This window comes from Nomia melanderi, chromosome 6, assembly GCF_051020985.1.
Source record: "Nomia melanderi isolate GNS246 chromosome 6, iyNomMela1, whole genome shotgun sequence".
NCBI lineage: Eukaryota > Metazoa > Arthropoda > Insecta > Hymenoptera > Halictidae > Nomia > Nomia melanderi.
Window position 1 is genome coordinate 10,223,559 of NC_135004.1, and position 1,153,433 is coordinate 11,376,991.

The window sequence follows — 1,153,433 nt, forward strand, 5'->3', positions numbered from 1 at the left end:
TAAGAAAATACAATCACCTATACTTACTAAAATTGATAGAGTGTGACATTATTATCGAATACGTGAGAAAATCATGATATTACGTAAACATAGAAAATTTAGCAACTGAGAATTGCGTTTCTAAAGTAAAGAGATTAACTATACCTAAAGTCTTTTACTAAGGAATTTTAAATATAATTAAATAAGCCATATATTATGCTATAATTTTTATTGTTTAACTCATAAACATGCAGAAATATTTTAATTGACTAGTAATTGAAGAAAAGCATAATAATAATTGATTTTAGTGACAGAAATATTCAATTGTTGAAGAAGCAACCTACGTCAAGACTTTTATTATAACTATTATTATATAATTATTATTTTATTATATTGTCAGAAACGTGTAATTAACTCAAATACACACCAATTACACAATCAAAATTCAGTAACTCAATTCATCATAAAAAAAGGTAATAATAACAAATTTCTCATAAAAGTGTTTCATGTTAAAAATATTTAAATCATCGCATAAATCAGAAAAACAATCTTAAAATTATATTCAAATTATATATGATATTTTGAATATTATTCTAAAATGTGTGACAGTCGATTTTCTGAATTGCACAACGATGAAAATTCTGAAAATTTTTATTTACTATATACCAAAGCACGTACCTGGCCGAGAAAGAGCGAAGTTACACGAATTCGCCACGAGAGTATGCAAATAATGTCGAGGCTCACATAACGCGGAGCGGTTGTATGAAAAAGACGGTTTCACGATTAAAGTAAATATCAGACGTGTGCACGATTGTTTGTCGATTTGTCATGATTCGAAACGATATCTTGTGACGCAGTGGAACACATCGAACCCCGTGTATTAAGGCTGAAATAGAATTGTGTACACGAACCGGCGAAAACCTAACCTTCAAACTTTCACACTCCTGGTTTACCGGCCCGTTTGACAATTGCTACAATACACACAAGGTAAGAAAGCGAATTGTTCATGTCAACGTATTCAACGCCTGATTGAAATTTTCGACTCTTGAAGTCGTTATTTTTTAATTCGTTATTGATAATCCGAGGATACGAGTCGAGTGTCAAGCCTGAAATATCGATATTGCAGTCTGTAAAACTGTATTCAAATCTGTTCGAAGTGAAGTTTTATAGGGTGGGATATTGTTTCGGAAATCGCATCCCTAACCGCAGCTTCGATGATCGAATAATTGAAAAATGGAAGTGCTCCGGCGGTTAAGGCGCGATTTGGCGATTGTTTTCGGCCCGGAAATACGTCAATTGCAATTCCACGAGGAAACCGCAGTTTATCGTTTCGTGCTTTGTGTCTGTGAAATGTGCGTAATGTGTCCACAGGGTTTAATACTGGTATAAAGTGAACTACGATTGTGTTTTTTATGGATTATTGAAGATTAGCTAGTCCTATTGAATTCTTGTTGATTTAATGCACTCGAAAGAACAGTGAGATTTCCAAGGTAATCAATGGAACATATTTAACGCTTTAACCTTACATGTTTCGACTTGGTGTAATTTTAAGAACAAGTAGATGATCATTTGGTGTAGATCATAAATAAAGACGAAAAGTTTATATTGCAAACGTTTTAGACAGTATAGAAAAAATGTGTTAGTTCATATTATTTCACTTTAAATATAATAATAAAATAAAGTGTTAGATAATAATTTAACGGCGACATAAAAATAATTCAGAGATACAGGAAGTATATTGGTTGATATTATTTCACAATAAATAGCAGCTACTGACATCATCAAAGATCACGTTTTGATTAACATTTAAAATATTAACTTTTCGTTAGTATGAACTTTTAAATCTTCCATGAATTTTTGTCCAATATTTTCCAACATTTTTGTCTAATATTTTTTAAAATACAGTAACATGAAATTCTCAGATTTAAATAAATAGAAGAGAAATAAATAAAATTTACTAAAGTTTTCTTATTCCTCACTTATATAATCCACAAATGCTTGAATATGTAACCAAAAACACAAGCTACTTACGATTTGTATGAAGGTAAAAATCATTGCCATATGGAGCACTTAATTTTGAGGAATATACAATTACACGCATTCTCAAAACATACAATTTCTTCAGAAATTTTTACATGTTAACACTAACACTACCAAGCGTTTAATATAATTAATGCGTGTGAATAAATGAGTGCATGAATGAAATCCGTTATTTTGACGGGCGCGTTAGTTCGTGTTAAAACTACATATGAAGATTCTTTGAAATGTAAAAAACATTCAATAGATGAAGCTAAATTATATATCAATTGCTTAATTAGTAGAAAAACAAGAAACTAAGTGTTGATCTCTTGCTATTCGAGGAATTTAATCATTTGTTTGCGATTTAGTCTTGCAAATATGAAAGTTTCGTCTCGCCGGAATGTCGACATTCGTCCGCAAAGGGTTAACACGTTGACTGCCACGAGAATTTCAAGCGTTTTATTATAATAATATTTATTCCTTCGTAATAAAGACAAATGATATTAAAAATAATTATTAATGATTCGATATTACAGTATTCCTATTACTCTATTATCTAGTTGCTTATGTTACTAAATATTTTTATTCGATATCAATTTTCTCATTGTAATTGTTTTCAAACAATTTGGAAGCTCCGGTCATTAGTGACCACCGTGGCATTCAACGTGTTAAACAGAAAATGTATCTTTCTCATCGATATCGTATGGCCACAGTAAAAAAATCTGTGAGCAAACGAAAATGAACGTGCGTTTCATTCTGTTTTTAGGTAGGTAACGTGTTTTCCCGAAGAGTTCCCAAGTTTCCGGTAGACGTAAAGTGGCGTAGGCACGTTCATCACCGACGAAGATTCTAGTGAGTAGAATTTCTATTAATGAATTCCGAAAGCATCGCCCGGCAATGGCGTCAGACGCGCCTCTGTGTTCGTTCCTTCGTTTTTTTCCCTCGGGTTTTCGTTTTTATTTTCTTTTCGTCGGGATCCCACGGCGGTCCGCCGCGGTTACTGGTCGTTCGTTCGAGGAAACGGGCAAAAAATTTTAATTTCTTCAGCATGTGCGCCGGAGGTGACGGATCGGGGCGATAAACGTTCCTCTCGTTATTCTCGTCAGCTTTTGGCCTCGTGTACATGTCCAAAGGCAAAAACCATTCGATTCTCTGAAACTCGATCTCCCAGTTTGTCCTTGCACGGTTGACATGCTTTTATGTATAGTCTACTGCACTCGTTAAATTTGTTTCATTGAAAGGCCTACGCGACGGCTTTCTCCGGAAGGCGTTAAGGCGAACCTTCGTGTTCCTTAAACTATGCCGCCGCTTAGCTCCTTATCTTGCAATTTTTTCGCGACTGAGCTGCTCGGAAATATTAGGTGATCGAAGAATTTTGAGCGATTTTTATTTCCTGCGAAGTCGTGTAGCGGTGTCGGGTAAAATTTTGTTCGGATAACGAATAAGGCATGAGAATAATAAATCACATTAATTCTATTCGAGCCATATTTCATTTGGTACTAGTGAGTAAATAGTTGAATATGTGAATATGTAGTGTCGTCTTTTATATGTGTATTTTGGTGGTTGCTGGATGTAATATATTATAGATTATAGTTTACTATATATTATAGATTATAGTTTACTATAAACGAAAAGAAAGCTTTATGAATTATTGTTCTGAAGTAAATAATTTTGTGACAGAATTTGCTTGTTTTAGTTGGGTTTTAAATGTTTGCGTAATATTTTATTGTTAGCCGGATCAAAGAAATGTTTTCCGTTCGTTATAATCGACATTTAATTAAAAGATGGAATATTTATAGTAGTACAATATTGTTCCATTTTAATATCATACGGCAAGGGGATGAATAAGCAATTTTCTACTTCAACCTTCTGACGTATAAGATCAAGTCGAACCCGTGCCGGCGATTTTAGATTGGATTTAATAGATACGGATAAATGGAGGGAAATTAGTATTTAAAGATTATGAATGTTTATTCATCACGACGAATGGCTATCTATAATGAAGATAATTTTTCTGCTTGCCAAGGAATAATTAACGATGAACTAACACTTGCAAGTACAAATTTTCAAACGTATCATAACAGCTAGTAAATAAGTCAATTTTTATTGTATACATATAAGGTGTTCACGCAATTACCAACTGGTGTTGTTTCATAAATGGTAAGCATAAGAAATAGTCACAAAGGAATAAGTTTCACTGTTTGATACGAAAATTATAGTAACGCATCGATGTAAATATTTTGTGCTCGCAATATCTTTAAAAATAATGAGGTAACTCAATTTTTTAACGAGAGTCGTTATATATTTTTTTTATATCCAGAATTTTACATCTATTTAATATGTATTTACATATGGTATTAAGAAATATGTATTACTTATAGTATAAAGTTACATATAGTTTGTATTTCACATATTAAATTCATAAAAAAATACGCGCTTGAGGTTGTTTAACTACGATTTTAGTTTATAGGATAAATTCGATTACTTTCGTTTTTAATTCACACATAATTCAAACTCCACGTTACCAATAACTTTATGGATATTGGTCTGTCTAGCTGAGCTGATCACGGAATATTGGTATAAACTTCTGCCATCGTGTATTATTAGAGGAGGTGATAACATGGTTTCCAATTCGAATTTGTTTAAAATTGAACAGATGGTGGTTTCGATAGGACGATGATGTTGACCGTATATTCCTTCGAGCACACGGAACATTGCTCCAATTTAATCCTTTACATATTCTTGGTTAGATTCTTACTCCTTGTTTAATTGATTATGTTTCCTTATAATTGTCCAGTCGAAAGGTCACAGACAAAATCATTGCTCTTGGAAAAAGGATGTTAGGTGCCATTTTCAATCTTAGAAAATCAATATTTTCTCAATAGATTCTATAAATAATATATTTATACAAATCTAATGGATATTATTGATATTGTATATCATAAAATTTATTAATTGTAAAATTTAGATTCAAATCCAGAATATACTGATATGTATAGTTTTGTAACCTGTTAAATACCTTCATCCTTTGGTTAATAAAGTGTCACTCAATGGAAACGAGGTCAAAGAAAAAAAGGAATGGCAGCACAATTACGAAAAGCAGGAATTGCTTGAGATTCCTCAGAATTGCGCAAATTCTAGTAGAACGGTGGTTCGGGGAGAGTGCGGGTTGCACAAGAAATTGGAGCTCACGGACAACGAAACAAAGCGTTCCAACCTTGGCTTGTTTTCACCGCAAGAAAAATCGTCAAAGTATCGCGGCTACTCTCACTCTCGCCGCCGATAACCGAACTTCCTTTTTACCTCTTTTTCTTCTGCCTCTTCTTCGCGATCGCGACGACCTTGGCACCGGGGGAAACAAACCCGGGAGTACATACCTACATAATCATTCGTACGGAACGATCGTCCGACGAATGAAACTACTTTCGCATAGGTCACAAGCCTGTACCAACCCCTACCTTAAGGCATGGTCTCCTGCTGATCGAGTTATCAGCTTTCTCATAAAAACAAAAGACAATCAATGTTATATAATCGAAGACTGCCGAAACCGTTGTAAATGTCGAGACGAATAAAGTACATTTTTTCGTTCAAAGAATTCTATTAAATTAATAATTTTAATCCATATTAGAACATTGAAATTGAAGTTTAGATTACGATAATCAAAATATATATATCAGTGAAAACATTTGAAATTTTGTTGTAACAGATGTCAAATTATTGTTTGTTCAATCAATATATGAATGGTGGCATAATTACTTAAATTAATTGTAATTTGTAACATCAACAACCTGTCGACGTCGTTATAAAATACAAATTACGCATTCGGAAACGTAACAAGCAACTCGAGTTTACACGTGGCTTACCAGTTACGTACAATAATGTAAACATGGAATAATTAATATCTTTTTTTTAAATTATGGTCACCGTTCACGTCGTTTGGCATGGAATTGTTAATACATATAGCCGAACATTTTTTTGTAATTGTAGCAAAAAACCAAAGGTCAATATTTTTGTACGAAATTTATAAGAACGATATGTTTTATACAAGAGCAGTATAAGTTTTAAGTGATCACGTATATTTCATATGTTTTTTCACAAAAATAATCGACACAAATTTCAATTTATTTAGATTTGAACAAAATTATCGTTTATTTGCTCCTAGACTCAAATGACGAATGTTTCTCATTTCATCGTTGATTATCCATGAAGCAACAAATTTTCATCGTCTGGCTAGATATACTGGATATAAAAATGTTATACTATTAGCTGGTAAACTGCTAAATTTTATTCTTTTTTTCGTGTGGTAACATTCTTTTGTGACACTCTGTATATTAAAACTGATCTGAAAATCCTTTGTAAATGAAATATACATGTCCACACTCTTCACTCTCACAAAATAACTTCGAAACATAAAAATCTATCAGCATCCGCAATCTTTTTCTTTCTCGCTCGACGAAACATAGATAATCATCTGCATAATTTAACACGTTGTATACCATGGGGGTCAGCAGTGATCCCCGTTCAAATTCAATTACTGTAAGTCCCTCAATGAAACGATGATGATTTGAAAACATTTCTACATTGCAAATAACGCTACCTAATGCGGTGATATTTAGTAAGACAGACCTCGCGATGATGACAACACAATTCAATTAAATAATATAACATTGTATTTTTTTCATTTCGTATATTAACCCACACGATTTGTTTTCAATGTTGTTGGGTGTAAACTTGCATTTGTTTTCAGGGAAACGAATTAAAGTAATTTACAGCGATAGAATTCAACGTTTTATATTTATTTCATTTATTTATTATTATAAGATTCAGTTTTTACAATCTCTTACAGTGTGCTACCTTTTTGAACAATTCCCAATGTTTTATAACAAATTTGTATTGTCATCTTCAGCGTAACGTACGAGTGCAAAAGCTCAACTAAATTGCCGCTGACTCAATGGGGTTGACGCAACTTAAAGTATGCAAGTAAAAAAAGAAAAAGAAACGGCGCGAACAATTTCGCCGCGTACACAAGCTGCCCGCGCCATTCGGCATCGTAATGATTTGCAATTACTTTGATACGGTGTCAGGTTGCGTTTGATCGGTACTATTGCATTACAACTAATTGCGTTAATCGTCTTCTCCCGCATATTTCTTGCGACGCCCACGCGCGATAACGGCGTTCCTCGCGCCGTATATAGCCATTTAATATATCATTATCCTCCCGTGGTGCATTCGGACAAGGGTTGGGGACGAATCGTTGGTAAGACAAGACGGTAATTTCTTTTCGTTCGCCGCGTATATTCCGCCTACGTTTCGCTGCCTCTTCCTCCCTTCGGCCGACCGGTCGGTTGGTCGGTAAACACCGAGCGTCCCTTCGGTCGTAAACGAAATAGGAGGTACGCAAAGGGAGGAGAAAGGGATAGAAAAAATGGCGGACAGAGAGTGAGAGAGAGAGAGAAAGAGAAAGAAAGAGGAAAAAGAAAAAGAGGCTTTTTAGTGTTTTTGTACGGAGTCCCGGATATGCAAAGTTTGCCCGTTTTTCAGATTTCTTTTTACAGCTGCTCCTTTCAAAACGCAGGACCTTTTCAGTTTTTCGAGTTTCGCTTTTCGCCCGACCCGACGCTCCCTGAATACTCATTAACTTCATTTTCTTCGCGCCGCGTTCCGGCCGCTCGCAATTTACATTTACCTGCACAATGGCCTTCAGCGCCGGCAATACCAAAATACAAATAACGAGGCACCGTTTCAACGAGCTGCGAGATAAATGTTAAACGTGTTCAATCCGCTGATGGAAATTAATTAATTCGACCGGCCGATTGTGTACGTCTTGACGCGCGCGTCTCGTGAAGACTGTTTGATATTTCCTTTGATGACTTCATTGGACGTCTGTTTTAACCGTGCCGCTTGATAATGTATAAAGTCAATTATCTGTCAACTCTTTACTTTTATTTAGGTTGGGATACCGTGATCAGCGAGATATGAACGTCAATGCAAATTGAATTTTATAGTAAGAAGTTTTATTTTGTATATTGATAGTAGTTGGCATGGATTCAGTTTATTTTCTATTTATAAAACATTATGTGCACGTTTTGCTTAATATTAGCGAGTATAAATTATTTTGTAATAGCTATAAATTATTCTTAGAATTTTTCAGTAAAGATGCTATTAAATTTTACTTCCATCTAATAAACTATTGTTCTTTTTGAAAAGGGTATATTTAATAATCGCGGACATTCAATTTTAATAATTTTTTATTTACAAGTTTTATATTCATTCCATTTCCATTTATGAAATTCAAATTTCAATTTTACAAAAAAAATGGTTACACGCGTATTTTTTGTTTTTAATCGCATTTCAATGGTGAAAACCAGTCACCTGTAGCTACCAATTTTTGAAAATGATTGAAGAGTTAATTTTTGTCGAATCCTTTCTCTGTACCGTAAATGCTTAAAATTCGCAGTCCAATAAGCAATTACTGTGCTTGCGCGGTATAGGTGTACACTGTTTTTCTGGGTTGTGCAATTGAACTCGTTTGATCGTGCGAATCAGCGGTCAGATCCAGTTTAGTTACGCTTATTGTTAAATATTTTCGGTTCTTGCTCTGGTTCTTATTCAATTGGAACAAAGTGTATCGTGAAATTTCTCAATGGCGAATGGCGCGATGGAGTTAAAATCAGTTAATAGTTCATGGTCATAGAATGGTGTTTCTATGCTGACCACGCAGTCCTGCGCATTGCACGGAATTGTTCTTGTTTGTCGCTGTTTTGCATAAATTAGTAGACTTTCACGTATTTCAATGTACATATGATGATAACAGAAATGTTTATTCGGTCAAGAGTTTTAACCACTTGTGCTGGCAACGAATTGAGAAACTCGACAGGATCTCACGCGAAGAATTTTTGTCTTCGCATATTATATACAGATATGTACACAAATGTCGTTTACCAATAATTTTGAACGAAGTGGTAGAGTTCAGAACAATCTGGAATATGTAATTCAATAAGACTATCGACGTGTACAATATGTCGTTGGTAATTTTCGGACAAACACATCACGACGTGCGTAACACGTCTTTCTAGCGCAAGTGGTTAAGCGAATAATAGGTAACAGAACAATACTTTACTTTGTCATCGATCAAATATTAACACAGTAAATTTTGCCATGATGTTTTTCGTTTTAAATCTCTCTGAGAGAACGGAAGATTAAAAACCACCTTAAAAATTTCGAATTCTTGAGAGTTTCAAATATTAACGCAATTGTTAAAAGCGAATTTTGGAATTCTTGAAATGAACCTAGTTTCTATGGATCTTTAGTGGTATACAATATTTTCATGTTCGTTCACTTTAGACGACCAATTTGTTACGTTCCATGAATGAAAAACTACAACAAGAATAATTTGCATAATGGTAGATACGGCGATTAACGTTACACGGAAAGTATTGTATTGGTAAGTAATATTACGTAATTGTATTTAAATTAGGGGCACGCTGCCTTGAAATGAGGAGTAAAATGATTGCATTTCCTTCCTTTTCTTTTTAGTGCAGTGTGCGATATATAGAAATTAGCAAATGTAAATGTTATTCCATTATCTCGAATTAAAGAGATAAATATTATTTTCGTGTTATTGATTGTTAATCATTGAAGCGAACGTAAACAAAGAACAATTATCGAGCAATTAGTTAAGTAATTACGAAATAATTCGTAGCTTGTTACCGAAGGAATCTAAGTGTACAATAAAAATACATATTTAAATAGAAACAGAGCTAGTATAAATCTGATCGAACTACAGCTAAGTGAAAATTATTGTACCTTTTAGAAACATTAACAAAACTGCGATGGATCTTCATTTTTTAAACATTTTTACTTAATTTTTTACTTGGAAAATTAAGAATTTAAGCAAAAATATTATAATACTAAAATATAGATAAATGCAGACATTTTGATTGCTAATAGAAAGATTAACAAAAATTGATACAGAGGAAGCGCTTCTTAGAATAGTTAGAGCTGACTTCCGAGTGGATATATTGTTCCATTTTCTAATAGCTGACCGTTGGAACGGTCTAGCACTCGATAGACATAATGTCTGGAAACTCTCTTCGGAAGTCACAAGTACGCTCTCACATTACGCTTGAACATTCTGCTCCCTTTGAACAGCTTCGTTTGAAAGAGTATGGCATTTCATCGCGTACGACGACACTGTGTGTACAGTGACAGACGAACATATTAATACATCAGTGTCTCTGTCTCTGTAAATTCGAGATTACTGTACTTAGTCCAACATCAAATCAGAAAAGCTTTTTCGCTGAGATTATGTTTCAATCACTAGAAACTTTTTCTACATGTACACATCGTACATAAATTCTTCCTACATATGCATTCATTATTTTCTAATAAATTATTGATTGAATTATTGATCCTATTCAAATACAAATAATACATGAATCAGTATTTTATTTCAATATTTTGTGTATAATTACATTATACAAAACATGATGTAAAATATTGAATTTTATAATTGTGCTATATCACACCAAACGACTCAGCTGCCTCTGAAGTCCAAAGAGCTAATAGATGTCAAAGTATTTATAAATATAGATATGTACATAGTTTTTCATTTAGCAATTTTATTTAATGGGGAAGATTATTTTATATGCAAAATGAAGTCGGACACATGCAATAAAATGTTTTCGTTTGCGGCTTCTTTCTCAAAAAAATTGTTTTCGAACATCTGTTCTGCCTGCATATTTTCGACTTCGTATAGAATCACCCCCTTCGCACCGACAATTACAGGACACCCTATATACAACACACTGGGAATAATGCTAACGATTGAAAGCATGACTCAGCGGCATATGAATACTTTTTTTCTTTTGTTTTATATAAAGGTGGATAACCGTGCAAATTTTAGATTGAACGATAAATACTTTGTTACATAAATAATAATGCGAATAATCTTTCAAATATTGTTTGTTTATTTCTTAATTATGAACATTATTCAATAAAGGTACATGTTAGTTTTGATTTATGAAATTATAGAAATACATATCATAATCATCTGCTGTAGAAGCTCTGGTTTCTAAGATCTACATAAATGAACAGCTATTGTTCTAATAAAAATACAATAAAGTCTATAAGAATCGTCAATAAAACTAAAATTAATATTATCACTTGAAAAATTAGTTTCGGGACGAATGTGAGTTTTTAAAACCATTCGTTGCATCAGTTACTTTGTCTAAAGGTCTTCTTGTCTTTTTATAGGGAAATTCAAGAACAGAAATGAAATTACATTTCATTTTCTTCGCATTAATTTTTTGAAGATTCTCGGCCGTTATGAATACCCACAGTTTCGCAGTCTTATTATAATAAATTACGTTGCTTAACACTAAATCTACCACGCTCGTTAAACTGACGGATATCGGTTTTTTTATTTCGCAATTACAGATATCTTAACCTGTTGATTTTAAAAATAAATAGTTTCATGCCAATACTACGATCAATATATGAAGAAATCGACAAAAATCTATTCTTATAATTTTTATAAGGATTATATGTTAATCATATGGAACGTTCGGTCGTTCTAGCGTTAACACCTAAAATTCTACCAAAAAAAATTCTTGATAAAATATTTTTTGCAATGCTGTGTGCTATTTACTTTTCGTTGGTGAAATCGAAACTCAAATTACGGCGTTCAGTATTTGTATTCTGATCATTAATCACAGTTAGATTTCCAGAGACAAAGTATATAGGATTGTTAGGGTTAAACGAGTTTAATAAACGTGATGGTGTCTCGTGCCAGTATGAACGGTTCCCTTACAAGCTAGCGTGTATGATGAAAAATGTATTTGTACCGATAACGCTGGTTGACTTTCTGACAGACTCAGCGTATCGATCCCGGGGTTATTATAAGTAGATATGTCTAACGGGTCGCACGAAATGGTGCGTTTAATCGCCGTAAGAATTTAACGAGTTAATCTCTTGCACGGTTAATTCAACCAATAAAATTGCTGTGTATCCTTATACCAATAAGGATGAGAAACTTTTTCAACAGGTTAAATACGCGTCGTGCTTTTTGTGCTTAACGTTTCGATATCTGTGTAGATTAAAAAATGATTCGCTATATTATTTAAATACGGCACTTTGACTACTAAACGATAGTGACTATAGCAAATAAATTATTTTCTGTTATTATTGATAATTATGGGAATGATCGTATGTAGGTAAATGTACATGTTGTTTCGTTGGATTTGTTGCTTGAAGAAAATATTTTTCAATTTGTTTTGCTATTATTTAATTGCCAATTGTTATTAAATTATTGTTTACATTACAAAATTATTTTTGAACATGAATTGGGGGTCAAATAGTGGTTATTGATTAGATCACTTTTAATTCTGTTTCATTCACATTCGTAGATATAATTTAATTTAATAGCTATTGGACATTATAGGTTTATAGAAATTTAAGAAGCGATTTAAACAAATAGTAACTAGATCTGTAAAATCACTAAGCTTCATGTTTTGAAGTTTTGTATATTACTTAGTAAATATGCAATGATAACGGAAATAATGAATATTAACATTAAAATTTATATAAGCTTAATTATAAAATGTTCTTTCCATATTTTATTTCAAACTTAACTCATAATAAGACTGACGAACTATAAAAACGTAGACACTGAATAAGGAAAAAGCATCAGCAATGAGACAAAAGATTCGATAATTTCTCGAAATTCCAGAAATTTAGTACTGATAGAACTATGAGGTCAAGGATTCATGCAATCAAACCTGTCAATTAATGAACCATCACGATGAGAGTTTTAAAAGTTCAAGCTGGGCCTAGAACATAGTTTTTAGGTGCTGTAATAGCAAAAGGACAGCTAGGATCTCGATAATCTGTTACTGACGAGACCTTAAAGTCATTGTCTTATCAGGTTAAAGCCTTCAGCTAACCAATTATAACGAAGGATAGAATATTACTGATACAGGGACAGCGTAAATTTAATACTCTCTAGAGAAGCTAAGCTGATGTCTAGCAATAGAGAAGTATTTGAGTCCTGCAGCATTACATTTCCATTTACGAACCTTACTCGCACAATTCTCCATTTCAAAAGAAGAGTTCTCCTCTTTAGTTAGCGAAAGTTCTAACTTGTAAAAGTCTGTGATAGTACAATGGCGAATTCCCCATTGACGCCTTCATTCTCCGACTGAAATAGATATCGCCGAGATTAAGTAAAGGAGCCTTGTGCGGAGAAATAACGATTAAAAGTACTAAACTTCTGTAATTACCGGGCAACCTAGTGGTACTTTGATTGGTTCTCGTTTACATTTCTATGCACGTAACGTTCCGAACTTCCCGCTTTAGGATTAATACATAGCATACTAACTGTCTTCGGCTGAGTAAAATCTGTGGCGGTTGTCGAATAATAAGTCTATAATATAATAAGTCTACTCATTAGATTAATCTTATTATTGTTTTAATCGAAATGTGTGATAAACTTAAAAGTGAACTACCTTTCGTGGTATTTTCTTTTCTTAAACATGAGGATACTGTCTTTAAAAACGCGTTACTTGCACTCTAGCGATTGCTGTGGCGATTTCCTTTACCTTTGTTCTTTCCGGTGGGAACTTTTTCTTTTTATGAGGAAAGCAATCTTCGTATAAACACATTTGTTAGATTAGAAATTAGTCTTAAGAAATTTTCCTACAGCACGGAAGTTCCTCTGCATTGTTTCTTTTTCTAAATTACACCACCTTTCAACTGTAATATGTTCTTCGTAGAAATTGAAACAGGTATAACAGATTATTTAGTATCTCCTTCAATATATTAATGCCTTAGATATTTTGTTGTTTGTGACTTTTTTTTATATCAAAAGTATTCATTTGTTACTTATGAGGACATTCAAGAATATTTTCAAATCATAATCAGTCTCACTCTGATTGATGACTTTATTTTTATTATATGTATCCATTGAATCAAAACACATTTTTCTATTAAAATATTTCGTTCTAATTATTATTACACTTTAAATGATCTTGTAAAAACTCATTTGATACGTAATGCTATTATATAACAGAGGCCATAAAAAAACACATTTCACCTTCAATTTCCTATTATCCAAATTTTTCTGTTTCTCTGTTTGTCTTTCAGAATATTCTACGGTTACAAACAATTCAAACTTCCTCAGTTAAATTCCCACTCTGACAAACACAAACGTGAAAACAAACTATTTTGTTGAAAAATGAGACCGATAATCTATAGTTCACAGATCACCGTGTATAAAATTACTTTCGAATTCAGAAACCCTCGCAATCAATAGATCCAAGATGGCTGGTAGACAATACCGTTTCCGAAAAGTGCCGCGCGGGTCCATAAAAATTCCACAGGCTTCGATACTTCGTGTCGCCGGGCCCGTTCCTTGAGAATACGTATTTCGTGAAAGGTGCGAGTTGTTTGCCGAGATGGATGGATCGGTCGACAGGAACACCCGGTATAAGAAACGCAGACGGCTCTTGGCCCACGGACTGAGCCGGCCAGCTGCCGCTCCAACGAAAAAGTACAAGTCAGCTGTTTTCCGGCATGGCACACGCCAACACGATCGGTCGCCTCCAAATGTCCCGATCGGCGGAGAAAGCCCTCCTTTGCTTGCGGAGGGAGGAGAAGCTGAACCAGTCGGGTCCGACTCTGAAGGTAAAGCCCCGTACACACGGTGAAACTTGTTTCGAGGCATGCATCGATTTCTAAATTTCAACACACGCGTTGCGATGTTCAGTAGAACCTCGATTTTCCAATTAAATTGGCCGTTTAATCTCTTGCGCTGGGAAGATGTGCCACGGGCGTTGAGATCTGTTTTTTCCAAAATTGCTAATGACCTTTTATACACATTAATAGTCTTCTTATATACACTAGATTATTTCGAAATGTATCACTCTATACAAAATGATTAAGCCGTTGCCCTGTGATTTATTTGTTAGTTATGATCGATGCAATTACTTTATCGTTAATAATTTATTAATAAAAATCCTATGAGCACAATAACCACTAGGTTCATTTGTTTCCAGCTCTTTCAATAACGCAGGCTTGATAAGTCAGTTTCTCTGGATTAACCATTCTTTTGCCCACCCCTTTCTAACCTTCAGTTTCATATCTTTTATGATAAACATACCTCCTATTATTGGTAGTAATAAAATACTAAAATTGGAAAAGAACCCGGTATTTTGAAGCACGTTTGTCAACGTTGGTGTCGCATGTCGAACCGAGAAGAATCGATAAAGTGAAGACAAACTGACGCTGATGCGTTTCGCGAAACCCTAGGAGTCGATGCATGCATCGCAACATGCTTGAATGTGTGTAGGGGGCTTAACGGAAAGAGGATCGAGCGGTGATCAATGAGTCCAGACGCAGAACGATCGATTTCATGATTTATTTCGTCAGGATGGCACCGTGAATGTTGAATTGTAATGGAACACCATGGTATTGGAACGAAAACATCGAGGGAATCTAGGCGTGCGTGGCACAGCTGCCGCTTTCTCGAAAAATCAGCTGTTTCCCGGCGCACATGTCAGAAGCGGGTGCGCGCGCGGCGAGCCGCGATAATTACGCGAAACGGCGGAATTGAAAGCGGGACGGACGTGGTTCCTGAAAACTATAATTTATGTGTAACGGCGGAACCGTTATAAATTTCGACCGGGTCCGTATTTTTATTCAGCGAACCACCGACTGACCGCAACGCCTCCGAGGTAACGTTATCTGCTGTATAATTGGAGGTACGGTACAATTTCCCGTATTCGAATTAAGGGGTCCTTCCGGTCGATAAGTTGATTTTTCTTCGGCGTATAGTTTCTGAAAATACCTGCGGAGACTGCTGATTAACCTGTTAATTCGGGAATTCAGTTTGAAAAATCTCTCGTTTCACGCGGAATGAAATGAAAAAATGAAGTGTGTACTTGTGAAACGCAGGACGAATACACCTAGGGCATATTTTAATGAAAAATCAAAGCAAAACAAAGAAGAATTACATGTTTATCTGAAAAAATAAAGAATTCATCGTTAAAAGAATTAGTATCATTTCAAGTTTTGACATGATGTATGGCTTTGAATAATTTTTGACATTCGATTCGTACGTTGTGGAAGTATTAATAATAAAAGTATGAAATAAATTGCATACGTTTTGAAATGCGACGTCAGAAAATTGTAATTTTCCGATGACAAGTGTCTGCGTCATTCAATTTCTTATCAAAAAATGTTAATGAGTGCGTGGAGACAGACTTGTGACCGTGCTAAAACGACCGTGTTGTCATTACGAAATTCCGTTGTGCGTCGTTGCAATTATTAATGTATGTAGAAATAAGTATGTTTCAAATTATTGATTTCAATGGAATTTTGGTTATCTGATGGATCCAAGGAAACGTAAGAAAGAAATTTATCGCATGAAATGTATTCACCAGACAAAATTATAATACAACAGAGATGACAAAATAAAGGAGGGGAAAAGATACGTTTTAACACTAAAACTACGATAGTGACAATTGTTGAAATAAGTATATATTGGAATAAAATTGAATGTCCAGACTAGCTGGCCATACGACTACAATGGGTTAAAAATAAAACAGGAGGAATGCAGGCAATTGCATTTTTTTTATTTGACTGTCGCACATTTGAGAACCCCTGGGCTTTGTATCCGCTTGCCCGGAACAAGACGGAACCGTAACTGGTCAGAGAAAATACACAGGGTGTGCTCGTTATATGTATATAGCGTCTCCTGGTCTCGAAGCAGGTGCTCCTTATTACCTGATCGTGGATCAGAGGCATTATATTTTCGTCAACAGTCTTAATCCAATCCGCTGACACCTTTTCCGCGCCCAAAGTGAACCGTTTAACACGTTTAGGTCGTCCTGGATCACCATTCTGTATATCAAGTCGTAATTTGCTAAATGCTCGCGTATTTATAATCTCAAAATTATTTCATTCTTAATAAGAATACTGTAAGCAGACGAAAACACTGAACCTTAACCAGTTAACTGCGTTCGACTACACACGTTATCTGAAAATCAAAATGATACTAATTCCTTCAACAATCAATTATTTATTTTTTCGGATAAATATTTAATTTTTCTTCGGTTTGCTTTAGTGTTTCGTTAAAATATATTATAGGTGCATTTCGCCTGCGTTTGACGAGTATACACGTCATTATTCGATTTTATTGCGTTATCAGAGATTTTTGAAATTAAATGCAACAGTTAACAGGTTAATAATAGTTTTAAGAAATGGCATAACTTTAATATTAATTTAATAATTCGTGCAACAACGTATTAATAGTTTACATGAAACAAGATGTCATGATATTAAATCGTGAATTTTTTATGTAAACGATGTTTCGTAATATAAGGAACCCATTTCAATGTGGACAGAGTGCACAAAATTAATTATTGTATTTTTTTAGTATAATAGCATGCAGATCTCATTATTATTATATCTTCCGTAAGCGTAAGACTATATCCAGGTAATGCTGTACATACACGACACAAAAGTCTTTTATTCAAGTTAAAAATAACCATTTTCAAAAATTCCCGTAAACGCGATGGTTGCGCAATATTAAATAATTTCCCGTGTTTTAAATTCATCTTTCAATAAACGCAACCGCATATTTTTCGAAATCATATATATATTACGGTAAATCATAAATCAGTTATCAGGATATTTAATTTTGCGCCGGTAGTTCAACATAAAGAATATTCGGGACGGAAATTCATTGGTACAAAATATAAGAAAAATAATGAGAGTAACTTCATGTTTTGAAAATATCATTACACATTTTTGCAAATGTTTCCAAATTCATAGCAACATGTTGATCAGCAAAATGCCGTAGAATGAATATTTAAAACAAAATTAACATTGTATGTATATTGGTATTAGCACCGTAAATTACATCCAACCGTCTTTCTACGCATTAGTATGTAGAATTGTGAATTCGCATAAACACCCGCAGTCTAGTTATAATACAACGCAACGGCTCGATGGGTTGCGGTAGCCGGGCACTTCGCCATTTGTCTGTATAAAAATTCAAAGAGAAACATGCGAGTAATCCCAGCTTAGGTTATAGAAGTGCAGGGAAAGGCATATAATATTGCAGAGTTCTGGCATGTTGCAACACGCACAGTAGCAGATTGTCATAAAATGTGGTTAAAGTAGCAGCGATTTACGTAAAAAAAAAAAATTGAAAGTGATAGGCGGGATAACTGCAGGTCATCCAGTTCTATTACCGTTGAACAAGTAGGGTAGAATCTTGAAAACACGAACTGAAGTTTGAAGTGTATATCGCGGCTCGATGATGTTTTATTTAAATTTTTAACGCAATATCCTTTCGCAACCGCAACAACCTCTATTGTAAGGATTTCCAACGCTCCTATGTCAACCCAATAATATAGAAGATAGTGTCTAATTCGAGAGGAAATTGTTTTTTCTTTTTTCATGGGTTGATAGTTTACTCGTCGGACACGCGAGGCGATTCCGTCTTGATCGATAGTTGCGTCTAGTTCCAACAACCCGATAATGTCCGTTCTAACCATAGGTTCGGTGACCATATGTTCTTTATTACAAAGGGTAGTACTTTATTTGAAGCAGCGGTCTCTTAGGTTCACTTGTTCAAAACTCGGGGTAGTCTGTTATTTTTGTAATATTAACAATACTTTCCTGTTTAATATTTTAATATCGAGTGTAGCAGCAACATGAGAAATTTTTTACAGAAACGTACAGACTATAGAACTTTGTTTGCGTTCCGCCGAGTCAACTGAAACTCTGAACTGTGTGCTTCAACTGAGAAAATATTTTCAGTCGTTAATCATTTTTGGAGCAGCGAGAGAGTATAGCTTGAAGTTGGAACTGTGAGGATTTGAATTCACAGAAAACGTAATTTCGAGAACAGTTTTATCATTTTCCAAAAAGTAATTAAGAATATTTGAAAAAAAATTCATTCGTATGAAAAATTGCACTATAGGTATCCGTTTTTAATATTTGACAGTACATGCAATAATTTAAATATTAATTAAATGGAATACAATTTGTTTACTTTCGTTAATGATATTTTTTACTTTCCAATTACAATTATTCGTGTTAAATCCATTACAATTTTTTTTTTAGAGTAATTAAATATTTCAGGCTACAAATTTCAAAACTTAATCAGATATTTCAAGAAAAGTAAGAAATGTTATAAGTTTACATATTAGTTTTACTTTTTTTGTTACTTTAGTCACTTTTAAGCAAAATTAATGCACAATTTATTTTTTCAATGCGTATAGATTTATGGTATTATTTTTATGTAACACCGTTAACCCTCAATGGATTAAAAATGTCAGTCTTCTTTTGTATCGTACATTATATTTACTCGTTGTATTCTCGAAGGAAGAGATATAATATGAACGAATTAATAATGAACATAATAAAAATTGCATTTTATAATACGAAACTTACGCTGAGATGATTGTACAGAAAAATTGATTCAAGTTATCGAATTATTCATAGTGTGAGCGTTGAGTCATGAAATCTGTCGGATATGGAGGAAAATTAAAAGTCACCGTGGGAGACTATGGCGTTGCTAGGGGAGAATGATGAATGGAAAGGGAGCGATTTCCCATCGAAAACCAGAATACATACAGTTTTCAGTGTCCAGCTATTTCTCACGAACATCGGGCATCAAATATTTATTGGAACTTCGAGCTGTTCCGTCGCTGCTCTTTAACTCGTGATCACGATTATCATTTCATTTCAATTGTTCTTTGATATCCTCTCACGCAAATGTTCTCATGGCTCTCCGATTTTTTCACGATTGGAAATTGCTTTAATGAATCCAATATTCAAGTTCAGAAAGAAGGAAAACAGTTTCACTTCGTTCCTATGTTTTCATTGCTTCTGAAAAATTGGTTATTGTGCTACAGATAAAAGAGAGCGAGGAGGATATACGACAGGTGAAATATCAACGACGATATGTGTGCTGTGTGTACCGCGAGAATTGAATTTTTATTGAAAAAAATTTCTCTTCGAAGCGATCGTATTGAGATAATTATTTAGCGATTGATGAATTGAATGTTTCTAGTCTTTTCGTTAGCAGAGAAAATCTTTTGTAGATTGGTTTCTACGAAACAGGAAGTAGATAAAAACTTATTTAATCTCTGTCTTATCATATGCAGAAATCTTTAAAAGGTTATGTTATGACTTCCAAATATAATAAAATTATTCATTTCCGAAATTGTTTATCATTCCTTGAGTTAACCCTTATTTCAAGTGTTTAAATACTCGTTGAATTCTTTGAAAAACCAGTTTTCCCGAATCCAGAATCGATTTTCACCGTTTATCTCCTGTTTTTAAAAACATGAATGCAAATGTACAAATTACATTAAACTACAACTGTTTTATACTTCATTGCATTAGCAAATATATTTTCAAATTCCACGTTGAATTATCTTTTATATTTTATTTGCTCATATTTTATCTACATTGAAATTGTATTAACCTTTTACTATACGCCACTATAGTCACTTTTGGGTATACCATCTTTTTAAATGATACGCCACTATAACGGCACAAATTTTTCTCTGTTATCGATAGTTGTGCACCTTATAATCTAATCCAACGTGATCGCACAGTGGAGAATTCTATCAGTCTCACATCGCAGTGATATTGCATTTATGACATGTAGGCCGTGTCAAACCTTACCGTACAGAGGTATAGCTTCGCGGTTAATCCCGTCGTAGCTAAAAGGTTAACGCGACATTTTCTTTTTTTCATCTATTAATTCCACACTACAGCTGGACAATGAAAAACATGAACTAAACTCCTCAACATCCTCGCAAAAATGATCATTCTCCTTTCTCTCCGTCAATTTCTATTCACGCAAACTACATCAAACATCGCGGAAGCGAAAATCATCCCTCTCCATTCCAAAAAAGAAATCCATCTGCGAATAGTGTATCTCCTTTTCCACTGCAACAGTGTACGCAAGCAACAGACGCGCGTAAAACGCGGAGGAAACGGTCCGCGAACGGGATCGTTGGAATTCATCGGGTTGCATAAAAGCGATCGATCGTACTTATGCCGGGCGATGATTAACTTTCAAGCGATTTCTTTGCGTTCGCACATCCGTTGTCACGGGGTGGCCGTAAGAGGGAGGGATGGATGGATGGGTAGTTGGTCGCGTTGCTTGTTGGTGTGCTGAATATATCGGCGGGGTGTGGGGGATGTCGTACGGCATCCCGAAACGAAGGGAGACACGAGGGGAACAGTAACCGGTGGTAGTTGCGTTCGTACGCCCCCCACTAAGTCCGTCGCGACTAGGAGGGACACAGCCTGCTGCCGCCACTACCACCTCCACCACCACCACCACCACCACCACCACCACCACCGCCACTGCCGCCGCCGCCGCCACCTCCACCTCCACCATCACCACCGCCATCGCCACCACCGACGCCGTCGCTGCCGTCGCCGCCGCCGCCGCCGCCGACGTCGGGACGCCGTGTGTGAATTCGCCTTCCATCGTCGCCGCCGTCTCAGTTACCAACAGTCCGCGCGATCGTTCACGTCGGAGTATTCGTGAAGTGAGTGAAGCTACAAAGAGAGTGAGAGCGAGTGAAAGAGGGGGAGAGAAGAAGAGGCAGGAAGAAAAGAAGAAGAAGAAGAAGAAGAAGTGGAAGAGAGGAATCGCGCGAGTGAATGAGCAAGAGAAAGAGAGTGAGTCCGGCGGCGTGTTCGTGTGCGAGAGGGAAAACCGAGGGATAGAAATAAAAGTGGAAAGGAAGAAGGAAAGGAACGCGGCGCGTCAGAGGGAGCAGCAGCAGCAGCAGCAGCGGCAGCAGCAGCCAGCAGCAGCAGCCAGCCAGCCAGCCAGCCAGCTAGCAGCGGCTCGAAAGGCGGCGAGAAAGAGAGAGGGAAAGCACGCTACGAGCCATGCCGCACAGTCTCGCCTGAACAAAGGAAGGCTCCCTCAACCGAGGGTCGATTCCGATCGACGAACCGTTGGTCCCCCTTCGTTAGTCTTCGCCGCGCCTCGTGCGGCACGAGTGTGTACGAAGCGGTCAGTCACGTAGCAGCGGCCGAGCCGTGCGGAACAAAGAGCGGAAGAATTGGAAGGAGAACGGCAGAGAACGAGTAGCGAGCGTGCGTGCGTCTGCGAACCGGCTCGCCGGTGAACGATACACACGAAGGAAAAAGGCGGACCAGAGAATAATACGACAGTAGTTTTGACGATATACTCGTGCGCTCTCCGAGGGTTCTCAATTGATCGATATACATGTATATATATATGTGTGTATATAAAATATACACATACGTATCATACATATATATATAAATTTATATTGTATATATATATGTACATACACTACCGCATCATTTGAACACGAAGGAAATTCTCTGTTCCCTCGTCAATTTTTCCATCCGAATCGGCTCGGCTCGTGTACGGTACGTTTTGACATCGACTTCATCGCTCATCCCATCTCATCAATTCAAATTGTGTCGAAGAAGCTTGTTTCCCGTGGAACCGGCCGAGGAAACGTTTGGTTCAACGCGTGTGTGCTTTCTAAGGTGCTTTCGTATATTCAAGTTCAAGCCTGTCCGGTGGGTCGGTGACGAGCCGCAGGGACATCGAAGGACACGGAGTTGAATTTTTGACTGACAGTTTTGTGCGTGCGTGCGTGCGTGCGTGTGTTCGACGTACCGGCAACCTAACCTAACGACCGCACACTCCACGAGAGAGCAGCCGCACCAGTGATCGACGATCGTCGTTGTGCCCCATGTACGCGTCGATAGTAAAATAAAAAAGAAGAAAGGAGAAGAGAGGAAACCGATCTTCGCGTGTGTGTCGCCACAAAGTGCTAACGAAGCTCGACAGTGTAACGGAGAAGAATCCGGATAAAGACCAAAAAGAGAAAGAGTAATACAGGGAAAAAAGTGACTAGAAGCGCGACGTCTTTATCTCCCTCTTTGTGTGACATGTGCCACAGATACACGGTGCGAGTTTGAAAAGTAGAGGGCCCCTCTCGTCGAAATATAAAAGCGGTGTGTACCTCCGTTCGACTACCTACGGATTATCCTCGTTTTTACGGTGAGATTTGAATTTTCTTTTTCGCCGGAGTGATATACCTAGCCGCCACGATCAACTCCATATTGAAGCGTCGATGCCGACAGTTGCTAACAGTCCTGGGCAAAATTAAAGAAAAAACGGGAAAATAGTTTGAAGGGTATTCGATATACCGAATACCGTACAATTCCGATGAAATGATACTATGAGTAAGAGACTGAATATTGACGAGTAAAATATTTTCTTTTCCAATGAATTGGAGTATAAAGTGAACTTTGCTCGAATGTTGCATCTTAAGTATATATTCCAAATATTTTTAAACAGTGAAAGTGAATGGAGAAAAGATTGAGCATTGCGAAAGAAGGGACTGGACTATTTGGCAGAGTAAATTTATTTTTGGTTTAAGTATCGATTCACACGCAACATAGTTGCCGTTGTCAACTTTTTACATGGTTTAGTCTTCCGTAGACACGGAATTTCAGTTACTCGAAAATGTTTAAAGTGGTTTCAAAAATATTTTCAATATCCTTGAAATGAAATACTATTTTTAAATACTGTATTCAGAGAGAATTTCACATTGCAAATAAAACATTTTATTACCGATATTCAACTACTTTGAAAGTAAAATAAAATAATATAAAATAAAATGGAATGAAACATATTTTTTGCTGTTTAGTATTTATGTTAATATTTTGCCCAGAACTGGTCGCAGGTCGTTCGTGTAAAAATAAAATAGAACGTCTGTTGACAGTGCGTCGAGACATCACATTTTACAACATATTTCTCGCATTTTCGTCAGATTGGCACTGAAAGCGTTATAAGATGGCGAGTGTTTCCATGATTCCAGAATAATCCGCCTATGATACACGCTTATTCAGGAAAATCGTGACTTATTTCAGTCGGTACGCGGCACGAGCGGTTCTGTTTATTGTCCTTCTGACATTTCACGTGTCAATGACGAAAGTCATGTTTTCTGTGGGAATAGTATATTTGGATGGCAATAACCGGAAAGAGATCGTGCCTCGACGCCACGATTTCGCGTCACGTTAACCGACGAATCTCGGTTTCTCAATTTTCTTCCATAATTCCCACCCCGTTCGACGTCGAAAAATTCGACGTTACTAATTTTAGAATTTTCGAAGTTTCTTTGCCCATGAGGACGCGACGTTTTCACGACAGAAAATATATCTTTCTATGACCGCGGAGTGAAATTTTTTTTTGCGATATCTTAGGGAATCGGGACACTCGGTTGAAAACCAGCGGAAATCGATATAGACGTAAGATTAGACAGCAAACTCGCGTCAAGGCCGGGCTCCGCTAATATTGTAAGCGTCAGGATTTTCTGAAATCGAAAATTTATTGAACGTTCTGCGCGAAAAATTTATAGGCATAACGGTGTGGCGTAATAAGCACCGAAGGGTACTTATTATTTCAAAATGATTCATAGATTGAAATGTTTAATTGATGATTGCGTCGTATATCGGGTTATAAATATAAATCATAAAAATTCGCGGGATCGACGGAGGCCTTAAAAGTTTTTCAAACGTTAATGCCTTGACGTTTATGCGTTTCACAGAAGACCGTCTTACTTCCGGTGACGTTCGCGATAGCGTTTGCCGTGCTAAGATATTTAAAATAATTCCATCATCCGAAGCATACGAATTTAATTTATTAGAAACATTGCAGTGCTGTGGAAGATCCATCTTGTTGACGTTTACAGTATATTTCATTGGTTTAAAAGACTGCCGCGTTCAATTTTTTAGCACTCTTCCTTGCTTATGATTGTTTCATAAATATTTGACTTAACGAAATGTTCTTAAAAATGATGTTCTTTTAAGGGTCGGAGATGCTCCAAATTTGTATACATTTATTACTTATAATATTTTTAAATTGCATGGGATCTTAACAAAAAGTCATCAGTATAATTGAGGAAGTAAATCGTGTTGCATTTATTTAGAATACGCAAGTTCTTATATTATACTGAAAAGTGAATTACTATACCTTTCACATTTCATTCAAAGATCACTTGTCATTTATTACATGTAACAATTTCGTCAGAAAATTATGAATATAAATATTAAGTGGTTTAAAAATCTTGAGTATTCAGGTACCACCCGATTCATCCCCTGTTGCTTTTAGAACCTGAGACAGTAGAATGTTTTACATTACAACTCTTACACAAAAAATAAGACAAAGTAATAATTTTTTCTTAAAGATAATTTATATAATTCATGGTTAAATCAATAATTCGTTTAGAAGACGTTAAGGGTTCCGACAATCAAAATTTTTTGAAATTCAAAATGCAAAATTAGTCAGTCGTAACGCAAACGGATGTTATCAGCATGTTATTAATCGTTTTATTTTCAAAATTCTGCTTAGAGGAAATAAATTAAATAATATAAATCCCCGTTTGTAAAATAACGTCCGAATATATGAATGTAAATAAATATACAGTTCCAAGCTGATCGAAGTCATTATTAAAAATGATTTCACCGCATCTTATGTATCATCTATTATATTCAATACGTTCAATATTTCAATGTAAAATGCTTGTGATAATGAAACGTTAACATCGAACAACATGGCAACAACGTGAAAGATGAAAAGACGAGGGTTCTTTAGTTGTCTCTGAAAATGTCAGGCGCGTACTTTCCTCGACGCAAATGCATGTTAAATCATACTAAAAGCCGTATGTTGTTTTAAGCACTTGAAATTTTTATTGTTCCTGTAAAGTTCAGAAAATCTGGATAAGCGATTCCGCGAACACGTTCGTTCGGATCGGCGAGTTTTATTCGTTTCGCTTCGTACGAGCAAAATTCATATCAGCAAGAACGGACGACCGATATAAACGTGCTCGAAAGAAACAGCTATCAAAATTCATCGAGATCAAGTGGGTTTCGCGAAACAAGCTGGTTTTGTACGCGCGGCATCGAGTATCGTCCTCTCGCATCGATGATTCATTTTCGAATGGAATAATGCGCGTTCATCGATGGAGGTCGCGCATCGATTTCTCTCGCAAACGAGAAGGTTTACCGGGATAGATTAAACATAGGTCAAAATGTGATAAAGGGGAACGAGAATTGGAGTGAATTTCGAGAAACGTGCTAAATCCGTTTCTGAAATGAATTGCTATTCATAAAAACGTTTCAACGAATACTTTCGGTTTTTGCATCATCTTCAATATTGTTCTGCAGAGAAAGATGTTGAGATTATATATGAAAATGCTATGGATATATTACTTCAAATTATCACTATGAATTATCATTGATAAAATAACTACAATAACTGATAACTTTTGCGTTACTTGTTCAGTTTATACAGTCTTAATCCAGAAATGTCCATAAGAAACTCGGTTATTCGAGTTGAATAAATTTTCATAAATTTTTCACCTGATTCACGACCAAATGAAATCCTCAGTGAGACATGTAAATTACCAATTATTCCTAATTAATGAGGAAAAACGTAGAAATATTTTCATTTGCATGAGATCGTGTGATATGTTAGTTGTTCGTTTAAATAATCTATTTTCGTACGTCGTAAATAGCAAAAGTGAATTCTTCGATTCTAATTTCTTATCGACGAAATGAATTCGATGTAAAACACTGTTGTGGCCGTTTGCACATAGTAGGGACACTGGCGTGTAATCTGTTAATGTAAACGACAGAGATTCGTGTAAAACGAATCAGAATTCCTGATAAGTAGCAGTCGCGCCTATAGAATCGTTTCATTCATAACTCGGGGATATACGCTACGTGACAGCATGAGTCACTTTTACGCGATTCCAAGTAAATACCGTTTCACTCGTAAGCGTCCACGTGTTTCGTGTCCAACGTTACGATAAAAATTGCGGAATCCTTCTTATCCGGCGCGGAGAACGATCGTTCGGTCGCGAACACGAATGCATGCTCACTTCTTGAATACGAACTGGAAACATTAGGTTGGCCAAAATGTCTTGTTGCATTTTTAAGCGAAGTTTAAAGAAAAACTTCACTAGGTTTATGAAACTTCGTTGAACTATGCCTTGAGTATTTTATTCGAAAACTTGTATTGTCTCTTAGCACTAAAACTACCAAACGGATCAAAATGATTCGTTCCTGATTTCTCCTTTTTGCAGTTATCGAAACGGTAGCAAATGTTTCTTGAAGAAATGATTAAAAAATTGATTTAGCAACACGCAAACTGAATTATAAGTTAATTAAAGTCTCAACCAGCGCATTCTTGGAGTTTTTATAGAGGAATTTCAAAAAGTCACTTTAATTACTCGGTAGATTTAGTGTTAGTTTATCCATTTTGAATATTTATTAGTTCATTATAATATATACGACGCATTGAAACGTAAAACAACACTTTTTGGCTAACTTTTCTACTTTAGTGGAGTCTTGATGGAGCTTTGCATAGACAATAAGAATTGTCATTGGTTTCAGTTTCTGTGAAACGAATGTGTAAGAAACTATATTTACAAATTAGGAAGGAACGTTAGGTTCGATTTCCGAGTAAACTACTTGAATTGTAATTGTTAATAATTATTGTTTTAACGATGCATAGAGATGACTTTTTGTAGATCGATAGGAAAGTCTTCTCGCGATTTTTATAGTTGTTCGTAATATGTATTCGTATATGATAATGGGAACGTTATATTGGAAGAAACAAGAGGACCTTTTAGTCGGTACAATAATTTCTGGTTAATTGCATTTTATATAATTCAAGTAGGTAGAAATGAAAGAACATAAAAAAAGGATGAAAATCATTATGAATATATTAACCTTATTCCGTCCCATTTAAAGAAGCGGAGTATCTGCATCGCTTTTTATTTATGATCGACGCGGTCAGTCTTATGCCTGGATATGCGGAAGTTAATTCTTTTATTTGCCTAAGAGATGCATTCGTTATATTAATTTTTTATCATTACGAAGGTTTGAGCGAGGGATAAATTAACTTGAACAAATGAGAGACAGAAGAGGGTTAAAAGAATTGACCTGCACAGTGCGTGCCGGTATCTTTGAAGATGTTACGAGAAATTATAATTTCAGATAATTGTAATTCATTTGTTGGATTCTCGGTGATGATGATAATTAATGCTGACGTTAAGACTTAAATAATTATTACATTTGAGAAGACATGTTGAAGCATATGGAAACAGACAAAGAACTAAGATTTAGTTAAAGAAATATCTAAGTTTAAATGAATATTTAAAGAAACATGTCAATTTAAAGAAATGTTTGTTATATTTAACTAAGAAGTTTCCAAGGCAGTTGTTTTCGTTTTGCGTGCCGTTGTCCTTGGACATCGTTGTCTTCGAGTTCAGCGCTCTTTCAGCGACCATTAAAATGGGATACATAAACCGTCATCATTAAAAATCAGATTACCGAAGGTTCAGTGATCGTTACGGAAAAGTTGTGATTCCACGTCGATGGAAAATTTGTTTGATGCGCGCGTCGCTAAGTTCTGTCAGCGTTGCGCAGATTTTGCATTTGCATTTATAGACCGGTTTCAAATTACCAGTCGAAGGATTATGTGCAACAGTATTCGAAGGAACAGATTTGTGCGATAACCCGCGGCTTTTCATTGCTCTGTGAGGATTACAGTATTTACATATACTGACAAGCGCGAAAAAATGATAGAACGCAGTTCATTTAGAAACTACTTATCATAAAGGGTCATCGAATCGAATATGAACGATCTGCGTAAAAGGAGAAATAAAACTTTTTTTTAGAATTGGATAAAATTTCGTAATAGGATTGGGTTCGGCTTTTAATATTGAAAGTTTTGTATTTTAATAAATAAATAATTTATAAATTAATTTCCTATTTTACAATATTGAGTCAGAGTATATTTCTTATAAATATGAACATATTTCAGTTTTAATTAACTATATTCTCATTTCTAGAAAGTTAAAAATGAATAACGTTTTCCAATTTCAATTGATTTTCGCCTATAAAATTTGACCGTTAACATAACATTATTGTTTGTATTAGTTACATTTCTGTATTTCTTGTTTTACATTCATATTTATTTTTCTTTCCTCATTATTTGCTCATCATACATTCTTGTATTTATTATTACTACATTGTGGATTTTCATGTATTTATAGGAAATTTGAAACTGCAAAATTGTACATAATGCATATAATACGAAAAAATGTATGAGATATTCAAAGTGTAGAGTTTTGGTGTAGTATTTTCTGGGAAAAACAGTTCTTCAATGTAATTATATTTTTCTGATTATGTTCTTAACAATTTGAAATTGTATAGTGATCTGCAATTTAATTACTACATTTACTGTACATTTCGTGGAATGAAAATAGTTTCTGTACGTTGCGTCTATATTTAGTGTTGCACGTTAATATACACGATTGAGATCAATATGTTCGGCGTGGTACGTTCAATATACAATTAATATCAATATTCGGCTTGTTGTCGAGATTAATATATCGTCGTTAGCACATTGCGCACCGGCGTTTAATCAGTTTCCGTTACATTAGGGATTCGCTGAACCATCAGCTGAGGTTTAATCGATCAATGAGCGAGTGTCATAACGAGAACACGGGGATTTCATTTTTACTGAATTTCAACGGTGATCAACGGTAATACCCGTTGTGTTTCACGGCCGCCGTGGAAAAACCATTAAAGCCTGTAATGTTATCTGTGAAGGCTTGTCGACACCCGATGAAAAATGTGTGTCACTATTTTAATGACACGAAAAGGATTCGTGAAATGACTATTTAATTTTTATGCAAGAATTTTAAATATTGTTTTTATTAGGATTATACGTGGAATAAAAAATTGATCACATAATATCATGTTATATGTAAAGACTAGTTGACGCTCGATGAAAAATGGGTGTCGCAATTTTAATGGCACGAGACAGATTCGCGAAATTTTCATGCAAGAATTTTAACTATTTTTTAATTAGAATTGCGCGCGGGAAAGAAGAATTGATCATATAATACCTTACAAGAAATTCTTTGTTTCTTCATTCAATTACTTGCTTTTTTATTAAGAAGTGTTAATTTTCATATATTACAATGTATCATCTTTTTAGAGATAGTCTATCGAATAGTAGACGTTAATTTCTAATTTTTAACTATCTTATTATTTATATCTTTAGTAGAATCTATTCTAAATTTGTGTAAAGTGATTCACCAAACACATGAACCATTGCTGAAAAACAGATCTATTTAAAATCGTAATGAAGATAATCGATTATAAGATTGTTCATGTTCTAGCATGAATTTTATCAAACGCCGATTCTCATTTCGGATTCAATTTGTTTAGCGTGCTTGAAAGATATTCTTCGAAATGTATTCTGTCATGTTCGACTGATTCACATGTAACAACACAAGTTGATGAAGTTATCGTGATAATTAATTCATCGAGCGTGAACGGGAACCCCTAATTGCACATCGATCGACTCTATCTAGCATTGCCAGCTGATTAAGCTTGCAACCTATGTTAGACGCCCGTGTTCACTTAAACACGTATTTATTACATTCCTTTTTTGTTAGTAGCTAGAAATAACCACAGTTATTCTCAGAATTTCCCCGTTTTTATTGTGGGAACATTCGCAATAAAGAAAACAATAAGTATGATAATAAAGTCATAAACATCGCGAAGAGATAGTGAAGTAACATAGAATAAAAACTTCACTTGTATGTTTATCAACTATAATTAATCAGATTAGTTGATGGAAAAGATATTGTTATTTTGTAAAGCTTCGCGCATTTTATAACACAGTCATATCAATTGAATATTTATCGAACTTATAACAAAAAGGCGATAGTTATGTTTTCTGTTTCTATAATAATACTCATATGAAAATACATTTATATCCAAAACAGTGTGATAATTACTGTTATGCGTTTAAGAATTTTTAGTCATACAATTTCTTTTTATTTACTGATAGCTTTAATACATTAATTCACGATAACACGGAGATTATTTCTGTTCTGTTCCATAAATTATTGTATGAAATTATGAATTTGCCAATAAGATGTTTTTAAATGTGACATAGGAATATTCATTTAACACTATAACTACCGAGCATTTAATACCATTGATGTGTAATCTCTATAAAAATTGCAATAAAAGATTATTCTCAGTTTTTCCAGACATTCATTATAGTATTCAAGTGGAAATATAATCACAACAACCTTTTCTGAAAATCTGTTCACGTTTGAACGTGCTGCTTCGTGAAAGTTCTTCGAGATGAATCCACAGGTACCCTTTGGGATCGCTTTGTAACGGTTTTTCGTTTAGATTCCTTTAGAATCTCTGAGAAATCTTTTGTAAAAGCCCTGCGCGGCCATTTCGAGACCTTTTCCTGCGGGAAAGGGCTCGCATTCCTGGATGACGCGCAGAATATTCGGTTCTAAACGCTCAGGCTCCTTCTGTTACGAGAGAAACCTGTTTTTCTCCGAATTCGACGGTCAGTTTCCCAAACTCGCACTACGAGGTGCGTAGTTTCTAACGCTGCATTCTTTTCTATGCCCCGCACCATTTTCCTTCCTTCGAGAAGGTAGGCTCATATTTCCGCCCCCGGAATTCTTTGAAAATTTCGAATATATAAATAGTGCACCAGAACATTATTTGTCAAGAAACATCTCATTCAGCTAACAGATGGGAGATAAGAAAAACAAATTGAATTTCCTTCGTTATGAACGATTTCTCAGTAACGACAAATATTAAATGGCTTTGCTCCGAAGCCCTCGAGTTCAAAAGGTTGAAATGTAAATTATTAATACATTTTTAATCGTGAAATCTTCGTTGGGTTTACGTTACTTCCAAATAATCAGCTACTAACCAATTATTATTCCTAAATCAACGTATCATTCCCGATTATTTTTAACCTAACTAACCGCGAAAGAAACCGATCTTGCCGGTGCGTTCATCGACCGTATAACACACGTGGTTTACGATCTTGCCTAAGTCCCACCTATAATCGTGAAAAGTTAATCCCGGATTGGGCGTTAATTTCCTAGTCGCCGGGACGAACAAACAAACACGCAGGCGAACGAAGAAAAAAAAATGCAAAAACAAATTTCTAGAGCAAGAAAATCGAGCAGGAACGAATGACACGATTCCACGTCGCAGATACGAGGCATTGCGTATCTAATTAACGAGATTACCTTGCCGCGAAACCCGTTCCCGTGGCTATCGTACCCTTATTTAGGAGTGACGTCGTGTGTACGTGCCTTAAGCAGCGAAAGTAAGTGGCTGTCAGCGTTGCGGACAGCGCACCTTAGGAGCTGGGACGAAAGTGTCTCGCGATCGAGCCTCAAAACACGCGTGCACGCCGCTTACCGGCTCCGGTACGCTGTTACATAACCGCGCGGACAGTAAGAAAGGCAATTACGTATCGTACTACGTGTACAGGATCATTAAGTTACCTCCCGGTATTAGCTCGGGCTAAATTAATCGCGATTCGATCAAGACTGTGGGAAAGTTGCCGCGGCTGCGTGCTCTGGATACTTTCGACGATCACTCGATCGTAGATCGCGATCCTTTCCGAAAGGCCTCGTGCACGAGGGGTTACACGCGTCTAGACAAGCAGGAATGTGAATTTTAAAACGGAACGGTTTTCGCAATTATTTTCATGCGAATGTAGTATTTCACGTTATTCAACGAAGTGGCACTTGGGAGGAATGTGTATCAATACAATCATACTATCAGTTGGTAGGTAGTACTATAGCATTGATTATGTAATTAATAGGTATTATAATATTTCATCATATGGTAATAAAGTTATAGTATTAAAACGTTTTTCCTATCGTTTTTTATTTTATCGGATTCTCTAGAATTTTATAAGGTTTTGTTTAAGAATTTGTAAGGATGACAATTTTTTTTGGAAATGCGATAGGAAGTTATTAAACTTTCCCCCCTGTAACGTCGCTCACTGGCTCATTGTCAGTGGAACACTCGAGAGTAGTGTTCTAGAGATTAGTTAAGCTTCTTCGTTCTCGTTGACTAGCGATTTATTGTTCCTATTACTATGGTAGCGTCATAACATGGCGTGGGTCGTAATGAGACGCTAAGGGGGAAACACTGTAGCTCGATGATTAATGAATCGGTTTAGTTGAAACTTTGTAGAATTGTATTCCATTTAGTATCTTTTGTGATCTTTTTGGATAGAAAAACGGACAGTCTTGTTTAATGTTCTCTGAAATTCATGTTTTCTAAGTTTGCTGCAACAAGTATTAATTTATTTACTTATTTTGAAGAAATACTCTGCTCTTTGCTCATATTGTAACTTATGTCGTTCCTTTCTTTTTTTACCACCATATTTATGCTAGACTGTTGGAGACTATTCAAGTAACACACGTGTTGAGTTGAGTATCGTGGGATCGGAATCATTTAAGTGTTCGGGGATTAGAAAAAGCCGAAAGGTTCTATGGCCGACGAATCTCAAGTGCGTTCAAGTCTCTGCTTTTTCCCACGACTCTAGTCAAATACCATATTTCATAATCGTTATGATAGAAACAAATTTACTGATACTTCAAATTAATATTCTCAAAAATTCTTCTCTATAATACCATATAATAATACTATATAATACTATTTCTGAGCTCTTTTATGTCGATTTGTGCTTGGAACGTAAAAAAATTTATACAAACATACTGCAATATTGAAGATTTAAAGGATTAAACGAAACAAAATAAAATTAAAAAAGAAATTCAAACGTATTTGACGCGTAGCAGAGCTTTAAAGCAAATGATATTTTAATCTTTTCTTCGCTTATGGTTGACAGTTTAAGTACCAATCAGCTGTCAGTACGTGTGTTTTGATTGATTAGTGCGTAAGTATTTTTTAAACAAAATTCGTATTAAAAAAGATACATATTCAGGGACGGAGTTAAAACACATTAAGATTATAAAGGGTCAATATATAACCCTATTGAATTCCAACTTCCTGTTAGTTTGAATTCGCCGAGGTGTCTGTAAGAAGATGAATAGTCCCTACAGAAGTCGATCGTTAAGGAACATCCAACGCGAAAATCACGGGCTGAAACTTCGCGTGCCGTGGAAACGGTGAAAATTTATGCTCTCTTTGTGTACTGTTGTTTGTTACGTAAACTGCCGGTAGTTTACAAAGTATGCCTGTGTTTGGTAATAAAACGAACAGATGCGAATCGCCTGCCTCGAAAGTAGTTGATAATTGCTTCGCGATAATAATTTTGTTTTTGAAACACCTTGAAAGTCGTTCGAGTTTTACCGTTACGAAAATGCGCGTGACAGTTACTAGGTTTTTACTGTTTCTTTTATAAATATTTACTCGAGTTATGCTGTACGTTATCATGCATAATAACTTGTAATGGAATTACTGGAATAATTTTCCTAACGAAATATACTATATAATTTATAGACTTTATCGTAAGACTAATCAATAATAAAGTAATTACATTGTATAGTTGTATATTTATAACAAACAGAATGCTAAACGTGCTTGTTATGTCGCGTAATACGTTTAAGGTTCACGTTGCGAACAAGCAGCGCAATTTTCATTGATTCTTTAAGTTCTAAGAATAAACAACGGATATTATATATTTATATAATTAAACATGAACGCAACACGTAACATAACGATCACGTTTAACTTTCTGTTTATTACATTTGAATAACGTGTGTAATTATATGCTCAAAATTTCAATAGTATCTTGGAAAAAGTAGCAAAGATTAATACTAACACCAAATGGATTATTATTTCGACACTGGAAAGATGTTTCGGCCGTTCGGGACACTTAACGTTACGCAACCGCTTTTTACACATTCGCCGGTTGTCGGTTTGTGCCATCTCATAATCGGAGTAGTCTCTCTCTCTTTCTCTCTTTCTCTTTCTCTGTCGGTTTCATGAGAGTGAAATGCTGAAGTGAAAGGGTATGTCTTTCCGTGCGTGTTGTTACCTCATAAGTTTTGCTCTTCGTAACGCCACCTCGAGCCGAACCGAAACTGCTCGCGCAGAGGTTCATTCGTACTCATTCACAATGGAATTTTCAGTTTTCAATTTTTCTTAAGTTTATCTGCTCTCTTATCTCACACAAAAACTAGTGGAACTTTCTATATATTGAATTTAAAGAAAAAATAAAAATGAGAGACGCCATGCTTCATTTTGATCTTTGAGGAATTAAAGACACTGTCTATTGTATCGCAATTTTTAATTTATTCAAACGTCCAGTTGTGCCTCTCGTTAGAAAAGCAAAAAAAAAGATTGTTCATCGAACTATCAATTAAATTTCTTCGTTATTGTATACTGACTGTATTCGAATTTTTGTCCATAGAATTACTTAAACATTCGCAATTTGTACAATGGTTCAAAGTAAATTTCCGGCGTGTAGATTAATATTGCAGTATTTCACAAAATTTTCCATTGTTTAATTAATCCAGTATTAATTATAAATTAACCGTGACATTAATCCTTCGGGATCTCAGCTTCCCGATTCGGAATTCGCATCGACATTATTTAACTCAACCGTAGTTTAATATAAATCAAATATATATTATCTCGTTGTCACTTTATCCATGTTAAATTGGATTCAGCAATATTATAAAAAGACTTCTTACTAATTCACGTATTCTTATCTTTTTTAGTAATATTCCAATCGTATAGATAAATTGAATAGTACAGCAGTGTTATGTATCGACTCTATCTCGATATGAAACAGAAAAAATTCAACTAACTATAGGCTGGAGTAAGAATGAAAAATGCACGAAGGCATTGGTTATTAGAAAAATGTTGTTACAATGAGTAAAACATAAAACAGCATCACAAATGGGACCCATGAAAAGTTTGCGTCGAACGGAAAATCGCAGAAGAGTTGGCCGGGCCAGATTTCTTTGAAGTACAGTTTCCGCCTCAATCTACATAACAAGAGCGAAAACCTGCAAGCATCTCGTCCGAGTCTGACGATGTAGAACGCCACTCGAGTTTTCTTTTTCCCCGTCGCGGAAAGTATTACGTGCGAAAGCGTTACGGTGCGTCATATGCAACGATTCTTTCCGAGCTTCCGCGTGGCTGCGACGTCCGTGCATCGACTCCACAAATCGAGATTTCCGCATATCTCCATTATTGCCCTGAAAACTGCAATTTAAAGGCATGCAAGAACTCGAAAATATTAGGTTGGATCGAGTTGGGTTCTAGAAAACGTTGGGGATTCCTGACAGAATGGTTTTTTATATTTAAGTTTGCCGTAAAATGGTCACATTTAGAGTAAAGTCATTAGTGACCACCAACATTTAGATACATTACTTATTACTTAATGATACTTAATATATAATGACTTATTGTATAATAATATATTAGTTGTATATTATACTTGTATATTGAGAGTTCTAATGTTAAACATTATTCAACCCTTTGCAGTTGAAGCATTTATTCACTCATATCACCAGCAACTCAATGCAATTTTAATAGAAGAAACGTATTCACAGATAATTCAATGATTTGTGCATAAAAAGAAAAGTGATAGCTGTATTTTTTTATATTTTCATTGAATATAGACTCTAATGTTATAATGTACTTAAAGAGAAAATTTTACAAATTATAATGAAACATTTTACATAAATGGTTCCGCTCCGAAGCATTCGAATGCAAAAGGTTAAATATTACAACGAATATCAATTCTTCTAAGGACGATAGAACAAACTGTACAGTAAAGGTCCTTAAATTTAGTATTAATCGGATTTTCTCGGAAAAGCAGACTATTTCTGGGATTTCGAATATTTTTGAGTTCTCGAACGCCTCTGCTACGACTACACTTCGCTGAATCGATTCGAATATACGCACGGACTTAGATTCGCGAACAAACATTGTGTACCGGTAACATTTCCCGCCCACGTAAATCGATATTACGCGCAAGCCTCGTTCGTAGAACGCTATGAGATCCAGCTTAAGTATGGCGGGTCTATTTTGAACCGATTTATTAGTGAGAATTTAGACGTTTGAAATCATATAAAAAATCTATGTAAACGTATACAAAATTCCAACAGAAATGTCAGACTTCTTTTTATTTTTATCCCGTATAGATGCTTGAAAGAATGTGATGGTCTCGTTAGCAGTGTTGACACAGTATTATGAAGTACTTGCGTTTGCTAGTGAGTGCACAACCGTGCGGGCTTACTATATGATCACGGCAATAGCAGGCTGGATCAACGGAGGCCGTAAATCTCGGTCTCGATTAATTTCGACACCTTGGGAAAGACTCACGCGTTCCTGCGATGAGTCACCGTGGTAGCAATAATTCGCACTGGGATAATACAGTTTGATAAATAAAGCTTTATTTCGCTGTGTGAAATTTTTAAATTGTAATATGTGTGATATAATGTGCGACTGTGTTGAGCTTCAATTGAAAATGTTTGCGCAGGTGAACTGAACATGACGCATATGCTTGTGCGTCAAGCGAGAGTGTATCTAAATGAGACTGCGTTTTTGCGAAAATTAAAGGTAATTATGTACAATACTGACTTCTCACCGATTAGGATGATCTTGAAATATGTTGTGGGGGACTTGAGCCTGAACAACTTTTTCCTATACAACTCGATGAGGAAGCAGTGTTGTAAATAATTATCAAAGTAAACATGGAAAGCATTCATGGCGATTTTGAAAAATGTGTGAGACATGAATCTTACGATTGGGGGTCAAAAAATGGTGTATTGTATAAATGAATGAATATTCCGTCGAAAATACTTGCTTTCGACTGCTAATTACTGCGAGCCAAATTGACGTGGAGGGTGCGCAAATGACCATTTTCCTGTTGGAAAGGGGTCTGCAGGTAAAAAACGGTACTCAGGTGGTGGCCGATCTCCGAAGCAGGTAGTCGAACCACTCTTGCACGATAATGAGGTTTTTACAAGGAGCCATAGCCTATTCTCCTGAAAATCATAAAGTGAAACTAGCGCTTGGAGACAATGAGAAGGTCCCCGTGGGTATAGGGACCGCTTGAAATTTTGGGAAATTTCCAGTTTAAGCTGTGTCTCATTGTAATGAGTGAGCTAAGCTAAATGAACTAAGACATTAAGAAAATTGCTATGCTCTGAAATATCATATTGTAGAATTTTCTGAAAATCGCGTCGCGAAACGACTTGAATATTTTTACTTTCAACTAGAATTACATTAAAGTTATGTTTATTTACAATATATTTTTTATTTGATTACGTTTTATAAAATAAAAAACAAAATAAGAATGGAGACATTGTTTTTATAGCTTCGTTACTTGAATACAAGTTACAAGTTAACGGTTATTAACGGTTTAAAATCGGTCTGGAATATGGGGAACTATCAATAGTGGCAGGTGTGAGGCAGGTCAGTACAAGTATGGACAGTGATGAGGGACAGAAACTGAGACCCTCCAGCGCTGACGTTGGCAGATTATAATTGCTAATAACTTGAAAGCTAGGTGTCAGTAATTGTATCAAATATGTAGATCATTATAGCTCGATTTATCCTGTATTATTTTGTAATATTAATAAACAAACAGAAATTTCCATTTTTTAATATTTCAAGAAGTTAGTTGTCAGTGTTTCAAGATGTTAATTTCTAAAGTGTTTCAAGAAGTTCATTCTTTTCACATTTTAAGAAGTTACTTCTTAAAATATCTCAAGACGTTCATTTCGCTTTAACGTGTTACAAATGTATACAATCCATAATCTACCAATGGAACACACGAATAAATAACCTCGAAACGAATATGAATGGAAAAAGTACTCGTTGACGATATTTTCATATTTCACGAGATGCAGGATTCAGAAGTTTCAGGGCTACTAGCAGTTTCGAAAGCTTTCAACGTAATATATCCTTGCAGGAGTAGTTCGAGATAAGTAGGAACGTACGGTACTCGAAATGCTAAAATAGTTTGTCGATTAAAAAGGGAAAAAGGAATATAAATTAGAAACAGAAGGTTCAGATGCAATATACGCATAATTTTGATTTTTAAATTATAAGATTGCTCATACGCTCGTAAATTTCCAACATTTTGAACGTTTTGCGTTGATTGGATAATGGACGTGACTCTAATAATCATGTGCGTACAAGTGCAGCGAAGAGTAGGCAGCATTCACTCGATATACACATTAATCACTTCTAGCAATCTTACCGAGCGATTACCAACGCTTAAATAACCAATAAATCTTGCCAGAGTTTAATATGGCATAACTTCATCGATCGGCCAATTAGCTTTTCCGCGTTACAGGAAAAGCCATCGCGCAGCTGATAATTTGTTTTTTTTTCACTAATAGTAGGAAGCTTGTTGACGTTGGCAGTTTTTATTTAGTCCATGGCCACTCGTATGCAATTCCTAATTTGTGTTGCTAAGAACAACTCGAGACTAGTTTTCAAATGGTCTCATTTGAAACTTCTGTCCTAAGCATTTGAAATTCAGAATTTTAATTTTGAATAAAATTTCCGGTAACTGATTATTGAGACCTTTTGCGTTCCGAATGAACTTCGAGGGTATCGTTTTCATTAAAATGTTGCAGCGAACTCGGTGTGCTCAGATTTCCTTTTTCATAGAATTAATTTTGGTCTAAAGTATCATTGCAGTGGAAATTCAGTGTCACGTATTTTGGGATATGATGTGTTAATGTGATGATTAAATAATATGTTAAATGATAGCATGCTGTACGCATATACAAGATGATTAAAAAGAATGATTCAAATCTTCAAGAGTGAATCACATTTCCTAAATGGAAGACTTAATTATATTTTCCAAGTACTAAGTTCTTGGTAAAACTGAGCAGCCTGTTCACTTTTAATGCAATAGTTCAGCAAAAAAAAACAAAGTATTATCTGTCCTTGTACTCTACACACAGACAAACCGTACCGCAGGATTATCTTATCATTAGGCTTCACTAAAACAATGTCAGTTCCACATCCTCGCGATCAATGAATGGTTGCCGAGTGCCAACACAAGACTTCCACACTGCGATAGGAATCATATTGTATTAATCGAACGATCAAATGGCAAAAATACAATTTCCAAACGAAACCTCAATCTAATTATTAAATCTGATTTCCATTACATATATTAAAAATAATTACTAAATGTAATTCCTTTTACTGTCAATTAGTTTTTAAAAGCTATAACTATTTCATTGGGGATTTTCTTTACAAAATCTAAAATGAGATCGTCAGAAATGTGCAACACCAGTGGCAAACATTACTGATCAACGAAAAAACAATTATTAATTATTAATCAATCAACAATGTTCCTCGTATTACAAAACCGCCATGCGACACGTTTAATTTTCGAATGTGAAACCATCGGACCGCCAAGAAAGTTTTATGGTGGAACAAATTTCGAGACATTTCGAAATTCTGGCGAACACACTTCCACGGAAGGAAACGTAGAACGAGCTCTGTTATGGTGCAATCGTAGCCGACGTTTCGCGTGCGTACGTCTGTGGTTCCTAATGCTTTTTCCTTCTCTCTCTTTCTCACGGCGGATTTTTTTTTAACAAATTTCTACGACCATTCACGCAGTCCCCGGACGTTTATCTTGACTTTCATTTCGTACCGTCCACGTAATCGTGGAATTCGGCGTTAGCCCAAGAGCTCTGCGGCTCAGTTCAAAAGTGAAAGTATCTCTCCCCCCCGATATCGGATTGAGAAGTTTCTTCGGGCGATCGGCTGGGTCCCCTGCGTGTAATTTCACCGTTCGCGCGGAATCCCGCCGGATGCACGCCATAGGAGCGTAATTTTATGGGTAACGGGAACGGGGTTAAGGACAGCACACGAACCTGGGCCGGCAGAGCCGATCGATTAATTGCGAACCGGTCCTTTTTAATCGGGCGACCTGCGGCGGCGACGCGTGTACGCGCGAAGAAAGCAACGGCTTAAGCCGGGTTCACACGACAATACATGTACGGCAAGAGCCCGTTTAATCCCTTGCCATTCAATAATCTGAGACACGCGGTGAAGATTTCAAGCAATTTAACAAACATAAACGGTACTCAATTATTGTGAATTTGAATGAAATATTTTTTCGTTACCCATTATTATATTTTGGCGCGAAAGTGGAGATAAAATAAGCATAGAATTTTTCTCTTTTTTCAATAAATTATTAATAACAAAGTTGTAACAAGGGATTTACATTAAAACTGCTGAGCAGTGAACACGCTGACTGTCACGGTGGTCATCGATGATCGGAGCTTCTAAATTGAGAACAACTGGAATTTGTAGGATAACTAGTGTCGAATGAAAATGCGTAATAGCTAAATTGATCTAAAAATTGATCTAAAGTTCATAAAATTTCTACATAATACTAAGAACGTGTTAGTATCAAACATGCGTGGACATTATTATAGTTTACTCATATTTCAAAACATCGTTAATTGCCATACGTTAATTAAAGGTACATTTAATTGCTCTTCACAAAAATTACATAAACCTTACAAAATCTTGTCTTTCACAGAGTTGAGTACACAAACGTTCTATTGAATTTCACTTTCGACAAAATTATTTCCATATAAAGTGAACGTTTCTACGTAGTCGGAGCTCGACAAACATCAAGTTGCGTGACCATTAGTTCACTAGAAAGTCCGAAGTGTAAAGAAACATTTGAAAGGGAGGCACAAATTACGTAAGGATTCCACAACGTTGTTTTTTCAGTGGCTCTTCCATGTTTTTCGAAGACATTACTTTCGATGACAAATAAAAGGAATTGTAAATGGAAGATTCCGGTGCACGCTTGGTCCACATTGTAAGTGAACAGGAGAGAAAGGGGAAGAGAGAGATGCTTTTGTGTCAACGTCTTAATGGCGAGCTTCTGAAAAGAAGGGATGAGGCGGAAGTCGACAGGATTGAAGTGCTTCCTGTGCCGCTTGGTTTCATCAGCTTTATAAATATTTTGGAAGGATTAAAAGAATTCTTTTCTTTTTCGTGACAACGGTCCGCGGACATCCGGACCGCCATTTTGATCTGGCCGCGAACTGGTTATTACGTATGCTTTCGATATCCGAGAAAGTAGTGCCAAACTGATAATTTTTTCTAACGGAAGATCCAGTTGCTTAACACGTTCAATGTCATGTGTACCATGTAAGGTACACGCCAATTTTTGTACGAAATAGTATAATAAAATATTATAATAATATAATATATATAATTTAAATAATTTATATTATTAAGAATATAACATAATATTTTATTAAAACAATCAATACAGTTCATGAGCAAAATATAACCGAAATATAGGTTTCTATAATCTTGGTGCACACAATCGAAAATAGAATAAATTTTTGTTAAAAATGAGTTGAGATAATGTAGAGTATCTTGCTACAAAAGTATTTGATTCTGAGATAATGAATAAAAGTTCGTGCAACACGCACGTATTAATATATATTTATAAGTAGATACGAGTAGTCGCGGGTAGATGTTAATAGAATACTGTTTGTGTATCTGAAATATTCAAATACGATTATCTCGGAAACGAATGTTTTTTTTTTAAATTTCATCCTACATTTTCTATTAATTTTCTCCTGTCGGATCATTTTCGTTTTATTTGCGTTGCGATTTTGAAAATGTAGAACATAATACTTAGTAAATCGATGACTTTCCCCTTTTACATTTTCTGTTTAATATTTCGTAAAGAGAATAAATTAAATTCAATTGTATAGTAATAATATAACACTTCGAAATGAAAAATTGTCAATACGAAGACTGTTAGCGAATCGAAAGACGACAACGAGTATGTTAACAATGTGTATTATTTATTCTACAAATTGATAGTTTATATCTTATACTCTAAATGTTATCATTCATTCATTTTATCATTCTTATTATTCAACATATTAATACACTATCATTAATAATCGCAAAATTCATACGTTGATCAGAAACATTTCAGGCTTGAGTAATATCTGATGATTCGGTCATTCGTTTGGTGGTTTAACCATGGTCTTCGCGTCGCTTTGTCAATTTACGTGTTCGAATTCACGACCTTGACACGCTTTCCCTTCATTACCTTTCTTTGCTACGTTCTTGTCGTATTACGTGTGAACTTACTTAGTACGCAGCGTGCCACGTTTTTGTTCCCGCTGAAAAGCACCCAGACAGTGTTTCAAAATGGCCACTTCATTGGAACTAATTGATTCTATCGGATAATAGTTACGGTACAATCCTCGGAAGATTCAACTCATTCCGTTGATAATTACGTGAAATTGATTAAGATTCACAAGAAATCCTTTGTCTCATTACTTTTATAGTATTTTCAGTAATTGTAGTAGAACTCTATGTATCCGAACGCTTTAATATATTTAATTTCCAGATATTGTATCAAATTGGAGTATCTATAATTAAGGAATATTTTAATACAAAAGTTGTGCCACGTTGTGAAATGTCTGTAATTCAGTAGTAAAAAATTATGAGATTCATGAACACTTAAACAATGTCTCTGCGATCTTCATTTAGATAAATAACTTTCTTGTTCTCAAAAATAATTGTCCTATTATTTGAATAATTTTTATTAATCTGAGATTTTCACTAAATTTATAATAATTATGAAATCCAAGGTAATGCTCGGTCAATGTCAATCTTGGTCTCTTTCCATCCATATGAATTGCTTACGTGATACTCATAAATTTTTTAATAGGACTGAATATAAACAGATTTATAATTTATATCTGTACGTGAAGTGCATTAATGACATGTCACTTCGATATGTTTCCTTGTCACTTAATACAGTAATTGAATCGAGTGACGTCGATGAAACTTCTGATATTTACTAGCAAACTAGGTAATTCGAACGACACGAAATTTGTTTAAATGTCCTCGAGTAAATAAGCTCAACTGCTTAACGATCCTTACGATTCATCGAAAAGTTTCTTCCCGTGAATTTGGACTTGTGTCGATTCGCGTTGAATAGCACGGTGTCGTGAATGGGCTCACGGCTAAACCCACCGGATATCTTTAGAAAACGTGTCTGCTGACAAAAAACACAAGAGCACAATAAGATCCATTGGCAAGCAAAGCGAAAAAAAAGGATGAATTGCAAACGAAGTTCTGATCGTTCGAGCGACTTAGCTTTTGTTGCATAAATATTGATGGCTAATATATCTTTAGGTAGCAAGAAACGATTTTTTAATATCAATCTTGAAGACATAAATAGTAATGAACAATGGATAACATATTCTGCTTGATCTAAGAATACAAATTTAATAAAACCATAGTTATTTCAACTCAGCAGTTCATTATACATATAATTTTATTTTTAACAAATATATTTGGGGTGCAATCTGAGAAAAGAGCAAGGTTTCTTCTTTTTCAAAAATATTTAAATCTTATTTCGACTTAACTATATAAATCTTTACAAACACATTTCTAAATTCAACTTCAGTCTTTTTTGATCTACGAAGATTTCTGTTTCTGTCCTCACAACTGTGCTTGATAAAACTACGTTATCGTTAATAATTTAGTACAAAAAGAAATAAATTTTATACTTATTCTATATTTTATATTTATTGATACTAGACAAGTAATATTTAATTTAGGTTCAAAGTAAATAAATACCATTTGTCGAATTCAATTAAAATGGGGGGAGAAGGGGTTAACGTTTCGAGTATTGCGAGGATAATTACTGGGTATTATTGATGTTGTTCATTGGCTTGGGGACTGTATGGTTAATACAGCAAAGGTAACTCAAAACGAATAAATGATTGATTTAGCGCACCCGTGCATTCTGGGTATGTGCAGGTAGGTTTATTCCCATACTTGCGTCACTTGATAGCTTGCGTCACTCGCGTTCCGTATGTTCGCAATTGTATTATTGAATTCAGACCGAGGGATCGCGATACTTTCCCGGAAAAGTTGCACGTCACGGGTTCGAATCGGTATTCAAATAGCTATAGGAACGATCGTGAACAACTGTGAACCGTGCATTAATTCTAGGCCTATTGTAGAAATCATTTTTTATAGACACGAGTAGTTCCAATTAGCCTTTCGCGTTTGATCGATGAAATTCTTTCGTTTTCACAGTATTTGTTGCTTCAGTTTCGTTTCAACGAATATTATTCAATTGACTGATCCTTGATAACGATGGAAAATTGAAACTTTTGGTACTGTTAACCGTTTGCCTGATGATAGCTGGGAACCTAATAATGTTGTGCTCTAACCGTTTGATTCTGTTTGCATTTTAGATTAACGCTTTACCGAGAGATCGTTTCGCCGAAAACTTATTATCTAGTAGTAAGTACTTGTAACAGTCACTTGATTCTTTTCCATCAATAATCTCGGAAGTGATTTCTGAGTCATTAGACTCTTTCCTTCGAATTCTGATAAAATATTCGTTGCGTACAAGCCAATTTATCTTGTGATGCTACTGCTCATTAAATTTTATGTGCCAATTAAAAATTTTAGAAATAATGGTCTATTGTATATCGGTAATTACCATAATTCTATTGTGTAAACATGCCTAATATAAATCGCGTAGCAGATTATATTAATTACCATGCCAGACACCTATATTGATATCCTTGTTTACTTTTTTGATTCATTTTAACAAGCAACGTTTCTCATTGTTATCGCTCAGAATAATATTTAACATTCATTTAACCTTACATCGTGTCTGTCCTTTTTGAATTTGTTTCATTTGAATGCAACTTTCATCGTGTTCTTTTATTCTTCTCCATACATCTGTATATTTATACGTATATTATTTCTTTTCATATATTATACATTTTTGTTCATTTAAAACTACTCCTTAATTATTTATAAAATGGGTTACACTGCACTGATTTTAATGACTTTGAAATGTGTTGTAAGAATCAACGTCCTGAACACATTTAAATACTTTGTATACCAGTTATTATATTCGTTGAAAATTTAATGATACTTTGCCATTTATACTAACAGTAAGAGGAATTATGGTAACAGTGTGCACATTGACAACGTGAGGGGCTCGAGAAGAATAATAGTTAGTCATTGAATAACGAATTCCCAGCTACTATAGTATTCATAGCTTCCATCGAGTTTAAGATCGCATCCATGCCCAAGAAACCGGATTTTATTCAATATCGAGCGCTTTTGCCGAGGAATAATGCTGAAACGATCTAGTTTCACAAGAAAATTGTTTCCTCTCTGTAGCTTTAAACCAAAGAAATTAACTCATTTGCATAATACAGAATTATGAAAAATATGCCGTTGCCTTAATTCCTTTGTATTATGTCTCAATGAAAATATCTTGCAAAAGTTCATCTAATTATCCTACTATGATGTTAATACGAATGCTTCAATGAAATGTCGGATTTCTCAGGAAAAAGGAAACCTAATTTGATGTTCTACATCGCATTTATTTAATCAAAATATGCTTTATTCAATTCGATACACTGAAACTACCGAGCAGTTAAATTGACGTTTCAAAAATCCTCTATACAAACTCCAGAGTGCATCTATTAAAACTTTAATTGATTTACAATTCAATTTGCGTACTGCTAAATCAATATCTTTAATAATTCACAGAAACATCTGTTATCTTTCTAATAATTGGAAGGAAATTCTGAAGGAAATCGCAGGACAAGGGGTTAAATGAAATGATTGATACACAAAGGTAATTTGCACGTTTTAATGGAATGAGCGTTTCGAAAATTGTTGCCCGCGCAGCTGGGTCAAGACCGGCGGTTGAAGCGCGCGGGGCGGCTACATCGTGAGCGGAAGGTGTCATCAGAGAATTTCACAACCGGTGAAACTATCGGCTCGCGCGTGGTGTTGGCGTTTAGTTCACGATCCTGATAACGTAGATTTCATGGTGTTTCGCATTGCGGTCGTTTCCTCGGTCGCAAATAGGTACACGCGACGCGTAAATCGAAGCGACGATTATTACCCGGCTCGCACCGGAAATACCAGTTCAGTTTACTGAACTGTTAATAGAGCACTGTCGATCATAATGCACGGCCCGCGCGATATGTTGATAACTAGGATGTCTTAGGCGAATCGATTACGCCGATCATACGCCTAACAGGGCAGAGAGGGAGTCTCAAAGGTGAACGGTTTAACGACATTCGTAATTTAACCCCTTCTCTTATAATATCGAGTCGAACGCGAGGCGAACAGTTCAGATTTCACGGTTCGAATTTCAGAAATGCGAATGTGATTCGTTCGAAAGGACACGCTTTGCGTTTATGTATATTAAGGTTTTAGCCATAAACGCGAGGTCATCAGAATGTATAATCATATTTTTTTCTTTTTTCTTTATTATGAGCAATTGGAATTTGATATTGTTATAACACTCAGCAATTTTGATGGCGAAGCACAGAACGTTGGCGAGATTCAGAGCGAATCAGTGATGCCCGGTTCAGGTTCGTGGGTGTAGTTCTTACAAGGGTGTCTTTTCAACCAGCATACGCCGATTTTGATGAAACTTATATAAGACATAGTTCTTAAGAAAATATTTGACACGTATTTTCTTCTTATTGGTCATCATCTACTTTGAGGAGGTGAAAACATGCATCAAAATTCAAGGTTGAAAGCATATTTTTTACAATATCTCTGAAACTAGGGAGTGTAGAAAAACAATTCTTTTTAGATTGTTTACTTCGAGATGAGCAACTTAGATTTCTTTTGTGCACACCGTAGTTCCGAGATATTGTAAGAAACTATATTTTCAGTTCTAAACTTTGAGCGGTGTTTTCACTCGTTCAGGGTGGATGTTGGCCGATAAGAAAAAATACATGTCAAATATTTTCTTGAGAACTATGTTTTATATAAAGTGCATCAAAATCGGCGGGTGCTGGTTGAAAGGATTTGCTTGTTGGTTCTATACTGAGAATCTATGTCGGAGGTCTTCTGGCTTGAATTTCTTCAGTCTTCTGATTATGCTGTCTTTATTTAATGGGTTTGATGCTGGCAGGTTGGGGTGGTTAGCGATTCTTAGCTCGTATCCTTCACTGAAGCAAATCATTTCTCTTTTGATGGCGTTTATTTTAAGACCTCTGTGATGATGACTATTTATTATGAAAGTGAAAACACGCACGAAATGTAATTATGTTTTCGAATGAAAACTGGAATTTTTTGTTGACGTTATTATTGAATTGGAAATTTGGTTAGCAATTGTGGAAATAAATAGTAATGAAGTTTAGCATCGTTTCTTTTCGTGTAGATTATTTTTTGTGTACTTTTTGATTAAGAGATCGATCAATATTTCATTTATGTAACGCGTGATGAACTTGATCATCGTTTACACGGATAACAATGAAACTGAATAATAATTATAATTCTTTCGTATTGCATATCTGAGTCGTAGAAATATGCGTACATTAATTTCAGAAATAAATAAGTAGGTCATAACATATTAGCAAATTAAATCAATAGAAAACACGTTGACGACACAGCCATTGTCAGCACAATAGGTGTAGTTGTCCTTTTACGCCACTTAATTATTTACAAAGTAAATATTGTCAGCCATTGTGTTTATCATCAGAAAGAGAAATGTTTCCCTTCTTCGTGGAACAATTTAATTCAACGAACAATCGCTTTGATTACAAAGTATGTAACGTTATATTGTGACGACATTATCATTAACTTGATTAATAATACAACACCTGCATTATTATTGCGCTCGTTACTTTCACTGAACAATCAATTTTGATGACAGCAAATATGTTATTCACGTTGTGTTACATATTACAAATACGTGTATTAATTATTAATTAATATTTGCTTCAGTTTAGCAATTGTTACATTTAATAATGAGAAAAGTGTAATAATGTTAAAAGAAAATAATATTTTAATAGCGTCCTTATAGTATTACATAAAACAGTCAATTGAAAACGTACATTAAAATTTGTTTATTTGAGGTTTGAGAAAGTCAAGCGTAAATATTTAGGAAGCTAAACAAAAACTTGACTGACCACTGATTAAATACTGGTAGTACAATTAAGAGAGGTCCATTCCACGCTCAGAAACGAGTAAAAAATATAGAATAAGCTTTTTTCGCGCAAAGTTTTATTTTTGAGAAAGTCGAAGGTTTGAATATGTTTCGCTGTTATGTTGGTCAGTTTTCTTATTAGCTTTCCTTTCGAATGAATTTTTAAATGAAAAAGTTTTATTTCACATTTTCATTTCTCCACGTGGAATACTTTTTTTTTAATCACTCCTATTCAGTCGAAGTAGTCAAACATATATAGTACCTACGCTCGTTCTCACAAACTTTCATTCTCGATTTTTTTGGAAAGGTCTTAATTCTGATTAATACAAATTTAATTATTCTGCTATAATACATTCTATTATTTTCCACTTATTTGTTAAAATGCAATTACTCCATTTCGATTGTAGCAAGAGTTACAGGACACCCTGTACATTCGTTTGGCACTCGATAGTAAAGTCGCTGACATTGAGTGCAACAGCAGCGGCTGTACGTGATTTGACAAGAAATTAGGTTTTGCAGGTCCGGATCGTTTTCACTTTCGCAATGTTCACATTCCACAGTCAATTCGACACATGATCGATAAAAGACACATGTTTAATCTTCCGTCGATTTTGACGAAACGTCGATTTTTCCGTGCACACGCCGACACCTGGAGGGCCACCGCGTATTGGTGAAAATGTCAAGTCTCTATCTGCAAACATACGGTTAACCCAACGTGTTATGGCTGATAAGAGCAATCAATACTATATTGCTCTCGCTGCATTCATTTTGCCTGATTTTATGAGCGCCACTCCCATCGATTTCACTAATATCTTTTGGCTTTGGGTTTCACTTTATGCGCCAGAACATTTTTGTTACACGTTATTAATCACTTCATTATTTCCTTCTAAGAGATAAACAAAATTTGATTTTTACTGAGCGACCTTTTATTACATGAACAATACTTAACCCCAAACATAGATATTACTGAGTTCTTTTGAATTCTAATGCAATATTATTTTTGTGTTATTAATTATTATACTTTAGAGGACACACGAACATAGAACATTTTTCCCCAATAAATTGTCAATGGTAAAGTAGTTGTATCTATCATAGTTGAGGGAGAAATCATAAGACAAGGAGATAAACGATAAAAATTTTATTTCTATTAATATGAAAAAAAGTATACTTACTCGTTGTAAGTATACGAATAAAGTATTTTGCTCAAAGAACCATTTCTCGATTAAGATGCCTAAGTAGTGAATAAATACTATAAGTTTCTAATTTATAAATTCATGCTTAAATAACAAATCGATTTTAGTGTATATTCGTATCACAAATGGGATGAAATTAATTTATTAACATTTATGTAGTTTTTATTGCAAATGAAGTTCTTTATTCAGATACTTTTCCTTTATGAAACATTAAACATGATCTGGAGGAAAATGTCGAACAAAAGTTAACAGTCGTTAAAAAAACTCAATTGGAATGTCTTTATCGTCTCAAGTTAAAGAGAAATATTTTCAGAGTGAAGGAATTTTTCATCGCGGCTAACACGTTTCGTATCAGTGTTTCCTTAACGTGTCCTCGAGCGTTGTAGATAACTACGTCGATACTAATCTTCATAAAAATTGACGCATCGCGCGCGTTTATTCGATTTAACTGCGGGTCGATTTTGAAATGTGAAACGCTGAAGTATTCAACTTGTACCTTTTTATAATCATCTGCTTACCGGTAATTTGATTGTAATTTGAACGCAGTTTCATGGAAACTATTATACGAATAGAATTATAATATGGACATATTATAATATAAGCATGATTATTATTCGTTAGTTTCACGAAAATTCTCAGTCTGTGCTGTTCTTGCACGATAAATACATTTCATGTAAAATGACATACTGTATGTACAGAATACATAATATATAATAGAGATTGGTTCTATATATAAGAAATCGATAAAATAGTCTAATAAGCCATATGAAAATTCATGTTAGAATTTGGGCAATTGTGTTCAATTGAATCAACTCGTGAAAAGAAGAGAAATTTCTTTCTAATTCAAGTAGAAAAATAAAATTAATGCGTGTTAAATAAAAATTTCGTAAAAACTGAGTTATGATTTGAAAAAGTAAAGTTACGGTAGTCGCCTTCTGCGATGTACAGTAGCATGTGGAAGGCTGAATTTGGGTGACATTATCACCGGAAGTGATATCACACACGGAACTAGAATACGTGTCATTCGTCACAGTTTTTCGTTCTTCGATAGTCGTTCAAGATATTCCAGAATATTTATTTAACACGTTCAAAATCACGTGATTTCCCTTTTACGCCCCTTGAATCGCCAGTGATATACGTTCTGCGGTCCACGCATTGCGTGTTTGCGAGAAAAATAGTTATAAAATCGATTTTGATCGATATAACTATATACTTTGCTATTAATAATTCATTGAAAAGAGAGAACAATTCTAGGTCTATTCTAAGTTTATGTTTGCTCTGAAGTATAATTATTGATAACAGAAGAATAATATTTCGAATGAAATTTATGATTTTAATAATATAAGCACAGTTATAAATATACACAAATTCGAATACATCTAACATAATGCGACAAATGAATTGGTATGCATATAATGTTTGAAACTGGAGTACTCGACAGTTGAAAAATCTATTTATACTTGTACAAATACCTAACTGTACTTACGCGTACTGCACTGCTCGTATTTTAAAGAAACTAATACATATTTTTTTGCGAACGGGTTCCGAGATTGAAAACTGCATGAATGCACGATGAAAAAGGTTTCTTCGGCCATCCTTTAACTTGTTTTTCGCCGAGGAAAGCAATCTCGAGGTCTCAGATGGATCGGCGCGTATCGTTAAAGCGCAAAATGAGACGAGATATCGTCGCTAGTGCCGTGTACGGTCATTTGCGAATCAGCAGTACGATGGAATTCGACCATTCCGTTGCAGTGACGTCATTTACTTCTTTGAAATCATCGTTAGGTCTGTTCCAGATGGCGGAGATGCACACCGTGGACTCAGCGCCTTTCGAGTTATTTTCTAAACTCCCGTTTACAATTGTCTCCTCTCGATTCGCATCAGTTCGCAATTTTCATTACGGCGTTCATGACTTACGAAGCTCCGCGAGAAACCGGGAAACTCGACATTCAGTGGAGTTTGATAGAATTTTAAATCATTGTCTAGGAGAGACCTGAACTTTTCTTTGGGAACAGGAGTTTAGAGACTTCCGTTCGATTCTGCTTTCTTGAAATTTCTTCGTGAAAATGAGAATTCTTGTAAATATCCGCGTTCTGACGATCGCTTGTCAATTACGAATGTTCATGAGAAGTAGAACTTCGGTTTTGCAATTTTTGCTAATAAAATAAAAAAAATGTGTATTTATTAGTGTGAACTGTGTATTTGTCAAACGCAGGACGAATGTAAATGTAGTATTATGTAATTGTATTATGTAAATGTAGTTATAATGAGTATCTTTCGGGAGGGTTATCTAAGAAATTTGATTATCCAATCAGTCTGACCACTGTTGATTGAGAGATAACTGAGATTCCAATATATTAAAAATAAATGAACCGTATTTTTGTAATAAGTTCATTTGCATGATTTGTTTCAGTTTTTAACTTGTTCCCTTTATTTCCTCGCATTTCTTGTATCGTACATACTATGTCTATATCTTAGGTAATTTTTGTTTCTTATTAGTTACATTTCTATCTCTATTCTTTGCTTTTCGTTTCCCTTGTGTACTGTGTTTGCACCGTCGTGCGGAAGACGGATAATAATAATTCTTCATGGAAACAACGGGCGTTCCTATGTAAAGGTTAATTTTACCTACAGTTTCTCATTAAAGTTTCGTTATTGACCGATAAATGTTTCCAATAAATGTTTCCGATAATTGTAAGACACAGTCGTTCCCTTTATTTATCGTGTACAAGAAATGAAAGGAGAATGAACTGAAAAAATAAATTGGTATAAGTCGACGGACTACATGGAGTGATCGAACAGTTGCTTGTTGTAAATATAAAAGCATAAAACAATAGAATTCCGTAAGAAGAAAGAGCATATGCGTGTTTGGACGATTGAAATCGTTTTAGTTCAAAAATTATTTTATCTGTCTTAACTAAAAGAAATTCTTGTATTCTACTAGTCTATCAAAAATCAATTAAGTTCAAAGTTTAATCGCTCGGCTTGCACGCGTAACGTTTAGTTAACACCGGCTCACATTTCACCCATACTGAACATTTACAGTACGTATAATTTAAATATAGCTTTTCGATGGAAAAGAATATTTATATAATGATATTCATGATGTTGGAAGAGACCAAGTGCGTATCAAAGAATTTTGAATATTCTATAATTATAATTTCTTATACATATATAAAAGTATACAGTATATAAAAGTTACTGTTTTATTTCATTCTATCTTCAATATCTCGATCATTTTATGTGTCTTAATTACATTTATAGATTCTGGAAATTATTAAACGTTTAAGCAACTTAATTGATTAAGCATTTGAGGTTTAAGAAATATAAAGTTTTAGTAAACTCAATACAGTTGTATTTTGTTTTCCATTCTAATATAGAAATTTCAGAGTAACTGAAACATTCATTTCCGAAAACAAATGACATTTTTAATAATCATCCTACACGTAAATCTTTGAAAAAATAAGGAATAAAGAGCTACGTTTAATCTCATTTGTTCTACCATTTTACTTGTGGGTCAAAAGTGACCCGGCATAGGCTAGGCGAGGGTAGAACCGATGAATACTTCGAAAGCAGACATCAAGTGACGTTTATTGATCTGTTTCATTCGAAAGTCCAAGAATCACCGTGTTTATCGCATCGAAAATAAATTTACACGTCTGTTGAACCCAGTCGTTACCTGTGAAATTACACCTAATATATCATATGTTATCGTTGACGTTCACGTGTACGCGTCATCAGGGCGGTAATAATCAGCCGGGAGATAGACGGCGCAACCGTTTCGCAAAGTTACATGACTTCTATTCTCGGCAGATAAAAGCGAAGCACTCGCGGAATAACGGATGAACATTTGTTCCATTGCCCCGCGAACGGCCACGGTTTTTGTTCGGGCGGCAATTAAGCGGCACAATTAATCTTGCACTTATCTTAACGCAAAACTTGCTTTCTTGCGCATCCAGGGAGCTCAACGCAGCTGACGTTTCCTCGTTCCACCCGGAACGGAATGCAACTACGAAACTTTGCGGATAATTAATGTTCCAAAGAGTCATTTGTACCGTGCATCCGCAGCAACATTGGTTTATTCAAATAAACGAAGTGTTTACTTAATGTCTTAACGACGCGACTATTTCTGGATTCGTCTAATCTCTTTTTTACTGGTTAGTTTGGAGTTACTGTTGAACACCTGTTATCCAATTCAATTGATTGACATTAAGCGGTTCAGAAGAAATTTTTCAAACATATTTGTAATATTTGATTAGTTATTATATTATTAATCCGTGCATAACGGAGATGCTGAATGATCTTTTCTCTTTTGAATATCTCCAATGCACTTTACAATTTGTCCACAATGGACATTTGGTAAATTATTTTCTCAGTATTTAAGGATGTAGCACGTAGATGCTTTCTGAACAGAATGCATCTGTATTGTATGAATGATTTGGATCGCGAGATGGTGACTCGGTTAATCGAGGTTCTACTGTACTTGAACGGGAAATTGAGGTCATTTGAGGTTGTAAACAGGAAACTAGACACAGAACTGTAAACAAAAAGAGCTTAAATTACAATAACACGTTATGGATAATGAAGTAATGAGGTGTTCTGTAATTGGTGATTCAGCTAGGAAAGTTTATGTGTTCGTTTTGTATAGAAAAGTAAATTGAAAGTGTAACATAATATTTTTTTCCATTTCGGCAATTAGTCACTAAATATAATTAATGCAGCTAGTACAGACGATAAGAGGTTACTATGCATTTTCATAATTAATTGAAAATATAAAATAACATTTCTTTATTTGAAGGTGCGTTCTTGAAGAAACTAGGTTAAGTACATTCTGCTGCCATGAAACCAACCGTAGATGTACTCGCAACATTTTCAAAGCGAATTTCCTTGAGAACGAGATTTCAGACGAAAACATTCTATTGTACACTTTTGTCAAGATTGCTATATATTCGTGCAGAATGATTTTCTCCCGATTATGCTGCCTGTATTCGGTCGAGTCAGTCAAATGTACATGTACTCCATAAATTTTCAATTCTTACTTACTCGAAAAGGGGACCTCGGACGAAAAGATTTTATTATATATCTAATGTATATTTTCATCTGAGATCAAAATGAAAATGTTGCAGCATCTTCATAAATTATTGCAAATTCTAGTAATGTTGTGAAAATTGATCTAAATGTTATACTATGACGTCAATATAGATGGTCCAGTATTAAATATTTAATGTTATGTGTTATTAAATTATGTGATTGATACATAAAGATAAATTACATGTTTCGCGAAATTATACTCGACGTGATGTTCATAAAGAATTTATATATCTGCATGGACAGAATCCCTACGTTGCCAGTTAATTATTAATCCTTTCTGCCATGAAAGTTCTCGGAAATTTCATTCGATTTAACTTCATCATTATGACGCTCTAATAATTTAATTTTCAAAAATGATTGAAAAAGATTGAAGCATTGCAACGGATGTGACGTTACCGTATTGTCGGAAATCCGACGGGCATCTCGTGCAACCGCAATACGCAAATTGGTGTTCCGTTATACTAAGTATTTGCAAGTTCTTTGCGACTAAATATTTAGTTCTATTTTCTTTATAATAATATAAATTACTCAAACTACAATAACTTAGTTGTTCAATATCTCCAATAAAGAATTTCCTGTTTTACTTAATAGTTACTCGATAAAAGAATGTTTAATTTTTCAATATTTTGAAACTACAGGATGGTGTACACCTTGTTAATACTAAAACTATTAAGAAATTATATTATATTATATTACAAAACTAATGAGAAATTAATTTAAATACTTACAAAATAAAAATTCTGAAGTGAGATAATTTGACTTGGCCGATAATTCTAGTGTTAGCTTACTAATATTTTACTATTGAGTTCCTCGGATGAACTAAGTATTATTCGTTTTACATTATACTAATTTATCCTTATGCATACAAAATTATTTAACAATATAAACAGTTACATACATAAATAACGTGAAATCAACATTCCAAGTCTCCACCATCAATCGAAACAAATGTCCCTATCACTGAACTGTAAGGCTAAATGCACAGTTCACAGGAAAATGTCGCAGTGACGATTATTTAGAAATAACAGAGAGTCAAAGTTCTTCTGTCCGACAGAAAGAAAAATAAAAGAACTTTACGTGTCTATTCTTTCAAAACAATCGCTGCAAACCGCTCGTGTGCGTTCAGCTTAAGAGGAACATAACGCGTTGAGAGAAGGTTAATGTACTCGTGTAATAGCGACCACTTGCACGGTCAAAGAGACTTGGAACAGTGGCCAAAAATCATTGTTACTTTCCCACGGTGATCAATATATTTCTGTTGCGGGATAAACAACAGGTTGAACGTTGCCAGTTGGTTTACTAGGCAGTTAACGACCTAGCGAATTGCTCTTAAAATCAGTCAAGTTAGGGTATAAACAAGGCAATCTTCAGAAATTGGTGAACTGGAACGCTGCCAATTTCGCACTGTAACGTGGAAGCATCTGCGGAACCGTTGGCGGTTCGACATTCCGAGCGTTTCCCGTTCAAACTTTCTGTAGTTGCTTTGATTTACAATTACCAATTTGCGGATCTAATTCCTGCCTTTCGCGGCTTACCCTCGGGTCACATCGACCTCCGATCTTCCATTGAACCCCGACAGTGGAACCCGGCCCGCAATCTCCTCGAGGATTACGTCTACAACTTTGATGTACTCTGGAGTATCGATCCTTGAATCGTGTCCCTGGATACATTGCAATGCGCTGCCCTTGTGTATCTGTTACAGTGGTTAATTGAATAGTTGCTAGGATTAAGGCCTATGTAACACATTGGTAACTATTTACAACGTTGATTCCTCACCGACTTGGATAACCTTGAAATATGTGGAGAGGGTTATCATTATGAGCAGCTTTTCTTTATGCACGTTTCCGCCACTTGCCTTTAGTTTTCCAGATATTCGCAACAATATGTCTTGGGATAGAGAGTTTTGACAATTTTCTTGGGAAAGAGTAACCTTTGTACAACCTTCATCTTGACGTATGTTGTTAAGGTCGTTGTTGTGTTCACCAAGAACTTTAAACTTTTTGACAGTGAGTGTTGGTTCAAAAGCTATGAAGCATTGAAGTTTCGCATTACGCTAGAAATTTTTGTCTTCATTTTCATTTATTGAAATTGTTCCTTCTAATATGCGTACTCAGACTTCGTTTACATAATAAAGATTGGCATTAGTGGGCCTGTTTTGTTGTAAATAATTACCAACAAATTTTTCAAGAGATTTTTATTCGGAACGAAGATCCAAAAGCCGTCGAAAGCAATCATTTTTATAGTCTAACATATTCGTGATAAAATATCTACTACGTGAAAATGTTCGCAAGAGAAGTTGCGGTTATAGATCGTGGAATTACAGATCACAGTTGAAAAGAAAAGGGTTAACGATTCGACTCGTTACAAATGCGGGAGACAAAAAGAAAGAAAGAAAGAAAGAAAGAGTTTGCAAAAATTAGCTCGTCGAAGTGTCCGTGATCCTTTGTTCCCGATCTATTCTTCATAATACGGTTGAACTCGTGAGAAACAACTGAAAACCGGAAGGGCCTGGGACAACAACGCGCTGACGCCTATAACGGCTGGTATTCTTTGAATAGCTGGATGCTTGCGACCGGCTGCTCGATTGTGAAACACACGTGCGCGCGAGTTGCTCAGGAAACGCGCGTATTTAAAGTCGCGCGCGGGTTTCGCGTTCGGTCGCGGGCTGCGCGCGAAGAAAAGGAGGAAATCGAAGGGACTCCTCGGAAAACGTTTTCGAGCTGCACCTGCCTTTCTCCTTTCCTTGCGGTCGCCAGTTGCGAGAAATTTGTTTCATTAGTTTGGTAGGAAAGTCTTGTTTCTCAGTTTCGTCGAAAAGCCTTGTTTTTAAGAAAGTTCGACGACGAATTTCATTCCACTGATTCTCCTTTTCTTCTGATATGAATTATAAAGAAATTGTTTGTTTCATTTGGTAGAAATGTCTTGTTTCATCAGTTTGGTAAAAATATTCTTGTTTCTCAGTTTAGTCGAAAAGTCTTGTTTTTTTGAAGACAACTTGGCGACTTTCATTCCATTAGTTTTAAATCAGATGAATCAAATTGATCTATTTCGGGTTTCGTTCTTCTACAATTATTGAAACGATATGGGTGGTTTCTGAAGAAATTTGTGTACGAAACTATTTTCAAAATATTCTTTCACGTGCATCTGTTGTAGGTATACTCGAGGCAATAGAAACGACAAGCACTAACTGATAATAAAGTAATCAGTTTCTGTGTGTAACAAAGTCGTCTTCCATTGTGGACATTTTGAATTGCATCAGCAACTAAAGTCGTTGATTACAATCGTCTATTCTCAATATTAACATTTTTCATGTAAAAGTAAAAAGTTTAGAGCGTTTAGAACTATCAAAACTAGGTTGCGTCTCATTGCTATTATTATTCTCGACACGAAGTTTATATAAATTTAAACTATTAGATTTAATGTTTTTTTCTAATTTTTATAGAATTGTGTAATTCAGTTTGTAAGCTCTGCGAAACACATTTGCCTTTCACGACAAAATTTATGTGTCGAGTTTTATTATACCGTTAATTACTTTCTTTTTGAAGTTGAACGCCGGCGAGACTATAAATGTAGCGTTTAAAGATACTAATTGACTAACGACAGAACAGTATATCCGAAACTTTACGTTATGTCGGGGCAGGAAGCGGAAGGAGATGACGGTGTACGTTTACGTATAGTACACATGTCGCGCTGTATACGTTAGGTTTCCCTTAAGATCAATCCGCACTCCCAATTGAACGACAAAATGGACATTAGTTTTCAAGATGAACAAAGCGCCCATAACAGAGGTTATTTTTATCATCACTTTCACTTCTATCATAGTTGCTATGAAAACCATTATAATCCTCCACTTTTTCCAATCTTTTTTTAGAATTCTTATTTACAACATGTCGTTATAATATTTTATCCTTTTCTGACTCCTCTTTGAAATTTTAACTTATAATAGCTACAAATTGGGAAAAATATAAAATGAAACAAATGTTAATGTGTAAAATGAATATAATGTTAATAATGTATAAATATTATTTTTGAACAGATAAATGATATGTGATATAAGTATAAAGTGAAATGTTAGTCGTGATCACGTTCTGTAAAACAATCTATACAATAGTGGTTTTACTGGAACGATTGTATTCTAAGTGTGAACCGACCTTTATCGACTTATCGTAACAAGTCAGCGTTCGTTCGGCACGTTCTATCGAACGGTAAAGGACGGTGTAGGGGTGATACGGGTGTTCCGGCACCCTATTGCAGGCCAAGAGAAAAGGAGCCACGGAAAAACTGCTAGAATTCTCGATAGGACGGACCGGAAGGTCGCCATTTTTACTTGAATATCTCTGGGTCGTGTTAGACGTATAAGCGTTAAAAATTCTCAAAGTTTGCAGAATTAGTTCTTCAATATTGCATTATTTGTAACAATACAAATTTCATTTTTGTTTTATGCACATCAATTTTATATAAGATTCTATATAATATTATATAACAAATTTTTATTTCCATTTTACATAAATTGTATACATTTCTATTCTATGTTAACTTATCGGAGTGATCAGGAACAATATTAATCATGTTTTTGCTTCTTTCTGAATAATTCTTTCATTCTTGAAAAACTGATAATTTCCTACATCATTTCTGACCAAAGCAGTTTAACTACTTCCGTCTATATAGCTTTTGATAAAATCGTTTTTTAGTTGATAAAAGTTTTGCAAAAATTAGACTAGACTTCTTGATATCGCCCTGTTTGGTAAATATTTAAGTTAACCTTTTTCATTTCTCTCGCTTCGAAGTTTCATTTAGATCACAACTTAGATTGGAAATTGTAACATTGTTGGTGGTGTCAGAACTTTAGACACACCCTGTATTACCTTTTTGCCTGGTGTCCTGTAGAGGGCAGCTATTGATTTTGGAACCTTTCTTGCGGTACTAATTCGGGGCTGTAACTCAGCAGCTGTTGCGTGGAGCTTAAGTGATTGAACCGACCTTCAGTAAGAACTATTTTCTTGAGTGTAACAAGAAACGGTCGTGTTGAACATAATTAAATTTACATTGCTTCAGTTTCAACAGAATTGCATTTTAACAAATTAAATACGAGTGCATATGTATGAAGTGAACGTTTCAACAGTCACTAACTTTCACTTCTCTGAATTCGTTTTTTCATTTAAAGATTCTATAAATCCCATTTTCAAAGAAACATTAATGAGTTATCATTAATAATGACAATTATTGTTGAATATTTAACTTGGCATTGAATTACAAAAGTCGAATTATTAAATTTAGGTTATACAATAATATTTACAGAAATGTATTCCGCAAATAAAATGAATGTTTGTTCATTGATTTATAATGAATGGTCACGTATCACAAGTGCCACGTGAGCTACAAGTTTCATTCTTAAAGTTGTGTAGAGTATTATCGATGAATCTGCAATAAGTGTTTGCAGTGATTCACTTTTATAGCACTATTATAATATAGGAAAACTTTTTAACGTACTGTATGAAATATAGAAGAACGATATTGTACTCCGGATTTAATGCATTAATCAAATTAAAGTGGTAATATAATTTAGCGGAGAAATTACTTTATTCTTCACCTAATGAAGTTTTATTAGTTTTGTAAATCTTAACTTCCTATTACAATTACTTTCTACTGGATTTTATCTTTACAACATTGTATCAGTACTTGATCGAATATAATTTTTTTACACAAAAACTATATAATCTTCCTCGAATATTGCATCACCTTTTTAAGATTGTATCATATAAATTTGATGTAATACAATGTCGTATACAAAAATTATATAAACTTTTAAATGTTTTACCATAACAATCCAATTTCATAGGAACACTTGAAAATTGTACTATTGAAATCTGATGTAATAAAATGTTTTATGAAGACACTTCAAGATCGTGTCATAGAAGTATGAGTATTATGTAAACGTATTTCTAAAATTGTACCAAAAAGTCTGTAAGTTTACAGCTGCAATCTAATCACTATCGACCTGTATTGCTGAGATAGCAATGACTTGCAGTATAGTTCTTAGATACTTTCCGAACAGTTCGTTTCGATACGTCTTCTAAAGCATGTACTTGCCGTTCGTGGTTACAAAGTGTAATGTTGAACTGCGATAAGAAACAATATACCTACAAATTCCGGTCGAGTGTTCCTGGTCGATGGTTTAAGCGGCAGAAACTGGTAAATAGTTTCTTCACTGTCTTCAACGACGCTGTTTCACTATATAATTCATTACAATTACACTCTGTAGAAGAATACGTAATTATTCTTATATATTTTTTATCAAATATTTCTTATTCTAGCACATTCTATTTTGTTCTTTATCGTATATTCTGGAAACTAATCGTGTATATCCTAATTTTGAAGATTAGGAAAATAAATCATTTACGTAAGTTTTATTTAAAAATTTGTATAACACCATAAAATAATTAGAAATCGACAATTTATACAACATACATTAAACATAAATTTACGTTATTTTTATAAAGAGCAATAATTTATCTGGTAAAAAGGCAATATCGTTTCTTGCAGAGCATTGTCTGCTTATCTATTTTTTCAAGGATGTACATTCAGTTTATATGTATAGAAAATGAAAACTTGCAGCGGTATCTAACTTAGATTGTTTCCGATTATTTTCTATAATGTAGTTTCTCGAGTATCGACGCGAACAAAATACGGTAACTCTTTACTGGTTTACCGAGCAATTTGTAGTGTCAGCGCATAGAATATTCATGGGACACGCTCGCATCGATTAAACGGCATTAACACAAGAACTTAATTGACCCTAGATTACTCGTGAACTTTTCGTTGCAACATAATCACGGTTTTACCATGATTGCAAGTTATCATTGATTATTTCTTTCGTAAACACCTATGGATCGAAATGAATTGCTAATACTGAATTTACAACAAATTCAAATGTCTAAGGAACTAAGTTTATCAGCTTCCTGGTATTACGCAAAACGCTATATAGGAAAATGTTTACAGTTTCCGTCTCTATTTCTGCAATTAACTTAGCTTCTAACAACTTCTTTCTCTTCATCAGTCTATTTCATTCTTTGCTAGTAATTTCATTTACTTTTATTGAATACTATGTGTCAGGAATACCTATTTCGTGTTGCAAATTATGGATATAAATTGAATTTGAAATTGCTAAGTTATTTAAATTTCTTTTATAACTACCTGAAGTTTCATGGAAACTTAACATTCAGAGAAAGTCGTAATTTCATGTTTTCTAATGTGTGATTTATTAATCATATTGAACAGTGGTAAAATTCCATTGAACCTATTAGCTGCTTGATGTTATATATTACAATATAAAAATGCTTCACCTTATTTGAAAAACATATTTCGTAATAATTTTGTATAAATGAAACTGAAGATTTAAACTGGTTTCACTTTTTCATCACTTCGCGCAATGGGATAAAAAAAATTTAATTAAACCGAAACAAACCGGTCAAACGAATTCCTCTAGCGTTATTTCATCGACAGCTCTAGAAGAAAAAGGTTGACAACTAATTCGATAGAATCATCTTAAAGCTTTCCTTGAACCATGTTATTTTAGCTAGCAAAATTTCCGATCGAACCGCTGGCAGCAGAATAATCTAAGCTGATCACGCTTCGTGGTCCATCCTGTATATGGTTGCCTGTCCCAGTTTTAATATTTCGCCAGATATTGAAGTAGCAAAACAGTGTACAGCATAATGTGTACCGGATCTGAAGGGGTTAACACTAGAACTACCGAGGAATTAAATTGGATTTTCTAATATATATATAGAAACCCTAATAGTGCATCTATCGAGATTTCAACTGATTTATAATTTAGGCTGCGCATTTCTAAATTAATGTCATTACTTATTTCCCAGAGAAGCATGTGTTCCTTTCTCAATAAACATCAGTTTCGAATGAAAGTTCTCATTCAAAGAGTTAACACTTCAAACTACCTAATGCGTCAAACCAACTGATTCCTGATTCTTTTTGCAATTATTAAAAAGATAACAGACGTTTCTCAGAGAAATTATGAAAGAAATTGATTTAGCAGTAGGCAAATTGAATTGTAAATCAAAGTCTCAATAGATACACTCTCGCAGTTTCCACAGAGAAATTCCAAAAAGTCAATTTAACTTTCCGTTAATGATATTAGTGTTAAAATACACGCTCGAGACCGCGAGTACACGGCGGTTCAAGTAACCTGTAAAAATCGTTGCATCGGCGCACACGATCTTGACGGGTAATTGCAACACAGCAGGAAACAATGACAGAAGGCGTAACGCGAGCGAAAAGGAAGCAGATGGACGGATGCAAGACAATAAGCCGGTCGATAGGTCGGACCTTGGGAACCGAGTTCCGCCGCGCGGCGTCAACTTTCTATCGTCCTCCGCTCATAATTTCTATTTTCGGCGTTATTTTCTCTGCCCACACCTGTACCGCGTGTATTCCTGCCTCGTTTCCGTTCGCCGGCTTTTCCACCGTATCTGCGTCGTCATCGGCAGCTGCCGCGCACCGGACACGCTCGCGTGTAATAGATTTATACTACCTTTCCTTCCTTTTTTCTCTTTCTCTCCCACCTTCGCGCACCTTTATTCATTTCCGTCGGCGACGATTATTAAATACCCTCGCGCGTTTGCTGAACTCCGGAACAACGTGTCTGATAAAATGATACTTTTTTCCGTTTGATTGTTTTATCATGGTGCATTGCATTCGTAAAGTGTTCTTTCAGTTTTGTTTCGTTTCATCTTCGTCGCCAGGATAAAGTGTGACGCGTGACAGGCGGAAATGGCTATTGTCTCGAGATTCTTCTTCTTCTTTCGTTTACTTTTTGTTTCTTGCGGCATGTCTGCTTGTGGGAGAAGTGTTCGGAATTATTAAATTGAGGATTTCCGTGCATTCGTCGGAAATTTGAATTTTATTTTTTAAGAGAAGTTATTTTCCATCGGAATTGTATATTTTTAATTATGTTGAAAATCGGAATTTTTGTAAAGATCTACTATATTTAGATTTACTGTATTTCTATAGGAATATACCAGAGCAAGGCTTCGATAGATGTAATATTTTCCTTTTCATTTCTGAACGGCTGAAGTTTAATTAAAAATTTTTTAATCAGAACATGTTACGTCTAGTGATCGTTCGGTTGAAGTTACAGAAACATTTCATTGCATTCGTTCGACTTCATTTATTTTTAAAACAAGAGAAAATGTATCAAGATGAAATTTTATTTATGAATACATGAGCGTCGTTTTTTATGTTTCGTACTTTTAGAGGATATTAATCGGAGATTTCAACCTCCATGTTTTTCGACACAGAATATAGTTGATTAATTTTTTCGAGCCCCTAATTTGCTTTCCTATTTTACTTCTGTATTTAATGCAACTGCTTAATTAATAGATTATTGTAATTATAACTGTATAGCACGTTTTTATACGTTCGTAGCTAACAAAAGAAGGTTTCAATTGTATTAGCACAATTAAGAAACAGTCCAATTATCACAGAGAATTATCAATATTAAAATAAAACACGTTTATATTCAAATGATAATATAGCTTTTCTCAATTATCGTTAAAAATAACGACGTACCTACCCCGCCCACCTAATTGTACGCTCATATCAAATTTACGTGGCAAATATTGGCTAACAAAAGGCCACGGAACGGCCATAATATTAGAGAGGTCTTTCCAAAGGTTAATCCAGATTTAGCTTATACATTTCTACGCGTTTTCGTTTCTTCTGAAGCAGCCAGCCGTCTCTTAACAGCTAACCGATAACAGTTCTAAAGTATTTTATGTTTTTGTATCACTGTGCATCGAATAGTAGTTATAACAAATAAACATAAAATAACTGTTAGGGATTGACATAGCACTTAACATGTTAAATAAGTGGCTACCAATAATAACGATTTAACTATTATTTTTAATTTTTCGAGAAAAAAGCTTCTGTCAAATATTGTTAAAATAAATAAATAAAATTAATATTATAATATTATTAGTTATTGATATTAATAACTGTTATTATACAATATTATTACCATTACTACATAGCATTAATTATTATAAATAACTGATAGCACAATGTTACCAATAATATCAATCACTATTATTAATATTAACAATCGTAATATTAGTATTTAACCAGTCAACTGCGTTTCACAAGTATACACGTAATTGTTTGAGTTCATTGTGCGCACTATAAGAGATTTTTGAAACTAATTTCCACGCTGAATGAAATAATTAACCTAAGAACATTTCGCGAAAGCTTTTCTTAAGAACTCAAAGATAAAAGTTAGGTCACTATAATTCTGAATCAGATTCAACAATTCAAATGAGAATATAATAACAACGACGGAAATAATAAAATGATATTTCGCTGCAATATACGCAGCGCCCGACCTAACAAGTGAAGCTGCGATACCGCGCGTATAATGCGGCATTGGTCCGTTAAGAGTTAATTTATAGTGAATCACTTGAATCCGTTTCTCGACAGTGTTTCCCGCGATTCCTTCGAATTCTTGAAATGTAGCGAGGCGATTCGAATTTCCTTTCGCAGGTCTCTTTCTTCTCGTTAACGGGCGCGTTCTGCCCCGGAGCGGGCGACTGCTCGATTCGTTTTTAAAAAGGATTAAATTTCATATCCGCGCGAGCTTTCTCGAACCGTCATCCCGTTTTCCCCCCCATTATTCCTCAGAATTAAATGGATTTTTCAAGCTCGTGCTGAAAAAGATTCGACTCGACCTTCCTTTCTTTCTTTCCGCCGACGGTGTTCTCCTTTCTGCCCGTGAAACGCGGAGCGAATCCGTTCGAGAAAAACGTCACCTTTTTCAATCGTTAATTGCGTTTCTTCGAGGCAATCTGTGTTTTCCGGAGGAAACGAATCAGCCATGGCTTCAGTGGCTTTCAGGGATCGTAAACATGGCTGGCTTCATTTACTGTGCACCGGCTAACTTACTGTCTAACATGTTCGCGCTGCGTGGAATATGATTTATATCGGTTTGTAGTGTACCATGAATACTAATGATGGCAATCAAATGAATAATTTTAATGAAGTGAAATAGTATTTCGAGACTGCTTTTGGTAAATTCTTTTGCTGTTCGTATCAATGATTTCTTCGCTTTGGCATATGTGCCTATACATATATTTCGAATTTATTTCTGGTAAAATCTTTTGTTGTTTATATGGATAGTTTTGTTGTTTTCGAGTATATTTCGTATAACTTTCGTAAAGTTAATCCTTTATTTTAATCTTTAGAATTTTACTCTGATTCCCTTTTTACTCTGATTTACCATTATTATATTACTGAAATAGAGAATGAAATCGAATATCGAGTCTGCACGACGAAATCGACAATCGAGTCTTCGTGTATATGAAATGAACATTCACGAAAGGTATAAAGTAAATATTTTTTCTCAAAAAGGAAATGAATATGATTTAATCAATTAACATATGAAAGATAACGGATATTTTAAAACTCTATTGAAAGTATCTTCCGAAGAATTTTTTTGTCAGATGCATATATTGAAACCATATAAGTTTCTATTAATTAATTTTTTCTATCTCTCAATTACGATGAACATAATTCAAATATTCTGCTTAAATAAGACATGCAGCACGTGAATTTTAGTAATTGCTGTCTAATAGTAATTTTCACGTTATATATTTTCTGTTGTGTTAATAAGATTCATTAAATCTGTAATATTTCCACATTCCACACGATATGAACACTTTGTCATTAATACGACTGATTCGCGTGATACTTCAATAATCGATTTCATACAACGCTCAGGGGATACGAACGTACATTCCAAATCTTTTACGTAATAATGATTGGAAAGTTAATTGGAAAATCAATGGAATAATCGGCATTGACAATATGAACAGCGCAAATAGTCATTTAATGCAACCAACAGAGGAAGTGTGTTTGGAAATATCCATTTACCGACAGGAGAATATTCTCAACACACATTTAAAGAGTGATACTTTTACTTTCGACGATAATAACGGATTGAGGAAATTGTGTAACTGTCGGATTTCAAATCCATTAAGAACTTTTCGAGCGTTTTAGTTGAGTTATTTTCTGTCCCAGTATCATTAAAGAAATAAAACAGAAACAAAGAAACATTTCCTAAAGCTGTACAGGAAATATAGTACACTCCTCAAATTGATTATTAGAAAATTGATATATCCTAAATAGGATATAGGGACTATATCCTATAAAATATTAATGTCAATATCTGTAAATATAAATACACGAAATACAATTATAGAAATATCCAATCACTCTTATTTCTAGTCCGAATATTACAAGAAATACAATTATAGAATATCCATTTGATTTCTCTAAATATAAATACAGTAAACATAAAAATATTTCATTAATCTATCTATTTCTTCACTTGTTGCATCGTTCTAATACGAATTACATTATTATCGCACATTATTCTTTCGCATTATTTTATCTATCGTTACATATTTATCGAAAATTCATTCATTCATTGTTAAAATTATAATGCTTTGATACTACTCCTCTTTGAAAACTTTTTTCCGCTATTGTATCCATCGACGAGCTCTTTCAAAAGTGCCAGCGAACAATGCCCGCCTTTTTTAACAAGACAACGATATCGTCGTATAAATTCAATAGATTTCGCCGGCATGAAACTCGATGAAGGTGTCGGAGCACGCTGGAGAACGATTTTATAGGAGACGAAGGAATAATTCCCGGTTCGTTCGGAGACGATTAAACTTGAGATGGAACAGTTGATTACTTAGTGATACACGTACACCGACGGCCGCTTGATTACGATATCCCGGATTAATCGGCAGTTAAGGCACGCCTTGATACGGGGTTGAAGTGTTGGTTAAGACCGTGCAAAAAACTTATATGTCGCAATTCACGCGAACATTAGTCCGGCGTTTCCCGGATTCTTTTTTCCGCGGAGTTTTTCGCCGCGCTCTTTCACCGGCGCTCGTCGGTTCGACGATTTTATGGCTCGTTACAGTTTATTACGCTCGCCTTCTTTGCCGAATTTTTTTTTACCACCCTTTCGCGCTGCGTTGGCTCGAGCACCTGCATGTTTTACACTCCGCGTCCTTGGCTCAGTTTCAGAGACCGAGCTTTTTCATTATTTATATGTTTAATTCCGCGATATCTGGCCGAACCGGCGCGCACACGTCAATCGGTTGATTAATTTATGCACGAAACGTGATTGACGATCCAGCGGCGTTTTATATTCGCCCGAATAAATTTTGTGCTGCTGCCGTCTTGACCCGGCGGTTTTTTCTAGATAATTTTTGTAGGTCAGCAAGAAAGTTCAATGTGGAAATCGTTCTTCTGAAGGAATATTTACTTTAAGGAAATAATGATAAAATAATTTTTAAAGTGTTGTCTCGTGGTTCCAGATGTTCTGTCGTTTGATGGAAGTGACAGTTCAATTTGGTAAATTATTGATAAAAATATGAAACGAATAGAATAAAATAAACATACGTATTAATTGGCGTATTTAATTTCTAATTGATTTAGAATCTACTCAATCAAAGGGATAAAAGCTTTGAAAATATTACTTATTTCTAATATTATATTTTAACTTATTACTAATTTATTCCTAAATTTATTCCTAGTAACGTCATATATTTATGACGACTGTAATCCTATATTTTACATAAAGGAAATGAAATGAATTGTATAGACATCGGATCTTGAGATGCTTCTAAACTGTATACAATTTTCTCGTTGAATTAAGAACGAGCACTTCTGATACGAAGGTCAGTCGAGCGGGAATCTTGCGGGAAGTTTTCCGTTAGAAATTAGATGCTCAGCGTGAAAGTTTGTCCCTGCAACTCGTTTTATTTGCTCCCCGGTATTTTTACGCGTTTCGCGCTACAATGCTTTGTTGCTCGTGAGTACAATCTTCGCTGATAACTTCTGAACGTAATTTTACTTCATGAACTGGCTAGATGATGCTGTTTCATATTCTACAGCAATCAAATTTGTTACTTCAAGCTCAGCGAACATTAAGCAGAGTAATTGTTAATAATTTATTGCTTGCTTACTTATTATTTTCTTTGGAAACTATATTCTCTCAATTGCAAGTGGAAGTTATAAATAGCTCAGCCTGATATAATAAAGTTCCTCGTTCACGGTTTCAAAAGTTTGAGCACGTCTCATCTGTATAGAAAGTTTATTTTTCCAACATTTTACCTTATAACGATAACTTCCGTTGTAGTAAAAATAATCTGAGAAAGCGTTGTTACAAGCTCTGAACAAAATCAATTAAGGGGAGTACTTAAATTTGATTTCTTTATTTCCTATTGCCACTGACAATTTCGAAACAGCATTTATTACCTTCGGACAATTTTGAAATTAAAATTAATAAAATTGATGTGGCCGACAAAATGTAATTAAAGCATTCTCATTCATTTTCATCAGTTGCGGTTACAAAAGATTTGTTTTCTGTGAACGAGTAAAGTATAAATAATACATACTTGAATTTCGAATAATTTACTAATTATGTAATAATGTAAATAATTTCAAGTAATATGTCTGAACATGATATGTAAACAACAAAATGTTGTTTCGAAATTTCGAATTGCTACATTTCGTTCGTACCTTCGTGTTAACAATCCGGTGACAAATGATTGTGCTCTATTTCCCGTCGACTATGAAAAGAATGTTCTTTTTATATTACCGGTCATCTTTCCCGGAATGATTCATAAAAATAAAGGCTGATGTGTATGACCGATTTATGCTAGAATAAATCGCCCAAGACTGGATGTTATATAATTTCTATTTAATTGGCCATTGACCCTCGTTGGTTTTCTTTCGCAGTGATAGTAGACCAGCGAGGCGTATTACAACGTATCCTGTGACACGCAAGATTTAATCCTGTTGTACAAATGCTACCATAATATTGCTATTAAATTACTTCGTTTCTATTTCATTTTCCCGTTTTATTCGTTCCATTTAAAAATTGTGTTTGAAAATGATGAATTTATCATCTATATGATATCGTTTAAATCTCTTGAGTAGAACCATAAAAAAAACTCACTTTTTTAAATGTTGTCTTATTTCTAATTAACACTTTTGACAATAATTGGGATTATAGGAAAATAATGCTACATGATCCGAATTCTTTAATTTCTTACTTCCAATGAAAACATACAATTTGAGAATGTCGAATTTTTGGAACAAAGGAAACTGAATAATTCATAGATTATATGATTATTTTGATTACTACGATCACACGTAATGCTAATGTCGATTATTCTTCTTTTATTTCTAGGTGAGTCCTGTGCTATTCTCGAGAGGTGCCACTTCGAAACACGATAAGTCTACGACAGACCATTGCAAGGTTTTCACGGGTTGCGAATTGAGGGTAAAGTATAGGTTTCTTTTCGATATATATTCATATATTGAAAACACACCGAGCTGAACGTGAATTTCTTACTGCACGTTCACTTTACCGTCTCAACGTTTGTATAACTTTGTGGAGAATAATGAAAGACAGACAATAATGATATCTTACCGTTTCACGACAAAATATTATACTAATAGAAAAGGCAATACTGAGAAGAAGTAGAAAAAGCACATAAAAATACAAAAGCAACATTTAATTCATATTGAGGAAAATGTAAATGACATCTGGATTTGCCGAATTCAGTTTAACGCTAGATTTACATAACGCGTCAAACTGACGCATATTAAATTTTATAAACAATATTCAGTAAACGTGTATATCAATTTCGGTTGATACAATTACACAAATATGTACTATCTTAATTGTATATTCTCAAACCTCTAATCTCCAATATCCAACAAAAGGAACATCAACTTTTCTAAGAACGATAGAATAAATTGTACAATAAATATCCGTAAACCTACTGAAATTGAGTGAAAAAATCGAGTAATATCTCCGTTAAATTCGGATTAAAATCTTCGTCACGAGCCTGGCACGATGTATAATATACACGATAAGGGGTTAACAACTTGTTCGTTATTGTTATTGAAACAAAGCTTCATTCGAATAATGGCCAACATTGCAGTCCACCAATCATGATCAAAGGCAACGCCACAGGTTTCACCATCAGCCGAATGCTCCGACGGAAAAATATTTCATGGCAGTTTTCAGTGGCGTTGAGCGCGTCGCGGAAACACACCCTGCAGGCCGACGAACCGTTCGTTCTTATTTGCATCGTCGCACAATGACGCATTGTGTTCCGCTTCATCGGGTACGCGAAACAGACTTTTGCCTTAGCCGCATATTTCCCTGTGGAAAAAGTGATAGCCGCGCCGCATGGACGTTTTATTACGTCAGGGGTACGTGCGTGGCATATCGCGGTGGCGTTTCCGCGGCCGCGGTTTCCGCGCGACGCACCTCGCCCCTTGTTTAAGCGCCGCCATTAATTATTCGACGCACGGCGCGCACCTCGCCTGCATTTCTCGCCGCGGGCAGCGCGTCTTAACCAGTTAACTGTGGAATTCAGTTTGAAAAATCTCTCGTTTTGCGCGCAATAACGTGAAAAAATTAAGTGGATACTTGTCAAACGTGGGGCAGATGAATCTGTAATATATTCTGATGAAACACTAAAGCGAAACGAAAAAGAGTTGTTGTTTATCTGAAAAAATTAACTAATTCATCGTTGAAATCAGCGGTATCGTTTCGAGTTTTAAGGTGATGTATATACTCGTCATACGCAGCTAATTGGTTAACACTAGAACTACCTTACCAGTGAGAGTGACTGGTTTTAATGTTGTTATTTTGCAATCGCTGATATTATAAATATGTTAAATGCTTGAAACTGTTAACTAATAGTTAACCTAATGTAATGATTATCAGAAATTAATGCAAATGTGCTCTTATCATATTCATGAGAAGTACATATTAATTATATGACATGCTCGATAGTTGTAGTGTTAACCCGTTGTACTATGACTTCTTCCGCAATTGGGCTTTTACAATTTGATTAAAAATGATGCATTTTCTTTTGCCCACTCAACTTTATATCAAGTCTTATATTGTTCGATTTATCAGTTCCTCAGTTTCTGTCTTTCCTGTTGTTTCCGTTTTTACTATGAAAAGTGTATCGTTTCATTTGTTTACCTTTATTTTAGAACCAGTTATTTGACCGTTTGCGGTAGAAATATATGTATATAAAGTGCCGGTACGTTTAGTGTTAAAACCGATGCAGACTATCGCCGCGTTTTTCGGTTTCACGTGGAATCGCAGACACGGAAAACCGCAGACGAACGGGAATTTCAGCGACGACGCGACGCGGAAGGGCCGGCATTTCTGAAATTCTTCCGCCAAACGAGTTTTCATCGGTCGATAGTCATTTGCGGCGTATATTAACTCTTCGCTGTCGTATGTCACTGTGAGTAGGACTTCAAGCTGTGGCATCTAAAGTCGAGAGCTGCGAATTAATAATTTGATCATTCAAATAAAGGGAGATGCACAATTCGGTTTTAATGGAAAGTGTCTTCGCAAGATTAGAAAGTCCTCAACTATAAAACGTTAAATTGTATTAGATGAACTCAATAATTTTTTTATCGTTCCTTCTTTGCATACTTGATGACTTTCATATTGTTACAATTAAAAGGAAGCAATTTTTGGAATGGTTTATGTTTCATTAAGAAACTTATTAGACACGTTAGTTGTTGACTTCGTAGATTGATTAATGTACGCTTTAAATTTTCGGTTTGCTTTGCATGTGAAAATCCAGCTTCAGATCTAGAAATTGTAGCATTGCATATGAGCATTACCGATACGACAGTAGTAATTACAGTTATCTGAAATTTAAAAATCACAAAAATACATGTATGAACTCAACTGTATTTCGAAATAAAATAAAACCAGATAATAACGTTTGAAAACGTTAATTTCTCATTTGTCTTTTTCAAGTCACTCAGTCGTAGCTCATACTATACAAAAAGACACCTAGGGAATGCATGTTGAAAGTAAATGAAAATTTGTTATGGTATCACGTCGATTGTAATTTTTGTTGGTTTTGTCGAGCGTACAGCCCTTATTCCTCTTAATCACCGAAAGGCAGGTCAGTGCACCTGGTGAAGATTTTACGGCCTTGCGCGACACGCCATTTACTCCTCGCGGCCGCCTCTGTACGCACACAAGACCGGTCGACGCGAGGCGGCCGGATCGATTAATCTCGCAATTAACGCCGGCCGGCGTCGCCGATGAGGCGACGTCGCTGCTCCGCCGTTATCGCGGAAATTAATCGACCCGTTGGAACTTTCGTATTGTTTCGTATTGTTCCGGCCGGCGAGCCGGTTGCCCCGCGGTGTCGTGTCCTATAATTGTTCGGCAAGCGAATAGACTCGCCTCGGCCGCTTGAATTATGCAGAACCGTGTTTATTAACGCGGATAATATTTCATAGCCTTCGCCTCTGCTATAAATGGGACTCGTTTATTTGAGATATTAACCCCTTGTCTGGTGAATTCTTTCATGACTTCGCAATTATTGATATAGAAACTTGTTAACTGCGGGATTTAGTTCGAAGAATCTCTCGTTTTGCGCGCAGTGAAATCAAAAAATGAAGTGTGCACTCATCGAACGCAGAACGAATGCACCGGAGGTATATTTTAATGGAGAACCGAAGCAAGAAAAAAGAAGAATTACATGTTTAAAAAGAAGACTTACATTTCAGTTTGCGTGGTGCTGAATCTGTTTCTGTAATGATTTCTCAGAGAAACATTTGTTGTTGTTTTGATAATTGCAAAAAGAAGACGTCAGGCATTGGTCATATTGACCCATCTTGTAGCTTTAGTGTTAAGATGACGTGTATACTTGTCAAATGTAGTTAACTGGTTAATAGTTGAATATTGTAATGAATACACGGAGAAACCGAGAAAAATCTATTGTTCCAATTTTTATAAGGAATATATATTAATTATACTAAATCCTCGGTGTTCTAGCGTTAACCCCTTGTCTTATGACTTCTTTGACGGTTATTCTGCGTCTACGCTTACTCTAAAGGTCAAAGGTTGATAATAGACAAGCGATAGTTTATTTATATGAAAAATAAACGAATAACATTTAGATTTGTTGAATTCGCTTAAATATTTTCATAACGAGTCTTACTCGATATCATAGGAGAACTTTGTTGCTGCAGCAGAGAAATTTTCTCATTTGAACGAAGAAAACACGATTTTCATTATTGTCGTGGATTTTATAGATTTGTTCAGGCCACAGCTGTGCGATGGAAATTTTGTGAAATTTTTGTTCTTTGTTCCTTTTAACTGCTATGTTACGTTAACTTCCATGTCACAGTATTTTTCGAGTAAATCGTTTACTTTCAAAACGCAAATCGACGTGAAAACGAAATAGAAATTCGATGTGATTTAGTCGAATTTCCACGGAAATGTAATAAATTGTAGCGCAGAAAATTGAAAAATGAATACCAGTGGAATCGGTTGTTTACGTAAGAGTTAATATTGAGTTTGATGCATTGCGAAGATTTGAAATTACCTCAGGCTTGGGAATATTGAACTTTCATGGTGAATATATACTTTGGGTGTGTACTCTGTTTTCTTACCGGGAAGTTATTAATAAATCATAAGGCGAGAGGTTATGTTGTGGAACTAGTTTATAGGTAGTTAATTATGAACTATTACAAAACTGGTTTTGTGGGCAATTCTCATTTTAATGGAATAATACAAGAGGATTTATACCTGCATAAAATTCAGTAATTTATTTATCGAAAGTATTTAATTATCAAGTATTTACCAACCTTTTAGAATATGTAATAATATTGAGTTATAAAATATTCTCTGTCGCAAAGTACAAATTATCTGAACATTTTACCAGATGTTGAGAGGTTATGGTTGTTGAATTTTGGTACAGTTTTCTTTGTCATTTCATTAATTCTTGCATTATATTCATTCGGTTCGTTCAATTTTGCGCTGCTGTGAATGTGGTAATGCATGAAGGCATTAATAATCCGTATGAAATTATATGGAATCAGATTAAAATATTAGTTCCGCAATATCGGAGGATGTTAATATTAACCGTGACTTCTTTTAAAATTATATTTAGGGCTGCAAAAAGAGCATCAATCTTATTGCCTATAACCTATCTTAAAAGGCATTACTGCTGTAAATCTTAATTAGTTCGCAGATTTCTATGTTTCAGTTAGTTTCATAAACTAATGGAACCAGTTATCTAATAATAATTTCTTCCTCTGTCCTTTATCACGTATCAGTTAAATTGGAAGTAATAGAAAGAAGAAATTGTTGTCACTAATAATCTTAGCCGTTTACATTGCTCACATCAGAAGTTGTAAATTAAAAGATTAAAACCGAAATAGTCCTTTAAAAAGATAACGGAACAAAACTGCAAACCACTTTTTTTATTATCTAATTAACAGATCAACAGAAAGAGAACATATAAATAATCAAAATATTTTTTAAAAGATGAAAAAACCTTTAAAAAATTAAAAAATTATTCAGAATTTTAATTATTATAACGATTACCTTGATTTGTTTTAAAGACTGTACTCAAGCCGCTTATAATGGAAATTTTGTGCTCGCCGATTAGTAAATACTTGAAAATTTCCGTATTTATAATGTGTGAGGTACACGCGGAATGTTATTTCGTTGAAATCGCATAACACACGCCCGAGGTATCCATTTCTATAGCAAATACATCGAATTCGAGTATTTTTGTGCGCCGCTGTGTTCTCCCTAACGGAGAGCTAATAATACGAATTCATGTGTTCCATTGAAATGAAATTTTCGAACCGTGGGGTCGCGTCGACGAAAGCATGACCAAGGGAAGATATTTTCGGTAATGTTAAGTGTCCGTTCCGATGAGTATAGCTTGACACTTAATTGGAGGCTTCTCCGGAACTTATTTACGGTGGTGCGCCCGTGGCGCGTGGGACGCGAGCCATCGATGCTGAAACTTCTATGGAAGAATTGGGGTGGAAGAAATTCCTCCGTGAAAGTGACCGAACCTTTACACGTTCTACCGAACAATAATCCGACAAATGGCATTCCACTTCGCACATTTGAATATCGAATTTTGACATCGCCGCGACCGAATCGATACGTTTTCGGCCGCGAACATGATTCGTTGATTTATGGTTTAACCCTTTGCACCCGAGAGGCAACGATCGTCGCTCGATTCGATGTAGGAGAAATAAAATATTCGGTATTTAGCATCAAATTTTGTGTGATATAATTATATATTTAGTCATAAATAATATGACTTGCTATACTCGTTTTGCTTTTAGAAATTGAGACGAAACATTTTTTAATGGGACATATGTTCTCCTTTATTATCTATAGATTGTTCTTTGTTCTCTTTCAATTTTTCTTTTAATTCTTTAAAATAAAGTAAAGAAACGCTGTGTTATTTATTGGATGACCGTATGTGAATTGTTAAAATAAAATAGGTTCTTTAATTCGTGTTCCAGGTGTCTGTGTGCTGTAAAAAATAAGATTCATTTTTCATTTAAATCTCTGAATATTTGAAGCGAAGAAACGTTCCACTTGGAAGGGTTAAACGTATTACATAGAACATATTGTAATGAACATGGATAGGAGAAAGTTATTTGATTATCTAAATTATTATAAAATTATTATAAAATCTTTCTTCTGTACATATATCTCTTGAAAATGAAGCACAGAACAAACACACATTCCAAAAATTACACACGTTATTCAAACATTCAAAAATACATATTATTCCGCAGGTTTTTCCATTTTCCATCGAACAATCCACTTTTATTAGAGATATTAGAGATTTCAGATCGATATCGTTCATGTTCCAAATTGTGCTGCACGAACTGAAAAAAGTAAAAATTCATTTAAAACGTATTTTATTTTCTGCCGTATTTTACGTTGCCGAGAAATATTAATGGATTCAATACCGCCAATCTAAGCACTTTTCCTTCAAACAAACGTAAATCCCAATTGAATTCCATTCGCAAAAAATTTCACGAATTCCATTGAATCTATTTCGAAATTCATGTGACACCACACGTGTCTGCGAAAATTCTTATAAAAGAGATACACTGTACCTGCAGAAAAACAAAGATTAATATTAACCCTAAGAAATCAGCGAATCGCAACAAACCATACAGAAATTCACATTACAATCTATATGATTCCGTTAAATCAAACCAAATCCTATAGAAAGAAAAATCTCTTTCTAACTCATATTAACGCTTTGACTGCCAAGCAAATACTCGTCAAAACTCCTATGCAGTCGAAACAGTTCCCTCGATGAAGCAGAAACTAAAAAGCCAAGATTCTTTACAACTGCTCTGTTATCTTTCTTACATCTCATACATCCAATAAAACTCAGTTCGTTCGACACGTCACCAAAAAAATTAATTTTTAAATCCATGTTGTTACCTATTCAAGTGGTGTTACCCAAATTCGGGTGACGTGGCTCGATCCCAATGAAACTGCTGAATCAAACAAATCGCGTGAACAAAGAAAACTAGTGCCTGTTGAATTAAAATCGTGTAAAAACGGAATCGGCTGTACATTTATTACAAATTCATAAATCTTCAGTGGACAGTCGTTCACAGTCGATCCCCGTATATCGCTATAGAATGATTATAGTCTTTTTCTTCGTCTTCCTCGTACTCCTCTTTTTCTTCCCTTTCTTCTCGGTCTTGTTCTTGACTCCTCTTCTTCTTCTTCTTCTTCTTCTTCTTCTTCTTCTTCTTCGTCTTCTTCTTCTTCTCCGGCTCATAGCAGCTTGGCTGTTGCCCTGCGAACCCTCGGTCATCTTCTTTTTCAGCCTTTTGCATTCCCCGAGCCTTGAGAACGCGGAGTCGGCGCACCTACACTTTTAAACCCGATCTGCTAGATCTCTTGCCCGTAGGAGGTTAAACCGTCTTCCGTAAAGAAGGCCAAGTTTCTCTAATGGTTTGCTCTTTCTACTTGGCCGTCTAACGAGCTTCGCGTGTCGTTTGGATTCCCCGTTCCGCTTCTGTGCCCGCGACATTCGAAATTTTCTGACGAACCGGACCCGACGGGCGGGATGAAGGTTCTCGAAACGAGCGTTGCACTGTTGGTTCAACTTGTAAACCGTCTATAAAGATATTCGAGAAATAACGGGGCAACAATTTTTGTGGGATTTCATTTCTTCCTGCCCATTGGATTATTTTTAATCCACCGACGTGATCTCCGCTAGAAATGAGATCCTCTTTTGCCTCTGCTTTGCGGCTCTCAATGAAATGTAAATTTGCATCGGAGTTCGCAGTCTAATTATTGGGTTTTTGATAACGAACTTGCACAGAGAAAATGTTTATTGCTTTATCTGTCTACAGTATGGTTTACCTTATCTGCGGGGGTTGCTTGATAATTTAGTTCCTTCGTCTTCCTCTGGGAAAGAATATTCGAGTAATAATCTAGGGAAAACAGAACTTATTTTCTTTCTTCAATCGTTAGAATTACTTGTGGCAATAATTATTCTAGAATAATTTTCGATTGGTTGAATAATGGAATAATTTGAATTGTAACGCAGTAACTTGTTTTCATAGATCTTCAAGGGTCGTTCTTTTCATAACGGTAATCCGAAAATAGTCAGTTTTGAATTTTCAGAGAAATTTCAACAAAGTATTCGTTGAAAGTATTAAGATTCTACGAATATCAGTCCCGAGAGAGTCGGACACAAGCTTGACTTGCAGAATTTATTTGATTCTATTAATTCTAGAAATGTAATCATCGTGCATTACTCGCGCGAATTACAAGTTTAACGACATCCCGAGAACCGAGACCCGGTTTTACTATTTTACGATTCCATCCTCCTGTGTTTTATGGTGGCCATCGATTTATCCATATTCCGCGTTCGCATTCATTGCAAATTTAATTACAATAAAAGCTCGTTATAAACATTAACATAACCTCGGACGCATCGTGCGCTGATAAACATCCGTATAAACTGCCAGGAAATGTTTAATTACATAATGGAACTGTAATCATGATACACGCGTATAGAAGTACCGTATCTATATGCTAGTGTATAAGACGAAACGCAATTTTCAAGTCATATTTCATTTGTTTAACAAATATCGTAGCGCAATTTTAAGGCTATTACGTATTTCCGGTTATCATGCATTAACGTTTCAAAGGTGGAATTGGGAAAATTCTCTGTTTATGGTTATTCTTCTGTTCGCGATAATTAAACGCAGAATTTCCTGCAGGTAGCTAAATGAAATATTTCTTATGTAAAATGTGTATCTCTCTGCGTATTATGTTACAGAAAATTTCATTTTTCTTTAAATACAATGCATATCTTTCATAGATGTTTAATGTTATAGAAAAATGAAATTTATTTTGAACGAGATGTATGTTTGTTTACGAATTTTTAATGTTATAGACATTTTTCGCTGATTTTTATATGGGTTTAATTGGAGGAATCAGGCTCCATTTTTTATCCTCGTTATACGAGACTTTTAACCGAATAATCACGTGGAAGAAGATTACCTACTTGTTTTATAATCTCAAATTCATTCATTGTATTCAGTTAACTTGAATCTGAATATTATTCTTTTATTATCAATTGTTAATCACTGGAGTAAATGCAGATATAGGGGAAACAGAATTTTTTTCTTCTTAGTAAAACATCCATGAAAAAGTTCTATCGAGCGCAGTTGCGAAGTCATAAAACAAGGGGTTAATATTAAATTGAAAGTTCAGGAACAGTTTACATACCGAAAGAACTTGCATGTTAAGGATCAGAATTGTTTCGTTTTTCAAAAAGATCGTCTTGTACATTGGTATGTCCATTAACCTCGTGTTCTATGATTTCTTTCGTACCTGTGCTTAGTAAGACTGCATTATCGTTAATAATTTAGTAGCAAAAGGAAAGAATTCAATGGTTATGTCTACGTTTATTGTAAATGTTGAAGACTGACAATAGACAAGTAATGTTTCATTCATTTAAAAAATAAATAAATAGCATTTAGATTTGTCGAATTCAGTTGAAAATTTTCATCGTGAATCTAACTCAATATTATAGCAGGTGTTAAAACCGAATTTTCGCCATGATACGGATAACGCAATGCTACTGTCCCGCTGACTCCTGCGTTTGTATTTGTATAAATTACCGCGATCAAATCGTGGGTTATCGAGTTCATAAAGTTTCCGTGTTTATTCAATGATTATGAAACGCGAGTTCATGTTAATTGACTGCAACGCGTCGCCCGGAGTTACCGGCGCCGAGCCGATGGTTTATTGCCCGCCGAAGGAATTTTTCGGATGGTATGGATACATAAATCGCGGGCGGACGGCACGCCAGCGCGCGCAGCTCACTCCGGTATAAATTGTACCCATCCTGTGGTTAGCCGGAGAGGTCTAAGACAGCATCGCTGAGATCTATTCTGCAACCTGTTCCCATGGAGCTCGCTCCTCGATGTTCGCGACTGTTCTTGCCCTTGACTTTCTATGGTGTAATCCTTTAACACTGAAACCACCCGACAGGTTAAAATTACCTATTCCGGAGTTCTTTTTTTACAAACATTCAGAAGATACAAGTGTTTCTTAGAGAAATTACTAAGTTATCTGATTTGGCGTAGGAACTAAAACACAAGGCAACGAAAATCTCAATGAATAGTCTTATGTCCGAAGGATAAAAAGAAGTCGATTTGACTACTCGATAGTTCTAGTGTTGAAATTTTTCTTACTAACTTAGTGTATGTTCTAATAATAGAAATTTTTCTCAGTTGTATTCCCATCTGAATTATTAAATTTCAGCCAGAATAATAGTAATAATTTCTATTTCTAAATTCCCAAGAAGAAAAGCTTTCATGGAATGTTCTTGGATTAATTGAATACTAATATTACTACGTTACTGATAATATTAATTGTTATTAATTATTGTTAGCAATATTGGTAACATTAATAATTAATTATTACTTAATATCGTTAATAATATTGTAATACTGAAAATGAGGAAAGAATGGATATGTTTCATGCGACAGATGCGACGTTCATTATCATAAGTGAAGTTTGATGTTTATTTGATCGCAAGGGGTTAATAGGGGGACAAAATGTCCCTGTAATGGAATTATCGGATACTAGAACATTTTTCTGATACTAAACATCATTTATATAGGGATTACAAAATATCGACAGAATCCAACAATTTATTTTTGCTTTGCAAATTCTATACTATTCTACAATTAAATTTTCATTTAACAAATTATGTAGCAGAAACGTTTATTCTTCAAACAATTCTCAATAGATAGTATTCAACTCAAACGTTTCCTATCAATAAGAAAGGTAACTAATCTTACAAAGACTTGAATAAAACGCAGATCATTCATATAACCAATCATTTTACAAACTTCCAGTATGCCACATAAAAATAGTATCAAGGCTCTTCATTAACCTTTCGGTAAATTGACCTTCCTCAGCTCGCAGCAAAGTGAGACGCAACTACTGAATAGTCAATCATGAATCCTAATTCTATTATTTTTTGGTCGACCGTGTATGCGCGCTACCATTCAACCTGGGGAGAGGAGAGTGGTTACATGGCGCAATTTCTGTGCAGATAGGCAGGCAATTTCTTTCTTCCTCGTAGGGGAAATTTCCTGTAAGACACCCACGGACTTAACCAGTTAACTGCGTTTGACGAGTATACACGTCATCTTAAAACTTGACATGGTACTAATCTTTTCGACGATGAATTAGTTACTATTTCAGTTATACATGTAATACTTCTTGTTTTGCTTCAGTTTTTCGTTTTAATATATTATAGCTACACTTGCACTGGATTTGACAAGTATATATTTCATTGCTTGATTTCCTTGCGCGCATCATCCGAAATTTTTGAAATTAAATTCCACAGTTAACTGGTGAACACTAGGTTTACGGACATTCATCGTGCAGTTTATTCTATTCCTAAAAGAGTTGATGTTCGTATATTTAAATATTGAAAGTTATAGATTTAAATACAGACTGATGTAGTTGCACCAGTGAAAATCGAGTGAAATATACACCAAATAATGTTTGTAGAATTTAATGTACGTCAAATTGATTCCGTAAATCTAGTGGTAACTGAGGTAGACACTAAAACCCCCACGGTGGCCTATCTCTGGTGTCGGATAAGCGAGCGACTAGCACAGCTCTAAAAGAACTGTGACTCGAAAGCAAGGTCTTGGTTAGGTCATGTCGCAGTCCGCGCGAGATACGGAGCCGGTCGTCAAGGGGGTTGAAGAGCCATCGTTCACTAGCGACGCCATGCAGCTCAACAAGTAACGACCATTCGTTCACCGCACGTTGCTAAAAGGTTAATAACACGACACACTGAACTCGCGAACCTTTTCACACGCTGTTTAATCATAGAGCGACACATCTGTTTTCGATCACGCGCGACGCTGCAGGGTAGCAAACTGTTCGAAAATGAAATTTAATTCTTTAAACTATTAGGCCGGTTAAAAGATCTTGTAATTTTTATTTTCATTGTGGCGTTTACAATTATAAGACACTAGCAAATATTGCAAAGAAATAAGCTAAAAGATGATGGAATGTTCTGGAATAAAACACGCAACGCATGGTTCAACGAAGTTAAATTGGAAGTAGTGAATTTTTTTTTAATTTCATTTCAAAAAATACGACGAGATTACTTGGGAACATTTCTGTAAAATTATTTTGATTTCTCAAATTCTTGTTCAAATTCTCGTTGCTCCTGTGCACTTTTAATGTTGTTGGGCGTAAATTTGTATTTACTTCTATGGAAACGAATCAAAGTAATTTACAATGATAGAATTCAATTCATAGTCTTCCAAAGTGTGCTACTTCTTAACGCTAAACCTACCGAGCAGTTAAATTGACTTATTGAAATTCCTCTTTAGCAACTTCAAGGGTACATCTATCGAGACTTCAATTGATTTACAATTCCGTCTGCATATTGCTACATAAACTTCTTTAATCATTTCTCAGAGGAACGTCTGTTATGTTTTTAATAAGTGCAAAAACGAGAAATCGGGAACAGGTCATTTTGACACGTCTAGTAGTTCTAATGTTGAAGTACCAAAAATAAAGTGTAACAAATTTCTATTGTCATCTGCAGCATGGCATACGAGTGCAAGAGGTTAATTGTTCCGGCATGAGAAAAAGGCAAAAAGAAACTCTTTTCAGGTACACGCTCGTATGAAAGGATTCACATTTACGGGCACGGCACGCGACCTTAACAGTTGCCTTCGCCGCTTAAATTCGACCATTCGCCCGGCCGTCTCACGCGAGGTCCCCAGCTGTTCGTTTTCACGCTCGCGCGCTGTCCGCTGTCATTTAATATTTATAATTCCCCGAATATGTAAATCACCGTGGCTCAGCATCAAAGCGGGACGCTCGTATCCTGCGTGCGTGGCTTGTCTACGTATAAATTCTATATTTAGTGAGTCACAGTTACAGATACGTGGGCCTCTATCGTTACCGCCGCGGAAAACCAGTTTGTACCTTACGACGCTGCGTGCGCGCGGCCGCGCCGAGAGCTTCTTATCACCTCTGGCGAGGCGTTTAAAAGGCCTTTCAGATTAGAAGCAACTCCCGTCGATCTTTTTGTCCCGTGAACGCGCTTGCTTCTAACTGTACTCGGCCGCCTCTATATCGCGAGTGGAAGACGTTGCGAACATTATTCGAGGACCGCGTTCACTCGCGGAGGAGTGGACGCGGATCCGACCGCTCGAGAGCCATCGTTCTTCGTTTATTTCCCTTTGAATGTCGTTTAACCACTTCGCCGCCGCCTTTCACCGGGAAAGTTGCTGTATGCAGACCAAGCCTTGAATTTCCGAAATTTTACGTACCATCGTACGGATGAGAACAAGTACAATAAACTTTTATTAGGGATTCTGTGTGCGTAAGGTATAGTGTTTGTTGAATTTTCTAGTAAATATTTAAAGTTTGTGTGCTTAACACTTAGTATTCACTAAAAGTATTAAGTAAATTTTGGATTAATATTTCAGGATCACTGTGAAATCGTGGTTAACACTAAAACTGCCGAGCAGTTAAATCGACATTGTGAAACTCCTCTATGGAAACTCCAAGGGTGCTTCTACTTAGACTTTAATTGATTTACGATTCAGTTCACGATTGGTAAATCAATTTCTTTAACGCTAGGTTTACGGGCATTTATTAAGGACTATTTAATAATTGCCGAAGGAAGAAATCAGGAATGGATCATTTTCAGTCTCCTGATAGTTTTAGTGTTAATAGCAAATTATTTCTATTTATATCGCTAGTAAAACTTGAAATTAGTGTTCTAAACCAACGAACAGCTCGTTTATAATATCGAAAGTAAAGATAAAAGCAGACTGAACTTGAGTAGATAAAATTTCGATCCACGTCGGTGAAGCATTTTTCATGCTTCTTGGTAAGTGCTGTAAACGCCTGGAGTCTTAGATCCTTTCCTAACGCTCTGTATTCCGGAAGAAAGATACATAGTTCGGAATGCGTTGTACGTAATATCGCGAAGGTGCTCGTTAAGAGGTTAATATGAGCCCTCTCGATAAATTGCCGATCATTTCTTCGTCTCCGATGGTTGCTGCAATGTTCTCGCGCCGAGCTGGCCACTTTCTGCATTCCGATCGGCTTGCACAACACGTGTAAATACTCCCGCCGCGAACGAATCGCATGTTGACCTGCAGTTACAGATATCCGAGACCGACTCACGTGACGCAAATACACTGCACTCAAAATTGTTTCCGAATTCGAATTGCATCTACCGATCAGCTATGAGTTGCATAGAATTCTTGTAACCGTAGAAGGTTCTCTGTAATTTGATTATAATCTTGTGAAAATAAGACACGAATCAACGCTGCTGTAAAATGTAAATTGTAGGACACGGTTGACTAGAAGAAAATGGTCCTTGCTTAATAAGATACTAGTCCGTAAAGTTAACAAATTAAACTACAAACTCAAAATCGAAATTTTTTAATATTATAGTATAAATTCTCAGTTTACTGCACGGTAAAATACAAAACTGTGTAAAGTTGATACGAACAACAAATATCTTGCACGATCAAACAGAAATTCGTCGATTCAGATGAAAATCCATTCAATTTCAGCTGTTGATTTGTAAAATATATATTAACGGGTTTGTAAAATACAAATTAATGAATTTATAAATTTCACAAATTTTATAATATCCAATGAAGCGTCTGACCCACGTTTTCTTCGTTTTTCTCTTCCTCTTTCTGCTACCGTGGCGTATCACGAACCTCTTGTATTTCCGTAACCGTAAGACCGTCTCGCGACACGTTGTAGCAGCGAAATTACTCTTGTGAATCGTGTCAAGCATGAAACTCTGTTCAGGGTAAACTTCCGTTCGTCCAGATTGATTTAACCCTGCAGCTGTTCTCAATTTATCTATCCATTTGAAATATTATTTCAAAAAATAAGAACACATAGTCTAATAACAATATTCTTACATCATTTTGAAATCAAAGTATCCTCAATCAAATCAGAACACGATTAACACTAGAATTACCGTATCAGTCAAAATGACTGGTTTCGGTTTTCTTATTTCGCAATGATTAATATCTCGAAACCATTGAATATTCGAAATAATTTTGAAAATAAATAGTTTCTTTTAAATACTATAATAAATGTCCGAAGGAACTGAAAATGATCTATTGCTACAATTTTTATAGGGATTACATATCAATGATATTAAACACTCGGTAATTTTAGTGTTAAATCAAAAAGGATTAAACGAACAAAACGATGTTAAAAGAATGAAAACGTGACCCGGTGAAAAGAGACCCAAGCAAGATTAAAATTTCTCCTTTTCAACATCGATGCGTTTAAAAGGGTAAACATCTTTCTCTTGATGATTTGAGGCTCAAGGCAACTATCCATCGTTATCCCTCTTACTCTTGCATTTTATTTACCTGCTGTCGCCACTGTAATTGTTTTCAGACCGACATAATGCATAACTTGTAGATGACGCTTGTCGACACACGATCGTCCGTCATATGTTTGCCTCTTTATTTCTACGCTGAAGGCACTCGCCTTGAAAGTAAATTACAAATATTACTGTTAATCTCTTTAGCGTTCGCAGTTGTGGTTGCTGAATTCTTCTGTTACTGTAAAAACGAATTTTATATCGGGCTTTAACCTTCTAACAAGACCACTTCAGGATCGTGCCGTTACAAACCTTTGAACCAGTTTTAAAACATAACGTAAAACATTTTAAAGTAATCGAAGTATTTAAAAAATTCAAAATAAAATTGAAAGTTTATTGAACAATCATTAATTCCTTATTCGTTTATTATATTATATTTCAAATAGACTTGTAGTATTTGTTTAAAAAATTGTATTGTAACTCTCGTTTGTCTAATTATGTTCTTAAGAATTTGAATTTGCATAAAGAACCACAGTCTAATTATAATGTTCATATATACAAATCCACAAAGCACGTAGTTTCATTGTATATCATTAAAATTGTAGGGTTTACCTTGAATGAGTCAGTATTCAGTCGTGCTATTTGTAAAGTATAGACAGATAAAGTTGCAGTCCGAGCAATCTATAGATTCCATTGAACTGTAACACGAGACAGTGATACAAAGGTAAAGACACACAGATTTGCGGTCTGCACTTTGTGAAACGTAAGAAAGCAGCTCACATGTGGATAGACCGGGGAGAAACCAAAGGTCACGGGTAAGGTGAATATACCTTTAACCCTTTTCAAGGAATGATTTTAGAGACATGAAACAAATGTCTGTACTACCGAACGTTGTCGATCAACGAATAAAAAAATAGCATTAACAAAAATCTAATAATTTCTAACACTAAAAATACTTTCTTATTTTCGATATAGTTTAAATTATATCAATAGACTTGATACTTTTTTATCAAGAAGGAAAATTCTTAATTTCGCAATTAACGTGTTGAGAATTGAAATGTAAATAAACTAAAGAATTAAACGCGTATTAAGAAATAAAGTGGTACGTGGAAAATGCACGCAGTTCTAAAAACACTAACAAATCATGCTTTTCTGTAATTCAAGGTTGGTTCAGATTATTTTAATATTGTCAGATGAAACTGGAATGCTAAATTGGTACGATAAGATTGAACTAGAACAAAAGTATCGTAATACTTTCATTCATTCCTGAGCTAACAAGTAGATTGATACATTTGCATGTATTTATAGCTTCTAATGATTAAAAAGAACAATACCGAAACTATTGCGAAATTTCATTTCGCTTTTACGAGATTTCGAAAGCAGCAAAAGCGAAGTATGCAATTGTTAAAACAGATAAGCAATATAATGAAATTTGCATAAAATATAAAGGATCTGAAGGGTGAAAAGGATCGTGACAGATCATTAACGAGGACACTCATCGCACGCGGATATCTCTCAATTTTCATCACATCGATTTCACTCGTTTTTAATGATGCTTATATAAAACGTTAAGCTCGAAAAATACAATCGGCAGGTTAATTAAGGTGAAATAAATGAAAAATCGAAATAATAATTAGTGTGGGATACATACTTGTTCCCCATAGGCTAACGGTGTCTCAAAATTACTTTCTAATCGATAATGTTAGATACTTTCCTCTTTAATAATGCTTTTAACGTGTTTTAATAATGTTTTCATTGTACAGTAATTCACGGGATTTGCGTGTTACGTCGACCAATTAATTTCACCGGTATAAAATTAGCGAACGAATATGAAAAAGTGGCGGTGGCGGTTTAAAATTTCAGCTGAAGATAAACTTCTTAATCTTCTCGTATATTGTAGAATAAGGCTAATCGCTATTCAATGACGATTTCTTCTTCGTATTTCTCGCCGGATAATATTCCTGCCATTATAGCAAGCGACAATGGTTAACTGATATTTTACTGAACGTTGAGTCCATTAAGCACTCACGTAAAGGCTGTTTCGTGAATAATTTATCGAGCGTTAACACATGAAACGAACTTTTGCACACTCTGAATAATTGCAGCGAACTTTATGAATGGAGATCTCTATAAACTCTATACATGGAAATCGTAGTAATAAATTCGAAAAACATCGTACTGCGGGACATTTACGTCTGCAGAAATTACATTTAACTAAATCGTTCTTCAACATATACTAACGCAAGTATTTCGTTCGTCATTCACATGATTATTTGGTATAACATTTTCCATCTATCGCATATAACTAGTTTTACGTATAATTTATTATATATCAGTGGTATATATCGAAGTATCTCAAAATTTACATTATTTTTTAACGTAAACGTTCTGTAAGAAATATTAATATCAAATAATATTTAATTTGTACTCAAAAGAATTGAATGCCATTTGTATTTATCAAATTTTGTTAAAAATATTCTCGAATCCCACACGATATATACGCAAGGAGTTAACTAATTAACTGCGTTTAACGAGTATACGCGTCATCTTAAAACTCTAAATCGTGCCAACTTTTTCAACGATAGACTATACATTTTTTTGGACAGACATGTAATGTTTACAGTGCATTCGGCCTGCATTTTACGAGCACGCACTGCATTATTTGATTTTATTCCGCGCACAATAAGACATTTTTCAAACTAAATTTCGCGCTTAACGGGTTAAAGGTTCTGGTTAACGCGGTATTTTAGGGCCGATGTGAAATTACCGCGTCGTATAGCGTGCCATCAGTGACAGTGTTTAACATGGGAATGGTTCGAACGTGTCGGACCGGCCCGGAAACGCGTGACGCGCCATGCAGCCCGCTGCTTCACAATAGAATGGGACACTGGGTGCGGGTGGTGAAACGCTCGAGGGTGGACAGTCTAGCGTACAAAAGTATACAGCTCGATCGTGAGCAAGGATTCATCGATCATAGAGTGGCTCCTATTGTTTGCGTAAAGCTGCGTGCACACTGCTGCAGTTTCCCGCGCCGGAATACATATGCGCGCCTGAAACTTTTCGCGACTCGGCTACGCAACGTGGAATCAGTTTTGGATACGGCTCGGCGATGGAAATGGAATTGTACATTTTCGTGGTTCATTTAGACGTGTTCGGTCGAATAGAAACAATTTAGATGTATTTTTTTGCAAACAATTGGCAAAATTATAGTGTTATCGAATATTATGTTGTAAATATTAGTGTTTTATCTTTCTTGTTTAAGTTGGGTCTTTATGATTAATTAAATTTTTGAATTTCTGATTTTCAGAGTTTTTGAACTTTTTATGTATCGCTTTAATATTTTCTCTGTGATACAACATAACGTAGAAAATTAATTACTCAGCATTGGAAGAGTTAGGGGCCGCAAATCTTCTCGTGATTTGCGGTAGAATATATTTAGAAACCTTTTTTTGGCTGAGGTCACAAGGGAATTTCGGGAGAAGTACGTTGGAAAAGCGGAAATTACTAATACAAATTTATTTAATATTAAAATGAGGAGTATCAACGTATATCCGGCGACATAAACTTACAAGTCTAATTTGAATTGACATTTCTGTTGCATCATAATGAATCATTCAAACATGATTGCTCGTTAAATTTGTACGATTACAATATCTCTTTCGGAATACACTTGCTGGATTCATTAGTGTCAAGAGAAATGATGTATTTATAATCAGATGAAGAATGTTCACGCGTATTTCACGAATTAGAAGCTTTTAAAAATTATAAACGCTCTTCAAATCACTCGTTTCTCATCTTTTTCAGTTTATTAAGCATACATTGAAAAATGAGCGGCACAATCCGAAAGCGCCATTTATTCATCGTAAAACAAAACTGTCACTCGTGCATGAGTGACACAGTAAAGAACATATATTGAATGTTCGTTAAAGTTTGTATTCTATTGTATTTGGCACACTGATGTTTTCTATACATCTATTAAACACGATTCTCAATACAATATTAATAGTGAATTATAATATCTAAACTAAAAAGAGGGAACTAGAAATTTTCGAATTTCTGTATCTAATGTATAAACAAATTATTGTTACCAAACGAAAGTAATTTTTACAATATATCAAATCAGCGATTCTTATTTGAGACACGAGGAGAATATTAATATAGCAATTATAATGTAATTACTTCCTGTTCCACTAAACAAACCGGTAATACCTCTACATTTATACGGAACGAAAGAAATTCGATTTTAACTCTTCTTTCAGTCAATTATGTCGAGACCATAATTTTGCTCGGTAATTGTCGTATACTCTCGCTATTTACAAACGAAAGTGGACATTAACGAAACGGAATGTCGTTGCGCGAGTTTTTACTAAGCTGCGGATATCTGTAACAGATTAGTTGACAGGAGAACAAAACGTTGGCTAATTCCCCGTACAAGTGACGGTATTTTTAGACGTATCTATCAGTCACACATCCGAATGCCTACTGTTTTCCTGTGTTTTCACAACTGTTGATCTTTAACAGTTAATTACGATGACAAGGAATAGGCGGCCGCTAATATTTTTCCGTGGGAGAAACAGAAAATGGCTGCTCGGGCCGCTACAAATATATCACTCTTTCACGGGCGAGTATCGTGAGTCCTAAATGTCATTCCTGTCAGTCCGAAACATATGGTTTCCTCATAACACTTTTAGCCTTCTTTAACGCCGTTTCTACGCATATTTCTTCGTCCCTTATAGCACTTTCTGGCATTATTTGTAAATAAATCAGCATTTTGATGGAGAGCTCGCTACACACGCGCTAGTTAGAACGAAACTGTGAATTTTTTTGCATTTACGGCAACTATACACGAACGGCCGGCTAAAACACAATGAGTCAGACCGCTTGCCCGAGATCGATCGAGCTTTCTCTTTCTTTGTAGCCTAACGAAGCCATTAATGGATCAAATAAAATTTTGATTAGCGGTTACGGCCGGACTTTGAATTCGACGCACTTAAATTGTTCGCGGACGTTTCGTTTAGCGAACGGAAGCTTCGTGTTGCAACGCTCGCGATGTTAAAGCATCTAACATAACCGCCAACACAGCATTGTCATTGTTCTTGTGAGGAGTACTCTGAATTATTTCAAAGAACGCGAAGTTTATCGTGAAATTCTTGCGGAACGACATAAAAACGAAGTGAAATAAAATTTAATAACCTATTATTGAATGATAAATTCGAATAATTGTAAAACGGAGAAATCAACTTGTATGATGAAATAGTTTGCAGCAATTATGTAGTAGAGAGATAATTATTTAATAGTAGATGTGAGATGTAATTAAAAGGTAAAATTAATATTGGTTTGATGAGGTAATTTATAACACTTATATAATAAGTAGTCAATTATTCAATAGTAAATACAAGACATAAAAGAAAGATGGATTTTTGGTTTGATGAAATTTGCTTTATAATTATTTGAAATTGCTTACGAACTTTGCATTCAGGTTTCCTTCGATAAATGTGTAATGACTAATTGTTAATGAACAAATGTATTACAAAAACGCATCCCTGAATTTAGTCATTGTGGCCAGAATAAAATCTGTTAAGAGGAAATATAATTCTCGCGAGCTTTAAACGATCAACTGCACCTTCAAAAGCGTCATGTGCTTCATAAAGACCTGCTGACTAATCAAGGCCGCTAAGGGGTTATTCCCATCGCATCCTTCAACCCTCAGACGGCTATCTGTTTTACCGACCGAACTGTGGATTCCATTCAGTCATTTTCGTTATTTTGCATTCCAGCCGTGAGATCTTTTATTGAGATGTTATTGTACAAATTCTTCATTTATTATTATCGTTCAATTTCTCTGGTTCATACTCTATTAATATCCTCATCATTCCTTATTACCATCAGCACTTAAATTCTATTTTTTGAATGCATACTAATCACACAGCAGATATTCATACATTATAGTAGCTTCTAATTTGGAAAATACGGTAAAATAAAGATTTTAATGAAGTTTCATACTGCACATATGTTCATATGTAAATACAATGATATCCTTGTATAGGAAATGTAACTGTTCTGTTTAAAATTGTAATGTCGAATTGTAACGTTTAAAATCTATAATCTAAGCATTACAGACATTCTCGTATTTTTGTTTGTATTAATTATCATTACAAATAATCAAACTTAAATTAAGACAACCCAACCGAAAAAAATGCATCTGAAATTTCACTAGGTTAATAATATAATCATAGTGATGATAATAATATAAATAATAATAATAATAATTCATATTTACTCTGTACGCAATGATAAAAATTCTAAAGCAGAAAGGAAAATTGTACGGACATTATTTGTGCTTACAAATTAGAGTGTAAAATAACGTGAATAATGACGGTGTCGTGTTATTAAATCTAATCAGAATTTTTTCTGCCGCTCTATTATTTCGTCGCACGCGCTTGTCGGTGCACGCTCTGTATTTCTGAAAGGGAGAGCACGTTGACCGTCGTGTCTGGCGTGAGTCATAATCAAGGAAGTATCCATGAGTGGGCAATTGGTTTTGACCGTAGCACTCGTTACGCTGTCTCAAAATACGATCCGTTTGATCAGTAAATCAACGACAGAGTAAATCTTCCTATAATACAAATACGAACCTCCTTAATTGTATCAAGAAACACGGATTCCTAAAACAAAAGCATTCAAATTATCGATATCGCATTCGTTTTCAGTAATGCTGCTATTCTAACGATAACTGAACAGTTATTTACATCAAATTACGCTTCAATTCCTTACCGGATATGTTGATTCAACTAATATTTCAGTCTTTATTCAGGCAATAACAGCAGTTTACTGTTTTTCTGGAAACATTGGCTGGAATTACGTTACTCAAGTGCACAAATTTGAATTAACAAAATACTGACATTACGATTACTAATAATTGTCACTAATAATATAAATATTACTCTTGGTTAATATTAGTAGTTGTAATATTAGTACTTTACTAATTCAAATTTGTGCACTTGAGGAACGTAATTCCAGCTAATGTTCCCAGACAAACGGTAAACTGCTTTTATTGTATAATTAGTATTTGATTAATCCAAGAACGTTCCACGAAAACTTCTTTTCAGAAATAGTAACATAGTTATACCGCTAAGTCTATTGGTCACTGGAAAATGTATGTTTTCATTGAAATTTCGAGGGCAATGCACTTTGGTTACGCTGAAGGAGGGGTTGCTAGCGGCGATAAAAGAAAATGAAGTAATGAAGTAGTTCAACGCGCGAACACAACGAATCGAATCGTGGAACGGAGGGGGCACCCGTTCACGCGGGCACGGTTCAGGCTCCAAGATGACGCACGCATACAAATATGCTAACCATTCTCGTGTCATTCCCCTGCCAAGAAATTTCTAATATACGCCAGTTAAAAGAATGAGACTGTTCCTATTAAGAACAAAATCTTTATATAAGCTAGTCCAACTTACATTGTTTGCAACAATTGTCAAACTAGTTCCACTTGTAATGGAAATGATTTCGGACGTGTTATTTGATTTCAATGAAATGTATACACATTCTCTGATGTACCCTAATCATTATGTATAAGAAAATTGGAAAATATAAATTTTTAAATAAACATATAGATTTTAAATACTTTTTTGGCCGAGTATACTGATATATAGTGTACTTATGTTTTTGATAAAAATTTCGTCGTTTATCCCGTTGCATTATGATTCGTTTCGTGACTTGACTCACCAAAGTTTCCTTATTATTCGTCATTTTCAACCAGGAAAGAAATTAAGTATTCATTGCGTGAATAAATTTACTATGAATATTAAATAATTACAAGGTCGAAGTAATATTGCGATTAATCCCTCAGATTTAAAGTGTACCATGAATGTTCATGAAGAATTTACAGAAAATTACATTTGTTCTGTTGTCTCATTAAGAATATTTCAATAGATCATGATATTTTCAAAGGAGATAAACGAAAAATACTTCTTCCTTCCTGTTTACTCGAAAATTGAATTTTTGTCGATGATTATAGTCAATTTGAATTATAAAACAAATAATTTCAAAAATATTTTTGTCTTATCCTGACCTCATTATTGTCTGTCTGAAAATTTTATATTAATTTCACGTATTATTGTATCTAATAATTGACTAATAATGAGTACATTAGTGATTAAAATACTTCATGTTTATTCGTAACTTTTTATGGAAGCAACTTGTTGATGATAAAATCGCAGCCACGAATAGGAACATTTAGCTTACAGTACTCACAATTTTGAGGGCAGAAAGGGACAAAAGATTTTGTGGTCTTTTGTTTCATTATTGGTACGTTGCCATTGTTGGTTACTTTACTTATATAAAACCTTAAAGATTCATCAGCATCGTTCTCACTAAAAACGTTAAATACATTGTTCGTGAAGCCTACAATCAAGTATTTTTCAAGTGGCAGTATTTATGATTTTATTTGTCCTGTTGAAAATGACTCGTTAGAATGTACAAGCCTATAGAGCCTCACAAATTGGAAGATTCTGTTTCAATATTACAACAATAATAATGAAATAAGTAACAAACAAAACCAGGAATATTGGGTTATCCCATAAGTAACTTTTAATACGTCTCTTATTTAAACAAACTTCAGATACATAGAATTTTTTTAATCTAAAATAATTCCTTGTACATTGTCTATAAATAGAAAAGGAAGATGAAAAGTAGAGATTGAAGCAGATTAAAAATATTCCTCTTTGTCTTAACTTTTAAAAATATAAGAAATATTTAAAAACCCATTATTTACGAGGCAACTCAATATTATTAATTTTGTTCTTTTTGAAATTACAATTTTGCCTGAGATGATTATTCTTCATACTTAGGACATCACTATTTAATTACTCTCCTGGTAAAGTGCTCTGCAAAAGTTCACACTTGAAAGGTCCTCCGACCAAGAGTGGGTAAATACCACAGAACTTTTTCAAATGATAGAAGCAATTTTCTTCCGCGCTAACAGTGTATTTTCACGCCACGCTCTGTCTAAAATTACTTCTTTCAAGTTGCACGTGTGTATATTTAAACGAGCTATCGACATAATTATGAAATATAATTACAGTAGAACGTCCGCTGTCTGAACATCCGCGATCCATTTCCCTTAACGTACCGTTTTCTGAATATTTTCTTCGGCACATGCCATTTATTATTATAAAAAGATAATATCTACAGAATGGGAACGAATGCAAAATTTTTCAAAATTTACGACTTGTAAATGAATCGAATATTGTAATAAACTAATAATATGAAAAAGTGGAAAGTCATAAATTCTACTGTACTATTATTACAAATATATTAATCTGTATGTACACATGATTTATTTGTAGGATTATTGCAGTTATTACAGTAGTAAATTTTATTTACTTCAATATACTCGTGATAATTACCTATAGATGTAATAAGTACCTGAAATTGCACGTTCGGAATCTTTGAAGTAAATGTAGCCATAGAAAGGCTACGGGATTTGTTAGAAATATTGCAAACGTCCGCCAAACTTCGGAACATTTGTTATTTGTTTTATAAAATTAAAAAGAAATTTATCTCTTTCAAAATATTTATTTCTCTTGATATAACGTATTAAATAACCAGTTATAACAATTAAATAAAGTTTATTTAAGAAAATACTTCGTTCCATCGCGATTCTTTTTCACTTTTAGTGAATAATTATCAGTAAAATTGTTGAAACCTGCGCAGTTCTGAAATAAATTATAGGCCAAGCAATTGAATGTTAAATTATCAGTATCCCACTAATGCATTGACATCTGCGATTAACTGATGCGTGTTCCCGTTAATTACGGGATATTAACAGCAGATATTACAGGTTATAGTAGCTTTCAATTTGTAAAATACAGTAAAATAAAAATTTTAATCAATTTTAATACTACATATATATTAGCGCAAATACAATGGCATCGTTGTACAGGAAATACAATTGTTCCCAATCGTTTTCATCGATCATCGATTAAAATCCGCAGTCTATATAGTACAAATATAATATAACCCAAATTAATGTATATAAATTATCAGTGGGATGTGTATAGACTTCTGCGAATTGACTGACGCGTGTTCCCGTTGATTTAGACACTGGAGCTTCTAGCCATGTACGTGTTTTTTTTTGGCTTTTTCCCCTAAAAAAAGTTCGCCACCGTTGCACAGTAGTTCGGTCGTATGGTCGCCAGTTGTGCGACACAACACGTGGGCGTGTGTAGCCGCGGTTTCGCTTTTTTCCGCCCTTTTGTACGACATCCTTCGCATGCCTCACGTGGAACGTCGGCGCGTGCGGCGCCAAGCGTCGGGACGCCCCTTCGCCTAAAAGGAAAAAGAAGAAATAATAGAACGGATACCATTCAATTGCCTCTGACACAGAGAAATCGGGCCGCTTCAGCCTCCTGAATAATTACCGAACCACCGAATGCGAAACAAAGTTTTCTCTGCAATTTCGTGTTTCCTCCGTTTATTGTGTTCATTTGATTGAGCGTTGCGTGGAATATCTATTATGCATGCAACACTTCGAGCTCTCCCTTCGTACTTGAAAACGTTTACTGAGAAACTAAGCGCAGGGGTTAGTTTCTAAGAAACAAGGGGATTCAATGTGCAGTTTTAGATTCTACGGTTTTATCGTGAGCAGGACGCTTGATATTATAAGTGAATAGTTTTAATGCTTCAACTGAATTGACAGGTTAATCGCCACGAAAATCTTCACCGTTTTCCGTATTTATTCCTTTGCAGCGAAGAAAAGCAAAGTCAATTATTCATCATTTGGCGTTATTATCCTTGCATCACATTGTTATCAGCTTAGTTACGTTATTAATACTAGGTTTACGGACATTTAATGTACAGTTTATTTTATCGGCGTGAGAAAACTTGTTCGTTCATTTAGATATTCGAACTCACAAGTTTAAAGATTGGAGAATTAAAATATAAATTTGTGTTATTGCATCAATCAAAATTGACATAAACATTTACTAGATAATGTATGTAAAATTCAATGTGCGTCAGATCGACGCGTTTGGAAACCCAGTGTTACACATTTTCATTCAACAGCGGTTATCTTGCATGTTACGATTGTTTTTAAATAATTCAGAAGCGTCGGTCATCAGTGACTGACATGACACTTAACGTGTTAATAAAGATTTTTCGACATCTCATTTTCTTGAACGTCGAGCGTATTTTTCAAGCATACATGAAAATTATCTATACATCTGCATTCCTGTTAGCTTCAGAGTAAACAAACTAAATACCATGAAGAAAACTAAAAATAATAAGTGACAAATCAAAGGTACTTACTATATAGTTGGATGACAAGCGTGTTGCTTACGCACTGACTTACCATAATTAAATCTACACTCGCCGCCAGAAGTTACGAAACAATGTAATTAAACGTTGTATCATATTTCGTCCTATTATCCCCGTGGAAAAGCGTTCGAATATCATTAAAAAAGAGAAACGCGTGTGTACTTGTTCACACCGCGGCGAACGCGCTGAAAACACTTTACGTTAATTGTGTGTAAACCTGGACTACAGATACGGCACTTGCTCCGTTGGAACTGTGTTTCGTGCCTTCGCTTTTGTCGATGAACGTACGCCGCGCGTATTATCCATATATATTGTATGTATATGTTTCGTGCGCGTATGCAAATTTTATGTGCATAAATAACACGTGTTCTTTGCATATATTACGCGTGTAAACATCTGCGATTCAGTGATCATGTGCAGTTCAGCCGTGAGCGAGAATCGAGGATCAAACGTGATCTTGACCATTCCGCGGAACCGTTCGCTGAATTTTAATCAATTTTCGTGAAACCTGTAAAAACCAGAAGCCAATAACAGAAAACGTTATGAAGGCCATTACGAAATGAAGATCCTGTACGCGAAGCAGCAACCCTCGGTTTTATCTTTGCAGAATGAAACGTTCGAGTGAATATTTTATTATTACCGCAGACATTTATGAAAACTGGACTTTTTAAAAATATAATTAGGAAAATGGAATTACATTAGAAAACGGGGTTTTCTGAGAAATATTATGGAAAATACTGAAGTTCAGATGTTTCTTATATTTTTCCGTGTTGCGTGCGTTTTATTCATTTTTTGAGTTACAGTTGAAATTTTCACGGTAATAGTAATCTGGCGTATTTTTGAAAAGCTTTTAAATTTGTCGTTTATTTATCTTTAAGTCGAGGAATATTCGCTATTATTCTCAATGATTTTGTTTCATTTTTAGAGCAAAATAAAAGGATGAAATAACTGTACAAATTTGTAATTGATTAAATTAAAAGGCGTTCAATTTGTTTCGACGTTCAAAACAATAACGTCGAGCTAAAACTACTGTTAATTACTCTATCGTCCGTTTATATTCTTATTCAGTTCGCTTTTCTCTTTTAGAACGAAATTTTGTGCAATACATTTAAATTAAATTCTGCCTTAAACATCTTCAACTGCGTTCAGCAGATTATAAATTCAATTACTAGTATCGATTCCGAAAGATCTTCGCGAAGCGTTTAAACGAGCAAATGTGTGAGCAAATAAATCGAACGTTTGAACGTATTCTGCAAACGTGTTCATAAACGGATTTTCAAGCATCCGCTCATAATGAACGAAACTGCTAATTACACGTATAAACGTGCAGTGTAAACGTTTATAAACGAATTTTCAAGTATCCGTTTATGATAAACGGAATTGCTAATTACACGTGTAAACGGATAATCCACAGCTCCGGGGCTCGTGCCTTTTAATTCCATTATCGATTCGATTTTCGGAAGTTAACTATTCTGTTCGTCCGCATTAATTAAATAAACTGAATATTGCAGATCTTTTAAATGAAATCCATGAAAAATTACAGAGGACACCCTTTACGACTGCTTTGACGTATGTATTCATTCACGTGTTAACTATTATCTAAACTGTTAATAAGTAAAGCAAAATTTAATGATGATATTAAATAGAGCGTAATAACTTTTGAACGACAGCACTGTGTTCTCTTCAATTTTTTCTCACGCCAAGTGTATGTACAAAACTTATTCTAATAATTGCAAAAAATAATTATGCCTAATCTATGTGTTATTTTGAACATTCCTAAAGTAGGTATATGAAATAAAAATATGAATGGAAAAGAATTTCAGGACTTGAAGAATGAAATAGAAAAACAATAGCTTCAACTTTATCTTCATCTCCCTCAGTAACGAACAAATTTCTACAAAATTCTCAAAGACTCTCCATTTTGCATCACCGCTCACTTCCTCACAGACATCTTCAAATCTTCATTACTTCCAAACCGATTGTCTCAAAAGTGTCCAATTCTGGAAGGGAAACGTGAAATTATCTGTAGCCAAATATCGTTCGAAACCGTATCTAAGAAACTAACAGAACTCACAAGAGAATCAGTCCTCTCGCGACACTCTCGAAAACTTTCATCATCGGTACACGCGCACGTTATTCAACAACCAGACAGAAGAAGAAACCTCAACCGTTACTTTTACCTCCCATTCGTTCAAATATTTCCATCTTAACGGGTGTTAATAAACTGGCGGGCATCGGTTTCCATTCAGCCCTCGTAAACGGCTGCGAGCGAATATCCGCGAAATTTCATTTCGCCCGTCCCCTCGATTCGTCACGCTTCGCCCCGATAGGCATTAGAAACTGGTTCCATAATTTAAGCGCGCGCGAAATAAATGTCGCGTAATCTTACTGCGAAAAAAAAAGGAGAAAAGTTCTTTTGTCCGAAGTACGTTCCATTTAATTTCGGTACGGGGCACGCCCCGTCGAATCGCTACAATAAAACGCAGAAAAAGAGAGGAGGAGGGAGGAGAGAAAAAAATGCGAGGGCTTTGAGTCGTCCCTCTTCCACGGTACAAATTACTCTCGCATCGCGCTGCAAGCCCGGAACGACCATTTATGGGTATAAATTTTGCCGGAGCGTGTCTCTTCCGCGGAACGGAACGGGGCGTTGTTCTTCAATGCATAGAAGCGCGGCTTAAAAATACATTGACGTTGCCCGGGAAAGGAAGGAGAGGAGAGAGAGGGGGTGGGTGGGAGACAGTGAGGGGGAGGGATGGAGCGAGAGAGAGAGAGAGAGAGAGAGAGGAAAAAAAATTGCACGACGCGGAAAAGGGTGATACGAGGGTCATCCGTAGAAGAGGCCTCCCGGTAAGAGGAGAACGCTCAGGCCTCCTTCACGTCGCGAAGAGGGTGGTCTTTAACATCGAGGAGAGCGCACATACGGCCGAAAAGATCCATGAAAATTTATGAGCAGTCTCGAATATTCCCGCCCGAACGAACGAACGCCCTCTGTTTCGTTAAACATATACTGGCGAGGCTTTGCTACTCTTCGCGGCAGCGGTTCTCAACCTGCTTCGGTGGTAAAAGTCGGCTTGTTGGTTCGAACGCGCGGATGCGATAGCACGTAATTTACATTTTTTTTTCTTGTAGCAATATTATCAGCCAGTTAACCGCGTTCGGCGATTACACGCGTTATCTTAAAACGGAAAATGATACTAATCTTTTCAACGACGTATTATTTAGTTTTTCAGATAAGTGTGTAATTCTTCTTCGGTTTGCTGTAACCTTTCGTTAGAATATATTATAGGTGCTTTTACGCTGCGTTTGACGAGTATACATTGTATTATTTGATTTTATTGCGCGCGCAATGGGAGATTTTTCAAACTAAATTCCACAATTAACTGGTTAATTTTATCTGAAAATCTTAGTCTTCGATGGAATCCTGGAGTTCTGCAGGACGCAGGCTGAGAACCTCTACTTACACCCTTCGCTGGTGCCTACGAAAAGGAATTCAAAAATCTCTTTAGTCTTCCCAGACTTTTCTAGAAGCTTTTTCCTTGCGCTTTCCCCCGCTTCCGTTTCCTTTGAATGACACGGTGGGTTTCGAAAGAAATTGTTTTCTTCGTTTTATAATTACCATAAAATTTCCATTATATGGAGCCCTTTGGCGAAACGATGTTCGGATCATCCAACGATTGCATTTTGCTGCAGTATGGAAGTGCATTACACTACAATACTATATTCGATATTTTATTCGATTTTTTCACGTAACAATTTGAAGGTTATTTGGCTTTTGCAGTTTCTTTGGTTTCTAGATTCATTCATACTACATAACTTGAAATATTGCTAAATTATATTCCAGTGTATTATTCATTTTTCTAATTATGGCACTCTATGCTCTTCCGTTTCGAATTGTTATTCATTTAATTGATAATATAGTTTCTTTATTTTCATTGATTCTCAGAAATCAGGAAATCCAACATAATATTTTCTTCATGTATCAACATTAGAACAGTCATATGTTAATTTGCGCATTATTAAAATAATGTACTTCACAATTTCTCAGAAAGGCATCCATATCTTTTTATTAATTGAAAAAGTAGGAACTTAAAAGGGGTCATCTTTATTCGTTTGACAATTCTAGAATAAAATTTCTAATATGAACGAACGCTCAATGGAAAACTTAAAACAAAAGGGCGTTTCAAAAGGAGCGACTTCTTTTGTTGCTGTCGGCTTCCATAAATTTCTATAAAATTGTACTTCTTCTTTCAGTAATTGCATGGTTCAGTTACAAAATATAATACATTCAATATTCATGAACATCGAGATCTTTTCCATACATCCCTCTACCATATAATCTAGAAAAAAAAACGTGAGATGTAAATCGATACATTTTAAAAGATATTTCACGACTTTGCGCCGTTTTACAAGCATTTTTTATACTGTGTCGAAAAATTAAAGACAACCTCCTCTATCAATTTCAATGAGTTTTCTTGGTGATACATGAAATGAACCAAATTTATGTAGATCCATAAAATTTGGATTTCTGTGAAAATCTTAATTTCTCAATTCCTGTTTCCTTAGAAAAATTACTTTAATTCAATAAGTTTAGATAACATAAATTACCATTTATTATTATTTATCTTTCCTTTAACATTGTCGTTTATCGGAAATATCTAAGTCAATTTATAATAAACAAACAACTAATTTTGTTCTCCTCGATATCAGTTTTTAACGCCCAAGGAAAGGCGTTCTAAATTTCCCCAGCAGCGAATGAGTTGAAGGCTCGATCTCATTTTAGTGTCCTGTGTCGCATGTCCTTGAAAAAAAAAGAAAACGAAACGACAAACTAATTATTTCATTCGCTTGTCCTGACTCTTTTTTGGTTTCTGGTTCTTCGTTACTGGCTTTCGTTTTGGCTCCAGTCGATTGCTACCGAATCGACGGCTACGAATGTCTCGTTTCCGGTTCTTTCGGCTCTCCCCTCGTCAATCAGTGCGCTAGACTAAATTTAGCCTTTATCGATTTACCCGCAGGATTCAGTTCATAGGTTTTCCTTTCGAGCACGGCTGATCAGAAAGTGCGCGGGTACTCGATGGCAAATGATCTGATTTTATGCGCAGTTAATTTCGTTGTTTTTTTTCCACTTCCTCGCACGGGAGTCGAACGAGCGGCGGTGCACGTCGATGGAAATAATCGGAACACTAGATTAAATACGCTTGTTTCTTTTATTTCATTTGATGACAGCTGCTGTGAACGATATAAATTACCATCGAATGGAAATGAAAATCACGACAGCTGTATATACGAATGACATAAGTAGCACTTCCGACCCAAAGCCATATTTAATGTTTCCCACGCGATGATTTATAAACAATTTGTAACAGTCTTAATAATCTGGTAATTATAATTTATAATAAATTTCGTTATTCAGTTAATCCTAGGTCAACAGACTAAATTGTTTTGTGTAATATTTTTTATCGTCATATCAACAGCACGAAAAAAACATGATTTTTGCCACTGCTTGGGTATGTTTTTATTTTGACGAGAGATTACTGATTTAGAATTAACATTTTTAACCACGTGTTAAATGGGCGATCTGGAAATTGATTGTATAACGTTTGAATAAAACTGATCAATTCATTAGAATAAAATAATGAGTCATGGGTTGCTTGAAATTTATCAATGCAGAATGCAGTTTTTCTGTAGTTCCGTTTAAATGTTCTTACTATAGCGCTCTTTAATTCTTACGCAATTAAAATATTCATTTAAAATTTAATAGAAATATCTGATCATGTGATGTTCAGTCATTAAAAAAAGAATGTTTAATTTCATCTTCCAATTACGCAAATAACTAAATAGCCAAAGAAATTCGATAAAAATCTGCGTCAATTTTCAATTCACAGGCAATGGCGTGCGAAAATCGAATAAGCATCAAGTTCCATATTACCATCCGTGAAATATTATATTTGTAAATGCATTCAGAATTAATCTGAATTATAACGTTTCGCATTGAAAGCTCATATTAAAAATTTTACCAAATGAAATCTCACATTTCGTGGAAATGAATAATGTAATACAACGCGCCGCGTATCCGTTTGTCTAATATGTAGTACGCCATTTTAGAACAAAAGATTCAAGTGTCCTGTAATAATACATTACCTTTTTTTATATTTGATTTTATTGTAAGGTGGTCAGATTAACAGTAAAATCATTAGTGACTAACAACATTCGGATGCATCACTTATTACTTAATAATACTTATTATATAATAATATACTAGTCGTATGAATAACAATACAAGATTTACGAAATAGGCATATCTTAATTATATTGAATTTAGAAGTTTAATTTGTCTGAAAAACTTAAGCACTGGATACTGGTGGGATCATTTAGGTTCGTCTTCATATCAGATTGAATATTACAGTTGTGTTTCTTTTACAGGTATATCGCGAAGTATGCATTTAGGTGGAGGTTGCTTTGTTAATAAATACTCGTGTGTTAATCTTAATATATTAATTTTAATTCGCCAAGAATAAGTGAAGATTGTACGATGTAAAGATTCGCGAAAGATATTCGTAGAAAAATCGAAAGACCGTCAGCTGCTCCATAAAAGTAAGTGAAATGATAAAACGACTAAAGAAAACGTTGAACGGTACCATAAACCATCGCGAGTCGTTTTATTATCGTTTATTCGAAATCGGTAAAAAGGAAACCGCTGTGATTGCGATTGATCCTTGAACGGAGGCGAGCAGCTGCGCGCTGAGATCTCGCCGGTCCCGGGAATATCAACATCGGATCGTTTCCGAGTGAACTGAAAATATTCCAGAAGTATTTATTGTCCTTACAAAGTTTATTGCGCGGGGTTGAAACGAAATTGTAGTGTCATCCTGTTAAACTTTCGGACGACGTTTTATCGAACACCTGGAACGGAAAGTTTCCGAATCTCTTCGTCTTTCACGAAGCTTCGATCTCGAACAGCTTCTCCATTTCGCATGCAACAGGGAGCTTATTGTTAAACGGAGTCCTTTCTCGACTACGCGATACTGAGTCAATACACATTATATGCACACTTCATTCTGAAGCACGGTTCAAGGATTAAATGCTGACGTCAGATTTTTAAATATAAACAAGACAAACTGATGGTCTGAGAATTTCGAATTTTTCTAGAAAATTATCCGAGAAACGTGCTCGTGATTTTTTGTTTATTTCAGTGACTGTGTATCATGAAAATATTATTCGTGGGAATAATTATAGAGCACGGTTAATTTCTAAAGAAACTATTTTGTTGGTATAACTTTCTGGCGAACTTATACTTAATTTATCTATGTCAGCAGTAATTGAAGATTGTTCTTTATTACGAAGGATATTGAAAAAATAGAAATGTCACATTAATTTCTAAACGTTAAAGTGGCTTTGATAATTTAAAAATGATTTGTATCGCTAATAACCGAGAATATATAAAAAGGGGCTTAAATTTGGTACTAATAATATTTAATCGTCTGTCTTTTCTAAATACGTTTTGTAAATAAAATTGCTACGTTCCAAGCACGCGAACGTCCTCGCAACGCACGCAGTTATAAAAAAAACGAATAAACGTAAATAGCAAGTGCTGTAATAATAATATTTTTATAAGTAATGGGACATGTTTCACATACGCGGCCATCGTTTTCAATACGAACATTCCTCCGCCATCGTTCAAAGATCATTATATACAATTTTATGGAGCATTTGGAACCATTAAACTACCAGCCAACAATTTCTTCTTTATACTTCCCTATAGCATACAAGAAAATTGGATAACGCATTAACCTTTAGAGAAGGTGCTTTCATCCCGAAGCATCAAGCGGTAATAGCAAAATTGCCGATACCTGTATCAAAGACGCCCATAAATCTGCGAAATCGGAAAAAGAAATCGGAATTCCCAATTCGCTCGAGTTACACGGGGTAACGCAAATTCATTAGCAGATCCAGCACGCGAAGCATTCAACGCATGGCGAACCCTCACTTGTATAAACAGATTATGTAGATTTTACTAATCTATCTTCGGTCGTGTCCAATTGAAAAACCAGTTGCTCTCCTGTTGCTCCGCTCGTTTCCAGTACAACTTTTCAACAACGTGTTCGTGTTTTTATGTTTTTACCGCATTCCTTCCGTTCTTAACCTGCTCACTGTGGAATTTAGTTTGAAAAATCTCTTGTTCCGCGCAATCTAATGAAAAAATGAAGTGTATACTCTCCAGCTGAGAAACGTTGGCAGTTATCCTCGCTGCGAGAAGTCAGGGAGGCAAGGGGACACTTCCAGTCACGATGTTTCAGTCCTTATTGGCGCGAAGCAGTAGCAAAGGACGGAAGCGAGACCGAATGCGGCGGAATGAGATGGAACTCTAGAGAAATTTTCTTTTCTATCGTTACGTCTCACTGTGTTATTGTCGCGTAATGATGACTTCGCGCCGAAAACCGAGGCGGAAACATCGTGTCTCCTTGCCCCTGCACACTTTTAGCTTGTCGGCCGAGAGAGCTAACGCGAGAGGCGTACAGTAAGCGTAATTGCAAAAGAAATTATAGCTCAAGGTATTAAGCCGGTATTATGGAATAGTTCTTCGCCTAATGTAGCTCGATACTCGAATTCGCGATAAAATTGGAACGCGGCGGCGTTACGTTGAAATAGTAATAACACTCCGGTTGCCGGTTACGCCGCGGGCGCGGGGAACATTATCGATATTTTCAGACGGATTAAGAATTCATTGTGTGTTTATGCGGCCGCGATGGTCGTTTCGATTTTTAGCGGCGCGGCGCGGCGTGGCGCGGTGATCCCGGCTACGCTGCGGCCGCTACCGCGTATCGTTGCCTACTCGGCCAGCCGGAGAATAAATTTTAGAGCGGCCGCCCTGCTGAAAGATTTACCGCGCTCGTATTCTATAGATTCAACCTAGAATTTTCACCTACGGTCCATCGGGTGTTGTATTTCCTGCCGCCTGGCAAACGTATGGCGCTACTTCGGCTGGGTAAATAAAGTTACGGGAACCTTGCATTGTTACGTTTACGTTTCGACGCACAGTTTCTTTCGTATCCTGCGGCTTCACTAACAAATTCACGACCCGAGATATTCTACGACGTTTACCGCGCAAATTGAAATACTTCGAAATACAACGCGGGAAGAGTTTGCTTTCTGCTTCGCGGTTCGTGGGAAGTTTCCGTTTTTTTGATGACTTAGGACGAAAAGTGACGCGTTTTAGTGTGGAGGATTGGTTGGGAGGTGTTTGGAAAGGAAATGTAGGTTTCTGTTTGTTAAACCGCGCGATTTGGAAGGTTCGGCGAGCTATATTGGCGCTTTGAAACTTTTTTGCTGTGTTGGTCGATGTAATAAAATTATGTTTGTAATGCTACCATGGTTTATGTGTTTATTTAGATATAAATTACAGTAATAATAATATATCATAGTAATAGTATATAATGATAATAATAGATGTGACATTTTTGGGAACCTGATGAATTAGAGTTACTTTGTTTAATATAAATAAATGAAGTAATGTTTGATAATAACTTGCTAACGAACTAATTTTAATGTTCAATTTATTTTAACGTTATAAAAATCAGAATAATAAACTTGTATAAACCTTCTACAGGAATTTTCTGAAGATCTTTTTCAGGTTAATAATTTTCCCTGCTCCGGTGCAAGTATACAGATATAATAAAAATTTAATGCGGTCCATAAGTCGAGAAACGCTGAGTTACGTTAGCGAACCATCATTATTGCCGTCATTATTTTGTAGGAAAATGCCAGAAACGAATTTTATTCGGTAAAGTAATCAGATCTCCGCATCAAAATAATGAACTCGTTTTACAAAGGTATAAATTCTGTAAAAATTTCTATTTTCTATTAAAGTTCCCGAACGAATAAAAACGAAACGAACATTACATTAAATTCTCGTTGGAAATTCCGTTTTGCTTCACTTCGGATAATCACATTTGCATTTAATATCCTCGGTGTACATATAATTGAGTTCAAACGAGATTACTCCGCACAAGAGGAAGGGAAAAAAACGTTGGACAGAATAACTTCATGAGCCGTTGAATTAAAATGATGCACGTGTTCCTGTAGAACTCGTTTCCCGTGTTTGACATTTCAAAAAATTTTATCGATTTTCAAATGCACACGCGTAGAATTAATTAAGCGTGCTAGACGAGAGCAGCTAATGCATTCATTAAATTAAGTCAATTCAAAACCGACCACGGGGTATACAATTTTCGCGTGATCCCCGTTCGATCGTTTCGATGTGGCACCTCTATCATTTTTTATGTATATAATCTCAAAAATGAAAATATTTTGTATGTGAATCGGAATAATGAAAATATTAAGCTTGATGAGATACGCGTTCTGTTTGTAACGAGTATTCCATTAACGAGCCACCGTTCTGTTTATTGAGGACATTCAGAATGTAATACATATCCCATATTAAAATTGCAAACTCGGAAATTACTTGTACAGAATCTGTGATATGCGCTCAGAATCATTATTACGTAAACCGAAGAGATTTCTGGTAATTGTAAGTTTCGGACAACTGTACACCAATTCGTACGAGTTGAATGAAGAAATCGGTGCAATGCTTGATCCGCGTTATATTAAGGATGATGATGATAATAATATAATAACAATAACCATATCGACAATTTTCCTACTACTCAAATAACTGCAAAATACAGATAAACAAATTAGATGATAAATTTTTCTTGGTGGAAACGGAAACAATAAGAATGAAAATTGGAAAACCAATTAATCGGACAATATAGGAATCGATATGAAATTAAATGAACAAAAGAAAGCGCAGAATTTTAAATTCGGTCATTTGACACATGTTTTATATTTCTGTTGTACTAAAAATTTCATAAGAATATTTCCAACGAGGGTTGTATTGTTTCGTGATAGCTATAGTAACCATAGTATGAAGTCTGCGCTCTGAAGTGTATAAAGGTTACTAGAGGTCGTATAAAAACATCGATAATAAAGTGATAGTTCCGACTTAAAAGGATCAAAGATTAATCCTACTACATTCTTTTCAGTTCAAATTCGATATAATTTTTCTCTTATCAATTGTGTATTATAGATTAAATAATATAGACTAATTACGGAATTATTTTCCTTCCCTACTAAATTATTAATAACCAGTAATATTATCGAACATAGGTACAATGGAAATCATGAAACTAGGATGTAAAAAAAATATTGTTTCTCCAATGCAACAAAAAACCGAAAAACTCGAAGTCATGCAAGACTCGTAGAAAACTTGGAGAACTATTTTACATGATGATCAATTAAAGAACATAGGCATACTGGAAAATCTACATTTGTTTGCATTTATGGATGATTTGACAATCCAGTAAAAAGGTTATACGCGATAATAATAAAAACTTTAACGTTCCGGCGTGTAATAGATCAATTAAGATGCTGATACGCTAGCAAGTATTTATGTCATCTATGACAATGTTTTTTAACAGCAATTCTTATGACGTATATATGTAAATGCATCTGAAATTGTTGACAGCAAGTTCGATTCACTTGTAACAGTAATAATCAGACTGTGGATTTTAATGTATTTATGGGAAATTGTGAGTGCAAATATGCATGTAATACGAAGAAGTATATAAAATATCCAAAGTGGCCATTTCTCATGATAATTCTGTTTTTCTGATTATATTCTCATTATAATCTCATTATATTCTCATTGGCACTAAAACTACTGAGCACTTGAATTGATTTTTAAACAATTTTTTTATAGAAACCACAGCAGTTCGTCGATTAAGATACGAATTGAGTTATACTTCAATTTGTACATTAATAAATCAACTATTTTAATTATTTCTCGAACAAACATTCGAATACTTTCAATAACTGTGAAAGAAGAAATGAAGAATGGGTAATTTCGACCCATCTGATAGTTCTAGTGTTAATCAATTATATTCTCAAAAATTTGCATAAAAACCCATAGCCTATTAATAATATAAAATAAAATAAAATAAATATGTAGATACTTCTGCAAGTCGCTGCCAGAAAAAAAGTCGCAAATTTCTTGCCAGTGTGTCTGCGCCTTTAGATCTCCAGCGATTACGTTCGCGTGCAACGAGATGAACGTAAGTACAAGACGTTTCGCGATTTCATTAAGAAATCATTTCCCAAACAAACAGCCCACGGTGTTTGCGGAGCGCGCTATGAATGGCAAACGAACCGGATAAATAATTGGACATAGATTCGAATAGATGGAAATAAAGAAACTCGGCGGAGTCTTTTCACAGATTTCGATGGAACTGAATAATTTCTGCTAATCAACGCGTGAAATTATCGTTGCGCCCCGTTTTTTCGAGCAACACGGCGTACGTGGAAGAAACATTTATTGGGTCATTCGATAAATAATTCAAATTTTATTTATTTCTTTTGTTTTGAAAAATTGATACATTATCTATCGTCAGTTATTGAACAGATGAATAATCAGTGTCTAATCCTGAATCAGCAAATTATATTGTTAATATAATCTAAGTATTATTGACGAACTATTTTTCAAATTATTCAAATTATATTCCGCTTTTTAGTGTAAGATCATATATCGTTGAAGAACTTATTAATAGCTGCATGGTAAAGTGTTACGTTAAACGAAACTTCTTTTTTTAGTCTAATTATAATGTGTGGATAGGTAATTTATAAATAACGAAGGAGAATATATTTTAGATGAAAAAGGGTTTTGCTCGGAATAATTTTGAAAAATAAATGAAGTGTACAAAAATTGCATTATTTGTGGGGTGATCCAATATTTTTCGCCGAAACGTCGAACCCCGCGCGGACTGTCAACAAAAAACGTTGATTCGTTCTCATCGCGCGAAGCCCATTTCTCTTCCCTTAAAATTAAAGCAGTTGTCCGCGGCCTTCTTTTTCTCTGGCCAGGAATTGAATGAGAATTCTCGAACGCAAAAAATTACATTTCGTCTGTAGAAAAAAGAGCTCTCGGTACCGGTCCAATTTTCCGTTCGATCGTTTTTCATTTGTGTTTTAATTAGTTTTGCGCGTTTAGTTTGTTTTGCACAGAGATTATTTGCGGTAATGTTTAAAAAAACCGAAAGTAACATTGATTGAATATTAAAAATTCGTGATTAGTTCGTGTATTGGGTGGCCTGTATAAATATTGTCGAGCACAGAATAATTCTATGAGTAAAAGAAAATCGAAAATGTAGAATAAAATTTTGGCTTCGCTTTCGAAAGAATTTAAATTTGAAAATTTCAAATATAACTTAAATCTTATTTATTAAATTAAATTTTTTTGTCAAACTTCTGTTTTAATTTGTATGGTCTTTGAAATTAATAGTAAAACTGTATTATAAAAATATTTTTTATAATATGTAGATCACTTTACAACATTACCTATCGATTTGATCCTATTTTCAAAACAGAATTTCATGAATCTGTAATCAACTTTCATCATTCGCCTCGTGTTTCCTCAAGAATGAATATTAAAAAGCAAATTATGTAAAAATACTTCCATTTATATTGACAATGAACGTATTGCACACAATTACAGTTTAAATATGTTATGAATACCACAATACCGACTGTATTAATATATAATCACATAAATATAATTGTGGTATTAATGTATGTCATATATTACATTTGAATGTCACTTCCTTTCATTTTCAAATACAACTGCAAACAAGTAACAATTATCTGACATCCATATAATAACTTTCCTCGTTTTCCTCGCTATTTTTCACTGTTTATATTATCAATTAAATAAAAAAGAAACGTCAAAGCTTGTTCCTTTCGCAACTCTAACATACTATTAAAAAGTACAACTGGAAAGAATGTAGTTCAATGATCTAGGCTTAAATAAAAGAATCCCCGAGCATTGTTTTCATATTTTCCGCCCATTAAAACGTTGGGAGAAGAAAAGAAAGAAGGAAAACTAAATCACCACCGACAAAGAATCGCTGCACACGCACGCGTGTGTAAATAAAGGGAAACACGTAATACGTTCACGGTACAGCGCGGCCACCTTTATTATCGTGTTCGCGATGCACCGTGAGAAACGATTCTTATGACGAATCGCATCGCAATCAGCAATTAGCATCAGTGGCAGGTGTATGTTAATTAACGATCGTAACGAGTCCGGGGAAACAGCAGTCGTGTTAAACTCGGGTCGAACCGGCGGACGGACGGAGAAAAAACCGCGGCTCGTCAAAGCAGATCATTAACCACGCTAGAAAGAAGAAAATGACACAGCTGCGAGGTGTTCGCGGGCTCATTAATATTAAATACTCCGCGAGAAAAGTATTGTCGTTAATAGACAATGATCGTATCCGATTAACTGCGTGTGTTTTATGCAGCGAAAAACTGTTCCCGACTTCCCCAACGGAGCGCCGGGGTAACCTTAGAATTCAGATTAATTGTTCGCTTCTTCTTAAAGCTCCGCGAAGTAAATAAATGGTCTTTTACGGTTGAAGTCCTTCTTGAATATTCTGTGTGATACTTGTTGAGCGACGAATTGAAATTCGGTTGTAAATGGAATTTAACTATGGAAAGATTGATCGAAATAGAAACATTTCTTACAATTGTTAATTAAGATGTACAGTTGAATCAGTGATAGTTAGAATTATAGTAATTTAAGAAAGTCTTTGAAGGATACTTAACCTGTAAACTATGGAATTAATAGAATCGACAAATGAATATTTCAATAAAAAACCAAAGCAGTTTTATTATCTTTTATATTTGTAGACAATGGGGCATTTAATTTTGGAAGAAATACGGAAAACATATTGAATTCGATAATGTCGATTACTTGTAATTTATAAATATTGAAGGTTGATTCTTCTGTGTCGAAACAGAGCATCATTTTCTGTTATCAATGTTTCATGTTTAAATTAAAATCAATCCAGATTACCTTTAACATAAAATTTATCTTCCATCAAATTATTATCCCTTGGAGATTACGATGTGAACTTTATTTTAGCATCATAAAGAATAACCTAAATGGCAATACTAATTTTTGGGGTATTTTCCTCACACTATCAGTGTCGATAACGTTATCGAAAAACAGATTAGTTCCTTTATGTACTTTGCTATAAACATAACCATGATAGGATCGACGTGTTTCCCTTTGAAGATAGCTTTTAAGGGTTAATGGTGAACTGACGGGCGCAACTTGCAAAGGAAATTGTGAAGGAAGAACTGATTAGACGAAATTGCCAACACTGTGTAGTTAACGCGCCAACCACCATATATGGGTGACACAACTTTTTATATAGAATGAAAAATAATATTTTTTATGACAAATGAAGCGTACGAACTTTTGTTGGGTCTATGAGATGCGAGGAAGTTGAGAGAGCAATTTCTGAAAAATCCGAACTTCTTCATCATCATTGACTGCCATGGTTGGTCACCAACAAACGAAGTTTCCCAATTGCTTGATAAACAATTATAACAAACGGATTGATGTCGAGTGAAAATATTTAGTAACACAGGTAGAGAAAAATTATTTAACACTATGTTTACGAACATTTCTTGTACGGTTTATTTTACTGTACTTAGAAAAATGTTCGTTCGTTCGGATTTTAAGAGTTAGAAATTCAAAAATAGACAATTTAAGTGAATATGCATCGATCAAAGTCGACGTGAACGTTTATCAGTGTCCATAAAATTCAATATGCGTCAGATTGACGCGTTCAGTAAACCTAGCGTTAACACTAAAACTACCGAGCAATTCGTGCGATTTGTTCCCAGTTTTTTATAAAAATTAAAGCAATGGATTTCTTGAGATTCAAAGGGCCTCCTAGGTTTGTATCTCTACGGATCCATAAATTTAATTAAAAATCTTTCGCAGAAACACTTTCATCGTTGAAATACTTGCAGAATAAAAATTGTCAAGTGGGTCAATTTGAGCCGTCCTGTAGTTTTAGTGTTAAATGAAGTCGAATGGAACACGATGTCAGAAAAGCGGCGACAGCAGAAAATTTCGTCCGAAGGACAAAAGGGGATGTGCCGCCGTGGCGGATGACGGATCATTGATTCGGCGACGACAGTCGAGTCCGTTTCGAGGGTTCATTTCCTAGTACGCCCCTCTGGCTGGCTGCAATAACTTGTATTATTCACCCTCCGTTTCTCGTTTATCTTCCTTTATGCTCTCCCCCTCTGCCTTCTTTATCTTCCCGCGTGATTTCCTATCTTTCGATTACTGGCGTCGTGTTATTATCCACGGCACGTGAGACCGCATAGAATCGGGTAACACGGCTGGATGAAATATTCGTTGTCCGTGTAATAACGAAGCAGAGTTTTTCCTCCGCGTCGCGGAAATAATACCATTGCACAGTGTATTATTTCCGCTTCAACGGGCTGTTTGCTTTCCATACAGCGTGTCTGATACACATTTCGCGGATCTGTTCGTGTTGTTGCGTTAGCGTGTTTGCTGTGTTCGGTATTAATCGATTAGGATTTTCTTGATTCGGCGAATAGTGATTATTATTAATAGAAGTTTAATTGAATTTTTAACAATTGCAGCTGGTTTAGCATATTAACGAAGTTGATCTATGTTTGTTGATTATTAATTATCGATTGATGATCGAGAATGTCGGTTATTAAATGCTGGCTATTAATTTCTACATTGGAATGTATAGAGTATAATGAAGAAATTATACAAATATTTGAGAGTTTTGTAATTAATTGTTAATCCAGTTGATAATTTAGTTACTCATATTTAACATATTTGATTCATTTAATTGATAATAGGGGTTCGTCCAAAATTTGGAATTAATAACTTTATTATTAGCTGTAAATATTCTGTAATATTTATATAATCGTTAAGAATTGATTGCATTCAATATTGCCCAACACTGCATTAATTCCGTGTAAGCTTTCACCTTTCTATAAAACATCTTTCATTGCTGATCAACAAATTTACATAAAGTTTTTACACTTGAGACAAGATTACTAAACTACAATTATTTTTAATAATTTTGAATTATTTCATATCCCATTCGAGTTAACTTTTTCTTTTCCTTCTTAATAAAGAGCCGAGTACATAAATGTCCACGTCGAATGATTAATACCTTTTCGAGCACACATTTGCAAAAAGAACTTCATTACAAAGTACCAATCGATTGTAACAAAAATGGAAATTTCAATGTCAGGATAAATGAGCGCAACAAAAACTGAATGTATTTAAAATATTGTTGTTTTAAGAAACTGTTAGTGCTAAGAAGTCGATAATTCGGAGGAGCCTCTGTACATAAAGCGGCAAATCATATTGAACCGTCGCAAAAAGCATTTAATGACTTATTGATTATTCGGCGGTTGCGTTTTTGCCGTGCAAGCGGATGTAATTTGTTTTGATGCATAACCAACTGCTCGGACTGCGCCGAGTTTTTATGGAATATCTTTACTTGCTAATTTCACATCCGATCGATTTTCGATTCTATACGAACGAAAGAAATTGTTATCCGACGCATTCGAGGCTGGTAATTTTAATACGCTCCCGAATTCAACCGATGTCGACCAGCCTGCGACCATTAAGGAAGTTCTCGTTAAAATTTATGTCGGCGACCCACTGATTACAGGAACATCGATTCCATCGATACGGCCGTTGAAACCGCAGAAACGTAGTGTCAAATTGCGATAGTATTCTAGAGTCATAATTACCAATAAACTGCTCAACTTTATACGCTGATGGGAAATGTGAAAGTGCGAAATGTCGCAGAATGCACAAAACAGGAAAGAATATATAAAATATCGAAAGTATATTTCTTGGAGAATCCGATTTTCTATCTGAATTCTATTTGTCTAACTCTTTAACCAGTTAACTGCGTTCAACCAGTGTACACATTATCTTAAATGGTACTAATTTTTTCAAAGATAAATTATTTAGTTTTGCGGATAAATGTTTCTTCTTCGTTTTGCTTTAGTTTTTCTTTAGAATATATTATAGACGCATTTGCTCTGCGTTTGGCGAGTGAACACTTTATTAGTTGATTTTATTGCGCGAACAATGAGATATTTTTCAAAGTAAATTCCACGGTTAACTGGTTGAGACTTTGAATATAAATGAAGTTTGGTTCTCAGCTACAGTGTCGGCTTACGTGGATTCGAAAGTACAGCAGAGCCTACCGTATCTGAATACATTCCTGAATAAATTTCTTATCTGAAATTAGCAAATTAGAAATCTGGTTTTGAGTTAATTTTTGAACGTACAAATTTCTTCGATATATATGCTATTCACAAATTAGCTATCGTTTATTAGGTTGCCGCGGTTCGAAATATTTTTGACTTTCCTGAACATTGCATGAATGTCCCTTGATTCGCTGATTAAGATTCAGTAATTAAGATGGCCCAGTTTGAGATGGCACTTTACAGAGAATCGTACTAATGATGACATAATTATATCGCAAATAGACTAAAATATATTTATTAAAGTACGTAGCAATTGGAAAATCATATGTTCAGTTTGCTTACACATAGGATTAACCAAAGGGATAACCAAATAAAATTCATTTCATTATATGAATACAGCTGATATTATTCAATACATCGTGGGAAAAAAATATAATGATATTACTGATTAAGGAAAAACGGATAATATGTTAGCACTAATAATATGCATTATGACACTACACAGGGTAGTTCTCTTAATTAACACTACCCGACGTTCAAATTACGACGGCACAAAAAATACCTTCTACAACGGTGCATTAACCTCTTAACCTACAATACTGTGTCAGACTCGTGACGAAAATTTTAAACTGAATTTTAAAAATCTGAGTATTACTTATTATTTTTAAATCTAAACGAAATATTACTTTTCTATTATCAATCGTTAACCTTTGGAGTAAACGTAAACGTGGAATAATCATCAAAATTATCTCTTCTTCTAATGAATCATAAAACAATGGGTTAACCTCTTGCACTCGTCACGCTGGAGACGACAATAAAAATTTGTTATAGAACCTTGGAAATTATTTGTAAAAGTAGCACCCTCTAAAAAATTATAGAAATTAAATCGCGTAATAATAATAATAAATAAAATAAATATAAAACATTCAATTCTACCACTCTAAATTACTTTAACCATCTATGGACCGAATTTTGTTTCAATAGTTTTAATAGTATTATTAAAACGAATATATTTTGTAATTTGAAGTTACAATGACGTTGAACGTAAACCGCCTGCGTGTATAAAAGTTTAAGTTGATTAATCATTTAATGTCATTCGTCATTTTGCAATAAAAAATTGAATAAATCAATTTAATCCAGTCTATTGATGTGTGACTTCAAAGTCACACGAGCTTATAGAGGGTTAATTCATGTCCCGAGGAATAAATACAAGTTCACACCCAACAACGTTGAAAACAAATCGGATGCAAACGGTTAAATTCCAATTCGAATAATTCGAACTCATACTATTTAATTCATGAAAAATGGCTCGTTCGCAGCATAGCTGGGTACCCGCTCCGCGTGTCATTAATGCTAAATATAAGGGGAACAAACGGCGGAGCGCGACGCGAAAGGAGCCTCTCGTCTATTCTTCCTCCTGTTCGAGCCTCCTCGCAATCTCTTCCCCTTGAACGGCTCCTTTTTTCCGCGTCCCTTTGTCGCGTCACCTTCACGCTCTGCGTGTGTAAATATCGACGTTAAAGACCGCGGTACGCGTGAACAACCACCGCGGGCCGTGCATGCACACACGCATGCGGGCAAGCTAACAATGTTCCCCCATATTTTCATATTACGTTTCTCTATCGTCATTAAGGAGAGCCTAAGGACGTCGCACTGCGTCTCTCTTCCTCTTCCTCTTCCTCTTCCTCTTCTTTATCCATACTCCTTCTCTGTCTTTTTTACTCACTGCCTCTCATTCTATCCCACTTTTCACTCATTCACGCTCTTTCTCTCCCTTTCCAGTCTCCCACTTTTCTTTATTCTTCACTTATATATGCACTCTTCTTCTTATAGCTTATATACAATCTTTCTTCCTCTCTCTCTCTCTCTCTTTATATATACTTTCTTTCTTCCTTATTCCGTCTAATTTCCCCCTTTTCACTCGTTTCCTCCCTTTTCAATTACTTTTTCCCTTCATTCTTTAGTTACATACAAAATTCGATTTTTTAACTTACATACATCCAGTTTCTCTCCTTTCTTCTCCTTTCTCTTTCCTTTTCACCTTCATCTACACTCTCCGTTTCAACCACTCTCCCTAGTTCTTCCCTTTTCACTCAATCTTTCTCTCCTTCCAGTTACTTTTTCCCTCGATCCTTTACTCACACACATATTCTCTTCAACTGTTTTACCTTTGTTAGAGCAAGCACTAGATATATTTTATTGATATGAAAATTGCGTCCGTTGACGCCGTCCCCTCCCTCGAAATGGTCAGTATTACCCGAGGACACCCATTTGTTGCACTCTGAGTCGTTCTTTAGTTCGCAGTGATCCATCAAGCTAAGAACAGCGTTTCTGTTCGGTTTGTAAATCGCCTTCAATACATATTAATGAATGTATACTTAGTTCAAACTCTGTCGTATTTATTTAGCAAATAAATATTCAGCAACCTTACATACACTCGATCTCCCTCTTCTTCACTCTCCCCCCGTCTTTTCCTTTTTGTTTGTTTTCCCTTCTTTCGATCCACGAAGCACGACGATATAGGGGTAGACGCCGGCACCACCGAAGCCTTTGTAGGAGTTGCTTCTGGGCACGGCAGGACGACCCGTTGACTGGTGCTCATCCAGCCTTCCAGGAAGCTCGAAGACCGGTTAATTAATGGAATGTTGCCGCGAGCGGGCCGACCGATGATCTATGCCACGTTCTCCGATACCTTCCAGCTGGTTGTGCCGCGATTGCACCGAAGGGATCGGGTTTACCGTGCAATCGCGAAACACGGATCCATTCGATACCCCGAGTGACGTTCAGCCGCGATCAATTGAATTACGCAAGTACGCCGATAGTAAATCGACTGCGGCTGACCCGTCTGTTTATACAGCGTGCGGCGGCGTAATATGTGGGAATCGCTCCGGTCGTGGCCCCGGTTTATGAGAAGAGTGATAAAAATATTCGCGCGAGCCCGTGTATTCTGGTTAACTTCGCGCTCGTCCGAGTGACTTTTCGCGGAATTTCAGAGTTTCACAGTTTACGGTTCGAAGTCTTCGATTCTTTATTCGGAAAACGGATACTCTGTGATTGAATTAGACAATATTCGTATAAGTTTCTTGAAGGAAAAATCGAGAGAGTTTCGAACGGGATGTGAACTCTGAAATTGCGAGATGTAACTTGGAAAAAATCAAAAGTGACTAGAGTGTGTAACTGTAATTGGATCAACCCTTTGCATTCGAGGTCTCCGGAGCGGGGTTATTAGAAACTGAAGTTTTGTCATTAGATGTAACATCTGTGTATGCAACCTAGTGGTTAGGTTTGTTTAATGGTTTTCGTTAAAAAGACAGTGAAATACATGTGTAACTTTCCTTTTTATGCATTATCGTTTGTTTATATGGGAATATGTTTCTATTGAAACTGCTTCGAGTGCGACGAGCTAAATAATATTCGTGTGTCACTGTACTAGTTTGTTTTAGAACAATTGGGAAGGATTAAATTTGTGCTCGTATACAGAGTATTTATGACATCTCAGTACAATCAGAAGGAAAGTGAATTTATATGTAAAAACAAGTTAGAAACGCGGAATAAAATGTTCTCGTAGGAAACTCATTTCCTGAAATAATCGACTTCGAAAGTTTATTCCGCTCGCACGTAGTGGCATTTATAAGTGGAATTGGTTAGTCAGGAACAGACGGACTGGCTGATTCTCATTTCACGCGCGATTGTTTCGAAAACAAAGTATTATTTGAGGAAATGTTGTTTTATTCAATTTTTCGTGTAGAATAATGTCTTCCCCGCTGAAACACGATTTCGGAGATGTCCTATATAATATAATTCATGGGTTTACTATTAATTGCATGGGCTTACTAAATTTTTACTTGTTGTTCTTAATCCTGTACATTTTTGTTGACCCCTTAACCTACAGTATCGTGTCAAGCTCGTAATGGAAATGTTAAACTGAATTTAACAAATCTGAACGTTACTTTTTAAATATAAATTAAACATTACCTTTCTGTTATCAATAGTCAACCTTCTGAGTAAACGTAGACATAGAATAAGCATCAAAATTTTGTCTTTTCCTAATAAAGTATTAACGATAAAATAGTTGTAACAGTTGTACAAATGATTTATAAACGCCACCTTGTTTTTTATAAAAGAAAACTTAATTTTCGTATGATACAGCTTCTCCTTATACAACGTGTTTCTATTTCTGTATCAAACCGAAATCTGTTACTGATTTCGCAAACTCGATATCCAGAATTTACGAAATAGTTGCCGTTAAACGCGGCCAACGGTCCATAGAAACCCGCGAAACGATGTTGCTTGATTATGTAAAATATTTCACGTGCAACGTGTTGCGTAAATGCATGGATTAACCGGGCACGCGTGACGTTAATTACAGGCATCAGGTTATTAGAATTGATTCTCGCATTTCACCGCCCCGTCTAAATAGCATTCGTAGAATTCGGATCGTCCGTAATTAGCGGGGACAGCTGAATAAAATTCGCGGAACGAGGATGGATTCCGTAGACGCGGCAAGTATTTTCTAATTACTGTGTCCGCTGAAAAGGATTCAACGTTCTCTATTTTTACGACGAGGAAAAGGTCGTTCGTAAAAGTGCCTTCGCAAGAAAATTGTGTATAGATATTCGTAAAGGTCACGCCCACCTTTCGATTATTATAGTTTTAGATCAGCTGTAGATTATCACGCGCAGAGCTGTTTCTATTTTTGACTGTACGCACCGACTGTGCGACTCTCTCGATCGTTCGATGCGGCGGATTCCTCCGTTTATCCAATGATACTTCACAATTTTTGTTTATTAACCCTTTGCACTCGAAGCTTTTTCACACTGACATTGCCAGCAACTCGATGTAATTTTAACCCATTGGCCTGTTTCTTTCCCATGATTTCTTTGGCGAATATCGACAGGGATATTTTATTCTTCATAATTCATTAGAAAAAGAGGAAAATTCTACACTCCGTCTCTGCTTCACTCGAAAGCATTACGATTTATAATAGAAGAATAATGTTCAGTTCTAACTTGGAAGAATTACGTGATATTTATATTTGTTGAATTCCATTTGAAATCTCCACCGCGAGTCTGACACGAATTTGTAGGGCAAGGGGTTAATAGAAAAGGCATATTAACATATAAATAAGTGATACGCGCATGAAAAGAAAAGTCATAGATGCATTTTACTGGTTTTCAACGATTATAGATATAAATATTATAATATATTTAACGACAGCATTTTACCGTTTCTAACGACAAATTTTTAATGGGTCTGCTTCGGAGCTCCCGAGTGCAAAGGGTTAATCATGATCCACGCTACTTGGCCATTCCGGATTTGATCAAGTATCATCTCCGGATTATTATACAATAACAGTTCACATTTTCTTAAAGTTCCATGTTCTTCTATTTTGCACAGTGGAATTGAGATTTTTTGTTTCACTGCTATGTATCTTCGACTATCAATGTTCGAAATATTCAATCTCATTTTATACAAATATTTTAACGAAACTGACTTGAAGCAAGATCAATTCTGCACCACAATATTGCCTATAGTGTGAATACACTTTGCAATTGAATATTTGATCACATTAAAGTAAAATTAAACCATGCACAGTTTGGTGCTTTGGTTTCAGCCTCGAACGATAAATCAATTTCCATTGATTCTTAAAGACCGAGTATGTTTTCGCACTGAGAAAAACCTATAGAAAATTCATAACCCTTAGCACTCCAGGTTGTTTTGTAATCTATCAGCAACTAATTTTTATAGCATTCCTAGCGAAAATTAGAACTGCTATAACATTTCTTCGATCTTTCATTTTCCTTGTTAGTACAAAATTTGGATGTGTGGAAAATCGAATAATTTTAGGGTAGTTTCTTTAAGATTCATTAAAATATTTAATATTATAACTGGTGCAATATTGCAGCCTACAGAGTTCAAAGGGTTAAAATAAAACGAACAAATTTTACGATAGAGGGGCAGTAAGCCATAAGTGGATGTTTCACAATTAAATTTCACGTGTCTATCATAGAGGAAAGAAGGCGAGTAGATCACAATGAAACGTTGACCGTTGTTCGTTAAACCTGACACGTGCCATCTTTGCCCCCCTAATAAGATTCGGTCGGTTGCCATAGTTTCTATGGAAACGGCGCAGGTTGTGCCTGCTGGGGAAACAGGTTCGTGATATATGTGCAATAAAGGCGAAGGATACGCAACGATTCACGGGTGAGCTGTCCAAAGATATTGGCCAAGATGCAGGGATTGGGATGAAGTTCACGCGAGCGAAGCATCGTTGAAGGTCCGAGCAAGCGGCAACTCCGCAAATCATCGGCAGCTCGCGTCGAACCTCTTCTTCCGAAATGCAGACTATAACGATCGAGATCGACTGTTGTGTCGACAACAAGATTGTAATCGTAGAACATTCAGTAACGCGTGAGACTTGTGCTGAGGATTTAAAGAGAATTTAACAAACTTAATATTACTAAATTCTTGTGAATTCAAATACAATTTCCGTTATCAATTTTATTTTACAGCAAAGGTGGACATAGAATGTGTATAGAATTCTTCTCTATTTTCAGTAATTATTAATGACAAAGTTGTATCAATTACACTTGAGAAATAAATCATAAGAGAACAATTTGTGCTCAACAAGGATCTAAAACCATTTTACTTAACATATTAAATTTCTTTTGAAATTAATTTCAAAGAGAAATAAAATTTTTCAAGCTTAAGATTACTTCTTTAGATTTACTATCTTAACATCCTTACATATTAATCTTGAATTTCCTACATTAGTTTTGTTATTTATGAAATAACTAATACATAAGTAATAATTAATAACTTACGGAACAAATAATAAAACTTCCACTAGTTATTTACGAAATAACCTGACAAGTTATTATACATAATATTAAATTCTATAAAAATAAATTCCGAATTACTTATGGAATACCCTAATAAGTACAACTGTTTCAAAATTACTTGTCGAACTCTTAATCACGTTAGAACAATTTGCCCGGAAAAAAGATGGCGTCGCCGCACGGTATCTCGTTCGGATCACGTCACATACAGAGAGAGAGATAGAGATAGAGATAGATAGATAGAGAGAAAGAGAGAGAGGGAGAAAGAGAGCCTCCTTGCAAAAACCTTCTTTGTCGGTGTATAATCGTTAGGCGCTCCACAGGTGTGTGCTTTTCGCCGATGCCTCTTGTAAAGCTTTCCGGCTCTTCGTCTGCTCCGCTTCAGCTCCTCCTACTACCCCTTTGTACGCTGCAGCCAGAGACACGGGCGGACGGCGTGTCTTCTGACAATCCTTTTCACGCTGCTCGAACCTGAAAGCCTAATGCCGTAACATCTGTTTTTATGTGTTCTTTCGTGCTCGTCGAAGAATACGGGCGAACACACCGGCACCACCTAACGATGTTTCACTAGGACGATCTTTCTTTTTCACTTGTTACCGAATAGAAAACGAGCGGAACCTCTCGCGCGCGGGTTAAACAGTTTTAAAGTGAAACGGCTTTTATCATTTGCCATTTATCGCGGAGGAATAACTAATCGTGAGTTGGAAAGCGACTCGATCTGAAGTAATTCAACGTGGAATTCATTTCGAATGGAACGTTCATTTGAGATTGATTTCGTTATGAAATTTTGGTTGATAGATCACATGGAACATTCATTTGAAATTGCAAATAGAATTGTATTTCTAACTAAATCATAGGTAGTTTGAGTGGAATTTTAAGAGTTTTTTAAATTTAATTTATATAATTATAATTTGATTCTAGTCAAAATAATATAAATCAATTTCTGCTTCGTGTCTACTTGAAGAAATTAATTTACAAATATGATGTAACTACAGTTTATCTGATTACTACGGTTTGCTTCGAAACTCTTACGCGAATCAAGGTATTACATTGAATCGATGAAAGTAATGGTCGCAAAGAGATCCCACCGGTATGTTTAAATATTCCGAAAATCCATTTGCGAAATGTGTAACGCGCAATTAGAAATAAATGGAATGAACGATGAAGAGCTGTAAGCAAGTCGAAGACAGGTTTGGATTCGTTTCACAGAAACTCGTGCATTCGTCGGCGGTCTTAATTGAAATTCCGCCGGGGTAGGCAATTGAAGGCTCGTTTCTAAGATTAGTCATTTCCGTTCCTATCCCCGTCGCGTCTATAGACGCCCCATTGACACGCGTCTTTGTAGACCGCAATCGATACGACGGCAGTTACACAATGCTAGAATTCGTGTGCGTGCACCCGGCGTACGCACCGCGCTGCACGCGATTCGAGTACAGAAATGAAACTGTCAACGATAATTTGCTCCGCTTTTGTAGCTTGGAGAACGGTATCCATTACGCTACCGTTAAAATGCAATTGCATCGGATATAAATAATATTCCCGTGTCCTCTTTCTTCAAAATGCGAAGCTACGTTTGCTTTAACCACTTACGCTCGTCGCAATCTTTATCTATAACTTTATAAGTATTCGTTGTTCCTTTTTATGAGATGTCGATAATATTCTGTGTAACACAATGAAAAATGTTGCGTGAACGAAGACGAACGTTCTTAATTTCGGCGTTCCATGCGTTGATATATTATACGTAATTTAATACTGAATATAACATCAAAATTTAGAATTTTGCTGCGTGGAATTCAGTGACTGAGAGTCTTCTCTTGAGCACGAAGGGTTCAATTAACTATCCCCTTGGGGGAAAAATATAAAATTTAACGAATTCGAAGTTTGTTATAACTATTACGCTGCACGTATTTTTATACATTTATAGTTTATATAGTTGTATAAAAATGAATATAACAGAATCCTCAGAGAATTTTATTCTTATTAATATTTCTGTTTTGTGTTTAATCACTTGCGAGTATTAACGAGGAGGATAGGATTTTATTTTATTTCAATTCCGCGGATTTCAAACACGAAAACGTATATTTGCGATGAAATCCGCGGTCTGGTTGTAATGCGATATCACGGGAGAGAATAAAATAATGGTTAGAATGAACTTCCATATTTTTGAATTTGTTTCGATCACGTTGGAACTCTTTATTAAATATAATACATTTATTTTTACAAATTAAATACTCAATCAAAATATTTGCAATTTGCAGTAACAATAACAAATATGTAAAATTAATAACCATATTTATATCATTAAAGGATTCACGCAAAAATGAATGCGGTTATTTATCGCTACAGAGCATAATAAAAATAGATTAACTCTATCTTGATGAAGCAGAAAAAGTTGTGAAATAATCAGCTTACAAATCAATCGATACGCGATTGATAATTTCCTTATTAGCAGTTGAAAAATCCGTTCCTCGGAATTCATCACGACGGCGTACATAAAATACTGTCAATACTTAATACAATAAATCTAGTTATCGTTGTTTCAATACATAACAACGCTGTCGTAATTATAGAAATTATTAAAAAAAAAAAACACCAGTTCGCAGTATAAATAATTGAGGAAACAGTGATTCATCGAATCATAGGAAACTTTATTACCGATATAATTTCGATAGGAGGAGATTTACTATTGGCGAAACACGCATTTCTCCCGAGCAGTTCTATAAACGTTACTGTTTCGACCGTGCGAATCATCTGACCCACCCACATTACGATACGATTTAACGAGCCGTCGTGTAACGGCTGCTTAACGATGATTCAGAGATCGGTTAAATGGTGCTTGAACCTATCCCCTCTTCTTCTTTTCCTCTCCTCTCTTCTACTACACTTCGCTTTCATCCTTTCCTCGATCCTTACCCCTCCCCTTTCTTCTCTGTCTGCCACTGTCTCTCTCTTTCTTTTAAACTGTCGATCTCACAGAGACAAAGTGAAGTCCGACATTACAAGCGGAGACATATACCCACCGTACAGCTTCTGTTTTATGTAGTTGCTAATAAAAAAAAATTAACTGTTCGCTTCCCCCTTTTATTGCTTCGAACGTTAACCACTTCAAGGGTAGCAGGGCCACGATGGACGTGTCCGTTCGGGCCGTGGATACCGAACGGATCCCCTCGCGACAGTTTTACATCTAAAGGTGCACATACACTGGCAAGAAACTTTCGGCACTTTTTTTATAGCGACTTCTAAAAGAAGTTTTATACTTCTATTTTTTTTAATTTTATTTTATTTTATGTTATGTTATGTTATGTTATGTTATGTTATGTTATGTTATGTTATTTTATGTTATTTTATTTTATTTTATTTTATTTTATTTTAGACTATGGGTCTTTCTCCTGATGGCTTATTTAAATGAAGAATACGCAAGCTTGAACAAATTATATATTTTAATAACATATTTTAAAATAACAAACACCTAGAGATCAATAACTAATTATAATAAACAAAACTAAGTCCTCACTAAACACATTGATTAAATAACTTCATATTTCTAGCACATGCAAATTTAAAGTTCTAGAAGCATAGTTAGGAAAATAGAATTACGATAGAAAACAGTGTTTTTAAACAAATACTATAGAAAGCAGTGCACTTCGGACATTTGATCTAATTTATTTCTCTTTCTCTTTTTTTAAATTAATATTCTGTGTATTCTGTTTCAATCAGTTTTATCCTTCATTCGAAATTAACAATGCTTATTTGCAGTCTGTTGATCCGCGTGACGTCACTGAATTGCAACAACACGTAGGAATATCATAATTTATAACATATACGTTGTGTTTATTCGTATTCGATTTATTACATTGTCAAATACAGTTGCGAAGTTTAACAGAATTTAACAATTTGTTGAAACGTATTAAATCATACATTGTCACTCGAAAATACTTCATTTCGTAGACAGTACATTTGGTTCTCTTAATAAATAAAATTTGAACGAATATTCTAGTTTCCATGCACGTAAAATCTGTATTTTAAGAGATCTAATAAAATAATTGTTTTATCTCCAGCAAAAATTATATTCTTACTGTTTGGATACAGAGGGAAGTTTAATAATTATTTTAACAATCTTCCCTTGTTCCCGATCGATAGAAATTCTTCGAGGGATATGCTAATATTCTTTCTCATTTCCGTTACCACAAATGAATCATGGAGAAATCAACTTTACATAATCGTCAGCGATCTACAGATAATGAATGATAATTAATGGATAATTATATCACGACGATTTTGCATATTTCTTCGCGTTCTAGCCGATTAATTTATTCTTAACTCTCAACACAACCAAAAGCAAGAGTCAATTGTGCGCGAGCATTTTCTCCTCTCGCTGTATGTACTTTTAAGGAGCATTTCCGAATGCAGTTCTCGCGCATACATTGAACAACTGCTATTCGGAAATTGAAGCGGCGATGATATTGATTTTCAATTGGGCACCAATTAAATTGCTAATTTCCGGAATTTGATAAAGGCGCGTATCCGCTGTGATTCCGGTCGTATTATTCGGGAATAATAAATTAGCGCGACTTTCGAGTCGCGTACATAGATATGCAGCAATTATTTAAAATATATTCTGAACTGCATATCAGTTGGTATTAATTTATAATTTAAAAATCTAAAAGATATATGTATGAACGTTGATGCGTGTCGAAAATTATAAACAGTGATATTTCAAAACAGCATAGCGAAAATAAACTATAAACAGTGTTTATTATTCTTGATTGTTCTCTGATTACAATGAGAATTACGAATATTTCTTTACCATTTAAACGAGGCTATGTAACAGGATTTCACAAGTGAAGATTATTAGTTGTTTTTATAATAAGCAAATACTTTGTCCGTGTAACTATTTAATTTATTTTTCAAATTTTCAACGGTATTCCTTTTATAAGTTTTATTCATTTATAATTTAACGTAGAAATATATGTATATAGAGTTTTCAATGGTTATGTTAAAACACTCAAATAATACATCTGTTTTTAATTCTTTAGTATAATTTACTCGTTCGAAATAAGTTTCAATAAATGGTCGTAATATGTTCTGAAAATTTTGATATATGAAGTTTATAATAATATGGTACTATTATTGTGAATATCTAATGCAAATACAACAATTACTCGTTTGCATCGAGGAACTGTCTAATGTATTTTGATATTCATAATCCTTTCAAATGTGAATTTGAAATTTCACAAATTTCAATGAAACATTTCAGATATTGTTTGAGAAATTGTTACAATTATACAACATATACTTTCTCGGAAGAGAATGTTCAAAGTCCTTCATTTACCGGAAACTGCATTCGAATTCATGAACAGTAGCTACAGATTAATATTTATAACTTTAATAGAATTTGAATCAACTGTTATAATCTGTATTTAATGTTATACATGTCATTAAGCATAATGTTGAAGTTAAGCAGTAAAATGGCGAGGAATATAGCTAAATGAAATGAACGCAAGACTGAACGCCAAAATGTTAATACTTCCGCGACCGATAACATAGTACCACATTCTTTGGAAGTTACGGATACAGGAAATGTACTCCATATTCATGAGCCAGAGAACAGCGAATTCTTCTGTTTTCAAACTACAAGTGCCGATAACTTCTGTTTTTCAAACACGTTCTTTCTAATTTTAACGATAAGCTTAGAATGTATACTTGTAAAAATATGTTCCTAATCAAAGTGGACTAGACAATGAGGAATTTATTCAGTTGTATTGACGCAATACTGTGAAGAATTACTTTTTCTAGAATCATCAAGGCACTTTCTTCAAAAAGTTACCTATCTTTTTTTATTTATTACTCGCATTACTAAATCAAGGAATTAATAGAAACACAAGCATAATCAATTCTAACGGAATTACTTGTTCATTCGCAACCCAAAAAGAATACGTTCGTATAATTAATCCTAAAGTCATAAGCACAATGTATTCATATTTCAATTCATACAAAAGCAGTACCAGCTGAATAAACTTCAAATTACTTAACACTAAAACTACCGAGCAGTTACATTGACTTTGTGAAATTTCTCTATAGAAACTCCAATAATGCATCTACTGAAACTTCAATTGACTTACAATACAATTTGCGTACTGTTAAACCAATTTCTTTAATAAATTCTCAAAGAAACGTGTCATCTTGTTAATCATTGCCAAAAAAGCCGGGACTGGTTCATTTTAATCAGTCTGGTAGTTTTAGTGTTAACTAACTTAACCACAAACCATATTAACCCTGTGCACTCGTATATCATGCTAAAGATAACAATACAAATTTGTTATAAAAAGTTGGAAATTGTTTGAGAAAGTACCACACTCGAAAAGATGATAAAAATTGAATCATATAATAATAATAACAAACAAAATATAAAACATTGAATTCTACCGCTGTAAATTACTTTAATCCATTCCCCTAAAAATAAATACAAGTTTAACATCCAACATTGAAAATAAATCGAGTGCAAAGGGTTAATTCCGGTACGATTACAATAGTACCTCGACCATCGAAACCAATGACACACCGTATTTAATTTATTTCGCCATCCGATTATCGGAGGCATCTCGCAATTAGCCCCAATTAGCTAGAATAATCGAGGTTCTAGTAGTAAGAAACCAGTTACACCAGATGTTCGACGAAAAACTACGCAAGCCCGATGAACCAAAAAGAGAAAGAAGACAAAGAGAGAGAGAGTGAGAGAGAGAGGAGGGATAGAGGCAGAGAGCCATACGCAAAACGGAGCAAGAGCTTAGCCGGCTCGTGCTCGGAGAAGGTTGCGCGAGAGTTATCGGGAGAGGATCGGGATTGGAGCTGGAATCGATTTTCCGTATCGCGTGGCGTTACAGCGACCTTCCGGCATCGCAAAGTTCGCCGGGTACAGTGACCCCTGGCACATTCAGCGCACAGCCGGTGCTCAGCGTCGTAAACCATTCCACGGCGAAACGAGCGCCACTTCCGGAAAGCTAAGCTCTCGCTCTCGCGGACCGAGCGAGAGAGGAGGAGGCGTCTTGCTAGCGCCGAGCCCGACGACGCGGAAACCGTGCACCGAACCTCTCCGATCCTTATCTCGGACGGTTCTCACGGTCGAGAAATGTTTTCAGGTTACCGGCGATTAATTTTCAAATGCCTAAAGGCCCCCACGTTGAAGCCTGCGGCGACGCAGGCAATCGCTACGAGCTATGGGTTTCAGTCTTCCCAAGTTTCATGATACACGTTGCGCGCAGGCAAAAAGCGCGAAAGACTTAAACCCATCGCTTCGAGTGATGGGTTTGGGTCTTTTAAAGTTTCATGATACATGTTGCACTTAAACAAAAAGCGAAAAAAGCTCAAACCCATCGCTTCGAGTGATAGGTTTGGGTCTTTCAAAGTTTTATGTTACATGTTGCACTTAACCCCTTGTCCTACAACAACGAGTGAGACTCGTGGTGAAGATTTTCAACACGATCCAACAAATATATATATATTACTCAGTTCCTCTTCAAATATATATATTGCAGAATTTTCCTCTTCTTCCAATAAATTATTAATGAACGAAGTAGCCGTATCGACCAGAGTTGAGAAAGAAATCATAGAAATCATAATCAATTTCAAAATCGGTTTCCTCGTCGATTTTCTCTATAATGCATCAAGATGTGAAATAATGAAATAAAATATCTTCGTTTTCCTTAATTAAGTAGATTTTTCCATTAGTTAGTTTTAAAAAATATTGCCTATATCTCCTCACAAAACGTTGAATATTTCGAGTGGAATACTTGACTGACTGACTGACTGACTGTATTTGGAAAATAATCTCATTTAAATCGCACGTCAAGGGGTCAGACTTTATTGCATTTCTTTTTGCTACGAACTGGCATAACATTTTATTGTCGTGCCTCCCCTTCATAAGCAAAGAGTTCGTTTATGGTAATTTGTAGTTCCTCCTTCCTACACCGGAGTCCGTATTATTCAAATTGTTTTGAAATGGTAGGCAGCGATTATATCGTGAGAATATTATTGTTTCCCTTTGTTGCATTGTTTCATTAGTCAGCAAGAAGTTTATATTATTACTAATACTTGTGCGATGACTATTCGATTCTTACGGTTTAATAATCATTCTGTTATTGTCTTTATGCATATTATATCTTGCCAGATTTTACGTTATGTTATAATGTTATCATGTCGAGTATTCGCGATAACATTAGTATTTCTTTCTTATTTTTTGCTCATAACACTGCAGACTTCGAATATGAAAAGTTGATAAATTTAGAGCAACGAAAATAAGAAAAATTAGTGATTATCAATTCAATTCCTTAGAGTTTAATTCGAACGAAGTGCAGCCAATATTACACTCGATGTCGCATAAATCTATGATTGCAAGGCAGAATGCCTTAAGTCATATTTTCTACTTCAAAGTATCTCAGTTGGAAGTTTCATTCGTCAGTAACTGATCGTAGATTTCGATATTATTGCGTTCCCTATATGGGGTAAAGGAATTGCCGTGATATATATTTTTCTCATCTGAAAATATGGATTTCATTTCGTGGATCTCGACTGAGATATAAAATGAAACTTTCTGGGAACACACTAAATTGCAATAAATTTCTTGGGGAAATTTGATGGAAATATGTTTTGATTGTTCTATCGGAAAGAATTGTTTCCTAAGCTCCTGAAACATTTTGCTCTCCTATTGTCAATTTTAAGAGATTCACTTAATCGTAATATAATAAATAATACAGTTAATTACATCAACATTTATATAACATTCTCTATAGTAATTTCACAGGTACAAAGCACTTTTGTCATAATAAAGTATTCAAGAATTGTAAATTAGTCCTTAATTCTAATCTTGCTGCAAAAAAATTCGAATTTCTTTTAACTATAGAAAGTACCGATCAATCACTGTTCTAATAAAATCCGCTGAATAGATTTAATCATTTAACAATGTACATTACGGTAAAAGGTTTGAAAAGTGCGTCAACATCCTATCAATCACGCATTCGACTCGTTATCGCCGGTACCTCAATTGAGAATCAGTAAATACACTGAATATGCATAAAAGTACGTAAAGATGCAAATCTGCAGCAAATGGAAAGGAATCGCTGGAACTGTAATAGCGGATAAAAATTCTACGTGGAAACGAGTGGAGTCTAAAAACCAGTGGAACAACAATCCGCGCAATTAAAATGGACTTAACTCCCATACGGAATTTTTAATAATTTTATGACGCGTACACATCGTTCTGCCGCAGGAACTTAACATTTTTACAGTAGAACTCCAGTGGACAAATCCGCGTAACGCGTATTGATAATAATTGGACTGCGAATCTTTCTGCGAATTAAAATTCCTCGTGCCTTCTCCCCTGCGATCGAAATTAATTGGCGACTCGCACTTTTCACCGGGAATTTCATTTGGTCACAAGTAAGACGAAAAATTTATTAAACCTTCATTAACGTTTGCATTTTGTTCTGTCCGATATCCGCACGCACGCTACGAATCCATAAAACCCGCCGTCTAATAGTAATAATAATATCGTCTTTAGCGGACGCTGCATAACAGAAACGGCGGTAACATAAAATAAGAGAGAATGGGAATAATAAAGCGAAGATAAAGTGAGGTTGTGAAGTAGGAGTATCGACGGGGAGAATATAAAAACGTAAACGAGTGGTTAAATAACTGAAATAAACCAAAAAAAAGAGAGTGGGGGGAGGGGCGTAATGTAAGTAAAATAAAACGAACGGCGAGCGTGGCGTGACGAACGCGAGCCTCACTTCTGCAACGAAAGCTGTTGACCAACCTAGTGCTTATGTTATTAACATTTAATAACGGTTAAGTAACTTATCCGATAACATTTATGCAGACTTATCCATTACACCATGTGAAATTCTACACATTTTCATCATTTATTTTCTGTTTTTGAATAATTAACCCTTTGCACTGGAGATGACAATATAAATTTGTTATAAGATGTTGGAAATTATTGTAAAAAGTACCACAATTTAAAAGGTTATGAAAACTAAATCTTATAATAAATAAGATAAATATAAAACGTTGAATTCTACTGTTTTGAATTACTTTAACTGATTTCCCTAAAAATACAAACAATAACATTGCAAAGAAATAAAGGGTTAACATTAGAACTACCGGGCAGTTAAATTAACCTTTAATCATTTCTCAGAGAAACACCTGTTATCTTTTTAATAATTGTTTTAGTGTTACATTTGTGTCGTTTTAAAAATATCATCTAGCAAAAGAATTGTTTCTCTTGGAAATAAAAACGCACAAGCCTTCGAAATAAATATTTTAATATTAATCTACTACTTTATAAAGCATCCCTCTGCAAGAGGAAAATATCTTTCTACTTGTAACGAAAGCATTCGAAATTTATATGCATAGCCGACCGACTCAGCTTTGTACGTGGACTCACCTATGAATGAAATCTACATTTTAATTTCTACACTTCAGAGCAGTATCAGAAAAAAAAAAGAGTTCGACGCAAAGGGAAAAATAGCGAGCGCGGTCTCGGCAAGTTTCTTCGGAAAATTCATTTGAATGTTTGAAACGCACTTGGGAAAATAATATGTTTCAAGGGTAAATTCAAATATTCCGCGGAGTTCTCGGCGAGCAACGGTGCAGGGCATGTTGTTTTTGCGCGATGCGAAAGCGAGATCCTCTTAGCGGCTATATTTTTATCCAGAAAATTGCTGAACCGGGAATTTCAATATCATAGTGGAATTATTATAATACAATATTGCGGCCGCAATTTCTATGGCGTAACGAATTTTCTAAGCGAACTTTCTGCATCTACGGCGTATTCTACCGTCCAAAACGCGATAAAGTGGAAATATTTGCCGGTGCTCTTATCTTACATTTATCCAATTAAAATACTGTGGTAGGTCTCGCCAGTTGAAAAACGACATCGATAAAACTGTGAATTTGCATGAAGATACACATTGCGATTGTAATAACAGTGCGACAACGAGTCGGCAAAAAGAATAGCGCCAATTTTAAAAGTTTAATTAATCAGATATTCAACGGAATATCTCTTTTATAAATAAAAAGTAATATTAAAAGATAACAATTTTTAAAAGCTACTCTTGTGTTCACCCTTAATGCATAAATCGACTGTTTTTAAGTATTATTTTAAAAAATTGCGCATGTGACGATTAAATAATAATTTGAGTAATTTGAAACCTCTTTTCCGAATGAGAAGATAATATCAGAAAGCAATAAGAATTTCAAAAAATTATTTTCTTGTCTTCTGACGCAGTGAATAGCTCGCTTTGGCTGTTGAATTTCCTAAAAACATAAAATTTTTAGATTTAAAGGTTAACACGTTAATTTCCACGAAAATATTCAGCGTTTTACGTAACACTTAGTCTTCAGTAGCAAAGATAAGTAGGAAGACTCATTAACACGTCCCGTGTCACGGAAATGTCGGTTATATTTTACTTCCCTTAAAAATATGTTCCTACAAAAATTAACTTGTACTATATATGGAACGTGTTCATCATTTGACATCACAATCCTCGCATTACACTGTTATCAACCTGCTTATGGTATTAAATACTGTTATTCAACATCATTCATCTTGTATATTATAATTGCTTTCAGATAATTCAGAAGTGTCAGTCATCAGTGGCTGGTATCGCACTTAACGTGTTAAACGACGGTTCGAGTAACCATTTCTTTTGTCTGGCAGAAGAGTGACTTCGTTTGAGAGAGTGTTTCGCGTTTGAAACCTCGATATTTACGTAAAGTTAACGAGAACCGGCGTTAACGAAAGAAATAGCGGTAGCGAATGACCGCGAGATGAACGCCCAGCGCCGTGTAATTTGCCTACGTGAACTCTAAGCGAGAAAAACGTTCGGATCTTGTCGTGCGGGCGGGTAGCTAAGCGATTTCCGCGATTATTTCCGCTTCCGTCGAGACACGGGCTGCAGACGCGATCGATTTGGCTGCCGAACGCGTGCTGCACGTAGCCGCGTATAAATATTCCCGTAACTGCGGTGCAGCTGCAAGACAACTCGCAACTTTTTACTGCGCTCGCAACAATAACGACAGGATCATACAGTCCGCTTTCTCCTCGTATTATTTCATCCCGTTCCCCATTCCCCTCTTTCTACCCTGGAAATATTGCACAGCTGCAGAAACTCGTTGCAAACGACCCCTGCAGTAGATTGGCAACATTCTTTTTTTTTTGCATGCACGATCAAAACGCCGTGCAATTTCACTCTATTGTTAAGAATATTAAAATTGTATTCAAAGCAAATTGTTTTCCTGTTACCAGGAACGGTCGCGTTTCGTGTTGTGCCTGTGAAATGAATATTTTTGTTGGACGAGAGACTAATAATGAATTATTCTCGAGTCTTCGGTATTTCGTTTGAGGTTCACGAACGAGGAGGACTATTATTATTGTGGTTTGATTTTATTTGGAGAAAAATGTAGAGTTTGATTAAGGTGAAGAAGCGAATTGTAGAATAACGTAGTATATTTTCGGTAAGGGTTAATATATAGTCTAGAAAAATTGACGTTTGGTCAGATTGATGGCTTAATTAGGATACTATCGTGATAAAATCACGCTCCTGTCCGAATGATTAATATTCAAAAATTGTATTTGACATTTATTTATTTTTAACATTTTATATCGTACTATTTTTCTATTGTTAAACGTTTCTGCTGCTTATGTTGTTATTATAGACTCACATTTTACTCGTTCAATTTTATTATAACGATCGAATCAACGATCCATTTAACGTGGGTAGTAAATAACAGAACGAGGTTCTCCATGTTGAAAAAAGTCGTGCCCATCTCGGGCAAACTTCGAGACCATTTTTCCCAATTTTCCTTTTTACCTTCTGAACCGTCAGCCGAGCAGCTAAATAACCAAAGCGCATTGGCAACGGTCGTATACCGACTTACGAACGTTCGCTGATCAAGCGGAACGTTCATTAATGAAATGGATGAGTGTAGAGAAACGAAAGAATTATACGGGATATAGCCGCGGCTCTGTGTTGCTCTTAGAAGCAAGCAACCGATGTATTCCAATAATGACATTGAAATTGCTAATGAGCATCGAAGTAAATTTCCAATTGCCCCACGCTGTGCATAACGAAGCAATTGAAATTGCCGTTCGATTATTCGAGATTCATGCCGGACGGAAGGCATTTGGTCAAATTTTAAAATTTCCACAGTTCTTCGAACCTAATCCCTGATGTTGTAACATGAATTCGAGATTACGTGATCATGAATTTCTGTGCAATCGATTCTACCCGCGGTATTCCGTGTGATACCGATATTAAAGCAATCGCTTTTATGGACATTGATTACTATATAAATTTTACTTGCTATAAATTTGTAAATTACGTGAATATTCTTTAAAAACTATGTAGCATGAACACCACGTTAAATTTCTTAGTAGATTTATTTCATTGTAACGTATGAATGATGGAATAAAAATATTTACGTTTGCTTCTTCATTATTAATTTTCTTTCAATTGTTATTTTATTCGAGAAGAAATTCAGGGACTTTATAAAAATTAATTCAGATTTAGATGCTTCTAGTATTAAATCAAGAGACTTGTGAAAAGTATCTTATCAAAATATACAGAACAAACTTAAAAGTAAACTGTTTAAAAAATTTTCCCGATCGAATCGTTACTAAATAAACTAGCACCTTCAACTAGACAGATACAAATCACCTTAAAACTTCAAGCATCCGATCCAGACGCACGGAAAACCACAGTCAATCTTAATCAAATTTCCCTGACATAATTATTCCGACTAACAAAATTTCAACCAAACCCCTCCTAAAACTCTTGCGCCATTTTCACATTCCACATTTTGTTCCAAATATTAACAATAAATTCAACACGCTCAGTGCCACGTGTACCACACATGGTACACGCCAATTTTAGTAAGAAAATATTTTTAAAGGACACATGGCCACGAATAGTATTATACGTTTCAAAGCAACGAAACCGCAAAGAAACAACATGAAAATACATAAAAATGGTCAAACACTTAAATGTAACTTAAGATTTTATTTAAAAAATCAACACACTTCATAAGCAAAGTATAACCAAAATTTCCACGGCAAAGAAGTGTCAAAGAGAAAACTAAAACGTTACGGTATTAAAGAATTCGTTTTCGCAAAATTCACGTAACATCGACAAAACCTTCCTACCCGGCAAAATGAACTAAGAACTCGTATCATCGAATAGCTGAGCCGCCAATGCGTTTCGAACGGCTAGCCAGAGAGTATCGAAGCCCAAAAGGGAGCGGGTGTAAGAGGAAGAGGAAAAGAGAGAATAAAGCTGGATGAAATTGGTTCGTGGTTTTATTTATTCCGCAATACTTTTTGATCACCCTATAAACGAGAAATACGCATTGCCGCGTTGCGTCGAAGGGCGATGCACCGGCAGTTACCGTTCTCTAGGGGCGGTTACCCCTTCCTCGTCAGTCCCACCACCATCGGTGACGGACTCGACCCTCGTCGACTCGGAACCCCGGTCGAAGGGTTGGGATGGTCGATGCAGTGTTTCCATAGAAACCAGACGCGCCGTCCGCCGCCCCTTCCTACAATGCATTCAACCGAGGGTTGCAGTCTTCGCTTGAAAACGTACCGCTATTTCCCGGCAACAGTAGTCATCTTCTCGATGATCCGCTCCTACCCTTCGTCTCGCCGCAGACGGCCTACGGAATACACGGCCCCAACGTCCAATGCATTTTTCCCGTGCACCATGCTGCTCCCGTTCGATCACCGTTTTAACGTTTCACTGTCATGTTTGACGACTCCGAGTTTTCGAGGGCCAGTCGCCCGGGCCAACGTCCCGGGGTTCGATATTTTCTGCTGAACCCTTAAAGGAGAACCTTTCTTCCGAATGAATATATGGATTCTTTAGCATTTTTTGTGGAAGAAAGTATGAATGTTTTCTAGTTGACGCTTTTGCAGGTGTTTTTACTGTACTTTGCTTATCCTGTTGTGGAATTTAGTTCGGAAAATCTCTCTCGTTTTGCGTGCAAGAAAATCGAGAAATGAAGTATGTACACGTCGAACGCGAGATGAATGCACCTAGGGTATATTTTAACGAAAAATTAAAGGAAAACAAAGAAGAATTGCAGGGTTATTTGAAGAAAATAAAGAATTCATCGTTGAAAGAATTAGTATCATGTCAAACGCAATTAAGTTTCATGAGTTTTTTCGGTTTAGTCCGAAATATAGTTTCTTGCGCATAAATCGAAATTATTGCTTTCAGTCTTTTTCTGACTTTATCCTCTTTTCGTTGAGAATATTAATTTTTCTTTGTAACTGCGTTGAAGTATGTATATTAATTTCCTTAGTTTCATATATAAGTATACGAGGTGTCCTGCAATTAATATTTATCACTCCAAGAATATCATGGATTTTTAGCCACCTCCAAACGTAATAATAATAAAATTGCAAAATTTTAGCAGTGATGCTGCCGGTTGAAGTAGAACGGTAGCTCAAGCTTCGCAGTATTACTATCGATTCAAGTGATAAGGGTTAACATTTCCAACGGAGAGGATATAATTCTACAAGAAAAACCGACTGCCAAACACACAAGAAAATTTGTCTTCATTTGAAACTCGTCAAAACACTGAAACACTTTAACCCCTTGCACTATCATTTCCTTCGCAAGTGCTTACAATCGAACTATTTTCCATACTTCATTGTAAAAAGAAACAGTCCTACCTACGTTCACTTTGACCTAGCGCAATTAATAGAAAAGTACCATTTGGCCGTAAAGGAATTTTTTAAAGTTACAATATGCTCCTTGAGATTCGAAGGGTCCCCTAGTCTCGCATCTTCGATTTCATAATTGAAATACTTGCAAAATGAAAATCCTAGAGTGTGTCAATCTCACCCGACCGGTAGTGTTAATGTTAAAAGTCTATTTGGAATGTTCGCCGTGAGTCCGACACGATATTCTAGGCCAACGAGTTAACAATCAGATTGAAAGAAATCCAATGAGCAATGGCGTATCGACCAGCGATGCGGACGTAGCTTGTCCATGCCATGGAATTACTGTTCCTTATCTCGTTGAGAAATGATCGGACGCGGTTGACGATCTATTCACGGGCGTTCGATCGGATTCACGGATGGTGCGCGCGAAGAAGAAAGGGGGATAGCACCGAGCGCGCGAGAGGTGTCTTGTCGTTTCTCGTGATTCGTCCGATGCACTTAGGCGCGACTGCTAAGTACCAACTTTACAAAGGTGACCCGGCGAGGGGCAACAAGATTTATGGTCCGCCCTTGAGTGTTCCTCCGGAGAGAGGAGATCCGATCGCCTAGACAGCCGGCAGAATTAATGCCGTTCCCGTGTACATAGAACTCGCGCTGTTAGAAAAACCCGCGGACCCAGGATACACGGCTATCTTCGTCCTCGGGAGCGAAACAGAAACAAGAAGAAACCTAACGCGGGATTGCCGGGCCGAGCTACGGCCCTTACTTCCACCGTCCACGTTACCAACAACTGGTTATTCTATTAACGAGAGGGGATAAGTAATTTCAGCCGTTTCACCTTCTTCGCGGATCGCCTCCCAGAATCACGGATCTATCGGTCTGGAACTTCGTTTCGCCGTGAACTTCTTCGTTTGCATACCCTTCCGTTCGTTCCTCGGCGCGGTACTCCGTCCCCCTTGCTCTCGCGTGTGTGCACACACTTGCGAACGCGAACTCGCGCCTTCATCCCCTACGGGCTGGTGAACTAGTAGTTTCGATTGGTCGACGTTTTAGACTCTTCAGATTCTTATCCTCTTGTACGATGAGTGTGGCTGCTGGAAATTTCGAAGTCAGATTAATAGGAATTGATGTTGTTCGTTGCATTTGGAAGTGGAGATCTGTTTTGTTGTTATCGGTGTTTTATCTTCGGAGTAAATATGCAGTTTCAGTGAATTGGAGGTTTCCTTGTGGTTTTGCAAATTACTGATACTAAGATAGATGTGATGAGCATAGTTGAGAAGGAAATCGTAAGTGTTGGGTTGTTCTGACGATTCTGTTGTGTTTTGTTTTCTTCGGTGTGACGCTCGTATGGTGAAATGTGAATAGATTTTATAAATAAATATTGTGGAGGGTGGCAAGAAATTGTTGAACGAAATGAAGAACGCGCGGTTCAACGAAGTGAATAATTTTCGTTTTTACTGTCTTATTAGCGTCGTTTGTTTTATTGGTCGTAATATAAAATGTTGTCGTCAGTGTCGCGTAAAATTTTATTGGGATAATGGGTACGAGAGTAAAATATCACGCGCAATTTCATTGAAATCAATTTATATTCTGTGCTAATGAATATAGTAACCGAATTCTCGGAATTAATATTTTCTCAAATATTTCATATGAAATCTCGTTATGCGTCGATAAAGCAATCATCGATACATAATTAACGCATGAAAGTATTTTCCAAAAATAATCTTCCTGCGAGTACAAAAATTGTATTGGCGCATTGCATATATCAAAAAAATACGCAGGAAGTTCTCACTTTGACTTTGATGTGTATTACATATCCACATAAAATACAGATCATAATATCCACTACACCACAAAAAAAAAACAAACCAACAACTACATACGCAAAACTAATAATCCCTACATTCCTATTAACCATATTTTCTACGAATTTATATGATTTCTCTAGCCTCATTATTTGTATTTCCTGGAAATTCACAATTTCCATGCTCTCATCAAGTCCATTTTCTGCGAATTTACAATTCTCATACTCTTATTAATAATATTTCCCGGGAATTCATAATTTCCATGCTCTTATTAATAATATTTCCCGGGAATTCACAATTTCCATGTTCTTATTACTAATATTTTCCGGGAATTTATAATTACACTAGAAATTCATAATCCCCCGTCCATAATTAATGATTATTTAAAATCCATAATCCGTAAAACCCCGGTATTCAAAACTCTTCCCAAACATTTCGCAGCCTCCAACGAACAATCGTCAGTAACAATTCGAACGATGTCAAACTGGTCACCGTCGACTCGGCGGGGGAGAGTCTCACCCCCAGGTACGAGGTTGATTTCAGACCTTTCTTGCCCAAGGTCGTAGATCGTAACCGGCGACGAGCTACAGGCGATATTTTTTCGCGAGTGTGCGCGTGCGCGCGCGCCTCCTTCTGGAGTAGGCAGCCCGTGGATGAGAAACGTGACGGGGAACTAGAGAGTTGATACACTTCAGGGTCCTGGTCGTTGGCGGGTGGAGGACGGAATCGGACATGGAAAGGGGGCTGCGCGGACGGGGGTGGGAGACGTGACCCCTGAACGACGTTCATCGATCGGGGTGTACGCACCCTGCCTGCTTCCAGCACCGCACTCTTCTATCTTTGCTTCTCCTTCTTCGCACCCCTCTCTTTTACCCTTCCCTTCCCTTTCTCTCTCTCTCTACCTCTCATCCCCCGACGCCATTTCATCTCTCTCTCTCTCTCTGTCGCACCCGTGCTGCGGAGTTTTTTCATCGGCGCCTGTCTCGATGCTACCACGCTTTAAATACAAGAGGAATTCAAAAAATTCCTGAGGAATTGTTGTTATTCGCAAATAAAATGCTATGTTTATAATTAACCTTATACAACTATATTAGCTTACTGCCCGAAAATCGTTAGTTGGATAGTAGAGGATTGCTAATTAATGATTATTAATTGACGCGTTGAATGCCGCACGATTTCATGGAGCGAAGGATCATGAAATGGAAAAATGTGGCGTGAGATTGTTTAAACGAATTTCGTTATTATTGGACTTTATTCTGTGAATTTCGCGGAATTTGGTTACTATTTTTAATATAGAAATGCTTTTTAACAGCCATTGTTGAATTGGATGAGTTGTAGTAATTTGATTTGGTTGATCACCCGTGGCCGAAATATTGATATAACCAGTCACATGAATAATTTTCATCTTTAACGATCCAGTGTTCGACGAGCACATTTTCAAATTGATTTTCGTACAGAAACAGAACTATTTGGATATTTCATTGTTATGTCATTTTGTCTAATATATTTTCCTTGCTTTATTTTGCAAATTATCTTATCGAATTTTCTGAAAATAATTCTTTCGTTTTATTTTAACAATTTTCTACGGGTTAACAATAGAAAAACGTACCCTGTTAAGGGTTAATTGAAGTGAACGCGAATTTGCTGAGATATATTTTATAAAATATTCTTTTCAGCGTGTTTTATTAATTTCTTTTAGTGTTCTATACGAGATAAAAAATATATTTTGTATATTTTATGAGCGGCGTGCTCGAGATACAACCCCTCTACTCGTTTTATGCCAACCCTCCGACAATGTGAAGAGCGAATATAGAAGTCTATTGTAACCTTTACCGAAACTTCCGTTGTACCCCTTATGTAAAACTAGTTTCAAAGATGGTGAGCATTCTCGTACAATATTTTCTACACGTTGTCGTGTGGAACATATTTAATGCGCCTAAAGTTATATTATATTTTTATTCGTGTGTAAGTAACGAATGTGAAATATCATTTTATCGCATATTATTATCATCCTTGTCATAATTTGTGCATGGGATAAAACGTCGATCGAATGCATTAAATCCAGTTGTATTTCTCTAACTCGAATCGAATTCATTAAACGCCAATTTATTTTCGAACTTCCAAGCAATATCTCTATTATTCGAAGCAACAAGAGCACTCGTCCCAAAATCTAAACGTTGTTGCATTGATTAGATACGTGACCCGTCCTTCGTTCAATTAATTGATCCTTCCAATAATCGATCTTCGGATAATCGACGCTCTATGTACCAATACGCGCATCGAAAGCTCATCAACCAATTGTAGGGTCCAATGCAAAAGGGCATATGCTACAACAATAGCATTGTGGGATATTGAGGCTCGTAGAAAATAGTGTTCCATTGGAAATAACAAGATTTTGCAACCACGTTCAAAGTCAGTGTGCACTTACAACGATCAAGTCTATTTTTTGAAATAGCAATTTTACATGAAAGTTGTCATTTCTAGAATGGTTAAACAGCAAAAAGTGCCAGAATTAACAAACAGTTTGTGACATAACTCGCTATCGCACAGAAATCATAACGCATAGGAAGAACAGTCATTCATGTACACAATTGTAGTATAGTACAACAGTTTATTTATTCGAAGCAACAACATTGTATTTATTTGAATAGAAATTAAATATTATTTCTCTTTGATCAATACTTTGTAATTAAAGTAAATGTAGATATAAAACAAACACAGAATTCATCTCTCACCTAATAAATCATTCCCTCTAAAACACTACCAACAAACAGCTGTAAAATAAATCACAGAACAAAGGATTAACTCTTCCCTACGTTTCTCACTACAAATATTCAGTACATTCTAATAAGACACACAAAACTAATCAAAACCAACTGGAACATAAATCCCACCTAAATTAATCAATCTATTAATCATTAACACATCAATATTAATGAATACATATCGCACACAAAAGTAATCAACAAATCTATATCCCAATATTTCCCGCATCAAAAGGCCACGCGAAGTTCAGTATCAAACATTAAACCTTATAATCCCATTCTATCGAACTGACCGAGAGTCGCTATTCAAGTGCAAACGGTTATTCGGTCATCCCGAATAATCGTTTGCCAGAAAATCGGAACTTGCCGCAGTGTCAGTGTCGTGTCGTCCACGCTCGCCATAGAGGTACGCGAGTTCCTCCAACGCTCGCTATGCTAAATGTAGCTTTCCGGCGACCTCGAGTCCGCGGGTGCTTCCCTCAGGAGCATTCACCTTTTATCTCGGTACTCCGATCGAAATTCCTGCACGAAGGCATCGCGTACCGGAGGAGAAGAGTAGCTAACCCGACATCAGAAGTATTTCCTGGAGCGGCGAGACGGTCTTTGTTCTGCCCGTTCGATTATTCTCTTTTTCCTCTTCTTCCTTCCTCCTGGCTCGAAGCTTCTCCTCCACCCCCGCTTCCACCAACCCCTTCCACGACCGTCTTCAACGGCAACCCGCCTCTATACACTCTACTCCATCTCTGGCCTCCCTTCCATCCATCGTTCCCCTCTTCCTCTTTCCTTCATCGATCACCGAGCCCGTCTTCGTCGTTCCCTGGAAAAGCGAACGCGTCGCCGGCCGGCCGGCCTGCCGGCGCGCGCGGAACACCATGAATTCACTCGTGCCAAGTGGAAGAGGTACGATAACCTTCGCATTCGTGACCTTGGACTTAGAGGTGTACCCGGGGCCCCCCGTGTTCACGTTTGCGCGCGCGCTAGCGTGTCTCTTTTTTATTTCCCCTCGCCTGTCCTCCTCTTGCCACACTGTTTTTCTTCCGTTTCACTCGTCTACGCTATCCTCGTGTCCGTCTGTCTGACTTGCGAGCGCTCAGGTGAAACACGACCGTTCGGTCGGACCGATCTAATTAGAGGGACGACATCCTTTCATCGTCGGTCGTTCGCGGATCGCAACCGGCGAGGGTGGCGGGAGGGAGGGAAGAAGAGAGAAAGGCAGAGCGTCACGTGGGAGTAACCTCGTGAAGACGACCTAACGCCGAGACGAGAACAACTTCCGGCTTGTATTGTCGTGGGTGAGGTGTCGTCGAATGGCTAGCTCTGACCGTCGGTTTTGCTCTGTTCCCGATTGTTTCGGCAGATAATTCTCGAACGAGGTTGCGTGGGGATGATTAGATCATGGGTCTTTTGGGGATTGTGATTAGGCTTTCGAGAATGTTATTAGGGAAACAGAATCGATGGAATATGGTTCTTCATAGTGAGAATTGTAAGAAATAGGATGCTTCGGATGTTTCTCTTTTTTTAATTTCGTGCATTATGTGCAATTTTTGCACTTCGTTTGAAAATTTTCTGTGCAGTTTGCTTCCGTGCAATTTGATGTTTTGAGAATTGGTGGAATTCAATTGAGAGAACTGAAATTAGCACTAGGCTAATAATTATCTGATATAATTAATTGATTGTATGTAATTGTAGTGGTTAAAATTGTAAATGTTCGTAATTAAAGGATATAATACAGCAAATATAGAAAATTTTATATCATATGAATTATGTTATATGATTGTACATAATTATATAATTCAATTTTCTGATTGCGTGTAAGGTTTGAAAAAAATTGTTGCCGGTAACGTATACTTTTCTGCAATTAGGAGTACTTCGAGGTGCACACGTTTAACGTGATAACAGAGATGATTACTGTCGTTCTGAAAATTTATAATCTATCCCGTTAAACTTTTGCTTTATGGCTCCTTTTAAAATTGTACTCGTCGTTTATGGTTAATAATTTTTTACAAGGAAAAAGAAATTTTATGATCACGGTGAAATAACATTTACCTGTTTAACCTTTACTTCAAAGGTTAAATATTCATAAAAGAATAGTAATATTTGGCTTCAATATAAGAGAATTGAGTAATATTCGTATCCTTATTAGATTCAATTTGAAATCCACATCGCGAGTCTGACACGATATTACAAGGCAAGAGGTTAAATCCGCTTCGCTATGCCTTATTATGAAACCCGCCATGTTCCTCTTAAAACCTGAATGCATTCTTTTATTATAATACTGCGCAATTCTTTACTGGCTTACCTCCTTCTCGTAATATATGCATACAATAACGTTCAACGTATAAAAAATTGTACAGCTTGAATATTTAAAAAAGAAATATATATTGCGAATATTTTATGTTACATTATGAAAATTTTCTTTCATACAACGTGTATAGTACGTATGAAATAACATGTCCTAGTATGTGCATGTAAAGCAGAAAATTCGATACTTTCGTTGTATTAAAATGAAATAAAGTACACGTTTTTTTTTTGTCATATAAAAGAAAACATATTTATACGAAACTCGTATAACGTTTCCCGTGTTACATAATTTTTCTCTTAATTAAAAATTTTCGCTACAAAATTAAAATTGTAAATTCATTTAATAATTTTTTTGTAGTAAAAAGTGTTTGTTTCATGCATACATAAAATCCGCAGGAACTAGGCAAAGTAAGCGCTTCCGTGAGATAATTAATTCTCGTTGTGAAATGCCCCTGCTTAGACCGTGGATTTTTATGCAGATACGAATAATGATAAACTTGGTTAGAGAAACTGGGATTGAATTGAAATTAGTTTCCTTTATTGTAAGTCTCATTATCGCGATAGTAATGCGAGAACTATCTGAAACTTCAGTGAAACCGTTTGTTCTGTGTTTTATGAAATTTGCTAAATAATAACGGAATCCACGATAAAGCGAATGCATGTGTCATCAATTTTAGTTTTTGTGAACCTTCGAAAATGTGTATTTCTATCTATATTTTTCATGTTCTTGTTGAAACTGCCCTCTGATACTCATAAAAAAGAAATTTAACCCTCGCATTCGATTTATTTTCAGTTGTTGGGTGTGAACTTGTATACATTCTTAGGGAACTGAATTAAAGTATTTTACAGCGGTAGAAATCAACATCTTATATGTATGTTATTCATTGTTATTATAATAAAATTTAATTTTTATAATCTTTTAAAACGTTCTACTTTTTAAAGTACCACAAATAAAGTATAACAAATTTGTATTGTCATCTGCAACATGACGTAAGAATGAAAAGGGTGAAATATTATTTAAGAATATTAAAATAAATACAAAAGTAGAACGGAATGTTCAATGAAATCCAAAAAGATAGAAAGAGAGAGAAGAAGGTGAATACGACGAAGAGAACAACCTTTTAAACGACCGTTATTTTTCTGTCCACAGGGATGCCGGTTGACTGAAGATGGCCTCGCCGACACTCTCGCTGGAATCGCGCGCGAATTCCATCGGGTCCCTGGCCTCGCTGTCACCGCTTACAGTAAGCGGCAGTTCTCCGCCTGCGAGCGACTCGGCGATCTGCGACGTCGACAGCTGCGATCTCTGCCTCGACTCACAGAAACCTGGGGAGGCGCCCTGCCCGCGTTGCCGATTGGGAGGCGCCGGCGGCGTACGCTGCACCGGCTGCAAGTCGACCGAATCCGACGCCGTAGCTCGTTGCATAGACTGCGCGAACTTCCTTTGCCCGAACTGCGTGATGGCGCATCAGTTTATGCACTGTTTCGAGGGTCACCGAGTCTTGAACCTCGGCGACTCGAAGCTGGAAACGGTGACCAGCTCCGCGAGCACCGAGCTGCCTAAGAACAGCCTGGTGATCAACGGCGGGAACGGGAACGGCGAGAAGGTGCCCTATTGTCCACGTCACAAGCAAGATCTTCTCAAGTACTTCTGCCGCACCTGCACCGCCCTGGTGTGCAAGGAGTGCACCATCACCGATCATCCGGCTCCTTTGCACGACTGCGCGCACATCTCCGAGGTCGGCACGCAACAGCTAGACGCGATGGCTAGAGTGGTGCAAGAGTGCAGAGCTAAAGCAGCGGATGTCAGGGCCGCGGTGAAAGCAGCGGATCATGGAGCAGCAAGGCTGCAGGTGCAGTACCACAAAGCGCAGAACGAGATCAACGACACCTTCCAGTTCTACAGGTCCATGCTCGAGGAACGGAAGCAAGAGCTGCTGAAGGAGCTCGAATCGGTGTTCTCCACCAAGCAGATCTCCCTCGGTGTGCTCACGCAGAAGGCTAACGAAATGGCGGACAAGATCCTGCAGACCTGCGAGTTCGTCGAACGTCTAACCAAATACACTACCGTCACCGAAGTGCTGATGGTCAAGAAGCTTCTAGATTCGAAGCTTCAGCTGCTGTTGAACTATACGCCGGATATTGGCAGTCAGACGGTCGATCTCGAGTTCGTCAGTAACTATCAGGCGATCCAAGTGGGCGTACGGAACACGTTCGGATACGTTCGCAGTAACAATGAGAGCAACGCTGGGCCCATCGGCAAGCAACCGCCTATCGCTCGACCGACCGCGTTGTCCAGTAACGGCAACAACGGCAGTAACTCCAGCAACGGACCCAGCACTGGATCCTTGGGCGGTCTCCTGTTGGATAGACCGTACAGCAACGGCCTGATACCTTCTACCTCAACCTGTGCTTCATCCACCTCGCCGTCGTCGTTCGACACCAACAGCAGCGTGATCACGAAACGTTTCAGCTCGGCGAACAGTCTGGGACCGTTCTCGACGGCGATCAGCGACCTGAACCTGAACGGGATCAACGCGAACCCATACGAAAAGTGGAGCAACGGCGGCAACGACGCTTATCCGGTAGTAACCACGAACGATCATTTCTCGATGCCAACGTCCGCGGCCGCAGCAGCGAATGCAGCATCCGGCGACTCGGTCCTAGATCTAACCTCGAAGTTGATGTCCGCCGCGGCGATCTTCCCTCCGAAGTCCCAGATCAAACGTCAGAAGATGATCTACCACTGCAAGTTCGGAGAGTTCGGCGTGATGGAGGGTCAGTTCACCGAGCCGTCCGGCGTCGCGGTGAACGCGCAGAACGACATCATCGTCGCGGACACGAACAACCATCGCATCCAGATCTTCGATAAGGAGGGCAGGTTCAAATTCCAGTTCGGAGAGTGCGGCAAACGGGATGGTCAGCTGCTGTACCCTAACCGCGTCGCGGTGGTGAAGACGTCCGGCGACATAATCGTGACCGAACGCTCGCCCACTCACCAGATACAGATCTACAACCAGTACGGGCAGTTCGTGCGCAAGTTCGGCGCGAACATTCTGCAGCATCCGCGCGGCGTCACCGTCGACTCGAAGGGCCGGATCGTGGTGGTCGAGTGCAAGGTGATGCGCGTGATCATCTTCGACCAGGCCGGCAATGTGCTCCAGAAATTCGGTTGCTCCAAGCATCTCGAGTTCCCGAACGGAGTGGTCGTGAACGACAAACAGGAGATCTTCATCAGCGACAATCGGGCGCACTGCGTGAAGGTGTTCAATTACGACGGGGCGTATCTGCGCCAAATCGGCGGAGAGGGGATCACGAACTACCCAATCGGCGTCGGGATCAACGCGATAGGGGAGATCTTGATCGCGGACAATCACAACAACTTCAATCTGACGATTTTCACCCAGGACGGCCAGCTGGTGTCCGCCCTCGAGAGCAAGGTGAAACACGCTCAATGCTTCGATGTCGCATTAATGGACGACGGATCGGTCGTGTTGGCCAGCAAGGATTACCGGCTCTACATTTATCGTTACGTACAAGTACCACCGATCGGCATGTAGAGCAGCGAGCCGCAGCGACGCCGACAATGATCGTCGATCGCCGGTCAATCGACCGTCGGTCGTTGCCCCCCATTATTCTCGCCGGGATTGTTTTCGACGGCCCGCGCGCACCCGGGCCTGGATCTCATCGGTCTTTTATTATATACGTATATATATATAGACTTTTTTTCCTCTTTTTTTTTTACTTACGACACTTGCCTATCTTCTTCTTCGTCCACCTACTTACATACCACTGCTCGTGCTCACTTCGCCTATCCACCTTCGCCCGCTCGACCCACCTCACTCCCGTTTACGAGACGCCGATCGCGAGAGAAGCCAAAGGGCAAGCGCACGCGAGCGATCCGTGCGCTGATCGAGCTGTCGATGGAATTCAAGGTGACCGGACCAAGCTCGAGCCTGGTGGACTCGTCGGCTAGCGTCGGGCACACGCGACGTAGACGTGCGAGAGAGACGGAAACGCATGGAGAAAGTGTGGACGCGCATGTGTGAAACAGAGAGAAAGAAATCTGTTGATTTCTGAATGAACACGGAAACGCTGTTAGCGTTCCTCGCCGAGTCTACCCAGCGCGTGTTCACGCGGGCCGCGTGTCTACCACCGGAGAACCTTGGTGAATCTTCTCGAGACTAGGACACGCGTAGATCCGATCCTTAATAGTGTTCGGATCGATCGAACGGAAAGGGAAACCGGGAGACGCTCGCGTGGCCGCTTGCAGGCGCACCGATGACGCTCTTTGAAGCACACGTTGACGTGCTCACGCGTGCGAAACGCTCGTACGAAAAGAAAATGGAAAACCGAGGAGGATGATGATGATGATGATGATTAATGATGATGATGGTCATGATGATGCTCATTATGATGATTATGATGATGATTATGATGATGATGAAAAGAGAAGAAAAAGAGAAACTAACGAGAAAAAACGGAATAAGAGAACAAAAACGAACCGCCTGGCGACGCTGCTTCGGAGCGGCCCGCTCTCGCCGCGTGCGCGTGCGTGCGCGCGCGCGCACCCGCGAACCACGAAAAGACACACGAGACGTGTAAGCGCATATACGCGGAAAAAAAACTTACTTGTTAATGTTGTTATAACTGAAAATACTGTTGTTGTTGTTTAGTTGTAGAGCTCGCCGCCGCTAGTCACTGTAACCCTGTCTCTCCCCGCCCTTGGCCTACCCCTATCCCTACAAATGATGCAACCCCCACCCCGTCAACCCTTTCTAATCACCTAATTACTATTTTCCCCTCTTCCATATCGACTCTGTCCTGTTTCCTTTTTCTCTCTGTCACCCACCCCCTAAAGCTCCCAACCCCTTTGATCCCTGGGCCTGTCTCTCCTTCTTTGTCCAATCCTCTCGATCGAAAGCCGCGAGGAACGTTCTTTCCTCCAGGAAGCATCCTCCAACGTATCACGTTTTCACCCATGTTTTCTCTGGGTTTTGCAAAAGGAAGAAACATACATGAATGAAAACGAAAGACGAACGCAGACGTTACCCGTCCGTATTACGGTTCTTCCGGTTCGGTTTGCGGGACTTTGAAACTCTGTCGTTTGCGATCGTGCTCGACGAACGAGTCGATCAGGCGTTCTAGCTCCGAACTTCGACGCTCGGAGATTAGCGACCGTGCGTCGCGTTTGTCGCTCGTTCTCAAGAGAATTTTCGTCGCTTTCACGCGAGAGCTTTCTTTCTTTCTCTCTATATCTATCTTTCTCTCTGACCCTTTCTCTATGGTTTCCTTACTTTTTGCTTCCCCTGCTCTCTCTTTTTCTCTCTTACTATTCTTCTCTCGCGTTTCTTCAATACGAAAGCGCAACAGCGGTCGATCGACGTCTACGCCCTTGGGATCGGACGGACGGAGGACGATATCGACGCGCATCGATCGTTAGAAACGTCCCGCTGCCATCGCGCGACCTGTTGTCCCGGAAGCTCGAAAGGATTTAGCGACCAGGGGGTGTGGATCACCGTCCATCCCCCTGAAACCCTTATCCAACCTCGCACGACGTTTTCTCGTTCTTTTTTCTTCTTTTTTTTTCTTTTTGTTAGTTTATTAAGCGAACCAAGTTCTTTTACAATGTTATGGATACTCGCGCGCGCACGCGTGAATTTTTCTTTAATTTCATCCTAAGTTTTCAATTTTGTACGAACCGACGACAGCTCCGACGGAGATTCACTTCGTGTTGCGTTTAAAACATGACAACGACGAGAGTCCAGGACCCTCCTCGTGACAATTTTTTACTTAGTTTTCTGCCCAGTCTGCCCGTTCCCCGATTTCTTTTTCTTCTTTGCCAAGTCTCGTTTCGTTCCGGAGCGTTCACGAGCGCTTTCGCGGACACTTCGTTTGCCCGAGCGAATTTGTATCTTCTTTTTTTTATATTTTCTCGACGATCGGCAACGGGGTCGCAATCTGCCGTGGACGAGGACGGAAGAACTCTTCAGGAAGAGTTCACACGAGAGGAAGAAGGAGAAGAAAAAAAGAGCCATATAAAAATCGCGGGGAAACGTCGTGCGAGGAACGACGACTGTTTCTCTATCCCCTTTCGATTTTCGAGCCGAGGGAGGGGAGGGGGGCGACCAAACGACGCACAATTCTCGATCTTTTGAGGGATCGAGTCGCGTACTCTCACGATAACTCACGGTAACTCGGTCGAAAAGACGGCTATCTCTTCTCAAGAGGAGAATCACCTTCCCCCCATTACCCTTTAACATATCCAGCCCCAACCCACCCCCGATCTTCATTCGATCTGACTTCACCCTTTCTTCGATTACTATTTCCCTTTTTTTTTTAATTTGTAGTGGTGTTAACGTAGTGAGTAGTCGTAGTGAGTTTTTTTTCTCTGTCTGCCTGTCTGTCTCCACCCCATTATCAGCCTTTATCGTTTCTTTTAGCAAACGACGTGGGGAATATCGATGACCGTTCATTGGACCTGTCCGTTTCGGCTTTCCACTTGCATCTTCCTTGTTTTCTATTTTTTTTTCTTTTTTGTTTCTTCTTTCCTCCGCCGACGTGTTTCCGTTGCGCTCTACCGCTCGGGTCTTCCTCGATCCCGTTCCGACACAACAGACGCGCCTCCCCCGCGCGCGTGAAACGATCGACCGTCGCCCCTGTCGTCGTGTCACCGTGCCTCTTTTTTCCCCGATCACACGCCACCACCACCAACCACCACCGTCAGCCACATACTCTATGTCCCGTGAAATCCAGAACGAGAACGAGAAAAAGAACGAATGCAACCGAGATAAAAGAAAGCAACAGAAAAACCACACCGACGAAACGATGAACACACCTTTCTTCTCTCCTACGCAGTATGACCAGTAAAAGAGAACGAGGTTTTTTTTTTTAATTTGCGCCTAGTGTTCTTCTGACTTTCGATATATAGTATTAATATATTTTGTTGGATGAGTCGACGATAACATGAGCCTGACCGGGGCTCCATGACGCGACCTCATGCATGTTTACTATTACAATATTATTATTATTATTATTATTATTATTATTATTTTTATTATTATTATTATCATTATTATTATTATTATTATTATTATCATTATTATTAATATTATTATTATTGTATGTATGTATGTATTATTATTGTATTATTACGATCTTTTTTATTTTTATCTATTCATTATTTAAATGCCTCGATCTGCCCGAGGCGCCAATACAGTGTTGACGATTTTCCAAGCATATCTCTTGATGCAATGATTACCGGGAATCTAATCTTTTTTTCACATGCGACGCGCCGTTCTCGGGTGTTCGCAGCGAATGGGCTAGCTGGCACGTGAAAAATGAAAAGAAAATAAATGTTGCTCGACCGTCGAACAGGCGACACAGCCACGAATTTTGAGGATCTTCCCAGTCGATCGGGAAAACCGGAAGAAATTTCGTTCGAGCCGAATTCGTGTCGCGTCCCTCCGATTTCGGGGCTACCCGGAAGTTCCGGAAAGCCTTCGCAGCCGGTCCAGAATTTCCGGGCGTCGAGCCGCCGCGTGATCTCGATGGTCATTGAGTCGATGGTTGAATCTTCGTTAACTCGAGCCTCGAAGGATTCGCCGATCGTGAACGACGAGTTTCTTCCTTAACCTCTTGCCCCATCATCGATTGTTTTGTAACATAGAATTTGTTGGCCGAGAAACGGACCCCCGTATTGTACATTTAATTCGAACATCAAATATCGACGCTGACGAATAACGTCGCGTCCCAATTGTAAACCGAAAATCAACGATATTCGTGTTTATCAGATCTGTTTGGTCATTTTCGTGCAGAGTTTCTTTCGGCATTTTGAGGCAGGGGGTTAACCGAGGCCGGCGTCGAGTTGGAATTCAACGATCAGCGTTTCGAAGAGATTGTGAGAATTGACGAGGGGACGAGAACGCGTGCCAAACCAAATTGCATTTACGGAAACGACGAATCACGGGAGCTTGGCGACGAAAACATCAGCAATCGGATTTGAAGTTCATTCAGGGGGGAAGAAACAAAAGACTCGCAGACACGTGGTGCTGCAACTAATTAATTACGGTAAATAACGGAGAGAATAATCGTTAGTCGTATATATTGTTTGCGCTGTGAAATAATTTTTAATGTTCGTTAGAGGCTTCGTTCGCCGACAGTCGCGTGACACGCCCACGCGATGGGCAAAGGAACACGAGCGTGAAAGGGGGGAAACAGACTGGGAGACCGGAACCGAAGATCCTCGGGAATTCGTCGCCGCCATTTTGTTCCTCTGTCGCCTAACCGACTGCACTCGGCTCGAAAGGTTCTTGCTCTTCTTTACCGATCACGTTGTCGTTCGCGCGCTCGATCGGTTGAGTCATCGGAAAAGTTTTCTCAGCGAATCATCGCGACAGGATCTATCCTGCTCGTTCGCCCTTTTTTTTTTCTTCTTATATTTCTTCGCAAAAAGAATGTTTCTAATCAAATATAGACGTATAAGCGAGAATCGAAAGAGGAAAGGGATCGCGGGGGTTAATTGAACGCGTTGAAACTTCACGTAGCGACGTTTCCCGATACTTTTTAGTTCCTCATAGAAAAAGTTTCCTCCCGGTCGGATATCCAATTAAGTGGCGGAACATCGGCACCGTTTTTCTTCGTGCTCGCCGAAGGGGCTCGAGGCCTCCTTCTCTCGTTTTCGTTTTCTCTCCTTTCTTGGTTATTCTCGCGGCTACAAGGGCGAAACGAGCCACCGCGAACGAGTCGAGCCCTCTCCTCTCCGGTTACGGACACGTATGAATTTCGAATTCGTTTAATTCCATTTCCAAGATCGCACCACGTCGCGTCTGTCCATTAGTATTTAAATCGCGTACGCCTGTGTTGATTCTGTAGTTTATTATCGCTAATTAATTTACTCTTGTATCATTATCATTACTTTATTAACTAGTAGTTATCGTAATTAATATTATTATCGTTCACCGGCCCGGTATCTATCGACCGGCCGGTTCTTATCCACCGGAAGACAAGCAACAACGAGAAAATGAAAAGCACAGTCGATCGAACGGCGGAAACCGGGGTCAGCCGCCCCGCGACCGCCCGTCTTGCCAGCTAGCCACGTCACTACCACGTATCGAATATTTCTCTCTTTTTCTTTATTCTTTTTATACTTTTTTTTTCTTGTTTTCTATTTTCTTTTTCTGTCTCTTTATTTTCTTCTTCTTCTTCTTCTTCTTCTTTTTTTTTGTTTCTCTTCCACTCTTCCAACGGCCGTTCCCCGCCGCGAACGGTGCATGCACGAACAAAAAGAACAACACCGGAACAGGCAACAAAAAACGAGAAATAGACAAGAACAGCGCTAACTTTGATATGCATTATTCCCAAAGTAAGAAACGATGTGTGTACATGTGTGTGCGTGTGTGTGTCACTGTGCGTTCACTGTATGCGCGCGTCCGGATACCACGGATAGAACGCAAAGCAAGCTAGTAAGCAAGCAAGCAAGCAAGCAAGCAAACAAGCAAAAGCACAAGAATGAAACGAACATTTGCGACTCTCTCTCCTTTTTTTTGTACTGGTTTGTTATGTTATTATTTTTAGACGATACAACCCGATTGTTCTTAATTTAAATGTAAATCGTATTTTTGTTTGTTTTTTAGTTATTTTTTGTTGTAAAATGCTTTTTAATAATATTTTCAGTTCACATTACACGACACCGGTTGGTTTTGGTCTTACTTTATTTTATTTTTTTCTCTTCGCTCACACTCTGCTACACGCTGCTCCCAGCCCGTCAACCCCACCCGAGTTCCCCGCGCCTCAAAGTCGAGGGAAACCTCGAGGACCTCTCCGTGCTACCTTCCCCGTATACCTTCGCCGTGGAATATGAATTTTTCTCCGAACACTGAATATTTATAAAGGAATATTTTCATTGATTTCCAACGGTACGCTCGAACACGCGCTGGTCGATGTAATTGATATTATTGTTGAAATGAAATGTCCTCTTTTTAATAACGATTTCTCGTGGCATTTGTACCGCCAGCGCCAACTGCGATGGAATTTATCAGAAAATACTCGTCTTAATTTTAGTTAACGCGATTTAAACTGTGCCACCGGATAAATTTATTTTTCCTTCTAACTGTTCTGAATCTAATGAAATTTGCTTTTTGGGCTATTTCAGTTTGAATCCGAACTTTCCCGTTGCCCAATCAACACGGCGGTTTAAATACGAATTGCGATTATCCATCGAAACCGGAGGCAACACCTAAATATTCATTTTATTCCTTTATTTCATTTTACAAAACACGAGTATTCCTCCTCTTTTTCATCCAGACAACTATATTTACGACTATCAAACATTCCTTGATCCAAAACCGTACATTCCATTTTAGTGTTAGGTATTGCTGTGTTTTTTCTTTTTATTTATTATATATGGTTTGCAAAAGTATCCGAGCGCAATAGTTTCATGCGATACATTTCAATAGGTTTGCGTGATCGGCTCACGATCCGGAATTCAGTATCCTTGTATTGAGTGTTCGTAAATAATTCATACACTTTTCATTTGTTGTAAATAATCTGTTGTATGCCAGTTGAATGACAGCGTAAACGTTAGTGCATGAATTTTCTTTTTGAAGTTTTTGAAATTTCGTAGAGTTTATTTTTCCATTGCTTCGTAATTCCCTTGTATTTTATTGTCGAAAGTGTGCCAATTATTTACAGAGACAATACGCGATGCGCGGCGCTCCATTAAAAAACAACAAAAGGATGTTGCCCGATACTTTTGCACGCCGCTGTAGCTTGATAATTAATAGCTAGGCTGCGGATGTTTATATACAAGCTCACGTTTTCAAACCGTAGACACGGAAATATTATAAAACAGATATTTATTTTTTCTAGTAGTGGTATTGTCACGATGCTCCAAATAATATTGCGTATCTCAAAGCTTTGTTTCGCTGGATTACAGGCACAATAAAGTATATTTTCCGTCGGGATACATTCCGCCACGATTTTCCGGCTCTTGTTACTATTCTAGGAATTACGTTGTTTCTCTGTGCGCACAAAAAGGATAATAAAAGATTTAGAGCGACGTCAGCTACGCAATATTTTTGAAACATTTCGACAATTCGAGTGACGCGTTGCATTTATAACGAAATATTCAGTCAAGTAAATTTCATTAAAATCCACGAAGAGTTTTCTACGCAGTCGATCGGACGCTCGAATTGTACGATGTCAAATAAGGTAGAAACTTTGCTGCATACATCCAAAGTTTTTATTTTATCTGTTGTATTGTGCACATTGCAGTTTCGCTACGAACGCATAAACGACCGTAGTCTAGCAATAGAATACATAGACCTGCTTCTTGAAGTGCGTCTTCGTTCCAAAGTACAAGTTTCTAGTCCAGTTGTTAGTTTCTTCCTATTTTTATATTTCCTTTATCTTTCCCTGCCGCAACATGAACGTCCCAAACCCACCAAACTTCGTCGGAAAATATACGTGTGGAGGTTGCGTACAGTTGTTAACCAAGCTCCTCGGATTGTGTTTCAAAGAATTTCTGAAAATAACGCCATCGAAATATTGCAACTTCGCTTATCTTCTGCCACTTTCTCGACAAAACTCGAATTTCGCGGGATAATGGGACATTTCTAGAAAATAACGTTGAACGCTCAATTTCTCGCCCCAAGATTTTTGAGACGTTTCAGATAGCGTTGCATTCAAAGGAACAGGTGGCAAGTATGGTTGAAAAGTATATTAATGTTCCATTAATTCTTTATTAAGTTTAATCAACCTTAAACTACAGTGTCAAATGTGTCAACCTTTTGCACTCGACAGTATTTCTCATTATAAACACTCATTACTTTCTGACGCAGCATTGTCAATACTGTTTCGAACTTGTATAAAGAATCATCTTGCATAAATTAACACGTTGTATGCCGCACGATTTCAAAGAACAAAATACCCAAAATAGAAAAAATATACTAAATCATTGATTGAATTCCATTATTATTATTCCACGATCATCTAACTGAATGTCACTACCTTAGGTAGCATTATTTATAATACAGAAATGTTTTCAAATAAGCATCGTTTAATCCAGTGAACCATAGTAATTCAACGTGTTAAACAACGTAATTGTTTCATTTCTATATTTCATGTGTTACCTTATTCCAAATTCAATGTTGCATATTTAATTTCCTCATTTCGTTGTGTTCAATCAAGTCACCGAGAGCCGCCTTTCGAGTGCAAAGAGTTAATTGATGATCAGACTCCAGCAAATTATAAACCACGCCCTCTTTCATCTGCCGCGTGGAAAAGATCAATCCTGAGGACTTGGTTAACGACCAGATATTTCGGTAAAGGTGACACGCGGATAATATCGAAAGCACCAAAGAACACCGTGACCGTGAGAATAACGAAGGGGACACGATGCATACAGCAATAGCTGAAACCTTCCGGTACTTGAAACGGATGGATCGGCGGGCTCTCACAGTCCGCCTCGTTTCATGCTTGGTTACCGTTGGTCAGACCCTCTCAAGGGAAGAAGGACGAGGCTCTCACCGCGATCGAGAGAACAACGTCGAGCCCACTGAACTGGGGAACACGAGACTGGAACACGATTCCGTGTTGCTATCGAGACCCTTTTGCCATCGGAACAGCCATTGCAACCGATTTCTGTGTGTCTTTAACAGGACAGATGACGGGGTATCTCGTCTTTACAATTTAGTCGCTGAAACAATATTTTCTAGGGAATACATAGTTTGAACATCCAGGACATTTTGAAACGTTCCTTACAATTACATATTTAACGTGACAATGACTTTTAGCTTTATGCAAGGTATGGGTAACTTTAACATATTTGAAGGAAAGGAATGGGTAATTAGTGGACATGGCTGGCAATAATATGTGGTCCATAATGTGTTAACACATTCGAGACTGTAATTGTATTAATATTAAAAATATTGTATTCTGTATTTATTGAATAGAAGTGCAGATTTTGGAATGACAGAAGATCAAGTGACAAACTCTTTTGTTAAAATTTGAGGATGACATGCTTGCAAGAAAAATTAAAAGTAACGTAAGACTATGTGCTCGTCTCGAATGTGTTAACTTAGTGTCGCGACACTAATCCTCGGAAGATGGACGTTTTCGACAATTTCAAGGACATTCAAAATTATTCGAATGATTTTAAACCTTCGAAAAGAGGATTTCACATTAAAAAATAAAAACTCCCCTTCATTTTATTTTATTATTAATAAAAATTGTGTCAATTATTAACATTAATTTCTTAATAAGCAGTTAGATTATTATTTATTGTCATAAAAATGATTGCATTCATGTTTCCTCCTCGTGAGAACTTTTAAAGGTCAAATAATATTTGGCATTTGGTAAACCAATTTAGATAACACTTTTGTCGTCACTTTATTCTCTATATTTTATATTTTCTTTCATCTGTCTTATTTCCATGAAATTTAAAATACAATTGCAACCACTGTAAAGTAAAGGAAATATTAATCGTTTCATTAAATAAATTTTGTTAACATTTCTGCTAACAATAATATAGTACATTTATGTTTACTTTTCAAAAGCGACGTAAAGTATGAAATTTCTATCATTCGAATAATTATGAATGACACTGTTGATCCTCATTTATCAATTCTTCTAAATAGATATTCAAAAGTATTTCTCTGAGCCGCGTCGATTCCCTTAATAGAACTATGAAGGGTAAGTCCTATCGAAAAATTTGTATAATCCATTTAACCAAAAAAATATTAAAAAAAAAATATTCTTTATGTGTTTGACTAAAAAAGTATATGGAATTTCAATGTCATAGCCCAAAGAATTGATTATTAAACTGTAGATTTTTATACAAATACAAATTTTTGTAAATCAGTTGACAAAAAGATTGGAACGCTGAATAGAAACTTCTATCATAGATTTTACTATCACAATATCTCAAATTTCAATAAATTTATTTTGTTTTGTTTTATGTAACCATATAACAAACTACGAGTGTATAGAATCTATAGTCTTGATGGTTATAAAGTAACGTTGCAAATTTTTAGTGATTATCTTACTTCTTAAATAGAAATGTAAGCTAATCGCTTAGATACTCCTTGGTCTGCCAAGAAATATTAAACCGTAATAGCAATGGTTATGGCAGGTAGGGCAGCTGTTATTATCAACGGTGTACGCCAAGTCTCTTCTTTCAAGAAACAGACAACAACTTAGCAGTTCACCTACCAGAAACTTATTAATAGGCTCTTCTATTTTGTGCCACATGAAAAAAGAAACCTAACAATCTTCTTTCTAATAATAATCCTAACGGAAACTAAGTATGTGGATTATATTAGCCAAGTGTATTGATGATTCTAGATTGGAGTTTCCATTGCTACTGAAATAGTTGCTAAGCTAATTGTTTGTAGTCCTTTTTCGAAACAACTTTATTCTTCCATGTCTCACATTCTAAATGAAATGTGTAAATTAAATTCTGCTGTTATCTTTACTTCATCTTTAAGAAAGGAAAATAAAAATCATTTTAAAGCAACGTTAAGAGAACAAGGTAGAAAATGTGTTTCAATAAAATTTTGTCAAAATCGTTCTTCCAGAAAAATAATGGACGTATCTCGAATTAAAGGAACCGTAGCTGCCAATCATCGATTTTCTAACTATTCGTAATATCTGAATAGGAAAAATACTGTACTTTCATTATATATATATATTCATTCACTGCAACAGCAAAAACAATATTTCCATTCGACTAATCTAAACATTCAATGACATTCACATTTCTTAAATTCAATATCAAATCTCGAAAGTATTAAGTAACCACCACAGTAGGCAAAGTGTTAATTAGAAGTTAGATGAAGCTATCAGATCGTAATAGATCCAAACGCCATCGTGTTTGGACACGAATTAAAAAGAATTTCGATTCATAATTGAAATAGTTATGGACATCATTGAATATCCACAACACGAAAAAAAGGAACAATAAGTCCGATATTAATTATAATCGAATCTCTGCTCATCGAAACGCTGAATTATGAAATCGATTCGACAGCTATTGTTAACCCTTTCGCTGCAGCGTACTCCAACCGGAAATGGTTCGCGGCGACGCCATGTTTGCACGTCGATCGCTGATAATTGGGATATTTGGAAGAATTGAACGCATTTCCAGAACCAATCGCGCGAATGTCTTTCATTGGACTCTTGGCTACGATTGGTACGGAGATCTCTTTTGTTTCGACACCGCATTGTTGTTAGACTCCGGATTTTATGGATTCGCGACGCATTAATACGCTCCCGTGTTCAATGAACATGAAATTCCATGTTCTACAACATCGATGGAACTTCATCGAAGTTCTCCCTTTTCACTGGATAAGACCCTCAATAAAAGTCGACTTAATTTTGTCATTTCATTTTGAAGAAAGTAAATTCGTACAGAGATCTTTAAACTCATTGTCTTTGCATTTCTGCTCATAAAAATTTTGAAATATCAATTGAACAGCGTGTAACACTAAAACCACCGAGCAGTTAAATTGACCTTTTGAAATTCTTCTAGAGAAAGCTCAAGAGTGCATCTATTAAGACTTTAATTGGTTTACAATTCAGTTTGCGTATTGTTAAATCAAATTTTTTCGTAATTTCTCCTAGGAATATCTGTCATTTTTTCAATAATTGCAAAAGAAGATTTGGAATATTTAGTATTAATAAATTAGTATTAGTAAATTTCAGTCGACTTAATCAATATCAGAAATATTACTCACTTTATTTCACTTTTTTCAAACGAGTGCACAGAAATGAGAATTTATATGAATATCTGCAGTTGAAAATAATAGTTTTCTTCCTTGTTAACTTCGTGACTTGATCGAATACTGTTTGGCAGCAGCGTGCATATGTTTCTATTCAAGGAGCAATTTCTCAGCGAAAGGATTACATAATCATATCAAACAAGACCAATACTTGTCGTTTACTTATACTTGATCATTAATCTATGACGAGTACCTAGAATCTTCGATTATAAATGAAATATTATGTAATATTATGTAATATTATTGAACAGTGGTGTCTGGGTCTATTTTGATCCAGATTTCCAGAGGCTTCATCTGATTTCTCAACCCATACCAATTAACTTAAGCCAGCAGTTGTCTGTATTGAACCTAAGAGAAGATTGATTCGTCTCTGAGAAATACCATCGCAGATATATTTAGAAAAATTGGAATCGAAGGAACTTTCGACATCTCGTCGTCTATTAAAACGTTTGACTTTGAATTATTTACATACAACTTTCCTTTTCGAATAATTAACTCGCATATTTAATCCTTTCTTGCTTTCGTGCTCGTTCGAGTGCGCAAAGAAAGAACGAATCGAAGAGTTAAGTGTTCGAAACGGACAAAAGTATAGGAAAAACCGAGTTCAAAATCAAGTCGGTCTAAAAATCAAAAACTGACCGACTTAGGTGTCCATCAGCGAAAGAGAAAGAGGGCAGTCGCTCCTCGAACTTCCACAGGACAGCAGAAAGGGGGTGGAACGTAGAATCAAAAGGTCAAAGACAGTAAGCGGTTCGCATGATTCTTCTTCGATGCTCGGCGATGTCGATTGGTAAATTATTAATAACGAGCGAGCGAGAAACAGAGAAAGAGAGGAAAAACGAGGATGTAGGAAACGTGTTTTTAGAAACCTATAGCGGATTATAGATGTCGCATAATATATTTTTGTACGTTCGGAGTGTGCGTATTTGTGACGAACACGTCGAGCACCGTCTAAGACGCATGCAACGCTCAAAATCGAAAATGTAACAACAGAGGAAGAGAGAGAAAGAGAGAGAGAGAGAGAGAAAGAAAGAGAGAGAGGGAGAGAGGAGGAGAAAGAGAGAATAAAAGAGAACGTATAAAGAAAAGAGACAAGAACAACAAAGCAGAAAGGAGTGGGTGAACGAGAAACAAAGTTGTTCCCATCCAATGTCTCGAAAAACGCGAGAATGTCGTGAAAACGTGATACGATTCGAGATGGTCGTCGTTTAATTCGATTCCTTGCGATCGCGTCCATACCGAGGGGAAACGGAAAAGTGGACAGAAACGGCCACGCCGCGAACATGGCCGCTGCAAAGAGCCGAGACAATTCACTCGAGAATGGTATTAGCGGCGCGCGACGACTCTGTGCGTAATCAAGAGAGAAAACAAACGAGAACAAAAAAAAATGAAGTTAAACTCTCCCCGGGCCCAACTAATGTTACTTTATGAGATGAGGAAGAAAGAAAGGAAGGAAAAAAAAGGATGATGATTATGATGATGAAACGAAAATACAGAGAGACGACTAAAGTGAGATGACGCGAAAGGGACGCGCGAGCGAGCGAGCGAGCGAGAAAGTTTTGCGTGCATGTATGTGTGTGTATACGCGCGACAGACAACGCGGATGCGTTTTACGGGCGTGGGTGAGAGAGAATGCCAAAGAAATGCCAGGTAGTACGATTGAGAGCACTATTTTTAACTCGGAACAAAAAAAAAATGAAGAAAAACGTAATTACTCAAGACATTGTTGCATGCCTAGTTATCGTATTATAGTCGGCGAGACGACGTTTTAACACTGGTGAAAATATTACACGATTGTAAACGAACTAACGATTAAAAGAAAAAAAACAAAATGAACCAGAACCGATCGGTCAGCGCCCGTTTCCCGTATTGGCGACGATCGATCGGTCACTTAGGCCGTAAGCGGTATACACGTATTAATTATTATTGTACACGTATATCATTGCGAATTATGATTAACGATTATTATGATTATTATAATTCTCATGATTAACGATTGCTAACGGCGGTGTATAAAGTACCTACGCGTGACACGAGTCATCATCGGTCGACGATGAGAGAAGTGAGAGGAAGAAGAAGAAGAAGAGGAGGAAAGGTTGTATACCGAAGCACGGGCGGAGAAAATGTTGAGAAACTTCGAGTATCGGTGGGAGAAGGAAAAGTTAACAAAATGCCGGTCCATTTTTTTGTATGGGGCGCTTTAAATAATATATGGTTACGTCGGTCGTTGAGATTTGGACGTTGAGAATAACGTCCGAGCACGGTGTCGAGGCACAGAAAAATATATATATCAAGTATGCCGAGTCGTTTGATGTTAGGCTTGAAAAGTTGCGCGCCGAAAATATGGCCGACCGCAACGACACGGCTCCGTGTTGGGGGGGCGCGGGTTTGGCCGCAGTTTCGCGGTACAATATCCATCTTTCGATTTCATCTTTCCTCGTCCGAGACAGTTTCGCTGCACGCCGACAGGTTTGGAAACCGCGCGAGAACCTCGGAGAACATGGCGTTGGACTTCGACGAAATGGTGGAATTGACGCGAATTGGTCCGATTAACTAATCTCTCAATCTCCATTGATTTGTAAACGAAAATATACGTTTCTGTTAACTGCGAGCTTAGAAAACGCTCGACGAATTCGTCGACGAAGAACGTTGCTAATGATTCTCTACTGGTTACGATTTTAAAAGCCAACCGTCAGCCTCGGAGAACATGGCGTCGGGCATCGACAAAATGGCGGAATTGGCGGGAAGTTCGGCAAGTCGATTCACCGATCTCTCGAGTTCCATCGATTCGTGAACGAAAATATACGTCTCCGTTGATCGCGAGCTCAGAAATCGCTCGACGAATTTGTCGACGAAGAACGATGCTAGTGATTCTCCAACGGTTACGATTTTTGAAAAGTAACGGCGCAGTATGGAGGCGACGCGAAACACGAGGACGAGGCTGGACCAAAATAAAACCTTGTTACACACTTTTCAATCGCTTCGATCAAAGATGTACAGTAAGATTATTATACTGCTGAACGGACGGCTACATGGAAATTAATCGGGTCCCTCGTTCAGGCGGAATTTCGTCTTCTCCTTGGTCGCGGACGATGTTTCTTTTGCACCGTTCGCCGTGCCGGCGAGGCAAAAGCTCCTCCCGGTTGCCGAACGGGGAAAGGCGCGCGGTCAATCGGTGAAACGATAATATTGTAAGTCGTAATCCCCTCGATCCGCTCGTTTCTAGAATTTAGAAGAGAAAGCTTTCCGACCATAAACGAGAGCGTGTTTCGCTCCCCCTTATTTTCGACGACTGCTGAACTGTCATTTTACGATTTTACATCAGGATACCTAGTCCCCGGTCCTGTGAGGACCGGTCCCACGATTTTGAAACTTTGAAGGAAATATTTTTTAATATCTAGAAATATCAAACGAAACAAATAAGCAAACAAACAAACTAACAAACAAATAAACAAACAAACAAACAAACAAAAAAAAATGAACTAAAAGTATCGAGCTAGAAAATTATTCTTGTATTTTCGTGACTACCGTAGAGTGTACCGAACACACGCATAAAGAAAAAAAAAATGAATCTCCTCTCTGCATTCTTCGTGTACGTTCGTGTGTGTATATTATTCCCCGCGCGATGCATCGTGAAATGATGTCGAACGATGATCGGGAGAGCCCGACAAGTGGCTACCAAGTAGCGCTCGCCGAGCGGCAAACGAGTAGAAGCGTTAAGGCTCCTCGCGAACTCGCGAAATCCGCGGTGAAAGAGGAGAGAGGAGAGGAAGAGAAGCAAGCAGAGGACCACCGGGTGCCACGTAGGTTTCTCGTTGTCGGAGTCGGACCGACCTCACCTTTCAGCGAGAGATCGACCGGCCGAGTCGTCCTCCAGCGAAAAAACTGACAAATCAAAGCAACCGGTCGATGGTCTTCGTCGCCGAACCGTTTCTTTTGCAATCAAACATTTTTATCGGGAACGCTCGAGACTGGCAGGTGGACGGGCCCGATCGTGCTCCCCCGTTCCGAACGACACGATAAGATGGGAGAAATCCGTTTTTCGAAATATCCTTTCCCAATGGATTCGAGAGGAACGAATCACGTTCGGGTTGATGATTCCCGGGGTGAAGCGTTGTTTCTCGAAGATTAGACAAGATTTCTCTTTGTCTTCGTTCCTGAGAACAATGCAACCCCGCGAACACAGAGAAATAAGGAAGAAAGGAGAACGGCGGGACGCATCGATCGTCCACGAATCATTTCTTCACTCACAGTCCCGTCTCGTTGCGATGAAAACCGGAAGACTGGAATGAGGAATACATACATATATATAAATATATATACATATATATTAACAATATTAATATATACATATATATACTTATATATTGATGTGTGTGTCGAGGAGGAAGGGTGAACGAAGGGCGAACTTAGGTTATCCGTAGAGATCCGTTGATTGTACAGCCACTAGTAGGTAACGGTGTGTGTCGTTAAAGTTAAGGAATACATTTCATAGGATTAGATGTCGTTCGTTTTTAAGGTCTAGCTTAGAACGGGGTGCGTGAACGTCGCGGGGAGCGGTATAATAAAGGGTAGCCCGTGGTCGTGTTAACGAACGAGGTATCAAACGGGACACGCGTTATTATGCTAGGCACGAGAGGAAGGAGAGAACGGTTTCCAGTATTCTATGATGTTCGTAATCGTGAACGTGTTCTATACAACCCTCCCCCAAACCCCCGCCCTACTCCCTGAACGATTCTTATTTTCGATTGGGAACCTCGTTCCCGAGTGATCAAGTCGTTGGTTGTAGATACGTAACTTCTACACACTTGTATTTAGTAAGGACGTTCGAGGACTGAACGATTGAAAGTATGGTTGCCCGCGTGTTCTAATTTCTACAGAGGTGTGGGGAATCAGCGAAAGTCAACCGTGTCTATTATTACGTGCATGTATATATTTATACATATATACACATATATTAATATATCCGGTCGGTTCACGAGATGTATATTTTTTTCTCTTTAACGTTTTCTCTCTTTCGTTCCATTTTGTTTTCCTTTTTCTTTTTGTTTGTCATTTACCACCGTTCTTCTTTAACCGTATCGGCGAGAATTTTTTCCGGTGTCGCCGGCCGTCTTGTTATTTAGCGTACCGCGAATGGAGGAGCGCGAGGAGTACGTCTTGCGTACGATTGAATGTCTAGTCATGGCCTCTTTAGAATTCATTGGTTCGCGTTCGCCACGAACGGCCCCGAGTACGTGCACGCGTTCACCGCGTCGAGGACGCGATACCATCGAATCATTCTAAGTCATCGGTGGAGGACGTGTCACGTTGTTTCGTTGTATCCTCGTTCACGTCTTCGACCCAATTTTTCTGTTTATTGCCATCGAATTATTTAATTATTCTGTTCGTTTTCTTTTCTTTTGTCATTCGTCGTCATTGTCATCGACGTAATCGTCGACAATTATTATTATTCGCATTATTAAGTGACGGTTCCCAGGATCGGTCAGCAATGATACTTGCCAAATATATCATTCTTATTATCGAAGAATTTTTTGCTATTATTATTACTATTATCATAATGATTATTAATATTATTCGTGATCGCCATTGCCGTCTTTATTGGAATCTATCGCCATTGCGAGCATTCGAGTATTATTATTCTATTCGGCGATATTTATGAATTTTTTTCTTTCTATTTATTACACGGATTCTCGGTATCACTGATACCTCGCTAACTGTACTTATATTGCCAGATTGTAATTTATATTTAATTATTGAAAACATTCGCGATTATTATTGCCACTATTATTCCTATTAAATATTGTCATTATTGCCAATTTTTCATTATTATTATTATTATACTATTTATTATTATTACTATTTATTACTATTATTATCATTATTATTGCTAATATTATTGCCGGCCACTATTGTGACCGGTGAACGAGTTGCCATTGTAATCGCGATCGTCAGTCATTCATTATTAACGTCCGTATTTATATTCCACGTAAAATTCTACTCATCTATTTGCTAATCGATGTAACTGCGACAAAAGGAGGAAGGAGATATGTAATCCTTATGTGTATATACGTATACATGAGACGCATGTATGTGTATATACGTATATTATATGGAACGTACATTAAAGCTAATATATATATATATATACACATATTAATATAAATACTATATTATTGCTATTATTATGATCATGGAACAGGTCATTATCATTACCTATTATTGTATCATTATCATCAAACATTATCATTATCATTATTATCATTATCATTATTACCATTATTATTACTATTATTATTATTATTATTACTATTATTATTATTATTATTATTACCATTATTATTACATAGATTATTGAGCTAGGGTTTTATCGAGGAAGTTGAATTCTGTGTGTATACGGAGGGGTGCGCGAACGGAGACACGTTGTTTGACAAGTTATACGAAAAGAGGGGAAGAAAAACGCTGAGAACGAAAAAAAAACGAAATAAAATACCAAAAAAGACGGGGGAGCAGAGTGAGAGATCGCGAGAAGAAGGAATGAAGGGGAAGGGAAGGAAAGAAAGAAGCGCTTGCGTGCGTTGTGTATGCGTATACGTCTGTGAGAAAGAATGAGAGGAAAAGAAAGAGAGACAGAAAGAGAGAGGGAGAGAAAGAGAAGGAGAGTGAGAGAAAGAGGGGGTAGAGAGAAAATGGGCGAGAGGAAAATGAAAAAAAAAAAATAGTTAGTTCGCGCGGCTGACGCGGTCCGGTTGAGAATATATATGTATTTTTTTAAATTTTAAACGGTGACAAAGAATAAAACGGCGAGGACAAGAGGAATGGTAAATGAAAACGAGACTTATACGCGCGCGCGCGTGTCAAATGCGAGATTGCTAGCGCGGGGAGAAGGGGGGTGGGGGGCGCGACGATTTGTAACGAGAAATCTGGGAACAGAAATCTATTTGTAGGTTGTACTTTGCTATTTATTATCGCGATTAATACATTATTTTTTCTATTATTGCTATTACCATTATTGACATTATCACTATTATCATTAATATTATTATTGTCACTATTACATTATTACATTATTATTCATTATTAAATGATTATCGTCAGGATTAATCGAACCTTATTGGCCGTGCACCGGCCACGCCGATCTTTGTACGCGGAAAAAAAAATCATCGAAATTCCACCGCCCTCTGGAACGTCCACCGATGAACAAGCGCCATTTTGTGGTGTTCCCGCGTTCCGTCATGCCGGTCGCTTCCTCGTCAGGTTATAGGAACGCCCGTGCGATCGGCGCCGACTCGAACGCGGCCGCCACCGGTTTCTATTCAGCGTTTTCTTTCATGTGCCAAAACCAAGCGTTGCACGCGCACCACGGATTGGTTTTCGCGCACGGATTCGATATTTCTCGGAATGGACGCGTCACACGCAGCCGCGGACCGGAGAACGCCGACGAACGCTTGACACTATCCTTCGCCGTTTTTTGTACCGTTAGCGGAGTCGAACATTTTGTATCGGTGTTTGCGGCGCATTTTTTATGTAACGTTGACAAATACACTTCGATTCCAATCATCCCACGTTCATTGTTCTTTCTCTGGGATTTCGCGTCGACACGGGTTCAAGGTCATTCAATGATACTCTCCGGCGTTCACTGACCAAGTCGTTTCACTTGACACGGAACAATTCGATCGAAAGGTATACGTTTCGTGGGTACAGGATCGATTGTTTGTTCTATTTTGTATTATTAATGATATCGTCGTTGTTGTTTGTAAGTAGTGATTAGACTGCGGATGTTTAGGCGGGATAATACTTTGCTATTGAATGCACGGGGAACGATGTTCGGCTGAAGTTTTGTTCTTTCATTGAGGATCTTGCTTAATTTGATGAAAATACAGAGTGAAACTGTAGACAATAGTGAGTCGTGAGATTTTAAAGGCAATGTTTCGAGAATATCGTATCGCGGACACGCTGAAGTCTGCTGTAAATGCATGAACATTCGTAGTCTGATAGTAATCTTCGTATCTTCAAAGAATCTTTCACCGATCTTCCGAACAAACATCGATTCTCTGAAATTCAAAGCAAGTGAAACGAAATACGAAAGGTAAACGCACACGATTCGTCTTCTCTAAGAAAAGGTACTGCAAACGAACGACTTCGACGCATCGTTGGTCACCTCGAAATCATGGAAACCGATATTCTTACGTTAATGTAACACGCCTAAAGCTACCAATCATTACAGAATACACGCACACGAGTCTATCCCCGAATTCTGTATTTGATTCGTCGAAAACTTTTCATGGTGGCCAATTTTTGTTCTCGAAAAGCAATAAGATGAAACGTAACGATTCGAGGAAAAAAAAAGTACCGAGAGGCAGTTACCGATAGGAACAGTGGTGAGCAACAGCATTCAGCCACCCAATTGTAATGTAACCACATGGAAACCTAAAATTTCATTCGACGAATGAACAATCTTTAAATTTCAAATTATATTTTAACCCTTTGCGAACGAAGATTTTTTCATGTACTCGTAACTTTTACCACGGGAAGCTAAATTATATATCGACCTCTTAAATATTAGAAGAAACCTGTGTACCAATATTTCGTTGCTTAAACGACAGAATTATTTATTTGAAATTTTCTGTTATAGTTGCGAAAGGCTTGTATTGTTGACGCAGCAACATTCCTTCTCGAAGGGTTAAACTTGAAATCAATATATATATCGAATTTATCGAAGTTGCGAATTGTCATCGATCTTATCAAAGTTGATTAATTCTTATCGAAGTTACGAAAAGAAAAGTTGCTCATCACTGAATGAGAATGTTATGAAAAGAAGGGACGTCATTGTATCACGTGGTATACAATACACGCAGCCCTCGGCAAGTGGTTTAGCAGGCTAAAACTTGCTGTTGCTTGTTTCGCGCCTGATCGTTGTTCGAGTTGGCTCGGCCATCTCGACGGTGGCCGAGTTTTAAGGCGTTGCGTACGGAAGTTTGATAACCCTTCAGCCTACGGCCGTCCCTTTGCGAGCTGCAAGCCGAATTCCCTTTACGCGCACTGACCGCAAAATTACATCTGACCGCCCTCCAAAAATATTTACTCGTCTGCTGCAACAATAACATATAGAATCTTCCCTGAATAAACCGGGAACCATTCGCAATACACAAAGATTTTCTAAACAAAGATTGTTACATAAACATTGGGATCGATTCAACTCCGTTGTCGAAATATACGGCACCAGACAAATGGTCTTTCTCAAAATATCACGTGTAGAAATGAAATTGGATCTTGCAAGAATAAATTGATCGTCCGCTTATGAGAACAGCATTGAAAAGGCACTGAATTAATTTCTATACATAATAATCGAATTCAGTATATTAAAGTTAAATTTATTGAGTAGTTTATAATGATAAGATCGAATGAAACGAATTTTTAAATGACAGTTGTCAGTTTCTACTATTAAAATAGTTCTCTGATACTAAAACCAGTTTACTTGAATATCAAATTTTCATATCATTTATTCCGTCATACGATCGGATCGAATATGTAGCTAATATTCATAAGTGAGATCATGAATTTCATGTTTAAGAAGAATGTTTAAATATTTTTGGCCATTCGAATATAACAGATAACAGTTTTCTTTGGATTTATTAATGTACATGTACGTCTACTTTTATGGACGCCAGTTTCGGGCTAATTACTACCGTTTGCATTTGAAAACTTTCACATTACCTTAATAACCAATAAAAAGAAAAACTTTGTCTGGCGCTGCAGACCGAAATATACACTAATGGATCGAGGTATTGTATTATACCGGCGGCTTGTATATTCCTCGGTTAGTAACAAGCGTCAATGAAGCTGCTAGTCGCATTATATAATAATGATCTTGCCGATATTCCGTAGGATACAGCAATTGAAGCACACTGTCTATTTGCGTACGTGGAGGGATGAGGTGCTCATTTCGAACAATACGCGCAATTATCGGTACAATATGGCGGCGGTAAAAGCACAACTCCAAATTAGTAATTAAGCAAATGTTAAGCAGCTTGAACGCCTCTGATTATTTATTGTTTATATCAATGCACGGTCTGTGACTAGAAAACAGTGTTCAAGAACGGAATACAATCACTTCGGAAAGTGTAAGGTTATGTTTTTATTATAAATATTGTAACAAAATCAAGCCTTCGAAATCAAACGAAGACGCGTAACTTTCGAGGAGAAAATAATCAAAATTTCGCGATTAAATCGTGAATGTTTATAGTACATAAATGTAGCAAACAGTGAAGGAAAATTTTTAATGAAACAGTACCATTTGCAATTTACATACTGTAACAGGAAAATGTAAATTTTTCAATCTTCATATTTCTAAAATACGAAACGTGAACTTCAATTTGCGTACATATCTTCTAATAACAATTTTTCTATAATGTCATATAAAAATATTATATTGAAACACCGTATTGCTATGAAAATCACTTGAATCACAATAATCCAATGATATAGGTTCTTGCCAGCTATATTCTGTACCAATAATATAGAAACGAGAAATTTAGAATTGTTACTTAAAGCAGCAAACGAGCAAGTGAAAAACAATCATTTTACCGTTACGAGAGAAAAAGATTCTCGAGTGCAAAGGAAAATTTGAGCGATTCTAGTCGCAGATGACGCGTTGAGAACGCTTTGTGGCGGGAGATTGTGGTCGGCCGTAGGATTGAAAGGGTTAATGTAATAATTCCCTTGTTGCGCGTGACACGTGGACGCTGTTAACGTGATTCGACAAAATTTATTTATTGCGGAAAAGGATGAACACTCGATGACACAGGCACAGTTACGAATAAATCCGGAGACGCTGCGTTACAGCGGGTTACATTCATTTTTACGACTGTTGAACGAGAACTTGTACGTTAATATTAAGATTGACAATTATATCTCAGAGCGTAGAAGTACGGCGATTAATTAATTAATTAATTAACTAGTATATATATATTTATATATAACTATATGTGCGGTGTATCTGTTGCTCGCGAGGTTCGGCAGAGATGTTCGTTTCCAAAATTGACACGCGTAAAACGAGTGGAACTGCACCAAGGCAGCTATTATAATTTTCTTACGACCCGTAAAGTACTTTTTACAGTTAGCGCTATTTTTTTATAAAATATTGGTATTTTTATAAACCGCTATTTATTATAGCCGAACGTATGCGCAAATTGAATAAACACTGGTAAATCAGGATTCCGTTCGTTTCATTTTTTTCTAACCGCGTTACTTTTGCGTTCCGCTGCGCACAATTCCTTTCATTCTATCTACACTGAGCCACGGAACTATCCGGACGCTCTCAGATGGAGCGTTTAACGTTTAAAAGGTACAAATTACGTTAGCAATTTCAGACTGCTTTTATCTTAATAGGAACGAAGTGATTATTCGATGAGGCTAACAACTTCTATGCATTTCTTGGAAACATTGACCGTACAAATAGTACTACATAATATATTCTGACTACTGAAATATTAATCATTTCAGGATCACTACAAATTAAAACAGTTTCAACATTTAATGCTTACTTTGACATTTAGCCTACTTTTTAACATTTTTCACTAAAGTTGCCCAATGAATGTTTAATCAAATTTAGGTTTGAAATTTTTACATTGAAATATTTACATTCATGTAAAATTTTGTTAATGTGGTTTTCAAATTATTAGCTATCTGTACAAATTTCGAACTTTTCTTTCCCTGTTTTTCTAAATTTTTCTTTTATTTCCGACATATTTTTTACGATATATTTTTCGTATTGCTACCTAATCTTGAAATTTAACATTCATAGTCGAAACACTACTATATTATAATACATATATTTTTTAAACATTAAACGTTTCATTCGGAATCTGTCGAATTCTTTCGTGGCTCGCTGCATATTTTTTCTATCGTATACAAGTTAATATAATAAATATTTACAAAACGTACTCGACAATCTCTATTAGTCTGATACACGTCGTTAATAAGTATATACATATACATAAACCTATATGCCAAGATTAAATCAACGGCTAGGACCGTTCTTTCTCGAGTATACAGCAAAATGGCGTCGCTTCGGTGAGTCTAACTGTCAGAAAATGGCGTCGCATCGAACTGCCAGAACTGATATGCGTCCGTTTTCTATGCGTTCGTCTTCGTTGTCTCTCGATTCATCCCTGAACAAGAGAGATTCTCGAGAATCAAAAAATAACCAACAATAATTCAAGCCGGAAAGCTTAAACAATGTTTCGTTTCGTTTTTACGGACGATTTGGCGGTTTGACGGAATTCGAAAACTCATCGATGGACGTTCCAAGGGAACGACTAAAAAAAGCGAATACAGAAAACGAAAAAAAAAACAAGAAATTACATGTAAACGTAACGTTTCAAATCAAACGCGGGATAAAGTAGAAATTAGCGAGTTTAAAATTAGTAGCTTCTATCAAGGAATCTATTGCTTTCAACAAATGAAAAGTAAAAACGAAGATCGTATACTTACCTATAAGAATACCATTCCAGATTCTATTTCGCGCATCGAATGCATGAGATCCGCAGTCGAAGCGATTGATCTAGAACTTTTTCTACAAGAGAAAAACAGAGACGAGATGGACCATCGTTTTTGAAATCCGCTCCGTTTCGTTACTTTCACCATTTAGATTTTTAACGAGTTCGATAAGGGTAGACTTTCGGGGCTCGCTGTAGGACGGGAGGCGAATATGTAAAGCATAAGTATCTTCATGTCAATTACTCTAGGGAACATCAAAGACAAGGGTAACACTAACAAAAAAAAAAAAGAATAATACCTTTGCACCACTAACCTTTTATTCCGGGAGTGTTTTTTCTACCACTTAAACGTACTTTCTAATGCGCATTCACTTACGAAATCATTCGTCCACCGCTTCTGCTTCTTCTTGGCAGAGAAAGGGAGAAAGATAGGGAGAGATTGAATGGAAAGTGAGAAAATCTAAACAGTTAACCTTTCTGAACGTGTATGTGTGCATGGATGGAATAACAGAGAGAAAACGAGAGAAAGGAGGAGAGAAGGATTTTACGAGGCGAGAAACTTTTTCCATTGCTCGAGAACCATTTAAATCGATAATAACACTCGTACACACGTAGATTTACTTAAAGGGGGGGGGGGGGGGAGGTAAAATTCAAAATGTCAAATAACAGTTTAAGATTTTCGGTTGTCAGTCTTAGCGGTGAAATATTTTTCCAACTCGACGAGATCGTTAAACGTTGCTTCCTTCGTGAATCTGGCCATTGTGTATGTACGCGTTTAAGGGCGTTTTTAACGGTGTTCGTTCCGCTTTTCTAGTTAAATGTTGTTAGCGCGTACGAGAAATATCATTTTCGACTCGAGTAGCACGGTAAGGGGTTAATTAACGTTAAGTATCGGTGTCGGGATTAACGAAGCTGTTTGCCGAATCTTGCCTAAAAGATAGATGAGACGGATCGGTGGCAGACGAGTGGAAAGAATCTTTCGACCTGTCGTTTGTAACCGACTTTCTCTGTACTTCTCTGCCTTTCGAGGAGAACCATCCCCTAAAATTAAGGAAAGAAGATGTTAGGGTGTCCAAGTGGGATTGTTATTCAGCACTCTTTCTGTTCAACGTGACGATTTAACACCAGCTCGTTCGACTGTCTTACATTTTTCTAAAAGTTTGAAAGTCCCAACCAATTCTCCTCTACTTACATTATCAATCAACTGTGATTGCGTATCGGTCGATTATAGGGGTGGCATATTTGCAGAAAAAGAAAAGACATCAGTCCACGATTTTCATCGGTCGTCTCTGACTTATCCAGTCGATTTTCCATGGACCCGAACACTTTCATATTAATCACTGATCGGGGATTGAAACGGTTCACGAAATAACCGTTTGAAACTGTTATATACCAGTTTCGGTTTCGAAAATATTCAAGACTAACAATTATGGAACCGATGTAGACCCTATATATTGGGTAGCTGTATACTCCCGTAGCCTTTGCTTTTCAACAGAAGTTCCACCAAAGAAGGAACAATTCTTATGATGTTTGTACACCGTTTTAAAACCTTAGTCCTCGAATTTCTTTATTTAAATAATTCTCTTTAGTTATAATTAACAAAATAAACTAAAAATTAAGGTGCCAAATGGAAAAGAAGAACATTTCCAACGTGTGCTTTGACCTTGATCGAAGACTCAGAACAGTGACAGCTATTTATAATTAAAAAAAGGTCGTTTAAATAAGAATATTTGAAATAATCTAAAAATACTAGACTTTTCGAATGACGTAGAAAACATTGTAAAATTCCTTTTCTCTGTACAAACCTCTGCTCAAAAGGAAAAGCTACGAAATCAGGCGACCCAATGACATCAGTTCTGCAGAACTGAAACGGAAACCGATATAGGTCACAGTTTATTTCTCGGTTCCTAGGAACTCTTACAAAAACCGAAACCAATATCATAGACGTTTCCAATCCTTGTCGCCGATTTTGTAGCGAGACCCTACTACTTACTATGTGTTTTCCTTTTCTTGCAAATATGCGTCTCTTTTGCGCCGCGTGCGTGGTACGATCGAGACACGCGAATTATATTCTTGATACATTGTTGAAATTTGTACGGGTGTTAGTTGTTCGGGACGAGATCGGGATACGTCATATTTTTCGCCGCCGTGTGTCCTCCTATTGTTCGTTTCGAGTGATTGTTTTTCGAACGAGACAGCCGAGGCCGTGCGACTCTCGTTTCCACGGGCTTGACATTGCTCCGGTATTGTCGTCTACTAATTTTATTTTTGCATACCTTTAGATGATAAGGCGACTACGTGTATCTCAGCTAAATAATATTATCGTTCACGGTTTTTCGACGTTTTCTAGTACCGCACGGTGCTGGCAACAATAGCGGAATAATGTCACCGCGGTGTTGCTTGCGCGAGGCTTCGAACGCTTGTATTTATGCACATACTCACAAACGGCGGAATTATCGCTTGTTTAACCTTTTAGGTACAGCTGGACTCTACGCGAAGCTGTTTCTCTGTACCGCAGAGTTCGACGCGGACTCCGCGTAAACAATGCAGCACTGCAATTTGTATCTGATAATGCTTTTCACTACGCAGTATATCAGAATAGAGTTCTGGATGGATAAATTATCATTCCTTTTTCTTTTTAAACTTAACACATCGTTGACCGACAATTTTACGCAGAAGCTATCCCGCGTGATTGGTTACTATCCCGTAATTAACACGTTGAATGCCATGGGGATCACCAGTGACCCCCAACCAAATTGAAATATTATAGTTCACTCGGTGAAACGATGATTATTTGAAAACACTTCTATATTATAAACAATGCTACCTAATATTGTGACATGCAGTTAGATCAACGTGCAATAATAATAATACAATTCAATTAAATGATTTAATATTATACTTTTTTCATTTTGTGTACCTTGCTCTATGAAATCGTGCGACGTTCAACGTGTTAAATATGAAAGTGAAAGAATCTAAATAACCTCGATATACTTTATTTATACACAATGAATTGAAATCGAAATTTGGACGTATCTTTGATACAACTTCGAATATTTTGCTTTTGCAATATTCTATATTACCTTGCGTTTCAAAAATTGAAGTAGCTAATGCAAGTGCGAACACGAGTTAACTCGTAACCGGTCAACAATGTGTTAACCCCTTGCTTTATGATTTCTTTCTCAACTCTGACCGATACGACCATTTTGTCATTAATAATTTATTGGAAAAGAGACAAATTGTAGGCATATTCTATGTCTATGTTTTCTCTTAAGTATAATCATTGATCGCAGGAGAATAATATGTACTTTGAGTTTGAATGAATCGAGTAATATTTACTTGTTAAATCACGTTGAAAATCTTCACCACGAGACTGGCACGTTGTTATAAAGCAAGGGATTAACAAAGTAACACGAACAAATGTGCTTTAATAATTAATAGCACAACCTGTTTAGTATAATATGTTTTGAAGCACAGTACGGCACATAGTGTGACGTCACAATTTTGATACTCGTACCGTACTCTTCGTCGTATATCATTTTTTCAACGCACGATAGAATTGTAGTGATGCATCATTCGAAAAGGTGACATCCATGAAAACCACTGTAGTGGCACATAGTACCTAAGAGGTTAAGCGTGAACGTGCTTACGATCGTATCGTGTAATCTTCTTCGGGAAAACAGAGTCGATTGTCGAAATAACGCGCACTTGTCGGACGGGATGTTTCAAGATACCGCGATTCGTTGTTTCATTTTCCAATAGAATGTTCTATTCTAACTGAAGTGGAGTTACCGAAAGATGATTTTTCTCGGCGCCCTCGTGCTCGAGCTTGCAAAGTCAATTGACGAAGTTCTAGGTAACTATTTCTTTCTCGTTAACCCCTTGCCCTATGATTTGTTTCTCAACTGTACTTGATAAAACAACTTTATCGTTAGTAATTCAGTAGAAAAAGAAAAGAATTTTGTACTTACCCTGTGTCTACGTTAAAAATAAATAAATGACCTCTAGATTTGTCAAATTCTATTTAAAATTTTCATCAGGAGTCCGACATGTCATTATAAGGCAAGGGGTTAGCCTCGATACGTTCTTCGGGTCTCTTCTGACCCGATCATTTTCTTAGCCCCATTTTGTGAGTCCACTTTCTTCGAGTTTGTCGTGTCCTTATTTTAGAATAATCATTGCAAGGATATTTTCAATTTTAGAAATAGTGCAAAGAAGTTATTATTAAATATCGTGGCTCCACTATTTCAATAATATTTTTCGTTTATGGATAAATCGGGGATCGTAGCAGAGTTAAGATAAGGATCGATTTGGACCTAGCCGCGGCCACTGATTGATGTTTTGTCAGCTTTAAACATCAAAACGGCCGAGGGAACTTTATTATACGATGACTTTCGTTTTCTGAAAAAAGTGGAAGACCGGTTTCGCGATAAACACTAAAAACACATGATAATTATGTTTTCGATATCAACGAATTAAACATGGAAATACGTATATCGGCGTAAACAGCTTAATTGACACTCCTAATGCATTCTGAAAATATTTAATTATAGGATTAACGCCACCCTGCAAAAAATAGAGTGGCCTCAGTTTTGTTTGAAATTTTCCATTCGTGGTGATTGGTAGCCAAACTGGTTATGTTGTCGTACATGATTTATCCTTTCGATCTAAAATATAAATGGAAAGTAATTATCAACGTATTGCTGCATCTAATTTCTAGTAAGAGCTATTATATATAATCATTTCTGTGGTTTATCATGCATCGTAATATATACCTTTTTGTCTTTCGTGTGAGCATCGTATAACTAGATAATTGAATAGGTATTTATTATAAAAGCCAAACAAAGGATTCAGAAATTGGAAGCACCACAGTAAATTAACATGTTAATTGTCCGACGATTTTTTTTATCTAAAAGCAATTTACGTATTAAGAATACTATACACGCTATTAAATCATACGGCTTCCTGGTGCTACGTATGATTTCAAAAAAGAACTAATTAGAACTCAGGCAAACCCTTAAAGTAAAATAAACCATTACCCACTTCGTGAGCGAGGAGTAATATCAATACGAGTATCCGTAAATAAAATTATTCACAAAACACGCAGGAAATTGAATTAAATTAGTTCCAGAAAAAATGTGTGTCTGGTCTGAAGGATAATGAACAAGTGCGGGATCCAATAAAGTTGATTGTTTCATTATTACAGGCAACAAAGACGTCTCATATTTTCATTTTACGCAGGAACAAAATTAATTAACGGCTGGAGACTGTTCCAGCGATACTCCCTCGTATCGTTTCTCTAGTTCGTTGCATCTGCTATCTTTTAAAATCTCTTTCAGTCCTTGAGGACGTTGTAGATTGACTTTTATGGTAAAACCCAAGGTAGCCTGGTAGTATTTAAGATCGTTCACCAGCGAGATTATGTCAGACAACACACTATTACAGAACAATATAAATCTTGATCTGTCGAGTTTATATTGACAATAATATTGATTCACTGTCTAATTTTATATCTATTTAGAGTATTTGGTATTGTGCTCGATGATAAAAATATTGGAACAGACAAATATCTTTCACTTTCAACAGACAAAACTATATGATTTTTAATCGTTTCAATCTATTCATCTTTAATCGATTATTTCTTCTGAAAGAAACTTTTCATTTAACAAAGTTCCTTGAATGTGAATATTCATTTTTATCAAGCAACTTGTTGCTTGGCGGAATCTTGATTCTCTCAATTCATTTCTTGGCCTTCTTCTTTACTTAACTAGTTAACTGCGTTTGACGAGTATACACGTCATCTTAAAACTCGAAATGATACTAATCTTTTCAATGATGAATTAGTTATTTCTCAGATACACATGTAATTCTTCTTCGTTTTGCTTTAGTTTTTCGTCAAAATATATTACAGGTACATTTTCACTGCGTTTGGCGAGTATATACTTCATCGCTTGACTTCATTGCGCGCACAATGAGAGATTTTTCGAACTAAATTCGACAGTTAACTGGTTAATGGAGTTCGTAGAAAACTACTGCAAAGACTTGAAAAGTAACTCACGACAATAGACAATTAAGAATTATCCACGAGTGACTATAATTTCTGATTTCCAAACAGCTCTCCACCGTCCTCCCACTTTGCCAACAAAACGTGCGGACAATCATCTGCGGCGGACATTCAAAATGGCCGCAGTGAGATTGAAAATGGCGTGGACTGGCCGTCCGTTTGTTGACGACAGTGTTTCGAAAACACAATGGGGCCTATGACGAGAACAGAGATTGCATTCGATGCGAAACACGGTTTCGCGTTTCACCAGTCGGATCCGTGATGAACGTGTAAGAAACATCGGGTCGACTTGACGCGCGGCTGTAAAAAACCGTACGTACGCGTGTCCAGCAGCAATTAAATTATGAGAACGCGGGGTAAAAAAGAACGACGGAAAAGTTTTCGCGCGAAAATGCTCGCGCACAATTCCACCAGCACGCTGCGCTGGAAATTGCTGTGATTCTGATATTTCTGTTCGTGTTCGGTGCCGCGACGCAGGCACGCGATACACAAATACGCGGACGCCATTTTGACGGCACCGTATACGCGCGAAACATTTCTCGGCGATTGCGAAGCGCTAAGTCCGATCGGTTTCTTAACACTAAAACTATCGGACGAGTCAACATAACCAATTCCTGATTTCTTCTGTTTACTGAGCTTCTCTTTGACACGATGGTTTGCTATTTGAAATCGTTACAAGCTCCCGATTAATCGCATTCGTTTCGATCGTTCGTATCTACCATTCGTATCCGGCGAATTTTAGATCTGATGTTTAAGCTGCCGTTTTATCATCCGACGCGACAGACATGAAAGTTGCCCGAATAGTCTGACACTCTGGACACAGGGTGTTTGTGCGGATTCACACTTTTGCACAGCAGTTCTGAAAAAAGGAAGCGAATTTTTGCTTTCCATCGTGTGTTCAATGGAGCAACAATAAAAACCAGATAAACTTCATGGAAGTTTCGGTACATTCTGTAAGCTGTAAATCATAAAATCCGCGTTCTACACGCATTTAATGCTCTTTCAACTATCCAATCACGCTCAAAGTATAATCCGATTCACTGAATATCAACGGACAATGTTTACTCGTAACCTTTCACCATCGATTTATTTTTGCAACAACTGTTAAAATGTTTAAGGTGAAAACTAAAACTTTACGACAATGATATTGCATTATACAAGTGTTCGTATTATTCTACAGATATATTTTAACTATATATATTATTTTGGTTACCGTATTTCTCATTTTTCTGCTAATGAATCTTGATATTTTCTATCGTGATGTTTAATGGTTACCAGGGCTGTTAAGTGAAGAATTTTATATACTAAGTAATAAAAGTGTGAATTATATAGTCCAGAACGTTTTAACCGTTATCGAAAGATCTATGAACCTGTTTGAAAGTTTTTGTAGCGGTTACTGATTTCTATTCGATTCATTTTCTCGAGCCAGACTTTGTTAGATCTATATTATTACATAGTACGCAAATTCTAAAGGATAGATAAAATTGTCAAAGAATAATCCATTATTCCTATTCTCGTTGTGCCATATGAAATACGCTACCGATTAACCCCTCACCTTATGATATCGGATCAGATTTGTTACAAAGATTTAAAAGGAAAATTATTAAATGACTGATTCAGAATAATAATAATCTAAGTTTTATTCCTGAATTCTCAAGAAAAAAAAGCTTTCGTGAAATATTTTTGGAATAATTAAATACTAACAAGACAATTATTAATATTAATAATTATATATCATGTATAATTAATCCAAGAATATTTCACAGAAACTCTTCTTCTCGAGAACTCAGAAACAATAAGACTACTATTATTCTGAGCCAGTCAAATATCAAAGTAATTTACTTTTTGTTTGCATCAAAACAAGATGTCAGTTTTCTTTTATCAACGTTAGACATAGATTTCTTTATTTATTAATTAATATAGATTTACAACGAACATATATTTCTCTTTTCTGTTAACAAACCGGAATAAAGTGATTATGAGCCAAGGGTAGAAAATTATATAGTCATCAAAGTTCACGTTACTTTCTTAATCAATCTCAGACACCGGATATTTCGAGACTGGACAGCACCGAAAGTGACTTCGGCATCCATCGCGCCTATTTTTCCTAGAATTTCTACTTAATCTCATTAATTCTTATAATGATAGTTCGAATTAATGTTCTCCGATGAATAAAACAAATCAATTTTCTCTTGAAAGTACCTTCCTTTCAGCATCTCGCGCGACGTGTCATATTAGATTTGACATCGAACCGACAATGGAATAATTAACTTGAATAGAAACGTGTGGTCACGTGACTCAGTAGTCGCACAAAGGTGCGGAGGGTAAATTCGCGATTGTCGGGGCTGATTAAGACTCGAAAGTTAATCATCGTTCATCGACATTATATCTACACTCTAGACTCGAAGGTGTACATTACGTATTCCCGTGTATGTATGTGTATATGCGATCCGAATTAATGCAATGGATTAGGACCACGTTTCAATAAAAACAAAAAACATGAAGTATACCAATATATATATATAATCAAAGTTAATGACAACAGAACAACAATTGGATAAATGTAGAGGATTAGAATGTTAGTATACAGAACAAATCGTTCATTAATCAAGATTAAAATGTTTAAGGTATCGATTGTGTATTCGTAAACAAGTTACCAATGTTTATTATTGTACCTAATGAAACTATGCTCGTACACGATGCAGACTCGAATTATTATGTTTCTAGATAAAAGTGCAGTATATCCTCTCTATGGTCGCGCTGTTTCAGGCCCTACTCGAAAGTCGGGGAATCATTCAGGATGACATCAGTGCGCCAATATTCAGGGCTTACTATATTAACATTTGAAAGACCGCATGCAAGAAATTTTGTGCTCTTTGCAGGAAAGAATTAATATAATTTTATTTCATTATTTTAGTAATTATTTAATCGCGTTATCTTGATATTTATTTGTGCACCCATTTTGATAAGAATCTTTTTCATTTTTATTCCATTAAAAAATATGAGTGACGATAATAATCATTGTTTAGTTGTGTTTGTATAATTATTCTTTATTTTCGAACGTGAATATTGTTGACGTTAGTGAACAGCTATCAAAGATAATACGCGGTCGTTTAAATGTTAAAGGACTTGTATACAATACTACCTAATGTTACACGTGTACGGTATTTATATACATGAATAAATAAATGTTGTAACGATAGGACGGAACTTCACACAAAGGCACGCGTAATCAAACACAGCTAATCGATAAGTAAATATAGTCGAGTGTGGAACCTTTCAACAATATAACTGTAAATATCGGTCAGAACGAAAGTAGCCAATAGTATCGGTGTTCTATGAACGATCATTTTTACAACAATTTTTAACGACGTAAATGATAACGGAACAATGAAGCCGTTCAACAAACTGTTCCATTTCTGGCCGTTGAACGAAAGGTTCGACCGTCTCCCCCGCGTCGTTAAAAATTCCATTTTCTCGTCGTGTAATAACTTTTAAATTGTTGAGAATCGCGGTTGATAGATGCCGATACAATAATAACGTTAGAATTGCGACTTAGTGTTAGAGATAAGTGGCCAATTAGTCAACACATTTAATTGACATAGGTAGAAGGGAGTAAGGCGACCGAAAAGGGAACGGAAATAACGTAAACTGTAAGCGAACACCAATATTTTAATGCTACGACGTCTTGTTGACTGTCCCCGTAGTAGCTTTAATATCTTCATCGAAGGAAATCGTTTTAATTCCCCTGACGACACGAAGTTCATCGAATATTAAATTAGTTCTCGAACAGTAATGGTTGAAAGTTTTACGACTTCGCTAGAAAAACAACGTCAAACTTTGTTGCCGGCAGCTCTGAAAATGGATGTGAATAAATTAGCACGATTGGAATTAGGAAAATCGATATGGCAGTGGAATATTGTGCGCCATATTGAATTCTCTAACATCGAGAGTATTCACACTATAATATAAGAATATATTAATCTATATTAATAATGATAATATAATATTATTATTAAATTATTATTAAATAATATAATATTTAATTATGATTAATATAATAATATATTATTTGATAAAATAAAATATCTTGACAATGGAAAGTGTCGCATGTAATCAAAGTGAAAATACTTAAACAACAGTTTGTTCTTTTTAAGCACTTTAAGATCTTATATTTTCGAAGCGAGACGATTAAGTTATCTTGAAAAAATATTACACATATTAATTAATCCCATCAGCATACTTGGAACTCATAATAATGTTCCTTGAATTGTTTACTGTTATTCTATAGGTAAATATTCAAAAGAAACAGGGAAATCAACAACGTGGTAAAAAGACAGTTGTTTATATCAATTTTCCGAGTTGGTAACAACGAACTTTGACATCGGTGTTTCAAAACTAATTTAACATCTGGCGAACTTTCCTTGTTAGATTTTGCTCACGCGAGCATTAAGATTCGAGCGGTTCCCCAGTTATCGGATTGATAAACTTTTATTGTTTTCTAACTATTCGTTCAGACTTGAACATTCATCGCTGGGATTCCTTCAGTTAATGTTAAATACGCAATAAGTATTGTAAATTCTTCATCCCTTTTACACCCGGCAAACGAAATTAATTATATTTTATTATATGAAACTATTTTCCGCAAAATTAATCGAACACAGCGCACGTTTAGAATGCACTCGTCGCACCGACTGTATCTTGAAATCGTTTATCGATACCGGCATTATCTTCGTTTGTTTAAAAAACCCCGACGATATCGGTATTGATAAAAAATTTTACGAAGATCGTCGCATATGTTATATTAATGCACACAACTGCACCTGTGCACCCGTTAAGAGAGGTTCGTTTTAGTACTGAAATACTGCAATTCTGAACAACATGTACAATCCACTCTAAATCCACCGATAAAAAACTATTCAGTATAATAATTATAATTTTGTAAACATTTATTATAATGTAATATAATAATTGAATAATATAATATTATATTATAATATATTATATTAAATGTTATAATTTATTACAATATAATAATTATCAATTAATTATTAGTCAAAAATATTTTACTTCGATCATTTCGACAGTTACATATTCAGAATTTTTTCAATTAGTTTCAAGCGTATCGAAGTATAGAACAAATAATATTATTTCACGTGTATAAATTTAAATAACATCAATATTAAACGATGCTTGCATCATTGAACTGTCTTGACATAAAAGCGATAGCATGAAAGCAAATCTACTCGTAATCGCGTAACACAATTTTAAGAAGTCCCCCAATTTCTCGACTCACCGCGAGCTTCATACTTTCATTATTATTTCTCGTACTAAGACGGATTAATTGAAACAGGACTTTCTTGCTAAGCTTCGAGCGCGCTAAAGGGAATCATGAAAGCGTCCGCATAATCTAGTAAAATGCTTTTAAGTTAAACCTTAAAAGAACCAACCATTCAACACGGCCGTATGAAACTGGAAGTTCTTTCTTTGAGTAATAATCCCGACGTTTCAAGTATTCCTCTCACTGGTGGATTTACACAAATTTACAAATAACGAATCTTCGCCTGCAAAATATTATTATAAACCGAAGTTTGTAACATTTAAGGAGGTATGCAAACTGACGAGTCACTTAACTTCTCGTTTTAGAATAAATATTTAAAAAATCAAGTCGTACATTAAATACAGCTTTTGAAAACAGACGAGAAATACTTTTACAAATTTCTCTGTCGGGAGAAGCATAATCAAAAGGAGTTTCTCTGCAGCATCAAATGATTTCATGCCAGCATAGAAAATAAAGATGATAGTCTGATAGAACGAAGTATTTTCTTAAATAAACTTTGTTTAATTCTTTCATTCTTATAACCGAATGATGTTTATTTAACAAATTAGGTGAAAAGGAGTAAATATCGAAACAGATTAATTTCATTTTAACTAGCTCAGAGGGCAAGACATAAATCGATATTAAACAAAAAGAGAACGTTATCAATTATAAAAAACAAATAATACATGTTTTGAAGTTTAACGCGCGTTTTGAATATTTCTAACATAATAATATGAATGTTTCTTAACCCTTTCGTCCCGAATGGTACACATAGTTACGATGAATATTTGAAATTACCAGAAAGCTAGAAAACGCCTTAAAGATAAAGGAAAACTGTACCACACAGGGATCTTTGCTCATGGTTGACAGCATAGCTGCTAATCTCTTTGCGGCCCTCTCTTTCACTTAGGAGAAAAAATATATATTCAGGGACAGAAGGGTTGAATTTCTAAAATTTCCTATGTCATTATGTTTCACAAATAATAAATTCATCTACGGCTTCATGATAAATCGTACTAAAACGAATCTGTTTTAACTAAATGTTTATTACGCACCCAGATTTTATAGGCAAGTCAAGAATTGTAACCGATTAGGCGCGTAAAGATTAATCGGTCAATTTCTTCTTGTCAATAGATATTAGGTGTGATCGTCCTTAGGACGATCACGGTCACGTGTGTAGATTAGCAATAGTGATTCATAGTGGTAAGGGATCATCTACTTGAGAAACTAACAAGTAATTGATTCTTCGATTCCGCTCTTGTATATTCGGAATTAATTCGAGAACGCTCCGCGTCGGAAATCGAACCGAGAAGCGGAAGGGATAAATTATTATAATACGGGTGATATTATTGTCGATGACAGTAGAAATATTTAGCGAATGTTAATACACCACTTCCGTTTGTTGGCCGTCACAACCGTTGCATAAGCTTGCATTATATGTTTCTCAGCAACACGTTCCTGTCGCCATTTTCGTTGAGAGTGAATGAAATATGATTACAGAAAACCATCACTGGTATATTGTACATTGAAAAACATCACTGTAAAAGGATATAACTCTCATTTTAACAAATTTTTTATGGGTAAACAGATTATTTGTCATTATGTATGGATTCTCTATATAGGTTATGTTTCTTTATGTGATAGATTGGTAATATCCGTGTAACACGACAGTTATTTTTTTTTTTAAATTAATACGTTATGGAAACTTGTGTAACGTGAAACTGGAACCCACAATAAGTAACAGATTAAAATTGTATATGATGTATGACAATAGATTTTATATGGTAAAAAATGTCTGGATATGGAAAGGGAAAGGTAGTAAATACATATTGTAAGTGTATCTGTACCTAATATGTTGTAGTATCCAAGGAAATGAATTTTTTTATATGTAAGGAGTATAAAGTAACTATAACTCAGGCTGGAAAACATTTTACAATTGAAATCATACAAATATGAAAGATTATTTTGTTTGTTTAAATTAATAATTGGTACTTTTTTGGACGCTCCAGGCTACATGTTATTACATGTAATATTTTCAGCACTAATTTTACCAAATTTTCCATGATATTTCGATATTATGTTTTTTTTTAATTAATTCCATGTATGTTCTATGTAGTTTTGATGTAAAATTTGAACCATTTTGAAATATTCAATTTAAACGTTTTCTTTGTTTGATAGAAAGATTCAATTTTTTATGCTACTACATAATAAATATATTGAACATAGGTACATTTAGAATATATATTCATTAATTTTTGTCCTCCATATGGTTTCCAAACCTTTTTCACTAAATAAAGTGTTTTTGTATACGTGTTGTACGATTTCGGTCGCAACTTACTGTAACAAAAAAGGTAGAGTTAACTTTGTCACGCTCATGGGCGTGTCAATTACAATCGAGCTTTAAAAATGACTGTAAAATTTGCTGTGTCAGCTTGAAAGAAACTATCAAAACTGCCTTACTTTACTTTCATGACATATTTCTTTCAGGCACGAAAGCAACGTAATTAATTAACAATAATATCATTTTACTGGGTTATATATAAGAAACATTTATTTTAATTATATTGATGTTAAATAATACACGTCGAGTGTATCTATCCTCTTCATCACTCTTGAGTGTCATTAACAGAAACTGTTATTTTTATTGCAAAATATCTTTACCTTCTATCATTATTACTTTTGTGTTTTGCTTTACTCAAGAAAACTATAATTTTTATCTTTTATTTCTTAACAAATCTACAGCCAGCATTACGTGATTATGATCACTGATCTGAAATCATCGCTATCGGGATATACAATCTGTATTATTTTATTTTATATATCTATGAGATATATCATTTTTAATTGGTGACGTTACACAACGAGTGGTTCCAAACTCTACCGGCAGTGAATATTTGCGCATCTGCATCAATCAAAATCGACCCAAACATTTACCAAATAATGTTTATAAAATTCAATATGACTAAAATCAGCTCATTTCGTAAATCTACTGTTAAATGAGATTCCCAAAAATACTAATCCGACAACGACCGAATCCACAATGAAAAATAATGGCGCCCAAACAGAAATCGTCAGATACACCTGACCCTCGATTTACGTGAAAATCTGTTCCAATTATATTCGTTTAAGGCAAATGAGAATCGCGTAGAGTCTGTCGGTACGAAAGAAAACAAAATATTCGATAGAAAACCTGGCAGAAATTTTAGAAATACATATTCATTTCACATAGCCAAACAAAAGAAACAATAATGATGATATTTCAGAAAACAACTTTAGTCAGTGTTACTAAATTCAAATCGCGTAAATTAACCAGTTAACTGCGTTTGACGCGCATGAAAACTACTGCGCAAATAGCATTCTAATTTATCGTGTAAAAAGAGACTAGCGCAGAAAAGGTCCGCGTAAATCGAGGGCCAGGTATATTTCATAATATTTAAACGACGAAGTGACGGTTACCGTGTTGTAAAAATGCAGCGTTGTACGTGGATTGCCTGCATTAAATTTCAATTATATCGCCATTTTATTCAGAGAACAGTGAATATTCATCGGTACATTAATAAACATTCGCTTCATTTTTCATTCATTTGCCCACTTTGCGCCCCATTGCGCGTATCGCCGATAACAACCGCGGCGATAAACGAACAATGTTTTCTTTGTTGTCTCTGTTTTTTTTACCAAAATACGAAAAAAATACTCGTTCTCGAACGAAACCGCACAGAAAAATGTTCTGCCCGAAGCATTTGACTCCGGTGCACTGTCATGATTTCCCCTCGGCGCAATAAAAATTTTTTTCCCGGCCGCCCCTTTTTTTTCGTTCCACTGAATTTTACACGTCGTCGCGATCAAATGCAATTCAATACTGCGTCGAATCGGCTGCAAAAATATTACGGGCCAGCCCCGAATGCTCCACAAATCAACCCCCCCGGATACCTGCGAGCAATTACTTCTCTTGTGAGCCAACGGATTAACAATTTATAACATCGCGTGACGTTCTAATGCAATATCTTTTGTTTCCTCTTCTTTCTCTATACAGCTTTTTTTCGAGGCTGACGAAAACGGTTTTTCTCCCCGGCACTGTCGATCATTACGGCTCTGAAATAATATACAAATATAAATATTTCATTCAAATCAGAGAATTGTTATCCGTTACTGTATCATTGAACATTAATTTTATAAAAATTCGATTTTCCTCTAATTAACGTAAATGTAAGGTAGATATTATAGAATGGAGAGGTTACTGGTAAAATGAATGAAAAAATTTGAAGTCGATGCAAAATTCAGTTACATAGAAACGTCGAGTCAATTTGATTAACTCTAGCCAGAGAGTTGACGATTTGATTTCTTAGCAGTAGTTTTTGAATTATAGAATGATATAAATATAAACATCCGCAGTCTGGTTGTAGTAATCAATTCTGTGCACTACTGTCCATAAGTATTCGCGTTTCCATTGAAAAAATGTTGAACTCCTCCAGCTTGAATTTTATGTTGACAATTTTCTACGAATAATCAAAAATTGATGTGCGGTATCATTTTTACATTACAAAGAATATTATTTTCTTCGAGACGTTTCCAGCATCTATTAACACTGAAACAGCCGGACGGATCAAATGTACCCATTTCAGAGTTCTTATTTTGCGAGTATTTAAATTACGAAGGCGTTTTTCGCGAATGATTTTCAATTAAATTTGCGTATCTGTACAGATACAATACCATGAGATCCTTATTTTTATAAAAAATTGAAAATAAGTTATTCTAATTGCTCGGTAGTTTTAATGTTCATAAATTGAGACAATGAGAGAGAATAAATACCTATAAATTGTTGTGCACGCGTTTAAACGTATCCAGCTGAGAATTAAATTAAACCTAATCACTTATTCTCGCGCTAATAGAAAAAAACAACTCACTCGTGCAGAATGGATGCAATTCCGAGAACAACTAGCCCCGTTCCTCGTACTGCTCTCAGAAATTTCAAGCAAGAAGTGCAGTCACTGAAACGTATTAACATGATAATCGCAAGATTTATTCACATACACGTCAGTGTAAAACTACTAGACAAGTAAAGGCGACCCATTCCTGATTAAATTCTTCCTTTTTGCAATGATCAAATAAATAACAGATATTTCTCTGAGAAATTATTAGAGAAATTAGTTTAGCAATGCGCAGCTGTAAATCAATTAAAATTTCAATAGATGCACTCTTGGATTTTCTCGAATTTCAAAAGGTTAATTTAATTGCTCGGTAGTTTTAATGTTAAATATAAAGGGAAATTGTACCACACAAGAATATTTGCTCAAGACTGACAGCTTCAGTGCTAATTATACTTATCATTGGTGTTAATCTTATTTCTTCGAAGCACCAATTTCACTTGAAAGCAGCTATTCTTGATCCTCTCTTTGATTTAGGGAAAAAATACATATTCAGGGGCAAAGGAGTTAAACCCGGCAAAAAACACCGTGTATACATTGTAATCACATAAAACAGTTAACTATGTCTAAAGGAAATACTAACGAAATGATAAATATCCTCGTTTATTTTCTACATATGAAATAATCTAATGTTTACTCTGAGGTAAAGATTGTTGGAAAACTGTGAACGTATTATTAACATTATTACGCGTCATTAACAGACTTTTGTGTCTATCGAAGTTTCAAAGAAGTTTTATCTACTTTTTTTCAAAATAAAAAGAAACGAAGAACAGGGAAAAGGCGCTGAATACGATTTCGCAGTTGTTAGTATATCATTATTATTCAGTTACATTTGATAACCTTAACTGGACATAGATCGAAGCATCCATTCATATTTTCACTAAAAATGGAAAGTCCATCTGACGAGTGATCAAATATTTTTGAACGGTTATACGAGGAGACGGAAAGAAACTTAAAAATTAACTTTTCTACCCTTTGCCAGAACATTATCTCGTGGACAGTATACGAACACGTTGTTAGCGTATCAGGGGACAATTTCGTTGAAATTTTCTAAGTGGTTGAAATGTAATCACTAGACTGCGGATTTCTGTTATCCGGCACTCTTTAATCCAGACGATGTACACGTGAAAATTGATCTGTTCTATCGATGATGACGAAAACTTGAAGATGAAACCGAAATATTGTCTTGTTAACGTCTTCTTAACCGCTTAATGCACAGATCCGTGACATACTCGGGCTCGAAGAATTTACGAAGGGCTAAATAACTGATTATAAAATGAAAGTAAACAAATTAAACGATACATTCCGTTTAGTGAAAACAAAAACAGAAGGAAAGGCAAAAATTGAAAACCTGATTAATGAGAGAATATGAGAATTGATATAAAATTAAATGGGCAAAAAAAAAATGCCAAATTTTTAATCAAATTTTAAAACCGACCATGTGACCAGCCATTCTACGTTTAGTGTCAAACTTGACTAATTTATTTAAATTCAAGATTATAATGTATTTCTTCTATGTAAACGAAAAGCTTTCGCTAGAGAAAATTGAATGGAAATATGACTAATGGTTGACTTGAAGTTCGCATATAACGTTGCACACTAAAGAAATTTGTGCTTTAAGAGATTAATAGGATAATATTGGAATATCATCTTATTACTACCTTTTTAACACTACAACTACCGAGCAGTTAAATCGACTTTTTGGAATTTCTTTATAGCAACTCTAAGAGTACATCTATTGAGACTGTAATTGATTTAAAATTCAGTTTGCGTTTTGCTAAATGAATTTCTCCAATAATTTCTCAAAGAAACATGTGTTATCTTTTCGATAGTTGCAAAAAGAATAAATCGGGAATAGATCATTTTGACCGGTCTGGTAGTTTTACTGTTAATAAGATTAAACTGAAGTGTTATATGATTAATCCATCGAATATTCTTCACGTATTCATTGCGTTACATAAACTTGCACGAACTAATGATATTTCGAATCCGCAGTCTAGTAATAACGCTTGCAAAAGTATATTTTCCTACTCTGATTCTCGATCGAAGCGCAGAGGAAGATCGTTCGACTTATCTTTCATCCGAATCCATTTTGTAGAACGTCCGCGAATCCTATGAATCGAACGTTAACTTCGTACTACCAATGAAACACTAATTTCTAGCGCACAATATTTTCTTTGTTAAATCCTTGCCTTGCAATTGCACTTGTTAAAATCGTGTATATTTGATAATAATTACCGTTGATAATGTATTAACCTCTTGCACTGGAAAGACATACCAAGCACATCGAGATGTTTTTGTTCCAAAATTGCCAATGTCGTTTTATACACATTGATAGTCTTGTTGCATTACACATACTGCCTTGTTTTGGAATGTATCACTCTAAACAAAATGATTAATAAACAAAATTAGTGCACATACCTGCGTAAACTAGGTAAAAATAAAATTCTTCGCCTAAGACTTTGCCAAATCTTTAAATGAGCACGTTGAATGCTATGAAAGTCACTGGTAACCCCCAAATCGAATTACTATAGTTCACTCAATTAAACGACTATTATTGGCTAATTTATTATTTATTATACACTATTATTAATGCAATACAATTAAATGATTTAATATTATACTTTTTCCATTTTGTATATTTTGCTTCATGAAATCGTGCGAGATTCAACGTGTTAATTTCCAGCGAAAGAGGTTAAAAGGAAAAGGAGTTTTAAGTGCGTTCACTAACATAAGTGTACCAAACGTAAAATCTCATTTATGTTTCGTTTAATAACGAAGGAAAGGAAGGAACAAAATTAAAAATCTTCTCATTATTGCACTCATAATACATTTATACATAAACAAGGATAATATTAACATGATATGAATCATCATTTATTAAATACATAAAGAAAATATTTAAATAATTCCGACACATAAAATTACATGTTCGATATTCGGTACACTTGTTCCAGTATTCACGTTTAATTAATTTCATTTAAAATCTTTATATATTCCGACTCGATGTTATACGGCAAGGGTTAACACGTTGCTTACCGAACCGTTTTTACGTTACTTTCAATTGGTGAACGTTGTAGGTATAAATCAGGTGTAAATTCCTTTCGACTAAATTATACGCAGTGGAAACAAACGAACATTCACCTATTAAGTCCCATCAATATCTATTTAAACACAATTATCAGCTCCATTAAATTCCAATTAAAAAGAAATCTAAATGCACATCGTTTCGATATTTTATTGGTGAATGCTTAAAACTGACATTTTAGTTATAATCATTCGCGCCATTCTTCGTGATTTTATTACATTATTTATCATACAAACAAATTGTTATACATAGTTTTATTTTACAGTTGCATATTAAAATTAATTCGTACTCATTTGTATTCACAGCTATAGGTCAAACTTTTATATATAGAAAATCCGCGGCAGGGAACGTGTTGAAAACAATAATATCATGATTCAGGGATAAAGTACATACACATACCGACAGCACGTTAACTTCCGGCTTATCGACCACAAAAATACGATCGAAAATTGTTATCCAACGACAGAGAAGAATCCATCGCGCCAAAAGGAACGTTTAATTTTAACCTACAAAAACAAACGATTCGCGATATTATAAGTCGAACTATTATTCGTGTTTTCTAACGTATAATTCATTAGACGTATACGTTTTAACCTTTTGAGTGCTGAATACTCACAGCCGAATCGTTCTGTGTGGACGCAATATTTTGTTGCTCATCTGAAGATCGATGAATTATGTTAATTCGTGCAATTAATTATCCCCTTAGCCTATAATATGGTGCCAGACTCGTGGTGAAGATTTTAAATAGGATTTAACACATATAAATAGTTTCCAATTCGTTTGAATCCAAATTAAATATAATTCCTCTGTTATAAATGATTATAATTTAGAGCAAACGTTCACATGGAATGTGCCCAGAAATTTTTCTTATTTACAATAAATTATTAATAACAAGGTAGTCAGATCGATCACAGTTCAGAAAGACATCATAGGGCAAAAGGTTAAATTGTAATTAAATTATAATTATAATTCCTCAGTTTCAAATTCAGTAATGCTAAGAAACGCATTTATTAATCACATACATTTATAATTGTCACTTTACAGTTGTAAACTAAAAAGCCCGAAAAACGCATATATGTGCCCACAATACACAATGTTAACTTTCGCTGGACGCACATATGCGCCAACAGCACTCAAAGGGTGAAGCTTCGTTACGAACTCGCACAAAACAAGAAAATCTAAACAGAGGAAAAGCAGAAATAACGAAATGTGGTCGACGAGAAATTCGAAACAATTGAATACGAAACAAGTTCGAACCTTGCACTGATCGAATTCTAATTCTGAAATATATATATATATATGTAAAAAATATGTACAACTATTTATAAAACAGCACAACGGATCAGTTCCAGTTGAAAGAAATTTTTTATCCGCGTTTATAGTACAAATGTGTTTTTAATGGCACAGTATATTCCATGAAACGTGAACGCAGTACAAAAAAAGAACAAAAAAACAAACGCAGTCGATCATCGTTAACAGAAAACCAATCTATTCCACGCCATTTTGGGGGGGGGGGCAGGTATCGCCGGTTGATACACGGTTGTTTATTATATTTTCTGTTGTGCACGAACGCCACGCGAGAACGTTCGAGGATTTTCCGTTGTTACGTTTCAGTGGTACGGACGGGCCACTGAATATCTGTCATCGCGCAGTGAAACGGTTACCAGACCTTTATGCATTTAATGACGCGTATACGAATATAATAAAATAATAATTCCGCGGGGATGGTCGGGCGAGTTTCGATAAAGTCTTCGGTGGACAATAGAATTTTCAGTCGTCGGGAATGGAATCGCGAGGAGCGCAATGTTTCCATAAGGATCCGCGGACTGCTGACCTCTACGTGTCTGTTGTTCTAGTGTTTAACGGTGCCGCCATTTTCCCGGCTAACGATCGTATTGTTAACCCTTTGAATCACTCGAGCGTTCCGGAGCAGAGCCATTTAAAATTTGTCGTTACAACTTTAAACGTTGTCATTAAATGTATTCTAAAATTTGCATGTCTAATCGATAGAAAATAGTAAAATGCATCTGTGACTTTTCTTTCCATGTGCGTACCGTTTATTTATATGTTAACACGTTGAATGGAAGTCATCAGTGGCTGCCAACCAAATTGAATTACTCTAATTCAATGAATTAAACGATGATTATTTGATAACATTTCTGTATTATAAATAATGCCACCGAATGCGGTGACACTCGGCTAATCAACGTGCAATAATAATAATGCAACTCTATCAAATGATGTAATATTATATTTTCCCCGTTTCGTGTATTTTGCTGAATGCAATTGTACATTCAAAGTGTTAATATGCTTTTTCTATTAAAATTACTCCGTTGCTGGTAATATCAGTGAGAAAATGCTTCGAGTGCAAAGGGTTAATCTGTTGATTGTGTCGCTGGCGAGTGGAAATTAATCCCTGTTGTAAATCGAGAACATAAATATAAATTTTGGAAATTCATTCGAGACTGACGACCTATAACGACGTTCAATAAGTTAGAACTTATTTCGTAATCTAGAGTGATCCTTTGAACAATCTCGTATGCAAGATTCATTTTATATAACACGTGGTCGTTGTGCAACATCGATCTCTTCTCGATCGCCGTTTTGATCAGCTTCGGTGGACCTGAGAGGCAAATATTGACAATGAGAAATAATTCTTCCGTTTCCTTGAATGGGTACTGATCGAGTTACGCGTGAAACATTCATGTTCACTCTACGTTTACTCTACGCTTTGACTAACGAATAGATACTTCTTGACGTAGCGAGAGTTCATAATCACATTCTCTTTTAATCGCTTGCTTTACACTAAAACTACCAGACGGATCAAAATGAGCCATACCTAATGTCTTCTTTTTTACAATTATTAAAAAAATAACAGACGTTTCTCTGAGAAATCGTTAAAGAAATCGATTTACCAATACGTAAACTGAATTGCAAATCAGTTTAAGTCTCAATAGATGCACTCCTGAAGATTCTATAGAGAAATTTCAGAAAATTAATTTAACTGCTCGGTGGTTTTAGAGTTTATAAATTAATTTTTAAATTTAAACAAAACTGTGACAGTTTTTTATTCATGCTTCTTAATATTTGAACATATTAAGAAAAGTATATTCGAAAAAGGTCGATTCAATCATAATATGGAAAAAATAGTCATAAAGGATACTTGAAATATTGTCTCTGGTCAATAATTCTTAGCAAAAAGAAAATTCCGAAACTCTGGATGAAGAGGCAAGCGGTTAATCCTTTAAACCCTGAAGATACTATAAGGTGTCGTTTTAAATAGAGTACTACTGAGAACAAAATGTAGATTTTTTACAGGAATGTCATTCGATTTAAAAGAAACTGTTGATAGACGTGTTTGTGTCCTAAAGATTGTGAAAAATTGTTTATATTTGGTACACGTGTTATTTAAACAAGATAAAATACATAGAATAAAGACAGCAGTAAAGAATAAGTATGACATTATTCGTGGCACAAAGAGTTAAGTTTGTTTCCATCGAAGGAAAATGATTCATCTAATTATTCTATGCTATATTGATTTCACTTTGTATTAAATGAAACGATTACTGTTAAAATTTAACATATTTATTACCATTGTTCTGCAAGTATTATCGTGCACCGTTATCCATTTAATTTGATCTCAATTATAAATTCGTTTTGTATTTGTTTGTAAAAATATATATAAGAATCTTACTTAACATTTTCATAGTCAGAAGGAAATAAAATATTTGTTTCCTTATCGCAGCTTACCTGTAATAAGAAACTAATTTGTTTTTTCTATAATATCTAACTTATATTAATATTATGCATCGTAACTGACCACTATTCGCATACATTCCACAGCATTTATCTAACAATTAAACAACTAAATAATTCTTTAATCTAAATATTAATTTTACTGAATAATTCTAAAAGGATTTCTAAGATAGATTACAAACGTATATAATAAAAAAATATTCGAACTTATTTTTAAGAAAACACGGACAAGAGACCACATACCTAAACGAGCTCAAAAAATTCTAATTTGTCCTTATTTATTAGTGTTTAAACACTTATATGTCCCTCGACACTCAACTATGCCTTCATCTTTTATCATTTGTCCCATTAACTTTAAAATACGAAAACTTACCCTTCCGCACAAACAAATTTACCTTTGTTTAAAGACAATAAAATAACACTTCGATCTAAGATTCCGCAAGCGAAATGTCATTCCTCGTCATCGTTACGTTATAGGAGTAAAAATTGTTAAACATAACTTCTAAAGAAATCCCTAATTCAAGAGTTCTCCTGTACAACCCTTATAATATCGTGTCAGACTCGTCATGAAAGTTTCCAACAAGATTTGATAAATACGAACATTACTCGCTTCTTTCGAACAAACATTAAACATTATTTTTCTGCTATTAATCACTACACTTTATTGTGAACATGGACATATAGTAAACTTAAAATTCCTTTCGTCTAACAAATCGTTAATGGCAAAGTAGTTCAAAGTGTTCTACGGAAGAAATCATCGAGCAAGGGATTAACAGCAGTCAGATCTTTCGAAGGCACATTTAAAATCCTGTTCAGAAACGCTACTACCACGATCGTAAATTTCATTTCAACTCGTTCCTAAAAATCTTCGGCCCGACACGCAATGTTTTTAATGAAATTGATAATTACTCGTACACGGGAAACACATTAGCACCGAACAGCAGCGCAACGACGGAACAGCGCGTGCATTAATAATCCAATTTCTCGGGGCGCGATAAGGAAGTTGTACACCGGATTTTTCGAATCGTTTTCGCGCGATGGAATTGTCCGGCGTCCGATTGTGCCACTTTACACGCGGCATCGTATACTTTTCGAACATCCGGGGAACGTTGAACCGCACGTACCAAGACGGAAGCGTAACGGAACCGCCTTTTTATCGAGGCAAACGATCACGACGTTTCGTCGCCCAATGAGACGGGCAACTAGGAACACACCGTGCGAGATAAGACGGAGAAAAAAATGATCGCGTCGCAGTGGATGAAATGAAAATGAACAGAAAGAACGACAAGACAACAGAAAATCATGAGGCATCGCGTTTGAATGAATGCGAGAGCGAGAGAGAGAGAGAGAGAGAGAGACACACAAAGGATGTCTAAATGCATGAATGACATAATTAGGTGTTAACGTGTACACTTAATTACCGGATAATTACAAGATTTTTTTACGGTGAAACTTTCCAACGAAGAAGAAACGGTGGGATGGGGGCAGGGGAAGAGAATATTGACGCTAAATCGATACAAAAAGAACAAAAAAAGAAGAGGAAAATGAAAAAGAACCATTAATTCTAACTCTATTCTATCTCTATATTCTTCTACCGACTATATTTTTCTAATTGTATTTGTACGTTGAATTGTAAGCTGTAACCGACCAAGCACAGTTCCGTGCTTGCGGTAGACGAGACGAAGAGAACAAATGATACCCGACTAGAGGGGCAGAAACAAACAAAAAAAAAAAAGAAGAAAAAAAAGATAAACGTATCGTCGGCGGGAAGGTGAAACGTCGACGAGCGAACGATACGTAGGATATAAACGTTCGATGGCTGGGAAGAGATTAGGTTCGAGGAAGACGATAGAGAGGGAAGCATAATGATGAACCGGCGAAAGTGAGGGGAGAGAGGAGAGAATGGCTCATGTTGTTTCTTTGACGTTGAGATTACGTTGCTCGTTTTTCTATAAGATATCTAGTCTATTTTTTTTATCGATCCTGATTTACGGACAGTTCTATAACCGCGCACATGTAATGTATGTATAGGTTATGTACGCTCGTGCGCGTCACTCGAAAGGAATCACGGGGAATAAGGAGTGGCAAAGAGCTGCCCGAGGAAAGGGAAAGTGAACGGTGAGAAAATCGGGGAAAAGGGATTGGACCGAGCGTGGAAATTCGAGAGAAGAAGAGAACGATCGCGTTTCGATGGAATTAGTCGCGACATTGCCGCGTGATTAACATACGTATACAATACATACACGTATACATATTGTATAATATCGATCGCTTAATCAGTCTATCATACACTTAACGTTATTACTGTAGTTCTTAAATATCTCGTAACCGCGTATGCACAAACTCGAAGGGAAATCAATTTATTAAGACGCGCCGGGGCTTCGATCTCGACGTTTTCGGTAATTAACGTTATCCAATACGTTTCTGCGTTTCGTCGCCGTGTAATACTTTTTTCCTTCCACGCAACAGCTATGCAGAGTTCGCGAGCGTGCTCATAGGGGTGGTTAATACGATTTTACGTTGAAAACCGACAGTGGCGAATAGACTGCGGGTTTTATGCATTTTTTAGCGTACACGAACGCGAGAAACTCGAGGACACGAAAACGAAGTGAATGATTTTAATTTTAATTAATTAGAAGCCTCGATGATCCTTACCACTCGTCTGGTATTGTGTAAACATCCACGGTATTTCGTTAAACCATTGAAAAGTTTCGACAACTCATACATGAACCTGAATATGCAAAGCTCAATGAAACGAAGTTTGGAATAAAGATTAAGGAGATTTACATTTATTATTGAACTTAATAAATCTCCTCGCGTGTCGAGTAAACTTGTCTTTGACTTTTCATGACAGTTTTCATGAAATCGCATGACAACGCATGAATGTTTACGTTGGCAAATTTTCATTCATTTCCGTATTAATTTGATTTAACCGAAATTAATTTTTCAAATCAATTTCACTTGTACTCGTTAGCTGGAAACGTTATTTTCATGTAACTTGAAATTTGCATGAACGTCCGCAGTCTATCGACGAGCTAGTAAGAGTGACGGATCCACAACGCAGTGGATGAAAGGCATAATCACGAATGAAATGTACGAGGAAATCATCAGAGCGCGATTATAAGGGGGGAATTCTGTAATCTCTTTGCAGTAGTGATTCTCAGTGAATGTGTCAACGTCTCTTGCTTCGTATTTCATCTTTTCCATTAACGTCGGAATTTTCTGCAATTGCTTTCCAGATATTTCCAAAGCTCGTAAAGTATCAGCAAAAAGTCGAGGGATATCTTTCACGGGACTTCACGCGACAACATCTGTGCATACAAATGAGAAATATTTATTTCGCCTGAAGTTGGATGTTGTTAAATCTCCAAGTTGTTAAACTATTTCACCGGAAGTTGTTGAACAACAGGAATACCGAGGGGTTCGTTTGACAATGGAATTGCGTATGTTTATGCAATTTTTCATTCTCGCTAACCGATTTATAAAACAGGAGATTGAACGAAAATTTCATTGTTTCGCTAAGGGTTTTACCAAGTTTAAACGATCAAATGAACGTTCTTAAGGAGTTCCATTGAAGTTGTTGCCGTATTGTCTTTCAAACATTCGTGTCTACTATAAATACATAAAATCCGCGGTCTGCCGATAACGATCCACTTCAATGATCCTGCGTTGTTAGGAACACGAACACTGCTTTCGTCGAACGTTTAACAATTCTGTAGGGTATATCGATGAGAAGTCTGTTGTTTTAGTGCAATGAACTGGTGACATCGTCCCTTCCGTGTCTTCTGTAATAAGAAAGGAAAATGCACAATCATTTAATTTCCAAACAAATCATTGACGATTGAGTGTAAATTCAAGGAATCGCTAATTGGTACATCTGTAATAAGAGATTGTGGCTTGAACGCGTACTAACCGCGTGTTGCAACATTTCATACGACTATCGACGTTCGCCAATCGGAATCTAGTCGATAAGCTTTTTTTACTTAAAGCTCTCGATCACTCTCTAAAAGCACGTTTTTGATCTTTTACACCTCTGTCTAGTGAATACTAACAGATCTTCTAGAAAAGACAAAAACAAAGGAAGGAAAAGAATATGATTCTCGCGCACCTAACAGCTCATGAAATGGGTCCTTTAAAATGCTTAAAACATTGTTATATATGATATTATTACGATGAAATTTCTCTGGTTTGATTCGATGCAACGTGAAGCCGTCTTTATGGACGGCGGACGTTCAAAGTCTGTTTTCTTCAATTGATACCCCGAAAGTTCGCGTTGTTAGAATTTCATCGAATGATATATAGCAATAATAATGGAAAATGAACAATAAGATTAGAACTTGACAATGGGAGAAAGAGAAGAAGGAGGAAAAAAGATGAAAAGGTAACGAAGATGATAATGATCATGATGATGACGACGATAATGATATTGATGATGGTGACGATGATAATGAAGATACTGATGATAATGATAATGATAATGACGATGATGAAATGATAACGATGATGATAATGAGGATGATGATGATGATGATGATGATGATGATGATGAGATAACGATGATGATGATAACTATGAGATAATGATGATGATGAAGATGATGAGATGAAGATGATGATGATGACGCTGATGATGATGATGATGAGATGATGATGATAATTATGATGAGATTATTGATGATGATGATGATAAGATAATGATGATGATGATGATGATGATGATGATAACGATGATGATAATGAGGATGATGATGATGAGATAACGATGATGATGATGAAGATGATGATGATGATAATGATGATTGAAGAAGGAGAAGGAGAAGGAGGGAAAACGAGAAAAGGGGAGAAAATGGAAAAAAAGAGAAAGAGAAATCTCATAATGTATTTATCTTGGTCCGATTTGTTTGTAAAAAGATTTTCTATTTTTCTACGCGAAATTCAATGTTCGCACAAAATGTTACGCGTCATAGCCAGAAAGTTTCAACTGTTACTTGTTGCCGAATCAACTACTTTTCTAAATTCCTCGCCTATTCCTCGTTCGAGGGAAGATATTTTTCAGTTTCAAAAGAGTGTTGAAGAATACTTAAGATGGTAGAACCTCGAGAGAACCGTCATCCAGATGATTGACACCTGTTCGAACGGTGCGACGAATAATCAAAAGAAAGAAAAAAAAAAAACGAAATGTAAACGAAAACACGCCAAAAAAAATACAAAAAAATACGTAAGGAACAAAGTCCAAAAAAAAGAGAGGGGGAGCGCGAAGAAAGAAGAATGAAAGGGAAGAGAGAAAGGAAGAAGAAAGAAGGGAGTAAAAGAAGAAAAGGGAAAAAGCTTTCCATTGCCACTTTAAAATGAGGGATTTTAAACCTAGGAAAAAAAAGAAAAAATAAAGATACGCGAGTTCACCGTTCCGGTAGCTGTAGACAGTCTGGAGATCCGCGATGCACTCGTTACGATTAACATTGCACGAAGGAGAAATCATTGCACGCGATACTTCGTCAATTAAGGGGATGTGGAAAGCAAAGATGCTGGTGCTCGCGTGTCGCAGCCGGGCACCGTGAAACACCAAAATCGGTTTACCCCAACCAATCGCTAAAAATCGTTACGTACCATTATTAATCCTACTTAAAACAGTGGTGAAACAGATTATTAAATATCCCCCGGGATTGTTAGTCCCCGCGTGGTGTTTAGTCGGCAGTACAGCAATTCTTTTATACCGTGTTTATCTGATGTTGTTAAGCCTTAACATTTAAAGTATCGGCCAAAGGGAGTGCACACACACACACACACACACACACACACACACAACACACACACAACACACACAACACACACACAACACACACAACACACACATATATATGAATCACACGGTCGTCGTACAAGCGGGCGAGCCTATTTTATATACACACTGTGAACAAGAAAAAAGAAAGAAAAGATAGAAATTAACGGTCACAAGACATCTACGAGTGAAACAATCATACGAACACACGTACTACTTACATACAAGTAACATAAACGTGTAGAGGAAGACACGGTATTTACATGTAGCGTTTACACGAGACACAGTTATGCGAAATACAGGGCACACGACGACACACGCACAAAACGTTTCCGTGACTTTGTCGGTCTTTCCAAATAGAAACAAAACAAACGAACGAACGAAAAATGAAAACAAGAAAAAAGAGCAACAACAAAGGAACAAAGAAATATAGTTACCTCCCCCGTTGTTTCTTCGACGATTACACATTCCACGCGCGCCCAATCGAAACCACGCCAATTTAATCGGGAGAACGATTCGAGTCAGCGCGGAAACACACGAAAAAAAGAAAGAAATGGGAAAACAAGAGAATAAAAAAACAAACAAACAAACAAAAGGGGGAAAAAACTGAAAACGATGAATGGTTACACGTACATGATGAACATACATCGATATCTACACGAAGAAAAAAAGGGAAAAAAAGAAATGGAAGAGGAAACTGTAAATTATTTACATAATATTTACGTACCTATATACATATTCTAAGTGTAAGCGGAGACACGTACACATGTATGCATACCATTCGTAACACGACATACATACATACGTACGTAGGGACCGCGCGCGTGTAAATGTAATATACGCGCGTGTGTTACGTAACATATATGGTTATTGTTTATAATAATAAATATACCTATACGCGTATATATTTATTATTATACATTGTAATGTATATATATATATATAAATATATTTATTATTATCGAAAAGGAACAAAAAAATTGAAAAAGAAAAAAAACAAAGAAAACGCAGAAGTAGAGTGTAAGTTGATTGTAACTACTTCAAGGAATCAAATTTGCATGTTACGACGATTAAACGGGAACGAGACAATTAAGACGGACACGGGGCGCGGAGATAGAAAGGTTCGAGACGGTTTTCAGAGTGAATGTGTTTTGAGAGTTAGAGAGAAACAAAGAGAGAGAAAGAGAGAGAGAAAGAGAGAGAGAAAGAGAGAAAGAGAGAAAGAGAGAAAGAGAGAAAGAGATAGGGTTGGAGGGAGAGAGGAAGGGAAATGGAACGGAGAGAAGAAGAGAGTAACAAGGATGTTAGGAGTAATAATAGCGAGTTAACAACACTGTAAACGATTAAGGAGGCGTCAAGGGGGCGCGTGTCGGCACGCGGAATAATTTTCTCTGGATTGCGATCTCGATCGCGAATCTGTTTGCTCGACGTTGAACGAATCGTTTCACGGGAACCAGACATCTCGATGGCAATCGAAGAATGTCGGTATAACGTTCGCACGATCGGCATCGTTCGCGGTTACGAAACGCGGCCCCCTTGCTCGCGGATTCACGTTTGTTTGGTTTTTATTGTCAGAAGTTTCTATTTTTCCATAATACGATAAGGGACGATAATATTTACTATTAAATATGTGCGTATGTATACGTGTGCAAGATGTTCGTGCGAGAGAGTTGAGAGAAATGGGGAGAAAGAGAGTGTGAAACGGAAAGAGAGAGAGTGAGAGAGAGAGAGGAAGAGGGAAGGTTGAGGAGAAGGGAACGGTGAGTGGTTTTGAGACGTTGAGTATGTTAGACGGTGCAAGTGATATCAATACTTATTAATATTATTAATTAGTGACTTTCGATAAGCGATGAGGGAGGCCGAACAAAACGAAGGAAAATCAAGACGCGAATTGATATTAGAGTTGCAAGTCCATGAAGTAAATTGTGTGTGAAGACTCGTAAGAAACATTGTAAAAAAAAGAATTAATATTGGAACGAAAGAGTTGCACTGACAATGAGAGGGAGGAATATGGCCGTGCTGTCCACGTGTCATGGTTTCGTGCGTTTTAGTCCCGCTCTCCGCGCCGTATTTTGTTTCAGGATGTACAATTTGCTATATGGAGCACAGTGTTCCCCTCGTGTAAACGCTTGATTTACAGTTTGGAAAATAATAATTATTATTATTGTGTAAACGCTTGGTTTACAATTTGAAAAAGTTATTATTATTAACATTATTATTTGGTGCTGAAAAAATGAGTTCTAAGCCTCGAACTTTGGAAGCTTCAAGGTTAAGTCCTGAATTGGAGATTTAGCTTTTGAAGTTGAACCTTGTAGCTTTGAAGACTCGAACTCTTTACAACACTAGTTGTAATAATCAGGTCATAGAAAATAATTGATACGATTTTGAGACTTTTCCTTTAGTGACTTGTATTTCACTGTAGTTTCATTATAGCTGTTGCAATATTTTAAACAGAATTCGAATATTAAGACTCTATGAAAGATTTTATTAGTCCAAAAGCGAGGTAGCAATTTGATTAATTTTTGCTCAAGACCTTATTTAATGTTTTTATCATTAGTAACGTTTAACAAGGTTGTAATTCTAATTTAGTATATAAATTGTTGAAACTGAATGTAAAACAAGGACTAATAAGGCTTTCGTTTCGTTTGATGTTATTCCGTTTAACGCAATGTTCAGAGATACGTCGTTATGCTGTTAGAAAAAGGAAAGGAATACTGTATTACATGAAAAAGACTTGTGAAATCTGAATTACTATGATTTCTTGATGTTTCCACGAAAACCTTGAAAGTACAGAAAGTATCACTATAAGAGGGGAATACTGTGGCCACGAGGACAGATTGATGATAACAGTGAAAGCAGTGCAGGAGCAATAAACGGCGAGAGAGTAAGGAAAAGTCCTCAATCGCTCAGAGCCGACAACGATGGACAGCACCGTAGAAAAAGGAGCGGAGGGAGCGAGAGTAAAAGAGAGGAAAATCGAAAGAATGCGAGAGAAAGGGAAACAATTTTTTTCTTGTTATGAACTAAGTGTGCCTAGTCAATAGAATATATCTGGTCAATTTTAATATTATATATATTATATATTATATATTATTATACGATTATATTATTTAAACTTGATACCGTAATATAATGTGAAACCTATCGGACATGAAAAAAAAAATAATGATACGACAATGATTGTGCTGTGTTGTACTACGAAATGTTGGCCTGTGACTATATTTGTAGCTATTATACATACGTACACGCATACAACCAAAACGATGGAAAACGATTAAAAACCAAAAAAAGAGAACAAAGAAAAAGAGAAAAGACACGCATACGTACATATATATACGTGTCTATATATGTGGGTTGTGCAAACATTTTTTGGAAATTAAGCCGAGGGAGTCGAATCGTGAAGTCACAAACGTACATATCGACGCATAATTATTCCTCTGACGAAGTTGACCGAGCCGCTCTTAATCATTTCTCTTTTTGTTTTCTTTTCTTTTCTCATTAAAGTTCAGTTCCAGTTACGTTTACAAGAACAAAGAGATTAAGACACTCTTCCTTGCAACGTTCGCTTCGATCGAGCTCCGATCCGACTAATTGTGCGTCGCGTCGCCGGGACGGAACGGGTGGTTGGCCACGATCGTGCTGGTTCGCGTGTGAAACGACCAAAAATCTTCTTATTGAGCCGAGCGAACGACGACCGAAGCCAAAAGGACCGTGCGTCGCCGCGACTGCGATTTCGCGACTCGAGCCCGCCGGTTTTTCTGCGACCGCACGCTTCGCTGCGGATTCGTTTGCGATGTGAACCACTTGCGGTTGATCGGCGGAAGAGAGAGAGACTGGGAAGAGGAAGCTTTTCGTTGGGAACGGACATGAAGGGCTGGGAACCGAGGCGAATCGAAGCGATCGCGTTTCGCGGCTGCCTCGTCTGTTCTTCGGTTCATTTTGTCGGCACGGAGAGAACCGGAACTGGGATTTTCAGAAAACCGATCCGACGTTGTTGAGCCGAACGGATCGAACGGAATGATCGACGCCGCGAATTGGAACTCGGATTTCCGTTTCTTTCGCGAATCGGAACACTAATCGAAGGGTATTCGAGGGAAAGGCTGTGAGTGCCAATATCAAATCTTTCAGTAGGAAACAAGTTTCCTAATATTACGTTGGACGTTGATAATCATGTCATCTTTCAATATCGTCAGTATTACGGATGACCACTTACGAAAGAGAAATTGTATTTAAATTGTGCACCACGGGGTGCGAAAAGAAAAGAAGATTTGATCGTTTTGGCACTTACCGTTTTCTACGGAAACTCTTCAGTTTTTTGGAGAAACGATTCGACGTTGAACCAAACGGAGAACGAAATGGTTCAAGCCGCGAATCGGAACTCGAAATTCCGTTTCTTTCCGAATTCGACGATTCGAAACGAATCTGCGAGGTTTCTGGAACGAAAAGCGATCCTGAGGATGAGGATCGCGATGGACATCGAGAAACGATGTGACGAGACGTATTTCGGGGAAAGAGAAGAGACAGGAAAGGAATGGAGCGAATGAGGGAGTTTGGGACTAGGAATGAGAGAGGATGTGTGCGTGAGAGAGAGAGAAAGGGTAAGCTTCAGGAAAAAAAATAAGAGAAAAAGACGCGCCGAGCGAAATTTATTTTTTCTAACGAAAACTCGTCTCAACTTGAGCAGAACTAACCTCCTCCCTCTACCTTGTTACACGGGAAATTGATACTGTTGACAATTGGCTTACGGACAATGTTGAAACGAACGTGGGAGAAAGAGCGAATGGGAGACATGTTAAAGAATATGGGATGCGTGTGTGTTGCGTATGCTTGGGGGCGAAAATATAGGGGGTGAATGGGTAAAGGAAAGTTGCGAAATGGGAATGAAAGATAAGAAAGAATCACGGGTCATATCAAGGTTGGTTATGGAGTAAGAGGGCTATTTATTTAGGACGTAACTAAATGGTCTGTTTTAATGTGTCACGGGCTACACGTACTGTACTATAATATCTAATAATAAAGTATTTTGTTTGCTTCAAAATAATCATGATTGTCTCTTTTCGCCTGGTCGAATTCCTTCCTTCATGATGGTCAGCTTTTTTATTTTTACTGAGAATACTGTACTTATCATTGGAATTGTTTCGAATAAATATTTATATAAAATAATAGACTTCATGATTCTCATTATTTGTTAATTTTAAAAATCAATCGTTTTGTTTGCACTACATTCTGTTACTTGTTTAAATAATCGAATGATTAACAGTTTGCCTAATATTTTAGAATATTATTGTAGGGTTGTTTTGAATATTCTGGATATGATTTTTATGGTTAAGTTAATGAAAAACCAAAGAACGAGGCATATGAACGTTTATTTGGTAAGTAGAACTTTTCTACAGGTAAGTAACTCTATGCATTGTAATTGTTCCTCGCATCTTTATCTACTTACACTACTGAACTACGAAGTAGTAAAATCAACGCATGTTACTCCTAGTAGATACGTATTATGTGGTATTTAATCACACAAAGACCACAAATTAATAAAAAACTAACTTTGATAGATTATGTTTTACTATAAACTAATACCACGCAGAAAAAGATTGTCGAAAAATAACATTTTGAACATTTGTATTGTACAATTCATTTTGCATAAAAATAAATTGTTCGTGTTTATTCAGTGCCCGTTACGTTTTTGGATGCCAAACTGCAACATACAAGTTGTAGATAAATTACAGATAACCCACCGCGTTCACAAATTTTCTTTTCTTTATACACGACATGAATGTATAGTCATATCATATTTTCGTATTTTCAATAATGAAAATAATAAACTGACTGTTTACGTTGTCTAAATAATTCTTATGTGTGTATTCAATAAATAACATCGATTGTGTGTAAATTTTGCGTTTATTATTTCACTATTTTATTATTTAAAAGATATAAAAAATATATTTGCGCTGGCATATATAATTAATAATAATTGTATACCTGTTAGCTATAAAATTAATTTTCTTCAATTCCTATAAATTGAACTATATAAAAACATAATTACTTAAAAACTATTTGAATACTACACAATCATCTCTATCTATTTTATTCAAAAACACATTCTATTTTTCCAAAAGCCTAGCTACACAAATCCATTGAAACATTGTGCAAAAGCAAACAAGATAAACAATTGGTACCTCAACAAATCTTAATCTCAAAAAACAAAATTCGTTTTAAAACGCGGTAACACTATCAACCCAGCTCAAACAATAAAACCAAAAGATCCCTTCGTATTTTAAACCCCCCAATTTCCATAGTCAAAACCCTATATAACTTTAATCCCTAACTAATAGAAATCCAAATTCAAGGTAACCTAAACCAATTATGTCATTGATTAAATACATTGACTTTCCTCATTATTTCATACGAATAACAAACACGAAAAGACTTTCCGCTACCTCGAATAAATCCCTCCAATAAAGGGAAGAACAATAACAAAAAACAGAAATTCACCAGTAACGGAAACGTAGCCAAGAATAACGATGTCCCAGGATAACTTACAAATTACATATTACAAAGGTGCAACGTCAGCTTGATATTCATCGAGAATTACGTTGTTTTGCCTCGCGGCGACAGATTCGAGGATAAAGATCATATTTCTCGCACGTTGATGCCTTAAGTACCTTTGACATCACCACTTTTGCAAGGGAGACGATAGCTCGCCGACTACGCTCGAAGCTTCGTAATCGTGCCTCCCTCTGCTCGCCGACAACCCCCTCCCAGTCTTCCGCTGACTGTCTGTGCCTATGATTCCACCCCTTGCAAGAGACTCGATCGATGGAGCATCGTCCGCGGTGACTAACCCGTCGACGGGCTCCCTTGCTCGTCAGGTAATCCACTGACGCGCTCTCGTGCACGCAAGCCGGGCACACAGAGGCATACAAACGTGCCTTTGAGCGATGAGGATTGAACGAAAGGAGAAACAAAAGGTTTTAGATGTGTCCACCAGAAGAAAATTAATTACCAGACCGCGGGAAGCTTGCGCGCACACGCGCATCATTATAAACGGATCTACGGCGAAATTCAGACGGAAGACAATTCTGTGAACGGTGTTAATGTTGTGGGAAACCCTGAGAAATATACAGGGTGGAGTAAAGGTCGCGAAGAAGTTTGCGAGAATTGTTACTTGAAAACTACTTGAGTCGAAATTTATTTATTTGGAAGATATTAACATTGGGTTTGCGGATATTTACTGTATAGCTTATTCCACTGTTTTCATGGGAATTGATGTTTATTTGGATCTTGGGAATTAGAGGTTTACAAATAGACAATTGTAATATAGATTCGTGTAATTGCATTACTCAAAATTGATGTTTATATGTAGTAAATAATGTTTATAAAATTCAGTGTTAAATTGGCACATACTGTAAATTTAGTGTTAAATTATAAAAATTAAATTTTATTAGAATAATAATAAGTAAAATAAATATAAAACGTTGAATTCTATCGCTATAAATTTCTTTAATTCATTTCCCTAAAAATAGATACAAGTTTACAACCAACAACATTGAAAATAAATTGAATGCAAAGAGTTAAAATACTATCCTTGGAAACTTTTTCATTTGTGTACGAATGATCCTATTTTCATTTAATTTCGAAGTCACGAACGTTTTCTTTGAATCAAAGCATAAATTTTGGTTGCATTAATTGGTGCAACTTATCATTCTCCATAAGATAAGTATTTAACCTGTTAGCATCTAGAAGTAATTAGTTTAGGAATATTAATAATAAAAGGTTTACCTTCTGAAATTTGGCGTTTAAAAGTACGCGTATTAAAATTACAAATTTACATACCTATACCTAGAATTTCAATGGAACATAGAATTATAGACAATATTAAACATAGAATACAGTTTTCGTTCGTTGTAAATAGAATTGAAAATAAGATTTCAAATAGGTACACAAAGCAGTTTAATTTTCTGATTACACTAGCTTTATTATTACTTTATATTGGCTATATCGTACCTTCAAATATACATTTTTCTCCGATTGTATTTTCATACTTTTGCAAATTGTCAAAATAAATTTGCACAACGAATTCTTCACACGAATCCAAATATTTTCGTTTCTTAGGGTACTGGTGGAGTAGAGATTACGCAAGCCAACACAGGTACGAGATAAGATTATAGGAAGGAAAAAGAAAAGAATTCTTTTGCCGTCCTGAAAATTCTATAACGCATTCCCCGGGGAAATCAGGTATACGATGGCCTGTATAGAAGGTCGTCGGATCGTTTTCTGACTACACAAAGTTATCCCTCAAATGTGCAGATCATGAAAATGTTCACGGAACGATGTAGACCATTTTATACAATAAACGAAGCTCAGACGCTGTCGGGCCAACAAACAGACGTTTATCAAATTACAACAGGCTTAAGGAAGTTAATCAAATGGTCAATGTTACCAGCAACTTTACCTGCATTATTTTATATTTTTACAAAACTAATCGTTAAATTTTCAATATAATGGAATTTTCGTCTGACGATATTGAATAAAAAAAATGCGAATAAAATGATAGAATCTACATCTGAAATTAAATAATTGTGAGATAAATGTTAACATATATCATTTTTATTCCAAAATCAGTTTTGTTATAATAATTAAAAGATTTAATTAGTTTTTGAACTAGCAAACAATAAAAAATTGTATTCAGTAGTATCCTACTCATGTACAATGACAGAAGAATACTACAATAATTGGAAAATTATAATAAGATATTTAATATAAATTTTTATTTTTTATCATAATATAAAAATAATAGTAAAGACGTTCATAATGATTAGTGAAATTTGTCAGTACACATTTTTCCCAGTTTGTGTATTAAATATCTGTAAATACATATCATTTTCACTGACAGTTGTCAATTATGATTACAAATTTCGTAATTAATATTTCATTCTCTACGATGTTTTGTATATTATACTTTGGGAGCACCTCTCACCATTTCGGTTTCCATGTTCAATACTGACAACACCGTAAAAGTTACTGTCTATAAATATACATTTTTTATACTACTATCTTTATTTTTATAATTCAACAACTGACTGTTTCATTTGGTCACAGTTCGCTGGTGCCATCGACGAAGAACAGGTTGGACTTGATACATTATGAGACTTCGTGTCCGACGATTTATAGTACCAACCGTGTCAAAAAATACAAATTTTGTTATATCCTATACAATTTAAAATAGCGAATTTAAACATTATATTCAATTATTTGTTTATAACGTATGTATTAGGTCTCTTGATTACAACGAATCAGTCGAATGATTAAAATCTATCCTTTGTTCAGTGGCGCCATCAGTGGCAAAATTGTTAAGCTTGCAGTACAAACCACGGACTTAAAATACATAGACGTTGATATTGGATGCATAAACGTTGCAATTTATGGGAATTTTTATGTAGAGCTTTGGAAGCTTGAGACCATTGTACCATTTTAGTGTCGCGCTCGATGTTACTGATCATATAAAATTTTAGGCTTACCGTAGAAATCAAATTAACTATACTTTGATTTATGAAAGAAATACGTGTCCTTAAGTCTGTTCCAATATTTTTGATTCTAATTCCTATTACTGATAGCGCTGCCGTGCAAAACCAGCCTAAGTCGATATGACAGAGCGTGACACGAAAAAGGTAAGTGTAACAAAATTTTACATTGCATATTCAGTCTACCTTATATTTCATCGGTGGTTCTATCCTGTCTCTCGTTGATGGTCGGAGTATTTTTGACAGCGTCGGTAATTCAGAACAGTGGATGCAATTGTGATATAGTACATTGTATGCATTGTTTGCACGGACCTTAAGTCTGTGGTATTTAAAACTGATAGAATTGTAACATTAAGCAACGGTAATATTTCTCAATACTGAAGGAAGAAAAGTGAATACGAGCACCCTTTGTAATAGGAAAATGAACTTTTTCTGCAACAATGCTATTACTTGTTTATCTTTATTGTATATGTATATACATATGTATCTTAAAATAATAATATAAACATCAGTGTTGTTTAAGTAAATATTTGACCAATAAATACATTATACAATGACATGAAGAATAATTAATTTTGTTTATGAATACAAATATATTTATATTTAAAATCGGTATCTATATCATCGATCTAAGATTTGTTTACAGGAAATATATATGACGTTGGCGTTAGTGACGTTGCTGACGGTTAAGTACAAAAGAAAAATTAGAATACAAACTACCATATTATCATGTCATGGCATATAGTGAGTTCACATAGGTGCACGAAAGTAGTCTATGACTTCACAGGGCGGACGTCGTATCATTTGTTAATAAAATTAATTATTGCTATTCTTAATGTATACCGTTATAAATATACGTAAAGAAACGTTACCGGCAACGCCATTGCACATCAGTCCAAGAACAGTTAGCATTCGCTGCTGAGTTGGCAGTATTGACAGCAACAACTCTGTAACTTTACTATATGTTGGATGGTACCGTAAATTCAAAGTGAAGTTTTGTAATGTATGTGCTTAAACGATATACTTAAATATTATTACTTAATGAACTATGAGCGGCCAAAAATTTCAATATGACGAAAGTGGTGGAACATTTTTCTACTTTTTACTTTCATTTTTGGCACTTCTCTTGATACCTGGGACATATTATCTTTGGCCACGTTGTCCGAAGCAAGGTTAGATCTGAATAAATCTATTCGATTTAACATAGAAACTATGTGACATTACGATAACGTTTCATATTCGTGGACATTATTCATCGGTGCATAGAATCTTGTTGTACTTCATTCTTATTTCTGTCAATACGTAATTATTTTATAATGTTATGATCGTAGCGTAATCGCTACGTAATTGTGAATGTTCCGTTACTAATTTATTAATGGCCTCAATAACAAACTGCAATACTACAAATTGTAATCAGTCATTTAAAGCAAACGATATTAAAATATTTCATGTCTTTTTAATACTATGATATTGCAATTTTCGGTTTAAAATAACATAATACACTTTGAAAGAGAATATTTATTTGAAGCATATGTATATCATTTTATAAAGAACAGTATTTTGTTTTGAATTTATACATACATATTATGCTCATAAAAATAATTACTAGTTTTTAATCATGAAGTCTGAAGGATTTCATAGAAATTCTTCCCTTAACAATTTTAATCTAGTTTAATCAATTCATGTAAATTATTGTTGCATCTGATACACTAAAAAGAAGCGGTAAATGAGCATATTGAATATATAAGATGTAATTAATATAAATATATAATTATAAATTATAGTAAATATATTATTGCTCATAATTAGATCCAGATCAAGAGGCAAAAGAATGTCAATGCGATGGATGTAAAAAGAAAAAAATTATTTTACAACTTAATAAACCATGGAAAGAAACCAAAGCTTTATTTAAGTAAGTTACATTTACATTATTACATGCATATATAAATTTTAGAAAATATATTATATTATATTGTTTTAGAAAATTCCTTATTATATTGGGATGGGTAATTCTTATATTTCTGGCATACAAAGTATCACAATTTGACTATGAAATGGCCAATTTTGATCCATTTGAAATATTAGGAGTTTCTCCCGTAAGTATAAACAATATATTTATATGGAAGTCTTTTATTTATACAGCAATACACATGTATTTATAATATTATAATTATTTGCAGGGCTCATCGCAAAGTGATATTAAAAAAGCTTATCGTAAGCTTTCTTTGATTCTTCATCCAGATAAAGAAACTGGAAATGAAAAAGCATTTATGAAACTAACCAAAGGTTAATATTATGTGAAAGTAGTATAAAATTTACTAACTACTAACAAATGTGTGCTTGTGTACTGGCAGTTAATTATATAACCTAATCCAGTATATATTTTTTATGTGTAATAATTGCATCATATCTTAATATTACCTGTAAATATAAGATTTAGATACCATTAAAAATAATAATATTCACTTTTATATTATTAGCTTATCAGGCATTAACGGATGAGGAAGCACGGAGGAATTGGGAAAAGTATGGAAATCCAGATGGTCCAGGAGCAATGAGCTTTGGAATAGCTTTACCATCTTGGATTGTTGAAAAAGAAAATTCTGTATGGGTTTTGGGATTGTACTCATTGGTATTTATGTTCGCTTTACCAATTGTTGTTGGTACATGGTGGTATAAGAGTATTCGTTATACTGATGATCAAGTAAATACAAATTTAGTTTCGATAAACTTACTTCAATATTAATTACAAAAGAATTTAACATATTTATTATTCATTTTCAGGTACTGCTGGAAACTTCAGAAATGCATTACTTCTTCTTTTTGAAAACACCATCAATGTCATTGAAAAGAGTTATCATGGTTCTTGCTGCTTCTTTCGAATTTTATAAAAAACGAAACCCTGAAATAGTTGAAAGACATACAGACTATGAAGAAGTTTATTCAGTAAGGCAAAACTCACAGGATTTTTATCAATTTTTAATACATTTCATATAGCAATTGTATCGATTGATGTATATCTTGTAATAATTTATTTCTGTTTGTATTATTAAGAAATCCTTTACATAAAATTTAACATTTTAAATTAATTCACAAATTGTATAATACAAAATGATTCTTAATTTTTAGCTTATTAAGCAGTTACCTCATTTAGGAGTTAAAAACAAGGAAGAACCATTATGTAATTCTTATTCAATTAAAGCTAGAGCTTTAATACATGCACACTTATTTCGTATACCATTAAATCCGGAAACATTGGAAAAAGATAGACAATATATAGTAAAAAAGTGTCCATATTTAATTCAAGAAATGGTTACTTGTGTTAATAGAGTGATTGTATTAGCTTATGCTAGAAGAGGTATGTATATTTTAATAAAATGTAAATATGCATTTGTATAAAATAATTTTAGTACTAACAAGTATAATCTTAAATATATTTTTCTATCTTTCAGTCCCGCAATTACCCAGTATAAAAACTATAGAAAAATGTATGAAATTATGTCCTATGATAGTACAAGGTTTTTGGGAATTTAAAAATCCACTTTTACAATTGCCACATATAACTGAAGATAATTTGAAATGTTTCTTGGCAAAAAAGGTATAGTTAAATTTCAGCAAAATGACTTTGTTTCTGCATTTAGAAGATTCTTGTTATTTTCATCTACACTAATTACATTTTATTCTGTTAGCATCAAATCAGAAGTCTTCAACAATTTGCACAATTGAAAGGAGAAAAAAGAAGACTGATTCTTAGAAATTTATCAGACAGTGACTATGAAGATGTTATGAAAGTTCTTGGAAGTATGCCCTATATAGAATTTAAAGTGCGATCTGAAGGTGTGGTTTATATAATACTTACAGCATATTGTATATTTTTTCATTTAACACTTGCCTTTGTTCGAAAGTTAATAATTTTTTCTATAATTTTAGTAATTGATGATGAAAACCCCACAGTTTATACTGCTGGTGCTATTGTAACTGTAACGGTATCATTAACTCGTAAAGATATGAAACATTTGTTCGGGGATGATACGGTTAAAGAACAAACAATGCTCGATGATAATAAAGTAGGTACTGCCGAGGGTGGTGAAGAACCACCAGAAGAACAAAATCAAGTTGTAAAAAGGCCAGCGTGGCTTAGACAAAAGAAAGGTCAAAAGAGATCTCACAAAAAAGGCACTAGTAAAAAATCTGCTGCTATAAAAAATTCACAATCGCAAGCCCAGTCTGGTAATGAGAATGCTCAACAAACAAATACTCCTAATGCAAAGAAAAAAGAAGATAAAGTAGAAAAAGAGTCTTCCAAAGATAAATTGTCAGATATTAGTGACAGTGACATTGACAGTGATAGAAGTGATGATGAAGATAGTCACGATAAAAAAGATGTATCTGTCGATGATGATGATATGGAGTGGGAAAGGTAAAATTCTATTTAAAAACGAAATAAAATAAATAATAACTGTATGTATTATTAAATGTAAATAATTTATCTATACATTTATAAACAATAGGTTCCAGCAAAGAATTTCAAGGAGAGAGAAAGTTCTGGAAGGAAGGAGTAATTTATCACATGAAGTTCACTGCCCTCTCTTTCCAGATGTTAAACAAGAATATTGGTGGGTTTACATATGTGATCGCAAGAGTCAGACATTACTGACATCTCCTATTTTTGTCAAGTCATTATCACATTCTGAGGAAATTCAGTTAAAGTTCACAGCGCCAAGGTGGACAGGTGTTTATACGTTTACTGTATGTTTGCGCAGTGACTCGTACCTTGGCTTTGATCAAGCTCAAAATATTAAGGTATGTAATAATGTACACCTGACCCTCGATTTATGCGAAAATCCGTTCCACGTGGATTCATTTTGCTCGATTTTCATTCGCGTAAATAGTGTCTGTCGATACAAAAGAAATAATATTAAAAAGAAAAGCTGATACAAGTTTTAGAAATACATATTTATTTCACACAGCCAAACAAAAGAAATAATAATAATGACATTACAGAAAACAAAAGTACATTTTATTCAGTATTATTAAATTCAGATCGCGTATAAAAACCACGGCGTAAATCGATGGTCAGAAGTGCACTAATTTATTTATCGCGAATAGTAATTTTATAGAATGTAAATTGACATTCCACTATTACAAATCTATTTATAGTTGGACGTGAAAGAAGCACCAGAAGTACCTACAGAACATCCTCAGTGGGATATTTCAGACGAAGAAACTGCAGAAGATGTTGATGCAGCTGATGAACATTCCGAGTTCACAACTGATGAAGATATCAGTGACAATGAATAATATCTATTTGTCAAAATGGTTGAACAAATAATATCCAAAAACAGTCACGTTTTTCCTGTTTTTATTTTTACTTCTGAAATTAATGTACAATGAATTTTTATACGTGGAATTGCATAATCGTTGATGTATGTGGACAATCTAGAAAAATAGTATGGTGTGTAAGATTTCTCAGTGAAGAGGAAGTAATAGTAAATAAAAATCATAATATTTATTTTAACATTGTTGTTTAATCCTCAGTTTAGGATGTGTATACAATTTTTTAATAAAATGTATCGCAAAATAAAAAATTGTTATTTTCTTTTACATCTTAAATAAAGAATGATTTGCAGATAAAATACTAAACAATGTTTAGAAGTAAAGCTATTATTTTATAAGTGAAAGTATAGTAAGAACGATCCTGTGTCACATACTCGATCAACCATAACATTTTTTTTATATTCAAAGAATAAAAACCTGTTGAAACTGTAGCATTATGGCACAGTCAATATTTTACTCCTGTGATGAATACAATGAATTTTAAACTAACGAACATCTGTAACGTGAGTATATTTCAAACGAAAAATAAGCACACATCATACTTCAAGGATTTTTATTAAAAATCAATTTTTTCGTAGGCATTACATAAATATATTTTGATATATTTATATTTATATATCGCATTTTGTACAATTACTGATGGAGGTAAGTTTAGTATTTCTTAACATTTGAAATAATAAATATTTTTTAAAATGTTTCTCAAAAGATATACCTTATATACATTTTTAAAATTCGAATAAAGAATAGTAAAATACTTTAAGTTCAAGATATGTGCAAATATATATCTTTACATTTATAAAACATACTGTTCAAAATTCGTTTTGGTGTAAAGTAATAATGTTACTTAGAATTAAATTTTCTATTTAAATTTGATACAACATGATTATATTTTACATCACTCACGATGGTAACGTTTGTTTATATTTGTTTATACGTTTTATAGGTCCACTAAAATCATCCAGGAAGATGATGAAATGGAGAAGTGTGGCAAATGGACCTGTTTATACTTTTATTAAAACAGATAAACAAGCTAATATCAAATGGGGTGTGCGACATTATATTCCAAGAGCATCAACAATATCATAATAGAATGGAAACAATGATAAAGAAATAACTGTACAGTGTATTCAATTACATAAAAAAATTAATATTTTATATTTAAAAATAATAAGATACGATTAAAACAGAACAAAGCATTTCATAAAATAAAATATGAAGAATTACATACATTGCTGTTCCAATTAGGGTTCCAAACTAGCCATGTCCATGTACTTTTCTTGCATTTCAATCAGAAGGTTGTCTAATCTATTAAAGTAAAAAAGAAAAACACTTCATATTTCTGTTATTATTCTTATATTTTCTTATAAAAATTAAAAGTAAATATACTTACGTATAACGTATCACTAAATTGTCATATATTACATTATCTACATTTGTAACTTTATTACACGCAATGGATGACATATTTGGAAATTGATTATTACAATCTTCACTTGATATTTTAACATCATTATTTGTTAAAATATTAGTAGCCTCATTCTGCATGGCAACAGGTATATTTGTCTTTTTATCAGAAGAATTGCGTGCATTTTGTAAATTAAATTGTATTATACTTTGAAGTTCTTCACGATATACTGTTGTCATAGCAATAACCGAATCAAAAATTCTTTCCAATATTAAAAGTTCTACTTCTAATTTCTCTGTTTGTCTACAAAAATTAATTATTGTTCATTCATCTCATTTAATTATAAATACATATGAAAAAATATGAATTTTCCACTAGACATACTTTATAATTTCAAGAATATTTTGATTGTGGAATAATTTTTCTTTAGCATCTAAAAATTCAAAGATTAATTTCACCATTTTTATTGGTGCAGTAGGTACAAGAGAATGCTCCTTTTTATGCGATTCGTATATGGTAATTGCTTTATTATATCTGTATGTAACAAAAATATAAATTTATTTTCTTTATACCATATATAAAATTCGATGAAGCAACATTTACTTACAAGTGCGATATATCAGTTAGACAATCAATACCCTGCGCTTTATCCTTTAATTCATTACTTTCTTCTAATAATGGACTGAATTTTAATTTTATTTGATCTGTAGCCTTCACAAGCTTAATTACTTTTCCAAAATTGATTTCTAAACGTTTTATTTTTTCTTTGTTCACTAATTCTTTATTTGATTGTTCTCGAACTGTGGATAGTTCACTCATAAGAGTATTTACATTTGTCGATGCATTTGTTATATTTTCATTAAATGTATTAAGTCTTGTAATTACCAAATCTCTAAAATTTTATATTATTTCACTTATACATACGTTATTAAGTTTTGTAATAATTGCAAGAAACTGTAACATGTAGAATACTTACACTTTTATAGTCAAAGCAAAAATGTATAGTTCAAGTAAATGTAATTCTTGTTTTATAAAAAATGTTGCCATACGATAATAATCAGATAATGTATCAAAATTCAATAAACTTCTTGATAGTTCTATCATCTTTTGTATTGGCTTAGGAATATCTGATACAGGTATATTCCCGATTAAAGTACTTTCTTTTTTAAACATAAACAAAACTGGATCCTAAGATAAAATTACTAATATAAGTTAAATAATATCAAACAAGTATTTATTTAAAGTAAATACCTTTTTGTTCAAAAAACGTAGGTACATAACAGCATACCTGAATTTGTGACCAGAGTGGTTTCTCATTTGAAATGAGGATTTTCCCAAAATAATTTGTTAAAATTTGTTGATTTATGGGTATATTGAAGTCTTTTTCAATCATAGTCTGTACACCAGTCACTGTGGTAATGTCATTTATTTCATATGTATTAAGCTTGTATGTTGATGCCGAAAATACATGTACTATCTACAGAACAAGAAATGTATGTCATAACTAAAGAAAATATACAGAGATCATTATATATATATTTATAATTGAGTACTGGAGTGTTTAATTATATAATGTTTGAATTGTCATGTAAGAACATTTTATCATGCATTTTATTAAATAATAATACATTAGAATATATACCTGTGTAGACAGAATGGAACGAAGTAATTTAAATGCAACCAGTTGCATTACACCATTTTCATCGCATTTCTTTCCCCTCTGTTTTGGATCCCATTGTAGCATTACTCTAAACCATTCTACCAATTTGTTTCTAAGACATCTAATAAATAAACTGATCAGTTAGAATCACTTATTTGCCACATTTTAGTTTATAAAAATATCTTCATTTTTACCTTGACAAATTTGTAGGATCCATAATATTTTGACCAAAAATTATTTTTCCTTCTGATTCAAAAGCACAAATATCCTCATATCCTTTATCTTTTATATACTGTATCCTGTATGAATGAAATAAAATTAAAAGTTCTATAAATTGTTTACATTACAAAACAATGAACACGTATTATACCATGTTATAGTGGTAATCCATGGTAGAAATGGTCTTCTACCAGTCACAAGTTCGTAAAATAAAATACCCAAACTCCAATAATCTACAGAACAGCTATATTTCTGTTTCCAAAGGAGTTCTGGTGCTACATAATTTAATGTACCTACTATAGATGCGGATGAACTTGCTTCTCCCAATTCTTTTGCATATCCGAGATCAATTAATTTATATGAAATCTACAAGATATTTTCTGTATATAATATTATTTGTGATTGCTGTTTTTAATATGTATAAGAAAAATTAACCCTGTGGCTATGGTTGGCACCTATAAGTGCCAGTAAAATGTTATTGTCAATAATTGCAGCAAAGTTTGCTTAGATCAGACTTAAATGAATTCTAATTCAACAATTACATCTTCCATAAGTCATATATTATATAAATGTGATTATTTTATATTGATTTAATTTAGCTCAATTCAATGTTTTGATGGTTTAAATACATTCTTTTATAAATGCATGTTGATGCAAAATTCTGACATAGCCAAGGGGTTAAATATGTAACATGTCATAGAACTTACTCCATCATGTTCATCTTGTAACACAATATTTTCTGGTTTTAAATCACGGTGTGTAATATTGTTGGAATGTAAATATTCAACAGCAGAAGAAATATTCTTCATTGCAACAATTACTTCCTTTTCGCTCATACCACAACAATTTTCTGGTTTGTTTAAAATCTATAGTTCATGCAATACTGATAATATGAATATAAACTATATCAATTTTAAACCAATAATTATATTTTTATAAATTACCGTTCTAAGATCACCTTTCCTACAAAATTCCATACATAATAATGGCAATTCTATTTTTTCATCAGGATATTTAAAAGGTAATTCTATACTTTTTACAATATTTGAATGCTTTAGGTGATTCATTATCTGAACTTCATTTATCCACCGTTTTCTTTGTGTTTCTGTTAATTGTGACATATCCCATTTACATTTTTTAATTGCTACAATTTAAAGAAAAGTAGTTATTTTCCATTGTCATTTTAAAAGTAAAATATTTTGTTATACTTTATTAGTGTTACTTTGAGAAATGTCAAAAAATTAAATTATGAAATTTTTTTATAAATATTTATTTGTTTATAAAATAATATACATACCAAGTTTACTACCACTTGTATGAGTCCATAATTCGACAATGCCAAATCCCCCTGAACCAAGAGTTTTATTAAATGTCCAATTTCCAACTGATGCAGCAATCATATTGAATGCGTTCGTTACAAAATTAAGTTGTAAACAAATTTTACAAACTTTATGTTAAATTATGAACAGCTTAAAATGTTAAGTAGTATTTTTTACATTTTACTCATTTATTGCAAATGTCAGTGTAGTGAGGATAAAAAATTATTTCTTTCTCAATTTCCTGCGTCGCCACCGTAATGACGTTTACAATGTTAGAATATTTCTTTACCCCACTCCATCCACCTAAATGTATGAGCGTGTGAATACAGCTGTGTATCATATTTACTTACGCATATGTAGGTCCTTATGTGTGAATGAGAAGCAATGTTGTCGCAAACTTGTATAATATAAAAATTATCCAATATTCATGCAAAATAATACTGGACTCTATTAGAGTGATATTTTTGACAAAATTATTTGACTTCTGCAAGAGAGTAGCATAGTTTTAAAAAGATTGAATTTATTTCGAATGCATTGAAATGTTCATTAAAAAAAAAAATTTATTAATGAAATATGTTGCTATGTAAATCAATAGCTGTTTATTAGAATCCAAGAAATATGATACACAGATTTTACATGTAAGACTATTGCAAGTGTCATACTCTAATCTAATAGGGCAAAGAGGTCATTAATCATATGCAAAGCCAATGTTGTTTGATGAGATTTATTATAAATGTATACAAATACTATATTTAATTTTCTTAGTTTACTCTTGTATTTACATATCCACAGAAAATCATATGAAGAGATTCTAATTAAGTTGTAAGATTATATTCCTGTATCAATACCACGAAAAATTGTAACACACGTTTAAAATAACGTTCAACAAATACTAATGCTATAGACGTTGGAGGGTCTCATTTAATAAGCAGGCTATGAAATTGTATGCATTTATAACATATCCTAACCTACAAAACCTTTAATACGAAAAATAAAATTCTGTACGAGTATCTTCTTTATAACTTAATATTTAACATTAGTATAAACTTCTATGTCTTAATGATACAAAACTTAATGTATTAATGTAAACGTAACTTCTTCAATAAATGATTAACTTTTCATGGGACTCATTTCCTTTTAATTAAGCATGTCATGCTTTTAAGAATTTTAAATGTAAAGATGCTACGTGTACCGAGGTAATGAATTTCTTTCTTCTTTTCCCTCTTTGTTACATCCGAAATCAAAATACCAAACTAAATTTTCAATAAAATACCAAGTGAACTACTTGAACACTAGGATTATAACAAATTTTAGAAGAATAAATATAACAGATAACATAATGTAAATTGCAATTATATATTCATTCTAAGATGTCGTTAATAATTAATAAAAACATTTAACACAACATCAATGATTATGACATTAAACAAAAGTAACGCTAATGATATTAATGACACATTGTACATAGACCAATGTATTGACACTTTTTAATATGAAATACAAAAATGCAATTAAGGTGCGCATAGCTTAAACGGTTGATATTATGTCTGATCACATACGCTTTCTCTACTTGCTGTCTTCGAGAATTATTATATAATATAAAAAGGAACATTTTATTTACACTATTACATTTTAATTTAATTGTGATTAAATCAATTAAATAGATATAATTACGTTATATTTATGTTTACTATATCAAATTTGATAATTTATTTTACGTTTACATTAATTTTAAAAACTAAATTGAACAAACCTTTTATAGATTTGAAATTACTTCGCACTAATTTATTATTTCTTTATTTGTTTCCTTTTTTTTATAAAAAACTTTGAAATTTAATACACTAAGCCTACTTAATTTAAATAAAAAAATGTATTATTCACAGACTTATTGAGTGCCTGATCAAATGCTGACATTGTTCATTACTTTATTATCTTGCAATTTTAACTGTAAATTTAAAATATAATTATAATTTATAACAATTACATATTTTAATAATGATTTCCTATTTGTTAATATATTTAATAAATATTTTATACGTACATATGTTTGACTTATTTATATTTTAAATATTTAAATACGATTTACAAACAATAAATATTAGATCCACTTCACACAAAATTGTTGTTTTCCTCATCTAATAAAACATTTCATTCAAAATTATTTTAATGTGAAACTTCCATTACTATATCAAATTACTGATATTTAGTTAACAGGTGATACTATCATAGTTTTACTATGACCTAGTACCAAAATAATTTAAAAACGTTCAATTTTTGTTAAACATATAAAATTAAAAGTATATTGATGTTTTCAGTCAAATTAATCTTTTATAACATGATATTTTATTGATAAATACAAGTATATATACCACGTACGATTTAATGTAATATGATTTAGATATATATACATATGTATGTTTCAATTCGTAGAAATCTGAAATAGTTTTGTAAAGGGTGGCGCTTTAAGTCGGTCCGGTTTTTGAAGAAATATGGCGGATGTTGAGGTGAGTCTGTCACGTGGAAGTTGAGAAACAGTATTATTGTCTAATAATTACTCATTATTAATCACTGATTTTATTGCAGTTAATGAAAGCACTGAAAGATCTGCCAAATCGAGTTCAAACCGCTAGCAAAACAGAGCGGCGAGAGATTCTGCAAAATGTCGCCAATGTGTTGTCAAACCCTGGTAAGAAACGATAATTGATATATTTTTAATAAATAATTATGCATCTTTTGATTGAAAATTTTTATACGTGGGTGAGAAAGGTAGTATCGGTATCTATAATTATTCATTAAGATATATGCGTAAGAAAAATTTATGATTTGTATAACACAATTCAAATTAGACTAAGATTATTATACAATATTGTTTATTCAATCACCATATTTTTAATTTTATTATTTTAATGTTTTTATATCTTATACCACACCGCATTTATTTTTTTAATTTCTAAGAATTTGAATATCGATTATAGACAATTTTTAGTTTTATAAAGTAATATTTAACATAGCACACATTAGTGATTTATTTCTTTATCATGTATTACACAATGAACTATACATCATACATTTGTTTCTGAAATATACACTGTTAGACTTTGAAATTGGTATAATATTAAACATGATAAAGACATCTTTTCATATATTACAATATTATCTTATTACTTAAAATATAATATTTAAATTAAATATTTATTATTTACTATAGATTTAATATGGATAATTAGTACTTCTTTTTATTGAATATAAAAGAAATAAATGTAATAAAATGTGACATGTAAAAATTTTAAAGAATAGTTATTTAAAATATAATGCAATATCAATTCATTTATTATTTTTTTTATTTATTGTTAATGTAAAGCAATATTGTTTTCATATTTTAGGCATCAATGAGAAGATTGTTAATGGAATTTGCAAAACCATATCTCTCACGTTACACAGATATAAGGACACAACTTCCCAATCTTACGTGAAAGATCTAATTGTGGAATTATTGAAGAAACAAACTGAGGCTACAGTAAAACATATGACAAATGTGATTGTAGAACAAGCTGCATGGCATAAGGCTGTAGTTCCTACGTATGTGTTTCTTATATGAATATTTTACTGTATATATTTACCCTGAAATTCTGTAAGCTTTCGCAACACATTTGTGCTTAACTAATACTTAACAAAAAATTTCTCTTTAGTTTAAATACTGCTTTAACTGCATACCTTGCATTAAAATGGTCGAGATTAATCATTCTACATGGACATAAAAACAATACAGACATTAATACAGAATTACCAAAGCTAATTGAGGCACAAGCTGATTTAAGTGCAGCAGCTTTGGCATCCATGGATGTAAAACTCGCAGATAAAGTATATACATTATTAGCACATCAGTGGTCAAGTATTAAAAATATAGAAACATCATATGTGGAAACACTGGCAAAATTGGAAGTTGGAAATGGTGTAATTGTTCTTGCCAGTTTACTTACAAAATACTTAGTTAACGCAAAGAAAAGTGAACTTGTAGGAAAACTAAAGGTATATTCATTCCATACTAAATTTATGTTAGCATCCATTGTATAAGTATAATAAATATTTGATTCTTTTTTTGCAGTTGCACATCATAGATGGTTTTATAAAAGCTACTATTAGCTGCAAGAAAAAACCAGATTTATATGTTGTTGATACTGCTGTACCTCTTCTGCGTAGAATAAATCATGACGAATTTAAGAGTCAATTACTGCCAGCTTTACAAAAAGCTATGTTAAGAAATCCAGAGATCATTATTGAATCTGTTGGTCACATTCTCAGTGGTCTGAGTCTTGATTTAAGTCAGTATAGTCAAGAAATAAGTAAAGGACTATTTGCAAATTTACATTCTAAAGAAGATTTTGTTAGAGATGAAGCTGTTGGAGCTTGTCGAAGACTTGCTCTACAATGTTCAGATACTACTGCTTTGGAAAATTTACTGACATCTGTATTTGCTGTATTCCATGGATCAGAAGGAAAGTTGACTGTTGCAACTCATAAGATTTCTGTTTTACAAGGAGCCGGTAATCTTAGTTACAATGCAGCTTCGGGCAGTGGTGTTCAAAGATTGGCGGAAACAGCTTGCAAACACTTCATAAAAGTTTTAGAATCCGAGGTTCATGAGAAAACTTTAATTCATGCTCTTGAGATGATGGCTTTATGGTCCAACAAGTTCGTAAACAATGTTCCAAAAAGTGTAATAGATGCATTTAAGGAAGGAATGAATGCCAAGACCTCGACTTCTGCTGTGCGCATTGCTTATATTAAACTTCTTTTTTCTGCACCTGTAGTTTGTTATTCTGGAATAATAACACCATTACTTACGCAATCAGTAATAAGAGCTATGCAGCAAAGTACTCAACCAGCTGCGGTAACTGAAGGTTTAGTAGCGGTTCATTTGCTACTGAAATTTGTCCTTGCCAATCAAGTGGAAAATGATAAACAGACTACACTGTGGAATGCAATTGATGATCAAATATTTTTTTCAGAGAAATTTTTATCAGCATGTGGGGATGATATTTTATATTATCTTATGTTACTTTGTGAAAGACTTATTACAGACTTTGCTGACAGATTAAATGAAAAGGCTTTGAATGGTGTTTATAAAGCAGTTGCAATATGTGCAACAGCTCCAAAGTCCAATATTAGGAAACGATGTTTCCCATTTGTTAAAAAGATTGTAACTGGTTTGAGTACAACTAGTCCTGCACAAGAGCTATTAGTGGAATATAATAAATTTGTAGAGACTGTAAAAATAAAATCTGAAACTGATAAAGAAAATAAAGAAGATTCTTCCACTGGAGAAATAACTGGTAGGTGTCTTGCAGATGGATTACTTGCTATTTGTTCAGGTTCTTTTTCGGTTGAATTACCTGCTATGCAAATGACAAGGGATGCATTGATACCATCACATCATCCTGCAGTTTTTAAAGCTATGCCAAATTTGTGGTTTAAAATTGTAAAGAATTATAATCTTATACCGAAAGATTTTCTATGCTCTTTTAATACCGAAATTAAAAAACTGCTGGTACAGAACTTCAAACCTAATGCCAGTTATGAAAATGCTCTAACAAAAGTGGTATCAATTGTACCAGACATTATATTGCCTACAATAGTATCAAATGTTACAAGTAAACTCGATGATCCAGAGATTTTAAGAGTCACTAAAGATGAATATTTCACGTACCTCACTCCAGAGGGTGAGTTGTACGACAAAAGTGTATTACCGGCAAATGATGAGAATGATATTCTTAACTCGATGAATATGAAAAGAGAGAGTAAAGCATATTCATTCAAAGAACAACAGGAGGAGCTTCAACTTAGACGAGAATTATACGAACAAAGAAAGAAAGAAGGAAAAATAAAAGAACCGAAATTAACACCCAAACAAGAGGAAATTCTTAAAACGCAATTGACAAAAGAAACTGCAATTCGCAAAAAACTCACTGAATTTAAATGTAGAATAGATAATGCTGTATCTCTTGTTATGTGTTCAATTAAAGGGAATGGACAAGAACTTTCTTTTTATTTGAAAGATCTTTTGCCACCAATTTTGAAGAATTTGGAGTCACCATTAGCTGCTCCTGCAATGTCTGATCTATATATTTGCTTGCAAAATATAGTAAAGATCGGCAGTAACCCAATGTTAAGTACCTTAGTATCACACATCACGTTACGACAATTACAACCACAGTGTGATCTGGATCCAGCTTGGGAAGAAGAAAACCTTGATACAGCAGTAAAGAGGACCTTAAATCTTTTACACACAACTACGATAAAACAAAAAAAATTATTTACTGCTCCTGCATTTTGTTATATTTTTCCGTTTATAAAGAAAACCTTGTTATCTTATAAAGATGATGGTATGATTGTTCAAGGATTACAGATAATACAGGAACATGCCAAGCAAAGAGGGGATTCGTTAGACTTAAAAGACATGAGGCATCCTCGATTATTGCCCAGTAAACACATGTTTGATTTATTAATAGAATTAATGGAAATAACAACTGGAAGAGTACAGACACATGCTGTTGCAACCTTATTAGATGTTGCTCAATCTGGTAGTGGTCAACCAGGCACTGCATTAGCCACTAGTGAGGATATAGATTCCTTAATTGGAGCTTTACAAAATTCCTTATCTACAATAAGGGATGCAGCCCTAAGAGCATTAACAGTCGTAAAACAAGCTTTCCCATCTCAAAAAGAAGAACCTGTACAATTATTTCACCTTATTAGGAGAATATGGGTAGCCAGGTTTGATGTTTGTGATGAAAATAAAGTTCTGGCTAATGAGTTATGGCACTCAGCAGAATTAGTAGTGCATGCTGATTCTCTTGCTAATGAACTCATTCAAGATGTTGCACATCCTGTAGAGCCTATACAACAAGCTGCTGCCTGTGCTTTGGCACAATGTTTATCTAATGTTTCCCATTTGGTGCCGACAATTTTGGATAGATTATTACAGCTTTATCAAGATAAATTAGCTATGATTCCACCAAAATTAAACGATTTTGGTCGTGTGGTTGAGCAACCTATTGATACTTGGGGACCAAGACGAGGTGTTGCACTTGCATTGGCTCAATTAGCATCCCTTCTTAGTGCTGAAACAGTACTTAAACTTGTGCAATTCTTTGTTTCAACCGGCTTGGGCGATAGGAATCAGGCTGTTCGCACGGAAATGTTGACTGCTGCTGTAGCTGTTGTTGACCTTCATGGCAAAGCAAACATAACGTCTTTATTGCCTATTTTTGAGGAGTTCATGGACAAAGCTCCAAAGATCGGTAGTTTTGATTCGATTAAACAGTCAGTTGTTATCCTTATGGGATCGTTAGCGAGACATTTAGACAAAGATGATCCACGTATTAAACCTATTGTCATGCGATTAATCGCAGCTCTTTCTACTCCATCTCAACAAGTCCAAGAAGCAGTGGCTAATTGTTTACCGCATCTTGTACCTTCCATTAAGGAAGACGCTCCAAAAATTGTGGACAATTTGATGGATCAATTATTGAAGTCAGACAAATATGGTGAACGTAAAGGCGCGGCTTATGGCTTAGCAGGTATAATCAAGGGTATGGGAATACTCGCGCTGAAACAGCTTGATATTATGACCACATTAACTAATGCCATTCAGGATAAAAAAAACTACAGGCATCGAGAAGGAGCATTGTTCGCATTTGAAATGTTATGTACAATGCTTGGCAGATTGTTTGAACCTTATATCGTTCATGTACTACCGCATTTGCTGTTGTGTTTTGGTGATTCGAGTCAGTATGTCAGAGCAGCTACAGATGACACAGCTCGAGTGGTAATGAGTAAACTTTCTGCGCACGGTGTAAAACTTGTTCTACCCAGTTTACTAGCAGCATTGGAAGAAGACTCATGGAGAACCAAAACTGGTAAGTGATTTGTATTGGTTTGCATCTTTTAATGTACCGGTCAGTCTAGTCTGAAAGTCATACATTTTCTTATTCTTTAAGGGTCAGTTGAACTGCTGGGTGCAATGGCATATTGTGCTCCAAAGCAATTAAGTAGTTGTTTACCAAGTATAGTTCCAAAACTTATCGAGGTCCTCAGTGATTCGCATACTAAAGTTCAGGAAGCTGGTGCAGAAGCACTTAAAGTTATTGGAAGTGTAATTCGTAATCCGGAGATTCAAGCTATTGTACCAGTCTTATTGAAAGCTTTACAAGATCCTTCCCATAAAACAGCTACTTGTCTACAGACTCTATTGGACACACAATTTGTGCATTTTATCGATGCCCCGTCATTGGCTCTTATTATGCCTGTGGTACAAAGAGCATTTTTAGATCGTTCTACGGAAACAAGAAAAATGGCTGCTCAAATTATTGGAAATATGTATTCATTGACAGATCAGAAAGATTTAACTCCATATCTGCCAACAATTATCCCTGGGCTGAAAACAAGTTTATTGGATCCTGTACCAGAAGTACGAAGTGTGTCTGCAAGGGCATTAGGTGCTATGGTACGAGGAATGGGTGAATCTAGTTTTGAAGATTTGCTTCCATGGTTAATGCAAACACTTACGTCTGAAACAAGTAGTGTAGACCGGTCAGGTGCTGCGCAGGGTCTTTCAGAAGTTGTGCGAGGACTTGGCGTTGAAAAACTTCACAAACTGATGCCCGAGATTATTAGTACTGCCGAAAGAACAGACATAGCTCCTCATGTCAAGGATGGTTATATCATGATGTTTATTTATATGCCAAGCGCATTTACAACAGAATTTACACCTTACATCGGACAAATCATTAATCCTATTTTAAAGGCTTTGGCTGATGAAAATGAATACGTACGTGAGACTGCTCTTAGAGCTGGTCAACGTATCGTTACTCTCTACGCAGATTCTGCAATTATGTTATTGTTACCAGAATTGGAGAAAGGACTTTTTGATGATAATTGGCGTATAAGGTATTCCTCGGTGCAGTTACTTGGAGATTTATTATATCGAATTTCTGGTGTCTCGGGAAAAATGTCAACAGAAACGGCTAGTGAGGATGATAATTTTGGAACTGAACAGTCACATTATGCCATTATTAATGCTCTCGGTGCAGAAAGACGAAATCGGGTGTTGGCTGGATTATACATGGGTAGATCAGATGTTGCATTAATGGTACGTCAAGCTGCTCTTCACGTATGGAAGGTTGTAGTAACAAATACTCCAAGAACATTAAGAGAAATATTACCAACGTTGTTTACACTTCTGCTCGGTTGTTTGGCTAGTACAAGTTATGATAAGAGACAAGTGGCAGCACGAACATTAGGAGATCTTGTTAGAAAATTAGGTGAAAGAGTATTACCAGAAATTATACCTATTTTAGAAAAGGGTCTTCAAAGTGATCAAGCTGATCAACGTCAAGGTGTATGTATTGGCTTATCAGAAATTATGGCAAGCAAAAATAAAGATATGGTATTAACTTTCGTGATCAGTTTAGTGCCAACAGTGAGGTGATTATATTTTTGTATAAAATAACTATTAAATAAATAATTTAAGTAATTGATAAGAAAATGATGAAATATAATTTATTTCAGGAAAGCATTATGTGATCCGTTACCTGAAGTCCGGCAAGCAGCAGCAAAAACTTTTGATGGTTTGCATTCGACAGTAGGTGTTAGAGCATTAGATGATATATTACCAGCCATGTTAACACAATTGAATTCACCGGATCCAGCAGAAGCAGAGAACACGTTAGACGGTTTGCGCCAAGTAATGGCGATCAAGTCTCGAGTTGTTTTGCCATATCTAGTACCTCAGTTAACTACTCCTCCCGTTAATACAAAAGCATTATCAATTCTGGCAAGTGTTGCGGGTGAAGCACTGACAAGGTTTCTTCATAAAATCCTGCCAGCTTTGTTAACCGCTTTATCTAGTGCTCAAGGAACACCTAATGAAGTTCAGGAATTGGAATACTGTCAAACAGTTATTTTATCTGTTACGGACGAGGTTGGTGTTCGAACTGTTATGGATCAGCTTATGGAAGCTACTAGAGCAGAAGATCCATCTAGACGACGAAGTGCAGCCACTTTATTGTGCGCTTTCTGCAGAGATACTCGAGCAGATTATAGTCAATATGTTCCTCAGTTACTACGAGGACTTATTCACTTATTTACAGATGATGACAAAGATGTACTGCAAATGAGTTGGGAAGCACTTACAGCTGTTACTAAAGTGAGTATTTTTATTTTATGTACAGGTAATGCCTGTATAATAACTTCTAATGCTCATATTCATTTGCAGACTTTAACGTCAGAACAACAGATTGCTCATGTACAAGATATCAGGCAGGCTGTTCGATTTGCAGTATCAGATTTAAAGGGCCAAGAATTATTGCCTGGATTTTGTTTACCAAAAGGAATTACACCGATTCTTCCAATATTCAGGGAAGCTATATTAAATGGTTTGCCAGAAACAAAAGAACAAGCAGCTCAAGGATTAGGAGAAGTTATAAAATTAACCAGCGCATCAGCATTACAACCAAGCGTTGTGCACATCACAGGACCATTGATTCGAATTCTTGGAGATCGTTTTAATTGGAGCGTCAAAGCAGCTGTTTTAGAAACGCTTGCAATATTACTTGGCAAGGTGAGTTTATCAAATAATATAAAAAAATATATAAAATTGATAATTGTACGCTTTCATTAGGTTGGAGTGATGTTGAAACAGTTCTTGCCGCAATTGCAAACCACTTTCTTGAGAGCATTAAATGATAGTAATCGGCAAGTGAGATTAAAAGCCGCTTACGCTTTAAGCAATCTCATTGTGATCCATACTCGTGTTGATCCATTGTTTACAGAACTTCATACTGGCATCAAAACCGGCGACGATCCAGCGATTAGGTGAGTGAATTTAATTTTATAACTTAATATTTTATATGCAATAAAATATTTTTATTCAGGGAGACGATGTTACAAGCTCTGCGAGGTGTTCTGACACCGGCTGGTGACAAAATGACAGAACCGATGAAGAAACAAGTATTTGCTACTTTAACAAGCATGCTTGGTCACTCCGAAGATGTTACAAGGAACTCAGTAGCGGGTTGTTTTGGAGCGTTGTTACGGTGGCTCAGCCCAGAACAGCTTGCAGTTGCATTAAATGATCACTTGTTATGTAAGTATTTTTTACATGTATTCATTTATAATAATGAAAAATTAAAATTATTCCATGAAATTTTTATATTTTAAATTTTGTAAACAGTCAGTCACGAATAATTAACATTTTTAAACATTTTTTCATTTCGTTTGATCAGTGTACCTTAACAAGTAAAATTTAATTTCCACTAATATTTTTAATAATATCTATATTATAGGTAATGATGCTAGTGTCGAGTGGACGCTTAGGCATGGACGTTCTGCAGCATTATTCGTCGCACTAAAAGAATCACCAACAACATTATATAATAGTAAAGAAACGGATCGTGTATATGCAGTTATACTTTCGTATTTAGCAGCGGATCGAGTACAAATAGTTATGAATGGAGTACGAGCTTGCGGTTATTTGTTTCAATATCTTATGAATGAAGGACAACCTATACCTCAACAAATCTTGTCTCCTTTTGTGAGGGTAAGAACAACCAATAAATTTTCAAACGTTGCATACATGCTATTCTCACTCTTGAGATTTTTAGTTGTAAACTATGGTCATTTAAACAAATATTACAATTTTTCAAAAATATTCAAGCTAGTTTTGTAAGAAATAAAATGGAACAGTGATAATGATAATTGATAATATTTGAATAGTGAGAATGGTGTGATACTGGACGATAAGTGTCTCAAATCTGATTAAATTTGTGAAATCCTTTATCTTACTTAATGAATAATTGATTTTTGTGGAATTGATTTTAGTCCATGAATAATAATAGCAATGATGTAAAACAATTATTGGCTAGAGTTTGTATACATCTGGCTCGTAACATACCACCTGAAAAAATGTCACCTGAATTACTTAAATCGCTTCTTCCTATGCTTGTAAATGGAACAAAAGAGAAAAATGGTTATGTGAAAGCTAACAGTGAACTTGCTCTCATCGCAGTACTTAGACTGAGACAAGGTGAAGAAGAACATTTGGTAAGTTGAATTTTTATAAATTATACTATCACAAAGTTAATTTAGAAGATATGAAATCTTGAACAGATTGAATCGGTTTTCGTAACTTGCGAGATTATATTTTGCAGCGTTGCATGACATTTTTGGACGCCGGAGCAAGGGAATCCCTATCGGATGTAGTCAGCAAAGTATTACGCAAAGTTCTTTCTCAGCCCGAATGTAAAATGGAAGAATTAGATGATACCTTACTTACGTGAGGGATGTTGTACGTCCTGGGGCTCATTACATGCTGCATCCCATCTAATAATCGTACTATCCATCATTATTCAATCGATTTTTATAAAGAGACTTACTGTTCGTGTACTAGTTCCTTAATAAAACAGTTAGATCAGTCAACATTGTATCTCGATAATCAATTAAATAATGTAAAACGTAACAATCACTCAGTGGAATTTATGTTACTTAAATTAAGGTGTCCCGCATACCAAATAATTCGAATAATAATTCTAGATATTTCTGCGCAAAATAGTTCTTATGACCGTCGTAATAATGATACCATCATTCACAATTTTATTGTCATTGTACGAAAGTCGTTTCCAAAAAAGCCAATTTTTGTAAGCGAAACAATAGGAACTAGTGATGCAAAATGCATTTACAAAAAATACCAAAATCACGAAGACGTGTCGAGAAATGATGGAAACATCAATAGCATTCGCTACACATTCACTTTCTACATGATTTATTTTGGTATCCGCAGCACGTATTACGATGGAAGATAATTTATTTTGTTCATATAGATGTTCGAACGTTTTTCAGTGGAATTACACGGCTGTTTGATATTCCATGAAAAAAATGAATATTGGCCAGCCCTAATTTAAAAATAAGCGAACCGATAAAACATTCAATATCAAGAATTCTAATAGTGCCACGCTCTGTCGTCGTATAGACACGATGCATTATCTTGTATTGTAGTTATATACATCGATATATAGTTTATATTTTAGAATTACGTATAGAGATTGTTGAGTCGGCTTGAGCCGTTCCATAATGACGCGATACTTCTAGATCCGTGATCAAAGCGTCTGCGACCTCAATTGTAACTTGTTTTAAACGTGAGACCTTAGCTCGCCTTTCAGTTCGATTAATATCACTGTTCATAATTTACGAGTGCGCGTATTCTGTACATACATATTTCCTATTATACGTTATAATTTAGTAAAAGAAATGTATGCACTTTGTACTTTTGTATGTAAGATTCTGAAATGCCAGATAAACGCATACTCCTCTTGACGTCAAGTCAAATCTTTGTACTCTGGTTTTCTAAGTATTTCTTTAACGAAACACTGTTTTCCGTAAAAACAATTATCTGGAAATATTGTTTAATTTATTCGAAGTCGAAGTGACAAATAAAAAAGAATGGTAACATAAATGTAATACGTGCGAACAAGTTAGTCCTCCCATTGTTAACCGAACAATCTTGTGACGAAAATATCTTTAGAACATAATTTTTCAAACTTCTTCAAACATTTCAAAGCCATATATCGCAATCCGTTAACAGTGTATTTAATCATGTTCCATGTAAGACGCAAACAGACGATAATGTGATGGACCAGAAGTAATGCGTGATCACTGTATTTTAAGTGAAAAGAGTTACATCTTGTAAGCGATTTAGTCGCATTCTGTTGTTTCTCTTTTTAAGCCCCGGGATTTGTAGGACAACGTTTCGCGCTGTACGTGCAGAAGTTCAAATTTCATTATATCGATCATTATATAATGATATGTCATTGATTCACTCATTTCAAAACCAAAAATTTCGTTATTGCTCGCTTAAGACTGAACTGTTCCATCCGTGGCCGCAACGAAAGCCAACTGCCACACATTTTTTACTTTTATGATGTTTAATGGATCAATTTCCTACTTCCACTTCTTGCAAAATTGAATGTTTCTGTATCCGACTCATTATAGAGTTAGTTTTACTACAACAACACAAATCCTGCTCACGTTATTTTGGCCAATTGATATTCATACGTCCAAGAACTCATCAAGAACATTAATAATTTCAAAATTAAACAGTTTATTTGAATCGCATAGCTTGCATTTCAGTTTCTATAACTCCGACTTTGTACGTTTTCGTTTTTTTTTTGTGTGCAATAATTTTTTAGTTGTTCAGTCACGTTGTAATAATCACAGCCAGGCATGATTTTTAGTTCCTGTTGTTAATTTTGTTTCTCCACCATATTATCTTTTTGCCCTCTTACAGTGTAATTGTAGATTTGTTTAAAGATATGAGATGTAAAGTAGGGTAATTGGAGAGTATGGTGGACACACGATGTCGTTAATTTAGTTTGTCGATTGAAGGTACGAAAGAATTCATTAAACAAATGTATCATAAATAAATATATACATATATGTATGATTTTATGAATTCCATGGTAAACTTGACTATCCTTATTATAAATTATGTTTTCGGCCAATTATAACTTTGTCTTTTAAGAAATAGAACAATATTTCAGTGTGTAAAATTTATTTATTACGTTCGAGTAATGCTTTTGTGTTTCTTAACTGTGTATACATGAATGTATATGATATAAATAGAACAATGCGTTAAAGAAAAAGATATATATTTATTTCTTACCGCGGACGAAAAATGGAAATATTTTTAAATTACTCCTAAGAAATGCAAATGGAATTATCCGTAAAAGATTATTCAAATAATGGGTCGTTTAATTTCATTAGAAATAATGATTTAATTATTGAACCTTTTCTACTGTCTGCTATTCATGGTTTATTTCAGACCTGAATGCGATATACATAATATTCCTGTTAAAGTTTAAAATGTTATAAATTGATGTCTTCATCGCTAACAGTTATAATTATTCGTTATTTATTCATTACTACCTATTTTGACACAGTTTAGATACGAAAGTAGGAAATAGTAAAAATAGAAAATAGAAACAAAATAAAAAATGTTTAATGTAGCTTTAAGATATATTTAGCCAAGCACTTAACATACTGTTTCCATTGATTACTAATTAATTACTTTCCATAATACTTTCTATTTTGTATTTTAATTAATTGATGGCTATGTTCGTTGCGAGCTGAGGTGTCAGAGTGGAAATATATAATGCAAATGTATCCAATGATAGTATCTTTAAGTAATTTTGTTAATTTTGCTTTGTACATTGTGTTACAATTTCTATTTATTTATAATATAATATTTTTATACGCGTAAAACTTATATATTTGAAAATTATACTTTCTATTTATATATTATTACTTTCTTAAACATTATGTTTCGTCTGCATTATTTGTTCTTTACATTCCCGCTTCTTTCCTCATGAAAAGTAATTGTTTGGTTGCCATCAATATAATTTCATAAAATTCCAGGAAAGTTAACTGTAATAATTAATTCCTATGTTACAAACTATCAATAATATCGCAAATACTTTGAGCACAATTGATATATTTTAAGCGTAATTATTAATACAAAAATCAAAATCAGTAGGTTGTATAATTTGCAATTTTTTAAATGTATTTAAAATTGAATGGAATTTAAACATTTCGTATTTGCTTTTATACTGTACAATGAAAACTGGTATTAAATAGTGGTTATAAAATGTAAAAAGACGACCAGAAATTTGACAGAAGGTTATTCGGCCTTCTCATATTATGCATTCTGAAAAATGTATGCTCCGCATGTGAATGTTTTTGCGAAACAGTGAGATGAAATTTGTAAAAAACCATTTTAAATCTTAGAATATTGAAATTGCAAACATCCAAATACTTGTAGTAAAAAAGTATTTGTTACTCTTAAAATTATACATTCAATATAAAATGAAAGGTTTTTTCAAATGTACATATATCACAAAATTATACCTCGTAATCGATGTTGATGATTATGCCGCTATCTGAATCTTTAACACCAACGCATATCAACGATATAATTTCTAACGTTTTCGTAGCTCTTAACTGTTTGAAAATGAACAATCCGTCATCTAGTAATAAAAAAAAACAAAATGTTATATGATTATGTGTTTTATTTGCTAAACTACGAGAACAAAATAAAATGTTTTCAAATCGATTTTCATGTCTGATGAAATCATATGTACAGATTTATAGAATAAGCAAATAATAACTCTATTCGGACAAAAGAATTTCTATGAAATTTACTAATTCTGTATTTACATAAATTAACGATATCTAGGTATTTAGATCCACGGAGCTTATTTATTTAGTAGAAATATAGTAATTTCATATTTATAGTCTGTATTGTTACAGTTGGCGATTTCGTATTTACAAATTAGTTTTAAAAAATTATTCGAATATATTTCAAAGTATTTTATAAGTCTTTAGATGACTTGATGACATTTTTTTTGTACTTGTAAAGGATATTTACCATTTTGTATAAATTCTACTTTTTTATTAGCTAATACTATTTATTTTTATTTTTTAATTACGTCAAAAGGATTAGAATTGATGTGAACTACATAAATAGCATTTATATCCTTTGATTTTCTATCCCTTTACAGAAGATTTTTTTTCTGCTTAGATTAGGAACTATGTCTAAGACTCTCTCTAGAATAAATTAAAAGGAATGTAACACATGCATTGGTTACCTGCATGATGTTTTGATGTATTACATTCATGATGCGGTGACGAAAATATGTCATTCCCTTCTGTCAGGTAACGCATATTTTCACCTATTGTCACAGCATTGATACCAACCGGACGATGCTTCCCCATTTCGTCACCCGTCGAGGAAGATTTCGAATATTGCGTACCTGTATTATTTATATATTTTAATAGAATCTTAAGAGACGAACTAATTAAGAACTTAAGGGTCACTGCATGCATATTCCGATTATAATTGTTCAATAATAATAATCCAGTTTAAAGTTTACAGTTTGAGATTTAACGTCTTGTTTAGTTACCCTATTTCCCTATTCGTACATATATTTTCTAAATATGGCTTTAAAATTGAATAACAATTGAACTATTCTGTGAAACCTTAGGAATTAAACATTTACTTTCTTTTCAGCTGATATTCTCTAAAACAGTTTTTTATTTTAAAAAATAAGGTAAAGTACATTACTTACCATCCTGATGAAATATTAATGTTTTTAACGAAAAGTAAGAATAAAATGAATGTTTGTAAACTATGCTCATAGATACGAAATGTGAATTCAATTTTTGCGAACACGAGGCTAGCAGCAAAGTAAATTTTATTCTACATTAATGATTTATTTTCTGTATCTGATTATCACTTGTGCATATGATATTGTGCCATTAAGATTAAATAATTAGTTTTTACCTTCCGGACAATACACGGCTCGTAGAAGATCTTTCACCGCACATGGATATCCAATGTTTTGACACATTTTGAATACGGCTTTCATAGGCAATAAATTTAGGTATTCGCGACATAAACTGCCTAAAATAAAATATTTTATTAATGATTTATATTTTTATTGATTCACAGACAGTTTTTTTGTAAAATATTAATCGAGATCAAATTTATGTCGCAGATTTCAATTCCGTAACATTTCCCTCCTTTAATTATGCTAACATGGAAATGACTAAGGAACTCCTGGAAATTATCTTCTCGAAAGGAAAGCAGGGAAATGAGAATCGTAGAATTAATATTCAACAAATATATAAAAGGAATTTTTCAACTTTTTATTCGTTTTTAATTCACACAATTTTTTGAACCGCAAAATCTTCGCAGTAAAACGATACCAAAAATTATAATAAAAACGCTTAAAACGCAATACTATTTATTAACAATTAAATTAATAAATTGATTTCGACATTTTAGTTTAATTTGATTTATTTGTATATATATATTGCAAATTATGATATAAGTATTGATTTCACAGTATTTCTTCACGGAAATTATTCTTATACATGCTAAATGTACATACCGACATGATTTCCAACATGAGGATATACATCGTTTTCCAAAAATATATGCAAACCACCAGCCAGTTTTCCATTCATGTCCTGGGTATGTATATTATTCTGTTTTGTGTACAAATGCCACGAAACTTCTATCAATGCATGTAGAAATTGCCATATTTCAATTTTTTCGAATGGATCGTGTGGATCATTGACGATGGTGAACTTATTCATTGCTGAAATTATTTACACATTTATAGCAGAAGATACATGATTATTAATTTCTAAATTTACATTTCAAGAACACAATAATAATCAAAGTTGAAAGATCATATGATTAAAACCATTCAAATTAATGATAATAATTTACCAATGTAATTGTCAATTTCTATCAGACTTAAACCTTTCTTAGTAATTTTACAATCCCGCCACAACTGCCATAAACACATTCTGCTCATGACAAGTTTACATTCCATCGTTGAGGGTGCAAATATTTTTGCGGCATTTGCATAAATCTGTCTCAGACGGGACATATGCATTGTCAAACAATTGTATACCCAACGCTCTTCGTACTCTCGTTCAGATGCTAGAGCACTGTCTTTTTCCAATTTCCTATCAATCTTCTCTTCGCTCTTAATTATATCTATGTAAAAATGTATAGAAAAAAGTCTACTTTTATCATTTATTGAAATTGTTTTCTAAGTTGAAAATGTTAGCAGAAAATATAAGACATAAATAAGTAACCGTTAGATGATCGTGTCAGACAGGAACAAGATTGGTTTTCACAAGAGTAACATTTTCCTGATGGCACTGAACGAATTAATGGACCTTCCAAACTTTTTGGATCCAGTAATCGCGTAAGGTAGTAGGACAGAGACGGAAACTGTTCCGGTTTTAAAACTGGAGTTATCGGAGCTATTCTTAATTTACTTGGTTTCTCAACAAATCTGTGAAAGCAATGTTATATATGTATGTTAACAGTGCGATTAGTGTTCTCTATTTTATTTCAATGAAATAAATAAATGAGTAAAATAACATTTTGATTCAATAAAATAATAAAATAATATTTTATTTCAATAAAATAATAATTGAATAAATAACAATATAATTATTACTTTATTTTTAAACTGTATGCACTTGGATCGAATCCTTAAACGAGTATATACTCATTTTCATTAAAATTATTACAAACTTAAAATTCATCTCTTACACAGGTTTATCTTCCTTTGGTGTACGTACACATTGATTACTAGTGGTTGCTAATTGTTCTTGGCTAATACCGTCTGCATTGTCCGATGAAACCAAAATATCATCGAGAAATAATGGATCGGCTTCCATCTTTTCTCCGTTATTCCCTTTAAGCAAACAAATTATTCCTTGCAGCATTCTGTGCAACTATTTCAAATAGGTAGTACCGTAAAAAATATAAAACTATGGTTTCACTATTGAGTTGTCATTTTTAATTATTTCATCAAACTGAATTTTACATGAGTGATGTATAATAAAAAATTAATAAGAATGTTGAATACTTTAATATCTTCGTGTAAAAAGAACTGTACTTTATAATGCTGATTTGAGTACTTTTGTATGTGAAACCATTATTACGGTTATATACTAATTTTAAATGTACTATAGTGTTTGTTTCACCTATTATGGTTCCGTGACCATGCTTTTTATTACTCTTCCAATAACCGGAGTATTTAGCACCACCGACTGTGTTTAACTTTAACGTTCCTGTAATAACAATATCAACAGTATCGTTCAAACTACATACACGTATTATGACAAACTACAAAATACATTCTGAAATTATAAAGAAAAAGTTTCACCTTCGCCAGAACGCAATCCGTTTCGCCAGTAACCTATATACGTAGTCTCCTGGGGCCAAGTGAATGTTTTATTAAAAAATGCGTTCCACACGTATATTCCATAACTGTTAATTAATTAGTCAATAAAATTTCAATAAAAAATCGTTTACAAATGTTTATAGACTTCGGTGGGTTAACTTACAGAAAATTGGAATCAAAGGAAATTTTGTAGTTCATTAAAGGATTTCAACAAACTTGAAATAAACAATATACAAATTTCATTGAACATTTTATTATATTGAATTTTAGAAAGTTGGAGAACGTATAAGAAGTTAAAATTCATTGTGCGGTATCTATTATTGTCAGCAGACTGGCTGGATTATTATGCAAATTCAAGCTTTTAATACTATAATTAGATGAATGGAATTATAATAGAAAATGGTTTCTCCTATGACACATTATAAAAGGCTTTTATCCAATTTTTCATTTTCACGTTTCTCATAAATGCATAAAAATCCGCAGTCTAATTATCGAATCGAAGATTAACGAACCCATTCATTTCACCGTTTCTCCATTCTCCACGATAAACGTCTCCGTTGGCCCAAACCATAGTTCCAATACCATGCCGAACTCCATTTTTCCATTGACCCGCATAACGAGCACCACTTGCATAAATTCGTAATCCGAACCCACACATTTTGTCCATCACCCAATCACCGTCGTACGAACCTTTATCTTCGTAACGACAATAACTATTGTGATAAACGTACATTTCAATCAATTTGTTATTCAACAACTTCAAAAAGAAGACCAAGCACGAGATAAAACAGCGTTAGACCAGGTCATAACAAGTAAATAATGGGAATAGGTGAAAGAGAACAGTGAATAAAAAGAATATACCTTTTTTTGCTCAGTTTGTAAAGTCTGTTATGTGAATGTAACGATTTAAAAAATCGCGTTAACCCTTTAGGGGCCAAACAAAAGGTTTTTGAAAAAGTACATTTATTTTCACAATATACGTTAGCTAACTTATCATGTTTTAAAACAAATTTTCATTTTTAAAATAAATATTTTTAAGAAAATGCTATTCTAACTGTCAAAAGTGTAGGTGATTATTGCTATATTGTAATACTGTACTATACTGTATAATACTGTACTCACTATACTTGTATTTAGTTTTCCGTTCGTCGTGTGCATACATTTATCAATTACAAAAATGATACGAATATGTTACGGCAAGTAAATAAAATACTTCCACGCATAAACATACATAACGATAGGTGTGAAAGATTAATTTTCAAAGATAATAGTCTATGAATTTAAGATGCAAATAATATTCATTGCTGTTAAAGCTGAACTATTTGAAAGTATCGAGTTAATTATGATCGAACATTATTGTATCCTACATTCGTAAGTGACTTAACATCAACACTTACCCACTCCCGTGTTTGTGACCCTCGAACCATTGGCCAGTGTACATAAAGTGTTTGTCGCTATCTACTAGCAATCCTTTGCCATGTTGATAACCATTCGCGAAATCGCCCTCGTACCAACGGTTACTGTTCCATTCCAGCAAGCCCCAACCGTGCATACGGTTTCGTTCGAATTCTCCCTATAAAAACTGCTTAATTGTTATTTCTTTGTTTCCAAGATTTAATAAATAATGCTTGTTATTATTTGCAAACAAACTTGTTGACCGTAATATTCACTTATTTTATCTTTAGCGTACAAATGATTTTTGAAATTTTAAAATTTGGTTATTCTTTTGAAATGAAATGTCTCAAGAATTATGGGTGATGAGAAAAAACGGTTTTCAAATTTATATACAGCAAACGAAATTTTGTAATAATTGACTATTGAATTTTTATGAAAGAAACATGATAAATATTCTGGTTTTCGGTTATATGTATTAGCTTGTAAGAAAAGGGTAGTTAACTTATTTGTGTATGTAATAAAAAGCAAAAAGTAATTACTTTATATTGGGCGCCATTAGACCATTTGTACACCCCTTTGCCCTCCATCATTTTCCTACTAATACGACCGCTATATGTATTGTCATTAATAAACGTTATATTCGCGAACTCATCTGGTAAAATTATCTTCCAAGGTAGTTTAGGAGTTATGTTTGAATCATTGTTGGAATAACTTTCATTGCTTCTTATATTTTCAGTATTTTCATCCTCATCGAACTCTGTATGAAAATCATCGTCGGATTCTCTTTCATACTTTTTTCTTAAGACTGTTCCTTCCCAACTGTAATGAACACTATAAAATTACTCGTGATACGTTTTAGTAGTTTAGTTTAACTTGATTAATTAATTGGTTAATATGCTTTAAAAATCTCCCCTGTAAGTGAAATAAAAATCTGTCTACTAATTCTTTACTTATAACATAATAAATTAATTCTTAACCATCTTCACATTGTCATGAATCAATCAGTCTTAATTTAAGTTTGTGGATTTAAGAGCTCAGATTGTTCGATCATATCTTCATCTTTTTAATTTATAATAAACCTAATACAGTCTTAAAAAGAGAATTGAAGAAGGAATTACCTTTTTACGAAATATTTCAACACGTCATTATGAAGTAAATAAATAAATTCCTCCTTAGCACTGTATTTGTGACGTTTATCTGCGAGAATTTCTTCAAAGGGTAAATCTTCCTCTGTTCCTTCAAATTCATCCACTTCAACATCTTCCGTTTCTCCTTCTTCTTCGTCATACGATACCATAGGTGGAATCATTTTCCTACACTTTCGCAATATAGCTTCTTTTAACGATGTATTCACCATTTTGATTGCTTTCTTTCAATTTAATAAATTTAAATGCTACAGAGAATTATTTCAAATATTTGCATTAATCTTAAAAATATAATTCGTCAACGATATACAATAATCAAACATCAATTAACGTTAATCAGTCGTAACAAAATCTGAAGTAATGAAAATGAATGTTTTCCAACATATTATCGATAATGTTTGGCGCTATGTTCAATAGCTTTTCAATTTTTAATTGTCTACTGCGTGCGATAACACGCTACGTTGATACTTTTTAACGGTATAAATTGTTACTGAATAATTTTGAACTGAAACTGAAAAAGTTAACATGACAGTAAACGGAAGACCAATGACCAGCGTGAGTATAGTTATTTTTATTTTGTGAAACGTTACAAAAATAATTGAAAAGAATATGAATATAAAATTTAAACAAATATTACCAATGATACGGTATTCTTGTTCTACATAATATTTGTGCACAATGGAAATGAAAATAGTTAGATGTATAATAAAATTACGACGAACAAATCATCTTCCGAAAATATATATCTTTCAATGATGTTACACATGAGAACTTACGTTGCAGACTATCTTTCCATCTTGTCCGGACGTGGACAAAGAACTGGAGCCAATAGTTTTCCATGTGCCTGCTACGTATAACAACAAAGTGAAAATTCATGACTGGTAAATATATGTTTATTAATAAATAAGTAACTCGTATAAAAATAATTGTTATAAACTTTGATGGTCAGTATTCTCTTTAATCAATTACTATGTAACATCGTGTCATTCTAACTATTCAGGAAATTTCATGGTCTATTAATTGCTTGTAACATCTTGACCACGAGACTGACACGTTATTGCAAGCCGGGAGGTTAAGTATTTCAATCTAAAGAATATTGTTCGATCGATATTAAGCTTGAAGAAGAGTGGAATTTTCCCTTTGTTTTGCGTAGCAACCCTTTCTGACGTCAACACTCCGAAAAATGTTTACGTCGTAACCACTGTATGCGTACACACGTCTTTTTTAAGATTAAAAAGGACAGTTGTTTATTAATTAAGCATAAGATATTTTTTCTCATACACAGTGATTAATAAATATTTAAACATTACGGAGAATATCTAAAAGTTATATGAACGTTTTGAATTTTTATGTAGTAATAGAGTTTGTCCATGCTTCCGTAAGTAACTTCATTATATATGTATATTAAATGTGTAATAAAGTAAAACATTATATATAACACGTAATGGTCGTAAAGATTATAAAAGAATTTTAAAATAATAATCGCATTACTTATACAAATTGCAATTTTGAATAATATTTAATAATATTAAAACTTTTATATAGTATACAATCTAACAGAAATTGTTGCTTGTGCTGTTTTTCTGCTTTTCTATAGAAGAAATAAAACATTCGCCACACCGAATAATAGAAATACTCGGATACTAGCGAATATTCGCATTTATCTTCTTATATCTAAATTACTTATATATATAAAATAATTAAGTCCTTTTCTCTCATAAATTATTTATAATAATTATGAAGTATATGGAGTTTTTTCTTATTAATTACAGATGATATATTGCGATTCGCTTTAAGTGAAATGTATATTTGTGTAATGGTCTAAAAATATTCGAACAGATAATAAGTTTATCTTCTTAATTTTGTATCGTTATCAATTCTGACTCGTAAATTACATAAGTGAAATGTATGAATTATTAAAAAGTAAACTTTAAAACATCGAAACCTTCCCATTCTATAATTCAATCTTTTTCATTGCTTTTTAGATTTGGTTTTTATGCGTACACAAATATAATTAATGTAAACATCAGGCAAACTAGAAATACGACGAATGACGATGATCTATACGAAACACGTTTAGTATATATATTAAAAAAATAATATATTTATACATTTATATATTTATACATTTATATATTACTTTTTTAAAGAATATATTAAAGAATTAAAGGAACTTAGAAACTGTATTTTTCCAGGCAAATGCACACGTTGGCAGAGCCCAGAGACAACAAAGATATTTTTCCACCCCACGGAAATCTTCACAAGTCATCGTACCAGAGACTCGGTCCGGAAGCTGGTGCTACCGGAATATCGGAAACCCGAGCTATGCTGTCGCAAATAGAACTGAAGCATTTATACAAGCCGATTTATCCGCAACGAACGTTTCTCAATATGAAGGCGCTTGCATCAGAGGTGTACGTACGAACATTTTATTTAACACGTTATCTGACACGAGAAATTTTAGTCTTTTGTACAGAGTGTTTCGAAATAAGATGTCATAACTACTACACATAATTCTGCATCTTTGATTTGATAGAAAAAGACAAACAAGTGATCGCAGAATTTATTCTGACCTTGAGAAAAGGGTTAAAAGTTTTTATCATTGATTCGTGTTGAAGGCAATGAACAGGTTGCTTGAAAATTCCTGTTGAAGTTCCTATAGGAGCCATGTAACCCATCGTATAACAGAAGACACCGAATATCGATTCTTTATTCTCTTACGGGAACTTCAACAGTAATTTGCAAGCGAATTATTCAGTTTTTCAAACTAAAAAGATGTAGAATCACGCTATGGTCATAATATACATTTTTGAAACACTCTATACACTAATATTTAATAATTATTCTTTGATACAAATGATAACAACAGATTTTGTTCGATAATTCCGGGTTTATTTAATCTCAAATAATGGAAAAACGTGTATCGACAGGACTGAAGAGAAAAAACCTTCAACCGTTACAGAAGCACTTTATGATCCTGAAATGGCGGATTCTATGGATTACAGGACAACGAAGGAAATTGATTACCGGTTACCCTATCCCATAAAGCGAAAACCTCCGCCACCTCCGCCGCCGCCAGTGCCATGGCTTTTGAATCGGCGAATGATCGGTTATAGTCTTGACGAGTTAGAAAAGCGGGATGGTTTTTATACTTTCTTGGACGACAATATGGAAGTCCACCGAAGGATAGCGGACTTAAAATCGAGAAGGGATACACTTTACGATTTAACGACTGCGAAAAGGTCTCCGTGAAATCTTGCTGGTGTTGCTGTTTCAAAGCAAGAATAATATTACGAGCTATTCTACTTTAAAAAACATTTTATTTATTCATTTTTTAATCAATATTATTAAAATTAATCATCTTTGTCATATCTTTAATGTTTGCACTTTAGTCATTGAGATAAATAATTAATCCATTTCTATGATTGTTTATGCGCGTTTATACTGTTATTGATCAATTTGTAAGCACAGGGTCGCGAAGAAATTTAAAATGTACCTTTAATAATAATTATTGATACATATTAATTGTAGTTTAATTTCGTCTAGCTTGAATGTGTGAAAACTACAGTACAGTGTGAATTATATGTCATGATATATTATTATGTCAAACAATGTTACAAAACAAAAAATTCAGAATGAAAGCTATTCGTATTAGAAAGTTGAATGTATATTAGTAAAGTAATAGTTCCAGGTAATCTTGCGAAATAATTCGAAGAAATCAATATAGGTCTATTAAAAAAGCAGTTATTTAAAATTGAACCTGACAATTAATACAGAACTAATTGGACAGTTGTATCACATTCTTCGATAAGCATGCTTAAATAAAATATGAAAGGTACAGGGAGCAAATGAACCAAGTGCTATATTTGGAATGTAAAATATATTTTGTCTAGAGTCTAAATACAATGACTCTTGTAGCAACCACGGTGAAACATCACTACACAATCGTGTCTATAATCGATCAGTACTATTACTATTCATTCGAGACGCCTTCCGAATCGCAAATGACCGTAATCGTCGTATTCTTCCCGTTTTCCGAATCTCATATGCCCATAATCATCGGATTCACCAAATGAATTTTCCACGGTGTACCTGTAAAAAGAGAATATAATATATAATATAGTATATAACATAATATGTAATATAATGTATTATAATTTATATCATAATATATAGTATATTATATAATATATCATATAATATAATATTATATCATAATATATAGTATATCATATAATATATCATATAATATAATATTGTATATAATATAATATAACTTATTTGAATACAATATATTCAAATGAATAGTATAGCAAACGTGAAAACAGTTTAGTATCTACAAGATAAAATGTCCAATTTCAAATTACTAATTTTAATTCGTGATAAAATTTACTGAAGATATTTATATGGATTACATATTTTACTATCAATTAGTATTACGTTTAAAAAAGAAATTTGTCGTTAAAATAAATATCTGCCCGGTGGTGATGATGATAAAATAATCAAGGAAGGTATGAATTTGTTAAACTGTCGATGTCACGTAAATTATTTTTAGTAAATAACAATAATTTATGTTGTTAATTAATTTACAGACATCAAATCGCACAAAGAAAACATTACAATGGAACACAGTGAAGAATTTAATTTATATTTAATTGAATACTTCGTATAATTACCCTCGCGCTATAGGGCGGCTTCGAAATTTGTGATGAATATTAGAGGGTTCAGGAGCTGCTTCGCATTTTTTATAAGACCAGATGACTGCCATTAGACAGAGGAGGGTGAACGTTAAGTTCATATCTGAAAAATAAGAATGTTGTATTAACGACGGAATCGATTGATTAAAAGTTTAAATAAGAATTATGAATGTAACAACTTATACGATCGATACATGCGAAGTATAGAATCCTTTCAGTCAAATTTGTACATCCTATTAAATCTTAATATAATGTTATTAACCTGCTATCTAATGATCATTGCCTAATAGCAGAAATCAAGTATTAGAATATAGTTTCATAGCTTAGAGGATTATATAAATGTTGATTACTTAAAAAAATCAATTTGTTAAAAATATATTTGGATTAATACATTAACTGTAAAGCTAGATCTCTAAAATCATTAATGAAAAATTTGTAAAAATGACAATTATATATTAATAATAGAGAAAAGCATTATTTTTAAATATAATTTATACTCAATAGTTAGAAATGTACTTTTCTCGAAACAATATGTTTAAAATTGATATAAAAATTATATTTATTAAAAAGCCTGCGACTGCAAAAGAGAATAGTGCATTCTCCAATTCAAACAATTGCAATTTAAAAAAATGCTTTCAGAACCAGTCAAGGAAGATATTAATCTCATTAATCTACTTTAAAGAAACATTTTCTCTTTTCGGTTCAAATAAAAGTTATCAAAGATGCTTATGTAAGACATCATTTCAAAAAAATATTTCAATGAAACTTTGGAGAACTATTATTCGAACTGTATAATTTCAACCGGTAACGACAATTAGGTACTTAGCGAAACATAAATTTATAAATAAAATTACACATGCTGAAAATTATTTAAAATATGGGCTTGCAAATCAAATTATACATTCTAAGTATTACCGAATAAAATAGAAGCTACACACGAAAAGAAATCTCAAATGCAACCGTACTTATATTTATAACGTTTTACCAACGAATATATACAAACGGCCAAGAGGAAACGTTGTTCACCTGTATGGTGATGGACCTGAAATTGGCGGAAGAATGCACGGTCTATCGTTTCGACATGGCTTTTTATACGTGAACACCGGCATCCCCGGAGCACCGAGGGAACGCTGAGCTCCTTGGATTGTAATTCACGTAGCTCCGGGCTGATAAACAATTTGCTTTGTCGTAGACGCCTCCGCTGATGAACATTCAATATTCCACGGTGGTATTTGATGATTGGCAGCTCCAGTAACCGCATTACCACCTTAACTACGCTTTTCTCTTTCGTGGCCACTTCATAGACGGACAGACCGTGGATATCCTACTGGTGTTTGTATGTAGATTGCTCGTCCAAGCTCGAATGAGTTTACCGTGGCTTGAATTAAGAAACGCTAAAAAAAGAAAAACATGATTGTACGATTACTCTTTGAGAAGACGTTAAAAATTGATGCCACCTCAGCCACTTAGAATTCTTACAAGTCATCTGTCTATAGGTTCTAAGGAATTGTAAATGAACGATTATCTATAGTAAACGTGAAAAGTTATAGAATATCTAAACTAAGTTGATAGTCCAAAAGGCAAATTGAAACTTTCTTACGTCGAATGATCGTAATTCGAAATGAATGCGTCGAATGCGGAAATTTAAATATTTTATAAAGGAACGTCGGTACTTGTGTAATATATAAAAGTATGTAAGGTGTATTTCTTAAATTGTTCATGAATAATAATAAAAAGCGAAAAATGGCAAGAAAGTATTACGGTGTAAATGCATATTTAAGGAAAAATGTATGTAGGTACTATAATATACGACAGTCCATTTTTGAATCTGGACGAAATCTACTGAATTTGGAGAACTGTTATTATATTTCATCTGTCTCTTTCTCAAATGACAGTGTTCTAATGCCATCAACATTAACCACAAAATATGTACTTAGGTATGCGGTTTACACGGTATAATCGCCAGTGTGCGATATGAAGTGTTTATGGTTCGGACGATTCTGTTGGTTAGGTGTCCACTGAAAACGTTTCTATAAACGTAATCGTTAACACGTTGTTGACCGGTCACAAGTTAACTCGTGTTCGCGCTTGCATTAGCTATTTCAATTTTTGAAACGCAGGACAATATAGAATATTGCAAAAGCAAAATATACAAAGTTATATACAAGATATGCCGAAAGTTTCATTTAAATTCATTAGTTATAAATAAAGTATGTTGAAGTTTATTTAGATTGTTTAATTTTCATACTTGATTACAGACTAATAACCGGTGACAAGGTATTACACCATACTTTTTCTTTGACCTAGATTTGGTATTTTCTTAACACATACTGTGTTACCGGAAATTTCGATTGTTTCGCATTTAAAGCGTATTGATTCTTGAAATAAAATATTAAATTATACTGAAGTTTTTGGTGACTCTTGGATGTTTTAACCTTTTAGCTATTATACGCCACTATAGTGGCTTTCTTGTATACCATCTTTTTGAACGGTACGCCATTATAGCGGCACAATTCTTTCTTTGACGTCGATAGTTATGCACATTACAGTACAATCTAATGTATTTGCACAGTGAAAAATTCTATCAGTCTCAAATTGTAGTGATATTACATTTATGATATGCAGACCGCGTCAAACCTTGCCGTATAAAGATATAGCTTCGCGGGCTAATCTCGCCATAACTTTATAGCTATTTATGTAGGTTAATATCATTTCTTTACGTTCCCGTTGCTTTGTAACATGCACCGTTGTCCATGTACATGTGTCTTTCAAAAGTACTGTTATAGAAAAATTGGCGTGTACCATGGATGGTAAATTTACACTGAACGTGTTAGTATTTTCCTTTACGTTGCCACTGTTTATCTTAAGGGGGGAATTTCTTTTTTTTGGTCAAAAATATCGATGTTTCAGGATTTTTTATAAACAAAAATGCAACATTAATTAATTTGAAACGTTGCACGTGTTTGTTGTATTTTCATCACAAATTTTTTCAATTCAGTTCACTCAACACTGGAACAACCAAGCGTTAAATATCCGAAATTTCTTGAAAAGTATACAAAGAAACCGAAGAAAAATCTATTCTTACAATTTTCATAAGGATTACATATTAACACTAAAACTACCGGTTACAAATGAACACTTCAAAATGTTTATTTTCCATGCATTTAAATGATGAATTCTTCTGTGTAATTTTCAATTTTTGCGTACTTGCAAGATACAAACCTAAGAGAGGCTTCGAATCTCAAGAAACATATTGTTCTGACTTTTACACAAAATTGAAAATCAATCACTCTAACTGCTCCGCAGTTTTAGTGTTAATCGCGTTAAAAGCTCGGTTGTTCCGTATTCGACCAATTTACATGAACTGTCGTCGAGCAGGATTGCATTTCCTGCCTGAAAGTTGTAACTCGATTTCTAGTGACAGGCTCGAGTAATCGAGATACGTCCGAACTATATGTCCCTGCAGGATCGGAGGTGTTAATTAAGGATAATCGCTTTTAACTGCCAGAAATCCGCTTGCGAACGCCATTCATTCGCGGAACGGATTCCGCCGGAGCACACCTCCCCTAATCCGGTCCTCGTAATCGATGCTGACAGAACGCGGCAATAGGTTACGCGGCAAACCGAATTTAACTCGTGCGCTCGGACGAGGTCACGGTCAGGGATTACGACGGTTCCGCGATGGCTTCGGTGTTTGCGGTGCTTCGGGCGAACCCTATAAATCCCAGCGAGGTCTCCTTGGGAAATTCAATCGCCCTAGACCGGGGCTCGGTCGATACTTATCGCGATTCCGGAGCCCGTCCTCGCGGTGCGGCGTCCTGGCACTGCGGTTCGTATGATTTCCGTGCACGGTTATCCGTCCTCATTATCAGTAATGACGGAGGACGTCGGCGCGATGCTGCAGAAAGGCCTGACCGAATGGTGGAACGAGGAGACCGAGTACATGTTGCAGAGGATCGAGAGGTGGGCCGCATACGCTAGGGGCTACAATCGTCTGAGGTCCCAGAGACTGTCCAGGGGACGAATGACGATGCAGAGCGGCCAGGAACCGCGCTGGAGCGTCTCCTCCAACAAGCTGATCATAGAGGATCCATCCTGGAGTCCACGGTTCCACGCGCTGAAGAAGTCGCGCCGAAAGTCCCGGCCAGAAGAGACGAAGATCAACTGCTGCGGCACGTTCAATTACCAGTCGAACAGCAATCTGGACAGCAACTGCCTGGAGACGTACAGGTACGACCACAGCATCTACTTCAAGACGATCGGGGACATCAAGAACAGCAAGAAGGACCTCGTCGAGGAAGCGAAGGACGATAAGGAGGATAGGATCTCTGTGAGCAGCGAGGAGCTGGTCGAGTGGGACGCGAAGTCGGTGTCAGACTTCATCGCTAATCAGCTTTTAGAGGACGGGCTCGCCGGCGAAAATATTAAAACCATCTTCGCCGGCACGGCGGTTGGGGATTGCAATCCGATCGACTCGGTCAGCTGGTCGAACGTCGATCTGACGAAGCTCGATTTGAACGAAGAGGACGTCGCGGTGATCGACGAGGAAAATAATTCGACAGTGTTGCAGATCGAAGAGGAGAGCAACAATAATTGCACAAGGGATGGGACGTTCGTGGAGGACGTGAATTTGAAGAATCAACAGGGGTATTTGGATTGGGTCGCCGAGGGCGTGGACGATGTCGATCATGAAGCTACCAAGAGTTGTCTCGATATTCGAAGAAACCGGAAAGCGTCGAGGAAGGCTAAGCATTCACCAATTGTGGGCGATAATGATGTAATTTGGCCGAGTGTTTTGTTGAATTACACGACGAATGTGGATCGCATCAGTTCCCCGCATCATTACCGGCAAAAGTGTTGAAAGGAATCGGGGTCTTCGAAATTCTAGAGATCTTTGCATGATTGCCGAGAGTATTTGAGATTGCTGAGCTTGACTAGATCTTAACGTCGATTTCATTTTGCGGGAATATTCGATAGTGGGAAAGTTTGCAATTTGAACGGAAGTATACTTATGTATTCGCTGTTCTATGTGTGACTTTTAAACAGATGTAAATTGTCCTCATTGAACAGTAACGTACTGTAATTAAATGCCTTTCATCTTCGACACACGTTACTCGTTCCTTTGCCGAGCGTACTTGCTACAATTTGTTTGTCGTGTACTTGTCAATATTCGCAGGACTAAGTTGTTTACAGATAGAAATTCGTCGAAGGAAAACGATACATAGATTTACTTGTCAACACTGAATCACGGAATACTTTGCACACGCATACATACGTTTAATTATTCTTTTATATTTTATTGTTCGATGTTACTCCTCACTTATGAGACATAATTTTATAAGGGAATAATTTGAAATTACATCGATTGATTCAACGTTACCTCAATAAATTTGACATTGAACTTTTTATCTTCTTTGTGTTTTATTTTAACATTATGCTTTATCGTCACTTTCCAATTTCGCGATGTAAAAGATTTTGCATCGTAGAAAATAATGTCGCAGATTAAACATTCGTATATTATTGAATTTGTTATTGTACGCAACTAGAGTATTCAGTTATAATATAAAAGAAAAGAAATTTTTATCTCTTAATTTTCATTTATTAAATCTCCTCCAGCTATAGGTCTCATTCACGTCATTACAAAGTACTACTAATTTGCTACTAATTGCTACTAATTTTAAGAATGCGATGTTACAAGCGACAAACATATTCAACATCCGCTACATCGACTAATCGATATTCGTACTTCCTTTATTCCCCTATGCATCCTTACAGTCCTTATCTTCCCAAACCAATGGAAATTATATTTTTATAATACTACATTCGATAATTACTATTTCCATCATTCAAATTTCAAATATACCCGCTGCGAGTACTCGTCGTTGCCAACTTATCTTAAACACTCCTAGCTGAAACGAAGTATATAATTGATTCGATTTCTACTAACAAACCTGAAATCTCGAATTATCGGTAATATCGGGCTCGACACCGAAATGAGAAATGTGAAATTGCAAATTTGCACAGAACGCACGTGATACAAAAGAATATATACAACATCCAAAGTATAGTGTTTTTTACAGTATTTTATAGGAAAAACTACATTCCACAGTAGTTCCATTTTCTTAATTAGATTCTTAAATACTTAAATTTGCATGAATATCCGCAGTCTAGATTATCCTTAGAGGACTAGACTAGGAGTGTCGAATTTCCTCCCCTCAAACTAGTGACTCTCGATCGATGGTCCCACTAGTAGCTTTACTTCACGAGTTGTTTGAAACTGTATACGTGAACAGCTCAACATAGTTTTCAATGCACAAGTGAAAATATTGAAAGTAGTGAAATGGGCATGGTAATTCTCGTCTTCTAGGCTGTGATTTGACCCTAGGTGATTTGAGAGCCACCAGTTCAACATTCCTGATTTACAAACATCCCCATAATATATGCTGCTAGATCAGTTGATAGCTAGGCTAAGGAATTCAACTGACTAATCCGAGTTCATTCTTCTCGCCTAATGTCCTGTTGATTTTATTTCCTAATGATATTTTTTATCACTAATTTACTATTCGTCAATACGGTTACACGTAACCAATCAAACCTATAAAACTGTAAACTAGAAAAATACCTCTTGCTACTGTATCGTTTTGCTATCAAGTCATCCCCTAATTGTAAGTAAGCTCTCTAGGGTTTTTCCCCTCACGGTCTAGTAGGCGAGAGTTACCCTCTCCATACCTACCCTCACCTGTCTGTATTGAACAATACATACAGCTGCTCACGTACACAATTTCGAGCATTGCACAGAGTAGAGGCAGTAGAAGAATCACTGATCAGAGCAGTGAAGCCAGAAAGCAATGAAATGGGTTGCGTTTTCCCCACTTCGCCTTACTCCTGCCACTACCCCATTCATCAGGGCATTTTCCATCAACCTCCGCAAGAACCGCATGCAACGCCAAGGAGAGGGTACACCGTGTTCCCCTCAATTCCCCCGTTCAGGCTACAGTGGATCGGAGTTACTAGCTTGAGGGGAGGCAGTTCAACACCCCAGTCATAATATAACGAATCTTTCCGTGATTTGATCTCGCTGTATCTTCGTTCATCGAAAATTATAAACACTGAAGAAATATTGAACTGACAGTGTACATCTGGCTTAAATGGGAAACTTCTCGGAACGTCAGAAATGAGGATGGACAGTTCCGGTAGCCATCAAGTCGTGAAGGAGCAATACATACATAAGTATTGTAAGTCTCAATAATCTCGCTGCAACATCTTTCTCTTGTTACAGGAAAGTGGTACGTAGCGATGTTAAAAAATTGCCTCGAATAGTTGTTTGCGAGTGAGAGATTCGTAATTGGGATCAGTTGCAGAGGAAAACGAAATGTTTACGCCAAGAGTACGATTGTGTCAGAAGGCGGCTGAATGGTGGTGCACGTATATCCTGCTACTGGCCTTCAATTGTTTTATTATTGTGAGTTGCTTTCTATAATGCGAACCATTGTTGACACTTGCAATTAAACGGGGGTGTTGAACTGCCTCCCCTCAAGCTAGTGACTCTCGATCAGCGTTCCCCTACTACCTCTGCTTTGAAAGCTGCCCACGCATGTGTATGGGCAGTTCTATGTAGTGTTCGATACTAACAGGTGAAAATATATGGAGGGGGTAAGTCTTGCTGGTTAGGCCGTGAGGGGAAAGAACCTAAAGCAGTGTTTCCCAACCTTTTTGGTGCCATGCGCCACCTAAGCCTTTTTAAAATTCTTATATCACCCTATGTAACATACACATAATTTTTGATATTATATTATAATATTTTTATAATATTTATTGTGAAATCTTTACTATTTTGCTTACGTGCGTAAATACTGCGAAATATATGAAGTGATATTTAAAATTTCAAATTGCCCCCCTTAACGGTTTGAGTACCAGAGGTTTTTAAGAAAACAGTCGAAAAAAGTCAAGCGGCGCGATAGCGCTCCTTTTATTTCATGTCGTGAAAAGCCAAGCAGCGCGGCAGCGCTTGTCTTAATCTATGTTGATACTATCATAAATATGTATTAATATATAATAGGTAACAACGAAATACAAAATGTATTAGATTACTCCTATACAAAAAAAAGTACCGATGCGACGTACACGCGTCTGAAAAGTTGTGCGCGTTTCGCCAGATTGTGAATGCGCCATCAGTTGTTCGTATCGTTCAAATGCGCTGTGTTTTTTCGACATGAAATCTGAAGAGCACGAAAGAGGCGCGTGGGACACAAACGGTTAAAAATCAAATTGCTCCCCTGTGGGGCGACTGACCTAAAGCACCTGCGAATTCCCAATTCGACACCTCAAATTGCAAACGCGTATTCTTCCTAAATGATGAAAAAGAAGGTTTCATTAATAATTATATTTCCCGTTTTCGATACATTAATTATTATGAATTACACATGCCACATGAACCTATAATAAACATATCATAATGAATATTATAGCATCTTTTGTATCGTAATGTATGGATATAATTCACGTAAATAATATGTTTAGATATACGGTTTACTATTGGCGGTAGGCAGCATTCTCTATCGAGATGAACTTGACACAGTCGTATACGATAACACGATAGACGGAGGCATTGCATCTATTTTGAATGGCCTAAGCGGTTTGGGCGTGATAATTGCTGTACTGGTGATACTATTGGCATTCCAATGCACTGTGAGGTCCGATTGGTTCTGTTTACGTCTGGTAAGTTCGACTATATATAAACATATATAAGAAATCTGTTTTCTTTGTCCTAAGAAATTTGTTCAGAAGGCCAGAGATAACGAAGTTTTTCCATTCAAATATCTCACCCTCTATATGTGTAATCAGATAATGAAATTCTCACTCGAAGAAATAAAATTGAATTTGTGAAAATGTGAACGTCCATTGGTTTAATCATTGTTGTTCAGTAAGAATGAAAAATAATTGTACTTTTAGTATGGTGCCTTCTTAGCTCTCCTTGCAGTACTTCTGATTGGATTCGCTGTGTCGGCCTTCGCATATCGTACAAGCTTGGTTGAAAAATTCGATCAAGCTCTGAATAAGAGTATGGTTGCTTACGTTAGCCCTGCCCACCACCCCGTACGACCAAAAAGCAGCTATTACATAGATAAGGCGCAATCATATGTAAGTGATCGAATAGTGTTATAAAATTTTTATTAATATTATATCTATATTATCTATATTATTTATATTATTTTAATAAAACTTGAATGTTTCGTATTTCTACTGTTTTTCATATTTTTACCCTCTCCTTCATATTACATTCTGAATAGTTGGGATGCTGTGGTAACACGGGTTATACCGACTGGTTGAGCATTCCTAAGGATATCCCATTATCTTGTTGCAAAGATGTGAACAAAACCTGTGACACTAAAGACATGAATGAAATTAATACTCAGGTATTTCGAAAATTATAAGTACACTACGGATGTTACGCATTTATGACAATCGATGTTCAACAGACGATGTAATAGAAATTTTGCTAGAATTCAATTAAATTTGTTCAACTTTTGAGTTTGATAGAATCTTTGTCGAAGGAATTAACAGTCAGTTAACGTTCTTTAAATAATAATGAATTTAAAATATATTTTTAAACGTTTGCTCTTTTATTTGATATTTAGGCATTTATTATTTGATTTATCTAAGGAAATAAATTTGTCTGCGGTGTATAGAACTGTTATTCCAAAGCCGCAGACTTCCGACGATACTTAACCATTAATAGTGCTTATTTCACTCGTATGCATCTTATTTTGATGTTCCGATTTAGGTATATGCATTTATTATGTATAAAATATTATTATTTGCCGTTTTGAATTATTAGAGTATTTTAAATAATTATTCAAAACCGCAAATAATAGTATTTTATACATAATAAATGCATATGCCTAAATCGGAATATCAAAATAAGATGCATACGAGTGAAGTAAGCACTGTTAATGGTTATTAATATAGAAATCTTATTTTGAGAAACACATTAAATCTAAGTAATTTATTTTCCAAGTATTAGAGTATTTTAAATAATTCTTGGAAAATAAATCACTCAGATTCAATGTGTTTCTCAAAATAAGATTTCTATATTTATTCGCATAATCATTATTTTCCAATAAATTGCTTTGCTACTTTCGTTAGAATAATTATTTGCCAGTTTTATTTGTTATTTCCATTACAAATAAAAAATGTTTAACTCCGTTTATTAACATGTTTGATAGAAATGAAAAATTTCTATAAATTTATCAATCATCGATCTAATATCGATCATTTACATTCACAGGGATGCTTCACAGGAATCGTGTATCTCATAAATGGCACACTATTCGCTTTCCTGGGTTTTACATTCATCCCGTTCGTGGGCAGCTTCTTGGCGTGTCGTTTTTCAACTATGAATGAGCCTCATATAATGGCAGCTAATTGAACAAACATAATTCCATCAAACTTGTCAGTATTATTTGTTAATTAATCAATTAAGCAACAGGATTTAGGTAAGTGAACAGAACTCACTGTGCAAACGCAATTATATTTTTTATATTTTCATACGATTTCTTATAAGACGGTTTATTTCATTGGTTTATCATTGTTGTATTAAGATATATTTGAAAGGTAATTATGCAGGGTGATCGTCACGACTGGAACGAGTTATATCTAATATCTGATGTGCAATATGTAATGTGCAATATGCAATATGTTATATCTAATACTTAATAATAATATCCAATACTCCAAGAGTAGTAAGAGATACAAAAAAGTTGTGGAGGAAGATGTTGAATGGTATGAGAATATCTATTTCTTTTTTTTTTCATTTCGTTGTTTGAGGCTCGGACCGACGCGGCAGTGTTTTTTAAAACAACATGGCAGTTAAGTTAACTTGTTAATATCACTTTTGTAAATAGATTTTGATATCTCTTTTGTATTTTTATAATTGTCATGCAAATTGTTTATAGATGATGTTATACCGTGCATATTATATGAAATTCTATTAAAGAGTAAAACTAAAATTGACGAATAGTACATGTTTACGTTCATTTACTTACCTACTAATTATAACCGATTATAAAGAATTTGGGGAAAAGCTCGTATCGTTTATAAAGTGAACTATCAAATACTGACGAAACTTTGTTAAAACGAACAATAACATGCATAAAAGTGCTCTTGTTATCTACGCAATTGCGCGAATTTACATTTTCAATATGCTTTATTGAGTAATTGATCGATTTATTTAATTTTTTATGTAATTGAATATTCAAAGATACATAATTTCAATAGTTCTTTAAATTATTTGATCAGTGGATGCCCTGCTAAACAAACTTCTGTTAAAATTTAATTGAATATTATTGGGCAGAGTAAGATTTATACGTTGAATGCCGCGCGGGTCACCGGTGACCCCCAACCAAATTGAATTATTATAGTTCACTCAATGAAACGACGATTATTTGGAAACATTTCTATGTTACAAATAATGCTTCCTAGTTTCGTGATATTCAACTAGAAGAACGTGCAATAATAATAATGCAATTCAATAAAATGATTTAATATCATATTTTTTCCATTTTGTATATTTTGCTTTATATAATCGTGCGGCATTCGACGTGTTAACCATGTTCCTATACTGAATAGACATATATTTATACCATTACTGTAAAAAAACGGAATATGATTATATAATTATAATTGAACATAATATCATTGAAATATAATATTATTAAGAGTTCATTTTGTGAAGGGGCGATCATTTGCAAACGAGAAATAACTTCGTTTCTTATTAAAATCCCTTCAACTGCATAATTTTCAAGTTAAAATTGGTATAGTCACTCATATATTTATAATTTATAAATATATATAATCATAATTTTTACTACTGCATCCTTTTATTTATTTCTATCTATAACTCTATAAATATGTCATTTTCATGATTTTCAATAATTCTTGAATTATCTAGATATGATACATATGTTAATAATAATCGAATTTCAAATTCTCTGTATAGGAAAATCGGATTGGTTAAATTATATGGGTTCCAGGATATGCAATATTATAATGAAAAAATTCTAAAATATAACTAATTTGTTCATATTCAGATTGTGAAGTGTGGCAAACCTGGGAAGAATCGCGATAACTTTTACTATTCGTCAGTAGGGTGCACCGCGGTCACGTTCTTTTCTCTACATCATGGCGGTGAGTGTGCAGTTGTTATCCTGAAAACTGTTTTTTAAATCTGTAAATATCAACGGCATCAACCCGGAAATAAACATTTTTCATTAATTGAACAGAAACTAGGATCATGAATTTCACGTTTATAAGATTCTTTCTCATTAAGAGATTCATGTTTAAAATTTTTAACTTGACAGATATTTGAGGTTTTAACCAGCGTGTACCGCTGGTATAACCTATGTAACTATTTGTAATGTTTATATAATTTGTAAAATGTATTCATTCATAAATGTGAAACTCTATGTGCAAAGAAGGTGGATTGTATTTATTTAATAATCTACAGTTATAAATTAAATTATTTTGCCTACTATTTCTTACTAAACAATAACAAAGGAGTAACTTTTCATGTGTAAAAAATTAAACGTATTGATGTATTAATTGTGGTATAGGATGCGAAGAAAGCTGAGAAGAAGGTCGAGAAGACCGAAAAGAAAGTAAGGAAAGAGCCGAAAGATGCATCCAAGAATGTTATGCGCGAGGTTCGCATTCGTAAACTGTGCTTAAACATTTGCGTGGGAGAATCTGGCGATAGGCTTACTCGTGCTGCCAAAGTATGTTTTCCAAGTACTATACATAATTATTTTATTTTTCTAATTGCATTTAGTGTTACTACATTATTTTATCTTCATAAGAAAAGAATTATGTTTCACCACCTTAACAGTGTCATAGACTTCATGGAAACATTTACTTTAGTGTTTTAATTTTTAATACCTTTTTCATTAAATTTACGATCATGTCACAAATTGTCTTTGTTTATAAAGTTAAATTATTTAAGTTGCATATAACAGATTTTATCTAACCCTTACAGGTATTGGAACAATTGACTGGACAACAACCTGTCTTCTCTAAAGCAAGATACACTGTCCGTTCCTTTGGCATTCGTCGTAATGAAAAGATTGCAGTACACTGTACAGTTAGAGGAGCTAAAGCAGAAGAAATCTTAGAGCGTGGTTTAAAGGTTGCAATAAATATATTTATTTTAGTGATAATTTATTTTTATTGTCATTTTATAAAGATTTCTTTTTCTTTCAGGTTCGGGAGTACGAATTGAGGAAAGAAAACTTCTCTGGTACTGGAAACTTTGGTTTTGGTATTCAAGAACACATTGACTTGGGAATTAAATACGATCCTAGCATTGGTATTTATGGTTTGGACTTCTACGTTGTACTTGGACGACCAGGTATATTTTCCTATTTTATAATAGAAAAAAATTTAACATATGCACATTTATATGGTATCATAGATACTTCTGTTTTATGTTGTGTCTATAATTTTATAAAGCATGTGCTAAAGTAAATACTTCATATTTGCAACCCATGCCCACTTCTTATACTGGGTGTGTTACTTAATTGATGTGACACTATTATTAATAATAACGATTTAAAATTTTTAAATAATAAGATTTTAGACTTTAGACTAAGTATATATATATACTCAATACAAATCAAATTATTAATATTGTACATCAAACACATTACATAGGTATTATTTTTCATAGTACTGATACAATTTTTTTCCTATGCACAGGTTTTAACGTAGCTCATAGGAGAAGAAAAACTGGAAAAGTCGGTTTCCAACACAGACTTACCAAAGAAGATGCAATGAAATGGTTCCAACAGAAATATGATGGTATTATTATAGCCGGAAAGAAGTAACATACTATTTTGTATTTTACAATCCTTCCATAAAAATTTTGAAAAAAAATTATTCGTTGTTTAATAAATTTTTAGAATACCTTTATCATGTCTTTTAGTATTGTATTTGAAAGTACAGTAACTTAATCCTTAAAGAACGAATTGTGAAGATCAGTGGTGAGTCACATGTGACCCATAATATAGTTTATATATACATTTATAAATTTCGTTTGGAATGTGTAGAGTAGCAATAATACAATATTTAATTATTTGCCTTCTTTTTATAATTAAATCTTTATTATTATGGTCACGAAATGTCTCGGTATAGTGTCGAACATTGGAATGTAAAGAATTGTTAATGCATAATCAAATGACAGTTGATGTCATGTGAAGGTTGAATTATGTATCTACTGATATTTGTATAATATCAACAAGTTATCATTTTTTTTAAATATACTCAGTAATATATTAGCATTTTAAAGACTTTATTCAAACTTATCATATCTTATAATCACCAGAAATTGAAAACGAGAATAGGATGTAAACAAAATCTGTTTCTATAGAAACGCTGTAGAATCATATTTACTTATAATGGAATATCACAAACTCAAAAATTGCTTCAGCTTTTTAATGATTATCACAACTGCTTGTTTATACAAAAAATATGTTTATAATAGTAATGCAGTGAGCGCAAATGCAAAATATGCTGTTTTATCGATATATATTATATCGTTACTTTCCGTGTATATTTCTTACAATAATATTTGAACATAATGTTATATACAAGTAAATTAATATTGAAGTTTAATCCTTATTGAGTACACTGATTTAAATATTAGGCCTAGTTTTCTAAAATACAGTAAAGGAACATCATTATAATGAATGCAAGTATTTTTTGTTGTAGTTCTTCAACATTGGAGATGTGAACATTTGTATATTCTGAAAATATTAACGTTTCACATTTTTTATAGTTTGATTGTTTATGATATGCGCAAATCATGTATAATTTAATTATATAATCATATATATATATAAATATTTTATAGGTACAAACTATTTGCAGAAAACGTTTATATCTTTAATACGAGTATAATTTAAATATATTTTTAAAAATAAGCAGAAGTATATATTAACCCTAATCTTTTATTTTATTCTGTAATTAGACGTTATTGTTAAGGGTATTAGAAAAAGTTGAAACGAATTGAATACTTCCATATTATATATATATATCTTTTATTGATTAATGTTCAATAACCAATAGAATAGAGACTTCTTTCAATTTTTATAACTAATTTTATTTGTTGATCAGGCAAAAACAAATATAAACAGACATTAGTATAATTTATAATTGCATAACAATACATATTACACAAGAAAATAAAACTGTTTAAATAATACACAATTCTGTTGATTATTTATAAAATTTAATTTTCCAATACCCTCTACATTCATTGTCAAATATAATTCTAATGAAATTTGAAATATGGATTTGACTTTCACTTACTTTAAATTTAATATCTAGTGCTTTAACTTTTTAATAAAGTTTGGACAAGCAAACCATAAAGTGTTATTTCTTGCAGTCTGCCACTTACATTTCATACTTTTTAAATATTTAGATGGATTTTTGGTTTCAATCTAATGATTGCTGTAGCAAATTACATCAGGCTGTGTAGTTGTATCAGGTTTATAAGAACTGTGCCTTGAATCTCCTACTTTCGACGTCCATAAATATTTATTTCATAATACTTTTCCATAGTATCTATTTTAATGTAACAGGCGGATAAAAAGGCAAGATATTTTCCTCAGTCTCCAAATTATTTTCTTACTTGGATGCCATATTACTGGATTGATATAATTTAATATTTGTGTGTAATATACATTTAATATCTATTAATAATATATTTCCCCATATTAGATAGACATATATAATTGAATTATATATAATATATGTTTACATATTAAAACTTTTCTTGCTTCTCCTTTCTATTCTTTACCGTGAAATAATAATATTGTTTATAATATAAATAATCCATATAAGTTATATATATTTAATCTTTTGCATTGGAATTAATATTATTCTATATCTTGTTCTGGATGTAACACATTCAAATTTGTACAAATACATACAAGTTTAACATAGTATGTACAATTACATATTATAATACATAAATTTAATAACAGTTGAGTATATGTAGTTTTTGGTACATGTATGTACATGTATATGTACATACTTATTAATAAAGTATCATTAGAATTGAATTCATGTACATAGTTTCTTTTTATTCGGCTCTGTGATGTATATCGTAATTTTAATTATATACATTTTTAAATATAATGTTATTAATGCGCATATACAATATATTAGTATACATAGCAGACCAATATTTTTGTAATTCCAATGCAAACGATTAAATTACACTGTTTGTTCTTGTACTTGCATTACTATTTCTCATTTTTTATGCATACATATGACAAAGAAAAGTTGTATATTATGCATATCATTTTATACTGTACTTCAAGTTTTCCTGAATATTTTTAAATTATCTTATAATTTAATTATAACATAAACATTTAACACCACAGAAATGATTTAAGAACAGCAATCTCCGCTTGATACCAAATTGTGTTTCTAAATCTATCTTTTTACCTTGGATATTTTTCATTTATTTTTAAACCTTTCAAATGCAGCTATAGAAATTTAACTTGACAAAAGTAAAGTTAATATAAATGGAAAGTATTTATCATGGTTTTTAGTACAATTATTCCAAACATTTTAATTTCCAGAATAAGATATAGCTACATTAATGGAATGGTCCTGTTTTATTAATATATGAGATACACATAAGCATTTTAGAATGTAGAACAGAAGAAAGAAATGGCAGTAAAAATAGAATAGCATCCATTAATGACTCAATAAATTTATACATATAGCATAAAACCTCAATACCTATGTGCCATCAATTGTATTAACTATTGAATCTTTCATTAACTCCATAAATGTTATATACGCACTATAGATAAAATTTAATTCAATATAATTTGCGTTTTATACTTTAAACAATTTGTTATGCTTTATCTTTAAACTATCTTATGAAATATAATTCATGGCTTTTTATTAGTACACATAATAAAGAGCGTATATGAATAAATATGTATATAATTACAGTCAAAAATTAAAATATAACAAAATTAATTTTTTTAGAAGTCATTTAAAGAAAATGGAAATATTTAATACCTTCTTAAAAAATGTGATGTGTCTTTTTCATAAAGTTATATATGAAAGTTACTCAAAACTATCTCTAATTATATGCGTAATTAAAAAGCGCAGTTTCAATTCAAACACTTATTATGTTTTTTGTTGAAATATTATTAAAATGATACTTCGAAATTAAAAAGGAAATGCTCAGTGTGTTTATTAGTGCAAATATAAATCAAAAGGAATTTGTATCTATCAATTAGAAATATTTTCACAATTATTTAATATGTACAATAAGAAAAAGCAAATATAATAATTATTGTCCTGACATAATGTTAATAGTGAACAAATTGGTAGAAAAGGAAATTTCAAATTGTAATATACATGTATCCTGTGTAACATAAACATTCTTATAACATTATTATGGAAATAAAATATTTTTTATAGGATGGAAAATTAAATGATGCTATGGAAATACATATAATCTTTTGTATAAATACAGAAATTCATGACAAATACTTCATATTAAGATTTAAAAATCTCAGATATCAAAATAAATATAGCAATATTATACTTTGCTATTGTAATAAAACATACAAGGTATAATTCACTAGACTGATTTTCAATGGAATCTAATTGAATATTTTGCACTGTAAAAATATAAAATGAATCACGTATCTACCTGAAATGAAATTAACTATGTAAAAAACTGTACAATTTGTTACTTTCTTGCAGATCGATATATTTTGTCAATATTGTGCTTTTCAGCTTCTGTGAATCCTAAAATGCTTTCAATAGCATTTAAGTGACCCTGGTGATTCTCTTTGTCGGTTAAGAAATAATAGATAGCTGATTTTAGGAACTGCAATGTGATCTCTGGATCTAGGGTACCTTGTTGACTTCGGGCTTCTATAATGCGCCGATACATTACCTGTTCAACAAATTGCATTCGTTAGCGATTTATATAAAGTGTGTAACATACCTTTACCCTATATGGTGCAGTTTCAATTAAGTGCATGCCATGGCAGTGAATATTTGTAAGATTTAAACCTAGATAGGGTACAATGCAAATTATTGCTTTAATAATAATGTATTTATGAATGGGTATGAAAAGCAGGCTGTAGAACAATAGTAGAACTTAACATATATGAAATAATAGCAAAACAAGTCTTTTGATAAAAAAAAAATACAAAAAATCGATGGTATATTTATATCTTTGTGGATTTCATATTTTTTTTCTGATAAATTGCTTTAATTATTCAATGTAAATAACTATGTAAAGCTGTATTCTTTCTGTATCTTAAATTATTAATTCTGTTTTAAATGCTATAGAGTTCTGTGTTTCTAAAACATACTCTGTTCAGGTAATAGAACTGTTCTAATAGTGGAATACGTTAAGGTATTCATCAAACAATACATTGAAATATGCAAAGTTCTACTGTATTCGTTTTGATTAGAAGTATGTATATATTAACATAAGAGTATTTAAGTAATGTTTTTCAGGATGTAATAGTTTGGAGGCATATGTATAATGCTTAAACACGTGCAAACTTACATTGACTAAAGGATAATAAGAGGCTGTTTCTTCCAAGTGCACAGGATAGTTTCCCCAAATTGAATAATAATGCGTACAAACCAACTACAATTGTGCTTGGTAATCAGCATGCAATTGCTGTGGCGAAGCATTTTCTTTGTAAATACACTTTTTAAGAACATGTCTTTATAAGGCAATTCATTGATGGTAACACGTAGATCCAATTCCTGCCACTATAGTCTTTACATTTATTATCTAAGAGATATTGCGAGGTATAATCTTTTATAATCATTAAAATATAATCTTGTATAGTAGTTGTATCACTAATTATATTATACAATTAAAAAATTTATATTTAATACCAATTTTATTATTGAAGAGGCTTTACGATAATGAGATGCTAATGCGATAAAAAATGGTTTAATTTGTTGCTACAACAATTTTTTTGTAATAATGACATTTCCGACGATGTTCAAGACTAGTTAGGAAACTATATTAACACCTACTAACTAGAATTGATGCAAAGTCTATTTCTTTGAGAAAGAGCAAATGTTCATGCTCATAAAAGCTATTTACCAATCTAGTTACACATTTACTTATAACTCATGTTCATGCTTAAATGAACAACAAAAATGAAAGATAGAGTGAACATACACTATAACTGAGAATAACAGACTATCAATACATGGTTTTTTCTAGTATTGAACTGATAACTGAACACTTATACATAAAAATATAAAATGAATATTTGTGTTATACTGGTAATGAAAAAATATACAAATAATAAAACTGAAAGTAATATTAGCATTATAACAAAATATGGTTGTAAAATACGAACATTTAAGTAACAGCTAAGGGGTCGTTTAAAGAATAAATCTCGCATAAACAGGTAACTGTGTCTCTGTCCCTTATTTAGGAATATTGAAATATTAACATTCTGTACAACGAACATCGTTTTTGAATCAATATAGAAATACACACATTATCTTGCAAAAAAAATCTGGAAAATGCAGAAATAGAAAACAATGAAGAAAAGGAGGAGCATGAAGATTGCTAGTGCATCCTGTATATGAACAAGCACAACGCAGATGCTTAATAAACAGTGGATAAGAATTGCATCGCGTGGCAGTTCAGCAGAAATACAGACCTTACGTGTGCCAAGGACCCAGAGAGAAACAGCCTCCTGAGCACTTAATAAAATTTGGCTACGATCGGCTGAAATGTGAGGTTCAGGCGAGTAGCTTGTGTCCTGGAGTGTGAGCGGCGACCAAAAAAAGTGGTACATTATTAGTACAAGAGAATCGTGATCTACAAGGATGCTCAGAATGTGAAGTATAACAGAGACTCCTATGTTGTACCTCTTTCATTTTTAGGTATTTAGATTATATATTTTATAGAACAAATTTGAAATTCGTTAAACAAATCAATTTAAGAAATACAAATATTGTTTAAGAAAAACATTTGGTTAAATGTCGCTTTACCTAAAAATTTAATAAATTGCGAAACACTATAATTTCCTATTGTGTTATGAAACATTAAATTAAAAAAAGAACTAATCAAAAGTAAATTTAAAGAATAGTATTTACCAAAAAATATGAAAGTAATTTATGTTTTGCCAGATGGATAAGGAAAATGAAGGTTCAAAAGGAAGCAATGAGATATTATAAACGAGACAAAATACGAAATGCCTTATTTCTTATCAAAACAGGTTTCATAAATTGAAGAAGAAATGAGTACTTTTTGTATCACATACACAGCAAATATAGATAATGATTTTTATATGTTTTGTTGCTGTTGAATGAAATCTGTATTGATCAATGAACAATGTATCTCGATGTTGTAATATTTATTGTAGAAAATTCTAAGATACCGCGTTAAAAATATAATTCATGCTATTTTATGTAGCCATAGAAATAAAGCTTCAGTTATATGATGTCAGGCATAAAAAATCATATACATATGTAATTTCCTTTTTAATGTGCAATACATGTAGTATTATTATTGTAATACTAAAAATGTAACAGTAATAAACCAATATATTTACCTTGACATTTTCTAATTCTGCTCGAGTAACTGTCAGTTGTTGCAGTAGTTCCGCTACAGAAGCTTTTGGTGGTATATGATGTGCATGTTCAAGTATCTATGTTCATAAATAAAGATATAAGTAAAAATTCATTTTAAGTTTAAATCGTATAAACATAAAACGTATAATATTAAACATTTCTATAACAGTACATAATCCACTATTTTTAATTAAATTCGTTAATCATTTTTGAGATATATTAACACTTAACCGGCCGGTCGAATAAAAATATCCGTTTAGACTTTGTTGTAGATTGAAGCCATTTCTACGTTATTAATTATAACAATTATCAATTTCTTTATAAATTTATATATTTTTTCCGGAAAGGATCACGTTTTTCATGTAAATCATACAAAATCTTTTCGTATAACAACTGGCCGATTAAGTGTTAAAAAGAAGTTCCTCTAATTACAAATTGGTCGTATCAGTTTACCTGATCTGCTTGTTCTATGCGTGCAGCTTCTTGACCTTTGGCATACATTTTCAGGTACATTTGTTTATTTCTTTCTTCCTGTTCGCTTAACAAATTCTTCTGTTCAGCGAGTTCCGTTTTCACAGCCTCTAATTCTAATTCTAACTCCCGTGCTCGAGCTTCCGCAGCATCAACACTTGGTCTGATTTCACAATAACGCGTGTTCACTTCAGCTAACTGATTCAACAAGCTTTCCACCTGCAATCAAGTATATACTTTGAACAACTATCATACTTATGACGAAGTAATACTGACAAAATTATCGAAAAATATAATCCACTAACCAAACAATAAGTTTGCTTATTTGCTTCATTAACACGTTCAGTGCCACGTGTACCACATTTGGTACATTCGAATTTTTCTAAGAAAATATTTTTAAGGGACACATAAGAAACAATATCAAAGCATATAAAAATTACCAAAAACTTGAGTGTACCTTAATATTTTATTTCAAAAATCAATACAGTTCATAAGCAAAATACGACCGAAATTTCCGTGGCACGGAACGTGTTAACTCTCAAGGTGAACGTACCTTGTCATTGTGCTTTTGCTTCAGTTCTTGAAGCTCGTCGACGTGTCTACGGTGCATCTCCTCGATCCTCGTCTCGTAAAGATTTACCAGCTTCCGTCGCTCTTCGTCCCTTTCCGGGGTAGTCGATCTGGCGGACGTGTCGGAGGTGTTGTCTTCGACAACTTTGCCGGGTGTTCCGGTCCTGATGACGACTTCCGGTTGCACCTCTGGCAAATACACCGAATCCTTCGAGTGAATCGAACCATCTTCGAAGTGTCCAGAATCTGCCAAAGAGGAAGGCAAGTCTTGGCCGCGTTTCTCCGGGGTCTCCGGGCAAACGGGCTTCGGGGCCGTGCCCTCGTCCGGTAAATCCTTGGTCGGGGACTCCGGCGAGAAAGGATTATTTTCCCGTACAGTGAGAGCATCGCTGCTATCCGTCCTCTCGTCTGGACTATTCAAAGAAGCTTTGTATAATCTAAGCTCCACCACCTCCTTCGTTAATCGAAAGATCTCCTGATCCTTTTCCTCGATCTCCTTCCGTGCTTCTTTTAATAACGCCTACGAACGAAACAAGCGTGAGAATAAACGCGCGTCCGCTTCCTTTTGCCTCCCATGTTTATGCCAGCTAAACTTCCCACGCTACTCAGTAGCTATCGAGAAAGAGGAATAGCGATGAGCCGGGTGGGCAGAGGTAAAACAAGAGATCCCTTGTACGCTAGACGCTATCGTTCGCGTGTCTATGGTGTTTAACGCACTCGGTTCAGTGAGAAGCCGATGTTACGTTTATTGTTAGGCTGTACCGTGAGCGGACTATGCGTAGGAAAGCTCGTAAACACGGAAAGAATAGCGTGAGACTAACTACTGTGCTATTCAATTCAGCCATCTTGCGTGGCTATTCTATTTCGTCTATAGACACAGTTTTCATTGAGACTGTCTTCAACTAGCTATCAAGAAAGAGTAGCGGAAGATTAGTGGGCTAGAACAAATCTAGAGTATGCAATCTTGATGTCGAAAGAAAGAAAAGAAGAAAATACTGTAATTGGAAGACTAGAAAAAATCGGATGGTTTCGGCTCCATATGTTTGACAACATTAGCAAGGTCGATTTTTCAAGATTTCAGTAACTTTGTAAAAATGTAATTCTACTGGATAGTTCATACGCAATTAGGACCGCTTGCTAAGATCTGTGAAAAATCATGCAGACTGCACAAATCAATGCAGGGATTCAATGCTCGTGAATCGATCTAGAAAGGAAGTGACCGGAAAGTTCAAGGACAAGGCGTAGAGGTCAAGACAGGATAATGGAAAAATGTATACATTAACCGTACTGGGACTTTGTATATACTTATTACTATCGTAACCAGTCAAATAACTAACAAAAGAAAGCTAAGCAAGTTAGATAATAAATTTTTCTTCGAAACAGAAACAAAAGGGACGTGAAACATTGGAAAACTGATTAATTAGACAATATAGGAATCGATAGAAGGTTAAATCAACGAAAGAAAACGCAGAATTTTTTGGTCAAATGTTAACACCGGTTATTTGACCGGTTTGTGGTAAGTGTTAAGAAAAGACTATTCATAGTCTTATGAAAATGTAATAGGTCTTTCAACGATTTCTGTTCAGCGATTTCGAATGATAATTTATTCACGTTGCTCCTGATCGCTACCGGTCAATCGTGAGTCTTACCTGAAACTTCCTAACTTGTCTAGCTGCCCTCTGAGTCGGTGTCAGATACTGTTCATTGTCACCTTTATGATTCGAACAATGAACAACGTATTTCCGTGATCTACCAGACCATGTGGTACCGTTAAAAGCAAATGTAGCATGATCGCAGGCGCTCGCGGTGCTGCAGGCACTTCCGTAACTTTTTACGCTCTCCACATCGCTGTCATCGGCAATTCCTGTGCTTGACCCTCCAGAGGCCGCGTGTACAGGACGCGGCCTAGCCGGTGTCAATGAGAGACTCTGAAAAATAAATTAATAGACAATCATCAACTCATGAGTAACCCATTCGCATCCGCAAGCGGAATAATCCACGATAAGAGATTGCTCTGCATCATCGAACATGGAATAATCCGCGGTCCTTAAATCATGCTGGAGATGACAATACGAATTTGTTATAGGACTTATATGTCATGCTAGAGCTGACAACACTAATTTACTCTAAAACACGTATGTCACTTATTTTGAAAAGTACCATACTTAAAAATATTATGAAAAATAAATCTTATTATAATAATAAATAAATAAAATAAATATGAAACGTTGAATTTTACCGTTGTAAATTACTTTAGTTCGTTTCTATAAAAATAAGTACAAGTTCACATCGAACAACATTGAAAATAAGTCGAGTGTCAAAGGTTACTATATTGCATAAATTATGTTTTGCTGATAACAGAGAACAGTAGATATTTAAACCAGAATAAATTATAGATAACTCGATAAATTAAGTATTTATACACGTGTAATCGTTTATGTATGTTCCGATTCCGATAATACGGGATAGGTCGTGCAATTAGAGTTTAAATGTAAACGGAATAAGTACAGAATAATGTAAGAAATGTTTCAGGAAATTCATAAGGATTAATATCAGAATTAAAATGTTGTTTTTTTGAATAATTTCTGGTGAACATCATATATCTGAATTGAAATTATTTTCGCAGGATTGTGAACACTGTTAAAATTTTATAATTGAAAAGTTTTTTAATTGGTACCTTTGCAGATTGTAAAATGAATGTTTGAAAATATGAAAATACGCGAAATTTTATGTTCTAATTTGTGAAGTATTTCTATAGCCACTTTTTATGGGACAGTGAAAATAACCAATGGGAAATGTAGATAGATTTAACAACTGTTTTACGTACGGGTCATAAAGTCGGTTAGTATTCAATTAGAAATAACTTTCTCTAATTACACGCTAAGGTTTTAAAAGACTAATACAATATAAAGTATATCATTACATTTTGTTTTATTAGTACCATTAAGTTATTGTGCTTTAATTTTTTTTTAATATTTTGCCTATCATTTTACTTTTATTTCTTATCATAAATTCATACCTAAATTTGCACCTACATTTATATTCAGATATTCCTGATCGTTGATATCACTTGCATTATTATCGTACCTACATAAAAACATTGTAACTGTAACAAATTGCAAATAAATATGTGTTAAACGTAACAAATACACTATAATTGTATTGCAGCTTTAGATGTGAAAATATAAGTACAAGAGTACAATTATTAATTAATCATCATACAATTATAGTTCGGATAAATTCGATGATTAATTCCAATAATGATTAAATTACACAGCGAACTTCGCAACGAACATGCAATTAATTCAACTCATACGACACTAATTACCGCCGAAGGCATTACTTTGCAGTATTCACTTATCTAAACAGAAGTGCCATTGGTGTGGCAGACGAAGTAAGTGATGCGTGTACTTTAATATTAATAATAATTCATTGCATATTTCAATATATTTGTAAATACAACATTGCTACATAGTTTGAAAGGGAATATTAAAGGAGTGCTCTTACCTGCTGAGTCAAAAAAAATCAATTTAACAACAATTCAAGTGAAACTATTTGTCTTCAAGATCATTTCCAAAATTGAATGCTTTTAAGATATCAGTAATTGTGAAACAAGAAAACCGAAAGTAGTCATTCTGACTAGTACGGTAATTCTAGTGTTAAGAAAGAATCCATAATTTATTATTAACAAAATGGAATCATTTTAACCAGACTTGATTCCATAAAAATTAACATTTGTCAGAAATGTTAAAAATAATGCTAAATAATAATGAGAAACTATATATCTTTTAATTGAACTTTTGGTTGAAAGTGTTTTCAGCGAAGCAAAGGAATAGCTGGGCACACTGTTTCCATTTTAATGAGAGTTTCTATGAAATTTTTAAGTTGATAAAACTGTTGGGCATTAATATTAACTGATAAGCTTTCACGTTTATCAAAGTGTAGAGCGCTGAACGTATTGCATAAAGAACACTGGATGCCTGATATTAAAAGGTAGTCTGGTGAAAATCGATTACGTGAAAAATTGCTCTCGCATTGAATTTCAAATGATGACGAAAAATTAATTTATAGTCTGTCGTCTTATATAATGGTTAAACGTTAAAATAATGTTATTTTGTTAACGCAACGCACAGTATCTTTCAAGCAATTCATTAACAAATTTGAATGTGAAGTAACCAAGTTCACTATACAAGGTGTTAAAGAAAAACGTTGCAATATTTAGATGATATATAGGACAAACTACAGAGTAAGTTGAAGAAAGATGGCCCACTTTTAACAAGAACTATTACATCATAAATATTATTGATACCTACCAAAAAACCAAATATATTCATGAAAATAAATATACACTTATAAAAAGAATAGCTTCTGTACAAGATTCAATAGACCACTTAAGGAAAATGAAAATATTTGATAGTTTTAATGAGATCAAGCCATCTCAATCGCAGAGCCGTCCGCCTGGGATTACTTTACTAAGTAAATTAATTTCAGTTAATTTCATTTAATTAGATTTTATCTATCCACAGTGCGAATAGTACTTTCCAGTAAATATTGTAGTTCCTGGACGACAAAGCTACATTAAAAATAACGTTAAACGAGCGAATGAAATTTCTGTCTTATTTAATCTGTCTCTATTAATAATTTTAATTAATACGTTTTTTATAGAGCCATTGAAAGTACAAAGTGAATACGTTATGAAGCATACATTCAGATATTTGCAAGAAACTGGTATTTAGTTAGGTATACGAAATGCAAAGTTCGCCATTTTTGTGTTCCGTTGAGCTAAGGGTGATTTACCTCGAGCTAACCCAGAAGCTTTCACGTATCTTTATAGTAGAAAGTCTGGTTTGAAAGTGAGGCAAAATCTGACAATTCTGTCAAAGACCTCCATTAAGCAGGAAAATGGGCGACCCTTCTTTAAAAACGGGAAGCTTGCAGAATCTGTACGGAAACAATTTTCAAGCAAATGAACTTATTAATCGGTTGATAAATGTTTTGAACCAGCTTCAGCTTTACTTCACGCGAATTAGTATTGACATCTGATTTAGTTATAAAATGAAAAATCAAAAATCGAACATTTTCGTCAATTCTTGAAACAACATTTTGTTACATAAGCAGTTTCGAAGAGAATAATAATATTATCTTTTATGAAAATTCGCATAATTGCAGTAGTTCGCGTAATCTCCCTAGTTATTGTGTATTTTCTGGAGCTTTTAAGATCATTAGTTTATCCTGTCTAAAGAATGCAATATAAGAGGTATATAATTTAATTTAATATATTATTAGAATAAATTATCAAAATTAGTATATCATTTTTAAAGAAAAAATCAAAGTTTCAACTGTAAAAATTATTTGTGTGGTAAGTAAGGAATTGCACAAAAATTGCTTGATTGTTTAGAAAATAATTACGCGTAATTTCTTATATATCAAGTCAAATTCTTCTGATTTTGGTGGAAAGATTGAAACAATGAACATAAAATACATTTTATTATTTTATTTAATGATAGCAATTTCTTGCTATGTTACAGGCAATTTTTTTATTCCATTTGTATAAAAAGATTCTGTGATGCAAGAAAGGATCATTCGTATGAATCGAATTTGAACCAATTTATGGAGTGATCTTATAAAACGACGTATACGTCCACATTACACATGTGACTTTATTGAATATATGCATCTATCTTCCCTAACAAATCTCTTTTTATCAAAACGATCAAAAATAGTATAAAGCCTTTTCTAAAAATGAGATAAAAGCAAGTAAAAATATACACGATCTATATTCGTTATACATAACAAAAATGTATAAATTCAGACCATTGTATATACACATAATAATACATTGTAATGTTTCTAAGTGTACATATTTTACTTTTAAAATTCAAGCCTACCAACAATTTTTTCAAAATAAAAACGTTGTTAGTTGAAACACTTTTCCGCAGAGTCGGTTAATTGTAACGCGTTTCATTAGATTTATCAAATGTTTGCAAAACGGAAATAATCAGTTAAACGATATCGATAAAAATGCAGAGGAACAGTACGATGAGTATTTCACATTCAAGACAAAGGATCGGAACACTTTAATCTTAAATAGTGTTACAGTCTGTCTCGATTAAAGCGCCGATAACGTTGTCGACCGCAATCAGTTTTCTCACAATAAATACAGCGGTTCAGTCGTAGCGTGAGAAAGATATCGCCTGTAACGTCGCACAGTTAATGGTAAGTACATACGGTTATCATATTTTTTTGGAGAAAATATGGAGTAAATCATTAATTATTTCGCAATAAGAAAAATAAAAAATTTGTTTGTTTCAATAAAACCGAAAGCTTTAAAACATCTATAATAAAACATAGTAGTGGTGTGTTCTGATAGACAAATTTTCAAATTGCTTTTTGTACAGAAACAACTAGTAAGGACATGGACATGCAAACGACAGACTGATGGTTAGACAAATCACGCTACACGTTCAAACGATATTTTGACGCCCACCGCGTTAAATCGTAAGGTAAGATAGATGACCTTTGAGTCTCAAAGGTTTCGTATTATCGAGATTTCGGATAAAAAAGATTTAACAAACGAAATTTCGACTTGTGCAAGGTTTTTAAAGGTTTTAACTTAGACAAATGCGAATTTCGAAAGGTAGACATTCTGACTTCAAGTTGCAGAAGTAAAATACGTATCAAATATGAGGCAAATAATTCGATTTATACAATTTTGGTACTTTCTGTTGTAGAGACTTTTAGGGCGAAGCGGAAGAGAGAATAGAAATTTTACGAATTATAGAGGTTCAAGTTATCGAGGTTCTACTGTACAATAATAACCTCTTAGTTATTTTAGTTCTGTTTCCCTTCATTTATCGCTATTCCTGTCTTTTTCGAAGGCCTATCTACTGTTGGGCAGAGCCACGGGATAATGGGATTAGAAACGGGACGCTAAGGTGGATATCAAAGCGCGACGTTATAGAGAAGCTCTTCAATAATTTTGAAGTGATTGTCAGATATAGTATTACCAAATTGAGATGCGAAAATGAATTATCGATATACTTGAACCTTTCTTGTTAAAAGATTTTATAACCGAAAACTCGTGTCATTTTGCGAAGTCTACCATCTGAGATTTTTATTTCAAAATAAAATTTTTTTTATTGAAATTTCCGTCGTTCACTGAAAATAACACAGACGTGTTAATTTTTGTTGCACAGATAATTTTTTTCATTTACGTGGCAGATTATTTAAGTTGTTTATTATAATTGAATAATAAAGAGGATTGGTTACTTGAACGCTGAACTTCATGTTAAAGGTTTGTCGAAATTTATTCTTCAAGTTATAACTCACTGAAGGGAATTTCTGGCTGAGTGCCCGTATATTCGTTATTGTAGAGACAATATGACCTTTATTGCGTGAGAATGTTAATCGAAATGTATTTTCTCTTTCAATCTTAGTCTAAGAAACATTTTCTTGTATTTTTCATTAATAAAAATCCGTGCATACGTTAGCTTTTAATACATTTCTGAAATTGTTGATCTGTAGGTGATCTGACGTTCTTTTCAAATCAGCTTTTTCTTGGACTTTCCTAATCTGAATTTATTAAATTCCTGAAATATATATAATAGATTGAAGAACAGTAACATAACAGAAATGTGTAAATAATTTAATTGAATAGCATGGGAGGGACATTTCAATTTTAATGTTCCATACTTGAAAAATGGCAAAGAATGATGACACCGATTAGAATTTTTCAATTTTCCTTTCATTTAGTACTTAAAATAAATAAAAGAAAAGCATAAAAACCTAAGCATATTTAGCCACAGTTTAAAATGTCTCCAAAACATGGAGGATTCAGATAAAACTAAGAATATTCATTAGTACACTTGACATGCATTTAATACGTCAACCAAAAATCATCCTGCTAAGTACAAATACTATTTTCTAATCCATACATCAGTGCTGCAAAATAAATGAAATTAAACAAAAAAGAAGAAAATCTAAGAATGTTTGGTACAAAGCAGCATCCCAAAGAAGGTAGACAATCACTTGTATAACACGATACCCCAAAAATATAAAAGAAACAGTATCAAATAATTATTAGTATTCTCGATACACTACCCACAAAATACAATCGACCAAAACCGTCGAATACAAATACATCGACGCCCAAAATCAAATTAAACAAAACAAACTCGAAATTCAATCGTATTTACTTCAACTCGTTATACAACAGAAAAATGGTACCTCAAGCCACACTCAAAATAAGCGAACAATTCCACCAAAATTCGTCCTGCAATCTCAACGAAGGTGCAGGAAAGAAACCGCGCAAAGTCAATAAGACGCGTTCGCCAGGACGCATCTGCGATCTGCATCGAACGGAAGGATACAGCGTAGTATCCCTTAGCGGGCTAGACCAGGACACCCGAGGAGTTCCGAATTTCAACCCCGTAAAATCTTCGATGAACAGGTGGTCGGGTACAGGATCAAACCGAAAAAAAAGCAGGCGACATAACAGAAAGATAAGAAAAAAAGACACGCAGGGCACTCACGAGCGATCGTTGTCGCGGTGACTCCGTTCCATTCTCCGTGATGATTGGGAAAGTGTGATGGTCCGGATGATAGTGTTCCAGCAGGTTCAACCGGCGGTGGTGCTGGTATTGCTGCCTGGTCAGAGCCGCGGTGGCCGCGGTACTGGGTGGTGGTGGTGGTTGATGTGGCGAGACCCGTTCGTCCCGCATGCGCAAGCTCACCGAGCGACGCAAACCCGTGGGCGAGGGACGCGGGATACGGGAGTCCCCCGAAGAGGGTGCAGCGGCGGGTACTACCGAGGGTGACGGAACGGTACCCGACTCGCTTCCTGTCGTGCCGCATAGTTCGCCACCGGCATTGACCTTGCCCGTACTGTCGTCATTACACGTTACTGATGGGGACGACACTGCCAACTCCGTCGGCTGAGCGACGCCGGCGTTGTTGTTTACGTGGACCGCTACGCAACCCGGTTGCATCGATTGCAGACAGTTTAAGGATCTCTCGCTACCGTGCCGAGACATCTCTCGCTTCCTCTCCTCCAGGTTATCTCATCGCCTCGCCGGGTTCCCTGGAAAATCGAACGACGGCTTTCTGTAGACGGTGTTCAGCGAATAAAGGCCAGCGTACTTACCGCACTTGACCGGCGCTAGTCTAACGTCAACCCTTTGTCTTTCTTAGGGTAGTTATGTACTTAACAAGTCTGCGACCGAACGGCTCCTTGGCGTCAGCCTTTTTGCTATCTTAGACGTAGTTTAACACGTTCGCTACCAGCGTCACATATTTGTGACGGGCGCAATCTTATGTTTTACATAAAGCTAATGAAATTAATCTTATATATATTGTTATTTAAAGTTATAAGCTACGGCATTGTATTTAGGAACTCAATAACTCGTTCCGGTTTCATTTTTTCGATATTCTGTTTGGAAGATTTATTGGATTAAATAAAATATTATAATTGAGGAGGTCCTTGCCGAAATAAACGCTAGTAGCGAACGTGTTAAATGGGGATGCATCTACTATTCGACACGGTAGTTCCATCGGCCATGGCGTAAAAGTGCACAGGGGCAAGCGGAGACGTCCACTCACAGCGCTCGACCCGTAGTTATGGCGGCTCAGTTTCGGCACTTCCTTGTTATTGGTCGAGCCGCGTGCCGAGGTGGAGCGTGCCGTTGATTCTCCTTGTCCCTGTGTACTTTTAAGCCTGAGACCGATGGAACTAACGTGAGAGGCGAATGGTATGAGTAACTTCAATGGTGGATGAACCCAACCCCATTTGAAGTATATATAAGTTAACATTGGTAAAAAGGTTAACGTTGGACTAGTACCACCCGAATGCAGTACTAAGTGTGTAACAGGTCCTGGGGTGCGTTTATACTATTCGTTCAGACATGTAAAGCCCTGTTTAGACAGCTATTCGCGAGCACCTTGGCAAATATGTTCACGAACAGTGTGGACAGTTCAGAGAATAGCAAACAGTGTTTGCTCGGAAAGCGGTATATCCAAGGATCTGTTCGCAAACTAGAAATCTGTCTGGACATGTCTGTAATATTGAGTACTGACCTAACAAGTCAGCAACTACTGTTGGGAGATGACTTCCTCCGCTGTATGTTTTGGTTATAGTTTTGATTGGTTAGATACAACCATATTGACGAATGGTAAGTTAACATCGTAAGAAGGAGAGCTGACCAATAAGACTTACATTTCTTAGCCTAGTCATTAAGTGATTTTACAGTACTTGCAATCAACTAGTGAGCTCCAGTGTGAATGTAATATTATTTCTCTTGGTGAGCAATTCCTGAGCTGTTCGCGAACAGTTTCCTTCAATCTAGACAAGGTCTAACATCCCAGCACAGACAAAAGTCCTGCTTATATCATCAGTCACGGAACGTTTCGCTGGTCGTTATGATTTATAACGGTTGACACGTTCAGGTGAGTTCTGACATGCGACAGGTGAATGACACAAGAATGTTTCTTTGAACTGAAACGTTACATGTCTGAACATGAATGCACCGTACGAACCAGGGGACCCGTTGTTTAGCAACGACCCGTTAGAGGACACGATCACAGCGATTGGATGGTAGGCGTGGTGCTCTTTACGGGATGGGGTGTCTAATCTAGGAACTGGGCAAAGAATTAGATAAAATGTACAGTCGTCGCCGCGATATGGCGAGGTCACAAATGAAACTTTTAAGGTAGAACCTGGACACTTCGGAATTAATACCAATCTATTGTCGATGGGATTACCGAACCATCGGTACTCCGAGGTTCAACACTGAAAATTCCAGACGCATCAAAATGACTCATTCCTGATTCCTTAGTTTTGTAATTATTAAAAACATTGATATAGCAATATGCAACCTAAGTTATAAATCAGTTGAAGTCTCAATAGATGCACGAAGTTTCTACAGAGGAATTTCAAAAAGTCAATTTAACTGCTTGATAGTTTTAGTATTAAGGATGATTCTTGTTCCCGAATTTTTTGTTTCTTTTGGAAAATGAAAAGCAGGTGAGAATGAATAGCAAATTTTGTAGTGCAATTTTATTATGTGAACTTTAGAGAGCGTAAAAATATTGTTCGTCATTTAAAAAACTACATAAAAATCCGTTCGGAGTTATGAATACAAAAACTGAGTTTGCTGAAAACAAGTAAATCTTATTTATTATATGTTTAAGTTAATACAACGTGTCAACACACAATTTTTTCTACTAGATTGAAATCGTAAGATAACTTCCAATCGAGAGTCAGTGGGCGGAGAAAACTGCAAGTTAGGAACTGTGAATTGTGCTTGTAATTATCTACCCTGAGTTGTTGTCTGTTTGCATAACCTTATGACGTCACGATATGCGTTCTCACTATAATTTATCGTTTCCTTTTTAATTTCGCCAGTGGATCCAGCAGACTAAAACAAGGAAAAAGTTCGTATAATCGTTTCTCCCGTTTGACCTCATTTCCGAGTTGCAAGCGTTTCTTCAAATGATTCTTTTACCAAACTGAACTCTGTATTTAACTGTTTATAAACAACGTTTGGTATATTACATATGACATCACTGCTGGCTATTGTGCAGACTCCGCTTTGTAAATGTTTTTGTATCGATCCAGTTCATTCGTAACAGCTGTGCACGTGGAAGGAGTTTAATACAGGTTCGTGATAGTTTACATTTGAATTGATAATGGCAGGTTACAAGAATACAGAAATGGCAGACACGCGTTTAATCTACGGTCTTCCTGAGAGCAATGCCGCTTTGGCAAGACATCTGTATGCGGAAGGTTTTCCTAATTGCTGATTGCCAACTAGAGGAACATTTGATCGAAGACGTAGAGCAAACGAAAGACATGAGTAAATAAACATAAACACCTGGGAATTTTGAAGAAAAGGAAGGAAACGTATAGGAAACGAAAGAATAAACGTAAACAAAGTTTCGAAATTTTGAATGGGTCAGAGGGTCAATGGCAAGACTTCTATAGTTCGTTCAACGAGTTGGGTTAGCAACTCTAAACAAAGGCACGCGACCGCCGTTTAAATGGAACAAAGTCGAATTCACGTTCTTCGAATAGTTAACATTCTATCTATTGCTAGCCTATTAATAGACTTCTTGATGTTTGCATTGTTTTGAAGAATAGCTTATTCAAGCTTCCTTCAGATTAATAAATACAAAACAAATTACATTATCTTATTTACCCTATTATGCTCCCTAGTTTAGCTACAAATTTGAAATGTTATTGCAAATATAATTTTCTTTTGCATTGCTCAAGTGTAGGTGTATTTTTAAAACTGAGGGCGTGACTGAATTGAGAAAGATTATTTATGCAAGGATATGATAAAAATAAAGACACATCTGGATACAAAAATACCCAAAGGAACAAAGTTTTTAAGAAATTGTTAAATATTTATTTATTTATAGATGAAGAGTTAATATAGGAAGAGCACTGATGTTTTGTTCATCCGCATTGTCTCGCTGAACAGGGTTTAGACGCTTGTATCCGAGCCAAAGGTGGTCACTTGGTGCAATTTCTGTCAAAGCAGGTGGACAACTAGTACAATACAAAAACGACTGCAACTCGGAAACAAGGTCAGCTAGAACAAACACTTACATGAATTCTCTTTCTTATTTTAGTGTACTGAACCTAGCAGTGGAGATGTATCCTGATACACTTTGCACATGGAAAAGTATCTGCTCTAAATTTCAAGTGAAATGAACGAAAAATATGTGAATGATATATGAAACCAACTTTAACACGTTAACTACTAAAGAAATACTCATTAAAATTACCATACAGTCGAAATAATTTTCCTACAGAAGCAGAAATTAAACAGCTAAAATTCTTGCTTGTAAATTGCTATAATATCCTTCTTGTATCTTGTACATCCAACAAAACTCGATTCGTCAGAATACATCATTACGAAAATTAATTTGACAGTTTATATAAAACATAAACCCACGTGTGGGTAACGTGGCAGTTAAAAAGTAGCATTTTAAAAGAAACTTGTTTAAATTTTCCCTGTCTCCTTTTTATTCATGAAATAGCATACTCCATCTCTAGACCATGCAAGTGTCCCTCAAATTGTTCTCTTAAACTTCTTTAATGGCGGCTGTCAGTGGACGGTTATACTGGCTAAGTCAGAAGCAATTACCGGTGTCGATATTGGACTAAAAACTTTATGAGAAATTCCAAGCGACCCACAACCTCTTAACTTCTTAGCTACGGTGGAGCTAGCAATGGAACTATACGGATACATGAACAGCACACAGTGGAATGCGAATTAACAATATTAACACTTTGACCATTACTTGACCCAAATTCAGATGTCAGTATTTCTCACATAATCTTAGAAATTAATTTTTCTGGGGATATATCGAGATAAAGAAAGATGGTAAAGCAATCATTATGATGGATCTTGACTTTTTAATTTCTGCTTCGTTAAGAAAACTGTTTCGACTGTATCACGTAGTAGTAAAAAGGTTAACAAAGTAGTATTTTCTAATTTCTACAAGTATAACTGTCCAGAAACAACAGTCAGCAAGTTAGAATCGAGTGTGAGTTCGATTTCTTGTACGACTGAAATGAAAAAGAAACCAAAACAACGTGTTTGTCATGCGATGTTTGAGAGTTCCAGAATGATAATAATGTCATGGCAACTGCCAAAAAGATGTGAAACGTTATCGATGAAGGTGTTGCATCAGAAAATACAGCGCGGAACTGATTTGCCAAGTGTTATTGAAATATCAGTCTCTTCCGAGTGAACCGGAGCCAGATCGATTAACAGATATCGATGACGGAACGTTGAAATCTTTGGTGGCGCAAAACTCACATTCAAGGATCACAGAATTAATAGAGTTTCCTATTTTATCTACTATTTGTAGACATTTGGAGAAATAAGGAACTAGAACTCTTAACCAATTAACTGCGTTTGACGAGTACATACGTCATCTTAACACTTTAAATGGCGCTAACTTTTTCAACGATGAACTATTTACTGTTTTAGACAAACACGTAATTCTTCTTCGTTTCACTTCAGTTTATTTCAGTAGCATTTGACAAGTATACACTTCATTATTTGATTTTATTGCGCGCACAACAAGAGATAGTTTCAACTAAATTCCACACTTAACGGGTTAATTGAACCTCTATTATCCCAACTTTAACTATTACGATCTGCACCGACAGTGTGAACAGTGTTTTACCATCACTTCGATCAAAAGTGTGTCTGATAGATAAAAAATGTCTAACAGTTAAGTCTGATATTTCAATTTTATTCTCGAGAATCACAAAAGTTAAAATTCTGAATTCGTTCGAACTGCTGGTGGTCTATTATTTTGAATAAGTGAATATTATATCGGACCGAACAGGCAGCGCAGTTGAAACGTGGACAGACTAGTAGTGTGGATCCAGACTAACTTATTCGAGTCGCGCTTTACGAGTATTCATACATTTTTTTGTGCTCTGTAATTTTGTATTAGCACAGGGATTTTGAACTGCCACGTTTATAGGACCCGGATTTTATCTTGCATGACCAACACATGAATCACGATTATGTTAATAAATTAAATGCGGAAAAATTGAACTGAAATCTAATAACTAGAAACACGAAACTCGAAATTCGAAACTAAAAAATGAATGAAATGATACGCAAAATTTTAAATCAAATTTTAAATCCGGTCATTTGATATGCGGTTAAAGTTAATGAAATGTCGACTCCAGGATCGAGATTTCATCGGGACGAAGACTACAATCGGCTGACCAATGGGAAGTTCGAGATACCTTTAGTCGAAAATGAGTCCAGACTATGGAATTCAGATTTCCAAAGTGCAAAAGTTGGATTCGGTCGGCCAGAAGGGACCGGAGGACCAGGGGTAGCTAACTGACTTAGCAGCGATGGGACTCCAGGGTCGAGGTCTCATCGGGACGAAGACTACAATCGGCTGACCAATGGGAAGTTCGGGATACCTTTAGTCGAAAATGAGTCAAGACTATGGAATTCAGATTTCCAAAGTGCAAAAGTTGGATTCGGTCGGCCAGAAGGGACCGGAGGACCAGGGGTAGCTAACTGACTTAGCAGCGATGGGACTCCAGGGTCGAGGTCTCATCGGGACGAAGACTACAATCGGCTGACCAATGGAAAGTTCGGGATACCTTTAGTCGAAAATGAGTCCAGACTATGGAATTCAGATTTCCAAAGTGCAAAAGTTGGATTCGGTCGGCCAGAAGGGACCGGAGGACCAGGGGTAGCTAACTGACTTAGCAGCGATGGGACTCCAGGGTCGAGGTCTCATCGGGACGAAGACTACAATCGGCTGACCAATGGGAAGTTCGGGATACCTTTAGTCGAAAATGAGTCCAGACTATGGAATTCAGATTTCCAAAGTGCAAAAGTTGGATTCGGTCGGCCAGAAGGGACCGGAGAACCAGGGGTAGCTAACTGACTTAGCAGCGATGGGACTCCAGGGTCGAGGTCTCATCGGGACGAAGACTACAATCGGCTGACCAATGGGAAGTTCGGGATACCTTTAGTCGAAAATGAGTCAAGACTATGGAATTCAGATTTCCAAAGTGCAAAAGTTGGATTCGGTCGGCCAGAAGGGACCGGAGGACCAGGGGTAGCTAACTGACTTAGCAGCGATGGGACTCCAGGGTCGAGGTCTCATCGGGACGAAGACTACAATCGGCTGACCAATGGGAAGTTCGGGATACCTTTAGTCGAAAATGAGTCAAGACTATGGAATTCAGATTTCCAAAGTGCAAAAGTTGGATTCGGTCGGCCAGAAGGGACCGGAGGACCAGGGGTAGCTAACTGACTTAGCAGCGATGGGACTCTAGGGTCGAGGTCTCATCGGGACGAAGACTACAATCGGCTGACCAATGGGAAGTTCGAGATACCTTTAGTCGAAAATGAGTCCAGACTATGGAATTCAGATTTCCAAAGTGCAAAAGTTGGATTCGGTCGGCCAGAAGGGACCGGAGGACCAGGGGTAGCTAACTGACTTAGCAGCGATGGGACTCCAGGGTCGAGGTATCATCGGGACAAAGACTACAATCGGCTGACCAATGGGAAGTTCGAGATACCTTTAGTCGAAAATGAGTCCAGACTATGGAATTCAGATTTCCAAAGTGCAAAAGTTGGATTCGGTCGGCCAGAAGGGACCGGAGGACCAGGGGTAGCTAACTGACTTAGCAGCGATGGGACTCCAGGGTCGAGGTCTCATCGGGACGAAGACTACAATCGGCTGACCAATGGGAAGTTCGAGATACCTTTAGTCGAAAATGAGTCCAGACTATGGAATTCAGATTTCCAAAGTGCAAAAGTTGGATTCGGTCGGCCAGAAGGGACCGGAGAACCAGGGGTAGCAAACTGACTTAGCAGCGATGGGACTCCAGGGTCGAGGTCTCATCGGGACAAAGACTACAATCGGCTGACCAATGGGAAGTTCGAGATACCTTTAGTCGAAAATGAGTCCAGACTATGGAATTCAGATTTCCAAAGTGCAAAAGTTGGATTCGGTCGGCCAGAAGGGACCGGAGGACCAGGGGTAGCTAACTGACTTAGCAGCGATGGGACTCCAGGGTCGAGGTCTCATCGGGACGAAGACTACAATCGGCTGACCAATGGGAAGTTCGGGATACCTTTAGTCGAAAATGAGTCAAGACTATGGAATTCAGATTTCCAAAGTGCAAAAGTTGGATTCGGTCGGCCAGAAGGGACCGGAGGACCAGGGGTAGCTAACTGACTTAGCAGCGATGGGACTCCAGGGTCGAGGTCTCATCGGGACGAAGACTACAATCGGCTGACCAATGGAAAGTTCGGGATACCTTTAGTCGAAAATGAGTCCAGACTATGGAATTCAGATTTCCAAAGTGCAAAAGTTGGATTCGGTCGGCCAGAAGGGACCGGAGGACCAGGGGTAGCTAACTGACTTAGCAGCGATGGGACTCCAGGGTCGAGGTCTCATCGGGACGAAGACTACAATCGGCTGACCAATGGGAAGTTCGGGATACCTTTAGTCGAAAATGAGTCCAGACTATGGAATTCAGATTTCCAAAGTGCAAAAGTTGGATTCGGTCGGCCAGAAGGGACCGGAGAACCAGGGGTAGCTAACTGACTTAGCAGCGATGGGACTCCAGGGTCGAGGTCTCATCGGGACGAAGACTACAATCGGCTGACCAATGGGAAGTTCGGGATACCTTTAGTCGAAAATGAGTCAAGACTATGGAATTCAGATTTCCAAAGTGCAAAAGTTGGATTCGGTCGGCCAGAAGGGACCGGAGGACCAGGGGTAGCTAACTGACTTAGCAGCGATGGGACTCCAGGGTCGAGGTCTCATCGGGACGAAGACTACAATCGGCTGACCAATGGGAAGTTCGGGATACCTTTAGTCGAAAATGAGTCAAGACTATGGAATTCAGATTTCCAAAGTGCAAAAGTTGGATTCGGTCGGCCAGAAGGGACCGGAGGACCAGGGGTAGCTAACTGACTTAGCAGCGATGGGACTCTAGGGTCGAGGTCTCATCGGGACGAAGACTACAATCGGCTGACCAATGGGAAGTTCGAGATACCTTTAGTCGAAAATGAGTCCAGACTATGGAATTCAGATTTCCAAAGTGCAAAAGTTGGATTCGGTCGGCCAGAAGGGACCGGAGGACCAGGGGTAGCTAACTGACTTAGCAGCGATGGGACTCCAGGGTCGAGGTATCATCGGGACAAAGACTACAATCGGCTGACCAATGGGAAGTTCGAGATACCTTTAGTCGAAAATGAGTCCAGACTATGGAATTCAGATTTCCAAAGTGCAAAAGTTGGATTCGGTCGGCCAGAAGGGACCGGAGGACCAGGGGTAGCTAACTGACTTAGCAGCGATGGGACTCCAGGGTCGAGGTCTCATCGGGACGAAGACTACAATCGGCTGACCAATGGGAAGTTCGAGATACCTTTAGTCGAAAATGAGTCCAGACTATGGAATTCAGATTTCCAAAGTGCAAAAGTTGGATTCGGTCGGCCAGAAGGGACCGGAGAACCAGGGGTAGCAAACTGACTTAGCAGCGATGGGACTCCAGGGTCGAGGTCTCATCGGGACAAAGACTACAATCGGCTGACCAATGGGAAGTTCGAGATACCTTTAGTCGAAAATGAGTCCAGACTATGGAATTCAGATTTCCAAAGTGCAAAAGTTGGATTCGGTCGGCCAGAAGGGACCGGAGGACCAGGGGTAGCTAACTGACTTAGCAGCGATGGGACTCCAGGGTCGAGGTCTCATCGGGACGAAGACTACAATCGGCTGACCAATGGGAAGTTCGGGATACCTTTAGTCGAAAATGAGTCAAGACTATGGAATTCAGATTTCCAAAGTGCAAAAGTTGGATTCGGTCGGCCAGAAGGGACCGGAGAACCAGGGGTAGCTAACTGACTTAGCAGCGATGGGACTCCAGGGTCGAGGTCTCATCGGGACGAAGACTACAATCGGCTGACCAATGGGAAGTTCGGGATACCTTTAGTCGAAAATGAGTCAAGACTATGGAATTCAGATTTCCAAAGTGCAAAAGTTGGATTCGGTCGGCCAGAAGGGACCGGAGGACCAGGGGTACCTAACTGACTTAGCAGCGATGGGACTCCAGGGTCGAGGTCTCATCGGGACGAAGACTACAATCGGCTGACCAATGGGAAGTTCGGGATACCTTTAGTCGAAAATGAGTCAAGACTATGGAATTCAGATTTCCAAAGTGCAAAAGTTGGATTCGGTCGGCCAGAAGGGACCGGAGGACCAGGGGTAGCTAACTGACTTAGCAGCGATGGGACTCCAGGGTCGAGGTCTCATCGGGACGAAGACTACAATCGGCTGACCAATGGGAAGTTCGGGATACCTTTAGTCGAAAATGAGTCCAGACTATGGAATTCAGATTTCCAAAGTGCAAAAGTTGGATTCGGTCGGCCAGAAGGGACCGGAGGACCAGGGGTAGCTAACTGACTTAGCAGCGATGGGACTCCAGGGTCGAGGTCTCATCGGGACGAAGACTACAATCGGCTGACCAATGGGAAGTTCGAGATACCTTTAGTCGAAAATGAGTCCAGACTATGGAATTCAGATTTCCAAAGTGCAAAAGTTGGATTCGGTCGGCCAGAAGGGACCGGAGGACCAGGGGTAGCTAACTGACTTAGCAGCGATGGGACTCCAGGGTCGAGGTCTCATCGGGACGAAGACTACAATCGGCTGACCAATGGGAAGTTCGAGATACCTTTAGTCGAAAATGAGTCCAGACTATGGAATTCAGATTTCCAAAGTGCAAAAGTTGGATTCGGTCGGCCAGAAGGGACCGGAGGACCAGGGGTAGCTAACTGACTTAGCAGCGATGGGAATCCAGGGTCGAGGTCTCATCGGGACGAAGACTACAATCGGCTGACCAATGGGAAGTTCGGGATACCTTTAGTCGAAAATGAGTCCAGACTATGGAATTCAGATTTCCAAAGTGCAAAAGTTGGATTCGGTCGGCCAGAAGGGACCGGAGAACCAGGGGTAGCTAACTGACTTAGCAGCGATGGGACTCCAGGGTCGAGGTCTCATCGGGACGAAGACTACAATCGGCTGACCAATGGGAAGTTCGGGATACCTTTAGTCGAAAATGAGTCAAGACTATGGAATTCAGATTTCCAAAGTGCAAAAGTTGGATTCGGTCGGCCAGAAGGGACCGGAGGACCAGGGGTAGCTAACTGACTTAGCAGCGATGGGACTCCAGGGTCGAGGTCTCATCGGGACGAAGACTACAATCGGCTGACCAATGGGAAGTTCGGGATACCTTTAGTCGAAAATGAGTCAAGACTATGGAATTCAGATTTCCAAAGTGCAAAAGTTGGATTCGGTCGGCCAGAAGGGACCGGAGAACCAGGGGTAGCTAACTGACTTAGCAGCGATGGGACTCCAGGGTCGAGGTCTCATCGGGACGAAGACTACAATCGGTTGACCAATGGGAAGTTCGGGATACCTTTAGTCGAAAATGAGTCAAGACTATGGAATTCAGATTTCCAAAGTGCAAAAGTTGGATTCGGTCGGCCAGAAGGGACCGGAGGACCAGGGGTAGCTAACTGACTTAGCAGCGATGGGACTCCAGGGTCGAGGTCTCATCGGGACGAAGACTACAATCGGCTGACCAATGGGAAGTTCGGGATACCTTTAGTCGAAAATGAGTCAAGACTATGGAATTCAGATTTCCAAAGTGCAAAAGTTGGATTCGGTCGGCCAGAAGGGACCGGAGGACCAGGGGTAGCTAACTGACTTAGCAGCGATGGGACTCCAGGGTCGAGGTCTCATCGGGACGAAGACTACAATCGGCTGACCAATGGGAAGTTCGGGATACCTTTAGTCGAAAATGAGTCCAGACTATGGAATTCAGATTTCCAAAGTGCAAAAGTTGGATTCGGTCGGCCAGAAGGGACCGGAGGACCAGGGGTAGCTAACTGACTTAGCAGCGATGGGACTCCAGGGTCGAGGTCTCATCGGGACGAAGACTACAATCGGCTGACCAATGGGAAGTTCGAGATACCTTTAGTCGAAAATGAGTCAAGACTATGGAATTCAGATTTCCAAAGTGCAAAAGTTGGATTCGGTCGGCCAGAAGGGACCGGAGGACCAGGGGTAGCTAACTGACTTAGCAGCGATGGGACTCCACGGTCGAGGTCTCATCGGGACGAAGACTACAATCGGCTGACCAATGGGAAGTTCGAGATACCTTTAGTCGAAAATGAGTCCAGACTATGGAATTCAGATTTCCAAAGTGCAAAAGTTGGATTCGGTCGGCCAGAAGGGACCGGAGGACCAGGGGTAGCTAACTGACTTAGCAGCGATGGGAATCCAGGGTCGAGGTCTCATCGGGACGAAGACTACAATCGGCTGACCAATGGGAAGTTCGGGATACCTTTAGTCGAAAATGAGTCCAGACTATGGAATTCAGATTTCCAAAGTGCAAAAGTTGGATTCGGTCGGCCAGAAGGGACCGGAGAACCAGGGGTAGCTAACTGACTTAGCAGCGATGGGACTTCAGGGTCGAGGTCTCATCGGGACGAAGACTACAATCGGCTGACCAATGGGAAGTTCGGGATACCTTTAGTCGAAAATGAGTCAAGACTATGGAATTCAGATTTCCAAAGTGCAAAAGTTGGATTCGGTCGGCCAGAAGGGACCGGAGGACCAGGGGTAGCTAACTGACTTAGCAGCGATGGGACTCCAGGGTCGAGGTCTCATCGGGACGAAGACTACAATCGGCTGACCAATGGGAAGTTCGGGATACCTTTAGTCGAAAATGAGTCAAGACTATGGAATTCAGATTTCCAAAGTGCAAAAGTTGGATTCGGTCGGCCAGAAGGGACAGGAGGACCAGGGGTAGCTAACTGACTTAGCAGCGATGGGACTCCAGGGTCGAGGTCTCATCGGGACGAAGACTACAATCGGCTGACCAATGGGAAGTTCGGGATACCTTTAGTCGAAAATGAGTCCAGACTATGGAATTCAGATTTCCAAAGTGCAAAAGTTGGATTCGGTCGGCCAGAAGGGACCGGAGGACCAGGGGTAGCTAACTGACTTAGCAGCGATGGGACTCCAGGGTCGAGGTCTCATCGGGACGAAGACTACAATCGGCTGACCAATGGGAAGTTCGGGATACCTTTAGTCGAAAATGAGTCAAGACTATGGAATTCAGATTTCCAAAGTGCAAAAGTTGGATTCGGTCGGCCAGAAGGGACCGGAGAACCAGGGGTAGCTAACTGACTTAGCAGCGATGGGACTCCAGGGTCGAGGGTCTCATCGGGACGAAGACTACAATCGGCTGACCAATGGGAAGTTCGGGATACCTTTAGTCGAAAATGAGTCAAGACTATGGAATTCAGATTTCCAAAGTGCAAAAGTTGGATTCGGTCGGCCAGAAGGGACCGGAGGACCAGGGGTAGCTAACTGACTTAGCAGCGATGGGACTCCAGGGTCGAGGTCTCATCGGGACGAAGACTACAATCGGCTGACCAATGGGAAGTTCGGGATACCTTTAGTCGAAAATGAGTCAAGACTATGGAATTCAGATTTCCAAAGTGCAAAAGTTGGATTCGGTCGGCCAGAAGGGACCGGAGGACCAGGGGTAGCTAACTGACTTAGCAGCGATGGGACTCCAGGGTCGAGGTCTCATCGGGACGAAGACTACAATCGGCTGACCAATGGGAAGTTCGGGATACCTTTAGTCGAAAATGAGTCAAGACTATGGAATTCAGATTTCCAAAGTGCAAAAGTTGGATTCGGTCGGCCAGAAGGGACCGGAGGACCAGGGGTAGCTAACTGACTTAGCAGCGATGGGACTCCAGGGTCGAGGTCTCATCGGGACGAAGACTACAATCGGCTGACCAATGGGAAGTTCGGGATACCTTTAGTCGAAAATGAGTCAAGACTATGGAATTCAGATTTCCAAAGTGCAAAAGTTGGATTCGGTCGGCCAGAAGGGACCGGAGGACCAGGGGTAGCTAACTGACTTAGCAGCGATGGGACTCCAGGGTCGAGGTCTCATCGGGACGAAGACTACAATCGGCTGACCAATGGGAAGTTCGGGATACCTTTAGTCGAAAATGAGTCCAGACTATGGAATTCAGATTTCCAAAGTGCAAAAGTTGGATTCGGTCGGCCAGAAGGGACCGGAGGACCAGGGGTAGCTAACTGACTTAGCAGCGATGGGACTCCAGGGTCGAGGTCTCATCGGGACGAAGACTACAATCGGCTGACCAATGGGAAGTTCGGGATACCTTTAGTCGAAAATGAGTCCAGACTATGGAATTCAGATTTCCAAAGTGCAAAAGTTGGATTCGGTCGGCCAGAAGGGACCGGAGGACCAGGGGTAGCTAACTGACTTAGCAGCGATGGGACTCCAGGGTCGAGGTCTCATCGGGACGAAGACTACAATCGGCTGACCAATGGGAAGTTCGAGATACCTTTAGTCGAAAATGAGTCCAGACTATGGAATTCAGATTTCCAAAGTGCAAAAGTTGGATTCGGTCGGCCAGAAGGGACCGGAGGACCAGGGGTAGCTAACTGACTTAGCAGCGATGGGACTCCAGGGTCGAGGTCTCATCGGGACGAAGACTACAATCGGCTGACCAATGGGAAGTTCGAGATACCTTTAGTCGAAAATGAGTCCAGACTATGGAATTCAGATTTCCAAAGTGCAAAAGTTGGATTCGGTCGGCCAGAAGGGACCGGAGGACCAGGGGTAGCTAACTGACTTAGCAGCGATGGGACTCCAGGGTCGAGGTCTCATCGGGACGAAGACTACAATCGGCTGACCAATGGGAAGTTCGAGATACCTTTAGTCGAAAATGAGTCAAGACTATGGAATTCAGATTTCCAAAGTGCAAAAGTTGGATTCGGTCGGCCAGAAGGGACCGGAGGACCAGGGGTAGCTAACTGACTTAGCAGCGATGGGACTCCAGGGTCGAGGTCTCATCGGGACGAAGACTACAATCGGCTGACCAATGGGAAGTTCGGGATACCTTTAGTCGAAAATGAGTCCAGACTATGGAATTCAGATTTCCAAAGTGCAAAAGTTGGATTCGGTCGGCCAGAAGGGACCGGAGGACCAGGGGTAGCTAACTGACTTAGCAGCGATGGGACTCCAGGGTCGAGGTCTCATCGGGACGAAGACTACAATCGGCTGACCAATGGGAAGTTCGAGATACCTTTAGTCGAAAATGAGTCCAGACTATGGAATTCAGATTTCCAAAGTGCAAAAGTTGGATTCGGTCGGCCAGAAGGGACCGGAGGACCAGGGGTAGCTAACTGACTTAGCAGCGATGGGACTCCAGGGTCGAGGTCTCATCGGGACGAAGACTACAATCGGCTGACCAATGGGAAGTTCGAGATACCTTTAGTCGAAAATGAGTCCAGACTATGGAATTCAGATTTCCAAAGTGCAAAAGTTGGATTCGGTCGGCCAGAAGGGACCGGAGGACCAGGGGTAGCTAACTGACTTAGCAGCGATGGGACTCCAGGGTCGAGGTCTCATCGGGACGAAGACTACAATCGGCTGACCAATGGGAAGTTCGGGATACCTTTAGTCGAAAATGAGTCAAGACTATGGAATTCAGATTTCCAAAGTGCAAAAGTTGGATTCGGTCGGCCAGAAGGGACCGGAGGACCAGGGGTAGCTAACTGACTTAGCAGCGATGGGACTCCAGGGTCGAGGTCTCATCGGGACGAAGACTACAATCGGCTGACCAATGGGAAGTTCGAGATACCTTTAGTCGAAAATGAGTCCAGACTATGGAATTCAGATTTCCAAAGTGCAAAAGTTGGATTCGGTCGGCCAGAAGGGACCGGAGGACCAGGGGTAGCTAACTGACTTAGCAGCGATGGGACTCCAGGGTCGAGGTCTCATCGGGACGAAGACTACAATCGGCTGACCAATGGAAAGTTCGGGATACCTTTAGTCGAAAATGAGTCCAGACTATGGAATTCAGATTTCCAAAGTGCAAAAGTTGGATTCGGTCGGCCAGAAGGAACCGGAGGACCAGGGGTAACTAACTGACTTAGCAGCGATGGGACTCCAGGGTCGAGGTCTCATCGGGACGAAGACTACAATCGGCTGACCAATGGGAAGTTCGGGATACCTTTAGTCGAAAATGAGTCAAGACTATGGAATTCAGATTTCCAAAGTGCAAAAGTTGGATTCGGTCGGCCAGAAGGGACCGGAGGACCAGGGGTAGCTAACTGACTTAGCAGCGATGGGACTCCAGGGTCGAGGTCTCATCGGGACGAAGACTACAATCGGCTGACCAATGGGAAGTTCGGGATACCTTTAGTCGAAAATGAGTCAAGACTATGGAATTCAGATTTCCAAAGTGCAAAAGTTGGATTCGGTCGGCCAGAAGGGACCGGAGGACCAGGGGTAGCTAACTGACTTAGCAGCGATGGGACTCCAGGGTCGAGGTCTCATCGGGACGAAGACTACAATCGGCTGACCAATGGGAAGTTCGGGATACCTTTAGTCGAAAATGAGTCCAGACTATGGAATTCAGATTTCCAAAGTGCAAAAGTTGGATTCGGTCGGCCAGAAGGGACCGGAGGACCAGGGGTAGCTAACTGACTTAGCAGCGATGGGACTCCAGGGTCGAGGTCTCATCGGGACGAAGACTACAATCGGCTGACCAATGGGAAGTTCGAGATACCTTTAGTCGAAAATGAGTCCAGACTATGGAATTCAGATTTCCAAAGTGCAAAAGTTGGATTCGGTCGGCCAGAAGGGACCGGAGGACCAGGGGTAGCTAACTGACTTAGCAGCGATGGGACTCCAGGGTCGAGGTCTCATCGGGACGAAGACTACAATCGGCTGACCAATGGGAAGTTCGAGATACCTTTAGTCGAAAATGAGTCCAGACTATGGAATTCAGATTTCCAAAGTGCAAAAGTTGGATTCGGTCGGCCAGAAGGGACCGGAGGACCAGGGGTAGCTAACTGACTTAGCAGCGATGGGACTCCAGGGTCGAGGTCTCATCGGGACGAAGACTACAATCGGCTGACCAATGGAAAGTTCGGGATACCTTTAGTCGAAAATGAGTCCAGACTATGGAATTCAGATTTCCAAAGTGCAAAAGTTGGATTCGGTCGGCCAGAAGGAACCGGAGGACCAGGGGTAACTAACTGACTTAGCAGCGATGGGACTCCAGGGTCGAGGTCTCATCGGGACGAAGACTACAATCGGCTGACCAATGGGAAGTTCGGGATACCTTTAGTCGAAAATGAGTCAAGACTATGGAATTCAGATTTCCAAAGTGCAAAAGTTGGATTCGGTCGGCCAGAAGGGACCGGAGGACCAGGGGTAGCTAACTGACTTAGCAGCGATGGGACTCCAGGGTCGAGGTCTCATCGGGACGAAGACTACAATCGGCTGACCAATGGGAAGTTCGGGATACCTTTAGTCGAAAATGAGTCAAGACTATGGAATTCAGATTTCCAAAGTGCAAAAGTTGGATTCGGTCGGCCAGAAGGGACCGGAGGACCAGGGGTAGCTAACTGACTTAGCAGCGATGGGACTCCAGGGTCGAGGTCTCATCGGGACGAAGACTACAATCGGCTGACCAATGGGAAGTTCGGGATACCTTTAGTCGAAAATGAGTCCAGACTATGGAATTCAGATTTCCAAAGTGCAAAAGTTGGATTCGGTCGGCCAGAAGGGACCGGAGGACCAGGGGTAGCTAACTGACTTAGCAGCGATGGGACTCCAGGGTCGAGGTCTCATCGGGACGAAGACTACAATCGGCTGACCAATGGGAAGTTCGAGATACCTTTAGTCGAAAATGAGTCCAGACTATGGAATTCAGATTTCCAAAGTGCAAAAGTTGGATTCGGTCGGCCAGAAGGGACCGGAGGACCAGGGGTAGCTAACTGACTTAGCAGCGATGGGACTCCAGGGTCGAGGTCTCATCGGGACGAAGACTACAATCGGCTGACCAATGGGAAGTTCGAGATACCTTTAGTCGAAAATGAGTCCAGACTATGGAATTCAGATTTCCAAAGTGCAAAAGTTGGATTCGGTCGGCCAGAAGGGACCGGAGGACCAGGGGTAGCTAACTGACTTAGCAGCGATGGGACTCCAGGGTCGAGGTCTCATCGGGACGAAGACTACAATCGGCTGACCAATGGAAAGTTCGGGATACCTTTAGTCGAAAATGAGTCCAGACTATGGAATTCAGATTTCCAAAGTGCAAAAGTTGGATTCGGTCGGCCAGAAGGGACCGGAGGACCAGGGGTAACTAACTGACTTAGCAGCGATGGGACTCCAGGGTCGAGGTCTCATCGGGACGAAGACTACAATCGGCTGACCAATGGGAAGTTCGGGATACCTTTAGTCGAAAATGAGTCAAGACTATGGAATTCAGATTTCCAAAGTGCAAAAGTTGGATTCGGTCGGCCAGAAGGGACCGGAGGACCAGGGGTAGCTAACTGACTTAGCAGCGATGGGACTCCAGGGTCGAGGTCTCATCGGGACGAAGACTACAATCGGCTGACCAATGGGAAGTTCGGGATACCTTTAGTCGAAAATGAGTCAAGACTATGGAATTCAGATTTCCAAAGTGCAAAAGTTGGATTCGGTCGGCCAGAAGGGACCGGAGGACCAGGGGTAGCTAACTGACTTAGCAGCGATGGGACTCCAGGGTCGAGGTCTCATCGGGACGAAGACTACAATCGGCTGACCAATGGGAAGTTCGAGATACCTTTAGTCGAAAATGAGTCCAGACTATGGAATTCAGATTTCCAAAGTGCAAAAGTTGGATTCGGTCGGCCAGAAGGGACCGGAGGACCAGGGGTAGCTAACTGACTTAGCAGCGATGGGACTCCAGGGTCGAGGTCTCATCGGGACGAAGACTACAATCGGCTGACCAATGGAAAGTTCGGGATACCTTTAGTCGAAAATGAGTCCAGACTATGGAATTCAGATTTCCAAAGTGCAAAAGTTGGATTCGGTCGGCCAGAAGGGACCGGAGGACCAGGGGTAGCTAACTGACTTAGCAGCGATGGGACTCCAGGGTCGAGGTCTCATCGGGACGAAGACTACAATCGGCTGACCAATGGGAAGTTCGAGATACCTTTAGTCGAAAATGAGTCCAGACTATGGAATTCAGATTTCCAAAGTGCAAAAGTTGGATTCGGTCGGCCAGAAGGGACCGGAGGACCAGGGGTAGCTAACTGACTTAGCAGCGATGGGACTCCAGGGTCGAGGTCTCATCGGGACGAAGACTACAATCGGCTGACCAATGGAAAGTTCGGGATACCTTTAGTCGAAAATGAGTCCAGACTATGGAATTCAGATTTCCAAAGTGCAAAAGTTGGATTCGGTAGGCCAGAAGGGACCGGAGGACCAGGGGTAGCTAACTGACTTAGCAGCGATGGGACTCCAGGGTCGAGGTCTCATCGGGACGAAGACTACAATCGGCTGACCAATGGGAAGTTCGAGATACCTTTAGTCGAAAATGAGTCCAGACTATGGAATTCAGATTTCCAAAGTGCAAAAGTTGGATTCGGTCGGCCAGAAGGGACCGGAGGACCAGGGGTAACTAACTGACTTAGCAGCGATGGGACTCCAGGGTCGAGGTCTCATCGGGACGAAGACTACAATCGGCTGACCAATGGAAAGTTCGGGATACCTTTAGTCGAAAATGAGTCCAGACTATGGAATTCAGATTTCCAAAGTGCAAAAGTTGGATTCGGTCGGCCAGAAGGGACCGGAGGACCAGGGGTAGCTAACTGACTTAGCAGCGATGGGACTCCAGGGTCGAGGTCTCATCGGGACGAAGACTACAATCGGCTGACCAATGGGAAGTTCGAGATACCTTTAGTCGAAAATGAGTCCAGACTATGGAATTCAGATTTCCAAAGTGCAAAAGTTGGATTCGGTCGGCCAGAAGGGACCGGAGGACCAGGGGTAGCTAACTGACTTAGCAGCGATGGGACTCCAGGGTCGAGGTCTCATCGGGACGAAGACTACAATCGGCTGACCAATGGGAAGTTCGGGATACCTTTAGTCGAAAATGAGTCCAGACTATGGAATTCAGATTTCCAAAGTGCAAAAGTTGGATTCGGTCGGCCAGAAGGGACCGGAGGACCAGGGGTAACTAACTGACTTAGCAGCGATGGGACTCCAGGGTCGAGGTCTCATCGGGACGAAGACTACAATCGGCTGACCAATGGGAAGTTCGGGATACCTTTAGTCGAAAATGAGTCCAGACTATGGAATTCAGATTTCCAAAGTGCAAAAGTTGGATTCGGTCGGCCAGAAGGGACCGGAGGACCAGGGGTAGCTAACTGACTTAGCAGCGATGGGACTCCAGGGTCGAGGTCTCATCGGGACGAAGACTACAATCGGCTGACCAATGGGAAGTTCGAGATACCTTTAGTCGAAAATGAGTCCAGACTATGGAATTCAGATTTCCAAAGTGCAAAAGTTGGATTCGGTCGGCCAGAAGGGACCGGAGGACCAGGGGTAACTAACTGACTTAGCAGCGATGGGACTCCAGGGTCGAGGTCTCATCGGGACGAAGACTACAATCGGCTGACCAATGGGAAGTTCGGGATACCTTTAGTCGAAAATGAGTCCAGACTATGGAATTCAGATTTCCAAAGTGCAAAAGTTGGATTCGGTCGGCCAGAAGGGACCGGAGGACCAGGGGTAGCTAACTGACTTAGCAGCGATGGGACTCCAGGGTCGAGGTCTCATCGGGACGAAGACTACAATCGGCTGACCAATGGGAAGTTCGAGATACCTTTAGTCGAAAATGAGTCCAGACTATGGAATTCAGATTTCCAAAGTGCAAAAGTTGGATTCGGTCGGCCAGAAGGGACCGGAGGACCAGGGGTAGCTAACTGACTTAGCAGCGATGGGACTCCAGGGTCGAGGTCTCATCGGGACGAAGACTACAATCGGCTGACCAATGGGAAGTTCGAGATACCTTTAGTCGAAAATGAGTCCAGACTATGGAATTCAGATTTCCAAAGTGCAAAAGTTGGATTCGGTCGGCCAGAAGGGACCGGAGGACCAGGGGTAGCTAACTGACTTAGCAGCGATGGGACTCCAGGGTCGAGGTCTCATCGGGACGAAGACTACAATCGGCTGACCAATGGAAAGTTCGGGATACCTTTAGTCGAAAATGAGTCCAGACTATGGAATTCAGATTTCCAAAGTGCAAAAGTTGGATTCGGTCGGCCAGAAGGGACCGGAGGACCAGGGGTAACTAACTGACTTAGCAGCGATGGGACTCCAGGGTCGAGGTCTCATCGGGACGAAGACTACAATCGGCTGACCAATGGGAAGTTCGGGATACCTTTAGTCGAAAATAAATTTATAATTATTAATATTTTCTATAAGAACCTACATTATATATTGAACTTTTAAATGTTAAAAATGGGGGGAACAATACGCTTCTGCTGCTACTGAGCTAATTAAATGATTCACTTCAAGTAGATTTAATTAATTATAAAAGTCTGATATTCGTTTTCAAAATGGTAAATAAATTCATTTATTCGTGTGCATACTAAAATAAAAGTTGCACCTAATCTAATAAAATGTACTTCTATGATCTTCATAAGAAATTAAAAACGAATTACTTTCGACTAGCGAAATCGCTAGCTTTAACGACTATTCTATAATTGAAATCACGATTACTACTTTCGTTGAAACCAACATCATTTCTACATGTTTTTACACGCCAGCGAATGGGAAAGCGCTGAAAAAGCTAGTCATAAATCAATGGAACTGTATCAAAACATTGTTTTGTATTTTCACAGTATTTTCGGGCGTATATCGCAAAAACTTATCAACTCGAAGTCGAGTTTCACTTAATTTCCTCTAGCGGCACGGGTCCATCGAAATTTGAATAATTACAACCATTTAGACTGTACTAGTATCGCGACAATTCATCGATTGACGTAAAAACTTGAAAACTCGACTCCTTCGAACAATCAAAATGGTTTAATCTTTTAATAAATGGGCTAATATTTTCATAGATTATACATGGCCTTCGGAAGTGTATGCAAATTAAAATTTCCATGGAAATGCGAACATTCCAAGGAGATAAAAACAAAAAAAAACTTAATTTCTTTCGCGAAGGGTCCTTGAAATTTAAAATAAAATGAAATAGTATTGTGGGTATGGATAGTCGAGCGTGCCTGTGGGTGGCCGTTACCGCCTTGCGACGGGATGGCGTCAGTTTGTTTTGAGAAAAGTAGAGTGACTGCATTTTGGGAAACCTGGGAGGTATCAATGGGTGATTGTTCGCGCGTGTGGTCGACGTCGTCTTGCGACTGGGCGGCGCCGGCTTGTTTGGAAATAAGGGTGATTGTGTAAGGGTGATCGTATAAGTGTAAGAAAGAGCAAATGAGGCGTGCTTTAAAAGCAACTGGGAATGCCTGGGCTTTTTGCTACGATTAACGAGCCAGTGGTTGTGTGTAGCGTACCGATATTATTTTGTGTACGTCCTTGTTATAGTTAACACATTAAGCGCCACGAAAATTTTGACCACTTTTCTGTGGAGTTATTCTTTTGTAGCACAGAAAAGCAAGAACAATTATTCATTATTTGGCGTTAGAATCTTTGCATTACACTGTTATCAACTTAGTTACGTTATTAAACATTTTCATTTCACATCGGTTACCTCACATGTTACGATTGTTCTCAAATAATTTAGAAGCGTCGATCACCAGTGACTGATATGGCGCTCAACTTGTTAATAAACTGTTTTTGTTGTTAACTTTGAGTATTTCGGATAATTTCCAATCAACACCTTCTAACTTCTTACAAATTTTGTTCGATTAATTGTTTATTTTACCATTTTTCGAAGATTTATGGTGTTACGAGTTTATATTGTATAATTTAGCATCCTGGTCAGAGTTCGTACAAAAAGAGTAACGCACTGATACAATTTGCACGTTTCAATATTCCATTGTGTGCATAAACAATACGTAAATAGGTATATTCAGAAACGTCACGAGAATAAATAATACAGTAAAAAAGGAAACTCATGATCAAAAATGCACTTGAATGTTGATAAACGGTTACGTGTTAGCATGCGAACCGCGAGGTATTGTTTTACATTCCAAGGCAACTTACTGTTAGCTAATAATCGTGCACATGTGGCGATTTGCGAAACGAAATCATTTCTTATGCTTACTTTATCTAATTTTGTATTAACGCGCATTCCAATGGAATTTTCTTTTCTTTAGTCGATACAACAGTAACACGCGAAATGATATTGCACTATTTATTTTCAAACCAATGTAAGTCCATTGATTTTAAATTAAGGATTCATTGTAATTTCATTGTAATTAATACTTGCAAAGTTTAAAAAAATCAGGATTTTCTATTCATCAAACTTCCCTTGTAAGTTATTATCGTTTTTCAAAAACTTATGATACTTACATCATTGCCAAAATCTACAGAAACTCTTTTCCTTTCAAATTTTACCTTCTTTAATTTTTCTTTTTCTCTGTTCTTATTTCTATGCTTGCCTCTAGCCTTCGGGCAGGCTAGGTCAACGTTATTTCTCACATTTGGCAGCCATTCCTATACGAGCACGCGAACTTTCGACCGCTGAACTAAACGATGAACTTGCTACGAAACAAATCTGTAGAAGATGCGCTACAAGCAAAACAATCGAAAACTTTTCGTGAATTTTTATTTTCAATTTAATTTAAAGTAAACTTAAAAGTAAACTGAGAATTTACTTCATAAATTTTTATTTCTGCGAACTTCTTGCCTGGAACTTTTATTCTAAGTTGTACATGGTGAAGCCTGAAATTAGATTAGGGGCGTGTACCGGGAATCACGCGATATGCAATGACTAGACAGCGGATTTAATGGATTTATGGCAAATATGAAGATAGAATCTAAAATACAGAAACGTTCGTGAGAATTAAAGAATGCTGTTACTTCATTCTCAACTTATTAAAATTGTTAAGAGAAGAAATCAATCTCTACCTAACTCTTGTTTCTTTAAATCACTGCGAGAAATTTTGAGTTAGCATAAAGTACATAGTTTAGTGACGATTGTGAAACTGCGACCTAATGATTTCTTTGAGATAGAGGAACAGGGAAGAAACAGAGACAAAAAGGCAAAGAAAATAGCGAGTATAAATACCCAATTGAATTTTTCACTTTAAAAGACCTAAAAGAGGCATTTAAACTTCTCGAAAAAGTTCGAACAACCTTTGAATCACAAGATTCAAATATTGAATGATTTGATCAATTTTTCCGTGAAATGAATAGTGAAAATTATTTTAATTGAAAGGAAGCAGAAGTTAACGAAGTTGATAATATTTGATGTTTTTTTCGAAAACACAAGAATGCACTTTGCTAATGTATCTTCTATTACTTAAACAATTATCAATTCCTCGAGCAATAAAAAACGAGCTAATTTTTTCCAATAATATTTTTTAATTTAAAATCTATCTTATGTTATCCTTTTGGTTTATATTTATATATAATCCTTTAGCCTAACTAAACTAGGTAACTCTCGTTTATAGCATTATTTAGAAGACAAACAGAGTTCTGCTTCACTGAAAGACTCGCTAAGCTTTACTTAATTCCTGATTTACGAACTATCACCGAGAGCCAATTAATTCGTAAAGGCGGAAACTGCCTATACTTGCATTATATGCAAAGTTCTAGTGTGTTTGAAATGCTCTTGGAAAGTGTGTCAGCTTTGTGCAATACAAAAAGTATAAAAATTGAACAACTAAAAAGCATTATGAGCTTTCAGAACATTCAAATATTTTTTTCATATTATCTATTAAATCATTGTATTTGTAGATCATTATATGTTATGTCGTATGTAATAAAATATGCAATTTTTGAGCAAATTGTTTGCTTTCTAGGATTTTCAAAAATTTCATATCTTTGCTGCAAAATTTGAACCTTTTTGGAACTTATTGATGTATGTATAATCATAATTAGCTGTAATTACAATGAACTTTACATGTTATAATACCAATGTACGTAATCAAATAAAATAACTGTTTCCAAAATTACTTTTTTGTCGTACATTTCAAATATTATTTCGCCAACCATTACCGTTTACATATATTTCGTAATGGCCGACGTATGCTTCACGTTTGATAAAGAAATCGTATAAGTATGCCTGGAGACACAGATAAAACTTAAATGTTCGCGACATCTTGCGAATGAAAAAAAAATGCGATAAACTCTTGAGTCATGTTTGTTCAGCTATTTTTTTATATTTCTGAATATGATTGATACACAGAAATTTTTTCGCGCACTCTCTCTGCAACATATTATTCTCATTTAGCATGTATACGAAGATTTCATAAATGAATTAAATGAAATAACAGTGAATTAGTCACATTAAATTAATTGAATTAAATTACAGTAATATAATATTATCTGCGTTTATAACAGAATAAATAATCTTTTACTTTATGATACAGAATCGATTACGTTTAAAAATATCACTGTCTTTAACCCTTTCAGAATAAATGTCGCCATATCTGCGACGTTAGACTCCTGTACGTAAAATTGAAAATTATACACAAATAGTTTAATTACTTAAACAATAAAGAGTAGTTAATACCTTGTAAAGTGTAAAGGGTTAACAGTTTATACAATTCTTTACCATTCAAAAATATTTATATACTTGACATACACAATTCCATAGAAAAGAAGAGAAATTAAGAACATGTTATTAGACGAGATTTGACATGAAAAAGTGAGTAAAAAATATACACTGAAATGTTTTCATTTAAGATCTTGTTTTTGGAAAATCGACCTTGAACCTTTTAAGTCCATTCTTGACTATGTTAGAAATAATCAACAATGATTATTCTACATGAAAGTAAGAAATGGAAAATAAAATTTATTTACTCTAGATTCCGTTTTTGAAATTGTCGCGTTTGAACATATTTTGTTGGCAGTCAGCCAGAATCAAGTATGCTTGGCAAATTTTCAAATCGGGTTTCCCCGAAGACCGGTTCCATAACGAAAAATTTTTGTTCAACATTCTTAACTTATTTTCATTATATTGAATCGACTTTCTATCGATTACAACACTAGTATCCAGTTGAGTCAGCTAAATACACGTGCAGCCCACGAATTTTTAATCTCGATTTTCTCAATAAGTAGATTTGAAGTAAAAAATATTTTCTTTTAAATTTTTTACTTATTTCCTCATAAGGAACTACTCGGTTGTATCACTAACTACAAAACATTTTATATAAAATTTTTTTTGTTGATAAAAGTGTTATTCAGCAAATATAATTTAAAATATACCACCTTCTGTTTCGACAGCAAAAAATTGTTATCGTTTTGTTTCCATCGTAAAATAAAATTTACGATTTTACAATGAAAATATAATTTACATTGGACCAGCTTCTATTTTGCCAGCAAGAAATTCTTATTATTTTGTTTCCAACTTACGATTAATTTACAATAACAGAAAGTATATTAGCTTCATCTCGCGAATTATATCAGACACTTTTAAATTTGGACTTTGCATTCGGACTTATTTTATACGCAGACCTGAACTTTGTATCTGAACTTGTATTTTGCTTTATGAATTTATATTTCCTTGTGAATCTATGTTCCAACCGTAATTGTATTACTAATAAGCAATTTCTGAATTGTGTTCGAAGACAATGAACTTCTGGAATTAATAGAAGATGCGTCTTTAATTAAAATTAATTTTGAATCTAGAATTTAGAATTCAAAATTAATTCCCTTTGTTAAAGGTTATGAAATGTTCCAAGGAAAGTAAAAATGTTGTAAACTTCCATCGGAATATTTACTATATTGTGTTATTTCAATATATTATTGTTATTACACTTACAATAAACCATAAGTCATTCTGGCTCGAGTTATTTAATTTGATATTCTTCACGTGGAATTGGCAAATGACAGGTGCGTTTCGTGAAACTGATTAATTTATGCGAATTTCATTAAACACATACTTGTTACATTTTGATTTATATCCAATAAGAAACGAAGACGATCATATAACCACTTAATATAGTAAGTTCACTGGGTTAGATGCACCATAAAATCAATATAACCTCGACCCTGTATAATGTAACTTTCATGTCCTTATATACATAATACATGTACCCTTATCTATTTCTTTTAAAAATTGCTACTGAAAATGGATTCACTCCGCATGAAGAAGAGGATCACGCCAATCATCTGAATAAAAATTGTATTATGAAACTATTTAGATCGATAATCGACGGTTGCGTGTATATTATAATGTAAACATTTACTTAAGCCCATAAAATAGAAAACTATTTCGGAAATTAATTGAAACAATTTTCGAAGACTTTTTTTGTTAACAAAAAATCTAAACATTTTTCGTTTTTCATTGTATAACAATTATTGTACAATAATCATTAAATACTGTTTCCTCATTTCACAATATTTTGATTAATAATTCATGTTACATAGAATATATTGTCAGGCCATTTTAAGACATTTTAAGCGATGTCTTTCGTCCAAGTCAATGTTAACCATCGTAAACTCAACCCATGTCAATCGTCCTCTTTGCTTTCGCTTTTAACACTTTTATCTCCATGACCATAATATTTCGATAAGAATGTGAAACACTAAATGCCGATTAGAAGTTTATTTTGTCGGTTAGTGATAACTACAGTATCTTGCAATGCATTATCGTTGAAAAATGTTATCAATTATTATATCATTCTTTATCATACTTTGCACGATTTTTCTGATCTGTGTATATAGTATATAACATAATCGATTTATATTAATCGAAGCTATACATTTAAAAAATTATATTTATATGACGTAACACGAAAATGTATTTATTAATTATTTGTTGATATTTTATTAACTGAATAGTGGCAACTACTACAATAAACCAAACATTTTTTCTTCTTTTTCGAAATATTTTTACATGTAAAATTGTTCACTGGCCAGTTGTACCACAGTTACATTGTAAAATACGTTCCCAACAAACAACAATGTTACTGATAACTAACACTAAGTGTGCAAAAGAAACTTATAAAAGTTTTTCAAACTCACAAATATATTTCCTTTTGAAATACCTGCAAACATCTATCTATTTTATTAAATTAATTGTCATGTAAGAAAAGCAAAATTGTAAGAGGAGTCAAATAAAGTAATAAATAACAATACAATTTTACATTATATATTTTTTCTATAAGAAAAAGCGTATTTTTAAATAATGGCAACCTTTCATGTCTGAACTTGTTCTTTCGTACAATACACGCATCTAATGAGAAAGGTTAACTATTAATTCAATCCCAACACTATTTCACACGCGGACATTTTGAAAGCTAACGAAACAAATTCATTGAATAGGTATAAATAATCCGGCTTTCATATTTTGCATTCAATGCGGGTGAATCATTTGCAGCGTACAAAGTGCGAAAGTATAAATTTAGTACATCACAATGCAGTCCTTATTAGTTGCTATAATTTTATTAACTTATGTTTCCTGTAATATTTCAGCTTTAATATATTCAGCTTTTGTATAATGCATCGATATGTAAAATATTGGAATAAAATAGTGTTATTTCTTGAATCTATGTATGTTTTCTTATTGGTTGGTTTCAAAGAAAGTCGCCTATATCTTATCGAAAAACGTTGAACCTTTCTAGTGGAAAGTTTTTGAGTGCAAAGGGTTAAATACTTGCAAAATAAACATTCTGAAGTGGATCTGTCTGTCCCGTTCGATCGTTTTAGTGTTGACCCTTCGCACTCGTATGGTTTGCAGGAGATGACTGAAAATTTGTCATGAAACGTTGGAAGTTGTTTTAAAAAGTAGCACACTTAAAAGATCATATAAATATTATTATCATAATAATAAATAAAATAAATATACAACGTTGAATTCTATCGCTGTAAATTCTGTACATAATGCACTGGTGTGTGCGTAATAACGGGATAAAATAGCTCTGTTTCTCAATTTACTTGTGATTTCTCGTTGAGTCCATTTAAACAAATGTCGTCTTTATCTAGTTCGAAAATGTTAAGTATGTCTAACGAAATACTTTCGAGTACAAAGGGTTAATATTTCTCGAACGATCCGAGGATAGAAGAGCGCTTATCCTTGTAACGCCGAAAATTGACCTACGTTACCTGGAGACAGTACCGTAGGTCCGGTGGCCATGCATTTTATTATCCTGGTACCCGCCTGTAACGGGATACAATGAATTTGCAAGGGAAAGTTTTAACCGTGCGAACGCAAACTTTCCACGGATTTTCTGCTCGCTGCGAGTATAAGTAGCGTAAATAACTGTTCTTGTTTCTCATGTTTGCGACCTCCTAAAATGCAGGGCACATAATTTCTAATTACCTTCTCTAGTCTTCATCTAGTGTTTGCGAAGCGAAACTCTCTTTTCGGAACATGTTCTGCTTTCCTGCTGAAAAATGACCTTGCATCTGTTGAATAATATCTTCTTGCATCGATTTTGTTATAGACAACAGCAATTTATGCTTGAATTTTCGATGTATGATTAAGTTTGATAAATGTGTTGCTTATGTTGTGATCAACCCTGTCGTCCCTGAATATATATTTTTCCTCTAAATCAAACAGAGGGCCAAGAACTGCTGCTTTCAAATGAAATTCAAGCTCTTCGGTGTAAAAAGAAGATAAGCGTTAATAATAATAATAATTTGCACTTGGGCTGTCAGCCAGGAGCAAAGATCTCCGTGTGGTACAATTTTCCTTTATCTTTAAGGCGTTTTCTAGGTTTCCGGTAATTTAAAGTGTTCGTGGCACCGACGTGTACCATTCGGGATGAAAGGGTTAATTTATGAAAAATTGGTTTTAAATGATACGATGAACATTTGAGAAAAAGAGTAAAAATGCCAAGAACACATCTATTGAGACTTTAATTGAGTTTTAGTGCTAACATGGAGCTCTCTGTTGTACTGACTCGTTTCGAACGCCAATAATTTCATGACACTTGTGAAACCATCATTGAAACTATAGGCAGCGGTATCCGCAGACACATCGACACCTGTTTTTCCACCTGAGAACGTTTTAGGTTCTATCGACCGCAAGATAGAATTGAAACTTCCATTGCGGTTTTGTTTAAAGCCATCTGCGCAATACTCTAAAGATTCGTCTTTGCTAAGATCTTAGTAGGTAAGCCTCACAATATCGATAACTTCTTTGTTGAAAGGTAATTTATGACTATGCTGTGCTATTAGTTGATTGCAACTTTCTGGACTTCCACTATGAACACTGAGAGTTTTCGTCGACCAGGCATTCATCATGCTATTATCTTTTTGTCGATATTCTTCGAAACAAAGTCGCGAAAGCTTTCTTTTCCATATACTTGATGGAATTATGGATTCTTTAACCCTTACGTGGCAACTTAGATGTCTGCATTTATCCAAATTTTAGTATTACAATACTTTTTCGTAAGTTCTTCATTTTCGAAGCAAAGATCGATGTAACAATATTTAAAAATTGGAAATTCAATGCAGCTTTAACAAACTATCACAGGAAGTTTTGCGTAAAAATGATCTCAAAATGGTACCTGGATACCCGGTTGTCAACATAAGGGTTAAAGCTAGGCCGTCATATTGTCAATTATGAGTTGACTAGTTTGACCGTCAACTTATATTTTCGTCCAAGGTCTTTAACTGTTTCTTTTTAGATTGTCAAGTTTCATATCTATGCACTTCTGTATATTACCATATGGAGAAAATTATTGGAAGGACTTAAATGTTTGATATATTATTTAAGCAAAATATTTTCTGTATTAATTTTTTCTGTGAGCCGTGACTTTCCTATGTGACATAGGTAGGTAATACCATTTAAAAACAAAATTGTTTTGTACTCTCTAATTTCGGAGATATTCTAGAAAATATAGTTTCAACCCTCAACTCTGAGGGCTATTTTCACCTCGTCAATATGGATGATTGCTGATAAAAAAAATATGTATCAAATATTTTTCTGAAAAATATTTTCCATGTAAATTTCATCAAAATTGAGGTGTAAGTGTTCGACACATTTCTCGATAAATACAAAGAAAATTGAAATAAAATAATTCTATTCCTTAATTTACATACAATTTCTCTTTATGCTGCTTATAAAAAATATCACCGATATTTTCTACGAAAATAGCGATTATTTCTAATAAAATACAACTTCAAGTGTAACCAGTTAACCAATTACCTACATTTGACGAGTATACACGTCATCTTAATTCTAATTTACTAGTCTACTAATTCTTTCAACGATGAATTATTCATTTTTTCACATAAATATGTAATTATTCTCTGTTTCGCTCTGGTTCTTCATTAAAGTACACCCTAGGTGCATTCGTCCTACGTTTGACGAGTACACACTTTATTTTTTTATTTTGTTATGCGCAAAACGAGAGATTTTCCAAACCAAATTCCACAGTTAACAGGTTAATACTCCCTCAAATATCTTTCTCATCGACAAACCCGCCCTTATTTTTGATAACGGCCTCGCAGATCCTAGGCATGACAGCAACGAACTCCTCCGTCAGTTGCACATCACTCCAAGTGTCTTTCAATATTTGCCAAAGATGTTTCTTCGTGAACGGACGTTGCGCGCGAACATTCCTTTCCAGCAGTTCCCACAGGAATTTTAACGGACTCATATCCGACGATTGTTCAGGCCACTCCATATTTTCGAACACTATCTCGGTTTCCTTGTTCTTTGGAATATGCGGGGACGTATAAACGGCGAAATAGAGTTTCGAGCTGTTCTCCTGCTGCATGATGAAGCTACCGCCAGCCAGCCGGAGTCCCGATGATATAGCGTATTTCTCCATGATCGTCTCGTAATCATCTTGATTAATTTCATTTTTTATCGGAATCAAATCGCCGACGCCGGAGCTCGAGAAACAACCCCAAACGGAAACGCTGCGTTTGAATCCGACCGTTTCGAACTTCGACATTCCGGTCCAAAGGACTCTGCTCCAATCATCCAGCGTCCATTTTTCATGCGTTCTGGCCCACTCCAACCGTTTCTTGCGAATTTTCGTTGAAAGCAACGGTTTGCTCGTAACCACAAACTCGAATAAATGATTATTCCTTAATCTTCCTTTAATGGTACCTAGCGGCGATTGATTTACGCTTCCGCCATTCTTACGCTTTCCAACGGTCTGCTGACTTCCCTCTTCCGATTGCGACAGGTTCCACGGATTTTCAAGCAGCTCCGGGTGATTATTTAAATTTTTAATAGTATTTCGTAAAGCGTATCGTTTTTCGCGGAGAACGGTAAATGTAGTACCAGTCTTAAGTCCCGCTTTCACTGTTTTCGTCATGTCCGACGTGTTGTAACGAAGCTTCGGTGCAGGATCTTTACCCGATGATTGGTTTCGCGCGAATGAATGCGGCGCGAAGGTAACGTCCCTTTTGTCCAGTTTGTCGGTGACAAACGCGTTTAGTAGAATTACCGTGTTGATTCATGTTTTGTTAGGTGTACCAACGAATACTGTAGTGACATTTTTATATAATTGCAAGAGATCATTTAAATACTATGTAGTTATCATGTGTTTTGGCGAAAATAGTTTAAAATATTAGCGAAGAAAGAGTAACATTGTTGATATGTAATAGATTTAGGACATTTTTAGACATGTATACCAAGATTGGTAAGAAACAACGAATTACTCAACGGTACACGTGATGTAAACAATGGAAGTGGCGAACACTTAATGCGACTGAAAGAGACATTTCCTTGTGCGAAAATAATCCTATGTTGTATAGTAATTCGTTTCTAGAATTACACACACCAAGACACAAATACGTTTATTTATATTGCAATGACACAGAATATATATTTGTACAATGAATTGAACTTATCTCTTTCGCACACAATTCATAGTACTAATTACACTGTCCGAAACATATTCCATATTGTAATAATTCATGAGCAATTATTGTAGATCATTATTATTTTGGTACACAAAAGAAGTTAAAGTTCGTGGTATAATATTGCTACCATAATTTAATCTAAAACTAATACAGCGAAATGTTTGGAAAATTACGTTATATTAAAATATTTCAATACCGCTTAATGTTTCGTCTACCTTTCTTTTAATTTTTTATAACGCAACATGACAATAAAAATCGATTTTTAAACCGAATATATATAATATTGATATGATATTTAAAAAATACAAAAAGTAAGTCACAGGCAAACAAGTTTTCTCAAACCATAAAACTTTTAATTGCGTCTGTTTTTGTGTTAAGATTACAATTAGAAAAAAAGATATAAATAGCGTTTGCGGTGTGAATCATTTTGTATAACCGTTAGATTTCATCTTAACAGATTCATCCTTGACTCGTAATAAAAGATTCATCCTTGATGACTTAAATTACTCAGTTTCAGCGTTTCAAACGATTGAAATACCGGTGATACCAGTAATACCTACATAATTGAAAGAAATTCTTACTGTTAATATAAAAGTCAAATTTTCTGCACTTTCGTGGCAAGTAATACTACAGGATTACGACTATATCAATCATTCAGGCTGATAAGACTAAGCCACTATGAATATCTTTACAAGTATATGCGTTAAAAAAAGCGACGTTCTTAAGTGCACTTTAAAAACGTTCGAATACGAACAAAAAGAAGTCCATTAAAAAATTAAACTATTCGCAACACGATTTTTAGCAGTCTCAAAATGTAAATATTTTCTATCATTTATAACATTTATTGTTTTTTATCTATATACAGTACTTATTTGTTCACTTATTATACTATTGCATTTACTTAAGCAGTTTATAAATATGAAAACTACTACATAGAATTTTTATTTCTGAATAAGTAAATTTGTTTTGTTGAAAACCAAATTTAAACAAAAATTGTTAGCGAAAAAAACAAATTTTTCATAAATATCCAAGTCATTTATAGTGTTCTTGTTAAACGTATTTCTACATGTTAAAATAAAAAGAAAATCAATAGTTTTATTAATTATTAATAATTGAAACTCCTTCAACAGTGGCATATGAGTCGGGTCTACGACTCTATTTCTCTTTCTTGCGCATTACGTCACTGTCCGTGCTGGTACTGACCTGCCTCACGCGCGTCTGTGTTGACAGATCATTATAGTTCAGCAAGATATACTTAAATTATCAATTTGTTTTATTTTTAAATGAAGTATCATGTGTACTTGAACAGCCTGTAGATTATTGTTTAATATAATTCGTTATATCCAGTACTATTTTTATAAAACTAAGGAATTAAACTCCCATTGCAACAAAAATCAATTCAACAGACAATAAAGAAAAACAAATTTAATAGTTGAAACTAAAGATTCTTTATCAATAAAAATATTTGGAAAGTTACATCAGTAACTAATAGCGTTTTATACAATTTGGTTCGTAATAATTTTCAAATATAAAACAACTTAAACATAATCTCTTGATAAGAACATTGTTACCTTAATGATTGAAAATTTACAGAAGATCAATACATACATAAATCTTTATAGAAAAATAGAACATTTCGATATCATTAAGGAAAAGTTTCGTTAAAAAAAGTAATATTTTAATTAGCAGCAAAAATATTGATTTCGTATTTTATATATGGATCAATCGCAGGTAAAAAGTTAAAATTATGAAGAAAATTGTTTTCTTCGCAATGAGCGTGCTTCTTAAATCGCTGTACTATCGTATGAGCGTCAAGTAGCAGACAACCGTTGAAAGTGAATATTCCGTTATCAAAGCAGGCTTTTAATCGCTTTCGATCACGTTGTGATATCGATCTCAATGCCAGGCATTTCCGCTTATCTTTTCTTTACAATAAGCCCAACATTTGTTCTATGTGTTATTCGATATTTATGAGGCGAACATAACCTCGGTGAAAGGGAACTTAACGTTAATATACATATATATTTTCGCCGTGTATCGCTGCACAGCTGTTTGGAAATGCGGAATAATACGAAATTCTAGGATTCCGCGGAATGACAGTGACGTTGTTGACTGGTTCTCAAAGTTCCATCGGTACGAGTGACGTGCGATATGGATTTATGCAGTATCATGTCATCGTATTGTGCACCGGAACCAACGAATTAGAGCAAGGAAAGGTCTATCGGAATAAAGTAATCGATCATTTGGTGTCCTATTTCAAGAACATGCTGCGGTATTACACGTCGTCCACATCATCGTTGCATCGATGCCAAAACAGTGTTATTCCCTCAGTTCTCGTTTCATCGCACCGTATAACAATTTGACAACTGACAACTATATAATTGGACAGTCCCTGAGTTTCGACACTTGCATTTCTGTGTGGTCACAATAGCGCGTTTAAAAAATTACTTTCCAAAAATAAAAGTGTGTGTTCATCGATCTTTTCAGTTATGGGAAATACGCACGTGTAAAGTAAATGAACTCATGTTTTATTACGTCCCTGTTTTTATTTATTTGCTGAAAACACTGTTTCGTAAGAAAATTTGAATTGACATATGCCTCATCGACTCAACAATATAAATAAAAGAAATTTCCGAGTCCTGGAACAATACTATTTTTACGAGTTCCTTAGTATATATTGTGCGAACGAGAAATAATTATCAATTAGAAAGTAGTAATTAACGTAACCACGGAACCGTAACTTACCTTTGAAGCATGAATTTGAAGTGGCAAAAGTTTCCTCCCTCGAATAGCTTTTCAAACAGTCCTATCATTTATTAGGCACGCATAGGTAATAATTATCACAGCCATCAGCCGCAAAATGATTATTATTCACGAAATTGTTGCGGATAAGGAACAATCAGTTTCACTCTTAATTTGTGCCACGCGGGCTCATCGCGTGTAGGAACTGAACATAGCTACGAATCTAGCGGTCATGGATCTTTTTGTACAATGAAAATGATTAGAACACATATGTAACAGACCAATCACGATCGGTGATTTAGTGAAAGTACATCTGGTGATACAGAGCACTGTAAAGCAATTACATCGCGGAAGTTTTAACACTTTTCGAATACCTTTGAAGACTAGCTCGTTACGCGACCATCAATCACCCACGATTCTAACGCGACTCGTGGAAACAAACAGCGTTACGTTATAGCAACAGAGAATCACGAGATGTCGTATCGCGAGAACCGATCATTGACAGTGTCGTGATTTCCGTATACTAACGCTATCTGCAGACAACTCTAGCAAAATAACATATTACCAACTGTCGGTAAATATGTAACTACCGACAAGAAACTTTGTCGCTGTATATATTTTCCTTGTCTTCCACGCAGAATCAACCCTTTGTACTCGAGAAACCATTCTCAGTCGCCATCTGATTGAACGCAGTAAAATTATAAAATGAAAAATTTAGTATAAAATGTTGAATAAGGTATTAACACGTGGAACATAGAAATAAAACAATTCTGCCTCATAATTTATGCAAGATGTTCCTGTATGTAAGTTGCAAGTAATATTGTTATATATTTCGTTAGAAAATAATGAATGTTTGTGATGAGAAATATTGTCGAGTGCGAAGGGTTAAGATACGTATATACAAACGTTGCAGCTTGTGGGAATTTTTGTTTAGACCTTAGATTCAATGACTTTAGAAGTACAGGATCCTCATGCTACCAACGAGATATAAGATAGACTATATACAATTAGTCACAAAAATATTGGGACACCAGTATAATTTTGACTTCTAAGCATTGCATTTGGAACAAATACATAAATTATGTTAAAGTACAAAATAAAGAATGTATTCATAAAAAATGGCTAATTCATTACTTGTGATTACTTTAATATACAGGAAAAATTTTGAAAATGTCAAATTTTATGTTAAAAATATTGGGACACTTTATTTCACTGTTAGTTATAAAATAAAAATATCTTTTATTTTTAATAACATGTCAATCTATTTGGCATATTACGAATTATATTTTGTAAATATTCTGTGTTAAATTTTTGCCATTCTGCTTTTATTCTGCTTTTTAATTCTTCTTTGTTATTAATTAGTTATTAACAGAGTTTTACGAATTCATTCATTCCACAAATTTTCAATGGGTGTATGTCCACATCTTATGGGACCTCGTGTCTGAAGGTCTGAAATACCGACCGTGTAAAAAAGGAAGATGTTTTGATATGTCCTCTACGATTTAGAGTGGCGAGTATAAGAATTATATTCGAATCGACGATTGAAGTTGGTAAAAAATGTTCCTTTTTGTTTCTGATGAACGCAGAATGTGGAAAATGAATCAAACAACATCAACAGGCGTGTATATATGATTTGGTATCCATACAATTGGTGAGTCAAGGAATTTATTATTTTATTTTTCTATTATTTCATGAAAGCAAGCGTAGCGACACGTGAGGGAATTTGTACTCGAGTGAAGCAAATATCAAGGACTCTTTCATATTTTTTATATAATATATTTTATATAAATATATTTCATATATTTATATCCATAAATATATTACTATAATATTAAAAGAAATTATTAACAAAAGAACGATGACCAAGGAGGATTATTCAGAAAAATCAAGTACTATATAGTTGAATAATAGCTTATTATTTTTGTTAGTTTCATTAAGTTATTATTTCTTTGTCCATAAATATTTACAATAAGTAAGAAAATTACTTGCAAATGAAATAACACTTTTTATACCACGAATGTTGAAGCGTCAAGATTAAAACAACAATCTCATGAAAAATGTTACAGTCTGTCGAAAGCTTGGATATTTAATTGCATGACAGATATTCGATGGAAGGAAAGAAACAATTTAGTACATATACCCGCTGATAGTACTGATATTTATTACCACGTTTTCAAGAACATGGAATAATAAAATTCATCGATTTTAAGCGGTTTTGAAAAGTAGATTTCTTCAATACAGATAGTGAGAATATTCTTTTGAAAATTAAAATAATTAAGAAGTAAGAAAACATATCGAACACATCCTATATACATGGAAATATTTACTGGGCTGGCAAGTTATTTTAATCATTTGAATTCCAAGCGGCGCCATCGCGCTTCTCCGTTACGCTGTTTAAAAGAGCCAGTCTATCAATTCGTAGAATCGGATGAAGCTTATTTATTGCTTTTCCTTCTAATTATTCGCTTTTATTTTTGTTATTATCCGCTTAGAACTGGAAAAATGTAACGATCACACTGTTTAAAATTTATTTTTGTAAAAATAGACAAACGTAATCGCGCCGCTTGGCATTTGGACCGGGTTTTTGCAAAAACCGGTGGGATTCAAACGGTTAAATGAAACATAGCCTTGAATTTAGAAAGACCGAAGTTCGAAATATCATGTAAAAGAAAATTTTTTCGTCAATTTATATCTAAAACAATTTGAAGATTAATTATATTTTTAAAAAATTGTGATCGTACTCTTTGTAAATATACTGTTCAGTTTATAAAATGAAAGGAAAAAAATTTGTTACAAAAAGATAGAGTTTAAAGCGTACAAATTTTTTGTCCGCGATTCGTTTGGAATTAAATTTCGTAGATCAAACAAAAATTATGGGGCAGGCTTTTTCAGCAAGATTCTTTTTATACGCTATAATAGATATATTAGTTTTAAAGCGTTAGTACCATAGAAACTTTTGTTCCGTTTTGGGCAAGTTTATCCTACCATGCCTGTAAATATTTTGAACCGTGTCGGAGACACCCTATATAATTTTAATATAGGTCGTTAGGAAACTTTGTAAGTAAAAACTATTCAATGTTCTGTCAGACACTAGTAATATTTTCATCAAATATCCGTCAAAATGTGGAGTTCGAGTCAGAATTACAAATTCGAAAAATATTATAATCGGTATCTTCACGGAGTTATCGGTGTATATTTACATAATACACACACGCACGAAAGTATAGCAGAGTAAAACTTAAAGGTGTATATACCAAAAAAGCAATCGTACGTCGAGTATTTACATTGTTCGTTCGCAGAACATACGATACTAGAATTAATGTTTAAAACGTTCGACTCATAATTTAATGGATTAATTTAAATTATTAATAAACGCTCCACGTATAGGAGACACATATAAGCGGGCATAGCTATAGTATAATTCAGTATAATCGAAAAATAGTATTTGCAATAATATTTTCGAATATTTTGCGCATTCGAAGGGTTGTTCGTTTTTTTACGGAGGTGGGGTTAAAAAGTGACTCATGATTTCTTTTTTACGAAACCAAAAAAGCGTTTCGACTTGCAACTTTATTCGCGTATTAACAAAGAGAAATGTTAATTTAAATATTTAGTTATTAAAAAGAATTATTATTAATAGAAATAATGAAGTATTTGTTATCTTAAAAGCTATGAGTCGAAACATAAGACTCGAGCTTTTCTATGGTTATCATATCCTTGATATATATTTTTTCATTGTGATTCATCAGTTGCATCAAAATTTTGCATATGTTTCTGTAGTAGATACTATAAAAATTTTACATTTTACTTATGATGGCAATTAAAGTTGAAAAATTCGTAGAAAGATCAATACTTGTATATTTGTAGGCCGCCATTTTGTTTGACCACCAGAAAAAGAATTTTTACCACGGAAAAATTGTTCAAGCTCATAACTTGTTGAAAATACATTGATTCGTTAAGGAATAATTACGTTAATTCCAGAAATACATTCATCAAATTGATATGTAGCTCTTCGAATATTTGTCCATTCTTGCATCATTTAAGCGAAATAAATTCTATTAACGTTTAAATAAATTCGATCGTTTATTTTACTTTTAAAAATAAAATAAAGTCTCTATATTTTTACCATTGAAATTATTTTAAATATTAACATTAATGGCAAAGAGTTACAGATCGAAAACGCTATTTGCATTTCTCAAGAGGAGGTCATCTATTCTGACTTCCAGAGAAAACGAACAACCCGTTCACAAAACAACTTGTCCTTTATCTTAATCGTTGTTCTCTATAATTACGTAACTCGAAACATTATTTACAGAATTGTTAGTGACAGCCTGTATTAAAAGTCTAAACGATAACAGCGAATACGTTAAATGAAAATCTGGAGAAACGTAAAAAAGTCGACTCTGTACATACATAAGAAGCGTTCGCGATTATTTTAGGTACTAATACTTGAATTGATGCGAAGATTTCACAATGAATTCCTATTCGAATAGAAGAGATAACCCCCGGAGAATTTACATCAATTCAATATTACTTCCTCGTTTTATTATTATTGTTAATTGGTATTTATCAATAACTAACGTTATTAGCCACCTTGTATATATAACGCAGTCTGAGAAACAATCTTTTAATATATGTATGTACCTTTGGTAAAAAACATCGACCACGTAATACGGCAGTTACTAATGAACGTCTATTTTATTGATGAGCGAGAACTGAAAAAAAGAAAAAGAAAAATTGAAAGAACAGAGGCCCGACGAATTATTTGTTTTAGCTTCACTCAACGAAACACCGAAGAGATTCATTTCTTCGAGAAGAAAAAAGAAAGGAAACGATAGTATTTAGTTCCTCTAAAAGGTAAATCAGTTATAGTGGGATTCAGAGAATAATTAGTTATCATTATCTTCCTTTGATTAGAACGAAAAAATATTACAACTTCATTTTATAAATATTTATAACAGTCGTAAGTCGTTCGAACTAATTTGAATGAGAAATATCGAGAAAGAATAGCATAACAAGATCATACTTGAAATCTGGAGAGCAAAGACGATGGGACAAAAATATTTGTTTACAATGCACTCGCTTCAGAAAATGTCGAATTGTAATTTGAACGTAGAACGATTGTTTGTAGCTTGACTAATCTATCAATGAAAAACAATGAAGTGTCGCCGTCGAAAGTATGCGTTTCGAAAAGACGTAAAACGTTGTTTAATACAACACCTTAGAAACGATATTTTGTTTAGAATTACTCGGCTCGCCTCCTCAAGATCAAAACGAGGAACCACGGTGCCTCCGATTCGAAAATATGAAAAACATCGAGAATTCTTTGATCTTTGTCCCAAGATGTCTGGTGTTTTTATATTTTACGATTACCGCATAAAATAGATGTTAACACTTAAACATTTAACTAGATTAACAACGCTCTTGTTCGCAGCGCGATTCGACTCGTGGTGCTTAAAAAATACCTAAGTACAAGCATTTAGAAGACTGTACATCTTAAATCAACATTTTACACGGACACTCGTGTCTATTGAATTCATCTCACCTAATACATAGTACCCATAGCCGAACTCACGGAAACAATTTCATCCTTGGAAAAAACTGATCAGAACTCTTTTAAAATACGGTGTCCTATACAAATATTTAATATGGTGTATCTATACGTATACGCAGAGTTCTCCGTAATATATAGAATACTCAGGAAACTCGAAGCATTCGAATCAAACTTTGCAATACGGTGTCCATCGTGAATCCTCATTTTTACCCAAAATAATATTACGTTTACTAACCTAGAATAAATTAAATTACAAATTATTCGAACTTTTCGCTTTCGGTTTACACCATAGCTTCCTGTGCAGTATTCTCGAGATCAGTAAATCGAGACTGCAACCCGGCACTAATCGTACAGTGGTGTTGATTCGAAGTCGAGATAAGATTCGAGCCGAGAGACGATTTTGGAACGATCAGAACAAACAGATGAATGAGGGGATATTATTGCAATGTTCAACTGTTTTATTCTCCGCTTTTACTAATTGAAACTTTCACCAATTGAATTGTAAGCTTTTTCTGATTAGAACGAGACCAAACACGAAACAATTTGGAACAAATTTACCTTTGCACTCGGGAGGTGACTCTCGACTCTCCAGTTATCCCTTTGTATTGCTATGTGAAATATTTAAACAAAATAGCTTTGTTGCTTAATTTATCTGTGAATTATCGTTAGATTAGTTTCAAACGATGCCGTCTGTATCTCATCGGAAAATGTTGAATATTTCCAGTGAAAAACTTTCCGAGTGCAAATGGTTAATAAATCACAATAATCTATTTTCTTCTAGTAAATCGTGATTTAAATTATGTCATGTTTGGTCTCGTTTTAATCAGAAGAATCTCACGGATGTGTTAGTAAAAGTTTCATTTACAAAAATATCCTTATAAACAAGTTTTATAATTGCATTAATATTGTCTCACCGATATCCACGTGCCACCACTGAACAAATCATATTACAACTTCGACGGTCGTCGAAATTGAATACGTATTTACTAATCGCAAGAATACTGTATTGCATACGTTACGAAATGCTCTGCGTACAGAATTTCCGTAAGTGTTACATCGTTAATAAGACAAGATTCGGCACTCCTAAACTTGTGGTTTGCGGAACGAAACGTTCGAAATCAACGATTAGATTTTCCGCGCGCGTAGACTCGCGATGCCGAATTTTGCGATTCAAATGAGACGAATCTCTATGGGGTGCAAGTTTCCGTAGCCTCTCTCACGCGGGAGTATCAGGGAATCGTCCATTTAATCGTTCGATCAACTTAAGAAACAATCTGTATGTAGTATATTTATGTACTATCTACAAACGCATCGTCGAATTCAATACAGATACCTCTATATTGCTGCGATTAAGCTACTATATGGTATGCGATGCATATTATTTTCTCGCCGTTTCGTAGCCGTTCCGTCGGCTGGAAGAACCGGGCCTTGCGCCGCGGCTGTGTTCGCAACTCTTTTATTTCTTCTTCTTCTTCTTTTTTTTTTTAAATCTTTTCTAATCGCTAATAATTAGAAATTTCTCCCATTAGTGCCTTTGCGCACACTGCGGGGGAAAATATAACGCGTGGTCTCGCTTTGTACTTTAATAAGTAGTAGACAATAGAATCATTGGTGTTTCGTTTTAGAGAACTCTAGAAATAACCGTCCGATTGCTCGAGCGTCTTCAGACGAAAATCGACGCATCGATGCACCGGACGCATGCTGGTCCAGAGCATCGTCGCTTTATCAACCCCCTGATGCTTACTTCTTGCTTTTTCCTTGGAAGATCTTTCGCGCAAAATTTCCTTGCAGTGTCATACGATATTGCCGTTAATAAAAATGTAACATTTAATATTTAACATTTAATATCTGATATTTAATATTTAATAACCAAGATTTAATATTCGATATTCAATATCTAATATTTAATATTTAAACTAATCCTTGTGTCAACAACCCAGGTTCTTCGTTGAGTAATCATAAAATTGCTTTAGATTTGCATTCATTGCATGCAAATATAAGTTAAAAGTTTTACATATAGATCCCAAAATTATTTATGCACTTGTTTGAGAATAACAAAGATATTCGATATTCGCATAATGGAACATATAGACGACTGGACAGAATAGAAAAATTGATTAGAAATAGTTTACTTGTTTATTTATATTACTAGGCATCTTTTAATACGTTAATGATATTTAAAGTTAACTTTTATTTGAATTTCTTGTCACTATGAAGATGTTGAAACAGACTGTAGAAGTATTCTGAAAGGGAAGTCGTTAGTTTAATACTGGTTATTGACATAAGGGTTAAATTATTGCGGTTTTTAGTTATGTATTCAAGTATGTTTTAGAAACTCCGGTGGTGAAATTATCAATTTCTCAATCGATATAGTCCAGGGGAACTTATGAAGAACTTTTTTATGAAAATTATTGTATCACCGTTGCTGAACAAATACTCCGTAACAGGTTTCAACGCAATAGAACATCATTTTTGATTCATGATACTTAACGTTCAGTCGCCATACATACAATTACGAGCCAAGCGCAAGGGGTTGAACCTACACTATTATATATAGTATCCAGGAGGTGAGTTCCGACCCTCCTGAAATTCTATCAAAGAGAAAGTTATCAAAGTTCTCAGTGATCGCGTTTCCGCAGAACGCATACATATATCTTATTATTTGTATTCGTTTTTTTTATCCCTTTTCTTTTTTTAATAAAATTACACTCAAATAATAAATATAAAACTAAATAAAAATTCTTTGCGGGATTCTGCACTGCTCTAGAATTCTATTCTGAACGAAATGCATTCTCCTTGTGATACATCTGACAACGTGAATATTCGTGATTATTCGCACGAACACATTCTTCTTTCTTTCTCTTTTTCTCTCTCTCTCTCTCTCTCTCTCTTTCTCACACACACATATTCTCACGTTCTCTCTCTTTCTCAACACGCATATTCTCACTTTCTCTCTTTCTGACTTACGCATATTCTCGCTTTCTCCCTTTCTCACACACGCATATTCTCACTTTTTCTCTTTCTCGCACACATACACACGCACACTCACTCTCTTTCTTTCTTTCTCTTGATATAATAGATCTCTATGCTCGTAGAAAACTTCTGTTTTTATTTGTTTTATGTATGCATCTTGAACACTCATTGTCGTTTCGGTGAAACTTTTCCTGTCGTCGTTTCCAGTGAACTTCCGGTAGAATACATTCGTTTCAATTCGTCGAGTGTTCATCTCTCTTGTTCACGGTATTCTTACATTAACAACTACATACTCTCTCTGTATTCGTATGCCGCAATCAGGTCTAAGAAATGGAACTGAACGTTTGTCACAAAATACCGTTATTTTTTTTTCCCTCCACTACTGTACATTGAAATGAAAAATAAACGCGTTTAACCCTTTATAGCTGTACATGGAATTAGAATTCTCTGATAAACTATGCATATAATAAATTTTATTCTAACAACACGGGACTATATTAAATCTGTTCGGATATAGAAACAGATTCGGTCTATGATATAAAAATATTTAGCTGTAAAGGGTTAGAAACATTTGGATAAACATCTCACCTCTACCGTGACACTACAAACTATGTTAACTGGTTAAATTATTTTATAATTCTCCGTTCAAGAATCGTATAGGCCCACTACACAATAAAGGCCAACGGTTTGACCGTTCATCGTGTAGGTTCTGTTGTTATAGATACAAATTTATAGTTAGTCGTCGAGTTGGAAGCGAATTTTAAAGTAATACAGAATTGTAGACCGTTCATACAGGAATATATACTGCATTTAGAACTCGTGAGCGCATTAACAAGCAAGAAAGATAAAAACAAATATGTTTGGATATTAATATATTAGGGTTTTCGGTTTGCCAACCCTTGTGTACTGTTCAACTGATTGTTACATTTATACCCTTTCACTTATATTAAATCACAATTAAAATAACGTTTAATAAATGTCTCATTTAAGACTCAAAAATAACAATATTAATTATATCTGTGTACATTCTGTGCATGTTTACAATATAAAATATTATTAACCCTAGAAAAATCAAAGGAAGAGGAGCTCCTTCTGCCCACTAGTTAGAAAATATAGAAATTATATTATTTTTCTCATTTTGAAAATTTACAAAAACATACTTATTGTCACTTATGCCTTCGATACTAGATAACTTAAATCCTCAGAACTATAATGAATGCATGTTTCTTATTGGTAGCAGCTCATCCATACTGGAACATTTCCGAAATTAATTAATTGTATTTCTTTTGTAAGAGATATTCAATAAATGAAATACAATTCCGGGCAAACCGAGGAACCGTACGGACATCCTATATAGTCGATCTCGCGTGTTCCCACTCACACATGCTAAGATAGTGCTAGTGACATCAGTGTAAACACCGCGTACTCACACGCAGGTCATATCATTCCAAATGGAAACACCACGCGACCACTGAATACAGAGGTCCCATGGCGTCTAACTTAACTGAAATCAATCAAACCAATTCCACATCCATAAAATCCTATTCTCACGCAGCAAAAGTCGACTGTTTACCCTCTAAAGAACAAGCTATTATCATACACGCGATTGACGAAATAAAATAACAAGAGTACGCACACGCAACAGGAAAAATAATGGGCCTCGAAGCTATATGATACATCTCGAAGATTTCCAACAATCGTATATGTGTGTATCTCGATAAAAAGGAAACAGCCGTGAAAGTAACCACTCTACAGAAATCAATCGTAATAATAAATGTGTAACTATAAGACCCATGCTTACAGATCAAGAAATGCACCATCTTCAGTGACTCCCTGAGTGTTATTACTGCAACACAAAACCCACAGAATGAAAATGAAATAATTGCAAGCACACAAAAAGATTCACAGATATGATCAACAAAGGATCTTCAATCACTATCGCATGGATCTCCTCCCATGACTTTCGAACAAGCAACTCTGCTGTCGTTTAACAACGAGAACGAACCATCAGAGAATATTAAAAAATACATCAAACACCAAATATTTCAAAGGTAGGAACACAAATGGACATCTATAAACTTTACAAAACCACACGAAATAACTACAACACTCCAGTCTTCTTCCTGAATTACCAAGCAATAGAAGATATCAAGTTAAATTGCTTAGACTGATAATTGAACACACAAGCACCTCCTACAAAACGAAATCCCCCCACGTTGTGAATTCTGCAATGTACCACTGACTGTCCGACACATCATCCTAAAATGCACCAAATTAGATGAGCTCCGGAAACGATACGAAATTCCCAAAAGAATTAATGAAATATATAAATCAGAACAAAACAAATCCAACTTACTAAAATTCATACAAGTTACAGACATAAAAGGACATGAGGATGTAATCTAACCAGTAAAACACATAGACGTCGCTAATGACCAAGATGTCGATGCGATGTTAAATAAGGAAAGAAGAAGAAGAAGAAGAAGAATAAATGAAATAGAAAATATATTGACGGAAGAAATTTACATAGAAGATAAAACTATGAAAAGTATAAAGTATACAAAATGGAAAAAAAATTTCATTAAAAAATGTGAGATTAACTACAAGAGGGAACTGCTACAAGTATATCTTACAAACGATACATAAAATATTAAAATACAATTTATTGAAGACAAAGTGATTCTGTAAAATTAATATATACTTCTTCATATATACATTTTGAAAACACTTTGAACCGAGTCGAATAATACGGAACAAAGCCATTTAACCATTTAGCCAAGATAAAGTATTCTAGGTGGCAACCACATCGGAAGTTGCTCCTGCAGCAAAGACGAAGACCAATAAAAAGACTGGGAAACAGTCGCGAGCTAGGAAAACTGACTCTTTCCGCGAGCGTGTATCAGCGAAACAGGCTAACGAGGCGTGAAAAATCGTTATGAAGATATTGAGTGTATATGATGATTCTACCCTCAAGCTTGAGAAGTCATTAACACAATTATATTTTCTTCAATCCAATAAATCTTCTAAACAAAATATTAGAAAAATGAAACTGAAACGAGTTATGGAGTTCCTAAATATAATGTTGTAGTTTATAATTTATAACAACAATGTCTATAGAATTAATTTCATTTTCATTGTGTAAAATATAGGATTACGGCCGTCACAAATATGTGACGCTGGTAGCGAACGTGTTAAGCATTCTTGCGATTAATGTTCAGAGATCGACCGTTTCCCTCCCCGTTGCAACCAGGGGAGTTGGTTTCGCCGTGGTGGCGGAATACAGTCGCCTGTGTACCACCTGGAATCGAGCACAGATTGAAGAGATCTGTAATATCTGCCAATACTATCGTGTGGTGTTGTGCCTTGTGTATTACAAGGTGTATTAAGCGCTATACGTACAAGGAGAGACGTCGTCTTTCGACGTCACAACTCCTTTCGTCTTTTCAGAAGAGCTGCGCCAAGTGTTGGCAACTGTGACCCAAGTGTCAGGTCAACGTACAACATTATGTGCGGCGTTGGGAAGGTTCAAGGGACTGACATTTGGCATTCCTTTCCAGTTTTGGAACGAACCGACGATGGGGAAAGAGCCACTCTATATCTTTATCCCGATAAAAAAGGTCGTACGCTACAGCGTCTTTCGGATCCGGATTTCATAATTTAAGTCTAATTCCTGGTGCTCAGTGGGTCGCCCAACAGGGTTGGGTTTTAATGAATGCCGACATCATCCGGCCTCAGGATTACGGCGTTGATAATCTATCACAGGATGTTCATACAGTAACCTTTTGACCCGTGTAGCTAGTCGAGTGCCGCGAAGCTTCCTTTCCAATTTTATTTAGAACGGAATGGCTTCAAAATCCACCCTTGTCTCCCATGTGTGTAAACGCAACGTTTAACACTAGATTTACTGACATTTACTGTACAGTTTGTTCTATTGTTCTTCGGAAAATTGTTATCCGTTCATTTAGATCTCAGAAATTAGAGGTTTAAGAGTAGACAATTAGGATACATATTTGCATAACTGCGTTAAGAAAAATCGATCCAAACATTTACCAAATAATGTTTATAAAATTCAGTTTGAGTCAAATTGACTCGTTCCGTGAATCTAGTGTTAATATCCCACCATCCGCTCAACCTCGAGCAACGCGTACGACTTGGTGCCGTGAAGCTTGTGGTAACAGGGTTGAAGTTTCTGTGCCAGATGTGTCGTTACTATTCTACGACTTCGACTTTGTAGTTAATCGTGGAGTGGTCGTCCCAGTGTGGGCGTCAAAACACAATATTACTGGTCTAGAGATGACCGTTGATGCTGCCATTTTGGTTGGTGAGCATATCGCTCAACCGACTAGGCTTTAAGTTAATGGTTGAACCTCAGTTAACATTGAGGCAATACGTGTCCAGCGAAAGTAAAATACAAACAAGATGTTATTATAACAAGAACTCCAATTATTATACCAACAAATAATAACCCACTACCAAATAACCCGGTATTCTAATCAAGAATAACAAAATATAACTGGAGCAGATGTTCGAAACTAAAAAAAACTAAAATGAACCCTATCCTTTACCTGTAGGATACTTATTCAAAAAATACAATCTACTGTAATCAAATATATATTTCAATAAAATACGTGTATCTTTCTAGGGTTAAATCTGAATATTTCGTTTGAGTTAAATGTACAGGAACCGTGCAAAAAGTATTCGAGCTTACTAAAGGCACTTATACAAGTTTCAACTTTTATTAACAACCAATTAATATTTTTATGAATATATTAATATCCATACGTTCCACGTTGTTGCCGTTGTCGTTTAGTCTAGCGCTCGCGAGTTCTGAATTGGGAGAATAATATTTGTACCGCTAACGAATAAAAGAAGAGTCTACCGACGAGTAATGCGTATTGGATTCCATTCCAGTGGGTTCATTAACGTGAGGTGGACGGCATTGGATTAAACTGATTTGACATGTTGCAGCAATAACACGGAGCCAAAATGTTTGCGTTCCTTGGTTGAAAATACATACAAATTAGAATAATAATAGTTCCTGCTAATGTAAAGCTTTAAAAAATCTTTTTCAACTAACAGAGTTTTGAAGATACTGATTTTAAAGCAATTTTATGAGACTGTATTGGGATGAAATTAACTCTTAAACTTTTTGTACGCATTCATTACTTTATATCAGTATTGATACTATGAAAATATTCAATGTTTAAACAATGCAAGCTTTTACTTGCATGTGAAAACAACAAAGAGATATATGCGATATTTAATATCGTATCATTAATTCATTTTAAATAAACTGTTTCATTATTAAACACAGTTGCATTGAACGTACCTTAGTTGTCGTTGCAATTTCCGACTAACTTGCCCTTTTCGCCCATGTTTACAGCACTGTTTTTTCAGTTCACACAGTAAGCGCTAAGGTTGTGAACTGCTACTACTACTAGCGTTTCCTCCTTGATTCGTAGAATCCAGTGATGTATCTCCTCTACTTTCTGTACTGCGACTAAAATTACGATTATTAATATAATATTGTTCACTTCTTCATATATAAGAATATAAGCATATGAAAGTATTTCTAGCATTATCTACAATTATCTTAATTGTACTAATATCTAATTGTTAAAATTAAATAAATTAGGGAAATATTAAAACATACGGAAAAGAAAGATAGATTACTTTATAAAGAAATTTTTTAAATTATAAGAAACATTCAATGTTAATTTTCGACATCGTATTATTTCAGTCATATTTCACTAAAATATTTCAAAAATATTAGATGATTAATTTTTTACTAAATTGTTAATCACTGACTTACTCTCTGTGAACAACAGTTGTAGTACTTCGAGAAATGTCATCCGTTCTTTCTGAAAATGTACGCGCGTTGGCTCTGTTAGTTAGTTTAGAACTTTTGCATTTCGCTGTGACCTCTGAAACTTGGGTATCTGTTCGTTTACTTTTTTCCGTTGGAACTTCGTTACTGTTCGATCCTTTGGTTTCATCAACTGGCAAACATGTCTTTATCATTGCTTGTAAACAATTCACGAATAACTGAGCATTTTGGGCTGTGCAATTAGACTGCAAAATAATATACGTTACTCCAAAATTAAAGAAAAAATTTAAAACGACAGAAAATTAGAATTAAACCAAATTTTGTATGGTAATGTATTCACATCTACTCTTTCTTTTAGTTATATGAGCATTGGAAATTATTTATATTAATATTCACTTACATTTGTATATGGACCTGCAAATCTCCACAATCCTCCGAATCCACAACTTTGTAAATAATGTAACTGCTGCTGAGTTGTGTCTTCACACGCAATCATATTTTGTATAATTGCTTGCACAGAATTTAGTATGCCTTGATCGTGACAGGAAGACAAAACACTATTAATTTCTGCATCGAGTAGATTGTGACTGTAAAAATCAAATTAATATGAATAATATATTAAGAATTAATATATATTATAAAAAACTGTTTGTAAGACAAGGACTTACATTACTGGAAATACTTTTGGAAATACCACAGATGCTTCAGCAAGATATTCATAAAGAAATCGTTGCTCACTTTCATCTGTAGAATTTTTTACCAACGTAACCAAAACAGTTAAAACTAAAGATTGAGTTGTAAAGTCTGTCAGCACTTCTGGATCCAATAATACATTGTTTTCGTTGCTGACACTTACTCTGGCACTTCGATTCTGCATGAATTACAAAAACTTTAGTATGTGCACAATTATTTTAGTCAAATCAATGAGATTAAAATATTTTTATAATTGAATATAATATTCTTTTTTTTTAATATATGTAAGCGTTAAATATTACTTGTTGATGATTCAATATAACTATGAATTAAAGATACCTTTGGTTCCGTTTCCTCAGTGGATTTTGTTTCCTTTGCAGTCGGTACAGAAAACGATCGCTGCGTTTTAAATAAAATCCGTCCAGTCTTGTTAATGATGCGTACATCGTCATTTTCGGACAGATTAATGTGACACATACAAGTGACAAGTTGCATTGCATTTTAAACAACCCAGGCACAGGCAAGGTAGGCATAGGCAGATGCGAGCATAGAGACCGAAAGAGTAAACAGAGGAACATATAAAAACACAAAACAATAAACAATATTAATGAATATAGAAGTAAATTTTATTTTATAAAATATACTAAAGAATATTTAATAAATTACTAAATGTTGTATTTTAGAAAAATTACGTAAAACTTTAAATAAATAATAAGGTTTACATAATTCAATACATAATCTGGCTTTTCCATTCTTAAATTATTGTGCTGATACTGCAGTACTAAGTATGCTTTATTAATTTTACTTGCATGTATTATGAAACCTGTTAAATTAATCTTTTATTCATATTATTACCTTTTTGTGATTGTTAATTTAGTTACTATATATCAAATATTTTAAATTTTATGAGAATTCAATCATTTATACATAAATATCTTTAAAATTAATTAAAAATATATTAATAGAAAGTAAATTACTATTAAGAACTTTAAAGTATTTTAATGCGTTTTTAAGGATACATGTAAAAATATATTTTATTAGGAATTAATAATTCCTACAAAATAGGGAAAAAAATATTACAATAAAATACACAAATTCTTTAAAAAAGTTCAAAAACAAAACAGTTAATTGTTATTGTTAGAGTTATCTAAATGAAGAAAATAAAATGTAAATAGAAGTTAATGTTTGATGAGTTTTTATACATTTCTGAAATATTTTAAGGACAATACAATTTACAAAGCCTTCTATTTATACAGGATGTTTGACAATAGATAAGTGAAAATTTAACAGATTCTCCATAAAAATATTAAACATAAATGAAGAGTACAAAATGCAGTTTCGATTTAGTTTTCAAATCATTATCAATTAAAAGTACAGTAATACCGATACGTCTGTTACATCTCAGTCTCTGTCGTAGTTTAGAGAAATTTTGAATCATTAATAACTTAAAAACAAAACCAAAATTGAAACCGCAATTTTTGTACTTTTCACTTTCGTTTTATATTGCCATACAGAATTAGTTCTTAAATTTTCTCCTATCTTCCCCAATATACTGTACACACAATAAAGACATAATATAAATATTCAAACATTAACAGCAATATAATATTACTTCAAGTCGGTAACATGTAATATGTTAGTTTTTAAATAAAAACTGAACATACCTGATGCGTTGAATATTGTTTCTGTTGTCTAGCTTGGGTAAGTGCGGATTGATCCAGTAAATCCCATGATTTTTGTCGGCGATTTGTAGGATTGCTAGACGTTGCACTTGACGTGTCCTGTTTATGAACATGTAACTTATAAAAAAAAGATTTATACAATATTAAAATGTTCACCATTAAGGATATGTATTCATCTAAAACTTAAATTATAGACTTATTAACAATGTGCCATTGATCATTTTCAAATTTGTCTCTACAAATACACTACTCGAACTATAAATACAGATAAATGCGTCACATTGGAATAACTATATAAAGCCTACTCACTGTATTATGAGGAAGTAAATTATCAAGACAATCTGTACTACCAGATTCTGCATTTTTGGTAACTGAATGTCTAATATGGCATCTACTTCTCACTTCTTCGGATACGGATACCAAAGCTAATCATACAAAAATATATGAATTATTATTTTCCATATACAAGCAAAAAGATGTAATTTCAGATCATAAAAGCAAAATTTTACCAGCCAAATAAGCTACGCTGTCTGGCGTTACTTCAAACTTGTCCCTTCTGAATGGTTTCGCTACGATACCTAGTAACATAGTGAATACTCTAGCTGTTCTCGTCACAGTAGTCGGTGTAGGGTGTCTATATCCTTTCAAGAGATGTCCAACCAACGCAAAATGGAAATTGGACTTAAAAGACAGTCCCACGGCCTGGTCCAATTGTTTGAAGTGCCATTCTAACGGTTCGCGAGTTGACATCATAACGTGCTCCAGGGTCTAAAAAGATAGTACAAGTCTTTGCAACAATAACAAAGTACACTAAATATAATTGTAGCATAAATATACATATATAAGTATTTACCTTATCGTCGAAAGTTCCTTGAGATTCTAAAGTATGCAAATTCTGTTCCAAAAGTGCTAAACCACATGCATACAAAGATGCTTCGTCCAACTGAAGAACCGATGTTGCGACCCAAAATAAATATCGATGTATTGGTGATTCCTTGCAAGTATTACAAGTATCAATTAAAATTATGCTTACAAGTTTTTCATGGATAACATAAAGAGAAACTATAGTTCACAATAGTTTCATCTCAAACAGTTTATTTCAATTATTATTATATAGTAATATTAAATGCAAAAAGTATAACTCACTGTTCTCAGTAACGGCTGTAACCGAGTGAGGCACATGATAATTGCTTCAAGCAAGGTGATATCGTTAAAACTTTCCAACGCTTTCACCAGTATCTTCAGCAACTGTTTCACATCTTGATCGGTTATACTCTTGCTAATGCATCCGAAAACGATCAGGGCTCTCGGCTGAAGAGCTGGATTAAAGCAGAAAGCGAAATTCCTCGCCAAAGAGGACCAAGTTTTCAACCAGTCGCACTGTGGAATGTCTCGCATACAAGCCTCCATTATTTCAAGGAGGGCGTCCGTGATAATCTCTAAGCTAGTCAACGAGAGCCTCTCTTTGTCGTGCACGCTGGCGATACTGCGCTCGTTGCCAAGCCACTTCTCGCTCGAGTGTCTATAACTAGATCTGAATGCTGTACCCGCAGCAGATTTCACTTTGCTAATACCGAACAGTAAATAAAACTTCGGAAGGGAGAACTCGTCCAGGCTCATTCGCAGTATTCTGTGAGTGTCCTCTGAAAAAGAAGGAGAACTACAGGTGCAAAGAGAGTGAATGCTGTTGATGACCAACCCGTGAGTGGACGCCCGCATGCTCAGGCTCCCGGAGCAAACGAGAAACGTCACCATGTGAAACAAATACGGCAGATGTTTCCCCACATCCAGGCAGTTATTGAAAGACAACATCAGTAAATATCTCGCCAGAATCGCGATATCATCCCAGCTTGTGTGTTGCTCTAACAGAGGAGTCGGAGAGATACACGTCTTATCTACAACTCGACAAAGTCTCCCTATCACTTTCTTCGCTACCAACTGAACATTCCCGGACGCTAGAGCTACCGCTGTATCAGCCATAATTTCAACTGTCGGTGACTCAACACCGAAACTGACACTGCGTTGAATGAAATTATCCAGGACAGTGTCTATCAAATCTGGCAATTTTCCAATCGTGCTCCAAATCTTGGCTTGTATACTTGGATACATCTCCACTTCCTCAATGGTTAACGTGATCAACTTTTCTAAAATCTTTGTAACTTGCTTCTGACGTTTTCCTCCTCCATCGTTGGGCTTGTAAAACCGCACGAGGTTATTTAACCACGGTGTCATGTACTCCAGACACAGATGTTTCAGTTCGATGCTCGATAATATGAATCCTTGGATACACTCTTCTAGAAACTCCAGGGTAAGATGTGGATCCTTGGTAGCCAAAGTTTCGCTGAGGTGCTTGATAAATATCGTGTTGTTCGATGGTATGCAAAGTCCAGACGTCTCCAATAATTGTCCTTCTATTTTTAAATCGAACGTCGCAGTCAGAGCACACAGCTGATTGTATGCCGCTGTTCTCAGATTAGGGTCTGAGCTACCGAGGTTCAATAAAGCCATGTTCAACAAAGTCCCAGGTACGTGTTTAGGCCTGATTTTTGGGTGAACGGACACAGATTCGGGTTGTGACAATTCCCACCGATTCCTTATGTGAATTATAGCCTGAACTATGCTGTCGCGATCGTTGTGGATGAAAGATAATGGGCCAGTTTCATTCGAGATAGTCAACGTGAACTGATTGTCGTCTAGTAAGCAGACTTTTTCAATTTCCGATGCATAATAAACATCATTTAGGAGAACGGAGTGTGACAGCACTTTACATCGTTCCGCAGATGTTATTTGTATAGCGGTTGGTCCAACTTTCACGGATACCTTGGTTTCCTTGTGAGAGAGTTTCAAAGCGCTGTTGAAGACCTTTAGATCCTCATCAAGAGAGAGCGTAGCACCAGGCAGTTTTTGTTGGTCAACGTCGATCATGTCGTTCAAACGACTAGGCCCATCGAGGAAGATCACTTTTTTGTTGTTCTTCAATGGTGCCAGGATTCTGTCATGAAATTTCGTGTACTCTCTAACCCAGCTATTGCAGTTGTAAATGTAGGCGGCGTGAATCTTGTCGTAGGCGGTTTTCGGTAACATGTACATCCACTTTTGCAGAAAGTCGGTTCTAAACCGATTATCTGAACACGTGTGCGTGAAGTCGACAACCAATTCGTACGGGGCATGCCAGAACGGTTTTAGAGTGAGGATAACGTGATATATCAGCAGCTCGTCATGCGTGTCGCCGAGACACGTTCTACAAAAATGTGAAGTTAATATTACAAGTTAGCATCGATGCTAAGGAAGGACGAATAGAGATACACACTTATAACGTCTAGCTATGTAGTAGAATATAGGATATCCTTGCTTGCTAGTTCCTGCTTGGTAAAAGATGTTTAGATTCTTGATGCTCTTGAATTCTTCTTTTTCGTGCACGTTGTGCTTCACCATAATTTCTTCGAAATTAGTTGAGGACATGTCGATGCTTGACCATCGAGCGTACGATGAGGAGAATACCAGACTATTGAAAAGAAATTGGTATCTTTTATCTATTGGTTGTTTCTATTGATAATATTTAATATATTACAAATATTTTATAATATATATTTGTTTTATAACTTATACATTATTTAAAATATAAAAATCAATATAAAAATAGTTCGAAAATCTAAATTTTCTAATAATTATCATTTGTAATTTCATAAATAATTGAAAACGAAAATACAAAAATATGAGGATATTTTTAACATAATTACTTACTGTGAATCTACGGGCTTATGTTCGGGAGGTCCGAGGTATGCCAATAACGTGGCCATTTTGTCAAAAGGTCTTCTTCCAACTGCCTTATGATCTCGACTACTGCTAAGGTAGTCACCAATTCTTTCTTGATGATTCCAAAGCAATCTGTGCAGTGCTAGAACATTAGCATCCGATACAAACGACATTGGATGACTAGCCTGATCGACCGTCTCACAATCCGAAGCTATCTGAATAAAAAATCTTCTGCCAATTTCAAAATGTGCTCGCAAAAAGTCATTGAAGGGTAGCATGTGCTGTTCTTTGCTGAATTCCACGTGATTCGCAATGTTTTGAAGTATTTTAGACATCAGCATCAGGCCTCTTTTTACTTGAGGTGGTACAGGTTGATTTACAATACCCATTTCTTGAGGTGATACAATAGCTGGGTTAATGAAACGCAAAAATATTACTGTCCCTACAGCACCGATATTATTTTGCGGGCATTGAGGAAATCTTTTGCTTAGCACTTGATAGAGGCAATGGCACATAGACCGCAATTGCGGTGGAAATCTGAAAAAATTGATGGTTAGTACAATAGACCTCGTTAATGCAATCAAATTATACAAAATCTATTAAAAATACGAAGAAGTTTTCTGTTTGATCACATCACAACAGTTATTTAATAACTAATATTACTTTACTATGCCGTCATATTTACTATAACAAAATACATATAGTATAAACGTATATAAAATGAAAAAATTGTACAAAATTATATGAAATAATTATATTTTATTTTCGTTATGTATCAACGACTTACCGATTAGCTGAAGACACTATAGCGTCGAACACTTTCTGCGTTAACGCTATCAGATTACGCCCATTTTCTTCTATATCTTCGGTGGTATCCATTCTCGCGCTATCGACTTCAAAGCCAGTTGTTGTATCGTCTAATAGCGGTGTAATCAATGGTTCCAATAAGTTTTGCAGGTAACTGGCGCCGTAAATTTTAAAACAGAACGCCATAATTTTGCTACCGAGACTGTTTCCCCGAAATAACGTTTGCATACAATCGGAGACTTCGACTTCACGGTAGAACATATTCCATAAAAGCGGCGACAATAAATGTTTCGCGTCGAACAATGTCACAAATACTCGAGCCAGCTCATCCATTTGATTCGTTGTCACAACATTAGCTAAAGCCATCGCGATAGGCAATTCTCCTTTATCGCTGATCATTGTGACAAGTTGAACCAACTGTTCAAATCTGTCGGCTAATACTGTTTCCGCTAACGTGTCGAACTCTGTTCCTTGCTGAAGAATCTTAGTGAGAATTTCCATGAACGCTGTTCGTGTTTGCAAATCAGGATTGTAACCCAAACCTACAGTAATGAAAATATAAAAAAATGGAACAAAAGATATTAGTATACAATATTTAAAAATATGAATTAATAATAATAATAGTTTATTTATATTATTATTAAGTTATATATACGAATTAATAATAACAATTAACGGTAATTAATTTAAATTATATAATTTCACTTACTTAATGAATGCATCAAACCGCTATCAATATTCGCGCTAAGAAGATTGCTCATTGCTTGTATGGTCGCGTTCCGCAACGTAGACAATTTGCCACTGCTTACACGTGGTTGTTGAGATGAAAGCTCCTTTTCTTCTGCAGCAGCTTCATTACAGTCGTTGAATAAGTTCATGAACAGAGTAAAATACTTTGAAAATAATTGGGATTTTGCTTCCATCAGGTCACCGCGATCAGATTCTTCCGGTTGTAGAGGAAGACCTCGCAACAATGCTCCAACTGCTTCCATACAAGCTTGATCCAAATCTCTAGAAAGTGAACTGATATAAAATATATTCTACACCTGAATAAAGATATTTAGCTAAAATAACTATAACTATTTATAAATATAGTTAACAGTTATCTAATTATTTATGGGCATTTTACGGTTTTTGTTTTCAAATCGCATATAAAAATCAAATTAAGCATTGCACAGTAAGAAAAAAACACTCATAATGTTTTTTTATTGCATATGGATACCTAATAAGTTAAAAAATGATTTTTTACCTAGTGTAAACAGTTAAGTCTCCACTGCTTGATGGGGTAATTTGATGGGTAGCGCCCATTACCCAATCGGTTAAATATTCCACAAGTTTATTTCTGAACTTCATTTCTTGTCGAAATGCTAAATCGTCTCGTCTTTTCATCATTGCTTCGACAAGTTGACATAATTTTGTTTTAATATGTATAGAATGTACAGTCATGTCCAGATGTCTAACATATCTGACGATTGCTAACATCATTCCCTCTATGCTGGTCATTCCAAGGTACTCAGAAGGTTGTTCTGTCTTTGAATCCAATATATTTTTCATGATAAAAATGATGTGTTCGATAAACTGCGTATTAACGTCCGTTACTACAACTTGTCCATCTTGATTAAAGAATTTCTCAACTAGGCTTTTGATCTGATCAAAAAGTATTGGATACAACGCAGGACTCATTTCATGACCAACCAGTTCCTTCACATGTTTCTGAATTTGATTGCCAAACTTTTCATTGTTACAAATTAGCAAACGCAACAAATTAAAAACAAACTGCGTGCAATATTGAACTTCTTGGCTTGAATTTGATAAACAATGTTCCTGTTTTGCGGAACATTTTTTTAGTTCCGGATTTAGCGGTATCCCAGATAATGGCCTATTCGTGGAACGTTTTTGTAAACACACTCCGCCTAAAGCACAGAGAACTCCCGTCATATTTGCCCACTCGTTAATTTGTTCCTCTAATTCGTGTTCCGAATTTTGATGCGATGCTCTACGCTTTCCTGCATTTCGGTGAAATTCCATTTGACCATCTTCCAGTTTAGATTTAGGATAATTCACTAACTGTCGAGATGTTATCTCCCAATTTCTAAATGTTTCTTCCCAAGCCTAAATGTAAAGAAAAGTGTCTGGTTTTTATGGCTGTTAAATAATTATAGTTGTCATAATAACATAAAATGTAAATAATTATGTATACATACGGGTTGTACACCGTTTACACAATGTTCTATCTTCCTCAATAAGGCCATAATTCTTTTCTGTAAAGCAGCTCGTCCTAAAATATTTTTTATGTATGTTATCATTTTTTCATAAAATAATTGTGTAGAAAACATTATAATTAAATAAAAATATAATTATATAATGCAGCCTTAATTTTATTACACATATGTATTTCTTGAATAACACTCACCATGATTATGATCGTGATAACATATTTTACTTTCCCCGCTGGCTGTTATGGTAACAAGGTCTTTAATACTCTACTGCAGCCATATAAGGATTATACTAATCAAAATACAAAGTGAATTCAAAAATTCATGAATGAATGTTTGAATTCAAATCAAAATATTTACTTTAGAAACCCGGATCGAAATTCATTTTGAAATAGCGATATTATTAACCTTCTATTCTTTAATACTCTATGTTAAAATATTCATAAATATATAAATCATAAAATATAAATTATAAATTAAGTTTTCTTGAATATTAATTATTAGCTCTTACCAATTTAGTTTTTATTTTTCGATTCGAATTCCTATCTTTTATTTTACAAAAGTATGGTATTTCATATTTGAGACTGAATAAAAATATTTATATTTAAAAATTGGAACTTACCAGTGATTAACACAGTAGAAGCTTGTGCCAATTCAAGATACAAATGATAGTTAGGAAGTAAACAAGTTACGGCTACTTCATCGCTACCGCAACGTATTTCCGCTTCCTCGCACAGCAATGCAAAACAAGACATTGATACCAAAACCGCTTCCATATTTGTACTCCACAAATACATGAAAAGTACAACCTGAAAACACAGATGTAATAAATCTGCTGTGGTGTAAAATAAATATAATTACGGTTCGAAACAAACCTCCAGTTTAATATGTGCTTGCTTACAGATAGCAATCTGACTACCCACATTCGCGTAATCCTTGTGCTGTGCTAGAAAAGTGTTTCTACAAATCAGTATTTCTCTAAGCCATTTTAGTATACAAGTGTAATTAACAATTTGATGTTGAATCAATTTTTGACAAATCGAGAACAGAACTTGTGAACTAACATCCCAAAATGTATTAATTGGAGCTTCTGGATTCCATGCTTTTATTTTATCTGGATGATGTAATACTAATAATGCTTCCATTGCTTCGTATCCTATATCCAGCATAGTCGGTTGATGAACCAAAGAAACTAAACCATTAATTAATTCTAATGTGGAACTTTGTATTTCGTGACCAGCTTTCCCTTGGTTCTGTAAAGCAAAGTAGAAGTTTGTATAATACATGTAAAACTATATAAGACATACATAAATATTTATTACAAGGACTCTTCCTAAACTTTTTCATAGAACACTTACATTCAGCAATAACATAGGGTCAGCATGAATAAGCTTTACCATCCATGACAATAAATTTCTGTAACTGAATATTTCTTCTCCACGGTCTCTATACTTATTCTGTTCTTTACTTTTGAGCGTTAAACTTTGAATCATTCGCAATGGTGTGTGTGATATGTAACTCTGTGTCACTTTATTTAAAACATCGGTAAACATATTCCTAAGTTCTGTACTACATGAATACAGAAGATCTATTTGAGGCCACCACGGCAGTCTTGGTTGAGTTATAATTCTAAAATAGAAGGTACATATACATAGGTTTAATATTTTCATCACAAGTATAACTTATTATTATAGAACAAGGAATTAAAATATTAAAAAGTAAGTTACAAGTTAATTTTGTTATAACAACTGTTGTCTTACTTGTATAATGAGCTAACCAAGACAAACTGGTATGTCGATGGAAAATTCAGGTTCAAGCAGACTTTAAGTACTTCGTTGTTGTGAGGTTCAATGCGAAAACAGCTAACAAAACAGTCTATCATTAGGTCGATGTCTTGGGCAACGTAGCTTTGACCACGAGAGAATAGCTTTCCTGGACTAAAAAGTAGTGCCATTAAATCATTCATTACATGTTGAACAAGCGTGAAGATGACGTTGTTCGAATCTAGATTGTTTATGTATGTTGATGCTTTACAAAGTTTAATACAGGTGACTGCTGCAGCTTCTACTAGTTGTCTGCTAGAGCTACCATGCATTCCTAGACCTCGTTTAACACTGTCAATGAATTGTTTTTTCTTTAGATGCTTTGCCGAACAAGGGGAACCAGAATCAGCATTAACTATTTCTTCCAAGACTTTTGGTGAAAGTATCAGGAGCATAATTTGTAAAGGCCAAACAGCTGCAGTTCTTCCTTTTTTATTGTCTGCAAATGTGTCAAGAATGTCAAATAGTTCTTCACAAGCTTTTCCAAGCTCCTCGTTAGGCTTTTTTTGGATATCAGTAAATTCATGTGGGTACGTGTCCATCCAATTCCAGATTGCTTTTTCCAATGAATTCATAAGAACTATATGTGCTGATTTCTTAAGCAGTTTAAATTTTTGGATAGTCTCTACAATAATAAAAAGTATATCAGTAAACAAATGATATAATATTATTGTTGATATAAATACAAATTAAATTTAGTCACAATCAAATATAAATTATATTCATAGTAATAAAATGTTCAATACATACTGTATATAATTCATAAAAATTTTGAATAATAGATAGTAATTAAATTGTTCCATGAATTTGTATTGAAGTTTCATTATGAATATATAAGTAGTTGATATAGGATATTTAATTTTGATCATTTATAATTTCATTCAAATTTAACTGCATACTCCAAATATATACAAAAATTACAAACTTACCATTTAAAAGTTTTATTAGTCTATAAACATCCACATTAATATGCTGAATTAATTCGATATCACTGTAATCAGCATTTTCATCTCCACACTTTGCTAGTTCCTGAAGTCTAGCTGATATTCTGTTGAATACAGCATTGAAAAAGTTTAAGCTCAATGCAAACAACACTTTGCTTGCCAAATTTTTTAAATGAGTATGTTGGGGGCTATCATTTGGTATATCTGCAAGTAGCATTAAATTACTATAATTTTTAATATTAAGCTGGTACATAATTGTATTAATTATATTAGAAATGTCAATACCTATAAATTGGCATATTTCTCTAAGCAGAAACTTTACATTCATAGCCTCATCATATTTGACAGTGTCTTTTGGTTGATTTGCAAGACACTTTTCCAAAGTGTCCAAAACAATGATGATAGATTCATAACAATGCCGATCTTGGTCTGTACTATGGAAAATACGTTGACCTCCAACACATGGTACCATTTCATTAACATTTTGGAGTATCTTAGTAAGACTCGATATTACAAGAGAGAAACGATAGCGAGAGATCTGTATCAAGCATTTTTTGTTTCTTTCCTCGTTCATACGAGAGTCGGTGGTTTGTGGGCCACTGCGACACGGCAACTACGTATAAGAAAAAATTATTATTTAATATTACTATTTAAAAAAGTTAATTATTAATGTTTATTTATATGTAGTGTTACATGCGCAATTGAATTTAACCAAATTATTAGATACGAATTATTATAATAGAATTAATAAAATATCTTATGTGATTGCCCTTAGTATTTAAAATGATTTCCGCAATAATTTAAATAATTTATGTGGTGTGCTTCATATAATATAAATATTTACTTTTATCATATTTCAAATTATCGAATTAAAACACAAAATACAGTAAACTAATATTTTAAAAAATCTTGTAAAAAAACACAGATATTTTATAAATCAATAAGTATTTAAAAAAAATGTAGAATGGAGAAGTAAAGAATATTGAAAGATAAATTTCAATAAAATGTATTAAACAAATATAAAACATACAACTGTTGTTTTAAAGTATGTATTTATTGTCAAATTTTCGTGTGTTTACATTTACACTTTGTATAAATAATGTTTGTATAAGTATATACAAGTAGTACTTTACAGCTTTATCAGTATAAAATTAGATAAGTGAAGATTGTGTCACAATAATATAACATTTAATTTTCGAATTTGTTATTTCTTAAGTAACGATCGTTTGAGGAATTAATATAATTTACAATACGATATTAACAATCAAAGGTGTGTCTCTCAATTAAAAATTCCTGTAACACTATCAAGATCTTTACGCATGATATTCGTGTGTATATGCATATGTATATTAACCGATCGAACACACCGTTGACATATGTCATTGATATAAAACTTGAAAGTTACATGCACATTCGTGTAACTGGATTTGACAGCATTTGAACGCATTGGAGTGTATCATAGATTTGAACTCTTCTATAAGCCGAAGTGTATATGAAACGGGTGCAATTTTCATTCAGCTATCCGTGACACGACGGAAACGGCGTTATATGGATATAGAAAGGTTACGGGACGGAGGGTGAAACTATAGAGGGTATTCCAATAATTTCGGTCTCGTATTTTTTTCCTAAAACATTTCTTATTGTTACGTTAAAAAACCCTTATAATATTCTTGCACGAACAAAGTAATCAAAATCATTCAGGAATATCCGATGTTCCATAAATTACTACAATTAATATCAAACATACTCAAATTGAAGATTTATTTCATAAAAATTAGCTGTACATAACAAGGATAAATAAATTGATATATTTTTCCAAAATAAAATAATAAAGTTTCACTTTAATCGCGTTGCAAAATTTGTAACTCATTTTTATTCGAAACGAACGTCCTAGAATGTGTATATACTTCGAAATTTCAATATTAAAAGAAATATTTAACACGCGATTATTGTTTAATGTTATAATGGTATTACAATTATTAACACTATTAATTTGAAAATATTCGCGACAAATTCGGCGAATAATACTTTGATTTTGGTACACCTTGTATACACCTTAACTGAATAGTTGACAGGGTGGAGAGGAAAGGGAGAAGGGGCGAAGGTCAAACCGTGGACTCCAAGGCGTGTAGAGGGAGGAGACCGCGAGAAGCATCTTCCCATGAATGAACGAATCAATCAACGAACAAACGAAGGACGGTACATGCATTCATGAGGACAACGATACCAACTATTAATGACACCGCGCCAGCAAACGAGAAGATAATGAAACGACTGCATTAAAACGACAATTCTGATACGAAATTTACAACAAAAAGAACGAAACCGTCACGGTTAAATGGTCGCATTCATGAATTATACGCGTAAACTTCCCTTCATTGATGAAGTCCAAAAATGACCAGCTAAACGGCGAAAACAAAGGAAACACCGAGCAGAACTGAAACGGATTAAACGTAACATGCAGCTTTTATTCCGAATTCTATCTAATCAATTGTTGCCATGGGTTCGTCGAAATATATCCGATACTCCGTGGAAATTCGCCTCGACGTATGTTCCTCTCTCGTTCTTCAACATCTCACTGTTCACCAATATCCACTTATTAATAGAAACTCTGTTTTACACTTATCCCGTAGTGCACGATGTCAATCGCACGGGGCCGTGTGTTCCCGTGGAACATCGTGTGTCCAAGCAAAATGAAAACGACCGTTGCCGGTCTCTTTCCGATCGTGCACAGAACACAGGGGCCAAATACAAAGTATCCATTTTTCATTTTCTTTCAGACACGATTACAGAGAGCCCGCGGAACGAAACGCGAAAGAAACTCGGTGTACTGGTAGGTAATAACAAGAGGGAAGCATGGTTGAGCCAGGATACGATAGTAGGTGAAGGTGTAGGAGGAGACAAAAGAAAGGACCAAGAAATGTGTGCGTTTAGGTGCGAGGAATACAGGAGCGAAAAGAGAGACAGAGAGAGACACGGAGCGAGAGAAAGCACCGGAAGAGGGTAGGTAAGAAAGAGAGAGGGGAACGGGCAACGAAAGAGGGAAAGGCGGATAGAACGGGTGGAAAGAAAGCTAAACAGATTTTGTAGATCGAGTCGCAGCTGTGGTGTGTGTACCTGTTCCTCGAAACGTGTGATCAGCAAATTCGCCCATTCTTTCGGCTTTTGCGTGCCCATCGCCGTCCGAGGTTCAGTGACGAGCCGTCATCACGTACGACGATTCACCAATTCGCTGCGAACATTCGACATCGGTATGTCGCCATTTACGAACGTCGACTGCCAGCCGAGAGAGCGCCGCGACCGCTCGCTCTTTCTCTCCCGTTGGGGAGGGGCGCCCGTCACAGAGCCCTCAAGAATTACAGCGGGGCCTGGGACGAAGATCCTCGTAGACGGAACCGATACCGACCGAAGCTACCCGATACCCAGCTTTTCCACCGGCCAACCCTGTGTCGTGTTCAGGGGTGTAGGGATGTGCATTCGAATAGTGCGGTAGACCAGACGAGATTTGAGGGTATGTTGAGCTTGGTCGATAAGAATGATGTTTGCAAAGGAATTTTACAAGTTAATGAAATTTATTGTTTAGGATTCTTTGGAAATGTTGGGAAAATTCGAATATTGTAGTGGACTGGAAGAGATTTGGGGGTATGTGGAGCCTCATCGATAAGAATGATGTCTGCAAAGGAATTTTGTAAGTTAATGACGTTTATTGTTTAGGATTCTTTGGAAATGTTGGGAAAATTCGAATACTGTGGTAGACTGTAAGAAATTTGGGGGTATGTGGAGCTTGGTCGGTAAGAATGATGTTTACAAAGGAATTGTGTAATTAATGAAATTTATCATTTGCCATGCTTTGGAAATGTAGGGAAAATTTGAATATCACGATAGTGTTAATGTATCATTTATATTTTTTTGAAATTGCAGAGAACAATTCAAATAAAGTCGCGGATTATAAGAGTAGTCAGAAATGTAGAGAAATGAAGGAACTTCGTGGATAAAAATGATGTTTGTAAAATTTTGCAATTTAATGTTATGTTGGACTTATCATTCGTTAAAAATATGTGAAAAGATATTGGTACCATTAAGGATTGTAAAAAACAATATGCTTATACATCTTAAAAGATGATAAAAGTTAGTTTCACTGATAACAATAATTATCGTGAAAAAGTTTTGCAATTTAACGTAATGTAATATTAAATTTATTTACATGAGCTTTTAGCAAAGTACTTAATTTATCAGTTTCAACGTTAAGAACTTATAGGCAACAAAAATCATAAGTTAATGACTCAATGTATATTTTATACTTGAGTAAGAAACCAAAGTCAATAATAAAAATGAATGGAAACAGGATGTATTTTTTGAAGTATCTTTCATGAATGTGGTAAGAAAGTAGCACAATGTAGTTTAAAACAGAGAATTTACTGAATTTCATTAAATTACAGTGAATCACAATATTACATTAGTAATGTTATTACATAATACAGTATATGTCTTTCTTAATTGTATCAGCTTTGTTGAAGCTAATATAAGTTAAGAAAATATTAATGAAGATAATGAAATTTTAATTTTGTTTACGCATCTTCACAAGTCAGTCTTTCCACAATTGATTTAAGAAGGTATTAAAAATTCGAATATGTTACAATTTTCGAAATTAATAATAACTATTTGTCTCAAGAATTTACAATTAGTATAAAATTCTGTTTAATCTTTTCAGTATAATGTAGCCTACTAATTTAAATCCGTTGATTTTTATGTATATAAACGGAATCATATTCTATACGTGTGTGCTTAAAATTGTTTAGACTATTATTCAAATGGCATTTAAAACTTTCTGCGCGAAAAAAATATTTTCCTTTATTACTTTTTGTAAATAAAGTTTCATAGCATTAAAGTCAATTCAAAGTTCTTTCGAAAATTTTAAAGAGAAAGATAAAATATATAAATGCATTTCAAGAACCAAAAAATAGAAAAAAGATATTTAAAAATATCTGCTTTTATATTATAATTTTTATTTTTATACACTACTGCTCTAACATTACAATAAAAGTATAACAAACAGTTAACACACATATGAAACAGTATTTCACAAATATGCAATTCAAGAAAACAGTAATAAATACATTATTTTTTAAGTCAGTAAAACGTTTCGATGTCATTAACTTTTCAGTATTCATTCAAGATATAATTAACATGTTATAATTTTAATTTCGTTTTGGTACATACACACGTACACGTGACATATAGAAAATAATTTAACAAGTATCACATAATATTCTCAATATATAAGATGATCACATGCTTCACATACAATTTACTTTATTTTTCGCTAATTTAATATAATAAATATAAGTAACGTCAGAATTTTTTTTTGTATTCTGCATTAAAAAAATTTAATAATATGATTGAAATGTTCTAAATAGAAATGAACAGTACTAAGTGATTAGAAGAAGAATAAAGGAAACAGGCAAGTCACTCGCGTTACAAAAAACTTTAAAAAAAAATTTTTCATAATATTGTTACTCAATTTAGGAACCCACTATTTGCCTGAACCCTTTTCATTAGGACCCTGTGTACCGTACATGCTTTAAGGAGCAATGATTTCAGATTGATAATGTTAATACTAAACAATACCAACATGCACAACTCATCTAAAGTATTTTAGTTGTCGTCATATCATTGCTAGGAAAATTATAATTATGTGTTTGAACAATATGACATATATTACATACGTAATGTCTTTTTTACTTAAAAACTGTTTATGTTGTTTTTATGTAGAACATGATTTGCATAAAATAAGAAAAGTTAATCACAAAATTTTCATACAATACGAAATTGTTAGCAATTGTTAAAATGGAACTACTAAATCAAGCCATAAATAACTTCCCTTTATGAATTTACAATTAAGTAAATATTTACAGTTAAGTAAATTAAACTTACTATGGATTCACTTTTTATCAGTCTTCGTTTCGATCTAAATTTGTTTATACTTGTAACATTAATAAATTATATACATTCCATATATTCATTAAATTTAATAATTTTTAATAAATTAAGAAAATTTGGTTACTATTTAACAAAATTTCATTATATAGAGAGGAAGTTATTTATGATACACTCTGTTCTTGTTATTACAAACATTGTTTTATAGGTGATTGATTTTTGAGCTTTAGATCTTCTTCTAAAACGGATATTACGGAGTTTAAAATATCTGTGTCTCGTTGACGATGTTTCTCGATGCATTGAAGACTTTTTGGATCTAAATCCGAAATTCCGATGTCGCAGAGAAACCTAAGTCCATTGGGAAGTTTTATTATATTTTCTTCCGGGGCAGACACTGCATTCCTGTATAAAAAAATTAATAATTTACCAACATTCAAGTAATTAGACGTAGAAATTTGTTTACTTTGTAAAACAGTAGTTTCGAAACAATTTTTTATTTATGAATTCAGCGTAGTGGTTATAATTTTTTATTTAATCATAAATAAGATGAAATTTCATTATGTATAAAATATTATTGAGGTATAAAAAATTGTATGAAGCATAACAACAAGTTTCAGAATTTAGTATGATGGAATGTTTGACAATGATTTGGTAAACAAACCAATTCATCATATTTGTATATAAATAAGTAAGTGCTATCATTTTATAATGCAAATGAACAAAATTGCTTAAATTTTATTAAATTATTTATATTAGAAATGAAATATTATTTTGGGTTGATTCTTTTGACTGTGATAGTGTACGTTTAATGAAATGATTTTATTTTTTTTAATACTGTTTACGAGTAATTAATATTAATATGTATCAATTGATTTATTACGCTGTCGATTCATATTTACTTTTTACTTATAACAATAAATCTCTGTTATCACTTACACATTTAATTCTCGAAAAGCTATTAATATTGAGCAATCCCTGGCACATGAAAATAAAAGATAATTCTGTAAGCACAGTATATCCTCAGAGCTTATAAAACATTCTACTTCTTCCTTGCTGGAGTACGCGTTGCCTCCATTTTGTGCCTTATCAGATTTATTGTGAGATGTCATATCATCTTCCATATATTTAGGAAATAAATTTGATTTAGCGAAACGGAAAATATTTTCAGCGTGGCCGTCGTCCATGATTTCTTGAATATCCGAATTAAAAATTCTATTTTCATTGCAATTGTACTTGCATCTCGCTTTGTTTGTAATCCTGGTGCATTTGATACATGTTCTCAAGTGAGTCTCTTGTAAAGCTTTTGTGTTTTCCGTGGCAGTTTTCTGGAAAAGAAATTCAACAGTTAAAATAATAAATGACTCAATAAAATATAAACAATAAAATAACAAAGCTTTACTTACAATAGATTTATAATAGAATTTTCGATAATCCTCGATTGTCTGCATTTTCGTTAAATTATCATACACCATGTCGTCCTTTAACAATAGCTGAAACTTTGAATATATGTTGTACACGTACTCTGCAGTAACAAAAGGAAGCTTCTGCATATGAAGTACCCTCTCTAACACACAATTCATTGTTAATGTTTCACCTTCCAAATTGCATGTCTGTAAAAATGATTGTAGATAGAATTATTTTATACTTTACATAATTATAATTATTTACTTGTTTCTACTCAATTTTACTTAATTACAGTTATCCATTTTTATTTGAATTTAGTTTCTTAATCGTTTGATACGATTTAAGAAGATCTCTTTCAATTTGCCAGAAATCCACTCCAAATGTTTGTTTCATTTATTTGGAGTATAATGTTTAAATGAAATCATTTAAATTGTTACATATGTAAATTTACTCTCTATACAAACAGAGATTAACAGAAAGAAAGATAAAGAAAAATGAAAAATAATAAAATACAAAAATACTAGTTGCACAGTATAATTATTAAAATATTTACAATTTGATAACGGTATTTACCTCGCCAGCAAAGTATAGGAGTTTCTTCGCCTTTGCAACAATGTCTGAATTAACGTACGTGATTGGCTCAAAGCCTTGTCGAGTAGATGGGCATAATTTGTATGCAGAATGCGGTTTGAATCCTCCTTGAGGAAATGGATGTAAAAGAGCAGCGCAGATCAAGTCGCAAAATACGTCGATGTATTCTTCTTTTGTCCTACTGGACACGGAATTGCGAAACCATTCTGCCAGGACACATTCCAAATCGTCTGAAGATGATTCTTGATTGTAAACAACGGTACCATTTTTAAAAATTTTTAGATTATTTTGTGGCGATGCTAACAGTCCTTTCAATGCCGATTTCATGCGTTCCTGTACTCCGGAGAAAAGATCGAACGGGCAGTAAGAACTCCGAGCTTCTATCACCTTTTTCTTCAGCTGAAATAATAAACATCCGTAAATTACAGTTCTTCAATTTTACTTAATAGTAGTATTCAAAAGAAATTACAATTCTACTTAATAATAAACTATTCTGCACAGGATTTAAATACAATCTTTGTGTACGTAAATGGTTCACTTAATTTGATAAATTCATTCGATAATTGCATTTTGTAGAAAATAGCTCTAATGATTCTAATTTTCGGGTTTTGTTGTCCCGACATAAAACAAAATAGAATTATCTGGGATAATGTAACTTGTAGTTTCATTTTGTATTTTTTTTTTTTAGAAGAAATTTAAAATAAATTACATGGTATGATAGAATAATATTAATAACGTTAAAATTGTAAATTGATATTACTGATATTAATTGATATTGTTTAATGTTAAATATTAAACTACGATATTACCTTGTGATATTGCATCAAACAGTACGGACACTTTTGAAATTTCCGATTGTCCTCTCTCGACCATCCTTGTTTTGGCTTGATCTCGACGCAAAACGTCTCGTTGCTTTGAAATAAGCTCGTGTCGCATTTAGTTCGAAGGAAAGTGTAATCTGGGTATTTCGTGGCGTAAGCTTCTGTAATTTTCTTGTTGCGCCGTTTTTCTGGAAATAAGGGACAATAGTGATAAAGACAGTTTCTGCAAACTGAATTTGAAAATTCAAAAGACAACTCGTTAATGATACATTATCAATGTAATTACACAAAATTGTTCAGGTTATATTTGTAATGTCTTATTAAACGATAAAAAACTGCAATAGTTTATGACGAAACGAAATATTTCCTTAAATAACCTTTATTTAATTGTTTCACTGTTATATTTTCATGATTATTTAACAAATTATGCCAAAAGAAGTAAATATTCTAAATAGATAAATTTCATATTAACTAGTTTAGGGAGCAAGACACAAATCGATATTAAACACAAAAATTGTTATCGATTATAAGACAAATAATAAATGTTTTCAATATTTCTAACAGTTTAACACTGTATCAGTCAAAATGATTAGTTTTAATTTTTTTCTCTTGCAGTTGTTGGTATCAAATAAACGTTAAATATCTGAAATTTTTTTACAAATTAATGTCTGTATCCCGTGTATAATAACAAATTAAAAAATCTATTACTACTATTTTTGTAAGAGTTACAAATCTTATCAAATATTTAATAGTTCTAGTTTTAAATAAAATAATCTTGTAACTGTATGTTTAGAGCTGATATCTAAAAATATTCATGTTCTATATAAAGAACACAGTGTAAAAACAAATTCAAATGGCGCACCGTTGATTAAAGTGACTACTGAATGACTTGATATTTCAAGTGTTATAAGTTTGACAGCGTCAGTCATCAGTGACCCTCGCTGTAGTCGACGAGTTAATAGGCAGCTCTCATTGCATTATGGAGTATAGCGCATTTGTTCGACCTTAAAAAAGCTGAATCATGCGACTATCATTAATATGAAAGTTAAATTTTTCGTTATTTGTTTTTCCAAAAATAAACTTCACTTAATCTCTTATACTTTTAGTACTCATAGTACTTTCACATGTACATTTACTACTAATTTTAGGATATTAAAAAAAGTATTAAATATATATTCAAAACTTTGATCAGAAAAATAAAAATAATACATCTGTAACGTTTACAATCGTTTGATATTTGATGTAAAGAGAAATAATTGAATTTTAAATCGCGTATACCATATATTTCTTAATGGCGAATACAAGAACTAAATTAAAAAATGTTTGAAGATGTTTACTTATTAATTTAATGATTTTTTAAGGTAGCATGAAGATTCTATTTATTTCTCCTTTTTATAAAGGAAATGCGTAGAGAATGTGAAGTTAGCACAAATATCTGCGATTTACTCATCCATGAATCAACACAGAAACCGTTACATTTTTCATGACTTGATAGCGGTTGTTTACAGAATGTATTTTATATTCGTCAGTGCATATCACGATGAAACAGGAATATCACATAGAATCAATGAAATTTGCATTTCGTATTGAACGTATTAAACATTTTCATTGATATAAAATATTTTTATTAACGTTTCTACTTTATACCAGTATATAAACAATATTTAGCTGTGTAATAGTTTATTCATCACATTTTTAAAAGAACAGTTCTCGAATTAACCCTCGATCACCGATGCTTGGGTCTGTTTTGACCCAGATTTTAAAAATATAAAAGAAACAAACTTTGACACTTTCATTCTGAATTAATGATACAGTAGAACACAAATAAATTAGACTACACAACAATTTGATAAATTATCTCCTTACCCTACGATTAATCTTAATAATCCTTAATAATTTACTCGAGAGACCAAACATTTCTTTTCTACATCTAAATGTACTCTAAACCATACAAATTAATAATAAGAAAAATAATTCCCTATTTGAACTCAAAGGAACTGACTGACATTTATATTTGTTAAATAATATTTGAAATCTTTGCCATGAGCCAGGCACGATATTATACGAATAATAATAGTTTAAACCATGTAAATAATGGATAAGATTCTTATTTCAAGATTAAAGCGATCCAATTTCGATTACTTTTAATGCACTCGCAAAATACCTCGCGGCCGGACATTTACAGGAACAAAACCTTTTTGTGCTGCACCCACCAGTAAAAGCATACAAGGTGCACGGAGCATCTGTCGTGTACGTTTACCGAGCCCGTGTTTGCATATTCTTCGTTTTGAGTTTGAAAATAAACGTTCACGTGGCAGTTCGGTTGCGAAAATACCCTCGACTGCCGGACGTGATCATTTTCTAAAAATAAGTAACTGGAGAACTGTCCTGGAGAACGTGAAGAGAGAAAGTGCAAGAAAAAGGGACACGCGAATGCAACAAGTGTAACCTACACGTGTTTCGTCCGAAATGCATCGAATTTACAAATCTACCGGCAATACACAGCAGGGTGCAATTACGAATTAGTAAACACGAACCGAAATCGAGAAAGCTTCACTATATCATTCTTCAAGAGCGAAATACTTAACACTGTTCCCACCACGACCGGTCAAATGACCGTTTTCAAAATTTCGATTAGAATTTCCTATATACAACGTAATTGAATCGCCCTTAAACTTCGCGACTTTTCCTCAAATATACGTATATTAGATTCTTCAATATTCACTTCTTTTTTCATTGTTTATTTTCTGAGAAAAATTTGTAGTCCGTCTTACCTACCACGACCGGTCATTTGACCGGTAGAACGATTTATATTTTTTTGTAATAGTATTCTCTCAAACACTCAATTCCGAAACTATGAAGTCGTTACAAACGAAAGGTAATGCAGTTGTGGCATGATTTTAGCAGAAAAGTGCCTTCCAGGGACTGCTTTACGGCACTTCGAAGTGTCTACAGTTTTCGCTCGCCTATCGGCCTCGGTAAAATCGGTAAGATCTAAATGTCGGAGATGGTCTTTACAGGTATTTTTCAATATCCTAGACTTAGCTGGGATAAATGCATGGGTTTTATATAGAGAAACCACGCGAGAAGAAATTTCGAGACGAGAATTTTTATTTCAATTGGCAGAAGAACTTGCCATCGTATATTAAAAAGTGCTGCAGCTAGGCAAAGGAGATCAACCAACACCCGTCAGAAATACAAGTACAGGTTCACGTGAACGGAAAACGTGCCAGATAAGAAGATACTGCAAAGACAATAAGACTAACAAAATCTGTCTAAAATGTAAAAAGTACGTACGAGGAAACGAATAAAATGTACATTATATACTTCTGAATAAAAGAAACTATATTTTTATACTGTCAAATTGGCTATTATCTTCATTCTATATTAAAAAATACAAGTTGTGCTAAAGACCGGTCATTTGACCGGTCGCGGTAGGAATAGTGTTAACTGAGGGTTGATTTCTATAATAATTAGAGTGCAAATCTTCACGAAAACTTAAATTTTTAAGAATGTAATGGGAAAATTAAAATTATCAAAAATTGTACCTTTTTCTAATGATAATCTACATCTTATTATGTTACTTTTCTACGACGGGTAATGGATCAAGATATAACAATTTATATTGTTATGACAGTAGCTCTCGATATCTTGTCGGCCATAATGTTTCAATACCTGTTGCTCATCTGTAAACGACTTAATTGTTTCAAGGAACGGAAAAGCTTTTGTAAAAATCAATACTTCACAGAGCCAACTTAAAACCGATCGTGACAGGAAATCGATATATGTATCACGGAGGGGATTGGAAGTAGTCTTGGAAACTGATTAAACGCAACCCACGTGAAATGTAATCGATGAAACCAATAAAGAAAGAGGAAGAAATCGAAGAGATTCGAATATAAATTACAATAATTATAGAAATTCTCAGTAACAACACAAATTAATGTTGTTTGCAAATGAATTAGTCTAAAATAGTTTGCTGTTGTTATAAAGTTTATTTTCTTAACTTTAATATTATTAATAATATGAAACAATTATAAAATAATCGTAAATATAAATCTCTGGTTCATCGTGAATGTTTATATCCTTCGCGAATAAAAGATATAGATACATTCAAAAATTGTTGAAATTAAAAATATCAACATAGTATTCATATTACCAAAGGGCATAGCAGTTTTATATTGTTTTTAACATACTGGAATTATTAACAAGAAAAACAGAATTTTATTTAATCTGAGTTTCCTTGAATTCGTTTATACGTGTGTTTAAACGTCTGCTGCTCATTGATAATGACATTCGTATTTAATCAAGTTTCGAAGATACCCGATTACCATGCATACGTATAGACTTAATTTTTGCGTGCATACATGTTTAAATAACCTTTTGCGAACGGCTTTATATTAAACGTGCAACGTGTGAACTTTACTACCCAATCGTTTTCCCTTTCTTCCCACGACGCAGAAAGCAACACAGTAATTTCATTTCATTTAGTAAACAACTGTTAGGTGACTGTTTGCATGAATGCTCTCCTTTAAACACTTGACGAAACAAAGCATGCCTCGGACAAAGGAGTTGGTAGAAGGATTACAGGATGCATGCTTGGTTGATTCGAAGGGTTACCGGAAAAGTGCTAATCATTCTCCCTTCCAGTTTTCTCTCTCCTTTGTGTAGCGCAAACAGCTTTATTCGTCTCTTAAAGAACCGATTCTATTTATTATCGACAAGCTAAAGGATGTAATTATTATCCTCAAGCTAAAGAACATTATTATTATCGGCAAGCTAAAAGAGATCACTTTGGAACTTAATGGAGTGAAATAATTAAATAAAGCTATAAAAATGTTGTTACTAACATTAATGACGACTTACAACATTCAGCTAAAATGATTTTTACTTTGCTCAAGGCATTTTACATATTTTATTATTAACGGAGTAATGGTATGTGCAAAATCTGAAGAGATATTAAACAAGTGACAAACTTCTCTTTATACTTTACACTGTTGAAACCCTTTGTTTATATTAGATACAAATATTTTACATTAAAGTATACATGGAAATTTAGATGAAATTAAGAGAAAAATCTAAACCTAATAAAAATGGCACTTAAAAGTAGTTTCAGAGTATTCAAAATTAAAGAATAAACGTACTTAAAGATTACTTTTAATACAGTTAGAAAGTCTGGAATCGTTCAAATATTACCAAATGTAAACGTTAATATTAAAACAAAGGAGTAATGTCAGAAATTTCATTATTTACGATTAATTATGCCATTTCTTTCGAAAATATGTATTATACTCCACTTTGTCTCTAAAAGCACTGTTCCATGTCCTTTTGTAATGGTTTTCTATATCATTATACGAATACAATTCACAGACCAGTTTCAGGTTCCGTTCCGTCGAACGTTTTTTCCCTTTTTTTTCTCAATTGTACTTGCAATGATTCGTGGTTCGGAACGGAAGATCAATATTATGGAGAACATTGTCTGCGGCAGCTGACAGCCGAGGAGCTCATGTTTAAGCACGATTTCCTCCGATAAGGTGGTCATTAGACGGTCTCTGGAAAGGAAAGTTTCGGATTTCGTTTTCCTGTCTACCAGAGCTTCCTGAGAAAATAATGGCCGGCTCGTATGCGGATAGTTCGAGAGGCTCTCTCAATAGAGCTCTCTCTATGCTTGAATGTTAAGTAAAAGTCAACAACGCTGCGCGGCTACCCTCTCGGAAGCTCCTTGCAAGGGATGTCAGACAAATTTCCGATCAAACTTTGGGGGCACCTTTCACGATTTAATGCGACCGCATTGTTTATAAATGTGACACCGTATATATTGATAACGCAATTTATAATTATTAAAAATAGAATCGGCAATGACGGCCATTTATGGATTCGACTGGATAAAACGATTAATTGACACTAGAACTACTCAGAATGACCTATTTTTCTAGAATTTCTTCTAGTTATTCAACAGATAACAGATGCCTCTCTGAAAAAGTACTGGAGAAACTGGTTTAGCAATACACACACTGAATTTCAAACCAACTGAAGTCTCAATAATTGCATTGTTGAAGTTTCTACAGAACAATTAAAAAAAAGATTGAACTGATCGGTAGTTCTAGTGTTAAATAAGCAATTGAAAAGAAAAACGGATCGCAATCTTCATGATAATATTTATAAAATAAGTTAATGCAGTTGCTCATTATGACTCGGTCTATTTTACCGAACAAACTTTGTGTTTATCTATTGTCTTAGTTAAATAAAACTGATTCATTTATTCCATTATAAAACCATCAATAATAATTGATACCTTTCATAACTTTTTAACTCTTTATACTCGACAATTTTCTCAGTAAAAATATTTATCGTTTTCTGATAAAATATTGATGACATTTTTTAGAATTAAGATAAAATTATTTAAAAAATGCTTCTCGTGAAAAGACAAAATTCTTTTGGATCTCCATTCCTTGCAATTTTTGTGTAGATTTTTGTTTCGAGGATAAGGAAATTATGCAAAAATATTGTAGTTAAAATGATCTAAATGCAGGAAATATTTTTAAGATATTATGATATGCATATAAAAATAGAGATTGTTACCACTTTTATTTTAAGGATCCATTAAATTTAAATGAGATATATGAAATATGAAAAAATCATGTAGATTTAAATACATACAACAACAGTTTAAATTGGACAATTGGATTGTTAAAACATTTGAGGTTGTTTAGTTCAAAGTATCTTAATAAAAATGGTACTCAGAAGTTCAAGGCACAGTAAAATCAAACTACATTCTTCGTGAAATAAACAGACCATCAAATTTTAGGAGCATGCAATCTTTTGACAAAGAAATGCATTAACAATTATGAAAGGAATGATTATCGACAACGTTAAGTCAACACAAAGGCAACAAAGAAGTGGCTTAATAAGAAAATGATTTATATTTCGACGTTGAATTGGGTCCCATTTGTAATGCATCACCGACAAGGAAATCGCAATTTCACTGTGCAAATGCATCGTTGCACGGAACTGCAAAAACGAAGCACAAGATTATAAAGCATCCAGAACCATTTAATTCTGTCCACCGTTTTATCCGTGCATAAATAGCCCCAGAACTGCGTGAGACACACTGTATACAGGGTGAAACACGCAATTGAGCAGATTGTATTTCGTCCACGATTAGAGAAAGAGGAAAATGTTGAATGGTAATTTTCCTGCCATTTCATTTTTCATGAATGCAACGATGCACTTGAGAAATGCAAATATGTGTCCTTTATTTTAACTGTATGTTGGAAATCACACAAACTGATTCTCCTACGTGTTGTACGGGCAAATGTTTATAACAAGGCAACGTGTTTTATAAAGGAACGCGTTGTAGAGTGTTCACTTGTTTAAATAACAAAATATTTTACTTTTACATTAGCTGACTGCGATATGCTTTCATTACGATAATTTATTACTGTCCAACGGACACAAACGTGTCGACTACGTCAAAGGACAAAATTGATAAAAATGTACATGGAATTTTTTTTTTGTTATTCCGTGAATTATCGCACACGGTAAGCAGCAAATAATAATTCAACACTTTGACTTTATAATTCCATATTTCTTATACTGATGAATTGTTTGTATTCATATTCTCATATTCACATTTTTTATATTTTCAATATTTATATTATCGATATTCATATTTCTATATTATCTATATTCAGATTCTTAATATTTTCTGTATTCAAATTTTTATATTCTCTATATTCGTACTTCTTTATTTCTTATATTAATCTTTGACCCTTTGACCTTTTTAAGTTGACCCTTAAATACCGATATTAGTTTCAGTCGCCATTCGATTGAACGCAACAAAAATTATGAAATGAAAAATTCAATATAAAATGTTGATTAACTCTTAATCCCCATAATTTATGCAAGACGTTTCTCTATGTGAGTTGCAAATAATATTGTTAATATTTCGTCAGAAAATAATGAATGTTTGTAATGAAAAATATCGTCGAGTGCGAAGGGTTAAAATCTTTTTCCATCGTTGACCAAATCTAGTTGAACTTCGTGGGCCACCCTGTACACACGGTATAATGGATGCAACGTAATAACCGTCATCGAAAGTGTGGGTCAAACTAAAAGGTTTAATGACATTCTATGCAAACAATCATGACACCGAACAGGTAACGGCGCAGCCTCTGCTTCGTGTAACGTTCACGGAATTGCAACAGCACGAGTTTCTGTAATTTCAAACATACGAGTACCAAGAAACAATACAAATTACAACGCTGGTCCCCTGATCCCAGTTAAAAGGTCACGAGTCATGAGAAACGAGACTCGGTATGAAACTCTTTGCTCCCCTTTAGATATATATCTTGCGCAACGCTAGTCTCTGACTGTTACGGTCGAAACTAAACACGAAAATCGTGTAATAAAACTGTAATTAATCGAACGGTGTAGATTTTTACTCTCGCGCGGTGCTCGGGCCAATTTAACTCGGAATGGGTATTTAAGGTGTAAATTTTACTTCTTACAGAACTATTTACATTCTATACATTTATAGATATGTGCCTAATACATACATTTTAATGTATTGTATAATTTTTATATACTTCAATTTAATTTTAACCCTTTGCACTCGAGGCCTCCGAGTTATAAAATGTAAAGTTTTGTCGTTAAATATATCATAACATTTGTATCTGTAACCTACTGGTTCGGTTTATTTAACGGATTTTATTAAAAAGACAATAAATGATATCTGTGACTTTTTTTATACACGTATCATTTATTTATACGTGAATATGTTTCTATTGAAGCTGCTTCCAGTGCAGAGTTAAATTATCACATTTCATTCTTTTGATTTAAATTTTAAAATTGTTGTTTGGGAAGATGTATGAATAGAATTCTTATATACACACAGAATTACAAAATCAGAAATACAGTTATAATTAAATAATAACTTTTAATGGGAAAAATCGATATTTGTAAGATAACGAACGAATTCAATTGTTTGTACCAGTTACGAGTGTTTGATGTATTCCCAACATTCTCAGATAATTTAAATTATTATCAGCATTCAAGATTTAATATTAGAACCATGGAGCACTTATTAGAATTGCAATGTAATCCTTATAAATATTGTAACAATACATTTTTTCGATTTCTTCAGACAATCATTATAGCGTTCAAGCGAAGCTATTTATTTTCAAGATCATTTCAGGTATTCAATACTTTTAAAACATCAATAATTACTAAGTCAAAAAAATTGAAACCCGTCATTTTGACATGTGCTACAGTTCTAATATTAACCTTGTAGATTTTCAACTTTCTTTCGTATCATAAACCATAATCAAACAGTTAATTCATGATAATTCTATTCTAATCTGTTACTGATACCACGTAATCCTTCCATTTTCTTTCAGTTTCATTCTATGTAATCTACAGTAGCCTTACACGCGTTTATGTAATCATTACAAATGGTTAATAGTTCGAAGCCGTTTAAAAGTTTATCGCTTCTGTTGAAACAGCCCCCTGTAAAAACCCGTCGATCAGCTGAACCGAAAAATATTCCCGAATGGTTTGCGACGTAACTTGTCGCGGGATCTTTCACTGTTTCAATAACAACGCCGGTTACGTCTCCGCGTCACTGATTATTGAAACTCTCAGTAGTTTGAAACGGCGAACTATTGAAAAACGAAGTCTAGATGAAGTCTAAGCCCCTCATTAAGGGGAGCCAATTCGGGCTTCCTGTATAACGTGTTTTCTTCGTAACTCGAGCTGTTTCCATTCTCCGCGAACGGTTTCTCATATCGTTCTAATTCCTTCCCGTCAGCTAGACGCGTATCTCGTACAAGCAGGTTTCTCGTGCGTCATGCAGCTTTCAAGATCCCAGGTTCCATCGGTGATCCTGCCGATGAGACTTTAACCCTTAACACGTTGACCGCCACGAAAAACTTCAGCGTTTTGTGTATCACATATTCTTTTGTAGTAAAAACAGAAAGGAATAATTTTCAATTGTTTGGTACACAATTATCAGGTTACACTATGATCCAGTTATTTGCGTTATTAAACATTTTCATTCGACGCCGGTTACCTTATGAATTGTAATTGTTTTCGAGTAATTTGACAGATTCGGTCATCGGTGATCACCGTAGCAGTCAATTTGTTAAAACGTTCGTTATTAGCATATTTGCGACGATCAATGTTCCATAGTTTGTGCAGAGAAGAGTAAATTACATTTACGTGTTTTCATCTTATTAGATATTTCGTAACGCATGGTTTAATCACTTAACTTCAACGTTTGTACGGTCAGGCGTGAAAGTTTAACGTCATTGTAACTTGAAAGTTACAAAATATATTCGTTTGATGAGATTATTGAAACTATTGAATACATTCTTAATTTGTATTCATATGTGGATATTTATTAATTTTTATCGTGGTTTTAGTATTACAATATTTTTTTGTAATTCTTTGACTTTCGAAGTAAAAGACGCGGAAGAGAGACTCAAAGCAATTTCGTTAAATTTCCAGGACAAAACAGAATTACGTGGGAGAAAGTTCTGAAATTATACTCAGGTATACAAACAATTTACGTGAAAATATTACAACACCGCTTGAACAAACGCAAACATTTCGGTTGTTCATACGGGTTAAGTGAACACTAACGATACGCTAAGTATAAATATGCCTCGACAATTATCAGATTACTTCACATTAAATTAAAAATAATATTCTAATCGTACTTGTTTCGTTCCAGGGGCAATAATACTTTAAAGGACCTTGGACGAGAAAGTACAGGTAAACAACGCCTTTGTTAATGTATAAGAATGCGATGTTTTAATTATTAAAAGAAAGTATTGAACATGTGTTCTGTATGTGCGGAACAATGACAAGTAAAAGATGAATTATTAATATCTTTGCGGTTTTCACGTTCTTAGTCAGACTTCAAATATAAAATGAATTTACAATTTAAAAAAATGACTTAGTGTCTCCTTCACTGGTATATTTGTGCCAACCGTGATATTTTTAAAGCAGATAAACGAACGTGGGCAATTAAATCAATTTCCTTACCGATGAACGTGCGTCTGTATTTTCGAATAAGTATTTTAATCAGGTTTAGTTTAATTTCTCGTTAATCCCTCTCCCCGCCACATTTGTATCATTTCATTGAATTCACTCAGACATTCAGTGGCTTACGTGCGACCGACAAGAGTAGATTCGCCGTTCGTATTATCATTTTATCCGTCTAACGACGTATGAATTTTACATGTATACTTGAATAGCTTTGAATAATATTCCACGCGTTACACTTACAACAATTTCCAGATCTGCGGATATACTAAACCGCAGTACTGATAAAAATTGAACTGGAAAGCTTCACCTTAAACATTAACTAAACGCGCGCTTCCGATGAACAGAAAATATATTCTACATTCTTATAAATTATTAATAATAAAATAGACCCAACGTGTATCATTGCGAAGAAAGAATCGTATCGCAACTTGTTCATTTACATTCGAACGTACCTCAAATTGTATTGTACAATTCAACTAAAAAATGTCCATTACTCACTAGACAGAATTGAATACTGAGTTTAAAATCATTTCGCTGCGAATTAAATGGTAACTGAGATTTATCTTCTGAATGTAAAGGGTGAGATTATGTACAACTATTAACCTTTAACACTAAAACTAACGAGGAGTCAAGACTTTTTAAAATTTGTCTATAGACACTCTAAGGGTGCATCTATTGAGATTTCTGTTAATTTAACATTCTGTTTGCGTATTGTTAAATCTGTTTCTTTGGTAATTTCTCAGAGAATCACATCATTTTTCAATAATTTCGAAAAGAAGAACTTCGACTGCCAAGTAAACAATGTTCTTAATGAAACTGAAACGAAAAAGTCGAGATTCTTCGTAACGATTGCTCTACTACCTTCCTTATATCCCATAAATCAAAGAAATTAAGTAACCAAGAAAATTATTGTTTAAATTGATGTAAATAATGCTGTCACCCGAATTCGAGTGACGTGGCAGTCAAAGTGTTAAAATATCTTTTATCCTGTAACAAGTATTATTAAGTAACACATAATATATCCAAATGTTAGTCACTAATGACTTCACAATAAATGTGACCACCTTAAAATGAACTCAGAAAAGGTACATTCTATTCGGTGTTACACTCTTTCTTAAATTAAAATAATATTTACGTGATAATTTATGCGCGATCTGATTTCACTAACACCGAACAAAATATACTTTCCTTTTTATTTCACTTTACTTTAAAGTGATCACATTAACGGCAAAGCCATTGGTGATCAACATTTAGATACGTTACTTATTACTTAACAATACTTCTTACATAATCACTCAAAAACAGACTCGTGTAAGAGAATTCCTCGTAAATCGAGAGTCGGGTGCACAAGAGTTTTCGGAAAGGTTATTGGCCGCTCGCGAAAAATGTGCGGTCGGCAGCGTTACAAGAGTAACGGCGAACCGCCCCTTGTTTCGTGAATATGCGACGATATCGCGCGGCGGGTTCCGGCCGGGCGATTAATTATTCGGTAAAGAGGATGATCCGCGAGAAAAGGATATTTAAGTGACCTCGTCTGGCAAAAGGAGGTGCTTGAATGGGGCGTGCATCAGCTTTCCCCTAAGCCGGGGCTCGACGGATGTTGCCCTGGGGGTCGTGCCCTTTTCGTAGGAGTGACTGATCGCACGTGTGTTCCGCGGTGGAACGTGTGAACGTCTCTGTGGAGGCACGACCAAGTAAGTACGGCGCTGGCTTAATGTCTTCTCGAGAGTGTCTGGAGACGTCGTCATCCTCTTTCGAGAGCGTGCAGCTGCAGCCGCCACCGCCGCCGCCGCCGCCGCCGTGTGGGCCGACAATGAGTAGCCTCCGCGACATGCACGCAGTAAATTTTCGTTGGCCCGCCGTTTCAATGCTGACCGTTCAATTTCTCTATATAGATATTTCTGTTCTGCATACGGTACACCGTTATGGTTTCCCTTTTTGTTTCTTATTTTTGCTAATTCACGCCTTACCCACCGATAATTCTACTAAAAAATTATTGCTTTAACGTTAGGTTTACGGGCATTTATTGTACAGTTTATTCTATTGTTCCTGGGGAAGTTGATATTCGTTCATTTAGATTTTGGAAATTGTAGATGTAGAAATAGACAATTAGGATTCATATTCGTGTAATTGAATCAACGAAAACCGATTGAAACATTTACCAAATAATGTTTATAAAATTCAATCCGCGTCAAATTGACGCGTTCCGGAGCTTCCAAATTGCTTAAATAGAATCGCAATAAGAAAACTGATGTCGAATGAAACTATTTATGTAAAACGAATAGCTAGATGATAGCATAACACGAGTATCGTGATGCCAAATCATAAATAATTATTTCTAATACCATTTGCCCTTGTTATAAGAGAATATTTATTGCTATATACAACGTTCGAAATTCTCGCGGCAGTCAATGTGTTGACAGCAGAACGATCGAGCATCTAACACATTATTAACCAATCGCGAGTTGATTTGTGTTTCCAGTTGTATTAGCCATTTCAAAGTTTCATTTCGATTCATTATATATAAATAAAGTATATTGACGTTTATTTAAATCGCGAAACTTTCATATTTAATTATGGTATAATAACTAACGACATGGGACAACTTCTGCGTAAAATTGCCGGTCAACAATGCGTTGACAAACCAAGGAATCACGTAAAAACAAATAATAGCTACTACTATTATGAAAACAATACAAAAAGATTAGAAACATTACGTATGTAAATGATATTCGACAAAAACTGCATTTTGTCTTTCTTAAAACAGTATATATTTCTATTCGAACTATCTGGCGAATCTTGATTCATCCAGACTATCTTTCACGAAATTAATCCATTTAATACGAGTTCCGCAGTGCGCACGCCCGCGAGCTCAGCGAGCGTAGCGGTCATGCGAAAAAAGAGACGTGTCCCTTTTTATCGTAAAAGTAATTGTACTTTCATGCATTTTCCATCTGGAATCCGGTCGCGCCGGTGTTTTCGTAATGGGAACGGTCTCATTATCTGATCGATAGCCTTTACGTTCCGGCTGGAAAGTCATCCATGCGGTGCAGATTTATCTGGTAAGAATCGTGATATCATTTTGTTAGGTCAATCTGTATACCAGAATGATCCAGTTCAGAAAACTCGACGCGGTCACGCTTCGTTCCGACCCCGCGAGCCGCGATCCGCACGAACAATACCGAGCGAACGTTGTTGTTGTTGCTGTTATTATTATTATCGTGATTCGAGATGCGCCGACAGGGACTGGGAGAAGAACCGTGACCCCCTAGCTGAGAATCTATCGCGATGTCTCGAGGAACAAATGCACGGGCAATAATGAATATACAATGGAGCGGCCTCGGCGTTAGTACGAGCACTCCGATATCCGAACGTTCTACTATTTAAACCTTTGCGCTCCAGAAGTTTTTCACCGGAAATATTCAATATTTTCTAATGAGATACAGATGACATTTTCTTAGATTGAATTAAGAAATCTCACATGCATTCAGGAAGAGGACTATTTTCTCTCAATGTTTCGTACATTGATGCATTATACGAAGTTTAATATTAAATATCAAAGTTCACAGTTTTGCTGTTTCAAATCATTTGGTGACTTAGAGCCGCCTCTGGAGTGCAAAGGGTTAACACGTTCGCTACTAGCGCTTATTTCGGTGACGGTCTCAATTATATTTTCTTCGATCCAATAAATCTTCGAAAGAAAGTATTAGAAAAATGAAAGTGAAACGAGTCATTGAATTCTTAAACATAATGTCGTAGTTTATCATTTCTAATAACAATATGTGTAGGACTAATTTCATTTTAATTATGTAAAATATAGGATTACGGTCGTCACAAATATGTGAGGTAGCAACCTACATATATATACATTATGTATAGTAAATAGACGTACGATGTTACGCGTTTATAGATATAAATTTTTAAGGTGCAAGAAAATAGAGATTATCATCAGGTTTAACACTATTTTTACTGCTCTTTTGTGTATAGAATATTTAGTTTTCTTTAGAGGTAATTGAACGAAATCTAATATCTTAGATTAAAGAATTTTGTTGCAATAGTTGCACTTTTTAGAATGTTAAGAAGTTACTAGGAAAATAAAAAAGGTTCTGTGCTCTTTCTATATCCAGATTGGCTGTAAAATTTACTTCAAATGATTGAATGACATTTTTGTTAAACCTTATTTGAAATATTCGACATGATTCTCATACGATATTATGAGGCGAGGGATTGAATTACTTAATATAATTTCATTTAATAATTAATTTCATATGAAATAAATATGATGGCAGAATTAATGTTATAAGCATAACAGGTAAATTGGACAAGTCAAAGACAATTAAATTTACAAAATAATTTCAGTTAAAATATTAAAAGGTATCCTTCGACAACTTCAATAAAAATAATGTTAATAATACATGAATATTGTATAAATCAATACTTGAAACCGCGAGTTGCGTGAACTCTGTATTTTAATAATAAATCGTAAATTTATAATATTGGCAAACAGGACTGTGAAACGCCTTTCGTGTATTGGATGTTACATGATTTTGTTTGATTAAGAGAAATTTCATATTTTGTATCAATTTCATATAAATCAGTTTAATGAAATTATTAAACTTAATGGTGAAATATTTTGATTAATTGAGATTACGTGAGTATTAAATATTAAAATAAAAATAATTTTATGAATGTAGATCGAGGGAAAATTTCATTGATTGCAATTATCTCCATGGCAGATCTTTTATGAGAGTCTTACCGCTTTTTAAACTCATCTGCATCATTTATTTTCTTTGCCTACGTTTCACTTGTTTTACATTATTTTCCAATTCTTGACGTCACGTCCAGCAATGTGGAATATCTTCGTTACTCTCAACAGCCATCTATAATCATAGCTAAACATAACTTTAATTTTTCTTCTTTAAAAGCTTTTCCTTTTCCTTCTTCTTCTTCTTTTCCTTCAATGCTTTTGCTTTTCCTTCGCTTGCAGCGAAGTCAGTAATTTACAAGCAGATTCTGATGGAGTGTGCAAATTTACACAGAAAAATTGCTCAAAGTTTGCATCCTCTTCACTATTCCAAATCTATTCAAATCCCTTCCAGATCTTAATTTTGAAATATTATACTGCAAACAAATGCAATAAAATCAAAATCTATTTTTTTACACTAGAGAGGCAACTTAAATATTCTTTACGTTCCTACTACAAATAAATTATCCGCAAAAATGCACCCGTTGGACTTTCGTTATCTTCCCCGAAAATTTCTTTTTTATCTGAAAATTTTCTTTAAAATGAAATCCATTCAAGAAAGGAAGTAACACAATCTTAAAGAAAAGCGATACAACTACTACTTTATCAAACAAAAAAAAACAGTTTTCACCATTTCTCAAATAAGAATGAAAAAAGAACGCCCAATTAAAGAAAAAACCATGAGTAAATAATACCTTTATTTATCTATAAATTTCTATACCCATATCCCGACAAATCTTCCTATAAACACTGGTTTATCACTGTATCAATAGAAAACAATTTATTAATTAAAATGAAATGTATTCTGTAAACAACTTAATTCTATAACGAAAACGTACCTATGTAGTTCGGTACGTAAAAATGATTTTATACTTAACACTAGAACTACCGTACCAGTCGAAACGACTGGTTTCGATTGTTTTGTTTCACAATTATCGATATCTTAAAAGCATTGAATATTCGGAATGATCTTGAAAATAAATAGCTTCGACTTGAACACTATAATGAATGTCCGAAGAAACCGAAAATAATCTATTGTTAGAATTTTTATAGGGATTACACGTCAGTGTTCAGAATTATTATTTAGTATATAAATCGCGCAGTACATAAAGACAATTTTGGTCAACGATTTTTATATGAACAGCCCACTGTACAGCGGCGTATTATCTTTCGCGAGATCGTTCCCCGGCATAATAAACGCTGGCGGCCGGAGTTTATCCCTCTAATCAAGTTTCAAGAAATATTTGAATTTTACGGGCGGAACTAAAGTCGAACAACCATCGGCCGGGTGAGATTTCATCGGGGCTTGAGAAACCTCGTGGTATTGGAGTGCCTTCGCGCGTGCAAACCTCGCATTTTTCTTCGGGGAGAAAAGGTGCAGTCAGCAGGTGGACGCGCGTGAAAAAAGGCCGCGCTACCTGACCGATCGACGAAAGCTGGAAGACCACGTTGTCTCGATACTTGTTATGTATTCACCTCGGTCCAACACCTGTCGCGGACAACAATAAGCTTATCAACAGGCATCTGCGTTTATTCGCAGTGCTGTCTTTTCTGACCGATTAAGTCCCAGTGATCTATTAATGGATCACTCACTCTAAATTGTTATAGACAATTTATTTGTTAATAAATAATGTATCTAATAATTAGGATATGTATGAGTTAGTATTTAGAATGAATAAATTGAATCAGACGTTATTTTCAGATAACATTTATACTTCATTTGAAGTTTTGAAAATTTACAAAATGCTCTATGATTGCAGTGCCGCGAGAAGTTATTTATAAAATTTGAAATAACAAAGTTAAAATTTTTGCAACTTGGTATTACGAAATAAATGTTTCCAGAATAATGAAAACTCTATTTATATGCACTAACATTGAATATAAACAATGTTATGAACAATTACATTAGGTGATCTATGAATATGCGACTGTTATATATAGTATATTGAATATGTCAGATTTTTTCATTATTTTTCCAAGATAGTATGGACACTCATTACTCGAAATACAAAATTTCATCTATAAATTCAAAAAAAAAATTTCATGGGACTTAATGGGGTAACACTAGAACTTTCTCGTATAACCTCTTAAACCTCGAAGGTTTCTCATTAGATACACTTTTGGTATAACAATTATTTGATATATTGGTTTCTATCGATTTATATAAATCCGATACAGCTGAGAAATGATATACCGAATGACAGTTATGACTTTATTCTGGTTCTTCATGATTGTTTTAAGAACCCAAACCCTGTTTTCAATCCTTCAAAAGACTTAAAGATTTAAAATACAAACTGTACAATATGAAAAAAAATACTTTAACTTTCTTATTGCAGAAATATACCGAGGAAAAGGAAACCTTGTTAAAGGATCATTTTACTGAATACATAGAATGACTGAAGAAAACATGGTGAGAAAGGAAATTGTAATAACATGTTGGTAGACTACAGGCCTTTATGCAAATTCACGTTTTCAAGGACTGATTGATAAAAACAAGAATTAGATAAAAGTTAACAGCCTCGATAAGTGTTTCTATAATGTGAAAAATAATCTTAAACCTGTTCTTCAGTTTGTTGCGACCATATTTACCTGGACTCTATTCAGTGAAAGATCAACAGCACCTACTGGTACTTATCAAAAATAAAATCAGAATTTAAATGAAAAAATCTAGATGCTTGGAAAAGGCAAATACAAATGTTCCAAAGTGGTTTAATTCAGTCAGGTTCTTCAGGTATTTTTCAACTCAGCTATGTTTTCAGTCCGTTCGAAGCCATCACGCGATTATTTGATCTGTTTAACTTATCCACAGTTTTATTTCTTCAAGGATACTCTCGAATTTAAGAAAAGTACAAGAAAATCTTTACCACTGTACGCGTGGTACCTTTCAACCTTCCCAACATTTCAAATGTGCAAATAAACTGAGAACTGTAGCAGAGTTGACACGTTGATTCTCCGTGAGTCATCATTCATCGAATTACTTATAATATTTATCAATATTACAAATGTATCTCTATAACTCGCAATTCAAAATTGAAAGGTCGAGATCTTCCACAGCAATTGTTCGTTATGTCACCGAGAAGATGACTTTTTTATACCTATATGAAAAGTGATTATCTAAATTCGAGTGACGTGGCTTATGACACTTGACACAAGCCTAATTATGTAGTCAGTTCTTATCTTTTCTTGTCTCGTTTTTTATACTAATTCGGTATTCGTCAATACGGTTACACATAACTAATCACAACTACAGAACTAAAAAGCTATATGTCTAATTAGTTTAATTAGACAGCTTTCATCTTTCCTCATCATATTTTCGATACTAATTTATCATTCGTCAATACGGTTACACAGAACCAAACAAAACTACAGAACTAAACTATAATTCTAAATATGATTTAAGAATGAAAACTTCCTTGACAACATATATCAAGGTCATCAAAATTGAAGCTACCTATAACACGTATATACACATCAATGAATTAATTCTACACATGGATAACTTCAAAACTAATAAAATCCTAAGCCTGAAACTTAAGAATTATTCCTTACACGCCGAGCACTCGATGGATATAAAAAGAAAACTTGAAAGAAATAGCTGTCCGAAGTTTTAGCCTTTCTCGCATTCCATTACGAATATCTCTCGTAACGAGTCGGTATAAAATTTCGTCCACGTTCCTCAAGAGAAAAATCAGAGAATTACCCGCAACCGGAGGGGCAAAAGGGTTGCTGGTCCACGTTGACGAGGGAGGGTGAAAAATGCGCGACCAGAAAAGAATTCCAGAAGCGACTGAAGTTTTTGCGCGGTCCCGTACGAGAATTTCGAAGGGCTGAGCGTTTTACCTGGCCGGAGCGTTTGAATGGCTTCCGAAAGTCTGATGATGTCTCTCGCGTCGCACCGAAGAATCTCAGGGATCTCCGTGTACCGTCCGAAAAAGCAGGAAGCCACGCTCCTCACGAATTCCACTTCTCGTTCGGCCCGTTGTTCGCCGCCATCCGGTGGAACATCGTCCGGCAACGACTTCCGGAATCGAATTACCTTGCGCTCCTGAAACGCGAAGGAACAAAGGCGTGAGCGAAGGGAAGAGAAAAAGCCGATTATATAATACGATAAGAATATTTACGAGCCGGCCCCGCGGATTTCGCGGGAACGCGTGGAATACGGTGAAATATAAAGCGTAATTAAATTCAATATTGTTTTTACCCCGATAGCGATGCATTGAAATCGCGGAGGGAACGAACTTCTTTTATTCCTTGGCCGCCATAAATCATTGAGGTATGTAGCTTAGTTTGCGCCCTCGCGCATGTTACGTTCGTCTGTGCATTGTGATGTTATTTATGATGGAAAAGGGGAATTCATAAGGATATATAGATTAATACGTAGAATTTTATGTTGAGTGATGTAGTAATTAGAAATTGGAAACTGGAAATTAAGATGTTTGAAAATATTTGAGTACATTGGCTGAATCGGTCAACTCCGTTTTCTACATTTTTTAAGATTTCGTAGTTAAAGCGCTTGATTGGCCCGTAACTTTTTATACCTCTTCATTAGATTTAGTATCACAAAATAAGAAAAATACTTTTAGCCATGCAAACATTGTGATAATAATAAAGATTACTTCAAGGATATACCGTTTTATGCATTTTACATATTCATTAGATTAAAGCTATATCTATAATAATGAAGTAAACTACATTCTATAACGTTTGCCTGATTTTTCATTAGAAAAAGAGATTCTACACTCAATGTACACCAGTGCATCACTTTTCTCTACTTTATTTTATGAGGTTAACCAGTTGGTTAAACAATTTGAGCAATTCAAATGTGAAACACCATAAATGGAAGAGAAATTTCCAAGTTATGGTACGTCTTGTACAAAGGAATATTTCTTTTCCATAGTGTTTCACAGAAGATGAAAAAATCCATTAACATTAGAACTATCCATCAGTAAAATTGATTGTTCTGCATTTTCTTATAAAACTTATAATAGATTTATTCAGTTTCCAATTTCCTTATATTCTAGTTTGTATTTATCTAAATCAATTTCTTGAATAATTTCTGAAAAAACCGTCTGTGCCTTCCCTATGGGTCATTTTCACCCATTTGGTGGTTCTAGTGTTAAACAATGCTTCAATCATGATTTAGATTACCTTGAACACACAAAACATTGATCCGTTACTGAAACAACATTAGAATTTCCGTTTACGTTACAAATACCGAACGCGATGTTTCATAATGCATCATACGCACGCGATAAGGAGAGAATATTTTTCAATTGCATAAATCGATATCACAAAAAACTGGAGCCGTTTGAGTGGAGTCGCTGCTCGATAACTGTGCTCGCGATATCGCGAAGAATCGCTTGAAGGATCATTGAGCATGTTGACACGTTCACGGTGCAACAACTGGGCGACACACGTTTTGCATACTCACGCGACATAGTTGATTAGCTACCGTTGGGAACAAATCAATGGTTCAATCGAGTCGCGCGCCGCGGCATTCGAGAAAATATGCAGGTCAATAGTGCAAAAAATGTTCAAAACAGAGAAACAGCATACAGCTGCAGGATACCGCGTACGCCCCGTCGGTTCACCTTGTTATTTTCTGGTTTCTATTTCGAGCAACGCGGGTAATTGCCGCAAACACTTAACCCTTTGCACTCGAAAGTTTCTGCGAGAAGCAGCCAACATTTCCTGATAAGATACAGATGATATTGTGTGAGACTGATCGGTTAGAAAATATAAATATAAATTTATACTGTCGAATGTGCGAAATGTAAAATATACAATATTAAATTATTCAATTGCATTGCGTTGTCATTATCGCGGTTTTGTCTTGCCGAATGCCACCGTATGAGACAGCGTTATTTACAATGAGGAATGTTTTCAAGTAATCATCGTTTAATTGGGACACTTACATTCAACATGTTAAGAAAGACAGCTATTTTATTTGAATATTTTATATATTGATGTATTATACAAAGATTAATAGTATACGTAAGATTTTATAACCTTTTTATATGAAATCAAACGGTGACCTCTCGAGTATAAAGGGTCAACTGTATTGTTTGCATTCATTGTGAACGGTTGTGTCCGTGTCAAGTATGGTTATTATATAGTTTTTATTGGTAAAAATTACGTTTTATACGATATACCTAATTAAAGTTAGTTATTAATACTTTATTATTTTCCCGAATAGACTGGTAGATAGCATTTTTTGGAACTAATTGATCGAGAAATGGCACTAATAAATTAAGGAAAGGTGCTATTTTATTTCAATGTTTTAAAATTAATAATAAATGAAAGGACAAAGCTTTTTTCGAGTGCGAACATTTAGCGCACAGTTTTGTTCAAACATATTCTTGGCTCTCCGCATCCACCGGCCATTATTGATGCAACACACGGAACAATTACACGGCCATCCGTTGAAATAACTTTTCGTTTACCATTGGAGTTGACGCTTTGAAAGCTTTAATATGTCATAAAAGTTCAAATTACCATGAATTTTAAAAACTATTGAATAATTAAAACGGTAATACGATTTTATTGCACATTACAAAGTCGGTTGCTGTGTGAAACGTTTGTTCAGTTGGTTATAATTGAGCCATTTACTTCCCAAAGTGGCTGACTTCGCAAAATTAAACGTAGAAAACTTTCATAAAATTCAATACATTAAACATAAATCAAATGTTTTAACACAAAGATTGAAGAACATTCAAAAACTGTAGTTAATCATTTCGACTCACTAACAACTCGCTTGATCAATTCAATTATATACATAGAAATATAAAATATGAACTACATTAAATTAATTACGAACTATATTAACCATTTATGTACTACAAATAATTACTGCTGTAGCGTACAATGAAAGTTCGAATGAATTTTGTCTGCGAAGTTTCACAATCTCCCTCGGTTATACAGTTACGTTGAAAACGGGAAAATGTGTGTTAAAACTGGAAGGGTTGATTTCACCACTTCACAGCGAATTTCCGGGGGAAAAAAAAGTTGCTTCTGGTCCAGCGCAATAGGCTTCGCGATGAAAAAGTTTGATTGAAACTGGAATTTTGGGTTTCACGTGGTTTTCCCTTGTTAAATGGCCCCGTTCGTACGATGATTCCGGTTGATATTATACATAATTATCGAGTTAACCACGTTCGTGTTATCGGGGGCCCTGCCACAGTCGGTAATGAACCGGGGCGAGTGCTAAATGAAGTTAATCTCGTTACGAAAACAGACGGAACGCAGGAAACGAAAAATTTCGAGGCTGACGGTCTCGACAGATCGAAATTAGGTCGGCGCGCGACGTTTCATACCGTGGCGAACCGCAATTTCCACTGCGCAGCAGTCTTCAATTACTATCAGTGAATTGCTTAAATGACGTGGCGTTAATTGCCTATACGTAAATCGTGGTTCCTAGAGAAACCGGCCGTGCCACTAACGAGTTCGTGTTTTCTTGTGTTTAAAGGAGCGGCGGACACGGTCACTCGATCACCGATAATTCGGCTATCGAAGTGTGCGAGAAACATTTGCTTCACCCTTTTTCCGCGGACTGTAAAGTCGCAGTAGAAGGTAAGAAAGTTTCGATGAAATATGTTTTTAATCAATAAAATTTGATGTCCAATCAATTGGTTCTCAAATTTTATGTTTCTCAAATTCAACGAATGTCTCGTTAACGGGAACCCTGTGTAATATGTAAATTAACTGTTGAAGATTATTTAGTTGGAAATCTGAAAGTTCGTGTCATTATGCAGACGGTGATTATAAATATTTTTGCTGCTTGTTTTAGGCAATGTGATTATAGAGTGGAGGTTGAATCTAGGTTTATAGAAAATTGTTCTTAAACGTTTATTATAGATACCGTTAATTATGACGAGCACCTACGCAATATTATCTGAACAGAATGCTTGGTAATTAATGCACTATTAGCGTGACAAATCATTAAAGATCGTAATAAATTGTTTTTTAAATGTTTTAGTATACAAGATTTAAATTGAACACATTCTGTTTATTTTAGATTATTTTGATAGAATCATATAAAAGTGTATATACGAAGCTTAATTCATTAAAGACCTAATTATTAGTTTGTTATTAAGTATATACTACGAATAGTTAAAAGTTGCAGCAAGAAACTAATTAATTTTGCAAAAATATTTATTACAAATCCCTGAATGAGAATCACTGATCATTACGGTTATCTATATAGATACCTTACCACTGAAATATTTAAACTCTCAAAATAAGGTTTGCAATAAAAAGTATTAATGGTTAATTAGCCTTTACCCAAATTCTAAATTTAAATTAAAACCAGTCAAAGAATGTAAATATTCATGGTAGCGAATCAGTAATCGTTACATTTAAATCAAAGTTACCATTTCTATTTTATATTTACCATGAATTTAAAAAAAGATTAAAACTCTCGAGTTTCACAGTTATCGATATCGAACAGTTTACACTTGCAGGCAAACAAATTACCACTTTGTTATGAACGTAATGAATCAAGCATCGATACGCTTTCTATGTAATTACGATCCAGCTAGGTACCATAAATAACGATTACATCCTTCTGAACAAAAAAGACCTATCTACTAAACGAACAGCGATCACCAAAAGTTAATATTATTGAAAACTCCGTCGCTCTCAATAAACTATTTCTAACCACAGAGTTTCGCTGAAAACTGACGCGTTTAATGACATTTTTAAGCGGACGTATTGCCGATATCGTTTAAACCGGTGCGAAAGCTTCGCTTTTCAGTAGCATTGGTAACGATTCGCCGGTCCCCGTAGCAATTGTAATTGTCATCAATAAAATCGTGTCTCTATTTCCGTTAACCCTTTGCACTCCAAGAGTTTTCTACCAAAAGTACCCAACACTTTCGGATGAAATATAGTTAACATTTCTTGAAACTGGCTTCACGAGAAATCGTACATAAATTGAAGAAAGAGGCTGTTTTATTTTAATATTTCGCATACCAAAGCATCACACGAAACGCAACATTAAATATTATACTGCATAATTTTTCTGTGCCAAATCGAATGGCGACTGAGAGGAGCCTACGGAGTGCAAAGGGTTAATTGCCGAACATTCGATGACGATCTCGGCTGAAGAAGAAACCGACGACGGTCGAGTGCCGGTTTCACTCGGCTATCGATCGGAAAGTTATTGCCAAACCGAGTGGCGTCAATACACCGGAACGAAAATAAAATTTAGAACATCAGATTTTGCGGTGCCCATGTAAACTTCTCAGGTGGTTGTCATTTCTCATAAACGTCCAATCGATATATCGGCTGTGCTCGTCTGCTGGCTGACGTGGCTGCAAGTTCCCGTGCGTCACTCGCTCGTCCGTGTAACAAGCGTGTATGTACACGAGCACGGTAAGTAGATAGGTAAAAGAAGACATTATCTAGCTCGCGGTTTCGGAAAGTGATTCGAGTCCATTTATTTTTAAACTATTTAGATTTACGTTTTAGATGCTTCAGTGTTGGTTGGGCTACTTGTTCTTTGGCTACGTTTCGCTTTGGAAAACGAAAAAAAGTATTTTTTTTAATTACAAAATTAAATATGATTAACACTGGAACTACCGAGCAGTGAAATTGTCTTTTTGAAATTGTTCTGTAGAAACCTCAATAGTGATTGAGACTTCAGTTGGTTTGCAATTCAATTTGTGTATTGCTAAACCAGTTTCTCTAGTGCCTTTTTAGAGAAGCATCTGTTATCTATTGAATAACTGGTAAAAATGAAATCAGAAATGGGTCATTTTGACCCATCCGGTAGTTCTAGTGATAAACATTTATAAAAGAGTGGATTAAGATTACGGTTTGGTTTGATAAAAGCGAAACTTAGTCAGAAAAGGGGTGGCTCGGATAGTATTAAAGGAACTTTTTTTATTAATGCATTTTTAACGTTACACGAGATTTTTGAATATTATGAAATAATGTAGCTTGCGGTTTCAAAGAGAATTTCGAATTCACTTATTTTCAATGGAAATTAATTCTCTTTATTAATAGGTTTTTAACGTTACACGAGATTTCTGAATATTATGAAATTATCGAGCTTATCATTTTAAAAAGTGTTTCGAATTCATTTATGTTTAGAAATTCATTCCTTTTATGAATGCATTTTTAACGTTACATGAAACTTCTGATTATTATAAACTTAGCTTGCGATTTCAAAAGGTGTTTCCAGTTCATTAATTCTTGAACGAAATGTATTTTCTTATTAATACTTTCTTAACGTTACACAAAATGTTTGAATATTATAAAAGATATAATTTTGGAGATACAAATTTCTAAACGACACGAAGATTTAAGAATACAGATACATCATTGGAGAATTTTTTAAAAATGCTCATATGTGAATGCATTTTCAATATGCAAGGAGTTTGAACTGTTCGTGTCTTTCAATCGAATTGGATTGCGGAAATTTGTTTAACAACCGTTTATGTAACAACAGCAATCTTAATTATTCGCCCAGAAGTTGTCTGCGCGTTTCTGGAATGCCAGTCATTTTAGAAAATGAATAGCTTAAATTGATCCGGATCTGTGCACAGAAATTAAAGATTAAAGCCCACGAGCATCAATATACGTGGCGAACAGACCGCGGATGTTTATTCATTTATAACATCTTTTAATACACAGGCCACGGTAAAATAGTTCAATAAATCTCAATATTATACATACATATACGTATTATTACCGGCATCGTAAAACCTCCAGCGCAGAAAATTAAAAGAAAAACGAAATCTAAAAAAAGCCCACTCTTTAATATTAAAAATTTCCGCTTACGTCCGTAAGTCTAATGAACGCATAAGACTTGCATGACTTCGTTTTCATTTAACTTTACCGTGGCCTTCGAATCTTCACATTATTTGTCGACCTAATTGCGCGTTCATTACCTGAAAAACACATTTACTAAGATACAAGCAAAATATCTGATAATATCCCTATCTCAACTTTCTGAACGTTCATCATCATCAATTTATTTCTCAACTGTACTTGATAAAACAACTTTATCGTTCCTAATTTAGTAGAAAAGGACGAGAACTATTAATACGTTGACTGCCACGAGAATTTCTAGCGTTTCGAATAGTAACATTTATTCTTTAATAACAAAGGCAAATGATTTTGAAAATAATTATTAATGATTTAGTATTACAGTAGTCATATTACGCTATGATCTAGCTATTTATGTTACCAAAGATTCTTATTCAAAATCAAGTTTTTTATTGTAATTTTTATAGTATTCCTAGCGAAAATATGAAATGCTCTTTTATTTTCCTTCTTAGTACAAAATTTGGATGTGTGGAAAATCGAATAATTGTAGGGTAGTTTCTTTAAGATTCATTAAAATATTCAATATTACAACTGGTGCAATATTAAAGCCTACAGAGTTCAAAGGGTTAAAGATTGATACCAGACAAGTAATATTTAATTTTCATTAAAAACAAATAAATGCCATTTATATTTGTCAAATTCAATGTGAAACTTTTATCCGACACGTTATTGTAAGAGGTTAATTGTGTCACTAAACTGGGATCAAACGAGAAACAGAGTCGAATAAAATAAATGTTCATCCGTCGGAAATGTCAGACACGATGCATAAAATATTCTACGCAACATTATGCGCGCTATGTGCAAAATTTGAGCGGAATCGCTGAGCGAAACGTAGCAGGTTCCCCTCATTAAAACTTCCCCCACGGTACCTTCCGCGGTTTTGAAAGGCAAAGTTCATCGATCATTCATCAGATCCCCACTTAAGCGGCTTAGTCCCCCCCCCAACTGCTCGACGCTCCTCCCCACCGGCGTTCCTCGAGGTCAACGGCCATCGTTCCTCGGTCCTTCTCCAGCCGCCGAGACGCTCGTCTGTGTCTCTCTTTTTCCCGGTTACGTGTGCGCGGTGCACGTGCGCACGACGCAAAAGAAACGTAACCTCGCTCAGTCGCTAGCCGACCGTCGTTCGGTTTTCTTTCATTTTGTTTTTGCGATGGTGCGTAACTGCGTGCTCGTACAATTAGACCCATGAAAATTCTTGACCCCTCCCTTCCCCGAACGGGTAGCGATCGTATAGAATTATCTGTAACGCACAGTGGTCCAGATCATGTAATTAGGAGGGGACAAATTCGAAGGCTGAAGGTAAACGAATATAAGTATCAGTGAATGTTTTGTGTACTTACTGTACATGTTGCTTGAACGCGTCGTGACTTCTGGTATTACGTTAGTCTATGCATGAGGTATTAACCCCTTGTCCTACAACGAGTGAGACTCGCGGTGAAGATAGTTAATTCGAATTCAAAGTAAATATTATTCCTCTGTAATAAACTATTATACTTAACATTAGAACTACCGTACTAGTCAAAATGACTGGTTTCGATTTTTTTGTTTAGCAATTATTGTGCTCTTCGAAGCATTGAATATTCGAAATGATTTTGAAAATAGTTTCACTAGAGTACTATAATGAATGTCTGAAGAAACTGAAAGTAATCTATTGTTACAATTTTTATAGGAATTGCATATTAATCGTATGCTCGGTAGTTCTAGTGTTAACAGGAAATATAGTCATAATATATGCTTAGAATTTTTCTCTTTTTCCCATAAATTCTTAATGACAAAGTAGCCGTATCGATCAGAGTTGAGAAAAAAATCATAGGCCAAGAGGTTAACACGTTGTATGCTATGGGGTCCGGTGACCACCAACCAAATCGAATTATTGTAATTCACTCGATTAAACGACGATTATTTAGAAATATTTCTATGTTATAAATAATGCTACCTAATACGGCGATGTTCAGCTAGATGAATGTGCGATAATAATAACGCAATTCAATCAAATGATTTAATATTGTATTTTTTCCATTTTGTGTATTTTGCTCTATGAAATCCTGCGGCGTTCAACGTGTTAATCCTTTGCATTCGACGATATTTTTTGTTACGAAGATTCATTATTTTTTGATGAAATATTAATTTCCATGTCTTCAATGTCCGTTCTACTTCAACTGGACATTTCATTTGAAGATAATAGATTGACAATAGCAAAACAGTTGTTTGCTTTGATCCATGGGTAATGAACATTGATTGTTTTCAAATTAGTGTAGAAATTTTCATCGTGAGTCTCACTCGTCATTGTATGTTAAAGGGTTAATATTATTTGCAACGTACATAAAGGAACATCGTATATAAATTATGCAGCAGAATTGTTTCATTTCTGCGTTTCATGTGTTTATATCTTATTCAACATTTTATGTTGAATTTTTCATTTTATAATTTTGCTAAGTTCAATCAAGTGGCGACTGAGAGTGCAAAGGGTTAAACCTCTATAGATCCATGTGAATATGAAGTACGCATCAAAATACTGAGTTTAATTGATTTATTGAATTTTTTACTGCAAATGACTTATAATAAGATGATTTAGACCACTGTGCTTCGGTGAGAGACTCTTCGTGATCACTTATTTATTGTAAGGATTTTCCTGGTTGAAGTTATTTTCGTAGTGGGTTCCCGCTCTCAATGAGATGTGAGTTACAATTATTGTAAGGAAATATTTATGTAAAAATTCTCCGTTACATAAAACATTCTTATAAAAATTAATAAAAATTTGTATCAATTATTGTAAGGAAATATTTGTGTAAAAATTCTCCTTCACATAAAATATTCTTATAAAAGCTAATAAAAATTTGTATCAATTATTATAAGGATATATTTGTGTAAAAATTCTCCTTTACATAAAATATTCTTATAAAAGCTAATAAAAATTTATATTAATTAATACAATTCATATTTATTATTTTTCTTAATTCTTTAAAACTCAAAATTATATAGATAAAATGCATTATATAAATTTGTAATTAAAGAAAATGTTTCTTCATTGATTTCAATCTATATTGACTTCCGGGTGTTCGTTGACTCACTATTTTAGCGTTACAGTCTTTGCATTACACTATTATCAACTTAGTTACGTTATTAAACATTTAGATTCGACATCGATTATCTTGCACGTTATGAGTGTTTTCAAGTAACTCAGAAACGTTAGTCATCGGTGACTGACATAGCATTTAACGTGTTAAGCAATGAGACAAATTTGTAATATTCCTTTCAACAAATCAAGCTTGACTTCAAGGACTATGAGTCTCACTACGATTTGTTTACATACCATACTTCCACATGAAAGCAAGACTGAACGTTTTAACGCAACCTGTATATCAACTACTGTTTTCATAAATAAATATTCTACATTCCTACACTTGTTTCTTTCTTTTCCAGCACTAGTAATTATAACCAAAGGAAACGTATCTACGTTTTCACATAAAATTAAAAAAATCCATTCTACACTCAACTGTATTACAATACTAATCCACGAAACATCTAAATTCGAAAATAATAGAAAAACGAAAAGAACGAAATATTTCATTGCGTTCGCACGTATCCATCAAAGAGTTTGTTTCATCGAGCACTATCTGATACATTCGGAATTTTTTCATTGAACTCCTAAATTCTAGCGCAATGATATTCGTCGCGGCCGTTACAGTTCGAAGGATTTTACATTGAAATCTTGCCAGAATTTCTATGTTCGAATTGGAAGCGGAGCCCTGTAATTCTCCATTCCATGCGCCCACGCGGGTTTCAAGATGCATTTGTAAATTGCGTGATTAATTTCCAGCTAGCCGGGAATTTCGGGCAGAGCCCATGGTAACCCAGACCTATCCCCTAACTCGCATTCCAAGGTGCTTCCGTCTGTGCCAAATATGGCTTCGTATTTGTTTCATCCGACCATTGAAGCTGTTGAGAACAGAATAAATCACGAATCCCACACTTATAATTCTCGTGTCGCCAGGCTTTCGAGTATTGGCTCACAAGTAGGTGGGCACCAACGGGTGAGTTTGTTAACCTTTCCAACGTGCGGCCGCTCGCGATTGCTCGCGAGCCAGTCGACCGGTGCGTCGCGTTTTACGGACGCCTATGGGCGTTCGACGAGTCCAATGGAAACGATTTAACACTAGAACCACCAGACGGGTCAGAATGATCCATTCACAATTTTTTCTTTTATAATTACTGGAAAGGTGCAAATGCTTCGCTGAGAAATCGTTAAAGAAGCTGATTTAGTGAGATTTACACTGAAATATAAGCCGACTGAAATCTTAATAGAATTATCGTCAAAATGACTGATTCGTGAATTATTCTTTTAGAATCATTGAAGAGACAGCAGATGCGTTGCGAAAGTACTGAAGAAATTGACTTAGTAACACGTAAATTGAAATCCGAATAGTTATGGTCTTAGAGTCTCTATAGAAAAATTTAGAAACTTCAATTTGAGTGCTCGGTAGTTCTAGTATTAATAAATACACAGTTGTAAGTTTTATAAAGAAATTTGGAAAAGTCAGTTTAAGCTTGGTAGTTGTAGTGTTAACACGTTTGCTGCCACCGCTTATTTCAGTGACGGTTTTCTCAATTATAATACTTCAATCCAATAAATCTTCTAACCAAAATGTTAAAAAATTGACTTAGTAACACGCAAATTGAAGCATAAGTCAATTGAAATCTCAATAGCTGTGGTCTTAGTTCTAGTGTTCCAGTGTGAAAATATGAGAAAATTCCAGTCTCATTCTATGTAAACATGCGCTCTAAGATATAATAATCGATAACGCAGGGATAATATGTAATTTGCATTCAAACAAATGAAATAATATTCATGTTTGTTAAATTCTATTTAAAATCTTCACCAGCCTGACACGATATTGTAGGGCAAGGGGTTAATCGGGCAATATAGTAATCGATAGAAAGTTAAATAAACGAAAGAAAGCCAATTTTCAAATAAATTTTAAAACCGGTTATTTAATCGGCCATTTAACCAGTCGCGGTATGTTTAATGTTAAATGTACAAGACTAGATAATAACAACGCACAACTCTACAACTTACTCGCAGCACTCGCACTAAAAAATCATTCTCTGCCCCACAATCACCCTTCTCACTCGCACTCTCAGCACACTCTCAAACACACCCCTTTAACCCTTTGAACTCTGTAGGCTCCAATATTGCACCAGTTAAAATATTAAACATTTTAATGAATCTTAAAGAAACTATCCTAAAATTATTCGATTTTCCACACATCCAAATTTTGCACTAAGAAGGAGAATAAAAGATCGAAGAAATGTTATAGCATTTCTCATTTTCGCCATAAAAATTAGTTGCTGCTGCTGATAGATTACAAAACAACCTGAAGTGCTAAGGGTTAAAGCCGAAATGGAAACTTTGCTCCTGCAATATTGTGCAGGCCACTTTCCCTCGACCGTTAAGTCCCCCATACACGTTGAAACTTGTGGCGACGCAGGCTTTGCTACAAGTGATAGGTTTGAGTTTTCCAAAGTTTCATGATACATGTTGCACTCGAACAAAAAGTGAAAAACGCTCAAACCCGCCGCTTGTTGCGATACCATCGCCGCATGATTTAACCGTGTATGGGGCTCTTTAGGTTTTCCTTTTTTATTGCCCCTCGCTCACACTCATTCTCGCAATCTATGCTTCTTTACCCTCAGCACTCGACAACATTTTCCCCAGAAATATACATCTTCCAGTGAGATATAAACGACGTTCTTTCAAACTAACAAATGTGGAAACCTACGTAAATTAACACATTGCATACCGGAATTTTTTCAATTCTTGAAAAACTGAGATGCTCATGATTTTCAATGAGATCAACTTATATCACTATATGTAAAATATTCAAATGTTCTCTTGTTATTTGATAAATTTGTTAATAATTTTGAAATAATCAGTTCTAATAAAATTTAATATCTTTTTAAATGATATAGTGATTAGCAAAGCTACGGAGGTAGATATTTATATAAAAACGAGATTCCTCGTTTCCGGTGCGCAATGTGTTAAGAAACTAAGATATTTTATTTGATTATTTTGCATAATGATGCATTATATAGAGCGTAATGTTGTATATAAGACGATAGTTTTGATATATCGTATCTAGTGGTGACTGAGAGTCACCTCTCGAGCGCAAAGGGTTAAAAATATCCTAAGCTACGCTAAAATCCTAGATACTGCATATGTATCTTTCTTTATTGATCATTATATCCGTTGAAGGGGCGAAGAGTGCTTTCGAATTTGATAAAGCTACATTTTTCAGAATATTTTGGTAACTATAAAACGAAAAATGAATTGTTTAAATGTAATGCTTAACGTTTCATTTAAATAAAATGAAATGAATACAGTTTTTATCAAATGAATTTAAATGAAATGAGTTCCATTTAATGATTAACGATTACGACTGCTATATTTGATTTCGGTTAAAAATGAACTGTTTAATTTAACTGACGCGTAATGACGTCTAATAATTAAAGTAGAGATTTAATCGCCGAACGGATTAGCGATTGAATTAGATATTTGAATTAGATATGAAAACACGCTGCCAATACCAGCGACGTGTTACTTCGATTCATTATAGACTAATGGAACAATTTCAAAATATTCAATATCTACGAAGAGCTTATAATACAGTCAACAATGTTAATTCACTTGATAAGTACAATTTCAAAAAATTCCGGTTAACACGTTAAGCGCCACGAAAATCTTAAGCGTTTTCCCGTCGAGTTTTTCTGTTGTAGCAAAGAAAAGCAGGAACAATTATTAATTATTTGGCATTACAATCTTTACATTACAGTATTATCAACTCAGTTACGTTATTAAACATTTTCATTTCGGTTATCTTGTTACGATTTTTTTCTAGTCATTCAGAAACGTCAATCACCTGTGACTGACATGGCTTAACCCCTTGCCTTACAATAACGTGACCGACTCATGTTAAAAATTTTATATTGAATTCGATAAATATAATGTCATTTATTTATTTTTAACATAAATTAAATATTACTTGACTATTGTCAGTCCTGAACATCTGTAGTAAACGTAAACACAGAATAAATATACAATCCTTTTCTTTTTCTATTAAATTATTATCGATAAAGTCGTTTCATCAAGTAGAGTTGAGGAATAAATCATAGGGCAAGGGATTGACGTGTTAATAAGCGTTGCCATTGAAAATCCGATTTCTCGGATCCGCGTTCGTGAAGTGTTCACACAAAAGATGAACGTACTGTACACGCAATTGGGAGATCTGAGTGATTTCAATGTCGTTCTTTTATTCCTCGACAGAAGTGTCGTTGCAAATAGTCTGAAATGTTGACGGTGATTTTTTTTCTCCGGAGGAACCGTGGGCCGATCTCGAGGACGAAATCGTGACCCGACTCGACGACGAGGGACACGTAAAAGACGAGACGAACGTCTGTCTCTGAAAGTGGGCAGAGTATTGTAATGAGATCGAAGCGAGGCGTGACCATACATAAAGCAGAATCACAGAAAGCAATTTCCACACGGGATCCACTTACAATGCTGATGAACGAAGTGTATTTACACTTTTCCTCATTTTCTTAATGGCTTCGTGTAAAGAAAAAATAAAATTATTTCTTATTCTTTTATTTTTTAAACCTCTGCGAACAAACGTCGACATTTCGAGATGAAATGTTCATATTTGGGAGACTAAGTCGAAGACAAATGATTCAATTAGTCGAACAGCATGAGATCAGCACCTAGTTTCCTTTTTTTAATTAATTAAGCAATTGATATATAAGTTATCTTTATCTCTTGAAGATTTTGTACACTTCAAAGAATCTTCGTCTCCAAAGAGTTAAATAATAATAACAACAGAGTAATCAATAATCTGTTTCTGTTACTATAATGATCATAAAACGCGATAAAAGTTTCGTATAATATATTAAATAAATTTAATGTTTCATTTTATTGGCTGTACCGTTGACTTTTGCCGATTAGATTGTTTAACAGTGATTAGTATCTTGACGAAAGTTTTCAATCTTTTATAATTGTAATTATTTCTTTTGAAGAGATATTATGGATCGTCTAGTATGGAAGTAGATAATTTACGATTTCTATTCTAAACTATCCGTAAGTTTTGTTTAATTGAAAGTTTATTAATGAATGATACTACATAATCGTTTATTATCAGAATGTGGTAAACGAAGAATTTTATTTTCTTCAGACTACTCGTTGTAAATATATTTCTTTTAAGTTATCTCTCCCTCAGTTTTGCAGTTTTATTTCTCTTGGCAGGCACACGTGGCAATTTTCTTCGGCATGGGCACACTTGTTTGAAGTATTTGATTGCTCTTCAGACAAAAAGTCTTCGTGATGTTATACTTACATCACTATTTACTCTACGACGTTTCTTCCCTCGTTATATTTGTAATATTACAAAATCTACCGCATCTGCAGGACATACGCTTCTTTCCTCGTGTTTCGGAATATTTCAGTTAATATTAAAATTCATCCAAATGACATGTGCCGCCAGTCACGTTCAATGTATTCATAAAATAGGCAAACGGTCTACGATTTATATGTTTAACTACACGTATTCATGAGCTACGAGATTTCCGTTGTTCCTTTATTATTCGCAAGTGTAGAGTCGTAAAAAGCCAAGGTTAGTAGCAACTGCAAAAATTGGGAAGCATAAGTACAGTAGAATCTCAATTATCCGATATAATTGGGTAATTAATGCTTCACATAAGCGGAAACTTGAGAAGAAATCCTTCGAATATTGCAAACTTTGATCGTATAGGCATATTCTGAGGTGCAATCTAAAAACTCGAATTATTCATTAATCTGTAATATATAAAACTACAATCTATTAATCTATAATATATTAATCTACGATTCGCCCGAAATTTCAGACTAAATCGGATGTTTCTCATTCTTCAGCTTTTTGCTTATAGAACTAAGATTTCTAAGTTTTTAAACATCTTTTTACTGATATCGAGGCTGAATGTATATTAATAACAGATTTATGAGAAAAAATTGGAAAAACAATTGAAAATGTATTGGATTAAGTGTAGGGAAAATGTATGAAATAATATGGATGGTCGACAGGCTGATTTTTATAACAATGTAACAAATATGGCCAATATTCTTATTTTTATCTGATTGGCTTCAATCTACCTTACTATATTCAATATTAAATATTATGTAATGTAATTGAACACGAAACATTGAAGTAAAGTAGTTCTAACCCTTCATTCGTGTATTATTCCTGTTTAGTACCATAAAAAATGTGATCAATATTTCACTAGAAAATAAAGGTATCCAGCGAAAAAATGCTTGAGAGCAAAAGGTTAACAAAAGACATTAATATTTACGTTTTTTTTTAATCATCGTTGTATTGTACTCGTTTTTCGATTAAATTTTTGACGGCACCTTCGAAATGCCGTTAAAATATATCTTACGACGTAAAATAAACAAAAAAACGACATTATTTATGGGGCGACTTAATATATTTAATTTACACAACAGGAAGTTACATTTCAACCTGAGAGTTGCACAGTGAATTTTACGAACCCCGATATGATCTGGTTAATTAAAATTAAGTGGGTATGGAGACTGTACGCAGGTTCGAAAGAAGTTTGCATGTTATTAATATCATGTTAAGATCGCCGATAGAAAAGTTCCTTCGTTTTCAAAGTAGTTCGTTAGAAATTGAATTCGCATAATTATCTGCGGTCTAATTGCAACAGTTGTAACGATTTCATAAGAATATACAAGATTTCCTTTTGAAACTCCGGACAATTAAATTATGACTTTTATGCGTTCGCGAAGTACGCGAAAGCGGAAAGCTTGGCGAAATACAATTTTTTTGTCAAACTGCAATAAACCCGGTATTTCGTTTTCAAATCTTATCCGATCGTGAAAGGCCCTCTCGAATTTTTGTTTAACTCTGTGCTGCATTGTAATTATATATTCTGTACTACAATCTATTTATAAATATTATATATTCATCGAATGGGATTGTCAAAAAAAGTCTGGAACTGTTCGATTCTCATCAGATTATCCATAAATATGTAGCTTTAAATAAAAAAAACGTTCTCAACCTCTTATGTTTTTCTAATAAGGCAAATCAACTTAAATATTCAACGTGAGTTTATTTTTAACATTAACACAATTAAATATCGTTTTCAAAAGTAAAGATTAACTTTGCATTGAATAACAGTTACAGATTCTTGAATTCTCTTTTCGATATTGTAAAGTTCATTAAACGTTCCGTTTATTTTAACGTTAACACGATTAAATACTGATCTGATCGAAATTTGATTCTTCAATTTGATCTTTATGGTACGCATTTTCGTGACGGAGTGTCTATTTTGATTCATGGAACTATAAGTGGTTGATCTATTACAGATCACGTAGTTAGAGACATTTGAGATGAGTGTTTCCGTTAACGGACCGGTCATTTCAGCGTAATCTTTTTCCTTTGAAATGCCGAGTGAAAGGTTCCCTCGCTTTGAGGAACTTCCACAGAAGAATTCTTATTCGTCGACTGTCTCGTCTTGTTATGATTCGCATTTCCTTCATAAGTAACGTTATTACGTACTCAGCCGCTACCATCCTTCCGCCTCGTGTGTCCTTCCTGAATTTCAGAGAATTATATTTACCGGAAGTATTTCCTTGACTTCGTCGGAATTGCTGTGGCTCGAAAACGTAATTGCACACTCAGTTTTTCTTCGTAATAAACTGTTCATATCGACAATGTGTAAAAAATATGTACCCGCGGGCTGTAGTATTAATAACGAGATAATACATTTGAAACGTACGAAGCGTTCTTTTTCTTCTGCTTTTTATCGACTAGGTGCAATTAGTGGCGGAATATTTGCAACCTGATTAAGGTACTGTATTACAATCCCCAAAAGTTGTAGAATAATATTATGCAGTAGGACTTCGATTAAATGCTTTGATGTAAATTAATATTTTGTAGATTAATATATTATGGATTGATATATTGTAGATTAATATATTATAGATTAATGTACTATAGATTGATAGATTGATAGATTGTCGTTATATATAATTAAACGTTAACCCTTTGCACTCGGAAGTTTTTCACTAGAAGCGTGTTAACATTTTCTGATAAGATAAAGACGATATTCTGTAGAACTCGCAGAGAAATCATACGTACATCGATGAACAAAGCTATTTTATTTCAATTTTCTCAAATTGACGCGTTACATAAGGCATAATATTAAACATCAAATGTAGTTTTACAGTATGAAATCAGGTGGCAAGTGAGAGTTTCCTCTCGAGTGCAAAGGGTTAAACCAAACAACGTTATTTATTGTACGTGGTGACCTAACAAACGATAATACGTGAATTATAGATATACGGAATTTCCGTAACATTCGTGAAACGTTCGACGGATTCGCTGGGAAAATCGTTATCAGTTTAACATCCGACACCGCGTGATAACATTACAGTCTCGCGTTTCATCAGTGCGCCTTTTTATTCTAAAACTCAGGGCAAATATTTTTCGCGCCGTCCATCCATCACCGCTCGTGTGTATGCAGGTATGTGTGTACCTGTGTACCTTATTGCGTATTATCGTCCCATCGCAATAAGTCACACTTATCTTTTCGTGCATTTCTCGACACGTTGAGAAGTTCAAATAACTGTACACGTAAAAAGAGAGAGGCTCGCACCGAAAGAAAGGATTAGAAAAGATTTTCGTTTGAACAGAAGAGAGAATAAACGTTCGCCGATGAAACGTTTCTATACATTATCGAATTAAAACATTTCTGATAAGTTTCACGAAGATTGCAGAGAAAGCGACAATTAAAACCTTCAACTTCGCCGGTCATTAGAAAGTACTTTTTTTTTAGAACTTCCACCGTTTCGTTGCTAACTGTATTTTCTCTTCTGCGAATTCGGGAGAGGAAGAAAAGATAAAAATGGTGTACTCTGTTTTTCGTTTAAAGAGTTTCACTAGGTTGCTGGTTTCAGATCGGATTTTGCCTTGTATTTCTCTGTATCTTTTTGGTTTAAAAATAGGAGTCTGAGATGTCGGAATTAGAAAAATCGGGAATGATACGGTTCTTGTGTATAGTGAAATGATACTCGAAACTTCGCTTGTATCTTTCTCGAAAAGGTATTTTCCGAATTGGCTGACGCGATATCTCGTGAACCAATTTATTTCGAATCTTGCAGATGTTTTCGATAGCGTCCTTTTATCGCGAGCTGAAATCCAATCGATATTTGGAAAATTTGATGTTTCAACTAAAAGTATAAGAGAATATTCTTACAGAAATTTTCTTTTTTGAAAACTCCAATTTCTATACTCTCTGTTATCCTTCATTCAATCTAGTTGAAACGATAGCCACGCTGCTGCAAATTAGAAATCTTGAATTCGCTTATATTTAAGAACTACAACACTTGATTTCATATTATAATCAAAATTGAAATGTTCCCAGTAAAACATTAAATTATTTATTGATTTATACTACGTTATTATTCTTTAACACGTTGACTGCCACGAAAATTTAGTTTCGTATTTCGGATTAGTTATTATCAGTTTGGTATCATAATTCTTAAGTTACACTATTATTTAATTGCTCATGTTAGTAAATATTTTACTTCGACATCAGTTTTTTTCTTATAATTGTTTTCCAGTAATTTGAACGCTACGGTCATCGGTAACCACCATGGAGGTCAACGTGTTAATCTACCTAGACATTTACACAAATTAACAGACCAAAATTAAAACGACCAAAAACGTTTATTTTCAATGCGAGCCAGATCCTCCACAAATTGGCACTTTTAGAAATGAGTAGGAAGTTAAAAAAAATACGAGAACGTTTTTCAATCAAAAATATATTAAATGATGATATTCCAATTAGCGAAAAAGAATACGTACTGTACGCATGTTCCATATATGGAACAATGGCAGGTAAAAGGTTAACTTGGAACCCACGCATGCGTGAAGAAGCGCGAACAAACCAGTAAAACACGCACGGATAGTGCATAATACATTCACCGGACTCGTGACTTTTCAGGCTCGTCGAGTCTCAGGGACAGGGTTCGTTGCCGGAAGTAAGCTGCGCATGAAATTGTTCAATACTGACCTAGTCCACGCCACCATTCGAACTATAGTGCGTTTGCATTCGTTTCCATCGGAAACAAATATCCAGTCGACCGACAACTGAGCTGCTCATTGGTCAAATCGATTAAAACCACTTTCTGAATTTTTTCAACTCTCTACAAGCCCGTATGGCTTCGAAGTCGTATACCAACATATTGGTATCTCGTTGGTTTATTTCATTTTGCATAGCAAAGTGACGGTTAAAATTAAGTAATTAATTAATTTCAACTTTTATACGCTCACACGTGAACGTTCAACGACATTGTAATTTCAAAATTACAAGGTATACTCGTTTTAACACATCGCGTACTGGTAACGAGAAATCTCGTTTTTATACGAAGACTCTGAGCTATATAACTTTGCTAATTACCACAGCATTTAAAGAAATATTAAATTTGATTAGAACTAATTGTCCATTGAACATATATTACGTAACAACATGATACCTGAGTCTTTTTTATAGATAGTGATATAAGTGGATCTCACTGAAAATCCGCATAATTAAATTTTCTGATAATTAGCCGGTACGCAGTGTGTTAATACCATTATTAAAACTATTGAATATGTTGATTATTTGTATTTACAGGTTCATGTTTGTTAATTTTATGCTGCATACATTTGTTTATAGCCACGAACAAAAGTTCGGCCTATAAAGGGTTAAATTTTATCGTCGACTACTTAGACGACTGCGTTATAAGAACTGTAATTACGACCTTTTCCATTAACTTTGATCGAACACATTTAACACGTTGACTACCACGAGATTTTCTAGCGTTTTGAGTAGTAATACTTATTCTTTAATAACAAAGGCAAATGATATTGAAAGTAATTATTAATGGTTTAGTATCACAGTAGTTACGCTATGATCTAGCTAGTTATGTTACTAAATATTTTTATGTAAAGTCAAGCTTTTTATTTTAATTGTTCGTCAGCAATTTGGAAGCTTCGGTCATCGATGATCACCGTGGCAACGTGTTAACTGATTTTGTTAGAAAGTTTGTTTTATGAGAGCAAGGAAGGTAATTGATGAATTACAAATAACTCGAGTTCGAAAGTTGTTAAGTAGCGGAAGGAAAATTAAACAAAAGAAGGCAATTGATAAGGGAAACGTGGGAGATATTTCCAATAGGTTGGATGAGTGCTTTTTATATTTCGAATAAGTTTCTATATTAACGGATTTAGTATCGTGAAGGAGCAAAAACTCTGTTGGCCATAGAAAAATTGAAACGATAACAAATTTTATGGATTTTACGTATTCGTTAGATTAAAGCTACACTTGTAATGGCACAGTAAGATATATTCCATAATATTTGTACGATTTTCCATATTTTTATATTATTCTTTACTACCTTTGCCCTTGGATTTCACCGATTTAGAGATAATTAATTTGGAACAGTGAGTGGCTCAATTGCAGGTGAAATTGTTTAATACAATTTCACTATTTTATCAACTTTTAGAGGTTCTTTTGTGCTGAACAGAAATTTAAAAACTTTTTCCGTCCATTGCATATAATTTTGAAGAATTCAATAGAATTGTCAACTTTAAAAATTATTTGTGACTTAAGCATAAGAGCTAAACATCATGTTTTTTATAGAAAATAATTCTGCAGGCTCTCCAAAGTACAATGATATGTATTTCCATAACATTACAACTATACAAGCATATACAATGTCACACTTATTTTTCTGAACATTGTTGAATTTTAAAAACTAAACGTCCGAGACAAAATATAACTGTATCACGTGATAGAGTAAACTCTGTGTGTACAGAAGCCATTAAAGAAAGTTACAACACAGATTTTATTTTCGATTGAGGAAATGAAATAGTTCCGCGAGGCACGAGATACAGTGATTCTCAACCCCATTATAGAGCGATTCCGTAGACGCAAACAGAAAGAGAATCAATCAATAACAATTAAAAATTAAGATTAGAACATTGACAAAAACATTGAAAATGAACATTGACAAAAACAAAAAATAGCCGCAGGAAAGAGGTTCAGTGAATATCACGCGCGATTAATAAATCAATCTTGTAATTAAAAAAAACAAGTAAGAACTGTTTCCAGAGTTTATACGATCATTAAGAGCAATAAATCATCTCAAAGAAAACGTTGAAGAAGTAAATTGATAGTAAAAACGATCGCAGCTTTTCAAAATACTTACTGCTATTTTATCGACACGTCGTAAAATGTAATTGAATATTTTAATGAACAAGGGGACAGGATTTACAGATTAAAAGAAACGAGAATTGATTTTAAATTTAAGAAAAAATGATTGCGGCACTATTACGGAAGAGATTCCTTGCAGAGAGCTAAGTATTCGTTGACAGTGTGAATTCTTCGTTTTACGAGACGTGTCGCAAGAATATACAATCAATGACAAAAAATTGATTCGCAGTTTCTGACCTTTGTTCCATATTCATTCGCATTTATGAATTCCGAATTGTTATCGATGATTGCGAATCCGGAACGCGTGAAAGGTGAGATGGGGTCCCAGAGACATCGTAGAACTTTCGAAAGAAATTTATGATCTCGCTGTATTTACTACCGATGAAACCGCAGTGACATTGTTTGTTTTAAGTTCGTCGTTTCTACCATTCAAATTGAATTTCTTTGACACGAATTGTTCTTAGCTCGTATCGAATAAAAGGTAATATAATATTTTCCACTTGTAAATACTAAAGTTTTACAATAAACACAAATATTAATTTTGTTCCACCCGGAATTGCTAATTTATAAACGATTCAACTGTCTATTGAAATTGATTATCTCTTGAAACTTTTTACCAATGAATAATAATTATTTGAAAATATAATAAACCATAATATTGTAATCAATAATTACTCTTCCCTCCATTATTACACTTTGAATACTTGTTTCACATTTAGCATACGGTGAAACATAAACAAATCAAATTTCAGCATCTTCACCATTAAACAACCGATTTATAATAACAATCAAACTCCTATTCCCGAGTTCTCAAAAAAGTCTTTCATATAATCTCGATTGAACTAAACGCCAACATTACAGTTCCAAGTACGAATAACCAATACCAACTAATATCATTAATAACAGTAACATCGTATTTCGCAATGACCAATATCAACATCTAATAATAACAAACGGATCAACGAATAATTAATAATCCAGGAACATCTCACAAAACCTTTCCCCTCCAGAACACAAGAGAAAAGGATCGAGAGAAAGAAGAAAAGGTGAGAATTAATTCAGATTTGGTAGTAAAAGGCCGAAGAGAGTCGGTTGTTTCAATGCAACGCGCACCCGTATCCTTTTATCGCGCCGGTAATTCCATTTGTTTTGATTGCAACGACGTCGCGATCGTTCCGCGAGGAAAACATCGTTTCAATGTTGCCGGCCAACAAATAGTAAAACTCCCCGTGTTTCACGGTCTTTACCGTCAACACTCATTCGCGAACGTTCGGTTCGCACGGCTCTGTGTCATCGACAGAAATACACAATCGGTAACCTTCTCTTCGGTAATCGGCTAACAAACCGAGAACTTACTGCAGCGTCAGCCGGATTGATAACTTTGTTCTCGGCGGCGCGTTACCGGTGCTGTCGCACGGCTGCCGGTGTCTCTTTTTATTGCCGAGCTGCCATTGTCTCGATGATTTTCAAAGTCCCCGTGTTTCGCTCGTTTTCCCCCCTCCCTTCCTATTTTTATTTCCGCTTAAACCGTTCGAACTCGCTCGATCGCCGATGCGCTGCGCCTTTTGTTGCGCCCCGACAAGATTGATCACCGATTCCATTCACGGAGATACTTATCCGGAGAATTTTATACAAGTTCATGGAGCAGGCACACCTTTCTCCTTAATGCGACGCGCACAAGTGCGAAGCACGCGAAGCTAACCATCGATATTATTCCCATTGTTTCGTGCCGGAGTCTATTGTACTAAGATGATTGATCTCTCAATTTATTTCTTTGGTTTCTTGTCGGACTGGTGGAAAGTGACTATTAATAGGTCAATGTAATCAATTACTTTGTTGCTGAACCTTTTAACTATTGTTTTATTTGTAGGATGTAAATTCGATGGTTTTTTACTACGTTAAAATTGATCTTTTGATTTAACAATTGATTTTTGTTTATTTAGGGAGAGATGTTTAGGTAAACATATTTTTGAACTTACCGTTTTGGAAGTTGTATGGAATCTAATTTTTGTTTACTTCGAAATATTATATTTATATTAGAATATCCAAAATCTATTGCATTATGCAGTATTTATTAACAAAAACCATTTTCTACCGTAAGTCTATTCTCCCAACTATACTTTGAAAAATCTGAAACCGCATAAAGATCGGCAGTACACTTTTAACGATCACTTTATCAAGACAAAAGTTTGAAAAGTTCATTCAATTTATATATGAAACACAACATGAAACAATATAAAAATATCCAAAGTCATTTATTAACAAAAGTCACCTTCTATCGTAACTCTATTTTCCCAACTGTACTTTGAAAAGTCTGAAACTGCATAAAGATCCACAGTACACTTGTAATGATCTCGTTATCAAGACAAAAGTTTGAAAAGTTCATTCAATTTATATATATGAAATACAACAGGAAATAATATAAAAATATTTAAAGTCATTTACTAACAAAAGTCACTTTCTATCGTAAGTCTATTCTCCCGACTACGCATTGAAAAGTCTAAAATTGCACAAAGATCCGCAGTAAACTTGTAATGATCGCTTTGTCAAGACAAAAGCTTGAAAAGTCCATTCAATTTATATATGAAACACAACACGAAATAATATAAAAATATCGAAAGACATTTATTATACATTTATTATACATTTATTAACAAAAGTGACTTTCCACCGTAAGTCTATTCTCCAGACTACGCATTGAAAAGTCTAAAATTGCATAAAGATCCTCAGTACACTTGTAATGATCCCTTTGCCGAGATAAAAGGTTGAGACTCGGCACAAAACGTTTCTCGGTAGGCAATCGAAAAGTCCATTTAATTTAGTTCGAGAACACTTTTCATCCTCTTATCCGAATATGTCTGAGCGTCTACCTTTCGTCGGTCGATACACGACAATTGAGACCGCTTGTAACAGAGCTTAAGATATAATTGAAATGCGGTGCGTGCGTACACTTATAATACCGCCGCGGAACACACGGCTCGCGATCTTTGTTCTTGAACCGTAATTGCGAGTTTATCGAACCTGAAACCGTACGCAAATTGGAGACGGTGTATGTGCAAACTGCACGGACACGACACGGGTAACTGTTCGTTTGCGTGCGCTTTGACAGCGCGTCGTTAAAAGAATTGAAAGAAAGTCCGTTATTGCGGCGCACAGTTTCTTCGATTAGGAAGACGATGTTATCGTGGATTTTCTTCGTGTACCGGGTGTCCCGTTTCGCGCATAATAATCACACGACATGAATACGTACTTCGCTTACTCACGTTACGGGGAAACGACTCATTCAGAAAAAACTGTGTTTCTTTTTTATATCTTCAGTTACATGGTTATTACGACAAATTTTATCAGATTTCGTGTATACCTTTTGCACTAATTAATACAACTTTTTTTGGTAATGTAAACGTCGCAGTATTAATTTAAACATTGAAATTGTATAAACATTGTAATGAAGAAAAAATTTTAATTTATTATATTTATTAATTTTAATTTAAGTAGTTTTAATTTAATTTAATAACAGCTAATCAGAGAAATGAACAATAATAGGTTACATTTTTATATATCGTTTAAAGAAATCGAGTTTCGCAGACCTGTACACATTTATTTTAAAAATTCATTACTATATACTATTATTATATTCTTAATAACATTCGGAATATTCGTAGAAATGGATTTTCTATCCTACCTTCAATTTCCAACCTTTCGACATGAATATTAACAGTTGAAAAACTTACGTGTCAGATACTTTTATGACCTACATTACATGAAAATCAATAATGAACAAAACATCGGTGAAATAGGTTTGAACTCACTGACAAGTCGTTTTAACTATCAACGAAACAGCTCTAATCTCAATATTTTCATGTATTTTTTTATATTTATACATATTTTATTTATATTCAGTTACGTATATACCTTATTTGGGAAATTATACGCGCTCGCAAATCTGTTAATATACATTTATATTATTACGCAATATGCTTTCTAAATTGAACACTTCTGAAACGAGAATTTCGTGTAAATTGGATTTTGTAAATACAATTGTGTACTACTACGGAAGTCATATTTTTGTCACCCATAAATTCCGTGTAATATTTTTAATAAACGTGGGTTAGTATTATTTATTTAAGCCTGTAAATTCGGAATTGTCGATAAAGAAAACTCTGTTCACGTATTAATTCTGAATGCTGTCGATAAATTGTGCTAATTAAATATGAAGCAGTCCTCCTTTTCCTCTCCTTTATGGCAGTAGAAAGTTTGAGTCGATTCGGTATATTAATGCTTCCGTTAGCCATAAATTAATGAGTTAGATAAACCATAGTTTTCTTCAGAATTCGAGGAACAGAAATATTATATTACCGTCGCTTTATCGCGTGCATTTTGTCGTTCAGTTTCGACGTTCTCGGTAGTGATAACTGATTCTTCAAAACAATTCAAGTGCTGCATAAGATCTGATTAACTATAATCATTTTATTGTTGCTTGAGCACGTATGTACACACTTAACTTTATCTTTTTAATGTCGATGCTTCGTATATGAAACAAACATTCCATTAATCAAATAAGTTGTTCATTAAAATATCATTTAATAAATAAGATATATTACACTTGTGTAATTAAACGGTGACAAATATTTTTGTATATTTTTTTATAGATATTTATTCAAATGTGAGCTTTCACCAAATTTCCACTTATTGAATTATTATTTGTTTTAATATTACTTTAATTAATAAGTACTATATTAAATTTGTATTGAATAATTACTTGAAATATTGTAAATATGTTTTTCATAGTAAATATAATAAATTCTAAAATTTTTATTGATAAGTTCTTCCATTTATATATTTTCACTAGGAAACTCACATTAAAAAACATGATGGAGAATAGTGACAATGATTACATTCCCCGAATTTCTTTAATTAAATACCTAAATCGAAGAAAATGAAAATAAAGAGTGGCGTGTAAATCAATTGGTGTCCGTAGGCGGCTTGTAAAAGCTAAAATTGAAAATTAATTAAAATATATGAATTTAAATTGATGTGAAACACATTAACTTTGCACTGCAGATGAAACATTCTTTCTCCATTACTTATAAATATTAATCGTTTAATCGATAAGATCAGAAACAACAGTAGTGAATTTCTGTAATAAATTAAGATATTAGTAGAACCATGTTATTTATATCGAGATAATTGTTTTTCATTATTCCTGAAGAAATTAATAAAAAATGACTCGTGTAATCTGATGAATTTAGTTAAGGCGATAATTGATCGTTATGTTTATGAACCACGGTACAAAGGTTCTGTAATGAATTTCATGCATTTATAAAAAATTATAATAATTACACGATAGGGAAGTATCCTTTTTACGATGACCTGTGACATGACATAATTTTTTACTGACCTAATCCTCTGTAATATAACCTTGTTCTTATATGCAATGACGCCGTGTAAAGGCTTTATTAAAAATAGATTGCATTTCTAGAACGCACATAATTACAATTCTAAAATTCAGATTTCAATAATGCGATAGTATTCAATGTTACACTATCTGTACCGCTTATAATTAAAGTACATATTTTATTTTTATACAGTTTCACGCGTATAAGAGAATCAACTGAAATCCCAGAATTCAATATTTATATAATCCTATTGTTCATAAAATCGGTGTGTGAACATTTTCATATTGATAACATAATATTTCTCGTTATTCAGTACAGCACTTTTACACTTTTTAATTATTTTTATATGTAAAACAGCAATGTTTTCGTAATATGTTTCAAGTGAATTTTACGTAATTTCTCTCAAAATATTACAACTATTTACTAATTGTTATTATTTGGAAGAAATTGGTTAAACTGAATTAATGTACAATAAGTAAATGTTGTATAAAAAGCCTATTCTAATTTATATTCACTAACACTTAGCCAACCGAATGGGGAGATCTCCCACTTTTCACTTAGCATCGTATTGCCTTTTATTCTGTTTATCTCTTCTTTTGTTATTTAGTAAGTCTTGAAGTGGGATTATTTGCAATTCATGAAATACGGTTCTTGTTCTCACAAAACACAGTTTCTAACCGAATTCACTGAATGAGTTCAATTGAAGACAATGGAGGAGATTGTGGTTATAGTTCTTTTTAGGCGGTCTCCTAAATGTTAAGATAGAAACATTCAAATGTTTTGTTGCAGTTTTTAGTGTATCATATTCTAGTCCAATCATATTTATTATTACTATTATTCCTACATCGATTAAAAAGTTAAAATAATATAGTTTATGCAGTTCACTTATTATGGGTCAAGGCCTGCAGCACCGAGTTTCTAAACTCGTAAAAACGGATTATAAAACAATCGATATTATATAAATAATATTCATAGTCTAAAACTTTACTTATATCATTTTCTCTCTTTTCCAGTCTTTTTAGACTTACACAAAGATCGACCGAAAACGCAATAACAGTTATAAAACGAACTACAGGAAATCTCCAAAATTCAATCGAGGAAAACTGATTAAACTGAGAGTTAATTTCAAATTAAAATTCCAAAAAGTGTCTTTTGCCTCCTTCGGTAGAAATAGTCTTAATTTACAATTCAGTTTACGTATCTTTAAATCAACTTCAATGATTCCTCTGAACATCTGTTGTCTCTTTAATAATTGCAACAAGAAACGAATCAGGACTGAATCATTTTGAAATAATACTGACTCATTATTCCATTATAAATCCAACAGTTCTTATTTTCAACAGATTTTCTCAACAAACCTAACCTACTTTCGAAATAGGCATAATTTTTTGATTAGTCTATTGGTACAGTAACATTGACATTGAAGTCACATATCAGTATATTGGCATCTTGTTGATTTATTTCATTCTGCACTCAAAGTGGTGAATAAAATTAAGTAATCAGTTAACTTAAACTTTCATACACTCAGGCGTGGAAGTTTAACGTCACTGTAACTTGAAAGTTACAAAATATATTCGTTTGACGAAATTATTGAAAGCATCGAATACATTGTTAATTCTTATTCATATGTGGATATTTATTAATTTTGTACTGCATAGATCTTGTTATAATCATGAACAAATATTCGGCCCATTCGACGATGAACGCTGTTCATTCGCCGACACACCGAACAGACGCGGCTCTCTTTTCCGTAATCACTTACAAACAACTGCGTATATCATTAACAGCGACCGATAAGAGGAAGTCAGACGTCCGTGTCGTAATTATGCCCACTTTTGTATTCGAAGTTATCGCTGGATCGAGATCCCGAGTGAATAGGAACATCTGCGTGTAACGCATCGGAAGCGTCTGGAAACGGTGCGTTACGCGGATCGTACGCACATTCGTCGGGGCGCGCCCGAACGTATTCATTCCCGCAAACAGCTGAAAATGCGGATGCGGATGTGCGAACTGTATTAATAAGAATAATTTAGCGTAGAAGCAGGATCTGGTTTCACTGTTTCCGATATTCCTTTATCCAACGGTAAATTACTAACCGGTAAAAATGATTATACACCTACTTTCGAATATCTCTTGTAAAGATCACGCGCGTTTATCCGGATCACGTGACTTATTCCGTAGAACGCAGTTGTATATACTAATTTTCTTTATTTTAATTCAACCTCTTAACACGTTCGCTACTAGTGCATATTTTGATGATGGTTTCCTCAATTATAATATTTCAATGCAATAAATCTAAAGAAAATAGAAAATTCACTTAGTAACACGCAAATTGAATCAAAAGTCAATTGAAATCTCAATAGTTAGAAAAATTTGGAAACTTCAATTTGACTGCTTGGTAGTTCTAGTGTTAATAAATATACAGTTATAAGCTTCATAAAGAAATTTGGGAAAGTTAGTTTAAGTGCTTGGTGGCTCTAGTGTTAACACATTCGCTACCAGCGCTGATTCCGATGACGGTTTTCTCGATTGTAATATTTCAATCCAACAAATCTACTAAACAAAATATTAGAAAAATGAAACTGAAACGATTCATTAAGTTCCAAAATATAATGTCATAGTTTATAGTTTCTAATGACAACATCTCTAGGATTAACCTTTTGTGGACGAATGTTCACATTTTGGAGAGATCTAATTTTCATATTTGGTATACTAAGTTGTAGACTAATGATTTAATTACTCAAACAGTAAGAGATCTACGTATAGTTTCCTTTCTTTCTATTGTTTGAGTATTCAATGTATGATTTAACCCTTTGCACTCGAGAGGTGACTCTCAGTCACCGCTGGATTTGACACAGTAAAACTATAGAATATGATATTTAATGTTAATTTTTGTATAATGCCTCAATACGTAAAACATTGGAATAAAACAGCTTTGTTCCTCAATGTACTAGTGATTTCTCTTCGAATTAGTCTCAAAGAACATCGTCTTCGCCTCGTAAAGAAATGCTACATATTTCTAGTAAGAAACATCCGAGTGCAAAGGGTTAATTTCATATGCTGCAAGTTTTGTGTACTTTAATGAGTCTTTGTCCGCAAAGGGTTAATTTCATTTTCATTATGTAAAATATAGAATTACGGCCGACGCAAATATGCGACGCTGGTAGCGAACGTGTTAACACATTACATGCGGGAAACGTAGAAGTACTATTTCCATGTACCGTAGTACTAAAGTACTAAATAAATACTTGTATAACTTCATTAACATTTTCGATAAAAGTAGATAGTTGATTCCGTTTACGTATGATTGAAAGTATTTCTATTTGCAATGGAAACTCTCGGAAATATATTGAATAATAAATAAATGAATTGAATGTAACGGATATAAGTTGAAATGAACAAAATGGCCCGCACGCAATGTGTTAACCCATTGAGTCCCAATGATCTATTAATAGATCGCTCACTCTAAATTGTTATAGTATGTTGTATTGTTGTTACCGTATGTTCCCAGTGATCTATCCATAGATCATGCTATATATAGTATATTGAATATATCAGATTCTTTTCACTATTTTTCCAAGATAGTATGGACACCCATTACTCGAAATATAGAATTTCATCTAAAAATTAAAAAAAAATTTCATGGGACTTAATGGGTTAACCTCTTGCGCTGGAAAGACGTGTCACGCACGTGACATTTCTTTTTCAAAATGGCCAACGATGTCTTTTGCACATTGATAATCTTGTTGCATTACGCATATTAGATTGTTTCGAAATATATCATTCTATACAAAATGATTAACAAACGAAATTAATGTCCACATTTGCGTAAAATAGGTAAGAACAAAATTCATCGCCCGAGACTTAGTCAAACCTCTAAATTCATTTCCAGCGGAAGTGGTCAACACGTTGACCGCCGCACGATTTCATAGAGCAAAATACACAAAATGGCAAAAATATAATATTAAATCATTTGATTGAATTGCGTTATTATTATCGCACATTCATCTAGCTGAACATCGCCGCATTAGGTAGCATTATTTATAATACAGAAATATTTCTAAACGATCGTCGTTTGATCGCGTGAATTACGGTAATTCGATTTGGACCACCGGTGGCCCCCAAGGTATACAACGTGTTAAGGACCACTGTGCGTTCGCCGGCGCGAAATGGAAGAAACGAGCGATTCAAATTACGCGATCTATTAGTCGGAGGTGCGATACGTTCCACGTAATTATCGCCGTTTTGACGAGCCGCGCGAAAAATAATGCCTCGCCGGCGCAGATACGGAATGGCCGTAATTGCGGCAGCGTGGGCGAGAACGGGTGATTTACGATTCATAGCGTGCACGAAGGCGGATGTTTATGCGATAGATGAACGCCGCGAATTGTATAAGGACGTTCCGGCGTCAAACGGGGAGCGTTCGAACCCGTTCGATGCACTCGGAGAGATAACTGCACGTTGCAACGATGCTACAAGACGAATAAAACCACGCGAATCTGTATTATAAGAACGAATTTCTATTCCCGACGCATGCGAAACGTGTTATTGCTTATTTTAACACATTGTACGCCGGCTGAATTTCAGCTAGTAAAAACGCGAGCGTCGGTGATTATACCGATACACTTTTAAACATCAATCGAGCCGAAATTTCTGACTTACGAAAGAGAATAAGGAATTCGATTTTGTAATTTTACTTTGAATTTGTGTTATACGTATCTAACATGTTACATGAATGTAGGATTAGCAATTAAACGATAGACTAAAAATCCTGCATTGTCGCGGGGCCAGCGCGCAATGTGTTAACACAGTGTTGATCAGTCGGCAGTTAACTCGTGTTTGGCTATTTGAATTTTCCAAACGCAGAGCAATATAGAATGTTGCGAAAGAGAAATATTAGAAGTTCTGAATTGTTTGAAAAGAATTACAATATGCAAGATGACTGCTGTCGACTGAAAATATTTAATAGTATGAATGAGTCAACGATAGTGTAATGTAAGAATTCCGATGCTAAATAATTAACGCATTCACTGCTACGAAAAACTTCAGCGTTTTATGTGTCACTTGTTCCTCTGTAGCAAAAATAAACAGGAACATTTATCAATTATTTGGAACACAATTATTAGGTTGCACTATGATCAAGTTATTCACGTTATTAAGCATTTTCATTCAACCCCAGTTATCTTACGAATTATAATTATTTTTAAGTAATTTGAAAGCTCCGGTCATCGGTCACCACCGTGACAGTCGTTGTTAATAACTGTTCCTAATAATTTCAAGGGACAAATCACGTATAAACTGTTAAAATTCTCGTGACGCTTGTTAAAAACAAAAACAAACTAGTGTGCACCAATGCAACACAGTGAACTCAATTGAACACATGACATCATACATTAATGTATCAAAGGGAAAGAAGAAAATATCAAACAAAAGAAGACAATAAAGAAGTAACCCGAACAGTTCACTAATATCCCAATATTTTGAAATTTCTAAAAGAAATCAAAATAGAACATTTAATTTAATCAGCATCCACAACTAAGGAATACATAATACAATCATACGCATAGATATAATTTAAAGTAATTGCCAATGACACAATTGAATTGACGCAACATAAAATATCCAATCTCAACTCGCACGAAGATCATCAGCTCGAATGTTGATCTAAAACAACCACGTGCCACCGAAAAAGAAGAAAAAATTCCAAAAGAACCAAGTTCGAAATAACCGCACGAATTATACGCGTGAAACGCGTAACTTCACGACAGAACGAACAATACAAATGAAATCCAACGGGGCACTTTATTCGAATAAAATATCGAACCGCGTGTCTCGTGTCCCGAAAATCCGAGCGCGAAACAATTTATCACTGAATTCCCCTTCCAGAGGGTCGCAGTTCCCTGCACACGTGTTCTCCCAGTGAAATTTCACGCACAAAAGGTGTGTTCGAATGTTTTCTCCGGCGATCCCGCGGACAAAGCCATTTATATAACTGTCGTTAGCACGGCTGTCGTTCACAGGAACCGTGGACTCGTGATTCGTTATTCAGTCGCGATCGTCAGACGTTAACGAGAACTATGGACAACCGGTGAGCAGTGGGGGACGCTAATTTGTCGGTAATTAAATCTGTGTTTACCGTGTACGCGCTCTGTTTGTGACGTGCTCGCGAATTTGAAACAAACAGATGGCTCGCGAGAAATCCGCGTGGCGGTTCACGCGCGCGAACCAAGGCGGCCCCGCTAATGAAGCGGCACGTGAAACGTGTGTTGTCCCGCGTTGCATCGATTCAATGAGAGAGGCCTGCGGCTATGACATCACCGGGAACATTGATTTCTGTGCGAATGAAATGACCCATTTGACACGGTCGCCCAGTCGCGAACCAACACCGTTCCGCCAATAATTCGCCGTTTGAAAATTACCGCGTGAAAATAATTTTTTCGATGGCGACACCGTTGAGAGAACAACGCGCCGGGATTTGCGCTTCGATATTGAACGCGTTGACACGTTCGCTAACAGCGCTTATTTCGGTGATGGTCTTCTTAATTATATTTTCCTCGATCCAATAAATCTAAACAAAATGTTAGAAAAATGAAACTGAAAGCAGTCATTGAGTTCCTGAATATAATGTCGTAGTTTATAGTTTTTAATGACATCTCTAGGATTAACCCTTTGTAGACGAATGTTGACACTTTGGAGAGATCTAATTTTCATATTTGGAATACTAAGTTGTAGACTAATGATTTAATGACTCATACCGTAAGAGATCAACGTATAGGTTCCTTTCTTTCTATTGTTTGAGCATTCAATGTATGATTTAACTTCATATGTTGTAAATTTTGTGTACTTTAATGAGTCTTCGTCCGCAAAGGGTTAATTTCATTTTCATTATGTAAAATATTGGATTACGGCCGTCACAAATATGTAACACTGGTAGCGAACGTGTTGATTAATAGGAAAACAGGAAACTACGTACTGATCTCCTGCTGTTTCACTAATTACATTATTTGTTCGCGACATTCGACATTCGTCTGCAAAGGGTTAAAACGTGAATACTGTCCATTTTTCTGCGATCGTAATGGAATACCATTTTTCGGTCGTCAACATTGAATGTTCGAAATAAATGCAGACATTCAGTGAAAGTGAAACTCCATTCGGTTCGTATTAATCATTAACGATAAAATAATTCTGGTAAGTGCGGTTGCGGAATAAACCGCGAGGCCAGGGATTAACGATGACTGCAACATATTTTTATCTTTATGATTCACGACTTGTTTCGAGGTTCGTTAACATTTGATATGTTAAATTTCGTGCTGAATAAGTCAGCGGATTAACACGATTACACGCGGAATTATTGTACAACACTTTGTACAAAACTTTGGAAACTATAAACCGACAGTAATAAAAGAGACAGGATAGATACAAACAAATTATTATTAAATTATTACTATTAATTATTCAATCGGTAATCGAATCTCTGAAAATCTACACTAAACAAATTTATTTTAAATTTTAAATAATACTTTCTTAACGCTGTATCTATCAATCAATTAACACTAGAACTACCGTGCCAGTCAAAATGACCGGTTCCGATTTTTTTGTTTCGCAATGATTGAAATCTTAAAATCTATATTTGAAATGACCTTGAAAATAAATAGTTTCATTTGAATGCTCCAATGAATATCTGAAGAAACTGAAAATAATCTATTGTTACAATTTGTATAGGGATTACATATTAATTGTATTAAATACTCGGTATTTCTAGTGTTAAACCTGATCTGATCATGAAAATGAAATGAATCCTATAGATATTGTCATTAGAAACTATAAACTACGACATTATATTTAGGAGCACGTCGACTCGTTTCTATTTTATGTTTCTAATATTTCGTTTAGACGATTTACCGAAGGAAATATTATAATTAAAGAGAACGTCGTACGAATGAATTGGCAGGAATATAGTCATACAGCGATTTCTCGCGAAAGCTTTACGATTTCAGTAACAGCGAAATAAAGAAAAATAATCGGGAACGGGTAATTTAGACTCGCCTGACAGTTCTATCGTCGTTCGCCTTGAGTCACGTCTTCGTGAACGTTTATATTCGAAATATCAGCCGGTTAACAGGTTAAAAATGCAAATCGGCCGGAGAGAGAAAGGGTTACAACTGAAATGTTGTATCAGCGTAACATTGGTCCTTGACGAGTTAATGCGTCGAAGCACAGCTTCGAGCGGCCACTTTCGTGTACAGGTGCGAGCTCCGCTCGGTCAAATAGAGGACAGGATTTATCGACTTACTTGGGGGAGCGCAATAACGACGTTAGCATTCCCTTCGCCTCTGTAAACGCAGTCCTCGACGGCGAACGTCGCCAGAGGAAAGGGAAGTTCTGAATTCGCCGGGTAATCGTCGGCCGAGCTTCCGGTGGAAGTGGTCATCGATTCCGAAGAAAACGCGGCGGTCGCCACAGGATTTCCTTCGTTGATTCTCATTGTTCTGGCCCCCGCTTTACTGCGAACACGGATAAGCGCACTTGTAAATAACAATTTAATGGGTGTCTGGAAGAACACGTTGACAGTGGAACTGGCGTCACAGTGAGATCATTCATATCTTAACCCTCTGTAAGTTTTTGTGTGACTTTGAAATTACATACGAATATATTGGCATTTTGTTGATTTATTTCATTCTCCATAGCACAGTGGCGAGTAAAGTTCAGTAATTAGTTAACAGAAACTTTTATACGCTCTGGCGTGAAAGTTCAACGTCATTGTAATTTCATTATGACAATATATACTCGTTTTAATGAAATTATTAAAACTATTGAATGTATCGTTAATTTGCATTTATAGGTTGATATTTTTCAATTTTATACTAAACACATTTTTTTATGGTCACGAAAAAAATTCAGCTTATAGAGGGTTAACCTTTTGCCCTATGATTTCTTGATGAACCGTCCGACTACTTTGTTACTAATGATTTATTGAAAATAAGGGAAAATTCCCGTGTTATTCTATGTCAATGTGTGCTCTAAGGTATGATCATTGACAATAGAAGAATAATATGTGATTTGTCTTCAAACAAATTGACTAATATTTTTTTTTGTTAAATTGTGCTTGAAATCTTCATCGTGAGTTTGACACGATATTGTAGGATAAAGGGTTAACACTGAAACTACAATTAAGAATTATTAAAAAGATGTTTCTCTGAGGAATTATTAAAGAAATTGATTTAGCAATACGCAAACTGAATTGTCAATCAATTGAAGTCTCAGTGATTCTTGGAGTTTCTATAGAGAAATTTCGAAAAGTCAGTTCAACTGCTCGGTAGTTTTAGTGTTAACGATAATTAAAAATAACCTTTGTAATAATAAAATTAAACTGTTATTCTTATTACAAACTGCTTGAAACTGTTATATATCGATTTTGACTGAAACAGGTACGAAGAACCGAAAGTAAAATAAATTCAATTGAAATACTTGATTGTAATCTATATTACATTTGAAATCCTTAATTATTAATACTCAACAATTAAAACTGAGGGAATTCCCGTGATTCCTAATTAAGAATTGCACGAAACTCGCAATCAAACGAGGGAGTTACATTTTAATCATCAATCCGAATGCACAATTAAATTACATTTTGCCTAACTTTAATCCCTGCTCTGTTTATTTATTGTTGCCGTTGAAAATTGGAGAAACAGTCGTGAATTTATCTACACATCTCGCCTGCAGACAAGAATTCGAGGAGAAATATTAAAGAAACTAGTCGCTAGATAGCGTCGAATCGTTAACTCCGTTATTGCCCAGCGAGTTGGGTATATATATGTAGATGAATGAAATATTTAATAATTTTTATCTACTCACTAGTCAGATTTTTCACGTGTAACGCAGTCTAGTATCACTTACCTCCATATGTCAATTACGTATGGAAATTGATATCCATTCTACTTATGAATATTTCCATTACAACGAGGATATAAAACTTTCGCTTCGATTCCACCGAATGATCAAATACTCGTGGATAGTAGTGTCCGCAGTCCACGGATCTTTATGCATTTATGGCTCATAAAAGCTTTCGGAGAACAGTTAAATCCGAAGTTCAATAGAATTTAATACGGTGCGACGTTCCTCTTAATTTACCGAAATTGTTTATAATTTACCTGAACTAGTATTAGTGAGAAAAATCAAACTTCACTCGACTTTCCTGAAATTCTGCTCACGACAACAAGGATTTGTATAATTACCTGTTCAGTGTTTATACGAAACAAATGAATGATCATGATGTTCAGATAAAGAAATATCGACGGAAATTTTATTCGGACAACGAAGAAGAGGTAAAACAACGAATTCAATGTCTACATTAATGAATAAACAATTACTTGAATAAATGTCTATTTAAATAAGTGAACTTTCAAATATGAATTTCAGTATAGAATTTCTACTGGATATTAATCATGAATTTCCGGCATTTGAGTATAAATTTAAAATCCGTGTTCCTTTGTCACTCTCGCCTCTACATTTTTATGAAATTCAATTCCGAAAACATTGAATTTTTAACTTTAACAATTATTTGTCAATTGCAAAAGCTACGTATGCATGTCTTGCAGGAAATAAATATTAAACTTTCCCAAACTAAATGATGTATCTTTTTAAAACATTATACATGTTTAAATGTGTTCTGATAATTTTTGTAACAAATAGAACAACAAAATTAAATTTAATAAAGAGGTAACGATAACAGAGTGAATTTATTAAATACGCTAACAGGTTTCTATATTCGCATTCAACGCACGATGATCGAAAAGTATTATTTGCCGAATGCTGGAGAACATTATTATAATTGTGAAATAAAAACTGTAAAAAAATTTTCATGAACACAATATATTATCCAACAATAAATTAATTATAGTTGTGAAATAAAAACTGTAAAAAAATTTTCATGAACACAATATATTATCCAACAATAAATTAATTATAGTTGTGAAATAAAAACTGTAAAAGAATTTTTATGGACAAATTATATTTATCTAACAAATAAATTAATTATAATTGTGAAATGAAAAATGTAAAAGATTTTTCATGAACACAATATATTATCCAACAATAAATTAATTATAGTTGTGAAATAAAAACTGAAAGAATTTTTATAGATACAATGTATTTATATAACAATAAATTAATTATAATTGTGAAATAAAAATTGTGGAAGAATTTTTATAGACACAATGTATTTATATAACAATAAATTATAATTGTGAAATAAAAATCGTAGAAGAATTTTTATAGACACAAATTTATATAACGATCAATTGATTACAAAAATCCTCCCAGAATTTTTCTATCATTGCAACGTGGCGGGTTATCAATCCTGAACATTAACTTTCTCGCACTCTGTGTGTACGTATCAGAGGCGCGTTACGTGTGCACGCCCAATAAAAACACAATACCTCACCCGTGGAGGAACAAAGCCGCATAAGGGACTCTACGCGTGGTTGGTCCTCTATATGGCGAAGGGAGCGAAACGGGAGAAACGTTTTTCTCCCGGGCGTGGAGCAACTTTTTCGAATCTAATTGGCCGAAACATCAACAATTGCGACCGGTGAAACGATTACTTTGTGCAGTGATCGAATTCGCGTCGAAAAAACACGAAGCGATTTAACCCTTTCAACTCGAGAGACGACTGCCTGTCGCTGTTTGATTAACTATCATTAACCACTTGCGCTGAAAATGAATTCAGAAATTTTGCAAAGTCTCCTGTGATGAATTTTGTTTTTACCTATTTTACATTGATATGTACACTTATTTCGTTTGTCAATCATTCTGTATAGAATGATACATTTCGGAGTAATCTAATAGGCGTAATGCAACAAGATTATCAATGTGTGAAAAACATCATTCAGAATTTTCGGATAGAAACGTCTGGACGTGCGTGCATATAATCATTAATCTTTTTTGACGATAAAAATTGTATTTTTTATTTATGTAATTTGATTTATAATACTGTTTTATAGTCTAATTTATTTATGTTTTTCTTGTATTATTAGTTTAGAAAAGAAGTGTCAAAGTTTATGTTCTTTCTATAATTTTGATACTAAAAAAATCTTACTGAAAAAATATTGTTTAATGGTTTAAGATTGATTAGGAAAATTATGAAATGGTTTTGTCCCTGAATTTATGAAGAAGTGTTCTTTATATTAGTTGCAAAATATGTTATCGATATTTCACTAGAAAATAAGCAATCACACCGTTTTATAGATGATTAACATTCGAGAACAAGACCACAGAATATCGAATAGTATGAAATTTTCTGAGCAGAAAGAAAATACTCGATGGAAATAATGAAAAATTGAGAGTAAAAAGGAAAATTCAATAATAGGAATGAAACGTCTGGAAAAGAAAGGGAATATTCACTGAAAGAAATAAAAGTTTGGAAATATTTGAAACTGGAAAAGTTTGAAAATGGGGAGAGAATGTGATACTATCTAATTAAAACGGATTTACTTGAAACATTGAGTTCAGAAAAATTAAAAGAGTAATTTACATGAGAAATCTTACTTTACAATTTTATGTACATCATAACTGTGTTATAAATATTCACCTGGAATTACTGGATTCTTAATAAAATATAAGTTTATCATATTAGTGAATTAGAACATGAACTCATGATGTAATATATGAATTTCGTTGATTGTGCAAGAGGACAGAGGCAGTCGAAGTCTAAAATACGTTGACAATAATGAAAGTAACCTAACAAGTTTGCAAGATTCGAATGCACGACTTATTTTGTTCAATTATAAAACTTAAGAGACATACCAATCGAAAATAAAGAATCTCTTATCTAAACCGTCTTCATAATCAATAGATAAAATTATATAGGCATCTCATAAAGAAGTTTTATAGAATTTCCTCCTTACCATGAATTTTCTAATTTCATTCCATTCATTCTATTTTCCTTTCTATCACATTTACGTTACTTATAAAGAAAGAGAAAGTTGATGGTAATGAAATGTATCTATTTAAAATAATACCAGCATCTTGGCACACTGATAATTTACCATAATTTAATTACTACCTCCATAATGATTAAATATATACGTATGTATCTATTATACACTATACACGTATACTGCACGAACCAATGATATAGCATAAAAAATAATTAATTAAAGAGTTAAAAAAATACATTTAATATACACGTATACTTTATTGTATAGAAAGGAATAATTAATTGCAGCAACATTAATTATACTTTAAACTACAAACAGTGTATAAAATTAAAATTCTTCTTATGGAATATATATCATTGATCCTTATAATCATTCAATGATTTTTAAATGAAGGGAAAAAGCTTATTGTTAACAGTTATGAAGAAAAATAATGTTTAACACTTTCGCTGCCAAAATGGTCCCATGAGACCAGAGTTTCGAAATGCCTTGAAAACAATTATAGTTCGTAAGGCAACTGACGTCGAGTAAAAATGTTCAATAACGTAAACAACCAGATAACAGTGTAACGTAAGAATCGTGCTAACAGATAATTAATAATTGTTCACTATTAACACTAGATTTACGGAACGAGCCAATTTGACTAATATTGAATTTTATAAACATTATTTGGTCAATGTTTGGACCGATTTTGATTGATTCAGTTACGTGATTATAGTTGCTAATAATACATTTTTAAACATTCGATTTCTTAGATCTAAACGGACGAACATCAATGTTTCTGGGAACAATAGAATAAACTGTACAATAAATGTCCGTTAATCTAGTGTAAACAATATTGCGTTGCCGCAGCGAAAAAAAAGTGTGTTCATGATTCATGGATAAACATTTTACGCCATAACGAGAAATCTTTGGAGCATCGAATCGTGCGAAAAAAAAAGGGAACGTTAACTGTCGTAATTTCTCCGTAAGCTCCGGCTGATTTTGCCACACCGTCGAGAGAATGACGCATAAATGAAATTAGAGAAAGTTGTTCAAAGGCCGTTGGTCGGATGTCAAAATTTTCGTACCGCAAATATCGACTGGTCGAGTTTTAATCGAACAGTCGAGAATTATATCTGCGTTCACGCTCGAAATTGCGAAACAACTGCACGCCGCTCCCGATTCAGCAGCTGACTATTGATGGATTCGCGTTCGTTCTACAGTTACACATGAAAATTATATAGATCGAGTGCTACCGTTGACCCGTAGTTGAACATGACGTCACCGGCGAAACTCATTACCGTGCAGTTATTAAGTTAATCCCAGCTGCAATCAAATTTCGTCGATTCCCAGCATCGTGAATCATTAACCGATTCGTTGTGAATTCGATTTTCAATTTTGATTAATCTACAGTGGAGAATGTGTGCGTTCGATAAATGAAAAGATCGGTACAAAGATAAATGCGGTTTCGCCAGTAATTTATGCTTCATTAATTGAGATTTTTACTGTGTTTCCAAGATACTTCAGAATTTTCGAAATTGAAATTGATATAACGGTTCTCGGTGAAATATTTATTTCGTTTTCATCGATTGAGAGGATGAAGAGTCAATTAAAATCAGAATATTAAGACATTTGAATATTATTAAAGTACAATCGAAGCATATTACGCGTAATAAATTACTTGTAATTAGAACAAAATATTTATTTTAAAGCATTACAGTATAGAAATAACGAAGAAAGTTCTAGAAACTTCTTTAATTACCATACCATCCAAATGACTAGTTTCAATTTCCTTATTTCGCAATTAATCCTACCTTAAAAGTGTCAAATATCTCAAATGATATTAAAAATAAATAGTTCCACTCGTATATACACTATAATGAATATGCAGAAACAATTTTTCTGTCAGAGAATTACATTATAAAACTAATGAAAAAAACATCTAGAAACTTCTTCCATGCTAGAATTACCATACCAGCCAGAATGACTGGTTTCAATTTTCTTATTTCGCAATTACTGATATCTTAAAAGTGTCAAATATCCGAGACGACGTTACAAATAAATAGTTTCACTTAAGCATTATAATAAATATGCAGAAACCGAAAAAAACCTAAAGTACCTATTGGGTATCGAATACGAAACCGAAGTGTGTTTCGTCGTAATTTTCAGTGTGGCCGAGAGAAAACGCTCACAGACAACTAAATCAAACAGTTACAGGTAACCACGTTGCACATACCTTCTGTGGCTGAACTGTTGTGCACACTGATGATGACTCGAGAGGTCAAAGGTTTCGGCCGTCGCGTCGCTCCATCCGCCATCTTGCAAAGAAACGTTATAGATGTTTCCAGGGTTTGCACAATCGCAATGTGCAGTGCAGTATTTTAGAGGCAATTGTTTTGCGTAATCGACGACAAATTTAGGAACGTTTTATGACAAACTGCAATCACATTTTACTGTATGCGTTTTCGGAATTTTGTACGCTAAATATTGTGTATTTGATGAATGGTTTAGATAGTTTTAACACTATAACTACCGAATGTTTAATACGACAATTATAAAAATTGTAACAATAGATTATTTTCGGTTTCTTCGGACAGTCATTCAAGTGAAACTATTTTCGAAATCATTTCGAATATTCTATGCTTTCAAGGTGTCAACAGAGAAACAAAAAATACGAAATCAGTAATTTTGACTGGTACAGTAGATTTGGTGTTAAACTTTATCGAAATCTATTGTATATATAGTAATTATGAATTAACAATAAGCAACAATTTATTCGCAGAGAATATTTCATTGCTTGTGCTTTAAATCTTGTCTGAAAATTCGCAATTTTATTTTTAATGAAAGCTCTTCAAAAATTGTTAATGCTTGAAAACATTTCAAACGGATATAAATTGTTATAAAACTCAATAGAACTGCTTTTAACGTCAAGATCGTCGAAGACTCAAATAGTATGGTATTCAAATTTTCATAAAAATTAAAGGAGCACACTTCTTGAGATCATCATTTGCTCGTATGCATTTTAGTATATATGTTACTAGATCAATTCATGCAACAATTTTCCAAGAAAATAACTGTACCTTTCCATTCATTAGAAAAGAAGAAACGTGGAAGTGGACATTTTGTTCTACTTAGTTCCAGTATTAACCCCTTGAACTCTGTAGGCTCCAATATTGCACCAGGAATAATATTAGATATTTTAATGAATCTTAAAGAAACTACTACCCTACAATTATTAGATTTTTCACGCATCCAAATTTTTCACTAAGATGGAAAATGAAAGATCTAAGAAATGTTATAGCGTTTTTCATTTTCGCTAGGGATACTATAAAAATTAGTTGCAGTTGCTGATAGATTACAAAACCATCTGCTCGAAAACAGTTACAATAAGAAAATTGCCATTGAATCAAAATATTCAGAAACACCAGATGCTAGGTAATAGTGTAATATAAGCACTGTAATACCAAAACATTAATAATTATTTCTAATGCTATTTTCCTGTATTATAAAGGAATAAATTTTGCTATAACGAAGCGCTCGAAATTCTCGTGGCAGTCAACGTGTTAAGCGGATGCTCCTGTTAGTTTCAAACTGTCTTTCGCTGCCTTCGAATCTCGAAAGTGTAGATCTATCACAAAGTTACAAAATATCCTTGAAAAACGCAGCAGACGCGATGCGAGAAATGTGCGGCCGGCGGTGTTAAAATTGCAATTGATAAATATCGTGTACATGTAAAAATAGGAATTCCACTTACTTCTCTGTCGCATAATTGCATCGTAAAAAGGCGTGTATTTGCGTAAACAGTCGCAGCTAATTCATCGTGTGCTACAATGAAATGAAAATGTAAGCGGAGCCGGGGATCAAACAAGGCGGAAACCTTCTTTTGCAATGCAAAATGTAAACTTCTTAGAATAAGATCCCTATCGACGCGTGATACACATCGCTTGAACTTTTGAAGGTTAAGGATTGAGTCACACCGTTTGCACAACCCGGGTCTCGACACGATGAAGGAAAATTGAGGAACTTGGATTTAGTCACTACACCTACATGCATACAGTTCGCCAACAGCATGATAAATATAATGTATTTCTAATTGTATAGATGTAGGAGAGATGAATGAGTTGGCTGACAATAATAATGGTCCTACTCGGGTTTCGGAGTTCTTGAGGAAACAAGCTTTTGTGAAATGCTCTTGGATTAATTAAATAGTAATTTTTCAAATGTTAATATTGATAGTTAATAGCGATTGATATTGAGAACTAATCATAATTAATATTAATAGGTAATAGTAATTAGATAGTTATGATCGATATGAATTAGTATTCACAGTTAATAGTAATTAACAGCAGTAATAAATAGTAATTAGTATCATTAATAACACTACAATGTTAGTATTTGATTAATATGAGAACATTTAACAAAATCATTTTTAAAGGAACTCAGAAATGAGAGTTAGAATACTATTATATCTTATTTAGACTTATTTATTTAAAATTATTTATTTAGAAAATAATGACTCTAATGTCACATTTATTCTTTCTGCATAATTAAGAGAGATATTCTGACCAAAACATCGATTTTTCTTCTGCAGATGTTCAGAGAATATTCTGTCGGAACAGGAAATTAAAGATAAGTGATTGACACGATAAAAAGATATAAGAATACAAGACAAAAAATTATACGCCTCTCTTTAAACATGATTCCTTGAATAGCGATGACTATTTCAGGAGATTTAATGAACCGATCGAAAAAGAGCCTTACATCACTCAATTGTAATTGCACAACCTATCGCATCATCTTTGACCATTTTGTTTCTTAATTTAGAAGAAACAATAAAACTAAAATACCATCTAGCTGAATATCGCCACGTTAGGTATCATCATTGATGATATAGAAATCTTTTCGAATAATCACCGTTCAATTGAGTGAACTATAGCGATTCGATTTGATTGCGGATCACCGACCATAATAATTCAGCGGAAAAACAATAGAATTTGATGCTCGTTTTGTATCAGCGTTCGCTCTAAAAACTAAAGATCAACAATACACCAACAGCATCTCATTTAAACGAAAAATAAATAAATAACATTTGTCGAAATCGATATTACAAGAGGAGTTAAAATCTCAAAGAATTCAAAAAGTAGACTAAATCGATTGAATTTACAAGAATTTCTCCAATTTACGTGACCATCAACCAAATCGAATTACTATAGTGCACTTAATTAAACCATGATTATTTGAAAACATTTCTACATTATAAATAATGCTAACTAATGTGGTGACATTCAGCTAGACGAACCTGCAAGAATAACAATGCAATTCGATCAAATGATTCAACACATTGCGGACCGGCTAATTTTCAGAAAACTGTATTGTTCGGATGGCAATTTTCACTGAGATCAACTTATATCACTATACATAGAGAAACTCAGACATCATATTGTTGTGTAATATATTTTAAATAGATAATCAATTTGAATTAAATTTTATATTGTTTCAATACTGTGGTAATCAGCGAAGTTGCATAACTAAGTGTCTTTATATAAAAACGAGATTTCTCGTTACCGGTCCGCAATGTGTTAATATTATATTTGTTCCATTTCAAGTATTCTGTACCATGAAATCGTGCGGCGTTCAACGCGTTAATAAACGAACACTCGCGAACGATGAGCAGCACGCGTCCGAATACCCTGCAACAGGAGCATCTTCATACTTTCATCTATGCGTGTGCATCGTTTATTTATACCGAATCGTCAGTTTCGTGTCGTCTCGCACTATTTACACGGCGACCACTGCGCGCGAACGATATCGGGATCAAAGCGAGGCACGTTAATCCGTCCAATTTTCTGTCGGGCCCATCGAGATAGCGTTCCGGCGAATAAGTTCACGGCTGACTTTCATGCGCGAGCGAGCGACAACCCGCAATTTCTGGTGAGCCGTATCTTTCGCAGGTGTAACTGAAAATGACGTTCTTTTATGCAGCCGTCGACGCTCGGCGAACGCGACAGTCGAGTTTCCAATGACGTCCGCGGCGCATACAATACCGATAAATGATTCAGACGGTGCAACCCGCTTTCTCTCCTGTTCTTCACGGTGTTTCAGTATTATCGGCTGGCGCGTTCCGAGTGACACGGGACATCGACCGGCTCGATTCGACGGATTTTAACACGTTGACTGACACGGTGGTCACCGATGACCGGAACTTCCAAATTGCTGAAGAACAGTTACAATAAAAAGCTTGATTTTAAATAAAAATATTTAGTAACATAAGTAGCTATATTATAGCGTAATATGACTATAATAGTAAATCATTAATAATTATTTTCAATATCATTTGCTTTCGTTATTAAAGAATAAATATTGCTATTCGAAACGCTGGAAATTCTCGTGGCAGTCAACGTGTTAATTAAGGGTTGAAGACAGTTATGATATCGATGTCGATTCTTGATACAGTTACGAAGAACCGAAATAAGTTGCAACTGTTGTTCGGTGTATCGGTTCGGAGTTTTGGCGGTTTTGTTTGTAGTTTTTAGGAACGGTTCTATACGCGTCATTTTTTGGTTCTTGAAACAGTTATGGAGAACCGAAATAAGGAACCGGAAAGTGACAGTTATAGAATCGCTGCAGAATCGATATAATATGGGTTATTGGTTTTATAACTGTTTATGCTTTCACATTATTCTATTTATTATTATACTTTTATATTATCATATTTATATAATATACACACAGGTTTTTAATAGTTGATAATCACTGCTACCTAGTCATTCTAGTGTTAATCAAACTTTCATTAAATTAGAATTCTGAATTAACGAATCGCATCGAGCATGATCTAATTATTAGAAATTGATCAGTTAACAAGTATATAAAATATCTAATCCGCAGTGTTTTGTGCTTCCAATTATTATAATGATCAATTATTAAAAACGTTATTAGGCAGCTTCCGAATATAACATTATAAATCACTGAAAAGCTTATTAATAGCTGCCCGATAAATAAAGTATTAACCCCTTGCGATCGAATGCCGCCATAATGGCGATTTCGATCTTCGATATCTAAATTCGAAAGATACAAAAAAAATCTAATTATTCAAATAACGAGAGATTCATATATAATTTTCTCTTGTCTAATATCAAAGACTTCGATATATAACTCAGCTTTTCGACGAAAAATGTTGTCAAAAGTTTAAAAAATTCTCGTCCGAGAAGGGTTAATACATATCCAGCAGATGTATTTCACAGTGGCCCAGGTCAAAGGTCAACATATTTTGAGAGAATTTACGGAAACACGATTCTTTGCGGAAAACCAACGTGATCTTCAGGTGATTACGTGTATTTCAGGTATTTTGTAAAAATTTCCTTCTAATTTCTATGAATCTGAAAAGCAAACAAGTATCATTTATTTATTTACCGCGATATTTCCACTTTTCGTCGTTCGACCGGATGTGTGTTAATGAACACCGCGGCGAGCACCGTAGACCGACGAAAAATACTCGACACGTATTATTTTTTGCGGAGCCCGGGTATTTATGTTTGCGCGGTGAGAAATAGGGCTCGCGAAGTTGGGGATGAAATATTTTACGAGTAGACTTCGCGGGACTTCATACACTTACGGCGACCGAAAATCTTCGGGTGAGCGCAACATGAAAAATTTAACGAGATTGAATGCCGCCTGCTTTTATTTTCAATTTAGTAAAATTGTTCGCCGGGGAAATAGGATTTTCTTTTTCTTTTTGTTCATTTCAGTTTCGTCGAATTTGCCTGGAAAATTGCGAAGCCGCGCCAACTTCCGCAGATTACTTGCGGAATATGAGAAAAGATATTAAAAGAAATTATGAAATATTCATACGTGGCATTAGCGTGGCTCGAAAGACTTTCGTTTTTCTTTTATTAATATTTTTAAATTTGATTAATCAATTATACAGTACCTACAACGAATCATATTTTGATTTAACCGTGCGATGAATAAGAATATAGGTTTGATTTTCATCAAGAATTATGTAAATGATACAGAATTATTGAAGTCATTATTATAATATTATTGTTATTGTTATTAAAGAAGAAACTGATCTTCGTTTATTGATCAAGATTATTGTAACGTACATATATACGTTCAATTTTTAGAAATGCTGTGTGATATTACATCTATGTTAATTATTATATTAGTTATTATTATTTTTTTATAACTATAGTATATTAATTATCATACTAGAAGGAGTTCCAATTTCTTGAAAGATCCCGAAACACTTCCACCTCGTTTTCTCTATTCACACACTTTACAGTACGACTCTACTTTCTTCGCGACAAGAGGTTTTCCAAACGCTTTGTTTAACTGAAGTGGGCAAATCTGATTTTTAGGGCGTGTCGACTTACTTTCCACGACGGCTGTGTACATCGGAATACTTGAGGACGGTTAAATTACCGAATCATCTTCGCCGCACACCGTTGCGTTTCTTTTATACGATTTTGTAATTCTGGCGTGTCACTCATTGGATGCAAATTTCCTTTTACCGTGTTCTGCACACTGACGATCGCCGATGAACGCGCAAAATTCGCAAACAGATTGCGTGATACGAACAAAAATGGGAACCTTATCCGTTTTTTTATCTTTCGCAAATAATTTGAATAACATTTTGTACCGTGTGTCCTATATTAATCTGCGAATACGATTACTTCCAGAACTATTCCTTATTTAACGCTAGAATTACCTAGCGTTATAAATTTTAGTTAGAAATTTTCTATAATTTATTAGATCATAAATGGATTATACTTATAAATAGATATAAATCAATGTGTAATCAATCTGTAAATACAAATATCCTTGTACACGCATGAAGATAAATATTTACATATTATACATAATAATTTAAATATTAAATATTCATATTTAATGTATAATATTTATGATTAATTAATGTACCCTCTTCGTAATATTTATGAACAAAAATCCGTATTAATTATTTACATTTCATGTATAATATTCATCACCTAATGTGCCTTAATATTTATAACATTAAAATTCACATTAAATATTTATATTTGGTATGTAATATTTATCACTGATTGTTGTAAATAAAAAAACATAAAATTAAACATAAAATTAAACGAAAATTCATATTACAGATTTATATTTGGTATGTAATATTTATCAGTGATTATTATAAATAAAAGAACATAAAATTAAACATAAAAATTCACATTAAATATTTATATTCATACAACCTTAACTGGTTAATTACCGGCATATGCAATTACCTTACGCGATATTTCTGAGGTGTGCAACGGTACGCCGTTTCTATATAATACCAGGCCGGGACACGATGAGTCACAGAAATGAAGTCACTTACACCGGTAATAAAAAGGTCCGTGAACCATAGACGCCGACTTTCGAAACCTCTAATGAACACACTCGTATGCAAACCCGTAACGCAAACAACGGATGCACGCGAAGCCACGTCGGTCGGGTTGAGAAAGATACACTTCACGCGGCCGGTCACTGGCAGCATGTCGCTGGAAATTGAAAGCTAACACTGTGTGCGTGCCACTGCGTGCATATGTGTACGCGTTTCTCAAGGAACGTACCTTTTTCTTTCTGCTTTCTTGCGCGAGGTCGTCGAGCGTTGAATTTTCCGCATCACTGGAAATGATTGACACGCCAGCGAAATTAGGAAATTCGTAGCAAGATCATTAACGAATTAGAAAATTGCTCAACTTGTGGTTGGTGACGTAAAGCTCGATTAGTTACAGTGGTTACAAACAGAACTCGATGTGATTCGTTCATTCCTAAATCGAAACGAGATTTACTAGTTTCTTGTTATTAACATAAAATATTTAGTAGCAAGTTCTAACCGAACGAGAGCCAATCGAATAATTTATTACATTCCACATCGACTAAGAATAAATTTTTAATTAAGATGTTCATCGCGATAACACCGAATTCGAGACAACGTGCTTATTTCCACAGATTCTTCGATTTCTCTACAATAAATTACGCTATAAGTCCAACCTTAATTACACTTGAAAAAACACCTCGGAACGTGCTAATTTGAAACGTAACGTGCACATTCGGTATAATCACACATTGTTATTACAATAATTTCATACTAAAACCCAGTGATTACTTATGCAGCCACTGTTTAAGCCGGCCTAATATATTCGTATAATTATTTCCATCCGAATACATTTTCCGCGCTCTCCATCCGCTTAACCAGTACAAAGTGTAACTAATTAAAAACTGTTACCGGCCTGGCCTATTCCGAAAGCCGAAATCGTCCGCGAGGAACAATGGTATTATCGTTAGACGTCGAAAACGACTGTAATTACAGGAAGCTGCGAGTAAACAATGAAATTTTCCGCGAAACGGGAGATAGTTCGACAAAGGGTGGTCAGTTAGTTATCGTTGAATGAATTATTATGGGGCATATTAACGCGAGAGATTACGGGAACGTGACGTTAACGTAATATCATAACGCAAATGGAAAATTTGCACGTGCGAGTTACGGCGCGCTGTATGCACGTGCATGTGCGGCCCGTGTCGCGTCTCCGTGCATTAATACGCACACGCTCGCGGCGCGCTGCTCTCTTTCCATCTTCCAGGCTTCGACGTACACGAACCGTGTAACGAGATAACTGGCCTTCTAACGAGATTATCGCTCGACTGCCGACGCTACCGAGTTTTTCAGTTCCCGGCTACGGCGAGGGTGATCATCGTCGCGCCGCGCTGCGCCGCGCCGCGTCGCGTTGCTTCGGTCCGATTATCGCCGGAAAATTCTCTTCTAACCCTTCGCAGACGAGTTTTTTTTAACACCTTCGAACTTGATTTTCGTGGAACATTATGACCACTTAACACTGAACCTACTGAGAAGTTCAATTGACTTTTTGAAACTTTTCTCTACAGCAATTTCAAGAGTGCGTTTATCGAGACTTCTGTTATACTTTTAGTAATTGCAAAAAGAAGAAATGGGTTATTTTGACCTGTCCGGTAGGTTTAGTGTTAACAACAAAGGAACATTCAGTGCATAATCGGGAATATGTATTGAACAAGAAGATTCTCTTCTAATCCTTCGCAGACGAGTTTTTTAACACTTTCGAACTTGATTTTCGTGGAAGATTATGACCACTTATTTAACACGTTGACTGCTATGAAACATTTCAGCGTTTTATGTATCGCTTATTGTTTTGTGGCGAAAATAAAAAGGAATAATTGTCAATTATTTTGTGCACAATTATTAGGTTACGTTGCGATCCAGTTATTCACGTTATTAAATATTTTCATTTCAGGTTAGTTATCTTACGAGTTATAATTGTTTTCAAGTAATTTGGAAGCTTCAGTCATCGGTGACCACAGTGGCAGTCAAGTGTTAATAACAAAGGAACATTCAGCGCATAATCGGGAATGATATATACTTCGAATAAAATGGTGGTTATTGTTTTTCTAGTAGAATTAGGCACAGAGCAAGGGTGAGTGTAATAATTACTGTCGTAATTTTATCGTTTTGTGAGGTATTCAAGTACAACAGTGTACATCGTACATCTAAAGCGTTTCGGAAAACTGTTCCTATGAAAAAGTAGAAAGTCACACGTCAATTCCTAATTAATTGAATAATTCGGTTATTCAGTTGCAACTTTCAATTTTATATATCAAAGCTAGAAGTTATAGCGGGATTCGGTCGTAATGGCTGGAACGATCGTTCAAAAGTTATGAACAACGAAATTTTTCTATTATTTGATCTCTCCAAAATGTGAATTTTTTACATCAAAAGTATAGCACTCATAATATCAGAAACAGCCACTCGATCCCTCACACAAGTCTCAAAGCTACTCTACCCTCAAGAAAAACAGGATTCCAAGACAGCTGAAGCTAGAAACCCAGTTCCTATCGAAACGAGAAGTAATCCCTAACATTCGAAAATACAGGAATAACACGATAAGATGATAAGACGATCAAACAAGTGAATCGTTATCATTCACCGGTATTAGAAGCTTTCCTCTAACTTCCCTATAACCCACCCCGTATTAACCCTTTGCACTCGAAAGTCTTTCACTAGGAATATTCAACAGTTTCCAATGAGTTATAGACGACATCCTTTAAAACGAATCGAATGAGGCAATATACATAAGTTAAGAAACAAAGTTATTATTTCAATACATCAGATACTTATGGATTACAAGAAGCTTAACCGTTTGAGTGCTGAGGAGCGTTATAGCGCTCTTCTTGTGTTGCGCCAAAATTGCGGAGAGCGCGATGGCGTTTCTGTTTGTCAGCATCAATGATAATTTTCTTACTATGTTTTTCAAGAAATAAATCAAAGTAAATTTATTTGAACAAACGTAACAACACAATATTTGTAATCTAATTAGATAACTATTAAACCTATTAACTTTTTTCATACACACCGAATCACTTCCGTACTCTTGGTACATACCCACAAAATTTGTTTAGCACTCAAACGGTTAATATCATACGTGAGACTTCATGATTTTGGTATATTAAATCGTATGGTGACCGAGAGTCACCTCTCGAGTGCAAAGGGTTAACTTCCAAATCCACGCTCAGAACTTTCTTCGCCAGTTAGCGGACAGGCTAGGCTAGCCCACAAATTCTAAACCCTTTCCCCGGGGTGCACCGTTCGCTAGCCAGCTCGGTCGCACGTGCATTTAAAAGCACTCATGCTCACCGGGCGTTTCGGTGTCTATAAAGAGCGGCGACGTTGCCATAGTCTTATCCATTTTCGCGTAAGGTTAACGACCGGCTGGGTTTGCGAAACCCGCGGTGCTCGGCTCGCAACGCGCGCGAGGCGTCTGCTGGAGCCGCGTCGTCGACGACGTCGACGTATCCGCGGGTCCGCGGTGACGCACTTGCCTCGCGTAAATTGGAAATGGAGCGTTCACGCCCAGCCAGCCAGCTAGTCAGCCAGCCAGTCAGCCAGCCATCTAAGCCAGCCATCCAGCCGGGAGTAAGAGGACGCTCGCATGAGTGTGCCGCTTAAAAAAGCTCGGAAGTTTCCGTGAGTCGGTTGCATAAAAGGGAGCCGGCCGCGTGTGGGTGCATACGCGTGTGTGTGTACGTGTGCGTCGTTTATGGTTACGCCACGAACATTTTCCTTCGAGAAACTAGAGCGGGCTTGCACGGTGGGTCGGAATCGTGAACTGGACAGCCGATCTTTCGATGTCTTCGAAGATTCGTGATAGTTTCGTCAGTCGATAATTGGCACTTTGCACTGTATCGGCGCCTCTACGTCGACAGTTGATTTGGTAGAGAAATTATGAAGTTTAATGTTTAATGTTAAGTTTCGTAGGATGCATTAACACCTTGTTCTATGATTTATTTGTTAAGCGTGATCTATACGACTGCGTTATCAATAATAGTTAAATTTCGTTTGATGCGTTAATCCCTTCCCTACGATTTATCTCGTAACTATGATCTATATAACTAGTTTATAATAGTTATGTTTCGTAGGATATATTAACACCTTGTTCTATGATTTATCTCTTAACTATGATCTATACAACTAGTTTATCGATACTACTATTAGAGAAATAAATAATTTTGATGTTTGTTCCTATGTTTACTAAAGGATAACGATTGATCATAGAAAAGTAATATTTAATTTATATTTAAAGAAAATAAATAACACTTAGATTTGTCAAGTTTAAAATCTTTATCATGAATCTGACACGATATTGTAGGTCGAGGGGTTAATATGTGAAACATTAAAATAAAACATTTCGTTGTTTTAATAAAACATTAAAATATTTCGTCAGAAAGTGTGCTGGGTATTTTTGGTAGAAAACTCTTGGAGTGCAAAGGGTTAACCGTGGAATTTAGTTTGAAAAATCTCTCGTTCCGCGCGCGATAGAATCAAACGATGAGTATATACTCATAAAACGCAGTGAAAACGTACCTATAATATATTCCAATGAAAAACTAAAGCAAAACGAAGAATAATTACATGCCTATCTAAACAAGTAACTAATTCGTCATTGAAAAGATTACTATAATTTCGAGTTTTAAGATGAAGTGTATGCTCATCAAATCCAGTTCACTAGTTAATTGGATGAATTATAGTGATTTGATTTGGTTGGGGATCACCGATGACTCCCATGGCATTCAATGTGTTAAGAATATAATTAGAAAGCTAGAATTACCATAGAGAATGGTTTGTCTTAATGAACAATGTAAATAGCACTACGCTTTGGATATTGGTTGCATTCTTCCTGTATTGAGCACATTTTGCGTAATTTTGCAGTTTCAAGTCTCTCATAATTGCGTAGAGATCCGCAGTCTACTGATAATAGTTAATACATTGTGTGCGAGCTATCGCGCATCTTGCAGCCTACGTGGCGCGAGCAATTTTTTGTTGTTTGACGCCTTCGGGAGAGGTTGTTAAGAAACCGCTCTAATTAATGCACGGTGAATATTCATTCCTTCCTTTTCAGTTTCACGCCGTAAATCTCGATGATATCTTACTGTAAAAAAGTAATTATATAAAATACTATTTCATTAAAGTTAACAAAATCAGTTTTTTTCATTTCACCCGATGACATACTAATAACGCATTAGTATGTTTCCTGCAGGTTATCGGAAGTCCATGACAAATATGCTACGTCTATCATACGTTACTAATTGATCGGGACGAACTTCCTTTTCTGTTAATAACGCGTTACGTTTTCACTTCTTCACTTTCATTTTCCTTTTCCGTTTATTTTCTTTGCTGTTGTGTTATGGAGTTTAAAACGTCCTCTGTGCTATATGAGAGTATTAATTACACGCTATTACGTATTCTACAAATAATATTTTTTTGTATGAATTATATTATATATACTATTACTAATTATTAGTAATTATTATTATATACTGGTATTAATTATTATTAACACGTTGAACGCACGATTTCACAGAGCAAAATAAAATGGAAAAAATGTAATATTAAATCACTTGATCGAATTATTATTGTTACTGCACGTTCGTCTAGCTGAGTGCCACCGCATTACGTAGCATTGTTTGTAATATTGTTGAACTGAGTGAACTATAGTAATTCGATTCGGCGTCACCGGTGACCCATGTCATTCAACGCGTTAATTACACAATGTTGTTAATTCTAATACAAATATTTAACTAACCCATTAAAATCTCACAAAAGCTTCCTCCCTCGACAACTCCGAAACAGCAGTTAAACCGCTATTGTTCCGTACCACTCAGTTGCCCCTTTCTCTGAACCAGGATTAAGATGTAGAACACGTAAAGCTTACCACCGGAAATTGGGATCACTCTAAAAATGGCAAGAAATGCGCGTTTCGGAACAATTAGGTTTTTTCCTTAATTTACGCGCTTCGCCCCGTTTTATGGATGCACGGGCAGGCAACAGCGGCAGGAAGCCGGGGGCTTAGCGGCATGTTTAGATCCGCGTATCCTTTTTAATCAGGGACGTGATAAACTTTTTAATTTAGATAATGGCCTGAGATCGGCCGGGTCAGGTTTTAATGTTTAACGATCATCGGGGATACCGAGAGGTTTACGGCCAGCAATAATTCGTCTTTATTGCGGATTTTGAAGTATGGTGTAGACGGAAGAATGATTTCCATTTCATTTCCGTTTTAACGCGCTGGAAGGGCTTGAAATTACGGATCACGGGGTTTTCTAGTAGGTTAGACCGTCTATGCGCGCGTATATGTGGAGCGATTCGATTCGAATGCTTTTTCTGCATCTTGTTTATTTTTGCTTGTTCGCATCGAATTCGTTCGCGAGCAGGATGCTTTGATCCTGCTCCTTTGATTGTCGGTTGTGGTGCCATGTGAACGGATAGCTCGATTGTAAATGGTCTATAAAACGATGCGGCGCGATGGCGTAAAATGTAACTCGGTAATTAAAGATCGGGAGGATCGTGTAATCGTCGGGGACCGAAGAAATCGCGATGCACTATTTATCAGTTACGTAAAATGTTGGATGTAACGTCACCTCGAGTGTGAAAAAAGGTAATAATGCGTTTATCGATGGAAGGCTGTATTGAAGGATTATAATTAAAATATAATCGGAGGTTTCAGTGGGAAAAATCGGCCGCGCACTTTTCCGTGGATTTCTGTGTTCACGTGCAGATGTGGATAAAACGGAGCCGAACGGTCTACCGGTTTCTCTAGTGAAGCTTTCGGTATACCAGAAGTAACCTGAAACTGCGTTATATTTTATTGAGTTTCACGCTTGATTGGTTTTTCAAAACGTTTTTTAATTGTTTTTAACGGGAACGGCATAGAAACTGTGTTAGTAAGGGAGGCGTGATAAAATGGAACCGCTGAAAAATTCCGTGCACACGATGACCTGTCTGGTCGTGATTTTTATTATTTTCAGCGACAGAACCAAGACATCGATTTTCTGTATTCGAATAACAATTGACGAATATGATGCCTGGAATTTCGAGTTTTTAGTTTACGTTGCTAGAGATAAAGTTCATCTGTGATGAATTCTACGTAACATCTATAATTCTTGGTCACAATTTCTTTTAACAGACGGAAGACGGTTAAAGTTCAATGTTGAAAAATTGTCAGGAAACCGGAGATAATGATACTGTTTATCTTAATGATACTACAGTTTTATTGGTAGGTACAGCGTGTTCCTAATGACGAACGTTCGTAGCAGAACATAATCGCTTTCTCTGTACCACGAATGTAGGGACACTGAAAACCTGCTTTTACAACGCCATGGGCGTGTGGCGCAACACGTAATCTATCAAGCCTGTATGGGTGTGCGTAACAAGGGAATTACGTGAGAAATAACGAAGAAAATAACTGCGCCGATAACAATCTTCCACAGTTTAATCTTTCAATACAAAGACACCAGTGTATGGACGTGGATCCTCTAAACTCGAAGATAATAACAACACGTTTAACCTTTTCCACTCGATTTATTTTCAATGCTGTCGGGTGGAAACTTGCGTTTATTTTTTGAGAGAACGAATCAAAGTAATTTATAGAATTCAACGTTTTATATTTATTTTATTTAGTATTAGAAGATTTAATTTTTATAATCGTTCAAAGTGTGCTACTTCTTGAAACAATTGCCAACGATCTATAACGAATTCGTATTGCCGTCTCCAGCATGATATACTAGTGCAAAGAGTTAAGAGTTTCGTTTCAAAATGAAAATTTAATTTTTATAATCTCTTCAAGTATGAAATACTTTCTGTAACGAATTCATGTGAATATCAGGTGTGCAGACGACAGCGCCAATTTATCCAATTTGTCCACGTTTGACAGCGATTTCATTTCTTTCCAATCTGGAGGTCTAGGTTAATCGCCTCGATATTCGGCGAGCGACTATAAGCCTGATTGCTCATCTGTGAAAGATACTAATTGTCTATTAACGCGGGGATAGGCCCGTTGATGGATTCAGTAATCCGCATAGAACTATCAATTGATCGTGATCACCAATCTCGATCGCCGTAGCTAATGAAATTTTTCAATGTTCCTTTTGTATCTTTGATTGCGAGTTTTTGTAGATTTATATCGAACACGAATGTAAAATGTACAATTAAATTCAACATTGAATTTCCATTTAGTACGAACCTTCTGTGGTTCTATACCAGAGTGGACATTCGATTTTGTTTCAATCGCTACGGTACCAATTCTCGTTGTTATGTATACACAATATGAAACACCGAGAGCAATTTGGACTGCAACGGGTTAACATTATTAACAGAGTAAGTAAACTTTTTTTCAACTCCATATGTCTCAAGTTACATAACAAAATTGGAAACTACATGAAATATCTCTAATAATCTATTGATTCTTTCTAACTACTAGTTTTATTAATAATTCTCTTAATAGTTAAATATTGAAAATACTATTAATAATTGAATTTATTCATTCAATGATTACTACTAAGAAGACAATCTATTACAATTTACTTGCTACTAAGTATTCACAATTACTGATTTCATTAATAATCCTTTTAAAATATTAGACATACTATTAATCTTTATGCTAATAAATTTAAAGATAGACAATAAAAAAAACAACCCACTGGCATTTACTCGCAAACGCTGCCTAAAAGGAACATGCACGTAACAATGGTGTCCGAAACGGTGCTCGTCGATGACAGGCCGGGTCCGCGAGACGCCATTTCTTCGCTAGCCCTCGAACGTCGCGGCTACGTGCGCAAACGACTCCGCAAAAGGTAAAGTACCCTCGACGAAGTGACAATGCACCGAAGAGAGTGCGCGCCACGGAAAAGACGCGAGAAGAGGCTGGCAATTCCACGATAAAAGGAGCAGAAGGAGCAACGGACGCCGGGAAAGGAAGGCCTGCCTCTCTCCTTTCGCGGCGCAATCGATAACTTTAATCAGGGGGTTTCGTTTTGAAACGGGCGACGGCGAATCCGTTAGAGCCGCGGACGCGTCGCTGCCATTACCGTGGATCCTCTACGTGTACTTACCCACTGCGAAATATAAAATCGATAGATAGTTATTAATGCGCCGTTAATATTTCAGGCTTGTTGGAAATTTAATGACCTTAAACGTCCATTAACATTTAAGACCCGTTACTAATGAAAAAGACTGTTCAGAGGGCTCCGGCAATGTCGAAATAAGTCTTAATATACAGGGTGGACCGCGAAGCGTGATCGGCTTAGATGATTCTGCCACCAGCGGTTCGATCGGATATTTTGTTAGGTGAAATAACATAACTTAACCCTCTATGGACCGAATTTTTGTTCATAATTGTAACACAATCTATGCAGTACAAAATTAATAAATATCCACATATGAATACGAGTTAACAATGTATTCGATAGTTTCAATAATCTCATCAAACGAATATATTTTATAACTATCAAGTTACAATGACAAACTTTCAGGCCTGAGTGTATGAAAGCTTACGTTAACTGATTACTTCATTTTATTCACCACTTTGAGTGCAAAATGAAATATATCAACAAGATGCCAATATACTGACATATGACTTCAAAGTTATATGGGCCTACACAGAGTTAAGAAGAGCTTTAAGATGATTTTACCAAATTTTTTCGAAATATGACAACCTATCGGTAAAATTAAATTTAGTTTATTCACTTGTTGTCCATGTAATTGTTTATTTTTATCTTTGCCATTGCCTCCTTGGAAATGGAGAAATGGAACGATCGCAGTATTTCGAATTTTGATGTAAAAATGGAAAGAAGTAATACAGTTTTTGTCACTTAAGAAGTTAACTAGTTAACTGTGGAATTTAGTTTGAAAAATCTCTGATTTCGCGCGTAGGAAAATCAAAAAATGAAGCGTGTAGTTGGCAAACGCGTATGCCAAAGGCATATATTCATGAAAAACCAAAGCAAAGCAAAGAAGAATTACATATTCATCTGAACAAATAAATAATTCATCGTTGAAAGAGTTACTATCATTTCAAGCTTTAAGATGACATATATTCTCGTCAAACGCAGTTAACTGGTTAAGGCATAGATCGTGATCTATAGAAAATATAGGAGATTTATATTTTCCATACTTTATCTATATTTTAGATCAAAAAGAGTTTCATTGATCTGAATTTTTAAAGATAAGAAGTACAATAATAAATCTGTGAACATCGACGTCTCTATTCAAATCTCAAGCAACAGTTTTCAAAGATGGCCAAGTAGTATCTAACACAAATCTGTTTATTATTGTCGTTTCATATCTCATTATGTCTCAGACGTTACTTTGCATTCGTTCTTATTACTACGAAACCATTTAAATATGTTAATCCTTTCGAACAGAAACATTATAAAGGTGGACATTAATATACATGACATTCATAACGCTAAGTCTGTTACGAACACACGCAGTTCTGAGTACGGATAAAAATAAACAGAACATGATTGAACGCAACGGCACGCATTGACAAACTAACGCAACCGGAACGGTTCCAGTGAGCACGTTGCGCAAAACAGAGTGAAATAAAAACCGCAATAACATTCCAACTAATCCTTCATGCTACTTCCAACGTGCGAAGATACTTCGCGTAAGAAATCAATTCTTTACTTAACCATTCGCACTTTATCGCCGTCGCCGCGGCGACGCGAATTATTTTCATCGCAACCGAAGAACACGCGCAACTTCAAACCTCAAACTACATGATGGGAAATTCGAAAAAGTAAAATTCAAGATTTATTAACATTTTCAGTCTGTCTATTTGCTAATACTGCATTAATGCAACATTTTAGATGTGTATAACGCAAATCCAAAGTAAAATTACAAAATCGAATTCCTTATTCTTTGTTCTATGTCACAAATTTCGGTTTGATTGATGTTTAAAGATAAATCAATATAATCAATGACGCTCGCATTTTTAGTAGCTGAAATTTAGCCGGCGTACAATGTGTTAGCCTCAGAGTAAAGCAAATTTGAAAAATTGTTAAATTTAGAAATACTTCTCAATATTTTTATTTTGAAACAAAACTTTTAACTTACATTTATTATATCGTTACAGAAATTTAATTTACTTCCAATTTGGAGCAGATCGAGTATTTCTCAGTTTTTGCTTACAAAATAAAGATTTTTAAGTTTTCAAAAGTTTCTTTTATTGATATTGAAGCTGAATGTTTATTTATGAGAAATTTATGAAAGAAATTGTTCATTCTCAGTTTTAACTATTAGCTTTTCACTGTCAAATCTAAACTGATCCGATTCGCCTCAGTCTACCCTAAATGAAAATTAATATATGTGTTTATGATTAAACAATACCGATAATAATATAAAAATTATACAGAAAATTATGGCACCAAGTCAATCATTTAAAAGAATTTTAACATAAATATCTTATTTGTATTAATATGTAATTTGTTTAAAGTCATTTATCTTTAAGCTATTATAATGTATGCATGTGTTACATTCATTTTTTTATTATTATCCTGTTAAGTAACGCATTGTACGGTGTTTCAAACGCATTACCATGAAGTATTCTGCGACTCTAAACTGGTTCCGATCATTTGTCATACATCGAAATCGCATATTCCTTTTTCTCATACGACTTTAGATCCACTTGTTACGCAATCGCGTGAATACTTTAATTTTCGATCACGACGGACAATCCAACAATTATATCACGAATAAACTACTCGTATTTGTGCATTCATTTCTTTGAAAAAAAACTATCTGCTATAATTCCGCAATTCATGATGTATAGGTGTGTATCTATCATCATAAATGTATTATTTGCAATGTCTCAGGTAATTATTCCTCAGTGAAAAAGTATTCGGTAAAAAATATAAAAATCAATTTAGAAAACAAATCGTCTACGAACCACTCAGTTAAAAAATTTATAATAAGGTAACACATACACAAACCTTTGTAAAAAATATGAAAATATTTTTCAGTTTTTAATGCAATACGAAAAAAACATGTTTGAATTAGAAAACTTTAATTGATAATAAAGAAGAAGCAAACCAATTATAAGAAGAAATTAATCCCTTGTTCTACGATTACACAATATAATAGATAAAACAACTTTATCCTTACTTACAAGATTTCTTAGAAAAAAGATTTGATTTTTATTCTAGGTCTACATTTCCTCTACGGATAACAATTGATAACAGTAAAGTAATATTTAATTTATATTAGTAAGTGTAATAAATACGATAAATATGATAAATATAATAAATATCATATAAAAATTAACAACATTCAGATTTGTCGAATTCTACAAGAAAAGGGATTAACACTTTGACTGCACGTCACCCGAATTCAGATGACACCATTTTTTACATAAACTCAAACATTAATTTTGTCGGTGACGTTTCGAACGAACCGAATTTTGTTGCATGTGTGAGATATAAGAGGGACTACAGAGCAGTCGTTATAAAGAATCTTGACCTTTTAGTTTCTACTTTATTAAGAAAATTATTTTCACCACATAGGTATTCCGATGAGTGTTTATTTGGCAGTCAACGTGTTAAAGGATAGCACGTTATTTGTATCATCGAAACTGAAAGAGACATTGTGATGGGCAGCTTTCGGTAGAACACCGCACGCGCTGGCAACGGGAAAATTGGCCGGGCGTACAATATTGAACGTTAGCTTTCAGTCACCAAATGGCCGGAAATTTACAACGGGATGCAGCGTGAATAGGGGCTGCAATAATCGCTAATGCATCTGTCTTTAAACATTACTTTTTTCCTCGGTTTCTTGTTAAAGACCACCTGGGCAGTGTCTGGCGTGTCGCTTAGTAATGCTAATGTCCAGACGGGCAAAGTGAAATTCAGACCTCACCCTGCCATAAATCTTGCGCGCAAGTAACCGAAGCCTGCCGCCTAAACGCGCTCCGATGACGGAGTGTCCCATATTTCTCGGCTGCACGGGCCACATTTATTATAAATTCAGAAGTTTCCGTGGCCACGTGAAATCGCTGATTCAAGAGTTACGATGAACTTTGTAGTTTTCAGAGGAACTAGAAGAATTTCATGCAACTGGGAGGTTCTTAGCTTTCTACAAAAGAATCCTCATCGGATTACTCGAATTCTCTTATATTATTCTTGACACGTGTTCCTAGAGTTTATCTTGATTATCCTTTTATTTTGTGCACTATCGACTTAACACTTTGACTGTCACGCGGTCACCGACGACTGGAGCTTTCAAATTACAAGAAAATAATTATGACTTGGAAGATAATTGCTTTCGAATATAAATTTTCCGTGACGTAAATAACTAGATAATAGGGTAATATAAGAATTTTCATACCAAAGAATTAATAATTCTTGCTTTGTATCTTTGCTATAGAAAGAATAAGTGAACATAAAACGCTATTTTTCGTGGCAGTCAACGTGTTAATCGGAAGTACGCGATTGTCACTTAACATACGAAATTTTATCACTCAAAGATTTAAATATTAACCCTTTCATCCCGAATGGTACACATAGGTACCACGAACATTTGAAATTGCCTGACAGCTAGAAAACTTCGCTTATGCTGTCGAGTCGTACTCATAATGAAGACTTCACAGTGAACTTAATGAGTATAGATATTATTCAGTTCACATGAATTAAAGTAATGCACGTTTGCTCATGTGAGAATTTGACCCTAGGTATATTTACTCCTACAGAAAATGATGAATCATGAAGTTACTCTTACCAACAAGAAAAATTGCAAAGTAATGGATCAAGACATTTTGTTAATCCTTCTGGCTAATTAATATTTTAATTTTCATGATTAAAACAATTTTAAATCGCAAGCTGGATGGAACGAATTTGATAAAAAGCTTCTACAGCCAATTTAAAGTACTCCGAACGAAAATATAATTGGCTGTCTGAATACATTAATTTTCCTAATTTTTATTAATTTTATATTAACAAATAGAAATTACAAACATTAAAATTTGTATATAGTAACTATATAAAAGTAATGTCTCGTCTGTTTCTAAGCAACAGCCACTCACACTTGTTTTCATAAACGTCGAATACAAAAAAAGGAAAACTATCTTAACCCTCTATGGGCCGAATTTTGGTTCACGATTATAACAAAATTAATAAATACCCACATATGAATGCGAATTATCAATGTATTCAATAGTTTCAATAATTTCATCGAACGAATATATTCTGTAACTTTCCAGTTACAATGACGTTAAACTTTCACGCCTGAGCGTATAAAAGTTTCAGTTAACTGATTATTTAATTTTACTCGCCGCTTCGAGTGCAAAATGAAATAAATCAACAAGATGCCAATATACTGATATGTAACTTTAAAGTTACATGGGCCTACGGAGGGTTAAACAAAGGAATATCTTCTCTTCGCCTTCTTTCCCAAGTCATCAAACTTTTCAATACTCTTTCTTAAGTCCTTGATTTCCCAATCGCGATAAGCATTCCGCAGGGTTCAACAATTCTAACTTATCCCGGCTGAAGCATGACGATTTTCTGTGTAACAAGGTACTAATTGGACCCGGGTATCGTATCAATTACCCTTTAATTGAACGATTCCGACTTCGATAGACCGTATTAGGCGTTCTCGCCCGGTCGTCAAGGCGATAAATATCGGGCATTGTTAGAATAAATATTCAATTAATGTTTCGTCCGGATAAAAAGCCAGCCCGACTAATTTTAATGGCGAATCCTAATGGCCAACGGCGGCGCGGGAACTCTCCCTCGACGCCGGTGACTCGTTGCGCCAAGTGAAATGCGGCAACGCATCGCCGTAAAAGGAACGAAAAACGAAGCAGAAACTTTCCAGCTAGTGGGAGTGTGTACCGGACTCGCGGCCGTTCGCGACGAATTGGGCGCCGGGATGATAGAAAGGGGGACGAGCGGCCGGTGTAGGAAGTGTTTTAATGCCGGATTAAAGACGGCACATCCGAGCGTAATGATGATGGCGGTAATCCCCCCCGGCGGATCACGGCAAATCCGATTCCGTTTCGTTAAAAACCGTGTGCATGCTCGTTACGTCAGTTTCTAGAGAAAGAAAGCGAGACGATACACTACAGCGCAGCTCTCGCGTCTCGGCCGAGCTCCGACGAGTTTTCAGGGGAGAGGGGCGAGGGGAGACGGCCACTCGCGGCGCTCGGTAGTCATGGCAACAGTGACGCCTTTGTTTCGACGTCGTGTTATTCGAGTCGCGAAATGAAGGACGCAAGTGAAACGGAATTCGGTGAGATGGTACCGTTTGTTGCACGAGAGTTGGCACTTTAGTCTTGTTTGTCAGCTTTTATTTCTTGTCTCGTTTTCAGTACTAATTTGCTACTTGGCGATACGATTATATGTAAGCAATCGAGACTATAATTATCGCGCTGGAATCTTTAAGAAAAAGAGAGATCTTATAGAAAAATTATTTTCCTATAACAAAGAGGAGAAATATGATGCAATATTAATGAAAATTTTGTATTTAGATGTGTCAAACGCACAATTAAGCGAGATTTAAACAGCACAGAAATGAATACGCGATTAGTAGCTGTTAATATTTTGAAAAAGAAGCTTCAATTTGTAAAATGGTGAACAGTTTTTAGGATGAATCTGCATTTTCTATTGAAGAGTTTATGTGAGTACAAATAAAAAGTTTATTTAATCTTCATTAAGGATTGTACTTTAATTTTCGTATGGATATTGAAATTTCCTATAAGTATTGTTATAAATATTTCCATAAAGAGTCTACAAGCTAATTATAATATTCTGAACACGTCTACATTATATATAAGTTACGTGTATCACGAGTCGATATCGCTGAAAACGAGTACCCGTAAAAACATACGCAAGGCAGAACAAAAAAGGAAAGAAGGAAATAACATGTATGAGGACGAACTTTCGCGGACAGCCGAAAAGTTTTCTCCTCAAAAACGGAAATACACGTACGTAACCGTACGTCTCATTCGTACGTAAGCATACTGTCTTCTCGCGTTTGTTATGAATCTAGAAAGTTTTCTTGATCTTTACATTTTCTTGTGGAAAAAGCTTTTGCGACAATTCAACGCCAAACGATGAACCTCAAAAATGTAAAGTCCAAACAATTCGCATGAATAAATTCCTTGTATATTTATAACATAATAAAATCTATGATTAATTGAAAATATAATGTTCATATTATACCTAATCAAATCGTAGAGAATTATAAGAATTCAAATAAAATATATTCTCCCTTAAAACTGTTGATCTTTATGTCTTAGATTATAATGTTTTGTGCAAAAAACGATACATTACAGTTGTAAAATATTTATCGTTGTTATACAACCCGCAAGAAAGTAAAATTTGAAGATTTTTAATATTATTGTATCATGTTTGTCCTTTTGTTATGGAAAAATATTAATTTAAATGTCTTTATAATCGTAACAGATCACGATAACTTTTTTCTTGGTAATTGTCTTTGAACTGTAATAAATAATAACTGAAATAACATGGATAGTAAGGAGGTTTATAAATCTGATTCGTGAAACGCAACACCTGTGCGATTCACGTAATTTATGATGTTTGGAAGGTGATTTTTTTTTACAAATTATTGACGACACACGTGCCGAGATTTCGTCAGATACAATTTAATATTCATATTGTTCAACGTCGTCTGAATCCCCTCGGACCGGAAAAATGTGTTGTCTACCAAAAGGCATTCAAACGGAAATAACACGAAACGTCAACTATATTAGACGTTCATATTTACAAGATACAATTGAGTAATTTGCCAATTAAAAATGGTTTTTCTCCATTCATAAATAGATATTTAAAATATTTAAATATTTGAATATGAATATTTAAAATACTATAATCATAGATATTAAATATTTAAATGTTTAAAGACAAATATATATGTCCATAAATACATAAAATTGAAGAGTATTTAAATATTTCTATTAAAAAGCTGAAATGAGTAAGATTAAAAATTGCTCGAGAAAATCACTTTTTAATTCAAACGTTCGTTTAATATGGCACTTTACTAATTTCAAACCACCTCAAAAAGCACTGAAATTATGTTCATACATGGTATAATTATAATATTACAATTAAATACAACGGAAATTGCGAAAGGTTAGATCATAAACTATTAAAAATCACAAATGACTACCCACTGCTATATTTAGTAGTTGCTCTCAATAATAACGCGGCTAATATTTCCGCGGTACGTGCAGTCATTAATCAAAATGACGCATACTCCATCAAATAAGATTTCCTCTTCGAAATAGAAGATCGAAGGAAACCCGACAGTTCTTTTCGAACCCGAATAAACTTCGAAAAAAAGGATTACTCCCAACTAAGAATTCTTAACTCTTTACGGTCGAAAACTTTTCGAACTTCTAAAAACTGTTTCCGTAAATAGGTCAATTAAGCATCGAAGTCTTAAATACTAGGAAAAAGGAAAAGCACATATCAATCTTTTATTATTCGAATAATTAAATTATTCATTTGCAGCTTTCAATTTTAAACATCAAAGCTCTAAGTTATTATTACAGTGAACCAAACGGGTTAACTTCAGTAACGGTAGTGAAGATATTCAGCATGATTCATCAAACATAAATATTACACGATTCATTCGAATTCAAAGTAAATAGTATCCTTCTGTAATCAATTATTATGCTTAAGAGCAAACGTAGACATAGAATATGACTACAATTTGTCCTTTTCCAATAAATTATTAATGACATAGTAGTCGTATCAATCAGAGATGAGGACAAAATCATAGAGCAAGTAGTTAACACTAGACCTATGGAACCCGTTAGATATTAACTCTTTGCACTCGAAGCTGTTTCTCATTGACATTACCAGCAACTCGAAGTAATTTTAATAGAAAAAGCGTATTAACATATAAATAAACAATACGCGCATGAAAATAAAAGTCATAGATGTATCTTACTGTTTTCTATCGATTATAGATATAAATGTTATAATATATTTAATGAGAAAATTTTACAGTTTGTAATGACAAATTTTAAATGGCTCTGCAACGGAACCCTTGAGTGCAAAGGGTTAAATTTCATAAAAATTATTTCATAACAGTTGGTGCAAATTTTGATTGATGCAATTACACGAATACGTATACTAATTCTTTGTTTCTGAAGCACGAATTTTTATGACCTACATCAATGAACATCTAACTTTTCTAGGAACAATAGAATGAAGTGCATAATTAATGTTCATAAATCTAGTGTTACAAGAACACTGTATACTAAGTTTTTTACTGAATTGAAGCGACATTCACGCATCAATCATTCGATGGTTACACGAAGTGAAAGTCTTTTGAGGAAAGTGGTCTAAGACATCTGGCTTTCTTACCTCTATCCTCGTTACAGGAAACATTTGACGTGCGGGATCGGAAATACAGTTGAACCACGATGCAAGTCGTGAAGTCGAACTGCAAGTAAAAGGAGAAGATTTTTTAATGAAATAGGTTTAACAAACGAAATTCGATTTTTAAGGATTTCTTAAAGAATTTGAGACTACGTGTAAATGCGAATTTCGACTTGTAGAGGTTGGTCTCCTTCTGAATTCGAGTTGTAGAGATGAAATACATATTAAAAACAAAGGAAACAATTCGAATTATGTTTCTGCATTTCGAAATGCGGAAGTTTTTACAGTAAAATAAGGTTTCTTTAGAAATTTCTTACAGAAGCATCTATTATTATCTCAATAATTGTAAAAGGAGATCTGGTAGTTTTAATGTTAAAACGTAAATTTCAAAAGGAAATTCAAAAACGAAACCACCGAAAACAAAGAAATCAAAATCACCCGGCGGCGAAACAGTTCAAGAAACACCACTGTCATTCGATTAAGTGATAACAATATTTACGTAACCGATTACGTAATCCATACGAAAAAAGACCTATTATTACGTTCGATTGGTAATACGGATTGCGTAATCCGTACTTTTCAATAAGCTTTTCGACGGATCGGCTCTAGCGAAAGTGACGTAACGCCGAATTGTAAGTTACACAAGCGACTGTCGTCTTTTTCTTTTTGCCGAGTTTCTTCGTCGGGACGTTTAACGGTGACCGACAACGACGTATCGAACGCGAAACTGTATAATGGATAATGGGCCTAGCTTTCGTTCAATCGGGAATACGATTTACGGTACCACTCACAGCGCTGTTCAACATGAATTTTAACTCTCTTAAAATACCTTGCAGTTTTCCTTTGCGTCATTAAGGAATGCCTTGGAAAATAAGCGTGTCCGGAGGGTGTTATTAGAATTAATACGCTTTTTCTGAAACTACGGACAGCTCGGTAAAATATACATATCACTTTTCAGTGGTGCTATTTTTCGTTGGTTCGAACGGAATGGTTTGTCAGTAAATGTAGGGAAAAGGTAAGTATTTACTTGAACAATGATTTTATTAGATAGACTAATGATTTATTTGGAAAATAATCTATTTCTTCATTTAAAATATGTCACATGATTTGATAACTGTTTTCCATCTCTACACGGAGAGGCATGAATTTTGTAGATGAAAATTTTTGTTGAACACAAAATAATGGAAAATTATTTTATGAAAATAAAGCATTATGTGAAGCGTTCGTATTTTGTTGTATATGAGAAAGTGAAATATCGATTCAAGATGCTTGTAGTGAAGACTATTAATATCTTGGTATCAAAATTATTTATACACTAATTACAATATTTTTACGAAAGTTATACCTACAAAATTGCGTTATAATATGTAAACATTGTTTTAACAGTTTTTAAAGAATACGAGACACTCATGCTAGTTTCACATTTTTGATATTTTTTTCAGTTTATTTCGAAAACCAAGAGTTTCAGACAAAATCTAAAGATATTACAGGATAGAACAGACGATGTTTGTATGAAATGCACCAAAGAAAGCTACTAGAGATTTCATTTTCGATTGAGGAAATGAAGCAGTTCCGCGAGACACGAAATACTGCCAGTGATCCTCAACGCCAACGCTTAATCTTTTGTCGACATTATTAAAGTCGTTCGTAAAATTCATATAAAAAAAAATTAATAACATTTTTTTCTATCCTTAGTAAACGATATAACATTCCGAGGAAAATATAAGGTCAATACTTTTTGATTCAATAAAATTTCATTGATATTTTACTATTTATATTTTATATTTTATATTTTACTATATAATATTTTAAATATATTTAAAACATTTTATTAAATAATTATTGTAGTATATATTATAATATATGTTATAATAAATATGTATATAAATACACTAACAATTTACTGATAAAAATACACAAAAATACTATTCGTAGTATAAATATCAAATACACCATGTTAAAAAAGCTGTAGTATTGATTATAATGATAATGCTTGGTGTTAGCTAAAACATATTTTGTAAGAATTCATTTCTTAACAATCAGAAGGATCAGAAGATGTTTATTAGGTATTTATTTACAAAGACCAATTGTCATGTAATAAGATATATTACAAAATTATGTGAAAGCTTGACATATATTCAATGATGTATGCTAAACAAAAAACGGTGTCCCAATTTGATGACTCGGATTTTAATACGTTTTCGTAGGATAATAGTGCTGAAACCGCTGTTACTGCTAATAAAATATCAGGTGTAGCTGCTCGACAACTTGAAAGATATAATTAAAGATTGAGCAACCACATATAATATTTTATAGATAGTAATACTAGACCCTCCACAATTATCCTGCAAAAATGCATTTTACGACTTCAATTCGAGTCGCATAATTAAGGTTCTTACTTGCAAGAGTCTCATCCAAGATGGCGAATAGGTTTATTATTGTAGCGACTGTCATTTCATTAGAAAGTTGAAATGAAATATATCAAAGTGTGCCGTAAAGTTACTTGTCCAAGCTGAGAAAGGGTAAAAACGCTGGAAAAAAACAGTTTAAGACCAAATTAACACTAGAACTACCAAGAACGTAATATGATTCATATGTAATTCCTATAAAAATTGTAACAATAGATTATTTTATTTTCAAAATCATTTCGAATATTCAATAATTACGAAACAAAAAAACTGAATCTAATCAGTAACTGCTACAGTAGCATAACATATTGTTCTTTATTGCCGTTACGTTGCTGTACAATAAATATAAATAACAACAAGCAAACGAAAACCTAATATATTTTATACTTAAAAAGAGTAATCAAAACAATAGAAGTTGGAAAGAAAATAACAATTAATTATACTGCAAAATACTAAATTTACCAATGTTTAAGTTTTGCTAACAACTGACCCTCATATATTTTGTATTATTTATTATTATTGTACAATTATCTCAAAATAACAAAAAAGCGATATATTATACAAAATATATAATTTCACAAGAAAATCTGATTTGTGTTAATACTTGATCATTGTAAATCAAATTACAATAGTGTAAAAATAACTGTAAATTATCTGAACATTCACTACGATATATTGAATCAAATTTTGTATTGCCTTGAAAGAATATTAATGATCTTAAAATTTCAGGAACTACGATTTCAAAAAGAATCTTCCTTACAATAATATGTTATTGGTAGAAGTACAATTTGTTCTTGGTAATTTTGTTCTGACGCTGAAAACAACGGGACACGTTATGTTCCACTCATAGGTGACTCACCCTGTATAATAATGGTTTACACAGTGGCGGTACAGGGAAAGTAGTTTTGCTAGTTCTTTTAATGACTTAGAAGGCTGGTTATCCAACGTAAGTTGTAAAATTGTATAAAACCGCCGACAGCAACTGACAGTTCCCAATTGATTCGAGTAAACCAGGAAACATCATTTTTCCTTCAAGCATACTTTTATTGGAATATTAGATTCGATATACATGATAATCCACATAATTACTGTAAACAAAAATGGATCAGAACCCCAGCCACGGGACTGCATGATTTTTAATAAGCAATGAAATTCTTAATAAAATAATAATGCATTCACGTTAGAAAGCAATATTCATGAGATTATCCGTGACTTGTCTAAATGAAATAATCATACTCAAGAAGAAATGATTCGCAAGATTTATCCAATCATGTATTTGATCACTCTTTTTGTTGGAACTTTCAGAACCATTACTACATAGTGAACTTCTATGGATTTATGACATTTGTAAATTTTTAGAATACAAAAATTTTAACATTGTTATTTCACATTTTATAAATAACTTCTCGCAGCAGTGCAATCATAGAGCATTTTATAAATTTTCAAAACTTCAAATGAAGTATAAATTTTATCTGGAAATAACGTCTGATTCAATTTATTCATTCTAAATACTAACTCATATTCATCCTAATCATTAGATACATTATTTATTAACAAATAAATTGTCTGTAACAATTTAGAGTGAGATAATCTATTAATAGATCACTGGGACTTAACACTAAAACCGAGCAGATAAATTGACATTTTGAACTTTGTGTATAGAAACTACAAGAGTGCATCTATTGAAACTTTAAATGATTTACAATTCAGTTTGCTCATTACGAAACTAATTTCTCTAATAATTTCTCAGAAAAACATTTGTTATCTTTTTAATAATTACAAGAAGAAGGAACCAGGAATGGGTCATTTTGACCCGTCTGGTAGTTTTAGTGTTAATGTTAGGTTCCTGTGGACACGCCGGATTTGACCAGCCATCATAGACGAAGGCTCGAAGCGTTCCAGTATCGCGGGAAGCCCAGAAACGCCACGGAACGTCCGAAACGCGTCGATTAATCGTACCTCGGATCTACTTATCTTTAATAGTCAGGAGTTAGCGTGGTGCACAGTCGCGACGAGCACGGTGCGTCACAGTTTCGCGAGTGGAAATTGCGGCTTCGTAATAGTGGGACACGGTCGGTGCACCGTCCTGCCAGTGGAAACTAGGCTCGCAGACACGCGCCTTTTGTTTCGACGAAGTTGCGAAGCCGTTTCTCGACGGTACGCAAAGCGATACATTTCAGGAATCTAGGTGGACGTCGTTGAATTCGGATTTCTTTCGCAGACACTACTGCCAAAATGTGTTATCGACGGTGGTCGTTGAAATGATTGATTGAAAATTTAATCGGTGCGGTTTTCTCAATCATTGATATCTTGTGAGCGTTAAATATTCGAAATGATCTGGAAAATAAATAATTTCACTTTAACCCTTAGAGTGCCTGAAAATTTCTGCAAATAACACCCAGGAGATGAAAATGTTTACTGTACCTTGTAAACGTTTTAGCACATTGACGTAAATAGTAAAAATTTTATATAATCTTCCGGAAGCTAAGCATTTCTCGGTAACTGCATGGCAATTTTCGAAAGAATTTTAGCATTTACAAATAGCACTGAAAGGGTTAACGCTAAAACTACCAGACGAGTTAAACTGATCCATTTCAGAATTTTTATCTTGCAAGTTTTTCAATTATGAAGCTGTTTCTGCGAGAGATTTTAAATTAAATTGATGTATTTGTACAGACATGAGACTAGCAGACTCTTCGAATCTCATGAAACGTATTGTTCTAATTTTTATAAAAACTTGGAAATAAGTCGCTCAAATTACTCGGTAGTTTTAGTGTTAATATTATAATTAACCCCTTGCCATACCTATTTTGCTATTATCAATTTATTATCTTCAAATGAACATACACGAGCGAAGGTAAATAAAACGCCAAGGAGTTAATATATGCAGGAGCCGAAAAATATCTATTGTTACCATTTTTATAAGAATTAAATGTTAATCATGTTAAACACTCGGTTGTCCTAGTTAACTACATTTCTTATCTTATTTATTTATTTTTCTTGGATATAGATTAAATACTATTTTTCTATTATAAATCCTTCTCCTTTGGGATAAACGTAGACATAGAATGAGCATCAAAACTTTTCTTTTCCCAATCAATTATTAAAGTAGTTGTATCGATCATAATTAACACATTGACTGCCACGAAAAACTTCAGCGTTTTACGTATCGCTTATTCCTTTGTAGTAAAAACAAAAAGGAACAATTATCAATTATTTGATACACAATTATTAGGTTACACTATGATCAAGTTATTCGCGTAATTAAGCATTTTCATTCAACCACAGTTATCGTACGAATTACAATTGTTTTCGAGTAATTTGGAAGCTCCGGTCATCGGTGACCACCGTGGCAGTCAACGTGTTAAAAAATCAATCATAGAGTAAGAAGTTAAACAATATATCCGAATTAATTGTATCACAAGAGACAGTGACTCTTCAAAGAGAAAAATGGAGTCATTCGCAATTCAGCGGCAGCGAATGTGTTTCGAAACGGGGGATCCAATTATCCTATGGTCGGCTGACTCCCTTGCCTGGATCGCTCGACAAAGAGAGCGAATTGGATAGTTCCATGGGAACGAGGGAGACGGATAGCCCAACCGTACCTGGTGCTTTTGCGTGCTCGTCGCGTATGACTCATCCACTAATAAAACTAAAACATTTTCTGGTTTCCATTGTGTTTTTAGGTGTTTACGCATTAGGTCGACCGAAAAGTCGATATTGCTTTGATGTGTAGAATTCAATGGTAACTGGCTCGACGAAACGTCGATGTACGATCAACGAATACTATTGGATCGCGCAATAAGTACTGCGGCTTCGCACATTTTGTTTTTCAAAATTGAGGTAAACGGAAGTGTTTCTTGAATCTAATATATGTCCTTTTCCGCGATCTACAGGAAATGAAAGGAAATTCTTTTGTAAAATCCTAATCGTTGTTTTATAAGACGTACAAGTTTTATAAAATGTAACTTTCAAGTTCGTGGATTGCTCCTACCAACTTCGATCTTTTTATTCACCAATTTCTAGTTTCAAACGAAAATTGAGTGGAACTTTTTTTAAGAATAAAGGTTAACACGTTCCGTGCCATCGGGAATTTCGGTTATATTTCACTTATGAACTGTACTGATTTTACCAATAAAATATTAAGTTATATTCAAGTTTTTGATCATTTTTATGTATTCTCATATTGATTCTTTACGTCTTCGCTGCTTTGCAACGTGTACCGCTATCCGTGATCATGTGTCCCTTAAAAATATTTCCATACAAACATATATGGTACGCGTGGCACTGAGTGTGTTAAATGATATTGTTTATAAGCATAAGCATAAAATAAAAATAAACTAGCTACAAATAAAATCCTGAACTACGAATATTGCTTTATCTACTATTTTCAAACATTTCGACGATTATTAATGACCGTTTCGTCAAACACGGGGAGCGGAAACGTTTTACCAATTTCGAATGTCAATTACCGCTGTAAGAACTGAAACTTCTGAGCGCCTGACCTTTCCGAGCCTCACAGCTCGACGGAGCAACCGAGGGACTAGTCGTTACTGGATAAAAAAAAACGAAATGTTATTCTCTCGTAAGTAAACAACACAACGGCCACGCAAACGGGGACAAGGCGAATCGGAAGGAGGGAAAAAATTACGCGTATGAAAATGTCAGCGACTTGGGAACGACGATACGGAGAGATAGGATGCAGGCACGAGGGGATGCGGTCAATTGCCGCGAACGCGGGGAAAACAAGGAAAAATTCAAACTGGCACTTCTCATGGGTGTTGTCTTCCTGTTTTCAGATTGTATCTCGGTTTCAATGGGAAGTAGTTCCTACGATTCTTCGGCTTCCTCGAAAAGGTCAAAGTACTCTAACGAGTGGAAAATAAAATCCAATTCTTGCTGTTTCTGAAAATTGAGATTATAATGCCGCAAAGAAAGTAGTCCCCGTGATTTCATAGTTTTTACGAAGAGGTCGAAGTATTTGGACGACCGACAAATAAAAACAGACTGCTAACGTAGTCGTTTCTTAAGATTGAGATTATAATACTGAGAAGAAAGTAGTTCCATTTTTGTAAAATGGTTTTTACAAAAAGGCCGAAATATTTTAAAACGAGAAAAATAAAGACAACTAATTCTCGCTGTTCTTTAAAATTGAGATTATAATGCCGAAAAGAAAGCAGTTCCTGTGATTTCATAGCTTTTGATTTCATCTATTGATTTACAATTCAGTTTGCGTATTACTAAATCAATTTTTTTAATGATTCCTCAAAGAAACATCTATTATGTTTTTAATAATTGTAAAAAAGACATCAGTCTTGTTAAAAAGTGGAAATTAACAACAAAATCTAATTTTAACTTTTTCTTGAAATTAAAATTACAGTTTCAGAGTATTGTGTTTTAAATTGAAGTATTTATAGCTCAGAGAAAAAATTAAAAAGTTAATTATTCGATTAATCAGAGTATTTATCAAACTGATTCAGTCAATTGTAAAATTAAGTTACTGTAATTTGCAAATTAACATCTTAAAGGTTCTTAAGACAATGTATTATATAATGATTTATCAGCAACTTTTATTGGAGCAATGTTCAAGCACAAACAGCCAGCACAAGAATAACGAAACTTCCAACAGTTTATTATCATGTTTCGCACTGAAAAATTTATATTGCCCTGTTAAAAATGCTCGAACTGCAAATTATTTAGCAGTAGCAATTTTTATGAGGGCTGTTTCTCCACGTTAAGGATACTCGAAACAATGGGAATTGTTGCTAAGAACCAATTGCTACGAGTATTACCATCGAACGTAAGAGACTGCAAAAGAATTATGGGTGTCGAGAGAAAACACGAACCAGTGACAAAAGAGGAAACAATTGCTCGAAGAAAAGCTAAAATGCTTTTAGACCGTCTCTACAAGGAAGAGAAAGGTGCGCTGTGCAGCTCTGCGATAGCTGTTTACTGTAAATTTATTTGACTTTTTACATAATACACAACTGCGAAAAACTTGGAAGGCATTCTTCTGGAAACGGAATTTTTGCAATTGCTCGGTATCTGTGAAATCTCGATTAATGTAGAATTTTGTAAACACGTGTAATAAATAATTATTCGATCTAGAACCAAAGGAATATAAAAATTTTACAAGTCGAAGGATTAAATACTTTTCATAAAAATCAACTATTCTTTCTTTAACTGTTTCTAAGCCTTCTATTTCTATTTTAAAGCTCTTCGATTGAAATACTATTTTATATTGAAATTACTATTTTATATTAAATAAATGCTTTTACTTAAGAGTATTATTAAAAATACACAGATTTTTATATCACCGCCTTTCTCTTTTTTTAATTGCATCGTAACTGTCACACCGAACAAACTCTTCAAGGCATTCGAATCACACCACCTTATCCCATCTTCATCGCGCAAGAAACAAGCGTGTACCTGAGATCTAGCACCACCTCCTTAACGAATTTCATTTCCTCTTCCTGTTACATGTGAAAACAACGATCGAGATCACCCATGGATATCGCCACGCGTCAGAGGCGAGCTACGTGTAATTGGATTAAATATCACTGCTGATTCAGATGTAATATTTGATTCAATTACGAATGATCTTTTACGATCGTCAGTTGTTATTGATCCACAATAGAAATTCAAGTGATTACAAGGAATACTAATTAATAGTACAGATACTGGAAATTCTTTTCGCATTTCAAACCCTTTAATTTCCGTGGTTATAGGGCAAGCTCTTAATTCTAATCTTGAATTAATGTAAATTTAAATTTAAGATCATCCTATTTCTAACGGGACACTAATATTAATCTCTCGACTTATAATATCGTGACAGATTCGTAATGAAGATTTCAAGGAGAAATTAACAAATGTAAATGACGTTTCGTCTTTCAGAATTAAAATGAAGTGTTATTCGCTGTTATGAATTCTTTATCTTAAGAGTAAATGCAAATATGGGGTGAGCACAAAATTCCTTTTATTACTAATAAATTATTAACTATGAAACAGTTCTACCAAGGAGTTAATCTACGTAAAACCACAGAGAGAGATAGACTACGAAGATAGATTTCTCCTATTCTCTTGTATAGAATAAGAACAGAATATTTATTTCTAATAACCTCTTAACGATGAAGCAGTTCTATCTCGCGCAGTTATAATAGAAGTCACAGTGCAAGGATTTAATCCACGGAAAATCGTGAAGAAAGATAGACTGCGAACAAGATTTTCCCAATAATCAATCAATCATCGGTTTTACTTAAATTACTAACGATAAACCGATTCTATTCAACACAATTATAATAGAATTCCAACCCAAGGGTTCAATTCAAGGAAAACCATGGTAAAAGACAGACGGCGAACGAAGTTTTTTCCAATAATCAATCACTCATCGTTTTTGTTTCTACGAAATTCTTAACGATTAAACGATTCCATTCAACGCAATTATACTAGAAATTATAAACCAACGTTTCAATCCCAGCAAAGCCATAAAGAAAGGTAGACTGCGGGCGAAGATTTTCCCAATAATCAATCACTCATCGTTTTTACTTAAATTACTAACGACAAAACGATTCTATTCAACACAATTATAATAGAAGTCGCAAATCGAGGGTTCGATCCCAGGAAAACCATGGAGAAAAACAGACCACCGCGAGGAAAGGCAAAGGATGTCAACGAAGGGATGCATCGAGGAGAAAGGAACAGAGGCGCAATCCGCGGTGGTGTGTTAATGTTGAACAGAATCGCAATTCTAAGGCGATATATAGGGAGAAGAGGGGGATGGGGAAGGGGACAGTAACCGAACGGGCCAAGCAACGTTAAGGGGCCAGGGCAACAACCGACGCTGACCCCTACGACAACCATCGGTCGCCTCCTCCCTCTTCCTTCGTCGCCGGTACCGCCACCTACCACCACCGACGACTCTACCCCACCTCCTCCCACTCTTCTTCACCCTTTCATTCTTCGCCGGGGCTCCTCTTCCTCCTCGGCACAATAATTCGCCATCATTTCGCACGCCGAAGGCCCTCTCCTCCTCCTCTTCGCGGTACCGCGCCTCGTGGTTGTCCCACATCGGGCACCGCGGCCCCGTACGAACCCGTGAAACCTTAACAACGAACGGGGAACGGGTTGTTGAACCGTGCCCCCGCTGTTCTTGTCGATGGGATTTAACCCTTCGCGATAGGAAGCGTTTTTCGGCCTCTGTACACAGGCATTAGGTGTTGCCTTTCATGTCTAAACGTTGTTGACCGGTCACGAGTTAACTCGTGTTTGCACTTGCATTAGCTACTTCAATGTTTCGAACGCAGGGCAACATAGAATATTGCGAAAGCAACATATTCGGAGTCATGGAAAGGATATGCCCAAAATGTCATTTCAATTCGTTGTGTATATATACAGTATATTAAAGTTTTTTTAGATTCTTTCACTTAAATATTAACACGTAGACTGCTACAATTTCTGACGTTTTGTGTAACAATACATATTCTTTCATAACAGAGAAAAATGGTATTAGAAATAATTATTAATGACTTAGTATCAGAGTATATTCATAACCGATCAGTAAGGTGGTAACAGCTTGACAATAAACAAACGTGCCAATTTCAACAAGTATGTAAAGTAAATATACCAATAACTAACCGGTTACAACTATAAGGACAGAATACTTATATTATAAGTATAAATATAAACATAAACATAAACATAAACATAAACATAAATATAGATATAAATATAAATATAAATATAAATATAAATATAAATATAAATAGAAATAGAAATAGAAATATTAATATTTATATAAAATTAACCGGTTAATTACTGTTACATTTATCTTATCTTCAAAACTGTATCCAAAACGGTAAACAGAAAAATTGCAAGGTACTAAGAGGGTTAATGGAACACATGTGCTATTATTTTGTTCAGTAGTATAGATCTCGCAATTCACACCGTCCGGGTTTAACCTCCGCCCACTCTCGAGGCTTCGCCTCGCGGAAAGTGTCACGCTCGGTGAACTTCTGGTTTCCGAGCGAACGGCAGTTTAATCTGTTCTACGCGAACGGAAATATTTCGCATCGGCGAACATCCAGCGTGCCCCGTCATGCTAACCGTTGTTCAGAATGTTTGTGCAGTAGAACTCAGATTATTCAAACCAATTGAGTTCAGGATGGTTGGATAATCGAATACGTTACACTGCCACTGTATTCTACGTGAAAAGTTGTTTTTAAACTTATTTAGAAGTTAATTTATGTCTCATGTTTTAACTGAAATAACAGAACCATGTGTGTACACTTTGTTGACGTACTAGTATACAATTCATAGTGATGTGTTGACGATATTCTAATTTGTGTCTAACAGACACATGAGTGGCTCAGGAAAATAATGGTCTACCTACTATTTCTCAGGTCTCGAGCAGTAAAAGTTTTTGTAAAATGTTCTTAAATGAATTAAGTACTAATGTTTAATAATTCATAATAATTAATATTATTAATAACATTGTAATATTAGTAACTAACAGTAATTAATGCTAGCAATAACAATTACTGGTATTAATAATTGATAATAGTTCATATTATTAGTAATATTATAATAGTATTTAATTAATTCAAGAACATTTTACAAATACTGTTTTTGACAAAAATAATAGTTGGACCACTATTTTTCTAAGCTACTTATATATCCACAATGCTCACTTCAATTACCGACGCTTGTATTCGTTAAATTAACGAATCGAAATTACATTCCGGTTCATTAGTACAAAATAGGAGTAAGTAAAAGTTGATATTCCTTCTTAAAACTTTCGTTGAATTAGAAATAAAATAAGCTTGGTATTAGATTTAATAAAGATATTTTACTTCGTTGAATTTCATATACTCGTTTGTATAGAATATAGAAATTACATATGCAATTTAGTAATTAGGACATCCCATAATTTCATTTCCGATTTAAATTGACTCCTGGATCAACGTTTTGTTGTTAGATCCAAGAACTACGAAGAAACGTAACAAACCCCTTTCACCTGAAAATTGTCTCACATTTTCTTTGTGAGATGACTCTTCATCGCGATGCTCCTTCAATTTTTCATTAAAGGATTCAATTTGGTCCGGACGTCCTGAAACTTTCATCCGCAAAGAAATATTGCGCGGTACAAAGCGGTTCGTAATCAGACGGAACTGTGTGCAAATAATATAATAAGGCATGAAATTTGGCAGTTTTTTAAGAGAAGCTGCTGCCGACGAAACGATTCTACAGTTTATTAAACCTTCTAACAGACTAAACGAGTTCGCTATATTTTAGCTCCAGTAAGTTTTTATTGAATATGTACGATATAAAGGAAGGAGTTTTTTTACAAATCAGAATTGAATCATTAAAATTATTAAATTAGAAAGAGTTTTAATGTCATTCATATTTTTCAATGCAATTAAATACTTTAAAAAATGCTTTAATGATTTTTCATTAATTTCATTAAATGTACATAATTTTTTTCAATGCTGTGTATTCCACGATTTGTTGTAGCACTATGTGTTAGTAACCTACAAAATCATTTTAAATCATGTCACGATAGATCACACACTATTATGACAAACAAGTCACGACCCTGCGTCTCATTTCCGAAGTTACTTCTTGCACAAAAGAAGTGACTAAAATCGCAGCTCAAAAAATAATTGGACGTCGTTGTCGTTATAAATTAACAACAAAGCACAACTATCGAGAGAAAATACACAGAAGCGTACTAACTTAAATCTGGGTCATCTCTAGATCAAACACGCTTTCTGTGTTCGTGATTAGAACCGTGTAAAAGCAGATTAGTGCGTCTTACCTGGTGGAAATGGGAATATAGCGGAATCCTTCATAACTGAAGCACAACTGTACGATTGACCTTTTACCTGCCATTGTTCTGTATGTAGAACACGAGATTAACATTTTATCCAGCGTAATTAAAGATTAGGAAACGCTTTAAAATCCCTTTACAAAGATCCATAAGCATGTTAACTTTTAATCAGATAACTACGTTACACGTCATCTTAAAACTTCAAATGATACTAATTCTTTCAACGATGAATTATTCATTTTTTTACATAAACATATAATTCTTCTTCATTTCGCTTCGCTTTCTCATTAGAATATACCCTAAGCGTATTCGCCCTGCATTCGACGAGTATAGGCTTCATTTTTCGATTTTATGGCACGCGAAACGAGAGATTTCTCAAACTAAATTCCACAATTACTGGTAACTAAATTATCCAAACGATTCAAACTAAAAATCCCGCATATGCAACTCAATATACTTTCATTACACAATAAAAACAATACTATTGAACTACCATATACAACAATAAACGAGTCACCATCATCAAAGACCAATCTCTTGTAATCGCAAGCATCGCAATTAAAATAATCCGTTTCCCTTATTCCATTCAATCATCCAATCACTTAATTAAACTGGATCCTTCAATCAACCGATTCCCAACACTCGACATTGACCATCTGGATCCTTCGCGAAAAATCTCTCGAACAGGTTAAACACGTCTGCCGCGAGACGCGGACGGTATCTCGTATTGCAACAAAGTGAAAATTGCTCACCGATCCGAGCACGAAGCCGATCGTCCCGCGTCGTGTGTCGTGACACCATTAGCCGGTACTCCTGAATGGATTTTTGCGGCTGATAACGCGAACGGGGAGGAAGAAAGAGAGCGAGGGAGAGGGAAAGAGAAAGAGAGACCGGTTAGCAAGTCGTCGCGGCGGCAGGAACGCATTTTTTCGCCTAGATACGTTTTAATATATCCGATCGAGCCGTCGATCGGCCGACGCACTCTCCTTTCCAGGGGAATCGAGGCTGGTCTTCAACTTGAAAGCTCGGCTTCCACTCCGCGAAACATGGTGTGTCGGGTTCCCGAGTGGCAGCCCGCCGCTCGATATACCCTTTCTCCTGGCCTGGCGCAGCAGCCTGCCAGCTAGCAGCTAGCTGCAACCAGCAGCAGCAGCATCGGTCACGGCGAAACGTATTGCCGGGTCCACACTGCGAACTGTTCGCGAACTAAAGTTGGGTTTAGCGATAGTTCCAGCGATAGCATATATGAGCCAGTCAATCGATTAACTCCACAAAAGAAGGAAGGAGGGGAAAGTGATGCAATCGCGTATACTGACTTTACAAATTTCCTTTTAAATGGGGAGTTAACACGTTCAACGTCGTACGATTTCACAGGGGAAAATACGCCGAATGGAAAAAATATAATATTAAATCATTTGATCGAATTGCGTTATCACTATTTCACGTTCATCCAGCTGAATGTCACAGTATTATGTAGTATTATTTATAATATAGAAATGTATTCATATAAATCGTCGTTTCATTGAGTGAACTGTAGTAATTCGATTTGGTCGAATGGCAGTCAACGTGTTAAACAAATCTTATAGAATGCGTTTCACTTTATCATTGTAGGTGTAGCTTTAATTTAACAACTATGTGAAATGCATCGAATAGTCTATCTTAGTCACTTTTATCGTTAATTGGATGTGACCAGAAGAATTTTTGGTGGAACTAAAACCAGCATTAGGGGAATTTATTTTAGATAGAAATTCGAAATCCATCGAGTGCATTGACGATATTATTATAAAACATTCGGAAAGTGTTAACCAGTTTGGATAATGAGCGGCTCAGCGACGAATAGCAAATTGGTGTGGAAAATGAGATGGGAGCAGATAAAAAGTGAACGATCAGCCTAGGTATCAAGCGATAGATGAATACTATATTAAATTGTATTTTAAATTGGATCTGTCATCAATTGTTAAAGTAAACGCAGGTATAGAATGAAAATAAAGTTCCTATACTTCTCTAATAAATTGTTGACTATAAAGTGATCCTAATGACTGCAATTACGGAAGAAATCGAGGGGTTAGCACGTTCGTAACGATGCGTCACATGTGTGACGCTGTTACCGTTGTTGCGATGATATTAACTCTTTGCACTCGAAAGTTTTTCACTAGGAACGCATAAACTGAGAAACGAACATATTTTATTGAATATTTAAAGCATTGATGCATTATGCAAAACTTGGATGTTAAACAGTCAACTTTATAACTTTGCTATATCAAATGAAATGATATAACTTTGCTATATCAAATGAACTGATATAACTTTGCTATATCGAATGAAATGATATAACTTTGATGTATCAAATGAAATGATGACTGACAGTCACCTCTCGAATACAAAGAGTTAACATATATTTGACTAATGGTATACCCTATTTCCACTTTGCTATATCAAAATATCACATATATAACATTTATATAAAATGCTTTGTTTACTATAGTGCAGCTCTCGCGTTAGCTCCATCGACCGCGCTAAAAGTGTACAAGGGTAAGGCGACTTTTCCACTCACGATGCTCGGGTCGCCTCGGCTTTCGACGTATGGTCATTATTGCCGGTAATAACAAAGGATGGAAGCGAGACCGAATGCCACGGAGCGAGACGTAACGATCGAAAAGAAAATTCTATAGTTCCGTCTCACTCCGACACTCCCCTCGGAGAAAAGTTACCCTCCACATACACACTGTTACCTGTTTGTATTGAACACTGCATGGAACTGTTCACATGCATACTCTCGGGCAGCTCCTCGAGCAGAACTACTGGGGGAACGCTGTTTCCGAGTTACCATCAGAGAAATATTTACTTGGACACCTCTGCTCTTCATAATTTCGCGAAATTTGAAAGATTCAACAACACGCTTATTTCCACCGAGTAGTGGAGACTATTTCATATTTACTTTTATTCTTATTTTCTTCCATTCCGTCGAGTTTATTGACCGAACAGAAAATTTCTTATACCAAGGCTGTCGAACTGGGAGCTCGCGAGCTCCACAGTAACTTTCCCCTCACGGAGAGTTACCCTCTAGATACTATACTGTAAAATATATTGATCGGGAGTAACGCAGACGGGAATATAACAAAATTAATAAGTAACTATGTTTATTAATGTAAGAAACTATATACTAACTACGCACAACTAAAACGACACACAACTTGCCACTAAGGCCAACGCACGACTCTCTCTCGGATTCGTACTCAAAAATCATTCTCTCCCCCGCAATCATTCTTCTCACTCGCATTCTCCATAAACTCTCAACACACACCCCTTCAAAGTCTAACTGGAAACCTTGGGCCTGCGACGTTATGCAGGCCACTTTCGCTCAGCCGTTAGACTTCCCTCCATTACCCTTCGCTCGCGCTCATTCTCGCATTCATGCTTCTCAAAAATATTCTAAGCTACGCTACAAATTCTAGATAAGGTAAAGGCACCAGTAATTGACCTGGTATCAACAGTTGACCATTTCTCAGGGAAACGTGAGAAATAAGGTTTTCTAACAGTAATAATCTTTCAGCAATTTAATATGCTGCAGCACCTGCCTAACCCAACCCCGAGACATTTTTACCTGAATCAAACTGTTTCTCGTAAAAGCTAACGATTTATTTCATCGACGTTAGTTGTATGCCTCCGTACTGTAATTTCCTTAACGTTGCAAATAAACAATATTAAAGTAATCATCTTTAATGTTTTTGGTATTACTATAAGCGGTCAACTGCTAGCGTATGGTCAATTACTAGTTTTCTAGTTTTACGGGATAGTCAACTTCTGACGCAAATGTTGTTTTCAAAAATACCCATAAAATTTGGATGATGTAAGAAGTTCAAACAACATTTTGAATAATTACTATTATTCATGCAGAACATTTTTAACTGGTCAACCATTGGCGATTTTACCTTATTACACTACTTTTACCTGTTTGTATCGAGCACTCATAAAACTGCTCACATACAGTCTTAGGCAGCTCGTTGAGTAGAAGTAATGAAGGAACGCTGTTTTCGAGTTACCAGCGTGAGGGAAGTAAGTTAGACACCTCTATCGTGGGACATGTGAAGAGGCGTCGTCTGTAAACAGTACGTCCGGTGTGGACCGGCATGTCGTTCCCGCGGAACCAGTCCAGGCCGCTCGATTATCGTGGATCAATTATTTAGCCGGTCTACACGAGTAACCGGCCGTTAATTTTCCAATGATTCTTGATTTGCCCCTGTCACCATGAATCCATCGTTTGATCTTTGGCGGACGAGTTTCTGATAACGGGCTGCCTCGCCGTTCAAGTTCGCAACGTTCTCGGATCGCCGCGCAAAAACTTGCTGCCTTGTAAGCGCGTACAGCCGAGCGTGTACTCGTTGGTACACGAACGTGATCGTGGATTAGATGTGCGCGTAAGACACACGGAAAGCAAAAAATTAGAACCGCGAGACCTTCAATCACCGGTTGATTATCGTTTTCTGGAAAGTAGATTTTCCGCACGCCACTTTTCGAACGGATGCAACGCGAGAGTCTTGGATTTCTGCAACTTCTTCTTGCTCTGGGTGTAATGTAATATTCGCTCGAGTAAGTGGCCTCGCATTTCTCTTTCTGCTCGAGTCAATCGGAGATAACGAAGGAACAGGCTCTTCGTCTTTTTATTCATGCGGTGTTTTTATACGCATATGTAATTGGTTGACGAGAGATGTTCGTAGTATGAAGGAGGTGTAAATAAAAATGAGAAAATTTGTTTTGTTGCTTCTCCTTGCAGGATTGCAGCTTTTCAATAAGGAATATTTGAAAATACGCGTGGAGGTATTTTCGTTGAAGCAGAATTGAATGACCGGGGGCATTTCTAATTTACGTTAACAGATTTTTCTGTGCATTAATTTTAGCGACTAAGGACATAATCGAATTCCAAACATCTGCTAATAATACAGCTAATTTAATTTCAATAAATAATTCAAGTTATTTAGAGCTTATAGTTATTGACACTAATGATATGTACAATAGATAAATAAATATAATAGGAACTTATTAATCTTTTCTGTCATTCGTCAATTTGATCTACGAACAAAATCAGGCACATTTTCTTGAAAAACAACTTAAAAGACGATATAAGGCAGAAAGAAAATGTAAATGGTTTCTGTAATTTCCCTCACGAAGTTCGGAATGAATAAACCTAGTGTTAAAGGACCGTCGAAAATCTTATTGCTTCATAATTTCCCCACGATTTTCAATTTTTATTGCCAAATTATATGAAAATTTAACTATCATTTTATTTGTATATTAAATTAGGAACTATTAATAAGTGTCTTAACATTTTTTTAGATGTTAACGAAAGTCCCAGTAATGAAAAATCATTCAGATCGCAAAAGGTTTGTACTGATAGCAAAGAATTAATAATCACTTAGTTCAGTCATGTTCATTTCCTGTTATCCTCTAAACTCCGTATAATTAATTAATTAACATCTGTATTTCCGGCCGACGTGCCGTTATTTGCTAAAAACTGACCTTCACCATCTTTTGCGCGACACTTCGTCTGTTACCCTTCAATTCAATATCAGATGCGTGTCAATGGTCTCTTATCAGCAATGCCAAACGCTTATCCGGCTTACAGCTGGTTTTCCTCACGGTCGTGCATTAACGCCGTATTCTGAATCGATTACGATAGCTTGTATTTTATACACGTTTGAAAAAAAAAAACAAATTGGAGACAACTGAATTGCTTCTCGGAATACTGAACACACATACGTTTCTGGCTGAAAGTTCGTAACCACTCTGTGAATCGATGGAGACAGAAATAGACTCACTTAGTGAAGAAACTGAACTTATTAATAATTATAGAATAATCTTTAAATTTCAGCTTCTAATCATTGATCTTGAAATTTTCTCGATTTTTCAGCAGTTACAATTGCAGTCATTATAATTGATCATACTGAATAATATCTAGCAATTATAATTGCATATCAGTGTAATATAATTTAATAATTTTCTTTAGGAAAATGATGTAGAAGACAATAATTTTTGTTCTATCGTTTCTTAATATAGTACAGATATTAAAAATGTACTAATAGACTTTTAGAGAGAAAAGTATTAAGAGGATATTCTGGTCAAAAGAGTGTTCTTCTTTAATATTCTTGTAGACTATTTTACTGAGATAGCTAATTAAAGAAAAATGGGCACACAGTATTTAATGTATGATAAAAATATATAGAAATATAAAAAAACAAGTTTGAATATGTTTTTCCTCGAAAAAAAGGATTTTTTAAAATGGTGACTGCGACTTTGACTGAGTCGATTCGAATAGATTACTCAGCATTGAATTCGTAATACTCCTAATTAACCTCATTTTCTGTGTTGTTTCTTATACTGCTTACATAAACCAATCATAAAAATGAACTTACTATATAATTACTACATAATTCCCTTCTTGTGAGTTTTACAGAGCGTTTCATACAATAGCAAATCTGCCAAAATTAAGTCATACGAGATTCTTGAAAGCATTTCAGAACAGTTTCATTACATGGAAAAACTTGATATAAAAGGAAATAGGTGTATCTCTGAAAATACATAATGAAATAATATTTTAACGTAAATAATAACGTTGTCTGTGGAAATATTAAACTATGTAATATTCATAAATGGCACAACAGAATTAATTTTCTTTTAATTATGTCATGTATATAGTTTTCTTTATATTAATTCTGAAAAAACTTGTTTTTCAATAAAAAATAATGAAACATGAGAAATTACAAAAGAAAATAATATTGATGTCTTCTATTATCTAGTTGTACAAATAATGACAAATAAACAAATCATTTTATACTTGTACACGTTCTTATAATTAAAAATATCTCATTACTCATTTCCCACAGGAATACATGCAACTCGATATCATGTCCGATTAACAAAAACTTTATTGTACAATTTTACGGCTAATGCACATCCCATTTTTTCAGGAAAAGATACTATGAATAACTATAATATTTATGTTTGTTCTAATTAAAGAAAGAATTCCGCTTTGATTCAAAATTTTATGCGTTACTTTTTAATATTAATTTCTTGCTTTCGCAAGAGACGTCATACGAAATAACATTGTATTCCGCTGTTTTATTCACAATATTCTTCTGAAAATTGCAAATATTTCTAAAATCTGCTTTGAGTCGATAAAATTTAATCTACTTCTTTATAATATTACGTCAAATTCATGACAATAAATCTATATTAAATTTAATAAACATAAATAAAATTTTTTCCTTTAAGTCGAAATAAAATGTAATTTCAGGTAATCAACATTCAACTGTTAAATTAAACGTGAGCTCAGTAGTAATATAAAATTTTTATATACTGCATAAAACTCATAAGGCAAAGGGTTAATTAACTCATGTTTCGCCGGTATTGTATTAAACATTGTCAATTAAATATTCTTTTTTATAATTACTGAAGTATTCGGTTAATAAAACATATGTTTTATGATGAATTTGCATTCATTTCACATAATTACGGAGTATTTAAAAGTAACATCTTTAAGAAAAAAAGAATTGCATTAATTCTTTTATCACGGTCTCTTTTCTTATATCCTAAACATCTTTTTAAATTTCATAATAAATCTTTTTTGTATATAATTTACAGAAATTGCGTTTGCAAATTTTGGAATCCATTGAAATGTCTTACTCGAATTCTAAACAAACAGAATACACAATTTTCTGGTTTGTTTATTTTCCTTTTATCATCAGCGAAAGATACGTTAACATTAGAGTTCCGCGAAATTCGACGATTTTTTAAAGTTAAATATTTGAATAAACCATTTGGTACCGAAGTAATAAACAGTCTGATCGATTAACATCAGAAATACTGAGCAACAGAAGATTCATTTTTTATAAAACTGAGTAATAATATGTTGCGATTTAACCTGACCGATTCTTGATTGAATAACTTTAATTCGATTACTTAATTATCGCACTATTTTAAATCTAGTATCGAAGATTTCTACCAGCACTGTTAGCATCAAAGATTCGAAGTGAACAGTTTTCGTGGACGATCGGAGAGGTAGGAAAGTGGAACGGAGGTGCATCGTCGCCGGCAAAAATGAAAACACCGTACACCAGTATTTTATATTCATGAAATTTCATAAGCACGAGGCCTTTTTGTTTTTATTATCTCTGTACAAAAACAGTCGAAAAAATTATAGATTTCTTTTGATAAAGATTTAATTTTTTCGAGCTCACGGCGTATGTACAAGCGGGAAATGATAGACATAGTAACCTAAAAACTAAATATAATTATACATTGATGTAATTAATAGATATAATAATTATAATTCGTAATAATTAATAGTAAACCTACTAGTCTACAGATTCGAGAGTGTACGTAACGTGTTCCTCGTGTCTGTTCCGTGTATCTCGTCAAAAAGATGTGTATACGTGTGTTTTACAAGGGGTGCATCTCTGCGTCTTCCACGTGTGGTTTTCCTGTTTTCTGTTTAAATATCCTCATTCTCTTCAATAACTATATCTCTCTTCGTAACAACGAACTATTGACAAAGCAAATTTCCCATTTTTCCTTGTGTGTGTGTGTGTGTGTGTTTTTTACACAGATTCTAAGTGGATCGTATTCTCGCTCGCAGGTCAATGCGCAACTTGTTACATTTGTATTTTATGTTTCTCCTGTATGTATAATATGTACCATGTGTATAGAACTGTGTGCACGTGTGTATACATGTGTCGTGTAGTTTTTTTCTTGTGCACTGGCCAACAGGGCCGCCGAATTCGGATCTCGATGACCTTGCGTCGGTATCTTTTACATTTTACACTTTTTTTTCCCCCGAAACTGTTGTTATTGTTGTTTTGAATCTTGTTCGTCTCTCGTAAACGTGAATCGCGTATTAAAAGTCGCTATGAACTCTCCCTAATCAGTACAATTAATTCGGCATCACAATTAATAATTACCATGATGGAACCAACGGCCCACTTCAACCGAGTTGAGCACCCCTGTCGGGCCTCACGCTCTCTTACTGTTCGATCCTCCAAACACTTCTCTCCCCGGTTTCTTTCTCTCACCCACAGCCTCTCTCTCGCTCCCTCGTCTCATACTCTCCAATATTCGTTCAATCAATCTCTCATTCTTTCATGCTCTCTCACTCAGTCACTCTCTCTCTCTTTCTCTCTCTCCCTCTCTCTCTCTCTCTCTCTCTCTCATTCGCGTTCGCGCATTCTCCTTCCTGGTGTCCCAACAACAAATGTACGCCAAAGTTCTACAGAAAAAGAAAGACACGCGGCATATGCTACAAAATGTTCGCACATATTTTGTCTCACGCGCGGCCGGAGAAACCGGAGGCACGATCGGGCAACCCCGAAAATTCGCCGAGAGAGTTATTCTTACAACGGATTGTACGAGTGCTAAAAACGGTGCGGAATTTTACAATTTTTACAACGACGCGCCCCGCGGTCGAGCGCGACTTTCGTTTTCTCGCCGGATCCCGTCGTGCCTCCGCCACTGAGCCGCGCGTTTTCGATTCGTGATATTGACTACAGTCTACAATCATCGACTGGCTGACTGTCTCTCGCTCGCTCGGGCACGCACGCACGCAACGCCCTCCGTCGCCCGGAGAAAGCGGAGGGAAACGTGAAACCGAAAATGCGGACGAAAGACGTGTCTTTACAGGTTATTGCGAAATGATCGTTCGCGGTTTCACCGGATATCGCTGTGAACTTGCAGATACGAACAGCTTTCGGTACGTATCGCTGTTACAGCGCAGACGACGCCAGCAAGGAACTCGCGTTTTTTTCTGATAGCGACTGATACTGTAAATTCAATTGCGATGGTCGTAAAATTGAATGAAACAGAAATGTAAACACTTCTGCGAGTCGCTATTGGAAACAAACGTTGCAAGTTATTTGTTGGCGTATCTACGCCTCAAGTTTCAACACTAGAACTAATGGCTGGGTTTAGTTCTCTTATTGGAAAATTACTGATACTTGTCAATTATTCAATGTAATTCTGTAAATAAATATACAATTTTCATAAGGGTTACAGAGTGATCGGATCGAATGCTGTTCTAGTGTTAAACCTCCGAATTTTGGAATCGAATAAATATCTTCCCATGCGTATAGTATTTACAATTTTGAACGACGAATACAATTGTCCAATTACAAAAAAAGAAAATAAATTTGATTATTTTTCTTGGAATTGGATCGTATCTTAAAATCAATTGCTCTTCATTTTGAATGAACGAAAATATTTTTCAAGAGACATTAAATATATAAAACTGTAACAAACGTCTAACGTCTGCACTTTACGTTTCCTTTTCTCTAACTTTTCAGCCCTTTCTCGCGCGCGCGCGCCGTGTCCACCTGATTCGCTCGCTCAGTCGTACAAACACAGTTCACACAGCAGCAGAGACTATACTTTTTTTCTTCATCGCCATCATCATTATCATCATCATCATCATCATCATCATCATCATCATCATCATCATCATCATCATCACCATCATCATCTTCATCATCATCATAATCACGACCACGTACATCAGCATCATCATCATCATCATCATCATCATCTTCATCATCATCTTCATCATCATCATCTTCATCATCATCATCATCATCATCATCATCATCACCGCATGCAGAAACTTTCTCTTACTCGCGCGTCTCTTTCGCAGTTCGAATCTTGCTTCTTTTTTTTATCGTTTATCTTGATTTTGTCTCGTTTTATTTAAAAAAATACTGAATATAACCAAGCTAAAATCACAGACTTGCTGGCGCCTTATTCCAGCGGGTTTGTACAAATTCTTCCTGAAGGACTGTATGTATAGTTACAAGATGTATATATATATATAAGTATGTATATATAATATATGCGTATATATATGTATATATAGTAATTACAATTCGCTCGTGAAATAAACTCTCTCGTTCTGATTCTCACAATTGGTTCTCATTTTTTTTTTCTTTCTTTCTTTCTCTCGCTGAATTTCCGCTCGTTGTATCTCTCGCCACGCGTGGTTCAACGTTTTGTTTTCCTGTTGTCGATTGTTACTGTTGTTCCGTGTACATGTTGTGTGCGCGTGTGTGTGCCTGTGAGCGCGTGTGGGTCTGTACGTGTGCATGTCTATACGTTTCACGCGAATCGAACACGGTCCTATCTCGAACGAGTGTGCACCGCTGAAATTTTTGTTTTTCTTATTTATCGTCGGCTATCAGCCGATGGCTCCAGAAAATGAACAAACGAACGAAGAAAAAAGAAAAAAGTTACAAAACTGAGGAGAGAAAAAAAAAGGAACATTTATCTGCTGTAGCTCGTTTACAAGCTAATTATTTATACACGTATATATTCGGCTACGGACTATTGAAAAAAGAACGGGTGTGTGCGAGATTTTTCTACGCGTCGCCGCCGTTCGACTACTCTCTCACACTTTCACCGACCACACACGGGTGTCTCGTTCCGACAGCGACACAGATACATCGTTCGCACGCACAACGGTCGCGTATAACACACACACTCACACGCGCACACACGCACACAGAGAAAATCGGTTTGTCGTTCCACGGATCATCGAAAAAAGAAAGAGCGAATCTCGGTGTATTTAATTCTCTTTTCTTCTTTGCCTCGACGTTTAACTATTGTTTCCTTTTCTTCGGTATCCACGTTCCGCCTAAAAATCTTTTAGTCGTCTCTTTGCGCGCGCTCTCTACCGTAAATTTTTTTCGCAGGGCGGGCATGCCTAGCAATCTTAATCGAACTTTCGCCCCTTGTGATCGGGGGAACACTGCCAGTTCGGTTTCAGAACCAAGCTTAAGATGTAATTAAATACTATTTAAAAAGAAATACGTAATAAATCACATTAACGATTGAATCCTTTTCCACCCCTACCTCGGACGAAAATGACGATGCTCGTTTAAAGGTAACGGAATTGCAAAGAAAATAGAACGGAATAAGACGCGGTGAAAAAATATATATATAAATATATGAATTTCCATATTTATTTATATATATATATATTATTTCGCGATATAAATGTATATATATAATATATATTTCGTTAGACGTATATATATGTAATGCACAATCCGCGAAAGGTTGATCGCTGTAAGGATTAATCTAAAAAAAAAAAGAAAAAAAAAGAAAGAAAATTGTAAAAAGAAAAGAAAAAGTAATTCGTTTAAAATTGCCACGCATACTCTCGGATATAAACAATATTTATAAACATTTACTTTTACATATCGGTGCGAGATAATGAGCGCGCGTGTATGCGTGCAGAATTCACGTATACACGCGCCCCTTAATTAGGTCGTTCACACAGAGATTGCTTATATTGTCTCTCTATTCTTAATATAATCACAGACACGGTTTCTATAATTGCTACATACAGAGCCTTCCGATTCGATCACCGAACGCGACAAATTCCCGGTATCCTTATTTTCGCTCTCTTTCTCACAAGCACACAAAACATCATCTCTATCCCACTTTCTCTCTTCGCCAATACTTTTCATCAACCACGCAGCAGTTTTCTCCCTCCTGATTCACTTGGTTTTTTTTGTTTCTCTTATCAACAACCACTCCCCGTTTATCCGATCGAAAAAGAGGGACGACAAATTAAATTGAAACAAGAAATCATTCTCGCCGATAATTCTAGCACACAGAGACTACACAGAAATGTTTTCGTATACGCTTACGCCAATACGTCTCTCAACACGACGAAGTCAAAGATATGTCACAAAGAAAGGTAACTTACCGACGATGCAATATGGTCAACGGTCGACGTTCTCGTGGCAACGTTCCCCACTGGATAAAATCTTTCCTTCTTTCCTCGCCGGGATCCCGTGTAAACCGGACACGTCACCGGACAGAGAGAGATAGAGAATACTACGTGTGACGAAACACGATCGAACGATCGCGAGAGTTCTACCCGCGATCGATCGTCGCTTCTCGACGACGACGTTCAGGCAGCACAAAAAAAATTTTTCTGTCTAACTTCAGGCTGGTCTACTGTTGCACGCAACACGGTGAAATCTACACACTCTTGACGACCATTGTGAAACATCGAGAATCGTACCTATGCTAACTATTACGTTCACGGCTAATTCCGAGGGGGAAATTCGTTCGCCCATTGGCGTAGATGAAAGCAGAAGAAAAGGGATGTTTATAGGAGTCTGTAAAAATTCGAACGACTCGAACCGTCGCGTACGAGGGTCGGCGATCGTTATTCGCGAGAGAACCAGTTCGACGTGTTATCAATCCAAAGGGAGAAGAACACATTCGACGGGAAATAAAAAACGAACGGATGGTTACGCGCAGCAAGTGTTTCGCTTGGAGAAATTCTATGAAACGGAAACGACTTGAATTACACCCCGAGAACTGTTGGAAGGGAAGCAAGCGATTACGAAAGAACAGCAGCTGATCGGCGAACGTTTTATTGTCAAGTGGGCGTCTATGGATCGAAAAATAGTCATCACTTGACAAAACGTTCCTACACTTACACACGGACCCCATTCGCACCCGTTCCCCAAGCATACCACCTTATTTCTCAACACTTGAATATCATTTCTTTTTTTTTTGTCATGCCCGAAACACCAGAAAAGATAATTATACAACACACGCACGATATAATCAACACGCCCTCCCACCATGCGAAGAAAATCACAGTTGTTTACTTCATATCATTTTTTCATGTTATATTCTGCCTCGTTTCTGACTCTCGCACACAGCCATGCACACATACACGCTCCCCTTTCTCTCCACTCAACGTTCGCGCATGCTCAACATGGTACACTCTACTCAAGCAAACATTTCATTCTCTCTTTCTCTCTCTCTCTCTCTCTCTCTCTCTCTCTCTGTCTTTCACTCGATCTCTCTACTCCACTCGACGAGAAAACAGATAATATACAATTCGACACGACACATACACGCGTAAGCTGAATTTTCGGTTCGCTCCCGCGCGTATATACGATATTTCCCTACCGTACATAATACCTAATATATATATGTACATATAAACTCGCGCTTTTTGTTAAAGGTTTGTACGTATGCAGTGTAAACGTGTGTTCTTATTGTGTCAACGATACCAAAAAACATGCGTCGAGCTTGAGACCGCCCAACAGCCGACGACCAGTGAAGACGATGGATGACGGACGATGGATGACGGACGATGGACGACGGATGATCCAGAAAAGAATACTCGGGGCCGCTCCTCTGCGAAAACGCCAATGGACATCGGCGTCGTTGATACCAACAGCGTTCCCGATCGCCGGGAACCAGACCGATCCCCCCGAGGTGTCCCGAGAGAACCGATCGGCCAACGAACGGGCTCCTGTTGCGTTCGATCACATGGCAAAATAGAACAGGCTTGCTTTCTTCCTTCCCGAATTGTCGAATGTGTTTTGTTTCGGGTGTCAGTGTGTGGCTCGGTGGTAAGTTGCATTCACAGTGCGAGGTTGGGGAGAAAAGAAAATGATCTTGGACGATCACAGTTGACCGGACAGAAGAGACTGGATATGTTGTTCGTTCGTCCATCTTGAAACCGGAATCGAGTTTGCTCTTTCATTTTTTCCCTCGTTCGTTTCCCGTTCAAAGATACACGTATCCTCGTCCTCGGTTTCCTTCGTGATCGCCGCATAGAAGGGAGAGCATATTACCAAGAACATCAGAACACGAGAGGCTTCAGAGTTAATCGATCGAGAATGATACGCAAAGAGACTTCGTGGAAGAAAAGAGATTTTTTTCGCGACGGTAAAAACACGTTGTTGGATTCTTCTCGAGGGAGAGAGGCGCCCTTTTTTCTTTCGCATCCACCTCTCTCTCTCTCTCTCTCTCTCTTTCTCTCTGGGACAGAGAGTAGAGGGGTCAGACTGGTTCGTTGTTCCCCCGGTCCCGCACGGCTTCGCCTCTCAGGATTATCAACGGAAGCGCGCGCGAGAGGAGGCTGAGATCAATTATAGTCGGGCTGAGAGAGAGTTTCTCGTGGAGCTCGCCCATCTTCTTTATTATAGCTTTTTTTTCGTGATACTTCTCCTCGCTTTTCAGCGGTGGCGGTCTCGCTGGGCGGCCGCTGCTCCTTCCCCTGGTGACTGGAACAAAAGAAAGAGCCCGGTTGTCTTCTCGCGAGACGCGCCGGGGCGCTCGACGTCTGCTGGTCTTTAACGGGTAATACAACGATGTCGTTGTCACGCGAACGCGCTGCGCTATCCTTGTGTCGTGTGTTCAAACGATGACGATGATGATACATCTGCCGTGCGGCAAGCGTGACCCGAGAAATTTCGGGGAGTCACCCGCGCACGGCTGGACTAGAGTCAGTCGTGGTTGGCAAATGCTGGGTGGGACCAATCGGGTCACCACTCATGGACGAATAATTCTTCACAGAAGTTGCCAGAAAAGAAACCGGATTTTCATTCGTTCCTTTCAATATATACGCTCGTGTTTTTCGCTGTTCGTCGCTTGCTGGAAACTGCTGGTGTTCGATATAGTCGAGAAGACTGCGCGCGCGCGCGTTCGCGTTACACGACTCCAAATACAAATTCTTCTTTTCACTTGCCAGAGGGGAGCACGGATCACGTATATGTATATATCTATATAATATGTGTATACATATATGCGTATATATATATATACATATACATATACCAACCATGTATACATATATATACATATATCACGAAAAAAAAACGCGAGAAATGCTTCGATCAGTCCGAGAGCGTGATGCACGTCCAATGGAAAAAAATGAAGCGGGATGACGCCTAGCGTCGTCGCGCTGACGAATACGTGCGCCGTGAGACGCTTCAACTGGAGACGAACGCGGCGATCTGCTCGCTGAACTGCGAGTGCTCTAGCAACAACGAGTCCTTGCAGCTCTCGAACTGTTGTTGCTGTTGTTGTTGCTGCTGGTGGTGGTGCTGATGGTTATGCTGATGCTGGTACTGGTGTTGTTCCTCCGGGTCGGGCTCGGTGCGTTCATATAGGACACAGATGGACCCATTTTCTCCGATTCTGTACGACACTTCCGACGGATCGATCCACATGGTGAGCTCGCTTGGGAACAGGCTGTGCAACACCGTCGGCAGGAGACCGACGTTCGCTCCTGCCTGCGCGATCACCGGGTCCATTTTACCGTTGATGCGTATGCAACGGTAACCGGAGCCACGATTCGGACGATCCGGGAACCAATGGTCCCTGTAACGATGACGTAGAACCTCCGTCAACGATGACTTGAACATCTCGAGCTGACGCTCGGACAGCTGTCCCGCCTGGAGACGCAGCAGGTGCACCAGAAAATCCGCCGCCGACACGATTTCCAGTCTCATGGTTGCCAAGCGAAGCCACCCAGGACGAGAATTGATCCGCGAGCAGCGTCCTGCTCCGTTACGTGCGAGCCTCTGTGTATATGTCACAGCGGTGGTAGTCCTTTCCTCCTTCCTCCTCCTCCGTACCCTTTTCCAGTTTCAGGGATGATTCCGACGGAGGAGACGACGACGCGCGGCGATCGAAGCGAGAACGAGCAAGCCGTTTCTTCACCGATCCGACGATGGGTCACGGCGCGACGAGAGGGGCCGTTGTTGCTCGCGGCGATACGTACACAGCAATCTTCACAAAATGGCGTCGCGGCGGCCACGTCGCACGGTCGCACTCCGGGTTCGTTCGTCGACGCTCCAGCGCGGAAAAACGTGATTGCCGGGTCGGGTCGGGACTACCGACAGATTTCTCACCACGAATATATCAAATCGGCAAACACAATCTCGCGCGAGCGGTTTCTTTATTCGACGCGATCGCCGCGGACCGTTTCAACGGATGATCTATCCTTTTTCGAATTTTTTCGTCGTGTTCGTGGCCGGTAATGCCGCGATCGCGAGCGATATTTTTCCGTCTTTAACTCAATCGTACTTGTTGAGAAACGCGCGGTCCAAATCGTTTCTCCGATCCCTAGGATGCCCGTGAGAATCGACAAGACTGCGGAGATGGATTTTCTCGAATAATAAACTCGTTCCAACGATCACAACAACCGACGTGTTTCAAAACTTTTTCCCTCTCTCGCTTCGAATTTACTTCTTCGTTTCTTCTCTCTTCTTCTTCTTTTTTTCCTCTTCCCACGCTGTTTTCACTCTGTGTTTAAAAACACCTTTTACCAAACTGCCAGAGAAAAACTTTCTCGCGACTACCCAAAACCGACGCACCCTTCTCTTAACCGCGGAACAACCGCACCCACGGACTACCAACGACTTTCTAGTGGTATCAACCGTCGACACGAACCAAGTAGCTTTGTCTCTTTGTTCGCGCAGCCCGTGGCGGGGATAATACGCGTCCAACGATTGGGCCGGCGGCCGCCCCACCGGTGCGGACCGTCACGTGCTCACAATCTGCGCGTGTCTCGCTGCGCGTACGTCCGCAGCTGCGTCCCGAATACGGATCGTCTGCGCGATGAGAGTTCTCAACCGGTTTATGCCCGACGTCATTATATACGAGAGTGGGCGATTTTGGAACCATACAGGAGTTGTTTCCCCGAAAATCGAGTTACGAAGAAGATTACGTGTATGGACTTATTCATACGAGACCGACGGACCCGAGGAAAAATACTTTCCGACGGTAAAATTAGATTTTTATCATACGTACGATGCTTTGTTTCCCATTTTTGGTACTTTATATTCCTTCTCGGAAACATGCAACGTATTTCTCGAATGTTGTATTATGCCGGGAGAGACGTTCGAACGATTTGATGCCAGTTTCTTGCGTTATATCGTAATTTTAGAATGGGGCAGGTCACTGAATTCGAGTTTCCATTAAGTGAGGTTATCTAATTGGTAGATTACGAAGTTGTCTTTACATGTGTTATTTCAATCGAGAGATAGGAAATATTATTGCGCCTAAATTCGACTTACTTTTCCAGAGAATTCTGTAATAATTCCAATTTATAACTAGAACGCGATCTTGTTTGTTATTTATTAAACCCAATTTGCTACTTAACACTTTACCGACCGGCTTGCTAGAACGAAAACACGTTGCTAATACCGGCGACGCGTTATTTCGATTCGTTGTAAAAGGGAATAATTTCAAAATATTCGATATGTATGATGTGCTTATAATACGATCAATATGTGTACAATAACGTAATTAATACGATGTTAATTCGCTCGATAAGCAGTAGTTTCAAAAAATTCCGGTCGATAAGCGTTGCCATTGAAAATCTGTTTTTCGGATCCCGGTAGGTAAGCGGTGACGTCGAAAATTCGATTGTTCGGATCCCGGTGGGTAAACTATTAAAATTAATAATAATATTATTATTTATCTTCATATTCATCGAAATAATTACTAATATTAATACAATAATTGGAAACATGACAAAGGGAATTATAATAATTTTATTCACAACCAGTTGTGTACTTTCGTCAAATGCCTTTCCAAGGTCTGAAGTACATAATAACATAATTCCAGGAGAATTTTCTCGTTCTGTTATGAACATTAACGCTCGCTTTAAGTTCCCCGGAACCGCGAACAATTAAAATTTTCATCCCGTTTGTTCCCGTCGGTGAGACTCGAATTCCTAGGAAACTAAGTTTAATGTGTTCTGTTAAAACGAGTTTTACTGGTTAGCGTTACATACCTTACGTTTAATGGAATTGTTCTCTTAATACTTAAGCTAAAAGAAAAGGTGCCCAGTAAAGGGAACAATCGCGGAGGGAACTTTTGTAACGAGCCGACAGTCGCATGTCAGCGTTTGGTCTTCGACCTGCGGACTGCTGATGTAAAATACAATGAATTCATGATAGCTCCGAGCGACAGGTTTCCGTAATTCTACTGTTGTCTTGGAGCTTTTCGAGTTTTTCATTAGGAACCGAATAAAAGAAACAGCAGATTCAATAATATACTGGAAACCTCGATATTCGAATACTTCAATATCCAACCGTTCAATTATGTGGATATGTCATCCGGACCGTTTAATAGTCTTCGGAGACACTAGACCTTTTATTGTATTCCCGTATATAATAGACGATAGGTTCCCCTTTTTCATTTCGTACAATATATGATACATAACTGACCGAAAAGGATTTTTATTTCAGTGTTAATCCTTTCTTCTATGATTTTTATCATAATTGCGCTTGCTATATCCATTTTACTGTTAATACTTAGCTAGAAACATAGAGAAATTCTATGTTTAATTTCAAATCAATATCAATATCAATATCAATATAATCTGATCAATAATATAATATAATCTGATAAATCGAGTGTGACACGATATTATAACACAAGGGGTTAATGCTAGTAAAATATGAAATGATTTTATCCACAGTGATCAATACTGTCAAACTATGAAATATTTTTATTTGGAAATATTATTTCTAAAATATAAGGTACTTTTATAGTGAAATGTTAATGTACTTACATTATAACAATAGTAGAGGAAAGTAGAAAATAAAGTTGTTTATTTCCAAACTCCGAAGAAAATAAAACTGAACGCGACCTCAGCGTAAAATATAAAGGCAAATATAAGCAATCCTTTATTCTGAAATAAGAAAGAAATATTTGAAAGGTACATTATTTTATTATTTTATTATGCAACAAAGATTTTACTGAACTTGGTTACAATATTCCATAAGAAAAAAAAATGCTATTCATACACATAAGACTGAAAGTTTCGTTGAAATTTAATAAAAAAAACATGGAAGAAAAAGGGAAACCTACAACCGAGTTATTCTTAGCAAAATACATAGGAGAAGTAAGTCGTCGATCAATCATCGCTTCCCCTTATACTCCGCTCCAAAATGTTGGTCGTTCTTATTAAAACAGGCGCGACACCAATAAAGGATCGGTTTTATTGTTGTACAATTTTCGGTTCGATCTAATTTCGTCTCGACGAAGGAATCGTTAGTTTTGTTCATCTGCTTATCTCACGTATTAATTTCGATTTGAAACACATTTATAGTGTCGTACCTTTAAAGTTCCAAATCGTTCATGTTTATAACACAGTTTTTTTATTTCCAAATGTGGAATAAATTAACCGAGTTTAAATGAAAAAATTCTAGGATACCGTGTACAATTGAATAATGTAAGTTACAATGATAGTCACAACAGTTTTTTAGCGTTAACTACATTTAAATACGAACAAATACAGTTTATTTATGTTTCCGAATAATACGTGATCACAGACTTTTTGCGACACAATCATTTATACGTATCTATTTGACATAATTTGTATGTGCCACAAATTCACAGGGACGAGCGACTTTCACTGAAAACGGAAAAAGTAAACAGTGATCGTGCCATTCTTTTTTTTTCACAGAATAGATAAACATCGCTACACTCGTTCACATTGTGCATCGCAGGATACGGTTTTCTATCCTATCTCATCCGTTCTCCTTTTTTTTTCATTTAGTGCGGTTCGATTTTCTCTTTTTGTTATTCTTTTTGATAATACGAATTTCATGGAGTCAGCGCAGACACGCAAAGCGAACCATACAAATCTGAAACGAATTTTTATTGTTGAAGCTACCTCGATTTTTACTCACTTTCTAGCCTTTTGTTTTTTGTCACTCTTCCGTTCTTGTTTGTTTAATAGTTACAAAAACGTGCGTAATATTTCACGAAAATTTAACGAAATACAAATCGTTTGTGTTCAACGAAATATTTAAAGAACGGTTCAACGATTTTCCTTTCGACCGTAAAATTTCAATTTGTATACACCAACAATACAATTCAATGGAAAAATCATTTATAAATAAAGAAAGGTATAGCCAACACTTTGTTTAAATAAAATAAATAGAAGGGACTTTCTTTTTCTCTTGCAATTACGGCTACAGAATGGAAACCTCAAAAAGTTCAAGCATCCATATATTTACCACCAATCTAATAAATATAATGCTGCTTTAACCAAGATTTAATTAAGAGTCCTGTGCTTTCCACTAAGGAAAGAAGTGAATCGATAAAATAAGAAACAACGTTTTATCAAAACGTAAACATTAATGTCACGTTCAACTTGTTAAATTTACATAGATATATAATCACATATATTATTCGATGACAAGAACGAACTAATAAATAAACAATAACTAATATCCATATTACACTACAATATTTCTGATCACTTATAATTATACTACATCACACGCATCATTACATCCACATCATACAATAATTTCAGAATTCAAACCACATAACCCAACCACTAAAAATTAACAAACCAAGAAACCCCCTAAAAACAGACAAAAAATCCAACCCCTATACACACAGTGGCAATATATATCTCTCGCTACGTACTTCATTTATAATTCTGATTGGTTACGTGTAACCATACCGATGAATATGAAATCAATATAAAAAATAAGACAAGAAAAGATGAAAGCTGTTCAATCAGACCAATTAGCATTCCTTCCAAGGCTCATTTCCCGAACAACGCACAGTATATCGAAATATCGAATATTCGGAACGCAATCATTTACATAAAAATCCACAGTCCACCAGAGAGCATCAGGCGAACCGTCGTCACGAGTGATTTCTTTCGCAGCATGAAAATTAGCGAAGTTCATTTGTCCCGTGTTTCCCTTCATTGAGCCGCGTACAGCGGTTAAGCTTCGCGTATCGATTTTCTCACAATTTCCCTCGTTTATTTCATTCTGCCGCTGTTGGATTATTTTCCCCTTCGACCCTCTCCTGCCCGCCGCACCCCTCTCGGGCAGCCCTTCCGACGAACCTTGATAAAAGGATACGTACCGTCGTCTACTACATACCTGATGGCCGAGGGTGATCTGCGATCCATGATCCCCCAATGAGCATTACTGACCCACCCCTCCACGTCTGTCCCCTCCAGCCCCTGGGCCCCTTACTCGTTCGAGCTGCCCTGCCTCATTGCTACCCCCCGTCCGGCACCCCAAATCGCGCGGACCTAATAATATAAAACTAATGCAGGCAGCTAGAAAACGCTCGAAACCGTGCCCCAAGTTGGGCGAGTCAGCTTGCGTTGCGCATGAAAGCCGGACCAGGGTTGATTTTCTGAATCGCGGCGCGCTGCTGCCCTGCTGTCGAAAAGGTTGCCCGCCTGCTGCTGTGCAACCCTTTCGACCCTCGCCGTGTCCCCCTCGGTTTTCACTGATTCTATTGATGCGCTTCTACGATTTAGGGCAGCGGCTCTCAGCCAGAGGTGGATTGCCGAGGAAAGATTGGGTTGGACAAAATGTCACATTTTGACAATAAAACTAGCGAGTAGTTACTTTGACTTTTTGAAATTTTTTTATTGAAACTCTAAGAGTGCATCTATCGAGACTTTAATTGATTTACAATTCAGGATGCGTATTGCTATCAATTTCTTTAACCCTTTGCTTCACAGTAACGTGTTAGACTCGTGAAGATTTTAAACAATATTTAAGAGATATAAATATTACCGAATTCTTGTACGTTCAAATGAAATATTATTCTTTTGTTATCAATCATTATACTTTACCGCACGTAGACACAGGATATGTCTAGAATCTTTTCTGTCTTCAATGAATTATTAATAATAAAGTAAAATAATATTCGAACTTTATTTTGTTTGTTGTAATGATCGCAGAATAACTCGTTTCTCTTTTTTTATGTATGTGTGTTTCATTATATTTTACGATCTAGTTGTTCTATGTTCACGCTCTATGCTGTTTAAAATTGAATAATTACTATTTGTCATAAATCTGGCGAAATGAAATGTACATATAATTACACGAAGAGCCTGTTTTAATTAGTTGTTTACTAGATGTTTAAAATGCAAAAGAGTTTCTTATGAGTACAAATAATCGTTTCACTTTCGTAATTTTACCGCTGGTGTCACAATTGTTACACACAGTAAGAATATTGCTTCGCGAAAGACTGGAGGTTACACGGATCTGCAACAGGTAAATGCGAACCACTGGCTTAAGTCGAGTCGGAGGTGGTCGTTCAGGAAGCTAAAAGCAAATCGTGCAGCTTTCGATGCAGCTATTATTTCAACTATGTTTTGCAAATGACTTTTGCTTTTTTGATACTATCTTGAATTTTTTTCGAATGTTTCATCCTTCCCTCTTTGAAAGAACGTATTGTTGGCATATCGTCAAAATCTTTGAAGCGAACGTAAAGAACACTTTTATCGAAATAAAATATTTGTTAAACAGGATAGAATTATAATGATTTTCTTTAAATAAAGTTATTGAATCTTTTATAGACATCTTTTTGGAAGAAAATATTTAGTTGATAATATCATCTATTTGAGTATGTAAACATTTTACAGATTTCGTAATATTTATTTTTTACAGAATTCCTCACTAATCGTACATTTATTCGATAATATTTCATTCACAGAAATCAGAGGTTATTTGCAGAAACATATTTCCCGTACGTTGCAAAATATAAAAATAGATTTGAGTATATTGACAATGCATCCACGTAGAAAGCTAGTTATTCAATAATATTCCATTCGCGGAAATCAGTGACCAATATTCGCGGAAACATGTTTCCCGATTGATTCGGAAAATAAAAATAAATGTCATAACAACGTCCACGCGGAAATGTATTTATTCAACAATATTCCATTCCGAGGAACCGAAATTATTGCCTACAAAAATAACTTTTCTGATTCGAAAAATAAAAATTACGAAACAGTCTTACGATTTCCATTTGCAGAATTAAAAATACATTTTACAAAACTATGCGTGTATAAAAAGATGTGTGTATTAATTAAATATGAGTTAGTATTGTGTAATTTAGAAGTTAAACGAAAAGGTACAAATTAGTTTTAAAATTATTAAGAGTTTTGAAGGAAAGAGTTTTAATTTAGATTTGGCTTGCTGACATAGCAGACATTTCTTGGCAGGCAGACAGAAATTACATATTTATTGCTTACATGTCTATTCTGTTCACCGTGTATACAAACAAGGTAACAATATTTGTCGTGTGCGATTATATCGTATTCAAAAGCCATCGTTGAAATTTCTAAGGAGTTGTATAATATCGAAACAGTTCTGACCGTCAAGTTTACTTTGGTCGCGCTCTTTAAAACGTCTCAACGGCAAAATGTTACTAATCATTTTCAAGGTTTATTAAAAATTTAATTATAAAGGCAGTAGACACTATAGTGGTTGAGAAAGCATAAATAAACGATATGCAAATGAATATCTACAACTTTATAATTACATGAAGGTACAATCTATTTCTGCAGTCAAAATGTCATACAATAATCATGATTATACTGCGAATGTTATACATTCATCGCAGTAATTGATAATTAATTAATTCAAGATACATGGAAGTTTAATTAAATTATGAAATTATTTAATTATGTTTATATGTTTCCAATTATATATTTGAAAATGTTAAAAATAAAGGTTAATATAAAGCATGATAAACTTTCTAAATGTATTATTAGATAGACGCTAGTACATTATTAAATATATTATTAAAAACTATGTAGTATATGAGTGTATAAACTTGTGTAGTCGTAACAAATTCATTAGACAGAAATCAAATAATTTGATAAAATAATAATAAAAATAATAATTTAATATTCTAGTTTAATATATACCAACTTGATTATTACTTTCTTTATCATGAAAGAATATTGTAAAATTATATATTTTATACATTGTGCAATAAGAAAGATATTTCCTGCACTGCTTGCTATTTCTAAATGTATATCTCAAAGTCAAGGTGTAAGGACACCAGAATTTCCAGCACTTTTACCTGCAGGACTCGCGTGATTCAGGTTCAAGGATGTGACCCTGAGCGACCAATTGATTTTGGTTTGATTACAATAGGTAAGCACACGTACTTACACTGTCGCGTCGGTCAGAACAGCTGTCTACCTTACCACAATCAGCTACAGACTGGTGGCTAGATTAAACTCTATACAAAATAAAATTGTCTTAGAACAATTCACAAAGATTACAGCAAAATAGAAATTTTCTTAAAATAATTCACAAAGATTAGAGCAAAATATATAAAAATTTATTTCATGTGTAAATGATTGTAATATAGTATCATTATTATCAGCTTTGTTATAACGTCCATTTCTTTCAGAACAGAAACTAGGACAGTTGATTAAAATGTGTTAAACGTTTAAAAATTAACAATTTAATTATGCATGTTTGAGGTAATCTTCAAAAATTATTGCAGTAGACTTTCGTACATCAATGTAGCATTTATAATATTATACAAAATATATATATTAAATAAATAATCTGGATGATGATAGGAAAATGTTCAAACAAAAAAGGACAATGTATAGTTTAACTGAAACTTATATTAAAACTTCTTCAAAAAAATATAAGATCCTTTGTATTTTATGTAAATGCATATACATTAACGATTTACAAATGACCTGTGAATACTTAAATATTAACCTCTGAAAATCAATATGAAGAATACATTGAATACTTGCTAGCATAAGCTTACTTTTAAAAATTTAATTAGTCAGTGACCTGTCAATGCAACTTTAAATCCTTATTTTGAAACACGATATAATACGACAATTACTACGGTCGTTGTATAAAAAAAACTTTTCCTTTTGAAATTCAGATTACAGTCTTCATTTGTACTCGTTACTCCTGTTTCCCTGCTTTATTGCATAATCCTATATGTCCACATGACGGAAACAAAGTTTCACAATTAACACATTTGTATCTATTGACGTAAGTAAGTGTATGCACATTACGCTCCATTAATCGATTCAATATTGTTGCTGATGCAACCGTTGCTTTTTTGTTTCGATCGAGTACTAATTGCTGTCGCGTTTCTGCGTTTGAAGCGACGATATTGCGGCGCAGCGATAGTTATCCGGTATTGTCTCATTGATTTTTGACAACTGGTTCGTCGATGACGACTGATAACGAGGTTGAGTGCTTTACGTGAAGATAGAAAAGTGGATTTCGCTTTTCAGGAGGGAAAATGGAATTTCTATGACGTTAGCAGTATTAAAATGCTTCATAATCGAATAATTAATATATTAAAATAATATTATTGCGTTTCGAATATACATTCAGAAATGGTAAACGGAGCAGAAAATATTTCTCTTATTGCAGAATTGATAAAAACAATAATTGTAGGTAATCTTGCAACACTTTTTCAGCGAGTAATATTAAAAAAAAAAGGTGAAGAAAATATTAGTTAAGCTGATATATGTTAACTCTGTACCACGTGATTTGATATAACAAAATTATAGAGTCTTATATACAATATTCATTCTTTTATAGTCGATCGATATGTGAAATATTGTATTAAATAGTTTTATTTCCTAATGTATGTATGTGTTCTCATTAATTAGTTTCAAAGAATATCATCTGGATTTCATCGGAAAATGTTGAACATTTCCGGTGAAACACTTTCGAGTACAAAGGGTTAAACTACGGTATCGAATACAAATTTCAATTTTATGTAATATGTAATACAAATATATCTATAAGTATCTTAATTCCAACTTTGATTTTACGTATTATAGTTTAATTGTTTCTATAAGTATATTAATTACAGTATTGATTTTATATATTATATTTCTGATGTATCTATAAGTGTAGAGATTACTATTTCAAATGTCGTTACAAAGAAACTTCGAATTTTTCTTCTTTTTCCATCATTTCTTTAAGATCGAACCACGTATCGCCAAGTTACGAGACTAGTCGCGATATGATTTATTTTATCACCACTTGACGCAATGAGAACGCGATCGCTGTTCCTAAAAAGGAAGAACAACAATTCTGATACTGATAGCACTGTAGTAGTTCAACCACATTTTAGTGACACGGATACGACAGTATAATCGTCATATCAAATTTCGATAATTTGCATCGATAATTATCGAGGTACGCGATCAAGTATGTTACAGGCATTCCGAAAGCAGCGGAAGAGATCAATAGGAGAACCTTGCTTATTATCAACGAAAATCATTACTGATAGTTAATATCTGTCAAAGGGATTACGTGACAATTTGTATCATAATGAATAGATAACGGGTGTTTCTGCAAATTCAAATGTTTAAGAATATAATTAAAAATATAGAATTGCTATAGAACGTGATTTTTAATAACATATGTTATAGAAAGCACTACAATTTAAATATTTCTTGTTGTTTCTTTGTATATTATTTATCTTCATTCCATGGAATTTCTATAATAATTAGAATTTCATTAGTAATGAATATTCTGCTCGTTAGCGAATTAAGGATTACGTAGTTTTGAATAGGAATTAATACGTCTAGTTCGAAGTGAATTCTGTTTTCGTACTAAAATTAGTAATCTGAATTATACTGGCATAATAATTTGAGGGTTTCCAATTGCTTTAACTTGTTCATGTTATAATTTATTTTGTTGTAAATGTAATTTCGTTTACAATACATATTTTAATTAATTAAGAATGCATATTATTCGTAAAATCGAAACTTACTTATCCATTCAAATGAAAAAAGCATAAATGAAGAATTATATTTTTTATTAAATGTCATGAAGTAATTTCAAACATTATTATGAATTCATTTCTAAGACAAGTGATTAATTGTTTTCCACTTTTCTGCTTTTTTCCTCGCGAACTATTAAGTTTGACGTCATGAATATTCTAAAAGACGTTGTTTCACAAAGCTTCAGGTTGTTTATGGAAGCGGTTGATATAAACGTTCACACGTGACTCCCGATCACTACGTTGAAAAATAGCTGTTATCTAAATTATAAATTAATTCCGGTAGTGTGAATTTTCGGAATATTTCCATTGGAAATACTTTATCAAATTTATTGAGAACATTTCTGCAGAAAGCGAATAATAATTGTACATTAAAACGATAAACATGCAAAGAGTACCGCGTATTTCACTGCATCACTTGAAATATTGATACGAAATATTTTTGTTGTAATTGAAATTGTATAAATACGTTTCCTGTAGCAGTTGCACGGTTTTGCGAGAGCCAGCGTATAATAACGATAAACAATAATTTATTTAATTTAATCATACATTAAGGAATTTATTTAATTTAATCGTGAATTAAAGAATTTTATTTCACTCAATCATGTATTAAAGAATTTATTTAATTTAATCATGAATGAAATAAATTAGATTAATCGATTAATAGTTTTATTCCGTTACAAAGGTCTAACAAGATGAGAACTTATTGAATTATCTATAAGATTAGTAGAGAATTGGATTTCCTCGAGCATTCCTGGATTTATAATTAAGTTCAGGATCGTGTCTGGAAACGTATCAAAAAAGGTGCAGAATCTTTAAATGACTTCGCAAGAATTCGCGAAGAATACATTACGAATTTACGTAAGCAAAACGGAGCCACTGTAACTAATGTTTAATGAAGTGTCCTGGATTACCATTTCTGAAGTAAGTCATCTAATATTATACTCCTGTTGCTACGGTGAATATCATAGAAGCTGTATGTTAAATGAGTAGCATTCTTTATATGAGCTACAGAAACTGCATCTTTGAATAAATGCAACTAAAAAAATTCATGCATCTTACTGAAAGTAGAATAAAAACACACGCAAAGTGTCAATTAAAAGGCATTCATACTTTTGTCTACAAAAAAATGCCAAAGGATCTACATTTCTCATCGAAGGAAACGAGATTCTCCCTTTAATTTATTCGAGACTAATCAACATCAGATGTGTAATCACGCTACATAAAGTAAAAATGAAAGATGTATAAAGATCAAAATTTGTTATTAGTTTTAAGATGTCTTTAACGCTACAACTACCCCACAGTCACATTGACTGCTTAAAATTCCTCTGTAGAAACTCGAAGAGTGCATCTATTGAGACTTACAATTCAGTTTACGTACTGCTAAATCGATTTCTTCACTAATTTTCCAGAGAATTACCTGTTATCTCCTCAATAACCGCAAAAAGAAATCACGGGTTATTTTAACTTTCTAATTTTAGTATTAAAATGAGCTTTGGTAAATCAGCAAAAATTTTTTCTAAATTTTTAATATAAACCACAAGAAGTTCTAGCTCTTGGAAATCGTCTTTCAGCACTTTACACTCGAGAGGTGACTATCAAGCACCACTTGACTTGACAAAGCAAACGTTATAAACTCTAATATGAAATATTAAAGTTTGTATAATGCATAAATTTACGAAATGCTGAAATAAAATAATAGAAAATATTCAAATAAGATAAAATTCTTTAACTTATGTATATCTTCTAATTAGTCAACTTCAAAGAATGTCGTTTCTATCTCATTCGGAAATGTTAGATATTTCTGATGACAAATTTTCGAATGGTTAACGTAATCCTGGTGATTTTTCGTCGCTCGTAACTTCCTCGAATAGGAGCGACAACCTGTTCGTTCGGGGGCCATAACGTCGCCGGCAATAATTATTTTAGCAAACGAGAACTCGGGCTCGCTGAGGTGAACGAACCGACGTCAATAAACTTATAGAATGGTAAGCAGTTTCATTCTTAACGTGTCACGCGAACGATCGCCCGGCTTCCCGCCGATGAAACTATTCATGGAAGATCGATTGAAGTGCGCGCGTTTCGTGTAAACAGAATTCTGCGTGGGTATAGGTGAAACGCCACGGAAAACCGTACACGTATAGTTTGAATGCTTGTAACTGGACAGCGAATTTTTATGCAATTATGGGAAATTAGTATGTAAGTGCGAAATTGTACAAAATGTATGTAACAGGGAAAAGGATGAAATATCTACGGTATAGTGCTTTTTATAGTATTTATTGTGAAAAAGTGTATAACTGAAAAATATAATTATTAAATATAGAATTACTTTCGAAAATAGTTCCTATTGTATTTGTTATATTATGCATTATTATATGTTTATTATATTATAAATTATATGATACTACATTAAATTTCTAATAATATTTTTAAAAGTTTGATTATACATGAAAATCTGCGGACTCATAACTTTGTAACATGTAAAGCAAACTGAGTAATTTAGGTAATATTTATTAAACGCTGTAACAATTAACAAGATATAATGAAGATTACGTTAAAAAATGCAATTTTAAAATTCTATTTCGTATTTCGTTTTATTGGTCATGAGATCATAATTAAATCGTGTAAATTATAAGGCAGGAACTTCGACTAGAGGAAGCGTTAATTATTCGATTTCGAAAGGTAATAAAGTCCATTATATAAGAAGTGTGTTAAATAATGTGAATTTTAGTGAATCGCGATCTGTGTTTCATGACAGCGAAATATATTTTATTTGACAGGTTAAACATGCAGCAGGTAGCCATAAATAATTGTAAATAACATCTCGGATACTAGTAAATTGTTAAATCTACTGTATTATATTAAAAATACCGGGCCAGATTATCAATTATATGTTTAGATAACGATTGGAAATATGTAATGAATTGAATTAAATTTTATAGCCTCCGGGATCGACGTGAGTTCAATAGAGGAAAACGGAAGTTATTTATAGTTAGACCTAATATTTTATAATTTCCACGCATCTGGGTGGCTAACGAACAACAGTTCACTTCCTGCGTGTTAGAAGAAAACTATGCGTATTCTTGGAAAACGTCGCGTGTACAGGTCGTTAGAATGCGTTATAAAACGTACGGACATCCAGGCTGAATAAACATGTGAACCTAAAACGTTAGACGGCTGTACGGTCTTTTATGTGTATACATAGATTTCAACAAAACATATTGCACAAGTTAACATGTGTACTTATCAATAAAACAAATAGGAGTATTGAAATATTCGAAGATGACAGTTATTTATAATACTATTTAAAACAATTAGGATCCACTAATTAGGTACACCTAATAATACTAAAAAATAGAAAACGTATTTAATGATAAAATATCTCATCTTACAAATTAACAATTTTTAAATTGAACAACTAAATATTGTATCAATTAGTTCTCTAAAGTTATAATAAAATATAATTAACTATGATAATACTAAAAAATGAGAAGTATTTAATTGCAAAATATATTTACTAGTAAAATAAGAATTTAATTTAAGAATTGGATTTCTTATCAGTGAGTTCTCTGAAGTTAAAATTCTTCTCTTTATTTACTTGATAAAGATAAAACTAAATCGAATAAAATGTAAGTAAATTCATACTTTGTTTCTGTTCGTTTCTCGCGCGAAAGCCTGCATTTGCATTGAAATCTGAAGTAATGACATTTGATGCTTTGTAACGCTTTAAACGTCTACAGTGTGCATCCCATTAAACGTGTAGAGTAATTGTTAAACACGTTTCGTGTCACTCACATACGACTGACAGTGTTGTTTTGCAATATACGGCGTCACTCGTAAATGAATAACCGTTTAAGCCATGTCAGTCATTCCTCAAAACGCGCTAAATCGACGGAAACGGACGAAAATTGCCAAATAAAACGAGAACTTGATCAAAAGATAATTAAAAAAAAATCAAGAGAAAAGTGTTTAATTTAAATATTTTCGTTCTAATTTGATAAAAAATGTGTAAACATTATACGATAGAATTTTTCGTAGAAACAAACAAAATTAAAAATGTTAAACATTAATTTCTACGAAAGAATGAAATATACCATTACTTTCTGTATTAGGAGTATTTCTGCATTCACTTTAACATAGATTAAATATCAAAATTCTAATAAATTTTCATTTCATTTAGTTCCACGAAATTAAGAGATATAAATGTATCAACTATCCCAAGTTAGAGATTAACAGATAGTTACGAATGAAACAGATTATACTAAATTCTTTAATTTATGCAGATTTTCGTATACAACCCCTTTTTTATTTGAATTTTAGCATCAATCTCCACAGTTTCATGAGATAAATCCAGGATACAATAAAGAATCTCGATCTTAATCTTCTAATCATCGTTTGTTCCCTTCTGGGTAAGAAATGCGCAGGGCATTTTATATAAATAGGAAGCATTATCTCTCGTACACTTACATTTCATTCCCTTATCTTATCATTTATTTCACAATTAGGTTCCCAAGAGTCACTAAAGCGCTTTAATCATTTCTACAAGAAATAAAGAATACGCGCGTGTTCGAAATACACGTTTACCGCAGAAACTCGATATCCATAAATGGCAAATAATAATTGCTTTCATTACTGTAACATGTTTAATCATGATACAAGCATTATCCCAACATCATCGAGCAACTCAGCCCACTTAAAATAAACAAGATCGAACCATCGAACTGCTCAAAACACTCGAACGAAAGAACAAGAAGCATAGATTGTAATTCTGAAATGCCAATTAATCTTTCGATATCCAATTGAAACTTTACAAGTAAGAAGAAATTGAAACATTGTTCTCTCAAGAATCTCACTGTGCAAAAGGTTCATTCGGATATGGAATGTTCAGCAACATCTTTTCGTTTAACACGTCGACTGTCACGAGAATTTCGAGCGTTTTGTTATAGTAAGATTTATTCCTTTATGATAGAGGAAATTAGTATTAGAAGTAATTATTAATGTTCTGGTATTGCAGTACTCATATTACACTATTATCTAACCTCTGATGTTACTAGATAGTTCAATGCAATATCAATTTTCTTATAATTGTTTTCAAGCAATTTGGAAGCTCCGGTCATCGGTGACCACTGTGGCAGTCAACGTGTTAACGTATCTCATTCACGCATTCGTTATTTTAATTCAATTGTAAACAAACAATCGTCGGCATGACTTGTTACCAACGAAATAGTTTAAATATAAACATTCAAATGGGAGTGAAAGAGAGAGAGAGAGAGAGAGAGAGAGGAAGGATGGAGGGGGTTGGAGTTCGGTGTACTCTCTCTCCCGCGACGGTATGAAAGGCTCGATTTGCGAACTGTTTCGTTATGTAGAACATTTCATTCGTAATTCCGGGAGTTCACCGTTGCCAAGTTGGCAACTGAGCCGATCGATAACTCAGATTATTCTGGCTGGCTTCGTTCCCCGCGCATATATATATTATATTTTATATATATTATGTACAGGGTGTTCAAAACATACTCAATTCTATTTTTACACGATTTTGATTCAACGTGAATTAAAATAATATTTTGTTTCTTATATACATAATTTAAATTGTTTCAACGAAGCGACTCAAATTTTTTTTATGGTTTTCACATGTTTTTGATGTAACGTGAATTAGAACAAAATTTAGTTCCCCTTTTATACGATTTGATTTCATTCAACAAGATCACCTAAATTTGTTGAGGTTTTCGCACGATTTTAATTTCTTTTTGTACAATTTGACTTGATTCAACGAAATCGCACAAATATACTAATATTGTTAGTAATAATATGAATCATTGTCGATTATTAACTGCTATTACTAGCACTGATTACTGTTAATTATTAATAGCAATCCTTCAAATATTAATATTTAATTGATCCAAGAATATTTCACAAAACCTCTATTTTTTCGAGGAAAATTGAAAATTAGTCAACTGTCATGTTAATCTACTTATATACGTCAACATTTTCGTATAGAATCCATCAGAAAGACAGTCATTTATAATTCTATATTTTTATTACAATTTTCTAATCAAGCATTTACAATCTTACGTTTACATAACGTATTTCTCTTATTTTCTATCGTAGAACCTGTTACTGTTTGATTAAATCAAACTGAAACGCCTCTACATCCAATAAATTTCGCACTCATGCACCGTAAACTAGTGCGACACCGGCAATTTTTCATTCCCCGCAAATCAAAGCGACTCACTTACCTGTTTTTCGGAATTATCAGTGTTTCCTCGTCGCGGAGCACTCGTCAGGCAGAACGTGAACGCGTAGCCTGCAAACAGAAAAATAAGGGAGGTTGGTATGAATGACCGCGAATCGAAATTTCACATTCATCATTTAATTAACATACTAATGGCCGTCGTGAAGAGTGATATTTTAGCAATTCAGTCGGATGTAACCCAGGCAATAATCCCGAAGTGTGAAAACATGTTATAAATTATTAATTGAATATTCATGTCGTGCGGAATTTTTGTACAAAGGCTAACATGATAACCGTTGACACTAGAACTATCCAACAGTTGAATTGTCTTTTCCAAAATTTTGTACAGGAGCTCTAAAAGTGTATCTATTGAAATTTCGACTGACTTATAATTCAGTTTGCGTATTACAAAAATAATTTCTTTAATATTTTCTTAGAGAATAATTTGTTATTTTTTCAACAATTGTCCCAAGTAAAGAAGATAAATCATTGAATAGATTTAGAACATACGAAAAAGTGTATTTTTAGGACTATTTGTCAGTGCTAGGATCATTTGTTAACATTTTGAGTTATTCTTAGTAGCGATCGTTATCGTAGATATTTATGTACTTTTTATTCATTAATTAGTCTACGTGATTACATACTGTATACGAATACAATTGTAATATATGCAATTAAATGCACAGAATCTAGTGAATCATTTAATGTAAATTTAATTAGGAACAAGGATCGTAAGGAAGGAGATGACGAATAAATTGAAACATAAAATTGCACGGTCAATTGAAAAGTAATAATAAAACTTAATATATTTAATATGAAATACTCAATAAATAAATTTATTTTTAACGGTGGAAAAAATTACATCGAAATATTAAAATTTTAGTCAAATTTATATAATTACTTGTAAGTTTACGAAATATTACCGGATATTATTTTTAGTATATCAGTATGTGTACTATTCAATTGTGATGATATTACAATCAAATTAAACTGTCTGCTGAGTGAAAAAGAACGAAATTCCCGGTATCATTGCGAAATAATGCAATATAGTATGAAGAATATTCGGAAAAGATGAGACAAATGCTCTTTGTCCTCTTCGATGGCATCATTGACTCGTGCATTATAGTTTGGAACAAAGCCAGCCTGTCCATGTCAGTCTGCTTGGTAGAGGCAGTGCATAATGTATTGCGAATTACAAAATACAGAGCAATCGACATTGTTTCTGAACACTTTATGAAACGTTTTTAAACGGTTAATTGAAAGATAGTGTTCTGCGCAGACATTAATAAGGATCATTTAATACTAGAACTGTCAGATCGAATAAAATTATTAATTTCAAATTTCTTTCTTTCTAATTATTAAAAAGGAAAGAATACCTTACCGAGAAATGATTAAGTAAATTAATTTACTCGTGTGTATGCTAAAGTCTAAACTATTCGAAATTGTGACAAATGTATTCTTGTAATTTTTAACCCGAATTAAAAATCAGCCAATATGGCTGCTCAATGCTAAACACCTATAAAATCAATTGTTATCGGATTTAATGTTGAATACCTAGGGAATACTAAAGCTTAATTGTCTTTTATGTTTAAAACTTAACATACTTCATAGAGTACTAATTGAGAGATGACAATACAAATTTGTTATAGAACGTTGGAAATTCTTTGAAATATTAGCACACTTTAAAAGATTATAAAAATCAAATCCTATAATAATAATAAATAAAATAAATATAAAACGTTGACCTACCGCTGTAAATTACTTTAATTCATTTCCCTAAAAATAAATGCAAGTTTACATTCAGCATTGAAAATAAATCGAGTGCAAAGGGTTCATTGCTTGACAGTTTCTAATAATAGTTCCCAGCCATAACCAACTTCCTGCATTAACAATATAAACGTATTTCATCTGTTACACTTCATTTTTCTGTAATAACTTAATTGTAAAGCTGGACCAGGCTACACGTCGAGTGCAATTAACGATAGCAAAAAGTTGGATGGCACAAAGGACTCTATTCTCGTAGGATTTGATTGTTTTCGTAATATCCAAGGATGCTGCTGACCCACAAAGTGCAAATGAATTGTATTCTTGTTAAGGGCGCGGGGCATGTGTGTGTATATTTTTGTAGGTGGAGAATCTTAGACGCATCGTTACACGGTCATTAACGACAGGAAGTGGGATGTGTCCGTAATACAGTAGCCTCCACGAGAAAGCTACTTCTCGGGACCATAGAGTAGCTCTCTCGTGACACCAAACGCGATGGCAATTAAGATACCGGCCGAGCGAGACACACGCTCGCGAGAAAGTAAGATGGCAGGCTCGAGTGATCTGTTCGAGTTCGGCGGGTGTAACAAGAGTAGCAATATCGACGTGTAAAGCGTTCCTGACGAGAACGTGTTCGACGTATTTTGATAATTTCCAAGGGACACTGACACTGGAACTACCAAATGGGTCAGAATTACTTATTCCCGATTTCCTCTTGGATAACAAACGATTACTAAAAAGGTACAGATACTTCAACGAAAAATTATTAACGGAACTAACAATTGAAATCTCAACAAACGCACGCTTATGGTTTTTATAAAGAAATTTGTGAAAGTCAGTTTAAGTAATTGGTAGTTCTAATGTTAATGTAAATGCCATTCAAAGGGAAATTCGTATAAATTAATGTAATAGTACTTTACTATTTAACAGCTTGTCTTATGATGTGCCAGACTCTTCAAAATAGTATTACACAAATAAAGGCAGAAGGATTTTCTTATTTCTCAGAATATTTTCCTTCATTAATACATTTTTCAATTTGTTGTATCAGTACTTAAAACTGATGCTGATCCTTTGCAAAATGAGTCACGCGATAAACTCGGAACAGTAGTTCGTAACGATGTCTAGAATTTATTAATTCAAATCATTCAGAATTTCTCAAGAAAGGAATATATTCATTAAAACGCATTGGCAGATGCGCATCGAATCAAATAGAGCATATTTCCGGTGAATAATCGTCCTCTGAAACATCAAATCGTGTTTCCTTCCTTCGGTAAAATCCGACATTTCATATTACACGACCTAATAATGGAACAAATATAGAACAATGGTGTTGGATCGTATTAGAAGTTAGGTTAAATTGAGTTTGGTAAAAGCGGAAGTTAGTGAAAACAAACAAGTAATCCGGCTAATGTCTTAACACGTTGAACACCGCACGATTTCATAGAACAAAATGCACAAAATGGAAAAAATATAATATTAAATCATTTGATCGAACTGCGTTATTATTATTGCGCGCTGATCTTGCTCAGTGTCATCGCATTCGGTAGCATTGTTTATAACATAGAAATGTTGTCAAATAATCGTCTTTCAATTAAATGAACTGTAGTAATTCGATTTGATCGGGGGCCACCGGGTGACCCCCATGGCATTCAACGTGTTGAAGTACCAAAAATGGCGTAGAACCGCGTTACCGGTCTCGAACGTGTGAAGTTCGACTGGACTGGCGACTAAATGGGAAGAAGATAGGATGCCGAGGACGCTGCATTAGCAATTGTTTATTTTGCAATCGTCATTTATAACCAGCTAACTCGTTTCGCAGCTCGAGGTGCACCGCAGCGAATGGCTGCTTCCATTCCTTCGCGTTTCATTTACAAAGCATCGCGACAACGCGGCTGCAAAAACGCTTGTAAGTACAGTTGCGCCGTGAATTATCACGGCCAGCTTCGTGCGTGTAGACGCCACGTAACGATTCGTTACATTAAGAACTCAAATAAACGAAGTACGCGAGTATGCACAAACGTGCCGAAGCGAATCTAGCGAACGACGCTCGTCGTTGGGAAAAATCTCGATTTATAACTGCCACGACGGAGCAATAAAACTGTTAATGTATATAGTAAAACGCTAGGATCAATGGGCGCGTATTTAAAATGAGCAATATGTAATCACCTATGTACACGAACTTCGGTAGGCGAAGTCATCGTTTGCATTATTCAAATGGAAACATCGAGTTTCTTAATATGTAAGAATTCCAAATGACCTTTAAACTCCACGTTGATTCCAATATTTGTAGATTAAGATTTAAATGGGAACAGTAAAAGCAAGGGAACTGCATTATTTAAATGGAAATGGTAATTTTCTTAATATGTAACAATTCAGAGTGATCTTCTCGCTCCAGGTTGATTTCAATAATTGCGAAATAAGGTATAAATGAGAACTGCGATGAAAACGAAGGAACTGCTTTGTTTAAATGTCAATATTAATCTTCTTAATGTGTAAGAATTTCGAGTGACCTTTTAAATCCACGTCGGTCGTAATAATTGCAAAATAAGATCTAAATAAGGAAAGTAATGAAAACTGGGATCGGTCATTTTTCATGCGCAATATTTTCAGTGTTCAAATGTAGTTTCTTCAAGTTATCCTTAAGTTTTTTTTTCCTAAAGATTAGAACGTGTAAAAAATGTGTTCGTGTCGGTTGTAGTCAATATGGATAATAAAACAGTTGATTTGTATTTGTGTAACTGTTCGAATAGAAACGGCTATGAATAACTACTTTTTTTTCCAACGCATTTGCATGTTCTTTTTCAAGGAGTACTACGTGTACAAGGAGAGAGAATATTTTATGGATATGACATTTAGTGTACAGATTGTATAACTCATCGAAATAACAAGATTAAATACATCCAGTTCTGTTTTTACTCAAATCTTTCATACTCGATTTATTTTTCTCTTTTTATACGACTCATACGATGCAACACGAATTGGAAAACAATTAATTGTACTTTTTCACGATTTGGTTCTCAGAATTTTTATGGTTTATTCTATTATTTTATTGATTTCTTAGATCTGCATCTGCTAAAACAGATCACAAAATTAAGTCTCTTTTGTAGTACACGTTCAAACAAGTGCAAATAGACTTTACTGGAAAGTTTGCATCGGCTAATAAATTTCCATATGAAGCACACTAGACCTGACATCATTTAACAGTAATTAACCCAAGACCTATGACTCACGAACCATTGAATCACTGATGGGTTTCGATCGTTTCTAGCATTTAGTATTAGGCGAACCGGGAAGAAGTCAATTATTTATAACCTAACAGAAAGCTTTATTATTTCACAAAAATTTGTCAATATTAATGCAAAATATAATTCCTTTTTTCTTGTAGGGTAGTTTTTCAAAAATTTGTAGGTTAAACTTAACACTCAGCCAACCGAATGGAGAGATCCCTCATTTTTCCCAGCAATGCGTTGCCTTTTATTTGGTTTATTGTTTCTTTGGTTATTTATCTTAAACTGGGGTTATTTGCAATTCATCAAATACCTTTCTTACTTTTATGAAACGAAGTTTTTAATAGAATCTGTTAAATGAATTCTATTAAAGTTAATGAATATATGAAGGAACTATAATATATATTTTATTAATAATATATATTACCAAATAATATATTATTATATATTATTATATTACATAATGTTGGGTTTAATAAATGATGACACTTCCTTATTATTTATTTAATAGAATACAAATCTTATTACAACAGGACTATTAACATGAAGGACAAAACAAACAAACCAATAACAAAATCGTTACCCAGAACAACAACATATATATTTTAATATGACAATTAAGGTTTCAGATATTTGAATACCTTCGAAAGAAGAGTATCGTAAATGGAAAACGTGTGTGTTTCAAGGTTGACAGTAAAGAATTTCAATGCCATGATACAGTTTTTATGATACAGAAAAATATTTATTCTCTTCTTGCTGCATCTTGCGACAGATGAAAAAATGCATTGACATATGTCTGAATTATAATCTTCGGAGAACCTTGGGCACAAAAATGCGAAGATTATAGATATATCGCTGCATAACTCAACGAAGCAAATGATATAACTTCAAGAAGCATTACGAGGTACAATATCTGACAAGCTTCAAATTAGTATACTGTCACGTCTTAGATGTCATCGATTAGAAAAACCATGAAGGTTAAAAGATCAATCGCAGTAAGAAGTTTTGACTTTCTAGTTTTCGTTTTGTTAGACAAATTGCGTCGATTGTACGAGTCATTTGATGACTTCTGTTTTGACGTACAATATGTTAAGGTAAATGTGCCGATAATCAGTTAAGGTATCATTAATGTTTAACATAAAATATTTAATATAAATATTTAATGTAAAATATTTAGCCCCTTCTTTAGACTCGTGACGAAAATTTTAAACTGCATTTGACAAAAATAAGTGTCATTTATATTTTTCAAATATAAATTAAATATTATCCTAACTATTATCAATCGTCATCTAATAAATTATCAACGATGACGTAGTTGTATCGATCATAGTTACGAAACAAATCATAGAGCAAATGTTTAAGTACTAACATTTGCATTATGTGTCAAATACATTAATTATTTACATCATTTATAAATGATATTATTTACATTATAAATAATATAAATATTGCATAATGATAATAATTGCGTAGTAATAATACCAAAGCAATAATTATGATTAATTAATTACTGGTACATTCACCTGGAGCAGCTGATATTGTCGTAAAACGCGACCAGCACGAAAATCAACCGAAGGTGGTGCGCGTTCACAAAAAGGAAGTAAAAACGAAGAAATCCAGTGGTCTTGATTCGAAAATAGCGTCCGCGCGAATATAAGCACGCGATTGGTTCGCGTTGAAGACTGAAATAAAGGAAGGTCTCTACCTCGGTTTTGTATATTTGGCTTTTACAGAGGAAACCGCGCGCCGCGGTTCTCGCGGGCTCCTCGCGGGAAACATCATCGATATTCGTAACGCGAGACAATCAACTCTCTTGCGTGGGGAACGCGTTGAGCAACAGCCGGGATACATAGAGGGAAAAATTCCGGGATAAAAAACAAACTGCAAAGTGACCCGAACGGACGTTGCGAGAACCACGTGAGAATAACCGAGGAATTTTTTTTTTCGCAACAGTAATCTGCATCGCGATCAAAGAATTTTCGAGAATTACTTACGCCTCGACGGTGAAAAGCGCAGAGCCAGGTTTCACGATAATTCGTCTGTGATTTATTTTGCGTTGGAGTAGAGCCATTCGAAAATTGCCTTTCTGCCGGGCAATTCGAAGTTGATTGCGTGTAACGCAAACTTGTACACTCGATTCTGGTTTTATGCGATAGATATTGGCTCGTGTAATATGAAACGTCGGATTTTGCGGGAAAAGGTAACTTCATTTGATGTTCTAAAGGACGTTTTTCAAAGGAAATCTTCTCCATTCGATTCAATACGCTTCTGCCAACGTGTTTTTAATGGACATATTCCTTTTTCGAACAAATCTGAATGTTTGGAATGAATATATTCTAAAGACACCGTTATAAATTACTATTTCGAAGAATGAAATTTTCATTCACAGTATTGTCCCCAAATGCTTTGTTTATATTTTGTAGTTTATAAATTATAGTTTAAGATTGAAGTTTTAGAAAATGTTTAAGTGGTTACATGAAAAACAGGAATAACAACAACAGGAGGACAAACATTTATTGGTAAGAAAAATCCGAAAAATAGACGTTATAATTAAATGAACATTATTGTGTGATACTCATATTATTATAATATAATCAATTTCTTTAATAATTATCTTTAACACCGCTGCACGACGAAAGTTTCTGACAGTCGAACGACAAATGATTTATTTCATAATTCAATGTGATTAATTCTATATTTTAAAACAAACTACTTCTACAATGGAATGTTGATGGATGAATGGCTTAAAATACTTTTACATCAATATTAAAGAATTGATAACTGGTGCACCACTTGTTCTGAAATATGTAGGTCGGTTTTTATTACACCCTAGAAGTAGAACTGTGGCAGAAGGAAAGACACGATGGATTTTCAAGAGAACTATCAAAGTAATATTCACCGATTTTTGTGAAACTTTGGTAAAGTGTAGTTCTTACGAAGATATTTCACGCATATTCCTTTCTTATCTGTCATCATACGTATTGAAAAGATGAAAATAGCTTTCAACACTGCAGATATGAATACATTCAGTCGAATATTTTGAAAATCACTAGAAAAAAACATTTAGTGACTAATAATTATAGTCCAATCAGTGTGTTGAATATTATAAATGATATTTATGATAATAATTTCACTGCGAAATTACAACTGCCAATTGTATCTTGTAGAAAAATCATACATAAATTAAAGAACAGTATTATCCTACTTCAACGCTCATTCGTTGATGCATTGTACAATACATTAACATTAATTATCTAATTTTATAATTGAAATCGTAAATAGAAAACGTTATCCACGCGCGTAACATAGATTTAACTATTTTCAGCTTACTTAGACCTATTTAATAATATTCGTTGAACTCTGCACGATTTCATAGAGCAAAATACAAAAAATGGAAAAAAAAACAATATTAAAACATTCGACTGAATTGGATTATTATCATTTCACGTTCATCAAACTGAATGTCACCGCAATGGGTAGTATTATTTATAATATAGAAATGTTTGCGAATAATCATCGTTTAATTGAGTGAATTATAGTAATTCGATTTGCTTGGGGGTCACCGGTGACCCCCGTGGCATTCAACGTGTTAAAGATATCCACGTAATGAAGATCTACGTATAGCCAATACTCGCAGCAAGAATCAATAAAATAGATAATGAACGAAGATGGAAAGAAAGATTGATTTCCTCGAAATGTTGATTGATTCGTGCTATTTTCAAATTTATAGCTTCAATCTTGCTGAATCGAATGGCAACTGACATGGAGAATAAAAAATGGCTACAACGATTGTAATCGAAGAACCTTTTACACCGAGTATCTAGATTGTACGAAAAGGAGGCAAGAAACCAAGGAAAATCGATATATAAATTAATCGAGCTCTGAGAATGCCACGCGAGACATCGCTTAGAATTTTCACGTAATTATATCATTTTCACGCATACCAAATTCTCTGTGAAATCACACGGTGTTCACGCATGACGAACGGCTATCATACGCGCGCCATCTTTGTTGCGTCCCGTATGATGACTCATAATACACCGAAGACGACGTAACATAACATTATCGTAATATAATCACGCGTGTAGAACGTTATCGTGACGTATCGAGCTGCAACTTAGCTCGAGCAGCGTTTATCGTCATAACGGTTTGGACGTTATGCTGTACATACGCTTGATTATCAAACGAGTTCTCGTGTTCGGCGAGATCGAGCAGCATTTAATCTCTTCGCTGCTCACGGTAAGAACGGATGCAATCAGAAAATTTGAATCATTGATATTCCCCTTTTATTCGGAGAACACCAATAACCGATGCAGCATCTTCTATTAATAAATGTGCGGTATAACGTGTGTATTTTAATAATATAACGAATAAAAACGTTTGACCCCTTGTCGTTTAAAGAAACTGACTTTTCTGTTCGAACGGAATTGAGTACCGACACTTGAGATTTTATACTTGCGAGTCATCGTTCAATCTTTTGCACTCGAAAGTTTCTCGCGATCTTCTGGAAATTCGACAATTTTTAGTATTTTCTGGTGAGATATACACGAGGTGTTCTTGAAACGAACGTTTTTAGTTTTACGGGAGTTTATTCTACGGCTTATTCGATTGTTCTTAGAAAAATTGATGCTCCTTCGTTTAATTCTTAGAAATTTTTAACTGAATTTGAGACGTCTAAGTGTTATTTACTTTTTTTAAATATAAATTAAATATTACTTTTCTATTATTAATTGTTAAGCTTTCGAGTAAGTGTAGATATAGAATAAAATGTTTCTTTCCCACATCAGTTATTAACGATAAAATAGTTATATTTATTATAGTTAAGTAATAAATCAGGACAAGAAGTCAAAAATAGACTAGGATACTATAGGTTACACTATTAGTTTACTAAGTAATATTTACAACATTCAATTTGCGCCAGATGGTGTCCCGTAAAGCTAGTATTAATAAAGAAAATCACGTAAATCAAGGAACAGAGGTATTTGATTTCAATACTTCATATTGATGCATTATACAGAGCTCAATATTAAATATTAAAATTTTCCCGAGTACAAAGGGTTAAATGTCTATTAACCCTTAGCCCATTTGCATCACAGGAAAAAGTGGAAAATTGGTCCTCACCACCACAGATGCTTCAATCACACGGCAATTATCGCATTCACGAAATATATCTTTCCTTTTTCTTGTGATATACAAATTACACAACAGTGACGCGCATATAAGCGTCTACGATGCAAATGGGATAAGTGAATCATTTATAATTAACTCCTCGACTCGTAATAACGTGCGAGACTCATGGTGAAGGTTTTAAACAGAACTGAAGAAATATAAATATTACTCAATTATCGTAGATACAAATGAAATATTATCCTTCTATCAATTATTATAATCTAAAGTAAACATAGGCATAGAATATACCTAGAATTTGTCTCTCTTTTCAATAAATCATCAATGGCAAAGTAGTCGTGTCGATCGTAGCTGAGAAATAAATCGTAGATCAAGGGGTTAAGTGCAATACCATTTACTATCATTTACTATCATTTACTAATCTACAATGCTTTTCTCTATGTGCATATTTTTCAGTGCGTATTTTTCGTGTGCACATTTTTCTGGTTACCGACGAAAACAGTCGGTTCAAAATGGCTGCCGCGCGCGTCGCGCGGGGGTTAAATATCAGACGCGATTCTCAGATTTAGGAGCGCAGGCGAATAAACCGGACAGCGTTAGAGGCTTCTCTTACGTCTGGAATTCCTGCGTTCGTCGCACCGTCGCGTCGCGTCGCGTTCTCGTAAGTACGTTTGCACTCGTTTAAGCATTCTGACGTTTTGCATTCATTTGTTCGCATCCCCACGCGAGCTCGCGACTGTTGCGTCGTTGTTTTAATGGACGGGGCTACCGGGAATGTTGGTCTACCACTAAACCGCTGAAATATTGAACACGCTAAGCAACGGAATAATTACGCGAAGAGCGCCATAAGATAATTACGCGGTCGTTTCCGTGCGTATTAGGTCGCGCAACATGAAACGTCGGATTTCTTGTCACCTGCAACTTGATCGACTGCGAACGATTATGTATTGACGGTTACTTTTTCTCAGCGGGCTGATGCAAATGTTTTGACGTTCTTTTATAAGAAACAAAAGGAAACGTTCTCAACTGTTCAATGGTTGGATCGAGTAAAAACGATGGAAAAAGTGTCCTTTACGCACGTTATAATAGTTCGAAAACAAATGTTTGTTTCGAAGAAAAACATGTGTTCGTTGATCACGTACGATTTTCATTTTTTCATGCTTATTCGCACATGGGAGAATTCTTTTCATTTAAAATTTGTTGAATTCTTCTATGTTCATTCGTAAATCTGAAATTTTTAAAAATTTTTCCATGTTCATTCGTACTTCTGAAGATCTCGATTTAAAATTTGTTTGACTTTCCCACGTTCATTCGTACGTCGGACAATTTCTTTAATTTAAAATGTTGTTTACTTTCCCATGTTCCTTTACCCTTTAATACTTTCTCTTCGAATAATAGGACAGCTCGCGTTATACGATCTAATATTAATATATGACTGATTTTCATTCATATTCGTGACAGTTTATCGAATACAAATCAATATTTTCTGTCGAAGAAGATTTTGAGGAATACCCTCCCCCCTTTTCTTCGCGTTCCTTCGACAAATTACCCATGATCCATATTCATTGGGTATAAAGATGAAACGACCGATTTAAAACACTTCTGGGATAAAGTCGAAAGACATAAAATTCGTAGCTGCCCGTATAAACCGTCAAACTAAATTTGGGTTATCTATCTGATCGTAAAAATGCCTTTCGATCGTAGCGTTTTTCAATCCCCTAACTGCAACGATGAATTTCATTTGGTATTGCCGTAATATTTTCTTTACGAGCATTGTAAAAAGTAAAATTGTTTCGTATAATTCATCAAAAATTTCGACAGTTCGTCTTGAACTAAAACGAAAGTTGAGAACTGATGGGCTTTTCCTTGCAATTGTTGTTTTTAAAAATATTTAGACGAGTACCAAATTATTTGTTCTATCCTTTAAATGTACATTCAAATATATAATATAAAATAATATAAAACAATGTAAAATAATAGAATAATGCGAAATAATATAAAATAATATGAAATGATACAAGACAATAGAAAATAATGTAACTCTAATACTTGAATTTCATTTGAAATTCAAACTATTATGTCGTTTTCTAATTTTATTTCCCATTCTGTTTAAATTTCTGATCTACACATCTCCATACGGATTTTTTAAAATCCGCAGAACCGAGCTTCGATCATTCTCGAACAATTCTTCAGGTTTCTACCAGTCATCGCGACCGCCTTAATACATGCGGACAGGGCCTGCGCGTTCATCTCGCTACATACATCACGTCCATTGTCGAATAAAAGGATGTTGTACCGCTATCATTGCCGCCATTATCGTCGGAGTGTTCGCCGAGGACTGGTCCCCTCTCACCGACTCAACCTGCAGTCGTCGATGCTTGAACCGCGGTTTTCTTCGTGGCTTGGCAAGCTTCCACGAGGAGACGCGAAAAGCTGTAGGGACGATTTAAAAATAGGCCACTGGTTCGTCCTTAGAGTACGCTTTACTTACGGATTTCCACGCGAGAGACGAACCCATCAATTCTTCTCTGCCGCTGAACGAACTTTGCTATAGGGATAGCATCATCGAGAATCCGATGGAGATCATTTTACGAACATGTACGCTCGTTCAAGAGAGTATTTGACACTAGATCTATGAAACGCAACCATTCGACGAATATCGAACTTTATCAATATTATTCAGTCAATGTTTACGTTGAATTTGATTGGTCGAATTATATGAATACGGTTTTTAGTAGTTTTAAACGTCTAGTTTCCAAGATCAAAATGAACGAACATCGATTGTTTTAGGGACAATAAAAGAAACTACAATAAATGTCTCTAGTATTAAAGTTAGATGTTTCAATATAAATATAATTAAAATACAAAATAAGACTGGACATCTTAGATATATTACAGGTAAAATATCTACTATCTGGTGAATACTACGTTGCCATTATAATTATATTGATTTAAACTATTTTCGTCAAAATAAAAGTTGTGTATTGTTTATGTAATTTAATTTATTATATTTCTATGTAACCTGATTTATTTATGATTTTCGTATCATTAATTTAGAAATTGAAGTGGCAGTGTTTTTGTTTCTGAAATTTTGATACGATAACGAAACGTATTAGAAAGAATGTAATTCAGGCTTTAATACTTTTGTAGACCAGTGTATTAATTTGGACGCTGATCGTCAAGGAAAAAAACAGCGTACGTACATGTTTCGTTTTGAAACTTTCGAGAGTCTTATTAGGCAAAAATGTAGATTAAAATCTTCGCCCCACATCGAGGAAGTTTCTATTTTATCTGTATCTTCCGAGTAAACGTCTTCATGGAAAATTATACCTTTGGACAGTAATTTACAGAAGAAAAAGCGCGATAAACATTTGTTCTTATATTTTTGAGATATACTTTTTGAAAATATAATATGAAAACTTCATCGTATTTTATCGATTCCGAAAGTTTTCGTTTTATCTTTATTTTTGGTGTAGACAATTTTACGGAAATATATCTGCACTTTTAGAAATTAATTTGCGAAAAGAAAAACGGGAAAGACATTTTCTTGTGTTCTCTTAGAAACCTTGTTAAGCAAAAATGTAGGGTAAAGTCTTTGTTCCATTTTACGGAAGTTTTTACGTTATCTTCATCTTGAGCGTGGGCAACTTCATGAAAATTCGTATGTACCTTTACACATTGACTTATAAAAATGAAAACAAGACGGATATTTATTTTAGTTGATCCGGGAGATTCAGTAGGAAAAAATATAAGTTGAAAATTGCGTTCTACTTCTTGCAAGTTTCCACTTTATCATATCTTGTGTGTGAACGACTTTATGAAAATTCATATATATAGGTACCAATTTGCAAAAGAAAAGCCAGATTAGATATTTAATTTTATTCTCTTGAGGGTCTTATCAGGTAAGAACATAAACTAGAAACTATATTTTTCCGTTAACTCCGGCGAACTGCGTATTTATTGAGTCGAGTATGTATTTGAATATGTTTCGTAAAATTCGAAGCTCAAAATGTTCAAAGAATAATTTCACACTTGCATAATTCCTTCAAAATATTAAACGGTGCAAAAACTTCAATATCTGACAAAAAAATTAATCTTGCATTGAGTCTAGTTCTATTAAAAAAGTACTATACCACTATTTATTCGAAATAATGTTACACAGGTGCATTGAATAATAGTTTATTGTTGTTAGGTAAGTATTCATAATTTAGTACGAAAATCAAGTCTGAAGGAGTTAAGTTCAGGCGAAAATTCGAAGAAAAGTTTGACAAACTATATAAAATCAAAAATTTTACATTACATTCTTTAAATATACTAGGTAGTCTATTTTCTGCAGAAACTATGAATAAATATCCTGCAGTTGTAATTCGAAATCACGAAACAAAGATGGACAGCAGAAAATCAGACACGTGAATTTAAAGTACAGAAATCAGGTCTGAATGAATCAACCAGTTAACTGCGTTTGAAATGATACTAATTCTTTCACAAGTGAATTCCTTATTCCCTCAGATAAACATGTAATTCTTCATTTTACTTTCGCTTTTCGTTAAAATATACCGTAGGTAGATTCATGCTGCGTTCAACTACACTTCATTCTTTTATTCCATCGCGCGAAACGAGAGATTTCTCAAACTAAATTTCACAGTTAACAGGTTAAACAACAGCAATAAAGCTACCTCCACACAGAGTCTACACTTCCCGAACATTTGAGTTTTCACAGCACTAGCGGAAAATTTGGCGCATCGATCGCGCGGAGCGAACTTCGGGAGAGGATTCGGTATTCATAAAGCGTACGCTGCAGCGCTGCTGGTAAGAACGAACTCGCGCGTTAACGAGCCCCAAAAATTACAAATGAACGTTCAGAATGTTCACCGCGGCTTTTAATCTCGCGTCTCCCGTTGCAGTTCCGCGGGGGGAAAGAGTGAAATACCGCGACAGAGATTTTCGAGGAGACAGAGACGACACGGAGAAACGCGAAACGAACGGAATGTCCATAACCCTGTGGCGAAACGAGCCGCGTGGCCCCAGCGAATATAGCGAACTTGAAATTCGCCGGGAGGAGCACGAAGGGGTGCCGTATATTCAAAGCATGGGGGGTGACCCTCCTCGCAAACTTGACGAGGGGGAAAGGGGAATTACGTGTGTAAGCCGGTCGGCTTGCTTCTCTAAAATCAATAGGGCCGCTTCGAACGCGAACGCTCGCCGTTCAACTTGCGAAACTTGCTTCGAAAATTCGTCGAGGGAAACCGTTTCGAGCCAGCGCCGCGCGAAATTCATTCGGCACGCAACGTGGATAGCCGCGAAAATGTTGAAGTCGCGGGATTTCAAAGTTCGGTTGCATTGGGAACAAAATGGTACTTATTTTTTTATGGAGAATCTTCGGAATTGCGAATCTTTCTAGATGATGAGCGAAATCTCTTGGAATCATTGTGCGAAATTCATTTGGGCGCAGCGTGGATATCTACGAAAATGTTGAAGTCGTGAGATTTGAAAAAAAATGTTGTATTGGGGAAAATATGGTTCTTATTTTTTTATAGAGAATCTTTGGAACTTCGAATCTTTCTAGATGACGAATGAAATCTCTTGGAACCAGTGTTGCGCAAAATTTATTCGGGACGAAGTGTGGATATTTAAGAAAATGTTGAAGTCATGAGATTTAAACAAAAATTTGGTTGTATTCAGAAAGAAAATGGTTTAATTTCTGACGAAGAATCTTTGAAAATTTGGCTCTTTCGACACGGCGAGAGAAACACTTTGGAAACAGTGTTGCTTTCAGAAATTTACTGAGAATGAAACTCTACACTGTAAGACAAAACATGGCAATACGTTTGATTTCTCGGTTCGGCGATCTGCAATAGCCTGTTAAATCTCCTGATTTGTCATCCGCTGACATTTTCTTAAGGTGAAAGTATAATCTCATCACTTTAAAGTGACTGTAGACACGAAGGTTAAAACTGGAGAGAAAATTGAAAGTATTACGCTAGAAATGTTCCAAAAAATAAAATGATTACTAGTATTATAATTAAAACAAAAATCTGTATGACATGATCACTGAATAACCATTTCGAATCATCAAAAGAAAGAATTATTCCATTCTTAAACCAAATATCCTTTCTATATCTATCATTTTACATCCGTTCACCAATATTTTCACAAACGATCAGAAAAGAAACAGACGAATTTCGCGAAATCAGACAGAAATCTTCATAACGTGCTCACTAAATAAACATTCCGGGCCATCGAAAGAAAGTAATTTCATTCTCAAAACAAGTACCCTTTCCCCGAGGCTCTCCCGCGCGTTCATTCGCCGTATTTGCGCGAGCGGCTCGAAAGGCTCTCGCGTATCCGAATGATCGCGAGGGTTCGAGCCGCGCGGATGGATTTCGCCGCGGAGAGGACAGTTTCCCCGCGGTGTGGTCGCAAAACGGTTATCCCCCTCGCGGCTCCAATCCCCCATGGTTTTCACTTTACGACGGGCATCCTCGTAAAACCGGCGCGCACCGTCCGGCACAATAAAATATAATCGGCCGGCTCGAATCACCTAATTTCGAACTTTCTTCCGTGAATCGGCCGCCTTCCGATTCACGATTCGGAATTAGAGAGAAGCGGCACGAGGAACGCGGGCCCGCGGCTAGGCTGCCCAGTGAAATCGTTCATTTGGCGGGAGGGTACATAATTGGTTCGGGATCATTTGCAGCCGTCCGAACGAAAAATCGGCCTGCATAAAGGTTGGGCCGAGTTTGCAGGCCGTTTCTCGAAAATTGACTACGCATTCTTTCCGATAGTTAACCCTAGCTGCACCGTGTCTGTCTGGGTCTGTTCGGACCCGAAGCTAATGACTATTATCCTTTTTTCTACAATTTTTGCATCGTTCAATTGTCTGGTTAACGTCTGCACGATCGATAAAATCACTGCTGCAAGGATTGACACCAGATTCACGGAACGAGCCAATTTGACTCATTGAATTTTATAAATATTATTTGGTACATTGTTTGGATCGATTTTGATTGATTCAATTACGATGATTGACTCGTATTGAATTTTATAAACATTATTTGGTAAACAATAATACATTTTTAAACATTTGATTTGAAGATTTTAAGCATTCTGTATTAAGTTGAACAAGAAGTCTCGCCCATTTGAACGTGGCGTTCATATTATATGGCACTTACTAATAAACATTGCAAACAGGTGAAGTATAAGACAAAACAACATTTCCGAATAAACTACGCAACCCATATTTCAACGAAGTTTAACACTAGAACAACCGAGCACTTAAACTTTTGAAAATTTCATTATAAGAACTACAAAGTGGATTTATTAAGATTCGAATTAGTTTAAATTTCAGCTTAGGCATTACTTAATCAACTTCTTTACTAATTTCTCAAAGAGATATTCGTACCTCTTCAGTAACAGCAAAAGAAAATATCAAGGAATCATTTCAGCCCGTTTGGTAGTCCTACTGTTAATAGAACGTACTAAACTCCGCATTAAACACTCGATAAAAATCTACAACCAAACATTTCGATCAACATAATCCAATCTTTCCTATCAGTTTCCCGCGCCAATGTTTAAATTCCCAGAGAATTAAGTAACAGTTAGGAACAAAACTCTCGAGTTACACAAAGGTAGCCCGTACAAAGTTTACTGGCCACGCTTCCCAGGCATCCCGGCAAAAATGTCCGACGAGATAGCTGAGGGAAATTCGAGTTTGCGGGCAGGAACGACGAACGGAGCCATGAAACAGCCGCGCGGTCGTCACCGTGACTGCGTCGTTCCATTACAAGCGGCGTAGTTCGGAAACTGAGTTAGACGGAAAATGTTAGAAGCCGGCAACCGTGGCGTCCGCGTGTTTCAAACGTTCCATCGCGGGAAGGTCTGTCTGTGCGTGCGCGTAAACATGTCGGGAAGGCAAGGAACGAAGGCGGAGTGGCCCGGCGAGAGGCTAAAGATCGACAGCCCGGAGAAAACCGGGATCTCGATCTCTCGGACCGGTCCTCGCGACCCGACGTCACGTACGAGGAGTTAACTTCTTGTCCCCGGGACGAACGCACGGTACCTTCCACGGATAAAACGAAACTTCCCCTGGGCAATAAAAGATTATTCGACTTCTTTTTTCACTCCTCGGAGTAGGTATGATTTATTTTAGGGCTAGACTCGTGGGAGTTATTTCGCCGTTCATACTTTCGCGGGCGAATTATTTACTCGGATCATAAATAATACGGTTTTTTGATAGGCTCTTCTTTTATTTTCCAATATTAGAGTAATGTTACGTAATTCCTTTGTTGACTGTGGAATTTACTTTAAAAAGCCCCTCGTTTCGGGGATAATAAGATTAAAAGATGTGTGTAGTCGTCGAAGGCAGGAAGGGTATATTTTTGTGGGAAACCAAAGAAGAATTAGATGTTTCTCTGAATAAATGAAGAATGTCAAAGTCAATCAACTGGGTAATATTTAATATTTACTTTATGGTAAACTTTCAATACCCAAAATTCACTTGCTCGAAAACTTGTTCGCGATGAGCATTTCAGTAAGTGGAATTGAAAAGATCGTATTACTTATGGGATGACCCGAACGGATACTACAAAAGTATTTATAGAACTTTCCATTTATAAAGGAATAATGAGTTTTATTTACAAATTACCTAAGTGTTCCATATTAGTAGCCATTTTCTCAGATCTTTTCGACTTTATTTACATTTTTCACCGTGGCTTGGAGGCATTGAAATTTTTGCTCAGTTATCGATCTGTCTTACGAATTTTCATTAGTTTCTTCGTCTTTTGATCCAGATTTCATTGTAAAACATCCATATCTCTCATTTTAGTGTTCCATAGTAGGTGGCGCTACCCTAACATGAAAATTGAATATTCTCTACCGGAAAATAGTACTTCTGTTCGGTTAATAACGACACGTGCTTCCTGCGACAGTTGAATATTCATAAGCGCGAAATGAAATTTCTCTTCGGTTGATAATGAACTGAGAATATTTACATATACGAATTTGAATTTGAAATTTTCGACACGTGCCTTCGATATTCTAATGCAATGTGAATTCCTTGTTCGGGTGTACTCAAAGAATGCGACAATCTGAACAATTTTATCTTATTTTCGTCGATTCGAATCTTAAATGTCTTCTCCTTCTTTGTATTAACAGGTTTGTAGCCGCGTGAACCGTTCGTGAATCACGTTCGACTACCAGTTTAGAATGGACAATTTGCTACAAGAAGAAATGTCGCGTATCACTTTAGTCCCATTAAAAACGTTCTTCCTAAACGTCATTTTCATTTTTGATACATTTCTCACTTTTCGATTACTATGCGCCTCTCGCGTTCTGAGTCAATCCTGAAAACTAAAAAATCGGGAATCGGCGGCACGTTTCACCTCGGTGTTTCCAGGAAACAGTAGCCGAGATTCGGTACAATATTCTCACGATTAGTGCCCGGTAGTCATCCCCACTACTGACCAGTCCCCTCAGGAAGCACGAAGCTCGACGGCCCAGTAGTTGTGATATGATACGCTGTTCGGTGGTAGTAGATATCGTTGAGACAATATTAACCCTTTGCACTCGAGAGGCGACTTCCAGTCGCCAGATGATTTGATACAGGAAAATTATAAATTTTGGTATTTACCATTAACCTTCGTATACTGCATCAATACGTGAAATATTGAAAGGAAATAGCTTTGTTCCATAATTTATGTGTGATTTCTTGATAAATTTATTTTAAAGAATCTTGTCTACGTCTAACTAGAAAGGATTGAATATTTCAAGCGAAAAACTTTCGAGTGCAAAGGGTTAACACTAGAACTACCGAGCAGTTAAATTGTCTTTTCGAAATTGTTCTGTAGAAATCTCAACAGTACAATTATTGAGGCTTCGGTTGGTTTGCAATTATTGGAAACGGGTGATTGAATCGTGAAACATGATATATATATATATATATCTCGAATGACTCGGAACATCCAAAAGTAAGTTGGGGTTCGCTTTTCTTCACAAGACCATTTATGGCCTTGCCTGGAGAAAAGTCTCTAGACTTCGCGTGACAAAATTCAGACACATCTGGTTGCCTTTTATCTCCTCCGTTAAGACTAAAGATATAAGGATCGTTGGGCATTTTTGCTTTCGCTAGCTTAGCATTAGTAATAATTCAACAGCAATTCAATTTGTGTATTGCTAAATCAGTTCCTCTAGTACTTTTTCAGAGAAGCGTCTGTTATCTGTTGAAGAACTGGGAAAAATGAAATCAGGAAAGTCCGGGAGTTCTAGCGTTAACCCTTTGCACTCGAGAGATGACTCTCACTCGTCATTCGATTTCATATACCAAAATTATAAAGTCAACACAATATTATACTCCGTATATAGAAATAATAACTTTGTTTCTTAACATATATACGTTTCATCATTTGATACGTCTAAAAAGATCGCTTGAAATTAAATAAAATTAAACGTAAATTAAACGAAAAGTACTATACAAAGATTAGTTTACAAAAAGAAATGAAAATCGTATATTTACAGTAAAAATAGTTGTCATATAGAACAGTGTCAAAAGGGTAAGTTAATAAGAAGAAAAATTGTAAAGACAAAATACTTTCACGTACCTAGATCGTACTGAAAGTTTGTTTAAAACGATCTGGCAGAGAACGTGTTAAACGAACATTAGTAAGCAATTTTACAACTAATAAGTACTGGGATATTGTAACTGAGTGCACAAGCTTACCATGTGAAATGGTTCAATCGTTCAACTGCACAATTTTCTCTTCCGCGCGTATCAAAATCGTTAATTATAATCGGCACCGTAAGCACGCCGAAGCCTTTCAAGAAACTTTCTTCCCGCAGAATCTTTACGACACGATTACAGCTTCCATACTAAACCATATTAAACTAATGAACATTTCCCCGACACGTAACATCATGAACGAAGCCAACACTTTTACGTGGAAGATTTTCATTTATCGGAAGAACAAAGGTTGACGCAAGACGGAGATGAACTCGTTATCGAGATAAAGAGTTCCTGACGTACGAACAAGCGATAAGAAACTAGCTTCGTTCTCGACAAACAAAATTTTGTTTCTAAGAACAATCTACTTCTCTGTAATCACTGTAAACGTATTTAATTTAAATTGAGCATTAAACTAAAAGATTACACTAATTTAATACATAAAATAATACAGCATTTCATAATAGAATATAATCTATTATGCTGTATATTAAATAATCTATTACATAATTTAATATACATGTATCTGCTATAATAACAGATTAAACATTGAACTAATAGATTACACTAATTTGATAGAGATATATAGAATAATATAAAATTTCATAATAGATTATTAAAAAATGTTATACAATTTAACATACAATTATCTGTTATAACAGCATAAACTAATAGATAAATCCTTAGTGTATCAACAGGTTGACCACAATGGCCACCAAAGCTTCCAAATTGCATGAAAATAATTACAAGTGAACTGATCACGAATAAAACCATTTACACAAGTAACTATATATCACTGTAACACGAGTACCAAATCGTTAATAATAATTTCTAATACTATTTGCGTTCGTCATAATTAATTAATAATGAACAGAAACTTTTAAATATTGCATCGTTCGACCGTGTCACCGTGTATATTGAGCGAGCAGAATTATGCTCCGCTCTGTACCTCGAACTTTTGAGCAGTAGTGTACCAAGCGCGCGGATGATTTTTGCCGGCCACGGCAGCGCGGCTTGCGGCGCCACCGGCAAGAATCATTCGAGCGCCGTGTAGGTATCAAGGCGAAAGGGGAGTCGCGAAGGCTTCGCGATTTACTAACATCAGGGCCATCTAACTGTTTTGTAGAACCATCCTACTTTTCTTTCGACGCGAGCGAGGTGCTCAACTCCAGACACGGATCGGCGAACGGTTCGATTTAGAAATAGAAACTACACGCGTGATTCAATCAGACAAACGAGCCGTTTATTTTGAAAGTGGCTTAACCCTTAAAATGCCGAGTGGAGTCCTATAGGGAGGCCAGAAAGTATTTTTCCTTAATAATTTTGTAAGTAATTTTTTGTAATTTTTCATATTTTATGTATTTTCTCTTTTTTCATCAAGTATTGCGGATGTTTTGTCTATTCTAAAAACATTACCGTTATTTTCTTTTTAGCTATAAACATACTGGGATCTCCAGCATAGGACCCCACTCGGCATTTTAAGGGTTAAATCCATTTTTTTTACAAAATCAAGGTAATCCTTATAATAGTTACAATCCCATATAATCCTTTTATTCTTTAGTAGTTTTTTAACCCTTTGCACTCGAGGGGCGATATTCTTTCATTACGATAATTTATTACTGCTCGTTTGTCGACCACGTCAAAGGACAAAACTGATAAAAATGTGCATGGAATTCTTTTTTTGTTATCCCGTGAATTATCGCACACAGTAAGTAGCAAATGATAATTCAACACTTTGACTTTATAATTCCATATCTCTTATACTTAAATTGTCTGTACTCATATCTCTGTATTCACATTTTTTATATTTTCAATATACATATTATCAATATTCAGATTTCTATATTATCTATATTAATCTTTTCTATATTTCTATATCTGCTGTATATTTCTATAACCGCAAGTTAACCCATAAATACCGATGTTAGTCTCAGTCTCCATTTGATTGAACGCAACAGAATTATAAAATGAAAACTTCAATGCAAAATGTTGGATAAGATATTAACACATGAAACAGAAATAAAACAACTTTGCCCCATGATTTATGCAAGATGTTTCCCGATGTAAGTTGCAAATAATATTAATATTTCGTCAGGAAATAATGAATGTTTGTAATGCAAAATACCGTCGAGTGCAAGGGTTAATATTCTTTAAGCGGACTTAAGTCACTGTCAAAATAAACGGTTCAAAGAATTGATAAAGAAGCTGAACCACTTGTATTATTTCCTTTTGTTAGTAAGCTCGAGTAACTCTGCTATCAACCGTTTAGAAGAAACGCACCGAGATTTTCCGTAATATTATAAACGTAAATTTAGTTTAAAAATAATAAATTGATAGTAGCAAAAGGTTGTTTACTTTTATTCACGCGCAGTGAACAACGTTGACTTTTTTAAATTAAACTAGAGAACTTCGTTACGAGTCTAATTTGGCATTGTACGGTTAGAGGAAACAAAACCGAGTGTAATGAGTATTTTAACTTTGTATCTGTTTTTATTTAAGTTTTAATCTTCGATCAAAATGTTTCAGTTTCTTAGAGGAAAATAGTTTAGCTTCTTTTTGTATTGCTTATTATTTATTAATTATTTTCTACTATTATTATAGTTATATTCTTATAACATTAATTATTATAGTGTGAATAAAGGAATATTGTAGAGTTTAATTTTATCTGTTTTTGTTTAAGGTGCAACCTTTGAGGAAAAAGAATAAATTTCTTACAAAGAAATAGTTTAACTCCCTTCTTGTATTGTTTATTATTTATTATTTTCACTATTATTATAATTATTGTACAATACAATAGCAATATAATTATATTTATATTACTATTACAGAGAACTTGCGTCCAAAGGTTTTACCACTATCGTTTCTTTGGTAAATTTCGAAAGAAAAAGGTCACATAAAATGAGAATAACAAACGTTTGTTATTTGAAGCTGATATTATTTGAAATAAATCGATGTTCCCCGAATTGTTAAAGTACTTGCTGAAAATAACGAGTCGAAATGTTGCTTTAGATCTCTGTTTATAAACCAGGGGACTGTGTTTTCAAGAATTTTTCCCCCTTGCTTTCCGAGCGGAACGACAATTCGAAGCAACGGCGATATAGTTTACGACACGATCGCTTTTGTCATTAAAACTGTAAACTAGAAACTGGTTTTCGCATAAAGCTGTCGATCTCACGGGAGAGAACACGGTCAATCATTGTTCGACATCTACACGAAAGGATGGAACTTGAAATCGGTGGTCGTTGAAAATTGTATTTCGTCAACACGTTAACGGAAGAATGTCGACACATCGATACCATCGAAAGGGAATAACGTCGAACATTTCTGACAAAATGTAAAAACGATTTGTTCAAAGATCTAAATCTTTTATATCTAAATTAAACTCCTATATTATCGCTGTGGTTCTTTTACTTTTATACTGTCACGTGAAATGACAGACATTTTATCACAAAAACTCAACTTTTCAATATTAAAGGGCAGATTATATTTTAACTCAAAATGAAATCTGTTAGAGGAGTTTCCTAATCTAGAAGTGTTTTCAAATAACAATTCTTTTTCTCAAATTTCGAGTAACAATGTTTTCTTTTTAAAAATACTTGAGAACGTAGAATTTTATATTCTTGAATTTTATACGTATCTATTTGTGCATACATAAGTCTTCAACGTTTGAAAAATATTTTGAAAACGCCGTGTTATAGTCGTTAATGTATTTTCGTACAATTTTCTTCGAAGGCTTTTTTTTTCTAAGTAAATATAAAAATACAATTTCAACGTTGTACGATCGGAGCACACTTTATACTACACTCTCACGTATACTTCTCAAAAAGATAAATAAAAGCAATTATTTAATTTATAAAAGGGATGCACACGAGGCGTTCTCAGAATTCTGCTTAGTCGCCAAATTGGATGACGTTACACAAGGAACTGAGGTACACGATAAATGAGAAAAAAGCTGGCGCAAAAAACTGGCAAGAACTTACCGGGCAACCTAATCGTATCATAAACAAGTGAATTACGTTACTCATTAGAAGAGTGTAACTGCTTCTACGGTAACTATTAATCGCTGAACAATCAGGAAAATTGAAATCGAAGAAAGTAACTGGCTTAATTAATTGAAAAGGCCTTGCGAGTCGGGAATAAATTGAAACAGGGAGAGACAAACGCGTTCGCGTTTACTCGATTTTCTTCGTTACATCGAATTTCACGCGTGCATGCACTTTATAAACGTCGAATTATGAGTTTACCGCTGTATCGAAGATACATTTAGAAGAAGAAGAAAAAAAACGAAGAGCCGCGTCGAAGTTTGCTCGACATTCCTCGTTACACGAAATTTCACGGGTACCTGCACTGCGAGCTACGAGTTTACTGGCACGTCGAAAATAAACTAAGAAAAGGAAAAAGTGTCGGAGTTCGTTGGGTTTTCTTTATTTCGTTGAATTTCACGCGTGCGTGCACTTGGTAAACACTGAATTACGAGTGAACGTGTACGCTGACTGGACGAGACAGATTATTGAATACGTATTAATGGATTTATAAATAATTAACCTGTTAACCGGGGTAACTTTTTATTCACTGACGCGGGTGCAGTAGTGATTCAGTGCTAATTAGACCGTTCTGACACATCTTGTTCTACGAGATACGTGTAGGTGACGTACTCTATACAAATGTGAAGGTTAGAATTAGATTATGAATGAGGAGTTTTAGAAAACCAGGTATTGGACTTTTTACTGCGAGGTATTGGATTGTTTCGCAGGAAGAACAAAACACTTTGTTGATCGGCAGTTTTACGCAGAAGCTATCTTGTCACCGGTTACTATTCCGTAATTTTCGAAATTGCTTTCAAAATTGCTTGAGTGCAATTACAAGAAAACTGATGTCGAATGAAAATAGTAACACAAACAGATACATGATAGTGTAACATGTGTACTGTGATACCAAGTCATTAATAATCATTTCTAACACCATTTGCTTTTGTTATGGAAGAATATATTGTTACACAAAACGTTCGAAACTGTGGCAGTTAACGTGTTAATCTGAAAGTGAAAGAATCTAAAGAGACTTCAATATACTTTGTTTATACGTATTGAATTGAAATGACACTTTTTGGCATATCTTCTCTGTGACTTTGAATATTTCGCTTTTGGAATATTCTATATTGCCCTGCGTTACAAACATTGAAGTAGCTAATGCAAGTGCAAACACGAGTTAACTCGTGACCGGTCAACAACGTTTAGTCATGAAAGCACGAGTTAACTCGTGATCGGTCAACAGTGTGTTAATACGTTGACTGCCACGGTGGTAACCGACGACCGGAACTTCCAAATTACTTGAAAACAGTTGTAACTAGTAAATAATTAACATCGAATAAAAATTTTCAATGGCGTGCGTAATTAGATAATAGTGTAACCGAAGAACTATGGTATCGGATAATTGATAACATTTTATCCTCGCTACAACAGAATAAATGATACATAACGTGTTGACCTTAAATTGAGAAAGGCCAAATAAAATCCCAATATTCCACACGCCGATGCATTATGCACAGTTCAATATTAAATATCAAATTTTATAGCTTTACCGCACCAAATCAAGTGGTGACTGGAGTGGTGAAGGGGTTAAAAGCAAACAAAAGAGAACCGTCGCGAAGAAAACAATATTTAATTCAATTCATCCATGTTTTCACTTATATTTCTCAGATTCATCGACTTCAGTATCAAAATTTCCATCACGAGTCTGTCTTAACATTACAAAACAAGGGGTTAAACGCAAACAAAAGAGAACCGTCGTGAAGAAGAATCAATAGACAATAGAAAAGCAACATTTAATTCAATTCATTCATATTTTCACTTATATACCTCGGATTCATCTTCAGTATCAAAATTCGTATCAGGAATCTGTCTTAACGCCACAAAACGAGGGGTTGAAAGCATAGAAAAGGGGAACACGAAGGAGAGTCCCGCTGAAAAAACGGGGGAAAAAGCGTACAAACAATTTTGTCACGCGCCGATAATCAACGATCGTCGAAACTAGAAGAAACTCTCGAGCCGTGGGCACGCGAGGAGAAAATTTTGACTGGCAAACGGAACAGCTGAACCGAGTCCGCCTCTCTTTCCGTGCCATAAAACGGATTGTTGATTGCTGCTATTATCTTGGTCAACGAAAATAGGTGTGGACGAAGTTAAATCCGAGAGCAAAGGAGCGGAAGGCTGAGAGAAAACAAGATCTCGATCTCTTAACCGGTCGCGCGATTGAAAATGGGGCTCGCATGTGTATGTATGCGCCAGACGGCCGTAGGAGCCCAGCATCAGGGCCGGATAACTGTTAGGTGGAACCTCCCTCCACTCGAAGGAAACTCTTCGTTCTACTTTTTTTTCGTCCCCCGTCCCCCGCCGCCCGCCCGACGTTTCTGACCCTTGCAGTGGATCACAAGCGGTGCTCAGTCTCCGCTGGAACGATTTCAGAGCAGATCTCAGCCGAACGGCGAGACGCTTTTACGCTGTAACTTACAATTGAGCCGCCCATGGGACAAATTGGTTAACACCACAAAACGAAAAGTAGGGAAAACTGATGCGACAGATGTACATTGATTTTTGATATTTCTTTTGAAGTCAGCGGTTTCAAACCTTTACGCTACTACGCGTCCCTAAAAAAAATTTTGTTTCTCGCGGGTTCCTATCTTTTAATAGATACAATAATATAGACGTTTTGGATAGTAATGACTTTATTAGAAAATAAACATTACTTCACTGAATTTGTACTGTTACGTTACGATTACACGTGATTAATAAAAACTATGAACAAAGCATATGGCGAACGCCCTTTACTGTCCCGGCCTGACCACCAAACTCTCGTGCAACGGATGTAATTTTCGAGAAATTACAAATGTTCGATATCGAAAATGATTTTGAACGTATACAGTTGCACCCGAATACTATAACGAATATCCGAAGAAACTGAAAATGATCTATTACAATATTCGTAGAGATTACATGTCAATGATATCAAATGCTCGGTAGTTCCAGCGTTAATTCTAATGCCATTTGTCTTCGCCGCTGAAGGACAACTGATATTACACGGAACGCTTAAAATTCCGATGGTAGCGAACGCGTTAACTGTTTCCCTAAAACTGGTAAAGTTAACGATTGAACGTTTTCTTCCGAACTTCCCTCGAGCTTCGAACTTTCATGGCGAACGCGGCAGTTCCGTATGCTTCGGCGCAAATACACGACGCGTAAATCACGTAACAGGAGTAAACGTTGGATTTACGAGGCTCGCGTCGCGCGAGGTTTATTCCGTGTCTCGGATACATCGCGCGGGCACACGGGTTTTCCGAGATTATTAACTTTAATAACCGAGCCTCGCCGCGGAACGGCCGTCCCGCTATCAGAAAGCAATAGAACTGAGCAGGAACACGCACGGGAATGAAAACAATGAGAAACGTGCGCACGATTTTGAGGATACAATGGACGAACCGTAGAAAACGGCGGGACGAAAATTGACCCCGACAACCGCGGCCGCGAGAGTTTCATTAAACTCATGCATATCGTAAATTACAGGATTGCAACGTGCACACAATTCCTCTGTAAGCAGTTGACTCACGGTGAAAGGTGCTTTATCGAATTGAAAAACGTAGAAACTGGCGATACGAAGTTTTATACCGGGGGAACTTACTGATAACCACAGAAATCCCGCTGATTTCGTTATGAAACGAACTCGATTTTACAACGATTTTGTAACTGCTGGCTGTGACGTTTAGTCTGTTGTGTGAGGGTCAATTTTGTGGTAACTAAAATCTATTATATAAACTGAACTGATACTGATGTATCGCGGTATTATTTATTTTATAAATTAATTATTGTCATTTATAACTGAATTATATTCTTTTGTAATGATAATAGGATTCTAAGTTGCATGAAATACAGTAATCTGGTAATCTAAATTACAGTTTAACCCACTCGGCAACAATAGTTCCGCGATAGATAAATTCTATGACATTACATCATCTAAAATACGATACGATAACGTAATAAAACAATGAAACGTATTTTCCATCAAACATCACGGCTTCACGATAATTCCAATAGCCAGTTAACTGCGTTTGACAACTATACACGTCATCTAGATGCTTGAAACGATACTAACTCTCTCAACAATGAATTCTTCATTTTTTCAGATAAACATCTAATTTTTTAACAAATGCACACTTCATTTCTTAATTTCATTGCGTGCAAAACGAAAGATTTTTCAAACGAGATTTCACAGTTAACAGATTCCACAAGGAATTTATTCAACGTAACAAACCGATATAACAAAAACAAAATAATCTCTCTTCTATCAAGTATCCCAACTGTTAAACAAATTAATTGAAACCGTCCTGCAAATAACACTTCCGTAATAAATAAGTTGAACACGACCGACGATACATTAACGTAATAAAATATAACAATAAAACATTCATTCCCACGTTAGTCCGGCTCGATTATCCGAACGCCGCGTCGTCAAACCGGTCCCTGCGGCCGAAGTGCTATACAATCTTTCAGCCACCACCATGGTGAGGTTGAAGCTCGTAAGAAGTTTTCGATAACGAGCCAGGAAACGGACTTTCAGTTTCAACGGCGAAGAAACTCTTTCGCGGATCGTCGACGCTAATGAAAGGAATCCTCCGGAGAGGGTTAATCCATCGTGCACGGTAGATCTCGTCTCGGGACTTTCTCCCGTTCGAACTCGGGCCCATACACATCGGAATAATGTCGAATAGATTGCCCCGGTCCTGTCCGCTCTTGGAAAGTCGTTCGTTTTGTTTCGTTCGGTCCGTGCGCCAGCGCCAGCGCCATAACGTCGGAGCGCCAGCAATGGCGGCCACTTTGATGCTCGATCCCAGTTCGAAACTACGGCTCCTCGACAATTACAATCTCCTCGCCCGTTTTTTTTCCTTCCCTTTCCTCTTCCCCCGCGATCGACCCCGCTTCGAGCAGTCACCAAACGCGGAAAGTCCCGTTGACGATAAGCAGGGAGAGAGATTTAGAGAGTGCCGGTTACAAGTTGGATTCACGTTCTGTTATGGTCGAGTTGAATTCTGATGAAGAGTCATGGGATATTTCGTTTGGCGAATGTACGCGATTCACCGGGGTTGTTTATCTGTGTTTGATATTCTACACTTTGAACGTATCGAACGAAGTTTTATTGGATGTATGAGATGTAAAGAAGATGGTAGAGTAATCGTGGTAAATTTTTTTGTATTGGCTCTGGTTGAGATAGTGTCTGAGTTTTTCGAATGATCCTGTGCTAATAAGGTAGTTTCAGAATTATTAAGTACGAGGAATTAATTTAAAATTGAAATTGCAACTGTATAATGGAATCGTCAAAAGAATTATCAACGAAAAATTATCCAGGAAATATTCAAGTAATCATACGAAAAAAACTAAAAGTTTGAATAAAGCACACGAGTTTAATGCGTTCTGAAAATATTTCAATGTTAGTGATAACAATATTTAATAAACATAGGCTTCTGTTATGATCTTGTTTTTTATACGCTCTGTATAATCCGGAATGGCATTAACTTATCAAGGCGACACTCCGCGACATAGTATCAGGTAACCACACGCGGACAGGCTGCAATGATATGACTGATAAGATATCTTCGCTCGAAAGAAGCAAATAATGTGTTTTACGCTTTTAAGGAAATCAACGAAACTTCTCTTAGCGTTGAACATCCTTTCATTGATGAATAAGATGAGATAATTATAGACATTACTGGTAACATTCTTCAACGTGAATTTTGATGCAATTTACCTATCGATTCTATCACATTTCCCGTGTGAAACATAAACTTTCAAATTAGAAAAACCTTTTTGTGCAGTGATTACTGTACTGTTTCTTTGGTACAATAATTCTGTGGATTATTCCAAACAAAATAATATATATCTTTGTACCGTTATAAACATTTAGACATCTAGACATTCAAACACATTGGTAACGATATAGAAAAATACTTTATTTAGGAGAACCATGCCTACAATTATTTAGAAAATTCATAGTTCAACAATGCAATACATAAATTCAAAATGTTCAACGAAGTAATACATAAATTCAAAAAGTTCAACGAAGTGATACATAAATTCAACAAGTTCAACCGAGCAATACATACATTCAACAAGTTCAACCAAGCAAATAAAACTAAATATCCAAGTATACGTGAAATTGGCGCGTAAAGTTCGAAATGAAACAATTTTTCGGTACCACAGCTTAACATGTTGACTACGAGGCATAAGAAAATAACTTTCAAGACAACTGTTGTTAAATAAAAATTTTCAGTATCGTAACGTTCACCTGGTATAAGTAGTTGACCATTTTTCAGAAAAACGTGAAAAATAAGGTTTTTAAAAGCAATAATTTTTCGATAAATACATCCACTGATCCAACTCCGACACACGTTTATCTGAATTAAATTGTTTATCATAAACACGAACGATTTATTTCATTGACATTGGTTGTATGCCTCTGATTTGCAACATAGAATTAACTTCTTTTCATTTGTGTGTCCTTTTACTTGTAACTTGTCAGAATCGTTGCGAGTAAACGATTATTAAAGTTACCTTTAATGTTGTTAATTTTACTATAAGTGGTCAACTACTAACTAACATATGGTCAATTACTCGTTTTCTCGTTTCTAAGGACGGTCAACGTCTAACGTATTGAATTTTCAGAAGTGTCTATTAAATTTGAATAATAACTACTTCAAAAAAGCTCACTTTGTTACATAATGTAAAAAGTTCAAACATCATTTTCACAAAGAGTCTTCCTATTTAGTAAAGGAGCAACCGTTTGCAACTGACACAGAAAATTTAAGTGAACTGGTCAACTACTAGTGCTTTTACCGGAATAATTTTTCATTTTTATCTTCGCTGTATAAGGAACAAGTGGTACATAAAACGCAGAGGTTTTTCTCGACAGTCGAGGCGTTAACATTGTCTTTTTTACGAAAACTTGATAGGCGGTTACAGCGTGGGCTCATTGTCAGCGTGGCACTTTCGCGCGCCCTCGTCCAAAACGCGTTTCTACAATGTGTTTTACGAAGACCAGAACAAAAGTGAAAGTGACATACGACTCGCGGCGGAACGATTGTCAATGCGAGCGAGACTGTACTTACTTATATGACTCAACATCGTAGCGCCGATAGAAACCGTAAATTTATAACAGTTGTCACATAGCCGCCCGTTATGTTGCCATCGGGATACTGTTTAAATTCGTAACGCGAGAAGCCAGAACGCAACGAGGCGCCCCCGTGCAAATCGGCTGTCGAAACAGGAAGAAACGAAGTCGCCGGTACCGATGTGACTCTAATATCAAGTGGAAATGTGACAATAAAAGTGACTTTTTAACGGTAGCGTAATTCCGGGTGAGATGGCCTAATCTCGTTTACATTGTCAAATATCCATTTCTTCAATCATTTTTACTGGTATATTGAATTTTCCACAGAGGTTTATTTAATTATTTTTCTTATATGTATCTTACTGTACTTTTATGGAAATATTTTCAGCTTGTTAAACATTAATATTTACGATGTAACAATTTTTTCAAAGAAAATAATTCTAAGTGAGTTGACCTAATCTCATGTCACACGCATATAGATGACACAACTTTTTCTATAGATTTAAAAGTTAATTCATTGACTGATCTCTAATCTATCATGTCACAAATATGTGGCTGACACAACTTTTGATATAAATTTAGAAATTAATTTCCTCCGTGACATATGAAACGAACGAAATTTCATTATCTATGAGACGCGAGACGATTTAATGGGAAATCTGCTTCCTCAGGAAAATTGCTTTAATTCTATAAGCAATTTGATGAGCACACATTTACGAAGAACGCAATACGTCAACGCATAAGTAACGTTGGATAAATGAAAATGTTGCTAAATGAAAAGAAAATGCACGAAAAACGGTAAGAAACCATTATTTCGAGTAATTAATAACCAGAAGGAAAAACGAACTAATATCGTAGGAGTGAACGCCAGGATATAGATAATTTACGTTCGGCCCGGCGAACAATTAATTTTCCTCGGGCGGAAATTCGAGGGGAGAGAAAATATAAGGCAGCGGCCGCGTCCTGCGCGAACAAAGTGGAGGGCGCAAGACGAAGCTCTGACCTGAATGGATGGCCAGTTCCGAAGAAGAATTTCTACGAAACTTTCTCATAGAGTCGTAAAATTATAACGACTCGTTGACGTCAACTGCGGGGGGGGACGGAGACGATCGCTTGTTTTTCTCGTCTGAAGCGGAATAAAAATGCGCAATCGAAACAAGGCACGGATTTATTTAGCCTGATCGTCATCGCTGTCGCGTGCGCCATGGGACGCAAAAAAAAGAAGTAGATGAATATCAAGCGTGTTTCAGAATTCGAAAGAATCCGATCTAAATCTTCGACGCTTTTCAAACTGTTTCGAACGCCACGTGGTGTCTCGGGCATTCAACAGTTCACGGAATGTTGTTTTCTTCACAATTTACAACCCTTCCTGTTGGAGTTATTCTTAGCTTGTAAGTGTGAACGTGAATTTAATCTTTAACACGTTGAACGCCATGGGGGTGACCCCCAACCAAACCGAACTACTATACTTCACGCAATTAACCCATTGTCCTACAACAACGAGTGAGACTCGACGAAGATTTTCAACGTGATTCAACAAATATAAATGGAAATATAGGCATAACATATGTTTAGAATTTTTCTCTTTTTCCAATAAATTATTAATGACAAAGTAGCCGTACCGATCGGAGTTCAGAAAGAAATCATAAGCCAAGGGGTTAACACGTTCGCTACCGGCGTTACATATTTGTGACGGCCGTAATCCTATATTTTACTGAAAATAAAATGGATCCTACAGATGTTGTTATTAGAAATTATAAACGTTAACCGTTTATAAATTTTTATTGTCATCTCCAGCATGACATATGCGTGAGAAGGGTTAATTTGACGTGTATACTCATGAAACACAGTTAACTGGTTCAAAAGTAAAACGCGTATTCGAAAACTGCCTAACTTTCATAAGTCAGCGCTTTTCGAGTGCTCTAAGCATAACAAAATTATCAGATCATTGTTCCTCACATATTCAACTATCTCAAACAGCAATAATTTCACAGTTTAACCCATTGTCACAGTTTTAGTTTTCAAATCGTGCTCAGAAACGCAGTTTTTTAAAATTGTTTGTTTCGACTTGTCATGAAAAATAGTACACAAAATCAACTTAAATGTTATCTAGACTATTATGTCATGTTTGTTCAGTGTATTACCGAAGAATAAACAAACGAATGCATAGTCCGTCAAATGGCTATAGCCGTCGTTTGCGGCAATGGGTTAAGTAAAATGTGCAAAACTGACTTTAGCCCCACTGTACGTCGATCCAAAGTGCAAAAATTATTCGCGTCAAAAATATCAAGGTACCGAGCTTTCGAGGGTGCGCTAACTTTTCATCGCCGCGTGTACCTCGCGCGCCATTTTGTTTCGGAAGGAACACGATGCACCGGCGAGGGAGTCTCGCAGGTAGAGAATAGTCCCTCGCGAAATACCGTTCCTGCCCGGCCAACCGGAGAGGGAAAATCAATTTCTGCTCTTGCAAAATTTCCTGGAACGTGTCCAATTAAGGGGAGCCCGGAGCCGGCAAGTTTTTCTCTGGCCAGCGAAACGCGAGCGCAAAAAAAAATTAAAGTCGCCGGGCAAAAGACGTCCGAGAGAGGACGAGGTCCTGTTATCAGGATGGATAACGGTGATAATAAGCGGCTCTCGCCTGAACTGCTCGCTTCTACGGCGCTCGCTTCTACGACGTTCGCTCTGTCGTTCATTAAATCGCGATGCTGTTAAAATACGAAGTAACGACGAACGACTGACGGCGAACGGTTTCATGGCGCAGATTTCCACTCGTCGCCATGTTCTCTTTTTGTTTTAATCCTATTTGTTACCTAGCTTCGCGTAAGAAATAGTGTCCTGCGTTTGGAGATGTATTGATGCTGCATCGACAGGAATTCGTTAGAATTACCGAGGAATTTATTTTTTAGCTGGAAGATAAATGTTGTATTCATATTGACGGAGGAACGACGATTAACTGGTGATCAATGATTTCATGGCATAATTTTCTACTTGTCTTCGCGTTTTTTTAAATCTTTTGTTGCCTCACTTCGTGTGCGAATATAGAAGTGTCCTATGTTAGGGGATGTACCGATACTGCATTGGCAGGAATTCGTTAAAATTATCGAGGAATTCGTTTTTCAGCGTAGAGATAAATATTAACGAAGTACCCATGATATTAATATTTGCGAGGTAACAACAGTGATTGGCGAGCAACGATTTTATGACGTATCTTTCCACTCGTTTCCACTTTTTCCAAGCTTTTCCACATCGCCTCGTGTACGTTGGCAAATGTATTGGCATCGTATCGATAAGAGTTTGCCCAAATCAACGGACAATTTATTTTTCAGCTTGTAGTTGAACATTAGCGAAGTAAATATTAATACCTCTGAAGTAAAATGGATGACTGCGGGGAACAGATTTACCTTGGAATACAGCTCGCCAGCTTTTACCGTGTTCCTCGAAGTTTTTACTTTGCTTGGTATTTCTGTAAAGTGCAAAGAGATGTACCGAGATGTCAGTAACAGGAATTTCTTAAAATTAGCTGTGAATTTATTTTTCAGTATAAAAATGAACATTAGTCTCTTCCAATTTCATTCATTCTGAAATGTGAATTTTCTTAATTCTATTCAATTTATCTTCTAATATAATTAGTTGCTTCTTTTCCTCGAATTTTTCATCGCCAGATGTTTGTTATATACTCACAAGCTTTCAGTCGCGCGGACAAGAAATCTAATTATGAATAATAATTTGTTTCTATTTTACTAAGGAGTAACATTCACGAATAATTTAAAGCTACTTGGAATAGATGTTTCAATCTTATTAGCGCACTACGCGCCAGTGAACTATAAAGGGTTCAGGAACATAGAAACCAGAGTAGAAACTAGGAACTAGGAGGAGAAAGCAGCTGAAAAGATAAAATGAAAGAGATATTGTTTCCTTGCAGTACCAGATTAAATTAAACGATCATTTCGCAATGTATTAATTGCCACTGTAGCATGTGCATTCCGTAATCAATTACGGATGCGAGCGATCTACAATACGCGAGCAAAATCTAAACAGTTCTAATCAAAACATACTTCGAGCGTGGAAATTGAATTTCCATTAAACTAAACGGAAATTAGATCGGTACTCGAGGAATTCCGAGCTTAATAAACCGCCGTCGCGATGCCTTGGAAGCGTGACAAAAGAAAATGCGCATTTACGAAAAAACTGTTCATTATAATATTTAGTATTTAACGAATAAGCTATCTTCGCCACGTGCTGAATATTTATCATTATCTTCAACCTGTAACAGTGGAACTACCGAACAGTTAAATTGACCTTTCGGAATTCCACTACAGAAACTTCAAAAGTGCATCCATTGAGACTTTAATTGATTTCTAATTCAATTCGCGTATTGCTAAATCAATTTCATTAATAACTTCTCAGAGAAACGTCTGTTGTGTTTTTAATCACTGCGAAATTAGGGAATCAGGAATGTTAGTTAAATTATTCTCGTTTGTGGCGACTGATAAAAAGATTTATGATCACTTGTTTTCACTTATTTAACTATGTCTGTATAGCAATTGTCGACTATGCGTTTCACTGGTTTCAAAATTTACCATATTTTATCTAGAGGTCTGTGAGACCGTCCATACTTAAAAGTTATAGAAAGAAGTAGAATTTTTGTATTGCATCAGGAGAAACCAGCCGAATGGAGAAAAATATGTTCGATTTACAAGAAGGAAAGCTTTCTGACTTGTTTTTTTGAAAAGCCAACCTTCAATGCAATGTTGTGAGAATTTCAAATGCAACAACAAGCAGAGAGGTATGAAATGGCAAAATACACAAATCCAGGCAGATTTTATTTGAAACTCGAGTAAAAAGGAAAGAAATGAAAATATTTTTCGAATTGTTTTCTGCTCTCTATTTCCAGTGAAGTTATTTGAAACTGCAGGAAGCGTCGATTTATTTGGAGTAATATCAGTTTCAAATAATAAATGACGTCTTTATTTCTTGGTTTAGATATTTGTGAAAGGTACAATTGGGGAAATAATGGAAAAGAAACAATCATTCTGCTGCCACAAAAGATGACAATGAAGTGTTATGCCACAGGAAGAAGTCGTTTATCATACAATAATCGTTTAACATAGATAGATCAGTTCTTTTATCTTGCAAGAGTGATAGTATTCGTTGCTTCATGCATTCTGATAACAAACAAAGAACCATTTAACATTTCATCTTCGTCACTTAAAAATTTAAAACCTTCAGTTATTTGCAATCTTTTAATAAAATTGGTATCATCTCGTTGTCAGTAAAATAATCACACTTAAGCCATGCACGCTGAAATACTCAATAATAATTTAGTTATTCCTTTATTTTAGGTTCAAGATAATTATTATAAGATGCTCGTTATAAAAACTATTTCTTGAAACAAAATAACAAAATGGTATTTCTAAAATGAATTGATTATAAATTAAAACGACACGCTATTTGAAATTATATTTCCAATAGTGTTATTTCAAACGTTATTAGATCTAGGAACACATATTATAGATTCAGTATTCTTAACTGAGGTAAAAGCTAAGAAAAAGACTGTAATATGTGAAAATTAAATAATTCTCAAAAACAATTACAAAAATAACATTATTCGTTACAGTAGTCTCGATGCGAGCCGATGAAACTATTTTTGAAGCTACTGCAGTCCAGTTTTAGATGTAAATAAAATTTCAACGGATAACCGTGCATGCACTGTTCGAGAAGATACGATACGCTCGAAAATTCGACGGAGAAAAGATCAAGAGCTATTTGTTTTCTCGAACTGGGCAAGATAGAGCGCTATTGCGAAAATAAGTCGAGAGTCACGACTTCGTAATGTCGGGCAACAAAATAAATCACGGTGACTCTGTTCCCAACTTGAGAAAATGTTTTTACCCTTTCATTTCACCCTGCCACGTTCTTCTGGTATTTTTTCACCCAATCGCGTGTTCATTTTCATAGCACCGACTGGTTTGAATATTTCTCCTCAATTCCGTGTTCTCGCTTCGTCAAGGATACTTTCAAATTTGAGAATAGCGAAAGAAAATTATTACTACTTAATTTACTACAAATTACTACGCATTCAGTTAATACACCAAATACTAATTAAATTTGTGATATTCCAAATATTAATTAAATTAACTTCTAAAACGACAACGAAGAAAGGAACTGTCACTCGACAAAAACGAAGCTTGCAGTAATTCGAGAAACGACCATAAAAAGATTCTATTCACGATGTTCTTCTGTCGAAACCACTGGAGTTGTGCTAGAAATACTTCTTATATTATTGCAAATAATGGTATTCAGGTTACGATGCGAAGTGGGACACCCAGTGTATAGCGCACGCATATAATATTCAATATTTGAGAAAATCAGTTTTTACATGGAAAGGAATGTTCTCCGTAGTGGCGAGGGATCGATGTGTCTACGATTCGATCGTGCGTGCCTTGAAGATCAGCTGAACCGAGGCATCGTTCGAGGCAATTAATTTTTATTATTAATAATTCACCGTCCACACCCCACATCAGAGCCCGTGACCTATTATGAACCCTTCTCGTCTCGTATTTGCGTCACTTGTCTATTTTATGCGACTTATCGTTCCTGCAAAATCAATCCCGAGCCAATTTATTTTTAAACAAATATTAAAGCGACGTCCTCTCTGAACATAAGACGCCGTCGTTCCCATCGCTCCGCTGACTTCGACCGGTTATTCTCGATTAAAAAGGTTTGTGGTAACACTATTTTTACCGAAGGTGTCAGAGGACACCGTTGGAAATTTAACTTGAAATTATTCTTCCAGTTCAACCCTTTGCACTCGAGAATATTTTTCTCAACAAATATTCATTATTTTCTGATGAAATGTCAATGATATTTTTTACAATCAACGTAAAGAAATACCTCGGATAAATTAACACTATTTCTACCGAAGGTGTCGAAAGATACCTTTCGAATTTTTAACTTAAAATTATTTTCCAAGTTCAGTCGTATTATAGATATATAAATATACATATAAAATTGATTATAGGAAATGTACAAAATTCAATCGAGGAAAAATGAATGAACTGAGAAAATAATTTTAAGTTAAAATTTCAAAAGGTGTTTTGGTTAGGTAGAAACAGTGTTAAGTGACAGAACTGTTTTACTTCGATGTTCCATGTGCTGATGCGTTATATAAAAATTGAATACTGAATTTTAAGTTTCATCATTTTTTTGGGTCAAATCAAATGGTGACTGAAAGGCGCCTCTCGAGTGCAAAGGGTTAATCCTTCTTCTTCAATTTACTTTTCGACTTCTCTTATGAAGATTGTACAAATAATTCAACTGAACAGTTATGTGTTTACGAATGTTTTGTTTTATAATCAATAGGAACTTTAAATCAGAGAAATAATTTAGGCAGTTCGAATCACGTTTGGAAATGTTTCATTCGAAATTAATTAATAATTTTATATTATAAAACTATGAAATAAAAGTTTACGTTACATTTTCTATTGTGATAATTTGAATAGAATCATTTAAGGATACAAAAAATATAAATTTATTTGAAACTGAAAATTAAGTTATTTTGAAAATATAACTCGAAATTATTCTTCAAGTTCAATCCTTCTTCAATTTACTTTTCGACTTTTCTTACGAAGATCATACAAATAATTTAACGGTGTGTTTGTATTGAATTATACGAAATAATTTTATAGATTTTATTACATTTTCTGTCGATAAAAATAAATATACATGAAAGAGAAATAAAAATAGCGTTAAACGCGTTTGTCTAGAAATCGATATTTTGAGACGAGATATTTATTACTAGTTTTGTCATTACTTATACCTATTATTAGAAATATTTATTGTCTATATATTTATATTACTATTACGTAATATTATATATTTCGTTTATTAATGGATAATGTGATATCTGTAAAAAAACTGGTGATATAGTTTAAAATTCGTCTCACCCTTTTCTTGCTTCGAAACTGGTAAACGCTGTCAAAGAATGACAATATAATTGATACAGGATAGATTTATAACAATCTTTTGAGATATTAAATAAAATTCACGGCATCGCTCGCTTCGTTTAATAATGGATCGGATCGAATTGATTTTATTTTCGTTATTTTATTATTTCATCGCGATAGCTTTTTTCTGGATTGAAACTAGGTTTCTACTAACAGGCCTCGTATAGTGTTTTCGCACTGAATATAAATACGTGAACTTCATTCTAACAGAAATACAAAATCTTTTGTTATCTAAAATTAAATATTCAATTTAATACAAACAATCGTTAATTATTTTCTGATAATGGTTGGTACGAAGTTTCAATTGAAGAAAAATTTGTTTTACCTGTGAACACTAATGTCAACGAATAAAATGAAATGAAAATAAAATATAAATTTTATTAAATTACCATTGAAATTAAATTTACACTTACAATTCATTAATAACATTTCAAATAATATTTCCTAGAAGAACAACGCGATTAGTAAACAACAAGCTTACCGCATTCCAGCAATATCCCAAAATATCAAGAAAATACATAGGGTGAAAAAAAGGATATTTATAACTTGCAGAGTAGATACTCGTTAAATGCTGCAAGGAGATTCTAACATGGCTCGGAAAATCAATATTTTCAATTATGAACAATTTTTTTATTCCGGTTAAACCGACTGATCGTCTCACTTCACGAGCACTCTGTTGAAACATTGGATTACTTTAACACTAGAACAACGAAACTTTTCAAGGTACTAGATTTCAAATTCTTTATTTTGCATTTCAAATACTAATTAGGGCACTCTTATTGAAGTTTTCGTTGATTTCAATTAAAATAAAGGTGTGGATATGTATACTAATTTACTTTCTATCAATCACTTCTACTTCAAAGTTTTGTACACAGAATGCCTAAGTATACCAACATGCATCAATTTAATCAATCAATTGTTTTAATGTTAACACACCTTCTTTTTCTGCTCGTAATAATATTATGATTACAGCGATCACGTGTTACGATACGTGCGTAGACTGAAAAGGCAATCCATTGTTCCAGCACAACGCGATAGCTCTCGAAGAAAATTAGCCAGTTCAACAGACAAGCTGCTTATAGTTTCGAAAGTATTAACTTCTCGATCCACGTGCATCAGAACTTTCTTTTAGCATTTAACTTTTCGAGTGCTGAATAATCCTAATCAAAACATCAAGAATATCTTGTTGTTCATCTAAAGATCGATGAATTATGTTAATTCATACAATTAACCAGTTTACTGCGTTCGATGAGTATACACGTCTTGAAACGCGAAATAATACAAATGTTTTCAACGATAAACTATTTGTTTTTTCAGATAAACGTGTAATTCTTCTTAGTTTCGCTGTAGTTTTTCGTTAGAATATATTATAGATTCATTTACCCTGGATTTGACAAGTATACACCTTATTATTTCATTTTATTGCGCACAATGAGTGATTTTTCGAATTACATAGATTTCCATAGTTATGTAACTGGTTAACACTGGAACTACCTACTAACTGTTTTTAAAACGTCTTTATAAAAGCTAACAGTGTGAATTTATTAAGATTTCAATTAGCTTATGTTTTAGTTTAGGCACTACCAAATCAGTTTCATTAATCATTTCTTAACACGTTGACTGCCATGAAAATTTCTAGCGTTTTATATAGTAATACTTATTCGTTAATAACAAAGGCAAGTGATATTGAAAATAATTATTAACGGTTTAGTATCACAGTAGTTATGATATAACTACTTATGTTCCTAAATATTTTTATTTAAAACGTTAATTATAATTGTTCTTCATCAATTTGAAAGCTCCGGTCATCGGTGACCACCGTGGCAGTCAACGTATTAACCCTTTGAACTCTGTAGGCTCCAATATTGCACCAGTTATAATATTAAATATTTTAATGAATCTCAAAGAAACTACCCTAAAATTATTAGATTCTCCGCACATCCAAATGTTGTACTAAGAAGGAAAATAAAAGATCGAAGAAATGTTATAGCATTTCTCATTTTCGCTGGGAGTACTATAAAAATTAGTTGCAGTTGCTGATAGATTACAAAACACCCCGGACTGCTAAGGGTTAAGTTAAAATTAAATTGTAATTCCTCAGTTTCGCCAAATTGAATGATGCCGAGAAACGCGTGCGTTAATCACATACATTTGTAATTATCACCGCGGCACGCGTGAGACTGGTAAAATCGAAAAACGCATGTATGCGCACGCAGCGTGCGAAGGGTGAACGAGTGCAACGTACCCGAGGGGCTACGCACGCTTTTGTTTGATCGCCCCCCGTAAAATTGGGATTTTTATCGGAACATCGTCCGATCCGATCAACACCCGAGCGTTTTCGCCGCTTCCCACGCTCTTGCTCTCTTTTACTGCCTTGTTGTTGTTATTGTCTGTAGTAATGACGCGACATGGCGGAAGGAGGCCGAGGTAATTTCGACGAAGAAAAACCGATGGCGAAACGTTAACGATCCGGCTGATTGTTGGAAACGCAACGGGCAACAATAAACGGGTCGGCCGGAATTATTTAACGGTATCGACCGTTCCTCGGCCGAGCGCGGTACGCCGCGCCGCGTTGGCATAATTACCGCGAAAATGTCCGCGAGCAACGCAGGCCCAACAATCCATTCGCCGACAGTGTAGTGGGCTTAAATGAAAAATTAAAGTTCAAAGATAAAATGAAATATTGATACATTGAAAGAAGTAATACATTTGCAACGATGATTCCTCGCCGATTTGGATGACCTTGAAATATGTTGTGGCGGACTTGATTCTGAACAACTTTTTCTTATACATGTTACCGCCGCTTGGTATTAGTTTTCCAGATATTCGCAAAAATATGGACGGAAATGGAGAGTTTATTTATTTACGAAAAGAGTAAGCATTGTACGACCTTTATGTTGATTATATTGTTAACGCCATTGTTCGGTACACATAGGACTTTAAATTTTTTTGGAAGAGGCATTCGTTCGAAAGTTATCAAGCATTAAAGTTTCGGATCGGGATAGAAATTTCCCTCTTCATTTTCATTTATTACGTTTTGAATATTTCTAACAATATTTGGAATCTTTTTTTACGAGAGCAAGAAGCAACACGTGTATGTTTTCGTTTGGAGAGACTAAGTAAAGACTAGTGTTGAAGTTTCTTTAAATAAATACTAACTGCTGAATATTAATGTAATAAACTGTCTTTTATAATCTTTTATAACATACAAATTATCTTTTGTAATCGTTTATTGTCACTGATCAAGGATTGGAACTGAGGCGATTACGATCTATCACCTGAGTGCAATAACAGTACATTAATATAGTTTAAAAAACATATGATCGATTGGTCTCGTTGATACTGCGCACTGGATAAAAAAAATACTTATGACCAATCGGTCCACTCAACGCCTCAATATCATGATCCATGTGACAGATCGGTCACATTGACAATGAATGCGTTAACCCTTCGCACTCGACTCACAGTCGCCATTTGACATAGAAAAATTATAAAATTATGATTTATCTTAATATATGAATTATAAAATTATAAAATTATAAAATTATAAAATTATAAAATTATAAAATTATGAAACTATGAAATTATGGAACTATGAAATTATGAAGTTATGGAATTATGAAACTATGAAATTATGAAATTATGAAATTATGAAATTAAATTCAATGTAAAGTATATAGGTAATTACGCATGAAATACAGAAATAAAATAGTTCCATCCCTTAATCATAGTTCTACCGCGAATATTATTTCTATTGAATACTATGAAAAATTTAATTAATATGTCATTAGAAAATTACGAATGTATACAACGAAAAAACCTTTGAACGTAATGGGTTAGGCGACGCCTAAACCGTGTTTGTGTTACAACGTGGGTGGTCAGACCGGATTGTAATTCACCACGAAAGCTCTGTCACGGCGAGTAGCCGTCGATATTAATAGAAATCTGTTTGTTAAATCAATTTATAATGCGCCGATGTTAACCCGGTAAACCGCGGAAGACCAGTTCCATTCGTTGTTCATGTTCGATTTCACCTTTCAACGGCTATCCTTATTTATTTCGTCATTTCACGGTGGTTATGCCCGACTGTCCGGATAAAAGGCGGATCTGACTCACTTTTGACCCATGACAATGATTATTACTAGAACATGGATTTCCATGGGGAATTTAATCTTCTCGTAAAGCTGGATTTTATTTCTTGCGTTAATGGTACCGGCAGCTCGAAGATCACGATGAAAAAACAATGAAAACATGGGAAAACTCTTATGCGGATCTCCTGAGATCTTCGATTTAAATGAAATTCATGTAAATATGTATTTTTGTGAAATTTGACTTAATTTATAAGATATTTATTAAGATGTTATTTTAATTTTTCACATATTATAAGAGAACACTATTAACCATATACCATAGTATAAGTAATACCATAGTAACTACATAATTTAATTTATGTTTGATGTTATACACATCAATTCGAAGGAAACTGAAACCCGCCATTTTGTCGGGTGCCATTTCCAGTGTGAACGCATTGCCGATCGCTAATGTTTTGCTAAAATTTTCTATGGACCCATAGATTTTATGAGTACACGCTTCATTTTCTGATTTTGCGGGCAAAACGAGAGATTTTTCAAACTAACTTCCACAGTTAACGTTAATCAGGTATTTTCAAACTTCTACATTTAACGATTAAGATGCTTTCGTTCACGCTCTACCGCGAGCACGATCGTTTCCGATTTTACCGTGCCACCCTGTACATTCAGGAAACATGTATCGATACGGCACGAACATCTGCGAGCGAGTCGAGCAAATACGAGATTACGATTCAGGGTTATAGAGGGAGGAAATATGAGGGCCGCAACAAGTCAACGGAATCAGAATACCAATGCCGATTTTGCCAGGTGTGATTCATTCTAGCATCCTAAACGAAAATTATCCAGCATACCTTCGATATTAGAATCGAATAGATTAGCATAGAATGGTTTATTAACTCTAGCCTCTTTAGAATTGGACTTGGTTCATAAATTAAATCAAAACCCACTCATTCATCCATCTATGTATCTTCCTTCATGCATAAATCTATTAAGATCATTTTAATATTATTTATTCGATAAAATGACTTATAGCGTTGAAATTATCTTCTGCGCAGATACTCGTTTATTCGAGTTTTATTTTCACGTAAATAAATTTCAGAGTTAATTCGGTTAGATGTAGAATTCTTTCACTGGACAATGAGTACCCGGAATATAAGTAACCGCACTTTCCTTCTCGTGCTGACACTTTCTCTAACCAAAAGTAACTTATGGTCTCATTATTTCTTGTAAATAATTACTACCGTGGTCTCGTTCACATTTCACAGAGCGACGTTTCGAAAGAAATCGATACACTGATCATTCTATTTTTTTGAACTTTCATGGTCTTTATTAAATATTTTATTATCTATAATTTTGAAGTAGAATTGATTAGTAAAAGGAATTATGAGTTATGAATAAAGGTTTTAAAGATAAGATACTTTCAGTAATAATGATTTTTCTAATTGTATAATTTATTAATCCATTTATTGACGATGTTAGTTGTATTAACAGGCTAGGACGTGGATTTCTGTTGATTCAAACAACGATAGTACAGGAATATTGTAGACATAAAAATTAATTTAGGGCATAATAGCTGAGTCAAGCAATTTATTTATTTACGAATTACTGCTTCCAAACAAGAACGGTTGAAAAATCGATAACATGCGTTTTGAGTAATTTATTAAATTATTAACTAGAAAAATATAACAATTAAGAAGAAAAGAATAAAAAGATTATAAAAATTTTATCAGATCCAAATATAATGTGTAAAAGATTTTTCTATAATTCCATTAAACTAGAACTGCCGAGCATTCAATACACTTGATATGTAATCCTTATAAAAATTGTAACAATAGATTATTTTCAGTTTCTTCAGACATAATTATAATATTCAAGGGAAACTATTTATTTTCAAAATCCTTTCGAATATTCAACGCGTTGAAGATATCAATAGTTGCGAAATAAAAAAACTGAAACCAGTGGTTCTAGTGTTAATAATAATTTGTTGAAAAGTATACTATAAAGTAAATTAACCAGGATTACGACAAATATACTTATGTAACGTTTATGTTACATCATAAACAAGTTACTTTGGCTAGTGTGATTCTAGTATTAATAATCATTTGTTGAAAAATATACTATAATGTAAGTTACCCAGGATTGCAATAAATATACTTATGTAACGTTTATGTTAAATGATAAATGAATTACTTCGGCTGTTTCGTGTTTCTAGTGTTAAACGGAACACCCTATACAGACGTTTAAACATCCGGATTCCCGTGACAGAAAGTTCTGCGAACTCTTCGCGCTAAATTGTCGAGCTAGTATATCGTACGATTTAACTCGTTCGCGATATCACCGGCGGTAGCACGGCGTTCTCTCTTTAACCAACGGTAATTTATTATTTAATTACTGTGAACCCGCGTACGGTTCATACGCTGCACAATTACGATAAGCTACACTCGATGTTAATTTCATAATTGAGTGAACCACAACTGAATATCGTGCGAACCTACGATATTTGATTCGCACGGAACTGAATCCGAGTTTTACAACTTTTTGAATGGTTATAAAAGAATTTGAGATTATTTTTCTTGGGATTTTCACTGAATATTTATCTGTTTACAAAGATAAATATTAGGATCTCTGAAGAAAGATGTTCTGTTTTATAATCAATAAGAACTTTAAATTAGAGAAATAATTTAGACAGTTCGTATCACGTTTGGAAATGTTTCATTCGAAATTAATGAATAATTTTATATTATAAAAGTATGAAATAAAAGTTTATATTACATTTTATATTGTGATAATTCGAATAGAATCATTTAAGTATACAGAAAATATAAATTTATTTGAAACTGAAAATTAAGTTATTTTGAGCAATGATAATAATAATTATTATTGATACAGTGGCACGAAGAAATTATTTTACTGGCATGAATAACGATAGAAAAGTGATGTCTATAAAGATAACAAGATAGCGTTCCTTATTATTGAGCAATAGCTTAACATACATAGGCAGCTGTCTTTTTATCTGGCAGAAATGATATCATTTGTTTTCTTATACACTCTGATAATAGACGTCGGATCATTTACCATTCCATCTTCACCACTTCCAATCCCGATATCGTTAGATTCTTATGATTTTTCAGGAAACTCGGTGCAATCTCCATGAATATGTTCCACTCTGTGATCACGTTAATAAAGACTGAGCGAAGGGAACAATTTTCTTTTTAAAACAGCCGAGAATCGAAGGGAAACAGGTGAAGCAGAAAACTGCAGTGCCAGTAAAATAATCAAGACAGAAATTGAACTGCTCGATGATTACTTCGTTATTTTATAATTTCAGATACAAGGGAATTATTTCCGAAACCATTTCTTGGAATAAAGTAACGAAGTGGTATTTCTAGAATGAAGTAATTACGAAATAACACAACATGTAATTGGACATATCGTCCCAATCAAAAAAATTTTTAAATAAAGTAACAAAGTGGTATTTATAAAATACAATAATTATGAAGTAACACAACATGTCATTTGAAATATTATTCCATTCAAATATATTTGAAAATAAAGCAATGGCATGATATTTCTAAAATAAAATAATTACTAAGAAAAATAACACGTGGTTTGAAATATTATACCATTCGAATATATTTAAAAATAAAGCAGCGACATATTTCTAAAATAAAATAATTACTAAGAAAAATAACACGTGATTTGAAGTATTATCCCGTTCGAACATTGTTGTTCCAAATAAAATCAGAGAAACTTTCTGAACAAGAAATATTAATTAGTTCTCGGAATGTTGTTAAAGTACAGTGATATCCCAATTAACCGTAAAGATTCGCACATCCTTCTCCGATTCCTTTAGCGTTTGTCGGCAAAAAATTAGAGGATCAACTAACTGTATGTCCCGCCGGATGTTCTGATTGTCAGGCGACGCGTGTTAATCCGTCTAACAAGGAGACTACGTGAAGCGTTACGCTCGGATTTTAATGAAACCTGACAGACTCATAGAAGACCGAGAAATATATCATTCATGCTCCATTTGCGCAAATACGTAATAGTTTGCGAAATACCGGTTATCTCGTTCACGAATAAACTAAATCAAATTTGATAAATTAACGAAGATAAATAACGGTGATTTTTCGTTTCATTTCTTAGCTGAAAGATATCGACATTTTCAAACAACAGATTGCATCGAGTATGGAACAATAAAGATTATATTAAACAGACGTACCTCAGCTAAACGATTAATATCTATAATCGATTAGAATAGACATGATTAATAAGTATTATTTCAGAAAACACTGGATCGTATATACGTATCATTCGTTAATTTTAGCGTGAAATCATTTCTCAGATTTTTGGACGTTTGCCATCCGTCAATTAAGAACCTAATATATACTTGTCTTACAGGCGAAGAAACCAAACTAATATGTTACATGTATTTTCTTGTGATCTTTTTCATCGTTTTTATTTACCTTTTATACGTGATACTGTAGTGTTATAATTATGTGATCTATTTATAATGGCTGGATCGTTTTAGTCACTAGTCGCAGTAGAAATTGTGAAGAGAATATAATAGAAAGATAACAGAGTTTTTAACACGAAAAAATGTGCCAAACATTGGAAATATTTGTTATTGATAAATATTGATTTATTTTTATTATGATTTTATAAGACTTCTTAATAAGATCTCCTGCTACGACGAAATTTATTAATGTAAACAACATTCAATCGTAATTTATATTTTATTGTGTTTTGAATTCATTACACCAGCATCCACACTCTAATTAAACATCATCCACTACAACATTCTCGGCAGCGTTTTATCTTTTTATTTATATAACGCGATCAATATTGACCTACATGTGAAGCAACTTTTTTTCAGAAGCAAACAAAGTAAGCCCACAAAAGACTTCACTTCTGTGGCGTACTCCGATACACCGTTTTCGTCAACCGAGTTACCCTGTGACCTTATCGACATATTTTATAAAACACTATTTGTAAATTTGTAGCACGACAGAAACTCGATCATCCGAAAGGAATTCGGTAAAGCAGACTCTTGTAATTTGTATGGGAAATTAAAACAAAGAATTATTTCATGGAAATTTGAATAAAATTTCAATTCCATTGTTTGATACTTTCAAATTAATTTCTTTTCAATTGTATTCTCATTTTGATTTGTAAATAACGTCGGGAACATTATACCAGTAGGATCAAATAATTTTTCTATATTTTTGTTTGGAGAATGTTTAACTATAAATGTTTATTATTTTACAGGTACAAAGATACGTGCAAAAACTAGGAGAAAGCATTTGTTTATTACTATTAAATCAATTGTTGTCATTCTTTTCGACAGTGTGACAATTGTTGGTATGTAATGTGACAATTATAACAATCATCAGAATCTAATAAATACGAAAGTTTCCTGATGTTAATACGTTGACTACCGTGACTGACGCGTTTCAATTACTCGAAAACTATTATAACATGCAAGATGACTGATGTTAAATAAAAATGTGAAATAACGTAAGTTGATGATAGTGTAACATAAAGATTGTAATAATAGTTAACACTAACTGTACTGCAACTTTTCCTACAGTAACCAGTCAAATAACTAGCTAAGAATTAAACGTAAACAAAACAGATGATAAACTTTCTAGATTGGAAACAAAAATAGAAGGAAAAACAGACATTGAAGTGATTAATTGGACAATACAGGAATTGACACAAAACTAAATGAATGAAAGAGAACGCAGCATTTTAAACCCACACATTCGACCGGTTCTCGGTATGGTTAGTGTTAACAACTGTTACTATTTACCTTTCTACGAAAAAATAACTATTCTGTAAAACACTCAAGATTTTCGTGGTAGTTAACGGGTAAGTTGATAGTATGATACAAGGCTTGTAATAACAAATAATTGTTCCTATTTTTCTTCGCTGCGAAAGAATAAGTGTTATGTAAAATCAACATTTTCGTAACGGTTAACACGTTGACTGCCACGAGAAACATCAGTGCTTTATGTGTCACTTATTCTTTCTATAGCAAAGAAACAAAGCAAGAATTATTAATTCTTTGATATGAAAATTTTTATGTTACCCTATTATCTAGTTACTAACTAGAAAATGTGTACTCGAAATCAATTATCTTCCAAGTCATAATTATTTCCTTGTAATTTGAAAGCTCCGGTCATCGGTGACCGCCGCGGCAGTCAAAGTGTTAACGCGTTAATGATTCTCCGAAAGAAGAAAATATCGAAGAATCAATTTTGCTACTATAACCTGAGATTCCCCTCTCAAGGGTTACAAACATAACTATTAGGATCTCCTCACACCGGATTACATTCCATTTGGCTTCCTCGTCGGTCGAAGAGCCCTCAGCGCTTCTGGCGAACGCTCTGTTCAAGAGCTCGGCAGCGACGTTCAGGCTGCTGATAAACGATCGCGACGAAACTCACGTGTCAGAGATATATATGACGGAGTGCCAAATTGAAAAACACTCGGCTGCGTCATACGTGACAAACGGTCTCCCGGAAAAGGACGTGCGCGCGCGGTTCCATGGTTCGTTCGCTCGTCCGTTCGTGTGGACGATCACGTAATCCGAATTTCTGGGGGAACGAAAACATGATTACGGGTTCCGACTAATCTCCGAATGACGAGCGATCGGTTTTGTACTTTCCTTTATTTCTTTTCTTTTCCTTTGTCTCGCTGTGATTTATTTGGTCCGTGTCGCGGTTGTTGGTTACTAGCTAACTGCGGATTTTATGAGATTTCACGAGTAACACGTGTGCGAAGGATAAAGTTAATGTTTATGGATATTTGGGAATGTTATTTAACGTTTTTAATATTATACGGAGTATGATGTATCGATTTGGGAAATATTGAAGTAAAATAACTTTGTTCCACGATGCACGTGTGATTTCTCTTCGAGTTACTTTCACAAAAGTCTTTACCTTGTCAGAAAATGTTAAAATATTTCTAGCGAAAAACTTCTGAGTGCAAAGGGTTAGGTCATCTGTCGCTCTGGAATACCTTCTACTGACTGAACTGAAGCATTAAGGTTTAGTCACCCAAGCCCTCGTATCGCTGCAATTACGAAACGTAACGCGAGAAGTATAAACACACCGCAGCACGAACTCATGAGACGACCTAATAATTTTATCGAGCATCGCTGTGAGAGAAATCATAGAACAAAGGCTTGAAACATACTGTATAATATCCTTGGTTCGGTTGAAAAGCAGGAAATAACGAATGAGAGAAATACTTACGCTCGACCCTCAATTTACGCGGTAGTTTTTATATGCGAGTTTAACCCTTTGCACTCGGAAGCTTTTCACTAGAGTCATTTGACACTTTCCGATGAAACATAGGCGACATTATTTGAAACTTATGGAAACATACGTAAATTAAGAAACAAAGCTATTTTAATTAAATATTTCACGTATTGATGTATTATACAAAACTTAATATTATATATAACATTTCGTAATTTTGTTATATCAAATCAAATGATGGCTGACAGTCACCTCTCGAGTGCAAATTAATTCACACGATCTGAATTTAACGAGTAAAATGTACTTCTGCTTTCTAAAACATTCCTTCGATCGACTACCTGAGATAAACCCGTTCTAAAACTTACATCAGCTTTTCTTCTCAATATTTTCGTTTCTCTTATACCGACACACTTTGTTCATACTATTTTCATTCGCGTAAAACGAATCCACGTGGAATTTTCGCGTAAACCCAGGGTCAGATATGTTCGCGTCGAAAAAACCGTGGCGCCTCGGGCCTCCGGATCGCGTTCGTAGAATCATTTTTCTCCGGTCTCGGCGCCCAAGTCACGAAAGAAGTGGAGAGAACGCCGGCGAACGAGTAAATCGTAATTCGTGAATCGAGACTCATCGAGGCACCTGCAATTTCGCCAGGGTTCGCCGACCATGACCAGACAGACAGTGCCCAGCGACTTCTCTCCCACGGAACCTTCGATGCATTTCCTCCGAGAAAATGGATTCCGCGGAGCGATAGGTTCAACGTCGGCCGAGTTTAACGTTTCAGTGCCGAGCATTGAAAGGTAGCAAATATTTATTGCGCCATTGCTTTTTTTTAACACGTTGAATGCCACGAGGGTCACCGGTGACTCCCAACCAAATCCGATTACTATAGTTCGTTCGATTAAACGACGATTATTTGGAAACATTTCTATATTATAAATAACGCTACCTAATGCAGCGACATTCGGCTACACGAACGTGCAGTAATAATAATGCAATTCAATCAAATGACTTAACAATATATTTTTTCCGTTTTGTGTATTTGGCGTTCAATGTGTTAATGGACACGCTTGGCTTTGGCGGTTTGCTCGACATTCTGGAGAATGGTTATACATTTCTAACGTTGGAAGTTCGGTAACACCAGATCGACGGAACGAATCAATGTGACTCGTGTTGAATTTTATAAGCATTATTTGGTAAATGTTCAGGTCGATTTTGATTTATGCAGTTGCGCGAATATGTTTTCTAACCGTCTGTTATGAAATATTTGATTTTGAAGATCTAAATGGATGAATATCAAGTTTTCTAGGAACGATCGTGCAAACTGTACTGGTAGATGTATATACGTAAATAGTGTTAAGTCATAAAACAAAAGTTCCTCTAGAATTTCTCGAACGATTTACATGTATAGGTGTTTGCTTATGTTTTTATTATATTTATTGGAGTCGCTGCAGTCACGCGTTAAAAGGCGATAAAAGTTTAGGAAATCGTCGTAGCGTAATATTAGATGGTAACACAAGTAAACTCTATTGCAACATATACGCGTTGTATTTATAAGAATTTAGTTATTATTGCGAATGGTCATATTAATAAGCAGTAGCTAGCTTAAACCCAGCTGCTATTTGAATAATTCGCGAAATCTCTTGTAAAAAAAACTATTAACTATATCTTGCAACACAACATGATTTCTTTGACTTCGTCCCCCTACAATTTGAATATTAACGCGTCCTATTATTCACAGATTCATTTAATCCATTATTTATTACACCCGCCTTGTCACATTTCTTTACACTAAAACCACCAGACGAGTCAAAACGACCCATTCCCGATTTCTTCTTTCCGCGACAATTAAAAAGATAACAGATGTTTCTCTACGATATTATTCAAGAAATTGATTTAGCAATACGCAAAATGAATTCTAAATCAAAGTCTCAATAGCTGCACTCTTGGACTTTCTATAGAGGAATTTTAAAAAGTCGATTCAATCGCTCGGCAATTTTAGTGTTAAATGCAACGCAACGCATCGTATTACGACAAAAAACGGAATACTCGATGTTGGAAACAGAGAATAAATTCAGCCGAAAGCTATGTAAATCAATTCGAAATATTCGGAAACAAGTTTCTCTTTTCCCATAATCAGCCAAGCTTTCGTCTGTGGTCGTGTGTATCCTCTGCCACGGCTGAAAAACATATTCGCCAGGAGCGCGTGAAATTTATTGAAGCGTCAGCTGGAATCCGGGCGCGAAAATCAGTAGTCGGGAAAGCACATCGTAATCCGGCGAGCGGCGCACATAATCGCGAACGTTGTTGTAATACAACGACGCCGCCGCCGCTGCCGCCGCGGAGCCGCCATTGGTACGCCGGGATGGACCCGCTACATTATCCATCAGTTCCGTCGATCGTCCGTAAAAATTGTTTTTCAATAAGTTTCGCCGGCGAAGGCGCCTCGTATTGTTCGGCCGGTGTTCCGTCTGGCGGCACCTTTGACGATTATTCTGGATGGGTTCGCATTATCAGTGGGGCAACTGACCGTTCCACGTTTCGAGCGACGGTGTTTACCTACTCCGTTAACGTCGAACACGTCCCGCCGACGGGATTAGATAATTTACTGGATCAACCGGAGAGTCTCGGCGTTCTTTTTCGACGTTCTAACGGATATTTTTGTTAAAAGGGGACGACGCTTTTGATCTAACAAATTTCATATGCATGCGACAGCCAGCTTTTCGCGTGGTAGTACTGTGTAGTAGTTTTTATGTAGTGGTATACTATGTTCAATATTCAATTTTCTATAGTGTATCAACCCCTTTGCTGCGATAATTTCGCAGTTGCACCTGTTAGAACTAATTATCGTTAATAATGTAGTAGTGAAACTATAGAAATTGCTAACAAGAAAACTAATCTGACACAGTATTATAAGGCAACGGGTTAATATGCAAAATATTATGATAAAATAGTATTGTCGCTTAATATTTTGTTATATAATATTGAAATAATATTTTGTTGCTATATACGATTATTCGTCATGTTAAGCGATAAAACTGTCTTTTATCAGAGAAACTGCGCCAGAGAAAAAATGTATATTTACAGTGGATGAATTCTCAAATGTAAATGATTGAAGGTATTCTTGATAATAATTCTTTTGAAAAAGCGTGAAATAAATAGCCGAGTTGGAAGTTCTTTGTTGTATAAAACTTGAGATACGTGGAAACATGTTTCTGTTTCTCTCTCGTTAGAAACATGACCATGCTGGAGTTTTCTTACCGTGGACGTTGTTGAAATAAAGCGTAATCAGTATGCAGGGTATCTGAGATACGGTTTTCTCAGAATACAGAATAAAAGATTTTTTCTTTTTACGTGACTTCAATTATATTTAGAAATATGCTTTCCTGTGGAAACATAAAAACATTTGAACAAAGAATGTCGTTTTTACTTTCTGGATGATTGTGCACCATTATTTAAAATAATTAAGATTTTTGTTCACGTTAGTAATAATATATTATTATTTATTATTTAATAGTACTTTACTAACCAGTAATAGTATATTAGTATATTACCTTGTCCTATTTTTTATTTTACAACTGTGTTCAGTAGGACAATTTTATCGTAATAATTGTAACAATTTAATAAAAAAGGAGAAAAATTTGATGCTCACTCTGTATCTACAGTTACTTCAAAGGTTATAGATTAACAATAAGCAAGTAATATTTCATTTGTATGAAAAATAAGTAACGTTTAGATTTGTTAAAGGTTAAAAATTTCTATCACGAGTCTGACCCGTGATTATACAAGAAGGGATTAAGGTTATTTCTATGTAAGTTAAAAGAGAAGAATCGGTTTATTTAAATTTTCGAAGTGATTTCTTTTTCAACAAATAACAATCTTATAGTTTATCCGATTTAACTATCTTAGATAGCGATTGTTGCTCTATCTTTCCCTATTAGAAGCACAGATTAATCGCTTCGATATTTGACGAGCCACTATAACCCCGATTACTCATCTACGAAAGACTCTAAATTGTCTATTAACGTCGGGCTAGTCCCGATAATGGGTTCGGTAATTTGTATTGAACCATCAGAATAGTCTGTGACCATAAATGTCTGTCTACATAGGTGCTAATTGAATTTTATTGTACCCTCTTCATTAGATTGATTTCAATGTTGGCATCAGGAAAGGATCTTTCTGTTTAATTTCACCTTTCGCCAATTGCACAGAAAAGATTTTCAGTTTTGTAAAGATCCAATTATACTTTTAACTTTGATTAATGGAAATTGTAACTTGGACATTGCACTTTCATTATAGAAAGGGATACTTCTTTTAATTTTTTTGTACATATGATCTGTGTCTTATTATTCTGGAGAGATACAAATACAAGTCGTTGTTACCTTTTTTCATTCCATAAATTGACTTTGTTCGGATATTCTAGCAATGAAATCAGTTTCACTGTGAAGTCTGTTTCTTATCGTTCGAAGGATAAAAAGGAAACGGACAAAAAGCTCACCAGATCAGATCGCCAAACAGGATTAGAAGTTACGCTGCATCTGAAAACAGAAAAATATGTATTGTCAGTTAATTAATCTCAGTTTTATAATTAAATTATCAGTTTTTCAGAAAAACCTTTTCTTATCTGACCGTAAGTTGAGAAACATTCTTAAATTGTTTGCATTGATAGTACGTTCATATTTCACAAATTTTAAAAATTGTTAGTCGAACGATCTAACTTGTTTCTCAGATCAATTAATTTTTTATATTCGTAATTTCGCATAAGAATGGTTGAATTTTTTTAAATTGAATATTTAAACTGAAAGAAAGAGAAATAAAACTTCGAAAAAGAAAATACAGACATTACATAGATTGGATAATTTAATGCTTCAACATATTTATTATCACTTCTGCGACATATCATAATTTCGATAACTATCGAAAGAAAACAATTAACAAAACATTAAAACGTTAGAGAAATACAAAGAAACACGGTTTCAAGTACCATGTAAAATGTGAAATACATTAAAATTGAGAAAAATAATTAATATTTTTAAACAAAATCAAAAACTACTCAGAGTACCCCAGCTGAAGAAAACTATTTAAGTCTCTCTTTTATTACTTATGGCATGATGCCCACACTTCGATATGTTTGAATGGTTGCGAAAGAGAACTATCGTAAATACAGAAAAAATTGTTTTCAAACTTAGAGGTAACGAATTTCAGGGTCATTATCTCTAACGTAGAATTAGCATACCAGTAAACATCTTTAGCTTTTAGTTGGCTAAAGAAGAACTCTAATGCCATTAGGTTTTATTAGCAAACTAATTAAAGTGTATATCCATCACTTCCAATTCAGTAATTTAAGAATTTTTGATTTTCTAGTTGCTTTAGATATTGATACAACATAATTCATTACATTCTAATATCATTTTACCATTAGATTATTTTTTTACATTCAAGATAAACTGCATGGAATTTTTATATTACTATAACCTCGAAATTTTCTATTTTTGATCTCGAAAATTTCTTTCTCTATCTACTACATTTTTATTTTAAAATCATTCAAATATCTTCGACTTAAATAAGTTTATTATTAAAGAAAGAGACGATCAGATGGTTCTCCAAATAACCAATAATTAAAAATATCTGCTTATAATATATTACGTATTAAGTAATAATATTATATATAATATTAAATAAAGAGAAGCGAAATTCAAACAGAATTTATTGCAGTTTAAAATAAAGTTTCATTATTATTGTAATAAGGAATAATTTATTAGAAACTGCTATTCATTTCTGAACCTGCTTAAAAAAGTTGGAGTAATTATTTTAGTAATTAATTCGAGAAGCATTATTCTATCAGTGTTGAAAGGATTAAAGGGAAAATTACACACGGCGTCAGTAGCGTAAAGAAAATTGTTCAAAGGAACAGTTTTAAAAATAAATGAGAAGCGTCTGATAATTTTTGTAGAAAATGCGATGACACGGCGGCGAAAGAAACCTTCATGTATTTTAACGTCAGGTTTTGAAATGGTAATTCTCAGCGGTCCAATCGTTTAAATAATCAATTGTTAGATCCACTCGTGTGATTTCCCGTTTATATATACAAACACATGTCAACCTGGAGGATACGAATCAGATGTAAATTGCATGTGCCTAAATAACTTAATCTTTATTAGAATTAGTTACTAATTAGGTACTAAAAATATGGCAGTGCTTTATTAAAATTATGTAATTAGCTTATCTATTTCTTTTCACATTACTTTCATATTCTCCTCTCAGGTTCACGTTAATTTTCCATAATTCTGTTAATAAATATATTACTGTCTATCCATTCTGTCAATAAAATGAGTTCTTGCCATTTTCATTATTGTTTCTATTTCCTCAACACATTCATTCGAGTATACCCACGAATGAATAAATTTATTCGACAATTCTCCACAAAATCACCGTCATCATAGTTTTAGTTACAACAAAACATAAAGAAATCCAGAATTGTCTTATTTTGATAGATCTGGAACGTCTAACGTTGAGATTCAAGAAGCAGCCGCTGGGCTATGAACAATGTGACTGATTTATAGCTCGGATGGAACAATAAGAAGTCACGCAATGTCGTGGAACACTTCGGCGAAGTGTTCGGTACACTGGTACTCCTTTTTTTCGCAACATTGTGCTGTCCCGTTCCCGTGATTAACGTGGAAACAGCATACGGGCTATGCCTCCATCCTCGAACCGTTATTCCAATTCCATTGTGACGGCAGCTTAACCTCTTGCGCTGGAATCACGGTAAATATCACGCACGTCGAGGCATTTTTGTTCGGAAATTACCAATGACGTCTTATACACATCGACAGTCTCGTTGCATTATCTATGCTAGATTCTTTTGAAATGTATCACTCCATACAAAATGATTAATAAACAAAATCAGTCTGCGTATCTGCGTCAAGCGTAACAAAATTCCTCGCATCGCGCCAGTAATGTGTCACCAATATGGCGGCATGTTCTTTTCGTCTGAAATTTTCTTTTAAATTGAATACTTGAACTGAAAGGAGAAGAAATAAAATTGATTGATAATTTAATGCTTGAACATTTTCCAAACTAAATTCCGCAGTTGACAAGCTAATAATTGTACTAAAACGAATATGCCTTGTGATTTTGAAATTGCAATGACGTTGAACTTTCATGCCTAATAAAAGCTTCAGTTAATTAATTACTCAACTTTATTCGTCACCTTACTTTGCAAAATTAAAACATCGCCAAAATGCTACTATATTGGTACGTGACTTCAAAATTATAAAGACCTATACAGGATTAAACATCTCGAGAAACAATCATTACATCATCAACGATAAAACTACCAAACGGGTCAAATTGATCCATTCATAAATTCTTCTTCTCCAATTATTAAAAAGATAACATGCTTCTCTGCGAAATTACTAAAGAAATCGACTTCTTAATACGCAAGTTGAATCGTAAGTCAATTGAAAAGTCAATAGCTGCGTTCTTAGAGATTCTATGTAAGATTTTGAAAATATCTATTTGATTGCTGGATAGTTCTAGTGTTAAAAGTGAGGGAAACTATTCTCGTACCCTTCTTCAGTCGGAACACTCTATATACTATTTTCTTCGTGAAGTATTACGAGTGGCGATATTCTATAGATACGTTTACCCTACGTTGATAGGTTGATCAAACACTTTTGGGATATCCGTTGGGCTTCACACGAACCTGGGTTTTCCGGTTCGTGGATCACCTCGTGCATTCACTATCGCCGAATATAAATAGGTTCCTGTGATGCAGAGCTGCGGAACCGAGACTCAAAGAGGTCTACCGTCGACGAAAACGGTACGAGACAAGACACCAGACGCGGCGCTTTCGGTCAGCAAAATGGCGGGTCTCACGGCGTGCGGAGCCAGCGATGAGTAAATTCTTAATTTTATCGAACATTCATGGCTGACAGATATTAAAACCTTATTTACCGGTCGACTATTAAACTTTTAATGCACACATTTTCTCGGTGCGCGATGTTATATACGAACTTGAAGTTAACCATTACTTTTGTTTGATTATCGATATAAAATTGTTACCATTCAATTTTTCCTAACAAAAACTTTTCGTTTAGACGGAAGAAATAAATTATGATCTTTAATTTTTAAATAAATTAGTAGAGTTTAATACCGCTTTCGTGAATCCTTCGAGTCACCGACGCACATGGCTGTTAAATGGTTGATAGGCTTTTTAACGATTGTCTTGTATCAAAAAGCAGCTTAACGATTTTCTTTGAACAATAGTTGAAGAGAAGTGATTAGATTATATTACTTAAAGCGATCCTTTGAATTTTTGGGCCGAGGATTTTCAATGAGATCAACTTACATCACTATGTGCGAGATATTAAAATATCATATTGTTATTTGATCAATTTTAAAGGAATTAGTTGTAATAAAATTTAATATTCTTTAAAATGGCGTGGCAGTTAACAAAGTTACGGAGGTAGGTACTTATATAAAAACGAAATTTCTCGTTTCCGGTACGCAATGTGTTGTCTTCCTAGTGTGATAAAAATGATCGAAACTTTTGTTTTCTGTTTTTCTATAGTTTAACACTTAGATAATCGTCTAAAAAATGTACAATTGAAACCCTTTTCACTAACTTTAAAATTATTTGATTAAAAATTGTGTTTCGCAGAAGTAAGGAAGATATTTATTAAACTGCAAATATTCTCAGTTGAAGACTTATTAAATAACAAAAGGAAAAAATGAACAAAATACATGGCAATGCGTTGCTAAGCGAAAGGTGAGAGATCTTCCCATTCGGTTTGCTAAGTATGAATATTTTGAAAGCATAATATCAAAAGGATTCAGAATCCGGAAAACTAACGAAGTTATAAGAAACGTAGCGGTGTCGGGTCTCACGCTGCTCGTCGTAGAAACTTTAAACGCGGTTTTCTCGAAACAGCATTTCTTAAACTGATGTCCTTGATATCTGAGAAACCAGACAGTAAATACGTCAAGAAATATTTAAAAACCGTGCCAACATTCTCTTTGGAGGAAGAATTAATTTAAATTTGAACTTAACCTTAATAATTAACAGTGCACCCTGGTATCTGATGAAAACACTATTTATTTCATAATCTTTATTACTTTGTTATTTGTCATTGATTCTCACATGTCGTCTTAAAAATTGCTCACCGATACGTAATTATTATAAATATTTTCATTTCGATTTAAATCAATGAAATTAACTACATTTTAAATTGAATAAGATTCAATAACAAATAACAAAATAATAAACATTATGAAACAAATGGTGTTTTCATCAGATACCAGGCTGCACTGCTAATTAATAATTATTAATACTAACCGTATCAGCAGTTTGTAGACGCCTATTCCTATCGTAACCAGTTAAATAACTGTCTACAAAATAACGGTAAGCAAGTTCGATAACAAATTTCTCTTACCGGGAATAGAAACAAAAGGAAAGGCAAGAATTGAAAAACTGATAACGAGCAATATAGAAATTGACAAGAAGTTAAATGGACGAAAGAAAACGCAGAATTTTAAATTATATTTTGAAACCGGTCATTTGACCGGTTCGCGATACGGTTAGTGTCAATACTCACTGATAAATGTAATTATTAGATGTTATAAATCACTGATTAAAATACGCGGTAATTATGAATATAATTACGATCAGCGATTAGCTCGCTGAAGGTAAAAACAAGCAAGATGATGTAAGTTACGTAAGAACTGTAACAAAGGAAGTCCCCCCGAAACCTAAGAGTAAAGGATAAATAAATAAATAAATAAAAATAAAAAAAATAAAAGCAAATTGTATTAGAAGTAATTAGTAATGATTTGGTATTACAGTACTCATGTTACGCTATTATCTACCTGCTTATGTTACTAAAGATTTTTATTCCATATCAATTGTCTTATTATAATTGTTTTCAAGCTATTTCGAAGCTCCGGTCATCGGTGACCACCGTGGCAGTCAACGTGTTAAGTATCTAGGATACTCGGACAGGATACAGTCTGTCAGTGGACACAGTCGAATTGGTACCGACGATAACGAAGCCATTTTGGGCCAAGAAGCAAGGAGGAAGCGGCGTCGAAAATTCCACTTCCGGCTACGCCGCCGGGACAGATCGGCGTCGTTTTGCATCCGAGTCGAAAGGGGCTGGGAAACCAGCCGAAGGAAAAGAAGCGCGATCGGCTACAGCCAATGGAAAAATATCAATTTCCCGACCCGTGTCGTTCTCGTGGCTCGCAACGTTTGCATTTCCAATTTCCTGTGCTCTTTCCTCGGTCCTCGCCTTATTCCTCTCTCGTTCGCTTGCGCGCGAATATACAGGGTGTGAGGAAAATTGATAGCTAAACATCGATAAAGTATCTTAACCTCTCTAAGGACGAAAACAAGGAATATTCAAGGTATCGATCCTCAACGTTCGAATTTTATAGAAATTTAAGAAATTTATTCGATTCTACGGATCGCCGTAAATTTCTTATGCTATATTTATAACTACACGGCGGAGTTTCGCGCATTTATGGGAAGTTTGGAATTGAATGGAACGCGCGAGATACGAAAATATACGTGGAATGTATGAAATATTTGAAGTATGGTGTATTTTATAATATTGGGAAATAGCTGTTTTTATTGTGATTCCACTTGTTATAATTGTATTCTTGGTAAAGTTGATTGTACGTGAAGAACTGTAGGTTGAAATTAACATTTTGCACTCCGTTGGCTCTGTTAGAGACATAGGTTGCATTCCACATCTCATATGAATGATTTCAAATGGTAAAATACTTCTTTTCTTATAGCTGAATTAAAAGGATCCACGAATATTTGTAATTTTTCTTTTTCGAAATAAAATTTATAGACTTTTGAAAGTTTAGCTGTCGAAATGAACTGTCAAGGAATCGAGAATTTTCGGAGTGGAAAGTGTTAACGGTAGGTTTAGATTAGTTTAACCTGATCGAGATAAATAAATTTCTTCTTCAATTCGTTTCAATTTCCACGACTCTCCGCCCGTTAGTTTAAGGACAGTTTAGGTTTAATTCCTTCATTACAGGAGCACATAAAGGCAATAGAATCATAAAACTACTTGGAGGTTAGAAAGGAAGTGGCTCCAAATGGCACTTAACCGACGACAATATTTGGGGAGAGCCGCAGTTAAAGAACTGAGGGGGACCGCTCGCCACCGTCATTCTTGGTGACTTTTGAATAACTGAGAAATATGAAAAATTATATAAACATATCAAATATGTTTTCCATTCAACTGATGTAGCAGGGATGATAAAACAAATCGAAACAAGTATTTTTAATGAAAGAGGTACTATAGATCTCTGAAAACCATAAATCACTAAAATTCTTTATTCTCAATTTTGAACAGAATTTCTTTTTTATTCGCAGTATTCTTCTTTAGAAATCGTTTAAATATTTCGAACCACAATTTTCATATTATTAAGAAAGAAGTCAATTAAGTGGTTCCTTTCAGCTAAAATATCCAATATATGTCTTTCATTCATTATTACAAAGAGTGAAATACTAATTAAGTCATCCTATAAATAATATCATTTCTTCTCTTACTCGAATAGAATAGTTTTTAATGTCCTTTCAAAAAAGTTGTTGAGAGATTAATCGAAAAATAGGAAAATTTCATACATAATTTGTGATTGAATAAAGAAGAAAAGTTTTAATCTTTTTACACTAAAAGTTAGCGTGAAATGAACAACGTGAATTATGGGATTGCGTAGTGCATGCAATGCAAAAATTTAATCACCTATTTCGCACACACCCGGTGTGTTCGTTCGTTCGACGCTCGAACAGGATAGCGATTCCTAAACCTACCGTAGATTAAATATAAACTCACGTGGACTTGTCTCTCGATCGACTACCGTGAGAAAGTTTCCATCCACCGCAGTATATATTAGTACATCACGTGTAAACTGCCTTACACGAACGCGTTTTACAAAATGTTGTGTACCGTATTACAACCAGACCGCGGACCATTATGGAAATTAAAACTTTCGTAAACTAATTTGCAACCAGTGGGGGCATATTTTTCTTTCATTTGGTGTTTCACTGCGACAAATGTAATATTGAAATGAACTGTATTAAAAGAGACTCGAAACTTAGTATTATTTATAATTAATTAGAAAAGTCTAGCTGTGTATGAATTTTTCGAGATAATTTTAGATACGTAAAGCGACATAAAAAATGAAGTCTGTGGAGACTTCTAATTTAGAAATTGATTCTGGACAAATAAAGTAAAGTATGAACGGACTGTAGTTGCTCGATTAATATGTATGTTCTTTATTTAGTTTAAAAATGGAATATCTTGAAAATAATAAAGAATCATAGAAAAGTTGAATGGGAACTTGATTGGATCGAAAAATAAACTAAAAGAAAAGCAGTCAAGCATAATCAAAGTAGTCAATAGAAAAATAATAATATAATTCTAAAGTTATAAGCTCAAACAAATTTATCCTCACACCAGCATACTTATAAAATCCCTGGAATTCATCAATAATAATAAAAAAGGAAACATTTCCGAATAAAATCAACACAGAACAAATCATTCTAGACTGTAATTGTTACTTATCCTATACACAATCGAAACACTAATAAAAAAAACTGAAACGTATTCCAAAATCCAAAGTCCACGCAATCATTTATCCTCACACCAGCCTGCTAATAAATTCACTCGAATCACACCGACAGTAACAAAAAGTTAAACATTTTCGAACGAAGCCAACGAACAACAAATTATCCTGCCGCAATTTTTAGTTATCAAATATGTTTTCACCCGCAAGAAAAATAAAACGAACGCGTATTCTAAACCCGAAACAAAGTCCAAGCAATCATCTATTCTCGGAGCAGCAGACTGTAGCTCCGAAAAAAAAAACCTGAGAAGAGTATCCCCGGACACCGTGATGAATACGTACGATTTTTCGTGCTGTTATCTAATCAAGCTCCTATGCATAACGCGGACAGTGTTGTTAAATGCGCGGCGTTGCGCCGCGTTGCTCCCGTTACTGAATTTATTGTCGGCGATAAATAACGTCTGGCGAACATCGACTCTACCGCAGCCCACCTACGCTACCGGCAAATGTCGTCCGGTAAACGTGCGCTTCCACGGGTCTGAGTATAGTTTGCCCCATAAAAGCGCACTGGCGTTGCCTGCAAAACTTCATGCTCGATGATGGCAAAATTGTAATTAGCGTCGAGTCACGACGTTCGAGCTTTGAAAGCTGCAGTTGCAATTCCAGCATTAACAGCTTGAGCTAGAACAGACATAGAGCTATAAAACAACGATGTATATTAATACAGCAACGATCTCTTCGAGCGTAATGACCTGAACGTTGAAGGCTTTTACGGGTCGGATTGACCTTTCGAAACTTGAAGGCTGTCATGAAGTTCTGAAGACTTACCTATTAACCCTTAGCACTCCAGATGGTTTTGTAATTTATCAGCAACTGCAACTAATTTTTATGGTATCTCCAGTGAAAATGACGAATGCTATAATATTCCTGCAATCTTTTATTTTCCTTCTCAGTAGAAAATTTGTATGCGTGGATAACCTAATAATTTTAGGATAGTTTCTTTGATTCGTTAAAATATTTGATATTGTAACTGGTGCAATATTGAAGTCTACAGAGTTCAAAGTTAAGCGCCACGAAAATCTTGAGCATTCTTCTGTAGTTATCCTTTTTAGCAAAGGAAAGTAGCGACAATTATTCACTACTTGGCGTTACGATCTTTGCGTTACACTATTATCAACTTAGTTAGGTTATTAACGCGACTGCCACGAGAATTTTGAGCATTTTATATGTTACATTTTCGTAACAATGTCAAATGATACTACAACTAATTGCTACTAATCTGATATCATAGTACTAATATTACACTATTATCTAGTTACCAATGTTACTAAATATTTTTATTCGACGGTCATCGATGACCACCCTAGCAGTCAATGTGTTGAACATTTTTACTCGACATCGATTATCTCGCATGTTACGATTGTTTTCAAGTAGTTCAGAAGTGTCAGTCATCGGTGACTGACATGGCGTTTAACGTGTTCAGGTTACGGTTTTTACAACACCATTTCTTATAGATATTAGATTGTTAACAGATACAGCAAAATTCCGATTATCCGGAATGTTCTTGTTGGTAATTATCTGACTATACTATAAGCCTCTCATGTTAGCTCCGTCGACCTTAGATTTAACCTTTTAGCTACTGCACGCCACCATATTGGCTTTCATCATGTTCCTGAATGGTACGCCATTCTGTCACCTGTCATCGATAGCTGTGCACGTAGAAGCCTAAGTTGTTGAAAGAATTAGTGTCACTTCAGGCTTTAAGATGACGTGTGTATACCTCAAACGCAGTTAACTGATTAATACCGAGGAATTACAACTTAGTTAACTGTGTAAATTATTCTTACATCAATCTTCAGATGAGCAAAAACATATTCCGTCCGCGTGAAACGACTCAATTAGAAGTATTGTTGCTGCTTCAGCAATTAAATAATAAGCTAGTATTCCAAATGTGAAAGTTTGATTCGAAATGTCGACATTCGCCTCGAAAGTATTAACACGGTTAATTCTTAAAGCACTGGGATGCGAGGCTGATGACTTTCAATGAGAGCAACTTATATCGTTATATGTAAAATATTCAGATACCTTATTGTTATTTGATAAATTTTTAAATAACTTTAACCCTTTGCACTCGAGCGGCTCCTTTCAGTCGCCACTAGATGCGACTCAACAAAATGATAAAATTTCAGATTCAATGTTAAATTTTATATAGTGTATCAACAGATGGAACATCGAAATAAAATAGTTTTGTCACTTAATTTATACAAGGTATTTCTTTATGTCAGTTGTAAAAAGTATCATTGATATCTTATCAGAAAATAATGAATATTTGTTGAGAAAAATATTCTCGAGTGCAAAGGGTTAACATAATCAGTTCTTATAAAATTTAATGTTTTTTTTTTAATGATGTGGTAACTAGCAAAGCTAGGAAGGTAGGTATTTATATAAAAACGAGATTTCTCGTTTCCGGTACGCAATGTGTTAACTTCCAATACGTTGTCCCTGCTCGTGAGACAAACTGCACGTGCAAGCGGCAGCAACAGCATCATCAGCAACAGCAAAGTAGGATCGGCGCGGAGGGTGAAAGTAGAGATGGGGTGGGGCGAGCTATAGTAAGGACGTTTCGTTTCTTCGACGCTACCCACGCTCCTGACCCACAAGAAAATCGAATGGCGGTACCACTTCCTATCGGTACTCCGATCAAACGGCTGCCTCTGTCGATCCCGCGCGATAATGCTTGTTTTCTTCTCCCTTCTTGCGCATCGGGGGACACGGTATATAATTTTTCCGGTGAAATTCAATTACGTTGTTCGACATGTACTCTACGTCGCTGAAACGAGAGTTGGGTACGCTCGGTGCAACGTCTGGAGTGGTTTAACACTAAAACTACCAGACAGGTCGAAACGATCTATTCCTGGTTTCTACCTTTTGCGATTATTAACCCCTTGGCTTACGATTTATTTCTCAACTGTGACTTACACAATAACTTCGTCATTAACCCTTTGCACTCGGAAGTTTTTCACTTGAAATATTCTGTACTTTCTAATCAGATGTAGACAAGACTCTTTAAAATGAATTTATTAAGAAATTACACATAAATTAGGGAACAAAGCTATTTTCTTTCAGTGTTTCACGTATTGATGCAGTATACAAAATTAAATGGTAAATACAAAAGTTTATAATTTCACTGTATCAAATCGTCTCGCGTCTGGGAGTCGCCCCTCGAGTGCAAAGGGTTAATAATGTATTGGAAAAAGAGAAAAATTGTATGCACATTCTACGTCCATCTTTGCTCTAAAATATAATAATTAACGGAAACATGATATTTCATTTGCATTCACAAGACTTGAGTAACATTTATTTTTACTAAATTCTATTTAAAATCTTCATCGCTTGTCTCACACGATATTGTAAGCCAAGGGGTTAAAAATATAGTAGATGTTTCGCTGATAAATTATTAAGGAAATTGATTTAGCAATATGCAAAATGAATTGTAAATCAATTGAAGTATCGATGGATACACTCTTGGAGTTTCTATAAAGGAATTTCAAAAAGTCGATTTAACTGCACGGTAGTTTTAGCGTTAACACGTTCCACGCCACCGTGAATTTCAGTTATATTTTGCTTAGAAACTGCATCAATACTTTATTTTTGCAAGTGCTGCAGTTTCACGCTTACATTAACCCTTTCCGGTCGAATGCTATTGCGACGGTGACTTTGGGGTGTCAAATTTGAAATCGAAATTTGCAAATGAATAATTCAGTTATTCATACAAACAGGTTTCATATGTGATTTCTTCCTTTCCTAGCATGTTTTCAAAACTGCGCGATTTAGTTTTTTTTATAGAATCAGCCTTGGACTGATTTATAAGGGATTAAGGAATACTATTTTTTAAAGAATTCTTTTATTGCTTTATAACATTCAGAATTGACGTTGACTGCTATGAGAATTTTAGCTTTTTGTATAACACAAACTACCGAGCAATTAGAGTGACATTCCAAATTTTGTATCGAAATTAGAACAATACGTTTCTTGAGATTTGAAGGATCCTCTATTCTACCCGTACAAATACATAAATTTAGTTTAGAATCTCTCGTAAAACCGCCTTCAGAATTTAAATATTTGCAAGATGAAAATTCTGAAGTGGGTCAACGTGACCTAACTGGTAATTTTAGTGATAATAATATTTATTCTTCCATAATAGAGGCAAATGGTATTAAAATTGATTATTAATAATTTATCATAGCTCTTAAGTTACACTATTACTCAAGTTACTTATGTAATTAAATATTTTCATTTGATCAGTTTTCAAGCAGTTTGGAAGTTTCGATGATTAACATGTTAACTTGATTTTTGGATATTTTCTGATTTTTGTCAATTTTAGTGGAATAACATTCTTTTTAATTATTAAAGAAGATAATCATTTCAGAAGCCAAAACGTTAATTTTCTCAATTTTTGTTTTCTGGACTTAATCGGTTTGGCTTCTGTGTGACTCATGTATGTAAAAATTTTATTGTTTCAGTGAGTATGTTACTAAACCCAACTTCTTCTATAACTGTTTAAAACTAGATAACATTCGATATCTAGTGCACGAGTTGACTGTTATGTTCACGCCATTTCGTAGCACTTTTGGAATTGTGCAGTACATTTTTCGAATATCGAGCTGTCAAGGTGGTCTTCGTCGTGACGTTCGAAAGCTTGCATTCGAATCGAAGATTGTCACTTCGAATGATTCCTGCGAAGACTGGTGAGCAACTGGTGCGAGGGAGAAACGGCTGCAACTTGGAAACAAGATCACATGAGACATACGTTTACACGAACTTTTATTACTTATTCTTGCGTGCTAAATTCAACGTCAAAGTTATGCCCATATGTTATTGTGAATCGGCTGCATGTTCGAGCACCGGAACACGCGTATAGAAATATTAATTCCACCGACACATCAAAACGGGACACCCGATAGAATACAGCAGTGACTATTTCGTCACAGAGACCTTAAAAACGGAAATCGCCTGGACTTAACTCGCAATCAAATCTCTTTGCGCGTTTCCCTTTCCCCGAGCGAGATCCGTTAATTAACGCAAAAGGTTAAACAACACGCGCAAAAACCACGGTTTATTTCCGGCCAGCGTAACGCAAAAGGAAGTGGACCGAAAATATAATATCCTACGGGACGCAGGAATAAATCTCTAAAGCAATAAGCTTTTACACGACGACCTCCTACGTCCTCGGACGCGACGCGGTGTGTCCTCGGGCGAGCGATTCTATCAGGATGTGGATTTTCCGCAGGCAAGTTCCGCCTTCGCTGCGAGCAGGCCATAAACGTCCGTCGATCGATGAATGCACCGTCCCAAGATAAATTCGTCTCGAGAGCAGCCTGGCTGGACTTGATCTACGCCTAAGCTCGTGTGCCGCGCCATAGTCCGCAGCATACAGGTCGAAATGCACCGGACTCTCTTTTTCTCCTGGCGCACCATTGTGCGGCGCAGTTGACACCTGGCTCGCTTGTTAGGCTCGAGGAGCCTGAATTCTTTGCGCGACCTGTATTCACCGACCCCGTCCACGGTTTTAAGGCGCAGTTCGCTCGGAAATTCGCTACCTGCGATCCTAGCGAACGCCGGGGTTTCTCGTGGAAATCCTTCGAATGGCATTCGGGTAGAAAGACTCTCAAAGGAACGAGATTTTTTAGGAAGGATCATTCCAGTCTCCGATTTAGTCGAATTGCGGATGTATTTAACGCTGGAACTACCGAGCATTTAGAACGATTTATACGTAAGCCCTATGGAAATTGTGACGATAGATTATTTTTAGTTTCTTCAGACATTTATTACGGTGTTCAGCCGTTTGGATGCTAAACAACTTTTGTGGATATTTACCAAAAATGCGGAAGTGATTGGGTGTGTATGCAAAAGAATTAATAAGAGTAGTTATCCAATGAGATCACAAATATTGTGTTATTACAGAGAAATAACATTCATTCAAATAAATTTACTTTGATTTATTTCTTGAAGAACATAATAATTGATACTGATAAACAGAAGCGCCTCCGCGCTATCCGAAATTTTGGCACGACACAAGAAGAGCGCTATAGCGCTCCTCAGCACTCAAACGGTTAAGGGAAACTGTTTGAAACTGTTTTCAATAGCACGAATTAGAACAACCAGATGAATTTCTGAGATTTATTATTCGCATTAATCGGGATCTACGTATTGTATTCGTTAAAACAATTTAAATTCGATCCTGTTGTGTTCTTTGAGTCCTTTTTCTTACGGTCACGTTCATTTAGTCTTTTTCAAGTCACGGTCTCATTTCTTCAAGGATGACTTTAAAATTGAGGAAATCGTTAGCAGTGCACGTGTTTCTATGTTTTCAATGACGAATTGACTTCTACATTGGTGCGTTGTCGAATTACTTTAGCACAATGTTTTCGAACAATAGTAGCGCTGTTTTTTTTGTAATAACGTTCACATTCACGCGAGTATCTTTTATGATTCGGAATGATCAGCTAACTCTTCGCTGACGCCTCGTTAAATTTACTGAACGAAAACCTGTACGTTTGAAATTTATGAACAAACGAATTCTGTAATTCCATTCGAAAAATTCGCGACAAATAACATTTTACTTCTTAAACTGAACTCATCGTTCTGTAACACTGAATATAAAACATAACAAATAAAAGCAAATGAAATTTCTCGATAATTTTTTGGATAAAATTCGACGAAATGTGTTAGTTCTTTGGAATACATCTTTAAAAAATTTGGTAAACTAAATTCATTGATATCAATATAAAAATGATATGTTACTATATTTATTAATAAATTTATAAGAAAAATTATGTATAGTATTTTCAGATTGTTTTGTCTCATTCATGGTAAATATGTTCTATAGAATTTAAATTTGAGTTCATAGAAGGATACTTTCGAAAGGTTAGTTAAAACTATAGAAAACATTTGTTTGGAATAAAGGAAATTTTGAATAATATTGTTATTAATAATTCTATTGAAATTTGTGATAAAAATAATCGATAATATAATGCAAATCGAACGTCTCGTTTCAAGAAATTTGTACACCACTCGTGTTGGCTAAAATTAGAAGCAGAGTGTTGTACTTCAGGAAATATTTTCTTATCGTTAGATAATCATTTAACAAGGGTAGATCAGTTCTTTTATTTTGCGGGAGTGATAATACTTATTTCCTCGTGTATTCTAATAATAGACATAAAGTAATTTATCGCGTTGTCGTTGTTCCACGTTTGAAATCATCAGTTTGTTGTGATTTTTTAAGAAACCTGCTACAGTTTCCAAGAATATTCTTTATTCTGTGGCTGCATTAATGAAAACTGAACGAAGAAATCCATTCCCTTCTCAAAACGATCGAAAATTGAATGAAAACGTGTGAAATATGAAACTGTAGAGTCATTGTTTCAAAAAATACATTCAGAGATAAAATAATGAAATTGTATTCTTACAGCAAAATAATTGTAACGCCATGATTAGGTGCTTTTGAATACCCACAGTTGAAATCATGGAATTATTACATGAATCTCTTCAGTACCTTCGTTATTAATTGTTATATTATACGCTAGAACCGGACTTAATTGGACGTTAAAGTAATCGACTGACTGACAATTAACAGCTTATTTACCTGTTAACCTTTTGCGGGCGAAGATACTTTGAAATGTATAAAGTCTTCAACAGATGAAGTTAAATTAAATATCAATTACTTAATTAATCAGCTTTGGATTACGATAATCTATTAAAATCACACTTCTACAGTAATTTTCGACCCAAATCGACATTCATCCTTACTGTAATTTTTTAAAAACAGAATGGAGGTTAAAACAAAGGAACTCTGAACAACATAATAAGATTCCCCAACACTTCAATTTCAAATTTGTATAACTGTGCAAATAAAAACATACACTCCTACGCAACAGCGAAAACCGTATCGGTCGTGAGTGAGTGTTTGCATTGCTCACGAACGATAGATAAAGTGTTAACCCTTTGCGGTCGATTGCCGCCGCAACGGCGACTTCGAGTTTCGATATCTACATCGAGTACCACGAACGGTTAAAAAATTCGAACAATGCACAAAAAACTGAATTCGCCTTTCTAGTTTCACATAAAAAGAATTCTAAACAGTGCGATCGTTCTACTTTTCCATTTTCAAGCAGGGAATAATGAAACTAAAAATAAATAACCAGAAGGAAGACGAATAAATAAACTTCCTTTGATTCTATGAACCGATAGGCTGGCACTTTCAAACGCTCAAACGGTTAATACATTAACCCTTTGCACTCGAATTTTTTTTTCATTCATATTACGCTGCAACTCGAAGCAATTTCAGTGGAAAGACCATATTCACATACAAGTAAATGATATGCACGTTAAAAGAAAAGTCATTGTTGTATGTTATTGTTTTTTTTAATTGATTATGGATACAAATGTTATAATATACAAAAAACAAAAAATTATAAAATTATTACACTTTGTAATCGTGCAAGGTGTCCAAAATTATTTGCATTGTCTCCATAGCGGAGCCCTCGAGTTTGAAGATAAATTTTAAATGGCTCCGCTCCGGAGCCCTCGAGTGCAAATGGTTAATTCAACTTGTTTGTAGACAAGTTTTCATAAGTTTAAAAAATTCTCAATCGCAGAGGGTTAACGCTAGACATACGCGAAAACGCCTTCATAATTGAGATACTTGCGAAATAAAGATTCTGAAGTGTGTCAATATGTCCCGTCCGGTAGCTTCAGCGTTAAAATAAACTCGAATGAATAAACAAACAATTTCTCGACTGGGGATTCTTTAGAAAATTCAAAGAGGCCGGATGAAAAGGAAATATACCCGGTAGACGACACGGTAAAAGCCCGGGTAAGGGAAAAGCGGCCGTTCCATCGCGGGCGTATCGAGTTTACCTGTATTCTCATGCGGCCAAGGCTTTTCGGGTGAATAGCAATGGCGACGCGCAGTAGTTTTCATGGTGCACGGCTCCCGCTTCCGAAGAAAGAGAGCGGACGTGCGCTTATGCAGGTCCGTCTACCGACAGATGTTTTTTGGGAGGTGGAGGGTGGGCACCGTGGCTCGGCCACCGCCACCACCATCGCCACAAACCATGGTGTATCCTTTCCGAAAGGTTTCCCTTGTTGCCAGATCTCGGTGCCTCTTCCTTTGTTCCTCAAGTCGGCCGGGACGCCGCCGCGGATGATCTTTCGGAAACGAAGCTCGTTAACGTCGTTCGCGAGTCGTCTATTTTCATTCTCCACGGAACGCAATCGTTATTGGAGCAGCTTGGCTACCATCGTTCTTGGGGTAGCAAGTATTGTAATCCTGGCTGGCGTAAATAATCTCGTTTGGCTGTGTTCGGTTGATTGGACCCTTTTTTGCGTCGCCAATGTGTTTATGTCGAATGGTACTTCGAGGCTGCCATCGTTCTGAGGGTAGCAATTATTTTATTTTCCACAGGTGTAAACAATTCTTCTGCTTGGTAGTATTCGATTGATAGGTGGGTTCTTTTTTATATTGGTAATGTGTTTATGTCGAATGGTACCCAGAAACGGCCATTGTTCTAAGGGTAGCAATTGTTATATCGTCCATTGGCGTAAAGAATTGTTCTGAATGCGATTATGTCAAACGTTGCTTTAAAATTCATCTTTAAAATAACAGATTCCTTTATACTAACCAACGTAAGAGAAACATTTCATTCCTCGACTGAAAGATTCATTATAGTAAAAACAGAACAAACATGCATGAAGCGATCAATCGGTGACACAAGAACAGAATTAACCGTTTTGCTTTAGTACAATTTTAACACAGACCATACTTCTTTTTGTAAAATAAATTTCAGTAATAGATAATAACATTCATAACAAAGTGCAAAAAATAACGAGATTGTCACTACGTTTGGAGAAACTACATTGATGTTAATAGACATCTCTAAAAAAGCATCTTTTGCAAGATATTTCGAGATAGTTCGCAAATTGTAAGGTAGTAAGAAAGTCAAAATCTACTTGTGAAATTCCACGTATCGAATTTGGTTTCTATTCGTCGAAAAACGCCACACCTTTGAGAACACTCCTACGAGGAATACACAGAGCCTGTACAAAAGAATCGCTGATAACGCGTATTTGCGTTCGATATAATATCTGAGAAACGTTCATGTAAATACTCATGGTTGTACGAAAAAAAAATTAAAAAAAGCAGAGGGAGAAAAATATGATCGATAACAATAACGATACAACAAATACGGAATCGTAGAATTAATTGAACCGTAGATTGCTTCGAAATACACTATAATGACTTAATCTCCCTAACCCATCGATTGTTATTCGAATGTATATCTGCGATGTTACGGAATGGACCCGTTATCTAACATTTGGCAAAATGATAAACACGATAAGCCGATAAGCTCTGTGTTTGCACGCAGCGTTACAGAGGTAAGATCAATCTTGTTGTTGTGCGTTACTACGTATCTATGCTCTATTTTTAGAAAATCCTATTGCGACGCGGTCATTCCATTTAAAATGCTGTAAACACCGTATCGAGATTAAGCGGCCTGTAAACTTTTACGCACTTGTCCAGTTTCGAAACATCTCTTAGAATGGACTAAACAAGAATTTTCGAATTTCATTTGTTTTAAAATATTATTTTCAACGTGTTAGAACTAACGATGTTCGCAGGAAATTAAATTATACTTTATCTCGACTCAACAGTCGTAGATTACAAAAATAAAATCTTCTGCGCGTCAAAAATGTTTTATTGAGGAAGCTTGAATAGCTTCGAATTACGCATCATTTGGAGGACGACGCGCCTGCTCGGAAAGTACAGGTGCTTCAAAGATTGTAAGATTATGGTTATTTTTCAAAAATAAATTATGTTTATCAAACCAATTTGAAAAATTGATGTTCGTTCATTTAGATCTTGGAAATTAGAAGTTTAAAAATAGACAATTAGGGTGTTCTACCGTTCCTAGAAAAATTTAATTACAGGTTTAAACATGGACAATTAGCATGTTCTGTCGTTCCTATAAAAATTGATGTCCGCCCATGTAAAATTTGAAAATTACAGGTTTACGAATCCACAATTAGAATATATATTTCCATATCCGCATCGATCAAAATCGACCCAAGCATTTACCAAATAATGTTTATAACATTCCGTACGAGTTAAATTGACTCGTAAATCTAGTGTTGAACTAGTGAAATACTGATTGAAATCCAACTTCAATTCATTGACAACAAGAAAACCACATAAACTGTAGTGCTTAATAAATTCAATGATTCTCTTAGATTCGGCAAGAATATCAATATGTAATAATTATTAAGCCAAGAATTTTAAGAATTTTGAGAATTCTATTATGTTGGGATAGTTTGGGATTGATTTCGTATTCTTTAGTAATTTATCATCAAAACAAGAATTCATATTTATATGGTGACCAACATTTCATGGAACAAACGTTTCTTCAAATCCTTCTATTTTATGATCAACAGGATTTATCTTCAAATCTCCGTCCGGTGGACGCGTACTGCGCAACTATGGAGGTCGGAACGATATTTCTGAGTCGTAGGGTACACTGCAACATCTGTCGGGGCTGTTGAGATTGTAGGCGGGTCGTGCTAGCGTCGAATAACAGAACGGTCGGCCGTGTTTCGGACACAACGTTCAAACTCTAGCCGTACGCTAGCCCACATCCGCTCCGTTTCGTGACCGCTGAAAGGAGGCTTCCCAAAAAACTTGTTCCACCGGCCATGTTGCGAGCCCCCGGCTGAAGTGTTGCATTTGTGTACGGAGAATAATGGAGACAGATGAAAGGAAATGCTTTCTTCAGAAACTTCATCTGTTTTATGACAACGGTTCAATGTCAATTCGAATGCTGTCGAACTACTTTCTAGAACTTGCCGAGTTCAACGTGTAGTTATTAATTTCAGAATCGAACTTTCATAATTACCTGACCCTCGATCTGCACGGTAGATTGGTTCCCCGGAAATAAATTGAAATCACGCAATTCGAGTTCACAATTCACATTGAAAGAAATACATCTGCCACCAGAATTTCTAGCGTTTTGAATGCTAATGCTTATTCTTTAATAACAAAGGCGAATGATATTGAAAATAATTATTAATGATTTAGTATTACAGTAGTCATGTTACGCTACGATCTAGCTACTTATGTTATTACATATTTTTATTTAAAATCAAGTTTTTTATTGTAATTGTCCTTCGGCTCCGGTCATCGGTGACTACTATGGCAGCCAACGTGTTAAATCCGTATGAAACAGTAGTTAGTTTTTTGTAACATGAAGAATTATATACATACTTTTAAATAAAAATTCATTAATAATACAACTACCGAGCAGTTGAATTGACTTTTGAAAACTTTTTTATAAAAACCATAGTCTTTCCGTCAGCCATAAGATCTAACCAAGATCCATTGCAATTTACGCGTTTTTTCCAGACAATCAGTTTTCTAATTTCAGTAGCACACAATTCTGATGTTCTGGAATTGATAAACTCTTTGAACGCAGTTCCAGCTGCTCGGTTGATAAACATCTTCCCTCACAAGCGGTGGTCGAGATGTTTGAAAAAGTGGTAATCAGTTGACGACAGGTCCGGGGAATATGCTGAATGAGACAGAGTTTCTTAACCCAATTCGTTCAGCTTTTGTGGCGTTGATTGTGCGACGTGTGGTCGAGTATTGTCGTGCAGAAGTTGCCCTTCCGATTGACCAATGTCGGATTTAATCGAAACTTTTTGAACCAACGTCGCACTGAGCGTTCATTCACGGCATCTTGTCCAAATGCATCGTTCTTATTACGACTTACTTCCGCAGCTTTATAACCCAATTTATATTCATACAAGAATATTATACGAATTTGCTTGCTAACCATTTTTAAGTCAATAACGTGAAGTAAGTACAAATCAACGGTAAAAACAAAAGCAAATCCATCAGCAATATCCGCACTGTAAAATTATATTACAAGGTAAACAGAACGAAGTGAATTATTATCCCAAAACCGAGTGTCAAAGTTCGAAAACTCGAAGATCGACATTCACTTCTTACCAATCTAATATAATGCTCCTTTACCTGGATGTTTCATACCTTTCCGGTAATTTCAAATGTTCGTGGCACCCATGTGTACCATTCGGAACGAAAGAGTTAACCCTTTGCACTCGAGAGGTGACTCTCATAATTTTGCAAATCAAATCGTCTTATATATAATATTAAACTTTGTATGACGCATCGATACACGGAATATTGAAATAAAATAACTTTCCTTCTTAATCTATATGTTTTCTCATTCATTGGTTCTAAAGAACATCGTCTGTATCTCATCGGAGAATACTGAATATTTCTAGTGAAAAATTTTCGAGCGCAAAGGGTCAATGTTAAGGTACGATCAAATGTACACGTACGCGTCGGTATCCTTGAAGAGGTTAACAGGGGAGACGATAAAGCAACATTGTGCTCGGTCGACTGAAATTTCGTTGGTTCGTACGCAACCAGCCGGCGCGGTGTTTTCACTTCGGCATTGCCGAACCGTTCTCGCCTTGAAATTTCATTGCTTTAAAGCGACGGATAACGACGACAAGTTAAGCCTCGTACCAGTGACGCACGCTTTAATATTCCGCATAAATTCAGTGAATTTAGTCAGCGGTTCTCAAACCGACGAACCTTCGCCTCCCTTATTATCGGACGATGACTGTTCCACGCGAGCATTGATTCTCGTGGATTCCCCCAGGCAAATGAACGTCAGTTATGAATGTTACTTTTTTTAATTGTTCATTGTCAATGGATGATTCTCGTAGATTCTAATTTGTAGAATATTTATATTACTGAATAGTGATATTAAATTGACCTGTGGAGTTTAGTTTGAAAAATCTCTCGTTTCGCGCGATAAAATCAATATATATTTTAATGAAAAACCAAAGCAAAACAAAGAAGAATTACACGTTCATCTGGAAAAGTAAAGAATTCATTGTTGAAAGAATTAGTATCATTCCAAGCTTTAAGATGACGTGATACACGCCAAACACAGTTTACTGATTAATAGTGATATTAATGTTAGAAATATTCAGAACGTGTATCAAGCTGTAGAATACTCATTATCTGTTTTATAAACTGATTTCTGTTTTGTTTGATATCGTTTTTGTGTCTCTCTGAATCGATTACAATGTAATTTATCTGTTTCAAAATGCTTATTTCTTAGTGCTAATTATTATTATTATTATTAGCGCTTATCTTATTTCTTTCACTGAAAAGCTTGAATTTCACTCGGAAGCTCTTTGATTTAGGGGGAAAATACATATCCAGAGACGAAAAAGTGAAACTAGTGAAACACTAATCGAAATCGGATCTCAATTCATTCCTAACGAGATTGCACGAAAATTTTCCGGTACCTAATATATTCTTACAAAACAAACAGTACAGTATTTATTATTCCCTCGAGGGGTTCGCAGATTATTCATGAATTTGTTTTTTCAATTGCAGAGTCTCGCGATAGGATCTGTTCGTCGTCAACAGACAAATCTTATTCTTGCAAACCAAAGGGTATAATATTTATTGGTACTATTCACATAATAAACTATACTTAAATTCCAAGTGATTTTTAAATAACATACACTTTCCCAACTTCTGAAGTGTAGCAATGTAATGTTTTCAAATCTGTCGCGACACACCTACCGTTCGTGCCAAAAGTGAACGAACACTATCAAGATTATTTGTACACCTTTCGTCTTAATTGAAACCTTTTCAATTTCACAGAAACAGAATGTCCCCCATAATGAATAGAATATTCCGATATGCCTAACGTATCTTTTTCATTCGATTTGGTAATAACGTAAAACTCACAGAGAGCTCGTAAAGTTAACGGTACTTTCGAGTATTCGAAACGGTAAAAATAAATTATAATATTAACGAGCGGACTACGAACGTTTTTGTAAATGTACACTCTCCGACAGAGAACTCGATCGACTGATATCAACGAGAAACTCATCTTTCCTTTTTTATCGGAGTTTCATAAAACTTTATTTCAATATTTAATTTCTGTTCTGAGTATCTTTTCTTGAATATGTAACGTCCGATATAAAAACATGAGATCTGATACAAACGCACGATTTATATCACGATGCTGCAATAACTTCGAGATTTTATTTGTTGCTAAATTGTACTCAATCTGCTAGCGCGAATCGATTTTACTTCGGAGCATTAGAAACTTTATCCTTCGCGATCCTATGTTGAAACGGACGCGATATTCAATTTTACTCCAACAGCGTACCATTTCACTATTTTTTGTCGTGTTTATTCGTAATATTATATTTAATGTGTCAATTGCACATATAATCCATTATGTGGATCATAATAATTTAGAGGTCCATAGATGTTGTCAAATGAATGATCAAAGTGACATATTAAATTACTGTTGAATTGAGTGTTTGTTGCACGTTGTAGAGTGAGAGAGATAGAATACTGGAGTAATAATAGAGATTTACGTGAATCTTCGAATCCATGGAAATATTTAAAATTTAAGATGTTTAATTCTATTACAAATCTGTCGATTTTAACATTAGATTTACGGAACGAGCCAATTTGACTTATATTGAATTTTATAAACATTCGGTAAATGTTTTGTCGATTGTTTGGTCGATTCTGATTGCTGTAACTACCCGAATGTTTCTTAATAATACATTTCTAAACATCTAATTTCCTAGAGCTAGACAAACATCGAACTTTCTAGGAGCAACAAATAGAATAACCTGTAAAATAAATGTTAAATCTAAATTAAATTAAATTTAATTCATAATTTAATTAAATCTAGTGTTAAATACTTTTCTGGACCAGTGAAGTTGTTTGTCATGATGAAGATTTAATAAAAATTACAAGTCCATCGGTATAATTTAATAAAAATTACTCACAATCAGTAAATTACTCACAATCTGATTACGTAAATAGAAATGCAGAATCATTTAACACTAAAACTACCAGACAGATCAAAGCGACCTGATGTCTCCACTTTGCAATTATTAAAAAGATAACAGATGTTTCTCTGAAAAATTATTCAAGAAACTGATTTAGCAATGCGCGAACTGAATTGTAAGTGCCTGTGGTATTAAGTACATTGAAATGTATTCTAATGCTAGGTATACAACGGCCGGAAGTCGGTGTCAGTATTTTAAAGAGTCCGGCTGCGTTTAAGGACACCGACATTCCTAATGAGCCGATTCGAATCTAAATCAGCAGTTCCACGAACTAACGCGCTTCGATAAACAATTTTAGAGTGGCTGGAACTGAACCAAAACTCATATTCAGCAATGATTATTTTATCGAGCTAAATGTTATTTACGATTCACAGATGTTTTCGTAACAGCCCGTAGCCATACGCCTCGTATTGTACAATTGCAATTCTCTTTGCCGTTCAATACGTTCAAAACGCATTTCCAAAAATTGTTATTTTTTAAGAAATAAATTAAACAGCGCAAATGTTATTATATTTCCTTTTCGACTCGAAATTTCGCCGAAAATACTACTCTTTCTACTCGTACTTTAACCCGTTGAACGCTATGATGTTAAATAACATTTTGATCTTTGACCACCTTGTTTTTGTAATTTATTGAAAGGAGTATAAAATAATCATATGCTATAACAGGATATAACAATGTAAAAATACCCGTACAGAGTAACATTTAACCAGTTAACTGTCTTTGACGAGTACACACGTCATCGTAAAGCTTGACATGATACTAATTCTTTCATCGATGAATTCTTTATTTTTTCACATAAACATGTAATTCTTCTTTGTTTCGCTTTGATTTTTCATTAAAATATACTCTACGCGCATTCGTCCTGCGTTCGATGAGTATACGCTGCATTTTTTTATTTTATTGTGCGCAGAACGAGAGGTTTTTCCAACTAAATTCCACAGTTAATTGGTTAAAATAAGCAAAAAAAAGTGAAATTAAACAGAAATAAAACATCGAATAGTATGGGGATCTCGAATTGACCGCATGATCTTTGATCTTACGAAGCTGTCAACCAGATTACTTAGCCAAATGTGTTTCAATTTCTACTGTTTACAATTATGATACATCCAAGGGATACGTAACATTAATTGCCTGTATCGCCAAAACTATTTAGTAATCGCACCAAATATTTTACATATATTGAAGTCCTTCTCTTGTAAGCAGATTTTTTAAGTGCAAATCTTATCAGCGGCGCATTTAAGAGGCCTTTCGATTTTTCCATTTCGTCTTTCATTCCAGCGCTTTTGTCTCTTATTCCAAACCTTTCGCAAGAAGCGCCTTCAAAGACCGCGCGACGTGGTTCTCTCAATAGCCGCGCTCCTCGAAAAAATCTGTTAGTATTCCACGCAATAGCAATAAAGATTGCACGAAAGGTACAGTCTGTACTTTACTTCATTTCCTCGGAATTAATTCCCGAAAAAAAGTTTCGTTTCGCGGAGACTTCGCCGCGGAGCCCCTTTCAGCGGCTAACCTTGTGCGCGAGCGCAATCAAAGCGTTCTTTTTATCCCCATCATCGTCCGCCGACAGAAAAACAAAAATCAAAGCCACAAAATCCTCATCGGAGCTTCTCTTTCTCACAGCGCGGCCGGTAATCGAACAATTTTTAAAGCAGCCCCCCCACGTTCGGTTATCAACGACCGATCGGCGGAAGGAGACGCGTAAGACAAAAGGAAAAGGAGGAGGAAAAGAAAAGAAGGGACGACAACGAAGCAGGAAAAAAGAATACATTTTAACGATTCGGTAATCCGCTGGTTCGACGGATAACGCCGATTCATTCCTGGGAATTATGCGGAAGGGAAATTGGTTTTCGTTGCAGACGCGAGTGATTCTCAATCTTCCACGGTTCGGGCAGCCCTTCGAATAGGTCTGTGGAAATGGCACTGCTTGCGTATGTTATTAATGGTCTCAAATTTGAGTATTTAACCCTTAAAATGCGAAAGTATTTTTCCTTAATAATTTTGTAAGTAGTTTTTTGTAATTTTTCATATTTTATGTATTTTCCCTTCTTTCATCGTAAAGTATTGTGGATGATTTGTCTGTTCTAAAAACATTGCCGTTATTTTGTTCTTAGCTATAAACATCCTGAGGCCTCCAGGAGGACCCCACTCAGCATTTTAAGGGTTCATTAGTTGTTTGTGAAATTTTATCGAATTTTTGTTGGTTTAGCTTTGTGGAGTTGATCTTCTAAATGAATAGAGTAAAATATGCGTTGGTAATTATATAAAATAATGTGAAGTTGCATGAAATCAATAAAATTCACAAAATTTATAAAATTATATAAAATTATACGAAAATATATGAAATTATGTAAAAGTATATAAAAGTATGTAAAATTATGTAAAATTATATAAAATTATAAAAGTTTTAATAGAAGCAATCAATGAAGTGAATGCGGTTGTTTATGGTCACAAAATCCATCAACGTTTGGAATTATCCTGCTAAGGCAAAGATTTAATTCATCGTTAACATTCTGTCTGCTCCTATATTTAGTTTTCAAAGTAGCTAAGGATGAAATGCCAGTTTCACATAAATAAGTTATTGTGTAAGGTAGCAAGTATTTGATTGCAGTTCCAGGCGGGAATTCCCCCGCCACTTTTATTCAAAAACTAACCAATGACTTTTGCAAATCGATGTTTTTTCTGTTGCGTCATTCAGCCTTCGAAAATCAATCACTACCTGTATTATGAAATTTCGCGATGCGTAAGTGTCTAGATCGTCATTCATGAAAATAACCTAATATCAAATTATGTAATTGAACTGCGTCATTATTATTGCAAGTCTATCTTGTTGATTATCACAGCATTAGATAGAATTTACAAGTAATTCTAAAAATTAGGTAGAATTTAAAAGTGACATAGAAAAATTTCCAAATAACGATCGTTTAATCGAATGAATTATAATTCGATTTGGTTGAGGTCATCGGTAACCCCCATGACACCCAACGTGTTAAATTGTTCGCTTGCAACTTCATATCTCAAATATCGAACTTTCGACGTCGACGAAACGACGACACTCGTCCTCAAAGGGATGAAACACAACACGCTAGCAAACCGATTCACACACATCGAATTCGCATCGAGCGAATCCCCAAATCGAGTTTCCAACACCCTGAAAATGTCGTTTCGCGTACCCCAGTTTGAGAGTCGCTGGTCCATTCGGTAATCGCGCGTTCGACGAGCGGTCTCTGCAGCAGACAAGATTATTCGAATGAAACGTAATTATCCGCGTCGAACGGGGAGGGAGGCGGCCTCCCCCACAATTGTTTTTTTCCGTTCTCAGATATTGTTTCCATTGTTCCGCGTTTCTTTGACAGGTATCGATTGAACATTGTGCAACGGGCCCCGCCGCGAGTGGCTCGTCCGTCCGATTCGTCATCGTCTCCGGCACGCTCGATGAGGCTCGAGCACACGCGTCTATCCCCGAAACAACGGATTTCCCTTTCGCAACTGGCACACCATGTGGCCGATGGACACGGATTGTTTGCCCCTTAACATTTCGGGCATCGCCAACCATCCGTGTCGAATCCTGAATTTTCTGTGAGTCCACGAACACCGCTTGTTGCGTACAGTTCAGAGCTCATCTGATAGCGAGGCTGAGAAATGCGGGTCTCATTGGTCAGCTTTTATCTTTTCTCATCTGATTTTCGGTACTAATTTACTGATGGACAGTATGGTGACACGTAATCAATCGAAACTATACACAAAATCTCTGGCGAGAGACTCCTGTTGCCTCTGTGTCGTCTTGCTAGACATCAAGTGATCTTTGATCTCAAACCTTTTTGGGTTTGTTTTCGTGTTTAACACTGAACGTACCGGCACTCTATGAACAACGATTTCTACTGGAACTGATAAAATAGCTGGTTATAAAATAAAGGTAAACAAATTAAACGATAGATTTTTCTTGGTGAAAATAGAAACATAAGGTAACAATTTAAAAACCGATTAATCTGATAGTGTAAAAACTGATATGAAGTTAAATGGACAAAAGAAAATACAGAATTTTTAATCAAATTGAAGACCAGCCATTTAACCGGTCGCGGTACGTTTAGTGTGCCCTTTGCACTCGAGAGGTGACTCTTACTCAACACTTGATTTCATACACTAAAATTTGATATTTAACACTAGAACTACCGAGCATTTGATACGGTTGAAATGTAATCGCTATGAATATTGTAGTAATAGATTTTCGGTTTCTTCAGACATTCATTATAGTATTCAAGTGAAACTATTTATCAAAATCATTTTGAATATTCAATGCTTTGAAGATATCAATAATTGCGAAACAGAAAAACTGAAACCAGTCATTTTGACTGGTACGTAGTTCTAGTGTTAATATCATGCCACGTGTAATGCATCAATTTGAGAAATATTGAAATAAAATAGCTTTGTTCCTCGATGTACGTGTGATGTCCTTTTCAGTTAATTTCACAAAATATCGTCTTCATCTCATCATCAAATATTAAAATATTTCTAGTGGCAAACTGCTGAGTGTAAAGAGTTAATAAGGTGGGAGTAATACTTCCAAGTTATAATCCAATGTTCATGTATGCATTTGTTAAATGATTGCAGCACTTCTTTGTGATATGCAGGTATGTCTATATTGTCACAAGGTAAAAATGCGAAGTGTGTAATTATAAATCGTCGGCCTTGACCCTTAAAAGAGTGACGGTTACCTTAAAATTCCGAAAAAGTATATAACATTTATACTGCGACTATATAATGGGTTTGATCAAATCGGTTTAATTATCACTTGTAAACATAGTTTATACGCTATATTTGTTATTCGCAGCGTATGTGCTGTAATAAATCTACTTAAGGTAATTGTAAGTTAGGTAAAGATTTTATTTTATACGTTTAATTCATGATTAATGCATGTTGAACATTGTAGAAAATAATGCTAACAGGACAGACTTTCTTTCGAATGAATGAATTACAAATACGTTTAACACTTCGCAAGTGACAAGTCATTGGAACGATTCCTTTCTGGGAACAGTATGAAATTAACATTACTAATACAAACGGAATTAACAAGAACGAAAATGCGAGTGTGTTAACAGTTTCGTTTGATACTTCAAGAGAATTTTACTCGTTAACCCTTTGCCTTATAACAACGCGTCTTAAATATTACTCGATTCATTCGAATTCAAAGTAAATATTATTCTTTTGTAATCAATTATTATACTTAATAGGAAACATAAAAGTAGTATATGCCTACAATTTTTCTTTTTTTCCAAGAAATTATTAATGACAAAGTAGTCGTATCGATCGAAATCGAAAAAGAAATCATTAGGCAAGAGGTTAAATAATTTAAAGGAACACGTATAGATTTCACAATACATAAAACACTCTTTCTGCTGGGAACAATTTTCAGGAAAAATGAATCCGAAAACGACACCCCTTCCAAAGGGCAAGTAATCTGCAGGCTTGAGTTAACCATCTGATAAACTCATGTCTTTATTATTGACAGCGTTATAAACGGTCAAGGAATAATCTAATTACGGTAAGAAACCCGGTGCGAACAAGCAAGGCGGGATGAACACTACAAAATTAATTATACTTGGAAAAGAAGGAAGAGCACAGGCTGGTGTACAACTGTGCAATAAGTAACACGGCAATGGCAGCATTACAGAAACGTGAGCAGCGAGGACGAGAAGTGCATTTGACAGAGACGCAGAGTTTCCATGAGTTACCGGGGACCCGCTTTGTCTCTCCGTCTGCTCTTGTTTCAATGCAACCGGTTTAGAAAGAGATTACGCATTGGCACACATCCGCGAGCGAAGTGTGCTTATATAAGTGTATTCATCTACACGCGCACCGACGCCGCATCGTAAACTTGAGAAGATACATTATATATATTTTCCCAGGTTTATGATAAGTTTTCAGTTTGCTGCCCGCGGATTCGCGATTGACCTTTTTCGAGGCCAATCAGCGAACTCGGGTAAGTGGGTTGAGTCGTGAACAGCTAACACTGTGCGTTTGATAGTCGAACTAAGGTAAATGTACTAGTAACTACATAGTAACCAACCAATCAGTTAAGGTAATATTTAACATTTAACATTTAATATTTAATATTTAATATTTAATATTTAATATTTAATATTTAATATTTAATATTTAATATTTAATATTTAATTTACGTGTTTTACGTAATGTTTCGAAGTTTCACTTTTTCACGTTTTTCTTATTTCTAAAGCACTGTAAAAATCAGAAAAAGATATATTCTGGTATGACTGAAGTGCCAACAATACTACCCACGCACCTGTTGTTAACACGGGTCAAATTTAAGCCCGATCCATATGCTGCTTTTTGACATGTGGCAATAAATTCGAAAACTATAGTTTCGAGAAAAACACGTTCAACCCCTCAGGGACAACATCGGTGTAGTACGTCGACCCTAGTACCGTTCACAGTGCCTTCATTCTTCTTTTTATTATTTAAACTACAAAAAAATATCTAAAAAATCTAAATTGTCAATATAAATTACAGTATCATCTCTAACGAGGGAAGAAAAATCTGTAAAAATTGAAAAACCCAGAAACCTCTAACGTTGTTTCCGCATATCACTGAAAAATTTGAAAAACACATTTCTAAAAATGTGTGCAATCCATGTACATAAAGAAATAAATTTTTTCGACAGGCCATACCAGAATACCCCTTTAGTCACCTAATGCCGCACTACGAAGTCCTGTTAACCCCTTAACCCATGATTTCTTTTACGACTGTGCTTGATAGAACTATGTGCTTTCTCATTAATAATTTAATAGAAGAAGAAAAGAATTCGATGCTTATTCTACGTCTAAATTTACTTTAAAGATTAAAGATCGATGATAGTCAAGTAACATTTCATTTGTACGAAAAACAAGTAAATGGCATTTAGGTTTGCCGACTTCGATTGAAAATTTTCATTACGAGTGTGACTCGATATTACATCTAAGTTTACTTTAAAGATTAAAGATTGATAACAGACCAGTAACATTTCATTTGTATAAAAAACAAGTAAATGGCATTTAGGTTTGCCGACTTCGATTGAAAATTTTCATTACGAGTGTGACTCGGTATTACATCTAAGTTTACTCTGAAGATTAAAGATTGATTACAGACGAGTAATACTTCATTTATACGAAAAACAACTAAATAGCATTCAGATTTGCCAACATCAATTGAAAACTTTCATTACGAGTGTTACTCAGCGTCACAGGGGAAGGGGTTAATCCGGTCTTACCTAATACATATTTTCGTTTATCCGACAGTTTATCGAAGGAAGGACGATAAGATACGCGATCGCGAAACGGGCACGGTATTTGTACAAATGTCTGAACCAGTTACAATGATGCAACTACCTATTAAACTTTCTTAAGGAGATAATGCCATTTTACGCGGGGAACGTTCATCTTCTTCCGACGTATCGGTCTTCCCGGACGAAGTTTCAATTACGTCATAAAAACTACGTCGTTTCATTAATCTTCCGGCGTTCATTGAACGCGCCCCCACCGAACGCGAGGCTCGTTGCGCAAGGCCTACAAATATTTGCGATTCCAATGAAAAATGAGTCGATGCGAATATAATAAAAACGAACGCGATATTCGAATGATAATGCCGTACTGGTATACACTAGTGATAACTTCACTAGTGACGAGATAATCGTTTAATACTCTTCAAGACTTCATACGATGCATGTAAATCTCCGATTTCAATTTTGCGTTTCTCACTTTTCTTTATAAATAACAGTTTTTAATTATTTATATCGTACCTAATATTAATAATTTAACGCGATGTATATCTCGCGAAATATTCAATCTTCTTACACAACACACTTGAGTATTGGGATTGTATATTATTAAAAAATGTCGAGATTAATCGTTTATCAAGGTTTTTTTAAATATTGTCCATAAGGTAAATAATTCAGACGAAGAAAAATGAAGAAAGGAGAAACGAAAGTAGACGATTTAAATTGTTCTTTGTATTCATCTTCATTCGAATTTCTCAATTTTCATTGAATTGTTGGGCTAATTTATTTTAAGCATGGTTAATTACTTCGAGTCATTTTCATTTGTGTTTATATAAGTATTTGTATTTATACAAATGTTAATAACTGTAAAATTATCAATTCGGTAAGTTAATTTTCATTAAAGAATTTCCTTTTTATCACCGGAGCTGACATGCCTTAATTTCATTTATTTCATTAATACAAAGCAATGCAAGAGTACCAAAATCAACGAGCAACACTTGAACTTTATAATTTTATCTGAATCGCAAATATTATCACCGGTGTCATCGAGATTCGTACCAACTTGATCAGATCAGCCATTTTTACATGAACGCTGACTATTAGGATAAAAATAGATTTCAGGTAGTCAGTTATAAAACCAGTTTCTTACCCTTTCGTCGTACAACATACACAAAACTATTTTTCTGAAATTGCTTTCGAATAGACAAGCAAGAAAGATTGTACACTGAAATAGCAGTAATAGGTTAAGACAGATAAACAAAATATATGTACAAATGCAAACAAGTGTAGAAACTAGACCATTAGGTAGCGAAATTAACATATCTAAAAATCTTAAGTTTAATAGAGGTATTGTAAACTATGTAGTTTCAGCTTTTAAGTGCCAAAAGAAATTTTCATACATATTCGAGAAGTGGCAGACAATTTTACAAAAATAATTTTCAAACAATTATAATATGTAGATAGACTATAGATAATGAATATGCGTTAGATTAAAAATAATTTTGTTTATCTTTCTAAGATTTTCGAAGCTAAATCGCACAGTTAACAGGTGAAGCAAGTTATAGATAAAAATCATGGGGAAATCGAAATTCGAGTAGTCTAGTAAAATTTGACGGTGGCAGATTGATAAAAATATGAAAGACTCTTCACTTGTACGTCAATATGCATTTACAACACGTTCTATGGCGGCAAGAAATGTTTCTTTAACGTGATTAAATATTGTTCTCTGTTCTCCAGACGTGACACTAAACATTCGTGACGGAATTGTCGCAAGAGACGAACAATATGTACCACATAAATTCCGCTGCGCAACGTCTTGCGATTAAAATTTTATATAACGGAGGCGGCAAACAAAGTCAAATCCTGCTGAAAGTGCAGCAACAATTCAGTAACGAGTCAGCGTTGGAATTTCGATTGCGCAAGTCGCAAAATCTTTTTCGCGATAATTATGATTACTTATAAGAACGTTATCTATTCGTATAAAATTCTACCTGACCTAGACCTTCATTTTGTAGATGAATATGAAATGTATTTGAAATAAAACTTTCCAATGCAACTTTTGTCACTGTATTTATCTAGTCTATCCACATAAAGCTATGTGGAAATTGAAGTTACAGATAACATTTAATGTCAACATGAATAAAAAAAAATGATAAGCAACGCTGAACGAAAATTGGTACTATAGAAGCATTTATGGAATGATGGTTTGAGAAAATATGTAATATATATAGAATACTCAGATTACTGTGGAAGATGTGTTATTTAAAGTATTCACCTACAAATCATCTTTAGTAAGTTCGAAATGAAAGATGTTTTATTGGAAATATTTCATTTCGGGTAACAGATTAATGTATAGAATAAATAACTGCAGAATGAGAATAAATGTTCTTGTATGTTACGGATATCTTTTGTACATTCGAAACAAGAAATATTTCATTTCAAAATATTTTATTTAAAATAGACTAGTGCACAGAATAGATAACTGCAGAATGAGAACAAATATCTTTTGTACATTCGGAATAAGAAATGTTTCACTTGAAAATATTTTACTTCAAATACCAGATTAATTCGCAAAACAAATAAATACAAAATAAAAATAAACATTCCTCTGCACCTTTAAAACAGTATAAAACATAAAGGAACACTGAAAGTGTAAAATGTAAACGGTTGTCAAGTGGAAATTGAACGAAGGAGGGTTACAATCGAAGAACAAATATTTTATATGTAATTTAAATGGTGTCAGGAGACAAATAGACGATAACAAATATTTTTGCACCGAGATCGTTATTTTCATTGCTTCCAGCTGCACTCGTGTAACTGTGTATTTTCCTGCTAGCATGTTTGTTGCGTGGTATTGAAATAAATTGAGATGAATGCACGAAGATGTGACCTTGAACTGCCCTTCGACTCCAAAAATTGAAGTCAAACGTGAAATTTATTTCCATCGAGATCTCGTAGATTACAAGCGACGACGTATGTACGAAGACCCGTGAATGTCAGTAAACATGTTTACTATCGCGTTACAAATATCTAGAATCCCTGACCGCTTTGAGGCAATTCGTCAGCGTATCGATAAACCATTCGCAGCGAGTTGCTCATAGGAAAAGAAAACTGATACCGTTTCAGCCTCTTGCAGTCCGAATTATTGTGAACAAATTATAAACTTGTTCACTAAGGCGCATCGACGTAAGTATTTCGAAACTGAGTTCAGTTAAAGCGTTGCGCTAGGAAGGTTTACACTGGAAATATTCAATATTTTCGACGATACGTGGACGATAGCTTTTTAAATTAATTGACGATGCGATGTATATAAATTAAGAAACAAAACTATTTTATTTTAATATTTCATGTATTATAAATAATAATTTGAAAAAAAATTCTAATTTGATGTTTCAATTTTTTTTAAATTCCTGGTTTTTCTGTGATTTTGCTCGTATTAAAAAATGAGCGCGAAACGCTTTCAAAATTTAGCAACACTCAAATCTCTTATTAAATAATTCGTTAGTTGCATTTTATTATACTACAATTCTCTATTAGTTGTATAATTTGCTGTACAAGGAAGGAAGCTCATTAAAAATTGTACTCGCTACTGATTGAAAATGTTACTAATTTATCATCAGAAATTAATTTTCCAATTGAAATATAGTGAAAGTTTTATTCGAAGCGTACTTCATAGAAATTTCACGCGTCAGAATTATTTTCAAGCCATTCACAATTTTAAAGAAATATTTCTCAATATATGAACAAAAGTGTTCATTAGTGTGATCATTAGCACAATAGACAATGGAATAATTCGCTGGTTGATCCATTCGATAATTACATACCCAAGTGAAGTATCAATGAAAATTATACACTGGTTCAATAAAAAGTACCGTTTTCAATTCCGGTTGATAATCAAATATTTCCATTGCAATTGTTCATCGCTGATCGCATCAAATATTTCCCAACGTTGTACAGAAAACGAGTCGGATACGTAACAACGCGGAAGGTTATTCTGGAAAAAAAGGATTTCCAGGAAGGAAATGAAATTCGAACAACAATTGATAGGTACCGTAGTGCAGCCAACGAAACAGGAAGAAGCTGAACAGAAAAGAGGTCGGACTATGCATCGAATACATACATGCATATTATATAGTAGCTGCGTTTCAACCAACGACAGCTGGCAAGGGCCAGATGTTGATCGTTAATAGTGTGCCTTGCCGGCCCTCGAAATTCTACCAGATACCAGCATTATATATCCCAGCAGGCCCAAAGTGTCCGTGGCAAAGGAAATGACGAAAAACGAACACAAAAGGGAAAGAATAAAATGTGTGGCTTATCTACGCGTACGATTATTTCGTTATTGCAAATGATGTAGGACTGATTCATAGTCACATATTTCTGACGGCCGTAATCCTATATTTTACACAATGAAAATTAAACTAGTCCTATGGATATTGTTATTAGAAATGATAAACTACGACATTACATTTAAATCAAGTGTACTGTATTAATTTTTTTTAGAAGTTTCAGAATATTAGAGTTTGGGTGAACTGTTTGAGTTACTTCTAAAAAGATATTTGATTCTCCTACTCTTTTCCATTTTTCGTTTCAGGCAACAGCTCGTTACGGGACTAATATATCTTCTTCAAATATGAGGAAGAACTTAAATCATTTCAGTGGTAACATATTAATATTTATTTCCCTGCAAAATCTCAATTTATTTTCTAACTGTCGACGAAAGTGTTCCAAGGAAATTTAGTTGCTCACGTTTTCACGCAAGGCTCGGTTCACGTGATAATTGATTTCGCATTCATGAGGCCACGACGAACAATGTTAAGCAACACAATAAAACACGAATAGATAATCCTATGAATATTCCGAATGGTAAGTGTGTTATTAATAATCTCTGCTAAAGAAAGGTAGCAGGTTGAGAATTATCGAGCTAACAACTCGTGAGCAGTTATAACTTAATATAATTAAACGGCGTGTTTAATTAATGGAACTAGTAACCGTTATAAATCCTCCTGTAAGCAGGGACGGTTAGCAGCAAAGCAATTCGAATAACTCATATTTAATTGCGAGCCAGACAAATACACGAATCTCCAATCGCGTGATATATAAACTTCTTTCTCAATAAATGCCATCGACGATTTCGCGGTTGAGGTATGATGCAACCTATGATACACGTTCTTACAATTATATGGTTCGAAATATATTTGAAAGACATCGTATATTGGGCTATAATAAAAAGATGTAAGTATGGAATATTGAATATTAAATATAGAACGTGAAATATTAAATATTAAATATACAATGCGAAATGTAAAGTTATTAAATATACAACCTGAAACATGAAATATTAATTATACAACGTGAAATATTAAATATTAAGTATTCAATAGTAAATAGTAAGTATTTAATAGTAAACATTAAATATTCTTCTGTTTAGAAGATAGGGAGCAGACTAGCGAATATTTATGCAAATTCCCAATTCTCGACAACAATTCATAAACAAGTGCCTTAAGACTTAAACCTAAAAAGTTTAAATTGTTCTTAATGAGGTGAAACAATTTTTATTTTAAAAAGAAAAGCTGTAATAAAAGGTATTTTTCTTTACAATCATACATTTAAAAATACTAAAATCAATGATGTATATTTTGAATGCAACCATTTAAAGAATACATTCTTTTAAAATACAATTACTGAAAAATTTCTTTGAATAAGTTTGCAGAGTCATTCCGACGAAAACTTGTTGAGAAAGTGATTATTTTGTAATTCCTGCCTAAAATAACGAGGTTCGTTACATCTTGGTAATGAAATTCAAAGTATTTTACATTGTTACATTGTTTCGGAGTAGGTATGAGCAAGTAACATACAAAATGACCCCTTAAAGTTTCAAAATCCACATGTTTTCATACGCATTTCCGATTTTATTAAGGGGAACGCATATGCATTGCTCGTGTTATTACAAATGCAGTATGCGTTGAATCGTGTTCAATGCTGAAACACTAACGGCAGCTGTTATCACGATGAGGGATCGCGTGTGTTGCGTTACACGCTCCAGGTGTTCCACGGAGCGCACCTATGTGAGTACTGTTCCGAGGGTCAAAAAATGGGGCATTACCTTCTCGCTTCTGCGCAGTTCCACTGTTTTATTTATTTTCCTGCATCGGTATGAACGTTCGGCGAATGCAAAGAACACTCGCACAGCGATTAATTAAAGAAAGAAGTGAATGCGCGATTCCATTTATTATCCTATTTCTATGGAACAAACTATGTTCGTATGCTTGCGGAACGCGTTAGGCTGCATTATACATAGAAGGTACTAAAGTACTTGGATCTCTTATAAAAACACTAACAGAAACTTAGATATTAATAGAAACACACGTGATAAATGCATCTAGATTCTTAATCCTGGAACAAAATCTATAAATTCTAATATTAAACGCGAGAAAAATTCATTTCTCAGCTTCAGTGTTTACTGCGTTCATATTTCAAATGTGTGAACATTTCAAGATGCGGCAGTAAATTTATCAAATTAATTACTATTTTTGAGGAACTACTTTCCTGCAATGATTTCTGAAAGTAAGTAATATGAAAATAATGTCTCACGCAGAAACTGAACACTAAATTCCAATAAAATATCTTTCCAATGGAATGGCGAAGTACATTAAATAAGTGAAACAAAAATACCAATTATACGTTACACACACTGTTTCATTCCGAATAACTTATACATTCATACTAAATAACTAATGATACTAATATAATACGAAAACAAACCTCGGAGCAATACAAAACCGGCTGAACATTCCGCCATGGAAATAGGAAGTCCGCCGATACAAAGTACACGTTTTTTTGCAACATATTCCGTTTAGCGATGCAAATGGGTTAGGCGGATTTTACAACTTCCCTGATCATAAGTCACGCCCGCGGGGCGTTGTTGATCTAACCCCCGTGCAAATAAACACGGTATAATTAAACATCAAAGGTGCGGCGCGTGGTGGCCGGTGGCGCTGCCGGTGAACTGCTGTCGACGCTCCGCGGCCGGCCGCAAGCCTCTTTCCTATTTTTAGCGATACTAGATAGCGCGCCTTTTAAGTTGCCCGCCCTTTGAACAAGTGGAAGTGGTGTTCCGCGCGGCGTGAGCGGTTCTATGCGCGCGCGAGCGATTCGCGGATCATTGATACTGTAAGGGTGGAAAGAGAGAAAGAGGGAGAGAGAGAGAGAGAGAGAGAGAGAGAGAGAGAGAGGCAGAGTGGATAGACGTAAGAATAGGGACTGAAAAAGTTTCGGAAATAACTGTCACAGTAGTAATGATAACTATTATGTATCGATTTTAATTGAAACAACTGTGGAGAGATAAAGCTATAATTCTGTGCAATTCATAATTCTGTAATTATACACTTTCAAATATGCCATCAATGCATATGAACTGGCAGATAATAATTATAAGGTTTCGCAGTGACATTTGTGAGAAACGTAAGAAAATCTATAACAGCAATTTTTAATGTAGTCAGTAATAAAATGCTACTAGTGTGGGAAAGGTGGATAAACAAAACAACGACTTCGTGCATTAACGACGATATTTCAGCCCTCTTAGAAATTCTTAGATATCCGCGCTGACGTCGGCCATTTACAATAGATGCTCGCGTCTTTTGACGAGTAAAGGAATAGAGTAAAGAGGGGTAGGGAAGATAGGGATGAAAGTATAGGGTAGATGAAGAGGAATGAATAAAGAAAGAGGGATGAGCAGATATTAGAAGATAATAAGAAAAACGGAGGAGGAGAAAGAAGAAATGGTGGAAGAAGATAGGAAAAGAATTAGAGGGATGAAAAGAGGATTAAACAGAAAAGTAAAGGTAAAGAGAGATCGAGAGCGAGTAGTAGCGGGAGTAATAAAAGAATTACAGAGATGAAAAGGGGGTAGATAGAGTAGTACAGATAAAGAGCAAAAGGAAAACTCAAGTAGCAAGAATAATAAAAGAATTACACGGTTGAAAGAAGAATCGGATAAAGAACTAGGCGTAAAGAGCGAAAAAGAACGAGAGGTAGCGAGAATAATAAAAAGATCACAGGGATGAAAAAGGGTTAGATACAATGGTAGAGGTGCGGAGAGAAAGAGAATAAAAAAATAGCGAGGAAAGTAAAAGAATCACAGGGATGAAAAAAGGGTTAGATACGGTAATAGAGCTAAAGAGCAAAGCGGAACGGGAAAAGGCGAGAATAAAAAAATTACAGGGATGGAAAGGGGAATAGATAAAGAAGTAGACGTAAAGAACGAAAGAGAACGAGAAATAGCGAGAACAATAAAAGAATCGCACGGATGAAAAGGGGGTTACACAGGAAAATATAAGGGAGGAAAGAAACAGAATGAAAAGTATCGAGAAAAATAAAAGAATTAGGGATGAAGGGGGGAGCGGGGTTACATGGAGAAATAGAAGGGATGGGAACAAGAGAATGAAAACTAGCGAGGAAAATAAAGAGCTACGGAGGGATGAAAGGAGAGAGATACACGAGAGAAATAGAGGGGAGGGTGCGAGCGAGCGAGAGAACGGGGAAAAGAGGGAGACGCCGCGGCGGGGCGAAGGGGAGAAAATAAAACTAGAGTGCAGAGACAGCTGGTCGCTAGGGTTTTGCCCCCCGAGAGACGCGACGGCGGACAACAAGCCCACATGACACACGCATGGATGCACGCAGGCATGCGCGTGCACATGCACATTGCGCGCATGCATATCGGCTGGCGTCCTTTGCTTCTCCATCGCGTCTGCTCCGTGACCGGCGTCCCAGGGCCGCGCGGGCACAGACACCGTTGATACCAGGCTGAACGAAGGAAAGACAAAGGGAAAAAGAAAAGGACGGAACCACTGACAAGGAGACGCGCGAATTGTGACGGAACCTCGTCGGACGTGACGAGACGAGGAAGATATTAACCCCTCGCACTCGAGAGGTGACTCTCAGTCACCATTTGATTTGATATAACAAAATTACAAAATGTTATATATAATATTAAGTTTTGTATAATGCATCAATATGTGAAATATTTATATGAAATAACTTTGTGTCTTAAATTACGTATGTTTTCTAATTAGTTCGTTTCAAATAGTGTCGTCTATGTCTCATCGGAAAATGTCGAATGTTTCTAGTGAGAAGCTTCCGAGTGCAAAGGGTCAACCCTTTGCACTCGCGTGTCGCGCCGGAGGTGACAATACAAATTTGTTATAGAACGTTGTAAACTGTTCGGAAAAGTGTTACACTTGAAAACATAAATAGAAATAAATAAAACTATTGCAATTATTTTGTATGATTTAAGATAGATAATAAAATCAAGTTGATATTTACGTAACTTTCTTGGAGAATAGTACAGGTACATATGTTATACAGTGTATATTATAAAATAAAATAAAATTAGAGCTGGAGAGTATGTGGGTGGCAGGGAAATTAGATTGTGAGGGGTTAAGTTACTATTTTTTTTAATAATATTGCAAATCTATGGATAAATTAATGAGTGCAACAGAATTAATGGAAGATATAGACTTTGGTAAATAAATATTATCCGGCATGAGAGAAGAAACTTTCAGTGAACTGTTATCTATAATTCTATAATAAAAATTTGATTCCAGCGTACGATGGAAACTGTTGTAGTATTCCATGTGGCGAGCCGCCATCGCAGTACAATATTCCCACTCTATAATCGCATCGCTTGGTTCGCATAACGCGATTATAGAGAACGGTGGGTACGATTGGCACAGCAATGGCTTCATTCGCTGGCCACCCGGTAGACTCCGCATTACGAACAGTCGTTTCATTTTTTGCAGACGCATAAACACACATTTTCAGAACACGTTTTATGCACTGTTCTAAAAACTCTTTAATTAGAATTCGTAATGAAATTGTAAATAACATTGAGAAAATTAATTTGTTATATAAATATATCATATAAGAACATCCGAATTTTTCCCAGTAATATCCATTTATTTTTCATCGGAGTTTATTAGCAAGCAACTACTTGCCGTTAATAGACTATATTTAACCGACCTTATTACACACAATTAAAGAAACACGAAAAACAAATTGTTTTCCTACTGAACACTGTTAATTAAGGAAAAGATTAATTAACTATTTATCTCCGAGAATTCCGTGCAAAATACAAATCGCGAGTCACGCGAACGAACAAAATATAAAACTGTAATCTCAATTATAAAATTACATTCGCTTTAAATATAAAACAAAGAGCATTCCGTTTCAACGTAACAGAAAATAACATGCATTTTATTTCGTCCCGAAGGAATAAAAATATAAAACCTTCCGTACGAAAAAAGAAATAAGAAAAAAGATCCATACGTTTGCGTGTCACGAATGAGTAAAGCTTGCGACACAGCGCATGAGGCAAGCGCAGCAAAACAATTATAAATGTTGCCCTTGTTTACCCTTACATGTTTCTGCAAATTGAAATATTAAGGTAATGATATGTTTTCGCATCCCCGAGCATTACCGCTGCGCACACGCACGTATGATCTTCTTAAGCAATTTTTTAATGGAGCCATACAGAGACAGCAGCAATTCTTCGATCGTATCATTCAAATGCAGCGTTACACGAAGTTTCACCTTAGTTCAACCAATTAATTCGATAATCATAAATGAAAACTCGGGAATAAATACAATCGTTATAATTACGTAATTAATATGAAAAGACGGACACAGGAACGAATTTTAATGGAAAGATCCCGGGACGAATTTCATAACAGTTCAAATAATGAATAAATATTTTCTTTCATTCGTTTCCAATTACTTCATACATTACACATGATCCTGTACTTTTTATTTCACGTTAAATACTCTACTCCTTTTTCAGCCACCTTTTACGCTGGTTGTAGACTCAACACGCCCAATAAAGGCGCCATCGTCACTATTATTGTTATTAATGTACAGCCTTTATCGCGAAACATGGAAACATCATGAAACGCATACATATGTATATCCTATGTTTACGCTCCGTAAATTAAGCTGAGCGCCGCATACGTGACTACTGACATGTTCCTCCACAGACAAGCTGACAAGAAGTATCATATATAGCTGCACTATAGCCTTGCTACCGTGTGTTCCCTCCAACAAGACGGCGAAAAAATGTTCGTAATTTATAGTTTGATCAAGTAACATGAAGTCTTGTTGAAAAAGCACTTTCTGTATCTAATTACTCCATCGCCAGTCATCTAATTATTTGCTTCGACGTGCGAATATAATCTCTAAATCGTCTCGGGTTCTGAATAGCACGATTTCTTGTGGAATCGCGGTGTATTTACCAGATCGTGCGAAAAACCGTCTTTTAACGCTAGATTTATGGATAATTTACGAAAGAAAGAATAATTTACTTTTTTCCATATTTGAGCTAATTTTAATGTGGTTACATTACGAGTTGAGTCATTAGTAACCACCGATATTTGGATACAATACTTATTACTTCACAGTAGAACTACCAAGTCAAATTGGATTTTGGAAATTTTCCTATAGAAAGCCCAACAATGCATTTATTGCAATTTCAATTGATTTACAAATCGGTTTGTATATTGCTAAATCAATTTCTTCGGAAATTCATTGAACAAGCACCTTTTATCTTTTCAATAATCACAAAAAGAAGAAACCAGGAATGAGTCATTCTGATACGTCTGATAGTTCTAGTGTTAATAATACTTATTACATAATGACTTATTGTAGTATAATAATATACTAGGTGGATGAATAGTTATGAATACAAGATTTATGGAATAGATATATCTTAATTACAATGAATTTAAAAGGTTAATTTGTCTGAGAAGCACATTATGGATACTGTTGGGATCATTTATGTAGGTTCGTCTTCATATCAGGTTTAATGTTACAGTTGCTTCTTTTAGAGGAGAAACAGGAGTAATTTATTAGAATGTATTTAATGTTTAGATGTATAGATATTTAGTATACCAATATTTCCAATTAGATCTTGGAAAGTAGAGGTTAAAATTGTAACTGAAAATTATTTTCATAGTTTAGTCGCATAGTTTGAATTGAAATCTGCGAATAAATAATTTAATTATTCAACTAACGAGAGACTGATATGTAGATTTTTCTCTTTTAGCGTTTCAGACTGGAGCATAACTCAATATTTTTTTAAAGAGTTAATAAAAAATTGTCAAGCGTTAAAAGTTTATTCGTTGAAATACCTAATATCCCAAAGTTCAGCTGTTTTTATGAATAAAATGATTAAAACTGCAAGGTGAAATATCGTTTTTAAATCAGATTTGCTGAGGTATACCAGTTGATGATGTACATTTCAAAAAATCAATTTTTCTAAATTAGTCACGCGCATTATAAAACTGTATATGAAAATCGAATTTTGAGGAAGACTAATAAAATATTTTTGAAAATATCCAAATTATATGTTGGAGATCAATAAAATAATAATTCGAACAATTTATGTTATTTAACATGTTCTATGCTACTTTAAACTGAGTTACATTAATTTTTTTATTCGAACAAATGGTTTATTACCCAATGCTCATGATACTAAAGGTGTAGCTGTTCATAACAGTTTCACATTTAGTCGGTTAAATACGATTGTTGCAAGCGATAAACACTCTGGAATATATTTCACCCATAAATAAATGTAAAATTACAGGACGTTACGTGTTGCGTGTAGAAAAAAACAAAAACACAAGTCTTGTACCTTATTTTGCGATAAAAACCGAAGTTTGGAGAAAGTCTGTTACATAGAGATTGTATAATAATTGAATGTTCTTATTTAAGATAAAAAAAAGGACACCGATCCGCCGCTTTCACAGTTCGATTGTATGTAATCTACCTGTTGAAAAAATCAACGACAAACTACTTACAAAGTGCTCCAAGGTGTCTGGTAAAAACATCTTCTTTAAACTGGCGGTTTCCTTATCTCGCCTGGCGCACGCAAATCTGCAAAGAAAACAACGTTTCAGGAATACACGTGAAACTGGCGGGAAGCTGACAATTAGACTGAGAATTTTTACGCAATTATGGAATATTTGAAAATATGGAATTGTATAAAATCCACGCTACACGAAAGAATAAATAAAACATGCGAAGTATAGTGCTCCTTATAGCATTTATTAAGAAAAACTATTTTTTTGTCGTGATTCTATTCATCAGATAATGTTCTCACAAATTTTAATTCTGATAAAAGTGCGTGGTCTACTGGTAATCATAGGATCATTAATTATAATTATTTATCATTAAGTACTGCAGATTTTTCACACCCGAAGACAAATTATCGGAACAAAATAATTACTTTGGAAAATCGTTTGGAAAACTTCTAACAGACAACTGTCGGATCGGAGAACAATAAATGGTCGATTACCATTTACGATGTGAACGCACATCGCATTTGCATATATGTAAATGTTCTCGCTTCATGAAGAGTTAAGCAAAGACGAGATACTCGGAGGTTTTTATACCGGTTTTAAGAAAAATATAACGAAAGTCATCGTTTGTTTGTATAATAGGGTTAGAAATCGCTGAAAGAACTGTTGGATATGTTTTAAATTAAACTCGAGCAACAACATTTGAAATACTTTCAAATAATGAGTTAATTTCGTTTATTACTACTTTGTTTCAAATATACAATTTGGATCAATTATTTGCGTGTTGCTAAATTAATTTCTTCAAGAACTTCTCAGGGAAGCAACTGTTACTTTGTCAATAATTGTAAAAGAAAAATTCCAGAACGGGTCATTTTGACTTAAACAAAGTGCATAATATAGTTCCAATATTAGTAAATATATATGTAAAAAATCAACAAAAAGTAGAGTCCAGATTTCTAAAAAAAACAACGGGCATCAGTTTTCTCATTTCAAAAACTGCGAACGAATAATTTAATAATTCAACTAACGAGATGCTGGCATGTGGCTTTTCTCTTTTAGCATTTAAGACTTCGATGCATAATTTAGTTTTTTACCGAAAGAAATGTTAGAAGTTTACGACAGTCTCGTCGACAAAGAGCTAATAGAAAGTTGTCGACCGTTAAGGGTTAAAAGTGTTAAATATCCTAAATGATTGTAAAAATATTTTCACTTGAATACCGCACTGAAAATATGAAGAGACAGAAAATAATCTATCCTTACAATTTTCATAAGAATTACACATTAACGCTATTAACACTGAACATACCAGACGGGTAAAAATGACATAATTTCTTCTCTTTACAGTGACTAAACAGGTAACAGATGTCTCTCTAAGAAATTATTCGAGAAATTGCTTCACCGATACGCAAATTAAACTTTAAATCAATTAAAGTCTCAATAGCTGCACTTTAGAAGTTTCCATAAAGGAATTCCAAAAAGTCAACTTAACTGCTCGGTAGTTTTAGCATTAAACGCTCGATAGAGTCCAGTGTTAACGTGTTAAACATATAAAAACATGTCCCAACGTGAATGTGTGAAGAGCACCGTGACGGCGAGCGTCTCGCGCACGGGGGAAAATCGTCTGGCGGAGTTTTATTCCTCTTGGAATAGAAAATGAGAAAAATACAGAGAACGAGGCCGAACGATGCGGCCCGAGAAACGGTACAGCGAAACGAGGCCAAACCGCGAGGTCGAAGAAACTTCTTTTATCGTTTTTCCTTTAAAAATATTATCCGTCGCCGCCGACGAAACCACCGCCACCCGGTTACCATACAGCACCAGCCTCGAATCTTTTTCGAAAAGATTAACCCTTCGCACTCGAGAAACGACTCACACGCATTTCAATATTGTTTTTAGAGGAATTGATATTCATTCATTTAGATCTTGGAAATTAAAGGTTTAAAAGTAGACAATTGAGATAGATATTTGCGTAACTGCATCGATCAAAATCGACACAAGCATTTGGCACATAATGTTTATAAAAGTGAATATGAGTAGAATTGGCTCGTTGCGTAGGGTTAACCCTTTGCGGTTGAATATCGCTGCAATGTCGACTTGGAGCTTCGATATCTGAGATTGACATGTAGATTCGTCTCTTTTCAGTTTTTCAATTAAGTCTTCCAGATTTGGCACTTACAATATTTTCTAGAAAAATTCTTTAATGCTAAGCGTCGAGTGACCAGTTTTTAAAATTTGATTAAAAATTTTGTTAAGAAGTCAAGATGAATTTATCGCTTAACTTGTTTACCTTAGTTTTGTAACTAGTCAGTACTGATTGCGGTGGGAATAGATATCTACAAAGAGCTGGCACACGTTTAGTGTTAGCCACGGACAGTTCTAGCGTTTAAATAGTAAAATTTCTGTGGTCATACGGTATGCAAAGGATGAATCGAGCAAACACACGAAGAATCGTTTGGATCGAAGGAACGAGAGAAGGTTATTCGTTAACAAGAAAAATCAACCGACAGGCAAATATAGCCGGGCTGATTAAAGTCTCGCGTGGGTGCAACGAAACAGAGCACAAACAGTTACATGGACACAGATGCAATTAATCGGATGATAAGCACACAATTAAAAGGTGATAAAAGTGAAAACAAGCAACAGTACGTACGATATTGAAGAAAAAAAAAATGGAATGATAACTGCGGACTCATTTTTGTTCAAGGCTTAAGCTTTATCTGAGGCAGCTCGCATTATGCGCAATGCACTGGGTGTCGCGTTTCAGTTTATAAACAAATCTATCTACAGAAAAAAAAACGGAAACAAAGCTGTACAATATTGAACGCAGATAAACAACGCGCGATGGTGCAAAGTATTACATAATGTTAATAAAAACAAAGATACATGGAAAACGGAGCAGAGCATCGTCAGAAAATTTCTTTCGCAAGATGATTAAAGTGATGATTAAAAATTAGCAATACAGCGTTATGAAGAAATTCTTGCATGGGATGACGTCTTTGGCTGTTTTTGTAATTCGATTGTAAAATTATGAAGAAAACGTCAAACCTCCAACTTTAAAAGGTATTTTTGCATTAACTGGAAAAACCATATAAACATTTCTTATATAAATAGAACGATATATATATTTTTATAGCAATTGTAACTAAATAGGTTAAAATAATTTTTCACGCGGAACAGAGATTTTTTGTGTAAAATTCAGTTCTGCAGTAAAATCAGAAATGCAGTTGACTGATATGGTTTAACAACCATAAATATCATTGAGTTGTGTTAAGTTTAAATGAAACATTACTGTTCTTGTTAGCAATTTGTATAGTTTATACTAAATCTAGATACAGAAAGATCATGAAATATTTTCGTTTACTAGTGCATAAAAGAGTTCTAACAAATGCACCTACGAAATTAAGTCGTAAGGCAAGGGGTTAACAATCAACGACGCCAACGAGCAGTTAACGTTCTCTTCAAGGGAGCAATATATTTCACGAGGTAGACGTCAAGAGATCGTTGACACCGAGGATGATTGGCGACACCTTTTGCCCCGAGTAATTTACATACATGATGAGTTACATGTCAATACGCTGCAAATTTTATACAATTGCAGTATACTCCAAAGTACAAAAACAGGAAAAGCCAATAATTGTAACTGAATTCAACAATATTCTCAAGTCATTCGTATTATTGACGTAGTACTTCAATTAAATCAAAACTCTCTGTGGTTAAAGCAGGTTTAGGTACAGGTGTTGTCATCTAAACTCTGTATAGAAAAACGCGAATTTGCATAACCTTCCACTGCTTATATTTCAGTTTGCTGTTAGTTTATTAATAAAAGAGACATTAAACAAGCCTTCTAAAAAAAGAAGTTTCCAGACGGACGTATCCTTAAATTTTATGTCAGCTTCTTATCGCATCGTTTTTTCCTGCCGCTAATTACTTGTATCACCAGCAGACGTGAGTATGTTTCAAGCAACAATATTTTAAGTGTTAATTTAAATAATATAGATATGCAATCTTAGAATTATAATTTACTGTATAATTTTCCAAAACGGCTTAACTATTTCTTACCTGTGAACTCTTTGAAAAGATTTTCGCCGAGAAAGCAAGTAACTCTAAAAACTGTATAAAACCAGATCGTTCGCATTATTATTTATCCATTATTAATTCTCGATTGTTTTATTTCACTATCTAAGAAGTAAATGAAAATATCATTGAAACAGATTATTTTTTATTTAACTCTAAGACAGAGGTCGCCAGAGTGGTTGATATCGACCCCTGGGGGTCGAGTGGGGATCGAAGGACAAATTGATTAGAAATCACGAATATAATTACATAACATATAATCTTTTTGAATATTGTTTTAATGAATTTAATACCAGTGTAAAATATAACACAAAAATACAGAAAACTTTGTGATATCCTATACCCTTTTTTGCTGGCATTTCCAAGTTCGTACATGGTTGAAGCTGGTTTCATGTTAACTCCAACTTAACCAAACAGAGAAATAAGTCGAATATGAAAGTCCGAGACGATTTAAGGTTAAAACTTACTAATTTTGAACCGAACATTGCTAATCCTGCTAAGAAGATTATCTCACTGATTGTCTGTTATAAAAATTATTAAAATGATTATTATAAAATTGTTATCACGTATATTAATAAATGTACAATAAAGACATCGAAATAGTAAAATCTTCTTTTGTTTGTAACACATATATAAAACACTAAAAATAAATTTTGTGGCGGTCGACAAAAGATTTCGAAACTTTTCAGAGAATCAAAAAATTTTTATGATCAAAAAAGTATTACTTTAACTCATTGTATCAATTCATCGCTGTTCTCGCGAATAAGCTGTAAATCGTTTCGAAGAAAATAGAAAAAAACCGCGAGAAGATTGTTTATATAAATTTTGAAATTAAATTTGCCCAGGCTCGATCACCGGATAGAAATCGTTCACAGCTTCGCACAAATTTCTATTTAGTGTCACCGTATCGTCCGATCGCTTTTGTTTTCACCTTCCACGGCGCTGACTGCAATCAAAACAGCACGGGGAGCTCGGGAAATATTTGCGTTTTTTCCGCAAATATTTTCGCCGCGGATTCAATTTGAATCAATCGCCGGTGAAACACATGTAGTATCTGCCGCTGGGAATCTCGCCGAGCTAATTTTCGTCTGCCGCCTTTCTCGCTTTAGGACCATCTAACGCTGCCTCTTTCGCAACGATTAATTCTGAAAGAGAAAACACCAACGAGCATCCTCGATCATTAAATTCCCATTGGCTCCGACAATTCTGCGAGCACTACGTTACCACTTTCGCTCTCACGATATCTTGAATTCTTTTTTTTCATTTGTTAATAAATCTGATGGGAGGTTTATTGAAACAGTAGTTGTTACGAAATGACAAGTTTTATAACGTGATAGACAGAATACACATGTACGTAGAAAAATCAAAAGTTAAGGATAAATATTTGGAGTACGCCGAAGAGACGTGAATAGAGTTAGCTAACAAAGAGAAAATGTATTTGACAAAATAAATATGTATGAGAAGAATCGTTATTTAACTATTCTCTATTTAGGGTTCTGTGCAAAATTCGGTATAACATTAGATTTATGGACATTCAGTATAGAGGTTGTTCTATCTATAGATTTTGAAAATTAGAAGTTTAAAAATGGACAATTAGAATGTTCTATCGTTCCTAGAAAAATTAATGTTCGTTTAGTTAGATCGTAGAAATCGGAGATTTAAAAATAGATAATTGAGACGGATACTTACGTAACTGCATCAATCAAAATCGACCGAAACATTTATCAAATAAAACACTCTATAAAAGTGAACAGAATATTAGAAATAGTTTAGCTTTCTTATATACGTAGGTTACAACTGTTAAAAAAAGAAATAATATAACGGTGTAAAATTACGTAATCGTTTAGAAGTTGGTTTCTTGCAGCAAATAAAATTGGGGACAGAATGAATCCTTGTTCAATTTTTGTTAATTTTAGAAATGCATGTAAAGTACCAACGATAAAACAAACATTTTTATATTGTACGTTTTACAGTATTACATTTCGAAATTAATAGCTTAAAAACGTTTGGACAACTTCGGAAAAGTGACAGAAGTTGTTAAAAAAGTAGGAGCGGTATATTGATAAACTCGTATTTCTTACGACTCACTTTACTTTTTCGCCAAAGGTTAGCACAGTATCTTATTATGGTGCCACTCTTTCATAACGAAGGAATTTGCTTATGATCTTTTGTATGACTTTCCTATAATACTTTTTTTTTTTACATCAGAATATGTCTTATACTTTGTCCTGAAATAACAGATAACGATTAGTTCGAGGGTGTTTATCATTTTCCTTTGTTTCGTTGTTCCAATAAATAAGTAACAGTTTATATAATCATTGTTATAGTTTCTATAACAATTGGTTCCTTTCTTAGTGTATTTAAATAATCGTTTTGTTTGTTTCGTGACTTTTGTATCAATCGGGTTATAATGATAACCTATCGAATGTTTGAGATAACGCTTGTGTTCCTCTTTCTTGTTTGTTCTATAATTTGTAGATCTGAAATATGGATTCCAAAACGTTAATAAAGAAAATCACGAACGATAAATCTCAACAAAACAACAATGAACAAATCTCTATTACTTAAAGAAAGCAGTAAATTAAAAATAAAGTAAATTTTCTAACCAAAATTTTGAATTAAATTGTGGAACGAGGATTTTGAAACAAAATGTTCCAAATATAATTAATACTCGTCTCTGTTGAAAATGGATTTTTAAAACGAAATTATTTTATATGCTAAAACCAAATGATTTATGTAAGTTATGTATATGTAACTACTACATCTTATTACAACTTTAAGGATACAAACTATTTTTATTATTTTAACCCATAATGAAATGTGCATTTCTTTTCATTTCTGCTGACAGTCGTTACATGATGTAAGCGAAACTACTAATGTTTAAAATAATTTTGGACATTTAATACTTTTATGCAGTCAGGGAGAGAGCAATTGCAGAATAAGAAATTTAACGCCAACTAGTTCGACTGGTATGGTAGTTCTAATGTTAAGAGTAGATATTAAAGTATTCGATCCTAGACAGGACACTATACGCAAGGATAACATCATATGCGTCTCACAGCGCGTAATGTTTTCGCGTTGATATTAACTTCATTAAAATTCCTTCTTGTTTTCTTTCATAAATTAGCTTCGTCGGTATAAACTGTATGTAAATCTTTTAAACGCCTTACAAATCAAAACAACAATCAATCCTTCAAGTACTGAAAATACAAAATCAGTTCACTAAGTTAAATAGCCACGAAATCAATCAAAACCAGGATCAGATGAATCAACTTCGATTTCAACAACAAAAAAACGTGTATCATGGTTACGACGCTTCGATGACTGAATATGCAACACGATTGAAAAACAACGACCGTCACTATGATAATTCCAACCTTCTGTCTGAAATCGCGGATACATGTTCCAGCGAGAATTCTTCGCAAATGAGACCGCATACGTTGCGTTCTTCGGAACGTTGTATTTAACACGTTGACTGCCTATGATATTGAAATTGATTATTATTAATGGTTTCATACCATACTTCTCGATTTACACTACTATTTAGTTCCTCGTGCTATTGAATATTTCGATTCGACAGCAGTTTTCTTCGTGTAATTGTCTTCAAGCATTTCGGAAACTCTTGTCAGCGGTGACCGGCGTGGTAGTCAGCGTGTTAACACTAGGTTCACCGACATTTTTATACACTTTACCGAAACGGGTCAATTTGACTCACGAAGAAAATCACACGTTTTCTTTCAAAAACGACATAACTGTACACAATGATCTAATAAATGAAAGTTCGAAACAGGTCACAATGACCCACTCGGTAAATCTAGTGTTAAATACATTAACCCTTTCGCTACGCAGTCTTCAGCATTCGGGGCCAAGTGTTTCGTCTCAAAAACATCGTTGTGGCACTGCTTTTAGAAGCAAAATGATCTGTATTCATATCATATGCGTTTATCATTTTTCCATGAACGTATTTTTGTTACTGTTTATATTGTCTTAACTTTTGGCTCCATTTTAGCGAAAGGTTTAACACTACGATGAGGTTGATGCGCTGCGTCTGCGTCGATTCTGATGATTTTTAAATATGTTGTTGGGGACATGACTTTGAGCAACTTTTTCCCTTATATGTTGTCAACGGAAGGCTTTTGTTTCCGAGATAATCGCAAAAGCTTTAGCTACTACTACACTGAACTCTGTGTTCACGAGCACGTCCATGAGGGAGCTTTTAATATTGCTGAACGCTTCGACTATCAGTCTCTCTTTTTCCTTCACTCGCGTCGTCCTTTTCTGCGGCAGCTAGTCTTGGGGTGGCTACGATTCTACCTCTTCATAATTGCAACCTTCCGGTCCCGTCAAGTGTTCCAATTATCCAATGTTCATTTTATAAAGAGATTCCGAAAAGTGGTTCGCATTCGTTTAACACTAAAACTACCGAACAGATGAATTGACTTTTCTAAAAGTCTCTGTAGAAACTCCCAAAGATGCATATATTGTGACTTCAATTGATTTACTAAAACAATTTCGCTAGTAATTTCTCAGAGACACCTGTTAGTTTTTTAATAATCATAAAAAGAAGAAATTAGGGGTGGGTCATTTTGACCCGTCTGGTAGTTTTAGTGTTAATAAGAACGTTATTGCGTACAAGTTCGACCACTTTGTTACGAAGAGAGATCTTGTAAATGTTTTTATTATTCGAAGATTTATCGTAAATAATTTTCTGATTGATATACTTACTGCGGGTATTTTTGTTATTGAAAGATACATGCCGGGTGTTTCTGTTATCATAATGTTAATTGTGAACATTATTATTACCTATCAATAATTTTATCGTGACCATTCTTGGTATTGGAAGATACGCTATAAATATTTTTGATACAGAAATGTAAGTATCTGTGTTATAAATATTTGTATTATGCAAAACTTTTTATTATCAAGTAATCTATTGTGAATATATCTTCTAGAGGTTAAAAGCATACACTGAAGAAACTCAATATATGTTAAATATAATTATCTGATATTTTTAATATTTTGAATTCTGTTGACATTTGATGATCACGTGTAGCTTTAGCGTATACTTACTGAAGAATATAATAATACATATATAATATACATACATGAGATCATCAAATGTGAAGAGAAATCAAATTATTAAAATAATAATAACAACAACAATAATAATAATAAATAACAGATGAAGTTTTATAAATTTCCAACCATAGTGTAACAAAAATATAAAAACATATGTAAACCCATGTTGAAATTCTAAATTACAATTCTTAATTAAATTTCTCATCCAGTTCAATATTACTATCATTCCCTTGCGTCCCTTTCAATTATTCAACACAATACAAATTCGAAATCAGTTCAAGTTAAACAGCCACGAAATCAATCACAATTACCACTCATTGTGTGTTTTCCAACAATTTATAAAGTTGCAACGCATGTCTGTTCCTTAATTTATGTAGGCTTCATTTGCAATGAACAGGTTCTACCCGTAATTACCGGCGAACAATATTATTGAAGATGCAACAAAAGCTCGTTAGAAAGGAACAATAGATCACTGAATCTGACAGCTTTGCTGAAACAAATACTAACGCGGCGATTGTTCGTCCCACGTGACTATAGTCTCATTAAAAAATTGGAGAATTAAACTTTCGCGACTATCCGGATAAACAGCCTTTTAATAAAACCACGCGGAGAATTGCGAATTTAAAATGTAGTTACATTAAGATCAAACAATGTATTCATTATAAACACTGCACTACACCTAGCAGGCACTATTCGATCAAAATGGCGATCATAGTTGCTTAAATAATTATTAAAACGTAAGTAACTTTAATTGCAAATATAAACATATTCTGAGTTTAAGAATTTATTTATAACTATATAATAGATTTTATGCATTTATAATTAAAATGGTTGCATATAATATACTGTTAGTTTATTTTCAACTTATTCAAATTCTTAAGAGGAAAAATCAGTTTCTGTTTAACCCTTGATTCTTTAAATTACTTCAACAAATTTTGATTAAACTATTACAATCCTATCATCATTAAACATTTACGAAAAGGAAAAAGATAATGGCCAAACAATTTTTTATTTTTATGCGCAAAAGAATGATAATTATGCTTATTCAATTCATTGAGTCTTATTGTTAATATAAAGCAACGGAGGAGAACATGTCCCTTGCAAAAAATTTTCTAGCTATGATTTTTGGAAAAGAATTACATTGAATTACGTTATTTTTTCTCATTTGAATTTTAGACATTTTCGATAGTTAATTTCATAATCGTTACTGCAAAAGTTGAAAAGTCAATTCAGAATGTACGACTAAACTTGGAAAAATAATTTTATGTTAAAATTTCAAATGTTGTCTTTTGACACCTTCGGTAGAAATAGCGTTAAATCTTCTCTAAGAAATATGCTTAGTATTTTAGTGGTACTATCTCCTGCTGAGCGTATTGTTTCGACAGTTTACGATTACTCTCAGCTTGGGAGAATCAGGTACGTATTATTAGACGTGTATTTTCAGCGAATCTGCTAGAAATAGGTAAATACCCGCAGAGTTTTCTTTTCCGAGAACACGTCGGTGTGAGGGGTTCGAAAATGGATCGAGTTAAAAGGTTGAATCGAACCGTAAATAGCATAGCAACAACAATTACATGTACAGTTACCTCCTTTCAAAATTACATCTATCGTAGCTTTATCTATAAAACTATAACCATTGATATGGAATTAACATTAACTGTACCGCGAATCAATCAAACGACCGGTTTATAAATTTAACCTAAAATTCTCTGTTCTGTTTCGTTCATTTAAAATTATATCAATTTCTATATTATCCGATTAATGAGCTTTTCAATTTTTCTCTTTCCTTTTGTTTCTGTTTCCACTAAGAAAAATTGATCATCTAACTTGTTTACCATGCTTTTGTAGCCAGTCATTTGACTGGTTAGGAATAAGTATATACGAAGTGCAGGTACGGTTAGGTTTAAGAAATTTTTCGACTTCTTATCGAGATTTTAGTCTTCTGTTTTGGTCCATCCGATTTCTCGGAATCCAGTTGGCCATTCTGACAAAAACATGTTCTGCGCGGAGGCGTTGCCAAGAATGACGCGATTTTTTAAATATACCAAGCAACTTTTGCAGCTTACATTATAGTTAAATAACTTTTCTAAACCGCAGCTGTATCTCTTATACTTCTGGAGTTTTACGCCGAAACAGACTCGACATTTGATGTTATTCAAACTGATGCATGGTTTACTAAGTTTCGTCAGATATTTACCACATATTTTGACATGTAACTCAAAAACTAAAAGAGACCGCCTATATGTACAGGAAAAAGTTACTCAGAATAACGTTATCACCATTATATTTCGGTGTCACTGGAATCAGCGAAGAGATAACTCATCTAGACACTGATCAAAAACAGTATCAATAAATAAATCTAAACTTCAACGCTCCTTAATGTAATTCAAACTTGAATGCTTCATAATTATTGAACCAATAGTCACTGCTAAAAAATCTAAATGGTTAGACATACAGAACAATAATCTTCGCAATAAATTTCAACATCGAGGTCGTACAAAAGCTCTTTCGAAATAATGTTAACAGCCCCCCGAACGTATCTATGTGTATATCTTAAAATAAAAGAGACGTCTATTATATCTATAGGAAAAAGTTGTTTAGAATGACGTCGTTGGCATCGTATTCCAAGATCATTGCAAGCGCTGATGAAGTAGCTCGTCCAGACATTTGCCAAAATAATTTCGTCCAGCGCCTCGATCCGCGACACTGCTGCGGAGGGCTGAAAAAGATGGCCGTTCCATGCGAGGCCGCCGCACCGTGACGAGTTAAGCGCGCATTGTCCCGAATGACACCCATTACGCCTACGCGCGTAAGCAATTTCTACGGTTAATCGCGAAACAGCGTTACGCGTTACGATGATTTCTCGCGGCGTAACCGACACGGTAGCGTTGTTTCCGCTTCGATTCAGCGCCGCGGTCCCCGCGAGGTAATAGACGAGGAAAAACCGGCTGGGGGCGGGGGGACGGGGAACGGGCAGGTTCTAGGATTTATCACACGCCCACGCCGCGATCAAACCGGTTCCCCGCGTGTGCAACGACTTCCTAACCTTTCGATAGCTCATTTCGATCGGATTGACCGCGAATCCCGGCGTCAATCCGTGATCTGGATAAAGGAGACTGGCTTCGTCGGGGGAAAAGATTATAAAATGGGCCCGAGAGTTCATTATAAATGTTAAACGTGACTCGCGACCAGGATACGAATTTTTCAACGAATTAATATTCCAATAACTCGCCTCATGAAAGTCACGATTCTTGTTCTGTTTATTATTAATTATAATGTGATCAAGGGGAACTCGCTATTACGGGCGTTTAATAATATTGGTTAGTTGATGATAATATATCGCACAGTTACGCAATTTCATTCTTGATGAGAATATCGTATATGTAATAATTAGACCGCGGATTTTATGCATTTATGTATTTAGAGTAAACGAGTAGAATCTAATGTTCGCAAGGATTCGTGAATCCTGGTACTTTATTTTCAAACGATTAAGATCCTTAAGGGAAGAAGTTAGGTTTCGTTTAACCTTTGCTTCGTTTTATTGGACCAAGTGATTTTCTTGTGTAGTGTTATATTTTATTCAAATAATTCAAGGAAATCAACAAAGTAATATTTTTAGTAGTAACTAATCATATTGGGAAACATTTATTTTGCATGGTTTATTTCGCTGTTTAATAATAATACACATCGTGATTAACAAGTTTCTTATTATCTTCTGCTCGGCAGTCAAAAATTAATTAACGGAGAAACAGTTAGCAGGGATTAGCAACGAGAGAGCTGGACCTTTAATTTTAACAAATTCGTGGAACAATTTACATAAATTATCCATAGCGATGCGTGCGCTCATAGATTTAAGGTAAAAAAACAAATGAATTTTAATGAATATCATATCCGTTACTCGCGTTTGCATATAGCCAATGCAAATTGAGTTTCCGCACTTTTTCCGATGTTCCTAGGTAAAACGTATTCATTTTTGCTGAAAGAATATACATTATCCCCAACTACGTGCTCCGATTCGCAAATTTTCGTAATAACTTTACGTCCCGTGGGCAGAAAACATTAGAGAAATGTTTCTTCTAAGAAACGCGTCGCTCGAGAAATATTGAAGTCGATTAAATGGAACGGGAAATTTAAAACTAATAACATTTAATCCATCGTAAGAATCAAGGATCTGATTGCGTGCAAGATAAACTATAGGATACATTGATTTTCCTTCAATGGTTATTACTGTCATTGTTCGATTCTCGAACATTTACAAGAAACTTCAACTGTCTTCTTTTATTCTTTATCAGCTTTCATTATCTTTATTCATTTATTTCATTATTTTTATTCATCATCAAACATCAGAGACTCTCTATAAAATTTGAAATTTCAAATCCCCAATTCAAAGGTTTCGGTACGCAATTGATTGATAAATCATTACTTTCCCATTTAAACATGACGTCTAGTCAGTTAATCGCATTGACGTATTCGATCATATTAATTAATAATAATAGTGGTAATCAATGCGTCGTTACCGCTAATTGTAATTATATTTCCATATCGTAATTGCATTGACGTATGCGTTCTGAACGCTAAGCTCATGCGATTTCCCGGTGAACCAGTTCGATTGCTCGGTGGACAGAATAGAATCCTAATTGTGAACCAACATTGCCGCTGCGCAAAAGAGAAATCATTTTATTGCCAGTAAACTGTGTAAATTGAGATCCCCGAGCAACGGTATGTCTAATACGTTTGACCTGACCGTGGGTCTTCCCATAAATTAGTCGTTGCAGGCTGATTTCTAAGAATTTCCAGATAACGCGCACGGAAAACGTGTAATACAACCAGGAAAAACACAATCCTCACCAATTACTTGCAAAACGTATTCAAATCCGTCCGGCAACACGTAAATATGCAAAAACTGGAATATTAACATGCAATGTGTTTAATTGCTACATAGAAGGCAATATAATTAAAGGCAAAAGCAAAATCGTGCGAATAAATGTGTAATAAATTCATAATGCAACGTGTAACATGAGAATTGTGCGGATCATTTAGAAGCAAATCAAAATAGAAGATTTATTAAAGAATTTTAATACTGGATTAACGAACATTTATTGTACTTCTTATTGTAGTTTCTAGAAATACAGGTATTCACTCATGTGGATCTTAGAAATTAGAGCTCCGAAAATAGAGAATTAGAAAAACTATTCGTACAGTTGTATTAAACAAAATTAACACAATCTTTTAATAATGATGTTTATGAAATGCAATATTCTTCAATTAGACGGGTTTCGGAAATTGAGCATTAAGAAATATCTAAAAACCTAACTTAGTTAAGTAAAAAAATTACTATATTAATTTTGTTGAATTCTTCGAATAAAATACAAGAGTACACAAGAGAATCACTTAGTCTAATAAAATATATCGTAAAATCCAGTAAAGGTCAGACAAATCTATTTTCTGATCGTGTAAAATGAGATTGTGTAAATTGATGTCCATAAATCGAGGAACGAATGCGTCATTTTTCTATTGTCATTATTATTATTCATTGCTGAAAGTAAATACAGACTGACAGTTGTCTCTCCCAACAAATTAGCAAGGATAAAGTAATTCTGTGAATAAAGTCGTAGAAAAGTCGTAAGGTAAGAGGTTAACCGAATGCTCTTTCTGATCATCTAACATCGGAACCTTTCAGTTAGTATGCTAACGCTAAAGCAACCGAGAGAATAAGGCTTGATTAAGCGCTGGTCGCCGGTATAGAATATACGATGAACCTGAGCTGCATTTTCAATTAACTGAATCCGCAACGGTTCCCGTAAATCCTGCGACTGCACGATTAACGAAATGAAAAGCGTCACGTACCGCAAACTAAAGATTTTCTTATTAGCCCGGTCAATGATACATTGAGATGTTGCAACAGGTGAAACTCGAAATCAGAATCGTTTAATTAATCATAAATAATTAGCCATTTCGTGTACATAAAAAAATATAAAGAGCAACATTCATTGCTGGCAGTAATATTTTAATGAAGTTCAAAACATTTTAAAAGTCCTCAAAAATGAAAATTTATTTCGATATTCAATTTTCCAACTCATTAGCATTTCCAACTTATTGGAATTATTAAACTAGATTATTCAGTCGATTAATGTAACATTTTAACGTGTACCAAGCACCTCCATTGCTGTAATTATAACTGTCTACTGATAATTCATTCGCGATCATCCGGTTCTTCTCAAAAGCAGAAGAAAAAGTCTTCAAAATCCTTTTACACGATGCAAATACGCAACAAGTAAACCGAAGGGAAATATAAACCGCAATCAGTGTTCTCCACGAAATCAAAAAAAAAAACTCGCGAATGTTACTGATTTTTAAGATCATTCGACCGGAACGACCTGTTAAACCACCTCCAATCTGCAAACTTTCAAATTGTAGCTCTCGGTGAGAGAAACAGAAAGACCAGAACCACCGTTCGTTTTCTCAACGGATCGTTCGAAGAAAACCGTGCCAGCGCCCGATCGCTCGGCTAAAAAAGAGAAAAACAAAGCGAATCAATTACTCTCTAGAAACCGTCGAAGAAAAAGAACATCCGTCGAACGTATCCTGATCATCTCGAACGTGAAAGAGTCGTCGCCGCTACTAGCCGGGCGGAGTTTCCATTTTTCCAGGTACTCGCCGATGATTTCACGCGAGAGCTCTGGCTGCGCCGAGTTTCCGACTGGTTTGCGCGCGTCTGGCCGATGTTGTTTCGAAAGAAGCGAAAAAAAAACGAAAAATTCACTGGATTATGACGTTGCGTAACGGGCCTTAACCCTCAAGCGTTGGTCTGGCCCGCTTCGCCGCTTGTTTCCCCCCACTCCGCGTCCCGTTGCACACTCCCACCAGCCGTTCCCCCCGCCCCTCCCACGGTTCTCAACGCGTCGGCCCACTCGACGTGGAAAGACCCCTACGATTCTCTCTCGACTCCCGCCCCCTCTGCCTCTCCGCGCTTCAACGGAGCGTCCACGAGTCGACGCTCCTTTCTGTCTCAAGTTTCCCCTCCAGCTGCGAACCCCGGTCCTTGTACGCCAGAGTTTTCCCATGCCTTCCCACGCCGCACCCCTGCACGTAAACGCGCGCCGCATATGAAACACGCTCGCACGCCACTCCGGTGAATTGTTTTTCTTGACCGATTCACGGAGCTAGGTGGCGATCGATTATTACTTGAGATGATTATTTGAGCAATTGAGTAATTGATTGTTTAAGCGTAGGAAACTGGTAGCGTGGTTATACGTTGTTTAGGATTGTTTGGTTGAACGGTGGTAATGTGGGATTACGTTGTTCGAGATGCTTTAGATGAATGGTGGAAATGTGGAACTACGTTATTTGAAATTCTTTAGGTGAATGCTAGTTCTGGGTTAATTTAAATTCATTAGGTGAATAGTGATAGTTTTACGTTATTTTAAATTCATTAGGTGAATAGTGATAGTTTTACGTTATTTTAAATTCATTAGGTGAATAGTGATAGTTTTACGTTATTTTAAATTCTTTAGAGGAATACTGGTAGTCCCGCATCATTTTCAATTTGTTTTTAGAAGAATGCTAGTCACTTGATCGTCAGTTCATGATTTGTAGATAAGTATTGGCCACACAGTTCCCTCATATGCCTTTTATATTCGTATACATTTGAATAGCATACCCTTGCGGTATTCAGCTACAGACTTTAGAAAGTTATATGCAGTCGTGAATGTGTTAACTCCTTCAGACCCGATGGAGATTATAATGATATACTGTTTTGCTACTTCAGTGTCTGATAAAATATTAAAACTGTGACAGGCTATGTATACACCCTTACTTCGGGCCTATTTCTAACAGAAAAGCAGTATACAGTCGCCACTTTATTCGAAATACATGTTATTACTGATGATGCTTTGAATGGCGCCTCTTTGTTGATAAATATGTGAACATAATTTTGTATAAAAATTTACTGAGATAAATAAGAAGACATATATTACATTTGTACAGTCTTTACCATTTACTGAAGTCTAATGTAATTTTTGCGAAGATAAAATAATTAAATTGTGTAAAATTAAAACTCGTTAATCAAACATTACTTAGATCATAAATTGAAGAATTCTAAAAATGTCTGCCATATATTTGCATCATTTCACTACATACTACACGAGATACTGTACACAGTATTGCAATCAAATATAGCCAAACGAGCCTCAGACGAGATGTCGAAATGCTACTAAAAACGAAAACTTGAAAAACCATTATGAATTTACAAATGTACACAGTACACACCATAAAATATACGAGACACTACACGCGAGCTTCCAAAACACTAATAGAAGAAGAGCGAAAGGAAAGCTTCAAAAATCGTTGTGAATTTCCAAGATGACCCAGTGCCGTCGAGTAAAATCGTGACCGCCGCCGCCGCCGCCGCTGCGCGTATATACACAGCGTTGCCGAATTTCTGTTAAGTAGTGAAAAATGGCGTTCGTGCACGAGAGAACGCCGCGGATTGAATGCCCCAGGGGCGGGGAGTGGGGGGATAAACGCCGGCGAGCGGTAGGAAAAAGAGTGAAAAGGGGTGGGGCGGAGAGAGGGAGGGGGCGGTGGAAGAAAGGAGAAAGGACGAACGCATCCGCGAGAGAGACGCGTGAAAGCCACTGATACCGGGTGCAACGCCGTGGCAGGGGGGAGGGGCGAGGACGAAAGGGGAGGTAACTCGAATACTCGACCCAGTAGCGTAACCATGAAGCGAACGGGCACGGAGGAGGAGACATAATGGTACCTGATTAATCTGCGCCTCGTAACGAAATGACGAAACAATGTTGCCGAGTTGTAACACGGCCACGGTGTAAAAAGTCGAGATCTAGGGGGGACCGTGTGAAAGTTCAGAAATAAGAATTGCTCGGCGGCGTCGTGGAATCGCGGGCGCTGCTCCTCGCCGGAAACCATTAAATGGTAAATCGGCGGAATATGAAATAAATCAGACGGGTTCCGAGTTTCGCGTAAATTGTCTTCATGAATTTGCATGCTGCGTACGGGCATTTGATTGATGCTTGTTCTCGCGCGAAAGAACGGTGTAAGCAGAAATGAATAGAAGAGAAATGTTTGCAATTTTTTCCAGATGCTGTCTTGCAAGGGAATGATAAATTATTCACGTTTACGTCGCGCTGTTAATATTATTTTGGGAAGGGAAAATAGAATAATTTTGTAGAATTGTGGGTAACTTTTGTTTGGCGCACTGTGTACGTGTGTGCTTCGAATACGGTTCTGGACATGGCAGGTTACGTTCGGTTTTATTATCGATTCCTCTATCGGTTCAATTCATTTGACACTGGAAATATTAAGCAGTCAGTGTGACTGGTTCTGGTTTCTTGTGAATCATGAGAAGTATTCGTTGAAATTTCGATTCAGTTATCTTAAATTTTGTATTAATAAATTGATTTAATAATTTTTTAGAGGAGCATATGTATTTGTTGAATAATTATGAAAAAGAAATTTGAAGTGGGTTATTGTCATCTATCTGATAGTTTTAGTTTCAAACTAAAATGAGCATTACAAAATCAAAGTTTCCTTAAACAATTAAAAAACTGGATATTACATTAACTATTTCTCCTTTTATATATTGTAACAAATTGGAAATGCAATAACAATATTCTTAATCTTTTTGGAGTTTTCTCTATTTAATATGGACTTCACTCAAATTTTGTTTTGTAAAGTCAACGCTTTCGGATATAAACTGATTTTTACATTTCACATCGTCCAGCAACGCATATTCAAAATTAGACATTTGAATTTACATTGCGTGAGAACCAGGGGAAGAACTATAACTGCTATATCAAATTAATGTCTACTGAATGGCAATACAATGTTAATTATTACAGATAATTAGCAATACAGGATATTGTTGTTGCGTTTCATCTAACGGTGCCCAATGAATATTAACAAATAAAAATACTTTCACAACTTATTTGTAAGTGGAAACGTATATCGTTTACAATTGAATTATTATCAAAAATTTTGTTCCCATATGACCTTATTCCTAAATAAACTTATCATTTTATTAATATCTATCTCACTGTACTCTATGGATTAGAAAACCCTGCAAATACATAAATTCGAACAAAAGTAAACATATAAATCAACAAACTTCCGAAGAGACTGTACTGATTTATTTCAAATGGTCTCACACTGCCATCCTCCCTAAATCACGACAGAATACGAGTTCATAAAACTTTTATCACTCACAAATGGATTGTTTATTACTTCCCTAATAACACGTCGCAGCTAAGTGCACGGTTACCGTATCGATCAGTAGCGTAGACGTACTGGACTACGAGATTTCCATCTACCTAGCGTAGCCTTTAAATGGTACATTATCAACATCTTTAAACGGACCCATTGTTTCCGTGGACAATGATATATTAAAATAACCAAGTCATTAACACAACATCTCCTCCTATGAACACATCACGAACTACAAAAACCTTATTTTATTTTGCGATTACTAAAAACATAACAAATTCTATGTCTAAAGAAATTGATTTGGCAATACGCAAACTGAATTGTAAATCAATTGAAGTTTCAATAGATGCATTCCTGCAATTTCTATAGAGAAATTTCAAAAGGCCAATTTCTAGCGTTAATCAGTAATTCATCTAATAATTGACAAACTACTAACAATACAAATCCAACAACAGAATCGTTAACTACCATATCAAAATGGACAAAAACTGGCGAATTAGAGTACTGATTACTAGGTGCCATCATTCAGTATAAGTGTCTACAATGTAAAGAAACAAGAAGGAAAGGGGAAAGAGAAAGAGACGCGTTCATCCTCCTGCGAGTAGTTTTTGTGAATGCTCGAGAAGGAAACTGAGCGACTGTGCGCTCCCCTCTCTTGATTACGCCATTGGCTCGACCCAGCCAGGCAGCACGGACAACCGGCTGCGCTGTTGCCAAGCGGAAATCACAGACCTGCGGCATTTTCTTCTTCCACGAAGACACGCGTTCGTTCGTTCGCGTTCGCCTACCGTGTTGCCTCCTGCATCACCCAATGCCAAGACACAGAACTCGTCCGCGCGCGCACAGTTACGGAGCCCAGCATGGTACTTGAAAACATTGCGCCCCGCGACACGATGTTCGATCATTTTCTTACGTTTCGAACGGATTAATAATATTGGGTTGTTCATTATTTACTGGCAAAAAGTTCTTTCTGGTGAGCTTCGATTGGCTGGATGAATTCATTTCATCAATCGCGATGTCATTTGTATGCTACAAGAAATATGGCGGAACGTCGTAATAAGAATGACGAATATTTTGATGGTTAACACGTTGGATGCCATGGGGGTCACCGGTGACCTCGACCAAATCGAACTACTAGAATTCACTCGATTAAACGATGATTATTTGAAAACTTTTCTATATTACTTTTCTATATTATTTAGTAATTCGATTACATAAGTTGATGTCACATTATTTTTATTTTGTATATTTTCCTCGGCAAAATCGTGCGGCACTCAATGTGTTAAGCATTTGTACTACCGAACATGTAACCCTTTGCGCACGGGAGATGACTCTTAGTCACCATTTGATTTCCGAGTGCAAAGGGTTAATACGATTAATTTGTAATCCTTATAAAAATTGTAAAGACAGATTATCTTCCGTTTCTTCGGATATTCATTATAGGATTCAAATGAAACTATTTATTTTCAAAATCATTTCGAATATCCTATGCTTTTAAGGTATCAATAATTGCGAAACAAAGCATCAAAACCAGTTATTTTGACTGCTACGGTAGTTCTAATGTCAACCCCTTATCATGTGATTCCTTTCGCAGCTGTGGTTAATAGAAATACCGTAGATAATTTAGTAGAAAACGATAAGAATTTGATGCTGATTCCGTTAGTTATCATTTTCGATGTACGTAGCTTAAAAGAACGTATATCATTAAAACTAAGACTTGATAAAGCAACTGAGGTACCAGGCCTAGAATTGAATTTTAACGGAGTATCTACCGGCAGTTATTGAACAGGTTATTACAGATAATCAGAGTGTAAGGACTAATAAATCTTAATAAATTTTTCAATTGCTTTTTCTTTGAGACTATTACTCAAAGAACACTGTGAACCTGCTTTTTGATATAAGGCAGTCATTAAAAAGGATATTAATAGTCGTCCGGTGAATAAAGTGTTGAATACGAAGATAGTAATATAATTGCATTATTAATCGAAAGATTCAATTATGGAAATACTCTTTAAATATTTAAGAAAGAAAATGTGATTTACACTGATCGACTTCTAAGCTCTCGAAATATTCACTGACTACATAAAAAAAACGGTTATTTTAAACACAACGATATTTAGATAATTTTTGTAATTTTGTGGGTCTGCAATGATAAATAAACATATTAACACACATTAGATTTTTTGGCAGTATTCTGAATAAGTTTATAAATGAAATAAAACATGCTATTCCTGATACAATCTGTTTTGGATAACAACTTCCGTATCTGATGCTTGAATATATTGTAATTTATAATCATTAAGTAGATGTACAATAAAGATAAATGATAAAGACTAGATAAAGAGCTATTTTCGGGGACACAGGCATTGACACGATATATTGTAATAGAAATGATCCCAACACTCGAGATAACATTTCTTTTTATTCTCTTTTAACTATATACAGTGGTTTTCTTAAATATTATACCTTTTTTTTAGTCGTAGGTAAACGAAACTATTCGTGCTGTATGGTACTTCTAGTTTCAACGAAATGATTAAATACAGTTACTTATTTTTCAGAAGAGACATTGAAACAGTAAATGAGAAAGGAAATACTGTCATATAAAAACTTGTTTCTGCAATGACTACAAGAGAAACTCTACCACGATTTCTTTCTTTATCTAGGAAACTAGAACCCGTCATTTTAAGCAGAATAATTGGAATATTCGACCGAGTCATAAATATCTGCAGCTACAGAGGTTACAAAATTAGATTAAGGCAACAGTATTAAAATTATCATTTATTAATCATTAATCAAATAAAATGGAAGATAAAATTATTGTCTACTATTGTTCATGTAATACTTTTGATTTAATTATTTCTGTTTACCTAATTGACTACAATAGGATTGTATTAACACTATAAATTTTCATTATGTTAACACTAGAATCGTCACATTTGTCGAAATGACTTTTCCTATTTTATAATCACTGCAATTAGAAACACATTTATATACAATAACATCAAAAGAATTAATATCCTCATTTATATAATATAATTATATATCGCGCAGGTACTTAACACTGAAAGTTTCAGAAGAAACAAATGACACACTGATAATTTCCTGTTTTCTAATTAGTAAAGCTATCAAATCTCTTTTGTGGAAAATCAATATATATATACATATATTGATACAAACACTGGTAATTATTTACCAAATCGTTCGACAGGACGTAATGCGTGTACATTTTGATCAACACGTTCACCAGAAATGACGCCATTACACTTTTTTCCTTGGCGAAAGCTAAAAGTCGATGTTTACCGATTGCCACCTACCACTAGAAAAGATTTTGTGAATTCTACATTTGATAGTTACGCTAATGTCAAAGTAAAAACAATCGAAGAATCAACACAGTGTACTACCGTTTGTCGTGAAAATGAAACTGTCAGAGATCGTTTTATACGTTTGCAGCATAAACAATAATTGTAGCGTTATCTTAGAATTTACCTTTGCACTCGAGAATATTTTTCTCGATAAATATCCATTAGTTTCTGATAGAATGTCAATGATATTTTTGGCAACGAAAGCAAATATCTTGCATAAACTAAGAGATAGAACTATTTTATTTCAGAAATTTAGCATTGAATTTTTAATTTCATAATTTTGCCTGATCAAATCAAATTGTCTTTTTCTCAGGTTCAAGATCATGATTTGGGCGTATTTTCATCTACCCTCTTATTAATCGTAAAATGCAATAAAAATAAGATACAATAAGAGACACCAATATTTTGCAATTTTATTGTCCTTGAACAAAATTTTGTTTCCGTTTACTACGTGCCTCTTTCGGTAGCATTCAAACGCGTCAAACCATAATTAGCACATCGCTGAAAATAAGAAAGATATTTAGATGGCCTTCTTCGGCTGGGACACCCTGTACACGTGATCGTTACAGCGTTTCCATCGATCGTCAAATTACAAAAGATCCTGTTTGAAGTCACGGCAGCCGGCGATACTCGTTATCTTCTCCTAGATTTTAAGGTCGTCCGGGTAGAACAAGAACTGGCTGTGCAAGAATATGTCGGACAGAACGTCGAGGAACACGATGAAAAGTAAAGGGCCAAGGTGAAAGCCTTGAGCGACACTTGAATCTATTTCGTATCCTCGCAATTTCTATTTTTTTTTTTTCATAATGATGTACCAGGTGTCTCGTTTAAAAGTGTTCACCCAAATATCTCTTTCGACTGGGACGAAACGTCAGATATTTTAATATGTTGCATTAGAAAAAAAAAGATGAACACACTGTAAAGAATATTTTTGTTCCGTCATCGTTTATTTCAAGATTTCGTTGGTATTCAATTGTAAAACTGGTGATACATGATATTTTCATTTAGAAAGTAACTGCACCTTTCTATTTTTATAATTAATGTACACTTTTAATTATTTGTACAAACTTTTAGATGTTAAACACGTCAATTCTTTTTCTTACGATATTTTTATGATAATCTTTCTTCAGAGATAATGATTTCTATTCTGCGACACTTATTTTAGAAATAATTCATAATTATTTTACGTCTTATTTTAGAAATAATGAATAATATTTCTACTCTTTACTTCAAAAACGATGTATAACTTTCTCACTTTTCTCATGAAAAATAATTAATAACTGTTTTTATGCTGACCGAAGGGGATAACGTGTTTCTCAGCCCCTTAATCTTACCAAGGTTAATATTACTTTCGATATTCAGTGAAAATCTGTTGAATTTCCTTCGAAAGAGAGAAATCGATGTTGTTCACCTAATAAGTGGAAGCCAACTTAATGAATCTTATTCAGTGACCAACAGCAAACTCGCGCGCTGTTCCTTATTTTCTCCTGCGGTTTAAATTAGCCCGCGCGGAACAAAGTTTCGTAGGAAGTGATTAGAATTTCAACTGAATTAAACAACCGCTTCGTATAAGTTGAATTTATTATGGCGAAAACGGGACCGCGATATTCATACATTTTTAATGGAAACGAAAAAGTTTTCTGAACGCGACTACTCCGTTACAGAAAGTATTTTAACGTATTCATTAGGCGAATTACCAAGCAAAACATTCATAAATATTCAAAACAGTAATTAAAGGCAGAATCGCTTCAAGTTCCATTAAATATTTACTACGGTAATTTGCCACTCAATCAATGTTAAACGCCACTATTATTGCGTTATTCTTAAGGGAAAGCATAATTGGGTTAATAAAGAGCCGACCAATGCTACGTCAATTAAGAGTCTGTTCAAATATTGTAACGAGTTCATATTCAAAATGAAACAATTGTGTAGTATTGAAACGTAATTCAATAGTTTGTTTATAGGTAGAGACCTAAAAGACATGAAAACAACTTTATTCTTTTTTATGGTATTATGTAACCTTTTATGCATCAATCAATACACAGGATTTCTTGCGAAAAACTATTGTATTATTTATATAAAAATACCTTCTCTGTAATCGTGTACAACACTATATATAGAAAAACTCAAGTATCATACTGTTATGTAATATACTTTAAACAGATAATCAGTTCCAATCAAATTTAATATGTTTCTAAATACTCTGACAATTAGCACAGTTCCATAGCAAAGTGTCTTTATTAAAACCGAGACTTCTCGTTACCAGTATGAATATATTAACCCTTCGCACTCGGAAAGTGACTCTCAGTCACCATTTGATTTGACACAATAAAACTACAATCTGATAATTAATGTTGAACTTTATAATGCCTTGATACGTGAAATATTCGAATAAAATAGCTTTGTTCCACAATATACTTGCGATTTCCCTTCGAGTTAGTTTCAAGGAATATCATATTCCCCTCGTCAAAAAATGTTAAACATTTCGAATGAGAAACTTCCGAGTGCCATGTATTAACCCTCTGCACTCGAGGGGTGCAGTCACCACCTGATCTGATGAAGTAAAATTATATAATTCGATATTTAATATTGAACCGTGTACAACGCATCGGTGATTTCATCGAATTATTGCGATAAAAGAGCTTTGCTTCTCAATTCACTTGTGATTTCTCTTCGAGTTAATTCCACAAAATATCATCTTCGTTTAGTTAAAAAATATTAAGTATTTCTAACGAAACACTTCCGAGTGCAATGTATCAATACCGCGAGAGAACAACTGGCGAAGCATAAGAATAAACTAAAGACGAGCATTCCGATTAACCGCGAGAAGAATAATGAACTTGTGTTCCATATACGGGACGAACGACAGGCAAAAGGTTAAACTAAACGTTCGATCGTCCTCCTTCCTCGGATCCGGGGGGCAGATCGCGTGCAGGAAAGTCAAAACAACGAAGTCGTCGACTCCGTTCCGTTGACGATAAATGGTAAAAAGAAACGGTCGATCGCGAAGGCTCGTTCCCCGTTAACTTGGTCGTCGAATCGAGGCAAGAATATCGATGGGGTAATACAACGGTGGCCAGTTTCGACAAATACACGTTCGGAACGAGAGAGATAGACGGATAGTGGAAGGGAGGGCGAAAAAAAAACAGAGAAAGAGAAAGAGAGAAAAAAAGAGCCAATACGAAATGGAGGTCGATAGCGTGATGACCTCGAAGCGAATCGGCAATTTTACAATGCCGTGGCCTCTCGCGTGAAAGATATACGCGTGATGCGGTGAACACGGCCGCGCTGTTGCCACGTCCCGGGCTCGCTCGCTCGCTCCTGGACCCAGCCAGAATAGCCGACAAGTCCTCGGGCTTTAACGAGCAGTCCCGCGCGCTAGGAGATCTATACAAGGGGACCGTGCGACGTGTCGCCAGCAGCTCCGATTTTCATGGAACTTCGTGCGGAGCCGAGGGAAATGTAATTAGATTAACCCTTTGCGGACGAAGATTCTTTGAAATGTACAAAACCTTCAACAGATGGAGCTAAATTATATATCAATTGCATAATTGATGGAACAAAAGAAAACTACGTGCTGATCTCCTGCTATTCGAGTAATTCAATTATTCTTTTGTGACTTAGTCTTCGGATTATATGAAAATTTCATCTTCAGCTTCATCAATCGCGATGTCATTTGTGGGCTACAAGAGATATGGCAGAACGTCGTAATAACAATGACGAATATTTTGATGATTAACACGTTGGATGTCGTTGGGGTCACCGATGACTCCCAACCAAATCGAATTACTATGATTCATTCGATTAAACGATGATTATTTAATAACTGTTCCATATTAGAAATAATGCGACTTAAAGCGATGACGTTCAGCAAAATAACCGTGCAACAATGATAACGCCATTCAATCGAATACTTTGATATTATATTTTTTCCTACTTCATGTATTTTGCTCCGTAAAATCGTTCGGCATTCAACGTGTTAACCATGGAACCTAACGATTTTAAGGAATATGCGAAATGACAAAGTACAATATTAAATTATTCAATTTAATCGCGTTGTTAGCGCAGATTTGCCTTGCTGAATGTTACCGTATTGGGTAGTGTTATTTATAATGTGGGAATGTTTTCAAATAATCATCGTTTCATTGAGGGAATTACAGTAATTGAATTTGGGTGACCCCATGGCGTTTAACGCGTTAACCCCTTGGCCCATGATTTCTTTCTCAACTCTGATCGATACTGCTACTTTGTCATTAATAATTTATTGGAAAAAGAGAAAAATTATATGCATATGTTATGCCTATATTTCCTTTTAAGTATAATAGTTGATTACAGAGGAATAATATTTACTTTGAATTCGAATGAACTGAGTAATATGTATATTTGTTGAATCGTGAAAATCTTCACCACGAGTCTCACTCGTTGTTGTAGGACAAGGGGTTAATTTCAGAAATCTCTGATAACGCTCGCAATTAAATAAAATAACGAAGTGTTTACTCGTCTAACGCAGGCTGAATGCGCCCATAATATAGGCTAATGAAAAGCTTAAGCAAAACGAAAGAGAATTACGTGTTTATCTGACAAAATGAGTAATTGATCGTTGAAAGAATTAGTATCATTTTGATTTTAAGATAACGTGTACACAATCCTCGACAGAAGCACCGATTTTCATGAAACTTTCTTTTAACTTGTTAACCGTGGAATTTGATTTCAGAAATCTCTGATAATGCTCGAATGAAATCAGATTATCGTTAACACATTCGCGAGCAAATGTTTCGGTTTTCTAATACTTCTTTCTAGTGAAAATGAAGAAAATCTTAATCTAATTGCCGCAATTTTCGGACGCTAAACCAAGGACAAAAATTCGAAAATTTTTTTGAAATATTAGTTTTGTAACGGTCTGTTGTTTGATATGAAGAACTCCCGCTAAGGAAGTCGCTAATAGGAAAGAGAAGATGATATTATAATGTGCACCAGGTATGAAGGATTTAGCGAATGTGTTAACATTGATAACAAAGAATTGGTATAATCTTCATAAACGTTAAATAGTGTTTGAAATCTTCGTCACGAGTAACGCGATATTATAAGACAAAGGGTTAAAGATTCATTTTCATGGCGATATATGAAAAGCAGCAAGTATGGACTTCTAAACGTAAGAAGATTAAAAACCCGATCCTCGTGGTTTTAAACTCTTCACTCTCTCTTTTCCTGGACAAATTGCTTCGATTTTATGGAGTCTTAATGGCTATTGGTTCGGTTTTTAACGTTAAATGTTTAAACGTTTAACCTATCCGTGTAACGACTCGAACGACAGAAATTTTATGCTTTACTACTCTTTTAAAAGGTAGGCAAACGAGACTTGTTAGCATAATCATGTGTCTGGGTTATTATGTTCGAATGAATGCCTTTTTCTTCGATTTTTTGTTGTAGGTAATAAATTGGGCGTTTAGAATGACTAAATTAGTTTCCCGCATTTTTCGCGTGCAGCTTAGGGAATTTTCAAGTATAGAGACAGATGGTGAAAACAGTGATAGGAGTAATTCCATGTATAATAATACATTCATATATATGTATACATATTCATTAATAGCAATGCGTAAGAATCGCAAACTACTGTGCTGTGGTATCAAACAGGTGTTGAAATAATATATGATTGGTAATAGTAAAATCCATTTGTTGCCTTACGTAGTGGTACCCGTGCACTATGATTATAAAGTACTCGAATAAATATTAACAAGGTGGATGACGTTCTACGTAAGTGGTGCTCAACGGTATATGAGTGAGTGACTCTCACTCACCACTTGATTTCATACAGTAAAACTATAAAATTTGATATTTAATATTATATTTCCTATAATGCACCATTTTGAGAAATATTCAAATAAATTAGCTTTGTTCCTCAATGTACGCGTGATTTCTCGTCGACTTAGTTTCACAAAATATCGATCTTATCTCATCAGAAAATGTTAAAATGTTTCTAGTGAAAAACTTCCGAGTGCAAAGGGCCAATATTCCAAAAATGAAAGTTCGACGTCGGCAAAATGTCGACATTCGTCCGCAAATGGTCAACGCCACGACACGTACGGAAATAATGCAAAGTGTATGGATATCTAATGCTATCTGAAACTAAGATCCCCTCGTGAGCTTATCCTAGGAATGGCGTGAGCGGTGGCAAATAATGTGAATCAAGCTTAAGGCAACATTGACGGTGTAGCGTTCGTGTGCTATGGTAACGGGTGACCAGAGAGTGGGAGAAGCTGCCTCGCTCCCAGGAGCAGCTCTGAACACGACGACTGCCTTAAAGCGATCCAAACCGATACAGGCATATCCCTTTAAGCGACCAGTAGCTCCAGGGTAATGGTGCTCATCCCGTGGAACCGGATAAAATAAATTCACCAGAACTCCAATTATTTAATCAGTCAACTACGTTTCAGTGTACACGTCGTGTTAAAATAATAAATTAATCGTAATTTCTTCAACGATTCATTATTTATCTGTTCGAAGAACGTGCCATTTTTTGGTACGTTTCCTAACTGAAGATGGCGATTGTCAATCGTCAGGGTTAGTATTTATTAACCCTTTGAACTTTGTAGGCTCCAATATTGCACCAGTTATAATATTAAATATTTTTATGAATCAAAGAAACTACCTTAAAATTGTTAGACTTTCCACATATCCAAATGTTGTGCTGAGAAGGAAAATAAAAGATTGAAGGAATGTTATAGCATTTTTCATTTTCACTAGAGATACTATGAAAATTAGTTGCTGATAGATTATAAAACCATCTGGAGTGCTAAGGGTTAACACTATTTCTACCGAACGTGTCGAAAGACACCTTTTGAAATCTTAGCTTATAATTGTGCTTTCAGTCTCATAATTTTTCCTCGATTGAATTTTCAATATTTCCTATAGTTAGTTTTAGAATTAGTATTGGAAACGTTGCAAGGTGAATTCAAAATATACGACTAAACTAGGAAAATAATTTCAAGTTAAAATTTCAGGTGTCTTTGGACACTGGTAGAAATAGTGTCAAATGTTATAATATGTTGTTTTATTTGTTACTTTATTGAATATTATAGTATATTATTTATTATGTACAGGTTTAATGTCTTGTTTCCTAAAACAAAGGTATTCTATATGATACGTGAGCACCAATTTTTTCTTCAGTTTATTTTAGTTTATTATTGCAATATACGGTAAAAGCTTCATAACTTGAAAATTTGAACGTTCTTTTTCGTTCAGCTATAGAAATCTCGATGACTCGAAATATTAAACGTCTATACCTCGAATTGCTCGACTGATCTTTGGTAAGTACGTATTTTACCTCCGTAAATCGAATTCAAAAGAGGCCAGGCTTTTAGAAACCAGAGTTCTTTTATCGATGTTATTTCCACTAGTTTTTAATAAGGTTCGTTAACAAATAAATTGAAGAAGTACTTAAATCTTGAATTTTATATTTAACTTGAAAGAATGCCTAACAGCTTGTAATATTTTTATAATATTTTCGAATCTGAGAAGCTTGAACTCAAACAAAAAATACATTATAAAAATGAATTTTTTCATTTTCATGACGAAGGCACTTTTTAAATGATACTTTTTAAATAAAACATCCAGAGAGAAGAAAATGTGGTTGCCTTGAAAACATGCATACGGATAAAAATAATAAATGCACCCATAAAATCTCATAAGTGTATGGGTGCATTTATCAATATCTCTTTGGTGACCAATATAACGTACACTTTTATTTGAAAAAAATTTTATTATTCACATTGGCGGATCGAAATGTTTATAACTGGTCATCGAAACGTTCTGACATTGAAATGCGAATATAAATGAAAATTATCGCTTTATAATCACGAATACGAATCATAAAATCACCCAACTTTGAATAAACATAAAATTATGTGGAATTACGTCGACAGCGATATGTTGAAAATTTTAACCCTTTGAACTCTGTAGGCTCCAATATTGCACCAGTTATAATATCAAATATTTTAACGAATCAAAGAAACTACCCTAAAATTATTAGGTTATTCACGCATACAAATTTTCTACTGAGAAAGAAAATGAAAGATCGAAGGGATGTTATAGCATTTTTCATTTTCACTAGAGATACCATAAAAATTAGTCGCAGTTGCTGATAAATTACAAAACCATCTGGAGTGCTAAGGGTTAAAGAATTTCTAGTGTGTCACCTTGTATACAAGCAAATAATATGCCCGAAGTGGAATTATCTCAACCCTTGCGTATTAATCGAACAATTATTCTATACAGTCAGCCAGAAAAGTTTACCCAGTCATAGTTCGCTCGAGCATTTGTCACGGACTAAAAATCTTAGGAAACCATTTGGCAAACAGCGTGGAACGGAGTTACTTTTACAATCGAAGGAAACTGAAGTTTATCGATAACAAGAAAACCGCAGACTGTTATTGAATTTCATCGGGGATTCGCAAAACACGCATGAACACAATCACGCAATCGTAGGATAAAACGATTTTCGTAATGGAAATATAATTAATAGTTTAATGCTATATATACCTACATTCCTTTACACTTAACCCGTTGCCCTATGATTTATATCATAACCATGATCGATGCAATTACTTTGTCGTTAATCTATCAAATATAGACTACAATTTTTCTCTTTTTCCAATAAATTATTAACGACAAAGTAATTGCATCGATCATAGCAAACATAGACTAGAATTTTTCTCTTTTTCCAATAAATTATTAAGTCCATGTTTGTTCTTAAGTATGATAAATGATAGCGTGTAAATCATATTTCAAAAGAATTGAGTAATGTTCATGCTTGCTAAATGTTATTTGAAATCTTCACCATTTAAAATGGTGTACAGAAAAGTATGTTTTATTATTTTATTTTTTATTTTTATTCATTATTTATTATTTTATTGTTATTTATGTTTGTATTTATTCTGGTATCCTTTCGTATTTGTATTTGTTTTTTTTTAATTTATTTAGCGAACAGAATCATTTTTCTGTATTTTTCTTCATATATTCAATCGTCATATTTTTATGTATAAACTTTTGTGCCGCATTGTACAGATTGACAGAACAGCACTAAATAATAAAAATTGATTCCATAAATGTCACTCCAGATAACATCTGCAAACTGTTTAAATAGAATTTGTTTCTGTATTTTCCAAATATAAAAGAATACTAAAAATCAATACTTTGTTTCACAGAACTTTCATTAACGCTGAAACTCATTTTGAATGTACGACAAATTGCAAATAAAAAAAGTAAGTGATTACATTCTTTCAGCTTCAGGTTTAATACCTTCATATCTGTTTCATGAAAAATTCTTCTCAACGAATTCATAAACATTTAATGATGCTACAGAAATATCTCGTCGTTAATTTAAATCTTTAGGATAACCAAAAATATGTGTATAAAATATCAGTCTAAAAAGTAAATTACTAGCTACACAGTTTCTTTTCAACATTTCATCTAATTATGTAAGCTAGACAAATATAAAAAAATTAAATAATAACTTATCGGCGAAAATGTACGTACAGAATAGCTTGAAGTGAAAACGCTGAGTTAAGTCTGCGACAAACAAGAGGCAAACGTAGCAAATTCAATATAAACATTGATCTTGTCTGTTTTTACTTGTTTTAATACGTTGACTGCCACGAAAAGCGTCATCATTTTATGTATCGCTTATTCTTTCTCTAGCAAAGATTAAAAGGAAGAGTTATTGATTACTTGGTATCAGAATTCTTACGTTACACGAGTATCTAATTATTTACATTACTGAACATTTGTATTCAACATTAATTATCTTATAAGTTATAATTATTTCCTTGTAATTTGGACGTGTTAAACTGTTAACTGGGAAATTTAGGTTTCAATATTTCTCGTGGGGCGTGTAATTGAACTCAAGCAATGACAACTATGCTACAAGATTTTGCTTTTGTTTCGCAATATCTGAGAAATGTTTTAATACCACTTAAACATACGCTTGAATATTGCAGTTCCAATAATAACATAGATAAAATATACTACTAAGATTTATTTACCTTTCATATTTTCCGAGGAAATGGTAATTTTCCTTTTCACATGGCGAGTGTAATTGGCGAATGCGCAAAATTTAAATTTTACGATGACGTGCATACTGGTGGAACGTAATTAACTGGTTAAACTTTTTTTTTTGAAGTAATTTTTCAATCGTGATATACAAGGCCAACAGGAATTATCTGATCACGTTATGCAAATTATTACTGATGTATACAAGCATTTCATATACTTTGTTTTTATAGTATCAATATACAGGATGTTTTGTCACTCGGAAAATTGTGATTATAAACGGTAGAACAACATTTTTTTATTCGAAATTACACTTTCGGGGAAATCCAGTTTGAATATTCATCGATCGTGCCCGCATTTGGCTAACTGAGGATAAAACATGTTTAAACCCAATCTTTTTGGAACCGAGGTCTCAAATGAAAAAACTTTGTTTTTACATTATTGGTTAATCCTTTTACGTCAAGTAAATTTCTGCCAATTAGAACAACCGTTCTTCGCGTGCACATCCTCCACAAATTTTCGAACTTCGTTATTTTTAATAAAAACATTACATTTCGATTAAACTACCAGTTACAGCACGTCCTGTACGTTATTCAAACTTATCAAAGATGATCTGTACAATTTGAAACCTCAATTTGGTACTTATAAATGCATATTATAATAAACACTACTTTGCTACTTCTACATCTGACGAAACATTAACCCTTTGCAGACGAAGATTCTTTGAAATATACAAAACCTTCGGCAGATCGAGCTAAATTATACATGGATTGCTTACTTAATAGAAAAAAAGAATACTCCGTGCTGATCTCTTGCTGTTCAACTAATTAAATCATTTGCTCGAGACTTAGTGTTACGAATATAAAGTTTCATCTCGCCGAAATGTCGACATTCGTCCGCAAAGAGTTAAAACTGTAACAGACAATCACATATACACCCTTGTTTTGTCCTATTTCTATCAAAAACGTGATATACAACCAGCATTTCATTCGAAATACCTGTCACTACTGATGATGCACTGAACAGTTGTCCTTTGTTGTTAGATAAACATAATTTTGTACGAAAATCAAGTCTGAAAGAGTTAATCTTCATACTAAACGTATACGTAGGACAACCATAGAATTTCCGTTTTACAGAGAATTATCGATCACAAATTGCTTGAAAGCAATTGCAAATAGAAATCTGATGTCAAATAAAAATATCTAGTGCCATAAGTGAACTAGGTAATGCTAGATAATATCATTCCTAATGGTGCATTAACACTAGAACTACCCAGCACTGAAATTGACTTTCTGAAACTTCTCTATAGAAACTCCAAGAGTGCATCTATTGAGACTTTAATCGATTCACAATTCAGCTTACGTATTGCCAAAACAATTTCTTGAATAACTCCCAGAAAAGCATCTGCTATGTTTTTAATAATCGCGGAAAGAAGAAATCAGGAATGGGTCATTTTGACCCGTCTAGTAGTTTTAGTGTTAAATAGCGATCATTCGTTATTAGACAAGTGACCATAATTCCGTAGAAAAATCAAGCCTGAAGGGGTTAAAACGAAGTAGTTTCAGTGTTAAAACTGCAGCCGAACGAAAAGAAAATTTTCTGAAGCTCTGTGTTAGCGGGTATGCCTGCCGGCTCCGAACCAGGTAGGACTGCCAGGTAAAACCTGTCCGCTGAGGTTGTCTTTTTCCCTTTTATGAGTAGGACAGGTGGTTACAGCACTCGACTTTCAAATGCGGAAGGATGAAGAAAGAAGAAGAGAAAAGGAGGGAAGAAAGGAAATTCGTGACGAAACGCCAAAGAAAACTCTCCGAGGAAAACTGGCCGAGCCTCCATTGCTTCCGAACGAATGCGATTTTCCTCGGCTAAAGTCTTTCCACGTAAATCTCGCCAGGTGTTATTCTGAGAGGATGAAGTTGCACGCTCGAACGGCGAGATCGTTGGGAACGCCGAAGAAAAATTACCAACGCGAAGAAACGTCTAGCTGCTCCTTGTGCATCTTGGAAATCCTTTTCTACTACTGGCTTAAATCAAACTTTTACCAATTTCGGGCTTCCAGTAAATCGTTTTTATCGTCAAAATTGAAATAGTTGATCAGCAAGATTTTGACAGAATCAGAGATTCTTTTATTATCAGTATAATTTCACAGAAGAAGCCGTAGCTTTGTTTAATGTAATTAGATGTATTCTTTATACTGTAATTCCTTTGCGTATTATAATATTTATTATCCTGTAAAACAGAAATTTCTACAATATTTTTATGGTGAAGATTTATAAATTATATTTGTACCAAGTCTAGCATTTCGTTGATTTTTTAAATGATCTCATTGGCTTGAAAAATAGTAATAACTGTTGAATTGAAAATGCAATAAAAATGGTTAAATTAACAAAGACACGATTAAAATTCTGTTCTCGTTTGGGTACACTGCATTATAAAAGTTTATGTTTTTTGGATACGAAGATTATTACAAAATTCAATACCACTTAATTCCAATTTTATTTATTAGTCACTAATAAGGAGAATTAAATTTTATTCGTTTCTATTTTCTTAAAATCGCCTCATGAAAACGTATATTAAATATTTTATATTAATCCTTTTAACTGAATATTGGATAGAAATATTGAAATAAAACAGCTTGGCTCCTTAGTTTACGTGTGTTTGCGCATTAGTTAAATTCAAAGAATGTCGTCCATATTTCACAGGAAAATTTTGAATATGTCTAGTGAAAAACTTTTCGACTGCAAAGGGTTAAAAATATAGAATATTGTTATCGTCCAATAAAATTTGAAAAAAGTATCATTGCAACACCTACTCGAAGTTTGTTTAGTATCATACATACATGTACATCTGAATGTACGAGGGAGACGGTCAATAAAGTTACCCAACCCCCTCTAACTTCCGCTCTAAAAGAGATATTTAGTTACTACTAGGTGGCGACATTGATGCGACTTTATTGTCGATGTATGGTAAGTTTCGTATTTCCACATCAGTCCTCCGAATTTTATAATGTATGTTCGAATTTGAGATACATTTATTTATATAAAATTCATAAAAAATTAGTATTCGTCTACAAACAAAATGATCAACGTCACGCGTCAGAAATAACATAAATAAATTTTAATACAACATCGGGAAACTAAAAATATTTACAATGGAAATTTGAAAATTAGTTTCCTGTTATGATAAACGTTTGTAAATGCTCGGTGATAATTTCGAAAAATAATCGAATGCAAGTTTATATATACTTTATACTTTTTTTTTATTTTTTTTTTTTAGAAAAGAAGAGAGGAGGGAGTTAACTTGTTTATTGACCGACCCACGTAGTTGAAAACGCGTGTAAGGCATTCTGTTTCTGGTGACTACTCTGCATATAATATAGACACATTGTGCATGCATGTCATAAAATCCTGAGTACATTGGACTCTTTACTTGCCATGCAGGAGACAGCTGCACATGAAAGTGATACTTCACACTATGTAACAATGAAACAAGTATCCCCTTTTGTTAAACTGGTTTCTATACATGCAGATCTTGTGACAAACATGACCCTTCCTTCTCTTATAGCGTTAATAACAAAAATGTATATATTATATCATTTTACTTAGCATCTTAGCAAGAAAAACACACCTACTACTTATTACAATATTTCAAGGCAAAACAACGCACAAAATTGTATTACATCATGATATCAGTTAAGACACTGCAGGTGACCATGTAAATTGATATGTCTAAAGTTTACTTCATAAAAATTCGAATGAAACAGAAACTTGTTACAATGAATGAATACCTTCATTCGATGGAAAAGAGACCTCTATTAAAGTTTTTCTTTTGTATTATGTTACTTCATTCCATTTAATCCATGTGCATATAGTTTGCAATCTATTTATCAATATTAAATATTTCTGATATAAATATTTTACGAACATGATATATTACGGAATTTAAGAAACGTTTAAGTAAAATTTAATTGTTTTCAAATTTTTATGTCATAGTCCTGAAAATGGTAATACCACTGTCGGTACGAATGAACATTCGACACCTGCATGAAAGGTACAGATTGAGCCGCCAGAGTGCAGCAAGTGACGGATAATTGAAAACCAAAAGTGAACGAAAGGAGCGCTGCAAGCAAAACCGGTCGACGTGTTCTTGACACGAGACTTATGAAAAAAAAAGTACTTTTCTTTTTTTCTTTAATATTTAAGGAAAAATCGTGTAAATGCTAGAACACCTATAAACGATGAAAAAATGAAAACTTACCCATGTATGTCTACGTGTAGAATGCATTGTCAGTTTCAAACTGCAACTGCCGTATCCAACCTCTAACCGACGGACTGCAGGTTCAAGGTTTCAGTTTTCAAGAAAACATCACTTGTCGCTTCGTAATAAATATCCACTCACTATCACAGCATTATCACTTCGTATATATTTCCTCTGCGGGCAAGGACAACAATTTCCAACACACTTTTCGAACGACATATTCAGAAACGAAATTCTTAGACCCGAAACAGTCGCATGGCATGGCGACCGCGGTTACAACTTGATATACACGGTGTTTTAAACGAACGTCACACACTTGATCTTTAATGCCATTGGCTGATTTCAAAACAGCCAACCAATCAACGTTGAGATTTTCTTAGTACGCGGGAAAGTAAAGCAGACTGTGCTAAAAATAACAAAAATACATTGAAGAGACTTATATTACTTTTATGGTGAAAAATGGTTTGTAAACCTATTATACAATTTTTCTTCCCATAAATTTCACTGTGAAAGTTTAATACATAAAAATAATCATGCACATTTGCACTAAATGCAAGAACAATTATATATGTGTGTGGTTGCACATTGCCGCCATTGTTTTATCCATCCGCATTGATTTCAAATCGAAAATTGTGATTATATAAGATACTAATTTATATTGTTAATAATAATAAAATATTGCTACTATATAGATTTTACCATACATTAAATGTCAAGTACGTTGATATTATTGTTGACACATAAATATCAAAATAAGATAGGAACTTTAAAAATATTTTTAAAATAAATTTAAATTATACTTCAAGCTATAATAAACTTGTTAAAAGGATAATATAAGAATGATTCTTGGTAATACACGTCAATATTGAATGTAATGAATTCTAAAATACACTTCAATTTAAATACTACGTTTCTCGTTTATACCAATATCTCATATTTTTATTCTTCTTTGGTTTCTTATTATGATTTTTATTTATGGCGTAGAATTTGTTTATTTATTATGCTTAATTATAAATCTATATACAATACATAATGTAACGTAAATTTGATTGATATTATTTATAAGAAATCGATTATATTAATCACAAAAATGATAAATTATAACATTGAATAAATATAAAAATTAATAGATTTTTTAGAAATGAAGATTTAATGGGAGGGGCAATAATAGTAACAAGCGGTGCTCAGATGGTAGTACGAAAAATAAGCGAGTGGGGATTTTGGCTGCACGATTCTCTAATGTGTGAAAGAGAAGGAAGATTTTGGCGAAAAAGGAGAGAAATAAGAGTAAGGTAATTGGGAGAAGATTGAGTAAAAGCGAGAAAAGCGAATAGGACTTGTAGCCCTCTAGTGACGACGCAGTTAGAGTCGTCACAAGCGTGCATCAACTGGGCATGTAAATTATAGAATTTTGAAGTTTCGATATATATATATTTTTTTACCTCACCATACATTGACAAATGAATCGAAAATTAATTTCCTCTTTTCGAAAATACCGTGTGACCAAAGGCTAACAAATGATCGCTAAACGTATGCGCAAATGATGAATTATTTGAATAATTCAATAGTCGGAGGAGTGACTAGTGATTCTGGCCTCCAGTTAAACAATGTTGAAATATTGTACTCTAAAGTACAAAGAGTTTATCTTAAACCGCAACACAAAGAAGAACGTCAACGAGAACTTAGAGTTAATGTGGAAATCCATGCCGGTATCAGTCCTGTTTGTCGTAAGGTAATATTTTATTCAACGATTACGTTAACCTATCCTGTGTTGACATATAAATTTGTACACTTGCAATACATTTATATTCTTTCATCAATTATTATGTTTTATACTTTATTCATATTTTACTTGTTGACTAATATTATTTATTATTATCTTGCGTTTCAAAAAATTTTTACATAATATCTGAAAAAAATAACATTGTATGTTTACATTACAGAGTTTATGTGTTTTGTTGGCAGATGATGATGATCCCTGCTTTTTGTACTCATTATTTATAACAGAAGAGGATTTTAAAGTATTAAAATCTCAGCAGGGATTGTTAGTAGACTTTGATAACTTTGCAACTCAATTAATATGTTTGTTAGAACAATGTCAAATGCCATCAGTAAATTTATCAAAATCTCCACCAAAATTTTTATTGTTATTGGCAGAAGAAAATGGAGAATGGATATTAAAACTGGTTGAAACGAATAATTTTAAACATTTATGTCATTTAAGTCTGAATATATCACCTGCAAGTGATACTGATTTAAAAACTCATATGGCCATGAAGATTAAACAATTAAAAGAAAATATTCTGCAACAAAGTAGAAATACAGTTACGCTTGAAGCTAGATTAACTGATTTGACAAATAAAGTAGAGACAAAAACAAAACTATTGGAACAATTAGAACAGAAGTATATGGCAGAAAAAAGTCAAATGCAATTATCTTCATCTGAACAAATAAGTTTAGAAAAAGATAGGTATGTGAAACTATATTAGATTTGATGAAATATGTTCACTATGCATATTATATGTTATTGATATTTTACAGATTTGCTAAAGCTCGATTAGATTGGCAATGTCAAAATGAGAAAGAAAAGGTAGAAGTAGAACGTAGACACACAGAAATTGTAAAAGAATTGCATACAGAGATTGCAGAATTACGTACACAAAATTTAACATACAAAGACAAGTTATCCCTTCTTGAAGCAACAAATATGGAACAAACAAAGCAGTTGCAAAATCTTGAAAAAGACCTTAATGTGGCACAAAGAGATTTAAATCTATTAAAGAAACAAAATTCTAAATTAGATACAGATTATCATGAAAAAGATAAATCTGTGAATAGCTTGAGAACTAAAGTTGCTGTACTTGAACAAGAACTGAAAGACAAAGGTATACTCATTAGTAAACATACAGAAATGCTGAAAACTGCGAAGGAACAGAAACAACAATTTGAAGATCTCTTAGCTGATAAAGAAGGACAGTTACAGCGAAAACAAAATTCCTTACGAAATTTAAGTGATGAATTGGTTAAAGCTAATGAAATATTGACAAAATTACAAAATGAACTTGCTTCTACTAAATCTAAATTAAAACTAAGAACTAGTATAGCACTTGAGCAAGAACGGTTATTAGATACTAAACAGAAAGAGGTTGGCCAATTAGAAAATAAAATGGAGACCTTGGTTAAAGAAACAAAAGATGCGAGAACAGAGGTGGAAAATTTAAAAGAGCAACTTAAAATTCAACAAAACCAATTAGAAGAGAAAGAAAAAATAATAAAAAATAATGATAATGGTAAGGAACCACTTTTGTTAAGTATTATTAGGAATATTCTAATTTACTTATAATATTGAAGAACAAATTTTTACTATACACTGTTGAAAATTTTCTTTCAAGAAATAATGTAGAATGTTGTAGTTTTATTACTCTGATGTATATTTACAGTGATTAGTTGGTTAAATCGACGATTAGCAGACAGTCAGTCTCCACTACAAAATGCTACTGTAACAGCTCCAATTACTGTACCTTCTTCAGTTCAGTTGACATTACCAAGAACAAATAAATTAATTACAAGTAAATTTGAAACACGTACACCTGCACTTAGTACAATACAATCAAATATGCTATCTGGGCTACCAATGAGAAATCCAATTGTGCAGAATCCAAATATCAATCAGACAACACGCATGACCGCGCGATCTATGGGTGTTGGTATTACTGATAGTACAATGGGCATATCATCATTTAATAAAAGTGGCCAAATATCAAGTACCAGTACTCCTATGGAACGGATTAATTCTTTAAATAAGTTATCCGGAAATATCGCTGGTTCTTCTTCAATGCCAGCTGTTATAGAAAATAATAACTCATCTGTACCATCAAATGGTACGAAAGCAAAAAGTTCAAGTGCTGGTTTACAGGGTGGATTAAGAAAAGCTGGTTTATCTGACAAACCAATTTTGCCATCTGCATATTTTCCCAAAACTTTACATTAATCAAAAACATAAGCAGCATTGCGAATGTATACATAAAATATTAATATACAAACATCAAACTTGTGTTATTGTCATGAAAAAGAATGTTGTAGATGCAAACAGCATTCGAATTAAATTAACAATATTTCAAATTTGATGGTAAAAAACAGTACAAAATAGTTACTCAATTAATAAGTATTATTAAATGGGTTTAGATTCCAGTTTAAAAAATATTGTTATAAATTTATGTATATCTATAAGAAAACAACAGGTATACTTATTTTCTTACACTACAATAAGAATGTTAAGAAATGTATCTATATAATTGTGAGGAACATGTCTATATAAGTAATTACCATTTACAATGGAAAATAATAACATAATCTTTTGAATTTTTGCACATAACGTGTAGTACCTGTGCTTATATTAAGTACTAACATTTCGGAAAGAATCATTACAAAGTGATAGACATACGAACATTATTATAAGATAACTGTATTCTGTATACAATAATTATACATGACATTTTTCAAAATTTATTACTTTTGAGATTGCTCTTCATACAGATTGCATATAAATCTTTTATTGCATAGTATGTATTTCGAAATATAATGTAACAAAGTGCCAATAATGACTCAATCAACATTGCAACTCTTTTCTAAATTAACACACATCTCATTGCTCACAACATCGTTATAGATTATAAAATCATAATTTTATTTTATGAGAAGGTACCTGGAAAAATCTTAAACAGGCGCTGAAGACTATGTAAATATTATTTTTTATAAATGTTTTAAGAGCATGAAGCATCGAACAGTAATGTAATAATCGACAGTATTAAATAGTTGGTATTAAGAGAATCAATGTGCCTTATAATACAAGTTAGATTAGAAAAGTGCATTCTATTACATTTAAAATTTTCATGACACTCTTAGAGTTAATGTATATTTTTTTACCAACAACATACTAAAACTTTATAATTTTGAATAAGTTGATATAAATATTACAAATTAATAAATATAATATAATGTATTTATGTCGTACAAGATGTTTTTTAAAGTGTATTGTATTTTGCCAGTCTTACTATGGTATTTTACATTTGTAGCATTTTAATTTAGAATTATTTATTAATCAAATCAAAATCGTAGTACAAATGAAATTACTAAACGATAAATTTTAAAAACTATGTGGCTTAAAAAGATGTAAAGGAATATGTAAATATATTAAAAATACGCTACTTTTATTATGAATAAACGAGATGTATTGTTTAAGAATCTCCTTATAGTGTATCTTACAGATGTGTTTAACACGAATTATTTCTAGTCTGTAAGGTACTTTATGTATATTCATTTGGTTCAGTAACACAATGATGTATTGTATTATGAAAAAAAACACATTTTGCATATACTGGTTACCATTTAATAATATACCTGATAAAAATATACACTGTAAAACAATATGCAAAATATTTGTATTAACAAAGTTTGATTAATAAACAAAATATTGTCCTAGCATAATGAAAGTCGGTATATACAGATTCGAATTTTTATTTACAATTTAGTAGATTACAACCAATAGGTTTAATATATATACATGCATGATATGAGACTATTGTTTATAAAGTATAGTAATTTTTTACATTTCATAAATATAATAGTATTGAGCATGGAAAATACAAAATGATTTCGCAAATGTATAATTAATGTATTTTGCTACTTTTTGTACATAATATTTGAATAGCATATATATTACATTAGTACTGTGTACACATTCTAACATCGAATTATCCTAAAAATAAAAAGCTATTCCTACAATAAGTAGAAACTGAAGAAATAGACCTGTAACACATTCCTTATTTTATGTTCATAAGTGTTATTTGTTTTAAATATAGTAATAAACAAAATATAATGGAAGCAAGTTTTCGAAATATATAAAAAAATTTAGTGAAGTTATAAATTAAGCAAAATATAGAAAAAATATTTTAAAAAATTATTATTTGAATAATTCAAAAAGTTCTTCATATATCTCTTATTGATTATACACATATATACAGGCTTTTTCATAACATGAGGGGCCTGCTTCAATGATAATCTCAGTCACAAAAGTAATTACGAAAGTGTATATAAATATTTACATTGTTTAACAATGTTTTCAAGTTATAATTATTATTATAATCTTAAGACATGAAATTGTTAACGTTTATAGGAAGTGTACAAGCCAGTAGTTACCCATTCCTAGATTCCCCTAATATTAAAAAATTCTTTACAAAGAAAAAAATTATAAAGGCGTTTATAGAAATTATTCCATAGAAGTTGGTAGTTTACTTTACTAATACAAATTTTTCAAATAACTATGGCAATAACGCGGGAATAAAGTCAACTATACTACACATTTATGTGACTTATTCCATTGCTTTTTTGTTCTCAATCTGTTCAATATTAAAGTAGATCCTTCATGTTATAAAATATTCTGTAGATGTTTACACATTACAGATGTAAAATACTTGTTATTAAACCTCTTAAAATAAATTTTGATAAAATTAGAATCGAATTATATAATTATTTTATAAAAAAAGATCAATACTGTATACATTTTTAAAATAGAAATATGTACATCATTGCGAATTTTATTTATTCATTTGCATCCATTGTTAATGCGCCATCCATTGGTAAATCTGTACAACCTACATCTAAAAGCGGTAGGTCTATTCGTTTGCGCCTACGTTCACATTTAGGACATGGCTTATGTGCATTTAAGCAGTCTGCGTGAAATACTGCATTGCAGGCTCCACACTAAAATCGTGTAAGGTATAATTAATTAATAGATAATTGGTAATAGTGATTACTTTTAATAAAATTTCGAAGTAATAATAAGTAATTTTTACTCACTCTATACGTAGACTCCATGTCAAAAGGGTATATAACTTTTGGATTATTGCAAATTTCACATATAAATCCCTTCTGACTGCAAAGCCAACAGTTTACAACATGTTTTCTTGTAAATTCTATAACCTTTTGTAATTGTTGTGCAAGGATTCCATTAGGTATGTCAAGAAGATCAGAAACAGAATACTGATGTACATGTTCGTACAAATAATCCCTGGGTGCAACTTTTTTTTGTAAAGATTCAATTATAGGTTCACGACAAGTGAATAAGTAGGCTCTTAGTAAATTTAATTGAATTCTTAATGATTGTAATTGAGCCATGGTATCCACAGCCATATAAATTCTTGGATTCAGGACTTTAAAATCCAGCAATGCTGAACAATTTTGTAAGTATGCTGCACATTTATTGCAAACAGGATAATGCTTCAAATCCCAATTGTAAATTACTCTCGATGGAATAATGTATTCATTTTGCGACATACACTTAGAACAATAATAATATCCTGAATAAGAGCAGACATGTGCTTTTGAAAAGGTCATACCAATTGCATGACCACATTCAAAACAACAATAATTTTGTATATCTAAACCTTTTTCTTTGGGAAGTTTTCCTAATTGTTCATCCAAATTGATCTCAATCTGAAATCAATAAATAAATGTTAAACAATATAAAATATTATCAGTGTTCCACATCTTACATTGAATAAAAATGTGATATTACTGTAGTGTTTGAAATAAAGATTAATAAAAGAATATGTACAATGAAAATATATTTAATATAGTGAACATGTACCTTATTTTCTAATTGAGCTTTGTTTCCATTGTCAGTTGTTTGTTTTTCTGGATATTTTTTTAAAAATTCTTGAAGATTTGGTGTTGATGAATTGCCAGCGATGTGATAACTCTGAACAATTGATTCATATGTGGCACCATCACCTGGTGTGCGAGGTGCATCTGTTGCAGTGTCATGAGATATTACAGGTGAACTTAAGGAAGATTCGCAATCTTCAAATGATGTTGACCACCCTAATTTTCTAATTAATGAGTTGCCTACTGCAGTTGCAGTGGTATCATTCAAAGTTTCATGGTTTTGTACAATATTTGTTTCGATTTCTGAATCTTCGATACCAGATGATTTATCAATTTCTACAGTACTAGTATTTAAACCATTAGTACTTGAAATTTGCTTGTTTTCTTCTGTTTCTTGTAAATTTGGTTCATCTTTTATTTCTTGCGAATTTGGTTCTTTGTTTATTTTTTGTAAATTTGGTTCTTCTTCCATTTTTAGAGGTGAAGTATCTCTTGGACTATTCATCAGATGTTTTATACCAATATTATTTGGGTTTTTAGTAGCTAATATAATTTTTAAAGCTTCATCTTCAGTAATAGAACCTACAGTATTAAGTGCAATCTGTGATGAATTAAAAGAACCTAAGCTGCCAATAGAACTAGCTGTTTCAACTTCATCAAAATTTTCATTGTCTGTCAATTCTGTAGTTACTGTTTTTGCAATATCAACAGCACTATATACAGGGCAAGATTTCATTGGTGGTGACCATATTCCTGCTAAAAGAAGAGGCGTAGTTGACCAATAATTTAAAAGGCTACCATTACAGGCAAGCTCGAAGCGAATGTAATCTAAAGTTTCAATTAATCTCTGTGTAACTTCCACAAGATCCACATCTCTAATGAATGCAGACTGATTATAATACGGTTTTAAAGCTGAATTGTCTCTTCTGATAGAACAAAAATAGCTAGCTAACAGGCCCTCGTTTAAAGCTAATCTTATCCATGCTCTGCAATATCCAACTTCTGTAGTCAGTTGGCTGAAGGCTTGTATTTGATCTATGATCTGGCGATGCGAGAAAACTAATAATGGACCCCAAAAGCTTGGCTGAGGGATTGCATCGAAGTCTGGACCACTTAGAACTTCTGTTACACGATTTAAAAGGCTGTCTTTTAGACCGTGTAAGAAAATAGCTTCCAAAACAGAACAAAGAGTCATGCTTTCTTCGCAATTGCCGACTGAACTGTTTTCTGTGCTTGATACTCCTTGCATTTCCATCACACTTACGTTTAACTGCTTCTGCAGAGATTGTTTGACCAATGCATTTCTCTTGTTGGTCATAGAGCTCATTGTCTTCAAAAATGAATTCATCTTTCCAAATTTGATGTGACAAAAGGGCTGTAATAGTGTTAGAACTTATTCCTTCATGCATCTTCGCTTTTCTAATGAAAAAAGAGTTACCTAAATGTCCCAAGGTAACTCGGCAGAATAATCGTAAACCGTGGTAACTCAACGTAGCAAATATTAGATAAATTACATTTGCACGACTTGAACATTACGTTGATACTGACAAAGAAACGAGGAAGTGCTGCGAGAAGGAATATAAGTCATAGTGCGATAAGAAAGGCGCATGAACTTCGAACCAGTTGTAATGCATTCCAATGATATCTCCCTTTCTTATTGAATGTAAGTAAGAGACATAGGTTACGTCACGTAAAAACAAAGCACTACAAACGACCACAAATATATCATAAATTTCTTTCCTTGTCTTCGTTCCAAATCAAATTTGTTGGGACACTCCTTTCTCGTTATTTTCCTTCTTCATCAAGCGATGACTACGTACTTTTTGACATTTAAAACTCTCCAATGTAGATACATGGAACATGAATTAACAGTATTTCCGTCACAGCTTAACTTTTATTTGTACATCACACTACGTATCACAACGATAGATCGCGCTGTGATGCATATCTGTGTATAAGGACATCAGCAGGTGGTGCATTTGACATGTTGTTCTTTATTCAGGAATGCTGTCAATCGTTTGCGAGGAAAATGATATTTAGTGATATTATTAATTTAACATAGCATAATATTAACGAAATTGTACAGAGCAAATAAATAAATAATAATTATACATTTCTATTTCTTTCCCAAAATAAAAAACGAATATAGTAGTAATAATAATATCTCCTTTTCATAAACATGATCGGTAAAAGAAGTCACCTAACAATCAATGTTCAACTGTATTGATATAATAATTAATCATAGATATATTAATAAAAGAATTATAAAACAATTATAAAGGTAAATCAATTAATAATAATTTCCATTATATGAGTATGTTCTGTATGTATTTTATTAATCATTTCCAATAATTTCACTTTAGGTATTATTTAATTAATATTTCTGCACAGAATATAAACGATGAAAAGTGCCAATGATATAATTAAATACATTCTTTTAATAAATAATTGATACAAAATTTTGAATGAATATGTCAATTTTAATTTGTCTTAATATCCACTCAATGTATAATCGAATTAATTACAAAACTATTCACGACCTTGTGGAAAATGCATTTGAGTTATTTTTCGTTATTAGTTTTAATGCATTATTGAATAACTTATTTTAATGAATGGATAGGTATGATTTGTTTGTAAATTTAATATACTCCGTAATGGTACTCAATGCGCATGTGCCCTAACTCAATCTGTTACACTTTCCACTCTGATGAGGTAAGCGTATACTATTACGACTATCATGACACTGAAAATGCCTTAACAATTCCGGTCTAATTCTATGCAATATGAAGTACCATTACTTCATCATAAATTCATTCTTTAATGCATCGACAAGTATGAAAAATATTTAGTATGTAAAATATTAACAACTCATCAACTAACAATAAAAGTGACAAAAGCAATATTATTTTATTTCTAAAAAATACAATTTTGTTACTTTACTTGAAGAAGTAATTTTGAAAATAATGATCTTGTCTCCAACGCAATAAAATAACGAAATAATGGTCGAATGGATCAATTAATATTTCTCGATTATATCTTAAATTATTTCAGTGGCATTATAATTTTATGATTCACGTGTTTTCGTTCAACTTTAAATTATTTCGCAAAAAAAATACCAAAAAAAAATAAAAAATTCAAAACTGCTCTATCGACGTTAAATGATTGTAAATAAAAAATAATAATTTCCTGCAGCATAACGCTTCCTTATCACCTTTCTTAATAGTAAAATAATTATTTTCTTCTGTCATTATATTAAATAACCCCAAATAAAAGTTTCTTACTAGTAAAGAAAGATGCAAAAATATCTTACATTAAAATCTTCTAGTCGTGTCATTTCGTCAATAATCTTTTTTGCAAATTTCTAAGCAAAGAAACGACAAAGTCAAATTTAAAAAAATGTTATTTAAGAATATAATTAAAAATAATTAAAAATCCACAAACTTGTTATTTAAATTTGATATTATTCTAACTAAATCGATATTTCCCATATTTCAAAGTACCTTTATTAAAAATAAAGAACCGAGACGTTATTTCCAGTTACTACGCTTTTTATTTCAATTTCAAATCAAATTTTCGCAGAACGACCGGAAAACGTGTAATTTCGCAATAGGGGTCGCGGTGTGCCCGTTATTCATGCATAAAAGTTTCATCGTGCTCCCTGTTCCTATCGGTACACCTTGCCATTGAAAACACCGGACTCACGGAATTCTGATCGGGTGTCAAACGGTTACGAAACGCAGGAAGAGTATACATGAAACACGGCGACGGTCGTTGCTTTAGATTCTATAACCGTGTTCTTTCTTGCTATACCGTTCCTATATTTAGATGTGCACTTAGCGCATCTCAAATGTTGGAACAGGTATATCTTGTGTGAATGACCGAATACGCATGATGGGACGATGCGTGTTCCCCGTTTGACGGCGGTAGAGTTCTGGTATGGGAGCGAAGCGAGAAAGAGAAAGTGCGACAGAGGCGAACAAGCGGAAAGGAGCGAGTAGATTGAACACGAGGACAACGAAGCAAATAGTAGAATCAGGGCCGTACCTGATCAGCGATGATCTGTACCTACACTTTTACTTTAGAATTGTTCATAAATTTCCGACCACTGAATTTTCAGCCTACAGTACCGTTAACATAAATTTATCAATATTTATATTAAATATTAAATATTTATATATGTTATAATATATATGTTTTCTAATATATATGTTTTAATATAAATATATAATATATAGTATAAATATGTAATGTTTATATTAAAATATTTGAGTTATATATTTATATTTGTAATATAAATATGCATCCTTATAGCCTTAATTGATTAGTTATCGGTATATTTATCTTAAGTATCCTGCTAGATAATGTCTTTTTTTGTATTTAATATAATTTTACTTACTTATAGAAAATGAAATAAGAAATATTGAATTCAAGTTTTCGAGAGTACGTTTGGAATTGTTCAAAGACATTGTAATTCATTTGAAATTTAAACGATTCATGAGAATATATAGGCGTTTCAAGTCAGATTACTTCCGTTCTGTATGCAAAAGAACGACGCGCCGACGCTTGCACTTCCTTTTTACACGATATCAAAAACAATGCGTTTTCTCACGATTCATCGGCGCATAGAATTCTCCGTGGCGTACGCATCGAGATACAGAACTAACGGAAGAAAGAAGGTAAAATCACATCTCGTTTTACGATACATTGGAACTATATAGATTTCGCGCGCTTTCCCATTTCACATCGCTCTTTCATTATCATATCGGAATTAATTTACTTATATTAATTAAAAGACACTCCATTCTACGAAAGTTTCTTTAATGTACCATCTGAAAGTGCGTTTTGTTTCTCTTCGTATAGGAACATTTAAAGATACTCTTTTTCAGGATCGTATAATTTTCTTAGAAAAATGTAGGAATAGAGTTGGTCATCATTTAAATAGTTATTTTTATAAACTATAAATACTCGTGAACACAGAATAGTATTTCGTATTGATTAAATTTAATTTAAAGCTTGAAAAACTTATCAATTATAATATTAAATATGGGTGTTCGATGAATTAAAAAAAACATGATAGATGCAAACAACTTGCTTGTTTGGAAATGATGACAATTTAGATACTACATTAGTAAATTACAGAAAATAATACTAAATAAATTAAATGTAAAATTTTTATCTATTAATCTTATATAGATCAACATTATTTAAATATTTTCTAGTCGCGGGATACAAATGTTCACACGTGCTGAAACAACCTTGGAATCAAGCAATATACCCATTACATAGCAATTTCTTGGATACTTTTTAATTATTTTGAAAATTATGGGTCTGAGATAAAATCTAACTACATCGTGTGATAAAGCAGATGTTCTTTTCACTGATGCCATCGAAGAAAGCTGTATTTCATTATGTTCTGTATTAAGAAAATAAAATATTTCTATAAGACGTAAAATGCCATCAGTGATTCTCAACGTAAAGAATGCTCGATGTTTTACATCATGTGGTAAAACGTTGCGGAAATTATTTTATTTCCTTAATGGAGAATAAAATTTGTGTTCCAATTTTCTTTGATGGTCTCTGAACGAGAAAATTCTTCTGTATTTCGTGATATGGTCAGATTATGACTCAGACCCATAAGTTCTGAAGCAATTAAGAAATATGAAACAAATTGCTGCCCATCACTCGCCTACGACATTATTTAAACATGTTTCAATCTTTGCAATCTTATAAAAGTGTATAATAAATTCATTTATTCCTAGATAAAAAAATAATCAATTACAATAAATAAATAAAATCCATAGAATTATTTCTTATCTGAACAGCTTTTATAGCTAGCGTATAAACAATTTTCGAAATAAAAAATTGGATTTCCTTTTTAAAATACAATTCCTCGAAAACTGATTTATAGAGACAAATGTTTTTCAAGTTTACATTCATCGCTCAAAAATTGATAAGAATCGTCTAGCTATGGCACCATAAAATAGGTATCCTACAGTAACATTAACACTTCTAAACAAAGTCGTATGAGAAAATCCATACCGTAAGGATCACCTAACCTCTAAAACGTAAGGGCCGAAGGATTTCAATAAACCGTACCACTCTACGACCGTTTAAAATTCATACACTAAAGCTCGTAATAGAGCAACCAAACTCCTATTTAATTTTACTTCGTGTAAATTCTAAACAGCTATAAACATCCGCAGGCTAATTTACCAACAAAAAAAAAATCGAAGCGCACAGCCACTTCTTTTTCCCCGTGATACGTGTCGGCATCTCCGGAAAGATTGAAAAAAACGATGAAAGAAAGAAGAAAAACAATTTCCAGGTTACCGAAGTACCCTTACCAGACCTCGAACGCAGTCGACGGCACTGCGCGCTCAGGTGGTGGAAGTGGCCGAGGAAGGGTTGGGTGGGGGGACTAGAGGACCGAGGGTGTCGGTCGTTGGGTCGGTGCGCGCGGAACAGTGGCGATTCGACTAGTGAAGCGGATTGGGGTGAGCGAAGCGTCGCGGGTTCGTCGGTTCTACCACAGAGCGCGTGCGTCCCGTTCCCCGAGCCAGCATCAATCGCGCGTCGCTGTCCTCCCCGTAACAATAATTCCCTGTGATCTCATCGGAACATCGACCAGCTGTTTCGCGACCGGTAGAGCGACGAGAGATACCCGTCGTATCGCAGCCGTGTGCTCGACCGCGCAGCACCGCGCTGTCGTCCGCCGATCCCACTTTGGTGTGCACGTGTGTGTCACGGTTGTCAAGTGTCTAAGCGTCATCTATGCGTCGATCGCCGGAATCCTTGATAACATGACATCCCGTGGCACGGCCTGCATCGAGAACGTAGTAGCGTGCGAACGATCCGTGTGCGTGGAGACGGGACACAGAGGACACATAGGGTCCGTCAGTGACGAAGCTCGTCCGGTAGGTCGGGTGTCGCGTCGCAGGGTGTGCGCCAAGTAATTGATTTCTCGGAGGCCACGAGCCAAGAGAATCTCTCGACTGCCGTTAGCTCGCAAGATCGGCGAGTGTCGCGCGATCCGATGAAGCTGGACATGCTGCCTTCGAACGCGCTCGAGCTGCAGGTCGCCGGCTCGTCGCCGCCTCGCGACTATGAGACGACCAGCAAGAGTTTCCTCTTGGAGACGATGCCCGGCGACTTGCACACGGAAACAGCGGCGTGCCGATTCTTGGAGACGACCGGGGTCGTCGCTCGGTGCCAGGAGGAGATGAACGAGACCGTCAAGACCACGGCCGAGTCCGAGTGCTTGGCTAGGAAGACAATCGAATCAGCTGGCAGGCACGTCAACGGCCGACCGCGTCACAGCTTCTCCAAGAGCTCCGCGTCTCTGCAGAGCCTGGTTCGTCGAAGGAGTCGGAAACACGGCGCGTCCTCGTTACCTCTGGACGTCGATCTGTCCTCGTACTCGTCCCATCCTGGCTGCCTGCTCGATCCACCCAAGGAGAGCGCGGGTTATCGCAACGACGAGAAGACGGGCTGCGCGACCACGACGCGCACGTCCACGCTCCTTTACGTGTCCGCCGCGCAACCGTCCTCCAGAGGCGGCAGCAACGGCCAGGACGTGTCCTCGACGGCGAACGTCGCGAGCGTGGCGGCCGCCACCACGACCAGCAGCACCAGCAACGTTACCTCCTCGGCGAGCGGAAGCCACTTCGGCAATACCGCGTCCTCCTTGATAAGAACGACCAGCGTGATCACGGCGGGACCGTCCACGTCTTCCTGGAACAACTCCGCCGATCAGGAGTCGGATTACGTTGTCGATCCGGTTCAAGGGAACGCTTACCATAAAGGACAGTTTCTTGGAAAGGTAAGTGTTATTGATAAACAAACGGACACCTGTCGGTCTGTCATGATTTTGTTCACTGGTTCTGCTATCCGAACGCATGCGAAGGGATATTGTCGCCGATTGTGACTGTAGACACTCGAGAAAGAATTGTTGTGGTACTCGTGACTTTTTAGGTCCAAATCTTGAATGATTTTACTCTTTTACAAGTCTATCGAGCAAAGAAATCTTACAAATCTCGTGTTAACAGAATTTTTGTTGGCATTAAATATAATCTGCTATCATTTTATATTTCACACTAAATCGAATATCGTATTAGTATATCAATTGCTGGCATTGTGTAAGAAATAAAAGTAAAATTAAAATAATAGAAGCTAACTCCTGTTTTTCATTTATTCGCGTCATTTGACTGCGAGAATACATTATTAAATGTATTTCCCACAAATTATATGTTCCAGTACTTTCTGCAAATATTCGATTTTATTATTTTCATTCAGACATGAATGATGAAGCCCCTGAAGAAAATATTTAACATTGGAACTATCAAATGGGTCAAAATGCCCCGTTTCGTGACACTTCTTGAGCAATTATGGAAAAGGCACAGATCTTCTGAGAAATTATTCTATAAATTGAATTAGATAAGCACAAACTAGAATGTAAGGAAATACAGAACACAATAAATGTATTTTTATACATTCTATAAGGAGATAAAGAATAATCAGTTTTACTGCTCGCACAATCCTTTATTATTATTAAAAGTCTGCAGGAATTAAATGCATATTGCGCATACAAACAACTTTATCTGAACTTTTCAGGCGTAGAATCGCGTGTGATAAAATTAATTTTCTAGGAGAAACCTGATGGTCTGATTTTCCCTCTGGGAAATTAAAACCGGGTTACTTAATGGAAGAATACAATTAAACAGATAACGTTTCTGGGAGGAAAAAAATTGTGGAATATACTTAGGGTAGTTTCGCACATTAATATACTTCTTCACAAGTCATTCAATTGAAGAGAAAATACCATTAATTTTTTGAACTTCGCTCAATATATACCACAGTATATTAATATATATTGTTAATCTAGAATGGTATTAACTACCTTCTTCAATATAATGCCAGTGAATTTTTGAAATTTTTCTGTTTGAAATGAGTTCAAACACGATGGAAATCGGACTAGTTTTACCGACCTGATGTAATTAACGAAATTAAAGGTTCGTTTGCAGCAAAACCGATGAGACTAGCCCGATTTGCGTCGTGTTTGCACTCATTTTAATCAGAAAAATCTCAGCAATCCATCGGTACTATATTTGAGAAGGTAACTTTAAAATTAGTGCAATTGAAATTTTCTCCATTGCATGTGTATATTTGACGTGTGCGGCGTCGCTTTGAAGTCCTGCGCTTCGACCCTCGATACTCGATGGACTATGTTCATTCCGTTTCTGTCCATTGTATTAATTTTCTGTCTCTGCCTACTGGGATCATGCCAGACTCAGCTCGAGATAGTGAGTGGGGGATGAGTAGGGCTGTGGAATTTAGCCGAGCAGATTTCTGTAAAGTTTAAGCGAGCTTTACTGTACTTTTATGATGTAGTATACACTATAGACTAAAATTAATATAATATAAATATATTTTTATATAGAAAAATGTTCATAACTTATCATTACCACTTCTTATAAATACTAATACACACGTCTCGCAACTATACAAATTTTCAAAGTTGATTATCTCTGAATTGAAGCTTGTTACAAGAAAATTTTATTTTCTGTTTGAAATTTATTTTATTATAATTTAACAATCGGTAGGGATTTCTTAAAATTAAAATGTAAATTATCGGAAATATGAAATGTACATATGTACATCCTCCAGTTTCTGTCTGTATGAAATTCTAATTTGAAAGGTGATTAGTATTACCATGTCCATAAGAAATCGAGGACAGGTAATTGTGCTGTTGAAAGGGGAATAGTTTTTCCCGCAAAAATATCTGCCTCTTGCGCCAATCACAACAGATATTTGTTTCTGAGGCAACAATGACCATCTGGTGTTCCTTTCTAACACAGTACACTTTTTGTTCTAATGGAAACTGCATTCAACAGTCGACGCAAACATCTGCAACACTTGACGCGAAATGATTCTAACTCGAGGACTTTCTGCTATGCAATTTCATGTCGGTATTTGCAGGCACAATTAGGTCATTATTAATAATTAATCAATTCCTGTTGAATATTCAAAAGTCTGGGATTAAAATAAAGCTTTCTTAAGTGTGTTCATTAGAATTTTTGATGATCTCATTAAAAATGACGTTAGAAGATAAATTGCATTCAAATTATTAAGGTTATTTTGAAGAGTTAAAAAAAACTAGCTCATTAATTATTTATGGAATGAATATTTTACTAACTCATTGTTAAGTCAAGCTTCGATTTTCATTCAAGACCTTTCGTTTTTTACCATGAATGACATTTCCTTTATCAATACTGAAATTTTTGAACAAATAATTTTTTTAAGGGATGTACTAAGTGGATAGATTTCAATTATTATTTCAGAATTAATCCAAAACCCACTAAATTTTATTCCTGAAGGTGTAGTCAATTATGAGCAATAATATATCCCAATTTGTGTATGAATAATTTTGTAAACAAGTGACCCAGTACACTAGAAAATAACAAGAAAATTTTTGGTAATGACTTCACGCTCAAAAATATTTCTCACGTTGTGACGGTTGCTTGTGTATATATACAACCCAGAAAATACAGATGACAAGTTATTATTTGACATTGTTTACTTTGAGGTTAGCAGAAACTGTTCACTTCGTACCTGTTCTACTTACTTCGAAAGTTACGTGTAATTTGCGATACTATTTCCTCTAGTAGCGTAACTTACACGCGTGCGGTATCAATTACAATTAATTTTTGCTTTTATTCGAAACAAGTTCGCTGTGCATTTCGCAACATTTTTATAATACTTTTTATAACATTCGATGTACTTTGTTGTACAGTTTATGATCAATTAAACGTTGGATACTTTCGAAACAATTATATATTTATTCATTTATTGTTATTATGTTACATTACATTTATTTTTATTATTTATTTAATTATTTATTAATCATCTATCTATTAATATCGAATAGAAAATCATATACATCATGGTGGTACTATAACCTTTCTTAAAATTTTTCTTCTTTTGCTTTTACAATGCAAATAAAATATTGTGTCTGATTTTCATGGGACACAATTAGATCCATAGAATTATATGAAAATATATAGACATTCAGTTATAGTTATTTACGATGTCGGTATTAGGTACTTTAAAATTTTTATCACTTATTTTACAAAATTGATTACGTAGTTTTAATTCGTTCAAACCTTTTATACTTCGAATATCTATTTAATTATAAAAAATGGCACTATGGGTCATTATAGTTGTATAATTTAAGAAGAAACGTCTATATTCTGCTCTGTCTTAAGTCAATCTTGTTTTAAGACAAATTCCTGTTTCGGAATAACTTGTGGCTCGGTCGGCAACTGAGCGTAATTGAATTGTAAGAATACGGTTTCACGAAATGGATTTATTTGGAAATCATAAGTGGTCGACTTTCACGCGGTTGCTCTCCCTTCGAAAGGACGAAGTGTGGGAAGTGAATCATTGCTGAAACGAGATTCGTTTTCGCATACCGGGAATTCTAATGTGAACCGTTCAGAGAAGTTCTGTCACCATAGCGGAACCTATTTCCAAGAAAAGCTACGGTAACCGATCTAGCAGCGAAGAACCGTGAGAAAGAAAGAAGTCGGCATCGGTTAAATTAGCCGTGTGCAGGAACATCGCGAGTAATCGCCGAGAAACTTTCAATTATATAATTACGTGGGTTTAAAAACGTGACCGAGAATTCCTTTCATTTACCGCATGAAATTTGCAATGATAACTAGACCGTTTATTATGAAACCGATTCATTTCTCCTTATGTGGAGATATTTGAGCCATTCATTAGCGAAATCGGTTAACTCCACGAAACAAAAATTAGAGAAAAGTGATAGGTGTACACAGCTTTTGAAAATTTCCTATTAAACAGAAAATCAAATAATCATTGTAGAACGTATTTTACTTCATTATTACAGGTATAGTAAATAGTGTAACTTTGAAGTAATTTTTATTATTACTGCAATTTTTGTATTGGCAATAGAAGTTTTATTTCATGGTACCACATTAGTACCACGTTGGTGAAGAATTCTGTGTTCATCTATATCCGCGTTTACTTTGAAACATAACAATTGATAATAGAAAAGTAACATTTAATTTGAATTCCAAAGGATTGAGTAACATTTATTTTTGTTTACTTCCGTTTGAGATCTTCCTCATCTGATACGATATTGTATGCCAACGGGTTAATAAGACACAGATGTTTCTCTGAGAAATTATTGAATAACTTGATACAGTGATACGTGAATTAAAATAAAACTCAATCGAAATCTCAGTAAATTAGCTATCGCATCATTTCTGATTACATTTCTCATTTCGTTTAACATTTCTTTCAGTTTTATTTTAAAATTGAATCATACTTAATTAGTCCGATTTAAAGAAATCCTTTTTATTGATATTGTAAATTACATTGCAACAATATCGCATATAAATTGACAACAGGGAAGAACCTGGCAGAACTTTGAAATGTAGATACATATCGTAACGTCAAAGTGTTTTAGCGTTAAGCTATTAAGTCGGTTTAAATTTATGAGACGGAATTAAAGAGTGTGTCCCGCGATGTCTGCTCAGAGAATGTTGACGTAAAGCAGCGTGTACACTCCGCGACAAAATAGAACGCGACATCGTGTTATGCTAAATAATTAATCATGTTACGAGAAACTTTCGGGTGTTTCTTAATAAGCCATTTAAAGGTATAAAATGAAATAAGTGTATTGTTGTATTAAAAATATTGGCCACCTATACTTCCATTTTCTAAGTAATGTAACAACAATATGAAAGAAGGTCTTACAGGCAGAAAACGAAAAAATAAGAAAGAACTTTCTCTCTGTTAGCAATATTTCTTAAATAAAAATCTTGTAATTAGGTTTTAATTAAGTAAAAGTTTAAGCAAAGTATATTTCTTCTAAATTGATCTTATAAGATGATAATAACATATTTTATTATAATAACAATACATACTTCATTTCACTCTTAATGTTGTGTCGCGATATTATTGAGAAGCGAATGACTCAGATGTTGCCGGAAGTGTCCCATCATTCCTGGAGAACAATGTGAATTACAGTCGTTACGGTACTGAAAAAGAGAGCATCTGTGCTGTAATGTGCGCAAAATTTCTTTCTCATAGGGTACTAAAAATCCGTAAATACCCCATCATTTTGCGGCGGAGTGTATACAACTGTTAAAGTACGAGATGACTGCCTTAATAAATGCGTGGGTAAGTGCGCGTCGACATAGAATTGTTCGCGTTCATTTAGCACGCATAACAGGCGTGTACGGAGTACTTTGTAAGATTCGGTCTTGTTAAAATGTTTAGCCGGGATGACAGATGCCAAACGAATCTGAAGCCACGGTTAAACGCGGAAAACAACGCGTGTCCTGCTTTATGCGGGTTCATTTGTCAAAGTCATTAATTGCGCAAACCAGAAAACGGAGAAAATATATATAAATATATTTGCGTATGGATTTTATCTTTTACTAATATCTCCTATTTTTAAATTTTAAGTACAATATTATGCAGGTTGCTATTTTCATTTCATTTAGCACATCGTGTTATGTTCTTCATCGAACAGTTTCTGTTTTGAAATTTTTCAAATTTTCGTAATCATGGATTCTCAATTAGGTATAGGTACTACGCTGTAAATAGAATTTGCAAAAATGTCTGTTGACCACACAGGAAAAGGTTGCACTCTTGACATTATTTATTTTCTGAGTTACACAAGACATTCATCTCGAAATGTCACTTGACACATATGTACGTCAGTTTTCGCAGACCAAGTTTTGCAATATTAACGTGCATGATCAATAATTATTAGAGGTCTATAGCTCGTTTATATGTAACAGATTGCGAAAAAGGTCATATGTTTAGGATCACCTTTCTATTATTAATACAAAGGGTTGAGAATCAATCCTATAGCATGACAAATTCAAATATTACGAACTATTATATTTGCTTGCATGTGGCAGTTAATCGATACATTATTTATTAATAAGCTCAGTATTTCGCGAATTACACAGTACAACGGTATTTTTTTTAGATTTCATTACACAATCTGCTTTTGTCAATCGAGTTCCAATACTGTATGTAGAATTGTGAGAGAATGGCTTACATATTATAATCTTAATGTATAATTTTCTGGTATTTCAATAATAAAACAAGGATAAAACCAAGAGTGACGAAATTGCGGTTGTGGCTTCAGTTTTAGGTTATTATCTATAATGATTTACCGTGATGGTGCAGAAGGCAGGTCAGTTTCAGCGTGGGCAGTAACACGTGAGAGAGAAAGATAGAAAACTGGCTCGTGCACCGCTAATGGCGGATTTTAATCGGTAATAGTCACACCATGAATCTTTACGCTATGATAGCACATGAAAATGTGTAGAATACAAAAAATTAATATTTCAAAGGAAATGAAGTAAAGTTCTTTAGTTGTATTCAACTCGATAGAACGTACAATAGAGAGGCTGAACTTTTGTATAATTTTCCTTTTTGTACATAAATCTCCCTACCTTCATAAACATCCGCAGTCTACTAATAACTAACAATGAAACCAGCTGCAGTTTCATTACTCCTGATTTCCACAATATTCTGTAAGGATCATCCCTTACAGTATCTACTATGCTGTACCTTGTACAAACTCCAAATAATTTAATTGACATTTAATTAACATTGTAGTGACACTGTTTATGGACTATATTTTTATTTGACATTTTCTTTTATCAAACAATCCTTTACTCTTTGCCTTATCTGACTAAGGTTGTGTCAAACATTTTACATAAAATTTATTAAATATAAATATTGACCAATTGGTTTCAATTTGAAATAAAATTGGGTTTGTGATGATGAACATTTTATTCTTGTAGTGGATATACATTTATGATTTATGATTTGCTACGAATGCAGGGTGATAAAAGAAGGTTCCAATAAACATGGGTCGAGAATTTAATATCTTTAAAGTTATGATGAATCTTTTGTTTCGGTTAACATCGAAAATGTTTATTTGATAAATTTATTAGGTTTATGTATTTTATGTATAAATCAATTTTATAAATTTACAAACTTAATATAAAATTATTCAAATTTTAAGATTAACTTATTAATTTGATGAAAAATGATTGAAACTTAAGTACATAGCTCCCGTGTTGTCCAGTAATGAAAGAAATCGCAAGGCGTGGGGTTGAAAATGTAAATGTACACAAAATTCGAGGTCAGGTTGCAATTTAAGTTTGCTCGGTAGTACACTAAGAATCGGTTTATCGAAACACGCGAATTTCAGTAAGCAAACAAATCCGTTTGCACGGATATTGTATCAATAAATATCCTTTTCCTCCATTGAATCGTATTCGACTCTCGATCGCCTATTTGCTTTTGCCACAACCAATATTAACACAACCGATTGCTTTGACGATACACAGTGGCTCTGATACTCTTGAAGTTTGTATTTTCATTTCTAAACTCTGTACAAGATGTTCGCTTTATTATTACACAGCGTATCCTGGAAAGTGGTAAACATTTGGGAAAACATTGAAAAAAGTGCAATTTTGTATCTTTCTTTATGACTAATGCAATAGATTATATTAAATTCTAAATTTCCAGTGTGTCTCGAGAAACAAAGTTTCTCCTTTAACACAAGTTTCTATTTTTAAATGTTTCAATTAAACGACGATTATTTTTACACGTTTTCATATTATAAACAATGCGGTGACATGGAACAAGACGAACATGCAATGATAAGAAATGGCTTAATATTATATTTGTTCCATTTTACGTATTTTGCTGTATGAAATCGTGCGGCGTTCCACGTGTTAAATATTATAATCTCGCTGGTAATCGCGGTACCGATCAGGGTACATAAATGTGTAACGCCGACTGCTTCTGTCGAAGTTTACGTTTTCTCGCGTACGAGCAACGTTTCTGTAGCAAAGTTTACATCGTTCGGATATTTTGTGGCGCTCATGTAGTCGATGTTTCCAAGAAACGCTTTATAAATAATGGTTGCATTATCGGATTATCTTTGAACTTAACAGGCGCAATCAGGTAACTTATGCATGGCTCCTGGAATAAACGCATTTCGGAGTTCATAATGAGATTTATATTCTTCTGACGTTAAACGTTCCGTTTGAAAACGTTCGAATGCTGCTTCGGTTCGCTATAAACACAGGCAATGCTTGTGCAAAAAGATTTCTCTTTAAAACGGTTAGAACTGTGGAACTTTTCAGCGTAACACGAGGTTTTCACTGAAATGCGTGTGAAATTTGAAGGAAAAATCTCCGAAGAAAGAGTGAAGAAGCAAAAATAATGGTTTTCTTGAGAAAATCAGAGCGTAGAATTACAGTTGCCGCGGAAAGTAAGTTGACCGGTTCTAAAAACCTGTTATCCATAAATTATGAAGTAAAACGAAGTGTTAGAAAAATGGTAAATCTTCTTGTAAAGCAACCAAGTATATATTATAAGATACGAGAGTGGAGAAAACGTTGAAAATGTTCTTGAATCCTTTGAAAAAGTAAATACTTGTTTTTATCACAGTTCAAAATTAATGAGACGAATAATTTACATTAGATTAGAGATATGTATTTTAGTAGCAGTTTTGAGAGTTTTTACAAAATTTAATTTGCAATATAATATTATAAGAAAATTAGTGTCCATTATGACTGACCATTCATATAAGAAATTATATATTACACTTAATTTCTCTCAAATTATGAGTAACAATTCTTCTTTTTCTTAATAATTTGATTAGTTATAAATCTATGAACTACACTTTCTAAACAGAAAATCTAGGAAGTTCTTCCATGATCCTTTTATATTTCACAACCAGGTTAATTCCTTCCGTGTACCATTAATTCTATCATATAATTTAATGTAAGGACTCATTAGACTTTTTCTTTTTCTCAACTGCAAATTATAATTTTGTTTAATACTCGTATCAGTTCAAAGTTTAAGTATTATACTTTCTAAACAAAAAATACAGAACGTTCCTACGTTATCCTTTTACATTGCATACCTCAATTAACGTCTTGCGTGTGCCATTAACCCATTGACGAACACTTTTGCCAAGATCGGAAGCACACTTTTTCTTTAAATTTTCTTTTGATGCTACAGGAAATTGTCTGAAAACGTGCCACTTCTAAGAAGTATTTTTACTAGTTTTTTCTTTTACAAAAAGGCATGACCGTCATAGCCGTCAATTAGCAGTACATAAAGAAAAGTTTAATTCTACCTGTAACCATCAGTTGCGTTGATGACTTAATTTTGTTGCAAATGGAACACAATGAATTATGCATTATTTCTACTCAACCGTAAACAATAATTTTACAAACAGTTCACGTATTTCCCTTTGTTACCTGTACATTTTCTGCAGTGCAGTAGACAGACGTTTTACAAGTTACTTTTAGCAAATTCTTTTACAAGTATTTAACACTTTATCTACCGCAAACCTACCTATTAATCAGCTTTTCAATCACATACACTTAACAATGTATAATTTATGAATATAACTTTGCTGTAAAACAAAGGAAATCGCAACAACAGAACAAGAGTGAATCGCACTTTAATTTTAAAGTTACAAAGCTTTGATAAAAGCATACACTTCTAAGCCTTAGCAAAAACCATTTTGTCAACTACACTAGTCAGTAGTTGCCTAGACTACGAGCAGCGGACTAAGTATTAAAATACTTCCTCGCCGTTAACCGTTAATATATGTTCGTCAGTCAAAATATTATACTCCCTAACCACGAAACACGCGAACTCCGTTATCCTTTCGCATCCCATAGCCGAGTGAACTCCCAGGCCGCGCCATTAATTTCATGACTCACTGCAGCTTCGATATCGGCGCGAATAAGGCGTTCGAGGCATTCCCCGGGAATCATGTGCTCGCGGACAGCTGTCCGTGCCGTCCGCAAGAATCTTATAATCGCGTTATCCTTGTGGCGAGGGTGGAGGAAAGGGGAGAAAAAGCTGGACGTTAAACGATATTGATTTTCAATCTTTCGTTGCGTAACACAATCTTTCGCGCGATCAAGCAGCGCCTGGATCGAGCGATTTCGGCGACATTTGGCCGGCGACACGACGGTTCGGAGATTCCAGAAATGTCGCCGGTGCGTCGGATCGTTCGGTGTCGATTCACGGCTCGCGAGAGAGGAAGTATCCTCTGTCTCCTCCGGTCGGTGGTCGATCTATCGGTAGCAAGATGCGATTTTGCGGGGTTTCCCCCCCGACAGGAAAGAGGAAGGAGGGTCAGGCGGGGGATAGAGGGAGGGAGAGAGAGAGAGAGAGAGACGCATCATTTCAGAGGATGCACGGCTCAAAGTGTATCCTCTGTTCGAGAAAACCGGTCGTCGTTTCATCATACCGATTATCCGAGGCAGGTTGCTCGGGCGTGTTGCTACTCTTTGTCTGGCCTCTGTCGCGTAGCCCGCGTTAGGCTGCCGATACATCGAACGCTCGTCTCGCGGGCTATGACGCAGGTAGCGACGTGCAACAGGATTTTTCGAATTGCAGATTTAATCTTTCGATCTGTGATTTTCTTGCGCAATTGTGTTTGCTAGGATAATGTTGTTATTAATGTTTCGCGAAGAAATAAAGGGAAACCGTCAGTTTTTCTGTGCACATCTTTGCCTTGGGATGTAGTAATAAGAAATAGAACAGGATTTTTTGGATTGTGAATTTAACTTGTGCTCGCTAGGATAATTTTGTTATTAATGATTTACGAAGAAAGAAAGAAAAGTTGCCAGTTTTTCTATATTTACTTTTACCTCGGAACATAATAATTCAAAATGGAAAAATACGATTTTTCGAACTGCGGCTGTTTTAACCACTTGTTCTATTTCTTATACAATTGCACTCATTAGAATAACTTAGTCATTAATGATTCATGACAAGACAAAGAAAAATTACGAATTCATCTGACTCGATATTCTATGGCAAAGAGTTAAGGGTTGTTGGATCGTTCGATGGGTAAAAAAAATGTATTCTGATAAACGGAAACTTATATTAGTATTTTTTAGTGGAGTTTGAATGATGATTTATAGCTACAAAATATAATTTTATTGGTTTGAATGAAACTGGACAAATTTTAAGAATACAGTCTTATTAGTTGGTACTGATATACCTAATAACAGTCACCACTGTATTTCGTTTCTCCATAACTGTTTTATTCGGAATCGATATGTAACAGTTTCAAACAGTTACTTTCAGAATCTCCTTAATCCCCGGTTAACAAGTTCCATACCATCATAAATTTCAGTTATATTTCCCCTATAAAGCGTATTGGTTTTTAAATAAAATATTAAATTATATTTAAGTTTTCGGTGACTTTCATATATTTTGATATCATATTTCCAGGTTTCCGCTGCGTTACAACGTATACCGTTATCCATAGCCACTTGTCTCTGAACTTCTTCCCCTACGATTTATTTCGCAACTATAATTGATACACTTACTTTGTTATTAATAAAGTATGGAAAGACGACCAAAATTCTTGGTATATTCTATGTCTACGTTTACTCTAAACGATAACAGGAGAATAATATTTTATTTGAATTTAACTTGAATTGAAATGAATTATTATATACTTATATTTACTCCAATGCTTAACGATTGATAATGCAAAACTAATATTTAATTTACACTGAAATGAATTAACTAACATTTAAATTTGTCAAATTCAGTTTAAAATCTTCGTCACATGTCTGCTACGATATTTTAGGTTAAGGGGTTAAAACAACTATCATACAAAAATCAGCACTTACCATATGTGGTACACTTGGTACAAAACGCCTTAAGACATTATTGTTAATATATGTAACAATTATGTTCCATAATTAAATATGGAAGTGAAACAATCTAAATAAACTTCAATATACTTTATTTATATACAAAGAACTGAAATGGAACTTTAGACGTATCTTGCATATATCTTTGAATATTTTGTTTTTGCAATATTGTATATTGCCCTGCGTTTCAAAAATTGAAATAGAAAATCGAAGTGCAAACACGAGTTAATTTGTTACCAGTCAACAATGTGTTAAAGTCCATTCCGTATGCCCAACCTCGAGTCACGAACACGCCGACAAAACGATCATCTCCCGCTAACACAACGTAACTTTAGGAATTGAAGAAACAGCGCCCCCGATTATTCCCGATCATTCCCGGTTCCGTCGATAGGCATTTTTCATCAGGGCTCATCTCCCCAATGGGCACTTCCGTGTTTGCTTTTACGCGGCTCGGCTCCGCGCGCAGAAACCGTAAAAGAAGCCGTGCTCCCGCGCGCGGGCGCGTCATTATCGCGATTATTCGTAACTGGTTACGCGGACTACGGGCCTGCGGCTCTTGCACCGCCAGCAGCCCATGGATGGAGAAGAACACCGTCCGGGGCGCTGGTTGCGGGCTTTTATTGCGGCAATTAGACGCGTTCGCGTCTTAATTGATAACGGACTTAAAACTGGATATGCGCATGGATTTCGCTGATGACCGCGCTGATTTATCGTTTCCGCGCGGACTTTACGAGCCGATCCCCTGTCCGAAACAGTACGCGAGCCGCCGGTCGTGTCCTTCCTTGGCGAAAACACGAGGAAACGTTGAACCGCTGTAACTGGATTCGTGATATATTTGACAGACAATTATCGGCTTCCTTCTGAACGCTGTTTGGTTAATTGTTAATAGTTCTGCGGATCGGATCAGACTTTTTATGGGGGGATCACCGGTTTCCGAGCATAGCGCCGTACCGGGACGCTATTTTTGTTCGAATCGATTTACAGTTCGTTGAGGGGAATTATCAACGTTTTCGCGAGTGTCTAGTATATCCGCAGCAGTATAGTCTGGATAAATCTAATTTCCATAGTCTGGACTCATTTTCGACTAAATGTAATCGGAACTTCCCGTCGGTTAGCCGGTTGTAGCCTCCGGCCCGATGAGACCTCGCCTCTGGAGTCCTATCACTGCTAACTCAGTTAGCAACCGCTGGTCCTCCGACCCCATCCGGCCGACCGAATGTAACTTTTACACTTTGGAAATCTGATTTCCATAGTCTGGACTCATTTTCGACTAAATGTATCCCGAACTTCCCGTTGGTCAACCGGTTCGAGCCACAGGCCCGATGAGACCTCGACCCTGGAGTCCTATCACTGCTAACTCAGTTAGCAACCGCTGGTCCTCCGACCCCATCCGGCCGACCGAATGCAACTTTTACACTTTGGAAATCTGATTTCCATAGTCTGGACTCATTTTCGACTAAATGTATCCCGAACTTTCCGTTGGTCAACCGGTTCGAGCCTCAGGCCCGATGAGACCTCGACCCTGGAGTCCTATCACTGCTAGCTCAGTTAGCAACCGCTGGTCCTCCGACCCCATCCGGCCGACCGAATGCAACTTTTACACTTTGGAAATCTGATTTCCATAGTCTGGACTCATTTCCGACTAAATGTATCCCGAACTTCCCGTTGGTCAACCGGTTCGAGCCTCAGGCCCGATGAGACCTCGACCCTGGAGTCCTATCACTGCTAACTCAGTTAGCAACCGCTGTTCCTCCGACCCCATCCGGCCGACCGAATGCAACTTTTACACTTTGGAAATCTGATTTCCATAGTCTGGACTCATTTTCGACTAAATGTATCCCGAACTTCCCGTTGGTCAACCGGTTCGAGCCTCAGGCCCGATGAGACCTCGACCCTGGAGTCCTATCACTGCTAGCTCAGTTAGCAACCGCTGGTCCTCCGACCCCATCCAGCCGACCGAATCCAACTTTTACACTTTGGAAATCTGATTTCCATAGTCTGGACTCATTTTCGACTAAATGTAATCCGAACTTCCCGTCGGTCAGCCGGTTGTAGCCTCCGGCCCGGTGAGACCTCGACCCTGGAGTCCTATCACTGCTAACTCAGTTAGCAACCGCTGTTCCTCCGACCCCATCCGGCCGACCGAATGCAACTTTTACACTTTGGAAATCTGATTTCCATAGTCTGGACTCATTTTCGACTAAATGTATCCCGAACTTCCCGTTGGTCAACCGGTTCGAGCCTCAGGCCCGATGAGACCTCGACCCTGGAGTCCTATCACTGCTAGCTCAGTTAGCAACCGCTGGTCCTCCGACCCCATCCGGCCGACCGAATGCAACTTTTACACTTTGGAAATCTGATTTCCATAGTCTGGACTCATTTTCGACTAAATGTATCCCGAACTTCCCGTTGGTCAACCGGTTCGAGCCTCAGGCCCGATGAGACCTCGACCCTGGAGTCCTATCACTGCTAACTCAGTTAGCAACCGCTGTTCCTCCGACCCCATCCGGCCGACCGAATGCAACTTTTACACTTTGGAAATCTGATTTCCATAGTCTGGACTCATTTTCGACTAAATATATCCCGAACTTCCCGTTGGTCAACCGGTTCGAGCCTCAGGCCCGATGAGACCTCGACCCTGGAGTCCTATCACTGCTAGCTCAGTTAGCAACCGCTGGTCCTCCGACCCCATCCGGCCGACCGAATCCAACTTTTACACTTTGGAAATCTGATTTCCATAGTCTGGACTCATTTTCGACTAAATGTATCCCGAACTTCCCGTTGGTCAACCGGTTCGAGCCTCAGGCCCGATGAGACCTCGACCCTGGAGTCCTATCACTGCTAACTCAGTTAGCAACCGCTGTTCCTCCGACCCCATCCGGCCGACCGAATGCAACTTTTACACTTTGGAAATCTGATTTCCATAGTCTGGACTCATTTTCGACTAAATATATCCCGAACTTCCCGTTGGTCAACCGGTTCGAGCCTCAGGCCCGATGAGACCTCGACCCTGGAGTCCTATCACTGCTAGCTCAGTTAGCAACCGCTGGTCCTCCGACCCCATCCGGCCGACCGAATCCAACTTTTACACTTTGGAAATCTGATTTCCATAGTCTGGACTCATTTTCGACTAAATGTATCCCGAACTTCCCGTTGGTCAACCGGTTCGAGCCTCAGGCCCGATGAGACCTCGACCCTGGAGTCCTATCACTGCTAGCTCAGTTAGCAACCGCTGGTCCTCCGACCCCATCCGGCCGACCGAATGCAACTTTTACACTTTGGAAATCTGATTTCCATAGTCTGGACTCATTTTCGACTAAATGTATCCCGAACTTCCCGTTGGTCAACCGGTTCGAGCCTCAGGCCCGATGAGACCTCGACCCTGGAGTCCTATCACTGCTAACTCAGTTAGCAACCGCTGTTCCTCCGACCCCATCCGGCCGACCGAATGCAACTTTTACACTTTGGAAATCTGATTTCCATAGTCTGGACTCATTTTCGACTAAATGTATCCCGAACTTCCCGTTGGTCAACCGGTTCGAGCCTCAGGCCCGATGAGACCTCGACCCTGGAGTCCTATCACTGCTAGCTCAGTTAGCAACCGCTGGTCCTCCGACCCCATCCGGCCGACCGAATGCAACTTTTACACTTTGGAAATCTGATTTCCATAGTCTGGACTCATTTTCGACTAAATGTATCCCGAACTTCCCGTTGGTCAACCGGTTCGAGCCTCAGGCCCGATGAGACCTCGACCCTGGAGTCCTATCACTGCTAACTCAGTTAGCAACCGCTGTTCCTCCGACCCCATCCGGCCGACCGAATGCAACTTTTACACTTTGGAAATCTGATTTCCATAGTCTGGACTCATTTTCGACTAAATATATCCCGAACTTCCCGTTGGTCAACCGGTTCGAGCCTCAGGCCCGATGAGACCTCGACCCTGGAGTCCTATCACTGCTAGCTCAGTTAGCAACCGCTGGTCCTCCGACCCCATCCGGCCGACCGAATCCAACTTTTACACTTTGGAAATCTGATTTCCATAGTCTGGACTCATTTTCGACTAAATGTATCCCGAACTTCCCGTTGGTCAACCGGTTCGAGCCTCAGGCCCGATGAGACCTCGACCCTGGAGTCCTATCACTGCTAACTCAGTTAGCAACCGCTGTTCCTCCGACCCCATCCGGCCGACCGAATGCAACTTTTACACTTTGGAAATCTGATTTCCATAGTCTGGACTCATTTTCGACTAAATATATCCCGAACTTCCCGTTGGTCAACCGGTTCGAGCCTCAGGCCCGATGAGACCTCGACCCTGGAGTCCTATCACTGCTAGCTCAGTTAGCAACCGCTGGTCCTCCGACCCCATCCGGCCGACCGAATCCAACTTTTACACTTTGGAAATCTGATTTCCATAGTCTGGACTCATTTTCGACTAAATGTATCCCGAACTTCCCGTTGGTCAACCGGTTCGAGCCTCAGGCCCGATGAGACCTCGACCCTGGAGTCCTATCACTGCTAGCTCAGTTAGCAACCGCTGGTCCTCCGACCCCATCCGGCCGACCGAATGCAACTTTTACACTTTGGAAATCTGATTTCCATAGTCTGGACTCATTTTCGACTAAATGTATCCCGAACTTCCCGTTGGTCAACCGGTTCGAGCCTCAGGCCCGATGAGACCTCGACCCTGGAGTCCTATCACTGCTAACTCAGTTAGCAACCGCTGTTCCTCCGACCCCATCCGGCCGACCGAATGCAACTTTTACACTTTGGAAATCTGATTTCCATAGTCTGGACTCATTTTCGACTAAATGTATCCCGAACTTCCCGTTGGTCAACCGGTTCGAGCCTCAGGCCCGATGAGACCTCGACCCTGGAGTCCTATCACTGCTAGCTCAGTTAGCAACCGCTGGTCCTCCGACCCCATCCGGCCGACCGAATGCAACTTTTACACTTTGGAAATCTGATTTCCATAGTCTGGACTCATTTTCGACTAAATGTATCCCGAACTTCCCGTTGGTCAACCGGTTCGAGCCTCAGGCCCGATGAGACCTCGACCCTGGAGTCCTATCACTGCTAACTCAGTTAGCAACCGCTGTTCCTCCGACCCCATCCGGCCGACCGAATGCAACTTTTACACTTTGGAAATCTGATTTCCATAGTCTGGACTCATTTTCGACTAAATATATCCCGAACTTCCCGTTGGTCAACCGGTTCGAGCCTCAGGCCCGATGAGACCTCGACCCTGGAGTCCTATCACTGCTAGCTCAGTTAGCAACCGCTGGTCCTCCGACCCCATCCGGCCGACCGAATCCAACTTTTACACTTTGGAAATCTGATTTCCATAGTCTGGACTCATTTTCGACTAAATGTATCCCGAACTTCCCGTTGGTCAACCGGTTCGAGCCTCAGGCCCGATGTGACCTCGACCCTGGAGTCCTATCACTGCTAGCTCAGTTAGCAACCGCTGGTCCTCCGACCCCATCCGGCCGACCGAATCCAACTTTTACACTTTGGAAATCTGATTTCCATAGTCTAGTCTCATTTTCGACTAAATGTAATCCGAACTTCCCGTCGGTCAGCCGGTTGTAGCCTCCGGCCCGATGAGACCTCGACCCTGGAGTCCTATCACTGCTAACTCAGTTAGCAACCGCTGGTCCTCCGACCCCATCCGGCCGACCGAATCCAACTTTTACACTTTGGAAATCTGATTTCCATAGTCTGGACTCATTTTCGACTAAATGTAATCCGAACTTCCCGTCGGTCAGCCGGTTGTAGCCTCCGGCCCGATGAGACCTCGACCCTGGAGTCCTATCACTGCTAGCTCAGTTAGCAACCGCTGGTCCTCCGACCCCATCCGGCCGACCGAATGCAACTTTTACACTTTGGAAATCTGATTTCCATAGTCTGGACTCATTTCCGACTAAATGTATCCCGAACTTCCCGTTGGTCAACCGGTTCGAGCCTCAGGCCCGATGAGACCTCGACCCTGGAGTCCTATCACTGCTAACTCAGTTAGCAACCGCTGTTCCTCCGACCCCATCCGGCCGACCGAATGCAACTTTTACACTTTGGAAATCTGATTTCCATAGTCTGGACTCATTTTCGACTAAATGTATCCCGAACTTCCCGTTGGTCAACCGGTTCGAGCCTCAGGCCCGATGAGACCTCGACCCTGGAGTCCTATCACTGCTAGCTCAGTTAGCAACCGCTGGTCCTCCGACCCCATCCAGCCGACCGAATCCAACTTTTACACTTTGGAAATCTGATTTCCATAGTCTGGACTCATTTTCGACTAAATGTAATCCGAACTTCCCGTCGGTCAGCCGGTTGTAGCCTCCGGCCCGGTGAGACCTCGACCCTGGAGTCCTATCACTGCTAACTCAGTTAGCAACCGCTGTTCCTCCGACCCCATCCGGCCGACCGAATGCAACTTTTACACTTTGGAAATCTGATTTCCATAGTCTGGACTCATTTTCGACTAAATGTATCCCGAACTTCCCGTTGGTCAACCGGTTCGAGCCTCAGGCCCGATGAGACCTCGACCCTGGAGTCCTATCACTGCTAGCTCAGTTAGCAACCGCTGGTCCTCCGACCCCATCCGGCCGACCGAATGCAACTTTTACACTTTGGAAATCTGATTTCCATAGTCTGGACTCATTTTCGACTAAATGTATCCCGAACTTCCCGTTGGTCAACCGGTTCGAGCCTCAGGCCCGATGAGACCTCGACCCTGGAGTCCTATCACTGCTAACTCAGTTAGCAACCGCTGTTCCTCCGACCCCATCCGGCCGACCGAATGCAACTTTTACACTTTGGAAATCTGATTTCCATAGTCTGGACTCATTTTCGACTAAATATATCCCGAACTTCCCGTTGGTCAACCGGTTCGAGCCTCAGGCCCGATGAGACCTCGACCCTGGAGTCCTATCACTGCTAGCTCAGTTAGCAACCGCTGGTCCTCCGACCCCATCCGGCCGACCGAATCCAACTTTTACACTTTGGAAATCTGATTTCCATAGTCTGGACTCATTTTCGACTAAATGTATCCCGAACTTCCCGTTGGTCAACCGGTTCGAGCCTCAGGCCCGATGAGACCTCGACCCTGGAGTCCTATCACTGCTAACTCAGTTAGCAACCGCTGTTCCTCCGACCCCATCCGGCCGACCGAATGCAACTTTTACACTTTGGAAATCTGATTTCCATAGTCTGGACTCATTTTCGACTAAATATATCCCGAACTTCCCGTTGGTCAACCGGTTCGAGCCTCAGGCCCGATGAGACCTCGACCCTGGAGTCCTATCACTGCTAGCTCAGTTAGCAACCGCTGGTCCTCCGACCCCATCCGGCCGACCGAATCCAACTTTTACACTTTGGAAATCTGATTTCCATAGTCTGGACTCATTTTCGACTAAATGTATCCCGAACTTCCCGTTGGTCAACCGGTTCGAGCCTCAGGCCCGATGAGACCTCGACCCTGGAGTCCTATCACTGCTAGCTCAGTTAGCAACCGCTGGTCCTCCGACCCCATCCGGCCGACCGAATGCAACTTTTACACTTTGGAAATCTGATTTCCATAGTCTGGACTCATTTTCGACTAAATGTATCCCGAACTTCCCGTTGGTCAACCGGTTCGAGCCTCAGGCCCGATGAGACCTCGACCCTGGAGTCCTATCACTGCTAACTCAGTTAGCAACCGCTGTTCCTCCGACCCCATCCGGCCGACCGAATGCAACTTTTACACTTTGGAAATCTGATTTCCATAGTCTGGACTCATTTTCGACTAAATGTATCCCGAACTTCCCGTTGGTCAACCGGTTCGAGCCTCAGGCCCGATGAGACCTCGACCCTGGAGTCCTATCACTGCTAGCTCAGTTAGCAACCGCTGGTCCTCCGACCCCATCCGGCCGACCGAATGCAACTTTTACACTTTGGAAATCTGATTTCCATAGTCTGGACTCATTTTCGACTAAATGTATCCCGAACTTCCCGTTGGTCAACCGGTTCGAGCCTCAGGCCCGATGAGACCTCGACCCTGGAGTCCTATCACTGCTAACTCAGTTAGCAACCGCTGTTCCTCCGACCCCATCCGGCCGACCGAATGCAACTTTTACACTTTGGAAATCTGATTTCCATAGTCTGGACTCATTTTCGACTAAATATATCCCGAACTTCCCGTTGGTCAACCGGTTCGAGCCTCAGGCCCGATGAGACCTCGACCCTGGAGTCCTATCACTGCTAGCTCAGTTAGCAACCGCTGGTCCTCCGACCCCATCCGGCCGACCGAATCCAACTTTTACACTTTGGAAATCTGATTTCCATAGTCTGGACTCATTTTCGACTAAATGTATCCCGAACTTCCCGTTGGTCAACCGGTTCGAGCCTCAGGCCCGATGTGACCTCGACCCTGGAGTCCTATCACTGCTAGCTCAGTTAGCAACCGCTGGTCCTCCGACCCCATCCGGCCGACCGAATCCAACTTTTACACTTTGGAAATCTGATTTCCATAGTCTAGTCTCATTTTCGACTAAATGTAATCCGAACTTCCCGTCGGTCAGCCGGTTGTAGCCTCCGGCCCGATGAGACCTCGACCCTGGAGTCCTATCACTGCTAACTCAGTTAGCAACCGCTGGTCCTCCGACCCCATCCGGCCGACCGAATCCAACTTTTACACTTTGGAAATCTGATTTCCATAGTCTGGACTCATTTTCGACTAAATGTAATCCGAACTTCCCGTCGGTCAGCCGGTTGTAGCCTCCGGCCCGATGAGACCTCGACCCTGGAGTCCTATCACTGCTAGCTCAGTTAGCAACCGCTGGTCCTCCGACCCCATCCAGCCGACCGAATCCAACTTTTACACTTTGGAAATCTGATTTCCATAGTCTGGACTCATTTTCGACTAAATGTAATCCGAACTTCCCGTCGGTCAGCCGGTTGTAGCCTCCGGCCCGGTGAGACCTCGACCCTGGAGTCCTATCACTGCTAACTCAGTTAGCAACCGCTGTTCCTCCGACCCCATCCGGCCGACCGAATGCAACTTTTACACTTTGGAAATCTGATTTCCATAGTCTGGACTCATTTTCGACTAAATGTATCCCGAACTTCCCGTTGGTCAACCGGTTCGAGCCTCAGGCCCGATGAGACCTCGACCCTGGAGTCCTATCACTGCTAGCTCAGTTAGCAACCGCTGGTCCTCCGACCCCATCCGGCCGACCGAATGCAACTTTTACACTTTGGAAATCTGATTTCCATAGTCTGGACTCATTTTCGACTAAATGTATCCCGAACTTCCCGTTGGTCAACCGGTTCGAGCCTCAGGCCCGATGAGACCTCGACCCTGGAGTCCTATCACTGCTAACTCAGTTAGCAACCGCTGTTCCTCCGACCCCATCCGGCCGACCGAATGCAACTTTTACACTTTGGAAATCTGATTTCCATAGTCTGGACTCATTTTCGACTAAATATATCCCGAACTTCCCGTTGGTCAACCGGTTCGAGCCTCAGGCCCGATGAGACCTCGACCCTGGAGTCCTATCACTGCTAGCTCAGTTAGCAACCGCTGGTCCTCCGACCCCATCCGGCCGACCGAATCCAACTTTTACACTTTGGAAATCTGATTTCCATAGTCTGGACTCATTTTCGACTAAATGTATCCCGAACTTCCCGTTGGTCAACCGGTTCGAGCCTCAGGCCCGATGTGACCTCGACCCTGGAGTCCTATCACTGCTAGCTCAGTTAGCAACCGCTGGTCCTCCGACCCCATCCGGCCGACCGAATCCAACTTTTACACTTTGGAAATCTGATTTCCATAGTCTAGTCTCATTTTCGACTAAATGTAATCCGAACTTCCCGTCGGTCAGCCGGTTGTAGCCTCCGGCCCGATGAGACCTCGACCCTGGAGTCCTATCACTGCTAACTCAGTTAGCAACCGCTGGTCCTCCGACCCCATCCGGCCGACCGAATCCAACTTTTACACTTTGGAAATCTGATTTCCATAGTCTGGACTCATTTTCGACTAAATGTAATCCGAACTTCCCGTCGGTCAGCCGGTTGTAGCCTCCGGCCCGATGAGACCTCGACCCTGGAGTCCTATCACTGCTAACTCAGTTAGCAACCGCTGGTCCTCCGACCCCATCCGGCCGACCGAATGCAACTTTTACACTTTGAAAATCTGATTTCCATAGTCTGGACTCATTTTCGACTAAATGTATCCCGAACTTCCCGTTGGTCAACCGGTTCGAGCCTCAGGCCCGATGAGACCTCGACCCTGGAGTCCTATCACTGCTAGCTCAGTTAGCAACCGCTGGTCCTCTGAGCCCTTCTGGCCAACCGAATCCAACTTTCGCAGTTTGGAAGTCTGAATTTCCTGGTCTGGATTTATTTTGGACTAAAGGTATCCCGACCTTTTATTGTGTTTGTTACGTTTTTCTGATTAACACTAAATCTACTAGACGGGTCAAGTGTTCCATTCCTGATGTGTTTTTAAAAGTAATGTTTTCTGCACTCTTTAGTTTAAGAAATATTGTAAAAAATATACTTTGAACCCTTAATTTCGATGGCTGTTTGTCATCATTGATAGTCGATATTGATCGATAAGAGAAAATGTATGTGTCAAATATTTTCTTGAAAACTATGTCTCGGTTTAGTTTCATCAAAATAGGCGGGTGCGGGTTGAAAGCGTTCCTTCGTGAGAAAAGTGTTATTAGAGTACAGTAGGATTGCTTGAATTGGCCTAGTAGAAAACGTGTTAATTTTGTGTAAACTTTTGAAGATGAAAGTTCTTCATGTATTTATGTATAACTTTCTTGACGTGAGAATGAAAACACGTGGTTGCACGAAGTTGTCCTTTTGTTTCATTCGGACTTGTATTCTATCTTCAAGCTGCCAGTGTAATGCGTTTCTTTCGCGAGAAATCGTCTGCGCGAAATTTTCTTATAAACATTCGTAATTAGTTAAGGAAACAAAGTAGTAAGCGACGCATATTTTGCGTTAATAGATTCATAACAATTTTTATCGTCGCACTTAATGAAAGATTAATAGCCCCTCAATCCTGTGGGCGAGCTTCCCTTGAAAAGGTATCGTTAATAGTTCGGAAATTGTGGATACCGTTACGATGGACAATCTGCAGAATTTAAAATATGATCCTAAACAAATTTCTCATAATGGCGAGCGATTTGGTCGTTGCAGTTTGTTGCATTTACAAATACGTAAATTTAAATAATAAAATTTGTGTATTTATAGTTAATGGTGGGGCAAAAATGTTTAGTCGTGACATCATGTTTTTGTGCAGAGAAAACAAAAAATGTGTGACTTTCTTGTTATTTAATTACTTTTATGACTGAAAGTCTGTAACCCACGTAAATGATTTGGTATATTACACATAGTAAATCAATTAGGTTGGGGGTCACCGGTGAGCCCCATGGTACTCAACGTGTTAACCAATAACTCGTACAGAGAACGTTAATGAATGAACTTGTACCGTTCCGGAATTTATGAATTCGATTGCTTCTCGCCGAACCGAGTTTCGCGCACTTTTGTTATGGTCGCGTACACGTGTGTCAATGACACGTTACGCCTTTCACTGATTGGCTCGCGGTCGTGTGTTCCGCGCATCCACGAGGATAAGTTGAACGGATGGGCCTCTTCCTCTCCTTTCTCTGTTCCAACGTGTCTTTTCCTTTTCTTCGCCTCTGTTCCCTCCGCCCCTTCAGTTTTTTCTTCCCCCTTCTCCCTTTCGCCGGGCAGTTCACATGCATGGAACACACAGGGTTCTCATGATTTCTATGCGGGACGGAATTCCTCGTGTCTATTAAATTAATTTCATAGATCCGCGCTTCCTTGGGAATTCGCTCGGCACACTCGTTTCGGCGAGACAAAGGTGGAATATTTTATCAAATGTATATTATCCAATTAAACGGCACTGCAATCACCGCAGCATTGTTGTTGCCTCTGCCTTCAATGGCTAGACCCCTCTTTATGCGCGCCATTAAATTCATTGTGGAACGTGAATTCGAGTTAAACGCATTCTTTCGTCGCGTTACAGGAGATTCGCGTGCTGTCAATTACGCTTGTTCCTCTCGTTGGTTACTTGTCGATGTTGATACTGAAATATAAGTACACACTCTGATCGCTTTTGCTTTGGTAAATAGAGGTGATAGATCATTTTTGTTTTATTCGTGGATAATGTCAGATCGAATCGCGTTCTTTATGGAGGTTAATGTCAGTAGGAAGTTTGGACAGTGTTTATTGTTCGAAGCTAAAAAAATTAGGAGGTTTTCATTAATTTTTTATTAATTTGGTCGGTATTTTATACATATACAATACATTCGAAAAACTTTCTTATGTGTCTCAAAAAATGTAAAATCTACTTGTTCTATACAATTTTCTTTTATTAGATTTTTTAAAAATTTCTCATCAGATTTATTTAAAATTCTTATCAGATTTGTATAAAATTGTCCATTAGATTGGTTTAAAATTATTCATCGGATTAGTTTAAAATTTTCCACTGAATTAGTTCTAAATTGGATCCTGTAGATAAATAAAATTTTGCTGAACACCGTCGGAATCTTCTTTGCGCTAAGCCGTGTTTGTGTACCGGTATCTGCGAGGAAAATGTGTCATCTGCTTACCAGATCCCGGCACTTTCATTCCACGCGACAGTTGCGTTCGAAGTAAACGACGTCTGGTTAAAATTTCAGAAAACCTCGAGAGATCTCGATGACCTGAACGAGGCTAGCAATAAGCGGATACTTTCCCTCTCCTTTCTAGTGACTGATCTCAGCTGTCCTTGCCTGGTTGTCCTATCTACCTAGAGTAGAAACCTGACCTCACCAGATGACTGATCTGAACAATTAGCCAATAACTACTTCTGCTGAACGGGAGTGAACGGGACAGGGCGGGACATTTCACTTTAAACACGTTCCGACTACGGCCAGGCCCTTCACGAACTATTATGGCCTTCGGTTCGTGCCTCATTTGAGCTGAACACAAGTGCACCGAAAAGTGCACGTGTTGCGCTGGGTCCTAAGAAATACGATAAGAACATAAGAACATAAGAAATAACAGACGCTTTTAAGCATTAAGCAAAAGTAAAAGCAAACACTAGATTTCTTAACAAATAGAATTCAAATTGAAAATATAATATTGATGCTTTTTCTAGAAACATTTTAACTGTATATAGCATGAAAAATTTTAATTCACAAGTGAAACATTTCTTTTTAATTAAAATAAAACCAGAAAAATTTTAAAAGTATAAGGAGTTATGAGAATGTTCTTAAACAAAATTTGTTTTAGCTTCTTGTCTTAAAAACTTCAAAAGGAAAAATAAAATTTAGAAATTGAAATAGTAAACAATTTTCCATTTATGAAGATATCGAAAATGGGATACAGAAGTATTTTAATGAAAAATCAGGGCATCTTTATAAACGGTGCATACGAAAACTCGTTTCCAGATGGCAAATTGTTGACAATAACGACGACTATCTCACTGATTGGACGTTTTACGTACAATTTCAAAAATTTAAATAAACTTTCTATTTAACGTCTTGCTGACCGGTCACAAGTATACTCGTGTTTGTCGGTCCGAGTTCATGAGTTTTGTTGTATTTGCACTTACATTAATTTATATCTGGAAGCAATATAAATGTTTACAATTACGTTCTAGATTGTATTCATTAGTTTAGATCATTTGAGCATGTTATATGTGAATAAAGTATATCTATTAAAGTTGAAAGAACAAATTCACCGATCAGCAAGGTGTTAAGGCCACCATACACGTTCAAACACGTCGAAGCAGGCATCGCAAGTGATCGGTTTGAGTCCCCCAAAGTTTCATGATACATGTTGCACTGAAACAAAAAATGAAAAAGACTCAAACCCATCGCTTCTAGCGATACCTGCATCGCCGCACGTTTCAGCGTGTCTGGGAGCCTTTAAGAAACGACACAACCTTCCAGCAGCCCTAATATTACAAAATCTAGCGTTTGCCCGCCATAACGTCATCAATTACAACTCGAAGGCCACTTAAGTAAACGTGTTTCGCTTATCTAGTTGAGCAAGGAACGAATCATTTTACTGATTCTAAGAGGCTCTGCTACCTGTCCAGTGATTCATTGACCCAGTGATGCATAGAATTTCTCTGAATCATTGGAGCGGCGTGAGTAAGTTCAAGAACACGCGACTGCGAAAGGACATATCCTCGCGGGATCGTTCTTCCTTTATTTTTTATCGTGATTAATTTCAAGTCTAATCGAACGCACATTTGAAGTACAGTCCACAGACGATGTTTTCACTCGCGATGGACGTTGACACTCGGTTTCGACCGTTTTGTTATTTACTGATTCGCATAAACGAAGATTGCAAACAGAAATGTAATACAAGAAAACGAGATATCACGATTAGTATTCAGTTTAATCTGCGATCGTCGTTTACGCGAATCAGCCAATAACAAAAAACAGTTAAAACCGGGCATCAAAGTTTACCGCGTGTTTAGACGTAACAAGGAAAGCTTTTCACCCCGCATACGCCAATTTTGATGAAACTTATAGTTCATCAAGAAAATATTTGACCCGTATTTTTTCTTATCGACCAACATCCACTTTGAAGCGGTGAAAACGTCCCTTAAATTGAGGGTTGAAAGTATATTTTTTACAATATCTCTGAAACTAAGGGGTGTAGAAAAGAAATTTTCTTTTTAAATTGTTCGCCCAAAAATGAACAATTTAGATTTATTTTCTGCGCCTCTTAGTTTCAGAGATATAAAAAGATATACTTTCAACCCTTAACTTTGAGGAGCGGTTTCACCCGTTCAAACTGGCTGATAAGAAAAAATACGTGTAAAATATTTTGTTGAGAATTGTGTGTTACATAAGTTTCATCAAAATCGACGTGTGCTGGTTGAAGAGTTTCCCTTCTAAGGACACGTGGAAAAACTTCGTCTGTGGATAGTGCTTACATACGCTGATAAAGTTTCGCCGAAGAATCCCTGGACACCGTGTGTATCTATCGCACGTGTTCACGATTACGACTTTTCCGATGTTATTATACAACATATGGAGCACATAAAATGTACAGTTATAATTAGCAGTTTATTACGTATCCCCCACAGCAGTTACATCCACGTCCATCATTGGTTTTCAATCGTGCAGCAGAGTTGAAAGGTTTAACGATGTTATAAAATGATTATTGAAGCTACGTTTTATCAGCGGCCCGAAAAAACCGGGGAAATATTATTTACACATCCATCGAGCAATGATTGTCGAAGCTGATCGTCGATTACAGACAGAAGTTACGGGCGGGTTAGAACAGCTTTACGGAAACCAACACGATCGCGATATTAATCCCTCGCAATGAAGATTTTCTGGATGAATTGTTTGTGTTTTATTTAATAAATCTGTTTCCGCTAAGGAACGTTTATCATCTGACTTGTTCACTTCTATTTTGTAACCAGTTATTTGATTGGTTGGGGTAGAAATGGGCATATGTAAAACGCCGGTGCATCTAGTGTTAATAACGGCAAAAAAGTTATAAAATGGGGTTAAAGGTAGCAGTAAAATATCGGTCTTGATTTTTTTGTAGGATACGTTACGCTCGGTACCCGGGGTTCGTTAATTTATGCAAAGCAGTTAATTAAAATGAACAGTGAAGTGTTTCCGTTTTGCTCGTAATTACAATGCGGCGGTTGGAAGTAACGCTAACCGCAACGCTAAGAAATTCCGGTGTTCATACCAAACGTAATGCCGATAGAGATTTTTATTCACGGTTTTTCTGTTCGGAAATGGCTAATAAAATTACATCATACCGTCTGAAGGTAATTCCTTCTGAGCTATTTAACGATTCATTGTAATAAACCATGTTCTCTCGAGCGTAAATCAAACCTTTAATGTTGAATGGTGTAGCGATTACTGTTCACTTCGAAGTTATGCCAGAAATATTGATATTTTTAAAGTAACGCCATTTTTACGAGGATCGTTCTGTATAAACACTTTGTACGTTGCCGCAGATATTATATACTGTTACTGATAGTAATAACCTTCCTTTTTATCGGCAAATAATTAATAATTCGATGTCCTGCAGATAATGGGAATTTTTCTTTGGGAACAAGAAACGATCATTTATTTTAAGTTGCAGCTAATAAAAGTACCAAGTAATGTTATTATAAAGAATAATATGGTTATAAATGAGTTACGGGTTAGGAAAACAGTTGTAACTAACAATGGTTACAAGTTGTTACAAGTTACATTATTATAAGTAACAACATGGCTGTAAAAAAATTACAAATAACAAAACTGACGAGTAATATTATTGTAAATAATAGTACGGCTATACGTGAGTTATAAATAACAGAATACATGACAGAGTCAAGTATATAAAATACCAAAATATACAGATAAGAAATAACGGCACTGTGTCAATGTCCGCGGCGTTTTGATAATTACTTAATAGCTGCTCATGCATGACATAACTGGATATTGCGTTCTGGTCCCGGCTCGAGGAGAGAACGATTAAAGATTACCGTGAAATGAAATCGTGTCTGTTTTTGCCGAAGTCCGTTTTACATCTCGGATCGGTCTCTGTCGCGCGATAAGCTTGATCTTTTAAACAGAGCGTGACATTTGTTAATAATTATTCCGAAAAATAATCGACCTGAAGGCGCACGTCGGAAAACTCCGTGTAATTGATGATAATTACCGCCGAAGAAATCAGAGCATGCTCTCGTTGATAGACGCAGATACGGTCCGCGTGCCTTCGCAGGAACCGGAGAACCGGTATATTTTTCTTGCCTTCAAATTACTGTTACGCACGAAAAATGTTGTTCAACGTAATACTTTGTTCCTGTAAAAAATGCCGACATGTTCGGTCCATAGGCACTTAACGCATCAACTCCTTGTCCTACAGTATCGTGTCGTGTAATGGAAATTTCAAACTGAATTTCGCAAATCTAAATGTCGCTTACTCGTTTTCGACATAAATGAAATATTACTTTTCTATTATTAATCGTCTATCTCTGGAATAGACACACGTATAGAATAAATATCACATTCACATCACATTAGGTGAATAGAAACTTTGGACAAAATGAAAATATATAATTACTGACTTTTTATCAATGTTTACGTTAATTGTAAATGAAACAAGGAAAACAATTTTTCTATTTGTCTGTAGAAGGTTAACAACATTTTTGTGTATAATTTATACTGTTCATATAATTTATATACCATTTCTTTGGTATTCGTTGCTTTTTTTATCTTTGCTTGGCAGAATGTATCTTGAAGCTTCATTCATTAAGACAGTTTCTGAACTGGCACGAAATCAACTGAAATGAAGATCAACTGTTGTGACATCCTTTATATATTTGTTGTAACAAATAAAATACAATATTGTCCGTGAAACAGAATGTTTAAGTGAATATCTTCGGGTATGCGCCAATCCTTTCATCTTCTATCCATTCATAAGATGAAAGACACTTATTAGTGAAGTATTTCCTTTTATTTATGCAGTTCTGTTTTCATATTTTTGCAGAACTTTTAAATGTTTGTTTGCCACCGTTTGAATTTAAAATTCGTTACATTTATCATCACTTTCGGTAGTTTTCTTCGATCATCGAAGCCAAAACGAAGAATTCTAAAGCAACAGTACAACCCTTAAATTAAAATTTGTGATTGGTTAAATGAGAAAAGCGTCGAATTAATTTCTAAATATAATGGATACTACAACCTACTTTCACGTATTCATAAGTAAAGAATACAATAATTTCTAAGTAAAAGTTAAGAATTTCAAAAAGAAGAGAAAGCATTTGAATTGAAAACGAATTTTTATCTGATCAAATGAGAACCCGAATTAACATTCAAACCTATTTATAGATAACACAAACTATTAACACTAGATTTATGGAACTCGTCAATTTGACGAATATTGAATCTTCTAATCATCATTTGGTAAATATTTACGTTGATTTTAATTGATGCAATTACACGTATATATTCTAATTGTCTGTTTTCGAACTTTTGATTTCCAAAATCCAAATGAACGAACATCAAATTTTCTAGGAACGACAGAATATTCTAATTGTATATTTTTTAAAATGCCAATTTCCAAGATCTAAATAAATGAACATCGATTGTTCCAGTAACGACAGAGTAAACTGCACAATAAATATCCATAAACGTAGCAAACAAGCAAACCCACAGATTAAACTCAAGTCATCGAAAATAATGGATATCTACACGGTCCTCCAAATATTTCAAACCGACCGCGAATAAAAGGTTCACACAAAAAGCGTATTGCAAATGATCGTATCAATGGTTATAAACGTTTGTAGGCAGAATCACATGCTGTGCCAATATTTTTGCTTGCCGCTATACTCACTCCCAACAGTTCTCGTGACTCACCCTCTATATAACGACGCTTTGTTCGGTCTCCGCAGTACCTGCTATTTTTATTTCTCTAAGTAACCCTAATTACAACCGACAATGCCACGGTGAAATTACGAGGGAATCTGACCCGCCGTCGGGCCACCGGCAATAGAACAAAGTGAATTTTCCGCTTGAGGCAGCTCCTGGAGGGGTCCCAACGTGCCGCATCGTTTGCCTATGTCTCATCAGTTCGAGCCAATCTACAGAAACAATCTCCCCTTTCTTTTAAATAGAAAGCCTGACCGCTGTAAGATACAAAGCAGAAATCCCCAGCTTGATTCGCGTTAAAGTGCAGATACACTGACGAATAATTCGCCAGATTTTTCTTCCGATAGCTGGTCGTGTGACGTGCGCGAGCGCGCCTGAGAATACGGCCAGCAACAATTCATTTATAATTATGATAAAATAAAGTGAAATATAATAGAAGTGCAGACACTTGCAATTGCGATAAAATAAAATAAAATGGAAGTATAAACGCTTGTAATTGTAATAAAATAAAAGTGTAAACACTTGTGATTTCAATAAAATAAAATAAAAGTGTAAACATTTGTAATTGAAATAAAATAGTATAGAAGTGCACAAGTGTAATTGTAATAAAATAGAATAAAATAAAATAAAAGTGTAAACACTTGTGATTCTACTGAAATAAAGTAAAATTAAATTAAATTAAATTAAATTAAATTAAATTAAATTAAATTAAATTAAAGAAAATGGAAATGTAGCAAATTTCTTGTCGGTGTATCTGCACCTTTAAGGGAACTGCACAGCTCCTCCACCGACCAATTAAGACTTTTCGCGAAGCGTTCATCGGGCGGAATATTGAATGGCCTGCCGTCGCGTTTGATGAACAGGGCGAGTTCATCCCCTAGACACGTTTTCAGCGAAACGTCCGCAGTGTTGCAGATGCATCTTGAATTAATGACGCCGTACAGAAATATAAGAGGACATTGAAATGAGAACGCGACGCTGTTACCGGGCTATACCGAGCTCTTTGCAAATATAAGTTTTCCGATGCTGCTGAATTAAACAAAAGTGGAACGGTATTTCGCGGCTTTTGTCGGTATTTATTAATTGACTGGGGAACTTTTAGTATTCATAGTGCATTGAGATCTTCGAACGTTATAAAATATAAGTTTTCATGAAATTTAATACTAATTAATGACAATTAATGACAATTAATTCTACTGAATGAGTTTTGTTTAGAATCAATAACGTTCATGGCTCTTTCAAGTTTATAAAAGATGATAGAATATATGGATTGATCAATTTTAATGGATATTGATTAATAAAATTAATAGTTTTCAAAGTTTAAGTCAATCAAATGAGAAAAATTGATTTCGTAATACTGTATTCGAGTTTATGAGCTTCACAATATTTCCAACAATTAATCAAATTAATAATACTTTAATACTTTGTACTACTATTTTCGTTGCATACATCTACTTTAAAACTGTTCATAAAAACATGGCTTAAGTATAAATACTTTCCGCAATTATTAGAGCGCAGAAGCATGTATGGTTAAAATTAAATTGCTCTAAGTTGCATAAAAATTCTATTTATATTTCATTTACAATTGTACTTTATCGAAAGTGGCGCGTTAAAGTATCTGCAGCTCATAAAATGATGAAAGAATTCACAAAGAGATTTAAGTTTCATTCGCTATTAATTCCTTTAAAGTCTATAAAAATGTAACTGTGCATAACCATCTTCTCGTTGCCTGCTAATACGTTAGGTTGACTGCGTTTTGTGCAGCGGTGCAGAAATAAATGCATGAAATGTGCAATGTGAATAAATTTAAGCGATAAATTATCACAGGTGATACAATTAACAGTAGCTTACATTGAATAACGTGTTGTTGTAACCTCCTAACTATCTGCATCATAAATATATTACATAAGAAATATTAATAATGTTACATAAATATTACACAACTCTCGTTATAAGCATATGACGTAAAGAAAATTTATATTTTCCAAGAAACAGTTTTTTATTATTCCTCTGGCCTCCCTTTAATCACAGATAACGATTACCAACATTCTTTTCATGCAAAATGAAAAACCATCTTTGATAGTCAGAAGGTTAATGGACACTTCCGTTTTTATGCAGTTTTATGCATTCTTCTCAAGTGTGTAATCTTGCAATGATTAAATATTGTCGAAGGTCGCGTCATCTTTCTTCCGATGTTATCTGTATTCTTAACTCACCATCCATCTATGGGTAATCAGTTTCTAATCAATCTTTACCAGTCTTCCTGGAATGGCGATGTAAAACCGTAATCTGTCCCGTATGATTCATGGTCGCAACAAGAAGTGAAAACACTTGAGAATCTTCCGTTAGATATCGTATTGATTTAGAAACCTTTATAAGCTCACTCTTATCACATGTATTATGTATGTATCTGATTGCACGTATAATATTGACTACAAATATTAACTTACGATATGCATTACAAAATTCACAGGATAGATTTAAGTGAAATTGAGACGTTGAGAAGAAAGTTTCATAACTTTGAGATCATCGAGATAAAAGAAAAGCTGTATTTTGTCAAAAGAATGTGTTCGTTGAGTAATATCTTACATTGAGTTCTCCAAGAGAAAGAAAGATAGTAGCTCAAAATTTTATGTACAGAAAATGGTACTCGTATATAAATAAAAAGTAATAGTATTTTTACTTTGTCTTCAGCATAAAGAGAATCTGCCGTTGTTGACGGAAGAAATGTTTCCTTATTTTGTTTTTGTGGGAAACGATTATAATGGCTATTAGAGCTTTTTAGAAATACGATAAAATCCTTGTATATCGTATTCAGAGAAACGTAAGACGTGAAATTGCGTCGAATCATGTTGAATAACTTTAGTTTTAAACCTCCACGTAACTGACTACCTTCCTGTTGTAAACTCTGTTAGATAATGATGCTATACATGGAATGCAAAAACGTGAAAACCTTTCACTCGATTCATTCTAACCCCTTACCTTATAATATCGAGTAAAACCCGTTCCGAAGATTTCGAATAGGTATTAATCAATATTAAAATTATTTACTGGTTTCCAACTCAAAATAAAATATTCTTTTTTTGTTTTCTATTGTAACATTTAACCTTTAGAATAATTGTAGTTTTTTTGATGAACACAAATTTTAGACTACAAATAGTTGTAATCAACAAAGTTGTGTTAACTATTATTGAAACTTTTTGGTTTTGTAACAATCCTTTTGGAGACACCACTTTATTTTTATTTCGTATTTCACTTGTTACTTGTATTTGCTCTGCTGCACTTCCACATTTATTCCAAATTTAATTCTTTCATTTCCTTTTTATTATGCATTAGCTTGACATTTGTTTCAAAATATTTATTTATGATACATAAAAATTGTATAAATATTTATTTACTTATTTAATAATATTTATTTTCAAAGGTAAGAATAAAGTGCTATTCTCAAAAGTACAATTTTTCATGTTCTATAATTTTATCCCATAGTTTGGACGAATTGAATAAAATTTAACCCTTATTGATAATAAAACAACATTATACGGTTAATGAAGCATAGAAGAACTTCTTTAAAACTGAACTTGAACTGTGTAAAATTCGTTGCAAATATCCAGATGTTTCCTGTTCAATACATAAAACATCCTTTCACGCTTGCAAACCCAGGTACTGTTACAGAATAGAAAATCATCCGAATGTTGAATAAAAATTACGAAATACCGTTACGAATAATTATCTAATCTTCACAGAATACTATTTGATCGCAGAGATCATCATAAATACCTTTCACAATACAAAATCAGTGAACGGATGAAGGTTTCCTTGATTTTTCAATCGAAGTAGCGCATATCGAAGTCATTGATCTTCTACGAGATTGTACCTTGATTGCCGTTGTACGTACACTGGCTGACGTCATGATGACACCAGATGATCAAACACGTTACCTTCACGTAGAATTTATTGTCCCCGTCTCAAATAAAAGTACTAACAATAGTTACACATCGTCCATGAAACACTTACATACGATTGTAAGATAAATTTTTAATTCGATTCAAGTTGGAATTCGTGATAAACTCCAAATATTGTTATATTTATTGATTATTAATTTAACTAATTTTGAATGTCATGTACACATAGTAACAAAGTGAAAAATATACAACATTTTGGAAATAAGTAGTTAGAGTAAAATATACGATTTTCTTTGTATAAAAATTTACATGAATTTTCTGAACATCCTATATGTAGAGACTACGTCACTTTTAATGAATTAAAGGTACGGTATCTTTCGTTCATGCAATAAACGTAAAAATAAATGGAAAGGAAGCGTGAAAGTTAACATAAAATTCTATTATGTGCGAAATAATGTGCGAAATGAAAAGTTAAGAATAGAAATGAAATCCGTTTGAACGAGGAAAACAAAACGAACGTGTGCAAGAACGAGGTTGCGTGGATAATGAGTGTTGTTATTAAGCTTAACCCGAGGCAGTTATTAAACCTATCGTACTACCATTTGTAATACACATGTGTCGTGTTAGTGTTGTTTCATCGCGTCGCTAATGTGTTTACTGCCACCTTGGCGACAGTTAATCACAGTCCTCATCACTACAGTGCGGATCTATATTTAAATGCAAATTCAAATTTAAATTTACAAACTTATTTGGAAACATAAAATTACGATAGAAAATAATTTTCCATAATACATTTCCACTGAATGATAAGGGATGAACCATTCGAGTAATTCTCATTAATGACATGTGTAATAGATTAGTGAGAAAATATATTATTCTATTGCAATTATACATAATTCTTCTTGTGTAAATGCAAGGAAACAATAAAAAAGATATACTTGTTTGATTTATAAACGCGCTGTCGGATTTATGCAAAAGATCGTATATAACTTTGCATGGTAAAACTTGGTAAACGATGCAACAATTTCTAATTTTACTCAGAATATATTTGCTTGACCCAGTTACCTAAATTACCCTGTATGTTCTACCCCAATTAAACGTCTCTTATTGACTCGATATCGAAGAGACGTTTTATTGATTCGTCTAAGGTTCGATATTGAGAAGAGCTTTTAATAAGTATCTTCATCGTGCACTATTGTCGTTAATGTCACCGTGGAAACTGTGTTATCCAGTTTCGTTTAATTTGGTTTCTTCAACGTTTCTAAGTTAAACTACAAGAGTTGATAAAAATTTACATTTTCAACGATTAATTTTGACGTAAGAATAACTAATTTTCATTAATTTATCTTACATTGCGTAACATTAAAGTGAATTACCAACCAATTTGTGACAGAAAATTACAGATTTGAATCAGATTGTTGTAACGAATTGATTTACAGTGTGAAGTTACGCAAAGTAACTATTTAATTCTGTACTAAATTCACTATTTTCTATAGAAAAAATTATTGAATTATGAGTAATAAATTTACCATTCAATTGCCATTAAAAGTTTTGTCATACATAAATTATGAGAAATTCAAAAGTTGTAATTAGTTAGTTAAACCATTGAACAATTTCTCTTTCATTACTAATACAACAGTTACAATACACCTGAAATACGTTCTAATAAAAATTCAGAATATTTATAACATCCATAATTACACACAGACGAAAGTTCAAAATCAATGATTTTCACCCGAAGAAATTCGCAAGGGAAAGTTTCACGAAGGTTACCATTTCATCGGAACGAAGTGGTTTCAGAAAGTTCAAGTACAACTTTCATCATGAACGGGACACAGTCATTAATTAATTAATTACCACGTATCTCAACCTTGGAATGTTTACTTTACCAACAACAAAAAGAGATATGAAATGATTCACAGTTTAAAAGTATCGTTTCGATTCACTCGATTCGAACAGTGACAGGTTTTGCAATAAAGCTAGGGTAATTATACATAGTTTCGAATCTAAATTTATGTGGAGGACAACGGTTCGTTTTCACGTTTCCTCGTTTAGCCAGACAACAGTTTACGTCTGCCAGATTTCAACATGATCCGAAGGACCTCGGAAATAAATACGTGTCTAGTATTTGAGCTTATTGACCTTTGTTGGAGCAACGGACATAGATAAATGAATTGGGATACGCGAACGAGCTCGTAATTTGCATAATCGTCTAGACATACGATGCAGAGACAAATTTTTTCAATATATTACATACATTTATAGTATTAAGAAAATTCGTAGGTTATACAAGAAATCAATTTTCAATCAATGTTTACTGATTTACAAAAACGAGAGAAATGTTATTTAATCGTTTCAAGATTAAGTGAATTGAAAATATAATGCTACGTTGTTTGTAGTACATTAGACTGTACTGCAAACTATACACTTTATTATTATATTTCTAATAATTCGTAGAAATAGTTGATGAAACAGTGAAAAAATGTTAACATCTTTCTCAATGTCAAATCAATGTATCAATGTTACCCCTTCAAAAAAACGCAAATGTTTCTTTTTCGTGAATTATCTTGGAAACGGTTAGAGGCGAAAAAAAGTTTCAACGAATTGCAATGTATTAGGCTTAACTTACTCGACTTATATACAAAGTTCTATCAGTTTTCGAATTTCCGGGTTCAAAAAGAAACAGATGGTCTGGTTAACCCCTTGCCTTACAATATCGTGTCAGATACGAAGATTTCTAATATGGTTTAACAAACATAAATGTTATTAAGTCGTGTTAAGTTTAAATGAAACACACTAAATCTAGACATAGAAAGAGCATGGAGTGTTCTTCTTTACTAATGCAGTATTAACGATAAATAGTTCTAATTATCGTTAAATAAATTAAATCGTTAGACGAGGGGTTAATACTAATGCACACATCGTAGTTTGCGCAAATGATCATCCTTTTACGTTCCAGTGTTCCTAAATGGGAACGGAACGTCGATAACATTTTCGTATGCATTCTGCGCGATTCGACGTTAACGTTACGTAAAGGAGATTCATCAGCCTTGTTCGATTTCTGGGGCGACAAGTTGTCATACGAAGCCATTTTGGCTTCACGTGTCCGCTTAGGAAATCCCGTTTCTGTCGGAGGTGCAAAAATTTTAAATGCTGATCACCGTTTCATATGCACCGGCTGCAACGAGAAAATTCTCGCGACCGGTTTCTCTGGTATGCGTGAACCGACGATTGCAAAGATTCGATTGTAAAGAAAACATTCCCTATACGGGCCGTTCACTTTTTCCAATCGATTCCGCGATAAAGCCCCACGTGCACTTCCTATTATTCGAACGATTCCTTGCAAGACATGTTAGAAAACTATATACGAGTCGTATATAGTATAATACATCAACGTATTTAACATATTGTATTTCCTGTTTTGCTTATTGTTCGAGTAACGATTTTGTTATTGAGTTACATTTATATTTTTACTGTTACTTGTATGCGTATTTAATAAAAGTATTATTATTTATTAAAAACCCAACAGGACAAACTTCTTGGAACATTTTTTTATGAACATACATCTAATCCTGTTCTCACATAATTGATAAGTTCCGTTTAGAAAAGTACACTGCATGTGTAAAAAAATAAAGATTAGTTCAAGACCTAAGAAATCAGTGATATATTGGAATAAACTGTATAAAAATTCAGGTTAGAATTTAAGTGATTGTGTTGAATCAAGAAAGAAAATAGATTCGTTTCCACTCGTGTTAAATTAAACGTCAGGTAAAAAATGGGAAATAGTGTTAAATCTATTCAGTCTATTTATTGTACCGCAAGACAGTTGAGTTGGCATGCATACATTATTCTTTACACAAACGAATTCATGTCTAGAAAATAAAAAAATGACAAGACAACAATCGATTCTCCGGTACACATAAACCCGATTGTCGCTTTAGAAAGTAGCAAGCTCCCAAGAAAGTGATGTCCGAACATGTAATCCATGTAACGTTTGACAAACGAGCGGAAGCGAACTGTTTGATTATCTCGTTAATCGGCAACGGTGAAACTGTAAAAGGAAGAAAACTAATTGAAAAATGGGGGAGGAGGTGAAAATGGTGTCAAGGCGAACGAAAGGCGAGAAAGATGCAAAATTAGAGCGATTTCCATGTCACGCGTCGAATGAGATGCGTTTTAAATCCGTTCAACGAGTTTTTTCCAATTTTTTACCTGCGACACATCTAGATACCCCGAACAGAACTATAAATACTGAAGTATATACCAAGACTATACACATACAAAACTTACTTACGTTGCGAGGCGAAAAACTAGACTTAACACTAGAACTACCAGATGGGTCAACATGACCCATTCCTTGACCTTTCCTTTTGCGATTACTGAAAAGGTATAAATACCTCTTTGATAATTTACTAAAGAAGTTAATTAAGCGACACGTAAGCTAAACTGTATACCAATTCAAATTTTAATAAATCCACGCTTGTGGCTTATATAAAGAAATTTCCAAAAGTGAAATTTACTCGGTAGTTCTAGTGTTAAATTGTTACTTTGCCAAAGTATCATTGTAAGACTGTATTTAGTGGCTTCATTTGTTCCTCTTTCTAAATAATTACATTCTTATTTAAATAAAATTTTCTTATAAAAAAGCACGACCGCTCTGGCAGTCTATCAAATCGAGCACGTAAATTTAGATGCGTCTGCACGTGGAAAAAAAAGTTGTCTGCGTGCTTGTTACAAAATGGAAGACGCTAATAAGGCTGTGGTAATTGTTAAATTTCACGCGCTTATATTTGTGCCACGTGCCGGGTTCATTTTACAATTAGTCGCTCGCTTGCGATTAATGCCAGTTGCTTGTGCAATTGAACGGCTGCGTCGATCGAGATAAAAGGAGATCGAGTCACTTGAACTCTTATGCTGGCAACCAAAATGTCTGCGTTTGTCCAAATATCAGTGCAGTAGAACTTGTGTCACTTGAAACATTTCTTCATTCCCTTTTGTTCAACTATACAGATCTCTGTAACTCGAAATATAAAATCTCTGCGATTTGATTTCGGGAGAGGCCAGACGTCTATAAGTCAAAGTTCTCTTCTAACATCTTTCTATCACTGCACGTCTAATAATTTACAATTTTTTTATCTAACTTATAGGTTATACAATTATAATATATCAACATTTTACGGAATCTTTCTGAAAGTCGGATTTTCATTCGTTGAATCTCTACAATTCGAAAATTCTATATGTCGAATTCTCTATAATTCGAAGCCTTTTTTTTCTTCCTTAGAAATTCGATTTATCGAGGTTGGACTGTACAATATTTTTGTGTAAATCCTTTATTTTTTAAGCAAAAATCGTAGATATGTTTACAGAAATTAGGTAGATTTCAAAATAGGCGCTCGAGTAACTTTCGAGGTACTCGAAAAATAATCAATTTTCAATGATTCATAAGGGTTAAACGATCAAGTATCAAAAATAAGTGTAAAAATATTTTTGGACAATGGAATTTTTTGATCTGTGAAATTAATTTGCTGTTTGAGAGGGCATTGACTAAAAAATATTGTGGAATTTGAAAATTCCAGATTTTTCTTTCATTGATGTCACGTACTCTTTTATGAAAGGTTGCGATTAAAAATTGTGTTGTTACCTATGCGGTTTAATACAGATTTTATTATAGAACAAAGAAAGCTGCTGTGCGTGGTATAAAAAGATAAAAGAACGCAAGCTCATTAGGTACGGACACTTCACCAAGAAGTATTTATATACGTCCATGTTTTATTAATGGCGATACTGGTCCCATTCACGAAGTAAGATAATAAATATAGAGCAACCATTTAGAAACAGCTGAACACACTTTATTCCCTTTCGTAATATCGTGTTAACACTGTTTCCGTAGGAAGTGACAGTATTATCATTCTCGTTAATGTAAATGCCAATGATACGATTTCCTTTTTACATGACCTCGATAACAAGATTTTCTACTATTCAAATATGCAAATTATTCTATCTAAAATTTTAAAACTTGTTTCAGTTGAACTTGTCATGGCAATAAAGGCCAGTTATAGAATATATTCAAACATAATTACAAATCTATCTTCAAGTTATTTAAATAACAGTACATTTAATTTCATTTTCATTTAAAAACGCGTTGTTAAAATTTGTGTAAAACATAACAAAGAATAATTGAGTTCTTAATTAAGAAAGAAATTTCTAATCGAAATCACACATTGTTTGTAGCGTGTTATTTTAAAATTATTTTTATTGTTCAGTTTGAAAGTTAAATATTTGAATCTGAGACTTTAATTCGAAATTTTTTTAGGTTCTCAGGGCAACACTCTATTTGCATTTTGTATAGGTTGTTCGGAGGTACGAGAGAAGTATTACTGGGGTTGTTTAAGGGTAGAAAAATGAAAGTATTGCTTTACGCATCTCACTTTCATAGGTTTCTCATTCGCTGTATCAGTTTCACGGAACTTTTAAATTAAATTTGAATAAATAGATAAGCCTAGACAACTATAATAGAATCGAGAAATCGATCTTCGACATAAATGAAAATCACATCGGTCTTTCCTATCCTTCATAAAGTGATCCGGTATATTATAATTACTGACATCATTACTTATTTCTTAATTTAATCAGATTTCAAGCATACGAAAATGAAACTTCAAAAATCGTTATAAAACTTTATCAAGTGGAGTTCCTAAGAGACGCCAGATATTCCAAAAATATTATCTCCCAAAAGCTGCTCAAATAACAAAAAACGAAAGACTCGTAAAAGTGAAAATAACAAATTTCTTTAATTTCTGTCAATGTTCGTTCTACCATACAAATGGGACTGTGAACTTTCAAAATAATCTCGGACACGCAGCATTTTTCTATCAATAACTACAAAATGAGAGAACCGAAACTAGCGATATTGACTGATAGGATAATTCCAATTTTAGAAATATTAATTTTCCAGTAATCTCTGTAAGAAAGTAAGCCACAGCAATGGCACTTTATGCGTCAACGGTTACCGAGAAACGAAGAGACGGAGCTGGAAAAAGTGATTCACAAAAGAGATCCAGTAAACCTTACTCAACGCAAACAGAGCATCCGTTTCCTCGCAGCTGTTGCACGTGTTGTCGGGATCGCGCAGCCACTTATTTTCGAATCCGCGGTGGTCCATTTCGCTAAACGGAAACGGAGGTACAATGACTCTTTTTTTATCGGGGGCGGCTTATTTAATAGCCGAGTCAAAACACGCGGGCGGAATGCGTTTAGGCGACTGCCAGGGATTCCTAAAAATACCCGTGTCATGGTTACCGGCACTAAACTCTTTAAACCGTATGGGTGGCCTAGTATTTATGGTGAATTATTCTTGAAATGCTCCGCGCGTTCAGCGCGAAGGTACTCGGCTGAAAAGGATGAATAATACGGTCACACTGGTATTACGAAATTCCACGAGAGGGTAGACCATCCTTGACACTAGATTTGCTTAACGGACCAATTTGACTCATATTGCATTTTATAAACATTCGATAACTGTTTCGGTTGATTTTCAGTGATGCAGTCACGCAAATATGTGTTCTAATTGTGTATTTTTAAACCTTTAATTTTCAAGATCTAAATAAAGGAACATCTAAATGGTAGAACATTCTAAGTGTTGATGTTTAAACTGCTAATTTTCAAGATTTAAATCAACGAAGATCAATTTTTCTAGGGACGATAGAACATTCTGATTGTCCATTTAAAAATTTTCAATTTTCAGAATCTAAACGGATGAAGATTTACTTTCCTATCGTATACAATAATGATAGAACATTCTAATTGTTGATTTTTAAACTGCTAATTTTCAAGATTCAAATCAACGAAGATCAATTTTTCTAGGATCAATAGAACATTCTGCCAGAGTCACTTATTTCCATTTTTTTAATAAAAATAAAAACAATACGCTTTGTCAAATTTGGAGGGTCTCAAAGCACAAATTTAATTGAAAATCTTTTGGAAAATCGCCTTCAGAGTTTAAATACGATAAGATATTGGCATAACGTTGTGCATTCGATTTGAAAAATACGTGGTCTCACGCAGTATCCCCGACTGAAAGAGGGAAATTTTATAGATCTGCTTGGCTCGGTACCAAGAAAATAATGAACCGAATAAAAGTAAGGAGGCTGCGAAGAAAGTAACGACTTTTACCCTCAACAGAAATGAAGATTGCTTTTTCACTAATTCGTAAAAATACAAATTAAGTTAAGTTGCAACTTAAGTTGAATTACAGTCAATCTACAGCTTTTCTTTCGCAGTGAATCGTTATTAGAATTACTGCAGATAGCTTTGCTAATCTTAAAATTAAATCATACACCTTGTATTGCGTGAACACATGCACTTATGGTTAAACCTGTGCCATTAGAGTTTATGGTTAATGAAAAAGTAATAACATGAAATATTATTTTATAAGGATATAATATAAAACATTCACGAATGATTTGTATTGCGTTTCCTCATTAGAATTTCATTAAACTTTTGCAAAGTAATACTTTACTTTTTCGTTAATAAAAAGACTATACAGTCTTGAATAATAAAATATAAACTCATGGTATTAGTCAATTCAAAATAATGGATTTGTTTCTTTACAAATTTTAATAAGTTAAAGCTATGGAATCTATACAAATTTTCGTGAAAATCATTCACAGTGAATTTATAAAGAAACAATGGAATTGTATAAAGTTTCTTTTATGTAAGAGTTCAGAATTGGCAATATAAAAAATGGTAATGGATTTAAAATTGATTGAAATGCCTAAATCTATAAACTTTCATCGTTCTGCCAATTATAGTTCTATCAATTTATACCCTATACACATAAAACTAATACTAAGTCATCCCATAAGTAATGTAATTTTTTATCTCATAAAATATTTTCTAATTCCATTTTTGTTGTAACAATAAAAAAACGCAAGTTTTAATTTTTCACAGTAAAAGTTAGCATTAAAAAAACAACATTAATTATAGGATGATCATATAAATAGACATCTACCAACGAGCCAAGAGAAATTTGAAAAGAACGATCATTGTGAAGAAGCTCTGTTTACGATACTCCTGTTTTGATACTCCTGTCGCTCAAGCTGCGTTTAACAAATATTCTGCGTCAAAAAAATAAAGGGGAGATCTAGGTATTCGGCCTTGGTTGCGACGTCATCTACATTCAATGTAATGGATCGTCGTAAATCGGGTTTACCATTTTTAAAAATATCTGCTACCCCGAGACACGCACAGTGTTCGCCTGAACTAGAGTAGTAGACCGTGTATTTTAAATTGCTCTGGGTTAGTCTCGGGTTGCAGTCCTCTTTGCTTGTAACTTAAGATCAACTTGTACTCGACAAGTGTACTCGCTATGGTTTGCAATGGAATTGTTACGGCTGTTTTCTGCTGCTTGCGTATGCAAGAAAAATATATTACAGCACGCACGATAAATACATAGTTCGATTTTAGTTTCTATTTTCCAAGATTTATTACATCATTGATCATATTTTTATATTCCCATAGATTTATTGCGATGTACAGGATTTTACTACTATGGTAATGAGAATTTTATCTTTCGCTTAGTAAGATTAGTTTTTCGAGGGTCCACAAAAATATTTATTAAGTGGTTAATTGATTAGAATATTAGGCTGGAAAAGGGAGGTCAAGCTTCTAATCTGAAAATTGTATAATATGGTTTGTATAATATAATATTGTATAATGTAGTATAAATATATTATAAACTTTGATTGTATACTTTTCCGGGAAATAAAAGATAATCGATTCAGAGGTATTACTTAATCGACTCGTTTATACCAGAAGAAGGTTAATAACCTTAGAAATAATTAATTCTTCGATAGGTTCGAATTCCAGGGAATGATAATGATTCAATCTAATTTTGATTGATGAGTTTTTCGAGACTAAGCGGGACGATAAATCAAACTAACGTCGAGCAATAAACACGGATTCGGTAATTTTGGAGCCTCTGAAAAAACTAATAAATCAAAGCTGACTGATGAATTCTAGTTTAAACGATTTTGATGTTAGTTACAAGAACAGATTGAATGGATTGTTTGAATTCTGTGAAAAGGTACACATAAAAGTTGAAAAAATTATAAACACAGCTGGAATTATTTAAAAATAAATATGGAATATTATAATTCGTATACAATAATGTAGTAATAGAATCACTTTTGTAAAAGTTAAATATTATTAATGATGGTAATGAATATAATCCAAATGAATATTTTATAAAGAAAGCTGAAATAACCTATTATCGTTCGATGAAATAAATTTTAAATAAAATCAATAATCTGGATGCATGGAAGTAGGACGACTTCTAAAAGCTTCAAGGTTTATTCGAGGGGCAGATATATCTATGTCAAGTTGCGGAAAATCTAATATATTGACAACTAATCTATCCAAAAGAGGAATATCTTGAGAAACTTCCAATTGCTTACATTTAAAATTACTTCAAATGAACAACATTGCCTAAAAAATGTCTCGAAATATTTCATTAACATCTCTGCATACGTGTCATGAGATTTTGGTAAAGTACTAACAACTTAAAATTAAGTATTTAATCTTTTTCAAAAAGGATTTTAATTTCGAATTTTATTTCGAACTTTAGCAATAAAGACTTCCTGGAAAATTCCTTGAAAATAGCGTACCGTTTCCTACGAAATGAGGTCATCAAATTGTTCAACATGTCAATTAACCACTGACGTGTTGACCATTTTTAAAAGCGACATTGACTGAAGAATAGGAAACTCGGATCGTAACAATACTAGCAAAATATTAAATCCAAGAAGTTAACAATGTAATTTGCAACCACGAAACACATAATTTCCTTTTAACAGAAGTTCAACATTATTTTTACCAACGCTGTCGAAAACGGCATTTCAAAATTTCAATTTAAAATTACTCTAACATTCCTACAATTATCAAAATGATTAAAAATTACTTTTCCATACTTCAAACTTTAAACAAAATTACTTCGGCAGTAAATCTCTCTATTTCCCCCTACACCTAAACGATTTAAGCCTAAACAGCGTCGAATAATTACAAAACTTCCTAATTCAACACGTTCCCGTAGAACCATAAACTTGTAGACGCGTAACTATAGGCTGGAAAGCTAGAAAAAAAGGAAAATTTATGAAGCGAAATGTGAACAACCGTTAGTCGAAGACGTGGATGATTTATAATTAACCGCGCATGGTATAGGAGACCACTGTTCCTCTTTCGTGGGGTTTTAAAATTTTCAGTCGGCCGCGACCTTTACTTGTTTTACGGCCTGTATGGGCCAGGGACGTCCACGGACCGTTGAGAATTCATTTCGGTCCGGGGCTGGACGCGTCTCGCTTTGACGTAGCCGAGTAAAAAATTCACGTCGCCGGGACGATCCATTTTCTGGCCGTGAGCAAGGACCAAACGTACGTCAGCGGCTGCGTTTCGAGACCAATTTAAATCGCGTGACAACCGCGGCTAGACGGCTACAGGAATTTCCCGTTCCGCTGATTCTCGGCTTTCCGTCTCCCTCTTCCCACCTCCTCCTCTCCCTCCATTCGACGACACGTGATTTTTCTCGTGCGTACAGTATCGTTCGAAAGTTAACACTTGCCGCTCTCGTTAACACTGCGTACGGTAACGAGAAATCTTGTTCTTATATAAAGACACTTAGCTATGGGACTTTGCTAATTAGCACAGCATTGAAAAAAATATAAAATTTAATTCGAATTGATTGTCTATTTAAAATATATTACATAACAATATGATATCTGAGTTTTTCTATGCATAGTGATATAAGTTGACCTCAGTGAAAATTGCCATCCGCACAATTCAGTTTTCTGAGAATTAGCCGGTACGCAATGTGTTAACTCGTTGACTGCCATGGCGGTCACCGATGACTGGCGTTTTCAAATTAATCGAAAACAATTGTAATTCATAAGATAACTGGCGTCGGATGACAATGTTTAACCCCCTGTCCTACAACAACGAGTGAGACTCGTGGTGAAGATTTTCAACACGATTCAACAAATATATATATATTATTCAGTTCATTCGAATTCAAAGTAAATATTATTCCTCTGTAATCAACTATTATACTTAAAAGGAAATATAGGCATAACATATGCTTAGAATTTGTCTCTTTTCCCAATGAATTCTTAATGACAAAGCAGCCGTATCGGTCAGAGTTGAGAAAGAAATCATAGGCCAAGGGGTTAATAACGTGAATAACTGGATCATAGTGTAACCTAATAATTATGTACCAAGCAATTGATAATTATTCCTTTTTATTTCTGTTACAAAAGAATAAGTGATACATAAAATGCTGAAGTTTCTCGTGGCAGTCAACTTGTTAACCTTTTCAAAGACACTGTCACGTACGTGTATATTTGATTTTAGTCTAACATTAACATTAATGTTTTTCATAAACGCCTCCGTAAGATAAACTGTAATCAAATGAAAATTGGAATCATTTGTGTTTGTTCTCAAACAGAACTCGACCCTGAAGAAGTGAATGCTAAATGAACCACGACCGGTTTTCAAATTTTATCAATTCTGCATTGTCTTCCAGGCATTTAATGTTGTACCAGTTTTTGTATTGTCCGATTAGACCGTTTTCAACTTTTTGTATTTCCTTTTCTTTCTATTTTTAATAAGAACAATTTGTCGTTTAATTCGTTTAAAAAGGAAAATTTGATATTTAATATTAAATTTTGCAAGTTAACGAACATAACGTATTAATGAATGAAATATTGGAATATAAAGTTATATTTCTTAACACTAGAACTACCGAGCATTTAATACGATTAATATGCAATTCCTATAAAGTTGTAACAATCGATTATTTTCAGTTTCTTCAGACATTCATTATAGTATACAAATGAAACTATTTATTTTCAAAATCATTTCGAATATTCAATGCTTCCAAGAGATCAATAAATGATAAACAAAAAAATCGAAACCAGTCATTTTGACTGGTACGGTAGTTCTAGTGTTAATTTATATCATTTCCCTTTGAGCTATAAAAAATGTGACCAATGGACTCAACATTGTACGGAATGCTCATAACACGAAAGAATATGAAAAATCTATGAAATGTACTGTTCTCTACAATGTTTTTTAGGAAAACTCATTTCCCTAATTATATTCTTAAACATTGAAATTTTGTAAAGATCGACAGTTCAGTGATCGGTGTTTCAAATGCGGAAAACGATCGATGTAAAAGCTTTCGAGTGCAAAGGGTTGAAAAATTTCGTTTAGCTTCTTGGCCACCGTAACTACTGCATCTAGTATTGTCGAACGGATAGCTCTGTACTATTCGATCGCGTGACGACACAGCCGCGACAGCCGAGAGGCGTTTTCGTAATGTCGGAGGGATATTTTCGGGCGAGTTATTCTGGCGATCGGCCTGCGGAGTGTGCACGCGCGCGCGCCACCCCCTTTTTAACCCGTGGAAACGCCGACGCCCGCGTATTTACGAGGTATCGCCTGACGAACTTTGTTATTACTCGTCTCTGTTTTCGTCTGCCGATTCGTCGGCTAAAGATTGGTCTAGATTGAGACAATTGAGCAGTTCGTTGGATTCTGTGCACGGAACAAAGTAAATGCTTGTGACTCTTATTAACCATTTGCACTCGAGAGGTGACTCTCACTCACCACTTGATTTCATACAGTGAAATTATAAAATTTGATATTTAATATTATATTTCCTATAATGCATCATTTTGAGAAATATTCAAATAAAAAAGCTTTGTTCCTCAATGTACGCGTGATTTTTCGTCGACTTAGTTTAACAAAATATCGATTTTATCTCATCAGAAAATGCTAAAATATTTCTAGTGAAAAACTTCCGAGTGCAAAGGATTAATATATGTTGTTGTATGATTGATTTTTTAATCGTAATCGATACTACTACTTTCTCGTTGATAGTTTATTAGAAAAATAACAGATTTGAGTACTTATTCTATGTCTATGTTTACTTCGAAGGTTAACGATGGGTAATAGAAGAGTAATATTTAATTTACATTTAAAATAAAATAAATGATAGTTAGATTTCTCAAATTCAGTTTAAAACGTTCGTCGCGAGTCTGACAAGTTAATCGTGAAAATTATCAATTTCTTTCTATAGAATAGATTAGAATAGGTAATAATATATGATTACCATCAATTATTACTTCAGAATAGATGCCTCAGAAACATAAAAGCAAATATAAGCAAAACATTTTTGTTCGTAATGGACACGAACAAAAAATGTGCGACGTATAATCTTCTCGTGTTTCCGGGCGCTATCCAAATTTTATTGCCATCGCGTCTATCATTCGTCACCGATACCGCAGGAAAACGTTTTACACGCGAGAACGATATTTAAAACGAGGACGGATGACTGTAATCATTTTGTTTCTCCTTCGACGGACGCGAGGAGAAATGACGGAGAAACATATTTTTTATGGTTTTCTTATTTTACGAGGGAAAGCCATGCGAGATACGAGATTCTCGTACGATTGAGAAGATTCTGATGGAAGGAACGAAAAATGTTGCGAATTGTAACGGTAAAATTTCGAAATTAGTAACGTTTTACATTTTCCTGAGAATAAGAATTGATGTATTCATTTCAAAAGCTTAAGTCCATTTTTCAAAAAAATCAAGTTAATCGTTGTAACACTTACAATTCTACACAATCTTTTCATTCTTTAACCCTTTGCACTCGAGCGGCGACTCTCAGGCGCGAGACGGTTCGATACAGTAAAATTATAAATTGTTATATTTACCATTTAAGTCTGTATACTGCATCAATACGTGAAATACTGAAAGAAAACAGCTTTGTTCCCTAATTTATGTGTGATTTCTCGATAAATTCATTTTAAAGAATCTTATCTACGTCTAATTGGAAAGTATTGAATATTTCAAGTGAAAAACTTTCGAGTGCAAAGGGTTAATAGTATTTTTTATCTTTTTTAAGTGTACTCGAGCAACTTTCGAAACAAACGGTTCGTTTGTCGCACAGCTTCAATGGCAGCCAGCGAGCTCCAATACTTTCAGCCAAGAGTGTACCCTGAAAGCAATAATAAACGAACAGAATTGTTATAATGAAAGTTTAATGTCTATTTTTTGCGTCGCCGGGTATAGAAGTCACAACAAACATTTTAATACGCGGTCGCTCTTCGTTTTATCGAAATACCGGGGCAAAATAAACGTTGGGTGTCTTGTCCGTGTCGCTGCGCCGGCTGCCGCGTGCATCTGTCCAGGTAATAAAGCTTCCGCGCCGGAGAGAAGCGTGATTTGCAAAACCTACGAAGTGGCGCGTTGTCGTGGAAACTGTTTTTACTTTCATTACCAGCAAATCTGCCGCGGAGAAGCAATAAACGATAATTGAAAGATGTTCCTGAGGAACGAAAGCAAGCGGTCCGAGAGGAAGGAAAACCTTTCACTCCGGCAACGCCAAACGGATGCTACGGGAGAAATTGTAGAATCTAGTTTGAGATCCTCGTTCCGACGACCGTCATTTTTATCTTTCATCTTTCCGTGTGCCCCGGCCGTTCCTTTTTCTCGTTCCCCGGGATTATTTACTATACAGGGCGTTCCAAAACTTGGCAGCGAAACGTTGATACTTATAGGCGGCTGCAAACGTTTCGGGAATCCGCCATTTCTAGTTTCGTTATTTTCGCGAAGCTTTGCGTTTTTCCGGTTAGACGCTGAGGACGCAATACGATGGAAAATTTATTAACTCTTTGCACTCGACAGTTTTTCACTTGAAATATTCTATACTTTCTCTAATCAGATGTAGATTTAAAATGAATTTAACAAGAAATCATACGTAAATTAGTTAACAAAGCTATTTTCTTTCAAATATTCCACGTATCGAGGCAGTATACAAAGGCTAATTGTAAATATAAAAATTTGTAATTTTTCTGTATCAAATCATCTGGCGATTGGGAGTCGCCTCTCGAGTGCAAAGGGTTAACACTTTTGCTGCCATAGTGGTCCCATGAGATTGGAGCTTCAAATGACTTGAAACTAATTATAATTCATGAGAGAACTGATGTCGAATAAAAATGTTCAATAGCATAAATGATTAGATTACAGTTTAAGAATTGTACTAGTAAATAATTAATAATTGTTCCTTTTTATCGTTATTATAAAGGAATAAGTGATACGTATAACGCTGATTTTTCGTGGCAGTCAAGGTGTTAACCCTTTGCGTGCTAAATACTGTTAGCCAAAATGTTCCATTTGGACGGAATATTTTTTTGTTCAATGAATGAATTACATTCATTCCTGCAATTAAGTTGTAATTAAACTGTAATTGTAATTCTTTAGTGTTATCAAATTGAATAATGTTAAGGGACGCGTATATCAATCACATACACTTGTAATTATCACCATGGCACCTATGACATTGAGAAGATCGAGAAAAGTATATAAACAATATTTTAATAATAATTCGAAGAGATCGAGAATTTTTTGAATATTTATTTCTTTCTCGATAATTTCTATTAAATATAGATATCATAAACTTATAACTAAATAAGTTCAGCGTATATAATTACCGAACAATTATAATTTAATCAACTACAGATAGTTGCTTAACGAATAAAAATTGAAACAAATAGCACGTTGTTTGCATTAATAAAATAAGTATTATTTACGCATATTCTATGTGCATTTTCAGGGAGGTTTCGCGCGAGTTTACCTGATGACCGATGTCAGCAACGGAAACCAATACGCATGCAAAATAATCCCAAAAAATCGGATGCAGAAAATTCACATACAAAAGGTTTGTACATATTTACCTTGACATCGAAGTAAATTCATATTTTCTATTATTAACACTAAAACAACCGAGCGTTTAACATGACTAATATGTAATCCTTATAAAAATTGTAACAACAGATTTTTTCCCGTTTCTTCGTATATTGATTACAAGATATTTTCAATATTTAACGCGTTTAAGATATTAATAATTACGAAATAAGAAAACTGAAATTCGAGTATGGTTATTCCAGTGTTAAAAATCCATAGCATGCGTTTATTGAAACTTCAATTGAGTTCTACTTCGGTTTTGCTATTACTGGATTAGTTTCGTTAATAATTTCTCGTAGAAGTATCCATACCTTCTCAGTAATTGTAAAAGAAGAAATCCGAAGTAAGTGATTTTAACTCATCTGGTAGTTCTAATGTTAAAAACAAAATTATTTCAATATTTCACATATTCATAGATTACGCGAAGCTTAACCCTTTGCACTCGAGAATACTTTTCGCAACAAATATTCCTTATTTTCTGATGAGATATCAATGGTATTTTTTACAATTAATATAAAACAATATCTTACATAAATTAAGCGACGAAACTATTTTATTTCGATGTTCCACGTGTTGGTGGATTACAGAAAATTTAATATTGAATTTTAAATTTTACAATGTTCTTGGGTCAAATCGGGACTAGAAGTCGCCTCTCGAGTGCAAAGAGTTAATATTTTCTGGAAGACTTCTAGAATTTTGGTATATCGAATTAAATGGCGTCTGAGTGTCGTCTCTCGAGTGCAAAGGGTTAAGATAACGCGTACACTCGTCGAACGCAGTTAACTGGCTAAATGCTCGGTGGCTCAAGTGTTAAGCTAATGATTCGAATTCCACAGGTGGCTGTGCGCAACAGCAAACAATAATAATGATCCGATTCGTTTTAGATTGCGCGCGAGATCATGATCCACAAGGAGCTGAATCACGTGAATATTGTCCAGATGCATCACTACTTCGAGGATAACCTTAACGTGTACATGCTGCTGGAAGCCTGTCCTCGAAAGGTATCGTATGTCCCGTGCCTACCTGCCCGCGCAGTTTCCTACGGTACATTCTCTCTATACGCTCGCAAGAATTTCCCAACCTTCTCCTTTCGTGCCGGCCCCCCGGTATCCCCGTTGTATTCGAAGAATGAGAGAAGTTCGCGTACCTGTTAGATAAAAGCTCCTTCGCTATTCGCCCGTGGAACTAAGTCAGAGAGATCAACCAGAACTGATTCAATGGACCGAGCTTTGAGGCTGACCGTGCTGGTACAGTACGTTTCGAAAATAATATACCAACTACGCTGTATTTAAATTTTCTGACTGTCCGATAATGGATTGTTGTTAATAGTGATGGGAGAGTGGATATTAGGAAAATAGGAAGAAGGGATTAGAATTAATTTTTATGTTATTTGAATTTGATAGTGTTGTACATATTTTGAAAATAACATGCCAACCACAGTGTATTTAAATTTTCTGACTGTTAATGGACTGGTAATGGATTGTTGTTAACAGTGATGGGAAAATGGAGATTAGGAAAATAGGAAGAAGGGAATTGGAATTAATTGTTATGTTATTTAAATTTGACTGTGTCAATACAGTACGTTTCTCAAATAACACACCAACTAGGTTTTATTACAATTTTCCGAAATTAAATATTAGGAAAATAGAGAAAAATGAATTGGAGTTAATTTTTATGTACTTTAAATTTCATCGTAACGATACTGTATCTTTTTAAAATGCACCAATCGCACAGTATTTAAATGTTTCCATTTTCCAGGTAAGGTTCATTGTCACTAACGCCAAGAAAATTAGAATTAATAAAGTAAAAAAAATTATTTACAATGTATTTCTAGTTGCAGCATATAATAAAAATTTATAAAACAGTCAACTATTTATTTAAAGTCGTTAAAATTTTTTCTACAAAATTTGTTTGCCCAGCATTGAAGTATTTTACATAATAACATTATGCTAATATCTTTTACCAAAATATTCATGTCATTGCATTTTTAAAGACTGTCAAAAATTTTTGGAACGCACTGTATCTGTGTCCCATTTAAAGGTACAGAATGGCTCGTTCCTTTAGAAGGATCACGTATTTATTCCTACATCTGAAATAGACACGCTTAGCGAGTAAACCTTCGGAAAAGCGTTTGGATGTCTGATAATAATAGTTTTCAACGGGTGCAGCTCGTGAAAACGTATTGAGTGGACATACACTTTGTATTGGAGTGAAATTTATTAGATTGCTGCTAAAGTCGGTCTGTCCTTGCATATATGTGTACACAGTTGCTCATAATATTGGGCAAACATGCAACAAAGAAATCTTCATTCAATGAATAAATGACAAATGACATTTTTGTTACACAATTTTCTTATATAACACGACATTTATTTTAATATTTAATTAATAAGTATAAAGTACTTATTAGTAATAAGTATAAAGTATAAAGTGATTATTATTAAAAGTAAGCTGACATGTATATTTTGGCATCAGAAAATTCAGCATATATACGACGAAATTATTTAAAGTAAACAGCAATTTAAGCATTAATATTTTGTGTCATTAACACTGGAAGTACACTTTTACAATTACTGTAAAGGTGCAAACACTTCTTTAAGAAATGATTAAACAAGCTGATTTAAGACCTAATTCAATTCAGAAATTGAATTACGCTTTTCTATTTTTACAAAAACAAATTTTACACAGTGCGATCGTTACATTTTTCCAATTCTAAGCGGATAATAATAAAAATAAAAATTAATAATTGAAAAGAAAAGAAATAAATGAGCTTCGTCTGATTGGGACTCAAACTTAAATTAAGAAATGTCGGGTTTTTAATTATTATAATTACCAGATAATAGAAACGTTATTATCTGAATTATCTCGTAACCTGTTGGATTTCCAGTAAATAATAATAACTCTATTAAATACACAAAAAGTAAATAACGCAAACCGCAGGACACAGCAGACATGTAAAATATGAATATAACTCAATAACAGAATCGTTAATCGAACAATAAAGAGAATAAAATTTGTGAAATACGTCGGTATATATCGATTCATAATTTCCCAGGATCGCATCGATTCGATGTCGAGATTATTATATTCGATGAAAATATTTACAATGCAGTTAGAAGTGAATCGTGGCTGCACGAAATCTCGGTAACGCGTATTCTCGTGCGACCGGGAAAGGAAACGAGTACTTGCACTCTCCACAGCTGATCTGTCCACTTGTTTGTACCGTTAGGATATGCCGGACCGTCAACTAATCGTTCGATTATTAACCGTTTCTCAAATCATTAACTTCACCGGTATACTTGCTTCGTTCACCGGTGAACCGATAAAAAATTTACTAAAAGCTTTCTGACCACGGTGCAGGAACTCACGAAATTCCACGCATTACAGGTGGTGTAATAACTTACGAAATTCCGTATCTTATATACAGCGTGACCCGTTATAATCTTTCCACGCTTTTATCTTCTGAATTATTGCTCGTTTAAGAAAATGTTTCAGACGGACGTTGCCACGTGTAGAAACTAATTTCGGTGCCTTTTGACACTATTTATACCGATGCTTTGCATATACTTATTTTTACCAAGAAGTAATTTAATTTAAATCTATTGAATTACTTAATAGAATGTAACAAATAATTCGATGCAATCTAATAAGAATGTGTATCTGAAATTAATTTTGTCATCATTAGGTTAATTAAAATTACTCGTTGTTTAATCAATCCTTCAAGAATAATAAAGATAAACAAAATTAATATAGGAAACATCGAAGAGTCAATTGAGGAAACATGATTAATCTTTGGAAATAATTTCAAGTTACACTTTTAAAAGGTGTCTTTTAGCACTGTACGCTTAAGTTTTTGAAAAATGTAATTTGTGAAAATAGGAATCAAATTTTCAACTATAGAGATTAGATATCTAAACGAATTTAGAAAAGCCTAAGCTGTAGAAACCAGAAAAATATTTCTCTTAAAATACTTTCGTCGTTCTGATCGTATAAAATGGAAATACTTACAATGTACAATCACAAATTACAAATTAGAATTAATGGATTAAATGTTTATTCTTAAAGCAATTTATTGTTTTAAATTAAATATTGTTTTAAATACAGCAGTAAATCACAATAGTATGTAAGAGCAAACAGAAACTGACTTTTAATGAACTAAAATATTTATCGTTAAAACAATTTGTATAAAATAACAATCTATTATTGTATTAACACTAGAACTACCGCGCCAGTCGAAACCACTGGTTTCGATTTGTTTCTTTAACGATTATTCATATCTTAAAGGCATTGAACATTCGAAATGATCTAGAAAATAAATAGTTTTACTTAAATACTATAACGAATGTCTGAAGAAACTGAAAATAATCTATCGTTATAATTCTTATAGGGATTACATGTCAATTGTATTAATTGCTTGGTACTTTTACTATTAACACGTTGAATGTCGGGGTCACCGGTGACCCCCAACCGAATCGGATTACCATAGTTTACTCAGTTAAACTATGATTATCTGAAAAGATTTATATATTATAAATAATGCGGTGACAGTCAGCTAGATGAACATGCAATAATAATAATGCAAATCAATCAAATGATTTAATATTACATCTTTTCAATTTGGCTATTTTGCTCTATAAAATCGTGCGGCATTCAACGTGTTAACACTAAAACTACCAGATAGGTCAGAATTACCCATTCCTAAATTCATCTTTTACAATTATTGACAAAATAATGTATTCTTCTCTAAGAAATTTCTAAAGAAATTGTTTCTGTAATACCCGAACGAAGTTTTGAGTGATCGAAGTCTCGACAGATGCACTCTTGGGGTTTCTATGGAAAAATTTTGAAAAGTCAACTTGACTGCTTGGTAGTTTTAGTGTTAACACGTTGAACGCCGCACGATTTCACAGGGGAAAATACGCCGAATTGAAAAAATATAATATTACAACATTTGATCGAATGGCATTACTATTCCACGTTCATCTAGGTGAATGTCACTGTACTGTGTAGCATTATTTATAATATAGAAATGTTTTCGTATAATCGTCGTTTCATTGAGTGAACTATAGTAATTCGATTTAGTCGGGGGTCACCGGTGACTCCCATGGAATTCGACGTGTTAAATACAGCAGCAAGTCGAAATAGTACACAAGAGTAAATAAAAACTATCCGATTTTTGTTGCGCAGAGCCTGATGCACGTGCTGAAGTACCGTAGCAAAGTCACGGAGCCGGAAGCACGATACTACATGAAGCAAATGGTAACAGGGGTCGCGTATATTCACTCCCAGAAAGTTGTTCATCGAGATTTGAAGCCGGGCAACATGTTCCTATCGGATCGCATGATCGTCAAGATCGGAGACTTCGGGCTGGCAACCAGGCCTGACGGGCAACGCAGACGTGTGTAAGTTTCCCTCTATTTCCGTCTAGTTCTCGGGCGGCACCTTGTTCTGAAAATAGTAGAAAATCCATGAACCTAAAAGAAAACAGTCCTCCCCTACCATCTGTTCAATTAAACGAAACATCGAGATCATCAGTTCAACGATCACGCGATTGTTATTCTCGTTCCGTTTTGTACGATCGATAACAGGCGCCATCATTCTGCTCGTTTGTTATTGCTGTAATAACATCATTATTTATTGGAGGATTTAGGCAACTCTATAACGGATAATTGAATAATTAGCTTTTGTATATTTTCTTATTCCATACATTTGTCTTTGTGTAAGACAGAGTTAAGAGGGGAATTAGAAGTCATTGGACTGTTTTATCAATATTCGAAGGAATTTGAATGAATAAATGGATTTTATGTTCTTATATGACGACATTGTGTGTAAACGAATGTTTACAATTTATTAGTATTTCTGGAGACTAGTGTGCTAAGCATGGAAATTAATGAAGATTCAATACTGATTGCGAATAATAATAATTGCATTGTATTCAGACTTACTCTTCAGTTCAGTGATCACTGCTAAAACTTCAAATGATAATCCAAAACAAATTTATTACACAATAGATTTTCAATAAACGTTTTCCAGAAGTATCATAATATCTCCAATGATAAACTTGTCACGTAACGATATCCTTGTCACGTATTTTAAAGTGAAACATAAATACGTTGAAACCCCTTAATTCCTTTCCATACAGTGATTGAGACTCGCGATGAAGATTTCTGGATCAATTTAATAAAAATCAATGTTGTTCATTGTCCACGAATCAAAGCAAAGACTACTTTGCCATCACCAATTTATCTTCGAAGTAATACACCAAAGGATTAATCAATAGACTTCACAATCACATTTACCCTTCATTTCAAACATCCTCTAGTAGTTGACACAATTCTTCCCATGACACTAATTCTTTCCAACCACGAAACCAGGCGGTTACCGAAACTCTTGCACACGTTCCCCGTGGGACGACTAAAAATTCAAAACGCATAGACGAAACATTCCCCACGCCCACATCTAATCTCCTCCATCTGGAGTCCAATTAACAATCCAAAGAAAAAAAGGAATTCCGTTTAGACTCCATTCTTAATTACTCCCGCCGGAGGAGACAACTGTGAGAAGAAAAGGTGGCGTTCTTAGGGGATTAACGCGCTGCCTCGCGCGTCTTATCCCACAGAAATCGTAATAATTCGTTTGTATGCGCAGGACAATATGCGGAACACCGAATTACATCGCGCCGGAAGTGTTGTATAAGCAGGCGTACAGTTACGAGGCGGATGTTTGGGCGCTCGGGTGCATACTTTATGCCCTGCTGGTAGGGCAACCACCTTTCGACACGGCCACGCTGAAGGAAACCTACGACAGGATATGTAACAATCATTATCGGGAGGTGGACGACACGATAGCGAGCCGGAGCGGCCAGGATCTCATCAGATGGCTCCTGCAGCCGAATCCCGAGCTGAGACCGTCCCTGGAGAGGGTCAAGGAACACGCTTATCTCACCAAGGAGTACGTGCCAGCCTCCTTGCCTCATACTTGCTGCTACCAAATGCCACACGCGGCGTTAATCGATCCCATGTCATCGCCTTCATCGAATTCCACCACCTCTAGGAACCAGAAGTTCAATAAAAATCAGGTACACTTCTGATTAGCTTCGTCAGCTAATTGATGTGGATTCTAAAACAGCACGAGTCGACCAACGGATGTTTCGAGAAAATAAATCTTTCTTTTCATTCTTCTTCATTCATTGATTACCTGTTTTGTGGATTCTTGCAAGCACTGGCATACATCTTCATTTTCTTAACGTTGTCTATATGAGTTATTGGTGTAAACGTTTTCAGCTCACTCAGATCTGTTTAACCCTTTGCACTCGGAAGTTTTTCACTGGAGATATTTTAACATTTTATAACGACGATATTTTGTGGAACTAACTCGAAGAGAAATCATACGTATATTGAGGAACGAAGCTATTTTATTTCAAATTGATGCATCATATGAGGTATAATATTAAATATCAGATTTTATAGTTGTATGAAAGCTAGTGGTGAGTAAGTCACCTCTCGAGAGCAAATAATATTGAAAATGTACTGAGGGTGTATGTGTAGCTAATGTTTATAGCAAGAATCAACAAAGTAGGTAATGAATAAATGAACGAAGATAAAAAGGAAAATTGATTTTCTCGGAATATTGATCTTGTACAGTCTTAGAGTTCATGGTTCCAATTATAACAACAATAAAACAACCTTTTAGTTATGCTTTCATTAGTACATGAAACATATTTATAAAACGCTTCCAGGTTTGGCCAAACGTGTTGTCGCAAGAAGTATCGCATCGATACCAGCAACAAACATTTAGCACCCCACAATCTCAACCGCTGCAGCAGCATCAACATCAGTTGCAGCAACAGCAGCATCAAACCAATCGTTCTCAGAAAAGCCTGCGAAAGGGATCAAAAGTGATTAGCTGGCTAGCCAGGAAACTTCCGAAAGTTCCGAAGTTCAGGCAACGATTAAGCAGTATACTGTGCCCAGATCACAAAAAAATGGGATACGTGGCACAGAGTATGCAAATGCATCGAGCACTGGAAGCTTGCATCTCTGAAATGAATCACAAGAGCATGATGCAAAATCCTCCGCCTGTGGAAGACGTGGTACCTCTCTTCATCACTAAATGGATCGATTACTCGAATAAATACGGCCTAAGCTTCCAGCTTTCGGATAAATCCGTTGGCGTCCTCTTCAATGATAACACGAAAATTAGTTACACACATGACAGAAGGTCAGTATCTTCTTCCTCTATTAAGATCATACAGGGTACTCTTGAAAAATGGTTTACAACTTTGCAGGCTGGTAATATAAACGAGACAATACAAAATTTATATGGATTTGTAAATATGTGACATTTATTTTATCAAATTAACTTATAAACCCATGTTGATAGTACATGTTTTTATTCGTGAATAATACAAATTTCAAAAATGTTCAACCATCTTTCAGAAATACTCTATGGATTTCAACCCTTTGGACTAAATTCTATTTGAATGTATCTTTTATTTAATTTCATCTTACATTTTGAACGACAGTATACATTTTCCTAGAATTAGTAATGGAAATTTGGTTTGTGGAATTTTCTTATCGAAAATATGGTCGGAGATTCAAGCGATTAAAACTCTTAAAGCATCACCGGATAAGAGGAAGTCTGCTGTAAATAAAAGTCTGATGATTATTTTCGCTCTTTCACAATTTTCGACTTGACTTATCTTGTGCTTTCCTGCTATCATGCGTAAATTTAATTTCATCCAACATGAACATTTGTAAGATTAATAGTACAAAGGGTTAAATATTTCCTTCATCGCATTTCGTTTGTTTAAACCTATTTCTATTTGCAAAGAAGAGTGGAGTATATGACTACTGAAGATGAAGTAACGAGATACCATAGAGAAGAAGACGTTCCACCCGTTTTGCAGGAGAAACTCGAATTACTTCAACGTTTTACCCAATACATGGATAATTATATGACTGAAGGTAATAAAAATAAATATACAGTCATCATATACGAGTCAGCAACGAAAGTATTTACACAGTATGGAAATAAATAAGTTATTATTAAAAGAAATTGTATACATTGGTGTTAAGTACCAGAAAATTATGTATAAGATATAACAAATTTTTTAAATATTTAACAGTATGCGAATTATGTAACATTCATTGCGTCTAATGCTGTATAACATTCGAATACTTTTGTTGTTGACTATGCATTAACATTATATGAAAAATCATGCAATTATATAAAAAATATGGTTTGTAGATTATAATATTATTTACTCGGATATACTACAGTAAATTCGAGTGTAATCCACTAATACGGTAGACGCTGTAATTAACTTTATAAAATTGTTTATTAATTTTGTTCAAGGTGGTGAAATCAAGGAATATCGGGCTGTACCAAAACAGTCAAAGAATGTTTGCATACCACGAATGAGAAGATGGCTGCGAACGGACAAAACTATTGTGATGGAACTAACAGTTCCCCTTTTACAAGTAAACTTCTTTGAGGACCACACGAAACTAGTGGTTTCGCAAGAATCACCCAGTAGGGGTTATTTAATAACTTACATTGACACCAGTAGGCGTACGTCTTCTTACTGGTTGAATGATATACGAGATTTTGGCTGTACCAGTGATCTTTACGAACGGTTGTATTATGTATGCAAACTCTCCAGAGAATTTGCAGAGTTGCATAATAATACGATTGCTTGACCATCAAAGACGCATTGGAAAACGAAAAGTTTATCGAAAGATTGAAATTCCATAGGTGCAATCACTTAAAATGTACTTTTTGTTAGCTGCATTCATGCAATATATAATATTTCAACCTTAGAAAAATGTTTAAACAAATTTGTTAAATTTGATAATATGAGTTTGACGTAAATTTTTCGACGATTATCATTGTGTTTCTTAAACATTGTTACCTATGTATTAAAGGACTGGTGTTTTCATGTTTAGGTTAGATTAATTAGAGTAATTAATTGTTATAGTAACTATTATATCTTTATTTCACTATAAAATTTTCTGTTGTTTCGGTGGTGTATAGATAAAACTTTAAATTGCAATTGGTATCAACTTATTGCTTGCAATAAGTGAGTATTTTTTAAATAATCTATTACAGGAGTGTTATAAAAATGTTCATTATGTTAAAAAATGATATTTTAGATACTTGAAATTTTGCATTTGATAAGAAAATAAATTTGTCATAATTTTGCTTGGATTTGTGAATTCCAAAGATACTTAAAATATTCAAAGTATTTAAGGATTACTAAAAAGTGTACATACATATACATAGTATTACTCTGAAAACATATTTTACTATGCAATATTGACAAGATCATATATAATATTAATTTTGCATTATAGTAAATATTTTTGTATAATGAAGTTATTAACATAAAGTAGTTCATGATATGCAAAATTGAGATATTGAAAATTGAAAAAAAACTTTATGGAAATTATCTTATCACTCTAGTTTAAAAATTGAATATTTAATTAAAAGTTATTTAATAGTGGTAGCATTGTTAGCATATTATGTTTAAATAGTTCAGTTTATTAATTTAGTCAAATTCGGAATACTATGAATGCAGCTAAAGAAAAGGCATTGTTAAATGAATGTATGGAAACACGGGGTAAGCCATATTTAAATTTTGCATACAATTATTTCTTTTACAGAGTTGTGATACATTATGTTTTATATGTTGTAAGACAAACTCAGAATATAGTTAAATTTATAAACATTAAAGGTATTGTCGAATTTTTTGTTACAAATTAATTGAAATTATTATACAGGTTTCTTTTGTAATAATTATCTATAAACAAATACGTTCAAGCTTCCATTTCAAACAGTTATGTTGTTTACATTTGGTAAACATTAGGTCTACTAATTGTAAACCTGTCATTAATAATATATGCACAGTAGTTTGAAATTCTAAAGAATCAAATATTGATTAGATTACTGTGTATACACTTGTTACAATTACACTAATTTAAAAAAATTTGTAACTTTTATACTATAGTTATGCATGTTCATACGCATAAAAGCTATTAAGTGTTAATACACAAATTAAACAATTTTTCACAAACATATTAGAAAATTTAATAACTTTTTTATTTTTAATATATATTTTTTTAATTATTTTTCTATATTACTTATAGAAAAATCTTATATAATTTTTATTTTAATATCAATATGATATATTTTAATGTATTATTTTAATATTGTAGTAAATTTCTCGATTTACTGCATTACAAACAATTAATTTTCAGCAGAATTTTTATACATTATTTTAGTGTATTTTATATAACTCATTCTACAAATTCGTACCTTGACTCAGATTAAAATGATGCACAGTTACTTATTATTTTTAAAACCTTGAATAAAGTGCAACTTAAAGTGGGAACTATTTCCCACAATTTAGTAGTTTTCTGTAAGTTAAATTTGCATTCAGTGAATACAGAATTTGTGTGTTAACATTTGACCATTGTATATCCATCTTAATATAATTGTTATAATAATGAGGATGAGTTAATATGCTTCCGAGATGTCTTCACCAATCGATAAACCGTTAAGAGCATTTTATAAGTATAAATATTTGTTTTCATATAGGCAATAAGTTATAGTGCAAATGTTCTTACTGTTGTAAGAAATTAGATCAGGGCAGACAAAGGCGCGCTCTGGCTCAACATTGTTATTATACAATAACAATAAACTGTAAAATAACGAAGAATACTAGATTAGGCATGGTCAAGATTGATCCAGACAAAAAAAAAGAATACAAAAATTGAAGCAATGAAAACTTATTCTGATATTCAATCATAGTAGTAAAATACTTTGTAATAAAAAAAATATTTAAACGACAAAAAAATTAAAGTGTGTTCTAAAAAAAGAAACTCTCGTGAAAAGGGATACAAAGGGATGAGCTAAGAAAAACATTTCTACAGGATGCCAAACACTCATAATCTAAGTGCCTATATTGAACAAGAGCCTGAGTGTAATGTAAATTTAGATTTTGGAATAACATGATTTAGAAAAATTTTATTTCTGGAACCAAAAAGAAAAAAGAAAATGAGAAAAATTTATCATAATGCAAGCAAACTGGAAGTACCAATTAAACGGCCTCGTTATAAATTATTCCAAATTGCATGCATTGTTTGACGTACAACGGCAACGAAAAGTAACATTACGCGGACCAATTTAATTGGCTTGAAAACAATATACCGCATGTTAGTTGCTTCTGTGTGAGTGATCGTGGCGCATTATTATCCATATTAATCTTCCATGACAGCAAATTATCTATTTTCGAGAACATACACGCCCTCTTGCAATCTCTAATACCGTATACTTATTAAAACTGCTTCCCTATAGCATTTATTGAATTAACGTCACAAATATCTTTGGTACATGAGACAGATCTGTTTGCCGAAATTTCGTGCCAAATATTTTGGTCACTTATTCATTAATAATCAATACTATACATTCACTTGTCCAATTATAAAATGAAACTCTTGTAAATATTTCAAACTGATACATTTCCATTCATTTGTCTTTTCTATCACTATTAATATGTCTTTTTTACTTAAATTTAAGAAAAAAGAACATAATTTCACAAATTAACATTTTGCGCTTATATTATAAAAAAATTTAGGACAGAAATACTTTACAAATGTAGGTAGATTTTAAAATTTCGTTTTCGGATGGACTGAAAAGATTGATGAAATAATAGATTGCACTTTGTATGGGAGAAGTTTTTGGAATTTGATTAGATAGCAGTACATAGGAGTATATACAACGTGAATATGTAGATGCGAATCACATTTATGCGATGCCGTTGTCGAATGTTTTTGATGAAATTTTCTTCAAATTGGCAAGTAAAGTATTTATGAATGAATAAGTTTTTCAATGTTTTCAGTAGTGTTACTGAAATTAATGTGAGAATAGAACCATACGAAGTTTTCAGTTATCCATATATGTTTAACTGAAGGTCTAAAGATCCTTAGTAATCCTAGTCACTCTCGTTTTTCGCTTTAGTAAGATAAGGGCGAAAAGGGTACCACTGCCATCGGTTCATGCCGCAGTAGCCTGTTGTTGCTATATTCAGGCTGTTAATTAGATAACATTATTTATTATTATGTATTAATAATTCTACTATTATAATTTCTATTGCAAGTATTATGCACTTGTCTTTATTATTATCATTAACTCTAATGAGTTGCCATTGGCAATTTTCTGTAAAGATTCTCATCAGATGCTATCCTTGCAATCAAATATTTTATATTACATATATTTGTTTATTGAAGACTCCTTATATTTATGAAACCTAACATATTTAATAATTTGATCTCAACTAAAAGGAAAACAGTCTGAATATTATTATTTGATGAAAGGAAATTCGATGAGATGTACTTACTTACACGTATTTAAGAAAACCTAATCTTTCAAACGAATCTGTAAAATTGTTATTATTCTAAAAAAAGAAGTATGCTTAAGTTCTCATTAGAAACATTAAATTATTTTAGTAATTACATCTCCTTAGTACTATTTTCTTATGAATAGAAGAGTAGGATATAATTATTACGGTGTATTAAATTATAAGATGGAAAGCATCTATGTCAGTGACTTAGAAATTCATGAAAATAGATCTCGATTTGCTGCTATCAGTGTACTTGTAACTGAAACTTGAGTAAACATGAGATTACTTCTCAGTTACAGAGTTCTTTACCTTATCACTCTAAGTTATTGTATGACTTGTTGTGATGCACATTAGCAACACTGTTGATGCTATTAATGTATTATAGCTTTCAATGATGTAATTGGTTCTAGTATTGTAATTATATTTAGTATAATGCCACTAAAGATAATTCATGTATCCACTTATGAATAAGGCAACTTACTTTCCAGCAAATTATATCTATTTGCCTAGAGTGATTTAAACTATATACTGCTGACTATATTTTATTTTTGTTCAATATGTTATATTGTAATGTACATTGCACATACAGTTGCTTTGCGAAGTAAATTAGCACCTTTTTTTAGAAATATTATTCATAATTCCAAATTTTAATTTCTTACTTTGGATAATAAATATCTATTCACTTGCTTATATGTTCGTGTCAAAATGATAATCATCCCCTAGCATGTAATATTGAAAATAGATTGATAGAAGCATTTAGTTACTTTTCAAGGCAACTGTATTTAGTGTAATTAAATGACAATTGATGTTAAGGATCTCAGATTTGTTAACTTATCGATCATATGCGAGTAAAATCAAATGATTAGTTATGTGACAAAGAATATACATACATATATGCTCTTACTTTATGTATGCACGCAGAATCTTTAGAATTTACCATATGTAATGTAATATTTTACAATTGGAATTTCAAATTCGTAAGAATTGCAGTTCATTTGTACCGTTAAGAGCGTGAAACTTAATTACAAATGATTGTGTGATAATGTCGACTATTTTGATACTCGTATAAAAGGAACAGAAAGTTACACATTAAATATGGTACATTTGTTTAGAATCTCCTGTGTACATAGGCATAATACAATTATTACCGATAAAAGTGGATATGGTGAAGATGAACGTTTCATTATTGAAATGTTTTATAAACCTACAGCTTTCATAAGGCACACGTTTGCGAGATGCAACTGTCTGAAAAGTTTGATTTAAAACGATTAATGTGATTTTATTTCGTTTTTTTTCTATGTGTACACTCTTAGATATACCCTATGTACATATAAAACTACTTATTTACCGAAAATACATTATAAAATTCTTGCTCTATTTGTTACAGTTCATTCATTTCCTTTTTACATCTGTTCCTGAAACACTTGGTAACTTAATATTCATAAGAGCTATGGGTTTAAACATTACTTAAGCTAAGCATCGTTCTTTGTACATAAAATAGAAATATGACAAATCATTTAATAATTATTTCCAAGAAACAAACAATTTTACACGAGATGTAATAAAGTACGGTCAATTATAAAATGTAGTAACTTTAATAATAGTAGTAGCTTAGGATTAAAACAGTAACCGCTGCCTTGAAATTAATTATATAGAATGAATTCAAGACGATTAGAGCACAAGATAAACAATATAGTTATTCACTTAAAAAAATTCTTGACAAAAAATATTTTTCTAATAATAACAGTAACGGTTCGTGGAATTAGGACAACTTTTTAAATTGGCAGAAACATTTTGGTCCCAGTATGTTTTGATTATTACAGTAGAACCTCCTATGACACAATTTAAATAATCCGTGTTACGCCCTAAACATAGGTAAATTGTAGGAATTTTTTTATTAATAACTATTAAGTGAAGATTTCTGCTTTTTTAGTCGTACAACTGTAATATTCTGCTTTATATTTGTATTCTTTCTAAGCTAAACAACATAGCGTACTTAATCGCTAGCTTCGGAACCCCTGTTCGTAAAACATCCATTGTCGCCGGACTCGAATGCAAAGAACTGAACAATCCGAAAACAAACATTTCTGTGGACTTACAAATAGAAATATGACATCTAAAATATAGTTATCTAAAATGAAATTGCAAGTATTTGCAAAAACCTGTTTTCAACACAGAAAATTTGCTTCAAAATCGTACGCTTATATCAGTTTCTTACGGAAAATCTCACGATTGTTTAAATCACGTTATAGAGGATTCTACTGTGTATTAACACGTTGAATGCCATGGGGGTCACGATAACCAACCAAATCGGAATACTATAGTCCATTTAATGAAACGACGATTATTTGGAAACCTTTCTGTATTACTAGTATTTGTATACTAGTAATACTACTTACTGTAGTTACATTCAACAAGATAAACCTGCAATAATAATAATACAATTCAATCGAATGATTCAATATTATATTTCTTCCGTTTCGTGTGTTTTCCTGTATGAAATCGTGCGGTATTCAACGTGTTAATTTGCATAAGAAAACATCGAGAGGTTCTTCAAAATTCGTAGTCAGAAACGAAGATCAAAACTTTCGCCACCGCGCTTCCTGTGAACATTGCGCCATAGTAAACCTCCATGGTTATATCGAGTTCGATATCCTGAGGACCCTGTATGCTTTGCGTCATTACTAGTACAACACTGGTTTGCGTCGTTCTCCTCAATGCGAAACAGGATTCTGTTGCACGCTGCACTCCGGGCGGAGCACGGGCTTCCAGGAACGCCATGCTGAACTGCATCGTTGACCTTGGCGCAGGATACCCCTTCATTTTAAACAATTCCTCCGATTTATTTGGCGAAACTGGCAACATGCTCACGAGCGTGATGAAATTGTACGAGTAATGTAACGGTGACCTGATACAGGACGGGTCAGCAGCATGGCAATGTCTACTTCGAACGCATCGGCTGGAATTTGAACATTTGTTAATGTAATTAATTCACTACTTTCAATTTAACCCGTTGTCCTATGATTTAATTTAACTGTGATCGACGCAACTACTTTATCGTTAATAATTCATTAGGAAGAAAAAGAATTTTGATGCTTGTTTTATGTCTATGTTTCCTCCAAAGGTTAACGACTGATAATAGAAAAGTAATATTTCATTTATATTTAAAGGAAATAGAGAATACTTAGATTTTTCAAATTCGGTTTAAAATGTTCATAAGTCTGACACGATATTGTAGGTCAAAAGGTTAAGAATGCATGGGAAACATATTCGCGTAGTTGTATCAATCAAAATCGACCCAAACATTTACCAAATAATATTTATGAAATTGAATCTAGCGTTAAATACTTCCCTGCTTTTACGAAACACGATTTTTAATCAAATCTGTTCAATAAATTCAATTAAAATGAATGAAAAAGATTTTAGTTTCTTTTCTAACGTAAGTGAAAATCTTAACTTATAAAGTCTTAGAAAAATGAATGGCACTCACTTCTTTCTCTCAGGGTCTTGATGATATGATGCGGGACAGTTAATCCTGTTGCAACGATAGCCACCCCTAGTATTCAGACAAATCTCTTCCGGTGATCTGCACACAGTTCCCGACGCGCACTCGTCGATATCTGAGAAAATAAAAATTGAAGCAATTGAATAAAAGCAAAGTTTATTGTACATTAATCGTGTGTACCTGTAGAACGACAATCACGCGTTGCGGTCACGATCAATTCAAGGGCACAAAAGTATAATTTAAGATTCAACTAGCGGCCCAGATCTAACAACTAGGTCAAGTACAAATTATACTGCATAATTGCAAGAATGACGGAGGTAAATCGCGCATTAATAAATCGCTAAAACAGTCTGTGATTCACATCATTACTTCGAGACTTATCTATGCAATGGCGGGGCATGTTAATCAATCCTATAAAATCTCCTCCTCAGACTATTAAATAAGTGTGTCCAATAGTGTCTCCATTATTTTATTTCATTTCTCTATTTCACTAATTTAAAAATGATCCTCTGATACTAATTCAAAAGATACAAATGGCAATAAGTAATTCCTTTTAATTTCTTTTATTCCACACGAGGATAATATAGTTTTAATCTCAGTTATTCTAAGATCCATTGTTTTTCACGAAACTAATGAGAATAATAGAATAATTTTCATTGTTAGACTGACGAGGTGTTTCTACTGCGAATAGCAAACAGATAAATAATATTTATATAAATAGATATTAATTAGTTCACAAAGGTAAATAAACATTCACTTACAGATAATATTATTATCTTATGTAGAAAGAAATAAATGAATTATTTAATATGTATATAATAATTTATAATTATATTGGAATAAATAATTTATTTATTATTCAATGAATTAAAGAAATGTATTCAGGTATGTACTCGCCTTCACAGCTCCTTTCGTCGTATCCAAGTCTGTAGCCATTAGGACATTTACAAGTGTAGCTTCCTGGCGTGTTCTCGCAGAGTCCAATACACAGATTATTATTTTTAAACTCCGTGCATTCGTCGATGTCCGTGCAGGATCGATTGTCGGCGCTCAATCTGAATCCAGGGTTACAGACGCATCTGTACGAACCCCAGATGTTCACGCATTTGTGCTGGCATAAGCCAGGAGTGCGCTGACATTCATCGATATCCTAAAATTTAGGATAACAACAATCATGTAAGAATATAAAATATTTTATTCGAATATTCCTCTTGTCACTGTGTATTATACAAAGCAGTTTCCTCCTCGAGGAATAAACTAATCAAAATAGTTCCTTATGATCTCCAAAACGTTTCGATGCGTTTTCAAAATGAAAAAATCGTAATTGAAGCTTCTTCGGTATTGAACTTATGACGAAACACTCTTTTCCTATCCTCGTTTTTAATATATACAAAAGAAACCAAGAATGGGGAAGAATATTAAAGAGTACTAGCAGAAAAGTTTGTAATTGGCAGCATCAGATTCTTCGGAAAAAGGAAAGTTATTTAAGTTGAACGTTAATCGTATGACGCCATCTTTCAATTCGGTATTATAGATGACTGCTATTATTAATGACTATTCGCAAAAAGATAATTGCACTTAAACTGTGTGATATTGTATAATAATAGAAAAAGATATTTCAGTTTTGGTACTCGTGTTTCGTACGAGAACTCATCGGTTTTCCAATTATAAATCAACTTACTTCGCAAACTCCTTGAAAGCCATTGACATTCTCGAAGCCATCTTGACAAACACACCGGAAAGAGCCGATGGTATTTTCACAGCGACTCCTCGTTCCACATATATTACCGTAGATGCTGCACTCGTCGATGTCAATGCAATCGTTATTCGGTCCGTTGACGTGCCCAAGAGGACACTTGCACATGTAACCGCCCATCTTGTTTTCGCAAGTTTGTCCGGGTGAACATTTGTGACTGCCATCCGCGCACTCGTTTATGTCCACGCAGTGTTGCCCGTACACTGGGTCCAAAGTGTATCCGTTGCTGCATATCACTCTCGATGTGCACCTATATTTTGATTAGAAAATGAAAACTACTATAAATATTCTGGGCAATTAAATTCAATCGTATTCTAACAAATGAAGGGAAACTAGAAGTAAATATTTAAAACGTTCCGTGGCACGTGTACCACATACGGTTAAAAAAATATTTTTATTATTTATAATATTATATTTGATAGTGTTATACGTTACAAAGCAGCGAGAACATAAAGGAACAATATCAAAATGTATAAAGGTAACCAAAAACCTGAATATAACTTATTATTTTATTTAAAAAATCAAGCAGTCAAATTTACTGTTTCTATTTTCTTATGTAGATAATAAAAATTCAATCATTAATATTTCAATTGACTTCAATCTTAGGTCCCGTATTATTGAGTCAATTTAGTCAATAATTCTACAGATCATCTGTACCTTTTCAATAATCATAAAAAAAATCCTAAGTGGACCATTTTGATATAATAGTCCTTGTTTTTGAAACACGCAAATATTTTAGTGCGAAATAAAATGTAAATCAAATGAAATGTAAATTTAATATAAATTAAAGCAATTATAGGGGAAGCTTCTAAAGAATGAATTTCACTCGCAGATCATACCTGTAGGACCCAATAGTGTTGACGCAATATTGGAAGCTTCTGCGACAAGGGTTCACACCTTCCTGACACTCGTCTATGTCAACGCATTTGTTCCCATTGCCAAGCATAAATCCGCGTGGACAATTGTGCGGTCCTTCGGGTGTTAACGAAAGTGTCACCGGTGCTGCAGTAGTGGTTGTGGTCGTTGTCGTCGACGTTGTCATTGCTCCGATTCGTGGCTGCGCGTGCGGCATTCGTGGATTACGATCGCATCGGTAAGAGCCAAGGGTGTTTCTGCAATGGTAGCCTTCGCCGCAGTCATGAGTGCCAAGAACACATTCATCGTCATCCTCGCATATCTCGGTTGCAGCATTTAAAGTGTATCCCGTACCACACGGCAAGAACCGCGTGCAGGTGTAACTTCCTATTGTGTTGTCGCACCTTTGCGTTGAAAGACAACTGTCTTCCTGTAATAGCGTAATCGTGATATTAATAGTAATGTAATATAGTATAATATAGTATAATATAATATAATATAATATAATATAATATAATATAGTATAGTATAGTATAATATAATATAATCTTTAGAGTTAGAAGAATCCCTCATTATGCGCACAATAAAATCAAATAATGAAGTGTATACTCGTCAAACGCAGAGGAAATACATCTATAATATGTTCTAATAAAAAACTGAAGCAAAAGGAAGAAGAATTACTCGTTAATTTGAAAAAGTAAATAACTGATCGTTGAAAAAAGTAGTACCATTTTGCGTTTTAAAATGACGCGTATACTCGCCGAACGCAATTAACTGGTTAAGTAGTTAAAAAAACTGTCACGAAATTTCTTACAAAAATTAAAAGATTTGGCTCTCCCACAACTTCACGCGACTTTCACTGTATCTCGTAAACGGGAACATTAATTGTAAAAGTAGTATGCGATACGAAGAACTTTATAATTTTAACAATTGCAAAACAAGATAACTGAAACCATCCATCTTAGCGGGTACTATAATTCCAGTATTACATTAATCGAATTTCCTTAAGAAGATTGAAACTACAGAAATACGTTGAAGTCCCTCGATAAAATTATTATTATAAATCAATAATACGGTCAGCTTATTTCAACTCCAGCACCTAAGCTTCTATCATTATTGAAAGTAAGAAAAAAATCTCTAAACAGGATATACATGATTTTAAAGCGTGCATCTGATGGTGATAAAGCAAATCCTGTAAAGGTCATCTTATTTAGTTATTTTTTCTTACTTTCAATAACAACAGAAATAAGTCAGGTGATCGAGTTCAAATTACACCCCGCAAATTAATCACCAATTATTATTATAAACGAATTATTGACGGTCTCACCTGTATTTGGCACTCGTTGATGTCCACGCAAGCCTGAGTCAGATTGTCACGTTTGAAGCCAATTTTGCAATTACAAACGTAGCTGCCCACCGTATTAACGCAGTCCTCGTTACTGCTGCACGCGTCCTCCACTTCGCGGCACTCGTCAATGTCAATGCAACCGCGATTCCTGACGAATTTCGTGCCGTCGGGGCATTTCTGGTTCGCCGACGACGGCAACATGGCCGGTTTCCTGGTGATCGGTGCCGGTGCCTTCGCGCAAGTGTAGCTGCCCGGCTGATTATAGCAGACATCACCGTTACATATGTTCGGATCCTCGCACTCGTCGATGTCTGTTAAATGAAAAACGACTCGTACAATCGTGAAGAATCATTGTTTTCGTAGATTCAAAATCGTGACTGATTATTTCAGTAAATAGTAACTTGTTAACTGTGGAATTTAGTTTGGAATTACTTGTTTCGCGTGGAATAGAATGAAAGAATGGAAAACGACTCGTACAATCGTGAAGAATCATTGTTTTCGTAGATTCAAAATCGTGACTGATTATTTCAGTAAATAGTAACCTGTTAACTGTGGAATTTAGTTTGGAATTTCTTGTTTCGCGCGGAATAGAATGAAAGAATGAAGTGTGTACTCATCAAATGGAGGTCGAATGCATCTAAGGTATATTTTAATGAGAAACTAAAGCGAAACAAAGAAGATTTACATGTATCTGGAAAAATAAAGAATTCATCGTTGAAAGAATTAGTATTATTTCAAGCTTTAAGATGACGTAACTCGAGAAACGCAATTAACTGGTTAATAGCTATTTTCTGAAACATGCTCATTCAATAGAACTCTTATTCCTTTTAAATCCGACGATAGTTGTTTTAAGAAATAAATTTCTATTTAGGTTTACTGTTTTATTGTCTGTAATTTCGAAATCGAAATTTGCGTAAAAAATCAAAGGTTAATTGCACTGTTTATTTAATTAGAACTTACAATTAGGGGAATCCATGAGGATCACTCAATGTTATTTATTATATAGGTAACAATAATCTGTTTGTCATTTTATATGATAGTTTAATTTAACCTTTGGCTCAATAGAAAATCTTAATCTGCTGGCTTAATGGAAAAGTGCATTGTATTATTTAAATTAAGAATACTGCGTTACAATCCTTGTTTTGATCTATGTTTATATTTAGTATAGTGTGTTTCTTTATTAGATAGAATTTAAAAAAATATATAATCTTAATTCCGTTAATAATCTACAGTAACTTCTCATGCAATAAATAATTGCAGGCATATTGACGTTACCAGATTGGCAACCAATATGCTAAATAATGCTGCCACAATCGCATTCGTCGCAGAAAAACGTGATAAAGTGCGGATGTAATTTTTCCATTATTTCTAGAATGTGAAATTACATTGAAACATATGGAAATGTTCGAGTGCACAATAAAAAGGGAACAGACACTGTCAAAGTACAATACAACTACAAGTAACATAGCACATACACACCGATAAGAACAAACCGACATGCACATGAACAATTGACGCGACAAGCGGTCATAAAATACAATATATTACATTTGTAAATATACGAAGAACGGTAAACTCCGGTTATAAAATGTTCATCCTGAAAAAATGTTACATATCATTAAGGATTAGTTTATAATCTATTATTAGTTTATAAAGATAACTAAACAGTTCCTTCGACGGACCGTTAATCTTTTAATTACTTCGCTACACTTTCAATTCTAAAAGGTGCAACGTGAACATTGTATCAATAAATATTACCAATCGTATTCGAGATTTCAAAATACCAATTTTTGGAAAATACCTGCGCATCTTCTTAATCGAGGGTTGTATCTATAACCCAAAGGACAGGCTGGCCTCTGACGTTGACGCTGACCCGATGGCACAGGTCTTTCACACCTAATAAAATAACAACGAACATATCGAAAAATGTTCTCTACAATCGCTAATAAAAATATGGATATTTAAATGTTTATTAAATAAATAAAAAGGGATCCAGTCACCGGTGACCACTGTGACAGTCAACGTATTAACCCCTTGAACTCTGTAGGCTCCAGTATTAAACCAGTTATAATATTAAATATTTTAATGAATCTTAAAGAAACTACCCTCAAATTATTCGATTTTCTACATATTCAAATTTTGTACTAAGAAGGAAAATAAAGGTCGAAGAAATGTTATAGCATTTCTCATTTTCGCTAGGAATACTATAAAAATTAGTCGCAGTTGCTGATAGATTACAAAACAACCTGAAGTGCTAAGGGTTAACACGTTGAATGCCGCACGATTTCACGTAGCAAAATGCACAAAATGAAAACAATGTAATATCAAATTATTTCATTGAACCGTTTTATTGTTATCGCACGTTTATCTTGCCGAATGCCACCGCATTAGATAGCATTATTCGTAATATATAAATATTTGCAAATAATGATCGTTTTATTGACTGAGTTATAATAATTCGATTTGGTCGTAGGCCACCGGTGACCCCCACAACATTCAACGTGTCAATATTATGCCTCGTATAACTCATCAATTTAAAAAATACTAAAACAAAATATCTTATATCAAAGTACATATAATTTCTCTCCGAGTTCCACGAAATATCGTCTTTACCACCGGAAAATGTTAAAATACTTCCAGCGAAGTACCTCCGAGTGCAAAGGGAAATTATCAAAATAAATCAGAACATCAGAATATATTAGAAACGTACCTATAGGAGCCTGGCAGGTTGACGCACCTCTCCGAGAACCTCGAGTCGCACTTGTATTGGCCAGTGCTACATTCGTCGACGTCCTCGCACCGTCTGCTGGCCAGCGAGTACTCGAATCCCAGCTGGCACGAGGGTAATCTCGTTAAGCACTCGTAGCTGCCGTTTTTATTCACGCAGTACTGGTGCAGCTCTAATCGACAAGTGTGTTGGTTCTCCAAACATTCGTCGAGATCGACGCAGCTGCCATTGTAGGCGCGCTTGAAGCCGTCGCTACAAGGATGTATCAATTCGCAGAGGAAAGAACCGTTTGTGTTCACGCATGTATGTGTTCCTTGAGGACAGTCGTGCCTACCTAGAAGGCACTCGTCCACGTCCTGGCAACCTTTCGTTTGCGGACTCCAATACCAGCCAGCGGTGCACAGCGGCGAACACTCGTAGCCGCCGCGTGTGTTGTGGCACTGCTCGTGCTCTCGGCAACCCGGACCGCCGGCGCACTCGTCGACGTCTACGCATTCCCCGGTTGTCAAGTCTTTCGTGTAACCACGCTCGCATGACTTCGGGGATGAGAAACGATCCATAAGCTGATGCCGCCAGTAATCGTCCTGGTATCAGTAAGTTGACCATTTTTCAAGGGAACGTAAAAAGTAAGGCTTCCAACCCTTCGCGGGCGAAGATTCTTCGAAACATGTACAGCTAAATTACACATCAGCTGCTTAACTCTTTGAACTCGAAGGCTCCGGAGCAGAGCCACTTAAAATTTATCATTACAAACTGTGAAACTTTATTATTAAATATATTGTAACATTTATATCTATAATCGATAGAAAACAATGAAATATGTCTATGACTTTTCTTTTCATACGCGTATAGGTTATTTATATGTTAAATATGCTTTTTCTATTAAAATTGCTTGGAATTGCTGGTAATACCAATGAGAAAAAGTTTCGAGTGCAAAGGGTTAATTAATGGGGAAAAAGGAAACTACGTTCTGATATATTGATGCTGGACTAATTAACTCTCTACAGGCCCGTGCGACTTTGAAGACACGCATCAATATACTGGATTAAATTGATTTATTTAATTTTTTATTGCAAAATGACGAATGACATTAAATAATTAATCAACGTAAAGTTTTGTACACACTGGCGTTTACGTTCAACGTCATTGTAACTTCAAAGTTACAAAGTATATTCGTTTTAATGAAATTATTGAAGCTATTGAGTACATCGTTAATTTGTGTTCGTATGTTGATATTTGTTAATTTCATGCAGCATAAATTTTGTTATAACCACGAAACAAAATTCGGCACATAGAGAGTTAAATTATTTGTTAGTCTTCCAAATATTTTATCTTACCGACATCCGCCCGCAAAGGGGTGAAATCTTTCAATAAAGGCGCGACAGGCACAACTTCGGAACACTTTTATTGAATTGAACTATTTATCGTAGGAACTAACAATTTATTTCATTGATGTTGGTTGCATCCAATATCCAACGTAGAATTAACTTCTGTTCATTTGCACTTATCCTTTTACTTGTAATTTCTCGTAATCGTTGTAAATAAACGATATTGAAATAATCATCCAAATATTCACCTTATTGTTTTTGATTTTACTAGAAGAGGTCGACTGCTAACTAACATATGGTCAATTACTAGTTCTCTCGTTTTGAAGGATGGTCAACTTCTGGCGCAAGTATCGAATTTTCAAAAATGTCTATAGAATTTTAATAATTATTTCAAAAAGAGTTCTCTTTGTTGCATAATGTAAGTTAAAACAGCATTTTCGCGCATAGAGACTCTATTTAATAAAGGAACAAGCGTTTATTATTATTCATGTAGAAAATTTATTTTAACTGATTAACCATTGGTGATTTCACCTTACTCTGGGAAATTAATTTTCGGAATTTTCGAGAACTCTTTAAACATTTCTTGTGATTTCTACTGAGAACTCTTCTTGAAGTTTTTTGAGGATCTTTTTTCCATTTTTGTGAACTTCTTTTCATTTTTTTTATTTTGTGCATTTTTTGTAACTTTTGTTTCCATTTTGTATACAATTTTTGCAAATTTATGCACACAATTCAGTTTTTCACAGTTCGGAAACATTAAGACACTCAATGTAGAATAAAATTAGCTCTGAGTTCAATACTTCTTTCGCCATAGAAAAGTAATATCTCAGAACTCGTCGCAACGAAAATAGCGAGAAATCATACGTAAATTAAGTGATTTCATAAATTGCAATGTCCGACTCTAATACTTTGTGTATTGTTACATTCTATAGAATTTAACATTAAATATCAAACATAATTTCACTGCATCGAATTAAATGGCGATTGAAAATCTGCTGTCGAGTGCGAAAAATTAACATTATCCGACATGTACTTTACCTGCATTTTAATGTGCCTTGCATTGTAAAGGGGCGTTATGGTTGTCGTCGTCGTTCTTGTGTCGCAAAAGTAGGAACCGTTCGTATTAACGCAATAATGTGTTGTAGTGTTGCAAGAGTGTAACTCGAGTACACACTCGTTTATATCATGACAAAGTACATTTATTCTGTTAGAGTAATCAGTGTTGTTACGTGCTTGGAAACCTGGAGGACACACTGGAGAACATCTATAACCGCCCTCGAAATTCTCGCACTGTTCACCGATTCCACAGTTCGACAAACCATTGCTACATTCATCAACATCTACAAGAAAGGAACATTTCTGATATTTATTAAACTTCTCATATTCATTTAGCAACGCACGAGTAAATGATTGTATTAATTTTAACATCAGGTTCTCGGACATTCATTGTCCAATTTAGTCTATTGTTCTTGGGAAAGTTTATGTTCATTTATTTGGATCTTGGAAATTAGAAGTTTAAAACTTAGGATGTATATTCATACAACTATATAAATCAAAATTGATATAAATATGTCCCAGATAATGTTTATAAAATTCAGTATGCGTGAAATTGACGCATTCCGTGAACCTAGTGTTAATTAATACGCGGAACGCTGAAAAAGAATTATCGTAATGAGATATAATTATGTTTAAAATTAATCGATATTGAATCAACAGTATTTCTTGTTTGGATTACATGTTGCATAATATTAGTGTATTTCTTTTTACCAATACAAGCCAGACTTCGTTGATCAAATGTGAATCCTGATTGGCAATCCATGCTTCGATTTACAGCTGGAAGCATTGGTTTCTGGGGAACAATAACTTGATGTTCGTAGTCTTTGGTAGATGAGAAACTATTATCTTCTTCGTCCTCATCCGAATCTGTATCTTCCTCGCTTAATACTTCGCACCTGATTGAATATTATAACGTTCGGTATTAAATGTACACAGTAAACTGCATAAAATATCTTAAACTATATTTCCACGTTCTAATATTAAACTTCGTGTAATGCATCAGTTTGAGAAATATTAGAATAAAACAGCTTTGTCGTGTTTGTCTCGTCAAAAACTGTTAACCCTTTGCACTCGAAAATTCTTTCGCTAGATATATTCTTCATTTTCTACTGAAGTATCAATGATAGGTTTTATAACTGACATTAACCCTTTGCACTCGGAAGTTTCTCACTAGAAATATTTTAACATTTTCTGATAAGATGAAATCGATATTTCGTGAAACTAAGTCGACGAGAAATCACGCGTACATTGAGGAACAAAGCTATTTTATTCGAATATTTCTCAAAATGATGCATTATAGGAAATATAATATTAAATATCAAATTCTATAGTTTTACTCTATGAAATCATATTTTCATATTTTCAAAATACGAAAAGGGTTAATATAAAACTATTCTATTTTAACGTTTCAGGGATAATTACGTTAAATGAGCATTAATATTGTACGTCAAACTTCGTAATTTTACTCTATCCAACCAAATAGCTAATTTTTATGGTATCTCCAGTGAAAATGAAAAATGCTATAAAATCCCTTCGGTCTTTTACTCTCCTTCTCAGTACAAAATTTGGATGTGTGGAAAGTCTAATAATTTTAGGGTAGTCTCTTTGATTCGTTAAAATATTTGATATTATAACTGGCGCAATATCGGAGCCTACAGAGTTCAAAGGGTTAAAAGGTACCTGTAACTGCCAATTTCGTTGATACACTCCTCGTTTGGTTCGCAGGAGTGCACCTGCTCCTTGCACTCGTCGACATCGATGCAAGCTTCTTTAAGATTATCTGCCGGCTTGTAACCCGCGAGACAAGTGGACGGTTCCGTCTTTTGGTCAAGGGAATGTCGCGGCAATGAATTGTTCGCCGGTGTACACTCGTAGCCGCCTATCGTATTTCTGCATATGGTATTTAATTCTGGGCAAGCATTATTTGCCTCGACACATTCGTCCACGTCTAAAATATAAAGCAGTTATCAATTACCGACAAACGAAATCCATAGAAATTTCGGAAAATTCTTGTCTTTCCAAGTTACAGACATTAATGTTAACACGTTGAGTGCCGCACGATTTTGCCGAGAAAAATATATAAAATGAAAATAATCTAATATCAAATTATGTAATCGAAATGCGTTACTATTATTGCAGGTTTATCTTGTTGAATGTCACTGCATTAAGTAGTATTACTAGTAATTCAGAAAGGTTCGCAAATAATCATCGTTTGATTGAATAAACTATAGTAATTCGATTTGGTTGAGGTCACCGGTGACGCCCATGGCATCCAACGTGTTAAGAATAACATAAGTATGCTTTTACATTTTTAAATCGGAAACGTGTTTCTCGTGGTTATCTCTTGCAGAGTTGGCATAGCTGTTTTTCATAAGCACAAAGTATATTAAAACTTTTTACTCACATGCTAACAACAACACGACACAGTCAATGTATACCCGTGTACGAGCGCTTTCAATAGTTTCTAATTATTCGATTAAGTAATTAAGACGTTGAATATTTAAGCATGCACATGCCTACAGGAAAAAGTTAATGCATCAGAAAAGTGGAGAAGTTTGTTGTAGTAAATTAATTGTTTAAGTTTGCTGAAGGAAACGGATGAACTACTTTCAATTAAGCAATAAGGATGTTGACAATGTATGAAGATACTGTGGAATATTTACCGATACAAACGCCTAAATTAATACTGTAGGTGAAACCTTTCCTGCATTTTATGTCACACTCATAAGCCCCTTCGGTGTTCCTGCATTCCTCGCTGTCCTCGAGGCAACTGTGAAGACCTTCTGCGCATTCGTCTACATCTGTAAATTTTCATTGGTTTAGTGATATTTGTTAAAAAATTTCATTCCTCAAGGATCAGGCTTTTTAACGTCACTTTATAGATTTTATAGTCCGACATTTGTACCTTTACATTGTAGCGATAACGAATCGAACTTAAACCCGGCGGGACAGGATTTTGTTCCTTTCATTTCGAGACAACTGAAACTTCCTTGGGTGTTAACGCAAAAGCTTTTGTCAGCGGGACATGCTTCTGATAATATAACACATTCATCGATATCTGAAAGGATTTAACTCGTATTTATTATATTATTGTATTAGTATATAATTTTATACCCGTAATAGTAGCTCCGATTGCTTCTTATACCAATTCTCAATTTTTATTCTTTTAATTTATCGAAACTTAGATTGATATTCATTAAACTTAACTCTGTACGAATTATATACTCTGATATTTTATAATAATATGAAGTATACTTGTGTAACAATATATTAATATGTAAATTTATATTACTACTTTATAATATATGACTTATAAATATATTCTTGTTAATGTACAATGATATATTAGTCGAATAATATATTAATATATAATTTTATAAGCGTCAAAGTAACTATAATTTCATTTCATATCAATTTTTATTTTCATTTTTTCCATTTATCGAAGTTTTATCAACTACATACTCAAATATTCTATAATAATATGAAACATACCTGTGCAAAGGCCAGTGACAGATTCCCATTGGTACCCAGGTGGACAATCTTCGTACGGTACATTGTTGAGCATATCTTTTGACACGCACACGTAAGACCCTATAGTATTTTCACACTGTCCAGGACACAGACCTTTTTCAATACACTCGTTCACATCTAAGCAATAGGATACACAATGCAAACGAAAAGCGACACGGACATAACAACATTGCAATGCAAGATGAGGTATCATTTAAAGGAGGAAGCTCGTTTCGTAAAGCACGTGTAAATGCTATGATGTTTAGACATTGTTGAAAATGAAGAAGTTGAAATCGATGTATGTCAAATGTACATATATGGTGTACGTAATATGTATGATAATATTGTGTACAATAAAATAATATATATAATATTATACGGATCTTCATGCAAATTTCAATTTTTAAGAACGTAATTAGAAAAATAGGATACTTTGGCATAAAAAATGGTTTTTCTAACAATTATTATAAAAACCACTATAGTTTGAATGATTTTTATATTTTCTCGTGTTATGTGTATTCTGTGCAACTTTGCACTTTCAGATGTTCCTGATAATATAATATTAATATAATATTATTAATATAATAATATACACTATGCTATTATACATAATATTTATAGGTTCATACATAATCGTAATTGACTTTGAATGACTTTCAAAGACCAACTGATCGTAAGTCAACGAATTTTGTAAATTCGTCCCAGAATAGGCTACCTGCCTAGCTAAATAAAAATATATAATTTTTATTCTATGAATTCTTCAAAATGCATAGTTTAATTTTGTTTATTAACATGCACCATGTGCACTAGATGTAATTTAAAGCAATCGACAGATTACTGTCGTCGTCAGTATGTGGAAGAGGAAACATTTTTTTAATTAATAAAATGAAGAAAATTTCATTGTCCTTTAACACTTACCATCGCAGACCTGATTGGTAGCGTTGTAACGGTAGCCCGGTGGACAAATCGGTAACGCATCGATGTTCTCATCTGGTTCAGTGGTGTTCTTCTCGTCTGACTTGGGAATGCAAGAATGTTTATCGTTCGCTAAAACATAACCAGGATCGCAGCTACATGTCACTGCCACTCCGTTGTCTGTGCATCGTTGCTCGCACGGGTTACTCGTTTTGCATCTAAAGCAATCAATGAATCATTGTTTCAACCATTGGATTCTTTTCCATTTTTCTGCTGTCTAGTCATAATTAATGGAACAATGGAAATTTTGATAAATCAAAGAATATTATGGAAAACGTATTAATCGAATGTAACATCTTCATCCTGAATTTGAATCGATATTCATAAGGCGAAGTGTTAACACTGAAACTACCGGTCAAATTGACCTACTTTAGAATCTTTAGTTTGCAAGTATTTTAATTATGACAAGGAAATATATTGTACTAATTTTGATAAAAACTTAGAAATAAGTCGATCTAATTGCTCGGTAGTTTTAGCGTTAAAGATTCCATTGGGCTCCGAATGAAATAAGGAAATTTGTAAAGTTCATCAAGTTTCTAAATATATTCAATTAGGAGATCGTGTATTGAAAATGCATAAAGCTGCATAGCAGCAGTGATATATAGGGTGTCGCACAAAACTGGGTTCAGCTATATCTTTGAAAAGATTGGAAATAGAGAAAAATGTCGCAGGACAAAATTAAATGATATTGAACCAGAGAAAAATGTCGTAGGACAAAATTAAATGATATTTAACGCTGCATACTCCTGTGAAACTCTCATGCATTTTTACGCATCAGTGCAGTTAGTTTTACAGATAATTTTAGAGATACTAATATTAATTAATAGTAATCATTGAAAATAACGACAAATAAAATTTTACCTGTCGGACGGTAAATCTTGTCTGCAAGTTTTCCCGTCCTCTAATAAAGTGAAACCTTCTCGGCATTTGCAATAATAAGATCCTGGCGTAGGAATGCAAATATCGGAACACAACAATCCCTTCATAATTTGGCAGATGTCGTCCAGAGCTGTAAATTATTTGTGTAAACAATAATACTTTGTTATGTACAGGTAATCGAATATTTAAAACATAATAAAAGTTTCAGCAATAATTGAATGAGAAATTATAATGGTTTTTTATTTTTTAATATTTTTTATTGTTTTTCTTATTTCTTTAATTTGTTTAATATCTCTCCATTCTTGTTTGTGGTCTTCTTAACGGTAGAACTACCGCACCCGTCAAAATGGCGGGTTTCAGTTTTCTTATTTCACAGTTATTGATATCTCAAGCGTGTCAAATATCTTGAATAATTTTTAAAATAAATAGTCTAATTTCAATGCTATAATCAATATGTAATAAAACTGAAAAAGATCGATTGTTGGAGTTTTTACAAGAATTACGTATTAATCATAATCATATTGATCATATTAATCGTATTAATTCATATTTAATTATTCGTTTCGGACATTCCTACATCATACACATGAGCGTAATATTTTGAACAGCTTCGATCGCGTTAGGAATTTCTTAAAAATTCAATACTGTTCGACAACAGGTAACTTCTAATAAAATAATTTACAAAACGTAAGTTTTTCTTACGTGGTGTAGGAATTGAAATGTCTGATGTCGTCTGGGTGGAGGACGTAGAAGACGACGACGAAGACGACGACGAGGACGACGACGAAGAAGACGACGAAGAAGATGACGAAGGAGACGATAAAGGAGACGTTTCAGTGCTCTCACTTGTCGAGGTTGCGTTCGTAGAATCCGAAGTGAGCATTGTTGTGGTCGTAGGTGACGCCTCGTAGCAACACTCCAGAAATGCTGGATCCCATGGGATACCGAACGTGAACCTTTTAAATGAGCATCCCTGGCCCATGGACCCGGTTAAAATACCTGGAAAAAGTGGAAATTGGAGCAATGATTTTAACACGTTATTTACCGAACGACTATTAACACTAGAGCTACCATAACGAGCAAATTGACTGATTTCCGTTTTCTTGGTTCGCAATTATTGATATCTTCAAAGCATTGAATATTCGAAATGATAAAAATAAATAGTTTCACCTGAATACTATAATGAACGCGTAAAGAAACTGAAAATAATCTATTACTACGATTTTTGTAGGGATTACATATCAATCGTATTAAATGCTTAGTAGTTCTAGCGTTAATAGGCTTTTTAATAAGTGTATATCAAAAAGCAGCTGAATAACTTTTGTTTAATTATAGTCCTAAGGAAGAGTAATTAGATTATGATATCCAGAATGGCTTGTTGAATCAGGATTGCAACTGGTATTGTTATTGAATTAGCAATGGATAAATTGTGGACACTTTGTAGTATGCACTAATACGCAAAAGTTTGGAATAGGATTTAAACGACTATAAAGGATTCAATTTGATCACAGTTAAAAGCCTAAAGTTTCGTTATGCTCCTAAACGCTGGCTGTAAGTATATGGAGCGCTGAGCTAATCATAATGGTGTAATCAATGTGAAGCCTGTTTCTCAGAAAATTAAACTTCACATCATAAAATAGAGAATACGGAAAACTTGGAAATTAAATTTAGGGATACGAGTTATTACTTCGAGTGAACAAAAAAAGAAGTCAACATACAAAACTTCGAAATTAAATTGAAAAATAAGAATTATCATTTCCATGAAAGAAAAGAGTGTTATCCCAACTCTGACGTCACTTACTATAGAAACCTTTGAAATTAAATTCATAAAATAGAAGTTACTACTTTCTGTAAACGAAAAAACCTTACCCCCGTTCTGAAGGTACTTCATACTGAACTTCAAAATGAAATTAAAAGATAAGAGTTTGATAATTTGATCATTTCCACAAGAGGTTTTCCTCTTTCCCTCATTCTTACCCTCATTTCTCACCAATTATCTCATTCCTTACGCCATTATGATTTTCAGTAATGAAAGTTAGCACTCGATGAATGAATGTACCTAATTTGCAAGCCTCGCAGCAGTCGCGATGATAATCGCCTGGTCCTGTGCGTTTCGCTTTGGTGCTGGTGCCGGAGACACATGCTAAACCAGCACGTGCATCCGACTTCCCTTTCTCGCATTGTCGTTCGTGATACGCTCTCACGCAACAAATGTCTACAGCCTCCAAGCAGAGACCTTGCTCCACTGTTGGCACCCCAGATACTGGGCCCGTGAACTTTTCACACCCGAGCCCTTCTATGGCCCACGAGGTGCCCAGGCCGCAGCATTTCTCGAACTGCGCTTCCATCCTTGCGTCAGCGAAAGTTGGAGCTAAAAAACAAATTTTCATTCGTGTAATAATAAACTCAACACTTTCATCAGTTTGCCTATTGTCGAAATGCAACGGTGCTGATTGTAAATCAGCAGCAGCTAAATGAAAGACGAATACAATTGTATATTTGTTTATTTAATTATATGATTATAATTATAATTAATTTTCTATGTGTAAATAGGATGGGGTGTTGAATATTCCTGCAATTGACGCTGAAACGTTTTAATAAACGTTATCCAATTATATAATTGTAATTATAATATATAATAACTTTATATTATACAGTATTGTAAATATTTAACAATTTTATATTAATTATAATTATAATATTATATAATATTTATATTCTACGTATTATGTGATTACAACAAAGACGATTAATAATCATATAATACGATCGAAGGACCAACTATTTTCGGACTATCCAGCGTTTTAATTATACCTGTGATTTCGTAATTAAAATTTCCAGTACAAAAGAGGAAATAAAACAGGAAAATTACAAATTAATCCTAGCTTCGGGAACAATAGTAAACTCCTGACGAAGTTATCTCTTATTTGCGTGACATTTTTGCAAACCCTCGCCTGACTTGAAGAACAAATACTTCTTGTCACCGAAATGAACGCAGTGATAAGAGGAATTGTTTCCAACGGGATCTCTTTAGGAAAATTAATTCTAATTTCACCAGGGTTAAAGTTTTCAATTTAAAAAAATTACAACATAACTATAACTGTTAGGTTGCTGATCTTTATGTAAATTCAACTTTTTAAGAATATGATTAGAAAAAAACGTTGATAGAACATAGATTTAACTAATACTTTTGAAATCCCCATAAATTATACCTGGTATAAAAGTTGTTGAATGTATTAAACATTGGTTTGATTGTTTCAATATAAGTACAATAGTATTGTTTAACATATCATCATTTATATTTTGCTATATATAACGCGATCAAACAATTCTTGAAAACTGCAAATAAATCGTGGGCAAGTTATTTTTCAACGCGTCTCATTTCAGTTGAATAGACACTAAAAAAGTAAAATTATTTGAGTTAAATAATTATAAATATAACATTCTGTTTACAAACAATAATGTTCCTAATAATAAACGTTCCTATACACCTAATTCGATTTCTTTAGAAAAAAGAATACGGTACAGTAGGAAAATAATGCGAGTGTTGCGACAATTTAATTCCATTGTGTCATTAAACGATTTCAATCACATTAATAAGATCCATTAAATATATCTATACAAAGTATGAAAGGGACGTGGGAGAAAATGATAATGACTCTATAAAGTTTCACTGATCATCGTCAATCAATTCCTTCTTTGAACTTTTTATATACATTCCTTTCAAATGAGTAACGTTTCATTCGATTATACAATTCCACAAATTTCTTTTAAATTTATATCACTTCGAAAGTCGCAGAAAAGGAGAATCGAATTTGTGAAATTTTGTAAAAATCACATTTCCTATTTTTTAACTAAAGTTGCATTTTCAGGTGGGGGATTGTGTTGGATCGTATAGTGATGATGCCTATCTATTTGTAACTATGATTCTGCAGCAGCGTTTAAATAGAAACCACAATAAATCAGTAGAAAGTATACATGTCAAGTAGCTATGAGGAAAATCGTGATTTGTTCAGTGATAAGGGTGACATGTGCACGCATGCACTGCGGTTTCATTGGAAAATTATACAACCTGTTAAGATTAACACTATTTCTACCGAAAGTGTTAAATGACACTTTTCGAAATTTTAACTTATAATTGTTTTCTTAGTTTAATCATTTTTCCTCCGTTGAATTTTGGACATTTCCTGTAGTTAATTTCAGAATCGTCATTGGAAAAGTTGAAAAGTCAATTCAGAAAATGCAACTAAACTTGAAAAATAATTTTAAGATAAAATTTCAGAAGGTGATTTTTGACGCCCTCGGTAGAAATAGTATTAATTAAATCAAATAAACGACGTACAGTTTTCAGTTCATTAATATTAAGAGTAGAAACTTTTCGAAAGTAAATGTAAAACTGTACAAACTTTTCTGAATTACATTTTAAATAGGTTACTATAAGTAACAGTAATAAGTGTTAGTAATAAACGTTAATTAACATAAGTTGAGTTCGAGAAATACGATTTGTACAGTATTGAATACAAAAACATTGTTCGTAACAATGTACTACATTGTTTCTCAAACATTCATCAACCTTAATTGTCAAATTATTCTGCCTGAAGTGTTCAGCTCGATTCTACACCTAGCAAGTGTACGCCATCATCAATTGCTGATTCCGAGAAAACGAACGACTCCTCCGATGAATATTCCATTGGTTGTCTTTCCGCGGCGAATATTTAAAACGTGACGAATAAACTTAATTAATCCGATCTTTGTTTAGTAATTATGTCAACACTTTGTCCAGTGGATAATCTTTTAAGAGCGATTCACAATAAAAAACTTTTTAATCCTTTGTCTCGCGATTTTCTTTTTGGTTATATTCGTAAGAATTAATTTATTACTAACAATTTTCCGATAGACAAAGAAATGATGTATCCATTATGAGGGTACATTTTTAAATTAAATATCATTTTAAAAAATGTTAATATTATTACAAAAATGGAATTAAATAATATTTATTTAATCAAAGCTTTTGCTATGCTTGACTTAACATTATAAGATAAGGATAATACATTTTTCGATTGTAATAATTGGACCAAGGAAGTCCATGCAAATATACAATTCTAAAGATATTTAAAGGAACTGATATTAAATAAAATTCTATACTTATCGTTAATAATTTCAGTAAATTAACGGTCAAATAAAGCTAAACAATTTTTAAGTATACAGTTTAACGAATTTACATATTCATTCAATATCGAAATGAATAACGAGAAAAAAATATTTCACTTAATTTCAGTTCTTTTCGGTTTTCCTATAAAAATATATATTGTCACAAACTCTGTGTTCCAATAATTTTCAAAAAATAAGTCTACTAATTTCCCTTGAGCACTAGAATCACCGAATACTTATAATACGACCAAATAATTATTATAAAAATTACAACAGACTTTGTTCTATATTCCTTCCAATTCTAATATTCATTACAATATCCAAATGAAGCTACCGATTTTTCAAATAATTCCGGTACTTAACACTTTCCTATCAACAATTGAAAAATGACATGAAAACATTCGACAACTAACTATAAAACAAAAAAAAACAATATATCTTTCAAGATTTTCTAATCATCGATAGACATTCAAGTCAACTATTAACCCCTTGTTCTACATTTTATTTCACAACCGCGCTCGATAAGACTACTTAATCATTAATAATTTCACAAAAAAGCACAAAAATTTGACGCTCAGTCTATGTCTACATCTACTTGAAAACTTAAAGATTCCTAATAGCCAAGTAATATTTCATTTGTATACGAAATAAACAAACAACACTTAGATTTATCGAATTCACTTAAAAATTCTCATCGCGAGTCTAACTCGTTATTACAGCACGACGGATTAACTCTTTGTAGACGAATGTCGACACTTTGCCGAGATCAAGCTTTCACGTTTGGAATACTAAGTTGCAAATGATTTAACTGCTCAAACAGCAAGAAATCAATGCACAGTTTTCTTATTCTCTGTTTAATCGTTCGTTATATAACTTGGCAGAATCTGCAGAAGGTTTTGTATACTTTGACGAATCTTATTGTGTTAAGAACAAAGAAGCAAATCAACAATGTGCTACAGTACCTCGCTTCCAAGGGAAGAATTCCTCCAACTGGATGGCCAAGAGCAGCAAGAATAAGGGTAGAACGTGTCGTGTCATCTTCCCTCTTTGATTTGAATGAAACCAGTGTCTTCCTCGCGAATCGTCGCACTCGTTCCCCGTGATTCCCGAGGGAATTCTTTCGTTCGTTTCCACCGGTACCCGGTACCCAGCGCAAACTCAGGCTGGAACGGTTGCTCGTGGATCGCCTGCGCTCCGGCCGAGCGCTCAGCGTGCATTGAATCGTCCCGTTCGCCGGTACCACGGTTTTCTTCTCTGCACCTTTCTATGCGCATCTCATTTCTCCCCTTGAAGGCTTCCTTCTCCGTCACGTGGATCGTTTTTCTTCGTCTCTTCTGGACCGGCGTGGGCGCGCACACATCACAACGATCACAGGCTAGTAGCAATGGAAATGATTTGTCTTTGTGTGTGTGTTGCCGTTAATGTGTATAATTCAGTTGTTTCGCGAAAGGATTAGAAGGGTTAATGTACAGGGTAGATGTTAACACATCGCGTACTGGTAACGAGAAATCTCGTTTTTATATAAAGACACTTAGCTATGCAACTTCGCTAATTATCGCAGCATTGAAAAGAATATAAAATTTGATTCGAATTTATTATCTATTTAAAATATATTACATGACAATATGATATCTGAGTTTTTCTATGTATAGCGATATAAGCTGACCTCAGTGAAAATTGCCATCCGCGCAATTCAGTTTTCTGAAAATTAGTCGGTACGCAATGTGTTAAGTCTTAGCGAGGATGACTCATTGAACGAAGGTGATTTTTGTTGGACAGTTTTTAATATGATTAGAATAATACAAGTATTTAGTAAATATTCAATAGTTTTTATCGTGTCATGAATATTCTTGAGGTTGAAAATATTATTCTTATAAATAACTCTATCCATCAAATTAAAGAGGAATTATATGTTTTTATATTTTATTTCTTTAATTTTTCCAGAGAATTTCATTTTCTATTCATATTAGATTTATTGCTTCACTTTCTCGTATAAAATCCTTAATCCAGTTATACTATGACTTCTGGTTCATCCTATGGCAGTCTTTATCATAATTTGTTTGAAAATTTGTATATTTCTTCATATTCAAATGTCTTTTTACGTATTTATCAAGTTTCTACCCCATCTTATTCTATTATATTTAACACGTTCTCTACCAGCGTTTGTTTCGATGACGAAGAAATGTAAACTGAGACGAGTCATTGAGTCCCCAAATATAATGCCGTAGTTTATAACTTCAAATAGCAATATTTACAGGAATAATTTAATTTTCTTTATGTAAAATACAACATTGCCGTCACAAATATTTGACACTGGTAGCGAGCGTGTTAACCTAACGTGTTCATTTACAAGAATTGATTTACTTGATAGAACATGCCTCGTTCACCTAAATCGTAAGTCGCCCAATCGAATCGGATAATGGAGGTTCCACCCGTATCCGTAATAATGCGAGGCTGTTAGACCCATCGCTACTAACTACCGTGTTTCTTTCTCAAAAGGCGGTCCCCTCCAGGAGTTTCGACAGCGTCTTCGCCACAGCACTCGTGACTTCCAGGCTGCGGCATGTGCTCCCGGCTCGCTGTCACGAGCACAAAGATCCATTTTTTGTCGGGTGTCCCGTGGACAGTAGACGCCTTGTTGATCTCGCGAATTTCCGTAACGCCCGTAGGAGGTAGATCTTGTGTTGTGTCGTCCCCTCCTTTCTCTGCTCTATGAATCGTCGAAATTCTCCTTCTTTGTGCCGATGATGAAGAATCGGCATTGTGCCCACGGAATTATAGATTTTCCTGAAATCAGAGATCCTTCACACGAAATTCTCGCTTGGAAATGCATCATTCTTCGAAAAACTGCATCCTACTCGTATCAATCAGTCGGTTATGATCAGGGATTGAAAAGGTTCCGAAAATAACTGTTTGAAACTGTTATACAGAGCTGTGGCGACGTGAGGGTGTAGAGGATGCAACAGAATCGTAAGTTAACTCGTGTTCGCACTTGCATTAGCAATTTCAATTTTTGTCTTGCGTTTTCTTCTTTTCTAGTATTTATTATATTGACGTGTAGTTTAGCTTCTTATGGAAAAGGTTTATGATATTTTGAAAAATCCTCGTTTACAAAGGGTCAACACATTGCCACCGCAGTCACTGATGACCGCAGCTTCCAAAGTACAAGAAAATAATTATAAATTGTGATCAATTATAATTATTAATCTTAAAACATGAAACATTAGTAAGCTTAAAAATAATTACGACAAAACTGATTTCAAATAAAAATGTTCAATAGCGTAAATAACTAGGTAATAGTGTAACGTAAGAATCATGGTACCAAATAATTAATAATTCTTCCTTTTTATCTTTGCCACAGAAGGAATAAGTGATACATAAAATGTTTTTCGTCAACGTGTTAACGGCTTAGAAGGAACTTCGACATTTTTCGTCGATAATTTCCATTTAGTCCCGGTGGCAAAGGCCGAAGGAAGCCGTGTGCCACGAAAAGCAGCCAATAGACCGACAGTCATCATCAAGTTAACGAGGTTGCGATGACCGTGACACGCGCAACACCGTGGCGATCGTGTAACATCCGAGTCACAATGTCTTGCCTTGTGAAAAAGTCAAATATTTCGCCGGCTGTCTGCACGCTCGCTCCGTTTGAACCTGAAATGTCGTTTTTTTGCGTCCTCCTCGATAGCAACATGTGTCTACTTGTACGGCCTACTTGTATTCCCGGCGAGGACCATGAAGTCCAGGCGGACAAGACGTAACGATGATATAATACGAGGAAGGTAAGGGATTTCTTTCAGTCGTCGTAAACCTCCCGAGTCCGCCGAGCGGCCAGATTCACAATGATTCACTGTGACGATCCGAAGAATGTTTGTAATCGATGTTTTTGCGCGACCGACAGGACTAAACTATCCAACGAGGAAACGGGTGCGAGACCGATCGCAATTTCGCTGTATAATCATTTCTTTATTTAACAGTAGATTTAAGGACATTCATTGGTGTAGGCTTTATTGTATTGTGTCGAGAACAATAAATGTTTATTCATATGAATCTTGGAAATTGGAGCTTCAAAAACAATATAAATTAAAAAAATGAATATTTATCAAGTATTTAACACACGGTTTAAGGATATTCATTGTATACCTTATTGTACTATGTATGGAAAAATAAATATTGATTCCCGTAGAACTTGAAAATTTGGACTTCAAAACACAAAGAATCGGGATATGTATTCATATAATTGTATCAATCGAAATCGGTACAAATCTTTAGCAAATAATATTTATGAAAATACCCATCGAATCAACGAATTCTGTAAATCTAGAGTTTAAAAAATGATTGAAACAAATTTTATATTGTTTCTAATGCATCACCCTATAAATCAGGACAAAGAGATCTTCAATGTTTGTTCTTTAAAATAATTCGTAATATTATTAATCGTAGGATATTTTTTAATTAAATCTGACTTCCAACGAGAGTTCAACTAATTTTTAAAATAAAATATAAAATTGTATTAGGATCAGACCAGACAGGCAACATTAATTGAACTGTACAAAACATGTACAGTGACAGAGGAAATTGCATGCAATAATAATATATTTACAGACGAGAAACGATTCAACTGTCGTTCTAATGGTTTTGATTATTATTATCATCGCGTACAAAAAAATTTATCGAAACTGTGTTGTTAAATGGGTGGGCGTGATGATTTAGGTAGTCATTAGCTGCAATGGATATATTGGCGTCCTATGCGTTGGAAATCGAATGAATAGAATAACTTACCTTAACGTAACAGAAGATACAAATTAAGATAACTTCATTTTTCAACAGGACAATATCGTCGGGTTAAACTGGGTTATTAACATAATAGGAAAAAAAAAGATTTACTTATTACTAAAAAAAAATATATAAAAAGTGATCGTATATCGTGTTACTATGAAAATTTGAAGAGTACTGACCATGTATAAGAATTTAATGCTAACACATATATATTTTATACAATGTATATACATTTTATATACCTTTATATTTTTCATATCAAATTATATATTTTCGTTTAAAATTTTGTTTGAAATATCTTCTTCGAGTAACGACTAATTCGAGATAAATTTATTGTCAGAAATGAAAATTAATCGAACATACTTTTACGATGACAATGGTGTAAAATAATAAATATTAAATACGCGTCCATGCCATCTCGTCACGTTTGTTCAATCGTATCTTAGGATTATTGTGTGTTATCATATTTATTTATCAAAAGATTATAGCACTTTATCGTATCTTAACAACTATAGTGGTGCAAATTATATTGTACATTCGTTTTATTGAAGGATAAATTCACTTCAGATCATTCTTATTTATGTTTAATTGTATACAATTTGTTGTTCAGAATTCATTTTTTTTTTTCTCCTAATTTCGCTTTCGTTGAACACACTAGAAAATATACTCGATCAAACCAAAAATTGTAAATTGAAACATTACAGGAATATATCTCGATACTTATAAAGCTATATTTATAACTGTATACGATACCGATATATGTAAAATGTCTTATAACATCGGGTCTTCGATACGTCGTATAAAAAGAAATAACTTATTAATATTTACCTCAAATCCATAATTTAGTAGAATAATAGAATACTACTCTATATGTACAGATGGTGTGAATAGTATTAAAGTAGAAACTACGGTAAAAAATTTTGTAAACACTAATGGCACAATAAATTACTACGCATCGTAAAATATAGTTCCTAAAACTTTCCTGTCGGTACATCACCTAGAAAACGAGAATCCACTATTCTTATTAAAACTTACGTAAGTCATATCTTTACACTTAAATCCGTTTAAAACACTGCAGATTCGAACAATCGATTTATTACAAACACAAAAGGGTGGGTATGTATCATTGCGATTAAATCAATTAGAAAATCTTCGAGGAGAAATGTTATATGCCAAATCATCGGTTAAATGAAACAGAAAATTATAATTTCGCGTGAAATAAAAAACGTCGATTATCCAAACGGGAAAGTTAATCGCAGAGTTACGAAAGCTATCTAATACGATACTTCAGCTTTCGGCCATCGAACTAGATTTTTCTATCGTTCCCTGAACAAGTAATATTTTCTATACAGCTATTTCATTCACAGAGGTCTACCATAATAAACAAGTGCGTAAAAAAATTAGCTGGTTATCTTTAGGATACAATTAAAATGATTGAAATCATAAAGAAATATGCTAAAAATCAAAATAAATATTTTAATTCTAACAAAAAAAAAAGAGAAAAATGTGAAACGTCATCTATTAAAGGTTTTCAAACGTTCACGTTACTTACTCGATCAACTTTATTTTCCATGTACATTATTCTTTCGTCTGTATACCAGTGTGTAAATAATAGCAGCAGATCAGCGTGGAAAAATATTTTCAATGATATACCACTGTAACGAAAAATGGGGATGCAAATAATGAACACGTGTCAAGACTGCTTATCATTAGTACGCTAAAGGCGATCCTCTCTTGTTCTGTGAAGAATTTATTTGCGAATGTTTCATTAAGTTCGGATAATCGTCGTTTCGTTTCACATCCCTGATTCCCTGTACGTCGATAGAATTTTTATACCAGTAAAAACGTTTTTTTTAACAAATTTCTTACATCTTACAAACACGTATTACAAACAATAAAATCTTATATATTAGCATCTTATATTTACCACTTATTCTCGTTACACTTTTCTGTATATTTTCTTTCTTTCTTTCCTCTTTAATTTTCCTCGTATAATTTTGTTCCTTGGTCACATCGATATCTCCGAATGTTTCGTGGTGTTACCAAGAAATATAATGTAATCTCGAGATGAAATTTCTATTCTGTACATGTACAAAACTGATCAATTTTCTATACGAAACAATCAAAAGCGAGTCGAGGCTTTTAGCAAATACATGATCGATGTATTTTCCAGAAGGGGAAAACCAGGGATGACGATCGGGTTGAATGTTAAAGAGAAAAACGGTGCCACCAGAATGCAATTTTTATCGACAAAACGGAAATCGTTACAATGAATTGTGGGGAAAATCATTCGTACGAGAATAATACGTAAGAATCGACGAAACAATACGTTTAATTTAATAACCATTCATTTACGAGCGATATTATAATGAAACCAAAAGGAAACGTATCCGGGTAAAACGTTGCGACCGATTTTCTTGCAATAGAATGTCTCACAATCGTTCGTCTTATATCGCTAAGCAATTTCAAATATAAAAACTCATTCCTATCTCAAACTGACAACTTTATTTCGTTAATTTGCTGTATGATTGCGTAACACGAATACGTCGATTGATTGGAAAAATGTATACACCCAGTTGTTCTGTGTCGTTACTCTCTGCTCGCCTACTCTCACTCATTCATCCCGGACACAGGTATCCTTTTGTGCGACCATGTGCCAACTCGCAGGACTACATAATACCGCAGACGAGGTACAGAATAAATCTAATATTTCATGAGAATTCGCGACATCTAATTTCACGTACAGGATATATAAAAGATCAATTTACTCAACCCCTGAGAAATTTGAAACTTATGTATACAGCTGCCTTCTGTACGTACTATAAAGAAGTGCAAATTATGAAGCGCAATGCAGTTTGCTCCCTATTTTATAAACACATTACAAGTATGGACGAGCTATTATCATATATTAACACATAATTTTTAATATGTGATGCTTCTTCGATATATAAATTAGATATGGCAATATGGCAACATAAGGACAACATTTAATTCTCCTTTTCTTTTCTTTTCTTAGAAAACGGCCACTTTTCATAATTATCAGCTATTATTTTATAGATTTGAATATTTATTCTTATATTACTTTCTTCGCTTAGCATGTTTTTCTTTGATTCAGTATAAATTGATCAAAATTTTGTGAAGTGTCAATTCAAATTTTACATGAACTTGATTGAACCACCAGAAATTATATTAAGTGAACATCATTGATATAACTACTTATTTCTTGTGTTTTTGTACTGTTCAATTTGAATAATTTGCACACCTCTGAAAATTAAACACTTTATAAGATTTTTATTGCTCTATTTCTGCTTCTTCTGTTGAAATCAACTGTATTAAATCACTGTATATTAAATATAATATGGTAATAACGGTAAATGGTTCGAGTGTCTCTACGAGGGATTAAAATTGACATTGAACGTTAAATATATCCTGCACCTCATCGCGCTAATACATCTCTTACAACCGCGCATCGTATCAATTACGCAGCGACATTCCAGGACAGTAGTTGGTTTTTTTTTAAATTTTAATGACAATACATGTCATAGATGAGTGCACCTTATCGCTTTCTAGGAGGAATCAAATAATTGCTTACATTGCTAACGTTAAATATTCAGTAGAAAAATAGGAATCTTATTCTAGGAGATTTTTATAATATCATAATAATTTCACGTATTAATCGAAAGATCGTTCCTTATGTTGAAACTGTTTTATCCAAGACCTAATAAACTGGTTACGCTTAAAAACATGTGTATCCCTTGGATAGTTTTGAATAATCAAATCAGGTATAAATATTTTATCTACTTTGAGCGGCGTAATTATTTGATTTTTCCTAGATCCCAGAGGGAAACGCTGATTAAGAACCATTCGATAGAACCTTTGCTTGCACCCGAAGTCTAAAATTGATCGCAATGTGTTCTTCGTTGGCACACCGCGGGGAATATAACAGGGGTTACAATTGACTCCTGATTCTAACTTCACCTTTGAATCGCAACAGTAATTTGAAAAGGTGTCTTTAGAATTAGAAGTGCGCGACGAACTATACGTGGGAAAACGTTTGCGATATATCTTCACTTCGCGAGAATGGAAATTTTATTGTGTAAAATCTGGAAGAGTTAGAACGAGTTGATTCCTATTTTGAGCGTGACAAGTCTCAATTGTTTATTAAATTATGATGTTAAGGTAAGTTTATCCTTTACATACAAACTGAAAAGTTTCATAAATAAAAATATAAATAAGTAATAATAATTATTATAATTACTTCTTAATTTTGGGTTCAACATTTCCTCAGGCATGTATGAAACTAATTTTATTCGTCTCCATTTCTTTTTGCATATACTTCAACAGAAGATGCATGAATGCATTATATCGTACAACGTTAATACGCTGATTCATGATATTCAAGAAAACTTTTTTTATGAATAATATATTAATGTAAAAATGTTTGTAAATATATTATAATCGGTAACGTTAAACGCAATATAATATATTGTTTTACAAACATACAAATATTTCTTCATAAAATTAAAGTATTAAGGGAATACAAACATATATGTATAGGAATAATGATGATTTTATCAAACTTTCTACATTTTTAAGTGTAAATTTCTAGACATTAATAAAACGAACCATAACAATATGAATCATGGTAATGTTTTATACATTCTTATACACAAAGTCTAAATACACTATTGCGTTAATAAAATTGTAATTCTCTGCGATATGTTTTCGATCATACTTTAAAGTATAATTACTGAGAACCTATAAAATTGTTTTTTTCTTCTTCTTTTATAATCATGTAGTATTAAATAAATAATAAAAGCATTTTCAGAAATGTAATCTAATAGTAGAGTACAACTTTTTACAATTACCTAATGTTAATGGTCTAAAAGTTATCCCTCGGTAACAACAAAGACGCTACAAATCTCGACATATAATTGTAAACTGTCACTCTCAAAAAGTACTTAAAACACCTCGTTCAGGAAGAAATGTGATGAAATAGATTTTCATGAAGAGACAAAACAAGAAAAAACACCTGTTCATCATCGCGTCATGATTTATAATTTACTTCTTTCTTAATATAGTTATAACACGTTAAAATTAAACAGGTGTTTTTCATCTGTTTGCCTATTATAATAAAGAATGACTAGGCCATATGAATATAACTAAGGATTTCATACTGCATTCTGAAACTGTTGCGGAACAAAGTGAACAGTAAAACCTATCTAGTTTAATTCAGACCCCCTCATTGTCTTAATAACTTTCAGCACAATCGAATAAATATTGAATTTTCATAAAAGCGATATCCTTTCGTGCTAAGAGATATTAGGTTTGCTAAACTCAGTTTCCTACTTTATTTTCCAAAAATTGTCCCAAGGTTTATTCATATGGCTCAATAGTTTCAGTCCTGCAAACTTTTTCTATTTTCGACCAATCTGATGTGTATTTTCAATGATCCTTTCTCAATCTCTATGACTGTAACCAATGTTATGAAAAATCAACTTTGAATTTTATTCGGGTTCATCTCCATCACCATCTGTGAAACAAAAATTAAAATAACAATTTATTAAATATTCCAAAATAATATGTTAATTCTTTTTCAATGCTGCATTAAAATAAATCAGTAAAGATAATAATATTGTTACCTTCACGATCCACTTCATCATCAACTAATAATTCATCTTCCTCGTTTACCCCATCATCTTCATCATTCACAGCCTCTTCTTCTTCTTCATCTTCGTCAACATCATCTTCGACAACAACTATACTGTCATCTCCTTCTTCGCCCTCACCAGCTTCATCACCATCATCTGCCCCACCATCTTCTTCTTCTTCTTCTTCTTCTGTGTCACAATCTTCGCCATCTCCTTCAATACCATTTTCAACATCCATATCTGGGGCTAAGTAATACTAACAAGAAGTATATTAAATATTAATCACCTATATTTGAATATCCTTTAATAACAGTACATTAGGTAATAATAGACTTACTTCTATAATAAAATTCAAAAGTGAGTCTCACTACTTAAAAACTTAAAATACGTAACTAAAATTTGTTTTCATACATGTTTAATAACCGTTGCTTTTATATAATTTAATTAATAAATTTTATTATATGAAACTAACATAAAGTCTTACTGGATTCGTACAATTTTTCATTTATATCTTAAATAACAAAAGATCTTACCTGTAAAGGATTAGGCCACATATCATCCTTAATTAATTCTGCTATTTCATCTGAACTTGGATCTCCATGATCCGTAAACCAGTCAAAAAATGACCTGTGTTTCAACGGCCTTTTGCGACCTTTCAATGGGGCTTTGGTTTTTGCTCTTTTAGTTAAATCTGCACCATCTTTCCAACGTATAGGTGTACTTTGAGAAGCTGGATCTCCTGCAAAAAAAGCAGGAGATACATCAAAACTATGATTGTTCAACATAATTTCAATCTTCATTTGCAAATTGTTTAAAACAATTGTTTAGAACAGTTAATAATGTTCAGTACAGTGAAATAAAATATTAATACATACAAGAAAGTATTTCAAATTATTAAAATTCCATTAATAAATATTATTTGTATTTGTGTAAAAACGTAAAGATATAATATACAAAGCATAGAGATTTTCTCACCAGAAGAACCAAGATGAAATTCTTTAGTTAGAACCTCATTCTCGAAATATGGATTTTCATCGAAGTGGAAATTAATTCTATAACCAGATTTAATATCTTCAAATTCTTCCACTTCCAGCTTATTTAAGAATCGAAGCGCATCTTCTTCATCTTCTTCCAATATTTCTGCTATTTCTTTGTTGTTTACAAACTGTATATGGAATAAGGAAATGTACATTGCACTCTTCAACCATTAACCCTATTTTATTCTTCAGATCCTTTCTAATCTAGTAGTATAACCATTTTTTCAAGAATATTTCTGTATTTAAGAAAATTATAAACAAGTTGTTACTAATATGTGTGTTTCTCTTTCTTGTAAATTATTTCAAATGAGAAGCTGACCTAGAACCATAACAAGGTTAATAAAGAATAATGTTATAATTTGTAATAAATATTTAATATAATAATCATTAGTTTATATTATTAACTTTGTAATTCAAATATTAACTGAATATAATACACATTTATTGTTTTGATATTTATACTAATATAATAGTTTTCTCTTTCATTTGCTCATAAAAAATGATTATCAAATATAAAACATTTGATAAAAGGGTTTACACTATAATAATATTATTAATATATTACTAATAATATTATATAAATTAACATCAACAAATTCTTATTCAAAACTAAATGCATATAATGTACTTCGTATCTTCAAATTCAACTTAAGGTATCTCTATTGTTTAATATATTGTGAACAAAAAAACTATTTCATCCATTCTGTTACAAAAATTCTAGTTCATTAATAATATACATTGTGTGTTTCGATAATAATAAAACTTCAACTGTAGTATTCTATATTATTTTTCATATTCCTTGAAGTAATTTAATTACAAAATTGCATAAAAGCAATATAGTTCCCAACATATAGAATTAAAGACAAAATCACAAAGATGTACAAAGATAAAATAGAAATCAATGGGAAATGAAATGTAATTATAAAAATGAAAATATAAAGGGACTATATATTGTACAAGCATTAACAGAAAAGCATGTGTGTATTGTACAAATAAACAAGATGATAATAACAATGAAGATTACTTATAAGTTAGCTTCATAGTTTGAAGCAATATTATGGACAAATTATGTATTAGAATGTTCTTAAACTAGAAATTAAAAAATTGTAGATGCAGTAGAAAGAAACAAAAGAAAACAGAAACTTACAATTGTAAATGGAAAAAATAATTTTACGAAAAAAAAAAAACAGATTTGTGTTGGTGAACTAAGAGATATAGAAAATTGTGATACTGAATAAACAGGTGATTAAATCAATGAATAGCATGAAATTGATAACAGAATAATAAATCATGTCAGTGTATCAAGAATGTGGAAAAGCAATTTCTATAAAAATATACGTGTATCATATTCCGCGTGACCGCATGTAGTTATACATACTTTCGTACGTATACAAGTAGGCAAGATGGCGACTAGCGCCGGTGGACGCCGGCATTGCTGAGAAACGTCAAAGATACATTACTAATTATTATTAACGAAAATGTATTGTCATTATATGAAAGGATACAGCAGTGACCCAAAAATTGGGTATCCTCTTAATAATGTCATTCCGTTTTTGGAAATAGGGCTTACGCAACTTATTATACTTCTTCTCAACTTCGAGGATTTCATCGCTGGCTTTCTCATTGAGGCCATCGATTTGATTCTGACACCCGTCAATCTCTTCGAGTGTCTTTTGTATTTCAATGTCGTAATCTCGCGACTCAACACCCTCGCCCGAACTTGGGTCCTCCAATTCCTTGGACTTTTTGTTCGGCGAAGCCATCGTTGGACCCGCGCTCTTGTCACCACTCCACTACTTTCTGTTTATTTTCAGTACGCACTCACTCCGCGTTCGTCACGCTCGTGTCACTAATTCGCGGCGGGTAAGCAAGCTAAACTGCAGCCACGAGGTCAATAGCTTATCTAGACGTGCCACTCCATTCTATCTACTGCGCGAAACTTTTCATGTCAGCTATTACAATCTTACACAAACGCAGAACTTTAAAATTTTCTGTCTCAATCAAGTGTTTTTACGGACGTGTGACGTTTGCATTACACTCAAATCTTTTATTTGGAATGTTTTACATTTTTATAAAATATCACAGTAAAAATTAAATTATTTTTAAAAAATGAGAAAAAGTATGTAGATTGGTACCTACATACTTGTTTGGTACTTTATGGCAACAGAATTGATTGAAAACATTCTTTTATATTCTACGTTACCTACACCTATTTTTGTTTACCGGAAAAGATTAATAGAAAATATATTTAAATAATATAAAAATACAATTAATTAAAAGTTGTTTAGAAGATTAAATAAATCGCCGAAAATCTATTGCGTCATATTTTAGTACAAACTACAAATAGGAAAATGCATCGATTATATAGTACTACGTAGTTAAAATTCTGTGAGATTATTTTGTAGCAGCAATGATTTTGCTTACAACGTCCTCTACTTCCGATGAGTTTCAACTTTTCAAAGTCGATGCATCTTCAAGTTCGTGCAATAATTTACAGTTTTCTGTGTTTATAGCATTCTGTGCCTCTGAATGAAGGTTTTAAAGTCTTCGCTAGAATCTGTGGTTTTATTATTATAAATATTATCACTTATTATTTTAATTATTATTGTGATATTTAAATTTAAAAGTAAGTAAACATTTTTGCTGTTTTCTCATTCACTTTTATAATAGTTATTAATTCGTTATTAACGTCCATATGATTATATTTTTCTATTAAAATTTTTTATAATTAATTTATGATATTTTTAATAATTGTCAACATCTGTATTATCGACCATGGAATACATAGACTTAAGATATGTACAAACTGCATACAATGTATTTTTCTGTCTACTGTTCTGAAATACCGACACTGTCAAAAATGCCCTGATGCATTAGCGGACCCTACCTGAATCGAACGGTTAATTACTGAACTATATAGTTTTCCTATTCGCCGTTCTCTAGGCATAGAGGGCAGAACAAAACTTCTGATTTTTTACACAGTCGATAATTTAGAACATGTGGCATGAAGTCCCATAAACTTGTAATGTCTATCCATACAGTTCGTCTGTGGTATTATTCAGCAAAAATTGAATGACTATTAATTGTAGATGTAAAATATTGATTTAAAGAAATTTCATAGATAATTTAATGCAGTTGGAAACAAATTTTAATCAGAATTGATATCACCCTTGAATATCTTTTGTAATATCTTATATACATTTTCTTATTTTAACTAATAATTATTTGTCACATAATCAGATTTAAGTGAAGAAATATCCTAATCACTAAGTCGTATTCTTATATATAAACACGTTTCCTTGTTTTAAGTTGGTATCTGACAGTTACACGTCGTATATAATTTATTTGGGGTCACATCCTTATGACGTTTCAGTGTATGTATGATACGAATCATACACGTGTCCGTCTACTAAAGGTTTAGACGTTTAATTAGAAAAACATTACGTTCTGAGTGAAATAAATATTATTTACTTTATTTTAGTGAATACAATGTAAGTGTCTATTGAAATTCTATATTTTTCATCAGTTTATTTCATATTTTTGTAATACATTGAATTTTCTAATGTAATTGTTTAATATGTACTTTTATTGCAGATGAAATATTTAATTGTACTGTATTCTATTCTGTGTACGTATAGTATTGTTACAAGTGTAGAAATTGATAATAAATATTTAAAATGTTTGGGTGAGTAAAATTATTTTATGTAAATATGAAGTTTTTAATAAATTTATTATGATTCACGTACAAATTATGAATGTAATCAATTAATATTAATAATGTCTAGTTTGTAGATCCACCATAAAAGAAATTGAAGGGGAATTAGCAAAAATTGACCCTTCAAGAGAAATTGAAGTAGGTAGTTACAGATTAGATGCAAAGGGAAATATTATTCATAAAAAGGTATTGGTTAATTTCTATAATTTTTCTGTTTTAAAAATAAAATTCTAAATAAAATTTCCAATGTATTCTGAATATTTTTTTCCAAGGTGCCTCTTGTTCAATCTGAAGTTCACATATCTGATATATTAGACAATATTTGTGAAAAAATGTCAGACTATGTAAGAGCAACGTATAAATCGAATGGTCAACTAACAATTTTGAATCTTATGGGTCCATCTGGTGGTATGAATCCTGAAATGACCAAAGTTGATATTATTCAAGATAATGACTTGAATAAAAGTTTAAAATATTATGTAAGTATTTCTATGCTACAAAAATGTGAATTATTCTTGTAAATGTAACTATCATTGTTCTCTGTATCTTCAGTGTGAGGGTATAGTGGAAGAATTTGAAGATTCCATAATTTCACTATTTATTCGCAAAGAAGAGAATATCAAGTATCAGATGTGTACGAACACTGCCAAGCTTTGTAGTTCTACAGATTTTGCCCATGAAGATACTGAGCAAAATGACACAGATGAAGAACATGAAGAATTATAATGTACAAAAATAATAAATATAAGTACAGTGGAAGTCCCACATTAGCCAAGCTGACTTTTGGTTCAAAAGTGAAGAGGAGCAAGAGGACTCTTCCACTCAAAACGCTCGGCTTTCGATGCATGGTCATTAGTGGCGCACGTACTTGTACTAATATATTTTTTACATTTGAAAAGTGATACATTTAAATATTACTTAACTATTGTCGTTTATTTGAAGGAATTATAAAGTACAAAAGCATAAAATGCGAAGTACGTAACAAAAAAATAAATACATGTTTAATACATAATGTTAATTATATATTAAGTTTAACATTTATTTGTATACACAAAATTATACGCATACGAAGTTCAGATGTAAGCACGTGACAGCATACCTGTATACCAACATTCAGATTTTAAAAAGGAACGGTTAAATTTAACTATTTCAATGATAGATTAACAGAGAGCGCTGATAGAGATTGTGAATTTCAAATAATAGAACGTTATTATACAAAACCGGGAAAATCAATAGAAAAGTAAAAAGTATTTCATATTGAAAAATTTTATTAAAATACACCGATACTTAAAAATAAAATAATTCCGCTACAAGTAACTTTATATCTGTAACGCTATCGCGTGAATTGGATAAGCACGGTACGACGGTAACGCCGGGCGAAGATAGCTACAGCTGCGTTTCGTGGTCGAAGCTCATAAATTGGGAGGGAAATACGAACGGTTTAGCGAGAATATTATAGACACAGTATATTATTGTAAAACACTCAACGCGGACGGCCGAGCTGAGAGGAAGTTGGACACCAGAGAATTATTATTTTCAGCTAGAATCATCTTTGGTTCTTACTTCGGCGAATTCGATACATTATTATCTGTCGACGCGTTCGCTTTTACGAGAACATTGTGTGTTTCTCCGGGTCCCGCGCTTTCTCTCAGCATATGCGCATGGAACCGTTTCCGCGCATTAACCAGATCTCCTCTGCCATTGGGCCAAGGAGACTCGGAAGGAGAAAACAGGACCAAGGAAGAGGGGATGCGAGCCGACAACGAACGAGATTTACAACGCAGAAATCAGAACGATTTCAAACCTCGAATGTTTAAGTACTTATAAACTCAGAAATAAAACAGAAGTCAAAATTTCCACAACCAAAAGTATAAGGTTTATTTCACGCGCCACGAGCAGAGTACCTTAGTACTCCACGGGCATCTTACTCACGTAAAGTTCCCTAAATTTTACCTAACCGCGAACGGCGTAACGCAACATATCAATTACATAAAATTCACGAGGAGCGGTATGATTTGTAGCCACCTGGTGGCAACTTTGAAAGGCGTTATCATACACGGTTCGCGTACCGTTTGCACCTCTAAGAAATTCGTTTATGACCAACGGTCTTTATACCCAGGTTTCTGTGCGCGCTTGTTTCGTCTTCGTTCGCCGCCATCATTACGAAGACGAAAGAGGTTGGTTTTGCTGATTTTTGCGTGGTAGTGCAGTTTTACTAAATCCAGCACAAATGAAGATGGTGGATAAGATAGAAATGAGCCTGGATGACATTATTAAGCAAAATAAAGGGACCAGACCGCGCGGAGGTGGTGGCAGACGCGGTAGAGGTGCCGGTAACTCACCTCGTAGAGGAGCACGCAGAACTCAAAGAGTTGGTGGTGGCGTCATGCGGGGACGCAGTCGTGGTGGCATTACACGAAATTCTTTACCATATACAAGGGTAAGAAATCGAGTCCTTTTATCCTGTTGACCAATCTTTTTCTGTTTGTTATCGCATACTCTGTGTCACGTGTACCATTTTATCAGTACCTATCATATTACTTCCGCCTTAAATGCTCGCGTATGAAATACTTCAATCTTGGATGGAATAATGGTCATATTTCAAAGCAGTATAGGTGTGGAATACAAATACCGTTCGTCTGTTTTTTGTACGGTTACAAGTAGAAATGCTTTATTTGTTTTCAAACGTCTCGTGGAATTCCTATAATCCGCGTCTTTAACATTAACATTAAATGTTTGGTGTTAAGGATAATTTTGTGTTTTTTTATACGTTTGATCCATGGACTAACGTTTTGTATTTACAGTATAGTAATTTCTGGAACTTGTTGAGTACATAAAAAATGTTATTAGTTAATTTCATGAAGACTATAATTTTTAAATAATTTAAATTGTGATTTTTATTTCATGGAAATGCATATATGATTAACATTTAATTGTAATGTGTTATTCTATTTTTGAAATCATACGTTATTACGAATGTAACTTTCATTTATAGGGTGATGTAAACAGTGCTTGGAAGCATGATATGTTTGATGGAGTAAAAAAGGTTGGCCGAAGTGCTATAGGTAGCGCAGGAACAACTAAACTTCTCGTATCCAATTTGGACTTTGGTGTATCAGATTCAGATATTCAGGTACTGTTATTGTATAATTTTAAATAAATAATTTTCAAATAAATAATAAGTAGAAATATAACATTGAAAACATTTTACTTTACTAAACTAATGCAGTATTATTTGTGTAGTCTTATTAACATATTAGTAATTAAAGGTTCTATTGATATATTGTAAATTTATAATAATTGTCTGTATGCATATGTGGTTTTAGGAATTATTTAGTGAATTCGGTCCCCTGAAGTCAGCAGCAGTACATTATGATAGATCAGGCCGATCTTTAGGCTCTGCAGATGTTATATTTGAAAGAAGAGCAGATGCTATTAAAGCGATGAAACAGTATAACGGCGTTCCACTAGATGGTGTGTAGTTGAATTTATGTTTGTATTACAATTTTCTTTTTGGATGTCTCTTTTTAATTGTAAAATTCCGCCTACATTTAGGGTTTCAGTATCACTAATTAATATGGTCTCCAGTTTATACCTAGCAACATACAGTTTGAGCATTTTCTCTTTTATTCATCCATAAATACTCGAACATGGGATGTCGTTAAAGCAAAAAAACAAATTTCAAAGAAGTTCTAGCGAATTATGATTTGCACAGTTATTCACATCTGTTATTGCAATCTGTGATATACATCGGCAGGTCGTGAAATGAACATACAAGTAGCTACCTCTGAAATACCCGTCACGTCTATCCGTGGAGGCCCGAGACTTACCGGCAGTAATTACACACAGAGACCTCAGCCCCGCTTTAGGGGTAATCGTGGAACAGGATCCATCAGAGGTATGTAATTTCATTGTCGTGAAATTAATGAAAAGGTAATTCAAAAATCAAATTGTTTAACGGAGTGAAATTTTTATATTTAAAGGACGTGGAACTGGTCGACGCGGTGGTAGAGGAGGCAGTCGACAACCAACGAAAACTCCCACAGCTGAAGAACTAGATGCTGAATTGGAAGCTTATGTAAAAGAAGTAAAGTAACAACGTCACAAACCTTCACAATCTTAAGATTTTGTTCTGATCTGACTTAACACGGTACAATGTGTTTCCCTAATTTTCATGAGAATATATAAAATAAGTATAACTGTATCATTAGCAAAATGTTATAACAGATTTCTTTTAAACGAGTCTTTTTTTTATTTATGACGTTTTCTCTGGAAATTGGCATACAAATTTTACAGACTTAAGAAAGATGATTTATAGGAGTTCATAGTTTTTTTTATGATACCGTAACAGACAAAAAAAGAAATAAAGTTATGATGTAAAGACTGTATGGATTTGTATGTACTATCGTGCGTGTGTGGTTATCAGATGAAAATACAGTAAAGTTCATCTTTAAAAGTTGTTGTTTATCAAAGTACAGAACGTGCTTCTAGCCCTCAATCTAATTAATTTTTTGATTCATAGAATAACGAAAGGTTTTAGAGATCCATTTTTGAACTTAGTTTACACCTTGTAGAGTATCCTATTATATATTATATGTCAATTACTATATTAATTGCATCATTGTACATTATGTTTACTGAATTGTTTTCTTATCATGAATAATAAAATTGACCACTATGTGTAGTTAATAGCATAGTGGAATAAGGCTGTGACATACTGTTATCTAGTCAACAACTAATGACATATTTTACTGTGCAGTAATGGGCTTGTAAGACAATGTATACGCTTTTAAATATGCAGCGTATGAATGGCCATGCAGTGGTACAAGACTGAAGCAAACGAACTGACGAGTCATTTACCTAATAAATAACGATACTCTTGAGAATGAAATAATTTTTATTTCCCACCTAATTTCATGTTTTATTCAAACTTTGATTCGATTGAAATTGTATCGAATTCCTTTTTACTTTGTTCTAAAAAAACGTGAAAACTTACTCCTATTTCATTGTTTCATTTTTGTTTAAATATGGTTAAATAAAAAGTAAGGTTTACATGAAGAAAACATTGATTCAAAGAACATTCTTTATTTATTTAAATAATCACACGAGGTATTCTGTACATATGTAAAAATATTTACTAATAGATACCAGAGTGGACTTTATTACTTTCCACTCTTGATTGTAAAGTAGATCACTACAGAGTTGTACTTGTTTGCATCTTAGGAAGTCATTCATCAATGCTTCTGGAATTATTAATTTTCTAAATACTTAATAATAAGATCAGTCAAGTTTAGATAATAAACTTTTACTATGCAATAATTGTGTACAATACGAGGCAACATTACCACACCAGTGTTTTAAATTATAAAAGATAGATAAACGACGTTGATTTCTCTTATAATCTCTTTAGTGTCCTTTTCTTATCTTTTAACATTTTTTTCTTTTCCGCCGATAGTTTTTTATCTCCTGCATGCTTTTTTGGGAGAGGTCCTCCGACTTCAGAGGAAGCACAACTTTCCAGACCCGCTTTGCTGCCTTTCCCACCTCCCTGAGGCATAAGTTCGTCACACAATATTTCTTATTGGGTACGTGTGAGAACTAATTTAATGTCTTAATAATACTTTACCTGTGCATGTATTTCTGTCATCATTTTCGCTCGCTCAGAGTAATCATCGTACCTTTCTAAAAGTAATTTACCAGCTTCTTCGTTTAAAGCAGATTCTGCATTTGGCACTATTAAGAGACATTTTACAGTCTGAAAGATGAAATTTATGTTATACATTTTAATCCTTATTTGTTTAGTTAATAATTACACTGAAACATTAATTAGAAAGCGATTAAAAACTTATTCGCTTATAAATAATTTACCAATAATATATGTTTAATTCCGAGATCTGATTTCCAATCCTTTTTTAATGTATTAACACATATTTCTCCATTTTTCGCAACATTTGGATGAAAGATCTTTGTAAGGAAGAATGCCTTTGGTGGTCCTTGGGGGAAATCTTTGCCAAGAGCTAATTTTACTCTGAAGAAACCACCCGCGTATGGTGTACCAGCTACCGTTATAAAGAAATATTGTCTTAATGATTGCTTGTATATGTATATATATATAAATTTGTACAGATATAATAAGGAAGAAAATCATATATAAATTTAGAATCAATATTAAATGAATAATTCTAACAATAACTTAGATGACATATGTTTTCTTAAAACTATATTTTATAAATTTAATTTAGTAACACTATATAATATCTGAGAACACTGTACGGGTGTCTGTAGTTAAAACAACAAATCTACTAATATAAATATATATACACATGCATATATATATATATATATATATATATACATACATACATAAATGACATGTGAATAGGTTATGGTACAATAATTATAGAATTGTTTGGTACATATTATACGATCTAGATTTTACAAAGATAGTAATTACGTGAGTATCAATCTTACAGGGTCCTTCGATAATTGCTTGAATGTCCGTAACATCTTCCTCGTTCAAAATAACACGGATACCCTCGGGTGGTTGTGCAGCTAATTCGCTCATTTCCTTGGCTACTCGTCGGATAATTTGTGGGGATAAGTTTTCGACATTTGATTTCTGAAATGCAAATCATGATACCAAGTTGATTATTCAGGTGAAAACATATACAAGGGAGAAGCCCGTCCCCTTAACCAGAACATAAACAAGAAGCACTGCCATTAAAGTTTATAGTTACGAAATAATATGTGTCATCGAATACTTACAGAACTTACAGCAGCCATGTTCAATGAATTTTGAAGGAAATATCAACTAAACGCGCTCGGAACGCGATTATTTAATGTATACTGTTAGAAAATCTTTAACGTCACAACATCAGCACAGCATCGCCTGCAATAACCAACATTTTGAACTGACAGCCAATCGCGTGCGAGTTACAATAATCTCGAAGGCACAAGTCGATTCTTCGTCGTTTCGTGTGTTTTCAAGCAAGAAGGAGTCCGGCGTCTTGGACTTTTGCCGAAGCACCAACATCGTAATTAAATTAAAGAACAAAGAAATGGTTAAATCTGGAAAAATATAAGTTTCAATAATGCGAGAAAACTGCAGGCGTGTTCCACACTGAATTTCAGTTGATTACACATTCGCGTCATAGTTACACTGTGTTCTCCGTTAAAGCAAATTTAAATACTTCGTTATACGTTGGACAGGATGACCGACAGTGCGGCAATAGAGAAGGTCAGACTTCATTTACGTTACTTATACATATATTGTTTAAAGAAACAGAAATGAATACCTTCCTTAACTTTTAACAAGAAAATGCGTTAGCTGCTACATTCTGTAGTCTCGCAATGGTAGAAAAATCAATGACAGTGACGCTCATTTCTGTTTTATAACAATGTAAATTTATTATAGGAAAAACACATGAAACAGTTAAAACGCAGAATGGAATGTTGGCGTGAAGTAATACTTCCATTGAATTCCATTCTATTATGGGAACGATCTTGGTATCCTGGTCTTATAATTGGAGTAACAAGTATGATTTTCTTGTAAGTGAAAATGTGTTGGAATTTGCTTCATTAGATTTTATGAAATTAATTATAAGTAAACTCTATTTCATTTACATTTGTGTTATTTAACTTAAGAATTATGTTTTTTCTAAATATTATTTAAATCTATAATAGATCAAAATAAGATAGAATTTCATTATTTAAATTTATTGCTATAGTTCTTTAATATTTTTGATTTCATTTAATAAATATCTTTTTTCTTGTTACAGTTTAATATGGATATTGGAGCCTGCTTTTCTTACAATAATATCTGTATTCCTTCTTGCGTTAGCCTTGGTTGATTATTTTGTACCACCTATAACGTCCCTTTTGTGTACTGTTAATGGTTGGACAGGTCAAAAAGAGAAAAAATTGAATGAGATTTGTCAAAATTTGTCTGCTACAATTTTACAGCTACAAGGTGTTTGGAATTCAATGTTACAAACACGAAATGATCGTCCTAATTTTGTAAGTTACTGGAATAATATTTATTACTTAACATTTACTTAATTCAAATTTATAAGCCATATTATCATGTATTTAATTCTATATAGCCTTAATTTTTTGAAGTTATTATGCACTTTAACCCTGGGAGTACTGCATTTGCATTTTTTCTATTTTTGCAGCTTATTAAAATTTTTATTGTCCATGAACGTGTTAAGTAATAATATATTCTATATTATATATTATTATGAATCCCATGTTTTCTGTGTTTCAGTATTATGCAGGAATAATAACTTGCCTTATCATTTGTACATGGATTGGAAGTACAATCAACAATTTACTTTTGTTTTATATTGCAGGTAATAGTTTAGAAATATGCTTGTTTATGTAATACATTTTTATATAATTTACAAATTTAAAAATTTTCCATAAAAATGTTACAGTGAATGCAATTCTACTTTCACCAGGACTCAGACACAAAAGACGTGTAATGTCAGCGATAACCTTTATACGCGATCATTTGTCAGATGCAAAAAAATCATAATCAACATTTTGTACGTATAATCATTCTTTTTATTCTTTATATCACTTTTTATTGGAGACAAATTAACACTTGTTCAGAGCTAGGGAAAAATAGACTATTTGCTTTTAAAAAACGTAAGTGTCATACGATTGTATTGCGAATTATATATGATTGTATATGCTGATCTTTTTTGTCGTTTTATATAATATTTAATGTAACTCATTATCGATATACTTTCATGCCATAAATATGTTTTAATATCATTTTCTTATTCATCTCTAATAATAAGAATATTTCATGTTTTACAATTATTTGTTTAATCTTAAACAAGTACTTAATTGTTTCAATACTAGTCAGTGTATTTTTATTATATGTAATGCATGATGCATAATCCATGTTGTGTCAAAATATATTTATGGTAATATTTATGTGAAATTTTTTAAATATTTGATATGTTAAGTGGATAATTTTCTAATTATAAATGCCTGTGTAGGTATTGTATAATTAATATTGAATAAAATTGATTTATGTATCTTGCTCATCAAGAAATGCTAAAACTATGTAACTTATATTAATTGTGTTAAATAATAAAATATATGATTCCTTAGAGAAATGGAAATACAAAAAATCATTGGATGCTTTTAATTTGCTTAACCATTTTCTCGGTTAAGACGTTAAGTATTGCGAGAACCTCTAGGGATCATTGTAGAAGATGACATCAAGGAGAGAAAAGATGGGACAGAGAGGAAAATGAGGGTTGAGATGGAGTATCCTGAAGCGGTCCGGATAATGGGCGTTGTCAGAACGAAAAAAAGGTATATCTACCCCGGACAGGGGATACATCATCTCGTCCAGCCGGTCAAGAAAAAGCGTAAATGATGCGACGAATGCGTTGCGTGCCAAATGAAGGATAATTATGGTAAATGCGCCCCTTGCTGGAATATAGTCACACAATTTACAAGAGATGCTGTGAAAATTTAACTTAAATCTAGCAGGAATATTTTATCCGTTGGTGATACAGTTTATCCGGTCTGAGAATACTCTTATACGGTCCGGATGACCCGTGTACGAAGGGGTCAGAGAGAAAGAAGAAGTGTTGAATGGAACATCCTGAAGCGGCCCGCATAATAGGCGCCGTCGGAAGGAAGAAAGATGAAAAAATTTTAGGTTAGGACAGATGTGTGGCGTTTCACCTTTCACAACCTACCCAAGTCGAATTATCCATCAGTAAATGCTTATTTGGTAGACCCGTGCTTTCAGATACCGGGAGTGGTTTTTTTTCCTTTGTTTTCTTTGCGCATACGGGGTATACCAGTTTCTGGGAGAAGTTCCTAATACGTGGATTAATCATGTTAAAAATAAGTTAGTTATTTGTGCTGCTGGAGGGGATTTTATGGTATTTGTGTTTAGATTTCGCGTGGGAGAAAAGTGGGAAATACTCGTCTATTTAAATACATTACTCCAGGTAGAATCAGATAGTTGCGAGAAAGAATCGAAGTCCGTAGCCCTCTATCGGAGAGGTGAGAAAATGGACACCGTATGTTTTTGTCACTTATTTGTCACATATTATCTTGACCAAGTGTATATATTGAAAAGATATATGTTTATCGTCAGAAGAATGACAAGAAATTTATGACTGTGCCATGAGTAGTTACGAATATACTTTTATCGATGATTATTACTGGAAAGTACTTATTTTACATATTAATTCAGTTAAATGAAATTCTGTAATTCTTTTGTTGTAATTTGTGTTTAATCGTGTTAATCATTAATCATGTTTAACTGTATACAAAACTTTGTATTAATATAATGTTCTGTCAAATAATATTTAATTTATGTTTTATATAAATTATTTTCTCCCGGTATATATTATATTAAAGAACAATGGAAAAAATAATTAAATTAAATGAACAAACTGCAGGCAGAGATAGACTTATCAGGTATGTAATTTTGTCTGTTTTCATAAGCATTTTAAAGTGTTTTATATTTTACTTTTATTTGTTATTATAGAAATGTAGTCCTATACTTTTGATAAAAATTAAATTATTTAAAGAATTTTGTCACTTTTCATAAAATTATTTTTTAATGCTTACATTTTAAATATATAGAAAAAATAAAATAAAAAAATATTTAATGACATATTTTTTAGGTTGCTTCAATATGGAAGTCGTGCTTATTGGTATTACGCTCAGAATGTTCATACTATGCAACATTCTGCAGAAATTTTAAGAAGTTTGGAATATACCTTAAGCTCATTTAGAAAATGTACTTTTCAAGTAGTGTTAAAGATTATAGAACATTTTACACATATATTAATGATATACTTTTTTCTTTTAGTATTACGCCTTGGACGATGTTTGGATACTTTATATAAAGCACTAGAAATGACAAAATATCCAGAGGGTGCTTTAAGAATTATTTTAGTAGCTTCAAAAATTGCTAATGCACTATATCTATTAGCAGATCATATAATTTGGATTGGCCGAGTGGGGTTGTACAAAGTGAACATAGAAAAGTGGAGTAAATCAGCTAATAAATATTGGTTAATAAATGTTGTTCTGAATCTTACCAGAGATGTTTATGAAATTATTAACATCTTGGAATGTAAAGAAAGAGATGCATTATTATATGCATCGAAATTTTCATTTAAAACTTGGAAGCAACGTGATTTATTATTTCCATTGAGCAATCGCAAAGATGTTGTAATGGATACCATGAAAAATGTATGCGACTTATTCATTCCATTGACAGCATTAGGTTACACTAAATTAACTCCTGGAATGATAGGTGTACTTGGTATTGTATCTTCATTCATAGGTCTTTATACAATAATTCATCCATTATATAAGTTAACACCTTCTTAAAATACAGTTGTACATTTTATTATGTTTTTACCCAAGTTATATGGTATTTTATATATAGGTATATGTATATTAGTATCTTTATATTTTTTAATAACGATATCTCTGTGATAAACAAATTATGATATGATTTATTTTTAATATATTTTTAAAAGTTTTTTAATTTTTTAGAAATAATATATAATAAAGGTTAAAATTAAAGGTTATTTCTGTTTGTAAGAGGGATGAAAGTAATTAAGGGTGCATTTATATGTATTTGATTTTAAATTATATTTTTTATGAGAATATATTTTATTAAGAAAAATTGATATTTTCATTTTATAACAATGTATAAAAAATTTAATCTATAAAATTTTGTTTTTTCTTATTGATATAAAATATCTTAGGCATTACTTTCTGTCAATATTGGTGTAGAATCTTCTTGGATCATCAGTTCATATTTATGAGAATGGTATGCTAATAAAATACCCCATTTACCAGAAATCATGGCATAAACAGCTGATATTGACATACTGTGAGAAAGTGGTTCAATAGCTGAAGAATAAAAAAAAAAATATAATTACATAATATATGGTTTTCCATTGGATGCTTTTAATAAATTATAAAATAAATAATAAACTTACGAATATGATAGTAAAATGTAAGGAAGAGGTACCAAATCATTGCTGCAATGCCTCCAACAGCATTCAAAAAACCAACAACATGTAAATTTCTTAATGAAACTTTGGAATGCCATCTTCCTAAAGTTTCATTTTTTTTTACCCAATGTAAATGAAAACAAGTTGCAGCTAAAATACCTGCATAATATATTATTAACTTTATAATAAACTTTTATTAATGTTGTAACACTTTGATCTGTGTTTTAATTCAAATATTGTTTACCATATGTGAAAAATATTTGTAAGAAACTATAAATATTACTACAAATCTAAACAAGAAACAATAGTATTTAGTTGTGAAATGTTCAAGAATAGGATATACAACCAACACAGTGGAACGTAATAGCAAGTTGTTTTTATTCCGTATAAAATAATTGATTACTCAGTATTATTGAAGAGATCTTTAATTTTTTTAGGAAGCGTAGAGTCTGAGTGATTTGCAGTTTTTATTATGATATTCTTACATTATCAATAACTGTAAACGAGGTCGTCTTAATCAGTGACTAGGTGTGATTTATCGTTCTAATGAAATGCTAACCTGATAAGAGAGACCAAAATCCAACATCGTGATTTCCATAAATCGCGAAAAACACGATGCAAGCTGATATACCTACTATCACACCGATACCACTTATTATTAAATTTATTAAAATACTTCGTGACATTTTTAAATAGTTGGCTTCACTGCGCAATACATGAATTCGCCGAACCGAGTCCGTACTATCCGGAAACTGTTCAGTATGGAGTTATGCATGAAGTCACATAACTGAATAATCGTTTACGATTACAAAAGAAATTGCATTTAGCTATATAAAATACACAAATAAAATACTACGCATGATATTTTAAATTTATATACAGTACGCAGTCAATATTTAATAGATAATCTTTTTTTTTTGTGTTTAAGAGATTGTATGCTTAACAGCTGTACACTAAATACAATCGGAGTTTTATAATAAAAATCGTTTCTCAGTTGTTTTCGTGAATTATAGAAGCATATCAGAGAATTTGTTACACACATTTCGATAGTAGCATAATTGTTTTGAATCCAATTTTAAAAGATTCTACATATATCCATATATAAAAATATGATGTGGAAGCCTGTCATGATAAAGAAGAAACCTTCTTTATTCAAACGGATGCTGTCAATTTCATAATTTGGTTGTGAATAACAGTTGTGCACTTTAATAAAGTCCAGCATGACAAACAGGCGTGTCGTAAAATAGTTAATAAATATTATATTATACAACTAATAAAAACTACAAAAAAAATATGACGTGGCTGCGCCATCTGTAAAACTGATGGTGAACCCTAACAGCCGTTTCTAATTTTTATACGATGTAATACGAAAGTTATTCACATTCACGTATACTAACATGTACACGTGATTATTGTTCTATCTCTTGTGTTTACGGCTAACAAATAGTGATTGCGTCGTATATTTGTTTTTGTATGATTGTCACCTCTTGAAGCGGATTTTCTGTTCAGCATCGTCGGCCGAAGAGAAACCGAGTCGAGATAACGTAAGACATTTATATTTTTATGCGTTCAAGGCGTTTATTTAATACGTATATTTTTACTTTTTGTTTATAAAAATGAGAAAAAGAAAATTACAAAATCGAACAAGAAATTCGCATGTTTTAAACGATTACTTATTTAAATAAGTAACATTATACAAAACAAGACAAAAGTTTTTTAATTACTTAGTATGGATTTCAATTAAAGAATTGGATTTTAAATTAAAGAAGCGGGAGGTGAAATAATTTTTATTGATCAATTCGTTTACTTCGAATATTCGGCGCATGGATCATTCCTTTTAACGAATGCACCCGCCATTTTTATTTTATTGGAAGTCTCCTTTTCTGTTCTTGCAGCATAACTCTTGCCCCTGTACGACCGTGGGTGTCTTGATACGTTGAATAACTGCCGTGTAACAATTTAGGTCTTATGTATCCAAGCACTAGGTACATTTAAAACAACAGTAAACAATCTTAGTTAAACATCTACTTTTTTGGGAGCAATGGAATTAAGTGTACAATAAATATCCGTGAACCCAGTGTTAAATACTTGTAATTATTTAAAATTGACATTCGAAAATTAATATTCACACGAAACAGATATTGGATTATTGATATTAATTCATGAGTATTCTTAATAAGAATCTTGGATAATAATACTATAGGAAGTTAGAGCTTTTTACTAATAGTTATAGTTGTCAAGAAAATTCTATTACCTTTTTCATTTGGATTATCAACTATTATAATGAAACAACAGCACTATAGCAGTAACAATCAAAATATATAATGGCTTCAATCTTTTATATTTAATACCTAATTGTCGTATTTGGAATTTTTTTTAATGTTTGGGGATAAATCTTACTACGTTTCGCGGTAACAGGTGGAGCGAGAATTTTTTCGTCGTGAGGATTAAAATATAGTCCATGAATGTACAGCAATAATTCACTCTCGAAGTCTTTCTCCTTGGTCTCGGTCTTTTCACCTGTTGTTTCTTCTCGAGATCGTTTTCGGGGAATCCCTACACTTTGAAATACATTAAGACTGAGTGGCAGCTCGCGAATCCTGATTTCGTGTAGGAAACTATATAAATTATTTTCAATACTCGAAACAATCTTTTTCTGTTATTAGAGGAAAAACTTAATTCCTAAATTCTGTATACTGAGACCTTAGAAATCTTGTTTTTAACTCCTTGTTTAGAGAAAATCTAGGCATAAAAAGAGCACAGAATTTTTGGTTTCTCTGTGAATTCTTAACGATAAGCAGTTCTAACAACTGTATCTGCAGAAGTAAATAGTAGGTTAACCTTTTAACTGGGTATTTTGAAAATGTGAACGCGAATGTGAAGAACTACTAAGAAATGAAATTGAAATTGAATGATGAGTTAACTCTAATTAACTCTTAATATGACGCCTTACAATGATTTTTGTAGTTGACTTGATAAACCGATCGTTGATAGTAAAGATTGTGTTTGTAAACTAATTGTTCAGCTTCTTTGTCGAGTTTCGTAGGGATTGATGCCGAGCGGGGATCGATTTCTCCTTCTTCGATGCGTTCGGAAAATCGATCTCTTGGTATAATTCTGCGAAAATTGTGATATAAATAATAAGTTAAATCCTGAAAAATTTTAATCAAATCGACTGTATCCAATTAATGTTTACATTTTTGCCGGTACGGGTATTCTCTTTACATATTTCAGACTATATTCGGTGGGAAACAATCGACAAGAACTAGACATTTTTTACATAGAATTTATTAATATCCTTATAAAGGAGAAAGACAATATAAGAATAAAAATTCAATTGGTTACCGAGATGATGAATCAAAGATGGAGTCTACTTAGTTAACTTTGTACAACAAAGGTGGCGACTTATTAATAGAAATTATACACGCATGATTATGAAACTGTATATTTAATATATTGAATGAAAATCGGAATATTTAAATAAAAACAAAACAAGACTATGAATGAAGTTTAATAATGTTTCAACTTTATTCTGAATTCGACAAAGTTATTGACAACATATATGGATCATTAATTTTTGATCATTTATGTGAATAAGGATTTATATAAATGTTCGTCACGTTATTTTTGTATAAATTTCTGTGAAACATTTGGAGGATCTTTTCACAATCATTTTTATCGAAGTTGAAATGTTTAATGACTGGTGTTCATAATTTGCAGTCGCCGAATCTTCGTCTCGATGAAGGCATCGGTTCCAAGTACTGCTGACGGTTTTTCATGTTACTCAAACCCATTTTACTAATAGTGCTCATGTACTCTGAACGGCTGGTGAAAGGTTCCTCCCACAAAGAGAAAGTTTCTGGAACTAAGTGAATGCCCATTTGCATACCATTGTATCATTAATTCGAAATTGCATCGGAAATTTGGATATGTTTCTTTGCCGTTATAAGCGGAAAAGAAACTACAACTTATTTGTATCATCCTTGAAAAAATAGTCCAAATTTAAGGAAGAACAAAAATATTCATGAAGTACAGCACATTTGTTCTATTGTTTTATTTATTTTTACCTGTATTTTATCTACTGCTTCTACTCAGGAAGATTTCTAAATTCGAAACCGGTTACAATTCTTTCTTACAATATTTTTAGATAGAGAAATGCTTTTTTACCTTCAAAGAGATTAATGGTTTTAGCTGGTTGTATATGTGGTCTTTCGATAGCCGTGTATCGGAATCTATTAGGATCTCTGTATCCCTGTTTTATTTCCAAAACTTCTGTCGGGATTGGGGAACAGTATGGTGAATCAACCGCAGCGGTCAGTTGCCTGTATTCCTGGATTGGTAAACCTGAATTCATTGGAACACAGTGACCGCAAGTCAATTTTTTAAATTCTGTATGTATGAATCTCGTTTCACTTAAACTTTTTCAAAATGAAATGTGCATATACATGTAAATATATAAATATATAAATATATAAATATATAAATATATAAATATATTAAGCATTAAATATTTGTATTTAAATAATTTTAACTGATTAGTTGTTGGTACATTCACTTCATATTGATCATTTACAATTGTACGGAGCAAATTTTACTTTTTACCTCTTCTCGAGTAGTCCGTTTTATAAACGCTTCTCATTGTTTCATCCATTCGTTCGCAATTACTGTCCAACATCGCCGACGTTAGAGCGGTCATTTCTCGATTAACTTTTATTAGTTGATTGTAAATTTGTCGCTCTTTGTCGGCTAGATATTTGTACCTGCGAATGTATTCCAAATAAAATTTCATTGTGACATTTAAATTTTCTTAGTGAATCACGTGCAAATGATCAGTAATCAGTTCGCTGTCATCATTCGTTCCAACAAATCCATTAAGTAAAATATTGAAAAAACTGAATCTATAAAGAGTTATTGAGTTCTTAAATATAATGTCATATGTTAAAACTTTAAATTAAAATAAAACTTCGAAATTAAATTAAAATATGAATATAAATAAATTGAATTAATCTTTAAATGAATGGGACGTATTGTTCACCTGTTCTTCTTATTCTCTTGGCCATGAACGTCGCACGGGCAGTCTTCAGGGTCGATTCGAGGTGTGAACACCCGAAACCCTGTGTTCATCGGTGGTTGAGCCGGTTTCGCCACAAGAGGCACTCCATACGGCCAGTTGAAATCATCGTGAGTAATCGTGGTGAAATTTTGTTGTATTGCAGCCATAGTGCATCAGCAATTTGATTGCGTCAAAAGTGTAACAGCAGAATATACGGAAACTTTAAAAAAATGATTAATCATTCGATCAGTATCTCAACAAATTCGTTATACTCATTGTTTTCCTTATCGTCGTTGAATTTGGCCAAAATTTCAATATGATTATTTAAGAATTCCTACAATTCATAAACTATGTACTAACATAGGTATATAAAACAACACATTGTCGTTTAGTTCAATTAAATTAACTATGTACAAATATATAAACTAACATATTATTGTTTATCCTTCTTTATAATATATATATAAACCGTCATATTTCAGTTTAGTCAGTAGAGTGTATTCGAGAGCAACAAGTTGTGAAGTTATAAGAATTTTAAGTTCCACAAATTATTTTATATAGTAGAAAAACAGAACTTATAGGACGACCTAATAGATTTGTCGAATTCAGTGTTAAATTTTCATCATGAGTCTAATACGATATCACAGGAAAAGGTGTTAATCGTTTTGCAAATTTCGAGATTACTTAACTCACCGAGAATTTAATTGCTAGTAGACAGCGGCTAGGCGTTACATGAAAAGGATGGTTGGTTTGATGCGTCGGTGCTCGTTGCACCGGCGGGTTTCGATAGCTTCCGAAAAAACCAGCATAACGTTTCTTTGGCCAGCGCGATCGCGGTGATGACGGCTTTATAGAGTGCGTAGTGCAGCACAGCGTTTAAGAACGTGATACCGATACGCGCGACGACGGAATCGGTCGTCACCGTTATGTCGTTCATGCCCGCGATATCGAGCCACTTCGAACGAGCATCTTCGCTTTCCAGGGAAGCCTCGAGCATCCTACGGTTCGTCTACGAATTTATCGAAATCATTTTCGTCCTTTCGCCTGAAGTTTAGAGAAAGAGATCCTTTTTATAAAGAACAAAAGAAACTTGAAATTTATACGAGTGTACGTGGACGTTGAATCATTTCACGTTGTTTGGTATCAGTTCGATACTTTGCACAGGGTGTTTAAATTATAATTAATCCTACGGCGGACGACCGACGTCTTTTTCCGCACGCTTAACTTTAACTTAGTTTAACAACGGAAGAAGTTCTTGATTCGAGCATGACACGAATCAGAGAAGTCTCCGATTCAACGAGAGCAAAACTGAGGGATACAATCTTAATTCTAATTTAGTTTAGTCTTACAAACCTATACATGAACCGCAATATGCCGAGCAATTATCGAGGCGTGAAACAAAGGGGGCGAAGGAAGTCCTTGATTCGACAATGAGAGAAATCAGAGAAGTTTTTGATTGAAAGTAGGCAAAATCAGGGTGACGAGAAGCAAACCGCGATCAGACTAGGCAGAATTACAATGTCGAGTTACGATGTTCCCAGACGCCAGCGTTCCTCCATTTACTTCTCAACGCCCTGCCCTCAAAAGAGGAGCGCGGGCGGATTACAAAGAAGTAGGATCTTCGTGACAATTACGGCTTTGATGGGCACAGGCCAACCATGTCGCCCTTTTCACGGGTTAATTTTTCGAATTTTTCATCAATACTATTTTCGCAAGTCCCTGACATTACCGGCAAAGGTCTTTGGCAGACATTTCCAACCGATCAACCAACACAACACGGAATCAATGGAATGCGAGGAATATTTATCGCTGTTTGTGTAGTTAAACACGTTTAACACGTCCGTTACCACTAAGTGTCTTTTCTGGTTAAAAATTGAATATTAACTGCTTGCAATCTAAAGGTGACTCTCAGTAAAATTATGAAGTTTGATATTAAATGCGCCGGAGAGAATTTTCCTTACAAATATTCATTATTTTCTGTTGAAATATTGATAGTGAAATATTGGAATATAATTTATTTCTACATTTCATGTGTTGATACCTAATAAAAAATTGAATATTGAATTTCAGTGTTCATAATTTCAGTATATAGAATCAAATGGCGAATGAGAATCGCCTCTCGAGTGCAAAGGGTTAAATACTAAGACTTATAACGCATCGATATGTAAAATATTGGAATAAAATTTCGTTTCTCAATTTACATGTAATTTCTCGTTCAGTTACTTTAAAAAATGTTTATATCTAATCAGAAAATGTCGAATATGTTTTATCAAAATCCCATAAGTACAAAGGGATAATAAACAACAAAATAATCCTCCACTTTCCTCAAAAAGCGTAAAGGAAAAGTCATTTTCGCAACGAAGGACAGCGTTTATTAGATTCCTGAGAAACCTTCGGCACAAGTCTGGGTCAAAGCATAAGGGTTAAACAGAGCCAACCGAGGTGTCGCTAAATTTCCGACAAGGTGAGCCTGTTCTAGCGACGCGTTCCATTTTCTGCTCGTCCGCCTCGTTTCGCGTCTCGTTCTCCGTTTCCGTTTCGCAGACGCGATCGCCGCCCGAAGGAATTTTAGAGTACGCTCGCGAGTCCGCGACAGCCCGCTTGACCCTTGGCCGGTCATTCCGCGGCTCTATCGTCGAGAAGATGTGCTCCTGGGGGCTCAACGAGGTCGAGTTCAAAAGGACCTCGTCCTGGGATTGGCTGCAATTCCGTCGTTGAACGCGACCCCTCGCCGTCGTGAAGATTTGCCTCGTCGTCTCTTGAATACAACCGCAATTCAGCTTCGTGATTGTCGTCATTGTGCCGCACGGTTCCAGGCTCTGAAACGTGTGCGGTTGATGATCGATTATTAGGTCATCCCATAAGTGTGTACAATTCTAGGGATCTGATGCTGAGAGATGCAAACGAATTATTGAGAGTTGAGTTTTGATATGAAGTTTATCGAGTTACGCGCGACGTTCATGCGTGGCGCATTGGTGACTAATTGTTTGTCAGTTAACTGCGTTTGACGAGTATACGCGTCATCTTAACGGTATTTCTACCGGAGGCGTCAAAAGATACCTTTCGAAATTTGAACTTAAAATTATTTTCCAAGATTAGTCGCATATTCTGAATTGGCTTTTCGACTTTTGCAATAATGATTATAAAATTGACTACAGGAAATACCCTACATTCAATTGAGGAGAAGCTATTATACTGAGAAAACAATTATAAGTATAAAACGATGATACTAATTCTTTCAACGATGAATTCTTTATTACTGATTATTTTTTAAAGCAACCCCTTCGAAGCTCTGCACAAATTCTCAAATTCTCCAGAACACCTTTCCCAAGAGTAGTTATCGCTAAAAATAATTTGAATCTCCATAATCATCCACGATTTAATAATAACTTCATGAGCCTAATTGGAAGTATTATTAGATGTAAATGATCTTACGATTGTTGCAAAGAAACTCAGATTCAATGTTTGTGAATTCATTGCAAGAACATGACTGAATCAATGAATATGTAACAACGCCACTAAAGAAAAGGAAGGAAAAAGGTTAACAAGAAAATTTTAACTACGAGCCGCAACTGGTTTCAAGAAACGAAATCGATAAATCAAAGCAGTTTTTAACGCCTGGTCTCGATACTTATGTACATTTTTCATTCGGATTCCAGAAAACGGATGGAAGCTGGCGCTTTGTAATTTCCCTCGAGGGTTCAAAGGTTGCGCCATCGCCCTCGAATCGTAATAATCGGTAATCAGCCGTTTCATCTCCTGCGTGTAGTATCTGTCGCTGACGTCCCGTTTCATCTGCAGCTCCTTCAGCTTTCGCAGCTTCTGCACCGCGGATATCGTTTCGGGCGAGTACATGCCGGCGTAGTCGGAGAAACGCGAGTATTTCTCACGTATGGCAGTGTTATCGGCTCTCGGTGCAACGCTGACGTAAACAGATTCGTTCGGATAGTTCTGTAACCGCGAGAAACAGCGTTCAATTAACGGAGTAGAAATCATTCTGTCCAACACTTTTACTGCCACAGCGGTCACCGATGACCGAAGCTTTCAAATTACAAGAAAATAATTATGACTTGGAAGATAATTGTTTTCGAGTATAAATTTTCTGTAACGTTAATAGCTAAATAAAAGGGTAATATAAGAATTTTCATATCAAAGAATTAATAATTCTTGCTTTGTTTCTTTGTTATAGAAGGAATAAGTGATACATAAAACACTGATGTTTCTCGTGGCAGTCAATGTGTTAACACGTTTACTGCGACGAGAATTCCGATTGTTTTGTGTATATGGTAATACTTATTCTTTCGTAGCGAAGGCGAATGGTATTGGAAATAATTAGTGTGCTGATAACGAATTGGAAATGAATAATTATAAAGTTCATAAGTAATTAAAAACGTTAAAAATTGTACTGCAGAGGTAATGAAATTTATACGATTTTAAAATTTATAAAACACAATAAACAGGTCAGAGGGTGGGATATTCTTGTGATTGACGACGAAAACTTTTTGTAAACGTAATTAGAATTCTTGTTTGTAGTCTTACTTGAAATTTTCTTTTAGATTTGCTGTAATACGAAATTTACTTATTAACTGCGGAATTTAGGTTTAGTAATAAAATGAAATTGTGACGAATCTACACGTTAAACGCAGGGGGAATGTATTTAATATTCATTGTAATAAAAAAACTAAAGGAAAGTGAAGAAGAACTACATGCTTATTTGGGAAACTGAAATAACGGATTGAATAATTTATCGTTGAAGTAATGAATTGAATAATTATTAATCAATGAAATAATTAACTGTTGAAATAACTAATCAAATAAGCAATTGTTGAAATAATTAATCGAATAAACAATTGAATGATTAATTGCAAAAAGTAACTATCGTTGCGTTCAATTTAATTCACATTTAATTCCATAATCAACCTTTGAAACAACCAATCAAATAATCAATTATTGAAACAATTAATCGAACAATCAATTGTCGAAACAATTAATCGAACAATCAATCAATTGTCGAAACAATCAATCGAACGATTAATTGCGAAAATTAACTATCGCCGCGTTCAATTTAATTCATACTTTCCAACTACCGTGTTCGATAAGAAACTATTCAAACATGAAACACGGGGTGGAAAAACCACTTGCTAGTGTGTTCCCGAAAATTTCAGTTTCCTGGCACTTGTTGAACGGTTCCTACGATTCAGTTTACGTCACAGCGTTCAGCTTGTAAATGTTAAAATAAACGCTATTAATCATACGTTATTCTTATTAACGTAGGTGTCCTCTAGGTCGCCGACAGACTCCTCGGATGTCTTCGTTCCCAGATATTTTATTTCGTGCTCGCTGTCGCATGCTTGCCGATAGAATCTCGAATTCGTGTACGGGACACTGTTAGGGCGCATTTCCTTAACCCAGTTGTTCTTTGTCAAAGTGGTAGTGTGCGACGACGACTTCCGTCGATTGTCCATCACCTTCGGCGGACATCTTGGTTCCGGGATTCGATTAATGTTTCAGGGAAATACAAAAAAATTTCATTATAAATGTGTAGATTTTTTTTGCGCTTAGACAGGACAGCGCCAAAAGTATTTTCCATTCGGATACATAAACTTTTATTGGCTTTCCATTAAAAAATTGAAAAACCTTGCTCCGCTGCAAGACGTAAATACTTTACACAAATAATTCATGGATAACTTTAGATAAACTGGAGTTAATAACGTTTACAAGCGAAGAGAATACTTGTTACTTATAAGTACATTATAAATTAAAGAATTAAAGGATCAACATATAATAAAAACTGTCAGAAATAATTGAAAATATAAGAAATAAAAATTGCACGTAAGCATTGACTACTGGTTATTGCAATAGAAAACATGTGTCAGGAAGTGTTCTGCAATTTATACTTTGCTAGTATGAACGTTAATTACGGAAGGATGAATATTAATCTATGGAAATTGTACGCTGTTTATATACTTTGGTCGATTAACATATCAACTTTGTAACTACCAACAGTTTTTTATATACCTAACGTATCCAATTAAATAACTGGTTATAAAATGAAGGTAAACAAGTTAGACGATAAATTTGTCTTATTGGAAACAGGAACAAGAGGAAAGGTAAAAATTGAATAATCGATTAACACTGACTGCCACGAGAATTTCCAGCGTTTCGTTACAGTAAAATTTATTCGTTTATAATAGAGGAAAATAGTATTAGGAATAATTATTAATGTTTTGATATTGCAATATTCATATTACACTATTATCTAGCTTCCTGAGTTACTGGATATTTTCATTCAATATGAATTTTCTTATTGTAATTGTTTTCAAGCAATTTGGAAGCTCTGGTCACCAGTGACCACCGTAGTAGTCAACGTGTTAATCGAACAATGCAGTGTTCTGAATTAAATTTAAAAACCAGTTATTCGACCTCACGGTGCGTTTAGTGTTAAATAGAGGTTGTAGGTTATGAAAGACAATTACTCGTCGGACATTTTGCCACGAATGCGACTAGGAGACAAGGTCGTCATTTTGATTCACCCTTTGAGACACACCGTCGAGAATCGCACAGCGATTTACGCATTATTACGTAAAATTTTCCTCGCAACACTGTCTTTTACCGGTTTACATAATTTGTTTATCCTTCGCGCTGCAGACTGTCGAGGACCGTGGCCGACTTCAAGGCTCTAATCGTCCATGGTGAAATTTCTCCATTAAGGAAATTTATTCTAACAATCGAGGCATGGTAGAATATTGGAAAAACAGAATTAGCAGAATTCTAAAAATATTTGAAATATATTATCTCCTCCTTCATAGACGAATTTTGATAAACCTTTTATGCTTTATTCCTTCAATGCTTTTTGAAAAATATTTAAAGTTTTTTCAAATGTGTCTGACAAAAACCTTTTGGGTTCTGTAATAATGAAGTGTGACGTTTTAGAAAAGTAACAAAATTCGACATATTTCGAATATTGATATTTAAGAACACTTTTTATTTTCTTTGATAGGTGCGGAATAAGAAGTCCGTTATGTTTAATATGTTCCATTTATTTAACCACCATTGCCCATGTTGGCGCCGGAGCTTTCCTTTGATGAATTCTCAAGTTCATAATGGCACTGCCTAATTTACTGATACTATCTTGGTACTCGGAACGCCACGGAGGTGGTCGTGTTTCTTGAGTCTCTTCTTCGCCTTTCTTTTTCAATGTTTTTGCTTTACTCTTTTCATCACGTTGACTGCGTTTCTTAATCAATTCAGCTCGAGCGGAAGGTCTGCCATTTTTCTTGTATTTCTCTGAGTCGATGTCGCTTTCTATTCTTTTCTGCATCGTTGCGTCACCTGTTGTAAATAATATAATAATATTTTCAATATTACAAACTGTATTGGCAATTATATTATAAATTTAAGAACTATTATACATTACAAGTAATAATTTCAATATTAGAAATTATATTGGAAATTTGAAAACTATTATAAATTATAAATAATTTTAGTGCTACTTTGTATCTCTCTACTTCCACATTTTCATTTTTTTTTCTACCACTGTTCCTTTTTACGAAGACTAAACATATTTGTGCTAACAAATTTTCATATGTTTCTTTGAGATCTATGCAATATATGCAAAAATAGATAATAATTTTTTGAACGGTCTCACAAATGTGAAGGAGAACCACAATCTTACAGGAACCAATTCTCAAACCTTTTTCGCCATAGTCCACTTGGTATGTCGTCTTCAATCGATCCTGGTCCACTCGATGAATGATCTCGTCCTCTGTCGAGCTTTTCAGAATTCCATAGAGATTAGGATGCTTTTCTTCTAGCTGCAACAATAGTAACAAAAATAATTATACATTTTAGTTATAATGTAATCAACTAAGATTTCAATTGGTTCACAATTTAATTTGCATATCACCGAGTTAATTCAATACTTTCTTAGAAATCTATCCATTGTCTTTTCAATAACTGCGAAAGGAAGAAATCAGGAATAGGTCATTTTGAACCGTCCAGTAGTTCTACTGTTAAATACTCTAGTGAACTAATGTAAATTTTATATAATGTAATCAATTGAGATTTCAGTTGATTCGCAATTCAGTTTGCGTATCGTCAAATCAATTTAATAATGTCTCAAATATGCGCCTATTCTCTTTTCAATAATTGCGAAAGGTAGAAACCAGGAATGGGCCATTTTGACCCATCCGGTACGTTCAATTAGTTCCACTGTTAAATACTCTAGCGAACCAATGTAAATACGATCGAGCAATTACTTTTCTCAGATAAGTGTTCGGCTGATCGAATTTCGTCACTTCCGATTCCGGGTGAGGGCCAGTTTTCGCGGGGTACAACTTGGGATCGAGAAGCCGTCCCATAGGACCCGTGCGGCTCCAACTCTGCTGGTCGCCGCACAGTTCGATCACTTTTAATTCGCGTGAACCCGTGTCGCATCGACAATGCTCTCCATCGCGAATCGTAGGCGACGCGTGTTGGATCCTCCTGGACGGCCATATATAATCCTTTTGATACGTTGTGGTGAAGTGATCCATCCTGAGCTCTTTATGCTTCTATTCTATATTTCTGAGCCATGCCAGTACTGCGAATACGATTTTTATGATTACAAAGAATTTGCTTTGTCAGCGTCCATTTATTTTGCTTCTTTTCCTTCGTTTCTCTCAGCGAAAGTCTATAATGTTGAAAGAAGTTTCTTGCTTTCGTGATTCTCTTTTTACTTTGTTTTCGGCGTTCTCTACTCTGTTTTGGAATTTATGCTGTTACGTACGAAATAGAGATTTATTTTGTTTAGAGAATAGATGAGTTGACATTTCGACTGCCACGAGAATTTTGGGTATTTCGTATGATATTATCCGTTACATCGTAAATTTACATTGTAAATGGTATTGGAATTAATAATGAACGATATGATACCATAGTTCTCGAATGACAATATTATTTAGTTACTCACGTTACTGGATATTTTGATTTGAGATCGGTTTTGAAATCACTTTGTGCGATGGTTTTTGAACAACTTGTGAACTCCGATCATTGGTGATCGCTATGGCAGTCAACGCGTTAATAAATAAATGAAACGATAATTAGAATGTTGAAAAATAAATTGGGTAGTAGGGTGTTTCAAAAGAAATTAGTATTTTTGAATAATAACTTTACTATTGTCTCCTTTCAACTGGTTGTTCGAGTAATTTGCTCCACTACGAGTGCTTCCGCCATTTTGGACAATATTAAAGGGTTGGAGTTAGTAAACTTCATAGTTCCAAGGCGTCCGTAATGCAGTCGCGAAAGTTTCTTTGGAACTGGAGATGTAAGAAACTTAATTCGATTATTTTCCTGTACAATTTCATAAAGAATTTCAAAAATATTGTACTATGCTACTTCGAAAAGAATAGATTTCGAGATATTTCAGTCGAAAGATTATTTGAAACGTTATTCTTTAAACAATAATCATTTTACTTTACTCGATTCTCGTACAGAATTCGCGATACAATTATTGGAAAGCTTACATGCAGGAGAAACTTATTATTAGTAGTTTGTCAAAACAACACGCCAATATGTCACGAAAAAACATGATCTTACACGATTTCCACATTTACATGGTTCCTTATTTAAAGCTTCATCCGCGACGATCTTGAGGATCCATTTTCGTGTTGGTTTTTTCCGCGAGAAAAAAGAAGTGCGCGAGTTTGCGAAACGCGAGGGATTAACGGAATTTAAATCATGTTTGCTGCCAAAGTTTCTCGCGTTCCGTCCACGTTTTCCGCAGTTATTTCACGGGAAGCATGGCGTGGGACGTATACACGGACAGTTGTCCTTGGATAAGATGGAATTCCGTTGGTCACGCGATAACGATTCCAACTGTCAACAACGCAGCGACGTTCAGGCCTTTAGGGTCGCCATTGAACGTGCTTTGACAGCACTGATTAGTGTTTAGTATATTTGTATATACGTAATTACGTACAGACCATGAAAATGCACTTTCATGATGTCTTATTGAAATGTTTATTGAATAGTAAATTGTAATAATAAAATTTGAGAAAGCAATTAACTCAACGCATCGCTTTATTATTCATCTCAGATTTCAGTTCTCTATTTTCCATAGAGGAATTTACAAATTAATCATTTACTAATATCGATTGACACTAGGTTTACGGAATGCGCCAATTTATAATAAAAAAGTTTTCCGTTGAAACTAAAAATAAAGGATTTTCTTCTGGCCTCCCTAATATCTCAACAAAGAACTAATTAACACTAAAAATACGATCAATTAAAGGGACTTATTTCTACTTCTTTTTACAAAAATTAGAATAATACGTTCCTTGAGACGCGAAAGTTCTAGTCTCGTATCCGCGCAAATGCACGAAAACTTGAAGTCTCTCAAAAAAACGCCTTCATAATTTAAATATTTGCAGAACAAAAATCCTGAAGTAAGTCAATATAACCTGTCTGTTAGTTGTAGCGTTAACTTAGGAAAACGAAAAACGAACAATGGCTTCACTAGCAATCTTGATAGCTACAATATTTCGTTAAATGCAAGAGAAATCGTCTTGATAAAATGGAAATCAAATTCAAGACAAAATTCTCGTCAATTTCCTATGTCTAACGCCATGCGTTACTATTTTAACCCTTTGAACTGTGTAGACTCCAATATTGCACCAGTTATAATATTAAATATTTTAATGAATCTCAAAGAAACTACCCTAAAATTATTAGATTTTCCGCACATCCAAATTTTGTACTAAGAAGGAAAATGAAAGATCGAAGAAATGTTATAGCATTTCTCATTTTCGCTGGGAATACGTTAAAAATTAGTTGCAGTTGCTGATAGATTACAAAACAACCTGGAGTGCCAAGGGTTAAATGCAGACACGTGAAAGAAATCGAATTTTCTCTACGCGAAACACAGAGCGTTGAACGCCACTAATCTGTGACATTGGTCGCGAAAGTGTTAACTGCTCGCCGGATGAAAGTTCAGTAATTTCGCCAGTTCAAACAAACGGGTCGGCGGTTGCACGACTGCCGTCCCGGTGAACAGTCAGCCGCATATGATTTTAAGTTGCAACGTCGGCTGAACAAATAAACCGTGTCCAATAAATAGTCAAAGACCGATGGCGTTCGCGCGTTTACGCGCAATACGGAACAAAGCTGCCACGTATTAACGGAAGATGGCACCGTCCGCTTGAGGATTATTTTGTTTGGCTTGTGGCCACTTCCAATGGAAAATTATCCATTTTCCGTGTCAATATTTCTGCTTGACGTAGTCAATTTGAAATAAAAAGGTGAACGAGGCGGAAATTACTTCCTTAACACGTGGACTGCTACGAGAAACTTCAGAGCTTTATGTATCGCTTATTTTTTTTGTACCAGAGATAAAAAGGAACGATTACTTCTTTTTATCGCAATTATTAGGTTACACTATTATCTAGTTATTTACGCTATTGAACATTTTCATTCGACGTCAGTTGCTTGACAAATTATAATTGTTTTCAAGTAATTTGGAAACTCTGGTCATCGGTGATCACCTTGGCAGTTAACGTGTTGAACAGTAGAACCGTCGTTACTCGAGTTCTTGATAATGGTGTCTTTACTTGTTTGGAATTTTATATTTTAAGTGAGACAATGGATGAATAGTTTAGAATAATAGTGGTGTAACTACTATTTCTCAGTTAAAAGAAAAATTTTGTGAAATGTTATTGGCTCAAGTAGATTTAACTTCGATTAATTTAATTAATCTTAAATTGATTAACTTATATTATAATGTTGTTAATGGTATTGATTATTATTAATGATTAAGAACTTGAAATTAAGAAGTGTCTCTCAGTCGCTATTTAACTTGATACAGTAAAATTATACATTTTGGTATTTGATATTGTACTTTGTATGATGCAATACTATGTGAAATATTGATAAATAATACTTTTATTCCTTAATTTATGTGTGAATTATGGTTAAGTTATTTTCGAAGAATATCGTCTATATCTTATTAGGAAATATTAAATATTTCAAGCGAAAATTTTTGCTAGTGGCAAGGGTTAGTAGTAATAATTATAATTTTGAACATTCACTTTACATTTCTTCTACATGTGCACTGTAGATCTGTTGATCAATTGTCTGATCAATTTAGATCTAATATTTTATTCCTATTAAAAACCGTGGCTTAAAGACCATTTTTCAAACATTCGAAAAAGATCTTAAACCAATATTTTCGTACTAGAGTTCACACGTTGATACCCGAACAAAACCTCAGATTCACGAAAGAACACCTAATCACTTTAGAACGATTATATTTCAATCGAACAATACAACAAAGAAATCCCATTAAACCGAGAAACCGCAGCACTAATCGAAAACAATCGAGTCCTCCAGAATGTCTGCTTCGACTCGTTCCTAAATACAATTTTTCTGAAAGTATTACACAACGCTGTCACGTAACAAGAAGTCAGTGGGTACACATGAATGAAATCCAATCCTCGTCTTACATAAAAAGTGTCAGTAAAACTCGACGCGAGACTCGTAACAAGATAAAAAGAGTCGGTTCACGTAGATTGCGCCGTGTACAAGCTCGATTCACGTCCCATCGATCGTCCCCAACATTGTAGATCGTCGTTAATCTTCAGGGATCCGTACTTTCGACCGGCGCCGCGGCATTACTATTTCAGCGCGAGTAATATTAGTACTTTGCAGGAAATTCGTATGTAAACCGACTTAATTTTGCGCGTTAGGAACGATTCGTTTCAGTCGGTTGCACGGCATCAATCTTATTCTCACCCCTACTTTTTCATCGGTGGTTGGCGCCGGTCCAAGACCAACAGATAGTTCAATGTGGAGAACTAGACACAGGCCACCGACTGCAATCGACAGTACACCGAAGTCGTGCACGCTTTATTTAGAGATACATCGGTTCGAGAGTTCGGTCACTCCGCTTCCGGAATCCGTCGTGTCTTCACGACGATTCACCGAACCTATTCGGATTCCCAATAAACTATACAGCGAGCGGCAGTCACCTTCCGTCAAACAATGGCAACATGCACCGGCGTTCATTATCGCGTTATATAAAGTACCGAGCGATATAGTCGGCGTATTATTAGTATGCGAGTGGCTCAGAACAATAGTGCAACTCATATTTCTCAGGTGTTGAGGGAAGAAAGGTTCTGCGAAACGTCGTTGGATTTGTTGGATGTTAGTATTGTAGCTAGCGGTAATTAATGGTATTGATAACATTGTGATATTACAGTTAATCATTTCTGTGTTTGATAATATGGTGATGGTACAATTAATGATAATTACAATAATCACAATATCATTGAATGTATTATAAATATACTGTTTATAATAATATTGTAATATTACAGTTAATAATAATTACTATTATTGATGATATTGTTACAATTAATAATGTCAATAATTAATAATAATTCATATTATCGATAACATCGTAATATTAGTATTTAATGAATGCAAGAACATTCGGTAAAAGATGTTTTTCTTGAAAACTCGGAAGTAGGAGTTAGATCACTATTCTAAGTCGTTCATATCTCCACTGTAAAAACCTCTAGAATTCGAATTAGTTGTTTCACGTTTAATATGTATTCTACATATTATTTTATATTAATACCGAAAACTCGATAGCGTGAAGTCTCAATCATTATGACTCTAGATCTCTGCTCTATGACTCGAAGACCGTCTTCTCTTCACTATACTTATATTATATTTCATGATATAATTGAGCTTTCGGTATCCGAATTAACCGTCATATTCCTTTTTCATATAGTATCCACATTGATAATGTTTCCACGAAACTGTAATCTACAGTCACGTTGAAACGTGTGAAAAGCGATTACGTAAAATTTATTTTCAAAATTCTAGAAGGCAAAGATACATTCGATGCATATCTGTTGCACGTGGAATTCACTTGTAAATTGTATTTACAGTGGTGAATGGGGATCCAGAGTGTTAAAGAAATTTAAAAATAATCAAACAACCATTTTCCTAATGATGAGTATGAATTATTTAAATGAAAATCGTGAAATGTTATTTTCGAAATAGAATACAGGGATGTATACAAAGAGACAGAAAGTAGAATAATATTTTTGTATCGGCAGTTATGCTTCTAAGAAAATCAATTTTGAAAATTCACTATGTTACGTGTTGGTTACATAAGCAACAATGGTCGTGTGACACACTAATACGTATTGTGTTCGCATATAGTATGCACGTAACTTTTACGAGATGTTGCATGAAGTATCATATTTTTGTTGATATTAGTAACAATATTGCGTTGCCGTGCAACCTTGAATTAACGTACATCTAAATCTGTTCTTCTGTTTACATTCAGTGCGTTATGAAGAAGCTAATTTACAATATCGAACGATTGCTGCTGTACCAGGTAAACATACGCCGAAACTATCAATTTTAGCATATAAGTGTATAAAACGTTATCTATTCGTAATTAATGGCTCATAGTAGCAGTAATTATTAATTTGTATCACACATTGCGCGTCAAACATGCGTTTCTTTTGTTTAATTTTTAATCTCATTTGTACATTTGTTTTTTCGTTGAAAGCTGAACAAAAGACTTCGTGACTGTTATACGTAGTACAAAGAAATTGGTTGAAATAAATCTTTTATCCATCTCACCTACAGAATATAATATAATCTAATTACTATATGATATAATCTAATATAATATCATTGCGATGCATCTAAGACAGTCCTGCAATGTTTTGCAAGGATGAAGACGGTTTGATTGAACGTTGACGAAAAAGTTAGCCTTCGAGAGACTGTAGAATCGAACGGACACGGTGAATATTGCTCTTAAAGGTTTAATTTGTATATAGAGTAAATTCATTATTTATATATTGTACATAAATGATACTCGTTATTAGTAAACGATATCGCGAGCGAGTACGCTGAGTCGTTACAATATAAAATCATAACATAACCATAATATAATATTATATAAAATAACATAATATAACACAATATACTATAACATAACATAATATTATAAAATAGAACACAAAATCCATCCATTTTCTTTAACATCAGATTCACAGAAAATTCGATACTCGTTTATCTAGATTCCGAAGAAAGATACATTTAAAAATAGACAATTAATCCTCCATATTCGTGTAATTGCATCAATCGAACTCTACCGTTGATAAACATTCGCCAAATAATGTTTATAAAATTCGCTGTCCGTCAAACTGACGCGTTCCGTAAACCCAGCGTGAAACACCCCGCTGAAAGTCCTCTACAAAGAGTCGAAGGGGTTTCGCCGCGAGTTCCTCGGAAGCAGCCCGGCCGAAGTCGATTCGTGAAAATCGGATGATGCGACAGATGTCGTGTCTCAACTCTCGCGGAACGATGACGTTACGGGGCGTCGAATTTGGTGGCGAAACGAATCATCTTTGTCGTCTTCCTTCAGCAGCTGGCAAGCCTTCCCGTCCCGCGGGAAGAAAACCTCGGAAACGGACTGTACCGATGCGATGGGTTGCTCTAAAGATATCGCTGCGTCCACACGGCCAGGAATAGAACCGTGACGTCGTTGTTCGTCGACGAGAGCGAACACCAACTCTTCGGTTTCGCCGCCGACAGTCAGCCAATGGGATCCGCTTCGAGGTCGATGCTGAAGACGGCCCACCCGCGGTTCCGATTTCGTCGCGGCCACTTCCTCGTTTCCCTCGTGTCCGAGTGTCACTCGGATCACTCTTTTCACTGATCGCCGAGATCTCTTTCTTTCCTCTTCTTTCCTCTTTTGTTTGGTTTCTTCTGGGACCCTTGGTATATATCTTCGATGTTGATCGCGTTTAGAGAGACCACGTTCAGCGGTTGGTTTTGACAAATTGCGGACTCGGTGTCCAACAAGACGATCTGTCCGTGCGATTTGATACTCTAACAGGCTGACGAGGATTTTGAGTACTTTGTGGAATATTAGATGCTTGGTCTTCCATAGGAAATACGAGTGGCGTTAGAATTGAGCATGTTTAATTAAACCCTTGCCTTAGAATAACGTGCGAGACTGGTGAACATTTTAGATAGAATTTAACGAAGATGAATCTTACTCAATTCCTTTGAATTCAGATGGAATATTATTCTTTTGTTATCAAGTGTTGTATTGTAAGACAAACGTAGACGTAGAGTATGCTTCGAACTTCTTTCGTTTCAATAAATTATTACTGACGAAGTTGTCGCATCGATCATAGTTGAAAAATAAATGATAGGGTAAGGGGTTAACCCTTTGCACTCGGAAGTTTCTCGTTAGAAATATTTAATATTTTTGACAATATAAAGACGATATTCTTTGAAACTTATAATTCGAAGGGAAACCACAAGTATATTGAGGAACAAAGCTATTTTATTCCAATGTTTCATGTGTCGAGGCATTATACAAAGTTAAACATTAAATATCAGATTTTATAGTTTTATTGCAAAGGGTTAATAACTACACGGATTTGTCGAAATGTTAATTATTATAAAAGTTGTGCATTCGAAATGCATGTCTCTATCTCGAAGAATTAGCTTAAAATATTTATAAGAAATTAAATAATTGAGATATCGAAAAAGAGTACCACATTTTGGTTAATATATTTCTATTTACAAATCCACGAAAATGTTTGTCTTCGTATGTTTCAGTTGTCTGCAATCGAAGTATCTAACAATGAATGTTTTGCGAAAAGGGGTTGCGAAGCTAGCAAAGAATTGCGCCATTTTGTAACACTTTGACTTAGAAAAAATATAAATATACAACAGAAAATGACAGTTATATACCCAGGAAAAATCAGAAGTTCTCAGTTAATAGTTATTAACAAAAGATTCTTAAAGTTTACTTATGTTTAGGACGTCTCTAGGTGGTGTCCTCCCTTAAATGGTCCAATACACCTAACCCTCTATTCACAAGGTAGATTAGTTCCCTGAAAATGCCGTGTAAATTGAAATCGTACAATTCGAGTTCGTAATTCATATTGAAAAGAAATACACATGTAAGCAATTTAACAAATCCATATGAAACAGTATCATGAAATTACCAATATCACTCTATGTTAATATGTGTTGACTATCACGAGAAATTGCAGTGTGTTAGTTATCATCTATTCATTAACACGTTGACTGCCACGAGAATTCCTATCGTTCTAAACAGTAATACTTATTCATTAATGACAAAGGCAAATGATATTGAGAATAATTATTAATGATTTCGTATTACAGTAGTCATTTTACGCTATCTAGCTACTTATATTACTAAACATTTTTATCTGAAATCAAGTTTTTTATCGTAACTATTCCCCAGCAATTTGGAAGCTCCGGTCATCACTGACCACCGTGGCGATCAACGTGTTAAGCAAAGATAAAAAGGAAGAATTATCAATTATTTGGTACTATAATTCTTACGTCACGCTATTATCTAGTTACTTACGTTAGTGAATGTATTTATTTCAGATCAGTTTTGTCTTTGTAATTGTTTTTAAGCAATTTGGAAGCTTTGGTCATCGCTGACCACGGTGGTAGTCGACGTGTTGACAGTAAATCCTACGACCCGTAACACGCAGGCTGCGTGTTATAACACTGCGAAATCACCGAATAGGAGTAGCAAGAGGTGTTAATGAACATTAATGATTCCGTTGCTATTTCGACGGAGCATTTCTCCGTTCCCTACCGGGACGGGATGAGTAGTCGAGAGACGGCCGGCCTATTTGTCTTGTCCCCATACAATTTTAGTTTTCCGATTGCACGGATTTCTGGAAGATGCGTCACGCTCGGTTAACGATGTCCTCATACTTGGAACGCCATTCTCAGTGATCCGTTTCGGGGTAGAGGAGATCGGCCATTTTCCGTCTGTCTGACCTGAATCATCTCTCCGAAGAATTTATACATGTGTTACGTCAGTAAATTATATTGCCCTATAGAATCCTAATTTACGAACGGATTGTTTACTCGATGGATTTATAATGCCCGCCTTTTTATAGGTATCAGGACAGCTGGCCGTGTCTGATTAACTTATCTCGTGCCATTTTTATCTCGCGTCAACACGAATACAGTCCTTTTGATCTCTCCCCAATGTCCTTTGCGATGTTTATTCCAAATATCCCATGACTTCGTAACGTTCTGCCGAATTTATTTTGAATGTCGACGAAAGGAGAAGCTAAAAATGCATTGTATTTAAATCTATCGTTCGATCCACGTAAAGTTCAACTTAGCATTCATAAATCTCTTTTTTTATTATTATGATAGCGCAATAAAAATAGACGAAGGAAATAGGTGAAAATAGTTCCAGAGCATTTACAATATTTGAACAGTAAAATTTATTCAGATTCTTTTACGCAAAATATACAATTGTAATTGTAAATAGTCATTATTGAAGTACATATACGGTGGAAACATTAAAAAACGTCATTTAAAAAATTCTAATAAAGTCGACTGTAAAGCGTGTTAAATATCTCAAAGAATCTCCTAACGTCGAAACTTCCGTTACTCTTACAACGCAGCGTCTGCCACGTGACGGAAATTGCAAACTGAATCTGACAAATCTAAACGTTATTTACTTCTTTCGAATACAAATTAAATCTTACCTTTCTATCGTCAATCTTTATCCTTTCAAATAAACCTAAACTCAGAATAAATATCAAACTATTTTTTGTCTGCTAAATTATTAACAATAATTTTTACAGCACGATACGGTTACATAAACATGTAACTCTTCGTTTTGCTTTAGTATAGCTGCGTTTGGTCTGCGTTTGACGAGCATTTACACTTCACTATTTCATATTTCGAGCACTATCGGAGACTTCTGAAATTAAATTCCCCAATTAACAGATTAACGCGTGCATCCGGCTGAAAAAGATCCTGCCGTCATTTTATTTGTTCGCTTGTTCCACTTTCGATAACAGCGGAAATAATTTAGGTGTTCGAGTTATAAAATTAACACCCTGTATATAGGGAAGGGGGTTAAATTTCATCCTTCCGATGGCGAGCAGAGAATAATGCGCAGGTTCCTTTGTCAGCGTTTTCTTTCAACGGCCGGCGCTATTCCATCGCTTTCCCTTTTTCTTTTTCCTGTCGTCCCGGTCGCGTTGAGTCACACGCGCAAACCATCCAGAACTTTCGAAAAGGAAAAGCTCGAGGACCGCGAGCCGTGGATGTCGGTAACGCTACGTTCCTCCGCAACTCCGTGTCCGCGGACGCATTTGGTCAGATCGTTGCTGGCCTCCGGGTCTTTATCCGTCAGCAATAATTCTTTCCCGTTGGAAATTTACGGTGCGCCTCTTGTCAACGATTTTTATCGACTCCGTTTTTGATACTGCCCCTTCCTCCGTTACTTTTTTTTACCGGGATGCCATATACTGGCGTACCTTTTCAGTGTACGCGGCGGAGAAGCAAGATGGCGGACTAGGCGATACGGTCCAACGATAAATTATCGTCTCTGGTTCGCGGACTCGATCGTTCATTCAGTTTTAGAGGAACCGCGTGGACTTTTATTCTGGGAAGATCTTTATCTTGAGCGGACTATTTTCGGTTATTTAACCCCTTACCCTATGGTATCGCGGCAGACTCGTGATGAACATTTTAAACGGAATCTGACAAATTTAAATGTCGTTTACTTCGTTTCGAGTATATAAGTATTAGGTTTACCAGAAAAGTTTTGTTTGGTAATGTCATCTCCGGTTTCCAGAGATGAATCATTCTATGGAAATGGAATCCAAAAATTAGTATTACGCTGGAAAGAGATCATTAATAACGATGGAAATTAGATTGTTCAAGAAATATTGATAAACGTATTGGAAACGTATTTTCTTTTAATTCAATAATGGACCGAATTTTTCGGTAGACCTAGTATTATTTTCTCCATTCTGAATCGTTCACCGTTTGGGGTAAACATTAATATAGAGTAATTGTTAAATTCTTTTCCTTTATTAATTAATTGTTAGCGATGATACAGCTGTATTAATCACAGTTGTGAAAGAAATTATAGGGCAAGGGATTAATATTAGATTTACGAAATCCGTCAACCCCTTGATCTACGATTTATTTCATTACTGTATCAGCAATAATTACTTTGCCATTAATTGTTTACTAGAAACGGAGAAGAATTCCGTATCCATCTATATCTACGTTTATTTTAACGTGTAACGGTTAATAACAGAAATATAATATTTAATTTGTATATTATATAGTTGTATATTATACAACCAAGTATTATTTATTATATTATTAATAAATTATTATTATCATTATTATTACTTATTATATTATTAGTATATTATTATTATTATTATTTATTACATTATTAACATATTATATTACGTATAATATAGAACCGAATATTTACTTAGAAAGTACCTAATAGAAGCTAATACCTCTTTTCACTCATACGTCGCGTCGCTTAAAAAAGTGTTAAGCGTCGCGACGTTTATGCCAGTGAAAATGGCGGACGTCGCGCGGCGATAAAGACGCGAAAGAAACGGGGAATGAAAACAGGAATCACGACAAATTAATTTGACGGAACGATCGTCGGTAACGACGCGGAACGGTCGGTTTACGTCCAACGGAAAGATCCGGCGTAGTTTATGCCAAAATGTTCAACGTCAAACGATGACGGGAACGCGGACCTGCTTGTCAGGATTTAATGCCCGCGAGGATTTTATGCACAATTCCGAATGAAACGGAGCAAATAATATTTAATAAGTTGTTGGATGGAAAAACTCATGAAACTGAATTTATTCGAACGCGTCCGAAGTTCACTGTAGGGACAGGCGATTTAAATGTGTGGCCGCGGGGATAAAAATCAAGAAGGAACGGTGTCATTAAAGCGACGTTGATGTTGCGGGGAAATAGCGTCTTAACTACCTTATAAATTCCATTTCTGTCTGTATCGGGTGCTTCTTAATGTCAACTGCGACGGTTCTGCGGATTCTTAAGAATCTCGTGTATGTAAGGAATTCCGTATTGTTCGTCGAACACAATGAATTCATTTGGGAGAGATATTAAAGTGGCGGAGTATCAGAAAGTGGCGTCGCGGTTATAAATTTCATTTCAATTTTTATTCATTGTTCTTGAATTTAACGGAATGAGTAGATTTTTAGGAATGTGAAGTAAAATGTTTTATTTTATCTACAAACGTTGCATATTAAAGTAACTGCAGAAAGAATCATCGAGCAGATGTGAACGTTTCAAGAAAATGGCGTAGAAGCTATGTTGAGTAGAAATTCCATTTCTGTCTTTTTCTATCGTTTCTGAAATATAATTAGAATGAAGTAGATGTTCAGCAGTTTAGGATAAAGAACCTCTAAACTTTCTATATCCGCTATTCCTTAAATTCAGCCGAAAATAATTAAGTGGATTCCCAAGTTTCTGGAATAAGGAATTTCCTGTCGTTTACCAACTGCAATAAAATCATCAGAAGCAACGCTAATTCCCACGAAAAATAGCTATCACAGAAAGTCTATTTCTGTCTCTAACCCGTTAAATCTAACAGCAACAATTCTCCAGAGACTAAAACAAAGAATCGAGCCTTCCCAAGCAACCGTAATAAAATCATCCGAGACGACGTTAATTTCCAAGTAGCTCCATTTCGGTCTCAATCCATTATTTCTTTAATTCAACAGAGAACAATTAAGTATACTCTCAAGACTCTAGAATAAAGAACACCATGTTACTTAAATAATTCATTCCCACGAGAAACAGCGACGTGCCCATCGCGGAAAGTCCATTCCTCTAATCCGATAAATCTAACAGCAATAATCATCACATTCTCCGCAGTCTAAAATAAAGAATTTAATCCCACCCCAAATCACAATGAAATCACCGAATACGACGTTAACGTCCAAGAAGCTCCGTTCCAGTCTCTATTCCTTATTTCTTAAATTCAACAGAGAACAATTAAGTATACGCCCAAGACTCCGAAACAAAGTGTACAGCGTTACTTAAATAATTCATTCCCACGAAAAACAGCGACGTGCCTACCGCGGAAAGTCCATTTCTGTCTCTAACCAGTTAAATCTAACAGCAACAATTCTCTAGAGACTAAAACAAAGAATCCAGCCTTCCCTGCAGGCGGTAATAAAATCATCCGATGCGACGTTAATTTCCAAGAAGCTCCGTTCCTGTCTCAATCCGTTGTTTCTTAAATTCGCCGGAGAATAATTAAGTAGATTCCCAGGAGAGAATGAAGGATTTAGTCCTCGGTGCCGGGGACGATAAAACTATCAGTGTCGGAGACACCGGTGCGCCGTTGGACGTGGCAGAAAAAAGGGCGACCTCGCGGGTCGAGCTTACCTCGGGGTAGTAATTTTACACTTTGTACGGTCGCGCGGAGCTGCTCGCGTTCCGCGAACGCCCGCTCGCGGATTCGCCCCGTCCCCTTTCGCCCCCCGGGTGGCGCGGGATTATTTTTGCCGGTTCCGCGGTGCGGCGCGCCGGCCGAAAGTCAAAACACGGGGGGCCACTCTATATCAAACGTTTAATTGGGTGCTACGTCGTCCGGCGGGAATGTGAACGCTGGTATAAATTTTAATGAGACACGCGTGGAATGAGTCCTCGCGCCGCGACGCCGCGCGCTGCGCTGCCTTTTCGCGAAAACCTGGCCAAAATTCGTAATTCCGTGGGATTTTATTCGAAATTGGTACACTTATGTTTTTAGGGTTGTTGAATACGAATTTATTGCTTTCCAACTTTTGACAGAGTTATATAATTGTACGTTAGTGCCATTTGAGGAAAAGCTGGGCAATATTTATAATTCCATGGGATTTTATTCGAAATTGGTATACTTATGTTTTTAGGGTTGTTGAATGTCAATTTTTCATCAATGAAAATTTATTGCTTTCCAACTTTTGACGGAGTTATGTAAAAATACAGTAGTGCCATTTGACGAAAAGCTGGGGAATATTTATAATTCCATGGAATTTTATTAAAAATTGGTATATTTATGTTTTTAGGATTGTTGAATACAAATGTTTGATCAAAAATGCTGAATTCAAAATGGCGGATTTAACATCGATAATATACACAGTTTCGAAGCAAATTTTTGTGAAAATTGATTACTGTTCAACTTTTGACAAAGTTACATGACTGTTATATAATTTATTAGACTTGCAGTGATATATTTGTACATTTCGTTTTTTAATTTTCGTGGGATTGGAGTGTTTCACTAGATTAACGGTCCAGATGCGATGAAGGATGGTTTTCTTTGAAGAAATTGCTACATTTTCGGGGAAAATCAACGATAAGATAGATCAGAGGTTTTTTCATTTTCGGAATGTCTCATCCGGAGCATGTCGCTTCGTTTCCTGCGACCGGCGAGCTACACGGGACAAACTCATTCAGATCCTTTGTTCGAAGAAGCTCTCCTTCGGTAGGTCTGCTGATTCGAAATCCCGAGAACGCGAGTTCGATGGCGGTCTCGCATGTTCGTTTTTGGATTTCAAGGAACTTCCACGTTCCAGTACATCGGATAGCCGTGGGGTTTATTAGTTGCCTTCCGAAATACTTGCTGCTCGGCTACTGAAGAACCATAAATATCTACCAATATCGGACTTTGAATAGATTAACCCTTTAGATTCTAAAAGTATTTTATTAGAATAATAAAACGAGAAAATTGAATAAATTATAAGAATAACTGATTAATTTAATAAATTTAAAGAATAATTTATTAATTTCATAAATTTAAAAGATCATTTATTAATTTAATAAATTTACAGCATAGATTAAGCGGCAAAGCTTTTTCTGTTTCAATATTTCAGAAGAATAAAAGTGAATGCAAAATCGCATCTTCATTTATTGAATCGTGCTGCGTATTTCTATGTTGTTTTGCAAATTAAATCGAAACGTAATCAAATATCTGCAATTAAACATTGTCGAATGCTTCAGTAGCAGTATCAAAACACTAATTCTGTAAGTAATCACCACATCGTTAACTCTTCAGAGTAAATCTCGATTAAACAACAGCGAATTCAAATTCGCACCTTCGTTTACTGAATCACTCTGGTTCTTTCTATGTTACAAATATATCGCGACGTCTCTCCAAGTTTGAACTAAAAATACAGGAAGAAAATTCGTCACGTGAAGCGTTGAATCTCCGCCACATGATCTCGCCGAGGATAGCGAGCAGATAACCGCGATGTGAATAACTCCAACTGTCCCCTCGTGGAGATCAGTAAACGTCTCCCGTGTTAATGGATCATCCGAGCACGCTCGTTGGGATATTTACCTTTAAACGTGCACATTTAGCGTCGGTCTAATTATAATGCAAATATAGAAATAGCGTTCTATAATCGCTCTATAAGCGTTCCCTAAGCCCGTGGTACGCCCGCTACGCGTTATCGTGTAAACTGGCACCGCGGTTAATATCTTGGCAGACGCGACGCGTGACACAACAACCGAACCGTCAACCTGTCGGCGCACGCGAGACGAATCACAATCGGCGAAACGTCGCGATTGTATAAATAACGATATACTGAGAGCTCGTTAGATGGATCACAGATTATATTATTTATTATATTAGGTTATTATATCGTGACCTCTATTATAACCGAACATCAATGTGAATGAGTAAAAGTAAATTATATTATATCAAATTATTATATTTTAATCTAATAAACTACATTATATTAGGTTATTCCATTAGTTATTAATTTATAATTTAATATTGACGTAAATAAGTAGAAATAGATTGCATTGTATCAGGTTATTATACTTTAATCTAATATTAATGTAAAGAAATAAGTAGAAATAGATTATATTATATCAAGTTATCATATTTTAACAAAGTATTGCTGGTGAAAATTCCTTCATTTAACCACCAGTCGATTAAGCACCGATATAACGTTCCTTAACACGTTCAGTGCCACGTGTACCACATGTGGTACACGTTAATTTTTGTAACAAAATATTTTTAAGGGACGCATGGTCAAGAATAGCTGTACACGTTACAAAGCACCGAAAACATCAAAAAACGATAAACTTGAATATAACTTAATATTTTATTTAAAAAATCAATACAGTTCATAAGTAAAATATGACCGAAATTTCCGTGGCATTCAACGTGTTAATAATAAGAAAATTGATAAAATAACAAAATATAAGTTCAGAATGTTTGTATCGGTAAGGTCTGACTATGGGTCCACGAGGACCCGGGTATAGTAATTTTCACGGTCGCTGAAATCGCCGGAACTGCGAAGGTTAAGAGAAGAACGCTTTGTTGCGAAGATCATAGGCTAGTTTTTCTGTTGATTAGCAAGGAAGTCTGTAAATCAAATAGATGAGCAGCTCCGAGCCTGATTATGGGCTCGTTGGGCTAACTAGACAGTAGTTAACGAAGATTTTGGCAGGTTGAACGGTGGTAACGCGATCCCCGGTTCGATTTGTCGACATACTCACGCCCAATTACAGTGAGAAATCGTACACGAGCGTTGAGCGCAGTTAATTAACCCTTTAACTGTTACAGACGTGTGCGCCGCGCCGCGGCACTTCGAGAAATGTTTGATGATTAAGGAGAAGCTTTCGTGAATGCGCTAGCTAGCGTAGCTGCTAACTATTCGAGGTTCGGAGTGTTGTTCGTTGTTCATTGCGACACTTGCGTCAACGTTACTTCGTTTGACTGTAGTGTAATTAAGATTTAACCCTTTGCACTCGACAATACTTTTCATTACAAACATTCATTATTTTCTGGTGAAATTTTAAGAATATTATCTGCAACTTACGTAAAAAAATATTTTGCATTAATTATGAAGCGGAATTGTTTTATTTCTGTGTTTTATGTGTTAATACCTTATTCAATATTTTATATCGAACGTTGGATTTTATCATTTTACTGCGTTCGATCAAATGGCGATTGAGAGTCGCCTATCGAGTGCAAACGGTTAAAAAGTTGAGGGAACTCGTATGTGAACTCTACGCAACTTATTTGTTTGGCATAGAAATTAAGTTGTCACGAGGCAACAATGTAGTTGAACTTCGAGCTACTTTGTTGACGTTTTGTTCACAGAAGATGTCGCAGGTTCTTGGACAAAATTGGCTACCATCATTATTAATTCTGCGTAAACGCGCGACTTCCTCGGAATTAAATGGTCAATTTGTTAAGTAAATAACCTTGAGGAATATTCGAGTATCATGTTGACAAGTAAATATCGTTTATAAAATCATTTAGCAACAAAGTATTTGTATTTGTATTTCAACACTCGGTTTGCTGTTATTTATTGCAGTTCATTCTGTTGTTCCCAGAAAAATTGATCATCCAGTTAGATCTCGGAAATTTCTGGTTTAAAAATACACAATTGGAATACGTATTCTTGTAATTGAATTAATTAAAATGAATGTAAACATTTATCAAATAATTTTTATAAAGTTCAGTGTGCTCCAAATTCATGCATTTCGTCGACACAGTGTTAATTATAGCTTGCAAGATAGCTGATGTCGAATAACAATGTTCAGTAGAATAAATAATTAGATAATAGTGTAACCTGAGAAATGTGATTCTAAATAATTAATAATTCTTCTTTTATATCTTTGCTAGGAAAAGAATAAGTGATGCATAAAAATAAACGAAAAATATCAGTTATTAATGTTAACAATAATAATAATACAATTACAATACTAACTATTTTATATAATTAAATAATACAATATTAACAATAATAATAATACAACCACAATATTAAATATTTTACATAATTAAATAATAAGATATTAACAATAATAATAACATTTATTAAAAGAACGGCTAAAATATTATATCGGTTCTGAATCACCGGAACTGAAACTGATATAGCTCAGAACCGATATACCTAATAGTAACAATTGCGGTTTTATTCCGTTTCAAAAATCGAAACCGATATCATAATTATTTTCAACCTTTGCATAAAACGCTGATGCTTCTCCTGACGGTCAACGTGTTAATGCGTTCGATTTAACGATCGTGAGGCCAGCAAGAATCGTTGTTATTAACCGTTAATTAATCGTCGGATAAGAAGAGAATGTTTACCAGACGATGCACGTCGATTGTTTTGATCAACACGATAGTCAAATTAAAAATAATGAACTGCATACAGCAAGGCAGCGAGTCACTGGTCGACACTCCCTGCCGATACTGTGTCATCGGATTTTCTTGGCAGGTCGCAAATTCACGCGACGAAACGTCGACGAATGTCACGCTGACGATGGCCCTCGTGATTCTACAAATTGCGACTATTTTTTCAGATCTACCGTCTGAAATTCGGTAGAAAAATCTTTGGCCGAAGGGTTCTGCGAAACTCCAGTTGCTAAAAGAGAAACTAACCTATAACTGACGACAATGAGTTAAGAGAATGACTTCGTTTAGTGATACGAAGTCCGTTGTGTTGATTGGTCATCATCTTGTGACAGTTTGGCTGTTATCGAAATTAAAAGTTTATTCCGATAATTATCGATGTTATTTTGATTAACTGATTTTGTTTTATATTGACTTATCTTGTTTTTTATTTCTTTGTTAGTTTCACATTGAATGAATGATCCATAATTCTCTTACTGTTCCAATGAACACAATTTTAATATTGGAGCCATCTCCTTTTCACCTAAAACTATTAGTAAAGTAATAAATATTAATTAAAACAACAAAATTTAATATCAGAGTATGTTTCATTATAATGTTAAAATTTAATGTTAAACTTAAATTTATTATAATGTCAATAATTTTAGTCTTTCCATGAAATATAATATATTACAAGGAATCATTTTCAAGTAATAAAAGAAACTAATAATACTAGATACATAATAATAAGCATAAAACACACAATCATACAATATAAATGCAATATTAGTATACCTAATTTATTAACAACAATAACGAAACGCCACCTCTAACTTCTCTTCGTACCCCAAGAAAGATCACATTTTTAAAAGTGATATCACACAGTTAACCCTTCGTACTCGAGAGGTGACTCTCATTTGCTTCGATATAACAAAATTACAAAGTGTTATATATAATATTAAATTTTCTAATACATCAATACACGAAACATTTATACAAAATAGCTTTATTCCTTAATTTACGCATATTCTCTCATTAGTTCGTTTCAAATAATGTCGTCTATGTTTCATCCGCAAGCGTCGAATGTTTCTAATGAAAAGCTTGCGAGTGCAAAGGGTTAAGAAACAATGTGTCAAAAATAAAGCCGCAAACTTGCAACAAACTCTTCAAACACCAACTGCTAAATAACAAACGAGGGATCAAAACGAACAACGAAATAACAGTCATTTATCCCTCATCATTATCCAAACAAAGTTCCGAACACCCCGAACATCACAACCCAGCATCATCCCCCAGCAATCCAGCACCACGAAACCCTCCTAGCACCGATCCCGGTTCCATAAAGCGATAATGATCGGCCACTTGCTCCCGCGGCTCTGCCAAGAAGCCCCGTTACACGTTACCCCGGCGCGGCGCGGCGGGCAGCGTTTACAACTCGCGGCGTCGCGTCGGCCCGAGTTAGAAGGACAGGCGGTGTTAAAATAAGCTCGCGAGAGTCCCAGCGCTCTGCCAATGTCTATCGGTCCAACCAGTCTGTCGGACGTGCGCGGCTCTCCCTTTCAGCAGTCGTTGATCGTGCACCGTCCTCGCAACAGTCGTCGCGTACTCCGTCGTCGTTCTCGTTGTACGGTCTCCCGTTGCCAGTGGACGCGTTAACTTGGCCGCGATAGCGTGCGCCGCGTACACCGGTGCAACCATCTCTCTCCTTCACCTTCCCTCTTCCTCTCTCTCTCACTCTCTTCCGCCGTCTTCTTTCTCCATTTCCTCCACCTTTCACCTTCCCATTTCCCTCTTCTTCGATCCGCGATTGACTTCGCCAGAACGATCCGACGCGTCGATCAAGGTGACACGTGGCGTGGCGTCCCGCGCGCAGTGGTCCCGCTAGAAGCAGCCAGGGTCCGGCCGAAGGCAACCGCGGGGCCCGTTCGTTCGTCCATCGCCGGCGACAGCGTCTCGTCACACGCTGCCCCGCGTGTGCCATATTGGATTACGAAAGGTGATTTCCTTGAAAGGATAGAACAACGGCTGTACGTGTGCCCGGCGTGAGCCCTTTGCAGGCCCCCAGCGAAAATAGAGTGACGATCGGCCCGCGTCGCGGACGCACGGACGCGACTCGCGCCGAGTTGCGACAGACGGCGCGCGCGGGAAAATGATTTGTGCGCCGCGACCCGTGAATTTCTGCGCTCTCCGGTTACCGCGGATCACGGTGGACATTGGAGTACGCGGATCGCTCGAGTAGCTGGAGGATTAGGGGATCGGGCCACGGGATTATCGGAGAATGGTGTTTCCCGCTCTTTTGCTCGATGCTTTTTATTCTTGCTACCTCGTGATTCTTTTATGCTCGGGATTCGGAGGTGGGTCGGCTGCTTCCGAGTTTTCGGGTTTCTTTTGGGGGATGGTTTTTTGGTTTCTCTTGGTAAATGTTTTGACTTTCCGCGTTAAAGGGATTAGGGTACAAGGTGATGAGTGGACAGGAACTTAGGGGTTTTAGACTTCGGTTTGATGGTTTTCATTCTTGTTGTCTTGTGACTCCTTTAACCCTTTGCACTCGGAAGTTCTTCACTAGAAATATTTTAACACTTTCCGATGAGGTAAAGATATTTTGTGAAACTAACTCGAAGAGAAATCATATATCGAGGGACAAAACTGTTTTATTTTAATATTTTTGAAATTGATGCGTTGTACTAGGTATAATATTAAACATCAAATTTTACAGTTTTACTGTGTAAAATCAGGTGAGTGGGAGTCACCTCTCGAGTGCAAAGGGGTTAAGCTTCACAATCGAGAGGTGGGTCGGTTGCTTGGGAGTTTTGGGGTTTCTTTTGGTTATTCTTGACAAATGTTTCGACTTCTTGCGTCAGAGAAATTAGGGGACAGACTGATTGGTTGAGAATCTAGAGGTTTCCCGCTCTTTTAGTTGATAATATTTTTTCTCATTTTTTTAATGAGGCTCTTTAGGAGATAGACTGATGGTTAGGAATTTTGGGGTTTTCTTTGGTTGACGCTCTTCGTCGATAAATATATTTCGATGTTTCATATCGAGGGGTTTAGAGGACAGGCTGATTAGCTGGGAATTTCGGAGTTCCCCGTTCTTTTGGTCGACGATGTTTCTTTCTCTTTGTTTTGACTCTTTTTCGGAGTTCTCGTTGCTCTTCTTTGACTTTTTTTCCTTCCCCTCGTTTCCTCTCGGTCGGACGATGTTGATTTACGTTGACGTAGGTGGCTTCTCCGTCGCGGTTCAGCTGCTCTTTCTTCTCGGCGAGGGATCTAGAGATTAAAAGGATTCGCCGTGGATCGGCGTGTTGGATGAAAGTGTAACGAGGACGCAGAGGTTTCGTGTTTAAAAATACGGTCTGACTCTCCGTGGATGTTCGGGACACGAGTCGCGGAAGCGGTGATACTTGAATGGAGAGAGTTGTAACGTATGGGGTTGGCGGACGTTAGACCAATCGGCGCGGACGCGCTCCGCTTCCCCTTGTTTGCGCGGCCGATCGGATAGCTGGCGTTTTTGGTAGTGTTCTTGTTGCATATTTGGTTTCGGTGATGTTCAACCCTTTGTCCTATTCCTTTTTCGCAAATTTACTTAATAAAACTAGTTTATCGTTAATAATTTAGCAGAAAGAAAGCATTTTATACTTCTTCTGTGTTTACGTTTACTCTAAATGTTAAAGGTTGATAATAGACGAGTAATATTTAATTTCTGTTGAAAATAACTGTTAGATTTGTTGAGTTCAGTTTAAAATTTTTATCACGAGCCTGACTCGATATTATATGAGAAGGTGTTGACAGTTTTATGAATGTGGCATTTAACACTTTGCCTAATATCGTGTCAACTAGTGAAGATTTTGAGTAGAAATTTAATAAATACAAATATCGTTTCGGTTTTTGCTTAAGAATTTGTTCTTCTGTTACATTTATGACTGGCTGTATTAAGGTAATTAACAAGTTCGATGGTGTGTGCATTTTCTGCGTGTGGATAATACTAAGCAATGTTCGACTGCGTTTCTTTTTATTCCTTAGTTTATTAATGATACTGAATAAAATATGGCTTTGTCACTTCAAATTCATTATTATTTGCTATTTTTTCAACGAAATTATGAATCATAGAAAAAACTTTTGCGGAGATGAAGACGAAATTAATTATGATACGAGAGGTTGATTGTTCGTGATCAATGTCTCTTTGTGCAATTAGTGATTCAATGTTGATAATTATATGTTAAAAGGATCAGCTTCAAAGATAAATAAATTAAGACACTCGTTGAACTTTTCACTAACAAAAAGACAATATATGAATAACAATGCGTCCATCGAAAAATTTCCTTCGAGTTTTGAAGTATGCGTAAAAAGAGAAAGCTACAATACACGATACACTTATTTCCCCAATCAATTCAATTATTTCGATCATCTCCGTATCAAACCAATCGCGTCAACTCCGACCATCAATAATTCTCAGCGATCACACGGTAACTTCACTTTCTCAGAACAGAATATCCGTATTCCGTTTACAACCTCTGAATAACATCCACTCGAACAGAATCGAGCAATTTCCTTTACATCCGAGCAGCATATCATTTCCATACAAGAACGGACAATGCGACGCGGCTCCTAAATTGATGTATTTCTGGAATAAGGAATCTTTCAAGACCCCGACCTCCGCAGGGTTAAACATTGTTCGACCGAGAATAGGAACGAGAATAATTCCCTCGGTATTCAGCCGGCACGGCATTGTTGCCCCGCGCCCGCCGGCTATATTATCGTTATTTTAAGACAACGGGTATAGTAAACAACGGTGCGTGCGGGCCGAGTAAATTTCTGAAAGACGAGACGCAACGAATGGTTTTGCAACAACGAGGCGAGCCACCCCCGGAGGGGTGGCCGGGTGGTCCGTGTATTAATACGTCGGTGTAAGAGCGGGGCGAGTTTTGTACACAAAGGCTAGGCCGGTACAAATGGCCGATCAAAGGGGCAATGTTTCCCGTGGCACCTCATTAGACGCGCAACCGTGTTTCCCGATGAAAACTGCTTCCCCCTTTGTCGCCGCTTCCCGCGGATCACGCGTTAGCTATCGGGACTCACGCGTGTTTTCCCCTTAACCCGTTACCGTACGATTTATTTCTTAGCTATGATCGATGCAACTACTTCAGCGTTAACCCTTTGTCCTACAATAACGAGACTCGTGGTGAAGATTTTCAACATGACTCAAGAAATATATATATATATATTTATTAGTTAGTTCCTTCGAATTCAAAGTAAATATTATTTTTCTGTAATCAACTGTTATACTTAACCCTTTGCACTCGAGAGGCGACTCTCAGTCGCCGTTTGATCGAAAGCAACAAAATTATTAAATGAAAAATTCAATATAAAATGTTGAATAAGGTATTAACACATGAAACGTAGAAATAAAACATTTCTGCTCTATAGTTTATGCAAGATGTTCCTTTATGTAAGTCGAAAATAATATTGTTAAATATTTCGTCAGAAAATAATGAATGTCTATAATGAAAAGTATTGTCGAGTGCAAAGAGTTGAAAGGAAATATAGGCATATGCTTAGAATTTTTCTCTTTTTCCAATAAATTATTAATGACAAAGTAACCGTATCGATCAGAGTTGAGAAAGAAATCATAGGCTAAGAAGTCAATAGTTTATTGGGGTAAGACACAATTTTTATACTCATTCTACGTCTACGTTTACTTCAAAGGTTAATGATTAATAATGGAACAGTATTATTTAATTTGGATTTGAAAAATATAAATAGCACTTAGATTTCTCAAATTAACACTTTGCACTCGGAACGAAGAACTTTTTACGAGGCGAACACGATATTTCTTGAAGTTAACTCGAAGAGAAATCAAAGGATGTTGAGAAACAAAGCTATTTTATTGAATCTTGCGCGAAAGTCTGTTTAACTGTTCGTCTTCTCTACATTTTGTTCCATAAATATATTTCGTTTTGTTAGATATCAATGATATTTATGATGTAACAAGTCTTTCAAAAGCGGAGGCCATCTGTTCCCGACTTGCCTTACCTAATCTTTCATAACAAAGGCAAATGGTATTAGAATAATTATTAATTATTCGACATCACAATACTCCCATAAATGCGTAAAAATCTGTAATCCAATCATTTAATTGTTTTAAATATTTATTTTTTCTACTCTCTGGAACTCAAAATAGTTACGAAACATATTGGAAAACCTAAATTCTTAACAGATCATAGCAACATTTGTAATAGAGAAAGGCGAATTTAAAAAATTCTAAGAAATGAAAAATTAGATGTCGTTCCTGATGGATTAAATACTCGATTGAATTGATTCAAATTAGATACACAATGTTCGAGCTTTTGACAGTAGAGTTACTGGGTGTTTGAAACGGTTTGTATGTAACTTGTTACAAAAATCTGATGTTGATACAGTTTAATTCTCGCAACAGATGCGCATGTCTGCGCGCTGATTTATGTTCCTCAACTTCAGAAGCGCTCCTCTCAGAAAAACTATTCTTCAAAGCGGTGTTCAATCACTTTGAAATGTTGTGGTTATATTGATTACAACGTTATTTGGGCATTAATGATTGATTTCGTACGATTCCTATTTATTTTTATGATTCCTAATTTTAAAACGTTTGTAATTCGATCGATTTAAAATTTATTTCATTGATTCATATTAATTTTTTAATCATTATCATTATATTATCTGTACATATCCAGTGATATATTTAGCAAAAACAAGATTACAAGAAGGTTAAGTTAGCAATAAAATTTTCAATTTCTATTTACTTAATAAATTGCTTGGACTATATGAACAATTTTACGAATACCGATTTGCCATTTCAAAGCATGATTAATTTTCAACACAGCAGACAGTATCTTCAACCCTTTGCAGTCTCAAGTGTTCTTGGTATTTCAAGTTTACATCGATATTATTTAATTCAATAACAGTTTAACATACCACTTTAATGATTTCCTCAAGAACACTTGGCAAATACTGAGGTGGTTTATATGATACAATTATGATACTCCAAACAATTCTAGCAAAAATCGTCGAAACAACGACTTAAATCAAATCGTTGAAATAACTATTGCAATAAAATCGTTAAACTAACTATCAAAATAAAACCATCGAAACAACTATTCAAATAAACTACACAATAAAACTGTATCTCATCTCAGATTCGACGCAAAACTGAAAACGGTTAATTCCCGCTAAGGAACAATGCTAATTCCCGCAATTGATCAAGCCACACACCTACAGCTCAAACATTTTCGAAGGAAAGTCGGTTAAATCGCGACTCACCGCGCACCTTAGCTATCCGGTTACAGCGTCCTGACCACAAATATTTGAATTACAGGAAACGCTGGTGTACAAGCCGGAGGGCGCGGGGAAAGCTAGAGCCAGCCGTCTCTGATCGGGGAGAGGCGATTGTGACCGGCGAACGGTGAAGTGGATTGGCCGCGTTCGGGAAATTTGATTGATCAGTGCGTCCACGTTCGGGGTTGCGGCGTTCGAGATCCGTCCGGAGGATCGGCCCGCGCGCGATCGGCAAGTGAACGTCCTTCCTGCGGCGTGAATCGTTTCAGTGAACCCCCACGGCGCCGATGTTGTAGTGGAGAAAGTGGTTGAACCCGGTGCATGGTCGGACGTTGCTCGATCCTCTATCCCGCGGAGCTTCGACTTTAGGAAGTGGGTGATCAGTGGTGATCGGGACGCGCTCCGTAGAGTTTAGGGGGCATTGGGGCAGCGGGTCGGAGTCGATTCACAACCCGGACGGGAATTATGTGACGGTCGAGCAGATGTACGGTGTTGTCGGTTGCGACGAGTCGGAGCGACGATTGTCCGCGCCCTGGTACACCAACATCGACCTGGCACTCATGGGAATACAAAGCACCGCGCAGTTCGTCGAGAAGTACCACCATATTATCGGTGAGTGAATGATTTTTTGTTTCACCGCAAAGTGGAGCTTCGACTTTCTGAGTTCACTGGCCGAGCGAGGGTTGAGATTAACGCGTTGTTGACCAGAGTGAACTCGTGTTTTCGTGTACAAAGGTCGCGAGTTAACCCTTTGCACTCGGTTTATTTTGTTGTCGTGAACTTGTATTTTCAGGGAAACGAATTGAAGTAATTTATAGCGGTGGAATTCGACGTTTTATATTTATTTTATTTATTATTATTATTATGTTTTAAAGTGTGCTACTTTTTTAAAGAATTTACAACGGTCTATGATAAATTTGTTTTGTCAATGCAAAGGGTTGACTCGTGCGCTTGTATTAGTTTTTTCAATTTTTGAGACGCAGGGCAATATAAAATATTGGAAAAGCAAGATATTCAATGTTATGTTTATTTCAATTCATTGTGTATATATAAAGTATATTGAAGTTTATTTAGATTGTTTCACTTTCATGTATAATTAAACAATAATAACCGGTATTATGGGATAGCTTCCGTAAAATTGCTAGTCAACAATGTGTTAATAGAGTCGGGGGGAATTTCGGAAAACTTTGAGTGGCTCAAGAGAATTGTGGTCTACTGTTCTTGAGTTTTCGAGGAAACTTTTGTGGAATGATATTGGATTAATTAAATATTAGTTTTACAATGTTATTCTTAATATAAATTGTTATTTACTATTGATATTGGTATTTAGTTCAGTGTTATTAGTAATAGTAGTTATAGTGTTAGTATTTAATTAAAATGTCATTAATAATATCAATTATTATAATTATTAATATTAGTATTTCATTTATTCAAGAATATTTTATAAAACCTTTTTTTTAAACGCAGAAATAGACCACTATTACTACAGGCCACTCAATTTAGAATTCGAATTGTCGAGTTTGTGGATGATCAAGGCTTTGAACGATCTAGATCGCGAGGAACAGTGGCTCAGTTAATCGAGATTCCACTTTGTTTTGGATAGAGAGAGGCGAATGAGAAGGAACTGTGGAAATGGGGAATCAGGAAAGAGGGATGAAAATGAAGAGGTTAATTAAAATCGAGGTTGATTTATTATTTGTATGATTGAAACGTATTTTTCTGGAAATTCGATGAAACAGAAATTGTTGACCATGGTGTTTTTATGTTCATATTTGTTCAGAGAAAGTGGCGAGTAGAAATTTAACGAGAAAAAGATTTGTTGCTCACAATTGAAACATTTGTTAATGGAAACTAGACGGAACGGGCTTTGTTAAAAACAGCTGTCGGTATATTGTCACGTGGCAAGAGATTATTAAATTTTCGTAAATAAATCAGCGCGGTTGAGATTCATGCGTACAGGAGAATCGGCTTTATTTCACTTGTACGTGCACTGTGGCGACTGAACTTTTCATCGCGCAATTATATTCAGCTTGGCAGATTTATGACACGACCAGGAATTATACTGAAACCTTATGAACTGTGCGACATAAGGTTGAATTCACTATAACGTCGAGAAATGTTATGAAAAAGTTTTATTATACGATTTCGCTGTCAGTGTAAAATATATATTATATTATAATGTAAGGTTATAAACATACGTTTGTAGAAATACGTATATTACTTTAAAACTGTCATATAGAGTCAATAGGAAATGTTACATTTTGCAACTGATGAACTTCGGGACAATGAAATGGGGTAAATTGTTTCATATACTTTTCTTTAGGAATTTCGATTTTCTGGTTAAATCAGTTTTCACAGTTTCTTTTTATTCTCTGTGTACTACTTTTAATATTTTCCACGTGATATTAAATTAATGGGACATAAATGGCCAATTGTCATTAAGACCTTTTACGAATTGAGAATTTCGAAAATCTAATTTTGTGTTAATTAAAAATTAGCGAGAAACTCAATACTCTTGAGATAGTTAATAACTTGAAAAATTGTATTTGTCAATAGTTTAGATGGCTGTATATTTCCTAACAATTGAATATACACTGTGTGTATGTACACTGTCGTTCACAAGTTAGGAGCAGTCTTTTAAAAGATTTGTTTGTAATATAAATGTTTATAAAATAATGAACAATTTCATTAGTAATCGTATCAACTACTGTGCATTTCATGGTTCTATAGTATTACCTACATTCACCCTAAACGAGAAAAATGGTCTGAAATTCTGAACGACATGGCACATTCTTTTATTTTCAAATTTCATTTCTTACATCTTTGGTTATTCATTACTCGACGTTTGGAACCGTGTGAACTCGAAATCCCAGCACAATTATCCATCGACTCCCTCTTCGCTACATAAATTACACAACAAGGACTGTAAACAACAAATTCTCCCACCGACAGATGTTACCTCTCCCATTCTGCCATTATTCCTCATTCATTCAAGTTCTTCAATTTTAACACTATAATACTCAGACCATGATACATGTGAGACCTACTAATTAACCCTTTGAGTGCCAAGGAGTGATATATCGCTTCTTCGTGCACTTGCGAAAAGTTTCCTTTAGATTTCATTATAAATAGTTATTTATTATAAAATCTACAGATTTATTAGTAACAAAGAAAGTCTAACACGTTTTTAGTATTGTGTAAACACTGTATGAACTTTAGATGAAAATTGACCGAAACATAAATTTGTCTTTATAATTATACATCTGTGTTTAAAATTATCTGACATTTCTCGAATATGTATGAAAATTTCCCTTGACACTCAAAGGGTTAAAGAAGACCAAGCAGAGATTTTATAAACAGGAATTGCGTTCAAGGCTCGTAAGCCAAAGTGCGAGTCACGCGAGAAGTGCAGATCATAAAACAGTGAGGACAGTGGCGTTATGTGAGCGGGTCTCGCGAGGACGTTCAGAGATTTATAGAATTTTCGTTTCAAAAGTTTCGTTTCACTAACCCCTTCTCCTATGATTTCATTCACAGCTGTGTTTAATAAAACTATTTAATAATACGTAATAAACAGTGCAATACGAGGATCGACTAAATTATGGTAAGATTTCCTAGTATGAAGTTATAGAATGTATTATCAAGATGATGATAATGAGAATTTATTAGTTATCCCTTTGGAACAACCGAGCGTTTAACGTGATCAATATGTAATCCTTATAAAAACTATAACAATATTCTTCCTGTTCCTTCGTATATAGATTATAGTATTGCTTCGAAGGTATCAATAGTTGAAATAAGAGAAGTGAAACTTATTTTAGCTAATTAGTTCATACGGTAGAAGCTAATAATTATATAACTAGGTTTCTAGCGATGTATATGTTATGTCTGAACACGTTATCTTACGATACTTTGGTTCGAGCCAAGTAGCTCACAGCGAGAGATCAAATAAGCGGTAAGTCGCGTGAGTTTGTTTCGGATAACAAGAGCTCAGCTACATGTTCGGTGAACTCGTGTCAGCCAAAGTTGCCTCAAACAGTTACTCTAATAAATTCAGATGTTTGTGATCCTGCTGATATTCTGAATTCTTGTCTAATTTCCTGTAATATGTAAACACATTGTTGACAATCCGCTGCCAGTTATATGCAACCTGTGCCAGCAATTTGTTTCGAAGTGTGCAAACAATAAAGATATAAATACAATGGAATGTCGATAACTCGAACTTCTACAGGTCGAACAGATCTGTAACTAGAAACATTTCTTCGTTAGTTACATTCGAACTTTTCCATTCAAGTAAAACATTGTTACGCTAGGGATCTTCTATTTGTTTTTGCCATAACATACGCACGGAAATGCATTGATAGTAATTCGTATATAAAAGGAATCAGGACGCTAAAGATTAACTCCAGAAACAGAGACAGAAGGAGGAACTTCGAACCACTCCTGAGCAATCCGCGGTCTATTTTACGGGGCGTTTCTGTAACCGTTGATGAAACGTGATAGACAGCCGGACAGCGATCGGGGTGGGGTTCACGTATATATTTAAAACAGTTCCGTCACGGATTTTCCCGGGCCGTCTTGAGTACGTCAGAAAGACTGACGGCGCTCGATAATTCATCGACCGGTGGTATCGCTTTCGCGTTGTACCTATACGATCGATCGGCGTTTCGAGCGTCCCCGTTCCGCTGACTTCGTCTTGCAAGTAACGTGATCGTTATTGCGTATTTTGCAGGTGGAAAATGCAGTTTTATGTTCACGCAATTGATCTGATTTGTAGTTTTGTGACGGTGGATGTTGGAACTGGTATATTATTATACAATAAGTAATTATGTAATTTATACTGTTAACACGTTGAATGCCGTACGATTTCATAGAGAAAAATATACAAAATTGAAAAGATATAATATTAAATTAATTGTTTATTTATGTTTATTTATCAAAAGGATGCATCTAGAAAAGTTTTTGAGAAGCTTTGGAATAATTATCAGCTATTATGTGTGTTGAACATTCTATTCTATCTTCCAAGTACATTAAACCGATAGAATACATTTTTTTCTGATTCCTAATAATAATAAATCCATCAAAATGAAAATGTTTGCACTGTAAATCGACGGGAAACATGATCAGGACCACTACCGTTTATTTTTTTTTTGCTTGACTATTTTCATGCTCCTTAGACGCTAAAAATAGAAAACAACGGATTGAAAATAAACGATTGTCTTCGGAAACGTAACAAGTGTTTGAAGTGTCGCTTTGTTATTTTCTTGGCATTAGTTTCCTGGAGCATTGATGTTTCTCGTAGGATACTTGTGAGTACAAGTCATTGATTCATGTGAAAATAGTTTAATAAGGCTCGATTTAACGAAGCTAAATGTTTTTAATTTACTTGAATCGAGGAAAAATGATTAAACTGAGAAAGTAATTTTAAATTAAAATTTCAAAAGGTGTCATTTGACATCTTCAAATAACCCAATCTTGATTTCTTCTTTTTGCAATGACTAAAAAGGTAACAGATATTCCTCTGGGAAGTTATTAAAAAAATTTATTTAGCGATACTCAAACTGAATTTTAAATCGATTAAAGAGATGTACCCTTGTAGTTTCAATAGAGGAATTTTAAAAAGTTTAACTGTTCGGTAATTTTAGCGTTAAGGCTGTTTCTAGCTTTCCAGTAATTTAAAATGTTCATTTATTTATGTTTCCTTTTATTATTCGGGACGAATGTGTTAAGCGGCTAAATAAAATTCAAAAAACATCTCATCTCGTTAATAGAAACTTAATAAATAGCTACCACGAAGAAACGCATTTTATTTATATTCTAACCTCGTGTGTCGATTAATGGAGAAGGAAAGCACTTATTTACAGTTACCTATTTCAAATATCTGTTTCCCTCGGCTCTCCGATGCACCGAGGCTAATGAGAAAATCGATTCGCTCGTAACGCAGTGTTTATCGATGGCCCGGCGGTCTCGCAGGGAAACGAAACGAAGCGACGTTATTTTTAGGGGCCTCTTCCTCAAATATGCCTTTCGGTTCATTTCACGGCCGATGGGAACACACCCTGCCGTTTAATAGTCTCGGTACATCTGCGGCAAAGATTGGACGCTAGTAAATAGATTGCTTTGGGAATGGGGGAGTTGGCGAACGCGTTGCGCAGAATGAATGTCGAAGAACAATATTTGCTGTTGCGATAGGTGTTCCAATATTTTACTGAAATAGTAATTGATACCACATACATCAACTTTTAAAATTTCTATTGGAAGACAAAATTTAACCAGTTAACTACATTCGACGAGTGTACACATCTTAAAACTCAAACTGACACTAACTCTTTCAAGAATCAATTATTCATTTTTTCAGATAAATATTCTTCTTCATTTTGCTTATACAGAATACAAACCAGCTAATCCAGGTTTATACAGAAACATTATTATAAAGGCACTTGTACCATCGCTAACCTACTCTAACTCATTTTAATTTGTAATAAGTTTCGCTGAAAATAGAGAACAATAAATTATCACTCGACTACAAATATTCATACATAGCAACTGGCAGAAACAATAGAAACCAATGGAACACAATATTTAATAAAGCAACACATATCTTCAGATTTTATTTTACAAAAATTATTGACACCAGATATGTCACTCATATTGAATCACTTTATAAACAAACAATCAAGCTAGACATTAATGATAAAAATATTCAAAACCATCCTCAGTTTAGAGACAATAAAATAAAGTCCATTGAAATTATTGTTTCCATTCAAATCTATATTTCAACGATCTTCTACGCGAGCGCGGCGACCGCTGAAAGCCCGACAAAATGGCGGATCGCAGGGTTCCCCCGCGAGGCGTCCGCGAATTCTCGTTCTGGAACGCGCGCGTTGCAAAAAGGCCTTTATTTTCGGTAACTAGACGGTACTACATCGATTTCGTGCATAGACCCGGAGGGATCGTTTTCATGGATCGGTGCCAACTGCCGTGAGCCGGAGCGCGCGGTTTCCTCCGTGTGCGGGGGACGTGCGTGCGGCTCGCGCGGAGAACCACGCGTTTTCCGCACTGGCGAGGACAGTGCCGCGACAACCCGAGGGTGCAATTGGTGCACTGCACTCGGCCGACAACATTAACCTCTTGACATAATTTCTTTCGTAATTGCGTTCAACAGAGATATTTTATTGAACATAATTCAATCGAAAAAGAGAAAATTTCTACATTTTTTCTATGTCTACGTTTACTTAGAAGCATTGTAATTAATAATAGAAAAATAATATTCAATTTGAACTTGGAAGAATTTATATTTATATTTGTCAAATTCTATTCGAAATCTTTACCACGAGTCTGACATGATATTCTAGGCCAAGGGATTAACTTTTACTTTATAACAGCGTGTCAGACTCGTGGTGAAGATTTTCAACGTGATTTAACGAATATGAATATTACTCGATTCATTCGAATTCAGAGTAAATATTTTTCTTCTGTAATCATTACTGTACTTAGGAGAAAACATAGACGTAGAATATGTCTACAGGTTTTCTCTTTCTCAGGAAATTATCAATGGCAAAGTAGTAACGATCAGAGATGAGAAAGAAATCATCGAGCAAGGTGTTAACCCTCGCACAACGAATGCAGGATGCAATCTAAATCTACCACTTTGTACAAAGTTATTAATAAACAGAATTAGTGTGCATATCTGTATATAATAGGCGAAAACAAAACTCTTCGCGCGAGATCTTGTCGGATCTCTAAATTCGTTGCCACTGCAATTGGTTAACGGGGAGCGCGTCTTTAACACTGAAACTATCTCGCAGTAAAATTGATTTTTTGAATTTCCTCTATAGAAACTCTAAGAGTGCATATATTCAGATTTTAATTGATTTTTATTTCAGTTTTGCGCACTGCTACATCAATTTCTCTAATAATTTCTTAGCGAAACATCTATTATCTTTTTAATAATTGCGAAAAGAAGAAATCAGGAATGGGTCATTTTGACCGGTCTGGTAGTTTTGGTGTTAACCCATTCACGCAGAATAACGTGCCAGACACATGGTGTATTTTTGTAGACAAAATCCGCAGTAACGCGTCAGACGCGTTCCGTACTACAGCATCTTAACCCTTCGCGTCGAATGCCGCCGTAATGGCGGCTTCGATTTTTCGTACGTCAAATCGAAAGCTGTGAATAAGTAATGTCCTTATTCAAATAACGAGGAAGTAGGTTTGGGATAATGATGTTTTTTAATTTTTCAACGCTAGATTCACTGATATTCACTGTACAGTTTGTTCTATTGTTCTTAGAAAAATTGTTATCCGTTCACTTAGATATTAAAAATCAGAGGTTTTGCGTAACTGTATTAATAAAAATCGACCCAAACATTTACCAAATAAAGTTCAATATGAGTCAAATTGATTTTGACAATTTGAAATTTCAATGAAAGTTTGTACTCGGGCGGCGAACACTTTTGGCACGTTCCTGGTCGAGAACACTACGGCTCGTACGATACGTCAAGGAAAATTTCTGGTTGACAGTTGCTCTGCCTACGTCATTACTTTGAAATAATACGCGCCCGGGACCGCGAATAACTAGCTTCCGTGAATCTCGTTAGTTAACGTTCTACGCAACCTTCTAGACTTTGGATCCGATCCTCGGCTTTAGACGATCGCGCACCGCCCGCGTTATTATTTATTGGATTGCGACATAAATAAGTTAGAATATATTTCACATTTTTTCCTTTCCTTGTCGTTAGCTTCGCGAACTGACGAGGAAACGGTGCTGAGTTTGAATCGATCTGAAGTGGCGTTTTCAAAATTGTGACGTTATTTGTACAGGTGTCCAAAACGCTTTTTAACGTTTTAATTTAAAATTGTTTTGTAAGTGTAGATTCTCAGGAAGGTAAACACATATAGGTAAATTAGTGTTTAATCGTTGTAGAAAATAGGTGGAAAGGCGGTTGAAGAAACGATTGAATTTAGGAAATAATTTTCAGTGACCTCTTTAAAAGGTGATTTTTGACATCTTTGTTGAATTAATCGGTGTTACATTCTGAATAATTTATATTTGCGTGAAGTTTGTAACGCGATGTCTTCGATTATTTGAAATCGAAAGATATAAATGGATAGTTTAATTATTGAATAATGAGAGATTGATATGTGGTTTCATTTTTTTCTAGTATTTGAGACATATTTCAGTTTTCTATTGAAAAAAATGTTAGAAGCTAAAGGAATTCTATAATCGATTGAATTTTTAGAATTGGAATACTTTTATACTTACGATCGAACTTATTTGTATTGCTATCGATTTCTTTTTTTGTTGGAAGCATTACGTTTGTCGTTTTTCGTCAATAAAAGCTGGATGTTCGTGTTCGAGGTGCGCCCGATTCTGAGAAATCCAATGAAGTTCCTCGTGAAATTTCGGGAATCTATTTAGATTCTTTTTAAGAAGAAAATAATTTTGGTATTTTGATGTTGGCTTTTGGAGATTTGTCCTTCAAAACTGGAAATGGATAGTTTGTATGGAAATGAGAACGCGAGGATTCGCGGTTTGTTTATCGAACACGTGAACGCTTTTACGATCGGGTTTTTCTTTTTTAGAATTTTCTGTTTTGCCGAATATCGCGGGTCTGTAACGAGCTTTAGATTGATGTTACTTTTTGCTCGGGGAATGAAGTGGGACGTGTAACGATACAGATAATAATAGCGTCTTTTTATTGCACGCATTGAGTCCACCACGCAATAACGTGAAAAGTGATAGAAAAGGAACATAAAAGTAACATACAATACAAAACAGAAAGAAATGTTTCTGTTCGACTGAAATATTGTTCCGTTGTATTAAATTAAAAGAATTGAACTTTCAATTGAACCGTTAGTAATTGAAATTGCTTTGGAATTGTTTACAAATATAGTACATACTTTATTTTCATGAACAAGAAAGAAGAATTATTCGCAAAGTTAATTATACAGCGGTTTCTTATGCATTTATGGGAAATTAGAAACTGCAAAATTGTATACAGCACACGTTATTTATAAAAATATATAAAGTATTATCAGGAAATTTATTAACCTTTAAGTATAGACATAAATTGAACTTTTAAGTTATAGGAGTCTGAAAATGACTGATTAATATTAAATATTCTCGTTTGTAGCAACGTATAAAGAAATCTATTGTATTTAGTTTGTTACTTGTTTAAATATCTCTACATAACAATAGTATTAACCATACAACGAACATTTCACTGGTTTCACAATTCACGATATTTCATATAAAAGTCTATGAGTCCGTACTTAAAGGTTAAGAAATTTCCTATATATTTCTATAATTTTCTGTAAACATACAGAATGTTTCCCATTGTACTTCTGTTTCTCTAATTATACCGTTAAAAGTTCGAATTCGCATGAAAATCCTCTAACAATTACAGCGATACCTCGCGGTCGGGATCCCCCTCAATAAACAATTTCTTCAGACAGCGAAAGACGTAAAGTGTATACGACGTATTAAACTTTTTATTTTGCTCCTTTTTCACGAGTTGCATCGGCCGAAGGCGCATGCAGTCCGCAGGTCCGATCATAACAATAGTTTCTTACCCGAACGAAGGAAACGTACCCGTATAAATAGAATCTTAAAATAAATTCGGTTCATTACAAATAAAACCTGCGAGACACAAAGAACGTCAGAATTTTCCGGCAGGGACGAGCGTTACACGCGTGCGTGCAAAATTTCCGCCGGTGTCCTCGATGGAACACCGGCTTAACACGCTCGCTGCCAACGTCACAGATTCGTGACGATTGCGATCTTATGCTCGACATTGGATCCTGTGGATGAAAAGAAGTAAAGTGTCGCGAAAAGAACGAATCAGAAACAGGTAATTTTCACTCGTCTAGTACTTTTAGTGTTGAAGAGTGAATAATTACAACACTTTACTTTAGAGAAATTCCAAGAGTGCATCTACATTTTTCAGAGGAACATCTATTGTCTTTGTAATAATTGTAATTATTCACTCTTCAACACTGAAACTACAAGACGAGGCAAAACGACTTATTCCTGATTTCTTCTTTTTGCAATTATTACAAAGACAATAGCTGTTCCTCTGAGAGATTACTAAAGTATAGTAAAGCAATTAAAATCTCAGTAGATGCGCTCTTGGAGTTTCTATAAAAGAATTGCAAAAAGTCAATTTAACTTTGGATTTTGGCATTAACTCTTTGCGAGTGAGACTGTCTTAACATTAAAACTACATGAAATTGACTTTTTGAAATTGCTCTATATAAACTCTAAAGGTGCACATGGAATAATAGCTTTTACGTTACAGTGTTATTTAACATTAGAACTACCGAGCATTTAGTACAACTGATATGAAATTCCTATACAAAGTATAATAATATATTTTCTATTTCTTCAGACGTTCATTATAGTATTCAAGTGAAGCTGTTTACTTTCAAAATCATTTCGAATATTCAATGCTTTTAAGATACCAATAATTGTGAAACAAGAAAATCGAAACCATTTTGACTGGCACGGTAGTTGTTGTGTCAAGTTTATGTAAGGAATGGTGTCACTTAGATTCAGGTGACGTGGAAAAGTTAATGATATTTACGACGTAACAGTTCTTACAAAAAAAGTGGACCATTGCTTCGCAACCCTATAGAATGTTTCTTCAGAGGAGATCGTCAGAGACAAATGTTGGTAGCGAACGTGTTGTACACAATTCGGGCATCAACAGATTGAGGCGCGTTCGATTTTCCCGCGAACATCGGATGATTTATCATTGGTTACGAGCGTTCGGGAACGACTGTAGATCCGATCTCTCTGCGCTGGAACGTCGATGCTTAATAAAACCAGCGTGGGCTATTTCCGAGCGATCCAAATATTTTTCTTTCGTTATCCGTCATTCTGCCGCGCGCACGATCGCGTCAGATAATTAACACCCTCTCCTATAATATTGAGAATGAATTAGGTCGGGTATGGAATACTTGTAAAATATCTATAATTGAAAAATAGGGGAACTAGAATTCACGTTGACGGATACGATAGTTCTAATGTGAACAATGATCTACTTTTAATTCATTCTTCTATAATATCGAGTCGGATCCGCGATAAAATTTTTAACCGAATCCGACAAATCTAAATGATAATTATTTTTCATATAATAATAAGAACAATGGGAAAGTTGAAAATTGAACACCTGATTAATCGTGTGTCCATTCTACTTCGAGTGGAAATTTCATTCGAAGATAATACATTGATAATAGCAGAATAATTAAGCTTTGATCCGTAACGAACAATATTGATTGTTAAATTAGTCTAGTAATCTTCACGATCACTTGTCATTGTACTTCAAGGGGTTAATTTATACAAGATACAATACATCTCGTGACCGGTCAACAATGTGTGAACCCTTTGCACTCGAAAGTTTTTCAATGGAAATATTCAACATTTTTTGACGAGACACAGGCGATATTGTTTGAAACTAATTCAACGATAATTCATAGATAAATTAAGCAACAAAGGTGTTTTATTTAAATATTCCACGTAGCAATGCAAAGTTTCAATTAAAATATTAAATATTCAACTTCATAGTTTTTTTGTATCGAAGTGCAAATGTTTAAAACAGTGACTTACTATTGTATATAAACTGTACCGAGTAGTGGTTAACCACTTGCGCTGGAAAGACGTGTTACGCACGTGATGTTTTTATCCGAAAATTACCAACGACATATTGTACACGTCGATGGTCTTATTGTATTACATATTCCAGATTGTTCTGAAATCTTCCACTTCGTACGAAATTATTGGTAAACGACATTTGTCTATATATCTGTATACAATATGCGAGGAGAAAATTCTAACCTAACCAAGATCCTGTCGAGTTTCTCAATTCGTTGCCAGCGCAAGTGGTTAATATCCTCGACGGGTTGACGCAACTTTAAAAATTAAATAAAAGAAAACGGAACCTAACAGTCGGTACCATCGCTGATGTCAGTCAGCAGGATCGTAGACACGCGCAGCCGGAACGGCGGACCTTTGCCAAATGCTACAGACCGCGAAGCCGTGTTCCTAGATCGATCTGACTTAGTCGTCGTACATTGTCGGTGGGATTATGAGAATCCAGCGCGATTTGTCAACGGCCGGACCACGGCGTAACGGTCACCATTGACACCGATACGGCGCTAGTAATAGATTTGAAACCGTGTGAGGGAAGATTTCAGTTGAAGCTGCGATTCATTAGAACCATTAAAACCGCTGATTCACGCTGATCAGGATAATGATTCAACGTGTACGGTCGTATGAACGTTTTAAGACAAATGGCAGATCTCTTTCGTGAGATACGGTGATACTAAACCGATCTCATGACAGATTTAACTCATTTGCGTTATTAGCGTATATATGCCCAAATTTCTCTTGATTTGTATCACTGGAACGTATATATGCGCGACAACTTTTGGGGAATTATAACTATTTTGTAAACAATGCACACTGTTACCACAAAGATTTAGTGGTCGACATTTTCTAGTAAGTATTAACCTTTTGCGGACGAATGTCGAGATTTTGGCGAGATCAAACTTTCCTATAGGAAATACTAAGTTACAAACAAAATAATTGCATAAGTAACCAGAGATCAGTATATACTTTTTTCCGTATTTGTTGTTTTTCTTTTTTCTGTGTTTACCGAAGAAAACTTGCAATCGTTGTGTAGTTTGTACATCACAAAAGAGGAAAGATACATTTTATGAGTGCAATAATTGCTGTATTAGTTGTTTAAAGTACTTTTGTACCGTGCAAAGCAATTAGTATTAATTTGCGCAATTATTATAATATATATAATTATATATGTATGTGTATTAATTTTATTGCGCTAAATAAAATTATGAATTCTTTGTTTACGTCGCTCTGTTTTTCATTTTCTATACGTTTTGCACTATTTTTATTTTGATACAATGAAAGACACTTTTGGCGATAAGGACCAATTTTCCACTTTAGTGTATGATGCGAGTGGGTTAAGTAGAAACATCGTGTCAAACTCGTGACGAAGATTTCAAATAGTATTAAACGAATGTAAGTGTCGCTTAACTCCTTCGAATCCAAATGAAATATAGTATTTCAATTACCAATTGTAGCTGTTTGGAGTAAACGTAGACAGAACGAGCGAGCAACTTTTCTATTTCTTCTAAGATTTTTTTGTAAGAGTTGCATTATTATCTAGTTAATTATGTTATTGAATATTTTTATGTAGCACCCGTGATCTTACCCGCCAGAATTCACTTTTTTGTAATTTGGAAGCTCTGGTCTGGTTCTACGATTTCCTTCACAACTATGTATGTTAGAGCTATTTTATCATTAATAATTTATTAGAAATAAAAGAGAATTCCGTGCTCCTTCCGTGCCTACATTTACACCAAAAATTCAGTATGTACCATAGGAGAATAACATTTAATCTTGATTTAAAGGAATAAAGTCGTATTCAAATTTGTTAATTTCTATTCTAAATCTGCCATGAATCTGACACGGTATGGTAAGGCAAGGACTTTAGAGATCTCTTTGTGCATTTTAATTTATTCTAAAACACTGGAAATATAAAATGTTCTTCTTTTGATTGATTCCAAAACAATGGAAATATAAAATCACTTAAAGTGAAGGAGCAAAGTCAAGCCTGTAAAGCAGCACAAGAAGGAAGCATGAATTTTCGATTTCCAATCTCTGGTCCGAATCGATTGCCGCAAGCCACCCGTAAATCGCGAATCTCCGATTCACAGTTATCTGGCGCACAAGCCGCACGCGTAATCCATAAATAAAGCGGCGTATCCGCTTTGAATCGACAGCATGGGGCACGGATCGTGTTGGTGAACACGAATCGTTGATAGGGATGGGATCAAGTTCAATGTGTGCTCACGAATCCAAGACGGTTTCAACGATCAAATTTCATTTTCTTGAACTTCGATCGCTATTCCAACGCTATTTTTTACTGAAACAGTAAAAAGACACCTTTTAACTCTTTGCACTCGAAAGTTTCTCACTTGAAATATTCAATACTTATGTGACAATATATTTAATTTATGTTAAAAGTAAATAAATAACATTTATTAGATCATCCGTCCAACAGTAATCAACCAGATTATTTTCTACTCAGTTCTGACTTAATCCTAAACACTTACAAAATTATGTTTATAAAATTCAATGTTAATCGGATTGACTCGTTCCGCAAACTAAGTGTTAATTATCACTCGTCCATCAAGAATCAACGAGATTATTCTTTTCTAAGCGTTGACTACATCCCAAACATTTACAGAATTCAATGTTAGTTAGATTGACTCGTTCTGCAAACCAAGTGTTAATTATCACTGGTCCATCAAAAATCAACCAGATTATTCTCTTCCAAGCTTTGACTTAATTCCAAACATTTACAAAATAACCTTTACAAAATCCAAACCAGATTATTCTCTTCCAAGCTTTGACTTAATCCCAAACATTTACAAAATAATCTTCACAAAATCCAACGTTAGTCAGATTGACTCCGCAAACCAAGTGTTAATTATCACTTGTCCATCAAGAATCAACCAGATTATTTTCTACCCAGCTCTGACTTCATCCCATCTCTAGCCGCAGGTAGCTATCGCAGCGAGCGCGATTATTGGTTTTACGTGTCTGGTTCCCGCGAGGGAAGGCTAGCTGAGACACGTGTAAGCGAAAACGGTGCATTCGACGAAAGGCCAAAGGCCTTCGTCGACGGTGCTCGCCGAAGATCCTCTCTTCCACGAGCGTGTTACGTGGAAGCGCGCGCGCTAGAGCGACACCAAGAATCGTGACTCGCGAGCCAGCGGCTGGCCAGTCGGCGTTCCTTGCACGGCTTCCACGCCTAGACCGATTATTAAACTCTCGTGATACACCGTGGCCGCGGGTTTAATGGGACAGAAGCCTTGAGGCTTAATTAGCCTTCTTACGCGCCGGTTACGACGTATTAATCATCTGTCGTTCCGGTGAGTCGCGCGCGGTCAATGTTGGAAATAGCCAGCGTTTCGGCTATTTTCGACGGACCGTCTGCCGGGGCCGGTTTCACGCGCCTCCTCGTCGTTCCTGGAACGACGTTTTCACCGAAATCATCCTGCACACCTTCTACGCGCGCGACCGCGAACATAGTTCACGCAGCCGGGCGCTATTGTTCGCGTGGCTGGCTCCCTGAGTTCGGGGAAACTAGCCGCGGCGCGCCGGAAACGCGGTTGTTCTTGGTATATATCTTACGGTTCGAGTGATTGATCGGTTTATATTAATAACAACCGGCGATTATTAACCCCTTGATTTACGATAACGCGAGAGGTTCGTGGTAATGATTTTAACAGTATTACTAAGGTGTCAACAGACACGTTTCGAAGCTTTAATTTAGAGTTATTTTTTTAGATTAATAATTTGTCCTCGATTGATTATTAAATGTATGTATGTATGTATGTACCAAGCTGCATAAGTAATTATTGATAATTATCGCTAAATGTAATTATTGCAATTTATTATTTACATTTACCAAAAGAAGTGGATATGTAATAATAATAAATAATAATTTAAACTGGCGTTGTTGATATAGTGTACAATTTGTATTAGAATCTTTTGGAAACCACAAGTAGAATGACTTGTTCGTGATCAGACATCATTGTTAACTGAAAACACTTATAGTAAGTCAGAATAGTGAATTGTTTATCATGATGTAAAATATTTTGAAGATATAGTAGACAATAAAATCAAATTATTTTAGAGAATATAAATAAAATGGTAGATGAAAGGACAGATATAAAAAATTCTTCAAACACCAATGTTATTAACAATTAAGATAAACAGAACGTTTTTAATTCTGAAATGTATTATCCTTCATCGTATACAAATAATAAATTAATCTTTAAAAATAGATACAATCAAATAAAATAATAATAGAAATAATAAATATCTTAACTGCTAAAAATAGAAGTATAAAAATACCGCATGATTCACGGGATGATCTAATACACTGTAAGTTACAATTTAATTGGACAACCCGAGGAAATCGATTCATCACGACGAATAAGAATTCTCGCAGAAGATAAGTGGAATAAGCAGACAATGATCGGACCCGGCTCAACACACCTCTCATGAAAATACTTCGCGACCTAACAATCACTTCGAAAGAAATCGTTCGGAAAATCCGTTGCACAGGTCGCCGGGGCCGAATAGATTCAAGTTTCATTGAGGCAGAAATGTTATCGTATAATTAGAAGTGTTTACAGCTACTAAATTCGTGTATGACACAATACCGGCGTTATTTCGTGACATAATACCGAAATTAATGAGACTACGCGCTCCTGCTACTGCGACACGGTTTTAGGAGCGATTCTCTGTTTCCACGATCTCGTTCAGTTCTGTTCTTTTTCAGATTCGATTTCCTACTTACACGAAGCATTTTTAGAGCTTTGTGTTTCTTATCTGCCGACGATACCGTCTATAAAGCAATCGAAGAAGCTTTCCGTCTTGGAAAATGTATTCGGTAACTAAGGAAACGTTTCTATCGATACAGAGAAGTGCCTGTTGCGTGACAATGTTGCGACAGTCATTTATATTAACATATATATTCATCGATAAATAGAATAAACAGTTTTAAGCATCCGTCAGTTTTTATAAATTTATTTTTGAAAGACATATATCGAATGAACACTTCGCTTGGTAAATAATTTGAATGGATTCGAGAAAATGAGAAAATTTGATTGAATCTTACTGTTATGCTTGATTGAATGTGTTTGTTCGATAAAATATTATATAATTTTGTAAATATACATAACTTACCAATAAGAAACATTCAGTTTTGAAAATGTTCGTTTAGATGTGATCTTTTTCATGAAGTTCACTTTTGTCGCGACATCTATCGGTTTAGTGACCTGGACGTTGAACATTTCTCACAAGAAAATGTATATTGATCTATTAAACACAGGAATGTATTTCTTAAAACTTAACAAGATTCATAATCTACCTAGAAATCAATGGATACATTTAATAAATTCTCACAATAATGCTTTCATAATCTTAGTAAATAATTATAAAGCAAGAAGTTCAAACTGTGATTGTAGCAATTGTTTATGTAAGTTTACTGAACTGGCCATTTCCCCTGGAATTTACCCTGACATTCACGTCGATTGCCAATTTTATAAACTGAATGTTTCGTTATCAACACCAGTTTCCCATTTCAATAAAGTTCATCATTGAAATCAGACGTGGCGTAAAAAATTAATTTAACATAAATTATAACTGGCATGATAGCTACTATGGTAATACATTTACCATGAGTTTTGTGGTCTACCACTTTTGACTCGATTGTCAATTTTATAAATCAGGTATTTCGTTGTCAATAACAGTTTATTACATTATTAAAGTCCATCATTGAAATCAAACGTGATGTTAAACAGCTCGTTTAATATAAATTATAATCGGCATGATAACCACTATGGTAACGCATTTACCATGAGCTTTATAGCGGTCTACCATCTTCGAATCGATTGTCAATTTTATAAATCGAACATTTCGTAATCAACAAGTTTGCCACTTTATTAAAGACCACCATTGAAATCAGACGTGATGTTAAACAGTTCATTTAATGTAAATTATAATTGTGTAGTAGCTACTATGGTAACATATTTACCATAAGCTTGCAAGCTCAACCGCCACCTGACGAGCTTTCCGGAAAATAGCTGAACGCTGCCCGTACGGTGGCGACTCCCGCGGATCCACGAGGAAAAGCTCCGGCGCGCTCGAGCTTTTCAGATCGCAAGCCCGCGGCGCACGCGACGGACGGGCAAAAGTACCGGCGCGTGCGGCGACCTTGCGATATTTTTGCGCCCCGCTAAAAATAATTCGCGCATTTTATAATACGACCGGCGAGCGAGGACTGACCGAGCCTCGCCGATCGTCGATCGTTCCGTTGCTATACGTTGCCCCGCACATTTCGAGAATCCGAGGTTGAGACCTCGCGCTAACCGACGTCCACGCGATCTCGATCATCATTTTACTTGTTGGAATCATTCAATTTTTAACCTTGATTCCTTCCCTGAAAAGAGAAGAGGTCAACAGGAAAGTTACTAACTGAAATCGTGGTTGATCTTGAAGTTAAGGGAATCTTGAAGCTCAATTCTTCTCTTGAAAAACGGGCTAAAGGGAAAATTAATTACCGACATTCCGGTTGATGAATTTGGATTCAAGGGAATTCTGAGAGTTTATTTTTATTTTAAACATTTTGGATTTTAACTGTTTCCTCGAAGGGAGAAGGGTTTAAATGAAAGATTAGTAACTGGAGTTGGACTTAATTGAATTTGGATTCAAGGGAATTTAAGAGTTTTTATTTTGAAAGTTTGAATTTTAAAAGACAAATCGGTAACTGGAGTTGGACTTGACTTTGAATTTGAATTGAAGGGAATTTCGAGAGGTTGGTTTCAGTTTAAAAAATGAGTACGTCGAAGGAGATTGTCTATGAATGAATTTTGGTAGGTTCGATTCACGTGAGAGGATTGTTTCATTTTCAGCGATTATCGATTGCGGTAATTGACGGCGGGGGGTGGGAGAAGTATCGCTTTGATCGATGTTTGATTATGTGTCTTCCCGATGATCCCCTTTGTCCCGAGCCATCGCCGTGCAGTGTTGAACGCACGATTGAATTTCATCCGTAGCTTTTACAGTCGCGTCTAATTGTATTGCCATTAATCTAAGCGACGTTTATTTTTGGGCTATGCTCTCATCCAGACATTCGATATAGCGGCACCGCGGATATGCAAAGCATTAATCTCATTATTTTATAGATCCTTCTGCTTCGGAGTTTCGTTTAACTAAACGTTTGACTGTACGTAAACAATCTTGCGGATCACAATACGTCGTATGATTTTTTATTATTTGCATTTCTATTTGACAGATTTTTACATGTAATTTACTTGATATCCCAGCTGCTGGCAAACTCTAATGTCTTCTGTTAGTTTTCGAATGTTTAGTATTTTATACTTTACATGTACGATAAATTGTTTATATACCCATGATGTATGTATATGTTTAAATATGTTTAAAGACTTTATAGCGCATCGGATTGGCTCTGGCACGATATAAGGATTGAATATTCATTGCACTTGAAGAATTTTCTTTTTATTCTGATATAACTGTTCTTAGTTTTTTTATTGGTGAAAGGTGATGGCATACAGAAGTTGGATAAAATAATAGAAGCATAGTTTATAATATCTCATTAAAAATTAATCGGAATCTAATGATTCCGTGGACAGAAAAATTCGAGCTGTATTAGACGCTAATTAGTTATCTTGCTTTTTTGTGTTTGATAATTTATCTTAGTAGATAAAGGCAATAAAGGATTTTTATAATGAACTGGGTGGTTTCCACATGGAAAGTGGACGTTCGTGCAGAACAAAGTTGAACAAACCGTAGTCCCATAATTATTAATACTATTAATATCATAATTAATAAGTACCAGTAAATCATATATAAATATATTATATATTAAATCATTCGACATGTGGTTATCTCCGTCTCCTACAGTATAGTTTCAGACTCGTGCAAATTTTCAATCGAATTCAACAAATCTAAACATTATTTATTTATCTTTAATACAAATGAAATATTACTTGTCTATTGTCAATCTTTAACCTATACGCTAAACACAGACACAGAATAAACATCAAGTTCTTTTCTTCCACGAGATTATTAAACATAAAGTAGTTTTATCAAGCACAGTCGCGAGGAAATCATAGGACAAGGAGTTTACCCGTTAAGTCCCAGTGATCTATTAATAGATCACTCACTCTAAATTGTTATAGACAATTTATTTCTTAATAAACAATGTATCCAATGATTAGGATAAATACGAGTTAGTACTTAGAATGAATAAATTGAATCAGACGTTATTTCCAGATAAGATTTATACTTCGTTTAAAGCTTTGAAAATTTACACAATGGTCTATGATTGCACTGCCGCGAGAAATTATTTATAAAATTTGAAATAACAAAGTTAAAATTTGTGCAACTTGGAATTACAAAATAAATGTCTCCGGAATAAATGTTTCACTATTTTTCCAAGATAGTATGGACACTCGTTGCTCGAAATACAAAATTTCATCTGAAAATTCAAAAAAACAGATTTCATGGGACTTAACGGGTTAATCAGATTCCACTTCGTGAAAACTGTGGTACAGAGTGAAGGACCGTTTCTCGTGAAAGGGACGGTAGAATGCCAGGACCCGCGGCGGTGTGTACGGCGGCGCAGACCAAGCGGTGGCGATCATGTGAGCACCAGAACAGAATTAACACGAAGGGGGGCCAATCCGGTATTTCTGGCGCGATTGTCCGGCGAAAAATAGATTCGTATGGCGGTTCGGATTAAAAGACGCCACTGGGACGATTATTCTGGCGCTGTTACGCTACCCGTGTCCTTCCGTAATTCTTTCTCTCTCGCACTCTTTCGTCCCTCGCGTTCGCCGCTCGCCCCGACAATATGGCGACGCGAACGCCGCTCCATGGAATTCTTCGGTTCACTCGAAGACCGATCGATCGACTTTTACTTGTCTGTAACGAGAGTTTCTTATGTAATTCTTATACATAATTTAATATTAGTAATTACCATCGACAAATTAACCCTTTTGAGAACCTTTTTCATGAAAGAGCAGAGAGATGCATCGATTAAATGCTAGAAAAAAGGAAATTACATGTTAATTTCTTGTTACTTGGAGAATGGAATTATTTATTTGCTTTCGAATCGAAATATCAAAGCTCGAAGTTTCCGTTATGGCGATATTCGACCGTAAAGGGTGAAACTGAGTTTCGAAAGTTCTTTTATAGAAATCATAACGGCGTGTTTATTAAGATTTCATTTGACTTCAGTTTCATTTTGTGTGTTACTGAATTAGTTTTTTTAAATAATTTTCCAAGAACCGACTGTTACGTTTCAATAATTGTGAAAGGAGAAATTAGGAATGTGTTTGGGTTCTTAGCCATCTGGTAGTTCTAGTATCAGGTTTTTAGTAATATGCTGACGAAGGACAGTTTGTATTTATTTCGATTGAATGCTTGCAGATGTCAAGTATCGATCACCCGATCATTGTTTCTTTCATATGGTTTTTTTATTTAATCTGTAGCGAACACGGTGAACTTCAAGTTGTCCTTTAATGTGTGATCCAGAATATTCTAGCATTGACCTACATTTCTCTCAAACGTTTAAAAAACAGCAAAATTTTAATTTGTATTTCATTTTATCCCTGAATAGTAAGAGCAAAAGGACAATGAATATATTATTAATAGCCTGTGGATATTTATGCGTTTATGGGACATTTGAAACTAAAGAATAGAATGCACTTGGCACTAAGAAATGTATAAACTAATCCAAATATACTACTTTCCATAATAATCGTTAAAAAAATCCATCTCCTATCGTAATTCCGTTTTTCTAATTATATTCTTAAAATTTTGAAAGTTTATTCGATATCTAAAATCGAAAATTGCAAATGAATAATTCAATTGTTCGATTAACAAGAGACTGACATGTGGTTTCCCTTCCAGTATTTCAGACTTCGACGCACAATTCAGTTTTTCCTGAAAATAAAAGTTAGAAGTTCAACGCAGTCCCGCCCGCGAAAAGTTAATAGAAAATCGCCGACCGTTACGGGTTAATATTCGATTAGAAATTGTTTCCGAATGCGATCAACAGTCTGTAAATACGGGACACTGGATAAGTTTCAAGGTTCCGCGGGTATTCGAAACCGTCGGGTATCCGTGGCACTCGGTATTCGAACCGTGCCCCGAAGTGTATATTTATTCTTGCCGCTTACTTTTTACACTCGGAACTGTAAATATTATCACGTTCCGATTCGCGTGTATACAAGTTTTCTTTTTTCTCTCCGGCCGCCTGACGTTAGAGGCGCGCACCCCTCCGCCGCGAATTCTTCAAACGAAACAGATTAAAATGTTTTATAGGGATCGAGGCTTCAAGGAACCCACCCCACGTGTCGCATTCTTTTGGCGCTGTTTTACGGCCCGTTCGAAATATCCGGTTACTTCAATTACGTCTGTAAAGGAATTCATTTATTCCGAGTGGGCGCAGCTCCGTTCCGATTCCACGTGCTGCGACGATGGAACTCGGCTGAGTTGCGAAAGCGATATTTCTTTAACCCCTTGCCTTATAATAACGTGTCGGACTCGCGATGAAAACTTCAAAACGAATTCGACTAATCTAAGTGTTACTTACTAACTTCTAACATAAATGAAGTATTGCCTATTATTAACACGTTGGGATGCCATGGGGGTCACCGGTGACCTCAACCAAATCGAATTACTATAATTCATTCGATTAAACGATGATTACTTGAAAACTTGTCTATATTGTAAGTAATACAACCTAATGCACTGACATTTAACAGTTCAAACCTGTAATAATAACAACGTAATTCAATGGCATAAGTTGATGTTACATTATTTTCATTCTCTATATTTGTCTCGACAAAATCGTGCAGTCAACGTGTTGATCTCTAAGCTTTAGAGTAAATGTAGACACGAAGTAAGTATAAAATTCGTTTAATTCTCTACTGAATTATTAACGACATGGACGTTCTATCAAGCATAGTTGAGAAGTAAATCATAAGGCAAGGGGATATCGCTAAAACGACTATTTAATGTGATTAATATGGGATCCTTATAAAAATTGTAACAATAGAAGGAACTTGTTAACACCTATTTTGTTAACCTTTTGCACTCTAGACTCTCAGTCATTACTTGATTTGATACAGCAAAACTATGAAGTTGAATATTTAGTGTTTTAAATGAAATTTTGTATTGCTATAGGAAATGTTTAAATAAAACAGCTTTGTCGCTTAATTTGTGAATTATCGTTAAATTGGTTTCAAACAATGTCGTCTATATCTCGTCGAAAAATGTTGAATATTCCCATTGAAAAACTTTCGAGTGTAGAGGGTTAAATTAGTTTGACGTGTATTTAGGGTAATTTCAAGTGAGATGATCCGATCTCATTAGATCTAGAGCGTACATGTGAACAAGATCATAGCAGAAGTGATCAAGTTTAAAACCACTGTCAAAACCAGTAGTAGTGTTCCTTAAAATTCGTCCTTAAACATGTCTTTTTTTAAATATGAATCTTCTGACAAAAAAAACGACTGCACACTACCAATCAAAACACACGTACTGACAGCTAATTAGCACTTAAGCTGTCAGCAATAACCAACGATCCCCGTGTAGCACAATTTTCCTTCGCGTAGGCGTTTTCCAGCTTTCCGGCAATTTAAAGTGTTCGTAGCACCTATGTGTACCATTCGGAAAGGATTAACAATCAACAACGCAGTAAAACTCTCAAAACTAGATCACCAACGAAATGCCAAAAGAGTTTAACCGTAAAACTCGACTCCCCGATTCATCGTCGCACAGTTGTTCCCAAACACCACGGTCGTAGATCAATTAACGTTCGATCATTCCGTCGGACACGCCATAAATTCCTCTGTAATGATTATTGCATCCCCGCGGACATTCTCCCGTGTCTCGTCAATTTTTCCGCGGGCCGGTGGACGGCTATAAATTCACGAGTACCTGGAAACACTGTTACGCGTATCGCGCGCGAGCGAGACAAAGCGAAAAGGACAGAGAGAAGAGAGCGAAACCAACGAAAGAGAGAAATGACAGAGAAAAACTGACAACCGCGAACGGATTCATCGTTCGTCCCCGAACGTCATCGCCGGGGAACTCCTTTCCCTCGGGAAACGTCTCGAAGGTCCCGCTGGTTGATCCTCGGAGTTTAATCCTTTGCACTCTGAATACTATTTTATTTTTCTTCCTGGTAACACCGTATGATTTTATGAATTTTACTTTCAACGAGCTTCGAGATCTGTTCTATAGTATTCAAGTGAAACTATTTATTTTCAAAATCATTTTGGATATTGAATATCTTTGAAATATCAATTGTAGAGCGAGGAGAGTAAAATTTGTCATTTTGACGGGTACGGTGTTTTATTTTTTTATTATCAACCCGTAGAATAAGTATCAAATTCAGTTCTTTTTCTAATGAATTATTAACGTTAAGGTACTTACGATCAGTTTCATGAAACACAATTATGAAAGAGATCATATGACAAGAAGTTAACGTTGCATCGTTTAACCCACCAAATATCAATGATACTTTCTGCAACTGCATAAATGAAAGAACACGACAATTTTATTTCAACATTGTATGTATTCTATATATTAAAAATTTAATTTTTGTCTAATATATCATTTAATTTCACTATTTCAATTTTCGAAACGCAATACAGAATATTGCAAAAGTAAAATATTCAAAGTCATAAAAGATTCGTCCAAAGCTTCATTCTGATTCATTACGTATAAACAAATTATATTAAAATTCATTTAAATTGTTTTACTTTCATATTTAATTACGGAATTTCATATTGAATTTGAAATTTATAATTTTGCTGGGACAAATTAAATAATGATTGAAAGGCACCCCAGGGATGCAAAGGGTTAATTCGCGTGTCACGAGGAGTATCCCCGCGATAGCGTAACATTCTGCCGGGCCGCGGGTCACGTGGGGTCGATGCAAATGATTTTAAATAGGGCTTGACGGTGTGCACGCCTGAAATAGCCGGCAATCAGTCGATGACACTGCGTCGTTTTGCTCTCTCTGTTCGTCTCTCGTGACGGCCGGGGTTCGACGGATCGGTCATCAGCCAACTCATCCTGCCACGGCTCGTGTCGGGGTCGTCATCGATCGATGACGAGACCGTGGCCGCGTCTTTCGCCATTCACGATTCCGGCCACTCGTCATCGCACGTGCTTGCAGTTGTTGCCATGATATATAGTTGTAAATTGAACTTTTAACACGTTAACCCGATGCCTTATGATTTTTACCATAACGATGATCGATACAATCGCTTTGTAATTAACGCGATCCGTGACGCGTGGGGCGTACACTACACACGATGAACTGTTCTGTTCAGATCGTTTGAAATTATTGAGAGACGAAGAATTTTTGAAAAATTTGCTAATTATGATTTTGTACTATTGAACAATTGTAAGGCGTACGTCAAGTTTATTTTAGTGTAAAAGTCGTTTGCAACGACCCGAACGGAAAGTCTTAAAAAACGGTACGGTACGGAACGTGTTAATTTATGGGAAAAAGAGAAGAATTCTAGGCATATTCTGTATATGTTAGTTCGAAAGTATAAGGAGCGATAACAGAGAAATAATATTTAATTTGGATTCAAAACAATCGAGTAAACTTTATGTTTGTTAAATTTCATTTGAATATTCATCACGAGTCTGGCACTGTATTATGAGGCGAGGAGTTAACTCAATTATATTTTAATATGATACTATTGTCGTTTATTTAAGAACATAGGGAAATATTAAAGTTGTACTTACATATATTATAATTATGATATTATGAATAATTATAGTAGAAATTGTTAATATATTAGATTGAACAGAAGGTTTTGTCCCTTTTAAGGAAACAATTTCGACACTCGAATGATTTGAGAAACTTGTTATTTAAAACTGCACATTTTTCGTTCTTCCTGGGGGAAATCTTTGGCGACTTGAAATATTTCTTCAGCCTTCTGGATTCATGGAGAAGCTTGTTGGTAGCATTTAAATAACGAAATTTAAAGAAGTAATTAGAGTCAGTCGATAGAAACACACGAATAGGTCGATGGAACTATACAAATTTATTTTAAGAAACACTATACAACAAATATTTATTAAAAAAGTAAATGAATATTCAAGATTTCTTATCGATCAATTTCTTTTGTCTTTTTTGGATCGATAGTATATATTGTTTCGTCAAAAACTTTTGTCCGATTCTCTGGATTTAATTATTCAATTTAATTATTCAATTGTTAATAAATAACAAATAATGTTGTATTATTGTACAGAGTGTTGCATACATTAAGCGACAAGTCAAACTTTTAATAAACGTTAAATCGATGATGGTAATCGTGGTCGAACACAGACAATTTTTCCCCAAAACGTGACGATACAATCTCCGTCCTTATTATGGAAGTATTTAGTAGCGGTGTTTGATCGTGACGTTGGCAAATCTCGCTTGACGGCACCGTAGCACGTTTTTATCCCTAGGAAATCCGTTTTTATAGGTGTACACAGATTGACACGATCGTGATGATAAAATGGGTATAATACCGAATTCTCTCTTTCCGAGAAGACTTTGTCTGATAACGATCAAGCCACAAAGACGTAGTTTCGAAGAAACTTTATTCATAAAACTGATCTGCAGATGCATAATTCTCACTGATACTTAATACCGAACATTATTTGCTATAATACGAGTCCATCAAAATCAACTTTATCTAAATATGCACGATATGAGTCTATCAAAATCAACTTTATCTAAATATACACGATATAAGTCTATCAAAATCAACTTCATCTAAATATGCACGATACGAATCTATCTCATTAGAACGTTTTATTAAAATGTCCTGCTAATTGTTCTAAATTCAATATTATCTTACGCTCCGTCTTCTCTATTTCATATTTTCTCGATAAATCTTAGGCTTAGGTGCATTAAAGTTAAATGTACTCTAGATCTCTATACCTAAAGTTACGTTTTCATTATTCATTATTTCTTTCACTGAAGATTCAGTTTCACTTCAAAACAGCTGTTCTTCCCCATTTTTGATTTAGGGGAACACATTCAGAGACGAAAAGGTTAAAGGGTTAACATCTAACACGTTAAGCGTCATGTCAGTCCCTGATGACCGACGTTTCCGAATTACTGAACAATCGTTCTCGAAAATTTTTAATAACGTAACTAAGTTGATAATAGTGTAATGCAAGGATTGTAACGGTAGATAATTAATAATTGTTTCTGCTTTTCTTTGCCACAGAAGAATAATCCTACGGAAAAACGGTCAAGATTTTCGTGAAGCTTAACGTGTTAATGGTACTTTCGTTGCATCTGTTGAGCCCCTCCCCGTTGCTTCTTTCCGATCGATAGAAGCATCAACTTTCCATCGGCGTCCATACAAGCGTTCGAACTATCGTAAAAGTGAACCACCGTTGGCCGCCGTAAAACCACGGAACGCGATCGCGGAATTCCAAACTAAATCCTTGACCGTGAGAACAGTCGGGACGTTTCCGAGTTGAATCGATAATACAATAATTCTCGTAAACCCTGCCTGGGCAATTAGATGAACAGGATTTTTATAGTGTCGTGCAACGATACGGGAAAAATTCGATGTTTAGTGTGCCGTGTTATTAAAATTGTACTTTTTTGCCTAATTTCCGATAACAACGGCAAGCGACGTCGCTTCATTGCGCACGAAACCGATTCGTGGAGCAATTCGAATCGCATTATAGCAGGCTCATTAACTACCTTCGCGAGAAACTTTAATATACTTTTATTTAGCTTTGCATCTTTTCTTACTGCAGAAATTATAGAAGTCTACAGTCGCCATTCTAGTAAACAGTAATGGAACTTCTTTCATCTATTTAAAACAATGCTTTTATTGGAACTTAACGTGCACATATTGAAATAGTACAAAAATTGAATAGTACTGCGATAAATCAATATTATCGAATTGTTAGTATACGTATTAGAATTTTAACAGTAACTTCAGTTTTATCAAATCGAATTTTTAACACTAGAACTACCAGCTGAGTCAAAGTGACTGATTCCTGATTTCTTCTTTTACAATTACTGAGAATGTACACATATTTCTTCGAAAGTTTATTAAAAAAGATGACTCAGTAATGCGTAAACCGAAATTAAAATTTCAGTTCATATTCAATTTCAATTTCAATAGAACTCTACTTCTTAAGCTATTTAAATTCTGAACTAATAAAAAAACTATTAATATTAATACCTCACTCTACAATATCCTGTCAGATTGGTGAAGATTTCAAATAGAATTTAACAAACATAAACATTATTCAATTTGTTTCGATGCAAATTCCATATTATTCCTGTTCTCATTGACTATACCTCGGAGTGCACGTTGATGTAAAATAAAACTGGAATTTTCTCTTAATTCCGATGAATTATTAATAACAAAGTAGTCAAATCAGCGAAACTATGAAGTCGAATATTTAGTATTTTAAATTAAACTTTGTATCGCTATAGGAAGTATTTAAATAGAATAGCTTTGTCGCTTAGTTTATCTGTGAATCATCGTTAAATTAGTTTCAAACAATGTCGTCTATATCTCGTCGAAGAATGTTAAATATTTCCAATGGAAAACATTCGAGTGCAAACGGTTAATAAATATAAATCTAACAATCGAAAACCAATGAAAATATTTTCCACGTGCAGCAAAGTCCGAGAAGGGAAGTTGAATATTATATCCGTTGATTATCTAACGTCGCGAAAGGAAATGTGGGACATTTCTTTACAAGAGGGCAGTGACGTAGGACGATAAAAATCGCCGCGGGGCCGTTGCCTAATATTCTCAGGGTTGTATTCCATGTCCGGGGGACTATTTCGAGACTGATACTCTCTAATGCAAGTCAGACCACACCTCGGCCCGCCTATATGGCGTTCGTTCGTAAATCAGCCGGGGTATAGCCTCGCAGGCCGGCAGTCTTTATTTTTTCGAGCGGAAAAATCGACGAGTGATTTATCCAAAGATCCCGGCCGGTCGGCCGACCGGAATTTCTAGAGCTGCAGACGTACCGTTTCGGAAAATATGATGGCGGCGGTGGGTACTCGTGAACTCGGTGCTGCGATCGCGTTTCATTCTTCCGAGAAAGAAAAAGAAACATCGGCCCGTCCGGCGTAATAACCTTTCGCGGACAACGCGATGGCTCGACGAAATGTGCGTTAACACTAATCGCACCGACCTTGACGCATTGTTGACCGATCACGAGTTAACACGTTGTATGCCGCGGGGGCCATCGGTGACTTCCAACCAAATCGAATTACTGTAATTCACTCAATCGAACGACGATTATTTAGAAATATTTCTATTTTATAAATAATGCTACCTGACGTGGTGACGTTCAGCTAGATGAATGTGAGATAATAATAACGCAATTCAATCGAATGATTTAATATTATATTTTTTCCATTCTGTGTACTTTGCTCTATGAAATCATGCGGCGTTCAGTTTTTGAAACGCACGGCAATATAAAATGTTGCAAAAGCAAAATATTCGAAGTTATATGAAACATATGTCCACAGTTTCATTTCAATTCGCTGTGTATGAACAAAGTGTATTGAAGTTTATTTAGATTGTTTCACATTTATATTTAATTACGGAATAATCACTGGTGACGTGAATAGTTTCTGCGTTGAATTACCGGTTAACAATGTGTTAACACATTGGGTACCGGCTAATTTTTAGAGAACTGAATAATGAACGCTATACATACGAGAATTCAGATATCATATTGTCATGTAATATATTTTAAATAGATAATCAATTCGAATGAAATTTAATATTTTTTTAAATACTGTAGTAATTAGCGAAGTTGCACAGCTAAGTGTCTTTACATAAAAACGAGATTTCTCGTTACCAGCACGCAATGTGTTAAGTAATGCTGTTTATATATTTTTTTTTATCGTTTGAAATGAAGACAAAGAAAATCTTTCTTTAGGGTAATTATCGCATATAGATAGATTACAGATAATAATGGAGAATATGTTTTAGATTAGAAATAGATTTATTTATCTTTATTTTGAAACAAAAAGAAACACGCACCGTACGGTTGGTGTTAAAGCTTCTTGTCGCGTAGAAGTTTTTTTCGAATGCAGTTAAAATTTAGTTAAATATATTTCGAAATGCTTAATGGGTATTATATTGGTTGTAGTCTGGGTGTAATCTGCATTCGAGGATAAGTGCCTCGTGAATGTTTTGTTTTGAATGAAATGAATTTAGTGAAATATAATATATATTTCGAAATGCTTAATGAGTATTACATTAATGTTGTGCATTAATGGAATTCTATTAGTATCATATTCACGACTAATAGGCTGTAGCAGTTTGCAGCGCTCAATAGGCAATTATTATGTTAAATGACTGACTCCTTTAAAAAACTTATTTTAAACAGAAGAGAAAGATCGAGGGTACAAGGACGCATAAAGATTAAATCAATATAGTTATTAGACCACAAATATTAATACACGTATCAGAAATTTCAAAATGTAGAGTTGCACGTAACGCGGGCAATCTAAAAAAAATATATAAAGTATCCGAACAGCAATACTTTTTATAATGTTCACCAGGAAAAGCAATTTTCTATCATAATTCTTTTCTAATTATATTCTTCAAAATGTCAATTTTCACAGGTAACCAGAGTAATAGTAGAACTAATGTAATGGGAAAAGTAACCGAACGGTTTCTTCTCTGTCGCGATGCGATTTATATAATTTTTTATTACTCCGGCGAAGTTTAACGCACATTCCGAGCACCCGACGATTTTTTAGACCGACCTGTACGCAATCCACCACGACAAAAGTTCGCGGTAGAGTTGCTTGAACCGACGAATTTAGAAATTGCACGTTCGCCAGGAATTTCTTATAGTGTTTGGCAAACAGAATCGATATCGTCGACAGAATCTCCTGCAATTTAGGGGAGTTTACTACTTCATGCTGCACGCTCTGCTATCCCTGCGCCCTCCTCATCCGTTTTACGCGTATGATGGCGTCGTTCGATTAACGGTGCTGCTCGCGCGCCGACTGTATCGCCTAAGCTTCTCGTACATTTGATTACTATAATAATTTACAAATCCTCCCTGTGGATCCGACGCCCGCGCAGAGGATCGTTTGACTCATCTAGCTTCTGTTACGAAACGCGCAACAGTCGATTTGCTCACGATGACAATTAGCTATTCACCTCGCGTCAACCGAGCGTACAGTCGACTGCAAAAGTTCGTCATCTTTATTCAATGGCCATTGTTACGATATTGGTCTCCTCTGTGAATTGATTCATACGAATGAGAACATTAACACTAAAATTACCAGACGGGTCGAAATGTTGAAACCTATTCCCGATTTCTTCGTTTTGCAATTATTAAGAAAACGGGCGTTTCTCTGAAAAATTATTAAAGAAATTATCTAGCAATACGCAAACTGAATTATAAACCAATAGATATTCAAGAGAAGTTTCAAGAAGTTAATTTAACTGCTCGGTAGCTTTAGTGTTAACGAAATTTCTTTCCTTTATTATCGTTTTCGTTATCTTCATTTTAGAAGGCAAATACATCATTATGCACTAATGTATGTATTAATTTAAAACAGTTGTCACAGGAAAATCACGGTGCATTCCACTAAAGATTCCAAAGGAAAATAAAAACTCGCAAACCATAAAATCGCACCAGTCTCGATTAACACGCTCAACCGAATTCAAACCAAACCTCTTAAACGAAGTCCCAAACCCGTTATCACGGTAGCTATCAATCTCGACGACTCAAAGGACAGACATAATGCAACAATCTCTCACTCAACTCACCCTTCACTCGAAACCAAATGAGATAACCTCCCCTACAAAAACCAACAATCACCATACACGTATCCCTCGTCATCCACGGTACCATAGTCCAGAAGCCTGAAAACTAAAAAGCAGAAATCCCCGTAAGACATCGCCAAACCCAGTGAACCGTACGTTTCCGAAGCATCAATCTATATTCCATTCTCATCGCGATCATCGAACACGTCGCGTCGTTCGTAGCCGGTGCTCGTTCCCCGTGCGATCCCTGAAACACGATCGTCAAAGTGGGACGCGGGTCTTACGAAAACAGAGAACGCCTCGCTCGCTGGTTCAGCCTCGGCTCGGCTCGCCTCGCGTCGACCGCGAATCTCAGATCTCGCGGACCGGGTCCGGGGGTTCTGTGCTTTATCGTTATAAACAAATCGTCGAGGCGTGGACTATCGTACTATGAAATACGCGAGCGGCGCACGTTAGACGGTGCCTCGCCAGAAAGCGGCGTCGGTATTTGGCAAACGATGACAACGTCGTCGACACCACCTCCGGTTTGTCTGCGGTCCCAGGTGTACCCTAGACCACCGCAGCCTCTTGCCTCTTCCTCGGTCTGGTCCTCTTACCGTCCATCTTTACTCTTCGTCTCCATCCGTCCCTCTTTCTCCCTCGCTCTGTCTCTTTCCCGCTCTTGTCTACCCCTCTGCCCCTCCCCGTGTCCCTCTCATTCTCTCTTCGCGACTCGGGCTTCCCTCTTTCTCTGTCCCTCGCCGTGCGTTATTCTCACACTTTTCTGTCTATCGCACGGCTTGCTCCTCTCTTCGCGTAAGAGAGCCGCCGGCGGAGAGAAGGGGCAAAGACGCTTTTAGACACGGAGCGTCCACGAGCGTCGCGACGCCTTGAGAAGCAGTAGTCGCGTACCTTAGGCAGCTTCCACCTTGCCGGCTCGCGGCTGAACGGCAACGTGATTTTCGGGTCCGACGTGCCCCCGCGATCCTCCTCGGACACGTCGTACGTGTCCCCCTCGTGGCCAGCGTGTGCAACCACCCTCTCCCCCTATTGGACACCCGGGAACATCCGTCGGGAGGTTGTTCGTGGAACGATTGATCATCGGTGGGATAACTCGATCGTGGAACGTGGTCCCGCGACCGTGCCGGGCGGACAAGTTCTAGTTGGACGAGTTAAATTTGGGTCGAGGCTTTTGGACTCGCCTCTGGAACACCGCGCGCGCCCGCTCCTCTTCTCCTCCATTGAGAAAATTCTCGTCGGATCCTTCGGTTTCGTTTGGTCGGTGACCAAGGGACGGGAAGGCAGCCCGCTGGCGTGCTGGTGCGAGAGTAATCGTCGGGAAGAGGGAACCGCCGTGTGGTCAGCCGGATTTTCGTCCGGATCCGCGAAGTCTAAATTAATCTGGAGCCCGTTGTTGAAGTTCGGGACGCGGGCCTGGCGGCGGTGGCCGGCGTAAAAAAGAGTGTAAAGTCTCGTTCAACCCGAGGATACGAAAATAATCGTGATACGGGGAACCGGGAGTCGGATCAGTTTCGTCGGACGATTACGCGTTTCGCCGCGCCGCGATCCTCCGAGATTCTCAGGGGGCGGCCAGCGGGGTGGGGGACGAGTGGACCACTTCTTCGGTGCACGGAGAGCCCCCGAGTCACTCGTATCCCGCTGCGGAACCAACAATACATCCCTCACCCTTCCGTGACCTCGCCCAACCACCGTTCCGTTGTCCGTTGCAAAACTGGCTCCGTTCAAGACTCGGCTAGGTCGTCCGGCCGTTGATCGACAAATTCCGAGGAAGGAACTGCTCGCGGCGTTCTCCGACGACACGATAGGGACGCAGCTTGGTTTGCCTACCGTCTAACGTCACCGACGACTCGGTTCGGCCTCCTCGCCCCAGATAACACGGGAGTACAGTGTGCTAAGTGTCAGTGTCCACTGAAGCGACGCCGGGGTCTCAGTGCGCGGAGGATCGGTCCAAGGTCGCCGATCAGTGTATCACCGGTCCCCGTATTTCGGTGATGTTGTAGCTGTCCCGCGGGTGGACGACTGTCCGGGTCGTCGGTCGGGTGGTCGGTGGCTTGTGTCCGAACCTGTGGGAACGATTCCGCGAAAGTGGTTCGCGTGGCGAGGAAGGAGAAGGACGCGACGATGGCGGAGCGTCCTGGGGGTAAGAGGCGTTCGCGTCGTGACAGCGTGGACACCGGCGCCGCCGCGCGGCTCACGCCACCTGCCTCCAAGGATCGGAGGACCAAAAGATCCAGCAAACCGTCGAAGGAGCGATGGTTGCTCACTAGGAAGACATGGCGGTACATGGCGGACGCCGGCAGGCGGTTGATCCCCGACGGGACGCACAACCGGCCGGAGGACATACCGAAGATCGAGCAGTACTTCCAGGAAGTCTGCCAGAAGGAGCCGAGGTTCTTGCTATGGAGGAAGGCCTCGTACCCGGGGACACTTGGCTTTCGTGCTCAGAGGCGCAGGCGGCCGGTGAAAGGCGGTAGCTGCAGGACGAAGGCCAGTTCCGCGGATGAAGCGGATGATCTCAAGGGCGCGGGTCAAGGTTTCGTTCTGCAGACCACCACTGCTGGGAAGTTTGACTTGGCTAAGGCTAAGAGGGAGTGGTTACTAGCAACTGAAGGTGGCAGCACGCCGTCCAGCCCTGTGGCGCACAGGAAATTCCAGCAGGAGGACACGGAAGCGAAAGCGTTGGCGGACATGCTGCAGAAGTACCTGAACATGCAGAGCGACGCTGCTGCGACCAGACCCGGCAGGTCGGAGTTGCTCGGACAGGCTGACGGGAAGGAGCCTTTCGATTATCAGAATCTGATAAACAAGCTCCAGCAGCATTTAGACATGATGGTTGCTCAGGCTAAACTGGAGGAGTTGTCCGTTCGCCGGTCTTCCTCGGGTAAGATTAAGGATGCTAAAGAGAAAGATGGAGACGCGAAGATCCCAAAGTCCATGCAACCGTATCAAGGCGACTACGTGCATAAGTCTCTAATGGAGACGATCAGCCGTTACTACAGCAAGTCTGGCACCAGGGAGCACGTGATATCGAACATTTTGACGGACAGGAAGCTTCTGGAGAAACTGTACTTCGACCTTAGGTGTACCAGAGGGTTCAGGGGTCCTCGAGCTACCGGTGCTTACACGTCCCCGTCCTCGCGCTGGTGGACTCATCAACGCAGCAGAATGCCAGCGAAAGAGGAGGATTGGTTGTCCAGTTGGAGGGATCCTATCTCTCCGCCTCCTCTGATAGCTGTACAGGAGCCTAGCACTGATAGAGGCCCCGTAGAGGATGGTGTGCAGACTGATCCCGTTCCTAGGGAGGTTCTCGACGCGGTGTTGCTGGAAAGAGAGAAGGAGGAGTTACAAGAGAAAGCGATGCACAAGTCTAGCGGCAGGAGACGCAGCAGCGTTGACAACGACGATGTCTCGCCATCGGTTAGCGACACTATCAAGAGGTACCTTCGGATGGCTAGGAAGAAGTCTATGGACGCTGATAAAGTGGACAGGTTCAAACGGGTGAACTATGACAGGAATCTGAGGAATATCAAGGCCAAGGGCGAGACAACGAAACTAAGCGACGACGATGGTAACAATAAAGGGTGTCAGACCGATGACAACTGGGCGGTGAATTATAAGGAGTTGTCGTCGATGGAGAACCCTCCGGAGAATTTGTCCGACGTGGAAACGACCACCTCGCCGCCGAGTCGTAACGCGAGCTCGAGGAGCAGCATCGACGCTGGCCTCGGCCCCGAGGAACCATTGACCCCTAAACATCATCATCAGTCCTTCCTCTCCCATCTCCTTCACGGTTCCAACGCGCACAAGGATAAGCCGCACTCGGCACCCGGTTCGCCGGCACTGACCTCGTCGTCGACCAATTCCGCAGGTGGCACAGCGATGCAGAAGAGCAAATCGTCGAGCAGTGTGGTGCATCACGGCAGCCGGCTGGTACCTAAGAAGATATGGCGGTCGCGGAGCAAGAGCACGTCGAGGGCGTCCAATCAACCCTCCGTCTGGACGCCGCAAGTAAGTTCTTTTCTTACTTTACCCTTCTAACGCGTTCACGACCAGCCTCGCGTATCTGTGATATTCAACAATGTATCTGTATCTTACACAATGAAAATTAACATGATGATTAAATCGTGTTTTCATGAAACATTGTTGACCGATCACTACCTTCTTTGCACTTGCATTAGCTATTTCAAATTTTGAAATGCAGGGCAATATAGGATATTCCAAAAGCAGAATATCTAAAGTTACATAAAAGATGTGACCAAAGATTAATTCTAATTCATTATGTATAAACAAAGTATATTGAAGTTTACTTAAATTGTTTCACTTTCGTATTTAATAACCGGTGATATAGTATAGCTTTTGCGTAAAATTGCCGGTCAACAACGTGTTAAGTTACTTTGACATATCTTTTTATGTAAAATCGTAGTGCATGGAGTAACGTGTACGAAGATGAGAGTTTTATCTTGAATTTGACTTGCATTTTATACAGACCACTTGTTCATTTAATAAAATATTGTAACTGCTAAATAAACGTTGGTCGTGGACGTGTTAAGCCGCGGATACACAAGCAAGAAACTTGCGACATCCTTTTCTGATAGTGATTCTTTTGACTGTACAAGTTCAATTCATTTAGGATATTAATAAAATAAAACGATATGAAACAGAAGTGTAAACATGTTTGCAAGTCGCTATCGGGAAAAATGTCGCATGCTATTTGCTAGTGTATCTGCAGCTTTACCGCTTTGTTCTCGCCTCTGGTTTTTGCTTCCGCTTTTTCACTGTCTCGACTTTCGAGCATTGACGTGTTTAACACTTTGCGTACGAGGATTTTTGGAAATATTAACGTTATTTTTACTTCTTCCCTCGCAGGGAGAAAATAGATTTAAGAAAGGAGTTCGAAAGTTTCTATTCTTTCACAGATATATTTAAATTTGAGGATAGAGGGAAACTGTTAATAGTGTACATATCTTTGATGTTTCAATAACACCTCCATTACGTAGGTGAACTGAGAAATGTACACTGTGTCGGATTTTATTCAGCAGATAAAACTATGACGGAGAAAGTCGACTGTAAAGAACTGTGAGAAGTAAGAAAATTTTGCAGGGATTCAACGAAATTTGTTTACGTCGCGTCCAAGTAATATATTTCAAGAGATTTAAAAATTCTATTGTGTTCCCGAACTTCAAAGAGAAGAATCCTGCGTTTACATAATGTCAGCATACTGTATGTGTGAACGTAATAGAAAAAAACTATTTATTATAAAATTGGAAGAAACATTTGGTATGCAAGTGTATTTTATCACGTAGTCGATAGTAATAAACATTGTACTGTCTTTTTACGAGGAAATATACACGAGGTATTCACTCTTGAAGAAGCGAGACAGAAACAGTGGAAACCGATTCATAAAATACTGTAATTTTAAAATAAGCTCATCAAATCTGCGGTTTAGATGCTACTTCAACAACAGAAACGAGAAAAAGAATAATTGTTAGATGTTGCATTATTGATGACGTAGTCCTGTACAGTTTGTATTATAATCGGCGATACAAATCGATGGATGGCGGTTCCACATAATAAACAGAAGTTGAAACTGTCTAATAAAATTTGTTTATGCCGCGAGTTGTCTGAAAGACAGAAAAGTCTGTGAAACTCATTTTATTTTCAAAGAAAGTTTCCGTTGTGTTCTTTTTTCTCGCGTTGTCTCAAATTGTTAATACATTTCTTACACGAATAATAAAGTCATAAAAAGATTCCATACATTTCTGGATTTATTTAACGGTACATAATAAATATTTTGCATTTTTATTTTAGAGTATCAGTTATTGATAAATGATTTATTCATCCAGGTAACATATTCGTACTAATTAATTTGTGATAATTAAAATTAAATAATTGAGAGGGAAATGTATTTGTCTCTCTCTCGATTTCTACGCTCATAATGTCACATTATTATCTTATCCTTGTTATTGTTCAATAACAAAACGTTTGCTTTTATTCAATACGTTCTTGTTGGAAGACGAAATATTGTCTTTGAATATTTAAGATAGGTTTCGGGTAACGAGATACCGCGTTACTGCATATTTCAAACGTCCAGGAATATAATGGTCCGTTTGTAAACCATGGAAAACGATTTTCATTTAAACACTGCACAATCGTGCGTATCTCTCAATTTTCCTCGTCTTATATTACTTTCCTAATTACTTTATTAATTCCACTATATGAAACTCACAATTAGACAACATTATTACCGTAATTAGCTCACGCCACGTATAGATCAACGATCGTGTCAATTGTCACATAAGATTACAGTTTCATTCTCAGTTTTTAATTCCTCACCTTTCTGTTTATAAGATTTCTTAACTCTGAAGTTAATTGGTTAATTTGTAACGAACACTAGAGTATCAAATAGTCCCCAAATGGCAACGCCTGAGCCATTTCAACCCACCTATTCAAGTGCTTCACCTGACTTCTCGGTATCTGACATTGAAAAGGAGGTTAATGATTTTCCTTTTAATAGTAACTTTAAAAGACATTGTTACGTGAAATTGGCACTCGACGTGTTAGTGATTCACTTTAATAAATTACCTTTTCTCTAATATAAGTCAAACCTTTAATGGCCCGATAACAGGTACAATTACCGACCACTCAGAAGTTAAACAGAAACATGGATTAAAATTAAAAAAAAAAAGGGAAACTAAACACCGTTATTAAACAATCACCGAGAATAGTACACTTTCTATAATCACTCCTATATATCTAAGAACCATTGACAAGTGAGGATTAGAATGAATTTGGTTGTTGATTCTATCAAGTCGTCGGGAACGTTCGTCACTCGGGGATCACTGCGAAGACATTTGGCGTTATCGGGACACAGGAAACAGTTGTTACGTCGTTTCCTTTATTTTGTTTGTTTTAAACGAAATTTTATTTACGGTCCGTAAACGAAACAAGAACGAACCGCGTGCGCTATACATAGAGTTCCCTCTTGCCAAAACACGTCTACGAATAAGTTGCTTGAACCACCTGTCGCCGCATAGCCGGGAGTGTCCGCCTCGTTATGAGAAAGAAAACGAATTAATGATGTCGCTATTAAGGTCCATCGCGAAAATAGAGTGCCGCTATTAATAACGACGCTAATCCGGCCGTTTTCTTAATAATAACACGCGGATTAATATTTCCCGTTACCATTGTGCGGGGCCATTTCACCGAACAAGAAAAGGGCGTTACAGCGACGGAGCGTCTGTGCGAAGTAGGCTCGCCAGTTTTCCAAAATGAAAGAGGAGATTGTTATTGACATCTTTAAGCCTGTGCATTACAAACGTTTATCACTGAAAATAACTAAGAAGGAAGTGTATATTATTTTGAATAAAAGTAAATACTAAAATAAACGACTAAAATGCATATTTAGAACTTGTGGTTTTTTAATTTATATTCGGTGACTGATACCGGTATTAATATATTTTTACGTACGAAGAAGTAAGCAACGCGAAGTTACATTAGCGCCGAGAGTAATAAATTAATTGAGAAAAGAATATGTTCTAAGTGATCAGTAGATTCTTGGAACAAATTGATACATTAAACAAAATAGAAAGAATAGTTCAGTGCAAATATAATGGATAGTACACATTACATTTATTTTTTAACATTTCAACTGAAGTTGACTGTTCTCTGTAATTAAATATCAACTGACAGCTTCTTCGTATGCGAAGTACTGACTGTCAGTATTAGCACAGTATCAGAGAACGTAAAAAAACAACAAATAGACATATATTGGCGGCGACCTTGAAATCGAAGTCAGGTTGTTTCTTTCATCTTTTTTTTTAGAAAATTGTTCAAAGTGTATCTCCTATCTTGAGATTTTCGAAACGTTTTCACGATGAAGTAATTCCGTTCAAGGACATATTTCCCGAGGTTTCAAGGTCAACGTGACGTTTCAAACGGAACGATATATTTTTGTTGCCGTATTGTTATGGCTAGCAAAAAGTAAGTTCATTCACGAATAACGTATTATATTTCAAATAATTTTCATACTGTTCCTAATCTACCAAAAGTACTGATACGAAATGATATTTTGTTTCATTAAACATTTTCTAAACTCATTGCACTGAAAAGTGGCCATGAAAGATGACCTTGAAATTATGGAACACATGTTCCACAGAAATATTTGTTCATAACCAAAAATAGGTATTCTCTTTTTTTAAGAAACAATTATGCATTACAATTTAGTCTTGTCATCAGAAGCAATAAAAATATTTCAAAATCTGGAACGATATACTCGGTACATTAGAAACAGCCGAAGTTGAAAGCCATTAAATCTAATCTTTCTTATGGAATTTTGATTGTCATATACTTAACTCCTGTTTATTTACTGTCACAGCAGTCTTGCATAATATCAAGTCCAATGAGCAACTAATCAATTTCAAAACATATTATCCTTCCTAATTTTACGCGCATATTAACAAAAAATCGAAACACACACGCGTCATCACAACATTCTTCCAATACAGAAAATTCCCGTAAATGTTCGACACATATCAGCTTTTAACGCATTGTACGCCGGCTAAATTTCAGCTACTAGAAACGCGAGCATCGGTGATTATATTAATATATTTTTAAACATCAATCAAACCGAAATTTGTAACTTACAGAGAAGAATAAGGAAATGAATTTTGTAATTTCATTTAGGATTTGTGTTATACATATCTAAAATGTTACATTAATGTACACAGATGTTTCTCTGAGAAATTATTAATGAAATTAGTAAAATAGCTTTGTTCCTCAAGCTACGTATGATTTCTCTTTCAGTTAGTTTCACAAAATATCGTCTTTATCTCACCAGAAAATGTTCAAATACTTTTAGTGAAAAACTTCCGAGTGCAAAGGATCTTGGTTAGGTCTTGGTTAATTCTTGGTTAGACCTTGGTTAGGTCGGTTAGGCTAATTTTACGCGTATATTTACAAAAAACCGAAACAACACATATTGAAATAAAATAGCTTCGTTCCTCAAGCTACATATAATTTCTCTTCAAATTGGTTTCACAAGATATCGTCTTTATCTTGCCAGAAAATGTTCAAATATTTCCACTGAAATACTTCCGAGTGCAAACGGTGAATACCGGTATGTTACATGTAGGTTCGAGTCTTTGTCTTCCGTAAGATCGTTACACGCGGCACGCATTGTCTATACACGATATTCGATCTAAATCGGTGCGATCCGAACGTCACGCAATCTCTTTGAAATATCCAAGCCATGACACCTTTTCGGTTTTCTTCTTCTTGTATCCCCGCCGGTCGCGCTCTCCTCTCTCCGGGCCGATTCGCTTCGCATCTCTTCAACCCGTTCCTGCTTCTCTCGGAGGGTCTATCTGATCGGTTCGACGGTCCGTCTATTTTTCTTTCATCTCCCCTTCGCCGTCTGTCAAATAGGCGTCGCTGTTTAATACATTCGGGACGGATGGAAACCGTAGTTTCCCAAGTGAACGAATCGCTATTTTTTATTGTAGCTTCCAACTGCAATTTCTGAAGTGATGCTGCGATTGCCAGTCACGATTCTTTATTGTAGTTCTCAGAATGAACGAGTTACAGGCTTTTATCGTATCTCCCGAAGTAGAGCAGACACAATTTTTTATTATAGGTGTCAAAATGAATGAGTTACATTTTTTTACTGTAGTTTCTATGGAGAACGAGTTAGAATATTTTATTGCAGTTTCCAAAGTAGACTAGTCACAATTTTTTATCGCAGTTCTCAAAATGAATGAGTTACAGTTGTTTACTGTAGTTTCTATGGAGAACAAGTTAGAATATTTTATAGCAGTTTCCAAAGTAGACCAGTGACAATTTTTTATCGCAGTTCTCAAAATGAATAAGTTAGAAATGTTTTACAATTCTAGTTCCTATGGAGAACGAGTTACAATATTTCATTGTAGTTCTCAAAAGTAGAAGATAAATTCTCAAAATGAACGAATCACAATTTAATATAGTAGTTTCCAAATGGAATTCCTAAGACGTTATTATAGTTCTCAAAGCGATAGTTACCAAGTCGATAGTTCCCCAAGCAAAACTATAGTTCCCAAGGGTACTGTTTCCAACGGTAACTCCTAAGGAATTGCTGTAATTCATAAACCGAAGTCCCCAAAGTGGTTCAATTACAGACTTTTATTATAGTTCCCGAGTGTAATTCCTAAGGCATTGCTACACTCCCTAAAATTATATCGTAGTTCTCAAAGTAATCGAATCAAAATTCATTACTATTCTTTCCAAATGTAATTCCTAGGGTGTTATTATAATCTTCCAAGCAATCGAATCACAGTTCTCCATTGCAATTCCCAATTGTAACATCTAAATCATTATTATAGTTATCAAAACGATAGAATCACAGTTCTTCCAATTGCACTTTCGAACCGTAATTCCAAAACCGCCGTTATAGTTTCCAAAACAGTATTACAATTCCGAAAATGATCGAATCACATTTTTCTCGCTGTAGTTCCCAACCGTAATTCCTAATTCAAACTTTCAAGAACATAATTAGAAAAGCAGAACTACAGTGAAAAATGGCTTTTCCTAACGAATATCACGAAAAGCACTATACTTTATATATTTTCTATACAATATTTCTTCGTTTCACATGCATTCTCTAGAATTTTGCACTTCCAAATTCCTCATAAATGTATAAAAACCCTTCAGTCTATTTATGATTCTCGAATAATTTTTTAACCACGTCGTTGGAACTTCTACTGTAGTCCCCAAATATCACGGATGCAAGTTGATACAGTTTCCAAAGGAGAATTCTAGTCCCCAAGGCGACGCTGCGATGTCCTAGGGATTCGTTCTGGGGAACTACAATTCCCGTCCGTCTCGGATGCGTTAATATCGCCGTGTGACCGAGTATTCCGGCGATGTGAAAGAGAAAAAGAGGAGGCCGGGTAGAACAAGAAGAAGAGGCTCGACCTTGCCGGCGGCGATCTCGTTAAGTGGTAAGCGCGATAACCAATTTAGGGCCTCGGAATTTCGCTGGCGCCGCCAGAAATAGTCAGCGAACGGTGGTGTGTATAAACTATACTTAACCCCTGCTACTACTACTACGTGCACCAACACTACGCGGCCCGCTTGTTTCAACTCGCCGGCCGCGCCGCGCGGCGTGCAGTTACGCCGTCGACGTACGGTGCACGGGTATCCCTGGAAACCTGGTCATAGTGTCATTTTCTGGACTTCTAAGGCTGTACGCACACCAGCGACACGGTCGCGACGGGGCTTTCCTTTTCTCAAGGTCAACATTTATTCGTCACGGCTTTTGCGCAGGGTAACGGCAAGAGTTGGCTCAGTTTTTGAAAAGGAATTATTATGATGTAAATGTTAGTGATATTTAATGAAGGGAAATAGGTTTATGAAAGCAATTTAACCCCTTGTCTGATTCATTTGATAATTATGGTGGATACAACTATTTTGTCGTTAATAATTTATTAGGAAAAGGAGAAATTTTGAAGCTTGTTAGGATTGACAATGGGAAAGTAATATAGAAGTATCATTATAAATTAACACTATTTCTACCGAGCTGTCAAAAGACACCTTTTGTAATTTTAACTTACAATTATTTTACAAGTTTAGTCGTATGTTCTGAATTGACTTTTCGACCTTTCCAGTGACGATTATGCAATTAAACATAGGAAATGTCCAAAATTCTATTGAGGAGGAATCATTGGACTAAGGAAATAATTTCAAGTTAAATAATTGATAACAATATCAGGTATCATCTAACACTAACTGTCTAACACAATTTTCGCCGTGTCTATCCTTTCATTTGCGTTCAAACTTATTTTAATCGCTAGAAATAAAAAAATTCGGGACCATTTTTGAGAAATTCAAATTCTGATGTTAACAGATACGCAAATGAATGACGTTGCACGAATTAATTTGTTACGCGTACAAAGAAATATTGAAAGAGTAGTTTCCGCTATGGGTACACCGACTTGAGTTGTTTTTTGTCGGTGATATTGACCATGAAAGGCAAATACGTCGAGGAAAACAGTTGAAAAATGTAGAGCTTCTCATCGGGAACCAACGATCCTTTGATCCACACTACATTCTCGTACAGTTTGTTGTCCCATGACGAGAGAAGAGAACACAAAAATATACTCGAAGACGAAGACCTGTAGCTCCCTTCCATTAGAAATAAACCAATCTGACGTTCGAGATTCATTACTCGGTCAAATACATTTCTTAACACTGTAGGGATCGGGAAGTCGATTTGTCAACGACACCTATAAGGAACGCTAAACTATCTCCTGCAACGAAAATTTTGACTGTCAAGCGCAAGACCAAATGGTAACACCGAAATAACTTCTAACAAAAATATTGATTTTGTATCCACTCGGTGGTGATTTGATTAGAAAATCATTTTTTATTCTATAAAATTAATCTTTGGTGAAAGTCTACTTCTTTTATTATGCCATACTTTGTTCCGTGATTTTATATCAATTTTTGTGTAAGAGAAACTGTATTTTATATTTTTTATGACAGATCCATAACGTATTACGAAAAAAGGCATGATATCTCGCAAAGTTGCTTAGTAAATACTGCGCCAAGAATAGTGTGAGTTGGTGATTGATTAGAGAAGGTATTTATGTACAGCGTGTTCTATAATTAAATAAATAAACTTGGTTAACGCTTAGAAGATTGTGAAAACTAAGTAACTAAGCTACCAAACAACCAAACATTTAAGCAACTAAGTAACTAAGCTACCAAACAACCAAACATTTAAGCAACTAAGTAACTAAGCTACCAAACAACCAAACATTTAAGCAACTAAGTAACTAAGCTACCAAACAACCAAACATTTAAGCAACTAAGTAACTAAGCTACCAAACAACCAAACATTTAAGCAACTAAGTAACTAAGCTACCAAACAACCAAACATTTAAGCAACTAAGTAACTAAGCTACCAAACAATCAAACAATCAAACAACCAAACAACCAAACAACCAAACAACTAATCAACTACGTCGACGAACAACTAAGCAACTAGTAATTTATTTTCTTCTTCAAGAAACAGAATATCAGTTAACATCACCTGCATACAATCCGACCTGACCAAAATTCATAACATTTAAACACTTAGTTATTTACTATCTATTAAAATAGTTGACAGAAAAATTCAACTTGTGCATAACTTCAGCTGTAGTAGAGTACACGAAAGATTTTTAATTTCACGTAAAGATGTACAAGCTGGTAATGATATCACATAGTCGTCTAATTACAACTATAAAGAAGGATAAGGCCTCGGTATTCCCCGAATATCGGATCCAGGAAGCAGCCGCGATAAATTAACCCGCGCGTTGTTCTTGAGACGGTTAAACGGGTATCACGATCGTAAATTATTGGACATCGTTGTCCCCGAGCGAGGATTCCGCTCGATAATATTTGAATTTGAAATTGACGGGGAGCCAATTCATTACATCAGAGGCAGCGAATTTTCCGGGGACGCTCGGTGAACGCGAAAACAAAATCTTTCTCTTTTCTCTCCCTTTAAATTTCATTTTATCATTTTCATGAACGGTGAAGGTAATAACATTTTCTCGATGATAAGGTAATTCCGGTAATAGTACCATAACTGTTGATTTTAATGAAACCTTGACCGTTGTACTCGTGTATATTACAATTTCAGTTTACAATTTCAATGCTATTAGCATTTTTGTATTCATCAAATTATCGTGTAAATGAATACGACGACGCAGAAATGGAATGTGAGCTGACATTTTGGCAAGAAAAAAAACTTCCTTTCAGATTCATTATTCATATGCAAATTTAATATTTAATTTAGACGGTTCTCGCGTATTTTTCCCGCAATTTCATTTGTTCGAAGGATAAACGGAAATTAGATGGGGAAGAGTAACTTATGGGAACCCATTTATTACAGCTGGACAGGCCGCGTTGGCAATTGTAAACGAGAATGGGGAAGCAACTCAGAAAGTTCCTGGAATCGTTCGTTAACCAAGAAATAACGCGTAGAAACAATAACAAACCAAACAGATAGTATAAATCAAATTATACGAACAATATTATATTAACTATATTTAGCTATGTTTAGTTATGTCTAGCTATATTTAGCTATATTTAACTATATTTAACTATATTTAACTATATTTAACAATATTTAACTCTATCTAACTATATCTAACTATATTTAACTATATTTAACTATATTTAACCATATTTAACCATATTTAACTACATTTAACTACATTTAACTATTTTAAACTATATTTAACCATACATAACTATATTTAACTGTATTTAACTATATTTAACTATATTTAACTATATTCATCTACATTATTCTGAACAAAAAGGTGTCATTAATAACTAGAAAAAGACAGTACAAAGGTAACATGTTAAGAACACGAAAAAGTGATTCAGTCAAATAGACATCAAGAACGTAACAGTGTTAAACACATAGAATCGCCAACTGTCAGCCTGTATTAAACTATTACCGCGACACATACTGTATGATAAATTGTTAGTTGTCACGTAACGAATAATATTTTACGCGTAACGCGCACTGGATCGCTGTAACGAGAGAAAGTCCTCAGGTCGTATTATGTTTCAGGGAAAGTGCACCTGGGCGGGGACCAATGGTCGACGGGTCACCCTGCAGGATACCTCACTGAGATCGCTGTCAGAAATCGAAAGGAAGGTCCTTTGCAAGGTGGCTGTCGCGAAGCTTCAAGCCTTGAATTTGGGGGTACACATTAGGCCGCCTACTGGTAAGTGTCTTCAACGTTTTCACCTCTTTACACAATATACCTTTTTTTTATTGAAAAACAATAAATTTGACAGAAGTAATAAACATACGAATGGTTAAGAATATTTATACCAAAACGCCTTACATACTTATGATATTGTTTTTTATAATAAACTTAGAACAAACTTTAAATTAAAAATTAAATATAACGAAAAACGCCTTATATACTTATAATATTGTTTTTATATAAAAGTCTTAGAATAAACTTTAAACTAAACATTAAATGTAATGAAAAACTTGAACAGTTATTTTATTTTCGGTTCAACCAAATCATTACCGAAGGAAAATATATGATTTTTCTGATAGATCGTTGACAATTATTTTTCTTTCGATGGACAAGTTGTCTTTAAAATATTCTTCGAAGTTTCTACATTTTTGACAGATCTGAAACCTAAAACATCTTTAAGTTTTAAAAGTTCTGATTACATAAAGAAATGCTCGAAATGATGAATGTTTAGAGACCAAAGATGCTAATTGACGTGTCGTTTTATAATTAATTACAAAAGACAAGGAAGCAATTTAACCGAGACGTTTCGATCTGTTAGTTCGCGCGTTGGCCTATTGATTTCGCAATGGCATATATGCGAAATCACTTTCTTTTTGTTCGCGGCGAATTGCGGTCGTCAACGTTACTCAACAATCAAGAGAGGGGTCGTATTTCATCGAGTTCCATTTTCTCTTGTGCGTTCTGCGTTCCTTTGTTCCACTTCCGTATCAAAGCGGAAGTGAATCAATGAAACCACAATAGAGAAAAGAGAGTGCAACGATTTCTTACAGAGGAGAGGTTGTATTCACCCTTTGCACTCGAGAGGCGGCTGCCAGTCGCCAGATGATTTGACACAGTAAAATTATAAACTTTTGTATTCACCATTTAATTTTGTATACTGCATCGAAACGTGAAATATCGGAAGAAAACAGCTTTGTTCCCTAATTTATGCGTGATTTCTTGATAAATTAATTTTAAAGAATCTTGTCAACATCTAATCGGAAAGTATTGAGTATTTCAAGTGAAAAACTTTCGAGTGCAAAGGGTTAAAACTCTAGCACGAATCGAAATCTGCTGATTCCACGCATTGTCGATGTTTGTTTGTTTCAAACAATGAGTAGAAAGTATTTCATTCCTTTTCGTATTGTTTCTCGTTTTCAGAATCCCTCGGTGGCAGCGCTATCACTACAAAGCCGAAGAGGAGAGCACCTTTGCTGAAGAGGAAGGCTCTCACGACAGGCTTCTTCGATAATAAAGGGAAGGATGACAAGGAAAAGGGTGAGTGACAGGTTAAACACTTGTTAGTTGTCTAATTTTGTGGCAGAGTTAGATGGAGACTGTTAATGTTGCAGATGAAGTCATATCTTTTTATTAAATTAGAGGAATGTTGGAGATTTTTGAAATCATAAAAGCTTTAAGGATTAAATGCTTGTAAGTTGTAAGAAGCTTTTAAAATCTTTTCATGATTCAGTGGTTCGGAAGTTAGAAAGTTTGTAAGTTTGATAGTTTAAAAAGTCTTCACGATCTTATAAGTCTTCAAAACCAGAACATTTTAAAGGCTTCAAAAGTCTTAAGGTCCCCAAAAACGAAAATCCCTAAATTCTTAAAAGTCTAGAATGGTCCCATAAGATTTAAAAGTTTTCTGTTTGTCCTATATCTACATTTTCTCCAATAATTAACAATTTACAATAAAAAAGAATGATATTTAATTTCAAAACAATCAACTACAGTGACACATGTTATTTTCCAAGTTTAGTGAATTGACTTTCCCAATAACGATTATAAAATGTACTATAGGAAGTGTCCAAAATTAAATTGAAGAAAATTCTTAAACTGAGAAAATCAAAAAACATTTCAAGTTAAAATTTCAGAAAGTGTCTTTCGATACCTTCGGTAGGAATAGTATTAACCGTTTACGATCGGTGGTACAGTGGCGACATTTAACATTTGTTTTCGAAACCGGTGTCGCCAATATGGCGGCATGTTCTTTTTTTCTGAGTATAGTGTTATTTTACGATCGAGAGGTATTGTATTTATTATTCTTTACGGAATTTATATTCAACAAAACACATTAACTTCAACAAATTTGTAATATCTATATATTTATTCTAAACCACCTATAGAAAATATATATATATATATATCTTTTCAAAGTTATTTTTCTACAGGTGGTTTAAAATAAATATATAGATATTACAAATTTGTTGAAGTTAACGTGTTTTGCATTACGATATAAATATTTATACTTCGACTATTTGGTACTGTCACCACAAAAATGTGTCGGTCTTAAATGATTCAACGATTTTCTCTCCGACAACGCGGAAAGTGGCCAAACACCGAGAAAATGTATCAGGCTTCCCTGCCCGCGGCGTGCTCCGATCGTTGCGCGGCAATAGAAATTCACCGGATAGTGTAAATAATTAAATGCGGTGAATTAAGTGCGCAGTTTAATGCGCGGACAGCGGCACGGTTAACGATCGTAGATTTATGGGCCAATTATTTGTTTGGAGAATAACTAGCCCAGCTATTTTCAGGTGCGATTCTGTTTGCCGAGGTTTCCTAGGAGACTACTCTATCATTTTATGCGTTTACGACATGCCCGCGCGCGCGCGCGGGTATTCCGATCCGGTTGTGCCGCAGGAAAGACAAATATTATCGTTGGGACAAATTTTCGTGTTGTTCTGCTCCTCCCTTCCTCGCTGCGAATTCCACTGTCTCGGTGATTACGTAAATTAGACGCAAGGACTTCCGTTCTCGCGTAATCGACTAATCTTCTCTTGACCACGATCGGAAAGCTTCGTTTCCATTCATGTTTCTGCTTTTTATATGAAAACGATGTTTCCTAATAAATGCTGATTCCAAATATTTAGATATTTCTTATTTAGACGAGAAAGTTTATAGTGGATAAGAGTTTTTAAAAGAAATTAACGCAAAGAAACGCGGGAATGAAAGTAATGGAATTTATGTAAAACATGTCACGTGAATTCAGGTGACGTGGTACTTTAAGGAGGCATTTACCTTAAATCTGATGGAACAATAAAATTTAAATTTGAAATATTTTTCAAATTTGTATACATATGTACTTATTGCTCGGGGATGATCCCTGGAAGGAGTGTGTCTAATTCAGTTTTCATCAGTCTTCTTCTCATTCTTGATTAGAATCTGCTATTCGTTAATACTGTTACACGTAACCGATTAAAACTATAAACACATAGTGAGAGACCCTTCTTGTCTCTGTGCCATCTTTAACGTAGCAAATTAGTACTAAGAATAAATAAATAAATAGTTCCTAAATAATAAATATACAATACATATATTAACCCTCTGCACTTTCACCATTTGATTCGATATTCCGAAATTGTAAAGTCTTACAAAGAATATTAATCTTCGTGTGATCTATAAATACACATATGTGAAATACTGAAGTAGTAACTTTGGTTCTTAATTTGTTCTCTCATTCAGTTCGTCACAAGTGTTGTTCGTGTCGTGTACAACATATTGAAATGTTGAATATTTCTAGTTTAAAGTCTTCCGAGTGCAAAGGGTTAATAATAAATATACAATAAATAAGTTAATAATGAATATAAAATAAATGAATAAATAATAAGTACAGGTATTCCCCCATAACACAGCATCATACACGGTTTCGTCTAACACGATAAGAAAATTGCGAAACCTTTGTATAAAACTACTACAGCACTAGATAACATGACTTCTGTTTACCATAATTAAAAACCTAATTACCTTAGAATAATGAGTCTCATGTAACACGGTTTCGCTCTAACACAACATTTTCTATGAAACTATCTACCGTATTATAGGAAAGTTACCCGTAAACAATAAATTTCGTCTGCATTTCTCAAGAGAAAACTCAAAGAATTACCCATGGTTCGACGTTCAATTCACCGTTTCCTCAACGTGGCCGAGACAAGCGAAAATGTTGGACACCTATGGTGTAAGCGACCCCGCGGCACGGCTGTTCCGGATCCCGTTTGACGTCCGGTGGTCCCCGTGGCACTCGTACCCGCCGGTTACCGCAAATAAACTCGGTATATGCGGAAATATGCATCGCCACCAAGCACCCCGTGGCTAATTTTAACCGGCGAAATTGTGTCTCATACCAGGCTGGCCGATGCTTGTTCCCGCTGCCTGGTACTCGTGCACATGGCCGACCGGCTGGCCTTTTTTTCCACCTCTTTACGCGATTCGACTTCGATCCGAAACGGAGAACTCCGCGCGATGCTATTTCGCGCGTCACCGCGATGATGAGGGATCGCGTTGCCGCGCCAGTGCGCGTTGGCGGTGCTGTGTCCAGCCGCTCATTGGGAAATTCGATGAACCATACGAAAGAAATATTGGAAAAGCGGCACGACAGTGTGCGTTGACCTTTGAAATTCACCTTTAACCCTCTACGGGCCGAATTTTTCTTCGTGATTATAACAAAATCGTAATACGTACTCTTTAACACTAGGTTTACGGAACGCGTCAAATTGACGCATATTGGATTTTAGAAATATTATGTTGCAAATGTTTACATCGATTTCGATTGATGCGATCACACTGACGTGTACCCCAATTACCTACTATCAAATCTCCAGTTTCCACAATCTAAATAAACGAGCATCAACTCTTTTAGGAATAATAGAATGAAGTGTACAATAAATGCCTAAACCTAGTGTTAATAACAAAGGCAAATGCTATTGAAAATAATTATTAACGGTTTAGTATCACAGTAGTCATATGCTATGATCCGGCTACTTATTTTACTAAATATTTTTATTCAAAATCAAGTTTCTTATTGTAATTGTTCTTCGGCAATTTCGAAGCTACGGTGATCGGTGACCACCGTGGCAGCCAACGTGCTAAATCGAAGTCGTGCAATTCGAATGCCGTAAATCGAGGGCTAAGTGTACAAGAAACTTTCCCCTACTCGCGAATGCTTGCAACAAAGTAGCGGATGACGATGGATCACGGTGCCAGGAATACGCGATCGAGTCTCGTCCGTTTCTCGTGAAGTTTACGTTTCCGCAGCGGCGCGCACGACCATCAAAGAAGCCTCGAGAAAATCCGATGAAACAATTTCCCGCGCGACACGCGGCGTTTGCCAAATTTCGTTTGGCCGGCGTAAGTCCATTCTGGTCTCTCATCTTCGTGCACCTTCGCCGAACCGCGGAAATGGGATTTCCATTGTCCTTCGCCTTTCGAAATGTCGTATTTAATCATCCGATCGAGTTGTTGTTATTATCGCACGTCCGTCAGGCTAAATATCACCGCATCAGGCAGCATTATTCGTAATACAGAAATGTTTTCAGATAATCATTGTTTAACACGTTGAATGCCGCGCGATTTCATAGAGCAAAATACACAAAATGGAAGAAATACAATATTAAATCATTTGTTCGAATTGAATTATTATTATTGCACATTGATATAGCTGAATGGCACCGCATTAGCATTATTTATAATATAGAAAAGTTTTCAAATAATCGTCGTTTAATCGAGTGAACTACGCTAATTCGATTTGGTTTACGGTCATCGGTGACCATAGCAATCAACGTATTAATCCAGTAATCTCAGTTAATCCCAATTGTACCACGTGTTTTTGTAACGAATCATACCACGATGTGATTCTCAGTCACTCATGAATAAAAGGAATGATTAAAATGTTATCGTTTTTGTTTATAGAGCCCAAATTTTAAAAGAAAAACTGTTGGAAATGCAATATGAAATAATAGAAATATTTAAGTAAAAAGTTCAAACGCGACTCAAAGTCACATCGTGGTCCGATTGCATCAAATCAAGTACTAATCAAGAATCACCTTTCACTGGGAACAAAATATCCGCAATGTGTCAAGCGAATGGAGGAAAACGAAACCGAAGGGAAGTTTGATGAAAAGTGTCGACGGTATCGAAGAGTTCCAGGGAAAGGCTGGTTCTTCGGATCCATTGTCGCTTCTTGAGAGTGGTTGACGTTCCACGATCAGAGAGAGAATGAGAAAGAGAGAGAGAGAGAGAGAAAGAGTGGGTGCTCGTTTGGAGAGGCTGGGATGGCCCAGATTGTGGTCTATAATCGGACCGGTATAGAGACACGGTTTGTTGCCTTTCGGTTTTTAGCTGGCTTCGTGTACAGTCTGAGAGAGAGAGAGAGAGAGGGGGGAGAGGGAGAGAGAGAGAGAGGGAGAGAGAGCAACGGCCACGTGAAACTCTGACATGTTCGATCATATGAGGGGACGTCACATAAATGACGTCCTCTTTTTAGACCACGTTCGAGCCACGCGAGCCTCGTACACGTGTCTGTTTCCGAGTCGAACGCGTTTCCCGTGACGCGTTTGGTATCTGCAATTTAACCGATTTAACCCTTTGCACACCAAAGGTGCCTCTGTCACCACTCGATTGTTGCATAAAAATTGTAAAATTTCGTATTTAACGTTAAGTCTCGAGTAATCTGTCGATGAAACGTGGAAATTAAATACCACTGTTCCCTTTATTTTGTGAATAGATTCCTGGTTTAGTTAGTTTAACCCTTTGCGGACGAAGATTCTTTGAAATATACGAAATCTTCAGCAGATGAAGTTAAATTTTATATCGATTGCTTAAATAATGAAAGGAAATTATACACTGATCTCTTGCTGTTTGAGTAATTGAATCGATTGTTTACGAGTTACTCTTCCGAATATGGAAATTTGATCTCGCCGAAATGTCGACACTCGTCCGCAAAAGGTTAAAAATGTCATCCATATCACATAAAAATAAATTGAATATTTCTAGCGACAAATTTTTGGAGTGCAAAGGGTTAATTTATTATTAATAATATAGTGTTACTACAGTATAAATAATGAAATGGTGGATCTTGAGTAATCGAGAGCTAGGAACAAATATATGTGTTTAATAAAATAAAGCTAAAACTATGGTGAAAATATAAAATATGGTAACAACACTGTTAGCCACGCTGTTAGCCACTTCCTTAGGCACAAATCATTGTTCAGAACCATGAAATTGCACAAACATTCACTCTGCGTTCATTACACGCACCGAATAAAATTTACAAGGTGACATTCACGCGTACAATATTTACTTTACCGAATTTCATTTCTATATTCATTCTCATTGGCTATAAATTTGTAGGGGCCTGCATTCCATTCGTGACTTACAGTACTCACAATTTAACGGTGACGCGCGTTTACTTCACAGACAAATCATCGTTTCAAATAACGCAGCTTCAACCCTTTCGCTTCGGCATGCTCGTAATAAAATGTGATCTCTGTGAATGGAACGCGTGGCTCAATAAAATAATAATACGTGAAACCTGCGTCCAATGTTATCGAAAACACGATTTCCCATGAATTAAAGCAGTGGTTGTTAACCTTGTTTGCTCTTTTGAAAACTTAATGAAATGGCGAGTGTACTTCTTCGATTTTTATTTTTCATCGTATCGAACAATAATTAAAACAATGTTTTTAAACTTTATTAGTACCTCGTTGAAGATATGTTTGTTGCATACAATAAAAATAAACATAAACGTGTTATCTTCTAGAAAAATCTTTCGTCCAATATCTGAAACAACAATAAATATGTTATATACAACTATACAACTATGCAACTATACAACTATACAACTATACAACTATACAGCTACACAACCATACAAGTATTTGATATAAAATATAATGTAAAAACTATATTTTATAATTTACACTTGCATCATCATTTACACATACGTCGTTGAAAATTGTTCGCGACCCATTAAATTCAACGAACGATTATAAATCAATAACGACAAACATTCTACAACGTGCATCCCCTTAAATTTCCTTAATTTCCGTGCGCCGTGCCGATTTAAGTTCTCTCCCTCTGTTTCAGATTCGACGGGCGGCCTGGTATTCGGCATACCGCTGTCACAGTGTTTGGAGAACGATAGGATCGCTAGAATCGCCGCTGGCGAGGTCGCCGACATCGGCTGCCTGTCGAGGAACAGCAGACACGGGAGCAGGACAAGTTTCACGAGCCTCATCGAGCCCACCGTGGCAGCCAAGACCGATGAGGTAAGTAGATTGGGTCCTCGCTTGTGTCGGACAAATCGATGAACAAGTCGGAGGAGAAGCACAGATTCATTCGAAGATAAATGACGGCCGGAACGCGGCAATATCGTTTGCCTTTTCATTACCATTTTCTGACTACAGTCAGGCGAGAATTGATTTTCTGACGTTTCATCGAGTGACGTTCGTATTCGTGTTTGTTAACACGCTCGATATCAATATTAGGTTGCTTCATACGTAATGTTGTTTTTTTTTCCTAACATCTTTTTTGAGAAATTAATACCTTTCTTCTAATGAATTGATTATTAATTTTTTAATAATATATAATATATTTTGCATATATATTATATTATTATTATATATTAATATATTGTATATTACTAAAAAATTAATAATCAATTCATTAGAAAAAAGGTATTAATTTCTATTATATATAAATATATTATATACACATATATAATATAAATCTTAAAGGCGGCTCCTGTTTTTTGATAAATATTTTAAATATAAAGTGGATTCTATTGGATTGGTCATAGAAAAGTTAATTGTAATACATGCTTACTGTACTCGTATACGCAAGACTGTACTACTGTGAAATTAGCCGAAGTAGCATAAGTATGCCTTTAATCAGACAACTCCAAAAATCGTTCATGATTTTATTGCATCGTGCAATTTGGTTTCGTTATTTCATAGGTTTGTTATATCAAGATAAAATACAGATATCTGAGTATCGATAAACAAGAATAAAAACAAAAAAATAAGAATCAAAGAAAAACGAGGATAAAGTAGCATCTCACCACAAGAAAGGGTTACGTTTCAGAGTAATCCTTTTTAGGCAAAGAATATGCATCAAACTTTCTTCTTTTCCTAATAAATTATTAACGTTGAAGTAGTTGTATCGATCATAGTTGAGAATTAAATCGTAAGGCAAGGGGTTAACCTTTCGCACTCGACAATATTTTTTAATACAATCATTCATTATTTTCTGACGAAATATTAACAATATTATTTGCAACTTACATAAAGAAACATCTTGCATAAATTATGGGGCAGAGTTGTGTTACTTCTATGCTTCATTTGTTAATACCTGATGCAACATTTTATATTGAATTTTTCAGTTTACAATTTTGTTGCGTTCAATCAAATGGCGACTGAGAGTTGCCCCTCGAGTGCAAAGGGTTAATTGATAGAAAAAAAGAAAACGGCCCGCTGATCTCTTGTTGTTCGACTAATTAGATAGTCTTCGAAATCTGAACATCTCATCTAATCGAAATGCCGACATCCGTCCGCAAACGGTTAATCCTCGATCCGAGGACTTTATTCGAGGATCGTTACGAGCGACGAGGAAGAGAAGAGGTCGCGGCGAGCACGCCCACGCTGCCCCTGGAAATCCGAGTCACCTGTTTTAGATTGACGTTAACTAATCTGCGCGCGGAACGCTCTCCTCGACTTGTCCCGATCGAAATTTTCAGCGGGCGACCGTTCGGAAGCGTGGCCACGGCGAAAATAGATGCACCGCGCGTTTAGTAGCGCGATGCCTATGCTCTTTCACCCTTTTTTTTAGATGACACACGCTAAGCATAGAGGTGACGCGAGATATTTGATTGTGACTCGGCGACTTTCCGTTTTTATCGTAGACTCGACACTTTCGTAGCCTGGGATATTAAGGTGAACGGAAGCTTTCGGGTCCACAGCGATGACTTTCGGTGATTCTGGTATTAACCCTTTATAGGTTAGGGATGAGGATGGCTACCAAGAACTAATCCTGCAGATCAAATCGAATACTAATTACGGAAATACCGTCTCCTACAGAATCGATCGAAATCGCGTAACACGGGTGTAAAGCATTCTGACTGTTCACCGATGGCATCCGGCTTGTAGGACCAAACGTTAATTAATCGGATTGTCACGAGTACTTTGAATATATGCTGAAGTTTTACTAATCGAAGGACCACCCAATGTTGGGATTAAGACTTCTGAATGACCAACTGACTGATTGACTTCTCTGAATGGAGGTTTTCTGAATTGTTTCTAAACTTGTTCCTGATTGAATGTGGTTGCTAATTGAACGCGTTCCTGATTGAACGTGGTTGCTAATTGAACGCGTTCCTGATTGAACGTGGTTGCTAATTGAACGTGTTCCTGATTGAACGTGTTCCTGATTGAACGTGGTTGCTAATTGATCGTGTTCCTGATTGATGGTGTTCCTGATTCTAATTCTGACTGACTCAAGGGCCTACTAGTTCTAACTTTTCTCTCCGAGTACCCTTCTAATTCAGTTCCTAACTGATTCTGATCGTAAAGTGTCTCTGACAAGGGTTTTTCCTAATTCTCCTGGGCCCACTCCCTCCCTCTCGATGTACGAAGATGGGGCCTCAGAGGCGGTTTTTCATCCCTTCCTAATTATGATGACCACTCTATCTTCCCCTTCCAGTACGCCCGTAGCGTGGTATTTCCCTGGAGCGGGGCTGACGAAGTTAGTCTCTCCGCTGGACGAATGTTTTGCAACGTTGAGGAAATTCCGTTAGGTCAAGATCGTCGAGGACTTTTTTCTGAAATTCTAACGGACCATCTGGAACACGACTTTACGATACCTGGGCTGAAGTGAAACAATAGACAATGGTTGATTCCTAAGCTAAACCCTTATGTGCCGCATATTGGCTGCAGGCCGGCCTGCTGAAGTACCGAACGAAAAGCTAATGGTTATGAATGTCTCTACGAATATTATACCGTATCGTAAAATTTTCCCCTTGTTGTCCTAATAATATTCAATATCAAATTTTATAGTTTCACCGTATGAAATCAAGTGGTGAGTGAGAGGCACCTCTCGAGTGCAAAGGGTTAACCCTATGCGGTTTCGTTAGTTCATTCAATTACAGCTTAATATGATGGTCTATTTATTTATTCAAGAATATTTGGGAGTCATTGAAAGGTTACCTTTAAATGGTACAATTGTGATACTACAAATAAATGTAGAAAAAATTGTTAAAACAGGTAGAGGTTGCAATGACATAGAATGTTGAGTCTGACTCGACATAGGTCTGCTAAGGGTTAACCCTTTGCACTCGGATGTTTCTTACTAGAAACATTTAACATTTCTTTACGAGGCAAAGACGATGTTCTTTGAGACTAATTCGAAGAGAAATCACCAGTACATTGAGGAACAAAGCTGTTTTATTCCAATGTTTCACGTGTCGAGGCGTTATACAAAGTTTAACATTAAATATCACATTCTATAGTTTCACTGTGTCAAATCAAGTGGTGACTGAGAGTCACTTCTCGAGTGCAAAGGGTTAATATTATCACAGATATTTACTGCTAAACACTGTATCATATTATAATTGCTCGACCGTCGAACTTCTCGACGCATCCTTCAGCGTTGGGGATGGCTACCAAGAACTAATCGTGCAGATGAAATCGAGTACTAATCACGGAAATACTGTCTCCTACAGAATCGATCGAAATCGCGTAACACGGGAACAACCGTTGGCCGAGCGCGCGCGAAACCGCGGGAACGGCCGTCGCGAGGGGCGTCGCGTGACGGACACTGGTCGCGATCATGAATGCGATCATAAACGGCGTCATCGGTTGCGTCAGAGTGTCCGCGGATCGGGCGCGGCGAGGGCGTTTATCGATGGCCACTTTGCGCGCGCGACCACGCCGCGCCGGCCAGCGCAGCGGAGCCGCAAGTGGTTATTTTTTGACGGATACGTCAGAACGAGATACGCCGGCGAACAGCCGTTTATTCTATATTCCGTCGCGCACCACGTTCGAGAACACGCCCGTTTGCCAAATCCGCTTACCGGATTTAACTAACGTTACTCGCCAATTAAATGCCAATGGGCGGCGCTGACGTCACGCTCGCGCACCCCTCAAACGATCCGGGGAAACGTTCACGCAAATCGTATTGGGGATTGACTTGTTTTTTTTTCTTCTTCCTTCGTTACGCGAGGTACACGCGGCGACGGTTTATGAAAAGATTGATGAGATACGCGGCACGTCTCACGGTGATTTTGTAATTTTTCAATCTCCACGTTCCTTCGGTTCTTGGTATTTTCGTGTCACGAATTCCGAGGTCTTGGATTCTTTGACGCGAGAGCGTCTTTGCGCTTCTCGATTGGAGGAACTCGCGTGGAAGTGTGCTCGGCGTTTGAATGCTTCGGCTCGTTGTTTTTTAGGTTTGAGTATCTGGGATTCTGGGGATTGGGATATTTGGGATTTTGGGAATTTGGAGATTTGGATATTTGAGAATCTGAGAATCTGAGAATTTGAGAATTTGAGAGTTTGAGAGTTTGAGAGTTTGAGAGTTTGAGAATTTGGGAATTTGAGAATTTGAGTATTTCAGTATTTGAGAATTTAGACGTTTAGATATTTAGATATTTAGGTATTTAGATATTTAGATATTTAGATATTTAGATATTTAGATATTTAGATATTTACATATTTACATATTTACATATTTACATATTTACATATTTACATATTTCAATTTAAAAATGTAAAAATACTTCTAACGGTTACACGATAATTACTTAGAAAAATGGAAGTTTATCCAACTGCAACTTTTGAACAGTACCTACAAGATTTGTATTTTCCACGGACATCTACAAGGTTCTTAACGCTACAAGGCAAATCGGTCAGTTATCCTAACGTTAATCTATCTCTATAATTCTTTAATTCTATTTTTCTGAGAGCAATCTCTTCCGCGACCGGAAGTAAATGTTTTGATTTCAGAGGCACTGGCGCCACCTGGTCCAGGGAAACGTATTATCTTTTCCCTCGTGGTCTCCGCGCGCGGACTTCGATCGCGTTCCTACGTTATTTTAAGAAAGTTGAAGATTCGATCTGTGACTTTTAATTTACACAATCCAATCTAACGTCACTGCGTTTACTCTTTCGCGTATCGATTCTCCAGCTCGTGGTCCGTCTCTAGTGATTTCTTCGTACACGTGAAAACACATTTATAATAGTCATTTGAAAAACAATTTGCAGATTTTAAATATATACTTTAAACGGAAAAAATCAGTTTATTAGATAATCAATTTACATATAAAATGAATATAAATATATTCAAACTAAAACCATATTACGTAACTAGTAAATAATGAAGTGAAATTAACATTAGAAATGCCAGCTAACAATTAAGTTAAGCTCAAATAACTTCTTAATATATAACGTCTAAAAATTTTCCTATGTTTACAGATACAATAACTTATTAAAACCAAATGCAGTTTCATATTATTCTCAACTCATAGGAACCATTCACGAAAGAAAGATATCCTTATTTCATTTACTGTCAATTAACTCTGCATTCGAGGGGCGACTGTCAGCAAAAAAAGTTTGAAATAATGTATTTATTTGTCACTTCAACCGATTCAGTCAGATGATTCATGAAATAACTGAATTATAATAGCAGAATAGAATAGCACCTTGTTGTTAAGTAATAAAATAAATAGTTAAATTATAGAATACAATAATCCTATACACTTTAACCGATCCAATTAGTTAATGCATGAAATACCTACTTACTTTACGAAACAACTGTTTTCAAATTTTAATAGTAACCTTGTACACGATTGCGCATCGCAATTTTAATATTTTGCAAGATATAAAACTAATAAAACACTGTACACTACAATATACGTCGACAGTAAAGGTGTTAATCTATCGACAACAGTAAGCAATCGAACAATCCAGCAAAATCGCGCGAAATCATGCAACTTCCCGACTGGTTTTCCGATTCATCGAGGAATTCGCAACGCGAGACAGGAAACTTGGGAGGCGGATTTTCATCAACTTTCTCCTGGAAATAGAACGGGCCGAATGATTCACGCTCCGTGGACACGGCGTCAATTTATCGTGACGTCTGCCGCGACAATGCCACCCTCAGCTTCCGGTGAACCGATCGGCGTGGAGTCGAGCGTAAACGACTTTGTGTACGCGAGTGAGAGAGCGAGCCGCGGGATCACGTCGAAGTGATTTAGAATGACGTTCAACGGTTCGACTTGTTGCGGAAGTTGCGATCTTTTGTACGAACACGTGGGTCGTTCGATAAGCAAGTTACTCACTGCCTTTTAGAAAATTTAGAGGAACGGACGAGGAACGAAAACTCCTTTATCGCGTGTACGGTGGTAGAGATGGAATTAAGGATAAGGTGATTCGACTGATTACAGTCGAAAAATTAATTATTGTTTTAGTTAACCCTTTGCACTCGAGAGGCGACTCCTCTATTTATACAGTAAAATTACAAACTCTTGTATTTACCTTTGTATACTGCACGAATACGTGAAATATTGAAAGAAAATAGCTTTGTTCTCCAATTTATGCGTGATTTCTTGATAAATTAATTTTAAAGGATCATCTAATTGGAAAGTATTGGATATTTCAAATGAAAAACTTTCGAGTGCAAACGGTTAACCCCTTGCGGCCGAGCGTTTTTAAGATTTTTAGAAACTCTTTCCATAAAACACCGAGAATGCAAGTCTTAAATTAACTGCTATTGACGAGCATACACGTCATCTAGAAGCTTGAAATGATACTAGTTCTTTATTTTTTCAGATGAACATGTAATTCTTGTTTGTTTTGCTTTGGATTTTCATTGAAATATACTTTACGTGCATTCTTCTTGCGTTTGACAAGTACACACTCCGCTCTTTGATTTTATTGCGCGTAAAACGCGGAGGTTTTGAAACTAAATTCCTCAGTTAAAAGGTTGAATACTAGTAGAGAATCGTATCGATCTCTCGTTATTTGAATAATGAAATGTATTTGCAGCGTTCGATTTCTGATGTGGAAGCTCGAAGTCATTACGGCGACATTCGATCGCAAAGGGAGGAATTATTAAATTATAGTTAACGGGATATTAAGTTTGTAATATTGAAAAAATCGTACCAAAATGAAATCTTCGTTCTCAAGGAAATCGTCTTCGAAGAATGATTCGGGTGCTCGCGTGGCCATTGTTACGGCAAGTGGAAGCCAGTAGCAATGGTCAGACCAGTGGAACAGCGGAACGGTAGATACACGCAACAAGGAGAGAACGGGAATTAATGATTTCGAAAATGAAACTGTTCCTCGAAATTCAAAGGAATTATAAGACAAATAATGTCCAATCAAAATATTCAGTAGCATTAGTATCGAAATAATCGTGCAACCCTTTGAGTGCAAGGGAAATTTTCCTACATATTCGAGAAATGCCAGACAATTTTAAACAAAGTTGTATTATAAACAAAAACTTATATTTCGGTCAATTTTGATTTTTATAGAATTTTTACACAATACTAAAAATATGCTAGACTTCCTTTATCACTAATAAAATCTGATTTCTTCATTTTGAAATTATCGAAGAGGCAACAGACGTTTCCTTGATAAATTATTAACACATCAAGCGTCACGAAAATCTTGACTATATTTCTGTACAGTTATCCTTACCAAAGAAAAGTAGCAACAATTATTCACTATTTGGTATTACAATCGTTGCGTTACACTATTATCAACTCAGCTACGTTATTAAACATTTCGATTCGACATCGGTTGTTTTGCATGTTCCGATTGTTTTCAAGCCATTCAGAAGCGTCAGTCATCGATGACTTGTTTAACGTGTTAAAGAAATCGATTTACCAATACGCGATCTGAATTATAAATTAATTAAAGTCTCAGAAGGTGCAATTTTTGAAGTTTCCACGGAGGAATATCAAAAAATCGATTGAATCGCTCGCCAGTTTCGGTGTCAGAGGTTAATCGAATTTGATATCCACCGAAATGATTATTAAATCAATTCTATTCGCGGCGAGTTAACGTTCCCTCGCCCAATCGATCTTCCGTTCCATCGGAAGTTAGATCGGGAGGCACGTGCGTCTTATTTATAAAGTTCCGCGGTGAACGTTTGCCCGCGTCGCGATGAAAGGCCACGCGTTTAAATAGCCCCGGCGGGGATTGATCGGTTTAAACCGATCTCGGGGATGAACGACGTAACGTCGCTCGACGGGTCCCGACGTCACGCGTCTCGCGGATCGACGGTGACGTCACGGATCGGGGACACGAATAGAACGAGGATGAGGGAGCGCTCGTTTTAACCGTGGAATTAATTAAACCAACGAAATTTTGCAAGACTTCCCGCTGGTCTAGAGCGACCAGTTTCATCGATTATCCGCCGGCGATGCTATTACAGACGCTCGCCGCATCTGTCGTCAATTATTGCGTTGGCCGTCGTCATTAGCGAGCCGAAGACTCGGTTTTCGTTTGCGATCCAAACCTCGTGTCACGAATTTTTGCAGTGAATCGTGCGAATCGAGATTGACTGAAACTTATTCGTGTTGTTTTCGAAGAAATTGATTTGCATTGATAATACATTGTGGTATTATTGTGTTATAGTTATGATGTTACGAATAATTAGAAGTGAAATTAGTAGAATGGTTAATTATTGAGGAGGTTTGAATAATAGTGATTTCACTGTTGTCTCTGAGCCCTCAAGATAGAAGGGTTTGTGAAATGGTCTTGGGTTAATTAAATAGTAATATTGGAGTTGCTAATATTCGTAAATAATAGGAATTAATTTTATCAGTAACATTGTGCATTATAAATTACAGTGTTAATATTACTGAATGCAATATTGCTCAAGACAATGACTAAATAGTTATTAATAATTAATATTATTAATAGCATTATAATATTAGATCATTACCCTTATACTATAATAAGGTACCATATATAATTAGTTGAATTAATCCAATAACATTTGTAGAAAGATTTCTTTATCTAAAAGAAATAGTAATCATACTATTATTTCAACCTACTCATACGATGGCAAAATAAAGAATATTTTATTCCACAACTGTGCTCGATAGGACTACTTTATCGTCAATAATTTAGTAGACAAGCACAAAAGTTTGATATTTATTCTGTCTACCTTTAACACGTTGAGTGTCATGAAAATTTCGAACGTTCTGTGTAACAATGCATATTCTTTCATAATAAAGGCAAATGGTATTAGAAATAATTATTAATGACTTAGTATCTAGCTGTTTGTGTTACTAAGTATTTTTATTCGACATCAGTTTGCCTATTGTAATTGAATTTAAACAATTTTGAAGCTCATGTCACCGATGACCACCGTGGCAGTTAACGTGTTAACTGTTAAAGATTGACAATAGACAGGTAATACTTCATTACCATGAAAACTGAACAAATATCCTTTAGATTTGTCGAAATCCATTGGAAATTTTCATCACGAGTCTGTCTCGTTATTGTAGGAAAAGGAGTTAAGGGGGGAACGTATTTTTTCTTTGTCAGAAGTAGCGATATTTAGGATTTCTCATTAGCAGAAGTGAAATTTGGTTTAACTTGAAACTTTGCAGATGTGTTTCTTGTACTTTCATTATGTTACATACATTCTTTCAGTTCAGTTCCCTTAAAAATAGTCTGCATTGCCCACGAAGTAGGACACTCACTCTAATGAGATTTTATTTTATACACATATAGTTATCGTTCGATCTACAGTGAATAAGAAAAAATTATTCTTCGAAATGGTAACTGTTTAAACTGAGATGTTCAATTTTTCGCAAAAGGTTACCCGAAACTTTGGTAATTAACCCTTTATAGGTTGGTGGCACATATAGATACCACTTTTATTACTGGTCAAATTACAGGGACTCTGTTCACCATTTTGATCCTTACGGTGTTGCAAGAACGGTTGGTGGCAGAAATAGGTGCCATAAAACAAGGAATCTAGGAAAATTTCGAAAAAAGATTCTCAATAATAATTGTTTTTTAAAGTATTTCTAATATGTATACGGCAGGGAACACGAATTATCATCAAAAAAATAATTTCCCCTATAAAGGGTTAAGTAGTTAATTCCTGTGTAATCAACGTAATGCAATACAAATGGAATAAAATGAAAAATTTGTTTTCCAGGGTGGCTCGTGCGAGTCTCTGTCGTCGAAAGGGGGTGCACTGACCGGAAGCGATTCCGGCGTGCTGGAACTGAGCGACAGTGGAGGAGGAGGGCCTCCAGGGGAATGGGACGCGGTACCGGCGATAGTCAGACAATGCATCAGGCATCTGGAGAACACGGGCCTTCGAACGCTTGGAGTGTTCCGAGTGTCGCCCTCGAAGAAAAGAGTCAGACAGGTAAATTCTGCTGAACTACGATCTAGAGAAGTGTCACGGGTAACCATTAACAGTTGACTGCCACGAGAATTTCCAGCGTTTTGAATAATAATACTTATTCTTTAAGAACGAAAGCAAATGATATCGAAAACAATTGTTAATGGTTTGGTACCACAGTAGTCATATTACGCTGTGATCCAGCTACTTATGTTACTAAATATTTTTACTTAAAATCAAGTTTTTTATTGTAATTGTTCTTCAGCAATTTGGAAGCTCCGGTCATCGTTGACCACCGCGGTAGTCAACGTGTTAATCCTTTGGCGAAGATTCTTTGAGATATGCGAAACCTTCAGCAGATAAAGCTAAATTATATATCGATCGCTTGAATAATAAAAATAAGGACATTATTATTATTTATTATCTCTGTTTGGGTAATTGCATCATTCCTATGCTATTCAACGTTACAAGTATGATAATTTCATCTCGCCGAAATGACGATCGTCCGCGAATGGTTAGCACTAGATTTACGGACGATTATTCTATTGTTCCTAGGAAACCACGTGTTCGTCTATACAAATCGTGAAAATTGTAGCTTCAGAACTGAAGTATTGACAGTTATTCACTACACAATAATTTTCACTACAAATATTCATTACTTTCTGGTACAATATTAACATTTTTCGCAATTAATAGGTAGAATTAACTTATAAATCGACACTAGAACTACCAAGGGTTTAATATGATTAATACGTAATTCCTACAAAAATTGTAACAATATATTATTTTCAGTTTCTCCAGACATTCTTTATAGTATTCAAGTGAAACTGTTTTTAAGATCATTTCGAGTACTCTATACTTTTAAGATATCAATAATTGCGATACAAAAAAATGGGAATCAGTCATTTTTACTAGTACAGTAGTTCTAGTGTTAAACAGAACTATCTTCACATCACAGAAAATTTAATATTGAATTTATTTGTCATTTTTCTACGTCGAATCGATGACTGAAATGCGCCTCTGCAAGGGTTAAATTAGGATTAGGAGAATATTCTATTACTATACTAGGGAAACTTGTGCGTTAAAGGTTTAATTTATAATTAACCCTCTGTAGACCCATGTAACTTTGAAATCACATATCAGTATATTGGAATCTTGCTGATTTATTTCATTTTTCACTCAAAGCAGTGAATAAAATGAAGTAATCAGTTAACTTAAACTTTTATACGCTCATGGGTGAAAGTTTAACGTCATTGTAAATTGAAAGTTACAAAATATACTCGTTTGATGAATATATCATTGAATATCATTGTTAACACATTGCGTACCGGGTAATTTTCAGAAAACTGTAACGATGGCAATTTTCAGTGAAATCAATTTATATCAGTATAAGTATATATAAACAATTCAGATATCATATTATTATGTAATATCTTTTAAATATATAATCAATTCGAATCAAATTGAATATTTATCTAATGCTGTGATAATTAGCAAAGTTACACAGCTAAGTGTCTTTATAGAAAAACAAGATTTCTCGTTGCCAGTGCGCAATGTGTTAACTCGTGTTCATATGTGGATATTTATTAATTTCGTACTGCATAGATTTCGTTATAATCTCGAAGAAAAATTCGGCCCGTAGAGGGTTAAAGGTGAATTTCAAAGGTCAACGCACACTATCGTGCCACTTTTCTAATATTTCTTTCGTGTGGTTCATCGAATTTCTCAATGAGTGGCTGACACAGCACGCGGAAAATAGAGGGTTAATTTCTGTCGTCGCAATCGCATAGACAATGCATGAAAACCTGACACGTTTACAGTTACGAGAAGACTTCGATTGCGGCCGAGAGACAAAAATCGGCCCCGACCAATGTCCTCACGACGTGGCAGCCCTGTTGAAGGAGTACTTTCGTGACCTGCCTGACTCCCTGCTTTGCAGAGACCTCTACCAAGCCTTCGTCCATACACAAAGTAAGACCAACCTCAATGGAAACTCTAATCAGCCTATGTATAAGCAGCTTAAGTTAAGAAAGTTTATCCAGACATGAACTAATTCAGAATGATCGCATAAAGGACCTATTAATAACGTCAGGCACAGTTCAATCGGTTCCACGAGGGAATTGCCACGGGTGTTCCATAATCAGCGGTCTTAAAATTTGAGAAATAAAATTGAATCTAATAAGCGTAGAAATTAGCTTTTATTCACGCGGAAATTAGTATTCGTTAATAATGTAATTTAAATTACCATCAATCTTTCCCATCGTATTTTGTTACTTAGAATTGTATTTTTATTCGAACGTAAGAGATGAATTTTATACAAATCAATTTTCACGTGTTTGTTGTAAAGATTAGCTTGACATTATATTAAACAATAAACTTATCGAACCGCGAAAATAAAATTCTTCCATGTGATTTTTCTTTTCATCTTGGTTTTTCTCTTTTTACTTTTTTCGGCCAGTTTCCGTTTCAACTTTTGAACTTTCCAATTCAATAGCTCCCTTTCATCATGACGTTGACGCATAAGCCCCGCTCCCGTCACTGAAACGGTCCCATTTCTTGCAGAGATCCGGAACAGACGGCTTCAGCAAGAAGCTCTTCAGCATCTCATTCAGCTGCTGCCCACGCCGAACCGCGAGACGCTCTGGGCACTTTTGAACTTCCTCAGCGTGGTGGCGGCGAACAGCGAGGATCAAAAGAACGACACCGGCGATTGGGTACCGGGGAACAAAATGGACACGACCAATTTAGCCACGGTGAGACCGCGTTCTCTCTTCCTTCACTCTGTCCATTGTGTCAAGGGTTGTATTCAGTCTGTTAACTGACTGATGTTTCAAGGTTAAATGAGTAACCGAAATGAGCAGCAGTAATGCAATCAAGAGATTTTTCGTAATTAATCTTGAATCTTGATACAATGTAGCTTACACTAGTTTCGTGTCACAGTAAAGTGTCGAAACTATTGTATTACTTGCAACTATATGAATTGAATAATCAGATTGAAGTGTATCAATCGATTAGATGAAAATTATTATTCATTATTATTAATCGCTAGCTATTAAAAGATGAGAAGGAAGGAGATATTGATTAGACAAAAACTGATTAGGCGGAAAGAATAGTGAAGAGTTATTAAAAGATGAAAACGAAGGTTAATATTAATTAGACGAAAAGCTAAACGAAGAGTTATCGAAAGGTAAAAAATAAGGTTAAAAATGAATTATATACATAGAATAATCAACAGTCAAAGGATATAAAAGACAATTGGCAAAACAAGCTTTTCAGTTTCCTTGAAAGGTTCACAATTCAAGTCACTTCTTATTCGAGAACGAAAGAGCACAATGTTTCTGAGACTGTAGCACTCGGTAACATGAAAGATTTCTTTGCGTAGGTATTCGCGCCGAATATTCTTCACTGCGTGAAGCCCGGTCAAAGGTCAGAGGTGTCGGCCGAGAGAGCAGAGGAGAGGATAGACGTGATAAACGTGGTCAGAGCGCTTTTGGAACATGCTTCGACGCTGTTCACCGTACCCGCTGCCCTTTTGGATGAAGTCTACCTGCACATGATGGACACCCACCCGGCCGAATTGGATCTCGCCCTCTCCCGACGTTCCGAGGAGTGAGTAATTTACGAGGATCTTCATTTTATCTCCCTTCGCCCATCTCGCCCAAGACAGTTACTTTTTGCCTTACTTCTTTCTTGAGGTTCGTCGTCTCGACTTCTTACCAAGTATTTTCTTTTGCTCTTTTTAATTTACGAACAGTATGTGGGGACATTCCTTTTGTCAATAATTTTTTAATCATTATGTTATTATTAGTAATGGATTTTTGGAATTAATTTAATGCATATTACATTTCATAAGGATGTTATTCTTGCCAATAATTTTTCAATCATTCTCTTATTATTAGTAATAGATTTGTGGAATTAATTTAATGGATATTATATTTCGTAAAGATTTTATTCTTGCCAATAATTTTTTAATCATTCTCTTATTATTAGTAATAGATCTTTGGAATTAATTTGATGCATATTATATTTCGTAAAGATTTTATTCTTGCAACTAACTTGTCGAGAGATCACGCATAACCTGAGAAACGAAGATATTTTATTTCAATATTTCATAGATCGATGCCTTTCGCAGAATTTAATGTTAAATATCAAACTTCATAATTTGCTGTACCAATTAAACGATGACCGAGAGTCACCGTGCAAAGGGTTAATTTTCTCAATATTTATTTTCTTCCCTTAACACGTTGACTGCCACGAAAAACATCAGCGTTTTATGTTTCACTTATCCTTTCTATAGCGAAGTTACAAAACAAGGATTATTAATTCTTCGATATGAAAATTCTTATATTACTCTATTATCTAGTTAATCACATTACGGAAAATTCGTATTTGAAATCAGTTATCTTTCAAGTCACAATTATTTTCTTGTAATTTGAAAGCTCCGGTCACCGGTGACCACCGTGGCAGTCAACGTGTTAACACATTGCGTACCACATCTTTATATAAAGACACTTAGCTATGTAATTTCGCTAATTACCACAATATTGACGAAATATAAAATTTAATTCGAATCGATTACCTATTTAGAATATATTACACAACGATGTATCTGACTTTTTCTATGCATAGTGATACAAGTTGACCTCAGTGAAAATTGCCATCCGCCCAATTCAGTTTTCTGAAAATTAGCCGGTACGCAATGCGTTAACAGGATCAGCTTCTGAACGATTCGTATCGCAGATATCATATGGTAGAGCGAAGAAAAAAGTTTGACAAAGCGTTCCGTGTGTTTTCCCTCGCAGGCAATGCGGAGACGAGGCGGACCCGTGCAGCGAAGCGGAGACGTTCTCGGTGGAGGAGACTCTGACGACGTCGCCGACGACCACGGCCGGGACTACCGCGTCGACCAGAAAGGTAATCGATCCAGATTGATTGACGCGATATTCGCCGTCGCTTTTGACGTCGTCGCCTCTTCCTATCTTAATGCCCGACGTTGCCCGGGGATCGGACTCCATAAAACTTCCACGTGGCTAAAATGCTTCCTTTATCGAGGGAGGGTGTAGGCGGCGTGATTCACTGGATTTATCTCTAAATTTATTGCTATACGGTGCTCTATGCGACGCTGCGGATGTATATGTGTTACGCGTGACGTTGTGGACCACGCGAACGTAAAAGTAGGGGCTTCCTATTGAACCGGAAATTGCGTTTGTTAACACATTACGCGCCGGCCCCGCGATAATGCGGTATTTTTAGTCTATCGTTTAATTGCTAGTCCTGCATTAATGTAACGTTTCAGATATGTATAATACAAATCCAAAATAAAATTAGAAATTTCGGTTTGACTGATGTTTAAAAATATATTAATAGGATTACCGACGTTCGCGTTTCTAGTAACCGAAATTTAGCTGGCGTACAATGTGTTCAGATTTATTGTGTTTAGTGGTGGATCTTGAAGTTTGTACAATACAGTTTACGAGATTGTTTAATTGTGTAATTGTAGGTAAAGGTTGATGTATGAAAATCGAATTGTGGATCAGTATTTGGATGCTCTACTTTGTAAAATTGGCATTGTTTTAATACTTGTATTTGTGGAGAATTAAAGCGACTTCGTTTGGAAAAGATATGTCTTTCTTTTAGAATACTAGTTTAAAAGGTTGTTGGCATTGCGAAGAAATTTTTACCCAAAGCCATTGTTATAAGGAAATACTTATTTGGAGGTACTTTTATAAACTTCGTGCAATGAGATTGGAATTCTTATTGTTTATTTGTTAGTCATGTATTTAATAATTTACTTCTTAGTTGTCTACTCAGTAATTCAATTCTCAGCAATTTTATTTGACTACTTGTTAGTAAAAAAAGTGTATTTACCGATAAAAAAGTTTCACTAATTTTACCGATACATGTTTCAATTACATTTTATTAATAAATCTTTTAACTAGATTTTACTAATAGAACTTTTAACTACAATTTACTAATAAAACTTTCAACTAAATTTTATTAATAAAACTTGCAACTAGATTCTACTAATAAAACTTTTAACTCCATTTTACTAATAAAAATTTTAATTAAATTTTACTAATAAAACTTTCAACTAAATTTCCTAATAAAACTTTTAATTCCATTTTACTAATAAAACTTTCAACTAAATTTCCTAATAAAACTTTCAACTAAATTTCCTAATAAAACTTTTAACTAAATTTCCTAATAAAAAATGTCATTTGCTCGTTAGTGACAAAGAAATTGTTTGCAAATGTTCCAGGTGTGGACACGAGAACAATGTCTTCACCAGACGGCCGGCATAGGCGGGGACATAGGTCCAAGGCCGCGACGGTCGAAAAGGCCGGGAAGTCGAAGAAAAGAGGAAGGCAGGAGTAACAGCGTGGACAGCGGATCTAGCGAGGATCCGGCGGATCCTCGGAGGAGATCCTCACCGATGGTGATCACCGCCAGTCTAACCATACCAATGCCCGGCGCGTTCACATTGAACCTAGATGATCCGGACATTCCTTACATCGAAGAGGCGCCTAAGCAACCCAGCGTCCCCCCTAGGAGGCAGCGACAACGATCGATTTCCGGTTGCAGCGAAGGTACATTGACACGTCATTGTCAAGACATATTTATCGTGTAATCGTGTAACGTTAATTAACTTTGAGGGTGAAATAGTCCTTTGTCTAGGATACACCAAACTTTATCGTATGAAATATTTCTGTTCTGATTGAGGTTTTGTAAAAATGTTTCCTTTAGAAGTTGGATACGTTGAAGTATTGGCATTAAAGAGGGTTGAAAGATTATAAAGATAGAAATTGGAAGATAAAGGATAAAATAATAGATATACCTGTACAGAGAAAATGTAAATTGGCAGATTATAGATATAGAAATAGAAAATTGGCAGATTAGAATTGAAGAATTATAGATAAAGAAATAGAATACTAGAAGTTGCGAGTTAAAAAATTGTAAATACAAACATTAAAAACAAGAATATGATTGTTGAAAGGTTACACATGTAAAATTATAAAATTAGAAGCTGAAAAAATTTACAAACATAAAATCAGAAAATAAAAAGGATTACAAATATAAATTGAGAAAATAAAAATCGTTACAAATATAAGCACAAAAAAAAAAACAAAACCACAAAACATTCCCACGAACTAACTGAAATTTCCACGAACTTGTCATTTCAAGGCGGAAGGCACGGCAGCGACAGTGCTGTGGGTTCATCCGCCACATTGTCCGGCGACCAGGCACCGAGTTCGCCGCCATCGTGGGCGTCTTCGCCACCAGCCAGCCCGGACAGCGCGGTGACAGCTGTCTCCTACATACCCGACCAGCAGGCCGTCCTGCAGAGGGTCTCGTTCACGACCTCGAGCGAGGTTCGCCAAGTGACCAGGTCGAACAACCAGGAGTCCTCGAGGAGCAGCGCGGCGCCGTACACGCCGAGTATCACGAGCATCGGTGGCGCGGTTCTCAGGTCAGAATCCTTGCCCTCCCGGCTATTCGTGTCAGTCAACGAGCATCCTACGATAGGAAGGAATTGGCTGAATCAGAATCTCGGTATTCGTGACAGACATTCGAGCCGGTTCGATTACCCCGGCCAATCTGGAGCAACGTACCGCACGCGTCCACGTTGACATTTGGGTGTACGTGTTATATCCGGGTCACGCGAGAGGGTTCACCTAAGATACAGGAATTCCTCGGTTTCGTTGTGTACCCAGTGAAGAAAATTAACCCTAATTAGACCACGATGTGACTTTGAGTTACGTTTGAACTTTTTACTTGAATTTTTGGATTATTTCTTATTGCGTTTCCAAACATTTCTTTGGCTTTTAAAATTTGAGCTTTACGAAGAAATACAATCACATTTTAATCATTTCTTTTGTATTTATAAGTGAGAGTCGTGGCATGATTTGTTATAAAAACACGTGGGTCATCGGTGACCCTCAACCAAGTCGAATTTGTGTAGTTCACTTAATTAAACGATGATTATTTGAAAACATTTCTATATTACAAATAATGCTACTTGATGAGGAGATATTTAGCTAGATGCACGTGCAGTAATAATAACAATTCAATCGGATGATTTAACACTGTTTCTTGGAATTTTTAACTTAAAACTACTTTACAAGTTTGGTCTTACCGAATCTTTGTTGTTAATCATTTATTAGGGAACAGAAAGAATTTAGTGTGAAGTTACAGTTTCTAAGATTCCTCGCATATAAATTAATTTTGATAATATCTTAGCAATAGCACTAAATTTATAGAACGCGCCAATTTCACGCAAACCTAAAGTCTTCTACCCAATTCTATCAATCTCGATATCTCATTTCAGATCGATTTCTACGTATATAAATTGATTTTCACGATGTTTTTACCATGAAGTTACAATGTCTAAGATTCCTCGCATACAAATTAATTTTGATAATATCTTAGCAATAGCACTAAATTCATAGAACGCGTCAATTTCACATAAATCTAAAATCTTCTACCCAATTCTATCAATCTCGACCTCTCATTCCACGTCGACTTCTACGGTATTTCGTATATAAATTGATTTTCACGATGTTTTTACCATGAAGTTACAATGTCTAAGATTCCTCGCATACAAATTAATTTTGATAATATCTTAGCAATAGCACTAAATTCATAGAACGCGCCAATTTCACGCAAACCTAAAATCTTCTACCCGATTCCATCAACCTCGACCTCTCGTTCCAGGTCGAAGACCGCAGACATCGAGAGGATGTTGCACATCTCGAGACCGGACACCGGCGTGACGGTGTCCCAAACGAAGACTAGTTCCTCGGCGACCTCCTCGGACAGTAAAAAGTACACGAAGAGGCGTTACACGGACTCGAGGCATCAGACCCGTCACATCCCGGACTCGGACACGCTGGCCGGTAAGACAACGATGACGGTCGCGTCGTCGTCGTCCGTCACGATATCCTCTTCGTCCTCGGTGACCGGGGCGCAGAGCCAGCGCGCGGCGGTGCAGCCGGTCTGGAAGCGGCGGGAACTCATTTCCAGCGCGCCCAAGGACAGGCAGGGATACTTCTGAGACCCCGGCGTTCCCAGTGACGATTGGATCGAATCTTGGACGACTTCGATGGGTCCTCGTCCCTGCTCTTCCCGATGGATCCGAACCCAGGAGCGCCGCCGCGGGTCGCGCGCGCACGGATTTCACGCGCTCTTTGTGTTCAACGTCGTTGTTAGGGTCTACAGGGTCTTCTCTTATCGATTTTGCTATCCGATTCTATTGAGTGACGGGCGACCGAGTGTTTGTTAATAATTGTTTAAAGGTATCCGGGGTTAGCACGTTGACTGCCGCGGGATCATCGGCGTGTAAGTATCACTTACTCTTTTCGTAGCGAAGGTGAAAAGGATGAAGACGTTATGTTATTGTATAGTCGCTTAGGATACTGAATAGTTCTCGTCGACATCGGTTTTGTAAGTTATTGTTTGTTCATTCGAAAGCTCTGGTCGCCGGTGACCGCCGTGCCAGTCAACGTGGTAAGCAGAGGCGTTGCACGATGAGAATTGTTTGATCCTTTTCAGGAACAGTTCTTCCGCTGCTCGAAATGGTTAGGTTGGGGCGTTCGGAGTTTGGTATTGCCGGTACGATCCCTCTTGGTATCAGTTTTGAAACGAGAGCAAAAGTGATTTACACCTTGCAGGACGGTAATTAATATGTACAAATTTAATGTTCGGAATATAAGGGACGTGAAACTCTCAATATTTATTTCTGAAATATTCAAAGAGATATGCACACCTCAACTTATAGTCAGTAAGTTTATAATTGTGTATTATTCTTTAAAAAAAAATCACGTCGGAAGTCGCGCAAGATATTGAAGTCTCAGACTTGGAGAATGAAAAGTTAGAAGACGTATTTTCTCTCATCGTTGAAAATTGCTAGTGTCTGAGGACTTACGATGACTGTTCCCTGTATTTAGGGAAACTGGAATCAAACGAAGATTTATTTAATGTACGCAGGTTTCGTTGATACGCGAACAAAAGAAAAATCTCGTTACATGTTAACGAATCTTTTTAATCCATTGCAGTTTAATAATGTAAGACCGTGTGTGTTGGAATTAAGAAGTAGCCATGATTGAGTGTCATGAGAGATTGTTGATTTTATATGAACATTTAGGTAGTACAATGATGGATTATTTCGTCGTTAATGTTAGTAATCCTCCGCTTATAGTCACATTTTTTATATTAAAAAAAAACATCGAAAGCTTTGAGAATCTCAGTGTTACACTTTCCAGCAGAAAACTTGTTATTCTTGAATAACGTGCACGTAATTAAAAGAAAAAAGAACTAGTGCATCGGTTGCACATGAAGATAAAAGTAAAACGAAGAGGCCGTTGTATAGACCATCTAATCATTTCGAGCATTTACGAATCTAAGTGTGCAAACTTACAGCCTTGAAATTCTAAATTACCGTAGAAAAATAATTTTAACAGTTTCGCAGCCAGTAGCTTTCTCGAGCACGAAACGATTCGAACCAAAGATTGGTCTCTGCATTTACCCCAGTATATCATTCGACTTTTACAGAGGATGTTCAATCAGAGTTGCGTTAAATTTCAACAGCGTGTAATAGTCACGATATTAGTGACAACTACGTAACGAACACGGGCCTAAGAATAATTTCTCTTCGGCATTTGAAATATCAATTGAATGATTCTAAGATCTGTGTTTATTAACCCTATATTTTATCACTTATTTCGTGACCAGACTTACGAAAGTAACTTTATTATTAATAATTTTTTATTAGTAATATATTTATTACTCAATTGTTAAAATATGCAGAATATTTCGACTATAGTGGATTAAAGGTTTTTTACGCGTATTAAATTCAATTTAACCCTTCGCACTCGAAAGTTTCTTTGTAGGAAGTGTACATCAATTTTTGATGAAATATCAGTAAATATTTATATGTACATAGTTTGTGAATCAGTATATAAAACTTAACTCTTTGTACTTGACAATTTGTTCGATTAGAAATATTCATAATCTTCTAATGAAATATTTATGACACTTTTTACACTTATTATATTGAGGAGCTATATGTAAAATAATAGACAATTTCAATGCATCATGCACTATCATATTATACTATTTGCTATCAAACAGTGTTAATGTTGCAAAGGGTTAGTATTGAATACCAAAGTTTATAACATTGCTACATCAAACGAAATGTCAACAGAGAATCGCCTTTCGAGTGCAAATGATCAGTGTCTTCTAAATTGCAGAGTCGAAATTTCAAATTTTACAATGTGACCCAATAAATAGGGTTGAAACATTTCAATTTATATTCCAATCCACAAAATAGTGTTGAAACATTAAAATTTTTACTATCCAACGCGAGAAATAGGGTTGAAACAGTGACATTTTGACCAATAAAATCCGCAGCTGTCTTGAGCATCCTGTACAGAAGACTAAACCGTTCGTCGGAGCGGCTGGTTGCGAACTTGTTAAGCCGGATTCGAAGGAAAGCGTAGAGATAGCCGCGAAAAGGGGTCCAAGCGCGTGTCCTATCCGATCGTCGAAGTCTCCGCGAAACATAGTCACTGCCGATCAGGCGTGGCCTGGCAAAAGTGTTCCTCGACGCGGCCCCTCCGTCGCGGGGCGCCGTGTCCTCGGTTATCGTGGGGAGTCTATTGGTTCCTAGACTACCGTCCTCGCGCTTGCAACGATCTCCGTGACGAAAACGATTCTCTCGTTCTCCATATTAGTTTCCTCCCGTTAGCTCTGCTCCAGTTCTCGGGGATTTCGTGTACGCAGGGTGATGAGAAAAATGGGAGAGACTAAGACTTCAGTGATGAATCGTATTTACTAAAATATTATAAATAATGTTGTATTCACTAGGATATAATAAATAATATTAATATAATATTATTTTATTATACATACGATAATATAATTACTATTATTATATTAATAATATAGTGATATTATCATTAATATAATATTATTTAAATAATAAATAATATTATAAATATTATGATAATAGATAATATTCACTGGAACGAGTAAAAAATTATTAGGTTGTTCGCTAGAAGTTTCTTTTGTTCTGTTGTATAATGGATACATAAGACTTCATGTTTCACTCTCTATTCCGATCTATTACCTTTTTCAGCTTTTCGGAAAGCTGTTAATGGTAACTTTCGAAAATTTCTGTCGAATTAAATAGTGCAGAGTACAAGAGAAACTTACGTGTCAACCTAATACTCGGTTAACGTACGTTTTGAAATTAATCTTCTCAATGAGAGATAAGAAAGTTTGTTTTGCTATTTGTTGCGGATGCTCTACCTGTTACCATTTTTTTCTTATCACCCTGTAGACTGGAAACACTGTAACGAGCAACTCCGAGAGGATGTTTCTGCGTTACGAGCAACATGGGAGCGAGTGCACTTCACGCGGATGAACGTTCTGTCAAATTTGGCTAATTTCTGTCGAAACAAATGACTCGCTTATAGCGTTCGATTAATATCGAGCAGAAACTTTGCTTGCACTTGAACCGTACACGGACAAAATTTGTTTGAAGATGAAAGAAAAAATGTTTCTTCTATCTGAAACAATATATTCTAAAGTACACTTTTGCATATTTTCAATTCATCGATCTTCACTCAAATAAACGTACCGCAAAAGTGCAAAAACAGAAAAATAAAATAGAATAACATGCAATATGAATTTTTGAATAGTGTAAATTAGTACTAAAATTAGTACTAGTGTAAAGTACTACTTGCTTTCGCTATTAATCTCGTGTAAATCGACAATTCGGAAGAAATGCAAGAAAATTGTCCATTCTACTTCAAGTGGACATTTCATTTGAGTACATTGATAATATCAACATAGTCCTTCGTTTTGATCCGTGGGTAGTAAACAATATTGATCGTTAAATTAGTCTAGACACCTTCACCACGATCACTTGTCATTGTACGGCAAGGGGTAAATGATGTCTTAATCCAGACAGATTTCAACAGAACGATTATAACAAGCACACTTGCTCCCGTCGTTGCTCGTATGTAAATTATACGGGAAGAAGAGACGGAAACATTGATCTGTGTCTACGGATAACATTCTAATGTAGTAGCGACCGGTTAGCGTCGATTTGTAAATTATTTTTATTACTAGAACACGATGGACGATCCGCCGTGTCGTCGCTGGAACTTCGGTCACCGGCGACATGACGTCCGAAGTCCTCGACGAGCCAAAGCCAGCAATGAAGACTAGTCCCCCGAGTCCCTCGAACTCGCGTCGCGGCCATTTTGTATCTCTCCGAGACAAGATCGAGCGTGAATCTTCGGCGAGCGACGAGTCTCGACCGACTCTGCTGATTTTTCGTATCGATCGCGTAACATTCTCCTACGATTAATCGTACAATCTAATCACGATTCGGGGATAAATTGCGCCTGAAAAATGAAATCTTTACGGAACAAACGGTGAAAGTGAAATTCTCGATCCCCTGCCTCTTGTAGATCCTTTGGAAATCGTGTTTAGAGTAAGGCGAACCGATCGAACGAGCGAATGAAGTTTACTGCCGTGAGGGACGCGTGGCCCGAGAGACGCTATTGTTCGTCGTTTAAGTTTTTTTTTTCTTTTTTCAGTCTGTAAGCTAATAAATGAAGGTTAATTTTTTTACCATCTTGAGTACCTTATTTATTGGAGACCCTTCTATTTCCTCGCGAAGGAGAAACTTTTTGAAACGAACTTTTTTAACTCTTTGCACTCGACGATATTTTTCATTACAAGCATTCATTATTTTCTGACGAAATGTTAATATTATTTCCAACTTACGTAAACAAACATCTTGTATAAATTATGTGGCAGAGTTGTTTTATTTCTATTTCATTTGTTAACCCTTTGAACTCTGTAGGCTCCAATATTGCACCAGTTATAATATCAAATATTTTAACGAATCGAAGAAACTACCCTAAAATTATTAGATTTTTCACACATCCAAATTTTCTACTGAGAAGGAAAATAAAAGATCGAACGGATGTTACAGCATTTTTCATTTTCACTAGAGATACCATAAAAATTAGTCGCGGTTGCTGATAAATTACAAAACCATCTGGAGTGCTAAGGGTTAATACCTGATTCAACGTTTTATATTGAATTTTTCAGTTTACAATTTCGTTGCGTTCAATCAAATGGCGACTGAGAGTCGCCCCTCGAGTGCAAAGGGTTAATAGAATACTCTAGGAGAAAGAGAATTTTATTTGAAACAGTATAATTATTTCGTCACAGCTTACAATAAAACAATCAACAAATCAAACAACGCGCACGCTATTTATACACTCAGATGCTCTTGTCTCGCTCGCACACTTTCTAGAATATACTTTCATTGCAATGCATTAACTTCACGTATATTTGAAATACAGTTAAACCTGTTTTTGTGCGGTCATTTTCTATGCAATTTCTTTTTTGTGCGATTTTTTTTTATGCGGTATACGAATTCCAACGGTATTTTTGTTCAAGTGACGAAAGCGACTTTGAACCAGTTCATCACAAGAAGATGCGCATTTTGGACTACGACGAGTAACAGTGAATTATGTGCATTGTGAAAATTTCTCCATATATGAGAAATTAAATTTTTTTAAAATGATTCCATGTGTAATTTAATTATTTATTTTGTTTGAAAACACTTTCTCACTATTTCGTAAATTTCTGAACATTCTTTTTTGTGCAGTTGAAATTTTAGTGTTAAAACTCTCCTTGAACCATTATTTTGGCTAAACAAATTTCTGATCGAACCGCTAGAAACAATAATCTACACTAATCACGCTTCATAATCCACCCAGTATAATTATTAATATTTTTAACACACACTACTTATAACATTAAATAATTCACCGTTTAAAATAAATCTACTTTTTAAATACAAAATAATATTATTCCGATATCTCGTCTTCAAGCATGCAGCTACTGATTATGAGATCTAATGCTCTAAAAACTGTCACCATGATATATCTATGAATTAAGGTTACAATACTTATATTTCGATCCTAATGACACTTGTCCTATAAACGATTCGCTGAAATCAATTGTATCCCCTGAAAGAAATGATTAGGAAAATGGAATACATGAAAGCTGCTAGTAAATTATAGAAACTCGTTTATTATCAATTTCCTCGCATACAATCCTCGTCACACATAAAGAACATACTGGTCGTTAGAAAAATTCATCGAGACGCAACGGACACCGCGGGACAAGACGGTCCGTTGGGGTTAGGTAGCAAAGGGGTGCGAACAGGTGATACAGAAATTCGGTAGTTCCGTTAAGATACAGAAAGTTGGTCTGCGCGTGCGAAGATACAGTCTGAACACACTGAAACACTCCCTGATCACGATCAGTTTACCAATTAGAAAGTACAGGGCCTGGATCAAGCGTGAACTCGCCTGGCAATGGTCGACGATCACATCGAAACGGTACGAGAGAAATAACAATAATAAACAACAAACAATTCTGTAAAACGTACGTTATACGAGATACTTTTTTCCTTTAAATTAGTAACTCCCTTAATTTTAACTTCATTGGACGTGTAGGTTACAAGGGACGATCGAATCTTATTTTGCAATTAACGCGAACAGGACGTTATTCGTGTTAGTGTTGGTATTACGATGCAATCAAGTGAAATGGTTATCTACAAATTCCGAGGCAATGAATTTCTGAGCGCTTCTGATGAATGAGAAATGAATCCCTTTTTAAATTGATTGACTAGTTAACATCGTCGCTACCATCTCGTCGATGAGGTTCTCGTTAAGCAATGCGAACTTCTATTATTTCTAATTCCCCATTGTTCTAAGTTAACTGCGTATTGTTTATACGATAAGAAATAATAGTAATGCTAAACTGATAAGTCGTTCAACCTGAACCGGTTCGTACACTTTCATTTGTTATTGCTGTCGATTCGCCGACGGATCTCGGAATTATTCACGCACAGGTCTCGCTGAAAACACTCATACGGCTCGTGTGATTCGTGTCGACGAGTATAAAGTCATTCGCGGAAATGAACGCGGTTAAGTCGTTGAATACTGCTCCGTTCGCGAAGATCATCGTCGGTTAATAATTCGCTAGAAAAAGTGTAACCGATACATTACGAAACGATAACTCGGGAGAATGAATCATGAGAGGGTTGTTCAACCCTAGATTACTAAACTCTCGTCAAATAAAAATCGTGTTTGTTATCTCCGCACTCTAATTTATTATATTATCAAGTAAACCAATTGAATGTCTCCACATTTCACTAATCGAACACTTAAATTTCGAAGGTAAATAACAAATTTAAATAACACATTTCCTTCGTAGTTTCAACGTGACAGAGAGAATTCTTACTAAATCGAATATGGTTTATTGATCCAGGGTTAAAAAGCTTGGTAAATTTCCATAAATCACGATAAAAGTTTATGAAGACAGCAATCATTTCCCTCGAAAATCGGTTTCCACTTGTTTATCGAATCTACCAAACCACCCCCGCACGAATGCATTTAATCGAAGAGTTCAGTTGCACCAGTCGCGACAGTGTCCAAGTGAACTGTTCGTCGTTCGCATCGGAATAATTCGTTAAATAAATATTACAACAACAAATATCGATAGAAAGGAGAATCCCCGAGATCTACGCAAGGAGAATAAAAATAGAGAAAGAGAAAGAAGTGCTTAGAAGACGGTTCTTCTAGGATGAGAGATCTTCCAAGGAAAAGATCGCCGAGAAGGAAAAGGAGAGATGTGCCACGACACCACCAACAGTAACGATAAAAAAAAAACACATAATTTCTAACGAGTAAACGAGCATCGTTCCCTTCGAGACCAACGACACGAGCGAATAATACATTTCGAGTACGCGCAACATACATATACATATTTATAATATTTATATATAATATATATTATATCATTTTATATATAATATATATTATCAAAACAACCGCTAAAAAATATAAATATATTCATATATTTATATTTGTATATATATATATTTATATTTATATTTATATATATATAACTCTCACCGTTTCACGGTATAGCTGCCTATAAAGGGCTGGACGGATGCGACGCAATAAGTATTTTTATTTATAATTCGCGTCCTCGAACGAGGACACGCTGTATTAACCCTAACACGACGAACACAGAGTAAATACACGGACAGTGAAAGAAAGGGAACGCAGTAGAACCTCGGTTAACCGATTTATTTGGCCGACTAACAGCCCAGTTGAATGGACACTCGACATGGAATTGTTTAAAGAAATTTTCAAAACGTGTTTGCAACGTTCCATCGTATGTGCCTGTTTTGAGGTACAATCGGAGAAGCTGAGTTACTGAATTTTTTAATGATCAAGACCGTGAACGATCTAGATCGCGAGAAATAGTCGGTTAATCGAAATCCTACTGTTGGTGGAAACGAGGAAAGAGAGAGGGGCAGAGAAAATTAGAAGGAAAGAGGGGAAGATTGAACACTAGAACTACTGAGTATTTAATAGTTAATGTGGTTGATATGTTTTCTAGTTGATCATGAGAATTGATTGTTATAAGAATTATAATGCGATTTTTTAGGATCGTGCTGATATTCATTGTAGAATGCAAGCGAGAATATTTATTTTTAGAATCCTTTCGAATATTTAACAGTTCTATGGTATCAAATTTTATGGTGCAAAACAAGAGGACCGAAAGTTTTGATTGGTAGTTCTAGTGTTAACCCTTTGCGCTCGAGAGGCGATTTTCAGTTGTCATTCGGTTCGGCAGAATGAAATTAGAAAGTTTAATATTTAATATCGAATTTTGTGTAATTAATTCGTGAAACGTTGAAATAGAATAAGTCTCTTCTTTAGTTCGTGTATGGTTTGTTTGTGTTAGTTGTAAATGACGTCGAGATATTGCATTGGGGAATATTTATGGTGAGAAGAATTTTTGAGTGCAAAGGGTCGAAGGAGAAAGGAGCGGAAAAAGTAAAACCGATAGAAAAATCGTATCACGTATCCTGCGACTTGCACGACGAGCTGCGGAATGTTGAATCTTATTGGAAATTCAAGTTCGAACATTCGCTGGTCATCGATTATCGTAACAACTTATTGCCAATCGAGGCACTCTTACATCTTCGATTTACCATCGCAATATTAGAGGTTTTTCTAGTCGAAACGAGCACTTAATTGAACCTTGACGACCACTGCGAAATGTTTGCTGCCAGCATCGTGTTTTTAACGTAATGAAATTAATAATTAATGGTTAATTATTAATATAATAAAAATTAATGGATAATTAAACATTAATGGACCATTATGGCTTTAATTAAAATTAACGGTTAATTAATAACAGAATTAAGCATTAATGTTTCTTTATCAATGGAATTAACCATAAATGTTTAATTATTAATGTAATTAACCATTAACGTATAATTATTAATGGAATGAACAATTAAGTTGATTTTTTTTAATGGAGATACATGTGTATCATGTAGAATCAACTAAATAACGTTTACATTAATAGGTAATCAATGTATGAATTGTAAGATTTAAAAAGATTACGCTGGCAACTTTTCGAAGTACTTATTTCCAATTACGCGGTCGCCAAAGCATCAATAACGATCACCTTTGATTTGTTGTCTTTCGAACGTTCAACAAATAGCCTTAACATTACGCGGTTCCAGCCGTGAGTACTTTTTGGTTACTCAATTCTGATGAATTTATTTATTTCTTAACGATCCTTGAAAATCTTCTAAAATATTGGAAAAATATTGTATATATTGTACTACTCGGTATCACTGAAAACAAGTAGATCAATAATGTTCAATTAAACAAAGTGAAACTTTTCCTTGAACCTTTAAAAAAATTTGACCAATTCAATAGCATTAGAAAATTTCTCGACGAAACCAGTAACTTCGTACTTAATTCCCATTTTCATGAACCAACCCAAGAAATTAAGAATTCCCATGAATCTCCAAAATTCAATCATTCTATTTTATATTCATGAATAAATTCGTTGAAAATATTTATTTTTTTCAGATAAACATGTCATTTTTCTTTGTTTTGTTTTGGTTTCTCATTAATCGTTCATTCGATTAAACGATGACTATTTGAAAACGTTTCTATATTATAAACAGTGCTACATAATGCAGCGACATTCAACTAAATTAACGTGTAATAATAATAATGCAATTCAATGAAATGATTCGGTAGTATATTCTATCCATTTTGATTTTGATTCCCCAAATGATTTAGTACTATATTCTTTCCATTTTGATTTTGATTTTCCAAATGATTCAGTAGTATAATTTTACCGATTTTCCAAACTAAATTCCACTGTTAACGGGTTAACATTTCCGTCACGGATCTGACAGGATATTGTAATTAAAGGGTTGAAAGGGGTCCTAGTGTGCCTTTTCGCGATACGAATATAATCACAGGCGAAAGGTGTGTCGAACAAAGTTACGAACGGTGGTTGACGAAGAGAACATTCGTTCGTCTATTAATTGGCCCCTTCGTTTCGCGCGTAACGAACAGTTTCTGATCGAGCTAATTAAAATGTGCCCGAGAATGTCACGGTTAATTAAATCCGGCTCGATGAGCACTGCTCATCGAAGATGTATCGATTTAATAGGGACACCGGTCGGTTGAATTTCATTCTGTGGGCAGTTTAATACAACACGCTGGTGTTTATTAAACAACCACCGGCTCCGAGACACACGTGCTCGAATAGTTTATCGCTCGATCGGATTACGAATGTTAATGTTAACGCATTCGTGGCGCGTGACGTACGCCGTGGTCTGTGAGTTACCGGACATTAACAGGAATAAACGTCGAACAAAACTGAATCAATCTGGTGAGAGTAGGTGTAAAGTAAATTTACCAATAACTAACCCGCTAAGGTTATATAAATATAATTATTTAATATTTAATATAAATATTGGAATATACATATTTGATATAAAATATTTGATATAAAATATTTCATATAAATATTTAATATAAAATATCTCATATAGATATTTGATATAGAATATTTCATATAAATATTTGATAGAAAATATTTCATATAAATATTTCATATAAATATTTGATATAGAATATTTCATATAAATATTTAATATAAAATATTTCACATAAATATTTGGTATAGAATATTTTATATAAATATTTGATATAGAATATTTTTGATATAAATATTTAATATAAAATATTTCATATAAATATTTGGTATAGAATATTTTATATAAATATTTGATACTAAATATTTGATATAAAATAGTTCATATAAATATTCATACGTATATCGTATACTCATTTATACAAATATGCTGTCTTTATAGCATGCATTTGTTTGCAACAAGATGCAATGCAAAAGATAAATGCTTATTTATTAATAAATACTGTAATCTTGAAACTATTTACCTTCGACTCGAGAAACATTTTCTTCCTGGGACACCCGGTATAGATAAGTATTTCAATATTATGGACCCGAAAGCATTAAAATTGATTTAGTAAAAGAAGCTGTTGAAACAGGTAATGCTATTAATGTCTTGTTTGCGATAAATACGATCAGATTATCATTCGTTCCAGTAGCTCCTTAAAGCTTTTAAGCCTTTCAAGGCTTCTCGCAGAATTTCCAAGGGTTGAGTAATTCATACTCACGGCTGGAATCGCACGGAACTTAATAAAATAATCTCACCGAACACGTCTGGTTGATTTTCTTAATCATCAATGATCGAGGGATCCGGATCTGACGTTCTTGTTTCGAGATTCACGTGCCTTCGCCGATTTATCTCGTCCGATTTGCATGCTTCTCAATCATTCGACGCTTATCGAATAATCCTTGAAATAAAAGTCTCAATTTTCATTCCAACTGATAATCGAACATCTTAGTTACAATCATTAACCATTAAACGCGTCGAATATTGCACAACATTGCTCCAAATATGAATTATTATCAGTAGAAACATAATGCTTTTTACTTTCCTCGTTTCTTAATCAAGAAGTAACTCTAAATAATTAATTATTTAAAGAATATTTTGTTTACTGGACAATCGAAAGTTTGATTTTCTTCACAGAAAAATTTCGATAACAGGGAAAGGCAATTTTCTGTTTCCGATGAATCGAATCTCTCGATTTAACCCACTAATTTCAATTTCATCAAATCGTCCGTCGGTATTTTGAGAGAAAAATAGAAACACAAGCAAATACGAGACGCTAAAAATCTATTAATGGCCGAATCAATGACGAAACATCGTGCTGGAGGCCACAGACGAGTCCTCTATCTCAACCTTACCTAAAAATACAGCTACTCACACTCTGCCCTATTAAAGCGTGTTCAGTTTTCCTAATAGAAAGCATTCGTATTTTAGTTTTCAAACCCACGCATAGATTTCTTATATTCACGACTAAAATACAAATGGATTAATAATTCTACTACTGGATTAACACGTTGACTGTCGTGCGGGTCACCGGTGACCCCCAACCAAATTGAATTACTATAGTTCACTCAATTAAACGACGATTGTTTGGAAACATTTCTATATTACAAATAATGCTAATTAATTTTGTGACATTTAGCTAGAAGAACGTGCAATAGTAACAATGCAATTCAAGCAAATGATTTATTATTATATTTTTTCATTTTGTGTATTTTGCTCTATGAAATCGTGTGGCATTCAACGTGTTAATATTCTACCGGTAAAGATCACCAAATGCAACGAATGTCTTGCATTCATTGTTTCAAATTTAACCCTTCGCGGTCGTAACATCGAACTCCTTTATTCTTGACTTTTCCTGTTTTTCTTTGCTACAGGAGAATAACTCTATGGAAAAATAATCAAGATTTTCACGATACTTAACGTGCTAAAGGCGGAACATGTTTGTAAACAAATTCACCAGTCAACAATGTGTTAAGATTGATTCAGGGCGTGAGAGGCATAGTAGCCTTATCAGTCAGTTATGAAAAACCATAGGACAAGAGATTAACCCAATATTATTTTTCTCGTAAATATAAAAAATGTCACGAGCAAATTGATAAAGCTAGGAATATAATAATCCCCCGGTAATTAAATACGACTATTCTCCATTATTGAGGATTATATGTAATTTCAGGATTAACCCTCTGTAGGCTCATGTAACTTTGAAGTCACACATCAATATATTGGCATCTTATTGATTTATTTCATTTTGCACTCGAAGTGGTGAATAAAATGAAATCAGTTAACTTCAACTTTTGTGCGCTCAGGCGTGAAAGTTTAACGTCATTGTAACTTGAAAGTTACAAAATATATTCGTTTGATGAAATTATTGAAACTATTGAATACATTCTTAATTCGTATTCATATGTGGATATTTATTAATTTTGTACTGCATAGATTTTATTATAATCATGAACAAAAATTCTGCCCGTAGAGGATTAACACATTGCGTTAATCTCAAAAATCTCGTTTTTATATAAAGACACTTAGCTATGCAACTTCGCTAATTACCGCAGTATTGAAGAAATATCAAATTTAATTCGAATCAATTATATATTTAAAATATATTACACAACAATATGATATCTGAGTTTTTCCATGTATAGTGATATAAGTTGACCTCAGTGAAAATTGCCGTCCGCACAATTCAGTTTTCTGAAAATTAGCCGGTACGCAATGTATTAATTGAATTTATCGTAACATATATACAGATCATAACAACGGAAAACAAAGGTTTCCTATTAGTCAAACGAAGCACGCTTCGATCGAGCAGACTGTGCGTCGTCTTTCGTCAGAGGAACGGTTTCAGCCGAAGGTTCCCACGTTCTCGAAAACGTCACCGGGAAATTATAGCCGGAGTAATTTCCCCCGATCCTTTGATCAGTTTCCTAAGTCCTCGTCGTTGTCCTCGACCTACGCGACGAGGCGATTCGCACGGGTCACGGGTGAGAGTTTCTGAATCTATGATCATCGATAGGTACACTCTGCGACTTCATACGAATCTCACGCAGGAAGTCTTTTGTTTGTTAGAAAAGTTCTCCGCTCGAAGCTTCCCAATGAACTCCACTGGCAGAGGGTTAATTAGGAAACTTCCTGTAACCATCACGAAGTTCGTAGCCGAGAATCGTCGCTCGACTGTTTAGAACACTTCCTGTATCCTGTTTTTCGAAAGAAGAGACCTGGACGGAGTTTGCTCCATCGTGATCGGTTTTTAACACTTAACCGGCCGGGCGGGTGAAAATACTCGTACTCTGCTGCGAATTGAAGCCACTTATATATTGTTGATTTGACAATTATGAACTTCTTTATAAATTTATATGCTCTTGGGAAGAATCATATGATAGTAGAATTCATAGTTCGCGTTCTCTTTCTGCTAACTCAAAATATTGTAAAATGTCAACGAAAATTCCCACGCTTAACCACCGGTTAAGTGTTAACACTAAACGCACCGCGATCGGTCTAATGACCGGTTCTCAAATTTGATTTAAAATTCTGCGTTTTTCGTTCATTTAACTTTGTATTAATTTCATTAATTGGTTTTCCAATTTTTGTCTTTCGTTTTGTTTCTGTTTCCAATGAGGAACAGTGATAGTCCTGAACAGCTCCTTGCCTTATAATATCGGGTCAGACTTGTGAAGAGTTTATACAGAATATAATATAAACATAAATATGACGATTCTTTTGAATTCAAATTAGATATTGTTCTCTTGTTATGAATTATTATACTTTGGAGTAAATATAAACATAGAATTTGCTCAGAACTTTCCCTTTTTTCTCAGTAAATTATTAATGACAAAGTAGTTGCATCGATCATAGTTGAGAATGACAGCAAAGATTAACGACGACTAGGTTATGGATTTAAAGAAACTCGAATCAAATAACAATTTTCTTGGTGATTCTAACAAAGTCTAAACAACAGAAAAATCTCGTTAGAAAATGACCAATTTTCTATTTCACGGTAAATTCGAATCGTAAAGGTCCCTCTAGAAGTATAATTACTATTGATTTTCATTAGAAGGCAAACACTTAATATTATTATTTCTGCGAAACAATTCTCTACGAATAAAGCTTGAAGAATCTAAATACAATACAGTATATTAAATAATGAAAAATAAAGTTTCTCGAGACTAATTAGTAACTAGTTCACTGACAATTTCTCCCCCCGATACTAACACGAAAAATAAATTAAATCTTCCTTAAGTATACACAATACAAAACACGCAATATACAATTTCCCGGTTCCCGCAATAAATGACGATTAAAAAAAAAACCATTGAAGGTTACAATCTAACAGTGTAGATGCTCCAGGAAATATTGTACAATCCAAGACCAGTGTCAACGAATCCCAAGTCCCTTCTTTCGAAGAACAAACGATAACCAGCGGCGACAGCGCATCACTGCGCATCGTGTTCTCATTTATGAGACACCGTGGGAATTCCAGAAAATCTGACGATAAGCATCGTTAGCTCGGGTGTTTCTGTTGCGCAACAACAATTCGATCGATCAATCGATCGTTCGTCCGCGAGCGAAGAATATTGTTTCATCCCTATTTCGCGGCACGGAACGTTCATCTGGAAAATCATTCTCGATGGAGCGTCTGTCGCGCCTCGTTCGTTTCAGGATCGACTCGACAGACGCGGGATCATTTTACACTTCCGTGGAATGCGTTTGAATCCGAACTTTCTTTTGCGATCCATTCCTGGACAGCGTCGGACTGTGCGCCGAGAAACCGGGATTGTGGATGCCAAGCGGCTTCGGCTTCTTCAGGGAGCTGCGCAGCGGCGAGGCGGTGCTGGTCACGCTACCGGAAGTCGCCACCGACGCCATTGAACCGTTCCCCGCGCCGCCGACGTAGGGCTTGCCGCTGGCGTCCGTCATCGAAATGCTGCCACCTGTAACGACATTGGAATGTTATAATGTTAAGATAGTATCAAAAATGTTAGAAGTAATTTTGGATATAATATTAAAAATAATATTAGAAATAATGTTAGACGTAATTTTATATATAATATTAGAAATAATATCATAAGTAATGTTAGAAATAATATAAAAAATAATACTACAATTAATACTACAAATAATATTAAAAGTAATATAAAAAATAATACTACAATTAATACTACAAACAATAATACAAATAATACTACAAATAATATTAAAAGTAATATTAAAAATAATACTAAAATTAATATTACAAATAATATTAGAAATAATGTTAGAAATAATATCAAAAATAATTTATTTACAAATAGGTACAATATCAACATCTATGTAGGAACCGATGTCACTGGTGATACCTAACCAAATTGAATTACTACAGTTCATTCCCTTGAACGATAATTGCTTCAAAACGTTTCTATATTATAAATAATTTAATATTTTATTTTTTCCATTTTGAGTCTTTTTCTATGAAATCGTACGGCATTCAACGTGTTAAACCATATTCAAGTTGTAAGAGCTAATTTATCCCTGCAATACTTTGTCGAGAGACAACTTTGTTCAACAAATCTCAACGATTTTCAAATAAACAAAAATGTAACAAATAAAATTATTCAAAGTCTATATTTCGTATCTGCATCCATCTTTAAACTGACAGAAATATTGGTTGTTCTCTTGCAATTTCTCAATTCAATAAGATGATAATAAAATTCAGCTTCGTGCCTCCTGATATATTAACATGCTAAATATAGTTCATTTAAAAGGATAAAACCATAATTTAAAACCTGCTTCTGATTCTCTTGGATATAATTATAAAACGTAAAACATAACGTAGGATTTCTCTAATTAGGAGACTAATTATAAGTAAATTAACGATTTAATCGTCACGAAAAGAAGAGTGTTGAAACGAACTTATGTAAAATTCATTCGAATTAAAGGTAAATACCCACGCGCAAGTGTTTCGCACATGGATTAACAAAAGTCGAAACAAATTTGTTTTTACGACAGCGCGACACGGAAGTGACAGCGCTAACGATATGGTTTCCCGCGACGAACGGTTGCCAGCCGATAGCGCAGAAACTAGTTCTAAAACGATTTCCTGATGGAGATGCCAACAGGTTTCTGTGCACCCGCGCGGAATTTTCACCGGACGACTGGGGAAACAAACAAAACCTCGGTGAATTTCTGTGATAAGCGAAAAACGATTACCGTTAACGTATTCGCGACAGTTCTCATTAACGTGAGGCCCATTCATCATTGCCTCGGAAACGTACGTTTCTAGAAACAACTTTTAATGAAACACATTACTGAAGTACACGATGTTTATTACTGATTTATTGAGGTGTTGTTAAAAAGTTTCTCAATTCTGGTATTGTGGGAGAATGTTATAGTAATGGTACATTAGTAATAATAAATTGCTATTATATTAATGAGGAATTATTAATACCTGAAATGAGTTATAATTATAGTAAATCAGCACCTAATCGACGGTGATAATTACAATAAGTTAGAATAGTAGTAAATTGGTACCTAATTGTCATGGTTAATTATAATAAATTATGACAGTAGTAAATTAGTAGTAAAAATAATAATAATACAGTAGAAGTCAGAAAAATGTAGACATTTTAGAAATATCAATGTTTCTGGTTTAAATTATGCAATTAACATGGAAATTTTTCGAAAATTTCCAAAGGCAATGAGTATTTAAAAGTTGAAATATTGCTCGCAGCTCCCAAAAAAAGTTATTTCAAGATTGCTTAAAACGTGGAAACTAAAGAATTTGTCAACCCTCTAAAACATATTGTATCACTCATTATTCATCATAAATAGAGAAAAAAGATTATCACGTTACCAAAAGAGGAATATAAAAATATCTATATATATTCTACTTATGTAGAATCCACCATATCAAAAAATATTTCAAACAGAAACATGCTATGTCATTGAAGAAATTCTTAATTTCGTTAAGAGTTTGATTAAGTAATTCGCTAATTATTAATTTCATTAAGAGTTTGTTTAAATAATTTTCTAATTCTTAAGTCTGTTAAGAATCTGTTCAAACAATTGTTTAATTCTAACTGTATTAAGAGGTCGTTTAAATAAATTTTACCACACGTTGTTAGTTACATTACTGAGCCGAGCGTCAAGAATCATTTTGCACGTCACTAGACGAAAAGACGAAGTGCACGTGTTGAGATCCATACCACGGAGGCGTGCACGTATGCAATAATGCATTTGAGCGCACCTGCAACCTCGCGAAGACACGTGCGAATTTGCATCGTCCTTTTATTCCTCTCTTTTTAAAGCTAGAGCTACCAGATGGATCGAAGTGTCCTATTTTACATTTCTCCTATCACAATTATTGAAAACAGATGATTTTCAGAGAAATTATTAACAGTATTTTTACTAAGAGATATTTAATCAAATCTACTAAATCACTTGATATAATCTAATTAAAACACGTACTGCGAAATTGGGGTTATGAAAGTATAAATATTTTATATAAACTATTTAATATAAGTATTTATGCTTATATACAGATATATTTATATTTATATTATACTTTTATATTTATTATGTAAATATACTGTCCTTATAGTCTTAACTGGTTAATTATTATACAGTACCTTTATCATAATTTTATGTGAATTTTGAAAAGGTGATTAAATTTACAAAATAATTCTAAGCCAAAATTGTAAAAGATGTCTTTCGATATCTTCAGTGAAAATTATATTATAGTACAATAATAAAAATTATATTTCAGTTTACGCATTACTGATTCAATTAATTAATTCTAAGTCAATCGAAATTTCAATACATCCACTGTTGTCACTTGCACAAAATTACAAATAGATTCGCTGGTCATCAGTTCTAGCGTTGCTTCGCCGCGCAACGGAGAAAACGAACGAACGTTTCCATTACGTTTACTCCGTTCTTCTTCATTTCCCACTTCCCTCGGACACTCTGTTACAGTCCTCCAATATTTACCTCCAATATTCACGTCACTCGCACTCCGTTCGTTAGTCCTTTTCGAAATCTGACACCACTGTCGTCATTGTCCAATTAAATGAAATTAAATTGCGCCATTTTTTTCTACTTTATTCTTCGCGAATTTTCCACTCTATGAAAACGCGTTTCTTGTTCCTCTGGAATATTGAATTCGTTTCATCGTCAACAGACTCCTTTTATTGCAATCCTTATTTTATTCTATTAGATTATCCAAAAAGGCTGGTCACATATTTAACTGAAGTTTACAGAGAAGTTTCACTACGTTGAATTCAACTTGTTTATATTTAAACAGTTTCTTAAATGTAATAATTACACATAAGCTTAATATAAATATGAATTATAAATTATAAATACATATTATACATGTTTTGTACAATACAAATATAACAATTAATAAGTTTATTAGAAACAAATCAAATTATTTCAATTGAACTTACTCCTAAATGAAACTTCAAGATTCGCTGTTATAATCCTCATTGAACTATGTAAGCTCATTTTATTCGAAAATTTATTATCTTTCAGTTTACATATTTGCAATATTTATTAGTACATTGTAATATAAACCTCAATGCTTCTAAGACAACCTAGTATTTTCATGTTCCCCTTATTTATCCGTTTTCGCAATCTCCTCATTGCATTATCGCTTGTATCGTGTAAATATATTTATCCATAATCTCCCATGCGATACACCATAATCTACAACTGGTCAAAGTCTCCCTCCGGTCTCCTCGTTCCTCCTCGTCACCTCTGTTCCATTTATCTGTTGGCTCTACCTTGCGACCCAATCAATCAAAATGATAGACCGCATCCTCGGAGACTATTTTTCATTTTCCCAGCGTTCTCCTCTATCGATCCGTTCCACCATCTTCCTCATCATCCTCCTTTCATCAAATTGTCCTCCACTCGCGTCGCCTACCCCAGTTTTACCTGTTGCTTGAAATTTACAATGCCACGTGGCCTCCATGCAAAATAACAAACTCGTCTACATTATTCTACAATAACGAGACTAAAAGACAAGCATGTCTCTCTAATGGGATCTTCGGGACAAGAGAAACAGAAATTCTTGATGTAGATAGTACTTACTTCCTGGATCATGGAATTTCAGAACGTCTATCATGTAGAAATAAATAAACGAAACATAACGGTCCATCTGTATAAGAAAATTTAAACCTTCGCAACAAAATCGAATTATTACATTCTATCATCAAACTATATAACTTTCTTGGGAAATATGCCAACGAAACCTGAACCAGAATTAACCCTTTGCGGACGAAGATTCTTTGAAATATACAAAACTTTCAGCAGACGAAGCAAAGTTATATACCAATTGCTTAAATAATAGAAAAACCAGAAAGTACGTGCTGATCTCTTGCTGTTTGAATAATTAAATCATTTGTCGGCGATTTAGTCTTCGAAGCATCAACATTTCATTTCGCCGAAATGTCGACATTCGTCCGCAAAAGGTTAAAATATTCTGGTAACAATATCGAATTAAAAGATTTGACGTTTCTTTATAAGAAATAAAGAGTTCTCAACTGTTCGCTGGTTAACAGAAAACTAAGCGAAGAAGAAGAATGTTGTTCCGAAGAAAAGAATTTAACCACGTGCAGAAAACGTCGAAAGGTTTACATCGATCCAATAGTTTCTATAATAATGGAAGTGTTCAATGCTAAAAGGAAAAAGTTCCAAATACTCTTCTTGTCTTTTTCAATTCCTTTCGAAATGTGATTTTCATTTTACATCATTCTTCGTTACTGTCTCTTTCATCTTCCCACGCTATGTACTCTTTTATTCCGCAAATTCTGATATTGTTCTCTTTTCTTTCTTGTACCGGTCTTTCTCGGTCTTCATCTTGTTCGTTTCCCTTTGTATGTTTCATTCTCCGTTTCCAGTTCCAGGCGCGTCCTTCGTGGCAAATACATCTTCTCTATTTTCTCCCTTCACCTTGACTCCCGCCGGGCTCCCGCATCCGAAGACATCTCCCCGGCATATTGAGTTTCCATCAGCTGCCAGGCGAAGGCCCCCAACTCCCGGCGACCTTTTCCTCCAGGAGGAAACGCGAAAGGGTAGTTTCGATCGATGTCATCGGCGAACGTTCAACGTTCACTTTCTAACAGCGGCGAATCTTCGAGCGACCGAATGAAATACGACAGAGCGGACAATTCAGTGGCTTAGAAAAGTGGCGTTCTGACTCCTGTTTCTGAGTTCTCGGGAGAAAGGTTCGTGTGAAATGTTGTTGGGTTAATTGGTACTTGTGTTACAATTAGTGGTATTAATAATTAACAATTGGTATCCTTAACATTGGTAATCGTAATGTTAATTATTAATTATTATTGATATTAGTGATTGTAATATTACCTGTAATTATTATTAATTATTAACCCTTAGTACTCTAGATTGTTTTGTAATCTATCAGGAACTGCAACTAATTTTTATAGTATTCCTAGCGAAAATTAGAAATGCTATAACATTTCTTCGATCTTTTATTTTCCTTCTCAGTAGAAAATTTGGACGTGTGGAAAATCGAATAATTTTAGGGTAGTTTCTTTAAGATTCGTTAAAATATTTAATATTATACCTGGTGCAATATTGGAGCCTACAGAGTTCAAAGGGTTAATACTGAGGAATTGTAATATTAATGTTTAATTATTATTAACTGTGAATATTGGTAATTCTAATGTTATTATTTAATTATTATTAATTATTGATATCAGTGATTGCAACAGTAACATGAATTACAGTATTGTAATATTATAATATTAGTTTTAAATATCATTATTCATATAATGAGTGTAATAATGAAATAATAATTCCTCTCCATTCGATGAAACAATTTTAGTACAAAACGGGATATTTCGTTTTCTGGCGTGAATGTGTTAAACAGCTGCCCTTTTTAAATAGAATTAATATTTAAATAGAATCCATATTCCCACGACACATTTCCCAGAAATTGGAAATAACGAACATTTCACAGACAGCGAAGGATTAAAATGACGCTGATTTAAGACAGAGGCAATCGGAGCGATATTACGAGATTCCCTTATAACGTTGACATTTAAATTACAAATCTTCGCGAGCGAAAACAGACACTCCTACGCGATGACGAAAACCGTATTGGTAGTTACGCAATGGGGTTGCCTTGATCAGGAGCGGTAAATAAAATGTTAACATTGTTGAAACGCTCTTCGGATTCCACGTGTTTCCACAGTGTCAGGTGTGACCTTCGCTGTGACCCGTTTAACGTCATGCACTTACCCAAGGCCCTTATTAGGAGCTAAATGGACATGTTTCCCTTGTTATCAGCTCAAATGACATTCCGCCGAGGGAAAGGCTTCCCGTTCGCGGTAAAAGCTGCGAGCTTTCCCTCTATTCCGAGAAATACTCTTTATTTCCCTTATGGCATTAAAATCCTTGCATTAAAATCCTTGCATTAAATAACCTTTATCAAGAAAGAAAATGCTCCCATACACGTGTAAATTTGATTTTACTGAAAGATTCCAGGAAGAATTCAAAATTATGTAATCTTGTCAAATGATCACTTCAATCATACAGGTGAATTTTGATTGACATTTCTAGGTGAAAATTAATATAAAAATGAAACTCAAAGAAAATTTGTTGTAACTTGATGTAACTTGAATTTGAGTATTTCTTTTTCACAAAATTATTTTCATGTTTTCATGATATCGTGTCAATTAGGAAATCTGCGACTGACGGAATTGCACGAGTGATTAATTAAGGGTTAATCGATTAATATTAATACTATTTTTAATTATAATGACAGCTTTTAAAATTTTCACTTATAATTATTTTCTGGATATAATCACTTCTCCTCAATCCTTTAATGATCATAAAATTCATTTAGCGGTATATACTCGTATTATAATTATTATAGGAAAAATTGAGAAGTCAATTGAGGAGAAATGATTATACTGATATTAATCATAGATTACATATAATTTTCCAATAATTTTAAGCTGCAATTTTAAACGGTGTCTTTTGTAAAAGTACCGTCAGTCTTCAACTAGTCTTCTCTTTTTTCTAATAAATAATTAAGTAGTTTTATCGATCACAGGACAAACTGTCGTAGGACAAACTGTCAAGAAGAAAATAACTTCACAGAAATATTAGGAAAGAAATGAAAAAATATTATAGGAAGGTACGAGGGAAACGATCAATGGGGAAAGTTACTTGCCACGTTGTTCAGAAAGTGAAAGAAACTTTTCTTCCGTTTCAGTGTGGTCTCAGTCATCTTTATCGATTAAGCGTTGTTTACATTACAGGAACATCGTTTTCTTTTCTTAGCCGGATTTCAAGGTGGCACGTGCCTCGGGTATCGAGTCGAACTCGAATGAAATTTCCAGCATAAATTGGAAAGACAAATGGAGAAACACGAAGCGACATTTGTTACCCTGATCCCACCAGTATTAGGCCGGGAAACTTCCGACGCAATTTAACTACGGCTCTGTACTCGGAGCATGAAATCTCTGTATTAATAATACATGTACGCCTGCCCCTCGATCTGAGCAGAATACTGGCACCGAGGGATTTTTTCTTGTACGCTTGAAAATCACAGAGATGTAATTTGTTCGCGCAGGAAACAAAGGAAAGAATAACCGAGAGAACAATTCTACGGTATGATGATGTTTTCCATGCATTTTTTCAAAGAATTAGTGGCAAATATTCGAGTGAAGTAATTTAATTCTTATTTGTCGTGGTTTTTGCTGTTGTACCCAAAATCGATCAATATTTTATTTTTGAAAGACGTCTTTTAAGCTTTTTCTTGGTGTTTCTTTTCATCTTAATCGAGTAAATTACGTTTTCATTGTTTTTAACACTATGTTTGTTTAATCTTGTTTAATTTAGTATTTTATTTGTATTTTATTTAAGGGTAGTTTTTATTACGCTTAAGGTTTAGAATATTGTTGTCAGTGTATATGGGTTTTCAGCGATATTAGAAACATGTAGATAAACTAAAAATTTGTCGATAATAATTTGATTTGTTGCCTTTCAAAATTATTGTCAATCGCGAAGACTCGTCAAGACACTAATCGAAAATATATAAAAATGTGTATTTTACCACTAAATTAATAAAAAAATTTCGTTTTATAAAATAGTTACATATTACTATATTAACCCTTTCCAATCTAATCTTTTTACCATCCTCATACATATTAAGATATCGATAATCCCTTTCAGATAAATTGACACCCATAAATGAATATTTCACATAAAAATATAACAATAACAAACACTTCGATTAACACATACAATAAAATGAAAATACTAGAACTATGAAAACATCAGCGTGTTATGTATTGTTTATTCTTTCTATAGCAAAGATTGAAAGGAAGAATAATTAATTATTTCGTATCACGATTCTTACGTTACACTATTGTCTAGTTATTTACGTCACTGAACATTTGCATGCAACGTTACTTATCTTCCAAATTATAATTATTTTCTTGTAATTTAGATGCTCCGTCATCGATTACCTTCGTGGCAGTCAACGTGTTAACACATTGTTAACCGGCAATTCCATGCAGAAGCTATCTCGTGTCACCGGTTGTTATTTCGTAATTAAATATGAAAGTGAAACAATCCAAATAAACTTCAGCATACCTTATTTACATACAATGAATTGAAATATAATTATGAATATTTTGCTTTCGCAATGTTCTATATTGCCCCGTGTTTCAAAAATTGAAATAGCTAATACAAGTGCAAACACGAGTTAACTCTTGACCGGTCAACAATGTGTTATCATAATAATAACGAAACACTCGAACGACGACTTCTAATAAAACGAAAATAAGGGAAATCCACAAACGGCGAAGCATGAACACCGGTAATTCTCGAAACGTGTTCATTCCAGTTTACTACCGCGACAGCCATTAAATCCGTTGTCCCTGAATTACTCTCCGTTTCATCTCAATTGTTTGGGAATGATTAAGCAAAGTGACAGATGCTATCACGTACAGCTGCGACGGAAACAAATAGGAGAATTTAAACGGTGCTCGCTCAGGTATTCGAGGCACGCGCGGGGGACGGTTTCGTAACGTTTCTCGTCCGGAGAAACAAAATTTTACTATCGCCTCTCACGAAACCTTCGCCCGACGGTAATCCCGTCAGAAAGGTCTCCTTGGAAACATGAAACGTGTGTATTTACTGGAGGAAATTCTGTCTCTGCTATGTATGCACGTTAGCCCCGTCGCGAATAAGCTAACCTGATGCAATTCAAGATGTGTGTTTACTCGACAATACGGTTTTTGGCTTATGAATGTCGTTCACGATCTGACCCAAACAGTGTCCCATAGTTTAACACCTTGACCTACAATGTCGCATCAGACTCGTGGTAAAAATTTAAAACTGAACGTATTGTTTATTTTTTTTAAAATATAAATTAACCGCCTGTAGGCTCACAGTTATTTGCGTTATTAAACATTTTCATTCGACGCCAGTTCCTTATGAATTACAATTTTTTTCGAGTAATTTGAAAGCTTCGAGCATCGATGACTACCGTGACAGTCAACGTGTTAACACGTTCACTATTAGCATGTTTGCGAGGATGAATGTTCCATATTTTGTGCAACGAAGAGTAAATTACATTTACGTGTTTTCATCTTATTAGATATTTCGTAACGCATGGTTTAACCCTAATCGGACCACGATGTGACTTTGAGTGACATTTGAACTTTTTAACTTAAATTTTCTGATTATTCCATATTGCATTTCCAAAAGTTTCTTTGGGTTTTTAAAATTTGGGCCCTACAAACAAAAACAATAACTAATAAATTATTAACGATAATGTAATTATATCGATCATAGTTAAGAAATATATCATAGAACAAGGGGTAACACCATTTTCTGCGTTGAGTCTTGTTTGAGTGAATCGCCTTCTCGTTTTATCCAGGATCATTTGAATTTAAGAATATTATAAGAGACTTGTTTAGTGGAAAGCATTGGAGAGGAATTTTCGGATCAATTGTTCCTCGAAATCATCTTTTTAGTCATTCAATAATAGAATAATGTGAGGCTTAGAATAGTAGTAACTATTATTTCTAAATTCTTAGGAAAAAAGCTTTTACGAAATGTTCTTGGATTAATTAAATATTTGGATTAATTATACTTTCAGTGACTAATATTAGGAATTGTTAGTTACTTTTAATTATTAATATTAGAAAGTCTCAGTTAATTTAATTATTAGTATCAAAAATTGTTAATTGCTTTTAATCATTAACAATAGAAATGCTTAATTACTTTCAAACATTGGTATTATAAATCCTTAATTACTTTTAATTATTAATATTAGAAATCGTTAAATACCTTTAATTATTACTATTACAAATTTGCTAATTACTTTTCATTAATAATATTAGTAATGGTTAATTATTATTATCTGCAATATTAATATCTAATGAATGCAAGAACATTGCGCAAAACCTTTTTCTCCCAAGAACTCAGATATAACATAATAGTTGAATCACTGTTATTCTGAGCCATTCATTAGTTGAATGAACTCACCATTCGTGGGTTGATGCTCCCGGTAGCCTGGATTGTTTATGGTGGTCGCACGGGGATCACCCACAACCCTAATTTTCGTCGGGTCGCCACCCCGTCGAGCATAAATGCCCTCGTACACTGCGGTGACCAGTACGCCGAAGTTCAAGGCGATCGCCGCCAACTGTAAAAGAAAGAGTTTTATTTATGGATATAAATTTCATTCGTTAATATGCATTTCGAAAAACAAATATCAGTACTAAAGTCTGTTTTATATATGTGATCATTTCTATTATAAATGATGAAGTATTGAAAAGGAGATCAACTTTGCAAACTAAACAAACATACATTTTAACTTTATAAATTAATAGTTTACATACAATTAAATTACAAAGAATATAAACGATATTACCGATTATATAGTCAAACATAGTAAAGTCAATAATTTTTTACACATATTGATTTAACATATATTGCAATTAACATTTCATGAATACTTGTAATAAAGCTCCTCTTCAACCAGTAACGAAATAAATACATTTATTTATTAAATTAATAATATTACGTTGGTCCATAAAACTGAGTTATCAGTAACTCAACCTATGGATTTATAATTTCACAAAGAAATCGATATTTTTAACAAATTTTACTAATTATTCTATTTTCTTTTAGCAGTAGTGCTTGCTGACGTACACAAGACGACTCAGCAATTGTTTCGCACCAAAAACTTCACATGAAACTGTTACTGTTTTCCTGCGGAATTGCCTTGTTTGAGGCAAGGAACAACGTAGAAAAGGTCAGAGGAAGAGTGGTGTTCAATTGAGACGTACAAAAACACCGGGAAGCCATTGTTTCGCCGGAATAATTAATTCACCGTTCTTTTTTCCCTCTATTGTTGGCTGACCGTCGCTCGAAGACAGAGCAGAAGCAAGAAACGGAAAAGCCAAATAAACAGGCCAGCGACAAGTTGATTAATAATGTCACTTCCGGGTCCCTTCTATCAACGCGAACGTGTTCCACGTTCACCCATTAACCCGTTAACTGTGAAATTTAGTTTGAAAAATCTCTCGTTTCACGCGCGATAAAATCAAAAAGTGAAGCGAGTAAATAATCATCAAACGCAGGACAAACGCGCCTAGAGTATATTTTAATGAAAAACCATTACATGCTTATGTGAATGTAATTCTTCTGTTATTTGATTAACTTTTCAATGTCATGTCCGAAGTTCTGTGGTAATTAAAGAATCTATAAGAAACGACGTTACTTATGGGATGACCTAATGTTTGATGATGTACGACGCTTGTTTAGTGTCTCATCGAAGGTGAAACAGATTAAGCCGAAGCAAAAGTGATAACGAAGATCTGATAACGTACGCTGCCATTAAAACGTATTTAGTCGGATATAATAACGTGCGCAGTTTAGATAACATGAGAAAATGTAATTAATTAGTTTTTTTTGCGTGTAGAGTAAAGAATTCCATAAAAACGCGTGTTAACATAAATAGATCGATTTAATGAAACTTAATTTAAATAAAATTCTTTTTCTTTCGTGCAGTGTTTCGGGAAGTTAAGAATGAAATGAAACAATCAGACTTAATTAGAAGTTGCTCCCCTAACGTTCCCACGCTAATAAGTGTATACTCTTTCGAGTGCACTTACTTGAGTCTGATAGCAATCACGAATTTTAGCAAACACAAACGAAATTAAAGAAAAACAATGGATAATTGTTTAAGATGCAGAATTATTAACTTTTTCAGTAACATTTTCCTTTCATAAAGGAATGTCTTTCTCGAGGATTCTCAATTTACTTAAAACAGTTCCCAACATCTCTTACTGTCAAAAATTTTTATAATCTTAATTTTAAATTACTTTCAATGATGATTTTCGTATGTATTCCACCACGACTTTGCAAGTATGTACTATAGAAACTATAAATGCTTTAAATACTGCAACTACTATTACTACTACAGCTACTATAGCTACTATAAATATTATAAATACTGTAAATACTATAGATACTATATATATACTATAGATACTGTAGATACTGTAGATACTGTAAATACTATAGATGATATAGATACTATAGATACTGTAGATACTACAGATACTATAGATACTACAGGTACTATAGATACTACAGATACTATAGACACTATAGACACTATAGACACTATAGATACTATAGATACTACAGGCACTATAAATACTATAAATACTATAAATACTATAAATACTACAAATTCTATAAACACTATAAATACAGAAACATTCAGAACTCAAATGAACCAGCGCTACAAAGTATTCAACAGAACTTCCATCATCCATCAACCGAAGACAGTTGCCCCAACAGCAACGAGCGCCGCGCAATTGCATAATCTTCCCGATTCCGTTCCGTCCGTGTAATCGTTCGTTCTCCCGTCGATGCGATTGCGCATTTGGTTCAGCGCCCTTTCTCTCTTTATTCTCCTTTTTTTCTCCCCGTTTTAATGAAACGCGTTTAATGACATAATTCGTTGCCCGCGCGGGACCATTGCCCCGCGACCATAGTAATTTCCTGTCAAACGGAAAGTCGAGCCGCGCACCGTTTTACGGCGTTATAAACTGCGAACGGACTTTACCTTGCCCTGTTTCGGTTTGTTCATTTTATCCAGCTCGATCTCGTCCTTGGCCTCCCGCAGAAGGCTCCGTCTCTTCTTCTCCATCATCTCGGGTTCCGTTCTGGCTCGCGCGCGCAGCAATGGTCACGTAACGCCCGCGGTGATTCCCTTGCAAAATTCCCGCGCGTTTCGGCATTCATCGCGTTGCCGCGGCGAACATCGTTGCAACGTGTCGGCCACGTGCGAATATACTTTCTACACTGTTACCCAGCTCGTTCCGCGCGAAGCCAGTTTCTAATCCAGACACGATTCCAGTCGATAATCGAAATTCACGCGCTTACACGTCCAGTCTTTCATTTGGAGCTCGGTCTCTGGGGATTTAAGGATTTTAAGAGGGAGATCGGAGTTCGCGTTTTAGTTTTAATCCTTGTGGAAATCGCGGCAAATCGATTTAGAAATTGATATTTCTCTTATTGCTTTGTTTGAGTGTGAGATTTTGATGCTGGCTATTTCTAGATTGATTCACCGTTGATTGCAATTTTCAAGTTTTGTAATCCTTCAGTTTCCAATGTTAAGATTCAAGACTATTCTTCGATTTAATGAACTTATGATTTTCAGTTGGGATTTTTTTAATTTCATCGGCAGATTCTGATACTGGTTATTTGTAGATTGATCCACTGTTGACTGTACTGTTAAAGTTTTATAATCTTCTAGTATCCACTGTTAAGTTTTAATATTTCTCTTCACTGTAATGAACTTACGATTTCAAGTTCGTTCTTTAAATTCTTGCGAGAATGAAAGTGAACGGATTTCAAAGCTGACAATCCGTTAATCATCACTCATTATAACGTAAATACATTTACCCACACGATTAAATTCAAATTTCCTCCAACACTTCTTTAAACTACAATTCAACCGTCACAATTTAAAAGTCAACCCCTTGAACAATTAAAACCAAGCAAAATACACAATCCCAAAGAACAATCCCCAGAAACTCGTTCACCGATTAATCGATTGCAATCTCTGGAACAAAGTCGCGCGATTCCTTCCGAACTGCTATTTTCGATATTGTACACTCGTTTCATTAAAACTGAACGTAATACGAACGTCTCCTAGCAACGGTCACAAGAGCCACGTTCACTGAACCAACTGATTGATCGATCACGTGTGCACTCCTGAAAATTTCAGGATTACGCTATTCCCTCGGTTAACCGCGGCCCCGTCCATTAATCGCGCGACAATATCGGCCGTCGCGTCGTGTCTCGTGTTTCAGCGAGCAGGTTACCCGAGAAACAGTGACCCGCTTAACAACTTTCACTGCGAGCACAACAATCCTTGCGCAACACTTTTTTCGTTTCCTACTTCAAAGGAAAATGCTTCTTCCTGCCGGCTAACGCTTCATTACTTACGAAACGATTAAAAGAAACACTGACTCGATAGTTTATACTTAACCAGTTAACCGTGGAATTTCGTTTGAAAAGTCTCTCACTGCGCGCAATAAAATCAAATAACAAAGTGTATACTCGTCGAACGCAATGAATCTATTATAAATTCTAACGTAGAACTACAGCGAAACGAAGAATTACACGTTTATCTGAGAAGACAAAGAATTTATCATTAAAAGAATCAGTAGCACTTCACGTTTTAAAATTTCTTCGAAAAATTAGATTTGGCTTTCCCACAATTCCACTGTACCTTGTGAACGAGAATACTAATTATAAAAGTAGTATCCGATACGACAAACTTTACGATTTTAACAATTGTAAAACAAGATAAGTAAAACCATCCATCTTAGCAGATACTATGATTGTAGTATTACATTAATCTAATTTCCTTAAGGAGATTTAAATTACAGAAATTCGTTGAAATCCCTCGATAAAATGATTATTATAGATTTAAGATGACGCGTATACTCGAACGCAGTTAACTGGATAAAATCAAGGAAACAAAGAAAAAGTGAAGTGGGATGCTAAGTTTCGGAACGTAATGAACGGACGAAAAAAGGTGAACGCGGACGAGCGGTGCCCAACGATCCGCACCAAAACGCTCACTGTCGTCCGCCAATGTCGTCTCATTGTTTTTAAAGTGTTCAACAGACGTGGGTGCCCTGACACATACTAACTAAGCCTCGCAGGGGGGCTTAAGCAGACACCTGCGAGCTGTTCCTGATCAGGTGGCCTTTTAGTATTTAATTCCCTGATCGCGCGCGCTCGACGTATAAGTTTCCACGTGGCGGAGCCCGTATAATCGTCGAATTAGTGTTAGAGAAACGATTCCTTCGTGTTTAGTAGAGCCTCGTATAACGTGATTAAAAAATCCCGCCTTATAAACATTCACGTTTACGAATCTCCTATTAACCCCTTGCCCTGTGATCTATTTTTCAACTGTGATTCATACAATTTTGTCAGTAATAATTTATTGAAATCAGAAAAATGTTATGAATATTCTTTATCTATGTTTGACCTACAATATAATAATTGATAAGAGAAGAACAATATTTAATTTGCGTTCAAAACAATTGAGTAATATTTGCTTCCTAAATAATTGAAATGTTCATGACGAGTCTAACGCGTTATTCCAAGGCAAGAGGTTAATTCTACTTTTTGGATACTGGTCCAATTGTCTGTCATTCAGTTATTTCGAGTTCAAATGAAACATTATGTTTGTTAGCAATTTTGTTCGGTATATAATGTCGAAGGTCGATGGCGACCGGTGACAAGCCGTTGCCCTAAGAGTTGCGTCAGCAGCTCGTACGCCGCGTTCGCTCGAATTGAAAAACGAACATAACTCCTGGTGACAACGGTTTGCCGGTCCTAGCGACCAAAATGAAAAACGAAGACAAGCTTCGATGGCAACGGCTCGCTCGTACTTTCGATTCTAGTAAGTGGGCGCCCTCATTTCAAACGCGTTAACACGTTGACCGCGGTGGTCACCGATGACCAGAGCTTCTAAATTGCTGACGAACAATTGCAATGAAAAGATTGATGTTAAATAAAAATATTAAATAACATAAGTAGCTAGATAATAGTGTAATATAAGTACTGATATCAAATCATTAATAATTATTTTCAATAACATTTTCCTTTGTTATTAAAAAGTACTATTATATAAAACGCTAGAGATTCTTATAGTAGTCGACGCGTTAACTGATTTATATTTTCCAACGACTGAGAGCAAGATCATTGGAACCGTGCGAATCGCTTACTCTGCTAACCACCTTCAAAGCGAATAGTCATTTTAGTTTTTCGTAACAGCGTCGCATATTCTAAAATTCCGCGTCGCACTTCGAATTAAATTGAGTAACAGTTGTACAAGACAAAGAAGAGATCAACGGACATGAGAATTAGAAAAATTGAAGCCCAAGACACTTGCCTCGATCGTTTTCCTAGTTAACTCTGATCATACTTGAAACTTCCTGTACGAAATTTGAAAGATCACTACTTAGAGTACAAAAACCTGGAGATTATGACAGACACTGTGCACGCATGTGAGATTAAAACTAAAATCATTTACTTTCAGAGTTTCGATGAATTTATATGCGAAGTATTAAAAGGAGAGGGAACACAGATGATAATTACTGTGACGCGTCACAAGGAAACATTTGCATAAATGAGTAACTCTATTACGAAAGGAACTAGCCTTGCTGCTATAAATTACATCAAGCAGAATAGACTTAAAAACAGACTTCTGAATAAATTCTAAATAAATAATTCTTGAAGAAGGAACCATAGACCAAGAGGTTACATCAGTTTCCATAAATCAGTTCACAAAAATGCTCGGTCCGCAGAAAAATTTGCGTTCCAGAACGATGAGCGATCGTTGAACAGGAGAACATATTTTCCAACGGGCGTTCGTCACGCCACGGTTGAATTGCGACAGCTAGCCAGCAGGAAAAAGGAAATCCAAGACACGATTTGTCAATAATAACGGACGACCGAGCCGAGTCATCGTTATCGCTCGCGATGCTTCAATAACCGGGACATTCTTGCGCGATTGCTATCCGAAACGGTCGCGGCTTAACGTCGGTCACGTGACGACACGATTAAATCGGGACACCCTTTACATCTCCTACGAAAGAATAAAAGCAGAGGAAACACCTGACGCGTGCGTGGCTGCGCGCGCGCGTGCGCCGAAGTCCGATAAATTCCGTGTAATCGGTACAGTTATCAGCGCGGTTCGCTCTTAATTACTCCATTAAGCAATTGGTGGCTCGGGGCCACGGTAACGCAACAAATTTCACAGCAGCTATGCGACCCGAATGATTTTACAAAACTCGCAATTGGAGGATTCGTAGATTAGGGTTAAACGAGGCTCTCGGTGCAGTTGGAAAAGCTTGGGGTTAACTCTCAGCGCTAGGTCTGCGGATATTTATTGTACAGTCTACTGTTGTTAGAACAATTTATGTTCGTTCGTTTAGATCTCGGATATTAAGGGTTTAAGAAGGGACAACCAGCATGTGTGTTCGTGCAATTAAACACGTGCAAGGTTAAAAAATAATTTAGTATCTAGGATTTTTAGTAGTATCGCTAACGATTCCACACGTATATACTAGTGTTAAGATTATACGAAGTGAATTTCGAAACCTGAGCTTTGGCTTGTTATGTATCTCGTGCAATAAGGAAGCAATAAAAAGTAGAGCTCGTTACGAAGAGGACACTTCAATTTTCAAATTCATAGAAATTTCTGTCGGAACCAAGTTGTTCAAAGTTCATAGAACCGTTTGGATTAAAATCGAGTGGAAATGAACCGTGTTTGCTTTCTAACTCGCTTTATAGCGCAAAAGTAACTTTTAAAACAATCAACCTGAGGATATCAAAGTAAACGTTGTTAACATCTTTGCAGTAGCTATAGGTTGTAGTAGCTTAAATATTGAGAATTTTTCAGGAAAACTTGAATGATCCTCAGTTCTATGCGCCAGTGTTTCAGAAGCTGCTAAACCATTTGTAACGTCCCACGTGCGCCATTATTAAGCCCGACGAAACATTCGAAAGCGGCCGAATCAACTATACACCGAATCGCACAGTGAAAAGCAACATCTGCTAGAAAAGGTCTTCTTAATGTGCATGTGAAATTCCAGCACCTGGCCTCAATCTGTATCGTCTAACGCGGAGTCAGGAAATTGTCCGGATAAATCATCCGGCGATAGTCCTCTTTGTCTGCGAAAGCGTCTGAATCTTTCTGGGTGAACGTAGGATCAACAGGTCGCGTTAGTGCCGATACACCATACCGGTCACGTCTCGATACTAGTGATGGGCTCAAGTATTAGGCACTGGAAAAATTTCGTGTAGTTTCCTTGTTAGCAACGAACTGAGTTCCGATTTCAATTATTATTTCACTAGTTTAATAGATGAAATTGACGTTAACAGTAAGATATGTTTATGTCGTTCGTATCAAATTCAGACACCGTTTATCGTTTAATTATTATACAATTCTTTCAATTCAAGCTTCTTTCATTTTAATTATTATATAATTACTGTGTAATTACCATATAATTATTATATACTTACTATGTAATTACAATATAATTATTATATAATTACCACATAGTTCAATTATTATATAGTTACCACAGATTTAAATCATTAAACAATTATCATACGTTTCAAATATTATTTAATTATCACATATTTTAATCATTAAATGATTATCACATATTTCAATTATTATTTAATAATCACATAAATCAATTATTATATAATTCCATTATAATCACATATCTTTCAATCATTGAACTTATGACTGATGTTTTCCTTTACGTTTCACCATTAATTCATAATGCCCAGCGAGGAGAGATCGAATGCAGCACTTAAGGGTTAAAGCGAAACTGGCAACGGTTTCTCTGCCGCGAGATACGAGCAACAGGTTCCGAGGATGAGTAAACGACAAGCGGCCAGGCCGAATCGGGGAATTCAAGGAGAAGAGCCCCGCGGAGAGGTTTCCCTCGTTAAATCTAATATGCTAATCAAGAATAGCCCAGACTAATGGACGCCTCGCCGCGGTACCAGAGGAATTGGTATTGGTAATGGAGAAAGTTCCTTTACAGCCGATACAGTCGCGATCGAACGTAGCTTGTCCACAATGTTTCTTGGGCCCGCGAGGACGCAGCTATGAAAGTCTACCGTGGGAATTTCGGACTAAGACAATTTTTTATACGACTGTACGTATGGTGTGGATCTTTATGCATTTATGGGAGAGAAAGTGTAACGTTGCGCGGAATATGTATAGATACATACATTTATGCGATACAAATGATATATATTTAAATGTAAACTGTATAATATAAATTTAATATAAATTACATAATACAAAAAGATGTGTGAGACATAATGTAATGCTTTTTATAAGATTTTTTGGGAAGAACCGTTTTAGAATATGAATTTTTGTAACAGTACGGTGAGTACTTATAAGTTAGAAAGATTTTTAATGTACTTAAAATAATGTAATTCAATTTATTAAAATTTAATAAAAAGGTATGTTTATTGAATTTAATTTTCATAAATATGAGATAAGATATTCTTGCAAATTGAGTACATTTGAAAGGAGAAATAAAACGTTGATCATTTGTATTTTATACAGAAAGATATTGATTTTGATAAGAATGGTTGTTTTGTTTTCGATTGACAGAAGTGAGGAATTCTTGGATGAAATTTATGGAATATGTTTTACCTGCATGTAAAATGCTTCTCCCCTCGTGACGATGAAACTGCCGGCTCTGTCGTCAGTCTGCAGGGCGAACAGGCTCGCTGCTACAATGGCTAATGACGCTGAAAAAGAATACAAATTTTTACTGTATTAATAAATAATATATAAAGAAATCAGAAAGTTTATTGGATTGTAACATAAATAAATTCAATAGTATTTTATATTTCTTCTTCATTCCTTAAACGAATTATATGTATTCGAGAAATTATATAATATTTATTGTTATTTACAATAGTTTGCCATTTTAATCTGATGAATTTCCTAATGTCATACTTGAATTTTTAAAATCGGTATGTGGTTACATTTGCAACCTAAATTGTGATGAATCTAATAAAATCGAAGTCTACAAAATCACCTAATAAAATGATAGATGCTTCACCTGGAAAAAATCTTTTAATAGAAGAAGTAGAATTGGTTAGTGAAACAGTAATTAAAAAAATAGTTAAATGTTCCCCTTCGAATATAAACAGTATAATACGTCCAAGAGCGTAATTAAACATTTGAATTCGGTAAACAAGTCGCTTAAGTTGCAGCATTATCTCCAATCCAATAGTAGTTTGGGATATGTTTTATGAAAAAACTCAGTTATTTCATTTGAAAGTGGAAATTATTTTGCCAATTAAGCATTTTCATATAAGTTAAACCTATTAATTTCAACTTAATTTTGTCCGAAAGCGAAACAAAAAACAATCGGTCGCCGAGGGGTTAAAGTTCATTGATGCGATGGACTGTGGCAATCCTGTTTGACACCACGAGACTGTACGATATCGTTTAACGCAATAAGATCCACCGCGGACATTCGATTCCCCGCGTCCAAGGGTCAGTAAGTAGGCCGGAAAGTAGACGAGACTCTAGTAATCCTATCGTGGACGCCGGATTGCAAAACTTTCAGATTATTCTGGAGTTCGATCCTGCGCTACATTCTGAATTTCTCACGCGTCTTGCTTCCTCGTGTGCCGATTATAATTGACACTAATAACACACGTGGGAAATATGTTCCAGTTTACACTTATTTTACATATGAAATTACATAATATTTTACATATTAAATATGAAAGTTTAGCCAATACAAGACAGCCATTCTTACGGTCACTTTTCTGACTTTCTTCTTGATGTAAAGCAAATATTGAAAAATTTGCATGTTGCTCGTACATTTGATTACCGGTCCACACGATTTTCGTTACGGAAGGTTTAATGGGTGATTTTAATATCGTTTCTCATGCTAAAATCGAGAAAACGGATTGCATATTCGAATCTAGCATGAAAAATACTATTAAGATCACCCAAACCTGTAGCAAAACGAAGTTAAATTTTGCAGGCCAGTATCATTTCCCCGAATCCTTTGCACTCTGTAGGCTCTACTACGGCACCACTTATGTTATTAAACATTTCGATGATCAAAAGTGAAAGATCTACCCTATTATTGTATTTGCTGCACACGCAAATCTTTTCCTAAGGACAAACAAAACATCTAAGAAATGTTATAATATTTCTTCATATTCATCACGAGGACTAAGAATGTTTTGGGGTTGCTGATTAGAAAATCAGGTGGAGTGCTAAGGGTTAATATTTTGGGACTAAATCTAATCTAACGTAATTGCACAGTGGAAAACTCGGTCCCAAATCGCAGTGATATTATGTTTATGATATGCAAACCGCGTCAAACCTTGCCGTACAGAGATATAGTTTCGCGGCTAGTCTCGCCGTAGCTAAAAGGTTAAATGTCAGTAGCCCCCTGCTGATAGAGTAAGAGGGGTTCCGCCACGTTCTCGTATTCTCTTTTTGTGAAACGGAAGAACTTTATTTTTCTATTGCTACGAAACAATCGCTGAAGCGCAGCAGTGTTGTATCGTTCGCGTGTATACAGTCTTGCTTTGTCGGAGGTCAGCATGAACGTGATTATGTATAACATGAACTGGACTTAGGTATTTACTTACTCGCCAATGTAGCAAGGGCCACTTTGCCTATCAAAGCTGTGCTGTACGAGACGAGCACTCGTTTCGCCGAGGAAGCCATCGCGAGCTGCAACACGGCGAGACCCACCAGGATCGCCAAAAGAGCAGAAGCGGTTGCAGCGGCTAGTCCTGCCACCCACACGGCCACTACACAGAAAGAGAGTAATGATAAATTCATCTGCATACTGCATTTAACATTTTCTTTCGCCAATATGTTTCAGGTGTTAACCCTTATAACTTTGAATAGATGATTCTCACTAAGTTACAGTTGTTCTCAGCAAATATGTGAAAAATATTCGGTATTGCAAGAACAACATTTTCGTTAGAAATTTATTTTATGAAGCAGTATTACACAAAGTTGTCAGAGGTAACTTACGACTGTTAAGGGTTAAAAATTCGATGTTTGAATTTGTTTTATTCAATGAAAGTCCGATGTTAAGTATGAATTTCGTCTAGTGTGTTATGTTTTGTTATATAGCGATACGTCCTGTTGTTAACACTAGGACTACCAAACAGGTCAAAATGATTCCTTGATTTTCTCTTTAGCAATTATTGAAGAGGTACGAATACCTCTTTGAGAAATTACTAAAGGAGCTGATTAGGTAATACCTAATCTGAAATTTAAATCAATTCAAATCTTAATAAATCCACGTTTGTAGTTTTTACAATGAAATTTTCAAAAGTCATTTTAAGTGCTCGGTGGTTTTAGTGTTAATCTGTTAACTGTGGAATTTAGTTCGAAAAATCTCTCATTTTGCGCGCAATGAAATAAAAGAATGAAGTAGAAGTTCTACGAAGACTTGATTCAGAACAATATTGTATGTTTGAGGAATGAATAATTTTTCAAATGAACTCACACACTGGTTGAAACCTCGATACACCTTGACCGCATCTCTCGCGACCGTACAAAAGGAGTTTACACTGCCTCCATGGACCAAAGTATCCTTTTTCGGCTGCTGAACCAGCTGCAACAGATAAAATAAGAGAAACATTTAAATTACTCCTATTAATTACGTGAAAGATAGTAAAGCAATCATTACAAAGAATCTTCACTTTGTAGTTTCTTAATTAACACTAAAACTATTGGTTTGGTCAAATTGACCCACTGTAGAATTTTTATTTTGCAAGTATTTAAATCACGAAGACGTTTTTCGCAAGAGATTTTTCATTAAATTTGCGTATTTGTACAGGTACGAAACCAGCAAACTTTTCAAATCTTAAGAAACGTATTGTTCTAATTGTTATTAAAAAAAAAACTGGAAATAAATCACTCTAACAGCTCGGTAGTTTAGTGTTAAGAGAACTGTTTCGACTGCATGGGACGTTTAATGAGTGTTTACTCGTCAGTCAAAGCGATAAACTTTTACGGAATAATGTTTATAAAATTCAATACCCGTCAGATTGACGGGCTCCGTAGGTCCAGTGTTAAAAAAGCCGTTTTCCGGAGGCACTCAGCAGTCATAAATCATCGAAACAAGCGTCAACGGTGGTAATTCCGAGGTCGTGTACCATTACGGTGGCTACTAATCATTGTGGTCGGTTAACCGAAACAAATTTTCAGGCCGATAAACGTACCCCGGGAGCGTTATACAACGAGGATCGGTAACCCGCGGGGAAAAACCGGATAACGAGCCCGGAGAGTGCCGATCTTAACCGCGCGAGCGTGATCGACTCACTGGAAATCGTAATTTCCCGTTCCGCGCCGGTCAAACGACCCGTAAAGTCGCCTCTCGCTCGACTGTCTGCGAATCTACTGGACGACTCCACTACCGTGATCTTTTTTCCTTAACCTGTTAACTGTGGACTTTAATTTCCGAAATCCCTGATAATGCTTGCAGTGAAATCAAATAATGAAGTGTATACTCGTCACAGGCGAAATGCAACTGTAATATATTCTAACGAAAAGCTAAAGCAACACGAAGAAGAATTACATGTTTATGTGAAAAAATAAAGAATTTATCGTTGAAAGAAGTAGTATCATTTTGATTTTAATTAATTTTAATCGATTTTAATTGATTTTTTTACTTTCGTCTTTGAATATGCGTTTTTCTAAATTCATAAATCATTTCTATTAGTATCTCATGACCAAGGGGTTAATTGACACTTTCGATTCTAAATATATAATTTAGTTATAACCAGTAGTACGACACGCGGCTGCGAAAGGTTATGAATGGAGAGCAGGAAGAAGGAATCGAGAAATGTCTCGTTCCGCGTGTTCTACGTTGGTCGATGGAATTCCGATAAGGTTCGATACGAATCGTAACGCTGATTAGACTGGCTCGGTTCAGGGGGGTTTGCTCTCTTTCCTGGGAGAGTTTAAAAGAGGCGGACTTTCTTTGATAAGCGGAGCCGATAGTCGAGAATCGAGAGTCGATGTGGCTGGTTAAGAGGAGCTAATGGAAAGTAGAAAGGTTGTGGTCGTCTGGGTGAACCAGGACTAGATTTTATCGAAATAATAGTACATACATGATATATACTGTTCGAATATTTTATAAATTATTTTTATTTAATATCTTCAGTAGAACTTTGTCAATATTTTACGATTTATTTTACTATTTATTTACTTTGCAACCTTATTACTGTATACTTATGTTGTTAATGTTAAATTTTTATTAAATTATTTGCTTCTTACATGTGATATTCTAAAATGCATTGTACGTGCAAACCATCAAAGTTTGATTAAAAATTCTCTTAGTCCTTGATTACTTTTAATTGCAATTATTACTTTTCGTTTATATATTCTTCGAAATTGGTCTCGCGAAAGAATAAAGATACATAGAATGTTTATTAATTACACCTTCTCTTTCCTCTCAGATCTTAATAAACCTTGTTCAATCAAGCATCTTTTCATTTCAATTCTCCATAAATTCTGTTCAACCAAACGTCTTCCTCTCATTTCTCGATAAATTCCATCCAATCAAGCATCTTTTCCTTTCAATTCCCGATGAAATCTGTTCAGCCAAACATCTTCTTTTCCCTCTCAATTCTTAATAAACTTTTGTCGATAAAACATCTTCAAAAGCCTCGGTTATCGTACATACCCGTGTCTGAAGTATAAGACATCCTTATTAGACATTCGATCGTCCCCAAGCGTCGAATAAAGGAACGCGCCTCCGAATATCGCCGATTCATCGGTCGGCGATGACAGTCCCCGAAAAAAGCGGGGGTGCGAAACGATGTGACGCGTTCCGTAACGAGGACGAAAATGATAGATGACGCGCTCGTATTGCTGTCTTTCGGTGGGCGTCGGTGATTCATAGGCGTTGATTTAAAACGCCCTCGTTTATTTAAAGGGACAGGTAACATCGACAAGTGTCAGCGAAGCGTGAACGCGAGAACACCGGGAATTCCGATTGAAAACCGCCCCGAAAAATTGTATTTCACACGCCTCCCCCGCGTGGGCGGGTTAACGCGATCTTCCCGCTTGCGTGGGATGCGCGAATTAAACGTTCGAACGTATAAATTCGCTTCGTAAACACACGGGACGGTAATGTACCGATGGACGATTGCAACAAAGGAACAATGAGATGATAGAACGAAAATTTCATAAACGAAACAAAACATCCGAGTAACAAGCGAACCAGTTAAATATTTGTTTGGCGTACAAACGAATTGTCTATTGTCTTGTATTCACTCTACCGTGGTAACGGAAAAGTTCTAATCTTCGAGATCGAAGCTAGACATTTTTCAGAATGGATACGATATCAAGATTTATCATTATTTTCTGTTGATTTTCAATTTTCCATGGTAGAAGTCGGAAATCGGTTTCAAATGGGTTCGTGTTGCACGAATGAAAATTGGAAAAGTCGAGTTTCTCGGTATGAGAGATAATAAAATATTGTAAAGAAAAGCTGAGAACTAAAGAAATATATATCCAAACAAATGAAATAATAATAATGACATTTCAGAGAACGAAAGTACGTGTTATTGTTGGAAGTTGTTTTAAAAAGTACCACACTTTAAAAGGTTATAAAAATTAAATCTTATTATAATAACAACAAACAAAATAAATATAAAACGTTAAATTCTACCGCTGTAAATTACATTAACTCATTTGCCTAAAAACAAATACAAGTTTACAACAACATTGAAAATAAATCGAGCGCAAAGGTTAAATTCTCCTTCAACGTACGAAGCCAAATTATATATCAATTGATCTCTTGTTGTTCGACTGATAACATCATTTGTTCGCGAATTAGTCTTCCAAATACGAGCATTTCAGTGTCCTGAAAAACTGTCCCGTAAATCGAGGATCAGGTGTACACTGTTACAATATCTTCAGAAAAATACAAGGAAGCCAATATGATTGCCGGGCAGTCAACGTGTTAATGGGAATCACAAGCCGGTGCGTGTTCAACGTTAGCCTGGCCCAGTTATGTACTCGATTCGGCCGACTCGCGCGAGATACGGGAACACGCGATTCACGGGATCGTGCTTCCGTGACAAATTGCATTTTTGCCCGTGCACCTTGACGAGCTTGACTACGATTTTTCACGGGGAATCCAGGACGCGCGGAGAAAACGTTTGACATTGAGCACGCTGCCCGCGACACTTATGCGGGTCAACAAATTAATCCCGCGCGCAGTCACGGCTTCTCTAAATTGATTTTCACGCGATACTTCGACGAAGGAATATGATCGTGACACGTGAAATAAGATTCTGACGACGGAGTGAACTCTCGTGAAGCTTTCTACCTCCGTTTTAACTCTTCGAGGTTAGGTGGGTTAAAAACTATCCCACCCTTCGCTTAGCTCCTCATGCACAATCGTGCAGTTTAATATTTTATTAAACAATGCTATGAACTAACGGTGAATGAATAAGTCAAAAGAAAAATGTGTACAAGTCGAAATGTATTGGTAGTTGAGGCTGCTGCGATTAACGGAGCGAATTGTGTGCAGTTTGAGTTGCTTTCTTCTTTAGAATCGTGTGCCTCAAAGAGTTAAAGGGTAAATGCATATTTTTGACGAGTTAATTGTATTTTGATTACAAAATCGAACTGAATTTAGAGTAGAAAAATGAAGTTTCTCGTGGGTGATGAGTTTGTTTAGATTAGAAAACGAGAATTTCATTTTGAATTTCATGTGTTTATGGGAGGCAGAAGGGAAACATGAAAACTGTGATTTTCTGAAGATGTTTTTGTATCCGTTTAAGAGTTCTTTATTAAATTTCTGTTTAGAATTCATTATAGAAATCAGCATATTAACGTGAAGTTTTTTCTAGAACTCTGCTTATTTTTCAGTGTTGAACTGTTTCTCAGTTTCGGAAGTTTATTTATTTATTAGTGCTGACTAGTTTCTTAGTTTTGGAAGTTCGTTTGTGCATTTGATTCTTCGACAAACTCACCAAAGTTGATCAGAACGCATCCATTCGTTAATTTGATTTTGCCGTTGCACCTCAGCGATTCACGCGAAGTGAATTTGACGTGTGAAAATAAGAAAGAAGTAATTGGTGGGTAACAGGAATGCAGTTATGAAATATAGTATAGCGAAGTTTATTTGTCTTGGATGCTCCCAATTCCATTTCCTGGCTGGCATGAAAATTCTCACCGTGTTGAATTTCGTTAACCGAGATTCCTGGTTCTTCGTTAACACGGACGCGAGATCACCGATCTGTTAAGTGGTCCGCGTCGAACCCGGTTCTCATACCAACGTGTCCGCGAAATTAGTGATTTCATGAGCATCTTATGCGATCTCATGTTTTTCTTGTAAATGATCCATTTACAATGATCCGTTTTTACGCGGTCTTGATCCAACACGAATTATTCCTGTTCTTACACGATTTAATTTGATTTAACACGAATTAAGAAAAAATTGTTTTCTTTTTACACGATGTAATCTGATTTTATACAATCGCTCGGATTCCAAAATGAATTTTCATGATTTACTGTATTATCTCACTCACTTCTGACATCAATCTCTATTTTTCCATTGGTTCAGTATATTTGTTTACGCGAATTTTTCTTTACATCGTGCCCGTCGCATAAAAACGAATTAGCTGTATAGCGAAAAAATGGAAAAGAAGAAGAGTACCAACATTTTTTGTTTCGCAATTGTTGACGTCTTAAAAGCATCGAACATTCAAAATGACTTATATAATAAATAAACAGTCTCATTTCAATACCATAATGATTGTCAAAAAAAACCGAAAATAATCTATTGCTACAATTTTTATGGGGATTACATATTAATCGTATTAAATACGCCTTAGTTCTAGTGTTAATCGATGTAAAGTGTTGCGAATGAATTAGCGTGTGCAATATCTGCGCGTCGTGTTTTATCGATTTACTTATTTATTCATTAAATAATTCACAATTCACATCACACTACGTAATTCCATCAAAACCTAATATTTTCATTCACCGATTTTCTTCTAATTCCGTTCAAATAATTTAAAAGCTCCCTAGCGATCATCGCACCAAGAAAATTCATGTTGCTAAAATCTGCCCACAACAATACGCGAACCAAAATTGGTATTGTTATTACTCGTTTATTTGTAATATTCCTACAAATATGAACTCTTTAATATCCCATCAATCATATTAAATGCTCGGTAGTTCTAGTGTTAAATCGGTAACTGTAAACACCTTGTCCGCATTGATCGACGATCGAAGCCGGGTAATCCGTGCCGGTGTGAATTACAGGTAATTAAATCGGAAATGATTCGACCGGAGAATTGTTGCCGGGATCCGTATCCGGCCACGTTCCAGGAGTGGCGCGATCGAGCCGCGATTAGAAACACGTTGAGAGAAGAGCCATAAAACGCGAGCGCTACGGCGATCGGTGATTAGCAGACGGCGTAGGTACGTACATATACATACCTACGTGCGCCGTTGATGAATTTCCAACGGCGAGTCGCGCACCGGTAACGTTCGAAAAACAAAGCGAACAGAAAACGGGGGAAAACGGTTAGAAACGTCGCGGCTAGTTTCGTAATGCTCGTGGGCGGGCAACGGTAAACGTCACAACGCAACGTATTAACCCTTTGCACTCGAGAGGTAACTCCCACCTGATTTCACACTGTAAAACTATAAAATTTGATATTCAACCCTTTTAGTGCCGGGCGAAAAACGGCTGCCTGTGCGAAGATAACCGGACGAATTTACTAAGGTTTGGGAAAAAGCTCGTAAAAACCAAACTAAAAATGATATTTACGTAATTCAAAAAAATTCTTGAAATGAAATTAAACCATTTATAACGTTTTATAAATTTATTTTGAGATAGAGTTCCCCCGCAATGCGAATAGTAAGGCGCTGTTGGATGCGCAATGTCGCTGGTACTGAAAGGGTTAATATTATACCTCATATAACGCATCAATTTGAGAAATATTGAAATAACATAGCTTTGTTCCTCGATGTACGTGTGATTTCTCTTCGAGTTAGTTTCACAAAATATCGTCTTTATCTCGTCGGGAAACGTTCACGTATTTCTAGTAAAAATCTTCCGAGTTCAAAGGGTTAACCCTTTACGCTCGAAAATTTTCCACTAGAAACATACAACGTTTTCCACCCAACGGTAAAATATAGACATTATTTGAAAGTAAATGAGAAAATATACATAAACCAAGAGACAAAGCTGTTTTATTCCAATATTTCATTCCAGTTTATTCCAATATTGCCGGTCAACAATGTGTTAAAGGTCATCCAATGGATTTCGAGTCGGTTTTTATTTTCAAACAGTGGACTATTGGATTGGTACATATGTGAGTAGTACAAAACAACAGCATAATTTCTATTTCCGGACTGTCGAGGAAAGAAGCTTTTGTGAAATGTTTTTGGGCGAATCAACCCATTTCGCGAATGTGAAGCTTACCTTGTAAATCAGAGATGCTCAACTGAGTCTTTCAAGCTTTCGATTGAAATTAACCTGCTCCTCACAGCCGAGTGACACATATACTTTTCTTGGAAATATTTGTTTCTAACTTTCTTTTTCGATGTGATGTTTCCAGCGATTGATGTGCAGCACCAGATAAGGGAAAAGGTTTTCTAAAATGATTCAAACGATTTCTCTTGGGAACGTATTCTTTTGTTAACATCGATGATAAATATACTATGGATACTTTTGAAAGATTTACGAAGATTCATGGTGATTCCTTGATGCAGAGAATAAATGAGAATGTATTTTAATCTAATATGAATAATTTTGTCTGTAAATAATATAATCAATGTTTCGCATAAAATATTTTCGCAGACATGCATAAACGATAGGGTTCGTTTCAGCACAGCAATTGAATAAAGAGAACCGGCGCCGATAATTGCTCTGCGAAATTCATTGTGCCATTGTTTACAACTTCCTCGAACGGTTTCAACAATTTAATTCGCACGAAAGCCAGATGACTATTGATTTTTATCGTGGCGGAGGTATTCGCCCGTTTATTTATGTAATTTTCTGTCACAGTTCGCGTGAATGTTCTCGCTTTATTGACCGTAACCAACTGTTGGAGTACCGCGTGTTTACAATATCTGCGTTTTTCAGCGTCCGCAGACCCGGAAATCCGACACTGCCGCTGGTTACGTGAAAATTAAGTGTCCGGCTTGCGCCTGTTTCTTTTTTAAATGTTCCAGTTAATCGAAATTGTTGGTTATATTTAGAAAAAATAAATGTTACACGTGCTTTCAAAACGTGACTCTGTATTTGTTGCTCTGACGACTCGCAAACAGATATACCAAACTAATTAACCAGTTAACTGCGGAATTTAGTTTGAAAAATCTCTGATTGCATATGCTAAGTATAATAAATAATAAAGTGTATACTCGTGAAACACAGAGTTGATCTAGTTCAATGTCACCACATCAGACAGCATTGTTTGTAATATAAAAATGTTTTCAAATAATCATCGTTTAATTCAATGAACTACAATAATTCGATTTGTTTGGGGGTCACCGGTGGCCCCCATGGCAGTCAACGTGTTAATAATTCAGGGAACTGTGGGTGATGCTCAAAATGTGGGTCATGGTCAAGAGGAATCTATGTTTCGTCACAGTAGGTCACTAAGGGCCTAAAAACTAGGTCTCCAGATAAGAATACCGGTTTATGGAACTGTAGGCCCACTTGCAGCTGACACTCTCCGTGTAACCTTTATTCTTGTTGTCGTGTTACACAACAACGTGTAACAATATTCTTAAAGCAATCCGTGAGAAATGTACATAAGTAATTCAAACACGTTCTTCGTTAAAAATTCACTTCAATTTAATTTCAATTTGAATGGAAAACTAAAAAACAGATAAAATAAAAAATTCAATTCATTTATACATGCGAAATTCTATTTAGAAAGAAAAAATAAATACACTGGTAACAGGTTTCTTGCATTTCCCTCAAATTCGAACATATTCTCTTTTTCTATTATTTATTTCTCAGTTACTTATACATGATTGTTCAAAATATAAGACAGTCTGAATTATTAACAAATCGCGATGATATATACCTATAACAGAGAAAAAAGAATTAAGAATTAGGATATCAATTTCTTAAGTAATCCTTTAATCGCGTATTACAGGAGCAATAACATATTCCGATGCGTGTTATACACTAGCGACGTGTTATAAATAGTCTTACTGTACTTGAAATTAAAACAATTTTCCTTACTTCCTGCGTAACTTAAAATACCGTAAGTTGTTGAGAAACAGCCATGAATATTGATGAATTAGCCTAGATTCTCGATTCCCATGGATACATGAATACTGAATTTATCGTACAACGGATTGCTCGAGCGTTGAGGCTAATATAAACTCATGTTTAATTGTTAATCGTAATATTATTGGAAAAATAGCAACACCAGTAGAAGATTCTCTTCTATTATTCTCAAATTATCGAAATTCTTCAAAATATAAACACACAAAAGGAACTAAATTAGATTCGATGCATCGATACATTGTATCAATGGGAAAAAAATGAAACTGCTAATTTAATAGTTATTAGTAATTAATACATATCATAGCAGGCAGTATTTCTTCTATTCCAACTTCCAGTTTATACAATGAATCGCATTGCAACTGAATATCAACGTCAGATCCACCGATCCTTCGTGATTCCTGTGAACGATCGAGAAGGATTTGCTTCTTGGTGGTTGTGGAGTGGCAACACGATACGCGATTAATGCGAAAATCGGTCTCACGACGATTCATCTCTCACACGAGCTACCGGACCGTATCCCGGCGATCCTCGTGTCAAACCTGCGTGAAGAAAAGGGACTCCCTTCTCCGGTGTCGCTTGTCCTGAACGATACACGAGATATGACTCTTAACCGTAAATCGATCGATACTACAATGTCGATCCTCACAGTCGTGTCACTCGTTATGTCCGATTAAAAATGGCAATTGCGATCGCCAAATGTTGTTGGTTTATATCGTTTGTAAGGTGCAGTAAAAGATTCTTTCCGATTTTTCGGTACAATCAGTTTTTTATTTAAAATTATGTACAAACGCCTAATAAGATTAAAGTATTACAACAATTAACCAGTTAGCTGCGCTTGACGAGTGCACATCATCTTAAAGTTAGGAAGGACACTTATTCTTTCAACGAGGGATATTTTTTCACGTAAACATGTATGTAATTCTTATTTCTTTTGCTTTGATTTTTCATTACAATATACTCTAGGAGCATTTATCCTGCGTTTGACAAGTACATACTTCATTTTTTGATTCTACTCCGCGCAAAACGAGGGATTTTCCAAACTAAATTCCACAGTTAACAGGTTAAAGTCAGCAAAGGATTGAAGTAGCTATATAAAAGACTCCATCACATCTCTGTATCGATGTTAGAGATAATAGAAACGCATTTATTTATTCGTACAATTAAAAATACAAGATGTCGCCTAAGGATTTAAGAATGTTTGTCCTTTTCTATTTCTTAAAAGGGTAGAATACAGCACCACAGTTCGCCTATCTATTATTTAGAAACCATAGAAAAGGTTCAAACGACAAGTTAACTAAAGGAAAAGTTAATGAAACGAAAGTTAAGCTGTTATTCGAGTGAAGTCCGTACACGTTTGACACAAACAACATGTCCGACACAGGTGGTCACGCAATATGTTATTCTCGGTTGGAATTCACAACTTACAATTAGATTCCCGGGAAATTCCGACTCGGCGATTATTATTTACATGAATGTCGACACATGTGGGAGTGTATTATGAAACAATAATGCGGAATGCAGCGCGGAATTGCAAAATTTCAGGTGACCGGTGTGTCAGCATCTGCAACTGTTGACGCCATATGCTTTGACTGAAACGAATGCAATATAATCACGGGACTACGTGTTTCTTTATATTTCAAAAAATGTTTATTGTTTTATTTTTTTTTCTGTTGCCTGTATATAAAATAGGTCAAAATTCGTAATATAACTTGTACATGAACGATTCTATATATTATTTCTTTCGAGACTTAATTATCGACATAATCGATCTTGAAGATGCACCAGAGTAACAGTATTAATAAGCTCAAAATCTTGTGAATATATATACAATTTAACTGTTATGTAATTTTGTTGCAGATCGTTTGAAATAATTCGTGTCCCGTTACTCCTCATTATAAATTAGAAAGGATTATTAGTATTACTCCTCTATTGTAAATGATTATACTTTAACCTCTTGCTAGAAAGACGAGCTACGCATGGCGTGTTTTTGTTCCAAAATTGCCAACGATGTATCATATACGTCGATAGTCTTATTGGATTACAAATTCCCGACTGCTCTGAAATCTACCACTTTGTACGGAATTATTAATAAACAAACTTAGTGTACATATCTGCATATAATAGGCGAAGACAAAATTCTTCGCGTAAAATCCTGCCGAGTCTCTGAATTCGTTGCCACCGCCAGTGGTTAAAGCACACGCAGACTTGGAAATAGAATGTTTTCTCATTTTCAATAAATTAATAACAAAGTAGTTAAATCGATCGCAGTTCAGACTGAAATCATAGGGCAAGGGGATAAAGGTTAATACAATTTAACTGTTATGCCATTTTGTTGCTGATCGTTTGAAATAATTTGCAACCGCACGTCATTCACCTACGAATAACTAATAGGATCGTTAGAACGGTGTGCTAGTAATCGTATGAACTGGTTACAGATATTATGTAACACTGGGTACAGGAGTAAACGTACGGGATGGTAGCGATAACGTACACGGACCGTACGCTTTCGCACTTTACCGTCAATTAGCCACGTTTAAGAACGGAACTCTAATGAGAAGAAGAGGGCCATTAAGAATCCTCGCGCACCCTTATTAGGTAATCCCTGTAACCGTGTTATGCCAGCGTCGAGAATTACATTACCGTAAATAATTTTTGTCGCAGTAATTATTAGGCCGTTACTTAACTGTTAACAACTTTTAATTCCAATTTCGTAGATTCAGGGAAGCCATTCTTCTCGCGATCTAGTCACTCGCTGTATAAGCAGTAAATTAAGTCGATTAACCTTTTTCTTGGGTTTCTTAGAACTCCACATAAAATGAATCTGAACCGTACCGATTTTCCTGTAATGACGAAAGAACAGCAATTAACTTCTTATAGCCATAATAAAAGTAGTTCGAGCGTTATCCTTATGTCTTCCTCATTTACATTTTGATCCTTCTATGTTAATGATATTTTAAACAATAAATTTCTACTTGATCTGTACTCACTCGCTCTACACTTTTCACACTGCTACATTTTTAGAAATGAGTTATCCGGAGTTACACTGTTTTATGCTTGAATTTTCCCATTTTTATATAGAGAAACGAATTTCTACATGACTCACGCACACTTGTCGATTACACTTTCGAAATTGCTACATTTATAGAAATACCATAAACTTCTCACGAATTTCACTACTTCGCGACTGAAACACAAATGTCTACGTGATCTGTACACACTTGCTGGATCTTCGAAATTGTTACTCCGTCAGAAATACAACGCTCCTATTAAAAATTTCTCTACTTTACCATGAACAGCGGCAATTACAACTATCCGAGTCCAATTCTAAACTCAAGAATAACAAGATTTACGATAGATGTACCTTGGATGACTATTTCAATGAAATTCATCGGCTCGAATTACCTTCGGCGCGCACAGGTTTAAACAACTTCGATTCCCCCGGCGATAAACCATCCGAGACCGATAATCGCATTACGTTTGCGTTTGAAGGAAGTTCCACTCCGCTTGCCGCAGGACTTCACGGTCTTTGCGCGTACCTGCACCTACGCCCGCGTAAGAATGAAACGCGTGTCGTCCGCGGTTATAATATTAAACTAGCCGCGGTTTTGTTCTAGCGAACAATGCGACGCGAACGAACGCGTGGGCGGTGAATGATACATGGAAGGAAACCGTATCTGCCCGCGGATCTGTGCCGCGGTAATTCGAAACACGTAATAAGGACGCACATTTAATACACCGTACGAAATGGCAGCGTGGGTTTACGAAGCGTAGAAATTAATTGGAATTCCTGATTAAAAAGCGCTACCACCGGGGAAATCTGTGACTTCAGAAAACCGAGAGTAGACACATTGTTTGCTTTTATTTTATATTTTAACCTCTCGCTTTGCGATAACGTGTCAGACCCGTGGCGATTTTAAGCAGAATTTAACCCTTTGCACTCGAGAGGCGACTCCCAGTCAACAGATGATTTGATACAGCAAAATTATAAACTTTGGTATTTACCATTAACCTTTGTAGACTACATCGATACGTGAAATATTGAAAGAAAATAGCTTTGGTGCCTAATTTATGTATGATTTCTTGTTAAATTCATTTTAAAGAATGTTAGATAGTATAGAATACTTCAGGTGAAAAACTTTCGAGTGCAAAGGGTTAACAAGCATAAGTATTACTCGGTTCGATCGAAAGATTAATATAGAATATGCCTATAATTTCGTTCTTTTTGTTTAATTACTAATGACGAAGTAGCTGTGTCGATCAAAGTACAAATGAATCGTAGCACAAGGGGTTAAGTTGTGTCAACATTGGGTCATTGGCAACTATTTTAAATCGTGCAGATGATTATCTATGTATATGATTGTATTGTGCGATATCTTTTGTCTAAAAATATCTATATTTTACAATTCCGTTACAAAATTCCGCAGCTAAGATAATTATTTAAAAAATGTATAGGTACATATCTCGAAGAAGTGAAAGCTGCTTTTCGTTTCTTCAGTAAATAACATTGCACCTGTGACAACCGTAATTCATTACTTATGGATATCACGCGCCATGTGTTTCTCCACGTGATTCTGTCTTCCCATTTGCCACGGTGGAAAGATGATCTGAATATTTATAAGTCGAAATAAGTATGCGACCAGCCTCGAAAGAATTTATCTTTTTCTGCGCGGCATATTTTCAAACATTCGAAAATTTGAGAAATATTTATTTTATTTCTTATCGCGTCTCATCGTTTTGTTCTCCTTCGTCCAATCTGTGCAACAGTCCTTGTGATTAGTTACTGCAATAATATTCTAATTCAATCAAGACTTTAATTTGTGACATGCAAATGGAACTTACATTCCAGCATTTGAGGAAAAATCACTAAACGAGAACTGCTCGAAGCCGATCGACATCTATAAAAGCTGCATCGTGCGCACGGAATCGTAGGGAACTGGTTTCCCGTCTAAACTAAGAAACGACAGAGCTCAATCGACCACAACCGTTAAGCCACTAAGCCGGCAAAAAATTATTTCCTTTTTCGCCGATACTGCCGCAGAAGAAATTCTTCGAACAGAATTTCTAGTCGGGACAGTTTGCTACAATGAGATTCTTTTATACGGAGAACAAACGAACCGCGAATTTTTATACGGCTGGCGAAGCTTCAGGTTACGTTTTGCCTGCACAAATTATTATAACGGTTGATAAGTATTTTAATTGTCTCTAATTTTTATATCGTGACTCTTGAAACTATGAATTATATAAACATCTGTAAGCTTATTATCAACTCCTTGTTTAATAATTTATTTTAAAATATATTTATCTGTTTATATTATTTAATTTGACTGCAACATTATGCACGTCATTACATAAATGAAGTTAAAATAAAATGTGTAAAGAAAGTTAAAATACTTCAGTTTGCTTTAAATTTATTTATTATTAATACTTCGAATATCATTTATTATATTCATTTATTTCGAAGTGTGAAAGTTATTTTCAATATTGTAGATTTATAAAATGATTTACGAATTTATTTGAGACCTTGCAATTAACGAATCGGTAATTTGTGAATGTTCACAAGTGTTTACACTGTTAAAAATGAGTACAGTGTAGCAGTATAAGTACCTTTGTCAAATGTTTGTTATTTCTTCAATTAATAGAGATCCACTCATGACACAGACGGGTTAAGTAGGCAATCAGTTCATTAATTTGCAATTGTAAACACGGAAAACGGAGGAATACGTTCATGCGCACGCTAATTGTATAATACATCATTCCGTTTATCCAAAAAGTATTTTACGAAGCCCAATTAAATTCTTAATTTTATTCGAAGCGCCATTGTATTCCGCGAATCGCCTAGTCTCGGCTTCGAAGACAATTAAACGTAGGTATTAAATTCAGGCCAGCATGTTAAATTAAACCGTGAAATGAATGATAATTTCAATTGTATGGTAGACCGTGGAACGCGGCGCGCAACGAATTAAATAAAATCATTTCTACCGGCAGCGTGTGACTGAATGAAGGAACGGTCGATGTCCGAGCGCGAGAGCTGCGCATGTTGCGTGGCTACCGGTGTGTACGTGAAGAAAGTGGTACACGGTTCCTGTGCCGGCGGGGAATAGTAGCGCGAAACGGTAGTACAATAAAATACGACGGAGCTGCAGGAGCGGTGATGGTATCGATGATAGAAACTCGTAGGGACAGGATATAAACCTGGAATATGCATCTCAGTTGCGTCAGTCTTCTTACTAGGCAACATTTCACGCAGGCCGGATTGCAAGTCATTAAGGACAATGTAGACTAACCTACTGATATTTTATTACAATGGTTTTATTACAGTGGCTCACGATTCCTTTGAAAAAGGAAAAATTCCATGCACACTTTCTGTTTACGTTTACTCTAAAGCAACACAGTTGATAATAGACAACTAATGTTTAACTTGGACTTGAAAGAATTAAGTGACATTCATGCTTGTTAAATTCTATTTGAAATCTTTTCCGTGAGTTTGAAGTAATATTCTAAGATAAGGGGAATTTTAAAGAATACACTTACTGTACTATTGATACCATCATGGTTTAAAGACAATTTATCGTGGTTTATTAGCATGATCTTGCAAAGATCTCTAATTTTGTTTATAGACACATGTACTTAATAGTCTAGACCACCTTGGCGCCGAAAAACTCCACCTCAACCCCATGATTACGCAGCTAGAGGCTTTGCCCCAAAAAGACCTCAACCCTAGAACAGCATCAGTGACACGATACCGACTATTCTTCACAGAAACTTTTGATACGTGTTCAATATTTCTATTTCTTGTACAGTACCTATACATATCAACTACTTAGAAACCAATATTTTAATCTGATCATCATAAGAACAGTTTTAATCTTCAAATTCAATTTCATAATGCACCCTGCAAACCTTAAAATGCAAAGTTTCCAATAGCCTCTTGAAAACCCTATATCAGACTAAACAGTAAACAACTGAACCAAATGCTAAAATTTAAATCCCTCGCTGCATAAAGTAAAAGAACGCCTATCAAATACGTTGATCTTGCATTTCTTCTGTTTCTCACGAACGAAATAATGCAAAGTAGACCAATCGTAAAACGATTTCATATAGGATCTGACGAATTGCTGACGCAGGCGTTTAGCATTAAATTTACCGAGCAGGTGAATTGACTTTCTGAAATTCCTCCATAGAAACTTCAATAGTACGTCTATTGGCACATTAACTAGTTTACAATTCAGTTTGCGTATTGCTAAATCAATTTCTTCAATAATTTCTCAGAGAAACATCTGTTTTCTTCTTCACAACTGCGGAAAGAGGAAGTCAGGAATGGGTCATTTTGACCCGTCTGATGGTTTTAGTGTTAGAATCCGTGTCCACGCCAAAGCTGAACAACGGAGAGAAAAAGAAAGGGATAGAGGCGAGTCGAAAGGACTTCCGGCGGCCGCCACCCGGAACACGAGGTCGCTCGAGCGAAAACGCGGACTGCCCGGGAAGAAGAGCGACGAGCTCACGAGAGTTAGAGAGCAGAGCCAGGTTTCACGGTGAAACGATCGGATGATCATGCAGTCATCGAACGAGCGTCCCGTTGTTTCATCGTGCAACACCGACGACGATACCGGACATGTTTCCAATAACGCATACTCGCGTCGACGGTTTCAAACGGAACGATCGAGCGATTTTCCGGTTAAGGAATGCCCCCAGCGACCGCTTCTTGCGCGATCATCCGCCATTATTCGCCGACGAGTTTCTTTAATTCTCTGCCGCCGTTCCATACGAAATCCTGAACAGCGGGGAATTTGAAATTGACCTTAATCGACACGACACTCGATCGACATTTTTTTCGTAATATCGAATAAACGGATTCGCGACGATTGATTTGAACTTTGAAATTGCGATTTTCTCTTTGCGTATTAGGGTACCGTTGCCGGTGTAGCAGGTGTTGTGAAGTTCTTGTCACTAATCCAATTTTATAGGGAATTACGAGGTTTCAAGGAGTATTTGTCTACTTGATGTTTCTGTAATAACTTTGTCGATTGTTGATTGTCGATCAACTAATGTCGATTGAGAAATCTCTCGTTTCGAATAAAATCAAAGAATGAAGTGTGCACTGGTTGTACTTGCTTTAGGAATTTTAAAGGATTATAAGTCGAATTTCCCGGTGAACGTGTGCCGATCGGCTGTGATCAGATAACACAGCTAAGGTTAAGCGCCCGGTATTGTACTTTCCTTTTTATATGTACGCCACCGTGTACACGTGTAATCGCGTTAGCTGACCAGTATTTCACCTTGTTAGTTGGCCATCCTTATCTTTGTCGATTCTTGGAACTGGCTAGTGCAGTGTTATTTTAACAGCTCAACGATCTTAAGGTCCTGAGGTTTCGTATCAGGTATGAGGAAATCGTACCAAGTTTCCTAGAACTCTTTTGCATTCCTTTGGCTAACTAACCACATATGGTCTTAAGTTGATACTGCAGCATTTATCTTTAATTTTCATTACAAATACAAGGAATATGAAAGAGAATAGATAGGAATAACAGGAATTTCAAAAAATGAATTCGTTCATTGTCATGCATCGATTTGCCTTTACTTGTCACTTTTAATAAAAATACTGAGTAGTGTATTATTCTAGTTGTTTGAATTTATCATTTGCTTTTGACAGACACATAAATTGTACAAAATCAGTTTAAAATCTAGTATAAAAATTCAATTATCACATCACTGATTGGTCACATTTCAATGCATTATGTATAAATAAAGTAAATTGAAATTTATTTAGATTTTCTCACTTTCATATTAAACTACGGAATAATAACCGGTGACATGAGATAGCTCTGTGTAAAATTGCCGATCAACAAAGTGTTAAGAAAAAATTCTTTCTACGAATACACGAGCCCCAGTATAACTTTGCCCTAATAAACCCTTTCATAAATAACGTAGACATTGATATGTCGCTATTTACCTACACCACCAATATCGCATTACTCAATGCATTTACATTTGCATTATTTATTATCTTGATACCTTCCAACCAGACTCCACCCCACAAAATAAAACGAGATTCCAACAAGGACCATTCTCATTCCAAACTACAGATAAGAGAAATCTGTTGCAGTCGAAGGGTATCCGATCCAAGTAAGTCTCGCGATAAAGTACCCAGTTGAAAAACAAAGAAAGGAGAATCTCGTATCTCCGATATCCTCAGCCGGAAGGCATTGCGAAGGGGTACAGGTGTTTGTGTGGTTAGTACACGCTGAGATGACCGTAGTGGTTTACCAGTTACGCGATAAGTCGGGCAGTGTCTTGAAACAAGCGAAGCAGCATCCTTTCGGAGGGTAACCAAACATCTCGATTTTCCGAGATTTGCCGGTATTTTTTATTCGATGTCCTGATATGCCCTATTTTCGAGACTACTGCAATGTTTAAACCGACCGTCAACTGATCAGTTACTGCATAATGATGACGATGTAAGTATCTTACTTCGAGTGATTGAAAATATTTTGGTAAAGATAATATTAATATAGTAAATAATATATTAAAGATAATAGCAAGTTTCTATTTAACCCTTTATCCTATAATCTCTTTCACAACTCCTCGAACTATTTTATCATTAATAATTCACTACAGAGAAAGAATTCTGTTTTCCCTGCACTTATAACTATCTCAACGATTAACGATTGATAATACAATAATAATATTCAATTTTAACTTAACCGAATATAATGACAGTTACGTTTGCTAACGTCTGTTCAAAATTCTGCTCACGAGACTGTCACTACACTATAGGACAACGAGTTAACAGCTTCCGAAAACGCGAAATTGCATGAATACCCTATGTTCAGTAATGTCCTAACTCGATTATTCTCAATTTCTAGTCACGCGATTATTACGGTTGAATGTTGAATCATCTCTTTGACAAGGAGTGTCAGTATAAAAACTCCTCACTTCCAGACAGATTTTTGCAGATGTCTAGAAAACTAAGGCGACCGTAACATGTGACGGTAAAAGTTCATGATGAGCTTGATAACATATTTCAAGATCATCGAAATCGGTGCGGAATCTGTTATAAATAATCACCTTTTCTACCGTTACACGTCTCACTCTATTCCATTCAGCCTCGCTTCCATCCTATTATCGCCGCGGGCCAATAACGATCATGCGTGGAAAACCATGGCGGCGCGAACATCGTGAGTGGAGGTGTCCCCTTGCCCCCCTGACTTTTTAACTGTTAGGACAGCCGATGCCTTTTCTCGGTCGGGCGATACATGACACCCGGAAAAGACATCAACTCAGGCCGATGTCCAATTCCACCTGGCTTTACAGCCTCCACTCATTCGGCTCGTGGCCATCCACGGACTTAAGTAGATTAGACCAGCGTAGAAAGATGATAGTAGCTTCCTGGGATTATTCCCAGACCCGGCGTCTTTTACGGATTCGTTTCGCGTGTCTTCCCTTTGCTCTCGTTCCGCTGCTTCCTTCCACGACCCACGTCCACCACGCGACTTATCTTTTATCTTACTCCTCTTCTTCTTAGACTACGTCCACCACCAATCGTTTCGGAAGGATTTTGTGTATCTATGGTGCTGATACGTTCGCGAAGATTTATCGTGGCATGCGTCGATACGAAGTAACGCGCCTCCCTTGTATTTTATGCCTTTTAGTGAAATGTTTATGGCCCTGGGGACTGTCATAACGCCGCACTTCTGTTTTATGCGAGTTAATGGATTTATACGTTCTAGGGGTGCTGCCTAGAGGGAGCACGTGGATGGACTGAGTGGAAGGAAGCTCGATTTAACACGTTTGCTACTGGCGTCATATATTTGTGACGGTGGCAATGTTATATTTTACATAAACAAAATTTAATTATTCCTAGAGATTTTGTTATTTGAAGTTATACGTTACGGGGTTACATGTAGGAACTCTATCACTCGTTTTAGTTCCATTTTTTCGATATTTTGTTTAGAAGATTTATTGGATTGAATAGAATATTACAATCGAGAAGATTGTAATATCGCCGAAAGAAACGCGAGTAGAGAACGTGTTAAATACAGAATTATTAGGCAGCCAAAAGGCTACATAAATAGAGGCTTGATGAGAAGTGTTTCAAGAGATATTTATAAAATTCGAGCGTATACATGCCGAGGTACAATCTCAGAATCCGAGTTATTGAAGTCTAATCTTATTTATTTGATTAGTTCTAATTATTATTAGTTCTAATCGTATTTTCTAGAAGAGCTCTTCAACCACGTGATTTCTATCCTTATTATTCGATTTATCATTTTTTCAATACTATTGAACTCTGATATTTACCGAATAATTTTTTTCTAGTTTCGAAGAAACCGTGTTTTAATAAGAATGTAATATTTGAAAAATCAAATATTCTTCAACGGCTCTGTATTAAATTTCTTTTCCCTTAAAAATTGCAATTTTTCGGGAGCACTTGAAGAGAATAATAACAAAATATAAGAATTAACGATAACGTATTCTAAATGCTTGTCGTCGGAAGATCAATAGATTTACACAAGGAACTCAGCAACAGGTGATAGCAGGGTTTACATCTTTCAAAAGCACAAACGCGTAACATAAAATTTTATAGACATCGATCCAATAGTCCACGTATCAATTCTTCCATAATTCCTCGAACGTTTATAGTGTCCGTTTCTTTCTTTAATTATTCTTATTTCCATTGACCTCATTGAAGTCATTCCTTCAAAGGTATGCGGCTAACTGTTTCCCGTTTCTTCGAGTTGCAAATTACGACGATTATTGGGTATTAGATATTAAATATCAAGAATTTGCGAACGAGAAACAGCGACAAGAATTAACGAAGGGGATGCCTGTCACTCGACGTTCTAATGATTAACCGTGCTAATGATACCGCTCCACGTTAAACACAGTGTATCATCTGTATGACATCCTGCAGGTCTCGGCGTCGTGTTCGTTGCGAACACGCGAACCATGACCTGCACGATAGGTCGATGACTAGTGCAAAAATAAAAATTCTCATCATTTCCGTATCCTATAACGTGATCAAACGATTTTTCTCGAAAAATTAATGTATACAAAGGAAAGAAGCACGCGATTAAAATTATTATTTACAGATATAGTTTATACATTGATTTCTGATATGAAAATCTGTACATCCATATATTAATCTAAATTATTTTTCACCAATTGACGATAAAATGAATTCTCTCAACTACGTGCTTCTTTCCTGTGCTCGTATTTGTTTCTTTTATTTTTGATTACCAATACATAGATTAATAAAGCTTGATTTAATAAACGGAAATTTGTTTTCAGATTTTTTAAATGACGTTTTCTTGATGATGTTTTGTTTTTCACGTTGTATTTTTATTTCTTTAATAATATTTCAAGTGGATAGATAATTACAACATTAATTAATTTATATGTACATTAACCGGCTAATAGTCACTTTTAACAAATTTCTTAAAAGTGCCATTTAAATGGGATACTAAGCAAAAGAAAAAGAGCTGTTACAGAGATTGTAAATACGATCTCTTTGAAACACGACGTTGAAAGTAGTAGTTGAGGATTGCGTAAGTTCGATTCTCCGCCGCAAACAACTATCCAGGTCTATTGGGCGTGGACGATTCACTTTTGTGCAGCACGGAGCAGAGTAACAATCGCGTACGCGATCTTTTCAACGAGGAACAATAGAAAGAAGAATAAAAGAACGCGAGAAAGTCACCGACGCCGAGGAAGAAGAACTAGGTGGCTCGTGTGTCATAATATTTACAAAGAATATTTTTTCTGCCTGAAAGTTACTTTGAATCATTTAAAATGATTTACATCAAAATTACATAAATTACTTTTACGAATATATACAATAAAATAAACGCTTTTACAAAATTTGATACTGAACCTTTAAGCACCTGTCGTTCGATCAATGTCTAAAAAACTTGGAAATTAAGATCGTCAGTAATTGGAAAAAATAGATATTGTTTATAATATATTACAGATTTCTGTTTCGATTAATCCGATTCCTCGGAATCATGCGCAGCAGTCATTCCGGTGGAGAGACGTCCTGCAATACCAAGCAATTTTTATAATCCATATTATATGCAGTTAAATGAACTAGAAAACCTCGTATCAATAGTGTGGTCAAGTTTTTAGAAATTCTTGTATGAAGTCATTCCACTTTTTTAGCGCATCATTGTATCCTTAACTCTTTAACCGGAAGCCGATTGAGCGACTGAATGACCTCGTAAAAGTAAATGCGGAGGGAAGGTGTAAAAGATATAGAGGACTGTTGTTCGAAAATAGCGTGGACGGACAAACTTGAACAAGTGGCTCGTTAAATCGGCCTGTTTATCGTTCGAGAAGAACAAAACAAAGTTTCATTGCGCGTGTATACCCCGAAGAAACGCCGGTCGAGGAATATTACGAGCTCTTAACGCGATAGGCGGCCGGTTTGCTCTATCGTAAGGTGGAATATATAGTAAGGTACATAAACGTACCGATAACTAACCAGTTAAGATTATCTAAGAATGGATATTTGATATTTAACATACATATTTTACTATAAACGTTTAGAATAAAATGTTTAGCATAAACATTTAGTATAAAATATTTAACAGAAGTATTTATATGTATAATATCAAAATGAAAGTATCATATATTTATATAAAAATCAGGGAAACGTACACATCAATTTATGTATTCACTACGAGATGAGTAAGTCATATAATTTCATAATACTGTACAGTCGTATCTAAGCTAACGATTTAAAAATATTGTCGATGAAAAGGTTAATTTGTACTATGAAGTATGTATGTAACTGGAATTCGGAAATTCGTTTGTATTTTAGATTCGCCATTGTAACTGCTTCACTCCTTGTCCTACTTTATCATTAATAATTTATTAGACAAAGAAACGAATATATGCTTATCTTATAACTTTTGAACCTATACTCACTGCTAAAAAGTTTGAAGTCCTGGGTCTACATCAAGACTAAAGTAATACGAGGGTTATTTTTTTTATAAATAAGTACAAGAACTTCTGATTCATGGACATATTCTTGCGAATATCTGAAAAACCGAGATCAAGCTGTGGTAAAATATACAAGAAAAAGTTGTTCAGAATCAAATCCTCCATAACGTATTTCAAGGTTGTCCAAATCTGTAAAGAATTAGTGTTGCAAATCATAACCGAAATATTTCCTTTATATGAAAACCAAATAAATAACATTCAGATTTGTAAAACTCGGTTGAAAATGTTCGCGAGTCTGACTTTATATTATAGGAGAAGGGGTTAATAAATTACGTGAAGTGGTTTATGGATCTGGGTATGTCTACGCACATGCATACATGTAGGTCAAAGACTACCTGAATAAAGATATGTTCTCCTCGAGGCTGATGTATTTTTCATGGGCACGCCGGCGGCAGGGAAAAACTTTTCTCATACGTAACGGCAACCATGAAAAAAATGCACGACGTATTAGATAAACCGGAAGTTCGCGACGTCGAATCCTCTCGTGTTTCGCTACGTGATCGCGAATTGTTCTCCGTATACAGAACCGTTCCCTGTATGCAAAATAACTATGTTCTTCTCACTAATTACCGGTGAACCTTACTTTCGGGATGACTCGTGAGAAATCTCGCAGGGTAATCGTGTTTCTGTAACAGTATCGAAGCTTGACCCGACGTATGCATATATTTGCATAGATAACACGCAAAATACAAAGCGAAACATATTACTACACTGCGGCTCTTTACGTAAATTCAAAAGGGAAACAGAATGATGATACAAGATGGATTTTCAAAAATATTACACTTTGGATACTTTGCATACTTCTGTGTTTAGTGTTCACTCTGTGCAATTTTGAACTTCAAAATTTTATAAAAATGCATAAAAATTCGCGGTCGACTAATTACCATAGATAGCAAGTTATTTACATCCCTCTGTAATTTATATTTTCAGAGAAACCTTTTTACAATCTTGTGATTGGACTTGTGGGATATTTCAGTGAAAAGCAATTGTCAAAAACTACTAGGTCTAAAAGAAACTATATATATTACACTAAAAAAATCCGCTTCACTAAATACATGCACAAACTTCATAATACCTTGTTGCATACATCAACAATTGTCTTCAGAAGGACATCAAAAACGTAGAAGCATCAACTACATAATCAAATAAGAATTTCAATAAGAATTATTCCATTTGCCACCCAATGGAACATCGACTGAATGACAGAATCCTGCTATGGACGATGAGAATCCAACACGTTGGTGTCCGGAGATCAGGGACTTCCGGTCCACGGGTTTCCGTGAACGGTTCAGCTCGCGAGCGGCGATTTTCTCACGAATGGCGGGCAAGAGCACAACTCGTAAATCCGTGGGACGCTGTACACGTCGTACACACCGTCATGGTCCCCTCGGTTTCTATTTAGTCCCTAGGGTTATTACCAACAAGACAACCATCTGTAATTGGTCCGAATGCGGAGCGTGCGAGCGAATCACGTGCCGCGTGTGTACCGCGACCGAGACCGGCTCGCTCGCCTCTCCCGTGCGCTAGACACCGCACACTCCCGTTTCCGTTTTCATACGCCGGATGTTCAACTCCCAGGGAACCATCCTGCCCACGGGCAAACACCGATCCGACCACTAGAACGTCCTCAAAATCACCTTTGTTTCCTGTTCCTCTTGCACTCTTTTACCCCTTTGTTTCCTTCCAATGGGAAACCACGTTTTTCGGCAATCTTCGTCGGGTTCAGGGGTTCTCAACCGCTTCGCGAATGTATTTACGCAATCGAAATTAACACTAAAACTACCAAACAGTTAAGTTGACTTTCTGATATTCTTTTATAGAAACTTCACGAGTACATATATTGAGACTTTAATTGATTTTCAAACTAATTTACGCATTGCTACATCAATTTATTTAATGATTTTTCAGAGAAACATCTGTTCTCTTCTTTATAATTGCCAAAAGAAGAAATCAGGAATGGATCATTTTGACCCGTCTGGTAGTTTGCGTGTTAAAAAGTGTTTAGTGAGAAAGGTAGTAGTAAGCATAAACCCTTTGAGAACGAGTGCCAACATCTTTAACAGATCAAACTTTCATATTTGGAATACTCTGTTGCGAGCAAATGATTTAATTATTGAAACAGCAAAATATCAATATACAGTTTCAGTATATAGTGCACGTAATATTATTTACTTAGATATTTGTTTTGAAGATAAAGAATACATGTATTAGAATAGTAAAAGTTTTACCGGCGTTTTTTAAGTTCCTGGCTTTTCGGGACAACAAATATAACAGAAAGTGAATTAGGAACAAAGATTATGAATGAAGTCAGATGTTTTTCTTGACGCCTTACACAGTATCTGTTTTCGCTTGGAAAAGTTCTTTGACCACAATACGTAACTTAAGACCGCAACGTCGACACGTTCCGGAAATATATGTTTACACGTATCACGCAGTTTAATTTTCTCCTGGTGCTTCGAACGCTGCTCACCCGAACAATTTCCCCCGGGAGTGTCTATGACCGTAAATTAAATCGCTCTAACTCACATTGTATTTCATTTCTTGACATATTCAGCAATAAATTGAAATAATCTTGTACTGATATTTTGGAAAAAGAAAATTTCCTTAATACATTAGAATGAAAACAGAATCAGTAATACTGTTCCAACAAAATTCAAAATTTAATTATGAATCAAATTTCAATACGCTGATCACACTTTATTCACAAGTACCATCTCCTTCATTTCATTCACCACACCATTTCCCTTTTACACAAACATCACCCTCCCTAGTTTTCCATTATCGAGAGATCAAAGATCACCGTTTGAATTTTAAGACCCTCATTGAATGGTATCGAATACGCGTCGAAGTCGACGATGGCAGCGTGCAAAAATAGTATATCCGCATATAAGCATGCATGTATGCACGCTGATTTTATACGTGTGTAATCCGGAAGATGTATATCATACTCCTCATCCCGATCCTTGACGTACAACACGTGGGCGATCGACCGCGGGGCTGCGGTGTATAATTAAATCCCGAAGATAATTGAAACGGCTCGTACACGCTTAAATTCCTTTCATCCCCTAATCCTGCGGTCAGGACGAGCCTCGGATCGCTCCGCTCGATAAACGATCTCGTTCCGAACGCCGTTCCCTCGCCGGAGCAACATCCCTGGAATGCCAATGACTACGTATCGAAATATTACTTCCGGAAGTAAAATTAATCGAGGCGGCGCACATCTGACCGACGCCGAGCAAAGCGAACAGGATACATTCGAATAGATTAGATTACGAGGAACGTCCTACTCGTTTTGCCAGATTTAATCGCCTTTTAACGATTTGCATAAACTTGTTGCAGGATGCGATTATATCGGGAAAGGAGGGTTGGTTCTGCCTCATCACTAATGCTCGGAGCAATTAACACTAGAACTATGTACTGTGCAATTCTCACGTCCCGAGTTAATTCTAAACGCTAAAAAGTCACAAGGACAAGAGGACTCTTCCACTCAGGATGCTGGGGCGTCTATAGCTATAGAACAGTCGATGTTGAAGCGGCCTGTATGTCATGGAATGGAGGAAGACGTTTTAAAAGGTTAAGACGGAGGGAGAGAGCGTTTCATCCGGGTTTATTATACACCTCTCACGTTAGCTCCATCCAGCCACCAAGCTAAAAGTGAACAGAGGCAAGGAGACTCTTCCATTCACGATGCTCGAGCTACCTCGGTATTGAAAATATTCATCTGTCTGACACAATATCACAGGACAGAAGGTTAATCCTTTGCACTCGAACATTTTTATATTACATATACATTTATCATCTTCCAATAAAATATTGATTCAATTTTCGAAATAAATAGAAACAATACACGAACAAAAAACAGAACTATTTTACTTCAATATTTCATGTGTAATTAGTAGACTGCAGATTTTCATGCATTTACAGGAAATTAGAAAGTACAAGGGATACACACAACACGAACAAATATAGGAAACCTCTATACTTCTATTTTTCTAATTATATTCTTAAAAATTTGAATTTACATAAGGATCCGCGGTCTACTAATTGGATTCCATCAAATCTGCTATTGAATATCGAATTTCATAATTCTTCATGTCAAATCCTCTGTTATCCCTAATATCTACAAAAGTCAATATCGAAGGTACACAGTGTTCGCGAAAAAATGATTTCCGTTACGTAACGCATGTCCTCCATCGCGTCGAAGCATCGATCGGGGACTATCGACGAGACTGTAACGAACGGTGGTCACGATTCCGCAATCGTTTCCATTGATTGGCTGGCGAGGCTGAAACAGGACTCGCCCACCGTCGGACGGTCACATGATATTGCGGGAACGGCGGAGCTATTATAAGCAGACCGTCGTAACGTGATTATACAGAGGAAACGTGGCATTTCTATTTCAGGGAAAAATGGATACTATTGTAGGTAGCATTGAAAAAAGACCGTGAAAGCTTATTATGTATTTCTCAATGTTCAAACGGCCACGAATATATTTAGCGTTCATAGTAACGTTAACTTAACTCGTATAAGAGCTGAACAGGTCTATTAAAATCTATTATATTTCAAAATATTTCAATATTTAAGCTATTATATCAACCTTTCAGTATGGACGTGAATTTAACACTAAAATTACCGAGCAATTAGAATGACTTATTTCCAATTTTGTATAAAAATTAGAACAATATGTTTCTTGAGATTCGACGAGTTTCCTGGTCCTGTATCTATGAAAATACACAAATTTAATTGAAAATCTTCCGCAGATATGCTTTCATAATTTAAATGCTTGCGAATTAAAAATTCTGAAGTGGATCCGTTTGATTAATGTTAAATATTCTCGTTTATAGCAACGAATAAACAAACTTAATGTATTCATTTGTTTTTACTTGTTTAAATATCTCTACATAGCAATAATATCACTTATATAACGAAAATTTCACCGGTTTCAACATTCACATTTTCTATATAGATCTGTGAGACCGCACGTCCATACTTGTTAAAAAAAGATATTATGTTGTATACGTAACTTCTATAAGTTAATCTTTTTTGCATAGCATCGCACACACGTTTCGACTCAATAATTTTATACAATATTTTGTCACGGTTTACTTTGTACAATATGATCATTAAAGGTTATCGTTAGACCCTGCAGGTATGACGCATTTATTGCGGCTCGAATAGTTCGAAGATCAGTATAACAAAAACTTTAATACGATTTAATGAACTCTGTAATGCACTTCGTCCTTATGGAAAATCTCCACGGAAGGATCGAAATGCTTATTTGATTTCAATTACGGTAGATTCGCTTGTAAATCCGCTAACTGGTTATCAGTGCACTGTCGTTTCCTTTTTGCAATCACGCGTTATCGGCTGGTTCCGAGTGAATGACGATGGTTCAGGCTTGAGTTAGGTCTGGGTCGGGTTAGATAAGTAAATAAGCAGCTATTTATCAAAAGTGATTTGGTATGGGCTAGTCCAGGGTCAACTGCGTTGTCTTGGCTTCAACATAAATTGTTTCTTAATAAATATGTAAAAATCACCTATGTTTTAAATTTCTGTAAACTAGAAATGTAGTTTTTATTATTTTAAAGATTGAAATTACAATTACAGCATACAAAGTTCGTGAGTATCATCATAAAGCATAATAAAGTATATAAAGCATGTAAACTATAATAATAACACCAACAAGTATTTTCTTACTTTTTACGTACTAATGAGAAAAATATCATTCGGCCTGGAAATGAGTCCCCGCGTGTGCCAGTTTTAACTCACACGGCATTGAACGCCTTAAGCCTTTAAAAACCGAAGAATTTGTGCTCTACGTTATATAATTCAACCATAATTTAATATGACACTTCTATAATTTATTTGATATGTTCACGATATTACAAATTATTATAATAGAAATTGGTAAAATACTTAACTATTAGAATAAAACTTAGAATGGAATAGTCACTAGATTGTAAAGAGTTAGCTCTTTGTCCTATGATTTCTTTTACAACCGCGCTAGATTTCTATTATTATTAATACTTGCCTAAAGAAAAGAATAATTCTGTTTATCTTAAATCTACATTGTTCTCATATCTACCGTGAAAAACAATTACAATTAATTTATCAAATTGTTATAATCCTTATTCCGCTAAATAAAATTACGAACTCTTTATTTACTCCACTGTTTTTAATTTTCTATACGTTTCGAACAATTTTTATCTTCATGCAATAAAAACCTTTTTCGGTAATAAGGACCAATCTTCCACTTTCCCGTATGAGCAAATCGGTTAACAGTACAAGCAAAATCCACACCCCCATACTGTTCGCGATCATTATACTGTCATTTACTCCATTAACAAATCCAACGACATCATTCGCTCGTTCCGTAAGGTGCACAGTGTTCCGTGCGCAACATTCTCCTGCCACGCCAAATTGATGTGTCATTGTCGATTCCCGATGCGGCACAATGCGCCGCAACGTAACACGCCATTACGGCTTGGAAAACAAGTATGCCACCCTGTCGTGTGCGCGCACACACGCACGTGCCAGCGAGCGCACTCGCGCCGCGTCGCGTTGCGTACTATCGCGACGAGAAACGGCGGCCAGGGGCAGGGAGACAGAGAAAAACGGGGAGACGAGGGAGCAGCGTTAAGGTACCGCTATGCACCGTCCGGAAAGTCTTCGAGAGAGCCGGCGAGTGCAACGGCCTTTACCTGGGGCCCTCGCTCCGCGTGCCATCTTCCTCTAAAACTTATAGTCCACGCCGGGCCCCTCTCCTCGCACGCCGGTGTGAACAGGCCCGACCGTAACGGAACGCGATTCATTATTATAAACTGCGGGGATTTCTCCATCAGCCATCGCGTTGCGACACCAGGACACCGTGGATGCGCCCCTTAACGCGAACTCGGCCTATCACGATTTCTCTGGTCTTCTTCGAGGGTATCGAGAAGATCCTGATGGAGATTGAATGGTACCCTTACTGGGAATCTGCTCTGTAAGGACCTTTTCATAGTCGTTTCGCTGCTCGCTTCGAAGGGGGTTAGACTCTAAACTACCCCATCTGTTTTAACTTACGTTTGGAATGGGATATGCGTTTTAGGGGTAGGTGTTTGGAAGACGTTAGCTGTGGATATTTGATGGTTTTGATAGGGGAAGTGGTGGGTGAGTGAAGGTGATCCTTTTTGGTTTCTGTGTAGGGTTGTTGGAAAGCTGGGGTGGTATTGGTATTTTTAGGATTATTGGAATGTGGAAGTAGAAGTGAGGTTTACAATTATTGGGATGATGTTGGAAGATGAAAGTTAAATGAATTCAGCTTATACAATTATAAATATGTTACATACTGTAAATATACGAATTTGAATTTTTCTCGTAATTCTTTTTATAAATGTAAACGAACGTTGTCAATAGAAAAATATTTGTCTTAAGGACGAGGCTAATTTATTTATTTTCTTTAATATTCAATTAATTTATATTTTCTAACCGATTTTCTAACCTATAAGCAACTCCTGGTTATAAACTTTCTTACAATAAAATTTCTTAATAATCTTAAAGTACTTTTCTAAACTTTGTTCATTAAAATATTTAATTCTACAGAAACTGTGGCACGGTGAAGCCAGAGAGCAAACGATTCTTTCATACAAAATTAATATTCATTTCACACACAATATCCCATAGAAAATTAGTTTCTCATTCACGCGATGACAACCATATCTATTCAATGTCCACATTCAGTTACCCACATTCTTCTGTGTTAAAATAAAACTGCGGTTTCCACGCATCTGGTTTCAGTTTCAGTCAGCGATGTCTATCAGTTCGTAAGACAGAGACACCTTTTAATCCGTTAACTGTGGAATTTAGTTTCAAAATTCTCTCGTTTTGAGCGCAATGTCAAAATGAAAAAAAAAATGAAACATGTACTCGGTCAAACCCAGGACGAGTGCGTCTATGGTATATTTCAATGAAAAACCAAAGCAAAAGAAAAAAGAATTACGCGTTTATCTGAGAAAATAAAGAATTCATCGTTGAAGGAATTCATAGTATCATTTCAAGCGTTGAGATAACGCGTGTATTTACTCGTCAACGTAGTTAACTGGTTAACAGAGTCCCGCGGATAGGTAATAATAACCGAAAGCCTTGCGACACAGAAACAAGTAAAGAAATATCCGCGCGTAGTACGCATACATTTCGTCCGTGACATTCTTTCACGAGTGCAGAAGTTGTTCTCACGATTGAATCGTGGCTGTCGCGTGGGCCGAGCCGTTCTGAATGTTACATCGATTCGAGATACTTGTCTATAACTCGGAGATACCGTTGTCGCATGGAAATAGGCGTCGAAGACCGGCGAGTATCTTAACGCTGCTGTATTTCATTCAGCGCGTCTTCCATTCTCCATAAAATATGAATTCTTCGCGGACGAATATCGTTAACACTAAACGTACATCGAACCGGTCAAATGGCCGGTCTGAAAATTTTATTTAAAATTTCTTTTCTTTCGTTATTTCTTTTATCTGAAATATTTCTTTCTTTCTTTTAAAAATTACAAGGGTGCATTTATTTCAATTTCTGCTGATATTCGTTACATTAGGTATGACGAAGATACCATTTAAATGGGAAAAGATAAATATAATGAAGATTTGAAAATGTTTTCGTTAGAAATAAATGGTAATCGAAGAAAAAATAGTGACATGTTCACTTATACATCCTAACAAAATTTCTTTAAAAATTGAAGTTCCTTTTGTTTCTAATAAAGTATTTCGAATAAAGTTCATTTCTCGAAAGAATTAAGGGTATTTCACGGAATTAAATACATTATCGGTTCTCCTGATGAGCCACGATACAGTCAATCCACGAGTTATCGCATAATCATTGAATCTGTATAAGCCTGCAGGCGCATGGACTGATCATAATACGTTTAACTCGCGTAATGTAACGATTACTGCAACAGGTTCTCATCGAGGGAGCCGCGAAGGATCAGATAAATCACTGGTTTTGTTTGTTCCATTTCACATCTCCGTCTTCAAAGTACTTTCTTAGGGCTTCATCTATATGATTAGGACTTCATGCGCATGATTCTCTTCGACTGTTTGTTTCGCGTTGTTTTTACAGTGATCGCGATCGTTCTTTTTTTATTTTACACGCGTGCTCATTCATCCTACACAACCAGTTCTTGACATCCTTTATTTTTCATCGTTCTGTACAATGTTTCAACAGATCCATTAACCTACTTCTGCGCGTTCTTACGCGTTCCGGCTGCTTTCCGTAACGATCAAATAACACCCTGAACACTGAGGTAATCTTTTTACGGTGCGCCTATATATCAGGCAACGGTAATGCGTATCGCCTTCCGGTACCTGCGATACTCTCACTTTTTCCGTCTTAAATTAGAAGTTTTTAGCCGACGGTCTTCTGGTCGATACATGAAAATCACGTGCACAGCTGTCTGAGAGTGCGGAAGTCTTTCAAATTGATACTAAAATGCTCTGATGAAAGCGCTATTTTCTTAAATTGCTATAACTGGATGATTATTTAATACGTTATATCAAGAGAAATAAATACTTCGAAACAGATCAATTTAATTGCAATCAATTCAAAGAACAAGTTGTGAAGGATACTTAAAAGAGATTTCAAGAAACAAGAAAGTACAACGAAAAATCTGAAAGATTGATAAAAGGTATGCAAGAGAGTTGGAAGAATACTAATCATAATTCACAGTTTATTAAAAGAAGGCAAACGTAGAAGGTAGTCAAACAAATTCTGAACGAATAACTAATCACTGTCATGAAGGTAATTAAAACTGACCAAAAAAATGCCGAATGACCAAGAACAATTAGGTAAAAATATAGAAAGTGCTAAATAAACAGCTAAAAATAAACAAGTGGGTGCTAAATAAGCAAACAACGATAATTTAGATTTAATCATTAAAGAAGTCCCGATTAAATAACCAAAAATGACAAAGAACGTTCAAAGTACATAGTCAAAGGTAGTCGGACGAAAAGAAATCGGGAATGACCGATACGTTTAGAAACCTCACATAAGAGGTTCTTCACAATTAATGACCATACATATCCAATCAATTAGTCACACAATAAGAAATACGTTCGGCTCGTCACACTATGCCCACAGCTTCTTGCGTTAACATCCTTTTTGTCAGCTTTTATCATTTTTGCTACCCTCGCGTGAAAAACAAGTCCCGTCTTCCGTTGTAAGATTATCAGGCTGGAGGACGCCGTACGAAGAAGAAAAAAATACTCCTGTAAAACCTTATCGTCTTCATCGTGGAATCTTTCCGGTAGTTCCCGTTTCTCAACCGCTGATTATCATTTTTGTTGCAGTCGGCCGGTCTCTACGGTGGCGCGGATCCCCGTCACGTTATAGGACGATACGTGTGCGTGTGTAACAGTATCCAGAGCCACCTACTTACACCTGTGTGGGCTGTTAGTTTCCCGGTAGGGCAGCCACGTACCGGGCGTACCACTGTCATCCTGGTTCTTTTGTGGGTATAGGTACCGTTCATAACAACCCAGACGACATGCGAAGACTTTTTGCGCGTTTATTAGGAGGAAAACTTCTAATGCTATACGACTACGAATTCTGTTTTGCAAGCCTATATTTGGCCACCACAAAGGCTCTTGGATCAATTGACCGGAATATTAACACTAGGTTTACGGGCGTTTATTGTACAGTTTATTCTATTGTCTCTGGAAAGATTGATGTTCGTTTATTTAGATTTTGGAGATTAGGGGTATTATAATAGATAATTGGTATACATATCCGCGTGATTGCATCGATCGAAACTGGTATAAATATTTATAAAATTCAGTCTGCCTCGATTTGACTAAAACTACTGGACAGATCAAATTGACCCACTTCAGAATGCTTATTTTGCAGGTATTTAAATTATGAAAGCGTTTTTGTGAAATATTTTCATTTAAATTTGTGTATTTGTATAGATACGCGAGAGACCTGTCGAATCGCAAGAAACGTATTGCTCTGATTTTTATAAGATTGGGTGCATCATATTAGGAAAAAAAGTTAACTGTTTTTTTAATTATCTCTTTGCTGATTAAACTCGTAAACGGTACTTCAATATTCATGACAAAAACAATGTTACTTAATTGACATATTTAATCCTTTGTAGTCCAGAAGTGTTTCACTTAAAGTACTCAACATTTCCTAATGGGATACAGTCGACATTTTCTGAAACTAACTTGACGAAACTAGCTATAAAGCATTTAGTAAGTCAAATATAAAGTCTACAAATCGAATTGACACAACAGAACCACAGAACAAAATTCACTCGCAACACTTTACATCGATTATTATTCCGTAATTAAATATGAAAGTGAAACGATCTAAATAAACTTCAATACCTACTTCATTTATATACAATGAATTAAAATGAAACTTTGGACGCATTTTTTATATAACTATGAATATTTTGCTTTTGCAATATTCTACATTGCCCTGCGTTTCGAAAATTCAAATGGCTAATGCAAATGCAAACACGAGTTGACTCGTAACCGGTCAACAATGCGTTAATTAATATTTGTCCATCAACTTCCAAAATCCGAATGAAGGAACACGAATTTTTCTAGAGTCAGCAGAATAAATCGATAATAAATTAACGAGACAAAAATTCCGGCAATCCCTTCAGCGCACCTTCAAGGCGTCTTCTAATTACGATTCCTGAGCCCGTTGACGAACGGTAGCTCTCCGCTTTGTTGCAAAGCAGCCGCATTATGCGCGACGTGAATCACGCGAGTAACAGTATTCAAAGACCGCAGACTTACGGTCCCAAGGCGCAATCGTGTCTCCCGACAAATCAAGCATTCCAGAAACAGAATCGATAAAGCGAGACACTGGTGCCACAGCCAAACAGGATGCGAAGAGGATCCGTTCACCTATTTTCTAGAAAATCTCGGCTATCAAACGAGCCGCATCTATTCCCACAGTTGCGCAATCCCTTCTCAAGCGCGAGAGAATTTCCGCCGCTTTTCTCCGCTTTAATGAAACGATGACGCGCAATTGCGCGATCCGAGGTAAGGAAGACGCGTGTATTCGTTAATCTAGCGATAACGATCGCGGAACATTTTTCAGGATTCGTTCCTCCTTGTTTCGTCTTTTTCCTGCTGGTGTTTATACGATTCTCCTACATACTTAACTTGCCGCAGAAGTTCACCCGGCAGTTCACAGGAAACTTAGGAATTCTTCTATCCATTGAAATTTACGAACTTTATACTTCTTTTATAGATCTCTTGTTTACGTAGCTTTCATCTTTGAACTATTTACAGCACGGGTCAAAATAGCTGATTTTAGTTTTGTTATTTTGCAATTATTGATATCTTAAAGGTACTAGATGTTCAAAGTGATTCCAAAAGTAGACAGTTTCATCTGAATGGTATGATTAATATCTAAACAAATCTATTTCTACAATTGTCACGTGTGTAACGCGTAAATCGTATTAAATCCTCGCTGAGTCTAGCGTTGGCGCATAGCGAATAAAAATTTGAAGTCAACCTTTAGTCCTAGGGAATTTTTAATGAATATTTGAACATTTCACTGATTTATAAGATACGCGAGTGTGTATAATGTAAAAACAGATTCTTCATTCAGTTTTAAATATTCCAAATCGTTACAAGAAGAAACAATGACTCGTTTCGTTCTTGCTTTCATAAAATTTCACTGCAATTCAAATATTAGCGTCTCACAATAACGTAAGAAAAAATCTTGTCAATGGCGAGGATCTTTCCAGTGGCTACGTACCTGCGACACTCATTCACAGATGCACCTGCCACAAACGTACGACCGCTGTTCACACATATTTATCACGGTTGGCGTATCGTAGTAGCCACCTGCTAGGGTCACGCACACCGTTTTCATTCTTGCCGCATTCATCGGTGACCGGCGAGTATAATGCACTCGGGGGCACACAAAAACCGTACAAGGAATGTACTCAACATGTACGAACCTATCTATATAGGCACGATTAACATTAAACGTAGCGGCAGTTTGTACATGTACATATACTTTGGTAACTTAATACGATTGGCTTGTAATCCTTATAAAAATTCTAATAATAAATCGTTCTCAACTTTTTTAGATATTCGTTATAGTATTCAAGTGACACTATTTATTTTCAAAATCATTTTGGACACTCAATACCTTTAATATATCAATAATTTCGAAATAAGAGAACTAAAACCAGTTATTTTAACTGGTACAATAGGTTTAGTGTTAATTCTGATTAAATCACATATTCACGTTAATTATAGTATTTATAATTATAATAGCTATAATTAATTATTCTCCCTTCAAATTTGTAGCGTCTTTTGGTGTGTAAAACAATTAATGATTATCGAAGTGTACAACGTAGCTATGTATATAATTAATAGAAATTGAAGATTCTGTTCAGAAATTATTCTGCGCCGCTGTCTGACGCGTATGCGCCCCTTCATAAATTGTGTCTCGCTTTATGAAGGTCTTTGTGCAACGAACACACTTCGAACGGATCGACTGAATTCTTTATGATCGTATTTACGGCATACATTCCAACGGATCGCGTTCGACTGGATATTAGAGCCGACTGAAAGACTGGACGCTCGACAAAAGCGTGGCGAGCGATTGAATATTCCGGGTAGCTAAAATACTCGAAAAAACTAAGCTACATTTACTTGAATCATATTCTCGTTCCTCGGATGATGAAGTTATTGCAACTCGAATTTGTGAAATACCTAACGACTTCATTGCAATTCCACACAATTCTCGTGACAAATCATTGGAACATTTACATGGGTACACCGATCTATTCAAATTATTTGAATTTTTAATAGTTAAATAAGCCTTTACTTTTCTTGTTGTTTAGTATTTTTTATGAGCGTGCCACTAAGAAAACAAATGAAAATTACAGCCACACAGTAACATGGATTTTCTTATCAACTCTACGTGCGCTCGTATTGTTACGTTAATTTTGAATACTTTACGTTAGCCTTGTACAAAATAATTGTGCAAATTAAATTTATTTCACAAGTTAATATTTACAATGATTTTGATATATTTTAAATTTTTGTATACTTCAAATTTATTTAATTATACGCAACATGGAGAATTTAATAAATTTCTACGTATTTACGTAGATACGAGATTCCCTATTTTCAATATACAATGTGGTAAGTGGATGTTCCAGAAAATTTGCATTCTTCTTGGAATGCTTAAAATACCAGAGGTCCAGAAGGTTCATTGATCGATTGACGGTAAAGTTTTTTTTAGCCCTTTCTAAACGGCTCAAGTGTAACAACTGTGTCCATTGTTGAGAAAACTGATGTTTTGATAATACAGAAGAGATGATATTGCCGAATAAACTTGTATTCAGCGTTATGAACACAGTCAATTGAATTGTTTGAATAGAATTATCTCTTCCAAAAATTATACGTTATCGAATGTATTAGAACCAAGTCCAAACTTACATTTAAAACGAGATTTCCTCAAATCTCGAAGCCACTAAAGCCTATACAAATGCTCGAACAACCAAAGAAACATTCATTTTGGAGAACAGTGTACACAATTTCTTCGAAACACAGAAGAATGTTTCGAACAATTAGAAAAGCAAATCGTGTGTAACAAATTAAACTTGTTCCTCATTTTCAACTATCTCGAGGAGCAAAAATTGTACAGCTTAGGCGAAATTTTCGAAATTGACTTTTGGCTGTTCAAAACAGCCAAACTGGCCACTGTGCGTGGTAAAGTTTCCATACACCGTACGCCATATGCGCGTGCAACCGTGTCAGGCGCGGCCTCTATAGAAACGTGTGAAATGCACGTCTGGCGGGGACTTTCTTCGGCCGGCGCGGCAGGTAGACCTCGACAAGCTCGACAAGCGGAAAGCCGCAACTTGTAGGATATTGGGCAACCACCGATGCACCATGGTGGCCGTGCTAAAGGGTGGAACGGGTGTCTATGGCCAAGGGGAAGAACTGTGAGAACCGCGGACCGTGAAAAGCGATTAACGGATTCCGCCGTTCGATCTGTTCCTTTTTGTTTCCCTCCTTTGAGCAACCGGCTTTCACGCCGATCAATGGAACAAAGACTTGTCGATCTAAGTACGTCTATTCTGTACGTTGCTATTCCCTTCGATAAGTCAACGATTATTTGCTCGATATCAGCTGTGTGCACCAAGTTCAACCGCTTGCCGTAGGATTCTCTTTGCGGCTACGCTTGTCGGATTTATTTTGTTATCAACCGTTTGCGTCGAAAGGTTTTTCATTAGGAATATTCCAAAACTAAGTTTGAAAATTTGAAACACAAGTATTGAAATTAATTGATGGGGAAACGGAATATTTTGTTTCAGTATTTTACATGTTGGTATATTCTGCAGAGTTTAATACCGTGTGTAAGATTATATACATTTTTTCCATATCAAATCAAATGGTGAACTCTCGAGTATAAAGGGTTAAGCGTTTGAGTGCGGAGAAGCGCGATCATATTGTTGCTTAATTTTTGTATTTGATAAAAAAAATTTGCGAACAACAAGAAAATACGCAACAATATACTTTTTCATTCAAGAAAAAGAATTTTTTGTTAGAGAAAAAGAAAAATTTCATTAATTTCAATTATTCACTGAAGAAATCAATGTGAAGAAATTTCCGTTTATTATAAATACCTGCATGCTTGCATTACAGAGAAAATATTGATAATAGAAAATATTTGTTAAGAATCTCACTCGTTATTACATGGCAAGGGGTTAATTAAGGGTTCACATATTTGACTCCGAAGATACTTGAAAATTCATTCAATTAATTGATAGATAATATATGTTATACTAACTTGTAACATAAATTTTGCTGTATCAGGTTGCAACATAGAAATTCTAATACTAGGAATTGTTATGACTCACTGCAAATATGCATAACTGTGGTTAACAAGAAACCATTTGTAGTCAGTACAGACTCAGCACTGTTGCTCCATTGCTTCGTGAGACAGGTAATAAAAAAGAAAATATTCAAATGCCCTACCTGGTTCTATTATTAATCCTTTGAAGTGTAATTTATTCTGTGCCAGGTTCTAGGTTACTACTTCTCACATTGTTATTTTCTTAATAGAAAAAGGAATGATAAGTGCAATATCCTTAAACACAAGATAAAATTACTCTCGTATAGATATTAAATAAAAAATGTTGATATTTAGTAAGTTTAATTTGAAATCTTTACTACGTGTCCGAAATTAATTGAACGAGTACCTGAAATAAGGTTCTCCATTATATATTTTTCAAAAGTTGTTCATTGTGAAAATACAACGAAATGTAATGTACAGAACGTTTCTGCAAAGTTCCATTTCAGAATTTAAACATTAACAACTAACAATTTACCGACTTGCTAAAATTTCTTTCTAAGACCTATAAAAATTAGGTCTTTCTTCAGTTTTGTGTTTCTAAAACGTAATAAATTTCTGTTTAGTACTAGATTTACAGACATTTACTGTAGAGTTCATTTAACTAATAAAAAAATTAATACTCATTCATTTAGATCTTAGGAACTAGACGTTTAAAAATAAACAATTAGAATACATGTTCCTATAATCGCATTGATCGAAGTCGACGTAAAAATTTTCCAAATAACGTTCACAAAATTTAGTGTGCGTCAAATTGACGCGTCCCATAAACCTATATAGTATCAATTACTAAATAATTGTTTTAATTTTTCAATTTGAAAGAAGAGGATATGATACACCAGTCATCTGTCCACTGGTTGAACAGTAATTTGTTTTTTCCAGCGACCTCTGAGAGTTATGAAATGTAACATAGGCTCTTATTCCAGACACTCACTCAATTACTGTAGCGTCTTGGATGGTTGGGATCGTATTCCATTAGCCGAGGCAAACGGTACATAACAGTGTTCTGCAATAAGTTCGAGACACCAGAGGAGAAAAGACTGAGGTTAGAATTAAAGGCTGGATTGAGTCGCGAGTAGGCAACCTGCGGCGTTATCTTAGGGGAAACAGGTCGGGGAGAGGTGGTTGATGAAAGGCGGGGCGCGTTGTAGTTGTAAAAACGACCTGCCGGAATTAATTGACTCGATATACGGAGAGCCGTGCACTGAATTAGGTCGCTCTGGTCTCGTAAAAGGTGGGGAGCAAACTGTCCTTTCTAGATCCATGAGATCCGATATGAATGAAGGAAACAACGGTGGGAGAAGTTTCGATGCGTGGATAGATAGCGTACGTACACAGGAACTTCATTTGGTCGAACGAAATTATACCGCGTACTTGATTGACAGAACTTCTAACGATAAGCTTTCACTAATATAAACTGTCTTCGATGTTTTCGATCAATGAAATAATTACCAAATGTACATCGAATACAGTGGAGCCCTGAGTTACGTTCCACGCTCCCCGTTTTGCCAAAAGAAACTGTGAGGACGTTTCATAAAGATAAAGAACATGTTGTAATGACAATAGAAAGAAGCCATTCAGTACGTTCAAGTATTATTCGTGGATATCGTGATCCCTTCAGTTCTTTGTAAACATTCGTTAAATGTAATCTCTTCGGTTCTTCATAGTCATTAAATGTAATCTCTTCTATCGTTTTTATACATTTAAAAGGAAATGTATCTCGTAATCTGATAGATACATATAGAAATGTGTATATTTGCATACACGCATACATGCCTACCCTCTGTACCCTGATTTGCGTCGGCCACTCCGCAGCCAATTAGGACGTAAGTCCGGGGCCACTGTAGTTAACACCGGATTTACGGAACGAGTCACTTTGGCTCATATTGAATTTCATAATTATTTGGTAAATGTTTGAGCAGTGATGCTCACTTCTGATTGACGCAGTTACGAAAATATGTGTCCTAATTATCTACTTCTGAACCTCTAATTTTTAAGATTTAAACGAATGAATATTAATTTCCCTAAGAACGATAGAACAAATTGGATACTAAGACTTTAGCTACTTAACATTAATTTTTATATTTATAACATGTAATGTAAACAGGGCAAATCATTTGGAAATAGGAGGAATGTAAAACTATATACATATTTTATAAATACTTTCGTCGCATTCGTTTGCATTGATATTCCTAGGTATTAAGTCTATAATACAGCACATTTATTTTATCTATTAATTATATCTATCACCTAGTTGCTTAATATTTTACTATTCGTAAAATGTATAATACTAATAATATATAATCAAATATACATTTACTATTTTACAATTATTTAATAATTCTTCATTTCAATCCCCTCAAGCTCTGAATAATACTACTTCTTACTAGCAAAAACTTCTTTTAATACACGAAACATACAAACAGCAGTGTTCTACCATTGTCTCCGGTATTCCAATCGTCCAAAGTATTCCGTCTTCCGACACGTTTCAGATAAATAGACTACTATTGTATTCCGGTCTGGAAACGGCGCTGCGATACGTATTATGTAACAATCTACGTGCCACGAACCTGCGTAACGATTAAGTAACAATAAGTTCACCGCCTAAACTCCTCGGACACGCGTGTAACGACTTTTAATTCGCGCACAAAGGGCAGCTTATACGCGGAGTTGGTGTGCGTGTCCTTGTAACAGTTAAACGAGGAGCAGATGTATAGAAAGGTTTCGATTTAAATACCGTGCAGAAGCTTACTCCTCATCGTGTTCCTCGCGAATCACCGAACTGTTCCCTCCGCGGTCCGTGTCAGTACAGTGGAACCTCAGTTATCCGAACCTCGTTTGCCAGGCCAGTAAATAATGAACCTCTAACACATGAACTCCTAATTGAACCTTTATCATCCGAATTATTGCCAAGCGTGTTTTCAGTTATACGGACGCCTACGTACATACTCTACGTACGTACTTATATACGTATAACCTTTAACACTTCGCCTGCCAAGTAAACACTCATCGAGGCTCCCATGCAATCGAGACAGATTTCTTAACACATTGTTGACCGGCAATTTTATGCACAGCTATCCCATGTCACCGGTTATTATTCCGTAATTACATTTGAAAGTGCGCGATCTAAATAAACTTCAATACCTACTTCATTTATACATAATGAACTGGAATCAAACTTTGGACGTATCTTTTATATAACTTTGAGTACTTTGCTTTTGAAATATTCTATATTGTCCTGCGTTTCAAGAATTGACATGGTTAATGCGAGTGCAAACATGAATTAACTCGTGACCGATTAACAATGTATTAAAGCAGAAATTAAGTAGTCAAGTTTCTTCAGAACAATTCTACAAAATTCGATATGTAAAATGTAACTGAAAGTTACACGACATGGAACGTTGTTAAAAACAAGAAAGAATCAAATAAACAAACTCCATTATCCGAACGTCACCGAGGATCGATCTGTTTTATGTAAGAATCGTCGGTGAGCCTCTGTTATCGGAACTCGTCAGTTATTCGGACAGACTCGTCCTCCGACGTGTTCAGATAAGCGAGGTCCCACTGTACTGTACTCTGGTCTTTTACAAGATATTATCGAGCCTCGATTAAGTCACGCTGCATGCCGCTGCAAGTCGCCTTCTCCGTAAATTATGCAATAGGAACCGCGAAGACAACTACGCTGAGTCGCGAGCTTGCGCAACTGGTATTCATGGTCACTAATCTCATTTGCGAACACGTGCGCCGGGAAGAGGAAAAATATGTTGCGACGTTGGGACACGTTGTCGCGAACCTTGTTAAAGATTAACGAAGACTGACAGTGAGAACTCGAAGACGCAAATGGGAATAAATAATAAAAGTTTTCAGAAGAAACTTATGTAAAGAGTTAACAGTGTGATTACATTGCTGCTTAGTAGTGTTTCGTTGTTCATTGTAATGGTCTAGGAAAAAATGACGTACACCGAGGTATGTTGTTTTATAATATTACAATTAATTATTATTATTCAATTGCAAGTGTTATCATTAAAATGTAAATAATTTGAATATGCAGTTCTTATGTTTATTTGACTAGTGATAATATTTTTTGTTTGACGATTCTGTAAGTACACGATGATAGCAGAATATTGTTGCTAGTATCGAGTATGTAATACTTAAAGAACTTCTGTATATTAGAGTTTGGTCAGGCAATTTGATAATTTGTATCGTACGTTACGTTAGCAGTCGCTAAGTAATCGTAATGCGACCTTCGATGACTAATGAAAAAGTATTTTTTGACAAATAATATTCAACTTGCATCACCGTCGGAAACACCTTGGAAAGCTTTAAAGTCACGGGAATGTGTAAATAATTCATTCGGAGGGAAACTAACACATCGTCAACATTCTTTGTATAGTCAATTGAGTATTTTAGCACGTAGACTCGGAATACCACTTATAAAGTAGCCACAACGTTGAAACGCTCTTCGTAAACCACAATATATTATAACTTTTAAATTTTTAATATAAGAATAATTATCATTATCATAAAAATTATTTATGGTGTTTAATTGCATAGTTGATGATTTGAGTATAAAGACTAATTATACTCAAATATTTAATTTATAATATAATAAATATTTGAGTATAATTAATCTTTATACTCAAATCACCAACTATGTAACAATGAGGCATACTTAACACTAGAACTACCAGGTGTGAACTACCAATTCTTCTTTTAGAATTACTGCAAAGGTACATGTACTTCTTTAAGAAATCATTAAAAAAGCTGATTTAGTAATACCTAAACTGAAATATAAACTAACTGAAATCTTAATAAATTGACGCTTACAATTTTTATAAAGGAATTTTAAAAAGATTGTTTAAGTGCTCGATAGTCCTAGTGTTAAGAATCTTAAACACCCCGTTAAAGGTTTTGTTAGCCCTAACATCATATTTCAAATTCATTTCATTAAATGATCCTCCAATTTCCAAGATCTACATATACAAACACCCATTTTCCTAAGAACAATATAAAACGAAATAAACAATAAACATCAATCAACAATTAACGTACATCAACGACGTCAACCATGACGCCCACAAAAATTAAGCTACAAATAAATCTAAAAATACAAGTAAAAATAAAAACATAAATAAAAATACAATGAACAAACATCAACGTCATAAACCATGACGCCCACAAAAATGAAACTACAAAATAAACCTAAAACTAACAGTAAAAATAGAAACGTAAACAAAAATATCCCGGTAAATCCAATAAAACCCAATGAAAGGTCCGACGGCGTAGCCGGCGAGCTGAAACGAGTATAAAATCGCCTAAGAGAAAGTGTGCGCGCGGCGATCGATGATCCATCGGCGCATTAACGCGTCGCGTCGAATCAAGGAAAATCTACGGGCGCGGGTTTCCGATCCGTAGGAATTTCAAAAGCATGACTCACCGTCAGGATTGGTGAAGTAGCCCCAAGTGGGGGTCGCCGTGGCCGCCGATTGGAGGACCACGGCCAGAATACTGAGGGCCAGAGCACCGGCGGCGCCTCGCGCCGCGACGGCGCGCTTTTCGCTTCGCTGCGGATCGGTAGTCGTCGTGGCGACCGCCCTTACGTCTTGACGGTTGCTCGAATCGGTTGCCATTCTTCATTCCGTTCCCGTGTCTCGTCGATCTCGTTCTGCCGCGCAACAATTCGTGGATACCCTAACCTCTCTTCGAATCGATTCCGTCCGCGTTGTACAGTCCGTTCCCTCTTCCCCTCTCTCAGTCTCTCTCTCTTTCGCTTCTCTATCTCTCTCCCTCCAGCTGTGTTCCCTTTGTTCAGGGTACCGTGTTGTGCACACGCACGCACACACAAATATACATATTCTACATATACAAACACACCTACCGCGCACTTATTCTTCTGCTCGACGATCGAGCCGCGAAACGGTCGCGCAGCACACACCGGTATTCATACGCGCGCGTATCAAGGCCGACTAATTACACCGGCCGACGTAAACGTACCACCGAACCATCCACAACGACGATCCACGAATCTCGCACTCTCCCCGTTGGATGTCACGTTTGCCGTACGTCGAGTATGCAGGATAGACCCGCGTGTATGCACGCAATCGATAGTTCGACACTCGGTGGGAGAGAAAGTAGCTTCCAGAAAGGGCAGGGGGGCAGGCTGACGGGCAGAGTGAGAGAGAGAGGTGTATCGGCTTAGGCGAATTCCACGTTCCGCGTCCGCTCTCTCCTTTTATCGTTCGTTCGACGTCGGCCGTGCGAGGAAGGCAGCCGATCGTCCACGTCCTATACACACGCCGTGCGTATCGCTCCCTCTCGCTCCCTCCGGGTTCACCTAAAACCCTTCTCTCGCCTGCTCTCTCGCGTATACGCGGCTCGCTACCTCGTGGCTACGGCCCGGGACTCGGGAACCGGTTTTTGCGATGCGCGAACCGGCGTCGGCTAAAAATAAAAGCGCCTTGTATTCTCTCTCCTCCGTGGCTCCATTCGACGCCCGCGATGATTTTCCGTCCACCGAGTGGATCCTTCCGGGTTGCGACCGGGAACGGTTCACTGGAAGCGCGGGAGTCCCCTGGATCAGGGACGCCCGACGGAGAGGGTTCGATCGAGCGGTCCGATCGAATCACCCGCGGCCCCTGAGGATGGACAATCACCGTCCACCACCTGTCATCGCTGGAGGATCAAAGATGGCGCGCGACGGAGGCACGCTACTTCCTGGATGCGGACTGCGAGGCTTCACGGGACTCGCAGCGGCTCCACGTTCCACGGATTACGGAAGAGGCATCGCTGTCGTGTCCTTCTGGAGAAAGGAACGCCGGAACGCTCGGGCACGACATCGATCCGCGTTCTCCAGTGCACCTTAGCTCGAGGCGCAGCCAGTCCGCTAGGTTAGGTTCGCGCGCGGCGAACATACGAGCCGCTTGATATTCGCCGAGGCGCTATGTTATCGATCTTCAACGCGACCTTACACCGCGCTCGTTTAGCGTTGCTCCCTTCCTTATCTCGTAATTGTTTATCCGGAATCTTCCAGCCGTTGGCGTCTACGCTACGTCGTTGCCTCTCGGTTCACGGCTGAGAGCGGGGAGGGGGGAGGACCAGGCCATTTGAAAATCCCGTCGGGACTTTCCCGCTCTTTCCGCGAGGCGCACTCTCGCGTACCAACCTCACGAGCACCGTGTCACTGTGTCACGAGCCGCCACGCACTCGCGTCATTAACAGGTTCCCTCGATCGAATTCAAAGCCAGTTGCCCGGTGTACTCGGCACGCTCGTGAAACACGCCTGACGCGACGGCACCTGAATTTCCACGATTCACCCGTGTTTTCTTCGTGACGCGGGTCGAAACAGATATACCGGCGGAGGGAGGGGGGAGGGTGCACGGTAAGGGAAAGGAGGAAAGGTTCACGGCACGACGGCACGTAAACGTGCGGACGGCGATCCGCGAGATGTTTGTACTTGCGTATTCCAGCCGCGCTGCGTGCGTAGGTGACCGCGAGTGCGACAGAGAGGGGAGACGAGCGTTGACGGACGAGCGAGGGAGAGGAGAACAGAAGAGAATAATACGCGTACGCGAGCCTGCGCGCTGCGCGGCATACTGAGGCGACCGGCACTGTCAAGCCGACTCGTATGCGCCGCTCTACGCCGCGGCTTCTCCCTACCTCTTCTCTCGCTCGCACCGTTTCGCCCCGGCCACTGCCCAACCGACTGACTCTCTCTTTCTCTGTCCTTCTCTCTCTCTCTCTCTTACTATCTTTCTCGCTGTCTCTCTGTCTTTCGCCGCCGTCTTCTCCGCGTTTCCACTCCCACCTATGCACACGCTCGGATTTGCATCGCCGCTGTCGTACGACTTTCGCGCGACGTACACCCGTTACAATTGCATTCCTGGAAGATGCTATCCGACCTTGCATTTTTATGCGCGAGTTCCTGGCGTTGAAATGCACGATGCCACGGATGAATCAACGACCAACGATTCCTGCGGCTCGACCTGCGAAAATAACACTGGTCGCGACGATCGGCGACGTTATTAGGGCCGACGCGACGACGGTGTATCCGCGATGCGGTTAACCTAGTCTCACCTGTGATGATTCCATTTTCTCCGGATTCCGCGAACTCGCACGGTTTTTGCGCGACTTTTGAGCGACCGTTAATGCGTTCGTCGGTTGCGTTTGTTTGCAACTAGGACGCCGTTTTGCGTCGCAGGAAATTGGTGGAATTGGTTTTCAAACGATTTTTGGAAAATTGGTAGAAGTTTTTCTAATGTTTGTTATTTGTTTCGTGTTTTATCGTGTTACGCAATAGTTTAGTCATTTTCATTTTATATTTATAATTACTGGAGCTAGTTGAAAAGAAATCGATGTGACTATTTGTATCTCGTAACATATTCATTAAATGTATGCCAACTTCTTAACTTTCATATTTAAATTATTAGACGTTACGCAAAATTCTTATATAAATTTGATATTGACTCTTTGCACTCGGAAGTTTTCCACTAGAAGTATTTTAACATTTTCTAATGAGATCAAGACATTTTATGAAACTAACTCGAAGAGAAATCACACGTACATTGAGGAACAAAGCTATTTTATTTTAATATTTCTCAAATTTTATAGTTTCACTGTATCAAATCAAATGGTGAGTGAGAGTCACCTCTCGAGTGCAAAGGGTTAATTTCTTTAACGTAAAATTGTTCTTTTATTTTGACTCCCCGCCTTAATTGGCTATAGACTTACGGAAACTATACCCGGCACCGAGCTATAGTTCTTGCATCAGAACCGCCGGCTGTAAACTAGTTAATGAACAATATATTCGATGTAAATAGAGTGTGAACTGGAAGCAGCCGATTTAGAATCGAGCAACCGTTCCAGACCTCGAGCATTTGGTACCGGAGTATTTACATTACGATGACTGCAGGTGATGCAAGAGCGGTTTCGTGACGTCAGTGCCTGATGTATGGTTTGGAGGATAATAAAAGGCTGACACGGCGAATTTATATTGTCTTTCGCGGACCAGAGGAAGACGCGCGCGGAGAAAAGACGAGCGAAAAGCGCCATGTTGTGTGCGTAACACGTCGGGCATTTTACAAGCCACTAAAACTGTCGTCACCGGTAAATCTGTTTATGGATCGACCATTTGAACTGGGAACGATGCGATCAGACATTGTTTAAGTTTCAAGCCGTAACAGGAAATGTCTATCGAATTTGTAATAAGGAACTCCTTCTAACAGTCACTTATAAGGATTACTCATTTTGAGTTACGAGTTCTCAAATCGTTTCTTTTCAAGCAAATGAAGTTGATCAATTTTGATGAATGTACAGGGTTTGTATAAATGTATAAGACTTCAATTCACCGAAACGCTATTTTCCTCGATCTAGATTGTCCATAATCTTGATACAATTGGAACTCAATAATTCGGACTTCGAGATACATAGTAACTTAAAATGTATGACTGAAGTTTACAAATGTACTTTAAGACATTTTTTCTGAAGTTTTTATTTATTTTTACTGCTGGTTGTCAAATTAAATAGGATAATCGAGATTCTACTGTATCTATAAATGATACTCTGCACTAGTAAATCTAACATGTATAACTTAATAAATGAAAAAGAGGAAATTTTGCATTTTTAACAAGTGAAATTGGAGCAGTTTCGATATTTATATATAGAATCATAAATGTTTTAGTTTACTGTTAGAAGCATGGAACTCAAAAAGCGATTGCATATTTTATCATCAGATTTTATTTCCTCTAACTAAATTGTCCGATGATTATACATCGATATAGATGGAGTTCCTACGTAAGATACTCTAAATATCACTTTAGATAAATATTTGCACGGATTAAAGAGGCGTGACGTATGACTGTGTAATTAGGGAAGTGCAATGTTTGCCTGCACGTTTTACACACAATAAAGAGGATATGCGATGGTACGCCCATAGAATGTCAATAATTCGTAAGGTTAACGTGAGCAAAATATGTATGGATGCAATTAATATCAGGGCCATTAGTCGTTTAATGTGTCACGTATAATCTCGTTCATCTTTCTCCCCATGTATGCGTCTAAAGGAATTTCCGTTCCCGTTTAACTGTAATTATTTAAACGATCATATTACAAAACAGCGAACAAGTCCCAATACGGATGCATCAAATAAATTTTCATAGGAATCTGTGTTACGCATTCATAAACGAATGTGGACATGAAAACATAATTCTATTTTTAAGCCATTAGTGATCTATAATACAAAATATATATATATCTAGTTTCTGTGAAAAAAAAATTTTATTTTATTCATAAAAAATAGTCAATTTCTCCTCGAGTATCTCGAGCATCACAAATTCGGTTTAAATTCCATCAAAATGTTATTCGAGAACTATAATAATCGAGTTTACAGACTAGTCGTTCTCATAGAAAATTCGCAAAAAAGTTATTTAACATAAGAAAATGAAATTTATCGAAGCAATGTACACGAAAACGTGCAGTAACAACGCGACTCTGTTGAAATTATAAAATCCAGTTGAAACACAGTCTATAGGGAAGTTCATTAAAATTTTAATGAATTTCTTGCGTAAACGCTTTCAATAACGACACAGTACCAAACCCTTTAATTAGCGATTGCGGATTTGCAGAAAGAATTTAATTAAATCTGCTTCACGGATATTTACATGAGCCGATATTATCATCACTCGATACTCGTCCGGTTGACTAATTAATATATTCCTACAAGCGAGTCGGTGTTCCGCGGTTCATAGAGATTAACCTTCGTGTATTCACGACAAGTTAACTAATAATAATTCATTCATTGGCATGACGAAGGCGTGGTGGAACTCGGTGCCGAACCTACTAACATTATGGTTTCCGTGGCAACAACGATGCTGCGGTGTAATAAACCTACCGCCGTATAAGGACATTAAATGAAGCATGTTATTTCATGACCAATCGATTGCACACTCTATACAAACGTACTTTCGACGCCTGTGAAGTGACGTTTCCGTCCAGGTTGAACGAACCTTTCGTGTCCAATTGCGTGTTAATGAATAGCCCATTAATTGATAAAAATTTCTTATCTGTACATTAACCCTTTAACTGTTTTTCTCGAGTATACTTAAAAAAGTTACTGTTTTAGTTATTTCTATCACTACCGTACTTTTACTTTGTAACCTAATGTTCAAAAAGATGTCGCAACATAATTATCGCAAAAATACTGATGTATCTACAATTAGATGAAACTCCTGTTTTGCCCATCCCTTCAATCTTTATTAAATTGACCCCACCCTTTGAGTTTCGCAAGCAACGTGCTACTCAAAATAATTAAGGGATCGATTTACTGGACAATTAAGAGGAACACATTAAATATTTAACTAAATCAACTAACGAATATTTAATAAATAATCAACTGATTCCCTTAAGAATTTCTTAAAATCAACCTTTTATCATTTCCTTATAATTTCCGTCAATGTTAACGGATATCTGCCACGATATACATTTTTCATTTTAAATTCTTCCTTTCAGTGAATTTTTCTTTGTTCAATCTGAATGCTAATTAATCGTAATGGAAGGTGAGAAAAGGGTAAAGTGGAAATTGTGCAGAACAGGCGTTAATAATTGTAATGTGCAACGAGATACGCCCGCAAGATAATTGATTCCGGTCAAGTCCGGAATCCATCCTAAGTTTCTCCTTCTCGTGAGACCACAGAAGTTTCGACGAGCTCGCACGCCTCCGCGTTTATTTTACATTCACTTGGTTCACGATTTCGAAAAAAGAGTCTGACAACTTTTGTGTTTCCAACAGCTATTCAAACATGCCTAGAAATGTAGGTCTAGCTTCCTATCTTCTCGTGCCTTCAAATCACTTTAGAAACCTCGACAAAAGATCACGATTCGTCATGATAATACGTTGCCGTACAGCGACGAGAATATTCAGGCTGCTGCGCTGTTCAACAGTGAACAAACAGTCGTATCGATGTTTTACATTTCCGTGATCGGAAAGTTTAACACTAGATCTACCGAGGATTTATACTGACTTTTTAAAATTTCTGTATAAAACCTGTTGGACGAATGGTAATATGCTTATGAACACACATAACACACGCAAATCGTGCACACGCCAATTCACTCGTAACACTTTACATCGATTAACACTAGAACTACCGAGCATTTAATACGATTAATATATAATACTTATAAAAGTTGGAACAATAGATTATTTTCAATTTATATAGATTTCTATTACAATATTCAAGTGGAACTATTTATTTCCAAGATCATTTCGAATATTCAATGCTTTTACGGTACTAATAACTGCGAAACAAAAAAATGGAAATCAGTCATTTTAAGTGATACGTAGTTCTAGTGTTAACACTTTGTTGAGACGTTCATGAGTTTCCTTGTATTTGCACTTACATTATTTTATACCTAAAAGCAATATAGATTTTTATAAGAGCATTATAGATTGTATTCCTCAGTTTAAATGATTTAAATCATTTTAGCACACTCTATGTAAATGCAGTATGCGTATTAGCATGTTCGCGACGAACGCTTATTTCGATGACTGTCTCCTCAATTATGATATTTTCCTCAGTGCAATAAATCTTCTAAACAAAATATCGAAAAAATGAAACTGGAACAAGTTATTGAGTTCCTAAATATCATGCCGTAGCTTATAACTTTAAATAACAATATCTATAATATTAATTTCATTTGCTTCACGTAAAATGTAAGATTGTAGCGAACGTGTTAAAGCGGAAAGATATTTTCTGTAAACAAATTCACCGGTTCACAATGTGTTGAGGCAAAATTTAATTATTTTAGTTAACGTTAAGTATCTACAGATCTTACAGTTGAATTAACGAGCCGCATTAGTTACTGACCTCTGCCCCAGAACGACGCACACTCGTAATCCAAAAAAATACTGATTTGTAATTAAAATCTATCGTGGACGCTTTATGGCGTCAAGGGAGTACCCGGCGAACGGCTGGAGCAACGACGTCAAGGCGTAGGCAGCTCGCCTGAGGCTTCTCAAGGTTACGCGTTGCACTCTCGCATAATAATCTTACGCAACAACCCAGTCGCGGTGAAACGTACCGGGATGCTGTCTCTCGGGGGTGTTCCAATGACGACGAAAGCCTCGAACGGACGTAGAAGCGGTGATCACGTTAGGGAAGGTAATTATGGGGGTTCGGTAATTAGTTTGTTCACGTAAAGTTAACGGCGAATCAAACTTTGTTATCAGAATACACATTTTCGTGGGAAATAACACTTGGTAGAAGTTGCGAAGATTGGGGTTTGAGCAACGCTTTATTTCATTTTACATTTTGATGTGTTAGTATTGAAATAAGAGTGATAAAATTATTAAGTATTAGTGTTTCTTATATTTACATTTAATGAGTATATTGCGAATATATAGACGTTCGTAATCTAGTTAACTCATTTTTATAAAATTAATTTTATGAAATGAACAAGTGGGACATTTGATTGATTTGCATGTTAGTATTAGAATAATATTATTAACCTTAGATGGTGGTGTTTCTTACATTTATGTTTAATATATTGTAAATATACAAATCAACGAATATTCGTAATCCAGTTATTACATTTTTACGAAATTAATTTCGACAACCTGGTTCTCCTGCATAAATGAGTTACAATTCGCCAAAGTAACTAGCTTCAAATAGAAAATAGAAAAATTTAATTCATTTTGTGCTTAAAAAACTATTTAAACAATCTGTTCTCTGAATGGCTCAAATGTCGTAATATCTTGTCCGTACAGTTTTGCAAATTTTGCGCTGTAACATAGTTGACGTTCGAGATGGTTAATAGATTGTATGTTAATCCGTCACATTGTCTACCTACGCGCACAGTTTTTAGTTGATCCGTCAATCGATGTCTGCATGACTGAGCAACGGATAAACGCGCTCGCGAACAATGTTTCATTTTTATGCAACGTTATCCACTTAACTTGCAACTCTTGTGCACGAGAATAACCGTTGTACAGCTGCAACAGACGTTACATACGAATACTACCAGCAGGTTTGCAACTTTCAAGCTTGTCGACTCTCAAAAATGAAATTTATTTTTGAAAATTGTCAACTCATAATTTCTATCGCACTGTTATTTCATTTATATTATATTGTTTGTAATGTAATTTATCTTCTGACTTATTCAAAAGCATATACATATACGCGAAAGAGTATTATAAATCATCGTTAATGTTTTTGTATCACAGTACTCATATTACGCTATTATTCAGCTACTTATGCAACTAAATATTTTTACTAAGAGAAATGTATCATCTAACTCATTTACCTTTCTTCGTTAGTCAGTTACTTATCTATTTACGATAAGAATAAGAATATGCAAAGTCTCGGTACAGTTAGTACTAAAAAATATTTAAAAAATATTAAAAACTGATAAAACATTTAACATAGAACTGCAATTTTTGTCTTTCTCTTTATTTTCATTTTCATTGAGAAAAATTGATCGTCTAACTTGTTTACTTTTGCGTTGTAACCAATTATTTGACTGTTTACGGTAGAAGTTGGTATACACAAAGTACCGGTATGTTTAGTGTTAAGTACAGTCTTACTTCTCCTATACACAATGTGTTAAAAGAAGATTAGACAAGGTAAACCATCCATTCACGTCAAAGGACGGTGTTCAAATCGTTTCTGTTGGTAAACGGGAAGATAGTAGGTACCTCGAGGAAAGTCGATTCATCGATGCAGTGATTTAATGAGTACAGAAAACGGTGCACGTTTGAAAGCGAACCACCGTTAGTTAACTCATGCCGTATGCTCTTGCCAGCACGTGTTCGCGGCGGGAGGATCGATCGATCGACCGATAAAGGTCGAACGGATTCACGGAAGATAAATCCCACGGATCAAGCCGTACGTACGGTGCATCGTGAATATTAAAACCGTCTGTGGTATGCCATTACGAGCAATATGAATTCACAAAACACGAGCGATCGCGCGCATAAATCGGCACCGAGACGAATTCTTGATTTATGTAACACGTTCGTAACGAGGAAACGAGAATTCGTCGGTTTCTCTCTTCGTTCGCACTTCTGAGCAGTCCGTCTCTTTGATCTCGCGATTAATATGATTACAGATGATTACACTTGCTGTATGGATAATTAAATATAATTATTGGTAAGAAAGATGAAGTTTCGGAAGCGCAAACGAGAAGTGAGGCAAAAGAATAAGGTTAACAATTTATGTTATATTAATAAGTATCAGTTATTATATTTATTACATTAATAATATGCTATTATTATTTCATCAAGCTTTGATTGATAAACCGTACATTCGCCCAATGTAAAATTGAATAAATCGAAGACTATCGTAAAGAAAATAAAGGTACGAGGAAATAATGAAATAACGATTAACTGAATAGCGTTAAATGGATGTATATAAAGCAATGATCGAACTTGTTATCAAATCAAATTTGTCTGAACAGTAAATTGTTAAGTTTTAGAGAGAAACTCTAGTGTTTTGTGTTCTTCAGATAACTGCCGAAACTGAAGAACAATATCTTCGCAAAGAATCATTTACAAAAAGTTTAGTTACTTTTAGTCAGTGTCAAATTTTAGAGAGAAAATTTTGAAACAAATTGCGCGATATATGTTATAATTTTTACTTATCGTTATCTTCTCTTCAATGACGAATCTTACACATCATACTATTTTCCTAGATTGTTCACAGAAATCTACGATTATGCAGTTCTACGTATAAAAAGTCATTGTATATTGATTTCAGAAATAAAAAAGAAACACAGGAAAATCGTGTTAGTATTTATAACAGAAAATTACTCAGGAAAAATGATTTATCCTGCGTAATTAATTATCCAGGAAATTACAAAACAACATCTTTATACAAAGTTATAGGAAGAGTGGTTACTTAGCTAAATGAGGGCAAGGTTAGAGAGCAGGAAGGTCAGGTGAGCTGTCTTGTTACCGACGCACAATTTTAGTTCTGCCCGTGAAAGTACAGGAACTTCCCACGAGTGCAATCTTCGAAATTACGTTAAAACTGCTGACGACCTTCCCGTTTTCCTGTTCTCTACCGTTCTCCGTGTTCTTAGTCAACTTTTTCTTCCGTTTAAAATTAAAACCATTGTATAACGACCACGAGGCTAACCAGAGGTAATGAAAAACTTGCCAGTCTTATGAACATAATTTCTATAGGGATACTTTAATCAAGGAATTTTAATAAACGTCTATTAGAAGAAAGCTTCATAAATTCGTTATTTTAATGAATTTAGCTTATCTTGACTTCATTACGTCAACATGAATTTATCATTAGATGCCAAGGTGAGACACAGCTGTGAATCAGCCTAGTTTGTATAATAGGAAATCATTTTAATAATAGAATGGGTTATAATAATAAAATATAAAGCAAGAAATAATTTCTTATATTTGTATTTCAAAATAAGTTCTATTTTTTCGAAGTCCATCGATGTTCGTTTATTTTAGTCTTTAAGAATTAAATTTTGAAAGGTAATGTTGTAAAGTTTGAAATATTCATATACTCCTGTCACAATTTTTATAAATATTTCTAAATAAAGAAGGTAATGGAAGTGGAATAGAGAATAGACATACTTTGATAGGCTATACGTAGTTGTTTGCAGGGTCGGTGAACTTAAAAGGTCAAGATTATTCGCGTGGAAATACCGCAAAGAACAAAGGAATGTAATTAAAATGTTTGCAACAAAGCTTTGCGCCTTCCGCAGTGTTGTTATTAATTAATAATGTTAAAAATAATTACTCTTGGTAATAACTGATCAAACTCAGTTTTCCTAAAGTATGTATTTTCTGAAACTTTCACTTTCCTACAGTATTTAAAAGAAAATCAGGGTAAAAAAATTATTTTCATCAGCTAAGAGGCCACTGAGATTAAAGGTCAAACGAAGATTTCATTAATGTCGATAAAATTATATTATTTGTCAATGTTTTACTTATTTTAATATTTGATAAAAAGCATTAGTTATCGATTTTTTACTCAATTTAATACTTTTGTGGATAATTTAAGGTAAAAATTTTAGATCTAAGTAAGTAAATCTTAGAATTTTTATTATAATACACAATTCGTAATAAACTATTAACATTACTATGATAGAAAGATCTGTTGTTAGTGTATTTAACTAATAAATTATTCAACTTCCTAAGTTTGTATTAATCAATTAAAGGAAGATTTGTTATAATCGTGGGCTGGAAATGATAGATTTGAAAGAAACGATGTTTGATTAAAGTGAATAAATGATATAGTTCACAATCCGTTCGCCATCTTGAGTTATCTCTTTCAACGACCCTACCTATAACCTTTCACTACCTGGACGGAATGGACGCCGAAAAACAGGATGGCTCCGTAGAAGATCAGGTCGAGGTTCGTTGAACTCGTACCTCGTGCAAAACGTGATCCACAGATTGTGGTTCCTTCTGTGCCCGTGTCATCGAACTCGCTGACAGTGATTCCGAGCTTCGTTCCCATCCTTTCACTCTGGTTCCGATCCTACCGTAACCACCTACAGAAATCAATTACAAGTAACAAATATTCTAAAACCGTTTAATAATCAACCACCACATTACCTTATAAACGAGGACTATAATATTTACCATCAATTTAGCTATAATATATTTACAATTTATCTGCAGCTTATCTGTAATTTATGTATAATTTATCTGCAATTTATTTACAATTCATGTACAATTTATCTACAATGTGTCTGCCACTTATCTGCAATTTGTCTAGAATTTGTCTGTAATTTATTAGGAAATTTACCTACAATTTATCTGCAATTTACCTACAATTGAACGATACAACGATACGTGATTATCTCATACAAATCGAAGAATTTATGATTGAGAAAGGAATATTTTAATGAAGAAAGGGGTACTTTAATTAAAATGTTTCATTTATTTTCTTCTTTCAAAAACCTGCGACTCTGTAACAGGAAGGAACACGTGTTTGTTTGATTGTTATTTCCATGACATGTCATTAAAAAATCTAGTGTTCTAGTTACAAATATTGAAGTTGAAACTTTAATCACAGTTGCAAACAGTAAACACAAAGCGTATAAATACGCGAATATTTGACAGGAATATTAAAAGGCTTGTATCACTGAAACGCGTATACGCATTTGCATTCTTCGTAAACATGAAACTCGATTTTTCGCAGAAGGAAGTTTCGTCAAGGTTGGCTCCGCTTTAATTCGTTATTTTTGGGTGTCGGCGAGATGCGAATAGGCTATTCACTCGATGATGTCATTACTTCAATAATCTACGCACGGCTATCTAAATGATTCACTTGATGTAAGTGGCAAATGCGGATCAAAGGATTCTTCGGTTCTCAATTACACGTTTAATTCTGCATCATCAACATTATTCTTAAGGTTATCAATATTAACAAGTAAAGTTCCTATGAAATTATACATAGATCAAGGAGCACACTTCTTTTTGTTTCAATATCTCACATATCGATGCATTATAGGAAGCTTAATATTAAATATTAAACATTAAATATTAACTATTAAATATTATAATATTGTGTGTATTTAATCACGTGACATTAGAGTACAAAGGGTTAAATATTATCGAATACAGAAAGGATAAAGTCCATCTAAAGTGTTTAATTTCTGATTGGTTTCACACGTGTTCGCAAGATTGGTCCTTACAAATCGATTATGGGAGAAATAATTTATTTTGACTACTTTCTCTTCCAATTACGCGGATAACCAGCGTCTTATTACACTTGAGAATAAATAAGAAACTCTTCGGATGGATGATGAAAAGCTCAACCGAAGAGCTTGTTGGGATTTCGTCACCTCGACGAGCACTTTATTTCCCTTAAATGGATTACGCTAGGCGGCGTAATTGAGAGGGGCCGCACGACCTGGAAAACCAATTGACCTAAGTCCAATGAAACGTTGAAACGTGCCCGAGAAAAAGTGTGACATGAACCGTCAAAAGAATTCGTCAACTTCGTTGCTGTCATTTGACTACCTCCCGAATTAGCGAGAGAAACTTCATCGTACATATGTACAGAGTGTCTCTTTGTAGTCAGGAAATGCAATTATTTCCATAACGATTCGTTATTTAAAATATTCATCAGATGTAGTTTTCTTCTGTTTTAAGGGGGTAGTAATTAGGTACATTCAGTTTGTCCTTAGGTACACTTGTGTAGTAGACGTGAAAGTTACTATTGTTTTTCCATAGATAATCGATGCAGCAGATTATTTAATTATTACTTTCATTGTTCTCTACAAAAAAGGCTTAAAAATTGAATTTCAGAAATTTTTTAAATAACAAATAGTTCTGGAAATGTTTGTATATAGATTGAAATGAGCCACCCTGTATATATCAAATTTACATTTCTGATGAATCACTACAGCAATTTTTGGTGGATTACAGTGATAAAAATATTAGTATAACTATTCTTTATTTTTTATTCAAATAAAATGGTTATATATTATTCTATCGATCTATATAAAATATTTGAGTCAATTTGATTCAAAAGAAATAATATTAATGATCTTTCATATCATGGAGATTGCATACATACTTTTATCGCTTTTACATGTATAGATTATTCAATAAATATGAAATTACAAATTTTTGAAACAGCTAAGACATTAAAGCACAGTTTTGGGTGTAATTTAACGAGATCTTGTGTCCTAACTAATTTGTTCGACACTAAAGTATTCTATAGTGTTTACATTGTGGGGATACATGAGAAAGTTGTGATACTACGTAAGAGACTGATGAAAATTGTTAAGGGAAGAAGGCCAAGTTCGACCAAGGTAACTCTCTCGGAAAGGAATGCACGCAGGTTTCAATGAAAATTCCTGGCCGATCGATTTAGTCTCACCAAGTTAAATCTACACGGACGATTAAGTTTAGCACCGGATGCTATGCTACAAATACACCTGGAATGTTGCTGCAGTGGTCGATTTAGCGTAAGAATAAAAATAGTATGTATACTTACAGGATTCTCGAAGACTGCGACGAATTAAATGTTCCGTTCAATGATAACAAGACCAGAACCTTGCAAAATTACTATGTGGGTCAATAAACAAATTGGAGTAATTTATTAACAGGAAACTAAAAATGAAAATAAAGTAACCAGATGAAAATAACAGCAATGTACTTAAGTTTCCTTGTAACAGCGTCACATTCACGTTACTTTCTTATCAAAAGCATATTAAAAATTAAGAAACCACGAGTTCGCGTGGTGTGAAAATAAATTTCTTCATCTTCCTTCAGAAAACAGCAATTTTCATATCCAAGAGAATTATATAATGTAATTATTACTAATAACTAATTTGTATAAATAATAACAATTTTTATCACGAATAACACTCCACCATTTCCAACAGCAATCTTTAATCCAACATGTTTTTAGCCTAACCCTAACTTTCCAGCAAATTCAATGAAATCCCCATTTATTCCTGCCAACTTTTCCCCCACCCCAATAAACCGCAATTCGTCAAACATAACCTTCACCCTACATTCGCAAACAACTCAAAGAAATAAATTCGAAAGTAGAAACATTTGTCTCCGGGAGAGTGTCCCGAGATCCCCAATCCCGTGATTCCTCCCTGAAGTTTATTTCCAGGAAAAGGTCCCGGGTATCCCGCAGAAGGGCAATCCCAGGACACGAAGTTTTGGCGATCGTCAAGACCCGCGGGATCTCGAGCAATCCCGGCGAGCAGTCGCGGCCATCGCTCCGCTCGTTTCATTGCTAAAGGTGTAGATACACTAGCAAGTATCGAATTTGTGATATTTTTTCCGATAACAACTTGTAAAAGCCTTTACATTTCTATTTTATTCGATATAGCGTTGTAAAAATGAGCTCTGAGCATAAAGACTCGAGCGTTGAAGGCTCTGAAAGGTCACAATCAGGTAGAGCTTTCAGAGTTTCAAGATGGAGCTCTGAAGCTTCGAATACTCAGCTTTTAAGACTCAGCCTTTAAGAACTCTATGCTTTCAAGACTCAGCTTTTGTGAGCTTTAAGCTTTTAGGACTCAGCCTTTGTGAGCTCTAAGCTTTTGAGACTCAATCTTTAGGAACTCGAAGCTTTCAACACTCGACTTTTACGACGTAGAAGCTTTCAAGACTCAACCTTATGAACTCGAAGCATTCAAGACTGAATCTTTAAGAACTCGAAGCTTTCAATACTCAATCATTAAGAACTCGTAGCTTTCAAGGCTGAATCTTTAAGAACTCGAAGCTTTCAATACTCAATCATTAAGAACTCGAAGCTTTCAATACTCAATCATTAAGAACTCGAAGTTTTCAACACTCAATCTCTAAAAACTGGAAGCTTTCAATACTCATTTAGTCTTCATTTAGTTTTTAAGCTCAAGCCTTGAAGGTTCACGGTCTCGATCGTTCTACAACATCGATTTTACTATCACAAGTGAATTGAACCTGCTCCACTAGCAATCTCAGATGCGTTTGCACGCATCACGGGACTTGCTATAAAAAGAACTGTAGCAGGTCTCTTGCTAGTGTATCTACACCTTAAGAGGCGAGGATTCTTTACGACGCGGGGACCGTGGGTCGGCTCGGTCCCTCGAGGTTAACTCGTTTAACCTTTCTCCTACCGCGGTGTCGGCCGAGATATCAGGGATCTGGCCCGATATCCCCGAGATATGTCCGCTCGATCGGGACACCAGGCATCCTCGTTTCGAGGACGCGGGTCCTCGCGGGCCGATATCCTGCGCGGCGGCTAGCTTCGTGATAGAAACACGTCACGATCCAGTTACTCGACCCGCTCGACACCGGTGCCAGTCGTGTCGCGACCGAGAGGTCGCGGTCCGATCCGTAACAACGTCTTCTTCTTTGGTATCTCGGCCGAGTTTTGGCTCTGGGGCCTTAGATGTTGCTCTAATCTAGATCTTAGACGGATTTCTCCGGATCCGTGTTGTAATGTTAATATGAATGGCGTTTATGTATGGGATTATTCTGTGAGTAATATGGTTCTTTTAATACTTCTTTTATTTGTGAAGAATATAGTAAATAAAACTTCTTTTAACTTAAAATATATTCTTCATCGTTGTTTATGGATTATTATATTATTGTTAACATAATTGAAATTATTTATAGATTTTGTGGTAGATAAGGTAATAGATGTATAGAAAATTCTGTAGTATTTGTAGACAATGAAGGAAAATATAAATATTCTATAGATTATCTGTAGCTAATGAAAGAAAACGTATTTTAAATTTTAAAAAAGTCATTTTAATTCTTAACAATTATAAAACATAAAGAAACCTGAATATTCATGGGATGATCCAATGTTTGAAACTGTATTTAAAAGATTGTTTTAGTGGAGCTTTGTGTGAATTTTCTGAGGATTGTTATGTTTGGTTGGTTGAAATTGAATAATGACACAGAAATGATATAAGTAACATTTTATATTTTAATTACGTAATCTAAATACAATCACAATTGAACATTTATGTATAATTATATTGAACACTGTATAGAAAAGTACTATTTTATACAAATTGTAAGATTAAACATTATTTAACAACCAGTGAAAGGCAAAATTAAAGAAAATTCAATTCTTAACCTCTTGTTTTATAATAACGTGTTAGACACGTGATGAAGATATTAAACAGAACTTAACATAAATATTAATCAATTCTTTTCAATAGAAATTAAACATTATACTTCTGTTATCGATTAACATACTTTATAGTAAACATGGATATCGAATATATCCAGATTCCATTTCTCTGTTTTCTCAATAAATCATTAACGACAAAGTAGTTGCATTAATCACAATTGAGAAGTAAATCATATTACAAAGGTTCAAAAAGAAATCCATTGTAAACTGGGATGGGAATACAGGCCATAGGATCAGCTGCTAGTACATATATAATATATATTATATTTCCATAATATATCGGTACATGTACATCCACCTTCCGATACGATACGATAACATCCATTATTGTATTTTCAATTTATAATTAGTATGCATAGACGTGGGTACTTATCTCAAACTCCAATAAGAGTAACGCCCAAGTTACCCCTACAGAAAAATTCCGTCGAGAAAATATCAATCCGACAAGATGTCGGTTACTCTACGGATAGACGCGCGATCGTCTCCGACGGCGACAGATAAATACGGAGCATCGTCGTCTGATTGGGCAAAAGTGGCTAGAAGAAACTCCAATCAGAACACGACGCGCCGAACAATTTCGAAGGTCGTCCATTCATGTCAACGAATTCGTCCGATATTTCGCTCGATCGAAGATCGCGCGTCGCGAGAAGGGAATCGGGACAGGAATTTTCATCGGAATCTTCCGCGTCTTTCACGATTTTGTACAATTCCGTTCCCTACAGGTATACACACAAGTCCCTCCATTCACGCAGAGTATCCGTTCAACGTGGATTCTTTTTATAAAGAGCCTATCGATACGAAAAAAAAATATTGAAAACAAAACTTTCTGTGAACTTCAAAGATACATATTTATTTCATATAGCTTGACCCCTTGACCTACAATGTCGTGTCAGACTCGTGACGAAACATTCAAGCTGAATTTAAGAAACCTAAGTATTATTCATTCTTTTTAAATATAAATTAATCGATACTTTTCTATCATCAATCGTTAAATTTGAAGTAAACGTAGACATAGAATAAGTACCAAAATTGTTTCTTTCCCTAATCAATTATTAACGATAAAGTAGTTGTATGATATATATTTTGTAGAAATAAAGTTTCTTCCGAAATCCCTTGTTATTTTCACTGAGCTGCATTAAGCGTGCAGCGAACAATAAAATCTATAGGAAAATTGATGCAAATTAGTTCCTCGAGGGGTTAAGAGAAACAAAATAATAATGACATTTCAGGAAACGAAAATAAATTTTATTCAGTGTTGCTAAGTTCATGTCGCGTGTAAACAATATCAAGTAAAGTGTCACAATTCACCGCGTAAATGGAGGGGCAGGTATATAATGAAATTAATTACGAGACGCCTTAATGAATGATCGTTTCGCCAGTATCTTAAGAGTAGGAACTTAAGGGAATCAGAAACAAGTATTTTCTCACATAATAATCATTCTGCGCAACGTAATTCCCGATAAACGCATAAAGATCCGCAGTCCATTGACATCGAACAAAAATATTTTATCATTTTTATAATTGAAATCATTCATCATTTTTCCTGTTTGTCTCTGCCACGAAAGGATAAACGATATGAAAGGGTTGATATTCCCGCAGCAGTCGACGTGTTACAAAATAAGGTTTCCAGACGAAGAAACAAGGAACGATCGTCGTTATTCGCGTGAAAAATAAATCACAAAGGAGATATTAGCGTCGTGAGGAATGTTCGCTTGGAAAAAGGTAAACGCAAAAGGCGAAACCTCGAAGGAGCTGGAATAACAAAGCTGCACGCCGTTTGTTCTGTATAATGTCTGCGAGCGAAACGAAAGGAAAATATAAAAATGGAGAACGGAGCGGCGGTGAAATTTGTTACACGACTATTGCACGCGAGGGAGGTAGATACGAGATGTGTACGCTGTAAGTAGAAAAACAGACGCAAAACGGATGACAAAGGGCGAGGAAACGTCGTCGAGCTGACCCCGGAATAATTCGTGTGAAATATTCGTCCCTCGAGGAACGCCTCGATGAGCCGACTCTTTCAATCGAGAAACGAGAGATAAATGGAAAAATTATACCAAAACGGAATTAACACGTTTGCGACCAACGTTTGCTTTAATAGCAATCTTCATAGTTACAATAGTTTATTCATCGCAGCACATCGTTCTGATAAAGAAACAGTAAATCTCAGGAAACGAATCGCGTCGATTCGCAACATCCTGCGCCATGCTTTACGATTTCAGACACAAACACACGCGAAAGTAATTTAATTTTCTTCACGCAACATACAGAATGTTAATCTCACAAATCACAATACTCGGAAATTGTCAGAACATTTCAAAAGTCTTTGTGTCTCTGTTAGGATGCAAATGTGCATCTTACGCATCTGTCTTTCGTGCACTCCGTTTATTCAATTGCGATATGTTATGAAGCTTTTATTCCGTGGAAACAGATTTCTTCGTATACCAGTTTTCGCTGTAAAGTTCACGTAGAAATGCGCGGAACTTTTGAAATGATCCGACAGGTTGTATTCAAGCGATGAAACAGAGTCGATCTCGACGACACGATACATTCACTACTGTATGTATCTAACTTAATTAGTCATTTTAAAGGTTACACGGAAAATAGTGAAATTAGTTTGCTTTCAGATCTGTACTGAAATTCATCGCAACTGCCTCCGAAAAGGTAAATTGACACAATGATCGACTAACATGAAATTATAAATCGAACGGCATCGGTTAAGCGGGTAACGAATGCTTCAACCCCTTGTGCATAAGTCACGAGCATAATAATTGCGCAACCATTCGTTTCCTTTCAACCTTGTAACTTTTGAACTTCTCAGATAAATTGTTTGTATTATTCTTTCATTGTTGTATCAGATAAATTACTTTTTCGACCCCTTATTTGTCAAATTTTCTCGGTAAACAGTGTTATCCGCGAACTTTGAATGAAGCGTTAATATTCATCATGAAATTGTTGCTATTCAACTCTCAGCGCCAAAAGTTTGTTGTTTACAGGAGAACTTAACGATAGTCTTAAATTTAAAGAAATTAACCGTTAACGGTCCAGAAATATTTTAAGTTTGCACGCCGCATTGCGTAGAATACACAGATCACACACGAAAATAAATGAACTGCAAGTGATCGAAACGTAACGCGTTAAACGAGAAGATAATAAAAGTAAGAACAATAATTGTAATGAAATAACTCTTCGCCATGGTATACTCAGTTTTCGATCCAATAAATAAAAATGATATGCCACGTATATTGCGGTATTGAACTATCAAAGTTTAACGCGTTGAATGCACGATTTCAAGGAGCACAACACACAAAGCGAGAAAGATGTAACACCAAGTTATTCAATTGAATTGTGTGATTATTATTACACGTTTATCTTGCTGAACGTCACTCCATTGCATTATTTACAATACAGAAACGTTCTCTAATAATCATCGTTTATTCGAAGGAATTACAGTAATTCGATTCAACTCGAGACCGCAGAGGACCTCCGTGTTATTCAACGCGTCAAGCTTCAATTTACTTTAAGTTATTATAACAAGTACCAAAAATGTAATTATTTCATATACATACACGAAACAGGAACACTTGTCATGAGAAATAAACAGAAACTAACACTGAAACTACCAGACGTGCCAAAATGATCCATTACTGATCTCTCCATTTTGCAATTACTAAGACAACAGATGTTTCCCTGAGAACTGATTAAAGAAATTGATTTAGCAACGCGCCAGTTAAATTATAAATCAATTGAAGCCTCGACAGATGTACTCTTGAAGTTTCTATTTCCATTCTATCAATTCAACTGGTCGGTAGTTTTAGTGTTAATATTTCTCCTCGTGAATTCGCCCGTTTCTTCGCCAAGTTCCCGGCGACGAGGGGGTGAAAGGGGGAAAACGGCAAGCACAAGGGGTGAAACCGATCAACGGCGGAACGACACGATCATACAGAATGAACAAATCATTGAGGTAGTTGAAAACAAGTGGAGTCGTTGCGAGATGTGCATCGGATTGAAGGGTCGGGTTGGAAGTGACGTTTTAGCCCCATTTCTGGAAGACGCCCACTCGTTGGCACTGGCAATTCGAACCCCACAGGTTGCATCTGCAGCTGGAACTGTGGCAACAGTCTTTCGGCCGGTGGTCACAGTTTCCGCCCCGTTTTATGCAGGCCCGCCTAAACAGGTAAATCAACGAGGTACGTCTACTCGAGATTAGGGGTATCTGAACAATGCCTTGTCGAGACATCGAGACATCGAGACGAGGATGGGAAAGATGGTGGGTGTCTGCTTAACCCTTTGGCATCTGTGGGCGAGATATCTCATGACGCTATGATAGCAGTTTCCAACCCTTATGCTACTACGCCTTCCTAAACAACATTTTTTCCGTGCCTCCCTATCTTTTAATCAGTTAACTGTGGAATTTAGCTGGAAAATAAAATCGAATAATGGAGCACTCGTCGAACGCAGGACGAACGCACGTAGAGTATATGTTTATGTGGAAAAATAAGGAATTCATCGCTGAAAGAATTAGTGTCGTGTCAAGCTTCACGATGACGTGTATACTCGTCAAACACAGTTAACTGTTTAATAGATGTAATAATATAAGCACGTTTTAAATAATAACTTTATTACAAAATAAATATATCACTGGATTTCTACTGTTACGTTACGATATGAAGTTTATTTATTTGTAGATATTACGAACATATTAAAAATGTTGGAAACCGCAGCTCTATGGACTAGAAGTGTCCAACGTTTTAATTACCCTGAGCCTCATTGGAAGATGAGTTATTATGGGCCGCACATAAATTAACTCTTAATGGTCGACAGTGTTTTGTTAACCCCTTGCCTTGTAATATCGTGTGGGACTCGTGATATATTTCAAATAAAATTTAATAAATACGAAGGACGTTTAGTTCTTTTGAGTCAAAATTAAATATTTTTTATCTGTCAATTGTTATGCTTTAAAGTAAATGTAGATATTGAAGGAGAATAAAATTCCTGTATTTTCCTAGTGAATTTTATTAACGATGAGGCAGTCCTAACGAGCGTACTTATGGAAGAAACCATAAGGCAAGGAGTCAACTCTTTGCAGACGAGACTGTCTTAAATTTCTAATATTTCTTTTCATAAAAAATTGAATTATGCCGCAAAGTCTTAAATACTGAAAGGAAAGAACTACCTGCTAGTCTCTCGTTAGTTGAGTAATTAGATTGTTTATTGCAAAGAGTTAATAGTATGTTGTATTTGTAGTATTGTTAATGTTTCAGTCGAAATCTCATAAAGTGTAAGCTTATGATATTCTGTTGCATTTTATTTACTGAATAAATTATTTTAATAAACTACAAATTATACACAAATTTAATATCTTTATTTATTTAAAATAAACCGTTTTAATAATGTACTTGATATTTTCTTGTAGTATAAATAATAGAAGTAACAATTACTTTCTTTATTTTCCTCTTTTGCATACGGAAAAATAAAATGACTGCGACATATTATATTTTTAATTCGAGTCAAGTTTGGACAGAAACATTAACATTGCTCCACAATTATAATACAATATTTGAACTATCGTTTCGCGTGAACAAGTCAGCGAGCCGCAATTGGAATTCATTGTAAACATTGAGAAACAAATACGCGAGATATCTCTCCCAGCGGAATTAATCAATCACAATAACGTAAAAAAATGGAGATGTATTCTACAGCTATTGTTATATTATATATTCTTTATATATTCAATTCATACATTATGGCATGCATCTCTACGTAACATGGGACAAAATATTAAAATTAAGAATTTTACAGGGAATAAGGAAGAGTTTTCTTAGAAGAATGGAAGGAGATTGAACAATAAACATTACAAAGTAATAAATACTCACTTTTGTTGAGCTGCTCGTAACAGATTTTCTAGTTCATTGTCTGTATAGTCAGAATCTGCATCCTGGAGTGCGTCTTCCTCTGCAACAAAAAGAAAAATACACCATGATCAGTGTGAACAGAATTTTAATACAGCTGTAAAATCATTGAATCGAAATTGTAGAAAAATATTTGTTATTTATCACATGAAAGAGACAATATAATATTTAACAAACACGTGGGAAGTATAAAAAATGCAAGTGGCGACATTAAACTTTTACGACAGCCACGTGGCGACCATGTCAACGTGTAACTTAGGAAACACTGTCTTACAGTAATAAAAAGTTCTTATCGTTATAGAAATAAAAGTTTATCACTGGAACTACTAGAGAGATTAAAATGAGCAATTTTTAAATTATTATTTTACAAGTGTTTTTATTTGCTACTTATTTTATATTTACTTATATTGCCTGTTTCGAATCTCAAGAAATCTCTTCTAATTTTTATAATAAAATATAAATAAGTATTTGTTTATCTTATTGTTCAGTAGTTCTAGCGTTAAGAAAAATTAAGCGTTTACAGAATTCCTTAAAGGAATGGAAAATATAAATTTAGGATAAGTTATCTTTTATACGAGCAACACGTTTATTCATTTCTGAACGACGACAGGACATTTATTTTCACGAACCAATGGAAAAAGAAGACCGGAAACATTTGAAAGAGCCATTCATGGGGTTGCCAGGAAATATCACTCGAAGAATCAATTTTCCAGTTGAAGAAACGTATCGTTTAAAGATCGATTAATCACTGGCAAACTGATAGACCATTATCAGCTTTCTAAAAGAGATAGATTGATGCTTGCGAAAGAAAAGAATCCTTTTAACGAACATACTATATAATAGAACACTCGTCCGAATCATTAATATCCAAATATTTCACTGTCTGTTCGGTTATACGAAATGTCTTCTAATAACACATTATTTAAATTATAAAAGAAATTCTGATTACAGTAATTTAACATGACATTCTAAACAATTAAGTGCACTGAACCATTTATTCATTTTTTGTAATTAATTCATTAATATATTGGATTTCGTAATTCATTAATTTTTATTATAATTTATTACTTTTCAAATAGAATATACAACCCTTTTTCTTTTAATACAGTGTTCATTTAGTAATTCGTGTTTCAAATCCACTTTCTGCATTAAAAGGTTTTCAATTAAAACGTTTCTACAGATACAAGACGAGATAATCTTGTATTATAATTCATACAACTAGTATATTATTATACAATAAGTCATTATGTATCAAGCATTATTAAGTAATGTATCCAAATGTTAATGTGACCACTTTAAAAAAAACTCAAATATAAAAAAAGGACTAGCAGACCCTTCGAATCTCAAGAAACGTATTGTTCTAAATTTAATTTAAAAAATGGAAATAAATCACTCTAATTTCTCAATAGTGTTAGTGTCAAATTCGTATCCATACTGAAAGGTTAGTATCTCCACCCACAAATTATCACTAGTCTTAGGATCAGTAAAAAATCCCCATAAATCCACAAAACGGATCGGAAACACCGTGATCTGTTATTGAATTTACGATTACGGATCTTCGCCGCGGAGTCAGCTTATTTGTATTCATCGGCAGCGAAACAAAAAGGGAGCAATAAAACGGTCAAATAAAATTCACGGTCGCGGAAGTTCCGACGTCGTAAAACTCCGCGCGCAAGGAATTGCGGGCGGATGAAGGAAAGGGACCCCCACGAATGTTTGTATCGCTCATCTCGCAACATTTCGTCGACCTTCGCCTATCGTATACGTCGGGGAAATCGATGAATGCGGTAAACAATTTTCAATCGGCCAATGGAAGTTCCGAAAGAAACTTTCTCAAATAAGGCTTTTATCGAGATATTTCAATCGGGCATTCTTGTAGAGTGGTCGGTATGTTGTTACGTAACTTGTAAACAAACAATTATTATTGGAAAAATAAATGAAGGAAGGATAATAAAATTTTGATTACTACCTACCTCCGAGTTGAAAAATATATTAACGTATTATTGCTATCGTTACTTTCATCGTGATATTTCATTTGAACGTTCTTTAATTATAAATAAACAATTGTTATTGGAAAAATAAGTGGAGAAAGGAAAAGAGGAATTTATTTATTTTCTACCTCGTAAGCGAAAAATATATTAACTCTTCTGATTTACAATATCTCATATGGAAAATCTCATATGGAAGTTAAAAGAAATAATTATTTAATTCTTCTAAGTGATATTAACTATTGATCTTCAATTATCAGTTGTTATGTTTTAAATTAAAGCTTATATATTATTGGATAATTTACATAAGAATAATTCTTATTGAACAGATAAGTAAAGAAAGGAACAACGTTTCTATTTATTCCCTCAGTTTAACAATATATCAACGTATTACTATTTAATAAATATAGTTCCACTAGTTTTATTTACTTCGATCACGCGACCAATAAATGGAACTTCGTCAACATTTGTTTCTCTGCACATCTAATTAGAATACAAAAATATTCTATTGTTTTATTAAAATATTATTTTACTGTGTCAATCGTCCTACATCACAATATTCATCCTACTTTAATTCGTTCATTATTCATTTCTCCTTTTCCTCTAATACATGCATGAAACATAAGATCCACGATCAAGAGATAAAGTTTGTCTTTCAGTTTAAAGACAGTGTAGTTTTACTTCTCACGGTTTACTGCAACAAAATATTGATCCTTTCACAAACTCTGAAAGGTCGACGCAATTGGAAAAAGTAAATTAATCGAAACAATACATGCGTTTCTTTGATGAGCACGTTTTACAGGACCATTTTCAGAAGCGCGTCACGTAACCAGAGTTCTTATGCTGGGAATATTAAGCGCGCCGCGTGGAAACCTTGAAGTATATCTTAAACTCCACTTTCCAGCCCGTTCCGTGACGGCTGGATGCAGAGCAGCCTACGCGAAAGGTTGCCATGAATTAATCGTGGCTAATAAACATCAACATGGCTTCAACGCGTACCTTGAAGTATAGAAATTCTAAGAAAATTAATTTCGTGAAAGTTTCCTCTGAATTTAATGGTACAAGTATGGTGGACAGGGGTGAATTGGATCATTTTCTGTTTGACAGCAAAGAAATCAAAATACTTGAACTTTAATGGTAAAAAATAAAAGAAAATCTTGGAACTTTTCTGTTGCATATAGGAAACAGAAAAGGGGAAACCTAATCTGCGATAGAACAAATTATTACTTTACTTTAGAAATTTACAGACATGCTGGGAAACTTTGAAAATTTAGCTTAAATGTTTCCTTACTCTTACAAATTTAATTTCTTGAATTTTTTTTATTTTTAACATCGATACACTTGATTGTTTATATAGAAATTCTATATGTAACTTTATTAAACCCTAATTTGTTGTGGTCTCAAATATTTTGCCGAGAGAATAGCTGTATTATATAATAGTCAGAAGTCCTTTACCAAAAATCATTAAATTAGGTTCTTGGATAATTAATGGAAACTAATAAATTGAAATGTTATGCTGTAGGAACTGTTATTCTGTTATCAGCTGTTATGTAGTGAAATCAACGTGGATATAGACGAGCATGGAATTCTTCTTTGTTTCTAGCGAAGTACTAACGGCGAAGTAATTCTATCGAAATAATGAAAGTAACGAAAGTAATAAAAATAATGAAAGCAATGAAAGTAATGAAAGTAATGAAAGCAATAAAAGTAACAGAAGTAATGAAAATAATAAAAGTAATTAAAGTAACGAAAGAAATGAAAGAAACCATAGGGCAAGGGTTAATGTCTGCGCCACGTGTTTGAAATAACTCGAAAACGAGTCAAGCTAATCTATTATCAGTTGTTATATTGTAAAGTAAACGTGGGCATAGAACGAACATTGAATTCTTCTTTGTTTCTAGAAAATTACTCACGACGAGGTAATTCTATCAAAATAATAAAAGTAATGAAAGCAATGAAAGAAACCATAGGGCAAGGGGTTAATTACTACGCCACGTGTTTGAAATAACTGGAGGACGAGTCAAGTGGAATCGCGAGGACGCATGAAAAGGCAATCCCGCAAGGAGTTCATTAATTCTTAGGACGTAATCCGGACAGGATTCAAGGGGGAAGGCTTAATTCTACACGGGCCATAGTGCACACGCAATGACAATTCGTTATCTTCCCTTCCTAGATTTTCTTCGTTGTCGGTATTCCCATCAGCTTCCTCTGGGATTAAGCTAATCCGACGTGACGTACTTTCTCCCTTGGTGCTACGCAGTCCCTTTCTAGGAACTGCCCCGTGGCACTGTCAATGTTTCAATATTCACCGTGGAATTATGAAATTCCGCTACAGCTCGGGTTTCACCAGTCCCCTCGGAAGGAATTAATTAGGGCTAATTCATCGCGGTGTGTATGCCACTCGATCGCACGTGTCCTTTTTGGATATTGATGCTGGCTACTTGTTGCCTAATAACGTATAGCGTAATACGTACATGGAAGACGTGAATCGTTTCATTTCAAATGATTTTTTTCAACTTCGATTGAAGTTGTTTGTAATTATTCAATGTTATTAATGTCAAATATAAATTAATGAATAGATTTATACTTGTTAGAAGATGTAGACTATAGTGAAATAAGTTTAAGGTATGCTTCTAATAAAAATTTAATAGTTATCTGCAATGATGGTTGATAGATAATTATAATGGAATATCTATCTCTGTGTATATTGCAGAACAACTTTAATGAAAACAGAATATGGAATCTCATCAACATTCTAAGCGAAATATTTAATTACAAAAATAGTATAATAACTGGTAATAATTACTAATAATGATTGCAATCATAGTAAAATCGATGCGACCTTAAAAACCACCATTTTGAAAAAAGTTTCTGAATTTGTTCAACGTTCTCATTAATTTGCACAGATGTCATAATGAAAGTAGCATTGAATTTCGACAATTACATGATACATGTAATCATTGTATAAATGTTTACATTATTAAACAGATTATAATATAATTATGTTTCATTATGTAAATTATAATTCCTATAAAAAATTAAAAACTAGTCACTTTCACTGCTAGGTAGTTCCAGCGCTTGTATTTATATTCGCGCGAATAAAAGTTGTGTAACGAGACGCCAACAAACTTGACAGTAAGAGAAAGATACTTCCACAATGGAACTCCACGAATCGTTACGCAATTTTATTCAAAGGCAATCGAAGAACAATCCCTGTTGTTGGATTAATTGATTAATCCCCGAGAAACATTGAATTCTCCATTAAAATCCTCTTACGCGTAACAGAGTATAGTTTCAAGGCGAACAAGATGGAGAAGTTCCAACGAATCTTTACTTCAACACTTTCCCTTGTTTGCGAATAATGATACGCTTAATTGCCGTCCTTAGGAGGCACGAATAAGCACCGAGTGCAAAATGCATCTTCTCGAGCAGTGCTATTGTAAACAGACGAGCAAGTTTCAGCGGTAGCTCCGCAATCTTGGAATTTCTACGTCTCTGTCTACTTTGAGAAACTTTGAAGATCCGGTGACTGCTGAGACGCGAGCTAGATAGAAAACTAATTGAATAGGTGTCTAGGAGAATAGCCTGCGGTACATTTGATAAATTTCAGTGAATGGATAAACAAATTATTACTCACTGTAGCAACTGGAACTCTCATTCAAATTGGAAAATAAAAAACGAAAATACTAATTCAATCACAATTCAAGACGGTTGATGTGACTTTTTAATTGAATCTTCTCTCAAATTGAAAGAAAATAATAATTCAATAATTAAAAAATAATCTATTATTCTTTGACAATACAAGATTCAAGCGAGTCCTTTTTTCTCTTTCTTAGTAGACTATAAACTTTTGCATAGAATCTATAAATTTTTAGGTTATGGTATCTCGACTGAAATTGTACTTTTCTATGGATTCAATGTTTTCTTTTGTGCTTAATTTCTGACATCCAGAGTAATGATTAAGAAACGAAACTTTGCCGAAACATTCTATACACTGTATTTTGGCCTTCTTTCATAAGAAAGCAAATTTTGAAGAATTTGTAACAAAGGTCCTTTCCTAGAGGCCCATTCAATTATAAGATAGGAATCGCATTGTTGACGTAACTGATCATCCTTATTATTTCACATTTTAGATCTCCGTGCTTGACACGTCGACACAAATTCAACGTTCGTATAATATGGACAACACGTTCCACCTTCGCGAACGTGTTTCTTCATAAAACACGCTGAATCGAAATCATTCATTATATTTCGTAATGTCACGCCTAATTGGAAATAATGTCTCTGTCACTTACACATCTGTGTACATTCTGCAATGCTCCAATATATCTTCATAATTTTTCATTGCAAGAACATATATAAATAGAATATGGATATTAATGCAAATGTTAATTTTCATAAATCACAATTAGACTCCGACTAAAATGACGAGGTAATCAAAATTTACCAAATATAAAAATTTCTTATATAACACCAATTCAATTAAATCATTGAAATACATAATTAAATTATTCAGCTTTTCAGTAAATTTATTAATAAGTAATTTATTAATAGGTCTTGAAATAAATTTCGTTCTTTAGAATCTAACAATACGCAATTAAGGTTCCCTTAATCAATTTTTCAGAGACAACAGGGATCAGAATCACAAACTAACAAATCACGGATAATACAACGCACAGTTTCTTTCGAAATGAATCATTGAAGGAGAATTAATTGGCTGTAAACGAAGCGTAAAATACGTTTATTTTTCGCGAAATTGTCGGTGCCGTTTATTAGAAGTGGATTCATACTGATTTCATCATTTATGGATCCTTTAATTCACTTTAGTTCACCGGATACGATCGACTGCGCATTTCGTTGTGTGTTTTCGTGGTAGAAAAGCCTCGATATAGTTCGGAGAAGCCCTCGAAATTAATTAAACGCACGTTCAATTAAAGTGTCCCGCAAGGACGATTGCCAGTTCGACGCTGCTTCCATTTTCTTCGCAATCGCCAGTCCCTTGCGTAACGAATTTCGATCGAGTGCTAATTCGTTCGTATCAATTGGCTGTCGTTTATTAACAATACAACGAAGATCGTCGTTGAAACGAACCTCTCATTTACCGTAAAACAAGCAGAAAACAATTTAATCCAAGGACTCCATTAATTTCATTAATCTAACCAAGGTATCCCGATTTCCATCAAAGTTTTCATACAAAATGCGAAACTAAATGAACGAAGATCTTTGTTCAAATTTCGTTTAAAATGTCTTGTTTCTATATAATTAGAATTACAAATATTTATGCAACAGATTCTCCATTTGTAATTTTCGAGATGATATAATTGTCTTCGCGAGTAACATTTAGATTGGTGCGTATTATTCATTTACTAACTCATAATACTAGAGAATTTCTTTATTTCGCACGAGAAAATATTGACAATTGTTATGTGTAATTAAAAAGAGGTCAGAAAAATAATTAGAAAAATCTTTTCTCGGGAAATGAAAATTTAAGAAATATATTTATAGTAAGAGTTATGTAATATTTATATAATATTTCTTACGTTCTAGTGGTGGGGAAGTTAAGCGAATGTGAATGAATAAATGTCGCTTGAATATTTGGAAAGACAATTACTGTTTACCGAAGAGTATATTTTGATACTCCACATCAAAAGCGGAGGAAACTATTTTATCAGTAAACTGCCTCGAGAAATATTACAAATGACATTTCATTGATGTTTCATTTTACCGAGCAACGCGCAGAGAATTCGACTGCCAAACGGCTGACCGTATACTGATTCGTACTACTAGCAGGAATCAGTAGTTCTCGAAGAATTTAGTTAAAAGGTGCAATTAATCTTTCAAATAATTATTTTACTATTTAATTTATATTATAATTTATAATTTTAAATAAGTTCTATTATAATTACAATTATAATTATAATTATTTTATAATAACGTTAAAAAAGCCTGTCTTAAAGCGAAAATTAAATTGTTTCTAAACGTTTAAGAATACAGATATAATTTACAACTGAAAATCACGACTAATGTTAACCCTCTTGTCTTTCGTATGTTTCGTTAATAATGTCACTACTTTGAGATATTCCACCATAAAATTAGAATACATTAGTCAATATATCATCACTTTTTACTTGATTTCACTTAACACCGCGTTGAAAAGACTTAAAAACATTCAACAGTGTTATTCATGAATTATTTCGCTTTGCCACAGCGAGTATTTGAAATTAACTCCTCGACCCATGCTCTCACGAAAGCGCTTGACGAAACAACTGTATATTATACGCAGAACCGTATCCAAAAAGAGTAGATTAAATTGACCAAATTCCGTTTGGAACTATCACGAGAGTCCAAGGCGACAGCATAGGTCACGAGTTCAACCGCCAAAAATACGAGTATCATCTCGAGAACAAACAGCTAAAATTACAATGAATCAGCCAGAAAGTCGAGAGCAGAGTATCGAACAGTACCCCGGGAATTGCGAGAAATTTAAAAATTCTTCCCAAACGAATCCCCATTTTCCGCGGGCGATACACAATTTGCATTTCAAGCAGCCCCGTAATGGTCCCACTTCCCACGCGTGTAAAGATATTCATCGGCAATTCATGAATACGTTATCGCGAAATTATAACCGGCATAACTTTCGGCCGCGTTTACCCTCCGCGCTCGAAAGTATCGAGCCGCCGAACACGAGGAGAATGAAATTCGTTTAATTCCGTTAGTCCGTGTGGTGCCCGCGTCAATTCCCGAAGGCATAGGCTCAATTACCGTTTGCCGCCGCGAACGATGTATGAAAGGCGTCCCGTCGTTCCCGTGACAAATAATCATTAACGAACTAATACGATTAAAAGACGTAAACTCTAGGTAACCGTGTAACTCCGAAATAAACCGATTAAACGCGTTCGCCAATGGTGACGGCCGAGCCGTGATATAACAGCAGAATATCGAGCTCGGTTCTTCAAATAACGAACATTGTTCGCGGCTTCGGAATAGTTAATGTCTACGGTGTCTCTAATTTTATCCCTCGCGTCCGTCTTAATTACGTCCTGTCCAGACGTGGCACCAATTAACGCGAAAATTCTCCTTGATTTAGCTGGGAACGGGAACGAAACGACGGATTCGGAATGAAATTGACATATTATGCTTTGTTAACACTAAAATTACCGAGCGGTTTAATCGACTTTTTGAGAAACGTCCGTTTGGTAGTTTTAGTGTTAAAGGAACTGGTAATTTTAAGAGAATTGTCACGATTAGGTTTTTGTAGTAGCTGTTTGCGGATTAACACGTTTAACATCGACGTCACGTCACTTTAGATGATGAAAATGTCATTAATGCTGATATTGCTGTTCGAAACTAGCAGATTATATTTGGGAACAGGATAACTCGTTTTAGTTTCGTTTTTTCAATGCTTTAGATCTGTTGTCGCTGGAACAAATGCCCGGAGCGAATGTGTTAAGGAATCATTAGGTTTTTGGAGAAATAGCAGCCAATGACGACGCAATGGATACGATCCAACAATTTCTTGTTTGAACGTTATTTAAGGAGAATTCAATCTTCTTGCAGCTATCAGCCTTAGCACAGGACACCAAAATTAAAAGTAGCACTTGGCATTTGTTGTAAATCTTTTTGAGTTATCAGGTACGAAACAAGTGACATTACATGTGCACTGATGACTTTAAACACTTCAAACTTCGAAGTCACCCTTTTAGAGGAATTGAGCAAATATAATTAAATAAAGATAATTATCCCTTTGCACTCGGAAGATTTTCACTAGAAACATTCGACACTTTCCGATGAAACGTAAATTAAGAAACAAAGCTATTTTATATAAATATTTCACATATCGATGCATTGTACAAAACTTAATATTATATATAACACTTTGTCATTTTATTGTATCAAATCAAATGGTGACTTAGAGTCACCTCTCGAGTGCAAAGGGTTAACAAGTGAATTTTCGAGATGCAACATTAATCCGAAAAGTCCCGAAATAATTGTCAACAAATGATCTTTTTGTTCTACATGAAAAACGACTGACCCTCACTTTCCTGTTAGCTGTGAACCAAAAACCCTAGCAGCCTCGCCAACCGAAACCTTGACCTTACTTTCACCCCTTCTTTCGTAATACCGAGTCAGACTCGTGGCAAATGAACACCAATTAATAACTAACATATTAACCCTTTGCACTCGATTTATTTTCAACGTTGTCGGGTGTAAACTTTCATTTATTCTTAGGGAAACGAATTAAAGTAATTTACAGCGGTAGAATTCAACGTTTTATATTTATTTCATTTATTATTATTAAATGTAATTTCTATAATCTTTTTTTTCTAAAACAGTTTCCAACGTTCTATAACAAATCTGTATTATCATCTCCAGCATGACGAGTGCAAAGGGTTAAACCATGGACCGAGTAATTTCTCAATTACGAATACTGATACCAGAGTATTAATCCACGTCGTCACGGATGAAATAATACAATGTAACATAGACATCTTTAATTAACAGTTCTACCTAGTTCATAGAAGAGACCTACGAAATCAGTATTACATAAAAGTAAATATCACTTAGAATGTAACATTCTAAGCTGTGAAAGCATTACAGCTAACAAAACTAAATATCATCAAGAATTTCATACAACATAAATAACACGCCATAACCATACTAAAAAATATTCAATAAGTATCAAACGTCCCCAAGAAAACTTACAAGCAATTCCCTGGTAAATCGAGAACGAACACCGAACGCAAACTCACAAATGTCCCCCGTCACCTACCAAAAATCTCCATCGACCACATGGTTCGTCGTCTACGAACTCAAACCCGCAAGGGATTCACGCTCAAACTTCCCAGCCCGTTCTCCGCGAAGAGCACACGCAGAAGGAAAAGAAGCTGAACAGCACTCACCATCGTCGTCGATGTAGGGATTGCCAAGGGACCTGTCGGCGAGAAGTAGGAAGAAGCAGAACAGCCACAGTAGACAGAACTTCATGACTCTCGGCGTGCCTCCTCGGTTCTAGCTTAGGGGATGTTAGGGTCCGCCGCGTTCGTCCCGGTCTAATGGAATGGTTCCTCGTGGATGTGTTGTCGCGTGCCCTTTCCAGTCCGGTGGCCGGAGTGCAAGTGAGGTTTCCACATCGGTCCGGTAGCTTATATAGACGCGGGAGGCGTGGCGACTTGCCCCCACGAGGATCTCGTCGCGGAGGGTGAGACCGCGGGATAAGACTTCGGCGAGGTTCCACGGTCGTTCCGTGGTGTCTGGACACCGGTCCCGGCGGTTTCACGGGCCGCCCGCGCCGAACGGGGATGACGAACGACGCGTTTCGCGTAGACGCTCGTAGGCGAAGAGGATTCTTTCAGAGACACCCACCGCGGCCGGCGAGGGTGCCGGCGGGGGTGGCCGGCGAGGGTGGCCGGCTAGCCTTGGAACGAGCAACTGGTTGCGAAGCAACTGGTACTCTCGCTGCGCCTATCGCGATTACGCGGCCCGTAATGCGATCTAAGGCCGCGTACAGACTGGACGGAACTGCTCGCGGCAAGGAGCAACGCTGGAGTTCCCGAATAGTTCGCTGGAAAGTATACGCTAAAGTGTGGTGGCTCTTTCTCGGAAAACTATTTCTTCCTTTCGTCTCTGTTGTTTCTTATTCCCTTTCTTTTGCCGGGTCTGTTCAAGTCATTTCGCGAGATTCGCATGGCTGGCGTCCACTAAGCGCTAAGTTCTTTAGCTGAGTCTCTATTTAGGTTTCTCCAGTACTTCGTAGCTTTCGTTCTTTTTGATTTTCTCTCTGTGTATCCGTATCTTTCTTCTTTCTTTACTGATTTGTTCTTCGAGGAGGATCCACTGAGGGAAGGCAGTCGATCTCGAACTTCGGCACTATCGACACTCTTTTACCGCTCGCGTATAGGCACTGTGGAACTGCAGCACCACCAATTTCCACTTGATATTATCGATGACATTGAATATTGTTGAGAGTGAGTAAATATGTTTTTAATGGCTAGGAAGCATCCGTTGGTGCAGCCCTCTCCCTCGCAGAAGTCAGTTGTTTTTCCTGAGGACAGCCATTTTTATTGCACGCGCTGAGCGTCTTTTTTTCCTCTCCGCGTCGTTCGGCAGTTCGTAGCAAACGCTGAACCATCGAACAGCGTTCCGTTTCGGTTTTTGTAAATTATCTTAATAGATACTAATAAGTATACACTTAGTTTTTCCAAACTGTGTTGTGTTTACTTTTGCAAATAAATGTTCAACAAATATAATAAGTCCTTGATTCTTTAATTCTTTCTTTATACTTGTACAATATATAATCCTTGAGCTTAATGTCAGTAGCCATCAGCCAGTTTATGAAAAAGATACGAACATTTCGAAACAAAAGCTAAAAGTTTTCTGGAGCAGTACCCCCACTAAGTTTGTTCAGTGTACTTCGTTACCCACGGATCAAAGCAAACAACTATTTCGCTGTTATCAATGGTGACGAACATACTCGTCGTAACAGAAAATATTGTATTTAATAAAAATTGTACTGGAACATTGTTTCTGAGAAATAACGTGACACGTGGGTTACTGTGAAGGTTTCAGGAAATCATGAGACAAGTTCCAAATAAGTTCGAACTAGTAATTATACTGTTCTTCAAAATTGTCCTTGAGTATTAATATATCGAAGGAATCATGGACGTGTTTCAGAAATCACAGTTAATTTTTTCTTTATTGAAAGTATAATGCTAGCGTATGGCCGAGGTGTTGTACCCGAAGAAGGGTAGTGCGCTTTTTTGTATTTGTTCGCGTTTTCATTGTCAGCTGTTCAGCTGACAGGTTAACGACCGCTACAACACGTTCCATCGTGTCATGTCAACACTTTCTAAACTTAACCCCTTGCCCTATGATTTCTTTCTGAAATTTCTTTCTGAACTGTGAACGATCTAGCTACTTTGTTCTTAGTAATTCATTGAAAATAAAAGAAAATTCTAGTCTTGTTCTATGCCAACGTGTATTCTGAGGTATAGTCATTGATAACAGAGTAATAGAATGTAATTTGCATTCAAACGAATTCAATAATATTTAGGTTTGTTAATTTCTATTTGAAATCTTGTAAGACAAGGGGTTAAAAATGGCACATTCCCGAAACTTTTGCAGGAACCTACGTATACGCACAGCAAAAATGATGACAGGGAAAGTTTTCAAAGTCCGGTGGAAACTATAATTCATCCCTTACGTAGTTCGGAACTTTCGTCGATCGATTTATCTTTGTCCTTACAGAATCATTTAACAGAAGGAACGTTTACGAACGTAGATGCTGTAAAATCAATATCGCAACAGGTTTCATCAGCGAGGAAACTGAATTTTCATTGAAATGAAATTTCACTGAAATTAACACATTGCGGACCAATAGTTTTATTGCTAACTTCACCTGACCAGGTACGTCTCTGTTGAACGGATAAATGGTAAAAATGAAAAGCCGAGAATTCTCGCGATTAAAGCTTTAAAACGGAGCTCGAGAATTTTCGTGATTCATCCACAATGTGTTAAGATTGAAATGGATTTATACTAAAATTATACGAACCTATTCGATTAACAAATAATTTCTCATTAACGGAATGAATGTACTGGAAAGAAATGAGAAAAACGTGAAACGTTAAATCCTTTTACGGTGTGGTGGAAAACGGAGATTAATGTTCCAGGAAAAAGTACCTGTGGTTTATTTAAAAAAAAAACAGGGGTGACAAGGAATATGTCAACGAACACCTACATCAGATGATGAGACACCAAAATTAATACAGAAGAGTGAGAATAATGAGATACGAGACAGAGATATCGAAATGCGAATGTCTGTACGCGTTGCGTAAACAAAGGCTCGAGTTAATTACAAATAAATAGGTGGACAAAACAAACGGAGGCGTGCACACTAGACTAACACACGATAAAAGCGCAAATAATGATACTTTTTATGATGCATCAGTTATTTCCGATGCTTCAAGTACACATTAAAAAGCGTGAAACATCGAAGTGCGTTGTGATAAAAAATTGTTCGTCTTTGATAGCACAGAAAGATAATAAAGAATTTATTCAGGCTATTCAAAGTATAAGAAATATTGATTTTACTTGATTCGTGTCTTTTCTTAGATTTCTCGTTAAATTCTTACACAATTGTGCGAGGGAAATAAGGTCCACTAAATGAAACCACGTGGGCACGAACACGATTTTAATCGAAACTAACTTACCGCAGGGAAATGATTCTCAGATGATTTCAGATATAGTTCATAGTCTATGGTAAAAGAACATTGAGAGAATATTTTGTCAGTGTATAATATACAAATTTTATTGATCAATTATTACTATAATTTCATTCGGCTCTGTACGTGTAGAAATGTTTATTTAGATTCAATTCAGTACCAATAAATTTATAACTCGTAGCTTAAATTTCATAGCGAACAACGTTCGGTGTAATGGTCGTTATAATAAATTATTAATTGATTGATTATGTAATCAGAATGGCATTATTATTACAATTATAATATTTAATGTGACGTTATTGTAAAGTTATGTAATCAGAATTACATAACTGATCAATTTTCATTTGAATGATTAATTACGTAGTTATGCATTTAATTGCACTGTTTTCGAAAACAATTCATTTTATCGTCGCCATTAACTGGTAAATAATATTTGAAACTTACAACGAACTATCGATAATAATTAATATTTAGTGGAAAAAACTTTCATTTTTTGTGAGAATGCACAGTACAGTAAGTTAGATGGCTGGAATGGTTGTATCAACATCCCTCGAGTTTATAGGGGAAGTTTGTATCATAAACTTCGCGCTATTATGTTCAATAGACTTTCATCGACGCTCGAGTATAGTAAAACTTTAATTCACGTTGATTGAGGTTCAAAATACCTTATAAGTGATTGGACGGTCAACCACTTTAGTCTGATTAATAAATAAGTCTTATATAAAGAGATCACTAGTGACAAAAGCGAAATGGAAAACAATACAGACGAAATCTAATCAGTCAGAGAAGTAAGTATAAATCAAGTTACAAAATAACTATAGAATCTTATTAATAGAAGGATCGATAATTTTACATGTTTATGGTAGATGTGATTATTTAAAATTCAGTTGATACTTATTGTTAAAACGAATGCTTAAGTAATTAATAATCAGAGGAAATTTAAATGATTTAAAAGCTCGTTGTATTGTCTGATTAAGTATTACAATGGTAATGTATGTAATACTACAAGACTATAGTTTCAATATTATAATAATATAGTTTTACTATTATAATAACAGATGTATTTTTAATATTATAATATTATAGTTTTACTGTTGTACTAATATAGTTTTAATATTGTAATAATATAGTCTTACTATTATAATAACAGATGTATTTTTAATATTATAATATTATAGTTTTACTGTTGTACTAATATAGTTTTAATATTGTAATAATATAGTCTTGCTATTATAATGTTAATACTATGATATAATACCTTAAATATCATAGTTAATTATTATATTTTATTATTATTAATAATATATAATAATATATATATTATATTTTATTATTATTAATAATATATAATAATATAAGTATTAATAATTATTATATATTATATTCCATTCCCACTTCAAACAAGAAATAATCAATAGCTTAAGGTTTCTGTTACTCGTACGTTATTTTCACTGGCAAAATTGCGAAATTCAAGCAGACTAACGAGTAACATTCGACATCGCACAGGATGTCGGAAGTATCGTTTTCATCACGTAGGTTACCCGAAAGAATGCGATCATCTGGCCATTTAATTTTCCTGCAGAGAGGTTTAACGCTCGCGAATCATGAAATTACATCGTCCATCGAATACTCCCTCGAATTTTGTGTTCGTCACGGCCATATGTACGTGTCAGATTTTATTGGTCGATCCACCTCGTATTTCTAGCTGGTCTCGCTTTTACGTTATTCGACACGCGAGAGTTATTGTAGATTAACCAAACATACGTTGAAATTTATGGATCAAATTTGTCACTTGGACAGAAATTGTCGTATTACCTTGAATTAGCATATTCAATTCATATTAATTTACGCGATGAGTAAATAGCGTTACCTTTATCCTTTATTTATTATGTTATATTATATTATATTATATTATGTATTATTATATTATTTTATATTATGTATTATTATATTATATTATATTATGTATTATTATATTATATTATATTATATATTATTATATTGTATTATATCATAGATTTTACACCTTAATAATAAATACAATTAAAGTACTATATTAATTTTACATTATTTTCACTGTTTGCCAACAATTCAGAACAAACATTTCTCAATAATCCTAGAAATATTGTTCCACAAGTTTTCATGAATACCTCCAGCTCTCAGCGGGCAAATCATAATCTCCTTATTTTGTTACGTTCTATCCTATTCACCACGAATAATTTCACGCAACAACAAATACACTGATATCAAGCTAACTATTCACATTTCACAGCTGTCAATTTGAAGTTGCTTCTACCTTAATAAACGCGATGCATCGATTTATTTACAGTCACTGGTCAGGCTCAGGCTTTTAATAGGTAGATTCACATAAAATGTAAAGCATTATTAACACGTCGCCCTATGATTTCTTTCCCAATGGCACTCAACAGAGCTATTTTATTGTTCGTAATTCATTAAAAAAAGTGAAGAATACCAGAGAAGAGGTCCATTACAATTGGACCTTCCAAAACCTGTCCATAATTTTATTTCTTCATAAATTCACCATGGTTTTGAAGTTTCATTACAAAATGATAGGAAAAATTGGGTAAACTGTCATTTATACATTAAATTAAGAACTATGATCAGTATCTTAGAATTCTTTCCAATTTCCACAGAACAATGAAAAATCAAATTAGACAAAAACCCATATTGCCGGCCATATTGCTGAAAAATCATTACCAGCGGGGAGTTAATAATGGAAAGATAATATTCAATTCGAACTTGAAAGACTAAAGAAACTTTTATATTTATTAAATTTTATTTCTAATCTTCACCATGAGTTTGACACGATATTTTCGGACACAAAAGACACTAATTTCTATTCAAGGAAACAGGAATCGATGATTTCGTTCCAATGACTTTATTCTACAAGTAGAATGAACGAAAATCTGCGAGTAAGATGTAACAATGTTAACACTAAGTTTACGAAGATTTATTGTACAGTGTATTTTACTGTACAATTATTATGTTCATTCGGATTTTGGGAGTTAGATGTTTAAAAATAGATAATTGAGGTACGTACTGCTGCAAATTTCCGACATCGTTGTTGTAGAAACTCCGAAATTGCCTAAACAGAATTGCAATAATAAAATTGATGTCAAATGAAAATATTTATGAGGCGAACAGCTGGATGATAACGCAATAGGAGTACCGTGATACCAAATCATAAATAATTATTTCTAATGTTATTTTCCCTTGTTATAAGAGAACATTTATTGTTATATAAAACGTTCGAAATTCTCGTGACAGTCAACGTGTTAACAAAGGACGAGCAAGAGGACTGTGCGATTAATAGTAATAAGATATTCTTATCAAGGAAGCTGAACGAAAGCAATCGAAGTTTCGTAGGGCTGAACGCGTGGGCAGCCCCTCGTGTTTCCGACGATACACAAACGAAAATGTTTCAACCCCAAAACTGACAGGTTACACGAACAGTGGTGCTGCAAGTCGATATTATGTTTTCGAGGTATTCTAAATTAGGAGACGACGTTATTCTAGGAATTTCATGATTACATAAATTCGTGCATCGAAGCAAGAAATGAGTTAACCCCCTTTCCCTGTCATCTCTTTCTCAACCATCGTCGAATCGTTGATAATTTATTGAAACAAAAATTTACGTTTGCTTAAAAATATGATAACTGATATTAGAAGAGTAATATTTAATTTTATTTCGAAAGAATTGAATAATACGTTCGTTAGATCCTGTTCGAAATTTATTCATTCATTTCATCGACGTTCCTACGAATTCGAATCATTTAATTTCAAAATGTCACTTGAAAACAACCAGTGCAAACAAATTTTCGATATCACTGTCAATTTTTATTGAACACAATTTTTATTTAATCGCATCTTGATGAAAGTAATTGCTAAGAATTTTTATATTGCTATTATAGTGAAAATATGTGTGGATCGGGAACAACACACGAGAATATAGAAACACTGATAAATAAATATGTTTCTTACTTACAATATCTGGTCAAGCGAAGATGATTAACCCCTATAATAAATAATACAAAATAATTGTCGGCATAGAAGAGCTTGTGGATGCAATAGTGTAAATAAATTTATATTATGTATGAGTAGAATAAAATAAAATAAGGTAGTCAACAATATAAATAGTTAGTAAGTAAAATAAATAAAAAGTTCGGTACAATAAAAATGGAAGAATATATCGAATAAAATAAACACAACAAAAGAATAAAAATGTGAAGATACTATATATGTTCAAAAAATTTTACTATATAAATACTATATATGTTAGTAAATAAATGAAATAAATAAAATGTTCGACAGAATAAAAATGGAACAACATATCGAATGAAATAAACACAACGAAAGAATAAAAATGTGAAGATACTAAATACGTTAATAAATAGTTAAAATATAGTAACACTACACTACTGTTATTCTCAATCGATTCTAGTTCAATTGTATTCCAATATTCGCTTCGTTCGGAACAAGTCAACTCATTGGTAACAATCTTGACCAATACGCCTCCAGCGGAACGAGCAAGAATGTTATCGTACTGTACGTTATAGCTGAACATAATAATGTACATAATTAAAAGAAACCGCTTGAGAGAATACTCTGCGAGCGGTGGTTAATATGGATTGCCTTTAGCACCTCGGAGTAAATGCCACACGAAATTACCCAGAACACACCTACGCGACACCCACGAACGCGAAATTCAAAGTCTCGGAAAGGGAAACTTACGTTCCAATGCTTTTTCAGTATGTTTTTCGGTATAATCCGGTACGCCCACTTACGCGATAATTCACAACGAGGAGCAACAATCGCACTCGATGAAGAAGACGTAGAGGAATTTCACCATGGTGAGGACGAAAGAGGACGCTGGAAAGAAAGAGGAAGGTGAATTAGAGAATGGCAGGGTATTAAGCGAGGTACGAGGGAGAGCTTCAAATTTATCTTCCAAGAAAGCTCCGAATCCGTTGCGTGGGCGACAGCCACCGAGAACAATGTTAAAAGATAAAGTACAGATTCTTCCTTCTCGTGGTCGATGAACTGTAAAGCGAACATATTATTACAATCTCAAACGTGGTACGATGGAACCAGATGATAAATCGATGGATCATTCGTCAGAAGAAAAGTTAGGGAATAATTCTTGGATCGGTCGAATAACATTTTATGCTACACTAGCTGCTCATTGGCCAAATCGATTAACTCGACTTTTGGAAATTTTTGAAATTTTATCGTCAGCGAGATTAGCTGATTCCTATCTTTTTTTGGTTGAAATAAATTTCTCTATTGTTGAGTTTAGTTCCACGGAATTGCAAAAATTCTTTTGGTCATATTTAATTAATGATAAAGGTTACTAGAAGGATGTAAATAAAGGTTATGATAAATAATAATAAAGTAAAATACATTTGATAATGTTGACTTTATGTTCTGTTTAAAGAGAAATTTGAAAAGTCAGTATACGATTAAATAATTTTTCTTTGTTTTCTGTTTTAGTTAATCGATTTGACCATAGTGGCTCTTATAATGTTAATTGAAGATTCCCATTCAGAAATACAAATGGAAACTTTACAAGACGAAGTTTTATTGTTGACTTTTCAGTTATGTAACGGTTAAAAAATATATACTTTTAACACTATGCAATATTCGTTTATTCCTAAATAGTATACGTACAATAGGACCTCAATTCAGCGAGTTATTCTTTGCAATTGAAATTATCCAATCTTGATTACCTTGGAAATCAATAATTCGAATTATTAACTTACTTGGAATACACATATACCTCCGAATTGTACAGATCTGAGAAATCTCTTCTGGAGTCTCAATTTATTTGAACTATTACTCATCCAATTAAATCGATTAATCAAGGTTTTATTGAACTATGTTCTTTACATTGTCTGCGAGGAAGAGAGAGAGAAGAGAAAATTCATTGAAGGAACTTGACAAATTCCCAGTGAAAAATTTCCCAGGTATTTTCAGACGCAGCGCGTCTATTTTTCAACTGTCCCTAAGCGGGATGAGAAGAAAAAAGATCGAAGAGGGAAGAAAGAGTAAGCGGGCAACAAGAACACACCTATAACAGGGAAATTCGATGTCGCGCCCTAATTGGCGTTTATAGTACACAGGGGTGCCATGCCTCAGCTCTTGTTATATTGCCACTGTAATGAGCTACGGGAAATCGGAGAATCATTATACACTGAATTTTCTTACCTTTCCCTCTTTAACTTTTCGTACGCCCCCTTATGCGTCTCTTCTCGCTAATTTCAGTGCCGCGTTGCCTTATGATCGACACTGGAACAACCAGCTTATTGATTGATATGATTGATGGATTTTAATGTATCGCGTTGTGTTATATGCAGAGTTCTAAGAATGATTGATGGAACATAAACTGGCATATACGCTCGTTTCCTTACTTTGACTACAGTCAACACTCCAATGAAAACTATTGAATATTTTCAATGTAAAATAAGAATTTTGAAATCCGTCGTTTTGATAGGGTGTAAATTTCATTTCATCTAGTAGAATTTTTTTTATTGCCCTTCTTGATCTATTATTGTTGAAAATTTCATTTATTTAGACAAAATGTATGAAATGAAACAGAGGCAACTATCGATAGAACAACTCCATAATTTGTCGTTTTGTGTTTAGAATATATAATTTCAACTTTTGAGTTTTTACCGAGAATATGTTTTAAGTCCACCTTTTTACCAATGGAGTAGTAAATAAATGCCATAGATTTAAATACCGACAAAAAACAGAATAGACTTGACACCTTATGAGACTTCCAATGGTCTAAAAAATGTAATATTGAGGTAAGAAAATAAAAAGGAACATGTTTTTTTATTTATTTGTATTAACAATAGAATTGGCAATAAGAGCCATCTATGGATTCGAGTGGATAAAATTATAATCAATTAAAAGAAAAATGGATTCCAAACTGCATGGCAATATTTATGAAACAAGTTAATGTAGTTGTTCATTACGTTCCAATCAAAGACTTATTGTCTTAATTAAACAAAAACTGATTTAGTATTCCATTATAAAACCCATAATTTATACTCTGTTGGTAACGTTGTAAGAAATACGAAAATGATAAAGGGGTCGTATAACCCCCTGGCTATGGGACAAAAATTTATATTGTTTATCCAGTTTATCCTGTTTCTCATCTGGGACTTAAATTATAAGAAAGATGATATAACAATATAATTTCCTGCCTACTGCTCTGAAATATCGATAGAACAAAGTGACCTAATACACTAGCGGACTCTATTTGAATATCGAAGAGTTAAGATGTAGGCAAATGCACAAACACTAGAACTACCGAGCACTTAAACCGTCTTTTTAAAATTTCTTTATAAAAGCTATAAGCGTGAATTTATTAAGATTTCAATTGGCTTATATATCAATTTAAATATTACTAAATTAGTTTCCATAATAATTTTTGAAACAAGTATTTAGTATTTATTTATCACCTTTTGAATTTTTAACTTAAAATTATTTTCCAAGATTTAGTCGTATATTCCGTATTGAAATTTCAAAAATTTATATATTTCTATCTTCGATATTCTGAAATATCGACGTGGTTAAAACTTCCTACACTGTTAGCAAGGAAGTCGTAAAACTTTTACAATGTTTGCTTAAATTAGAAAAAAAATAAAAATTAAGATAGAGACTAGTTAAAAACAGAATGATTTCTGACTTATTTTCTCTGAAGCTTTTTTCACTTCTAGGGCATCGAATTGAAATTCAAAAAAATTCATTTTAAGACAATTGTGTATACAATTTGTGTAATAAATGGATGAAGGAATTATTACCTTGTTTTTCTTAAAATTCTCAAATATAATCGGCAACTTCAGTATTTTCTTTTAACTTCTCGACCGAACACTGTTTCAACTCATGCCTCGTAAAAAATCGTATACAATGCACACGTGTGTTTCCGGGAAACGGCGAAAATGATTCTCGAAATAGAAGATGAAACTCGCGATTTCGTTACGATTTACCAAACGGATTTTCACCAGAAAAGGGCAGAGCGACGGAAGGAATACAAACCGAAATCCGCGTACCCTCCACCCTTGAACCTTTTAAATGGACCTTATAAAAAATGTCTGAACACTCGTCGGAAAAATGTGTCGCTGCCTTTAGAGGAACAAACCGAAGATCCTCAAGAATATTTAAATCGGGTAAAATACCAACAGTGAAGGAAACGATAAATGTTAATTGTATTAGACATTTTCCGCCTTTATCATTACTATTTCTTGTGTGTTGCCTAACCGTGGAAAATATTTTTCACAATAATAAATTGTGTAATTGAAGCACGCTATTATATTTAACCCTTTGCACTCGAAAGTGTCTCACTGGAAATATTCAACATTTTCTGACGAGATATAGATGACATTGTTTGAAACCGATTTAACGATAATTCACAGATGAATTAAGCTACAGCGCTATTTTATTTAAATATTTCACATAGCAATACAAAGTTTCATTTAGAATAAATGTTCAACTTCATAGTTTTGCTGCAATAAACCAAGTGGTGAAAGTCACCTCTCGAGTGCAAAGGGTTAAAATAGTTAGAAATGACAATAAACAGCTGTAATACATGAAACATACAGGAGCGTTTATTTATAACTACATTTATATTTATATTTATAACATTTTTATAGCAATGAATAATACTAAGTTTAGATCCGTGAGAAGTACCTGCATTTAAGAAACTTCCTTCCGGAAATGGTGCCAGACGAGGACTTGATCGAGCGGAAAGAACACGAATCGACGCAAACTGTGTACAATTTGGATTACTCAAAGGGTTCTTGCGTATCTTGCTCAAATATTTGATATTTGTTAGAAAGTAGTGGATAGTGATATTAATTTTATATAGAACACATGCTGTAAAGTTATTATTGAAAGTACTCATTAACCCCTTGCCCTATGATTGGTTTCTCAACGATGACCAATAGAACTACTTCGCCGTTAATAATTTATTGAAAAAAGAAAAAAATTCGATGGGTTTTCTATGTCTACGTTTGTTCTACAATATAGTAATTGACGACAGAAGAATAATCTTTCATTTGAATTGAAAGGAATCGAGTAATGTTTATGTTTTATGTTTTGCCACGAGTCTTGCACGTTATTGTAAGGCAACGGGTTAATTTGTTCACTATTCACTGTTTATGTAATTATTTTATTTGTTTACACATACTAGGTGATTACTCTCCTCGAGTGAATATACACGGAAGATGGAAAGATATACCTTTACCGGAAGACTGGGCGATATCGGAAACGATTCAAGGAAAATCGTACAGGAATCCGTGGAGAACTGCTTCGAAGAATTTATTGCGTGTCAGGAGAGTCGAGAAACCTGCGGATAATATAGTACCCAGTGAAAAAGAAAGAAAAATTCTTCGCGTAAGGTGAGAAATCATTCTCTGGTTTCTTGTATATCACAGCTTAATATTAATTATAAAAGAAATATTATTATATGTATAAAAATGTTTAATTAATGTTCATGACAATAATGGTTGGTCAACTTTGGTTATCCTATGAAAATAATAAGTTACAAACGAAATTTTTACGTTTACGATTTTGGAGAAAATCATTTAAATGTACTCGAAAAGGTTCTTTTATCCAATTATTTGTTTTTCAATTCAAAAGTGTACTTTTGCAGAAATTAAAAATTTTACGTTAGTGAAATTTACTTAAATACGTTGAAGTGAACGTAAATGAAATTTAAAAAATGCAAGAACTTATTTTCCATAATGAATGTTCTTTAGAACTGGAGAGTCTGAATACGAGGCTACAATTGCTGCTACTGGAAATAAAATAATAGAAGAAAAGCCCATAGGAGAACCATTGCCAATTGACCCAAAAATATATATGAAAGGATCAAACATTTCAGTGCCTGAATGCTTGACTTAGATCTAATATTTTCTAATTTCGTAATTTATGTGTTGAAAAGCAAAAAACTGTATTTCTCTAATAATAACCATTAATAAAATGTACACTTAAAATTATGGGTGAAGGAACTATGCCGATTAAATTACCACAAAAAAATTATTATAAAACACAACCTGCGTTGTTTTATTTGTAATTTTACTTAGTAATTTTACAAATATATTATTTCCTATTCTCACCCGACTTAAGTATCAATTTACACATATTCACACCCACGCTGAACACACACATTATTATAGTAATCGGTGCAAATCGTACATTTGTTATGTTACTGATTATTTACAAGCATGAATAATCGTAGTAGTAGTCATTTCATAAAAGACCCCTTGTGAACACGAAATGTTATTTTAAACCTCATAAGAGAAAAGTACAATATTATTTACATCGCGTTGTGAAGTTCTAAAAATGTCTATCATGAAAGATATTGCTTTGTTTATTCGCCCTTTGAAACTCTTTTTCAATTAACTCTGAACATTATACAAAATTATTATATTAATGTTAACTGTAAAATAATTAAGTTCTTAGATAATAGTGCAAAAACATTTTAATGAGCTTAGTATACAAATATCGTTACACCTTTTTTTAATTTTTCCTTTTCAATCATTTTGTCAAATATTCGAACAATTTATAATTATACATAAAACAAATGAATCAGCAATTATAATAAAATTTCAATAATTTGAACAACCAATAAGATGAATTATGTGACGCTTAGTAGGTTCCTCCTATCGAATCGAATTAATAAAATATTAAATGTATTATTTATAATAAGCCACTGCACGTATTAGGAGTAACCTTCTTATAATGTATTCTTAATAACTAACTATTTCCCATAAAGCTTTTCTCATTAGACTAAATGAATTGTACTTGCACTCAAAAAATATACAAAAGTCTTATCGATGCACTCTTCTTCACGTAATCATTGAAATGGAAGTCAATGACTAATTCATTTATAAAATCTATTCTATAAATGGTACCCAGCACGTAATAATAAATTATATTTCAGTCTCTCGATCCAATGTAACGATACATTTGTTATATGAAATTGTACAAACATTTTACACCCGATATGTTACAGTGCAAAGTTTAACATGTATGTATACAAAATGTGCGATAGAAAAACACAACAAAGCCGTAACGCATTTTTTTCCCCTTACGAAAATATCAAATGCGAATCGTTTCATTTTTTGATCAAGTTTATCATCGTACCAGGACACGATACCGCACAGTAGTATTATCAGGTCTGTATGAGACTATATATAAAAAGAAGCAGAAGAAAAAATGTAAAAGTTAAGCGCTTTTACAAGCGTATTATATACAACTTTGATAACTGTTCACAGCTTTTCCTTGTCCTCGATAATTATATTTGCGCTATATCTCAAATGAAGATGAGTATTATTTACAAAGGTGTTCGCTCAAGACTAACGCAAATATAAATAGAACTCCATCACTGACACATTTTTCCTCGTTTGTTTTTTATATTACCTACTTCATCCAGTTTAAATATTTATCTATAGTAAGCGATTGTTCGATGTAACAATATCATCTTCAGAAATCATATCCTGAAGAGGAATAGCCGGTTTCTGTAAAATAAAAGTGAAATTATTTACAAAACTATTCTGAAATCTATCCGCCACTATTACAGTATAGATATTACACTTACTTCTATAACGATGGTGGATGCCATATTATCTGTGTCGTGATACTGTACACCTACATTTGCTGCTGCTATTGCTATAGTACGAACGGTATTGGTGCTGGTCGAAGTTGTGATGTGCTGGGTTATCATGGAGTTTTCGCTTGCTCTACTGGAACCATTACACTCTTATATGCGTAAAATATTGAATGAGACACTGTGCTTGCTTTGTACAAGAAACAAAACAGGTAATAAAGTAATAACAGACACTTACTTTCGTTTCTTTACTTGTCCAGAATGAAAACGACCGCCTTCACCACGAATTCTGTTCATTGCGTGCCGGTGACGGGACTCGTGAAGGTATTTCTAAATAATAAAATAAAATGAAATAAATTTAATACAAGGTGGTGCATGAAAGATGCAGTTTCAAATGAAGAACCATAACTTACTGGTCTTTCTTTAGGTATTTTTCCTTCAGCCTCTAATTTAGCACGAGCTTGACGGCGTTTCAGTATACGTCTGTATTGTTTTGCATTTACATATAAAGGTTCTTCTTCAAAAACTTCAGCGTTAGGTAATGCTACCCTTTGAAACTGCGTTTGTCCACTATTTCCCGGTACCATCTAATTATAAGAAAAATTTCCCATTACTACATTTTTCAGTAAAACCATTAATTTACGTATCTATAACTATTAGTATTATTATTGCATTCATTGTATATTTATTACAGTTTATATTGTCATTCATTGTTGATACAATATTCATTGTAAATAATGTTGCTCCATAATCACTACAAGTCAGTATAATATATATACACAGACTATGTAAGTGAAAGAGTCATTCCACTAGTACCATGACAACATTTCCTGCCTGTGATGCTGTTGCTGTAGGACTTGCTAAAGGCTGCACTGGTGTTGTAGTTGCTGCTGTAGTTGCTGTCTGTGACGTCGTCCCAGCAATTTGCATAAGGTTTCCATTGATGTTAATTACTACAAATAATTACAAATAATTACAAATAATTACAAATAATTACAAATAAAACAACTTTTATAAAGTGTTCAATACAGAATCAATTAAATTGTATACCTGTTGGTTGCGTTTGCTGCACTTGGCCTTCCAATTGAACTGGTTGATATATATACGTTTGTCCATCTGGAGTTTGAATGATTTGTGGTGTCTGCGGCTGTTGAATCACAATCTGCTGTCCTGTACTAGTCAAACTCGAAACTGGAACAACTTGTATCTGTCCATTAGGTGCAGCTACTTGTATCGCTTGTGGCAACATCATCGCTTGGCCCCCTTGACCCATTTGGACAACCTGTACAGTTCCACCGGCACCGCCGACCACAACTGCCTGTCCTTCTCCGAGTTGTTCCATTGCAAGTCCTTCCTACCTCTATACGAAAGACAAAAACCTTATAACACAAACTACTTTTACATTATAAAAAATCACAAATTGGTGAAAATGACTTCCTCTATATTAACATAAATTACTGCAAACTTAATAATCTCACATACATATATGCACGCCACAAGGACGAATTTCTGTACAAAGATAAACACATCATATATACTATCATGAATCATATACAAAACAATCGTCTTTGTTTCGTCGAACGAGGGTAAATAAGAATAGCGTTCGATCGCGTAGATCGAAAGGTTAGGCATTCAACGTAACGGACAATTTTCTAAAACGCAATTCATGGATGCAATCTCCGATAAAGATCGCCAACGTGGCGAGCACACTGGGGTTTGAGAGCCCACGTGCGGAATGTTAGATACGTGGGACTGTGAATCGAGGCCAGACAGCAATCATCACCTTCTGTCGGGCAGGAATCGCTTCCGAAGGATATCGTGTCCTGCTCTCGCTGGCATGATTAACCTTGTATCCTCGTGATGCTTAACGCGCGAACGTATAGGTAGAAGAACGGGTTGACTCAGTGGTAGACGGAACGCGACATACTCGGTAACGAATGACGCGGATTTCGGGCGAGAAACGCTCGTCTCGACAAACATGGCCGTGCAGAAAAGCTTTTTCAACGTCGGAAAGACGCGAGCTCGCACTCGGAACGGTTTACGGAACGAGAACACGGTTAATCGTGCAACCGTGCGCGGCTGTACGCGTACCCCGTTGATGTTTGATAATTTGTGGACTTACATTGGATATTTTCGTGGGCACTTTCCCAATGATTGGTCGGCAAATTGAGGACCAATGGTCGACGATAGAGAGTCCTCGGCTCTTGTGTATTGGTGGTACTGAACGGGGGGACCTGCCAGTCCGATAGCAGCCCGATGCCACACCGGTCGATGCCCCTCCGCGCCTCGACGCGCCTAACCAATCTACTGGCTTGACTTATCCCCACTCCGGTCTTCCCGCGCTCTCGTCAAACTTCGCGCGTTCCTAACAGCTTATTTCCCGCTTCCTTTTAAATCGATCTGCCAATTCGCGATAACGATTCACGAGAGATTTCATGTAGCTCTGTTCGTCATTTGTTTGTTAGTTAAAAAAAATAGATAACGAGTTTAGTTCTAACATACGTGGCATTTTACAAAACTATAAGCGAATTATTACTAACGAACGTAATATCGTTTATTACTTTTGACTATGTCTTATGAAGCGTAAATATTCTGATACTGTGATCGAGATAAATGTAAAATGATTCGGAGGATAAAAATATAGATATGGAAATATATTTACTGTGAACGCTGTAGGTTATATGTAATAATTGCTTCGAAGATTAAACTAAGAAGCAAGAGCAATGTTTAGGAATCTAAACTTTTGGAGATATATTTTTGCATCTGAAAATTTTGTTTTACAAGGATCTTCAAATTTCAGTGTCATGTGAAGTTTGCAAGTTTTACTGTAGATAAAGATTTAACCAACTTTAAGGCATGTATCACTTTTGTATTATTTATTTTAACTAAATCATAGGTGGATAATCATATTTGAATACCATATTTATATTTAATGGAATGACGAGGATCAAGATACAGCATAATTAGATTACAAAAATTGTGTATTTTACAAAGATAAGCAGCACATATTAGTGATTATATTGCATAAGAAAATATAGCATGAAGTGATGTACGAGGAAAAATATGCGATATTAAAAGAAACTGATATTTTCTTAAGTATTTGAATATCATTCTCATAATATAGGTAATTTTACAATTTTAATAAATTTTATTTAATGGAAATACGAATTCATAGATTCATTGCTTGTATAACCATTTTTATTTTATTTCAATTTTTTCTATGCACAAAATAGTATATAATGATTATGATTAACTTTCAGTTTATTACACTGTTTATAAATGAATTACGTATGATAATTATATAACAATTCAACATAGTTTTAGAAAAATACATAATTAACGAATTTCAGTTAATGTAAAGCATGTACCAGAAAATTGGCAATTATAAAATAATATATTATTAATAAAACTAATTAATAAAAATATCACAAACCTTTGAATTAGGAGTTTATAATATGTATACTTTTGGCATTATAAAAACACTTTTCTAATATATAAACATTACGAACAAAATTGATATGATAAATGAAATATAGTTTAATGTAGGCAATAAGAGATACTTAAGCCATTTCTACTTCTGAAGACTTACTGTAACTATTTGTTATTTACCATTTTCAATATCATTTAATGTACATGAAACAGTTCATTAGAAATTGATAGAAAACTAAAAATAATTTACGTCTTAATAAAACCTGAATTTTCCATGTAGCTTATGTGTTTAACGCATATCTGAAATTATGTTAAAGTAGCATTTGTGGTACTTATTTTCCAATGTATATCTTAGTGAAGAGTAATAACAGTGAATCAGCTTTTTACAATATAGTATATAAACTATGTAAAAGTATTGCCAAATTCAGTTCGTTCGCTAGGAACTAATGTTTTGGAAACACTTTCACATGTAACATTTCAAAATAGCCTTGTACATTCAGCAACCATGAAGCAATTAACATGTTATTATTATGATATAGTACTTGAACTTCCATCTATGATACATCTTAATTATCATTTCAGTTGATATTTGTGATCAAATAAATTCTGAAATTATTTCAGACTGTGATTAAAGTATTGGAAATTGATTTTGAAAATATATATGTTGTGTTCAATGTCATGTGGTACATAAATTTCACTCAAACAGGATGCAATTATAATCCTGCTGAGGAAATATTGAAAGATCACGATAAGAAAGGAACAACTAAGTCCTCTTTGTGTTCAACTTTTACATCTCCTAAAGCTGTTACAGCCTTACTGACCATTTCGGTAATCTGTAAAATATTTAAATAATTGTTTACATTCACAGAAATTCATATAACATTATTTACCAGTCCATGGTCCCCAGATCCTAGAGGATCAGCAGCTAATATTCTTTCTGGAGCAGGAATATCTTTAAGTAGGCAAGATGTGCTATGTGGAATTTTCACTCTTTCAGCTTCAATGCGTTTAGAGTATCCTCGTGATCTGTCCATACATTCATGCTGTTCCAAATTATGCGAATCCATTGCTCCAACATCTATTACGTTACTGAAGCAGAATTATTGAACAAATATTTATAACTATTTTATGAATTATGCTGCAACAAAATTAAGCAAATGGAAGCAACATAAATGTAAAATCCAAGAAAGACAAAGAAACACTCACGCTGCTGTTTCATTTAAAATTCTACTTAATGCGGTTTGCTCATCTGTCTTCTTGGGTACAGAGCTTGCATATTGGTTAACATAATCATCACTGAAAGAGAAACAAAGCAAAAAAGCTTAATACCTAATACTATACAATTTTATGAAAGATGAGATATACCTATGCACTCTATGTATATTTGTGTTATTGCTGACAGGATCTACCAACAAGTGTGTCCTCTCATTTACTTCTCCACTCTATAAGAAAAAATTCAAGAACTGGTAATTTTACATATTAAATAATTCAAATATATTAAACGATATCACAATTTTACTTGTTTTAACCTTTAAAAAGATGATTTAAGTAAATATATATCTATATATATATTCTGAGTAGGCGGAATCATGATAAAAATTCATACGCTTCAACTGCATATCAAATATTGTGATAAGGTAATGTTCTAAACAACTTTGATTAACATAATTTTCTATATCTCCAGGATTATTACCTGCGGACCGCTGTCCTCTTTGCAAAAGCTGTAACAACATCCCATACTTAGGCGTATCAATGAGACAATTTCGCGAAAATTACGTATTGTTAGAGTATATTATTTTTTCATCCTCATTCCTGTAAACAATCGAATGAATCAGCTGTAGACGTACTGAAACTGCGCTCTACCACTATCCACAAGTAAAATATACTGGGACGTGTGACAACCTTTTTAAACCAGACACGAAAACTCTAATAAAAAAATGTCCAGCACATATGATGCATCCCTGGCGGAGCTCATAGTGTACTAAATCGGACAACATAACCCTCAGTATTCTGAAGTCAATCGACCTATGAATTTCGTGCATTTTCTTATAGAATCATCAATTAAGCTATTAAATTGTACAATATTAAAATTCTTATTATCTAACGGCATATTCGTAAGGAATCGTAATCTACAGTGTTAAATGATAAAACAGGATACAAAAATAGAAATATGACTTTTCAAGTTGCCATATAAGCTCTATTGAGAGTTACATATCATTTTCTGAACAAGTTTGTATAATAAATACATACACAACTAAATTATAATCATCGCATTTTACTAAATTTTTAATCGTAATTGTAGGGCATTAAGCAAAGTTAACATTTCCAAGGCAGTTAACAATCATAATTACAACATGTCAAGTATAAAGGTATCTATTCTTTTAATTATTGTTCGCATTTTTATTATTTTTAGATATACCATGTATATTTTAATTTGGAAATAACGCATAATTTTATTTTCAGGAATTGCCTGAGCTACAAGTCTTCAAAACAGTATTATTTCATTGTGTAGTCATAATAGCCTTACCTGTATTATCATTTTTTACTAGCAAGATATTTATCTTTGATGGTAGGAAAATGATTAATATTATTATCTGAATATTTAATTGTTCATTTATATTATTATTAAAACATATACTAATTAACCTTTTATAAATATTCAAGTAATTTTAGAAAGATTAAATAATGATGACACATGCAGTTGCATGAAAAAAAGTTTATAATTTTTTCTATTAATTGGATCTTGTATCTCCTCAGTTTTATTTTATTTTTATTGTAATCAATGCTTTCCTAATTATTGTATGTTGAAACAAGTAATATACCAAATTGCATCATATATTTTTTAATTAATGATTAATTAGCATGCATTACGTCTAAGTGAACATGTTTTTAAGGATCAAATATATGGTACAAATTGAAACGAATTTTTTTTGTACATTTTAGGTTTATTGGGGCTGAATCATGTGCCAAGCAATGTATATTCAGCAGGAGTCGCGATTCTCGTGTTACACGTGGCTCTCGGAGCATTTATATACCGTGCATACTTTGATGATCAAACAAAAACACAAACGAAACAAGACTAAGCCTTCTTTTGTGTTTCACATATGTATGTACTTAAGTACACCTTAATAACATATTTATTCGCGTATACTTGTAGAAAGAAAGATGTTACATCATATTGTATTGCATTCTGCAATTCTCATACTTCCCATCAATGTTTAAGTAATTCTTTTTTTCTTTTTTCCTTTTTTTGATGGATATGGTGATATAATATATAGATGGCAAATATATCTGTACTTAGTTAATGCAAAACACAATTGTTAAATAAAGAGCAAGGACATTCCCACACAAAACTTGCGTATTGTACAGCACAAACTTTGTAACATTCATACATCTATTTGGAATATAATTCCGTGATATACTTTGTTTTAAATTCAAATAATTTTGCAATAGATCATTTTATAGTGTTTCGAGGTATCCATAATACCTGATGGATAAATTAATTGTAGTGCACTTCGTGATCACAGTACTATGACAATTAGGGGCAAATTTGCAATACTTACAATTTTTAGGCTTATGATTAATCTCTTTATAAACATAGGAAGAACAATTTCTAAATGAAAAAAAAACGTGTAAAAGAAATGATTACGAAAGCATTACATAAATTCGCCCCTAATGTCAATAAACAGCAGTACATATTCATTTCTTTTTGTTTCTACATAGAATAAATATAACAAATGAGTTATAATTAATATACAAGGTGACAATATCTCAATGATATCAGTTATTATATATCATTTTTAGTACCAATGAAAATCATTCAAAAAATTACAGGAACTAAAGTAATATATTTCTCAAACACTTAAGTTCAGTTATTTCCATTTTGTTACATGAATCATAATCCAAACAAAAAAAATGTTTTTCCTTTTACGAATCGCTATGAATTTTGTACATCAATATATCTAACTATAATTTTGTTCGTTTAGAAATGTTGCGTCATTAAAATTTGATAGCATTTAAAAAATAAAATACCATATATATATATTGATCTTTTTAGCTTCTTTACACACATGCCATTCTGTCGGCACATCAAAGCAAATCCTAGAACAAGCTTAAAACATTATTAACGAAATATTAATTTATTTAAGTATTGTAAATGCAACAGAAGTTTGTGTGACAGGATATTTTGCTGTCGGCCTGGGAGTGTTGGAATGAATGCTTACTGTATTATTAAATACATAAGATCGCCAGCGATATTAACTACTTCACAATTTAATTTAGTCATTAGTTCTAACTTAGCATTTGTCCTATATATTATAGGTCGCAATGTATTAACTTTTCCTACTGGCAATGAAATCAGGGATCTCTTTAGAGTACTCCACTGATAAAAAAAATTTTGTTACACTGCTTTTTATTGGTATATTAAAAATTGCAGAATTTTTTAGTATCGGCATTTTAATAACTTAATACTGTGTGTTTTCATAATATAAGGAACTACATATTTTAATAGAAAATTCTGTACAATGGTGGTGTTAACTGTATGTTCACAATAAAATGTGAAATGTAAAATCCTAAAACGGAAATTATTCAATTTTCCTTTTTTTCGTGAAAATAAAGTGAAAGTAGCATTGTAATGTGTTGTAGAGAAATTTTGCAACTACGTGTCAATTACTTCAAATGTCATTATTCGCTTTTAGTCAAATTAAAATGAACATGTAGTCTTCCTCCATTGTAATCTAGGGAAAAATTCTTCAATTTTCAACATACTTGAATCAGTGACACTTGATCCTTGAATATAAGTCAACTTATCACATTAACAACAGTGAAAGGAAAAGAAAAAGAAACAATTGTATGTGCTAACCAAAAACGTATCAGGTGCTTTTGTAACATGTTAAAGATGACTTGAATGATGAAATAATTTTCATTATTTTAATCATGATAGATTCAATAGTATTAAAACATATAAAATGGGATCACTAAAATGGGATGGACTCAACGTCCATCTTCTCTTCTTGTGATTGATGCTGATTAGTTTGTGGTTGACCATCACCTTGACTGTTTTGATTAGTTTTATGATCTTCAGCGTTTTTATCTTTTGATTTGTCCTCCTCTGGAGCCTCGACTTTAGGTTTTGGTTTGTTTAGGATTGGTAATATAATACTATCCAATGACTGGAAAAAAAGCAAGTAAAATTGAAAAACATGTATAAAATTATTTATATACCTGTTATATTTGAAATACCTGTTTCTCAGCACGTATTTGGGCAACAGTAACCGGTGGTGGTTGTGTACGGGCAGTCCCGGCAAGAACTATACGTTTCTCTTCCAACCACGTCCATTTGTCTTGTACGGCTTTCTCAATTTTCTTCACTTCTTCATCTGTTAGATGAGAGTATTTATCATCCTTTCCACTTGGTGCTTTAATATGATCAACATTTTTCTTCGCTAATTGTAACGCTGCCGCTAATTCTTCTAATGCGTGACTCCTGCCTTCGAATTCATGTCGCCTTTCTTTAATTGGTTCGCCTTGTGCCTAGAAATAATAGAAGGTTTCCTTTTTTCCGCAAAAATCCGACATTTCATATATTACATGACCCAACAAAATATCCGTAATTCATGTAAGATATATTTTATAACTTTTGCAAGACTATAGAAATTATTATTTAAAGAATATATAATTAAGAAGATACAGCATAATTTGTATAAGAAATTGTTAAGAGCGGATAGTCGAAAGTGGCTCGTTGACAGTCTTCGCAACGCTCAATGTGTTAATTATGTAACAAAAATTAGAGCTTACCTTAAGGCGCGTTAGCCGTTCTACATAAACTTGTCGTTGACAATCTCCACCTTCTTCATAGAGCCAATCTTCAGTTTCGTTTAATGTCCGCGAAAGTGCTTCTTTGTCTGTTTCTGTAACAAATGTGGCCAATTCGTCTTCTTCTGACAATTTTGCACGTAAGTCGTAGACATATTCCTCCAATGCATTGCGGGCATCAATACGTTCCTTTTCTTGTCTATCTGCGGCAATCATTTTACACTGTAATGTAAAGTGTATATCAGTTAAAAAGTGAACTGTCCATAAAAATGTATGTATCATACTAATCGTAACATACTTCTTTTTCTTGTGCATTCTCCAAATCCTGCTGAGAAAGGCCAAAGCCGTGTGTTTCCCAAGGAAGGTCAATGGTACGAATAGGAATTTTCTTTTTGCCTTTATTCTCTTCACCTTTGTCATCTCCCTAAAAAGTAATACGATGAAACATAAATTATTAATTACAATTTACTCAGATCAATGCAGTGTCTTTTTCGTATAAACGTTGGCAAAATATATACAAAATACTCAAATGTAAAAATAAACTACATTTTTCATTTTACATATATACTTTGCGCGAACACCTTTCTGTTCGAGTAATTTGTTACCAATAATTGAACTACGACATATGAAACGAGGACAACAATGCCATATAGTACATTAAAGAAATATCATAACGATACAAGAACACATAATAGCACATTGGAAGTCAGGTGATGATAGTAATGAGCAGAATATAAAGAGAGGCAAAAATGAAGTATTCACTGTATAAATACTTATTACATTTTACATCTGAATTCTTTCAAAATTAACGTTATATAATATACGAATTAAAAATTGAAACGTATTGCCTGCCTTCACATTTTTCGTATCGATAACACCTGAAATTACTAAAAATCACTGTCTCTCTTTCTTCTGCGACCCAATGAAAAGAATAACAGAGCAAAGACAAGACAGCACGGCATGACACAACTGTATCTTGGACCCATATGCATTGTGATACGTTATGGAATCATTATGTACACTTTTGCATCTACAAATATTCGAAAAATCAATTATCATATAATTACTATTCTTTGATTTTGTTTACACTTTCATACTGTGACTATGATTAGTCGAGTTTGCAGAAGAAATCGACACAGGTTTAAACATTCTGAATAGCACTAATGCCATGCACTAAAAGAACTATCATAAATAATGCGCTTCTGTAGTGATGCATCATATATATTGTACATTTTCATACTCTTAACGTCTGACTATTTTCAAGAAATCACGTGAACCTCTCACAAAACGAGAAAAGAAATACAATTTGTAAAAAGAATATTCCCTCTACGTTTCATACATTTGTCGGTTTACCACGATACAAAATAATTTGTACAAAAATAACATACTAGTGTACGCGTGATATAATATTATTGTAATATGTAATATAGCACATTAATATTCGAAAATAACAGAAAAATATACGTAGACGTTTTACAGTATCAGTTTGTGATAGATATTCATTATAATCATGCAAAGTATTTAAATTTGATTAGAAACATTACTGATTAGAAATTAGTGATCTTGTAACAAGTGACTGACGATGCTGACGTGATGAAAGAAATAAAAGATCTATGTCACTCTCACGCATGAAAAGATATTCGTGTAGCCATTACGAATTACAACAATGCAACGATCTAAGACAAAAGTCGGAAATCATTGCATATGTTTCATTAACATATTGCACATGGGTCCAAGAAATGATAGTGTGTCGCGTACCGAGCTGAACCAAGAGAGAATCCTGGAGGAGTAGGAAGGGCCAGAACCCCTCGCACCTCTTCCACCATCATCAGCATCTGAGTTCCGTCGTGTTTTATCCATGCTCACCTAAACCACAACAAACTCACGTAGTTATGCACCAGACACTCATGACCATATGAATTTTCTACTTCTATGAGAAGTAGCTCCGAATAGAATGGACTTAACAACTTTATAACTTAAGTGTTAATTAAAGCGTCAGTATTTTTCCCAAATAAAATAATCAATTTAATAGACTTTATATTATTACTTAATGGAAGAAGAAAAAAAATATATAGCTAACAAAATTTCATGTATACATTAAAAGGGAAATGTTATATACTATTATTACATATAAGCTACTATGTAACTTACATATGCACAGTTTATTAAGAAAAACGAAATAAAATGAAATCATGCATATACATATATATATACCTCTGGTGCTGGTGGTTCATTTGCTTGTGCTTCTTGATCTGGCTTATCTTTTTGTTCCGCTTGATGGTCAACTTCCATGTTTTGTTGCTGTTGTTGTTGCTGCTGCTGTTGGTGCTGTTTCTCCTCTTCTTCTTTTTCTTGCTGAGTAAGCTCACGTTTCTCGATGAGTGATGCTGAGGTAACTGTGAATAATCCATTTAAATTTATCCTCACTTTCACTTTTACTTTTGATGATTCTCCTTCTGGTGTTGGCTTTATATTCCTTATTACAAACACACCTGTAAAAAATATATTGTTTCTGTTTTAGATACGGAAAATATCAAGGAATATCAAATAATAATTATCCAGATCAAAGATAGAGTTTGTACCAATATGAGTTTGAGGATACGTTGGTGGCGGGGCACTGTAACTGGCAGTCAGTGTAAGCGGATTTGATCGATAAAATGTCAACATTTTTGAGAATGGTACAGCATGATTATGACCAAATACTTCCATTACACTGAAATAGTAAGGCGTCGCATAATTAAAAAAATTGTTCTCAATTAATTTTAAATACGTTGTAAAATAAAACATACCATTCTTCGTTTTGATTATTATTCCATTTTAACGTGATTGGATATGGTTGAATATCTGTCACAGAAAAATCGCGAACTCTTACAGCAGGACTTAACATTGCACACTGGAGTGCGCAACCTCTCGAAACAGCTTCATCTTGATTCAATGTTGTAGAGACAGGACGATTAAAAACTTCTTCTACCAAACGTTTAATAGCGGGAACACGACTGGAACCTCCCACTAATTCTATCGAATGAATTTCTTCCAATTTCAGTTCTGTAAAAAACATTATGAATTAATGTACTGTTTAAAAATATATCTTATGTTAATTTAACCTTTTGTGTCCTGAATGGTTATTTTTATCTTTTATTGTAATCTTCATTCTACAGACCTACTTCAAGACTATAGATAAGTTGAATTTTTCTAGAATATTTTTTATTGTTCCTTGAAAGGATAAGTTGAACTTTGTTAAAAAATTTTGTCCGTATATTAAACAGGTAGAATAAGGAGGGTTAAAGCATTTATTTTATATGCTGTTTTCGGTTTTCTCTCTTTGTAATGGACTGTGATATAGTTAAAGTAAATTAAATTTCGTAAGAAGTGTAGGCATATATAAATCACTGTGGCACATTAATAAAAATAATATCTTAAAGTACCATAAGGACATTGAAGGTTAAACAATATATGGTAGACATAGAACTTACTGGAGTCTTCAAGGCACTTCCGCAAAGTGGATTCCACGCGTTTAAACAAATGAGCGCACATTGCTTCCATGTCTGCACGTTTCATGGTGCCATGTACATCTTTTTCATCCATGAAACATTCAATATTTAGAGGAAGTGTTGTTGAATTGGCTGACATCTGTTTCTTCAACTTCTCTACCTCTGCTAGTAACCTTACATATGCACGTGGACTGCCACGTGCATCAATATTATAACGCGATTGAAAGTCTTTGCAGAAGTGATCGGCTAGAATGGCATCTATATCCCTGCCACCTAACTGACTATCAGAAGCACTTGCTAACATCTGTAAACAATATTTTTATATTATAATAATGATTTATTTTTAAATAAAAAGATCAATATCTATTTACAGAAAATTAATATTTACCTTAAGCTTTCCTTTGTGAAACGCACAAATGCATACTTGTAGACTAGCATATCCACAATCAACAAAAGCTATATTTCTTGGAGGTCCTTCAGGTGCAGGTAAATCTTGTTTGTAAATACCGTAGCATAAAGCAGTAGCAGTTGTTTCATTGAATAATCTAAGAACATTTAAGCCTGCAATTCCTGCAGAATCCAGCAATGCTTGGCGTTCAGATTGTGTAAAATATGAAGGAACAGAAATAACACAATCATTAATAGCTGTTTGCAAAGCAGTTTCAGATATATCCTTCAATTTTGTGAACAACATTGCAGTGATTTGTTCAGGTGAAAAGATGTGTTCTTCTCCTAAGTATTGTACCTAGTATTTATGAATAAATGTAAACAACTTGTCAATTTAAAAGTATTACTGTTAATGTCAGATATAAATTACACCTGACTCTCAATTTACTCGAACCTTTTTTAGTCTCTTTTTTCGCGCGATCTGAATTTAGTAACACCAAATAAAAGGTACTTTTGTTTTCTGGAATGTCATTCTTATTTCTTTTGTTTAGCTATGTGAAATAGATATGTATTTCTAAAGCTTTTACTAGCTTTTTTTCCAATATTTCATTTTCTCTTGTACCAACAGACTCTATTTACACGATTTTTACTCTATTTACACGAATTCACGTGAAACGGATTTTCGCATAAATCGAGGATCAGGTGTACTAGCAATATGATTCATCAAATACAAGTGTTCCAAAGTGATATAAATAAAATATGAGACTCTAAGAAAGTGAGAAACCTGGCAAAATGCCCAGATTAATACTGAATCAAGTCACATTAAAAAGAACAGTAACAGCATTTATTATGTCTAAAATCTAAATAACTAGTGCATTTGATGAAATGATTGTAAAGTTTAACATTAATGTCAATACATCATAGATTATTATAATTATCTTTATTATTTTCCACTTTATGTTTTATGTTAAAAGTATAAAGAAGAAACTAAAAAATAATAAAAACTTACATGTATACCAATATTTCCTTCTGCCTGCTGAGTTACCTTAAAAGGTGACATTTGAATTTCTCGCTGTACTTGGGGATCATTGTATTTTCTACCTAACCATCGTTTAAATCCATAAATAGTATTTTTCATGTTAGTAACCATTTGATTTTTAGCTGCCACACCAAGAATTCGATTTTTTCCACTAAATGCCACACATGATCTGAAATGAATTATCAACTAATTATTATTTCTGTTAATTTAATACAGATAAAATATTTTAGAACTTTAAATGTTCTTGTTGTCAGAAGTCTAAGTACGATCATTTCTTTGTTTCATATACATGTATGTAACATATATGTAACTTTTGCAATAATTAGATAATCTTGTAAAAACATCTATTTTTAAAACATAACAGATATTGAATTAACATCTGTAAAACACATTAACCTTTTTATGATTCATCAATATGTAACTTGAATTCAAGGTCATGAAACTACATTATCAGAAAATAACACAAAGTGAATGGAAAATAAATTATTTCATAAAGTAACATTGTGCTATTTCGTCATAACAGTTATTAAAAGTTTATAAAACCTTGAAACAATTAATATCTGCATTTAAAAAATTCGTTAATACTTTGATTCTTATCTTGATGACTATTTCAATCATCATATCGCAAAAGTAAATAAATATTCTATGTTTACTCGCGCGGAATTAAGCATATATACAAACATTTCTAGTTTTTCAACCAACCCTAATCGGAATACGTAATAGTTTTTTTTGTGTCGCAAGATAGAATACAGTTGCATTAACGTCTGACACTAATAACAGCCTCTTTAAAAATGTTCTCGGCAGATCGATAGCAAATGTCAGCTATATCGCAGGCATATCAAATTTTGAATAAGACGGAAAAAATTACTCATTGATTTTCGACTACGCGATGGACTTTTTTGTACCGTCTTAGTCATGTGAAAGTAACCACGGGCCACCTAAATAGACAAAACGTTGTGGACATAAATGGTAGTGACCGAATAATCCATGATAGGCTCTACATTTAATTCGCGTGACATTGGGCTACTCAGTCGTATCGGTAGATTTTTATTTCAGTTCAAGTAAATTGCCATCGAAAAATTCGCGTTAGAAGGCGAATAGATACGAGGAAGACCGGTACAGTGCACCGGTACCCGCGTAACGTTATGCAAACAGTCAGGAAATAATTATGTGAATGAAGGAAACTTACGGTGTGTTTCGAAGACTGTAATCATTAGCTATTGTCTCAATACCTCCAGCGCGTGCTACGGCCACATAACAACTCTCGTTACCGAAGTCGATTCCAATCACGGACATAGCAGCCATGGCTGATATTAGGCTGATCAACGTTTTCCTTGCGACACTGAATTAATTGTCGAGTTTAGACCGTATATTCGATGTTTATCCTCGAAAAAGGATATCTAATTGATCACTAAATGCTCAGCTTTCTCTGTGACGTATTAACGTGAATATCAAATTCACGGTCCCACTTTGATTCTCAGTTCTACTCACTCAATAGACTGAACGAAATGCCTTCCGCACGATGACTGCGATTACTTCTTTCTGCTAACTTCTGCTGAAAATTCACCAATCATGGCGCTGCAGTATACAACTCCTATTGGTCAAATGGCTGCTCTGGAACATTCTGGAATTATACGCCGGAATCTACCTAACGTGGATAACACAGGCGTTCATTCTGGAAGGATCGAATATAACGGATCAATACAAACCGCGTGTTTCAAGTCAGAAACTACCAGATCCAGAAATAAACGTTTGATAAGAATCATAATTTGTAACGAACGTTTCCTCTGAATTTCTCGTACCTTTTTCAAGGGATTTCGAATTTATGTATAGGGTGACTCGCGCATTGGCATGATTGGTTTATACTCCAACATGTCGGTTGTGAAACGAATATTCAAACGTTTCAATAGCCTGCGAATCGCTAGGTCTGTTTGAATTGTTACACGATATTGTTTCACGATAAGCACTAACGTTAAAATATAAAAAATTGAAAATTTTGTTCTTGCACGGTTCTTCCATGCAAGAAAAAGTTGTATAATATACTTTTGCTGCATGTACTAACGTCTTGCAAATGTCTTGCATTTTATATTTATATGAAATATACGTCATGTCTACGTTAACCTACTATTACTTCTAACATAAATATACGATGATGTATTCGTATTTTATATAAACGTTTTACGTTTTCGATTGCGTCATCATAATATTCCGAAAAGTTCGCTTTGTCGTATAGTAGCACTTGCATGCTAGAATGCAATTTGAAGTGGAGCATTCATGAATAAAAAAAATAAAAAATGTATATGTAATGTAAGTTTTTCGATATAACAATACTGGCAGTTATTTAATAATTTTAGTGTCCAGCAGTATTAGTCTTTAATTTTCATGAAAAGGCCCATGGTTTGAATGCGTGCATACGCGAAAATTTATTTGTCAAATTTATACAAAATGTCACGTTTGTGTAACATATGGTTTTATTTATGTAAAAAAGGCTTCAAAAATTCGGAAACTTTGTTAAGCAGTCTGAAGCTTAAAAAGATTAGCGATTTAGAAAATGTATCTTATCAAAGAAGTATAGGTTATGCACAAATTTATAAGAAATTAGAGAAACATTTTTACCCATTGTACAAGTTACTAGATACACTTATGTTAAATAAACATTCTTCTGTATTAATGAAAACAAAGTTGAAGTTTAATAAATATGACACTAACCCTACGAACAAATATAACAAAAATTTGGGATTCATATTGAGTGGAATTGGATTGACAGTAGTTCTCTGCAAGGCACAGAACCCAAAGCTAGGTACGTACTTTTTATATTAAAATTTATGTATATATACTAATTTTCAATGAATGTTTTTAAACAGAAAAGCAATTTTTTTGGGCTGCAAAAAGTGGCGATGTTTACGAATTACAAAAAGTAAGTTCAATAAACATTTTATTATATACCAATGTATAATAAAACCTTTGTTTATAGAATATAAAAGAAGGTGTTGATGTAAATGCACGTCATCCGTTTGGATGGACAGCATTACATGTTGCTGCTATTAATAAAAATTTAGAGGTCATACAAATTTTATTAAAGATGGGTGCTGATGTTAATGTAGGAGATGAATTTATCAATGTTTATAAAACAGCCAAAGAAATGGGAATACATTCTTATGATGGTAGAGTATGCAAATGAAAATCCTAATAATTGTATATTCTGTTACAAATGGTATTATATACGTACTGTTCAAAAATTTTCAGTGATCATGATAAGAGAAGATGAGTTTTCTGATATTTTGAGTACCAAAGCTAGCTTTAAAGGTTTTACACCTCTACATTACGCTGTGTTAGCAGATTCAAAAAGTTGTGTACAGGCATTATTGGATGGAGGAGCAGATCCAACAATAGAAAATGAGGCTGGTCATCGTGCAATAGAATATGCTAAAAATGGAGCTCTTAAAGAAATGCTAAAAAATCATGCTACAAAATATGATCAAATACTCAAGGAAAAGGTAAATCTATTTAAATTGAAATCTTCACTTCTACGTAATATTATTTTTGATCCATATTTTTATCAAATATTGTAAATAGGAAATAGAAGAACGTCGTAGATTTCCATTAGAACAACGCTTAAAACAACATATTGTTGGTCAAGAGGGAGCAATATCAATTGTGGCATCTAGTATGATATATTTCATTTAATAAATAAAACAATGTCTAAATAGATCATAAATTTAAACCATTTTATATATTTGTAGCCATTAGGAGAAAAGAAAACGGTTGGATAGATGGAGAACATCCTCTGGTATTCTTATTCTTAGGTTCATCTGGAATTGGAAAAACTGAATTGGCAAAACAATTGGCTACCTACATTCATAAAAATAAAAAGGAAGGATTTATTAGATTGGATATGTCTGAATATCAAGAAAAGCATGAAGTTGCCAAATTAATTGGAGCACCACCAGGGTATACATCACAGTTATATTATATAAAACACATTTAGGTATTACAAAAGCATTTTATTATGTTATTACATTTTATAGATATGTCGGCCATGATGAGGGTGGACAATTAACAAAACTTTTAAAAAAGTGTCCAAATGCTGTTGTATTATTTGACGAGGTTGATAAAGCTCATCCTGATGTGTTAACAGTACTACTACAGCTCTTTGACGAGGTACAAATATTTTTGGTATTATATATTGGCATAAGGAACTAGAAATTAAACCAAATGATTAATTTTGATTTTTAGGGAAGATTAACAGATGGCAAAGGAAAAACAATTCAGTGCAAAGATGCAACTTTTATAATGACGTCAAATTTAGCAAGTGAAGTAATTGCCAAGCACGCAATGCAACTTAGAGAAGAAGCTCAACGAGTTTTAAATCTCAGACTGGATAAAAATGCAGAGGAGGATCAGACTCCAGAACATATTGAAATATCTCGTAAATTTAAGGATGAGGTGGTATGTATTAATTTTTATTCAATAATGCAAACTCTCTTATACTACTCATTCAGAGTAAGTTAGTTACTCAGAATCAGCAAGAATTATTGAAGCAATTATATTATTTAATATATTATATATATATGTGCAATAGGTACGACCTGTATTGAAATCTCATTTCCGAAGGGATGAATTTCTAGGAAGAATAAATGAAATTGTTTATTTTTTACCATTTTCTCGATCAGAGTTGATAAAACTGGTAGCTAAAGAATTAGAAGCCTGGGCGGTGCGTGCAAAAGAAAGACACATGATAGACTTGAAATGGGATAGGGAAGTTCTTTCAATTTTAGCAGACGGATATGATACTCATTACGGTGCTCGTTCTATTAAATATGAAGTCGAGAGGCGTGTTGTTAATCAATTAGCTGCTGCTTATGAACGAGGCCAAATAAGTACGTATATTATTATTATTTTATTATACGATTTAATAATGTCAGATTTTAATCAAACATTTAATTACAGCAAAAGGATGTTGCGTGTTACTTAAACCTAAATGGCATGAAAATGGTGCGACTATAGCTTTATCCGTGCGACCTCAAGGAGTAAAGGATTTCGTCGACATTGCTGATACAGATAACTTAATCAAAAATGTAAATTCTGGTTTCTAATACTGTAAATAATGATATCTAATATGTAATTTTGTTAAACATACAGTATGAAACATAGCTGATCTCTAACGCATTCATAGGAGAGTTCATATTAGTTTAAGTAAATATAGTTACGCACAGAAGATTATTTTGCAGTATTTATTGTGTATAGATACATGCTTCATTTCTGAAATATATTTTGTAAAAGAAACTACTCTGTTTATTGTAACATAAGAATATACGGCGGATTAGATTTGTAGTATTTTTTTCATTTTTAAATTGTACATATGGATTATGTATTAAAAATAACAGTTAATATATAACAGAATCTAAAAATACTTAAAAATGATTTGTTCAATATTGTTAGCTGTACCGATTAAAGTTGTAATTCCAAATACAATACCAGTGAAGTGAAATGCATAATTTTGACGGAAATAAGTAATTCTTTATTTTCATTTGAATCATAAGGATACATTACAAGAAAATATCGGTTATACATCACATTTAGGATACATTGTACATTCTTTACCACGCAATAAGACAAGAAACATTCTCGAAAACACTCAGAAAACTTGCCTTGCTCTTCGATAGGCTAGTAACGCTATAAATTGTATTTCCTTGTTCAATTGTTTGTACGATAATTGTAGTTCAGTCACAGTGAACATTTCATTTTTTGTTTGCCATGTAGTGCAAGGCAAATTCAGGTCCGACGAAAGGTAGTCTGTTGGTTTAAAAACTATGCGAAATATCGTTGGACGATCGTCGTCTACCGAAATTGGTGTTCAAAGATCGGTGGTAGAAACACGATACGAACACGACGTTCACAGAAAGTTTTTATATTTCATATTTGTGCAAATGAAGAGATACAAAGTCAATATTTTTATATGTACAAGATGCCTTTAAAAATAAAGATACTATGCAGTATAAAATCTGATTGGGAAATACATTCCGAGATAAACTAATTCAGAAGCGTAAATCTATATGTTTTTGTATTTCACTTTTTTATTACACCTTTCATCTAGAAATTTATAAATTAAACTTCATAGGTTTCCTTCATTTATAATAGCTGCGATTTTTCGCAAAAGTTGCTCAAAAAATGTCTCATCCTTTTATAAATATATATTAACATTATCGTTGATATTAAATTACCTTTTATGCTTAATACCTCATGATCAATCAAAATTATAATATGTAAAAGTTAAAAAAGTTGTAACACCAAAACTTTTTCAATGACAACTTCATAGGGAAGTTAATAGATACATGTTCATATGTTTATTGTAAAATTGTTCACTTTAGAATTGAATTCTCTACCAGATTCCAAGCTAGTTTCTTTACATTTAAAACATCCTGTATGTTCAAATCTATTCGACATATACTACTGACCATAATAATTTTCTCGTAATACTAGAAAGTTTAAGGGACGTTATAGAAGTATCAATGTTCCGCGTGAAAATAGAAAGTCTTAAAACATATTACATGTTTTCATATTTTTATATTAAACATTAAACGCGGATCAAGTTTACTATTTCAAAATCGTTTAACCCCACTCGTTCCCTTAATTTGTCACGATATAAATTTGTCAAGTTTCTATCTCATAATTCATAGTAAACCATAAGAAAATCTTCTCAATGAAATTGTCATCTTATTCGATTTCAAGATGCACACGAGAAAATTATACGTACGCATGGTCACTAGTGTAAATCGTTAACATCGCTACAATTAATTATAAGTATCGGTAGATAAATTTTGATAAGTACTTTGGTATGTTGAAAGCACGTTGCAGTAGACACTCAAGTTGATTGTATATACGACACGATATACATGTAAGAAGAACATTTTCATATAATATACATATATATACGTTTTTTTTTAAATATAAATAGGACACGCGTTCTCGTGGCGCGCAGAATATAATAAGAAATACTGTTAAGTAATAATTTAAGCGTACGATTCGGACCACGCTTTTACAGTTAAGCGTTTCTTCCCAACGAACCATTACAATTTTCCAGCAAGGTTTTATGTTTCGCTTATAGTCCTTACTTACACGTACATATTACATGTATATATTATATACTTGCATATACGTACACATACGAATATATAATATATAATATATAATATACCTATATTTATAATATAATATATGATATTTATTCAACATACTTAACGATCATCAACATTTAATTATATCCTCTCTTATTCCAGGTAACGGTGGTCACGCAGCGCTTTTCTTTCCTTCCCTGTCCCTTTCTCACAGCTAACGGATCAAAAACACGAAATCGCTGTGGCGGTAACGCCCGATATTAAAATATTTCACAGTTCGGCAGGTTCCTTAATCGAGCCTCTAACTTAGTAATTAAATAGATCTAAGCTCCGGGAGAATCTTCGAAAATTATCGGTATTACAATATGATATGACGAACTTTGGTCGGAAATGTTTACATTCTCCTTGCCGTTTCGCGTGAATCAGATGCAGCTGCAATCGTTCGGTTTATCCTTGCCCGCGTCTCCTAGTGTCCTGTGAAATAGGAACGCAAAAACTCGAAGATACCTATCGGAACGTGGTCTGCGCGACACGATTTCTCGTTAGCAAACGGTTGACACTAGAACTACCGAGCAATTAGAGTGATTTCTCCGTAATCTCTTGGAGAAATGAAAAAAAAAACTGTATTTCTCGAGATTTGAAGCGCCCGTACACTGATATATTCATAGAAATACTGTATAGCTTTCATGTCCTGAGTACATTCTAAAAGCTTAAAGTGCAAGGGGAATCGATTGTACGCTCCAGCACTATATCAATTCTTTGCCTTTGTTAGGCTGTACTCGAGTCAGTTTCTGGAAGCAAGTAGCTTCCTCCTATGCAACCCGAAATTGTGGAATTTAAACAAGCATTACATAGTTATGACGTCAATGTTTATTGCATCTCACTTCGTCTGCTTTCTTCGTTACGCGGCTTGGCCAATGACATCAACTGTCATCGCCTTGTCCCTGTTTAGCTTTTAGGATTCACTCAGGACGAAAGTGCTGCACAGCACACAGATCTGCTTTATAATTTTTCACCAAAGCATCTTCACAGTTTCGAGAACAGTGAAATAAGAATTTTTAGATGAGCCATTCTGACTGGCCCGGTAGTTTTAGTGTTAAACGGTTCATTGATACTCATCCGATCGGAACGGATGGTTGCTCGACACTGTGTTTACATATGTTGCATTCTCTGTTGCAGATTTGCTTGTCAGTTACTCGACTAAACGGTATTGATTACGTTAATAATTACAGACGCTGTCACATTAAATCGGTTTGGGGACCGTTCTTAGGCTCTCGATTCACTGTGAACCGTGTGCACCACGAAATGCGATTCAACTTTTGAGGTCAGTGTTGTAGCGTAGCACTTAGGCCTAGAAAGTACATTACGTATATGCGTTATCTATTTCATTTCTATTTCGGCATGTTCTGCTAGGGCGTCCTAGAAAATGTCGCATGTTCAAATCGTTGTTTACCTACTGGGTTGTAACATAAATATGTTCACATGTATTCAATAGTTTCGTTTGGATTAATCATTCAAATTTGAAGTAAGTCATTATTACATTCTTAGAACTAGGATTGTTCACATTTGCATTTAAACGAATTTATGTTACTACCTAATATGTTTAGTTCAACGTGCTGTCAAAGCAGAAATTTGGGATCATTCGTCGATTTTCATGAAAACCGTGTGTCATTTAACGCGTGAAATAGTGATTTTACATATGTATGCAATAAAATAGCTTCAAAAAGTATTATAAATCTAATACACACGAGTTGGTATTGATGAGAAGTAGAAACGGTAAATCATAAGCAGAGGCGTTAGTAGATTCTTATTAAATGCAAATTCTAGTTCGATTATTTTCAAAATGAATCACGTAATAAAGTAATGCCAAACTATTACAGAATAGTACAGAAGAAGAAACATTTTCCCATTTTGACCAAATATCAGGATAAACATTTTCAAATACATTTTTCAAATCTTTCGATAACATCTCTTCTCTTGATTGGTAATAAATATCGGTCACGCAATCAGATGTAGTCTAATCGACTCAACGTTAAGACGAAATATGACCTAAGAGGTGACAGTGATAGATATTTCAGTGATGCGATAAACATGTCCATTAACATTTGACAATGATAAAGAAAGACGTTATAAGGAACATTACTGAAGATACGCATTATTTTCTAGGACATCCCAGTAATAAAAAAAAAAGATTCCTGTTATAAATAACCGTAAAAATTTCTGTTGTCACTTTATCTGCTTATGATCACTTCGAAATGACCGATACGGTTTCTCCTATCGTGTATGAGTACATGGTTCTAATTGCAAAGCTGTATAACTTCAACACTAGGTTCACGGATATTTGTTGTAGACTTCATTCTGTTGTTCCTAGCAAAATGGATAATCCATTCGTTTAGATCTTGGAAATTAGGGGTTAGAAAATAGACGATCAAGATACATATTCATCTAATTGCATCAATCAAAATCGACGCAAGCATTTAGCAAATAATGTTAATAAAATTCGATATCCGTCAGATTGACGGGACCCGTAAATCTAGGGTTAAAATTAAAGTATAACGGAATTTCGTTATGTTCAGTTATGTTTTAGAACAGCGAGATTTTAATAGGTTTTGAATTGTTAAGCATTCGGAAAAGCCGATTAACACATTGCGTACCGGTTAATTGTTGAAAAAACTTACATTACTATATGTAAAATATTTAAATATCTGATAGTTAATTGATAAAGTTTAAAATAATTTGAAAACAATTGATTCTAATAAAATGTAATATTTTCTCAAACGATGCGCTGGTTAGCAAAGCTACGAAGGTAGCTATTTATATAAAAATTAGATTTCTCGTTTCCGGTACGCAATGTGTTATATGGCTTGCGGTAGATAAAGTGTAATGGTACGTCTGATATCGATCAAACGTGCCTTATGTACTCATGGAAAATTAGAATCGTTCCGCATGAACGGAAACATGGTTTGTCTTTTAACGTCGGAAACATGATGTAACTGCTATCATGGTCGTTTCGTTGCCGGATAATCAATTCGGTGATTATGTAAGACGTGGTTAGCCTTCGACGTAAACGGAACACGTACGAAAAGAAGACGAGCGAAACGAAGCTATTTTCGTAATGGCGGCTCATTTACTTCCCGTACTACTTGCAATATTGATTTAAGCTAAGTAATTAAGTACTGGCGACAATACTGTTGCACCAGTGCTGGGTAAAATATTTTTTCGAACAGTTAATGGAGCGTGTACTCTGAAAATATCTTGTTGCTCGAGGAATTTATTATTTTTCTTTTTATTTAATTAAAGTCAACGTTCAAAAGGTGAAATTTTCCCTCGATCCTTTTTTTATTTTTATTGAGAAGATTACTGAGATTTTATTCTAATGGTTTAAGTTATTTAAAAACGTTAATGAGTTCTAATACGTTTTTAAAGTACTGTTCCCTTCGAATTTATTAACAGATACATTTTAATATTTAACCCACCTAAATATTAAAATTAATCTGAAGAAAATTGATTCGAATCGGTTCAAATTCATTGATGAAGAAATTTTCGCACATTGCATACTGGTAACGCGAAATCTCGTTTTTATATAAAGACACTTAGTTCTGTAACTTTGCTAATTACTACAGCAATTAAAAAAAAAATTAAATCTGATTATAACTGATCATCTATTTGATATTTTTTATATCTCACTGAAAATCGCTACCTGCCTAATTCAGTTTTCTGAAAATCAGCCGGTACGCAGTGTATCAATATTCAAATTTTACTTTCATAATAATTTCAATAATTTCAATAATTTACATCTATTAAGTTTATTGAAAAATCTTTCGCTTTGTACAATATATAACACACCATTTTCATTAGGATCGTATAACCTTCATTCTTTCAGTATTCGGAATATCTGTTTTCTAAATTTTACCCAGATCCGCGCGCAACGCTATCGTCTCGTTCACTACTGTGTACCAGTTTCAACTTGACAGAACATAATGACGAAAGAGAAGATAACGCTCACTCGAGAATCGCGTGGCTTAGCGCGACAAATTTATCTTAGTCGCGTGGATGGTCCAATGAAATCGGCCGAAGTGCGCAACGATTCTTGACCATTCATTAATATTTCGACGAACAAGCTCGTCTCTAAAACAATTCAACAACGATGAGTAAATGACAGCTTCGGTGCCAATCCACGGAAAGCTAGGCGCAGCAAAATGTTAACACTTTGAGTGTCGTGTCTGCCGCACGTGACTGACACGCATCTGTTCATTGTAGATTAAAAATCAATATTTATAATAAAACACAAAAAAAGAGGAATTGAAATTCAATCATGATCGACGAGCTTTCGAAAAACAAAGATCACGGCAAGCCTGCGAATCTTCACGCATTTCTAGTACATTCGACCGCGCGAAACGCAATTAGAACAGCGTAGCAATCAGGTTTCCAAAAGAATTTAGAAACTAAAAAACAACGTTTACAATAAAATATAAAAATATGTACATAATCACGGTTGGCGTTCAAGGAACGGAAGCTATGGACTAGCCTGCAGATGTTCATCCACCTACAGTTCACCTGCCAGTTAAACTTAACGAGGATATAACGATAAAGTTTCCACAGGAATTCTCTCATTAACCTCGATGTACTGGAACTCTTTACGCAGAGAGTTAATGGATTCCCTATTATTTTCCTCTCCGGGATCCGCAGAATCGAACTTCGACAATTAACTGAACCAAGCTGAGTGGATTCTCCGGGGTTGATCGCGCACGCAAAGTGTTAATAGGGGATACATCGATCAGTGGGGCGACACGGTGTGCTCGCGGTTTTCGTTTCCGTTCAGTGGTTTCGAGAGTACATCCATAGAAGCGGTTCCACATATAACACGGCTACCTTTGTTTACATGTATTGTTTGCCGGATTATTTACCCTAGAAACTGATTGTACGCCAGTCGCCACGGCACGGCTTCCCTCTTGCCGCTATTTTCTTCCCCTCTTTGTTAACGGGGAGAACGGAAAGCCGCGGATTTCCCGTGATTTTCCAGCGGTGAACGGTCGGATCCTCGGATGGACGATTTACAGCGATTAGTGCAACGTGTGCCACATGGCGATGGTCTCTCTCGGCGATTGAGTCATGTGCAGCCAGTGCTCCCTACCCTGGCTGCCGCTGTTCTCCACGCCCGGAATGGCGCCGGTCGCCGGGCCGATGATGCAAGAGCCGACGATCACGCTGCCACCGATGAATTCGTTGCTTGAGTCCATCACGCGCACCTTGCAGAAACTCAGTTCAATTAATTGCTTTGCGTCGAATGTTTCACAGCAGGGCTGTCCAACCTTTTAGTTACCTTAGGTCTCATCAGAAGATGACGGGTTGGTATGGGCATATAAATTAACCCTTAACCCCTTAGCCTACAATATCGTGTTAGACTCGCGATGAAGATTTCAAATAGACTTTGACAAGCAACATTATTCAATTTGTTTGAATGCAAAGTAAATCATAAGATTAGAATTTTCTCCTATTTACAATAAATTGTTAATAACAGAGGAGTTAAATCAAATCAATGTTGTTCATTGATCACGAATCAAAGGAAAGACTACTTTGTTATTACGGATTGATTGCCTTCAAAGTAAATTATCATTTAATGCTAAAAACACGTACGTGAATGACTCGCATAATGTCAAAAAGTAGACTTGCCTTGTTACAGAATTCGTGAGTTCAATTTCTTATTAAATAAAATGGCGAGAATATAGTAAAAATTCGGGACTTCGGGTTTTAGAGCAGTAAGAACAAATGAGCTCCAATGAAATTCCTGTTCCAATGTTTGGGAAATCTTCGCGCTGGGAAAGGGACGGAAATGAAAGAAGGAAATTACGTTCCGCGGCATAAACTTCGGGAATAAAATTTGTTCCCGTGCGGATAAGGGTCGTGGCTTTTTTCCTCGTTCGCCGTCGTTAACGGGGAGCGTAATTGGCCGGCTGCGTCTCGCTGAATTTCGTTACGCGTATCGATTCGCCGGCTCTCGAATTAAATAATAATTTTCGTCGGATGGGAGTTCCGCAGTCGCTGCGCGGACGAGAGACAGCGCCCCTCTCGAATCAAGTATTAAGGACCGCTTTCGAGCTAATTATGTCGGAGGGCAGTGGTTACTTCCCTCCAAGAGTGGTTTGCGTAAAAATATGGAACGTACGAGGCATCGGGCGTAACGATCGTCATGGTTGCAATATTTATCCGGATAGGATGGAATTTCGTTGGAGCTTGTCGCAGTTCCGTCGTGAACGCGAAATAAATTGTAATTACCCTCGCAGAACTAATAAAATGCTCGAAGCTTCGTAATATTCCGCGTTTCGATTCCTTCCTCCAGATCGTGTTCGGATTTTAATTAGCGATTGTAAGAGATTATGCTATCGATGAATTTTGTGTTTGAAAATTAAGGGCTCATTAAGATGTGGTGTATAGAAAAAGAATAATGTAACTGTGTAATTAGAACTGGTAAGCGTTAAGTGAATCAAGCGAGTTTAGAAATGTTATTGGAGTTACGAGTGAAGTAGGATAAAATTGAATCTGTTGAACGAATGTCTTTCAATTGTAAGTATCTGTAGGTGTAAAGAAATTAATTTGACAAAAATGTGTAATGTGGAAAACTACTGAGTAAATTAATAAGAGAATGGAAAGTTATTGAAAAGTGGGTTCGATAAGAAATTATGTTAAATGAATGTTTTTCAATTGCAAGTATATGTAGGTGTATAATTGAAAGTGTAACGAAATTAGTTTAACAAAGATAATTGTGTAATGAGGAAAACTAATAAGTAAATTAATAAGAAAGTGGTAACTGAAAAATAGCAATGATATATTTTTTTTTTGTTAGCAAGTTGAAATTATTGTAATACTTTCAAATTAAACAAGATGAAAGGAGTGATGTTCCAGTATTGGAGGATGTGCTTACCTCAATGGCAGACGACGCGAGCGAGCTCGCAGGGACGTCAAAGGACATCGCCTCATTCCACATAGGACTTGTTGTCGCTTTCTTTACAGCGGTTTTCTTCTTCATCCGTTTTTCACCGCAAAGAAGATTCACCTTCACGAAAGAATTTAATGTCTCCTTTTCCTGCGTAACACATGTAAAACCGATAATATGGAATATTAAAAGATTGAAATGATCTTCATCCATATATATAAATGAGTACAAGAGAAACAGTAAAATTATTTGTGAAAAATAAAATGATAGTAAACAAGTGTAATTTTCCAAAAAGTTCGTGCTTGAATCAAAATTTAAACGCAGAGCACGTTTTCATAAAATAATTCTATTTCGTTGAGTACCAACGGTATAAACATAATTTGCTGCTACTACCAATTTCATTCATTAACACTTTGAGATTAAATGGTTTTAAAATGTTCCCACTTTTTTTTACAGTTAATGCACGGGTTAAAAAATAACCCACCAAACTTAATTGAAATCACTTATACTGTTGTACTATTATCGTGCATACCGAGTGTTTTATTTTTTTAAAATTGCGTGCCTCTAACGGTTAAACTAGTGAAATACCGATTGAAATCAGATTTCGATTCATTATTAACACTAGATTTACGGAACCAGACAACATGACTCATATCGTATTTTATAAACATTATTTACTAAACGTTAGGATAAATTCTGATGATACAGTTACGCAAATATGTATTCTAATCGTTTACTTATAGCCCTCTAATTTCCAAGATATAAATGAAACGAATATCCATTTTTCTAAGAACGATACAACGAACTGTACACTAAACGTCCGTAAATCTGTTAATAAGAAAACCGTAAGTGCTTTCTCTGGTACCTAATAATTTCGCTATATCAAATCAAGTGGCGAAGAATTGCTTCTCCAGTGCAAAGGGTTAATGTTCTCCCCTTGGCTGGAAGATGTTAACTTATTTTCCTAGGGGACCATAAACAGAGATGAAGACGTTACCTGCGGCGGAAAGAGATTCCTCGCTTTTACGATAACGACCTTTAATCGCTCCGCGCTCGGCAGATAAGACAAGGAGAGCAAAACTTCTTGGGTATGTTCCGGTGGCTTCCGTTCGCGTTCTATCTGACCCCATACTTCCTCGGTGGACGAAGGGGAGTCTAATCGCAAGATGTTTAACGGTACCTTCACCGAGCCCACCACGTCGTTTCTGGAGAATCGATCGTAATCCAGCACCTGTTGTTTGAAACAAACGATCTTCATGCAAGATGCACGTAAAAAACAATCGTGTAAAAATAGAATTTAACCCTTTGTACTCCAGAAGTGTTTCACTGGAAATACTCAGCAAATCGAGGAATCGAATCGAGGAATGGAATTAGGTTATTTCAATATTTCACATATCGATGCATTACACGAAGTTTAATATTGAATATGAAACTTTACAATTTTCCTGTGTTAAGTCAATCGACGACTGAGGGGCACTTCCGGAATGCAAAGGGTTAAACGGTAAGAGAAAGATGAAATATGATTTTTAGAAAATCATATAGTTTATACACTGTCATTATTTTTGCTATCAGTATCATCGAATAGGTATCTGCTAGAACAACGATTTATTGCTCACTGTTGTAATTAGAGAAATTGAGCAATAAATAATTGTTAGAGAATACTGTTGTTTTTGTCGAGTTTAGATCTTTCTAAAGATCTTTTAATTGTATCTTTCTGTTTTTTTTAAATGAAGTTGTAACATACGCACTCTTTTAGACACCTGTTTAAGTAATACTTTTTTTATTACGGTTAACAATTGAAATTCTTAATTTGACTGAAAGTTAGCCTGATAAAATGATATTTATGTCTTAGGGATCTATATTGTGTGCATGTATGTACGTGAGTCAACCGATAACTTTATCTTCTTGGAATAAAGATGTTATTTTTAGAAACAAGGGAAACTTATTTTTACAAAAGTTGTATGATACTGAGTGGGACATGACGAGAGAATAGATAGGAAAAACAAAAGACAACGATAAATTTATCGAACGTTTATCTGCAACAAAAATTTTATTAATCATTCTTTATTCGATTAATCAATTTTATTAATCGTTTTGACCTGTCTGGTAGTTTTAGCGTTAATTTCACGGTGATTACCTGCAAGACGAGGGTTTTATCATGAAATTCATCATGGCTGACGGGGAACTTGAATTGCTGATCGAAGACCGGGTTCGTCTCGTTACGATATATCTGCGTCTGTCGTTTTCTTGTGTCCACCTCAGGACTCAGCGTCAGTTTCACGTAAGGGTCGTTGAAACCTCCTTGGTCGCTGCCAGCCAGATCGTGCGCCTCAATCAAGTGAACGTGCAGATCGGATCGATTGAAATCGTATCTGAACCGCAAATGCAATCGACCTAAACTTTTCCCATTCCTACGAACCCATTCACAAAACTTCGAATTAGTTTCACTTCGTATGATGTTAACCTCTTAAGTGATTTTTCTTATTTTCAGAATGTACACTTATGTGATTACTTATTATATCTCTAGGCAATGACGAGTATACTCGACGAAAACACGGTAAATACACTTGCTGTAAGATTCAGTTAATTTATAAACTATACATTGTTTTGTTGTTTCTATGAAAAATTTCTTATTTCATTGGAATTTACGATACTTACAGAATTTAATATTTTATTTTTTAATATTATATTTTGTCTGTTCTATCGTTGACTTCACAATTTTTAATTTCTACTACAAAATCATATGAATATTTGGCTCGAATATAATTTGTATATTATATTAAAGACTATAAGCATCTTAGAATTTTTCCAGATTTTTACAGAAGTCACAACAGTGAAAAATCAAGAATGATCATGAAAGGTCCGTATTGATCCATTAATGAAAAACCATACCATCAGCGAAGGGTTACATACACATATTCGTTTTCTTGGACAGTACAGCTTCCCACAATTCTCATGATAAATATTTTACAACGAATATTTCCTTCCAATTTCCTGAATAAATATTTTTCGCAATGTCTAAATTCCGTTCGTGTAACGGAAAACGATAATGGCACCTTTCACAACAAAGTCATTTCCCCGAGATTCCGATCTCCAACTGTTATTCGTTGTTTGCTGTTTGTTCCTCGAGAAGCGTATCGAGTAACGCAGCTTTCTGCGCATCGCACGTTGAATCTATCACAGTCCAGCAGCGAACAGTTTCTAATACAAGGATTGAGTTATCCCGGCATGCGGCGATTGAACGCGAAGGGCAGCGATTTTATTTGATTTCTCCGCGAGACGTGCCGACGGTTAATCCCTTAACCGATAAATTGCTAACGCGATAACGTTCTAATCATTCGCACGTCTATTAATTTCAATGGAAAATGCGGGTTTAATTGGACAGCGCGGTTGCCGTCGAAGTCGAGTTCCTTGTCGAAAATGCAATTAAAACCGTAAATATCGAACGAGAATAACCGACACACGGAAGTTTAAAGAACTGGCCCACCTGTCAACCCTTTGTGGTAGCTGTAATGTGTACTTTTTGGAAAATTCTCTTTCTCTTTGGATTTTCGATCCTATTTTTTCCCCTCGCATTTTCCATTTTATTCTCCCCCTTGAACTGTCCTGCCTTTTTGCTTTTCACTTTCTATTTTATTTTTTTCGATACTATTTTTTCCCTATAGATTTTCCATTCTATTTTTTCCTTCGAATTTTCGATATTTGTTTCCATTAGATCTTCTATTATACCTTTCTCCCTTGAACCTTCTATCTTATTATGTTTCCTTTAGATTCTTTATTCTGTTCTTTTCATTTTCTATTCCGTTTTCTTCCTTTGGACTTTCCGTGCCATTTTTTGCTTTGAATATTCTATGCTGCCTTTCTCCTTTGTTTCTCATAATTTAACTATTCTTCGGGCACTTAACATTCTCCCGTTTGTTCCCAACTGCTTTCACTGAAGGATAGTTCTAAAGCTCGTCAGTTACGATATTTTTGAAGAATATTAATATTAAAGTGTTTTTTGAAGTGGTAGTAGGAGCGTGTAGACAGTAGTTTACTTATGGAGCGACCTTCGTTTTTCTTATTTCTAATATTCTTTGCCAAGGTTTCGTAAGGGTCTTGCTACCCTAGTACGTTTATCGATTAGACCCTTACGTAGCTAGGTATACCTTTGCACTTTCTCTCCCCTTATCGCTGGACTACTTTCTCCGAGTTCACCTGTGCGTTCTTGCTTTCATTTTTCATGTCGCTTCTATATATATGTATACTTCGTTCCATTCTATATTGTTTGATATATTTTTTCCCTTTTTTTCCTCGCTTCTTTTTATCAGTACCAGTCGAAAGAACTGATTTCGTTTTACTTATTTCGCAATTATTGATATAAAAATGCTAAATATCCGAAGTTATTTTAAAAGTAAATAGTTTCACATGCATACTATAGTGAACATCACTATCAAATTAAAGAAAACTGTTATCAGTTTTGCGAATACAAATTCTTATCATTTTTAGTGTTAAAAATGAGAATATTGTGGCTCGTTTCTTTCTGAAAAAATGAGGGTTGTTGATTTTTTATCTCTGTGATTATCTTCCAAAGACCAAACCATAAATAAGCTATTTATTTTAAAAGTGGTTTAACTCCATTCCAGAAAAGAAAAAGAAACCGTTTAAAACTAAGAAGATAACGTAGCATTGCAATTACTAAACCACCAACTTGGTTTTCTTGAAAAATGGCGTTAAGCCACTTTCAAAATAAACGGGTTAACGCTAACCGTACCGGCACTTTTCTTATCGTAACTAGTCGAATAACTGGCTACAAAATAGAGATAAATAAATTAGATGATATACTTTTGTTAGTGGAAACAGGAATGCAAGAAAGAGTGAAATCTCAAAAACCAATTAATACGTTGACTGCCACGAAAAACATCAGCGTTTTATATATCACTTATTCTTTCCACAGCAAAGATACAAAACAAGACTTATTAATTCTTTGATATGAAAATTCTTATATTACCCTATTATCTAGTTACTCACGTTACGAAAGATTTGTATTCGAAATCAATTATCTTCCAAGTCATAATTATTTTCTTCTAAGTAGATTGCAGAATTTTAAATTCGGTCATTTCGGCACGGTTAGTGTTAAATGTGAAATTAATAAGTTTTAAGAAAATCAAGTTATATACTCTCTACTGGTAAATTGATATTTCTTTCGGAGAAAAATTGAGGTCGGTTGAAATATCGAATAACAATAAGAGATCGGATATCCAGGTATTAGATCAGACGAAGTAAAGAATATTATGCGTGCGAACCCGTGAGATTTGAGGAATATCGGACCGTCTCTTGATAGGTAGAGATCAGGCTGTATGGAACCCAGTGGCGAAGCTGGAGGCGGCGGTGGTCCACCATCGCTGTTGTATTGGAAAAAAGAAAGAAAGCATTATAATTGTCCATCATCTGAATAACCTGTGTAATAACTGGATTGCGGATTTTTATGCATCTATGGGAAATTTGAAAGTGCGAAATTGCACAGAAGACGTACAATGTGAGAATATATATATGTATTAATCTCCAAAGTGTAGTCATTTTTATAGCATTTGTTAGGAAAACTATTTTCTATTGTAATTTTATTTTTCTAATTACATTCTTAGAATTGTTAATTTCCATAAAGATTCGTAGTCTACTAATCACGTATTTTTATCTTATATGAAACAAATGGAATTGCAAGATTTATTTAATTAAATAAATATAAATATAGATATAGATATAGATATAGATATAGATGTAGATGTAGATGTAAATGTAGTGTAGATGTAGATATAGATACAGATATGATATAAATCTAAATATAAATAAAATTAACATATAATCAGAGATATTACTTCATTAAACTGATGAAACAGTTTTTATTATAGTAAAAATATAGTAATTACACACAGATTTTTCAAGAAACAGATACAATATCTAATAATAATAAAAATCCGTATTAGAGAAGTTTTAAAACTTCATTCCTCTGGAAAGAAATTTAATTCTCGATGAAAGGACTTTATACTTTAGCTTCACTTTTACACAAAGAAATATTCTCCTCTCGCCTGTCGTTAAGAATCGCAGGACACCCCGTGTAACACTCGGAAAGCATAAAACGACATTGTGCGCAATAAAAGATTCTACGAGAAAGAAAGGAAGTGTTATGCGTTAACCTTTGACTGCTATAGACGTTGAAACTTATACAACTATTATAAAATACTTGATATATAGCATTTTAATCATTGAACGTTAGACTACAATTGAAAAGTATGTAACATAAGAAGATTAGATGCTATGCAAGCAGATAAATAGGAATGAACGAAGATTTGGTGCGGTTTCATAGATATCTATAGCATTATATTGGCAAGCAAGTTCACAACCTGTCATTTAACACTAGAACTATCGAGCATTTAATACGATTGATATGAAATCCCTATAAAAATTGTAATTAGTACTTTTCAATCGGTTTTTCGCGAAAACCCGAACGAATTTACTAATTGAGTGAAATTTTCCATTTATCGTTAACAATTTAGTAGAAAAGGTTCACCCCTCATCCTACATTTTATTTCAATTGTGCTCGATAGAAGTACTTTATAGTTAATAATTTAGTAAAATATGTCAGCAGTGATTAACACGTTCGCTACTAGCGTCACATATTTGTAACGTCCGTAATCCTACATTTTTACACAATGAAAATGAAATTGATCCTATAGATATCGTAATTAGAAATTATAAACCAAAACATTACATTCAGGAACTCGATGACTCGTTTCAGTTTCATTTTTCTAATATTTCCTGTAGAAGATTTATTGGATTGAAGAAAATACAATTCAGGAGACCGTCACCGAAACAAGCGCTGGTAGCGAACGTGTTAACACATTGCGTACCGGCTAATTTTCAGAAAATTGAATTGCTGTGTCATATCGTTGTGTAATATATTTTAAATACATAATCCGCTCAACGCAACTCTAATATTTTTTTAAACGCTGTAATTAGCAAAGTTACACAGGTAAGTGTTTTTACATAAAAACAAGATTTTTCGTTACCAGTATGCAATGTGTTAAGTGGTTGCCTTGATCAGAAGCAGTTGGTAAAGCGTTAACCCTCTATGGGCCGAATTTTTCTTCATGATTACAATAAAATCTGTGCAGTGCAAAATTAATAAATATACACATATGAATACGAATTAACAATATATTCAATAGTTTCAATAATTCCAACGAACAAATATATTTTGTAACCTTCAAGTTACAATGACGTTAAACTTCCACGCCTGGGCATATAAAAGTTGAAGTTTTTTTCAACTGATTATTTAATTTCATTCACCACTTCGAGTGCAAAATGAAATAAATCAACAAGATGCCAATGTATCGATACGCGACTTCAAAGTTACATGGGCCTACAGAGGGTTAACGCTAGATTTACGGGACCCGTCAATTTGACGGACATTGAACTTTTCAAACATTATTTCGTAACAATTTAATTCACCACAATTTACCACATCGAGCGCCGGCAATGTATTGGCCACTTAACCTAAACACCGGCCTCATTCGCTTGTATCTGATCAATGAGTGGCCAAAAGAAATATTCAAAACATTATACATTTTCGTCAAGTAGTACATTTTAATTGCATATTCGTCGTATACAATTCAACGGATCCAGAAATCCGCATTATTGCGGGGCCGGCGCTCGATGTGTCAACCCTTTGCACTCGGATGTTTCTTGCTAGAAATATTTAACATTTCTTTACGAGGCGAAGACGATGTTCTTTGAGACTAATTCGAAGATCACCAGTACATTGAGGAACAAAGCTGTTTTATTCCAATGTTTCACGTATCGAGGCATTATACGAAGTTTAACATTGAATATCGCATTCTATAGTTTTACTGTGTCAAATCAAGTGGCGACCGAGAGTCACCTCACGAGTGCAAAGGGTTAAGATGATTGCTAGCGCGATCCGTTCGCGAAGATGGTTCTCACCTTCCAGATGACCGTAATGGCGGAATAAGAAGCGGCGACAGGCTTCGGCCGGCCGATCTCGCAGCTCCGTGGGTGACGCTTATCGTGGACCCGCCGCAAGAAGAGCCCACACCTGTTGCCAGAGAGGACAGCGAGCTTTGGGAGCGTGACGCATTGCTGCTGAGAAGGCTTCCGGAACAACTGGCTGGACTTCCGCAGCGTGCGTCCAGCGACGCGGCACGTCCCGGTGACGGTGATCTGTGTGTTCAAGGTTCCCGCTTGCGGTGCACTTTAACTTTTCGCGTTACACGGGCTCGGCTTAACCCCGTAATATCGAGTCAGACACGTCGCGAAGGCGTCAAATCGTATTTAGTCCTTCAACACTATTAGCAACGATAGAGTGTATGGAAATGTTGTTTCAACACATTGTACGCCGGCTAAATTTTAGCTACTAAAGACGCGAGCGTCGGTAATTATATTGATAGATTTTTAACCCTTTGCACTAGAAAGTTTTTCAATGGAAGTATTCAACATCTTCTGACGAGATATAGGTCGTATTGTTTGAAACTAATTTAACGATAATTCATAGATAAATTAAGCAACAGAGGTGTTTTATTTAAATATTTCACGTAGCAATGAGAACTTCTATTTGAAATATTAAATATTCAACTTCATAGTTTTGTTGTATCCAATCATGCGGTGGCTGAGAGTCACCTCTCGAGTGCAATTGTCTATTCCTGTTTTTTTTAAATAAAACATATTTAAAATACCACTAATACCACATTAATTTCCATGTATTCCTCTGAAGATATTGAAAGACTGCATTTACTGAGATTTTGATTGACTTATATTTTATTTTGCCAAATACCTTAACAAAATAGGTTATTTAGACAATTCCCTGAGAAACAGTTGTATCTACACAATGATTGCAAAAGTAGGAGTCAGGAATAGGTAATTCTGGCCTGTCCGATGACTTTAATGTTAAAACGAATTAGAAAGTTTCGAGAGGGAACGAAATTTACGGTGAAATTGTACGGATGGTGTCGCGAAACACCGAATTTCCGGCGCAAAGTGGAGAACTTCCGGCCTGGACGTAGCGTGAAACGAACGAATCCATTCTCACCGTGGATTCCCCCAGCTTCCCGCCAACGTAAACTGCTGTCTCGCGGTTGTTGCGATTCATTTAATTACTTTCGAACCGCACAGAATTCACGCGGAACGGAAATTCTGGCGACAAACGATCGACGCACGTGTCGATACATCGACGTTCAACGCGTTAACTGTTGAATTGTGAATAATAGAAACTTTGCGAAATCGGAGGAATTTCTATGACGAAGCGAAAAATAAAATTTGACAATTCATTACAGCCATTACTTTCTTAACAGTTTGACTGCTACGGCGGTCACCGATGACCGGAGATTTCAAATTACAACAAAATAATTATGACTTGGAAGATAATTGATTTAGAGTACAAATTTTGTATAACGTTAATAACTAGATAATAGGGTAATATAAGAATTTTCATATCAAAGAATTAATAATTCTTGCTTTGTATCTTTGTTATAGAAGGAATAAGTGATACATAAAACACTGATGTTTTTCATGGCAGTCAACGTGTTAAAGATACTTTGTTACTCTATATTAACACGTTGACTGCCAAAGATAAATAGGAATAGTTATTAATTATTTACTACCATAAATTACGTTACAATATTATCTAGTTATTTACGTCATTGAATATTTTTATTCGACGTCAGTTGTCTTATGAATTATAATTGTTCTCAAGTCATTTCGAAGCTCTGCTTACCAGTGACTACCATGGTGGTCAACGTGATAAATACTATATAATACCTTTTTAAGTCTGATTGACCTTAATCAAATTCATGTCATATGCATCTGTATAAGTCCTTTGGAAAAAATCCTTTCTGAGCTCTCTAGTAGCCAGTAGCGATTTAACAGGCACGATTTCATAGAGCAAAATACACAGAATGAAAAAATATAACATTAAATCATTCGATTGAATTGCATTATTCTTGCAATATCAATTTTTCCCAGGAACAGCAGAATAAACACATTCGCAAAAACCTAGCGTTAACCCTTCGCACTTGTGGAATATTTCTCGTTAAAATATTCATTATTTTCTAATGAAGAATTGACGACATATTTTGCAAGCAACACGAAAAACAATCATGCATAAACTAAGGGACAGAATTATTTTATTTAAATATCGCGTACGTTGGTATAATATACAAAATGTAATATGGAATTTTCAATTTTATAATCTTTCCGCGTTGAATTAGATGACAATTGAGTGTCGCCTCAAACTACATTTAGAAATTCGGTAAATCCTTTTACCAACCGGATACAATTAATTATTGTAAACGTGCTCGAAAATATCTCTTCGCCCCTTCTCGAGTTTCCATTTATTTGGACTGTCAGTCAATCGAATCGGATAATCGAAGTTCTACCGTATAAAACACTGCGTCACCAAATTCGACTGATTTGCCAATCAACGTGTTAAACATGAGCCATCTGTCCCACTTGGTGTTGCCGGCGTTTCTCATTGCGTTATCGCGTTAATACCGCGTCCGGTTTTATCGCGAAACCCGGGGCCGTGTTATTGGACGCGCGATCGAACAATTTGTTCGCCGTCGGCGGTCGAGTCAATCGAAGCGATTCTCGTGCGTTGAATTTCGGCTGACCGACCCCAGTGAAACGGGATTCAAGAGTTACGTACCTCCGTTCCCCTTTGATCGCAAGAAGATAATGTTCCGTGACCGGAAACGCGTTCGCTTTGAATTGTTTGACTCGCGAAGGAAGATTTTTGCGCGGAACGTTGCCTTGACATATGAAATTATCGATGAAATTAGTTATAATTGAACATTTAGTACATTAGCGAATTAGTAATCGATTACTTCGAATTTGATTGGGGAAAGATGGAATAATAAAGTTGTTCGTAGGTTTATAAACCTTCAGCAGATGCAAAATTGTACATCAGTTGCTTTAATAGAAAAAGGAAACAACGTGTTGACCTTTTGTTCTTCGAGTAACTAAATCATTTATTTGCAACTCAGTCTTTTGAATATGAACATTTCATTTTGCCGAAATGTCCACATTCGTTCGCAAAGGGTAATTGTTGTTTTAACCCCTTACGATTTGATTCTTAGCCATGATCGATACGACTACTTCATCGTTATTCATTTATCAGGAAGGGAACAAATATTGATGCTTATTATATGTCAACGTACACTTCAAAGGTTAACGATTGGTAATAGAAAAGTAATATTTCATTTATATTTGAAACAAATGAATAACACTTCGACTTCTCGAATTCAGTTTAAAATTTCCGTCTGACACGATATTCTAGGTCAAAAGGTTAAGGGTTGAAAAACGAATATCGTTTAAGGAATATTATTTTTAAGTAAATAGTTACTGTGATGGTTTTGAAGCTTTCCGTGTCTTTTATATTCTACACCAATACTTATATAATTATGAACATTTATTCGGTTTAATTTAATTAATTCTATTAATTCGGCAATTAACCCTTAACGTTAGGTTCAAGGAACGCGTCAACTTGTTCACACCGTTTTCTTGTTAGCAATGAATCGAGGTCCGATTTCAATCGGTATTTCACTAGTTTAATGAATGAAAAAAATTAGTATTAACAGTTAAGTTTATGCCGTTGGTATCAAATTAAATAAAATTTCTCTACCAAAACGTTCCCGATGTTCAAACTTTGATTTAAGAACCCGCACGAACTTTCTCCGGTACACAATAGAAACAAAGGAGGATTCCACATTCATCTATAATTACGTCTACTTTAAAATGTAACAATTAGAAATTGAAAACAGTTAATGATACCACTTTTGATCCTTCAAACAGTTGCGAAGAGCCAAAATAAATGATACCTGCTATTTGATACATTAGTTCTAAACGTTAAGCGATAACAGTAGTCGAACAGTTCATTTGAATTCAAGAGAATCGATTACATTACTTCTATTAATTTTAGTTCAAGATCTTCGCTACGAATCTGACACGATATTCTACGGCAACGGATTAAGGGTTAGAAACAGAATTTTTGAGAAACAAACGTCTAACCTTGAACTTCTGCTCGGTGGATAAGAAGAAGCGGTGTGCAGAGGATCGCGATGATGATGGTAGCGGCCGTCAGGTCCGAATGACCGAGTATGCGACGAACTTCGGTGACCTGGTTGTCCCTCCAAGGAACTTTGAGAGCTGACCGACGAATTTCTGGTGAATAAACGACCGGTGCTTCCGCCGCTGCTGCTACTTCCGCCAGGGTAGCTTCGGCTCTGGTGTGGCAAGCCTCCTGCTTCAATTCGAGATCAACCGGAAACGTGAATTTTTCGTGTGCGATCGTCGTTTGAACGATCGGTATTCGTCATTATTAAATTGCAGATCATTAGGAAAATTCAAATCTTTTAACGCTTTGCACTCGGACGTTTTTTATTAGAAATATTTTCACATTTTCTGATGAGATATGAAGACATATTGTGAAACTAACTCGAAGAGAAATCACGTACATTGAGGAACGAAGCTATTTTATTTAAATATTTCCCAAATTGTATTTATAATAATAAATATAATATTAAATATCAAGTTTTACAGTTGTACCGTACGAAATCAAGTGGTGAGTGAGAGTCATCTCTCGAGTGCGAAGGGTTAAAGTGTAATTAGAAATATAGAAGTGTTCAAAGTGTGCAAAGTTCAAGTTCACAAGTTAACTGATCGATTCAAAGCACCGAATTGGTTCTTATTCATCGGCAACTCCGAGCAAGGTATGCTTAAATAGGAAGCATTGATTCTGACTAACCATCAGAGAGTCCTCAAATCTCTTGATGATGCCAGCTGCAATGCTAGCGGAACGTCGGGGAACAATTCCTAATGAACATGGCTTACACCCGGAAACTTTGAACATTTCTCATAGTATTCTTGGCCGTGAAAGCCTCAAACAAATAGAAATATGGAATTACGGTGGAAAATGGTTTCTTCTAACATTGCAAAATGCAGTGTTTGGGCATTTCATGCATTTCTTCGTATTCGGTGCTTTTTTGCAAAGGTCTGCATTTTCAAATTTTTCATAAGTGTATAAAAAGGTACAATCTAGATATTCTACCGGTTTAATTAGTTATACCATTGGTTGAATCATTGCAAGCTGTTTCTTTGTATTAACAGGTGATATTGATTCTGTGTTTATATTAGTTTAATGAAAGTGACTGTTAAGGGAACAAAATAATACTGATTACTTTGTGTAAATTATCTCAAGTAAAAAAATAGTTTTTATATACTAACAGGTTATAAACATTCTAAATAATGCTCAAACAAACCAACAACAAATTACTGAGCAACATTAGCATTAAAGGGTTTGCTCTACAATTTCATAAAATAATCGTCTTCGCAACATAAAAATTCGCATAAATCGATTGAAACTTTCTAGCGTAAGATTTTTCTTCATTCCGAAACAGTTTACAATCACAGGCATTCACTTTCTCCATATCTTTCTTCCTAAATTTCATTTTTATAAATACATTTCATTCCGTTAACCCTGCTACATTCTTCGAGTCTTTTTGGTCTAATAGCATTGTTATTTTCTTATTACCGTTTTGTTCATTTAATCTTTTCCTTTCATTTTGTTAAACCCACTTTCAATTTGAGAATAGTACAAAAAAATTGTTGTCAGACTGTGCGTTCCTATGTTTTTTAAAATAACGTTTCAAGCGCATAGACAAACTGAGGATAAGTTGAGGATCACTGCTTCCACTTGAACTTTGCATATTTGATGCATTTTTACGCGGATAATTAAACTGCCACTGCGTTATAACGATCGTATTATTCCGTGTGTACCAAAGTATTCGCTCGCAGGATTACAATTTCGATCGAAGAGAGCCGAGCAAAGGGACGAGGCCACTTGTGCATTCCGTGCACGTTTCACCGCCATTTTGATGCGCGGCAACGAACGGGGATTAGTCCGAACGTAAGTAACAGGATTGGGTGAATTTTTGTCTCACGAAAGAGTACAGTGAACATTGGATAATTGGAATATCAGAGATCTCCTCGTAATTGCAACATCGTCATTTCTACCATATCCCCACCAGGTTCATTTGAACACATTATAATCTTCGATCGAAAGTTTGGAACCACTTGATATTTAACGTCACAAATTAAAAATTGTATATCTTACAAACATGTAAATAAAATGACAAAAATTATATATCTTTATATTTTACTACTTACTTAACGATAAAGTGGTTGTATCAATTATTAAAAAATAAATCATAGAAATTTCTTTTTCCTTCACTCGCGTTGTTTTCTAGTTAAAATTTTCGTTTCTTGAGGTCGATTTGATTCTATTTCTACATAATTGCAATCTCTCGGTCCCATTGATTGTTGCAATGATCCAATGTTCACTGTACATGGTTCACTAGCCATAAACACGCAGGAAATTCTTATTCGTATCATAAATTGCTTCTACATCAGAGTGACGCACAACACTAGATCTACGGAACGAATCAATTTGACTCACATTGAATTTTGTATCTTAATTGACTTACTTAATGACTTATATAAATTTAATTGACTTGATTAATGATTTAATTGTATCTTAAAACAATTTTTCTAGGAACAACAGAACATTCTAATTGTCCATTTTTAAACGTCTAATTTCCAAGATCTAAATGGACGAACAGAAATTTTTCTAAGACGATAGAATAAACTATACAGCAAGTGTTCATAAATCTAGTGTCAATGTGGTTTTTAAGGGTTACACAAACTCTTCACCAATTACACGAAGTTCTCTATCGCGAAATGTATTCTGCTGGGTTGGTGTAATCAAGAAAGTTCTCGTAAACAAGATTTCATTCTATTATCAGTTCGCTATCTTGGTACTTCCGTAACTTTTCCTTCAATTTTGCATTCTTGCAGGTAGAATGTGAATTTGGTGCATCCATTGTATTGAAAGTTAATGATAGAAAAACTTGAATGTTATTTAAGCTGATATCGGATGAAGTTAATTTGTTTCCAAGAAAGCTTTCCAAATAATCGAACTCCGTTCGAGTTTCCCGAGAACTCTCAACGGAGAAGGTCTTACCAGATTCGACCACCACGGAAGAACACGGCTGCACGGAATGTTTTTCCTTAGCCACATTGAATTCCTGAAACAAGAAACACTTGTCAGAAGAGTCGTCGATTTCCAATGAACATTCATTGTTAACGTTATATTTGACACGTTGACTGCCACGAGAAACTTCAGAGTTTTATGTGTCGCTTATTCTTTTGTAGAGAAGATAAAAAGGAACGATTGCTTTTTTTATCACAATTATTAGGTTACACTATTATCTAGTTGTTCACGATATTGAATATTTTCATTCGACGTCAGTTATCTTATGAATTATAACTGTTCTCAAGTAATTTGGAAGGTCTGGTGATCATCTTGGCAGTCAACGTGTTAATACACCTTTGTATAGGGTAAATTGGGGAGATGGCACACTTTTTTTAAAAGCATTATCACATCATAAATATTATTAACATTAAACGTAGCAACAGTTTGTGTATACTTATATTTATTGCAAATAGTCGAATAACCAGTAAAATAAAGGCAAACAGGTTAAACGATAAATGTTTCTTATTGGAAACAGAAACAAAAGGAAAGATACAAATTGAACAATTGATTAATTGGATAAGATAGGAATTGTTTTAATGTTAAATGAATGAAGAGAAACAGAGAATTTTCAATCAAATTTTAAAAAAGGTTACTTGATCGTTCGTGGTACGTTTGGTGTTAATCTAATAAAAAGAAAATACTTGTTATAAAAGTAGACACATATAAAAAGAATAGTTAAATAGGTATCTGTGCAAGATTTAGTATATCGCTAAAAAGAATTGAAAATACAGATATTTAACAATCCAAACGAGATCGAGTCATCTAACCCGGAATTACTTTTTACCTATTTTTACCAAAAGGTAATTTAATCAAATTAAATTACTTAATATAATCTAATAACTACCTATTGCCAAATAAACATTATAATCATTATACGTGTCGAAAAGTCAATCAAGGAACAATGAATAAACTTGGAGAATAATTTTGAATTGAAACATCGAAGGGTGCCAAGAATATTAGATTTTAGTCAAAATCATGTATATCGAAGGTTTGACATTTCAAAATTTTTACATTCTTCTATGCAAAAGAGATTAAAACAGAACTATTATCATAATAATGAAATAGTGAAATTTTCTCTGAACGGTTCTCCATTCTGACAGAGATGTACATGGAAACAATTTTCGCGAAAGATTGGATTCCTGCGAAAGGAAACGCGACGCAAAAGGGTTCGCCATCCAGAAGATTATATCATCCTCGGCGATCTGCGAAACAGGATTCGATTTCAAAGTTAACGTTTACGGTACGTGCCGTTTTTCAAAACAAAGGGACGTTGAATGTGGGTCAGTCAGGCGAAACGATGAAGAGAATAAAAAAAAAAACAAAAGGAAGAAAAATATAGGAATACGTCCAACCTCGGTGCAACGTAATATGGTTTGACCGAGTCGCGAAACCCACCGACCATTATCCAATATCTCCGAAACATTTCGAGTCGGACGTATATAGTGAACTGGATGAATTGGATCATTCGAACACTCAATGGGACCGAAAGTTGCAATTATGAAGAGGTAGAATTGAATCGACCTCAAGAAACGAAAATTTTAACATGGCGGACGTAGAAAGCAACGCGAATGAAGGAAAAAGAAAGAAGGTCGAAGCATTTAGCAATATTAACCTCTTTTTATGATTTATTTTTTAGTGATTGGTACAACTACTTTATCGTTGATAATTTATTTTAAATTATTTTAAAATGTAGTTCCCTCAAATAAGCGACGATTTGAAAACATCTCTATATTGTAAATAACGGTACCTATTGCGGTGACATTCAGCAAGACGAACCTACGGTAACGACGCAATTCAATTAAATTATTTAATATCGTATTTTTGTTATTTTGCATATGCTGTGTCTTAGAATCATTTGGTATTCAATGTGTTAAGAATACAAGTTGTAATGATTATTATACATGTGTCTACGTTTATTGCAAAGGTTAATACGTTGACTGTCAGGTCGGTCGATGATTGGAGTTTCCAAGTTACTTTAGAGTAATTATAATTTGTCAGATAACTAACGTCGAATGAAAATATTTTATAGCGTAAATTATTAGATAACAGTGTAACGTACGCATTGCGATATCAAATAATAAGTAACTTCCTCTTTATCTTTGCTAGGAAAGTATAAGCGATACATAAAACTCTGAAGGTGGAAAAGTAATATTTCCTTAATTTTATTATATTATAATATATTTAGTATATTTCATATTATATTAAAATATGTTTATTATATTTCATATTATATTAAAATATATTTAGTATATTTCATTAATTCAAAAGAATTACTACTAATGAATAGTTACTACTAATGAATATTTACTTACAAAAGGAAAATTGAACTCAAATTGTATACTGTAGGGTAAGAATAGATAAAGCAAATTTTTCACTTTTGGTGTTCAAAATATTTACAATATACTTGAATACACGTGTTTATATCTTAATGAATAATGCAACAAGTAAGTTAACCTCTCCTGAAATATTACAGACACGAAGTACATGCAGTTTGTATACTGAATTTATAACCATTACATTGCAACTAAAATTAAATGAATACGTTTGTATACTGAATTTACGAACATTACATCGTAATTAAAATTAATTGAATAAATACATAACCATACCCAATTTATGAATATTACATCGTAATTAAAATTAATTGAATAAATACGTACGTATACCCAATTTATTTACATTACATCGTAATTCAAGTCAATCGGATAAATACGTAATTACCATATATTAAAAATATTCAATCAGGAATTCGGTTCACTGTTTCAACTGTGCCTATTGTTTCGCGCGTATCGAAAGTACCTCAGAGCAACCAAACCTGGAAAATTAACCGAGATAGCAGGTTTCCTGTGTAAGATTGGAAACGTACCTACTGTTGTGTATGTGCGCGATAATAAACGTTTTTATGTCAGCTGCGGTCATTCGCCGATTCGCGTGTCGGTTTGGCAATTGCAACGTTTCCCATTCTCGCGTGTACTCTTTTATATCGATTCAAATGAGTTTCGCTTTGCTGGCACCGCGGTCCCGATTTCACCAGATCGGAAGTTTTATTGTGATTCCGTTTTAGCAAACAAGAAACCCCTGCGGAACTGAAAGCTTCCTTCACCACAATATTCATTAGCTTTCCAATATTCGCGACACAAATTTTTTTTTAATCTTTCCCCTATTCCTTTACATTTAAGAAACGGAAAGCATTGACAGTTGATAGAATGATGTATACGGTAGACTGAATCAGATTTAAATAAGAATCCAGTTCATATTATATCGCAAATTTTGCCTCTTATTTGCAAAAGAAGGGGTTACAAATTCTTCTTTTATTTCTGAATATTCATGTTCAAGTAGTGTTATATCTTTATGTTGCAATAGACAATTATTCGATTTATCTTGGTCCAACCTATTTTCCTTTCTGCAGAAAGCTTTGCTCGTAGAAAATTGGTAGAAATATAAGAAAAAGTGAATTATGTATTGTACACGTAGTTTCTGTTACTAAAAGATTATTATAACTGTTAACTAATGTAGAATAGTTTCGTTATACAGAATATAAACTGTTGGAAATTCGATTTATGAATTTATGCAATACGAGTCGATGTTCAATGTAGATTTTGTTTGTTGGTGTATGTTTTATTATACGACCTGATATCATGTTGAACGTTGTTACGTGCATGTAAGTACTTCTCAAATAGATTCTGTTCACATACATTCTCCGAGTAAATAATCCGAGATAACTCATAAATAAATAGGACATCGCTTTGTAGAGAAATCTTTCTCTATGTCAAGAAAATTGTACTAACACGAAGAAAAATGTATTATGTGTTTTACGTAATAATTGTTTTTATTGAAAGATTATTAAAACATTCATTATTAGATGATTATTAAAAAAAGTATAGCAAGACCAGGTATTTATTTCAAAAGTAATATAGAACATTTTCAATTAAATGTGAGCAATACTAGATAATTGCTTTTTTTATGATATATAACACGAAGAAAAATGTATTATATGTTCTACATAATAATTGTTTTTATTGAAAAATTATTAAAACATTCATTATTAGATGATTATTAAAAAAGATATAGCAAGATCAGGTATTTATTTCAAAAGTAATATAGAACATTTTCAATTAAATGTGAGCAATAATAGATAATTGCTTTTTTTATGGTATTAACAAATCGACTGATTCGCTGTCCTGATATTCTTCCGAGGAAACAAAATGGCGGCAACGGGGGACCGAAGGTCTACCGTAAATTTTCAACGGCATATATCCTCTGACGATGAATGTGTTTTCTAAAAAAAAGTGAGATGTGGCTTTGACCCAAATTGATCCCTAGAGGGTGATGTTTGCACGGGTTATTACGATTTTATTCACTTTGAGACGCTTGACTTTTACATTGTCCGTCGTTACGTATAAAACTGCGCCATATTCCAGAAATATGATATTGTTATCATTCCGTATATGAAAAGTTGTACATACAAGTATTACTCTTAGCTGAATAACCCGTTCTTTTTTATCTATGAAATATTTATTATAAAAGGATAATAATAATCAACGTTTCCATTAGCATGTCATTAAGGAGACAGTGGATTAGACATTCATATATTATACTTATTAATTATTAAAGTGTAATTTTTCAGTAAAAAATCAATTTTTATAATCAAGAATAATTCCAATTTTTGCATGAATAGTTTAATTCAATATAATTTAATAGAAATAATTTACTAAGTCGAAAGTACAATAAAAAACTAATGAGATGCACAAATTTCTATATCTTTCCTAAAGATTTGTATAAACTAATAAATGCATGGAAATTTTTAGTCCGTTTGCCTTTGAATTTTCTATTAATTATGCTCGATTAGCATTGTGCGTTAATCGCTTGTCCTACGACTTAGTTCTCAATTATGATCGATACACTTTATCATTAATAATTCACTAAGAAACAGAAAGAAATTCTAAGCATATTTTACGCTCACATCCGTTTAAACGTATAGTAACCGATAACGGAAGTATATTTAATTTAAATTCGAAGGAATCGATTAATAATTGTGCTCGTTAAATTCTGTTTAAAATTCTCACCACCAGTCCGACGCGTTATTGTAACGCAGAGCGTTAAATGTTGTATAAACCGCAGACCTAGTGTTGCGGTCATTATCCAATACTATTTATCATCAGCGTATCAGAATTTTAAGCGTAAACGTTTCCACGGATGCGTAAATATTTAAACGCAATTTTATGTCCCAATCTGTGTACCGGGTAAATTCCGAAATTTCCAATCTCCTCTATTCGCTCTCCGCAAATCTGTGTGCGCAACGAAGCGTAAAAATCTGCATTTTGAACTGGGAATCTTGTCAAACACGATAGTGCAATGACTTTCGACATTTCGAAAGCATCCGGACCGGGAATAATAGGTCATATTTAACGCACGAGATGATTTGAAAATATCCAATAGAAATATTCAGTTTTGAGGATAATATAATAATTAGGTCTTTGATCTGAATATTCTCTTATCGGACAGAAACATTTATGCAGTTCGTTAATAAATATCAACTATTAGATTTTCTGAATCCACTGACATCGAACTGTTCATTTTCAATTATAATATTCTATAATCTTCTTTCAAAGAAATTCTTTTTATAGAATTGGATCACGCAATACATCGGATTGACAGAATATATATATTTCGCGTTTGCTGTCTCCGATTTGCTAAAGTAAGATTAAAAACTCTTTTCCGCCTTTCATCATTAACGTTCGAGTATTTTGAATTTCCTAATGTCGAATAGAAAATCATTCGATTCGCCTCGGTCCACTCTATACATCGTGCGTGTAATTTAATTTTACGTCGTTGCTCAATCGCGTGTCGCGCAGAAAAAATATTATTATATAAACAAAACTCTCCTCCGGCTACAAATCCGATAGTGGACGTATTAAAAGAATCAGTTTCCCCTATTCTCCGAGTAATCCGACATTTCGTAATACGCAGCTTGATATTTCACGAGAGCTTTCCTGTTAATCCGTTGCTAAATTCGTTCGTTGTTCCGTTCCACCTGCGTAACAAAGTGGGGCTAAAAAGAAGGTTGTTCCGTGCGCTTTGTGCAGGATCCAGCAGCGGATTCGTTTGAAAAGTGAAATGGCCGATCCGCCCGTTCCCGCAGCGAAATCGATCAAATAAGCGCGGTCCGCTAATAGAAGTCTCGCATCCTTTGAACGCCTCGCGTTAAAGGATTCTCTCGACCAGGCCGAAGCGTGACAAACTTTTCAGCGGGACGCAGACGGCGCTGGAGCCGGTGAAAACTTGAGAACGAACGAATTTCGTCGACGAGCGTCGGAACGTCAGCCGTTCGATTTCAATTTGCGCGCCGCGTTAGAAATTATCGAGCAATTTGCGAAACGATTAATCGCGCTTCGAGTTATAATGAAAATTTATGCCGGTCTTCAACGGAACTTTTCTTTCGTCGACCGACCGTCCAGCGATTCCTCCACGCGGGCGGTATTGCAATTGGATCGTCGCTTTTCATGCGAACTTAATTTCATCTCTGGTAATCGCGAAACCAAGATAAACCGGAATTTCATTTGTTCAAATGATTGTAATCGATTGAAAACAACGCGGAAGAGATTGAAACTCTGTTGGTAGATTTTGTCGCGTTCTTTTCTTCCAAGAAAAGGTACCGGGAATGCAAAGAGTTATGGAACTTTGTGTAATCGGAGTAAGTCAAGCTTAATAATTCGCAATTCTTTTGTGTTGAATTTCACTTTGAACAGGTGAAACCGCCGCTTGTGAAAATGCAAAGCTTTCCAGGGGATTATCTTGAAATAGTAGATCCTTTCGCGTGTATAAAATTGCAAAAGAAAATCTTCAAAAGTCAAAGTAATTTTCAACGATTTTATTCTGTAATTTTATAGACGCGAAACAGTTTAGATGTTTCTTTGTAAAAGGAGCCGCGTAAACCCGAAACAGTAATTTATAACGTCTTTATAATTTCTTCATTCTAAACGTTCAACATATTTAACAGTATTTCTACCGAAGGTGTCAGAAGACACCTCTTGAAATTGTAACATAAAAATATTTTCTCAGTTTAATCATTTTTCCTCAGAATTTTGGAGATTTCCTATAGTTAATTTTATAATCGTTATTGGGAAAGTCGAAAAGTCGATTCAGAATATACGGCTAAACTTGGATGACAATTTTAAGTTAAAAATTCTAAAGGTGCTTTTTGACACCTTCGATAGAGATAATGTTAAGAAAGGAATACATTCAATAAAAACACGTTGGCAGAAGTGTATCGAATCGAATATAGCATATTTCCATTGAACAAACGTCTTTTAGATCACCGAATAAGGCTTCCTCTTTCCCGCAAAATCCAACGTTTCATGTTACACAACCTAATAGCTCGATCAGAGCTCGATAAAAGCTCAAGTGCCAAGACAATGCAAGTATAAAACGTATCATACCGCTGCGAAGCGATAAACTATATTTAAATTGCTATGCCAAAATATTACTGTAATTTTATATTTAGTAGTTTTATTTGTACCTGTTTCTAAATAGATATATTATTAACCCTTTACTTTACAATAATGCGTGAGACTCGTGGTGAACATTTTAAAAGAATTCAACAAACATAAATATTACTGAATTTTTTAAAAATTCAAACGAAATATTATTCTTCCGTAATTAATTATTATATTGTAGAGCAAACGTAGATATAGAATACAGATAGAGTTTTCCTCTTTTTCCAATAAATTATCACTGACAAAGTTGCATCTATCACAGGTGAAAAATAAATCACAGAGCAAGGGGTTAATACAAATAAAACTTAATATTGCAATGCAAGGGGTTAAGATTACGATCATGCCAACTGAGATCGAGGTTCACCCAGATTTTACGATTCGTGGCATCGTTTTGGATCGAAAGACTTTCACGATAATGTTCTCTCGTTCGTCGAACGTTCCTCCGAAATAAATCGCCAATAAGAGTCGTTATGAATTATTGAAAGGTCTCTCAGATGGACGAATGATCCTCGTGTTCCGGTTTACCGCCGAGCGCCTCCGAAAATCGTGTTATTCGCTGAGAATCCCATGGAAAATAACGTTCGCTCGTTGGGGTGTGAAATACGAGCACAGTATGAAGTAATGATATTATAGTGATCCCAGCGGGTCGAGAAACAGAAACTCGCGGGTCAATTCATTCGTCTGAAATATTTTCAGGGCCGGCCTAAAGGGGAAACTAATTTATTATCCGGCGAAACAGATGGTTTCAGGGTGAAGACGTTCAGAATACAATAGGCATTCTTCTTCGTCCGGTTATTAATTCGAATATTAGGTTATCTCGTGAATAATGTTTCTTCTCTTACTTTCTAAAGTATTTCTTAATGCTATTCTTCATATTGTACAAACGCGAGGAAAAAAGAATTATGTATTATATATAAAAGATTCAAATTTTTCAAACTACCCCCAATCATTTTTGAAAAATTTTATTTCCAATTTTATAGACATGAAAGATGTTTTCTCGTTAAAATTTGTTCTCACTATCTCTTACAGTTCTCAAGATCATAGGAAAGAAAATTTTGCATTTCTTCAAGGGGTGGTTTCACGCCTTCGAAGGAAAATTCGGTATGAAAATGGTTACAATGTATTGTACTTACTGTACTTATGAAGTTTTATCATTTCTTGAATTTCCGGGTTCAATAATTTCAGTTGTTAATATGTTTTGTGTATTTTAGTACAATTTACTGCTTAGTACTCAGTTGTATCGATTACAGTTGAGAAATAAATCGTCGAGCAAGGAGTCAATTGTTCATCTGTTTTCATTTTCATCTGCCCCCATTTTCAATATCGGTCTGTTATTTCATCAGTACGGTTACACGTAACCAATCAAAACTATAAACAAAACACAGACCGAAAAACTTCTGTTGCCACTGCGCTGTTCTGCCAGTACTGTCCCCAGAGACGTAAATTACGAACGCTGCGGGAGATACTCCCGCAACCTACTCAACCGCTTGCCTTATATCGGGTAGCAACATAAATAAGCTGCAAGTATGAACATACCCTAATATCAAAAGTATCCAACTATTCCTGATCAAGTAATTTTTCTAATGGTTAATAATATAATTGATGGGATTAGTAATCAAAATCTTAAATTATTTATTCGCGGAAATTCTATGTCTGGAGTTCTTATTATAAATGGAACTAATCAGTGTCCAAATCCTTCAATTATAAATGGTACAACTATAAAGAAACTATTAAGAATGCATGAGCTGTAAATTATCTACTAAAATCATAAAAACAAATGTTCGACACATCAGGACGAATTTATCTTAGGATCCAATAATATCTTCTCAAACTCGTAACAAAAAATTTCGAACACGATTGGCAAATGATAAATGTCGTTAAATTGCATTTAGTCAAAATTGAATATTACTCCATTATCGACTGATAATCTAGAATAATCACGGATATGGAGTAAGCGTAGAATATTCTTTCTTCCTTTAACCCGTTGACTGCCACGAAAAATGTCAGCATTTCACGTATCACTTATCTTTTCTATAACAAAGGTACAAAGCAAGAATTATTAATTTTTCGATATGAAAATTCTTATATTACCCTATTATCTAGTTACTCACGTTACGAAAGATTTGTATTCGAAATCAATTATTTTCCAAGTCATGATTATTTTCTTGCAATTTGAAAGCTCCGGTCATCGATGACCACCATGGCAGTTAAAGTGTTAATAAATGATTAAAAATGAAGTTTCAATGAACGCAATTCAGGAGGGAATCATAGAACAATGGGTTAATATTCGTATTGCTGTTATTTCAAGTGGAGCCGCGGTTCGAGACAATTACAGAAGGGGTTAACAACGTTCTATTTGGGCAACAGGTAGAACAGTTGGCAAGTGACGGTGATTTCGAGTTTTCGGCGCGTCGCGTGGACGTGAAAACAGCCGAGCGCGTAGGGCGAGGTCGCTGGAAGCTGTCTTTCACGGGTCGATACTCTCAGCAGCGCGAGCAGAACCCGTGGTACCGCCCATCGAGCCGAAATATTAAATCTTTGGCAAATTTCTCATTGTTCTCTCTCTCTCTCTTCCACTTTGTATTAAGGGCTGTGGAGGCACCACTTTACGCCCTAAACATAGGTAAACTTTAGGAATTCTTTTGTTAATCATTAACACGTTCGATAATAAGCTATTATTAGATTTCCCATAACAAGATAATTTTCTTAATGAAATAGAAATTAAAAAATCTTTTCGTAGCGATTGCCTTCTTAACTCCTTGCCTTGTAATATCGCGTCAGACTCGTGACGAAAGTTTTATACTGAATTCGATAAATTTAATTATTGGTCATTTTACGTTGGATATTGCAAATTCCTTTATTTTTCTAATAAATTATTAACGTTGAAGTAGTGTTATGAAGCACGGTTGTGAAAGAAATAATGGGGCAAGGGGTTAACCTTCCTGCATTTTACAAATCGAACAACAATTGGCTTGTTCGGTATGTTATCGATAACATAAATTCTTAAATTCTAACGATTTGATGTCATTCAAATTCTGGGATGGCTGTCGAGGTGTTAATCGTTCGAATAGTCATTATTACTGTTGATATTCTTTTCTCAACGCAATATGTTCAATTTATATTTCGATTTTATTATTATTTGCTTTATTTCTTTCGATCATGAAATCCGCCCCAATATTGATAATGCAATATTTACCCACGCTTGGAAACGTTTCTTCTGTTAAATCATTTTACATGGAAATGACAAGCGGTAATTGGTTAACGAAACGCCCGCAGAACGCGGAAGATGGATTGAAGTTTTCTGTGCAATTAAAGTTTCACAGAAACAATATTGCACGGAAACAATTTTCTCACGAGATTTTACAGTGTATCTGTTGATGAAGTGGTAAAAATTACACAATAATTTAATTTTCTAATAATTAGCTAACAATTTATCAGCAATTTTTGCAACAACACTGCATTTAAAAATTAAACGAAGCATGATAGAAGATATTATAATTGCTCGACTTCCGTTTCCTTACGCAAAGACGCAGAAAACATTTTACATGTGTGCAGAATTGTGTTATTCGAAGGTGGTTCCATATACAGTAATTTCTACATTCTTTATTGGAACTTCACGAGAAAGCTCGTACCGACGTATTTTAAATTTTTCTGTGTCGTTGCTACAGGTCAGGATACAATGAACACAGTTTACGCAAACTTGGACCGACAAGCGAGCAATTATTAAGTTATAACCACTTTTGTTTCTGGAATACTCGTGGGAACCTACGAGGTGTTCGTAAATTATCCCTGCGATGCCTATGAGTTGATGAGAAAATTAGGTTCTTCGTTAGCTAAAGCGACTAATTCAACTTTCCAGATTCTTTGTTTATTGTCAAAGTACCAGCTCCATCGATATTTCACTTTTCATGTGAGAAATTAATGTTCTCGATGATTAAAATATATATAGTAGATGAACAGTAAAGAACTGATTTTGAATAGCTGATTTAATTTACAGTGTTAATGCGTATTAAATTGGAAAAATTTATATGTTTTAATACTAGAACTATTGAGATTTTAATACGATTATCATGTAATTGTTGTAAAAATTATAAGAGTAGATTCTTATTCATTTCTGCTGATATTTATACCATTATATAAATAAAAGTATTAATTTTTAAATTAAAATTCAAACTAACAATAATTGAAATCCTTAAGAAACTTGGAAATAAGACAATTGAGACTAGTCATTTTAACTAGTACCGTAGTTCTAGTGTTACCTAACATTTCAATGAACAGTTAATTACTTCGCCGACAAAGAGCTCGGTTTCTGAAAGCAATTTTCTCGGACTCGTTTGTGCGAAGTATATCTTCTTAAAAATATATACGAAAAATATGTTACCTAGAATGAAGAAGTACGTGCAACGAAACTTCAGAGGGAAAGGCAGCACTATACCTGACACTGTGTGTATACTTTAAAAGCTCCCGAGATCGTAACTTCTTTATTGCGAGCCGTGGAGATGTTTTAATTCAGCACGAATAAAGAGAAATTAGTTTGCTTTATCATGGAAATTTAGCGAAGGGGTCGTCGGCGACAGCGAACAGATTAAAATGATACTGTTCTTCGTACAGTCGATGAAGCACCCTATTATCAGACCCATCGCTAGTATCAAAGATCACCGAAAGATGCTCAAAAGTTCGTTAACACGTTACCATGGCGGTCACCGATGACTGGTGCTTCCAAATTACAAGAAAATAATTACAATTCGTAAGATAACTCATGTCGAATAAAAATGTTCAGTAGCATAGATAATTGTGTAAATAATAATTTAACGTAAGAACTGTGATACCAAATGATTAATACAGTCTTTGATTCACAAATGACATGTATAGTTATACTTCTTGTGAGAAGTGTTGGCGGTTATTCGCCGGGGCGTGAAGTTAAGGAGGCAAAGCAACACTAAAACTAAACACAAAAACTTAACACTAAAATTTAACACTAAAACCTAACACTAAAACCACCGAACTAGTCAAAATGACTAGTTTCTGTCTCAAATTATTGATATCTTCAAAGCATCGAACACTCCAAATAATCTTAACACTAGAACTACCGAGTATTTAATACAATTAATATGTAATCCCTATACAAATTGTAACAATAGATTATTTTCAGTTTCTTCAGACGTTCATTGGAGTATTCGAATGAAACTATTTATTTTCAAGATCATTTCAAATATTGAGTGCATTTAAGATATTAATATATAATAATCACTCGAATACTGTAATGAATATCCGAAGAAACCGAAAATAATCTATTTTTACAATTTTTATAGAGATTACATACTAATCGTATTAAACGCTCGGTAGTTCCAGTGTTAAAGTCGATTAATTAAACGCGGCCAAGTGCTCCGCCATGTTTTTCCGCGTTCGCGCCATAATGGCTCATTGTTGTTCGCGCGGGTCGATGATGGCCGACGTTTCGGTAAAAGTGCGATGCCCCGGGTGGTTCGGTGAACCATAGTTCGCTGCACCGATTGTTGCGTAAACTTTATGCCGGGTCAAACATCGCCGACTTGTCCCGCGTGCACTGGGCACATCAAAACATTTGTATCGGGCAACTTGACTGGCGAGCAGAGCGTGCGCGAATAACGAAATGGCTCCTGTAAACACGCGCTTATAACCTTGTTCTCGAGTTGTCGCCATTATCGCGCGTTTCATCATTCTCGTTAGAACTAATTATCAGCTGTGCTGCGACAAGTTGACGACCAGCTAGAGTTTCACTCGATATTTCAGAATCAATGAAGGTTGGACTGAGTCGGGGAGGGGTGTCTCGGTTTTTTAACACATTGTTAACCGACAATTTTACGCGGAGCTGTCCTATGTCACTGATTATTATTCCGTAATTAAATATGAAAGCGAAACAATCTGAATAAACTTCATAGGTAACTACAATTATTAATATTAGGAATTCACAATGATTAATATTTCCGATAACACTGTGCATTTAATTAACGCAAATGGAACAAATATAATATTAAATCATTCGATTGAATTGCATTATTAGTATCGCATGTTAGTCTAGTTGAACGTCACCACATTAGGATTGTATTATTTATGATATAAAAATATTTGCAAATAATCATCGTTTACTAGACTGAAGTATAGTGATTCGGTTTGATTTCGATGGCATTCAACGTGTCAATTAACCCAGACGAAGGTTCTTAGGAATGTACAAAACCTTTAGACGAAACTAAATTATTTATCAATCGCTCAATCAATAGAAAAAAAGGAAACTACGTGATCTATAGATGTTCGAGTAATTAAATCACTCGTTTGCGGCTTGACCTTCCAAATATGAAAATTTCATCTCTCCGAAATGTCGACATTTGTCCGCGAAGGTTTAAACCACTGCAAACACGAAAATGCTGTCCTAAAAATTTGCCATTAATTTCGGTATATTTTCTTATCTTTACATTTTGGAATATGCATTGGATCAGTTGCAGAATAACTAAAAATCAAAGTTTTGAAAGTTTTATAATATCAAGAAGACGATCGTATTGTGCACATAACATGTTACATTCAAACGCAAAGTCTCGAATCGATTGAAAATATTTAACGTCAAATACATTCGATGCTTACAATCTACGAGATATTGGATAGTATTTGACTGGCGCTGCATACAAGAAATCTCCCACTGACATTATTGGAATTACGTAACGTTCTATCTCATTCTCAGACTGCCACAGGCACACTGCAGGTGAGTTACATAAACACGAACTGATTTGGTGATTGTATTATTTATTTTAAGTTACATAAAATATTTAAAATATATTTCATTTTCCTTTATAATTTCATAATCTATCGATTGCAAATTATATTGTCAGGCAAGATACGACGTAGTACCAGAAAGGGTTAACCGTCATAAAGGTTGGCGTTTCTTAATTAATTTCTAACAACGAATGAATATTGCGGACATTTCAATTTCAACGTAAATTATACATTTATAAATCTCACATTTTAAGACGCGATTAAACGTACGTCTTAATAAATATATACATTACTCAGTTTATTCGAATTCAAAGTAAATATTATTCCTCTGTAATCAACTATTACACGTAAAAGGAAATATAGGCATAACATATGCTTAGAATTTTTCTCTCTTTCCAATAAGATCAGAGTCGAAAAATAAATCATAGGCCAAGGGGTTAACTATCACATTATTTCAAAAAAATATTAAATTGTATTAGAACTGATTATTCAAAAATAATTTAAAAATTTCTCAAATAACAATGAGATATTTGAATATTTTCCATATAGTTTTCTACAAATTGACCGGTACGCGATGTGTTCATTTAACCTCTTACTCGATTATTTCAATTATCCAGCAACTTATTTCGTTGAAAGCAATATTTTCCGCTTGACTTCGCGTTAAGTGACAATTCGCTTCTCTATTGCGCCATTTTCCAAAGCACTCTCTAATGTCGTCGAGTGCAAAACGCGATAACTCCTTTCCTTTTATGTGAAAAAGTAACGACGACTAAGAGGCTCGTTTCAAAGCGCATTCACGAGTTTTCCAGTCGCGACGTAAGAGATCCTCGTCTAGGAAATACGATAAGAGCTCGAAACGACTGCAATTGTTTCATGCTCCGTCCGTGGGAAGTGTTTAGTGCTTCGGTCGTCCTCGACGACGAATTTTAACGTTTGTTCAAGCGGTTTTCGTCGGGGAAAACGTTCATTTCGAACGTACGGTTTTATTAACGTCGAAGTAAACACGACTATATGTTTATTAACAGGATGTACTTAATATTCTTCAGTTCATAAGTAATTCTATTATTGTTGCTGAATATTCTATGGCATATAATTCTTTATCGTTCGATAGAATCGTAATTGGAAAAGGGTTTCAGCAGCTTTCCTTCTCGTTTCACTTTGAATTGCTGATTTTACTACTTAAGGAATCATGATGCTATATTTGTAATCAGAATGTAACATTCTTGAATCAGTTCGTAATTCTATAATATTTAATTCTTAAAAATTCTTCATTATTTATTAGAATTATAAGTGAATTTTCGTTAAACGTTTCTTTTTATTTAATCTTGGAAATACTTCTAATATTCTCCTATTGTTTCACAACTTTGTAATATTCGCTGAATTTTCTATAAACTAAATTCTTTCATTGTTCACTAAAATTATACGTCGAAGAGATTTTCGTTAAACGGCTTTCCTATTATTTCACAACATCGTAATGCTCGCCTGTTCTTTCATAAATTAAAGTACTTTATTGTTTATTAACGAGTAAGAATTTCATTTAATTTCTTTTAATTTGTGGACGAACCAGCATGTCTTGCAAATTTCTTCACTTGTACAATGAACGAGATTTCAATTCGAGGAGCATATTTATGAGGGACGCGAACGTATGGCAACTCGCGGGTGGCTTTTGAATTTTGTTTTTAAGCCAACGAATTATGCGCGACTTTAAAAGGACAGCAGCTTTATGCGCTTCACGTTTCACGCGTGGCATATTTTGCTTTTCGCCCGAGGAGCAAGCGACTTGGTTTTCCGCTTAACAATTAACAGGCATTCTGAACGATCCGATTCCAAACAAACTTCTGTCACGCTTCCAGTGACCGAAACTGTTTTATTGCTTGTGGGAATGGAAATTGATATAAGGGGAAAAAGGTATAAACAGAAATAAAATAGAAATACAATACTTTATAATAAAAATAAAAATATATTACGTGCCTGCGACAGTTCTGTCCGGTTTTTCGTTTGTACGAACAATCTGTCCTTATTGCTTTTACGAATCTTTAACCTCTTCTTATATAATATTAACGAGGAAAGCGAACGAACCCGGAATTTAAAAAATTATGGAACTTTGTGGGTAAGCAGAGTAAGTCGAGCTTAATAAATTGCATTTCTTTCGTACCGAATTTCAGTTTGCAGGGGTGAAACCACCCCTTCAGGAAAATGCAAATTTTTCTTTCTCGTGGATTATCTTGATAATGGTAAGAGCGGAAAAAAGTTTCAAGAAAAAATACGTGGCTCCTTAACGTCTATAAAATTGCAAAATAAAATTTCTCAAAATTTTGAATTATAAAAATTTTAGTAGAAAAGAAATTTAGATTTCTGCGCCCCCTATTTTCAAAGACATTGTAAAAAGTATTCTTTCAACCCTGAACTCTGAGAAGTGTTTTCACCCCTTCAAAGTGGATATTGATCGATAAGAAAAAATACGTGTGTAATATTTTCTGAAAATCTAAGTCTCACATAAATGTCATACAAAATTGGCGTGTGCTGGTCGAGGAGTTTCCTAGCAAGTATTAATTATTGAAACACATGTGTTCATATTACCTTGTTACATTAAAAAAAAAATTGTTACATATTCATTCAGAACTATTCTAATATAATGGAAAGTAAAAAGCATTATCAGATCAAAAGCATATTAGCAATACAGATAAACAACCTAGAAGGTTAACATAAACAACGATATCAGGTCCTCAAAATATAAAATATATTATTCCACTATAAATTTTATTCCCCACATTTCGTATCTTTCATATCTTACTCACAGGTACTATCTTCAACACAAAAAGAAAGGAAATACGAAAAACTCTGTAAACTTCAAGTCGACGAGACAGAAATTGTCAACGCGTCGCCAATCCGACGAGCAGCCAATTCGCAAATAAATCGGCAACCCGATATTTCGTATTGCATAACTTATATTATCTCGAATGTCCAGTTTCCATCTGTTGCTCTATGCAAATAAAGCTTCCCGTCGTTCCGTAGTTCAGCAGAAAGTAAATTCATTTTATCCTCGAGCAGAAGGCAGCGGAATAAATTCGTTGACGCACGATGACTGTTTGATAGTCAACAGGAGGCGAATGCAGATCTTGCTAGACGCGTGGGACGGATTAAATTGTCTGCCCCGAGTGGAATCTCCGCTGGAACATTGTAGACACTGGTTCTCGAAGGAGTCGAGAGCATATGCCTTGTGTATTAGAGCGTTACGGGAATGCAATTTACATCATTATCTTGCGAAACGTACCGTCATTTAGGTAAGCTGAAAGCCTCCGGTCCATTCTGCATATAGGCTGTAGAGCAATTAACAGCAGAAACGATCGTCTCCGGTGTCTTGGGTTAATTTTCAGCACGATTATTACCAGTCTTTCGCTTTAATTGCCAGAGCGGTATTACACTTGACTTTACTTTCTGTCGCTGTTTCGGGGTGAACCGTGACACGGGGCGAAGACAGAATGACAGGCGACCGTTGGGTAGCGCTTGTCAACGGTTTGTCACGTTAACGCGTTGATTGCCACGAAAAACATCGTTTACGTACGGTACTTCAAAGAGAGGTGACTGACTTTTTTAGAACTAATAGATTATAAATATTATTAACCCCCTGCACTCGGAAAATTTGTCGCTAGAAATATTCAATTTATTTTTATGAGATACAGATGACATTTTTTAAAACTATCTTAATGAGGAATCTATTGACAAAATAAGGGGAGCAATGGTATTTTATTTTCCACGTATCGACAGATTACTCAAGACTTAATGTTAAATACTGAGAGGTACCTTTCGAGTGCAAAGGGTTAATATAAAAATAGTTAAATATAATATAATACAAAATAGTTAAATTGGTTTTCGTACAATTCGATCCTTTCGTCGCGAATGTTGCACACAGGAAGCTAGAAGACGCCTAAATAAAGGAAAATTTTACTATACGGTGATATTTGCTTATGGCTGACAGTTTAGGCGCTAATCAGCTGTCAGTACATGTTTTGGTTGATTAGTGCGCAGCTGTAAGTTTTTCTCGCAAAATTCATATTTAAACGAAATACATATTCAGAGACGAAAGGATTAGTGGAGGACACCACCTAGAGACGTCCTGAACATCGGTTAACTTTAAGAATTTTTTATTAACAATTATTTAGTGAAAAGTAATTTTTTCTGGGTGTATGACGAAAATATCTAGCGCACGGAACTTTAATGCTTTACAACTTTTAAACTAACTCATCGTTGGAAAGTCTAAATTTCTGGATATACAGAACAATCATTTCAACAATATATGTCAAGATGAAGGTCACACGAGGGTTGATCATTTGTAAATAACTACGAAAACTTCTCAAACATATTCCTGCGATTGGAAAACTAGCGCCGAACGGTAACATGTACAGCAAACACTTCAGAATCAAGTCTTCAACAACATATGTCAAGTTCATCCAATTTGACGAATCAGTATTGTAAATAATTATACATTAATTATTATTATTATTGTTATCATCATTACCAAAAAGTTTTACAGCTAAGGCGACATTTTTTAACACATTGCGTACCAGTAACGAGAAATCTCGTATATAAAATTTACTTCGAATCGATTATCTATTAAAAATATATTACATAACAATGTGATATCCGAGTTTTTCTATGTAGTGATATAAGTTGACCTCAGTGAAAATTGCCGTCCGCACAATTCAGTTTTCTGAAAATTAGCCGGTACGCGATATGTTAACCCCTTGGCCTATGACTTCTTTCTCAACTCTGATCGATACGGTTACTTTGTCATTAATAATTTACTGGAAAAAGAGAAAAATTTTAAGCGTATGTTACACCTATATTTCCTTTTAAGTATAACAGTTGATCACAGAGGAATAATATTTACTTTGAATTCGAATGTACCGAGTAATACATATATTCGTTGAATCATGTTGAAAATCTTCACTACGAGTCTCATTCGTTGTTGTAGGGCAAGGGGTTAAATTGACTTTTGATCGCCTAAAACAGCTAAATCTGCCGCTGTGCGGCATTGTTCACCGAGTCAACGACGAACGCGACCTCGACGCAGCTTGTTTGGTCCGGTTACATCGTAACGCGGATTTGCCGGCTTATCGTAACCCGGAGTCCACTAAAACTTCATAAACGACCCTAATTCCGTAGCCGTTCCACGGCGGAGCCGGCCATGGTCGAATGAACGCGCCAGAAGGGTGAGTGCAGGTACGTTCAGCCGTATCACGGTTTCGATTATGCATCGACGGTCGGCCGTTTCTTACTAATTAATTCAGAGGGTCGCATAAATGTTGCATAATAACGGGCGCGGTTAATGTTGTTAGAACGGATCCAGGACAGGGGTGGGGACAATTGAATTTCGGGATCAACGACCGGCCGCGAGCTGCGACTGGCTGGCCTAGGCCTAAAACGGCAACGATGCTTTCAGCGCGGCTAATTGAGAGTGGCAATACATTTCGCCGTGTAATAATGGAAATTACGTTGCGCCGGGACCCCAGACTCGAGAAGGGCGACCCCAAATTCGCGGCGACCTCGAGCCGCGACCCGCAGGAGTCGTTGCTCTCGATACTAGCCGCGATCCTGTTGCGAACCTTCAACCCTTTCGCCTGCAATATCGCGTAAGACGCGACGAAAATGTCGAACTGAATTTGAGAAATTCGAGTGTTATGTTTTTTTTAGTATAAACTTAATATTACTGTTCTATTATTAACCCTAATCGGACCACGATGCGACTTTGAGTCGCATTTGAACTGTTCACTTAACTCTATGTAGGCCCATGTAACTTTAACCCTTTGAACTCTGTAGGACCCAATATTGCACCAGTTGTAATATTAAATATTTTAGTGAATCTTAAAGAAACTACCCTAAAATTATTCGATTTTCCACAGATCCAAATTTTGTACTAAAAAGGAAAATAAAAGGAGAAATGTTGTAGCATTTCTCGTTTTCGCTAGGAATACTATAAAAATTAGTTGCAGTTGCTGATTACAAAACAACCTGGAGTGCTAAGGGTTAAAGTCACATATCAGTATATTGGGTTTTCTTGGGCTTTTAAAATTTCTTGGGCTTTTAAAATTTCGACTCTACATATAAACATAAACAATGACATTTTAATTATTCCTTTTATTCTCATAAGTGACTGAGAGTAGTGGTATGATTCGTTATAAAAACACGTGGCATTAACCCTTTCAGACACGACTTTGATACAAAATTAATTAATAATAAAATATTGAAATTCAAAGTAGAAGTGTACATACAGTAACCTGTTACAGTTTTAATATGTGAAGTGTTATCATTTCATCCAATTTCGTCAGTGATTTTAATAGACAAAGTGGCCCTGGTGAATCTGTCTCGTTACATACACCGAAACTTTCGAATGGTACTTCGCTCGCGCGACTTGACCGATAGAAAACTGGCGTTGACTTTGCCAGGCGTGCAGGGAGAAAGCGACAATGATCGAATTCCCTTGCAACCGTAACAGAATTAAAAGAAAACTTTGCTTCGAACCTATAAATACACACGGCCAGAGAAAAGACTTGGCAGGGAACAATGGCCAGGGAAAAAGTTCTTCGACGGTGCAGCCTCGTTACCGAAGCTGGTCTAACTGTTGATAATCGAACTTAAGCAAAGTCGGCGTTGCGGAAGTTGGGAACACCTATTAGGAGCCTCCGGGGCACTTATTCCGCCATTGTAACAGTTCAAGAGTTGCCTGTACGCAGAAGCAATTATTCGGGAAAGTTTCACCTGTCCAGTGTAAAGGGGAGGGTGGCAACAGAACATGGTAAATAATCAAGCCGCCTGAAATGCTTGTGCTGCGATGACCAACAGCCCTAGGGGATTCTGTCGGTTGCCGCGTGGCTCGTGTCACGACACAGTGAAAAGAGGATGTTGTTACGTTAGGGAATTATTTGAAATTTAGTTGATCACTCTAATGCGTTTGTTTGTAGATATGTTTTTATACGTTTAACGCTGAACGTCATTGATTGTTTTAATGATATTGTTACGTTAGGGAATTATTTGAAATTTAGTTGATGACTCTAATGCCTTTGTTTGTAGATATGTTTTTATACGTTTAACGCTGAACATCATTGATTGTTTTAATGATATTGTTACGTTAGAGAATTATTTGAAATTAGTTGATGATTCAAATACGTTCGTTTGGAGATGTTTTCATACGTTTAACGCTAAACATACCGAAACCGGTTTTAAAATTTGAAAATTATGAGTTTGATTAATCGTCTCGTGCCGGAATTTTGGAATTTAACCCTTTGCCTTATAATATCGTGTCAGACTCTTGACGACGATTTCAAACGGAACTTAACGAATATCTAATGAATATGGAATTATATTGTATTTGTTTAATTACTAAGTAATACTGCGAATTGAATTATTTTCTCTGAGAAATTCAATCCTTAATCAAATATTAATAATATCATTAAAATACAATATTTTCGATGCGCCGAATAAGATTAAATTTAACCAGTAATTATTTTTGTATGAATTTAGACAGTTTAAGTGAAGTTCACACGATTAATACATTCTTTTATATATCTCAGTTCGCACAGAAATAAATGTTGTCTTCCATATTAAAAACATTTTATAACAAGTCATTCTACAAATTCGTTCGTAATTATTATCTCAGGAAGTTGTACACTTCAAGCTACAAATGATCAGGTTAATGAGATAAAATTATTATACACTAGGTACAATCCGAATTTAACGGACCGATCGCGTGGTACGGAAGCAATCAGTGAAATAACATGTAATAAGTCGGGCAAATATAGTCGGACGACAGGAACACGATTACCAGCTGCATTAGCGTTAAATGAACACACGGATCGAATTTACATTCAGCCGTATTATCTTTCGCGTTTTGCCGGTTAATGCGTACGCCGGGAGTCGTGTTATGCGGCGACGTAAAATTTACGGTTCGTGAATAACGATTCCGCTCGTCCGCCGCGCGCCGTTCCCCGACCGATAAACGCGATTCGCGTGACCGCTCGAGAGTCTTTCAACAGTTAACACCTCCTTTCGCCCGTAAAAAGAGAATCATTTCGTTCGATCGACTGTTTGAGGAATGTCTTTGATGAATTATTGCGAGTAACAGTTGAAATTAACACTAGCTCGAACGCCGGTTGAAATGCTGAATTTTTACAATTTTTTCTATTTCGAATATCAAGTAAATAGATCAACTCTTATTTTACGTTGGATTTTAAGTAAGTATACGTGTTATTTATCTATTGTCGTATAACATCGTATCATTTGTTACAAAAATAGACGTCATTCAGCTCTTTTGTTTTCGAATGAAATATCTTCTTTTGTTATCAATTGTTATACTTTGCAGTTAACGTAGATATAGATGAACATGAAATTTTTCTTTGTTTTTAGTAAATTATTGATGACAACGTAATTTTAACGAACACTATTACACGAGCAATCGGTGGACAACGGATTCACTTCTGATAAAGCCTTTTGTGTTACATTTCAAGGGTTCAGAAAATTCATTTGTACACATAAATTTTATTAAATATTAAATTAAAGCCACTGAATGCAAATTAACCACTTGTCCTATGACTGTTTTTCACAACTGTGCTCGATAAAAGTGTCATTTATGATTCAGCAGTAAATAAGAGAATTCGATGTTCATTCTGTGTCTACATACTCTAAGGGTTAGCAATTGATAATAAACAAGTAATATCTCATTTATATAAAAAGTAAATAAACACAATCTAGATTTTCCGAATTGTATCGAACATTTTCGTCGCGAGTCTAACTCAGTATCTATAAAAACCTATTAAAAAGAATACGTTCACTTTTATGAAATTTTAGCAAGAGGGCCAGAACTTAATTACGGCACTAGTATTACAATATCCTGATAACCGTAGACAATATCCGCTTAATTAATTCTCTTCTCGATGTGAGAAGCGGCTCAGGTTCCCCGGACGCTGAGCGCCAAGTCCCGTGTCTGTTTCGAGTGACCTTAACCGGCAGATTGCACAATTAACACGTCACTTCCTGATCTTCATAATCGGATTATCAGAGGGACACGTCCGTCGGAATTAGAACCCAGTAGTCTGGGTCAGCCGGCTGCATCCTACGGCCACGTGTTGATTTCAGAGTTTTACTTTTGGCAAAGGCAGGGGTTGGGAATAGTTATAATATTGGCTTTCGAATAGTTACGGAGAACCGACGTAAAGTGCTTATTCTATGCCTATGTTTATTTCAACGGTTGATAATAGAAAAGTAATATTCAATTTATACTTAAAAAATATAAATAACATTTAGATTTCTCAGGTTTAGTTTGAAATCTTCGTCAGTAAAATGATAAAATGAAAAATTCGATATAAAATGTTGAAGAAGGTATCAAGCCATTGTCTTATGATTTATTTCTTAGCTATGATCGATGCTACCGCTTTATCGTTAATAACTAATTAGGAAGAGGCACAAGTTTTATGATTTTTCTATGTCTATGTTTATTTCAAAGGTTAATAATAGAAAAGCAATATTCAATTTATACTTAAAAAATATAAATAACATTTAGATTTCTCAGATTTAGAAATTTCTCCTTCCATGTGTTGATACACCATATAAAATTTAATATTGAATCTGAAATTTTATCATTTTGTTGGGTCGAATCCAGTGGCGATTGAAAGGCGCCTCTCGAGTGCAAAGGGTTAAGTGTTCTAGGATCTCACAAAATTAAAGCTGTTAAGCTGATTAGACCTTGGAAAGAGAAAATATTAATGTCTCAGAAATGAAGATACGCATGTATATAGGTGACGACCATAATAAAATTATGAACGCATGTATACGTTGAGATCGAATGAAAACATTATTGCAGAGTGCTGTTGCTCTCCCCTGGAAGATTGAAAACAAATAAAGCGCCCCTGTTCGCAGAAAGATTGAACCTCAATATTTCAACTTCTCTGTATCTCTTTCTAGTAATTGTCTCTGTTACAATTAATTATCATTTTGTTCACCGGTGTACCTAACAACAGTTTCAAATTAATTACAATTTCACTAAAAAGAAGTCAATGCATTACTTAATGTATCTCTAGTGAAAATGAAAAATGATATAAATGCTTCGATCTTTTATTTTCCTTCTCGGTAGAAAATTTGGATGCGTGGAAAATAATTTTAGGGTAGTTTCTTTGATTCATTAAAATATTTGATATTATAACTGGTGAAATATTGGAGCCTACAGAGTTCAAAGGGTTAACACGTTGTTGACTGCCACGAAAAACATCAGTGTCTTATGTATCACTTATTCTTTCGATGGCAAAGAAACAAAGCAACAATTATTAATTCTTTGATATGAAAAATTCTTATATTACCCTATTATCTAGTCATCAACGTTACAGAAAATTTGTACTCGAAATCAATTATCTTCCAGGTCATAATTATTTTCTTGTAATTTGAAAGCTCCGGTCATCGGTGACCGCCGTGGCGGTCAAAGGGTTAAAGGAATACTTGTCTCAATCGTTTTCCTAGTTTCATTAGATAAATAATTTTATCAGATAATCCAATATTTCGATTATCGTTCCATGTACCATTCGTTGCCTGTCTCGAGGTCCGCATAATTTCATTGGATGGTTTTAAGCGAACAAACGTGTCCGATTGCGTTTCAATTTTTATAAAATTTAATCGCCTTAGGAGATACCGTGGCGGCCGGAGCACAAAATGGAAATTTGTTATCCGATTAGGGTGCATTCGGAATCGAAGATACTTCGATGTTATGATGGAAGCCGGCCTTGACTGGCGGCGAACGCGAGACCCTGGCCCGATCGAGATAATAGGTTTTCACATGGCATTCCCATCGATTATTCAGTTTTTTCTATACCCATAGGAATAGACTCTCCTCGTTTTTCCCCCTTTGACCCTGCCAGCTACTTTTTTCCATGCATTTTCGTCGAAGTCCTTGTCGGGGACGGTTGTTCCGCATTGACGTCAGTCATGACGCGACGAGACGCCTCCTGATTGCGGCATTCGCTTTATTATTCAATCAAAACATATCAACTCGAGTGGAGCGACATAAAGAAAAACTATCGGCTGGCCTCGGTCTACCGTTGAGTATGAAACAAATCGCGGGACACCGAAGGAGCGAGGAAAAATTGCTTTTGAAATATTCATCTTTTCGCGCTGGATTGCTGAATGCAATATTTTATGAGATATTACGGTTAACCTTCTAATTCCTAGAATATATATATAATATATTTCAGTATATTTATCTTTTTAATGTTATACATATGTGTCAATAAACTGATCTATTTGTTGGTAATTGTCATTCGTATTGTCATATAATACATGGAATAATATTAGATATTATGATAAGAGAAGATATTTCGATGCTTAACGTTTAATTTAACCATTCGAGTCCCACGGATTTTTAATTTTCAATTAACCCTCTATGGGCCGGATTTTTCTTCACGATTATAACAAAATCTATGCAGTAGAAGGTTAATAAATATCCACATACGAATACGAATTAACAACGTATTAAATAATCGCCGTAGACTTTTTATGGCATACTTTTCCTTCAAGAGGGATGACGCAGGGCCGTAAGAGTTTATAAATGCCCCCTTAAAACACTTCTGCTCCTCGAGTAGTACATAACTTCTCCTTACGTCAGCTGTAAAATGTCTCGTCGACGTTTCATTGGAAAACGCTGAATATTTACTTTGCACTCCTCCGAGTGCAAAGGGTTAAACTCGCAGTAGCCCTTGATACTGTACCTGGAACACGCGACGCTGTACAGATCAGCGCGAAAATACGCGTATTGGAAGCACTATTAAATTGCGTCCTTTCCGTACACCACGGTATGTCTCGCAATAAAAACTCGGAGATAATTCACTTAAACTGCTCGGCAGTTCTAGCGTTAAGCACAGTTGCTAAAGAAAGCGTATTCGTTACATTTCGCGCAATTTCTCGCAGGGAAGCCGGCGCAACGGTCGGCCATTCTTTTATTGGTACGTTTCAGCGGTCATCCGTTTCCCATATCGATCCTACGCGGTTAAGTTGCCCTCCTTTCGCGAGGTCTTTTGTGTATCCAGCTTTCCAGCTATCCGGCAACGTGATAAGCGATCGCCCGTGACGTCACGGGCATAGCCGCGCTTTGTTGCCGCGCATTGTCGGGGCCACTTCACGCCCGATACGGTGAAAGTGCATTTGCGTTTTTGTTATCGCTCGGTCGGCGCCTCCGCGGCGGGGAAATGAAAACGGTCTCGTTTACCTTTCCGCCAGGCTGAAGAAGTGGAATCCACGACGCTCGGCGAGAGTAATTGACAGAGAAAACCGGCCACGTTTCTCCGTCTCGCAACGGATATCGACGGATATTTGCGCCAACGGAGACGATACGATGCGACGCGGCGCCCCCGTTCCCAAGTAATCGTCGTTTCGTTGAGTGAACTATAGTAATTCAATTCGGTTGGGGGTCACCGGTGATCCTAGAATATTAGAACTACCGAGCACTTCAACTGATTTTTCGAAATTTCTTTATGAAACTTATAACCTGTATTTATTCAGATCGCAATCGGCTTGTTTGAGTATAGTTATCACTAAATCAGATTTTCAAGCGATTTCTCAGAGAAGCTGTACCTTTTCAGTAATTGTAGAAGAAACCAGGAATAGATCATTCTGACCCATCTGGTAGTTCTGGTGTTAAGAAATGTAGTAAACAAAATTGCTGGACCCTCATTTGTAGTGTAAAATCCTGGGCGAGTCTCGAATTGTAGGGACAAGTCCCGAAGGAACTTCAGTTTGGTTAGTACACATATAAAACACAAATACAGTTACAACATACCGATACACCTCAGAACCAATACACCTGTCAGTTCCGACTTCATTTCTCCCCAACTGTTTCAAACCCGACGTACAACAGTTTCAAGTAATTATTTTCGAAACGCTTTCGATCCCCACGGTTTTCAAAGTTTCACGAACCAGAAGCTCGAGTCGTTGCAAGACATGTTCGATTTAATAGGCACGGAGCCGACATTGTCTGGAGCCCATCGATCGGATCGAAGCGTCGAAGCAAGCTCGGCTTCTACCAGGAATTCGCAATTAATTGTATCGAAATTAAGTCGAACGGCGCAGCGAACAATGAGGTTCGAAGTTCACTACCGCCGCGGGGATTCGCGGAAACGCATGGAAAAGCGTCCGGAAGTCGGCGGCCCTGGTGACTTAAGGACGACAGGCAATAATCGTCACGCGAGCGATTAATTAAAGTCCGCCGACGAGCAGCTGCCTAGCCGGCGATGCACTCGGCATTCGCGGCGCCCTGGATCGATGCTTTCCACTCGGCGAGAAACGGAAGAGAGGTTAATTGGCATTGAAGTAGCTGACAGAAACACGATCGTCGACTGTACGTTTATGATCGAGCTATGCTGCCCGACGTGCATCCGTTCATCTTCCTCTCCGCCGAAATATATTCTCGCGCATCTTTCCGGTGTTCGCCGGCGATGAGGCGCAGCGGGACCTCGGTTATCGGAACCAGTCGCGCAACGCTTTTCATTTGCGTCGGGATTAATAAGGTTGCTTGGGATAATAATGGTCCGGGCATGCATTGTTTTTGTGTTCTCGAGGGAAAAATCTTTGGGGAATGTTCTTTGATCAATTGTTGTTATGTTTGATGAATAGTGCGATTACGTATTAAGTGCTTTATGACTATTTGCGTCGGTTTGTGTTTTATGATTATGTGTGTTAATTGTTTTGTACCTATGGTATTGCAATTGTTATTGCAATTTTTGTAACTGGATGATTGCAGTTATTAGAAGAATAATGGCAACTATATTATTGCAATTATTATAGCAATTATTATAGCAATTATTATAGCAATAATTGTAACTATATTATTGTAATTATTGTAGCAATTACTATAGCAATAATTATAACTATATTATTTCAATTATTACAGCAATTATTATAGCAGTAATTGTAACTATATTATTGCAAGTATTATAGCCATAATTGTAACTATATTATTGCAATTATTAGAGCCATAATTATAACTATATTATTGCAGTTATTATAGCAATTATTATAGCAGTAATTGCAACTATGTAATTGCAATTATTATAGCCATAATTGTAACTATATTATTGCAATATTAGAGCCACAATTATAACTATATTATTGCAGTCATTATAGCAGTAATGGTAACTATATTATTGCAATTATTATAGCAATAATTGTAACTATATTATACATTTCTGCATATTTCATCTCGTCGTTCATTTCACGCGGTATACAGCGCGACAAGAGACCGACCAAACGAAAACAAACAAAAATTTACTGCTCGTGTATCTCTTCGTGGTAGTTTGTCTTCGGTCGGACAGAAACTGCGGCCGGAGAGCACGCCGGGAATTATTGTGTTCGGTGTACAGCCCTCGAGTAATGACGCATTCAAATCGGGATTATATTGTTTGGGCCCAGCAGACGGAATCGATTTGCCGGCCGCCTCTAATCGTTGAACTCTGACCCACTTTTCGGTCAAGAGTAACAGCCACTCGACATTGATCTCGGCCGCTCGAGGACGAGGGGCGAGGCCCGGGAATGGAATGTTGAACCGAGATTAATCACTGTAAGATCCACGCGAGAGATAATCGAGGAATCACGAGAATCTGCTGCGAGAGTCGAGATACTACAACGATTTTTCTGGCGTGTTTGTGGTTTCAATACTAGTAGGTCGTCCCACAAGTTCGTGCCGTTTATTTTTCTACCATATTATTTAATCCTTTGCACTCGAGGGCTGACTCAGTCACCATTTCATTTGATACAACAAAATTACAAAGTGTTGTATATAATATTAAGTTTTGTATAATGCATCAATGTGTGAAATATTTATATAAAATAGCTTTGTTTCTTAATTGACGTATGTCGTTATTACTTATAACTACAAGTAATTATAGTGTAAAATATGTGGATCGAGAATAATATAGTTTAGAATATAAGAAACTAATAACTATGTCTATTAACCCTTTGAACTCGAGAGGTGACTCAGTCACCATTTGATTTCATATAACAAAATTACAAAGTGTTATATATAATATTAAGTTTTGTATAATGCATCAATATGTGAAATATTTATATTAGAGAGGTTTGTTTCTTAATTGACGCACGTTTTCTCATTAGTTCTTTTCAAATAATGTCGCCCATGTTTCATCGAAAACTGTCGAATGATTCTAGTGAAAAGCTTCCGAGTGCAAAGGGTTAACACTAAAACTACCGAGTAGTTAGACTTTCTGAAATTCCTTCATAGAAACTCCAAGACTGAACCTATCGAGATTTTAATTTACAATTCAGTTGTGTCGCTGAATCAATTTCTTAAATAACTTCTCAGAAATTAAATCAGAGAAAGGTCTCATCTTTTTAATAATTGGAAAAAGAAGACGTCAGGAATGGGTCATTTTGACCCGTCTGTTAGTTTCAAAGTTAAAGAATTATTTTTAACTATTGTAGAACGGACTGTAAAACCGCTGGTGTAAAATAAATGGAATTTGCGTGGATTGGAAACCGTTTTAATTCGACGTTGTTACCTCGATCACTGCAAAGCGAGTTTCATCGGAAAACCTTTCTTGTTCGCGTGGATCTCGCTCTGTTTATTGTCATTCATTTGTTTATTTACGTATGAAGTAATATTTTGTAGTATTCCGTTAGACTTGTGTTTGTTGTATAACGTTCATTATACTAACAAAGGAAGTTAACGAACCTTTATATGTAAGTAGAATAAGTCAAGCCTAATAAATTGCACTTTCTTCGTGTCGAACTTCACTTTGCAGGGGTGAAACCACCCCTTGAAAAAAATTCAAATTTTTCTTTCTCGTGGATTATCCCGAGAAAGAAAGTTTCAACAAAAAATACGCTGTTTTTTCGCGGTTATAAAATTGTAGAATACAATTTTTCAACAACTTTTTTTAATAATAATTTCATCGTCGTAGTGTTAACCGTTCGTTCTCCAAAAGTGTTTCTCATTGAATTTTTAATATTTTCATCCAGACACGACAACGATCGTCATAAACAATTCACCCAAGTATAAACGGCGCCGCGAACAACGCCAATTAATAATACATGCAGCGCAAACAATTAATTACTCCCGTTTCGATACATTCATTTGGTGCATCGTGAGCCCGTACTCAATTATGCAGGCTGCAGACAAGGGAATTGTTAAATTGATATTTCCTCGGAAATAAATGTTACACCTTCCAATTAACCAAGAACATTAATTGGTAATTGAATTAATTAACCCTTCGGCAAATTACAATTTAGGACGAACACTGTTGATCACGACAGTTAACTGTCGCAACTTACAGAACTAATAAAATATATTATACAATACAATATTAATTACAATACGCAACGTGAAACGTTTCAGTAATTAATGATTTTGATTCTTAATTAGACTCGTGGGATGAAAGAGTGCGTAAGTTACGTATCATCGATGATACAAGAATAAGGACGATTAACTGAACGCGAATAGCACTATTTTATCGATGAATCAATTAACGTTAACCCCTTGACCTACGACAATATCGTATCAATATATTATCGGTGCATTTGAGCTGCGTTTGACCAATATACACTTCATAGTTTCATTATACTGCGTGCACAATAAAGACTTTTGAAACTAAATTCTGCAGTTAACAGGTTAAAAGGAACCTGACGAGGGCATAATGGAGATGACGATGTTGCAATTATCCAATGTTCACTCTACATAATTACTCGAATTGCAACGCACCTCATTTCAATTCTAAATCTAGCGCCGAAAGTCTGTCGAACTCGCTACTCCGCAAGCCTTGTATTTACGTCGTTCTCGATAGTTATAATATATCATATTATAATGTATTATAATATTATATTATTGTTATAACGTATTCGCTCGTGCAACTTCTGCGTTGAAATATATTTATACATAGGAATAAACTCGGGAGTAGCGTACACACCGGTTTTCTATACACGAAACCGTAACAACAAATATATTTTATTTATTGAACAATATTTTTACGACGTGACTGGCAATATTTTTGACGTCACGATTCGCTAAAATACACAATTTTTGAAATCCGATCGCGCGCCCAATACACACATACTTCTGTCTAACTCGCACACTTAGAATATTCTTTCACCATGCATTAACTTCGCGTATATTAGAAATATTCTAGATTCATTAAGATGAACATCGTTAACACATTGCGTACTGGCAACGAGAAATCTCGTTTTTAATGAAGACACATAGCTATGCAACTTTGCTAATTACTAGAGCATTTAAAAAAATATTCAATTTGATTCGAATTGATTATCTGTTTGAAATATATTACATAAAAATATATCTGAGTTTCTCTGTGTATAATGATGTGAATTGATCTCACTGAAAATTGCCAGTTGCAATTCAGTTTTCCGAAAATTAATCGGTACTTAAAGTGTTAACGATGTCTCTCAGTCACTTATCAGAATAAAAGGATATTCATACCACGATGTCTCTCAGTCACTTATGAGAATAAAAGGAATGATTAAAATGTTATTGTTCTGATTTATAGGGCCCAAATTTTAGAAGCCCAAAAATATTTTGGAAATAATCAAAAAATTTACGTAAAAAGTTCAAATGTGACTCAAAGTCACATCGTAGTCCGATTAGGGTTAAGAATTGTAACGTAACCTCACAGGATGTTTCAAGGTCACGTCACGGTCAAATACCTCCCACCGTTATATATAGCATTTCATACCCTGTAACTTTTGTTTGATTCTTTAACCCCTCTTTTTAACCCCTTGCCTTATAACAACGTGTCAGACTCCGCGGTGAAGGTTTTAAAGAGAATTTAACAAGCATAAGTATCACTCAACTTTTTGTAATTCAAATGAAATATTATTCTTCTGTTATCAATAATTATACTTTAGAGAAAACATAGACATAGAATATGCCTAGAATTCTCATCTTTTTTTAATGAATTATTAGTAGCAAAGTAGTGGTATTGTTCATAGTTGAGAAGTAGATCATAGGTCAAGAGGTTAAACAAAACTTATTTTTCAAAAATAACAAAACTTATGTTTAGTAGAATTTTTTTACTCAGTTCAGTGAGTTGTACACGCACCATCATTTATGCGAAATAATTTAGAAACACCCTGTGTATCAGTATATTTCTTCTTGTCGATCTGTTCATTCGGTGTACAACATAAAGGGAACACTAACAATTTTTCGCGAACCGTTCCAGCAGTTTGATGAGCCGCTGTTTCCCGAAATTATTAGACGACCCGTTCGTTAACGAAGAATAAACCGTGGCTAGGCAGCTCGATGCCCGGCCGTCGCGAAAGGGGGACAATTAAAAAGCAATTTCCGCGTTGTCGTAAAAATATTGGATCAAGCTAATTTCGGCTTCGTTATCTCTGGAATATAATCATTGTTAAACCGGGCCGCTCGGTGTAATTTACATGCATATGGGCCGAAGCGGGGCGGACTCTCGGACGTCCAATTACATCGTAGGAATATACACTTTTGAACGTACACCTCCGTTCGATGCCTCGATTAATCGATACCTTTTTAAAACGTGTTCAACGCCCCCTTCTGAGAAGCGTACGGTTACATACTTTAACGCGGTAATTTTTGCTGGGAAACCGCCACGGACGCTCGTTACTAAGAAATTGTTAATCCTCGCGCGTTTGCAGTTTACACGGATTTTCTGGGAATTGGAAGCGATGGAATCTGATAGAATTTACTGTGAACTGTGTTGTGTATAACTGAAATAAATAAATTATGAATATCAAAATTTTGTTGTGAAAGAATGTGATATAGTCAAGGTATAAATTAGTAACGTACAGTCAAGTTTGCTTTTTAGATTAATGCGTTGGAAAATTTGATCTTCTATTTAAATGCTGGAATAATAATATAATAATACAATGACACAGTAATATAATAATGTAATAATGCAACAATGTAGCAGCGTAAAATTTGTATAATAATAAACCGAATGAAGACCGAATGCAAAATTACCTAGAGAAATCGGGATTAAACGCGAAACACGGAACGTGGTGAATTTCAGTTGTTTACGCCGGATAAGCGTATCGTTTTATCGCATTGGCAGGTAATTTACGTGAAAACAATGTGATGAACGCGGGCGAATTTGTCAGGAACAGGAACGAAACGATTACCTTCACATTTTATCGGATGCGGAGCAACTGATTGCATTATCCGACATCTGTTTTGCAAAATACCCGAACATCCCGTGTTTTCGTCGGTCATTTACAAGCTGTTCAAAGAATGAATCGATGAGAAAGCAGTTTAATGTCACGAAGGCACTGGGATAGTGAGACGTGCGCAAGACGTCTCGAGAGTCAACCCCTTGCCCTATGATTTATCTTCCAATTGCGCACAGTACACAAGATACTTTATTATTCATAATTTATTAGAAAAAGAGGACAATTCTACTTATTCTGTCTACATTTATTCAGAAGCATTACAATCAATTACAGGAAAATAATATTCAAGCTTGATTATAATGAATAATTCCAATAAATAATATTATCATTATAATAAATAGTATTATAATTCTGTGATATTTATATTTGTCACATTTCATTTGAAATCTTCGCAACGAGTCTCAGCCGTTTTTGTAGGGCAAGGGGTTGAAGATTAACGTTGCGGCTCGAGTTTAAATAATTCCGAACGGTGACGAGGGAAGTCGTAGCAATTCCCATTCAACAAAACATCCTGTCTCCTTTTTCCCAACCTGTTGTGTTTACGGTGTAAACGTCTCGTTACGCCAATGACGCAGCGGCCGCGCCGGCGGTGAAAATGTCGGCGTCGTCCGGTTCGGAACGGAGAAGCGAAATAAATCATATTGCCGACTTCGTTATCGTTGTCGCGTGGCTCTGATTCTCGGGTTCTCTCGTTACCGAGACAGATTTACGACCGAGGATCTCCTTCGTCTCGCCCCTAATTCGACTGTAACGCGGATTCCCGATCGCAACGGGTTGAAACGCGACGCTCCATAGCGCGTTAACCCCTTAACGCTCAGATTTTCTCTCTGTGCGTGCTATTCGCGAGCTTCGAGTCAAGAGTGTAAGATAATATTAATGAAGGGAGAGTCGAGCGTTAACTCTTGAGACCCCCATACACGTTGTAACCTGCGACGATGCAGGCTTTGCAACAAGTGATGGGTTTGAGTCTTCTAAAGTTCCTGAATGAATTTAAGGTAATATCTGGAAGAAACTGAGATAAGCTATGAATTCATTAATTCTGGAAAGCATCATTGCTCATCATCGTCTCGATCTTCTTCACTTTCGAACGTATTGCCCGGTATATCGTACAATCTTATCGTCTTATTTGGATCTTTCATTATAAGATATTTTTGCTTCATACAAATGTCAATAATACATCTTGACAAGCAAATTCATTTGGTTTGTACTGCTGAATACTAAGGATAACGTGTTAATAGCATCTCTAACCATTGCTCTTGATAGATATACAAACTTCAATTGATCAGAACCAGCTAATAATGCTTGGACAGTTCATTTTTCATGATATATGTTGCATTCAAACAAAAAGCGAAAATGGGTTAAACCTATCGCTTGTTAAGATATTTGCAGCGCCGCAGGTTTCAACGTGTATGGGGCCCTTTAAGGGAAAGGGCCCTTCTCAGGGCATTCTTCCTGTAACCTCCATGCGGGGAACCTCAGATTAAAAGAGTAATAGTCAAACCAAGTTTTTATCATTTCATCATTCAGCCCACAAAATCTTGTCTTACAAGCATTTAACTCTTTGCAATCCGTAAGTTTTTCTGTAAAACTACTCAATATGTTTTGACGAGATATTTTACAGCTTTCTTCAATTACCTTAACACTTTCACATCATCTTGTGCATCAACGTAAGAATTAATCTTCTTGGCGACAGATCGGATGAACCGAATTTTGTATTAAATATAAAAAGGACAGTGCAATCGTTATGAAGAATTCTACTCGAATTTAAATTTATCTTGAACTGTAAATTTGTAATTTAATTATTCAACTAACAGACTGTCATGTGGATTTTCTTCTTGCAGTATTTAAGACTTCCATGTGTAATTCAGTATTTGTGACCAGAAATGTTAGAAGTTCAAGACAATCTCGTCCGCGAAGATTTAACCCTTTGCATTCGACAGCTTTTCACTTGAAATATTCAGTAGTTTGTAATTAGATGCAGCGAAGACTCTTTAAAATGAATTTATCGAGAAAACACACATGAATTAGGGAACAAAGATATTTTCTTTGAATATTTCACGTATTGCTGCAGTGTACAAAGGTTAATGGTAAATACCAAGGTTTATAATTTCGCTATATCAAATCATTTGGCGACTGGGAGTCGCCTCTCGAGTACAAAGGGTTAATAGAAAATTGACCATTAATTTATGCGCGACCCATAATTCCCCGTCTTCTTCCAATCAGGCCCAGCGAAGCTGAAGGGTTGAACACCCCCACGTTAAACGGACAAGCGAAGTATTCAAGGTCGTCCGATTCAATTAGCAAGGAACGTCGATTTTCATCGTCCTTAACGACAGAAAGGCCTTCCCCGCGGTGTCGATAACACTCGGCCAGACGCGGCCTTGTCAATTCTTATCTTCGATACCGTTCCGAATGGCTATTGTAATCGTCGGCCTACGGACGCTTGTCCCGCGACGTGACATCAAAGCGGGAAGAGAGAATGGCAAGGGTGAACCGTGGCTGTCGCTTCAACACTGAGAACCTAGTGACAAGTTCACCATTTCGTTGCCTGCTGTTAGGGATTCACAACTATGTTCAGGCAGCGATTTTCAGAAGATTTCTTGACCCCTTAGCCTATGATTTCTTTCTCAACTCTGATCGACACGGCTACTTTGTCGTTAATAATTTATTGGAAAAAGAGAAAAATTCTAAGCACATGTTTCGCCTATATTTCCTTCGAAGTATAATAGTTGATTACAGAGGAATAATATTTACTTTAAATTCGAATGAACTAAGTAACATATATATTTGTTATAAGGCAAGGGGTTAACGAATTCCATTAAATACATCGTAAATATATCGAAGAAAAGCCTACAGTGTAATGCGAGAAGTCACAGGCTATCTAAAGTCTTCTTAAATTTTCTATACTCGTGACTTGATGTTGATTACTCTCATGAGAATGGCCTATGTCCTCCCGTAAAGTCGTCTAACAAGTTTCCCACGCAGTGCTAAGACCTTTTTACCCGTGGGCCCCTTCGCGTGCCAAAGTAATGTACTTACAAGAGAACTTTTTCAACTAATGCGGCGATTTTGATGAAACTGATGCGAGACGTGATTTTCAAGAAAATATTTGATACATGTTTTTCTCATCGGCAACATCCACTTCGAATAAACGAAAATACTCTTCGAAGTTAAGGGTTGAAAGTATATTTTTTATATCTCTGAAACTAGGGGCTGTAGAAAAGGAATCTAAATCGTTCATTTCAGGGCGAATTTAAAAGAAATTTTTTCCTGGTGCAAAGAGTTAACACTTTTTTAACACTTCACCTCTCAATTGATTCTGCAACTGTTTCCGTTAAATGTACACGGTTTTTAATAAGTAACTAGGAAGAAAGGTGAATTTTATGCTCATCGTGAACCTATATTTACTAAAGGAAAATGAAAAGTTCAACCATCTACCATTCCCCATCGCTTTAATCCACATTAAACAAGAATAAAAGTAAGAAACAAGGTAGACTAACCACTGCTCAGGCAGTATACACTCGTTAGAGTCGTTTAAAATTCAAAGTTTTCGAAGCAGTAAAACTTCAAGTGCTTCTGCGCTTTGTAAAGCACGAAAGCAGTAAAAACTTTAACTAACGTTTATCGATCTTCTTATTATTTTTTAATCCTGTTACAACTTTCTGCAGCATAAGTAAATTGCCTTCGTATCCGTTACGATAAACAACTTTCTGAAAATAACTGCCCGCGTAGATTCCTTCGAGTAACGATCGGCCAATCAAGCGGCATTCAATCAGTTTTAACGGAATTCCGTAAAGCCAGTTTTATTAAGACTCTGTTGAAATCACGCAGCTTTACAGAACGACGCTCGATACAGATTTCTATCGCGACGCGACGTTGCAGTGTTCCGAGTATGTGTACAAGAAAATTCGGAGGAAAAGTCATAACTTCCGAATTCATTGATTTTTAACCGAAACACAGTTCTTTTATAAGAAATACTCAACTGCATCGATTACAATATAAAAGCACAGATTTTCTTTAACGTGTTGAATGTCATGGGGGTCACCGGTGACCTCAACCAAATCGAATTACTGTAATTCATTCGATTAAACGATGATTATTCGAAAACTTTCGTGTATTATAAATAATACTACTTAATGCACTGACATTCAACAATTCAAACCTGCAATAATAACAACCTAATTCAATTATATAAGTTGATATCATATTATCTTCGTTTTACATATTTTTCTTGGCAAAATCGTGCGGCACTCACCGTGTTAAAAATAACGTTGATAATCTTATTTTTTATTATATAAACAAATGTTTTACTAGGTTGCATTACTGATTAACCACCTAACTTTCGTTCGACCACTTGTTTTAATAGTGTAACGGAAATAGCTAAAACATATCGGATTCAACATTGTTCTACTTATCGAAAGAAATTATAAATAACTTAAATTTTCGCCTGAAACTACAATGAATGTTCAATCTCCTTTTTTATAAAAGAAAACTGACGAAACATGTGAAAATTAACCCCTTGGCGTACTATTTACCTTCGCTACTAAGTTTGTGTAATATTTTACTACCGACAATTTGCAATTCTACTTCGCAACAAAATTTTCCATTCGCAACGTTGATTGTTGTTAAATTAGTCTAGAAATCTTCAGCACGAGTCTCACTCTTCATTGTACGGCAAGGGGTTAAGGGCAGATTGAAGTCCACGGTATTTTTACATTTTAGCGTAGAAAAATTTGCGATTCATAAATTTCAGTTTTTTGATATTCTTCCATTGGACGAAACCCTGCGGCTATGGTCGGTGATTCAATCTTCCTGAGCTCAATCCTGGCGGCGCAAGATGGACGGTCTCGCGCGTGTCAAACAGCTATTAAGACTCACTGTTTGACTCCATTAAAATATCGAATTGCTTTTCAATTTCGCCTCGGGAGCTCGATGGAAGACGCAGCTGCCGGCGAACCAACGACGCGACGGGGCAAACTAACGAGAAATAAATTTCATTTGCAAACACTTTCGAACTGGACCGTGCAGAGAATCACCATCCCTCGTTCTATTTCGACGTTGGTTCTAATATAATATCCGGACAGCACAATTTTCGGTTCAGACGTGCCATCTCTGGCCGCCCACATGCATCGTATGATTCGTGTATTTTGCAATGTCCAAGTTCCAGCCAATAGATAGAATTTATATTGCTATAAATTTTAATAATATTTCAATTTTAATTTCATTTAAATTATATCGTCGTGAGTTTTGATTATTTCTTCAATTCAAGTAGATTTAAATGATATCGTCGTATAATTTATATTGACGTGAATTCTAATTGCTTTTTAAATTCAAGGAAATTTAGATTGTCTTGTCATAGAATTTATATTTATAATATTTATAATACGTTCGACATCCTTTTTTGAAAGATGGTCTCTAGAAGCCGAGACTCTGGATCGTCGTTTCCGCCATTATAATTAATTTTTCAATGAATGTATTTATAAACGTATGGATTCTATTTCATTTGTGATAAAACAGATTCAGAAAATAATGACGATACCGCGGGCGTCAACTATAAATATGTTAAATGTTAAAAAATGATATCTTTGAACAAATGTATTAATAAGAGCCCGTTTATGTACTTCCCCACTCCACCTTATTGATAGATTTGTAAGTACGTGTACATACGCCTTTCGTAAATATTGATAGACTCACGAGGTATACGCCTTTCGCAGTCAAAGAGTTAACACGTTGACTGCCACGTCGGTCACCGATGACCGGAGCTGTCAAATTACTGGAAATTGTTATAATTTCTCAGATAACTAATGTCGAATGGAAATATTTCACAGCGTAAGTTACTAGATAACAGTGTAACGTAAGCGTTGCGATATCAAATGACAAGTAACAGTTCCTCTTTATCTCTGTTAAAGAAGAATCAGCGATACATAAAACTCTGAAGGTTTTCGTGGCAGTCAACGTGTTAAGCAACGAAGCTAGAAAGAAACGAGGGAGGCGAGTTGTTCGACGAAGCCCGGGACGAATCGTCCTCGATATCATGGCGAAAACACCCCCACCCTCGCTATACATCATTTATGCATCCCATGACCTATTCGAGGCGCGCGTGATTCCTCCAGTCGATACGAAGGAATGAAATTGTATATTCCTCGAATCTAAGAAATTCAGCGCGGGATCAGAAGAATCGATTCGCTCGAATTTTCTACGCCGGTTGAAATCAGATTGCTAATACGAGCGGCGCGTTGTCCGTTTGATTGCACGCCGTGGAATAAATGATGATAGTGATATTCAATATTCAAGGCTCGTGCGAGCACGAGAATGAATAGGGGTGAAATATTCATGCCTCACCCGTCCCTCATTTTACCGACTTAACTTGTCTCCTGCTGTGAAATTGATACAAAGGCGAAAAATTAATTCAGTATTGGATCATCCCATAAATACACCCAATTCTGTTCTTATACGACAGATAAGGTTTCGCGTGAAGAAAGCGCGTAAAGGTCATAGGTCCAGTGGGAAGTTCTGCGCGTCTTTTTTTAATTAAAAGGAAATCATACATTTTCAACGCATTTATTAATATTTACTGGATAATATAATTTCTGTTGATATTTGTGAACTCTTTCTAGCGTGATGGTGATAAAAGAAGAATAAAACACCGTATTATTTATGGGATAATCCGATACAATAAACAAATAAAATAATTCAATTGGCAAATTATTTTGTTGAAATCAGGAAGGGTAAAGTTTCTATAAGTATAACATTTCGATAAATATTTCATAAATATTTCAGAGCTGTTTCTATTTATTCAAACATCTTTAATTGTAAGAAATAAGAGTCCATTTCCAGCGGTGTTTATTAATAATTCGTCTGTTATACACTGAATTGTAATTAATCTTATTTCTCTCATAATTTCCAATCCAAATTAACGTCCGATCTATCTAAAACTCTTTGCTCGATGAAAACTATAAAATAAAAGAGTTTTAAATAGATCGGACATTAATTCGAATTAGAAACAATGAGAGAAATGCGCTTAATTACAGCAGTGTGTATTAATAATACATCTATTATACACTGAACCGTAATTAAACTTATTCCTCTCATTATTTCCAATTCAAATTAACGTCCAATCTATCTAACACTCTTTTATTAATGAAAAGTATAAAACGAACATGAAATACATTATTCCATGCAATAATTGCAGCGTCGAGAATTATCAGTGATTCCCTCATCGTTCGATATATATATATACGTATATGTATATATATATATTTGAACGCTAATGAATAATTCAAATTTCGATTCGAGAAACGGGTGTCTGATTTCCACGGTGCTCAATCGATAGCAGACACGCTTTGAATAGAAAGATATCCGACGAATTTCTCGGGCGGACGTAGTTTTCCGGTGCTGAACGACGCCGTCGGAAATCTAAATGCACTTGTTGCATTGATCTTACCGCGGCTGTTGCATTTGCATATCGCACGTGCGCTTTCGGCTCGACGCCCGACGGAAATAGAGGCGCGTAAATGCCAATGGCGGACGCCGACCGCGCTTAAAGGTAAACTAATATCGCCGTTGTTCGGATTCCGCTGACAGACATTCAGCGAATTTGATTTTATTGTGTTCGAAACGCTATCTCTTGCATCCGAGCTTACCTCATTTCGCTCATTGTGATACCGCTGTGGGAAATTTCGCGCTCGGAGCGTCGGCGCGCGTGCTGTCGTGTCTCATTGTTGCATGCAAATGTTCGAGGGAAAATGCATTTGACAGTCGTAATTATGAATTCAATGTGAATACGTTTCCGAGATTTCGTCTTTGAAGTTACTTCTTGTTACGGTCGAGATAATGAGTTAACGGTGGCCATAAATTCGATGGAATATATTAGATTTTCGGAATGATATGATTCATTAAATATTTCACACTTACTTTCTCATTACTTGTTTATACCTTTCAAATTACTCGAAAACAATTATAATTCGTAAGATAACTGGCGTCAAATGAAAATGTTTAATAACTCAAATAACTAAATTATAGTGTGACCTAATAATCGTGTACCAAATAATTGATAATTATTCCTTCTTATTTTTGCTACAAAAGAATAAGTGATACATAAAACACTGAAGTTTTTCATGGCAGTCAACGTATTAACTAATTAACTGTGTTTGACGAGTACACACGTCATCGTAAAGCTTGACACGATACAAATTCTTTCAGCGATGAATTCCTCATTTTTTCACATAAACATGTAATTCTTCTTTGTTTTGCTTTGAACTTTCATTAAAATATACTTGCATTCGTCCTGCGTTCGACGAGTACACGCTCCATTTTTCGATTTCATTGCGCGCAGAACGAGAGGTTTATCCAACTAAATACCACAGTTAACCGGTTAAGTTTCCAAAATTAAAGAATCCAATTTTTGTCCACGTCTCCGCCATACTCTCTCCGTTCAATTTCAAAAATCGAGCGACAGTTCTCGATTCCATCATGAGAAACGGAAGGAAGGAAGAAAAGTTTGCAATGGAACACAATACCGGAAACGCAGTTATGGATGTACGTATGTTTGCTCTAACGTTCGGACGACAAATTATGACAGAGCCAGTATTTGCCGTTATCCGATCTGGAAGCTTGTTATCGGGAAACGTAATAGGATAGTTCTATGTTCCTCTTTTTTTGTCTTAAACCGCTTTTACTGCCAGTCATTTCTGCTTCGTTCCTCATTCGGCCGGGGAAAAAATTCTATGGTTCGATACCCAGCAAAAAAGCCGGGGTATGGCAACGTAATATCCGGCCTGCGGATGTTCCAACGAAATTCCCATCCTGATACAGGTAATGAGCTTAAAGGGAACTTCAGTGGAAGTTCGTTCTGTTTTAAACAAAGTTTCGCGTTGTTGAAAAAGTACCAAGAATTCGGTGAAAATTCTTCAGGAGCTTTATGAAACTTCTTTTTCCTTTCCACGAGGAGAGAAGTTTATTATTTGCCGAACAAATGATTAAATAGTTTCGCTCGCTAGTGTAGTTTTCGTTATTGTTATCGTTATTATTATCATTAGTATATCAGGTTTACTAGTGTTAATTGCAAATTATAATTCCTTTGAGCAATTGTTTACTTGTAGGTTGGTCGAATCGTTTTGTCGCGAAACAAAAAACCGAAATCAGTCAATTTGACTGGTAAGGTAGTTCTAGTGTTAATTATTGTACACGCTACTGTTAAAGCGTGAGTTCGTTATTTCATGAAACAACCAATTAATTCATAGAATAACAAGGTAAAGTTTAGTAGTAAATTTAATGTGAAGTGGAAACAAGATTTTGTAGAAAAATTTAAGAAACAAAATATGAAGATACACATAACTTCCCTCTAATTTCATGGACAGACTTATTCATGACTCATGAGGCTGATATTTTTAACGTAAAGAGTATTCGTGACACGATAAAAATATCGACCATTTCTTAAGTACTAGTTGTGTTATTTCAATCGTACCAAAAACTGTTAAATAAAAATCACCTTTGTTTAATGAATCAGACGACCAGCGTCACATATTACGGCCGTAATCCTATATTTTACACAATGAAAATGAAATTAATCCTATGTACATTGTTATTAGTAATTATAAACTACGACATTATATTTAGCAACTTAATGACTCGTTTCAGTTTCATTCTTATAATATTTCCTTTAGAAGATTTATTGGAAGAAAATATTGTAATTCAGGAGACCATCACCGAAGCAAGCGCTGGTAGCGAACGTATTAACACTAGAACTACCAGATAGATCAAAATGACCCATTCCTGTGTTCCTCTGTTACGATTGAAAAAGTACAGATGCTTCTATGAGAAATCGTTAAAGAAGTTGATTTAGTAATACTAAAATATAAGCCAACTGAAATCTTAATAAATGCACAGTTAGAAGTTTCATAAAGAAATTTAGAAAATTCAGTTTAAATGCTTGGCAGTTCTAGTGTTACTCCTTCGAAACCTCTTATGAAATAACTGAATTATAATTTCACGGTAACATATGCAAAACACGAAACAGCCATAAAATTCTCCTTCCGTTTACTGAATCACCGAGAAGGCGGTTCTAATGAACGCAATTACAATAGAAATCACGTAGCAAGTTGCTACCTCGTGGACTCACTAACCTCCGAGCTGGTCGAGGTGGTGCTGTCCGCGCTGTCGGTGTTCGCCACGGATGACAGCGGTGATCTGCGGCCCCTTTGCGCCCATCTGTCCCTTATTGTCGCCACACCGGTTACCACGCCGATCCTGCTCGCCGCGTTCCCGATCGAGTTCCCGGATTTACCGGCCGCCTCGTTCCCATCGCCGGCCGCGGCTCCTCCGCCGCCGCCTCCGCCGCATGCTAGCTCCAGGACATCGCCCAGGACCTCGGACAATTTGCTCGGCACTTTGACGAAGGTGTCCAAGACCCCTCCTCAAGGGAACGATTACCGTCGGGTCCTCCGGGGACCCTGATCCCGATCGTTCCTCCTCCAACCGCCTCCTAAACGTTCGCGCGCAGCGCGACAAAGGTCACGCCCGGCTACACGTTGAGTCAACAATCGGCGCGACCTCAGACCGGTGCAGTGCCACCGGCTTTCGCGGCAGGGGTCGATTGTGCGGTGCGACGCTTACCTAGATTAATGTCAATCGTGGTTAAGGTCGTCCCGACGACAACGCGGACGTTCATTTCGCTTCTGGGGTTTTCGTCGTCGGACCTCTGAGACGTTGCTTGGCGGCAGATTTTTCGAGAATATTTGGTACCTCGAGATTCGGCTATTCGAAATTGCTTCGAGAATTAGCAGTTCGAGATTTGGTAGTTCTAAATTGGTTAGTTCAAAGTCTAGCGGTTCGAGAATTAGTAGTTCGAGAATTGGTAGTTCTAAATTTGTTAGTTCGAAACGTGGAAATTCAAGAATTAGTTATTCAAGATTTGGTGGTTCAAGATGTGATGGTTTAAGATTTGATGGTTTAAGATTTGATAGTTCACGGTTTGGTAGTTCATGATTTGGAAGTACAAGATATGATGATTCAAGATTTGTTAGTTCAAAACCTGGCCGTTCAAGAATTAGTAGTTCAAGATTTGGTAGTTCAAGATTTGATAGTTCATGGTTTAGTAGTTCAAAATTTGATAGTTCAAGATTTGGTAGATATGTTACATATGTCAAGAGCAATTTAACCTTTGCACTCGAAAGTTTTTCACTAGAAACACTCAACATTCTCCGGTGAGATGCAGACAATATTCTTAGAAACTAATTAAAGAGAGAACATATATAAAATAAGAAGGAAAGTTATTTTGTTTCAAAATTCCATACATTGATGCATCACACAAATCTTGATACTATATATAAGACTACAATTTTGCAAATTAAATCAACTGGTGTCTGAGAGTCACTTCTCGAGTGCAAAGGGTTAAAAGTAAAGCGTGAGTCTGAACGGAAAGTGTCTAAAAATCATGTCTAAAAATAATAAAATGACAAAAACTTTTGGGACAACCTGATACACCGACACTCAAGCACACGAACGAACATTACGAGACGGACTTCCACCTTTGCGAACGGCGCGCACGGAATTTTCGAAATCTCTCTATCCGAAACAAGTTCGATCGGCTTTATTCTTCCAGTACGTTCGCCGGCGAATTCGCGCTTTGATGTTCGCGATGATTTTTCGCCGATGAATAGAGAAACCCGTAATGGAACGGCTGAGTAACTGTAGCGGGACAAACATTTGTCAAAAAGCATGTAAACAAAGACAAGTAATTAGGTTAATTGATGGAATCGAGGACAAAACACGTTCAGGCGTACTTTTTCGCGTAGACTTTTAATTACTGTTTTAATTACACTTGAACGCCGTTAACCTCCCGTGATATATTGCGCGAATTACTCGACGGAGAAGCGGGTAAACATCCCACTCGTCCGCGGGATAAACAAATGAACAGAATACGTGGTACGCGGGTTTTGCTTGACCGACGCACGCGTTCCTTTTGATATATTATTGAATATATCGGCATGTAAAATCGGAAACTGCGAATGAATAATTTGATCATTTCACTAACGGGAGACTGACATGCGGTTTTTTTCTTTTAGTATTTAACCTTAATCGCACCATGTGTTTTTATAACGAATCATACCACGACGTGACTCTCGGTCACTTATGAGAATAAAAGGAATGATTAAAATGTTATTGTTTTTGTTTATACCGACGAAATTTTAAAAGAAACTTTTCGAAATGCAATATTTAACACTATTTCTACCGAGGTGTCGACAGACTTTTCGATTTAAAACTATTTTCCAACCTTAGTCGTATATTCTGAACTGACCTTCGACTTTACCAATAACGATTGTAACATTAACTACAGGAAATGTCCGAAATTCAATCGGGGAAAAATTGTTAAACTGACAAAAGAATTGTAAGTTAAAATTTCAGAAACTGATTAGGGTTAAGACTTCGATGCAGAATTCAGTTTTTTAGAAGAAATGTTTAACCCTTCGCGGTCCAATGTCGATTGTAGTTTTTAAATTTAAGAATTACAATTATTTTAATTGTTTCTGCACGTCAATTAATTATTTATATTAAAAGCAATCAATAAAGGTGTTTAATTGCTTTCTACGTACTTTATACTTCATTCTGCTTATAATTTTATTAAAACTGGGACAAAGTTCTTAGGTATATAATGAATTGATGAAAATCAAAAATTAATTCAGACCGCAAAGGGTTAAGACAGTCATGTCCGCAAAGAGTTAACAGAAAATCGTCGACCGTTGAAGGTTAATAAATGATATCCCGTTGAAATGAAGCTCTAACGTTGTCAAAAGTTACACCGAGTTAATTTAGGACAGTCGTTCGAGGGAATTTTGCTTTGGAATTATCGAACCCTTATTCTACGATTTGTTTCATCATTGCGCTCGATAAAGCTACTTGATCGTTAATAATTTATTGGAGGAAGAAGAGAAATTGACGAGAATTGTTCTACCTTTACCCGAGAAGTTGACGACTGATAATATAAAATTAATATTTAATTAATATTTCGTAAAACTAAATAACACTCAGATTCGTCGAATTCAGTTGAAAATTTTCATCGTATGATGCGATGCTATAGGGCAAAGGGTTAACTTCTTTTCGCTTTAGAGTTATTACGATCGTTTTAAAAATGTAGAAATGAAGCCTCAGAATTCCCTGGAAGTTTCATGAAGTCCTGCTCTGCTTGGAAAGTATTTAGCTTCTTTCAGTTGCATTTAAACGTTACCTTTATGCAAGTCAGTTGTAAGGAAACATTAAATTGCGTGCTGCGATTCGTTTCAATTTTATTCAACACAGATATAAAATTCAATTTATCCGCAGCAAAACTCCACGAAATATTCGGGTATACAACTTCGGCGCATGAAACCACGTTTTAATGTAACCCACCGCTTATAAGCATCCGTCCACTCCCATGCGTTTCACTTTGTCATAGAATGCACGATATTTCTCAATAAAACCGTTCCTTTCCGCGATAAAGGCGATACAGCGAGCGAAATTTACAACTTTCGGAAAAAAGGGGGATGTTAAAAAACGGCTGTTCCCGGGATCGTCTGGTAATGAAAAATTCATTCATGGCTTTTAAGAGTGCTTCCTGAGGAACGAAAAATCCCTTTATCACTTTTTATAGGAATGATGGGAAAGTTGTTGAAAAATGCCCCAAACATGCAAATACGACAGCGATCGAACTCTGTTTTATCTTTTCTTTCACCCAGTATTGAAATATTTTCAAAATGTTAAACGATAATACAGATTAAAATTTAATAATATGTTAAATCAATTGAAGTTTGCGATGAAACAAAACTAGAGTGCCGTAGATTTTCATTATCTTCAATTTAGGAAATAGTTTAAACAATTATTTTAATTTACATTTTGAATTCTGCATGAATGTTTCATTCCCGGACGATCCTGAAATCAGCCATTTTCAAACATCTCTCTTTCCAAAGTGAAATTTGAAAACAGAAAAAAAAATCGAGCGTTCGTTTGAATCGCAAACGATGGAGCACATTCTTTCCCACGGATGCCCGATATTTACCGTTTTTATGATCGTCGAAAATTTTTCGACAGAAGGAACACGAAGAATGTTAAGAAGCATTTTTCGCATTGTACGAGCGGAGAAAAGAATTTTCCGAATTCCGCCGCTTGAAAGGGTGGCAGCTGGGGTTCGAACGGAATTATTAAAATTCCACCGAATCGTATTGACAGCACAGTGTTCCAATGAATACTATAAGCTGTCGCGCGATTCTCTTTTTCTCCGCGCAAAAGGGGATGCGAAGAAATATTGAATTACGCGGAGGAATTGATTCCGTGGCTCCGTCAGAACACCGTCGCACAATGGGTCGAAATCGTCGACCACTACGCACTAGACAGAAAAATAATTGTTTGCTTCTGTACCGTTATAGGTACTCACCACTTGTCCACTTCTGCTATTATTGCAGAACAAATATGTATCGAGAAAATTAAGAAAAGTATGCAAGAATTATTTTATGGAATATTGTACAATTTCTATGAAACTCGAGAACATACTCCAATCGTCGAAATATGGAAATACGTTGTTTGATAAATATTAATTAATTGCGAATGAACAATTTGTTTCGTTAAATATTGATTAATTGAGTACTACAGAGGTGATTCGTTGGATATTGATTAATTCCGTATTTTGTATTATATTTTCCATGAAGATCGAGAATGTTCGAAGACCAAACCTTTATTAAATATTGCTTAATTGCTGGTAACGAGAAATTTCGCTTCAATTTGCCTCCGTTTAATATTAACTGTATTTGTTTCCCGATTTTTCCCGCGTGATATAAAGAAAATTCAATTATTTTTACGTGAATGTTTATTTAGAACCGTAATGTATGGAGCAACGTGGATGAAATTAACGAGATTCTTATCTTGACATAACATTTCTTCAATCTTTTATTTTCCTTGTTAGTAGAAAATTTGGATGTGTGGAAACTCGAATAATTTCAGGGTAGTTTCTTTAAGATTCAATATAATATTTAATATTATAACTGGTGCAATATTGGAGACTACAGAGTTCAAGGGGTTAAAGATACAGAATGCAAATACATTAAACATTAACTAAATAATGTTTATAAAATTCAATGTGCGTGAAATTGACGCGTTCCGTAAATCCAGCATTAAGGCGTCGGTCTCGAATATGTTAGGCGAGTCCTGAAAAATGATTGTTTCCGAATATGGGTCTCATGAAAATTTAATAACCACTGATCTAGATTGCTGTGCGTCACACGCTGTGTTCTATCCTCGCGGAAAATTTGCGACGTTTCTCCGTCGTGCGGTGCACCGTGTGTCGCAATAAAATGTCACGACGGTGGCTCTCAAACGGATAACCGGCCTGGAACAGTCCTGATGACACGGATAAGCGATTTTTAATATCGCCTTCTTGGGAATTATAATTCCTTTGTGAAACGGCGGTTTAATAACCTGTTAAGTCGGTCGTATCGCTCCGTCCCGACGTTTTTCCATCTACGTTTTAATGATAAAACGGGAAGAGAATTTTCATGGGGAATTCTTTGAGGTGGCGTGTACTTTAGACGGGGCGGAGAATGCTCGGATAAATGAATAAACATTGTTGAATTGAATAAGATGCGCGAAAACTGTGTAAGACTGTAGAGAACTGTAGAAAACGATTTATTGGGATATAATGAAACATGGACTCTTAATTTTTCAGTATGAACATCGGAAAATTATCGATTACTGTTAAATATTCTCTTTTGTAGAGATTAATAATAAAATGTATTGTACTTATTTGTTTTTATTTAAATATGTTTAGATAGTAACAGTATCAACTTTGTAACGAAAATTTCACTGGTTTCAAGATGCATGATATTTTATAGAGTTCAGAGAGTCAGAGCGTAAAAGTTTATGTTAATTAATTACTGAATTTTACTCGCCACTTTGCTATGGAAAATGAAATAAATCAAGATGATGTCAATATATCATTAGGGTTAAGAGTCAACGTTCGATTTTCCCTTCATTAAGATTATCTTACACCCTTGAAGCTCGCGAATGGTGCGCATAGAGAGGAAATCTGAAGAGCGCGAAAGCGGCGCGTGGGACTCTAACGAACGAACAAATTATTAACACGTTGAATGCGCACGATTTCATAGAGCAAAATACACAAAATGAAAAAATATAATATTCAATCATTCGATTGAATTGCACTGTTATGATTGCACGTTCTTCTATCTGAATGTCACGAGATTAAGTAGCATTATTTGCAATATAGAAATGTTTCCAAATAATCATCGTTCAACTGGCCTATGATTTCTTTCTCAACTCTGATCGATACGACCACTTTTTGATTAATAATTTATTGTAAAAAGAGAAAAATTCTATGCATACGTTATGCCTATATTTCCTTTTAACAGAAACTTAAACATTCATTTTCTTGGTAACGAACGCACTAAGCTTTATTAGATACATGAGATATAACAGAGATAGTAGAGAAATCGTCACGAAAAATCTTGATTTCTTAGATTTTATTTTACTAACCCGTTAACCCTTTGCCCTACGGTTTTCTCAATTATGATCGATACGACTACTCGGACATTAACAATTATTAAGAAAAAGAATAAAATGATAAGCATGTTCTATATGACTCTTTACTACAAAGTATAATAATCGATAACAGAAAAATAATATTTACTTTGCACTCGAATGAACTGAATATATACGTTCGTTGAATCATGTTGAAAATCTTCACCACGAGTCTCACTCGTAAGACAAGGGGTTAATTGAGCGAGCCACAGTAATTCAATTCGGTCGGGGGTCACCGGTGACCCTCACGGCGTTCAACGTGTTAAAAGAATTCCTGTCAAAGAACGGAAAGCGCCCGGCAACGTCTGAGACGCACCGAAGCAAAAATCCCATTGTCTACAAGGTAATCCGAGAGCCCACAGAATCATACTTGAAGAAATTGATGTCTGCGAATGCCTTTCTAAACGTGTTTACCAATCCCCATGTTCCGTCGCGTCGCGCCGCAAGCCACTCGTGTCAACAGTAATACGCAGCGTTCTTTTCTGTCCCCCCAATAAAAGCATATCGAGCGAGCACAAAGGCGGAGGATCGTTCCGCGGATGCAACGAATAGCAATGAAAGTATCAATTTCCCTCTTCCCCCAGGACTCGTTCAGTGCCGGCGAGAAAGTACGGGTGTTCCGCGAAACGCGGCGGCCGACGCGACTGGATGAAACTCGTTTGAGGAGTTCGCGGCGTCCAATGTCTGCCCGAGCGTTATCACGGTTGCATGGAAAACTGCAACTTCGACGAAAGACGACGGATGAAAAGGACTCGCGCGCGCGACGCAGCCGGAGGGTTGTCAAGGATTCAACTCTCGGATGGATTCTGTCGGGCTTTTGTCTGCCACGGACAACTTGGAAATGAAATATCTTAATTAGCTTAACGAACAACGCGATCATCGCCGGTTAATTCCTCGGGGACGCTCGCGACAAGATGTCCTTGTCGCGCGACGAAACGCGCCATTGCGTCCTTGGCGAGTTTACCTTTCAACGATTTCAGAAAGCAATCGCAACTTTCGAATGGAATATATTTGTATCCTTGCCTGAGAGACACTCGGCTTTAGGGGAGCGTTTCGCGAGCTGGCGTGCGTCGTTTGTCTCTTGATGTTAAAACTAAAGCGCAAATCTTTTACAAATTCTTCTGTGGAGACTTTGAAAGTGTAGCTATTCAGGTTTTAATTGAATTGAGATTCAGTTTGTTAAAGGCTTGTGAAATGTGGAATAGTCACTTCTAAACAGTCGGTTGTTTTTGAAAATGGAACTTTGCATTTAGTGGTGTTATTCGAATTCAGGAATTTGTTTTATTCGAGAATGAAATAGTTTCAAAGGCGTTCCTACTGAAGGAGAGCAGTTCTAAAATCGAAGATTAGGAGAGCGCGTGCCGTGAAAGTTAAATTTTACACGATGAAATACAGTAAATGTTTTTAAATGAATCCTATTAGAGAACAGTTCCAAGATCGAAGATTAAAAGACAAGAAGCCATGAAAATTGAGTATCAGAAAATGAAATTAACGTGTCTCGAATTATTCTTGCAAAAGGAGAACAGTTGCAAAATCAAAGACTAAATAGTCAAATGCCATAAAAGTTAAGTATCAGAAAATAATAAACATGTTCCAAAATCAAAAACTAAAAGACCAAGTGCCACGAACCTCGAGTTTTCGTAGCATTCACGCGTTAAACTCGAGAAAAACGAAATGCCTCGGTCCCAGTAGCCAAAGATCAACCCCTTGACCTATGATTTCCATTATAATCGATACACCTATATTGTCGTTAGTAATTCATTGAAAACAAGAGAAAAATTCCGAACTTGTTATGTCTATATTTGCTCCAGAGTATAATAATTCCAGGGAAGAGCAACATTTCGTTTTAAATCCAAGGAATCGAGTAACGTTTATGTTAAATTCCGTTTGAAACGTTCGCCACGAGTCTCGCGCGATATTGCAAGGTTAAACGAATCTCGTCTGTATGTAATTCGCGCGAAAAGTTAAATTTCAAACGGTTGAATCCCATTTAGCGTCGGAGGTTCCGCCTTACAGTCCATTTCGCGTTATTTTTTTTCCACGGGACGAAAATTGGGTTACACGGGGCCGAGTCTGCCGGCGACCTTGAGCTTGTCCCACGCTTTTCGAGAGATCGGTCGGACAGGATTCAATTAGCTTCGCGGGATCCAGCAAGGAGGAGACCGTGTTTCCGCGTTTCCTTTTCAGCCGGCGCGAGGCGTTCGATATCTCTTCAAAACGGACGGATAACCGAGAAAAATCTTCCGCCTCGATCCCGCGAATGCTTCCCCTTTTTCTGTTTCTTTCCCGTTCGCGAGATAAAAGCCCCCTCGATCGAAGGACTGTTCAACGACTTCGAATCCTTTCTATAATAAGCCGGATGAAATTTTTTATTCCTCGTGGTAGATACATTTTCCGCGGAGCAAGCTGCGCGGCGAGATAGAATGTACGCGCGGCACACGGGAAAACATTTTTTAGAACAAACTTTCCTGGCAATGTTTCGACGCGCGTTGCGAAAAGTTGCAAGTTTCATTTGTCTTCCGACGACTGGTGCATCCTGGCCACGAAAAGCCGTGTGTTTCCATTTTGTCGAAAAGTGGAATATTTTCGGTTATCGTGACAATGTATCGTGTTTGATTTTTTTGGGATCATGGTAACGCGTTTCAGTGGTTCGACGCGAAACGTAAATTCTATTGGCAAGATAAAAGGGTGAATGATTTTGTTTAATTATTGTTGATAGATTCTATTGGTAAGATGAGAGGACGAATACTTTTTTACTTGTATGATTTAACGAAGTAAATGAAACGAAAGAATTTAATGAATTGACTTTTCGAAATTCATTTATAGAAACTTTAAAGAGTGCATCTATGGAAACTTTAATTGATTTATAATTCAGCTTGTGTGTCGCTAAATTATTTCTTTAGTAATTGTTTAAAGAAACACATGTAGCGTATAGTGTGCATTGAAAATTGTTTGTTCGACGAAATGTTTTATTCTTTTAAGAAGGCACGTCTGACTATTGCAAGCCACTTTCACTTACATGGCTGTTCATCAACATCGACCATAATATTATGAACGTTTCACGTTAATTTGACCTAAAAAAGCAGAAGACATGATCGATACAATGCGTTCAACATTGTACGATATCGATTTCACTGTAAGTAGAACTAACCAATAATAGTCAGACAGTATCTACTAAATTCCAATCGTGCCACGTAAATCTTCAATTCGTTCGAAACGTTATTTGAAATCTTGTAAATTTAGACATTTTTAAGATATACCTTTTTCCTATAAAGTAAATGATAAATATATTAATTAATTATTGTAGACGCAAAATTTACGCACAGACGATTGCACGCAAAATAATGGTAATTGAAGTATTCGTTTTCCAAACAAATTTTTTCCGTTGCGTTCGCAGAGTGAATGGAAACCTGGACAATTGCCGGTAATTTGTTTCAATTTTTTCGTCCACTAGCACGCGCGCCAAAAATGTCTAAAAATACGTTATCAGTGACCGAGAGCCGGCCAGGAACCGAGCGAGAAGAATTTATCCCCCGCGAAAGGCTAACACGAAATGGAAACATCAAAGGTACGCACCTCAAACAATAGTCGATTGTTTTCCTATGAGAATGTGAGGGCAGAGAGTGGCTGGGTCGATCAGACCATCAGGTCGGAGTCGATATTTACCCTAATTGTTGCTCCCTGTGCTCTGGTACCTTCTTTGACAAAGTAACCGTACCTCTATCATCACCCAGCGACTCAATTTCCAGTTATACATGTGTCCCTTGTCAATTTAACAAGCGAATTTCGGGAGTTTCGTGTATCATTGATTAAAGTTGGCAAAAGTAAGTGGAACTGGTAGCAATCATTGAATTGGTTAGCAATTGTACCAATAACTAAATAATTAGTTAAGGCTAGTACATATAGATATTTAATATTTAATATAAATATAAATATTTAACAAGCGAATTTCGGGAGTTTCGTGTATCATTGATTAAAGTTGGCAAAAGTACGTGGAACTGGTAGCAATCATTGAATTGGTTAGTAATTGTACCAATAACTAAATAACCAGTTAAGGTTATATACATATAGACATCTAATATTTATTATAAATATTTCAATATAAATATTGAGTATGAAATGTTTAATATAAATAATGTGTATAACATATTTAATATAAACACTGAGTATAAAATATTTCATACAAATCATACAAACTATATGTGCCAATGTGCCTTAAATAAATTCTTTTCAAAATGAGACTTTAAATTAAATTCTAACAGGAATTACATGTGACATAAGTTAATTAAATTTATAAGTTAATACAAGTAACATAGCAACACAAATGAAGATATGTATGTATGTGGCCCTATCCTTTATAACCCAGTTTTTTAATAGAGCTAACGTAAAATAAAAATCCCATTAAACCGTGTGAAAAATGTAAAGATACTTGCATAGAGAGTAGTACAATAAACTGTGAAAGTCCACTATGTAAGACTCAAAGTCTACTATACTTAACACCTGAACAACCAAGCATTTATTGGAGTTAATCCTTACACAGACTACAACAATACATTTTTTTCTTCAAACATTCGTCGTATTTAAGTGAACCCATTTATGTTGAAATTCATTTCCAACATTCCATACTCTCAAAATATCAATAACTACAAAATAGGTCAACTACAACCGGTTATTTCGAAGAATTGATTAGTTCTAGTCTTAATAATCAAGAGTGCTTGTTCTAGAACAATTTCGTCAATGCTGTTTCATGTCTAATCCTATCAGCGGTCTAATAAATCAAATAAATCCGTCCTGTCTTCCATTGAACGATTCCTTATTCATGGCTGTATGAATAAAAGAAACACCGGATTAACCTTTTCCAAAGATTCGACGCAGTAATACGTCCTCAACTTGTAGAGGAAGGGTTTCCAAAGCACAACCACACGAAAAGGGAATGTTTAACGTCCGCCGTGGAAGTCCCGCAGACAACTGACTCGATTAACAATTAATGGATTAACCTGTGTGCTCGCGAACAATGCTGCTTTTCATACCGGCAAAGAATAGAGGCTTTACCAAGAAGTTCGTCGCAGAAGTCGACGATATTGCAAAAGAACGTCCACGTCCAGCTTATAAAACAATCTAAATGTACCCGATTCCCAATGGGAATTAACCCCTTGCGGTCTTACGCTCAAGCAGACTGGACATTTTCCATTCTATTATAATGTAGAAACTAACTTATTTTACCAATTCGCATTCTACGTGTTGCTATATCCTTTGCACTACAGAGGCCTCTCTCAGTTGCCAATTGATTTCATACAACAAAATTAGAAAGTGCTGTATATAAAATTAAGTTTTGTATAATGCACCAATATGTGAAATATTTATATGAAATAGCTTTGTTTCTTAATTGACGTGTGTTGCTATTACTCACAACTATAAGTAATTATAGCGTGAAATATGTGGATCGAGAATAACATAGTGTAGAATACAAGAAACTAATAACTATGTTTATTAACCCTTTGAACTCGAGAGGTGACAGTCACCATTTGATTTCATATAACAAAATTACAAAGTGTTATATATAATATTCAGTTTTTCATAATGCATCAATATGTGAAATACTGAAATAAAATAACTTTGTTTCTTAACTTTCATATGTTTTCTCATTAGTTCGTTTCAAATGGAGTCGAATGTTTCTAGTGAAAAGCTCCCGAGGGCAAAGGGTTAATATTGAACTTTGTATAATGCATCAAGGTAAGAGGTATTGAAATAAAATAGCTTTGTTCCCGAATTTACGTGCGCTCTCTCGTCAATTTAGTTTTAGAAAATGCATCTCATTAGAAAATGACTATTTTCAGTGAAATATTTCTAGAGTACAAAGGGTTAACGCTACGAAGAAATTCGAACTTAATTACTTTTTAAACTTCCAATACTAATTACCGCGATAAACGTGGCATAGAAACTACGGTGACCCTAATTTTTTGATCAGGGAGTGTAGTATGAAAGCGCAGCTATTGATTTTTACAATAATTCTGCATGCAATACTTTGATGATATCAATATTATCAATGATGTTGGGTAGAAAATGTTGAGTTTTCACTCGAGTGAAACACTTCTGAGAACAAAGGATGAACACTCAGCCAATCGAACAGGGAGACCCTTGTTTTTCCCTTAGAAACGTGTTGCAACTAACAAAAGAGTAACGTCTGTAAATAACAAAAGAGAAAATGAACTTTCAAAAAGCTACAACTATAACATTTTTTACTAACTTTAATAAACCTCGTTGAACGGATTTTCTTAAAAATTGTGTCTCCCGAAAGCAAGAAATTCAATTCATCTATTAAAACAAAAATAATACAATATTAGCATTCACTAAATATAACAAATAAAATTCCGATACGAGTCTAACTTGATGTTACAAGACAAAGAGTCAACCCTTCAGTAAAATGCGAACCAATTTTCTGAGAAAATATATAGCTATATTATAGCAATTATAATTTATATTAAACAAACAATAAATGTATTTTTCCTAAAAGTTTTCATTCGGGATCTAACGGGTTAATGCAAGCTCGAAAAAGAAAAACCAAGACCACTTCAGACCGCAAGGGGTTGATAGTTCACCGGGAGACCAGCGAGTCGAGTTTCACAGAGGAATCAAACGGGACGCGTTTCGATCGCGCATTTCCCGTGAACCACTGGCTTCTCGTCTATGTATGTACTATTTCGCGGATGAATGGCCACTGCGTTCCTTTGACCCGACATCGTCGGCCGGAGGTCACAATTAATTCATGCCGTCAAGCGCGACCGGGTAAAGGTCGATTTATGTTATCCGATCGGACACGGAATTGTTGCCGCAGAGGTTCGGACGAAAACATTTAGCGTTTGCGCAAAATGCTTTCGAAATCGTGCCGCAACCAGGAAGAGAATTATTCTAGATAAAAAAATTAACAGGGGAACCCCCTTTGAACCCGCGCGTTGATTTTGTTGGAACTTATGCGAGACACAGTTCTCGAAATAATGCTTGATACGATTCTTTTTATACATCAATATTTGCATTAACTATCGAATCGGTCAATATGACCCATTCATGCATCATTCTTTTACAATTATTGAAAAGATAATAGATTCTCCTTTGCGAAATTACTGAAGAAATTGACTTAGTAACACGCAAATTGAATGATACGTCTATTGAAATCTTAATAGCTGTAGTTTTAGAGTCCTTATAGAAAAATTTGGAAACTTCAATTTGCCTGCTCGGTAGTTCTAGCGTTAACATGTTTCCAGCGTCACATATTTTTAATCCTATATTTTACGGAATGAAAATGAAATTAATCCTATGGATATTGTTATTAGTAATTTTAAACTACGATATTATATTTAGGAACTCAAAGACTCGTTTCAGTTCATTTAATATTTTCTTTAGATTTATTGGATCGAAGAAAATATTATAATTGGGGAGAGTGTCACCGAAATAAGCGCTGGTGGCGAACGTGTTAAGCAGTTAACTGTGACGAGTATAGTCGTCGCGAGAGAGAGATCAATTTTTGCGTAATTAAATAAGATAATAATGAAACAATGATATCGAGTGTACTCGGTATGTGAACAAACGACGTTTCGTTATAAATATGGAGATTATTGTAACTCCTTTCTTTCAAATTTCAGTTTAAAATTCGTTTACATTTGTAATTAGAACCAACGGCGAGTATACTCGTCAAACACCGTTAAAAGAGTAACAAGTTAACTGTGTTCGACGAGGATAAACGTAATGAGGAAACGATCAATTGTTGCGTAATGAAATTCAATATTAAATAATTAATAACGAGCGTACGCGATGTATGAAAATATTAATTACTTTTTGTTATAAACATTGACATTTTAGTGACACTTCACCGAGTTATGAAAAATTAATATGAGGATACGAGCAGGCAAATATCAGATTATTGATTGTCAAGTTTTCAATCAGGGACTGTATAATGAATATTTATAGAAATTTTCAAAAAAACCTGTTGTTCGAATTTTTATAAGAATTACGTACCAATCGTATTAAGCACTCAGTGGTTCTAGCGTTAAGAATGTGTTATCTGAACGGAACCGTGTCGTGTCCAACAGGATAATGTGAATCGACCTTAAAGCGTTGCGTTCTACCATTATAATGGATCACGTTGATGGGATCGGCCCACTCACGCAACACCTTCGATTAGTAGAAAAATTATTGGCGGCGGTTCGATGGATGAAAATTGTGGATAGAGAAATTTCATAATGCAACGAAAGGCTCTTTCATTTTTTCACGATAAATATAGAGTATAATGAAATCACCGAATGATCTGAATATATCGTAACACGTGTAATCAAAGTCAAATTTGTATAGTCGTTTAAACGCGACGAAACAAAATATTTTCTTAAATAAACTTTCTTTAATCCTTATAACTGGATGATTATTTAATATGAAGAGAAATGAATATTTTGAAACAGATACATTAAATTTCAGACCAGAGCTTCAAAATTGCTCAACAATTGCTTGGCATCTTGTTGATTTATTTCATTTTGCATTCAAAGTGGTGAATAAAATTAAGTAATCAACTTCAACTTTCATACGCTCAGGCGTGAAAATTTAACGTAATTGTAACTTGAAATTTACGAAATACATTCGTTTGATGAAATTATGGGAACTATTGAATACATTGTTAATTCGTATCCGTATGTGGATATTTATTAATTTTGTACTGCATAGATTTTGTTATACTCGCGAACAAAGATTCGGCCCATAGAGGGTTAAATACAATTACATTAAGAAAACTGATATCGAATGAAAATACTTAATAACACAAACAGCTTGATGACAGTGTAATATGTGCACTGTAATACCGAGTCATTAATAATTATTTCTAATACCATTTGCCTTTGTTATGAAAGAATATTGTAACACAAAACGTTCGAAATTCTCGTGGCAGTCAACGTACCGACCAATTCAGAAGCACAAGAACGAAACAAAACGATCTTAACGATTTATAAAACAACTAATAAATGTTCCGAAGTTCGGCGTTCACCTTTGAATATTTCTAACAAAATTATACACGACGATCGAAATATTTCTGTGCAGAGTATTGCTCGAAATGTATTTCATCCTTTAAAAATTCGTTCCGCTGTTGTGCGCACGAAAATAATAATGCTACGGTATTGCTGCACAGGACGCGCTCGGTAGTTATTTGAGAAAATGTATGTTCATATAGAAAGTAATATAATTATAAATTATATCGCGAGAAAAGCCAGGGGATGAAAAATCAACGAGAGTGAATTCATTCTACCTTGATGAGAGATTTCTGTTATTTTGTACGGAGAAATGTAACACTTTTCATTACGGTGAATGATTTTAATTTGGCACGGTGGGTAATTTCTCTCTGGAAGCTATTTAAATCGTGTACAATTTGAATCTGCAACGTTGTAATTGGCGCGACAGATCTTTCTGGTCGGCGTAGTTTATGTTTACCGACGCGATGAATTATTTCCCATCGACGTGCACAGCGATATTCCGAAAGCCGAATTTATATCCGTAACATGAGTGATGTGTACCACAGAATTGGGTTTATGTTTCATTGAAAAATTACAAAGTGGAATTCACCTCTTTCGAGAGAGTTCCGGCGTTGAAACTGCTGTGACGATGATAAACAACGTTAATATCAGTGTTAATGATTCATAACATTAATGACATGAAAATAGTGACTCGAACTATTAAATTGATATATTAAACTATGAAATATTATATTGATTAAATGAGACATTTTTAATGATAAGAAAGTAGCAAATAGAAATTTGTATTAAATACTGGAATAAAGGTTATGAACGTGATAATATAATAATAAAGTGTTTTAAGTTTAATGCACATTTAGATTCAAAGCTTCTCTGCGATGTTTGATTAGCAAAGGTACTGAATTACAATAAAATGTATTATATAGTATATGTTCGCTAGATTCGAATTGAATTTTATTTTTAACGAAAACATTTCTCGATTTTTCCCAAAAACATGAGGAGCAGTTTTGTACAGTGTTAATTAATTTCCAGCACGAAGGTTTTACCGTTCATTTATCACAATCTTTATCGATTCTCCATTAAGAAGCACAAAGCAACGAGCGAGCAGATCAAATTCATCATTAAAATCCCTTTCCACGCATCATTTTTCACTATAATCTCTCAACCATTACAAAGCATCTTCTACAAATTCGTAACTCCAAAATTTCATCATAAGAAAACGAAACAAATCAACCAACATTAATTTAAAACGATAATCTATCAAACCTTCCAAAAAAAACATCCCCTGATCCAGCAAAGCACTAGCAAACTTTACAAAACAATACACAAACAACATCAATCTTAAAGAATCATCCAACTAAATTATGAATTTCCACTCAACCCCGAAACATCCCCAAAAAATCGTCCAAAATAAACTTTCCTCAACCTTAATCTCCTACCATCAAAATCAAATAAACAAATATGCACAACCCATTGTTCTCAAGTTCCTTCCACGCTCAACATCAAGTAAATAAATACCCAATCCTTTTAACCCTTTGCACTCGAAAAATTTGTCACTAGAAATATTCAATTTATTTTTATGAGCTGTAAATGACATTTTTTAAAACTAACTCAACGAGGAATCACAAAATAAGGGGAACAATGTTATTCTATATCCACATTTCACGTATCGTCAGATTACTCGAGACTTAACGTTAAATTTTACAATTTCGATGCACCAGTCGAGTGGTGACTGAGAGGCACCTTTCGAGTGCAAAGGGTTAATTCATGTTCCATCCTTAAAATGAAATAAAGGAATCTCTGAAAGCATTGCTCGTTAAAAGATCATTCAAAAACAAATCGCTCCGAAGTTTCATTTCAGATTCCGAAGATCGAATAAAGGGATATCCAAAAGCAATTGCTTTCGAACTCCATCTACCACCATCGAAATCAAACGACCGCCAATAATTCCCGTCGTCCTGCTCTAATCAAAAATCCTATCCAACCGAGCAACGTCTCCCGTCTCGTCCACCCCCCCGAAGCTCGTCCCGCGTGCAAACACCAATCACCAAAACAATTTACCAAACAATTTACCAACGAGGAACGATCCGATATCGGGATCAACCGGTGTGGCGTGCGGTGTCTTCGATTCCACACATTTACGGGAAATGATTGAATCCGTCGACGGCCACCGACTCTCGCTGGTCGACTCCGCTGGCCTGGCTACGACTAACTACTCCCGCGTTCGTCCCGTGTCTACGTCGGGGTTCGTGTGCCACCAGAAAACGGCGATTCGTGGATCGTAGCCAGGCCGCGAGGGGTGGTGGTCGCTCGGTAGGGTGAGCCTCGAGCAGCGGTTCTCAATACGTTTCGTTCTGTGCACTCCTTCGGGCAGAGACCGACGAAAATTTCACCTTTTGAACTCTGTAGGCGCCGATATTGCAGCAGTTATAATATTAACCGTTTGGATGCTGAACAACTTTTGCGGATATTTACCAAAAATGCGGAAGTGATTGACACGAATATTGTGTTATTATGAAGAAATATCAAAGAATAGCATTTATTCAAATAAATTTACTTTGATTCATTTCTTGGAAAAGTAAGAAAATTATAATTGATACTGATAAGGAAGCGCCTCCGCGTTCTCCGCAATTTTGGCGCGATACAAGAAATAAATTGTTAAATATTTTAATGAATCTTAACACTTAGGCGACTAGCTAAAGAGAACTATACTACAACCTCCTTCACTATCTTCAATTCAACTCATTCGATTAATTCGGTTAGAAATTCGGTTAGTCTTTTGTAAAAATAAGAACCGCATTTGATGAATTGCAAATAATCCCACTTCAAGACTTACTAAATAACAAGAGAAAAGATAAACAGAATAAAAGGCAATATGTTGCTAAGTGAAAAGTGGAGATCTCTCCATTCGGTTCGCTAAGTGTTAAAGAAACTACCCTAAAGTTATTCGATTTTCCACAGATCCAAATTTTGTACTAAAAAGGAAAATAAAGGAAGAAATGTTATAGAATTTTTCATTTTCGCTAGGAATAATATAACAATTAGTTGCACTTGCTGATAGATTACAGAACAATCTTGGAGTGTTAAGGGTTGACACGTTGACTGCCACGAAAAACTTCAGAGTTTTATGTCTCTCTTATTCTTCTGTAGCAAAGATGAAAAGGAACGATTACTTCTCCTTTGGTATTGCGATCATTAAGTGACATTATCTATTTATTTACGGTATTGAACATTGCGGTTCGACGTCGGTTGTCTGACAAATTATAATTGTTTTCAAGTAATTTGGAAGCTCCGGTCATCAGTGACCACCGTGGCAGTCAACGTGTTAACCTATTGCACTCGAAAGGCGATAGTCGCCATTAGTTTGATCGCAGTAAAATGATAAAATTTTTCATTTAGAAAAATTCGATATAAAATGTTGAAGAAGGTGTTAACACGTTGACTGCCACGAGAATTTCGAGCGTTTTGTTATAGAAAGATTTATTCCTTTGTGGTAGAGGAAATTAGTATTAGAAGTATTAATGTTTTGGTATTACAGTACTTATATTACACTAGCATTTAAGCTCTGATGTTACTAAATATTTCAATGCAATATCAATTTTCTTATTGTAATTGTTTTCAAGCAATTTAATAACTTATTAGGAAAAGGCACAAGTTTTATGCTTATTTTATGCCTATGTTTATTACAAAGGTTAGTGGTTAATAAAAGAGCAATATTTAATTTATATTTGGAAGATATAAATAATAGTTAGATTTCTTAGATTTAGTTTGAAATTTTAGTCACGAGGCCGATACGATATTGCAGGTGGGGTTGATACATGAAATATAGAGATAAAACAATTATGCTCCATAGTTCGTGTAAGGTGTTTCTTTATGTAGGTTGCAAATAATATTGTTAATATTTCGTCAGAAAATAATGAATGTTTCTGATGAAAAATATTGTCGAGTGCAAAGGATTAATCGACGATTAATGATTGAGTTTCTGCTTTAACTGTTAATGGCAGTTGACGATTCAATTTTGATTTTGGTTGTCTAATACAGTCGACAATTAAATTAGTCGAAGAAATAATATGAATCGACCTTAATATTAGGTTTACCGACATTTCATGTACTGTTTATTCTACCGATCTGATTTATGTTCATTCGGATTTTAGAAGTTAGATGTCTCAAAATAGATAATTGAGATACGTGCCACCGTAATCGCATCAAAGTCGACGTAAGCATTTAGCAAATAGTGTTTACAAAATTCAATATATGTCAAATCAACGCAGTCTCTAAATCTAGTACTAACCCTTCGCACTCGAGAGATTCAATATTCAATCTTGTATTAGGTATCAATACATGAACCTTAGAAATAAATTAGTTCCAACCCTTAACACGTTCGCGGACATAAATGCTATAGAATTAATTTCCATTGTAATGCAAAATTACACGAATACTATAGCATTCAAACTTATAAGCCACATTATCATGAATTTAATTCTATACAACCTTAATTCGTTGAAATTACTATGCACTTTAACCCTCAGAATACATTTGCATTTCCCCTATTTCTGCGACTCATTAAAATTTCCACTGTCCGTGCGCGTGTTAATTTATGCAAGATTTTATGTCGCTAACAGTATTATCAATATTCCAACGGAAAATAGTAAATATTTAGAACGAAACGTGTTCTACAAGTAAATACAGTATTATCAATATTTCGACTGAAAATAATAAATATTTACAACGAAAAATATTGTCGGAAGGGTTGAAGCGTTGCGTTCTATCGTTATAATGGATCAAGCGGCACGCGTATAGCCCAGTTTGAGAGTCGCTGCCCTAGGGGATGAACGGAGAGAGAACGTGCCGTTGTACCAGCCGGAAGTACGACGAAGAGGACGAAACCCTCCGCCACCCTCGCCGCGGTGCGCGCGTTTTCTCGCGTGTACGCGAACATCGGGTTGGACGAGGATGGTGGACGCGAATGCGTGCGCCGCAACAGGTTACTCTCCCCTTCGATACGCTCCTGGAATCCTCCTCGAGCTGCCTCTTCCACACCCAACGCGCCGTTTACACCTCTTCGACCCACCTTCTCGACCTTCCGAGGCTCTTTCTCTCCTTCGTTTTTTCTAGCTACAGTACTTCGGCCCTCTACGGCGACCCTCGATTTTTCTTTTTCACCTTTCACTTTTCTTTTGTTTTTCCCCTTTTCTTGTTTCGCCTTTATCCCGACGTTTCTGGGTGTGCTGAACGGTTTTTGCTGGTCTCGGCGGATATTGATGCGGTTGCGAGCCACACTGCGAGGGTGATTCTTGGAGACGATTTTTGTTCGGTCGGGCGTTGGGGATATTCGAGGAGGGGTGGTTTGCTGGATTCGAGGTTTAATTCGTAGTTTAATTTAACACGTCGAACGCCGCACGATTTCATTCGAGCAGAATACACGAAATGGAGGAAATATAATATCAAATCATTCCGTTGAATTGCATTGTTATTATTACATGTTCATCTAGCTGAATGCCACTGTATTATGTAGTATTATTTATAATGTGGAAATGTTTTCAAATAATCGGCGTTTAATTGAATGGATTGTAGTAATTCGATTTGGTTGGGGTCACCGGCGACCCACACGGCATTTAACGTATTGAGGTTGTAATTTTGTAGTAAAATTGATGATATGGTTAATGATGTTTATATCTTTTGGTTTTCTAGAAGGCTTTGATAATACGTTTTGAAGTTTGTAAATTTATTGTTTATATTTCTTTCTAATCTTTTTGGTTTCTTGTATGTATACTATTAATTTACTTACTATTATTTTATCTTCAAGAAGTTTAAATTTTTTCATTTCAAATTTCTCTACATTTAGAGGGAATGAGAGAATTATTTAAAAAATTTGTTTGAAGGATATACTATTTTATCTATTGTACATGTACATCGGATAAAGCTACTTTTACAATAATAAATATTCTTGTACATAACATTTATTCGATTTTCCACTTAAAGAGACATTTTTTAAATCGACCTGTACTATTGCAATACTTTTCTCTAATTTTTAATTTATGGATTCAACCAATTGGCTAATGACTACATAATTAAAATGAATCATTGTCCTTTAACGCTAGCAATTTAACATCGCACACAATTTCGTTAGATTGCAATTTACGATTTTAAAAGATTGCCATAATTCAATTCATGGTCAAATTCCAGGTTTAGCAGTACGCTTGTTCGCAGTGGAATTCTGTATTCTTCCTACTGCTAGCTCACTTTTCTACGGCGATCCTCCGCCGAGTTTCCAAAGGCGCAATCCTCGATGCGTTCCAGAAATTCGAAGGATGGCCGATTGCGGTCGAGGACCCGTTTCGATCGATGTAAATAAATGCCAGGACCGATGATACACTCGGGAATCGAGAGTTCTTGAAAGGAGTTCTGAGATTGTCGGTATGTAGTGTGTTATTTAATATTCGCGACAAATATGCTTACAAGTTATTTATTTGCGTAGATGAGTGTTCGGAGGCAGAACGGGTAATGTGTCGTAATGTAAAGTAACGTAATGTAAAAAGGTGCTTCCTCGCGCCTTTCCGCTTTATTTATACTAGCCTTCGGAAAGGCGTTACCCCTTAGAAACTTCGAGGGTGGAGCTAGTTTCCTTCTCCAACGTCGCCTCGATTTTTGGTAGGGGAAAAATTATGCATTTCTAATTTGCAATGTTTTTTCCGAGCCGCGCTGACCGTGCGGCCGAAGAAGCCTTAACGGGACATGGCTGGCAGCGTTTATGGTAGGGTAGCCTATTCAGCTACGCACGTGTAAAAAGTGTAAAATATTTTCGCCGACTTACAGACTTTAGGGTAGGCCTAATTGCCTATACCTAAACGTCTGTAAGCGGTCAATGCTATTTTCTACCAACGCTGCGAGCCACGTACCGCTACAGAGATGATCGCAGCAATCTTCTTGTACTCCCGTTCACCGCGAGAGAAAGACGTTCCGAAACCAGAGACGTGGGTGCTCGATTTGGTCGATTACAGATATCAATGAACAGATCAGACGTCGGTTGCATGTCGATTGCACGTTTATTATGTTCAATGAGAAATCAATGGCTAGCAGTATCCGATCTCGAAAAATTTGAAAGCAATGAAATAAAATTGTTGGAAATATAGTCACCGATTTCTTATTGCCATTAAAGCAATTTAAGAATAAGGGGAATAATTGTTCCTTTTAATTTTTGCATTATTAAAATTATTATATTCACGGAGAAATTAATGGCTAGCAGTATTTTCGGGTTCGATACCTTGCCTTATAAATATTTTATGGAGTGCTCAAGTAAAACTATTTACTTTTTAAAATCATTTCGAATGTTCAATGCTTTTAACACTAGATCTATGAGGTCAGAATGACTTATTTTTGATTTCTTCTTTTACTATCACCGAAAATGTACGGATACTTTTACGAAAAATGATTAACGAAACTAATTCAGATATTAAAAGACATGCATTTACTGAGATTTTGATTGACTTATATTTCATTTTGCCAAATACCTTAACAGAATAGGTTATTTAGACAATTCCCTGAGAAACAGTTGTATCTACACAATAATTGTAAAAGTAGGAGTCAGGAATAATTTTAGCCTGTCCGATGACTTTAGTGTTGAAACGAATTAGAAGTTCGTATTTAGTTCAAATGATTTATTTACTCGAACAGCAAGCGATCAGCGCGTAGTTTCCTTATTTTCTATTAAGTAAGCAATTGTTATATAATTCATCTTCATCTCTTGGAAGTTTTGTACGTTTCAAAGAATCTTCATCCGCAAAGGGTTAAATACATATATTTATTCCTAGTTCTCGATTACTCAAGATCCACTCTTTCATTATATACAATATAGTAACACTATATTATTTTATTGAAAAACTCAATACAGTTCATGAGCAGAGTATAACCGAAGTTTCCGTGGCACGGAACCTGTTAAGGACTGTAATATAAAATCGAATGCGCCCAGATGATACGTGTATCCCCTGTGCGCCCCTTACGAGGCATTCGTGAACAAACTGCGGACCAGGGTTCTGGCGAAAGGATTTCCTTCAATTCTCGTCTGAATTTCCGACGAGCTTACCCCGACTTCCGTGTCCCCGTGGACCGTGTCGTCGAGGGAGCGGGTCGCTTCTGCGAATGTTTATCGTCCCGTGTAATCTGCTTAAGTAGGAATGTAAATGCGAAACGTGGCCTGTTCGCAGCGTTCCGGCGTGAACGAGTCACCGGCCGAGATTGGAACGGGAATTGATCCGTTAAGGGACTCCTCTGGTTTAGAGACTCAAAAGAATCGATTTTCCTTTGTATTTTTTTTTTTTTCAATCTTCCCGCTCTGTGGAAAGTACCATCCGAACGGTTGCATCCGGTTCACGGAATTGTGGAAGTTATGGAGATTCAAAGGACTGGTCGTCGTTGGCGACACGCGAGTGCCGCGCGGATCCCCTTTTCGAAAGTACTGATTCACGTGCGAATAAAATGGTTCTGTTAGTCGGTCGAACGGAAAGTTAAAATTGTTGCGAACCGGAGAAACTTCGCCGAGGAATATTCTTTTACGTGTACCTCTTGTTTACGTTTGAAAGGTAAAGGAATGGGCGAACATTTTAGATCGAGAGATAAATCATTTTCTCTTGATTAAATAAACACGTGATTTTTCCTTAAGTTTACTGAGAGAACTTTGTAATCCTAATTGGATAAAACTTAATATTATTGTAACTGAATCGAGTGAATTTGATAGTATTCGTTTACTTCGATTTCCGCAGTTTTGCTTGTTAAATTGATGAATATCCTTAATTACGGAAAGGTTATAATAGTATTGATTATTTCAAGCACGTAATATCTTCATGCATATTATGTTTTTGATAGATATATGCGGATATATGTGCATAATCATTTATATAAATATATTTCTTAAAAGGAAGTTAGAAAATGAATGTACAGAAACTAATAAAGGTAAATGCCAATAATTAATCAGTTAAGATGATATAAAATAAATATACATATTTGTCTTACATATCTTATATAGAATGTTTATATTTATATAATCTTTATTGACTAATTAGTAAGTAAGTATAGTTACCTTATTTATTTTAAGGAAAGAAGGATATAAAAATATCCCATGCCCTATACTTCTTCCGTTTCACGTGAAACAATTTGTTTCAGAAACAACAACAACAAACTGTGTCGGACATTTTCATGCGAAACAAGCTTCTAGTTGATTTCCCCGCGACCTTTACCTCAAAATTTCATTTCAGAGGCCGCGGTGAAGGTCCAACGTCAAGACATCTCCATCGTCAGTCATTAACTCACGATAAAGTATGCTAGAAGGTCACGACTTTGACTCGTTCTGCTCTCGGTCGCGACGAGGGTAAATTTATTAAATTCCGCGTGGCAAATTTCCGCGGTCTTATTGCTTATTTCGCGGCCAAGTTTATCGCGGGGAACGATGAGCGCCGACGATTTTTCTTAAGTAAGCCGAGTCGGGCTGGAATGCTTAGAGAAAAAATGAAAATATCCTTATTACGTGATTCCAATTTTCAATTAAATAATTGTTGTGATAGAATGTTTTTACACAGACTATATTATGGACAGGAAGTCGAATTTGAATGTGAAGGAGATAGAATTTTATATTAGTCTGAAACTAATGGTTTCTTTTAGATCAGTTAGATATTGGACATTTAAGTATGAATAATATGTATAAAATAGATGATATACAATAAGATTGTATGTTATATCGATTGATACGGATTATGGGAAAGTTTCAAGCTCTGAAGATTTGAGGTTCTGGAATTCGAAAGTTTTAAACTTCCGAAACTTCAAAACTTCAAAGTTTCAAAGTTTCAAAGTTTTAATGTTTAAATGTTTCAATCTTTCAAAGTTTTAAAGTTTCAAAGTTCTAAAGTTTTAAAATTCTAAAGTTTCAAAGTTTCAAAGTTTCAAAGTTTTAATGTTTCAATGTTTCAATGTTTCAATCTTTCAAAGTTTCAAAGTTTCAAAGTTTCAAAGTTTCAAAGTTTCAAAGTTCTAAAGTTCTAAAGTTCTAAAGTTCTAAAGTTTCAAAGTTCTAAAGTTCTAAAGTTCTAAAGTTTCAAAGTTTCAAAGTTTCAAAGTTCTAAAGTTCTAAAGTTTTAAAGTTTCAAATTTTCATATTTTCATATTTTCAAAGCTTCAAAGCTTTAAAACTTCAAAGTATCAAAGTTTTAAAGTTTTCAATTCTATTATTATTGTTCCATTATCATTATTGACATATTTCACCACAAAATTTCACTGATATAATTACATTTCAGGTTAATTTGATATTTCTTCATTTTGCAATGACGAAAAGTTCCACCTACATTATGAACCTTAATAAAGACTGTTAACAAAAACATAGTCATAAGTGAATGGACGCCGAGTTAGTTCTCTATACAGTCTGCCAATCAATGGACTCGAATATATGTGACCTTTTTGAATTATTTATTGATATTTCCCACTTTGAGCGTAAGTAATTCCATTCTTTGCTACTTGGTGTTCATTATGCAATCTATCGACCTCACAGGAGATTCAGTCGGTTGAATATTTTACACTAATTTACAGTGTTTTATACCTTTGCATGCAACGTGATGCCAAACGAGTGTTGAGAATAAAGCAATTGATTCAGAGCTGTCATGACTCTAACCCGATTCTCATTATTCTATAACTTCTTCAGAAAATACCAGCTCTGGAGCAAATCCATTTGAACCCATTGCATAAAAAATGTATAATAAACAAAACTTCAAATTTACCCTCTTGCTGTATAATTTCCTTAAAAATCACTCCCATTAAAGACACTTTATCATCAGTAATTGATTAAAAGGAGAAAGAACTTTACATGCATTATGCGATAAGATTGATTCTAAAGCTTCTATGTCGGTAGCAGAGTAATTGTATTTCATTTCGTAACATAATAAAATGCAATAGCATTCGTATTGATTATATTCAGTATGGAGTTCTCATAACAAATCTGATATTATATTATTTCATTTCACTTTGTACTTTATTTTTCGTTCGATCAATTCATAGATGGATAAAATCAGGTTTTAGATTAAGAAATCACAGGAAGAACATTTCTCGAAAGCCACATCAATTTTATATATTGCCCTTTCATTTTTCATCCAAATCACATTTTTCCTCTGCCGCCTTTTCCTTATATTTACCAGTTCTAAGATAAATTCTAAGCAATAATAAAGCGGATATAAAAATATCTCGTTTGTAAGGAATCACAGAAATAATATATTACCGGGTACATTAATGTGCGTCTCGATTTACTATTCATCATTCAAATCACGAGTCAATTTCATCTTCTTTCATCTTTTCCTCACATTTGCCATTTTTAAGGAAAATATGATGTGGTAACAAAGCACACATTCTATATAAAAGAAATCATAAGAAACGCGTTTCAACGGCTACATCGATTTATATTCTACTCTTCCGTTCTCCATTCAGGCCACAAGTCAACACTGACCACCCGACTTCCACTAATAAAACCTCAAGTACTGAAAGGAAAATGAGTTCTAGGCAGTCGTTCCACCTGTTGACCGACCGTGCCGATTTTATTTTGAAAAAAAACCTTAAGAGATTCGAACCAAGACCTGTATGCTTTCTATGTGTGCAAGTAGATACTCCATTTCTTACTATCGTATACTTATAGAAGGGAATAAGTAGATAAACAAATTAGAAGTCTTAACGATCATGCCGATTTATTTTGATGAAAACCTTAAGAGATTCCAACCAAAATCTGTGTACTTTCTGTATGACCAGAAAATGTTCCCTTCAGTAAATACTCCCTTTCTTCTTGTTAGTTTTTATTTGTAAGAAGGGATAAATAAATAGATAAATAGATTAGAAATTTTAGCGGAATGCTCACGAGAGATCTCGTTTGTATGATTTGCACGAGAAGAGTGTCAATCGTCCGTTCGTTCACTAAGCACTAAACGTAAATTTGGAGATCTGGAGATTCACTTTCATTTTAGTTGATTTTCTCATAATTCTACTTCTAATCAGTTCCAACAGTTCTTACTGCTACTTTTTAATACGTCTCTATAGAATAGAGAACACAAACAACTGCTGCAATACTAGATTCACCGATCTGATCGACAATGTATCGTTCCAATCATCGACCGATCTTCTCGATTTTTCCTCCAAAAATCCCAAGGCATTTAAACCAAAACTAGCATGCCCTCGCCGAATACGCTAGTTCCTCTCCACACAATAGCGAACACAAACAACTCCGGTAATACAAGATTCATCGACCTGATCGGCGGAAAGGGCTGGCGCTTGTTCCGTGTTGAATCGTTTCGCCGGCGAGTACAATATTACGAGCCTACGACGGCTCGTTCGGCGAACGGTTTTGCATTATAGAACGCGCCGTGTTGCGTTCAACTTGCCGCCGGATAGAATTTTAAACGAGAGAGAAACTTCCGACCGCTCAGAGTCCCGCGATCTACATTTCCAGCGGGATCGATCGCCCGGAGAACCATCGGTCGTCTGAGGCCGCGTTCAGACTCGTCGCTTGTATTTTAATTTAGAACATTGATCATGGTTGTTTCGAATTATATCGAAACAATGAGTCGCGAAATCTTGAATTTTTGTGTTTTGTCTATAGGCAACCGCATTATGTGCCGGAACAATGGTTTAAAAAAATAAATGACCTTTCCAGGATTAGTTAACACGTTGACTGTCACGAAAACCTTCAGAGTAGTGCTTATTCTTTTGTAGCAAAGAGAAAGAATACCAGTTATTTATTAGTTAGTCAGACTGTCATCTAGTTATTTACGATGTTAAACATTCTCATTTGAAATTAGGTATCTGACAAATTAACGTTGTTTTCGAGTGATTTGGATGCTTCGGTCATCGGTGACCACCGTGGCAGTCAACGTGTTAACCTTTTAGCTACTGTACACTACTATAGTAGCTTTCTCTGTCATCGATAGTTGTATACATTACAGTCTAATCTAACGTAATTGTACACTGAAACATTCTATCAGTCGAATCGCAGTACTACATTGACGATGCGCAGACCGCAAAACTAGCCTTACAGAGGTATATTGAAACTAGTCCTGTCGTTCTTGAAAGGTTAATTGTTAGTTTGGTTAAAAAGTCTGGTCATATTTCTAAATGAAGTGTTTAATACTAGAATTACCACGCCCGTCAAAATGGCGAGTTTCAGTGTTCTTATTTCTCAATTATTGATACTTCGAAAGCGTTGAATATCCGACATGATTTGAAAAATAAGTAGTTTCACTTGAATACTGTAATTAACATATATAGAAACTGGAAAAAGATCTATTGTCACAATTTTTATAAGAATTACATATGAGTTTTGTTAATCGCTTGGTAATTCAAGTGTTAACACTTTGCCACGGCGGTCACCGATGACCGGAGCTTCCAAATTACAGGAAAATAATGATGACTTGGAAGATAATCGATTTCAAGTACAAATTTTCTGTAACGTTAATGATTAGATAATAGGGTAATATAAGAATTTTCATATCAAAGAAATAATAATTCTTGCTTTATTTCTTCGCTATAGAAAGAATAAGTGATACATAAAACACTGATGTTTTCCGTGGCAGTCAACCTGTTAAAGGAGAATTTTTCTTCGTCGAATTAAACTTGATTGAACTACTTACTTTGATCTACTTATATGTAATATTTATTCATGCGATATAATAAAAACGCCACATTGCGGAACGAAGTGGCAAGACTATTTGGTCGATACCAATGAATTCATACATCAACCCCCTATTACATTCTCGTTCGAGAACATAATTTCAAAAGAAATTATTATTTTCGATCTTCTACCTAACATATCCGATAACAGTTACAACTTTACTTCGGTTCTTCATAATTGTCTCACATTAGTCGAACCCGATATATAAGTTTAAATAAATAAGATAAATTTGAAATAAATATATACTCCTAAATTGGTAAAATCTATAACAGTTTCAAACAGTCATTTTCAAAAGCTTTCCACCCCGAAATAAATATACATTCCCGGAACCCACATCAAGTTCTCTTTCCATTTTCTTCGATTCGTCGCTGACAGATTCACGCCATTTTCATTCGCGTAAAACGAATCCGCGTGGACCGGATACGCGTAAATGGACTGACGGAAGTACCATGGCCTACCGCCTAAGTAACAGGTCGCGGTAACAAGTCTGGGCGCCGCCTTACCCTCTCCCCACCTCACCGATCTCGTATCGCGCCCCTCACCCCTTTCGACGCTTATCGATTCGCCCGAAGAAACTTGTTTCCCGCGTGCCGGTAAATAATGTAATCCCTCCCCACTCTCGTGGCGGCGGTCGTTCGATATTAATAACGAGCGTCTTCCATGATCGAGTATTTTTGATGGATGACCGGGTTGCATGCGCGTTTTATGCACCGGCCTCGTTACCTGCTTTACGTAACTTGGAAAATTTCATTACTTTCAGGGGAAGGATCCGAGTCCCGTTGATGCCTTAGATGGCAGTTACTAGTGATGGGATTAACTTCTTGCTCTATGAATTAATTTCGTAATTGCACTTGTTAGATCCATGTATCATTATAATTATATCGTTACTTATAGCTATAAGTAATTTTAGTGTAAAATATGTGAATCGAGAATAATATAATAGAGAATATAAGACACTAATAACTATGTTAACCCTTTGCACTCGAGAGGTGACTCAGTCATTTGATTTCATATAACAAAATTGGAAAGTGTTATATATAATATTAAGTTTTGTATAATGTGAAATATTTATATTAAAGAGGTTTGTTTCTTAATTGACGTATGTCGTTATTAGTTATAACTATAAGTAATTTTAGTGTAAAATATGTGAATCGAGAATAATATAATAGAAAATATAAGACACTAATAACTACGTTTGTTAACCCTTTGAACTCGAGATGTGACTCAATCATTTGATTTCATGTAAAAAAAATTAGGAAGTGTAATATAATATATTATTATGTTTTGTATAATACACCAATATGTGAAATATTTATATAAAATAGCTTTGTTTCTTAATTGACGTATGTTTCCTCATTAGTTCGTTTCAAATAGTGTCGTTTATGTCTCATTGGAAAGTGTTGAATGTTTCAAACGGTTAACAATGAAACAAGAAACTATTGTATATGCTAACGACACGACTTGCTGCCACGGGGGCTTCGACTCTCTCGGCACAGACACTCGACCAGACATTCACATTCAAAAATCATTCTCCACAATTATTCTTCTCACTCGACTCTCAACAAACTCTCAAACACACCCCTTCGAAGCCTAACAGGAAACCTTGGGCCTGCGACGTTGCGCAGGCCACTTTTCCTCGATCTAGGCTTCCCTCTTTTATGGCCATCCGTTCACACTCTTTCTCGCATTCACACCTCTTAAAAATATCTCAAAACTACAGTGGAAATTCTAGATGCTACACAATGCACTAGTGAAACAAAAAAATTCCATGCTCTTTCTATGCCTAGATTTATTCTGAACCATACAAACTGCTAACGAGAAAAATGTTTCACTTGAATTTAACGCATTGTCGATAACACACATAAATAAATCAATAACTACTTCGCTCTTCTCAACGAAACTTTCTTTATTTTACACTTAAATGTACGCTTTATGACTATTTCTTCGAAAAACAATGCAAATCGTTGCCTAGCAACACAAACACCATGCATACTTACAACACTCATCGCATTTAACACGTTGAGTGCCATGGAACGATGATTATTTGAAAACTTTCCTATATTATACGTAATACTACTTAATGCACTGACATTCAACAATTCAAACCTGCAGTGATAACAACCTAATTCAATTATATAAGTTGATATCACATTATCTTTTTGTATATTTTTCTCGGCAAAAACGTGCGGCACTCAACGTGTTAACGAATCTACTAAATACAATGTGTTAAGACAACTTACTGAATTTGTTTGTTGAACCATATTTGAAATCTTCTCCCCGAGTCTGGCACGATATTGTAAGGCAAGGGGTTAAGTTCAATACGTACTTCCTGTTTCGGACTATTTTTCGCGGTTTGCTTTTAACACGCTCCGCGCCGACGGAAATTTTAGTTGCATCTCGATTACAGAGTGTATTGATTTTTTAAATGGAATGTTAACTTTCTGCACTCGAGAGCTTTTCACTGGAAATATTCAATTGGAATCGAGCGATTGGACCGTGAGAATGAAGTGATTAGCGAAGCGTGTACGTGACTGTGTGAGTTTCTGCTGTGAATGCAAGGGACAGGGTGCAAGTGAAAAGGGGTGCGTGTGAAAAGATATTTCACTTGCCATGGGGTCACGGAGGTCCTAAGGTGTGCTTCGACGGTTGATACGTGTCAATTCTATCCTCCTGTTTGGTCTTAATATTCTGACCACTATAAAAATATTTATATGCATTCTCAAAGTATTCAAGCTTGAAATGAATTTTCTGAACCGTATTTCTTATCGTTATCGCTATACCGCGGATATTCATTCGTTCGTTATAATTTTCACTATACAAAACCATAGGGAATAAACGTTAAAATACATTTCCTCGCAATTCTTGCGTTACAATCGAATTCTTTCATAAAGAAAATTGCTTTCTATTAGATGTCAACCGTAGGAAATTTCTTCAAATATAAGTTCCACGAAGATCTAGTTCTCACTGTGTACAATAAAAAAACTGTTCGTTCTTGGTAGTAATTGTTAAGAGAGGAGAAAGGTGTTAACATTCAGCGAACCGCCCAAAACAATTACAATTATAACCTTTTTCATTAATTTGAATTGAACTCGTTCAACAGGTTTGATTAAAAATTGTGTTTTGCGAAAGTAAGAAGGGTATTTACTGAATTGCAGATATTTCCAGTTCGAGACTTCCCAAGTAACAAATGAGAAAATAAAGAAAATAAATAGCAATGCGTTGCCAGGGGAAAAGTAGGTGATCTCATTCGTTGAGTTAATTGTTAAGCAATATATTTCATCTTTGTGATAAAGATTATAAAATTAGTTCGAAATATTTTCTTTCTGCTCGAATTCCTTTTATATTACTAGTAATCCTGCGTTTCCGAACGACACTAAACTAGAGCACGTTTATATAAATTCTTCCCTTTAAATATAATTTATTGCGAAGGGACTCAATTACGATATAGGACGGTCGTAAATATAAAACTAAGTAGATTTTACACCGAAAGGATTAAATTTAGGATTCACATTGATCAAACACTTTTTTAACTTAAACTTTTTAATGTCTCATCACGTTGTACATCGTTTTCTTGAAAAATAATGTCTCCCAAAGAAAGAGAACAAACTGAAATAAAACTATTTCGAATGAGAATATAATTAAGCCGTTAATTTTGAAAATGGGTTAAGCCCATTAAAAAAGAAACTGTTTAAAAGTAAGAACACAGTGTATTGTAATTATTGTAGCCATTAACTTAATATTTTCGAAAAATGGACTTAAATTATTGAAAAAAGAAACAGCTCGGATGAACGTTTTGTAAATATCCGGAGATCGGAAAATCAGATGGCGTGAAAAAGTTTGTGAAAAATTTGAAAACTGTTCGTCAATTATTCTCCGTGACGCGACGCGTAAAATGCCGGCGTAAAAATGGCGGCCGTTATCAGGAAGCCGTAAATGTATCTCTATAGAGCCGGGTTTACGAGTCGGATCGTGTCGTACTAAAAAAGTTATGCCCGATAAAGTCCCACCTACGTGTGTTTAAGCACGAAAACTTTGTCGCCATACGTGATTTTTTATTGAGACTTGAACAGTCGCCGTTTACGCGGACGGAATACGAAAGTTACACACATATTGGCAGTGCTTAAAAGCGTGGAAGAGCCTATGGGATAGTCATCGCCGCCATATTATTTCTGTACTGTGCATGACTTTCCGCGATCTGATAATTTGAAATCAAACGTTCTAACGATTTGAATAAAGACATTTATTTAGTCATGAATTTTGGTTGTTATGTAATTTTGTTTGTGAATCATAATTCCAGTGAGGAAAATATAAAATGTTGGAACCTTGAAGTGCAAAAGAAAATTGTCGACTAATATTCTAATGATTTGAATTTCAGATTTTACTAGTTATTAATTTGAATTATGTTATTTCATTTGTGTGTCAGAATTAATTTTAATTATATTATTTCATTTACGCGTTACAATTCTACTAAGGAAAATATAATATGTTGAGTATCTTCAAATGTAATATAAAATTTCGATTAGTAAGATATTTAAGGATCAACTTATCTTATCTCACTAATTCTGGATGAAAATGATTTTTTACTGACCGGCATTTCTGTCAATGATAATACAAAGTTCTCTGGTCGTTATCAGACTGCATGAGTCAAGTTCGATTGCAAACGGATAATTTTACGACCCAGTTATCGCAACCAGCTAAACAGAATTCAATGTTTCCATGAAAACGTTAATGTGTATTAAACCAAAATTCAATATTTGAATTATTCGAGCTGTTTAAAGAATTCCGCGAACGAAACCTTTAAAAAAATTATTATGAATGTAAAATGCAAACTTTCCTACATTTCTGCCTTCCCTTCGTTTTGCACAATAATTCCATAATAATTTTGTAAAAACATTTGAAACTCATATTCGTTTTAGCTTTCACAACGAATAATTCTACAGAACAAAAGTAAATAACAAATTATTGTCAACTGGGTATTCCGAGAAAATTATTATCATACTGAACCGAAAAATGCATACTGTCATACATTTCTGCCTTTCTTTTATCTCGTTCAATAATTCCAAAACAGTTTCGTAAAATAATTCGAAACACACATTCGTTTTAGTTTTCACAACGAACAATTCCAAAGAACAGAAATAAATAACAAATTATCATCAACAATGAATTTCGAGAAAATTATTATCATACTGAACGAAAAATGCATACGTTCATTCATTTCTGTCTTTCTTTTATTTCATCCCATAATTCCAAAATAATTTTGTAAAATCACTTGGAGCACACGTTCGCTGCAGCTTTTGCAACGAACAATTCCGGGGAAGGCAAAAAAATTAAAAATTGCTGTCGATGGCGGAGTTAAAAATAAACTTTCCGCCCGCAAGAGGTAAACGAAAGGTTAAAAAAAAATAAAGGAAGGAAATATGCGCGTATCGTTCCGTTCCACACTGTCAGCGTTCCATCTGTTCGCGATTCGCGTGTATACGGTGTGCGTTTCGGTGCTGCGATATCTATCGGCCGTTGCGGAGTCCCGTATCGATCCGAATTCCAGATTTTATATTCCCGGTCGGGATACGAAGTTTCTTTAACTGCGAGCGTACAGGCGAAACCGATAAGGGAGATAACGAGTTTCGATAAATCGTGTATCGCGCGGCAGCTTCGATTTCACGAGTCTTCGCGCATTGTCCTATGAAAATTTCAAATACGTCACGGCTCCAAAACGAACGGAACGTCCCTTGAAACTCTCATTAACCCATCGCACTCGAAAGGTGACTCTCAGTCAGCACTTGATTCGATACAGCGAAATTATAAAGTTTTATATATAACATTAAGCGTTTTCATAATGCACCAGTATGTGGAATATTGGAATAAAATAACTTCCCCTCGTAATTTATCTGTTTTCTCGTTAATTAGTTTCAAGAATATACAATGTTTGCAGTGAAAAGCTTTCGAACGCAACGGGTTAACCCTTTGTGACTAAGTGTTCGCAAATATCTAATGTTTCTGTTACTTCTCTAATGTACAGTGTTATTTCAATCTGCAAACACACTTGCGATGTTGTTATGACTTCAACGGTGGAAAAAATTGTTTCTTAGCGTGTCACGAAAGGAACAAAAACATGTTTACTTGGAATTTTTTTTAATTATTTTAGTACGTGTCTCTAAACGAGTTAATTTTACTCGATCTCTCTGTTGAGTTTCACATGGAAAATTTCCGGAAAATGCCAAATCAAAATGGAAATTTGATAGAAAAAATAAGAAATATTTACTCAATTCTGCGTTATTGTAATGTTTTAAACCTTGTTTAATTTAAGTTTAGTTTAAACATTTTCGTCTCCAACGGAAGTTACAATTATAATTACAACTATAATTATATAGTTTCTTGAAATAAGTTTTTACAATAGTTACAATTGTAATTATATAGTCTCGTTTCTCTTTCTCCACAAAAATTACTTTATTTAATTCTTTTCGTTTCATAGATCTTATCAATTCGAATTATCTGCAGTGGAGAATTGAAATCGTCCTTGTTTTCGCGTGAAATATCTGTGATATAAGCGGATTCGGCTATACGTGTTCGACAGAGTTCGAGCGTTAACAGGCCGACACGCGTGCAGAAAATTCTTCTATTTCCGGGAGCTTGGAAAAATCAATTTCTTTGTTCGTCGTTCGTATGGTCTTGTTTTCCTCATTGTTCGAAGAGAAATTTCATTTTTTAACAGAGGGATTTGACTTTTTGGGGCAACTTTAACGTTGCAACGGTTTAAAAATAGTGCAAGGGGAGAATGTCGTAACATTCCTATGGAATGCACAATCTATTTTAAATGTTTTTCGTCTGTCATATGAAAAATAATTTTTTAATTCTATGCTACTAATTAATTTTTATAAAAACAAGTTTAGTTGATCTGTAATATTTAAATATATCTTCAAAAAAAATAACTGTCACGTTAAATATTGGTTTATATAGTAATATAGTAAATAATTTAGCTAAATATATACATATATAATTATTAATAACATGACGTTATTTCTTCCCATAATAATATAATCATCACATACATTTCATTAATTATTCGCATCAGTATTTTCTGCAGCAATTATTCTAGAAAGTATGCTCCATTAATTACTAGCATAAAATTGAACGAACATAGAGTTATCAATAATCAATAAAAATAAAATCAACAGTAACACAGATCACTGAGTCGCGATTAACCCTTGCTACAGACTTTCAACCCTTCACAGACAAAGATTCTTTGAAACATACAAAAGCTTCAGCGGATGAAGCTGAATTATCTATCAATTGTTTAATTAAATATAGAAAAAGGAAACTACGTGTCTGTTGCTGAGTAATTAAATCATTCGTTCGCGACTTAGTCTTCCAAATATAGAAACGTCATCTCGAAATGTCGACATTCGTCGGCAAATGGTTAAATCTGTGTCACTGTGAGCAACGAACGATGAAAAGGCAATCTTTATTATCGACAAAACCCATGTTTCACCTACACTCAGAAAGGCAGTTATCTTCATTACTCCGTCGATGATCTGCACTTTAACCAGCGACAGGATAAACTGGGCACATAGCTAAGTCTGTGGTCTACGCCTCAGTTTGTACGTCGGTAAAATGGTTGAGATCGTTACCGACGTCACGTCGGTATTAGCACCGACCTTTTCTACTTGCCAGTCGCACTTTATCCTTCGTGTACCACTATCATCGATCAATTGAAATCTATCGCAGGTTTACCATGCGATTCTGAATTATCGAAATCTGGAAACTATAATTTATTAACGAAACAATGTTTCAGGGATTATAATATTACGAACAGCTGTTATATAACGGAAGATAACATTTAAATAGCTGCAGCAGTGAAGAGTTTCGAGCACTCTTTCCACTTGCTGTTATCGATAACAATTAATATGAGTACCTTTTTTTTTAATTGTTTCTTTATACTTGTACAATGTACAACCCTTGAGCTTAACGTCAATAGCTCGGTTTAGTCAGTTTACGAAAAAGGTGCAAACATTTTAAAATAAAGGCTAAATATTTTCTGAAGCAGCACCTTCGTTAATTTTAACTACGAGTCGTCACTGTTTTCGAGGATCCTATGAAATCAATATAAAAACTCGGGGACAGTTTAAAGAAACCATAGGAATTCGGAGAATCATCCACGTTTTTCCTGCATTTCAGTATAGAAACCTTTCACGCGCATGACACGGAGATGGATTGTGCCTCGATATTTATTTTGCGGTCGTTGCACACATGGCGTTCGCTCGCGCAGCCAGATTGGATATTAACTGGACACATAGAAACCTGACATGTTTGCAGCACGCGTGCACGGCCTTGATGGATGTCAAAACCATTATCGATGGTTCCATTTCATGGTGAATCTCCGACACTAAAAATATGTTTCTCCTAGCGGTGATCTTCGGAAATCTGATCAACTGACCCACTTGTTTCTTTACTTTACTTAATCTCGCGTGTTAAGAGTTTTAGCGATGATTAATTAATTTTTAAAAGTGAATGATTCAGGTAGAATAGTATGTTTGCCGAAGACGTTAAAAGAAACTTTTGGAATACTCTAACTTAAAATTATTTTTTAATCGTTTTCCTTCAATGAACTTTCCGATTTTTCTCGTAATGATTGTAAAATTAATTTAGCGTAGAAGTTTTTATTAGGTTGCATTGGATTATTTATTAGAATATATTAATCAGTCTCTAATAGATTTCGTTAAATTACCTCTTGGTAGAAATAGTGGTAAAAATAGTGTTAACATTTTTGAAAACATACAAATACTGTCAAATAGCAGAGAACTATAAAACAAACCAATTAATTTCGTTATAGGACTTATATAATTTCAAGTGATTCAATTTAAGAGCCTTATAATTGAAATAAAAAGAAGAAATAATCGAACGCAAAGAAAATTGTTTCATCGTCGATGGCTTTATGTCGGTAGATGAAGGGTACACGAGGCGTTCGTTTGCCCCTAATTAACCGTTGACATTCATTAACTAATTAATGAATCACGTTGTCGAATAAATACTGTATCATAATAGGATTCCAGATGGATGCAACGAATCGATGCCTTGGGAACAGACTAACCAGTCCGTTGTTGCGTGGGAAATGACCTATTTCGCTGATTATATTATGCACAACTGATTATATTTTTAGAAAAAAGATAATCGACAAACTTTCTCTTTATGTGGTACTAAATTCTGAATAATGCATATTTTTCTCAAATTAATTTCTCCACGAATAATCGATAAAATGTTGAATCGATGCACAAATTTTGATGTTTTTCGGAATCATTCAGAACTGTTTCATTTCCATTTTTAAAATTTATACAAAATTTAATATTGAATTATAAATGTTATAATTCTGTTATACAGATTGCAATGAACACACCTCACGAGTGTGAAGGGTTAAAAATAATTGTGAGTAGTATTTAAAAAGATATTATGAATAATATACGAACATTCAGGTTATCATGCAACACAATCGTTGTCTATTCATAACTCAAAACGTTCCACCATCAGTCAGCACGTTAAAATTGCCTAATCACGCGTAGTGATTGGAAAGCGGATTAGTATAAAGTTTCAAGTGTAAACGAGAGGTTAAAGGGGTGCGTAATTTTTCTAAATTCTAAATCAACACGTTCGAGTTACCTCGACGACGGAGTGTAATGCATGCGAAGGCGTGTGTGTTCCGTGCAAAGAGCACGGGTAATTAACTCGATAAAACAAACGACGGATGCTATTAACCCTAATACAAATAGCCGGATAATTACCTGTCGGTTTAAAATGTTCGACGTGCGCGCTGTGTATTGACGAGTTCGTTGATGAAAGGTAGACCCTTAACACTAACTACCGAGTAAGTAGAGTGACTCCTTTCCAACTTTTTATCAAAATTGGAACAATACGTTTTTCGAGTTTCGAAGGGTCTCCTGGCCTTTCTTTCTTTTTATATTTCAATTTATTTTGAGGTGACCACATTAACAGTAAAGTCATTAGTGATCACCAACGTTTCGGCACATTACTTGTTATTTAATAGTATTTAATACACAATACAAGACTTTCGGAATAGACGTAATTTAATTATTATGAACTGTATCTGTGCAAATACACCGATTTAATTGAAAATATTTAAGTGACAAAGGTTAAATAAATTTTGACTGAAAAATAATGAGGCATTATATTAAACTGAAATTCCACAAAAACACTCCCTAGTCATTTACCAAAATTTTTAAACAAATTTTAGTCGAATCGATTGAGCATTTTCGGAGTTATAACTAAAAATCTGAGATAGAATGATTTTTTATTGCGTAGGTTTAAAAAGATAGGGGGGACATTCTGTCATTCAAGGCTATCATTAAAGGTTAATCAATGGATTGTGCTCGCGAGAGTTTTTTTGCTTGTTCCGGTAACGTTTAAAGTTCAAACATTTTTAGCAAGCATAAAAATTAAAGAGAAAGAAAGGTCTAACGTGCAAAGGGAAGTGCAAAAGTTCTAAGGTTACAGTTCTTATTTAAAAAGATTTTCTGATCTAAATCCTCTAACACAAGATGTTCGAATACTGATTGTGCACTTATAAGCACACAATTGACATTCGTCAATTTTGATACAATTATCTGAAAAATTGTGATCGTATCAAATATAAATAGAAAATGTAGTGTTTCTATTCTAGTTATAATTAAATTAACGCTAGAACTATCGAGCATTCAAATTGATTAGTTCGTACTTTCCGTTATAACATTTTTTATTTCCAAAATGTTATGTTCGTTGTATTACACGTGTAATAAGAACACAAACCCTTATCGTCTTAAAGGGGTAGTTCTGCCTGTCTTATCCCTAGTACAAGAATAAATAATCTATATTAAAGATTAACAATGTGGCGGATGTTTACTGCAAATTCCAGACTTCTTTTCTTTCAATCATTTTTTAATAAACAAGCTATGATGTACCCATACATACAAATATCTTAGATCGAAAATATTTTTGATATTTTCATTTCTTTTAATCTTTAGGACATGTGTTTATTCCAGACAGGGTAACACCGAGAAAAATTTAATTAATACTTCAAAAAAGGTCATTACCAAAAAGTAACTAAATAAGTTATAAAAGCTGAAACTAGTAGTCGAACTGTTATTAAGAAACAAGTTCATGAAAATTAGTCATTTGTTATTCAAATATATGCAAATATGAAAAATGTATGATAGAACTATGTTGTGCATATTTAGCAGATTTGAAAATGACGTAGGATTAAGTGACTGGTGTTCTTTTAAAAAATGTAAATTGTTGTAGGTATACGTTACAAGAATCTTTCCTAAAAAATTTTCAATAACGCAGGATTCCGTTACCAGCATTCTTTTAAAAAAATGAAAAACGATGTAGAACGACGTTATTGTTGTTTTCTCAAGAAAATTGAAAATGACATAGGATTACGTTACCAGTATTCAGCTAAAAATTTTACCATCATTCTTCCGAGAAATAAAAAACGACAGAATTCAGCTGAAAAGTGTAAAATGACGTAGAACCACGTTACTGGTCGTAAATGTATTAACCCTTACGTACTTAACCTGGTACTCGAGTACTCAATTTGAAACTTCCTTCTACGTAACTTTAATCGGTTCTCGTGAAAACTTCACGGAACCGCTTAGGACCTCCACTTTCCGAATATTTGTGCTTCGAAAATAACGAGCTTATAGTGTAAAACATTTACATTGTACAGTAAATATATTAAACCAGTTAACCGTGCTTGACGTGTGTACATGTTATCTTCAAAATTAAAATGATATTAATTCTTCCTACGTTGAATTATAAATTTTTTTAGATTTTTTAGATTTTTTTAGATTTTTTAGAATACATTACGAATACATTTAAGCTGCGTTCGACCAGTATAAACTTCATTATTTAATTTTATTACGTGCACAATCAAAGTCTTTTGACACTACCCCCCTAGTTAACGGGTTAAAGAGTTTTTAGAGATTTAAGAATGTCTGGACGTAAAGGGTAAATATTCTAACAACGAAATATACAACGAAATGATGAACTTCAAGTTTGACGCTAGAATTTCATGAAACACAAACATTTTAGTTTGCCAACGCAAGGGTCAATACGCGTTTCACGTGCCACGAGAGTACCTGTGTTTCAGTTCACGTCCGAAATCTAGTTTACAATTCACTTACCCCAGACTGCACCGCGTAGTAGTTCTTTTGTTGTTTCTTCCAGCAGTTGAGCACGTGCGAGGAGGTCGCGTCGCCGGACTGCTGCAGCGGATCCTCCTGCCTCGGTTCCGGCCTCCTGGTGGTCGGAGGATCCGGCCAACGATCGAGGTTGCTCCAGTACTTCCCCTTCCGCTTCACCGCGTAATACCGGTACACGACGATCGTCATCGCGACGACCAGCGCCAAACCCGTGCCGGCGGCTGCCCCGAAGATTGCCGAGGAAACCATTCTGCAGCCTCCGGATTTCCTTTTCTTTCGTTTTTCTCTTTATACCTCTTCTAAATTGTCGGCGACGGTAATCGCAGGTATTTTCCTTTCCCCCGCCGCGTCTGCAGATAAAGAATTATCTCCATTAAGCGAGAGAAGAAGCAACGCTGCGCGAGCGGGCTCGATTAAATTATACTCGGACGCTCCGCTCTCGCTTATTTCCTCCCGGGAAATTAGTCGGAGTTACGGGGACCGACAAGATGGCCGCACGGCCTCGCTCGCCGCGAAGTGCGTGACGGATTGCGGATTGCGCTTAACATATTCGCGATGGGATACAGTTTACTAGTGTTTATAGGTGAGTATCGCGAGGGTATAATATTCAAATGGTTGTGAGTGTGAAATATATATTTGGGGCGCGTAGTGATTATAAGCATTGAGCGGACAACTCGAGAACAATTAGCGAACAAGCGTCACACGTGTTTTTGCGCGTCAAATAAAGGAAACTGTCTTCCAGAAGAGAAACAAACTCGAAGCTGACATTGTCATGCCAAACGTCAAATTTTCTTTCACACTTTAGTTTTACAATATTTATTTTATAACATTATAACATTTAGTTTTATAAGCTAAAAGTGTACAAGAGCAAGGGGAAGATTCGACTCATTTTTGTTATTGGATCAATTATATAACGAAGAACGTACATGACAGAATATGAAAAAGTGAGATATAAATAAGAAATTGACGGTCATGTTCATTCTCTACTTTATAGAGTTATATCTTCGTCGTACCCTTTCATTGGCGTTCTGCGTTAACGTCGAAGTAACGCGGTAAGGATTTCTGTTAGTGCAATTAATCCATTTAAACTTATTTTTCATGGAATAAGTAGTTAACGCTAATAATACGTTTTCCATTCGAATCGGTCGAATGTTTCATTCCATCGCGCTATGTGTATTTACCCAGCGCGTAACATTTAACGAACGTTCGTGGGGAGAAAAACCGAGTACTAAGTGAAACTGATGAATCCTAGCAACTGTGAAAGGTTAAACTTTAGTGGCCGACATTCGCGGCGAGAAATAAAGAAGTAAAAAATACAACGGACGAGTTTAATACGACTGCCGTTGTATATATTCCCGAGGTAACGGCCGAGTTACGATCGCGTTTACGAGAGCGAAGCAGAACGCGGTGCAGTGTTTAGCGCCGGTGCCAGAAGAGGAACGAGCAGGTGTAAACGTTCGATCTGTTAAGGTGGGAATATACGTGCTAGTAAAAAAGCACGTCAATGATGAGTAGTTCGTATGATATTGAGTAGGATGCTACTAAATAAGATTTTGCTAAATAGGACGCTATTAAATAGGTTGCTACTAAATAACATACTAATATATAGAATTCAACTAAGTAAGATGCTAATAAATAAGATACTAATATATAGAATTCTACTAAACAAAATGCTACTAAATAAGATACTAATATACAGAATTCTACTAAACTAGATGCTACTACACATAACGCTGCTAAACAGGATGCAGTATGAAATGTATGCATCTGTTACAGACACAGCAAGCTTTAACTGGCATGCATCTTGATCAGTGATTCGCGTTCATATTTGCTTTGTTTTATACCGTTCCCTACCGCCGCCGCATACCGTGTACAATTAGCTATTTGACTGCGGCGCATTTCAATTTACAGCTATCAGGTCATGCATCGCTGCATATGTACCGTTCGCCTCACGCTGTGCTGATTCTTCACAAGCTAAAAGCACACAGAGCGAATCTGTCCAGTTTAACGTCCGAGTTCCTGCCATGAAGTTCTACCTCAGACGGCGCCCATGTGCTTTAAGATTAGAATGAGACCCAATTAGTAGAGACCGAAGTCTTATCAGAGTAGACTGTTCAGAATGACGAGTCCCATGGAGATAAACTGTACAAAACTCTACCAGCTCAGCAGGTTGGTACCTGAGCAGGTGGTACGCTACTCAAGGTGGACCGTGCAGCTTTCGATCACTGCCTCGAGACCAATCCAATGACTGGGCGGCACTGCCGCAGAGCATCGGTGCCCGAAGTATTGTGCATCTCCGACAAGATGGCAGGCTACTCACGAGCGGAAAAGTGTGAGCGGCTTGACACTTCCACTCACAATGCTCGGACCGCCTCGTTCTTCGACGCGTGGTCGGTATTGGCTGCGTGGCAGTAACAAAGGACGGAAGCGGGACTAAACGCGAGAGTCAGATGTAAGGATAGAGATTGAAGTCGGGAGAGAGGGAAGTGGCGAATTGTAGTTAGAACGACGTTGACGCTTTTTCAACTGATCTTTGCTATTGGCCGATTCGCGTCGCGAAGAATGCAAATGAAACAAGATACAGCAGAGTGAGATATAAGGATAGAGCTTACAATAATCATATAGAAATGATATATAATATATAAAAATCTAATGGAACGAACTCCGAATTTGTTCATATCAATTGAGTTGTATTAATCCTTTGTACTCGGGAGTATTTCGTTAGAAATACTTAACATTTTCTAATCGGAGGAAGACGATGTTTTTTGGAACTAACTCAAAGAGAAGTCACAAGTAAATTGAGAAAGCTTTCTCATCCCAATATTTCACACACCGATGCATTACACACAGTTCAGTATTAAATATCAATTTTGATATTTGGTTTTCAAGTGCAAGGGGTTAACCAATTCATTAAATATTAATTGTAATGCTCCATTTCAAGAAACGACCTCTTCAAACGAGAATAGCCTCTTACATTCTTGTTAGGTGTTCATTATAAAAGAGGCGAAAGAATCGATTGCTCGGTTTCCCGGTTTGCTCCGAATTTATCCTGTTCCGTGGTTACGTGGAGACCGCAATTGGAAGAGACCGCGAGCCCCGAGCTGCTCGTAAATTTCGCATCGACGTAAAAGCAGGAATACACATGCTGGTAACTCACATAAAAGCACGCTAGGAGCTAACAAGTGACACCTGAGTACCGCATTGGTACGTTTATATATTACCGGAAAAAGCTCGTGCGGGTTCTTAAATCAAGATTTAACACTAGAACTAACGTACCAGTCAATACGACTGGTTTCGATTTTTTAGAACTACCGAGCATTTGATACGATTGATATGTAATCCCTGTAAAAGCTGTAACAATAGGTTATTCTCGGTTTGTTCAGACATTCACTATGGTATTCACGTGAAACTATGTATTCCCAAAATCATTTTGAATGTTCAATGCTTTCGAAATATCAATAATTGCGAAACAAAGAACTGAAATCAGTTTTTTGAACGGTAGTTCTAGTATTTAAAGCATTCAATATTCGAAATGCTCTTGGAAATAAATGGTTTCACTTGAAAACAAGCTGAAAGTAATCTATGGTTACAATTTGTATAGGGATTACATACTAATCGTATTAAATACTCGACAGTTCTAGTGCTAAACATAGAGAGCGTTTTTGTCAAATAATTTTATTTCATTTTTGAATTTCTGTAATTACAACTTGCTTAGTCTGTTAATCTTAGTTGTCCTGGAGTCATTGCTTAACATCAGTAACATAAACGTAACGCTGCTAATACCAATTTCATTCATTAAACTATGAAATACTAATTCAAACCAAACATTAATTCGTTTGTTCAGTACCGAATACTAAAAAATTGTAATTCTACTATATTTCATTTGATTCAACGACGCTCAGGTGCATCAGATCCACAATCCAGCACTAACGATACCGGAAACGAAAGAAGCTTCGTTATCGCTCGCACTTCGAGTAGTTCTCTGCCCATACGTAGGTTGGAATTAAATTTCGACGGGCATATCACGCAATTTCCTAAACGAGTGAACCGGTTTCCTCCGCGACCGTTCCGCCAACCCTCGTTGAACCCTGCAGCCGTCATCTTCACTGCGTCATTACGTGAGGATTAATCTATTCAGCTGCCATGACAATCGGTCATAAGCGGTTTTCATTTTCACCCAGATCGTTGGCTGTGACTATAAAATAAAGTGAACCGGGGTCGAGGTCTACCCTGAATGTTTCATAAACGTGTGAATTTTTAGCCACACTGATAAAGGTACGGAGATGAACTTTCTCTTCTTCTTTTTTTCTTGTTATCCAGTTAATCGCGTTTTACGGGTATAAAAGACATCTTAAAGCTTGAAAGAATTAATATCATTTCATCTGAAAAAATAAATAATTCACCATTGATATGACATTAATTCTTTCAATGGTGAATTATTTATTTTTTCAGATAAACATGTAATTCTTCTTTGCTTTGGTTTTTTATTAACATATACTCTAGGTGCACTCGTCCTACGTTTGACGGGTACACGCTTAATTTTTTAATTTTCTTGCGAGTATTCTTTAAATTAATTTTCACAATTAATTGAACCATGAATGGTGAGACCGAATTATCCTTGAGAGTTTACAACCCTGCCTTAATGCTTTGCATTATATATATTCAATATTTTTAATGAGATATTAGTGACATTTTTAAAAAGAATATAAAGACAAATTTTACTGCGATCAATCAAATAGCAACTGATAGTTTCTCGAGTGCAAATGATTCACATTTTACCTGAAGAAAAATTGGATTTTTACTGCCAGTACTCATCGATCGGAATTTTTTGAAATTCATCGAGTGAATTAGTATTGAATAAATTATGTTATTGTTCATATATTAGTTTATCGTATTATAAGCACTCCATACGTAGCACATATTTTGAAATTACCTTCTCTAACCCTGCTATAATGAATCGAACTAATACGTATTACCAATGCATTCCAGCAAATCCGTAGCTAATGTGTTAACAGGTTATGGATCAGCAGTTATTGAGCATTTCACTGAAGTTTAATAATCAATGCCTAAATATTTCATAACCAAACTTTTGTTAATCATAACTACATCAGAAATTTTTATATAAGTTCAAATTTTTTAAAATGTAATTAAAAAACTAGAATTAAAACGATTTTCCCTAATGAATGTTATAAAACACAGTACACTTTAGATGTTTCATATATTTTTTGCATTGCGTGCATTCTATATGCTATTCTACACTTTCAAATTTCCCGTAAATGCTGATCTCATAATGCTTTACAGGTTTGCAAATGCAATAAATCAAAATCTGCAGCCTATCAATCATTTGTCGTTGAAAGAAAACGTGGCCTTTCCAGGACTCAAGATTCTACATTGATAACATACAACTTTTCTGACATGATCTGGCGCACCCAGGATATAATCAAGTAGATGGCGATAAGATAGGGGTCACATCACGCAACCTTTGTCGGTAAGTACGTCAAGGGCTCGGTAGACACGAACTTGTCCGCGCTGACATGTTTAGATGCGACAAAAGAACATTTCGAACTTGATAAAGCGGATATCGGCTGCTTTAGGCTGCGACGAGTTTCGTGTACATTAACACTGGATCTACCAAATGGGTCAAATTGCCCGATTCCTGGTTGCCTTTTTTACAGTTATGGAAGAGATAATCAATGTTAATATTTATCAGATTATTAAGTTATTAAACTATTTATTTGTAACTTTCAATTTTAGGTAAGTCCAGTATTATTTATTAACTTAATAACCTAATAAGTATGAACCCAGATTATCATTGATTTTATAATATTAACAATGATCATCTTTTTTATAACTGTGAAAAAGGCTATCAGGAATCGGGCAATTTGATTGCCTTTTTTATAGTTATGGAAAAGATGATCAATGTTAGTATTACAAAATCAATGATAATCTGGGTTCTCATTTATTAGATTATTAAATTATTAAATGATTTATTTGTAACTTTCAATTCTAGGTGAGTACAGTATTACTGATTAACTAAGGAAATTGATCGAGTAATGCGCAGACTGAATTACAAATGATTAGAAACGATAGATTCATTCTAAGAGTTTCTACAAAAAAATTAAATAAAGTCAATTCGACTGTTCGGTAGTTTCAGTGTTAATCAACCGCGTACCGCTAAAATGACCGTTCTTAAAATTTGATTTAAAATTCTCCATGTTCGTTCATTTAATTTTATATCAACTTCTATATTGTCCGATCAATCAGTTCTTCATCTTTTGTCTTTTGTTTCTGTTTTTACTAAGAAATATTTATTGTCTGATTTATGTACGTCTATTTTGTGACCAGTTATTTGACTGATTACGCTATCAGTTAGTGCCGGTACGTTTAGTGTTAAAGCTGGGACATGAAGGGTTCTAGATCCCGTGTAATCGATATAGATGCTAATAGAGGCTGTATAGATTATTTAGGACATAATAATCAGTACAGACGATCCCAGAGATTCAACAGATCCGAAGCTGACAGTGACAGATCTATGATACCTGAGTGATGGATCTTTGAGTATGCGGGGATCGAATTACTGTTTCCGAGTACTGATAAGATACTGTTCATTTATTTATGATTAACAGTATATCAATTACATTTTCAATATTTTATAGACGATTTTTAGTCAGTCTTACTCGATTTACAGATTGAACACTTATGTTTTAGATATTGAATTTCTTACGTACTATTTAGTAAATGTCTAAGGCGATTAACGCAGTGAGTATATATACAAATTTTTTATTTTTGAATTTTCAAGTTGTATGATTGAATGTGCATTTTTTTAGGAACAATACAATTATGTGCATAGAAAACGTATATAAATAGTTACAAATCTTTTTCATAGAAATCTGAAGTATTAATAAATACTAAAAAATGGAAAATACTATGTACTAATTTTTCGTTTTTTGAATGATTAAATTATTTATTTGTAACTTTTGATTCTAGGTCAGTCCAATATGATATATGAAATTCTTTATTTATATCTTTCGGTTCTAAATGAATTCAATACTATTAGTACATTATTGTTTTGCAACTTTCACATTGTTTGCTTGCAAACTTACAATATTATTAATGTTTCATACCATGCTTTATTCATATTTCTTTCCTCGTTTGCATCAGAATGGCGGATGTCTAAAGGAAGGATGACTAACTTTGAATGGATGTAACGTTCATTACAACGTTCTCATAAATGGCTGAATAGAGCAGTGGATGATTAAAAGGGAAAAAATGAAGCTGATGGTTATGAATGCTGCTGCGAGACAATGCCGCAGAATATTTCTTGAAACTGTCCCACCTTATTCGTTCAGTCTCGGACGTCTATAAAAATCCAAGGATTTCCGTCGTTCGGTCGAGGAAGAATTTCATTTTGCAAGTGAAACTCGTGCACCCTTCGCATTCTTTGTTTTGTGGATGTGCACAGCGTATCTGAGCCGTATTTGCATTCCAGGGAATAAACCAAGCTATCCTGCCTACATTTTCCTCGTGACTGCATAATAGAACGCCGCGCCGAAAAAGGATTCAGCGATTTTTATTGTCACGAGTGTCCTCGGATCACTGAGAAAATATTCAGCAGCTGGCGCGAAGAATACTACACGAACGTTATGTCTCCTTGTTTTAGCACTGAGACGCAGAGGTGACGATGAATCATCGATTTTGGTGAAACTTTTTTTAATGAATCTAGAGCAAGAACAAGCCGACTCGTATTCGGCAACTTTCGTCGAACTCGATATTTAAAAAGATATTTAACATTTAATTTCTTCGATTTCGTGAAATACTTGAATACTTCACTACTGTATCCAGAATTCAAATTCGTCTAGGATCAATATTTTTCTCCTTTTCCTTTAAATGAATGATAATGTCCAGGTTTTGGTTTCTTTCAACTTACCTAACATTTTATTTCTAACTTATAGTGCTTTTTTTAGGTGTCGTTTGTTTTTGCAATATTTGATTTTTATTCTTATATATTGTTTTTAAATTGCTTTCTCCATTTCTCCACGATCAATCGTATTCTATAAATACTCAACTGTTTCCTATACTTTTATTCTATATTTCTATATTTCATAATTATTTATTGATTTTCTTCTAATACTTCCATATAATATTTCAAAGTTAATACGGAGCAGAATGTTAGAGAGCTTTTTATAGAAGCAGGTATGAAACGTGTATTCCCCCTTTTTATTGAAACAGCTGCAATGAATGAAGCTTTTATTTAACTTCCTATTTTATCTCGATACAATCATCTATGGTAAAAATGCGTGAAATGCAATGAATGCATAATAAAATTAAATAGAAATGAGATTTTGTGTTACGATCGGTTGAAAACTGTCACTAGATACAAAAATTACATTCTGAGTAATATATTTTTATATGTCGAAACTATTGGTTATAGTAAAGTCTCAAATAAGTTTAAACTAATGGTGTCAATGTTTTCCAAAATATTCTCCTTCAATATTAATTTTCTATCGTGTTGTGTCAGTACTTTATAAACTTCAAAATGTGAAGCTTCACAAAATATTTTATACAACAGTGATAGTAACAACAACAACAATAATAATAATAATAAAATATAAATAATGTTATAATATTAAATAAATACTAATCCAGACCTAACCCAAACGTGAAGTTTTACGAAAATAACAAACATCTGAATGGCAACACAGGAAATGGCAGGTTCCCGGAATTTGCGCAGGAACCTGCGTATTTGTACTTATCAAATAAAATATCCTTTAGTACAACGGTTACAGTCGATCATTCTATTGAATAGCGCCCTCTCGCTTTATAGAATTCCCTGTAATCGAATTTCACAGGAATGGACACTGCGAAAACAAGATTTTTCCGTCGCCGGAAGTGGTACAGTTTGAAACTGAACCGACAGCTGTCAATTACATGGTCAATTAACCAAGAAAGGAAGCAGTAAGGGTCAACGCGATCTGGTAACCAATGAAAAAATTTCACGGGGTCTACGGTTGTCCCAACTGGGAATTAACCCTTCGGTGTTTAATAAAAAATGAAATTCGCGATGAAGATTCCTGGATTAATTTCATGAAATTCGACGTTCTTCGTTGAACAAGGATCGAAGTGAAACTGCTATTATCAATATCGAACTACCTTTCATTTTGGCCAATTTAATTTACCTTTGCGGACGAAGATTGTTGAAAGTATACAAAACCTTTTGCAGATTCTGTTAAATTAAACACTGAACATCTTTCCCTATTATTTCTTCCTCAATTGTGCACAACAAAGATATTTTATTGTTCATAATTCATTAGACAAAGAGGGAAGTTCCACATTTATTCTATGTCTACATTTGCCCAGAAGCGTTACAGTTAATAATAGAAAACTAACATTCAATTTGGACTTGGAAGAATTAAATGATATTTATATTTGTTACATTCTATTTTAAATCTTCACCACGAGTCTGTCTCGATATTGCAGGTCAGGGGGTTAATTGATTACTTTATGTTCGCCACTTTGCTATGCAAAATGAATCAAATCAACAAAATGCCAATGTATTGGTGTGACTTCAAAGTCGCACGAGCGTATTTACTAAAACTAAAAAGATTGATTTTGTAAAAGTAGTCCGACGAACTTGGTCACAAACGAAATCACGCGGCAAAGGGTTAAACCGCTCGAAGAGGAAACAGGGAAACGAGGTAAAGGTCGCAACCTCGACGTCCACCTTAAACACTGTCGACGCAGATGGCGAATTAATTCCGCCAGTTTTAATACACGAATCGGGGTACCAACATTCAAAGTCAGATTTTATCGCGCGCCTTAATCAAAGCCAATTTATCTCGGTATTTACTTAACCGTGCCATAAAGTTGTCCCCATCGAGCGACGGTGATCCAATCTAGGCTTTCGAAGCGCAAAAGTGCTTAATTAAAAGGTCTCGTTTCGACATCGTGTTCCATAAAAAAATCGAAGAAATATATCATTTGATGGTCGAAAGGATGTAAAGGCGAGCGAGCAATTATCGGCGATACGATCGTCACATTTCATCGAGGTTATTTTACGAGTGTTGCATGCGTTGTTAGGTATCCCTCGGTTTCTTCCTCTTGTGCGTCAAGTTGCGAGTGAAACATTGTTTCCGGTTTGGACAATATTAACCTTTTGCACTCGGAAGCTTAGTCATTCGACACTTTCCGTTGAAACATAGGCGATTTGAAACGAATTAATGAGAAAACGCACGTAAATTAAGAAACAAAGCTATCTTATATAAATATTTTAAGTATTGATGCATTATACAAAACATAGTATTATATATAACACTTTGTAATTTTGTTATATAAACCAAATGGTGACCGACAGTGCAAAGATTTGACGCTAAGGCTACCAGACCGGTCAAAATCACCCACTCCCGACCTCTCCTTTTCGCAATTATTAAAAAAATGGCAGATGCTTCTCTAAGAAATGACCGAAGAATTTCATTTAGCACTACGCAAACCGGTAAATCAATTAAAGTCTCAATAGATGAATACCTGATTCTATAGAAGAATTTCAAAAAGTAGAAGCATGAAATATTTCTCTTTCTCTAACAAACTATCAACGATAAAGTATCCTTATCAAATATAATTACGAAAGAAATCGTAAAACAAGGAGTCAAAAATGATGTTACCTAAATTCGAGTGACAGTCAAAGTGTCGATCGATCCTCAAACAGCAAGCTGAGCAGAGAAAGTATTCCATCCACAAGAAATGCTTCGGCTATCAGTATTCAGCACTCGAAGATTGAAAAAAAATGCGGAAACGATAACACGAAACATCAGTGTAATCCAGTAGCGAAGTACTGCAGGACACGTGACGCAGAAACTAAGATGGCGACGCGTCGCGACGCGAGCATTATCGCCTCAAAGTTTCGCCGGCCAGCAAATTCCTTCGAACACCACGATAACATTCTGCTAGCTCATGAAATCCTCTTATCTCCGTATCTCCCGATCCCTATCCTTTCCCTTGGAGAGCTTTCTTATCCTATATTCGGTTTTTCAGTCACGCAACGGATCGATCCTCCTTATCAAGCGGCTCTCTCGTAGTGCAGAGCTGTGTCGCGTGTGGCTACGCCAATAACGAAATTAAATTAACTGGCGACGCGTTCGCGGAATGATAATTCCCCTTCCAAGAATTTAAATCAAAGTTTGGATAGCCTGTATCATAGAATTTCCATATTTCAGCCGGGTATATGCGCGAAACGCTCGCTCTTTCCTGGAATCGACGTCGATGGATTGTTCCTGGACAGATAGACGAGTTAAACCCACCATTGTGTGTTTATTCCATATACAGGTTGATAGATCGTCATTTGCATATTAGTTTGACAAATAGAGTAAAGGAACGATTTCGATACCTTTGCGTTGATAATGTTAACAATGTCTCAACGTTGGTTTTTGCGTGAGTGTAATTTTTGTGATAATGATTTCAGTGTTTGGTAATATAGTTATTATCGTGTTAGTATTTAGCAATACTTTTTAGTGTAACTTCTGTAACAATAATTTTATTAATAGAATCAATTTTTCCATATTATCCATTTGTTACATTTCTTTTAATTATTTGAATAATCTCGTTTGAAGACAACTTCTTTTTATAACGTAAAGCAAAATAGGATGTGAAATTAAATGGGAAACTTAGATTACGAAACAACCTGGAGTGCTAAGGGTTAAATTCCAGCGGAAGAGGTTGATCTTTTTCTTCAAGGCCAGAGGCAATTGCACAGGTTCTGCATCTCGATCTCCATCAAACAGAAGTTATAGAGTCACGCTACGATAAGGAAATGTAATCTTTCCAGCCTGTACATACCGAACTTGATTCATTGATTACAAGACACCCTGTGTATACGCGACGCAGGTGGCAATAAACTTGTCGGAAAAAGTGGTGACGTCCGATGCTAAAATAAACGGAAATTTGCTAGTGCGCTCCTTTCCATTCAGAGTATCCCCTTATAAAGCGAATGCAATGAAACTTGATTGAGTCTATCAAAACTTATCCCGGTTCGATTAAACTTCCCTTCGAACTCGTGACTTGCACGAAGGCCAGAAAGAAGGTCAGGGAAGTTGAACTCTATAAAATAAATGAAGTTGAAGAACATTTGAAAGTACAAGCACGCATGCGAGTTTAATTACACCTGGTAGAATGATTTTTACATTTGTCACTGTACGTCAAACGATTTCGTCTGCACATGAATTTCAAATTTCGTTGCGCCCCTTTAAAAATCACGATTCTTATTATCTTCTCGGTAACCACTTAATTCTCGAGTCTTTTATTTTATGAATTATACAACTGTGAAATGTTAGGTAATATAAGGAAAGCTTAAGATATCTAAATGTAGTACATTCGTTCAGATTTGAAAATATTTTGAGTACATTGAATATAGTAAAATATTTATTTTATTGATTCACGATGAAAATTTTCAAACGAATTCGACAAATATTACTTGTATATTATCTTTAACATCTGTATTAATCGTAGATACAGATGAAGGATCAAATTCTTTTTTGTTTTTACCAAATTACCAAAGATAAGTAGTTATATTAAGCAGGGATGTGAAAGAAATTATAGGACAACGGTTAAGTTTAATACGAAGCTCGATTCTATTAGATTTGATAACGGAATCTAATAATGAAATGAATACTCTGAAAGGATATCAGGTTTGTATCTTTTTACGACCAAACACTTCAGTGTTGTTCAAGACAATCGTGAAAGTGTCCATAAAACGTTGTACTGTGCTCGTTATAAAACTTTTATACCATTTCTAGTTACAATTGCCGCGCGAGAGGCGCAGATAAAAGCAATCGTTACCCTTTGATTCTAAGTGACGTTTTTGTGACCTGCTGCGTCTGTAACTGCCAGAGAATTCTATTGCGGTCGCTGGCAGAATATGCAGCGGCGTTACGTTGTGTAACATTTTCATTACAAACCTATTTTTCGGACGTTGGTAAACAATTAAAATATATTCATTCCCACCATTTAAACCAGTGATTTACTTTATTATTTAACCATTGAAAAATATTTAAATTAATATTATTTTCATAATTGAATATTTAAAATTATTCAGACACTCGAATATTTTAAAATATTTCAGTTTAACTGAAATGAATGCAATGATATTTATATCTGTCAAATCGTTATTCGGAATTTTCGTCGCGAGTCTGACATGTTATCGCAAAACAAAGGATTTATTTCACTGAAATTCTACGCCCACGATATTTTAGTTCGCGTTAATTTGGCGAATATGAAATTTGAGCTTTTTAAAATAATTCTTTTAAACATGCACATTTCATTGAAAATATAACAATACTGTACCGTTAATAATTTATGAAAAAATAAGGCAACCGTACCTTCGTTAGAAATTCACAATTATTCTGAACAGCACGGATTTATAATAGAAAAATATCTCAAGAAATTAACCATATTATTTGTCATAGGGCAAGGGATTAATATTCTAAGACAATTTCTAATTGATATTCTCGACTGCAAAGGGTTGATAACAAGGGGATAATATCTAATTTACATTCAAATAAATTCAGTGATATTTATGTTTGTGAAATTCCATTTGGAATCTTCATCATGAGTTTAACAGGACACTGTAGGTCAAGGGTTAATATTGTAAGACAATTTCTAAGGTTTATAGTATACACAGTCACGACCATTAGACTGGTCACGTCGAAGAGCCAACCACGTAGTTACTAGTTGCTCTCGTGGGTGCCCCATCGACGGCGCTTGACACGTCTGCTGCCAAGGTGTATTAATTGATTCAGCCTTTACGTGGCACCATAATAACCCCGCCATAGCGGCTACATTGTCGCCGAAATTCCGCAGCGGGTGTCCCCGCCGTCTGAACGCGTGGGCGAATAGAGATTAATTTGATTTTTGGCACGACTCTGAGCAATAATCACCGTCATTAACGCCCATTGTGCCGACTATCGTGGTGCTGAATAGTTAAACAGCGACACTGCCATCTATCCGCGTGCTCCTTTCGTTAACCCTTTGCACTCCGAATTCCTTTCGCATTTTCTCTTCGATAATTCTGTATCACTCTAACGCGCTCCGTGGCACGTGTATGCCATTTATGGCACACGCGTAATTTTTGCGAAGAAACATTCTTTGTGAGATTTATAGCAAAGAATAGCGATATACGGGAAGCAGCGAAGACGTAAAAGAATAATATCAAAATATAGATAAAAGTCTCCGAAAACTTTATCGTTCAACCCGACGATAAAACATCGTATATCGAGTTAAATTCATAGTAAAGATTTTATATTATGCATATTGAATATACATATAGAATCTAAAGTAAACGTTGATTATTAGAAAACATAAAATTTCATTTTCTTCTAACGAATTCTTTAAACATTTAATATTAGGTTTACACTTTATTGTACAGTTTACTCTATTATTCCTAAGAAATTGGTACTTGCTCGTTTAGACCTTTGAAATAATATAAAATAATTTGATAAGGTTCAAAACAAACAGCACAGAGAAGTAATGCAACGAGTACACGTTGATTTTTTAAATTTCGTACATCGCCATACACTGTTCCTAGAATATTTAACTCCTTAACACGTTAAATGCCGCGCGACTTCATAGAGCGAAATACACAAAATGGAAAAAGTGTAATAGTAAAAAATTTACCGCGTTAAATAGCATTTATAATATAGAAATGCTTTCAAATAATCATCATTTAATTGAGCGAACTATGGTGTTGATGTAACGTCTTCTAAGACATTTCTTCGTGTCACCCGTATTTTCGAGAAAATTAGGTGTCCCGGTTCGCTAAGCCACTGCATATGTGTGCAACGAATTCACATTAGGTTTTATTACACTCAGCAGGAAATCCTCACCACGTGTCTCACGCGTCATTACACGGCAAGGGGTTAACACGTTGGCTGCCACGGAAGACAACAGTGTTTTATGCGTCACTTGTTCTTTCCGTAGCAAAGATAAAGAAGAAGCATTATTAATCGTTTGGTGTCGCAATGTTTACATCGCTTTATTCAGTTGTTTACGCTGCTGAACAGTTTCATTCGTCAATTATGTTTGAAAGCGATTTAGCAACTCGCGCTTATACAAATGGCCATCGACGGTTTACTTCCGCCCGGAGTCTCTTGCAGTTTCCGACCCGTTGCTTTGTTCTGATCTGACACGGGAACCTTTTCAACCAGCATACATCGAGTTTCATGAAATTTCTGTGGGACATAGTTCCCAAGGAAATATTTGACAAGTATAATATTATTCTTATCGACCAACATTCACTTTGAGAGCACACCTCAGAGTTGAAGGTTGAAAGTGTATTTCTTACAATATCTTTGAAACCAGAGGGCGTAGGAATCTGAATTGTCCATTAGAAATTATTTATTGAATTTGAAATAGCGAAGTTAACATTTTTGTAACTTGGAATTACAAAATAAAATAGTATATTGAATTTGTCAGATTTTTTTCACTATTTCTCCAAGATAGTACGGACACTCATTACTCGAGATACGAAATTTCATCTAAAAATTCGAAGAAAAATTTCATGGGACTTAATGGGTTAAAAGAATGTACTCCAATCGGAGTGAGTGGCAGTCAATCTGTTAACCGATAAAAAAGAATACATTCGCACGGATGCCAGAGTCGGACAGAAGACGTGTTAATTAAGTCGGCAGTAAATGAACGAACGGAAGGGACGCGGTCCGAGGATGCTGCTCGCGCGTTTAAATGGGAAGAAAGTTCGATAGCTCCGTAGTTCGTAAATCCGGAGGTAGTAACTGGTCAGCGAATAGAATTAAAAGTTACAGGTGTCGCTTAACGCGATTACACGCGAAACTCGGCCGGCTTCGACGCGGATTGCGTTTCAATGGGGAAACGCGGAGAGCGAGGACCTTAATGGAATCTGTTCCGAGCGAGAAAAAAGATCGCGCGAAGAAGAGTCGATGCTTCGAATCGCGAATTTCCGTTTGTGACAATTAGGTCCGACACCAAAGTCATCATTCTCCACTACAAAGATTCAATATTCCTCAATGCAATATAAACATTCTTTGAAATGAGTTACTAAGAAGATGTAAATTAACAATCAAAGCTATTTTGTTTCAATATTTCACGTTCGATATGTTACATGAAACTTAACCCTTACCGGTCGTAAGTCACCTCTCACGTGACAAACAGTACTTTGTCGCTGCGGTCGCACGTCACGTGGGAGGTGACACGAGTGAACCTGTCAAAATTCGCGCTCTGTGAAATGCGGGCATGATTGACTTGTGAGCTAAGCATCAGGAACGGAGCAATTGATATCTCCACTGATATACCACTGTCTTTTGTACTCAATTTTTAAAATATACAGCCCAAAAATGAATAAAGAGAATTGTAGAAATTTCGATAGTGATGATAGCAGTGAAAGTTTCGAAAACAGTTCACATAGTTGATCGAGCATCAAGAATTGAGGCGCGCATTTCTTATTAAAATGAGTTCAAACACGACGTAGATCGGTCTAGTTTTATCGGTTTGAGGCAAATGAACGTTTAATTTCGTTAATTACATTAAGTCGGCAAAACTAGTCCGATTTCCATCGTGTTTGGACTCATTTCAATCACAATAAAGTTCAAGTAAGAACCTACTATTGTAATTTCAAGTAATCCACTTGCTTGTATTTGCGTTTACACGTAATTTAGTATTTAAAACCGTAAAATAGCTAATTTTCTTTATAAAATGAAACATAAAATGATAAATTGATGTATCTTTGTACGAATTATCTTAATGAAATCTACCCAGATAATTTGGAGTATAATAAATTGCTGATTAGCATGCCTGATACATTACGATTTTATCGAGACTGCGATGAATTATAAATCACCAGAGCGAACGTTACTCGACACTTCCAGACCGTTCTCTTATCATAAAAACAGGCGACATTCTGTCAGTCCCTTCGCTGTCGGTGGTAACATATAACCCTCGGATCAACGAAGTGAAATATGTCAAGAATATGAAGGGAAAATCTCTGGTGTAAGGAGATGTTAGCCGAAAGAGATATTTTGGAGTTGCAAACGATGTCACTTATCGTCACCTTCTTTTCGTCCCAGAACACAATATTCCGTGTTCATGGAATTCATCTGCGAATTACTTGTTGTCATTCGAATGATTTTGTTTTATTGTAAAAGTAAATAAACATTGAAATAAGTAACGATATACCTAAACGATCGAGTGATAGACAGTGTGTAAGGTTATATGGTACATAACGAAAACTGGGTTAAAAAGTCAAACACAATTTTAAAAAATTACATAAAACGGATGCACAGAGTTGTGTAACAGTAAATGAAAGGTTTGCTAGATATGCAAAAGCATATTATTACCTTAGTACCTCATTCAGTTAAAACACGTGAAAGCAAAAAAGAACATTATTTACAGTTGTTCTGCTGCAGTTTGCTGACTCGTGCAATATTGAAAAATTTAATTTTCCTGTCCCACTTCAAGTTCTACATGCATGTCCGCATTGAAGAAAAGTAAAGAGAACTTTATATTTTGCATTAAAATCAAAGAGAATACTCTGTTTTCTATCCCATAAGAAAATCCTTCAAAGAAAAGGATAAGCACAGATCATTGAATATTATTATTTTCATTCCATTTACCGAAGTATCAGTTTCTTATATTAATATATTTTAAATAAATTCTCTCATTAAATCATTGCTCTAAGTTTTCGCTGATTACGATCCCACATAAATTAGTATTAAATTAACGTTAATCATAAACGTCGGACGATTATATTTATAATCAAAGTAGATACGTTGTTTCAGTAAAATATTGTAATTGATTTTTTTAATTGACTGTCGCATCGCAGCTTTTAAACTTAAGTAGTACTGGCCACAGTGCTGTTTGTATTAACAATTAACACGTTGACTACCACGATAATTTCGAGCATTTTCTTCTATTAAGATTTATTCCTTTATAACAGAGGAAAATAGTATTAAATATAATTATTAACGTTTTGGTATTACAGTATTCATATTACACTATTATCTAGCTTCTCGTATTACTAAATATTTTGATTCAATATCAATCTTCCTATTGTAATCGTTTTCAAACAATTTGAAAGCTCCAGTCACCGGTGACCACCGTGGCAGTCAACGTATTAAATTCGTTCGAAATTAGCGCAGTCCGTATTCGGCAAACATTCTACTCTACCTTTCGCTGACACGAATAAATCTGTGAATAACAGCATTCTGGCGTGTACGTTTGTGACAGTAGCGACATGTATAATACAATTGCACGTTGTTACTTTGGACGAAATTCGATATTCAATGTACAAGTTTCTATACTTCTCAGCATGTACATCCAATTAAATGATTGTTGCGGACTCTGAATTTGATGCGCCAGTTGCTAACGGTTTCCAGTAAGTACGAGGATATTGCTAACAAATGAGTTAGTTATATCAAAGAGAAAGTTACCGCATTCTGTGGGAGTAACGTCGAAGTAAATGTTATAATAACAAATAGAAAATGATAAATGTAAATAATAAATAATAAATGATAAATGATAAAACTTTATCGTCTAACGTCGAGCAGTAAATGTATAAATATTTGAATTTATTTCATAAACATTTTATGTTAAATGTAAACGTTTGATTCCTTTTTCGTATGATTCAAAGTATTTTTACTTCCTTTCGTTGCGCTTCGTGTATTCAATAAAAAAGAATAAATTTTAGTTCATTTTTAACTGTTTGTTATATCGATTCCTGAATTATATAATTAAATAAACGAACGGAAATTACAGGTACGATTATTACCGAGGTTTAACATCGGTCTGACCATTTTTATTTTAATTGCCAGTACTCCGAAACCGTGCATCGATTCGAACAACGCGTAATTCGATAATTTAATTAATGGCACGTCCGTAACATTAGAACATCCTAGGCTGTCAATCTAGCAATTGGCATAATTAAACGGAAATTAATTAATACGAACGGCAAGAACGGAACGACTGCCTCGTGGATACGTTTTCGTTCGTTACGAGTTATTTTTATCGCGCCGGCTAATTCATCGAATAAACTCCTAAGTGGCTTAGAACAAGATATCGATTACAGTATGATCACTCTATTAGCGGCCGATTAAACTAGTTAGCTCGGTAACTCCTTAGGTGGCACGAAATTCGTGATACAAGTGTATCCGGTGGTCAATATTTGTCAGCGTATCCTCCTTTAGTGATTGCCTGGAGAGCAACGTTGTAAGAGTTAATTAAATTATTCATGAATCCACTTTGCAACTTGATGACTTCCATTTGTCATACATTTTTTACTTGCATTATTATTTATATGCTATTTGTTACTGCTAGGTTTATGATGATAATAATGATGACGAAGATAATAGAAAAATAATATTCAATTAACATTAAAGATAAATAAATAACACTTAGATTTCTCAAATTCAGTTTAAAAATTTCCTCACGACCCTGACACGGTATTATAGGGCAAGAAGTTAACTTTTTACCCTATGATTTATTTCTTAACTATAATCAATGCAACTACTTCGAAAAAAGAAATGATTTTGATGCCTATTCTATGTCCACGTTTGCTCCAAAGGTTAACAGTTGATAATAGAAAAATAATATTCAATTTATATTTCATAAAAATAAATAACATTTGGATTTCTCAAATTCAGTTTGAAATCGTCGCCAATAATCTGACACGGTATTATAGGATAAGGGGTTAAGCAGAAAATGTGATTTACATTGTTTGACTTCTCAGCTCTCAGTGTGACAGTCACGATAGTACGTGAGTAATTGACCTATCGAATTTTTAACGAATTCCATCTAGCTTCCAGCAGGGAAGCGAAGATTACACGAGGTCCGAGGTGAAGTGTCACCTTTGTTCACGAGCATTCGATTCCCACGGAAGTAACGAACCGAGTAATTGAAAAATTAGAGCGCCGCAAGGCGGAATCTTTGTTCCCCGGCACGGAATAAGTGACATTAATTTCCGGCTGGGACGTCCTCCGCGACTACCCCCTTCATCCGTTTCCGCGGATTTGTAAGAAGCCGACGGGTTCGCAGGCTACGGCTCTTGAATAACAATGAGCAGCCGATGAGTAAACAAAGACGGCTGAGCGAAGATACACGAACCAAATGCTAACATTGTTTGCGGACCATGAATATCAAAATCCTGAGACACGTCTCTTCGGCATGTAAATTTGTAAATAAATTTCCCGCGAAGAATATTGCTGGAACTTATGGCTTCTTTAGGAAAACCTTTTAATTTTTATAGAACGATTATAGAATAATTTTGATATAGCACCACTTATTGTAATATTTATATATTTTCTTATACAAGTTTTCATAGAAAAATTATGTATTAAATTTTATACTTGTTTTTGAGCCAACTTCTCATACAAGTTTTCATGGTAAAAATATATGTTAAATTTTATACTCGTTTTTAACTCAATAGACAATGAGGTCGTTTATTATTAATTATAAAAATAATTACTATTACGTGCGTAACATATAATTGTAACAAACATTATGTGTAGAATACAAACGTGTTATTTACTTTAAGAATTATTATTACATGTACAAACTCGATGATCCATTTCAGTTACATTTTACCGATATTTTATTCAGAGGATACATTGAATTTAATTAAATATTACGAGCATGAAGATTAATAACAATAATAATAGCGAACACGTTAAATTTAGCCGTCATAACTTAAACATTTTCATACTAAATTCTCAAACACTCGGAATTTTAATTCAAATTATATTTTACCTTCGATTTCCCAGAATTTCAATTTGAATTGCAAACTTCAATCAGTAACAATTCGAGTCCTGATTGCTGCATTTCAGTTCTTGAAACTGTAAGCTCAAGTTTTCAGAATTCAAATAGTATACACATCCCCGGTGAGCCGAGAATTTCACTTTCCGAAATCCCGTTCGATTCGTTCGAGTTGTCGCTGACACGCGTAGATCTGCGACAACAGTATCGATAGTAGATAAATCCAGAGTCCAGTGTTACAGGGGCAAAAGTTCACGGAGATTAATACAGTACTCGAAGGATTACGAGAAAAGTGGTTATAAGTATTAATACACTGGAAATAAATCCGCGCCCTCTTTCTCCGGAGAAAGTTCGAAGAAACTGGATTAACCTAGGAACAGAGATCCTTGACGAGGAAAAAGAAATGGCTGTCAGAATCTTCGATACAAAGTCAGAAATTGTTTTTTCTGAAAAGAAGGACGAAGGGTGATGTGAAGAATGTTACTGCACTGTTTCGTTTGTTAATTCTTACTCTGTACGTCAGAAATTAAGCATAAAAGAGAAGTGAACATTGATGATTTGATTAGAGAATAAAGAATGCTTCCTTTAAATTTTGTATTTTGTATTTTGCATTGGAAATAAATCCGCGTCCTTTTTCTCTGGAGAAAGTTTGAAGAAACTGGATTAACCTTGCAACAGAGATCCTTGACGAGAAAAAAGAAACGGCTGGGAAAACTTCCAGCAGTGATGATGAAAGAATAAAGATAACAATGAGTAAAAAAAAAACGATTTTTACTGTCTTCTAATCTATTTGTTAGAATCACGGTTTTTTATCTTATCGCTTTTAATATAAATGATAAGTTTGGTTTGTAATATGAACGTCTATGTCAGCAATAAAAAAATTGCATCGCACGAAGGAAGCCAGCATTAAAATATGTAATTATATTTGTTTCTACATCCCAATTACATTTGTACAGACGATTCTGTAAATCGTGAACATTTACTACAAATCTTTACGAACGAACGTTGCAGATTATAGCTTTTTTGCTTATTAACGTGACTTAATGAAACAAATGATTTTATACGTGAAGACATTAAATTTAACACAAAGTTTTTGAACTTCTGTTCACGTATTCATTAATTCAGTCGATTGACTCTTTGTTCTATGATTCCTTTTAGAACTCTGCTTCATGAAACTACTTCATCGTTGATAATTTATCGGAAAAGATTAATTTACATTCAAAGTAAATCCTCAGATTTGTCGAATTCAGTTTTAAACTCTCACCACGAACCTGACACGATATTGTAGCATATAGGGTTAAATTATCACATTAAATTCAACCAAATGTTAACCGATCGATTAACTATCAAAAGCAAAGAGAAAATACAAAAAAGAAATACAATGTAAATCGATGCATGAAACAGTCGCGGTAACTTCCTAATTCGTTATCGATTCTCGATGTTAATAATGCCCTTGTTAACGGTGTAATCTCTATTAAGATGGCTACGAGCCTTTGCTACTCGGTTAAAACTTAATCCGACCACTTACCGCTCGCTAATCGACGCACCGAGCAATGACGTCACGCTAGGATTTATTCGATATTTACTTGAGATTTTCCGGGGGATAACGTAATTTGACGCTAAGACTGTCGTTCGTGAAAAACAGAAAGCGAGTCTATAAATTTCAGCGTCTCGAATTAGAAACAGACGAATTACACCCACACGTTGTATTTTCGCACGATAAATACGTTCCGTTTCAAGAAGATTTCTGCACCAAATTATACTGCACCTATGGGATAATTTTTACATTACTTTAATTTCTAAAAATGAAAGATAAACAAAACTTTTTTTCAAGTAATCACAATGTATTGACAGGCAATTTATAGATAACGAAGGAGAATGTGTTTCAGATAACCAGTTTTGTTTATCTTTATTTTAAAAAATAAAATAAATATGAATGACTGCATTATTTATGGGATGACCCAATGCAATAAACCATATGAGAATTCGTGTTACAATTTCGGTGGTTGGTTGAATCGAATTAAGTTGTGTAAAAAGGAAATATATGTTTGTCTGACTCGTGTTAAACAAATCGTGTAAAAAGGATATCGATTTTTTTCTAATTCCTCATAAATTAAATAGACCGTGAAAAGAGGAAGATAGTTCATGTTAAACCAAAATCGAAATAATCGTTAAATAAAACTCAAATGCTCGCTAAGTGGCGCTTCTACGGCGTGAAGAGTTCACTTGCGACTGCATGCTCATAATTACTGTGAAACGATGCTTGAGATTTGTCGTACACCGTTCTTTCACGTTTCAGTTTCCCCGCGTAGAAACTTCAGAACTTCTGAACCAGAAGGTACTCGCGGGCTTATCCGAGTTCCAAACACGAGAGGAAGAAACTCGCGTGCCAAATGGAATGTTCGAGTAGTTAAACGACTAGATAAAATTGAAATCACGTATAAGAATTTTCAGTTTGCTCGAACTTCTGGACGATATTGTTATCTGATTAAAATAATAATGTTATTATCTAACTTTTAGAGTCTAGCCTTCGAGTTAAATTAACTTATTTTAAAGTTGTATTTTCATGAAAAATAATATTTATACTAAATTAAGAAATTTTCTTCAATACCAACGTATAAATCAATATCAATGTATGAACCACCATTTTAGTTTAGAAGCCTAGTCATTAAGACGAATTAAATTATCTTAAAGTTGCATCTTCTTGAGAAATCACATTTTTACTAAATTAAACATTTTTCTTCGATATTAATCTACAAATCACCATTTTAATTAATATTTCAAAGGGGGTAAATAAGTTACTTGCAATATTTTCTAATTTATGTAGAAATTATTGTATCCACGAACGAGCATGTACGTTCTTCGAATAAATATTCAAGGTGTCGGAATATTCTAGTTAATTGATTTTCTGTAATATTGATTTTTGCGTCTGTGGCAAATGAATGTAGAATATTCCAAATGTCCCGATGTTACTGCACGGTGACGAAAGAATGTTTTAGACAGTGTGCGATTTGATTTGAAGTGATTGCTTTACTGCAAGTCGTGCATTAAAAATACTGTTTATACAAATAAAATTCTCTTTCTTCCACACTAATGATCTAGAAAATTTTCCGATGAATAAATTTTACACGTTTTTCTGTGTACTGTAATGTATCCAGTAGGAAGTATGCACGAAACCGAATAAAAATTCTTTTCCAAACTAACAAAATGGAGATTCTACATTGGTTTAAAACGGTTATCCATCATGTCAGAATTAATATGAATGAACGAAACACTATTTAAATTTCCTAACATTTCACTTAAAATGTATTTGCGTATCCCACGAATGCACGCCGCATTACAGAGCACTCTTTTGAGAATTAGTTTTCATGGAGCGAACTCCAGTTTATGAACTGACAACCCTATGGGAAATGAATGCTTGCATAAAATCCGTCCGGCTACAATGTATTTTCGATAGGGAATATCGATCGATCGTAAAATCAGGGGAAACCATAATCTGTGGGAAAAAAGAGGAAATTCAATATTCTACCACGCGAGAAACAGATTTTATACGCGTCGCGTATAATAAAAATACGTAGGTGTCTAGAAAAAGAATCTCTGATACAAAGTCAAAAATTGTATTTTTTGTGAAAAGGACGGAGTATGATGTAAAGAATGTTTCTACAATGTTTCGTTTGTTAATTGTTACTCTGTACGTCAGAAATTAAGCATAAAAGAGAAGCGAACATTGACGATTTAATTAAAGAATAAAGAATGCGTCGTTTAAATTTTGTATTTAATTATTTTTGTAATAAATTACTTTCTAATTATTTAAAAAGCAAGAGTGATAAAGAGTAAGAAATCACTTTTTAATTATTAAATTATTCTTTTCATTTTTCAATTTGAAAGAAATTTGTTTTTCCGTTGTACTCTAAAATTTACAAAATGTAACATAGAGCTTTATTCCAGACAATGTTGGAAAACTTAATTAAAATAGCAATGACAAATAAGTAATTAATCGTTATTCAAGTTATTGAAGGATTTATAAATTCGATTGTTATTTATTATTTAAGAATGACGAATATATTAAGTATTCGTTATTCCTAAATAACAATCAGATTAAGTTTATTCAGTCTTTCGAATAAGTTTCGTTTAGAACTGCAATTAAACCTTTTTCACTTTAGACTTTTTAAAGTTTCAGACACATGATGGCATAATACTATTAGCAAATGAAACATTCCCTCTTTTTTTTCAAATTGGTTTTCCTCTCAAATATCCTTGGACTTAATCGAGCCTCAATTAATCTCATTCTGCCTGCGACGGTTCGATATTTCCTGGTCTGACAGACCTGTCTCGATTCATCCAATATCGAGCACACTCAAGTGCTTCTTATTAAAACCGCTTGAAATTGCTCTATCCGATAGAATACCTAAACTTTCGCGAAGAAGATTTTTCTTTGAAAAATATTCCACTTAAGTATTTCAATCCTGAGAATCAATCTTTGAACGGTGACCTTTGAACGGTAAAGTTCTTTCGTACGTTGCACACAAGAATTTGACTGGAGCTTCCGAGTACATCGATAATCAAATTTTTTAACGTGTCCAGACACATGGAATTTTGATATTTGAGTTTCTTTTATTGTTTCGATACAAATAAGTAACGATTATGAATTTGAAGAAATTATAGCGATAATTAACATATAATAGTAAATATATGAAAAATACACAAGCTTCCATATCTCCATTGGCAGGTCACAACATCAAATTTCGAAATGTTTTATAAGGAAATTTTAATTTAGGAATTTATAAAACGGAAAACTTTCGACACAAATAACATTAATTAAATTTCGAATATTGAACTTAATTCTAAAAGAGTTATAATTAAATATTATTCTACGATTATGAGATTCTGACGTTTCTTTTGTGGAAAAAGAAAGTTTTTAATCAAAACTGTGATGTTCTTTAAAGTATAAGATTCGTTGTTGCAAGGACAAAGTAGAAATCATATAAATATTCACGTTAGATATAAACGATAGCTCATAACAATAAAACACCAAGCATATTTGATCAAAATGAAGTTTCAAAGTTATTTCATTTTCAGTTTTGCCAAATGAACAATGGCTTAGCTGATAAGAGCACTCAGTAAATTCAATGTTAGTTTAACAGAAATATTTCTCATGCACCTGTATTCAACAAATTAAGCTAAGTGTCATTGTTGTTTCGATGGTCTGTCAAAAGCATGGGAACTGAAGTAATTTGTAAAATACGAAAATAAAGATGAAAGCAGTTTTTCTCTCTAACGATGCTTGTCTCTGATGATGTCGGCGTCGACAACGATTCGGGCTGCGTGTGACGCGTATCGATTAAAAAGTTCATTGCTCATGTGTGGCTGTCGGCGAAACTCGGTACAATGTCACAGCTGACAGCGAGATAATTGAGTAATAGAGCTGAACAGAACAACAAAACAACTTTTCGTCTGCAGCGGACACCTATTAACTCGTTTATGCCAAATTTTGTTTCCTTGTAATTACTGTTTTAACTCAATTTTCATTTCTTATTTCCCACCTTCAAATTTCCCAATTTTCCCAAATTTCCAATCGAACATTTCGATTTTTAATGTTCAATGTTCAATTATTAGTTCTCAGCTCTCAGCACTTAGAACTCGGTTCTCAATTTTTCCGATTTTCTTAACATTAATACGATGACCTTCGAATAAAAAATTATTCAAAAGTATCAGTTACATTAATTTGTTCGGCTAAATGGTAGCGCAAGGAGTTAATTACCATCAAGTAATGAAATAAAACCAAAAGACATCTGTTTTCAAGTTACTCGCGTAAAACAGAAGCTGTCCAAAGATGCGGAACTTCGCAGTACCGTATAACAATACTGCAAAAATTCCTATGTTGGTTCAATACCTAGTTAAGCATATTTGGAATTTCAACGCGGTGTTCTTACAAAATCGCGACGATTCAAAATTACGTCACATTGTTGCAGCGAAGGAGCGATATAAAGTTCCCTATATAATCAAGTTCGAAAATTACTGTATGCATCCACATGATTGCCACTTTGCTAGCGCGTCAGTTCACTACTGATTATATTTATTCATGAGAATATGCATAAATATTCATAGTGACGCGATATTAATTTCATCGAATATTTCGAAATAAATTGGTAGTTAGGAAATCGACTTTCAAAAATTGATTAGTTGCACACGTGTACCATGAAAAAATGAATTACTGTTCCGATAAAAAAGAATTCAAGTTTAAAATTGAATTTATATTATTGTAATGTTACACTGTAATAACAGTATCATTATAATTAATATGTATCGTTATGAAACGATTCGAATTATTGTTATTAAGATACATTGTTCTATTATAAGTAGAAACTAAAACTAAAGATTAAAGACTGATAATACATCAGCAATATGTCATCCTAGAATTATAATACCTCGTCGATAAAGGATGAAGCATAATCGCAAAAGAGATCATAGGTCAGAGGGTTAAACCTTGCTAAACTGATTTTCATTACTCACAATTAGAAACGGCGTAAAGAATCGGATTGTAACTGATGCACAACGAAAAGAGGATTGCCAGTAATTCGACGTTTAACAGGCGATTTTATTTTAATACTAACAGCTCGGATTAATCTTCGTAGGCAGTACGTGCGAGGTACGAAAAGATAATCAACGTGGATTATCCTTCGCTCGTGTCGCCAACGATTTCATAAACACTGCATGGGTCGATGCTCATTTACCACGTGTCCGTGTCGGGTACACGTGAAATTAGCAGAATCCGGATAACGCACGAAATATCCTTTCACCGTTCCACGCGTCTGTGCGTCCAGCCGCAAAATAATCCGAGCCTCTCTGGGAAATGATTTTCACCTGATGATAAAACGCATCGCGATCCATCGAAAGGACGAATCCTCGTCTCCGGGAATTATATTCTGCTTTATTTATGGTGCAACGGGAAGTTGAGCTCGGATACATTTCATCCCAACCGAGAAATTTTTCCGCGGAAAGATACCTTTGAAAAGCATCGGAAAAAGATTTTATTTATTGCTTACGTATACCTCACTGTAATTAAAGCAGAAAGAGAGAAAGGGGGCGTTCCCTTGTTTCAACGGGTTCTTTGTGTTCTTTGTTTTGCTTGAAACGTAAACTGCAATCAACGCAGTCTGCTTCTGTTTGAAATTATCAAAGAATGTTTTCCGTTAAAAATGGCACTTGACGTTTCTGTGCGCAACATCGGCTGAAAATTAGAGACTGCAAATATTTGCCAACATTTATGAAGTGTACCGGGAGGTAGTCGATTAGTAGAATATTTATAGAACGTACTGTTGAATAAATTATCTAGGTGCAGTGCGCGACAAAAGTATCACGCCTAACAATTAATTTAATTTAATTTTATATAATTTGATATAATTTGATATAATTTCATTTAATTTGACATAATGCTTGAAAATTAGAAAGGTCGTTAAGCATGCAATTTTTTTGCCACGGACTGTAGCAGTAACTGTTATATCAAACGATTCTTTAAGCTGGAAAAAATGGAAATTTATTATCTTTAATCGATGCAATGAGCCGCAAATAATTTCCTTCGGTGAAATCAATTTCCGACTATAAAAGGAAATAAAATCACACGTGAGTAACGATCGAATAATAATTTAAAATTTCCGACAAGCTGCGTGGATGCATAATTCAAACAATAGAGAGAAAGCGTTGTTTTACACATAT

General features: G+C 35.4%; 38 protein-coding genes and 3 long non-coding RNA genes across 101 annotated transcripts in view; 19 read left to right on the forward strand and 22 right to left on the reverse strand.

The window, feature by feature from the left end:
* The first annotated feature begins 935 nt into the window (after nt 1-935).
* brat (tripartite motif-containing protein brain tumor) lies at nt 936-156,850 on the forward strand. 5 transcript variants are annotated; one of them, XM_076368280.1, is made up of 3 exons: nt 21,514-23,083; nt 70,460-70,552; nt 146,024-156,850. In XM_076368280.1, the coding sequence occupies exon 3, from the start codon at nt 146,043-146,045 to the stop codon at nt 148,431-148,433; it is 2,391 nt and encodes a 796-aa protein (XP_076224395.1). In that variant the 5' UTR covers nt 21,514-23,083; nt 70,460-70,552; nt 146,024-146,042; the 3' UTR covers nt 148,434-156,850. The 5 variants fall into 5 exon arrangements, with proteins under 5 accessions (XP_076224397.1, XP_076224395.1, XP_031848648.1 ...); XM_076368281.1 differs by lacking the exon at nt 21,514-23,083 and adding an exon at nt 61,250-61,374; XM_076368282.1 differs by lacking the exons at nt 21,514-23,083; nt 70,460-70,552 and adding an exon at nt 936-966.
* A 55,463-nt stretch (nt 156,851-212,313) lies between these two features.
* On the forward strand, nt 212,314-217,195 carry Sec63 (translocation protein Sec63). Its single transcript, XM_031992790.2, has 12 exons — nt 212,314-212,779; nt 213,417-213,519; nt 213,589-213,703; nt 213,788-213,893; nt 214,088-214,311; nt 214,392-214,553; nt 214,737-214,965; nt 215,060-215,205; nt 215,297-215,444; nt 215,538-216,027; nt 216,119-216,410; nt 216,768-217,195. The coding sequence occupies exons 1-12, from the start codon at nt 212,656-212,658 to the stop codon at nt 216,906-216,908; spliced, it is 2,280 nt and encodes a 759-aa protein (XP_031848650.1). The 5' UTR covers nt 212,314-212,655; the 3' UTR covers nt 216,909-217,195.
* Nucleotides 217,196-218,070: 875 nt separating this feature from the next.
* IKKbeta (inhibitor of nuclear factor kappa B kinase subunit beta) lies at nt 218,071-221,867 on the reverse strand. The gene is made up of 12 exons (XM_031992791.2): nt 221,526-221,867; nt 221,173-221,372; nt 220,936-221,094; nt 220,380-220,594; nt 220,204-220,308; nt 219,992-220,130; nt 219,638-219,826; nt 219,326-219,537; nt 218,957-219,241; nt 218,734-218,883; nt 218,335-218,652; nt 218,071-218,249 (listed from the first exon to the last, which is right to left on the reverse strand). Exons 1-12 carry the CDS (start codon nt 221,626-221,628, stop codon nt 218,186-218,188), a joined length of 2,139 nt encoding a protein of 712 aa, XP_031848651.1. The 5' UTR covers nt 221,629-221,867; the 3' UTR covers nt 218,071-218,185.
* A 451-nt stretch (nt 221,868-222,318) lies between these two features.
* On the forward strand, nt 222,319-235,057 carry l(3)80Fj (lethal (3) 80Fj). The gene is made up of 14 exons (XM_076368867.1): nt 222,319-222,369; nt 223,978-224,051; nt 224,131-224,233; nt 224,931-225,126; nt 225,237-225,576; nt 225,653-229,466; nt 229,548-231,033; nt 231,118-231,754; nt 231,824-232,168; nt 232,229-232,422; nt 232,482-232,693; nt 232,893-233,146; nt 233,428-233,649; nt 233,757-235,057. Exons 2-14 carry the CDS (start codon nt 224,037-224,039, stop codon nt 233,883-233,885), a joined length of 7,947 nt encoding a protein of 2,648 aa, XP_076224982.1. The 5' UTR covers nt 222,319-222,369; nt 223,978-224,036; the 3' UTR covers nt 233,886-235,057.
* Nucleotides 235,058-236,929: 1,872 nt separating this feature from the next.
* On the reverse strand, nt 236,930-243,355 carry LOC116434065 (uncharacterized). The gene is made up of 13 exons (XM_031992802.2): nt 243,305-243,355; nt 242,768-242,943; nt 241,883-242,083; nt 241,353-241,456; nt 241,171-241,257; nt 240,734-240,878; nt 240,268-240,470; nt 239,894-240,166; nt 239,550-239,759; nt 238,940-239,059; nt 238,245-238,409; nt 237,505-237,623; nt 236,930-237,024 (listed from the first exon to the last, which is right to left on the reverse strand). The coding sequence occupies exons 1-13, from the start codon at nt 243,353-243,355 to the stop codon at nt 236,944-236,946; spliced, it is 1,935 nt and encodes a 644-aa protein (XP_031848662.2). The 3' UTR covers nt 236,930-236,943.
* A 1,368-nt stretch (nt 243,356-244,723) lies between these two features.
* Nucleotides 244,724-247,477, forward strand: LOC116434068 (uncharacterized). 4 transcript variants are annotated; one of them, XM_076368868.1, is made up of 4 exons: nt 245,275-245,288; nt 245,896-245,984; nt 246,106-246,324; nt 246,841-247,477. In XM_076368868.1, the coding sequence occupies exons 3-4, from the start codon at nt 246,110-246,112 to the stop codon at nt 247,160-247,162; spliced, it is 537 nt and encodes a 178-aa protein (XP_076224983.1). In that variant the 5' UTR covers nt 245,275-245,288; nt 245,896-245,984; nt 246,106-246,109; the 3' UTR covers nt 247,163-247,477. The 4 variants fall into 4 exon arrangements, with proteins under 4 accessions (XP_076224985.1, XP_031848665.2, XP_076224986.1 ...); XM_076368870.1 differs by lacking the exons at nt 245,275-245,288; nt 245,896-245,984 and adding an exon at nt 244,724-244,791; XM_031992805.2 differs by lacking the exon at nt 245,896-245,984 and having other exon boundaries at nt 245,115-245,288.
* Nucleotides 247,478-247,782: 305 nt separating this feature from the next.
* Nucleotides 247,783-250,325, reverse strand: Dsk (Drosulfakinin). The gene is made up of 3 exons (XM_031992795.2): nt 249,634-250,325; nt 248,587-248,710; nt 247,783-248,002 (listed from the first exon to the last, which is right to left on the reverse strand). Exons 1-3 carry the CDS (start codon nt 249,866-249,868, stop codon nt 247,888-247,890), a joined length of 474 nt encoding a protein of 157 aa, XP_031848655.1. The 5' UTR covers nt 249,869-250,325; the 3' UTR covers nt 247,783-247,887.
* A 2,042-nt stretch (nt 250,326-252,367) lies between these two features.
* Nucleotides 252,368-254,015, forward strand: LOC116434056 (uncharacterized). Its single transcript, XM_031992789.2, has one exon. The coding sequence runs from the start codon at nt 252,443-252,445 to the stop codon at nt 253,466-253,468; it is 1,026 nt and encodes a 341-aa protein (XP_031848649.1). The 5' UTR covers nt 252,368-252,442; the 3' UTR covers nt 253,469-254,015.
* Nucleotides 254,016-255,351: 1,336 nt separating this feature from the next.
* LOC116434062 (tetraspanin-6) lies at nt 255,352-259,752 on the forward strand. 3 transcript variants are annotated; one of them, XM_076368295.1, is made up of 6 exons: nt 255,352-255,800; nt 255,887-256,069; nt 257,128-257,325; nt 257,560-257,748; nt 257,898-258,023; nt 258,896-259,752. In XM_076368295.1, the coding sequence occupies exons 2-6, from the start codon at nt 255,980-255,982 to the stop codon at nt 259,034-259,036; spliced, it is 744 nt and encodes a 247-aa protein (XP_076224410.1). In that variant the 5' UTR covers nt 255,352-255,800; nt 255,887-255,979; the 3' UTR covers nt 259,037-259,752. The 3 variants fall into 3 exon arrangements, with proteins under 3 accessions (XP_076224410.1, XP_031848658.1, XP_031848657.1); XM_031992798.2 differs by lacking the exon at nt 255,352-255,800 and having other exon boundaries at nt 255,928-256,260; XM_031992797.2 differs by lacking the exons at nt 255,352-255,800; nt 255,887-256,069 and adding an exon at nt 256,449-256,974.
* An 881-nt stretch (nt 259,753-260,633) lies between these two features.
* RpL11 (ribosomal protein L11) lies at nt 260,634-262,569 on the forward strand. Of its 2 annotated transcripts, none has more exons than XM_031992800.2 (5): nt 260,634-260,793; nt 261,219-261,380; nt 261,638-261,787; nt 261,862-262,009; nt 262,357-262,569. In XM_031992800.2, exons 1-5 carry the CDS (start codon nt 260,788-260,790, stop codon nt 262,482-262,484), a joined length of 594 nt encoding a protein of 197 aa, XP_031848660.1. In that variant the 5' UTR covers nt 260,634-260,787; the 3' UTR covers nt 262,485-262,569. The 2 variants fall into 2 exon arrangements, with proteins under 2 accessions (XP_031848660.1, XP_031848661.1); XM_031992801.2 differs by lacking the exon at nt 260,634-260,793 and adding an exon at nt 260,811-260,835.
* On the reverse strand, nt 262,257-314,911 carry qtc (GRIP domain-containing protein quick-to-court). Of its 2 annotated transcripts, XM_076368293.1 has the most exons (8): nt 314,402-314,911; nt 278,829-279,376; nt 271,947-272,225; nt 270,281-270,817; nt 269,710-269,946; nt 269,238-269,333; nt 268,341-268,442; nt 262,257-266,590 (listed from the first exon to the last, which is right to left on the reverse strand). In XM_076368293.1, the coding sequence occupies exons 2-8, from the start codon at nt 279,327-279,329 to the stop codon at nt 266,381-266,383; spliced, it is 1,962 nt and encodes a 653-aa protein (XP_076224408.1). In that variant the 5' UTR covers nt 279,330-279,376; nt 314,402-314,911; the 3' UTR covers nt 262,257-266,380. The 2 variants fall into 2 exon arrangements, with proteins under 2 accessions (XP_076224408.1, XP_076224409.1); XM_076368294.1 differs by lacking the exon at nt 268,341-268,442.
* Nucleotides 276,458-285,049, forward strand: LOC116434067 (uncharacterized). 2 transcript variants are annotated; one of them, XR_004236414.1, is made up of 3 exons: nt 276,458-276,513; nt 276,696-276,800; nt 285,011-285,049. It is a non-coding gene; the product is annotated as an uncharacterized LOC116434067 (long non-coding RNA). The 2 variants fall into 2 exon arrangements; XR_004236415.1 differs by lacking the exon at nt 285,011-285,049 and adding an exon at nt 278,513-278,563.
* Nucleotides 314,912-327,520: 12,609 nt separating the features above from the next.
* On the reverse strand, nt 327,521-343,942 carry Nf1 (neurofibromin 1). 8 transcript variants are annotated; one of them, XM_031978688.2, is made up of 25 exons: nt 343,791-343,942; nt 340,959-341,286; nt 340,659-340,877; nt 339,667-340,354; nt 339,265-339,535; nt 338,782-339,159; nt 338,529-338,715; nt 338,104-338,145; nt 337,895-337,968; nt 336,940-337,802; nt 336,400-336,701; nt 335,671-336,232; nt 334,872-335,420; nt 334,438-334,632; nt 332,274-334,368; nt 331,981-332,121; nt 331,637-331,895; nt 331,437-331,552; nt 331,110-331,226; nt 329,785-329,844; nt 329,421-329,623; nt 329,153-329,339; nt 328,738-328,997; nt 328,255-328,425; nt 327,521-327,923 (listed from the first exon to the last, which is right to left on the reverse strand). In XM_031978688.2, exons 1-24 carry the CDS (start codon nt 343,848-343,850, stop codon nt 328,338-328,340), a joined length of 8,244 nt encoding a protein of 2,747 aa, XP_031834548.1. In that variant the 5' UTR covers nt 343,851-343,942; the 3' UTR covers nt 327,521-327,923; nt 328,255-328,337. The 8 variants fall into 8 exon arrangements, with proteins under 8 accessions (XP_031834548.1, XP_031834544.1, XP_031834541.1 ...); XM_031978684.2 differs by having other exon boundaries at nt 329,785-329,871; XM_031978681.2 differs by having other exon boundaries at nt 329,785-329,871; nt 331,110-331,244.
* On the forward strand, nt 338,594-345,256 carry LOC116427875 (uncharacterized). 5 transcript variants are annotated; one of them, XR_012998767.1, is made up of 4 exons: nt 338,594-338,768; nt 340,047-340,259; nt 342,742-344,184; nt 344,257-345,256. It is a non-coding gene; the product is annotated as an uncharacterized LOC116427875 (long non-coding RNA). The 5 variants fall into 5 exon arrangements; XR_012998768.1 differs by lacking the exon at nt 338,594-338,768 and adding an exon at nt 339,408-339,547; XR_012998766.1 differs by lacking the exon at nt 338,594-338,768 and having other exon boundaries at nt 339,557-340,259; nt 342,742-343,676; nt 343,755-344,184.
* On the reverse strand, nt 345,123-621,587 carry Ipk1 (Inositol phosphate kinase 1). Of its 10 annotated transcripts, XM_076368289.1 has the most exons (13): nt 621,286-621,587; nt 584,249-584,324; nt 539,953-540,108; nt 484,233-484,300; nt 437,368-437,446; nt 411,902-411,983; nt 405,042-405,252; nt 369,060-369,264; nt 349,415-349,614; nt 348,588-349,004; nt 348,014-348,220; nt 347,547-347,935; nt 345,123-347,012 (listed from the first exon to the last, which is right to left on the reverse strand). In XM_076368289.1, the coding sequence occupies exons 3-13, from the start codon at nt 539,960-539,962 to the stop codon at nt 346,799-346,801; spliced, it is 2,082 nt and encodes a 693-aa protein (XP_076224404.1). In that variant the 5' UTR covers nt 539,963-540,108; nt 584,249-584,324; nt 621,286-621,587; the 3' UTR covers nt 345,123-346,798. The 10 variants fall into 10 exon arrangements, with proteins under 10 accessions (XP_076224404.1, XP_076224405.1, XP_031834554.1 ...); XM_031978694.2 differs by lacking the exon at nt 411,902-411,983 and having other exon boundaries at nt 345,126-347,012; nt 540,069-540,108; nt 621,286-621,586; XM_031978695.2 differs by lacking the exons at nt 411,902-411,983; nt 437,368-437,446 and having other exon boundaries at nt 345,126-347,012; nt 540,069-540,108; nt 621,286-621,586.
* LOC116427874 (protein BTG2) lies at nt 458,732-467,882 on the reverse strand. Its single transcript, XM_031978705.2, has one exon. The coding sequence runs from the start codon at nt 466,920-466,922 to the stop codon at nt 466,401-466,403; it is 522 nt and encodes a 173-aa protein (XP_031834565.1). The 5' UTR covers nt 466,923-467,882; the 3' UTR covers nt 458,732-466,400.
* An 887-nt stretch (nt 621,588-622,474) lies between the features above and the next one.
* On the forward strand, nt 622,475-627,057 carry Sas-6 (Spindle assembly abnormal 6). 2 transcript variants are annotated; one of them, XM_031978692.2, is made up of 4 exons: nt 622,475-623,017; nt 623,229-623,755; nt 623,827-624,575; nt 624,726-627,057. In XM_031978692.2, exons 1-4 carry the CDS (start codon nt 622,826-622,828, stop codon nt 625,274-625,276), a joined length of 2,019 nt encoding a protein of 672 aa, XP_031834552.1. In that variant the 5' UTR covers nt 622,475-622,825; the 3' UTR covers nt 625,277-627,057. The 2 variants fall into 2 exon arrangements, with proteins under 2 accessions (XP_031834552.1, XP_031834553.1); XM_031978693.2 differs by having other exon boundaries at nt 622,868-623,017; nt 623,251-623,755.
* On the reverse strand, nt 626,787-630,900 carry Plekhm1 (Pleckstrin homology and RUN domain containing M1). 2 transcript variants are annotated; one of them, XM_031978691.2, is made up of 4 exons: nt 630,389-630,900; nt 628,934-630,325; nt 628,144-628,779; nt 626,787-628,047 (listed from the first exon to the last, which is right to left on the reverse strand). In XM_031978691.2, exons 2-4 carry the CDS (start codon nt 630,296-630,298, stop codon nt 627,886-627,888), a joined length of 2,163 nt encoding a protein of 720 aa, XP_031834551.1. In that variant the 5' UTR covers nt 630,299-630,325; nt 630,389-630,900; the 3' UTR covers nt 626,787-627,885. The 2 variants fall into 2 exon arrangements, with proteins under 2 accessions (XP_031834551.1, XP_031834550.1); XM_031978690.2 differs by having other exon boundaries at nt 628,934-630,898.
* A 4,490-nt stretch (nt 630,901-635,390) lies between these two features.
* Nucleotides 635,391-702,592, forward strand: LOC116427861 (serine/threonine-protein kinase PLK1). 2 transcript variants are annotated; one of them, XM_031978671.2, is made up of 8 exons: nt 635,391-636,769; nt 687,683-687,787; nt 688,698-688,814; nt 693,001-693,215; nt 694,462-694,891; nt 695,552-696,033; nt 696,646-696,779; nt 697,171-702,592. In XM_031978671.2, the coding sequence occupies exons 1-8, from the start codon at nt 635,984-635,986 to the stop codon at nt 697,512-697,514; spliced, it is 2,613 nt and encodes an 870-aa protein (XP_031834531.1). In that variant the 5' UTR covers nt 635,391-635,983; the 3' UTR covers nt 697,515-702,592. The 2 variants fall into 2 exon arrangements, with proteins under 2 accessions (XP_031834531.1, XP_031834532.1); XM_031978672.2 differs by having other exon boundaries at nt 696,649-696,779.
* A 1,009-nt stretch (nt 702,593-703,601) lies between these two features.
* On the reverse strand, nt 703,602-725,564 carry LOC116427860 (uncharacterized). Of its 2 annotated transcripts, none has more exons than XM_031978670.2 (19): nt 725,269-725,564; nt 721,215-721,526; nt 719,858-720,154; nt 719,138-719,285; nt 718,220-718,434; nt 717,284-717,439; nt 716,697-716,849; nt 716,455-716,592; nt 715,472-715,739; nt 714,503-714,687; nt 713,774-714,075; nt 711,390-711,943; nt 710,481-710,575; nt 708,659-708,990; nt 707,316-707,761; nt 706,402-706,726; nt 705,618-705,870; nt 704,706-704,835; nt 703,602-704,174 (listed from the first exon to the last, which is right to left on the reverse strand). In XM_031978670.2, exons 1-19 carry the CDS (start codon nt 725,342-725,344, stop codon nt 703,769-703,771), a joined length of 4,791 nt encoding a protein of 1,596 aa, XP_031834530.2. In that variant the 5' UTR covers nt 725,345-725,564; the 3' UTR covers nt 703,602-703,768. The 2 variants fall into 2 exon arrangements, with proteins under 2 accessions (XP_031834530.2, XP_031834529.2); XM_031978669.2 differs by having other exon boundaries at nt 711,390-711,991.
* A 5,745-nt stretch (nt 725,565-731,309) lies between these two features.
* On the reverse strand, nt 731,310-737,649 carry Set (NAP domain-containing protein SET). 2 transcript variants are annotated; one of them, XM_031978861.2, is made up of 5 exons: nt 737,276-737,649; nt 735,709-735,898; nt 735,267-735,472; nt 734,725-734,989; nt 731,310-734,615 (listed from the first exon to the last, which is right to left on the reverse strand). In XM_031978861.2, exons 1-5 carry the CDS (start codon nt 737,531-737,533, stop codon nt 734,590-734,592), a joined length of 945 nt encoding a protein of 314 aa, XP_031834721.1. In that variant the 5' UTR covers nt 737,534-737,649; the 3' UTR covers nt 731,310-734,589. The 2 variants fall into 2 exon arrangements, with proteins under 2 accessions (XP_031834721.1, XP_031834722.1); XM_031978862.2 differs by having other exon boundaries at nt 735,267-735,463; nt 737,276-737,648.
* A 1,097-nt stretch (nt 737,650-738,746) lies between these two features.
* On the forward strand, nt 738,747-740,497 carry sel (canopy family protein seele). Of its 3 annotated transcripts, XM_031978864.2 has the most exons (6): nt 738,750-738,953; nt 739,080-739,261; nt 739,365-739,455; nt 739,556-739,671; nt 739,758-739,964; nt 740,038-740,497. In XM_031978864.2, the coding sequence occupies exons 3-6, from the start codon at nt 739,365-739,367 to the stop codon at nt 740,209-740,211; spliced, it is 588 nt and encodes a 195-aa protein (XP_031834724.1). In that variant the 5' UTR covers nt 738,750-738,953; nt 739,080-739,261; the 3' UTR covers nt 740,212-740,497. The 3 variants fall into 3 exon arrangements, with proteins under 3 accessions (XP_031834725.1, XP_031834724.1, XP_031834723.1); XM_031978865.2 differs by having other exon boundaries at nt 738,747-739,261; nt 739,563-739,671; XM_031978863.2 differs by having other exon boundaries at nt 738,750-739,261.
* Nucleotides 740,498-741,579: 1,082 nt separating this feature from the next.
* Nucleotides 741,580-743,941, forward strand: Ref1 (RNA and export factor binding protein 1). The gene is made up of 5 exons (XM_031978751.2): nt 741,580-741,925; nt 742,481-742,618; nt 742,812-742,959; nt 743,243-743,383; nt 743,469-743,941. Exons 1-5 carry the CDS (start codon nt 741,716-741,718, stop codon nt 743,579-743,581), a joined length of 750 nt encoding a protein of 249 aa, XP_031834611.1. The 5' UTR covers nt 741,580-741,715; the 3' UTR covers nt 743,582-743,941.
* Nucleotides 743,942-744,554: 613 nt separating this feature from the next.
* LOC116427906 (ubiquitin-conjugating enzyme E2 S) lies at nt 744,555-746,399 on the reverse strand. Of its 2 annotated transcripts, XR_004235176.2 has the most exons (6): nt 746,251-746,399; nt 745,957-746,104; nt 745,354-745,544; nt 745,112-745,240; nt 744,831-745,033; nt 744,555-744,728 (listed from the first exon to the last, which is right to left on the reverse strand). XR_004235176.2 is itself a non-coding variant. In XM_031978752.2 (5 exons), the coding sequence occupies exons 1-5, from the start codon at nt 746,266-746,268 to the stop codon at nt 744,881-744,883; spliced, it is 639 nt and encodes a 212-aa protein (XP_031834612.1). In that variant the 5' UTR covers nt 746,269-746,399; the 3' UTR covers nt 744,555-744,880. The 2 variants fall into 2 exon arrangements, 1 of the variants encoding a protein (XP_031834612.1); XM_031978752.2 differs by having other exon boundaries at nt 744,555-745,033.
* Nucleotides 746,400-746,571: 172 nt separating this feature from the next.
* Nucleotides 746,572-748,382, forward strand: Arl6IP1 (ADP-ribosylation factor-like 6 interacting protein 1). 2 transcript variants are annotated; one of them, XM_031978753.2, is made up of 5 exons: nt 746,572-746,722; nt 746,900-747,033; nt 747,264-747,501; nt 747,752-747,836; nt 747,921-748,274. In XM_031978753.2, exons 1-5 carry the CDS (start codon nt 746,696-746,698, stop codon nt 748,019-748,021), a joined length of 585 nt encoding a protein of 194 aa, XP_031834613.1. In that variant the 5' UTR covers nt 746,572-746,695; the 3' UTR covers nt 748,022-748,274. The 2 variants fall into 2 exon arrangements, with proteins under 2 accessions (XP_031834613.1, XP_031834614.1); XM_031978754.2 differs by having other exon boundaries at nt 746,696-746,838; nt 747,921-748,382.
* A 570-nt stretch (nt 748,383-748,952) lies between these two features.
* Pex11ab (peroxisomal biogenesis factor 11ab) lies at nt 748,953-751,087 on the forward strand. The gene is made up of 4 exons (XM_031978750.2): nt 748,953-749,167; nt 749,881-749,940; nt 750,150-750,265; nt 750,338-751,087. The coding sequence occupies exons 2-4, from the start codon at nt 749,885-749,887 to the stop codon at nt 750,862-750,864; spliced, it is 699 nt and encodes a 232-aa protein (XP_031834610.1). The 5' UTR covers nt 748,953-749,167; nt 749,881-749,884; the 3' UTR covers nt 750,865-751,087.
* Nucleotides 751,088-751,148: 61 nt separating this feature from the next.
* Nucleotides 751,149-752,285, reverse strand: LOC116428035 (uncharacterized). Its single transcript, XM_076368761.1, has 3 exons — nt 752,059-752,285; nt 751,485-751,658; nt 751,149-751,395 (listed from the first exon to the last, which is right to left on the reverse strand). The coding sequence occupies exons 1-3, from the start codon at nt 752,183-752,185 to the stop codon at nt 751,244-751,246; spliced, it is 453 nt and encodes a 150-aa protein (XP_076224876.1). The 5' UTR covers nt 752,186-752,285; the 3' UTR covers nt 751,149-751,243.
* Nucleotides 752,286-755,013: 2,728 nt separating this feature from the next.
* Nucleotides 755,014-757,432, reverse strand: LOC116427956 (uncharacterized). The gene is made up of 5 exons (XM_031978909.2): nt 757,246-757,432; nt 756,535-756,772; nt 756,102-756,259; nt 755,667-755,843; nt 755,014-755,364 (listed from the first exon to the last, which is right to left on the reverse strand). Exons 2-5 carry the CDS (start codon nt 756,717-756,719, stop codon nt 755,207-755,209), a joined length of 678 nt encoding a protein of 225 aa, XP_031834769.2. The 5' UTR covers nt 756,720-756,772; nt 757,246-757,432; the 3' UTR covers nt 755,014-755,206.
* Nucleotides 757,433-758,975: 1,543 nt separating this feature from the next.
* On the reverse strand, nt 758,976-763,075 carry LOC116428034 (uncharacterized). The gene is given in 4 exon segments (XM_031979053.2): nt 758,976-759,369; nt 760,184-760,503; nt 761,796-762,033; nt 763,029-763,075. Coding segments are annotated over 4 exon segments (999 nt in total).
* A 377-nt stretch (nt 763,076-763,452) lies between these two features.
* Nucleotides 763,453-769,553, reverse strand: LOC116428033 (uncharacterized). 10 transcript variants are annotated; one of them, XM_076368156.1, is made up of 6 exons: nt 768,072-768,913; nt 765,706-765,848; nt 765,503-765,592; nt 764,811-765,291; nt 764,246-764,366; nt 763,453-763,884 (listed from the first exon to the last, which is right to left on the reverse strand). In XM_076368156.1, the coding sequence occupies exons 4-6, from the start codon at nt 765,084-765,086 to the stop codon at nt 763,592-763,594; spliced, it is 690 nt and encodes a 229-aa protein (XP_076224271.1). In that variant the 5' UTR covers nt 765,087-765,291; nt 765,503-765,592; nt 765,706-765,848; nt 768,072-768,913; the 3' UTR covers nt 763,453-763,591. The 10 variants fall into 10 exon arrangements, with proteins under 10 accessions (XP_076224271.1, XP_076224273.1, XP_076224272.1 ...); XM_076368158.1 differs by lacking the exon at nt 765,503-765,592 and having other exon boundaries at nt 764,811-765,133; XM_076368157.1 differs by lacking the exon at nt 765,503-765,592 and having other exon boundaries at nt 764,811-765,223.
* A 54,629-nt stretch (nt 769,554-824,182) lies between these two features.
* Nucleotides 824,183-869,853, forward strand: RhoGAP102A (Rho GTPase activating protein at 102A). The gene is made up of 12 exons (XM_076368735.1): nt 824,183-827,302; nt 837,894-838,050; nt 839,236-839,352; nt 845,935-846,116; nt 856,021-856,236; nt 858,033-858,183; nt 858,775-858,965; nt 859,595-859,821; nt 861,015-861,126; nt 862,472-862,799; nt 863,395-863,680; nt 864,925-869,853. Exons 1-12 carry the CDS (start codon nt 825,416-825,418, stop codon nt 865,262-865,264), a joined length of 4,194 nt encoding a protein of 1,397 aa, XP_076224850.1. The 5' UTR covers nt 824,183-825,415; the 3' UTR covers nt 865,265-869,853.
* Nucleotides 869,854-871,309: 1,456 nt separating this feature from the next.
* Nucleotides 871,310-950,320, reverse strand: LOC116427938 (uncharacterized). The gene is made up of 6 exons (XM_031978868.2): nt 947,786-950,320; nt 903,709-903,816; nt 902,834-902,998; nt 900,861-900,958; nt 891,620-891,779; nt 871,310-881,043 (listed from the first exon to the last, which is right to left on the reverse strand). The coding sequence occupies exons 1-6, from the start codon at nt 947,976-947,978 to the stop codon at nt 880,799-880,801; spliced, it is 969 nt and encodes a 322-aa protein (XP_031834728.1). The 5' UTR covers nt 947,979-950,320; the 3' UTR covers nt 871,310-880,798.
* LOC143174574 (uncharacterized) lies at nt 913,281-916,032 on the reverse strand. Its single transcript, XR_012998731.1, has 3 exons — nt 915,883-916,032; nt 915,468-915,804; nt 913,281-915,320 (listed from the first exon to the last, which is right to left on the reverse strand). It is a non-coding gene; the product is annotated as an uncharacterized LOC143174574 (long non-coding RNA).
* A 5,082-nt stretch (nt 950,321-955,402) lies between the features above and the next one.
* LOC143174607 (uncharacterized) lies at nt 955,403-995,015 on the forward strand. Its single transcript, XM_076368345.1, has 3 exons — nt 955,403-955,502; nt 994,303-994,510; nt 994,871-995,015. Exons 1-3 carry the CDS (start codon nt 955,427-955,429, stop codon nt 995,013-995,015), a joined length of 429 nt encoding a protein of 142 aa, XP_076224460.1. The 5' UTR covers nt 955,403-955,426.
* LOC116427876 (xibalbin-1) lies at nt 967,035-982,103 on the reverse strand. 2 transcript variants are annotated; one of them, XM_076368284.1, is made up of 3 exons: nt 981,768-982,103; nt 970,844-970,922; nt 967,035-969,136 (listed from the first exon to the last, which is right to left on the reverse strand). In XM_076368284.1, the coding sequence occupies exons 1-3, from the start codon at nt 981,850-981,852 to the stop codon at nt 969,001-969,003; spliced, it is 300 nt and encodes a 99-aa protein (XP_076224399.1). In that variant the 5' UTR covers nt 981,853-982,103; the 3' UTR covers nt 967,035-969,000. The 2 variants fall into 2 exon arrangements, with proteins under 2 accessions (XP_076224399.1, XP_031834566.1); XM_031978706.2 differs by having other exon boundaries at nt 967,035-969,163; nt 981,768-982,101.
* Nucleotides 995,016-995,577: 562 nt separating the features above from the next.
* Nucleotides 995,578-999,013, reverse strand: Nf-YA (nuclear factor Y-box A). Of its 5 annotated transcripts, none has more exons than XM_031978902.2 (7): nt 998,846-999,013; nt 997,774-998,083; nt 997,558-997,676; nt 997,137-997,310; nt 996,962-997,053; nt 996,715-996,859; nt 995,578-996,634 (listed from the first exon to the last, which is right to left on the reverse strand). In XM_031978902.2, the coding sequence occupies exons 2-7, from the start codon at nt 998,063-998,065 to the stop codon at nt 996,563-996,565; spliced, it is 894 nt and encodes a 297-aa protein (XP_031834762.1). In that variant the 5' UTR covers nt 998,066-998,083; nt 998,846-999,013; the 3' UTR covers nt 995,578-996,562. The 5 variants fall into 5 exon arrangements, with proteins under 5 accessions (XP_031834762.1, XP_031834761.1, XP_031834758.1 ...); XM_031978901.2 differs by having other exon boundaries at nt 996,715-996,856; nt 997,540-997,676; XM_031978898.2 differs by having other exon boundaries at nt 997,540-997,676.
* Nucleotides 999,014-999,919: 906 nt separating this feature from the next.
* Nucleotides 999,920-1,002,058, reverse strand: Lamtor1 (Late endosomal/lysosomal adaptor, MAPK and MTOR activator 1). Its single transcript, XM_031978904.2, has 5 exons — nt 1,001,846-1,002,058; nt 1,001,518-1,001,594; nt 1,001,359-1,001,448; nt 1,001,043-1,001,241; nt 999,920-1,000,985 (listed from the first exon to the last, which is right to left on the reverse strand). Exons 1-5 carry the CDS (start codon nt 1,001,888-1,001,890, stop codon nt 1,000,896-1,000,898), a joined length of 501 nt encoding a protein of 166 aa, XP_031834764.1. The 5' UTR covers nt 1,001,891-1,002,058; the 3' UTR covers nt 999,920-1,000,895.
* Nucleotides 1,002,059-1,002,128: 70 nt separating this feature from the next.
* On the forward strand, nt 1,002,129-1,008,766 carry LOC116427953 (vacuolar ATPase assembly integral membrane protein VMA21 homolog). The gene is made up of 5 exons (XM_031978906.2): nt 1,002,129-1,002,381; nt 1,002,455-1,002,521; nt 1,002,616-1,002,721; nt 1,003,096-1,003,258; nt 1,008,488-1,008,766. The coding sequence occupies exons 2-4, from the start codon at nt 1,002,507-1,002,509 to the stop codon at nt 1,003,233-1,003,235; spliced, it is 261 nt and encodes an 86-aa protein (XP_031834766.1). The 5' UTR covers nt 1,002,129-1,002,381; nt 1,002,455-1,002,506; the 3' UTR covers nt 1,003,236-1,003,258; nt 1,008,488-1,008,766.
* On the reverse strand, nt 1,003,981-1,012,442 carry Hsc70Cb (heat shock protein 70Cb). 2 transcript variants are annotated; one of them, XM_031978890.2, is made up of 12 exons: nt 1,012,073-1,012,442; nt 1,010,854-1,011,052; nt 1,009,846-1,010,202; nt 1,009,440-1,009,761; nt 1,008,756-1,009,011; nt 1,008,549-1,008,679; nt 1,008,181-1,008,458; nt 1,007,725-1,007,832; nt 1,006,265-1,006,390; nt 1,005,949-1,006,188; nt 1,005,394-1,005,684; nt 1,003,981-1,005,323 (listed from the first exon to the last, which is right to left on the reverse strand). In XM_031978890.2, the coding sequence occupies exons 1-12, from the start codon at nt 1,012,186-1,012,188 to the stop codon at nt 1,005,129-1,005,131; spliced, it is 2,619 nt and encodes an 872-aa protein (XP_031834750.1). In that variant the 5' UTR covers nt 1,012,189-1,012,442; the 3' UTR covers nt 1,003,981-1,005,128. The 2 variants fall into 2 exon arrangements, with proteins under 2 accessions (XP_031834750.1, XP_031834751.1); XM_031978891.2 differs by lacking the exon at nt 1,007,725-1,007,832 and having other exon boundaries at nt 1,012,073-1,012,441.
* Nucleotides 1,012,443-1,012,644: 202 nt separating this feature from the next.
* LOC116427949 (mitochondrial disaggregase) lies at nt 1,012,645-1,016,101 on the forward strand. Its single transcript, XM_031978892.2, has 10 exons — nt 1,012,645-1,013,683; nt 1,013,748-1,013,800; nt 1,013,858-1,014,047; nt 1,014,130-1,014,380; nt 1,014,460-1,014,550; nt 1,014,627-1,014,834; nt 1,014,912-1,015,044; nt 1,015,120-1,015,332; nt 1,015,466-1,015,763; nt 1,015,834-1,016,101. The coding sequence occupies exons 1-10, from the start codon at nt 1,013,287-1,013,289 to the stop codon at nt 1,015,977-1,015,979; spliced, it is 1,980 nt and encodes a 659-aa protein (XP_031834752.1). The 5' UTR covers nt 1,012,645-1,013,286; the 3' UTR covers nt 1,015,980-1,016,101.
* Nucleotides 1,016,102-1,016,387: 286 nt separating this feature from the next.
* Nucleotides 1,016,388-1,153,433, reverse strand: part of Sytbeta (Synaptotagmin beta) — a 229,780-nt gene continuing 92,734 nt past the window's right edge. For 2 of the 5 annotated variants that reach the window (XM_031978894.2, XM_031978895.2), the window contains exons 3-11: nt 1,124,937-1,125,304; nt 1,040,003-1,040,066; nt 1,036,993-1,037,227; nt 1,032,916-1,033,152; nt 1,030,221-1,030,319; nt 1,027,073-1,027,346; nt 1,025,933-1,026,166; nt 1,024,924-1,025,085; nt 1,016,388-1,023,250 (exon numbers count right to left, since the gene is read on the reverse strand). In XM_031978894.2, coding sequence (XP_031834754.1) covers nt 1,023,065-1,023,250; nt 1,024,924-1,025,085; nt 1,025,933-1,026,166; nt 1,027,073-1,027,346; nt 1,030,221-1,030,319; nt 1,032,916-1,033,152; nt 1,036,993-1,037,227; nt 1,040,003-1,040,066; nt 1,124,937-1,125,203 — 1,758 coding nt within the window. In that variant the 5' untranslated portion in view covers nt 1,125,204-1,125,304 and the 3' untranslated portion in view covers nt 1,016,388-1,023,064. The other 3 variants (XM_031978896.2, XM_031978897.2, XM_076368488.1) reach the window with 3 other exon arrangements.

What these genes read in the sequence shown, in the direction of transcription:
- brat (XM_076368282.1), top strand. Translation starts at nt 146,043, where the DNA reads ATGGCCTCGCCGACACTCTCGCTGGAATCGCGCGCGAATTCCATCGGG.
- Sec63 (XM_031992790.2), top strand. Translation starts at nt 212,656, where the DNA reads ATGAGCGGCCAAAAATTTCAATATGACGAAAGTGGTGGAACATTTTTC. An exon ending in GCCACGTTGTCCGAAGCAAG is followed by an intron (nt 212,780 to 213,416) that starts GTTAGATCTGAA and finishes GCTCATAATTAG; the next exon opens with ATCCAGATCAAGAGGCAAAA. An exon ending in ATTTATGAAACTAACCAAAG is followed by an intron (nt 213,894 to 214,087) that starts GTTAATATTATG and finishes TTATATTATTAG; the next exon opens with CTTATCAGGCATTAACGGAT.
- IKKbeta (XM_031992791.2), bottom strand. Translation starts at nt 221,628, where the DNA reads ATGATTGCTGCATCAGTTGGAAATTGGACATTTAATAAAACTCTTGGT. An exon ending in CACTCTGGTCACAAATTCAG is followed by an intron (nt 219,538 to 219,637) that starts GTATGCTGTTAT and finishes ATTTTATCTTAG; the next exon opens with GATCCAGTTTTGTTTATGTT. An exon ending in TTTGCTTTGACTATAAAAGT is followed by an intron (nt 219,242 to 219,325) that starts GTAAGTATTCTA and finishes ATAAAATTTTAG; the next exon opens with AGATTTGGTAATTACAAGAC.
- LOC116434065 (XM_031992802.2), bottom strand. Translation starts at nt 243,355, where the DNA reads ATGATGGAGGGCAAAGGGGTGTACAAATGGTCTAATGGCGCCCAATAT. An exon ending in TGGTCACGGAACCATAATAG is followed by an intron (nt 240,879 to 241,170) that starts GTGAAACAAACA and finishes GTTTGCTTAAAG; the next exon opens with GGAATAACGGAGAAAAGATG. An exon ending in TCATGTTGGAAATCATGTCG is followed by an intron (nt 239,060 to 239,549) that starts GTATGTACATTT and finishes ATTTTATTTTAG; the next exon opens with GCAGTTTATGTCGCGAATAC.
- LOC116434068 (XM_031992805.2), top strand. An exon ending in AAGGCGCTTGCATCAGAGGT is followed by an intron (nt 246,325 to 246,840) that starts GTACGTACGAAC and finishes GTGTATCGACAG; the next exon opens with GACTGAAGAGAAAAAACCTT.
- Dsk (XM_031992795.2), bottom strand. Translation starts at nt 249,868, where the DNA reads ATGCGGTTACTGGAGCTGCCAATCATCAAATACCACCGTGGAATATTG. An exon ending in TCAGGTCCATCACCATACAG is followed by an intron (nt 248,711 to 249,633) that starts GTGAACAACGTT and finishes CTTATTTTTCAG; the next exon opens with ATATGAACTTAACGTTCACC. An exon ending in AGCCGCCCTATAGCGCGAGG is followed by an intron (nt 248,003 to 248,586) that starts GTAATTATACGA and finishes CTCTTTTTACAG; the next exon opens with GTACACCGTGGAAAATTCAT.
- LOC116434056 (XM_031992789.2), top strand. Translation starts at nt 252,443, where the DNA reads ATGATTTCCGTGCACGGTTATCCGTCCTCATTATCAGTAATGACGGAG.
- LOC116434062 (XM_076368295.1), top strand. Translation starts at nt 255,980, where the DNA reads ATGTTTACGCCAAGAGTACGATTGTGTCAGAAGGCGGCTGAATGGTGG. An exon ending in ATTGGTTCTGTTTACGTCTG is followed by an intron (nt 257,326 to 257,559) that starts GTAAGTTCGACT and finishes TTGTACTTTTAG; the next exon opens with TATGGTGCCTTCTTAGCTCT. An exon ending in TAGATAAGGCGCAATCATAT is followed by an intron (nt 257,749 to 257,897) that starts GTAAGTGATCGA and finishes CATTCTGAATAG; the next exon opens with TTGGGATGCTGTGGTAACAC.
- RpL11 (XM_031992800.2), top strand. An exon ending in TCTTAGAGCGTGGTTTAAAG is followed by an intron (nt 261,788 to 261,861) that starts GTTGCAATAAAT and finishes TTTTTCTTTCAG; the next exon opens with GTTCGGGAGTACGAATTGAG. An exon ending in CGTTGTACTTGGACGACCAG is followed by an intron (nt 262,010 to 262,356) that starts GTATATTTTCCT and finishes TCCTATGCACAG; the next exon opens with GTTTTAACGTAGCTCATAGG.
- qtc (XM_076368293.1), bottom strand. Translation starts at nt 279,329, where the DNA reads ATGTCTCGGCACGGTAGCGAGAGATCCTTAAACTGTCTGCAATCGATG. An exon ending in GACAAGTTAGGAAGTTTCAG is followed by an intron (nt 270,818 to 271,946) that starts GTAAGACTCACG and finishes TTTCGTTCGTAG; the next exon opens with GCGTTATTAAAAGAAGCACG. An exon ending in CAGAATTAGAAAATGTCAAG is followed by an intron (nt 268,443 to 269,237) that starts GTAAATATATTG and finishes CTCACACTCCAG; the next exon opens with GACACAAGCTACTCGCCTGA.
- Nf1 (XM_031978679.2), bottom strand. Translation starts at nt 343,850, where the DNA reads ATGGGCACGCAAAAGCCGAAAGAATGGGCGAATTTGCTGATCACACGT. An exon ending in TTCTACTGTGTTAATCACTG is followed by an intron (nt 338,146 to 338,528) that starts GTAAGTTCCAAT and finishes TTACCATAACAG; the next exon opens with CCAGCGGGGAAAGTAAAATA. An exon ending in ACAACTGTTGTTCACAGAGA is followed by an intron (nt 328,426 to 328,737) that starts GTAAGTCAGTGA and finishes TCGTAATTTTAG; the next exon opens with TCGCAGTACAGAAAGTAGAG.
- LOC116427874 (XM_031978705.2), bottom strand. Translation starts at nt 466,922, where the DNA reads ATGAGACTGGAAATCGTGTCGGCGGCGGATTTTCTGGTGCACCTGCTG.
- Ipk1 (XM_076368289.1), bottom strand. An exon ending in CTGATAATTCCGAAAAACAG is followed by an intron (nt 437,447 to 484,232) that starts GTAAGTGAGTCG and finishes TTTTACTTGCAG; the next exon opens with TTCGACTTCACGACTTGCAT. An exon ending in GCTTTTCGAGAATTAAATGT is followed by an intron (nt 347,013 to 347,546) that starts GTAAGTGATAAC and finishes TTTTTTATACAG; the next exon opens with GAATGCAGTGTCTGCCCCGG.
- Sas-6 (XM_031978692.2), top strand. Translation starts at nt 622,826, where the DNA reads ATGATGAATTATTTGAATAATTCAATAGTCGGAGGAGTGACTAGTGAT. An exon ending in TCAGTCCTGTTTGTCGTAAG is followed by an intron (nt 623,018 to 623,228) that starts GTAATATTTTAT and finishes TTTACATTACAG; the next exon opens with AGTTTATGTGTTTTGTTGGC. An exon ending in ATAAGTTTAGAAAAAGATAG is followed by an intron (nt 623,756 to 623,826) that starts GTATGTGAAACT and finishes GATATTTTACAG; the next exon opens with ATTTGCTAAAGCTCGATTAG.
- Plekhm1 (XM_031978691.2), bottom strand. Translation starts at nt 630,298, where the DNA reads ATGAATTCATTTTTGAAGACAATGAGCTCTATGACCAACAAGAGAAAT. An exon ending in AAGCTCAATTAGAAAATAAG is followed by an intron (nt 628,780 to 628,933) that starts GTACATGTTCAC and finishes TATTGATTTCAG; the next exon opens with ATTGAGATCAATTTGGATGA. An exon ending in ACATGGAGTCTACGTATAGA is followed by an intron (nt 628,048 to 628,143) that starts GTGAGTAAAAAT and finishes ACACGATTTTAG; the next exon opens with TGTGGAGCCTGCAATGCAGT.
- LOC116427861 (XM_031978671.2), top strand. Translation starts at nt 635,984, where the DNA reads ATGAAGCTGGACATGCTGCCTTCGAACGCGCTCGAGCTGCAGGTCGCC. An exon ending in AGTTACACACATGACAGAAG is followed by an intron (nt 696,034 to 696,645) that starts GTCAGTATCTTC and finishes CTATTTGCAAAG; the next exon opens with AAGAGTGGAGTATATGACTA. An exon ending in GGATAATTATATGACTGAAG is followed by an intron (nt 696,780 to 697,170) that starts GTAATAAAAATA and finishes ATTTTGTTCAAG; the next exon opens with GTGGTGAAATCAAGGAATAT.
- LOC116427860 (XM_031978669.2), bottom strand. Translation starts at nt 725,344, where the DNA reads ATGACACGACACGTTCTACCCTTATTCTTGCTGCTCTTGGCCATCCAG. An exon ending in TAATTTAGGCGTTTGTATCG is followed by an intron (nt 715,740 to 716,454) that starts GTAAATATTCCA and finishes TTTATATTTTAG; the next exon opens with ACGTGGACGAATGTGTCGAG. An exon ending in AACACTATTGGGTCCTACAG is followed by an intron (nt 706,727 to 707,315) that starts GTATGATCTGCG and finishes ATCAAAATATAG; the next exon opens with GTGCACATCGAGAGTGATAT.
- Set (XM_031978861.2), bottom strand. Translation starts at nt 737,533, where the DNA reads ATGGCTTCGCCGAACAAAAAGTCCAAGGAATTGGAGGACCCAAGTTCG. An exon ending in ATTTCATCTTGGTTCTTCTG is followed by an intron (nt 735,473 to 735,708) that starts GTGAGAAAATCT and finishes CTTTTTTTGCAG; the next exon opens with GAGATCCAGCTTCTCAAAGT. An exon ending in TGATGAAGTGGATCGTGAAG is followed by an intron (nt 734,616 to 734,724) that starts GTAACAATATTA and finishes TTTGTTTCACAG; the next exon opens with ATGGTGATGGAGATGAACCC.
- sel (XM_031978863.2), top strand. Translation starts at nt 739,365, where the DNA reads ATGAAATATTTAATTGTACTGTATTCTATTCTGTGTACGTATAGTATT. An exon ending in TAAATATTTAAAATGTTTGG is followed by an intron (nt 739,456 to 739,555) that starts GTGAGTAAAATT and finishes AATAATGTCTAG; the next exon opens with TTTGTAGATCCACCATAAAA. An exon ending in ATAAAAGTTTAAAATATTAT is followed by an intron (nt 739,965 to 740,037) that starts GTAAGTATTTCT and finishes CTGTATCTTCAG; the next exon opens with TGTGAGGGTATAGTGGAAGA.
- Ref1 (XM_031978751.2), top strand. Translation starts at nt 741,716, where the DNA reads ATGAAGATGGTGGATAAGATAGAAATGAGCCTGGATGACATTATTAAG. An exon ending in ATTCTTTACCATATACAAGG is followed by an intron (nt 741,926 to 742,480) that starts GTAAGAAATCGA and finishes TTTCATTTATAG; the next exon opens with GGTGATGTAAACAGTGCTTG. An exon ending in TATCAGATTCAGATATTCAG is followed by an intron (nt 742,619 to 742,811) that starts GTACTGTTATTG and finishes ATGTGGTTTTAG; the next exon opens with GAATTATTTAGTGAATTCGG.
- LOC116427906 (XM_031978752.2), bottom strand. An exon ending in GAATTAAACATATATTATTG is followed by an intron (nt 745,241 to 745,353) that starts GTAAATTATTTA and finishes TTCATCTTTCAG; the next exon opens with ACTGTAAAATGTCTCTTAAT. An exon ending in TGACAGAAATACATGCACAG is followed by an intron (nt 745,034 to 745,111) that starts GTAAAGTATTAT and finishes CTTATGCCTCAG; the next exon opens with GGAGGTGGGAAAGGCAGCAA.
- Arl6IP1 (XM_031978753.2), top strand. Translation starts at nt 746,696, where the DNA reads ATGACCGACAGTGCGGCAATAGAGAAG. An exon ending in GTAACAAGTATGATTTTCTT is followed by an intron (nt 747,034 to 747,263) that starts GTAAGTGAAAAT and finishes TTCTTGTTACAG; the next exon opens with TTTAATATGGATATTGGAGC. An exon ending in GAAATGATCGTCCTAATTTT is followed by an intron (nt 747,502 to 747,751) that starts GTAAGTTACTGG and finishes TCTGTGTTTCAG; the next exon opens with TATTATGCAGGAATAATAAC.
- Pex11ab (XM_031978750.2), top strand. Translation starts at nt 749,885, where the DNA reads ATGGAAAAAATAATTAAATTAAATGAACAAACTGCAGGCAGAGATAGA. An exon ending in GGCAGAGATAGACTTATCAG is followed by an intron (nt 749,941 to 750,149) that starts GTATGTAATTTT and finishes CATATTTTTTAG; the next exon opens with GTTGCTTCAATATGGAAGTC. An exon ending in CTTAAGCTCATTTAGAAAAT is followed by an intron (nt 750,266 to 750,337) that starts GTACTTTTCAAG and finishes TTTTTCTTTTAG; the next exon opens with TATTACGCCTTGGACGATGT.
- LOC116428035 (XM_076368761.1), bottom strand. Translation starts at nt 752,185, where the DNA reads ATGTCACGAAGTATTTTAATAAATTTAATAATAAGTGGTATCGGTGTG. An exon ending in ATTTTGGTCTCTCTTATCAG is followed by an intron (nt 751,659 to 752,058) that starts GTTAGCATTTCA and finishes TATATTATGCAG; the next exon opens with GTATTTTAGCTGCAACTTGT. An exon ending in TACATTTTACTATCATATTC is followed by an intron (nt 751,396 to 751,484) that starts GTAAGTTTATTA and finishes TTTATTCTTCAG; the next exon opens with CTATTGAACCACTTTCTCAC.
- LOC116427956 (XM_031978909.2), bottom strand. Translation starts at nt 756,719, where the DNA reads ATGGCTGCAATACAACAAAATTTCACCACGATTACTCACGATGATTTC. An exon ending in CAAGAGAATAAGAAGAACAG is followed by an intron (nt 756,260 to 756,534) that starts GTGAACAATACG and finishes ATACATTCGCAG; the next exon opens with GTACAAATATCTAGCCGACA. An exon ending in AACGGACTACTCGAGAAGAG is followed by an intron (nt 755,844 to 756,101) that starts GTAAAAAGTAAA and finishes CAATGAATTCAG; the next exon opens with GTTTACCAATCCAGGAATAC.
- LOC116428033 (XM_076368159.1), bottom strand. Translation starts at nt 765,086, where the DNA reads ATGGATCACTTCACCACAACGTATCAAAAGGATTATATATGGCCGTCC. An exon ending in CGAACACTTATCTGAGAAAA is followed by an intron (nt 764,367 to 764,810) that starts GTAATTGCTCGA and finishes CTATTGTTGCAG; the next exon opens with CTAGAAGAAAAGCATCCTAA. An exon ending in AGTGGACTATGGCGAAAAAG is followed by an intron (nt 763,885 to 764,245) that starts GTTTGAGAATTG and finishes TATTTACAACAG; the next exon opens with GTGACGCAACGATGCAGAAA.
- RhoGAP102A (XM_076368735.1), top strand. Translation starts at nt 825,416, where the DNA reads ATGGCGGAGCGTCCTGGGGGTAAGAGGCGTTCGCGTCGTGACAGCGTG. An exon ending in AGCCTTCGTCCATACACAAA is followed by an intron (nt 858,184 to 858,774) that starts GTAAGACCAACC and finishes CATTTCTTGCAG; the next exon opens with AGATCCGGAACAGACGGCTT. An exon ending in CTCTCCCGACGTTCCGAGGA is followed by an intron (nt 859,822 to 861,014) that starts GTGAGTAATTTA and finishes TTTCCCTCGCAG; the next exon opens with GCAATGCGGAGACGAGGCGG.
- LOC116427938 (XM_031978868.2), bottom strand. Translation starts at nt 947,978, where the DNA reads ATGGCAACCGATTCGAGCAACCGTCAAGACGTAAGGGCGGTCGCCACG. An exon ending in GGCCCTTGCTACATTGGCGA is followed by an intron (nt 900,959 to 902,833) that starts GTAAGTAAATAC and finishes ATTCTTTTTCAG; the next exon opens with CGTCATTAGCCATTGTAGCA. An exon ending in GGAGCATCAACCCACGAATG is followed by an intron (nt 881,044 to 891,619) that starts GTGAGTTCATTC and finishes ATGTCGTTACAG; the next exon opens with GTGGCAGCATTTCGATGACG.
- LOC143174607 (XM_076368345.1), top strand. Translation starts at nt 955,427, where the DNA reads ATGCTGTCTCTCGGGGGTGTTCCAATGACGACGAAAGCCTCGAACGGA. An exon ending in CGGTGATCACGTTAGGGAAG is followed by an intron (nt 955,503 to 994,302) that starts GTAATTATGGGG and finishes TACACATACTAG; the next exon opens with GTGATTACTCTCCTCGAGTG. An exon ending in AGAAAAATTCTTCGCGTAAG is followed by an intron (nt 994,511 to 994,870) that starts GTGAGAAATCAT and finishes AATGTTCTTTAG; the next exon opens with AACTGGAGAGTCTGAATACG.
- LOC116427876 (XM_031978706.2), bottom strand. Translation starts at nt 981,852, where the DNA reads ATGAAGTTCTGTCTACTGTGGCTGTTCTGCTTCTTCCTACTTCTCGCC. An exon ending in TCCCTACATCGACGACGATG is followed by an intron (nt 970,923 to 981,767) that starts GTGAGTGCTGTT and finishes TTTTTGTTGCAG; the next exon opens with AGGAAGACGCACTCCAGGAT. An exon ending in TTACGAGCAGCTCAACAAAA is followed by an intron (nt 969,164 to 970,843) that starts GTGAGTATTTAT and finishes AATCTCGAGTAG; the next exon opens with ACGTACCTCGTTGATTTACC.
- Nf-YA (XM_031978898.2), bottom strand. Translation starts at nt 998,065, where the DNA reads ATGGAACAACTCGGAGAAGGACAGGCAGTTGTGGTCGGCGGTGCCGGT. An exon ending in AGGCAGGAAATGTTGTCATG is followed by an intron (nt 997,311 to 997,539) that starts GTACTAGTGGAA and finishes TCTTATAATTAG; the next exon opens with ATGGTACCGGGAAATAGTGG. An exon ending in CATCCACCATCGTTATAGAA is followed by an intron (nt 996,635 to 996,714) that starts GTAAGTGTAATA and finishes TTTATTTTACAG; the next exon opens with AAACCGGCTATTCCTCTTCA.
- Lamtor1 (XM_031978904.2), bottom strand. Translation starts at nt 1,001,890, where the DNA reads ATGGGATGTTGTTACAGCTTTTGCAAAGAGGACAGCGGTCCGCAG. An exon ending in AAGAGGACAGCGGTCCGCAG is followed by an intron (nt 1,001,595 to 1,001,845) that starts GTAATAATCCTG and finishes TTTTTCTTATAG; the next exon opens with AGTGGAGAAGTAAATGAGAG. An exon ending in ATTTTAAATGAAACAGCAGC is followed by an intron (nt 1,001,242 to 1,001,358) that starts GTGAGTGTTTCT and finishes ATTCTGCTTCAG; the next exon opens with TAACGTAATAGATGTTGGAG.
- LOC116427953 (XM_031978906.2), top strand. An exon ending in CAAGATATTTATCTTTGATG is followed by an intron (nt 1,002,722 to 1,003,095) that starts GTAGGAAAATGA and finishes TGTACATTTTAG; the next exon opens with GTTTATTGGGGCTGAATCAT.
- Hsc70Cb (XM_031978890.2), bottom strand. Translation starts at nt 1,012,188, where the DNA reads ATGGCTGCTATGTCCGTGATTGGAATCGACTTCGGTAACGAGAGTTGT. An exon ending in TTCACAAAGGAAAGCTTAAG is followed by an intron (nt 1,009,762 to 1,009,845) that starts GTAAATATTAAT and finishes TATTGTTTACAG; the next exon opens with ATGTTAGCAAGTGCTTCTGA. An exon ending in AATAATCAAAACGAAGAATG is followed by an intron (nt 1,008,680 to 1,008,755) that starts GTATGTTTTATT and finishes TTACTATTTCAG; the next exon opens with TGTAATGGAAGTATTTGGTC.
- LOC116427949 (XM_031978892.2), top strand. Translation starts at nt 1,013,287, where the DNA reads ATGCGTGCATACGCGAAAATTTATTTGTCAAATTTATACAAAATGTCA. An exon ending in GGCACAGAACCCAAAGCTAG is followed by an intron (nt 1,013,684 to 1,013,747) that starts GTACGTACTTTT and finishes GTTTTTAAACAG; the next exon opens with AAAAGCAATTTTTTTGGGCT. An exon ending in AATATCAATTGTGGCATCTA is followed by an intron (nt 1,014,551 to 1,014,626) that starts GTATGATATATT and finishes ATATATTTGTAG; the next exon opens with CCATTAGGAGAAAAGAAAAC.